The sequence below is a fragment of the Nematostella vectensis genome, chromosome 11 (assembly GCF_932526225.1).
Source record: "Nematostella vectensis chromosome 11, jaNemVect1.1, whole genome shotgun sequence".
Taxonomy (NCBI): Eukaryota; Metazoa; Cnidaria; class Anthozoa; order Actiniaria; family Edwardsiidae; genus Nematostella; species Nematostella vectensis.
Window position 1 is genome coordinate 7,901,774 of NC_064044.1, and position 1,018,259 is coordinate 8,920,032.

Here is a 1,018,259-nt window from a genome sequence, read left to right on the forward strand (position 1 = left end):
AGTATACCAAGTGACGACTTAAGAAGGTCAATCACGCCGCCATTTTTGCTCCCGCACAATAGTGACTCCATTCCCATCGGCTATTTCAAGCAGGTGACTGAGAAACTTCCAATAAAATATTGTTAATAAGGTATTAGAACTCAATCGTGGGGGTTTATTTTGAAGTTTTCTTGCAAATAAACTGATGTATTTTCAATTATAAACAATAATAAAGGAGTGGGTGATCGACATCCTTTAAGAATTAGAAGAGAAAAAAAGTAGTGATTAACAAGAGTCCAAATGCGTATTTTGAGGGTGAGCTATTATACATTTTAGTGTGAGTTTATAGTCGGGCATAATTAATTTATTAATTTAATTATAAACTAATTTTAGAATTATTTTTTTCTTTTATGATTTGTGGGGTGGGTCCAGAATCTCCCGACAGGGGCGCGTGCTTATTATTAGCCTTTTGCACCTTAAAACTGAATAACAGATAGTGCGGACATGACGGAAAATCCTTGAAAACGCGCAATTCCAGATAGAGAGAGAAGACACAATTTCTTACAATGGCTGAAGGTTCCTTGTATTACGGCCTAATTTTCAAAACACAAATAACGTGAGGCCGAAGTGCACATAACCAGATTTTGGCTTTTTAAGATAATTTTTCCTTGATCATCATTGCCCTGTGTATCAGTTCAGGGACGAAAAGCTCAAATTTCAATGACACTTTACAAAAAGTCGCATCAATTTAAAAAAAGTCGTACTTGATATTTTGTTTGCTATAAGTTACTAAGTACTCAGAGAAATTACAAAATTTGTTACATTTTCTGGTTGGTGACACTTTTAACAGATCAGAAACCAGCGAAAATCGAAAATCATCCAGTTGGTGGTAGGACCAATCGCAGCGTTTGCATGAAAAATGAAATAAATAAATAAAGAAACATCTCCTTAGAATCCAATTTCACATCTACAGTGTTGAGCAAGAACCCAATGCCTTCAACCGAGAACAGTTCGCGAAGCGGTGTGACACGGATAGCATAGACGGGCAAGGAACTGAGCACCATGCGGACGGCAGAGCGGAACTTTTTGGCGCGTCTCTCTTGTTGGGCTACAGGGAGTTCGATGGCTGCCTGAGAGTGAACCAGTCTTCGTATGATCGCCAGGTTGACGCAAAAAATGGCGACTACAACAATAAGATACAGCCCATTTGAAAACGGAACAAAGACTGTTCTATTTTCTGCCTGATTGTAGTCACACTCTTATAGGTTTGATTTTTCCTTAACGCTTGCTTCGCGTGATATCATAAGGAGTGTTAGTAGTGAAACCCAACTCATGGCTTTCTTAAAGGGAAAGTAGCTTCTGAAAAGTGCTACACTCACAGGATCACCTCCAAACCATCTAAACCAATGCGATACGATACTGATTACCAAATAAGTGGGTTCCAGTAAAAGAGAAAAGAAATCGGCCAACGCCATGTTGACGACGAAGAAGGTAGTATTCTTTTGGGGACTTTCTTGAACACCACCAAGAGAATAGCGGCCATGTTCAAAGACACCCCGGACATCATGTTGAAGAAAACTCCACATACTTTGGCCTTCTCACCAGTTGAGAGACCTCCTGTAACTACTGGCTCTGAGATGTTGCCGATAGAGACGTTTGAATGCTGAAGTGTGCCGTTGACTGGGGTTGTTGTAGACATTGTAACATGAACGTTAGATTGTCAAGACTAACGCTATAAACATTGTAGGATTGTTTTAATATATTTATCCAATAACACTTTGCGGATGCTACTTTTTTTAGCGTATACAACAGGGGATCCTTTCGTCAAGTTTTTAGAAATTCGGTTTGGAGATATTTTTATAGTGTAAGTTCTGATAAAGTGAGTTCTTTGCGAATTCTTTAGCCTGATCGTGAAATAGCACATAACATACGCAGTAGAATACCCGATAGAATTTTGTAAAAATAAACACGCCATACAAAAATGTGATTTTTTAATCAGAGTTTATTAAATTTTGCACCTCATTTAGCCTCTTTCGACCATTTTAAATATATACTATTAATTAACCGAGCGCGAGGTCCGTACAGAGAAATCTCAGCCCGTGGTCTTTTTGTACAGACCGAGGCCGCGGCCGTTAATAAGTTATTTATTATCTGGCTTTTTTAAATATTTGTTATTTTATATATTTTAATTTAATTTACCTGCATAATGTATCTTCATTCAAGAGAAGTATTTAAAGTGAATATATCTTACTGTCTGTGGAGAATTCCAGTGAACATCTCTACGATCAATTCGATCATTCAGGATTTCACTGAATGGTCATTGCGAACAAAATCTTCACGAACATCATCAAAACCGTCAGAAGAAACTAGTAAACAAATTTGGAAATTAAATTGAGGAAAACAATTAGAGTGGTTTTCAAAATCCCATGAAATACTATTTAGTTTATTTAGTACTAATACACTGTAATGTCTTTGTTATCGTTTGTCCTGGCTTGACTATTACACTTTAACAATTACATTTTGTTTCACCAAGAGATCATAAGATAAGAGAGGGACACTTTGGTATTATTACCCGCGCGCCATGACGCGCCATGTCGATTCCGAATCCGGCTATTTTTACCACCACCCCACCACTGCGCGTGAGGATTTGCTCCTTTTATTTTCTCCTACTCCCCCGCGGGTTGCGTGTTGTTGTTTTGCCAACTCGATAGGAATGAAAAGAGATCATGTAAAATAACTCGGAAAAGAAAACAAGTCTAACTCAAGTTACCAAGATTGGTAAATATACTCACAGAAAGCTAAATCCCTGAATAGTTTGACTGTTTTGTTTGTCTGAGCGGCGAAGTCAAATGAGAAAGAAAAAACCGACGAGCGATAAAATGGCATGCGTGATCCGCACAATTGGCATCACGCTAGCCCGGTCGCAGCTCTAGATCCCACATGGATCTGAGCTGTGGTTTAAAGCACTTCGTTCGAGCCGAAGTCGCCCTGCAGTTTTTTTGCCGATGAAGTTTAACTGAGGCAAACCGGCTATGCCATGCTGACGAGTCCTAATAAGGACGAAACAGCTGTCCATGGTTGCCGAACTGCACGGGTAATAGACTGTGCTAGCGTCCCGTCTTGGCCCGACTGGTGCCAATGTGTGTATGCTAGTGTGCTTCTAAAGTTCAGTAACATCTCCCTCTTTATTTCTTCACTTTTACAAAAGCTCAGATACTTCAGCTTGCTGGCGTTGATCATCACAAAAAAAATGCATTCCCTCGTTACAAGGATAGTTTTATGAATTTATTTTTCTTGGATTCCTTCTCAATTCACCGGAATATTCACAAAAATCAATATTATATCTAATGTCTAACTTACAGATTTCGTTTGACCATTAGGAAGATAATGAATGTTGAGAAACCACGAAGAAGCAGCAAGTTGGAGCAAAAACGGTGATTGAAGCACGAGGTTTTCCGCTCTTGATTTTGAATGAAGTCTCGTTTTGGAAATCTTGCAATCCTCGAATCCTTGATGCTAGAATGACATTTTCGATGGTATTTGTGCAAATAGGGTATTTTTTTCGGTTTCATGTCACAAAATAGCGGCAAACAACAAGATTTAAATGCCAAAGCGCGGGGGTAAGGTGAGTAAAAATGCTCACGCGCAGTGGTGGGGAGGTGGTTACTAAAAATAGCCGGATTCGGAATCGACATGGCGCGCGGGTAATACCAAAGTGTCCCTCTCTTATCTTATGCTCTCTTGGTTTCACGGGATTTTGAAAACCAATCTAACCACTACCGAATATAAGATAGCATTACAAAGAAAGGATAACAGTAAAGTTTATGCATCTTCCATAAATAACTCCACAGACAATACTCGTACTGAATAAGTAACGCCAAATATAATAACGCAAAGAATTAGAGAAAAAAAATTCATACTCAAACTTTGAACCATCGCAAGCTTAAACCTATACATACAATAGTGTTTCCTAGCCGTTTTAATAGTAAACCCCTATGTGGAGCGCCCGCAAAGCCCGCTGGGTATCCGAATATGCTCGGCTTCCATAACACAAAGTTGTTCTTGTTTATTGGATCATTTCTAATGTTACCAATTTTTCCATCTTTCAGAGGATTCGTTTGGACATAGGGCGCACTCGCACCCTTGTTCTAAGAAAGTTTGCCGATGAAGTTTAACTGAGGCAAACCGGCTATGCCATGCTGACGAGTCCTAATAAGGACGAAACAGCTGTCCATGGTTGCCGAACTGCACGGGTAATAGACTGTGCTAGCGTCCCGTCTTGGCCCGACTGGTGCCAATGTGTGTATGCTAGTGTGCTTCTAAAGTTCACATTTATGTAAAATCTTCCTGATTACTTCGCCCAGGCGTAACAAATATGAACCAATTCTCCGTAAAAGAGATTTTATGCAAAGGATCTAGTTATTTTTTTTATACAGTTTGAAGGTTTGACAAAAGGTACACCCTGTACCGAAACCTTAAAGTATTTTCAATCCGTTTCCATCCGCTCGATTTCTGGGTTATCTCTCATGATTTTGATTGTTTTTGAGATTGCCGAAATACTACTAAAATCACATTTCACCGTGCAAGTGCCCTTTTAACTTTTGTTTCGCAGTATGGCTGTTAACGGACGGACCGTTTAGTATTTGACGGGGGAGTGGCAGAAAAAAATTGCCTCATCCTTCGAGAAAAATCGAGCTTTAAAACTATCCGGGAAACAAAATTCGAGCAATAAATAAATAAATAAAAGCTATAAAAATAAAAAATAAAAAAGCCATTTCCCTCGTCAAATTTCACATAGTCCGTCCCTTACTACTGGGGCTGAATGCCGAAGTATGTCAGGGGCGGATCCAGAAATTTAAAAGGGGAGGGGGGGGCGAAGCAAAAGTTTCAAGAAGGGGGGGGGGGGGACGGACTCATTTTTTTCCGTATATTTTCTTATATTTCTTGTTATTTTTAAATGTGAACTTTAGAAGCACACTAGCATACACACATTGGCACCAGTCGGGCCAAGACGGGACGCTAGCACAGTCTATTACCCGTGCAGTTCGGCAACCATGGACAGCTGTTTCGTCCTTATTAGGACTCGTCAGCATGGCATAGCCGGTTTGCCTCAGTTAAACTTCATCGGCAAAAAAAACTGCAGGGCGACTTCGACTCGAACGAAGTGCTTTAAACCACAGCTTAGATCCATGTGGGATCTAGAGCTGCGACCGGGCTAGCGTGATGCCAATTGTGCGGATCACGCATGCGACCTTTGCTAGTCTTAAACTCCGTCGGATAGCCAAACTATCCTTGCGAGTATGTATACATAAATGTGAACCGACTTTTAAAGTCCACAGTTATTTTTAAGCCAAACGTCTGAAAATAGCCCCCCCTCGGCCCCCCTGTATGTGATGGATGTTTCTTTGTTACACTGAACACTGAACACAAGTCCACCTGCTGCTGCTACGGGGTTATCCTTAAAGAGTGACAATCAGCCGCCATTTTGTTGAAAGTGAGAAGACATCCATTCTAATCGGCCTATTTTTGGAACTGAACTAAAGTCTAAAACTCTAAAACTTTTTTACATGGTTATTTTCAGATTTATTCACATTATTTTCCCTTCCTAAACTAATGAAATTAGCAGAAAGGGGTCTGACTATGGTTGTATGAGAAAGTTTTTTTTGAACCCACTCTTGTCTTTTGTTTTTATTAACGAAAAGTCATTAAGCTTGAGATTTAAGTGCCCTTGTCAGCCACACCTTTGTCATTGTGTTTTCATTTAATTTCGGAAGGTACATAATGTGCTAAAATCTCGAAATAGCAGTCTAAAAACAAAGTTAAATAATTTACTGAACAAATATCGCATTGGCTTCCCCAAATCAGTCGATGGAAATGGATTTTTTTTTCACACTTGGTACTTTGCTAGGATGACAAAATGGTAGCCTACTCGAAGCTGTTTTATTCTCAAAGAATTTCTCAGATACTGGACGCGACAGAAATAGTTAAACTTTACTAAGGCTTCAGGAGACACACTTAATAGCTGAGTTATTGCTCTAAATGCATCACTTTAAAGTTGGAATAGGGTAAAAACTAACTCAAGACGCGTGAAAAAGAAAATTTTCCTCTTGGCTAAAGAAGCTGTTAAATATAAAAAAAGTTTTTTCCCTCATATGTGTAAACAAGCAAAATCAGCACTGAGCCAAAGCGCCGACTAATGAATATAAATAAATCATATAAGCATATGTGGCTGTTTTAACTGGTCACATTTGCACTTTTACTTTATTGCTGATTTAAGGCGTTCTTATTATCCAATCACAACCAAGCTCGCGTATTGTTAATTTCGCACCCCTGTTAGCTCATTTACCAGGCTTTTCGGAGGATGCTAACAATTTAGCTGACTTAAATGCGACCATACAGGTTAGACGCTATAGGTAAACGTCGCAAATTTCCTTTTCTCGGAAGTCGGAGTAAATATTTGGGTTGGCATAAATCCACGGTTGTCAATATCGTGACAAAATTATTGATGAGTCGGTCCGCACCTGCTCTGTGTAGGCGCTGCTCAAATCTCCTTCCAATCGTCGCTTGGATGAAATTTAAATTGATTTTGTTTGTTTGTTTATCATTAAAACAAACCTCCGGCGCTTGACCAAGCTCCGGGATTCAAGAAGATTGCGGTCAAAGAAATGGAAAACTTAACTGATCGGACCCCGATTCAAAATGTCTCAAATGATCTTGATTTCGGGCGGTTTAAGATCGGAACAATTGATATCGTCTTTGCGGTTTTATATTTTGCCATTGATATCATTGGGGTTACAGGGAACGCGCTGGTGATCTTCGTGGTGAAACGGAACCGGTCTATGCACACAACAACCAATTTTCTTCTAGTTAATCTCGCCTTTGCTGATATTTTCACTCTCCTGACATGCCCAAGAAATGGTTACTGGCTTGCCGTCATGGTTAACCAACCTGTCGGCGTAGCTGGGGATTATATCTGCAAGTTTTTCACCGGAAACGCTTTAGTTGGAATCACAGCTTCAGTGTCGTCCCTGACACTTACAGTGCTTGCCGTGGAACGATACAGGGCTCTGTTAAAACCAATGGAAAGAAAATACTCCGTGTCTATGGAGAATGTCAAGTTTGTCATGGCCGCAACATGGGGGATCTCGATTCTTGTGAATATTCCAGACTTTTTAAAAAACAAATACAGCGATTATTATGGAAAATGCATTTGCCCATTCTCGCTGGAACTAGTACAACCTGAATTCACTCATGTTTTATGCACTGTTTTATTCCTTGGAGTGGCTCCTTTTCTTATTCTATCGTTCTGTTATATTCAGATAGTTAGTGGTCTCTTCCTAACGAAGAAAATTTGTTCAGAAGTCACGGGAAATTCGAGTGAAATTGAAGCAAAGAAGCGCCTGGCACGATTGTTGATCAGCGTGACTTTGGCTTTCTATGTGTGCTACATTTCATATGGGACCTACTTTTTGTATCTCTTATTTCAAGACCGAGTCATAATCATTCAGAAATACGACATACACTATATTGTACTTAAGACAGTGGAGTTTACATTAGTGTGTAGCTCTTGCATAAATCCGATCCTTTATGGGTTCCAGAGCTCGAACTATCGAGAGGGGTTTAAGAAGTTATGTTGGTGTTACTCACAGAGATTGGGAAACGAAAATAACCAGTTTCAAATGTCTACAGTTATTTTTTGATCTTCCAGGATATAAAAATGCAAAGCGGCCAGCTAATTTCTTCTGATGATTGTATTAATAAGGTTGACAATAAGAAAATACAAAATGGCGCAAGTAGGGTCGATAAACAATGTTGTTTTCGTGTGTAAATTTTTTCATTGTCACTACAGATCTAATTGGACAAATGGCTGCACTGACTGTTACGCATATAATAGTTTTTGCACTCTTAATCACAAGTGACACGCTTTCGAAAAGTTTTTATTTTTATTGTCAAACTTAATTGAAATAGGTGCATGTGTGCTATGCAGAAACAGCATCAGTAAACATTAAATGTAGTTTTTCTATTCCCTGCTAGTGTAGAATGTATTGGCAGAGCCCTTATGGTGTGCTACAAGTTGATATACTAACTTATTGCTCGTTGTACTTGGTGATTATCACGTTTTCACTTTTCGTGAGTTTTATTCAAATGTAAACTGATATTTAAGTGGAATTAGTGACAATAAAGACTGGAGTTTGCATAATGTTTTCGTTATAATATTTTATCTGAGCTTGCGTTTGTTTCTTCCACTCAAAATCCAAGTGTTTGTATAGGCACGGAATTGATTGTCATCCGACATACCATACCAAAGAAAGTTGTCGCAAGTTACAGAATCAAGATGATAGAAGTTGATAGAAACAAGAGATTTGAAAGCGAAACCTCTTGCCAAAACATGTCCTTTTTTCGATTGAATTTGGTAAGACGGTTAGACTGGTACAAAGTAGTTCCACTAAGATAGGTCTATATCCACTAGAGATATTATTCGTTCTTTTGTTATATTAGAGGTGCAGTTGCCAGTGATGGAAATTTTGATGATCTAGTGACTGACATGTAATGTTAAGCTTGTTTTTGTTTTAATGTAGGTTTTGATCTATCTGTTAGGTTGCGATTTCATTTTTTTTTAATTAAAAATATTTTTTTATTAAAAACAATACTGTTAAAGAATACAACAAAGAGTTTCTACTTTAATAGATCTTTTTCCGCTAAATATATTATTTCTTTTAGTTATATCAGAGGCGCGGCTAGCAGGCGATGGAAATTCTGATAATTTTATGATCGACAAGTATATGTTTGGCTTGTTTTTTGTTTTAACGTACGTTTGCTCTATTAACTATTTGCTAGTTTGCGATTTCATTATTTCCTTTTTTTTTATTAAAAGCTGCCTTTTTAATTAAAGTGCTTTTTATTATTTTCCAATCCCGACACGCCGACTTTTAAATGCAAATTTAAACAAACAGTTCTTTCTAACTGTTAAAAAAGGTATTTTAATCATAATTCAACTGGAATGTGTATTTCTCTTTGACCTTCCTATGAAACATCAAGAATTACTTCAAGAAAAAAAAAAGATGAAATTTGTCGGAGGCTCGGATAAGTGGCATGACACAGTGTTGGATACAGAAGCAACAATATGCTATCGAATGCATGCGAATGTTATCTTGGGAACAGACAATCTGGTGCTGTTTGGGGGGGGTGGGGTGGGGGGGGTGTGGGGGGATTCATTTCTTGCGTGTGTGCAATAAGTTTATGTTAAATTTAGTGTTTTTATAATTGTTTATTTTTATGAAATTGTGTTTTGCAGGATGAATTGTTTTCTTCTTCTTTTTCCCTGTTTTGGCACCCTTAAAAATAATAATGGATTTGACTCAACTACAGGGAGATAAATCGAAAGAAAAAGTAAAAACGCATGCGATTTATCTCAAAGACACATTGTCTAACAAAATTCACAATTTCCACTTTGACCGTCTCTGTCGCCATTCCAACATCTTCTTACACTCGTTGACGTCATTCAACTAATTGCTCCTCCGCCACGACAATGTCTAATCATCGATCATGATCAACGCGCTGTCAGCTTGTGCAACCATAGGCCATAGTTTGATAACGATGTATTCATGCACAGTTTTAAAAAGGGTCCCAGACGACCTTGTCTAAGAGGTTCTTTGAATTTCTTTGACATGTTAGTTCCTGCGCTAGTAAATTGATTGGAAACAGTACTGTTTGATTCATCAATCAAAATCAGTGCTTGTTGTTGCAAGGACCGCAAATATTAGCGGAGGTTTTGGTGGAGCGGTTTACGGCTGTAATCTCACAAATCAGTTAAAGTTTTAAACTAAGCCCAAACCACTCCACCACCCCTCCCCAAACATATACTTTTCAGCAAGGACCGCAAATATTAGCGGAGGTTTTGGTGGAGCGGTTTACGGCTGTAATCTCACAAATCAGTTAAAGTTTTAAACTAAGCCCAAACCACTCCACCACCCCTCCCCAAACATATACTTTTCAGCAAGGACCGCAAATATTAGCGGAGGTTTTGGTGGAGCGGTTTACGGCTGTAATCTCACAAATCAGTTAAAGTTTTAAACTAAGCCCAAACCACTCCACCACCCCTCCCCAAACATATACTTTTCAGAATAGTAGCAGCAATAGCTAAAGTGATTAGGTCAATTGACATTATCGAATATTTGTAAGTGGTGTTGAGTTTTTCTCGATTGGTTTTGGTGTTTTTGGTAAAAAGAAACAAAGCCTGCCTGATAAATCCGGCGGAATCCGAACGATTGGGTATCAATCTACTGCGATTGAAGTCCGAGGGAACACACCAATCTATTACTTCCTCTGAACAGTCGCTTTGGAGTTTAAAAAATAAATCACTGTTCTTCCCTCATAATTCCTCACACATAACATCCCAAACTCTAAAAATAAACAGCTTGGTATACTTTAAGATTACTTTATTCCTTTACTGTTTTACATCGATTTGGAAAAGAAAATCAAGAAAATGTTCACTCTTACATTTATGTCTTATTTCACGTTTACTTATTCCCTATTATTATTATTATCATTATTATTTTCCGTCACCGCGATCTTTCACTACAAAAGCCCTCTATCTTGATGACGTCACTTCTGCACGAACCACTTGAGCCCCACGCGGTCTTTCGAATTTCCTCGGCTGACATGCGCGCCAACACTCCAGCGGGACATATCCCGTTCCCCGCGGGACGTCACGATAGTGAACCACCAATAGGGATTCGGCTGGATCTCCATCTCACTTGCGCCCGCAACTTCTTGCATACTCACGCTGTTCAGCGTCTGTGCAGCTACGTCACTTCCGGTTGGATCGACCTGTAGATTTTGCGCGGGAAACGCATAAGCTCCGTCGATTTGTACGATGCGTACCGCCGCGCCGGCCCTGACGGCTTTGACGAGCCCTGCACGTGATCCGGCGAGGGGGGTTCCCTGTTCGTTGTGCGCAAGCGCGAGAGACCATGGACGCGTGTCGACAAACCATTTGACGGTGTATGGCGTCTTTGTTGATCCGCGATCCCGAGTCCCTTCAACATCGTACCTAAAACAAGTCTTAGATCAACCAATTTTCGAATATGGAAATTCTCAAAAGTAGGGCAACCACAAATAGTCGTTGACGAGTACAGTGATTTTGTCATCATTCGATGGCAATCCCAGGAGAACAAACGAACACAATGTGCGCTCAAGTCATAGAGTACCATAGCCTGTGAGTAGCACTTTTTCAATGCGAGAATAAAAACAATATTAGCGATTCTGAACATGGGACTCTGGTCATTCTATTCATTTGCTATCGGTATAAAAAAGCTCACAATTTTGAGACTGGAACTTGAATTTGTACGGATTTAAAGACTGTCCGAATTTGAGACTGCGACTGTTCGAATTTTAAAATTGGTTGGAGTATTTGAAACTCTCCGGATATTGGGACTTTCAGGGACTTAAACATGTCCGTGACATATATTTTAAAATGTCCGGAGTTTACACTGCTGTTTGTGACTGTAATGGTGATTAAAACTGCCCTGGGTTCGAGAGTGTTCGAAGTCTGAGATTGTCTGGAGTTGGGACTGTCCGAAGTTTGAAACTGTCTGGAGTTTGAGACTCTCTGAAGTTTGAGGCTGATGTATGACACTGCCGGGTGTTTAAGACTGTCCAGGTTTAGAGGAACCTACCTTCTCATGCGGACCGTGCCAGTTGTCGAGACCATTAGCCACCACCAGTATGCGTCACCCTGGAACGTCTCCAACGATGCCTTACTGACGTGCTTTAGCGCCTGTGCGGTCACTTGACCACGGATGATTGACAAGTTATCTGCCTCTGTGGTATATGCACCTGAAGATCCCAACTGGATTCGGATTCGCCTTCCTGATTGGATAGCGGTGATAAGCCCATTGAGACTCCCTTGGATTGCGTTACCCTTTGTATCGTGACCGTAGGCGAGTTGCCAGCACGGGTCTGCGAACCATTCGGTGGAGACGGTATCCGATGTGTGACCACGTGACGTGTGCGTACCCACTGACCAGCGTGACATGTCACGCTTTCCACTAGTGCTTATTATGGTGAACCACCAATATGGATTTGGTTGAAACTGGATCGTCGCGCCCGATGTCGCCTTGCTGATGTGGTCTAGAAACTGCGGGAAAAAAATATTAAAATGGAAGTACCAACAGTCGACAAGCTATACTAGCCATACAATTAGTAAGATTTTAAAACGAAAATCAACTACTCGAATTTCCCGCTAATAACACGAACTAATCTCATGTTTCCCAGAGACAAATTTTGATAATTTCTACTGTAACTCCAATTCCCCGCTAACTCAAAATGTCTCAAATTCCCGGTTATGTCCCCGGTAATATTCCCGGTAAAAGCCAGGATTTTTAATTGACGGGGGCCGAAAAGAACTTTTTCCCTCTATTTCAAATGATGTCCTATACATTTGCTGTATTTTTAGCCGCTAGGGGGGGGGGGGGGGGGTGCTCTGGCCCCTCCTCTGGCTACGCCCCTGTTCGGATAGCCTGACCTTCAATTTATTCAAACTGACTTCAAGTTCCCTAGAAACTAATTTGAATAGAATAACTGGAACTCGTATAGCTTGGTTTTCAAGCTTACTCGAACTGTTTTACATGTCTCTCGAGGCTTCGTTTCGCTGTAACATCTCTAAAACCTTTTTTTTCCTGAATTGCCATGAATCTCACCTGTCCCGCTACGACTTTGTTGTCGAAGGCAACGTTCTGCATCGGGAATTGATAGGACCCTTCTGTGATGGCCCGGATGTCTTGTCCGGCGGACACAGCGGCCTTCAGTTGCCCAAGGGTACCGGACACTGCTTGTCCGGCCTTGTTGTTGGCGTAGACAGGTAACAAGCTTGTAAAGGAGGACTTCACGTACCACTTGGTTCCCCTTGTATTGGTAGTCACTCCTCGTGGGGTACTGGAGCCGACGTTGTATCTGGGGAATAAGGTTAGTTTGCCATAAGAAGGGTGCGAGACAATCACGACCTACAACACTACAACACCATCAAACTTCAAAAAAGTGGACCTATTTTTCACGGGATGGGGAGGGGGTTGAATTTTCTGATATTAAATCTGACCATCCCCGAAAGATCGAAAAAAGGGGCGTTTGTTATCGGATTTGGCTACAAAAAATTTGACTTTTAGATTTATGACATACCAGAGTGATCTAGAATGCTTTTTTTTATCGAAAAAGCTTATGCTTTATAGTTTTGTCTAGAAACAACACGTCTATTGGGAACCGGAAGTGGACTTTACACCGTTGTGGGTAATACAAGCTCGTCCCTAGGGTCTTCTGCGTAATTTTAAATATATAGAAGCCATATTGAAAATTACCCAAGACCGTGGGAACGAGGTTGAGTGTAATACCTGATGTTTTGGTGGAATCCAGTGGTCGCTAAAATGGTCCAGTACCAGTAAGCATCTGCCTGGAAAGTCATCCAGGTCGCCTTGCTCACGTGCTGTAGCAGCTCTGCGTGCGCATGACCGTCGTGCACATATATCCCATCAGCCTCTGCGACATAGTCGCCCGTACTGACGCGGACACGGGCGCCCGCGAGTATAGCGGCCAGCAGCGCATACTTGTTTCCGTGCACGGCTCCTCCACTTGGATTATTTTCGTAGACAAGTCGCCATTCCGAATTACACAAGCATTTTTTCTAGAAAAAGTCGATTTTGTTTTAATCAAATGCATGTTTTTGTTTGTTGATTGCACAAATGCGCTAATGAAAGTTTATGTAAACGAGCTAATGTCCAAATTCTTATTGAAATTTCCTTGATCTCTTGAGACTTTATAAGTGTCATTGTCTAAGTGTTCGCTTTGAATATTTCTTCACGGTAATGATCATTAAAAGGTGTAAAATAATCCACTCTTAAATTCTAAAAATCGTGCCATATGGTGTATATGGTTTTGGGTGGCTTGAATTTTAAACACTAAAGATGTGTGCCAGCTGCGAGTATTGGTCCCTCGATTTTGCGAAGTCTGGAGTCTTAAAACAAGGGAATACTATAAACGCCCCTTGCCGAAACATGTCAAAATGGCACATTTCGTGGTTTAAGTATGTTTTGATGCCGAAAATATCCATTTAAAAAGTTGCTGGGGAAAATTATCTGTTCCTTTTTCCCCAGGAGGGACCATTTCTTTTTTCCCCAAACAGTATTGGTCAGGAATTCATTTTCCCAGCCAGCAGTGCTTAGGCATTTTAGCATAAGAATAAACTGCCCGTATAACTGATCAAGTCGATTTCTTTTCCCTTTTCCCAAAATATTCCCAGCACAACTAGTTTGACTCCACAAATTTGCCAGCAGAACCATTCGGGGACGATTTTTTTTCCCAACAACAGTGTTTCTAACATCTGCCCAGCAAAAAAACGGGCTGCGGAACAGATCCGTATTCTGCCCTTGTTAGGAGTTGCAAAATTCCACTTTGTGCTACCTACTTTTGCTGATAAAGGGAAAATTGGTTTAAAATTAAAGAGCCTGAGCGGACACTCGGCTTGTCATACCTTACCTGAACCTCCCTTATGCTTAACACATTTGGCACCACCAGAAGACACAGCGCGAAAAGTTTTAGTTTTAGCTCCATGTCTCCTCTACTCATGAGAAACAAAAACCCAGATTGCTTCTTTTGGAGCTCTAGTTTATGAGTGTTGTTTGCTTTAGTGCGTGTACAAACCAGAAAAAACGCGCTCTCGCGGGGTCACGGTCGAACTGTCCGAACTACTTATCATATAAGCTCACGTAGATGCACTCTCACACACGTTATGTATTGCATTGGTTTCTTTCACTCTTCTTTTACTGGGATATAATTTACAGGGAAAGCGTATTTGAACACGCTATAACGGGAGATAATATCGAATATTTTGAAACATTTCTAAACATAAAACATGCACAGCTGAAAATGGACTTTTAATTACCCCATTATTGCCTGGGGCAGTGACCACCCCCAGTGACAGTGCTTACTTACCGAGGAATCGGTCTCCTAGTATTAGCGAAAGCTACCTATAGGAGTAATATCAAAGTCAAAGTCAAAGTCAAAGTCTGGGGCGCTTTATTATAAAATGATTTATGAATTTTGATGGAGCTCATCTTATCATTAAAGAGACGAAAGAATAAATTAAACGCGTGAATTGAATAGACGTTAACTAACATTTTAGTATTTATGGTTGCTTGCAAACGGCGCAGTTTACATTGTTTGTGCGCCGGCAATGTTATGGGAAAGTTCATCTCTGGGTCATCATCATAAACTTTATTAACGTGTCAAAATCTACTAGCGCGCCACAAGTGGCGTACTAATTCGGGACACCTAATACAATAAAATTAGCTAATATAATGGACTATATGATAAGAATGTTCTATATACAATATTAAATTGTGATTAAAATATAGATTGAATCTGATAAAAATTACATCAAAATTGTACTAACCGAGAGTGATAAATATTGGTGAATATTGGAGTGGTAAATATGGGAAATTAAAATATAATTATGAGCTATACAAGAATCAGCCGCTGGGGCAGGTTCTATCCAACAGAACATTTATGTTTAATTTACGAATTTTCGTTTTAAAGGAGCTGATTGTATGGCATTGTCTGAGATCTGTTGGCAGCTTTGTTTGCCGTAGGTAGTCGTATTTATTCTTGGCGAGGCAAAGTCTGAGTTACGCAGGTAGTACCGCAGAGAATTCCCTGCTTTGAAAAGATCTAAAATATTTTGTGGCACCAGGCCCTGTTTAACTTTGAACATTAAAATCGCTATGTCTTGCATTCTACGATTAGCTAATGTAGTCATTTTAGCTCTTTAGCGAGTAATTCTAGATATGGTGAATTCCAGTCGTTATATACTGCCCTCAACCCTCTCTCGTTCACTCTCTCCAATTTATTGCTGTCAGACTTTCGGCAAAAATGCCAGGTTAGTCCACAGTAACTAAGGTGTGGCAAGATTGCAGCTTTATATATTCTTAGCTTGGCTGTAACTGGGATTAGCTTGCGGAGACGCATGAGAACTCCTACGCGTGAGCTGGCTTTCTTACAAGCCATAGAGATATGCTCTGAGAAGGTCAGTTCTTGGTCAATTGTAACGCCTAGAAGTGTCATGGTGTCCGTAGTCTTGATGTTAACTCCATCAATCTTCACAAAGTCTCCATCCGACGGTCTTGTTGCTTTTCTGGAGATTATCATAGTTTGATATTTCTTGGGATTTCTGGCTAGGAAATTGTCCTTGTACCAATGAGAGGTTCTCTCGCCATCAACTTTTAATGCTTCCAGAGCTTTATCAGGCTTGTGGTGATTGTAGTATAGCTGATGATCATCTGCATAAACAGACAGCTGACTTTCCCTAGTTATAAAAAGTAGGTCATTTTGGTAGATGTTCCAAAGTAAAGGACCGAGCGACGATCTCGGCAGGCAGCCCCTCGTTACCTCCTCCCATCCACTGGTAACGTTGCCTATTTTTGTCCTGTAAGCAAGCCCTTGTAAGCAAGGGACACCGGTCACACGACAGCTATTCTCAGTACGGACATGAGCAAAGCGTTTGATTCGTTACATCCTAAGCTGATGATCGCCAAGCTAGAAGCCTATGGATTGAGCGAGCAAGCCCTCGGACTGATGAGGACTTCAATCGTTTTATAGTTTCTGCTCGGCTTTATTTTCTTCGATGGTAATGAGGAGTGTACATAAGTTAAGATACCCCCTCCCCCTTTTACTCTATCTTGGCGATAAATACGATAATCTGGTATCTTGAATTGAGTGTCCGGATATGAACTGTCGAGTTTTGTTTCGGTGATGACAAAATTTCTCATTCATTAGCAATACTTTATTTTTCCGAATTTATTTTGGGCGACAAAAACTTGACTAGGGTGTGATCTTCTAACCGCCGTCAGTTCTTCCAGGGGGTCCATGAGTCAACTCCACGTCCGGCTCCTTATTGGGCCGAGATGAAATGTCGAGATTGTTTTGCCCGTTTAAGGGAAGCTCCGATAGTATGCACCTCGGGCAGGTCCAAGAGCGGGGATCCCGTGCGCGAATGGATTTAGAAATGATAACGGAGACTGCACAGAGTGCATGCGTCAATCCTTTACACAACTCGCAAATAAAGCGTTTATGATTTTGTCTCACGGTCTTGTCAAATTGATAGCACACTCTGTTAGACGAGGTCTTTGCGTAAGAATGTTTTGGTTTCTTTTTGTCATTTACTTGTGTAGCTGGTCCAGGGTTAAGAGAGATATCTCCACCCAGTATTAGAATCTGACGAGTGGCGATCGAGTTGGGATCAGTTGGGATAGTATTGACATGGTGCCTTCGAGCGCTTGGGCTTCCTGTGTACATAATGCTTGCGTGACACAAGTGACAGACTTGTACCTAAGATTCCGAAATCTGATTGAAAATAACGACGGAAAAGCGCCAAACAGGCCACAATTCGACGTAGTGCAAGATGAGAGTACGGATATTCAATGCAATTTGATGATATAGAAGCTTGAATAAGGCGAGTTTGAATCGCGAGTTAATAATTCGCTTCAGTAGCTTCAAGGAGACTGCCTTTGTTCTGAAGTGTAAATGACGAAGAGAACAATTGTATTCTTGTATTAACTAACGAGATCCAACCTGGATTTGAAGCAAATTTAAAAAGTTGGTTTCTCCACTCCCACCTATCAACTGTTGTCGAAACTCCCACCAGTGTTTGCTTAAGATAACCCAGAAGATATTTCTTGGGAGCCACTTGAATATTGTTTTCTTTTGGGCAAAATAGAGCCAAAAGAGCACAGAGCACCAAAACACGTCCGCACCTCATTATGCCTCATTGTAAGTGGGGTTGTAGCACGCTCGTTTTTGCAGCATTATCCGGTTGAAACGAACGCAATGGTCTTCCTGTTTCTGTTCCTAGGATTGACATTTTGCCTGACTCGATCTATCAGCCCCCTCCCCCTCCCCCCAAAAGAGCACCACTTTAATACATAAATGTGGACTTTAAAAGCACACTAGCATACACACATTGGCACCAGTCGGGCCAAGACGGGACGCTAGCACAGTCTATTACCCGTGCAGTTCGGCAACCATGGACAGCTGTTTCGTCCTTATTAGGACTCGTCAGCATGGCATAGCCGGTTTGCCTCAGTTAAACTTCATCGGCAAAAAAACTGCAGGGCGACTTCGACTCGAACGAAGTGCTTTAAGACACAGCTTAGATCCATGTGGGATCTAGAGCTGCGAGGCTAGCGTGATGCCAATTGTGCGGGTCACGCATGCGACCTTTGCTAGTCTAAAACTCCGTTGGATAGCCAAACTATCCTTGCGAGTATGTATACATAAATGTGGACTTTAAAAGCACACTAGCATACACACATTGGCACCAGTCGGGCCAAGACGGGACGCTAGCACAGTCTATTACCCGTGCAGTTCGGCAACCATGGACAGCTGTTTCGTCCTTATTAGGACTCGTCAGCATGGCATAGGCTAGTGTGCTTCTAAAGTCCACTTTAATACGCCTGCATGCAATGGATACCTGTGGAGAAAAGACAAACATGGCGGATAATGGCAAAATCATAATCGTTTTGCAGAACTTTATCAACGGAGAATTTCTATCCTGCGATCGGTACATCGACAGCTATGATCCATCTAGAGGCGAAGTATACTGCAAAGTTCCTGACAGTGGCAAAGAACACGTAGATTTGGCAGTCGCTGCTGCAAACGCGGCATTCAAAAGGTGCTTAATTTTGTTGTTCATGTTCTTGTTTCGGATATTATGGTCCGATTGATGTTTTGCTTTTCGAACTTTCAGATATAATTCTGTGAAAACAGTATCATATCTAAATGATTGCTTTTAAATTATTCAATTTTGTATAGTTTTATAGTTTTGCCTATCGACAAACAAAAGGGAGGGAAAAATTCCGAAACAAAGCTGTGCGCCTGATCTAGAGCGTAACAAACTGGTTCGTCCTGTTTTTTTTTTTTCAAGCTTCTTTTGTCCTATGAAAGCAAGGATCAGTTTTCGTTGGGGGGGGTAAAAAAGGGACTTTATGCCAGTACAGTATCTTCACGACATGGTTATTATCGGATCTAGCTACAATAAAGTTTTACTTTTATAACATACTAGAGTGACTTAGGTGACTTAGAATGGCTTTTTTTTAATCTAATTCGCTTCTTCTGTATAGTTTTGTCTACTAATAGCACATCTTTTGCGAACCCCCTGGCTGAACCCCCTGGGTATGGCCTGTGTTTATCTCTTGATCACAGACTTCTTCTTCCGCTACACCCTACTTGTGCAAGTATGATAATTTCGTAAATTATGCACTTACTACATGCTGTGAAGTTTGGATTGTAAAATCTTTTAGATTCAACTTGTGAAAATTGCATAATTCATTTGATTGTGAAAAAAAAAACTTTCTTTTTTGCCAAAATATTGACACCCAAAAAAGTTTTATGTATCAGCATATAATCAGCTTATTAATATTCTAGTTCTGAACCAAATAATTATTTGCTCTAATATATTCTTAGTACAGTTGATTTTAGGCATAGTTGAAACACTGGATCCAGTATACACCTATTTCAATAAACGTTGTCAGGGAAAATGGTGAACGACAATTGGCAAATGGCAGTTCTAAGACCATTCACTGCTTATGGATATAATTATTTGTAAGATTAACCCATTGCCTCCTGGCTATTTTTGAGCTGAATTTACAAAAAACAGACTGAAAACAGATACCTCCCCCCCTATTCTGGGTTTTATACAGCCCGTCAAAGTCAAACACAGCTGCACCTAGTCAGCGGTATCCAAGCTTTCCAACAGTGCTTTGCGGTCCCCACTTTTAATCCCTCGTTGTTGTGCTGAAGCCAGCACAAGTTGATGGTTGCTTGTATTTTTCATCAAAAATACAGCTATGAGCATATTAGGAGAGTGTCTCAGGACATATGAAGTCTTTTGGGGCATAATTGAGTGCTTTGCTTATGGATATTTGCAAGAAAGGTGGATTCATGATATGATTTTTTCTTGTTTGGCTTTGCCTGGATGAAAAAAAATAATTTTCTAATGAATCACCACAGCTCTCCTATATGCTGTCTTTTCTGAAACCAAATTGATTCCAAAATTGTTTACACTGCTATTCTGGGTCTGTATGACCTGGAATTGATTTGTTTGGCTTTGGGGTGAAAGACTTATAAAAACCATCTGACTTTGGGGAGAGGAGTGTTGACTGGCCCTCCCCTCGTGAATTTTTCCCTGGATCTCCCAGAATGCTTTGCAATCCGTAAAGGCATCTTCGTGGTTTTACAAGCCTTCAAGGAGTGGACATTGTGTTTTGAGGCTATGGAAATGAACCTGGAGGATCAGAATAAAGGTATCTATTTTTGTCTAGAGCTGTGTTTGCTGGTCTCTTTCCCTTGAGTGGTATTTTGAGTGTTTTATTGAGAGGGGTGATTCTGCTTTTATTTCCTTGTTCGATTTGAAATTTGTCAAAGAACATGTGCTATTATTTGGCTTAAGGAGTTGCCAACACCTTGGTTGGATGCATATCCTCAAGACCATTTATCCCTTAGATTATCTTCATCTTGTTGTGTTTATTTTGCATTTATGATTTTTTTGGGTTGTGGATACTTCCCAAAGCCGGTACAGGCCGGTTGAGGGGTCAATGTGTTAAAGATGAGAAGTAATATAATTGCATAACTTATTCACATTTTCTACATTTAGTATAAATTTGACAAGTTCCATGGTATTTTTTGATAGCAGAACTGCCATTTGACAATTGGCATTTGCCATTTGCTCTTGACAACATACTGTACACCTATTTCAATAAAGGTTGTCAGTGCAAATGGCGATTGGCAAATGGCAGTTTTAGAACCGAAAATAACCATGCGTCTCAAAGAGTATGGATATATCGATCATGATCAAAGCGCTGTCAGCTTGTGCAACCATGGGCCATAGTTTGATAACGATGTATTCATGCACAGTTTTAAAAAGGGTCCCAGACGACCTTGTCTAAGAGGTTCTTTGAATTTCTTTGACATGTTAATTCCTGGGCTAGTAAATTGATTGGAAACAGTACTGTTTGATTCCTCAATCAAAATCAGTGCTTGTTGTTGCAAGGACCGCAAATATTAGCGGAGGTTTTGGTGGAGCGGTTTACGGCTGTAATCTCACAAATCGGTTAATAAACTGAGCCCAAACCACTCCCACCACCCCTCCCCAAACATATACTTTTCAGAATAGTAGCAGCAATAGCTAAAGTGATTAGGTCAATTGACATTATCGAATATTTGTAAGTGGTGTTGAGTTTTTCTCGATCAGTTTCAGTGTTCTTGGTAAAAAGAAATAAAGCCTACCTGATAAATCCGACGGAATCCGAAGGATTGAGTATCAATCGACTGCGATTGAAGTCAGAGGGAACACACCAATCTATTACTTCCTCTGAACAGTCGCTTTGGAGTTAAAAAAAAAAAAAAAACTTTTCTTCCCTCATAATTCCTCACACCTAACATCCCAAACTTTAAAAATAAACAGCTTGATATACTTTATTACTTTATTCCTTTACTGTTTTACATCGATTTGGAAAAGAAAATCAAGAAAATGTTCACTCTTATATTTATGTCTTATTTCACGTTTACTAATTCCCTATTAATTCCCTATTATTATTATTATTATTATTATTATTATTATTATTATTATTATTATTATTATTATTATTATTATTATTATTATTATTATTATTATTATTATTATTATTTAATGTAAAAAAATGTGATTGTAGAGAATTGTACATAGATTATTAGATTTTATAATTATTGTTAATAAAAATTATTATTATTATTATCATTATTATTATTTCCAGTTAACGCGATCTTTCATTACAAAAGCCCTTTATCTTGATTACGTCACTTCTGCACGAACCACTTGAGCCCCACGCGGTCTTTCGAATTTCCTCGGCTGACATGCGCGCCAACACTCCAGCGGGACATATCCCGTTCCCCGCGGGACGTCACGATAGTGAAGAACCAATAGGGATTCGGCTTGATCTCCATCTCACTTGTGCCCGCAACTTCTTGCATACTCACGCTGTTCAGCGTCTGCGCAGCTACGTCACTTCCGGTTGGATCGACCTGTAGATTTTGCGCGGGAAACGCATAAGCTCCGTCGATTTGTAAGATGCGTACCGCCGCGCCGGCCCTGACGGCTTTGACGAGCCCTGCACGTGATCCGGCGAGGGGGGTTCCCTGTGCGTTGTGCGCAAGCGCGAGAGACCATGGACGCGTATCGACAAACCATTTGACGGCGTATGACGTCTTTGTTGATCCGCGATCCCGAGTCCCTTCAACATCGTACCTAAAACAAGTCTTAGATCAACCAATTTTCGAATATGGAAATTCTCAAAAGTAGGGCAACCACGAATAGTCGTTGACGAGTACAGTGATTTTGTCCTCATTCGATAGCAATCCCAGGAGAACAAAAAAACACAATGTGCGCTCAAGTCATAGAGTACCAAAGCCTGTGAGTAGCACTTTTTCAATGCGAGAATAAAAATAATATTAGCGATTCTAAACATGGGACTCTGGTCATTCTATTCATTTGCTATCGGTATATTAAAGCTCACAATTTTGAGACTGGAACTTGAATTTGTACGGATTCAGAGACTGTCCGAATTGTGAGACTGCGACTGTTCGAATTTTAAAATTGGTTGGAGTATTTGAAACTCTCCGGATATTGGGACTTTCAGGGACTTAAACATGTCCGTGACAGATATTTTAAAATGTCCGGAGTTTACACTGCTGTTTGAGACTGTAATGGTGATTAAAACTGCCCTGGGTTCGAGAGTGTTCGAAGTCTGAGATTGTCTGGAGTTGGGACTGTCCGAAGTTTGAAACTGTCTGGAGTTTGAGACTCTGAAGTTTACGACTGACCGATGTACGACACTGCCGGGTGTTTAAGACTGTCCAGGTTTAGAGGAACCTACCTTCTCATGCGGACCGTGCCAGTTGTCGAGACCATCAGCCACCACCAGCATTGTATAGAAAAAGCCACAAATTCTACATGGATAGCTAACAGTACCAGAACTGTAACAGCACTGTTTTATTTTGATGCTGCCAGACTTTAAAAAAGAACCTTTCTTCCAATACAGTTAATACTTCTGTTTCAAGATAGATTATATCAACTGTCTATATTGAACACAAGTGAAAAATTGAAGAACAGCAAAGCCCTTTCCACAAAACCTTAAATAAAGAGTAATTAAATAGTGAAAAGATAAAATAAAAAATATTGCTGTAATAAAACTTCAGTATCTTTACTCTTCATTTGTTAATAAGTTCACGTATCTCACACTATGCAGTGCAGTTGCCTATTTTTTGTTGTTATTGTTTATTGTTTCCGGTGCTTCATGTAGTGAAAATCATTTTCAGTTTCTAATGCTCGATTCTCGAGTGACATTGATAAAACTTGGAAGAGAAGGGAACCTTGCCGAAAATATATTTGATACACACATGCACATTTGATGGAACAATAACAGACAAACATTTTTTCCCAAGAAGAGAGACTGTTTCAAAGTAATGCCTCTAAGTAGCTATTGCTCGATATCCAACCGTTTCTATTTTCAACTTTTATGGGTTAACAAGAAAATTATTGCATAGAATTACAATAGATACAAGGACATTACATAAACTTTAAAATAGAGAAGTGACCATGAAAGCTCAGCTAGAAATCGAGTCTACTCATCACTGACCTGTAGTGACAAATATTACAACGACAGCACTCGTACCGGATCGGTAAGCTAGTCTTAATGTTTCTGTATTGTGCCCACCCAATCTTTCGAGGCCTGTTACGGCTTTGATCACTAAAGATGTGTGCGAGCTGCGAGTATAGGTCCCTCGATTTTGCGAAGTCTGGTCTTAAAACAAGGGAATACTATAAACGCCCCTTGCCGAAACACGTTTAAATGGCACATTTCGTGGTTTAAGTATGTTTTGATGCCGAAAATATCCATTTAAAAAGTTGCTGGGGAAAATTATCTGTTCCTTTTTCCCCAGGAGGGACCATTTCTTTTTTCCCCAAACAGTATTGGTCAGGAATTCATTTTCCCAGCCGGCACTGCTTAGGCATTTTAGCACAAGAATAACTGCTCGTATAACTGATAGAGTTGATTTCTTTTCCCAAGCATTTGCTCCAGCGCCCCCAAAAATATTCCCAGTGCAACTAGTTTAACTCCACAAATTTGCCAGCAGAACCATTCGGGGACGATTTTTTTTCCCAACAACAGTGTTTCTGACATCTGCCCAGCAAAAAAACGGGCTGCGGAACAGATCCGCATTCTGCCCTTGTTATGTTAGGAGTTGCAAAATTCTAGTTTGTGCTACCTATATTTGCTAATAAAGGGAAAATTGGTTTAAAATTAAAGAGCCTGAGCGGACACTCGGCTTGTCATACCTTACCTGAACCTCCCTTATGCTTAACACATTTGGCACCACCAGAAGACACAGCGCGAAAAGTTTTAGTTGTAGCTCCATGTCTCCTCTACTCATGAGAAACAAAAACCCAGATTGCTTCTTTTGGAGCTCTAGTTTATGAGTGTTGTTTGCTTTAGTGCGTGTACAAACCAGAAAAAACGCGCTCTCGCGGGGTCACGATCGAACTGTCCGAACTACTCATCATTATAAGCTCACGTATCGGGTCAGTGCGCAGCTCTTACAAGCTGCAATTTGATTGGGCAAATGAACAATATCCGCACCTCGACACAAAGAACGAGAAGAATCAGATTCGTACCCAGTCGTTATCTGCTGTTGCGTGGACATCCACAGGAATCCTGAAGCGAGGACGGAAAAAAAAGCGAATTCCGACCCCGAAACCACATCCTGACCGTCATGCATCGCGCGGCGTCTGGGAACGAGACTGGAGAATCGAGTTGTTTTTTAAGTAGAAGTTGGATTTTAGCCACAAAGTTTTGCAAATCTCATAGTTTGTAATTCAAGTTATGACGTTTTCAGTTTTTTCGAACTAAATAGTCAACGAGCAGCCTTTTCCAGGCGTTTCTTGCAGAACACAGGACTACCGCAATACCGAAATGCTTTCAGATATCGACCAATCAAGTTATACAATTTTTGCGCGAACTGTTGAGAAATTGGCTCATACTTTGGAGCCGTGTCTTCGCGCGAGTTTGTAAGGGGTCATTATTTAACGGGGGGGATGGCTGCTATGTTCAGGGGGAGGGTTGCGATTTTTTTAGTTCCGATTTGGGGGAGGGTCTCAAATTTTAATACAAGGATTAGGAGAGGCCATTATTTTTTTTTTAACAGGTATTCTGATCAATTTTCAAGCCTCCTTAAAGTCTGGAATCTCAAAAGGAGAACCCCTTCTCTTTTTTGTCTATTGCAGTTTGGTTTTGATAAATTCCATCAATAAATTAACAAATTTCCATTCATGTCAAAGTTCTCCTCTCCCCTTCCTGCCCACATCTTTCATTGGCGGTATGGTAATATCTTTTTAAGATATTTTTTCGTGATCATCCTTGCCCTATATGTATTTGATATTTTGTTTGCTATCACTCACTAAGTAGAAATTTTCCGCCTTTTCCGTCTTATTTCAAACGTTATTTCATGTTTTTTCCGCCATGTGGTTTTAGCAATAATTAGCATTTTAAATGTTTGAAAATGGCAAAATTTTCATGGGAGAGCAGGCCTCCCCTTTACAATTTTATTTATATCCCTGAAATATGGGCTTTAAATCAACACTGCTCCTAAATAAGTCAGTGCCCCCCTCCCCACCTCAAACACAGATTCTCTATCCCCACAATTATGCTGAAAGCAAAGACATTTACGCCATATTCTTGTTAAAAAAATAAAGCCCTTACTATTTTTGTAACACGGCACGGCTCATAAAAGAGTGCTCCATACGGTTATAAAATTTGCTGGTGCTCCTGAAAAACCGTGCCGTGTAGCTTGAGCATTGCACGACTAGAGTATAATTTTGAAAAAAGTTAAGAATACGCTTTTTGAGATTTTTTTTGTTTGGGGGAGGGCATTCAATTTTGCGTCACCATTTTATGGGAGGGTCACCATTTTTGTGCTTTAGATAGATAATTAATGACCTTTGGAGTTGTAAATCATGCCAGCCACAAACTTCAAGGCTCTTCAAAGAGAATTTTTAGGCGCTATGTGGTCAGGATACGATGGAATTAAAACGCTGGCCTCTCAAAAAGTAGTTGAAATTGATGTTCTTAATCGAACGATTAGTCGAGTCAATTTTTAAATTTTAAATTTTAAACATTAAAATGTTTTACCAAAAAGTTATTGCACTTCAAGTGATTGTGCCCTTAAATGACAGAGTAGCATCTCCTTATTAACTTCCCAAAAGTTCTCCAAAGTTCCCGGGGGGGGGGAAATCTCGAAAATTTCGATTTCCTTTTTTTTTTATGTCTTTCACTTCACCACATTGTACCCAACAACAATAAGAGCACCCCTCCCCTTCCCCCTAAAAAATCTCCCGGTTTTTTTAAGTCTGGGGGGGGTTGGCAGGTATGTCTCACACACGTTATGTATTGCATTGGTTTCTTTCACTCTTCTTTTACTGGGATATAATTTACAGGAAAAGCGTATTGAACATGCTATAACGGAAGATTAATTTAGAATACTTTGAAACATTTCTAAACATAAAACATGCACAGCTGAAAATGGACTTTTACGTTGTTTGTGCGTCGGCATGTCGTATGGGGAAGTTAATCTCTGGGTTGCAGCACGTTCGTTGTTGCAACATTATCCGGTTGAAACGAACGCAATGGTCTTCCTGTTTCTGTTCCTAGGATTGACATTTTGCCTGACTCGGTCTATCAGCACCCTCCCCCTCCCCCCAAAAGAGCACCACTTTAATACGCCTGCATGCAATGGATACCTGTGGAGAAAAGACAAACATGGCGGATAATGGCAAAATCATGATCGTTTTGCAGAACTTTATCAACGGAGAATTTCTATCCTGCGATCGGTACATCGACAGCTATGATCCATCTAGAGGCGAAGTATACTGCAAAGTTCCTGACAGTGGCAAAGAACACGTAGATTTGGCAGTCGCTGCTGCAAACGCGGCATTCAAAAGGTGCTTAATTTTGTTGTTCATGTTCTTGTTTCGGATATTAGGGTCCGATTGATGTTTTGCTTTTCGAACTTTCAGATATAATTCTGTGAAGACAGTATCATATCTAAATGATTACTTTTAAATTATTCAATTTTGTATAGTTTTATAGTTTTGCCTATCAACAAACAAAAGGGAGGTAAAATTACGAAACAAAGCTGTGCGCCTGATCTAGAGCGTAACAAACTGGTTCGTCCTGTTTTTTTTTTTTTTTTTTTTAAGCTTCTTTTGTCCTATGAAAGCAAGGATCAGTTTTCGTTGGTGGCCTTTGTTATTGTTATTGTAGCTGTTTCAGGCCTGTAGCCAGGAATTTTTTTTTTTTGGGGGGGGGGGGGGGGGGGAGCGCGAAATCCATATATATATATATTTATATTTTTTTAGGGGGGGGGGGGGGTAAAAAAGGGACTTTATGCCAGTACAGTATCTCCACGACATGGTTATTATCGGATCTAGCTACAATAAAGTTTTACTTTTATAACATACTAGAGTGACTTAGGTGACTTAGAATGCCTTTTTTTTAATCTAATTCGCTTCTTCTGTATAGTTTTGTCTACTAATAGCACATCTTTTGCGAACATCTTTTGCGGGGCGTGTGAATGAACCCCCTGGGTATGGCCTGTGTTTATCTCTTGATCACAGACTTCTTCTTCCGCTACACCCTACTTGTCCAAGTATGATAATTTCATAAATTATGCACTTACTTACTACATGCTGTGAAGTTTGGATTGTAAAATCTTTTAGATTCAACTTGTGAAAATTGCATAATTCATTTGATTGTGAAAAAAAACTTTCTTTTTTGCCAAAATATTGACACCCAAGAAAGTTTTATGTATCGCATATAATCAGCTTATTAATATAGTTCTAATTATTTGCATAGTTGAAACACTGGATCCAGTATACACCTATTCCAATAAACGTTGTCAGGGAAAATGGTGAACGACAATTGGCAAATGGCAGTTCTAAGACCATTCACTGCTTATGGATATAATTATTTGTAAGATTAACCCATTGACTCCTGACTATTTTTGAGCTGAATTTACAAAAAACAGACTGAAAACAGATACCTCCCCCCCTATTCTGAGTTTTATACAGCCCGTCAGCGTCAAACACAGCTGCACCTTGTCAGCGGTATCCAAGCTTTCCAACAGTGCTTTGCGGTCCCCACTTTTAATCCCTCGTTGTTGTGCTGAAGCCAGCACAAGTTGATGGTTGCTTGTATTTTTCATCAAAAATACAGCTGTGAGCATATTAGGGGAGTGTCTCAGGACATCATGAATTCTTTTGGGGCATAATTGAGTGCTTTGCTTATGGATATTTGCAAGCAAAGGTGGATTCATGATATGATTTTTTCTTGTTTGGCTTTGCCTGGATGAGGAAATAATTTTCTAATGAATTACCACAGCTCTCCTAAATGCTGTCTTTTCTTACACTGCTGTTTACACTGCTATTCTGGGTCTGTATGACCTGGAATTGATTTGTTTGGCTTCGGGGTGAAAGACTTATAAAAACCATCTGACTTTGGGGAGAGGAGTGTTGACTGGCCCTCCCCTCGTGAATTTTTCCCTGGATCTCCCAGAATGCTTTGCAATCCGTAAAGGCATCTTCGTGGTTTTACAAGCCTTCAAGGAGTGGACATTGTGTTTTGAGGCCATGGAAATGAACCTGGAGGATCAGAATAAAGGTATCTATTTTTGTCTAGAGCTGTGTTTGCTGGTCTCTTTCCCTTGAGTGGTATTTTGAGTGTTTTATTGAGAGGGGTGATTCTGCTTTTATTTCCTTGTTCGATTTGAAATTTGTCAAAGAACATGTGCTATTATTTGGCTTAAGAGGAGTTGCCAACACCTTGGTTGGATGCATATCTTTAAGACCATTAATCCTTTAGACTGTTGCCTAAGTATCTTCATCTTGTTGTGTTTATTTTGCATTTATGATTTTTTTGGGTTGTGGGTACTTCCCAAAGCCGGTAAAGGCCGGTCAATATGTGTTAAAGATGAGAAGTAATATAATTGCATAAGTTATCCACATTTTCTACATTTAGTATAAATTTGACAAGTTCCATGGTATTTTTTGATAGCAGAACTGCCATTTGACAATTGGCATTTCCCATTTGCTCTGACAACATACTGTACACCTATTTTAATAAAGGTTGTCAGTGCAAATGGCGATTGGCAAATGGCAGTTTTAGGACCGAAAATAACCATGCGTCTCAAAGAGTATGGATATATCAAAACAATTATCCATTAAAGGTTACCAATGCTTGGCTCTGACATTGCTGGACTTTATTTGACAACTTTAATTTTACGAATAATTAGTACCCATAAGCCAATTACCATTTGCCATTTGCACTGACAACCTTTTGTGAAATAGGTGTATAAAAAATATAGAAAAATAGTTGTATGCTGATATTGTCAACTGTCACATATTTAAGGGCTGTCTACAAATTTTCACTTCAATGTGCTGGTAATGCCTTTGGACAGTGGTGATACAAAATAAGAACAAAGCTCGCCATCACAAAATGGTGCCATGGCAAACAGCCAGCAAAAACAGCTTTTTTGATTGACCACAAGCATCAGCAAAAGGGGCCTAGGAGCTACTTTCTTCGAAAAAACTTAACAAATAAAAGAATCTAAAATATCAACTTTGTGCACTTGGCAAGTAAAGGCAAACAGGCCAGTTTCACCCTCGTCGCCAATTTGTAGTGTCTAACTTCCGGATGAAAAAGAATTAAACAACAGATTACACAACACTTTACTCTGCCTTTACTCAGTCTCTGTACAATTCAACTTTGCGATCAACTTCGCTCTTTCTCAGGCCTCGCTGCGCTACATGGGCTACCCCTACACACTACATTAAACAAGTGAACTTGTCAAATAAAAACTTCCCCGTCTACACAAGCAACTTTCATGTAAACTTGACAAGTGAAAATTGCCCATTTAGATGGCCTTTTAGTCTCCTTGAACTTGGTTAATATACATTTCTTGTATACCTTCAGTTGGTCAGTTAGTTCTCCTGCATACCGCGCTGAGAGACTGAGAAAGCTTGCTGATCTAATTGAAGATCGCTTGGAGGAATTTGCTCAAGCAGAGTCACGAGACCAAGGAAAAACTGTAAACTTTGCCAGAAATGTGGATATCCCAAGATGCTGTTTAAACCTCAGAATGTTTGCTTCAGCAATTATGGTTGGCTCAAATAGCAGGTAAATTTGGGAAATCTAATGGGTAGTAATGTTACATCCATGGGGTCAGGGGGATTGAATTTGCAACCCCGTATTAGGAAAGAAAATCTCCCTATACTGGGGGCTTGGGGCAAGTTGTTCAGGAAAATGTTGACATTTTAAGGAAAAAAAGGCTCTGGTTTGTGTACAAATAAGACAATTATTTGTGCACATTTTTGTAGTTTCAAGGTGGATTCGCATGCAGCCAATCTCAGGCTGATCATCTAGGAGCGAGAAGTGTCCAATTTTCAAACAGAGTTGGCAATCTAATGAACACAAAATCATAAGAAATATTTATTACTCACGTACAGAGCCAACTTTTTGGAAAGCCAAGCAGTAGTGAATTATTCCCTCCGAAGCCCTAAAGGAGTGGCTGGACTGATCTCTCCCTGGAATCTGCCATTGTACCTGTTGTCATTCAAGATTGCCCCAGCAGTGGCTTCTGGCTGTACTGTGGTTTGTAAACCAAGTGAGATGACATCCGTGACAGCATGGATGATGGCCGAGCTTATCAATGATGCAGGTTTGAATCTTGTAGTATTATAATACTTCACAGGGATGAGGTGTGTTAATATAGGTTTATTGATAGCCTTACAAAAGGGAAGATAAACAATATATTTATTTTCTTTCAGGGTTGGGGGAGGTGTTGTATATGTGGTGTTATTTGTTGGTAATTTTGGGGTTGCTTTCATAGGCCATGAAATGCTATACAAATAATACTTTCATTAGCAAATTAAATCTGCTTGTATCACAGTGAAATTTATCCCATTCTACATTAAAAAAGGCTAAGTGATGAGGTGGAAGGAGTTGGACAAACAGACTTTGAAGGATAATCATGGAGCGAGTCTTAACATGTCTTTTGTGTACATTGTTTATTTGTGCTATTTATTTCTAGGTTTTCCTCCAGGGGTCATCAACATCGTCTTTGGCACAGGATCCCGTACTGGCTCTGCTATAGTGCAGCACCCTGATGTCCACTTGATCTCTTTTACTGGCTCAACAACAATTGGCGAGCTCATCACCAAAATGAGTGCTCCATTTTGCAAAAAGCTGTCACTTGAGGCATGTGATTCTGTTTATTATATACCACTCAAGGTGCATCTGTTTCATGACAGATATTTTTATCTGTAATTTCACAATCTCTGTCCTCTGCTTAGCTTTATATATTTTAAATGATTGTTTTGCTTATCACTTTACCTGTTTTTGAAAAAGATTTATAAAAGCACTTAAAATGTCTCAAGGGAACTCTTGAAGTTAAGCTTTTCAACTTACATGATGAATTTCTTCCTTAAATTCAGTAGTTTGGTGCTCAATTGCAGATAAAAACAATGGATATTTTGCAAATACTTTTCCCACTAAAACTTGAGAAACACATCTCTCACTTGTAAAGTAGCTTTCGAAATACAAGAAATGTATCTTTCAGGGTTAGACCTGATATGCCCTTAGCGGAATCAAACATGGAAGCACAAAGTTCTCTCAAATTATGCAGTTTCAAAAAAGATTGGTAGGATAGTGAATAAGAAGAAGGAGAGTTGTGCTAATAAGTTTTGAAGATTAGAAAGGGGAAAGAAAAGGGAATGAGGGACATAGGAGGAGGGTTGGAAAGGAGGGCAAAGAAAGGGGGGCTTGAAGGGGGCACACTCTTTGATTCGACAAGACGTGATGAGTAGAAGAAGAGTTTTAAAAGGAGGAGTGGCACATGGAGGGGAGGCATGTTGAAGAAGGGAGGGGGTTCAGGTAGGAGATGAGTAAGAAATGCAAATGGAAGAAGAAGGGAGGTGTTTGAGGAGAAGTGGTGCAAAGGGAATTGAGAAGGGTTTGAAAGAGTAAATGGGAAAAAGAAAGAGTGGTATTTTGATTAGTATTGGTTTGCAGATGGAAGAGTGTATGGAAGGGGAGAGATAATAAGGGAGGGTACAGAAGATGGGGGGGACATGAAGTAGCAGCGGCAAATTGGCTATCAGTTTGTGAGAATTGCCTTCTTTTTGTTACTATTGCAATCTTATAATTGTAATCTAAAATATAACAAACAGTCCTTTGGATTTTTTTAATTTATACAGCTTGGGGGTAAAAATCCATCCTTAGTGTTTGAGGATGCCGATCTTGCTAAATGTGTTACTACATCTGTGAGGTGAGGCAGAGAAACCAACAGCTTGCTGGTTTCTCTTCACATTCTTTGTCATGCACATACATATATGTATCAATGATCTTTTGTGATTTTTTATTATTTTGTATAAAATGTATAGAACTTCGACGAGGAGGGGAAGGGAATAGAGGGGGATGGGAGATAATGGGGGGAAAGGATTAAAAAGCAGGGGGGGGGGGTAGTGGAGGGAGTAGGGAGATAATGGGGGAGTGGATTAAAAAGCAGGGGGGGGGTAGTGGAGGGAGTAGGGAGATAATGGGGGAGTGGATTAAAAAGCAGGGGGGGGGGGTAGTGGAGGGAGTAGGGAGGGACAGGGGTATAGGCAGGTAGAGTGGGGCATGGGTATAGGCAGGTAGAGTGGGGCATGGGTATAGTTGTATGTACACAGCGGGATCTTGGATGCTAAAATTTTTCTAGATTCTAAACAGATACTAATCAGAATTTTGTGCTATTTAGTGGATTTAGGCTAAATTTCTATTTAAGTCATCACTGGCGTGAAATATTCAAAAGGCGATCCTACACATACACATAGTTTAATATAACTTGAATAAAAAAATAGGGGGGAAGGAATTTTGGTTTGTTTGTATAAGTAGCTTTTTTTGTTTTTTTGTTTGTTTGGACAGATTAGAAACTGGTCCATAGCGCAGTTACTGTAGTTGACGTAGCTAGCCCGACGTCCAAGCGTGACTTCCACTTGGGTAGTCTTCACTGTCCAGGCCCGTAGCCAGGATTTTGAAGGGGGGGGGGGAGTTGTTTCCACATTTAGCAGACCATTTTCTCTTAAGTAGCTCGTCCTAGCTTGCGGTGGTTCTCGATTTTTTCTCATCAGGGCGGACCTTCAAGTCGTGAGGGGTGGTTCTTCCGAAAAAAACCCTGGCTACGGGCCTGCTGTTGCCAATATCATTATGTTGGCGCAGAGAAGTAAAAAAGTAGACATTTGCTGTTTGGAAAACTTAGCAACTAAGCGCTAAATCGGTATAGAAACCTTTTAGGAATGCATATTATAGCTATTTCCTTGCATATTACATAGAAATTTGCAAGCATCTAAACCAGATACCAGACAAGATATTCTGATCAGACATTAGTCTAGGATCCACACAAATTACAAAAGTTGCTGTAAATAATTTAAGAAACTATATTTATGATGCCTTTCCATCAATTCTAGGTGATTTTACTAGGTAAATAGCTATTTTTATTATTTTATATTTTTTTATGAAGTGACCCCCTGACTGTTTTTAAGATCTGTTTAGTATCTGTTTAGGATCACTGCGGTTGCAAAAACACATAAGCTCCCTCTTAGCACATAATTGGCATTATAAAAAATTAGAAAGGCTAGGGTCCAGCATTTCTCGTTTGGAGCATCACCACTATTTATTTGCCAAAAGACAACAAAAACACAGAACTCAGTGTCAGAGTTTTGAAAACTAGGGATTCCACTGATGCTGTTTTAAACTAGGCACTTGGACACAAGTGTATATATATTTTATGATGGAAACACTTCCATATTTTCTCTTTTTTTTTTGGTAATTCAAATTCTTATATTTGCATAATTTGCACAAGAAATTGTGAAAAAGTATAACCCTGAAAGGCCTGATTAGGGGTGATATAAAGTAGGGGGGAGGGGGGCTAAGTAATGGGCTGGGCTGTTGTATAGCTGCAATACATGATTCCTGCTGATTTGTTAAATAAAAAATGTTAAACATTGCAGTTTAAAACACACATTTTATACGGAACAGAACTAAAGACAGTTAGATAGACCTGTAACACTATTTTTTATTGTAATAAGACAATAAACAAAAAAAAACAATTTTGTTAAATCAATTGTGATTACTTAAAAAGGGATTATTTGTGGGACGGATAAAAACATTTGATGAATAACTGCAGGAGGCATGGCAGGCAGATGGTTTTGACGCTACAAAACATATCCAATGCTTGGTCTTCTGACTTCTATTTTTATTGTTGCTTTTTAGGTCAAGTTTTGCAAACCAAGGCGAGATCTGCTTGTGTACTAGCCGCATCTTTGTGCAGCGCAGCATCTATGACAATTTCCTGGACATGTTTGTACAGGAAACTAGGTAAGTTGAATAAAAAAATGACTGTTACAGTACACTGAGATTTACTCTGCAACTTTGAATTTCACACAAGCAATGAGAATGGCATGTTTGGGAAATCACTTAAGATCACTTTTTATCATGCACATCCCCATACATACATTAGTAAGAAGGAATGGTACCATGTTGCAACAGGATGACTTAGCCAGCTGTTTGCCACAGAGAAATACCCGTTTTTATTTAGAAAATGCTTGTATGTGAATATGCTAGATAGACAAATTGGATAGACACTTTTGTATAGTCAAAACTAAAGATTAACATCATACTAGGGGCCATTGTGAATTGTGTCACTGTCACATATCATATGTAGCCCCTTCCTGAAGCAAGGTGTTTCTATCACAAGAAGTCCACATTTTTTGGAGTTTTTCTTACTTGGTTATGCCCAAGTACATTCTTTTTACTTTCTTTCATCAATATTATGTTCTTTTTTTGTTCTCAGTTTGTATCTGTCAGTAAATGACAGTACCACACATCCTAACAACACTGAAACAACTGAAAACTAAAAACTGAAAAAAAGATGCATGACAAACAACAACCACATCCGACAGTGAAAATAATAAGATCAGTGCATCAGTAAAGTGCTCATAAGGGCTTGTGAACATGCACTCTTGAATGAGAACTCGAAGTCTCTTCATGAACTTGTAGACTGACTCATCTTGAGAAAATAACCAATAAATAGGACATGTAACAATACTGTTACACCATGATGAAGGACTATTCTTGATGACAATTCCAACAACACAATACTAATGAAGACAATAATAATGGAAAACTGAGCAAAGAAAGAAAGGGAAAGATAGCAGACTCCTTTCATCGCAGCCTCATCGAGAATACGTCAACCGTCGGCACAATTTATTTGTGGCCTAATCAAATGATGTGTGCAATGCAATGGAAGAGCTTTTTTTCTGATAGTAGCTTGGGTATTGTGCTGCAGAAGATACATATGGACCCCATAATTAGTCCAGTGGCGGTGGCAGGGAGTATAGGTATATTTTGTATAAGTATATTTTGATCGGGTTCGTATTTGTAAAGAAACAGATTGAACCCCCTTAAAAACTTCTTGCCGCCACCCCTGTGATCACATGGTTAAATAGAAAATCAGGAAAAGTGGGCATTATATTTTTTTTCAGTCTGGTCTTTTTTTCTTTCTTTTTGTACCTGCTCTAGGAGGCATTATTTACTAATTGTTTCACTTATTTTTTTTCTACCTTTACCCCTATAATCCCATTCCTGGCTCTTAAAACATTTCATATTTTTTTCTCATTTTTGTGTTTAATTTGTTATCTAGCATTTCACCTTTAATCATTGCCCTTAGCTCTACCCTTAACTCTCATCCCTGCCAACTCTCCCGGTTTTCACCTCCTTCATCTCCTGGCAAAAAAATTCGAAACTTCCTGTACATTTACTGTTATCTCCTGGGAAAATTCATAGAAAATTTCTTATACATTTTTATGAAAAACAAGCTTCCATTTTTTTAGCTTTCAATGTTGGCAAGTATGCTTTATCATTTTATCAGGCTTGGCTGTATCATTCCATTACTGGCTCTTAACTTACTGTAACTCGCCATTATATGCCCTTTATTGTAGCATCTTCCCTGCTAGCAGAGGCCTCTTTTCTCTGTATTTCGCTTGGCTGGCGTTCGCATGGAAATTGCAGAGGTCTCTTTTCCTCACGAACGCCAGCCCAGCGAAATACAGAGAAAAGAGGCCTCTGCTAGCAGGGAATGTAGCATCAGGCTTGGCTGTATCATTCCATTACTGGCTCTTAACTTACTGTAACCTGCCATTATATGCCCTTTATTGTAGCATCTTCCCTGCGAGCAGAGGCCTCTTTTCTCTGTATTTCGCTTGGCTGGCGTTCGCATGGAAATGGCAGAGGTCTCTTTTCCTCACGAACGCCAGCCCAGCGAAATACAGAGAAAAGAGGCCTCTGCTAGCAGGGAATGTAGCATCAGGCTTGGCTGTATCATTCCATTACTGGCTCTTAACTTACTGTAACCTGCCATTATATGCCCTTTATTGTAGCATCAGGTTCGGCTGTATCATTCCATTACTGGCTTTTGGCCTTACCCATATAATACCCTCTCCTATATGGTACATTCTATTCCCAATTACAGGGTTAATAAGAAGCAGATGGTGGAATAACCCAAATATTTAGATAACATCCCCAAATGCCTTTTACCTCCATAGCCCTAAAAATCCCTATCTCCTGCTAATATTACAGGGGTTGATATGCTTATTCTGTAATTTCAGGAAACTGATAGTAGGCCCACCCACAGAGAACTTCTCATTCATGGGTGCACTAATCAGTAAAGATCACCTGGAAAAGGTATCACATCTTTTAATGTAGCACATTGGAAATTATAAAAGAGTAATTGAGAACCAATGCATGTTTTCAAAGTTCTCTATCTGATTTCAAATGGCTCTTACATAGAAAAAAACTTTTTTTTTTCATTTTATAACCTCCATTAAGGGTTATGAAGAACAAAGGTGGATCTAAGAGTTTCAAAAAAGGGGGCTGAAGCAAGGGTTTCAAGAAAAGAGGTGGATTCATTGTTTTTCCATGGATTTCCTTACATTTTTTGCTATTTTTAAGACAAATATCTAAAAATAGCGGGCCAGGTGCCTGCTAGACCCACCCCTAGATCCGCCCTGAAGCATAAAGCATGAGTAATGAAACTTAGGTTCTATTAGTAATAAAACACCTATTATTCAAAACACAGCTTGACTTAGGAGCTAATTCAGAATTTTATATATGAATGGTGTATTAGTTCTGGACACTAAAAGGGTGCTGGGGGTGTGGTGGATATCTGTATATGAAGCAACCCCTCCTAATTCACACGTGTATCGTTATTATTATTAAAGGTCAAGGGATACATAAGAATTGCTAAAGAGGACGGAGGCACAGTTCTTTGTGGGGAAAGCAAAGACCCTCCCCCTGACCTCCCCAAAGAGTACAAGAATGGATATTTCATGAGGCCCACTGTAATTACAGATGTGAAGGACAGCTCACGGTGCATGCAGGAGGAGATATTTGGTGAGTACTATTCAGCCAGCCGGTAGCAGATTGAGTTTAGTCTTAAGACTATTACATTATCAGAAATCTTTTTTGTCCGCACTTTTACTGTAGGATATGGAACTGTCTCTCCAGTGATCTAAATGCTGCAGAAGATCCACGTGCCTACAAAACAAGTGTAATTCCTGCCATAGTCGTGCTTGTCCCATAACTTACTGTAAATAGCCTTTTTATCATACAAATCATAATTTTTTAAAGGCCTGCACTAAATTGCTCTGAGGCGAAGTCGATATAAAAAGATGAAAAAAAGTAAAAGACTGGGATGTTCACAGAAGGGTGGGACTTGATGGCAATGTGGGGTTTGACAGTCTGAGTTTTGTAAATTCTGCTAAAAATAGCCAGCGGTCAATAAGTTAAGAAGGGTGATTATTTAATAATCGCCTAACTTTTTTTAAATCCACCACAGTCCATGAAGACCATGTTATACCCCAAATTGGACATATAGAATCAAAAAGCCCAAACTGTCGCGATCTCGTACCAGAACAATGAATACAATACTCCAAAAACTGGAAATCGACTCTGCCAAATTTTCGTCTTTAATAAGATTTTCGTCTTTAATAAGACTTCTTCAGGGCAGATCTGCCCTGAAGAAGTCTTATTTAGGACGAAAATTTGGCAGAGTCGATTTCCAGTTTTTGGAGTATTGTACCAAATTGGACATACATATTATGACAGTCCATGCAGACCATGTTATCCCCCAGTTAGGACATACATACCTATTATGACAGTCCATAAAGACTATGTTATACCCCAGTGAGGACATACCTGTTATGACAATCCATGAAGACCATGTTATCCCCAAGTTAGGACATATCTATTATGACAGTCCATAAAGACTATGTTATACCCCAGTTAGACATACCTATTATGACAGTCCATGAAGACCATGTTATACCCCAGTTAGGACATACCTTTCTACTATGACAGTCCCTGAAGACTACGTTATACCCCAGTTAGGACATACCTATTATGACAGTCCCTGAAGACCATGTTATACCCTAGTTAGGACAAACCTATTATGACAGTCCATGAAGACCATGTTTTACCCCAGTTAGGACATACCTATTATGACAGTCCATGCAGACCATGTTATACCCCAGTTAGGACATACATACCTACTATGACAGTCCATGAAGACCATGTTATACCCCAGTTAGGACAAACCTATTATGACAGTCCATGTAGACCATGTTATACCCCAGTTAGGACATACATACCTATTATGACAGTCCATGCAGACCATGTTATACCCCAGTTAGGACAAACCTATTATGACAGTCCATGCAGACCATGTTATACCCCAGTTAGGACATACAAACCTATTATGACAGTCCATGCAGACCATGTTATACCCCAGTTAGACATACATACCTATTATGACAGTCCATGTTATACCCCAGTTAGGACATACATACCTATTATGAGAGTCCCTGAAGACCATGTTATACCCAAGTTAGGACATACCTATTATGACAGTCCCTGAAGACCATGTTATACCCTAGTTAGGACAAACCTATTATGACAGTCCATGAAGACCATGTTTTACCCCAGTTAGGACATACCTATTATGACAGTCCATGCAGACCATGTTATACCCCAGTTAGGACATACATACCTACTATGACAGTCCATGAAGACCATGTTATACCCCAGTTAGGACAAACCTATTATGACAGTCCATGTAGACCATGTTATACCCCAGTTAGGACATACATACCTATTATGACAGTCCATGCAGACCATGTTATACCCCAGTTAGGACAAACCTATTATGACAGTCCATGCAGACCATGTTATACCCCAGTTAGGACATACAAACCTATTATGACAGTCCATGCAGACCATGTTATACCCCAGTTAGACATACATACCTATTATGACAGTCCATGTTATACCCCAGTTAGGACATACATACCTATTATGAGAGTCCCTGAAGACCATGTTATACCCAAGTTAGGACATACCTATTATGACAGTCCATGAAGACTATGTTATACCCCAGTCAGGACAAACCTATTATGACAGTCCATGTAGACCATGTTATACCCAAGCTAGGACATACCTATTATGACAGTCCATGAAGACCATGTTATACCCCAGTTAGGACAAACCTATTATGACAGTCCATGAAGACCATGTTATACCCCAGTTAGGACAAACCTATTATGACAGTCCATGAAGACTATGTTATACCCCAGTTAGGACATACCTATTATGACAGTCCATGTAGACCATGTTATACCCAAGTTAGACATACATACCTATTATGACAGTCCATGAAGACCATGTTATACCCAAGTTAGGACATACCTATTATGACAGTCCATGAAGACCATGCTATACCCCAGTTAGGACATACATACCTATTATGACAGTCCATGAAGACCATGTTATACCCCAGTTAGGACATACCTATTATGACAGTCCATGCAGACTATGTTATACCCCAGTTAGGACATACCTATTACGACAGTCCATGCAGACCATGTTATACCCCAGTTAGGCCATACATACCTATTATGACAGTCCATGCAGACTATGTTATACCCCAGTCAGGACATACATACCTATTATGACAGTCCATGAAGACCATGTTGTACCCCAGTTAGGACAAACCTATTATGACAGTCCATGCAGACTATGTTATACCCTAGTTAGGACATACATACCTATTATGACAGTCCATGAAGACTATGTTATACCCTAGTTAGGACAAACCTATTATGACAGTCCATGAAGGTCATGTTATACCCCAGTTAGGACATACATACCTATTATGACAGTCTATGTAGACCATGTTATACCCCAGTTAGGACAAACCTATTATGACAGTCCATGAAGACCATGTTATACCCCAGTTAGGACAAACCTATTATGACAGTCCATGAAGACCATGTTATACCCCAGTTAGGACATACATACCTATTATGACAGTCCATGCAGACTATGTTATACCCCAGTCAGGACATACATACCTATTATGACAGTCCATGCAGACCATGTTATACCCCAGTTAGGACATACATACCTATTATGACAGTCCATGAAGACCATGTTATACCCCAGCTAGGACATACATACCTATTAATGACAGTCCATGAAGACCATGTTATACCCCAGTTAGGACATACATATTATGACAGTCCATGAAGACCATGTTATACCCCAGTTAGGACATACATACCTATTATGACAGTCCATGCAGACTATGTTATACCCAAGTTAGGACATACATACCTATTATGACAGTCCATGAAGACCATGTTATAGTCTAGTTAGGACAAACCTTTTATGACAGTCCATGCAGACCATGTTATACCCTAGTTAGGCCATACATACCTATTATGACAGTCCATGTAGACCATGTTATACCCCAGTTAGGACATACATACCTATTATGACAGTCCATGAAGGTCATGTTATACCCCAGTTAGGACATACATACCTACTATGACAGTCCATGCAGACCATGTTATACCCAAGTTAGGAGATACCTATCAGGACAGTCTATTGAAACTGTGATACCTCAATAAGTACATTTTAAGATAATAGCACATGATAGCTAAAGAAAGTCATCTGATAGCCTAAAAAACATTGAGAGTATGTGATGACCAAATTAATTCATGTTCGAACCTATAAAGTATCGGTGATGACCAAATTAATTCATGTTCGAACCTATAAAGTATCGCATGTAAAAACCAAACCCTTAGGGGATGTATCCATGAGCGTTTGTTGTTTTCTTTACAGGTCCTGTCACTTGCGTTGTACCCTTTGACACGGAGGACGAGGTTTGTTATCCCGAACCAGATGTCCCATCATTTTTCTATCTCCATGGCCTTTTTTTATTGCCGTGTAATAACAAAAAAATCTACATTATGTTTTTTTTACTTGTTTTTAATAACAAATGGTTTTCCATTTAATATAATGAAATTTCAGGAGATAATTCTGCTCACGTAATTGTAAATGCCCAAAGCACAGGAGTCCCGAGCTTCTTTTGGTGAATCTTTTTTTTATGGTAGGTCATTGAACGGGCCAATGGCGTGAAGTATGGGCTAAGCGCATGCGTTTGGACAGAGAACCTATCGCGGGCTCACCGTGTATCACATCGCCTCCAGGTAATCTACACACGGTCACCAACTTCTTTGTTATTGTTTATCATTGAAAATAAAGCGGTTTATTCGCTAGAAAACTTCAAAATAACAATTTACGAATAAAGCGTGATAAGTTATTGACGATATTTGATAGAAAATATATTGGTTACTCGCTTGAATAAGTCGATGGAAATGGATGTTTTGTGGGACTCGCCATTGAAAGGGAGCATAAAACGGCGGCATGATTGGCCTCCTTTAAGTAATGATGACCGCACATGGTTCTGTGGCTGATATATTAGCCCTCAGAATTTTTCTACGGCTGGAACTGGCCGTGAAAAAGAACCCTCAAGCAAAAGATTTGGGTAAATGCAAAATAAACACGATTTGTTAGAGAAAAAAAAAACACGGCCATCGCTTCAAATGCATGGTGCATCTTAGCAATGCGAAAAGAACGACTAAATAGTCAAATAAAATCTGCTCTTAAAAGGTTTCAAAAACAACAAAGGGGTGATTTCTTTTACTTTTGATTAAAAAAATATTAATATTGTTGATTTCTATAGCGCCTTTCTAGCATGACATTTTACCTTATGTATCAAGAATGTCCCGTCTTGAAATTAAGGAAGCTTCAGTAAGCTCACATACGTTCAACAAGTCAAATTCAGGGCCGAGAAACAGAAGGGTGCTATCTGTCTCGACCGGGAATCGAACCCGTGTCAGCATAGATACGAGACCCTATACGCTGGACGCGCTAACACACTGGGTTACCTGTGGTGAGAGGCCCCATACGCTGTCGCGCTAACACACTGGGCAGGCCCAGGGGGCGGGGGGGGGGAGGTGCAGGGTGTGCGAAGGAACAACGGCCAAAGGTCCACTTTCGGTTCTCAATAGACGTGCTATTATTTGTAGACAAAACGCACTCTGTTATGAAGCCATATCCGAGAATAAACGTCCCGTGGAGATACTGCAAAGGCATGGTCAGATTTTTATCAGAGAACTCCCTCCACCCCCCCACCCCCCGGAAATATTAGATCCACTTTTTCGGATTTCGCACCGCACCGCACCGCACCGCACCGCACCGCACCCCTCCCCCCCCCAAAAAAAAATAAATAATAAATAAATGCTGTGGGTCACCCGTGATTCCCTTCCTGATTTTTTTGTTTTGTTTCCAGGCGGGGACAGTGTGGTGTAACTGCTGGCTCGTACGCGACCTCAACATGCCTTTTGGAGGAACTAAGATGTCCGGGGTCGGACGAGAAGGAACGCACGAATCCCTAGAGTTCTTCACAGAGTCCAAGACCATCTGCATCAAGATGTAACCAAAGGCTCTTCAAGGTGTCCATCGAGACGCGACCAGATCAAGTCTAAAGAGTTCTCGAGTTAAACAGTTCTACAGAGACAGTCATAGGTACACATGAAAAAAGCATAGTATTTGAAGATATCTTAACAAAAAATTAACCACTTTTTGGCCGCCAGGGGTGCGCACGCACCCTGCGTACCCCTCTGTGTACGCGCCTGATCTGTATCAAGATGTACTCAACTTAGAGGAACACTAGCTAGGCGCTTGCTTAGAAGCCAGTGCATCAAAGAGTGTATTTAGGGCGGGGTGAGAGTGGAGGGCATTAGCGCGAATGAGCTGGGTATATGGATCTCAGTCGTTTTCTCCCTGGCGCGAGGGGAAATTGCTAGAGATAAAATTAGAGAGCTTAAACAAGTCAACACGAACGGCATCAAAGAACGGCGTTGACGTCCGTGACAGGAAATCTCGAACGGAATTTACCTATTTTTACGTTCTTCGCGCACGGTCATGGACGTCAACGCCGTTTTTCAACAATTCGTGAGCGCGCGCGCCGTTTTTGATGCCGTTCGTGTTGACTTGCTTTAGCTCTCTATTGTGTGCAAGACGCAGACTGCTACAGTAGCATTCAGACTGCAGTTTTCAGGCCAAGGATGATGGAACCCCACTCGCTTGAAAAAGGCACCTAGTTATCCAAAATGACAGTTTTTAGACTGCGATGATAAACCAAGCACACTAATTTTAAAGAGAGCTAAAGCTCTCAAATTATTTTTTAATTTAGAGAAATGCATGACAAGCCCTTGTACTATAAAAGTTTGTGACCAAAAGCTAAAAAGCTTGTTGTCAGGTTTTTTTATATATTTGAAAGCCTGTGGAGACGGTCGTTTTCTTAGGTTTAGAGCCTCTTAAAGTGTCTGTGAAAATATCCATGAAAATAACTGTGAGAAATCCTGCGAAATGCCAAAAAAAGGCTTCAGCATATAACAAACAGGGGGTGGTTCCTAAGCATTCTAGAACAACTAAAATGCTGCTTGTCCTAGGAGTAGGCATTTGAGGGCTTGAAAGATTTGGATATAATTTTAATAAATCGAGCCACTCTTAGAGCAATTCTGGATCCATTCAATAGTGTCAGATATTTTGTATGTGATTCAACCTATACCCTCTACCATCATCCAACTACCTCTCTTGTACTTCATTCGATCAACGACTCCTCCACTTTTAGGCGGGGGCTAAATCTTCACACGTTCGATCCCATTAATATTCATTAAAAACGTTTACAAAGATAATAAAACTAAATATTTATAACTCAATTTCCTCGCTTAAACTTTATTTTTGGTATGATTAAAGAATACATGCACAAAAAAAACACGACTTATAGTTCATATGCTTGGCGATGGCATTTGGCATACGAATAAATTATTTTTTTAAACGAGACACCTCATTTATGTGAACTTGTATAAACTAACTTTCTCTTGGAGTACGTTAATTTTGTTATTAGCTGGATCCAGTGTATGATTTTAGCCGTTGTTTACCTTGGTTGTCGATCTTGAAATGCCAAATATGGAATTTGATGCGCGCGCAGCAGCCGCAGCTTGGTGTTGGAGCTTTGTGACATGTGCAGTGACCGCCATATACAGCCACAAGCTCTGCACCAACTGCATTATCTGATTGGATGGATAAAACATGTTATCTTATTGGATGAATAAGACATGTTATCTGATTAGACAGATAAAACATGTTATCTAATTGGATGAATATAACATGTTATTTAATTGGACAAAAAAACATGTTATCTGATTGGATAAATAAAACATATCTGATTGGACAAATAAAGCATTTTATCTGATTGGATAGATAAAAGATGTTATCTGATTGGATAAATAAAGCATGTTATTTAATTGCACTCATGTCCTAAGAAAACTAAAAAAACAGTGTGTAAGAAAATAACATATTACTTTGTAGTTTTAAGCTTTTAGTAAATGAAAAATCAAATTATGTTGATAACAACCTTCCAACACTTTAATGGATATTTCATTTTTATATACGCTGGAAATAAAAGACATTTTCAGCCTTAAAATGCTCCAAAAATATAAACGGTCCAGCAACATAAAAAAGAATGTACTCGCAGTTAAAATCCTACAATGTATTGTTTTTAACGTCTCACATCTAGAGGGTGGAAACAAATTGTAATACTACTATATATAACACAGTAGCGGATCTAGAGGGAGGGTTTAGGGGGTACCCCCCCCCCCCCCCCTTGGGCTGCCAGAAAGCACTATGTAACAAAAAAATACCAAACTGAGCCAAACTGTACAGGACCCGAAATGATCCCAGGACCCGAAACGATCCCCAAAAGTTCCCCAACTGATCCCGGGACCCGAAACGATCCCCAGGAGTCCCCGAAATGAACCCCAAGGAATTGCAAGGGTTGATTTCGGGGACTCCTCGGTATCGTTTCGGGTCCGAGGATCAGTTGGGGTACTTTTGGGGATCATTTCGGGTCCTGGGATCGTTTCGGGTCCTGGGATCATTTCGGGTCCTGTACAAAACCCCCCTTTAGCGGAAAGCTAGATCCGCCTTGTAATATGTGGTCAGAATTCGGTCTTAGGAAGTCTCAGTCCGGACGTTCTCTAAAATGGTTCTAATAAAAGAGTTTTAAGGCGACTTACTACAGTACCAGAAGTTCGATACCTCTCCACTTTGCGCTTTTGCTACACGGGCGCATTGCACTTTTTTCTAGATATAAATGCACTACATTACCAAGGAAGAATGAAAGTTCATATATTCTGCAATTTTTTTAAGGTAGGGCGTGGTCTCTCCAAGATATGTCACCCTACCTAATCTAATACCAATAATGCTACTTCCAGATCGCAAGTTTCAATAAAATAAACCCATGGAGATTGAAGATACTATTGTTTTCCAATTGCGGGGTGATTTTGAACAATTTTCACATGATCGTTTTTGAGAAAATTAACGATGTTGATTTTTGAGGTTTAATGTATACAATGTTAACCCGTATTATTTAGACCACCACAACTTCGACCAGGGAGGTAAATTGGACAACCAAACCTGTCTAGTATTTTGCTTAATACCTATATTCTAAGAATTGATGCCAAAACCGATTGAGAGTTTTTTTTAGATCGCGAGATTTCTTTCTTAGAACGTTGATGATGCCTCGCCATCTTAGAGAGCTACCACTTCATTCGGCGCTGCAACAATAAAAATGCGTCCCTTATCCAATCCCCACGTACAATATTTTTCTAAATCGTTGACCGAATACTTTGATGATTAATTAGCATGCTGTGTAAATTGAGCGGTCATTGAAAACCTCCTTCATATCTTTTTATTGACCCTAAACGACGCATAATTCCAGCTCTTTCCCCTCGGACCTCTATGTTTTGGTCGTTTTCTATAGCTATTGTCTTGAGTGCGAAATGGAATGTGATTACACTTCGCTTGGTTGGTTTCCGAATCTTTTCCGACAAATGCAAATTAACAAGGTATGCTTATCGATCAAATGTCACACGTATTCGTAACTCCGGGATGCGTATACGAGCAAGAACAGACTTGACTGTTTGACTGATTAAATTTGATCTAGTTTTTCTCTGTACCTTAGCCGGTTTATCCGAGTAAAGGATCTGCCATTGTAGCACGACTGAACACCTTGGGGTACAAAAGAGAATAGCATTCTTTTACTATTTAAACATACAAGCAAATTCGATCTAGTTTTTTTCTGAACCTTAGCCGGTTAATCCGGGCAAAGGATCTGTAACATGACTGAACGCCTTGGGGTACAGAAGAAAATACCCTTCTTTTACGATTTAAAAATAAAAAAGCAAATCGATTTAGTTTTTTTTTCTGTAACTTAGCCGGTTTATCCGGGCAAAGGATCTGTCATTGTAACATGACTGAACGCCATGGGGTACAAAAGAGAATAGCATTTTTTTTTTTGCATTTAAACATAAAATAGCATATTTGATCTATTTTTTATTTCTGCACCTTAGCCGGTTTATCCGGGCAAAGGATCTGTCATTGAAACATGACTGAACGCCTTGGGGTACAACAGAGAATAGCATTCTTTTACGATTTAAACATAAAAAAGCAAATTCGATCTCGTTTTTTTTTTCTGTACCTTAGCCGATTTATCTGGGCAAAGGATCTGTCATTGTAACATGACTGAATGCCTTGGGGTACAGAAAAAAATGATATTCTTTTGATCCTGTGCCCTGGACGAAAAGGATTCTTGTGAGACATCCGAACCCTTCCTGCTGAACAGCCTTTGTATATTTTTACTTCGTATCGTGCTTGAAATGATAATGATAACACCCTCACTTAGGATTTAAGTTTAAATCGGAATAACTGTGACATCTACATGCCTTTGGGAGGTCTTCTGGCCGGTTCGTCGGCCGCCCCCCATATTTGAATAAGTTGATCAAATTTGTTATAATATTGTCATGATAGTAAAAGAGACTTGATAGTAAACAGGTTAAGGTCAGGATAGTAAGAGAAACTCCGCAAAATACATTGTGTGCTTAAAAGAAACGAATTATCATAAAGTTCACTTCGCATAAAAAGGGATTTCCATAAGGACGTACAGAAGTCATTTCTATGCTCGTTTAACGGAATGTAGAACGCAGAAAGAACTACGGAGATCTCTATTCCAATAAAAAAGTTCAAACACAGAAGTGCGCCGTTCTCCCGTTTTGATCAGCGAATTCCACAAACCCTAATAATGAAGGGTTTTTAATACAAACTGAGAAAAAGATATCGAAAAAGCGGCGCGAATATAAGCCCAGCACTAATGCGTGGGTTTTGCCTTTCGTTTAGTTTACGCTTGGACCCCCCAAAAATAATTCTTAACCAGAAATCTATCGGAGCAAAACCTGGATTGTACCCTACGTACTAACGGAATATTCACGATAAAATTCCGCATTCCCCTTACTTTGATTGTTTGGTTGGACGACTAAACACACTGACAAAAGTCATATACGTTGACAGATAAAGCACACGTTTCCTCACCCCACACTTAGAGATTACGATAGCCTATGTGTTGGGCAGGAATGTTTTCATTACTAGAAACCAGGGTGCCCCCCGCCGAGATGGTACGCGAGACGGACAGTGCTGAATAACGTATGCGCATGCGCGTGCTCTGGCGAAAACAAGCACAATCGTAGTGTTGAATCGTTCGAGTAAAGGTACAAAAAGGCTGACTTCAGTCGCTGATTTAACTAACTGTACAGCATTAAAACCATACTGTACAAAATATGACAGATTTGTGTGATAATGAGGGAGTAATAAAGAAAATTATAGCCTTTGGTTTGGTGTAGTTTTCTTAGCATTCGCCGAAAATGTGACAGTTCGCCGGTAAAACGCCGCCATTTCAAAACAAAAAGCTGGTTTAACCGCGCGGAACTGGAACTAGTCTTGCGTTTTTCAGCACTGGCCGCGAGACGTACAATCTCTGCAGGATCCAGTGTACGTTGCTAAAGCGCTAAGAAGCTGGGGCTCGTTATGCTCTTGTGACTCTTGAGCCGAACTTTGTAGTTTACCAAACGAACGTAGAGTAACTCTCGAAGCTTATATGGTTGTTTTTATAGCATTCTCACGAAAGCGAAAGAATACAACTCCATTATGTCATTGTATGGTTTCGATGTTTTGTTTATTACAGTTTCATTTGCATTGTTTAAACAACAAGATACACAAAGTACGATTTTCAAGCAGTTTTTATCAGGATTTTGCTACGCATTTTGCTACGCCATTCTGGATTGGAATGTTTAGTTATTAAGTTCACTGTTCACTGCCAACAGAACATAGCAGGAACTTCTTTAATAGAGATCACATGACCTTTCTGGGTAACCAATTCAAACCATCACAATCACGGAAATGACTGCGCCCGTCACACTAGAAAACGACGTAAAAATATTTTTTTAAATGAAATTAAACCCATTCTAAAAAAATCTGGCCTTTTTTCTCAAGCGCTAAATAAGTTGATTTTTCTTGCAGTTATTTTACCGCTAAAAGCCTGGGCGCGAGCTAGTTTGCCACCCAAACAGTCACGTGATCTCTTAGCGCGAGTCCCCTATTGCATACGTTTGCGAGCCAGTCTTTTGAACTTATCACACGTACGTTGGTTGAATTAAAGTAAAAAAGAATTCCGACCTAAGCTCGCTATATAGATTCACGTGTAAATGACGTGCATATGTTCAACGTACAGTGTTATAAGGTATAGATTTTCGCAAAAAGATAATGGTCTCTTTGGTCACGTTTTCAGTCAAGCATTCTCCATTTCAGGACAACAAACCGTTTGCGTTTAGTCGTAACAGGCATAAGGGTTGTAACAGTCGTCTGCAAAAAAATCATCGCGACCCCTTACGACTATATTGAAACGCTAGATGGGACGACCCTTGCGACAGATACGATAGAAGCGACGGGTCGTTTTACGGTCGTCAGAGAAAACCCAAAGGCTCGCGAGAAATTTTTTGCAGATTTACTATATGAAAACTACGTTTAAGGGCCGCCAGAAGTAGTTCATTTTACAATGTTTAATAAAAACGCGTTAAACAATCCTGCGTTCCTTTTTTATCGCTTCGATTGCTATGGCGATTACAGGCGATTTAATTTCAGAGTTTTCAGCTTCTGTCAATTTATTTTTACATAGTGCAGGAAAATTAACAATTTGTTTCACCCAAAATAACCTGTGTGCTGAAATGAATGCAAAGGCTTTGTACATAGGCCAACTAGTAGCGTCAAGCGATGAAATAAGTATCCTAAGTCCTGTGGAGTTTTTTAATTACTCCGATAATTGAATTAAAGGCAATCGTTTCCTTTTCAGGAATTCTCGATGTTTTAACACAACGGGTTAGAATGCCATTAACTTTCACCCTGCTGGTATTTAAGAGGATAGATCACATTATTTTTACACCTGTGAAGGACTTTCTCATTTTTTTAGCTAAGGAAAACGATACCATCAAATCCTTGCTCTTAGGGTTTAGTTGTCTTTCGTCTTTACATTTGTCGCCACACGAAAAAAAATTATATCTTAGCCTTGTTCCACTGTGATGGATATCAGTCGTATAACTATCCCTAATGACTATGCTGAACCGTTTGGTATTCTAAGGGCCATGAGATTGGTGACTAAAGGTATCGTGCGCAGACTAGATGCGCAATGGCCGATGATGGCATAGCTCCTTTAAAGGCCAAATGATTTGGAATTTTCACCATTTACTTTGTCAAATGGTCTCAAAGATCCCATCATGTCCACTCGTCGAGTTTCACCTCCCAAGCTTAGAGATTGTGCGTACTTTGTTGCTGGGTTCTTAATCTCGCGTCAGTAGCCATGCTAAAAGATTCGACTTGTACAATCTGTCGCCTTGCTTTCAAACAATTGCACGTGTAAAGTTTTGCAAAGCCTCGTCGATAGCTGGAGCTTTGAAACGCGTACAACACTGGATTAAGACATGAGTTTGAGAAAATTAGAGAAGTAAGAACGAAGTACGTATAATTAAAGAGGGGAGAGGAATTCTTGTCTTGGCTGTTTAGGAATTTCTTGGCGGACAAGTAAATCATAAAAATGGCAAACGGCGCAAAACAGATAAAGTAGACGCCCGTAACTGATGCTAAGAGTTTTGCCAGCTTTTTCTTTTCCTCTCGCCCTTGAATCGTTTCAACAGTCTCAGAGCAGATGGAGTTAGTTATGAGTAGGCCCTTTAAAATTGACAAATAGCAAGCAGTGATTATCAATCCAGGAATACAGATATTAATGCCAAGATAGAAAGCAAGATAAGTAGCTATTTCTTTTCCAGTATTCAGGTCGAAGGCAGATATGCATACGTTTAGTTGTGGATCAAATCTAACGACGATGAAAATTGGGATATTTAGTAAAATACTAACAAACCATATGACCAGTACGACCTTCCATACTTGTTCTCTCCCAAGTCTGAATCGGTGACTTAAAGGTTTCACCATGGCATGGTAACGCTCAACAGCCACGACGGTAAGTAAGGCAACAGAAACACACACAAAAACTCCTACTATACCGTTCTCAAGCAAACCCTACAGATCCATTCGTTGGTCAAATTGCTCCAGCCATTATAACCAAAGTGGAGTGATCCAAATACGAATTTATACAGGTAGGGGCTGGTAGACAGTGTTATAATGTCAGCCAGTGCGAGGTTTGCTAAGAGGTAGTTTGTTGTTGTGTGCATTGAACGCGTCGACCAAACAACCCTGATGACGGATACGTTACCAATTATTCCGACGATAGATACAAAGAACTGGAGAGCGATAAGTACTACCAAGAATAAGTCCATCTTCAACTTGAGATCCAAACACTTGAAAAAGAGTGAGAAGTTCAAAACTTAGCACAAAGCAACGATTCCACAACAAATTGCCTTCTTCCCCTGAAAAATCAAAATCTTTTTCAAAGTCTACCCTGCAAATGTGTTCACCGGATTTGTTTGTTTCGATTGCCAAAAAGAAACAGTTTTGAGCTTACAAGTTCTCGACTCAAATACACTCAGTTCCTGGGCCCTAAGAATTCGTAGGAAAAAAGCTTAAAAGAGTTATTCAGATACTTCCCTCATCTTCAACTTCTTATTTTCTGCCGGCCAAATGACAAAGCTTAAAGGTACTTAGGTTCATCGCTGACTAATGGAATTTATAGTTTTGTGTCATTGCTATTGTTGACCAAAAGACGATACCAACACCCTCATCTTTTTCAAAGAATGTCTACAAAGAAATATTACTGTTCTATCTTAAAAATCATAACAGTTGAATGGAAGTTATACATGGTAACTAGGTTACGGTGTTTTTAATTGCATGGCAAAGCACACGTAAACAGGTGTCTTTGGTTGATTTCGTACCGCTCGAAAGAGAAAGAAAATGCACATTATACCGGATTGCATTTATGAGCATACTGTGTAAAAATCGCGCCACAGCTTACAGCGATGCTGTTGTTAATTAATATAACACGCTTAAAGGGATAAATAATAGGCGGTGTTTGCCACACAGGCCTTGACTGACACTTTGAAGGTTCAGTACCTGATCCAGGTGGTGGTTTTTAAACATCAAAGTCCTTGGATTGAATTTTGTCTTTGTGTCCCACCTTATAAACTCACGTGTAACGTGTAAAATACCGAGAAATTCTTGTTTCTGAAACCTTTTCAAAATGGCCGCCATTGCTTAGTTTCATATTGAAAAATCGTCAGAATTTTAGATTTGTGTTTTTCGGGCGCGTGTACTTGAGTATACCGAAACAAACATAGCTAGAGATGCTTTTCTGTCGTTTTTACTTTTTCTATAACTCGAGACTATTTTTCTTGTGCACTTGTTAAATCATAGATGCCATGATTGAATATTGTCTCGCTAATTAAACAACAACAATAAAAATAGGTTTAGTATACATTTATTTTATTGTATTATTTGATTTTATTTTAATCAATATCTGATTATATGACTATAATAAATACTAATTGTGCCTGGTTTAGGCCAGCCACCGGTATCATTTCTATGACAAAAGCGAAGGCAAGCTTTCTCGTTGCAGGGACCCCGATTTGTATTGATCTCTACCGCGGATTGATTTAGGCGAAGTATCAGACTCGTACCAGTCGTTATTTGCTGTTGCGCGGACATCCACAGGATTCCTTAAGCCTAGTTATTTAAGGAGGCTCGTTAGTAATTCCTTATAGCATTTTTTTCATTTTACTCATTATAATTGCGTCTAGTAGTCTCAAATCTCGTCCGATTTCATTCATATTTTCAGATGACAATATTTAAATCCGTATTTGATGGGCTACTGCTTAATTTTATTTGTTGGTAACCGATTGGGTTATTTAGCATATGAACAGACCAGTATTTTATGAACTTTCCAATATTTTTCCCCAAATAACCGATGCTTTATCTTTAAATTTGCAGAGAGACATGACTTATACTAAGACACGATGGGGATCATGCTCCACTAAAACGAGGAAGCACGAAATTGCTTATTTGTCGATTTTTAAGCGAAGACATTGGATTTTCAAGAGGATTCGAAATCTAAATAATAATTGTACGAATTCGCTCTTTGGTCATGTCTAATATGTAGTTCCAGATAATATCCATACCCCCATTGACGGGGGCGGAGGTATGACCCGCCACCCCTCTAGAGTTTCCAACCCCCTGGAAAAAAAATAAATACAGTAACTGTTGAGGGAAAAGGGCATTTTATTCCCCCCCCCCCTCCCCTCTGGCTGGAATTTCCTGGGTGTTTGAACCCCCACCCCCCCCCCCCCCCCCGCGAAATTTCCAGTCCGCCTTCAAAACACTTAAAATATCAAAACGTATGAAAGTTTGTTCTACTGACCTTATATAGCTTATTTTAGAGGGCCATTAGTTAGAAAACTAATTATACGGTTTTACCCAAAATAAATAAGGACATCGACTAATGACTGACCGACCGACTGACCGACTGACTGACTGACTGACTGACTGACTGACTGACTGACTGACTGACTGACTGACTGACTGACTGACTGACTGACTGACTGACTGACCAGGGACGGCGTAGTGGTCCCATAAGTGGAGGGAGGGCAAATGTTGGGGGAGGGGTGGGTAATGGTTTCTTGGGGAGGGACGGTTGGTGGTTTCAGGGGGGAGGGGTGAGTGATGGATCCAAATTCTTATTCGCTATTTATAAGTACACGAGGAATAACCTAGGTTTTTATACACGGGTTTTTAAACTGTTTAACAAATTTGTTGTCGGTTGCATATGTACCGCTTGAAACCCGTTTAAAAAACGTTCATATATATAGAAAAATCCGCTCAGAAAAGTGGGCCCCTCCCATCCGCCGCCCTGCTGACTGACTGACTGAATTTTTATAATAATGTTGATGATAATGTTTGCGATGGTGATGGTGATGATGGTGATGGTGATGATGGTGATGATGGTGATGGTGATGATGGTGATGGTGATGGTGATGGTGATGTTGATGATAATGTTTGCGATGGTAATGATGGTGATGGTGATGATGGTGATAATGTTTGCGATGGTGATGATGATGATGGTGATGATGGTGATAATGTTTGCGATGGTGTTGATCAGTGGGTGTCGTGTACCGGCAGTAGCTGATCTAGGGGGAGAGTTTAGGGGTTTTAAACCCCCCTTTTGTTTTGTAACAAAAACTAATTACCCCCTCCCCCTTTGTCACTGAGCCAAACCCCCCTTTAGCGAAAGGCTAGATCCGCTCCTGACCAGGCTCCCTGCTCTTCCCTAAGAACACGACATGACGGAAAAACCTGAACAACGCGCAATTCCAGATAGAGAGAGAAGACACAATTTCTTACAATGGCTATAGGTTCCTTGTATTACGGACTGATTTTCAAAACACAAATAACGTGTGGCCGTAGTGCGCATAACCAGATTTTGGCTTTTTAAGATAATTTTTCCTTAATCATCATAAGTTACTAAGTACTCAGAGAAATTCTCCACCTTATTCGATGTGAAATGGGCTTATTTGGAGCGTCATGTTTTTCCGTCATGTCTAAGAACACACAACTGATGCATCCTCGCTGTGACCACAATTATGGGTGTGGGTAAATTGGCATGAGAACAGGGTAGCCTCATTGCCAGAGCAATGGACATCATCAAGCCATATTGGCCCGCTTCCTTGGCCATAATGAGCTGCCTGATGAACAGAGACTACGGATCCATATCCAAGCGATCTACACACGACACGCCCATCGTTGATGGTCCAATAGTCATCACAAACTGTTCCCCACTGACCATTATGGTACACCTCCACCCGGCCATAGAATCCGTGGGACAGCCAGACCTGATTAACTGTGAAACATGACAAGGGTTAAAGGTCACATTGTTAAAACTTGTTTTTTTTTTAATTGAAATTTAAATCGATCCTTGCGTGGTCGGAATTACTGCACCGGACCGCACAGTTTTATCTACACACGCCTCTGTAACAGAAGAAAACCAAGTTTTCACCATGTGACTTTTTTTAGGCTTCAGGATGTCGTTCGAAGGTAATCATTGGCACTTATAATATATTGATTACAAATGGTGAGTTGGGAAGCCTGTGATGATTGTATGTGTTTTGTTTTCTGTACGTTTGCTTGAAGAAAAAAGTCCTAATTAATCCCACGACCTTGGGAGATGTCCAATAAAACTAAACCACTATTGATTTCAAGTTGGCGTAATCTGGTAATGGGAGACTGAAATTGCTTGCCATTCGATCGCTTTTGAGACTAGTTAAAAACGAATTTGGACTTAATGGAGGCGACTGAAGACAACACAGACTTGTTATGGAGCGTCTTTGGTAAAATAAAACGAAAATTAATGCAAAAATGGGCTCATATTTGCTGATTCACCGAGTTCCTATGTAACATTTATTTGTCAGTTTTCTTGTCGTTTATCCACCGATATATCCGAGGATCCGAGCGATATCTTTTTTATCGGTCGGATAGCTATCCACCGCTAAGCAAATTTATACAGATAACTCCTATCGGCCGATAATTTTATCTGACTTTTCAGGCACCTGAACGAGAAGCTCAAGTGTATGAGCCCACGGTGTTGGTGCAGCTTACCTGCGCATCTACCTCCGATCCAGTAGTATCCTGAATTGCATGTGCAAAAGTATGAGCCCACGGTGTTGGTGCAGTAGGCATTCACACCACACCTGCTGATGTCGAGTCTGCATTCGTCGATATCTATAAATCAAGGCAATGAACCCTCTATATAACAAGGCAATGAACCCTCTATATAACAAACTCGTTATTCATTACAAGAAACCTTTCAAAACTTTAAATCCAGGTTTTCGCTATATTCAGGTAAAATCACAGAGATTGTGAAGGGCCGGAAGTAGTGATGCATAATATTCGCGTCCGCTTACTAGAGGTATAGTATTGTTACGGTTGACTGGCAAGAAAGTATTCTAATTCCCGTGTTTATATATTGAGAATTTCATGCCATGTTTTTGCTCTGTAGTTTTACGGCCTGATGCAGCGAAAGGCTTAGTAACCAAACCTGCTGAACAGGTCAGTCCAGTGTATCCTGACGAGCATGCGCAGTAGAAGTACGGCTCATCGTACACTGTCACGCACTCCCCATTACTGCAAGGCGATTCTTCACAGGGAGACTGCAATTAAAAGAGCACGCGTGAGCGTAAACATCTACGTGTTTGTTAGTTACAGTGTTAACTCGATAACTTCGAGCATCCCCTTAACATTAGTTTCCTAGGGACGACTTTTGCATCAGTTCTCCTAAAATCAGCAAACACTCAGGATCCCCTGCAAATAGCCATATACTCCAAGGGTATAAAGGTTTTTTGCATGTTTAGAAATCTAGGGAAACCCAAGGCTGCACTTTTTTTAGGTAAAGTTCTTTCCTTTCATGAAGTCTTTGTATCTTTTTAAGCATTCCACGAGGACTGTTTCTTTCATTATGCCAATTGAGTTTTTTGTTTCGTACTGTTTAAAGTCCGTATAACCTTTTAAAACTGACAGATTTGGTCAATTCTTTATATTTTCTTCTATAAAATAATAAAACGAATTTCATTTAACTAATTTTGCGCTGTTTTAGATTTTTCCGTCAAAACCAGAAATGAAACCTTCGATCCAATCCCCTTTCGCGCGGCCAAGAAAATGAGCGTCAATTGAGAATTTTTTTTTTTTTGCCTTGATGAATTATCCCCGCCTTTCCTTTATCCCAAGGTGCACGAAGTCTTTATCTTATACCAAGTATTCCATGTGGTTGTATACAATTCATGGCCGTAGCAGGGGGTGGGGCACTTGGGTCACCCCCCCCCCTCCTAATATTTAAAAAAAACATGAGAAAATGACCAGTAGGGGCGTGGCTGTGCCCCCAATGTTTTCTTAATGTTTCTGTATCGTGACCCCCAATAATTCGAGGCCTGCTTCGGCTATGCACTTACCTTTATCCCAAAGTGAAATAAGTCTTTGGCCTGTACTCAGTATTTAGAGTCATTATATCCACCACCTACCTTTATCCCAAAGTGCACGAGGTCCTTGTCCTCTACTAAGTATTCAGAGTGGTTATATCTATCAGTAGATATAAGCTCACACACGTGTCTTCCACTCTTTGTCGCTGTCAATCTGACGTTTACGGAGTGACACCACCCTTCAGTAAGACATTCAAACGAACAATCCATGACGTCATCAACCAGGACGCTCTTTTGGACAACTGGACAACAGCAATGTATAGATTAATAAGCGAGTTCTGGAAGGAGGTAGAGTTCGGGCTTTGGGTTTGATTTCCGAGTAGAAAGGAAATTAAACTCGAGACGGTTAGGGGCCCAATTCACCTCACCCATAGTGTATCATTTTGACACCTACCATCGACAGTCAAAGAATGGTCTATTTATATTTCACAATCTAATACCTACTGTTTAAAATAGTCGTACGACGAAAGTCGTAAAGGTGGTTCACATTGGATTTTTCCTGAAGTTAGCAAAAATTACACAAATATTCTAAGGATTTTTAGGTCGCCATTTTATGGCTGGAGGAGGAGGAAAGGGGTAGGGGGCGGGAGAGAAAAGAAAAAAAGCAAGAAGTCTTCACCTCCTTGCTCTTCTCTCCCGCGCCCTTTCCCTTCCGCCGCCTCGTTCTCGCGCCTTGTCAAGCTGACCTCGACATCCTGGGAATCCGAGAATATATGCATTGGCTTATTTGCGCAAATTTCCCAGTTTGGCTGAAAAAGTAACGCAACGCTAGACTTTGGCTGAGCAAAAAATTAACAAAACGCTGTGAATGTGTTGAGCAGGAAAGTAACACAATACCTTGCATTGGTTGAGCGAGAAAGTAACACAACACTTTGTATTGGTTGAGCGACAAAGTAACACAACACTTTGCATTGGTTGAGCGAGAAAGCATCACAACACTTTGCATTGGTTGAGCGAGAAAGTAACACAACACTTTGCATTGGTTGATCTAGAAAGTAACACAACACGTTGCATTGGTTGATCTAGAAAGTAACACAATACTTTGCATTGGTTGAACGAGAAAGTAACACAACACTTTGCATTGGTTGAGCGAGAAAGTAACACAACACTCTGCATTGATTGAGCGAGAAAGTAACACAACACTTTGCATTGGTTGAGCGTGAAAGTAACACAACACTTTGAATTGGTTAAACTAGAAAGTAACACAACACTTTGCATTGGTTGAGCGAGAAAGTAACACAACCCTTTGCATTGGTTGATCTAGAAAGAAAGACAACACTTTGCATTGGTTAAGCGAGAAAGTAACACAACACTTTGCATTGGTTTAGCGAGAAAGTAACACAACACTTTGCATTGGTTGATCTAGAAAGTAATACTGCCATTTACATTGGTTGATCTAGAAAGAAAGACAACACTTTGCATTGGTTGAGCGAGAAAGTAACACAACACTTTGCATTGGTTGATCTAGAAAGTAACACAACACTTTGCATTGGTTGAGCGGGAATGTATTACAACACTTTGCATTGGTTGACCGAGAAAGAAACACAACACTTTGCATTGGTTGATGAGCAAAAAAGTAACGCAACACTGTGAATGGGTTAATCTAGGAAGTGACACAGCCATTGACATTGGTTGAGGGAGAAAGTAACACAACACTTTGCATTGGTTGATCTAGAAAGTAACACAACACTTTGCATTGGTTGATCTAAAAAGTAACACAACACTTTGCATTGGTTGAGCGAGAAAGTAACACAACACTTTGCATTGGTTGACCGAGAAAGTAACACAACACTTTGCATTGGTTGATCTAGAAAGTAACACAACACTTTGCATTGGTTGAGCGAGAAAGTAACACAACACTTTGCATTGGTTGAGCGAGAAAGTAACACAACACTCTGCATTGATTGAGCGAGAAAGTAACACAACACTTTGCATTGGTTGAGCGAGAAAGTAACACAACACTTTGCATTGGTTGAGCGAGAAAGTAACACAACACTCTGCATTGATTGAGCGAGAAAGTAACACAACACTTTGCATTGGTTGAGCGAGAAAGTAACACAACACTTTGCATTGGTTGAGCGAGAAAGTAACACAACACTTTGAATTGGTTAAACTAGAAAGTAACACAACACTTTGCATTGGTTGAGCGAGAAAGTAACACAATACTTTGCATTGGTTGAGCGAGAAAGTAACACAACACTCTGCATTGATTGAGCGAGAAAGTAACACAACACTTTGCATTGGTTGAGCGAGAAAGTAACACGACACTTTGCATTGGTTGATGAGCAAAAAAGTAACGCAACACAGTGAATGGGTTAATCTAGGAAGTGACACAGCCATTGACATTGGTTGAGCGAGAAAGTAACACAACACTTTGCATTGGTTGATCTAGAAAGTAACACAACACTTTGCATTGGTTGAGCGGGAATGTATTACAACACTTTGCATTGGTTGACCGAGAAAGAAACACAACACTTTGCATTGGTTGATGAGCAAAAAAGTAACGCAACACTTTGCATTGGTTGAGCGGGAATGTATTACAACACTTTGCATTGGTTGAGCGAGAAAGTAACACAACACTTTGCATTGGTTGAGCGAGAAAGTAACACAACACTTTGCATTGGTTGATGAGCAAAAAAGTAACGCAACACTTTGCATTGGTTGAGCGGGAATGTATTACAACACTTTGCATTGGTTGAGCGAGAAAGTAACACAACACTTTGCATTGGTTGAGCGGGAATGTATTACAACACTTTGCATTGGTTGACCGAGAAAGAAACACAACACTTTGCATTGGTTGATGAGCAAAAAAGTAACACAACACTTTGCATTGGTTGAGCGGGAATGTATTACAACACTTTGCATTGGTTGAGCGAGAAAGTAACACAACACTTTGCATTGGTTGAGCGAGAAAGTAACACGACACTTTGCATTGGTTGATGAGCGAAAAAGTAACGCAACACAGTGAATGGGTTAATCTAGGAAGTGACACAGCCATTGACATTGGTTGAGCGAGAAAGTTACACAACACTTTGCATTGGTTTAGCGAGAAAGTAACACAACACTTTGCATTGGTTGATCTAAAAAGTAACACAACACTTTGCATTGGTTGAGCGAGAAAGTTACACAACCCTTTGCATTGGTTGATCTAGAAAGAAAGACAACACTTTGCATTGGTTGATCAAGAAAGTAAGACAACACTTTGCATTGGTTTAGCGAGAAAGTAACACAACACTTTGCATTGGTTTAGCGCGAATGTAACACAACACTTTGGATTGGTTGAGAGAAAGTAACACAACGCTTTGCATTGGTTGAGCGAGAAAGTAACACAACACTTTGCATTGGTTGAGCGAGAAAGTAACACAACACTTTGCATTGGTTGATCTAGGAAGAAAGACAACACTTTGCATTGGTTGATCAAGAAAGAAAGACAACACTTTGCATTGGTTTAGCGAGAAAGTAACACAACACTTTGCATTGGTTTAGCGCGAATGTAACACAACACTTTGGATTGGTTGAGCGAGAAAGTAACACAACACTTTGCATTGGTTGATCTAGAAAGTAACACAACACTTTGCATTGGTTGAGCGGGAAAGTAACACAACACTTTGCATTGGTTGAGCGAGAAAGTAACACAACACTTTGAATTGGTTAAACTAGAAAGTAACACAACACTTTGCATTGGTTGAGCGAGAAAGTAACACAACACTTTGAATTGGTTAAACTAGAAAGTAACACAACACTTTGCATTGGTAGAGCGAGAAAGTAACACAACACTTTGCATTGGTTGACCGAGAAAGAAACACAACACTTTGCATTGGTTGATGAGCAAAAAAGTAACGCAACACAGTGAATGGGTTAATCTAGGAAGTGACACAGCCATTGACATTGGTTGAGCGAGAAAGTAACTTAACAGTTGCATTGGTTGAACGAGAAAGTAACACAACACTTTGCATTGGTTGATCTAGAAAGTAACACAACACTTTGCATTGGTTGAGCGAGAAAGTAACACAACACTTTGCATTGGTTGATCTAGAAAGTAACACAACACTTTGAATTGGTTAAACTAGAAAGTAACACAACATTTTGCATTGGTTGAGCGGGAATGTATTACAACACTTTGCATTGGTTGACCGAGAAAGAAACACAACACTTTGCATTGGTTGAGCGGGAATGTATTACAACACTTTGCATTGGTTGAGCGAGAAAGTAACACAACACTTTGCATTGGTTGAGAGAGAAAGTAACACGACACTTTGCATTGGTTGATGAGCAAAAAAGTAACGCAACACAGTGAATGGGTTAATCTAGGAAGTGACACAGCCATTGACATTGGTTGAGCGAGAAAGTTACACAACACTTTGCATTGGTTGATCTAGAAAGTAACACAACACTTTGCATTGGTTGAGCGAGAAAGTAACACAACACTTTGCATTTGTTGATCTAGAAAGTAACACAACACTTTGCATTGGTTGAGCGGGAAAGTAACACAACACTTTGCATTGGTTGAGCGAGAAAGAAACACAACACTTTGCATTGGTTGACCGAGAAAGAAACACAATTCTTTGCATTGGTTGATGAGCAAAAAAGTAACACAACACTGTGAATGGGTTAATCTAGGAAGTGACACAGCCATTGACATTGGTTGAGCGAGAAAGTTACACAACACTTTGCATTGGTTGATCTAGAAAGTAACACAACACTTTGCATTGGTTGAGCGATAAAGTTACACAACCCTTTGCATTGGTTGATCTAGAAAGAAAGACAACACTTTGCATTAGTTGATCAAGAAAGAAAGACAACACTTTGCATTGGTTTAGCGAGAAAGTAACACAACACTTTGCATTGGTTTAGCGCGAATGTAACACAACACTTTGGATTGGTTGAGCGAGAAAGTAACACAACGCTTTGCATTGGTTGAGCGAGAAAGTAACACAACGCTTTGCATTGGTTGAGCGAGAAAGTAACACAACACTTTGCATTGGTTGAGCGAGAAAGTAACACAACACTTTGCATTGGTTGATCTAGAAAGAAAGACAACACTTTGCATTGGTTGATCAAGAAAGAAAGACAACACTTTGCATTGGTTTAGCGAGAAAGTAACACAACACTTTGCATTGGTTTAGCGCGAATGTAACACAACACTTTGGATTGGTTGAGCGAGAAAGTAACCCAACGCTTTGCATTGGTTGAGCGAGAAAGTAACACAACACTTTGCATTGGTTGAGCGAGAAAGTAACACAACACTTTGCATTGGTTGATCTAGAAAGAAAGACAACACTTTGCATTGGTTGATTAAGAAAGAAAGACAACACTTTGCATTGGTTTAGCGAGAAAGTAACACAACACTTTGCATTGGTTTAGTGCGAATGTAACACAACACTTTGGATTGGTTGAGCGAGAAAGTAACACAACGCTTTGCATTGGTTTAGCGAGAAAGTAACACAACGCTTTGCATTGGTTTAGCGAGAAAGTAACACAACACTTTGCATTGGTTGAGCGAGAAAGTAACTTAACAGTTGCATTGGTTGAGCGATAAAGTAACACAACACTTTGCATTGGTTGAGCGAGAAAGTAACACAACACATTGCATTGGTTGAGCGAGAATGTAATACAACACTTTGCATTGGTTGATCTAGAAAGTAACACAACACTTTGCATTGGTTGACCGAAAAAGTAACACAACACTTGCATTGGTTGATCTAGAAAGTAACATAACACTTTGCATTGGTTGAGCGAGAAAGTAACACGACACTTTGCATTGGTTGATGAGCAAACAAGTAACGCAACACTGTGAATGGGTTAATCTAGAAAGTAACACAGCCATTTAAATTTGTTGAGCGGGAAAGGAACACAACACTTGCAACTAAGTTATTCAACCCTCTAACAACTGACAAAACAAAGGAGTACTGCTTCCGGATCACTAAAAAGACTCACATTTTGCTGATGAAAGGCATCTAAAGAAGGGTTCGAAAATAACGTTTCAACAAGGAAAGGTGAGAAAAGCAATCTCAAAAGCAAATTTATCAGTGTTATGTGTTTTGTTTTCCTTAAAACAAGTTGTCATATAATTAGTCCATCTAGGCAGAATTTGATAAGGGGATACGTAAAGTAAACATAAAAAAAAACAAAAAGAAAAAAGAGAAAGGAACAGAAGAAAATCAATAGTATTTTCTTTTCCAGTATTTTTACTCTTCAAATGGAATGAAAGGGCAAATATATATATATATATATAGTGTTGGTTTGAGAAAAATACAAACTACATAGGTTTCCCTACAGGTCTGTTTCGTGGTTGCCCACTCATCAGGGGATTTAATGAGAATATTCCTACCATCGTATATATACTATTAACATTGAAATTTACATAATAATAGACTGATAGTTTTAGCTAAGGCGGCAAGAGGAACAATAGCGAGTTACATAAATATGCAGGGCGGAACGTGTGAAAAATTGATAGCGCGAAAATTTAACAGTGACGGGATTAACAGTTCTAATTGTTTCGTAGCAGGGCTTTGTTTCTGTGGCGGCACGAGGACACGAGTTCATTGCGTTTATTTAGAGTTGATAGTTTGGGTTGGCAGATGATCGTCAGCTTTTCCTTGAGGCAGAGGTTGCAACGCTTAGTGGTACTGTTGTAGGCGGAGTGGGAAGAAAGAATGCGCCATGAAATAAAGTACTCAATCATGTTGTCCTTGAGAGTCCAGACGTGTTTGCTGAGTTCGGTGGAGTTTCTGTGTTTGGCGTGTCGGAATGATGCGGTGTGGTTTCTGTACCTGGTCTTGAAGCTGTTTTCAGTGAGCCCGACGTATGTTTCCGAGGTGTTGTTGTCTTTTCGAGTTACGGTAGCTTGGTAGATAACAGATGTCTGTAGGCAGTTTCCGTCTAGAGGGCAGGTGTCTTTCTGTCGGCAGTTGCATGTCTTGTTGTTGGTAGTGGTAGGGGCGGAGTTGGCGATCTCGGTGGCCGACGATGCGGTGATGATGCGCTTGTTGTGGTTGTCGATGATCTGTTTGGTGTTGTTCATGCAGCTGTAACTGATTTTGATGGTGTTTCTGTTGAAGATTTTACGGAGGTGGTTGTCTTTCGGGAAGTGCTTGTCTATCAGGGTGAGGAATCTGTGGCCGATGTTGGTGCTGGTGTTCTTGCTGAAGGGCGGGTTGTACCATAGGATGTTGTTGCGTTTGCGGGTTTTTCGGTTGGTTACGGTGTTGGGATCGTAGCGTAGCGTGTAGTTGTATCCGCTATCGTCGAGTGCTTTCTGGTAAGGCGGCGCGGTCTGGTCAAAGGAGGCTTGGTCTGAAGATAGGGCAGATAGGCGTCTGTTGATACCAGCAGGGATGTTCTTGGTGATGGAGGGCGGGTGGTTGCTCTCACGGTGGACATCATCGACAACCACAACAAGCGCATCATCACCGCATCGTCGGCCACCGAGATCGCCAACTCCGCCCCTACCACTACCAACAACAAGACATGCAACTGCCGACAGAAAGACACCTGCCCTCTAGACGGAAACTGCCTACAGACATCTGTTATCTACCAAGCTACCGTAACTCGAAAAGACAACAACACCTCGGAAACATACGTCGGGCTCACTGAAAACAGCTTCAAGACCAGGTACAGAAACCACACCGCATCATTCCGACACGCCAAACACAGAAACTCCACCGAACTCAGCAAACACGTCTGGACTCTCAAGGACAACATGATTGAGTACTTTATTTCATGGCGCATTCTTTCTTCCCACTCCGCCTACAACAGTACCACTAAGCGTTGCAACCTCTGCCTCAAGGAAAAGCTGACGATCATCTGCCAACCCAAACTATCAACTCTAAATAAACGCAATGAACTCGTGTCCTCGTGCCGCCACAGAAACAAAGCCCTGCTACGAAACAATTAGAACTGTTAATCCCGTCACTGTTAAATTTTCGCGCTATCAATTTTTCACACGTTCCGCCCTGCATATTTATGTAACTCGCTATTGTTCCTCTTGCCGCCTTAGCTAAAACTATCAGTCTATTATTATGTAAATTTCAATGTTAATAGTATATATACGATGGTAGGAATATTCTCATTAAATCCCCTGATGAGTGGGCAACCACGAAACAGACCTGTAGGGAAACCTATGTAGTTTGTATTTTTCTCAAACCAACACTATACACCGCTCTACTTTCGAGTATTGAGCACTTTCTATGAAAGCCTTCAACCATCATTTTATATATATATATATATATATATATATATATATATATATACATATACATATACATGTTCTTGGGCGTTGTTGTTACCTCCGTGCGTACTGACAAAATATGATAACTGGTTTATCATTCGATGCTTAAATATCTTTTCTAACAAGGAAATACTCCAATAAAAGCGAGAAAATACTTATCTACCTTAAACAAATAACAGAAAGAGACGTTGGACAAAAAAAACAGTAACATTCCAGACAGAAGTTTTGAGTTTGTTATGAAGTTTTAAAGTTTGATATAATCTTACTTGATTGATTATTGTCCTCTGCTTGTGAGATGGTAGGCACCGCAAGTCGTTTTCCCGGGTGAGCAACGAACTTATTGGATATGAAACCGCTGTCTTTATCGCGAAGTTGCAGGCTCATACAAACAGTCACCCAAATCACCAAACACAGAACACACAGTTGAGAGCCGAGCGGCGCTAACATAGGTAAGGCCTTCATCTTCCTTACTAAACAGAATGCTGAACTGAATCTAAGAGATAAGAAATACGAGTATTTATACAGAATCTTAGATGTCACTGTTTTGAAATAAGATACTTTAAGGAATATAGTGGTTATATTGGTCACGAAGAACCGCCCAAAACTGGTTCTGATAGATTTATTTTGTCCTTAAACGGTATTTCAAGTACCTAGAACGACATTTCCCATTTTTCTACCTGAAACTGTAATGCAGGTATAAAATGCAAGTATTTTTCAGGTTCTTATTATAGTGTCGGCCGCCTAAAAGTAGTGCTCATTAAATATTAAAATTAATTTGTAAATAATTTTGTTGCTCAGTGGTCCCTTTTAAATATACACAAGTGCATAAGGCTAGAATAGCATTTTCTCTATTCTAAAAAAACGATATTAATTTTACCCCAAATAATTACGTTTTTTAATATACAATAATATTATTATAATTATTCTTATCTGATCTATGAATCGCTATGGCCATTTTATAGCTATGCAAAGGGCTCGAGAACAGCTGGGAATCTGGCGCCCGATTTATCTTTGTAACAAGACAGCTCTACAAATAAAGTAAAAAGTTAAGAAAACATTAAAAGCCCATATGGGCTCCTTCAAAAAGACCGATTGTATCATCAATGTGAGATGTTACAGAAAAAGTTAGCATTCGTTTGAGTCATTTCCTGTTCACAAAACTCGTCAAATCTTATAATGAATTTAAATAAGGGATCTATTACCTACACTGGCATTATTGCTGTCATAATTTTAATTAAATTTATTCTCGTCTAATCTGTTTGCGCATAAACGATAAAAAGTGGATATTATTGCAAAAGTGTTTTTGCACTTTAAAGCGATGAGTATTTACTTTTTATTTTGCATTTTCTTTCTCCAAAATGCAATTTTTTTTCTCATTGGGCCCATTTTTCAACTTGTTTATCGAACCTCAATTCTTTCCCAACTATTATAAGTTTTCCAATTAGAAAAACCACCCATTATCCCGTTCCCGCTCTCTCTGTCGGCATATTGTTGAGATAACATGTGAATGAATTTTGGTTCTCGATGGACGAGTCGAAAAAAGGGCCCAGATAACAAAAAAAAAAAGTTTTGGACAAAAAAAAAATTGCATGAACATAATGCACAAATATGCGATTATGTATGTTTAATAAAACAATAAGAATGAAAACAACCGAGTACCTGTTATTTTCAGTTGAGATTGGGCCGTTCTTAATTTTGGGAAATTTTAAGGCTGAATATGTTCTTAACGATGTTCTTAAATTTTAGTGTATATAAAAATATAATAACCAATGAATTAATAGGAAGAGAAGTACGCTAATTAATGATCAATAGCAATAATAAAGTTGTTAGTATGATCACAATTTTATTTTGCATTTTAGAACGCCTCAGGACTAAAAAAGAAAAAGACCTTTCTGCTATCTGAGCCTTGGCATGTTCATGTAGTTGGTGTTCGCCAAATATTTAGCTCACCAGAACCATTCGTTAATCTCGACCAGTGCGTGCTGCAAATAATGACAATGGTAATGACAGAGGGCCGGAATGTGTGCATATCAGTCCTGTAAAATATCGTAAAACTTTAACCCACTTAGTATTTTGCCGATGACAAAATGGCGGATAAAAGAAAGACACGTCCGACAGTGAAACAGACAAAGCGTTTTCAAATGCCTTTTGTTTGAGCAACTAAAAATCAAAATCAGACGTCTATATCTAAACAACCTCATTTTATTTTCTGATATAACAATTGAAAATCATATCAATATGTCCCAACTGCAACTATAAATGATAAAATAAAATATGAGATAGTAAATATTTTAATTTTAAACTATTATATAATATATAATATGGGGGATCCCAAATGTGTCATTAACTATTATGTTTTCATTATTACAAAAATCCTAATCATAAACAATATGTACCAAATGGACGCGAACAGGGCCTTCAGAAGTGCAATGGGAAGCCACGTACACCAAGCGGATTTCTCCTATCGCATTGCATCTACATCCAGGAGAAACTATTATATTAAAGGTATTCTAAGACCAAGAACAAGCGTAAAGAACTTGGCAACTGTGAGTCCACTGGCAAGGATGAAGCCAATCGCACCAGCTGATAATTGCAATTTTGCGAGCCATTTTTAAAACCCTTTTTTATCCTCTTCGTGATAAACTTTGATATATATAAATGTCCAGTTCATGAACAAAAGAGAAAATCAAACTTGTGCATCATATTAATACCAAGTAAGAGTAGTGATGTTTCGCGAAAAAAAACAATGAGCACCTCGGAATATTTCCTTTTCTGGAAACACTTTTTTGTTTTGACATTCGAGGCATCAAAACATTGAAACAACCAATCACAGATCAAATCGTTAGATGACGTCATAACACTCGCTGGACCTAAGTAAAAAAAAACATGGCGACCATATAGAGAGACGAGAATAAGAGCATAAAACAGTATCTTTCTGCTTTTTGGTAGGGTTTAAACGTATCAAAACTTTAAAGACTTGTAGAAAAGCCTTTGGGCGCAAAGATGTGGTAAAATTTATATTTCGAATGGCTATGTTCGGTGTGAAAGTCCGATTCGCTATAGTCAATAGATGACAGCGAGGATGATGGTCATCACGATTGAATTACAGCTTGGAAGCGTAATTATACTGGAATTCGAAGGTGCACTTAACGGTGGACAAGCAGGCATGGATTCTTGACCCTGGAGTTGACTGCTCAGTACTGCAAATGGTTTTCGTTGCGCCCTCCGAAGCTCATAATGCATGCATAAATACATGCCTTACTGTGTGTTGTGTTTAGTCTCAATAAGTTATATATGCAGCCCGTCCGATATTGTCGGTCGATCATGAACATTCAGTATTCAAATTGCCTTGTGCAGGCGCTGTTATAAGCTGAATGGGGGTCTAGAATTTTTCAAAGGTGGTTCAATTTATGAAAACTATTACAATAGCTTTGTGCTTAAAAAGGATTGGACCACAGAACCACACTTGGATCAGCCACTGCAGAAAATGACTTGACACATACAGTATTTCATATTTGTTTTAATGACTTATTAGAGGTATAAGCTTAAATCATCTCATCTCTTACACAAAAAGCATGCGGTACACAGAATATCAAATAAAACAAATAGAAGACACAGTTTGAATTTTTTTTTTTTTTTTGCTTGGCTTGTACCAACCAGCCCATCTTTTGTATAACTCTTAAATTTAAATATTTCACAATGTCCCTAGAGCATGAATGGGCTATGACTTAATAGCCGAAAGGCTGAATGGGCTTAGGATTTATATGCCTTGAAAGTTAGAGGGATAATTGCCCAGGGGGGGGGAGGGGGTTGGAAGGGGGGGGGGGGGGCAGTATTCAGTTATAAACATTATGGAATGGTCCAACAGAGCTCAAAATGTTATACACCCAAAAAGGATGGAAACTTGCCACCCCCCAAAAAACACAAGCCTGTTGGTAAAATGTTCAATCCCAAAGAAATGCAGTGGACACATTATGTTGTAAATGTTTTTACAGCATATGTATAATGCAATATGTCTAGAAAACAAATCATTTTCATGAGCTTATCATTCTTCTCCTAAACAATTTTACTCCAACAGAATTCTAACGATTTGAATTCTTTCTGGTAGAAAATTTTCAGTCAGAGTAAATGGGAGAAAAGTGGAAACAATTTGTCCAATCATACAATTTTAACAATCAAACACCATACATAAAAGTGATGTGAAATAATCATAGATCCCCTCTCATTTCAAAAGCACATTTTGAATGCACAATATGCTGTGTCTTATATTATGTTTTAGTGCGCATTAAAAAACCCAGAAGTATAATACTGTGATAGCTCTGGGTATTTAATACATAGAAACTTTTTAACCAACCTTCATCCATGCTCTTGGTTTATACTCGGGTCATAATAGAAGTAGAAAAAACCTTCCCTCGCTAGAAAACATGTTATTATTAGAAATCCTATTTCCAACAAGGAGTCCATGGACAAGGGGGAGGGCCGTAGCAGAGGCTTGGGTGCAAATCTCCATTAACGTTGAAAGCCATATAATCTCATATAACTTTTCCACCAAGCAGCGTTCTTTAAGCATTTTCTTTGTAAATACGAAGGGGGTCCCCCCTATTTTCTTGGCAGTGCTACAGAACTAGGGGGTCAGTTTGTAACCATACTTTCAAAAAGTGTAATAGTCAATAACACATAGCTTGAACAAATAAAACAAATATTAAAAAAAAGAATAGTATAAGTTTTTTTATCACTAACAGTGGAATACAAAGGAGAAAATTCAATGATCTGTCCATCCTTATATATTTACTTATCTTCATCTTCTTTGCCATGGTCAATTTCTGAATAAAATTGTAACAAATATATTTAGAAAAGAGGAAGGGGTTTCTTTTCAATTTGATTTATAGAGTACAGTAGCTCATTATTTATGATGGCCTTATTGCAGAGGAGCCAACTGAAAGTACAGCCTCACACAATAATTTTATTTTATTTTATTTTTATTCAATTTAGCTATTTAATAATAACTTTGGCAGCGCTGTATAAGATTTCTGGTTTTAAAATCAGCCAGAAAAAGCAAAAAAAAAAAAAAAAAAATGATAGCAATAAATACGGCTAGGCTAGCTATCAAACGAAGCATTCCACTTGATAGTGTAGGGAGGGCCCTTGTTGCCTATACTTATGTCGGTGATGTGCAGAGCTCAACACGATATTGTTTAAAGAAACCAAACGTCTAGCAACTGGCGTCGCGTCCCATATAGAGACTTACCGCATTCGAAAGCTACATAACTCCTCTGTATCGGAAAATTTTTTCTAAGCTCAAAAAAATTATTATAGAGAGATCTTGGCAAATTTCTACATGTGTTTGGGTTTGAAATCGGTCAAAAATGGCGCCGCGCAGCGCCAACTCACTTCGAATAAATACTCACCGTCACCATGTTATCACTCCATTGCTTCGAAAACTTGCACGAGGTGGCTTTGAAATATGATCTATCATATTGGCTGCACTAAACTTTCAAAGAAAGATCGGAAATAGCTTTGAAATTGAATATCTTTTCTTTCCGGCGGTAAAGATCCAAGAGGCTTGAGAGATGAGGAGTGATGACGTCACAACCCCTTTTGGCTGTTTCCAGAAATGGAAATATGATGTGGCGCACGATTCTCGTCAAAATCTTCGAATGCGATTCGAAAATACTCTCTCTACATCAAATTCTGTTTTTTTCTTCCAAAGTCCCCCTTCTTCCCTTAATAAATCGATTCAAATTACAGTCTTTGTCTTTTTACGAGGTGGTTGGAATCCGTTCATTCTCGTTTTGTTTCCTATGTATGTGAGTAGGAAAAACTTACAGTATGTGTGAGCAGGGAACACTATTAGTATGTGTGAGCAGGGAACACTATTAGTATGTGTGAGCAGGGAACACTTACAGTATGTGTGAGCAGGGAACACTTATAGTATGTGTGAGCAGGGAACACTATTAGTATGTGTGAGCAGGGAACACTATTAGTATGTGTGAGCATGGAACACTTACAGTGTGTGTGAGCAGGGAACACTATTAGTATGTGTGAGCAGGGAACACTTACAGTATGTGTGAGCAGGGAACACTTACAGTATGTGTGAGCAGGGAACACTTACAGTATGTGTGAGCAGGGAGCACTTATAGTATGTGTGAGCAGGGAGCACTTACAGTATCTGTGAGTAGGGAACACTTACATTATGTGTGAGCAGGGAACACTTACAGTATGTGTGAGCAGGGAACACTTACAGTATGTGTGAGCAGGGAACACTTATCTTATAGTATATGTGAGCAGGGAACACTTATCTTATAGTATGTGTGAGCAGGGAACACTTACAGTATGTGTGAGCAGGGAACACTTACAGTATGTGTGAGCAGGGAACACTTACAGTATGTGTGAGCAGGGAACACTTACAGTATGTGTGAGCAGGGAACACTTACAGTATGTGTGAGCAGGGAACACTTACAGTATGTGTGAGCAGGGAACACTTACAGTATGTGTGAGCAGGGAACACTTACAGTATGTGTGAGCAGGGAACACTTATAGTATGTGTGAGCAGGGGACACTTACAGTATGTGTGAGCAGGGAACACTTACAGTATGTGTGAGCAGGGAACACTATTAGTATGTTTTTAACTGTAGTATCAGTTGTTTCGCGTGTTCGTTTATTAACACACCCCTCTGTAACATATGCGAAATAACAGATAGAACACAGTGAACAGTTAGAAACAAACTCTTTAGAGAACACAAATCTTTCATTTGTCCTTCTCCTCAGCCGTGCACGGCCTGTTCTCTTTTTTTTTTTCTCCGACCCATGCGTTTGCTTCTTTGTTTTAAGATTCTAAAATTATTTTAAGGTGGTGTGCGCTCAATTGTTTGAAGTTAGTTTAGAAAAGAATACTATAATCGCCGCGCCGATAGTAACTTGTTTTAACACAGGTTTCAAAATTTTTTCGAACCCTGAAAAGCCAGTGGTGTGCGCTCAATTGTTTGAAGTTTGTTTAGAAAAGAATACTATTATCGCCGCGCTGATACGAACTTGTTTTAACACAGGTTTCATAATTCTTTCGAACCCTGAAAAGCCAGTGGTGTGCGCTCAATTGTTTGAAGTTTGTTTAGAAAAGAATACTATTATCGCCGCGCTGATACGAACTTGTTTTAACACAAATTTAATAATCATTTCGAACCCTGGAAAGCCAAATACCATGGACTAAAAAAAAATAGCTGTTTAGAGATTGAAAACAAGCAAATTGCCAAATGTAAAGCCCTTTATTTGAAAGTGGTGATATCGATGTACTCAAAATATTTTGATAGATCAAAATTACGTGCAAGCGCCGTCGAACTTGTATGTTAGACCACTCTTCTATAGATATATACTAAAAAGTATTTGTTTTATCGAAACTGGTGCTTTCAATGAAATGCCAAATTCGGCAATAGCTGGCTTTTCAAACAGCTATAATGTTGTAATCTGTGGTTTCTGGCTTTTAAGGATTCGATGGATTACAAATAGCAGCGCAACAAGTCTTGGTTTGAATTTCATACACAAATTATAAACCATCGAACCCGCGTCACCTTAAAACACAATAAGTGTGTTCTTTTGATAAAATTCTAATAGAATGGTTCATAAACCACTGGAGCGTATTCATCACTACAACCGAAATTCATTGTTCCCTTGTGTTCTGTCTTGACTACATACTACACTTTGAATATTACACTTTGTTGCACCACTTTTATTTTTTTTGATAGATCAGTTTCTTATTGAACTTAGTACTGATACTAAGTACTGCCTCACTAAGTGCTGATTATTGATGTAACGCAAAATCACCTTGTCTCGCTGAACAAGACAGGCGCTTACGCTAGCGAATACTAGCGGAAGACACGGCGAATACTTTAGTAAACGCAAATAATCACCCATAGGAAAACCAGGGGAATATTTAGATATGGAATATGGAATATACCGCGTTTTCTCCTAATATTCCACATGTCTGCGCTATGTGCAAACTCGACTTTGTTTGCCGTGTATGTCCTCGTGTGACCCGTCATTGAACACAATTCTCTTAAGTGACCGTTCTTAAGTGTATCGCGATTACAAACCTTGTAAAACGTGACAACCGTTCTATATTATCTTAGTTACAAAACATTATCCTTTTGCGCAATTCTGTGATTGCATAGCATTACGTATGTAAATTAGTGTTTATCGCTATTTGTTGATCTCGCTTTCTTTTAATTTTGCGGCCATTTTCAACATTATTTCCGTCATTCGTGATAACACCATTTTTAACTCCGTGATCCACGAAATTGCGAAAAATCGGTGATTCGTGACTGCTTTCCCCCTTCACCCCCTGTGGATTTCAGAGATATCCCTAAAAGAAATATGTTTACACGTTTACAAAAATGAGAGGGACAATGGCATCGATTTCCGTCATTATTTTTGATCTGTTGGCCATAATTTCTTCAGATTTTTTCAATTTAAACATTAAACTGATGTCCAACAGATAAATAAAAACAAAACCGTTCGAAGTTCAGTAAACGTTTGATGGTTTTGATCTTGATAGCTGAAACTTCTCGTTTGTTGCAGAATACCCTATCATGCGAAAAAATACTTTTTTCTCGTTGAAACTAAAAATCTTGAACAATTTATGTAACCATTAACCTAAAAAAGGTGACGAGTTAAAACAAGAGAAGTGTTTGTCGTTAAAATGGGAGCCTTTTTCTTATAATTATTGTTTTAAAGAGTCTAAAATGATTGAAGAAAACTAACCTTCAATAGCTTGTAGAAAAAATAACATCAAAGCCAAGTTGGTTAGGTATATTCGCATCCTCGTGATTTAATTGGAAGCTAAAGTTCATCCCACAGTTTTAATCATGATGATCGTGTTATTTGCAGGGGAGAACCGTGAATGAGACAAACAAAAAGTTTGTTTTCTACAAAGTTCACCTGACAAGGTAGCTGTCGTGCTGCGAAAAGTCATGTTCCAACCAACCTCGTCTCCAGGATCTTCTGGGTAATCTTCAATGTGAAATCTAGGCCCCTTTAACGGAGGCTGCCCATTTCCACAGGTAGACAGACACTAAAGTATTTACCGAATCTAATAAGGCCGACACATTGGTGAAATGTGCATGAAATCACACACATGGAATCTGACAAAGATGGGCCGTATTATCACTTCCATTCTAAAATTTGAGCGTATTTACGCCACCCGTATTACTCCCGACTGAATTATTCCGGCAAACTGGCAACTTTGAAAAAGCAAATGAATTATTAGGAGGAAAATTAAACAAAAATGGTCCTAACACAATTTAACAATGCATTTTAGAACACATAAGACTAAAAAAAGCAATTTGTTGCTTCTATCTGAGCCTCGGCATGTTCTTAGCATGTTCTTAAAATTTGGTGAAATCTCAGCCTGGACGTTTTTAAAAAAAAGGTTCTTTTAAAAAAAGAATGTATTGGTATACGGCTCGTGTTTGACTCCTAAGCAACACAACTATACAATGACAGTATTGTGCCAAATTTTTGCTCCATGCTTGGTTTATGTGATGGAGCAAAGAAATATTTCTCACAAATTTTTAAGGGGACCCTAACCTAAGAGATGTGAAAAAAGCACAAAATTTGCGGGGTCAAACCGTTAATATTAGTGGACTAAAACGTCGAAAATTGGATAATAAATGGCACACGTAAGCGCAATTCGCATGTTTTTAGCATGTTCTTAAAGTTTGGTGAAATCTCAGCCTGGACGTTCTAAAAAAAAGGTTCTTTTAAAAAAAGAATGTATTGGTATACGGCTCGTGTTTGACTCCTAAGCAACACAACTATACAATGACAGTATTGTGCCAAATTTTGGCTCCATGCTTGTTTTATGTGATGGAGCAAAGAAATATTTCTCACACATTTTTAAGGGGACCCTTACCTAAGAGATGTGAAAAAAGCACAAAATTTGCGGGGTCTAACCGTTAATATTAGTGGGCTAAAATGGCGCAAGTAAGCGCAATTCTTCCTAAACATAGTGTATGTTATAAATAAATAATACTGTAGGTAACAAGTTTTGTTTGAGTTTGGAATAATAACTCTGATGTTATTGGGAAGACGGATCAATTAATTTGGCTTTGTTTAAAAAATAAACTTGTTGTTAAACTTGTTAAAACATCTTTTAAGTCTTCATAATTCTCCACCTTTTATCAAAATGATCTTTGGCAAGCACTTTTGAGCATGCAAGCACCTGCAAAATACTTAGAACAATTGTGTTTTTGGCTAAGAATTACGAGCAAGCGATGAAAACGAGAGTAAATTCCGGGCGCATGCGAGCATTGCACTTGGGCCACATAAAAAATATCGTAGTTTTGGGGCGCCGCCCGCGTGCAGAATTTGTGCTGCATTTGTTGAACCTCCAGAATCATGCGAGCTTTGAGTTTTGCGCTCTTTGATAACAAGATATGGCAAAAGATAAGCACCGGCCAGTAACGCCATACATCGAAAGATGAGCGCGGGAAAACATTTAACTGAACTGAAAAGAGTCACAATGGAGTAAACACCTAAAAAAACATAGGAACCCAGAAATTTAAAGATCAAGCTGAATAGGTTCTTATAAATCTAGGTAACTTTTGACAAATTAGGCTGTTTAGGTTCTTATTCATTCATCATATACAAAAATAGTCTACAGTCAGAATGCTTGCTGACTTTAACTTTAACAATAGCAATCAATGCTGAATACACCATAAAAGCCCATGTTGTAATTAACTACATCATACAATGTACCAAACATGCATTTATGAAAATAAGCATCTTTTCTTTCTTGTTATCAACTGTAAATCAGAATTCGACAAAAGATTTGAGTATCTTTCAAATAAAAACCTATTTGTCCCCACCAAGTTGATTAGGTTCTTCTAAAAGGGTGCTTTATTTTAAAAATGAAAAATTTCAGGCTGTTTAATACCTAGGTCCTTATACGCGACGGGTGCTTACTGTTGAGCCTGTGATTTCTCAAATCTTTAAATAATGCAAACAAAGAATCAAACTATCTATATTTAACTTTTTTTCTGTAAAAACATTTTTATTTTACCCAGCAGTTAAAAACACTTCAATTTTACTTCGTCAACCCTGACAAAGTCTAAAACTAAATCAAAAGAAAAAACTTTCAATGTTTTTTAAAAGCCTGGCGTGGTTTGTTTAGAAGAAGACATGAAGATGTAGCATATTGAACTAAAATACTATAAGGGCACGTGATTCAGATTTATCAGCCATTGCCTTCTTCAATTGCAAATAATAATGGCAAACAATAATAAAAAAGGGAAAACATCAATTACTATACTTTGAAATGATATTGCATAAACTGTTGAGTTTCTTAATAAATTATTTAGTAATAAGCCCATCAGGGAGGTAAAGGAGTCTTGCGTGATCCGTTAACGGACCCAAATTTGCTCCGTGATTCATGAAAACAGGGAAATCGTTGCCGTGATTCGTGAAAATAGTATGTTCTCGTGACCCGTGATTGAACACCATTCTCATACGTGAATCGAGATTTCAAACCTTGTAAAACGTGACAACCGTTCTATATTATCTTGCAAATAAGTATCCTTTTGCGCCATTCCGTGATGTATTGCATTGCGTATGTAATTAGTGTTTAGCGCTATTTGTTGATGTTTCGCGGCCATTTTCAACATTACTCCCGTCACTCGAGAAAACACCATTTTTAACTCCGTGATCCACGAAATTGCAAAAAATCGGTGATTTGTGATTGCTATCCCATTTCACCCCCTGTGGATTTCAGAAATATCCCTAAACAAAAATATTACTTTGCATGATGGGGTATTCTGCAACGAACGAGAAATTTCAGCTATCAAGATCAAAACCATCAAACGTTTACTGAACTGCAAAAGGTTTATTTTTATCTGTTGGACATCATTGAAATTATGGCCAAAAGATCAAAAATTGACGGAAATCGATGCCACTGTCCCCCTCACGGATTGTCATTTTTGTAAACGTGTAAACATACTTTTTTTCTCGTAGAAATTAAAAATCTTGAACAATTTATGTAACCATTAACCTAAAAAAGGTGACGAGTTAAAACAAGAGAAGTGTTTGTCGTTAAAACGGGAGGTGTTGTCCTTATAATTATTGTTTTAAAGAGTCTAAAATGATTGAAGAAAACTAACCTTCAATAGCTTGTAGAAAATATAACATCAAAGCCAAGTTGGTTAGGTATATTCGCATCCTCGTGATTTCTTTGGAAACTAATGTTCATCCCACAGTTTTAATCATGATGATCGTGTTATTGGCAGGGGCGAACCGTGAATGAGACAAACAAGAAGTTTGTTTTCTACAAAGTTCACCTGACAAGGTAGCTGTCGTGCTGCGAAAAGTCATGTTCCATCCAACCTCGTCTCCAGGATCTTCTGGGTAATCTTCAATGTGAAATCTAGGCCCCTTTAACGGAGGCTGCCCATTTCCACAGGTAGACAGACACTAAAGTATTTACCGAATCTAATAAGGCCGACACATTGGTGAAATGTGCATAAAATCACACACATGGAATCTGACAAAGATGGGCCGTATTATCACTTCCATTCTAAAATTTGAGCGTATTTACGCCACCCGTATTACTCCCGACTGAATTATTCCGGCAAACTGGCAACTTTGAAAAAGCAAATGAATTATTAGGAGGAAAATTAAACAAAAATGGTCCTAACACAATTTAACAATGCATTTTAGAACACATAAGACTAAAAAAAGCAATTTGTTGCTTCTATCTGAGCCTCGGCATGTTCTTAGCATGTTCTTAAAATTTGGTGAAATCTCAGCCTGGACGTTTTTAAAAAAAAGGTTCTTTTAAAAAAAGAATGTATTGGTATACGGCTCGTGTTTGACTCCTAAGCAACACAACTATACAATGACAGTATTGTGCCAAATTTTTGCTCCATGCTTGGTTTATGTGATGGAGCAAAGAAATATTTCTCACAAAATTTTAAGGGGACCCTAACCTAAGAGATGTGAAAAAAGCACAAAATTTGCGGGGTCAAACCGTTAATATTAGTGGACTAAAACGTCGAAAATTGAATAATAAATGGCGCACGTAAGCGCAATTCGCATGTTCTTAGCATGTTCTTAAAGTTTGGTGAAATCTCAGCCTGGACGTTCTCAATAACAGTTCTTATAAAAAAGGAATGTATTGGTATACGGCTCGTGTTTGACTCCTAAGCAACACAACTATACAATGACAGTATTGTGCCAAATTTTTGCTCCATGCTTGTTTTATGTGATGGAGCAAAGAAATATTTCTCACACATTTTTAAGGGGACCCTTACCTAAGAGATGTGAAAAAAGCACAAAATTTGCAGGGTCTAACCGTTAATATTAGTGGGCTAAAATGGCGCAAGTAAGCGCAATTCTTCCTAAACATAGTGTATGTTATAAATAAATAATACTGTAGGTAACAAGTTTTGTTGAGTTTGGAACAATAACTGTGATGTTATTGGGAAGACGGATCAATTAATTTGGCTTTGTTTAGAAAATAAACTTGTTGTTAAACTTGTTAAAACATCTTTTTTCTAAGTCTTCATAATTCTCCACCTTTTATCAAAATGATATTTGGCAAGCACTTTTGAGCATGCAAGCACCTGCAAAATACTTAAAACAATTGTGTTTTTGGCTAAGAATTACAAGCAAGCGATGAAAACGAGAGTAAATTCCGGGCGCATGCGAGCATTGCACTTGGGCCAGATAAAAAAATATCGTAGTTTTGGGGCAACGCCCGCGTGCAGAATTTGTGCTGCATTTGTTGAACCTCCAGAATCATGCGAGCTTTGAGTTTTGCGCTCTTTGATAACAAGATATGGCAAAAGATAAGCACCGGCCAGTAACGCCATACATCGAAAGATGAGCTCGGGAAAACATTTAACTGAACTAAAAAGAGTCACAATGGAGTAAACACCTAAGAAAACATAGGAACCCAGAAATTTAAAGATCAAGCTGAATAGGTTCTTATAAATCTAGGTAATTTTTGACAAATTAGGCTGTTTACGTCAAACTAAAAAAGAGTTCAGTAGTGAAGCGTTTAGGGGGCTTAAACTAACCAAAAAAATACCCCCTCCCCTCTTAGCTGTTTAGCTGACTTAGCTGTTTGGTAGTTCGAGAGTCCCTTCGCCAGATGGCAGCTTCATTTCGCTCAGACAATCTTATAAATCTAGGTAACTTTTGACAAATTAGGATGTTTAGGTTCTTATTAATTCATCATATACAAAAACAGTCTAAAGTCAGAATACTTGCTGACTTTAACTTTAACAATAGCAATCAATGCTGAATACACCATAAAAGCCCATGTTGTAATTAACTACCTCATACAATGTACCAAACATGCATTTATGAAAATAAGCATCTTTTCTTTCTTGTTATCAACTGTAAATCAGAATTTGACAAAAGATTTGAGTTTCTTTCAAATAAAAACTTATTTGTCCCCACCAAGTTGATTAGGTTCTTCTAAAAATGGTGCTTTATTTTAAAAATGAAAAATTTCAGCCTGTTTTAATACCTAGGTCCTTATACGCGACGGGTGATTACTGTTGAGCCTCTGATTTCTCAAATCTTTAAATAATGCAAACAAAGCATCAAACTATCTATAATTAACTTGTTTTCTATAAAAACATTTTTATTTTACCCAGCAGTTAAAAACACTTCAATTTTACTTCGTCAACCCTGACAAAGTCTGAAACTAAATCGAAAGAAAAAACTTTCAATGTTTTTTAAAAGCCTGGTGTGGTTTGTTTAGGAGAAGAAATAAAGATGTAGCATATTGAACTAAATTAGATTTATATTGAACTAAACTAGATTTATCAGCCATTGCCTTTTTTAATTGCAAATAATAATTGCAAACAATAATAAAAAAGAGAAAAAATAAATTACTATACTTTAAAATGATATTGCATAAACTGTTGAGTTTCTTAATAAATTATTTAGTAATAAGCCCATCAGGGAGGTAAAGGAGTCTTGCGTGATCCGTTATCGGACCCAAATTTGCTCCGTGATTCGTGAAAACAGGGAAATCGTTGCAGTGATTCGTGAAAATAGTATGTCCTCGTGACCCGTGATTGAACACAATTCTTATACGTGAATCGAGATTTCAAACCTTGTAAAACGTGACAACCGTTCTATATTATCTTGCAAATAAGTATCCTTTTCCGCCATTCCGTGATGCATTGCATTGCGTATGTGATTAGTGTTTAGCGCTATTCGTTGATGTTTCGCGGCCATTTTCAACATTACTCCCGTCACACGAGAAAACACCATTTTTAACTCCGTGATCCACGAAATTGCAAAAAATCGGTGATTTGTGATTGCTATCCCACTTCACCCCCTGTGGATTTTAGAAATATCCCTAAAGAAAAATATTATTTTGCATGATGGGGTATTCAGCAACGAACGAGAAATTTCAGCCATCAAGATCAAAACCATCAAACGTTTACTGAACTTCGAAAAGTTTTTTTTTTTATTTGTTGGACATAATTGAAATTATGGCCAACAGATCAAAAATTGACGGAAATCGATGCCACTGTCCCCCTCACGGATTGTCATTTTTGTAAACGTGTAAACATACTTTTTTTCTCGTTGAAACTAAAAATCTTGAACAATTTATTCAACCATTAACCTAAAAAAGGTGACGAGTTAAAACAAGAGAAGTGTTTGTCGTTAAAACGGGAGGCGTTGTCCTTATAATTATTGTTTTAAAGAGTCTAAAATGATTGAAGAAAACTAACCTTCAATAGCTTGTAGAAAATATAACATCAAAGCCAAGTTGGTTAGGTTTATTCGCATCCTCATGATTTCATTGGAAGCTAAAGTTCATCCCACAGTTTTAATCATGATGATCGTGTTATTGGCAGGGGCGAACCGTGAATGAGACAAACAAAAAGTTTGTTTTCTACAAAGTTCACCAGACAAGGTAGCTGTCGTGCTGCGAAAAGTCATGTTCCAACCAATCTCGTCTCCAGGATCTTCTTGGTAATCATCAATGTGAAATCTATGCCCCTTTAACGGAGGCTTCCCCTTTTTCACAGGTAGACAGACACTAAAGTATTTACCGAATCTAATAAGGCCGACAGATTGGTAAAATGTGCATGAAATCATACACATTGAATCTGACAAAGATGGGCCGTACTATCACTCCCATTCTAAAATTTGAGCGTATTTACGCCACCCGTATTACTCCCGACTGAATTATTCCGGCAAACTGGCAACTTTGAAAAATCAAATGAATTATTAGGAGGAAAATTAAACAAAAATGGTCCTAACACAATTTAGATAGATTAGATAGATAGATAGATAGATAGATAGATAGATAGATAGATAGATAGATAGATAGATAGATAGATAGATAGATAGATAGATAGATAGATAGATAGATAGATAGGTAGGTAGGTAGGTAGGTAGGTAGGTAGGTAGGTAGGTAGGTAGGTAGGTAGGTAGGTAGGTAGGTAGGTAGGTAGGTAGGTAGGTAGGTAGGTAGGTAGGTAGGTAGGTAGGTAGGTAGGTAGGTAGGTAGGTAGGTAGGTAGGTAGGTAGGTAGGTAGGTAGGTAGGTAGGTAGGTAGGTAGGTAGGTAGGTAGGTAGGTAGGTAGGTAGGTAGGTAGGTAGGTAGGTAGGTAGGTAGGTAGGTAGGTAGGTAGGTAGGTAGGTAGGTAGGTAGGTAGGTAGGTAGGTAGGTAGGTAGGTAGGTAGGTAGGTAGGTAGGTAGGTAGGTAGGTAGGTAGGTAGGTAGGTAGGTAGGTAGGTAGGTAGGTAGGTAGGTAGGTAGGTAGGTAGGTAGGTAGGTAGGTAGGTAGGTAGGTAGGTAGGTAGGTAGGTAGGTAGGTAGGTAGGTAGGTAGGTAGGTAGGTAGGTAGGTAGGTAGGTAGGTAGGTAGGTAGGTAGGTAGGTAGGTAGGTAGGTAGGTAGGTAGGTAGGTAGGTAGGTAGGTAGGTAGGTAGGTAGGTAGGTAGGTAGGTAGGTAGGTAGGTAGGTAGGTAGGTAGGTAGGTAGGTAGGTAGGTAGGTAGGTAGGTAGGTAGGTAGGTAGGTAGGTAGGTAGGTAGGTAGGTAGGTAGGTAGGTAGGTAGGTAGGTAGGTAGGTAGGTAGGTAGGTAGGTAGGTAGGTAGGTAGGTAGGTAGGTAGGTAGGTAGGTAGGTAGGTAGGTAGGTAGGTAGGTAGGTAGGTAGGTAGGTAGGTAGGTAGGTAGGTAGGTAGGTAGGTAGGTAGGTAGGTAGGTAGGTAGGTAGGTAGGTAGGTAGGTAGGTAGGTAGGTAGGTAGGTAGGTAGGTAGGTAGGTAGGTAGGTAGGTAGGTAGGTAGGTAGGTAGGTAGGTAGGTAGGTAGGTAGGTAGGTATGTTACAATAGTCAAATACTTAAAAATTCTAAAAATCTAAAAGATGAATCTAAAATTACAGGCTTGATCAAATCTATACTGCGTTGATTAAATATCTAGTCGTAAAATTTAGTGGAGGCATTGAACATTAAAAAACTTTTTGCAAAACGTTGCGTGTTGGCTTTGATGGCAAAGACCCGCTTCTTCCTAATATTAATTCTAGAGTTCTGCTGAGGGAGCAGCCTATGTAGTTTGTGGTTTGGACTGGCCATGACTTCGCTAAAGAGTTTGTTTGTTGCGACCTCACGTCTTTCATGTAGTGTTGTGATATTAGAGGCAAGTAATGCCTGTGCATAAGAGTCGTCTGGAAATATTATTCTCCTGCTGCTAGGTACTTGGGCAAACTATTATGAAATAGCGCGCATGCGTACTCTGTGCGTACACTGCATTTTAGAACACATGAGACTAAAAAAAGCAATTTGTTGCTGCTATCTGAGCCTTGGCATGTTCTTAGCATGTTCTTAAAATTTGGTGAAATCTCAGCCTGGACGTTCTAAAAAAAGGTTCTTTTAAAAAAAGAATGTATTGGTATACGGCTCGTGTTTGACTCCTGAGCAACACAACTATACAATGACAGTATTGTGCCAAATTTTTGCTCCATGCTTGGTTTATGTGATGGAGCAAAGAAATATTTCTCACAAATTTTTAAGGGGACCCTAACCTAAGAGATACATAAACTTTATTTAAGTGTCAAAAGCGTTTAGCTAAAAAAGCTAGATGTGAAAAAAGCACAGTTTTCTCCCTCGCGCGAGGGGAAATTGCTAGAGATAAATTAGAGAGCTTAAACAAGTCAACACGAACGGCATCAAAGAACGGCGTTGACGTCCGTGACAGGAAATCTCGAACGGAATCAACCTATTTTTACGTTCTTCGCGCACGGTCACGGACGTCAACGCCGTTTTTCAACAATTCGTGAGCGCGCGCGCCGTTTTTGATGCCGTTCGTCTTGACTTGCTTTAGCTCTCTATTGTGTGCAAGACGCAGACTGCTACAGTAACATTCAGACTGCAGTTTTCAGGCCGAGGATGATGGAACCCCACTCGCTTGAAAAAGGCACCTAGTTATCCAAAATGACAGTTTTTAGACTGCGATGATAAACCAAGCACACTAATTTTAAAGAGAGCTAAAGCTCTCAAATTATTTTTTAATTTAGAGAAATGCATGACAAGCCCTTGTACTATTATAAAAGTTTGTGACCAAAAGCTAAAAAGCTTGTTTTCAGGTTTTTTATATATTTGAAAGCCTGTGGAGACGGTCGTTTTCTTAGGTTTAGAGTCTCTTAAAGTGTCTATGAAAATATCCATGAAAATAACTTTGAGAAATCCTGCGAAATGCCAAAAAAAGGCTTCAGCATTTAACAAACAGGGGGTGGTTCCTAAGCATTCTAGAACAACTAAAATGCTGCTTGTCCTAGGAGTAGGCATTTGAGGGCTTGAAAGATTTGGATATAATTTTAATAAATCGAGCCACTCTTAGAGCAATTCTGGATCCATTCAATAGTGTCAGATATTTTGTATGTGATTCAACCTATACCCTCTACCATCATCCAACTACCTCTCTTGTACTTCATTCGATCAACGACTCCTCCACTTTTAGGCGGGGGCTAAATCTTCACACGTTCGATCCCATTAATATTCATTAAAAACGTTTACAAAGATAATAAAACTAAATATTTATAACTCAATTTCCTCGCTTAAACTTTATTTTTGGTATGATTAAAGAATACATGCACAAAAAAAACACGACTTATAGTTCATATGCTTGGCGATGGCATTTGGCATACGAATAAATTATTTTTTTAAACGAGACACCTCATTTATGTGAACTTGTATAAACTAACTTTCTCTTGGAGTACGTTAATTTTGTTATTAGCTGGATCCAGTGTATGATTTTAGCCGTTGTTTACCTTGGTTGTCGATCTTGAAATGCCAAATATGGAATTTGATGCGCGCGCAGCAGCCGCAGCTTGGTGTTGGAGCTTTGTGACATGCGCAGTGACCGCCATATACAGCCACAAGCTCTGCACCAACTGCATTATCTGATTGGATGGATAAAACATGTTATCTTATTGGATGAATAAGACATGTTATCTGATTAGACAGATAAAACATGTTATCTAATTGGATGAATATAACATGTTATTTAATTGGACAAAAAAACATGTTATCTGATTGGATAAATAAAACATATCTGATTGGACAAATAAAGCATTTTATCTGATTGGATAGATAAAAGATGTTATCTGATTGGATAAATAAAGCATGTTATTTAATTGCACTCATGTCCTAAGAAAACTAAAAAAACAGTGGGTAAGAAAATAACATATTACTTTGTAGTTTTAAGCTTTTAGTAAATGAAAAATCAAATTATGTTGATAACAACCTTCCAACACTTTAATGGATATTTCATTTTTATATACGCTGGAAATAAAAGACATTTTCAGCCTTAAAATGCTCCAAAAATATAAACGGTCCAGCAACATAAAAAAGAATGTACTCGCAGTTAAAATCCTACAATGTATTGTTTTTAACGTCTCACATCTAGAGGGTGGAAACAAATTGTAATACTACTATATATAACACAGTAGCGGATCTAGAGGGAGGGTTTAGGGGGTACCCCCCCCCCTTGGGCTGCCAGAAAGCACTATGTAACAAAAAAATACCAAACTGAGCCAAACTGTACAGGACCCGAAATGATCCCAGGACCCGAAACGATCCACAAAAGTTCCCCAACTGATCCCGGGACCCGAAACGATCCCCAGGAGTCCCCGAAATGAACCCCAAGGAATTGCAAGGGTTGATTTCGGGGACTCCTCGGTATCGTTTCGGGTCCGAGGATCAGTTGGGGTACTTTTGGGGATCATTTCGGGTCCTGGGATCGTTTCGGGTCCTGGGATCATTTCGGGTCCTGTACAAAACCCCCCTTTAGCGGAAAGCTAGATCCGCCTTGTAATATGTGGTCAGAATTCGGTCTTAGGAAGTCTCAGTCCGGACGTTCTCTAAAATGGTTCTAATAAAAGAGTTTTAAGGCGACTTACTACAGTACCAGAAGTTCGATACCTCTCCACTTTGCGCTTTTGCTACACGGGCGCATTGCACTTTTTTCTAAATATAAATGCACTACATTACCAAGGAAGAATGAAAGTTCATATATTCTGCAATTTTTTTTAAGGTAGGGCGTGGTCTCTCCAAGATATGTCACCCTACCTAATCTAATACCAATAATGCTACTTCCAGATCGCAAGTTTCAATAAAATAAACCCATGGAGATTGAAGATACTATTGTTTTCCAATTGCGGGGTGATTTTGAACAATTTTCACATGATCGTTTTTGAGAAAATTAACGATGTTGATTTTTGAGGTTTAATGTATACAATGTTAACCCGTATTATTTAGACCACCACAACTTCGACCAGGGAGGTAAATTGGACAACCAAACCTGTCTAGTATTTTGCTTAATACCTATATTCTAAGAATTGATGCCAAAACCGATTGAGAGTTTTTTTTAGATCGCGAGATTTCTTTCTTAGAACGTTGATGATGCCTCGCCATCTTAGAGAGCTACCACTTCATTCGGCGCTGCAAGAATAAAAATGCGTCCCATATCCAATCCCCACGTACAATATTTTTCTAAATCATTGACCGAATACTTTGATGATTAATTAGCATGCTGTGTAAATTGAGCGGTCATTGAAAACCTCCTTCATATCTTTTTATTGACCCTAAACGACGCATAATTCCAGCTCTTTCCCCTCGGACCTCTATGTTTTGGTCGTTTTCTATAGCTATTGTCTTGAGTGCGAAATGGAATGTGATTACACTTCGCTTGGTTGGTTTCCGAATCTTTTCCGACAAATGCAAATTAACAAGGTATGCTTATCGATCAAATGTCACACGTATTCGTAACGCCGGGATGCGTATACGGGCAAGAACAGACTTGAGTGTTTGACTGATCAAATTTGATCTAGTTTTTTTCTGTACCTTAGCCGGTTTATCCGAGTAAAGGATCTGCCATTGTAGCACGACTGAACACCTTGGGGTACAAAAGAGAATAGCATTCTTTTACTATTTAAACATACAAGCAAATTCGATCTAGTTTTTTTTCTGAACCTTAGCCGGTTAATCCGGGCAAAGGATCTGTAACATGACTGAACGCCTTGGGGTACAGAAGAAAATACCCTTCTTTTACGATTTAAAAATAAAAAAGCAAATCGATTTAGTTTTTTTTCTGTACCTTAGCCGGTTTATCCGGGCAAAGGATCTGTCATTGTAACATGACTGAACGCCATGGGGTACAAAAGAGAATAGCATTTTTTTTTTTTTTCATTTAAACATAAAATAGCATATTTGATCTATTTTTTATTTCTGCACCTTAGCCGGTTTATCCGGGCAAAGGATCTGTCATTGAAACATGACTGAACGCCTTGGGGTACAACAGAGAATAGCATTTTTTTACGATTTAAACATAAAAAAGCAAATTCGATCTAGTTTTTTTTTTTTTTTTTGTACCTTAGCCGGTTTATACGGGCAAAAGATCTGTCATTGTAACATGACTGAACGCCTTGGGGTACAGAAGAAAATAGCATTCTTTTACGATTTAAACATAAAAAAGCAAATTCGATCTCGTTTTTTTTTTCTGTACCTTAGCCGATTTATCTGGGCAAAGGATCTGTCATTGTAACATGACTGAATGCCTTGGGGTACAGAAAAAAATGATATTCTTTTGATCCTGTGCCCTGGACGAAAAGGATTCTTGTGAGACATCCGAACCCTTCCAGCTGAACAGCCTTTGTATATTTTTACTTCGTATCGTGCTTGAAATGATAATGATAACACCCTCACTTAGGATTTAAGTTTAAATCGGAATAACTGTGACATCTACATGCCTTTGGGAGGTCTTCTGGCCGGTTCGTCGGCCGCCCCCCATATTTGAATAAGTTGATCAAATTTGTTATAATATTGTCATGATAGTAAAAGAGACTTGATAGTAAACAGGTTAAGGTCAGGATAGTAAGAGAAACTCCGCAAAATACATTGTGTGCTTAAAAGAAACGAATTATCATAAAGTTCACTTCGCATAAAAAGGGATTTCCATAAGGACGTACAGAAGTCATTTCTATACTCGTTTAACGGAATGTAGAACGCAGAAAGAACTACGGAGATCTCTATTCCAATAAAAAAGTTCAAACACAGAAGTGCGCCGTTCTCCCGTTTTGATCAGCGAATTCCACAAACCCTAATAATGAAGGGTTTTTAATACAAACTGAGAAAAAGATATCGAAAAAGCGGCACGAATATAAGCCCAGCACTAATGCGTGGGTTTTGCCTTTCGTTTAGTTTACGCTTGGACCCCCCAAAAATAATTCTTAACCAGAAATCTATCGGAGCAAAACCTGGATTGTACCCTACGTACTAACGGAATATTCACGATAAAATTCCGCATTCCCCTTACTTTGATTGTTTGGTTGGACGACTAAACACACTGACAAAAGTCATATACGTTGACAGATAAACCACACGTTTCCTCACCCCACACTTAGAGATTACGATAGCCTATGTGTTGGGCAGGAATGTTTTCATTACTAGAAACCAGGGTGCCCCCCGCCGAGATGGTACGCGAGACGGACAGTGCTGAATAACGTATGCGCATGCGCGTGCTCTGGCGAAAACAAGCACAATCGTAGTGTTGGATCGTTCGAGTAAAGGTACAAAAAGGCTGACTTCAGTCGCTGATTTAACTAACTGTACAGCATTAAAACCATACTGTACAAAAGATTACAGATTTGTTTGATAATGAGGGAGTAATAAAGAAAATTATAGCCTTAGGTTTGGTGTAGTTTTCTTAGCATTCGCCAAAATGTGACAGTTCGCCGGTAAAACGCCGCCATTTCAAAACAAAAAGCTGGTTTAACCGCGCGGAACTGGAACTAGTCTTGCGTTTTTCAGCACTGGCCGCGAGACGTACAATCTCTGCAGGATCCAGTGTACGTTGCTAAAGCGCTAAGAAGCTGGGGCTCGTTATGCTTTTGTGACTCTTGAGCCGAACTTTGTAGTTTACCAAACGAACGTAGAGTAACTCTCGAAGCTTATATGGTTGTTTTTATAGCATTCTCACGAAAGCGAAAGAATACAACTCCATTATGTCATTGTATGGTTTCGATGTTTTGTTTATTACAGTTTCGTTTGCATTGTTTAAACCACAAGACACACAAAGTACGATTTTCAAGCAGTTTCGATCAGGATTTTGCTACGCCATTCTGGATTGGAATGTTTAGTTATTAAGTTCACTGTTCACTGCCAACAGAATAGCAGGAACTTCTTTAATAGGGATCACATGACCTTTCTGGGTAACCAATTCAAACCAACACAATCACGGAAATTACTGCGCCCGTCACACCAGAGAACGACGTAAAAATAAAATCTTTAAATGAAACTAAACCCATTCTAAAAAAAATCTGGCCTTTTTTCTCAAGCGCTAAAAAAGTTGATTTTTCTTGCAGTTATTTTACCGATAAAAGCTTCAGCGCGAGCAAGTTCCCTATTGCATACGTTTTAAAGTCAATCTTTTGAACTTATCACACGTACGTTGGTTGAATTGAAGTAAAAAAGAATTCAGACCTAAGCTCGCTATATAGATTCACGTGTAAATGACGTGCATATGTTCAACGTACAGTGTTATAAGGTATAGTCGTCAGAGAAAACCCAAAGGCTCGTGAGAAATTTTTTGCAGATTTACTATATGAAAACTACGTTTAAGGGCCTGCGTTCCTTTTTTATCGCTTCGATTGCTATGGCGATCAGGCGATTGGAGTTTTTTAATTACTCCGATAATTGAATTAAAGGCAATCGTTTCCTTTTCAGGAATTCTCGATGTTTTAACACAACGGGTTAGAGTGCCATTAAATTTCACCCTGCTGGTATTTAAGAGGATAGATCACATTATTTTTTTTAACCTGTGAAGGACTTTCTCATTTTTTTTTTAGCTAAGGAAAACGATACCATCAAATCCTTGCTCTAAGGGTTTAGTTGTCTTTCGTCTTTACATTTGTCGCCACACGAAAAAAAATTCTATCTTAGCCTTGTTCCACTGTGATGGATATCAGTCGTATAACTATTCCTAATGACTATGCTGAACCAGACTAGATGCGCAATGGCCGATGATGGAATAGCTCCTTTAAAGGCCAAATGATTTGGAATTTTCACCATTTACTTTTTCAAATGGTCTCAAAGATCCCATCATGTCCACTCGTCGAGTTTCACCTCCCAAGCTTAGAGATTGTGCGTACTTTGTTGCTGGGTTCTTAATCTCGCGTCAGTAGCCATGCTAAAAGATTCGACTTGTACAATCTGTCGCCTTGCTTTCAAACAATTGCACGTGTAAAGTTTTGCAAAGCCTCGTCGATAGCTGGAGCTTTGAAACGCGTACAACACTGGATTAAGACATGAGTTTGAGAAAATTAGAGAAGTAAGAACGAAGTACGTATAATTAAAGAGGGGAGAGGAATTCTTGTCTTGGCTGTTTAGGAATTTCTTGGCGGTCAAGTAAATCATAAAAATGGCAAACGGCGCAAAACAGATAAAGTAGACGCCCGTAACTGATGCTAAGAGTTTTGCCAGCTTTTTCTTTTCCTCTCGCCCTTGAATCGTTTCAACAGTCTCAGAGCAGATGGAGTTAGTTATGAGTAGGCCCTTTAAAATGGACAAATAGCAAGCAGTGATTATCAATCCAGGAATACAGATATTAATGCCAAGATAGAAAGCAAGATAAGTAGCTATTTCTTTTCCAGTATTCAGGTCGAAGGCAGATATGCATACGTTTAGTTGTGGATCAAATTTAACGTCGATGAAAATTGGGATATTTAGTAAAATACTAACAAACCATATGACCAGTACGACCTTCCATACTTGTTCTCTCCCAAGTCTGAATCGGTGACTTAAAGGTTTCACCATGGCATGGTAACGCTCAACAGCCACGACGGTAAGTAAGGCAACAGAAACACACACAAAAACTCCTACTATACCGTTCTCAAGCAAAACCCTACAGATCCATTCGTTGGTCAAATTGCTCCAGCCATTATAACCAAAGTGGAGTGATCCAAATACGAATTTATACAGGTAGGGGTTGGTAGACAGTGTTATAATGTCAGCCAGTGCGAGGTTTGCTAAGAGGTAGTTTGTTGTTGTGTGCATTGAACGCGTCGACCAAACAACCCTGATGACGGATACGTTACCAATTATTCCGACGATGGATACAAAGAACTGGAGAGCGATAAGTACTACCAAGAATAAGTCCATCTTCAACTTGAGATCCAAACACTTGAAAAAGAGTGAGAAGTTCAAAACTTAGCACAAAGCAACGATTCCACAACAAATTGCCTTCTTCCCCTGAAAAATCAAAATCTTTTTCAAAGTCTACCCTGCAAATGTGTTCACCGGATTTGTTTGTTTCGATTGCCAAAAAGAAACAGTTTTGAGCTTACAAGTTCTCGGCTCAAATACACTCAGTTCCTGGGCCCTAAGAATTCGTAGGAAAAAAGCTTAAAAGAGTTATTCAGATACTTCCCTCATCTTCAACTTCTTATTTTCTGCCGGCCAAATGACAAAGCTTAAAGGTACTTAGGTTCTTCGCTGACTAATGGAATTTATAGTTTTGTGTCATTGCTATTGTTGACCAAAAGACGATACCAACACCCTCATCTTTTTCAAAGAATGTCTAGAAAGAAATATTACTGTCCTATCTTAAAAATCATAACAGTTAAATGGAAGTTATACATGGTAACTAGGTTACGGTGTTTTTAATTGCATGGCAAAGCACACGTAAACAGGTGTCTTTGGTTGATTTCGTACTGCTCGAAAGAGAAAGAAAATGCACATTAAACCGGATTGCATTTATGAGCATACTATGTGAAAATCGCGCCACAGCATACAGCGATGCTGTTGTTTTCTTTTAATTAATATAACACGCTTAAAGGGATAAATAATAGGCGGTGTTTGCCACACAGGCCTTGACTGACACTTTGAAGGTTCAGTACCGGATACAGGTGGTGGTTTGAATCAAAGTCCTTGGATTGAATTTTGTCTTTGTGTTCCACCTTCTAAACTCACGTGTAACGTGTAAAATACCGAGAAATTCTTGTTTCTGAAGCCTTTTCAAAATGGCCGCCACTACTTAGTTTCATATTGAAAAATCGTCAGAATTTTAGATTTGTGTTTTTCGGGCGCGTGTACTTGAGTATACCGAAACAAACATAGCTAGAGATTCTGTTCTGTCGCTTTTACATTTTCTATAACTCGAGACTATTTTTCTTGTGCACTTGTTAAATCAGATGCCATGATTGAATATTGTCTCGCTAAAAAAACAACAACAATAAAAATAGGTTTAGTATACATTTATTTTATTGTATTATTTGATTTAATTTTAATGAATATCTGATTATATGACTATAATAAATACTAATTGTGCCTGGTTTAGGCCAGCCACCGGTATCATTTCTATGACAAAAGCGAAGGCAAGCTTTCTCGTTGCAGGGACCCCGATTTGTATTGATCTCTACCGCGGATTGATTTAGGCGAAGTATCAGACTCGTACCAGTCGTTATTTGCTGTTGCGCGGACATCCACAGGATTCCTTAAGCCTAGAAGGAGGCTCGTTAGTAATTTTTTATAGCATTTTTTCATTTTACTCATTATAATTGCGTCTAGTAGTCTCAAATCTCGTCCGATTTCATTCATGTTTTCAGATGACAATATTTAAATCCGTATTTGATGGGCTACTGCTTAATTTTATTTGTTGGAAACCGATTGGGTTATTTAGCATATGAACAGACCAGTATTTTATGAACTTTCCAATATTTTTCCCAAAATAACCGATGCTTTATCTTTAAATTTGCAGAGAGACATGACTTTTACTAAGGCACAATGGGGATCATGCTCCACTAAAACGAGGAAGCACGAAATTGCTTATTTGTCGATTTTTAAGCGAAGACATTGGATTTTCAAGAGGATTCGAAATCTAAATAATTGTACGAATTCGCTCTTTGGTCATGTCTAATATGTAGTTCCAGATAATATCCATACCCCCCCCCCCCCCCCCCCCCCCATTGACGGGGGCGGAGGTATGACCCGCCACCCCTCTGGAGTTTCCAACCCCCTGGAAAAAATAAATACAGTAACTGTTGAGGGAATTTCCCGGAATTTCCAATCCGCTCAATAAGGAGGGGGGGGGGGGGGGGGGGGGGGGGGGGGTATGGATATTTTCTGGAACTACACAATCGATTTCGATTGTCCTTTACGTACATATGAAGACAACCACAAAGCTTTCATGGGCTGAAGACAACAGGTGTATCTGCTTCCTATATAACAAATTGAAGGATAACGCAATGTGTCCGAAGCTAAGGTAGAAAATGGAGTATGCGGACAAAACAAATTACATGGTCATCAGTTTAGACTTGCCACTATCATCCCCATCATGCCTAATTTCTCTCCGCAAATTTAAAGAAAAAGCATCGCTTATGGTTTTGAAATATAATTCTAGGAAAGTTCATAAAATACTGGTCGGTTCATATGTGAAATAACCTTAAATCGTTTACCGATAAATAAAAAGAAACAGTAGCACATACGGATGATTAAATATCAGCCTCCGAAAACATGAATGAAATCGGACGAGATCGCTCGCGTCTGCCCGCTCATTATCCATGGATGAAGTCACAGGGTCTCAATTAACGCAAAGAATCATAAAACGACGCCTTCAAAACCCTTAAAATATCAAAACGTATGAAAGTTTGTTTTACTGACCATTGCCACTGCCACTAGACTTTTTGCCAATATACCTTATAAACCTTATATAGCTTATATACCTTATATAGCATGGTGATGATGGTGATGGTGATGATGGTGATGATGGTGATGATGGTGATGATGGTGATGATGGTGATGGTGATAATGGTGATGATGGTGATGATGGTGATGTTGATGATAATGTTTGCGATGGTGATGGTGATGATGGTGATGATGGTGATAATGTTTGCGATGGTGATGGTGATGATGGTGATGGTGGTGATGATGGTGATGATGATGATGGTGATTATGATGATGATGATGGTGATGATGGTGATAATGTTTGCGATGGTGTTGATCAGTGGGTGTCGTGTACCGGCAGTAGCTGATCTAGGGGGAGAGTTTAGGGGTTTTTAAAAACCCCCCTTTTGTTTTGTAACAAAAACTAATTACTCCCTCCCCCTTTGTCACTGAGCCAAACCCCCCTTTTGCGAAAGGCTAGATCCGCTCCTGACCAGGCTCCCTGCTCTTCCCTAAGAACACGACATAACGGAAAAACCTGGATAACGCGCAATTCCAGATAGAGAGAGAAGACACAATTTCTTACAATGGCTATAGGTTCCTTGTATTACGGACTGATTTTCAAAACACAAATAACGTGTGGCCGTAGTGCGCATAACCAGATTTTGGCTTTTTAAGATAATTTTTCCTTAATCATCATAAGTTACTAAGTACTCAGAGAAATTCTCCACCTTATTCGATGTGAAATGGGCTTATTTGGAGCGTCACGTCATGTTTTTCCGTCATGTCTAAGAACACACAACTGATGCATCCTCGCTGTGACCACAATTATGCGGGCGGTGGATAAATTGGCATGAGAACAGGGTAGCCTCATTGCCAGAGCAATGGACTTCATCAAGCCATATCGGCCCACTTCCTTGGCCATAATGAGCTGCCTGATGAACAGAGACTACGGATCCATATCCAAGCCATCTACACACGACACGCCCTTCGTTGATGGTCCAATGGTCATCGCACACCGTTCCCCACTGACCATTGTGGAGCACCTCGACACGGCCATAAGATCCGTGCGACAGTCTGATCTGATTAGCTGTGAACCATGACATGGTTTAGTATGCTGTTAACGTTCAGCGTTTGAATCCGAAACTTTTGTTTGCACTATTTTAAACACGATCTTTGAGTGTTTCAAAATTCTCATCAATGTTCAATAGGCATGTTGGTTAATCAAGATGGAAAAAACAATAGCTTTTGAAATATCAGGAAAAAGTCTAACTACAGATCAATAGAATTCGAGCAAAAAACGATTAAATAAATCACATTTGGGTTTAGAATTAACAAAACAACTTCATTAGTTCGCAGAACTACATGAAACTGAAATTACTCAAGGTTTAGCAGTCGAGCGTTTAGGTAAACATGCCTGAAAAGAAAGCGTTCCTAGGACTACCAGAATCTTGACGAAATGGACATTCAACGTTTTTCGCAAAGTTTTTTTAAATGGCAATTAGTTCACGTGCCATTAAAGCCCCCCGGTAGGGAGGGTAGGGGGGGGTCTTGGTAAAATCTGACGTGAGTTATCGTCAGCAAAATCAATTCTTAACCATAAGAGACCCTTCAAAGGAACATTTATCATTCGAGTTTGATTTCTAAAAAGTTCAGAGCCTGGATACAAGTAAGTAAAGTATACTACAGGGGGAAAAAGAGTAATATATGGTTTGTGATTTGCTGTATGTTTGTTGTTTATTTGTCAATTTGTTGGATAAGTTACTTTTTTATAACTTTTGATATATAATCTTGTATGCCACGGCATGAATATGTATACGTGATGAGATAACCAGAAGACAAGAGGTTAACAGAAGAAAACCAAGTTCTTACCATGCTTCGTGGCTTAAGGTGAAGCCCGTACGACTTAGCTTCAAGGCTCTCTCTATTATCCTGGTCATGTGACTTTTTACCTGTGCACCCACTTCCGGTCCAGTAATATCCTAAACGACACGTACAAGTGTATGAGCCCACGGTGTTGGTGCAGCTTACCTGCGCACCCACTTCCGGTCCAGTAGTATCCTGAATAACATGTGCAAACGTATGAGCCCACGGTGTTAGTGCAGTAGGCATTTGAACCACAACCGCTGATGCCAAGTCTGCATTCGTCGATATCTATAAATCAATGCAATGAAGCGTCTATAAAGCGGACACTTTCGACGGAGCAAAATCGTTATTCATGACATGACTTTCAAAACTTTAAATCCCAGGTTTTGTGATTTGCTGTCTGTTTGTTGTTTATTTGTCAATTCTGTTGAAATTTGTTGGATAAGTTAGCTTTTTTTATAACTTTTGATATATAATCTTGTATGCCACGGCATGAATATGTATACGTGATGAGATAACCAGAAGACAAGAGGTTAACAGAAGAAAACCAAGTTCTTATCATGCTTCGTGGCTTAAGGTGAAGCCCGTACGACTTAGCTTCAAGGCTCTCTCTATTATCCTGGTCATGTGACTTTTTTACCTGTGCACCCACTTCCGGTCCAGTAATATCCTAAACGACACGTACAAGTGTATGAGCCCACGGTGTTGGTGCAGCTTACCTGCGCACCCACTTCCGGTCCAGTAGTATCCTGAATGACGACATGTGCAAACATATGAGCCCACGGAGTTAGTGCAGTAGGCATTTGAACCACAACCGCTGATGCCGAGTCTACATTCGTCGATATCTATAAATCAATGCAATGAAGCCTCTATAAAGCGGACACTTTCGACGGAGCAAAATCGTTACTCATGACATGACTTTCAAAACATTAAATCCAGGTTTTCGCTATATTAAGGTCAAATCACAGATATTGTAAAGGGCGGGGAGTGATGCATAATATTCGCGTCCGCTTACTAAGAGGTATAGTATTGTTACGGTTTGACTGGTAAAGAACATCGGGGTTTTATAATATGTTCGCTATATTGAAGTTTTCGGCTTAATGCAGGATCGTTCCATGGAGGTTTTACTGAAGTCAATTTGAAATCAACCTCACAGGGAGTGCGACGAACTAGAAAATATTACGAATATCACTTTCAGGGAGAATTTAATATGGTGACGCACTCTCTTTAAATACTTAGCACACCTGTACATCGTTTGCCATCACCATGGTAACCTGCATTACACGTGCACGTGTAAGAACCAATGGTATTTTTGCATCGAGCATTGGGATCACATGACCTCGGATTGGTGCTGCATTCGTCAATGTCTAAAAAAGAACAAGAGAAGAAGTGGATCGCTAAAGATGTGGCTAACAAAAAAAAACAATGCCATCAACTCTCAGCTAAACTGATAAAACAGTTAGAATAGGAATATAATCTCAACGTATACATTGAGCCTACCTGTGCATTGTTTGCCATCACCATGGTAACCTGCATTACACGTGCATGTGTAAGAGCCAATGGTATTTCTGCATCGAGCGTTAGGGTCACATGAAGTTTGATTGGTGCAGCATTCGTCAATGTCTGATGGGGACAAAACAGAAAATTATTTTCCGGCCATTATTTGGCCGTAATTAGGCAGATTTTGAACTATGGAATCGAGCGTTGTTTCTTATTTTATTTTATGCAGAACCTAAATACGAAGTTAGGTTCAGAGAGGGTTCGAGCTTGTCACGAACACTAGAAGCTATGGTTACGCAGTACCGTTCAAATGTTTTGAGATTTGAAAACAACGATCGCTAGGGTTTTTAGACAAGAGAAATAGAAATATAACAAGAGGCAACTAAAAGGATTTCGCTAACTCAGAGGGCAGGAGACATTTTGGTAGAGTTAGAAATATTTTATTCGTTCAATATTCACCATAAATTGGGAATTAATTTTTGTTTATTTTATAAAGATATCGCTGACAAAGTATCCTAATTCCCGTGTTTATATATTGAGAATTTCATGCCATGTTTTTGCTCTGTCGTTTTACGGCTTCATGCAGCGAAAGGCTTAGTAACCAAACCTGCTGAACAGGTCAGTCCAGTGTATCCTAACGAGCATGCGCAGTAGAAGTACGGCTCATCGTACAATGTCAAGCACTCCCCATTACTGCAAGGGTATTCTTCGCAGGGAGACTGCAATTAAAAGAGCACGCGTGAGCGTAAACATCTACGTGTTTGTTAGTTACAGTGTTAACTCGATAACTTCGAGCATCCCCTTAACATTAGTTTCCTAGGGACGGCTTTTGCATCAGTTCTCCTAAAATCAGCAAACACTCAGGATCCCCTGCAAATAGCCATATACTCCAAGGGTATAAAGGTTTTTTGCATGTTTATAAATCTAGGGAAACCCAAGGCTGGACATTTTTAGGTAAAGTTCTTTCCTTTCATGAAGTTTTTGTATCTTTTTAAGCATTCCACGAGGACTGTTTCTATCATTATGCCAATTGAGTTTTTTTGTTTCGTACTGTTTAAAGTCCGTATAACCTTTTAAAACGGACAGATTTGGTCAATTCTTAATATTTTCTTCTATAAAATAATAAAACGAATTTCATTTAACTAATTTTGCGCTTTTTTAGATTTTTCCGTCAAAACAAGAGATGAAACCCTCGATCCAATCCCCTTTCGCGCGGACAAGAAAATGAGCGTCAATTGAGAAAATTTATTTTTTTGGCTAGATTACTAGAAGTGAATTATCCTCGCCTTTTCTTTATCCCAAGGTGCACAAAGTCTTTATCTTATACCAAGTATTCTATGTGGTTGTATCCAATTCATGGCCGTAGCAGGGGGTGGGGCACTGGGGTCACCGCCCCCCCCACAATATTTAAAAAAAACCATACGAAAATGACCAGTAGGGGCGTGGCTGTGCCCCCAATGTTTTCTTAATGTTTCTGTATCGTGACCCCCAAGAATTCGAGGCCTGCTTCTGCTATGCACTTACCTTTATCCCAAAGTGCAAGACGTCTTTGGCCTGTACTCAGTATTCAGAGTCATTACACCCATCACCTACCTTTATCCCAAAGTGCACGAAGTCCTTGTCCTGTACCAAGTATTCAGAGTGGTTATATCTATCAGTAGATATAAGCTCACACACGTGTCTTCCACTCTTTGTCGCTGTCAATCTGACGTTTACGGAGTGACACCAGCCTTCAGTGAGGCATTCAAACGAACAATCCATGACGTCATCAACCAGGACGCTCTTTTGGACAACTGGACAACAGCAATGTATAGATTAATTAGCGAGTTCTGGAAGGAGGTAGAGTTCGGGCTTTGGGTTTGATTTCCGAGTAGAAAAAAATAAAACTCGAGACGGTTTGGGGCCCAATTCACCTCACCCATAGTGTATCATTTTGACACCTACCATCGAAAGTCATAGCATGGTCTATTTATATTTCATAATGTGACCGGGTGGTATTTTGAGTTATTTTAGATTTTGCAAAGATTTTTGGATTGCGATTATAATTGTTTTACGTATTTTACGGATTGTTTCCCAAACGTGATTCTAATTCGATCCGTACACGTTCAGGAATTTACGTTCAACATGTTTCAAATTCCTTTAGATTAGTATCAATAGCTTGATAGTGCTAATTGAATCAAGTAAGCGTCCTTTTACCATTTCCCAGGAAGATTAGTTTCTACATTTGGCAGGACAATGGACGCTGAGTAATTTGAACGGTAGTAAATGTTAGCGTCCCTAGAAAATGCGCGTCCCCAAGCGAGTATAAAAGCGGCCTGTTTTTACAGTATCTGTTAGTTTCCTTTAGTACCGTTGAGCAAAGGAGACGCATTGCTTGCGAGGCGTGATGCGGGAGCGAGAAATGCAGTTGCTCAGGGAACTTAGTCAGCAGAGATAAGCTACAAGCTTAGAGCGCTGTCCGTACGGGCCTGTCATGCCAGTTGTGTTCAGTTTGATTTACCGGTTGTAAGTACTTTGTTTTTAAAACTAGCCTTTGGTTTAGGTTACCTCTTCTCGGGATTTGACTATGTTTGTTATCACTTAAAATTTATTATTTAATTTGTTAATAAATCCTTATAAGTCCATGCCTGCATCATGTATTCGTTCTCATGTTGCCTTTCGCTCGATCGTTTTCGTTTCATTCCATTTATTTTTGCCTACTTTTTGGCTGGTGTCAGAACCTGATAGTTTTGCCTTCAGTATTGCATTTGTTTCTACATTTTTGTAACCGCACGGTAAATGTCAAGTTCCGACGGTTACAATAATCTATTACGTACTGTTTAAAATAGTCGTACGACGAAAGTCTCAAATGTGGTTCACATTAGGGTTTTTCCTGAAGTTATGGCTGGAACATCAAGAAAATTCAGCCAAAAATTGTCGTTTTTGCCAAACGTGGTCACTTCCATTTAAGGAAACAGATATATTCCATACTTGGAAAAACTGCATGATTCTTGTTATTTTTAAGTTTACTGTACCGCAGATGCTTCTTAAACATTATGACTTGTAATCAGAAGAGAAAAACAGTGACTGTGACCATCTTTAGTCAATGGAGAAAGTATCTGAAAAGAAACTAAGAGTCCTCGGTACCAGTCTCTCAAAACGACAACGTTTTCTTCATAAAGAGGGGGAAAGGAGTAGGGGGCGGGAGAGAAAAGAAAAGAAGCAAGAAGTCTTCTCCTCCTTGCTCTTCTCTCCTGCACCCTTTCCCTTCTCGCGCCTTGTGAAGGTGACCTCGACATCCTGGGTATCCGAGAATGCATTGGCTTTTTATCGCGCGAATTACCGAGATTGGTTGAGAGAGTAACGCAACGCTAGACTTTGGCTGAGCGAAAAAATAACACAACGCTGTGAATGTGTTGAGCGAGAAAGTAACACAACACCTTGCATTGGTTGAGTGACAAAGTAACACAACACTTTGCATTGGTTGAGCGAGAAAGTAACACAACAATTTACATTGGTTGAGCAAAAAGGTAACACAACATTTTGCATTGGTTGAGCGAAAAAATAACACAACACTTTGCATTGGTTTAGCGAGAAAGTAACACAACACTTTGCATTGGTTTAGCGAATAAGTAACACAACACTTTGCATTGGTTGATCTAGAAAGTAACACATCACTTTGCATTGGTTGATCTAGAAAGTAACACAAAACTTTGCATTGATTGATCTAGAAAGTAACACAACACTTTGCATTGGTTGATCTAGAAAGTAACACAACACTTTGCATTGGTTGACCGAGAAAGTAACACAACACTTTGCATTGGTTGATCTAGAAAGTAACACAACATTTTGCATTGGTTGACCGAGAAAGTAACACAACACTTTGCATTGGTTGATCGAGAAAGGAACACAACACTTTGCATTTGTTGAGCGAGAAAGTAACACAACACTTTGCATTGGTTGATGAGCAAACAAGTAACGCAACACTGTGAAGGGTTAATCTAGAAAGTAACACCGCCATTTACATTTGTTGAGCGGGAAAGTAACACAACACTTGCAACTAAGTTATTCAATCAATTCAATGATTAAAAGGGTCCATATCTACTTTCAACCCTCTAACAACTGACAAAACAAAGGAGTACTTCTTCCGGATCACTAAAAAGACTCACATTTTGCAGATGATAGGCATCTGAAGAAAGGTTCGAAAATAACGTTTCAACAAGGGTGAGAAAAGCAATCACAAAAGCAAATTTATCAGTAATATGTGTTTTGTTGTCCTTAAAAGAAGTTGTCATATAATTAGTCCATCTAGGCAAAATTTGATAAGGGTATACGCAAGTAAACATAAAAAAAAGAAAAGAAAAAAAGGAAAAGAAGAAAATCAATGGTATTTTCTTTTCCAGTTTTTTTACTCTTCAAATGTTCTTGGGCGTCGTTGTTACCTCCGTGCGTACTGATAAAATATGATAACTAGTTTATCATTCGATGTTTAAATATATTTTCTAACAAGGAAATACTCCAATAAAAGCGAGAAAATACTTATCTACCTTAAACAAATAACAGATAGTATTCAACCCTCTGGACAAAAATATCAGTAACATTCCAGACAGATGTTTTGAGTTTGTTATGAAGTTTAAAAGTATATTTTTATATAATCTTACTTGATTGGTTATTGTCCTCTGCTTGTGAGATGGGCAGCGCAAGTCGTTTTCCCGGGTGAGCAACGAACTTATTTGATATGAAACCGCTGTCTTTATCGCGAAGTTGCAGGCTCATACAAACAGTCACCCAAATCATTAAACACAGAACACGGAGTTGAGAGCCGAGCGGCGCAAACATAGGTAAGGTCGTCATCTTCCTTACTAAACAGAATGATGAACTGAATCTAAGAGATAAGAAATACGAGTATTTATACAGAATCTTAGATGTTCCTGTTTTGAAATAAGATACTTAAAAGCAGTAATAGAAGTTCGGTTTTAATTCTTATCACAAAGAACCGCCCAAAGCAGGTCCTGATAAATAAAATTTGCACTTAAACGGTATTTCAAGTACCTTAGAAGACATTTTCCATTTTGCTACCTGATACAGTAATGCAGGTATAAAATGCAAGTATTTTAAGATTCTTATTAGCGTCGGCCGTAGTGCTCATAAAATATTTAAATTTGGTTTGTAAATAATTTTGTTGCTCAGAGGTCCATTTTAAATATACACAAGTGCATAAGGCTATAATAGCATTTTCTTTATTTAAAATAAACAATATTAACTTTACCCCAAATTATTCGTTTTTGTATACAAGGATATTATTATAATTATTCTTATCAGATCTATGAATCGCTATGGCCATTTTATAGCTATCTATCTTTGTAACAAGACTGCTCTACAAATAAAGTAAGAAGTTAAGAAAACATTCAAAAGCCCATTGGGCTCCTTCAAAAAGACCGATTGTATTATCAATGTGAGATGTTGCAGAAAAAGTTAGCATTCGTTTGGTTTATTTCCTGTTCACAAAACTCGTCAAATCTTATAATGGATAATGGCTTTGGATAAGGGATCTAATTAGGAAACCTAATACCCTCTTAAACGAACCTACACTGTCCTATTGCTGTCCAAGAAACGTTCTAGCTACGTTGTTATGACTATCGCTAATTAAATTTATTATCGTCTAATGTGTTTGCGCATATGACGATGAAAAGTGGATATTATTTCAAAAGTGTTTTTGCACTTGAAAGCGATGAGTATTTACTTTGCATTTTCTTTCTCCAAACAGCATTTTTTCTTATTATGGGCTCTTCTTTTATCTCGTTCATCGAACCTCAATTTTTTTCCAGCTATTATGAGTTTTCTAATTAGGAAAACCACCCATTATCCCGTTCGGGCTCTCTCTGTCGGCATATTGTTGGGATAACATGCATATTGTTGGGATGACATGTGAATGAATTTTGGTTCTCGATGGACGAGTCGAAAAAAGGGCCCATATAAGAAAAAAAAAAAATGTTTTGGACAAAACAAAATTTGCATGAACATAATGCAAGAATATGCGATATGTTTTCTTTAATAAAACAATAAGAATGAAAACAAGCGAGTACCTGTTAATAACACAGGTAGCCCAGGCTCACGGCGAGTGTAGGTTTATTACAGAGTTTGTATGAGCGAACAGAGTTTGTATGAGCGTACAGAGTTTGTATGAGCGTACAGAGTTTGTATGAGCGTACAGAGTTTGTATGAGCGTACAGAGTTTGTATGAGCGTACAGAGTTTGTATGAGCGTACAGAGTTTGTATGAGCGTACAGAGTTTGTATGAGCGTACAGAGTTTGTATGAGCGAACAAATCTCGTTGAAATAAATATGCTGATTTGAAAATAAAACAGTAGCTTGACGTTGCTGCTACTCAAAACCGCAATTATTTGCCATTCTAAGCTGTTTTAGCTGCTGCGAATTTTTCCCGTCGCCTTCAGCCCAGGTTTACCAACGTCTCAGTTAGTCTCTAGTCAATCTCAGTAACTAGCTCGAATATTTTCACGATTGATCACCTGTAATTGTCTTATATCCAAGAATAAAGGTCACAATAAACTCTCATTGCTTTGTGATGTGTATTTATTCAGAATACGCGATATTTCTATGACGTCTGAGCAGTTGAGGGATTTCGCCAATGAATTTTTAGGAAGAGAATTACACTAATGATCAATAGCAATAATAAGGTTGTTAGAATGAGCACAATTTTATTCTGCATTGAATTGTGCCCGCGCTGTGTTACTGTTTGTCGTCGCTTTCTTCAACGTGCAAGCCATACGAAGGGATGATAACAGCCACAATGGAGTATTCGTAAAATTGGAAGGTTAGAAAGCTAGAACCTTTCAAAATGGTTTATTTATAACTTGGGTTACTTTTCCTATTTGTTTTCCCTTCCCCCGGTCTCTTCTTCTCTCTCTTTTTTTTATTCTTATTTTTCCTTCTTTTGAAACTTTTATTTTCATCGTCTACTACAACTTTTTCTTCTTCTTTTTTACTGTCCTTTCTATTTTCCCTTTATTACCTTCTTTTTCCTTCATTTTCATACTTTTTCTCTTTTTCTCACATTTTGTTTTTTACCTTCTCCTCCGTTTTCTCATTTTTTTCTTTTGTTGTTCTTTATTTTATTCCTTTCTTTATTTTTACATATTTTCTAGTCTTTTTCTTTTTCTTATCCTTCTTCATTTCCTTCTTCTACTTCATACTCTTCTTCTTTTTCCTCTTCTTCTTCTGTTTCTTCTTCTTCCTCTTCTTCGTTTTCTTCTTCTCCTCCTTCTTTTTCCTCTTCTTCTATTTTTTCTTCTTCGTCTTTTTCTTTTTCTGTTTCTTCTATTTTCTCTTCTTCATTTTCAGCTTCTAGTGTTTTTTCTCCTACTTCTGCTTCTTCTTCTTTCTTCTTCTTCATTTTCTTCTTCTTCTTGTTCTTGTTCTTCTTGTTCTTCTTGTTCTTCTTGTTCTTCTTCTTCTTCTTCTTCTTCTTTTTCTTCTTCTGTTTCTTCTTTTTCCTCTTTTTCTCCTCGCGGTATTCCCGTCTCATTGGAACATCCGTGACGTCACCCATGCAATGCGGGCAAGGTTGCCCACAATACACGCCATGACACTGTCTGCGAGCTTTTAAATACGACAAAGAAAAGCGCTAAAGAATATTTGATAAAACACTCTGGAAGCAATGACTACCACGACCCCGAGGGTTGAAGAGTGTTATATACGATATTTTAATGTTTTATATTTTTTCGCATTTTTTGTAGAGCTGCGGAAAACTGGATTACCACAGGAAACCCAAAAATAATGCCAGAAACTAAGCAGTTGTTTTGCAAATCCTCTTTTAAGAGTGAAACCATTAAAAAATGAAAACCGCCACCTGCTTATTTGCTCAGCTACCACTGATAAGAAGGATGTACACATATAACTTGCACATTTTGGGGGACGAGAATCAAATTCTGACAATAATTTTTGGTGATAATCAAATTTTCTGATTCATTTTCGCGCTTCCCCCCCTACAAAGTATACATTGATCAGTGTGTTCCCCCTTGTTTCCTACTGACTCGTATTCGTAACGTTCCTATATGTCAGGCGCTCAGTTGCTTAATATTTGCGTCCGTACAGGTAATTTTGACGAACGTCTCTATATGTCACACGTCCCTATATGTCAGGTAGCGCTACGGATATAACTGCTTTTTCTGGCAAAGTATAATTCAAGAAAAAAATAAAGCGAAAAAGGTATTGCCCTCATTTTCTAATTATTGACTAATCTCAGATTTTCACATCGTGATTGGATTTCTTGCACGCTGGATACGACAAAAATGGCATTTTCACGATAACCGGAAGCGACAACAATGACTAAAGTCTTCTGTGATTTCACGTCAGAGCTTGGGTCAGCGTGGACTTTGGTTCTCTCCTTTGCGCGTAAAAATAAAAACCTTGATACGTACTGCAAAAGATCTCTATCACAGAACGACCCAAGAAACGGGGAAAACCCAAACTGGGAAGACTACCGACTCTCACTTTCTCGAATGCAACACCTTAGGTCCCAGTCTACTCACTGGCGCTTCACCACAGAGTTCCCGGTACAGAACTTCGCCCGGTTATGTCTCGGTTATGTGTTGAGCTACGACGCTGTCGGGCACCGCAAACAAGTAGAACTCGTCAACATCCGGGGATGTCATCCGGGGATGTCACGGCCCCGTTTTGACAGGTTGACGGCACATGGCCTCTTCATACTGATAGCACTCTAAAGCTTCTGAGTTCCGTTCGGCTATAGCAGGTTATGTTGCTACCGAGAACAACTTTGGATACTATTGCCAAACGTACAACCCCGTCTTCCGTGGTACGGCCACACAGGAGAGTACCACATAACTGTAGTTTCGGGCGTATTTGTAGGATCTGGGAGAAGGCCTTATTGAAGCCACATTTAAAGTAACCTGCCACATTTGCAATAAGGTCGTGACTTATCAGTTGTTATAATGGACGGACCATTAAGTGAAGGGATGGGAGGGGTAAGGAACGAAAAAAATCATACACGTTGAAAAGCCTGGAAAAATGCAAGCCCAAACCAGACAGAAAATGCATGTACGTCTTTGTAATATGGTCGTGCCAAATTTGTAATAAGGTAGTGCCAAATTTGTAATAAAGTCGTGCCACATTTGTAATAAGGTCGTGCCACATTTGTAATAAGGTCGTGCCACATTTATAATAAGGTCGTGCCACATTTGTAAGGTCGTGCCATATTTGTAATAAGGTCGTGCCACATTTGTAATAAGGTCGTGCCACATTTATAATAAGGTCGTGTAACATTTGTAAGGTCGTGCCATATTTGTAATAAGGTCGTACCACATTTGTAATAAGGTCGTGCCACATTTGTAATAAGGTCGTGCCACATTTGTAAGGTCGTGCCATATTTGTAATAAGGTCGTACCACATTTGTAATAAGGTCGTGCCACATTTGTAATAAGGTCGTACCACATTTGTAATAAGGTCGTGCCACATTTGTAATAAGGTCGTGCCACATTTGTGAGGTCGTACCACATTTGTAATAAGGTCGTGCCACATTTGTAATAAGGTCGTGCCACATTTGTAAGGTCGTGCCATATTTGAAATAAGGTCGTGCCACATTTGTAATAAGGTCGTGCCACATTTGTAATAAGGTCGTGCCACATTTTTAATAAGGTCGTGCCACATTTGTAATAAGGTCGTGCCACATTTGTAATAAGGTCGTGCCATATTTGTAATAAGGTCGTGCCACATTTGTAATAAGGTCGTGCCACATTTGTAATAAGGACGTGCCACATTTGTAATAAGGTCGTGCCACATTTGTAATAAGGTCGTACCACATTTGTAATAAGGACGTGCCACATTTGTAATAAGGTCGTGCCACATTTGTAATAAGGTCGTTCCATACTTGTAATAAGGTCGTGCCACATTTGTAATAAGGTCGTGCCATATTTGTAATAAGGTCGTTCCATACTTGTAATAAGGTCGTGCCACATTTGTAATAAGGTCGTGCCACATTTGTAAGGTCGTGCCATATTTGTAATAAGGTCGTGCCACATTTATAATAAGGTCGTGCCACATTTGTAATAAGGTCATGCCATATTTGTAATAAGGTCGTGCCACATTTGTAAGGTCGTGCCACATTTGTAAGGTCGTGCCATATTTGTAATAAGGTCGTGCCATATTTGTAAGGTCGTGCCACATTTGTAATAAGGTCGTACCACATTTGTAATAAGGTCGTGCCATATTTGTAATAAGGTCGTGCCACATTTGTAATAAGGTCGTGCCACATTTGTAATAAGGTCGTGCCACATTTATAATAAGTTCGTGCCACATTTGTAAGGTCGTGCCATATTTGTAATAAGGTCGTGCCACATTTGTAATAAGGTCGTGCCACATTTATAATAAGGTCGTGTAACATTTGTAAGGTCGTGCCATATTTGTAATAAGGTCGTACCACATTTGTAATAAGGTCGTGCCACATTTGTAATAAGGTCGTGCCACATTTGTAAGGTCGTGCCATATTTGTAATAAGGTCGTTCCACATTTGTAATAAGGTCGTGCCACATTTGTAATAAGGTCGTACCACATTTGTAATAAGGTCGTGCCACATTTGTAATAAGGTCGTACCACATTTGTAATAAGGTCGTGCCATACTTGTAATAAGGTCGTGCCATATTTGTAATACATGGTCATGCCACATTTGTAATAAGGTCGTGCCACATTTATAATAAGGTCGTGTAACATTTGTGAGGTCGTACCACATTTGTAATAAGGTCGTACCACATTTGTAATAAGGTCGTGCCACATTTGTAATAAGGTCGTGCCACATTTGTAAGGTCGTGCCACATTTGTAATAAGGTCGTGCCACATTTATAATAAGGTCGTGCCATATTTGAAATAAGGTCGTGCCATATTTGTAATACATGGTCATGCCACATTTGTAATAAGGTCGTGCCACATTTATAATAAGGTCGTGTAACATTTGTGAGGTCGTACCACATTTGTAATAAGGTCGTGCCACATTTGTAATAAGGTCGTGCCACATTTGTGAGGTCGTACCACATTTGTAATAAGGTCGTGCCACATTTGTAATAAGGTCGTGCCACATTTGTAATAAGGTCGTGCCACATTTGTAAGGTCGTGCCATATTTGAAATAAGGTCGTGCCACATTTGTAATAAGGTCGTGCCACATTTGTAATATGGTCGTGCCACATTTTTAATAAGGTCGTGCCACATTTGTAATAAGGTCGTGCCACATTTGTAAGGTCGTGCCACATTTGTAAGGTCGTGCCATATTTGTAATAAGGTCGTGCCATATTTGTAAGGTCGTGCCACATTTGTAATAAGGTCGTACCACATTTGTAATAAGGTCGTGCCATATTTGTAATAAGGTCGTGCCACATTTGTAATAAGGTCGTGCCATATTTGTAATAAGGTCGTGCCATATTTGTAATAAGGTCGTTCTATACTTGTAATAAGGTCGTGCCACATTTGTAATAAGGTCGTGCCACATTTGTAAGGTCGTGCCATATTTGTAATAAGGTCGTGCCACATTTATAATAAGGTCGTGCCACATTTGTAATAAGGTCATGCCATATTTGTAATAAGGTCGTGCCACATTTGTAAGGTCGTGCCATATTTGTAATAAGGTCGTGCCATATTTGTAAGGTCGTGCCACATTTGTAATAAGGTCGTACCACATTTGTAATAAGGTCGTGCCATATTTGTAATAAGGTCGTGCCACATTTGTAATAAGGTCGTGCCATATTTGTAATAAGGTCGTGCCATATTTGTAATAAAGTCGTGCCATATTTGTAATAAGGTCGTGCCATATTTGTAATAAAGTCGCGCCATATTTGTAAGGTCGTGCCACATTTGTGTAAGGTCGTGCCATATTTGTAATAAGGTCGTGCCATATTTGTAATAAGGTTGTGTCATATTTGTAATAAAGTCGTGCCATATTTGTAATAAGGTCGTTCCATACTTGTAATAAGGTCGTGCCACATTTGTAATAAGGTCGTGCCATATTTGTAATAAGGTCGTGCCACATTTATAATAAGGTCGTGCCACATTTGTAATAAGGTCATGCCATATTTGTAATAAGGTCGTGCCACATTTGTAAGGTCGTGCCACATTTGTAAGGTCGTGCCATATTTGTAATAAGGTCGTGCCATATTTGTAAGGTCGTGCCACATTTGTAATAAGGTCGTACCACATTTGTAATAAGGTCGTGCCATATTTGTAATAAGGTCGTGCCACATTTGTAATAAGGTCGTGCCATATTTGTAATAAGGTCGTGCCATATTTGTAATAAGGTCGTTCTATACTTGTAATAAGGTCGTGCCACATTTGTAATAAGGTCGTGCCACATTTGTAAGGTCGTGCCATATTTGTAATAAGGTCGTGCCACATTTATAATAAGGTCGTGCCACATTTGTAATAAGGTCATGCCATATTTGTAATAAGGTCGTGCCACATTTGTAAGGTCGTGCCATATTTGTAATAAGGTCGTGCCATATTTGTAATAAGGTCGTGCCACATTTGTAATAAGCTAGGCCATATTTGTAATAAGGTCGTGCCACATTTGTAATAAGGTCGTGCCACATTTGTAATAAGGTCGTACCACATTTGTAATAAGGTCGTGCCATATTTGTAATAAGGTCGTGCCACATTTGTAATAAGGTCGTGCCATATTTGTAATAAGGTCGTGCCATATTTGTAATAAAGTCGTGCCATATTTGTAATAAGGTCGTGCCATATTTGTAATAAAGTCGCGCCATATTTGTAAGGTCGTGCCATATTTGTAATAAGGTCGTGCCATATTTGTAAGGTCGTGCCACATTTGTAATAAGGTCGTACCACATTTGTAATAAGGTCGTGCCATATTTGTAATAAGGTCGTGCCACATTTGTAATAAGGTCGTGCCATATTTGTAATAAGGTCGTGCCATATTTGTAATAAGGTCGTTCCATACTTGTAATAAGGTCGTGCCATATTTGTAATAAGGTCGTGCCATATTTGTAATAAGGTTGTGTCATATTTGTAATAAAGTCGTGCCATATTTGTAATAAGGTCGTGCCACATTTGTAATAAGGTCGTGCCACATTTGTAATAAGGTCGTGCCACATTTGTAATAAGGTCGTGCCACATTTGTAATAAGGTCGTGCCACATTTGTAATAAGGTCGTGCCATATTTGTAATAAGGTTGTGTCATATTTGTAATAAAGTCGTGCCATATTTGTAATAAGGTCGTGACACATTTATGGGCTGATTCTCTTCTGGCTTTTTAACAAAGGGTACCCTGGTCCCAGAGCCTCGTGCGTCTCTCTATTTAGTGCCCAGCGAACCTCGCTGGCGCTCGAGACGCTCGAGGCTCTGGGACCAGGGGAAACAAAGGGCCGCTGGTCATGTAAAACAAAGCAGAGAGCAATGTATTCCATGTGGGAGGGAGGGGGGCTTAGTATAAGTAATATTATGATCCAGCCAATAGATTAGTTGATTTTGGTGACTGCTGTGCATGTTTTCCTGTGAAGCCGCACCTATAAGAGAACAGAGCTTGCTGTATAAAAAGCCATCTATGCTGCTTCAATCCATTCCCCTTCCCCTTTTGTAATCCTTGATACAACTATTATTGATTATAAAAAGATGTAAATTCTGTATTACTTCATTTTTAACAATTATACTCATTTTGCAATGAGGACTAGAGTGATTTAAACTGGCCGTTTTATGGTTGCAAACTTTTTCATGATAGAAATGTAAGCTACGGTATATGTTCTTAACGAACCACGTGCGCAGGCCGTACGGATACTCGATTATTTTCTCAATTGTTCTATGGTCCAGGTTCGTGGTACAAAAAAGTGGAAAATTCGAGGTTCCATGAGTTACCATGCCTCAGCGAAAGGTAGGCGAGAACTCAGTTACCGTTCTTATATCCGCTTGTTAAAATTTAACTTAAAGTGGTAGTTATGTAAATGGTGCCTAGTTAAATTCCAGGCTACGCAGGTTCTCATATAGGTTATATTCAAGTGCCCTTGTCGTGCAGACCTTTTTTGTTTTTTGTTTTTTGCTTAATACCGGAAGGTACATAATGTGTTAAAGTTTTCAATTCTTGTATATAGTAAGTGTTATTAAAACTACATATCTTGTAATTGTATTTTGTGTATTCATCATACACTGGATGAAAAGTAATTTTACGCGCAGGACGAACGCCGCTCTTTTTTCGTGCCGTTCCAAATGCATCAGAGCTGTTGCAGGCCTCAAAATATTTAGGGCGGTACAGGAAAACCTGTGGGGAGGGGGGGAGGGCACAGCCACGTCTGTACTGGTCATTTCCTTATCATTTTTTGAAATATAGGGAGGCGGTCAATTCCTTGTGTAATATAAAACATAAATAAGCTTAGTATTGTTTTGGTAGATAATCCGTTCTTGAGATATTGCAAATTGAAAGACTCTTGATTTGTCTGAAATTGCCCAATTTGGGCGAAATTGCTACTTTTTTTATGATCTACGACAACTTTGCTCAATCATATCTCAAGAACGGATCATCTACGAAGGAATACCAAAGCTTATTTTGTTTTATATTTTGCAAGAAACCTCTAGGCAAATTATAAACAAAATGTAAGCAAACACAACCTTTCAATTGTAATTTTGTCATTTTCCTGTCGGGACGGGCGCTTTTTGTGCATATATCAAGATATTTATATATTACCAGTAATCCATCATCAACGATGCGAGTTTTTTTTTTTTTTTTTTTTTTTAAGGTGCGCAAACATTTTTTGCAATTCAAAGTACTCAATGTATTTTTCACGACAAATCAGGATGGATTACAGTTAGCCTTCGTAACAATTTTTTCTAAGGGAAATAGATTTTGAGAAACCGACGGCCCTGCTCGCTTTCACTACGGCCGCCCAAAGCCTGGACCGAAAGCGCTAAGCTTAAAGATATCCACAGGGGGCCCGTAAAGCATCACGTGACGAGTCACAGACCCTCTCTCCGCCATCTTGGAAGTGGAACAAAAGATCGCGCAACGTGTCGCTCTTGCATTTGCGGCGATCGAGTCTTCTCCGCGCAGCAAATAAAGCTACTTAACCGCCGTCTCCCGGTCTCTTAGCCTCTGCAAGTCGCCATGAAGACGGAAGGAGGAGCAGGAATTCCACTACCCGGGTTTTTACCCAAACTTTCCCATGACAAACAAGACACGTTGCTTAAGCTACTCATACTTTCCATTGCCGGGATTCTATGTAAGTCACAGAAGCAATCTCTAATTTCCCACAATTGCCACTAATTCACACGATTAGTACAGCTTTCCTCTATTATTGTTATAAACGCTGCATTCTTATATCTCTTGGAGCTTATTTCTGGTTAAGTTTCCTTGTCTGGACATTTAAAAAGTTTTCAGACAAAAATCTTGATTGTGTATCCTCTTTTTGCCTTTTGCATATTACTTCTTTGTTGTGATATGTTGACTCAGTTGTGAATAGGAATTGTGGAATATACTCGTATATAGGTTCTAAAGGGTTGAAAGCTTTCGGGTTTATATGCTGTAAAACATTGTCAACAAAATTTCGTGAAAACTTTAGAGATTCAATAAAAATCATCAAGTGTTTTTCACTACTTACAGTACTTGAAATGGCTAACTGTGATATTATCAATTAACCATGATTTTAATGTATCGTTCATTTTGTGGCACGCTGTATATTAGCTTATAGTAGAATCAACAATCAAAACATTTCACAATTTGTTTTCAAACAAAACATTTTACTGTAGTTAGATGTAGTAAAATTTTCTTGACTCAAAGTGCATCTTAATTAATGTACTATTCTAGAATTAAACTATATTTATAACAAAAACGGCCCTACTGTCCTACCTGCTATAGTATTTTAATAATTACTTTTATCTGAATGTGGATCTATTGTTTTGTTCCAAGCCATTGGCTTTTTTCCTATTATTGTCTAACTTTTGTTGTTGTACTGTCCACAGCTTTCTCTACACGATTGTTTTCAGTGCTAAGGTTTGAGAGTGTCATCCATGAATTTGATCCGTAAGTACAAGTTTGCTGCAAACACTATGGTAGTTTAGAAAAAAAACATCAGTGGCACCATTAGGGAACTGAATACTATAGGGTAACGGGGGAAATATTAAAACAGAGTTAAAGAATGTAATAGTCAAACCAGTTCAAGTGTGCCCCCCTTAAGGCTATTATTGAGTTATACAAAATTTCAAATGGAATCGCTTCTTTTTCACTTTGTTGGCTGCTGTACGGAAACTTTTGATTAATTTACTATAGCAGGTTGAAATGCATGCTTTTTGTAGTGTTCTTTTTTGAATAGCTGGTATGGTCTATCCTTTGTGAAAGGGTAATTTCTCAGTAGGAAAATCAAATTTTAAAAATAATGTTTTGATCATATCAACTAAAATATCAATGAAATGCTTGTCATTCCTATCCCACTGTATAGTTATATATATTTTGTTATCTAAAGGTACTTCAACTACCGAACAACAAGGTTCTTGGTGGAAGAAGGGTTTTACAGTTTCCATAACTGGTTTGATGACCGGGCGTGGTACCCTCTGGGGCGTATCATTGGTGGCACCATTTATCCTGGTAATTTCTTCAACCTATTTTTTTTATCATGGACAATAAGATTATTATCATGTTGGTTGTCCCCAGAAATAACAGGTCATTTGTAAATGTTTACACTTTACTAAAAAAAAAATAATTGAAAAAAAAATGGGTTAGATTAGATTTATTTTGCACCATACAATAAAATAATGTATTATTTCACTTTATGGTGCAAAATAAATCTAAATAATATATAATTACATAATAGAAAGAACATAAGAATCAGCAAGGTGCAATGGCGGAATCAGTTTAGAGTATCAGTATTTCTGTCCTGTGTTTAATAGCACCTACATCTACTTTTTAGGTCTGATGGTGACGTCAGCGGTGTTGTACCACGTCATGAACTTCTTCCACATCACTATTGACATCCGTAATGTGTGCGTGTTCCTGGCCCCTCTGTTCTCATCGCTAACCGCTCTTGTAACCTTCTACTTCACCAAGGAGCTGAAGGATGTAGGTGCTGGCTTGGTGGCTGCCTCCATGATAGCCATTGTACCAGGTTAGTTCTAAGTGCGTATTGTTTGCATGATTTTTTAAACCATTTTGATATGGTAATACTACATACACTGGCAGTTAAACCTCACTTTAAGGACACTTAAGGAATGTAGATCACCCACTCCTTTGTTATTGTTTATCATTGAAAATACAACGATTTATTCGAAACTTTGAAATAACAATCTACAAATTAAGTCAGACTATTTTTCATTGAAAATATCTTAACTTGCTTAACTAACTTAACTTGTTTAAATTAGCTGATTGAAATGGATGCGTTGTGTGGCTCCCCACTAAGCAGCAGCATAAAATAGCGTCATGATTGACTTTTAAGGATTTTTCTCAAGTTCTATCATCAATGAGGACAGTTCTTTTGGTCCTATTTCCAATGCAATTTTTTTTCCAAATTTCAGTGGCATGTACAGTGTTTTTTTCCTGGACTGGTTGCCAAATAGAGCTATAAACTAAATTCATTCAGCTTCTTACTTACTATACCCATATTGTATTGTGTATTGATCAAATTTTAGAGTAGGAGTTGTTAATGGTTATTTCATAGGCTACATCTCCCGATCTGTGGCTGGTTCCTATGACAACGAGGGCATTGCTATCTTCTGTATGTTGCTGACGTATGCACTGTGGGTGAAATCTGTCAAGACCGGCTCTGTTTTCTGGTCAACAATGTGTGCACTAGCCTACTTTTACATGGTGAGATATTCAATATAGCTACCGCTCAGTAGCAATGCGTAGAGATACTGTAAAGTGTAGTACTGTGCTCTATCCAGGGCTTCTGGAATTATGCGCTTCTGCACAAGCGCGTAATTTGGCTTTTTCGGCGTAATCCATGTAATCCACAAATTTCCGCTTAATTTGGCCAAATTTTGAAAGACAAAACATTTAATTGCACAGCTGATGTGTTCTTTTAGGGTTCTTACCTCTATTTCTCGTAAAAAAAGAGATATTCTTTGTAAGAGTGCCATATTTCGAACTGAATTTCGAAAACAAATAAAATGACTCGGCGTTCTTTGCTTAACCGCAAAGGCCTAGGACTAATAATAAAATGACTTTTTTAATTGGCTGGTGGCTAGGAGCTTTTCAAGTTATTTCATGCTTTTCTTCGGTACAAAATATAGTTTGGGGGTAACAGTTGATATTCCGTGTAATTTAGCACGTAATTCAGTAAGAATCCCGCAAAATTGTTATTTTTAAAGAAAAATGTATTGCAAAATCCAGCGTAATTTAGTGCGTAATGATTGATTTTCCGCGTAATTTAGCGAAGAATCCCGCGGAATTTTGAGTTTTTTTCCTCGTAATTCCAGAAGCCCTGTCTATAGTACTGTGCAGCAGGGCCCATAAGCTGGTAGGAGGTGATCTAGCTTTTAACTAAAGGGGGGGGGGGGGTTTGACCTCGTGACAAAGTGGGGAGGGGGTAATTTTGTTGTGTGGCTTTCTGGATCCGCTACTGGCTGGGCATGGGTTGTTTTTTAAAGAATAAGGATCATTGAAAATACAGCAGTAGGTACGCAAGGAAACTTCGAAATAACAATCTATAAGGGAAGCCTGATACAGATGTTATTGCCGTTATTTGAATTAGCTGATGAAAATTGATGCTTTGTGTGACTCACCATTAAGCGGGAGCATAAAATTGTGGCATGTTTGAACTTTATACCCTGGTCCCAGAGCCTCAAGCGTCTCTCTATTCAGTGGCCAGCGAGGTTGAGACGAGGCTCTGGCCTCTCGAAGCGCTATTTTGACTTCTGCCTCACTTCCATGTTAACGTTTTGTGATTAGCATGTGTCAGTTTCACCTGGTGCTACCTTGGATGTAAACATCTCTTCGCTCGGGAATTGAATTCACGAGTATGAAAAGCGCATGAACACCCGATTTAAAAAAAACAACATTCATCTGAAAACCCATGGGATCATTACTGTAAAGTTAGTGACAAGAATATGCCCATGTAGGAGGTGGGAGATACAACATTTTATCGGGAAAGGAGGAGAAAATCGTGGATAAGCTCGCAGTTATCCTCGGAACGTGTCTATCAAAGAACTCAAGAGGCAAATAACCAGTACAATCGCTTGCTTTGGATAGTTGAATCCAATATCGTTGAGGCGAGAGCAAACGCTGGGAATCAGCTGGAAAATCAGCGATTTCCCGTAGCCGGTCGGCAGCACAGAGAATACATCTCGCCCCTTGATTACCTTGTAAAGAGACTCCTCTTGAACAAACTTTACATTTTTAATTCTGGTAAATCTTGTAACTAATTCGAACTGTCTATTTATCTAATTCTATCGCTCGTCTACTTAGTTTGTTTAGATGTTTGTTATTGCGAACAATAATAATTAAAAACCGGTTTTGACCCTTTGAACTTGAAGTGAAAATACAATAGAAAACTGTCAGAATTTCTTGGTTTCCATGACCACACAACAATTGGCCAATCAGCGACCAAGTTCTGATTCTGAACCTAGCAGAAGTAGAAATAGCGCTTCGAGAGGCCAGAGCCTCGTCTCAACCTCGCTGGCCACTGAATAGAGAGACGCTCGAGGCTCTGGGACCAGGGTAACTTCTTTAAGGCTCTGAATTAAAAGCCCAAGTATATTGTCTAGGCACCTTGAAAGAAGGACGGACTTTGAGCCCAGAACTGTACACTGTTGGTTTTCTTTTGGAAATGGCTCTGATATTCCAGTCTGATCATGCATTTCTATTTATCCTTACTTACCCTTTTCTCCTTCTAAAGACCCATAATGATTTTTTTAAAATTTTGCTTCTAAGGGTAGCAAATTACGCTTTTGGTCTCATGAACTGAACTTCTCACCCTACTGTCTTCATAGGTGTCGTCTTGGGGTGGTTATGTCTTCCTCATCAATCTGATCCCCCTGCACGTGCTTGTCCTCATGATCACTGGAAGATTCTCACACAGAATCTATGTTGCTTACTCTTCGGTAAGTAAACAGACAGGGTAGATGTTACTTTAGGCAAGACGACACAAACAGGAATGCTGCATGAGCATTCATATCCTTCCTTTTTCTTTTATGCTTAAAGCCGCATTGTCACCAGTTTACTTCCGGTCGATAACATAACAATCTCCGATGATTTTTAACGGAAAATGCGAAAAATATTTCAAAATGTTGAAAGCAGTGTGTTGATAATAAGTTTCTTTGCGGATGTGATTGATAATTTAAAGCGGATGGCCTGTTTAATATCTCGGATTTTGATAGATTCTTTTGTCTTTTAACGATTGAGGTTTCCGTCGGGCCTCCGGAAGTAAAGTGGTGACAATGCGGCTTTAAGATCCAATTGACAAAATTCACACTTCAATACCACTGCTATCCATTTTCCTAATATTTGTCCTTTCTCAAATTTGTTAATGTTTTTATTTACTATATTTTATCCTTAGAAGCATGGGTATTGCGAGTTATAAACACTAGGTCTTACCAGATGCGTATTATACTAAATGAATGATTCTCTTGCCTTTTCAGGTTTACTGTTTGGGAACTATTCTGTCCATGCAGATCTCATTTGTAGGATTCCAGCCAGTTCAATCCAGTGAGCACATGGCGGTAAGTTACCTATCAACACTACATCAGCCTAAGAAAAGTACCCTGCAAACAGATTTGACAGATATTCAAAAGTTTTGCAATTTCATGATTTGAGAACTGACTAATGGTCCAGGAGCTTTGTATAATCAAACCATGCTCACTTATTATTTTCATTAATTTGTGCTGTTAAATAGTGTAATATGGTAAGACAATCAGAACATGAAAATCAAATAGCAGTTTAGATACCTCACTGACTACTCCCAGGGTAAAAAGGCTATTAAAATCTTCTGTATGTGGGAAACTAGAATAATGCTGTATATTTCCAACATTTCCAGGCCTTTGGAGTGTTTGGTTTGTGCCAGATCCACGCATTTGTTGACTACGTGCGAGCTCGCATGTCTCGGGAGCACTTCCAATTTCTGTTCAAGGTGGTTGTTACCATCGCTTCTCTTGTTGTCTTCGTTGTTGGTGGTGTACTGACTGCTACTGGAAAGATTTCCCCGTGGACTGGCAGGTTTTACTCTCTCTTGGACCCATCGTATGCCAAGAATAACATCCCCATTATTGCCTCCGTCTCTGAACATCAGCCCACCACCTGGTCGTCATTCTACTTTGACCTGCAAATTCTTGTGTTCATGTTCCCGGTTGGGCTTTATTACTGCTTCAGCAAGCTGACTGATGCTAACATCTTTATTATCATGTATGGCATCACCAGTATCTACTTTGCGGTAAGTTGGCAGTGTAGAGCCTTTCTTGTCTGTAATGACAAGATTTACAACAATTCAGTGTATATATTCTTTTGCTCTTTTGATAAAACCCTCTGATAACACCATGTACAGTACAGACTGAATGTTTTTTAACATTCTACGCGTGGATTCTAGGTGGATTTTGTGTGGATAGGATACAGTAACTGATCCCTTTAATACTGTAACTGCAATTTACAAATCAACTGCTCTGTGAGAACTTTATAATGCAAATAAAACAAAACTTACTATAATCAAATTATCTCCTAATGTTGATCTTGTTTGTATTCCCAGGGTGTGATGGTGCGTCTCATGCTGGTCTTGGCCCCTGTTGCATGTATACTGTCAGGAATCAGTGTGTCCTCCATCTTAACAACCTACATGAAGGTACAGTTTACTAATGACTCCAAACAATTGCATGGCAAGGTTTTCACAAAAGCAAGCATTTGTGAATTAAGTGGCCTACTTTGCGAAGCAATGAATACAGTACAGTACGTACTAAGTTTCTCCTTTACTCTTTCTTGCCACTATAGAATCTGGAAACTTCCAAACGATCAAGTAACAAGACTGCAAAAAAAGGTGACCCTTCGTACCCAATCAAGAATGAGGTTGCCACTGTCATGATTGGCATGATGACATTATTCCTCATCACCTACACCTTCCATTGCACATGGGTCACCTCTGAAGCGTACTCCTCACCATCCATCGTCCTGTCAGCTAAGCAGCATGACGGATCTCGTGTCATCTTCGACGACTTCAGAGAGGCATATTACTGGCTCCGACAAAACACTCCTGAGGTATGGGGAAAGCTTTACATACCTCCTTAATCTGCTGTAGACTTTATTAAATAACCTTTCTGTGGTTTTCAATCTATATTGTTGATTTAGGAAGGCAACAGCATAAAACAGTGGACAGTGGAATAATTTGAGCCGTGTGAGAAACACTCTTTCTGATGTAAAGTAGTAAACATGTTCCATCCAAACAAATTATGATGTCAAAATACCGAGCTTCATGATACAGTGCTTATTTATTTATTTATTTTCTTAAATGATGTGTATGATCAAACGGGTTGTGATACAGCCGCAAATACGTAAGACCACTTTATGCACATATTCAAATTGATCGTGTTACATTTTAGTCACTTCTTGACTTTCTTACAGGGTATATTTTGTTGATAATATTGAGGTTCTCTCAATTGTTTGTTCTCTCAGAATTCTAAAGTGATGTCATGGTGGGATTACGGCTACCAGATCACTGCAATGGCAAACAGGACGATCCTAGTTGATAACAATACTTGGAACAACACCCACATATCCCGCGTAGGCCAGGTAAGGACACATAACCGAACGATGACAAAGGGTATTCTCATCACTAGTGTGGAAATAGAGTTTCCTGTAGAGCATGAACTGTAAATACCTGAATTTACCAACTTTTACAATACAGATTCAGCAGCGTAGCCAATATTTTTAACAGGAGGGGGGGCCCTTTCAAGGCATTTTCTTCTGATTTAAAATAATTTCTGAAACATTACTGTATTTTTGGCTGCTTTAAGAGAGGGGTGGGCCCCTTGGGTCACCCCCTTGGCTACGCCCCTGAGATTTTCTGGAGTTTTTTTAAAGTAGACCTTTAGCTAGGCTTCCATGGGTCATAAACCCCAGAATGTCCTAAACTCAAGGTCTTACATAAAATGAGAGGAATGAAACTGCCTTTGCTACTTTACAAAAAGGCTTGACTCATTACAAACTCAAACATCTTCAGGTTGCTTAAACTGGGCTGCTGATAAGGTTTGATTCTCAGTCGTACTGTTTTACTTGGTGGAAATTTTTGTCACTGAATGGATAGTGGCATGGCTACATTGCCATCAAATAATTGTAGTACATTGTAAAAAAAAACTTGCATAGCTAGAACTAGTTGGGACTTGTTAAAGAAAGCGCTTAGTTATACTAGGTAAGGTAATTTTGAATGAAACTTTGAAATCGGTCCTGTAAATACAGAACTGTAAGTACTGTTCATTCAAATTCTATGTACTAAGATACCTTTATGTACTAAGATACCTTCAATTATCATTGTTGCTGAAGTATAGGACTTCAGGTGTAGAAGGTTATTTTGAGTTAATCAATGTTATCAGTGTTTATTGCCTTGAAGTAATGTCATATTATCGGTCTGTGTTTTTGTGTATCAGGCCATGGCTTCACCTGAAGATAAGGCGTATGAGATCATGCGTGAGCTGGACGTGGATTACGTGCTCGTCATCTTTGGCGGGCTGACGGGCTATGCCTCGGATGGTAAGAAAACATGAAATATCGATAAGAAATAAAGTATCCCCCATAAAGGGAATTGGCAATTCGGGATGGTGGTGGTGGGGGGGGGGGGGGTCTTTATGTTTCCATTTTAGGGAACGTTCTTGAGGTGGGGTTTTTTGTAGCCTTCTGCTTGCGTCATTTATTTTTTGAATTCTTAATAAAATTCCTATCATTTCTTATGTTCTTTGATCGCAAAGCCTTGTTGTGAGATGTCATGTTCGGAAGCCTTCGCAGTAAATATTGTAAATGGAAAAACACAAAGCTTAATTTTGTAAGGTTTAAATGAGAGAAGGCTTAGTGTCATCAGTCATCAGATCATTAGCGAAAAATGCCAAATCACTCAGCGAGGTTTATTCAGGCCCTTATAACACAAAGGGGAGTCCTGGGTCTGCCTTAGCCTCCCCCTGTTGGGTTAAAAAGTTGTCAATCTGAATCACCTCTCACACGAATCCTGTCAGACCAAGGAAAGCAACTTAGGCTTTTGTGAAGGGATGAAAACTGGAGGGAACCAACTAACTTAACTCACGTAGAAACCGGGACTCGAACGCGGAACAAAGTGTCGTTCTGCCAGCTTTACCAGCCAGGCTCCCCATATAAGGGTTTTCTCCACAGTTAACATAAACACTATGTTTCCCAGACATCAACAAGTTCTTGTGGATGGTTCGTATCGGAGGGAGCACAGAGAAAGGCCAGCACATCAAGGAACACGACTATTATACGCCAACTGGCGAATTCCGGGTTGACAGAGAGGGTTCTCAGACGCTGTTGAACTGCCTCATGTACAAGATGTGCTACTACCGATTCGGTTCCGTCTACACAGAGCAGGGCAAGCCTACTGGCTATGACCGCGTCAGGAACGCTGAGATTGGAAACAAGGTAAACCCTTTTGCGCGATATTGGTGCATTCTCCGTAGAGCGCGAAACGCGGAGGTGGGTAGCGTTTTCAATGGTGTTGGGTGCTTCGATCACTCCGAGTGTGTTTTCAGTAAAATGAGGTAGCTCCATGGAAGATTGTAAATATGGTTAGCTCTTTTACCTGTTCAACTGCTTTACACTGGGCTACACAAAGCAGTCATTTCAATCGTCTTATTCAAGTTAATAAATGCGATTCCTTCAATTAAATATTGTTTCTCCAGTATAGGACTTCGACTGAGGGTGGTTCTTTTGGGTTTTTCTAGCATTTTCAAATACAAACAATAACAGAGGATTGGCCAATTAAGTTTCTTTAATGGTGCGTTCACACGTGCGAGTTAAAATTTGCTAAGTCGACGCCTCATTTTTAAATATGAGGTTGTAATCCCTTTCCAGACTCCCTCTTGTTCTTTCAAATGCTTTCTTCAAAACAATAGGCGACATGATCCGAGAAATCACGTGACTTTCTGGGTGGCAACCACGCGCGCGCTTCGGCTTTTGGCGGCAAAATAGCAACAACAAAAAGCAACTTATTCAGCGCTTACGAATCAGCCAGAATATGTCAGAAAGGGTTATTTTTATTGAAATTATATCTTTTCGCCTCCGGCCAGACGGTTACAGCCATGTCTGTGTTTATTTTTGCGAGAGTTTGTTACTCAAAATTCACGTGATTTCTTAGTACAAGTCAGTCGCCTATCAACAGGCATCCCATCTGATCCGGGACCGTGCTTATTTGCAGGAGTTCGAGCTGGACGTGCTGGAAGAGGCGTATACCACGGAGCACTGGCTTGTCCGGATCTACAAGGTCAAGGACCTGGATAACCGCGGCTCCTAATAACACATTTTTTTTAAATGTATTCTACTTTAGCAATTGACGCGACTTGCCAGAGAGTTTTGTAAGCAAAGTCATCTAATAAATAAATATGGTTCACCTTTTAGAATGTGTCTTTCGATCTTAGCACGTTTGCTGGCGCTCTCTTGTACGATTTTATACACTTGTTTTATTACAAAAAAAATGCACCCCGAGAATCCATGTGTCCTAATCGATGTTGTCTCTTAGGTATAAAATAAATGAGCAAATAAAAGTTTCAGAAACTTTACCCATTTCCATCTTATACTCGTTATACACCTGCATAGTTTTCCCTAGCCTGCTTGCAGGCGGTCCTCGGTGTTATTATCGCGAAAACCCTCTCCGTTCGGTGATCGGGCGCCATCTTGTATTTTAAGACGCGTGGTTTCTGGGGGCGAGCGCAAATCCATTACTGTCGAATCCGTTGTATCGCGACCCGCGTTTTCAAAACACGATTTGTTTTGGTTTTTTGTTGCGTCTGTAAAACCATTCTGAGCCAGTCTAGCTTTGTGCACTTCCCTGTTATCCTCTGGACGAAAAGCAGACAGTGTCGCGACAGAAAGCCGGGGAACTGCACTAGGCGAGAGATGGCAAGAACCAATTGGCTTAGAATAATTTGACGGGCGGAACAGAAAATCCCAAAAGACAAAAACAAATCGATGTTTTGTAAATGCGGCGTCGTGGTCAATCGTGAAAATATTCAAGCTAGTTACTGGGATTGACTGGAGACTAGACTGAGAGGTTGGTAAGCCTGTGGTGCGCGCGGTAAACCTGCGTTCTAGTTTGAATAGGATTTCTTGTGACCATATTCTCTCACAGGCTTCCCACCTGCGTCTTTCTCAGTAAAGGATACCTAAGGACATTCGAATTAACGCAAATAAACATCTATGAGTCATATTTTCATGCTCTAATTCATGAAATAAACTTAGTTTGGATGTAAATCGTATCCGTTGTTCTGTTTTTTTTATTCCGAAGAAGCTCAATTTTACGAATTTAGCGATATAAGTTTGTCTCGGATTTTAAGTCGATTCTAAGTATGTCTCATTAACATGGGTGGCCGGGTGCGAACGCTACCCCTGAAAAATTCATAGTTTACATGTTCATCTGTTTTACTCCAAATAAAATAGGTCGATGCAAAATTGGCCGTGTACGGAGCGTCTATAGCTCTTTTGTTTTTGGTAGGGAAGACTATCCTGATAATTGCAAGTGTCTCAAGTACTAATAATTTTTTTTTTTTTTTTTTTTTTTGGGGGGGGGGGGGGGGGGGGAACTCAAGTGACCAAGGGAGGGGGAATGGGCTCCCTTTGTGTGCCTGCGTCTTACCAGCGGAGTCCCCTAAATCCAAGATGGCGGTCGAATGTGTGTGTTTGTTGGCCCAAGAACACGTGAAGTTTAGAATACCGGTCAGTAATTCATACAGAGAGCTGGTGTCCATTTAGTGACTAGCATATGATACAATAATAAGCTGTCGAATGAAGGGAAGTTTGCAACAATTAAGTGAGGTCTGTAGGAAGTTTGTGCGGAGACTTTAAGGATATTTTGTTTGTGCGGAGATTTTGCAAATTAAGAGATCTAAGGAAACCCAAAGAACATTGAATCAACCCCTATTTCTTGTAATCCTTGTACCTATCCCAACGTGCTAGAACCCCTGGATCTGGTCTGTATGACTGTCGATGTGCCCACTGTACCTCTGTCCATCTGTCTGTCTGTCCGTCTGTCTGCCTGTTTGTCGTCTCTGTGTAAGTCTGGTTGTTATGTGTCATATTCTCTCTGTGTATCCACTTGTCATCTGCCTGTGTGTTAATCAGTCGGCCTTTCTGTCATATTTTTCTGTCTGTGTCATCTCTGTGTAAGTCTAGCTGTTGTGCGTTCATCCTTCTGTATGCATGTATTTCTCTGCGTCAGTTTGTTTACTCTTATTTTAGTACTTACCCTTTCGTCTTTGTGTCTGACTGTTAGCCCAAGTGAAAAAAAAACATGTTTATCGTCTTGATAAGATCAAAATAGGGAGCATGCGGCCCTTGTAAGATTCACAAAGGAAATTCCCGCGATGTTACGAACATGTGAAAAAAATCGTAAGAAAAGCCTTGAATCGGGAAAGTCTGCCTTTGTTTCAGTGCCCAGGCACCGCTAACGCATGAAATTTAATTTTCTTAGGAACAAACAATAAAAAAAAAACAGCAGAAATAACTTAAAATTTTGATGCAGCCCCGAAAAAGGATGTAGGCGGGAACTATAAACATGTCTTTTTTTTACTAGGCTTTATTTGTCTGTGCATCTGTCCAGAGTGATCTGTTGTTCTGCTAAGTACTGTATGTGGCATTTCAATTTCCACAGGAGCTTCACTCTATTGCATCTATTCATGGTATCAACTTGAGTCATGATGGAAGTTCAGAGAAGATAGTGAGTTACTGATTCTTTTTGTAATTTCATTTGTAAGCTTTTTCAGGGCACACTTATTTACATCAGTATAGTGGTTCGAGACGCAAAAACATTACAATTGACAAAAAATCGCACATTCTGGAATAGTGCGCGCTAGGGACAAAAATAATTTATATATCTCTACGCGGGTTCCTACTACAAAAAAAAGTCGTCACTGTTAAGACCCCGCGGGTAGATAGGCTTAAAGCCGATAAGCCCACTGAACTTTCCTTCTTCAGTCTGCCCTGAAGAAGTCTTATTAAAGAGGAAACTTTGGCAGAGTCACATTAAAAGAATATATGCACATTTTAAAAGAATTATTGCTGTGTTTTCTTTGCCCTGTCATCCTTTCTGTTTTATTTCAAACTATTGCTGACATGATCATAAACATCATAATCATGTTTGATCTGAAGTTATTTCCAACATATTTCATCATCCACATCTCTGATACAGTAAAAAAAAACAAAGTTTTTCCCTAACAGTGATACGGATGTAATTTTTGAGGGCCAAAAAATTTTTCAAAAAGAAATATTTTGAAAGCAATCATTATTTTCCTACAAAAGCATTTAGTTCTTTGCCCAAATCCGCCATTTTCAATTTTGTTTTATTGAATTTGTCATCATCAGCTAAAATGTACATCACATCATTTAATCGGCAAACTATGCAATGTATTTTTGTGCATAGAACTGATAGAGATATTGTGTGGCCTAAGTGTGCTTAAAACACCCAGAATCCATGCGTGAAAATGTTAATGATAAATTCAGTCTGTACTGTATTGCCAAAAGAATATTGAAACAATGGTAACCTGGGAAGAGTATTTAACACCCACATCTAAGAACATACATAGAATAAAGAACTTGCCTGTCTAAAATTATCACATTAGAACCCTTTTTATACATATTGAGCCCAAAATTAGAAACAGGTTTCTAAATTACTGTATAGTGCATAATTTATTTGCCATGATATATCAGTAATAATTCAGGTATCATAACAGGCCTGTTTTGTCACCATTAAATCCACCCAGTCATTCTTATCATAGCTTCATATAAAAATACAAACCAAATAACCTAAAATACTGTAGCCTAAAATGCATGAAGAACCTGTTTAGTCCTAACGTGGGTTTTTATATGTATACTGTATCATAAATATCATGCAGTTGATCATGATACCCCCAGTATATATTGTTCTTGTTATTTTCCCAGAGTCCCTTTCTCAAACTCAAGATGCCAAATCTATCTTGTTGTCAACAAATTCTAGAGAGATCAATGACTGTTAGGTATGTGCTGTATGTTAAAGAATATCAAATTTTAACCATTCATCTGTTATTATTTACAAGTGAAAATACATTAGTTGATTTGCAAGAAAACTTGATGATTGGATTTAAATACCTTATTATTATAACAATATTTCATTGAGATTGTCCCAATCACTTGTTTGAATAAACTGATGGAAAGGGGTTCTTTGAATGGGTCGGTATTGTGCCGGAGTTCAAAATAGAGGCATGTTTGCTCTTCTTTAAGCCTTTTTTAAAAGTTATTTAATAATTGTTCAAAACACTGAAGTTAGTAGATTGTAGATTGTGCCGTACATTCTTTTATATGAAGCTGTACAAATTTTCAAACTGTTTCCACATTACCAGGAGAATCAGCGTCTAAATTCACACAGAACTGCCTATAAAATTTTTCACCTAGAAAAGCCACATTCACTTGTACCGTAATTGTGCTTATCATAATAATAGTTGACAGAATTCAAAGCGTAATTGGTGTCATTTAACTAAAGCATGCTGACTTATAAAACAAAAATCAGTGGCCCAACCAAGGTTTTTCTCAACTCGAGCAGCCAGGCAGCTATACCACCATGCAAAAATCCATAGCTTGCATACAAAATTAAGACTAATTGTTGTGTTGACACAGCTGCTCACAGTTCAATAATTCATCTTCCCCTTGTCTTTAGGTATATTCTTGAATTATGGGGGAGTGGAAGCAGTGTGGATGAGCTAGTTCGAAGCTTGAACCAGTATCCACCTGATAAAATGGTTAGATTTACAAACAAAATTACAACAATGTAAACACAGACATTTCTGACTGAAAGCAAGAATAATTTTTTTCTAAAAATAATTTATTTGGAAAATGCAATAAGTGGAAAATAAAGACGTGTGTAGCTGTAGGCGCAATCCGGTATGAATGCTAATCTTGCAATGACGATGTTTCTTTTCAAAGGAGCCATACCGCAACACAACATTTCGAATTAACATCGAAACATACAACAAGAAAATTTCCCAAGGTCAGAAACAAGAATACATCAAGGTCAGTACACACTATAAAATATTTCAAATATAATTAGAATTTGGAGTTGTGCTATAATTTAATATGATTTAGTGTGCTTAGAAGTTATTACTGTATACATATAAAATAGGGGCTTTTTAGACATGGAAATTACAATTTACTTAAAAACAACAAAAGGATTGCAGGCAAAAAAAATGTTGGATTAGAAACACATTTATTTATTCATAGGGTACTGTACTCCAAAAATTTTAAAAGTTCAGGTATTTGGGTGATGTAGAATTCAGGGCATGGCCTTAGCAATGGGTGAGGCACGTGCCCCTCCAAATATTTTAAAAAAATTACTAGAATGGGCGTGGCTGTGCCCCATATATTTTCTTAATGTTTCTGTATTGTGACTCCCTGCCCCCCCCCAAAAAATATTTTGAGGCCTGCCTGCTGAGGCCTTGATATTCTTGGGTTATAGCACTCATGATTTTAGCTGACTTGTCTCCTATGTAGATGTTGAACTGTATCGTTTATATTTCTTTAGGTTCTGTCATTTCTTCCATTGGACGGAAAAGTGAATCTGAATAACCCAGAGCATGAGTTTTCTCTACTATTAGACTTTGGTGATGATAACAATGCTGCAACTGATAAACCATGTCAACTATTTTTTGGTCGATTAGTAAGTACATTGCTGTCACCAACATTATTTGCCAATTGTAATCTTAATCTTTTGACGTCATTAAATGCACAGTTGACTAAAATCTCTTTTGTTGTTGTGGAAGAAAAACGTTTGTGTATCTGTCCTCTTCTTTAATAATTAACAGATGACATTGCAGCATATAATGTCATTCCCTCCCCCTCACCCAGTTTTTTTAGGGGCGTGGCGGTTCCCGCCTCTCCTAGTCCTCGTAATGTCCCTATATTGGGCCCCTCCCCTTAGTATTCTAAGACCAGCTTTGGTCCACCATATCATCAAGTGTCAGCATTGCCATTGTCATTTTCCATCACCAACACTGACATTTTCCTAATAATCCCAGTCCTCATCCTCAAAGCGTGTCTCATATTGATGTGGTTGTAGATTGGCCAGGGTCAGCGCCACTTGCTGAAGAAGTTTTCTCTTAAGACGCGGCACTTTATTGGCAACACTTCCATGGATCCATTATTATCTTTTCTCATGGCTAATCAGGGAAAGGTAAGAGAACTCCTTTCTCATATCTTACCAATCTTTTATACATTGCCTGTAATCAAACCTTGTTTTTTTATAATTTATTAATTTTTTTTCCTCTTTTTACTTATTTATTTATTTGCTTGCTTGCTTGCCTGCTTGCTTGCTTGTTTGCTTGCTTGCTGGCTGGCTTGCTTGCTTGCTTGCTTGCTTGCTTGCTTGCTTGCTTGCTTGCTTGCTTGCTTGCTTGCTTGCTTGCTTGCTTGCTTGCTTGCTTGCTTGCTTGCTTGCTTGCTTGCTTGCTTGCTTGCTTGCTTGCTCACTTGCTGGCTTGCCTGCATTTGTATCCCACTGGATACAAATGTTGTGTCTGGTTTAAGTTTTTAGATTTTATTAATTAGTAAGTAATGATATTATGACAAAAATGCAAAATGAGGTTGTTGGGACCCCTCAAGACATCCTTTTAATGTATCAGTCTGCGATATTTAAGGAAATGTATTAACTTTTTCGACTTCTCTATTTATAGGCACGCCCTGGAACACTGATATTTGACCCATTTGTTGGAACAGGCAAGTTAGGATATATAAATCATTTCCTTATAGTCTTATCAAAGTATTTCCTTCGCTTTTTTTTCAAATTGTATTAAATGTAAAATCCTTGACCAACTACAATAGATCATTTCCAAATACTACCTTACTTTATATATCCAAAATAAGAGCATAATGTGAAGCTTCTGACTTGTCCAATGTCCAATACAGGAGCTGTTTATACCTTTCTTAACTGCTGTGCATTTTTCATTGTTTTGTTTGTTTTATAATTCAGGGGCTGTTTATACCTTTCTTAACTGCTGTGCTTTTTTTTCTTTGTTTTGTTTGTTTTATGACTCAGGAGCTGTTTATACCTTTCTTAACTGCTGTGCTTTTTTCTTTGTTTTAAACTTTCTTAACTGTTGTCCTTTTTTCATTGTTTTGTTTGTTTTATGATTCAGGAGCTGTTTATATCTTTCTTATCTGCTGTGCTTTTTTCATTGTTTTAACCTTTCTTATCTGCTGTGCTTTTTTCATTGTTTTAACCTTTCTTAACTGCTGTGCTTTTTTCATTGTTTTAACCTTTCTTAACTGCTGTGCTTTTTTCATTGTTTCAGGAAGCATCCTTTTAGCTTGTGCTCACTTTGGAGGTCACGTGATTGGTAGTGACATTGACAAGAACCTTGTTCAAGGAAGAGGTTGTTGTTTTTTTTGTAACCACAAATTTTTCAACTCTGTCCCTGGTGTTCTTTTTTTGGTTTCCTGTGTTGTTTTTGGTTTCCTATGTTTTAATGATCTATCCTTGCCCTGCATGCCTCACAGCCACACAGGGATTTCCAAAGAATGCCATTGACATGGCTTTAAAACTGTTTTGTCCACTCAATTATCTTGATGTTCCTTCACCAGAATGTTCTTAAAAGTACATTTAAGATATACTCTGACATACTTATTACATGTTTAATATACCAACGGTAGTTTGGTGTTAAATAGTAAAAAAACATAGAAGGCGTAAATTGGTTCAGATGGTTGATTGACTATGTCGTATTTCAAGTTGAAAAAAGGGATTTTAAACAAATACTTCAAATGTTTATTTTTCTTAAAGCTTTTCAACCTCGACAAACAAACTTGTAAACTGCTCATCTGATTACCAAGTTTAAACTAAATTGTTAAATTGCTGTGTTTAAAAAGTTTTATGTTATAAGTATTATTTAGTTGTTTCTCCCTTTTTACCAACTGTAGTTTGGTGTTAAATAGTGAAAAAGATAGAAGGCGTAAATTGGATGAGATGGTTGATTGACTATGTCGTATTCCAAGTTGAGAAAAGGATTTTAAACAAATTCTTCAAATGTTTATTTTTCTTAAAGCTGATCAACCTCCTCAAACAAACTCGTAAACTGCTTATCTGATTATCAAGTCTCAAATATAAGTTAAATTGCCGTGTTTATAAAGTTTTATTTTATAAGTTTTATTCAGTTTCTCCTTTTTTACAACATCCAGGCAAATCATCTCGTGCAAATTGCAAATGGAAAGGTAGGCATAACATTCTTATTATCTTTAAAATATTTGTTTGGTTTCCTGATCGTGTCTGACCTAGCAATCATGTCTACGAATCTTGTGTTTCAGAAGTAGCATTGTATGTAATTCCTTTTTGCCTGAAGTTAACCATCCTAAACTCACTTTTTTTTATGCAACATCATACATAAGTTCCTTGTTTTGCTGAAGAATACCCGGCTTATATTCCGAATGGCGACATCTTCAAGCACCCAAATAAACACCTTGGAACAGGCTATCATTTCCACTCCCAGGGGTTGACCCGGAGTTCCAAACAGGGGAGGCCCAAAGTAAGGGTTTCAGGAAAGAGGGGGTCCATTGTTCTATCGTGGATTTCCTAATTATATTTCTAGTTATTTTAAGCCAAATATCTAAAAATAGAGGGGGCCTGGGCTCGCTCGGCCCACCCTTCGATCCGCCCCTAACTTTTGCATAAGGCAACAAGACATTAAACACCATTTACCTGTTCCTTCAGCACGAGATGAGGTCATGCGGACGAACTTCCGTCAAGCAGGTCTGGAACAGTTGTTTGTTGATGCAATAATCGCTGATGCTTCCCGCAGTGTTCTTAGGGCCACGCCCATATTTGACGCCATCATTACTGACCGTAAGTAACCATGGAAACGTTGTGCTCTTCCTTTATCACTCGTACCTCTTAGGCGCATGAAGCACGACTGATTATTTGTTTTCTTCCTTGCTTGACATGTCTCATGTGTGACATATTACAAGGAAGTTGTGGCATGTCTCAGGTGTGATGTATTGCAAGAAAGGTGTGACATGTCTCAGGTGTGACGTTCTGCATGGAAGTTGTGACATGCCTCAGGTGACATTTGCAAGGAAGGTGTGACATTTCACAGGTGTGACATTTTGCAAGAAAGGTGTGACATGTCTTATGTGTGACATTTTGCAAGGAAGTTGTGACATGTCTCACGTGTGACATTTTGCAAGGAAGTTGTGACATGTCTCAGGTGTGACATTTTGCAAGGAAGGTGTGACATTTTGCAAGGAAGGTGTGACATTTTACAAGGAAGGTGTGACATTTTGCAAGGAAGGTGTGACGTTTGTCAGGTGTGACGTTTTGCAAGGAAGGTGTGACGTTTCTCAGGTGTGACGTTTTGCAATGAAGGTGTGACATTTTTCAGGTGTGACGTTTTGCAAGTAAGGTGTGACATTTCTCAGGTGTGACATTTTGCAAGGAAGGTGTGACATGTCTCAGGTGTGACGTTTCGCAATGAAGGTCTGACAATTTTCAGGTGTGACGTTTTGCAAGGAAGGTGTGACGTGTAAGTTAGATATATTTCAATATACGACTAGTGATTTTTTTTTCAGCTCCCTATGGCGTGAGGGAAGGTGTACGGAAGCTCAAGGCTGATAACAACAGGTAAGAATTAGACTAGCCAGTGTATACGAGTATAGGAGTGTATACGCCTATTTGAGAAAACATTGCTCTTTCAAACATTGAATTACAAATGAAAGTTCATAGATCTATCGCTATTTATGGGTGTCAAAAATTTGTCGATGATTTGCAAAAACAAAGATGATAATAAGTAAGCTATTGGTATGGTTCATATTCTTATGCATTCAGTATAAGACAAATCCCAAGGTATCTTTCAATGTGATAGGATTGTCACATGACTGTTGTATTTGCCATTTCCGCGGACAGAAAATTTGTATTCTATTTGTGTTGCGTACGGCGTGTGTGTTTGTTGTAACCCTTTGTTTTAATTTGGTCTAATTCAAACAACCTTCGTGATTAAGCGATAACTTGACGGTTGCCTGGCGATGCTTATCTGTATATGATAGGCTTTATTTCAATTGCTGCCCACGTGACACTTCATTTTCCAGAATTTTATTCTTAAGTGATAACATTTTATTCTTAAAGTCCATATAACCTTTCAGAGTTGATAGACTTTGTAAATTCTTTATACTTCTTTATGGTTCTTATGGACCCTATAAAACACGGGTTCGCGCGAATAACTCAAATCTGTAATATTGAGGTATTTTGGTCAACCTTCGGAAAAAAGGCCGTGAACTGAAAGGCCCGGGTCCAGTCATTTGTGACGTAGATCAAGATGTCAACCATGAGAAAACATATGCGCGCGCTAAACCGGTTCCCCTCTTCATGTCTTCTTAGTTAACGTTGTGTGGTTACAACTTTTACCGCCATCTTTATATCTCAACCTGGTAGTCAAATGATTATTTAACTTCAGGAAACAAATCTGCAAAATTTAGCAGATATTTTCAGTCTTGTTTTTGCATTGTGCGCGCGTGCTGCATTCGCAATCAAGAATGGCGACATTCTCACGAGCGCGCGCTGTTTTTGAAACCTATAACAAAACGATATTTTCTTTTTTCGCATACAATTCTCGACTTTAAATTATTCTTCGCTTTATTGTGGGTACTTTGCAATAGAAAACAATTCGCCAATATTTTGAGGTATTGCCATCTCTGAATTTTAACGGATTTAAGGAAAATACGTTGTTTCAGATTTTCCCGCCAAAACTTGGAATTATTCACTCGATTCAATCTCCTTTCGCTTGGCCAGGAAAATTTTCAAAGATCTGAAGAAAATTCAAATTTTAATGAAATTTAATTCCCTTTTCGGAATTTGAAAGTTTATCAATGCTTTGTTTTGGCTAGATTGATATAAGTGAAAGGTTTTAAGAACTTTAAGTGATAACATTTCAAAAATGGTTTAGCTCGTATTGTGTAAAATAGAAAGAGACTACTAGATTAAGAAGTCAATACATTTTATCCGTTGCATGCTGATAGAAAATGCCAGAGCTCCCCGTACCAGCAGCTCCAAGCTTGACTGGTTGGTTTACAGTGAAGCTTCGTTGGTTTGCAGCGAAGGACAGAAACTAGTAATGGTGATAAGGATGAACATGAAACTTGCCTTATACAAATAAAACTCCTATCCAGCAATTTTCTGCTTTACGTCTAATATTTTAAGGGCTTATTTGTCCTATTTTCTAACGTCAGTGCAGGGCCGTAGCAGTGATTGGGGCACTGGAGGGCACATGCCCCCCCCCCCCCCCCAATATTAAAAAATAATAATAAGGAAATGAGGGCATGACCGTGTGCCAAAATATTTTCTTAATCTTTCTGTATTGTGCCCCCCCCCCCCCCCCCCCCCGCCTGATCTTACGTTGTCTGCTACGGCACTACAGTGAAACCTCATTGGTCTATTTTTGAGTATTGATTTCTGCTTGAGAAATGGTCTCGGCATAATTGTCCACGTTTTCAATAGAAGCGACTCAAAGTAAACAAGAAACTCCTTTGATATGAGGATTGAAAAATTCAACTAGACAAAGGTGTTCCGAGTACTAAAGACCTGACGCCCTCGGGTATCTACATTTCCTTAGCTATATACTTTTGGACATAAATATTAAAGGTGGATCTCAACTTTGAGATACAAAAGATTGAATTCTGTTGAAAGGTAACCAGACATATGTAGGTAGTTACCTGTGTGACATCTATAGCCATCCTTAGCCATCCTAAATTACAATGGTATTGGTCTTGTCTTTGATTAAGTAAAAAGTACCAAATATTCCACATGCTTTTCAGCATGCGGAATTGACGGCCTTGGCCATCCCGTGCCAAGGCCGTCAATATTCTATCGTTGATTTATCGAAATCGGTGCATAGGGAGATAGACTGTCGTGGATTATTCCATCCAAATACCTCACAAGAGTTGTCCTTATTACTTGACAGTTGAAAATATCTGTCTGGTCTTCGCATGATACTAAGGCATTTCGTGTCCAAGCCAGTATTCGGTCGTTGAACTGTCTGAATCGGTGCATAGGAAGGAAGTTTGCACTGGATCATACCATCCGAATACCTCCCAAGAGTTCTCCTTATATCCTGGTGGTTGGAAGTCGCAGCCGTGTCTCGGCTCACCGTGCACATGCCACGTCGACTGTTCCTGAAAGAGCGCCATAGTGCAATCCGAGCAACTGTAGCCTTCAACATTGACATATGTCAATCTTCTGCAGTATTCTGGTTCCGGATCATCGCTCGCTTCCTCTATGATGTTCCACTCTAACAGACGACCCTCCATATAATCTCGGTCAGTTACGTTTGCCCTCGTCAGGAACTTGCAGGTTGCTCGGTAGGACATCGCTGTGGCTTTGATCATCTGCATGTCCTGTCTCGCTAGTCGGTATTTCTTGTGATTTCCAGGCGTCTCTTGATTGAGCGGGTAGTCGTCCATGAAGGACTTTGTATTGAACTCTGATTTGTGTTCTACGGCGAATGATTCAATCAAAGTCCACGCTTTGTTGGGCGGCGTAAAATCGCAATACACTTTGAGTTCTGTTACATTGTCCTCTTTGAAAATCTTATAAACACCTTTCAGCGGGGCGGAGAGAGCGTTAGGTGCTTTGTAGAAGTCAAGGCAGGACTTTGGACGGAAATGCTCACATCGTTTCCCTGTGGCATAAGATGGACACTTGCAGACGATCTTGGTTTTCGGGTGCTCGCACTGCTCTGCGCACTTCCCCCCATTAAGACAGGGGTTGGACAGACAGCAGCCATTCCTACAGATTGATGGGTGTGCCAAGGAGGATACCTATGAAAAAAGTAAACTTTCTTCAGCCCATCACGTAACACGTTTCTCACATCCTCAAGGTGGTCACGGTAGCGCGCGTCGCACTGTACGGGCCCACTCACGAGAGAATAAAGAAACCGAAAATACTCACCGACGGAATAATGTTCTGAAGCAAGTCGAAGTATATGTAGTCAGAATTTGGCTCAAGAGTTTTCGAATTCTTGTCCTCCTCCAGTAACTCGCATCCCGTACGTGACAACTGATACGACCTGCAGAGGCACTCATTCGCACACGCCGTGAAGCACCCTTGGGCATGACGGACCGTGCTGAGGTTCTTGAATGAGAACCCTATCAAATGTTGTCCCTTGATGCCTTCATGGAGTGAAAACTTGCCTCCGTAGCAGACACCTTGTGGGCACGTGTGTGCGAACACGTGACATGGAATAGAGGCCAGCATACAAATGAAGTAAAGTAAGGACATCTCTGGCTGAAATGCAAAAAAGAAAATGTTAGACACCAGGCCCATACCCAGGATTTTTCTTGGGGGGTGAGGGAGGGAGGGAGGGTGCGAAATCCGAAAAAGGGACCTAATTTTCTGGGGAACGTGAGGGGGGATGGAGGAAGTTTTCTGATACATACCAAAGTCATCTAGCTTGTACTTTATAGTTTTGTCTATACGAATAGCACGTCTATTGAGAACTGAAAGTGGTATTTCGGCTGTTGTGGGGGGTGAAATCTCTCTGCGCCCAACCCCCTCTCCCCTCCCCCTTGGTTACGGGCCTGGACACAGGTAGCTTTGCGACCGCAGAGAAAACAATCTCCACGCATCCGCTCTTTTCATCAACAATTACTTTTTCTTTCAAGCCTTTTTTCACACCAAGGTTTAGCGTTTGTTAACTTTCATACTGCATATTTAATATTATCGCAGGAGTGCTTTCTTGATCCATTTGGAGGGGCCAATATTATTTATAATTACATGACAGTAAAAAATTGACATATTCTCAATCTCATTAAAAAACCTATTCTGGAGACCCCTAGATCCCCCTAAAACTACCTCTAAACGTCAACACAAGAAGGTGTTAAATGCTTGCTTCGCGTTTAGGCAGTGCCTAAAGTCTATATATTTTTCCAAAAAAATGTATAAGAGGTTTCATATTTAACTGGCAAAGATTGTAGACCCAACAAGTCTTTTTATAAACGAAGAAATTAATTCAGACTTAGGCTAATTTAGCGGTTAAGCATGCTTTTTTTGAGATCACTGAATTTGGATTTGTTTTCAATTTTATCTAACATTCGCGATTCACGCGGAAAGAGTGATTTTTGCATTAATTTTGGAAAGCTTTGAAAACAGTTGAGATTGCTGAATATCCAAAATGACAACCCAGGTTTCATAAACGACCCTTGGCTTTCGTCTGTCAGATAATTACAATATTGTGCCATGTTCATCTCACATGATGGAAACGGATTGAAAAACGCACTTTATAGGGTCCAATACGGACTGGTTATTACTATGCTAGATTTTCTTTATATAATCTATACCACGAAATATTATCTCTGTTGAAGTCAAATAAAACATTTTAGCTTTCTTTGCTTATTTCTATCTGATATTTCCTCGCATTTTCTTAGTACACCCGTGGAAATGTCCCTTTAGCGATGTTTTTTTCCTTCCCTTTTTACGTTTGTTGAGGGCAAAACCGTTTTTCACACTTACCAAAAGCACTTGCAGCTTGCCGATTCACTTTGAAGTTTTGAAAACTTTTTAAAGTATAGTCGCATGAGACGAAGATACACTCTTTGTGGATGTCATTAAAATTTAATACTATCACTTGATCGTTGAAAGATGCTTTCTTCCAATTTTATTTAATTAAAGTGCTAGTAGTACGTAATTTTATACTTTCCCGAAATTCCACCAAATTCGGCACGGAGGTTCTAGGCGTCCTCATCTTCAGCACTGCCCCATTCATTTAGACAAATATTGAAAGGAACCTAAACTTTTTCGACGCCAAAGTTCGAGAAAATTAGTGTTTGCATAGTCTGCACAGTAGAAGTATGAATGGAATGCAAAAAGAGGATACAGAAAAAATCTTTAAAAAATATTAGGTTAAACAAGACTTACTTGAAAGAAGCACGACTCTTACTTTTCCAAGTCTTAAAACCTCTAGAAAAAAAGCCTGACTGTATAAGGGTTTCGTAATTAACTGACAGAGATCGTAGTCTCCAAAATATTATTCCTTATATAAAAGGAAATTCATTTAGACTTTGACTAATTTAGCAGTTAGGCAGGCTTTTTAGGGATCGCTAGATTTGGATTTGTTCTCATCTTTTGACTTACTCATGTGCGATTCACGCGGAAAAGTGATTTTTGCGTTATTTTGGAAAGCTTGAAAACAGTTGAGATTGCTCAATATCCAAAATGACCACCCCAGGTTTTTTAAACGACCCTTGGCTTTCGTCTGTCAGATAATTACAATATTGTGCCATGTTCATCTCACACGATAGAAACGGATCGAAAAATGCACTTGTAGGGTCCAGTACGGGCTGGTAGTTTACTATGCTAGATTTTTTGTATATAATCTATACCATAGAATATTAGCTACTCTATCTTGATGTCAAATTAGAGCATTTGGCTTACCTTGCTTCCGTATATCTGATGATATTTCTTATTTTCTTAGTACACCGTGCAAGTTTCGCTTTAACGATGATGTAGAAAAAAATGTAGAAAATTCTGGAAAACAAAATTGTTCATCTTTCTTAATGGCATTTATTACCATACCTATAAATAGTGTCATTTTTCTTCTTTAGTCCTTTATGTATTGTAAGTTGTAAATTTATGTCCTAGCAATGTATATAATTTTGTATTTATCTAGATGGACAAATCTAATACTTCTTCTCCTTCCAGGTGGGCCCATTTTCTTCTAAAAGAAGATTCTTGTGAGCATAGATTTAAAAAGATAAAGTTTTTTCCTTCTTTTCTACGTTTTTTTTTTGTAGGCAAGACCGTTTTTCACACTTACCTAAAGCAGTCGCAGTAGCTTGCTGATGGCCTCTGTATTTTTGAAAACTATCGTCGCATGAGAGGAGGATACACTCTTTGCGGATGTCATTAAAAATTTAACGGCTCTACTCTTTTGTTTTTAAAGTGCTTGTAGCACGTAATTTGATATTTTCCGGAATTCCAACAAATTCGGCACACGGGTAGTAGACATCCTTATCTTCAGCACTGCCCCAGTTATTTCGTCAGTTATTGCGAGAAAATTGTTTTTTTCGACGCCAAAAAGATTCACGATAACAAAGGGAAAGCCGAATTTGCAGCTGTCTGTTTTGAAAGCTTTTGCAAGTATTGTTGCATGAGCCAATACACTCTTTGGATATGTCATTGACATTTTAGACGTTTTATTTACCGTTTAAAGCGGCTTCACTGCGACATGTGTGACGTAATGTGACATGTAAATAGTAAAGTCGTCCATTTGTAGAGGGAAGCCTTTATAAGCTAACCAATAATAAACACATGTATTTTGAATCCATCCTTTGGTATCGTGATTGAACGAACTTGTCGTATGAAAGGATATCAGTGTCGGGGCTGCGTTTTTCGACTCAGCGACTTTGGGTGTCATGTGACACCTGATCGGCGACTCTCACTTAGAAGTCACGTGACTTTTTGGTTGAATTCAAGCAAAAATAGACCCTGAAGTTGCTGTGGCATTCATACCAGAGAGCGATGCAAAAAGTTAAATATCTCAATGAAAATAACCCATTTAATGGCAAATAATCTTGCTGGTTGATTCTTGAGCGCTGAATAAATTGCTTTTTGTTTTTGTTAATTTGACCTTTGTTATTTTTGTATCAGAAAAGGAATTATTATACACAACAAACACTTCCACTTCGACGAACATTTTTCAGATCCAGTCTTTTTCTGGTGCGAAAGCTTCCCATTTCTCGTGATAATGGCATTTTCCCGGACTCTCTCACTATACCTCTCACTGTACTACAACCTCTATAATTTGTAAATGCGTTTGTTATTTCTTTTTCTCTCCTGTTCGGTAATCCCCTGCTGATAGTTTTGTTGAATCAATAACACTAGAAAAATCACTGGTTTTTGCGGGAGGTCTGCGACCTCACAAAAGATATTGAAGAAGACAATTGCTACGAGGAGATACAAAGAATGCCATTTGATCCTCCCCAGGCAATGTTTATTAGCAACAACTATTGAAATGCCTTTGGTGATACCGTCAATTCTCGCCCACCAACCTTCGAGATAAATCTCTGCTTCAAAGTCAAATTTCGCAATAACTTTCAACGATGATTTGCGTTCTACCCGTTGTATATCGGGTATTTGGCTCTGACCAAATGATCAAAACTTCCATGGACTTTGTTTTATTCTCATGCGCGTGGACTGGCTGATAATAGCTAGATTTAGGGGGGGGGGGGGGGGGGGTTAGGACGGGAACCTAGGAGGACGCGATCGAAAAACGTGATTTTCACGCTAAGCGCTTATTTCTGAGCTAGTTTCTATAAATGGTATAACTAAAGAGAAGGTCATGGTTGTAGAAATATAAAAAACGCATAAATATATTAGATAGTTTGTTTTCAGCGCACACGTTCCCATCGTCGTTACACAGTGGAACTTAATAATTTAAACGGCTGGAATATACCAAACAAGAAGCTTTTCCACGTGTTGGCTTAGAATTGCTTTCTTTTTCTAATAGCCTGCGTGCCAGTCTGTCTTTTTGCGTCCGTGGTCCGTAATAACAATATACGCAGTAGAGGCTCTTGTTTGAGTGAGCGCTCGGGGATAGTCCGGTGAAAACGCTCCTTTTGGTGAATTCTCGCGCCTTGGTCACTCACGGCATTGTCGCGCCTAGTTTTGGTACTTTAGGGGCTTTCCGCCAAAAGAGAGACGGCAAGCGCTTTCCGCCAAAAGAGAGACGGCTAGCGCTTTCCGCCAAAAGAGAGACGGCTAGCGCTTTCCGCCAAAAGAGAGACGGCTAGCGCTTTCCGCCAAAAGAGAGACGGCTTGCGCTTTCCGCCAAAAGAGAGACGGCTAGCGCTTTCCGCCAAAAGAGAGACGGCTAGCGCTTTCCGCCAAAAGAGAGACGGCTAGCGCTTTCCGCCAAAGAAGAGACGGCTAGCGCTTTCCGCCAAAAGAGAGACGGCTAGCGCTTTCTGCCAAAAGCGTGTCGGCTAGCGCTTTCCGCCAAAAGAGAGACGGCTAGCGCTTTCCGCCAAAAGAGAGACGGCTAGCGAGAGGGTCAGCTCACTATCACCACTCGTTCCAGTCATCCTCGGCACGTTTGTTACCGCGTGGAGACAGATGCTGATCGAAAATGAAAAAGTGCGAGTCCATGAGAAATATTGAAAAAGTTTAAAAATACGCCAAAAAGTGATGTTTTGATGGATTTTTTTTTACTTTTTTCGACAACGCATTTATTGCTCTCGAGGCCGATTTTAATGCCATTTCAATTGAAAGAGCTACTGGTTTCCATATGATCGCACTCCATCGCCTGCGATGTGTGCGATTGTACGAATAGATCCACACTACTTTGCAGTAACATTGGGTGTTTTGGTTTGTAGCGTGGACACGCCCTATCCGGCGATCAAGCTGGGCCGGTTATCGGACGTCATCATCAGTCTTCTCCACTTCGCGTCGTGTTACTTGACTCTGCATGGACGACTTGTGTTTTGGCTCCCTGTGCATAGACAAAGGTGTGGAGAAAAATAGGTGATTTTTATCATAAAGCTGGCACTATAGTCCAAACATTGTCTTTCGCCTCTCAAATGGCACTATTTGACATAAATGTTTTTATTTTCAGTTACGACGACGGTTTGCTCCCTCTGCACCCATGCCTTGCCCTCGTCGCCAACAGTGAACAGACGCTCTTCAGACACATCTCGCGAAGACTCATCACTATGGAGAAAATTCGGCCACATCAGGTGAGAACTGAAAGGGGAACCTAGGTGGCGCAGTCCGCAGAGCGTCGCTCTGTAGTGCCTGTTCCTCTCTCACGGTCCTGGGTTCGATTCCCGGTTCCGACGTGATTTGAGTTAGTTTGTCTAGCCTTTGCTCCTAGGGTTTTTCTCGGTTTTCCTCCCTCCACAAAACAAACCATTTCGATCTTAGCTGTGATCCGTGGTCAGACATGAGTTGTATGGAGGCGGCCTGAGGCGTCTTCCCATGCCTTCAACTCGACCAAGTCTGAATCTGCGCTCTCGTAATTCAGCATCTTGCTGCGATTAGAGTGATTGGCTCCTCCTTTTTTGTTATTTAAATGGGAACAAGAAGACATGTATAGGAGAGGTACGCTTGGTCAAATGGCGCGCGTCTAGTTACAGCCATGAAGACGGGGCTATCCAAAGTAATAGTGATGTCATTGATAATTAAAAATATTGGAATTAATAAGGCGCGCGCCTTATACCAAAGTTTCCCATTTTATATTGGTGCTTTCTTTGTCTACTACTGCACTTAGGCCTATTATACACCTGTTTCAACTAATGTTTAACTCGCAGTATCCGTGTGAGCTTGGGAATACAAAAAAAAGCAAAGATCAAATAAAAGTTCCAGATTTGCAAAGCTGTTTCATTTTTTAGGCCTGTGTGCCTTCCAGATACCGCCATTTATACGTTACTTATGAATCACTGTGGCTACAACACATGGATTTTCAAATGCAACCTTATTTAAAATAGCTGTTTTCTCGCCATTTAAGTTTTTTTTAACATTTGAAATAGTTTGTATATTTCTGACTTTATTTTCACGACTTGTAAATGCAAAAAATTTCTTTTTCAGACTGACGTTACTTTGGAAAGACTCACCGAACAGAATATTGACTTCCAGTCTATGTGTGACAGTTTTAGGGACAATTACTTCAGCTCTCCCTCATGATGGTGAGGAAATTGTGTAGCTGCACAAAACTCGCAAAAGGGGCAGGAGCTACTCAACTCTATAATACAGAAAGCCCACTAGAGTACGCTTATACCCTGGGTACCAGAATCTCCAGACTTCTCCGTCAGACTCTCTCCCCAAGCAAGCCACACCAATTAAAGCAGCTAGCCTATGCCCAGACTTGTAGCCTAGAAGTTCACACCCAGACAGGGATCCCATGGAGCAAGGCTAAGGCCTGTTTTTATTATGAAAACAATTTGATTTTGCATTTAAGACTAACAAAACAATATTCTACATGCTATCTATGCGATCTGGAAAACATTTTTAGTTACCATGACGACATACAGTCCATTAGCAGCCGTCAATAGGTCCAGGTATTCATTAGCATCACAGGTAGATAATCCCCATCCAGGAAACGTCAACCCTCCAATATCGTCACGTAACATTAAAGAATTTCCATCAATTTCTCCTTTGTTATTGTTTATAGTTGAAAATACAACGGCTTTTTCCCAAGAAAACTTCAAAATAATCATCCATGGTTAAAATCTGATACTTTATTAATAATATTTGATTGAAAATTTATCAGTTCCTTGCTTGAATTAGCGGATGCAAATAGATACTATGTGTGACTCGGCATTGAGCGAGGGAGCATAAAATGGCGGCGTGATTGGCCTTCTGTCTCTGTGAGCCGCCATTTTGTCATCCAAGCAAAATACCAAGTGCGAAAAGGAATCCATGTCCATCGCCTTATTTGTGGAAATGCAAACTTTAGCTGGTTATTCTGATATTTTGTCACATAAATTGTCTTCGGATATTGATAGAAAACAATAACAAAGGTGTGGCTGACTAGGGCTCTTTAAATGTGCAAAAAGTAGCTACAAAAGAGTCTATTAACTTGCCGCCTTTTATTTGCAAATTTTTCATTTGTAGATACTGTGGAAAATCGAGAAAATCGTGATCAAGTCGAGCATGATTTTAGCTAGAGGTTTTTACGTTATTCGTTTGCCCTAATAATAGTATAAAAATAATACTTAATTTTTACATGCAGAGGTTTTTGCGTCACTCGTTTCCTTTGCTCCAAGCATACAAAGCTTTCTGTGTCGCAAAAGCATGCGAGCGTTGCAATCGTTTGGCAAGTAAACCCAAGTTTGTAGTATAATTCTCGGGAACCCGAAAATATAAGTTGTGGACCAATTTGGAATATACACTTTGTGATATAGGTTTTTTTTCTTAGCATAATAAAACGCATTGTGACTAAGCTGAACCGACTATGCTAAATGATATAAGAAACATTAATCTGTTTTCATTATAAAAGGTGTCAAGGGTATAAAAAAAATCGGCCTCCGGCGTTAATCATATTTTAGTCAGGCGCCATTTTCATTTCAATCTCATTAGATAAATAAATATTAAAATTTACAGAGGGATATGTTTGACGCCTGATTTTTTTACTATGTGCGCGTATGCACATATAACAAAAATAACGATTTTAGTTGTGTTTATGTGATTAAAGGTGTTTTATTTCTAAATTTACAAGTATATTTTTTTACAAAAATTTGCGCGCCAGTCTTTGTTTGCAAAACGAAGGCTTCGCAAAGGTAAGCAAACAAACGATTACATACGTCAAAATTCTTTTATGCTCCAATATAAAGGCTAAAACACTAAGCTCTAAACCTACTTCTAATTTGATATCTATTTTTCCGAGTTGTAAGAGTCTCATTAGAGTTTAACCCCGAATTAACCCTACTACCTTTTAATTATATCGTAAACATTCAACTTTACCATCGGACCTCGTGGCCAAGTGGCTTCCAGGCTCATATATAACACCTTTTTGTTTTCACTGAAATGATTCTTCTATCTCATTTTGTGTTTGTTATAGTCGGTGGTTTTATTTGCTGACTCCATTTCTGTCTCTGGTCTTTATTGGCTCTCGTTTTATTTGAAGGAAAAGACAATAAGATGTGTGTAATTAACTACATAAACATCCATGGGCAGCATTGTGCGTGTACTTCTAAACACACCAGAGAAGTGAGTTTTGAGAGCCGTCTCACCACGTAAGCTATATTATGCCATTTATCATTTCAGCTCCTGGAATTGAGTTAACTATTGTTTGAGCTTACAACAGAGGGCTGTTGAGAATCTTTGTAGCCTAGAAAAACCGGTCTTTGGTGCTACCATTCAGCTTTTCGTCTTTGACAACAGACATTGCGTTCCCGCATGATGGCAAAGATGGCTAAGACAGTTATACCTCTGCTGTTTTGCTTTCTCGTTAATTCCGCAACTGAGTCTGAAGAACTCTTGAGAAACGACCCATCAGTAGTGGAGCCAGAAAGGCCACAAATTCAAGACACAAGGCCTGGGGTCTTCTCTATGAAGGCACGCGAAGCACTCGCCATTATCGACAAGATTCGCACCGAACAACCCGACTGCGACCGCGTAAGACACATGGATGTCCTCGACATCCAGTACCAAAACACTATCTATAAACTGCAAGCGGCCATGTCCATCCGGACGGCCAATTTGGTATCAGACATGCTCCCTACAGGGTCGGCTAAAACACTTCCAAACCGACCAAATACCTCTACCTTTTTGACAAACCCGGAACTCCTGTACAGTATCGTTCGCAACAATGTTGAAAGTGATGCCTTGATATTTGGGTCTGGGATTATGTTTGTTAGCTATCCTGGTGCAAATAACTCTTGGTATGCGCCGTATGCGTACAGAAATTTATGGGACCCATATATAAAAGTCAAGGATTTGTCAACAACATGGAGTTATCTCCATGAGAAATTTGTATCTTTTATGATGGCCAAGTCCAAAGATCGACCTTTTCCTGCCAGAAAGACTTACTACTATGAAAGGAGGTAAGAAATCTTTAGCAGTAGTGGCGAATCTAGAGCCTGGGGCAGGAAGGGGTGGGGGGGGGGGGGGGTATAGGGGTGCCGCCAAGGGACAGTAACACTGACCCTGCTAAGGTCAAAATAACAACACACCCAATAAAATCATACCCTCTGTTTAGGACAAAACTGGACAAACGATCGCTTAAATACACCACGAACATAGGAGTCTCACGAGAGAAGGATTTGACGATGATACTCGGCTTGACAAATGTGAAAGCCAAATTTTATTATCAGATTATGTTGTCAGATTATAGGAATTAAAGAGTCCATCTCTTTAAAGCCTTGTGCTTTATTATATTATTTTAGATATAATCATGTCAATAGCAGCTGTGGCAAAAATAATAAACCGAGACTGCCTGTGTGTCGGTGATACTCATGCCAAAGCACCCTCCCCCGGCAAATCCTGGCATCCCCCACCCCTTCCTCGCAAGACAAATCCTGCATGGTATATATTGATCCATAGGAACAGCTCGTCAGATTTCCCGCCGGTTCTCCTGAATCACTCATTTGCGGGACCACTGGATGGATTGTGGACTCGCCCGTATTATGAGTGTACAACCTCCCAGGTTTGGCTCATCACGTACACGGTACCAATCATAGGGAACTGGGACCCAAGAGGACCGGTTGCGTTTTTGTAAGTTAAGTCTTATCCTGTTGTGGCCCCCAGGGTTTTTCAAAGGATGGTTCAGTCAGCTTTATTGTTGTTTTCGTGCAACACAGGAAGACAAGTTAAAATGTTAAATAACCTCTGAAAAGAAAGCTTTATACTTTTTATACCAAATTAAATCGACAAAGTTTGGAATATTTTCCCAGCTGGTGGCTGAAAGTGGATGTTCTCAAATTAAAATTTATCTAAAAATACAAAAGTCTTCAAACTTCTCAGTTTGGAAAGAGCAATCTGATAATTTTGCTTTAAAACAGAGTTTCTTTCTTATATGGTATTTCCAAATGTAGTTATGCCCTTATATGGCATTTTCCTAATGTAGCTATGTCCTTATATGGTATTTCCAAATGTAGTTATGCCCTTATATGGTATTTTCCTAATGTATCTGTCCTTATATGGTATTTCCAAATGTAGTTATGCCCTTATATGGTATTTCCCAATGTAGCTATGCCCTTATATGGTATTTCGCAGGGGTGTGACAACCATCGATATCGAGCTGACTAATGTGGATATTAACCAGTGCGAGGAGACTTTAGGAGGGACTTTTCAATTTGGGGTGTTTGCTGGGACTCATCACTGTAAAAATGAAACAACACAGGTACTGTATGCATTTATACAGGCCCGTACCCAGGGGGGGTGCAGGGGGTGCGAACGCAACCCCCCCCCCCCCCCCCCACACACACACACACATTAGTCGAAAGTCCACCTCGGCTCTTTTTGTAGATAAACTATAAAGCATAAGCTAGATCACTCTGGTATGTCATAAATCTATAAGTCAGACTTCTTTTGTAGCCAAATCCGACAATAAACGTCACGTGGAGATACTGCATAGCCCTTTTTATTCTTTCGCGGGTGGTCAGATTTTTATCAGAGAACTCACTCCCCCCTGGAAAAATTAGGTCCACCCCCTTCGCACCTGGAAAAATTAGGTCCACCCCCTTCGCACCCCCCCCCCCCCCCCCAAGAAAAAACCTGGTTACGGTTCTGTTATATGACACGTTAAAAATAATGATGATGAATAAAAATATATAGATATAAACTAAGTAGAAACAAGCATAGGCAGCCTGACAAAGGGACAGACACATGAATGGATATAGAGATAGACGAACAGAGGGGCGGTAGTACCTTTCGGTCTTGGAACTGCCATTCGCCATTTGCGAATCGCCGTTTGCACTGACAACGTTTTTTTGATGAAGTGTATTTAAAATTGTGTCTCAGTACTATCGTCTTCTTTTTTTAGTGCGTGCCGGTAACAGGGCGTGGTTTTCGCGCCGGTTCCTACAAATGTATCTGTAAGCCTGGCTACTATTTCCCCCTCCTTACCCCCCAGAAGTACTTCAATGGTACAGATATTGAACGCTACGCGAGCGACAACCAGAGCGAGTACTACACTAAGGCCGGCTCCTTTGAATGCTTGCCTTGCAAAAAGGGCTGTACGACATGCGTGGATAACTCACCATGCTTAGTCACGCTGAATTGGTCTCTGCGTCACGCAATGATAGCACTTACGTTACTCACGGTGACTGTAACGCTAGGAATTGCAGCCTTTGTGGTGTATTACAGAGAAATAAAGGTAATGTAATATAAAGTCTTTGTTATACATTATCTAAGAATATTACTCTTGTCACGCTCGGAATAATAGATGTCACGTCACTCATCTCACGCCCGGGATAACTCATGTTTTGTCACGCTCGGGATAGCACTAGTCACGTCACTTATGCCGCGCCCTGGACAACATATGTCATGTCACGGTCAGGATAGTACATGTCACGTCACTCATGTCGCGCCCGGGATAACTCATGTTTTGTCACGCTCGGGATTGCACTAGTCACGTCACTTATATCGCGCCCTGGACAACATATGTCATGTCACGGTCAGGATAGTACATGTCACGTCACTCATTTCACGCCCTGGACAACATATGTCATGTCACGGTCAGGATAGTACATGTCACGTCACTCATGTCACGCCCTGGACAACATATGTCATGTCACGGTCAGGATAGTACATGTCACGTCACTTATGTCACGCCCTGGACAACATATGTCATGTCACGGTCAGGATAGTACATGTCACGTCACTCATGTCGCGCCCGGGATAACTCATGTTTTGTCACGCTCGGGATAGCACTAGTCACGTCACTTATGTCGCGCCCTGGACAACATATGTCATGTCACGGTCAGGATAGTACATGTCACGTCACTCATGTCGCGCCCGGGAAAACATAAATAACAATTAGCCACAAGTGAGGATTTTGCAATTACTTACTTTTAAAATAATGAATGTTGAGTAAGCGTCCTTCAAGTAAACGGGTATTTTGAGATAAGCGCCCCATACGGGGCTATAAGAATAAAATAAGCACCCAGGGCGATAAAACGTCCATTTACAGTTTTCCGAATAATTTCCAGGTCGTGAAAACAGCTAGTCCCCAGTTCCTGTGCATGATAATTTGTGGGACAGTGTTGATGTATTTGGAGGTAAGACTGAATGAAGGCAGGTATGTAGGTATTTTGAAGTTGGTCTGAAGGATCTGAATGAAGACAGGTATCAATGCATTTGTAGGTAGTTCTGAATGAAGACAGGTATCAATGCATTTGGAGGTAGTTCTGAATGAAGACAGGTATCAATGCATTTGGAGGTCAAGTTCTGAATGAAGACAGGTATCAATGCATTTGGAGGTAGTTCTGAATGAAGACAGGTATCAATGCATTTGGAGGTAGTTCTGAATGAAGACAGGTATCAATGCATTTGGAGGTAGTTCTTAATGAAGACAGGTATCAATGCATTTGGAGGTAGTTCTAAATGAAGACAGGTATCAATGCATTTGGAGGTAGTTCTGAATGAAGACAGGTATCAATGCATTTGGAGGTAGTTCTGAATGAAGACAGGTATCAATGCATTTGGAGGTAGTTCTTAATGAAGACAGGTATCAATGCATTTGGAGGTAGTTCTGAATGAAGACAGGTATCAATGCATTTGGAGGTAGTTCTAAATGAAGACAGGTATCAATGCATTTGGAGGTAGTTCTGTATGAAATCTGGCATTAATGCATTTGGAGGTACAATGAAGGAGGGTATCAATGTATTTGGAGGTAGTTCTGAATAAAGATCAATTCATTTGGAGGTAGTTTTGAATGAAGTCAGATATAAATGTATTTGGAGGTATATCTGAATAAAGAAGGTTATCAATGCATTTGGAGGAAGTTCTGAATGAAATCAGGTATCAATGCATTTGGAGGTAGTTCTGAATGAAGTCAGATATCAATGCATTTGGAAGTAAGACTGAATGAAGGCAGGTATAAATGCATAAAGTTTGCTGTGCTGTTCCATGAGTAGGGGGTGATGATGATGTAAAAACTAGCTCCTTATAGCGACATAAATGTAAAATAAAGGTATGGAACCGCATGACCACCGCTCTAATACTACATGGTCATATCATTCGTTTATTACTTTTCACAGATCCTTGCTTCATATCCGGAACCCGTCAATCATCTGTGTATCGTACGATTGTGGTTTCGCCATATTGGTTTTGGACTAGCATACACTTCACTTCTGCTAAAAACGTGGAGGTACGTCTGAGAAAAATGGTCAGAAGGGAAGGTGACAAAAGGGTGTGGTCTACTACATGCCACAGAGAAGACATGACCGAAAAGCCTAAAGCATGCGCAATGTTTATAGCATTCAAGCGTTACGGTTTATAATAACATTCAGGCGTTACGGTTTATCATAGCTTTCAGGCGTTACGGTTTATCATAGCATTCTGGCGTTGCAGTTTATCATAGCCTTCAGGCATTACGGTTTATCATAGCCTTCAGGCGTTACGGTTTATAATAACATTCAGGCGTTACGGTTTATCATAGCATTCAGGCATTACGGTTTATCATAGCATTCAGGCGTTACGGTTCATCATAGCATTCAGGCATTACGGTTTATCATAGCATTCAGGCGGTACGGTTTATCATAGCCTTCAGGCATTACGGTTTATCATAGCTTTCAGGAGTTACGGTTTATCATAGCATTCAGGCGGTACGGTCTATCATAGCCTTCAGGCATTACGGTTTATCATAGCATTCAGGCGTAACGATTTATCATAGGCGTTACGGTTTATCATAGCATTCTGGCGTTACGGTTTATCATAGCTTTCAGGCGTTACGGTTTATCATAGCATTCTGGCGTTGCGGTTCATCATAGCCTTCAGGCATTACGGTTTATCATAGCCTTCAGGCGTTGCGGTTTATCATAGCATTCAGGCGTTACGGTTTATCATTGCATTCAGGCGTTACGGTTTATCATAGCATTCAGGCATTACGGTTTATCATAGCATTTAGGCGTTACGGTTTATCATAGCTTTTAGGCGTTACGGTTTATCATAGCTTTTAGGCGTTACGGTTTATCATAGCATTCAGGCATTGCGGTTTATCATAGCATTCAGGCATTGCGGTTTATCATAGCATTCAGGTATTACGGTTTATTATAGCATTCAGGCGTTACGGTTTATCATAGCCTTCAGGTATTACGGTTTATCATGGCATTCAGGCGGAACGGTTTATCATAGCATTCTGGCATTGCGGTTTATCATAGGCTTCAGGCGTTACGGTTTATCATAGCATTCTGGCGTTGCAGTTTATCATAGGCTTCAGGTATTACGGTTTATCATAGCATTCAGGCGGTACGGTTTATTATAGCATTCAGGCGTTACGGTTTATCTAGCATTCAGGCATTACGGTTTATCATAGCATTCAGGCGTTACGGTTTATCATAGCATTCAGTCGTTACGGTTTATCATAGCATTCAGGCATTACGGTTTATTATAGCATTCAGGCGTTATGGTTTATCATAGCATTCAGGCATTACGGTTTATCATAGCATTCAGGCGTTACGGTTTATCATAGCATTCAGTCGTTACGGTTTATCATAGCATTCAGGCATTACGGTTTATTATAGCATTCAGGCGTTACGGTTTATTATAGCATTCAGGGGGAACGGTTTATCATAGCCTTCAAGCATTACGGTTTATCATAGCATTCAGGCGTTACGGTTTATTATAGCATTCAGGGGGGACGGTTAATCATAGCCTTCAGGCATTACGGTTTATCATAGCATTCAGGGGGAACGGTTTATCATAGCCTTCAAGCATTACGGTTTATCATAGCATTCAGGCGTTACGGTTTATCATGGCATTCAGGCGTTACGGTTTATTATAGCATTCAGGCGTTACGGTTTAACATAGCATTCAGGCGTTACGGTTTAACATAGCATTCAGGCGTTACGGTTTATCATAGCCTTCAGGCATTACGGTTTATCATAGCATTCAGGCGTTACGGTTTATTATAGCATTCAGGCGGTACGGTTTAACATAGCATTCAGGCGTTACGGTTTAACATAGCATTCAGGCGTTACGGTTTATCATAGCATTCAGGCATTACGGTTTATCATAGCATTCAGGCGTTACGGTTTATTATAGCATTCAGGCGGTACGGTTTATCATAGCCTTCAGGCGGTACGGTTTAACATAGCATTCAGGCGTTACGGTTTATCATAGCATTCAGGCGGTACGGTTTATTATAGCATTCAGGCGGTACGGTCTATCATAGCCTTCAGGCATTACGGTTTATCATAGCATTCAGGCGTAACGATTTATCATAGGCGTTACGGTTTATCATAGCATTCTGGCGTTACGGTTTATCATAGCTTTCAGGCGTTACGGTTTATCATAGCATTCTGGCGTTGCGGTTCATCATAGCCTTCAGGCATTACGGTTTATCATAGCCTTCAGGCGTTACGGTTTATCATAGCATTCAGGCGTTACGGTTTATCATTGCATTCAGGCGTTACGGTTTATCATAGCATTCAGGCATTACGGTTTATCATAGCATTTAGGCGTTACGGTTTATCATAGCTTTTAGGCGTTACGGTTTATCATAGCTTTTAGGCGTTACGGTTTATCATAGCATTCAGGCATTGCGGTTTATCATAGCATTCAGGCATTGCGGTTTATCATAGCATTCAGGTATTACGGTTTATTATAGCATTCAGGCGTTACGGTTTATCATAGCCTTCAGGTATTACGGTTTATCATGGCATTCAGGCGGAACGGTTTATCATAGCATTCTGGCATTGCGGTTTATCATAGGCTTCAGGCGTTACGGTTTATCATAGCATTCTGGCGTTGCAGTTTATCATAGGCTTCAGGTATTACGGTTTATCATAGCATTCAGGCGGTACGGTTTATTATAGCATTCAGGCGTTACGGTTTATCTAGCATTCAGGCATTACGGTTTATCATAGCATTCAGTCGTTACGGTTTATCATAGCATTCAGGCATTACGGTTTATTATAGCATTCAGGCGTTATGGTTTATCATAGCATTCAGGCATTACGGTTTATCATAGCATTCAGGCGTTACGGTTTATCATAGCATTCAGTCGTTACGGTTTATCATAGCATTCAGGCATTACGGTTTATTATAGCATTCAGGCGTTACGGTTTATTATAGCATTCAGGGGGAACGGTTTATCATAGCCTTCAAGCATTACGGTTTATCATAGCATTCAGGCGTTACGGTTTATTATAGCATTCAGGGGGGACGGTTAATCATAGCCTTCAGGCATTACGGTTTATCATAGCATTCAGGGGGAACGGTTTATCATAGCCTTCAAGCATTACGGTTTATCATAGCATTCAGGCGTTACGGTTTATCATGGCATTCAGGCGTTACGGTTTATTATAGCATTCAGGCGTTACGGTTTAACATAGCATTCAGGCGTTACGGTTTAACATAGCATTCAGGCGTTACGGTTTATCATAGCCTTCAGGCATTACGGTTTATCATAGCATTCAGGCGTTACGGTTTATTATAGCATTCAGGCGGTACGGTTTATCATAGCCTTCAGGCGGTACGGTTTAACATAGCATTCAGGCGTTACGGTTTATCATAGCATTCAGGCGGTACGGTTTATTATAGCATTCAGGCGTTACGGTTTATCATAGCATTCAGGCGTTACGGTTTATCATAGCATTCAGGGGGAACGGTTTATCATAGCCTTCAGGCATTACGGTTTATCATAGCATTCAGGGGGAACGGTTTATCATAGCCTTCAAGCATTACGGTTTATCATAGCATTCAGGCGTTACGGTTTATTATAGCATTCAGGGGGAACGGTTTATCATAGCCTTCAGGCATTACGGTTTATCATAGCATTCAGGGGGAACGGTTTATCATAGCCTTCAAGCATTACGGTTTATCATAGCATTCAGGCGTTACGGTTTATCATAGCATTCAGGCGTTACGGTTTATTATAGCATTCAGGCGTTACGGTTTATTTAGCATTCAGGCGTTACGGTTTATCTATCATTCAGGCGTTACGGTTTATCTAGCATTCAGGCGTTACGGTTTATCTAGCATTCAGGCGTTACGGTTTATCTGGCATTCAGGCGTTACGGTTTATCATAGCATTCAGGCGTTACGGTTTATCATAGCATTCAGGCGTTACGGTTTATCATAGCATTCAGGCGTTACGGTTTATCATGGCATTCAGACGTTACGGTTTATTATAGCATTCAGGCGTTACGGTTCATCATAGCATTCAGGCGTTACGGTTTATTATAGCATTCAGGCGTAACGGTTTATCATAGCATTCTGGCGTTACGGTTTATCATAGCATTCAGGCGTTACGGTTTATCATAGCATTCAGGCGTTACGGTTTATCATTGCATTCAGGCGTTACGGTTTATTATAGCATTCAGGCGTTACGGTTTACCTAGCATTCAGGCGTTACGGTTTATTATAGCATTCAGGCGTTACGGTTTATCATAGCATTCAGGCGTTACGGTTTATCATAGCATTCAGGCGTTACGGTTTATTATAGCATTCAGGCGTTACGGTTTATCATAGCATTCAGGCGTTACGGTTTATTATAGCATTCAGGCGTTACGGTTTATCATAGCATTCTGGCGGTACGGTTTAACATAGCATTCAGGCGTTACGGTTTAACATAGCATTCAGGCGTTACGGTTTATCATAGCATTCAGGCATTACGGTTTATCATAGCATTCAGGCGTTACGGTTTATCATAGCATTCAGTCGTTACGGTTTATCATAGCATTCAGGCATTACGGTTTATTATAGCATTCAGGCGTTACGGTTTATTATAGCATTCAGGGGGAACGGTTTATCATAGCCTTCAAGCATTACGGTTTATCATAGCATTCAGGCGTTACGGTTTATTATAGCATTCAGGGGGGACGGTTAATCATAGCCTTCAGGCATTACGGTTTATCATAGCATTCAGGGGGAACGGTTTATCATAGCCTTCAAGCATTACGGTTTATCATAGCATTCAGGCGTTACGGTTTATCATGGCATTCAGGCGTTACGGTTTATTATAGCATTCAGGCGTTACGGTTTAACATAGCATTCAGGCGTTACGGTTTAACATAGCATTCAGGCGTTACGGTTTATCATAGCCTTCAGGCATTACGGTTTATCATAGCATTCAGGCGTTACGGTTTATTATAGCATTCAGGCGGTACGGTTTAACATAGCATTCAGGCGTTACGGTTTAACATAGCATTCAGGCGTTACGGTTTATCATAGCATTCAGGCATTACGGTTTATCATAGCATTCAGGCGTTACGGTTTATTATAGCATTCAGGCGGTACGGTTTATCATAGCCTTCAGGCGGTACGGTTTAACATAGCATTCAGGCGTTACGGTTTATCATAGCATTCAGGCGGTACGGTTTATTATAGCATTCAGGCGGTACGGTCTATCATAGCCTTCAGGCATTACGGTTTATCATAGCATTCAGGCGTAACGATTTATCATAGGCGTTACGGTTTATCATAGCATTCTGGCGTTACGGTTTATCATAGCTTTCAGGCGTTACGGTTTATCATAGCATTCTGGCGTTGCGGTTCATCATAGCCTTCAGGCATTACGGTTTATCATAGCCTTCAGGCGTTGCGGTTTATCATAGCATTCAGGCGTTACGGTTTATCATTGCATTCAGGCGTTACGGTTTATCATAGCATTCAGGCATTACGGTTTATCATAGCATTTAGGCGTTACGGTTTATCATAGCTTTTAGGCGTTACGGTTTATCATAGCTTTTAGGCGTTACGGTTTATCATAGCATTCAGGCATTGCGGTTTATCATAGCATTCAGGCATTGCGGTTTATCATAGCATTCAGGTATTACGGTTTATTATAGCATTCAGGCGTTACGGTTTATCATAGCCTTCAGGTATTACGGTTTATCATGGCATTCAGGCGGAACGGTTTATCATAGCATTCTGGCATTGCGGTTTATCATAGGCTTCAGGCGTTACGGTTTATCATAGCATTCTGGCGTTGCAGTTTATCATAGGCTTCAGGTATTACGGTTTATCATAGCATTCAGGCGGTACGGTTTATTATAGCATTCAGGCGTTACGGTTTATCTAGCATTCAGGCATTACGGTTTATCATAGCATTCAGTCGTTACGGTTTATCATAGCATTCAGGCATTACGGTTTATTATAGCATTCAGGCGTTATGGTTTATCATAGCATTCAGGCATTACGGTTTATCATAGCATTCAGGCGTTACGGTTTATCATAGCATTCAGTCGTTACGGTTTATCATAGCATTCAGGCATTACGGTTTATTATAGCATTCAGGCGTTACGGTTTATTATAGCATTCAGGGGGAACGGTTTATCATAGCCTTCAAGCATTACGGTTTATCATAGCATTCAGGCGTTACGGTTTATTATAGCATTCAGGGGGGACGGTTAATCATAGCCTTCAGGCATTACGGTTTATCATAGCATTCAGGGGGAACGGTTTATCATAGCCTTCAAGCATTACGGTTTATCATAGCATTCAGGCGTTACGGTTTATCATGGCATTCAGGCGTTACGGTTTATTATAGCATTCAGGCGTTACGGTTTAACATAGCATTCAGGCGTTACGGTTTAACATAGCATTCAGGCGTTACGGTTTATCATAGCCTTCAGGCATTACGGTTTATCATAGCATTCAGGCGTTACGGTTTATTATAGCATTCAGGCGGTACGGTTTAACATAGCATTCAGGCGTTACGGTTTAACATAGCATTCAGGCGTTACGGTTTATCATAGCATTCAGGCATTACGGTTTATCATAGCATTCAGGCGTTACGGTTTATTATAGCATTCAGGCGGTACGGTTTATCATAGCCTTCAGGCGGTACGGTTTAACATAGCATTCAGGCGTTACGGTTTATCATAGCATTCAGGCGGTACGGTTTATTATAGCATTCAGGCGTTACGGTTTATCATAGCATTCAGGCGTTACGGTTTATCATAGCATTCAGGGGGAACGGTTTATCATAGCCTTCAGGCATTACGGTTTATCATAGCATTCAGGGGGAACGGTTTATCATAGCCTTCAAGCATTACGGTTTATCATAGCATTCAGGCGTTACGGTTTATTATAGCATTCAGGGGGAACGGTTTATCATAGCCTTCAGGCATTACGGTTTATCATAGCATTCAGGGGGAACGGTTTATCATAGCCTTCAAGCATTACGGTTTATCATAGCATTCAGGCGTTACGGTTTATCATAGCATTCAGGCGTTACGGTTTATTATAGCATTCAGGCGTTACGGTTTATTTAGCATTCAGGCGTTACGGTTTATCTATCATTCAGGCGTTACGGTTTATCTAGCATTCAGGCGTTACGGTTTATCTAGCATTCAGGCGTTACGGTTTATCTGGCATTCAGGCGTTACGGTTTATCATAGCATTCAGGCGTTACGGTTTATCATAGCATTCAGGCGTTACGGTTTATCATAGCATTCAGGCGTTACGGTTTATCATGGCATTCAGACGTTACGGTTTATTATAGCATTCAGGCGTTACGGTTCATCATAGCATTCAGGCGTTACGGTTTATTATAGCATTCAGGCGTAACGGTTTATCATAGCATTCTGGCGTTACGGTTTATCATAGCATTCAGGCGTTACGGTTTATCATAGCATTCAGGCGTTACGGTTTATCATTGCATTCAGGCGTTACGGTTTATTATAGCATTCAGGCGTTACGGTTTACCTAGCATTCAGGCGTTACGGTTTATTATAGCATTCAGGCGTTACGGTTTATCATAGCATTCAGGCGTTACGGTTTATCATAGCATTCAGGCGTTACGGTTTATTATAGCATTCAGGCGTTACGGTTTATCATAGCATTCAGGCGTTACGGTTTATTATAGCATTCAGGCGTTACGGTTTATCATAGCATTCTGGCGGTTTGTGTGTTCTAGGGTCGCAGTCATATTTCGTGTCAAATCAGCGCAAAAAGTCCGCCTGACAGACCGCCACCTGATGTAGCGCCTCGTCCCCATACTGGCCGTGTATCTCGTATACCTGCTGGCCTGGTCACTAGCAGCTCCAAGTCATGTGGTCGAAATTAATAACCACGTGGGTCGCAAGTTCGCCATGTGCTCATTTGATTGGTGGGATCATGCTATATTGATATGTAAGAAGCTTGCCCTCTATTATGTTGCATTTTCCCGCACCTTCATTCTTAAGTCTCTTTTTCCCTTCCCTTCCCTTCCCTTCCCTTCCCTTCCCTTCCCTTCCCTTCCCTTCCCTTCCCTTCCCTTCCCTTCACTTCCCTTTCTTTCTCGTCTCTTCTCTTCCCGTCTCTAATCGACTCACATATCCTCTGTAGACCCCTGTTCTAATCTACTTAACAGCATTTATACTGCAAAATGTGCTGAGAAGGCTTCCCTTCTTTCACCTTTTTTAATATTCTTAGTTGAGGTGATGTTCCTGTTTTGGGGGATACGGTTGTGCTACAATGTGCGCAAGGCGCCGTCTGCGTTTAACGAGAGCAAGTTTATAAGCTGGTCCATCTACAATATGACAGTAGTTACACTGTTCCTCAAGATTACAAGGTAAGTCATCATCCATCATCATCATTGTCATCATAGCAGCCATTAACATCACCATAACCATCATCACCACCATCATCGTCACCACCACCATCACCATTACCATCACAAACACCATCACCACCATCATCATCATCATCACCACCATCATCATCATCATCATCATCATTATTATAATCAGCATTCCCGGTCGCAAAAAGGAAAAAGGCGAAAACACATATGATGTAAAAAAAATTCAAATAATTTGTCATAGGATTAACCCTCCGTGTTGTCTCTACTTTGAAATACGTACCGTCTTTACCATTAAATATCATTTCTGTGCGCGAATGTATTCTTGGCGATCCCCTCAGATCACCTAAACTTTCTATTATATCGTAGTTACCTCCTTACCCTGCAGCCTCAATCTATTTTTAACCATCGAACATATGCGATGAATACGTTTAAAGGTCATCCGATACGTTGACGTCAATGTCTCCTTAACCTTCAAACCCCTCACGGCAGGCAACTGCTGGTGGGTCGTCCATGGATTAACGCAACACGATATTATAGTAGAACAAAATAGAGAAAGCGCAGTGATTTTTTATCTACAGATATAAGAGCCAAAAGGTTTTTTTTTTTTTTTACCGTTTCGAGGGTCTCTACCCTATCAGAAGTGCGCGAGAGAGAATCTAACAGAGTTTACATTACACGTCATATAGTTATCCGTGATTACTGATGAACAGCTTTGCCAAAACCTGGGGAATTCTCACTCAGAAATATATATGTTTTTTTCACATGTTCTTAGCTAGCATGGTATATTATTCGCTTGTCCCTTCCCTATATTATTTGGTTGTCCCTTCCCTATATTATTTGGTTGGCCCTTCCCTATATTATTTGGTTGGCTCTTCCCTTGGTCCTTTACTGGTGGCATGCTAGACGGGTATATAGACAACTTGGTCCTCTAGTGCCCGTCAATGCTCGCATGCTAACGCTATTTTTCTACCAGATGCGCATAGAGATATCATACGCCAAGCAGACTATTATTTACTTGTGCGTCATTGTTAAGGCTAATATTTATTCAAACATGTATCATGTACGCCAAGGGAATTAAAATGTGTACTTATAACTCGAATTTAAAAACTGAAATGCTCGACTCTTGAACAAAAATACGGAGCTTTTAGCCGAGTGTTCTCCGAGAACTCATAGGTGATCCTAATGCTTGTAAGTAAATTTTATCAGCTAGACAAACGAGTTCTTGTGCTTAACAGCACAGAACAAACTGCAACGTATCTTCGACATGAACTTTTGTCCAAATTCGATGTATGATATGGATATCAGGTGACGATTTCTGATGCGATCATGACGTCATAATTGCAAAATTAATAGGAGTAACAAAGTAGGGGCGTGACTAGGGGTAAGTGCCGCCGAATACACCTCGATTTCGAAAGTACACGCATTCTGGGGTCAATGGACGAATTGGTGGCCTTAGGGTGGATGCTAGGGGAGAGGGGGGGGGGGGGCACCTCCAACCATTATGCACCTTTTTTACAAATACCGTTATCTGCGCACCCACCCCTCTCCCCCTGTCATAAAATCTGACAACCTTGTCTGACTCTAGCAACAGATAACTTCAATAATAAACACAAATACATTTCGTGATTCCGGATTCATCACCAAGAAGATCATTTATCGTAAAGTAGCTCAAACGTAAACTAGTTCACTGTTGACCTTACCCTGGGGTTCGTGTTATAGTGGTTACCGTGAGGGGGATTATCCCGGATAATCGCCTTGTGTGATGAGTTGCTATTTCGGTAATAAAGAGATGCGTCAGTGTTTATTCTAAGAGTCTTTCGTCAGCCTCCTTCTTCTCATCCTAGGAAAATACAAAGCGTGAATAAACCCCCATTTCAATTTGTTTTTTTCTAGAAGCTTTTGATATTTAGAGCAATAAAGAAGTTGGTTTTAGTGCTTGTTTTCAGGAAAGTTGTCATATTGTATCTTTATAGACGTATATAGTAACGCACACTTATTAGGTTAACTCGCTGGCCACTAAATAGAGAGAGGTTCGAGGCTATGGAACCAGGGTAGGTATGAAACAGGCGGAAACGCTTATTGGACGAGATACGGAATTGTGTAAAGGCGCGCGGAGGTTCATGGGTTATATATATGGGAAGTCTGAAGAGGATTGTCGGAATGATATTACGCGCGTAAAAGGTTTACATATACAAAAAGTCGTGTACAGTTGCAACGCTCTCTTTTGGAGCAATAAAGCAGCAAGAGTATGCCTCAGTGTAATGCTGCATTCACACCAAAACAATGTTTAGTTAATCAAGGCTTTTCTTTGCCTGATAACTTGCCAAGTTTCTCATTGTTTGAATTCTTACTAGCTAAAAGATCACTTAGTAACATGTACAGCACAGTCTGTTCAGTTTTGTTCTTGGTTCTGTCCACTCTTGGGAGATTGAGATTTAAACCAGTTTAAACTGGTTTATGTGCTGGTGTGTATGCGGTATAAGACTTAAGGACAAAACTTCAAACACCATTAAGCCATCAAGTGGAAGCATATTTTGAAGGTTCGTGCTGCATTGTTAGGTATTACTGGATCTGATTCAGATTCTTTGCAGGTTTCGCAGTTTCGAAAGTTTCACAGCGGTCGCCACAGAGATAGTCTTCAATCTTAAAGGGTGGAAGAAGAGCCAACTACATAGAAATAGAAGCAAGTCGGTAATAGACCGCCTCTCGAATAAATTGTTTATCTATACATTCTTTTTTTATGTTTACTTGCCGAATGAATTTAGTACTGTACCCTCTTCCCTCCTTAGAGAAGGGTAGTCATTCCGCCATTTTATGCTCCCGCTCAATGTCGAGTCACACAAAGCATCCATTTCCATCGGCTAATTCAAACGAGTAACCAAGATATTCTCAACCAAATACCGTCAATAACGTACCAGAATTCATTCGTAGATTGTCATTTTAAAATTTCCTTGTGAATAAACCGTTGTATTTTCAATGATAAACAATAGCGATGGAGTGGTTGATCAAAATTCTTTAAAAATGAAGCGAAGCTCGTGAGTCAGTAAACATTACGTTTTTCACTCTTCATTTAAGTGCCCTTTAAACACTGAAAAAAAAAATGAAAGTCCCCTTCAGCGTCACACGAACAATCAACTAACGGAAGCAGTGCCGAGCTCTTGTTTTCATTTGCACCTCCCTATAAGCTACCGAAAGTGACGCTTCCGCCATAGCGCTGTGAACTTCGAGCTATTTGCTCACCTCATCGACAAAATGCGAAAATGCGAGTCATGTCCGAAATCTTTTGTCATCACTGCGCTGCCTCGCATAGTCACGTGTACACTCTCACCTCTAAGCTGACATCAGCTATGACATCATCGGAGCACGCGTTATCGGCGATGTACCGAATGACGTCACACTGTTTCTGTTAAGGCCAGCCTTTTGCATGTGTTTACATATAAAATGACATGTCCAGAGTGAAAGGATTGAAGAAGATTTCGCAAGAGCTTGCACGGCCCTCCTTTAAGACCCTGCACATAACTACTGCGGGATAGATATTCCCTCGATCGGGGAGAACGTTCTGAGGTTTTCTTACACATAGCAAGGGTAATTTGCGGTGATAATTCACGTCAAACGAGGTGTACATTATCATATATCGCTCTCTTCATGTTCCCGCCACGGATTCTCTCGCCCGTTTGTAAAAGGTTCGTACCGGTATTTATACTAAAGCAAAGTTAATGTATTGTGTTTTGAATGGAAGGATTTTTTAGCTTCCCCTGTCAAAACTCAAATTAAATAGAATTAATTTGGGATAGGCGAGCACGCATTGGTTCCGTTTATATTTCTTACAGGGTCTAATTTTAAAAACAACACTGTGGTTTTAGTTCCTTATTGTGGTTTGACTATTGAGTTTATTGTGTCATTAGTGTAAAACACTGGTGACGCGTGCAGATATATCGAATAATATATCGAATAGATGATCGAGAGACCTTGTGTTTCGTGCATGTCTTATAGTTTCGCGCCGTTCTCGTCATTGCATTCTAGATGTTTCTAGATCAAACCACTTGCGTTACGTAGATATTGTTCTTTGTCTCACGATTCAAAACATATGTACAACACAGACTGACCCATTGTTCTTTAGATTATTACAACTAGTTGTGGACTCCATAAGTCAAAGAAACATTGCCTAGCGAACCATTAAACTCCGCTCATACACGCATATTAATGACTACACCGGGCGACTCTAGTAGCCAGCGATACTCTATTTTTAGCACAGCGTAGAAAGTGACCTAGTGACGTCAAAAGTGTTAGTTAATAATTAAGCATCGCTTGGCAGGGCCTGTGTGTATACTAATTCTCGGTACATTGGTCGAGAGCGAACACAAGGAAGAGTTCGATGGTGTTTAGTATGGGTTTAGAACCGTAAATTCATGTGCACAGTTTTAATGGTTTCTTTACCTAGATGACCGAGGCCCTGAAAACAATATGGGTTGTCTCCCTTCGCGACAGTCAAGCAGGGATTCGACGAATGAAGAACCATCGGAGAGCCGGACTGGAGGCTCGTCAGACGAATCACGCAAAACTAACACTAAACTCAATCACATGAACCAAATACAGATACAAATGGTAAACGCCGATACTTTACGATTACTGCAGCAGATAGGTGAACTAAAGGATTACGGCGAAGCAACAACGGATCGAAAAAAGAACCTTGAAATACACCATGATATTATGTTAGCTTTGGAAAACCCTAAAACTGTAACATCTCCCGTTGCCGCAAAACTCGAACAATGTTCTGATGCCTCTAATATAAAATAATGCATTCAACCATCTTGGAGTTTTTTGCTCGGTAGCGTCGATTCCGAGTACATTTCGTTCGCTGGCACGAGTGCAATAGCGGAAGGGCAGTCAACTCATCAGCGAGCGACAGGCCCTGAGCAGTTGTTGGGTGGAATATTTTCCTGAGATTGACTCGGGAAAGAGAATGAGGAAGAATCGACTCGATGGGTATAAAAATCAGTCGCCGAAATTCGCGTCCACGCGGACGGACCTCTCGCTCGCTGGATAGGAAATAATAAAGGAAATTACGATTTGTGGATTTTTTCTAAGCATAAGTGCCGGGTCGACTTGTGATACCTCGACTGTTCATATGGGAAGAAAAATAACAACATAAACACACTCGGGGGAACACTGGGAATGAATTTACGTCTGCGGCAGGGGGATAGCGTCAGGTACCGGCATTGAGAGCGTTTGCCGCTAAAAGTTGGAAGACGCCAGGTTGGTGTTCAGCTTGGCGCCTGCTACGGGGATACTGAAGTGTTCGTGTTGAACGGAGCATTGAGGGCAGCATCTCACTATGAGCGGTGTATATCAGCACAGAAGAGCTAGCCTCACCACAATGTAGCACCGGGAGATTTTTTACAGCAGAAAATATCGGAAATACCCCATAGGTGGCGGCGAATTTTAACAATAAGCGACGCAAAGGGGAGTTGGACATAAATATTATCATCGCTTGGTTGTGCTCTGTGAGTGGATTTGCTCTTGGCTTTGAATTTGGTTTTGTAAACACTGGTCCCTTGGTTCGCCCGCTAGCAAGGGCTATCGCACAGGGCACAGGGAATTGATTTCTAGCGACCTCATATCTGCGTGATTCCTTAACCCTCGTCTGCTTTTACCGATCGCGGATTCAATGTAAAAGCAACGGAACCCATATAGTGTACTTGATTTCTAAACGCGAACAGTCGACTCGCGCTAGAAGGATTAAATTAACATAGAAACATACACAAAATAAGAAAAGAAAAACAAAGACATATACTATTTTATCTACCATAAATAGGCCAACAAATACTAAGACTGGAATTGAACGGAAACATAGAAGTTGTTTTCTAATTTTACTGAGTTTCAAATGAAGCGTGTGATCGATGAATGAAAGAACTAGGTATGACGTCACATAGGCAAGAAGCGACTGTATTCAAATCAGTCGCTCTATTTGATTTTTTAAATAAAAATATGTATGATATTGAAAGAAGGTTCGCTGGATTTATAATAATATTTATACGATAATAAATATTCTCGGTACGCTCATATACTGAATAACAAGGATCCAAATCAATAATGAAATAAACACTAAATTTGTGCGATTTTTTTTATTGAGGTTTTACGGGTTTCAGCAAGTCAGGGAAGGTAAAAAGCACAATGCTTCAGATAGTGCACTGTGTCCAATATTGTTCGCTTCTGATGCTTCTACAATAACAGAGATTTTGCTTTTTGCATAGATTTGTCCGGCAATTTGTGCTCGCCACACCGACCTATTTGCAGTTTCGATCGCGCCTTAAGCTTATGAAAACCAAACGCGAAACAAGGTGTCAAAAATCGTTAATCAAGACAGCATTGCCTATAATTCATTTAATCTTGGTCTCTTCGGCTTATGTCAGGTGGCTGGGTTATTTCATCTATTTATTTCGTTGATCTAAAATTGCAATAGGCCGAGCATTAAAATGTCCTTCCTCCCGTCTTTGCTAGATTTATTTTAGTGATGCCATTTTGCTCCCGTGTACTATCATCATTTTGCAGCCGTTCTACCAATTTTCTCTGTCTCAAGTCATTTATCCAGAGAAAATTACCTTCTTTTTTTCTTAATTACACACGACTGTCTAATTAGACCATGTTTGAAGGATTCGTGTTTTGTTTATTTTCACATGTACCCGGAGTAAACACAAACAAAAGATCCAATTCGACCGACCTTTCTTCTTATGCTTAAAATAATCAATTTGTAATGTTCTAGGTCCTCATGTATCAAAGTCTGAAAAGAAAAGGGTTAATCTATTTGTTTTGAAGCGAGTCTCTTTTCCTAGCAACATCTTTGCCATCAAAAGGGCGTAAAGTGTTTCAATCTACGTGACGCTGTTCGAGGGTTTCGAAAACGAAATACGGGCTATAGTGTGGATCTACTATTTCCTGAAGCGCTTTTCCCTCTTTTTTTAAGTTTCGGTTTGCTTCAAGCGTGCAGCAGCATTTCTTTTTACGCAAGTTGTCAGGTGTTAAAACATAAATTAGGAAGAGTAGGGACGGCTGTATTTTTTGCTCCTTGACAATATCGATATATATGTATATTTTATTTTTCTTACACCCAGATTTGGAAACACAACAAAAATATGTTTTGCAATATTTCATGTTATTTGCACATAATCATTATTATAGCTATTATTATTACAACAAATATCAATCATTATCATAATCATTATCATTTTTCATTATTGATATTATTATTATTATTATTATTATTATCATTATTATTATTATTATTATTATTATTATTATTATTATTATTATTATTATTATTATTATTATTATTTTTATTATTATTATTATTATTATTATTATTATTATTATTATTATTGATATTATTATTATTATTATTATTATTATTATTATTATTATTATTATTATTATTATTATTACTTTTTTATTATCATCATCATCATGATTATCATTATTATTGTTTTTGTTGTTGTTGTTGTTATTTTTATTCAAATGTTGTTAAACGTTGTAGGGTATATGTAAACCTGAATTCTTCCTAGTATTTTTTTTTCTAAAAGTATTCAAATGTTTTTTTTTTTTCATTATTTCAAATGTTTTCAAAGTTCCAAAACTCCTTATCAATAGACTACTTCTCTAAGAAAGGCTGATATTCTATCTGAGGATGCGTTCTAAAATGCAGGAATCAAATTGTGCTCATAGTAACAACCTGATTATTGCTATTAATCATTGTGTAATTTTCTTACTAATAATTCATTGGGTTTATATTTTTATATACTCTTTTTTATAAGAAACTTTTTAATAAGAATATCCAGCCTGAGATTTCACCAAAAACATACTTAGAACTTGCCGAGGCTCAAATAGAAGGAAAAAATTTCTTTATAGTCCTGATGCGTTCTAAAATGCAGAAACAATTTGTGCTCATAGTAACAACATTATTATTGCTATTGGCCATTTGTGTAATTGTCTTCCTATAATTCATTGGATATTATATTCTTATAACACTAAAATTTAAGAAAATCGTTAAAAACATATTCAGACTTAAAATGTCCCAAAAAATAAGAACGGCCCAGCCTCAACTGAAAATTAGACGTTCTTTAAAAACAGTGTATAAGGATTTCCCGCCTTGAGATGAGTTCTAAAGTTCGGCCCAGCCTGACCTGAACTAGACGTTCTTTTTAAAGTGTATTATTCATGAACTCTTATTTTGTTATTTTATTATTTCCATTTTTTCCGCCTTGTGCTGTACTCATGAATAAATAGTAACAGGAATTCGGAGCAAAAACAACAGAGATCATCTGTAAGCTCCACATTCTTGCCACTTTCTATTAATAATAAATATGATTGCCGTGGGTACCTAAAACCATTTTTTAACCTAGATAGAATTTAAGTTATTAACCAAGGTATAATTGTTTTATTTCGCTTTTTCCACAATTCCCGGAGCGAGCTTTCTATTGCCAAATTTTGCCAAAACTTACAAACGGTTGGAAAACGTTCGACAAACACATCGGCCGTATTTGTTTTTGATTTGAGAGTAGGATCCAGTGCAAAGAGCGTACTAGGCACAGGTAAACCGGTGCGAAAACATCGCTAAAAATCTATCGATTATGTTTGTACCTAAATTCGTGAAACTATTTCCTTCTTCAGGCTCAACGTTTTTTTTTTTTCACTTTTATTTGAGTCTAAGATATTTATTAGTCTCAGTCTAACCAACACCTTACTGCTTAGGTCTGTGGAATTGCGTATCCATAATTTCTAGTCCCATCATCCCATCATTTCTTGCGACAAGGCGTTCGTAAAGTAAATAGAAAGACAGCACGAATGTGGTTATTATTGGTTTTGTTCTTTAATTGTTTATTTTGGCTGCTAATACTGAACAGCTGGTTTTCAATTTCACTTTCATTAATTAAACCTATATTTGCAGTAGAAGCCATCTATGTTAAAATTTAATAATGTTGTTAACTAACACATGCTTTATGCATCGTGAAAACCTAATAGCTTATACGTGCCGGTACAGTACTTACTTTTTAGCGTCTGTTTTAGTCAAGTTAGCCTGCTAGCAGGCTTTAATTCGAGGTTATTTAAAAATGTTTTGTTTTCGAATATTGGGAGTTCTTTGGCAAGGCATCTCGGCCCTCGCACGCGCCAAAGAATTCCCAATATTCGTAAACAAAACATTTTCGAATAACCCCGAATGAGAGCCGGCTAGCAGGCTACAGACGTCGACTTCTTGCTTCTCGAATTGTTTCTAATCACACCACTAGTGATGTGTCTATTGTACGCGCTTCTCAACGAGTGTAGTGCACGCGTGGATTCACACTTAAACTACACGCACAAGTTACACGCGCGCGCGTACATACTAATGAGCTGGACTGTATTAGCATACACTATTAGTAGTGGTAGCAAATCAGGGGGGGGGGGGGACTCTCCAGAAAAGTAGTCGGTGGTGATCCTACTTTCTTTTAGGGTATAAAATTCCGACCAACTGTTGTCCCTTAGGGGCTGTTGAAAGTTTTTTTTTTTTTTTTTTGATTCTGCTATCTCTTATAGAATTCGACCAACTGCTCCCTTTCCGACTCTGCTAACTCTTAGGATTAAAAATGCATTCGACCACACCCAATTTGCTATCCCTTAGGGGTAAGAATTTCTTTTGATCACACCCAAAGTGCTATCCCTTTGGGTTAAAATTGATTTTGCCCACGATGACCCCCGTCTGGTTTTATCGGAGACCCCCCCCCCCCCCCACCCTCAAGGTAGCAAATGGTTCGCTAAATATACGTAATTCTCAAAAAAATAAAAACCCGTTGTTCGATAACTCGGTGATTTTTTACTCACAAAAGTAGGACTGACTTGCTCAACGCTCGCTGATTTTTAATTTTCGTTTCTCTTCGCGACAAACGAAAATTCGACAGCTCAGGTAAGTTCGCCTTGTGCACCACTACAACCATCATAACTATCGCCAGAATCACCACCAACACCACTACACCAATCACCATCAACATCACCCTAATCATCACAACCATCACCAACACCATCACAATCACCATCACCACCACAATCATCGCCATCACCACAATCACCATCACCACCACCACTATTACCATCAACATCACCCTAATCATCACAACCATCACCAACACCATCACAATCACCATCACCACCACAATCATCGCCATCACCACCACAGTCATCAGGCTTTACAATCATCACCATCACCACAATCACCATCAACATCACCCTAATCATCACAACCATCACCAACACCACCACAATCATCGCCATCACCACCACAGTCATCAGGCTCTACAATCATCACCATCACCACAATCAAGTGGATTTCATAAACCCTAGAATACATTTGAGCTTTCTCGAATGGTTCAGTTCTCTTTTGTGCTGGCTACTACCCTTTGCATTATACGGGTTCATAAAAACCATGGAATTAAAAGCTAACATTTCATGATTCCATTTTAGTTTGTTTATAATCAATGTTGCCGGACCAGACATGTTGTACTTGATGGAGTTCTTTCGAGTGCAATTGACCGTCACCCCACTACTAGGCATGGTGTTTGTCCCAAAGGTAACTATACTCTTTGAGTGATATAACTATAACCCTAACTATACTCTTTGAGTGATATAACTATAACCCTAACTATACTCTTTGAGTGATATAACTATAACCCTAACTATACTCTTTGAGTGATATAACTATAACCCTAACTATACTCTTTGAGTGATATAACTATAACCCTAACTATACTCTTTGAGTGATATAACTATAACCCTAACTATACTCTTTGAGTGATATAACTATAACCCTAACTATATTCTTTGAGTGATATAACTATAACCCTAACTATACTCTTTGAGTGATATAACTATAACCCTAACTATACTCTTTGAGTGATATAACTATAACCCTAACTATACTCTTTGAGTGATATAACTATAACCCTAACTATACTCTTTGAGTGATATAACTATAACCCTAACTATACTCTTTGAGTGATATAACTATAACCCTAACTATACTCTTTGAGCGATATAACTATAACCCTAACTATACTCTTTGAGTGATATAACTATAACCCTAACTATACTCTTTGAGTGATATAACTATAACCCTAACTAAACTCCTTGAGTGACATTTCATTAGCTGGTCATCATAAGCTTAGCCTGCAATGCACCTCGGTGTTTGTATAGCCGATCGCTCGAGGCCGGTTTTTTCGCTATAAAAACACCGGCATATCAAGAAAATTTAGCCAAATATTGTCGTTTTTTTCCAAGACTCGGTCACTTCCATATAAGGAAACTAATATATTCCTTATTTGGAAAACCTGCACGATTCTTGTCATTTTTAGGGCTGCCGTACCGCAGGTGCTTCGCAAACTTTATTAACTGTATTCAGAAGAGAAAAACAGTGACTGTGACCAGCTTTAGTCACTGGAGAAAGCCTCTGAAAAGAAACTAAAATTCCTCGGTACCAGAACCCTAAAACGACAACGGTTTCTTCATATGTTAAACGCCTTTTTTCAGGATATCACAAGTCTTTTTTTTTCTTTTATGTCCTTATTTCCATGTCGTTATGTCGGCCTTATGTCTTTATGTGGAATCATTCACACTTAAACTTATAAGAGTGCACGCGCCTATATCGTTACGTCGTTATGTCACTAGTGTGCACAGGCATATATAACAAAGACAATGACAACAACGACACGATAAAAGTCAGACCCGAATCTGAGTCTTTTATATCAACTATGTTTAGATATTTCGAGTGTTACGAGGCCGAGGTGACATGTGCGACACCAGCGGTCGTATGACATCCGCCAAAGGAATCAGACTAAGAAACGTCCACGCGGCCGCAAGCTCAGATGCTACTATCAACCTCGGTCAGCAGAATGAGGAGCTAAAGGTATGCGCGCGCATCCTGCTGGGGGGTCCAGTGGTACCATCATGCCCACAGTGCTCGCTGTCGTTTGTTCAGCGGAGACGACTTAAAGGCTGGTACTTCATGTAGCCAGCAATATAGTGTGTCAATCTCAACCGACACTAACCCTAACAATATTGCTGGCTATATGAAGTATTAACCAAGTTTTTGAGACGATGACAACACTTAATTGGATATTGCAATAGCATTTGCATTTCTTTTAAAACCCTAGCCCTAGCCCTTGTTTTTCGCTTTTTTATCGCTTTAAAAATTTGAATTTCCACGTAAAATTTCAGGAAGTCTCGTTTACTACGATTTTGCTGGCAGCCATCTTGGTTTAAGAATATCACAGGTCTCCCGTTCGCTCGGCCGAGGCTTTTTTAGACCATTTAGAAAAGCGACAGCCACTCATTGATATGAATTCAATTCGCAAAGCAGTGATAAACTAAACTCTATTTACTGTGTTCAATGATAACAAAGAGAAACTTGTGGTCGCCAATAAAGCATCACGTTTGGTCATGGTTTGGGGGAAAGGAAGGCAAGTTCTTAAATTAGAATTTGAGGTCATCATAATAATAGGCGACTTGAACTAAGAGATCACGTGACTTTTTGGGCGGCAAAGTCAGAGAGTTTCTTTGTCAGAAAGTGGTTATTTTTATTTAAAGTTTCTATATTTTCGTCTTTCTCTAGCGTGAGGAGCACAGTAGTTTCTGTGTTCATTTTGGCTTAGATGCGCCACCCATAAGGTCACGTTGAAATGTGCAAGTAGCATATTGAGTACTACTCATGACGTCCAATGTTTCTTTTCCATGGTCACAGGCGGAGATCAGAAAACTGTATTCGCAGATGGAACTGATCAAGAACGCAAACATGGAGGCGGGAAACAGACATCTCTGCAAGTCAACAACACAGCTATTGAACTCGTCCAACCTTTCCCTATCCTCTCTGAGTTTTATCGATAACAACGGTGTTAGCAGCTACGACGTTCAAGAGAAATCAAAAAGATCCTCAACTCCAACTCCGCCATCACCATCTCTGCCATCGTCTCCATCAAACGTCAGAGATCAGACTATTGCTGAATTTGTGTGAGGTATAATGTATCATCATCACAATCGCAATCTTAACGACAATAATCACATTAATCACCATCATTACCCTCATCATTATCATAATCAACAACAACAACAACAAAAAGGCTAAAATTGTTTAACGAGCGATATCAGATCGTCACTAAATATATGCAAGGGACATCATAATCACACAATATATATATCACAAATTATCGTCACTGTCACCATCACCACAGTTATCGTCACTATCACCACCATTACACATCACAATTATCATTACTGTCACCATCACCACAATTATCATCACTATCACCACCATTACACATCACAATTATCATTACTGTCACCATCACCACAATTATCATCACCATCACCATCATTACACTTCACAATTATCATTACTGTCACCAACAACACAATTATTATCACTATCACCATCATCAACCATCATCACAATTATTAACACTATTACCATTATCAACAATCATCACAATTATCAACACTATCACCATTATCAACAATCATCACAATTATCATCACTATCACCATTATCAACAATCATCACAATTATCGTCACTATCACCATCACCAGCCATCATCACAATTATTAACACTATTACCATCATCAACCATCATCACAATTATCGTCACTATCACCATCATCAACCATCATCACAATTATCAACACTTCCACCATCATTATCATCAAAAATCATCACAACGACAGGGGCAAAAAATGGCAAAGTTCAAATTGTTTTGGTATGCTTATATTCGCTTGATTTTTTGCATAGATGTTCCTTGTGTAATATAAAACAAAATAAGCTTTAGGGTTTTTTTGGTAGATAATCCGTTCTTCAGATATTGCAAATTGTAAGACTCTTGATTTGTCTGAAATTGCCCAATTTGGGCGAAATTTCCTACTTTTTTCGTGATCTATGGCACATTTGCTCAAGTCATATCTCAGATCATCTACCAAAAAAACTAAAGCTTATTTTGTTTTATATTATGCAAGGGACCTCTAGGCAAAATATAAAACAAAATTTAAGCTAACACAACCTTACAATTTTGATTTTGCCATTTTTTGCTCCTGTCCATCACAACCATTATCATCACAAATTATCAGCGCAATCCTCATCGCCATCATCGGATCCCCATCATCACACAATATCACCGCAACCGTCACCACCATTACCATCATGACTATAGTTCCAGCATTTTCACCATGATTATCAATATTGACCGATACCAAAGAGAATATTATGTAAGAAAACGAATACCCACCACCCATTATGACGATCCTGGAATCCATTTTTAGAACAGACAGCCAGATTGCGCGGGCTTGTCAATTAAAACTTCCATATATGGAACATCGCACCATACTCCCTTGCCGGTACCAGATAATACCATATAAATAATATGTATAACATATAACATCATCATGGTAGCTGTTTTTGTGATTCTCATTGGTATGAACATAAAATAACACTTTGATTGATCCTAATGTCTCGTACCCAGACGCCGCGCGATGCATTTTTGGGAAGGTTGAATAAGCGCACGGTGCATGACGGTCAGGATGCGGTTTCGGGGTCGGAATTCGCTTATTTTTTTTTTCCGCCGCCGCTTCAGGGTTTCTGTGGATGTCCCCGCAACAGCAAATAACGATTGGGTACCAGTCTGAATATGATGGCTAATGTAGTCCACGCCTGAAGGAAAAAAAAACATTACAATGTCCCTTCTTTGTCTTTTTTTATCAGCGATGATATAATTTTCGAGATCACCTTACAATACTGTACATTGCGTTATTTTCAGGATTTTTGTTTTTTATTGCTTGTCAAACTTTTTTTAATTAAAATTATGCACTCCACTACAATTTATTTGTATTTCACTCTGGTGGATTCGCTAGGAAGAATTATTAAAGCGTGGTCTCTGCTTGACCCTCGCACACATAAAACAAAGCAGGCGTTTACCCGGTCCTTTTATGAGGGGGGGGGGGGGGGCAAAAAAAAAACAAGCGGTCACGACTGGGCGCACTATTTGACGAAAAACACTGGCTAGCGAAAAACGGAAAAACGATTTATAGTCGTGTGCATATCAATATTTGGTTGACCTTCAAACCTGCTCGGTCAATCTCTTGGAGGCCTGGGTCTTAGGGCATTTCAAGATTAGTGAGATAAAGATTTGACCAAGCGATCAATTTTTTTCTTGACAAATTCTCGCCGCGAGTCTGAAATTGACAGGAATCAGCATTTTTCACCATCTTTTCTCGAGATCAGGGAGCGAAAAAAGTTTAGCTCTTCTAAATATGGGCACCAATGCCCATATAAGACAATACAAACGAAGGACACTATCCATGGGGAATATGTTTGATATGCGACCCGTCTACAACATGTCATGGCTCTGTATTACACACTACGAAGTCGAGCATCGTAGCGGAGTCGTAGGCTAATTTAAGCTCTGCCAGTTGAGTCGTAGAGGGGTCGTAGTAACCTTACATGACCATTACCCCACTACTAGGCATGGTGTTTGTCCCAAAGGTAACTATACTCTTTGAGTATGAGTACTAGCCAACCCGGGCTAGTGGCCGTACCCGGGCTAACCCTTCTTCTCACAGCCTCCTGTAAACGTTTACATGAGCCCGCCTCTACCCGCGGTTTTAGCCGTTACCGGTTTGCGGTTTGACGTACTGGCGAAAACGTTGTTTAGCACATTTGGCGGGAAATATGGCATTTGGCGGGAAAAGTGCAAAATATGTGCTCGGCTTCAACCGAACCAAAAATATTAGTACTTGTGCAAATTGTCAATGAAAATATATGATTTCAAGAGTCAAATGATTAAGAATGCTAATTCATGGTCTCAAACGTGAGCCCATAGAAAATTTGAGGGGAAGAAAACTGCTGAGGTAAATCAGTTAACCATAGACGATGCTCCTGAGGTCTCAAAACGCGAACAGCAGACTGCAAACTTGACCGCAAGACCTTGCCACGTGACAAGCCAGAGATTTGACTTTTGCCGTTCCAGATAAAAAACACGGTGCTAAATGTCTCACTAATGTGAAGCAAAACAAATCTTGACCCCTGCCTAAATCGCTCTGGCTAAATCAGCCTTTAGAGTCTGCCACTACAGCTCTAGAACGACATCTCATCTCGCAAAAAATGTCGTGACTACCACACACCTCCCTTGGCGGCCAAAAAGTGGGTTATTTGTTATTAAGGAATCTTTAAATTCCTTTCTGATACCTATGTCTACTCACGCCCCCCCCCCCCCCCCACCCCCACCCCTCCCTCCCTCAGCCAATCCTGAGAACGCGCCTGTACCAGCAATGCGCATGCGCAAATTACAAGTCTAGATTGTGTGACAAAGTCCACTTCCGTCTCCTAGAGCAAGCTGCCATCGAATCTCTCGCCATGAGAACACTGGAATATACAATCATCGCCACAGGGCCATTTCTCGGTACAATTCTCATCACTTTTATTATTTCGTGTGTTTTGAAGAGCAAGAAACCTCACTTCATCGAGAAACTGGTGCTTCTTGCATTCTCTGGCATTCTCAAGTTAGAGAAAAAAACTCGCGGACATGTCCTGATATTTGATGACATCGAGCTAACAGAGGAAAATATTCGACGAGCGAATATCGAGTGTACTTTAGAAACTTTGATCTGGAAGAAGATAATCAACCCCATGTTTATGATCCTATTTTTCATCTGGATAACAGCAAACACGATTTTCTGGCAGACTTTATTCATTGATTTTTCCTACGCTTGCAGTGATGACCCAAACAAGGATTGCTTCGTGTTCAAGAACATTAAAGAAGGTTTTAAGGAATATTTCGATCAGTACACCGCTCCGGCAATAGACTGTAGTACAATTGGGTCAAACTTTACGGACCCAATAATCTGCTATCGTTTTGGCTTCAACGTCGGGATTGCAACAGGGGTTAGCTATGGCGCTTTTAAGGTCATGGCGATGGTGGTTAATCTTGTCACACTTGGCATGCTACTAGCAAAGTCTCACGCACAGATTTACAAAGTTCAAATCTTTGTCTTTCTCGGATTTCTAATGATCTTGTCAGTGGCCCTGGGAGTATTGTATGGGGTAAATATCCCTCAAATCAAGCTTCAGTCACAGCAACTAGCCCAAGTTATGCAGATCATATTTTCTATTCTTATTGGTATGAACGTTGTGTATCATTTACCGTGGAAAGAGTTGGTCTCGATCAAGCAACTGGCGGCCCGGGCAGAGCTAGAGGATGCCGTAATTATAATCGACGCTAACGAGAATAGACCTCTGTTGTCCCGAAGAATACGTTTGTGATAAGGGAAGCTAAACGTAAGAAAACCTTTTCGCTGTTCAGGCCCGTACCCAGGATTTTTCTTGCGATAAAAAGGGAATTTTTTTGTGCCATCTCCACGCTCTGTTCATTATCGGAATTGACTACAAACAAATTTGACTTCATACCAGAGTGATCTAGAATGCCTTTTTGTCTAAATCGCTTATGCTTTATAGTTGTGTCTACAAATAGCCCCCCACCCCACCCCTGGTTCACCCGTGTTAAAGAAATTAAAATAGGGACCTTAAGCAACGACGACGGCAACGTGGACGACGACGGCAGAAAACAATGGGATTTGATTCAGAATTCAATAGCAGCACGTGAAAATGCATTCTGTCTGATACATTTCAGCCGTTTTCCATAAAACCACGACGTAAAAAATTCCAATTGAGGACGCGGACGTTTGCAGTGTTAACTCCCCTAACTACGTTCGCTGCTGTAGAAATAATGTCCTTGGTTTATTTTTATCTATCTCTATAGTTGATCGCCAAGCTAGAACACATCTTTTTCGATCTCGTTGTCCTAGCCGTCGCCGTCGTTCTTGCTTAAGGTCCCTAATGGGTGAGTATAGAGAGCAACGGTTAAAGCAAGAAATACGGACTTGACCGAAAAACTGAGAACAGGGGTACATATGCAACCGACAACAAATTTGTTGAACAGTTTAAAATCCCGTGCATAAAAATCTAAGCAGCATATCAAGAAAATTTAGCCAAAAATTGTCGTTTTTCCCAGACGCGGTCACTTCCATATAAGGAAACTAACATATTTCTTATTTGGAAAACCTGCACGATTCTTGTCATTTTTAGGGCTGCCGTACCGCAGGTGCTTCGCAAACTTTGTGAATTGTATTCAGAAGAGAAAAATTGACTGACCATCTTTAGTCAATGGAGAAAGCCTCTGAAAAGAAACTGAAATTCCTCGGTACCAGGCCCCAAAACGACAACGTTTGATTTGGAACCACCACTAGCCCCTCCCCCCTGAAACCACCAACCACCCCTCCCCCTGAAACCACTACCCACCCCTCCCAGCCAACTTGCGTCCCTTCAGTTATGGGGCCACTACGGCGCCCCTGATGTGGGTTTGAGACCCCCCACACTCGATGCCTGTGCAAAGGGAAAAAATGAACTATAGAATCTGAAATGCTCCTAAGAAATTCGAGGAGAGTAGTTTACGAGAGATTTAATTTACAAAACATTTTAGAATGTGCGCATTTTCATTTACAAATTTAGCTTGCTTTTGTTGTTCTGGGCAAAAAAATGTCATATTCACGTGCGTGACTGGACAAAGAAGAACAAAGGCTAAAGGTAGCAATGTAGCTAGGCCGTAGTGTGTTGCACAGGATGATGACATTACTATAGCAACAAACCTTTTCCCAAGAGACGCAAGCGTGAAAAAGACCCCGATTTTTTTATGTAGTGTATTGTACCGTTCCCTGGCTTTTATTGGCTGAGCGGCTTGTCGGTTAGTCACTTTTGATTTGCCGCTCGCCGTGAAGCCTGGCAAAACTCTCGAAATCGGCTTTAGACACGGTCTATGGCTCCGGGGGGGAGGGGGGGGGGGGTAAAAGTGACTCCCGAAGCAACAAACAGTTTTCTTCAACAAAGGCTTTATGACATTGAACAACAGACATGGCTCAGCTCTATTCAAAATGACGACAGAAAAGACCAAGCCCAAAAGAACAAATTTCGTACGCTCAGAAAATTTAAACTGTCCCCCACAATTTAGAAGATTATCTAACGGATGTAAAAAAAATTGACCGTAGGATTGCACAAACCTTCAGGCTAAGCAATCACAAGCTAGCAATTGAAACTGGAAGGTATGAAAAGTCATACAAAAAACCTAACGAAAGAAAATGCTTAGTATGCCAGACAGGTAAAGTGGAGGATGAAGTGCATTTTCTGTTAGAATGTTCGGGATGATTTACTGGAATTCCTTAAAACGCGTGCAGGTGTCAATGTTAGACCTCATGCCAACAAAAAGAATATAATTTCGTCAGATTTATGGGATTGAGCCGGAATAAAAACGTGAATCGGCGCTTAGCGAAACATATTTTTGAATGTATGAATGCAAGAAACTTGTGAAGCTTCATGACAACGTACAGTGACGTCACCTAATCCTGAATAACAAGCGATCTAATGATAGTCTAGAATATGTGCTTTTATATCCGAGTGATAAATTCTCACGCGCGCGATTGGTAAATACAGGTCACGTGCACCTTTTTACGGGACAAATATCAGGCGATAACGTCCAGCGCCCTTTCGTAAAATCTACATACAATCTCTTTCTCTATATGGAACCAAACTGATATCTGTCCTGTAAAAAAATTTTGTGCAGTTAAAACTCGCTTTTCATTCCAGTCTAACTTTTCAAACAAACACCAAGGTTTTCAAAGCGCTAACGCTGTTCTAATGAAAAATTTGTTGCTTGGATTTTTATCTTACGCGAATGGCAAAAATGACAGCGCGCGCTCGTGGCGGCATTCCAGTGCACGTCAGCGCGCGCAGAAGACACTTTTCGCATTTTCAGTGTAGTCGCTGGGATTTAAAATAAATGAACTCCTTCTTTGGCTCACTGTGATATCGGCGGATGAGAAATGGTCCTCATAATTTCACAATTGCCCTCGCGCTCAACGGCCAACTGTTTAATTTTGTACCATCTCTCGTCCGGGGATACCCTGACCAGAGCCTCCAAACTTCTCTCGTCCAGCAACGCTCAGCCAAAATGCCCTGACGAGCGACGTTATTGAAATCGTCTCTAACCTCTGAGTCGAGTGGGTTTCTATGAAGCCTATTTGATATTTGTCTATGTCGTTTTCTAAGGTTCATACGATCAACGTCGAACCAAGCCTGAGATTTTCGTTTTGTTTTTGAGCTCTGAGTTAAACGTCATCAAATGGGTCTTATAAATCTGAACAAAAAGCTAATTTTTTACTCCTCTTTCAAAAAAGACACAAAATCTAGTAAATGCTATGATAAAATACTTAAGATGGAACACAGAAAAGCCTTAGCCAAACTCAGACTAGGGAATCTTAATCTAAACATAGAAACAGGTAGACACACAAAACCTCCGATTCCAAGAGAGAAGCGTATCTGCCAGATTTGTAACACTTTATAGGATGAAAAAAATTCATGCTTTTCTGCGTCTCATCCCACTCTGAACGAAAGCAATTATTTACTGATATCCAATCCCACTACATTTTCTTTGACAATCTAAGTAATGATGATAAAATTCTGTTCCTTTTTAATAATGTTGACCCTTTTGTGAATAAGAAAGTAGCCCACTTTATATGCAAAACATTTAAATCGTGACCGAATACTCTCATTTAAGCCATATTATGTTATGCAATACCAGCAATGTAAATGGTATGCAAATAAATAAATGAAAAAAAAAAGAATAAAAAAAATGAAGCTTTTTGAATTATCAATTGTTTTATGTCGTGTGTGCTGTGTGTGCCTGAACGCTAGCAACGGCCCCATAAATGCCTTTAGTACACGATATAAAAGAAGTGTTCGACGGTCAATGTGTTGCTATGTTTTTTTATGGGTTTGTTGTCAAGAAATTAAATCAAAACATTCTATAAATTAATACATATTTGCTCTTTTTTAGCCTGTATGTATTTTCCATACTTATACTAAAGTTACTAAATGGAAAATAATTCACCGTAACATTTCCGGATTCGTCCAGGTAATTCAAGAACAACGGAAGCATAAAGCTTCAGCCTAATCCCTTCGTTTTTTATTGTATTACCATAAATTTTGGAGGTCCGACGAAAACCTCAACCGTTAAAAGACAAAAGAATCTATTAGAATCATAGATATTTAACAGGCCATCCGCTCTAAATTATCAATCACATCCTCAAAGAAACTTCCAATAGACACACTGCTTTCAATATTTTGAAATGTTTTTCACGTTTTCCGTTAAAAATCATCGGATATTGTTAGGTAATCGACCGGAAGTAAACTGGTGACAATGCGGCTTTAATTGGCCGCCCAGCGTATTCCGATGGAGGGGCTAATAAATGAATAGTAAAAGTTAGAGGATTGGGAGATGGGGCATCGGTTGCTTAGTATTGTGCTTTAGCAATTCTACAATTTCTAGAGCATCATTTTCTGAACATTTTCTGTTCAGATGAACTGAACTTTTTAATATAATATAATTAATGACAATCAGAATCGTTGATGGTCGTTGAAGGACAAGTTATATTCTTCAACCCGCGCAGACTTTTATAGTGTCCTGTGCACTAAAGACGGCTGAGTAGGAGACTAAAACTTTTAAAGCGCGTCATTTTGCAGTTTTACGCAATCTCGTATGTCTGGATCTATTTTCTCAAGAAAAAATGCGTTAACCGGAAATTGGTCACTATTATTTACACATTCTGATTACTCAAAGCTACTTTATACTCATTTAATTTTCAATAGATATCCTGTTTTCCTAGTGTAAACCACAAAAAAACAATACTCTTATGAAATACTACGCTTTGACAAGTAAACAGTTGGAAATTACTTTTTAAGGTGAAAATTGGTTATGTTTTTCATAACCAAAACTGTATGCCACTAAGAAAGCGAAGCGAAAACAAGCGAATAGTAACTGTGCATGGTTGGGACACTTTTGAGAGTATATATCCTAATAGCAACAAGAAAAGGTTTTCAGACCCTAACCAAACAGGCTGATCATCAGATTAGCTGCGTGGAGGGGCGTCCGAACATTTGATCAGTTGATATCTGACAGGAAGATATATTTTTCCTACACGATATAATGTCGTTTTGGCCAGTTGACTTGTACTGTTTTTTCTTTCTCTCTTGAATGTTGCTGTGACCGTTAGCAGAAAATTGCCTATTCGTTTTTTTGTTTTGTTTTAGTTTTTAAGATTGCTCGAAAGAGCTTTAGAGATTTGCTCGCAAAAGTATTTATGGGACCCCTTAGATATCAAATAGTCGGTCCTTTCGTTTAAAAGGGCCGTAGCAACGGGGCACCCCCCCCCCCCACCACCACCACCACCACCACCACAACCACCACCACCACCACCACCATCATTATCAACACTACTATCACCACCACCACTACCACCACCACCAACTCACAATGTTTCTGTATCCCGTTTTTCGTTCGTTTTTCGTTCTACTCACTGCGCGCTTAGTCCGGTCACGCTAGTAAGCGCCTGGGTACGAGGCAGGATCGTCAATGGTCATTTTACAAACTAATCGGTTGCGTTGTTTGTGCTCTTACGGTTATTTGCCAATAACATACCGACAGGGGAGAGGGGGGGGGGGGGGGGGGGATGGGCTGGGGAGTGTCGGGGATTCTAGCTTTTTGTGCGTTAGCTCTTTATTCACGGCCAAGGAAACATCCCGAACACAAATGAATTTGGGAGCTGGGCGGGGTGGGTCACCATTTCTAACTAGAGCCATTTTGAGTATGATATTCTGAATAGTGCTTGAGGAACTCTTTGGGTGTGTTATTATAATGCCGATGAAGTTTAACTGAGGCAAACCGGCTATGCCATGCTGACGAGTCCTAATAAGGACGAAACAGCTGTCCATGGTTGCCGAACTGCACGGGTGATAGACTGTGCTAGCGTCCCGGCTTGGCCCGACTGGTGCCAATGTGTGTATGTAGTGTGCTTTTAAAGTCCACATTATAATGCGGTGCGTTTGTGAAGCTTTTACCAGCAATGTAGTTTCAGAAAATATCCATACCCCCCCCCCCCCCCTCCCCCTTTTGAGGGGGTCGAAGGGTCGGAGGTATGACCCCCTCAAAAGGGGGGTCATACCTCATACTTCCTAACCACCTGGAAAAAAATAAATACAGTAACTGTTCAGGAAAAAGGGCATTTACCCCCCCCCCCCCCCCCCGGAGTTCCCAATAATCCTATTAAGGGGGGGGGGGGGATGGATATTTTCTGGAACTACACAATTTGTACATAATTTGGACATAATGTGGACTTTGGTTGCGATTTTGTCTACGATATACATATGATCATAAGATGCATTTCAAATGTCTATTTTGCACTCCTGTGAGACCGTTTATATTTATAGAATGCGGGCCAATCTGTTTTTTCGAGTCCGTAGTCCGTATACGCAGTAGGCGCTAAAGGGACGCCCCACCATGGCTAGCAGTCTAATTCAAATGTTATGTACTCTGGGAACTCTGTATGGATGGCTTCTAAAATAACAATCTCATTTGCATTGATTTTCCCTGCTAGCAGAGGCCCCTTTTCTTTGTTTTTTCGCTGAAGCCCAGCTAAATACAGAAAAAAAATCAGGGAACATCGATTTATTTATTGCACTTGTATGGCGTAAGCATGAAGATTTCACTTTGTTTTGTCATACAGTCCTCGTTTCTAATCAAAGTTTATTAGTTCAAACGTGCGCTATAGTTCAAGTGTCCTTTTAATCTCTGATCCGTGCAACATCGTGACAGAACGCATGTGATGCCCCGATGTGTGCGGGCGACTTTTAATCGAGAACGACGTGTTTACCTGCGCGTTCACAACCTTTTGGGCGGAAGAAAATATAACTATTCCCTGTCAGCACAGTATGATGCATCGTGTACTGCCTCCATTATCGAAACCGGAGCTATCGCTGCAATAGAGTGCGCTTCTAATTTATCATAAAATATATAAGCCCCCTCCATGTGGCTTAAAGATAGGAGGAAGGTTTTGAGTCGTACTATTGGCCTAACTTATCCGTTATCACAAGCGCGCAGATAAGCGCTGTCCAGTCTTTAGATTTGTTTGTTTACTCGTTTTCTTGTTAGCTGCATACCGGCGCAAGACATATTATTGTTCCAAAGCCTTGCAAAGCCCCGCTAAAGGATTATTCCATCTTGTTATAACACGACATTTCCGACATTTTTAATGACTTTAAACCTCGGTAAATTTGATACTGCTTTAAAGGATTTTTCCCCCGAAAAACAAAGATTGAATGCCAAACTGCTTAGCTGTACATTACGCGAGATTTTTATCGATACTAGACGGTGGGGGCTATTACATTGAGCGCCAAAATTCCGCGCATTGTTCACGAAATCGTATCACTGCGGGTCGCATTTCGTGAGCCCAATGTTTATTTTCTGTCATGTCAGTACATCGAGTCGAAGTGTTCAAAACCCCGACACGACCTACAACTGTAATAAGTCTACATCAAGCAGCGGAGAGAAGATAGTGGAAAGCTGTGATTTGAAATGGATTTAGGACTGGAATTATGATTTCGCTTGGAGCTATTTCAATGGCAGTTCCGCCTGAGAATAGAAGTCGCAGTGAAAGTCTGCTTCTTTCATTGAGTGGTTATGCTGGCTTGAAAGGTAGGAGTAAAAAAACTATTTCATATACTCGATCAGTGTGTAATCTAGGGGGTACCATTCACAAACCATCTCTTATTCCATGCTTATTTTGTTGGTGGTCTAGAGTTAAAAGGTAAATCTCGACCAATTTAATACACGCATCCTTTGAAGACATAGCGGTATACGAAATTAATGACCCCGATTAATGTCCTCCTCGGGTACAGTTGTTTTAATCGAAAGCCAACAAGGGTCCTACAGTCGAGAAATAACATATACTCTCGTGAAAATTCTCGAATAGTGCAGGATATATACATTCAAACCATAGCGACTCTAAGCAAGATATTTTAAATATTTTTTTATGTATTTAAGTATGACTCTACCGGAAGTTAATTAAAATTAGTCTTCTCTCAAAGTGATTTTACATTATCTTCATTTATCGTACCAAAGTTGCTTTTTAAAGCAACTACTTTGATTCTGTCGTACGTTTGACAGCCAATAATATTGAACATAAGGTCAGGTATATCCGTAGTCAATTAGAATTCAGCCATACGTCTAACATCTTGGTCGTACAATGAAAGGTGTTCTCTAGAAAGTGCTGCACGACATGCATTGGCGAAAACTCCCGCCGTTATTTTGTCTGCCCTGATGCGTTCCATCAACTGATCAATCTCAATAACAATAAACGATGAAAAATTTATTGGTTTGAGATTTGAAACTGAAAAAATGATGTATAAGAATGGCTCTCGATCAAATCTTGATACAATGAATATCAACAATAAAGCTCGCGAATCCTGCTCAAACAAAATTCATCTCCTTGCCGGTTATTAGAGATAAGAACTGTGCCATAGTAGTTATGGCATATTAATCCTAGTTCAGTAAAAGTAGTTATATAAGGGCCCCCTAATGGCGAGCACTTGCGAGCTTGCTAGCACCCTGTTTTTTTTTTTTTTTTTTTTTTTTTGCGAGACCGAGCATTTTTAGTTGTTGAATAAATCGAGCAGCGAGCAGAACAAAAAAAATAATACAATGCGATCACGGCGGAAAAAATGCGCGAGCATTAGCCGAAAACTGCGAGCACATCGACATTTCGGGGGACCATTCGGGGGCCCTTGTATAGAAATTTATTTCAGTGGTATATATGCGTAGTTTTTTTTCTTTGGTATACATACATAGCTTATTTCAGTTGCAGGCATTTTTTTCAATTAGTTTGACAACAAAATCCTGCCAGTGCGTAACTCATTGAGGTCTATTTTGTCTGTATATTTGAGCTAAACTTCGTTTGAAATCAAAGCATAGTGTGTTTCCTCACACATCATCGAGATGTAATGTCGACGCGGGCAACACTCGACTTAGGCTAGAAAAAATTTGGACCAACTAGAAAAGAGATTGCGAAACAGCCACGCTCGTCAGTGTGAGAAAGATTTGAACAAGATATCAATCCGTTTTAAACACGAGGATGATTTTGAACAGACGCCCACTTCTCGGCTGTCGTCTTCGTTTTTTTTTTCTTGGAAAAAAATAAAGGACAAATATTTCTTTCTACTATCCACCTCAAACTTTGGATGGATGAGGACCACACACACTGGTTCAAAAAAACCTTTCCTTTTCAACTTTACTTTTCAATTTTAATCACCTCGACTCCAAAACTTGATCTCCTGTATGAGATTAATTTTTGATAGTTTATTTTAGATCATTCTCACTGTATGTGCACTTTACACAAAGGTCAAAAAGAAATAAAAGATAGTTACACTAAACGCACTAAACAAATAAGTAATCAAACGCGATAAATGTTTTGCTGACGCGGAGCCGTTAGAATCACTTTTCTGTTGTTTATTCAACGGTTTTGTTACAAGAGTTCACGACTTTGTGTCGGTTGCTAGATCTGTAGATTATCATCTTGCTGGGGTTCTTTGTTATTTCGTAAAGCGCTGTATTAAATGTCAAGTGCAATCTTAGGTGGTATTTACAGAGCTACGGCAGGACGGGTTGGTAGTGGTGTGTGTCAAGGGCACAAAACGGCCTGTATCGCTGCCCGTTTTTTTTTTTTTTTTTTTTTTTTTTCTGGTGGCTGTGAAGATGTTAGACCCCTCGGTTGCAGGGGAAAAATCGTCCTGAATGGTTCTGCTGGCAAATTTGTGGAGTCGAACTAGTTGTGCTGGGAATATTTTGGGGGGCGCTAAGGCGGATGCTTGGGGAAAAAACCGTACCGATCGGTAGTTATACGGGCAATTATTCATGCACCACCCCTCTCACAGCAGCTTCAGGCTACCTGTGTGTAGTAGCGCCACGGGTAGACCAAGTGACTGTAAACAATCCATGTTGATTTGTCACTATGTTATCTGTAAGATGCATCGAAGCGCTGTACTGAATATGGTTAGTCGGGGATTTATGCGGCCACACAGCGTGTTTATTGTATCTCAATTCAGCCTCGCCGTACCTTTGTATGCACTTGCACCACAGGTAGCCCAAATGATTGTAGTTTACGAAGAATGGTAATAGCAGCGAAAGACTCACACCTTTATAGAACAGCTTGATCAGTTAGAGCTTCAGGCCCGTAGCCAGGATTTTAAGCGTGAGGGTTTGTTTTCCCATTTAGCGGACCATTTTCTCTTAGGTAGCTCGCCCTAGCTCGCAGTGGTACTCAATTTTCCTTTATTAGAGCGGACCTTCCAGTCGAGTGGAAACCCCCCGGGCCCCCCCTCCCCCCCTGGCTACGGGCCTGAGCTTTAGCGCTATATTTACAGGGCCGAAGCAAAGGGTGTGGGGCACTGGGGGCCTGTGCCCCCTCCCCCCCCCCAATGTTTTTTCAATGTTTCTGTATTGTGCCCCCCCCCCCCCCCCCCCCCCCCCAATCTTACGTGGCCTGCTACGGCTATGATTTATCACAGATTACGTAGGTCTCTAAGGCTCAGCTCCGGTTGTTCGTCTCCTGCCTATCTTTACGTAGATTCAACTTCCTTCCAATATCCTTCGCGGCTCAGTGGATAGGCGGCTTCTATTGACTACAGTCCCCCGTAAGATGGGTTAGTTTGACAGTATCTTCTGTTTTATACATTAACGCTATATCTAACGCATCTCTTCTAACTGATAACAGAACCACTCCTCTGAGATAACAAGTAACCATTTTCAAGTACGGTAAAATATAATATCATTTAGCATCAATATATGTTGGTTACGTGCGATGTTTCATACCCGAAAAATTACTCGTATTTACTTTTCATTTTCGTTCCACGCCTCAACCATCAAAAGTACCATTTTATTATTCTCCTTTCTCAATACCAAGTCTTCATTTCCATCAGCTAATTTATTCGAGCAAGAGAGATTCCGGTACTCAATCAAATGCCGTTAATAGAGTATCAAATTTAAATGAGAATGGTTATTAACTTTTTCTTACAAATAGACCTTGTATTTTCCTAACACTAACGAAAAAGAAATTGATCGACATTCTTAAAAATTCGGGAATGGCCTCTCGGGTGAAGCCTCAAGAAAAAAAATGGATTGGCTCAAGAATTTAATAGCAGCAAGTGAAAATGCCTCCTGAAATATTTTCGCTATAAAGTAGTGATTCGGTCTTTGGTTTTATTATATTTGTTTTCCACTAAGAACGTAAAGTGCGAACGCACCTTTTCCCTGTGTCCTTGAGGTCCCTAACAAGCGCGTACCCAGGATCTGTTGAGAAATGACTCAATTTTTTGCGCACCCTGCGCACCCACCCCCCTGTGAACGCAACTGCCTAATATGGTAGTGACCTAAAGAAAATCCATGTAACGCATGCGCTAAAACCAGCAAACTTATCGGGAATAAGAACAGCACTTAGGTTCAATAGCGGTCGGAGATACGCGATAACCGCAAGAGTACATCTCAAGCTCAAGTGCTCAACCGCGTCATCTACAGACAAATTGGGAAGTGTGAATAGACATACAACGGCTGCTTCCCTTATGATAGCACACGATTGCACTGTGAGTTTCATTATGATCGCACTCGATCGCAGACAAATTTGGAAGCGTGAATAGACATACAAAGGCTGGTTTCCATATAATCGCACACGATCACACTGTGAGTTTCATTTTGATCGCACTCGAACACAGGTGATAATTAACGATTATATGCAAACTAACCCTGCGATAGAGTGCGAAAACCATAAAAAAAGTCCGCTTAATGTAAAGGAAAAAAATACAAAAAGCCCCCCCCCCCCTAAGGTACGGATTTTCACAAGTTCCACAAATTTTAAGTACATACGTAAATTTTAAGTACGTAAGGATAGAAGAGCGCACGAATTTCTGCGATAGAAAATACCCGATGATTTGTTATTTCTTTCGGGTGTTGTTTTTTTATGTGGTTGCTGTTGGCGCTAATTGGAGAGGTGGCGATTACTTGAGAGGGGCGTTTATTGAATTCTTCGGGTCTTTTTTTTTTGGGGGGGGGGAGGGGCGGAAAATACCAGCTTCTGAATCTATTAAGAACGTTTGCGATAAACTAAAGCGACAGTAAAATGTTGTCAGAATTTATGGAGGGGATTTCATCGTTTATCGTTGTACTGTGAAAATGTCAATGCTTGCTAAATAACAGATTTTCACCATTCAGCAAATGGTGCTTTTGTTGGGATATTTTTTAGGGTAAGGGGAAAGGCGCTTATTGGTGAGGGGCGCTAATTCCTATATCCCAGGTAGAAGGGGCCATGGGGGCGCTTATTGGTGAGGGGCGCTAGTTTCTATATTCCAGATAAAAGGGGCCATGGGGGCGCTTATTGGTGAGGGGCGCTAATCCCTATATTCCAGGTAGTAGGGGCCATGGGGGCGCTTATTGGTGAGGGGCGCTAGTTTCTATATTCCAGGTAGAAGGGGCCATGGGGGCGCTTATTGGTGAGGGGCGCTAATTCCTATATTCCAGGTAGTAGGGGCCATGGGGGCGCTTATTGGTGAGGGGCGCTAGTTTCTATATTCCAGCTAGAAGGGGCCATGGGGGCGCTTATTGGTGAGGGGCGCTAATTCCTATATTCCAGGTAGAAGGGGCCATGGGGGCGGTTACTGGTGAGGGGCGCTAATTCCTATATTCCAGGTTTAAGGGGCCATGGGGGCGCTTATTGGTGAGGGGCGCTAATTCCTATTCTCCATGCAGAAGGGGCCAGAGGCGCGCTTATTGGTGAGGGTCGCTAGTTCCTATATTCCAGGTAGAAGGGTGCGCTTGTCTAAAGGAGTGCGCATGATCATTACGTTTCTCCACAAGATCGGTCGGTCGAATGCCAAGAACATAATTTAATATCCCTTTTTTTTACAAAGACATGCTTTGTTTTTCGTTAGGAATTTGTATTGGAACTTTGACATCTTTTCAGAATCCCCTCTGAATTCATGACGACCTGAAGCCTTTTTTTCGTTTTGTCGTGTTTAACAGGCATTTCCTGATGTCAAAGCGAAATATGAAAATTTGAATAACTTGTCTTTCTGTCAAAACGTCTACTCTATATAAAGGCCATGTTCCTCAGGTCGTTTATTTTATATGTGCTCATAACATCGTTTAACTTTGTCGTGTGTTGCCTGTATTAAATGCACCAAGGATGGGGAACTTGTGCGTCAAGGGGAAAGGCAAGATGAGTGTGGAAGATTTTAGCGTTAGCTAGCATGTATTAAGACTACGTCATGTTTATATTCAAGCCCACACCTTCACTTCATGACTTTTAAATTTAAGGATCTGCCATTTTTAAATCCTAGAAAAGTACAGTCTGAGCTTCAATTTTCACAGGCGAGTTCAGGGGGTGGATCCAGGATTTTAAAATGGGGGGTGAATAAATGGCCGGATAGAAGGCTTATCACCGATCCAGTGGTTCTTGGTAGGTCACATATATCTAAACATACTTAACGCTGAATTGGATTTGTTTCAACAGCAAAGTCAAGCAGGCAAAGGCATTAATTTTCTTCAAACAAGTTGACCTTTAAAAAAGCTGTGTGACATATTTTTCTTCTTGTTCTTGTTCTTGTTTTTATTCTTGTTCACCCTTTCTCTAATCAATCCGTTTATTCAGAAAAGTCTACCAACTTTACGATTTTTTTTTCTTATACGTTGTTGTTTTTGATCTTCAGTACGAAAATTAACGAAATCATCAGGAGACGACCCTCCCCTCCCCCGATGCAATAGTCTCAATAGTGTCACGTGCTTGCCGCCCAAGGTTACCCCTGTCGCTACTGCCTTAGCCCTCCCCTCTGCGGGACAAGCTGTACTTACTGAACAATCTACAACATCCGGGACCCTCAATACAAATATTTCACCAAAAAGGTCAACTTCCGGTGGCGGAAGCTGCTCAGACGGAGGTGACAATATGACACAGGACAGGATCATGGGTAAGATAAATAGGCCATTCCAGCTATGAGCATGCGCACGCACTCACCATGGAAACCTACCTCAACTACCAGCATGCAGCGCACACTTTGTTTGGAAAGCGCGCGTTGCATTATGGTAGTTGAGGTAGCTTTCTATCGTATTGCGCGCGAAAACTGAAATGCGGGTGAAAGCTGGAATGTCCTATTGAAGTATCCATTTGTAATTTTATAATGCATTGATGTGTGGAACATTGACTATTTCGCAAAAGACTGTCCTTCGAGAATCGATGTGTTTTAGCCCACTTAGTCATAGGTGACGTATAAATAGCGAAAAATCGACCCCCGAAACTAATAATTTTTTAGAGGAACATAGCAGAAAATGCTTAAATACCAAACTTTATTGCTTATTAATAACCATCTAGAGCACGGTAAGCTAGTACACATGGACCACCCAACCGTTAATTGCGTATATTGCTATCTCGTAATACTTTATACACTCGAATGACTATGGCTTACAGTCCTGTCGATCCAATGCATTTCAAATCCCGATTCCTCGTTCTCTCAACGCTTATCAGGTTTGCATGATATGACAAAAGGGGACCAGTCGATGCATGCCACACTGACGCCGGAAGTAATGATCTGATAATGGCCTTGTATTTTTGTACGGATGAGTGGATATCGCATTCGTGTGTACGCAGTCAGCCATTAATGGTCAGACGAGGACGCGTTATTAGGATGCGCCATTAGGACGCACCATCAGGACGAACTATTCAGGAATGGTTAGGACAACTACGTTAGCTCCCGATTGCTACTCAGTCTTGGATTTACAGGATACAGTGTAAATGTAGCAAGGGATGCAACAAGCGCTTATCCAACATTTGCTGAGAAGGGGAAGGGGAACAGTCATAGGTATCACATTGAAAATAATAGTATTTCACGATCCTGCAAAAGAAACTATTTTGGGGCCAGGTAGGCGTGCGCGCGCAACCTACCCCCCCCCTTCCCCCCCCGCGTCTGTGCATTGACATAGTCGCGGCAACCCTCCCCAAACTCTCCCCCAGTATGCTACAATGCAAGTCATTAACCACAAAAACATTTCATATTTCATCTGAACACCCTTCAAATAAGTTTCCTTAGCACAAACTCCATTCCCGGAGAGCAGTTATATTGTACCATTTTAAATTTCGTTGGCGCTATACCACACTAGAAAAACCAGGCATGTAGCCAGGATTTGTAACGGAAGGGGTTCGCAGGCAAAGATATAAGTCTAAGGCTACCATTTTACTTTTTATATATAAGAAAGACCTCTTTTGGTGCTTTTTCCATCCCTATCTACACGCTGATCCCGTAGCTGTTTAGTGCCCCGTGTAAGACATATGTACATTTTCCTTCCCTATTTGTCAAACATCTTTTTTATGCGATATCAAATAAGATTTATGTAAGCGGTAGCAAACTGTCAGGAAATGTCAACCTGTCTTTGGCACACATGTAAGGACCTTCTCGATAGACAGCTTTCTTTTACCTATGTCTTTTACCTACGTGTCTTTTACCTTTTTCTCCTAGTTCATTTAACCTCCTCTGTTTCTCTGTCGTCTTAGATACAACGCTGACATTGCCTTTATGATCGTAAAACCTTGGAAAGCTTTCGGATCTCACAGTAATTTTCACCATGACTGCCCCAGTGATTCCTTTACAATTCTCTTCTTAAAGTTTTATTGTTCGATTGTTTAGTCCCTTTTTCACTTGACTTAGTAGCTTTGTGCACCCAATACAAGAAGACATAGCCTTAATAACCACCTAGAAACCGCTCGCTAATGTATAAACCCTTTCAACTTTGTTGCCCCACGTTGTTTGCCTTGACCGTTCTCAGAGAAAGCACAACCCGTCTTCCTATTTGTTTCCTGGCTTTCTTGGAAGGACTTTGAACGCTTTCTGTATGCCCACAGGCTTAGCGCCTTATGGTAAAGCCATATTGAATTAGACATGCTTAAAAATAGTATACATGGGTGGGAAAAGTGTTTATATTTCTTCATTGTTTTTGCCGACAAAATGTTTTAGCGTTGACGTCACATAGGAACAAGCAAGATGTATTGCCTACTCGCGCGCGCGCGTTCTAAACCAATTGTGGTACAAAACTATTTTTTTTATCTCGAAGCTTGCTTATTGTTCCAGATTTTTCAGTTGATTTTTTTTGTGGTTTCGAGTTGTCAAGTACGTAATCCCTTCAAGTGCCCGCCATTTTCAGAGGTGAAAATAATGATTGGATAGTATCAAATTAGGGTCATAAAGAATAGCTAAGGTGTAACAAGGTTAAAATTTACGGCATGAAAAACATTTGTCGTGATATAAAATTTGATGACATACCTAGATATACTTATGAATTAAACGTAAACAATACTCACGCTTTTGTATGGGGGATATAACTATTTGCCTTTGCTCGTTATAAGTTAAAAAGTTATCAGTCACGAGTCCAATCAACTGGAAAGTATATTCGCTTATTAGCATATTTGTTCAGCTTAGAAAGCAATAGTTTTTGGCTGTGAGACAGCGTGTGACAGGCCGTTGCAACTGCCAGCTTCCTTCGCAACTAAGATGCTCCATTAGTTGTCGGAAATGCGAAGAGACACGAAAGAGATCGTATCAGCCATCGATTTTCAATCGGGATCCGTTTTTGTACGAAGTTGATAGCTAAACGGTTTCTCCGATAAAACCACAAACGAAATGCTCTGGTTCGTGTTTCTACTTCTTAGAAGAGAGTTCAGTACGAAAGAGATATCAGAAAGCTGTGTTTGATATAAGAGGGAAAGGATCTGAACTTCTATGGTAAGTTAGGCATTACATCGCCTTTGAATTCAAGGTTTATAAATCTCTCATCAAAAATTTCTATAAAGCCGGTAAATTATGCTTATTCATACGTCAAATGAATCGATTGCTCATTTATTACATTGCTCTGTTTTAAACCATAAACCAACGTTTTAACCAAAAGCAAATTATTGTAAAATAAAAACAGCCATTAAAACGAAACTCGATCAACACTTTTACATAATATGCTCTGTTTGTCATAACCATTTTATAAACTGTGACCTTTTTCGCGGTTATAGTTTTATACAATCTGTCACACCAAACTTGCCTTTTAATTGTTTACATCTTAAATAGCTTTGTCTTTTCTACCAAATATTAACCCTTATATATCTAAAGTTGCTAGTATATTCTTGGTAAATATTGTCAAACGAATGATTTTGTGCATACAGGAGTGATATTTCGCTTTCCAAGGCTAACCAAGAACAGTCTCGCCTACTCGAGTTATATCTAGCACAGGCATATTCGCTAGATTGTAAACATATTTAGTCTACAATGTGCTAGGCAGATTTTGTATGAATGCGAATGCCAATTTCGATGCGTCATTTTTTCTCAGACACTATTTTTTAATTTTATTTTTAAATGACTCTCCACTTTTTACGTTGTCTGACATTAAATCATATTTTAAGTTTGAATATACTAGGGTCAATTACGGGAAAGATGTCGATTTTTTGTTTGTTTCTTTGTCTTTCGAAATACCATTACTCTATTTTCTCATGGGCAGTGCCTTTTTTATCGTTATATCATATATTCGGGCGGAAACAATTATATTTTGCCGCTCTTGATATTTAGAGGGTTTTTGTGAAGCAAAAAGAGATTTCTCGAATTTTCCTTGTGACCTTTATGACTAAAATAAAATAAAAAAATATATAAAAATATAAAAAAAAAACTAAAGATTTTCTTTTTTCTTTGCACGCTGACTGTAGTGACTAAAGGCTTAATTGGCGTCAAAATTTATTGGCTCAAAATTTGCATTTGATGTTCCAAAACATTTTTAATATCATATTACATATATTAGACATGCTGTCCATTATGTCTATAATAACACCAAGTTTTCAGAGAGTTCGCCAACGAGCATGCGAGAATCGGTTTTGATTGACATGAACATCACACTAGGGGGATTCTGTCATGTTCGGATGTGCACTCAAACATTTCTTTGCCATTCTGGTTGGCATGTGATGCTCTTGTCAATCAGACACATGTTTCGCACACCAGAAACTGTCGTCGTCGCCACGAGCGAGCGCGCGAAACATTGCAAAATTCCTTAAAACCAACCTTAATCGACAAGCCAAAATCGTGACCTGCATTTAATCACGCCTGGATTTCTCAAAATGTTCATTCATTTACTGTAATTTCACACTTTGGATCTGCTTGGCCTTTTTCTATGTTTCCTGTATTTTCTCGGATTTCTCAAGAATTCTCCTATTCCTTGCTTGGCAGGTTGGTATAAGCCAATCCGGCGTGTTTATGTGCGTTTTACCAGCATTCAAACCTATCGCTTACTACAGCACTGGGTGTTTCGCGCTTTTTGCAAACCCATCTTTGAACAATTGTGAGACATTTTCGCGCGCTTTTTAACATGTTACCCTGGTGCTAAGAAATTTTCGCGCGTTTTTCAGCATTTAAGGCTTTTTAGTTGTTGTGTACGTTTATTTCTAGCGCAGCTGTTTCCACGTCTTTCTGACAATTTAAAGCATCTGACGAAGTACTTATCTGCTCGTGGCGTTTGTTTATAGAATTTCTGCAGTTTTTATATTTGAATTTTACAGCTACACAACTCATAAAACTCTAAATGAAGAACGAGCCGTTTGGAAGATAATGACCCACTCAAAATTGATCAATCTATCTCAGCGTTATAATAAACGAGATTAGAGAAGTTTCGGGCAGTAAAAGCTTGAATGCTTAATTCAATTTTTTTTTCCTTTGCCAGAGGAACGATAGATGCTTGTTGCGCCTTAATGACAGCTTTCTCTTTACAGACGCTGGCAAGAAGTCAGCAGAGATAACCAGTGCCAAAATGCCCAAGAAAACTAGCACAACTGAACGAAAAGGTGGCTCAACGCGGCTGTTTCGTTCAGTGTCTGCGCTAAGCCAAGGAAAGAAAAACAAACACGAGAACACTCACAATGTCCCGAAAGATGACAAACACTCGTCCGGATTATCGGGGATCTCGGACTCGGAAAAAGTGGAAGTTTTAGTTGAACATAATACGCAAATCATGGAAGATAAATATGGAGCTATTGAGGAGAATAGGAAAATAAGGCAAGACTTACAGGATGCTACTAGCAAACTACAGGTCGCCGAGCGGGAGATTGAGAACTTGAAAACTATGCTCGGAGAATGTTCGCAGGAATCGGTAAAATTGCTCGAAGAAGTTGAAGAAGTTAGGAGTAGAAAGAGTAGCAAGGGTGTTATTTTCCCTTCAAAAGTTGAACACATCGAGACGACAATCGAAGCGAGCGGGTACCCTGTGCGTCAAAACCGCACCAACCCTTGTAAGGAGTGCGAGAAACTGAAACAGTCGAAAATAAAAGCGTTAGTTGAAGCTATCGCTTTGAAGAAGTATGCCAGGGAGCTTTCGGAAGCTTTAGCAGGGGATGATCACAGTAAGCAAAACATTTTGAATGAGCTTGAAAAAAAGCTGATCTCGGCTCAGACAGAGAAGGAGATAGCGCTCGAGGAGTTGGCCCATGTTATTGAACAGAGGGATCAAGTGGTGGCCGAGAGGGACCGGGCACTGGAGGAATGGGGACGAGCGGCTACCAAGTGGGACAGTACTCTGGATCAGGTGGACTCGGTCATGACGGAGCTGAGTAAGGTACGTCACAGAAGCGTATGGATCATAGTGACGTAAGCGTATTTAGTTAGAGAGTTGTAAGTGTCGTTTGGGTTGACTCACTCATGACGGAGCTGAGTAAGGTACGTCACAGACAAGCGTATGGATCATAGTGACGTAAGCGTATTTAGTTAGAGAGTTGTAAGTGTCGTTTGGGTTGACTCACTCATGACGGAGCTGAGAAAGGTACGTCACAGACAAGCGTATGAGTCATAGAGACGTAAGCGTATTTAGTTAGAGAGTTGTAAGTGTCGTTTGGGTTGACTCGGTCATGGCGGAGCTAAGTAAGGTACGTCACAGACAAGCGTATGGATCATAGTGACGTAAGCGTATTTAGTTAGAGAGTTGTAAGGGTCGTTCGGGTTGACTCACTCATGACGGAGCTGAGTAAGGTACGTCACAGACAAGCGTATGGATCATAGAGACGTCAGTATTGGGGTCATAACGACGTAAGCGTATTAGAGAGTTGTTAGGGTCGTTTGGGTTGGTTCAAGATTAGTTAGGTACGTCACAGATAAGCGTATGAGTCACAGAGACGTCAGTATTTTGGTCATTAAGACGTAAGCTTATTTAGGCAGAGAGTTGTAAGGGTCGTTTGGGTGGGTTCTCTCGTTAAATAACTGCGATGGTCACCCCAGAAAACGGCGAAAAAATATAATCCTTAAATGAAAAAAATAAACCCTTTTGGATAAAAAAACTTTCTGGGTTTACTCGTAAGCGCTGAATAAGTTGCTTTCTGTTGATGTTATTTTTCTGCTAAAAGCCTGAGCGCGCTCTCAAAAGTCACGTGTTCTCTTAGCGTCCCCTCTTGCGGTTCTTAGTTGATGATCATGATGTACTATTAGACAGCAAGAATCAGGACATTCGACAAAGCACATCTAGTATGTAATGTATAATCTATTCACAGGTCAAGGCACAAAGGGATGAGCTTTTACTACAGATCGAAAAGAGCGAAGATTCCATTAAAATGGAAATAGACTCTAGAGAGAAACTTCTCGAGCAACAATTACAAAAAACTCAAACAGAACTCGCAAAGGCGCAACAACGCTGCCTGGAGTTAGACGCTAAACTTACGTCCATTACGGAAAAATCGGACACTTATCACAAGGAACGCGATCACGCAAAGGAACAGTGGAGACATTCCGTGAAAGAGCGGAAGAAACTTCACCGAGAGATGGCGGCTACAGTACAGGCCCGGGACGAGGCGATTCAGAAGTGTTTCTCTACTGCGGAACAGTTGGATAAGCTCAAGGAGGATTATAATCGCTTATTAAACAGACTTGCACGAACTGGAATAGCGTCTGGAAGTGAATCGTCCACGTGCTCATTAAAGGACTGTCAGTTTTGTTCTGATTCATTTGGCAAAGAGGTACTCTACAGTAATAATATTTAATAATTTTATAGCGCTTTAACAGGCCTGTTCTTAGTATACGGCACTTATATGTATGCATGAGAGTGTATGCGTTTTTTTGCATTGAGTTGTACGGGCACGGTTAGTTGCAAACATGTGTTTGATGGTGTGATGTGTTTGGAGATGGGGTATTATATAGTGTGATGTGTGTTTGGTATAGTATGATTTCAAAGAGTGTTGTAAAGCTGTGTGCGATTGTGGCGTGTTGCGGTTCCGCAGGGTGCGCGCACCCCCCCCCCCCCCCCCCACCCTCCCCCCCTTGGCGGCAAAAAAGTGGGTCATTTCTTATTAACGAAACTTCAAATAAAAGGCTTTTTCCATATGATACCAATGACTGAACACCCCCCACCCCCCTCAGGTAATCCTGGGTGCGCGCCTGGTTCGGTGCACTGTGATGCTGCACTGTATGGTTTGGTCTATTATTGGTGCTGTTTGGGGTCGTTTGGTGAGGCATGTTTGTTGTTTGGTTTGAAGGTACATGCGATGCGTTGCAGTAGGTATATGTTTAATTTGGTGTCGAAGCAAGTTAGTGTATGTATAATATTGCATCAAGCCGGTCGCTTGCTATACATCCTCGGGGACCCAGGGCGTACTCAAAGTAAACAAGCGTAACGCCAGACGAGCGCCGCGGCGCGCTCGTCCGCTTCCGGCTCGCGCTCGTTACGCTCAGCGCTCGTTTCCGCTCAGTACGCCCTGGGTCCCCAAGGATGCTAGCTATAAAGTGCTGTGCGATGTGGTTCACTTCCTAGAATTATAATGTGGCTGTGTTTTATGTAGTGTCTTGTTTACTCCGAACAAGCTTAAGTGCCGGACAGAGCCTTTTTTTTTACATGAATACCGTGAAATAGATTTCTGAAAACTCTTTCCTCGTTATAGGATGATCATCTGCGTTTTGAAGGAGAAGAAATTAAAGTTTCCCTGGACAAGGTAAGAGAGTGTACTGTGTTTGTTGAAAGAAAATATTTAAGAAGAAAAGGTAATATTACACTTCTGACGTAATGTCCTTTTTTTAAAGGATGACCCTCTCGCGAGCATTAAAACGGGTAAAATCCTGTGTCGCGGGCGAGAGTTCACAGCTATTATGGACGTCGAGAAAGCCCTCGGCGCAGCCAAGAACTTAAGGTAAGGTCGTCCTAAACTAAGATTCAAGGACATTTTGAAAAAAGACCTCAAAATTGGATGCGTCCTTGAAGTGTGGAACTATCATGTACAAAATAGAAAGGAATGGAGGGCGATCACAAATAACATCTGCACGTCATACGACAAAAGAAGATATGAAACATATTTAAAACAAAGGGAAGCTCGCCGTAAAAGGGCGGAGAACAGTTAAATACAAACTGTGTTATACCCGTTCGCGGGTGCAGGCGCTTATATAATCCCAAGTAAAGTAGAACCCAGTTATGGGCAAAAGCTTTACTTCACTGCCTTATACGACCAGCTTCAAGGGCGCCCACTTAACGACGCTGCATTACACTCTAATCTTTAAATTAAAACAGGCGCGCCCTCTCGATTGAGTGCTCCCTGTAGGACATAAATTAAGCATCCCCTAACAATTAAAGCCGCATTGTCACCAGTTTACTTCCGGTCGATTACGTAAAAATATCCGATGATTTTAAACGGAAAACGCGAAAAATATTTCAAAATATTGAAAGCAGTGTGTCTATTGGAAGTTTCTTTGAGGATGTGATTGATAATTTAGAGCGGATGGCCTGTTTAATATCTCGGATTCTAATAGATTCTTTTGTCTTTTAACGGTTGAAGTTTCCGTCGGACCGGAAGTAAACTGGTGACAATGCGGCTTTAAGAGCCAAGTGTCCCTCGTTTTCAATTTTGAGCTTGTCAAATTGTTGCCACTATCGTAAGACTTACTATGGTTTTATGCATGCGCAATGAAGACATTGCTCACCTGAAACATGAGTCTAAACTTGAAATAAGCATCCAAGAATTTACAATGAGTAACAATGTGCATAGATTCAAACAGAAATTATTCTCCTTTTCTTTTAAGGAAATACGATGAAATCATCTCCATCAACGACATCCCCGTATCAGAGAAAGACCAAAACCTTGTGCACTCATTACTGGATAGCGCTACGTCAACCGTTACCATGGTAATTGTTTTCCCTTAATAAGGGCAAACAAAATTGATTTTCAGAATCCCCTTGATATGATAAGTAAATAACTTTCTCGCCTGCATGTTATCTGTTCACTTTGTTTTACACTATCACAATAATAAGGCATTCCATTTAGGTTAGGGGTTTTAGCTGAACACAAAGTTTATAGAATTTATTTTGTACTTGGAATTTATGGAAAATATGGTAGAAAATGGCTTCTGACTAGTTCCAATACCGGGCTATTAAACCAACCTTATCTGTTATTTAAAAACGACAGCATTTTACTTATAAACTTGCCCCCTTTCCCCACACCCACTTGTGAACTTGCCCCACCCCAAACAAAATCTTCGCTTCGCCCATGACTTATCTGGAATCCATTCCTCCCTTTCGTAGGTTCTCAGGAGGCCTACATCAAATTGCCAGTTTACCTTTGATGTGGACCTAAAGATCCCTAAGAAGTCCAAATATGGTAAGATGTACAAATATCTAAAAAGTTAAAATGGTGCGAGAAGCCAAAATATGGCAATATACGAAGTCCAGATATTATGGTAAAAAGTCTAAGTCAGCTAAAAAAAAAGACCAAATATCTCGAGAATTGCAATGTAGCTTGTCTGACCGCCGTTTTATCTTGGATACCACTTGGCAACTTTGGCAATGATTAACGATATTTTGTAGGTTTAGGGTTTGAATGCGGTTTGTACGTCAAGGACATTTCGTTTGGGGGAGTGGCGTCAGAGCAAAAATCTCTAGAGATCGGGGACTACATCCTGAAGGTTAGTATAAATTTCTGCTATCTTCACCGGGGGGAGCGGTTCTCCAGTAAATAGAATTTGAGCGCATTTGGCAGGCCGGCGTTGGTAAACACCCGTCTTTGCAGCTTTTTTACCACATTAACTCATTTGAAGCCTTTTGACTAGATATTTAACTTCAAGCTTTTCGTAAAACCAGCAAAAAAATAATTTGCAAGCGGCCTGTAAACTGACGCTGATCTGTAATGGCCTCGCTTTCACGATCGAATTACACAGGAACCCCATAATATTGTAAACGCCCACTTATTCGTAAATCTCTGCCTTCCAACAGATGAATGGTAAACATCTGGATAAAATCATCGCTTCATCGATTGAAAAAGTGATCAAGAAATCCGGCGACAAGATGAAGTTTCACATCACACGGATGATCCAGGCTTCGTCACGCCACGGGACATCCAAGGTATGTCACGCATATGGTACCTTTTCACCATATGCTAAAGTTTGCCTGCGTGACGTCACCTTACAGGTAGTGCTAGTAGCGACGTGCGTATCGTGATGATTTCGATTGCGTGACCGAAACTAAAAGCGGCTGCAAGAAGACTAATAGTGACGGCTGCGCATTCACGTCTCATTTTTCATTTCGACCCGTATTTTTAAATCACAAAGATACAGAAATAGTAATGAGATAATGACGATGATGATGATGGTAAAAATGATGATGATAGTTTTTTACCATGCCAGAGTTTACTTGCTTGGCATGGTAAAATGTGCGTAATGTGACGTCAGCGCATTTAATTTTGGAAAGGTCACAGCACGTTTCATTTTTCTTTTCGACCCGCATGTTTAAATCACGAAGATACAGAAATAGTAACATGACGTCATAGAGCATCGGCAATTTAGCATCAGCAGCCAGATCTGAGTATACTTATTTAAAGATGCATAGAGAATTCCTGATTATGATGATAATGATAATAGTAGAAAGAAACAGGGTATCCCTTGGTGTTACGGAGAGCTTTGTTTTTGGTGCTCAAGGCCTTCGTACTCTATTCCATTGTCTCGTTCTAAGGTCTTTGTTTTTTTACTTTTGTTTCATTGTGTTTTCGGTGCTGGTGCTCCGTCAGTAACACCAAGAAACAATAGAAATTGTTAAAAAATAAGCTGATAATAAAATTATATCAAAATAAGTTAAAATCTGGTGTTTTGGTGGTTCATTCAACCAGAGAATATTTTTATGATGTTGATGATGGCGTTATCTTTCAGGATTTCGGCCCAGATGGCGTCATAATGCGAGGGGGCACAGCGAGCGATAGATCACGTGACGTCAACCGCCTGTCACTCATCTCCAATGACAGCAGCATCTCCATGCGGTCACGTGACTCGCGCCTATCTGGCGCCTCAAGCCTCGGTTCCATGGTGTCGAATACAGACTCGTGCTTCGCAGACTCCAGCTCAGATCATTCCGGGCACGTCCTTCATTCCACTCCGATGTTTGCGGAGCGGCCGCGGATGGCGACAGCCGTGTTTCATCCGACTGACTTAACGCGCGAAATGCATGATGGCGCACCTGTGGAGGAAGGGAACGAGTCGTCGGAGCTGCTTACCTCAGATGCTAAAGAAAGTGATAATGAAGGAAGCCAGGCTCGGTTTGGTAAGCATTTTTCACATTCTTCTAGCTGTTCGCTGACAATAAGGTTATATAGACGAATTTGTCGTTTCGCAACCTCCCTTAATTTAATATTTTTTTCTCATCTCTATAATATATAATAGTGAAGGTGAAAAGGTGAAAAGAAAAATGGTTTATTGACCATTGGCATATACATAAGCTATAAGTATACGTAACTAAAGAATGAATTTCTACCATTTCTGGTCCCCGAATGAAGGCTTGGGTTCGAATCCCACTTCTGATTTCGTGTTTGGTATTTATCAGTATATAATAGATAGAATGGGCTATACTTATCGTGCTGGCTGAGCGCTTGTCTTGGCGAGAGAGAGAGAGATTATGGTTCGGATTACATGTTGACCTGGGCGTGATTAATATCTAACAGATTATTATAACTGATATCATTACACACTTTCTCCATTTTCTATCCTTTTCACAACATTTTTCTCCTTTTTTTCAATCACCTTCCAGGAAGTCTAACTCGCAAGTATCTCAGCACCGGAACTATGGTCCGCTCCAACAGCGGCGAGCTGAGTGGTCTCGCGCGTGCGCAGTCTACGATAACGGCCATACGTATCGACGAGGAGCCTTTAGAGGACTCTCTGACAAGGCCTGGGAAGGGCGAGATACTTACTGCCACAGGGGAGAGGTGAGGGGAGCTACTTACTAGGGAGGGGTGGGGGAGACATAGAAAGTGCGAAAAACTTGCTACTGCAGGAGAGAGATGAGGGGAGTTACTTGCTAGGGAGGGGTGGGGATAGGCCTAGTCAGTGAGAAATACTCGCTACAAAGAGGTGAGCTTCTCACTTGGGACACTGACATACTTGCCACCACAGGGGTGCGATGATGGTATTAAATTCAATATGGAGGGTTGTGGAGAAACCCACGAAGGGCGGGATCCCTGCTACTACAGGGGAATTTGACGGCTGCTACTCACTAATAAGTGGTCTGGAAATTGTCTGCTATTCACACCACCTTTTCTTCTATTAAACCTAATACTGTTTCGTTCGCAAATGCAGTAAGTTAACATTTTTAGCAGTCGTTTACTTAGGGCGTTCCATGATAGATATGGTTGCATCAGCTAACTTTGGTTTGATTATAGGATACTCAGGTCGTAGCCTTGGGGATCGAAGTGTTCGAAAGAACCCACCACTTTGCGAGCTAGGATAAGTAAACCTCGTGAAACGTTTTTGACTGTTGGTTCTTTTTTTACAGGGCACGTGTCATTCGTCTAGAGAAGAAACCATTCAAGAGCCTTGGCATCGAGGTGACGGGCGGGAATCTTGTCGGGATCTACGTCAAGGAGATGTCCGAGGACTCGGTTTGTAGGGATGTCGGTGTGAGGACGGGAGACAGGCTTTTCAAGGTCAGTCTAGTAATAGCGACTATTTTTTAGGGATATATAAGCTATATATCATCACACTTTGTACAAAAAGAGATGGTTGTCCAATACCCCGACAAATTTATGCATGGCATTGTCTGAAACAATTGAGGCCACTGGAGCGTATTAGAGAACGAGGTAGAACAATAGAAGGAACAATGCCATGCATAAATTTCTGAAAAATTGAAGCGGGAAAAGAGGTGCACTCACGTTGGACTAAAGGCGCACCCTTCCGCTTGTCGTGTTCAGAACTTCAATTTCATCCTCGCAAGGGTGTATGGAGGGATGGATGGTGGCGTGCGACGATTCATGCTAATACATGACCTCGACAGGAGCAAAAAATGGCAAAATTAAAATTGTATGGTTGTGTTAGGTTACTTTTTGTTTATATTTTGCCTAGAGGTTCCTTGCATAATATAAAACAAAATAAGCAATAATATTTTTGGTAGATGATCCGTTCTTGAGAAATGATTGAGCAAAGTTGCCATAAATCATGAAAAAAGGAGCAATTTCGCCCAAATTGGGCAATTTCAGACAAGCAAGAGTCTTACAATTTGCAATATCCCAAGAACGGGTTATCTACCAAAAAATACTAAAGCTTATTTGTTTTATATTACACAAGAAACACCTATGCAAATAATCAAGCGAATATAAGCTAACACGACCTTACAATTTGAACTTTGCCATTTTTTGCTCCTGTCTATTTCCTCTTTGTTATGTCTCTCTTGACCAGTGCGACAAAAAGCGTCCCAAAATTACCACTGTATCACACAGAGGTTCAGTTTTTTTTCCTTTTTTACTTTCAACAGCTCAACTGTTACGATTTGACCCGCGCCACTTTGGACCACGCGACTCGAATCGTCCGGCTACTCAGCAGCTGTACTTACATTCGAATAGAAGCGCTGCACTGCCCAAGTAAGTAACAAGTCTTTTTATAAAGGGGCAGTGTCATGGTAAGAGCTGTGCGATAGCTCTCCGGCCCGGACACAATGAATTTCAGTCAAATTCTCATATTGACTTATGAGCCGTTGATACATATGGGAGACTTGAATTTAAAGGAAATGACCAAGAACTGTCAATAAACATAAGTTTTAAGGGAAATATTGCATATTATTTTAACAAGGCATCGACAGCTGAAAGTTCAACTGTTTGTAGACAGTCAAAAGCCTACAATAAACACTGACTCCAGACATACGCAGTGGCATAACGCTACCTTTTTAAGCAGCAAAAACGGCAACGCGAACGGCGATGGAGGAAACAAATGAGAATTTAAAGAGTCGGACATGAAATGTACTCTGAAATGGATTCTGTCAGATACACTTCAGCCGTTCAAACTTCCATGTAAAAACTCCCAGTTTCAGGGTCTGTTAGGAATGTGATTCTAGGCTTGTTTATAGTTTTTTGGTACTACTAGAACGAGTGCATTTTATCAAAACTAGTTTAAAAATGAGCGCAGAGCAAAGGGTTTTGGTGATCACGTTCTTCCTGCAGTCGCCGTCGTAGTTGCTTAAATTCCCTACCAACGCGATCTACGCGCACTCGAGGTTCTTAACTGGCGAACATAAGGGAACGTATGCGCCCGCAATGACAACTAGGTCCCGGAGCATATCCATCTTACGTTCATCGTACGTAAGAACCCAAATCTGCACGCGAAACCTTAAGCACGAATGCAGGTCCGAATCTTGCAAGTAACAAAAACGCACCACGCTTTTTGCGTGCACGCACACTTGTCTTCGTTTCTGTGTGTCTCATAACTTTGTAATTGCTGCCCAGATTGTGAGGAGATCCTGAAGGAGCCCCCCTACGACTCTGTTTACGTCCGGTAAGCCCACGGAATGTAATGCACGATTTTGCAACTTATCGTCTAATGAAATTATTAGCCAATAAGTATTAAGGTCGTAGTCACGTGTCGTTTGTTTTAGAAATGAGTGGTCTAGATTTGATTTTTTATCAACCACAGTAATGTAAAAATGATGCACTACAAATAAATGAGGACAACAGGATAGACCACTAAATCGATATTTTGCTCAAGTAATATACTGAACTGAGCGGACTTGGCCTCAACTGGACTATATTTTACCTATCTTTTATAGGACGATCCAACCTTATAAGGCTTTGTCACATGACGAGTTAGATTTCACTGTCGGGGAAACACTTCACGTGATCAACACGCGCGCAAATTACGACCAGGCGAGGCAGTCATGGAAATGGGTGGCCATGCGCGCAAGGAAGGATGGGAGAACCGTCGACGAAGGACTTATACCCTGCATGGGAAGGTATGCGCATGTCATAGGCTGCTGATTTTAATGCTAAATATTAGAGAGAGGGGGGGAGAAAGAGGAAAGAGAGAGAAAGAGGGAGGAAGGGAGGGGGCCCGAAATAATCGGCGCGTGTTTTACTGTGCATTTGCGCCATACCGACACTAACATTTTATTTTACACACAGTCTACCCGAGCAAGTAGAATCCACCGTCATATCACAACTCAACCTCAAACTGGAGTCTGGGTCTGAGGAATGCCTGAGCGACGAGGCAAACGCCGCACTCAAGCGAGGCGGGGCGGAGCGCAAAAGCCTTTTGCAGCGGTATAAGAAGATGAGAAGAAGAGAGAGTAGAGATCACATAGCAGCTGTTGACTTCAATGGTAAGGGAGACATAATTTATGGAGTAGGGTCGTGGTGTTAGTAGGGAAAGTGGTACAAAATGAGAAGATGGGAGATTAGGGAGGGATCACATAGCAGTTGTTGAGGTCAATGGTGAGAGCGAATAAAGAAGGGGGTGAAGGTGAGTCGTAATTGGAAGAAGGGGGTACAAATAAAGAAAGAGAAAGTAGGTAAGGGAAGGGAACAGATAACAGCTGTTGACTTAAATGGTGAGTGGGGCATTAAGTAGGGGCGTGCCGTATTTGAATGTACAAAACAAGAGGGGCTAGGGAAGAAGGGATTTTATTTTAAAAGCTGCTAAGGTTGATAATCAAAGGGGTAATAAAAAGGGAAGGGTTGAAGGGTGTGTGACAATAGGCTTGCTAAGAATCTGCTAAGACCTACTTTTCATGCACCAAATGGTGTGAATCTTAACAGCGGAGATAGGTGTGGTTATGGGTCGTACAGGTACAAATCTATGTTCTGATAATCCTGTATTTTTCTAGGTAACTTCAACAAAGTCGTCTACTATGAAATACTCAGCAAAACAAAATGACACCCGTTACAGATATTATAAAATGCCACAGAGGCATGTGTAGTTTATATCAACAAATAGCTTAGATACAACCATATAAGGTAGTCGAATTCCACTGAATGTTACTTTATCCGATCATGCAGTCACATGCCATGAAAATATCACTGGATAATAATGAGCATATAATGATTCCAAATAAGGAACATTCCCTAAGGGAGAGTACCCCTCCCCCTACCTCTTTTATGAGTCACGCAGTTGTTACAGATGTTCACCTTTCATGGAAATATCACTGGATAACCATATTGTTTTACATTGAAGCGACTGATCATGAGTCTTTAGTCTTATACATATAAACTAAGGCTATCGTTAAAGCGGAATTGTCACCAGTCTACTTCCGGAGGGCCGATGGAAACCTCAACCGACAAGAGACAAAATAATCTTTTAGGATCTGCGCTATTTAACAGGTCAATTATCAGTCACATCCTCGAAGAAACTTCCAATAGACACACTGCTTTTACAATTTCGACATATTTATCGCGTTTTCCGTTAAAAATCATCGAGTCCTTTTACGTAATCGACCGGAAGTAAACTGGCGACAATGCCGCTTTAAATTATAGGCGTGTCTTACTAGGAACAAGAACAAGCGCGAAACAAGTGCTTTTTTATTTTCACTGGAACTAAAGTACTAGAAAGCGCATTAGGCGACTTTCACTTAGCCTGGTTTCCATATAGTCGTAGTGGTCGTAACCAGTCGTCTGCAAAAATTCCTTGCGATCCTTACGACTTTATGGAAACACTCGATTGGACGACCCTTACACGACAGATACGAGCGAGGCGAGTGGTCGTTTCAGGGTCGTCAGAGACAGAACTGGTTGCATTACAACAGAAAACAATTTATTCTGCGCTAAATCAGCCAGAAGGCTTTATTGTCAGAAAGTGCTGATTTTTATTGAAATATTTTAGATTTTCTTCGCAGCATTTCTGGGGTTTATTTTGCCGCGAATTCGACTTACAAAACGTCACGTAATTTTCTAGTATGTCGCCTATTGCTGAATTTGGAACACTGTCGTTCAACCAATTCTCGTCTGTGTTGTGGTTGTGCTTGTATCCTAATGATAATAAACCGTAATGAAGTTAGCCATGTGGATCAATGTGCGGCCCATAAGACATTGATGTATATCCACCATCGTAGAAATTTCACGGCACACACATTTTGTGCTGTAAATTTTAAGCCATGACATAGGGTTATTCAACAGCCTTGTAAGGTAGTTTGATAACCATAAAAGATAATTTGATATCCATATAAAGTTATTTGATATCCATATATGGTAATTTGATATCTATCAAAGTTAACTTAATTTCCGTATAAGGTAACCAAGTGCATATAGCCCGTACGAAAACACTAAAATTGACTGACTAGAGAGAGAGAGCTATTGAAAACGTTTTTAGAAAATAAAATAGATTGTACACAGGTGTAACACATCTTTTTATTTATTTTTTAATTACATAATTCAGCTTTCAAAAAAATTCCATGCTTATTTTGTCTCAGAAAAAAAGGAAAAAAGTATATGCATTTAGATGATAACTTAATCATGTTGTGTTATTTAGAGAATGAGAAAAGAGATATGAGATGAAATGTTCAGGCATATGAAATACCGTGAATACTTTACGAGTAAAATAATAAGTGGTTGAGACATTAAATTTTCCGTAATACCTGGCATTTGTTTTGTCTACTCTTTTTTTCATCTTATTCATGTCTTTTTTGTTTTTACTCGGACAACCTTTCGTTATTTCTTTGAATGCATTTCTCCCGTTAAATTATTAATGTTGTTACAAGCTTATTCTACGATAGATATAATTTTGAAATAGCTGTCTCCAAGATTAATGTTGTGGCGATTCGACTCTGGGTAAACCATTATACATTGGTCGCCTTTCTTGTTTTGTTATAAACTCTGGGGTGCTTAGGGTGACTAATCCTAACGGCGCTGGTCACCTAAATCCAGTATAACTACCTACTCGTGGTGCACCTGTTTTAGACAAAATGTTATACTTGGGACCGAGTAAGGGACGGTATATTCCCTTCTGGGTAGGTGGAGCTCGTTAGCCTTGGTTGGCAGTCCACCTAGGGGAAGGAAAACCCTGATTCCAAACCTCCGCTGCCTTGCGGCTATACCCGTTGTGGGAAAGGCTAAGGGAGCAAACCCCTACAGAAAACCCGGAGTGGAGCCCCGTTAGGCAGCCTGTCTTATCAGTCGCTGGTAACTCCTGCAGTCGACCTGGTACCAAACGTATTGGCTATGTCTTTCCTTTGGACCCTATCAGCAAGACCGAGAGGGGGATTCTGGGAGTTGGGCAAACCAGTCTCTCCATATTTTATGCCCAGGCTAGCGCCTGGAAAGAAATGTCAACTTTCATCGCGCTGATGTCATGGACACTGACTGTCCGAAGACTGCCTACTACTACTACTACTACTATAAACTCTAGAGTTCTGTTTTGGTTTCTTGTGAATATTAAAAACGAAAGTATTATTATCCTTGATTATTTTATGCTCCTAAAATTAGAAGGAAATGTAGGGGCGTCGCTGTGCCCAACCCCCCCCCCCCCCCCGTCAGTTTTTGTATTTCCCCTTGTATCGTACCCAGCCGGTTTTTCGATGTCCGCTACAGTTCTGGCTTCACGGTGGTTCAATATGCCATTCCAGCTATAAGCATGCGCGCGCACTCACCATGGGAACGTACCTCTTTTTTATTATTATTATTATTTTATTAAAACAAACACTCCCTTGTACCTAATACATTTTCCTTACATAATTTTTTTAGAGATTTACATTCTTATATTTTTGCTTGTTTTTTTTACTATTTACAATATTTACAAGAGTTGTTGTTGTTTACATTTTTTTATAAACGGTCTGTTTTAATACATTCATTATAATTTTTCGTACAAATATATACACAACATAAACAGAAACACAACACAAACAAGACCACCATTTTATTAACAACTTGACTTTTTTAAAGCCTCTATAACATTTTCCCATTTTTGGTAGTGTGCTGACATCTTGCGTCTTCTTTTTGCAACTATTTTTGGAAGACCATTAAGGAGGGGATTTTAAAGTCAATTTATGTTTAAAAAGGCACAATTTATAAAGGAAGATTATGAAATTTTGAAACATTTTACAAAGAAATGGTCTATTGTTTCAGGGAATGATAAGCAAAAAGAACATCTAGAGTAAGGAATAATGCCAAACTTAGGTAACTGCTTGTTTAAAAACAAAACATTGTTTAGAATTTTGTATTGAAAGTGTCTAATATAACTATCTATTGTGCTTTAATAAATTCTAGTATAAACAGTTTCCAATTTTATTTCACTACTACTATTTATTCTCTTTTCTAAATTCTTTTGAGCTGTCGGTGGCTTCAGTATTCTCTCAATAAGATACTCATATATCACTTGTTTTTATAGAGTCCCCTTTAATACACGAGCCCTTTAAGTTTACATACTTCTCCCTTATTATACACTGCTAATACTTGCCATATTAGCCGTTTCTGGTTGATCCATCAGTTTTTCTCGCCATATGGCAGGGATAGCTTTTATTAACCTTAGCCACTCTAAAAAACGGTGTTCACCGATCCCCTTTTCTTTGGCTATTTGCCAGTCTAGTTCCCCTTTATCATTGCATAGATCGCATATACAGAGAACATCTTTAGAGATGAAATCGTTTAAATGTACGAGTTTATTATCAACACTTATAAACTTATTGCACCATAAACTCTGCTCAAGAACTGACCTTGTAGATAATGTATCAACCTTACTATGGCAAAACACATCAGCCCATTCTTTTGAAGCATTTTTATATATATTTGGTAATGCGTTGGGGAGGGATTCAGTATCGAAATTTTCCCGTCCGAAAATTGGAATTCCTCCTATCTCATTCAAAATACAACTTGGTATTATTTTCCATGATCGTTCTATATTTAATAGCTGAGAAATTAGTTTAATCCGGCTTGCCTTGACAATCAACGCGAAATCAGGCAGTTTTAAACCACCCTTTTCGTAGGGCCCTATTAGAGTATCATACATTATTTTTGGCTTCCTTCCCCTCCAGATAAAGTCCTTGACCGCGCTTTCTACTTCACGTATATAGCCACTTGGAAGACATAATTTAGAACATATATACAGTAACTTCCGTATACGTCAACTACCGGCATTTAGCGCGCGCTTCGTTTAATGTAAGCTTAAAAAAGCGCGCGCTGCATTCTGGTAGTTGAGGTAGGTTTCTATGGTTATGCGCGCGCAAACTTATAGCTGCAATGGCCTATTAGATTCCTTTTATTGTGTGACTGAAAGATTCGTCACCTATGTAATCGGTTCTGTAGTTTTAGAAAAATGAACATTGTGTGCCCTCCGGATCCATCGTAAGCTATTATCAAAAGACAGGATATGAAAAATCATGTAATAATTAAAAACAATAAAAATGAGACATTTTTATATTTACATAATTAAGATGAAAGCGACAAGATGTGCTTCTGTGCGTGATATATTTTCAGAATTTGGTAGGGTGGGGTGGGGTTTGGGACCGCTTGAATAAATTATGCATGACTCATATCAGAAGGGTGACCATCTGATCCCGGAGCGCAAAGTTGTTGTAGTAAGTAGTTTCTTGTCAAAAAGTTGCGTGTTATTGTAGTAGTTACTTGTGAAAAAGTTGCGTGTTTATGTAGATTCGGGATGAAAGTCCCTTTTTTAAGTCACTTCTCTGTTACGCTGTGCAACTATTTGCTACGCGTCTGGAGCCGATGCCAAATGCAGCCCTGACACCTTCTCGTATCTCTCCGATGCGCATGCAGTATACCATCGGGTTCAAAGCCGAGTTCAGATATACTAGGGATGTTGATACGGCGGAGAGAGCGAGATAGATATAGTCGGGTACATAAGATGCGTAAACAATGGCAGTAATTATATATGGGACATAACAGATGACAAGCAGAAAGAAAATCAAACACAGAGTTATCATGGACTTTTTAAATTTGGAGATTCCAACGGAAGTGAAATTCCCTGGTAAGGCTTGCGATCGTATCTGCATCGTATGGCGACGTAATGTGACGGCGATTTTAACATTTGCGTAGATAACAATCACAATTGTCAGCACTAAGAATGAGAAAACTTTGATAACTGTTCTCAAATCAAGTAGTAGCCGAAACGTAACTAGGGACGTTGCAAACAACCATAGGAATACAGAAGCTGTTATAGTTCGGCGAATAGTGACGATTTGGTTATAGCGGAGGTGCAAGTGAATAGCTAAGCACCTTTCCATTGATATAGCCACGAGGAAGAAATACGAGGACAAAGCGAAAAGAGTCCCAAATACATCATTAGTTAACACACTCTTGCAATAAATAGCAAGGGCAGAGTACCAGGCCTCTGATCCGCGATCAATCTTGAAGAGTTGAATCTCCACGAACTTTTTTATAACAAATGGCGGTAAAGCAAGCGCCCCGACTCCAAAGTCGGACAGAGCGAGGTTGAACAGAAGCACAAACGACGGGGTATAGAGTGGTGGCAACGCCAAATGACTAACATAATTAATGCATTGGCAAAGACCGCTATCAACGCAAGGACGGTATTGAAAATGTTACAGACCATGTAAATGCCTTCCATGGATTCAATGTGATCAAAATTTCTTCTAGTTGTGTAGCAAGTCATATTGCGAGACGTGAGTATCTCGCCGTTGTAAAGGAGAGAACTGTTGGTGTTGTTGAAGAAAGCCATCGCCCCGTCATCGCAGGGATGAAAGAAAAATAGTGAGACGCGTAGGGTGGTAATAAGTGGGTTTCTTATTTGCTAAAATTATTTTTTCATGGACTCAGTCCGGAAGTACGTACCGGTAGCGGTGTTTTGAAAGGGCATTAGAAAACAAATTAAGTGATATTGAAGCAATTCCCTTATCCCCTATGGAGGGATAGTTTGGGTAATGTTGACACATGATTTAAAAAAGCCAGGAAAAACAAACAACAGTATAAGTATGAATTTTATTTCAACGAAAACTCAATAAAATACGCATAAGAAAATCAAAAATCATTTATAGAATTTGTAAGAAGATGTACTTGATAGCAAGCGTGGGTTGCTGGGATATTGTTCCTATTGGGGAATTGATTTTAAAATTTTGCGACAAAAGGTTGAAAAATGTGATTGGCACTCAATTTACTCTTCTTATTACTAGTATTTTACTTGTTTGCAGCGAGTTATTGCACTTCCCATTTAGAATCAACATTGTAAGACCACCGAATCTTTTTTTTAAGAGAACATTTGATAGCATGCTCAATCGCCCTGTTTTCTTGTAATGGCAAAGTAGGAGAAAAACTTCGATATAAAGCTAGTATTGATTATGATATTATGATAGAAACCGTGCTGTGAATGTTTAAAGCACCCTATTCCTTTTAATCCCAAAGGGGCGCTTATACGAGTGTGGGTGCTTGTTTAAAGTTGGATGCTTATTCCAAACTCTAGCCACAATGTCTGCGCTCGGAGGGAGCGCAGCGACCGGAGAGCAAGGAAAAGGTATATGCGAAAAGCTGATTTTCAGTGTCCACACCACAGGCTTCCCAGTCGGCTGATTTTTTATTTTCATTTCATGCTGATCAGCGGACGTTTTAGCGCATGCGCGAGTTTCATATAGGGGATGTGATTTTTCGTGTCCACACCACAGGCTTCCCAGTTAGCTGATTTGCATTATGATTTCATTTCGATCAGTGGTCTTTTTAGCGCATGCGCGAGTTTCACATAGTGGATGCAATTTTTTGTGTCAACACCACAGGCTTCCCAGTCGGCTGATTGTATTTTGATTTCATGCTGATCAGCGGTCTTTTTAGCGCATGCGCGAGTTTCGGATGCAATTTTTCGTGTCCACACCACAGGCTTCTCATTTGGATGATTTGTATTTTGATTTCATACCGATCAGTGGTCTTTTTAGCGCATGCGCGAGTTTCATATAGTGGATGCAGTTTTTCGTGTCCACAGCACAAGTTTCCCATTTGGCTGTCGTTTTTCCAGCTCGCTCGGTAATTTCCTCATACATACATACATGGAAGTCCGCTTCAATCATATATTCGCTTTTATTATCGCTCTAGAGCTTTGTAAGTCTATAATTTTCACATAAACTTGCAGGAATTCGTGTTTACTACAATTTTGCTGGCAGCCATCTTGGAGCCTAGTCCCTAACGTTATAGAATATCACAGGTCTCACGCGCGCTCACCCCAGGCTCTTTTAGACCATTTAGAAAAACGACAGCCATTGATTGAAATGTGTATTTTGATTTCATATCGATTAGCGGTCTTTTTAGCGCATATTTCATATAGTGGATACAATTTTTCTTGTCCACACCACAGGTTTCCCAGTCGGCTGATTTGTATTTTGATTTCATATCGATCAGCGGTCTTTTTAGCGCATGCGGGAGTTTCATATAGTGGATGCAATTTTTTGTGTCCACACCACAGGCTTCTCAGTCGGCTGATTTGTATTTTGATTTCATGCTTATCAGCGGTCTTTTTCGAGAACCCCTGTACTGAAACATGTTCGTCCCGTCCTCCTAGCATTCACTTTCTATTAGAAACTTCTAGTCTATATTCATAAAGCAATGCTAAGTCCATAAGTAACCATCAACAACAAGGTCCTTGGGATTCCTGTGGTTGGCCGTGAGGCGAGAGGTCGAGCGTCCACATCAATAACAGGTAACTTGAAACACCACAGAGGGAACCTGAAAGAACGCCAGGGACTAAGGCTGGTGTATTAGATCATCACTTCATTTCTGGGGGCCAGAGGAGGGGGTGCATATTTTAAGGGAAAGGAGAGCCTGTTAATTTTTCTTTATTATTTTTTGTTTTTCACCTTAGAATGGGAACCAGATCAAAGGGTCTGCATCTGGGCACTAAAACAAGTATTTATGGTAATCGCAGGTGAAGGTCAAGCAGGAAGCCCTTGACTATGGTGGCCCATCGTTATCATAGCATTTCTCAAACATGAAAAAAAAAATCAGAGAAAAAATTTTAGAAATTAAAAAAAAAATCGGAAAAAAAATATTCAAGAAGTAAAAATCTAAGGAAAAAATAAAACTAAATGAGTATGCGAAAAAAAATTAGACAAATTAGAAAAAAAACTTACTTGAAAATTCTTAAAAGAAAAAAATTGCGGGAAAAATCTAGTAAGAAAAAAATTAAAAACTTCTCGTAAGAAAAAGTTTAAAGAAACTATAAAAAAAATAAAGTTGAAAAAAAATAAGTTGAAGGAAATATTTGAGAAAAAAAGTTAAAACCAATTCTTTAAGAAAAAATGTTGAAAGAAAAAACTTTAATAAAAAAAAAATCTATAAGAAAACAAAGTTAACACATTGACCCCTGAACCGGCCTGTACCAGCTTTGGGAAGTACCCACAACCCAAAAAATTCATAAATTCAAAATAAACACAACAAGATGAAGATACTCAGGCATCAGTCTAAGGGATAAATGGTCTTGCAGATATGCATCCAACCAAGGTGTTGGCATCTACTCTTAAGCCAAATAATAGCACAGGTTCTTTGACAAATCTCAAATCGAACAAGGAGAGAAAAGCAGAATCACCCCTCTCAATAAAACGCTCAAAATACCACACAAGGGAGAGAGATCAGCAAACACAGCTCAAGACACAAATAGATACCTTTATTCTGATCCTCCAGGTACATTTCCTTGGCCTCAAAACACAATGCCCATTCCTTGAAGGATTGTACAACCACGAAAATATGTTTACGTATTGCAAAGCATTCTGGGAGATACAGGGGAAAATTCACGAGGGGAGGGCCAGTCAACACTCCTCTCCCCAAAGTCAGATGGTTTTTTATAAGTCTTTTCACCCCGAAGCCAAACGAATCAATTCCAGGCCATACAGACCCAGAATAGCAGTGTAAACAATTTTGGAATCAATTTGGTTTCAGAAAAGACAGCATTTAGGAGAGCTGTGGTGATTCATTAGAAAATTATTTTCTCATCCGGGCAAAGCCAAACAAGAAAAAATCATCATGAATCCACCTTTACTTTTAAATATCCATAAGCATAGCACTCAATTATGCCCCAAAAGACTTCATGATGTCCTGAGACACTCCCCTAATATGCTCATAGCTGTATTTTTTATGAAAAATACAAGCAACCATCAACTTGTGCTGGCTTCAGCACATCGACGAGGGATTAAAAGTGGGGACCGCAAAGCACTGTTGGAAAGCTTGGATACCGCTGACTAGGTGCAGCTGTGTTTGACTTTGACGGGCTGTATAAAACTCAGAATAGGGGGGGAGGTATCTGTTTTCAGTCTGTTTTTTGTAAATTCAGCTCCAAAAAAGCCAGGAGTCAATGGGTTAATCAACCACCCCTAGATTTTAATCAAAATAACTAGACCTTTTTAGACTTGTGCAGTGACATACACCAGTGGATTGGATCACATATATGCCATTTCTAGCAAGTGAATATCTTTAACCTAGAAAATAGAATTTTTTTTACTTGGACATGACTGGACTCATTGATAGGGATGATATGCATAGCTTTTTTAGAAAAAAATGCCCAAGAAAACATCAGATTCAGGCAAGGTTTTGTGATAAGATTACTTTGACGGTGAATATACAGGAAAAGTACCAAAAGTGGGTTGACACTGCTGCTTTGAATTTATAAAGGCAAATATTTTTATAGAATTTGGGCTCCCTGTGGTTTCCCTAATGGTTTTAACATAAGAATTATCTGTTAGAATATCAGCCATAACTTAAAGGAGGCTTGTTTGTATATCAAGCAGAATTTGCCTACACTGTTGTATGCACCTGAGCTTGCGAAAAATGCATTGTTCTCAGGCAGTGAGGCAAGCATGATTTTTAGGGTGTGTTGGTTAATCAACCACCCCTAGATTTTAATCAAAATAACTAGACCTTTTTAGACTTGTGCTGTGACATACACCAGTGGATTGGATCACATATATGCCATTTCTAGCAAGTGAATATCTTTAACCTAGAAAATAGATTTTTTTTTTACTTGGACATGACTGGACTCATTGATAGGGATGATATGCATAGCTTTTTTAGAAAAAAATGCCCAAGAAAACATCAGATTCAGGCAAGGTTTTGTGATAAGATTACTTTGACGGTGAATATACAGGAAAAGTACCAAAAGTGGGTTGACACTGCTGCTTTGAATTTATAAAGGCAAATATTTTTATAGAATTTGGGCTCCCTGTGGTTTCCCTAATGGTTTTAACATAAGAATTATCTGTTAGAATATCAGCCATAACTTAAAGGAGGCTTGTTTGTATATCAAGCAGAATTTGCCTACACTGTTGTATGCACCTGAGCTTGCGAAAAATGCATTGTTCTCAGGCAGTGAGGCAAGCATGATTTTTAGGGTGTGTTGGTAAAATCAACCACCCCTAGATTTTAATCAAAATAACTAGACCTTTTTAGACTTGTGCTGTGACATACACCAGTGGATTGGATCACATATATGCCATTTCTAGCAAGTGAATATCTTTAACCTAGAAAATAGAATTTTTTTTACTTGGACATGACTGGACTCATTGATAGGGATGATATGCATAGCTTTTTTAGAAAAAAATGCCCAAGAAAACATCAGATTCAGGCAAGGTTTTGTGATAAGATTACTTTGACGGTGAATATACAGGAAAAGTACCAAAAGTGGGTTGACACTGCTGCTTTGAATTTATAAAGGCAAATATTTTTATAGAATTTGGGCTCCCTGTGGTTTCCCTAATGGTTTTAACATAAGCATTATCTGTTAGAATATCAGCCATAACTTAAAGGAGGCTTGTTTGTATATCAAGCAGAATTTTCCTACACTGTTGTATGCACCTGAGCTTGCGAAAAATGCATTGTTCTCAGGCAGTGAGGCAAGCGTGATTTTTAGGGTGTGTTGGTTAATCAACCACCCCTAGATTTTAATCAAAATAACTAGACCTTTTTAGACTTGTGCTGTGACATACACCAGTGGATTGGATCACATATATGCCATTTCTAGCAAGTGAATATCTTTAACCTAGAAAATAGAATTTTTTTTACTTGGACATGACTGGACTCATTGATAGGGATGATATGCATAGCTTTTTTAGAAAAAAATGCCCAAGAAAACATCAGATTCAGGCAAGGTTTTGTGATAAGATTACTTTGACGGTGAATATACAGGAAAAGTACCAAAAGTGGGTTGACACTGCTGCTTTGAATTTATAAAGGCAAATATTTTTATAGAATTTGGGCTCCCTGTGGTTTCCCTAATGGTTTTAACATAAGAATTATCTGTTAGAATATCAGCCATAACTTAAAGGAGGCTTGTTTGTATATCAAGCAGAATTTGCCTACACTGTTGTATGCACCTGAGCTTGCGAAAAATGCATTGTTCTCAGGCAGTGAGGCAAGCATGATTTTTAGGGTGTGTTGGTAAAATCAACCACCCCTAGATTTTAATCAAAATAACTAGACCTTTTTAGACTTGTGCTGTGACATACACCAGTGGATTGGATCACATATATGCCATTTCTAGCAAGTGAATATCTTTAACCTAGAAAATAGAATTTTTTTTACTTGGACATGACTGGACTCATTGATAGGGATGATATGCATAGCTTTTTTAGAAAAAAATGCCCAAGAAAACATCAGATTCAGGCAAGGTTTTGTGATAAGATTACTTTGACGGTGAATATACAGGAAAAGTACCAAAAGTGGGTTGACACTGCTGCTTTGAATTTATAAAGGCAAATATTTTTATAGAATTTGGGCTCCCTGTGGTTTCCCTAATGGTTTTAACATAAGCATTATCTGTTAGAATATCAGCCATAACTTAAAGGAGGCTTGTTTGTATATCAAGCAGAATTTTCCTACACTGTTGTATGCACCTGAGCTTGCGAAAAATGCATTGTTCTCAGGCAGTGAGGCAAGCATGATTTTTAGGGTGTGTTGGTTAATCAACCACCCCTAAATTTTAATCAAAATAACTCGACCTTTTTAGACTTGTGCTGTGACATACACCAGTGGATTGGATCACATATATGCCATTTCTAGCAAGTGAATATCTTTAACCTAGAAAATAGAATTTTTTTTACTTGGACATGACTGGACTCATTGATAGGGATGATATGCATAGCTTTTTTAGAAAAAAATGCCCAAGAAAACATCAGATTCAGGCAAGGTTTTGTGATAAGATTACTTTGACGGTGAATATACAGGAAAAGTACCAAAAGTGGGTTGACACTGCTGCTTTGAATTTATAAAGGCAAATATTTTTATAGAATTTGGGCTCCCTGTGGTTTCCCTAATGGTTTTAACATAAGAATTATCTTTTAGAATATCAGCCATAACTTAAAGGAGGCTTGTTTGTATATCAAGCAGAATTTGCCTACACTGTTGTATGCACCTGAGCTTGCGAAAAATGAATTGTTCTCAGGCAGTGAGGCAAGCATGATTTTTAGGGTGTGTTGGTTAATCAACCACCCCTAGATTTTAATCAAAATAACTAGACCTTTTTAGACTTGTGCTGTGACATACACCAGTGGATTGGATCACATATATGCCATTTCTAGCAAGTGAATATCTTTAACCTAGAAAATAGAATTTTTTTTACTTGGACATGACTGGACTCATTGATAGGGATGATATGCATAGCTTTTTTAGAAAAAAATGCCCAAGAAAACATCAGATTCAGGCAAGGTTTTGTGATAAGATTACTTTGACGGTGAATATACAGGAAAAGTACCAAAAGTGGGTTGACACTGCTGCTTTGAATTTATAAAGGCAAATATTTTTATAGAATTTGGGCTCCCTGTGGTTTCCCTAATGGTTTTAACATGAGAATTATCTGTTAGAATATCAGCCATAACTTAAAGGAGGCTTGTTTGTATATCAAGCAGAATTTGCCTACACTGTTGTATGCACCTGAGCTTGCGAAAAATGCATTGTTCTCAGGCAGTGAGGCAAGCATGATTTTTAGGGTGTGTTGGTAAACACATTGACCCCTGAACCGGCCTGTACCGGCTTTGGGAAGTACCCACAACCCAAAAAATTCATAAATTCAAAATAAACACAACAAGATGAAGATACTCAGGCATCAGTCTAAGGGATAAATGGTCTTGCAGATATGCATCCAACCAAGGTGTTGGCATCTACTCTTAAGCCAAATAATAGCACAGGTTCTTTGACAAATCTCAAATCGAACAAGGAGAGAAAAGCAGAATCACCCCTCTCAATAAAACGCTCAAAATACCACACAAGGGAGAGAGATCAGCAAACACAGCTCAAGACACAAATAGATACCTTTATTCTGATCCTCCAGGTACATTTCCTTGGCCTCAAAACACAATGCCCATTCCTTGAAGGATTGTACAACCACGAAAATATGTTTACGTATTGCAAAGCATTCTGGGAGATACAGGGGAAAATTCACGAGGGGAGGGCCAGTCAACACTCCTCTCCCCAAAGTCAGATGGTTTTTTATAAGTCTTTTCACCCCGAAGCCAAACGAATCAATTCCAGGCCATACAGACCCAGAATAGCAGTGTAAACAATTTTGGAATCAATTTGGTTTCAGAAAAGACAGCATTTAGGAGAGCTGTGGTGATTCATTAGAAAATTATTTTCTCATCCGGGCAAAGCCAAACAAGAAAAAATCATCATGAATCCACCTTTGCTTTCAAATATCCATAAGCATAGCACTCAATTATGCCCCAAAAGACTTCATGATGTCCTGAGACACTCCCCTAATATGCTCATAGCTGTATTTTTTATGAAAAATACAAGCAACCATCAACTTGTGCTGGCTTCAGCACATCGACGAGGGATTAAAAGTGGGGACCGCAAAGCACTGTTGGAAAGCTTGGATACCGCTGACTAGGTGCAGCTGTGTTTGACTTTGACGGGCTGTATAAAACTCAGAATAGGGGGGGAGGTATCTGTTTTCAGTCTGTTTTTTGTAAATTCAGCTCCAAAAAAGCCAGGAGTCAATGGGTTAATCAACCACCCCTAGATTTTAATCAAAATAACTAGACCTTTTTAGACTTGTGCAGTGACATACACCAGTGGATTGGATCACATATATGCCATTTCTAGCAAGTGAATATCTTTAACCTAGAAAATAGAATTTTTTTTACTTGGACATGACTGGACTCATTGATAGGGATGATATGCATAGCTTTTTTAGAAAAAAATGCCCAAGAAAACATCAGATTCAGGCAAGGTTTTGTGATAAGATTACTTTGACGGTGAATATACAGGAAAAGTACCAAAAGTGGGTTGACACTGCTGCTTTGAATTTATAAAAGCAAATATTTTTATAGAATTTGGGCTCCCTGTGGTTTCCCTAATGGTTTTAACATAAGCATTATCTGTTAGAATATCAGCCATAACTTAAAGGAGGCTTGTTTGTATATCAAGCAGAATTTTCCTACACTGTTGTATGCACCTGAGCTTGCGAAAAATGCATTGTTCTCAGGCAGTGAGGCAAGCATGATTTTTAGGGTGTGTTGGTTAATCAACCACCCCTAGATTTTAATCAAAATAACTAGACCTTTTTAGACTTGTGCTGTGACATACACCAGTGGATTGGATCACATATATGCCATTTCTAGCAAGTGAATATCTTTAACCTAGAAAATAGAATTTTTTTTTACTTGGACATGACTGGACTCATTGATAGGGATGATATGCATAGCTTTTTTAGAAAAAAATGCCCAAGAAAACATCAGATTCAGGCAAGGTTTTGTGATAAGATTACTTTGACGGTGAATATACAGGAAAAGTACCAAAAGTGGGTTGACACTGCTGCTTTGAATTTATAAAGGCAAATATTTTTATAGAATTTGGGCTCCCTGTGGTTTCCCTAATGGTTTTAACATAAGAATTATCTGTTAGAATATCAGCCATAACTTAAAGGAGGCTTGTTTGTATATCAAGCAGAATTTGCCTACACTGTTGTATGCACCTGAGCTTGCGAAAAATGCATTGTTCTCAGGCAGTGAGGCAAGCATGATTTTTAGGGTGTGTTGGTAAAATCAACCACCCCTAGATTTTAATCAAAATAACTAGACCTTTTTAGACTTGTGCTGTGACATACACCAGTGGATTGGATCACATATATGCCATTTCTAGCAAGTGAATATCTTTAACCTAGAAAATAGAATTTTTTTTACTTGGACATGACTGGACTCATTGATAGGGATGATATGCATAGCTTTTTTAGAAAAAAATGCCCAAGAAAACATCAGATTCAGGCAAGGTTTTGTGATAAGATTACTTTGACGGTGAATATACAGGAAAAGTACCAAAAGTGGGTTGACACTGCTGCTTTGAATTTATAAAGGCAAATATTTTTATAGAATTTGGGCTCCCTGTGGTTTCCCTAATGGTTTTAACATAAGCATTATCTGTTAGAATATCAGCCATAACTTAAAGGAGGCTTGTTTGTATATCAAGCAGAATTTTCCTACACTGTTGTATGCACCTGAGCTTGCGAAAAATGCATTGTTCTCAGGCAGTGAGGCAAGCATGATTTTTAGGGTGTGTTGGTTAATCAACCACCCCTAGATTTTAATCAAAATAACTAGACCTTTTTAGACTTGTGCTGTGACATACACCAGTGGATTGGATCACATATATGCCATTTCTAGCAAGTGAATATCTTTAACCTAGAAAATAGAATTTTTTTTACTTGGACATGACTGGACTCATTGATAGGGATGATATGCATAGCTTTTTTAGAAAAAAATGCCCAAGAAAACATCAGATTCAGGCAAGGTTTTGTGATAAGATTACTTTGACGGTGAATATACAGGAAAAGTACCAAAAGTGGGTTGACACTGCTGCTTTGAATTTATAAAGGCAAATATTTTTATAGAATTTGGGCTCCCTGTGGTTTCCCTAATGGTTTTAACATAAGAATTATCTTTTAGAATATCAGCCATAACTTAAAGGAGGCTTGTTTGTATATCAAGCAGAATTTGCCTACACTGTTGTATGCACCTGAGCTTGCGAAAAATGAATTGTTCTCAGGCAGTGAGGCAAGCATGATTTTTAGGGTGTGTTGGTTAATCAACCACCCCTAGATTTTAATCAAAATAACTAGACCTTTTTAGACTTGTGCTGTGACATACACCAGTGGATTGGATCACATATATGCCATTTCTAGCAAGTGAATATCTTTAACCTAGAAAATAGAATTTTTTTTACTTGGACATGACTGGACTCATTGATAGGGATGATATGCATAGCTTTTTTAGAAAAAAATGCCCAAGAAAACATCAGATTCAGGCAAGGTTTTGTGATAAGATTACTTTGACGGTGAATATACAGGAAAAGTACCAAAAGTGGGTTGACACTGCTGCTTTGAATTTATAAAGGCAAATATTTTTATAGAATTTGGGCTCCCTGTGGTTTCCCTAATGGTTTTAACATGAGAATTATCTGTTAGAATATCAGCCATAACTTAAAGGAGGCTTGTTTGTATATCAAGCAGAATTTGCCTACACTGTTGTATGCACCTGAGCTTGCGAAAAATGCATTGTTCTCAGGCAGTGAGGCAAGCATGATTTTTAGGGTGTGTTGGTAAACACATTGACCCCTGAACCGGCCTGTACCGGCTTTGGGAAGTACCCACAACCCAAAAAATTCATAAATTCAAAATAAACACAACAAGATGAAGATACTCAGGCATCAGTCTAAGGGATAAATGGTCTTGCAGATATGCATCCAACCAAGGTGTTGGCATCTACTCTTAAGCCAAATAATAGCACAGGTTCTTTGACAAATCTCAAATCGAACAAGGAGAGAAAAGCAGAATCACCCCTCTCAATAAAACGCTCAAAATACCACACAAGGGAGAGAGATCAGCAAACACAGCTCAAGACACAAATAGATACCTTTATTCTGATCCTCCAGGTACATTTCCTTGGCCTCAAAACACAATGCCCATTCCTTGAAGGATTGTACAACCACGAAAATATGTTTACGTATTGCAAAGCATTCTGGGAGATACAGGGGAAAATTCACGAGGGGAGGGCCAGTCAACACTCCTCTCCCCAAAGTCAGATGGTTTTTTATAAGTCTTTTCACCCCGAAGCCAAACGAATCAATTCCAGGCCATACAGACCCAGAATAGCAGTGTAAACAATTTTGGAATCAATTTGGTTTCAGAAAAGACAGCATTTAGGAGAGCTGTGGTGATTCATTAGAAAATTATTTTCTCATCCGGGCAAAGCCAAACAAGAAAAAATCATCATGAATCCACCTTTACTTTTAAATATCCATAAGCATAGCACTCAATTATGCCCCAAAAGACTTCATGATGTCCTGAGACACTCCCCTAATATGCTCATAGCTGTATTTTTTATGAAAAATACAAGCAACCATCAACTTGTGCTGGCTTCAGCACATCGACGAGGGATTAAAAGTGGGGACCGCAAAGCACTGTTGGAAAGCTTGGATACCGCTGACTAGGTGCAGCTGTGTTTGACTTTGACGGGCTGTATAAAACTCAGAATAGGGGGGGAGGTATCTGTTTTCAGTCTGTTTTTTGTAAATTCAGCTCCAAAAAAGCCAGGAGTCAATGGGTTAAAGTTGGCCTATGGTTATCATAACCCGCGATACATGTTCAGCGGAGGTTCTTCGGTAAGTACTTCATGTAACCATACATTGTCGGAAACTGGGTCGAACAAAATGGCGGAATGACTAAGATCGTTTTTACCTGCTAGCTTTTCCCTTATATCTCTCTTTACATTGGCCTGTTTATTCGCGATCCGGTGTGTGCGCGGTGTTTTGTACCTGCTAGCTTTTCCCTTGTATCTTTCTTTACATTGGCCTGTTTATTCACGATTCGGTGTGTGCGCGGTGTTTTGTTCTTGATACAAAAACAACTCGGCTACGTGACACACACAGACGTGAATAGCCTGTATACAAACCTCTAAGACGCGAATTAACTACGATCAAAAAGTCACAGAAGAGAAAGCCCTGCTCGCAGGGAAGATCGTTTTGCTCTCAAGGCAACTTCTTAACTTTAAGTATACTTTGAATTATTCGGTGCTCTGAAGTTTGTTTGGGAGTAACGGCCAAAAGTATGGATACAAAAGTCCGGAAGTTACAAACAGATTTAAACATGGTCGAATTTGTCAATCGCTTTTTGCCAGCAAAACCAAGTAAGAAAAATATTTAACTTACCTTTACTTAATTTGATATGCACCACTCGCCAAGATTATGGGCCAAAAAATGTGAGTAAAACAGTGATTTCAGAAGATTATTTAGGGTTAACTCTAGGATAAACACTAGGGTCCTAGGGACTAAACACTCGCTGTGACCCGATGATGTTCCTCTCAGTCATTTTTACTCTCCCAAGCCAGGGGAGGGGTATTCAACCTATGTTTGGGTATAGGGGTGCCGCTAAGGGTTATTGAGCTTAACCTCAAGTCCCTGTGAAATTGGTGGAAGCAATGCATCAGATAAGCAGTTAGGGGTTTCACATCCCTAACCCTAGCACCCTAGCACAGACTTGACTAACCACTACCCCCTCCCCCCTTCTAGAAAACATGCCATCCCCCCTCCTTCTCAGTCTTTAACATCTTTTGTGTAATCAAACTTTAATTTCAGCTATGTTTTTAAGTTCATTTTTGTAATTGTCTTACTAATGTGATAAAATGTCTAATTCAAGAATACTTCACATTTGGAAAATCATGCAGCCTCACCTCACTATACTATCTAATAAATCTGTTGCATTCTTTAGGTTTCTTAATAGCACTAACAAGAATCATGGTTTCCTTTATAATTAAAGAAGAATAATCAGGGCAGATCTCTCTTAGTGGAAAAGGCCACAAAAAGGCAAAGGTCATAGAAGGCCAAGTTTTAGGCTGTGGCCTTGCTTGTGGTAATCATACTGCCAGCTTTACAGAATCTGCTCTTAATTATAAATAAAGAACACTTCACATTTGAAATATCATGCAATGAAGACTAACTACAATGCATGTATCAGTGTAAAGCCCGAGGGCAAGCAGTCAGGCAGAGCTGAGGCATTTGGGCATCTCTGTTTTGTATCCCCAGGAATTTTCATGCCATTTGAACTCCTTTTCAGTCCCAAGAGAAGGCAATTTGGTAAAAAATTGATAATAAAAAAATGTAAAAAAAATTAAATGCCCCACATCAGCCCGACCCCCTCACTCCAGCTTTACATTGATACATGCATATTGCCTAACAAGAACTATCAAAGAACGGTTTTGCATTTGAAATATAATGGAACTATTATCTAAAAATATCTGTTTCAGCCTTTAAGTAAATTTAGATTATGTTAACAAGACTCTGAAGCAGATTACCAAACAATGGTAACTAATGCAAAATACCACTTGGGTTTTTAGTTGTTCAGCACAATTGTTTGACAAAGTTTTGACAAACCAGTTTGGTGCCACTCTCAGCACATGTTCTAGATTTCAGTATTACATACTCTGCTACATTTTTATACACATCTGTTGGACAAACATTTTTTTGATGATTTGCAAACCTCAAAGGGGTACTTCATGTCATAAGTAATGTTTACTTGTCAGAAAAAGAAAAGAATTTGACCCCTAAATTATGTCAAAAAGGGCTGTTAATATGCCATCTGTGATCTACAAAATTAAAAATCCCATAGAATACCTGCTATTCTAAAAGAAAAACTGATCACGATTCCAACCTATTAAAGATACAACAATAGACTTAACAAAAGATGTCATAATACTAAAAGAATTGAAAACTGACACATCTTTTAAACTACTGTACAAAACTGTATTAAAAATAATGGCCAAAGTTACTTAAAGATCCATCAAATGACAAAAGGCATTACACTTATGGTTGGCAAGGAAGGCTATTCCAATAGTGGAGCAGTCTCCAGAACAAAAGTAGAACTCACTGCTGTCTCCATCCTTCAAATTATTTGTTGCAATTTCGGGATCATATAGCTGGTACTGAGAGCCCTGAATGTTAGCAACATTAGTTGCTCGTTGGACATAATGTATGTGAAATGAGATAATGTATGACACAATGTATGTGAAATGAGATACATGGGAAAAGAGGTAGCCCACAGGTAGCCCAGGCAATGGTTTTGAAGCTTGTTCGTAGCTTGGAATCGGCTGTTATTCTTAGAGGTAAAACGAGTGGATTGAAGTCGCGATTTTTTGTGAAACATTGCCAATAAAATTGCCTTAAAACTTAGAACATGCCTTGTTGTTGTCATATTTATGTGTAATGTACGATTTTGGGGGGTTTTCGTAACGGAATATATGACTTCTCTCCCCCTACTAAGGAAAGAGACAAGGTTGGAGGCGCCATTTTCGGTAGCACTCAAATACCGTCGAAATTCGCGAGAAAAATACAACAAACGAAATATTTTTATCTCGCAGACCTATGCCAGGGTACACTTACATTTGATATGTGGCAAAACATCCGTGCTAAATCATTTTTCCTGGCCGCTAGCCATTTTTTAAAACGAGTAAGCAGCCATTTGAATCCTTGACCGCCGCCGTTGGACAATTAGGTACGCTCGGCTGAACACGGAGAGAAGCAAACTATTACACAGGCAGCCCAAGGCTACTGTCAGTGGTTTATAAAGGAATGTATGGGGGAATTTATATGTTAGCGAAAAATACTTTATCGTGAAAAATAAAACTTTAGACCATGTAATATTGTGTTTGAGTCTTCCTTTATTTCAATTTTGCCGATAGAATGTCATTAGAGCGAGTTTGAAGCCCGCCAAGAATTGTGTTCTCTAGAGAGAAACAATTGCAGGGCTTCCAGTAAAGGAGGAAAAAAAACTAGCTGCACGGCTGTCTCCAATTTTCTTTTTGCCATTAATCCAAAATAAAAAATGCTTTGACTTTAAAAATCTCCCACCGTTATTTAGAACCGTCAAACGATGGCTTCGAGCTTGAAAATATCCGCAAAACGCGACATGTGAATGCTCGGCACATATTGAACGATGCATGAAATGTCGAACTCCACCCTTCATACAGGTTCATACTGTACCGAGCAATTTGCGGGCCGCTTGTTGCACAGCTTTTCAGGCTAAAAATCGTCGCTTGGCTGTTCTAAATAATCGTGGAAGTGTTTTAAAGCCAGAAGCTTGTTATTTAGGCTAGAAATCGAGAAAACTGGAGACAGCCGTGCAGCTAGTTTTTTTTCCTCCTTTACCTAGACACAGCGTTAAAAATAGTTCATTAGCGCGCACATGAAATTATTTCCTCCATGAAAAGCACATGGCCGTTGGCAAATGGCCGTTACACTGAGGGTGTCTACAAAACGAAGACCTAAAACCTAATAACCAAAACCTGTGACCCTAAAAGCTACGACCCCAAAAGCTATGACCCCCAAAAATTTTAGTTATTATTTAATCTACCGTGTTTCCCAAATGGCTACACAGTGCGAAAGTTTCATATGGAATCATACCTAATGAGGTAATTCAGCGAATTACAACACTTGGTTTATGTATATGTTGAATATACTAAATTGGTGTGTTATTTCTGTAGTTCATGACACATCTTACCTATACAACTATTTTGTGTAACTATTCAATACCAAAGGCAATTTGCCTAACCATGCAGTTTATTTTTCCATCATTGTGAAAGCATTTACAAAATATGAAATAATAAGGGAACAGGGCCCCATACCCCTAACTTTCCTGCTTGGAATTGGGAGTTCCATCTAATATTAGGAAAAATGCAAATAATAAAATCAAAATGATTTGATGCATCCTTGAAAATACAAACTAACATCCCCATTGCTCTTATGATCTGGATTAGCCTCCACATCTTACTTTCTCCTTGAGACTGCCTCCACTACAATACCAATTGACCAGGACATATTTTGTCTTGTAATGCACTGTCATCAGTGTTGGTTCATATATGATAACAATGTTAGGATGACTATAGGCATGCTGCCTAATCAACTCAAACAACAAGTAGTTTTTATTAATGGTTTCATTCTTTTATTTACACTGGATTACAGTATATTTGGTGAAACATTTTCAGGTACAGTGGTTACATCATTACTCACATTCTTTTCTATTGTGTTTCTATTGTAAACTGCATAGATTAGTCTGTGCATGTAAAGCATACTTGATCATGCCTAATCCAGGTATTTACAATAAACAAATATTAACAGGTGTACTGGTAGTGGAGAGCTGGTAGTAGTAGGAGAAGTGGTTTGAGGAGATGCAAGCTCGGAAGTTGGGCCCCAAACTTTGTGCACTTGGATAGGTCTATAATTGAAATAGGTCAAAGGTAAAGTGACAAAAAAGGAAGAAAAGCAATTATTATATTCGCTTTATTTACAACACATCATCTTAGTGCAACAATCAATGTTTTTACAGGCATTAGCTTTTTCTATTTTTAGAAGATTTTATGCATTGCCTAACAAAACTTGAATGCCATTTTTTTCACGGGGAAGCGGAATGGTTTTTATGAATACCATACGAGAAAATCGATGCAACTTTGGTAAAGATTGAGTAAAAGCACGTCATAAGCGGATAAGTCTTTGACAAGTGTACAACTCTTGGCCAAAAAGCAAAAAACTTCTCCTTGGACTTAGAAGCGAAATACGAGCGACACAAATGAAGTTGTGCGCTCGTTTGTCTACATTCACGTCGTCGGTTATCTAAAACCCGTAAGAGATTGAAATAAGAAAGTGAGAAGGACCTTCTCGTTTCTCTTATTTTTCGACAATTTTGAGGATTTATTGACAAAAGAAAGCCACAAACATGCCTAAGTCCGAATGGGGAAACTTTAGCACTCGCGTAAAAGGGGGAGAAAATTCATTCTATATACGATTGAGATATGTATTTTCTGCTGTAAAACATTGTACTTTTTATGCTACAGATACCGTACTGTAGCTCGACTCATTTTCTGGGTTGTCGGGAGCTCTGTGAGACACGTCTGCACGCTTTGAAGTCTAGACTCAACTGATTTGATTGAAGGATTTTTCGGAGCTTTCCTAGTGAGCTAGCTCCCTTTTATAGTGCGCGTGCGTGTTTAACTTTTTTTCCAACTTTTTCTTCATATAGATTTTTATTATTAAAGTTTTTTTTTCAACCTTTTTTCTCTTATTTAACTTTTTTTTCTCAAATATTTTTTTCAACTTATTTTTTTTTTCAACTTTATTTTTTCTTATAGATTTTTTAAACTTTTTTTCTTACTAGAAGTTTTTAATTTTTATTTTTTTTCTTACATGAATTTTCAAGTAAGTCAGTTTTTTTCTAATTTGTCTAATCTTTTTCGCATTTTCATTTAGTTTCATTTATTTTTTTCCTTAGATTTTTACTTCTTGAATATTTTTTCTCCGATTTTTTAGAATCTCTTAATTGTTTTTTCTCTGATTTTTTTTTTCATGTTTGAGAAATGCTATGATAACGATGGGCCACCATACTATGACATCTAAAATGGCGGACTCGCTCGGTTGGTGAGCGGTACATACTGAATGCTTCCATCTCAGGGTTGACAATGTTTTCATTCACAACTGTCGTGTATAGTGTAAATAGTTAACTAACCACAGAAAGGACTGTTTGTTTTTGTTCTGTCTCGTAATTGATTATTCATTTATAGCCCTCGACTGTAATTGGTTCTCTTGTGTTTTTGTTTTTTCTTAGTTACTTTGGAATGTTTTAGATTAGAGTCAGGAGTGTGGAGTCGATCAAAGTTTATACACGGAGTAAATATTCGGAGTTTTTTTTAAGAGGTTTTCTAAGGAGTTTTTTGGAGTTTATCTAAGAGTTTTCAGGAGGACTTGGAGAGACATCAGGCGTAAATTATGAATTTATTTTGGATGTTACTAAAACGGGGAGCGGGGAAAAGGGATCTGGGAACGAGTGATCAGCGGTAGGGCACAGCGTTTTAGCAACCTCACGTGCGTCTCTTTGGCTCTTCTCTCGTTAAAATGGGTTGTAAGTAAAATCTCTGACTCTGTTTCTAAGAATTATGAATAATTCATGCGCCCATTGAATCGAATCTAATATGTTTCTCTTATTTTAGATGTGATAGAGATCAAGTCAAGTGAAAGGTATGTTGAAAGGGATAATATGATAACAGTTTGCTTGGGTAGTTTAATGCGAGCTAAAATCGCAATAGTAAACTTGAAAAGAGATTTATGGAAACATATTTTGAATCCGTGGATATTTTTGCAATCCTACATTTGCCATGACTTCAAATTCTCATCCCATAGTGATGAAAAGCACTGTTACAAATTTGAGGTGCTATGAAAGCTGCTGTTTTCCTTTTACAAGTTCAACAATGTCTGAGCTTGAGTCCAAGTCTGAGCTTGAGCTGTAATAAAGTGTACAGAGGAACAAATAAGAAGGGCCAGAAAAGTAATAACATTTTGCAATTGTCTAATTTAGTAAACATTCAACTTGATGTTAGAGGAAAGAAGGGTTATGGTCACGGAAAACAGCAGCTTTCAACATCAATAATCATAAAAATACTGAAAATAGCTCCTCAAATTTGTAAAGAGTGCTTTTCATCACTATGGGATGAGAATTTGAAGTCATGGCAATGTAGGATTGCAAAAATATCCACGGATTCAAAATCTGTTTCCATAAATCTCTTTTCAAGTTTACCATTGCGATTTTAGCTCGCACTAAACTACCCAAGCAAACTGTTATCATATTATCCCTTTCAACATACCTTTCACTTGACTTGATCTCTATCACATCTAAAATAAGAGAAACGTATTAGATTCTATTCTTGGATATATGCTCTCTGACAAAGACCAAGAAAAGAGTAAAGGCGCTTGTTGCTTTAGAGGCTGACCTGTACGCTGCTGATATAGATGTATGCGTTATATCGGAAACCCATCTCAAGACCGGAATCCCGGACGCTATTGTATCAATACCGAACTATTGTGTGTACAGAAGAGATAGAGTTTGGCTGGGAGCGGATGTAAGATCTAAAGGCGACGTGGCAATTTATGTCAGAGACACTATGAGTGTGATTGAGATAAAGAGATCGGAGGCCTATGAATGTTTATGTGTGACTCTCGATCTTTCATCAAAGCACAAAATGTTGGTTTGCGGACTGTACCATCCACATAAACCCCGCTACAAGGACAAAGATCTGATTGGGTTTCTGGCGTAACTGTTCGATGGCTTCCTTGACTCAACACCTGAGGGAACCGTTGTCTTGGGAGGAGACCTAAACAAACTCGACCTTAGCGAAGTTAATCGACAAACGGGTCTGATCCCACTTGTCGACTTTCCAACAAGAGGCGATCCTAAGTTGGACAATTGTTTAACCAACGCTCCGCATTTATTCGCTAAGAGCTACCCAACCACGGCACAGATTAAAACTGACCATTTGGGTTTTATTGTTCCTGCCGCGAAAAAGTTAAAACCCATTCGAACCAGACTGGCCTTTAGGGACTGTCGGCAACAACACAAAGACGCCCTTTACAAAAGGCTTGTTGATTTTGACTGGTCCCCTCTCAGGGAGCTTTCCAGCATTGATGATATCACTAACACCTTCCAGTCGACCCTACACCTGTTAATGGATGAATGCCTCCCTTTGAAATCCATCACAATGTCTTCACGCGACCCACCTTGGCTAACACCTTTGGTCAAAGTACTTCTACGGAAGAAGCGGCGATTACAATGCAGAGGCAAGGCAGAGCGCGTCCGAGAAATCAGTAACAAAATTGGCAGTTTGGTGTCCGGATATAGACGCAATCTCAGCGCTGGAGAAGTAATCGGATCGGCCAAGTGGTGGAGAAGGGTGGACTGCCTTAGTCAACGGAAAAGTCAATCTCCATGTCAGTTAAGCGTACAAGCGCAAGAGCTGAACAAGTATTTCAAGGATCTGTGTTGGGACTAGGAGTATAGCAAGCCTCCCCCTGTACCAATTGACAATGAGTGTGATGTTCCCCAACTGACGGAAGTCCAAACATGGAAAGCCCTAACATCGTGCAGGAAAACAGCCTCTGGCCCGGACGGCATCCCATTTTGGATGTGGAAAGAAAACGCGGAAGCTCTTACTCCCATAGTATCTGCAATTTGGAATCTCTACGGACGCAGACATGGCCCAGGGAATGGAAAAGATCCAACATAAGTCCTCTCCCTAAAGTTGACGTACCACTCGAGAACTCTGACTTTCGAGGTATCAATATCACCCTGGTTGTGTCCCGGATCTTTGAAAGAACGGTGTATAATGTTTTCAACAAATCTGCGGTTGAGGGACACATATAGTCAGCCCAATTTGCTTATCGTTCGGAGGGCAGCTGCACGGAGGCCCTTCTGCGCATACAGCACTTCCAACTTCAGGCTTTGGACAACCCGAGCAACATTGCTGTTCGTCTTTTCTCGATGGATTTCTCAAAAGCCTTCGACAGCGTAAAGCACAAGATCCTGGCTGACAAGCTTAAAGGCGTGGCCACTAAACAAATACATAATCAACTGGTACTTGAGCTTCCTCGAGGGACGACAACAGAGGGTGTGCACCAAAGGAGTCACCACAGACTGGGAGATCGTTAATCAAGGGACCACGCAAGGGGGTGTCTCCGGACCTTACCTTTTTGTCATGTTTCTGAGTGATCTTGACATACAAGACGAGGGGGTCCAGATCACAAAGTATGCGGACGATTGCTCGATCCAGGTGGCTGTGAGCAATAATGTAGATAGCTCAGTTAATGTAATAAACCATTTTCTTAAATGGACAGATAAAAACAAGATGAGCTGTAACCCCAAGAAATGCCGTGAAATTGTATTTTATAAGAAGGGGGCGAAATTCGACCCAGCCCCTGTAAGTAATATTCCTAGAGTGAATGAACTCAAACTACTAGGAATAACGCTGCAAACTAATTCCAAATTTTCCCTTCACATTAACATGAAATTGAAGGAGGCAAATGCTTGTCTATATGTTATCAGATCCCTGAGAAAGGAAGGATACCAACAGGCAGAAGTAGATCACCTTTTTATGAGTATTGTTGTACCTAAACTAACCTATGGCTTGGCAGTTTATGCGGCTAGCCATTCAGAGTTAAAAACCATTCAGAGATTTTTAGATAGGTGCAAAAAAAGGAGGTATATCTCTTAAGTCAATATCATGGATCTACTTCAGAAAACGGACACTTAGATCTTCAACAAAATCAAAGGTAACAGCAACCACCCTCTAAGGGATATTGCTCCTGTTGTTATATCAACTAACTACAATCTTCGTAATAAGAAGCTCACCAAGCCCCGTGTTAACACTGATAGATTTCTCAACGCCTTCGCAAATCGGCTTGCACTCAGATATAATCTAGCCTTAGCAAGTGAGCCTTAAAGTTGTAACTGCAGGTTGTCTGTTTTTGTATTTCTGTATTTGTAAAGTAGTGTGTAAAGTAGAGCGCTCCTAGAAATGTATTTTTTTCTAGTAAGAATAAAGATTATTATTATTATTATTATTATTATTATTATTATTATTATTATTATTATTATTATTGTTATTATTGTTATTGTTATTGTTATTGTTATCGTTATCGTTATTGTTATTGTTATTATTATTATTGTTATTGTTATTGTTATTGTTATCGTTATTGTTATTGTTATTGTTATTATTATTATTATTATTATTATTATTATTATTATTATTATCCATTTTAACGAGAGAAGAGCCAAAGAGACGCACGTGAGGTTGCTACATCGCTGTGCCCTACCGCTGATCACTCGTTCCCAGATCCCTGTTCCCCGCTCCCCGTTCCTCGTTTTAGTAACATCCATATATTTTAGTCATGATTTTACAATCTTTGTATATCTGTTAGATAGGTTGATTTATCAAATCCCTTGTATTATCGTTTTAGGCGTGGATCATACACAAGAATAAAATCGAATCAAACTCCGGTGCATGTAGTGTATATCACTGGTTAAACTGGCGAACTAAAGGACCTCTACACCCGGTGTCGTCAGCGCTCCTGAGGAACGCGACAACAACATTATCAACCGAAGTCATGAAATAACCATATAAAACCAAATTCTCATATTTTATTTACCAGATTCGATAAAAAAAATAGAAAAAACAGTGAAGGATTTTGGCAAATGAGCCGATGGGAAAGATGCTTTCTCACATTATGTATTTCGTTAAGATTTAAAAATGCTGGGAGGTGAAAAGGTGAAAATATTGGCCCAGGTTACAAGAATGTATTGATGTACTGCATGTCAATACCTTAAATTATTAATATTCATCGTAATAGTCCTTGTGACCCCCTTGTTTATTCTTTCGCCATTTTCCTTTCTTGGGTTTTTTAGGTTTCCTTGGTTTCTTGGGTTTCTTAGGTTTCCTTGGTTTCTTGGGTTTCTTAGGTTTCCTTGGTTTCTTGGGTTTCTTAGGTTTCCTTGGTTTCTTGGGTTTCTTTTTAGACTCATATGGCCGGGAAAGATGCTTTCTCACACTGTGTATTTCGTTAAGATTTAAAAATGCTGGGAGGTGAAAAGGTGAAAATATTGGCCCAGGTTACAAGAATGTATTGATGTACTGCATATCAATACCTTAAAATTATTAATATTCATTGTAATAGTCCTTGTGACCCCCTTGTTTATTCTTTCGCCATTTTCCTTTCTTGGGTTTTTTAGGTTTCCTTGGTTTCTTGGGTTTCTTAGGTTTCCTTGGTTTCTTGGGTTTCTTAGGTTTCCTTGGTTTCTTGGGTTTCTTTTTAGACTCATATGGCCGCCATTTGCCGTATTGCGTGGCAGGGAGGACTTCGCCAATTGGCTCCACACCACTACCTGTTTCATACTGATCTAGTTCCCAAAGCTCATCTGAAAACGTCAAAGAAGTCAACTATCAATAGTATTAGCGGGAGGGGAGGGTCATATTTCACTAGAGCCCATAAATCCAACAAAGTAGAGTATTATCAGAGGGAGGGGCGAGGCGAGATTTCTCTCGCCTTCATATTCTCTCCTACTCTATCCTTGTATCATCCCCCTCGTTTTCGCAGAGTTCTCGTCTCACGCTCTTCTCCTTGATGAGTTTCAAAAAATGCGTTTTGCATGTTTGAAATACGTACGGTATGTTTCACTATGTTTACAAACATTTTCAATAACCTTTGCTCATGTGATATGTTTAGATTAGTCATTGCATCTTTCCCGCTTGAGAAATTCTGTTGTGCAAGTTGGGCACAATCTAATAGTCTAATCGCCTAATCATCTCATACGAACACTTTCGAAAGAAGAACTGCAGTGGATATTTCCATTTTAATCCCTGCCATGATCTGGGACAAAATAGTCTTTGGGTGCTTGCCGGGTCCCTGTTAAATGAAGACCGGACCTTCGCGGACCTAAGCGGACCGGTTTTTTTTAAATTATTTTTAAATACACACAGGTATACAAAGCTATCAAAATAAATTAAAATTTGTCGAAAAGAAAAAAGGCTTAAATCATGCTTACATTTTGCGTGTTCTCTGAACATATTTTGGGGAGTCCCTATTTCAACTCAACTCCCCGCTTTCCTTATATTAGTTTCTGTGTGTGCCGATGTTGTGTGTGTGCGGGGGGGGGGGGGGGGGGGGGGGGATATGCGACGGAGATTACGGACTTTGCGCAAAAGTACAGACTTGCTCGCAGGCTAAAACATCGCTCGCATTAAAACAATGTCAATTAGCTATCTTTTGTTTAGCGAAAGTAATTTTACCCCTCAAACACGGGGAGTAGATCGTCGTCTGAATCGGAATCATAGACATGTTCATTCAATCTGTTGCAAGCTCCAACTAATTTTGTAACCCTTTTCCAGGCAGTCTTGTTGGCATTGCACAGTTGTTGGTCTTGTTATATCAAGCAAAGTAGCCAATAAAAAGTTACTGTTCTCACGGCAATCTAATTGTGCTTGTGCAGAGCGGTTTTTTTTTTCTTAATACAATGCAGGGCAGTAGCCAATAGAGGGTTAATGTTCTAACGACAATCAACAGATTCCATTGAGTTAACTGACAGGTCAGTGTTTGGACAGAGTGATATTGCTTTCTCTTGCTACAAAGTAGGAAAGCAGCCCATTTAAAGTCACTTTTCTCACGGTGGTTGCCGATTTTCCAGCTACCGATTTTTCAAACTACTTCAGTCACCTGGAGCAAGTCGGTAATTTTGCGCAAAGTCCGTGATGAAAAAGAAACTCTGTCCCCCCGGCGCCCCGCAACAACGGCACACTTGTACTAGGGACTTCCACGCAAAACTTTTAAGTTTTAAGCAAGCTTTTTTTCTTTGACGACTTTTTTATTTTATGTATATGTTTGTGTATTTAAAAAAATAAATAAAAAAAAAACCGGTCCGCCGAGGTCCGGTCCGCGGAGGTCCGGTCCTCATTTTACAGAGACCTGGTGCTTGCGTGCATCTCTGTGCAAAATGTGGTCAGGCGAATCAAGTGATGACAATTATTGTCAATCAACTTTGCTGACACTTTGCCTCACTTGAGAAATTTTGTTTGTTTGATGTTGTGCAAAATGATCACACCCCAATGGAATTCACGCTCCAAAGGGGGAAGCGATGCGCAAAGAAGCTTTTTCAAATCCCCTCTTATTATTATTCAAAAATACCAATAGAGATATTCTGCGTTTTTTTTCCCAAAGTGTGTCAACAGAAATGTGGAGTGGTTGACTAGTATTTGTAACTGGTTGTATAAAGGCCAGATAAAGGTATTAAAACAAAGACGTATGACTAGAGTATGATTAACATCCAGTATTTAAGTTTGATGGAATATACGTTATCGATTAAATAATCATAAATAAATGAATATAACAGGACATTGGACATAATCCCCAGAATTAGTGAAACAAGAACCGGGATTCGTGCCCTAAGTTTCAGTCCAGGAAACTGGATTTGGGCTCCCGGGAACGGAGAGCAAACAGCGGCCGTGAAGACGGGATTGGGGAACTCTAAGGGGCCGGGAAGGAGTTACTTACCTTCAATAAAATCAAAATCATGTCTCGTAGCTACGAAGCCAATGAAAAAGACAAGAAGTGTAAGTGTCAGAAGGATAGTCTTCATGGTGAACTCGCTGCCAGTTCAGGGTTCAGCGTCTCCTTATGATAATACCGACTATGTGCGCTGCTTATCCTTTAGCGCATTCTACATCCCCGCAGTGCACAAGCTTTTGTTTCTTCTGTGAGTGGGCTCATTCTTTTGCCGGTCGAGTACATAGTATTCTTCTTTATGAATGCTAAGAATGAGAAGGCTCACAAGTAAGAAATCTTAGATTTGTGAAGAAAATAAATACAATCTAGAGTATCATGATAAGTGAGTGATATACATATTTTCAACGGTATATAATACCTTTTTGCATTTGATATCTAAAAATTATGTGTAATGATCTGATATTTGTGTTCTTGTTTTAAGATAAGATAGCGGGAATTCAAATTCTAGAACGCTCTATGCATTTGTTTGCGTGTGCGATGAAGCATCCATTCAAAACTCGCGTGCGCATGTGCAGTGGGTAAGAACCCAATACAGACTTCAGAGCAAAAGAAAAAAAAGAAAAAAAAGAAAAAAAAAACAATATAAAAATAGTATAAAAATGTTAAAAAATTACAAACTACTGATGTGTACTATGTTTTTGATAAACACGCAAATATACCTAGCTGATTGCCGAAGCATTTAAGCACAGGTAGTCCAGGCGATGGTTGCTTGTTCTTAGCTCGGAATTCGGCTGTTCTTAGAGGTAACGAGTAAAGCGATTCTTTTGTCAAATGCTGTCAATAATAACCTAATTGCACGATTTGGGGTGGTTTTCTTAACAAAATTTATAGGCCCTCCCCCTTGGTAAAAAAAGAACGCCTTACTAGTTTCAGAACAGCTGAATTCCGAGCTACGAACAAGCAACCATTTTGCCTGGGCTACCTGTGTTTAAAGTGATAAACTCATGCAAATAGTATGCTTGATCCTCGCACGAAAAAACGAGTTGATCGCGGATCTAACGCTTTCTTTGCGGCCGCAAAAAAAATCCCGCCATTAGCGACATTTGGGCAGCGCCAATACCAAGCATAATGACCCTATTTTGCATTTTGTCAAAAGGGCTTCCTGTGTAACATATTCACGTGACTTACTGCGCCCGCAAGAGCTTTGCACAAATAAGATATCTACTTTATGTATTCGAAAACGATGTCTTCTTTACACCAATCCGTAATCATTTTCAATAGATGATTTTAACATGAAGTAATACACTCTGTTGCTAGCTTTTATTTGAACAAAATGCCGGACGAAAAGCTGCGACTCACGTCGGCGGTTGTTGTATCTAAATCGTTCCTCAAGGAACAAGAAAGAAGGTAATGTAACCGAAATTGCCGCTGGTGTAAGCATGACTGAACAAACGTGATGATCAATGTCAAAAATGTTCAATCTGAGTCAAGTACTCCAATTCTCTGTATTACCCATTTTGGGGACGCGCAAGCTTGAAATAATCTTTTTCCTGTAAACCACTTAGGCTGGTTCCAAAATGGCTTATAGCAATTATTTGTCCAGTCACTCTTACAATCCGAATTATATCGTAGAGCAGAGTTTTGGTTTACTCGTCCATATAATTTAGTATTACTGTCAGAAGTTAGACGGTTTTCGACGAAGAAAAAGCACAGGCAAAAAAGGCTTATCCAGTGGATACCGTATAAAGTAATGCCTACTTACAACTTACCCAGGCTTTGTACAACCAGCCCTACACTGTAGTTTCTCATACTGCTATCTTTAGAAACTGTTTCTTCTACATGTAGAGCTCATATTTTTTTACAACCAGCCCAGTTGTTCAACGTCTTTTTATCATTAGAGCCCATTAGTTTTGTTGTTCATTAGAGATCATGCTAGAGAAAGGCGAATCAACAGATTTCGTCAATCAGAGAGTGACGATGAAGACAAAAGCTTGCAGCGTGACCGTGAACATCGATCAAGAAGGTTGGGTGACAGTGTGCGGCGACCAAGAAGAGTGTCTGAAAGAGATGAGAATGAAGACCGAGGAAACTGGAAGGGACACAATTTAGACAACCCCAAAGGTAGGAGCAAACTTGTTCCTAGCTGGAGTCAGGTTTAATAATGATAATACTAGAAGGAAATTTCAGTCAACCATATTTTTTGGGGGATTGATAGTAAGTTGATGTTATTGCTCTACATTGTTGTACTAAGTAAGGAAGCTTAGCAGAATAAAATTTTTGTGCAACCCTACAGTTTACATTATTTTTTTTTTCTTGCCTCAGCAAATAGACCTTCTGGCCCAAACAGGAATTCTGTGTTTGATCGGCTTGACAAGGGATCAATCAAAAGCCGCCTTGGACAGCGCATGCTGCAAGAGGATGTTGAGGAAAACGTAGTCACAGATCCCACAGATGTTCCCCGTGGACAACGATACTTCATGGTAAATATTGTAATCAATAAAAAACTATTTCACAGCATTCCACAACATTTTTGAAAAAACTCCAGTGGACAACTCATAAAGACTTGCAAATGTAAGCTATTAAATTTGTTGTTCAGACTGTTAAAGGAGCCAGTCATGCCGCCATGCTGCAAAAGTAACTCACTCAAAGAATCCATTTCAATCTTGGATGGTTATTTTGATGTTTTCTTGCAAATAAACCAATGTATTTCGAATGGTAAACAACAATTAAGGAGTGGTTGGTTGATGTTCTTTAAAGCATCAATTGCACCAGTTTGCTTCTGGAAAGCTGACAGAAACCTCAACCGACAAAAGACAAAATAATCTTTTAGAATCCGCGCTATTTAACAGGCCATCCGCTCTAAACTATCAGTCACATCCTCAAAGAAACTTCCAGTAGACACGCTGATTTTATAATTTTGAAACATATTTTCAGTTTTCCATTAAAAAATCATTAGAGATTGCTATGTAACCGACGGAAGTAAGCTGGTGACATAACTGTTTAATGTCAATCTTTTCCTTTTTTTTATAAGCATGATGACCGTGATGGTCCACGTGGGCGTGACATGCGCAGGTTCTCAGGCAGCAGAGGGCGGTCAAGGAGTCCTGTTTGGAGACATGACATGTTTGAGAAAGTTCAACAAGAGGTGAGCTGCATAGTCTGTACATAATTACACACCTTAAAACACTGTTTAGAAAAGCTTAGTAATTTGCTTTGTAATTTCTCTGTTGCGTAGGGAGATCTCTGTTTTATAATTTTTGAACTCTGTAATCACCAAAGAATGATCAGCAATCTGATGCTCCCTTTACATAATGGCACACCTTCAAACACTGTGTAGAAAAGCTTAGTAACTTGCTATTTCTCCTTTACATTCCTGTACTTGACAAGGAATTGCAAAAGGAGGTCAAAATAGAAGAGGATAGATTTCCAAATTAATTTTTCACAATTCTTTCCAATCAACTAACCTAAATATTAAACAAAACTCAGACAAACACATGGCCCTCGCTTATTCATCAAATAACTATTTTGCGCCTTTCTTGAATGTTACATGCATTGAACACATTGTATGACAGTAGCATGATCAATTATCATTAACTCAGATGATTATTAAGTCGACTCAGTGATGCCATGTTAGTCCAGTGGTGCAGACCTTGTCTACGACCGCAGGGACCCGCAGCGAGTTCAATTCCCAATTTTTATACTTTTCATAATAATAATTAATTATACTGTGCTTGTTGTGTCATTGCATCGAAAAGAAAAAAAGGTATAAGGACATTTTTATGTACTCTAAGCATCTTCTATGTGTTCCTGCTTTGTTCAGTATCCTGTATATCTTTTATGCATACAAGAAAATAACTAGGAAAATACATTCACGAGTTGGCTAAACGAGCCTTTGATTACATTTTTGGGTGATTTTATTCTTTTTTAAAGGAGAATGTGGATGATGATGCCACCACACATGACGAGCATGATCATAGAGACCATGAGAAGCCAGAAGAAGAGGCTCCAAGGAGACGGAGAGTGGTAGCTGGCGACAGGCAGCATGGAAGGCATGACACCACAGAGGAACTCCCAAGGCGGCGGGATGGGGGTGGTGCAGGCAAATGGAGGCATGATAAGTTTGCTGAGATGGAGCAGGAACCCAAAAGAGACAGGGTATGTAGGTTGGAAATGAGGGGACAGTACTTTTTATTTTTTGTTTTACAGTAATTGAATAACCACATGAGAAATACTGTAAATGGTTGTACCCTGTGAGCAGAGCTTTCTCCTCTGTGACTCTTTGATCAAAGTCATTCGCGTCTGTGTGTGTTGCGTAGCTAGTAACCACGCACACACCCAATCGCTAATAAACAGGCCAATGTAAAGAGAGATGTAAAGAGAGATACAAGGGAAAAGCCTCTGCTAGCAGGGTATAATTGTTGATTGTTTCTGGCCTACTTTGCACTACAAATATATAGTATATGCCTTATTTCTCAGGGGTTTCATTAGGCCCTAGCGGCCGACTGAAGAGCCAGCTATTTTCCACCGAGCGCAGGCTATTTTTTTTAAAAAGTCAACTTAAGTTTTTTTTAACTAAAAAGATAAAATAACTTTCACCCCCTACTTATCAATCCCCACCGCATACTCTTAAAGTAAATGAAAGCCCTGTTTCTAATTATAGTTTTGAATTTAACTAGAAAGTATATTACTGTCTATACATTTCCTTGATATTTTTTCTTGTTATTTTTCCAGGTAACTGATAGAGAGGACAATAGGCGTGGTCGCAGGAACCGTGACTATTAAGCTAGCTTTGGTTCCTATGCATACCATATATTTTACAGTGGCTATTTGAGTCTTGTGTTGACATGACTGATATTCCAGGTAGGTATGTCTGCACTTGCCTATCACATCATGACAGATGTCACTCACTGTCAGTAGGCATGACATATGTCACTCACTGTCAGTAGGCATGACAGATTTCACTTACTGTCAGTAGGCATAACAGACATCACTCACTGTCAGTAGGCATGACAGACATCACTCACTGTCAGTAGGCATGACAGACGTCACTCACTGTCAGTAGACATGACAGACATCACTCACTGTCAGTAGGCATGACAGATGTCACTTACTGTCAGTAGGCATGACATATGTCACTAACTGTCAGTAGACATGACAGACATCACTCACTGTCAGTAGGCATGACAGACGTCACTCACTATCAGTAGACATGACAGACATCACTCACTGTCAGTAGGCATGACAGACGTCACTCACTATCAGTAGACATGACAGACGTCACTCACTGTCAGTAGACATGACAGACATCACTCACTGTCAGTAGGCATGACAGATGTCACTTACTGTCAGTAGGCATGACATATGTCACTAACTGTCAGTAGACATGACAGACATCACTCACTGTCAGTAGGCATGACAGACGTCACTCACTATCAGTAGACATGACAGACATCACTCACTGTCAGTAGGCATGACAGATGTCACTTACTGTCAGTAGGCATGACATATGTCACTCACTGTCAGTAGGCATGACAGGTGTCACTCACTGTCAGTAGGCATGACAGACGTCACTCACTGTCAGTAGGCATGACAGATGTCACTTACTGTCAGTAGGCATGACAGATGTCACTCACTGTCAGTAGACATGACAGACGTCACTCACTGTCAGTAGGCATGACAGGTGTCACTCACTGTCAGTAGGCATGACAGATGTCACTTACTGTCAGTAGGCATGACAGATGTCACTCACTGTCAGTAGGCATGACAGACATCACTCACTGTCAGTAGGCATGACAGGTGTCACTCACTGTCAGTAGGCATGACAGATGTCACTCACTGTCAGTAGGCATGACAGGTGTCACTCACTGTCAGTAGACATGACAGACGTCACTCACTGTCAGTAGGCATGACAGATGTCACTTACTGTCAGTAGGCATGACAGATGTCACTTACTGTCAGTAGGCATGACAGATGTCACTTACTGTCAGTAGACATGACAGACATCACTCACTGTCAGTAGGCATGACAGATATCACTTACTGTCAGTAGGCATGACAGACGTCACTCACTGTCAGTAGACATGACAGACGTCACTCACTGTCAGTAGGCATGACAGATGTCACTTACTGTCAGTAGGCATGACAGATGTCACTCACTGTCAGTAGACATGACAGACGCCACTCACTTTCAGTAGGCATGACAGACATCACTCACTGTCAGTAGGTATAACAGATATCACTCACTGTCAGTAGGCATGACAGATGTCACTCACTGTCAGTAGGCATGACAGGTGTCACTCACTGTCAGTAGACATGACAGGCATCACTCACTGTCAGTAGACATGACATATGTCACTCACTGTCAGTAGGCATGACAGATGTCACTCACTGTCAGTAGGCATGACAGACGTCACTCACTAACAGTAGACATGACAAACGTCACTCACTGTCAGTAAGCATGACAGACATCAAATACTGTCAGTAGGCATGACAGATAGCACTCACTGTCACGCATAATTGCCACATACAGTAATTATTTTTTAATGCCATGTGAAACAATGTGTACCATAACCCATCGGTTCAACTTTACACACCTAGTGTATGGTTGAGATGTGTCAGTTTTTATGATTGACACCTGTCATTCATCTGTCATAAGTATATGGTGGCCTGTCAGTCATTTTGATTGACATTGCCATTCAAATTTTAACACCTTCATAACAATACAATAAATTCTGATTCTAGAAAAGCATTTCATTTTAGAAGGCCTTGTTTCAGATCTGATGTAAATGATCTTTTTTTATTAAATCATTTTTCAAACATTGTCATTGCCTCAGAAGGAAGCTGTCCATAAATAGCAATGCATGTTATTATATTTTACATGAAGGAAATAAATAATCTGTACGCTGTCATTTGATCGCCTTGTATCAAGTTAGTATAGAGGTGATGAACTTGGAAACAGGTCAACTCACAAAATACCCTGCCATAAACTCCAAACCCCAAAATACCCACAGTCGCTACAGTCTACTTCCGGCCAAGTACGTAGCAATCTCCGATGACTTTTAACGGAAAACGCTAAAGATATTTCAAAATCGTAGAGTGGTTTTCAAAATCCAGTGCAACAAAATGTATTAGTCAAGACAGAACAAAAGAGAACAAATACATTACTTGTATTAGTACTAAATAAACTAAATAGTATTTCACGGGTTTTTGAAAACCACTCTAAAAGCATTTTGTCTATTGGATGTTTCTCCGAGGATGTGACTATTAATTTAAAGCGGATGGCCTGTTAAATAGCGTGAATTTTAATAGATTTTTTTTACTTTGGTCGGTTGAGGTTTCCGTCGGCCCGCCGGAAGTAAACTGAGGCGACTGTAGCATGTTCACAATAACGGCTGTACACCTGTACTCTACATATAGCACATAGAACATGCCAAACAACCCAAAAGCTCGTACCAAAAAATACCAAGGATAGAACATTTTCACTTGGCCGTTAGTTCTATACCCCCAATAATCTTCAATCCCTAAGGTCTATAATTCAATCCGCTAATATCCGCCATGCTAATGCTAGACTAACAGCGAGGGTTTCCCGCCTTCCATCCTTATCACCTTTTTTATAAGCCTACGTGTAGCCGCTAATAATATCGATTTTTTTTGCGAGTCAGCGGCTACACGTAATTTACTTTATGTGAAGGTTGATTTCCGTCACGTTATATTTGACTTTCCCGTAATATGAGTGTCACGTAATGTGAGTGTTAAGTAATATGAGTGTCACGTAATATGTGCATCACGTAATATGAGTGTCACGTAATATGAGTGTCAAGTAATATGAGTGTCACGTAATATGAGTGTCACGTAATATGAGTGTCACGTAATATGAGTGTCAAGTGATATGAGTGTCACGTAATATGAGTGTCACGTAATATGAGTGTCACGTGATATGTGACAAAGGTCGCAGGGCCTAGAAAGATGCGATTCGATTCATCGTGTATCAATTTCCATTGTGCGGCTCGATACTGTTTACAACGCGTATGTGTGGAGTATTTAGGTTGTATGCATCATGGGCAGGAAGAAAACAGCGCTGATCATTCTCGCGAATATAATTATAGTCGCTGTGATATTTGTGGGCGGGTATCTTGTAGGGTATTTCGTGCATAGTGGTAAAAAGAGCGATGATTCAAGTGGCTCGAGAACCGCGGCGGCAAGGAGCTCGTACCAAGACAAGCTTGTCGGCATGATCAGTGCGTCTAGCATCGACGGCACTGTACGGTATGGACTATGATTTATTTGTTTAACGATATGAACGAATACGTATTAAAACGAGATAAATACCCGATTTAACAGTACAATCTGCGCACTCAATGATAATGAGTCCCGCTTGATCCTAGTGAGGGCTCTCGGTGCCATTCCCTATAACGTATTTAATGCCAATACTTTTGTGTTTCTGCAATGAAAGTTATTATATTTTTTTTTATAGCGCTAACATTTTCCATGGTTGCTTCACATTAAACACCCTAATACGTTTCCAGAACCCCCATGGAACTGAGCTTCTAGAAGGCCCACAGATGTCCCGAGCGGGAATCGAACCCGTTACAGTAGAGGTGTAAGGCCTCATACGGCGACGCGCTGGGCAACTGTGATTGTCGCGGTGTTATAGAAGCCCGTTTGGAGAGGCGGTACGTCAGTTTATTCAACAAGTGGAGACCCATATATTTCAATCATCCTCTAAAAAGCGCCTATTTGACCTGCACTCGAACCTCTCATAAGTTGCGCACAGTCAGCATATATATAGTAGGCGAGAAGTCCAGTTTAGATGTCACGAGGGTAAGGGGAGTGTTGCTGAGATGGGTGGTGGAGGTCCAGTTCCCTCGGCCTGCAGTTTAAAGAGCCATGCTCAGGCAGACTTGCATTTTTTCACGTGGAAGGCAAATATGTGGTACAATCATTATTTAGGCGATGGAAGAAGACGCTATTCAGGGGCGGATCCAGGATTTCAAAATAGGGGGTGGATAATGGCCGTGGTTCTTGGTAGGTCACATAGATCTAAAAATTTGTCACGTCAGCAAAGTCAAGAAGGCGATGGCACACGAGCAGTACATTCTCCGTAGTTTCTTCGAAGTGGCTTTTCATTTTATTTTGGTTAAAAAGGGGCAGCGGCGTAGCCAGGATTTTTAACAGGAGGGGCCCAAAAGGCCCTTTCAAATCATTTTCTCTTGTATTTTAGATAAAGTCTCATACATTTACTGTATTTTTGGCTGAAAGAAGGGGGGGGGGGGGCGGGCCCCCTGGGCCACTCCTCTGGCTACGCCGCTGAGGTGGGGGGGGGGGGGGGGTATGCACCCAATCCAATCTTTATCCGCCCCTGTACTATTGTTCCCACGTGGTACTCTGCAAACGCAGTGCTTGTCACCAAAACGTAATGCATTAGCAAAATCCAAAATCCTCTCGTTTCTGGTAAGGCATGTAGATTTTTTATACACTGGGACCTAATTTCAAGAGGTCCCTAATTTCAGAGCCGTAACAGGCCTCGAAATACTAGGGGAGGGGGCACGGTACAGATATATCAATAAACTTGTGGTGCACTTATAATTGTGTAAAATATTGGGATGGGGGACGTGCCCTCAATGCTCCCCCCCCCTCCCCTTGCTACCGCCCTGAATTTAGCGGCCACTACACTATACAAAATAAAAAAATATAATAATAATAATAATAATAATAATAATAATAATAATAATAATAATAATAATAATGATGATGATGATGATGATAATAACAACAACAACAACAACAACAACAACAACAACAACAACAACAACAACAACAACAATAATAATAATAATAATAATAATAATAATAATAATAATAATAATAATAATAATAATAATATATTTAATTTTAATTGAATCTTAATTTTGAGGCCTGCATAGAGCTGATGTGTGGCTCTGTCCCAAGGGTGGCCGCTTAAAAGAGGTTCAACTGTGAATATGCACTACTGATTTGTTTCAGATTCTTCTCCGAGCGTCCGCATATTGCAGGTTCCAAACGTCAGGAAGAGCTTGCAGACGAGCTGGTAAAGAGATGGAATGATTATGGGTTTGATAAAGTTGAAAAAGTCAAGTATGACGTTTTACTGTCCTACCCTGATCCTGATAAACCCAACACTGTCAAACTGATGAACGCAGACGGGAGAGTGAACTATACGTGCAGTGGGCAAGAGAAGGTACGAAATCATCCGTTCTGCCATGCATCATTATCGTCATCATCTAAATCGGTCTCCGCAAAACCATCAAACATCATTACTGTCATTGACATCATCACCATCTTCATCATAACCATCACATCATCGCCAACCTTATCATAAAAAAAACATATCATCATCATTAACACTTTTAGACTAATTTGCAAAAAAATACATTGACCGACTCTTGGCAGCAGTAAGCTTAACGCTTAACGTTTTCTAAATTTATTAAACTTTACGTATCCAGGTCCGCGATGCCGCTGAGAATGACACTCTGGTTGTCCGTGCCGTGTTGGGCTACGCACCAAACGGCACCGTCGAGGAACAGCTCATCTACGTGAACTTTGGCCGGGTCGAGGACTTCGAGCGCCTGCGAGATGAGCTTGGCGTTGTTATACAGGGGAGAATAGCAATCATGAGATATGGGAAGATATTCCGTGGCGACAAGGTAGGTGACAATTTTATAAGGAGAAATGGAGAGAAGATAGCAATCTGGAGAAAAAGGAAGACCTACCGTAAGCATTTCAAGGTAGCGCAACTCGTTCAAGTCCCTTTTTTTAGCTTCCTCATCAGAACACTTTGTGTTTATGTCAATTCTTTATACCTTTTCGGTACCAAAGGTTCCAAGGTTCACTCGTTCATTCTAAGCTTCGCGGCTCATTCAAAGTGAAGCTCGAAGTCTTTGTTCTTTTGGTACCTTAGTAGGGCTACATGAGGTTTTGCGCATAGCTATTCTACTTGATTTAGAACCTGTATGTGCCGCAGGTTGCCAACGCCGCTCGTTTTGGCGCAAAAGGAGCAATCATCTTCTCAGACCCCCAGCAGTATGCCCCTGAAGGAACGACCCCAGATAAAGTGTACCCCAACGGAGAGTGGCTACCGCCTACCGGCGTACAGAGAGGCTCTATTTACACGGCACTAGGTCTGTCTTTCTTTCTGTAATAGCCTGTTCTATTTACACGGCACTAGGTCTGCCTGTGTGTTTTTGTTTGGTTGTCAGTCTTGATAGCCTATTCTATTTACACGGTCTGCCTGTGTGTTTTTGTTTTATTGCCAGTCATGATAGCCTATTCTATTTACACGGTCTGCCTGTGTGTTTTTGTTTTATTGCCAGTCATGATAGCCTATTCTATTTACACGGTCTGCCTGTGTGTTTTTGTTTTATTGCCAGTCATGATAGCCTATTCTATTTACACGGTCTGCCTGTGTGTTTTTGTTTTATTGCCAGTCATGATAGCCTATTCTATTTACACGGTCTGCCTGCCTGTATGATTTTTCCAGTGCCTAACAAATTAACGTGGTATAATTATGAACAGCGTTGTTTTATTTTACGGACCATTAGATATTTGAACGGGGGAGGCACCCCCCAATACAACAATTCAAACTGCTATCCGTGATCGCAATTTCAGGTGCCGGTGTTGGCGACCCCCAGACTCCCGCTCTTCCGTCAATTGAAGGGATTTATCGGCGACCTCTAAACGAGAGTGAACTACCCACAATCCCAGCACAGCCGATATCGTACGGAGACGCCATACACTTCCTGCGAAACATGGGAGGTATGGAATGCCTTACAGATGCCAGCCACTATTCTGTTCTGTCATACTAGCAAAATACTAAGCAGTACGGTGAAGCGCTATTTTTATTGGCTGCTTTGTTGGAGCTATTGCGATGATTTTCATTCGCTCAAATCGTTGTCGCCGCAAAGCTCGGAGCCTCTGGTACCCAGGGTAATTGAAATATAAAATTGTGAACTTTTAAATAATTTAGATATACTTTTAGATAAAATCAGTTCTTTCTTACAAAGAAACTTTCTGGCTGATACGTAAGCGCTGAATTAATTGCATTTTGTTGTTGTTGGCCGCAAAAAGCCTGAGCGCGTGCGAGAAACGTCTATTGGCGCCAAAAAAAAAACCGCTGGGTCTCCGTGCATGCAATCAGCGCAAACAGCGTCAGAATCATTGGCATTTTGGCTATCAGAGATTTTTATGTTTACGCTGCTCATACTTTATCTCTTCAAAGGCAACAAAGCCCCCGACGACTGGCAAGGCGACCTCCCCATCACGTACAACCTGGGTCCGGGCTTTACCCCTCAGTCCAACCTGCAGAACAACATCAAAATGGAGCTTCATAACCACATTGAGGTGAAGAGCATCTATAACGTGATAGGGACCATATACGGCAGGGAGGAGCCCGACAGGTACGTCCTGATGGGTAACCACCGGGACTCCTGGGTATTTGGGGCCGTGGATGCCGGGACGGGGACTGGGACGACGAACGAGGTTGCGCGCGTCCTCGGGAAGCTAAAAAGGACAGGTTAGTTGGTAGTGGGAAAATTAACCTCCTCTTACTACCTGCTGAAGATTGTAGTTGAATAGCATTAGTGTGATGGGCTGTTGCGCCCAGTTACCACGGGTTACCTGTGTAATACCCATGCGCCCCCGCGCGCGAAAAAGAGAGAGAGAGAGAGAGAGAGAGAGAGAGAGAGAGAGAGAGAGAGAGAGAGAGAAAGAGAGAGAGAGAGAGTGAGAGAGAGAGAGAGAGAGAGAGAGAGAGAGAGAGAGAGAGAGAGAGAGAGAGAGAGAGAGAGAGAGAGAGAGAGAGAGAGAGAGAGAGAGTAAATACACATGATTGAGTTTTGAGTCTTCTATTCCTCCTAGTTTGACTGCTACAGAACCCTTGAACGAAGGGAGGAGGAAATTTATTAGAGCTAGTAAGCATTTACATTTTTGATGGCAAGATACTTCAATTTAATTTCATTCTTTATCCCACGTGCAATCGCTATGTCTGTAATTGAAATTAGGGGGGAGGGGAGGGAGCGGTGCTCAGACATAACCATTTTCATGGCAGTCGAAGGGATGTGCGCGCCTTTGCGATCACCCCTTGCCACGCACGGGCTACGCATCTGTCCCCTTCACTCACCTCCGATCTCTTACAAAGCTCCATTACACGGCATATAGCCGAAGTATGGCTTGCGTGAACTTGCCCCCTTTATCGAGGTCCTTTTACTTACGTTATATTTCATCTTAGGGTGGACCCCTCGGCGCACGGTCAAGATGTGCAGTTGGGCTGCCGAGGAGTATAGTAACATTGGGTCACGTGAGTGGGTGGAGGAGCACCGTAAGATTCTGGACAAGCGTGCGGTGGCTTACCTTAATTGTGACATGGCGGTCGGAGGGTCGTTTGCGATGAGAGCCCGAGCTACTCCGCTGCTTAAAGGTATGGCATTGTTTTTTTTTATATTTTGTCATTTGGTCTTTTCTGCTCGGCCCTTCGATTTTATTAGAACTGAGCAAGGGCGCTGAATGGTTCCCCGAGATTTTGATCTGCTCGGCCGATGCTCGCCATAAAGAAATGCTCGGTTCTCGATCAAAACTTTAAGGTTCTAAGGTTCCTTGCATGCTAGTGATTTTAAATAATTCTCTGCACTCGAGTAGAGCATACCCAAAATATATTCAGTGAACATCCTTGGAGGTTGGCTTTTATAATGCTTAAACTAATGGGGACAACTACCGTACGCCTCTTATCATCAAAATTGTTGAAAATATTGGGGGGAGGGGAGGGGCAGCACGTGCATCAAAGCATCGATATGTGCACGAAAGTGGACTCAAATTATACGGATAGCCTTTCCTATTTAAGCTAAGGGAATTTCTGCCCCCCTCCCCCCATAGACTGAAAGACTGAAGACGCAGAAATACCATGCGAGCCACGGTGTTTGGGACAAATTTCATGCGTATACTAGCGAAAATCCCCTGATACTTAGAATAAAGCAATGCAATAACTTATGCTGAATTCTTCATTCTCTCGCTGGTATTTGCGATCGGTTCGTCTGAAACCGAGGCTCGCACTGTCCTTAGTACCTATATTTAGTGGGCAAAGTGGTGGAACTCAAAACTGGACTTTTCACCCGCTTGATCAACAGGCCTAATCTGGAAATGGATGAGCAAAGTAACAGACCCAACAGACCCAAACAACAACATCTTTGACGTGATGATCAAGAGACTACCGCCAAACAAGATGGACCCTGGTAAACCAAATGTCCAGGTCCTAACTAGTGTCAGTGACTTCGCGCATTTCTACCACCACATGGGTATCCCATCCACGGATATGACCTACCAGTACGGCTACAAGGGGAAGATGTCCTCCTACCCAGTATACCACTCCCAGCACGACACATACAAATGGGCTAGCACGTTCATGGACCCGGGCTTTGTGATACATAAGGCGATGGGTCAGTTACTCGGAGGGATGCTGCTAGAGCTTGCTGATACTCCATTGTTACCGATGGACGTGAGACTATACGCGGACGTCATCAATAAGACGCTTACGGTTTTAAAGACAATAGAAGGCGTCACCCTTGCGCAGAGAGGGATAACGCTGGAGTTCTTGGAAAAGGCGGTCGCGAAGTTCTCGGAATCCGCGCGGGCGTTTGATAACGTGAGATCAAGCGTGGAAAAGAACCAGGATAAAGAGTCATTCCCAGTCTTGCGTAGGCTCAACAATCAGATGGTTGAGGTTGATAAGGCTTTCGTGTACCCTTATGGTTTGCCAGGGAGACCGCTAACCAGGCACGTCGCTTTCGCACCCGAGAGATATAACGCATATGGAAGCTCGAGTTTCCCTGGAGTGAGCGATGCGATATTTGACGCGAAGAGAGGGCACGGAAGCTGGGATGAGGTGGAAAAGCAGATTTCTATTGTGATGCAGTCGGCGTTGTCGGCAGCAGAAGTGCTAAAGATCGACGGCGAGGCGCGTACTATCAAGCTTGAATGACATTACCGTCAGTACAGGTGATAAATACATTAGGACGCGCGCTACGATGGCCACCTTGACAGTCTTAGCCATAAGGATGCGAGAAGCGTGCTACATGATTAACATAGACTTCTTGCTATTTCACCAACGTGGCAAGGGAATACTTCAGTGTGCATTAAAAACGGTGACTTTGGCATGCTAATCAGCTTTCTCAATACTTTGTATTGGTGGCCACGGTAGCGCGCGTCGCATGGTAAACTTTGTCTTGGTGGTCACGGTAGCGCGCGTTGCATGGTGAATTTTGTATTGGTGGCCACGGTAGCGCGCGTCGCATGGTAAACATTGTCTTGGTGAACGAGAGTGCGCGTCGCGTGGTAAATTTTGTATTGGTGGCCACGGTAGCGCGCGTCGCATGGTAAACTTTGTCTTGATGGCCACGGTAGCGCGCGTCGCATGGTAAACTTTGTCTTGGTGGCCACGGTAGCGCGCGTCGCACTGCAACAGCATTGAATTATTGTGCAGCAATAAACCGAGGGCTTTGGCAAGTAGTAAAGTTTGTTTTAAATAACCTGTTGTTTTTGTTGTCTAGTGTTTCTTTCCTAAAAGTCTTAAACCATATTTACTTTATATTTACGAGCCTACAGAGGACGAAGCGAACTAGAGCCATGCGTGGCCCTATATACTACAAGCAGTCGCCGCTGACTCGAGCGTTCCACAAGTGGGCTCTTAGAGCCTTACCAAAGCCACAATTTTAAAGTTAAATTACTTTATTTCACGGTATACACCAAAATCCATCCCTAAACCATTTTTATGTGAAGCGCGAAGAAATTAGTGGGTCTAGGTTCGTACATCACTGTACTTGTGAGCACATGGCACGCGCCATATTGATTCCTCAAGCCGGGTCTACACTTGCGTTCAAGCACAACCGACGTTGTAATAGAGAAAAATTAAAAGAGACAAAAAACACACTGACCTCAGCGATAACTAGAGCTTGTACTGAAAGTCTACACTGCAATGTTGGGCTTATGCTAGCTCTATATATGCTTACGCTCTTGTGTGAACCAGGCTTAATGTCAAAACTTAAATAAATGATAATGAGAAGAGTTCAATAACGTTAAAACACTAACACATGTATATGTTTATATATAAAACAAAACCAAACCACACACAACAAACGCAGTTTTTTGACAGTTTTTTTTCTGCTAGACAGCGAGCTTTTAGCTTATTATGAAATTCACCCTTTGGTGGCGGTTGATTTACTGCGATTTTCAAAATTCTGCAAACATTTCTGGCTTCTGTCATTCACACTAACGGAGCTTTACTTGAGGTGGCGTGATTTGAGACCATTGGAAGTGCCGCCCAATAAACCTGCTTTAAGGATTTTGAATAACTGGAGCAAGAAGGCCATTAAGGCTGTTAGAAATCGCCGACAAGAGTTAAAAAGATATTAAGTCCATTTCTAGCGATTATATAGTAAACTGGCGTTTCAAAAATATGATTTAAACACAGAAACAGGATCACTCCACTGCGTCCAATGTAACAGTTTGTTATTGTTTTTGAAATAAATTTCAATTACGATATTTTCGAAATAACCATCCACACCAATTAAGATTAAATCAGGTCAGTCAGATAACCGGATTTCGGGGGAAAGATAACGAGTAAAAAAATAACTTGTCCTCCCAAATTCGTGTTGATTCATGGGGTATTATCCTTCAATTGTGTACAAGTGATAATCGAAATTTAGTTAATATCCAAAAGCTGTTTTGGGTTGCCAGTGATATTCGAAACCTAAAAATATATCCAAAAGATGTTTTAAGTTGCATTGATATTCGAAATTTAGTGATATATCTAAAAGCTGTTTTAGGTTGCCAGTGATATTCGAAATCTAATAATATATCCAAAAGATGTTTTAGGGTGCCAGTGATTTCGAAATTTAGTGATATATCCAAAAGCTGTTCAGGAAATGATAACACTGTCTAGTCTAGTTTTCATCGACGCTTTTGTAGTTGTAGAATCCCTCGCCACTCTTTCGTCCCAGCTTGTTTCGAGCAACAAGATCCTTGATAAACTCGGGGCATTTGAAAAGCTCAACATCCGGGTACTTCTCTTCCCAGCCTGGACAAGGTAACGCAGAAGGTAAGTACTTCATACAATTATGAATAAAGAACTTAAATAGCGCTTGTACAGATCGGTAGCAGGCCTCGGAAAATTGGTGGCTCGGTCAAGGATCACCAAGAAAGTTGAGGGGGCACAGCCACGCCCCTACGGGTCATTTCCTTATAACTTTATTAACTGAACTTTTTTTCAAAATGTTTACGCTGTTCAAGCCGAATCTGATTGGTCAAAGTTGTTCAGCATGGCCCGCTTTTCTGTGTCCTCACTGTAACCTGGTCCTTCGACAAGTCTATTTACATTTGAGTACCGCAATCCTCCCCCCGAACCCTCTCTGTTTTAGGCTGGCTCCATTGCCTCTCACACGACGCCAAACCAACTAATACTTTTTTGTAGGCTATGTTATGGGTGTGGCTCACCTTTAAGGATAAACTGTGTTGTGTCAAGTCCAACATAATCTGCAAGCTCGAAAGGTCCCATGGGATATCCTGAAAAATAAAATAAAAAATGGTATATCATTATCATGAGATACCCAGAATCTGCAAGTCTGCCTTTTTCATTCCTTAGTAAACGGTGATAATTGGGTTGGGGTTTATCTTCGGCAGGGCCTTAAAGCATATAGAGACCGGGCGTGCTCCCCCCCCCCCCCTCCCTTCCCCAGTTCTCTTCTAAACTTTTCGAGGCCGTTACGGCTCTGCTCGGTAAGGCAGAAAAAAGCCTCCGAGAATGGTTAGGGTTTTGGAGGGTGGGGAATAGAAAGTGACGGCGGAAAACCACCAAAGCATACGAGGATGAGGGGAAAGCGGGGTGTAACTGCAACACCCCCCTGGGACTCAAATAAGATAAAAAGGGACCTCATTTGGAATAAATACAGCCTAACTACAAGACATTTTGCATAAAAGATTAACTCAGCCATAATCTCGCCTTATCTCGCTTCACCTTTAATATGACAAAATATTTAAATATAGTCATAACAGGGGAATCAGGCTAGACCTTTGTCGTTTTTTCTTTGGATAAAAATAAGGAAATCCGTTCCGAGTTCCAGAGAAATAACAGAGTTACACAGTGTACCGAATACACCATGTATCAGAATACACCATACGGGGAGGACGGAGGGGGTTGCAGAATCTTGATCAAATACACAATAACAATACAAGTGTCTGTAGCCATCTAACAGCAGCTATCAGCTTAATCTATGGTGATACAGGCACTGTGTAATGGCCTTGAATGATGGCGACATAGTATTTATAATAATGCTCCTGGTTAGGGGTGGGTGGCCATTTAGATAATTCAAACGTGTTTAAAAGCATTTTGTTCCCAAATTTCAAAAAAGGATTAAAGTATAATGCCAACATAAACGAAGAATAAAGTGATTAGGTCATGTTTGTATGTACTATTGAACTATGCCAGGCGCCATTTTGTCATTCTAGCAAAATGTCAAGTGTGAGAAAGCATCCAGTTCCATTAGCTGATTCGGTAAAGCTATTGCAATATCTAAATAGCTTGTCTTCCAATATTAAATAAAACAAAAAAAATTATGTGCGGCTCACAAGGGCTCTTTTATGTCTCATGCCAAAATGTAACATTTTTTATCAAGCATTTTTCAGCTATTGTTACTTTTGCTCGAAAATCGAATGTAAAAAGCTTAAATGTTGAATGGCTGAATCTCTAATGTCTGGCGGTCATCTTGCTTGCACTATTATTTTTTCTATTTCATCCTATCATCTAATAAGGACAAAAGAATTTTTTTTTCTTAGTCAACTTTATGTGACCTTTTGGGAATGCATCATTAGTTTATCAATAAAAGAGTGTTTAAAACAAGAAAGCGAAGATATACAGCTTTAATTGTTGTAAAGGATTCCTTTAATCAGTAATACAAAATCAGTGGAGTGACACAATCTTTAGCTGAGGTATGTCTGGTATTGGTCAAGTCTGAAAATATTGCACATAATCAAGAAAAGAGTATAATTTTTATAAGGAATAAATCCAGAAAATATACTAAATATGGGGCAATATTCTAGTCAAATTTCACTCTACACTCAGATCAAAAATTATAATTTCAGAGAAAAATAGGCGAGTAGACCAAAACGTTTAAATTTAATATGTTTAGATAAATATAAAACGTAAAACATTTTGTTCCTTGATAGTAACATCATCATCTCTTACAATAGATTAAGCCAAAATAGCCTAAATATGCAGAAACTTCAACAAAATTTCGACCTGTAGCAAGCTCCCTGGTATAGTTCAGCAAATACCATTATTACACATAATTATACTAGGGCATAAGCGTAAAACGTCTAGAACAGTTTTGATATCAATTATAGGTTTGGAATTGTGGTATACCGAGGATTGTAGATTAGACATCTTGTGATGTGAATTCATTCATGCATAAAACTACTGATCCTAATAATCACTTAGTCCTAATTGACACTAAAATTAGTAGCAAAATAAACTACAAACCTTGCAAAACTCTGTATGACTCTAGAAAATAAACTCTCTCAAGTTTGTCCATCAATAAATCTCTCAATCCGAATTGCTATATAATCCTTTGTCTAAGGTTGTCACGGAAATTTGTATAAACCAATATTGATCTAAACTCAATTACAATTTATCTGTTAACTCTATTGCTCCGTGTGATAGTTTATATTTATTTATCGGGTCCTGGCTTGCACCGAGACATTCAACATCTTGTAACTTCCCAGACTGCTAAATGTTTTGATATTTATCGTCAAAACTCCAACCCAGTAAAGTCACGAGACGAAGATAAGCTTTGCGAACCACAACAACCACAGTTTCCGGGCATGCACCATTCAACAACACCATAAAAATACATCTGTTCTTAAACTAGTTCCCCTACGGGTTCCCCATCGGCGATAGCCTCGGTTTGCTCGGATTGCGCTTTCTCGTCAGAAGCATCACCGTTGCTTTGCGGGGTCGCTTTCTCCTCCTCCTCCATGTCGGGCCCTCCGGGTCGAATTCCACTCATGTACTCTTTGTACGAAAACCCCGATTTAAAATCGCTGTGTGGAAGACCTTCCCCTGCTCTTCTAGGCTTGGGCTTGGGTTGGACATTTTCTGGGACTTTAGTTGGCGGTTGGGGATGTCGTTTAGCCGGTTTAGGCGCTGTCGGAGGTGCTTTATCGCGCGGACTATCCACAGTCTCGCCCCCTGGTTTGAGTGCCATTCCGTCAACTCCTTCTAATTGTAAATCCTTGTTGGACTCCGTATCGCTCGCACTACCGCTTGAATCCGCCTTCGAGCTGACGCTTTCAGTGCGTGAGCTAACACTTTCTCGATCGCTCGTGGATTGAGCCCCCCCTTTGTATCCAAATGGTCTTGGTTTGAGCGCATCTAAGTGCGACGAGCTAAGCTTTTTCTGTAGGAATCTCGGACCGGTGCTTGGTTGGTCATTCGGGGAAGCATTTATCTCACCGCTCGCATCTGATCCAACAGAAGGCCTTCCTTCCCCCGAATAATCAAACGACCGAGATCTTGGATGGGGTTGAGGATGAGAGCTTGTGAAAGAGGGACGTTTGAAAGGCTGAGGCACGGCGCTTGCGAGGGAAGGTTTGCGCGGGGAAGCAACAGGTTCCGAAGGTGCGCTTCCTTCGCTCCCGTCATCTTTACGCGGCGCTTCGCCTCCTTCTGCCTTCGTCTCAACCACTTGCTCTGCCTGCTTCGGCTCGACAACAGGTTCTTCTTGTGTCTCTTTGACTTCTTCTTTTTGTATTTCCTCCCTGACAGCCTCCACTTTCTCGTTTTGCCCGCCATCCTCAACAACATCATTAGCATCCTTCGCTTCGAGCTGACCTCTAAGAGTTCTGTTTTCGGTTTCGAGAGTCGCTACTCGTTCCGTAAGCTCTTGGATATTTCTCTGTAACTCGTCATTCAGAGTTTGAATTTCGGCGCTTTTTTTCTCGGATTCTCGATAGCTGGAGCTCACCTGACCGAGCTGCGACCGCAACTTTTGTATCTCCATCTCCTGGTTACAACACTGCTCCTTCAACTCAAGACACTGCTGACTTTTATTCTCTAACTTCACATTCATCTCCTCCATCCCTTTGACCATTTGCTTGACCAGCTCCGTGGCACCATCCTGCCCGCCGTTCCCTTCCATAATTTTGCCGTCTGCTTCGTCGTTTTTGTTCTCGGTTACGTCCTCCGCGACAGTTGGCTGTGGTTTCGAATTCCCGTCGCCAGCGTCTTGTTGAGCGGATAAACTTTCGTTACCCGGCTCATCCATTGTTTCGCTCTCTGTAGCGTCGTTGGTCGCTTCTTCGAATTCCTCGACGTCGTCACGCTTTCCATTATCATTCTCAGGTTCACCGGAGCCCTGAGCGTCCAAATTGGCGTTCTCCAAGGCCTCTAGTAAAGCGCTTTCAACCTCTTCGTCCGCCATGGCAAACTCGCTTTCCGTGTCTCTCTTACTTCCTAGTGGGGAATGCGTGACTAGAGCTTTGTCGTACCCGTTATTGTTTTTACATCTGAAAGGCGCTGGACCATTGAGATGTTTAAAATGGTCAGGTATAGCTTTACAACTCAAGGACCTCGTGTCCCGTGCTTCACATTCCAGCGCGAATTGACCTTCTGTTCCCAGACGTATTTGCTTACTCTCAGAGCCACTAAAATCACGAGGGAGGCAACTTTGTGACAGCAGCTGATCAGAGCCTAAAGCACACGTGTTTACATCATTAGCGCCGACACGTTTCTTGCCGGTAGGATCTTTATTTTTCCCGAATACTGCATTTGTTTCTAAAATAAATTCTAATTCCTCGACAAGATATTGCAGGTCAGAGATTGGTGGGCTGTCACTCAGCATTTTTTGGTGCCCCTAGTGCGGTTGTGGTTATCATGAATGTGTTTAGACTTGCTAATGAGGCGATGTAGAACACATTCAAGATCAGCTGCTCTTTCCTGTAACGCAACGATTTGGGTGTCACGCAAGCGTACTTTGCGATCACCAGCGTCTAATCCCACAATGCCTCGCGAAGTGCAGCGCTTTCGGACTTTTCCGCCGCTATTTCGCGCGTGCGAACTTCGTTTAATCCATGAAGACACTCGTTGTATTTCGATTGACATTCTTGTATCTTGTTCTGCAGTTTGGCGATTTCTTCTTGGAAAATTTCAAAGGAGATCACATTTCTTTCATCTGCATAATCTTCCATCTTCTATCTGGTTATTTCGGCACACAGCGTCGGACGAAACACAAAGTTACCCGCTATGCTTTGACAACTATTCAATCGCAGAAAAATATCACGTTTGTTATTTTAAAGTTGTGAGCGTTTTCTCCCTTCCTCAATGTCGATTGCTATGCGATCTCAAGATTTTAAGAGTATTAATCTTCTTCCAAACAGAACATCTTCCACGCACCTGTCCTCCTAAAGTCCCAAAACAAGATACAAGTCTCGGATCCCAAGTCTCAACGACTTAACATTCAATATCATAAAAAGTTGTAAGATTCTCGGATAAACTAAATCGAGATTAATTCGTCGACCTTCTATTAAGGTATACATGCAGCGGGATAGGGAGCGTAGTTTACTCTAGCCGCTAAAATTCTCTCTCTTTCAGGACCCCCTGATGTGTCTCGCTATCTGAATTCTCATTTGTCGAGACAAAATGCGGTTTTCTTGTTATCATTTCCGACGATAATGAACATATTGGCCAATAATCGAGTTAATTTGTGTCTTTGTTAACAATTGTTCTAACCAAATTATAAAAAGCAAATAAAACCAACCGGCTTTTCCGTGCGACACGCTGGGTGTCGATTAGTTTCGCTACCACTGGCAAAATATATTTATGGTTGTTTTGTGTTTCTATTAAAATAGTCATAGCTCTAACTTGTTGAGAAAACTTAGGTTGCGGATTTCATTAGCCGAAACAGGAATTTCAACCCTGATGTTTTGCAACTTATTTTGACCTTGAACTTATGTAGTACATAGCGTAGGTGATGATCAAGTTAAAAAAAACAACATAGTAATGAAAGCTGTAATTTCCACAATAGAGTGAATATGTGTAAAAAAATACTTTTTTAAACACAATCAATGGGGTCTTTGGCAGTGGGACACGCGTTAACGAAGTCACCGATACAAGCTTCAATGGGAGACACCTCCCCCCCCCCCCCTAAATTTGCAGTAATAATATCCTTTCACATTTTCTAAGGGAAATGTTGTGGGAAGGGTTGGTAAAAAAGCAAACACAATTCATAAAAACTTCAGAAGAACGCACGCATCTAAAACCAATAAAGAGAAAAAACATGATTCCACAAAAAGTCCACAAGATACAATGACTACTACAATGGACATTACATGTGGGCATTACAACCTCCACACGCCTCCACCAGCACTTAATGGTATAATAAGAATAATAACATACATGCACAAATTTCTCGATTCTGATTGCTGATTGGCTGAGAGCAGTGCAATTTTCATTGTAACACCAGTGCAGAAAGTTGTAATACCAGTGCACTTACATTAAAAGTCAAAATCCACGAAAATTTGAATGTTCTTACACGATAGATACTGTATAATACTCTACACCAGTTTCAAAACATTTTTTTGATAAAAACAATTCAAACATTAGAAAGAAAAAGCGAGAAATGACATGAACATTGTTATGATTTCGATGCGAAAGTTTAATTTTCACAACTTGCACTTGTGAGTTTTTCAAAAAGCTCAAATTATGATACTTCTTGAAAAACTCACTCGTTCAACTTAATCCCGAATTGAACTCGAAACTTTATGCTTACCTATACTAACGGTCTGTGTCTAACAAGAAATTGGTGCTTACCGGCTCCAAGCTTCATTGCAGTATCAATATCCTTAGGGCTTGCATCACCTGAAACACGATGCACAACACATACTCAGCCACGGGACAAATATAGTCAGATGATCCAGCACCTTCTTTCTTTGTCCACAACAAAAGGACCTTGGGGAAGTGACACAGACCACTGAGTATCCAGGGGCAGATACAGGGGGTGGATGGGGTGGATATCCACCCCCCTTTTTGATTAAAAAAAGTCACTTTGTTTGAAGAAAATAAATGTCTCTGAGGGAGGGGAGGTACTGTGCATGTGCCTTGGCCTTCTTGACTTTGCTGACACGGCAAATCCAATTCAGCGCGACGTATGTAAGATCTATGTAGTGACCTACCAAGAACCACTGGATCAGTTATAAGCCGTCTATCCGGCCATTATCCATCCCCCATTTTAAAATCCTGGATCCGCCCCTGCTGCACTAAGCCGTCTATCTGGCCATTATCCATCCCCCCATTTTAAAATCCTGGATCCGCCCCTGCTGCACTAAGCCGTCTATCTGGCCATTATCCACCCCTCATTTTAAAATCTTGGATCCGCTCCTGCTGCACTAAGCCGTATATCCGGCCATTATCCATCCCCCCATTTTAAAATCCTGGATCCGCCCCTGCTGTACTAAGCCGTCTATCCGGCCATTATCCACCCCTCATTTTAAAATCCTGGATCCGCCCCTGCTTTACTAAGCCGTCTATGTGGCCATTATCCACCCCCCCTTTTAAAATCCTGGATCCGCTCCTGCTGCACTAAGCCGTATATCCGGCCATTATCCATCCCCCCATTTTAAAATCCTGGATCCGCCCCTGCTGTACTAAGCCGTCTATCTGGCCATTATCCACCCCCCATTTTAAAATCCTGGATCCGCCCCTGCTGTACTAAGCCGTCTATCCGGCCATTATCAACCCCCCATTTTAAAATCCTGGATCCGCCCCTGCTGTACTAAGCCGTCTATCCGGCCATTATCCACCCTCCATTTTGAAATTCTGGATCCGCCTCTGCTAGGTATCTAACCCTACTCCATTTCAGAGTGGAATATTAGAAAAATACAATTGTTAAAACATTCAAAATTCACCTCCAAATCCACCTTTGCTTTTATTATGAGTGCCCTTGGTTTTTCCTCCCTCCTCTCTTTGAAAGTCTAGGATCCACCAACACCCTTCCCTCCAGTAATTTGGTTATATGGGGGCAAACATTTTGCTGACATCTTTTCCCCCAAACTCAATTATGTCTATGTCAATTATCTATCGTAGTATACACCTATTTCCTACATAGGTTGCACCGTAAGGGGTTCATGAGTAACATATAAATGGCTGAATCCTGGTCTCTGAAAGCCGTTTGAAAGTTTAGGGCTACATAAACAAGAATTCTAAAACATTTTAATCTTGTGTTTGTTTTTATTTACGCTTGTTTTCTTAATCATTTGATACCCATAAAGCACTGCGGGTTAGGACACATGGATTCCATCAGTGCAACCATAATTGAAATACACTGTAGGTGTATAAGTCACATGTAATGCCTCAATGTTTTGGTTATTTACCTCTTTCCAACATCCTGACAGCCTCAGCCAAGTATGGCACCAAAAGGCGATTAACAATAAATCCTGGAGTATCCTGGAATAGACAGAAAAAGCTTCGTCCAGTACAAACTATCTTGGGCTTGTTTCTGTGGGACATATACCTACATAGGGACAGGGGATATAGCTTTGCCTCCAATGGAGCCTGATTTTTTCCTAAAGGCATATGAAAAACTCACACTGCCCATCCCCAAGCCTGCAAACAAACAGTGAATGTCTGAAGCTTGCCTCCCCCCTCTCCTACCAAGGCAGACTATACACAGTTTGAGTTAGCTGGATTTCATATTCCATTGTATCACATAGGTAATATATCTATTAGTAAAACAATTTGATAATGACCATTTGGCGATTAGGCTAAGAATGGAGGGTTCAGTGAAATATTGTTGAAGATTTGCCTAGGTTTCCCTAACTTATTACAGGCCACGGTTATACAACACACTTATAGTTACAATGGCTTATTGTACATATGGCTGGTTCATTACTGTCAAAAGTAACTGGAAAAGCACCAGTCAAATCTAGGAGCAGATCTACATAGTTGTGGGCCAAGCTAGCCCCATCCCCCCATATTTTCTTATATTTGGCTTAAAAATAACAATAAATATAAGATAATCCACACAGAGAACAATGAATCGGGCCCACCCTTTCTTGAAACCATTGCTTCACGGCACACTCTTTTTGGAACTCATGTTATTCCTGAGTGTTATACACATTATATGCAGTAATCATGGTGTGCACTGACCTTGCATGAAACCGGAACCTTGCCCAGTTTCTTCCCAAATGTTAAAAGTGTGTTAAAAGTGTCATCTGATGTCTGCTGGGTGCGCACAACCTACGTTTGGTTTACAAAATATGCAAAATTACTGTATATCTATAAACAAGTTTTGCTAATACTATAATATAGTCTTTTATGTGCGTCAAAACAATACTTTTTAAGTTTTTCAATAAAAAGTGTGCAGCATCAAATCAAGACTTGTCAGATGGATAAGAGAGTCCAAACATTAGTTTGAAATTGTATTTCAATATTTAAAAACTCAACTTGAAATTTTATATATTCCAGACATTACATAAAACCTAAATAATACAGAGTTAGCTACCTCCCAAAGATTGTAATCATGAATTGCACCAGAAAATGAGTTAACCAATAAGAGTACAATACCTCAACAAGCTTCATGACTGGCACAGGGTTAAAAAAGTGTAATCCGCCAAATCTGTCATGTCTGTTTGTTACACTACTGATATCAGCTACAGGTATGGAAGAAGTGTTTGTGGCAAAGATACATTGACTGCAGAAAAAAATAAACAGAAAATATCACTTGGCATTGTTTTCATTGGGTAATTTGGAGATTTGAAAGGCTCTACAACCAAAGTTGTCCAAACTATACTGCAAAATTAATAAATTCTATTTGCAGGGATGAACATGCAAATAAAAAAATCAAACATGCAAATAAAAAAAAATTGGTCACTTACGGGGGTGCTGCCTCGTCGAGTGCAGTGAACAGCTTGTGTTTGGTCCTAAGGTTTTCTACAATTGCTTCAATAACCAAGTCAGCATCAGCCACAGACCCAGGAACATCAAGACTTATCTTCAGTCGAGACATGGTTCCTGCAACAAATGTCTTGCCCGCCTAAAAGAAAAGAGAAGAAAAGAAATTAAGATTTCAACAGAAAACTGGGCACGTCCCAGGCACGTACGCAGGGGGGTGTGCAGGGTGAACGCGCCTGTGTCCAATGACAAATAGCTAACTGAGTCTTCTGCAAGTCTAGAATCAGCTAATCGTCCTTAAATGCTTTTAAGAGATCTTGGACGAAATAATTTGCAATTATGCAGAAAGACTTGGTCATTATAAATTTGTGAATTGCAAGTCCCACCTCAACATCATCTTTAAACTGCTTCTTGGCAATTCTCTGCATGCTTCTCTCAATTGACTGTAAGGTTTTGATCAATATGGCATTCGTCTGGTCTACTATTGTTACGTTGTGATCTGTAGCGGCTGCAACCTGAAATATTAGTCTTTTATTAAGGGGGAAAATCCAAGATTTATCAATGGGGGGAGGTAAACAAAACATAAATAATATGACAGGAAATTTTCAGCTTACAGAGATTTTTCCCTAGTGTTTCTTAGTGTTGTATTTGTATTGTTCTTATTCTACAACTATTTTGGCAGGAACTAGTTCTCTATGCACATAGCCTTGTTCCATAAATACCCATTCTTTAAGGACTGACAAGTAGACAAGTGGACAGTGGTAAGAAGTTGACAAAAGTAGACTTGCACTAAAAGATTGAGTGACCTTTTGAGTGGCAAATTCAAGCCACAATAAACACATAAATGACTGCACTTACCATGCCAAAGAACAACAAAAAAATAAATTCTTTATATGAAAATGGATGCTTTCTTAAAAAAATTCCAGTGATTCGTAAGAGCTAAATAAATTGCTCTTTTATGATTATATTTTGCTGCTAAAAGCCCGAGTGTGCGCTAGTTTGCTACCCAAATAGTAATGTGATATCCTAGCACAAGTCCCAGTGGATGACTAAAAGGATTTGGGGCGTGGACCTGCTGATAGCTATGAGGTGGTGGGGAGAGGGGGGATTCTGTAGTTTTTCCCAATTATTGCAACCATTGACTTTATAACATAATTCCACAGAAAAAATATAGATAGCATAAAAATCAATTTTGGTGGTTTTATTATTGAATTATTCATGCTTGCTATGAAAATGTTTTGGCTTCAAACAGAAGGAAACAGTCAAAATAAATGCAAAAAATAATATAAATGTTACATAACTTGGGGAAAGAAAAAAAATGGAACAAGCTGCAAATGTAACATTCCCATGGAGACAAAATTTGATTTAAAAATATCATAAGTATAAATATAATAAGTATGATCGGCGTTCGTTCATGTAAATAAATAATGGCCTTTGACGATAATTTTGCTTAATTCTTTTTGTCAAATCACTTTAAAGGCAGTTCGCTAGTAACATGTTGATGTTGAGACTTTTTTCGTAACACTATACGTATTTATGTTGATAAAACACTTAAGCTTGATGTACTCTAGAGTAAAGTACATGCACAACACAACACAATTTTTGTTAGTTCCGTGACTGGAGCGAATTGTTTTAAGAGAGTGTCTTTGATTTTATTGCATGACCAAAACTCCATTCACAATCATCAAAAGCTTTCTTCACACATTTCCAATTGCTATGATGCAAATAGGTTTATTATCTAAACAACATATTACGCAACACAAAACAAGAATCGTACAAACCTGTGCTATGCCTGCCCCCATAAGGCCTCCTCCAAACACCGTGACATTTTTAATAGCATCTCTTGAAGAACTCGTAGAAAATCCAGCATAGCTGAGTGGTAGAGTCTTGTGTAGGCTTTGAGCCCCAAGGAGAGCTCTTGAGGATGTTAGGAACACAGCTTTAAACCCAATAGAAGCCATGATCATGATTTGGTGTTTCCCTGCTTGATCGTACCGGCGAAGGTTCGAAAATGTGGCAATCAAGCGAGAAAAGTGAGCAGGCGTTTTATACTGCGAACCGAACAGACTGGGAAAACCACAGGGCAACCACATAACAATTCTAGATAATAATTACAAGAGCCTGATTTATCAAAATTCGACTCTCTTATCCAACCTAATATACCAAAAATAGTTGATCTTATTCGGAATTTAATTAATCTGATTTTGAAATAGGATTGTTTAAAGTAGGATCGCTATACTTTTTTACGGTAGGCCTGTGTTATTCCCAGTCCCTCTCGAAGTCTGGCCAGGCTAGAACTTTGGACTTCAAAACATAACTTTTCAGTCACTCCAAACACGTTTTTCTCCAACAAGAACATCAGAATTTACTACGTAAGTATTCCCAAAACAAAATTGATTATGTCTATGAAGTAGCACAGGTCAATCGGTCTCCCATTTAATTTTGGCGCCCTTCGTGTTATTTGTATGTGTGATCGTCCATGTGATCTATGAATTGGAAATGGTTTCTATTTACCAAAACTAATTTCGGACACGTGATCTTACGGTAGACCATTTTGCTGTTTTGCGAAGCCTACGCGATGAGACTTCAGGACTGTCCCAGGTACAGGCTTTCCCACAATAATCGCTTCTCAGAAAATCTGGCAAAATAGAAAGTTAAATGTCATGACGTTTTTACCGACCCTAACTAGAGTTTGTACCTAACGCGATTTCTCACGAAACCCCTTATTAGTAGTGCAGAGCAAAGGACAAAGTCCGCATGATCTCTCCTTGCAGTACGTTGACAATCATTATTTGTTCACCCAGGTCCTGGAAGGTCTCAATTTAGATGGCGGACAAGACAGCCGAAAAAGCTTTAAAATATCTTAGCGACCCCACAGTTCTAGCTGGTTTGGGGGCAGTGGCCGTAGGTTCTCTATTATACATGGCGACCCGACCATCAGAAAGCGCTTGTCCAGTGAACCCGCACAAACAAAGCATAGAAATACCGGTGAGTAATTACTATACCGTACAATAATGCGTTAGTGTAATATATAATTGGATTCCTCGCAAACTAAAGCAGTTTTGATGTTTGTTTTATTAGCTTAACTCCCTTGGAATATTGCATAATGAATTTCTTAGATATAATGATGCGGAGTTTTGTGAGGCCATAATCCCCGAAAAAAGAAGATGCTTAAGTAATTAATAGTGTTTATATTCTGTTCCTTAATATCTTTCATATACACAATTGTGATAAAAACAAAAATACTTGTTAAATGTATATAAAAATTTTCATCTGATTTCTTATGTAACCATCTTATGACAATTGTCAATCAAATCATGTGGCAATGTGTCAAATGCAGACATGGTGTTGATAGGACATGGAACTTTTTTTTCTTTACCTAGTTCTTTGCTAGAAATTGTGCCCAATTAAAGCACTTCACTTGTCTTTGAAATTGTGGTTAGTTGCTCTTGTTTTTTTTACAGACTTTTGAATTAAAAATAGCTGTATGAATTAATTATTATATAAGTTTAATTTGATAACATCAGCAAAGGAATATTGCTCCTTCCTCTCCCCTTTTGTTTAAACCCCTGTATCTGCCCATAGAAGCTGTATTTATTATAATGGAGCTGACTTCAAACAGTTGTAAAAATTCTTTTGAGCCCCACACCTGCAAAGAACACTTAATAATAGGGAATGGTTGATAATAATACGCTAAAGCCATATATATTCAAGATCAGATATACCGTAATTGGCCATTCAAACAAATAATTCTAGCTTCAAAGGACTGCTTTAGTGAAGATACAACCTTTTGCATGTGAACTGGCATCATCTTGGATTAACAAATCTTGAAGAGTGTATTATGCAGGGATCCTGTGTTACCCAAACAACTAGCCGGCCTCCTTAATGTCCATTTGAATATTTCTTAGGGAGATAACTATGCCAGGAGAAGTGCAATGTCAGAAGAGTTGACAGCATACATGTTTGAAGACTGTCGTACAACACATGAAGTATTTTTAAGAGGTGCAAGAATATCAGGTGGGGTCTTCATACTCTCTTGTTTTAATAGGGGAAAAGATATGATAAATTATTGGCTGATATTTTTATTAATCATATTAGAGGATATAATAAAAGAATGATATTATGATTAATTGGTATAGGAGATATGAGTGGTTGTTGCATTTGGATTATTGACTAATGTACTTCGCATGCTGGTACTGTGAATATGAATGATGAGCATAAAAAGAGCTATGCTTCAAGCTCCCCCGTTAATCCTAGTACTGTAACTAGATGAAAATTGTTATTACCGATAAAATATAAGATATAATGATAACTATTTTCCAGGGGATAAGCCATGTCTTGGTCATCGTGTCACTGAAGGTGGTCCTTACGAGTGGTTGACATATAATGAGGTCCTCAACAGAGCTAGCAATGTGGGCTCTGGGTTGCAAGAGCTAGGAAGCAATGATGTAGAAGGAGATACTTTTATTGGTGTATATGCATCCAATAAGATCGAGTGGGTCTTAATTGAGCAAGCATGTGCAATGCATGCCAAGGTGATCACACCACTGTACGACACGCTCGGTCCTGATGCTTGTGCTTTTATTATCAACCAAGGTAGGATAAATCAAATCCATTTTGCAAAAAAAAAAAAAAAAAAAAATCATAGGGTTTAAAACTGGCTGATAAGTTTTCTATCATATTTCAGGGTCAGGTATTTTTTTATAAATATATCTTTGATATTTCTGAGGTATGAAATTTGGATCTCATCATGTTAAATAGCTAATGTAAGCATCCCCTAGGGCTATAAGCTGATGTTGACCCACTTTTTTAAAAATGACAATATAATATGTTACCAATTTACATCAGATATACTCTTGGGAACTAATTATCGGGAATGTGATTAAGAAAGGAAATTATCAGCATGTGAAACCCACAATTAAATTTATATTTAATTTTTAATTGATATTTTATTTTAATTTTGTTTATGTTATTGATTGTTTTAAGCCAAAATGTCTATGGTAGTGTGTGATGCAGCAAAAATTCCATTACTGCTACAACGAGCAGACCAGTGTCCAACCCTCAAATTCATTATCAAGATAAACCCAGATGTTACAAGTGAGGAAAAGCAGGAGGGTGAAAGAAATGGAATCAAGATCATATCATTTTCTGACGTGGAGGTAAATAACATAAACATGAATGGATATGCCAGTGATTTTCCTGTAAAAAAGCCTGTGAATTTCACATCTTCTTCACAGGTTTTGAAAAATCAAATTTTTTTACATCTTGCTTCAGAATTTGGCCAAATTATAATTCTGAGATTTTCTCACAGGTTCCCCTCCAAGTGTAAATATAGCACTATTGCCACATTAACAACATGATCTACTAAAGACACTTTGTAAAAAGACTCATATTGTATTTTTTTTAAATTTAATCCATTAACCCTATTAGAAAAGGACAATTTTGTGGAGCCCTTTCCCCCTATTCCCACTTTATTATTGCTATTAATATTGTTTGTGATATTTTGCCCTTTTGTTATTTTTAGGCTATGGGTAAAGCACACCCTTATGAAAAAAAGGTAACTATTTTGAAGTGCATTTGAAAAATATTTAGTACTCCAGTATTGATTATCTATATCGTTTCAGCTTCCCAAGCCAGATGACTTAGCTGTTGTGTGTTACACCAGTGGTACCACAGGTACAGCACAGTATTTATACATACCTGTCAACTCTCCCGCATTAGGCAGGAGGCTCAAGATTTTGGACATATTCTCCCGCTCTCACACGTGGAGCACTCAAATCTCCTGCTTTTTAGTGATTTTTATCACTTGAAAAATTTTTCTATAGAAAATCAACTTTTTGCCCACTTCTTATTAAAATAATTCAAACAATAATTTCCTTACGTATCAGAATTTATTTAACACCCTCGTGAGATCTATGTATAAGTGGATTTGTGTGCGAGAGTTTTCTATATGGCAAATGCCTGCGAAGGTATACCTACCCCTCCCCACAAAAATTAATATACCCCACCCCTCCCCTAAAAGAGATCTAAAGCCATAAGATTTTCGGAGGTTGACAGGTATGTTTATAACAGATCTGGATTTCATGTCTGGATGACCCAGTATAATGAAAAGTGATCTTAAAATGCTTTGCTGTTTGATGTTTAGGGAATCCCAAAGGTGCTATGATCACCCATAGTAATGCTGTTGCTATGCTCACAGGCCTCTGTGTGATGATTAAAAAGGTAGGGAAAATGAAGCACTGTCAACACTTCTCAAAAACACTCAACAAGTTTAGCATTGCAATTATTACCATTTATCAGAATACTCAAATACTGTCAGAGTTTTAAGATTTAATGAAACTGAATTGTCGATTGTTCAATTTTGTTTGGAAGTTTTTGGCTCTGTTGGACCCCTCTCCTTCATCGTGTTTTTTTCACAGTTCCAAGTACCCACCCCTCACTACTGGTTCTAAAACCCTTCCCTCTCCACCCTATGGCCATAGCCACCAGCATGAGTTGACCAGTGTACTTGAGTCAGTCGTGATTAAGAAAAAGTTATTAATTGTAGTACATTTTTTTTTTGTGTTTGATTATGATCATGATCATTATTGTCTTAGTCAAAGCTGTTTTACCTAATGTCCCTTTTTTTGCTATAGTCCTGGATATTGACAAGTTCTTTTGTTTCAGTGTGGGATCCGTGTGGACAATGATGATGTACATATTTCATACTTGCCACTAGCACACATGTATGAAAGATTGGCTCAGGTAATGATACAGAATCAGTGGAACACAGTGTAGCCATGACTACAACAACAGTAGAACAAAGTATAGCCATGACTGCATCAACAGTAAAACAAAGTATGGTATAGCCATGACTACAACAACAGTAAAACAAAGTATGGTATAGCCATGACTTCAACAACAGTAAAACAAAGTATGGTATAGCCATGACTTCAACAACAGTAGAACAAAGTATAGCCATGACTACAACAACAGTAGAACAAAGTATAGCCATGACTATAACAACAGTAGAACAAAGTATAGCCATGACTACAACAACAGTAGAACAAAGTATAGCCATGACTACAACAACAGTAGAACAAAGTATAGCCATGACTACAACAACAGTAGAACAAAGTATAGCCATGACTACAACAACAGTAGAACAAAGTATAGCCATGACTATAACAACAGTAGAACAAAGTATAGCCATGACTATAACAACAGTAGAACAAAGTATAGCCATGACTATAACAACAGTTGAACAAAGTATAGCCATGACTATAACAACAGTAGAACAAAGTATAGCCATGACTACAACAACAGTAGAACAAAGTATAGCCATGACTATAACAACAGTAGAACAAAGTATAGCCATGACTACAACAACAGTAGAACAAAGTATAGCCATGACTACAACAACAGTAGAACAAAGTATAGCCATGACTATAACAACAGTAGAACAAAGTATAGCCATGACTATAACAACAGTAGAACAAAGTATAGCCATGACTATAACAACAGTAGAACAAAGTATAGCCATGACTATAACAACAGTAGAACAAAGTATAGCCATGACTATAACAACAGTTGAACAAAGTATAGCCATGACTATAACAACAGTAGAACAAAGTATAGCCATGACTACAACAACAGTAGAACAAAGTATAGCCATGACTACAACAACAGTAGAACAAAGTATAGCCATGACTGCATCGACAGTAAAACAAAGTATGGTATAGCCATGACTACAACAACAGTAAAACAAAGTATGGTATAGCCATGACTTCAACAACAGTAAAACAAAGTATGGTATAGCCATGACTTCAACAACAGTAGAACAAAGTATAGCCATGACTACAACAACAGTAGAACAAAGTATAGCCATGACTATAACAACAGTAGAACAAAGTATAGCCATGACTACAACAACAGTAGAACAAAGTATAGCCATGACTACAACAACAGTAGAACAAAGTATAGCCATGACTACAACAACAGTAGAACAAAGTATAGCCATGACTACAACAACAGTAGAACAAAGTATAGCCATGACTATAACAACAGTAGAACAAAGTATAGCCATGACTATAACAACAGTAGAACAAAGTATAGCCATGACTATAACAACAGTTGAACAAAGTATAGCCATGACTATAACAACAGTAGAACAAAGTATAGCCATGACTACAACAACAGTAGAACAAAGTATAGCCATGACTATAACAACAGTAGAACAAAGTATAGCCATGACTACAACAACAGTAGAACAAAGTATAGCCATGACTACAACAACAGTAGAACAAAGTATAGCCATGACTACAACAACAGTAGAACAAAGTATAGCCATGACTACAACAACAGTAGAACAAAGTATAGCCATGACTATAACAACAGTAGAACAAAGTATAGCCATGACTACAACAACAGTAAAACAAAGTATGGTATAGCCATGACTACAACAACAGTAAAACAAAGTATGGTATAGCCATGACTACAACAACAGTAAAACAAAGTATGGTATAGCCATGACTACAACAACAGTAGGACAAAGTATAGCCATGACTACAACAACAGTAGAACAAAGTATAGCCATGACTACAACAACAGTAGAACAAAGTATAGCCATGACTACAACAACAGTAGAACAAAGTATAGCCATGACTGCATCAACAGTTGAACAATTACAGGGGTTTCATTAAGTTTCAGAGTAGGTGGTGGAAATCGTTAAGTAGGGGATGGAGGATATTAGTTCAATTAGAACATTAGTCGACTTTTGTAAAAAAGAAGCTGGCACTCTGAAAAAAGTAGCTGGCATTTCTGCTGGCCACTGGGTCTTAATGAAACCCCTGAATAACTTCACAATTTTACAGTATCTTGTTGGATGAAGTGGCTTACAAAAATACACTCCTTTTGCATTGAAAATAGATTTTATGCCCTTTAGCATCTGTCGGTGCTGGGAAATAATTTTTTTGTCTTTTGAAAAAATAAAAGTTGTTTACAGTGATTGTGATGTGTGTTTTTTTTTTTAGCTGATGATATTTATGTATGGAGGCAAAGTTGGGTTCTTTGGTGGAAATATTAGGAAGATAATGGAAGATCTGCAAGAACTAAAGTAAGTACTGTAATCCTAAAGCTTTTATGGAGAGCCTGAGTGGCCCATGAGGTAGAGCGTCACTCTGCAGTGCCTGTGTCTTTTGGGTTTCAAGTTTTAACACAAAGTTGACTTAATGGGTTTCATCCCTTGTTCCAATGGTTGACTTTCTCCTGTGTTTTCCAATTTTCTTCTTTCCACAAAAAAACAACTTTTTGAAACTTATTAAAATAGGTTTATCCCTTTGTTAGGTTATCCAGTTTTCGTCCCTCTACAATAAGACACCGTTTTAAATTGTTTTCCTTGGGGAAAACCATGGACAGATCTAGGGGAATTTCTTAAGGGGGGCAAGTCACCCCTTTTCTCATTTTTTTTTAGCCTTTTTTTAAGGTTCTGCATCTGTCACATTGTGTTCCTTCATGTGCCTTTAAGTGGACTATGTTTACTGTGCCCCTCACTCAATATCATTGATTCAGTGAGGGTGAAGATCAGCTATTCCTTTTAATAGTTATATATTATTATATTTTAAATATGTATATTATATGTTATATATTATATATTATTTTTTCTGGGTGTTTGACAGACCCACAGTATTCATATCTGTACCAAGAGTGCTGAACAGAGTCTATGACAAGGTCATGAAGGAAATCTCCTCCAGCTCCATAAAGAAGTTCGTTTTCAATACTGCTCTGAGCTTCAAAAAAGCAGAGGTTGAGAGGTATGTACAAGTATTGAAGATAGAGTGTCGTTAGGTTGAGAGGTATGTACAAGTATTGAAGATAGAGTGTCGTTAGGTTGAGAGGTATGTACAAGTATTGAAGATAGAGTGTTGTTAGGTTGAGAGGTATGTACAAGTATTGAAGATAGAGTGTCGTTAGGTTGAGAGGTATGTACAAGTATTGAAGATAGAGTGTCGTTAGGTTGAGAGGTATGTACAAGTATTGAAGATAGAGTGTCGTTAGGTTGAGAGGTATGTACAAGTATTGAAGATAGAGTGTCGTTAGGTTGAGAGGTATGTACAAGTATTGAAGATAGAGTGTCGTTAGGTTGAGAGGTATGTACAAGTATTGAAGATAGAGTGTCGTTAGGTTGAGAGGTATGTACAAGTATTGAAGATAGAGTGTCGTTAGGTTGAGAGGTATGTACAAGTATTGAAGATAGAGTGTCGTTAGGTTGAGAGGTATGTACAAGTATTGAAGATAGAGTGTCGTTAGGTTGAGAGGTATGTACAAGTATTGAAGATAGAGTGTCGTTAGGTTGAGAGGTATGTACAAGTATTGAAGATAGAGTGTCGTTAGGTTGAGAGGTATGTACAAGTATTGAAGATAGAGTGTCGTTAGGTTGAGAGGTATGTACAAGTATTGAAGATAGAGTGTCGTTAGGTTGAGAGGTATGTACAAGTATTGAAGATAGAGTGTCGTTAGGTTGAGAGGTATGTACAAGTATTGAAGATAGAGTGTCGTTAGGTTGAGAGGTATGTACAAGTATTGAAGATAGAGTGTCGTTAGGTTGAGAGGTATGTACAAGTATTGAAGATAGAGTGTCGTTAGGTTGAGAGGTATGTACAAGTATTGAAGATAGAGTGTCGTTAGGTTGAGAGGTATGTACAAGTATTGAAGATAGAGTGTCGTTAGGTTGAGAGGTATGTACAAGTATTGAAGATAGAGTGTCGTTAGGTTGAGAGGTATGTACAATTATTGAAGATAGAGTGTCGTTAGGTTGAGAGGTATGTACAAGTATTGAAGATAGAGTGTCGTTAGGTTGAGAGGTATGTACAAGTATTGAAGATAGAGTGTCGTTAGGTTGAGAGGTATGTACAAGCATTGAAGATAGAGTGTCGTTAGGTGTTCCATCATGTGTAGACACAGGCATGTCTATTTATTAGTGTTTAGTGTGACCAGGCCCCTGTGGTAGGTCATGGGCGTGTACATGGAAGATTATTGACGTGGCCATGGTAGGGCATGAGTGTGACGATGATAAGGCATGGGTGTTGTTATAGCTTCAAGGTAGGGCTTGGGTGTGTTCATGGTACAGCTTGGTGAGGCCATGGCTGGGGTTGGGCAAGGTAATGGTAGTAGATGAGTGTGGTCATGACCTCACGGAAGGGCTTGGGTGTGATCATGGTAGGGAATTGACATGGGTGTGGTCATTGTACAGCTTGGTGTAGGACATGGGTGTGGTCCATACGGGTCCATAAGGGTCACATACAAACCCTCTTACCCTCAAGTAAGCACAAGTGATGAAACTGCTTTCTAACCTCACTTTGTGATAGTTTGTCCATGCCTTTATGTCAAGCCAATTTCTTAGTGTAGAAGTAGGAGTGTGTGTGTGTGTGGAAGGCGGGGTGGGGGTAGATACAAATGGAGTAGCCTTTGGGATTACTTTACCACATAGCTGGAAAATATTGCAAATTTTTTATATCCTGAGGGCTACTATACTTTTCTAGTTGCTTCAGGATTCTAATGTATAATGTTTTTTTTTGTCTTAATAGGAATATTGTAAGAAAGAACAGTATATGGGATTACCTTGTCTTTAATAAAATACAGGTACATACAAAAAACCATTGCAGGGGCGGATCTAAGGGGGCTGAGGGGGTCCTTGCCCCCCCTATTTTCAGACATTTGGCTTAAAAATAACAAGAAATATAAGGAAATATACAGAAGAACAAAAAGTCTGCCCCCCTTTCTTGCAACTTTTGCTTCCGCCCCCCCCCCCTTTTTTAAACTTCTGGATCCCCCCCTGCATTTTTAGTGCAGGGGTCTAGTGCTTAGACCATGGCCCATGCCCCATTTTAAAGCATGCAGTCTAGTGTATTAGGATCACTAAAGCATCATGTTTGTGCTCCACAGAACACTCTGGGGGGTAGGGTGCGCTTCCTGATTTCTGGCTCTGCTCCCCTACGTGATGATGTCATGAGCTTCCTTAGGGCAGCATTAGGATGCCACGTAAGTGATTATTGAGGATCAAGGTGTTATAACCTGTTTATAATGACATGATATTGGTCTCGCTGAGTCCAGGTTATTGAGGGTCATGGTGCTATAACTTGTTTATAATGACATTATATTGGTCTCGCTGAGTCCAGGTTATTGAGGGTCAAGGTGCTATAACTTGTTTATAATGACATTATATTGGTCTCGCTGTGTCCAGGTTATTGAGGGTCATGGTGATATAACTTATTTATAATGACATTATATTGGTCTCACTGTGTCCAGGTTATTGAGGGTCATGGTGCTATAACTTGTTTATAATGACATTATATTGGTCTCGCTGTGTCCAGGTTATTGAGGGTCATGGTGCTATAACTTGTTTATAATGACATTATATTGGTCTCACTGTGTCCAGGTTATTGAGGGTCATGGTGCTATAACTTGTTTATAATGACATTATATTGGTCTCGCTGAGTCCAGGTTATTGAGGGTCATGGTGCTATAACTTATTTATAATGACATTATATTGGTCTCGCTGAGTCCAGGTTATTGAGGGTCAAGGTGCTATAACTTGTTTATAATGACATTATATTAGTCTCGCTGTGTCCAGGTTATTGAGGGCCACGGTGTTATAACCTCTCTATAGTAACATGAGTTTTGCCTTTCTGTGTCCAGGTTATTGAGGGTCATGGTGTTATAATCTCTCTATAGTAACATGATATTGGCCTTGCTTTGTCCAGTTTACTGAGGGTCATGTTGTTATCAACTCTCTATAGTAACATGAGTTTTTTCCTGCTGTGTCAGGTTATTGAGGGTCATAGTGCTATAACCTCTTTATTAAAACATGATATTGGTCTCGCTGTGTCCAGGTTCTCGAGGGTTATGGTTTTATAACCTCTTTATAATAACATGATATTGGTCTCCCTGTGTCCAGGTTCTCGAGGGTTATGGTTTTATAACCTCTTTATTAAAACATGATATTGGTCTCGCTGTGTCCAGGTTCTCTAGGGTTATGGTTTTATAACCTCTTTATTAAAACATGATATTGGTCTCCCTGTGTCCAGGTTCTCTAGGGTTATGGATTTATAACCTCTTTATTAAAACATGATATTGGTCTCGCTGTGTTCAGGTTCTTGAAGGTTATGGCCAGACTGAGACGACAGCTGCTGCCACCATACAGCTTGTGGGTGATCACACGTTTGGTCACGTGGGCCCCCCGATGCCTTGCACCAAGATCAAGCTTGTTGATGTCCCGGATATGAACTACTTTGCTAAGGATGGCAAGGGCGAGGTAAGGAAACACTACAAAGAGCAATATATACATGGCCGTAGCAGGAGGTGGACCACTGCTGTGCTCCACCCCTCCCCCCCATCTTTCATGGCCTGCTATATCTCAGATATAAGAGTCAGTAGCTTTAGGAAGTGCACAGAGACTGATAGTGAGTTTTCACTGTCCTGAGTTTCTGATTCTGTCCTCCACTCAAAATTACAATTATATGTTCACATTAAATTAACCTTAAATTTACCTGCGTGATAGATCTGCTTCTATGGGCCGAATGTGTTCAAAGGCTACCTACACGACCCTGAGAAGACCCGTGAGGCAATAGACGAGGATGGGTGGTTGCACTCTGGGGATGTGGGGGAATGGACCGAGGTAAACCATTTATGACGTCATTACGGCAGTAGCGCCCTGATACAGCACCCAACTTACAAGAAGCACATTTCAATAACAGCTTGAAATAGTAGTGTTGATTATAGCATATTTGAAGAATTATCCGAAAAATACTTCTTAAGGGAATTAAAGTTTGTTTTATACACCAAGACCCTGATAAATTGCAATCAATCTCCAAGCCAAAAGAAATATAAGCAAATCCTCAAACATAAGTTTGCTTTAAAATGGTTGTTAGGTTATTTTATCTGCCCTTTTGCATGTCTAGGATTGCTTTTGGTTGGCTTGCCAGGTTGGCCTACTTTCAGAGCGTCGCTCTCTAGTACCTCTCACCACTAGGTTCAGGGTTCGATTCCCAGTTCAGACTTTTTTTTGTTCTCTCCTCGAAATCTAACGTTGAATCTAACGTTCTTTTTTCAGAATGGAACACTGAAATTGATTGACAGAAAGAAGCACATCTTTAAACTAGCTCAGGTACTTTTTTTTAAATAATTTTTATTTCCTGCTAAAGAATGACTAAGTACCGCAAACTGCAGTACTTAGAATAACGTCAGCCAAAATTTTGAGGTCGACCCTTCCTACTGCGGCAAAACAGCTGTATTGTGGTGAATTCTTTTACGAGGTCTACTCAGTTTTAGCGCGGCGAATGTCCCTGATGATAACCGACTTCCAGTAACATTCAGGATGTTCTTCCCTCCGACATAATGCAGGCATGCATCTGCGTTTTGCAATTCTATCACCTTTCCGGCTATATGTTGATATGTTTTAGGACTTTTCGTGTCCATGGAAGCACAGGTGGCCTAGTGTGTTAGCGCGCCGGCCTCTCACCGCTGTGGCCCAGGTTCGAATCCTGGCTCAAACTGGGGATTTTTCCGAGTTCCTGCGTTGATTCGAATTTGTGTCACAAGTGAGTTGATTTTATTCTCCCGTGTTCCAGTCTTCTCGGATAAGGACACTAAACCGGAGGTCCCGTCTCTTTAAGCTGTACAACACTAACCTGAACCGAAGGAACGTAAAAGAACCACTGGTGACGCAATAAACCCTCTGCCAGTGACCCCCCCAGTGACAGTGCTTACTAACCGAGGGCCATATGTGAGAAAACTGTATATTGGGTTAAATAAGTTACCCTCGATAAACAAAGATTAAAACTGAAACTGAAACTTTTGACTTCACGAGAAGCATGACCTGCACACTATCGCCTCAGGACTCGCTTCTCTCCTATTAAGCATGGTCTTGATGCATTGTTAAGCGGGTTACCCCGGTGGAAGTATGATACTGTTTGGTGATCGTTTCCGTTTTGTCCTCTCGCTTCTCTCCTATTAAGCATGGTCTTGAGGCATTTTTAAGCGGGTTACCCCGGTGGAAGTGTAATACTGTTTGGTGATCGTTTCCGTTTTGTCCTCTCGCTTCTCTCCTATTAAGCATAGTCTTGAGGCATTGTTAAGCGGGTGACCCCGGTGGAAGTGTAATACTGTTTGGTGATCGTTTCCATTTTATCCTACAGGGCGAGTACATTGCTCCAGAGAAGATCGAAGCAGTTTACATGCAGTGTCCTCTTGTGCATCAAGTCTTCGTATACGGCGATAGCAGAAAGGTACTAATATCATCAAAAAATAAAAGTACTAGGTTCCGTCCCTTCTCATTCGCTAGATGTGAGATGTTAGAACCATGATTTTGCATTCATCTGAAAGAACAAAGGTCATTAAGTAGCCCTGACTGTTTTTTTTTACCGTGTAACAGCCCTTTCAAGGAAAAAGTTGCAGGAGGTTTTATCTTTCTTTGGAGCCATTATTTTACCTATTTTTTAATGAGACTATGCACTTAATACCACTTGACTCCGAAAAATACCCATGTAATTTTAGTATAGTTCTGTGCGTCCTCGTTTCATTTTGCCATTGGTCAGTGATGGTTCTGTGGTTTTAGTCGTGCATCGTCGGTGTAGTTGTACCGGAGGAAACTGCACTAAAGAAGTGGACCGAAAAGAACGAAGTGCAAGGGGACATGGAAGCCTTATGCAACAACGAGGTAGGTATCAAATTAAACTTGTAGAAGGGTTGAATTCATATACACAGCGGCAGAGTAGACACGAGCCTGTTACCCCCCCCCCCCCCCAAAAAAAAAAATGAAATTGCCTTCCTTCCAAAAGAACAACCCCCCCCCCCCCCCCCCATCACCTACGAAAAAAACTCAACCATTATACTACCAGTTAGCTTAGTTATGCGATTCAAGTTCTTCAAGTTCTGCGATTTATGCAATATTGGCGGCAAGGGCGGCAACGATCGTTCAAAGGGACGGGTGAGGAAGGTATAGAGGGATTTAGGGGCTGGATCTTAAAGTTCAAACTATATTGCAGGGGCCTCAAATTCATTGCCCCAAAGGGGGAAGAACTGTTTATTAGTATGAAAGTTAACTTGTCTATGTGTTTTGCCAATAGAAAGTTCGTAAGGCCATCTTGGAAGAGATGTCGGCGATGGGCAAGAAAGAGAAACTCTTCTCCTTCCAGCAGGTTCGTGCCAGGTCCCGAGGGTGTCCGTTATATGGAGGTTCTGTTGTACAACAGACACTTGCATGGTCCCGAAGGTGTCCGTTATATAGAGGTTCTGTTGTACAACATATACTTGCATGGTCCCGAGGGTGTCCGTTTTGTAGAGGTTCTGTTGTACACAAGACACTTGCTTGGTCCCGAGGTTGTCCATTTTATAGAGGTTCTGTTGTACAACATATACTTGCATGGTCCCGAAGGTGTCCGTTATAAAGAGGCTCTCATCTACAAGAGATATTTGCCTTGTCCCGAGGGGGCCCGTTATCTAGATGACTTTATTCATGTTGTTATGCTACTACGTACTTATGTAGATCTATCTTGCCCACAAATAGCAAAGGCTATTAGACAGGGTAGGCCGTGTAAGAAACATGGGCAAATCCTTTTCCCTAAGCTCTTGCTATCATTATTTGCTTGCAGGTGAAAGACATCTACTTGCATCCCGATCCCTTCACTGTGGACAACGGCCTCCTGACCCCTACGCTAAAATTCAAACGCCCTGTCATCCAGGCGCACTTCAAGGATACCTTCGAAAAGTTATACGACAGTATAAAGGAATAAAACAAGACTACAGGAAGAAGGTAGATAGGGAAACACAGGCGAATTAAACATGCAGCATAATAATACTATACGTTCGTATACAGGAATAGAACATGACAACAGAAAGAGGGTAGAATAATTTTGATGCGAGACACGCCACAAAGCGTGTAGAGATTGGATGATGCGATCGCGCGTCTGGCACCATTCGTTTGTGTGCTAGCTTTGCTCAGATTGCATACTGCTTTGTTACTAGTTTCAACGTTTTTGAAATAATAGGGTACACACGTAGTTGGGTAAGAGACAAAATTAAGCGAAAGAGAGACCTGATTGTCCATCAAATAAATGTCGCCTGATTGACTTGAATTTGGTGGAGTGATCTAAGCAAAGTCCGATATGAAAATTTGCCAAAAAATGTATTTCGAAAGAAATTATACCACCCAAAAAATAATAATAAAATAAATATCTCAAGTGAATTACATGCACGATCCCTTCATAGCTTTTCGATGACATATTTCTTGTGTTTTTCCCATTCAATGTGACGTGAGTATCTTTGTTTTCCCTCAACTCTCCATGTTGTTGAGTTTTGAATTTTAACCCCCCCCCCCCCCCTCATCCCCCACTCTCCCGCCGCATGGTGCAAATCTCGAATTGCTCGCATTATCACGTGACAACCCTTGACTCCTAAGGGGAATAATTGTGCTTGTATTTAGCCGTGTCTCCCGACGTACCCATATGAGCGGAAATTTCAATGAACTTATTTTTACTAATGAATCTAAGAGCCATTGCTCTATGGGTATTTTCTTTCAGAGTATGACGTATATAGTGTCTTATTGTTTTGAAAAGAGATACATGCATCCATTCAATGCAGTCATTCCCACAGCTACGCCCCCGAAGAAAGCTATGCCAGTACAAACTTTTTTCCACGACATCCCGACATCCTTTGTTGCTGAAGAAAACGCGCCACGCTGCGTAACTGCTAGTCTCGATTTCCACCTCGTTTCTGTGAGCCCGCGGTACGTGCGGCTGAAAATAGAGCTTCGTGTAACTAACCAAGAAACAACCAAACCCGCTTTTCCTTGCGGATACATGTTTTTTTTTTCGAGGTGAATTTTACTATTTCTTATGCGCGAGTGTACAACGAGTCTGAAAATCTTTTCTTGTCACACAATTTATTTACATTGATATTGATTGGATAGGGACTATCCATCTTTTCTTGTCACACTATTTACATTATGCTGCGTTTGTGGAACTACATTAAAACGCTTCCTGCTTTTGTCCATGCACCACTGCACAGCTCCCAGCTTCCATTGGGAGTGAAGGGGGGTGTGGCTCGCCTTAGCCCCTCCTCCCTGTCTACGGTCCGCTCAACATCATTTGCACACGGGAATAGCCCCTTTAATGAGGTTTCCAATCATAAATAAAGGAACATAAGAGATGTGTTTTGTTAGGGTATACAACACATATGGGACACATATGAGAGCAATGTGCGAAGCATTGATAAAAAGCGACTATAAAAACACAGAATATTCAGGTCCGTACCCAGGATTTTTCTTGGGGGGGGGGGGGGGGGGGGGTTGCGGAATCCAAAAAAGTGGTCCTAATTTTCCCGGGGGGGGGAGTTCTCTGATAAAAATCGGACCACCCCCGATAGAGTGGTGGATTTTTTGTATGACTTTGGGATTTTTTCTATGACTTTCCAGTATCTCCACGGGACGTATATTGTCGGATTTGGCTACAATCCAGAGTGATCTAGCGTGTGCTTTATTCCGGCCTGCACCACCCCCCCCCCCCCCCCCCCTTTGGTACGGGCCTGATATTCTCATCTTTACGCAAGCAACTGTGGTGTTAGTACAACACGTGGAGCAAGTATTACTTGTATCGCAAATTGTGTCCATTAACCTATGGTGTAGGCCCGTAAAGCTCCACCGTCATTATCGGCCGAACAAAGTACCCGGCCACTATAAACCGGACAAATTTGGTGCTGGTCGGATCAGCGAGGTAGTTTTTCACCACAGTTGATGTGTCAAAGTTTCCATTAAATACCTGCAAGAGATTGAATAGGAAAAGGATCAATCTTGTCCAGCGGCTTAGCCAGGATTTTTATAAGGACGGGACCCAAAAGGCCCTTTCAAGGCATTTTCTCATGTATTTTAGATAACGTCTCATACAGAAGGGTGGGGGGACCCTGGGCCCAACCCTGGCTACGCTCCTGCTGTCGACAAAAGCGGTTACTTATTACTGAGTCATTTATTTGAAGGTAGTATGTGAGTGGATTTATACTAAAACAATTAGACTACTCGTTCTCGCTACGCGCCTCGTTGACTATCTATTGACTCATAGAAAACTCGTAGTCTAATTGTCAAATATGGAGCAAATAATGGTATAGTGAACATAACAACTTCACCGTGGTACAAATGTATGTTATACCACAGCCTTCCTTGTACCTTTTCGGCGTTGTTTTCCCGATATACTCTCCAGTTACTATGATCATTGGAGAAGGACAGCTTGTATATAGTTGTCCACGCTTGAAAACTATCCAAGCATGTTGCCTGCATCGCCACGGCACAAATGACTCGAACTCGTAACAGGTCAACCTGAAGAAACTCATTCACACTTTTTTACCCGGCGCCCAATAGGGATTTTTTCCATAGAGTCTACCATTGTAAGCGAAGGTTTTGCGACTAAATCTCGACGTGGCTGAAAAGCTGCTGTCCGGTATAATACTCTTATCCTGGAGGCCGACTGCCCTGCAAGCTAAAATAAAACAAAAACATCCATCACCAAGAAGCTCTATTTCTACCATTTTCTTTTAATATTCTTACAACCCAGCGTAGTCCCAGGCGTTCCTTCCGGGTTTCCAGTGCTTGGAAATGAACCATGAGATAGCCTGGGGGCTGGGACGAGATAGTTTCCTGTGACGTCACAATTCTTACCATCCACAGGAAACCCAACCACAGGAACCCGATTAGAACGACTGGGACTAGGCTGCTTACAACCCTTACCAATAGTAAAACCTGAGCTTTTCATTTGTGATCTCTGATTGGTCAGCGTATTGGATTGAGATGGCGTGATTGGAAACGAAGTAAATGTTTTCCACTTTGAATTGAAAATTAAACAACTTTAGCGGGATTTACTATCATACCACTTTGCTTACCTTTCATCTCACAGCGGACTCCCTTAAGACAAACAGGGCAGGTGCATGTGTTATTCACGTTGTCAGCGCTGTTGTTGCAAGTACCACCATTTGCACATGGACTCGAGTCACAAGGAGAAACCACGAAAGTTATTATATGTGTTGTAAGTAAAAAAATAATAAGTGGGGAAATTCCCATAAGAAATGAAAGGAAAGCGACAGTTCAAAGGAAATGGACTTGGCACACAAGTTTACAACATGGCTAAAGAGGATATGGCTATTTTGTCCTTAGAAAACTACCGTTGCATACATTTCCGCTTCCCTCACATAACTTCTGTTCCATGGCCTCAACTTTGGAATCCCCAATTTTCCTTCTGGAAATCCTCTCTCTTACCGCATGTAGAAGAGTTTTTGGGACATGTAAACGAGAAGCTGACCGTCTCGAAGTTCGCCAGGCAAATGTTATCAGGTGGACAGGACCCAACAACACATGCATTCTGCCAAAAAATAATTTCAACTTGAGTCAATGAAGTCTGATGTCATTTTAATACAACTCTGGCTGGTCGCAATTCGCCAAAGAAGAGCACGATGGCTAGTCCATATGGAGGGGGAATCAGGACAAAAATGTCATTGGATCAGATGTCATTTGACCTGAACAGTTTCATTGCTTCAATAGGATAGAAAGTCGCATCGGATGTCATTTGATCGGGCAAGCAAATTCATTGGATCAGAAGTCATTTGACCTGAACAGTTGTCATTTGATCAGGCCACCTTATAATTGAATCCGATGTCATTTGACCTCCCTCCCTCCCTCCCTCCCTCCCTCCCTCCCTCCCTCCCTCCCTCCCTCCCTCCCTCCCTCCCTCCCTCCCTCCCTCCCTCCCTCCCTCCCTCCCTCCCTCCCTCCCTCCCTCCCTTCCTCCCTCCCTCTCGTTTCTGCCGAATATTTATTGGATTCCTGTGTTTGCCTGTGAGTCAAGTGGGGCTGGGGCGAGTGATTAGTATGTTGCCTACAATTACTTCCTTTAGTATTTAATCAGTTAAAAACGCTTATCTCGCTTGCAATTAGTTGAAAGCTACCGTTACTGCTGTAATATCCTAGCGCCCTTGCACACTCATACCGCTGACCAATAAAACTGAGTTGACATCCAAGATGGCGTCCCCCATGAGAGTCCGGTTATTTCAACTGCGTTACTGGGATAAGCTATTTTGCACATATCAAACAAATTCAATATTCATGCTCGCTCGGCCAATTTCTTATTAGGATGTAACATAACATATTAGAAAGTGTCCACTTTATTCGATTATTCCTCTTAAAACAGAGTAAGTCGAGAAATTTCCAAGTTAACGTGCAGGAATGGCGGATCGCCATTAAAAAAAGATTTCTGGACACTGAAGATTTAGATTATCACACAGGTTTCCTCTGTGCTCGCTCCAGGCTCTTTTAGCCAATTAAGAAAATAAACGGCCGTTGACTGGTATGGTAAAAAAAAGGACTTGCGCTCGCTAACCAAACCAATTAGAGAGTAACAAAAGTGAGAGTATTGACGTCTAAATCAACACCACCACAAAAATCAGAAACCATCTAAACTATGTTTTAGCCCGTATAGGTAAGTTTTCTTTGATCTGACGAGATAAAGAGATGCGTGACACAATCAATCTGTAGATTGAGGTGGGAGTCTCGCAAAGCACATAATTAGCAACGCCGTGCTCGTTAGCACGATGCAGCGCCGATGTTTCGAAATTCGCATACTGCTAACAAATCTTCTAAATCTGAGTAGAAGCAGAAATCATGCGACATTCTACACCATCATTGTGTATAAAAAGCATATTATGCGTGCTCAAACAAAAATTCTGTGTAGTATAGTGCGTTGTTTCGAAAAATATTTACATCTCAATTATCATTATTCCATGCTTTATTCCCCAACGAAATTGAAAGTTCAAAATTTGGGATAGTTTAATTCTTCTTAAAGATTTAACAGTCGATAATCAGTTTGTTTTTTAGTTAAGGATAAGATTATTTCAATTTATTATAAAAGATTTTAAAAAGCAAAGATATTGCCCTCGTTTTTCAAATACTGTTTTGAATGTTATAAGTGTTTTGACTCGTTGCACTGATGCATAAAGCTCCTCTATGACATCCGTCCAACAGTTCAAAAAGACAAAAATTATCTGAGGGAGTTGTAGGGGGAGGGGAGTTTATAAATGCACTTCTTTGGCGATCTTAGAAGCTTTTCCGAGTTTGGGAGAGTTAGAGTTCCCCCCCCCCCCCCCCCCCCCACCACCACCACCACCCCCGTCTCCCCCATTTTCCCACATGCACACATTCTTTGTAGTGTTTCATGGTCTGATAAGGATATGGGTCACGAATTTTTGCATCCTGTTTCGTTGTAGAGCATGAACTTCTCAGGACACAATCTTTTCGATGGATGGAAAAGAAAGCTATTGATAGAATCTGCCCAAAGCGAGTTGGACTTTCTTAAGTTGGTTGATGACAACCCTGATCTGGTCAGCGGCGAGATCCTGAAGAATGCCATTCGCCGATATGAGCAGTTCTGGTTACCGCTGGCCAGTGATTTAACCGACGAGCACATTCCTCTGTCAGTCTTAAGCGCTCCGCTCGACGTGGCCTGGGTCTGGCATGTACACATGCTCGCCCCAGTCCGTTATCATGCGGACTGCGAAAGAATAGTTGGGAAAATTATTAACCACAAGTTCGACCCTTACAGCCCGCGTGATTCATTATTGCATCGAGGGAGAAAGCTTTGGAACAAAAGGCACCCAGATGAGCCTTTTGACTACCATGCCACGAAAACTGTCAGCGGTTACACATCGAAGCTACAGTATGACATTTGCGCGGCCTCACTTCGACAGAGTAAGTTTTATTACAACGTTTCTTTGACGCATTACAGAGATCCAGTTTTCCTGACGGCAGCCTTAGAGAGGTATGAGCAGCATATCCAGATCAAAAAAGCTAACCCCGAGCTCTTTGCAGTCCCGTGCTATGATTTCGACTTGATTTGGCATGCGCACCAGCTTAATCCGCTGACCTATAGGGACGACATGATAAGCATTCTGGGGAAAGTTCTGAGCCACGATGACTCGGAGACCGGTCGGGTGCCTGGAGCTTTCCTCTACGAGTCCGAGATGCGGACAAGGTTGGCGTGGGAAAAAGCTGGACTGGTGTTCGCTAAGCCTGGAACAATGTACAGGGGGGAACCACTCCCCCCAATACCACCCCCACAGGCTGGGCGTTTTAATGCGCTTATGACTATGGACTATGAACTGGCGCTTATGAAAATCATTGTTCATGGTACGAAGCAGAAGAAGTACAAAGTCAAAGTTCGCGGGGTCAATAATGTTTATGGCGATGTGTTGAAAGGGGGCGAGGAACGAGCCAGTACGTCGATTCCATACATGGTACTACCTTGCAATACTGGTGAAAACAACCATATCAAGTTCAAACTAAAGCCAGCTGGTCTGCTTAAAGGCCTGTTCTCTAAGACCGAGGTAGTAGAAGTGGACTCAAACCCCTACGCAGACAGTCTGCAGGGGGTCATGCTTGAGCAGGCTGCTCCACTTGAAGTAAAGTTAAACAGTGGCGCAGCGGAGATCGCGTTTCGCGTCCAGAATCCACCAGTGGTGCGCGACTTTAAGCTGAAGGTCTTACTAAAATCAGAGTTTACTTATTCGCCACATGTCGCCTACGTCTTGACCCAAAAAACTCTGATGCTATACCAGCAACTAATTGCAAGGGCAACCCTGCCGGGAGAAGTTGCAACTAGCACGATCATTGATCACCGCGGGAATGAAGTGTTTAATGCCAAAGTAGTCCACTCAACCGAAAGCCTCCTGTCTGCTGTTGAGATCATTGATATGTATGGTGATCTAGTTGCGTCCGCGCACACTGTAGACCCGGCCACAATTCCTGACTCTAGCTCTCTGTCCGACTATGGAGCCAATCACGTGACCTTTCGGCCGAACGATGGTACAAGAGCCATGCTAATACGCAGTCGAGATAAAGATTTTGGCATCTGCTTAGGAAGGTGGTTCAGAAAGCATGTGATACATATCATCCGGGGAACCAAGATAGAACAAGATCAATCATATTTGGGATTGAAGTTCTTTAGTCTTCGAGACGGCAATGAAGGCTGGTGCCAGGTCAAAAAGTACCGTCAAGGACTTATTGAACTCGCTCTTGCCCCTAGTGGACAATCCACCGAGCTTGTTTTACAAATCAACGTCAAAACTGGTGAAGTGAAGGTAACGTCCGGTGCAACTGATCTCCTCCCACAATGCACTGCCCTCGCATTTGCTGTCTCGATACTTCACATTCTGTGTCGACCATATAATCCAAGAATTATAAGAGGAAACACTTCTGCCCCAGTTATGTGTTCCGCTGCTCCTAGTGTCCGAGCAAACTCTGCTGTTGGTCGGTCAGATTTGCCATTCATGCTGGCCGCTGGCTATCTCTGTAAAGATGTTCCATCCAATACGTATTTGTATCACAATGGCTGTAGCTTTGTCACGTGGTACGACATCGGGTACTTGAACAGACTCGGCCAAACCTGGGGAGAAGGTAAATGGTTTGATGTTAAAGAGCATCAACTAGCCAATCAACTAGCCGCAATCCTTTGTTAATGTTTACATTTGAAAATATAAACGTATATCTAAAACATAAAAAAAAACATCCACAATGAAATACTGATACTTATTTTAAATATTTGATGGGAAGCTACTTGGTTGAACTATAGGAGTATATGCCTTTTGTAAGTCGGGACTGAGCAGGAGTATAATGAACTGGCATTAGTTGTTTTTCATTCACATATATTCGACTTGAAATTTTACAAAAAAAATCTAGGTAAACATGGCCACCAAATGGGTGTTGTCCTTTCCATGGAAAGAATAACAAATAGCAAAGGGATGGGGTAGGGTTTTCGCAAATGATTCTTCCCTTGCTAACGCCTTCATACGTTCCTTTCCAGACGTTGGCCTCATTTCAACTGATTGGCAAACCTCTTGGTGGCTTCAGAATAAATCGACAAACAATGACGCAAAAGATGATGAACGGAGACGCATGGCCGAAGACTGGGGCGATGGGGGGTTCGCCTACGCTGGGGGAGGCATTGAAATGCCTGTTACAGTCGCCGGGGCGAACTGGGTTAATGGCTTTGGCGAAGGGTCTTATATTAGTCGTGGAGGCTTTGGCGGTGGTGGTGGCTTTGGCGGTGGTGGTGGTTTTGGTGGTGGTGGTTTTGGTGGTGGTGGTGATGGTGGTGGTGGTGATGGCGGTGGCGGTGGTTGCGGGGGTGGCGGAGGATGTGGCGGGGGTGGCGGAGGATGCGGTGGGGGAGGGGGAGGGTGAGGGTGTGGCGGGGGTGGCTGACTGGGTGTATGGCCTACGCCCACACCTACTTCTGTTACTACAACAGGAGATCATCAATGACACCTGCCACGTGATCAACATGTGGACCCTGATTGGTTTACTTCTTTCATCCCCACGTACCGTAAATGATCTAATGAACGCCCGGGGCGTTAATTAAATTTCGATGGTATGAGGGGGGGAGGGGGGTCAATAGATAGAAGGCGTTAATTAGAAAGATGCGTTCTTTACAAACTATGAAAATATAACAAAGTGCAGTGGGGTTCTAGTCTCAGTCAGAATCATGTTAAATTAAAGCCTGCGTAGCAAGCTTTTTTAACGTTAAGCAAGTCTCACCCAGTAGAAGCCAAACTCAGATTAACTAAATCAATACCATAATGATCTCAGATAAGAAAGTTGACATCGCATCACTAGCTTTGTAGAAGTTAATATAATTATGAGGTAGACATTGTAGCACGGTCTCTTTTGTGTCCGTTTTATAGAGTTAACATTCTAGCATAGTCCCAGTGTGTCCGTTTTATAGAGTTAACATTCTAGCACGGTCCCAGTGTGTCCGTTTTATAGAGCTGACACTGAACCACGGTCACTAGTGTGTCCGTTTTATAGAGTTAACATTGTAGCATGTTTCCTAATGTGTCCGTTTCATAGAGACGACACTGTAGCATGTTCCCTAATGTGTCCGTTTTAAAGAGGTTTACTGTAGCTCGGTATCTAGGGTGTCTGTTAAATAGAGGTACCATGATTCCTTGTGAGGTTACACTGTAGCATGGTCCTTTAGGAAATGTAATACTCGCTTTCGACCCAAATAAAATGAATTTCCTTTTGGTAAAGTATGGAGTTATCTCTGTCAGTACAGGCTCTCTCGGTCCTCCTAGCAAACAAATTGACGTGAAAAAGTGATGTGATTCAAACATATCATGATTTCAATGGGTCAAGCGGTATTTTTGGCATAAAACTTTTACGATTTTGCTTTTCAAATTATCCGATTTATAAAAAGAAATGTATGTAGCTAGAAAAAGAAATATATATGTAGCTAAAATTCCCAAATGTACCTCACGCCATTTCTTTTATATATAGGTTCCCTCTCCTTTGGGCCTGGTGTGCCTTTGACACAAACCCTACCCCTTGAATATCTTGGTTCCCTCATGTGTCAAAATATCAGGGTTTTTTTTCATCAATTACTTTGAAAAAGCGTTTTTCCCTGACCACTTCAGCTTCAGTTGCCAGCGTTCACCTTAATTAACAAAGACATTTCTCAAAGTTTTGATACATAAAACAGCATTGAAATCAGACAATGCCAGGCGCGTTTCCAAAATTGACCGAAGGGGTGTGCGCATTCCTAGGTAGCATATCGAAAAAAGATGGTATTTTAACATTTCCTTAATATGAAATGACCATCTTGTTGGGAATATATATTCTCACTTTTTGGGAATATATATTCTCACTTTTTGGGAATATATATTCTCATAACAGCAAGAGGGGTAAACAGATATAGGTTCATGATAATATCACCTAAATTGACAAACCCCAATTTTAATATAAACTCATCTATTCTAAAGCTTGAAAGCAATACTTAGACTAAATAAAATGGCTTGAATGGGAAAATGTTCTGTTTTTGCGTTTGGTATGGTTTAGCCTTTTTTTTTTTTTTTTTGATTTTCGATTCACTTTTTTTCTGTTTCTGGTCTAGTTACGTAAGAAATTAAAGGTATCTGCCGGGTTAAACGGGAATAAATCTCCGACACATTACATGAGTGCCAAATCTAGAATTGGGCCTCAAATAGAAACCTAAAAAGAACAGTAAAAAGTTATCAAGAGTGCGAAAAGGCATAATGCGCGACTCTTTGAAGTGTATGTTACACGGATTATGACATTTGTTAGTATATAAGACAAAAATCAAGTAGTAAAGCAAAACAAACGACTGCAGTAATTTGGTCTCTCTTCCCTGAAGAGGCAAGATACTTTCGAGTATATAGAAAGTACAGGAATATATAGAAAATTACTTGAGGGAAACAAAAGTCACGTCGGTTAAATGGGCTCGAGATTGAATGCTTCAGCTAACGAAAGTAAAAATATGAATAACTTATAAAGTAAATTTGAGATAAAATAATTCGGACTCGTCATCGGAGGTCCACTTTAAATTGAAGAATCCTATAAACTTAGTATCCTTTAAAAAGTTCTCTGAGAATTCTATAAACTTTATATCGTTTAAAAAGTTCTCTGAGAATTCTATAACTTTTGTATCCTTTAAAAAGTTCTCTGAGAATTCTTAAACTTTATATCCTTTGAAAAGTTCTCTGAGAATCCTATAAACTTTATATCCTTTGAAAAATTCTCTGAGAATCCTATAAACTTTATATCCTTTAAAAAGTTCTCTGAGAATTCTTAAACTTTATATCCTTTGAAAAGTTCTCTGAGAAACCTATAAACTTTATATCCTTCAAAAAGTTCTCTGCGTGGAGGACTTGCTATATTATATCCCTCAGAGCTCTAGCAGGCCTCCAAATATTGGAATGGGAGAGGCGATACAGATGCATCAAGAAAAGATTGGGGGCATGGCCACGCCCTTGGTGGTCATTTCCTCCCCCCACTGCTTCCAGGTATGTGGTTATCAAAGAATAGCATATCAGTCAATCTTGTTTTAAAATCTGTCGTTTTTCTAGCTCGCTCGGTCATTCCCTTTTTAGGCACTACTCATACCATATTTGCTTCAATCATTTTTTCGCTTTTTTATCGCTCTAGAACTTTGTAAGTCGATATTTTCCACGTAAACTTGCAGGAATTCGTGTTAACTACGATTTTGCTGGCAGCCATCTTGGAAATGGAGCCTAGTCCCTAACGTTTTAGAATATCACAGCTCTCCCGCTCGCTCGCTCGCCCCAGGCTCCTTTAGACCATTTAGAAAAACGATAGCCATTGATTGATATGAGTTGTGCCCCTCCCTCCCCCAGTAGATATCGCGGGCCAGCACCGGTCATTTACGAGGTTCTTGTAAATTCGTAGTGGCATCCATTAGCATCAATCAAAACGTGGGTTAGTGGTATATATCAGGCCCGTACCCAGGATTTTTCTTGGGGAGAGAGGGAGGGGTGCGAAATCCGAAAAAGTGGACCTTATTTTTCCGGGGAGTGGGGGGTGAGTTTGATACAAATCTAACCACACTGAAAAAACAAAAGGGATTTTTTATGCCATTTCAGTATCTCCACTGGACGTTTATTACCGGATTTTGTGTGTTTTTGCCTTGCGTAGGTGTGGTACAAACAGGGGACACAGGGGTTGAAATGATATGTACACCTCTTCGAGATTTCAGAATAATCACGTATCCCCTTTAAAATCATATTAATCTGAAAATAAAAACAATCACGTTAATTAAACGTGTTTTCTCTACGGGTGTTTCCTATTTTCCTGTGTGTTTACCAATAAAAAAGAAATTTAAATCTACAGGAGAGCATCTTAACGAGCCTTGTCACGTATAGCTAGTTGATTATAGCTAGTTGATTATGTAAGCTTTTAGACGTCTTTTACGTCTTTGTTCTGCTTAATTTGAACTGAGGGCCATTCCCTGGTGGTTTAAATTAGAAACAAAAGTAAAGACGAAATGTATTCGACGATTCAGTCCATAAGGGTTACACCCTTTCCGCCACAAACTATTTTTTTTTTGCTGTTAGGTTGACGTTTTCTGCTGCTAACTTTCTTCCTCATGTTTTGCTGAAGTAAAAGATCTATATCTTCTAAGAATTAAAAGGCCTGATAATGCTGTCCATATCTTTATTGATCAGTTTTATACGAGCTAACGTTATTTTCCTCTCTAAAATAATAGCGGCGCACTGATGGTGTAGCGAATTGATAAACAATAATCTATTTTATCGCCTGCTAGCATATGTTACATTATTCTTCGTATTTAAGGGCAGTACGCACATATTAAACAAAGTGGTCAGAGATGGGATAAATTCGACGAATTGTGGCTGAAAATCCTTGAAATCAATCAATGTCTTTGGAATTTTGATTCTGCATCTGAGCAACAGAAAGTATCTCAGTGCAACAAATAGTAAGATAAGTAGAAATGCAAGAGCAATACAATAGTTAAAGCGTGCCGTGATGGTGCAAACATAGGAATCCATCCATGGATGGCGCATAGATCGGTTCGATCCTTGGTCGGAGACAAAGCAGGTAATGGTAGAAGTAGTAGTTTTATTTCAAGAGGCTATCACTTATTAAAAGTGTGCTGTAGCATGGTAAGAAATCGGCCCCCTCGGCCCCTGATTTTGAGTTGAACTAATTAGGCCTGCCAGAAACTTGTGCTCCTTAGCCCCAACATTTATTTATTGATTTATTTTCTTAATGCTTTTTGAATAGTTAAACGCTTAGAACATGGCTGTATAAGTGCAATATAAGTTCTAAATTTTTTATTGTTTATGGAAAACACGTATGAGAGGAGGTTGCTCTTTGCGCTCATTCAATCCAAACACACAAATCACGCTCTGTGATAACCCTTTACCCACCCCCCCCCCCCCCACCTCCCCCCTCCTCCTGGAGCTCGGGAAATACCTATTGGGTGCGATTTTTAATTATGAACAGACATTGACCTGATAGACACACTGAAATTTGTAGTAGTTTAAAAACGTTTTTTTTTACAAAGCAAAACGACAATTAAGACAACAATAAATACACGCTTATAGTAACCCCAATTGCGAATACCTTAAATTTCATTATCCGCTTTATTTAGACGATTTCGCAGCCTTTAAATCATCTAGGGCAATCAATTATCTCGCCGTGGTATTTGCTTTGTACAGTCGAATGGGTTTCTAGCGCAACATGGAGTCTTGAAGACTGCACAGAGGCGGGTAATGATTGGCTTAGAAGGGCATGAGTGACTATTAGATTTTCTCCAATAAAGTCGTTTCAATTTTTAAGTGTGAATATTTTTGGTCAATCTTGGGGACTGAATTCGGCTAAAGCAGGAGTATGATTGGTTAAAGGAGTTATACGAGAGACTGCTAAATTCCCCGAGTAAGCACGAAAATTGGGGTTTGAGTCAACGCGAGGTCATTAAAAACTCTACTCACGTAATTCTACTACCGGGTCATTCAGAGCATTAAATGAATCATTATCTAGCACGCCAAGGATATGAAAAAAAGACATAAGTAATGTTATTTCAATAAATCGTCAATTTTAATGTTGCCCCCCTTTGAGATTACAATACCCGACGGGTCATTTAACTAATATTTCGCTGGTTAAAAAGCGGTTTTCTTTTCTATCTTATTTGATTTTCCCCATGTCCGCTTGACGTAGATGAGAAATATGACTTCAAGTCTTATATAAATTTTTGTAATAATCATTCTAGGGGCATATTCTTTTATGTTTTACGTGAAAATGAAGTTGCCGATATGTAGCTTTCATACGTTTTTGGTGTCTGTGTGCGTTCTCATAAAGTTGAGATCGCGGCGGGGTGCCTGTGGTTCAGCCCCCACAGAAGTTATGAACCTGTTTTGTCGTCAGCTGTTGGCTAATGATCAGCGCATGCGCGAGAGTCATTAATCGCGCCTAAGCCTCTGGGAATTGTATAAAAGGGACAGGCAGAGAAAGTTTGGAATGCAGTGCAGCATTCCAAAGACAAGACTTGAACCTGTTGAAACCATTGCAAGAAAATATCATGGATCGAGGTAAATATAATACGCAGTGCAGGATGAAACATGACATTGTTACTAAAAAAACAGTTAGTGTTCGTTATAAGAAAAAAATATATCATACATCACCTCCAGGATGAACGGATTTAGTGCGTTATGTTGTGGATATATTCTTGCGCCGTCTAATTCTTCCAGAGAGCACCACACAAATTGGTTAGGCTACTAGAACAGCAAGCTATGGCACGGTCTAAAATGCATTAGAAAACGTCTACCAGTGTAAGAGAGTGCAAACAAAAGTAGTGAATTCTTAAATGTAATAGTATACTATCCTTATTTTAAGCACTAGAAGCTTTTATTTTGATATTTTGAATAACGTTCTCGATACATTGTAATTGTAAGAAAAACGGTGTGCTCTAAAGATGTACGAGATATTGATATCTGGGTCTAATTTAGCACCTGCGAATAGTAAGGCCCTCTTAGGAAACAGGTCAGAATCTCTAGTAAATACGCTCCTAATTATTCAAAGTAAAAAAAAGGTATCTGTAACTGTGAAAAATAGTAAATAATTATTCTGTTTGTTTTGTAGGTATAGAGAAAGATATTAAACCTGACATATCTACGCTGCAAAAAAACCTTCTCCAAAATACCCAGAGCTTAGGCTGTCGTCGACATTCATTGGGTCTAACACATAATGATCTAAATTCCTGTTTATTTGGCTATTTCACTACAACCGAAAACATCCCAAAAACCTCACAGGGAAATTTTAAAGTCACAGGTAAATAACATGGTTAACATTCTTGTATTTTACTTTTATGGATTGTTGTATGTGTGCTGTTATTTGTATGAAAACTTTGATCAAAGTCATTTGATCTATTGGTTTTTCATTGTACTCGTATTGTATAGTAATTCTAGTTAGGCAAGTACAAAGCTGGCGTGAGCTTTTGTGTATTCTATGTTATAATTATGGCAAGCTAAGGTTCAAAAAGCCGAACAATTAGGACCCAAATTATTCCAGTGCTTTTTGGAAATTACTAACGAGCATTGGTTGTTCTAGAAGCCAATTACTATCATTTTTTCACACTGATGTTGAATCTCTTGGGGTACTATTCAATGGCGGCTCATAGAAAGCATTTTTCTGTAATGTTTGACTATAAAACTTTAGTGATGAGATAGCGACTTTGGCGTTCTTTTATGTTTTTACGCAGCGCTTAGAGAAGGAATGGACAGACGTTTTTTTATACTCCATAAATGGCAACTTCCTAATCTTTGTGTTTTACCGACCGTTCAATTGTAAGGGACAGTGTTTAGAGCAGGGTTTAAGAGCCCCACTGCGTTAAGTGTGGTTTAAGTGAAATCACAAAAATGATAGAAGTACGGAATAATTACTTTAAGGTAGAAAAACTAGCTTGAAAAAGTAAGAATAACTTGAAATTAATAGCGCGAAACTTTTACTGCGTAATTATCTCTTTTTGCGCGTGTGTTTATTTTCCCTGAACATTTTTTACTGTAATAAGTACGTTGTAATTAATATACTGTAGGTAGACTTTATCTTAGCGTTCCTTTAAATATTTAAGTTCCTGTGAGGTAACAGAAGGCACATACTTGTTCTGGCGTTTTTAACAAGTAATTCTCATTCTACTCGGAAATCATTCTTCACATCTAGACATGTCCTTATCAATTCGATCTCGAAGCGAAGAAAAATTTGAAAAGTAAGAAAAACCTTTCTTTTTCATTTTAATTCCAACACCATCATTCAAGGTTAGAAATTAACACGGTCAGATGATCTAAAAAGGACTTAATGTTTCTACAATAACATGTGCTCACTAGCTCGAAGTATACAGCCAACCACATTTGAAAAAGAATTAATCAAACTATAAACAAATTGAGCTGAGGTTTTTCCTACTTAAAAACTGGCATCAAATGGAGAGATTATCTATTTTTAATCACGCAAAATTCAGTTGTTTTCTTTCTTTCTTTAGATTCTAACATGGTACTGTTAAGGTTAAGGGAATGGGTGATTTGGTCAGGGGTGGCGCACTTTTAGGAGTGTGATTGTTTTATTAGGATGACGGATATGCGCCAGATTCCGATTGAGTGGACTTGAAAGGCTAAGAAAATACACAATTCTCGCGGTTCTTTCTGATCCTTGTCAAGGTCTATAACAACCTCCAATATATCTGTCTTGAACATTGCAGCTAAAAACATAAAGACATACGCAACACAAAATAGAGGCATATCTTGGGAAAAATCTCCCATTGAAAAAGCCCCAAATTATGCATCAACTAAATATATTTTCATTCAAACAGGGAATGATTTTAAACATTTAATTTAAATCATTTCAACCGTGCATTGGTATGCCAATGAAAGGCGTAGTAAATCCTTAACTAGGGAGTGTCACTCACTAGAACACTCGAATGGCTTCCGCACGGAGTTCGCTCGTTAACAGCACTTGAGTGGCTTCCAATGCGATTCACTCGAAAGAAAGACTTGAACCGAAATTTCAATATATTTTATTACTCCGAAAAAAATAAAAGGTAACGTATTATCCAAAAGTATTTTCGAATGCATAGATTAAACACTTAGAGCTACTTTTGTCATGCCGAATATTTATTCTTTTTAAAAGAAAGCTCACGAAGCTTTATTACATTTAAGTGGAGGAATCCAAATTTATTTACTTTCTTATTAAAGTTCTGAGCTGCCCATAAAGCAAATGCAATGAAACAAACCCGACATTTGTTTGCCTTTATCAATCACTTCAGCAAATAATTTCTCTTAATATACAAAAAATTCCGCTATTTGTTTTATCGATCTAGCAATTACAAAAACAACTCAGATTATATTACGTAGAAGTTATTAACATTTGTAACAAAACAGAACAATGCAAATTTTTACCCGAAAAGTATTAACAATGGCGCATTTTGGGGTGGTTCCGTATATATCCAAAAGAACCACACTTTTTAAAGCGAAAATTATTCAAACTTAGGAGCAACAATGAGCTTGGAGCGCATTGGTAAAGTATTTATAAAACTTCTATATCCGTCATTATATGGTGGTATAGGATAAATCGCTCCATTATTAAATAAGCTGTATTTTTCAAAATAGGATGGTTGGGAATGACTCCAAGACTAAAATTAATTACAAAGCACAGCACGAACTTCTGAATACTTTGCGATGAGAAAGAGGGCTTTTACGAAGGGGTACTTCAATGAGAATGTTTCTTCCCGACAAATTCGAGTAAAACTTTTCTTTTCAGCTTTAATGACATACAACGGGATTTTAAAAACGACATGAAAAAGTTGTCTTTCTGTTTACTGGCTTTTAGTACTCTTGCCAAACACTACAGGCAGTTAATTCGTAACGCATACACCATTCATTAATTCGCTAGATTCTCAAGTTCAATGTAAGTTTAATTATTTTAATAAGGAGAAGAATTCATATGATTCAAATAATTAAATTAAGTTTAAAAGGGTTTCATCTACTACAAAGCAAGAATAAAAACTTGTAAAGCTCTCTTACTTCAATATTTGCAGTATTTGGAACAATCTTCATTCGGGTAGACTATCAAACTAACAAGAGTTTTTTTTTATGATTAGCCTGCTTAAATAAGTTTTGGTCGTTAAAAGAAAGACGGACGGCTTAGGCAAGTAAATTAAAAGCATAAATAGCATAAACGCTGTTTTAATGTCTTTAAACTTAATTTCTATTTCCATACACGAGATTCTAGCAATTCTCGCTTCTAGTCTTGTAGAAGACTGTGCAATACAAATTAGCTTGTTAGAAACTGTGCGTTAAATTTATTCTTTCATCTTGGTTTTTCAAATTAAATATTCATCCATCTCACCACAACATAAACATATAAAATTTAACAAATACTTTCGGAAAACTTCACATGGAGATAAAAACTTCAATCTTATTTTCCCACGTGCCAAGAACAAACTCACAATTGTTTTCTTTGTCTTGAAACAATGGAAGAAACAATTTTGTAGATAAGATTTGGTAAACAGCTAACGTGCCAGTTTATATGTTTTTCTAAAGTACAAAATAGTTTTATTCAATATTGTCTGGCAGGTCCAAGGGTACAGACAGTTCTAATTGAATCTTGTTAAAACATTTACTGCGTCAATTCATTTAAAAGTGATCCTTTGTTGTGTTCCTTTAAGTTTTGGTTTTCCCATTGAAAGAGGCTATTAGACTATGTAAGCAAAAACTTCAAGAGTTTAATAAGTCTAATTAGCTTAATGAACTATGCAACTAGTCTTTGTACTGGGATATCTATATATCGTGATACAAAACGTCTACGTTTTCTATTCGCATGTCAACACGGCTATAATCGTCGAGTTGTGTGCAAATCTAACATCAAGTATCGAGAATTTATTAAGAAAAAAAGATCTGATACTTCCAAATCATGTGAATGGAAACACTCGGTTGATAGTTGTACTTTCGTTTTTTCTTAGAGTCAATTAGTGAGTCAATTCGATCGTCGATTCACCGTACTGAGTAGCAGACACAAAATTGCACTTTAAAAAAGGGGTAAGAAAAGAATTAAAACAAACCATCTTTAGGAGGTTAGAGAACGCACAACGATTGGCATTTATAAATCAAAGGTATTTTTTTATAATTCCTTTAAGATGCGAACTTTAATTCTTAGAAACCGATACAGGCGATATGGTCTTTAGGCAAGCAAGCGAACCTGATATTTTTGTACGAGAGCTAGTTAATTTTGTTTTACACATAGGATACCTGGATGTCTAAGAGGCTAAGAGGGCATCATCCCCAGTTTTTAACCGAGAATCAACGGCGTAGTATCGGCTATTTCTATGAGGGCGAGCGTGCGTGATCGTATAGTAAACTAAGGGTAGTTATCAATGTATACTAATCAATGTTTGCTTAATTTTGTTTCTACAGATCAAATGTCATCTCCAAATATCAAATCAGTCCCTTTGGTCTCAAGGATTAGCTGTGGACTCCTGGCCAATCACACAATAGAAGCTTCCTGTCAATTACCTCAAGGGTTGCGTCTGATTAGTGCTGCCATGGGAACGGCAAGCCAATACGCAGTCATGTGTTCTCAGAAGGTTATATCACGTGGTATGAGATTTGGACCCTACAGGGGGAGGGTAGTGCAGCTGTCTCAAGTTAATGAGAGAGAGGATAATGCGTTTATGTGGGAGGTAAGATGCATACTTTTATGTGAACACGTTTGCTGAAAATGATTTATAATCGAGGGAAATTTTTCATTACCAACATCACAAGTTGGCGAGTAGTAGAGGGGCGCTCGCATCCTTCAAGCCCTCCCCCACTTCGGCCCCGTAAAAAGAGGCATGCCGTGTCCTCAAAACCTTCGAAAAACCCCAAATCATACTAGATTCGCTTTTGTTGCTTAATTTTAACTAAAAGCATTATATTTTGTTTTTAAGGTTTTTCAAAACGGCCAATTTAGCCACTTCATTGATGGCAGTACTGAGAGCGAGAACTGGATGAAATTCGTGAACTGCGCTCGACACCGCGACGAACAGAACCTAAGACTCGTCCAAGATGGCGGCGATCTGTATTATGATGCATGCCGGGATATTGTCCGCGGAGAAGAGCTGCTTGTTTGGTATGGGCCTTGGTACGAGTTGTACATGGGTATATTGGTGGGGATGAAGACGGTGCAGCCAAGCAGGAAGACAGGGCACAAGAAATTGATAAGCGAAGGTGAGTTGTTTGAAAGGAGGTTTGTGCTGGTGGGTGTAGTTTCTTTTGTCATAATGACAGCCATCAGCTTCTACACAAACACTAAAACCAGCACCACCATAATCATAATTGTCATCACCAGCAACACCACCTTCACCGCCGTTCTCATCAATAAATACCAACAGCAACATCAAGATTATCATCTTTATTATAGAACCACCTGCTTCCCTATCAACAATACCGTCACTGCTCACTGCTGATCGCTCAAAAAAACTCCACTAATAGTCTGTAAAATCTCAAAAGCCTTTCCATGATATTTCCCCAGGTGCACCTGGTAACTACTCGTGCGAGAGATGCGGCAAAGTGTTCGCGTACAAATATTACCGCAAAAGCCATCTCAAGTACACTCGGTGTGTGGACCAGGGTGACAGACGCTTCCCGTGTGAGCAATGCGATCGATCCTTCGACAAGCGTGACCGACTGCGTATCCACGTGCTCCACGTGCATGAGAAGCACCGCCCACATGAGTGTCACGTGTGCAAGAAACGCTTTTCCCAGTCCTCCAGTCTCAACAAACACATGCGCGTCCACAGGTAGACCCAAATCGTTCTAGAGCTCATTACATTAAAAAATCCAAATTATTCTGAATGTATTTAGCCTGCGGTAACTAATTGAGGGCACAACGCCTCCAGTTTATCGTTCCTTATCTGATAAGTCTTGAGATTCACAGTCCTCCAATGTAAAGAGACACTTGTTTATACAAAATCCCTTTAACTTGAAGCGAATCCCGTATCACTGGAATATTCCGACATTTTAAATGCATCACGGCATGTCGAGCACAATACTTCTAAGACTGGCTGACTAATTATACTGATTGACTGGCGGGGTCGCAGTTCGTACACAGCGCTGTGCACGAACTGCGACAAGGCGTCCAGGGCCTCCACAATCCTCCTCAATCCTGACTGACTGACTGATGATTTCAGCAATCATTTCATGTTTAATAACATTTTTTTTCTTTCATAGCGGTGAGCGCCCATATAAGTGCACGTACTGCGACAAGGCATTCACGGCCTCCTCAATCCTGCGCACGCATATTAGACAGCACAGCGGCGAGAAACCATTCAAGTGCAAGCACTGCGGGCGCGCCTTCGCGTCGCACGCGGCGCATGACAGCCACGTGCGGCGCACACACACAAAAGAAAAGCCCTGCATATGCGAGTACTGTGGCAAAGCGTTCGCGCAGTCCTACGAGCTCAAGTTCCATATAAATATGCACACTGGGGCTAAGCCTTACACGTGTGAGAAATGCGGTCGGGGATTCTCAAGCCCTTCGTCGAGGGATCGGCACCGAACGAACTTCGATTGCACGACGAGGAAAAATCGAGCACCTAAAGTGATGAAGAGGAGTCAACAGTTGGTTTGTGTGCAAGGGGCTGTTGGTGGGGGGATCTCAGAAAAGGGGTTTCCTTTGAACAGGTAAAATAGGTTTTTCCAGGGGATAAATCATTAATACTTAAAAACCCCTGGTTTTGTATGTAGTAAGATTTTCTTGGAAATTTCGTATATGCAAAACTAATATATATGACAAAAACATAATTGAAAATATTTTAAATAAAAATATATTGGTGTATCAGAATTATTTACTATAGTCGCTATTGACGCCTTTCCGATTCCACCTCCCAACCCTTTTCCTACCTCACAACCTCCTATTCGTAGTTCCCTTTAGACTCTTCACCACCCACACCTACTAGTTAGTTTATCCATCTATTTGTATTCCCCACCCAACCCCCTTGCTCGACATTTTCTTTCATCTCTCCACCCCACCCCTTCCCTTATTGTATCGCTAAGCACGGGTCTCACATCAACGCTTCAAACGTCTGTACCAAACTTGTAGTTTATTACAATTGATGATTACTCAAGTAGGTTGATAGCTCGAAATCTGTAATGATATAGTACAATTAGTTACAGTTTCTATTTGGAAATCATAGAAAATAGTATAGTTTCCATTGGCCTCTTAGTTGTTTGCCGCGCTTAGGATGGTGTTCTTGTGGTTGTGATTAATTACAGGTTGTTGCGTCACTAATCAAAATTAATGTTACAACGAAACACCTTTTCGCGATTTTATTCCATCTGTCCACCTCTCTGTTGAGGCCACATTTGTAATAAGGTAGGCCACATTTGTAATAAGGTGGGCCACATTTGTAAAAAGGTTGTGCCACATTTGTAATAAGGTAGGCCACATTTGTAATAAGGTAGGCCACATTTGTAATAAGGTGGGCCACATTTGTAATAAGGTGGGCCACATTTGTAATAAGGTCGTGCCACATTTGTTATAAGGTCGCGCCACATTTGTAATAAGGCCGCGCCACATTTGTAATAAGGTCGTGCCACATTTGTAATAAGGTCGTGCCACATTTGTAATAAGGTCATGCCACATTTGTAATAAGGTCATGCCACATTTGTAATAAGGTCGTGCCACATTTGTAATAAGGTCATGCCACATTTGTAATAAGGTCGTGCCACATTTGTAATAAGGTCGTGCCACATTTGTAATAAGGTCGTGCCACATTTGTAATAAGGTCGTGCCACATTTGTAATAAGGTCGTGCCACATTTGTAATAAGGTCGTGCCACATTTGTAATAAGGTCGTACCACATTTGTAATAAGGTCGTGCCACATTTGTAATAAGGTCGTGCCACATTTGTAATAAGGTCGTGCCATATTTGTAATAAGGTCGTGCCACATTTGTAATAAGGTTGTGCCGCATTTGTAATAAGGTCGTGCCACATTTGTAATAAGGTGGGCCACATTTGTAATAAGGTGGGCAACATTTGTAATAAGGTCGTGCCACATTTGTAATAAGATCGTGCCACATTTGTAATAAGGTTGTGCCACATTTGTAATAAGGTCGTGCCACATTTGTAATAAGGTCGCGCCACATTTGTAATAAGGTCGTGCCACATTTGTAATAAGGTCGTGCCACATTTGTAGTAAGGTCGTGCCACATTTGTAATAAGGTCGTGCCACATTTGTAATACGCTAGGCCACATTTGTTATAAGCTAGGCCACATTTGTCATAAACTAGGCCACATTTGTAATAAGGTAGGCCACATTTTTAATAAACTAGGCCACATTTGTAATAAGCTAGGCCACATTTGTAATAAGGTAGGCCACATTTTTAATAAACTAGGCCACATTTGTAATAAGGTCGTGCCACATTTGTAATAAGGTCGTACCACATTTGTAATAAGGTAGGCCACATTTTTAATAAACTAGGCCACATTTGTAATAAGGTAGGCCACGTTTTTAATAAACTAGGCCACATTTGTAATAAGGTCGTGCCACATTTGTAATAAGGTCGTACCACATTTGTAATAAGGTAGGCCACATTTGTAATAAGCTAGGCCACATTTGTAATAAGGTCGTGCCACATTTGTAATAAGGTCGTGCCACATTTGTAATAAGGTCGTGCCACATTTGTAGTAAGGTCGTGCCACATTTGTAATAAGGTCGTGCCACATTTGTAATAAGGTCGTGCCACATTTGTAATAAGCTAGGCCACATTTGTAATAAGGTCGTGCCACATTTGTAATAAGGTCGTGCCACATTTGTAATAAGGTCGTGCCACATTTGTAATAAGGTCGTACCACATTTGTAATAAGGTCGTGCCACATTTGTAATAAGGTCGTGCCACATTTGTAATAAGGTCGTACCACATTTGTAATACGCTAGGCCACATTTGTAATAAGCTAGGCCACATTTGTTATAAGCTAGGCCACATTTGTCATAAACTAGGCCACATTTGTTATAAGCTAGGCCACATTTGTCATAAACTAGGCCACATTTGTAATAAGGTAGGCCACATTTTTAATAAACTAGGCCACATTTGTAATAAGCTAGGCCACATTTGTAATAAGCTAGGCCACATTTGTAATAAGCTAGGCCACATTTGTAATAAACTAGGCCACATTTGTAATAAACTATGCCACATTTGTAATAAGCTAGGCCACATTTGTAATAAACTAGGCAACATTTGTAATAAGGTAGGCCACATTTGTAATAAGCTAGGCCACATTTCTAATAAGCTAGGCCACATTCGTAATAAGGTAGGCCACATTTGTAATAAGCTAGGCCACATTTGTAATAAGCTAGGCCGCATTTGTTAAAACGGCCACATTTGTAATAAGCTAGGCCACATTTGTAATAAACTATCTGATACCTCATGAAAGAAACATCGTATGACATCCAAACTTGGTAAGTGTCATTCAGGTGTCATGGGGGGTGCAGCCAGATGGTCACGTGATATGTGACGTCATCTATTACGTCATTAGAAATAAGAAGTATAAACATTAAAGATATGTCATGATAAACACATCGTCAGGCTGCCAAACATGCAAGATGTCATGCAAGTGTCAATAAGGTGAGACAGAATGGTCACGTGATGTATGACGTCATTGACGACGACATCGAAATATTCATATCTCAAGTTGAAACATCGTCAGACATCTAAACTCGGAAGATATCATGTAGCTTAGGTAGGTGTTAAGGCAGATCGAAGAGATAGATCATGTAATGTGCGACTTTATCGATAGCGTCACAAGCAGTCATAAAGCTTTATATTAACATTATCGGACAAAAATAATCAAATCTGTGGTTTGGAGCTCTGCTTTTAGGCAGTGCCTCAAGTTATCTGATAAACAAGAAGAATTTGATTTCTCTAAGAGGTAGCGACAGAATTAATCAAAATGACGTCATCGATTATGCAAACTCAAGTCGATAAGGCAAACACCAAGGATCATATCTTATCCCGTAAAACAAAGAGTAATATGCTCTTGACAAAAAAATGCACATTTAGTCATATATATGATAAAAACAAGGCCCCAATTCTGATAATTAATGATAATCATCTATTATTCTCGCAATCAACGTGTTCCCGAAAGTATATCAATAAAATAAGTTACTATCTGTTTGGTTGCCTTGATAAACTCAGTTCTTGAGATATTATTTCCTTTTCCTTTAATGACGTCATCGATGACTTCACATATCACGTGATCATTTTGTTTCCCCCCCCCCCCTAGATACCTACATGTCACCTATCAAGTTTGGTTGTCATACGTGCTTCGTTCATATGGATATTTTTGTTTTTGGTGCCGTCATTGATTACGTCACATATCACGTGACCATCTGGTTGCACCTACCCATGATACCTACGTTTCTTTTATTAGATATCAGATAGTTTATTACCTATGTGGCCTACCTTATTACAAATGTGGCCGTTATAACAAATGTGGCAGGTTATTACATATGTTGCCTCAACACTCTCCACTCCTTCCCCTATTCGCCATTTTCTCTAAATTGTCCACCTTCCCACCTCTCCCCTATTCGCCATTTTATTTCATCTTTCCACCTTCCCACACCTCCCCTATTTCCCATTTTATTTTATCTGTCCACCTTCCCACCCCTCCCCTATTCGCCATTTTATTTCATCTGTCCACCTTCCCACCCCTTCCCTATTCGCCATTTTATTCCATTTGTCCCACCTCCCCATCCATCCCCCTATTCGTCATTCCCTTTCAACTACAGACAGCCAAAATATGGAATGTAAATATTTTATTCTTGTTTGGGAAAACCCTTGGAATATGTTAGGTTTTTCATAATTTGTTACATGATGTTCATTTAAGAGTGGGGCTAGAATGCGGTTTATCCTGTAGTAATTGTAATTAGCCCCTAACATCAATTCAACAAAGTAACTGCCACGGAAGACGAAAGGAAACACGAATTCTTTCAAGCATGTGTAAAATCTAGCTGCTTTTGACGACTAAAAAACAAAGACAAAGATTGAAGCGGACTTCGCCAAATATGGTAGCAATGTCTGGTTGAATAAATGATGAACAACTTTTAATACAAATATTTTCTACTCTATCAAATGTCATCATCTAAACAATAGATACTTATCACGCTTATCACAACAAAAATATTAAAAATACATCTCATTCAGTCTACACGCTAGGCTTATCACGTGCTTTCAAAATCCGATCCTACCGCTGATTGGCTAGAAACTATGACGTCACTTTCGATCAGTATTTAGCGGGCGGTTTCACCAAAGGGTGGTCACTGCAGCTTGGAGGAAGTTACAGCGTAGCTCGTGGTACTTCAAGACTCGCCGAGATCCATCCTTTAAACTGCTCAATTCAGACCATGGTAAGAATGCTCTAAGATCTTCTAAGGCTATGGGTTTCAACACTGTTTCTTTGCTTACCATTTTGATTGGGTGAAGTGATTGATGTGGATATTTAAAGGTCACTTTAATTGATGCTTAATGCAGGGTGATTTTCTCGTGATGTGAGAGCGCTGTTGTAACTTGTATGATCCAACTTAAGCAGGGGAGATTTTCTTCTAACTTGCCCTAAAATGCTGCCAATATTTCAGTTATTTTTAGACCAAATCCTTTTAACCTTATTCATTGTAGGGCTATATACGGCATATTCAACTTAATAATTTGTTGTTTGCTTTTAGCATTTGCTTCAGATTTCTACTTGATAAATTTGATCTATATGATAGACATCAGCTTGATATTAATTCAATGAAGACATTATTCCCCATATTTACTAGTACTAGCGCTAGATTCAATAGAATACATTTTTCATTTTAATATCCTTTTTTTCGAATTGTATTTTCATCAGCTAAAAGTGAATGTGAAATATGTAAAGTTGCGTGACATGCTTGGTTGTAAAATGAAAAAAAACCTGTTTTTTATTTATCATAATGCAATGCGCGCTCAAACTTGTGATATCATGTGGAAAGCCACACCACAATGTGTCTCCCCGGTTTTGCAAAACGCTCTAAATAATGCAATTAAAATATTCTCGAAACTGGTTCCTTCCCCAATTAAGCTCTCTCCAGAGAAAGCTATAAATACTTTATTTCACTAGAAAAAATATTCAAAGCAAAATGGAAATATCAACAGTATTAAATGGATTTGTTATGCAATCCCGAATGACAACGTTTAGAGTAATTGGCAAGCGTTTGATTTGAACCCCGGACGAAGACATCCCGTCGCTTTCGGTTTGGCAGCGGCCTTAAAATCACGCTAAAGCGAGGTTTTGAATTTCAAAATATAGTGAATAATGCATCAAGAATCAAAATAATGCGGGTGAAAATCAGCGCACATGCACACGTTATCATGGGATACTGAAAATGGCGATATTAAAAATATACAAGCCACGGCAAGATGTCTTTGTTATTCTGAATTTAAAATTAATAAAGAAAAGTAAAATGAATTTTAAAATCATTGAGTACAATTGTATTTCTGAATATCCGTACTTTATTTTCTAAAAAAAAATCATATTTGACAGGTGTGATAAAATTCCCCCAAAGCAAACCCGATGTATCAAATTAATTCTCCTATGAGACACTTTGCACCTAAAACATTACCTATTTACCTAGAGATAATAAAAGCTAGAATCTACAGAAGATACAAGCAAAAGCTAAAGTTTGATTATCCTTCAATAATAAATGAACCACTTTTTGTTGGTTGAAATAAAATTCTTAATACATCTCTGTATGTAAAAAAGTAAAAGCTCGCGAAATAGCTCCAATCTCAACATTTATTTCTTTTAAAACTGGATGTGTCAATTGATATCAACGGTTCTCCATGTTTTGCTCTTTGCGTGATATCTTTTGTTTGGAGTAGACTAACATCTAAGATTAATTTGCTGCGCAACCTGTTGATAATCCGAGATAGAGAATGACTAATCAATGCATATTTTTGCCTCACGCTGGTTTCATACTTGCGGCTCCGATACACGTTGCTTGGTTTCACTCCAAATTTTATTTTTATGAGGTTCGATCAATGCATTCCCACTGAGGGTCGGCCGTGCTTTAATATGCTCCTTTTATTTTCTAAATCCGTCCCTGGCAGACCTGTACGTTATGACCCATAGACTTTATCAGGCCTTTGTCTATGCCACGCCCAAAGGATTATATGAGCTTCCTGTAAAATAAAAATAAAAAATAAAAAATAATAACAACAATAATAAAAAATGCAAATTCATATGTTGAATTTAAAACGTCTGATCAAGACTCACCTTTATAAACTTAAATGTTATATCATTCAGTATTGCAAATAAGTAGTATCTTTGTAAAGAAAGCTCAAATTTAAAACCATTTTAGAATATGCGCTCGATGATATTTACCATAAAAGATTGCGCCATATTAAGTAAGATATTTATCAATTTATAAAAAAACTAATTTAATAAAATAATAATAACAACTTGTTATTGTTATTGAATAACAATAGCAATAGCAATAGTAATAGCAATAACTTCCTGTCCAATCTAATATACCACTAAATCTTAGTTATTTTGTAACAAAATTCTGATGTGAATGCATGGATGCTGTGTATTTTGTGGGAGCATAAAACGGCTGTGTGATGGTCTTCTGTTTCAGCGCGAGTGCCTCTCTATTCACGTGGGCCAGGCGGGAGTGCAGATTGGCAATGCATGCTGGGAGCTGTATTGTCTTGAGCACGGAATACAGCCAGACGGACACATGCCAAGTGACCAATCAGCGGACAGATGTGATGACTCGTTCAGCACCTTCTTCAGCGAGACGGCCTCAGGGAAACACGTCCCGAGAGCTGTTTTTGTTGATCTTGAGCCCACGGTCATAGGTAAAGGATGCAACCTTACCCCCCAGGCCTTCTGGGTAATTTTCAATATAAGACGCCACATCATTGACAAAGTTGCATCCTTTGGTTGGTATTGGTTCAGCGCTGATTTTATCGATCCTTAATAGTCCCTTTTTCACGTGGGAACAATCCCCAAATTTGCAGTGACTCTACGGACCACTGCTAGCAAATTTATCCATGCAATTTGAGAGCTCTATGAATTTTGCTACAATTTTTAGGTTTCCAGTTTAACCAGAGTTACAATAAAGCCCGTATCGCGCGACACAAATGCATTTTTTTTCGTGCAACGTTTTTATTCGTCTCTTTCAGACGAGATTAGGACTGGGACCTACCGTCAGCTCTTCCATCCAGAACAGATGGTCACCGGCAAGGAGGATGCCGCTAACAACTATGCTCGCGGGCACTACACTGTCGGCAAAGAACTCATAGACGTTGTCCTAGACAAGATAAGGAAATTGGTGAGCTGGTTCTCTGCCAAACACTTCATTAGAACTGGGTCATCGATGCAATGGTGATATGGGGTACACCTTTTTTGCTATCATCATGACCACGATCATTCTTTAACATCACTTCTGATATTAGCATCAGGGGCGGATCCACCAGAAGTTAAAAAAGGGGGGTCGAAGCAAAAGTTTCAAGAAAGGGGGGAGGGGGGCGGACGTATTGTTTTCCCGTATATTCTTGTTATTTTAAGCCAAATGTCTGAAAAAAGGGGAGAGGCGCTCGGCTTACCCTTAGCATTACAGCCATACCATTATTATCACCATCACAATTCAAGCGCATAACCCAGGATTCGCTGAATAGTGGTGGGCAGCTATAGGCATAATATGGAAAAAGGATATAGTATTTGACGAACCTTCAATAAAAAGGGCCCAATTGCTGATGGCCTGGGAGGGGTACACTTACACCCTGCGAAACCCCCTTACGCACCTGCAGTTATACTTATGGCCGCCATTTCTATTATCACCATCACGATCACAGTCCACTTCCAATGTGGTCTCCTTATGTGGGCTTAAGTGACACATACATTCATTACACAACACGAAAAGCCAAATTTACGCCTGCGTAAAGATTGCGTTACGACGACAGAACGTAAAGAAGCGTAAATGTTTATCACTCTTTACGCGATCTTTACGCAGGACGTAAAGCTGCGTAATTTTTTATCACGCCTTACGCGATCTATACGCAGAACGTAAAGATGCGTAAACGTTAATCAGCCTTTACGCGGCACATGCGTAAAGGTGCGTAAATATGGATTTTCGTACTTTGCTATCACCACCGAGATCATTATAATCGTCACAATCAGAAATACTTACCAAATCATAATGTATTACTATCTATTAACTACAACTTTTGTTCTTTTTTCAGGCTGATCAGTGCACAGGTCTCCAAGGATTCCTGGTTTTCCACTCATTCGGTGGTGGCACGGGATCTGGATTCTCCTCGCTATTGATGGAGCGTCTCTCAGTAGACTACGGCAAGCGATCAAAACTGGAGTTTGCCGTGTACCCAGCTCCCCAGATCTCAACTGCAGTGGTTGAGCCCTACAACTCCATCCTGACCACCCACACCACTCTGGAGCACTCTGACTGCGCCTTCATGGTGGACAACGAGGCCATCTACGACATCTGCCGCCGCAACCTGGATATCGAGAGACCCACCTACACCAACCTGAACCGTCTGATTGGTCAGATCGTGTCGTCCGTCACAGCCTCTCTACGATTTGACGGCGCCTTAAATGTCGACTTGACAGAGTTCCAGACCAATTTGGTCCCTTACCCCCGGATCCATTTTCCGCTGGCGACATACGCGCCCGTGATCGGGGCCGACAAGGCGTACCACGAGAATATGAGTGTAGCAGAGATCACAAGCGCGTGCTTTGAGCCGTCCAATCAGATGGTGAAGTGTGACCCTAGGTACGGCAAGTACATGGCTTGCTGTCTGTTGTACAGGGGTGATGTGGTCCCCAAGGATGTGAACTCGGCAATCGCTGCTATCAAGATGAAGAGGACCATTCAGTTCGTTGACTGGTGTCCAACTGGATTTAAGGTACCTAAATAGGACAAGTAACTGTGCGACGCGCGCTACCGTGGCCACCAATACAAAGTTTTACCATGCGACGCACGCTACCGTGGCCACCTTTACAAAGTTTTACCATGCGACGCGCGCTATCGTGGCCACCAATACAATGTTTCACCATGCGACGCGCATTACCGTGACCACCAAGACAAGGTTTTACCATGCGACGCGCACTACCTTGGCCACCAATACAATGTTTCACCATGCGCCGCGCACTACCGTGACCACCAAGACAATGTTTTACCATGCGACGTGCGCTACCGTGGCCACCAATACAATGTTTTAACATGCGACGCCAATACAATGTTTTTAAAATTAATGAACCTGCTGAACGGCATTTCAGTGCCATCCAAACATCTCTGATAAACAAAAAAAAATCAGCTAAGACCTTTTACTCCGGCATACAGGTCGGCATCAACTACCAGCCACCTACTGTTGTCCCTGGCGGTGACCTGGCCAAGGTGCAGCGTGCCGTGTGCATGTTGAGCAACACCACAGCCATCGCCGAGGCCTGGGCTCGTCTGGATCACAAGTTTGATCTGATGTACGCCAAGCGGGCCTTTGTGCACTGGTATGTGGGTGAGGGTATGGAGGAAGGAGAGTTCTCCGAGGCTCGTGAGGATCTGGCAGCCCTTGAGAAGGATTACGAGGAGGTCGGGGCCGACTCGCCTGACGACAGCGTTGTTGACGAAGACGAGTTTTAGGGACTGGGTACTAATGAGTTGAAGGCGTGGATACTAATGCATTGGGAACCTGGCTTTGGCTGCTTTAACAAATTTCTGGGTAGCCTATAGAGCATGCTCGAGGATGCATTGTTTTTTTTGGCCTCGAAAACCTTAAGTAGTGTCCGCAAGTATCTCCGAGCATATCTATCAGGTCATTACCTAAAGTCATTCTTGTAGTTTAGGTACTGTAATGCCGTCACACGAATTTATACGAAAATGACTTCTTGGTCCGGTTTCCGATGGGTTTAACTTTTCCACGTTCACCAAAGAAGGCCCAATCTCCAATACTCTGACAATTTAGTATTAAATATATTTTAGCTTCTTGCCAGTGGATCTTGCTTCTTTCCGCGGATCAAGTTTATATTTATTTGTATTTAGTATAATGATTTTGTAACTATTTAGTAAAGACATCCAGTATTTAGTAAAATGTTATAGTTTTTAACTAGTAAGCCATAAATAATAATACTATTAATAATAATAATAAAGCTTGAGTGTCTTTAATCGATCATCTGTCCGAGCAGAGGTTATGGGGAGCCGAGTGAGGTATTAAAGGCTGTAAAGAAAGCCCAAGGTTATGTCATTTCCTATTCTTTGGCCAGTAGTTACATGCTCGTACACAAAGGGAGTGTTCAGTGTGCATGCACCCCCCTCCCCCCCCCCCCCCCTTGGCGGCCAAAACGTGGGTCATTTCTTTATTAAGGAATCTTCAAATACTATGCTTTTTCCATATCATACCTATGACTGCGCATCCCCCTTGGCCAACCTGGGTGCGGGGCTGCTTGCTAACGATCTATTTGAGAACCTTATTCAGCCACACTTATAACTGTTTTCATTCAGTATTGGAGACATTTTACTGTGATGAAATTCGAAATAAATCTTAAAACAATCTAAAAACAAAGCTTCATACTGCATTTACAAAATTCAATTCAAATACTGTATTGCCACCCTAAAATCAGCCGATGAAAATAGATTTTTCACACTTGCTATTTTCCTAAGATAACAAAATTGCGACCCGAGGCCATTTTGAAATTGACCGCCAAGATGACCCCAACCACGTTCCCAGGGTTTTTTGGGTAATTTTTAAAATTGCGTCTATTTAAGCGCGAGGTGTAACAAATCAGGCTTCAGAGGTTACATGTTTGTTGTTTCATTACGTTTATTTGCCTGCACAAAACGTTACTATCAAATTTAACGACAGTGACACGATTGGAATAAAAAAGGCAATAGTTTAACTAAAAAACCTATACAACTGATAACGAGGATTCTGCTACAAGGAAGAACGCTCCAAAGGAAACACTATTTCCTATACGATTGTACACTTTGTGGCAAAACGAAAATATATTTATACAACTATGGACAGAAGGAAGCTTACTTTATACACCCCTAGACATAAACTTTATAACTAAAGGCAAAGATGGGTTAGATGCAATCTGCAAAAGAGCCTTCCACACACAGACTAGAGTGTATTTTCTAATATAGTAACTGGGGTACTAAAAGTAGGGGCATCGCCTTCTCACGGATTTCCCTTCTCAAATATCTGCTTCTCTCCGGGATTCCCCCTTTCTTATCTCTTATTCTCTTACGGGAATCCTCTCTCAATTCTCCCTTTACAGGGGAATCCTTTTCTCGGTTCCCCCCTAACAGGGAAATCCCCTTCTCAATTCTCCCCTAACAGAGGAATCCCATTTCTCGTGCCTTTGCTTCTCTCTGAAAAATTTCCTTCTCTTTCTTCTCCTAACGAGAAATCCCACTTTCCTGGCTCATTCTACGCCTCCTCTGAAGTTAATTGCTAACAAAATCTAGGTGGAGCGTGTCTAGAAAAGGTCGGGGCCGTCATCTGGGGCATCCAGGTCGCGATATGTAACGATCTGCCGCGGATCTCGATTGAATCCCCTGAAATGAGATTGGGAGTGGTTACACGCATGCGTAGGAAAGGCCGTCTCAATAACTCTCAAAAACCTTTTGATTGCAACCCCGTGACATCTCGAAAGAGTTGAACTCTTATGGACTCTGATCAACGCTCATTTACGTTAAATCGAGGTTTAGGTGCATACTGCTATAAGAAGGCGGTCAGAGCACAAGAGGGCGTGTAAGTGCAGGGGGAGGGGTGGGGAAGTGTGTATAACTGACCTCTCCTGTTGCCTATTGCGTCCGGCTGCATAGCCAAATCTGTAACACAAAGCTTTGCTCAAACGTGTAATTACGCGCGCGCCACAACGCTGGAATCACAGACACAGACAATTTAACAAGGTTAGATACATACAGTCAAGGGGTTTCACTTAAAGCTGTAGCCTTCAGGCCACAAGGCCATGCCACACAAGGCGAGGTTTAGTTGCTTTGCAAGTTGCAAGAAAGGTTGAATTGGTGTTCGCAACATTTTGGGAAAAAATGCCCTGTGTTAAAGCCGCATTGTCCAGTTTACTTCCGGTCGATTACCTAACAATATTGAAAGCAGTGTGTCTATTGGAAGTTTCTTTGAGGATGTGATTGATAATTTAGAGCGGATGGCCTGTTAAATAACTCGGATTCTAATAGATTCTTTTGTCTTTTAACGGTTGAGGTTTCCGTCGGACCTCCGGAAGTAAACTGGTGACAATGCGGCTTTAAATCTCTTTGCAACCTGTCATTGCTGCATTACAAGCTACAGGAAAAAATGCCACACGTTACACGACCTTTAGTTCTCACGTAGTTGTTTGTATTGAGACTCAAAGAGCACTTGATCTAAGGGTCCCTTATCAAAATTTGACCCGTTGAAAGCTTTGGCCTGCGGTTGCGTTCTCGTTACCTATTTTAAAAAAACCGTTGCGCAAACGCGGATGACAATTATCAAATGCAAATTCTATTGCGAAAATAATCAAAACAGAACAATGAATACAATACACCAAAAACCAGAGTCGAATTCCAATTTTTGGTGTATTCTATTGCGAAAAGATATACATTTGGTCTCATCATATTCCAATAGAATGTATGAGGATGTGGTTGAAACTATAACACTATCCATCGAGAGCAATTAGTGCATGATCCTCGAATAGCTAAAAAACTATCCCTTTTTTTCACCAGATTACTCTATACCCATTAGCCCCGTACAGTTGCTGAACTGCCATTTGTTGACTGACATTCGCCGTGTGCACGGACGATCCTTTAGTAGATGTACCATTACTGCTGTCAATTGTACATATAAAGCCTACTGTAAAAATGGTACAGTACTGTTGCTAGCAAACTTACCGTCTGGGTTTTGGGGGGAAGGTGTGGCCTCCGCGTCCCCCGTAGCCGTCATGTCCAAACCCTCCTCCGTAGGACTGTGGTGTGAACGGTGCACGAGGACCTGGAAAGAGAAACTCTGTCAGGCAGATAACTTCAAACGAAAGTACAACGATCTGCCCGACAGATAACTTCAAACAAAAGTACAACGATCTGCCTGACAGATAACTTCAAACAAAAGTACAACGATCTGCCCGACAGATAACTTCAAACAAAAGTACAACGATCTGCCTGACAGATAACTTCAAACAAAAGTACAACGATCTGCCCGACAGATAACTTCAAACAAAAGTACAACGATCTGCCCGACAGATAACTTCAAACAAAAGTACAACGATCTGCCTGACAGATAACTTCAAACAAAAGTACAACGATCTGCCCGACAGATAACTTCAAACAAAAGTACAACGGTCTGCCCGACAGATAACTTCAAACAAAAGTACAACGATCTGTCCGACAGATAACTTCAAACAAAAGTACAACGATCTGCCCGACAGATAACTTCAAACGAAAGTACAACGATCTGCCCGACAGATAACTTCAAACAAAAGTACAACGATCTGCCCGACAGATAACTTCAAACAAAAGTACAACGATCTGCCTGACAGATAACTTCAAACGAAAGTACAACGATCTGCCTGACAGATAACTTCAAACAAAAGTACAAAGATCTGCCTGACAGATAACTTCAAACAAAAGTACAACGATCTGCCTGACAGATAACTTCAAACAAAAGTACAACGATCTGCCTGACAGATAACTTCAAACAAAAGTACAACGATCTGCCTGACAGATAACTTCAAACCAAAGTACAACGATCTGCCTGACAGATAACTTCAAACGAAAGTACAACGATCTCTTCGAAAGGAAACTTTATTATAACCATTCACGATTAAAGTTTGATACTTTATTGACAATATCATTTGAAAGAGAGTAGATCAGTTACACGCTTGACATGGTGGCGCTTTTCGTATAAAGGGGCGGCTTGATTGCCTTTCTTTAAGGTGGCCAAGCTGACTTGCTTGACGTTATTGCTGTTCTTTTATTGAAATATCTTTAATCATTTTGTTGCCATGGCTTTATATTGTGGTTAAATGCGAGCTGTTTACGTGCAAGACCATTAGTACACACAATTGTTTGTGTTGTTGTATTGTAAGATCCAGGGGATTCTTGCATGCAGGATATCTGTCTCAAACCGGGCTACCACTTCAGTTTTTATACAGGCTTTGCTTGCATATCAAGCCAGCGCAGTGAAATTTTATATTCTTGTGGAAGCCTCATGGTTTTCATTATGAGGGTCAGTACGCAGCTCTTACAAGCTGCAATTTGATTGGGCAAATGAAAAATATACGCACGCAAAGAACGAGAAGAATAGAAACAAAAGAACTCCTTTGTAGAACAAAGATAATAGGAGAAAAAGCAGCTGCGTACTTACTCCATTATGATCCTATGGCCATAATGCTACTAAACCTAATGGTCTCCCTGTGTACTTACCGTAGTTCATCATCATAGGAGGTCTGGGCCCCCATCCCATCATGCCTTGCCCACCATGCTGCTGGCCGAACATCTGACCCATGGGAGGTTGGGAGTTCTGTTTGTTCTGGGCAGAAGGTTCCGGGTTTGCAGGCCTCTTTGGATCAGCAATAAATCTGTTAAAGAATTCCACCTGAAGAGAAAAAATCAAACCAAGTCAGTAAAACAAAACAGATTTCAACATATAATAGAGAACAAAAGTGCTTGTACAAGTAAATACAATAAACAGAAGAGAAAGTTTTTTTTGTTTTTCAAAGAGATCAAAATTTTAGTAGGTAAGTATTTCATAAGCAATAAATGTCCCTTGTAATTAAGTAACACGGCCAAGATTATGTCAAGGCAGTGGGTTGCAAAACAAGGGTTGATTTTGCACAGGTTAGTTAATAATCAAGTCATTGGCAGAGCAATCCAGAACTTGAGCCGACTGTGCAAGATTTAAGCTGTCCAAAAATATTACAGTACAATGCTCCACCATAGTCACCTAGACAGATATGTGAAGTAAACCAATAAGGATTGGAGGAGAACCCTATCTGATACGAGGTGCGTTCAGTCTTGTAAAGAAAACCAGTAAGAATGCTAGGACTATGTGATTGACATAAACATTACTAGCCAAGCAGTGTGGCAGTACATACCTCCATTCTAACTTCTTCAACTTGGTCAGCATGCTTGTTGAAGATGTGTTTTCTCACAAATTCGGGGCCTCTAAATTTCTTGCCACTCAGCGGACAAAGCCATTTATCCTTGGCAAGCTCCTGGGTGTTAGCCTCAACAAATTTTTCGATCTCAGTGGAAATGGTTAAGGGCGATAATGTGTACTCTTAATATCCTGACCTGTATACCAAATGAAATGTAACCACAAGTCCAAAGCCAAAAAATTCATTTAAGAAACTTAGGCATCAAAGTAAAGGGTGGATCATCTTCAGGGGCTTCATTAGGCCCCGGCGGCCGGCAGAAGCGCCAGCTATTTTCCACCAAGCGCCTGCTACTTTTTTTTTATTGTGAATTAAGTTTTGATTGAACTAAAAACATAAAATCACTTCCACCCCCTACTTATCAATCTCCACTGCCTACTATAAAGTTTATATTCACATTACTAGAAAAAGGTTGCTCTTTCCTTGCTGCTACTAAGAAGAACTAGGTATAAAAAGCACAGCCCTAAAGAAAGGTAAAAGTAAGGATATGATTCCGGATCTTTCTTTCCAAGTTTGAGAATCTCTTCATCAGGAACAGTCTCTTTCTCCTGAAGGAACAGCTCTAGCTTCTGCTTTGTGTTCTTTTGCCATTCATGAGCTGTGAAAGGAGCAGCCTGATAAGAACCTTCATAACTGAATAATACCAAGGTCAACACAAACATAGAGACTCTCTCACGTCCCTAGTCTCCTTTGCAACCATTTTGAACTTGTGACACTGGGCGACATTAGAGCATGGAGGGCATGGAGGGCACAGGGACTCCAGCACCACAGAGTGTAACGATACAAGAATGGCTGTGGGGGGAGAATGTAATGTCGCTTGTAATTTAGTAACACGGCAAAGATGTCAAGGCAGTGGGTTGCAAAACAAGGGTTGATTTTGCACAGGTTAGTTAATAATCAAGTCATTGGCAGAGAAAGCCAAAACTTGAGCTGACTGTGCGGAAAAGTCTAAGGAATGGGAGGGGGGATTTGCACCTAGTGACAGGATCTTCAACTAAGGGGATTCTATTGGTTTAAAGAACCACCTTATTCAACTGGAAGGTCTGTTCAAATAAAACAAAATTGAGTATGCATATGCATACCCAGTCAGATATTCGCTAGCTTTACTAGCTTGATTCCTTACCATCAGCTAGTGAAGCCTTCTCAAGGGCAAACTCATGTGCTGTATATGCATGATGCCATACCAATTAGGCATCTCTTTCTCATGTCCTTACCTTCGGCTTCTCAGGCAAAGGCTCAAATACATGCATGATGTCATAACACCTATTAGGCATCTCGCCCTCATGTCCTTACATCATGCCTTGCCTATTAGGCACATCAACCTCATTTCCTTACCTTCAGCTAGTGTAGCCTTCTCAGGGACAGGCCCACGTACATGCATGATCCCACACCTATTAGGCATCTCATCTTCATGTGGGTAATCGCCGCAGTTATAGTAATCCATTGAGTGCACCACACGGAGGTACAGCAGCATCCTATCCAGCACCCGCAGTAAGGTGGGGTCCTGGGTGAAGTCCACCTCAGACTTGTCGCCATCACCGTCAGCAGGAGGTGATCCTTTACCAAGCAGCTCCATCTCTTCGCCACCCTCCTCCTCAGCGACATCTTCAGATAGGGATGCCAGGATGGGGTTCTCATTGGGGATGTTCAAAGGTGGTTCTTTTTCTTCAGCAGGTTTTTCTTCCCCTTCCTCCCCTTCTTCTTTCTTCTGTTGGAAAGAAAGACAACAGTCACATTAGGCAGTCCCTACTACTGAGATTAAAACTAAAAAAAAAACAGTCTCAATTTTAGGTATATTAATGGAGGTGCAGTAAATGTCCCTTGTAATTCAGTAACATGGAAAAGATTATGTCAAGGCCATGGGTTGCAAAACAAGGGTTGATTTTGCACAGGTTAGTTAATCATCAAGTGTTTGGCAGAGCAAGCCAGAACTTGAGCCGACTGTGCAGAAACAGAAGCAGAGACAGAAAAACTTTGCTCTTGCGGAACTGCAAAGGAGATTATGAAAAGCGATTAAGCAATTTTGTGTGAAAAGTAGGGAAAAAACAGCAATTTTTGATATAAAAAATAGGCAAGGCTCTCAGCGAAGAAAATAGAATGGAGGAAAAAAATTGCCCAGGCCTTCTCTCAAATTTCTAATTTCTAATAAAAAATCATCTGAAACCCCAGCTGGGATATAAGCTGCTAACCTCTGCTTCTCATGTTAATAAAAAAAAGTGGCTTACCTCGGCAGTTTCCTTCTCTTTTCCATTTTGTTCCTCCTGCTTCTCCTGATCTTTCTCATACACAGCTGACTTCTTGTCTAAGACTCGAATAAGATCAGCAGCTAGCTTAATACTCTCACGAACAACCTGCTTGGCTTGGGTGATGCCGTTCACTGGTCGAATGCGGCGTGATAGATCACGGTTGATGACAGGGTTTAACTCGGCCTCCTTTATCTAGTTTAAGAATAAGGTAACATTAAAATTTAAGCTTATACTACACTGTATAACAGAGATGCTTGGTTTGATCCTTAAATGTGTTTACTCTAGTTTCCACACTTACTCTGATGTTGTTGAAATCCCAGTTGATCTGTTTGATATCAACACTTCTGTCAAATGTGATCCACCCTCGCCTGTAAAATCTTCATGCAATGTTTTATACAATTAGTTAAATTTATTAAAATAAAGCAACTACTGTACTACCAGAAATTCACTTTTTAAACTGTTTCCAATGTAAGTAAGGCCCGGTTCACATGCTGCTCCACTGCCATGCCAAATCTTGTTTTGATTCGGTACACGAAGAGTTCAATGTCTGAATCAATTAAGTTTGGTGCGGCAGAATTGAGTTTGGCACAGCACTACAGTAATCACAGCTGCACCAGTCTTGCTTGCTTGCTGTCACTGATTCAAACGTTGAGCTTCTGATGTGCCGAATCAAATGCCATGCTTTATTTCGTGCAATAGAAACTCTGCATCAAATCAACTTTTACTCCTCACAATCTATTGAGCACACAACTTATTTAGTGTGACGTCTAAATCAACGTTGGGCCCAATGTATTTGTGTTGATAAAAATAGACAATTAGATTCGGCCTGGCAGGGGCACATATGAATAAGGCCTAATTTGGGACATCTGTATAAAGTGTTGTCATAAAAGATGGTCTACTGTATGAAGTTCTGGCTTTTTGGATGTACAGTACCTTCTATCAGGACTTGGGTCTGAAAGTGCAACACGCAGAAACCCAGGGAATCGTTTGCATGCCTATAAAACCAAAGCATTACATTCAGAAATGGAGTTGGTGGTGCTGACTTTTCCACCTCTTGTGGATGCAGTGACTTGACGGAAAAACATGGAAACCACGCAATTCCAGATAGAGAGAGAAGACACAAATTCTTACAATGGCTATAGGTTCCTTGTGTTACGGACTGATTTTCAAAACACAAATAACGTGAGGCCGAAGTGCACATAACCAGATTTTGGCTTTTTAAGAAAATTTTTCATTGATCATCATACCCTATGTATGAGCTCAGGGACGAAAAGCATAAATTTCAATGACACTTTACAAAAAGTCGCATCAATTTAAAAAAAGTCGCACTTGATATTTTGTTTGCTATAAGTTACTAAGTACTCAGAGAAATTCTCTGCCTTATTTGATGTGAAATGGGCTTATTTGACTCGTCACGTCATGTTTTCCGTCATGTTGGATGCAGTAGTGTTGTGACAGGAAATAAATAAAAACTTTGGCTCCATGTGTCAATCAATGTTTTTGTGATTATAAAGATAATAAGTATACAGATGCGTTTAGCATCTAAATGGTAGAAAAGGGAAAGGAATTTGAAAAAGCACCACATTAGCCCCTATTTTTTAGACAAAAAGGGTCCTTTCAGAGCATTTTTTTTAAATTGCTTGCAGTCTTGCTAGTTACTGCATATTCCACATCTAAATATTGATATGAAAAACTGCAGCCAAGGCCTCGAAGATACTCTAGACCAAGGTCATGGTTTTTCATTATAAGGCCCAATTCTAAATGAATCAAATTACTTTTGTTAGGATGCATGAAACTTGAATTTTTCCCTCTTTGTTTGACTAGCACCCAGAAATGGTTACTGCGCTCATGATGAAGTACAGAGATAAGTAGGAATATATGGCCTGCACATACACGCTCTTAGCAGGGCTTCTGGAATTACGTGCTTGTGCGGAAGCACGTAATTTGGCTTTCTCCGCGTAATCCACAAATTTCCGCGTAATCCCGCGTAATTTGGCTAAATTTTGAAAGACAAAACATTTAAGTGCACAGCTGATGTGTTCTTTTAGGGTTCTTACCTCTATTTCTCGTAAAAAAGAGATATATTCTTTGTAAGAGAGCGATACTTCGAACTGAATTTCGAAAAAAAATAAAATGACTAGGCGTTCTTTGCTAAACTGCGGAGGCCTAGGACTAATAATAAAATACCTTTTTTAATTGGCTGGTGGCTAGGATCCAATGAAAACTTGCCTAAGATACCTTCGCACAAAAAATAACCTTTTCAAGTTATTTCATGCTTTTACGCCGAGTTTGGGCGTAACAGTTGATATTACATGTAATTTAGCACGTAATTCAGTAAAGAATCCCGCAAAATTTTGATTTTTAAAGAAAAATGTATTGCAAACTCCCACGTAATGATTGATTTTCCGCGTAATTTAGCAAAGAATCCCGCGTAATTTTAAGTTTTTTTCCGCGTAATTCCAGAAGCCCTGTCTTAGAACCAATGGAAATTTTTTTACCACGCCCTGTAGAAAGAAAATAAGGTGCCCAATGTACTTACTGCGGCTATGTCAGCCTTTGAGATGCTTGGCGGGATGTTCCTCATGAAAAGTGAATATGTCTTATGAAGCGGGCGTGGCCCAGCGGGTACAAGCTCTTTCCCCTCGCTTGCCATGCCCTCCTCTTCGGCAGAATCCCTTTCCTTCTCCTCCAATGCATTTTCTTTGCTTTCTTTTGTGGATAGTGGCTTTACAGGGCTGACTTCCTCTGTTACCTCTTTCTTCTCTGCCAGCTTGTTGGAGTCAACAACCTCTTGCATCTGCTGGATGTATCACAGCACACACAAAATAAAAAAAAAATGTTGTTGTTAAGATGTTCAGGGTTGTAAACAAGGGTTTAGCTAGTGAAGACAAATTCCAAAAAAAATAATGCAAAAATTTCTTAATTTCAATACATGTACAACTCAAGTTCCAATTATTTGGGGAGACTGCCCCCTTCTGACATTGCCAATGATAACAATGCATAACACTACCAACCTGATCTTCAGTAGCAGTAGATGGTAGAGGAGATACTTGCTCAGACACTATGGGTTTCATCACAACGTCACTTGACACAGCATCACTAGATGTCGCAGGTGCCATCTCCACATCCTGGTCATTGCCTGCGCTCACTGCCCCTTCTTTACCACTGCTTACTTCATCATCCCCAACATTGCCATCCGTACTTTCCACCTGTTGGGCAGGGCTGATAGGGGATCTATCCTTCTTTATGCTCTCCTCGGACTGGTCTGGCTTGTTAGGCTTGGAGTCTGGGCTTTGCGTTGAGTCCACTGCCCCATCTTCTGATCCGTCTGTTTTCTGTTCGGGTTTCCCGCTGGAGACTTCACTGCTCTCTGTCTCACTTGAGCCCACAGCTGCATCACCTGAGTCTGGTCTTGGTTGCTGTGGGGGTGTTGTCGTTGTTGGGGTGACAGTAGATGAGCTTGAGGGTAACTGCATGGGGGTGCTGGTGGAGGCTGAATCAGTTCCTAAATTATAGACATTAACAACTCAATTAGAGTTCTGTCATGTGCTGTTTTCTGAATCAGAGGGGAAAATTGGAATTTCTTAAAGAAGGGGGGGGGGGGGGGGCAAAACATTCACTTTATTTTGGGCATTACATGACTTGGGTCCTTCCCATTGTAAATGTTGTTTTCTTTTCTTTTTTTTTGACATTTAAAAGTTATACCATTTTTAAATATGACGTCCTTATAACAGCATAATTTTACATCCTCCTATTAAGCAGAAAAATTTTACAAACCTACTGTACGGGGGGCTGTTGTAATCAAGGTACTGTACCCTTGTATGGAACTCTTGTACTACAGATTTGAGTTGATATTGGAAGACAGATTGAATTCCGCAGTGATTTAGATGAGTTTAGTGTCAACATGCTTTGCAGGAAACCTTCTTACATTTCAAGGGACAGGATGAAACATTATGGAAATCACATTCAAGGGACAACAAACATCAATTCAGGCTAGAAGCTAACAAAATATGAAGTACATAATTTTTTTTTTTACAAAATAAGTATGAGAAAGATATGTAGTAGAAAGATCGTTATGGAAGGAGGAGCTCTTACAGCAAAAAGACTTCCATCAATTAAAATCAGTGATGTCATACAAAACATGGAGGAAAGCATAAAAGTGCTGCATAAAACTAGCTATTACATGATTAGAGACAACCATGCACATCAGCTTTTTACTGTCAAGATCCTATACCTTGTGGGTGGTCCTCAACCCCAGGGGGTCGCAAATCCTCATCTATTCTCACTTCTGCAGGGGACATCTCCTCCCCAGGCGGGGCAGGCTCGGACTCTGAGTCAGACTCAGAATCGCTGTCACTCTCGTCTTCAGGGTTGTCAAAGTAATAAGGCTCCCGATGGTGGCGCTTTCTCTTCTTTTTGGATTCCTCTCCCTTTTTGTCAGAGGCTGAGTTTGGTTCTTCTGACTGGTCTGGTCCCTGTTCAGGTTGGACTGAGTTCTGGGAAACAGAAGGAAAAAAGAGATTGTCATACTTGATAACTGTGTTCACTCACCTTGGTACAGTCCCTAAATTGACACTGCCACAAAACAAACTCTGCACATTTGATGAGATAGATAAACAGATAGAACATCATATGGATAAACAAATGCTGGCGTTGTCATACCACACAAGTCTGGAAATAAGTGAAATAAGGTATGTTGACACCCAGACATGCACTCAATCTGCTCACAAAGATTCACAAATTGTGTATTGAAATAGTTGGATTTTGCAAAGAGGGCAGACATGGAGAATAAGAGAAAAACCTTTAGCACCAAAGTGACAGACATTTCAACCCATGGAAGGTATATTTGTCAAATGCTTGGTGCATCAAAAAATTAACCAGGACTACTAGAATGACTTGTGGTGTTCAGAAAAGACCAGGACTACTAAAATGGCTGGTGGAGTTCTGAAATCAGTTCAAACCTTTTGATTTTCGATTTGCTGCTGTTTGTAGTGCTGGGCTTGTTGCTGTAGCTCCTTCTGTTCAACTGTAGGCTCAAGGGCAGCGAACCCCTTACCATCACCTGCACCCTCATCAGGGGGCAGGTCATCTGGGAGGGGCACCGAAGAGGGCGAGATGGGCTCAAGCAGGGATTCAGCAGCGTCATTGCTAATCTTCTTGGGGGAAGGGGACCTCGACCTTGAACGTGATCCACTGTGATGACGGTTGCTTCTCTTTCTGTCGCTGTGGGGGGAGGACTGAGAGTGTTGCCTCCTTCTGTCAGGGGAGGGGGAGGGAGACCTGTCTAGGATTGCCAAGTCCTCATCACTCCCTCCTTCAAGCTTGATAACAACTTTTAAATAAAGAAATCTTGTTTTCAATTTGGTAAACATACAGCAGTCTATTGAGCACAACGAGGACAAATACTGCACTCTAAACTCATTTCCCCTGAAAAGTTGCTTGTACAGGCCAACTTGCAAATTGTGTGATATAATTCACAAATGTGGCAATTATGCAATACGTTAAAAATGACCCAAATCACTGGTTTTTTTTTTTTGCAGACTTATCCATCCAACTCACAAGCTATTAAAACTTTTTTACCACTTTAACTAGAAATCCATCTATTTTTGTGTGTAACTGATTATGTAAGTATTTAACAGCACACAGAAAACATGTTTGCAGATGTGGATTACAAGGAATTTTTTGTCTTTGGTCAGATCATGGAATCAACTCCTCTCATTTTGGTCTGCTTTAAGCAGACCAAAATGAGCAGACTTTAAAGCAGCACGTTAATAACAAGGGACCACAGTCAGTAAAAACATACATAAAAGAACCAAGATTTTTTCAAGTTGGAAATAAAACAATTTCTTATTGCTTACTGAGTATTTAGTCTTCCCCTCCCAATTCCTACCTGCATCAAGGAACTTGACAATAGCATCACTGTGATCCACTTCCAGCCTGAGGTCCTTGCTCAACTCCATCTCCATCAGCTCAAGAAAACAGTTCAACCTGCGACGCACAGACCTCTGCAGTTCCTTCTGCCGCTGGGCTGCTTCCCGAGGGTGGTACCTCATGCGGAACCTAAAGCATGTCCAGGAAGACCTGTTAGTATAAAGCTTTTATACAGATTATAACACAAACACTATTCACCTGCGAGTTGTGCTTTTACTTACTTGCTAGAGGCTCCAGACAGGCGATTATAAATGGCATGCCCTTTTATTCTAACTTATTTTCTCACAGCCTTTTGGCCTGTTGTGTGCTCAGATCAGAGCAAAAAGCAAGAGCCTATAACCTACTGCATTGTGCGCAGAGGTTGTGAATGAAAAAAAAGTTGCTTGGGGATGAGAGAATGACTCTTGGAACACATGGCTTTTAGCCTTAGCCTTGGGTTGGACTTGATAAACACAACCAACAAGTAATAAAAAAATTGCAGCATGGCAATCGACCAATGTTCCTTGCAAGCACACTTCGCATAGTTTACAGACAGACAGCTGTGAATGGAAGGGGTGACGTTAGCGGCAGACTTAACCAGTCTAACATTGTGGAGATCTAAAATGCCATGCACAACACATTAAAAAGTCATCAACTAATAACAAATGATATGAGAAAACTCCAAATACAACACACCTTGTAAACAATGTGAATTAGAGACAAAAATACCCCAGCAAACATTTTACATAACAAAACACTACAAGAGGTTATCTTTTGTATTTTCCTTAGTTCACTGAAGGTTCTTCCATAACCCTGGACCTACCATATATGCTGTTTAGCATATGAGAGAATTTAGACAGCAACCTTACCATTCCTCATCTTTGTGCTGTTGGAAGAAATCATTCAGCTGTGTCTTTTTAAAGTCCAGTTTGTAAGCCTGGTATTTGCGGATGGCCTCCATGTCGTCAATGTTGTCGTCTTGTGTTGCTAGGAACTGTTTCAAGGTTTGCATGACGGGACCAGGGGGCGTCTCCAAGGAGGGGCCATCAGATCTAGGAACAAAACAACAAATTTCAGGGCTCAAAGTTAACAACAGTTGCATTTGTTAAGTTTTATCCACTGCAAACTAAATAATAATTATCTTGTACTTGAAACCTTTATGATTTCCCAAGGACTGGGTTAGCGCTTACCCAGGAACAAATACGGCTATCTTGACATTTGATTGGGTAAAAAGGGCATTCATCACTGGGTTAGCGTTAACCTGCTTTCTAGGAACCTGGCCCTGGGCCCTAAATCACACTATTGTACCTTTGTCTTGCATCTTGTCCCATCTGCATTTGCCCCATGTCACCACCAGGGTGATTCCAAACAGGGTGATGCGGCATTCCGCCAGCATTAGCTCCGCCTCCCCCGTAAGGACCAAAGTCACCACCACCGCCATGGTACGGATCATCCCTGTTGATAAAGACATTGATACTAAATCGTCAGAATGTCACAGAATGCTAAATATACTATAAGGGTGGTAAAAGAAGACAGAAAATTGGGAGCCTGGTGTTACACACTAGCGAAGGAAATAGAGAAATAAGTAGAGATGCTATATCTGAAGTGTGTGTGAAAATATCATGATTAGCAAAGTAGACAGAGATTCCTTCCTATTCTTTTGTCTGAATACTTTGCTAGTGAAAAAAGGTTTTCAAAGGAAAACACTGACTAGCAAAACTACACCAAACAGAAAATGTAGACCACTGCTGTCACTTTCACAAATTTTACAAGTGTCTTGTTTTTTTATACAGCAACAGTGTGCTATCGTTGGATTATTAGGACATAAACTCCTGCATGCCCCTCAGTTACTGTGAAACACTTTGAAATTAAATATTTTCTCAAAACGCTGCATAATACATATCTTGCCAAAGTAAAGTGTTTATATTACACAAAGATAGGTTTGTCTTCCACATGTTGTGCGCGTTTTTTTCACGCACACGTGATGGAGGGGTGAAACAGATATTAATTTCTTTTTTTACCAATCTCTTCTCAGGCGCTTTGGTATAGGAGGACTCAATTCATGGTGCCTTCCGCCACTATCTCGCCTTCCACGATCGAAATCTCGGTAATCGCCGCCTCCTCTTCTACCTCTATCCCACGACCCTTGCTGATCACGGCGTCGGTCTGGCCAGTCGTCACGGCGAGAGTTTCTCTCTTCTCTTTCTCTTCTCCGTTCGTTATAATCACTTCTTTCTCTTCGAAACTTATCTCTGGCTCTTCTTCTGTCGTATTCTTCGTCGCTATCGCCCATCTTTGGGGTAAAGCCTTAGAAATGAAGAAGAGTTCTTGAGGAAAGGATATTTTTTTGTTCAACAAAATGGCGGCTCGCATGTGCAGGAGGCCCAGGACCCTTTGAGCGCGCCAGCCCAGCCCCTCACGGCCAAGCTTTTAACTGCCCCCCCCCCCCCCCCCCCCCACATACACACACCCCCCTCCCGTAAAAATAAAAAAATCTAACCAGATATATTTCTTTTTAAAAAAATTCCAAATGAAAATAAAATTTTTAAAAATTACCTTGAATATGGCCTATACTTGTTTTCTGTCTGCTATTTTCCCCTTACAAAATATATTGGGGTGCCTGTGCTGCTCAGCAAACATTCGTTGAAGCAAATGCGCGACTTCTGTGCGCAGTACAGAAATCCAATATGGCGTCCAAAAGAAGAATCGAAGGAGAAGAAAGTCCCGGTGCTCTTGTACCTGTTTTGAAGAAACCTAAACAAAATCAGCTATCAGTAATCGATCCAAAAAATGCTATCCAAGCGGTGGGTGAAATTTTGGAAATATTTTTCTTGCGATCTGCAAGAAACCGATGTTGTATACATCTTGCACATGGTAAAACAAAGTGCCGGGTCTTTTGTGTTTAACTGACATGCATGTATTTTAGCTGCCAAACCGGACGTCAGCGTTAGAATCTCCAATAATGTTGCTGACAGGACATGAGGTAAGAATTTAGAGTTCGTCGCTTCTTAGACGCTTCCACCTCACGGTACGTAATTATTCCCATTCACAGGGGGAGATCTATTCGTCTCGTTTTCATCCTTCTGGGGAAACGTTAGCTTCAGTTGGATTCGACAGATTGATTTGTAAGTAAAATTAGTGTATATTGCACCGCTAAACTTCAGAATACCCCATTGTATAAAGATTAAGAGCTTTTTTATGTTGATTTTATTATTTTTATTTGTGAAGACCTATGGAATGTGTATGGTGAATGTGAGAACTTTGCTGTGCTGAAGGGTCACACAGGGGCGATAATGGACATACACTTTTCTACAGATGGAAAGTAAGTTTGGAAACTAGAGGTATGATATGCCTAAATCAGTTCATAAGTTAATTATGTACTAACTTCAAATATTTTACTTTTCTTTTAGCACCATGTTTACAGCATCCACTGACAAAACTGTGGCACTATGGGACTACGAGACAGGTGCTAGAATGAAACGACTCAAAGGTCACACATCCTTTGTCAATAGCTGCTGTCCATCACGACGTGGGATGCAGTATGTTGTCAGTGGCTCAGATGATAGTACAATTAAGGTGAGGAGCAATAAGAAAAGGAGCAATTTCACTGCTTGCTATAGAATGATGTGTTAGGCATACAGTTTTATGTTGAATAAATCCCCTTTCAATGAATGAACAGTAGTCCTCTTCTCTAATAAAATTGAAGTGTAAAATATCAAATAAGTGCCTTTTGAATAGATGAATAGAAGCCCTCTTCTGCCTATTAGAAGAACCTGTAACCTGTTTTATTTCTCATCTTTGCAGTTATGGGACACAAGAAAGAGAGGCTGCGCTCAAACATTCCAAAATGTGTTCCAGGTACTGTAGATGACGAGAAGCATTCAAGACTGTTTCTGTTTAGATAATTTATGTGTGTTCTTGGTATAACATTAATAAACACATTGACCCCTCAACCGGCCTGTACCGGCTTTGGGAAGTACCCACAACCCCAAAAATTCATAAATGCAAAATAAACACAACAAGATGAAGATACTCAGGCATCAGTCTAAGGGATAAATAGTCTTGCAGATATGCATCCAACCAAGGTGTTGGCATCTACTCTTAAGCCAAATAATAGCACAGGTTCTTTGACAAATCTCAAATCGAACAAGGAGAGAAAAGCAGAATCACCCCTCTCAATAAAACGCTCAAAATACCACACAAGGGAGAGAGATCAGCAAACACAGCTCAAGACACAAATAGATACCTTTATTCTGATCCTCCAGGTACATTTCCATGGCCTCAAAACACAATGTCCACTCCTTGAAGGATTGTACAACCACGAAGATGTCTTTACGTATTGCAAAGCATTCTGGGAGATCCAGGGGAAAATTCACGAGGGGAGGGCCAGTCAACACTCCTCTCCCCAAAGTCAGTGGGTTTTTTATAAGTCTTTTCACCCCGAAGCCAAACATATCAATTCCAGGTCATACAGACCCAGAATAGCAGTGTAAACAATTTTGGAATCAATTTGGCAACCATCAACTTGTGCTGGCTTCAGTACAACGACGAGAGATTAAAAGTGGGGACCGCAAAGCACTGTTGGAAAGCTTGGATACCGCTGACTAGGTGCAGCTGTGTTTGACTTTGACGGGCTGTATAAAACTCAGAATAGGGGGGGAGGTATCTGTTGATAGCACAAGTTGATAGTTGCTTGTATTTTTCATAAAAAATACAGCTATGAGCATATTAGGAGAGTGTCTCAGGACATCATGAAGTCTTTTGGGGCATAATTGAGTGCTTTGCTTATGGATATTTGCAAGCAAAGGTGGATTCATAATGATTTTTTCTTGTTTGTCTTTGCCTGGATGAGAAAATAATTTTCTAATGAATCACCACAGCTCTCCTAAATGCTGTCTTTTCTGAAACCAAATTGATTCCAAAATTGTTTACACTGCTATTCTGGGTCTGTATGACCTTGAAATGATTTGTTTGGCTTTGGGGTGAAAAGACTTCCCTGGATCTCCCAGAATGCTTTTCAATCCGTGAAGGCATCTTCGTGGTTTTACAAGCCTTCAAGGAGTGGACATTGTGTTTTGAGGCCATGGAAATGAACCTGGAAGATCAGAATAAAGGTATCTATTTGTGTCTTGAGCTGTGTTTGCTGATCTCTCTCCCTTGTCTTGTATTTTGAGCGTTTTATTGAGAGGGGTGATTCTGCTTGTCTTTCCTTGTTCGATTTGAAATTTGTCAAAGAACCTGTGCTATTATTTGGCTTAAGAGTAGTTGCCAACACCTTGGTTGGATGCATATCTTCAAGACCATTTATCCCTTAGACTGATGCCTGAGTATCTTCATCTTGTTGTGTTTAGTTTGCATTTATGAATTTTTTGGGTTGTGGATACTTTCCAAAGCCGGTACAGGCTGGTTGAGGGGTCAATGTGTTAAAACTACCTTTACCAAATGGTGAATAATTTTTACTCTTTTTCAGCTTCAGTAAAACAAGTGCTAATTCAAAGCAGGGTGTTTCCATATTTCAAAATTATTATTTAACAGCATTCGTAATAAATCATTGATCCTTAAGAAATTAAACAACTTAGTTTTGTATGATCTTTGCTCAATCTTCAATTTAATTCAAATTCAATTCAGTTTTATTTTGACAGTTACATACGAAACAAGTACAAGGAAAGGAAGAAAGAGAAAAAATTATTCGATAAAATTATCTTGTGCCGCAGCTAAATAGCCAGAAGCTTTTGAGTTGGCCACTTATTGTTAAATGATAATGCTAAAAGCCTTGTATTTCAAGTACCTTTACATTTTTGGGGGATAGTGAGGGGCTTATTTATTGGAAGGTTGATTCTAAAACAAGCATTTATGGTATCTGTGATAAAACTTTGCTTTTTTCTAGGTCACTGCTGTTGCTTTCAGTGATGCAAGTGATCAGATATTCTCTGGAGGGATTGATAATGAAATCAAAGTAAGTGTTTATTCTCCGGATGATTTGATAGTAATCAAAGGGATTGGTAACAAAATCAAAGTTGATTAAAAGCATATGTGTTTTTTAGGTATGGGATTTACGTAAGAATGATGTCCTGTATAAGATGTCTGGACACACAGACACAGTCACAGGCGTTCAACTCAGTCCAGATGGCTCATTCTTACTATCCAACTCAATGGATAACACAGGTATTGATAACTAAATGACGATTGATTATCATGTCAATGACTGGTTTTGCCTGTTGGACTTGGCTTCGTTGTATCAGAAACCTTTTAGTTAGTTGAAACCCCGTAACATGCAAAACCTTTTTGCCATCCTGCAAACTGTTGAATTGCACACAGAATTCAGATGGACATGGACAAATATGGGCCAATCACCTAACCACCAAATAATGGCCAATCTTAGCACTTGCAAACATTGTCTCTTGATAAGAGGAAAATGCAGTGTTTTTTAGAGAGACAGGACCTCAAGCTTGAAATTGTTACCCAAAAAGTGAGGTGTTCACAGCCCTCAGCATAGCAAGCCCAGTCTACTGTTACTAGTTGTTTCAGCTCTATCATATTTTTTAAGAAATGTGACAGCTGGTACAATTTTTGGTCTAATTCACATTGTACCACCGAGATTACTTCATAGAAGAAACATTGCCATAGCAGAGAGCAGGCCTCCAAACATTGGATAGGGGACACAATACAGAAACATTTAGAAAATATTTGGGGCACAGCCATGCCCCTACTGGACATTAATCACATTGGGGGAGGGGGAGGGGGGGCACGTGCCCCCTGTCCCCCACCCCCTGCTACAGCCCTGAATGGTCTTTTTTGAGCTGTACAAAGGAACTCAAGTTTTTTGGAAACACTGTTGGTTGTCAGGAGGAATAAACATTTTGTAATTTTTACCTCTATTTCAGTCCGTATGTGGGATGTTAGGGCATTTGCCCCAATGGAAAGGTGCTTGAAAGTGTTTCTTGGAGCTCAACATAACTTCGAAAAGGTTTGTAGATCAAGTTATCCAACACCAAGTAGGGGAGTATTAAAAATTATCAGCAACACTTGTCTACCATCATATTTTTTTTTTTATGATCAGGAAAATCTTTAATGTCAATGTTAATTAACAAAATAATAAGTAAAAGTTGTGTAAGTAACTGAAAAATAGATCTCTTTCTTGAAGGGTTCAAGGCTGGTTGCCCTTGCAGTGACCTCCCACAGCCAGCCAGATGCCATTATCTGCATGGTCATTACTTGCAAGGGCAGATGGAACAGAGTGACTGTTCATGATTTGGCTAGCATGTTGGCTTGCTCAAAATTTTCAATGTAACTTGACTAGTTTTTTTAGTCAACATGGAGAGCACATCACATGTACAAACAGGGTGGTAAAAGGGTATTTTTGTGAAACGAGATTTGGCCATTTTTCACCCTACAAGAAATGTGAAATCGTCCTTTTGGACGTCCGTAAAACATGATTTAACGATTTAAAAGGCCATTTTTTGATCCATGAAACGTGAAAAATCATTTAGCCCAGTCTGAAACGTGATCCATACCCCCCTTTACCAGCCTGTACAAACAAATCAGTGGATGTATAGAGAAGTTTGTGATTTGATAATTTAGCCTAACACATTCTGGTCTTCTTGCCCTTGCATTTGTTTTCAATTATCATTATCTAAACCAGCTAAACCAACATTGAATTCCTAATGTCCTTGCAGAATCTGATCAAGTGTTCCTGGTCACCTGATGGACTTATGATTGCGGCCGGGTCAGCCGACAGATTCGTCTACGTCTGGGACACCAACTCACGTCGCATCCTGTACAAGTTGCCAGGCCATGCTGGCTCTGTGAATGATGCACACTTCCATCCTACTGAACCTATTTGTGAGTGTTGTTAAGTGTCCGTTGTTTAGTGCTGTTTACAAGTGCTTCCATCAGATGCTGCATTCCATTCCCTTAGCGGCTAAGATATATTCGACCAGTTCCTTCCACCAGTGCTTCAGAAAATGTGCTTTTTTTTCTTAAATAAGGATTAAAAATAAGGTGCTCCAGAACCGAACATAAACATTTACCAGGACAATAACAATACATAGAAAAGTTTATACCTTACATAGGACCTTCTTGGAAAAACTATCCACAAATCATTAATGATTTTTCTGAGGGGGGAGGGTATGAGTGATTTCTCTGAGGGGGTGGTATGAGTGATTTCTCTGAGGGGGAGGGTATGAGAGGTTTTTAAGGGGGAGGTTATAAGTGGTTTCTCTGAGGAGGGGATGTATGAGAGGTTCTAAAGGGGGAGGTCATAAGTGGTTTCTCTGAGAGGTATGAGAGGTTTCACTGAAGGGGGAGATGAGTTATTTCTGTGAGGTGACAGGATGAGAGGTTTCTCAAAGGGGAGAGAGGTTGAGAGGTTTCTCCAGGGGGGAGGGGATAAGAGGTTTCTCTGAGGGGGAGGGGTTGAGAGGTTTCTCTATGGAGAGAGAGGATGAGAGGTTTCTCCAGGGGGGAGGGGATGACAGGTTTCTCCAGGGGGGAGGGGATGAGGTTTCTCTAAGGGGAGAGAGGATGAGAGGTTTCTTTAGGGGGTAGGGGACGAGAGGTTTCTCTGAGGGGGGAGGGGATGAGAGGTTTCTTTGAGAGGGTGTGAGGTTTGATATCCTGCAATCATGTTAATAATTCCGTATTATTTTCTTTCTTTTTGTAGTATTATCATGTGGAAGTGACAAGAAACTCTTCTTAGGTGAACTTCAAGCCTAGCTGTTTTCCGACAGCCTACGCCTTGACTTCCTTATCGGACTTCCTGTGCTCCAGGTGAACCGTAGGGAGCGTGGGATCGCCACAGGAAACCCGTTACGTCTCTTTTCCGCTACAGGCGACCTGATCAGAACGCCATGGATTAGGGAGGTTTTCACTATGTAAATAAATCACGGGCTCGTTTAAAAAAATGACTCCTTTTCCTACTTTTTCTCGCAAATCTGGTGAATAGCTGATGTTTTCTTTTTGTCTAACATTTCTAGTAAATATAGTTTTGTAAAATACTTACTATTCTAGAAATGCAAATAAAATTTGTTTAAAAATACACTACTGCTATGCTACTGCTATCATATTTTATATAAGAACATTTTACACACTTGTAATACTACATTTGAATGTTTTCTGATTCGCCAACCACCTCCTTATCTCAACCTTTCACCATCTACATCTTCAATCACCGCCTTGCAGGAAACCGCCGGTCGGTATCAGTTAACAAACCGGTTTGACGGGTTATCGAAGCGCCCGCGTTACACCAGGGGCTTAGGTCGTCAAGGTCAGATCACTCAAGCGCGAAGTTCAATGTTGCGAACATGAATGTTGGATTGCGAACACAAATGCTGGATTCAATCAGTAATGTTGAATTGCGACAATGAATGCTGGATTGCAAAATTAATATTGAATTTTTAAGGTGCGGTGTCGAATGGTTTAAGAAGCAAGTTGAACTGCGATAAAAACCACATTGCATTATGGACATGGATGTCAAATTGTAAGCACGCATGTTGAATTGTGAACATAGAAAATCGCATTATAGATGAACGCATGTTAAATTGTGACCGTCAAATATTGCATGACAAAAGTTGCACATTGAAACCATTGAATGTCAAATCACAAGATCGAATTTCGGCGGGAATATAACGCCACAGAAAAGCGATTATTGTAAATTGTCGCTCGCAGAACATTAAAAGCCGCAGTAAATTACTTAATCGCAAATGGCAATAGTCAAATGACAGCTCTACGGTCGAAAGATGCTAAGGAACGCATTACATGACTTTCAAATGAAGGAGAACACCTAGAATACACTAACACCCAATATCTGCTGGTGCTTTGCATTGCACAGCACTGTAGTTTACTTCTTAATCATGTTAAAAAACGTCATTTCTTGGAAATTCCTATAGCAATTTGCCGTTTTCATCTACAGGATTTATTTAATCATTTAATAGTTTTATTTAATATAATATGTAATTAAATGAACAAATTACAATTCAAAATATTTTTCGGTTATATGTTATCGATGAAATCTTAACGTTGTTGCTTTGAACTTTCTCAAAGTCCGCTGGCCAGCTTTTTAGAAATTGGCTTCTGCGCCTGATTTTTTTTTTACTTATTATTGAGGAAATTACCCATTAGATCGCGCGCTTCTATTAGGGAAAACCAAAGAGGGCAACTTGGGGCAAGTCTACTTTAATAGCTGTTGGTTAAATATGAATTTAGAAAATACTATTTTGAAATTCAGCGCATGTATCGTCGCACGCTGTAAAAAAGGCGTTAAAAATATCGGCCCGCCTTTTGATAAACGATCAGTGAAAAGGAGTAGGGGTTATATCAACCTAATGTTCCTCTCTAAGGAACTATAGAACCAATTAGTAAAAAAGAAAAAAGACTATTGTGTCTGAGTGAGTTTGACTTATTTGCCTTGCCTCGTTGTTTTCCTCGTGAATTAAAATTTGCAATGCAAAATAAAAACCAGGGATCTATTGTGTTAAAGAAATTACACTTCTCGGATATCATATAATATGAGATAGTTCGTGAAAGGTAGCACTTGGGAATTCTACATCTGGTGACCAAGAAGGTCAAATAAAAGCGGGAACAGAGAAGAAAAGAGATTGTCTACCTAAAAAAATGGACTCATCGAAAGCAAATGCTGAGGACAAAAGCAAAGAGAAAATTATCGGTGTTTTTGCGTTCTTTATGTTCGGCTTGGTTGAGTACGTATCCTTTGGAACTATAATAACCGGCTCACAGGATATTCTCGCCAATACAGAAGTACCAACGACAATAACAATTCTAACCGCGAATCTTCCATACATGTTGCTCTCCATCGTTCTCCCGTATTTTATGTCCAAGGTTCCCGTTCCTGTTCGAGTTTGGAGTGCATTTGGGCTACTCACATTGGGAATGCTAGTCGTAGCACTCGGACAAAACTTGTGGCTCAGGCTTTTCGGAATTGCGCTAAATTCAGTGGGATATTCCTTCATAGAAGTTGGCTTGCTTCCGCTGTCGGCGTTTTACAGTGAAAGGACTGTGTTTGCATTTTCTGGTGGCACCGGTTTGGGTTTCATCGGTACAACCTATTACACAGGTAAAAAGTATAATAGTTTTATCATTACAAAACAAATAGGGCAAATCTTAAATAATTTCCGTGTCGCTAAATACATTCTTTATTATAAGGTCAAGTTTAAACGTCGTATTATCCATGAGCCGTACTCAATGCAAATGCATGCAAATGAAGATGGAACAATCGACTTGATTCTTTTGCATTTCCATTGAATACGGCTCATGGATAATACGACGTTTGAACTTAGCCTAAAGAGCGTCTAATTTTCAGTTGAGGCTGCGCCGTTCTTGCTTTAGTAGCATTATATCAGTGCATAAAAAATAATGTTCCACGTAGTTTCCTTCGCAGCCGTTTTGGACTCGACACACTAACGCCGCCTTGCTTCCGTGGGAAACCACGGAACCCTATGGATTACGAATAACAAATTTTGAATTTTTACGACATAAAAGTCTCTGGTTTCCACTCTCGTGGCAATATTGTTTTGGCTTAATTTTGAATTTTGGATTATCAAATTTTGAAAAATTAATGATCATTATCTAAATGCTTTAGTGATGATGGAATAGATGTCATTGTGGTCTGGTGTTCAAAGGTGGCGCGCGCACTTAGAAATGGAATTGGAATTTTGACATTCATATGGAAAATTGGAGATAATAAGACCCTAAAAGAACTCACAAGAGACGCTTATTCTAAGATAAATGTGTAAGGAGCTTTTAACACTTATCTTTTAACAGTTGTGACAACGTATGGGTGCCTGTCACCGTCAAGAACCATGCTCACGGCTTCGTGGCTAACAGTCTTCATCCCTTTATGTTACTACCTAATGGACAAACAAAACATGCAGCGAAGCGCAGGGGAGGGCCCCGTCGCGTACACCCCCCTAGCTACAGCAAGCACTAAAGAATTAGACGAATTGGAGTCAGAGGCCCCCCTTACCAAGCAAGAGAAACTCACCATCGCAAGCTCACATTTAGTTTATTTTGCGACATTTTTTCTTGGAATATGCGGGGAGTATTTGTCGCTTGGTGGAATGGCGACCACCCTGGCCTTCCCAAAAGGCACGTCTAGCCTTAAACTAGAGCCACGTGATCAGTTCGTGTTCTACGCAATGAGCTTTGCAATTGGCGAGATGTTTGGTCGCGCGTACGGTTGTCTTGTGTTGTTTTCAAAGCATGGCTCCCGGTTTGTTACAAGCCATATTTGGATCTTTACGCTTATAATCTGGATAAACGTCTTTTTCTTGTTCTTCGCAAGTTGGTTTAGATTCCTAGATAGTGTCTGGATTGTAGTATTTGTTACGTTTCTTATAGGGTTAACCGCGGGTGCACTGTATTTCAACGCATTCTCTTTGGCGGGAAAAGATGATATGTCGCCATTTTGGCGGGAATTTTCCCGCGCTTTTCTGGTAGGCGCGTTTGCTGGTGGTATTGTGATTGGTTCTGTGCTCGGTGCTGTTACTGAGCCAATCATGAGAGAACATTGCATGCAGATCATCGATAGGCATTATTGCTACACAAGAACAATGAGTTCCTGGAACAGTACCGCCTGTTGGCATTGAAGACCGTTTAGAGGAATTTGACGGCGTAGTTGTGCCTTACCGCCTATATAGGGGCCGGGGACGAAGGAGAATTAAAGGAAAATGAAAGTAAGCAAGAAAAATTATAAGTGAGGAATCTATAATGCACTAGTCATTTGAAATCCCCACCCCCATGGTCCCGTGAAGTGTGGGGTTACCTGGGGGTTTTGAGCACTTTTGAACAAGAATCTGTCCCGAAGGGGTGGGGAGAATTATTGACAGTTTTTGACGCAGGTGTCCCAACCATGGGGGCTGGGGACAAATGAATTACATAATAAATGTACTTTACGAACGAAAGTCATGTCAGTTTCTTGTTTGAGACTCTTTGTCTTCTGTAGCAAGCAGTAACATGTATCAGCGTATGGAAACCTCTGTATGGCGAAATGTGCGAACGCGAATATGAATGACAACTAGAAGATAATTTATTTTTTCATATTTTTTTTTGGGTAACTGTTACGTTCATAGTTATTATTACATATATACTCCCTGAAGTGTACTGCTGGCTTTGAAAGATAAAGGCTTATTTGATGATGATCAGATGACTTGTTGTCGGGAAGTTGCCAATAGTTAGCATCACGAGGGGTAGGGGCGTTCGACTGTAGTTTAGTCCGGAGGGGGTGGGGGCTTTACTCTTTTTTGTACAGGGTCAAAGTCTAATCCCTCACCCTTCCCCGGGATCATTGTAGGGGAGTGATCATGTCCCCCAGTTTTCTTATGTCTCTTTATTGTGTGCCCCATTCGCAGTATTCTCTGAGGCGGAGGGGTTGAGAGGTTTCTACAGGGGGGAGGGGGGTATAAGTGGTTTCTCTGAGGGGGCGGGATAAGAGGTTTCTCTAGGGGGGAGGGGATGAGAGGTTTCTCTAGGGGGGAGGGGATGAGAGGTTTCTCTAGGGGGGAGGGGATGAGAGGTTTCTCTAGGGGGGAGGGGATGAGAGGTTTCTCTAGGGGGGAGGGGATGAGAGGTTCCTCTAGGGAGGAGGGGATGAGAGGTTTCTCTAGGGGGGAGGGGATGAGAGGTTTCTCTAAGGGGAGAGAGGATGAGAGGTTTCTCTAGGGGGGAGGGGATGAGAGGTTTCTCTAGGGGGGAGGGGATGAGAGGTTTCTCTAGGGGGGAGGGGATGAGAGGTTTCTCTAGGGGGGAGGGGATGAGAGGTTTCTCTAGGGGGGGAGGGGATGAGAGGTTCCTCTAGGGAGGAGGGGATGAGAGGTTTCTCTAGGGGGGAGGGGATGAGAGGTTTCTCTAGGGGGGAGGGGATGAGAGGTTTCTCTAAGGGGAGAGAGGATGAGAGGTTTCTCTAGGGGGGAGGGGACGAGAGGTCTCTCTGAGGGGGGGGGAGTGGATGAGAGGTTTCTTTGAGAGAGTGTGAGGTTTGATATCCTGCAATCATGTTTATCATTCCGTATTATTTTCTTTTTTTTGTAATATTATCACGTGGAAGTGACAAGAAACTCTTCTTAGGTGAACTTCAAGCCTAGCTGTTTTCCGACAGCCTTCTCCCTGACTTCCTTATCGGACTTCCTGTGCTCCAGGTGAACCGTAGGGAGCGTGGGGATCGCCACAGGAAACCCGTTACGTCTCTTTTCCGCTACAGGCGACCTGATCAGAACGCCATGGATTAGGGAGGTTTTCACTATGTAAATAAATCACGGGCTCGCTTAACAAAATGACTCCTTTTTCTACAAGTGTTCTATGTTTTCTCGCGAATCTGGTGAATAGCTGATGTTTTCCTTTTTGTCTGTAACATACTTCCTATTCTAGAAATGCAAATAAAATTTGTTTAAAAATACACCACTGCTATGCTACTGCTATCATATTTTATACAGGAACATTTTACACACTTGTAATACTACATTGGATGTCTTCTGATTCGTCAACGCCTTGCGGATGGGTGATTGGAAAGAATTTAGTATGACGAAAAGCGATTATTGTAAATTGTCGGCGAAAGCTCGCTCGCAGAACATTAAAAGCCGCAGTAAGTAACGTAATCGCAAATGGCAATAGTCAAATGACAGCTCTACGGTCGAAAGATGCTAAGGAACGTATCACATGAATTTCAAATGAAGGAGAAAACCTAGAATACACTAGTCCCCAATATCTGCTGGTGCCTTGATCGGATATCATATAAGATAGGTCGTGAAAGGTAGCACTTGGAAATTCTACATTTGGTGACCAAGAAGGTCAAATAAAAGCGGGAACAGAGAAGCAAAGAGATTGTCTACCTAACAAAATGGACTCTTTGAAAGCAAATGCTGAGGACAAAAGCAAAGAGAAAATTATCAATATTTTTGCGTTCTTTATGTTCGGCTTGATTGAGTACGTATCCTTTGGAACTATAATAACCGGCTCACAGGATATTCTCGCCAATACAGAAGTTCCAACGACAATAACAATTCTAACCGCGAATCTTCCATACCTGTTGCTCTCCATCGTTTTCCCGTATTTTATGTCAAAGGTTCCCGTTCCTATTCGAGTTTGGAGTGCATTTGGGCTACTCACATTGGGAATGCTAGTTGTAGCACTCGGACAAAACTTGTGGCTCAGGCTTTTCGGAATTGCGCTAAATTCGGTGGGATATTCCTTCATAGAAGTTGGCTTGCTTCCGCTAACGGCGTTTTACAGTGAAAGGACTGTGTTTGCGTTTTCTGGTGGCACCGGTTTGAGTTTCATCGGTACAACCTATTACACAGGTAAAAAGTATAATAGTTTTATCATTACAAAACAAATAGGGCAAATCTTAAATAATTTTCGTGTCGCTAAATACATTATTTATTATAAGATTAAGTTTAAACGTCGTATTATCCATTAGCCGTACTCAATGCAAATGCATGCAAATGAAGGTGGAACAATCGCATTAAATGTTTGTGCATGCGTTTCCATTGGATACGGCTCATGGATAATACGACGTTTGAACTTAGCCTAAAGAGCGTCTAATTTTCAGTTGAGGCTGCGCCGTTCTTGCTTTAGTAGCATTATATCAGTGCATAAAAAATAATGTTCCACGTAGTTTCCTTCGCAGCCGTTTTGGACCCGACACACTAACGCCGCCTTGCTTCCGTGGGAAACCACGGAACCCTATGGATTACGAATAACAAATTTTGAATTTTTACGACATAAAAGTCTCTGGTTTCCACTCTCGTGGCAATATTGTTTTGGCTTAATTTTGAATTTTGGATTATCAAATTTTGAAAAATTAATGATCATTATCTAAATGCTTTAGTGATGATGGAGTAGATGTCATTGTGGTATGGTGTTCAAAGGTGGCGCGGCCACTTAGAAATGGAACATATCAATATTTGGGTGACCTTCAAACCCGCTCGGTCAATCTCTGGGAGGCCTGGGTCTAAGGGCTTTTCAAGATTAGTGAGATGAAAATTTAACCAAGCTGTCAGGTTTTTTTGGACAAATTCTTGCCACGAGTCTCAAATTGACAGGAATCAGCATTTTTCAGCATATTTTCTGGAGATCAGGGAGCGGGAAAACTTTAGCTCTTCTAAATATGGGCATCAATGACCATATAAGGCAATGCAAACGAAGGACACTATCCTTGGGGAATATGTTTGATATGTTGGAATTTTGACATTCATATGGAAAATTAAAGATAATAAGACCCTAAAAGAACTCACAAGAGACGCTTATTCTAAGATAACTGTGTTAGGAGCTTTTAACACTTTTACCTTTTAACAGTTGTGACAACGTATGGGTGCCTGTCACCGTCAAGAACCATGCTCACGGTATCATGGCTACCAGTCTTCATCCCTTTATGTTACTACCTAATGGACAAACAAAACATACAGCGAAGCGCAGGGGAGGGCTCCGTCGCGTACACCCCCCTGGCTACATCAAGCACTAAAGAATTAGACGAATTGGAGTCAGAGGCCCCCCTTACCAAGCAAGAGAAACTCACCATCGCAAGCTCACATTTAGTTTATTTTGCGACATTTTTTCTTGGAATATGCGGAAAGTATTTGTCGCTTAGTGGAATGACGACCACCCTGGCCTTCCCAAAAGGCACTTCTGGCCTTAAACTAGAGCCACGTGATCAGTTCGTGTTCTACGCGATGAGCTTTGCAATTGGCGAGATGTTTGGTCGCGCGTACGGTTGTCTTGTGTTGTTTTCAAAGCATGGCTCCCGGTTTGTTACAAGCCATATTTGGATCTTTACGCTTATAATCTGGATAAAAGTCTTTTTCTTGTTCTTCGCAAGCTGGTTTAGATTCCTCGATAGTGTCTGGATTGTAGTATTTGTAACGTTTCTTATAGGGTTAACCGCGGGTGCACTGTATTTCAACGCATTCTCTTTGGCGGGAAAAGATGATATGTCGCCATTTTGGCGGGAATTTTCCCGCGCTTTTCTGGTAGGCGCGTTCGCTGGTGGTATTGTGATTGGTTCTGTGCTCGGTGCTGTTACTGAGCCAATCATGAGAGAACATTGCATGCAGATCACCGATAGGCATTATTGCTACACAAGAACAATGAGTTCCTGGAACAGTACCGCCTGTTGGTATTAACAGGCATTAAGACCGTTTAGAGGAATTTGACGGCGTAGTTGCGCCTTTAGTCCTATATAGGGGCTGGGGACGAAGGAGAATTAAAGGAAAATAAAAAAAGTAAGCAAGAAAAATTATAAGTGAGGAAACTATAATGCACCCCGTGGTCGTCGTTGCGTATAAAACCCTTCTGCTTCCCACTATTGTACGTCCCACTTTCGTCGCTAAACAGATTGAGGTGGCTCGGGTACTCGTCCGCCGCAGTGTCGTAGCCACGGATCACGTGCACGTTGCGATCCCCCCCCCCCCCCCCCCCCCCGGGAAGAACACAAACACATCGCCTAGCCCGTGGTTCCGCCCGCCTTTCCATCGGAAGTCCGGCTTACGCGGCAAACCGAACTATACATAGACGCTCGAAAGCGGCTTTCTTGTAGGGGTTATCTTTTTGCGTGAACGGGCTGTCGCCAGGCAGGGGGGCGCCGAGCTTGTAGAGTATCCTCCGCTTGGTAAAGTATACGTGAAACCTTAGGAGTCCCCTGATGACAGAGGGGAGCGTGGCGAAAGCGGGGTCGGTTAGGGACACCCCGCATCCGGCGGTTGCGCACCAGACCGCAAAGTTGAGTTGCTGTGGCCAGCACCCATAGGAAGGCTCCGATAGCCACCGGCGAGACTCCTTGGCGGACTTGTGCGTGATCACTGTCTCTTTGAATATGTCTCGGACCCTAGTCGTGAATGATTTGTCCTCAGCCACGTGTATCTCTATCTGCGTGAGTAGTGGGAAGATGTCTGAGGCCGTGCTCTCCACGGGGGTCGCGGGCACGGCGTAGAGTAGCTTTTGCCCGAGGGTCAGAGACCCTCCGGACATGCATGTCCGTGGAGAAGTTATGTGAGCTTGGAGATTTCGTGACGAGCCGCGGACATGCATGTCCGTGGAGGAGTTATGTGAGCTTGGAGATTTCGTGACGAGCCGCGGACACGCATGTCCGTGGAGGAGTTATGTGAGCTTGGAGATTTTGTGACGGGTCGCGGACGTGCATGTCCGTGGAGTTTTCGTGGTTTAAAAACTCGCACATATAGGTTCCCACATGTTACCACACAAGGGGGAACAGCCAGCCTGTTATCGTTTTAGGCTCCCCCTTTGCTTCCCCCAGCGCCTAGCGCTACCGAAAACGGGCACGCGCCGCTTTAAGCGACCCCTAGGACTCCACTAGGCCCCCAGACGGTATACTCTAGGCCTTGGGGGCCTGCGAAAAACTACGGAAAACGGGCAGGGGGGCGCGGCGGGGCGCGGCGCGGGTTATTCTCGTTCGTATGAACCCCCAGTCCCCCCTACATGTATCAGCGTATGGGAACCTCTGTATGGCGAAATGTGCGAACGCGAATATGAATGACAACTAGAAGATAATTTATTTTTCATATTTTTTTGGTAACTGTTATGTTCATAGTTATTAGTAAAAATATACTCGCTGAAGTGTACTGGCTTTGAAAGATAAAGGCTTATTTGATGATGATCAGATGACTTGTTGTCGGGAAGTTGCCAATAGTTAGCATCACGAGGGGTAGGGGCGTTCGACTGCAGTTTAGTCCGGAGGGGATGGGGGCGTTTCTCTTTTTTGTACAGGGTAAAAGCCTAATTCCTCACCCTTCCCCGGGATCATGGTAGGGGCGTGATCATATCCCCCAGTTTTCTTATGTCTCTTTATTGTGTGCCCCATTCGCAGTATTTCGAGACCCCGCCGTAAAGCTTGTTTTTCAGGTGGTCTTCAAATAGTCGGTTGCTAACACACTTTTCTGCAACAGACCTGATAAGACGTTACTAAAGTTCCGGTCCCTGCGGTGTTGGATGTGAGACGTTGAGCAGAGCTCTCTGTACACAAGCAGCCCTCTTGTTCTTATAAGCTTCACTACCCACAAACGAGAAATGACGAATAAGCATTTTATACAGGTCCGTACCCAGGGGGGGTGCAACCCCTCCCCTAACAACGGCAGAAAGCCCACTATAATTTCGCTATTTGTAGACAAAACTATGAAGCATAAGCGAATAAGATAAAACAAGGTATTCTAGATCACTCGGTATGTCATAAATCTATAATTCAAACTTTTTTATAGCCAATCCGAAAAACTCGGAAAACTCACCCCCTCAACCCCACCCTCCCCCCCTCCCGGTAAAAATTTGGTCCAACATTACACCCCCCACCCCCGCCCCAGAAAGTATTCCTGGGTACGGGCATGTGATATAATTATTCTATTTTTTCGGAGATTTGAAAGTATTCGTTACATAATGAACTAACCCGTTATTTATAGCGTATCTAGCTTTATAACAATACATATTATGTAAGTCAATTCGTTGTCATAGGCAGATAGTCGAATAAAGTTATTTCGATGTTACTGCATTTATTCTTAAAGCCGCATTATCACCAGTTCACTTCCGGAGGTCCGACGGAAACCTCAACCGTTAAAAGACAAAAGAATCTATAAAAATCCAAGATATTAAACAGGCCATCCGCTCTAAATTATCATTCAGATCTTCAAAGAAACTTCCAATAAACACACTGCTTTCAATATTTTGAAATATTTTTCGCGTTTCCCGTTAAAAATCATCGGATATTGTTACGTGGTCGACCGGAAGTAAACTGGTGACAATGCGGCTTTAAATAGCAGGCTTGAACCATTCTGAATTCCCTTGTATGCTGGCGCGCGCCTAAGAAAATGCTATGCCCTATCGTAATTCTTCCGAGGCCCTAAAAAACACCACGGATAGTAACATTATTATTGTTAGCGCTGAGTGTGAGCATAATCTTACAAAGTTCAATGTTGCTTTTGCGCTCACTAATCAGAGTATATTTGGGTACCAATGGGAGATGGCTGGGTTTTTTTCTGTTTTTTTTTTTTGTCTATATTTTCTTTAGTTTTGTCGTGTTTTGCAAAAGCAAAGTCATTATTCCCCCACGACGAAGCAAAAAATGGCAATGTTTAAACTATGAGGCTGTGTAAGCTTACATTTGCTTGACTTTTCGCCTAGAGGTTCCTTGCGTAATATTCAACAAAATAAGCGTTGGTATTTTTTGGTAGATGATCCGTTCTTGCGATATTTGCTTTGCCGTTTTTTTTTTCTTTTGTCTGACTTTTTGACCTGACCTTTTCTACCTTTTTTGACTTTTACCATGGAGAAGTAAGCATTTGTTATCTTCTATCGGGGATCAACTAGAATTCTGTTTTACTTTGCCACGCCCCATCCGAAAGCTTCTATGAAAAGCCCTCTCCCTCCTGCCCCTGCCGTTGTATATATTCAGGGTTTCCTGTAGTTACCACAGGAATCCCAAATAGAATATCATTGACTAAGCTGTATGTCACGTGATGACAAAGCTAAACCATCGATAAATATTCGGAATCAAGATGTCAGCTGTGCCTTTGCGCTTTCCTCGTATCTTCTTGTTTGGGGACTCTATCACACAGGTAAAACACATTACTACAAATGAAATGTTGATAATTCCACGTGGAAGTACCGAAGAAGTTTATAAGTATGGGTCAAGGGGATTTCAAATAAAGGTCAGCCGGCAAAGCATAGGATTGAAAATCTCTTCTATTTGGTTTCAAACAGCATATAACAAGAGTAAAGTGTAATTTTACATTCAAATGTCGGATGCTTTGGATTGATATTTATTGGCTTCTGCTAGCAGCTGTATCAGAAAAGGACGATTGCTTATGTCAAAAGATTTGTATGCTCCCATCCCCTATTGAGAATTCCTCCCCCCCCCCCTCCCCTCGGAAAAAAAAATTGAGATCCAAGTGCTATAGTGAAATGTTAAATCCCTAAAGCCTGGTGCACACAGTAAGGGAAATTTCACACATGCACTTTACTCTTGACTGCCTCGCGAGGCCAAAAACCCACAGTTCGCGGACGTCAATCAAACAAAATTATGTCTCGCGAGCAACTGAGGCAAAATTATCTCCTGCTTGAACTGTGAGTTTTGGGCCTTGCATGACAGTAAGCAAAGAGTTCACGTGAAATTTCCCTTACCGTGTGCGCCAGGCTTGAATGACACATAGTTAATCCTCCCATAAATTTGAATCAAAGTGATTGCGTATTGGCTGTTTTTTTATTTCTCTGCATGCTATTTTGTTTGAACTTCAACTACCAGGTCTTATTTGTGGAACACAATATTGTTTTTCAGTGGTCATTTAGCACTGGAGGATGGGGAGCGATGGTTGCCGATGCTTTTCAAAGGTGTGACACATTTGCAGTGCTGAGGGAAGATGGATCTAGGGATGTTTCAAGTCTGCTCTAGCCACCCATATTTTCAGGAAATTTTCTTAGACATGAAAGATCAATGAATTCTCCCCCACCCCACTTGCTTATAATCCTTGGTTCTGACACTCATAATCGAAACTCCTGGATCAGCCCCTGGGAGGGCAAGAAGGCAGCTGAATGATTATTTTTTTTAATTTGTCCTGCGAGAGTTCGGCTACCAACTTTAAATTATGCTCTCAGTATACGACTCTGCTGCTATGGTGACCCTGCCACTTGTTGTATTTTTTATGAAATAAAATTAATAAATAACATCAATTGAAAATCAGAAATTTTATTGCTCTTGTAAGTACAGAAAATTTATTTCATGACAATTTGGACACTCATGAATTTCTTATTTGTCATTGATCTATCATTGATCCCATAAGTTTATTTTTAGATATAATGACATAAAGGATATCATTTACTTAGTCAAATTATTTTATGAAAATATTAAAAACAATATTAGTTGGTGGTGATAGATTGTTGAATATTTTGAATCCCTTTAAAATTATTTTATATTCACATGCTTTCTTTCTAGGAAATGTGACGTACTGAATAGAGGCTTTACTGGCTACACCTCTGCTTACAACAGACTTATCCTACCAAGTCTTCTAGCCACAGACAATACCCCAGAAGGGAGCATTGTTGCTGTGGTCATTCTTCTAGGTTCCAACGATTCAGTACTCTATGATATTGACCAGCGAGGATTAGAACTGGAAGATTACACAGATAATTTGAGAAACATTATCCACCAGTTTAAGCAAGCTGGGGTTCCAGACAAAAACATCATTTTAATGACCCCACCCCCTATTTGTGAGGAGATGTATGAAAAAAGCTGCCTGGAAAAAGGTAAAGTACTGTAGAAATAATGCATTAAAACAAGCCCATAATATTTAAAAAAAAGCAGAACCATATGCATCAACTTTGACAATTTTCAAGGTAAAAAGAAGGTTTTGCAGAGCAACAAAGTGGCAGGTCCTATTTTAAGAACTTACACAATTGTTTTTAATAGATTTTTTTATAGATTAATGGCTATAAAACTTACATTTTATTCTACTGTTTCTGATAAACACACCTACATAGCTGTCAACCCAACTTGGACAGAAATCTTTTGACATCTTGTGACATCTTGTGTGTAAGGGAAAGTTCATTCGTCATCCCGAGGGGGGTGGCAGTGCGTGAGGATACTGTGGGGGGCTCGAGAAATTTCTGAGGTCTAAAAGGGGGGGGGGGGGTCGAAAGTGTTTGGATTTTAAATTCCTTTAGGTGTTGTCTCTTTTTATGGTTTCAGCTATAAAATATTATAAAGTGTTTATGTTCTATACCTAAAATATTAACAAAACGTTTTAATGTTATAAGCGCTCATTCTCCATCCTCCAAATCCTCGCTCATATCTGATTCGCTGTATTCCTTGCTCTCTTTCTTTTCTCTTTTCTCACAAAAATAGGCTTGTGATGAGGTCCCAAATCTTGTGACACCCGCCTAATGTGGGTGAGTTGACAGCTATGCACTGAAAGAAGTTTGTTTGACTCATGAAGCCTATACAATGACACATTTCATTACAGTTTCTGTTGTGCTAGTTCCATAAAACTAGTTTTCTTGAAGGTATTTCTTGTTTATTAAAATGTAACAAGGCTAGTTTAATATGTCCTCTTCCACCCCCCCCCCCCCCCCCTGAATCTACCAGATTTCCAGCCAGGTTGTTTTGATATGGTACCATGTGTTTGAAGAACGAAACTACTGAACAAAAAAATTCAACCCTAACACCCCTAAGAGGTTGTTATTAATTATGGTTCTGTTCCAGGCAGAAAGATGAACCTGTGTAGTACCAGAACGAAAGAGTTTGCACATGCGTGCCTAGAGGTTGGGCTTTCTCAAGGAGTGGATATCGAAGATTTGCATACTTCCATGCATTCATCAGAGGTGAGGACAGAAGAGTCCAGTAAACCATGGGGGGGGGATCTCCAGAAAAGTAGACGGGGGTGCTCCACCTATCTTTTAGGGTATAAAATTCTTATCAACTGCTATCTCTTAGGGGGTGTTTTAGGATTTTTCTGATTCTGTTATCTTTTAGGGGTTTTCCCACCTGGGTAGAAGGATTTTTCCTATTCTGCTATCTTTTAGGGTCTCTCACGCTAAATGGTGGCCTAATCGCAAAAAGTATTTTACAATAAATCACGAGTCAACTGATCGGTTGATACCTCCAACTTTTTTGTCGGTGACATAACAATACAGGATCGGTCAGCCAATTAAAACAAGCATTGTTTTTTAATGCTATCTTTCAGGGTTAAAAATTTCTTCGACTACACCCAATGTGCTATCTCTTAGGGGTAAAAATTGTTGTCGACCACGCCCTTAGTGCTATCACTTAGTGTTAAAATTGATTTTGCTGTCGAGCACCCCCGTCTGTTTTTCTCTAAGTCCTCCCCCCCCTCCCCCCAGATCATGTAAATGTACAATCTTGGTGTTTGCAGTCAAATAAATGTTCGGTGATCCTACCTTAAGTCTGTTGTTTTAATGAATGCTGTTAGGAGTGGGAAAGGCGATTTTTTCCTTGGCTTAAAATATGTCTATTTGAATCTGTGAAGCATGCATTTATGTGTTTTCTTAATGTGGAAATTCCATAAAACTATAAAGAGGAGATGATAATTGACCACCCCCTTGTCATATTTAAAAATTTGCTGTCTTTTCAATACGAGCCATTCCATCTCCTGGCAGGACTGGCAAAGTCTTCTGTCCGACGGTCTACATTTATCTGCTGCTGGTAACGAGTTTGTTGGGAACCAGCTTGTGCGACTTTTACACACCAAACTGGACAAGCTGCCAGATATTCTTCCAGAGTGGTCCGCCATCGACCCAAACAACCCAGAGAATCTCTTGGGAAAGTACAATAAACAATGAGGTTTTTGTTTTCTACTTTTGCACTGAGGATATGTAGACCTGTAGGATTTTTCTATTTATTCTATATAATGGTCTGATTTTTCTGTTGAGTTGGCATCCTAATAGGATGAATTCTTACTTATGAGGCCAAGGTGTTTCAAATTCGTATTTGTTAAAAAAGAAGGTATTTTCCATACGAAAAAGACGACATATTTTTGACCAAGGGATTTCCTCATAAGGAATTCAAACGTTGCATTTGTCTGGAGAAACAAAAAACTAGCTTATTCATATAAAAACTTTTTTGGAAAAAAGTGTTCCAAAGAAAAAAAAAATCTGTTCCACAGCCCAGCCTTAGACGTTCTCATCAGGTTACCCGTGCTCTGATATTAGGGACCTTAAGCAACGACGACGACGACGACGACCGCTGGGACAACGCGATCGAAAAAGATGTTTTCGCGCGTGGCGATCAATAATAGTTTAATTGCAATGGAATAATCAAAACATTGTAGTCAGAGACAGATAAAAATAAACTAAGGGCATTACTACAGCTCAGCGAACGTAGTTTGTGGAGTTTACAGTGCAAACGTCCGCGTCCTCAATTGACCTTGAAATTAGGACTTTTCACGTCGGGGTTTGGTGGAAAACAGCTGAAATTTATCAAACAGAACGGACTTCCGCGTGCTGCTATTTATTCTGATTCAAATTCCGTTGTTTTCTGCTGTTGGCGTCCGCGATGCCGTCGTGGTTCCTTAAGGGGTGGGAACTGTGTCGGGCTCACCCACAGAACGGGAGAGTTTTCCTTGTGACGTCACACTTTCTATTACCAACCACAGAAACGCCTATAGGTAGGCTGAATGTTCCTTTGTTGAAGAAATATCACTGTGTTTTTCCACCAAACATCACTCCTGTATTGTATTTACATGTTAAACGGGTACCAGGCAAAACGCATTTGCGCACGCGCAACATCAACAGCGGATTGTGACCTCTAACTTGTGGGACTGCCACCAAAACGCCAATTCGACATGTAAAGGGTATTTCAAAAGATCGATACAGAGCCAAGAGCGATGGATTCCCATGGCTTTTGTTTTAGCAAGCGACACGAAAAGGCTGGTTTGTCTTGCGATTTTACTTGGAGTTTATCTTCTAAGCGGTGCTGCTGTGTTTCAAGTTTTGGAAAACGAAAATGAAAATAAAGATGTGGTGAATTTGAACTCTCTGAGAATGACGTTTTGCAAGAAGTATAATATTTCTACCGAGGACTTTGAGCTGCTCGTTGGGAAGGTTGAAAGAGCGACCAAGTATCGCTGTGGTGGGCCTCCAGAGAGTTGGTGTATGTCCCGTTGGTCCTACTATGCGTCGTTATATTTCACTTGGAGTGTGGTGACTACCATAGGTAAGTCCGCGAATCTCTACGTGTTTCTTTTTGTCTTAGCAATAGCAATAATATTATATGTTAAGTTGTGTGTAGCTTGCGAGCCGGCTTTCCTGTGTGTTTAGGAATCCCGACACCCCCAAAACAGGAATTTCCTAATTAATCCACTGGCAAGCTAAGTTGTGTGTAAGAATCCACTTCCATCTTTTGGATTGAGGAAAATATTGCGATATTTTGGATCGAATTTCGTAAATAAAATATGAAACTTAAAATATAAAATTTTATATTTGAAATTCAAACTCGTACCTTGTCTTGAAATCTTGAAAGTAAACAGTCGAAATATTGTGGCTTTCTTAGGGCTCTTTAACTTAAACCCCCTGAGGAGAATTGTCTATTACCACGTTCTTAAGATCAAAAGATGGATCAAACACACAAACTTGTAGAAGGTATGCAATCATTTTTATTTAAAAAAAAACTTCAATTTAAGGAATGTCGATCGGCCTCTTCTTTGTTATGCTAGCCGTCAAACTCGTAAAAAACCGGACAAAGAAACTTTACAAAACAAAACCTTTGCACGGTGGGAACGGTTGAACGCTTATGGCTATAAAGTTACGACTGTAAGTTTTTTTTAATCTTATTCATCTTTGTATTATTAGCTGCAAGAAAACATGCCTAGTGTTACTTGCACGGGATCCCCCCCCCCAATATTTTCTTAATGTTTCTGTATTGTTCCCCCCAATCTTACGTGTCCTGCTACGGCTATGATAATGGCACTGCTTTTGCCCGCCAGAAGGGGTTTGTTTGCTAAATAATGTCCTATTTAATAATGTCATTTAACGCCATTTTCTTTTGCCTTCCCGCGTTGTTGTTGACACAGGTCTGTTTATTCAGGTTATACTTACCTTGCTCTAGAAATCATAAGGAAAATTGCCCTAGTTAACGAGGTTGTGTAACACTCTACCTTTGCTTCCCCATACTGTTGATGACAAAGTTCTGTTTATTCATCAGGTTATGGTCACCTCGCTCCCAGCACGCTTGGAGGTCGTATTTTCTGCATGATCTTTGCCTTATTTGGTATCCCACTCAATCTCATGATCCTCAAGAACTTGGGCGATAGAATTAAGGACGTGATTCACTATGTGCACTTCCTCCTGGCCACTAGAGTGATGAAGAGAGAGGGAGAGTATCTTACCACATATACCCTGCCCTGGACCCTTGGTACGTACGTTTGTGATTCTATAAAAAGGTCGACTTAATATCCCTTCCCATCAACCCTCCGGGCGCGTACCCAGGGAGGGGGGGGGGGGGGGGGGGGGGGTACATGGGGAGGTGCGCAGGCATAGTTATCATATGGAAGAAGCATAGTATTTGAAGGTTCCTAAATAAGAAATGACCCACTTTTGTCCGCCAGGGGGGGGGGGGGGGGGGTGCGCAACTTGTGCACCCCCCCCCCCCCCCCTCCCCCTGTGTACGCGCCTGGTCCACAACGTGGGTCCAAAATACGAATTTGAGAAAGCATCTACTTTTATCGGCTAATTTAAGAAAGCTTTCGCGATGATTTTGATTAAATTTGTTAAATGACGTATAATTTTTAGTTATTGTAGGTTATTCGAGATTTCATCAAGATAAGTTGTCTTCCGATATCAAATGCATTCAACAGGGACCGCCAAGGATGGTGAAAAGTAGGGGGAGTGTGATTGAAAAAAATGTCATATTAAAAAACCAAAAAAGGAATAAATCATAGTATTTGACTAGTATTTGACATAGTATTGGCCGCGGTCCCCCCCCCCCCCCCCCCAGCCCTACCCCCTCCGTGGTGCCTGTTAAATCTGTGCCTCACCAAGGTTTTTCAACATCTCTACCCTCTTTTATTAGCATTCTAGTCCTCATGAGGTTGCCTTGTGTTTTTCTGCCTTAGGCTTCATGTTCGCTATGTTGGTTATCGGCGCGATATTGTACGCTCAGACGGAACATTGGAACTACTTTGACGGCATTTATTTCTGCTTTATTACCTTCTCGACGATCGGCTTCGGGGACCTGGTTCCGAATCAAGGTCAGTAGAGCCCAGACTTTCGTCAAACAATACACAGCTAGCCCAATGTTACGAAATAAATATTAAGTGCATGTTTGGGAGCCAAGAAGTCACTCTGCCGCATGGGACTATTGGAAAGTGGGCGGTAGATGGGAGGGGGTATAGGATAAGTCTCAGCCACCTATCCTCTGGGACACCTATATAGTCGTCGCTCTACCCCCCTCCCCCCTTTTTCATATGTTACTTATGACTGCGCATGACTGTTTCTACTTTCTCTTGCAGGCGGTCCCCCGTGTACAGTCATTGAGGTTGTCAAGGAGACGTTTCGTGCGCTCGTCATCATCCTAGGTCTGTCCATGTTCTTCTCTGTTATATCATCCATAATGAGTGCTTCCGAGGAACTTCGCATAACATTTCCGCTGTCCAAGAGGAGTGCTGGCAAAGACAGTGGTGTGACCGCTGACAAGAAGGATGATTCCATCGCGGGCGCAAGCGAGGCTTGTCGCAATGGAAGTTGCGAAACGCAAAGTGACTTCAATATTTCGACGGAGGAGGGAGAAACTACAGACGTTGAGAAGAATAAAAATGTGGACTTGACCATGCGTTACGAGGGTCAAGATGGTTTGTGTAAGCACTGTGATTTAGATGAAGTGAACATGAGAGGAAACGAAGGAACAGAAATCACCCACTGTTGTATTGAATCAGACAAAGAAGCTATTCAAGGGGATGAGACCAACACCAAAACGTCAGTAGATATAGGTGCAACGACAGGCAAGTAGCAGTAACAGTAGTATAAGTAATACGAAAAAAAACGAAACACTTACCGATGCAAAGTCCTTAAAGTTACTATGTCTAATAAAAAAATCGATAATGAATGATTATGTTTTGAACAGCTAATATAATTAGAAAAGCGTTTTAGGATTGTTTTTTTTTTTTAAAATACGACGGTTTGATGACAATACTGATGACGTTTATATTTACCCTTCTATTTGTAAAATTGTATATATATGTACCCTCCTATTCGTAATATATGGGTATAAAATTACTAATGTGGTTAAAGGATTACTTTATAAAAGTTGACTAAATAATTTAAAAGGATTATGAATTATATATATTTCAGTTACACTCTTTTTTATGGGAACGTCTTATTTTCGTATATTTGGAACATTTTAAGGTTGGAAATATTCTTAAAGTCCATATAACCTTTCAGAATTTATAGATTTGGTCAATTATTTATATTTTCATCTTCCAAATGGTATGGTTCCGTTCGCGCGTTCGCGCGAATAACTCAAATCTGTAATATTGAGGTATTTTGGTCAACCTTCTAAAAAAAGGCCGTGAACTGAAATGCCCAGGTCCAGTCATTCGTGACGTAGATAGAGATGTGAAAATGTATGCGCGCTAAACCGGTTCCCGTCTTCATGTTATTCCTGAAGATCGTTGTGTGGTTACAAGTTTTACCGTCATCTTTATATCTCAACCTGGTAGTCAACTGAGTTTCTAACTTCAGGAAACAAATCTGCAAAATTCAGAAGATATTTTGTAGTTTTGCATTGTGCGCGCGCTGCATTCGCAATCAAGAATGGTGACATTCTCACGAGCGCGCGCTGTTTTTGAAACCTACAAAAAACGATATTTTGTTCTTTTTTTTCATACAATTCTCTGTTTTTAATTATTCTTCGCTTCATTGTAGATAGCATTGCAATAGAAAACACTTCGCCAATATTTTGTGGTATTGCAGTCTCTTAATTTTAACGGATTTAAGGAAAATACGCTGTTTTAGATTTTTCCGCCAAAACTTAGAATTATTTACTCGATTTAATCTCCTTTCGCGCGGCCAGGAAAATTTTTAATGATCTGTAGAAAATTCAAATTTTAATCAAATTTAATTCCCTTTTAGAATTTGAATGTTTATCTATGTTTTCTTTTGACTAGATTGATATAAGTGAAAGGTTTTAAGAACTTTTAGGATGTTCTTAAATTTTAGTGTATACAAAAATAAAATTACCAAATGAATTATTATTTAGAGAATAACCAATAGCAATAATATTTAAGGTTGTTATTATGAACACAATTCGATTCTGCATTTTAGAATGAATCAGACTATCAATTATTAGCAAGTTCTGAATTTTTTTTCTTTATTAAAAAGGCTATAAAAAAAGAGTGTTTTATTGTAGTTTTATTTTTTATCTTTAACAAGCTTCGTGATATGATAAGCATCAAGAGAGATACTGGTCTGGATGAAATAAAATAACCTGAAATGATAATGCCTGAGAAAAAAATGATGCGATTATGTACTAGCAAAGAAAAACCCGGTGATTGACTTTAGTTCCATATGGGATACAAAGTTTTTTCTTGGAAATGACCGGATCGTCTGTCAATTTTTATCCATGTGGGTTGGGAGCATTCTGCAATGTTACAAAGGCTCAATAATCTCGCATTTTTAGTGAATTCATTGACAAGGGCCATGATCAACTGATACAAAAATGTCAAATGGTGTAAATAGAGTGCATATGGTATAACTTGTCTTGATTCCGGGTTTATTTCTTTTTGAGTCGCCTATTGATACGATCAATGCGGGACCCACTGCAACGTTGCCAAAACAATCTTTTACTTCTGGATAATCGGCTGATTCTTGTCCATGTGAGTAGAAACGATATCGATAATCTTGCTAGTTGCTTATGACAAAGATAGTTTCCATTCAATGAACAAGGTCAACGACAAAATGATTCTAGTCACACCTATTCCCTCCCGTCTCTCACGTCACTTACTCGAATAGAACCGTATTTTGACAACAATTCGAGCGAGCGCATCCACGGATCTTACTCGCTGAGAAATAACACAACAATACAAATGTAATTCACTAAAATACCGCCAGACCGAGCTTTTGGCGACGGCGGGCGAAAATGACCAGAAATGAACTGGCTGAATTTCTCTCAAGTTCTCGTAACGTTTATTGTTTGTCTTCACGGATCACTGGCTCAATATTACACGAGCTCTTGGTTCAGGGGTGGTACTCCTGGAGCTTCTTACAGGCCAAATTCTAGTCGTTACTACTCTGGCTTGAGCTATGTGCCGAATGGATGGTACCAATGGATGCATTATTGGAAGTCTCGCCAGGTATGGTGACACGATAGGATAAAGAAGTTTGTCAAATTAGTACAAAGATAACGGATGGTTGTTTGGTGACAGGTGACTTGTACTTTGAAAGGTGGTCGCTGTTTACTCTAATTATTATAATTTTTTCACATTCATTCGCATGTCAATTTAGATTATCAAAGTCTCGAAATTTCTACAACTGACTTTTTATCGGGCTTTCTTTTATACGCTGAATTTATTCGTTAGTTTTTAATTTGGCATCGAAATCATCCTTAACAAGTGTAAATCAACAATTTGATCATCAATTTTGACAAGAAAAGCCGTGTTTTATGTGTATATGTGGAAGACATTATTTGCTAAGATATACTTCTTGCACAATCATTTCCAAATCGTTGCATTTTAGCTCGCTCATTGACCCAAAATAACAAGTAACGACGGGTGGCCAGTTTATTCAATTGTCTTTTATAATAGAGTTCCGAAAACTGTACCTCTTCTCCCCAAATAGACATAATTTTTATTGAAGACAAAAAGTATAAGGGAGTTCTCAAAGGGCGTTGTTTGTTTGATGAAAATTCTATTCGAAACTGTTATACCAAATCGTAAACATAAGAGCATAAGCAAAACAACATGTGGATTTAAGAACTTAAATTTAGAATTTGAGTAAACAATACGCCCACCAAGATTTAGGGCAGCAAAGATAGGAGAGAGATGCAGGAGAACATCAAATGGGGCAAAGCAAGACAAGTGAAAGGCGCGTACACAGGGGGGTGCCCTTGGGCGCCAAAAAGTGGGTCATTTCTTATTAACCCTATTCAGACTGGGGGGGGGGGGGGCTTTTCCCTCTGGAAAAATTGCTATAACTTCTGAACCATAGCATAAAATTTGGTGACTTTTCCTAAAAACTATCTTCGGACGTTTTGGTCTTATTGACATGCCTAGGAGACGCTGCATGTTACCATGGCAACCGTTTTTCACACATAGGTTTCCCAAAACCTAAAAAAAAGGTGAATTTTCGTATTTTGGTCCTATTCCTCAGATTTAAATGCCCCTTTTGACTTTATAAGTTTGTTTACGTTGCAAGTTTCACAACAGCGCTAGAATTTTTTTACCTCGGATATTTGGGGGGGAGGAGTGGTTACATTTTGCTCTCTCATAAAGCTGTTGCTAAAATGTCACTGGATTTATGACACTTTAAAAGCTAATATTTTGCATTTATCATTACTACGAGCAGTAATACATGCATGCAAATACTTTTTTCTGTCATAATTCCATTTTTTTTATTTCGCAAAAAAAATAAGAATCCAAGATGGCGGAAATTCTTACAAAAAAATGATTACAAACGTTTTTATGGCCTTTTTGCATTGTAAAGCCGTTAAAAGGTTGATTTCAACATACATGAATGATGCAAAATGATTTCAACCCGATATCTGATAATTTAGGAAATATTTGAAAGAATATCTAGACACCGTATTCATGACGTCATTGTGACGTCAATATTGATTCGAACACACCCAAAATAGGGCCAGACAATTCTTTGCATGCTGGTGGTCATTGTTTGTTAGTTTGATGGTCATAGTCTAAGCGGTCCATGAAATACAGAGGTGGGGCCCTTTTAGCCCCCCCCCCCCCCCCCCTCCCAGTCGCAGACAGCTAAAAATAGCCCAGTCTCGTTTTTTTTCATAAGATACCTATGACTGCGCAACCCCCCCCCCCCCCCCCCCCCTCGGTCAATCCTGGGTACTCGCCTGCATGTTGATATCTATTAAGCAATGTACGAAAATGAAAGTTCTTTGGTTTTAAGCAAAATGTAATTAACAATGCATGCGTATTTTCCCCGAGCTTAGGTTAATATACTCTGTTTTTTTTTTCCAAAGGGAACCCAAAACGGCAATCCCTTTACACAAAGGGTGCCCTACAGTGGCTTCCGGTTGTGGAACTATCCTCGACAACTCATAACACAGACTAAGCAACAGGTTAATGGAGCTCATAATCCACAGGTAGCCTATCAATATCCTGTGCTGTTGTCGCCACCACAGCTAACCCGTACTGTAAACAATCCTGGCCCACCACAGGTATTCCGTACTGTAAACAATCCTGGCCCACCACAGGTTTTCCGGACTGTTAACAATCCTGGCTCACCACCACAGGTACCCTGGACTGTGAACAATCCTGGCCTACAACATGTACCCCGGACTGTAAATAATCCTGGCCATCCTGGATCACAACAAGTACCCTGGACAGTAAACAATCCTGGCTCATCTTCATTGGAAACGCGACTATTTACTCGTTTGTAAGTAGGTCGCCACGATAACCCACTACCAAGCGTCTACCACCAGGGAGTGGGGAGGGAGGGTGCGCGCACCCCTTATCAGGCAAAAAGAAGTGCATTTCTTATAGAAGGATCATCATCCATATAATACCTATGATTGCGCCCCCCCCCCCCCCCCCCCCAACCCCCCATCAAATCCTGAGTACTCGCTAGGATTATCGTAGATCTTTTTGAGGCCCCAATTTTATTATTAATTATTATTATTATTATTTTTGCTTAAGCAATCCTCCTTCAAGTCTTCTCACCCGTTTTTAGTGTCTTGTTAAACGAGATGTTGTTGATGGTGTTAGCAGTTTTAGGGGTGTTGTTGGTAGTGAGAGTGGGTTCCATGTTCTTTTAACATCAATTTAATTTATTAAAACGCCTGTTTTGTCAACAGCAAGAATTTTCTGTTGTCGTCTAGCCTTTGGTATTAGTAGCCTCCTACGCGCCGCTCTTAGAGACCGCGCTTCCCTAGGCCCCACGAGCGCCTGCTCCACAGAGCGGCAAAACGAGCCAATCCAAATCAGTGGAAAGTTTACCTTGGCTGTTTCTTGCTCGCTGTTTTGTTTTGGCGGGAACACAGGGTGCGGCATTCTAACATGGGTTTTGATTGGTTGTTCGCAAACAATCGGCGCTTGATCGTGATTGGCCATGTAAAGACAATGGCTAATTCGTTTTGCCGATCTGTGGAGCAGGTGGTGGTAATGGTGATGATGATAGTAGGTATCACTTTAGTTTATTGTATCGTCTGTTTTGTCAACAGCAAGAAATCTTCCTTGAAGTCGTCTCGTCTCTGTAACCCTGGACCACCCCTACCGGAGAGCAGGCGTTTCAAAAACTGCCTCGTGATAGGAGACTCAATTGCTATCGGGTAAGAACTGAAGTAAAGGCCCGCCGAATGGTATTTAGCGATTATTGACAAGCACGTGTGTATGCGGGGGGGGGGGGGGGGGGGTGGGTAGGGGGAGATTGCAAAGGTAATTTACCACCTCCACTAGTTACCATCTATACTACTACAGGGTTTGGACAACGAATTGCTATGGTATGGGATGTTTTTTGGTTGTGTCGCCCTAATAAACAATTTAAAAAATCACCAATCAAAATTTGTTGAACTTAATGTAAACGCAGCTTTACTGATAGTCATTTTTCACCCCTAGATACATGCCGGCCGTGAGGTCAGAGCTCGGTGGGCTATGCCAGGTGCAACACGCGCCATTCACACGTGGGTCGGGCGCAGTCGACTCGAGGCTTGGAGTCAAGTGTCTTCGATACCTTCTCACTACCACAGATATGCAACCAATCAAATACGACGCTATAATCTTTAACTTTGGCATGCATGATATCGACTATAACCAGCAGTTTCCAGAGGTGAGTGCTGGTGACATAAGGGCCGCGATGGTTCAGTGGTACATACTGCGGTTCTCAAACCAGAGGACCAGAGTTGAAATCAATGTCAGGTCGGCTAAGATTTTTTTAGGTTTCAAAAAAACTATTTTAGATGGTATTTTAGATATTTTCGATACATTGTCTTCCAATATCAAATAAAACAATAACAAAGGTGTATGCGACAAGGTCTCTTCAAGGTAGAGGTCCGGCCTTTAATTTCCTTTGATTATCCTGTATTGGGAAACGTAATAGAACCTGTGAGGACATCATCCTAGGGGAGACGCGCGCGCTTCCTGTGTCCCCGAACTCCGCGACGCCCTGGGTCCCTGAAGTTGTGAGGACATTGGTCCATAGTATTATCTTCAGTAATAAAGCTTACACTCCAACTCACTTAAAGTCTAAGTGCTATACAAAAACTAGCATTTCAAATTGCATCCCATTTACACGTGGTTTAATCATGTTTCACGTGGGGTTATCATTACACTCCTCTCTTATACTAGTCTTATCTTACAAAATATTCTAGGAGTTCGTGTCTCTGGAAGATTACAGAAACAACCTCAAGAAACTCAAAGCTGCCTTCCTCAAGACCGGTGCTAAGGTGGCGTTTGCACTCACCACGCCTTTCCCGTCAGATCCCCAGAAAAACAGACGCGTCATCGAGGTCAATCAAGTCGCTCAAGGGTGCGTACGCCTGCACATTTTACTGGTCAGCGGCTTAGTTCAATTATCACCTTTCATGTTTATCGTGTCTGTGTCGATGAAGACTTCGACAACCAATGGATTTTATTTTCCTAATGAGAATGGTTGATTTCGGATTTCGTGCAGATTTATTTTTACCGAAGTGCTCTTTCGAAGCTCTTCCGAAGTGTTTAGCTTCAGGCACTATTATAAAACGAATTGAAAAGCCAGATACGAAAGTTTTTAATAATCTCATGCTTTCTTCATTTCATTTCAGTGTGATGAAATCAGGGCACAGGGTACCCGTCATAGACTTGTATAATGTGATTGTCCAGAAGTGCGGCCAGCCCCCCTACTCAAAGTGTCCCATCATGAAGAGACCTAAGGACGTGGTACGTTACGCCAGGAATTTGTATCATGAGATAACTACAAAATCAAATGGCATAACAAGAAACGCTACGGCAAGCCTTTAAAAACTAGGAGAACTATGCGTAGGGATGGTAAAAGGGGAATACGACAGCACAGACTTGAAGTGTTTGTATTGAACGTCTCTAGTTTCGAAGACGTTTCGATTTACAATCCTCATCGTCGGAGCGAAATGATCAAAACATTAGCAAAACCAGAGAATAGAAGTGAAATTCCTTTACTCTTGGTGATTATTTCTATCCATTAACCAATTCGAGTTCTAACTTTCGCCCGGCCAGAAAAAGAAAATCATTTTCTTCTTAGGTGGTAATGACAGTCTTTAAGCAGATGTTTAAAGATGGGGCCACATAATTTTACACAATATGTTTTAACCTTTTTGTTTTTTGTAGCATTTTAACAAGGAGGGTTACGAGATATTGGGCAAAAGAGTAGCAGCTGTGTTCAAGCTTCTTTTGGCGAAAACTCCACCTAAACGTAAGGAATTAAATTATCTTTTATTAGCAGCAATAATTATCATCAACTGCGCATCTTCTTTGCGCAATTCTTGGTCACGCTTAAGAATCTTCTAATGCAAAGGAAGTGCTAACGTGACTTTAGGTAGAAGTAACAAAACGGCAAATACGTGACACTAGTTTATCGGATAGCAGCGTAGGTCACGCTCGAGAATATATGTATCAAGCTGGTATCCAAAAGGATCACAAAGTCTAATTGGGATTCCTTATTGTCTTTAAAGGCTTATGGAGTTAACCGTAGCCCAAAACTCGTGACTCGGCCAATTTAAATGTCGAAAAAATTTAAGAGGGTGAACCACTGACATTTGCAAATTCCTGCAATGATAAACTGATAAAAGCATCTATTTCGAGGTAATCCCAGCATGTTTTTGAGAAATTGAACCTGACTGATTTTGCTTCTTATTTGCTATGTATCCTTTCAATTTTTCCAGAAGTACTGACGAAATTCAAGCGAGGCTTCACAGGATTATTCTACCCTCCCCCTTTCGGCTCCACCGTGTGTCCCGACACCTTGACCCGCTGTCCCGCGGGATCCACCTGCTGCCCGAGCGTGTTCTCTCTGACTGGCTTTGGCTGTTGCGTCATGCCTAATGCTGTGCATTGTCAGGATAAATGGCACTGCTGTCCCATGGGCTCCCTGTGTTCCAGCAGCTGTAACTTCGCTCGTTGTAAATGCGTGCAGTTTGTGCTTACTGCGCATGGGCAGATGACGCGGTATGAGAACGAGGCTGCACGGAAGATTCTCCCTGGGTCAACAATAATGAGGCCTGGTCACCCGGTCCCAAATTCCAACAGGGACCCCACGAAGCAGAATTCCGTATTTGATGGTGCTCGTTCTCAAAGTTCCAACACCGTACCTTCTTACATGCTGGGCTCTGATACGCATGTGCAATCTGAAGCAGCCGGAAATGGTAGGGAGGGAAGTATGTCCCAGTCCCCAGAGACGTCATTAAATGAGGAATTAGAAAGTTTGATACTCCACAGGCATCCCATAATGAGAAAAGAAAAGCCTGAGCATGGTAGTCACGTGAGTGATGAGAACGCGACGCGACCTGGGTTTCAAGGTAAGGGGGAAACGGGGCGACCTGGGCTCCATGGTGATGGGAAAACGAGGCGACCTGGGCTCCATGGTGATGGAAAAACGAGTCGACCTGGGCTCAAGGGTGATGGAAAAACGATTCGACCTGGGCTCCATGGTGATGGAAAAACGAGGCGACCTGGGCTCCATGGTGATGGAAAAACTAGTCGACCTGGGCTCAAGGGTGATGGGAAAACGAGGCGACCTGGGCCCCAGGGTGATGGGAAAACGAGGCGACCTGGGCTCCAGCGTGATAGAAAAAGGATGCGACCTGGGCCCCAGAGTAATGAAGAAACGAGGCGACCTGGGTTCCAGGGTTATGGGAAAACGAAGCGACCCGTGCTCGAGAGTGATGGGAAAGCAATGCGACCTGGTCTCAAGGGCATGCAAAAAATGAGGCGACCTGGGTACCAGGGTGATGGGAAAACGAAGCGACCTGTGCTCGAGAGTGATGGGAAAGCAAGACGACCTGGCCTCAAGGGCGTGCGAAAAATGAGGCGACCTGGGTTCCAGGGTGATGGGAAAACGAGGAGACCTGGGCTCGGGAGTTATAGGAAAACAAGGCGACCAGGGCTCGGGGGAGTTGAAAATATCAGGCGAGCTGGAACAATACGGGAAGACACAAGGGGGGCTGGGTACGATAGCCATGATGTTACGAGAGGGTCTGCGCTCTATGGTGTCTCCCGTAATAAGAAACAAAATCGACACGAGCTGTCAAGAAGGAAACATTACAAGGTTACCCCAGAGACGCCATTAAAAAGTTTAAAAGTTCACTCGAAAATTAATGATACACCAAAGACTAAAACTCCTAGCTCGGAATTGATCAGAGGAGAAAAAAACGTGCCTGAAATGAAGCAATCCGGCGGAAAAAAGGTCACAAATGTTAATGTCTATGGTTACTCTTCTGGTGAAACTAGTGGGGATGGACCGGAAAACTTGCGTGAAGTATTACCGACCGGATCTGGTCACGCAATACACGTAGAAAATTTCAATTATGTTATTGTGACAGACAGAAGAAAAATACTTGACGACAGTGAAGAAGGAAGTGCTAGCGTGACTTTAGGAAATAGTGACACAACGGCAGGTATGCATGACACTAGTTTAGCTGGTCGCAGCGTGACAGGGAAAATACGTGACGGTAACGGCGCAAAGGATGCTGGTCGCGTCAATCAATGGGAAGATGCTTTGCTTGTTGGTAACATGAACGATCGACCCAAAACAATCAGTTTTTCTGCTGAGGTGCCCGAGATATCTGGAGATCAACCCTATAAAGAAACGGGAAGCGCAGATTTTGCAAGCGGAAGCGGAAGCCTTGATAAAGGAGTATCCTGGATTTCAGCAAATTTAAGAAACGAAAGTACCTTATTGTCGAGTAAAATTCCGGTTCCGGAGATCACCGAAAGTATAGATTTTGCAAGCGGAAGCATTCGTGAGGTGCCTTCAAGTACAGAAAATAAAGGGAACAAAAACAAAATACTAGAGAAAAATGATCAGGGTAAAATGATAAACGGAAGTAAAGTCTTTGAAAGTGGAAGCGGAAGTACAGATGTAGGGATAACCGGAAATCAAAATGAGGTAATCAGTGCAAGTGATGTGCGTGCAACCGGAAATTCAGGTTTTGAGTCTGGCTCTGGTTCTGGTAATGTCCATGAAATTAACGATTCCTGGAAAATCCACGAAAGCCAGACAAACGGTACCCGTGCTAGAGCTTCCCCGTTTCTCAAAACTGGAAAGGGATCTGGAAACGATGCTAGAAAAATACCAATTCCATTGAGCCATGTAAAGAAAGCTTATTCCCATCAAAGCGGCGAGGACGATAACGAAACTAATTATGCAGATGTCAATTTTGATAACCTTATGGGGGAAGCTGATGGGAGTGCTGTGGAGCAGGAAGACGATATCATGACCGGGGTCTGGGCAGCATCCGGGGTTCTCCAGTCACCATTAGACAATATAGCTGACGACCAAACAGTTATTCACGGCACTGAAAGTCGTAAGGAATCAGGAACTTCAAAAACAGGGTCTACGGAACATATGGCTTTTGTGCCTGGTTCCGGTAAATCAAAACCAAAAAAGAACCTGTTATCGCCAGGTTTTGAGTCTCTAGCTCGGTATCTTAGTTTACCAGAAAACCCAATTTCAACCAGAAAAACAGGTTTTGAAGTGACCAATGAATTATGGCAGCAACAACCAGTTCAAAGTGGTTTAGCGGAGTCCCTTAAGACATATAATGCTACTCTACAAAGTTCAATGAATATTTCAAGCAAAGGGCCTAACGAAGCTAACAATGTTGATAACCCTGCAATAGATAATGGAACTCGTACGGAGAGTGAATCACCAAAAGATGTCACAACGGCAAAACCTGCTGCAAAAGCTTTGACAGGAACAGGCTCTATGCCATTCGACTATAGTGAGAACTCAATGGAATCAGAAGACACTAGTAGTGACGATCTTATGTTTGATAATACGGGGGGAGGGGGACTTCTCTGAGAAGGACTCCACCCCTAATATGACGATCATACGGGAAGGGACAATGGGTTGTTACTTGCGTGACACATAAAGTAACGCAACGTTCTCCAAACAGTTTGTCTATATTTTGATTGTATATTTTTTATGAAGTTTACATTAAATTGGTTTTATAGTGACACAGGTTTGTATTTGTGTGTGTTATTGGATAAATTTATTTCAGCATGCAAATTGAACAATTATTCATTGTTCTCATGCAATTTTGCCTGACTTGTAACCACGCAAAGAATAAACTTGTCCCAGGACACATTTCTGCCTTCCAGATATCTTTAGGGAAAGGGGAGGAGGTGAGAACTTGATAACGATTCCTTTGGCTCTGCGTCAAAGAGACGGGACGGTCCAGGTAGTTAAATACTTTTTTTCTCAGTTGTACAAGTTCTTAGGGGAATGAAATCGGACGTGGCGTCTAAATGAAGCAACCCTATGAAATATTCTCGCTTACAGGCCTGGAGAGGTACTCCTCTAACCAAATGGTGGAATAACCCGTACAAGATCTATTTTAGGGTGAAAATTATGAGACATTCCGAGCAATGACCATTGTATACAGCTTTTTTTGTTTTGTTGTCGACGGTCACACCTACCCTTTAAACCCAACTTTCCCCCGTCATTTCCTGATCGATGACGCCAATCCCTTGACAAGCTATTGTAGTCTTGAAATCCTCTACGGCAGATATGTTTGCAACACGTTGTCTCGTTGTCATGACGACAACCAGTGACGTCAAACCATGACGAGGTCGCCCTCCATCCAGCCCCAGACCTTTTTCGCGACCTCTTCCGACGCGTCGAGAACGAACGCGTGTTGAATATTATCGTCACAAACAATGACGTTTGCATCCGGGAACTTACGAGATAGCTCCTCGTGACACGTGCGCGGCACCCAAGGATCACGTGACCCGTAGTAGAAAACAAGTTTGTCCAGATTCTCCTGTACGCTGCTCGCGTCAATTTCTTTAATCGTTCCCAGGTCACGACCGATTCTCAGCATGTTCTCCATAGCGCGGTAGTTAAGGAAACCCTGAGTGGCACTCACGGTGCTGTCATGGCAACTGAACTTGTTGAAGTACATCCACCAGGAGATGGACCATTTCTGGAACACGCTGGGCATCAGCGAGAAGCAAAGAGTGAGAAAGAGGAACGGCCACTGCAGGTAGAAACACAGCACCCACCACAGGCGGCCCGAGGGAGAGTCCATCACGTGTTCAATGGTGGGGAAGAGAAGGATGCCTTTGATGAATTTGTCTTTGTCGTGATACCTGTAGAAAATTAAATAATTGGTCACGTGATATATGCAGAGATGAAGCCGCATTGTCACCTGTTTACTTCCGGTCAATTACTTAACGTAATTACGTAATTATTTCAAAATATTTCAAAATATTTCAAAATTGTAAAAGTAGTGTGTCTATTGGTTTCTTCGAGGATGTGACTGATAATTTAGGGGTTAAAGGGGTTAATTAACTAGGACAAATGTTGTGATTGGGGGTCAAGTGGTATATTAGGGGAGCGAAGGGGAGGGGAGAAGGAACGCTTAGAGGCGGGAAAAAAGGGCGAATTCGGTCCCTATTATAATACTTAACTAGGACAAATGTTGTGATTGGAGGTCAAGTGGTATATTAGGGGAGCGATGAGGAGGGGAGAAGGAACGACTAGAGGCGGAGTAAAAGGGAGGAGAAACATATCAAGCGCTAAAAAGCATCACCTCTTCATCATTTGCAGCACGATGTACGCTCCTATAGAATGCCCGACCAGTATAACCTTGCAGTCTTTAGGGATATGGTACGCGATGAAGCTAAGTTTGTGTGTTATCTGATCATCGAGGTGCATGTCGGTCGGGAATTCCTGCTCGTACTGCTTTGGGCGACCGCATTTGAAGACGCTCGATTCTTCGAGCTTTGTGTGACCTAAAAAGAAAAAGAAATAAAAGTTAGGCGTCGAAGGAGACATTATAGGCGAATCAGAAGCATAGGCACATAACATATGAAAAATGAAAAAAAAAACACACATGACGCACGATGCCTCCAATAAAAAATTGACCCGTTCGGTTTATCGTGTCCAGATATGAGCGTAATGGTCATGGAGGTATAAATCAGCATTATAAATACGCTTTTGGAAAATAGTAAGCTGTTTCAGCATTTTGTTCGTCTCTATAGCCTAGACCTTTAGTGGACCTTTTTGATGATCTGGTCTTACCCTGGGACTAGAGGTCCCTAAGCTATTATTTCAGTCGTTGTTTATTTATTTAGCTACATGCACTTTGAGCCTCTGAGAGGATGGGTTGAGGGGGGGAGGGGGACTTAAGCCCCTGGGGGAAGGGGTACTTGATATAACAAGATTTATTCTCTGCTTAGCAACCTAGTTTGAATCTTTAGGATATAATTATGGATTTCATATACGTGGATGTAACGCATTCTTTGCGGACTACAAACAACACATAGAAACTTGCTCTAAAATAACTGGTTATTGAATGAATTGACCGTTTTAAATTTTTGTTTATACGCAGAATGTCACCGCAGACTGATGGAACTTGTTTTGGTTCTACAAAAAAAAAAGAAAATCTCTATATAACCATCATATAATAACGTGCATCTAAATGTAAAACTTCTTTATGCGTTACCGCAACATCGTTTGCAAGATTAGGTGCAGAATAAGTTTCAAAATATACCAAATCCATAATATAAACCCAACGATCATTCAGCAATATTGAACATTCCAAACAATGTTTTTTCATACCTTGTAGGTAAAAAAGAATCGATAAAATTAAAAAAATAAAGGACAAAAGACGATGCATGTCAGATAAATATAAGCGTTGCTCTCTGTATGAGCTTTTAGAGTTTTGTTGCGACAAGGTATAATTTCCGGAATCTGTCGGATTTGACACAGGTGTTTTTGCTTTGAATCCGTAATTACGTCTCGCCCGCAAAATAAAAACAAACGCAAAAAAAATCTTCAATCATCATATACTTTCTAGCATCACAATTTCTATCCATTTTTAAAGTGAAATATATAAATTGATTTAACACAGAATCATATTTCCATATTTCAAGTTTTGGTACATCGTCAAATATTGAGTGTGTTTATAGCAAAATACCTCTTTCTTCTACTTCAATAAAAAAAACATTCACATTTGTCAGTATCATAGAAAATCTTCACATTTGTCAGTATCATAGAAAATCATTTTACATAGCAATTCATTTGTCAAACTTTTATATTAGTTATGTCAACGATAACTCATTTTCGCCTCGCTACAGTCGTCGCCATCTTTCAAACGGGTTTAAAGAACTGTCAAAACAAGAATGATATCCATTCGAAATGCGCTAAATGAATAATTCCTGAGACAAAAATATTCAAGCACACAAAATAGTTCAAATGATTTTGACGGCGGTTCATAGCCCGCTGCAGAAGAAAATTCTTCTGTAGCTAAAATTCTTTTTTTACAAACGGAAAAATGAACCAAATCGAAATCGCCGCAAGAATCATACCTAAAATAAAAATAAACATGTCGTATAAAAATACATTCTAAGAAAAAACAATTTTTTTACCTGCGTGGCCAACTCCATAAATTGGAATCTTTCCCCCGCTCTCGCTGAAAAGTGTAGCGATGAAAATATCGTAGAATTCGATAGAGCCAGGATTACCCGGGATTACCACAACACACACTTTTTCCGCATCTTGCCGAGGAGTCGCACACGAAATTTTCGTCGGGAGACCGTTTATAAGCGCTACTTCGTGCCTTACTATGGGGTTTCCATCTTCTGAGATGTTAGTCATTGCGACAGAGCGCAGAACGAAATTACTTTCTCTCTATTCCGCACTCGCCTGATTATTTATTTATTAGATCTTTAAATACCCCAAACATTATCTTGTCGGATCGCGCACGCGCAAAGAGGGGAAAAGTTTTCGTTCGCATTTTTTGGCTAAGCTCAAGGGATGATTAATTAATTTCTATCATAATATTCCATTTTATTTTCATTCATTTATTATTTTTTCGCGTATGCCAGACAGAAATAAACTTTTACCACATGCAAGAACAAAAATAACTAATCAATGTTTCCTTTATTATCTTTTGTTCACCCCCCCCCCCCCCCCAAAAAAAAAATCATGGCTCTCTTGCTCACCTTTCGTTCGATCTTTTGTTTATTCGGTGCAAAAACCTTTGGCGCTCGCGAGATCATGTTTTAATCAAAAAATATTTCCAAAAGAGTATTGATATTTATGTTTCTTGGTTTTCCTATAATTTAAATTATTTCTGGTCGCGTTTTTCATTAATGCAGATTTTCTTATAACTAGAAACTATACATTCAACAATATAACAATATTTTATTACACATTGAAATTATTTTTTCCACCTAAAGCTTTCATTTTAACTGTGCATCCCCCCCTCCTGTAGACTGGGCCATATAGCACCCGGCATTCAAACTAAATCAAACTATATTGATGAATACCGAATATATATATATATATATTTTACATTTAGCCGAACAGGGGAACCCACCACATCTTGGATGGTTTACCAGACAATAACGGATTGCACTTGTCAAGTCACGTGACTTTTTGAGTAGCAAATTCAAGCCAAAATAAACACAGAAATGACTGCGTTGGTCACGCCAAAAAACGACAAAAAAAAACTCAAATGTAAGCGCTAAATAAGTTGCTTTTTGTTGCTGTTATTTTGCCGCTAAAAGCCTGAGCGCGCACTTGTTTGCAACCCAAACAGTCACGTGATCTGCTAGTGCAAGCCGACCTTTGGGGTCATGCGTTACTTGAGCGCGAAAGCGAGGTCCTTGCATGTAGGAGCTTATTGGAGTAGAATAGAGGACATGCGCTAAGAGATCACGTGACTTTTCTGGGTGGCAAATTCAAAAAAAAAATCAAAAATGACTGCGCCCGTCACACAAGAGAACGACGAAAAAAAAATCTTTAAATGAAACTAAACATTTTCTGAAAAAAAGGAATTCTGGCTTTTTTCGTAAGCGTTGAATAAGTTGCTTTTTGTTGCTGTTGTTTTACCGCTAAAAGCCTGGGCGAGCGCGAGTTTGCCACCCAAACAGTCACTTGATCTCTTAGCGCAAGTCCCCTATTGCAGGTAAACTCTAGCCTGCGTAGCGGCTCAAGGGAAGGGAGACTACGCAGGATAGGTAAACTTCTGATTAAATGGGCTTCAAATATCGTAAATTGGTTTTAGTAATAAACTATTTACAGCGCTTTTCAATATTGTGCGAACTTTCAATTACAATTTCCCAGAGCTGAATAACCTTGTCGCTTCCGTCATTCAAAATCGTTGAAGTGTTTTAATTGGCCAGCTCTGAAATGGTTTCTAATCACGCCGACCAATCAAAAAGCTCCAAACATAATTCTATTAATTTGGATGACGGAAAGTAGCAAGGCAAAGCGGTTTAGCAGATGGAAATTATTTACGAGACTTCGCAGGATATAGAAAATCGCAGTAAAACGGCTGTAAACAAACGCCGACTTGTCAAATTATGGCTTTACGTACTCAATCTTTCTATAGGAAACACATCTAAAAAACGGCCCTGCTACCAGCCGACCGGCCGACCATTTTCTCACGGGAGACAGTCCTGACCATAACAGATTTACAAAAAACATTCCGTCTCCAACAGGGTATTTTGTCTCTTAGTTCACCGGGTATATTGCGACACCTAACTTCTAAAACTAGCCTGGAACATTCAAGGGCAAAATTATTTCATAAATATTTACAGTTGCAAATACAGACTATAGCGTTATTGAACGAAACCTTAATTGACAATTGAAATGCTACGGAGACATGAAAAGAGAAACACCTATAACTCGAAATCCCTTCTAACTCGAAAAGACTCCAAGTTCCCAAAGTACTGATGTTCAATCAATTCTACTCGGATAACTCCCAGAACTACTCGCTAACTCGAAAGGACTAAAAAACAAATGTGTAATCGGGTAACTTGAGCTCCCCGCTGACTTAAACTGACTCCAAGTCCGCTAAATACTAATGCTCAATCAATTCTACTAACGGATAACTCGAACTTCCCGCTGAACTGCATCCTCCGGGACCCAGGGCGTCGCGGAGATCGGGCACACAGGGAGCGAGTGCCCGATCTTCGCTACGCCCTGGGTCCCCGAAGATGGCTGCTTTTCGTCTTCTTTGAGATTTCGAGTTGAAGGGATGATAACAAAATTAACCAATTAACACGCTAGAAACAGTCTTGATTGACACGAATCTCACGCGAGCTCAAGCATTTCTTAACCTTGCTGCTAAGGTTCATGTCAATCAAAAAGTGCGTTTCTCGTATCCTTTTTGTGAAACTTCCTGCACTGTCAAAGTGATAACGGTAGCGCGCGTGGCATTGTACCAAACCAATCAGCCTAGACACTGATTGGCCTAGGCGTTATAAAAAGCCAAATGCCTGAACTAGACAAGGTATCTAGTTTGGCTTATCGCGACTGTAGCTACGGCTGCACCGGGTCCATGTGGGATAAATCAGTCCATCTTGAGATTGACATAAATGTACCGTATGAACATGAGGGAGGCGAAAAAGGAGACAGTGCCAAGCATCAGAAAGAACACGTGACACGCCAGCAACGTGTAACCGAAGTACTGGACTGTCTGAAGGACTCCGGACATGTTGGAACGCTTGAAGTAATAGAACAGCGAGTAGCAGAAGACGTAAAGACCGGTGGACCTGTGGGGGGAGGGGCGGGGTTCAGTAACGGAACAATGAGAGGTAGAACACGTTGAGATAGGTGGATCTGTGGGGGGAGGGGGTCAGTAATGGAACATTGAGAGGTAGAACACGTTGAGATAGGTGGATCTGTGGGGGGAGGGGGTCAGTAATGGAACATTGAGAGGTAGAACACGTTGAGATAGGTGGATCTGTGGGGGGAGGGGAGGGGGTCAGTAATGGAACATTGAGAGGTAGAACACGTTGAGATAGGTGGATCTGTGGGGGGAGGGGGTCAGTAATGGAACATTGAGAGGTAGAACACGTTGAGATAGGTGGATCTGTGGGGGAAGGGGCGGGGTGTCAGTAATGCGATAATGAGAGGTAGAACACGTTTAGTTAGTTGGATCTGTGTGTGCGTGTTGGGGATGGGATGGAAATCTATAATTATAACGATAAGTGCCTGCGGTAGGCACGGACCCCAGGGGTACTCCCCTGGGTTATTTTGTGAGGACTGTGTGGTTGTCACATGACATGTAATGGCAAGTTTGGAGACTCTCTCGTTGCGTGACAAGCGCGCCGGAAGCAGCGTGACAAACTCTGAGCTTAGCACAGACCGCCAACACTAAAGGCCACTTTTTGCGACGCACATAACGAGACACATATTTCACGACATTGTTGCATGACACGTGTTGCGTGACAAAGGTTAAGTGAAGCGTGACAACAATTGCGTGTAACGTGGCACAAGTTTACACATTTGCACATTACGTGACACATATTTCACGACATTGTTGCATGACACGTGTTGCGTGACAAAGGTTACGTGAAGCGTGACAACAATTGCGTGTAACGTGGCACAAGTTTACACATTTGCACATTACGTGACACATATTTCACGACATTGTTGCATGACACGTGTAGCGTGATATAAGTTGCGTGACTTACCCTGAGCTTAGCACAGAACGCCACCACCAGTGGTAATCTTCAGACGAGAGCTGGAAGTAGGTCAGGGCTATTGAGATACACGCGGTCACGCTCAGCAGAATGATGAAGACGATGAGGAGTATGCCGTACAGCGTGTACTGTTCCCGTCCCCAAAGGGTAGCGAAGATATAGTACAGCTCCACAGAAATAGCGCTATATGGAGGGAACAATAGGTTAGGGATATTAGCGATTATGGCTCAGGTCCCCAGAGGATAGCGAAGATATAGTACAGCTCCACAGAAATAGCACTATATGGAGGGAACAATAGGTTAGGGATATTATCGAGTATAGTCCCCAGAGGGTAGCGAAGATATAGTACAGCTACACAGAAATAGCACTATATGGAGGGAACAATAGGTTAGGGATATTATCGAGTATAGTCCCCAGAGGGTAGCGAAGATAAAGTACAGCTACACAGAAATAGCGCTATATGGAGGGAACAATAGGTTAGGTATATTAGCGATTATGGCTCAGGTCCCCAGAGGGTAGCGAAGGTATAGTACAGCTACACAGAAATAGCGCTATATCGAGGGAACGTTCCGTATAGGTAGACGTAAAAAGCGCTTAATGGAGGGAACAACAGGTTAGGGATATTGATAGAGTACTGTTCCCTTCCCTAGAGTGTAGTGAAGATATAGTACAGCTCGACGGAAATAGTGCTACATGGAGGGAACAACGGGTAGGTAAGGGGTGTTGGCGGAGTACTGGTCCTGTCCCCAGGGATTACTGAAGATTTGTATGCCATATAAAAGACAGGCTTTAACGGAACATGAATTATGACACTTCAGCCATATGTTTAAGTTTTAAGTTTTCATAATCACGAAATTCCCAAAACAAGAAATTCCGAATTAACTTACTGGAGAGCCGGTTAGCAGGCCAAGTCATATAAGACAAAAACTTCAAACCTAAAAACCTCGATCAATGACCCTACAACAACTTTTTGTAGGCCATTGTAAATGCACTGAAAAAAGGTAGGCTGAATGGAATTCCAAAGGCCTCCCAACCATCTAACTAGGGTGGGAAGCCTGTGGTAAATCGTGCGGGATCATTTGCCGAGACTGACCTGAACGGCAGAAAGCCGCCAACGAGCATGTGCACGGAGACACTTCGGTACCACGGGACGGGCGGGATCTCCCGCGGGATGTTCTTAGTTCTGCAGGGAGCATCAAAACTGGTGGCGGAATTCTTGCCGAAGATACCTCCTATAACGGTGAGTGGGAAGCCGACTGCAAACAGGGCAGAAAGGGGCCATTAACCCAAGAGAGATGTAATAGGCATGGCTAGAAAGACTTCGAAAATGCTGCATGGCTAAAAAGACTTCAGACAAGCTGTAGAAAAACTTGATGATCTGTGTAGGCGTGGTGGAATCAGAGAAATATATCAATACAAGGGTGAAGTTGAATGTTTTACGCCTCTGAGAAAATAGAGTGGTTTCGCTTCCGTTTTGAGGATAAATCCTTCGCCAGAGCTCTTTTGTTTATGCGAAGGGCTTATGCTTGAGATGTTAGCGGAACGACTCTGCTTCCAAATATGCATTGTAATGATTTATTTCCCTGAAAGGTAATAGCCCTGGATGAAAGGTAAAATAATTGATGATTTGATGAGGATAAGTAAACGCCCTTACACACGTACACTTAGAACGTGCATGCGACATTTCTTTTTAAATAGCGCACATTTTACTATAAGGATTATTTTCGTGCTTAGTAAACGGAATTTATCACATTTTCACCGTGATGCGTGATCCTTACCTTTCTGTGAATCGTGGCAGGGAGTATTTGATCCCGATAAAACGTTTCTCTATTGTTTTTTGCTAAGTAAACTTCAATCTTTTTTTCAGAATTGCGGTGCATTACGGGTAGATCGCTTAACGTACCTATGAGCCATATAAACATAAGCAGAATGATGGTGGTGTACGGGAGGGCCTGGGTCGACTGGTAGATCCACGCCACTGAGTTGGAGATGCTCCAAATAAGGAAGAAAGGGACTGGGGAAGAAGAAGTGTCATTATTCGTTACTGACTTACTGTAAAATGCTCTTCTAACGCCCTGGGGCCGGTTCCTAGAAAGCAGGTTTGCGCGTACCAAGGGATAAATAAGGCTATCTTGACATTTGATTGGATAAAAAGGGTATTCATCCCTTGGGTAAGCGTTAACCTGATTTCTAGGAACCCGGCCCGGCGCTTATTTAGTTTTGCGAGTTGCAAGGAGAGCACTTATTCGAAGCAGAGTAACATTATGTTAAAATGTTTCAAATAAGCTCATTTCACATCAAATAAGGCAGAGAACTTCTTGAAGTACCCAAATGTAATACCAGACAAATCATAAAATGCGACTTGTGATAGGACGTTGAGATTTGTAGCATCCTTCCGAGCATTCATAAAAAGCACGAGGATGGAAACACGGTAATTCCTGGACATTTGGTATTGTACCTGAGAAGAGGCAAGTTGTGAGAACGTTGTTCCACACCCACTTGGTTCCACCAATCTTCCTGTAAAATGAGCTGGACACAAAGCCAGAGATACCTAGACAAAATGATGAATAATTATATAAATACACAACTACTATAAAAACTGCTCTCTTCTGTTTAGCCTTCTCTAGAGTCACCCATAACCCAGCCCCCACTCAAGATGATCTCAGTAACCAGTGCTAATAGTAACAAAGATCTCATTCGGGCTCTCACAGGCGGTGGAAATTCAATGCCTCCAGCCCCTCCTGTTTGAGACAAAATTAAGAAATATGAAATGATAATGGGATTTTTTTATAGTAAACCTCATTACTTCATATTCAGCAAGCAATCACAAGAATGAATGTCTCTTTAGAACATAGATTAAAGAATGTCTATCAACCACTCCTTTGTTACAATTAAAAATACAACAGCTCATTTGCAAGAAAACTTTAAAATAACCATCCCCCATTAAAGTCTTTATTGATGATATTTGATTAAAAGTTTCTCAGTTACTTGCTTGAATTAGCCAATGGAAATGGATTCTTTGAGTCGCTCGGCATTGTGCAGGAGCATAAAATGGCGGTGCAATTGGCATTCTCTAGTATACTTACAGCAGGTCAGGGCATATAGCAGGACTGCAGCAGTATTCATGGACCCATGCCTGGCAACAGACCAATAAAATAGGCTTAGCAAGACAAAGCGAACAAAATTCCATATCAACTAAAGTTCATGTATCATTCTTTTTTTTTGCCTCTCTGGTTTGTTAGAAAAGTCTTGTCAATCAGATAGTATGTGTTTTACATCCTCATTGTTGTTTTTATTTGAATTAAAATTGGTTGTGCTGTCACATTGCACAATATGATAGGTTAACTAACCTGTGAACATTGAACATTCCAAACAAAGCCATGAAAATGATCCCAAAACACAGAGCAAGGAACTGTGATCCCACACCTAAAGGAAAATAAAATCATCAGGAAACATGAGGGAAGGCCTTGACAGGGAGGGGGGGGGGGGGGGCATGTAAATAAATGAGCTGTTGGGAGAGGAAAAATACTAAAAGGGGTCACTTCTTTACCCAGTATAGCACACAGCAAGCTCTTCTGTTGTGGGAATCTGAATACATCAGTGTGTATTATCTTCCAGCCATAGTCATCTGTATCTGTAGATTGAAAATATTTCATTTTTACCCAATAATTAATTCTGAACACCTGGGTATTCAAAGCCTGTGTATTCTTACAAGTTTTCGGACCTCGGTTCGTGTGATGTTACAGGAAACATTCTTAAACTTCTCTTACTTATAGTTAAGAATCTCTGTGCACAGAAAACTTGATGCCAGTATGCCAGCGACTAAGCGGAGTTCTTAAAAAAGCTGAAGCAAATTTGACCACCAGTTCTTAAAGGGGGAATATATTGGTGAGGGTATAACCAGGGATATAAAGCTTGCATCAAAACATTGTATTTTTCTACATGATCTCCAAATGCTTCTTTTATTTATGTGATCAACTTAGGGTCACAACACCCTTGCTTGGAATTTTGTGCTTAATGCCAAACATGGTAGCTTTATACACACAAGGACATGGAAAATGGCTCTACAATTTGTTTTTGGGACATACGAACCCAAATCTTCGACCTCATCATCTGTCATATTGTATCTTGCAAAATCATTCTTGAGAACTCGCATCTAAAAAAAACACACAACAATCCTTATAAAGAACTAAGACATTACTACTATATTGGTTATAATGAGAAACATAAGGCATAATAAAAGCCTTTAGAGAGCCTCTGACAGCCATCATATTTTATTGAGTTTGGTCAGTAAAGCATAAGTCTTTCTTTTCAGGTAGTTATTTTGAGATTTCGTTACATAATTGTCTTCTAATATTGGTTGTAAACAAAAACAAAGACTTGTGTTTGAAAATGCTTTTAAAAAAAGATAAGGTATCAGAGGCTACTAAAAATAAGTCAGTCTTCTCACAGAACTTTCTGTGTTGAGGAAAGAATCATTACGGGTACATATGAAAAATAATAAAATAACTGCTTACCAAAATAATAATAACAAATCCAAGCAGAAGGAACACCAGAACGGCGGAGTTGATGATTGACAGCCAGTGGATCTACAAAAAAAAGCCCTTGCTGTATAAATTGTATTTTTTACTAGAGACCTTCTATTAGGGCAAATTAAAATTGAAGCTAAAAAATCTTTGTTACGTGACATAGGCTCATACCTCCAGTGTTTTGGGGAAAAATCTTCCTCCTTCCTTCTTGGATCTCTGGGTGTACTGCTTGCTGGAAAGGTGAACATCAACAATGATAACAAACTTAGTAAAAAATGATATAACAACTACAATTTTAAAATAAATTACACAAAACATGTTGTCCGCCAATAAAAAAACTTTTTTTTATGCCTATTGCTATTCTTGTCAAGTTTTCTTTTCATTGAACCCCCTTCCCACTTTTTAATGTTGTATGTCACAATATTCAAATTTGGAGATAGACAGCCTATGCTGTACAACATTGTGTGTGTGTGGGGGGGTGTACAGGACCGGAAATGATCCCAGAACCCGAAACAATCCCAGGACCCGAAACGATCCCCAGAAGTACCCCAACTGATCCTCGGACCCGAAATGATACCGAAGAGTCCCCGAAATCAATCCCAAGGAATTGCGGAAATGGACAAAGGGAAAGCAGAAGAAATACTAGCAATTCTTGAAGCATAATTAAGGGTTAACAGCGACTCGATTTCTAAACAAAGTGACTTAAAAATATTGAATTCCAACACAATACTTCTATTTATTACATTGCCCGGCGTTTAACCCGTAAACAGAGTCCAAAACAAATATACAACTTTAAATTGCTACTGAAAGGAATACAGCATAAACATAGCACAGCTTTGCTCAGATCAACCAAAATTTTGACCTTCCATCACACTTAACATTTTGCGGTTCCGACACATGACTCTGACACTATAAATCTCATTTCCGGTAAACATCACCCCTAAAAATTAGTATTCATTTGACAACCAAACATGTATTTATACACAAAATCCTAGTTCACACGAGCAAATATTTACCGACACATTTTAGGCAGCCGGTTTGGCCGAGAAGAAGGAATGACAAAAGCACACTGAGTAATACACTCGAACAACCCTTCTACTACCGATGCAAAATATTAAGAGGATGTGCCTTTTGTTGAAAGCAATATTATTTGAGTTTTGAATTTCCTCATAACACTTTCCCATTTAAAAATGTACTTTCCCATTTAAATGTGTACTTTTGCGAGAGCGTTGTTTTCACGTCCTCAAACCGCGGGTCAACCAATCAGAGACCGTCACTTCAATAGCCTTAATTCAACGCGTCTGGAAAACGCCAGTCAGCCAATGAAATGATCTTGAAATTTGAGCCTTCGTGATTCCGCGTTCTTCCACGCGACCTGACCAATCACACTGAATCATTCTTATCCCGCAAAAAGGGCAATACAAATAGCCTTCTGACAACAGATGCAGATTGCCGGTGATAACGATAATTAACGCGGACTAGGGGTCAGAAGAGATCAAATGGAGAAGATGACTTTAGAAAATAAAAGGAGTAGCCTTCAAAACTACGTATAGTACCCGAACTTTAACAAGTCATTAAACAAGCTATTTCTAAAACCAACACCAAGGACACTCGAATTGGCTTACCCTAGTAATGACCTTTTTCTTCTTTGCACAGCTCTCCCAGAATCTCTTTTCGCTATACCAAATATGTCATGTCTTTCTGTGAACAATTCACCAAGTGGGTATTTTTAGTGTTCCCAGGTCGGACTAATCATACTTGATCTCAATGAACCAAAGACTTGTGATGGCGCGAAACGAAATTGGCGCCCTTTTAGTCCCGTTGGCTCGAACACGGCTGTATCCAGCCCAAATTTGTCTGCCATCCAAATCAAATATTGTTCTTTTTGCCATCGGTTTCATCCAAGAATGACCCATTCGTATTGTTCTCATTATAAAAAGATGCAGGAGAGAAATCTTCTAGCTCACGCTGCACATGATGCCGTGTAACACGAGATCTCAGGGTATGGAATGAATTGATAAACAATTTACTGTTTCAACAGATTCGGATTATACAGCAAATCAAAGTGCGTTTTCGAACGCAGAACGTGCAATCTGTAATATAGGTGAACTCGAAAAATACCACCGTGTTTCGAAGCAATCACATACGAAAAACCCCTTTAATAAAGCAAACCTCTAACTACTGAAACATCTCACCGAAACGTGAAAGAGGAAGATAGTATACAACATCATCATTTATTACAAGGAGAACGAATAAAAGCCAATCACATTCCCAATCAGTGCGTTTGCAGACGCAACGAGTGTCTAGGATCGATTTACAAAGATACATAGGCATGGAAAGCCGGTAAAAATTTTAGTGTACTATGTATCTAAAGTGACTAGCCTTTAAACAATATATCGGCGTTTTCTTACTTTGTAAGTCAAGCAAGCAAAATGTTTTCTTCATTTCACAGAGATTGGACATAGCCATGCGTTATATTTTCTTCTCAATAGACACTCAAGAGTAGGCTTTGAAAACAAACCGGAAACTGTGCGTTTTAAAGACGCAGGTTAGTCAATAGTGTGAAAGAATCTAATTTTCGGTACGAGAAACACATTATGGCGTTTGTAATTGGTTGTTAGAAGACGAGGTTGATAAAACTTTCTTATTCAAACATCAAAAGCAAGCTGTTATAAGTTGATTTACGTCTAGTTATGTGCTTTGGGAAAGCACCCGACTCCGGGACAGATGGAGCACCAAAGGTTGAGCTCTCTGTTGGTGGTCATATGATATGATTAACAAACTGCTATCTTGTAAGCTAGGAGATAAGGCCCGAGCTAGGGAGCTTTGCTCTTTGCACACAAGCATTCCAAGCACCAGTCGAGCAAAAGAGCGCATCAATATAATTCTAGAGAAAAATCAAAAGATTTGAACAGATAATCTGTTTAAAAGAATTTAGCCTATTATCATCCTACAGTATCGTAGATTCATGCATAGAGACAGTCGGATATTACAGCTTGGTGTTACATTTTTTCAACTTGACAAAGTTAGCACGTGGGAGCCCCAGCACATATACCCGCGGCTATTTACTCAAGTTGTGGTTGCTTCGAAACATGATGGTATTTTTCGAGTTCACCTATATTACAGATTGTACGTTTCTGCGTTCGAAAACGCACTTGCTACGTTTTGATTTGCTGTATAATCAGAATCTGTCAATATTTAATTGCAACAACAGCAAATTGTTTATCAATTCATTCCATACCCTGAGATCTTGTGTTACACGGCATCATGTGCAGCGTGAGCTAGAAGATCTTTTTATAATGAGAACAATACGAATGGGTCATTCTTGGAGGGAACCAATTGCAAAAAGAACGTGCAATCTGTAATATACGTAAGGGGTAACGATGGGTACCTTAAAATTTCGAAAATCTCGCAAAAATTTCGCAAAGTCTCGGAATCTCGGCGTTTTTACGGAAGTCTCGAAGTCTCGTTTTTCCCCACGACATTTTAGGATCGTGGAGCCTCTTTTTGTACCACGTTCTCGGAGTCTCTGTTAAACGCGATCTGTTTTATGTTGTTACTGCTAAGGGTTTCCCTCTTTTTCGAGTCTCGAGTCTTAAGCCTTTCCGCTCTAGCTATTCTTTTTCAACTAATGTTTATGACATACCTCGAGCAAGTTATCTGATGTCCGAACACAAGCTAGTAAAAGCTCGGACACGGATTCCGAAATTTGACTTAAAGTCTCGGGCTCGGATTCTAAAACGCGGTCTCGGCGCCTCGGCAAATCTCGAACTTACTCATCGCTACCCCTAAAAGGGGTCTCTAGAACGCGCCAACATCCCAGAACATCGGCTTTATTCTCAGAGCGTATTGTTCACTGTTTATTGGCAACAAAATGTCTAGTTCTCGAATAAACAACTACTTTTGGAAAATAGTAATCTGGCGGTGTTTAAAGTTTGCGAGGATATAATATTTTCACTGGCTTTCCATGCCTATATCTGTCTCTTGATCTCGTGCTTGCATGAATATCTAGACCGTTGCATTTTCGAACGCACTAATAGACATGCGATTGGTTTTATCCTAAGGGATAAATTACTTGACATTGTTATTTATACCCTGCTTAAACTCAAGCTCACCAAACTATATACAAAAATGCTCAATGAAATAAATTGTAGTCCACTACTTTGAATGTAAACCCAGGAAGGTGACATGAATGTAGGAAATATTATGAACTTATACCCAAAATTAAGCAAACCAAAAGCACATAACTAGCTTTAAAGACGTAAATCAACTATAAATCAACTAATAACAGCTTGCTTTGATGTTTGAACAAGAAAAATTATATCATGTTCTTACAAGCAATTACAAGCGCCATGTGTTTCTTGTACCGAAAATTAGATTCTTCTACACTATTGACTAGCCTGCGTCTTTAAAACGCACACTTTCCGGTTTGTTCGGGCCTTATCTCCTAGCTTACAAGATGGCAGTTTTTCATATCATATGACCACCAACAGAGAGCTCAACCTTTGGTGCTCCATCTGTCCCGGAGTCGGGTGCTTTCCTAAAGCACATAACTAGACGTAAATCAACTCATAACAGCTTGCTTTTGATGTTTGAATAAGAAAGTTGTATCAACCTCGTCTTCTAACAACCAATTACAAACGTCATAATGTGTTTCTCGTACCGAAAATTAGATTCTTTCACACTATTGACTAGCCTGCGTCTTTAAAACGCACAGTTTCCGGTTTGTTTTCAAAGCCTACTCTTGAGTGTCTATCGAGAAGTATAACGCATGGCTATGTCCGATCTCTGTGAAATGAACAAAACATTTTGCGTGCTTGATGTTTCAGTAGTTAGAGGTTTGCTTTATTAAAGGGGTTTTCCGTATGTGATTGCTTCGAAACACGATGGTATTTTTCGAGTTCACCTATATTACAGATTGCACGTTCTGCGTTCGAAAACGCACTTTGATTTGCTGTATAATCCGAATCTGTTGAAACAGTAAATTGTTTATCAATTCATTCCATACCCTGAGATCTCGTGTTACACGGCATCATGTGCAGCGTGAGCTAGAAGATTTCTCTCCTGCATCTTTTTATAATGAGAACAATACGAATGGGTCATTCTTGGATGAAACCGACGGCAAAAAGAACAATATTTGATTTGGATGCAGACAAATTTGGGCTGGATACAGCCGTGATCGAGCCAAGCAACGGGACTAAAAGGGCGCCAATTTCGTTTCGCGCCATCACAAGTCTTTGGTTCATTGAGATCAAGTATGATTAGTCCGACCTGGGAACACTAAAATTATCCACTTGGTGAATTGTTCACAGAAAGACATGACATATTTGGTATAGCGAAAAGAGATTCTGGGAGAGCTGTGCAAAGAAGAAAAAGGTCATTACTAGGGTAAGCCAATTCGAGTGTCCTTGGTGTTGGTTTTAGAAATAGCTTGTTTAATGACTTGTTAAAGTTCGAGTACTATACGTAGTTTTGAAGATGTAAGGCTACTCCTTTTATTTTCTAAAGTCATCTTCTCCATTTGATCTCTTCTGACCCCTAGTCCGCGTTAATTATCGTTATCACCTGCAATCTGCATCTGTTGACAGAAGGCTATTTGTATTGACCTTTTTGCGGGATAAGAATGATTCCGTGTGATTGGTCAAGTCGCGTCGAAGAACGCGGAATCACGAAGGCTCAAATTTCAAGATCATTTCATTGGCTGACTGGCGTTCTCCAGACGCGTTGAATTAAGGCTATTGAAGTGACGGTCTCTGATTGGTTGACCCGCGTTTTGAGGACGTGAAAACAACGCTCTCGCAAAAGTACACATTTAAATGGGAAAGTACATTTTTAAATGGGAAAGTGTTTCATGTAGTCATGCGTACACCCCGGCATGATCTCATGATATGATAGGTCTTTCATTCACCGAAAACAAACATGCCAAAAAATAACTTTTCGCTAACATTTCGCTTCCTATGAAAAGCAGCATGTCCTATCTTAAAGACTTTCTTTTATGGGTTGTTATGTAAAAATGATTTATCCACACCGGGTTCTTCAAATTACTATCACAGGAATTGTTAGTTGACCCCAAGTTCTGACACAACCACTGTATTTACCCCGCAGTCGTATATTAAAATCTTAATACTATAGTTTTAGTTGATATAAATATCCTTTTAATAACACAAACAAAGCTAAATGTTTCATATGTTTTTAGAACTGAAAGCCAATCCTTACACATTCCTTTAGTTGTCCATTACTGTAATTCCTTGGGGGTTCATTTCGGGGACTCTTGGGGATTGTTTCGGGTCCCGGGATCAGTTGGAGAACTTTCGGGGATCGTTTTGGGTCCTGGGATTGTTTTGGGTCCTGGGGTCATTTCGGGTCCTGTACAGAAGTTGGGGGGAGGGGTGGGTAGTGGTTTCAGGGGGGAAGGGTTGGGTGGTGGTTTCAGGGGGAGGGGTGGGTAGTGATTTCAGGGGGAGGAGTGGGTGGTGGTTTCAGGGGGAGGGGTGGGTAGTGGTTTCAGGGGGAGGGGTGGTCGGTGGTTAAAGGGGGGAGGGGTGGGTGGTGGTTTCAAATTCTTTTTAGCTTTCAAAAGTGGGGGGGCTGGCACCATCCCCTCCCCTTCCGCCGCCCCGCTCCCTGTTGTGTTGAGGGTGAACGGGAGTTGTTGAGTTCTTTTTTTTAGTACAATTGAAGAGAAGAAATAAGGCACAGAAACGGCTGCAGCAATCATGGCAGAGAGCGATTTCTGGGGCTGGGAACATTGTCTTGGATTTTGGGGGATCAGAAAAGGGGGGACTTTGGTGGGAGGGGGACTCTTTACTGATAAGACAATTAGAATAAAGATATTTCTGTATAGCGAAAGTTATTTATTCACAATAACTTGCTGTGGATTATGACTCTGCATGATTACTCACTTTGTTTGTTTCCAGGTCACACTGTAGGTGTGTTTCAGTTTGAATGGTACCTCAACATCATCTAAGTTGACAGGGTCATGGTCTTTAGTGGTGACGTTTGCTGATATGACCTAAAAGATAGGGTTCTCTCAGTGTATATACTGTAGTTAACAATCATTGATTTGTGTTAAGGATCATCATTATCATGATGATGCCATCCTGATCATAATCATCATAAAGATAAGGCCATTCTCTGCAAAATACTCACTGTCATCATCATCATCATCATCATCATCACCAACATCATCATCATCACCACCATCACTATCATCACTATCACCACCACTATCATCATCATCATCATCATCATCATCATCATCATCATCATCACCAACATCATCATCATCACCATCACTATCATCATCATCAATATCATCATCACCATCACTGTCATCATCATCATCATCATCACCATCACCACCACTATCATCATCATCTTCACCGTCATCACCACCACTATCATCATCATCATCACCATCACTATCATCATCATCACCATCACCACCACTATCATCATCATCTTCACCATCATCACCACCACTATCATCATCATCATCATCATCACCATCACCATCACCACCACTATCAGCGTCACCGTCACCGCCACCGCCACCGCCACCGCCACCGTCGTCACCACCACCACCACCACCACCACCATCATCATCATTATCATCATCATCTTCATCACCATCACCATCACCACCAACATCATTATCATCATAATCACCACCACTATCATCATCATCATCTTCATCATCACCATCATCACCAACATCATCATCATCATACTATCATCATCATAAATACCATCACAATAATTGTCATCACAAACATCATCATCACCATAATAACGCCATCACTATCAACACATCCTTCAACAATTCTCTAGTCATCACCAACATTATCAACTATAAAGGCTCTATTTAGTACTGCACCTCTTTTGAGCTCCCCTTTCTAATTATGCCGCTTCTAGGCCAAACATTTCAAAAAGCAAATAATCAAATATCATACCTGGTCACCATTGTATTCAATAGTAAAGTGCAGATGATTCCAGATAGAAATCTTGTGTCGGTGTGGAAGAATCTGGCCTTCTTCCAGATGGCCTATGAACCCTCGGACAGGGAGATCATCTAGAATAAATGTGGGATATAACCATCTAGAAAACATTGATCCCCTAGGGGATGCTTGGGTGTTGACAGGAAAGAAAGAGGGTGTTATTTTGGGCTTGTATGTACTTTGCCTGGGATTTTGGGGAGGTAAAAAATATTTATATTTTTGGGGTGTTTAGCATTTGACCCTGCATTAAAAAATACTTCTGTAAGGTAAAAGAGTGATGTACCAAAAATGTTTTTATATTCATGTCACCAATAATATCCAATCATTGTGAAACTTGTACTTGGGAAAGCATTAAAAACTTGTTTTTTGGGTTAAGATATTACAGTAAGGTATGTTTAGGGTTTGTTTAGGTGTACTGTAAGTTTCTATCTTTGTTATTTTGGTGTATCACATTAGGGCTCTATTAGATAATTCTCTCTACAATACACACAGAAAAAAGATGTCTATTAAACACACACAAGGAACTTTTTGTCACTTACCAACAACAAACTCAAAATAGTAGAGATCCTCAATAGCAGATTTAAGTTCACCAAGCTCCTCTTTGTTTAGCATCACTTCACACAATAATTGACTTTCAATATTTTCTGTGGAGTATCAGTCAGAGGAAATAAAAGTCAAACTTCAGGACAGTGGAAAAACTTATGCTTGATCGCCCACCTTAAACTCTACAATTTACATCACAAATATTTGCATGGATTTGATTGCAAAAAAAAGTCCTCAAACATTCTCTACACATGTCTTGAAATTGTGCAATTGTTACACAATAACGTTGAACCTACATGTGTTCTGTGCTAGAAATAGATGGAAATTTTCTGCTTGGCATTTAAAGGGGATATCAAGCAGGCCTTGACAACATTTGATTTTAGCTTGCCAACAAACTGTACATGTTTCAAGTTTCCCACACACTCAACTGAGAAGCTGAGAAGAATAGTACTTTCATTACATAGTTGAAAATACCTCAGGAACATCTTAAGCTTGGCTAACCTTTAAATTTGATGTTGTACATTGCAACTGCCATACGGTCTCCCTTTAAGACCTCTCCAAGTGTCAGACTTCGATGTTCCACCTAAATAATGGGAACAACAAACAAGAAAGAGTATTTAAATGCATTTAACAAGCTAAAACCTTTAGGTAGGAGGGATATAGGGTAGTAAAGGTTTGGCTGGAGTGTGTGTGGGAGGGGAATAAGGTAATGAGGGTTGGGGTGAGGTATGGGGGAGGGGATGGAGTGATAATGGATTAGGGTATATGGGGAAGGGGAATAGAGTAGAAAGGGTTGGGGTCTAGTGAGGTAGGGGGATTGAGTAGTGATGGTTTGGAAAGGGTGTGTAGGGGAGGAGAATATAGTAGTGATGGGCTGGTAATGGTGTATGGGAGAAGAGGATATAGCAGATTGTTTGGTTGGGGTATGGGGTGTTTAGGGTTCGGGTAGAGTGGTTAGGGTTCGGGTGTATGGGAGAAGGGGATATAGCAGATTGTTTGGTTGGGGTATGGGGTGTTTAGGGTTCGGGTAGAGTGGTTAGGGTTCGGGTGTATGGGAGAAGGGGATATAGCAGATTGTTTGGTTGGGGTATGGGGTGTTTAGGGTTCGGGTAGAGTGGTTAGGGTTCGGGTGTATGGGAGAAGGGGATATAGCAGATTGTTTGGTTGGGGTATGGGGTGTTTAGGGTTCGGGTAGAGTGGTTAGGGTTTGGGTGTATGGGAGAAGGGGATAGAGTAGTGGGGATCGGGGTGTATAGGAAAAGTGGATAAAGTAGTGGGGTTCGGGTGTATGGGAGAAGGGGAGAAGGGGATAGAGTAGTGGGGGTCGGGGTGTATAGGAAAAGGGGATAAAGTAGTGGGGGTCGGGGTGTATAGGAAAGGGGATAAAGTAGTGGGGGTCAGGGTGTATAGGAAAAGGGGATAAAGTAGTGGGGGTCAGGGTGTATAGGAAAAGGGGATAGAGTAGTGGGGGTCGGGGTGTATAGGAAAAGGGGATAAAGTAGTGGGGGTCGGGGTGTATAGGAAAATGGGATAGAGTAGTGGGGGTCGGGGTGTATAGGAAAAGGGGATAAAGTAGTGGGGGTCAGGGTGTATAGGAAAAGGGGATAGAGTAGTGGGGGTCGGGGTGTATAGGAAAAGGGGATAAAGTAGTGGGGGTCGGGGTGTATAGGAAAAGGGGATAGAGTAGTGGGGGTCGGGGTGTATAGGAAAAGGGGATAAAGTAGTGGGGGTTGAGTGGAGTAGACTGAGGAACAACATGAATCAATAGCTATGAAAATAATATCTTGTTGTAGTATTTTATTCATAAACACAGTCAAGAGCAAGGATTATTATTGCAATATAATTTTGCACAGTTAGATACTCTGATTAAAATATATGCTATGTACAATATACAGTGGTTATCCTTGTATTTTACGATAAAAGATAAGTTCACTATTATTATTCATTCAATTATTATACCTTATTGGGGCGACACACTGGAAGAGAGTAGTAATGGTACGTCTCTTGTGGGTTAAAATAAGGCCCGACTTTGTTAACAAACATTGCGATCTGTGAGAAAAACAATGAAAATTCGCGTGAATATCAAGCTTACTAATGAAATCAAAGAAACTTCAGAACTGAAACAAATAAGAAAGAAACGAGCTTAAATCATAATAGCCAGGAAGTAAAATGTTCGAAGTTTTTCTCACCTTCTCTCCATCTTTGTAGGTGCTTGCGGCGCTAAAATATACGCAAAAACATAGCCAAAACGCACCCAAATACAAGAACTTCCAAGCCGCCATATTGGAATTCCCGCGGAGGGCATCATGGGAGTTATAGACGTGGAAGTAGGCCCGGGATCTCGGCCATTGCCATGGAAACGATAGGTCGTAAATGGAACGAAATTTATTTAAGTTTACTGTAAAAATGGTAAAAAAGGAGATGGGTTAGTTTATGTTTAATCACTTATTTCTTTAAAAACTGAAACGATTAAAATCTCTTTTTTCCCATCGATAATTATATGGATCTTTCGATTTGAGCGAATGCGCATGTGTGCACGTGGCATCGTTTGGTGACGTTCTAAGATGGCGGATGCCGGCTTCTGAGGACACTTCTGAACAAATCCACGTCCAAAACCCTATACAATCATGCTGGCTGCCATCAAGAAGAACTGGTTTCTCATTGGGATCGTCGTTGTGATATCTTTGGCAAAGATAGCGCCATTTATTGGCGAAAAGGGTGGAATTCTCAAACCGGAATACACGGTGAAATACATCGCCGTGTCTGTGATATTTTTCAATAGTGGAATCTCGCTACGAACTGAGGACTTGAAAAGCGCCCTAACTCATGTGAAGCTACACGTATTTGTGCAGAGCTTCACTATGGCCTTTGTCCCTATGCTGATGACGGCCATAGTACAGTTTCTCTCTCATACATCTCTAAATGCCTGGCTGCTCAAAGGACTTCTTGTAGTTAGTTGCATGCCGCCTCCTGTATCCTCAGCTGTGATTCTCACAAAGGCTGTTGGAGGCAACGAAGCAGCCGCCATCTTCAATTCTGCCTTTGGGAGTTTTCTGGGTATATTTGTCACGCCATTACTGCTTCTAAATCTAATTGGAACATCATCATCCGTTCCCGTAACTAAGATTTTCGCAACACTTAGTGTCACCGTAGTATTCCCTATCCTGCTCGGACAAGCATTGCGTTACAGCGAGAAGGTCAAATTATGGATGGAGAGAACAAAGCCGCCTTTTGGAACTATAGGAAGCTGCGTGTTGCTGCTTATAATCTATACTACATTCTGTGATACATTTTCTCATGATATTGGTGACATTGACACTTTTAGCTTGATGGGTATTATAGCTATTGTAGTTCTTCTTCAGTGCTGTCTACTTCTTCTAACATTCACTGTGTCACAGTTTAAAGGTCTATCCTTCACGCCTGCCGACACTGTTGCTATTATGTTTTGTTCTACTCACAAATCGTTGACCCTTGGCATTCCAATGCTGAAGATAGTTTTTGCTGGCTATAAGTACCTATCGTTGATCTCTATCCCGTTGCTGATTTATCACCCAACCCAGATCTTGCTAGGAGGAGTTCTTGTCCCATTTGTGAAAAGCTGGATGAAGTCAGCGCAAGCCAAGAAGAAAGAGAGGAGGGTTGTTAATGGTGTACTTATTAATGCATAGGTGGATATAGGTGGACGAAATATGGTCTTTTCATTGCTCTTTAAGTTTCTTCACCAAAAAACAGAAGGGGTCCCCCTCCCCCCTGGGTTTTGTGGCATTGAGGTATTGGCCTTTTTTGTACAGTATTGTGGTAAAAGAGCAAAAAAGATGCGGTGATGCGGTATTTCATACATGTGTATGGTATGCAATATTTTTTTTTTCTGCTGTATTGTGGTATTTTTTTAAAAAAATTGAGGTAATTAGACCTCCCCCTAAAACTTCTTGTCCCCAGAAATGTTTAAAAATGAGGACATTTCAAGTTGGCTGGTTCTGTCAGTTGTATCTTAATTATTCTACCCCAAGTTTTTCAAACCAGCCATTGCCCTTGGCAATATAAAAGAAATTGCTTTAAGTTCTATTTATGGACCCTATTATATGCTATTATATATCAGAAACACCTTCTGCCTTGAGGTTTCTCAAATTTGGCTTTCAGGGTTATGGAAATCTGTTTAACACATACCAAGCAAAAAAAGAAAGAAAAAGTAGTTACTGAGAATATAGTAGGTTTAAAACTGGAAAATACACAAAATATGCCTTCTGTTAGTATAAAGTATTCTCAAAATATTTGGTTACACTTGTGAATTGGAAGCTATGTAATCGTCACAAATTAAAACTAAAAAATATAACATTTTACAAACAGTATTTTTATTTAATAATTCTTATTATTTAAATTCATTAATGCCACCTTAGCAGGTAAACAGCTGTAGTTAAATATCCACACCTTTTAAAAGATACCAAACCATACATCTTCTGTTCTTCATACTGTTTTACTTTAATGAACACAATGCAACTTGCTTGATTTTAATGACTCGTGACCCCCTACCGAGTGGTGGCCTCACAGATCACTGGCTCTCTATATTGTATTTTGGCAAATGTAATTATCCATTCATTATTATTTTATACTCTGGTAATACAATTAAGTTGTTGTTTTTCATTTAAGGATGGTTGAATTTAAAAGCATTTAAAAAAAATGAATTTTTATCACGCAATTCTTTACAATTAAAACCACCCCTACCTCTTATATTTTTTAATTTACGTTAGATTAATTCTTTGCTAGCCATCAAGCCCACAATCTCCTTCATAGCTGCTACTAGCAATTTGGTTTATAGCCGCCAATTAATAATTTTTTAGTCACGAGAGAGGCGCTAATCTGGTACAAAAGCGAATACTAGCTACAGAATACCGACTACAAACAAAGACCGATAATTCTTACCGACTACCGATAAATTATGGGATTTTGTACTGACTACCGACATGCAGACCCCCCCCCCCCCCCCCCATCCAGACCCTGATAGAGACTCCCTCTAAGGCACATATACTCCCATGGGATAGCAAAATTTGCGTGGCCAAAATAGAATCTGAGACGTTTTTTGGGGGGTGTCCCCCCCTTTTCCCCTGGCCTACAGACCCTCAAGAATTCTCTTTATGCCTGGAAGCACGGTGTTTTAGCCGCATATTGTTGTTAAAGCCATTATTATCGTGTTTTTCAAACTTATGATTGAGTTTCCCATCAGTCCATTCATCTCTTTTTGTCTTCTTCCCAGTTATGCTCACAAGTAAAAGTGTCGATAGGCACATGATCTCGCCGAAAAACAGCACAGATCTGAAAAATAACAACACAAAGATATCACAAATTGGTTCAAGCCCCTTTCGATTTGTCAGGATAGTTGATCACGAGATAATAGAGAAATGCTTGCGTACTGACGAAGTTCTCAGCTTGACTGTGACGTAGATGATCGCGTGATACGCGTGATGGAGAGAGTATGATGAATGCGATATGACGATTTGATACAGTGGCTGATGATCGCGCGTGATTTTTGTGACGTATAGGCTGATAATCGCATGTGACTTATGTGACGTAAAGGCTGATGATCGCGCGTGACTTATGTGACGTAAAGGCTGATGATCGCGCGTGGCTTATGTGACGTTAAGGGTGATAATCGCGCGTGACCTTTGTTACGTAGAGGCTGATGATCGCGTGTGACTTTTGTGGCGTAGAGGCTGATAATCGCGCGTGACGAGACTGTTACTCGCGTGTGGCTTATGTAACCTAAAGACAGCTGCTCGCGCGTGACTTGTGACGTGAAGGCAGATGATCGCGTGTAATTGTTATGTAAAAGCTGATACACACGCGTGACTTTTGTGACGGACATGCGCGTGACATGCGAGCCGTAAATAATCACGCATGACTTTTTGGCGTTGATAGCCTGCCTGACGAAAATGAACACATTGAGACGTCTCTGTTGCAGATGATCGCCCACAACAGTGGAAAAGGCAACTATTTGATTTTGTCAAACTGCAAATTTGCAGTCAAACACGAACAGCACGCGAAAGTCCCGTGATGACACCACAAGTACCTGTAATAACGACAGCAGAAGTCAAATCGCAGAAGCACGAATGGGGCACAGTAGTGTGTATTCATCAGACAGCAAACAGCGATGTTTAACGCAAGAAGTGTGACATACGCCGGGACATTAAGACCTTCGTACACGTGACCAAAGTGCCGGCGAACCTGCAATGGATTGCGTTACCAGATTAATGAATAAATTAATCTGCTTTGCAGCTGGTCGTGTCGGAGTCACTTGCCGGCCTCAGCTCTGCGTGACTCCGAGAAGAGTGGCTGCAAAAGAGACTATGACTCAAATGGCTAGGACAAGTTCAATCCCGATGACTCGAAGTCTCGGTAACTCGACGGTAACTCGACTAACTCGAACCAAAATTAATTTCCCTTGTTTCTTCACACTCTTTATGAATATAATTGTATCCACCAAAAACCAGGGGGCCCTTTATGACTACCTCCCCCCCTCCGCTAATTCAAGGTGGTTTTAGTTATTCTTTAAGTAATATCTGTTTTCCTAATAAACTCGAAATTTTTCTTGCGTAAAATGAATCTTATAAGAACCCACACCTTATGTTTGTTATTACAACCTGTTTCGTTAAATTTTACATGAGTAGGGCGTAAAGGTTTGCGGTGATGCCGTTTTGTCCTTAATTTTCTGCCAGTTGTTCGTTTTTGGTAGTTGTTTTGGCTGTTTATTGCGATTTTTTAGTCTCTAGCGGTTTCGGGTTTGGCAAAACTCCGATGCAGTTTAGCGCTTTTTCAGCGCTTTTCTGTGTTGTTTTGCGGTTTTCGTGCCCACCTTACGCCCCTTCAATCTTGCAGCCATATGTTCAATGCCACATGCAAATATCGACCAGCATTGCCGGCAGCGTCTCGTGTTGACCACACGGCAGAGGGAGTGTTGGCCAAGTTACATGCACCACCTCTTACCTGCTGGAGCTATTTGCGCGGGGTCCTATATGGCCTTTATAAAGCGTCTCGCAACATTTTTTATTAGCCACTTTTCAACTTACCGCTTTGCCGGTGACCAGATATAGATACGCAAAGGCAGCGGCCGCGAAGTACCCTGGGTAGAATCCGTGCCATATGAGTGACGTCATGAATGTCAGGGCTTGCTTATGGAGAGGAACTCTGTCGTACACAACACTTGGGGAGAATGGACATCAACGTTTGTTACATTTTATAAAATACCAGGGGCTTAGCCAGGGGGATGGCCTAGGGCCCCCCTTTTTATTAGCCAAAAATATAGCAAATGTATGAGACATTATCATATCAAGAAAATTGAGCCAAAAATTGTCGTTTTTGTCAAACGCGGCCACTTCCATATAAGGAAACTAATATATTCCTTATTTGGAAAATCTGCATGATTCTTGTAATTTTTAAGGTGAGTGTACCCAAGGGTCATCGTTAACTTTATGACTTGTAAGCAGAAGAGAAAAACAGTTACTGTGACCATCTTTAGTTCCTCGGTACCAGACCCCCAAAACGGCAACGTTTTCTTCATATGCTAAAATACAGAAGAAGAAAATGTCTTGAAAGTCCCCTTTGGGGGGGGGGGGGGGGGGGCAAAGTGGGCTCCTGTTAAAAATTCTAGCTACGCCGCTTAATACCACTAGTTACCGCATTCTCGCGCGCCAGGGCCAATCCCCTTCATAGAGATATGAGAGAGGTGGACCCTGGGCGTGGAAGAATGTAGCTACCGCAGTGAGCTAGTCGGGTCAGTTAGTCAGATATATGAGAGATATGAGAGAGGTGGACCCTGGGCGTGGAAGAATGTAGCTACCGCAGTGAGCTTGTCGGGTCAGTTAGTTGGACGGTCGATCGGTAGGTTGTTGGGTCAGTCAGTCAGTTGTCCAGAGAGTCATTTGATCAGTCAGTCAGTCAGCTACTAAGTCAGTCAGTCAGTTAGCTACTCAGTCAGTCAGTCAGTCAGCTACTCAGTCGGTCGGTCGGTCGGTCGGTCGGTCGGTCAGTCAGTCAATCATTCAGTCAGCTACTCAGTCAGTCGAGTTGGTCGGCCGGCTGGTCAGATGAGTCGATCGGTATGCTCTATTAGCTTACCATGCCAAGTCTATCCATCCTCTCGCCTGTCCGTCCGTCTGTTAATTAACCAGTTAGATTATCTGTTACTAAACACATACCTTCTAAGCCATCTGCCTGTTGTAATGTTCCAGTTTTCTGTCGCGTCCTTCAATGATGTACCGCACTGCGCATGTTCAAATAAAAAGCAAATAAAAAGGAAAATAAACTTAATCGAAAGAGATTTTGTTTACCATCTTTGAGAGGTTAGGCTAGATCAACATACTAACCTCTACTTTTAATATATTCACATAGCGTATGGCATCATGTCGAGGCCGTCCTCTGACGTCATATCCGTTAAATCCCTGTCCAGAAATGATGACACCTACCTCTCCTATCAGGAGAAGAGAGGGTAGAAAAATCAAATCGTGCATGGGTGGGTCATGCTAAAAAGAATTCAAAATTTTGTTCCCAATTTCAAATGGCGGATGTCCAAATTTTAAAAACGACCGCCATTTTATTGAAATTAAACGACCAAAGGCAAGCAGGGATGCAGAGGAAAGATAAGTCGTAATATGCATACGCGCGGGAGGAAAATTAGCGTAAAGAAGACGCGAGCAAATAAGAAAAATACTGATAAAGGAGTGAATAAAATTATTGAATAGATAGATACAGATATAATATTTAAAATAACCCTGCGGACTTACCAATGGTAAATACAAAGTAATATTTAAGCCTCAATATAAAGCAGCTGAGCCAGGCGTAGAATATACGGTAAAGCAGGGATGAACTGGCGATGAATTCTGCATCTGGTTGAAGAAATCATCGAAATCATCAAAATGTGTCTAACGATGGTCTGGTCTCTAATCATCCCTGTTGCTCAAACTCAAACGCGCATCTGAGGAAAGTGTTCAAGGCCATCTTTGGCCTGTGACTTGGCTTGTAACAGCGCATAATGCTTTAAAGTGCTTATTAGGTAAAAAGGGGAAAAAGCTCCATGGGCGTATCCAGGGTTGGGTGCTTGGGGCGCCACTCGGCCACACAAACAGGTATGATATAGCTACGCCCCAACCCCCCTCTCTTTCAACCCCCGCCCCTTCGACAGTACTAGGAACGTTTCTGAGCGACTGAAGGAAACCGGAAGTTTAAAGTTATCCTCTTCTGTAAAATGTTTGGTCCAATTCAATGAAAGAATACTATTCTGTGTCTATTCTCTGAGTCCTCTACTTCCGGTTGCCGTTCGTCGTCCAGAAACGTGTTCCCTTTACACACTCGTACCCTGGCCTCCTCCTTTCTCATAAAGGCCACCAGGCATGATATTGAGTGAAAAGATCCTTTTCATTCCTGACTCACCTACATTACGTTTGACAGGAAACGAGGGAGAACCTACGATAAACCCTAGCACTATTGCCATGGCAACGAGAAATCTTTTGCCTGCAGCTGTCTGGAAAAGCATAAGAGATTTTTTTACGAAAAAAATGTATCAATAGGCCATTCCAGCTATAAGCATGCGCGCGCACTCACCATGGGAACCTACCTCAACTACCAGCATGCAGCGCCACTTTGTTTGATGTAAGCTTAAAAAAAAACGCACGCTGCATTCAGGTAGTTGATATAAGTTTCTATGGTTATGCGTGCGCAAACTTATAGCTGGAATGGCCTATTAATTGCTATTTTTAAATGGTATTTTAATGGCGACATAAGGTTCGAGAGGGAGACGACAGGGGGAGGAGCTTTAAAGGGGCCATTAATTTGTCCTGTTTGTCCCGGGCATACGCTTTTTCAGGATTTTTTTATTAGAACTAGAATTGAAATGCAGTATTCCTAAGTCATACACCGGGAATCTAAACACTATACCGTAAATGATCTAATGAACGCCTCCTATCTAATAAACGCCTACTATCTAATAAACGCCCCCTATCTAAAGAACGCCTCCTATCTGATGAACGCCTCCTATCTAATGAACGCCCCACTACCCTCCCTCCTAGCTAAAACAAACGACATAGGAATTTCGGTAATATAAGTCAAATGTAATGAATCTGAGTTTGGCTTTTTCTGGGCGAATGGTGCTTAATGTCAAGAAACGCTCGCTACGCATTTAACGTGATCCTGACTGAGACTAGAACCCCACCCTAAGTTTGCATCAATTACAGAGAAATTTCGGAACTTCCTCCAAACCCCCTCCCCCTCCCTCCTTTTCCTTCTCTTGTGCTTTACCTCACACCCAGTAATAGGCTGTCTCAGGCTCTGCCCGGTGATAAAGTCTCTGTATTCCCTGAGTGTACACGTCGGCCCTACTAGGACCATGTTGTAGTGGAACATGTAGGCGAGGTACTCCAGGAAAGAGGGGATGTCTCTGAACAAGTAGAGTGAACACTTAGTTCTACAAGGGGTTCGCCCTGAACCAGGGGGGGAGGGGATAAACAGATAGCATTACAAGTAGACCGACATTAATTAGGGGGAGTGGATGGGGGAAAGATGCATACCTGTCAACTCTCCCGCATTAGGCGGTAGTCTCAAGATTTTGGACCCCTTCTCCCGCTCTCCCGCGTTGAGCACCAAATCTCCCGCTTTTTAGCGATTTTTATCGCTTCCGAAAAATTATTCCATAAAAAATCGTCATTTTGCCTATTTTCTATTAAAATATTTAAAACAACAATTCACTTGCGTAGCGCAATTTATCTAACACCCTTGTGAGGTCTATAAGTGGATTTGTTCGCGAGAGCTTTCTATACGGCAAACGCCTGCAAGGTTAAACCCCCCCCTCCCCCTAAAAAAAATGAATATACCCCACCCCTCCCCTCAAGCCTTGAGATTTTCGGAGGTTGACAGGTATGAAGGATGGATCTGAAGGGGTCTGAAGGATAAATAGATGATATATCAGGGGGACCGGTCTAAGCCACGGGGAGGTGAGAGTAGATGGGAGGAAATGAACCTGAAGTATGACCCATCATCCATGAGGGGGGGGGGGGGAGGAAAGGGATATGCATTTGATGGTGGTATAAATAGATAGTTTTGCAGGGGGACCCACCTTTAAGGGCCGGGGAGGGGAAGGGATGCATCTAAAGGGAGTATAAACAATAAGTATTAAAGAGGGACCCACCTATCAGGGGAAGGGGTAGTTCCATATCAGTCAATCTTGTTTTAAAAACTGTCGTTTTTCTAGCTCGCTCGGTCATTTCCTTATAAGGCACTACATACCATATTTGGGAGTCCGCTTCAATCATTTTTCGCTTTTTTATAACTCTAGAGATGGGTAAGTCAAGAATTTCCACGTAAACTTGCAGGAATTCATGTTTACTATGATTTTGCTGGCAGCTATCTTGGAAATGGAGCCTGGTCCCTAACGTTTTAGATCTTCACAGGTCTCCCGCGCGCTCGCCCAAGGCTCTTTTTAGACCATTTAGAAAAACGACAGCTGTTGATTGATATGTGTAAATGGATATGGGGCATAAGTACACATACGTTATCTTTTCCTTTTTCTGACTCTGTGTGAGGTTCTTGTCTTCCCTACCACATCCTGTAGGGCATACAAGATAGGGAAATCAAGTCTGATATAAATGACGTCAAGTATGGAAAAGTTAAGGTCAAGTCCAAAAAAATGACGTCAAGTTGACGTAAATTCTGAAATAAGTGACGTCAAGCTTGAAAGAAGTTATGTGAAGTCTTAAATAAGTGACGTCAAGTCTTAAATAACTGACGTCAAGTTTGAAAGTGACGTTAGTCTGATCTGATCAAAGGGGAAGTCACGTCTATAACAAATGACGTTATTTTTTAAGGTTAGAGAAGTGTCTGAATTCTTTTTAAAGTATTCCACATCAAGCCGAAAGTTCGTCATACCAGAAGAAGGTTCTTTGTCTTACCGTCGTGTAGACTAAATGCGACGTAAGTGAGCTTCTGAAACATGATCATCAACCTCCTGAAAGGAACAAAGGTAGATCTATCTTTATCAAAATTATATACACAGTTCATCTTTTACAAAAAGTTAAAACCTCCATGAACGGACACAACAGAGACTTTTAAAAATTTCAACGCAGTATTAACGGACGGTTTACGTAAGTGACCATCCCAGTTACCGCGACTTTTTTTAGTTCCCTAACTCCCCCTAACTCTCCCCCTTTCTTCAAAGCAAAAATTAATAAGGGCCACCTGTCTATAAGAAGGTGCGAGGGCCAGCTTTTTTGGTACAGTGGAACCTCGTCAAAACGGACATCCTGAGTGTCCGTATTACTAGGGTGTCCGTATTAAGCGGGCTGCCCTACAAGACGTCAAAAATGCATTTTTAATACTCAGAACGCATGCTACAGCAACACAACATGTTTCATATTAAGATATTTATCTTTAAAACTCATTGTATCAAAGTTACATTTGGATAAAGTACTTCTGCGAACTAGTGACATGTTCCGGTTATATTTTTTTTAAACAACAACAACAACAAAAAAGGATAACTTATTCTTTCCTGGATCGTCCTTGCGAAGATTCGACTTATTCTAACTAAACTTATTCTAACTAAATTCGTTATACTATAATTCAACAAAGGTTGTGAAAACTCTGCTAAGAAGGCATTTTCGAGCATCAATCTCCTAAAAGTGCGAGACTCGAATTCCTTTTGTCCGTAAAGCGGGGTTAATTTTGTATGAAAAATGTCTTTCTGGACACATAAAAGTGTCCGTTGTCCGTATAAAGGGGTGTCCGTATAAAGCGGGTTAAATTATAAGAGAATATGTGAGACTTTTGTCGGGACTTTGAATACTCTCCAGAAAAACGGGGTGTCCGTAGAGCGGGGTTCCACAGTTTTGAGCGACTAAGCTTCCATTGGTTAAAGAATGTTCATTACCCACTCCTTTGTTATTGTTTATCATTGAAATACAGCGGTTTATTCGAAAGAAAACTTCTTAATAACAAGCTACGAATAAAGTCTGATGTGTTATTGAGGATATTTGATTAAAAGTATTTTGGTTACTCGCTTAAATAAGCCGATGGAAATGGATGCTTTATGTGACTCGTCAATGAGCGGGAGCATGAAATGGCGGCGTGATTGGTGTTCTTTAAGGGGGGGATGGGGATCGTTTCCAAAAAAGCCCATCTGGTAAGTTAATACCAGCCTACAATCATGGTAAAAATCATTGGGTAAATTTTCAAAACAATAATCCATGCAAGAACACAAAACCCGTAAAATAATATTTACAACCCCCCCCCCCCCCCCCTTAGAACCCCCCTTCAATGTTACGTCAAGTGTTTTGGCATCATCCAACATTGAAGAGGGGGAGGGGGGGGAGACGGAGGGGGGATTGGGGTAAATGGCGCGTTCCATAAAGTATGTGAAAGCAGCACTCAAGGCCTTATAACTTGGACGTTAAAACTCTTTTCGTGAAGTCCATAAACGCTAAGCTAAAGGTCAATAGAATTAACTTTATTATAAAACAGTCCTGATTTGCGTGATTTGGACATTATAGGTTTTATAGGAGCATTCAACTCAAAACAAAAATAGATTATGCGCGCACGCTTTTTTAATCGCACCGGAACCCTGTGTCCCAATTCAATGTGACCACGATTGTAGTTCCAGGCGTTCCAGGGATTTCCGAGCGGGTGTCCTGTTGTTGGAAAGCAGAAAGAAATCACGCGTATCTTGTTTTGCCTACCCTGTGTAGTCGAAGGGGTTGTCGCCATATTGATGATACATCCTGTAGATTTGGGACGCAGACAAGATCCCCAGGGCAACGGCAAACACCACCCTTGAGCAAACAAACAGCAACATACAACCTTCATGATGCGAGAGTTATACTAACGTTTCGGGGACATTCAAAGGTCAAAAGTTGACACAATTTAAGGCTGCTTTTATATGACTATATTTCGACAAGCCAGTATCTGCCTTCTCCAGGTAAAAATGAATACTACAGTAACGTAAGTAAGAATACGCAGCTAACTTGTATATCGTGTATAAAAAAGCAATTCTGCGGTGTGTCGGGGTTTTTTTTGTCAAGTACAAACGGCGGATAGTGTGTTCTGAGGGGTAGTCCTTTTTCTTACTTGTGCACGATTTTTGAGTCCACTACCCACATCAGCGCATAGCACAGCGCACAGACACCCAACAAGATAAGCAGGTCGCTGAAACAGGAAAATCAGGTTTTTTTTAGTAGAAAAGATCAACTGATAAGCAACGTAGTAATCGAAAACATCTTTCTTTGTCAGATAAACCCAGACAAAACATGTGTGCGATATAAATAATTTAGCTTGAGCTTAAGTTTCCATGACAACATACCTTCCGATACACATCCACGTCACAGCTAAACCCCACGTGAGGCCGACGCATTGACGCGTAACCGCTGACACGCGTAATGGGCTCAGCGCTGTCCGATAGAGGATACCCATCGGTAAATTGAGAAGTAAGCAGATGAACACATTTACCTGGGCACAGATTTAATAAAAAGGTTCGCTATTAAATTAAGATTTATTAATGCGCATTTGATTATATTTAAAAATTCGCAATATAGGTTTCAGATGTTAGATTATCGTAATCGTTATCATCATCATTTTTGCGAATCTTCAATAAGCAAAGACCGCCTTTGGAAGTCAAGGGGGGTGCGGAAGTCAGGGGGGTGCGTCCATCACTAGCTATACGCCTGAGTTTTTGTTATGATCTTTAGTTTAGTATTATCCCGCCCACACTCATGGTATCCGTGTATCTCTACTTTCCTTTAGAGCATTCAGTAAGAAGGATACACTTTCTCTAAATAACTCACTGTGCTGATTTGCAAGAAGCTGCTGCCGACTGACATTAGAGAGCTTAAAGTGCATCTGAAGGAATAAAAGCAATATCCTCCAAAACGGTTCATCCATCGATATCTAATATCTCCTATGATAAAAAAATCTTTATTACCAAAAATCTCCGATTTCCCATAATCCCCCGATTGTTTACAGCCTTTTGAATATATCAGTCTGTAAAACACCTACTTGCCCATTCCCCTCACGGATAAAGCTTCAGTTGTCGCGAAATGATCACCATATAAGGAGAATTGCGAGAGCTCGCGTGAATTTGCGTGAGAAAAAACAATTTTGGCTACATGCGGCGTCTTTACCTTGCAACTTTATTAGACGTGGAAATACAATGAGTTTCCTTTGGTAGCTGGCTTAAAATGTAAATATAACATTATACAAATATAGAACGTATATCCTGCTTGCATTTTAAAGTAGCCACCTATTGATAATTCAAATGATTTTGCAATTTTGAAGCCATTTACTTTGCATTACATGCCCCAACATGATGCCATTGCCGCTATCATAGTTTACTAAACTAGTTGTACGAAATGCTGATTATCTCGCTAAAAGATGGGTCCTTTAGATATCGATATAGCTTACATATAATTTAGATAATATATAACCCCCAAAACCTAGATGAAATGCTAAAGGACCCACAATTTTTTGCACAAACAGCGATATAATTTGCCTTGACATTTTTGCTGTGTTACCTAAACATCATATTTTGTTTCGTCTCGCTAGAGATGTAAAGATGTAATAATCGCTAAATCCTTCTTGTCGTGTATTTGTCCTCCCAGTGCTCTGACTGGTCCTTTAGGTATTCGTATAGATCACATATAATTTAAATGATATACGATGCTCAAAACCTAGATGAAAACCTAAAGGACCCACATTTTTTCGTGATATAAGATTTGCTTATAAATTTTCATTTTTTTGTAAGTGCTCATGTAAACATCTTACATTAACAAAATACTCATGTCAAGTCAGAAAAAGACGAGTGACGAAAACGGCAAACAGGTAAATCGTTTAATTTTATTTCAGGGTCGTATATCCACCGTTTTAGTGACGGTATCTGAATGTAAAACTTGCTGTGTTCAAACAAAAAAGTAGCGTAGAATCGAAGAACGAAGCGAATGAGTTCGTAAAAAAATTTTTAAAAACAACAAAATATATCCAATATATAGCGAGCAGTTCTACTCGCGTGATGTAACCATGAAATAAGACAACAATAAACTTTATGATGTTAGTTAACAGATATAATTCCTTTTGTTCGTATCTACAGATATCACACTCACGATTCTACTGTTTTCAAACCATTTAGACGGCTGACAAGCTTCTCCAGTTCCCTTTTCGCTTCCTTATTTTTCGATAATTCGACAGCCACAAAACATTTGTCCGCATATGCCTCGTCTTGGTATGGCAAAAATACGTTGCTGTATTGTTGTTGAGTCGCTTTCTCTGTCTCGATGTCACTGGCATCGTTTTCTCACTCGGCAGAGCTTGTTGTTTCACAGGGAGAAGCGCTAATTTTTGTGAATGAAGAATGATGTAAGACTGCGCGCGAGCTGACAAGTTTGATTTTCGCGCCACGCGCCCGCAATACGTTTGTCGGTCAGAAATTCTGTGCTCTGATGAACATGCCAGCGCCTCCAAGGGCAAAGAACTAATCTAACAATGCTCGAGTAATTACTCAGCATTTAAAAAATATTGCAAGAAAAAGTATGGCTAATGCTGCAGAGGAAGTGAAGGAGCTGAAGTGTGCTAACACTAGCGCTGAGCCTGTAATGATAATGCAATGATAGACAAACTTCAAAATTATTATGGAATCGCCATTAGAAGCAATGTTGGAGATCTCCAAGGCATAAAGTCTGCCATTTTGGCCAGTCTCTTTCACTGCGCATCAAACAAGGCCCTTTTTCTACTTGACCATTGCCCACACAGTGAGTCAAGCTGTTGCAAGTACCAAGTCAAGAAGGCCACTCAGGAGCTTGGCAGCTATAAACATGGCCCTGGACTGCCAGTTGCTTTCATACATGCTATAAAACCGACATACCAGAAGTTGTCTGACCCAGAGCTTCTGGAAAAGTGTTTACATGGCAAAACTCAAAATCAGAATGAATCGTTTAATGGCATGATATGGCAGCCAGTGCCGAAAGAGTTTTATATAGGAGGAGATCCACTCCTATTTGGACTATTTGATGCTGTCTGCCATTTTAACAATGGTGCAAAGACTGTGCTAGACCTGTACACCTCTCTTGGTATTTGCCCAGGCAAGTATACAGAGGCTGGGTGTGACTTGATGGACACGAAAAGAATAAAGGGAGCTGAGTGGAAGGAGAGGGAGAGCACGAAGACAAGAAGGAAAGTACTGGGGGCAAGAGAAAGAAGAAAGAGGACAAGAAACAGCAAGGAGAGCGAGTGACTTATGCAGCAGGAGCATTTTGACTCTGTATTCTGGCCACAGAGTCAGATTTTGATTTGAGCAATACTTAGTAAAACTTTGCCTCTAATTTTCTCAAATTATCAATTTTGCGTCATTCCATGGTGCCTTAACATAAATTACTCAAATAGTATTTATCCCAATATAATGAAACTTGGTAGAAAGTAGCTCAAAGGATATATCTATGTCATAAACCTTTAAAATTTACAAACTTTGTAATACATCTGTCAATAACATGGCAAGATAATTATTAACCATCGTGTGATATTCACATATTTGGATATTGGATGCTACAAGAAGGCCATTATTCATAGTTGTTGATGTATTTTAGGTTCATGACACAGCCCTATGTTCCCTTAACAGATCCTGAAAGTTTGAACTTATTATAATAAAATCCTAAGGAGATAGAGCTGCTGGCGTAAATGGTGTATACGCGGATCAACATGGGTGTGGCCGGTAACCATGGTGACCAGTATTGTTGAAAATGGTATCAAACAGTTTCTCTCACTTAGCAGAGAATGATGGGAGCATAAGCTTTTCTTTAAGCAATATTGCAGAGATTTTCAACTTTTGAGGGACTTACCCCCTAAGCAAGTCAACACGAACGGCATCACAAACGGCGCACGCGCTCACGAATTGCTGAAAAACGGCATTGACGTCCGTGACTGCGCGCGCAGAACGTAAAAATAGGGAAAACGGACGTCAACGCCCTTTTCAGCAATTCGTGAGCGCGCGCGCCGTTTTTGATGCCGTTTGTGTTGACTTGCTTTAGTTCTCTATTATTTATTCAGAGGTACAGTATGGCGTAATTTCTTTCACAGCTTTGTTGTTGTTTTTAGATTTGTCTGTAGAGATATATTCGATTAAATTAAACAAAGTTCAATCGGAAAACATCTCAATAGCTTTCCGAAACCACCCGAATGGCCGTTGTCAGGGGCCCCTGCCGATGTAAATTTCTGTTGTTTTTTTTTTTCACACTTGGTATTTTGCATATTTAACTAGGATAAGCAAGATGGCGGCTAACAGTAGACACTTCAAAATCGCTATACCCTATCGTATATCGTATGTAACACCCGTGTGATCACATGTTTTCGGCTGCGAGGGGTGGTCTTAGCCTCCCCCTTTCAGGTGTCTCAAGTGGAAAAAAACATTTCTTCCGAATTTGGGCTTCCTGTGGCGTGTTCAAGAAAGAGTCGGTTCCGGTTCAACTTGCCACAGGAACCCCAATTCATAAGAATACTCATGAAAAAGTAAAAAAAAAAACACTCGAGATGTCTGCGAAGGAGGCTGTTACCATGGAAACAGGGGTTGTCGAGACAGATCGATAAAATAATCTTGCCTAAAGGAGATGTCAGTATTATTTTTTCGATTTTCAAATGTACTAGTTAAAATGGAAAAGTCAGAATATTTCTTAGAAGTGGAATATCTGACAGAAATATTGCTGACGGGGAGAGGGAGGCCGGCAATAATACATCTTATGTGGTACTCTATGGCTTTAGCAGGTTAGCACGCGAATCTATTAACATTGTCACACAACAGTCAAGTAGACAATCGGTATTGAATATAAGTCCACACGCTGCCATATTTAACTATCCCTCGTGTCTTGTGGCTTTACATAGAAATCTAGTATTTTCGCCAATGTCGCTCTACACAATTTTGACATTTCTACCACAAGAAGTCTGGGTTTATAAGCTTGTAATACAAATTACAATATTAAGGCAGTAGGTAAAGAACTAGACTATATGTGTAAAGAGCAAATTGTTCTAATCTTGTGTCGCAAATTGTTCTAATCTTGTGTCGTGTGAATAGAACAATCTTCATATCCTTCATAGGTGCAAGCGAACTTGCTAATGCTTAGTGCTGTGTATTTAATAGTTAACATGAATACTCACCTGAGTCAAAGGAACATTCAGAAGCTTCGAAAAATAGACATTCAATTGAAGCATGATTGCGGCTATTTGACGAACAAACCGGGGTTAAGTAGATTGGGTGAGACTTCAATTTTGGCACGGAAAAGCCATTCTTAGCAAGCGAAACCCTCGGAAGCCGAAATCACAGATCTAGCGTGACGGTGACAAGTGACGTTTTTTTCACTCATGCGAAACTGATAATCAAAATACCAAAATCCTGAATTGATTATCTGAGTGTCAAAAATCTTATCACCTAGGTAAAAGATTTGGAGAAAATTTCAGGCTTTAATCCGATGGAATGATTTTAGTCATTCAAGGGCTTCTTTTCCGCTTTTCTTGCACTCAACTCACCCACCTAAGTTAATGAGAAAACACATAGTTTGTCAATGAAAAAAGACGTAGGCTTGACGTCACAGGCATATACTTCTTAACATTATAGAAAATAAATCAGAATCTCTTTATCCCAACGAAATTAAATCGCATTTATGTTATATAACATTCTCTTGGAAGTTCAATTTAAATTCCAAATGCTTCTGTTTCCGGGAGCAAGTGTTTTATCTTCCATTGTAAACAGTTAAATGGTTCCTACTTGATCGATTTTAGAATTCGAGAATAACTTAGCGCCCCCTAACAGAAGCAAGCAAATACAAGGGCGGGAGGCATAGGGCTTTTAGGCTTGATTCTAATAAAACCACGAAAACTATAAAAAAATATCATATTTATAGAATAGAATATAGAATATATCGAGAATATTCTGTAATAATACACCAAAAAACTGGAATTCGACTCTGCCAAATTTTCGTCTTTAATAAGACTTCTTCAGGGCAGACTGAAGAAGGTGAATCGTAAGCTACAAGCTTATTTACATCAGAATAGTGTCGCGAGACGCAAAAACATTACAACCGACAAAAACGCGCAATTTCTAGAATAGCGCGCGCTATGGATAAAAAGAATTTACACATCTCTACGTGGGTTCCTACTAAAAAAAAAAAGTCATCACTATTAAGACCCCGCGGGTAGATAGACTTAAGCCGATAAGCCCACTGGCCTTGCCTTTAAGCTGAGCCTCAGAGTTACACTTTTCTATAAGTTGTACCATAACATTATTAAGACCCAAATGATTGTCGCAATGAAAATGTTGATAGATAAGGTCATCCTTTACTCTTTCACTAACCGGTAAACTAGGGTGCTTATTTAACCTACTTTTATGATTATTAAAACGCTTCCTAAAACTATTGATAGTAGACCCTACGTACTGCTTGCTACACATAGAGCAAGTAATGAGATAAACAACAAAATCTGAGTTACAGTCCAAGTCAAAATTAATGACATATTTCTTCTTAGAATCCGTACTGCGAAACTCCCGCCCTGTCTTAAGAAAGTTACACACCCTACACCTTTTACCGCCACACTTACCACAACCTATAACCTGAGTACTATCCTCTTTAAGAGAGTAGTGCACCAACATATCCTTTAAACTCCTAGGTTTCCTATAAGCCACCATAGGTACCTTACCAATAGCACCACTACATCTACTAGAAGATTCTAGAACTGGCTGTAAATTACGAAGAATACCAGGTAAATTAGGTAAAGCTGGATGAAAAGTGACTACAAAAGGTACACGATCATTCTTACCTCTACGCCTGTCTTTCAATGTGTCGTCCCTAGAAATACGTCTAGCACGGTCAACTTCCCTCCCCACAAATCTGCTGTCATAACCCCTATCAACTAATAACCTTGTAACACTAATACCCTCTTTTCGAATGAAGAGTCTTCCGAACATATCCTACGAATACGTAGTTGCCTGCCCAAAAGGAATGCCTTTCTTACAAGCAGACGGATGACAAGACGTATGAAAAAGATATTGATGCTTATCAGTAGGCTTACTATACTGATCTGTAGAGATAACCCCATCCCTAAAAGTAAGTGAAACATCCAAAAAGATGACTAGTAGACCATTCAAACGTAAATTTTATAGTTATATGTATAGCGTTCATTTGAGCCATAAACTCTCTCACAGCGTCCTCACCTTCAGTCCAGATCATGAAAATGTCATCGATATACCTACGCCATAAATAAGGCTTAACTGGAGAAGATGATTTCCTTTTCCACTTTAGCCATGAAAAGATGAGCATATGATGGTGCCTTCCTAGTGCCTAAAGCCGTACCTAATACCTGTACATAATGCCTCTTATTAAATACTAAGTTATTATTCTCCAGGACAATGCGAGCTGAGTCCACAAGGTCCTCAGTAGGAATATAATTACCTGTAAACATACATGGGGTATGTGGGGGTAAAGCCCAACTACATCTGCTGTGACTAAGATAACCCCCTGAGGTAAAGTTCCCATATACCTCACTATATTAAAAAAATGTTTAGTAGGGATGGAATAGATGGCACCAAATCCTTAATATAATAATCTACAAACTCAGATAGCTTTTCAGTGCAAGTATTTGTTGTGCGACTATTCTACAACATTCTCATAAATAAATATTCTAGAAATCCTAGTTTGCTCACCGGATCTCAATATTGACCTTTTATCACCTTTTCACCTTTCATTCTTACTAAGTATACCCCTGCTAGTCACACAGGTCATGCGCAGTGTGACCTATGCCAAAACCAGTTTAGCGTTTACCTTAGATAAACATTTACTTTACAGACATTTCGAACAAGCCAAACAAATCCCTCAGCCTCATTATTCTGTAGTATTTTATATAATAATTATTTCTAGTCAATTGATTGTTATTCTATCATCGACGGATTCTTACTATAGTTATCCTCAATTTTGAAATTGTTCTGTTACCTTAGATCAACATTTATTTGTTTTATGGTTCTGGTAACTCAACCTTTTAATAGGGCTTCTAGCTTTGTGTGTACCATTCAAGATGGCGGGTTCTAGCACATGTGTTTATGTAATTAATGGCTACCACAGGGATACCATGACAATTTGCAATTCTTGCATCACCTCTCTTAGAGCAGTCAAACCAGTTAGTACCGAATTATTAATTAGTCAGTGTAAATAGGAGTTCACTGTAAAACATATTGGACTTGTAATAACGACAGCTTGCTGCGGAGGCTATCCAGTAAGTTCTGTTGGCTTCGTGAAGACAATCCCTAGTCAAGAAAGAGGTCTAGTAAGGATTCCCTTCTATCAGCCTCCCTTCTGAGAATCGTCTGATCGTTACCTCCTAGAACGAGCTTGAGTACCTCCCTGCTAGCTAAAATGAGCTTGTGCTTACAATAAACGCTACTGTGAACCTGCAACCAGCCGTTCGAATTGTGACCTCCCGCATGTACTTTGAGCTAGTTCACCCCTGACAACATATTACACCCCGATATGACTGGCCTACCTGGGTTACCCTTCTTATGTATTTTAGGAAGGAGATAAAATCGACCTGCCCTAGGCTTACCATTGATGATAAGATAATCTAGAGTCTTATCATCTATAAATCCATCAGCAGACAACTTACGTACCCTTCTATTTACTAGCACAATAATATACTGCGTGAGATCCTTGGTTTCCCTATATACCTCCTTGTCACTGAGCTGTCTTAGTGCCTCTTGAATATACTTATCCTTATCCATGACCACTACCCCAGACCCCCTATCCGTCTACTATATTCTTAGCATACCTTAAATCCTTACGAGCTCGTGGGTGGCTAAACTAAGAGACATGTCGCATGCTACATGTAGCCTAGTTTAGCCAGGCTTATGCATTATGCAACTATATTAGATACGATAAGTAAGTTTACTGCATGCTATATCCATAGTTCTATGGTACACAGGTAACCCAAGCTCACTGTGTGTTTGAATAAATTATAGTGGATCACGTTTACAGTAAACATATGGGATTGAAATAAGCCGTTCACTTTACTACGAAATAAAATCGTAAAACTCTAAAAAATATTCTGACCTGACAGTGGAATATAAATGTGGTCTGGATGAAGTTTAAAGCCAATTGGGTTTGCATTTCGAGAGTTACGTTGTACAAGGGGAAACAGAACAACGTAACTCTCGAAATGCAAGCCCAAATGGCTCTAAACTTCACCCAGATCACATTTCAGACTCCTCTGTCAGGTCAGAATATTTTTTTAGAGTTTTACGATTTTATTTCGTAGTAAAGTGAACGGCTTATTTCAATCCCATATGTTTACTGTAAACGTGACCACTATAATTTATTTATACACACAATGAGCTTGGGGCACCTGTGATGGCAATTGCAATTCGCACTGATAACGTTTCTGAAATAGGTGCATATCATCGAACAATCTCTTAGAAAAGAAATACACAATAAATTAGCAGCTCCCTGAAAATATTTATACTTCAATTTTGGGTTTATCTCTGGGCTTATCTGTAGCTAATATGGATATTTTGTCTAGGGGGAGGGGTCTCAAGAGCAAAGACTCTTGCGTTTTTTGGAGGATTGTACCGCAAAATAAAACAAAGACAAAACAAAAGTGCTTTCTTGATTGTCGTCTTGATAAGATCAGGAACAGGGAGGGAGGGGAGGGAACGGCAAGGTGTTGTGCTGGGAGGGGAGAGGATAGGTCGTTATATCGACCCGTCAGATATCAAATATGTCGGTCCCTAATACAATCGATCATGGTTCAATCTATGGGCTTGAATATCCAAACGCTATAGCGTTCTATTTGCGGGATTATTATGGTTGATCGTCAAAGGAAGGGAATATGATAGTAATTATATTTGGAGAGACGAAAGGTTTAGCTTAACGATGCCGAAGACAACTTTATTATAAGTTGTCGCTAATAAGAATAATTATACAGTTTTATTTTCCATTTTGGCCAGACCGAAGTTCCTTTCGTTTAGAAATACAAAAAGTACAACTTTAAACATATGAAACCACTTCCCCATCTCTCTATTCTTCATTTTCATCGCTGTTTTTTGCTCTGTCGACTTTCTCTATTTGTTCAATTGCATTCATCCCCTCATTCACTACAAATAAAGACGGTCTTCTTGTCTGAGACACATCCGCCGTGGAAACCCTTCTGAACAGTACTTTGAACCCCTGTCGAAATGACCGACTTGTCAGCCCAAACACAAATGGATTCACAGCGCTTGAAAGACAACCACAGAAAGTCCATAGTAAATGGCAAGATCTGGGTAACAACCACCAATTCATGATGAATGTCTGTAAGGCCTCTATAGCGAATACTGGAATCCAGCAAATAAAATAAGCAAGAAGAACGAAAAATAAAGTGCGCGTTGATTTGATCTCGCTAATGTTCGTACTCTGTTGTGTCCTGTGATGTGATCGTAATGTAGGCTTAACTCGCGTGAAGTGATTTCCAACTGCTCGGAAAACGCGAAAGTAGCAAAAGGAAATAACTGCGCTTGGAATGATTGCAGCTATGGAGACTAGCGCTACATTCACGGCGATTACAGCCTGCTTACTTGCACCGGGTTTGGTGAAAATGACGCAGGCAGCCTTGCTTGGGCTAAAGTCAGGAACAATAGCACCGGCAAGAAATGGGATTGTCAGTAGAGCGGCGGTTACAAACCAAACAAGGAAGAGAATCAGTGAAGTTGATTTAAAAGTGAACACCTTTTTGTACCTTACTGGTTTCAGTACTCGATAGTACCTGTTAACAGCTACAATAGTAATTGTTTGAAGCGACCCAAATGCCAGGAAGTAAATGAGAAAACATTGCATTCTGCAAATGTGAGTCCCAAATATCCATTCACCACGTATCAAAACTGCCACTGAAAACGGGATACCAAGTATAGCCATCACAATATCCGAAATTGCAAGGACGAGGATCAGAAGATTTGTAACTGTCTGTAAAGTTTTCGTTCGATATATCACCAGGCATAAGAGAGAATTCCCAAAAAGCGACACCAAATCGATCAGCAAAAGTGCTAGCGATTCGCCCGCGATTTCACTTTTGTTTCTGTTCCGCAACAGTTTATGGAAGTGAAGAACATGTATGGAAACCTCCGTTGAGTTGAATCTCCCCATGATTGTCGACTTGTTTGCGTTTGAAGTACCAATGTTTTTGCCACAATAGGAACTCAGATTAATGGTTACTTCATATCTCGGAGATGTATCATGCCCTTAAAAGTTGTTTGCCTTTTCCTCGGGCAGTCTGGAGGAGTAGCCAAGTAGAAAGAAATAACTTAGAGTAACGATGAGTGGACTGATATGAAAAGCAGTAAATAGCAGGGCGGCTGTGTTTGGCGTTCTTGTGTGAAATCGTTTAAATTTTTGTGCGAGACGAATAACTTAGAGCTGTTTCTAGCAGCAGATGGTTATAAATGGAAATAAAAGGGGGAAAAACGCTTTTCCTTCTTAATTGGAGATGCGACTTAGAATGTGTTAAAAAGTAATATTATTCGAGGTGAGAATAATTGCATCTGCTAATGTACACTGGCAGTGTCAGCCAATCAATGATCATTAGAAGGCCTATGCAAATCGTGATTGGTCTCTTTAAATTGATTGACGTCTCACGATAACATGCTTTTCCTCAAATGTGATTGATTATCGTTTGTTCTGCTTTATTGAATTTCTGTTTTTGATTATTGTTCAAACAGCAAAAGAGCCTATCTTCAACGTGGTTAGAATAGTCAACGTCTTTATACAGTTTTAATTCGAGACAGATCGGAAATAACATTGCTAAAAACGAGCTCTCAAAACATACCTGAGTAATCGCGCAAAAAAGAAAGGTAATGGAAATAAGACCATTAAATAGACACTTATTACACAAAGAACGATTTTAGGCCAACTCGGGTCAATAAAAGTCAAAATGTGTTGTTGTTGTTGTGTACTTATCTGAGATGTTTATACTTTATTGCGCATCTAGACAATAGTAAAAAAGCCTTTATCCTCATTGTTTTTGCTGCTCCAAACTTTAATTAAGGAAGGATATAATACGTACCATGAAAACGAATAATGTAAAAAACTGTAAAAAAAAAATCTAATTTCAGCGAGGGTAATGTAAACATATGAAAAAAATCCAATATTATATAAAACAAACACACAGCCTTTTGTTATCATAAAATTCATATAAACAGTATTCTGTTTAATTCATATAAACAGTATTCTGTAGGCGCGCTGGTTTTCAATCGGAGATTAAAAGCAAGGGAAAGCTGAATTGCATATTTATACAGATGTGATAAGGGTTCTGACAATATAAATATTCTAAGAGTTCTTTCCTGCCTCTTAGGTTGCCACGACAACCGCTAATAACTCCTAATTAACCCAGGCAGGAATCAAGAAGACCTACTCGTAGTGCTAAAATAATAAAGTGAAGCTTTTTCTCCTTTTCTCTTTTCTCTTTTTCTCTGTTTATTGAGACTAATTTTAAAGATTATAACAAACGAGTTTTTGTAGATGATTTTTTTATTAAGAAATTTCAATACAATAAAAAATTGATTTATATACTACATGATACTAACATCATATTTTCCGGATTTAAGGGGTATTTTGTATATATATCATTTTCTCCTATAAACTTCCCATTCTATCTCTTGTTCTAGCCCAATCATTGTTCATCTCTTTAAGCGATTTACTTTCAGGGCGACGACAATAAAACAAGATCAAGAAAACAGCCCTAGGGAATGGAGATGGATCGTAGACCTTTTAAGCGAGATGCTATTGTATTTTTGGGCGTGTGTGTGGGGGGGGGAGGGGGTGGGGGATGGGGGGTGGGCTTTCCAATCCGTCGAAACCAAATCCAAGAAGGAAACCTCCCAGTGAAAACAACACGATAGCGATTACAACCACATACTAACCATTCACCTGAACAATAACCATTATAACCACACGATAGCAGTTGCAACCACATGATAACCATTCACCTGAACAATAACCATTATAACCACACGATAGCAATTGCAACAACATAACAACCATTCACCTGAACAATAACCATTATAACCACACGATAAACAATAACCATTATAACCACACGATAGCAATTGCAACCACATAATAACCATTCACCTGAACAATAACCATTATAACCACACGATAGCAATTGCAACAACAAAATAACAATTGCGACAACATAATAACCATTACCCCCTCTTGTTAAAAGTCCTGGCTACGCAGCTGACACAATAACCATTTCAACTGCAAAATAACCATTAACTATTTCAACTGCAAAATAACCATTTTACAACACATTAGTATTTTCAAATACATAATAACCCATTATAGCCACACAATAACCATTTAAACCACACAATTACCACTTCAATCACACAGCAACCATTATAACAATAACCATTATGACCACACAATAACCATCTCAACCATACAATAACCATTTAAACCACACAATAACCATGTAAACCACACAATTACCACTTCAATCACACAGCAACCATTATAACAATAACCATTATGACCACACAATGACCATTTCCACCATACAATTACCACTTCAATCACACAGCAACCATTATAACAATAACCATTATGACCACACAATAACCATCTCGACCATACAATAACCATCATACCCATACAATGACCATGTCAACCATACAATAATTAAGTCAACCACTCAACAACCATTTTTATTATATAAATACTGAGAAATACTCACTGAAAATCTCAGTCTCAGCAAATCAGAGGCGCGAACGATGTTTTTTCACCGTGAAGAAAAATCGTTCGCGGTTCTGATTGGACGAACGTGGCATCAATGGTAGCTTTGCATGTCATTTATGTTATTGAGCGAGAAAATGAAATTTTACTGTGAAAATTGAATACAAATCGTTCAAAATGAAAGACACTAGATTTGCTACTCTCAATGACACTGTAGAGGATTATGTAGAAAAACTTGAAAACAAGAATACAGAGGCAAAAACCGAGCGAGATGTAAGGCTGTTAAAACGCTATCTTACATCACAGTCTCGTGCGTGACATTAGCGAGACAGATTCATTTTAATGTAAGTTTCTGTCTGTCTTCAACTGAACCGTCGAACAGCACAAACCTCGGAGCCTCTGCAGCCTAATAAAATGTTATGTAATAAGCTTATTATAGATTTCTCAGTATGTATATAATAAACAAAATACAGCATGGAAAGTGCTTTGTACAGTTTTTATTCACTCGTTGTTTTGTATCAAAATTTTGTATCAAGTTCGCTGTGCTCACTCATTTGTTTTTTGATACTTCACAACTCGTAAATAAAAACCTTACGCGTGCACTTTTCATGTAGTATTCTCTATCAATCACACAGTAACCATTATAACCACCATAACCATCTCAACCATACAATAACCATTTCAACGGAGTTATCAAAAGTAGTTTTATTTATTTTCAAACGGATATACAATGATATGAATTAACCATGTCCGGTGGAGTATAAAATACAAGAAGTGCGCCTGCGCACGTTTGTTATCTAAATCTTCATATCCTATAATATAACAATACATGCGACGAACCATGAGAGGCGTAGATTATGAAACATGACAGCGCCTCAATTCCAGGTACTTTGCCCTTAAACAACACAAGATAATAATGCCTAGTGCGCACTAGCGACATATCGACATAACGACATGGGCGCGCGCACTCTTATCTTCGACATAACGACATGGACATAACGACATAAGAGAAAAAACATGTTTTTTCATTTAGTGTTGGTTTGAGAAAAATACAAACTACATAGGTTTCCCTACAGGTCTGTTTCGTGGTCGCCCACTCATCAAACTCCCCTGATGAGTGGGCAACCACGAAACAGACCTGTAGGGAAACCTATGTAGTTTGTATTTTTCTCAAACCAACACTATACACCGCTCTACTTTCGAGTATTGAGCACTTTCTATGAAAGCCTTCAACCATCATTTTGTTTTTTCATTTATGTCATTATGTCCATGTCCAACGGTTATGTCGGGCTAAACATAGTGCGCGCGCCCATGTCGTTATGTTGTTATGTCGCTAGTGTGCACTTGGCATAACATTTTCTGATACTGTGGCTTAGAATGTGGCACGCTAATTGCGTCACTCGTCGCGTTGTTAGTTGATGAAATTTGTAATGCTTTGTTGTATTTTGCCAAAATGACAAAATGGCGGAGTTAGTTTTCTTAGTCCAGAGCATTGAATTTAATGCGAATTCTCGCAAATTATATAGAACTTGCAAAGTCTTTAATCATCCCATCTCAAAAGCGCGCACATCCTCGTTTTCCGGTTAAAAAGGTTGGAGAATATTGGTAGAAAATATACCGAGAATATACCTTTGCGAAGAATAGGGCGTTTCAAAAAATAACACTTAACATTGCATATTAAAAAGAAAGTGATAAAATTCGTTCTTTTCGCTCAAATGTTTGGTTTTACTAACGACACATGCGCAAGTGCAACGCCACATAAAGCCCGGCGCACACGGTGAGGAAAACTTCACGCGTGCACTTTGGCCACTGCCTACCCTGGTTCCAAAGTCTCCTTCGTTCCTTCTCTCTTTTTAATGGCTCGGTCGCCGCTTCGCGTCTCTTTGTCGCGGCTCGTGAGTAATGAAACTTGGAGCCTCTGGAACCAGGGTACTCACTGTCTTGCAAGGCCAAAAACTGACAGTTCGCAGGTGAGAATTTCGCCTCAATTGATCGCAAGACGTAATTCCGTTCGATTGACGTCCCCACACTGTGGGTTTTTGGCCTCGCGAGGTAGTGACATTTTCCTCACCGTGTGCACCGGGCTTAAAGTTCCGATTTTCACTGGGACGCAAGCGCAAGAGCTAGCGTAAGAGAATGGACTATGCTTTAATTCTTGGGCTTGCGCTTGCTAATCTCACATACTCGCTTGCGTCCTAGTGACAACAAGCCTTTAGCTAAAAACCTTCTTTAAGGGGCCCTAAATGTTTTATAGATATATCGCTTTCTTCCGGCCAAACGTTTTGCCAAACCCTTCCCTAAAGCGACCAAACGAGGATGTCGGAGCAAGACGCTCAGTTGATGGTGCGTGTCGCAGTTTATCTGTCGATGGACTTTTTAGCCTATCCAACAGGAAAGGCCCTTTTGGCTTATCATAGTTATCCATCGAGCCACTCTGATCTTGCCTTGAGCCTGGGGATTTTGTCTTTTGCAGGCCAAAAGGCGCAGACTTATTAGAGTCCGTTACCACGCTAACGCCAAGTTCGTTAACCGATGAAGTCCCTTTGGTTTTCTCAATGCCAAACGGGCTCTTTTTTCTCGGAGCTGGGTTAACGCTTTTATTTACTGATCTTGGTTTTGCGGGTGATTCCTCCGCTCCATCAACAGAACTTAGGCCTTTGTAGCCATTATGTTGCACATTATTGTTTATCACATCCTCTTGGTTTCTATCTAATTTTTTGGTTCCAGTTCCGGCCTTAAAACTGTGTGACGAAAGTAAGTCTTTTCGATCTACCTGTGGTGTCTTATCCGAGTACTTATCAAGCGAAGATGTTCGTTTTTTCCTTTCAAGCGATGGACTACGTTTTAGATTAAGAACGGGTACTCTAAGAGAGTCTTTTTTGTCAATGATTTTAAACGAGTCCTTTTTCTCTTTAAACGAATCCTTCTTCTCTTTGAAGGAGTCTTTTTTCTCAGTTCCTTTTTCTCCCCGATTCCGTGTTATTCGTTTCAGCAATTCATGGAGTAATTCCTGTACTTCGTTATACCCCTCAGATATAGATACCTCGTAAAACGTACAATCAAGTTCGTTTGAGAAACCGAGTCCTTCCTCAATATCAACGCGACGTAAATGGTCCAAGTCTTTCTTTGTTGCCACGATCACCATTGACATGGAGTCGGTATTCCGATGATCTTTCACGTACCGAGCGATCCACCGAGCCTCGTCGAAGCTTGACCGATCAACTATCGAATAAAGCACAAGATAAAGGTCTCCCCGTCGGGTCCACCGTCGTAGCTTGTCTCCTGTGCACTGTAAGACAAACCAGAGTATACTTAGTGTTATTTTGCCTGGTATTCTAGAGGCGAGGGGGGTTGGGGAGAGGGGGTAAGGGAGGGTAAGGGGCGTAGCCAGGACTAGCTGATATAAAGAAGGGTAAGCAGTGATATTAAATTGTCGATTTTTTGATAAAAACAAACACGTCAAATAATTTGCTGAGACATGTGGAGTGTACACGCTTAGCTCACCTGAGCGAAGGGATGTGTTTTTCGGTGGAGAACGCTTAGTATCCTATAAAACTCTTACAATCGAGCGCACTAGCGGACCAAAAGTTGTATGCTGAAAAAGCGTTAATGAAAGGTGCCGCTTATTTTCCCTGGCTCAAGCCTCGTTTTGGTGGTTGCTCCGAGTAACCTGCAGCCAGTAAAAAACAGGATTGGGAGCAAGAGATACATGCCTACATGAAAATCGTCCGTCGGAGTTGTCGGAGTACTGTCCACTGATCCGTCCGAGGTTTGGATACCTAACACGTACCTCTCCTGCTGTGTCCGAGATGTCCAGAGAGACGTCTTCATTATCAATTTGCAATATGTGACGATGGGTGGACTCTGCAGGAAAGGGAAAGACTTTTATTTAAAATGTTACCACTCGGCTAAAGATGTAAGTAGAGCTAAATGGCTTCATTATTACTTGTACCTCGAAATGTTAAAATGTGTAAGGATTGATATGTATAATAAAATCTATGGAGCCCATCCTTCTTTCCGTAGCCTCCCTCGCTGGCTGGCGCAAAGAGAGAGAGGCGGAGCGAGCGACCTGCCTAAAAAACGTCTGCGAGGGAGGCTATTCTTTCCGGGATGCTGAATTACAAGGAACGGGGCTTAATTGAAGGCATATGAAGGTGCATTACGCGGACACCGGAATATAGCATAGAATGCGACCCCTATCAATCATATCAATCAATGGCTTTCATTTTCCTAAATGGTATAAAAGAGCCAGGGGCGAGCGTGAGGGAGACCTGTGGTATTCTAAAATGTTAGGGACTAGGCTCCATTCCAAGATGGCTGCCAGCAAAATCGTACTAAACATGAATTCCTACAAGTTTACGTGGAAATTCCCGACTTACAAAGTTCTAGAGCGATAAAAAAGCGAAAAAATGATTGAAGCGGGAAATGACCGAGGAAATGACAGAGCTAGCTAGAAAAACGACAGTTTTTAAAACAAGATTGAATGATATTGGACGTTAGTAACTGTCACTGTTACACCTTGTACAAGAATGTTCAATTCTATTTCAGAAGCGTTGCAGGCCTGGATATACTGAGGAAGGGGCACATTGCAGAGACGTTGCGAAAACAGGAGGGGCACAGACGCGTCCCTATGGATCTAATAAATTAATAGAGGTTATATTACAGTTGTATGTATTAGTGGTGCAATTGCTGTGAAATTTGCAATCATCGCAGGCGCGTGAGCATATTACCAAATTGGCTTAATACTTTATGTAGCCATCAATATGGTTAGGGTTAGGGTCAGTATCTAGGACAAACTATATTGATGGCTACATGAAGTAAACAACCCCTAATTGTTATTGCAGGCTCACCCAATGTCTGGTCGTATTCACCGATAAATCGTCGGGTAAGAAACCTGACGGTCAAAGCTGAAAAGATAAGGAATTTATCAGATTAGCCCAGCTACCCAAGAGAAGGAAATTCTTCCACGCGGGTAATTAATATGGGAACCTCATAAAAACCCGCGCTCTGATTGGTTCGCTATCTCGGGATAATTAAAAACAATACCATTTCCATTGAGGTGGATAGTCGCGAAATATATTTTTAAAGCCACTATCCGCCGAAATGGTATAATTGTTTTAGAGCTCTAGAGCAATTTTCTTTTCGGAAACACTTGCCAATCGGCTGTTACACCCGACATTTTGCTTGATTTCGGGGCGCAGGAAAATATCCACCTCCTAGGAGCGTGGATTAAATCGCTTGTTCTTGCGAGCTACCCGAGTTTTACATACTAATGGACAGTAACCACTCTCGAAGTATCATGGGATAGTGAGCGGGTCATGGGCGGATTCCCTGAAAAATTTGTCTCATCCTTAGGGAAAAAAATCGAGCAGCAAAACACTCCGTGAAAAAAAAAACGAGTAAATGAAACTTAGCCACTCCCCCCCGTCAGATATCAAATGTTCCGTCCCTCGGTCCAGGGAACTCACTTTTAGAATCATTTGTATTTCAGTTCGTACGTGACTCTAGCGATAAAGATATGCCAATCTAGGGGACAGTGTCTCAGCACAAATAATGGTACGTCTACGGTAGAACCCCGATAATCCGAACTCTGACGGGTCTCATGGATATGGGTAATACAGTAGAACCTTGCTAACTCGAACTCTGGCGGGTCTCATGGATAGTGGTAATACAGTAAAACCCCGCTAACACAAACTCTGATGGGTCTCATGGATAAAGCTAATACAGTATAACCCCGCTAACTCGAACTCTGACGGGTCTCATGGATAGTGGTAATACAGTCTCATGGATAGCGGTTATACTTAGAACCCAGCCAACTCGAACTCTGACTGCTCTTGTGGATATCAGTAATACAGAAGAATTCCACTAATTTGAACTCTTGCGGGTCTTATGGATAGTATAACCCCGCTAACTTGAACTCTGACGGGTCTTATGGATATTTGTGGTTCAGTATAACCCCACTTATTTGATTGATCTTATGGATAGTGCTAATAAAGTAGAACCCCTATAACTCGAACTCCGAAGCAAGACAAAAATCAGTACTCGGGTATACACATGGCATATGTACTTCTGGTTGTCATCTCTCGTCTAGAAAGGCCCCAGCTTAGGATTTCTCTTCTAATGCCTGGCTTGTTCACGTGCGTGTGGGTCAGAAGTGCCGCGAGTGGACTCACACTTAACGCTTTTTACCCAGCGGCATTTGACCCAATTAAAACGTGTTTTTTAACACTCAAGGTGTATTACGTACGTTCTTAGGACATATGACAAAAAAATTCCAATGCCCAGTGCACACTAGTGACATAACGACATAACAACATAAGGAGCGCGCACTCTGTTAAGCCCGACATAACGACATGGACATAATGACATAAAAGAAAAAAGATGTTTTTCTCTTATGTCGTAATGTTCATGACGTTATGTTGGGCTAATGTCAAATTGGTGAACCATTCACACTTGAACATTTGCCATCATCAATCGTCCTCCGAGGAGCTTCGTCCTAAGGCGCCCCCTTGACAAATTGGTATGAAAGAAATATTTTATAATGCGGGGTGAAGTTAAAGGGCGCGACTCCGACCCATTCAAACGTCATCTATTCGTCCACATAGGATTAGCATTGTAAATACGCAGTGCGCGGTTGTTAAATATTGTGAATAGTTTGGTATGCCAGTCCTACATCAGTCAAGCCACACGTCTGTTGTTACACAAGAACGCTAAGAAACGCGCGCTTTTGATTGGACAAAGGCTTACGCGGAGGAAAGATTCACACTGCTGACGTTAGCAAGGGACTCGCGTGAGAAAGTACACTAGAGTCAATCTGTTTTTATCGCGATTTTTGCCTTTTTATTACTAAACCCATTTTTAAGCTCACAATACTAAGCTTTTTCTTGAGTGCTTATCTTCTAATTGATGCACATGAATTGTAAATCCCTTTCAGTTGTTTTGTCAACAACCACTAGCACAACCAATGTCATGTAACTCTTTAAAACGACCAGCAACTGTACAGACAAGCCAGTGAAAGCTACTGCCAAGGTCAAGCACCTCTTTATAACGACCAGCAACATTGTGAATGCCACTAGCCAGTAACCGTGAACTTTTGTATGTGGCGTCATATGAGCACAATCCAGCAGTTAACAACAGTCGTGTGAACATACTTTTGTTGCACAATGGCGTATGTTTTGAAGGGTATTTGTGATTTCGACAAAACAGGCCTTAGGAAAAGTTTCTCAGACAAGAGCACGCCACGTTAAGTTTCAACAACCACTAATGTCATGTAACTCTTTTAGCGATCAGCAACTGTATAGTAAGCCAAGCCAGTGAAAGGTACTGCCAAATTCATGCACCCCTTTATAACGACCAGCATATTTAAAGGTAAAGCTACTGAAAGGTCATGCACCTCTTTATAACCACCAGCAACTTTATAGTAAGACTAGCCAGTGAAAGCTAATCCAATGTCATGAACCTCTAAAGGTACTGCCAAATTCATGCACCCCTTTATAACGACCAGCATATTTAAAGGTAAAGCTACTGAAAGGTCATGCACCTCTTTATAACCACCAGCAACTTTATAGTAAGACTAGCCAGTGAAAGCTAATCCAATGTCATGAACCTCTTTATAACGACCAGCCATATATAATGCGACTAGCCAGAGAAAGCTACGAGAGGCTATGGCTATTAAACGAAAAAGGAACGAGGGACGATCTTATATTTGTTTGTCAATTCATTGATATTCTCGATATAACCTTGAACGTTCCTGGGCCGTTTTTTGCTTTAAGCAGCAACCATTTAAAAGTATGGTTATTTGGTATTGGTATATTTTTTACGCGTCTTTCAAAGGGGTTATGCATTTTTTTTTTGTCATTTGCCATATCGTCTATCGAAGTTCCGATGCAAGTGATACGGTATCATATTTAGCGTGAATGTTTTTTTCTAGATAAGATCTTAAGTTGAATATAATTTACTTCGATCAACGAACGTACCAATCTCGCTTTTTTTAATAAATAAAGAGACCGAGAAAATACATCTGCGTATTTTTACTAAAAAAAATGATCAAAAAAGTAAATATAATTTGTACCAGGTCTGTTCAGACTTATATAAATAGCTGAAAAAATATATTAGCGAGAATTATCCATCCTAATCACATTAAAGAATCCCAGACGATGGGTTACAGGGGTTTGTCAATGTCATATACAACCCGCTCTGGGATCCTTAAAACTATGTTAACACGTGCACTAAATAATGAAAAAAGTTTTCCTAGCCTTTTTGCAAGGTTTCGTGCCTTAGAAATGTCAACAATCTCTAAAATGTCCTTTTTGTGATGACAAAATTACGATTATGTCAACAGCGAGAAGAACTTTTCAACAGGCATCCCTCATCGCTTTGCTGTGTGCAAACTGGGATTATGAAATCCGCAAAAAAAATGTTCCTCTTTTTGGACTGGCCCACGCCGAATCCATAAGAAAAATATTTGGAAACAATCTTCTACTCGATAAAATCTTTTGTCGGTAAGAAGTGGTATTTTATAATCGTTAAATCCGCATTACGATCACATTATCCTCGATAAGTGAGTTAACATATTCTATAACAATACAACCGAGACTATATTTGCATCACCAGACACCGTAAAACATTTCAAATTCATTTAATGTCAAATTTCTGTTTACAAGATTCTACCTTTACGTGCTTAGCCCCTCTATTCGTGTAGGTGGTGTGCGCTTAAGGGTATTTGAAGGGTCATATAAGAGTGGATTCAAGAGAAAAAGTAAGTGGAATGGATAACTATAACTCACCAGATTTGCCAACTCCGTCTTTTCCTAGCACAACAACTCGCACTGGCTTGGTGGTGTTACTATGCATAGGACTTGTGCGTCGACGTCGCATCTTAGTTTCCCTCATTCAGCATCAACGTCTAAAACACCAAAAGTGCTGTTAATAAATCAGACGAACCCAGCTCTGTCTGTCTGAAGGGTCTTGACACTACACAGAGTCGTCTAACGAGATGAAAGCCTGGCACATCTAATTGGTCCCCTGAGACGGGAGGTATCGAATAGCTAAATATCACTGCGGAGCATGAAAGATAGATGGCTTGAAATAGCAGGCGCTAACCTTGCTTAGAATAATTTCAGCTCTAAGGTCAGGATAGGTAGATTTTACATATCTAATCCTGTTAGTACCAGTCTGACATATGTGGTATCCCCTATAGTAGCACAATGGGGGATGTAATGTAGATGTTTTAATGCTGAGTTATAGAAACCGTTTTACCAGAACTCTATCCAAAATAAAGTATTACTACATCGAAAAATATAGATAACTTAGTCATATTTTGCCGAGAAGTGACATTGTTTAACCTGAGCAAGCCTTATGCAGTACTTACACGGTATGTTTAAAACGAAGACGTCAAGTTCAAGTTACAAATACCCTTTACGTTCAAAGGCAAATGCGAAAATATCTTGTGTACCGAAACGTCTAACAAAGCACACAGGAAGCCTGTTTGGAGACGTAGACGTACACAAAGAGTGTAGAAATTTCACCGGTGACCGCTATTTAAACGAAAAACTATATCCTGCAAGTTATAGTTTTCTATTGGCTAACATTACAGACTTTAATTGTTCTCTGAGGTAGGGAGCTGCCTCCCACAAACAAGAACGGGCGCTATATTCTTTGGCATTAAATTAAGAAAAATAAAAATAAAAATAGATATATAATGTAGTAGTATTAGAAAGAAAGAGAAATGGTGAAATATTATTTAGGGTTGTCATTACACTAACGAAACAATATTTTGCTGCTACCTGAGTCTACCTGAGCCTTCACAATGTTTAGCATGTTCTTAGAATTTGGTGAAATCCTAGACTGGGCGTTCTTATAAAAAGTTTTCTTATATATAAAAAAAAGAGTTATTCTGCTTGTATGGGTACTAAGGCGTGACGGGTGTGTCCAATTCCTTCCCGTGGCTACACCACCCATTCCCACTTCCTCCCTTTTACCCCATTATGAAGACACTACTCTGTTACAGTCCAGATTGTTCACTTGTGGGACATAAGAATTTTTGTCTTTAAGCGGTATAGTTTCATTCTGATAATTCTTTCCCCTCCTAGGAATACGGCCTTTAAGTTGTTCCTTAAAAGTAGATTTGCTCGTAAGTACAAACCTCGCGCATCTTTTCATTAATAATGATAATGGTCAAATTGCAGTTTTTCTATATCAACAATTTTAAAAACTTACATTAGCAGATTAGTTAATGTCTAGGTAATTCAGTCTTCATACTTCGTGGCCTCGCGCTCATGTTTTTACAGGGTGGTAAAGGGTATTTTTATGAAACGAGATTTGGCCATTTTTCACCCTAAACGTAAAATTGTCCATTTCAACATCCTTGAAACGTGATTTAACGCCATTTTAAGACCATTTTCTTTACCAGCCTGTTTTTACTTCGTACCCAATTAGTTTCAAAAACAATTAAATTCCAGAATACACGAGACTCAAGTAAATAAAAGTACGATTTGTCTGATGGGACAAGACCTTTAGGCCATGGAATGTATCATCATAATCATTTAATTAGCTTTCCAAGAGGGGAAGATATAACAAGAGCCACAATTATAGGGTTGGTCTATTAACGACATCACCTGGTGCCAAAAATGCGGAGTCGAAGGAGAGGGCCACCGGAGGGTTGTTGACCACATGAGAACAACGTTTTCTTGTGCAAGAGCCGAGCAGTTTTGGTTTTTGAAAATTTGAGCAGCAAGCACATTGTGGAAAATATCAAAACATTTTGCTTTAGTTATTTGTTTCAGAAATGATGTGCACAGGTAAGGTAGTTTGCTAGTTGTCTTTTATTTTTTCAGTGCGCAAGTGTAAAGATAGCCTGCTTGGCAAGCGTTCCTGCGTGTTTTTAGGGAAAAGAATCACCATTTTTAGCGTAGTCAAATTCACGCTAGTCGAACATATCGTCGGGTTTTTCCATTCCTTTAGGTTTCTTTTCCATAAAACACACCTGTCTTAATTGTTCTTCTTGGATCGCTTATCCAAAAAAAGAGACGGAGGAAACAAGCATATCGATTTTACGTGAAAATTCGCATGTGTACATAGGTTTAATATTTGAAATCTTACGAATTTGATGGACCATTTGTGCCAGGGGCCCTTAAAAGATGTAAAAAGAAGCTACTTTGTATTGATACGGCCGCAAAATTCCCCCCACCCCACCCTTATTCGCATTCATGCAAAATAAAATGATTGACTACCGCTATATTTAACTGTTTTAACAGTTTAACGACGTGTTGTCATAAAATTGCGGCAAGGAATGCAATTTTTTTATTACTCTAGGTTGAAATAACATCATCAAGAGCGGATAAAGCAATCAGTAAGGCATTAGTTTGTTGTGGTTTCGACTTGAGAGATGATAATTCGATCGATATCAAATTGGACGAGATAAGGAGCTTGATTAGGACCTGACCACATCGTGTGCTCGTATGTTCATAAATGTGTTCCCAAAAGTATATATCTAAATCCCATTCTTATACAAAGAATTAAACTGTGAGTAATTTGCGGTTCTATGTTTTCATCCCGCCAAAAGCACAGGAATCCCAAGTTTTAATACAGGTGCTGTGTGTTCGTTGAGAGAGCGTCTTACTACCAAGGTTGCAATAGTGACAAAACATGTGTTAGTGTTAGGTGCAAGCTACAGACGGGTGACTTGAGATGTTGTGCCACTGTTGTCAGGGTGGTAAAAGGTTTTTCGTGAAACGAGATTTGGCCATTTTTCACTGTCTAGAAACGTGAAATCGTCCATTTCGACGGCCGTGAAACGTGATTTAACTCTGCCCGTGAAACGTGAAACGTCTGCCATTTCGGACTTTGGACGCGCTACTACTGTTGATTTTTGGACGTGATATTACGGTATTTGCGAGTTTAGGACGCGATATTACGGTATTCAAAAACGTGAGATCTGAAAAGGTCATTTTTTGGGCCGTGAAGCGTGAAAAGCCAATTTTCGGGTTCGTGAAACGTGATCCATACTCCCGTTTAGCACCCTGTGTTGTGTTTGATGTAGGTTTATAGTTGTTCTTGTAGCCGAGGAATTGGTGTGACCTTAGATGATAGCAAGCAAAACCTTTTTTTCTTTTTGTAACTAATATCGTGGTAAAGATTTTATCATGGCGAGTAGTTTTTCAACTTATGCGATAAAAGGTTTTGGCCTATTTAACGTAGTCCTGATTGCCCAAGAAAGTTTTTTTTCAATAGCAATACGGAAAACAATACAAAAGGTAGATGAATAGAATCTTTTTTATCCGTTGTTCATTTAATATGAGGTCTCTCGTCAATCTCATAAAAACTTCGAAGTATCAAACATGGTACCTACATTTCTTGCTTCCGATATGCGTTAGCCTGCGAAGTATTGTATCTGAAGGACTATTCCACGATATCTAATAAATAAGTTGCCTTCTTGCAGCCAAAAGCCTTCTAAAGCAAAGATTCGGTGATACTTTCGCTTACGCCAGACTTATGACATTGGCCTTGACAAGGCGACTTGAGTTTATAAAAAGCCTCTATGACGCTCGCCATATCACAGATGGACACCGCCATAAACAACACTTTCCTACACTTCTAGATGTTAGCCGATTAAACGATCATCTCATGGACAGAATAAAAGATTAGACTCTGAACACTACTTTTGTTTAAGGAGTATTCCAGATTTATCTAAAAAGCAGTTTGCTAGTTGTTTTGTTATCTACGCTTCACAAGAACCTGTGGTGTTTTCCACGGCCAAAAACAATTCTATCAAATGAGTTCCCGTGTCATAGAGCTTTTGTGTAATTTTCAGTCTTGTGATAACTGCTTTTTCATTCCAAGCAAACGAATTGTCTTTCGAAGCGAGTCTACGTATCGCTCTACTTTTGAACATACTGAACTTACAGAAAAGAAATCTATACTGCTCTAATTAAAATACATGTTGTCATATAAAAAGCACTTGTTTAAAGAGTGTTTGCAAACTGAACTTACCGAGAATACAAGAAATGTTAATGTATCATTCAGTAAAACCTTGAAAGTATACCTGTTCTAAACGCAGAAAGCAAATAAAAGACCCTCGGATATTTAAAAAAACTGATGCCTGATAGCTCGCAATCCTTACCGTGTAAACGCCACGTTCATTGAAAAAATATTCTTGACCTTAGAGAAAATTAGAACATGTGAAAACCATGTGCGATAGTAACGCACATGATAAGAAAATTGGAACAGCTAAGTGACATTAAAGAGATGAGAAAAGCCGGTTATTAATACAAGCAGATGAACTTGTTTGCGGTTGGGGTGAGAAATATGTAAGACATTTCAAGGAAACAAATCTTTCTGCAATTTTAAAATCGTTCTGCAATTTTAAAATCTTTCTGCAATTTTAAAATCGTCACCTCGTTGCAAGAGGTATAGTAACTTGAGCTATCATCTGAAAAATATATTTTTGCCTTGTTGACTTTTTCTTATCGTATATTTGGATGTTGTAGACAACAGTATCGAAAACTTGAACAGGTTAAAGCCATCTTATGATAAGAGTGAAGCTGCAAGAGGGTATTGCTCGCAAAAGTTTCTAAAAACGTACTTAGCCTACGTGGTGCAAAAGTTCAAATGTCGCAGCTAGCGGGAAGTTACAAACAGTCTGAAAACACGTAGGGCACGGGCGGGAAGCTATACTTTGCCCGAAGGGTGCGCAGATATTAGGCAAAAGTAAGAAATAGCGTTTCGTAGGGAAAGCCCGCGATGAGCGGTCGAGGGGAGTGTACGCGAAACCCGGCCCCCTCTAGGTGCGCGCGCCTGGAATATTACAGGAGTTTATATTACATAAAGTAGATCTCACAGGAAAAACGGGTTATTTCTACCCCGCGATGAGCTCGTTATTGGTATCTATGGGGTCACTGCCACGCGGCAATTACTATGAGTATAACGTGTACACAGCAAAACTGAGTAATACAAATACTTTATACCTTTGCTATCAGGCATCGTACCGTCCCCTGGTCCGAGAGCCTGCAGACTTCTCTCGTTCAGTAAAGCTCGGCCAAAATGCCACCACTAGACGAGAAAAGTCTCGAGGCTCTGGTACACAGGGTATATTTTCTACTGAGCACACTTCATAAGAGGCGTATCTTATGCAATGCAACATTGGAATGAAAATGTAATGCTGTCAGGTACTTTACATCATTTATCGTTGCGCGTGGCCATTTAATAATCGAAGTATAGCTTATATATCAATCATTGCAATAATCATCAATAGCGGCGCCATCAGCACATCTAATAAGTGCCAAAAAGTGAACCAATATTGGAGGACTTCATACGTTACCTATGTCTCCTCACCCTACCACCTCCCATATCAAGAAAATTTTGCCAAAATTTGTCGTTTTTGCCAAACGCGGTCACTCAGAAAACTAGTATATTCCTTATTTGGAAAAACTACATGATTCTTGTTAATTTTAAGGTTGCCGAACTGCAGGGGCTTCGTACATTTTATGACTTGTAATCAGGCTCTGCACTCCCCTCCCCCCCCCCCCCCCCCTCTGCAAATCCTAGTATGCGATTGCCACTTAATGCATTTGAGAATTATTGAGATCGCGTAAATAAAAGGCTAAGTCAGGTAGATTAACACAGGGGAAGTTTGTCCACCTCGTGCAGCAGGTAGCTTCCCCTGGAGAATCAAAATTGAAAAATATGGCCCTTGGGCAAGGCATCCCATGACGTCCATTGATTCTATTGAGTAGGCACTGATCAACATAACAGTGGGCATACGGCATCTTAGCTATGCAAAACTCGCTTTTCTTAACTGAATGAGAAAACTTTCCTCTGAACATGGAACAATCCTGAGTTCAACTCGGGTGCGGTTTTGAGACTTAGATTTGCAGAAAGTACAGTGGTATCTCGCCTAGTGTGAGCAGAAGGCTTTATCAGTTATTTGTCAACGTGTCTGTCGTCATGTATTTGACTAATAGAGGCTCAATACAAGCTCGATGTCTGCGAAATTTGACTTTTTGGCTGGAGCTCATCACTTGTAGAAACACTAGCGACACTGATATAACCTGCGCAGCGCATTTTAGAATGAACGGAGAGCAAACTCCATTTCCTTTCTCGTAGTTTCGCAACCGTTCAAAAATCTTATACCCTTTTTTATGGCCCGACTGGGAGGGCATAAAGTCATGGATTGATTTAGGATGGTCAGGGTAAGAGTTTGGCTATGCACTTTCCCAGACAGGAAAAGTATATAGAATTCTTGGCGGTCGCGCAACTACAAATTTGGCTTGGCGGTCGCGCAACTATTAATTCGGCTTTAATCTATTCCATGACTTTTTCCTTAAGTACTTAGGGGGATTTCAATCATTGTGGCACGAACTCTTATTCATTAGACTATATCCCATTACTTGTGATACGCATCATAACGTTCTAGATGATCATTATGTACCAATTAGTGTATAGATGTGTTTATAAAAACACTGAACCTTGGACGGACGTGTGATTGCTTCAGGGCTCGTACTACTACTTTCTACAAGATATCATAAGAGGTTTGGCGAAGTGATCTTATCTTGAGATTTACTTATCCTTCCTGTGATAGTAACGCAGTAATACGGGAGAGTTGTATACAGATTTTTGACCCTCAAAAGTATCGACCCAAAATACCACACACAATATTCCAAAATTACAGCACGAGAATTGTGTAATAGCCTTCTTTTTCAATACAGGTTTGAAAGTGCGTAAAGTTAGATTTATGTACTAGTCAGTTCTTAGGGAAGCAGAGAATAATTCTCATAGCAAAGTACTTGCACAAACTACTTTTTGTTTATCGTATTACGACTATCAATACCAAGTTTTCAATGCGCGCATTCGTTAACACCGAAAGTAGCAAACGAAACAAACGATTTTAAAAATGCAATAATAGACGATGCGCCGGTCCTTTCTAACGCAGGTCATTTTTAGTTCAAATTGCAAGAGTATCGAGACGCATTCCATCTAAACGTATTGTATCTCATTCTCTTTTTGATGCATGCCTTTACAATGAAATTGCCATACAGTAAAATTACTAACAAGCGGGTTGTAACTATGGCCAATTACAGCGTACTATTTTTTTGCACTTACTTTATTGCGAGCAAAGTTCAAGAGCTGGTCTTGTTAGTGCAATTTCTTCCCTCCACGACTTGACGTCTTAGCGTTTGCCCCAGCAAAACCCAAATACTTTGTAACATAAACCACTCAGTGCAAGAACATACGGTTAATGTTGCCGTACGACAAATTCCTTTCGAGGTTGGGAGCGTAAAATCCTTGAGCGATGATTGGCGGGCACAGTACATGCAGCCGCTAAATAAAGTAGGCTGAGTGAGAGATGAGAGCTCCGTAAATTCATAACACGCTAAGGTATTTTTAGATACTGACGGGCGATTTCTGCTTCCGTTTATAGCAAGGCGGTGAAATTTCCTTATTTTAGCGTTTACTTGTACTAAAATCTCCAACCGCTTCATACAGCAAAACGCAAGCAGTGGAGAAATTGTAAATGTGCACACGTGTCTTGGCTGTTGTGGGAAAGCCTTGCTAAGGATACATATTTTAAGTTTCAATTTATCATCAGCGAATTTGATAAACCCATCATCAATTAAGTCCACGTAATTAATCCCAAGTGCTGAGTAGAATGATTTCTAAGCTTTGCAACCATAGAACCGAGTCACGTTACCTATAATGAGTTACAAGATCACAGCGTCATTTTTCAAGAAAAAATAGATAAAAAGCTGGTTGCATGCATAAAAGGGAAAAGAAAACTAATGAATCTGGCAAAACAAATACATAAATAAAAAATAAATTTAAAAATATATAAAGAATGATGTATTCTTTGACGAGCCTTCTGTGCTGTTTAATTTCCACAGGACCCCCGTTATCTGAAAACCGGTCTATGTCCGGGAAGGCTGATGTCTTGCGCGCAAGGGTAGTAGGAGGAAAGTTGCACATAAATAGAAAAATATATAACAAATATATAACAAATGAGCTTACTATACAATGGGCCTTAGATAAAATAAAAAATAGGAAATAGACCATATGGTCAAAGAATAAAAAATACATCGCCATTATTATTCTGCCTAATATGGCTTTTAGTTTCCAAATCCTGATGCGCTACACGTCCCAGGATACTTTGCAAACCTGCCCTCCCCTCTTCAAGTTACAAGAACCTGCAATCTTAAATACTAGCGAAGTGCAATAATCACTTTCTACCTTTCTTTCTAGCTTTTTATCTAGCTTATCCTGCGCAATTACGACACGAAGAGCGCGCGTACACTTATACATATTCGGCGATGCAGCGAAGCTCGCGCTAAGAAACAAAAAGGCTCATGGGAATTAATTGATCGAAAAATCCAAACAGCTTCCTGTGGTATTTTACAATATGTGACTTCACATAAACTCGGTTTCGATTTTTTTGGTTGTGTTAATAATATTATGTTATTTCAAAATGTAATTTGTAAAATTTTGGCGAGAGCTCGAGGATGATTACGTATTGTCTGACGTCATAATCAGCATTTCCCCAAACTGATCAAAACGTCCATGAAGTGATACAGAATAGAATTACTCATGGAGCGAACCAAGTTTTCAAAATATTAGAGTTTTTTTAAGGACCACCCCGTCCTCACCGGACTAGCAGTCTGCGCAGCAGGTGCCGCAGCGTTCTGCTATTGCAGAAGTAAATCGAGTGTCGAGGTACGTAGCGTCGTTTTGTGAGAAAAAGTGTGTGCGGTGGCGCGTTGCGCTCAGTGTACAAGTTGTGTTTCTTCAACACTTCTATTTCCTTCAGCTTATTATCATTTTTTTGTAATTTTCTAGAGTGATGGTCAAGGAGAAGAGACCAAAGAGGAAGTGCCCGTCGCGGTACAAGACGCTGTCGAAGATGTCTCCGGTGAGTCCTGCCTTTTCGGTTTTTACACAGGTAACCCAAGCTCTTTATTTGTCCCTATTGATTTTACGGTAAACTTTAGAAGCACACTAGCATACACACATTGGCACCAGTCGGGCCAAGACGGGACGCTAGCACAGTCTATTACCCGTGCAGTTCGGCAACCATGGACAGCTGTTTCGTCCTTATTAGGACTCGTCAGCATGGCATAGCCGGTTTGCCTCAGTTAAACTTCATCGGCAAAAAAAAAACTGCAGGGCGACTTCGACTCGAACGAAGTGCTTTAAACCACAGCTTAGATCCATGTGGGATCTAGAGCTGCGACCGGGCTAGCGTGATGCCAATTGTGCGGATCACGCATGCGACCTTTGCTAGTCTAAAACTCCGTCGGATAGCCAAACTATCCTTGCGAGTATGTATACATAAATGTGAACTTTAGAAGCACACTAGCATACACACATTGGCACCAGTCGGGCCAAGACGGGACGCTAGCACAGTCTATTACCCGTGCAGTTCGGCAACCATGGACAGCTGTTTCGTCCTTATTAGGACTCGTCAGCATGGCATAGCCGGTTTGCCTCAGTTAAACTTCATCGGCAAAAAAAACTGCAGGGCGACTTCGACTCGAACGAAGTGCTTTAAACCACAGCTTAGATCTATGTGGGATCTAGAGCTGCGACCGGGCTAGCGTGATGCCAATTGTGCGGATCACGCATGCGACCTTTGCTAGTCTAAAACTCCGTCGGATAGCCAAACTATCCTTGCGAGTATTTTTATAGTAGTTTTTTTGCCGATGAAGTTTAACTGAGGCAAACCGGCTATGCCATGCTGACGAGTCCTAATAAGGACGAAACAGCTGTCCATGGTTGCCGAACTGCACGGGTAATAGATTGTGCTAGCGTCCCGTCTTGGCCCGACTGGTGCCAATGTGTGTATGCTAGTGTGCTTCTAAAGTTCACATTTACGGTAAACATAGGACGTTCGTTTAAAATTTCACATCGTGAATTTTAAACTTTAAAAAAGGCACTTTAATACGGCAAAAGAACACGCAAAAAGTAAACATAAACACAACACTAGAATACACACGTCTTTTCAACAAGCTGTTTTTTATTTTTCACTTATTTTGTTTTTCGCCCTATGTTGTTTGTAAAATACCGTGGTTTTTATAGATGTTTTTCGGTATTCCACAAGATATTAAGTAATATTAAAAAAAACTTCGTTCGCACTTTCTACTACAAATAAACAAACATTGAAAAAACTTCGCTTGCACTTTCTACTACAAATAAACAAAAAAAATTGTCTAAAATAGCTTGTTTCTGAATTTTTATTTACTCAAAATGTCTTTTGAATTACGTGTTTTACCCTCGTTTTGCAGCCGATCTTTTGCAAGCGGAGAAGTCTTTACCATTTCGAGATTTGCTTATTTATCAAGGTGTGTGGTTGACTTAATTTTACTAAAATTAATAGGTAATATGTTAAGTTAGTCTTGACATGCCGTAGCAGAACATATTTTTCTTGGGGGGGGGGGGGGGGGGGGGCGGTTTCGGGGAGGAGCTCAAGTTTATTAATAAATCTTTCGGGTGGAAAAGACGCCATTCTTTTCCATACGCCTTTTGCAAAATTCCAAAATTACTGGGAGAAATGCTATTTAAAGAATAGATCGAAGAATAGAAGTACGAGACGAGGCGCAGTCGAGTTGTGTGACTGTTGTTTATGATACGCTGTCAAGTCTTCTGCGCATCTAGTTTTGGTGAACATGCTGACGCTAAGCGTGCGTGGGTCTTGTAATAACACATGGACCCTTGACCAATCAAAGAGCGCGATTTCAGTGTCGTTGCTTTGTATAAATTATTGTAATGTTTCCTAACGGATATGCTTTGCTTGCAATTCTTGTCCTTTCTTTATTCCATCACATAGTAATGATGCTTAACTGTCTTTCTCAAATCTATAGCCCGATCTTGGGAGCTGCTCCCCAACTACAAGCAAGTGTACCCAGAGCTCCACCCCCGGAACCTGCTTAAGATCTTCATCGAGCCACGACTGATGATGCCAAGAAATCAATCACCTTCAGTCTTCGGATTAGGTGCGCTAAACAAAACGATTTCTTATTCATACAACAAACAAACGATGCCACGAAAAAAAAAACGTTTTGACACGTATTCACATTTGCGCTTATTACTCTTCTCTCTTTCAGGGAAGCCGCCTTGCCAGATTTACAAAGTGCACCAGATGTAAGAGGAGACTGGTGCTTGTACCTCTATTGGGTCGACTACGGTGGCCCACAAGGGCACGGCAAAAAATTTTTCTCCACGGCAAAACTTTATTACCTCACGGCAGAATTTTATTATCTCACGGCAAAAGTTTATTATCTCACGGCAAAACTTATTTCTTCACGGTCAAATTTTTTCTTCACGGCAATTTTTTTTCTTCACGGCAAAAATTTTTCTTTACGGCAAAGTTTTTTCTTCACGGCAAAATTTTTTCTCCACGGAAAAATCTTTTCTTCACGGCAAAATATTCTCTTCACGGTGGAGGTTGGATAAGTGGAAAATGAGGATGGACTAGGACTCGAGGATTCCGAACCACGGGGATCTTTTTTTCGTATTTTAAAACTCCACAGCCTTATTACCGGAGCGTTGATTCATGGATTTTATCAAAAATTTGTCCTATCAGTGAGCAGTAGCTGTTGCGCGATGTATATAGTATTTCTAGAAATGAACATCCAAAACAAATATTACCAGATACCAGAAATATTACCAAATATTATGTCCAGTTTATAACATAGTGATTGATGTTAAAAACTTGATAACAGTTGAATAACAATGTAATTGGGTGTTTTTCTTTGCAAAGGCGCAGCACATTTTATTGATGGCATTATTGTTTATACCTTGTTCAATAATTTTCTAAAGCTAAGTTCAAACGCCGTATTATCCATGAGCCGTATTCAATGCAAATGCATGCAAATAAATAGAGTAACAAAAAAGATCCCCGCGAGTCGGAATCCTCGAGTCCTAATCCAGATTCCCGGGCCGATCCTCATTTTCCACTAATCCAACCCCCGCCGTGAAGAAAATATTTTGCCGTGAAGAAAAAATTTTTCCGTGGAGAAAAAAAATTGCCGTGAAGAGAAATTTTTGCAGGCAAGAAATAAGTTTTGCTGTGAAGAAAAAAAAAACTGCCATGAAGAAAAAATTTTTCCGTAAGATAATAAAGTTTTGCCGTGAGGTAATAAAGTTTTGCCCTGAGATAATAAAGTTTTGCCGCGAAGAAATAAAGTTTTTTTGCAGTGAAGAAATAAAGTTTTGCCGTGAAATAATAAAGTTTTGCCGTGAGATAATAAAGTTTTGCCGTGAAGAAAAAAATTTGCCGTGCCCTTGTGGGCCACCGTAGTCGACAGACTCTATGAGAGTGATGCTCTCGTAACCACCGAGGTGAACCTCCAGCCGTCCTCGACTGTAAAATCGATGGTGATTTTATCCTCTACAGGACTCAAGGAGCTCCGCCCTTTTGATCTGCGTTCATCATGGGACACACAAAGCCTCGAGAGCCTAGCAGCTTGTGCATCGCATCAGGGACGTCAAGTCACACTCCGTCCCTCACTCGCCGAGTCTTTGACTACGCTGATGAGACTCCTCAGTTTAGAGCTTGAGCAAATGGAACCTCTGTCATCATATCAGCTAAGCAACCTGTGTTGGTTACCATAAAGGGTAGACACGCAACTATTCGACGTCACGTCAAGGTTCATCTGATGGATTACTGCGCAATAGAACCAGACCGCGTGTCAGCGTTTCAATTTTCCGTCAGTCATGGCTGACAGAAGATAGAAGCGCTGACATGTGGTCTGATGTCACATGATGAGCATGAGTGGATGGTGGCAGAGATATCTGAGCACCTTACAGCTAAAAAAACTGGAGTGTTTCCACTCTAACTAGACCTTGAGGGATTTGGCATGGGTTTCATGGATACATCAGTCTGTTCTGTATCAGAGACTGGATATAGTAGCGGGAAGGAAGAAGCTCAGGACGAGGAGACGAAACAAGACCAAGCTTGCATCATATCAACCGAAAAAATGTTCTTGGCGGTGTGACAGGTGGTAATCGAATTACCTTCGGGTCTTACAAAGGCCCATTTTCCTGGCATTCGTGGAACACGGAAAACTCATCTAATCGACTACTGGGCAGCCGTGCCAGAGCACATGGCAGAGCTTCCATCGTCTGTCATCCAGCCGTCACAGGATGAGCCATCAGTGAGTGGTGGAAAAGAGATCGCATTGCCTCGATGCAACTGAAGCAACAAATCTTGCAGGAGTTGACACATGTTTACCGAGTACTCCAGTCCCTGATTCAGTCATCTTTGCTGGAAGAGGAACATCTCAAGGTGAAGATATAGATCTCAAGCAACACGAACGTTGTTTAGAAGAGCCTCAAGGCCCAATGACAGAGATGTTACCCAAAGGTAACACAGACATTGTTACTACTCTGGTTACAGACTTTGCAGGAAGTTTAACGATTACACCAGTCCCTGATCCAGTGTCTGAGTCTAAGTCAGCTTCGCTGGGAGAGGAAAGTCAAGGCGAAGACACTGAGCTAAAGCAGCATGAATGTTGTGTAGAAGAGCCTCACTGCTAAATGTCAGAGACGTCAACCGAAGGTAGAACTGACGGTGTTACTACTCTTGAAACGGACGGGCCCTGAACTAGTTGCCTGAGTCGATATCAGAGTTACATAAAGGCTGTGGAATCCTGTCTAACAAGTATCTCAAAAAGGGACGAAGAGTCGTCTGGAGATTGGAGGCGAAGATGATCGGGTATCAAAGAATGACAACCATGCCAACCTAGCAACTGATGCAGGTGTTGTGCATACACCAAATAAAGGCGTTGATCGGAAGCTTCCCTCGGATCGCACACCTCCGATGTCTACTAAAGATGGGGACACTAGCAAAGAAAACCAGCAGCACCTTCATAAATGCGCTCATAGCACAGACGAAGAAGGCGTAGCGCAAAAAACAAATATTGCCGTGGAGAAAAAAAATTGCCGTGAAGAAAACATTTTGCCGGGAAGAAATAAGAAGGTAATAAGGGTAGACACGCAACCACTCGACGTCACGTCAAGGTTCATCTGATGGATTACTGCGTAATAGAACCAGACCGCATGTCAGCGTTTCAATTTTCCGTCAGTCATGGCTGACAGAAGATAGAAGCGCTGACATGTGGTCTGATGTCACATGATGAGCATGAGTGGATGGTGGCAGAGATATCTGAGCACCTTACAGCTAACAAACTGGAGTGTTTCCACTCTTACTAGACCTTGAGGGATTTGGCATGGGTTTCATGGATACATCAGTCTGTTCTGTATCAGAGACTGGATTTAGTAGCGGGAAGGAAGAAGCTCAGGACGAGGAGACGAAACAAGACCAAGCTTGCATCATATCAACCGAAGTAATGTTCTAGGAGGTGTGACAGGTGGTAATCGAATTACCTTCGGGTCTTACAAAGGCCCATTTTCCTGGCATTCGTGGAACACGGAAAACTCATCAAATCGACTACTGTGCAGCCGTGCCAGAGCACATGGCAGAGCTTCCATCGTCTGTCATCCAGCCGTCACAGGATGAGCCATCAGTGGGTGGTGGAAAAGAGATCGCATTGCCTCGATGCAACTCTGGCAACAAATCTTGCAGGAGTTGACACATGTTTACCGAGTACTCCAGTCCCTGATTCAGTTATCTTCGCTGGAAGAGGAACATCTCAAGGTGAAGATATTGATCTCAAGCAACAGGAACGTTGCTTAGAAGAGCCCCAAGGCCCAATGACAGAGATGTTACCCAAAGGTAACACAGACGTTGTTCCTACTCTGGTTACAAACTTTGCAGGAGGTTTAACGGTTACACCAGTCCCTGATCCAGTGTCTCAGTCTAAGTCAGCTTCGCTGGGAGAGGAAAGTCAAGGCGAAAACACTGAGCTAAAGCAGCATGAATGTTGTGTAGAGGAGCCTCACTGCTAAATGTCAGAGACGTCAACCGAAAATAGAACTGACGGTGTTACTACTCTTGAAACGGACGGGCCCTGAACTAGTTGCCTGAGTCGATATCAGAGTTACATAAAGGCTGTGGAATCCTGTCTAACAAGTATCTCAAAAAGGGACGAAGAGTCGTCTTGAGCTTGGAGGCGAAGATAATCGGGTATCAAAGAATGACAACCATGCCAACCTAGCAACTGATGCAGGTGTTGTGCATACACCAAATAAAGGCGTTGATCGGAAGCTTCCCTCGGATCGCACACCTCCGATGTCTACTAAAGATGGGGACACTAGCAAAGAAAACCAGCGGCACCTTCATAAATGCGCTCAAGCACAGACGAAGAAGGCGTAGCGCAAAAAACAAATATTGCCGTGGAGGAAAAGAATTGCCGTGAAGAAAAACTTTTGCCGGGAAGAAATAAGTTTTGCTGTGAAGAAAAAAAAATTGCCGTGAAAAAAAAAATTTCCGTAAGATAATAAAGTTTTGCCGTGAGGTAATAAAGTTTTGCCCTGAGATAATAAAGTTTTGCCGCGAAGAAATAAAGTTTTTTTGCAGTGAAGAAATAAATTTTTGCCGTGAAATAATAAAGTTTTCCGTGAGATAATAAAGTTTTGCCGTGAAGAAAAAAATTTGCCGTGCCCTTGTGGGCCACCGTAGTCGACAGACTCTATGAGAGTGATGCTCTCGTAACCACCGAGGTAAACCTCCAGCCGTCCTCGACTGTAAAATCGATGGTGATTTTATCCTCTACAGGACTCAAGGAGCTCCGCCCTTTCGATCTGCGTGCATCATGGGACACACAAAGCCTCGAGAGCCTAGCAGCTTGTGCATCGCGTCAGGGGCGTCAGGTCACACTCCATCCCTCACTCGCCGAGTCTCTGACTACGCTGATGAGACTCCTCAGTTTAAAGCTTGAGCAAATGGAACCTCTGTCATCATATCAGCTAAATAACATGTGTTGGTTACCATAAAGGGTAGACACGCAACCATTCGACGTCACGTCAAGGTTCATCTGATGGATTACTGCGCAATAGAACCAGACCGCGTGTCAGCGTTTCCATTTTCCGTCAGTCATGGCTGACAGAAGATAGAAGGGCTGACATGTGGTCTGTTGTCACATGATGAGCATGACTGGATGGTGGCAGAGATATCTGAACATCTTACAGCTAACAAACTGGAGAGTTTACACTCTAACTAGACCTTGAGGGATTTGGCATGGGTTTCATGGATACATCAGTCTGTTCTGTATCAGAGACTGGATTTAGTAGCGGGAAGGAAGAAGCTCAGGACGAGGAGACTAAACAAGACCAAGCTTGCATCATATCAACCGAAGAAATGTTCTTGGCGGTGTGACAGGTGGTAATCGAATTACCTTCGGGTCTTACAAAGGCCCATTTTCCTGGCATTCGTGGAACACGGAAAACTCATCTAATCCACTACTGTGCAGCCGTGCCAGAGCACATGGCAGAGCTTCCATCGTCTGTCATCCAGCCGTCACAGGATGAGCCATCAGTGAGTGGTGGAAAAGAGATCGCATTGCCTCGATGCAACTCTGGCAACAAATCTTGCAGGAGTTGACACATGTTTACCGAGTACTCCAGTCCCTGATTCAGTCATCTTTGCTGGAAGAGGAACATCTCAAGGTGAAGATATAGATCTCAAGCAACACGAACGTTGTTTAGAAGAGCCTCAAGGCCCAATGACAGAGATGTTACCCAAAGGTAACACAGACATTGTTACTACTCTGGTTACAGACTTTGCAGGAAGTTTAACGATTACACCAGTCCCTGATCCAGTGTCTGAGTCTAAGTCAGCTTCGCTGGGAGAGGAAAGTCAAGGCGAAGACACTGAGCTAAAGCAGCATGAATGTTGTGTAGAAGAGCCTCACTGCTAAATGTCAGAGACGTCAACCGAAGGTAGAACTGACGGTGTTACTACTCTTGAAACGGACGGGCCCTGAACTAGTTGCCTGAGTCGATATCAGAGTTACATAAAGGCTGTGGAATCCTGTCTAACAAGTATCTCAAAAAAGGACGAAGAGTCGTCTGGAGATTGGAGGCGAAGATGATCGGGTATCAAAGAATGACAACCATGCCAACCTAGCAACTGATGCAGGTGTTGTGCAAACACCAAATGAAGGCGTTGATCGGAAGCTTCCCTCGGATCGCACACCTCCGATGTCTACTAAAGATGGGGACACTAGCAAAGAAAACCAGCAGCACCTTCATAAATGCGCTCAAGCACAGACGAAGAAGGAGAAGCGCAAAAAACAAATACCGAAAACATATCAACGCAAATCATGAAAAGACACAAAAGAGTGTCAGAAAAAAAAACGAACCAGAATTATCGGTTATAGGAAAGGAATCCATCCTAACTTCAAGACGGAAGCGAAAGTCGAACAAGACGTCGTACCTCCTAAGCACTACCCGTGGCAGAGTCATCAGACGCAAAACCTGATGAAATCGGCCATCAGGCGGAAGAGAGCCACTCATCATAAGACAGCTTCTGAACTTGCCGCAAGTATTACCGATGAACAAGAAGGGGAGTAATAAGCTCAACGTGCAGACAAAGCAGAACAAGTCGGAACAACAAAACAAGACTGCAAACAAGATGGATTAGTTAAGTTATTTTAAGAGAAGGTAGTTTAATCATATCGTTCAACTCTAGGATCGACCAAAAAAGGTAAGCATCGAAACAATCATACAGATGAGTACTCCAGTAAGGGCCGCGCCTGTGGAGTAAATGGCACGCCTTCCACCACCAAGAGGAGTTCATACGCCACAGCATTTCCAAAAGGGAAACAGCACAGGGAAAGAAAACCACAGAGAATCATACCAGACGAATGGTATGGTTCAAGATGACGCAATATAAATTAATAGGTTAAGCAAGTGGAAATTTTTTCGCTTTCTCTTGTAGGATTCAAAATTGAATCACCCTACTGAACAATATATTAGTATAGACCTTGTTTTTTTTATAATGAAATGGCAACTTGAGTAGCGTGGATAGCAAAAGCTAAGGGAATGCTAAAAAGAAAAGGAAGAAATTTGGAGTGGAGGTTGTCTCTTTCGAGTGCTGTTCTATTATCCTGTATTCTAGGCTCGGTTTCCAGCCGTGGTGGTTCCCGTGGAGCAGCGCGACGTAACCACGGCTGGAAACCAAGCCTACCTTTATCCCTGTTTTTGTGGTTTTTACGCTACGCAGGTTAAATGGGTTGGGTGGAGAGGGGGCTAGGAAGACTCTTAATTGTTTAAAGACCATAAACTAATGTGTTTATGTTGGGCATTCGGAATTCGCGCCTTGCGCGTTCCCTAGAGGTTCTCTCATGCCTATATATTTAGCTAATTACATTCGTCTTTCACTTGACCTTACTAGTTTGCATAACGTGTCGTTTTTTCCGGGGTTGTTTTTTCCCCAGTCTTCTACTAGTTGATACATGAACATGTTTGTATATTTTACATTACATCTATACTTGTAATTTCGTCTCCAATAAACTGGTACGCGTCACTCCTCACACCTTGTGTGCTGTTTATGTAGAATATACAATAGAAACATTTTCTGTGCGAAGGATCGCAGAGACTAAGCACAGAATAGATGTTTTGTTTTTCTGTTTATAGCTTGAAGTCCCGTGCTGGGAAGAGCAGCTCGCGTTTTTCCCGTCAAGGCAAACATGCACCAAGGGGACGAAAGACTTATCATCCCAGTATTTCAGTGTTGTTATTCCATTGCTCTCTGCGCCATCCTCAGTGCGCATATCAAACATATTCCCCACGGATAGTGTCCTTCGTATGCATTGCCTTTAGAAGAGCTAAAGTTTTCCCGCTCCCTGATCTCCAGAAAAAATGGTGAAAAATGCTGATTCCTTTCAATTTGAGATTCGAGGCAAAAATGTTTCAAAAAAACTTTATCGCTTGGTCAAACCTTTATCACACAAGTCTTGAAAAGCCCTTGGACCCAGGCCTCCAAGAGATTGGCCGGGCGAGATTTAAGGTCACCCAAATATTGATATGTCCGGCAAAAGCCCGTTGCTCTAGACGCCTGAGGATATGGATGATATGATCCTCACTGGGGACAAAAACCTCATCGCCCTAAAACCGCTTTTCTCCACATTGATGAGATAGAGCTAGATATTTAACAAAGGGGTCGGCACTTTCACTTGAAGAGAAGTGATGTAATGTGTGGCGATATCATGAACGATAGCACAGACAAGAACAGCCAGCTACCAGTCATTGAGAGTAGTGTTGAAACCCTAAGCGACTATGATATGTTTATTGTAGGTACTTGTTATACACAATCGCCTTATTTAAGACATCAACCTGGTTGTTGTTTGACTCGCGACCAGAATGGATTTAGACATCCTAACGGGAAGGCCGTTCTTCTTGAGTTCAAGACTCTAAAAAGTGTTGCGTGTTACATCAGGCTCCAACGGATTCAGTGACGAGACGATTCCACGCCCGCTAGATGACCTGCAACCCTAAGAAATGTCATGAAATTGTCTTTTGTAAAAAGGGGTCGAAATTCGACCTAGCTCATGTAAGACTAGTGTGAACGAACTAAAATTACTAGGAATAACGCTCCAAACAAACTTCAAATTTTCCTCTCATATCAACAACAAATTGATGAAGCAAACACTTGTCTATACGTTATAGAGGGTTACGTTCTCTCTGCCGTCGCCCGTCGTAGTTGCTTAATTTGGACCTCCCCCCCCCCCCCCCCCCTTCATAACCCCGTTTGACGGACTTCCTGTGCTGTTGCTCAATGCATGTCCGCTGGCTCGAAGAGTAAGGGCTCAGACGAATATTCAAAATGGCGGACGAGCATGGAAGTCCGGAGAGCGGGAAACTTACCCAACTTCCTTTGTCAAAGATCAAAACCATCATGAAAAGCTCACCAGATCTAGCAAATATTAGCCAAGAGTCACTTTTCCTGATCGCCAGGTCTACGGTTAGTTGAAAGGTTTCGAGAAATAACCATCCATTCATCAAATATCCATTTGTGTTCCATACCGCCACATTTGGCGGCAAAATGCTAGACTTCTATTGTGCCCATTAAGCGCTAGATATAATTTGTCCAGGTGCCTTATTAAGCACTTATTACCAGGGTAGAGCCGTAGCCACGTTTCCCATAGTAATTAGGTTACCATTAAGAGCCAGTAACTAAAAATACTCTGACTACCAATTGCATCTAAAGGCAGATGAAAGTTGACTCCTGACCCTACTAATCGATAATTCCGATAATTAATTGTAATACATAGTAATCGATAAAATTCAATATCAATCAATCGGTAAATATTGGAAATCAATAGAAGTCCATAACATGAAACTGTGCGAGAATCGATTATGTCGAAAAATATTGAAATTATCGATTATTATCGATTATATTGATAAATAACGATTTCTTTCCATTCCGTCGAAATGTATCACCCCTCATGCCTAGTGCACACTAGTGACATAACAACATAACGACATGGGCGCACGCACTATGTTTAGCCCGACATCACGACATGGACATAATGACATAAAAGAAAAAACATGTTTTTTCTTTTAATAAAATAATAAAATCAGACAAGGTAAGGTAAACAAAGCCTTTCTTCAAAGGGCTAAATTTAACGATTTGCAAACCACATTCACCGTATACAAGATAACAACAACATTTATGTACTTCTTTATCAACCCATATAATTCTCGATAAGAGATTTCTGAACACTACTCAACCATTATATTAGCTGATTGGAAAGCATAAGTACAACCCTACAATTTATAAGTACGAAGTGCGTATAATACTATGTATTCAGCCCTGTTCATACGTAGTGCTTCTGCAGTGCTGAACCTAATGGTTTAAGTATTCAATTATATTGGCACATGAGAAGCTAGACCTATCATTCCCAGTTCACTCGGTAACGGTGATTGCAGACTCAATTTTCGAGAGGTCAGTTTTAAATATAAGAAATCAATAAAAACCAATAATGATCAATATGATTGAGTACTCTTGGGCTGTGTGTATCGATTATTATCGATTTCTAATATCAATCAATAATAATCAACTGATTAACATCGATTAATATTAATTCTATTAGTTTCCAATGATCGATTTTTATTGATTGGTAGGGCCGGGATGGGCTCTATGGTTCACAGTAGCAGGATTTGAGATTTTGATGCATGTTTTAGGTCATCAGTCATCTTTTATCATTAAGGTATAAATCAACACAAGGTTGAAAAGGTATGTTAAACGCCTCTTTGAACAGAGTAGTTGCGCTGACGTTTTGAGTGTTAGCCCTTCGTCGGAGCAAAAGAAACTTTCTTTTGCTCTGATGAAGGGCTAACGTTCGAAACCTCAATGCAACTACTCTGTTTCACACATCTCGGTTCACAGAGGCGTTCAACATATCTTTTCAACCTTGTGTTGATTTATACTTTGTCTACACCACGCCTACGCAGACCATCTAGTTTTTCAACAGCTTGCATGTAGTCTTTTTAGTTATACCATCTTTTATCATCAGCCTATAGTGAGATGGATTTTTACCAAATTTCATCACAGTTTTTAGTTTTTGATGGGTAATTGGTGTATACTCTTGTTTGAAGAACTTTCCCCTTTAGTTCTCTCAATAAAGTACCCAGCTATTGACAACGTTGAAGATTTGAAGCTTCATCTCATTTTTACTGCCTCTGCAAATCCCTAACCCTTGTCTCATTTGGGCCCATAAACCACTTGATGGCTTTTATGTTTCCACTGTCGCATCATAAAATATTTGACTGCACATAGCAAGGGAATTGATTGGTTACAGTGATACAGTGCACTAAATGAAAAATGGTGGCTGTTGAACAACAACGAATTGGGCTGTAAGGAAAAGATAAAACGTTAGCGTTTTGGAATTAGATGCGTACGTGCTGGATGTGAACCACAAAATTAACTTTAGTCAGCCTAATGATAATATAATCATGCCTCCCATATTTGGGGGGGGGGGGGGGAGTGGGGCTCACTTAAGCCAGGCCTGTATAAGGGGGGTACAGCACCCCCCTCCCCCCCCACACACACACACAATGGCAGAAAGTCTATTTCCACTTCGCAGTAAAAGTGCTATTTGTATACAAAACTATAAAGCATAAGGGAATTAAATAAAAAAAGGCATTCTAGATCACTCTGGTATGTCATGAATCTATCATTCAAACTTCTTTGTAATCTGATAATAAATGTCCTATGGTAATAATGCAATGGTATAAAAAAAATCCCTTTTTGTTCTTTCAGGGTTGGTCAGATTTTTTCATCAGAAACCCCTCCTTCCCAATCCCCCCCAATGGAAAAATTAGTTTCCCTTTTTTGCATATCACACCCCATCCCCCTCAAAGAAAAATCTTGGGCATGGGCCTGTAAGCCCTTATTCCCCTCCCTTAGGTGCAATCATCATATTGATCATGAACCAATCACACTCATAGTTTATTTTTTTTCTATAGGAGGTGTTTGTAAACTATTTAGCTGTGGCTGCTTTAAAGAAAGAAGAATCAAAGAAGCATTTGAGTTATAAAGCGTTAGGTAAGATTATTGCTTTCCATTTTTACATTTTGCAGTGTAAAATTTGTGCAATTTTGAAATTGGTGCCTGATTTTCATGTTTTTGCAAAACAAAACTCTCAGACTCACTCAGAAAATACAACTTGAATCTGCAAATAAAGCGGTTTGACTGATCCACTGCAAGGTTTTAAAGTTAAAGAGTTTATATGGGACTTTGTGATCTTAACAGGGCCAGTGCTTAGAAATTACATAGAATTTTGCAAATTTGCACAACTAAAACCTCAATTCAATAGGATATCTCATTTTGTGCAGGTTGTTTTCAATCAAAAGACTTTTTTCCTGTCAAAGCACCAAAAGTAAATTTGCATATTGCAATATTGAATTACCCCTTATCAGTAACATGTTAGATAAAATGAGATAACCTCTTAGGAGATTGACATGTGCTGATAAAAATAAGATGTTTATGTAACAATGAGGACACAGAAAGCAGGCCATGCTGAACAACTTTGACCAATAAGATTCTGCTTGAACACTGCAAACATTTTGAAAAAAAAGTTAGGGCTTCAGCTCAGTTCATTAATATCTCAGGGTATAGCATTTCTTGCCATTATCAAACTTTTTAGAACTTGCAAAAATAGTGCAAAATAAAATGATCCTTATTCTGATTCTACACTAATTCTGATTCTACACTGATTCTGATTCTACGCTGGTAATGATTCTACACTGAAAATATACTGTACTGTTTATGTTTATATTGTATCTAATAATAGTATAATCTATAACAATATCTCATTTATTTTCTTCATGTTTCATGTTTGTAGCTCAGCTAGTTGAAGACGAGGATGCCTTGCAGTTCCTGTCAGGTAAGGGCTTTTTTCTGCTGGTCTGCCCTGACCCAGTTTTAGTGTTTTGCAAAACATATTCTAATTCTGGTAAACCTCATTTTTTCTGATTTCTTAATCTATTTAAATATTTTTATACTGGTAAGCCTTCAGGTTACTGAAGTGCAAACAAACATATTGTGGCTGTTTAGCCCAATAATTTTATTGCAAGCTAAAAAAGTTTTTGGTTTTATTCATTTTATGTTCACTTTTGTTATATTCTTTGATTTGAAATGAAAAGGGTCATATGGTGCACCCTGTTTTTTTAGTAAAAACTGAATGAAAAGTCACTTTGTTTTGAGAAAATAAATGTCTGAGTCACGCAAGGTACTGTCCATGCGCCTTCGCCTGTTTGACTTTGCTGACGTGACATCCAATCAGTGTGAAGTATTATTAGATCTTGTGACCTACCAAGAACCACTGGGTCAGTTATAAGCTGCCTATCCTGCCATTATCCACCCCTTATTTTGAAACCATTGATCCGCCCCTGGCCCTCCTACCCTCTCCTAACAGCCTCTCCCATGACTACTTATGATATATTTTCCAGATATCATCCCACCAAAAATGCTTGTCAAAGATTACTTTGAAATGATGAAGAAGAAAGAAAGCCGTACGGAACAAGTAGAGATATCAGATTCTGACTCAGACTGACGTGGAAACCTTTTAAATTGGAGGTTACGAAGTACAACCCAGGTTACCATTTACCAGGACGCAGGACCATTAGCTGGTAAACAAGGATTTTGTCGGCAGTCTGAGAATAAGGCTGAGCTCGGTAGATACAGGGGTAAGAACAGCCAGGGGATTTGGACACTTACATTTTAGAAAACATACAGAGGGAGGTGCAAAGGGTGGGGTCACCCTCGCCATTGTAAAAAAGCTGGTAGTTTCTTATTGGAGAATCATACATAAATTATTATGCTTTTCCCATATTCCTCATTTTTCCATATTACAACTGCACCCCACCTACACCCAGCAAATCGTGAGAAGCCAGGATCGCCCATTCACATAGCCACATCAACAGAAGCCCTGAAGAAAAACTCATTTAGAATTTAGAGCAGGGATTGTATAGATTATACTATATAGGTAGCAGTCTTGAATATTCTACAAACATTGCAATGAAAACGACATGGGTTGGTTAGGCTTGTTAGCTTTCAATAACGAAACCAAAATGGTAGCATTTGGCTAATAAATTATCAAACTTTTATCATGGAAGTCTATTTAAAAATTTCCTTGCAAACAGATCATTATATTTTTATATATAAATAATTACAAAGAAGCAGCTGATCAACATTCTTCTTGACAATGTAATCTAAAGGTCTTTCTCGAAGAGATAGTACAAAAGGGCGATCCTTATGGGGCAAATTTCTGACAAAATATTTGTCAAAAACTCCTATTCATCATTCCCCCTCATTCCCCTCCCTAAATTCCATTACGCTGGCTTACATGCTTGTCTACTTCCTTCCCTGCTAGCCTCAGTTGACCTCTTTTTCAAAATGGCCTAGTTACACTTTGCAATTCTCTGTTTGGACTATGTACGGGTCCTGTATGGGTTCTTGTTTTTAATAATTCCGCTTAAAAGAAAAATGTTAGTAATGACCTAAAGATTTGTGCCTATGAGAAGAACCCCCCCCCCCCCCCCCCCCCCCCCCGCCTCCACACACACCTTTCGGAACGATTGTTTGAAAAAATTTTTTTTTGAGATGTGATCACGCTGTTTTCTATCCTATCGTTTCTTTCGTTCTTTTTTTTTTTTTCTATGAAGGCTTCTATTAAAAAGGCGTTTTTTTGTCAATTTTTTTTTCACAGGACCTAACCTAACAGACTATTTCAGTGAATGCTCTTTTCTTTAAAAAAATCTCTTCGATGCTTCAGGTTTGATGATGCGCTCCCATTTCGATTTCTTTGGGGGCTAAACATTTGATAAAGACACTTGAGAAGACAAACAGTTGGGACTTTGGACGCGTTTCGCTCAGTTTGTTTTGCTCCTTATGGCGATTTACCCATAGTGCAATGCATCACGCGGTTCATATAAAAGACCCCTGACGTCAATCGAGGTTCCTTCTTATTCTTATGTAGTTCGAGTTCGCTTCGTTTAATCAAGAGTAAAAACGGCTGATACTCAAGAATTTCGCTTTTAACGCCCGATTCACTTCAAGAAATGAAACTTTCACCCAAGTGGAAGTCTGTTTCTTCAGAGTGGTTAGAATTTGCAGTGATTTCCAACCTGTTGTCCGTATTTTGAAGAGCTCAAGCCGTCCTACAGAAGAACTATAAATTTGCAAATAGTAAACTACATATTATTTTATAGAAATTGAACTAAAAATACTAAAAAAAGATATAATATAAGGACAAAAATATCAAAGCAAGATTAAACAACCTCATAATTCAACCAAAGATATTATTTTGAAGGTAAGATGGGATCTGATCGGAGTCTCTGGTGAAAATGTGTACAAGTTTTTTTCGCGTGAGGTGTAATGTTTGTCTACTGGTTCGATTTGCAGTCAAGAGGTTTCTAAGCTACGAAATGGGGTCTGTACCAATTGGGAGTCAACAGTTTGCCCGGATTATCTCGAATCAGATGCGAAAGGAGAACTATAATGCGACGGGATCGTCTGTATTACAAAACGAGCGCTTGGAGAAGGAAGAATTCAAAGCGGGGCAACCAAGCGGGATATTCAACATGGCGTCCGCAGCTTTCTTGTTGTTTACTCCAAAAAGCCAGTTCGGTGTTCTGCAAGCAAAAACAGCTTCTGACTATAAGCAACCACTCTATGTCGAAATTGAGTTTCCAGGTACATATTTCTTATTAGTTTTCTCGCGTTTTTGGGGGGGTGAAAGGTTAACATGACTTCGCTTCGGTTGTCGCGTAAACGTGACTTGAATCATGTCTGTCTTTCGGTGTCAAAAGTTAGTGTTTATTTTTGTAGAGTAAAATCACTTCATTGACATGTTTTTCTTGTTGGGTTTTCAGTTGATGACTTAAAGGACAAGAACTGGTAAACGGCTTGCATAACAATTAAAAGCGTTCGTTTGAGTATAGACGAGATATGTATTTTTTTAGAGACTAGTAATTTTTTGTTTTTCTTTTACAATGAGAAATATATGCAAGTAAAATAGGAGACTGATCTAGCCAAATGCTACCATTTTTATGGCCCTCTAAGTTTTTACCATTGCGTTTTGATTGTCATTGTTCCGTATAGCCCCCGGGTGCTTAGTCGACTTTGGGCTCGGTGAATTCATACACAATTACCATATACCGCCCATTATTTTATGCTATTTCACCATCGATATCCTTTGCAACGAAAAAAAACGTTTCAATGCCGTGGACATTACACATGCTTCATCTTTTATCAAAATCTGATAAGTTCGGCTTAATTCGTTATTTTTTTATGGGGTGTTGAGGTATTTTGTCCTAATGATTTGCCACTTCATTAGTCATGGATTCATCATCATGCCATGCTTCAACTGTTTCGGTACAATGCATCTCTTGCTTAAGAAATGTGTCATAACGTTGCTTGCCCGTGACATCATAGGGATATAGGTTACAGAACAAACAATTGCAACAACAGAAGCAACAATTTTTGTTACGAGACTCCACTAAATTCTTCCCAAACTAAGATGTTAAGGAAAACATGTTTTATGCTGGAAAGTTAATCCTTATTGTTTCCCACAAATCTATTGTTAGGTAATGAGTGCTAAACGTGAAATATGATTGAACTAAGAGGGCCGTAGAATTGGTGCAATGCTTACAGTAAATAGCAGTGTAGTATTTAAGGAAAGTATTGGACTGAGAAATTATGATTACATGGTTGCAAATGCTGCTCTTCAGGACATGTGTCCGTCTCTGCAAAACATGTGGCTGCCCTATTTAACCCCTTCACAATGAGGACTACAGCTCAATACTTATGGTTGGATTAAGAAGAGTGTTTCAAAACAAATGCATTAAAGGGCACCTTTAGACTCTCATCCTTTTATGTAGTTTTGCAGCAACATGTCCTGAGCAGATATTTGATTTCTGATTGGTTATATTGATGAGGTCAGGCATAGCTAGGACCAATCAGATTGAGCTAAACCTCTCTGAATTTGAATGGTCGTGATCCACAATCCAGGCCTACTTTGGAGACTGTCCTTTTCATGTGCAATTCCAAATGTACATGCATGCAAATGGACAAAGTCAATTGGTTAAATTTCATCTGCGTGTAGAATCATACATGAAAAGAACAGAATCTAAAACTTGGCCTCCTAGTCCCTGTTCATTGGCTTGCTTTTACTTTGCCTGTTAGCTATAAAAGGGACAAGTTCAGATTAACCATAATTTATTTTATCATTATTTATGTAGATAGATTACTATACATACGTATCCTATCTGTGTGCTGGGTGGCAGAACTTTAGATTATGTTATTCTTAGTAGCAAATACCTTTTACTGTGTAGAGTTTTCTTTAAAGAAGAACCCATCTATCTCTGCATTAAGCTAAGGCTGAACAGTAAAATAGTCCTTGTTGTGTTTGTCTATAGCATCAGTCTAGTGATAACTCATCTAGGGTTATGCTTTATAAGAACATTTTATTTATACATAATAGCAAACAAACCTCTTGACTTATAGATAATATCTTGGGCAACCTTTCAACCCACTCAAGGGTCACTGCCAAAGCAGTAACAGAAAAGAATAATTGGGGGAGGTTCACCCTGTGGATCCAACCAAACTTTTTTATTGGTATGTTTTTGTACTGATGATCTGTGAGTGATTGAATTGTTGAGGCAAGACAAACTTTGGTGATCTTATAGAAAATTTTGACGCATCCTCTTGTGTTTTTTTCATATATATATGCAGATTCACTGATCAACCAAACACTGACTAAATATTAATTTTGCCATCTGTACATAAATTAATACATAGAATAGTATATTAGTGGTGTTTTATTTAGACATTGTTTAACAATATTTCAGTGTGAGATTAATATACTATAACCAAGCTGATTGAGGTGTGAAGTTATGAATAAATATTTAAAATATATACAGTCTCCATTGTCATTCTAAGGTTTTATTTTGGTATACTATATTTACTAAGTGACCAAGTGCCCTGAACCAATACCTTACGTATCTGATTTTCAAAAACCTGTAAAGCAATGCTTGAATGAGGCAAAATTGACAAACACTACTCCCACACCTCTCCTGCCCTTTTTTTTTAATATGGAATATAGAAAAAAAAACATTTGGAAATGACTCTGGAAGATCTGTGATTAGGACACAAATTAGACACGAATTTAAGGTATTTTTTAGGACACGAATTAGACACGAATTCAAGGTATTTTTTCATAATTATTTGGGTCATTCACAAATGGTGAGACAGCATCCACTAAAACTGTATACTGATCTGATCTGCTACACATATACATTATCCCCAGTGGAATAAACCCAATTCCTGCAAGCACAGCTGTACCTCTGAACAGCACCCTTGCCCCATAGGGGTGATAAAACATCCCTCCAATCACCCCACCCATAGCCATCCCAAGACCCAACTGCACCCCTGATACGATACCCTGCATGGTGGCCGTAGCCTCTGGGGGTGAATAGGTCTTGGCGAATATCACTGGTGAAGTTTTCATAACTGCAAAGACAAATCCATAGAGTGCCATAGCAATTAGGATCAACCATGGGTTATTGAGAAAGGATAATATTATCAGTACTCCAGCCAGGCCAAGTAGGGAACTGGCCATTAGACCCCCAACTCCAATCTTTTTGTGGAGTTTGGTTACCAGTGGGTAGAAGAATGTAGCGGTGAATGACATGACTGTTTCTGTGAGGCCTAGCAATAGCTGGGTGCCATGCAAGTCTTGTGCAAACCATAAGATGAATGCAAAGATGACACTACTGACTATGCCGACAATCAAACAGACCAGTAGTCCACAGATGACTGCAGGCTTGCGCAACACAGCCTTCACTGGCTGCCAAACCATGCTTGACTTCTTCTCCATTTTGAATTGAAACCCACACATCAAAACAGTCATGATGACACTGATGCCAAAGAACATCACAATGGCTGTCATGAAGTTAGGAGGTTCAGGATGAGGGGTGTGGGAGGGGTGGTAGAAATAGTGCACCCCTCTTGTTTGATCCATTGCTAGGCCAGCAATAAACGCCCCTGTGCCAAACCCTAGTGGAGAAAACATCCTTTGTTTTCCAAACCCAGCAACACCGACACTATTAATACAAGCATTGTCCATTAATGGGAAGAAGGAACCAAGAAAGAACTCCCCTGTAACAACAGCAATAAGACATAAAGCAAATATCTGATGGCTGGTCAGTCTTGGGTTAATGCCGTTGTTCTTAGATTCATTAGTCTCCGAGGGCTCCATATGTGTTGAGGTTGTGTGACTTTTATAGCTGGCACCTTGTAAGGTATCATTTGCGTTCTCCCCGGTATTTTGTTCTGGTGTCACGCTAGTTTTAGCGTGACTATTCATTAACATCGTATTTCCTCCAAAAATCCCGCTTTTGGAATGCCAATGTTTATACACTGAAAACGCGCTCGTTGCGTTGTAAAATTCTTCCATCGATCCAGACGTTCCCAAATCCATGTTCCATCTAATATTTGCCGTAATATTACTATAGTTCCCAGCGCTATCAACATCCATTTCATGTACAACCAAGACTCCAGCCAACGATGAAAAACTCAGTGTAGAGCCAATCAGAATTACTATCAACACAACCTTGTACCTTCCTGTTCGATCAGCCAGGACTCCCCACACAGGAGCGCTGAGCAATCGCACGAGTAGTCGTATAGCAACGAGCAGACCGGTCTGAAACGAGCTCATTCCTAGTTGACGGTAGAACACGGGGAGGAATTTAAGGAAACAGGCTCGGCCACATAGATTGAAGAAGTAGAGAACTTTGTATTTGAATGTAAGTGGGTTAATAGCAAAGCAAGGTCTTGAGGGTGAGGCATCGCTAGATTCCATCGTGCTTGATGGAGACGCTCGACTTACTTTATCATACGCGGCGGTAATCCAAGTTGCAGTTTTAAGTGATTACGTGACATGGTGATTCAAATTGACCAGGTCTCACAGTCTCTCGTATAACCTCTAATCATGAGGCGCGTACACAGGAGGACAGGTGGGGGGATGTACACTGTTACACGGGAGGATCATTCATTATCACGAGGGGGAGGGAGGCGTAAGGATTTTGATAAAAGTTAGGACCGAAATTAATGCCCTCCCACCCCCCCCCCCCCACCCCTCCGGAAAACCGAAGAAAGAAGGAGTAAAGGAAGAAACGGCAACGTCAAAGGAAAGTAAGAAGGGTAAGAAATTGGCTGGAAACATTGCACTCTTTTTTTTTTTTATAAGAACGTCTAATTTTCAATTGAGGCTGGGCCGTTCTTATTTTTTGGAATTTTTAAGGCTGAATATGTTCTTAATGATGTTCTTAAATTTTAGTGTATATAAGAATATTATAATACTCAATGAATTATTAGGAAGAGAATTACACTAATGACCAAAAGCAACAATAAGGTTGTTACTATGAACACAATTCGATTCTGCATTTTAAAAACGCACCAGGACTAAAAAAGAAAAAAAAAATTCTGTATCTCAACCTCGGCATGTTCTTAGCATTAAAATTTGGTGAACTCTCAGCCTGGACGTTCTTACAAAAAAAGGTTCCTATAAAAAAAAGAGTGTAATTCAGAAAAAGTTAAGGCGACTAAATCCAGGTTGTCAATCCAGGTTGATGCTACAGATGATGCAGAAGAAGCAAAAACGCTTGTCGATTTTCTCATTGCAAGAAAATAAAGCTGCACGAGAAAAGAGAAGAATAACGCGCTTATAGCATTTAAACGTTTTGTTTATATTTCAAATACACTCTTTTTATTTATTTCTTATTTATAAGAAAGTCCAGCCTGAGATTTCACCAAATTTTAAGAACATACTAAGGACATGCCGAGGCTCAGATAGCAGAAACCAAACCAAAACTCGTTTAATAAACCAAGAAGCGTCTGATTTGACACTTGGTCAAATTATATAGAAGAGACAACACACAAAGAAATAAGCCCCCCCCCCCCCACTTTTAAAATAAAATAAGCTTTCGATGCTCCCACCTTAGACCTCGAACATTTCTCGAGGCCCCCCTTTCGATAAAGAAGGGGTTTGGCTCAGTGACAGATGGGGGGGGGGGGGAGGTAGTTTTTTTTTATACGTTTGAATTTTCAGGGTGTTTCCCAAGGAAGTATGTCTGTGTTAAAAAAAAAAAAAACACAGCAAAAGAGATAGGTAGGGGAATGCTCTTTTTCACATAACAATTTTCTTCAGCAGCCCAAGAGGGTGCGAGGTTAAACTCTGTTGGTGGGTATTTTTTTTTATTTTTCCATATGATACTATGAATGTAAAAAGCTTAGAACTTTACAAAAGTTGAACAATAAATAATAATTCAATATGCAAAACTTGCAAAGCGTACTTTATTATAATAATCTTTAGGGAGTGTTTATTAAATATCTCTCCCTTAGAGCTAGATTGTCAGTACAATAAATATTAATATAGTACGATAAATATAGAGCACATGTTAGCAGTTGCATTCTAAAAGGACGCTATTTTATGATTTCCGCTGATAACAGTGTAGTATTGTACGACCAGTGCCCTGGTTGTCCTGACAACCTAGAGATCAAGAATGCGCGAACAGTTTTGGATTCCACTATGCACACTGAAAGCATCAATTCGGTGCGTTGAGAAAAATTTTACGTTTAGAATATAACAAGGCAAATGTTGTGATCTCGCTGGTACCCAAGATCGGTTCGCCTGAAACCCGCTCACATATCTCTATGCTTCATTAGTATCTGTACAGCGGGAACAGTGGAATTCCAAACCAAACTATTAAAAGCTATTTAACAACTTAATTTACGTTTCTAATAGAAACAATGGAAACAGAAATACTTTAGAAACATTTCACGCTATGAAAAAAAAAATAATATACGTTTGAATTCCTGTAAAAAAAAATATTTTGCTTACAAAACACTGGATTCAGTGCGTTGTATAATTCTTGGTAACCAAGAACGATTAAATATAGAAAGGAGGAGTAGCCTGGAAAATCTACCCATATATTTTAATCGTTTTTGGCCCCCATCTTTTCCTCGTTCCTCATTTTCGCGATGCTTTCGTTTTTACGCTGTACGCCTTGTGCCCCCAAAGAAGTATCATACCAAAGACTATAAAGTTTCTTTGGTCTGCTTCACACTACGGGCAATCCACTCAATTCTACAAAGAAGTCTTAAGCGTGCTAGCGTGATGCCATAGTGAACTCTCGTCTGAAATTTGTTTTTTTTCTTCAGAGATTGAGCAAATGGCAGATGTAACACACTATTGTTTTCCCATTCTATATACACCTATTTCAATTAAGTTTGTCTATAAGAAAATGGAAAATGAAACAAATTTTCGCCAATAACAATGTTTTAGTGTATTGAAAATGCGTTTCATTCATTACAAGGGCCTCGTACAAGACTTCTTTTCCCTAACCAGTGGCGTTTGGCATTCATCATTTTCCGTTTTCTTATAGTCAACCTTAATTGAACGTGTCCGTCGATAGTCATATCGTCCCAGCCTATTTTTGCACGTTTGACCACATCCCACATACTGTAAGGTGAATGTGGCGCACCAATTTTCGCGTTCCATTCCGAAGTTTTGTCCAAAACATTTATAAGGGGTTGCTTTTCCATTTCCCCGATGTCTTTTTTTATTTTCGCGCAATTCACAACATATCCACGTTTACAGTTAACTCACAAATGTACCTGATACACACTTGTGCCTTTTAACCGTTAATATAGTTTTAGTAGTCTTGGCATTTAAGCTTCATTATTTACCCGGCGACGGAGAATTTTGCGACGATGCACCTTACTCATGTGCTGCTTAACCTTATCGGCACGATTAAACACTTTGCTGCAGAACTCGCACTCGTGATTTCCCGCCTCGTGTGTGAACGAGTGCACGTACAAGCTATTTCTCCTTTTAAAACTCTTCCCGCACTTTTCGCACACGTACGGTCGCGCATCAGAATGCGTTTTCTCGTGTACCCTAAGAGATTGCTTGGCCTTGAAGCGCTTGCCACACCAGCACTTAAACGGACGTACAGTGGAATGCGTCTTACTGTGAATCCACATATTCGTCCTCCGACCAAAGGCCCTGGAGCATCCTGGGAATTCACACTTAAAGGGTTTCTCACCAGTATGGACGCGCACGTGATTGGCAAGGGAATCGCTAGTGTAGAAACCACGTTCACACACAGTGCACTTGTGAGGTCTTAGTCCACTGTGCTTCATCTTGTGTAGAGTCAGGCTCCTTACCCTGTCATACTTCTTATCACACTGATCACACCGGTATGGTTGTTCACCGGTGTGGGTCCGCAGGTGGTGAGAATACTGTCTTTGCTTCAAGAACACCTTATTGCAGCAGGGGCATTCGAAAGGATCCTGGTGCATTCTTCGCATATGCCCTTGCAGAGCATCCAGACTCTTGTAACTCCCTGGACACTTAGTGCATTTGTGCGTCCTCTCAGTGGTGTGAACTGATAGGTGCCTTTGCAGTTTGTAGATGTCTCTGAATGCATAGTCACAATGTGGACATTGGAATGGCTTAGTTTCTGTGTCGTCTTCTCGTTTATGTTTTCGGAGAGAATTCTTGATGTTGCACTGCTTTAGTGCTCTTGTTCTAGTAAAGTATGGCCCTTCGTTAGCTGTATCATCTTGACGCCCAAAAGTCGTTTGGGACGTGGGTCCAGAGGGTGCACAATAATAGCTATGATCGTGGTTGACTGACGCTTCTAACAGGCCCTGACTAGTAGTACAGTCTTCATTACCCATAGCCTCGCTTCCACTTTGTAACCTGCTCGATGAGTCAATCTTATCGCGAGGTTCACTTCTCTCACCTTCCTCGTCATCTGAAGATCCTAGAAGTTGAGCAAACGATTCAAACTTGAGAGTTTGGCGTCTAGGATGCCTTTCTCGTCCAGGGTTCCCATCCATCTCACGTTTGACGCGAGAGAAGGAATTTTGAAGCGGTTTTGTCCCAAAACACCAATATTTGGTCTGCATTTTTCTTTTCTGATACAATAGACTAGAATAAGGCCTTCCACTCGATTTTTGTTTTGTCACTTCTTTATTTATAATCCCCCTCGCATTGCTTGTTTCCGAGTTATCATCCTTGTTTTTTTCTAGTTTGTCTTTACCCATTTGATTATCACTGTGTATGTCCCTCGTGGATTCAGTTGTTTGGGCGGTATCATCATTATTTAGGGCTTGGGCTTCAAGGAGCTGACTTTGAGCAGCACCAGCAGCACTCCGCTGACCAGGAGCCGGCTCACCATAACACACTTCCTCAGGTGTCCTCAGGTTGTAATTGATCAGAGAACCAGAATTGTCATCCTTGCCATCAGCATTTGAACCACTTCTTTCCTTAAGCTTGCTGAGACAAAGGCTTTCAAGCTTACTTTGACCCTCAGCGGAGCCTATTAGAATTGACATGGTGTCATCCTTCACCTGGTCGTCATCCTCGTACATCTGCTCCAGCCTCTTTCTCTTGCCGGTAGATTTCCTATGATCCCCTGCACTAACTTTACGAGATACGCTAACTTCATTGCTAACTTTACGAGATACGCCAACAGAAGCAGAAGTGTTAGGCAAATTCAATGACCTCAAGATATTTTCCAAGTTCTTTAATCCTCCCTTGACAATAAGGACTGCATCACCTGGGTCAGCCGTTCCTGCATTTACTTCAGTAGATACAAGTAAAGCACAGTTGAGCAACGTGCTCAAAGGGTTAATGGAATCAACTCCGTTTATATCGGTTTCACAAGCAGTAGATCTATATGTTTTCACGTCAGATTGCACATCAGTGGGCACTTTATCCACATCAATAGCGCAGATTTTTTCTGAGGAATCATTTCCCTGCTTCAGTTCAGTGTCGTTATTGGTAGAAACCTCACGTTTTTCATGGCTGTCATCATTGCTTGTTTGGCTTTCATTGATAATTATTTCTGAGTGCATGCTTTCATTATGTTCTTGGTCATTTCCGTTAATTATGCTGCTAGAAGTTTCTTCATTGATTGTTTGGTTTTCAGTGATGATTGTTTCTGAGTGCATGTTTTCATTATGCTCCACATCATTTCCGTTAATTATGCTGCTAAAAGTTTTTTCATTGCTTGTTTGGTTTTCAGTGATGATTGTTTCTGAGTGCATGTTTTCATCATCAAATTCTTCATCATTTCCGTTAATTATGCTGCTAGAAGTTTCTTGACAGCCAGAAGGGACTTTTCTGGCACGTCTTTTGACTTTTTGTCTTCTCCCAATCCACTTGGATCTTTTCTTTCTCTTTTTAGCCGTTGTTGCGTTAGTGGTCATGGCATTTTTAGCTGCTTTATCATCATCAGCATCATCAATACATGTATAACAATCATTATGACCATTATCAGCCTGTATACCAGGAAGGAAAACTTGGGAGTTTATTGCAAGGCCCTGTTAATTCAAACATAATGATTAACAAAATACAGTATATGCTTGCCTACACACAAATATAAAATGTGATATTCATGACTGATTGCAACTGATAAATGATAATGATTCATTTATTAATCAATGATCATCTTGCTAATCGGGTGAACACATGGTACTCACATATGGTACTCATAATAACAATCCTTGTTATTATGACATCTGAGACTGACAAGATGTCCATAACATTCGAAGAACATTACTTAGATTAATGACTATCAATACACAAGACAATTCTCTATTTTAGTGTGTGTTCTCTAATTTATGTTTTAAAAAGGGTCCAGCAACAGAAAAAAACCAGAAATACACCATAAAAATATGATTTTTAGCAATGAAGCTCACATTTGTAAATGAAAAGCTTTAGTTACAACCTCCCTCCTAAATTTCCAAGATTGTTGCTTACAAGATCTGAATTTCTGTTAAATTAATTCTTAGCTTTTTTGTGATGATGATGACAATGATGATGATTTGTTTACTACTTGCCTTTTGCACTTTATTATTGCTCTTACCTCGCTGGTTACATTTTCTTGTTTATCAATGGGCCAGAGATGTTCCCCTGTCTTAGGATTGTGGTAGAACAGTATCTCTCCAGACTTGCATTTGCATGCAACCCATTCAGTAGAATCTGGTTCACTCATTTTCTGCTACAAAACCATAGAACAAATAAAGGTTAAAAATGTTCTAAACACATATCCATGTTGACTCCAGAAGCCAAAATGTATCTCTTCAAATCAAAATAAACTTTTCTCCCTGCCCTTGCATCACATCCCCCAGATAAAAAAAAATGAAGCAAGTCTTAAATTTATGGATTAGGATCTTTGAATGTAAAAAAGACCATGAGAGTTGTTAGGGGTAAAGCCAGAATTTGCTAGGGAGGGAGAAGGGGGAGGTATGCGATAGATTGATTTTACATGCCTTCTACCAATCTATGCAACTGTCTAAGGGCACAAATGAGCAAGAGCTGAGTTGACAGCTATGGGAGGGGGGTTGGCATGAGCTTCCAGTACCCTCTCCTAACGCCCTGTTTTAGCAAATAGAAAAAAAAAAACATTGGCCATCATTTAATTGGGATAGCCTATGCCTTTAATGGTCAGAAAGGAAAATAACAAAATTGAAGATTGGATATTTTAAATGTAAAAAGTCTGAATTAAATCCAAAAAAAATATTTCTTCACTTAAATTTTACCTGTCTAATATTTGTATACTCTGGGTACCAGAGCCTCCAGACTTGTTCAGTGATACTCAGCCAAAATGCCGTGACGAGCAAAGCAACGAGGCTCTGGGCGGGCAAATAGCTTTTTTCAGTTTCAGTCTGAAATTACATGCCTAAACAGGTTTTGTGAGTATGATGCCAGTCACACAACAAGAGAGCTGTAAGCTTTGAAAGTTTTGTTGTTATTTTCATTCTCAAGTGATTAGAAGTATCACTGAATGGCCCATGGAGAAGGAGCAACTCGTAGAATGTCTGTGTATTATTCTTTAACAGCATACCTTACAATAAGAAACTGCCGGCGAAAGGCAGCTTCAAAACTAGAGAATGTAAAGGAATCAGTGATAGATAAAGATCCAAATCAACAAACGTAAGGACATGTGAGCAATCGAGAGGGATAGGTTAGAAAAGCCTCAGAAAGTCACCATTCGTGCCCCGATGCTGGCGGGCTTAGCTCGATCTTCAACTTCACCTTCGGTACAAACTGCAAGATCCCTGCAGCTCCTGCCCAGCCAGCCAGAGAACAGCCAGAAAACAATAAGGAGAATCAAGGACTGTTGAAAATAGCGTTGAACTCCAACTACCGTAAATGACCTAATAAATGTATGGGGGCGTTTATTATATTTCGATGGTCAGAGGGGGGCGTTCATTAGATAGGAGGTGTTTATTAGAAAGGGGCGTTCTTTACAAACTATCATTTGTTTTTAAGCTGGCAGGTAAGGGAGTGGGGGAGGAGAGGGGCAATTATTAGAGAGGGGCGTTCTACAATTTTGTAAGCTTAGGGGGGGGGGGCGTTTATTAGATCAGAGGCTTTCTTTAGATAGGGGGCATTTATTAGGTCATTTACGGTATATGCGATTGAACAGCCGAACTTTCAACATTTGCAAAACAAACTAGTTTTTTAAGCTGACCCCAAAGATGGGTATATTGACCAAATGTGGCTTTGTGTTACATCGTTGACCAATCAGCTGCAGAATACAAAATCTGTATTTCTGGAACTGAAAAAAGCTATTCGCCCATCCAGAGCCTCCGCGTGTTTTCCTATTGTTTGAGATATTTACAATTTTTTTCGAGTGTCCGATAATAGGGCACTGTCCGATAATAGGTACCACTACCTTAATGGGTAATGACCATGCTCAGGCTAAGTTCAAACGTCGTATTATCCATGAGCCGTATTCAATGCAAATGCATGCAAATCAAGATGAAACAATCGACTCGATTCATTTGGATGCATTTGCATTGAATACGGCTTATGGATAATCCGACATTTGAACTTAGCCTTAGTAAGAACACGTATCGTTGCAACTTACCTACGAATTAGGCGATCAATTTCGTGTTGAACCCAAAATTAAAGGAAAGAGAATAGCATTAGACGCCTTTTCTAACCATAGAAAGTTTTCTAGGCGAGTTTTTCTTTGAAAATGAACCAAAACTTTACAAAAATTACAGAAGAAAACTCAACCTCACACACAACCTAACCGACATGAAACAGATGAACAAATATGGCGAGTCGACCGCGCGGGGTCTGTGTACTATTTAGAGGCACTTATTTTATTATTTATTCATATTTTTAATTAAGATCATGAACAGCACCAAATCGTATAACAAAAAGGCTTGGCCATTAAAAGGGGGGAAAAGAGGTCAATTCGGGGTTCGGGAAAGTTTTTAATTAAAATTCTGTATCTCGCCATGCTTGGTTTACCTGTGCCCAGACATGCAACGCCTGATGAAAATGTTTTTGTCTTGCCCAGAAACTCCGGTGTGTACTGAGAATTATAGTGGAAGAGAATGCTCTCACGGATATTTCGTCTACCGGAAAATTACTCATCTCATCCTAGAAACAATGTCACAAGTAGCCTGATCAAGCAGTTTCTTGACCATAACATTGAACTAAAAAACTTCAAAGCTCTTATAGGCGGGCCGCATAGCAGCGGGAAAACTTCACTGCTATTTTCTTTGGCAATTTCCTTAGCAGAAGAGGAGAAAAATGTACTGTTTATCAGCCCCAAAAAGCTATCTAGGCTTCCTCTCATGCCTGAAGGTAGAGAACAACCTACTGGATCTGTTTTAAAGCGGATACACATGGTTTATTTGGGCTCAAAGGAGGAATACTTGAAGTATATGAGCTCCTTACATGTTGAGTTAAGCGACCTGGTATTTCACTGTATGATTGTTGATGGGCTTGACTGCTATATTGGAGGTGTTGCCAAAAACGAGGATGTAGCAGTAATTGCAAGGTTGTTAGCATACACGGTTGATGCGTTTACATTTTTGATTGATAAGCAACGGTGAGGAAATAAGAATAGCTGTGAATCAGTGTTAGCTTGATGTCAACCGTTTTTATCCATTTTGTCTTTAAGAGGGGGGAATCTTTATTGAGAGGGGACTTATTTCAAAAAGTTTTAATCCCTACAAAAGTCCCAGACGATATCTATCTATTTTAAGCTATCTATATAAAATGTATATTGTTTGACCTTAAATTAAACTAAGTAAGAATATCTTAAACCTTTGGTAATGTGTTATGTATGTTTATTAGAGATGGGTCTCTATTTAAAAATTTTGACGCTAGATATAAGTGGGGGCAGGGGTTGTAAGAGGACTGTAAAGAGTGTTTGTACAACACCTGAATTTCTACATTTCTGTTCCTAATTATATTCTTCTATTCCTAATTAAAAATGAATTGACTCTTTTTTTAGTAAAGATAATACTTCTGAAAAAGCAAGCATATTGCTGCTGTGTACAAGCATACCACCAGGAAGTATTACAGTGCCAAGGAGGATGCTTTATGAAAGATGGATGGATCATATATTCACAATAAAGCACAGAGACAATGATAGACACTTTCAATTATCATTGATGGCTCCTCTATGTCAAGTAGAGGGGACCACACTCATTGATGTCCAGTATATTCTCTCTGATGCACATTTTAGTTTGCAGGAAATTTCTGCTTGAAGCATTGTTTTTCAGTCTCCTGTGCAGCTGTCCTCAGCGTCAGTCTCAAATCCCTGACACCAAGGATGGTTCCCCAGTAGACTATTTTTTTCAGGGATTTAAAAAATGAAATTTCACAATGTAATATTAAGAGATTTAGGTATTTATTTACCTGTACATCAGTCTGAACATCCACTTGCAAAGATAAGCATATTTTGAAATACAGGGGATTGTACATAAGCAGTTTTAAAACAAGTATTTTAAAAAAAACTTGTAAATGCAAGGGAATACTTTGTAAAGATTTAAACTTGTGTGTAATGGAAAAAATAACGTATCAGTTAAACAGGTGTTTTGAAAGACAAACATTAAAATAAACATGATTATGTTGAACATTGCTTTATTGTGATTGTGTAAATTGTTGTATTGTGCAAACTAAAATATATACAGTTAACTAAATGATCACCAAAGGAAGTGCAAGATTCTCAAAAGCTGTTACATACACAGTTTGATCTATACAATGATGCTGAAGGTTTTAACCCAAAGATCTAGCCTTGATCTGATCTTTACTTCTTTGTTGGGGCAATAATGCCTTCTAGTTGTGTCTGCAAAGCAAGAATATATACCTTTGATTAAATAAAGCAATAGCATTTGTAGAGGTAGTTGTGGTTCACGACCCATGAGCTTTCAGTAATTGCAGTAATAGAAATCAGCTCAAATAGTATGCACATTAGACTGTTTACCTTCAGTTGCTGGTTTGTTCGTTTGAGGAACTGAATCTCTTCTGCATGTTTCTTCTCTTCTACAGCTCTCCTTTCTGCCTCACGTTTCTCAATGGCGTCACACTTGGCCTTGAGTTCGTTTACTTGGCGTTCAAGCTCACGCTTATCATTCTCAAGCTCAGTGATCTTAAAGAGAAAAACGAGTAATAAGGCTTTAAAGCATGGCTAAACATACAAACGTGTTTGTCAAATATTGAACTCAAACTCCAGCTTTACAGGATATTTAAAATGTTTTGATCTTGGTCAAACATGTGGATGTGTTGTAGAAGCCAATAGGATGCCATAGCAACTAAACACACAAACATGTTTCAAACAACATTTGACAAATATTTTGGTATGTTATGTTTTTCATGCAAATAAATTAGAACAGCAACTCATAAATAGCTTTTACTATTATTAGCCTGTGCATGCCATGTTTGTACATAGTGACACTTGAATTCAGAAACATATCTGGGGAATCAAACAATCTAAACTTGTTGTGAGATGAATTGGAATTGTGTTGTAAGACATTAGCCACCTTTCTCTCCATATCAGATTTGCCTTGCTCAGCCTGTAGTGCCTTCCTCATTCCAAAAGCCACACTAACAAGCAAACAATAAGGTGAGAATTTACACATTACAGTCTCTATTTTATATATTCAAAAAAAATAATGTTTGTGTAACCTCGTCTGATTTTCCAGAGAGAACACCAAAAATACACCAGAGCTGTCTAAGAATTTGATGTTTTGGCTTTAATTGTGTAGGAAATTACTGCTAAAGCAATGCATCTTAGTGGAAAATAAACAATCGTGTTGGCCCATCCTTATTGCTCTGTTCTCTCTTTGTATTACTTTTAAGCTTATTAGTTTTTTTTCTAGGATTTATTGTAATGCATAAATAAAGCAGTTTGGATTTCATTATTTGTTTCAATCAAATGGCAAAAAGAATCATAAATAAAAAAATACATCTTACCTGCTTTCATACAGAGTCTGGTAGGCAGCAATTGTCATGCGGATCTCATCTCGAACCCTGAAATACATAATCATCATATCATTACTTATTTTTCATTAGACCTCATCACTATTTTCGACATTTTTTTCATCATGACATCTTACCTAAGAAGCAGGAGACCTCGCTCTGCACAGTTGATAGTAACCTGACGAATAAGCTCATCTGTAAAAATGGGACCAATTAACAAATCAATTCAGCTATAGAGATAACATAAATTGGCTGAGATAATTTGCTTTTATAATCATCTTATGTATGTGTGTGGAGTTGTGAACATAACAGTGTGATTCCCGGACTTTACATTTCCACAATCAAGGTACAAACACTCACTCAAATCCTTTGCTCCCATAGCCACTAAGACAAATTTTGTAAAAAGAAAAGTTTCTGTCATGTTTCTGGTGCCTACTTTAAGCCTCTTTTTTTGCCACACTTTTTGATTACTAAGGCCCATGTCAATCAGGTGGAGCAGTCAACCATTTGCATTCTTATTGCCTTACTTTCTAAAACTGTCAAGGAGGCATTGGTAGTGCGTGTTGCACTGTATCTTATCTACTCACCAAAGCACTGCGAATACAGCTCTCTTCTCACTGGGCAGATTCCTGTCTCTCTGGCTTGCCTCTGCTGCAGACGCATGTCAAGTTGCTCCTGCATCAACAACCAAAGTCAGAAAATAGACACTCCCCTGGAGTCCTCCTTTCAAAGTTTTCAATTAAAAAATATAATGCCTTCTTTTAGCAGTTCACTTCTGAGGGGGTCCATACATTACAGCTTTTATTAAGCATAGCACAATGCGTGTCTGATGTGTACATATATGTGAATCACATGTCTACTGCATTAAAATTCAGTGGTGAATTTGAAAGTAAACGTTTTTTCAAAAAATTCTTAACATACTAAGATTCTTGTTTCTCTTTTATTTTCCAACAAATAATTGTTACTCCATCCAAAGAAAAATATGTCATTATTCCATTTGAAAAGAAATTCAGCATCTGATTCAAAAGACATAATGCCTTCAATATTAAAATTCCCAATTGTTGAGTAATAGATAATGTTTCTACATAAAAAGACAGCAAATGACATATAGTCACAGCATTCAATTTTGGGCCTTCTTAAGGAGCTAAATAATAGCAACCCAATACTTCAGCCTGGTGTTGATTCATGTCCCTTCAAGGATGGCTATGGTGTCTCACCTGTAAGTTGACCACATCCAGACGAGTGGCTGGGGTACTAGATACTTGTTGCACCCACAGTTGACCATTCTCAGTCCACTCCCTGCAACCAAAAACATACATTTGAGGATTATTAAACAAACAACAGATAAAGCTCTCTAAAGGACCACTCTCATCAAAGACCAGCTCCTTTAACAACCACAACTTTAAGTTCCTAAGGTTGGTCACTTAAAAGAGCTTCGTCATTGTTTTTACAAGGTTTGTGCACTTTATTGTCCCCATGAAAGGAAAAACCTCCCCCTGTTTTTAGCAAGGACTCCACTTCCTTGGGAATGGAAACCCTTTACTCACGTCAAGTATGGCATGCTTACCTTGGAGGAAGAATTGCATTCAATATCTCATCTGTCTGCTGGTTTTTCTGAGAATCCATGGGCGGCAGTTTGCTGGTTCGTGGGGGTTGAGGGACCGGCCCTGCTCCATTACCAGACCCAGGCTGTTGACTGACTTTCAAAGATCTTGCCTGCAAAATGACACAATTTAAATGTAAATTATGATTGAGCACAAAACCTGTCTTTCTTAGGCCACACCTATCCAGAAGTTTTTTTCCCCAAAATATTTCTTTTGCTGATGCGAAAATTTCCACGTCAACACGCAGCGTATTCAAATCATTTTCAGTCATCCACACGTATCCAGAAATTTATGAAAACACAATTGTTTACAAATCCGGCTCTCGTCCGCACGTATCCAGAGTAATTTCCAGCAGCATCCAAGAGTATGACGTAAGGCTATTTAAATTTAGTCCACATGTATTTGTATTCGTATCGGATAAAAAAAAATTCCGGATACAGCTGTAAAATATGCTGGTTATGTGTATGAGATTCAGGTTTTTAAAATTTTTTTGTGTTTTCCAAAATTTTCCAAAACGTGTAGACGGGCGGTCTGTACAGGACCCGAAATGATCCCAGGACCCGAAACGATCCTAGGACTCGAAATGATCCCCCAAAGTACCCCAACTGATCCCGGGACCCGAAACGATCCCCAAGAGTCCCCGAAATGAACCCCAAGGAATTGCAGTAATGGACAAACAAAAGGAATGTGGAAGGATTGGCTTTCAGTTTTAAAAACATATGAAACATTTTAGCGTCATTTTTGTCAGAAATTTGAATTAACTAAAACCATAGTATTAAGATTTTTATATACGACTGCGCGGGAAATACAGCTTTCAACAGCTTGGTTGAGTCAGCAATTGGGGTCAAATAAAAATTCCCGTGATGGTAATTTGAAGAACCAGGTGTGAATAAATAATTTATACATAACAAGCCATAAACGAATGTCTCCACAGATTAGACATGCCTCTGCTTTCCCGTAGGAAAATGTTTGTTTGAAAGACCTATCATAAAGAGAGATAGAGAGAAATCATGCAGTTGTGTACGCAATACTACATAAGGAAATTCAAAACTCACATATTGCTTTCAACAAAAGCCACATCTCTTAATATTTTGCAACGGTAGTAAAAAGGGTTGTTCGAGTGCATTACTCAGTGTGCTTTTGTCATCCCATCTTCTCGGCCAAACCGGCTGTCGGTAAATATTCGCTCGTGTGAACATGGATTTCGTGGTGAAAGCCACATTTGTTTGTCAAATGAATATAGATTTTTAGGGGTGATGTTTACCGGAAACGAGATTTCTAGTGTCAGAGTCATGTGTTGGAACTGCAAATGTTTCGAAGGTCAAAAGTTTGGTTGTTCTGAGCAAGGCTATGCTTTGGCTGTGCTATGTTTATATGGTACTCCTTTCAGTAGCAATTAGAAGTTGTGTATTTGTTTTGGACTCTGTTTATGGGTTTACCGCCGGGGCAATGTAATAAATAGAAGTATTGTATTGGAATTTAAGTTTTTTAAGTCATGTTATTTAGAAATAGATTCGCTGTCAACCCTTAATTATGCTTTAAGAATTGGAAGTGCTTTCTTCTGCTTTCCCTTTGTCCATTACCGCAATTCCGTGGGGTTGATTTCAGGGACTCCTCGGTATCGTTTCGGGTCCCGGGATCAGTTGGGGTACTTTTGGGGATCATTTCGGGTCCCGGGATCAGTTGATATACTTTTGGGGATCATTTCGGGTCCTGGGATCGTTTCGGGTCCTGTACAGGTCTTAGCCCCAAGTTTCCCTTATTTAACATTTCGAGGCAGCTGAAATGACTGGAATCTTTAAAGAAGTTTTTGAGTAGTTCTCGTGCAGAAAAGGAGGAAGATGCTTGCCATACGTACCAGATTGAACTAGAATCATTTGTTTAATCTATATAAATGTACAGGTAGAAATTACAGAGTGGTTTCTTCTTGTTCTTAAACTCTGGTTGCACCGAAATCCCCTCAAAACACACTTTAAGTGGACATTTTATAGCTTTCTCAGCGCTCAACTCACCCTCGGTGACTTCTTGTCGGTATTTCTGCTCACCAGGACAGGGTTATCGTACTTAACGAGTGAAGCATTTGGAGGAATCATGGTAAAATTCGGGTTTATTCGCAGTAGAGTTTTGGTTTCTTGCTTTGGCGCTGAACGACTTTTACTTGTGTTGCTATGGTTACCAGGCTTCACGGCTAATTTGCGAGAGGACTGTGACGAGACCACAGGGTGACCAAATTCGATTAAATAAAGTAGCATCACATACTGATTAGATGATGGATAACGATGTACTGAAACCCCAGAGGGGGGGGGGGGGGGGGGGTCTTACCATGTTGACCTTACAAGGATGCTCGTCTAATTTTCTAGGGGTCAAAATTGGGCCTTGGATATTTGTAGGGGGTTTCTGATAAAAAAAATAGGCGTTTCTCTTCGAAATGGTATTTTAAAAGCTTCTGAGGTATTTTTTATGGCAGCAATTTTTGGTGTGCAGGTATTCTTCGAATTTCCCGACGAGCATCTCCACTTTTACCCTGAAGAACCCTCCCTCCCCACGGGATTGTAACACATCTATTATTATAAGTGAGACCTCAAATATCAATACAGATGCACTTGTGGCTCTCGATCGGAAAAGAATAATAAATGATAACATATAAGCAATGCTTTACAATTGTTTAAAATGAAACAATTTCAAATAGGCCCAGTATTTGCACTGAGAGTTATTTTCTTTCCTTTTTAAAGTCCAGGCAGTGAGGGAGAGTTGCTTTCCCTTGCATACCCTCGAAGAGCGTAGAAATGTACCCCCCTCCTACTCACGTGAATGTCTTGTGATGCCGGATAGGATAGCAATCTCGGCTCAAAAATGCTGAATCACTTTGCCTGAAAACTGTTGTGAGAAATTCGACCGCTCCTTTCCGCTTTTGAGATAAAACTCCGATTATGTTTCACTCTTTATAGCTACCATGTCCCGCGGCGGTCTGGCTGCAAACCTGATCATCTTGTTTGAGATAGCATTGCTAGTGTATTTCCATATTTCAAAAGGGTTGTTGGTGGTTTTTTGTTAGGAAATTTTTTTTCAGAGAAAAGTAAAGCCAAAAACCCCACTAGCCCCCTCTGTGCCGGCCAAGGAACGCAACCCATTTCCTCCTAAATCAAAACGCAGTCAAGTCAGTCAAGCGAAGAGACTAGAGGTCTTGTAGCCGGGTATGGTCCTTAAAAAAAAAAAAAAAAAACTAAAGGTCCGGCAGGGTCCGAAATAATCCGGTGTTTCAAGTTGCTTTCAACTAACATCTATCCTAAAACAAGATTTATTTCATGGGGATACCCAAGCGCTTTCTACTTCACATCACACGTGTATCGCTCCTGGTATAGCTATGTCCTGGCATATTCACAGTGGGGATCTCTCGACACGAAAATCATACGATGATAATCCACACCATTGCACACCTTTATGCTTGATGGTTTATTGAAAACAGCTTGTATGAAACTAATAGCATGTATAATGCACACAGCAAATAACGCGATGATGCCATTTATCAAATGACAACACCTTTCGTAAACTAGACGCTCATTCCAACTGCTCAAATCATCTAGTATCGTGGCTGCCCTTGTCAGAGGGTGCCTACCCGCCTAACCTAGTCTGACTTTAGCGTCATTGTGTCATTAACCCACGTTGCCAGGGTCAAGAAAGCCTGACTTCTAGCCAATCAGAAAGCAGATATAGGAGCCGGTATCCGGATACTTGTTTCTGATTGGTTATGCTTGATAATGTTCGCGGGGGGTAATGCATACATAATCATCAGCCGGTGTGGATTGCCCAAGATTTGCCTGCGATCGCTCATCTAGGTTGTGTTTTCTTTCCATATCAGCAGTTCTTGTCGTTTAAAGCGCTGTTTGCTGCTGTAGAACGGTAAGTGTATCAACTCTCTAATCCTTAGGAGTGTTTTATATGGTGGAAAGTGTTAAGAAAGATCGCATACGATGAAATTTTATCGCTGCTATTTGTCTGTTCCGTGCCGTCGATCAACGTCGCTGGACATTTCTTCGTTCCTCATCAGTATTCTTCTCAACAATGAATAGCTTAAACGATTTATGTATTAGCTATTTACTTGTGCTTATAGACTTAAACTCTGTTTCTTTGGGTGATGTCTTGTTCTATAAGGCACGGAATTAATAAATGGATCACTGAGTTATGTAGATGTCTAGAAACGCTATAGCGTGACTAAAAAAAGATCAAGTATCTATAGCTTGTAACTCGTAATATTGCGATCCTGCGCCATTCCGTCGGTAAAATGATTCTTGAAATTCCTGGCAGTCGCCCAGAAAATGCCGACTATCCTAACAGCGATGTTATTGTTATTGTATTTCTTGTATGACCTTCCATGATCTCTGAGTCTGATTGATTTCATACTCACGTCCATTTCGAGCTAGTTATGTATATATACAATTACAAAAAGGATCCCTCTTCACCAACCCCAAAATCTAGGCTTGTAGCTAGTAGCGCTAGGGGGCTAGAGTGTGGGTTTGTAGGGGGTGGAAGGGGGCAGCTCCCCCAGTGGAGTAAAAAAAAATTACTAAGGGCATTTATCTGATTAGCCTAGTGTCTCCTTCCCTGCTAGCAGAGGCCTCTTTTCTCTGTATTTCGCTCGGCTGGTGTTCGCGAGGAAAAGAGACCTCTGCCATGTGTTTCAAGTTCGTTTGATCAAACCGCCATCCACCATTGTGGGATATTTACATTAACACATTGACCCCTCAACCGGCCTGTACTGGCTTTGGGAAGTACCCACAACCCAAAAAATTCATAAATGCAAACTAAACACAAGATAAGATACTCAGGCATCAGTCTAAGGGATAAATGGTCTTGCAGATATGCATCCAACCAAGGTGTTGGCATCTACTCTTAAGCCAAATGATAGCACAGGTTCTTTGACAAATCTCAAAATCGAACAAGGAGAGAAAAGCAGAATCACCCCTCTCAATTAAACGCTCAAAATACCACACAAGGGAGAGCGATCAGCAAACACAGCTCAAGACACAAATAGATACCTTTATTCTGATCCTCCAGGTACATTTCCTTGGCCTCAAAACACAATGTCCACTCCTTGAAGGGTTGTACAACCACGAAGATGTCTTTACGTATTGCAAAGCATTCTGGGAGATCCAGGGGAAAATTCATGAGGGGAAGGCCAGTCAACACTCCTCTCCCCAAAGTCAGATGGTTTTTTATAAGTCTTTTCACCCCGAAGCCAAACAAATCAATTCCAGGTCATACAGACCCAATATAGCAGTGTAAACAATTTTGGAATCAATTTGGTTTCAGAAAAGACAGCACTAAGGAGAGCTGTGGTGATTCATTAGAAAATTATTTTCTCATCCAGGCAAAGCCATACAAGAAAAAATCATCATGAATCCACCTTTGCTTGCAAATATCCATAAGCAAAGCACTCAATTATGCCCCAAAAGACTTCATGATGTCCTGAGACACTCCTAATATGCTCATAGCTGTATTTTTGATGAAAAATACAAGCAACCATCAACTTGTGCTCGCTTCAGCACAACGACGAGGGATCAAAAGTGGGGACCGCAAAGCACTGTTGGAAAGCTTGGATACCGCTGACTATGTGCAGCTGTGTTTGACTTTGACGGGCTGTATAAAACTCAGAATAGGGGGGAGGTATCTGTTTTCAGTCTGTTTTTTGTAAATTCAGCTCAAAAAAGCCAGGAGTCAATGGGTTAAAGAAACTCTCCTGCCCAGATGTCTTGAAATTTATCCCACAAACAAGACAAAACTCGTCTTTGCTGCTTTCGCTGTTCAATCTTTTAACAGATGTTTTAGTGATTGAAACTGAACAGTTGTTTTCTTTTTTCGAAGAGGAGAACTAACTGGAGTTTGATTCATAATTTGCGACAAAAATTAGCATATTGACAGCTTTCGCGTGATGGTACAGGTTTTGGCACGTCATGTGGTCACTTAGAAACGCTTACACATGCGCAACAAAAACAGTTTTGACCCATGGCAGAGGTCTCTTTTCCTCGCGAATGCCAGCCCAGCGAAATACAGAAAAAAAGAGGCATCTGCTAGCTGGGAAAGTGTCTCCTCCCTCGCTCGAACAAGGCTACATAACATGCCCATTTGTATTATTTTAAATGTTATTGTTCAGTCTTTCTTACCCCAAACCTCAGTGCCTATTGCAAGTCCCCCCTCCAAATGCCAAAAGTGAGGGGTTAGGCAAGGAAGGAGAAGGGAGCACTCCATTTGAACCTGAAATTTATAATGTGCCTTAGAAAAAGGAAATTCCCTTATGAAATCAAACTTTCAATAGACATTCATTTTTCATACATTAGGCTTATTTTTTACTAGAAAATAGAAGAGAAATGGTTGATGATGAAGGATATGATTAGATAAGTATCATGTAATCCCAAAGGATTAACTGCTTGCTGTTACTCCTTATAATAACAATTGTAATCTATTTTAGTCATGTCATCACTAAAATGTCACCATTGATCTGTCTAGAGCCAAAGCTATGGATACTGGGGAGAAATGTCTGTATGTCCTTGAGGACGTAAGAGCCAAGATCTCGCTCTTGGAGAAGGCAATTGATGAAGTCGGCTCTGTTAAAAAGAGCTTGAAGATTTCAGCTGCTGACGTCAAGGCGCAGATCCGTGACAATATCAGCCGCCACCTTGAGGCCCTGCGGAACCGTGAGACCTGGCTCCTGAGTCAAGTGGAGGTGCTCCAGCATGGAAAGGAAGATGTCCTGCGTCTGCAGCATGCGGAGCTGAACCAGGCTGTTGGTACTTTGAAGCATGCCCTGGCTCTACTCCAGAAGAGTGATGGAAAGGTACTTAGATAATGGCAGATCTAAGGAATAGTGTCCCTTCCCCTGTCCCCCTTTCCCTCTTTTGATTCTAAATTTTAGAAAAACTATTAGAGCTATTTCCCCAGCAGAACCAAATATATCAAAGATTCTTTTTGAATTTCCAGTCAGAGCACATTGAGGAGCAACTGATGCACACCATCCAGGCCATGGAGAAGTTCAGCCTCCAACCAGAGGAGTCGGGCTTCATCAGCTTCCGTGCACTCAACATGGAGCTGCTAGACCATATCCGTAGGTTTGGCATGGTCACTGCTGATGACTCCCTCCAAGGGTCTCTGATGGAGATGAGCCTAGATGGTGATGTAGACGGGGGCAAGCGCAAGTACTCCACCCAGTCCGACTGTCATCAGGACTACGTCGATATTAGCAAGTGGCTGAACAAGATCCAGCTTGCAGAAGCTACCCACCACCTCATGCCCAACAGTCCATCAGTGAAGTTTGCCTACATTGAAGAATTGAAGAAGTCTGCGATGAGCCAGTGGATCAAGAACCTGCAAAATCCCCCAGCTGAACTGCCAAAGTCCAATCCCATTACTGAGACCTACTCAAGGATTGCAGCCCTTGGACCGGAGCACTGGCTGGCCTACAAGCAGCGCCAACATGATGAGCGCAGCCTGGCTGAGACCCTAAAAGAGCTTCAGAAAATGAGAGACCTTCAGCCCGAGTTGTGGCTGAAGAGGACCAACAGGCAAGCACCACCAGAAGTTGTGTCCATCCTGGGTGAGACCTATGCCAAAATTGCTGCTACTGGTCCTGAGATGTGGCTGAATAGAAACGAGGGTGAAGTCCCAGCTGAGGTGAATTCAGTCCTTGGTGAGGCCTATGCAAGAATTGCTGCTACTCCTCCAGAGATTTGGCTGAAGACAGTGAAGGGAAATGCTGCAAAGGAGGATTATGCAACAATTGCTGGTACTCCCTCTGAAATGTGGGTGATGAAGATTCATGGGGAGACGCCTGCTGTTCCTGAATCCAACAATGTCAAGGTCTTTGCCAAGATTGCTGCCACATCCCCGGATATCTGGCTAAAGAAGAATCAGGTTTTGTCATCTGATACCAAGGCATCTCCTGCAGAAGACTATGCAAGAATTGCTGCTACTCCCATTGACCAGTGGCTCCAGCCCAAGCCAAGCTGCGGCAAGACAGAAGCCTGTGCCGATTGCAAGTGTGTCTCTATCAGCACTGATAGTGACATGGGAGATGCATCAGATGCAGATGATTGGCTGAATATCAAGAAGGAAGATGTTGTCTCAATCGAGGATCTTGACACCCTTCTTAACCCTCAGACCCCTAAGCCATCGCCTTCACTGGTAACACCAGCTCACCAGCCATGGATTCTCCAGCCTGATCCGGTCAAAGCTAGCCGTGTTCTTGAGGACAGGTACGTACAGTATATCTTAAGTTATATTTTCATATTTAATGGGTGCTCCCTTGGTAGATGGCCTTAGCGATAGAGGCAATACTGTGGCATATTCACCTCATGCTGTGTGTCTAAACAATAACATTGCATTTGGCTATTTATTTCACTGGTGAATCAACTCTAAAGGGGGTGTGGAGTTGGGTGGACAAACTAAAAAGTAAACATAAAAAGGGGGATTAACAACAAATTCACTGTTTTGTATAAGTTTCTGTGTAAATGACCTTTTCTCTATTTGCTCTTTTCATCTTTAGTTCTGGCATCAAAGGCTACAGTGACATGCTCAACTCCCAACCCATAAAAAACTGGCTCCACGACTGGACGAACATCACTGAACCACTCCCCAGCAGTGGCTTCAAAGAGTACATGGATTCCCTTCCAGCCTCCTCCAACTATTGGCTTGCCGGTGCCAAACCACGTGATGACATCTGCCTATGGCTTGCACGCAGCTCCACCAAGCGCTGTAAGGAATGTCCCAAGAGTTGCTCAAACGATCTCTTCGGCATGTTCCTAAATGCACACTCCACTGGCAGTGATGGGTGGCTGCTGAAACCCTCGACCTAAATGCGTATTTTCTTGGTGGTTTTACTTAACTTGTGGCTTTCCCTTTTATCCTATTTTTTCCAACACTACAGTCCTAATTTTCTACAGACAGTGCTAAGCTTTTTTAAGACTGTAAATTTTTCAGTTCATGCTTTTCCACATATTTTGTACTAGACTGACCAAAGCCTTCTAATTTTTTTGTCCAATACACTGACAAATTTGTGCATGCCATTGTCTGTAACAATCAAGGCCACTGGAGCATATTAGAAAACAAAGCAAAACAATGGAACAGGGCAATCCCATGCCTACACTTGTCAGTATGCAGAATTTGTGAGTTTCCTTGATTTTCGATTTTATTTGTATTTTGTACACCCTCAGCTATGTTTTTAATTTTGACCACAAGTTACGAAACCCAACAAAGGAACCGGATTTGATGAAGCCCCCAAAAAAGTTAGAAGCTTTGAAAAAGCTTAGAAAACGAACATTAAAAAAAAAACAAAAAAAAGTTATTGTAGTTTACAGTATAGTCATCGAAGTATTTTCAGGTTTTTATGATTGCTTATGAAGATTGGTAATGGTACAATAAAACAATAAGCATTGAAATCAATCTGTGTAGTTTTGTGTCAAACTCGAAAGTACCAAGAAAATCATGATATGATGATGCTGGATCTAGAAATGAAAGGAGACAAGTGGCATTAGCAGAGATACTGGGGAATTTTAAGACGTGGAGCTGGAATCCATAGATTCACCTTTTGTCACATGCTGTATAGATTGGATTCCCACCCTCTTGGGTATATTGGCCCCTTTTGATAATCCTAGTGAATTGTTGATTCAGTCCAGAGAAGGATTTTTTGCCCTTAGATGTTGGATGGCAAACCTTCAAGTATAATAGATGTAGAACTCGTTTCTAATTGATACCTTTGCTTCCTTTCAGTGCAAAAGCATTAAAATAAACTTTTTCAATGTATTAGTTTTTGTGTCCCTATTTACCCCTGTGGGTTCCCTGTGGAAATCGAAATCCAATAGTTATACCGCTGTTCAAAAGTAACAGGGTTTCTATCATGGCGGCCGCCACATTAGGTCGAATAAGCTTGGACAGAGTATTTTCTGCTGTTAAAAGACCGATTCTTGGCAGGCTATACAATGCAAAAGCTAATGATGTAGAAAACTTTGACGAGTTGTTGCGAAATTCTCAGTTTGTAAAGCTGGGACGGCCGGCGGGGAAGCGATTAAAAGGCAGAGTTATGCACGTTGTTGCAAGAGATAAAGCACAGGATGTTTACGTCGATTTTGGTTGGAAGTTTCATGCCGTAGAAACACATCCATTGCACAAGTAAGTTTATAAATGGAGAAGTGGCAGAGTTGTGTTTATTCTTGGAACTCAGTTGCATAGCTGTCAACCTCGCTTAAGAAAAAATCTTGAGAAAATACAGTGAATGTATCAGAAGTACCAAGATTGCTAATGCGGGAGAAAACAGAAAGTGTGTGGGTATTTTCAACAAAATTGGTAGTTTCTCGGTGTTACAGAGCACCAAGATGGCGTCCATCACCTCTAGCTAAAGCACCAAATCGGTGTTCTCAGACAAATTCTCAAAGCACCACACAAATCACTACTCTCGCCGTTTGTCGCCATATTGCACAAACATGGAGTCTTGTTTTGTCAGCTTTGTCAGTACTGACAAATCGACAAACGCGTTTGAAGGCAGATAACCATCGCACAAAGACTGACAAATCTCCACTGACAAATTTTGTCGACCTTTTGACTGACAAATCGACAAACGCATTTAAAGGCACATAACCATCGCACAGAGCACTGACAAATTTTGTCGACCTGTCGACTGACAAATCGACAAACGCATTTAAAGGCATATAACCACCGCACAGAAGACTGACAAATGAACACTGACAAATTTTGTCGACCTGTCGGCTGACAAATCCGACAAACGTGTTTCATGGCAAATAACGACAGCACAGAGCACTGACAAATCAACACTGACAAATTTTGTCGACCTGTCGACTGACAAATCGACAAATGCATTTCACGGAACATAACCACCGCCTAGAGCACTGACAAATCGCCACTGACAAATTTTGTCGACTGACAAATTGACAAATGCGTTTAAAGGCATATAACCACTGCACAGAGCACTGACAAATCGCCACTGACAAATTTTGTCGACCTGTCGACTGACAAATCCGACAAACGCGTTTAAAGGCATATAAGCACCCACAAAGGACTGACAAATCGCCACTGACAAAATTTTGTCGACCTGTCGACTGGCAAATCGACAAACGCGTTTAAAGGCATATAATCACCGCACAGAGAACTGACAAATGAACACTGACAAATTTTGTCGACCTGTCGACTGACAAATCCGACAAACGCGTTTCACGGCAAATAACCACCGCACAGAGCACTGACAAATCGCCACTGACAAATTTTGTCGACTGACAAATCGACAAACGCGTTTAAAGGCATATAATCACCGCAAAGAGAACTGACAAATGAACACTGACAAATTTTGTCGACCTGTCGACTGACAAATCCGACAAACGCGTTTCACGGCAAATAACCACTGCACAGAGCACTGAGAAATCGCCACTGACAAATTTTGTCGACCTGTCGACTGACAAATCCGACAAACGCGTTTTACGGCAAATAACCACCGCACAGAGAACTGACAAATGAACACTGACAAATTTTGTCGACCTGTCGACTGACAAATCCGACAAACGCGTTTCACGGCAAATAACCACTGCACAGAGCACTGAGAAATCGACGATATGGCCAAGTGCTCGCCAGCCTGTTTACAAGTATAGCAAACAATAGTGGAGCAAGCTTAGTGCCTTGTGGTACGCCCTCATTAGGGAACACAGGCGATGAGGTGTGGCCACTGATTTTGACGCGCTGTGGTCGGGCTGTGAGAAAGGCAGCAATCCAATTTTGGAGATACTCGTTGACTCCCAGGAGGTCGAGCTCAGACATTAAGACGTTATGGTCGACTAAGTCAAAGCCCTTTGAAAAGTCGGCAAAAAATATGCGCACATAATTTTCGCCTCTTTCAAGCGATTCAAGGATGCAATGGAGAAAATACACCAGGGCCAGCACAGTAGACTTCCCTGATACAGAGAACTGTTTAGGGTCAAGCTTATCCTTGACGCATGCGAATAGCGAATCAAGTGCAAATCCCTTCATAACTTTAGCTAACTGAGAAGCGGTGCTTATATGCCTTTAAACGCGTTGTCGGATTTGTCAGTCGACAGGTTGACAAAATTTGTCAGTGGCGATTTGTCAGTGCTTTGTGCGGTGGTTATATGTCTTTAAACGCGTTTGTCGGATTTGTCAGTCGACAGGTCGACAAAATTTGTCAGTGGCGATTTGTCAGTCCTCTGTGCGGTGGTTATCTGCCGTGAAACAGATTTGACGGATTGTCAGCCGAAAGGTCGACAAAATTTGTCAGTGGCGATTTGTCAGTGTTTTGTGCGGTGGTTATCTGCCGTGAAACGGATTTGTTGATTTGTCAGTCCACAGGTCGACAAAATTTGTCAGTGGCGATTTGTCAGTGCTCTGTGCGATGGTTATGTGCCGTGAAACGCGTTTGTCGATTTGTCAGTCAAAAGGTCGACAAAATTTGTCAGTGGCGATTTTTCAGTGCTCTGTGCGGTGGTTATATGCCTTTAAACGCGTTGTCGGATTTGTCAGTCGACAGGTCGACAAAATTTGTCAGTGGCGATTTCTCAGTGCTCTGTGCAGTGGTTATTTGCCGTGAAACGCGTTTGTCGGATTTGTCAGTCCACATGTCGACAAAATTTGTCAGTGTTCATTTGTCAGTTCTCTGTGCAGTGGTTATATGCCTTTAAACGCGTTTGTCGATTTGTCAGTCGACAAAATTTGTCAGTGGCGATTTGTCAGTGCTCTGTGCAGTGGTTATATGCCTTTAAACGCATTTGTCAATTTGTCAGTCGACAAAATTTGTCAGTGGCGATTTGTCAGTGCTCTAGGCGGTGGTTATGTTCCGTGAAATGCATTTGTCGATTTGTCAGTCGACAGGTCGACAAAATTTGTCAGTGTTGATTTGTCAGTGCTCTGTGCGGTGGTTATGTGCCGTGAAATGCATTTGTCGATTTGTCAGTCGACAGGTCGACAAAATTTGTCAGTGTTGATTTGTCAGTGCTCTGTGCGGTGGTTATTTGCCGTAAAACGCGTTTGTCGGATTTGTCAGTCGACAGGTCGACAAAATTTGTCAGTGCTGATTTGTCAGTCCTCTGTGCGATGGTTATGTGCCGTGAAACGCGTTTGTCGATTTGTCAGTCGACAGGTCGACAAAATTTGTCAGTGGCGATTTGTCAGTCCTCTGTGCGATGGTTATGTGCCGTGAAACGCGTTTGTCGATTTGTCAGTCGAAAGATCGACAAAATTTGTTAGTGTTGATTTGTCAGTGCTCTGTGCGGTGGTTATATGCCTTTAAACGCGTTTGTCGATTTGTCAGTCGACAAAATTTGTCAGTGGCGATTTGTCAGTGCTTTGTGCGGTGATTATGTGCCGTGAAATGCATTTGTCGATTTGTCAGTCGACAGGTCGACAAAATTTGTCAGTGTTGATTTGTCAGTGCTCTGTGCGGTGGTTATTTGCCGTAAAACGCGTTTGCCGATTTGTCAGTCGAAAGATCGACAAAATTTGTCAGTGGCGATTTCTCAGTGCTCTGTGCAGTGGTTATTTGCCGTGAAACGCGTTTGTCGGATTTGTCAGTCGACAGGTCGACAAAATTTGTCAGTGTTCATTTGTCAGTTCTCTGTGCGGTGGTTATTTGCCGTAAAACGCGTTTGTCGGATTTGTCAGTCGACAGGTCGACAAAATTTGTCAGTGGCGATTTCTCAGTGCTCTGTGCAGTGGTTATTTGCCGTGAAACGCGTTTGTCGGATTTGTCAGTCGACAGGTCGACAAAATTTGTCAGTGTTCATTTGTCAGTTCTCTTTGCGGTGATTATATGCCTTTAAACGCGTTTGTCGATTTGTCAGTCGACAAAATTTGTCAGTGGCGATTTGTCAGTGCTCTGTGCGGTGGTTATTTGCCGTGAAACGCGTTTGTCGGATTTGTCAGTCGACAGGTCGACAAAATTTGTCAGTGTTCATTTGTCAGTTCTCTGTGCGGTGATTATATGCCTTTAAACGCGTTTGTCGATTTGCCAGTCGACAGGTCGACAAAATTTGTCAGTGGCGATTTGTCAGTCCTCTGTGCGGTGGTTATATGCCTTTAAACGCGTTTGTCGATTTGTCAGTCGACAGGTCGACAAAATTTGTCAGTGACGATTTGTCAGTGCTCTGTGCGATGGTTATGTGCCTTTAAACGCGTTTGTTGATTTGTCAGTCGACAGGTCGACAAAATTTGTCAGTGGCGATTTGTCAGTCCTCTGTGCAGTGGTTATATGCCTTTAAACGCGTTTGTCGATTTGTCAGTGCTCTGTGCGGTGGTTATCTGCCGTGAAACAGATTTGTCGATTTGTCAGTCCACAGGTCGACAAAATTTGTCATTGGCGATTTGTCAGTCCTCTGTGCGATGGTTATGGGCCTTCAAACGCGTTTGTTGGTTTGTCAGTACCGACAAAGCTTATAAAACAAGACTTCATGTTTGTGCAATCTGGCGACAAACGGCGAGAGTAGTGATTTGTGTGGTGCTTTGTCGCCGATTTGGTGCTTTAGCTAGAGGTGATGGACGCCATCTTGGTGCTCTGTAACACCGAGAAACTACCAGAAAATTAGGCTTGAGAAAAGGTTCCAGGAGCTCCAAAAAGGGGGTCCGAGGCAAGGGTTTTAAGAAAGGGGGGGCTGGATTCAATTTTCGTCCGTGTATTTCCTTATATTTTTTGTTATTTCAAAGCCAAATATCAAATATCTTAAATTAGGTGGGGCGGGGCCCACCCCTAAGTCCGCCGCTGAAAGAGTGGCATATAAAAACACGGTCTAACGATAAGCACCTGTAAATAAAAGTTGCTTCTCTACATGTGCAAGTAATATAAAATTACAGTTGATCAGGATATATGGTTCCAGGTCATACAATGGCTTGAATGGGCCTTTTAAAATGTTTTCAACTGCATTTAAACCTTGTTTTTACTCTCTTTCCACTTATTTTTCCAAACTTTTTGTATTTATTTTAGAAACTTTAATGTTGGCGATGAGGTTGAAGTTACACTTAAAACTCTTGAGGCTACTGGACATTTTCTTGGACAAAGTAAACGAATAACCTTGTGTGAAGCTGAAGCTAAATTGACTCCATTGAAAAAGGACAGCAAAGAGCAAGAGAAAACTCCAAAAGAGTATCCCAAGTGACTTCTGTTAATTAAATGGCAGAAATAACACGAAGCATGATAAACTAGGGGCTTTTCATAAGAGATGATAAAAGTTGATCATCATCTCATTAGGGTATAAAATCTTACCCACTGCCATCCCTTTGTGGATGTTAAAAGGTTCTTTCAATTGAGCTATCCTTAGGATCTCATTGTAATGGTGGCCCTGGAATACCTGAAACGTATCAACAGTACCTAAACAACAAGCCAACATGGTTACTTTTAACCTCACCCAATGCTCTATTTCTTAGGGATAAGAATTGCTGTTGTGCTAATCCTAAAGATAAAGCCCTGCTAGCAGACCTTTCTTCCTAATTGTTTCTATCAGTTACTTATCTGTGTCGTGTCTGTTCGTTTGCATTCTCATTTGTAAGTGTCTGCAGAAGAAACATCTGCCGACAGCGGCTACCGGATGCCATTGAGCATTAGTCACCTCCAAGTTTTTGGAGGTAATCACATGGTTTAACCAATTGTTTTTATCACAGGTGTGACAGCTTTTAGGGATTAATTCACACTGTATTGTATAGAAACACTCAAGCAATCAGATTTCCAGAACTTTTGATGAGAATGCTCACAACTAGCACCATACATAATAAACAAAATAATAAGAATGAATTGTTAAACTAGTCTAAGGGCACATTTTTTTTACTTGTGATACCGGAATAAGAATGATTAGAATAGAAAAAAACTCTCATTTGTTTATCCCGCGTTCCTATTCCGGAATGGAATGAAGGCCATTCCACCCATTCTGCTACCTGTAGCAGAATGACTCATTCCAGAATGATAGGAAAAAAAACACACCCTAAAGTTGTCTTATGCTGTTATTACAGTTAACCAAGAGTGCAGAAGTTCAAAGCTCCTATTGACACATGTTATTAATTGAACCTGTCAGTGCTTGTCTTGGCTTTGTTCGCCTAGTATTCATGTATTATTTAGAAACTCTGGAGTATCGGACTTCTGGTCTTGTTTGATAGCAATATTTATAGCAAAAATAAACTTTAACGGCTATCAGCTACGAATCTGCTACTGAGCCCAAGAGCGAGCAATTTTGCATGATTAAGAACCTCAGAGTGGCTGCGGCAGGGAATTTCAAAATACAGCTTCGCGTGTTGAGAATTCCCATGCTAACTGTAAAAAGAATTTTGTGCACGCTTAACAGACAGAGGTTTCTCATGCGGACACAAACAAACGGGAACGCGAAAGAACAGACGAGCCACACATAAGTGAACCGATAGAAACAAACAGGAAGAAAGCTCCGCTAGCAAGGTACACAAATGATCACCCACCCCTCCCCTGGTAACAAAACCTACTATACATTATTAGTTTTGTAAACCATGAGAAGAAAATTAAACGGAAATGGGAAACAACATTTTTACACAGATGCCGCCTCCCCCCCTCCCCGTTTAGGTATACACGCGTGGAGCACAACGACAAGTGTGGCTATAGTATTTAAAAAATGGTCAAGAGGCGGCTTTACCTTCCATGTCGGCATACGCCCATTCCCTTGAACTCAGAGCATAATAAATCAAACAAAAGCAACGCCAAAGGAGATCAGTACTTTTCTGTCATTGTTTAATAGTAATAACTTATGGGCAGTAAAATAAGCCTCGCGTTCGGTCATTCTTACATTTTTTTTTTTACTTTATCTAGCGCTCACTAGACGTGTGGCGCTTATAATATATTTAACGGGGTGATTACTTGAATCTGGGCGCTAAAACAAGTATCAAGGCATATCGTTGCATATTTGATATTAGACAATAAATCGAGACTAGAAGCCTATCTAGAGACCCGCAAACGTTGGTGAGTGCCACCTTTTTGTTTGTTATAACTAATATTCAACAGTAACAGAACTCTACTCAATTTAGACGTGTAATTTAGTGCCTTTGATGATCGTAATTTAGCGCATTGTAACAATAGCTTAGTTACTGTACCTATTATATTATCATTGATTTCAGTTTGACCATACGCACGAGATTGAGAAAGTAAAGAAACTAAAAATCGTATGCGTGCTTACACGTTTGTGCAAAAGGCTTCCGATCGCGACCATTACACGTGCTATTTGTAGACAAAACTATAAAGCATAAGCTAGATCACTCTGGTATGTAGCCAAATCCGACAATAAACGTTCCCGTGGATTGCAAAGGCATAAAAAAAAATCCCTTTTTGTTTTTTTCGGGGTTTTTCAGATTTTTATCAGAGAACTCACTCCTTACCCCCCTGAAAAAAAATTGGGTCCACTTTATCGGATTTCGCCCCCCCCCCCCCCCCAAAAAAAAAAAAAAAAAAAAAACCTGTTTACCGGCCTGTGTAGACAATAACTATTTGACAAGAGGTAACCTTTGTGGCCCGACTAATAAGATTTAATAAAACCCAGGGTAACTGGTTTACTCTCGTTTCGCCAGCTATCAATTATCGACCCTGCTGTAAAAAAATCACCTTGATAAGCCCTCATCCATCATCTAAATGACTTTACCGTATTTTATATAAATTTGAAAACGACACTGTTGCCATAGGAAACACCATTAATGCCACCTATGTAATAACGAGATGTAACATAATAACTAACTAGCACTTTCTGCTTCAATGGTCTGACCACCTGATTTTCACATAAAGACCGTTAATTAATACTCATAGTGATTTAGTTATATTATCGTCATCTAGAGATATTGTACTTTCCTCCGATGAATCACACCAAAACTTCAAGTTCGAGGATTTAGGATGAGTCGATCGTGATTTTAGAAGTGGACTAAGCGTCGCATGTAAATAACCAGAGTAACACAATAACGCGAAGCATAACAGAATATGGTGGACAAGAATCCACGAATTGGAACCCCAGAGCTGCGAAGGAAGGATTTTTTGGGGTTGCAGACGGCGAGGAATTGGGGAAGTGCTCCAGATATTAATAAACTTCCACCGCTGAACATAAAAGATGTTCGCAAGTCGAAGACCCGGCAGATAAACCGGCCTCCGACACCGAGTCCACAAATGCGGGGGAAACACTTCAACTTATTCGGATCTAGTCAAAGAACGCGCAATTTATCACCTTCTTCTAAGCAGAGATTAGATTTAAGTCTCGATTTGCAGCCGCTTGTCAAAGGGGGTGGTTTTGTCAATGGCTTAAGACAAAGTTTAGCTGAGGCCGAAAGCCCGCGTCTTTCCGTTCGAAGTTTGCCTTCGAGTCCAGTTTTACCCCGGAATGCAAAAGTTCGGAACAGGAATCCAGCAAAAAGACTAAACAGTGATTCGGAAGCGTACTTAAAAGGGAAATTATTAGGCTCTAAGGATGAGCATATTATGAAGTGGATCCGGGATGTCGAAAGTAGTCAAGAGGATTTATTTGCAATGCCTAGCACCGACACAGCGGAATGCGGTGGCGATGCGAGAACTTCTATAAGTTCATCAGACTCTAGAGATCAGGACACTACAAGTGCTACTCCCACACTGCCAGTTATTAACGAAGGAGACGGTTTTGATTCTCTTGGATAAGCAACAGGAAGATGTTTGTTTATTCAACTTTGTATATTACTTTGGGGTATAAATTCAATTAGGTTCTATAACAAACATGACGCTAGCACACTTCACTAGTCGACCTTGACAAATTTAATCCTTAAAACGTTTAAAAAACATTAGTGTGTTATCGGTAAATTGCTGGTTTTTCGTCATTTACAAAAGTATTCAAGAATGCTTGCTTGGGTTCTAGTATATCGGGTTTATAATTAAATTGAAAAAAAAAATCAGGCAGAGCACTTCATGCCCACTTGGATATCAGAGCAGAATTGATATGATCAACGTGACGCATCACCGAAATCTTTCTAAACGATGGGTGTATTTAACCTTAAGTCTATTATAACAGCTTTTATTTGATGTTATATTATATAATTTATTAGACATGAGGTTAGACATGACGCACCTTTATTAAATCATATCCAATATGTTTTTGCGATCAAGTCATTTTAGTCAAGTTCTTGTGAAAAATTTTTGCCATAAGACCAACGGATTGCGCGCTATATTGGCTTCACAGCTAGTTATTAGGAAGAAGGTATTATATATTGCGTATCAAAAACCGTTGGTGCTTTTAGGAGAAATTGGTGATTTTTTCGAGTTCTTTTCTGGACTAGATAATAATTTATTATTTGAAAACAGCTGCATGCTCATGGTAATGCGGATACCACTAATGACCAGTTAAAACTTTTGTTGGCGGAACAATGGCGTACATGGGTACATGGGTTCAGCACCTCTGGAGATTTCTTTGTCATTGAAAATGGGTCTATATTTATCTTCATCTAAGGTCTTTGCAAGAGAGCATAAAAAATCATGATCTCTTGGTTTAGGTAACTGGACTAATAAGATAGACGGGGAGTTATCATTTCTCTACAGGCCTGTAGCAAGGGGTAGAGCGCACTTCCCTCGGCGTCCACAAAGCGATCTTTCCTTTTATGGAAAAAATCGCCATGCGCTAACCCTCAGAAAATCCTTGCTACTCACCTTGTATGATTTGTAGTTTTAACAGAGAAGTAATGTGCATTCTTCGTTTTAGTATGCTTATCTATATGACCTTCTGGTCTTTTGAGGAGATTAAAACTGTGAACCTGCTCTATCTTGTCACCACTTATTGATGGCATAGATCAATACCTCGTGTTGCACGCTGGGGTTGTTAGCCTGTTGCGTGACAATCGAATGTTGCATGCTGGGTTGTTATTGTGTTGCGTAACAATCTCATGTTGCGCGGTGGGGTTGTTAGCGTGCTGTGTGACAATCTCATGTTGCGACCTTGGATTGTTAGCGTGTTGCGTGATAATCTCATGTTGCGCGCTGGGGTTGTAAAGCCCCGTGCAAACTACGCCAGCACCTTCCAGCATTGCTGGCGAATTCTTGCTCGACTGACCACAAAACAAAGGAAATGTCAGAAAGTCCATTTCCCATTTTGACATTTCCTTTGTCCTATAGTCAGTCAAGCGAAAATTCGCCAGCAATGCTGGCAGGTGCTGGCGCAGTTTGCACGGGGCTTTAGCGTTTTGGGTAAGCAAAACTAAGCTCTGTAGCGAGCGTCACGGAGAGGGTAAAAGAACATTCTTCTTCATCTTTTATTCTCCTTGCTTTCTTATCAACTAAGCGCCTGAGGTACTGATAGTATCCAACCTTAGGAACCAGGCATAGTGTGCATTGTGTATTGATTCTCCTATTCCAAGGGAGTCAATTGATGTTACCTTTGAAATACGGTATAGTGTGACAGAGGTCAAAATAACTCTGTTTTGAAAACCTCGGGGTTTTTTTGCATCGTTTTTTTTTTTCCTTATCGGGACATATACAATAGTGGGTACATATTTGATTCACCGCGGATTTGAGTCCACTTCTATCAATTCTGTTTTTCCTTTTTTATCGTTTTAAAACTGTTTTCAGCTGTTTCCCGCTCGCTCACCCCAGGTTCTATTTGACCATTGGTGGTCACAGTTTAGGTAACCAGCCACGGTCGTGTCCTACGCTCCGGTCACCACCAGTCAATTTGCCCGATTGTGGCGAGGACAAACCGCATGAACGATTTTCCAACGTTTAAATTTCAATTGTATTGAATAATATTCGTGTCCTTCTAACGGGTCCTGGAATCCAGCCCTTAGGCTTCAAAAGGGTTTAATAAACCATTGATTGATTGATATGATATTTTGCGTGACTTCCTTTAATTCGTAAACCCGAGAGAAGCGCGTGATAGTCTTGCAAGATGGCGGTGCTTATCGCTCTAGCCATCGCTCTTTTGTCCACTGTCTCCATCGCTTCAAAGTCGCCGCACATTCTGCTAGTAGTCGTGGATGATTTAGGCTGGAGTGACGTGGGATATCATAATATAACCGACCTCAAGACGCCTAATATTGACCGACTGGCGGCGCAGGGGACGATTCTTGAGAATTACTACGTGCAACCGATATGTTCCCCAACTCGGAGCGCGCTGCTGTCGGGAAGATACCCCATCCATACAGGTTAGTGATCGCGAAGCTTTTTTACTGTAGTTTTCAGTGTTCTGCGAGCTCTCGCCGACTATTTCTCACAGCTGAATCTGACGTTCTTCATTCAAATTCTTGACGCGGATACCATGGCCATCACTGAATTCGTTTCCAAACACGCTACCTGTAAGCCAGAAAACGATTAAGCAGAAAGAAATTTATTGACGAGAGTTTCGGAAGTCGCAGTTTCGGAAGTCGCGCGAGAACATAGTGGATCGGTAACGACCCCCCCTACCTCCCGACTCCGAAGAAAAAAATATCTTGAAATAAAAAAAAAATTGAGCAACGACTAGTAAGTGATCGAGCAATCGAACGTCCGACTTGCAGCGGAAGAAAAAAGACTCCATGTTTCATGAAGGTTTTAATAACTTTCTCCTCGGGGACTCAGGGCATCGTGGTGGTCGGGCACACAGGGAGCGCGCGAGAAAGAAAAAGCACTAAAAGACGTCTTTCAGTGCTCTTTCTTCTCGCGCGCTCCCTGTGTGCCCGATCTCCGCGGCGCCCTGAGTCCCCGAGGATGTCAATACTTGTGCTTGCTTAGATCTCAATATGTACTTTGTTGTGTATCTGGTTGTCAGTTCCTATTTTTAGTATTTACTTCGTTTCTGCCTGGCCCCTATCTTAGTAATGAGGCCCAGTCCCTGGCTTTTCATATTATCACAGGTTTCCCCTGCACCCGCCCAAGGAACATGGAGATCAGCCATTTGATTGGCCCGCAACGTTGACCTTTGCCATTAATTTTGTTCAGGTTTGCAGCACGGCGTCATCAAACCAACCGAGCCCTACGGCCTCCCCCTGGATTTTACTCTGCTGCCTAAGAAACTTAAACAAGCTGGTAATGTAAATCAGAAATTGGGGGAAGATATAGGGGGAGGACGTCACTCACTATATTGACCAAATGCATGTTTGATAAATTTGATGAAGAATTTTTTTTCAGAATGAGGAAGGATGTGGATCTCCATCAAATGTTCTGAAACGGCTCAGGAATAGAGGAGGACAAGGGAAAGAGGGATAATAAGAAATAGTGGCATTAGTGGGGGGGGGGGGGGGGGGAGTTTTCTAGAGTAAGCTTGAGGTGGAAGGGGGGGTCAAAATGAGACAATGAGATTTTCTCGGAATTTAACCACGAGGGAAGGTGGGGTCTTGGACGAGCATAGTTTGCATACGACGAGATTTTAAGCTTTTATAAGCGTTTTCCTCTATTAAAGAGCTAGAATATCTTAATATTTCGTTAGTATCTGTTTGATACAAGATTATTTTCAGGATACGCTACACATATGGTCGGCAAGTGGCATTTGGGCTTCTTCGAATGGGAATACACTCCCCTGTACCGGGGATTTGACACATTCTACGGGTTTTACAACGGTGCTGAAGACCATTTCACGCACGAGCGGTCCGGTATTCTTGACCTTCACGACCAGAAAGAACCAGTCAGAAACAAGAAAAATGAGTACTCGGCTCATATTTTCTCAGAGGTTAGACACTTTCTGGAAATACGTCATCCGAGAAAAAAAGTTCCATGCCTCCTACGGAGAGGGGTTCGAGTTAAGAATACGCTAACAGGATGTTGGGACGTATTTAAGGGGCCCCCAATTCAATGGTGTCGATTAATGCCAATGTTGTAGAATTGCCAAAACCTTACATTCAGTATCACAGTATCAAACCTTACATTCAGTACCATTAGCTTACATTCAGTATCACATCAGCATGTTAACGACGTCATGTTGATAAGCGTCCCCTATCGTTCGCATATCAACCCGACAATATCTCCCGCGCAACGTTAGAATCCGGGCGCTTACAAATGCAAAGATCTGATCATCATAAGTGACTGTTTTTGATAGGAACAGGCAGGTTTTTTTTATTGTGGATCTACAGGGGGGGGGGGGGGGGGGGAGATTGTGTATACAATTTCAGGAGTTCAGTAATATGATGTAACATTCTTTAATTTGTACCGTTGTTTTTTTTTTTTTTTTACACCTATGCAGACTAAAGTTGTGCAAGATAGAAGTGATGTCATAGATCGTATGATTCCACATTTCTAGTGGAGGGTTTTTCTTGCAGAGAGCAAAAGAAATTATCTCCGCTCATGACCCATCCAAGCCTCTGTTCCTGTACCTCCCCTTTCAATGTGTGCACGACCCCGCCCAGGCCCCGATAAGATTTGTAGACATGTACAAACACATCAAGAACAAGTTGAGGCGCCACTACGCAGGCATGGTAAGCGCTGTGGACGAAGCTATTGGAAACGTGACGCAGGCTCTTCAACAAAAAGGGTAGGTCCAGGCTTACTCGTATCTGTTGATCGCGGCGCGCGAATGCCCTATTATTTCACGGCACAGAACGTCGAATTCTCTTGTACGAGGTCAGTAGCGGCAAAGAATGTCTTTACCCCGGTGTAAGGTCCATTTCCAGAGGACACCTTTCTATTCAGCTCCTTTTTCTTCATGATTCGTTCTACCAAACATAAGAAGCTTTTCTGACGCAACTCACAGGTTCTTACACCGGGATTAAAAGACTGACATTGTGCAAAGACTAAAATTGTTCATAGCACTTAAATGCCCAATGTATCAATACATCAGGGCCGTAGCAAGGGGTGGGGCACTGGGGGCACGTGCCTCCCTCAATATCTTCAAGAAGTATAAGGAAATGACCAGTAGGGGCGAGGCCCTTCCCCCCAAATAATTTTTTAATGTTTCTGTATTGTGCCCCTCCAATATTTCTGCTACGGCACTGTACATTCAAAAGCTCAATTGCTCAGGAGGGAACACGGGACATAATCAAAATCAGCGCAACTGTTAAGCTAGCTTTGATCTAATCTACCCTGTCTTTCCGCCAGCCTATGGGACGACACGGTGATGATCTTTACGACAGATAATGGCGGCATCCCCGGCGGGGGTGGCTACGATTGGCCGCTCAGGGGGCACAAGGCCACACTCTGGGAGGGAGGGGTGAGGGGGGCGGCTTTTGTTCACAGCAAGATGTTGAAGAACAAAGGATCGCGGTCTAAGGAGTTACTGCACGTTACTGACTGGTACCCAACTTTGGCAGCTTTGGCCGGTAAGAAAGAAAAATAGCGTGTTGTAGTTTCTACACTAGAAAAAGGTGTAGGAGCTTAAAACACTGATCCAAATAAGACTGAGCTTCAACTGTTTTTACCAGGAATTTTGCACAAAAACTTATTTTGCACAAAAGAAATTGTGGGTGACTAGATTAAAAGGTTTTCAGGGTACGAGCTCCTTAAATCCATACTGCACAAGCGAGGCGCGAAGGAACTGGAACTGGTCGTCGGATCCGAAGTATGAACCATGAATGACATTGTACGGTAATGTTCGCTGTTTATTTATTATTTTTTTTTTTTTTATAATCGTTTTCAAGGTTTAGATGTCCATGAGAATGGAGACAGCGTGCCTCCCCTGGACGGGATGGACGTTTGGGAAACAATAGCCACCGGTGCACCCTCCCCCCGAAAGGAGATTCTGGTAAACATTGACACACCTTCCCAGAACCCCCTGCACGACGAAAACCTCCTGGGGTATGAGGGAAGTGCTCTTCGTGTGGGTGATATGAAGATCCTGGTTGGTGTTCCGAATATCACGTGGTTCAAGCCACCTGAGCTTGGTGGGAGTCTGGGTCGGCACTGGTGGAGAAACTGGAGGAAGGTAATTTGTGAAATTTGTGATGTGTAATTAAATGCATTTTTCGTCACTGTATATGAGTGAGTTAAAGAGGCAGTGTCACGGTAAGAGCTTTGCAATAACTCTCCGGTCTGAAACAATTAATTTCAGTCAAATTCTAATATTGACTTATGAGCTTTTGGTACAGGTGGGCGACTTAAATTCAAAGGAAATGACTACAAACTGTCAATAAACATAGTTTTCAATACAATAGCGCACAAGGTACTGACAGCTTTTAAAAAATTCAACTGTTTGTAGAGAATTAAAAGCCTGCAACAAACACTGACTCCAGACATACGAAGTACCATGACGCTGCCCCTTTAACGTGGAAGCAATAACTACAATAAGTGCATACTTGCTTTTCTTACGGTGCTCGCATGCACGATCGTTATAGTTAAAAAGCCTCCAATAGTGTGAGAGAAAGCGTTTATGTCCATCTTAAAAAAAAACTTTAGATTTAGTTTATTGTAAATTTTATCACAACTTGCGTCCTATGTTGGAATAATAAGGGTGCGACTGACAGATTCGTACAGTAAGTGAGAAAGAAGAGGGCGTTATTGTCCAACGCCCGATCACTCAGACCCAGACTTTCCCACTTCACCATTTTCAGAAGGATAGAATCGAGGTTGCCCTCTACAACATTACCGCTGACCCCGAAGAACGCCACGACATGAGCCAAAAACTCCCGGATGTTGTTGCTAAACTACGGCAGCGACTAGATTATTACATGAGTGGTGCTGTGCCCTCGGGGAAGAAGCCAGCAGACAAACAGGCGAGGAAGACGGCGGAGAAGAAAGGTTCCTGGGGCCCTTGGAAAGAGCATACATTATACTAGGGGGTAGAAGGAGTTTGATAAAACAACATAATGGAAGCCCGTCCATCTGACTTTCGTGACGCATGGTTTGATATAGATTATAAAATACTTTGCAAATAAGACACTTTAGTGAAATCCTAGGCGTTTTCTCACGGCTTTCTGATTGGACCCCCTGTGGTTGATAAGAGACGTGACGTCACTCAGGCCCGTAGCCAGGGTTTTGGGCGGGGGGGGGGGGCGGGGGGTTCGTGTACCCATTTAGCGGACTAGTTTTTCTTAGGTTAATCGCCCTAGCTCACAGTGGTACTCAATTTTTCTTTATTTGAGCGGACCACCCAGTCGAGTTGGGTGGTTCTTCCGAAACCCCTCCCCCCCCCCCCCTTGGATACGATACTGGGACCCCGGTAAGAAATCTTGGGTCTAGGGAGGTGCTCATCTTAGCGGCGAATCTAATCCCCTTCAAAAACTGTGGAATTCAACTCATGACATTATTTGTAATAAAAATGACTCAATTGTGTTTCTAAAGTATCGACCATGTAGCATTACCGGCACTGCTTGCAAGTCACGGTGGGGTGTGGAGGCGAAAACGTCTCTTTTGTGGTCAACCTAGCGCGACTATGCCAGCACCGCTGGCTGAATGCTGGGCGCTGTTTGCTCAGGACATTCTTCCCATTTTGCGCTACAGTGGTTATGTTGATGGTTAAAGACCAAATGTCAAAGCAGTGTCAAAACCGCCGAAGTCTTATCATATGCAAATTCATCCCTAGGCTCAATTTTTAGTCAGCGGAGGAGCTAGTGCCCCTTGAAGTAACTGATTATCATCCCTTCCTCTTGAATGATAACAACTGACACCATATGTGCTTTTAAGCTTTTATGAAATTTTCTAGGCTAAATACTCTAAAATAATACCGAGTAAAATCATCTAGGATAATATTACCCGGGTAAGAGGCCCCAAGCTTCATTACCAAGGAGCCGTGAGGCGGAGACAACGGCCTAGCCTCTGGTATCCAGGGTATGGTAATAATGACTATATACAGGACGCATGCGTGAAACCATTAAGTAGAAAATTAGAAATCTTGTAAACATGCAACTACCGTAAGGAATGTGTTATACTATGTAAGTTATACTATACTAGACTATACATTACTTAAAAACGTATATCTGGTCTTTCACCTTGAAGATGGGAACACGACCGGACGACGTTAAAAAAATCTCTATCGGGGCGTGTAAAAAGAAGGAGACAAAAAGTTTCAGATGTTCTTTCGGTCCAGTTTTCTTATGACGAATCTCTAAGTGCCAAACAGATGAAAAGGCTAGTATAATATTGTGAATCGAACTTAAAGCCAGTCGATCCGATTTGCGTGACGCGTGGTTTTGTAGGCTATGAAAACCCCATGCATGTGAATTAAATCCGTTTGAATCATGCTGAAATTCAATCCATCCTACATTAAAATCGACTCGATTATATTTCTACGATATCAAACAATGCTGGGTAAGTTATATTTTTCAAAATGATGGGAGTTCTAAACATTCAAAACAAAAACAAAACAACAGTGTCACGCAAGTCGGATTCACGGACTTTAAGGTTAAAACTGGCGTGTTGTGCATTTTCGGTACTCCTCGGTGCCCAGATGCCCTGAACATGGCTCTATTTGATTTTAACCTTTATAGAGAAAGAATTGTAATGGGAGATATAAAGCGAAGCGCCAACGGAATCAAACTTGTTGGTAGTTTCTTGGTGTTACGGAGCACCAGCACCAAAAACACAATGGAACAAAAGCCAGAAACAAAGACCTTAGAACGAGACAATAGAATAGAGTACAAAGGCCTTGAGCACCAAAAACAAAGTTCTCCGTAACACCAAGGAATACCCAACTTGGTTCTCCTCCAGCACATAAATGTAACCTTTTGAATATGTATGCATAGCCTAGTCCCAGGCGTTCCTACCCAGGTTTCTGATCCGGACGTCCTGTGGTTTGTAAGAGTTGTGACCTCACTCTAAAGTACTCTTCCCAGACCCCAAGCTGCCTAATGGTTCATCTCCAAGTAAGAACTGCAAGGCACGATCAGAACGCCTTGGACCTTCCCTGCTAGCAGAGGCCTCTTTTCGAAATACAAAGAAAAGAGGCCTCTGCTAGCAGGGAACCTTTGACCCTGTTGACGCTGGGCCGAAAGACACAAATATTTACAAAGTATTCGAAAGTATATTACATTGAAAGTGTCTTCCTGCTACGTCCTATTACGTCACATCCTAATTTAGTTTTTAAAGCCGGCTATCCTTGTAGACTATGAAATATGTATGAGCCCAGGGGATGGGACGGGTCGAATCACATAAAACGTATCAGTAGAAGATTTAACATCTTGTTATATAAGTGTCTGCCTTTCACGTCAAATGCTAACCGACACATAAACTTCATGTACTACTTATATAAAAAGAGCCTTTTTAATGAAGGAACATAGCCATACTGATCTCCAGACTGAAAAATAAATTAAGATGTCGAAGACAAACGTTTTGGCGCGTTATTTTAAGAAAGAACATCAGATGCGATGGCCTTTGCGTGATCAACCCAATCCAGGGAATGGTTGCTACTCTTGGAGTTTCGTCGTTCGCGCTTGTCTTTGTCTTCACGTGATCGTGTATGGGCATCTTTGTCTTCAGGTCGATCCTGAGCAATAGTCAAATAACAAGTCACAATGAGTATCTTTTTCAAAACAAAATGGGAATTCTAGATCTGCATATATCTTCAAGGGCCACCCGCACGCTCGTACTAGGAAATTGAAATAAATACGGCAGAGTATGCAACAAATGGTGTAAAACTTCCCTGTTTTACACTTGGCTGTTTTACAATGAAAATTATTACATTTGTCGGATTCACTTATGGACTGTTCTACAAATTCAAGTCTTGAGCAACGGTACAAACTGTACCGAAATCTACAAATAATATTTTTAATCCAAACTTGGGGGTTATTTTGGTTGCTCTGCATAATGACCCTTAGAACTGAATCTGATACTGGATTTGCAAACTGAATCTTATACCGGATTGGCAACCTAAATATTATCCTGGATTGGCAAACTGAATCAAATACCTGATTGGCAACCTAAGTCTAACACTGGATTGGCAACCTAAATCTGGATTGACAACCAGAATCTCACACTGGTTCCAGACTCTCGAACGTCTCTCTATTTAGTGGCCAGCGAGCTTGCGACAAGGCTCTGGCCTCTTGAAGCGCTATTTCGACTTCTGCTAGGTTCAGAATCTGAACTTGGTCCCTGATTGGCAAATTGACGCGTGGTCATGGAAACCAATAAATTCTGATACTTTTCTATTATATTTTCACTTCAAGCTCAAAAGATTAAAACCGGTTTGTTTTTAAATAGTTGTGTTTATCCGCGATTTTTTCCTCCATGGAGCGCTTTTCCGAGAAAATGTTGTATTCTCCACCTCCTTCTATGCGCAGACTATTGTCACTAAATCTACAGTAATGATCCCATAGGTTTTCAGATAAATGTTGTTGTTTTTAACTCGGGTTTTCATGCGCTTTTCATACTCGTGAACTCGATTCCCTTGCCAAGAGATGTTTACATCCAGGGTAGCACCTTGTGAAACTGACACATGATAATCACAAAACGTTAACATGGAAGTCAAGCATAAATAGAAATAGCGCTTCGAGAGTCCAGAGTCTCGTCGCAAGCTCGCTGACCACTAAATAAATCTGAGGCTCTGGAACCAGGGTACCTTAGTCTAATACTAGATTGGCAAACTGATCTAATGCTGAATTGGCAAACTAACCAAATACTGGATTGGCAAACTGGATCTAATACTGGATTGCGAACTGGATCAAAGACTGAATTGGCGAACTGAATCAGACACTGGATTGGCAAGTTGAATAGCATCTGGATTACAAAACTGAATCTAATACTGGATTGACAAACTAAATTTAATACAGAATTGAAGCAATACGATAAGGTCGTATTGTCTTCGGCTAACATTATATTAGTTCCCTTACGGGGTAATACCCCACTCTACTTACTAGTCATAGCCTGATGCCTATTACTGATCGTCGATCTTGGTGTACGTTCCCTTGCGGGGTAATACCCCACTCTACTTACTAGTCATAGCCTGGTGCCTATTACTGATCGTCGATCTTGGTGTACGTTCCCTTGCGGGGTAATACCCCATTCTACTTACTAGTCATAGCCTGGTGCCTATTACTGATCGTCGATCTTGGTGTACGTTCCCTTGCGGGGTAATACCCCATTCTACTTACTAGTCATAGCCTGGTGCCTATTACTGATCGTCGATCTTGGTGTACGTAACATTTCGGGGCAATACCCCACTCTACTTACTAGTCATAGCCTGGTGCCTATTACTGATCGTCGATTTTGGTGTACGTTCCCTTGCGGGGTAATACCCCACTCTACTTACTAGTCATAGCCTGGTGCCTATTACTGATCGTCGATTTTGGTGTACGTTCCCTTGCGGGGTAATACCCCCATTCTACTTACTAGTCATAGCCTGGTGCCTATTACTGATCGTCGATTTTGGTGTACGTTCCATTGCGGGGTAACACCCCACTCTACTTACTAGTCATAGCCTGATGCCTATTACTGATCGTCGATCTTGGTGTACGTTCCCTTTCGGGGTAATACCCCACTCTACTTACTAGTCATAGCCTGGTGCCTATTACTGATCGTCGATTTTGGTGTACGTTCCCTTGCGAGGTAATACCCCACTCTACCTACTAGTCATAGCCTGATGCCTATTACTGATCGTCGATCTTGGTGTACGTTCCCTTGCGAGGTAATACCCCACTCTACCTACTAGTCATAGCCTGGTGCCTATTACTAATCGTCGATCTTGGTGTACGTTCCTTTTCGGGGTAATACCCCACTCTACCTACTAGTCATAGCCTGGTGCCTATTACTGATCGTCGATCTTGGTGAACGTTCCCTTGCGGGGTAATACCCCACTCTACCTACTAGTCATAGTCTGGTGCCTATTACTGATCGTCGATCTTGGTGTACGTTCCTTTTCGGGGTAATACCCCACTCTACTTACTAGTCATAGCCTGGTGCCTATTACTGATCGTCGATTTTGGTGTACGTTCCCTTGCGGGGTAATACCCCACTCTACTTACTAGTCATAGCCTGGTGCCTATTACTGATCGTCGATCTTGGTGTACGTTCCCTTTCGGGGTAATACCCCACTCTACCTACTAGTCATAGTCTGGTGCCTATTACTAATCGTCGATCTTGGTGTACGTTCCTTTTCGGGGTAATACCCCCACTCTACTTACTAGTCATAGCCTGGTGCCTATTACTGATCGTCGATTTTGGTGTACGTTCCCTTGCGGGGTAATACCCCACTCTACTTACTAGTCATAGCCTGGTGCCTATTACTAATCGTCGATTTTGGTGTACGTTCCATTTCGGGGTAATACCCCACTCTACTTACTAGTCATAGCCTGGTGCCTATTACTGATCGTCGATTTTGGTGTACGTTCCATTTCGGGGTAATACCCCACTCTACTTACTAGTCATAGCCTGATGCCTATTACTGATCGTCGATCTTGGTGTACGTTCCTTTACGGGGTAATACCCCACTCTACTTACTAGTCATAGCCTGGTGCCTATTACTAATCGTCGATCTTGGTGTACGTTCCTTTTCGGGGTAATACCCCACTCTACTTACTAGTCATAGCCTGGTGCCTATTACTGATCGCCGATTTTGGTGTACGTTCCCTTGCGGGGTAATACCCCACTCTACTTACTAGTCATAGCCTGGTGCCTGTTACTGATCGTCGATTTTGGTGTACGTTCCCTTGCGGGGTAATACCCCACTCTACTTACTAGTCATAGCCTGGTGCCTATTACTGATCGTCGATCTTGGTGTACGTTCCCTTGCGGGGTAATACCCCACTCTACTTACTAGTCATAGCCTGGTGCCTATTACTGATAGTCGATCTTGGTGTACGTTCCATTTCGAGGTAATACCCCACTCTACTTACTAGTCATAGTCTGGTGCCTATTACTGATCGTCGATCTTGGTGAACGTTCCCTTGCGAGGTAATACCCCACTCTACTTACTAGTCATAGCCTGGTGCCTATTACTGATCGTCGATCTTGGTGTACGTTCCTTTTCGGGGTAATACCCCATTCTACTTACTAGTCATAGCCTGGTGCCTATTACTGATCGTCGATCTTGGTGTACGTTCCTTTTCGGGGCAATACCCCACTCTACTTACTAGTCATAGTCTGGTGCCTATTACTGATCGTCGATCTTGGTGTACGTTCCCTTGCGGGGTAATACCCCACTCTACTTACTAGTCATAGCCTGGTGCCTATTACTGATCGTCGATCTTGGTGTACGTTCCCTTGCGGGGTAATACCCCACTCTACTTACTAGTCATAGCCTGATGCCTGTTACTGATCGTCGGTCTTGGTGTACGTTCCTTTTCGGGGTTATACCCCACTCTACTTACTAGTCATACCCTGGTGCCTATTAATGATCGTCGATCTTGGTGTACGTTCCCTTGCGGGGTAATACCCCACTCTACTTACTAGTCATAGCCTGATGCCTGTTACTGATCGTCGATCTTGGTGTACGTTCCCTTGCGGGGTAATACCCCACTCTACTTACTAGTCATAGCCTGGTGCCTATTACTGATCGTCGATCTTGGTGTACGTTCCCTTTCGGGGTAATACCCCACTCTACTTACTAGTCATAGCCTGGTGCCTATTACTGATCCTCGATCTTGGTGTACGTTCCCTTTCGGGGTAATACCCCACTCTACTTACTAGTCATAGCCTGGTGCCTATTACTGATCCTCGATCTTGGTGTACGTTCCCTTGCGGGGTAATACCCCACTCTACTTACTAGTCATAGCCTGGTGCCTGTTACTGATCGTCGATCTTGGTGTACGTTCCCTTGCGGGGTAATACCCCACTCTACTTACTAGTCATAGCCTGGCGCCTATTACTGATCGTCGATCTTGGTGTACGTTCCCTTGCGGGGTAATACCCCACTCTACTTACTAGTCATAGCCTGGTGCCTGTTAATGATCGTCGATCTTGGTGTACGTTCCCTTGCGGGGTAATACCCCACTCTACTTACTAGTCATAGCCTGGTGCCTATTACTGATCGTCGATCTTGGTGTACGTTCCCTTGCGGGGTAATACCCCACTCTACCTACTAGTCTTAACCTGGTGCCTATTACTAATCGTCGATCTTGGTGTACGTTCCTTTTCGGGGTAATACCCCACTCTACTTACTAGTCATAGCCTGATGCCTATTACTGATCGTCGATCTTGGTGTACGTTCCTTTGCGGGGTAATACCCCATTCCACCTACTAGTCTTAACCTGGTGCCTATTACTGATCGTCGATCTTGGTGTACGTTCCCTTGCGGGGTAATACCCCACTCTACTTACTAGTCATAGCCTGATGCCTATTACTGATCGTCGATCTTGGTGTACGTTCCATTTCGGGGTAATACCCCATTCTACCTACTAGTCTTAACCTGGTGCCTATTACTGATCGTCGATCTTGGTGTACGTTCCCTTGCGGGGTAATACCCCATTCCACCTACTAGTCTTAACCTGGTGCCTATTACTGATCGTCGATCTTGGTGTACGTTCCCTTACGGGGTAATACCCCACTCTACTTACTAGTCATAGCCTGGTGCCTGTTACTGATCGTCGATCTTGGTGTACGTTCCTTTTCGGGGCAATACCCCACTCTACTTACTAGTCATAGCCTGGTGCCTATTACTGATCGTCGATCTCGGTGTACGTTCCTTTTCGGGGCAATACCCCACTCTACCTACTAGTCTTAACCTGGTGCCTATTACTAATCGTCGATCTTGCTGTACGTTCCTTTTCGGGGTAATACCCCACTCTACTTACTAGTCATAGCCTGATGCCTATTACTGATCGTCGATCTTGGTGTACGTTCCTTTTCGGGGCAATACCCCACTCTACTTACTAGTCATAGCCTGATGCCTGTTACTGATCGTCGATCTTGGTGTACGTTCCCTGGCGGGGTAATACCCCACTCTACTTACTAGTCATAGCCTGGTGCCTATTACTGATCGTCGATCTTGGTGTACGTTCCCTTGCGGGGTAATACCCCACTCTACTTACTAGTCATAGCCTGATGCCTATTACTGATCGTCGATCTTGGTGTACGTTCCCTTGCGGGGTAATACCCCACTCTACTTACTAGTCATAGCCTGGTGCCTATTACTGATCGTCGATCTTGGTGTACGTTCCCTTGCGGGGTAATACCCCACTCTACTTACTAGTCATAGCCTGATGCCTGTTACTGATCGTCGGTCTTGGTGTACGTTCCCTTGCGGGGTAATACCCCACTCTACTTACTAGTCATAGCCTGGTGCCTATTACTGATCGTCGATCTTGGTGTACGTTCCATTTCGGGGTAATACCCCACTCTACTTACTAGTCATAGCCTGGTGCCTATTACTGATCGTCGATCTTGGTGTACGTTCCCTTGCGGGGTAATACCCTACTCTACTTACTAGTCATAGCCTGGTGCCTATTACTGATCGTCGATCTTGGTGAACGTTCCATTTCGGGGTAATACCCCACTCTACTTACTAGTCATAGCCTGGTGCCTATTACTGATCGTCGATCTTGGTGTACGTTCCATTTCGGGGTAATACCCCACTCTACTTACTAGTCATAGCCTGATGCCTATTACTGATCGTCGATTTTGGTGTACGTTCCCTTGCGGGGTAATACCCCACTCTACTTACTAGTCATAGCCTTGTGCCTGTTACTGATCGTCGATCTTGGTGTACGTTCCTTTTCGGGGTAATACCCCACTCTACTTACTAGTCTTAGCCTGGTGCCTATTACTGATCGTCGATCTTGGTGTACGTTCCCTTGCGGGGTAATACCCCACTCTACTTACTAGTCATAGCCTGGTGCCTATTACTGATCGTCGATCTTGGTGTACGTTCCCTTGCGGGGTAATACCCCACTCTACTTACTAGTCATAGCCTGGTGCCTATTACTGATCGTCGATCTTGGTGTACGTTCCCTTGCGGGGTAATACCCTACTCTACTTACTAGTCATAGCCTGGTGCCTATTACTGATCGCCGATCTTGGTGAACGTTCCATTTCGGGGTAATACCCCACTCTACTTACTAGTCATAGCCTGGTGCCTATTACTGATCGTCGATCTTGGTGTACGTTCCATTTCGGGGTAATACCCCACTCTACTTACTAGTCATAGCCTGATGCCTGTTACTGATCGTCGATTTTGGTGAACGTTCCCTTGCGGGGTAATACCCCACTCTACTTACTAGTCATAGCCTGGTGCCTGTTACTGATCGTCGATCTTGGTGTACGTTCCTTTTCGGGGTAATACCCCACTCTACTTACTAGTCTTAGCCTGGTGCCTATTACTGATCGTCGATCTTGGTGTACGTTCCCTTGCGGGGTAATACCCCACTCTACCTACTAGTCTTAGTCTGCTGCCTGTTACTGATCGTCGATCTTGGTGTACGTTCCTTTTCGGGGTAATACCCCACTCTACTTACTAGTCTTAGCCTGGTGCCTATTACTGATCGTCGATCTTGGTGTACGTTCCCTTGCGGGGTAATACCCCACTCTACTTACTAGTCATAGCCTGGTGCCTATTACTGATCGTCGATCTTGGTGTACGTTCCCTTGCGGGGTAATACCCCACTCTACTTACTAGTCATAGCCTGGTGCCTATTACTGATCGTCGATCTTGGTGTACGTTCCCTTGCGGGGTAATACCCCACTCTACTTACTAGTCTTAGCCTGGTGCCTATTACTGATCGTCGATCTTGGTGTACGTAACATTTCGGGGTAATACCCCACTCTACTTACTAGTCATAGCCTGGTGCCTGTTACTGATCGTCGATCTTGGTGTACGTTCCCTTGCGAGGTAATACCCCATTCTACCTACTAGTCTTAGTCTGCTGCCTGTTACTGATCGTCGATCTTGGTGTACGTTCCATTTCGGGGTTATACCCCACTCTACTTACTAGTCATAGCCTGGTGCCTATTACTGATCGTCGATTTTGGTGTACGTTCCATTTCGGGGGAATACCCCACTCTACTTACTAGTCATAGCCAGGTGCCTATTACTGATCGTCGATCTTGGTGAACGTTCCCTTGCGAGGTAATACCCCACTCTACCTACTAGTCATAGCCTGGTGCCTATTACTGATCGTCGATCTTGGTGTACGTTCCTTTTCGGGGCAATACCCCACTCTACTTACTAGTCATAGCCTGATGCCTGTTACTGATCGTCGATCTTGGTGTACGTTCCCTTGCGGGGTAATACCCCACTCTACTTACTAGTCATAGCCTGGTGCCTATTACTGATCGTCGATCTTGGTGTACGTTCCCTTGCGGGGTAACACCCCATTCTACCTACTGGTCTTAGTCTGCTGCCTGTTACTGATCGTCGATCTTGGTGTACGTTCCCTTGCGAGGTAATACCCCACTCTACCTACTAGTCATAGCCTGGTGCCTGTTACTGATCGTCGATCTTAGTGTACGTTCCCTTGCGGGGTAACACCCCATTCTACCTACTGGTCTTAGTCTGCTGCCTGTTACTGATCGTCGATCTTGGTGTACGTTCCCTTGCGGGGTAATACCCCACTCTACTTACTAGTCATAGCCTGGTGCCTATTACTGATCGTCGATCTTGGTGTACGTTCCCTTACGGGGTAATACCCCACTCTACTTACTGGTCATAGCCTGATGCCTGTTACTGATCGTCGATCTTGGTGTACGTTCCCTTACGGGGTAATACCCCACTCTACCTACTAGTCATAGCCTGATGCCTGTTACTGATCGTCGATCTTGGTGTACGTTCCCTTGCGGGGTACGTTGCTTCCCTCATCTACCTGATCTTCCTTTACCTACAAATAACCGTAACGTTGTTGCTGTTATTTTGCCGCTAAAAGCCTGAGCGCGCGCTAGTTTGCCACCCAAACAGTCACGTGATCTCTTAGCGTAAGACCCCGTCCCCACGTATCCGTTTTCGTTTGAAAACGCAACCTTTTTGTAACGTTTTTAAAAAGATCCGCTTCCATACGAAGCGTCTTCATTTTGATACGACCCGTCCCCACGAAAACGCAGAAACGATACGAAAACGATAACAAGTTCTACAGCGCATGCGTACCCGCGCGCCAAGTGGACTGGACCTGAGTTATCACGCCATCGTTTTAGAAAGGTTCCGTTTTCGTCCGTCCCCCGACGGCACCGAAATGGTATCGTTTTCAAATTGTTCCACTCTGGAGATCGTTTTCAAATCGTTCTGTTTTCGGTCATCGTTTTCGCGTTTCCGTGTGGACGACACCCGTATCCGTAACAAAAAGGTTGCGTTTTCAAAGGAAAACGGATAAGTGGGGACGGGGTCTAAGTCTCCTATTTATTAATTCGCAAGCTTGAGCTCATGAGGAATCATGGGAAGAGACGTGTACATTCGAACTGGTTGTCCTGTTAGTCTAATTGGAGACTAGTAAAAAGAAGTACCTGTTATGGCTAGAATGAAAAATAGAAAAAGAAAATAGAAAAACTAGGTGATCTGGATAGGCGTCGTTGAAATAGGGAAATAAACACAGGGTTTTAATTGAAATATTTGACGCATCTGCCAAACAGATACCCTGGTCTGGCCACTACATAGAGAGACGTTCGAGGCTCTGAAACCAGGGTACCAACTTGAGTGGGTTGGCAGACAATTAACCCTTTGTCGGGGCAAAAGAGGATGATTTTTGATGGCGAACTACCAACCTGTCTGTCATCTGTTTCTTCAATAACCTCCTCAGAAACTTCTTCAGCCGGTATAAGATCGATTGGTTTATCTTCCTTGGTTTCTGAAACCAAACATCAATTTCCCTAAGTGACAACACAACTTATATAAGCGTTCAGTGGCAGCCTGCTATATGCAGGGTGTCCCAAAAGTCCTTTCGTTTAATTACAATATAATCCGTTAATTTGAACACTCAAGAGAAGGTAAACAGCTGAGTTCGCGGGTATTTCGAGTTCAGGAGAGCCTGGGGGGGGGGGGGGGGGGGGGGGGGGGGGGAGGGGGGCAAACTTCAAACTTGACAGAACGTCACCCCGTAGTACCAGTGTCTCTCCACTACTTGGTTTTGGGTTCAATTGTTTTTGGCTCTCCCTCCCTCACACACACAAACAATTCCGACCTAAGCTGTATTCTGTGGGCAGACATAAATCGTTTGACGGCTGCCCTTGAAGCGCCTTTTATGCCTTCGACTCGTCCACGTTGTATTTACGCTCTCGTAATCCAGTATTTCAGCTGTAACAAGGAGTAAAGATTTTGTGCCGGGTTTAACTATCTGTTTTTGTTAAGGCCTGGCTAAACATTCAAACATGTTTGTCAAACATTAAAATCGAACTCTCATGCGAGCATGTTTGGCGAGGTGGCTAAAAACAAAAACATTCTCATAAAACATAAGCGCGCACTTTTTCGGTTATGATTACGCGAGAAATCAAAGTGGCGCCATGAAAATTTCGAGCTGTTATTGGATAAAAGCACGAAGCGCGCGCAATGTTTTGTGTGATGAGTGGCTAAACGATAAAACATGTACGTTCAACACAATTGTTTGATGAAACTTTTTTGATCTGGTTCAAACATCTGGACGTGTCGAGGAAGCCAATTTAGTGCCATGTTTTGTGGGTGGCTAAACGTACAAACATTTGCGTCAAACGCATTGTTTGACAAGCATGTTTGAATGTTTAGCCAGGCCTTTACTTTCTTACTCACGTACAGTCCTACTCATCACCGAAGGATTTTAAGTGCAATATGTTTAGGCGAGGTGCTTATTCGTTGGAGGCGCTTTTTCATGCAATACGGTCATTCACCTTTGTTCTCTTGGATCTCACGTGCCCGTTCCTGAAGCTCTCCGCTCGCCTCGAACACGTTGTTAGCATGAGCGGCATTCCCTCTGTGCCCCAGCACCTGACTTTCAATGGCATCAATCAACTCCTCCTCAATTGGCTGTTCTTCAGCTCTGTCCAAAGGTGGGACAGATCGTGGCGAGTGCACAGGGCCATCCTGTAACAAGCAGAGAAAGTAACTGTAGGACTTTGTGGCGGATTGGGTGTGACAGTGTGGGTTTGGGTGGTACAAGGAGGATTTGGGTGTAACAGGGCGGACTGAGTGTGATAGTGCTGATTTGGGTGGTAAGGGGGGATTTGGGTGGTACAGTGTTTTAGGTGGTTCATTGTGGAGCTGGATGGGACAGTGTGGATATGGATGTTAAAGGGTAGACTTTGTGTGGAAGTGTAGATTTGGGTGTTACAGGGCGGACTGGATGAGTTAGTGTCGATCTTGGTGATACAGCATGGATTCTTGAGGTACAGTATGGATTTAGGTGGTTCAGGTTTGACATGGTATATGGTGTATATGAATCGACAATGTGTACAACAAGAAGCAAGGGCAACTTTAGGTTATTTTACAACTTAAAAAATCAATTTAAATTCATTGCTATTTATATAGACCTGTTAAATAGTTTGAAAGCTATTCATACTTGAGGGAATTCACCAGAAACCTATAAATTCATGAATGATCAGATTTCTCTTGCAACTTGATCATTGCATTTTCAGTGTGAATAACAACAAAGGTGTTGCTGATCAACTTTCTTTAAGTAGAGGCACCGATCAAGCATTTCTTACCTTAATACTTCCTGTTGTTGATGACATCTTCCGGTCACTTCGATCACTGTTTTTTCTGCCATGTGATGGCTTTGTTCTGTTTGGAGTTGTCTTGCTCAAATTCTTTGCTTTAAAGTGTGTTTTTGTGGGCACTCGACTGTAGATTACAATGACAAAATCAATCTCTCTAATACAACATAACTCAACTCATACCAAATGGTGATGTCAAGGGTCACTGCCAAAATAAAGTCACAATTCTTGTCCTATCCCTAAGGTGTAAAATTCACCCAACTGCTATGTCTCAGCACCTTTTTTGAGGTCTTCTATCCCTAGTGTCTCAAACTGGTTGTAGACAAGAGATACACTCAATTTACTAGAAAAATATAATTTGTGCATAGAAAGAGGTTCAACAAAATACAGCTAATTTTGGAAAACCCAAAAAACCCGAATATAGGGGTGACATTTCTGTGACTACGCCCCTTTTTATCCCTAAGGGGTAAAATTTCTGTTGACCACACCCATTCCGCTATCCCCTGGGGTTTAAATTTACTTCTTGACAAATATTTGTGACTTTACTCTCAGAGAGGCGTTTACCTTCTTGGGCTCAAGATGCTTGAATCATTATAAGCAACCCTTTTGAACCTGAAATGATAATAATGATCAATTACTTTGCAAAGAAGGAACATAAAGCAAAAAGGCAGTGGTTCTCTCAGTCAAAATGCGAATTTTTCATCTGTATGGTTACGCGGAAAAATGTAATAATAAACGCAAAATGTAATAACGTTCAATGCAAAATGTAATCTTAACGCGATTCGAGATGGACTACTACAGCTGTTGGTCACTACATGCTGGCGTTTTGTCTATTTTCTTAGTGTCATAGCTTTTAATTATAGTTCATAGGTTTATAGTAATTATTTGATGTTATTACATTTTTCGTTATTACATTTTGCGTTAAATAATTTATTACATTTTGCGTTGAAAAGTTATTACATTTCGCGTTAAACATTTATTACATTTTGCGTTGAAAGTTATTACATTTCGTGTTAAGATTACATTTAGCGTTGAAAGTTATTACATTTGCGTTAACATTACATTTTGCGTTAGTTATTACATTTTGAACCGTAACAGGCTTGCCTTATTTGAAACATTTGAAAAAAGAGGTAATGATACAGCAAAATATTTAATTTCAATTCCAACCCAAAAATATTTTATAGGGGAATGACGTAGTAAGTTTTTTGGGTATATATACAATACTGTCAATTACCTTTTTTCATGGCCAGCTGCAACATATTTGGCAGAGTTGCTAAGCTCTGAGGGGTCCTTGACACGCTCACCATCCATGGTATATAAACTAAAAATGAAAAAAATTAATAAGGATAAATAAATACAAGAGTTTGTATTTAAACGGAGAGATACAAGGCTCTAGTCAGCTCACATATGTTTAACAAGTCAAATTCAGGGAAGAGGAACAGAAAAAGGTGAGACGGCCCATGTATGCTGACGTGCTACAACACTGAGCCACAATTATTCCAGATTGAAGACAAAAAATATTTACAGGTGAACTAAAATTTTATGTGTTATGCAAAACCTTTCTAGTTTTATGATTATTATTTTTATTTTCACAAACTGTACTGTTATTTAGATCCAGTTAGAAAGGTCAGTAGCAGATGTAGGGGGAGGGTTTAGCCCCCTTTGGGCTGCCAGAAAGGAATATGTAACAAAAAAAATTACCCCCTCCCCCCTTTGACACTGAGCCAAACCCCCCATTTTAGCGAAAAGCTGAAGGTGAAGAAAAAAAGACAGGATAAACATGACAGCAACTTACATGCGAACAGCTCCTGTTTGTAAGTGAACCTTGTTGGTAATAAAATCACACACCTACAAGAAAAAGAGGTAAAGAGAATTATTACTCACCGCCAGTACAAAAGCAGGGTCAGAAAATGTTTTTTAAACTTACGCTTATAAATCCTTAGTGCGTGTTAGGAGAAAGGCGTAGGTGCACCCCTTATACCACAATCTCACCCCGCCCATAGGTACATGCCTGTCAACCTCTGAAAATCCCAAGGCTTGAGAATTTTTGGGGGGAGGGGTGGGGTATATTCATTTTGTGGGGGAGGGGTGGGTTTAACTTGCAAACAAATCCACATATAGATCTCACAAAGGTGTTAGATAAATTGCGCTACACAAGGGGATTTTTGTTTCACATATTTTAATAGAGAATAGGCAAAATGATGATTTTCTATCAAATAATTTTTTGGAAGCGATAAAAATTGCTAAAAAGCGGGAGATTGGGTGCTCAATGTGGGAGAGCGGGAGAAGGGGTTGGAAATCTTGAGACTCCCGCCTAATGCGGGAGAGTTGACAGGTATGTTGGTAACCCCAGAAAGTGTGCAAGGGAGGAACTATGAGTCCAAACTTATATATCAGAGATCAGAGATACCCATTATAGGATATACATACTATTGCTACAACCCCCTCACACACACACACACACAACACACGCCCTGACTGTCACAATTCCCACCCTCTCTACAGTACCTGCAAATTGAACTAAAAAAAAATATTTAAGGGCACAAACCTTGTCCATGCTCTTAAGCTCTCTATCGCTAAGATGAACCTTGACCGAAGAAGTTAGAGCATCACCATTTTTGTACACACTGGAAATCAACAAACAAATAAACTCAACCATAAGATAGATGGGTAGAGATGCTATATGCATTTACTTATGTTTTTAGTGGGATCCCTCCCTCCACTCCCTATAATTGAGGGCAATGAACCTATAAGGCAGAAAAGGAAATAATACTTACAAAATGCCCATGTTGTTTCCTTTTTCTGCATCAGCCCTTTTACGAGCTCGCCCAGACATCTGAAGTCTGCTGTGTTTTACAGGTGTTATCTAGGGAAAAACATCATTAAGGCCTTTATGAAATCATATCAAGTTAATAAGCTGTCCACATTGCACATTGGATATAGGTTTGCCATATTCTCTACACCCTAAACCCACAATGCATTACAGTATATATCAAAATAATTGAAAAGGACACACCATAAAGAATTTCTCTCAGTAATTTCCCATCTTGAATACTATATAAACTTTCTGGGGCGATTCAAAGCATTATGGGGAATTTGGAAAATAGCTCTTTATTCTAAACTACCACTATATGCCCTTATGGCTAGAGGTAATTGGTCAAGGATTAATTATTCCACTATTTCGAGAATATTATTTTCATCTTAGTCATATAACAAGAGTTGTCAGTTGCTATCTGGTTAATTTTAATGGCTGGGAATAGGGGTGGATTTCTGGCTAAATTATGGCTGATAAACAATCAATATTTACTTTGTAAGTTGAATGTAATAGCAAGCCAGCAGTAAAAATTCCTTGCATTAAGATCATGTTTTCCCCAGCTGCGTTGGAATATTACATAGCAATAGGCCATAGCAACTATATTATAAACCTGTTGTCAAATTTAAGGGGGCCCAACCCCATTAGCATCAATATCAAATTTCTTTAAAACTGTACCCGATACAATTAATGTATTTGAGTAAAGAAAAGGGTATTTCGCCAAAAAAAAATACAATGTCAATTTACAATATTTATACATTTTAACCAGAAATGAAACAGCTCATAAATGATATTGATACCACATATCATGCAAGGTTTCCAAGAGGAAAGGAAATGAGAGAAAATAGATTTAGCTCTCGTTCTAAAAACAAAAGTAAAAGGGAAAAGAATTGGAAATCATCAACATTTTGCGTAATGACATATGTAAATTATTTTCACCGACATTGTTATAGAAAAATGTAGAAAACACACAAGTACTTTAAAATAGAGCCAGCGCAAAATATTAAAAATAGTCCTCGAGGGATTTTAGCATTTTACATCTCTTTTAAGAATTCGGAACTATTATTATTAAAGAATCATTTTACACTGCTTGAGCAGTGGACTGAATTATTTATTGCTTTGGAAGCAGCAAATAATTTAGAAAAAGCCTACGATTGCATTCGTCGGCATTAAGGAATCAAAACGTAAGCTCACGCAACGTAATCACCAACCCGCTGTTACCCCGGCAAACAAGAGAGAAATGTCCATTAAACTGTTTTCAAGCGGCAAATAAAGGACTTAGCGTTTATTAGATGGATTCACCTGGCTTATGCAAAGTTTATTAAAGAAATCTTAGAGAGGAAACAAAGCTAATACTACTTTGATTGTTGAGAAATTATTACGCATTGATCTTTGAATTTATCTCTTACAATCTTATGTTTTTCTCACCTCGATTTCTTTCCTCGGTGTCGGCCTCATTCCCTCAGGTTTTATCTCCATATAACTGTAAGATAAAGAGAATGTCCAACACTTTGTAAACGACCGACAATTGCTTGAGCAAATACTTCAAGTTGTATTCAAACAATTAGGCAAATGAGCACGTCTCTTAGAAGCTGTCTTCAAATATCTCTTGAAACTCACTTTAATCTCTTGAAAGCCTCCAATCCACAGACCACATACTGTCCGCCTGGCTCAATTTTCTCCAATTTATCAATCTTATGCCCTCCAGTGGGCGTTTTCAAGGATCTTGCAGCAGTTTTCAACTTCATTTCGCGGGTGATTTTGTCCAAGCAAGCGTCCATGTTTCTAACCTGACGTGGGTTGACAACGACCTTTTTTCCAGGGAATTTCGGCTCGCCATTCTTGTAGATGGTAACAGTTGGAGCAGCCATACTGCTTGTCGAGCCCTGGAATGTTTTCTTAGCTGTTCTAATTGCTAATAAAGACAGAAATTGTTGAGTTTACGTCCTTGCTGAACATCACTTCGCCTCCATTGACCATAGATATGTGACGTCATAATTGAATAATGCGCGTAAATATTTCTTTATTTCCCCTAGCAACGTACATAGCAACTACAAAGCTTTTCGCCTAGCGCGAGCATGTCAGCTCTTCTGATCGATAAAAAACCGCATGATTCTAAAACATAATTAAAACACAAGTTCCTATTGTTTCAAATCACGTTTGCTTACCACACAAAAAGATAGAATGCTTCATTCGATGTTTAGAGTTTTCAAATAGTAGGGCAATATTACACAAAATGGACGTCTTTTTAATACGGCCCTTGGGATTTCAAATTGATCTCTTTATTGAAAAAGCACGATTTCAATTACATGCCATTAATTACTTCACGTTGTCGCCATAGAATTTAACGTGTTTAGCAAAACATAGAGAATAAAAATAGCTCCGACCAGTAAAGCTATGCAAGGAGCGCCGTTCGTCTTAACCTGTTCTTTTGTTGACTGTCAAAGTAAATCAAAGAACAGAAGTCCCGTATAAAAAAAGAAACAGAAATTAACATCGATCATAAAAAAAACACAGTTACATCTTATCCTAGAGAGATCAATCGTATAGCAATCATTTTTTTTGGGACAACAGGTTGTCGACTTTTTATGCTCTTTTATGCCAGTGAAGAGACTTGTTCTTTTTTTGACTGTCAAAGTAAATCGAAGAACAGAAGTCCCGTATAAAAAAGAAAAAAAGAAACAGAAATTAACATCGATCATAAAAAAAAAACACAGTTACATCTTATCCTAGAGAGATCAACTGTATAGCAACCATTTTTTTGGGACAACAGGTTGTCGAATTTTTATGCTCTTTAATGCCAGTGAAGAGGTTTGTACAATTTAGTTTTTTTGGAAATATGTTATAAGTTAAAAAATATGAAAAAAGTAAACAAAAAATACAAAATAAGCAGCTAATGACATCTTTAGTAGTGGATGTGGGGTGGTGTGGTGTAGTTCTCTGATAAAAATCTGACCACCCCTGAAAGAATAAAAAGGGATTTGTTATGCCTTTGCAGTATCTCCATGGGACCTTTATCATCGGATTTGGCTACAAAGTCTGACTTATATAGATTAATGACAAACCAGAGTGATCTAGACTATGCTTTATAGTTTTGTCTACAAATAGCATGTCTATTGGGAACCAAAAAGGACTTTCTGGCCGTTATAGGGGGGTGTTCGCACCCCCTGCACCCCCCTCCTGGAAACAGGCCTGGGAACAAAAATGGTAGACCCACAACAGAATACTAATACATATGTAAATTCTACTTTAATGGCAAGAGTGTATTCTGTACATAGAAATGCCTAAAGCAGGTGTGTTGGGGTCAGCTTGGTTTGGTTGCTGTAAACTGTGTCTTGATGTTTTTCACAAGTGCCTGTTGCATGATGGGAAGGATTCTTGCACAGCCCTCAATACATGAACTAAGGGCCTGGAATAAGAAACAAAAACAATTACAATAACAATTTACGTCCAAATCAGACCCAGCCTGGTAAGTCAACAGATATATTAGTTGAGCTTATAACACAGGCCTGTGACAAGGAACTTAAGTTAGGGGAGGAGTTCATTGGGGTTGGGTGGGGGGGGCAGTTATTCTAGATATCTTCTTTTACACACTCAAATTAATTTCACTCAAAGAGCAGATATTCCAGTGAGTGGGGTGGTTCTTGGAAACATACCCGGCTGGACCTGATTTGGGGGTGACAACTTTTATAGTACCCTAAACATTACCATCTTGCCAGGAAACAAAGACCAGTAAATATACAATCATTTTCCTACTCTTTTAATGTTCACTGCATAACTTGCTCTCATGATCTGGTTTGCCATTAGAAATGCACTCTCATACACCTCCAGTGTATATATATATTTTTTTGTGCCTTGGAGAGGTTGGTGAGGGGGTAAATGTAGAGAGAGCATTCTTTTAAATCACCATTTTTATGTATTGTTGTCATCCCATTCTTTGAGATCAATAGTTCACTGTTTGGATATTTTTTTATAATTGAAAAAGAGGAAAGGTTGGCAAACATATGGTGGAGCCATCTTACTTTTGTAAATACAATATATGAATGACTATGCCTTCCTTTCTTTTAAAAGCTAGTATTCTGAAGAAAAAGGGTCCCCTTTGACCATGGCTACGTAACAGATGAGGGTACCTTAGTTGCTGCATCTTGAGTGAGCTCCCCCTCTTGTACAAGTCCAGAGACCACATTAAGAGATGGGAGTATGGCAACCATTGTGTGGCCACTGGCTAAAGAAGAGTGGATCTAGAACAGATGAATGAGAAGATAAGAAACTACTGCCACACAACACGCGACAAACCTGCATATCAGTGCAGCCATAGTACCACATAATAACTCACCTCTTTTTCACAAGGATCCATCAGGATGTGGTTGTCACTCTGAACCTTGAATCAGTATCTTTTACATTAAAATGCAGTCTCAAACATATATTCCTTGTGTCTAGTTAATGTGTAATTTTCAATTAATAATTTTCAAGCAATGTGCAATTATACCTACCAATAATTTTTGTTCAAGACAGCTGGCAAAATAGCATGCAAGAATCACTCAAGTGTATTAAGGCTTGGAACATAAGCTAAAACAGTTGAAATTTTAAAAGTTGCCTTAAATGCACCATTTTTGGTCAAAACATCAAACTTGGCAATGTTAGCTGTTTGGTAATATTTTATTTTGAGTGATGACGTCACCCAGCCGATCACGTGACTTTTGCAAATCAATATTTCAAAAAATTATCCGCTGGTTGATAAGCTATGAAAAAGAAAACATCGCATGTTTTTATGTTCTTTTGAAACACGTCTGCACACCGATGTCTTAACCAGCAAGAAAAGTTAAGCCCTTCGGTCACAAATCAACATTTTAATTCCCAGCAGGTCATGTGACTTAACAAAATATTCAATATCTTGTTAACGGGAGAAAGAATTCCGGATGGTAAAACGCTATCATATGACACACATAAAGTCAATACTTATTTAGTATAACACCTTTGTCCAAGCTGTTTTCCCCACCGGTGGAAAGGCAAAAAATTATTTTGTCACGTGATCTATGATGTGACGTCATCACCAGCAAGAAAACATTAGGAAAATGTTGAGGCCGTCGACTTTAATCATCTTGCCAAAAAGAATGAATTTAAGGCGAAGTTAACAAAGTTAAAGGCAAAAAGTTATATTTGATGCTAAGAGCAAACTACCCAGGCTTTTATATACTTGAGCAGATTTCATTGGCACGAAAAAAAAATTGGGAGGTTTAGTTGTGCTCTAGTATGCATTCAAGCTTTTCTTTGCCTGGCAGGTTGGCTAGTAAAGTTCATGTGAATCAAATAGTACCTTGCAACCTTATTGATTTACTTTACTCTCCAAGTGACCACCCTAGAGGGCAAGCCACTCTAAAACTTCCCTGGGTTCCAAAGGATCTTGCATGATTTTTCTTTTATTTGAAACCTGTAGCACCCATGGTAGGGTGATACACAATTAAATGTAAGGCTTTAGGTTGGGGTCAGGATTCATAAAAGGTTTTTATCAGATATCAATGAAAATTTTGATATAATTTCTACACAAAAATTCATGACAAAAAGGGATAGAGGAAACTTTTCAAAACCCTCGAAGTACATGTACAGACCACTATGCCTCACAGGCCTGGCGTTTCTAGGATACTTACCATAGTGCATGCTGAGACAAGGTCGAGCATTTCTATACCAGCCATTGCTAAGGCAACAGAAGCACATATAATACCAGCCGATAATGCTGAGGAAGATAAAACAGACATTTTCCTGTTATGCAAATGTTGAGTCACTGGTTATTCAAAGAGAAACTTGTAGGAAATAAAAACTTACAGCTGTCACACAATGGCAACACTCACAAAAAAATAACATGCAGCATGGATGTAACCTATAAACAGCCAAAATTTCCCTTCCTTGATTTCCCCAGCCTTATTTACCCTGCTAGTGGAGTTTCCTTATCTTGTGCACATGCTTTCAAGAAAAAGTAACCAAGCTTTCCCATCTCAAATTCAAATATCCTTTATGCATTCACTTTAACTGCACATGCTCAAACAAAATCCAAATGGAGGCTCAAAAAGGCATCTTAACTCTCTTATTTTTCAGGGTAAGAAGTCTGCTAGCAGGCACGCTGAAAAATATAAGGCCCTTATATGGAATGCAAACCCCATAAGCCATTTGGGTGATAAAAGTACTTCAATTAAAAATAACATAACAAGGTTACTGACCACTCCCATCATTTTCCAAGACAGTTATGTAAATATCGACTTGCGCTTTGGGGAATTTCTCCTGTAACAAAAAAAGGTTATAAGATCAATTATAATCATAAACCATGCAAAAATAAAGGCAGAAGGGAAATAAAAAATCACAAATCAGCAAATGCAAGGACACAACAGTTAACAACTAAACTACTTTTAGTGATGTTTATGTTTTTTTGTAAAATTAGATTTAGTTGATAACATTATTTCATCTAAAACTGGAAAATGCCATGACATTGAAAGACCTATTCAGCCACACTTTTGATATTGTTTCCCCTACTAGCAGAGGCCTCTTTTCTCTGTATTTTGCTGGGCTGGAGTTCGCGAGGAAAAGATACCTCTGCCATGGGTCGAAACTGTTTCTGTTGCGCATGCGTGAGCGTTAATAAGCGACCGACATGCCAAAACCCGTACCAACGCGCGAAAGCTGTCAATATGCTAATATGTTTGCATGGGTTTAGTCGGAAATCATGAATCAAACTCCGGTTAGTTCTCCTCTTCGAAAAAAGAAAACAACTGTTCAATTTCAATCACCTAAAACGTCACTAAAAAGATTGAACAACAAACGCAGCAAAGACGAGTTTTGTCTTGTTTGTGGGATTAATTTCAAGACATCTGGGCAGGCGAGTTTCTTCAATGAAAATATCGCACAGTTGGATTCGAAGAAAATGTTACAAAACTTTTTGGTAGATCAGCTATTCCCAGAAGAATATGCAAAACCTGTAAACGGAAGATTGACTCGTTAGTCAAAAGAGAGAAAATTCTGAATGAAGATAAGGCATTGAATGGCTTCTTTTATAATTCGTCGCAGGATATTTCTACGGCCGTTTCGAATGCGGGCTTATTATCCCGCAGCGGATATACGTTTCATGCATGCGCTGGTCATTGTGGGCTCAAATAGTGGCCAAAATGTAAGGAACGGAGCATGCGCTCTGGATCTTGTCCACGATCGTGGACGGCGGTTTGATCAAACGTACTTGCGACCCATGGCAGAGGTATCTTTTCCTCGCGAACTCCAGCCCAGCAAAATACAGAGAAATGAGGCCTCTGCTAGCAGGGAAGATATTGTTTGACTCTACATTATAAATGAATTTTAACAGTTCTAGGGTACTATATACCAAATATTCCTGAAAAATGGATTAACGAAAGGATACAGTATAAATGATAAAGATATAATAATGATAATAATGATAATGCTCGTTTATTTCAACCGTTTGCAGTTCTTTTACAACTGAATTACCGGTAGGGTCAAAGAGTACTAACCAAGCAGACGGCAGGTTCCAAAGCTTGTACAACAAGATATGAATTTTCTTTTTCTTCAGCATCCTTTAATATGAGAATCAATAAACTTGACATAATTACTATGGCTAATTAAAGCTTTGAATCTGCTTCATATTTCAAGCATCAGGAATAAAATCAGAATCAATGTCAACAGCTCTGATCAAGAAAGTATGTGTTTTTAGCTTACCTGAATGTGTTTCCTTCTATAAATACAAGAGAAGGGCGCAAATTTGAATTCACATGTCAGTCTCCCCTATAAGACATAAAAAGAAAAATAAAGAAAATAACATATGCACAAAATTTGCTTTGGGTTAAAATCATAGCACCATCCAATTTACCTTCATACTGAATTCTTGTCTCCTTGGTGCCTCTCGTGGGCCATAACTGCCATGAGTTAAGGAGTAATCATAGCATCTTGAAAGAAGTGCTGACTTAAAATAAATTCTCTTTACTAGCAAGCCCATACCCATTTTTTTCATGAATATGGCTTCAAAAAGTTTGACTTTTAGATTTGTCTTACCAAAGTGATCTAGAATGACTTTTCTATTTGTTTATGGTTTATAGTTTTGTCTACAAACAACATGTCTATTACGAACCGGAAGTTGACTTTCTGCCGTTGTGGGGGATACAGACACACCCCCTACACCCCCCCCCCCCCCTGGGTATGGGTCTGACTAGATGTTTCACCTATGGATATAGGTGTTGAATATCTAAGTAGCATTGAAGGATACATGGCACATATTACTTTTGTATTCTTCATCTCTATGTAAGCTGAACCCTTGGCTTGGCTTACAACACCTGCACGCAAAACTAAAACACACAAAATTAGTAAAAAATACAGGTGGTACCTCTATCCCCCTTGGGACTGAAAGGGTGGGAACTGGAGGTTAGCCATTTCAGTGGATTAAAAAGTTGATTCTATGGTTTGCATCAGTGCTATTGAGATTTTGATGTGGGTTTCATTTCATATCATCAGAGCCAAGAACCATGAAATTAACTTTCATTAGCCTTATATAAAAGCCCCCACCACATACCCAAACCCAAATTCAACACTAGTTCCAATTTATGTGTAAAGAAAGCATTTAACAACATATAACCGTACTTATGATTAATTGTCAACTTACACATCGGCCGTAATTCGTCCGGACGACGGCCATCTTGTCGACAACCATCTTTCCGAATCTGAGTCAAACACAAACGCCAAAAATGTCATTAAACCCCAACTATTTTATCCAATGATAAATAAATACATACCAATGGCTCATTATTGTTGCTTTTACTCTTGTACACAACAGGTTGTGTTACTTCTGGCCCGTTAATTCTCTTGCTATCAAAAGGCATGCTGTCTGGCGAAAATTAGGCCAAAATATCACTTTTCTGAAAGGCGTTCCTCGTTCAAGCCGAAATCTTCTTTTCCGGATCCCTGTGTTTCCATACCCATGATGCATTTTGAAAGGAACCAGAAAGAACGCCTGGTATATTTTACAAAAAACGGCAAAATGTCGGAGGTACTCTCGAGATTCTCTTAAATTTCCATCATAATTACCCTTGATGTCCATAATTATTATTTCCAATTTTTACAGAGAATACACCAGTACTTTGAGGATATTATGAGAAGGTGAGTAAGGATGTATAAATCCTAGAGACGTTTGGAAAAGTTGATTTGGTTTGTGTCATACGGTCATCACATGACGTTCACGTCGAAAAGTTTCGCCATGGAGCTCTTTCTAACAATCGTGCTAATGATCAATGGTCAAATAATACAAAAAATAGGAGTACTGAGTGTTGACGTATTGACTGCTATCTGCAGATTTGATGGAGTCCTGGGAATAATAGTGACTGACAGAGATGGGGTCCCTGTGGTGAAAGGTACATTTATCTTTGTGTCATTTCATGCAAATAATGATAGCTTTAGCGTAAATGACAACTATTCCTATATAGTGCCCTGTGCTCTTTACAATATGTAACATTTTAGGTAATAATGTACTGTCTGTTTTGTAGATTTAGACCCCCCTGAAATTGTGAAATGTGCTGAATGCAATGTGAAAAACAATAATGTATTAAACCTGCCTCTGAATCTAATTTGGACTTTTACAGCCATTTCAGATCACACACGGCCTTTGCCGTCCAAAAAAAAATATGTCACTATTTGACTTTAGCTGTAGTGAGCTGTCCCTTAATATGTTCTTGACTAAGAACAGCACAAAGCAAGGCCTTTCTGATAATGGGGCGAGTAAAAGTTTCAGCCTGTGCATTCTCCGCTCACTTCTGCTCACAAAGCATTTGCTAATTTCTTGAGATAGAGTGTTATTTTCTTGAGACACTAAGGCAGATCAGTATATCAAAGAGCCAGAACGTTCATATGAAAGAAAGGTGTTGTTTTTGTATGAAAACACACTTGACGTTCAAGATTCACCAAAAAGAAGAGTCAAAGAAATGAAAAAGCAAAATAGGTTAAATTCGATGCCGTTGGACAACACACAACATTCTTACTATTTCAAAACTGTATTTTGACTTCTAGCACATGTTCTAGCTTTAAATTTTTATCTAAAAATTGTAGCAGTAGATAGAATCTCAAACAGGGAAATAAACTTCAATATCAATTCTTAGCAAAGTTGCACCCCATGTGTCTGTCAGTGAAAAAAAGTGAGATATTTTTAAGTTTATAAGGTACAGAGCAGTAGGTCTTTTTGCTGGAGCTACATTTAGCAACAGATATCGCAGAGTTTGCTAAGTCTCAAAATAATTTTTCAATGTTCCATTCGATATCCATCTTACAAAGATTTCTCCAGTGGGAAGCCTGTTCACATTGTGGCATTGATAAAAGTATCTTACAAGGAACAAAAATATACAAATCTTACTATCGGAACATTCAAGGGGAGTTGAGCAGTTTTTACATGACAGTCATAAACTCAGCTGTATTTGTTGCTGAGCGGAAAATGCACAAGCTGAAACTTGTACTTGCCACACTATCAAAAAGGCTATGCTTTGGACTCTGATTGATCAAGAGCATATTGATTGACAGTGCACTACAGCAAAAGTCAAATAGTGCCATATATTTTTTTACGGCAAAGGGTGCGTGTGATCTGAAACTGCTATAAAATGCATGGGAATGATATGCAATGAAACTGCTGATTGATAATTGATATAACAATATCTTGCAGTTAGTGCATTCTTGGGTCATAGCATTTTATAAAACAACTAATATTTTCAGTCCCTTAACAATATTATTTAAATGTTTTGGTGCATGGTACCTCATTTTTCAGTTGCTGATGCTAGAATACCTGGAACAGCTCTTAGAAGCAGTTACTTAGCAACATTTGCCACTGCAACAGAACAGGTAAAAAGTGTAGTATTTCTTTGTTGGCATATTATGTTTTAAAGTTTAAATAAGGTATTCCATCTACAATGTTATCCCTAGATCTGGAATAACATTTTTTTCAATAGCTGATCAGTATTTTAGTTTTTATGGCATAAAAATTTGTTTACAGACCTACTAACTATTTCCCAAATGTTCTAATTGCAGGCAAGCAAACTTGGCTTGTCTAAGAACAAAAATATTATCTGTACATTTCCATCATACCAGGTGAGGATATTCTTAGATGTTGTTCAAAGCCAGCCCAATCTATGCCCTTATATTCAGTTACCTGCGATGAGATGGGCTTTTACTGCCAGCTTTCATTTGTTCGCACCCTAGCCACTGCAACTTGGCTTTCGCCTGCGCACAGGATTCACAATATTCAGAATCAGAACATTTTTTAAATAACTTCAAATGAGAGCCAGCTAACAGGCTAAGCAAGGGTGAAACCTTTTTTTTATTTCGGATTTGCATGCAAAGTGTAAAAAGGTTTTTACAGCTACAGAGGACCGGAGGGATAGAGAAAAGCTCCTTACCCAAAATAAGTGTGTTATGTTTGCTGCCTAGGGACAGAACCTAATAGGAATTATACAACAACACTCGTAAATCATGTGCTTTGATTGGTCAAGGGTCCATGTTTTATTCGAAGACACTTGGCGTCAGCATGCATGCGCTCTACCCAAAACTTGATTCTAACATAAGAAAACATTTTCTATGTTGTATAAAACAAATAGATCTTATTTTTTTGTTCAGCTGTCATGCACAGATGACGCCAGAGCTTGTCATGAACAACAGTCACGCAACTTGATTGCGTCTTGTTGCGTACATTTTCGTTTATGACATGCTGTGACGTCATCTGTGCATCATTAGAGGTGAGACTGATGCAAAAACGAGATCTATTTGTTAATTAACTGGCACTATTCTATTGATATTTCCCATGTAATTCAATTTTTTTGTATTGCTATTCAATTTCTCAGGTCGTACACTTCAATTACTTGCCACTAGTAGTGAGTGTTATTGCGACAAGTCAGGCTAATACAGGTACATTTGCTTTTTAAGATACTTGTTTGTACATTTTAATGAGAAAGGGCAATAAATTTCTCAGGAAAAAAAACTCCAATTCCCAAAGAATAAAAAGCAATATCAATTAGAATGTATGTTATGGAAACAGCTGCATTTGATATCAAAGTGTTTAAGATTAATTTCAAGGTCTTTTAAGTTTAGATGTAGGTTACACAGTCAAAAGTAAAAAAATCCTCATATTTTCTTCTTTTTTTTTTCTTCAGGTGTTATTCTTAGTCTGGAGACGGATTTTCGTAATTTTGTCAAAGATCTTAAATCAACTGTTGATGGAGTCTAGATGGAATAATAAATATATAGTACAAGCTAGAATGATTGTATATTGTGGTAAAAGTATTGTAGCAGCATAAATAGCAAGTCATACAGCCATTCTCGGCTGGAACCAGATTATTACTCTCGTACAAAATATTTCTAATAAAATTTTCTAGCTAGTTGCGTGTGTTTTTTTTATTGGCACACCCAATTCATTTCCTTGTTGTATTCTTAGTCAAAACCAAAATTGAAGTTCAGATTACAAGCATACAATCTCTTTCCGTTTGTTTACGTTGGGTTTCATTCAGGAATATCAAAGAACCAAAGAATAATCGATAACCCGTGGTTTGCCACAATAAAACCGCGAGGTATTCATGCCAATAACCGAATAATTGATAATTTAGGGTTTAAAAGCCATGATCGCGATTATGTCCCTTCTGTAAGAACCATGGGCACTTCGATAAACTCTGCAACTGCTGGAATCGTTAAGGTAAGAAGCGTTTTTTTACAGCATCGAGAACTATTAGTGGTAAAATCGATCAAAAAGCGATAGCCTGCATATTTGTCTAGTGATATAGGCAGTATTTTTTCGAGGCGTTTGTAAGGACCAAAATAAATCAATCTAAAGAGAAAAAATACATCAGTCTAAACATCGACTTCGATAAACAGCATCTGTCAGTCGCTATTTTGTCATTCAAGCAAAGTACCAAGTTTGATGCATCATTTTTCATCGGCTCATTTGGGAATGTCAGTGCGAGATTTTACGATTTAATTTGGTAAATAAAGACTTTGTTTTAGACGTTTATTTCGAAATGTTAGCATTACCTGTGCCTTCCAATATTAATTGAAAGCAATAACAAAGGTGTGGCTGACAAGGGCTCTTTAATAGAAAAAAAGAAACAGTCATCATGGTAGGACTAACCCTACCCTTGGTACCAGAGCCTCGAGCTTCACTCCGACAACACGAGCCGCGAAGCGGCGACGAGCTTCGCTCCTCATGCCAGTCAAACAACTTTAGCTTTAGGTGTGTCAGTGCGATTTCAAACGTTTTTCGAATTCCTTCAAAGCTACACAAACCTAATTTTTCTACAGCTTGTCTATAGACATATCAATTTGTAAGATTTGGCGGTAAGTACAAATCTCGTTTCGTGCGGTCGAAGTGGGATACGCGCACCTGCTCTCACCCCTTGCTTCGTCCCCGCATGTGACAAAAGGCCTAATAGTCATGACAACGCTATAGCTAGAAAGATTTTTTTTGTATTCTTGAGCATTAGAGCTTTCTGTGTCGTTCGTTCACTCTTCCCTTTTTCTCCTTAAAAATAATACATAAATAAAAAAGGACGGTTTTGAATTAATTTTAGTGCAGTACTCTATGCCAAAAACTCTATGCTACAGAAGCAGCGCATACCTGTTGGCTGGGCTAATCAAGAAAGCAAAAAGCAATAACGATTGTCTAGAACAATGAATTTATTTATTCAGAAACTCCTGCCACATCATGAAATTAAAACCCACAGAACAAGGAATGACACGGAAATAATTTGCGCACCCTTTTATGATAATCATTCTCAAATAATCCAACCGTGTGCCCATAAGCCCAATAATTGTCAAGATGAAAGGTAATGATTGCCTGTTATTAGGCCCATACCTTTATCAATAGATATGACCCGGTGACAGCTCATTGTCATAATGTGACATAATGTGTGCGTTAGTCAATCATCACAGGAAAAAATGAATGAAAAGGATGGATAAAATAATAAAATCGGTAGGCAAGAGAGAATAAAAGTAAAAAATAAAGGTTCAGACAAAAGCAATTCACCACTGTTATCATCAACCGCTAATTTTCCCTCCGCAAATATTTATTCTAGTTGTTTTAGACAGTTTTATGAAAAATCCGCCAACACAAATTTCTAAATTTTCTGCTTTGCGCGAGTGTTTTCCCAGAATGCCTCGCGAGGCTGTTAATCCTTCACGCAACATGGCGGCGAAGTAGCGGTTTCTCTTTTTACAGAATGCAAATGACTTTATGATAACATCCAAGCTTTCACATTAGTACTACAGCAGACACATGAAAACACGGTTAAACAATATACTCCTCATCCATTCCTTTATCACCGATTTTAAGGGAAAGTATTTTTTATAACAACTGTGAAAAGACTGCCTCGTCTTTGCTGCTGGCGGGAAAGGTATGATAACAAGTTGGTGAAATTCCATAGTACGCTGCAACTGATAATGAAAATAAAATATGGATACAGTTTTATGCGACACTTTTCAACAGACCCAGAGTTTTGAATATTTATCTTTTTAATTCGGAATTCCTGTCGTTTTAGTTTCCCAAAACTGCTTGAAATTCTAATTGCACGGATTAATTTTGAAAGCGCCGGGATCTAACTATTTTAATTGTTCGTCTGTGGATGAAATTGCCTGTCTGTGACAATAATGCTGCTTTTTTGTGTCTCGTAGCTTTTGCCTCATTTTATTCTTTATTATAATTTTTAGCTGCATCAGTTTCCTTTAATAGGTAAGTTCTAGAAAGAGTTCCTCGCCTACAACGGTTAGGTCTGTAAAAATTCAGAATAATACCACTCATTTCCTCTCCGTTATAACCCTTTGTTTACTTTTCAACAAGGGTTATCTATGTTATATAAACAGCAATTTTCCCCTGCTTCCTTCTTAACCATAAAACTCAAACTAAATTTTATTATTACCTACTTTTACAGAAATAATAAAATATAAATCATGTTAACCCATTGACTCCTGGCTGTTTATGAGCTCAATTTACAAAAAAACAGACTGAAAATAGATACCTCCCCCTATTTTGAGTTTTATACAGCTCATCAAAGTCAAACACCTCTGCACCTGGTCAGCGTATCCTTGTGCTAATGTAAGCACAAGTTGATGGTCGCTTGTATTTTTCATCAAAAATACAGTTATAAGCATATTGGGGGAGTGTCCTAGGACATCATGAAGTTTATAAGGGCATAATTGAGTGCTGTGCTTATGGATATTTGCAAGCAAAGGTGGATTCTTGGGAATTTTTTTTGTTTGGCTTTGCCTGGATAAGAAAATAATTTTCTAATGAATCACCACAGCTCTCCTAAATGCTCTCTTTTCTGGAACCAAATTGATTCAAAATTGTTTAATCTGCCATTTTTGGCCTGTATGACCTGGAATTGATTTGTTTGGCTTCGGGGTGAAAAGACAAAAACCATCTGACTTTAGGGAGAGGAGTGTTGACTGGTCCTCCCCTCAAGAATTCTCCCCTGGATCTCCCAGAATGCTTTGCAATCCATAATGGCATCCAAGTGATTTCACAAGCCTTCAAGGAGTGGACGTTGTGTTTTGAGGCCATGGAAATGAACCTGATATTCTTCTTTTTTTGCTTGTTCGATTTGAAGTACCTGAGCTATTATTTGGCTAAAGAGTAGTTTCTATCACCTTGGTTGGATGCATATCCTCAAGACAATGTATCCCTTAGACTGATGCCTGAGTATCTATATCTTGTTGTGTTTATTTTGCATTTATGAATTTTTTGGGTTGTGGGTATTTCTCAAGGCTGGTACATGCAGGTTGAGGGGTCAATGTGTTAAATAAATGTTAATACAATATCAACTGATATCTTGTTTTTATTTCCATATAGGTGGAAGGAGACAGATTTGAATAATTCCAACTCCTGAAATTGTCTTGTCGCTTTATTATGCCGAGGGGTATATGCCATTGGGGCCCACTCCTCGCCCTGTCTATCATCATAACCTTGTTCTTGGGAGGCCTATATTGTATCATACTGATCTACACTCCTTGGCATTCACTTGGCGCAATGGTACATCTTGGCGTGTACCTTAACTGGGCGTTCCTGATCCTTTATAATTTCCTCAGAGGGATATGGCTTGGTCCTGGTTATGTGCCATTTAAATGGAGACCAGTAAGTACATTATTGTACTGATTTGCTGTCAGATGGTTATGGTAACCCTGGGCCGTAGCAGTTGATGGGGCACTGGGGGCATGTGCCCTCCCGATGCTTCCAAAAATTATGAGGAAATGATCAGTAGGGGCGTGCCTGTGCCCCCCAATATTTTATTAATGTTTCTGTATTGTGCCCTCTCCATTCCCCCCACACCCCCACTCCCTGCACCCCAATCTAACATGGCCTGCTACTCTGTAACGCTCTGGTTTTTCCTAAGAATTAGCCGCTGGATAAACTTGACTATGAGATTGATTGATTACCAGAAGTCTGGGAATATGAATTCTGATTAACACTAGAGGTTTTATATTTTTTTAAAGCTCAATTTCTCAGTTCGTTAAGGACAACCATGAACTACAAAAAATTAATATGAAAAGTCACAATTGATCAAGCTTCTCTCCATTGATTGGCTCCTCATCACTGCAGCCCGGTTTGAAATTCTAGCTTCCCTTGGGCACTACTTGCTTACCTAATGATTGGAAATAATGGCATAACACTATGTTGTAGACATTTCCCTTTTTTGAAGAGGTACTTGCAGTGGAAAAGTTTACTTCTTATCCAACAGATGATTAAGCAGGGGCGTAGCCAGGGGGGTGGCCCAGAGGGCACGCACCCTCTGGTCTAGCAGCCTGAAATACAGAAAAGTATAAGACATTAACTAAAATACAGGAGGAAATGCCTTAAAAGGGCCCCCTCCTTTTAAAAATTCTGGCTACGCCACTGTTAGGTAGTTTGCTTTGAAGCCGCTTGTGTGGAAGGTGTGCATGACACTAATAGTGGCTGCTAAGCAGACTAATGAATAGGTGACTTGCACTAAAATTCAGCCAGAAAGTCAGAAAGGGCTTATTTTACTTTAAAATTTGAGTTTTTCATCCCTCTTTTGCATGATAGCTAGAGCCATTTCTGTGTTTATTTTGGTATTAGTTTGCCACAAAAATGTCACATAGTTTCTCAGTGCAAGTCATCTATTTCACCTGCAGACCATGTTTTGAGACAACCCTGAATGGTTTTTATTTTAGGCAAAGGAATCAGACACAGAGTGTCTTCAGTTCTGTCATGTTTGCCAAGGATACAAAGCACCTAGAGCCCACCACTGCAGCAAATGCAACAGGTTAGACTTACAAATGCTGTGTGAATTACTTTTAAGTAATTTAAGTAATTCTTTTCGTCCCAACCCATAGCATTAAAATTATACTTTGTTGACAACCATCTCAAGACACTCTAAGGGGTAGCACACCTTTAAAAAGGTTAGGTATAGCACCTGGGTAGATTTTACATGCTATGGGTTGGGAGGAAAAGATGTAATTATTAAGGGGAGCCCCCCCCCCCCCCCCCACCTCCTCTTCCTCTTCCTGTGGCACAACCCTAGCTCAGTCACTTCTGGTGAAATGTATGTTCTTGTCTAGATGTGTCATGAAGATGGACCACCACTGTCCTTGGATCAACAACTGTGTTGGTCATTACAACATGAAGAGTTTCACCCTTTTCCTGTTTTTCGTCCCCCTTGGATGCACACACTGTGCCATCATACTTTTTCTGTGCCTTTATAATGAGGTATACCTAGTAAGTTCAAAGACTACAAACCTGCGGTTCTTTTTTAAGTGGCCACTCTTGAGACATTGAAAGATAGCTGCTTATTAGAGGTTAGTGGCTTTATCGAGGTGGCCAAATTCAGTTCTTCAGTATTAATTTATTTTTTGGACTAGAGGAATTGGCTGCTTAATTGAGGCTGGCCATTAAATGGGGGTTTGTACCACTGTATATTGTCAGTGCAAATGTTTAATCGAAAATGGCTTTCTGCTTTAATTTTTTTGTAAAAGAAATTTTTTTATAAAAAAAAAACTAATTGCATGTTTTTACCATGATTTCTTATTTCTGGATTTTTTAGGCTTTACTGGTATTACTGTAAATGGGTATGTACATCTTTAGGTTTCATTATAGATTGTACTAAAAAAATGTTAACAAAGTTGTATCTTATATCTCAGATAGCGGGCAACACCCACTTTGAAATCCATTCATCTCAGCGACTGCTTCCCTTCGATGTCTACCATTTAATATTTGTGACGTTCTGTATTGGTCTGTCCATTGGTGTTACCGTAGCTGTTGGGCTTTTATTATATTACCAGGTAAATAATTCATAGTATTTGACAGTACTGGTCTATCCAAAAATACATTTATAAAGTAAAACTTAATTTCTTGTAAAACTTGCATAGCAAGCACAAGGGACTACCGAAAATTAAGGGGAAGAGGCAAGGCCCACTTGCGGAGAACGACAAAAGATAGCAATTTTAACCAGCCCTGTGTTTTTTTTTTGTATAATTGGCCTCCCTGAGTGCCTCTTTTAAATGCAAGCGAGATAAATTGTAATCTGATGGGCCATGAGCAGGGCTTCTGAAATTACACGGAAAAAACAAAAAATTACGCGGGATTCTTTGCTAAATTATGCGCTAAATTACGAGGAAAATCAATCATTACGTGCTAAATTAAGCAGGATTTTGCAATACATTTTTCTTTAAAAATAAAAATTTTGCGGGATTCTTTACTGAATTACGCGCTAAATTACACGGAATATCAACTGTTACGCCCAAACTACATTTTGTACCGAAGGAAAGCACGAAATAACTTGAAAAGGTTAATTTTTTTGCGCTAAAATATCTTAGGCGAGATTTTATTGGCTCCTAGATACCAGCCAATTAAGGTAATTCCCTTGAAATAGTTCTACAACCCAGAATTTTTTTAAACTTGGCATAAACAATATTGAAGTTAAGGGCTTTCAAAAAATGTAATAAAAAATGGGGGTACCGACCTCGTTTTCGTAGAGTTGACGCGTTTTTACTGATCGCGCAAGGAAAAATCCCAACTCTTAGTTTTCAAAAAGAGTGCCTATAGTCTTTAGAAAATTAACACATTGACCCCTCAACCGGCCTGTACCAGCTTTGAGAAGTACCCACAACCCAAAAAATTTATAAATGCAAAATAAACACAACAAGATGAAGATACTCAGGCATCAGTCTAAGGGATAAATGGTCTTGAAGATATGCATCCAACCAAGGTGTTGGCAACTACTCTTAAGCCAAATAATAGCACAGGTTCTTTGACAAATTTCAAATCTCAATAAAACGTTCAAAATACCACACAAGGGAAAGAGATCAGCAAACACAGTCAGTGTTTTTTTATAAGTCTTTTCACCCCAAAGCCAAACAAATCAATTCCAGGTCATACAGACCCAGAATAGCAGTGTAAACAATTTTGGAATCAATTTGGTTTCAGAAAAGACAGCATTTAGGAGAGTTGTGGTGATTCATTAGAAAATTATTTTCTCATCCAGGCAAAGCCAAACAAGAAAAAATCATCATGAATCCACCTTTGCTTGCCAATATCCATAAGCAAAGCACTCAATTATGCCCCAAAAGACTTCATGATGTCCTGAGACACTCTCCTAATATGCTCATAGCTGTATTTTTTATGAAAAATACAAGCAACCATCAACTTGTGCTCGCTTCAGCACAACGACGAGGGATTAAAAGTGGGGACCGCAAAGCACTGTTGGAAAGCTTGGATACCGCTGACTAGGTGCAGCTGTGTTTGACTGACGGGCTGTATAAAACTCAGAATAGGGGGAGGTATCTGTTTTCAGTCTGTTTTTTGTAAATTCAGCTCAAAAATGGCCAGGAGTCAATGGGTTAAGTTCTGTTTGTTGAGCTGCCGAAATCCGATCTCCTAAACAATAACCCATAGTAGCTAATGTTCAAAAGAAATCACATTTTAAGAGATCGCACTAAAAGACATTGTTTTCGCTACTATTCATACGGTAAAAAGCACCATTTTGAAGTATATTATGGCTTTTAAGAGAAATAACAAAACTTCTACAACCCAACTTTTTTTCTTCTTTCAGTATATCATTTTTCCGTTTATATTTAACTATTTGAGCAAGTAAAAAATGGGGGTAACCGACTTCGTTTTTCTGTCAAAGCGATTTTAAGTAAAAAACGCGCGTCTTTTGCTGTGTTTTCTTGTACAACTGTGGCGCGCGCACTTAATACCGGAAAATTCGAACAAACAGCGCGCGCCACTATGCACAGAAGGGGTGCGCAGTGCAATTCAAGGGAATTACCTTAAATAAGGTATTTTATTATTAGTCCTAGGCCTTCGCGGTTTAGCAAAGAACGCCTAGTCATTTTATTTGTTTTAGAAATTCAGTTCAAAATATCGCACTCGTAAGAAGAATATCTCTCTTTTTTTTACGAGAAATAGAGGTAAGAACCCTAAAAGAACACATCAGCTGTGCACTTAAATGTTTTGTCTTTCAAAATTTAGCCAAATTACGCGGGATTACGCGGAAATTTGTGGATTACGCGGAGAAAGCCAAATTACTCGCTTCCGCACAAGCGCGTAATTCCAGAAGCCCTGCATGAGGCTTTCCACATGCATTGCTTTTGAGTCTGCTACTATTTCTGGCCCTCATTTGAAATGCTAAGTAAAATAATTAACATAAACAAGCCTCTTTATGCTAGCTAGGGGAATGCCTTGGTTGACTACAAGCACTTTTTTCACTTCTTTGCTCATTTTGTGCAGTCGACCTATCCCCCTACCATTTGAGCATTTCCAGGTATGCAAAATTCTTTTGCATCCTTTTGCAGGTGAAAGGGATTAGAATCAACGAGACAGCAATTGAAAGTTGGATTGTTGAAAAGGTAAAATAATACTTCCACTGCCACATGCAGCCTCTCACATTATTTTGTTGTGTTTTTTGTTCCTCGTTTGTGTATTACGATTCTATTTATTTACAGGCCAACAGACCAAGACCTAAAGGAGAGGTTTTTGTATATCCCTACAATTTTGGATGGAAGGAAAATTTCAGACAGGTTTGCTAAAAATTTAAAGGTTTTGTAAAGAACTTTTTTCCCCCCCATAATTAATTCTTTGATAACAGCCCACTAGTTATCAAGGCTCAAGAAAGTAGTTATTTACATATATGGTCAGGGGAAAAAATGTTGTGATGGTTATCACAGGGCTTCTGGAATTACGCGGAAAAAAACTCAAAATTACGCGGGATTCTTTGCTAGATTACGAGCTAAATTACACGGAAAATCAATCATTACACGCTAAATTACGCGGGATTTTGCAATAAATTTTTCTTTAAAAATCATTTGCGGGATTCTTTACTGAATTATGTGCTAAATTACACGGAATATCAACTGTTACGCCCAAACTACATTTTGTACCGAAAAAAAAAGCACGAAATAACTTGAAACAGTTTATTTTTGCGCGAAAATATCTTAGGCGAGTTTTCATTGGCTCCTAGCCACCAGCCAATTAAAAAAGGTATTTTATTATTAGTCCTAGGCCTTCGCGGTTTAGTCATTTTATTAGTTTTCGAAATTCAGTTAGAAATATCGCACTCTTATGAAGAATAGCTGTTTTTTTTTACAAAAAATAGAGGTAAGAACCTTCAAAGAACACGTCAGCTGTGCACTTACGCGGGATTAAGCAGAAATTTGTGGATTATGCGGAGAAAGCCAAATTACGCGCTTCCACACAAGCGCGTAATTCCAGAAGCCCTAAAATCACCATAGCAATATTGGGTGTGCTTTTAAAGGAGCATTAGAGATATTGAAAGTTCTATATTTTTTAAATTTTATACTATTTCGAAATATTTGTCCTTGAGAGAGAAAAAAATGTTACCAAAATGTATGCTTCAGATGAATAACTTTTCTTTAGCAATTTTTTACTGTATATTTTTTTACAAATACAAATTTGGCGTCCTCTATGTATCTGAAGGCATTTGCAGTGCAAATGTGCTGTATAAATCACCATCATCTTGATCACTGATTTTTGTAAAGCAACTTGTGCTTTATGTGTACTCACATTCATTTCTTTCTTTTCTAAAAAAAAATGTCTTGATATTTTTTTTCAGGTATTATGTTGGTCACATGACTACCTGGGAGATGGTATCACATGGCCTGTTCTCCCAGGATGCGATCAGTACACACTCACAGTGAGTCCTCCAAATTCAGCTGTGGTCTGGTAAAACCTCCAGTTTTGTTAGACTATATGGTGACTTTTATATGATGGCTATATGGTGACTTGTATTTTATCCTTGCCTATAGGTGGAACAACTATGGCAAAAAGAGCTCAAGCGTAATCGCACAGTAAGTTTCATCAAGCACCCCCTCTTCCTCTATCTCTTTATCCCCACATCATCTTATATCAACCCTGTCCTGTCTCCTGTCCTCTCCCCTCCTATTTGCTCTATTGTTTCTCACCCCACCCCCACTATCCCTTTACCCATGCATGATCTTCCATTCACCTTGTACTTGTAGTGTCTTCTGTCCTCTCCCCTCATATTTGCTCTATTGTTCCTCACTCCACCCCCACTATCCCTTTACCCCTGTGCATGATCTTCCATTCACCTTGTACTTGTAGTGTCTTCTGTCCTCTCCCCTCATATTTGCTCTATTGTTCCTCACTCCACCCCCACTATCCCTTTACCCCTGCATGATCTTCCATTCACCTTGTACTTGTAGTGTCTTCTGTCCTCTCCCCTCCTATTTGCTCTGTTGTTCCTCACTCCACCCCCACTATCCCTTCACCCCTGCATGATCTTCCATTCACCTTGTACTTGTAGTGTCTCCTGTCCTCTCCCCTCCTATTTGCTCTATTGTTCCTCACTCCACCCCCACTATCCCTTTACCCATGCATGATCTTCCATTCACCTTGTACTTGTAGTGTCTCCTGTCCTCTCCCCTCTTATTTGCTCTATTGTTTTTCACTCCACCCCCACTATCCCTTTACCCATGCATGATCTTCCATTCACCTTGTACTTGTAGTGTCTCCTGTCCTCTCCCCTCTTATTTGCTCTATTGTTTTTCACTCCACCCCCACTATCCCTTTACCCATGCATGATCTTCCATTCACCTTGTACTTGTAGTGTTTCCTGTACTCTCGTGATCTATTTGCTCCTTCTCACCCTTCTGCTTCCCACTACCCCTTAACCTTTGCATGATCTTCAATTAACCTTGTACTGCCTCCTATCTTCTTCTATTAGCTATTTTGTCCCTTTCTCCATCCACCTCTATCCCTTTCCCCCAACATGATCTTACATTAACCCCTCTATCTTCCTCATTCCTATATGATCTTCTTCTGTCCCTACATGATCTTCCATTTACCCTGTACTGTCTTCCATCTCTCGTCTCCTATTTGCTCTGCCATTTCCTATTCCTCCACCCTTTTTATCCCTACATGATCTTCCCATGTCCTCTCCCCTCCCATCTGTATTTTTTTTGTTACCTTCTCAACCCCATCGCTTACTGCATCTCCATCTTTCTCCATCTCTTACTGCATGTTGCCATCCACTCTTTTTTTCTCCTAATTTCATCCCCTCTCTATCCCACAGGAAACCCAAGCACTCAGTTTGTATTTTTTGTACGGAAGAAAATTTGTATTTACAAATATACTTCACTTTACTTTATTCTTGTGTCTTGTTTCCCTTTCACCACCCATATACAAGACGAGTGAAGAAGAAAGAGAGAGCCTAGAGCATCGATAAAGAAAGAGAAAGAGATGCCTAGGGCACCATCTTCTATATTATATGGGTGGTGAAAGGGGAATGAGTGATTAAAATGGCCCCATGGTACTCAGGAGAGATCCCAAGACACAAGAATAAAGTGAGACCACTACTATGAAATCTATTTTCTTTAATTTTCCATTTTTTCATCACTATACAAATTCTCTTGCGTACTAGAATACAAACCAAGTGCTTGGGTTAACTGTGTCTATCCTTGCCAAAATTATTCTTGTTAGTCCCTGTTTCCATTTTTTCTAATATATCTACATATCTTCACCTTATCACAATCTCTCTGTATACCTCAAAAAGTTTTGTCTAAGAGTAATCTTCTTGATCATTCAGGGGCATATTTAGGAGTTCCAAAAGGGGGGCAGTGAAGGAATCAAAGAGAGGGAGCCAATTTTTTTATTTTTTAAACCAAATCTATGAGAATAGGGGGTGTGGCTCCGCACACTTGGCCCATACCCTAGCCCACTCATGTGTGACTTTCGCGATGTCCATCTATTGATTTTGTGAGTTAACTAGCTTGGAGGCATATCAACCTTAGCAGCCACTTTTACTACTTAACACAGGTAGCCCATGATGTGGTCAAGTCGTATAATGGTGCCATCCTGGCATGGAGGGAAGGTCTATGGACATGTTGCTCAACACCCTGGACAGATGAGTCGCGCATGAAGATAATTCCTGGGGATGTTGTCATGGTTACAAGATGGAGGAAGTAAGTGATGATGATGACAGTTGTGATGTTTAGTCAGGCGCGAATTTATATGGGAGTTCCTTCCCCCCCCCCCCCCCCACTTCCTTACTCAGGAAACCCTGAGACAAAGGATGTAAATGACATTGAAGATAATCATTTGATAGAAATGTTGACATGAGTTATGATAACTTTTATTTCAGGCACTGGCTATATGGAGAAAAAGTGACAAATCATTTGAATGGTAAGATGTGTTCCACTTTGCAATTTAGTTGCAAGGCAACAAAGTATGTTATGTCAGATTATTACAAATCATGCTCAGCATGATGGTAAACGGGATAAGGTGTTGGGCATTATGAGATATGTCACTCAAACTGCTGTTTTGTCCCCACTTGTCGCTAGTGGCTTGTCTCAAAAGTGTCATGTCAGACAAAAAGGCCCGGTTGACGTGGTAGGATATTTGTAACTTTAAAGCATTTTATTTATGACATACGGAGCCATGTCCAATAAGCCTCCAAATGGTTGAAAATTTACAAGAACGATATTCATGTCACATCACCGCATGTCACGTTATCAAATGTAACGTTGTCGAATGTCTGTTTTCGCGAATCCCACGCTGCATGACACCAGATCAAATGTCAAGTCACGTCATGGCATGTCACACGGCATGTCACGTAATCAAATCTAACGTTGTCGAATGTCTATTTGCGCGAATCTCACGCTGTATGTCACGTGATCAGATGGCAAGTCACGTCATCGCATGTCAAAAGGCATGTCACGTAATCAAATATCACGTCATCGCACGTCAAGCGAAATTTCACGTAATCAAACGCATCGTCATCGCATGTCACGCAATCAAAATTCACGACTTGGTCGAGTTTCACAGTATTTGATGCCAGAAACTGTTGTTTATTTTCAGGGAATCACAGCGAGACGGGGGTGATTTCTGAGAAGGGATGGTTCCCAAGTAGCTGTACAGAGAGACACTCGCAGTATCACTCCAACGGAACGGCTGCCAAGAAAGCGGACTAAAACATGACTCGAGATCACTGCAGTGCCAGTCGGCTAGCAGCCCTAAACGCGGATTCGATTTCACAGCGCCAGCGCCAGCGCTAACAGGACGGTAGTTGAAATCCGTTTAATATATCAACGGGACTTTCAGGTCACGAATGCACAAAAATAGCCTGCTAGCCGGCTATCATTGTGGGTTATTCGGAAATGTTTTATTTTGGAATATTGGGAACCCTGTGCGCTGGGCCGAGGGTGCCCACACATAAGAGCCGGCTAGCACAAAAAGCGCACACGAGCTTTGTGCATTGAGTGCACAAAGGAAGTAGAAAACGGGACGCAATCCAGAAGTATGACTTGAGTAAAGGAAATATGGTCTGGGAAGTCGAAGTTGAGAAATATCATTGATAGATTGCAACACAAATTATCTTCCAACACACGCAGTGAAAAGACGTGGGCACGGGTAGCAAAGAAAGGTCTTAAAATTCCTGCAAAGGAAAAGCAGATTACGCTAAAAAAGGCACCTAAAGCTCCAACTACGAATTGAAATAATAACCTAAATACGGAAGGAAATGGCACAAGCTGATATGTTTGGTTTTAACTTGATGGCGAAATAAAATCCGGTGATCTTTGTACCTAACAGAAATCGATACATTTGAATTTGTAAATTGTAAATATGTTACAATAATGTGTTGGTAAAGAACTTTGTAATAAATCATATGGTTAATTATTTGCATCCCTTTTAGTGCACCTCTCTGTCCGCCCCTTCGCTCGCGCAACTGCTATCAACCTTTCTGAGATCAAAACATTGGATTGAGTAGGCGTAATCAAGAACCTGCTAAGTGAACCTATTGATACACTATTTTAATACACTATTTTAATCAATAAATGGCGAAAAGAGTAATAATTAGATAAATTCCATGCATTGTGGGCAGGACAATAAGTACTCTGCAAGAGACGTACCCTGCTAGCAGTCTTCTTCCTGTTTGTCTCTTTGAGGTCAATCAACGATGACCCGTCTCTGTTCTTTTTGTTCTCGTTAGACGCGACACGCGGATTAGTGAACTGCAAGAAATAAATAGGAAGAAAGCTCTGCGCTGGCGAGTATACTCGCCTTCAAGACCATTGACTTAAAAAGCGTGCCCCCCCCCCCCCCCCCACCCCAGGCTTTGTGCCCTACCCTCTTTTCGTCGTTTCCGCATTTCCGGCCGCGCGTGTTATGCGGTTTTTATACGGTAACCAGGAAGTAGAATTAATCGGAAACGTGTATGCGGATATCGTAGCATCCGACCAACCTTCTTTGTGTGATATTGCTTTATGTCCGGACGAATGAAGTATAAAACGAGTGGATTTTGCTTTAGTCACTTCCCGTTTCTAAAATCTGATCCAAAGAATTTTATTTTTGTGGTTTGATATTTGATAACAACCCTCTTCGAATCGAATCTTTTTATACGACACTGCGGCGCCAGTCAAGTACTACTGTATTTGTAAATGTTATTGTTTAAAGATAAAGAAAAAAACGCGGGAAAAGCCATGTGACGACTATCTCGGCCATGGGAGCTTGGGCACTGATCCGTGACGTAACGGCTGGCACAAAACACAGCCGAGTAAGTGAGTGGGAGAGAATTTTTTTGATCGCGGTAAGCAATCTGCACTTTACCCGGCTCGTATTCCTACTACAACGCCAAAACAAACTGCGTATAATAGCACTGAAGGGTAGATATATAAAATGGCCTCCTCAAACTTCCAGAGAAGGCACTGTCTATGTTTCTAAGGTAGGCAACCAAACGAATGATAGTTCCGTAGATGACAGCGGTTCCCCCCGTAGGCAATTACTTCTTATCCCTAAATTGTAATTCCTTGATTGAAACCTTCAGAATTTCGGGGTGAAATTTCATCAGGAATAAGGTTATGTTTCAATCACTCCGTCTTCGCCGGTTCGAGTAGCTAATTACGCGTTCGCCTATTGCAGAAGAATATTAATGACTCACTTTCTCCCATCGATAATTCATTTTGCTATCAACGAACCATCAACACAGACCCAAGCCCAGATAAATATTGATTTCCTGCCACTTTCATATGTCGCAGATTACGATTCGAAGTTTTGATGAAAACGTCAATTCGAAGACTTGATCATTAATAACAGTATCACTTTCGGTTTATTTTGTGATTTCGTTTCTTGTACGTAGTGGTGTGGTGTTATTTTTGCAATCTGTTCTCATATGTGAGTAGTGCTGAAAAGAAAGCTCGTTTATGCTAATCGAAAACGATTATTTGATAATGTCGATTGAAAATCATGCAATCTTGTACACCAAGCAAAATCCGTTTCAGGATTTGTCAGATTTGAATGATAACTTGAATTTCGGCTGGTAATTTCCGTAATGACAAGTCCAGGAATTTTGTTGCGCTAGAGTGGTGAGGGCTATGTTTACAATTCCATTGTTTGCCGCACAGAATCATGAAAATTCCTGTGTAAATTTGAATAGTGCATTGTACATTCTTCTCTGTTTATTGTTTATGTTCCGACTGGACTCTCCCATCAGATTTGCAACTAATTTTCACCAACACGTGATTTTTCGAGTAGTGTTTTTAAGATCTCGTTGAGACTGTTTGTTTTCCAAGAGAATCTATCAGCAAATCTTTGTGGAAGCGATCGTTTATTGACAAAGACAAATGTACTTAATTTACAGCGATAATTCAACCCGCTTCTCTATTCATTCCCCGTCGCTTTTCTCTTTAAGCAAAGTATTATTTATATTCATTCATGTTTTTCCTTTATATCTGAAGGAATTTACATATGGGGTGTGCGAATACTTATTTGTGTAAACATAAAAAGCATAGTTATCTTTCCTGCGTTTCGAGCGGTTATCCTTTTTATATCTTATTCATATATGCTACAAGATTAATATTTCTCGCTGAAACAGAAAAGATTAATGGCACTTTTCTACCTAGCAATTCCATTTAGATTTTTGAATAAAGTCAATACTACAGCCTCAAAATTTCAGGTGTTATTAATGTATTTTTTGTTTTTTTACATTGAGGAAATGAAAAGTATAATAAAACAATAAACTCTTTTTTTTATAAGAACATCTTATTTTTAGCTAAGGCTGGGCCATTTTATTTTCTATAATTTCCAATGTTCTATAATACCCAATGAATTATTAGGAATAGGATTTAATAAATGATCAACAAAACAATTTGAGAATGCTTTGGATTAACAAAACAATATTTTGCTACTATCTGAGCCTCAACATGGTCTTAGAATAGAATATTTTGTTCTTAAAATTCGTTTAAATCTGTTCTTATAAAAAAGGTTCTAATAAAAATTAGTTTATACAATCATAACACCAGGTATAAAATGCGTGTTACTCCTCATATTTTGTATTTCTCAGGTGATATCTATGCCAACAAACGCCCATTTGTCACAGTTTTAGTTACTATATTAAGACTGATAAAGATTTCAATGATTTTAGTCAAACATCAATTTTATTTTGTTTGGGTAAGGCTAACAATAATTAAAATCTGTCACAATTATGATAAACCAAGCTCCATATTCAGTGTGAACTAATTTCCTAACATGAGAATAAGGCCATGTGCTTGATTGATTGGTTTAGACAGTAAATTTGCCAGGCCTTTAACTAGGAGGTTTTGTTGGTTGTAAACAAGAATTGGACAAAGCATAGATATTTTTTTTTGTTACTAAAAAATGCAACCACAAAAAAATGGACTAGACTACACACTTAAATTTAAGATTTTTGAAAGAAAAAAATAGGATTGGCCTTTTGGGGCCCCAATAATTAAAAAAATTATATGAAAATGACCAGTAGGGGTGTGGCTGTGCCCCTATCTTTTTTTTAATTTTTACTGTATCGTGCCCCCCCCCCCCCCCCCAAAAAAAAAAAAAAAAAAAAAAACTTGCTATGGTCATGCCTTTTCCATCCAACCTTTGGAAACTTTGGAAGCTATACTATTCCTAGTGTAGTCTTGTACCCCAAGTCTCTAATAAATCTTACTCATTTGTTTGCCAAATATGCGCCTGTTATAGATTGATAGAAAATTACAGGAAAAACATAATTCCTACTGTTTAAAATGGACTTTTTGGTTTGGCGAGGGTTGCTAACACACCATGTGCTTTTCCCCTACCATAGTTATTTGCCTGCTAGTTATATGTGGAATCACAAAAAAAAATGGACATGGAGCTTTGATGAGCTTTGTCTGTTGAGAAACTGGTATGATGGTAGAACAATAATTGAAATAGGATCCAAAGCCTGCCTTTACTATAACTATAATCACCAAGTTGTGTTATTTTATTGTTCAAGGAATGGTTCATGGCATTATTCAGGATAGCTGTATTTCAGATGTCAACAGTTTCCCGAGCAAGCACTTTCCACTTCCTGTGAGTTCACAGAGCGACTCACAGAGTGGTTCTGGTGTCATAATGGCTGCAAGCTCTCCTAAAGATACTGGCTTGTCTGGGCAGTTTTCTGAGTGCAATGATAGCCCACGGGAGGTTGACTTTTTGTCTGAGGAGCACATTGAGGAACTGTTGGATATCATTGATAGTCTTCGTGGCAAGACAGAGCACCTGCAAATACACTGTGAAAAATTAGCACTGGAGAAAGCTGGGCTGGAAGATAAATTGATTGCAAAGGAGAGAGAAGAGCAGAAAAGAATAAGTGATTATGAAAGAACAATAAGTGAACTAAGGGAATTGAATACAAAGCTGGCTGCCAAGCAAGATGAAGGTTTGTATTGATTAATCTGTTTTCAGAATATAACTCCTCTCTAAGCATCCAATTAACCTTGTCTCAAAATACTTCACTTTCCGAACTACTCAGAATCTCATCAACAAGGGAATCAGTGGAAAACGGTAAAAATAAATAATGATTACGTTTTTGAAAGACTGAAGGGCTGTGGATTACATTTGTTTTGTTTTTCTTTGCATCACAAATGAAATTGGTAGGAAAAAGAGTTTTTTCTTAAGAAAATCATCTTTCTTGAAGATGCAGGTGTTGTGGACAGTTCCACTGACCATGGAATTGATATTTGTAGATTCTCCTCAAAATTCTCACAACTCTAGCAAAGCAGGGTAACATATGACTGTAAAGAGATTATTGCACAGAAAAGGGTCATTATAATTTGTTTGTATTATGAATTTTAGAAAAGAGCAATAAGGTTCCCGTTTGGGTAAAGACAGCAGTCGATGCAGAGCATGCTTTGAGGGAGAAAGCTGAAGCCGAAGACAAAGTAAGTTTAAAAGAGTCAGTATTTGGAAGCATTTATGCATCAGTCCCTGGAGAGATTTCACTCAGATTTTAAACAACGAGATTTTATTCAAAACTGGGAGGGAATTCCTGGCTAAATTGGGAGAGTTGGCAGGTATGCTTAATGTGATATGAAATTTACCACTCTACACAGATGAATCTTTAGAAAAAAAAAATTAATATACAGGCATGCATCATCAGCCAACAATTTTATTACAGGTAGAATGACAATTGATAAATTAAAATTTTACATTAATATTATATCTGCTGCCACAACTGTGCCATATCTTGGGATTTGCTTATGATCTTTTCCAACGTGTGAATTAGTAGTATCTAACCACTCTTGCTTGCTGATGTCCGTTTTTATGCTTAACTCTTTCTATGTTCATCAGGCGAGGTCCCTTGAGATAAAATTAATGGAAAAAGACAAGCTTATATCTAACTTGGAATGGCAGCTAATGGATGTTGAGTCAACAGTGGTTTCCTTACAAGGGGAGCGGGACAGACTTGCTGTTGAACTAGATTGTATGCTAGCTCGTGAGCAAGATCACTTTGAGACATACGGGATGGCAAGCGTTGATAGAGGTGTATTCTCGGATGTAGATGATGAAGATATTGAAGAGCCTTGCCAAAAGTCTGAAAAGCATCCTCGCCGGCACCTTAGTGATTTGTCACGTCATGGTGACTCTAAAGTAGATGATCTATCATCTTTAGTTCAACATAAATCCAAATCAAATGCTTCGTCTGATATGGACATGTTTGCCACTGCAGAATTCGGGCTTGGCGGTCTTAAAAGAACTACTAATTTCAATAACATTAACGACGTTGATGAAACTGTTGATTTTCATGAAGAGCGACACACAAGCTTTGCAAACTCTAATATAACAGACTTATCGGCATCATTCCCTGTACCAAAGAAGCCTTTAGTTTCATCCAGTTGGCAGAGCTTTGGGAGTGACTCTGAGTGTGATTGGAGGGAAGGCAGTCTTAGGTCCGATAGAGCATGTGGTGTCACTGAACAAGCTGTTTCCATGCTTCAGCTGTCTACCGCAGAGGAGGCATTTGAGGATGCTTTGGATACTGATTGGACGTTGGACGGAAGGAAGGCGGGAAATCAGGGTGCATCATGTCGCAGCTCCTCCTCTGCATATTTTAGTGATTCTGCCCCTGAGATTTCCCAGGACTTGTTCAGTTTTACCCCAGATAGCATAATCAATGTCTCAACTGGTAAGTAGCATGTTTGTCTTTGTGTCTTACTCTGGGCGTCTGTCTGTACGTCCATTTATCATTCTTGTGAAGGTTAACATGTGAAAATGAAAAAAAGAACCAGAGTAGTGCAACTTAACTCAGCCTACCTGTAGGCTTTGATAGTTTTCCGGCACGAAAACCCCCAAAACACGGAGTTCGCATACCACGGCAACCATGGTATGCGAACTTGATGTTTTCGGGGTTTTCGTGCCGGAAAACTATCAAAGCCTACAGGTAGGCTAAACTTAACTGGGCTGAACTTTAGGATACCTGTCCACTAGCTTGCATTTTCCTCATATTTACTGGCTCATTCTACAGAAATCGAGGTGCAAAGTCCCATTGTGATCTCTTGTTGATGGTTCTTCTGCTCCCATTGTGTCCATTTAGGTGAGGTGCTCCACTCTCCTTCCCCAGCTTCTCCAGAAAGCATTCGCAAAGCATTTGAAGCAGAAAATGCCAAAGATGGGAATGCTGATGATTGGGGCGAAGTCAAAACACCAACAAACCAATTACCAGAATCTGAACTTAAAAGCGAGCTTGGTAGACTTCAAGATACAGATCCAATAGACACAGCACGGCCTGTAAAACTTCCTTCATCGCAGGTGGACATGAAGTCTTCCGACAATTTGATGTCACACGATGTACAATTTTTTACTCCCTCTACATTCCCTGATGATAAAAATTCATCAAAGCAAGAACTATTAAAAGAAACTGCAGTTTCTGTGAGTTTGCAAACGCATTTAGCGCCTGTTGTTCCTGTTACACCACAGTCTGATACAAGGGCCGTAGAACTATTGACTCCACAGCAGGAAATGACGTCACCAGATATGACATCAAATTGGCTACCGCCTTCCACAACTCTGGAGCGAACCATCTCCATGCGTAGTGACAGTGTCGTTGATACGTTTAACAGAGATGCTGTCAATCATCAGCGCATGGGCAGTATGCCCATCGTAAAGTCTGCTGACCAGAAGAATGGTACTACGGGTGCAAATCCAAAGCTTGATGCGTACCAGCGATGGAAATTGAGCGGAAGAGTGGGTCAGCCCCCAGCCAAGCTGAAGATCTCCCAGTGAGTATTTGCCAATCACGCCGCCATTTTATGCTCCCGCTCAATGCCGAGTCGCACAAAGAATCCATTTCCATCGGCTAATTCAAGCGAAATAACAACCAATGCATTTTCAATCAAATATCGTCAATTGGGTATCATACTCCATTCATAGATTGTTATTCTGAAATTTTCTTGTGAATAAACGTTGTATTTTTAATTATAAACAATAACAAAGAAATGGTTGATTGCCATTCTTTAAAAAAAAACTTGCTGTTGGTAGGGAGCAGGTACTTGTACAATAGCATCTAGGGTGAAGAAGGGGGCAGGGGTAGGAAGGGCAGCGGGCACAAAACAAGAAAGAACGAGAAGGGGATACGCGCTACTAATAGGGTGGTTATCTGGGGTACTCACATATGCTCATCGAAAGTATAATTTTTATTCCTTCCGTGTTTTAATCTGATTTATTTTCTGTTTGTTACTTTCAGGTGCTGACATTTTGGCGTTATCCCAAACAATTTACCATGATAGTATTTGTGCGTTTTTCACTATTCTGTGAACCCTCTCAGGCGATTTCCAATAGCTCGTTTCTGGCTTCCGGCATTTATAATCCTTCAAGCGTTTTCATTGGTCAACACTGAAATGGTTTCTGTAATTATCTCTCCTCTTGCCACCCCTCCGCAAGGTGCTGACCAATCAAAATCGTCAAATGCAGCCCCATTGTTTGAATTACAGAAGCCAGAAAGCGGTTTAGTAGTTGGAAATGATTGACAAGAGTTCGGAGAATCTTGAAAGTCGTAAGTAATATACGAGTCGTCTGTTATAAATAGAGAGACACCCGCAAGAAAATCTTCGCTCAAGGTATCTTAGTCGCGAGGCCGCAAAGAAGACTGGTAGCAGGAAACACAGAACGTACTGCAGTATGAAGCAAGGGCATGTGGATATCACATGCTAGGGAAGCCAGAGGTCTTCGCAGGCGCTCCCCAAAATGGGGGCCAAATTCAGAAATCGCTGGAGCCTCGACATGTACCAGGAACTTATTAAAATGGGTTTAGGGGGAAACTGAATGAAGAAATATGCATCATTTGATATAATGAGAGCTAAAGGCCATCCATCAATACCCGTCCACAGGAGTCTGGGCTCGACTCGTGCTCGGGTCTGACCATTCTCGTTCCGTGAGTCTTCTGGGTAAATTTCCAAACCCAGTCTAGTTTCCATTGTCGGGTAATGCGTGATGTCGTCGGGAATATACAGAATAATATAAACATTTCTGAGTAGTAACTTTAAGTGATGGAGGTTGATATTTTTGTGGATTGGCCATGAAAAGATGGTATTTGCGATTGCACATTTATCCATAATTTATTATTCCCTAAAGCTCTCATATGTGGTATTGGCTTATAAAAGATGAATAGATTCGCACTACTAAAGATAGGAAATTCTCGATATTAAAGCATCAAAATGCTTACTGTGAGTTTACCATGATTTTCTCGGGGCATAACTTGTAGTTGTCCCCTTATGTTTCTACACGAGCGCATTAGGCAGTTCTTTTATATCCCCTTTGCTTTTTTCTTTCATCAAGTGGAAACTTATCTTTCATTTGACGAAAGTTCTATTAGCGTAGCCATGAAAGATTATTTCATGGTTCGAGTCAGAAAAACAAATTCAGTCATTAAAAAAAAATAGATAAACATAACAAATATAATATAGAATTGTGGTTAAATATTCATTTAACACCCCGCTTCGGATTTTCTCTTTCAGTTCGAACAAAAATAGGCATTATTTGGTCAGCGGACTTTTAGAGTTCGCGCGTTGCCCATGCGCGTGACCAATTTGTTGACCTAGAAGTCTTGGACTTGTCTTTTGTAGAGATGGATGCAACTCCAGAAGTTTCCCCCCAAAAAACGGACACTTCCCCAACTTCTCAATCCGAAAATCCTACAAAACCAATAGAACAATCTCCCGAACCTGCTGTTCAAGTCAAAAAGGGAACCAAGCGAAAAGCCCCCTCCGATAACAAGCTATACATTTGCGAAATTTGTCATGTCGAGTTAAACTCTGCGAGTCAGGCGTTTCAACATTTCCAAGGGAAAGCACATCTTGGGAAAGTACGAGTTCTTGAACAAGTTTCGGAGGTGGTAAGGACATTGTGCTTTAAGATTAAAGGGCTTTTAAGGTATTCTGTGGGAATTTAAAGTATGTGTTATTCATAACATAACATGCTTAGTCAGTGATACCAAACTGTTCCCTTGTCTTGTGTCCGAAAGATAGTCAAAACAGAGGGAAAAATACGGAAGTTTGAATAACACAAGATCGGTTCATTTTGATATTTGTAGAACTAATTTTTTTTATAACGCTTGGCTTTGAATATTTAATATAAGATTTTTTTTCCGAATAAGATCGTTGATAAAAATGACAAAAGTAAACAATACACGAGCTTAGTAACTTATCATATTTTACCTTTTATTAACTACAATTGAAAAAAACAACTAAATAATATTTTAGCCAAGACAAACGAAAAAATGTTTTGATTCCCAAATCGCCGTTTTAAAGACTTTATTTTATGAATTCAAGTGAAACTATTTAATTAAAGTTTATTATACTCTATTTAAACCCTAAACCACTAAAGTCTTTTAGACATAGCCCTAATGTATTTCACTGTCGTCGAGATACATCCTCAGTCAGCAAAGCTGCAGAATTTTAATTCCTTATTGTCTCTATTTGGTTTATCAGGTTAAAGCTTATTCAATAATTTACCACAAATTAATTATTAACTTAATTACTATGATGTTTTCATTTCGTTTTAGAAAACCATGAAAGCAAACATACTGTACAAATCATCTACACTGTAAACTTTTTTTAATGTTTAATAAACAGTGACAATCAGTGCAGCAAAACATGTTTTTAAAGCAAACATGCCAGCATTTGGTTATTCACTGATAAGATCTCTAAAATATTCCAGTTAGTGGAGAACTTTGATCATCACATTTTTGTGATGACGGCTTCTAACAATGTATGTGTTTAGCAAGTGTTATGTGGGAAGACTGACACAGCTTTGAAAACTGATAAAGAATTGTGTTGAAGTTTTGTTCTGATGTGATTGGTGTTCTCAAAGAAGCTTATAAGCAACTGCTAACAAAAAGGAAGCTCAAGTTAATCACTTTTTTTTACCCTAAAGACACCTTAACAATGTGTTTTATTGAAGGTGTTCTGTTTGAAAATGAAACATCTTTGAAAATTATAAAAGAATCATGCACTATTATCCTCATTTTCCTAGGGTTGGCTTCCAGCATTTGCTTACATAATGTAATGGCTCAAAATAATCACTTAGTCCTTGAATGACTGACGCCACGCTGATTACCTATGCTGGGTTCTCAGCATGGCCCCTAAGGGGGTACCTGAGGGTCATTATGTGCTGTTGTCTTATTGGGTCACCCAAAGAAAGCACCTACTGTTTATTATACTGACAAACCAACCAGCAACAACAATATTTATCTTTCTCATGCAAACTTAGATGTGCTTAAAGGTGCTGTGTGACAAATGGTAAAAGTGCATTATTTTTATTTCATGTTTTATTTTGTAGACCATTGGTGGACACATACCAATATGATGTTAACACCCTCATATTTGGTTACTGTACATAAGAATGCCTTTTTTAGTTTCTTAAAAAGTTTCTAAAACACTAGTGGGACCTATTGAAAAATTATTGTTGCCATTGGAAATATTCATGATATTCTGCCGAGCATATAAGTGCTTACTTGCTGGACATTTGTCTACAGTTAATTATGAGGATTATTTGTTTAGCAGAGTCGCTCCCATAGGCTGATATTAAAAACATAGGGTAAATATCTGCTATCTTAAGATTTGTGGCAGGTGTTTGCATTTGATTATTGGTCATTGAAGGCAACAGCTTTAGTGAGAACTCTATATATACAGTTATGAATGTAACATTGCACTGTTAATACCCACTGTTTTTTTATTTTATTTTACCTAAAAAAAATTAACCTCAATTGTATACACTGTACATAAAAGCCAATAAAAATGTTTTTTTCCTTTTAATTTTAAATTTTGTTAAATTTACCTAACATATTGTATAATAGATGGCCAGCCTGACTACAAGAAAGTGGCAAACAAAAGAAAAATCCAAAGAAGCTATGTGCATTATCTTACAGTTAAGTTAAATTTTAATGGTGTTTTATTTTTCTTCAGACCCAACCCCCTAAACCAGCCAAGCCTTTCACCCCTCATCTCAAACCTCCAAAACCCAAACCTGGCTCCCATTTAGACCCAGACACGCACTGTCCCCTGTGCAAGAAATGGTTCAACTCCAGAGTACAGGCAGACTCTCACTACAGCGGGAAGGCCCACCTCACACAGGTGGACCTATACAACATGCAGCCAAAATTTAAGAAAACAAAGGAAGAGGAAGAGTTTGATAAATTGCTTGAAGAAGCCGATGCCATGACTCACCAAGAAGTCAAAAATGTGAAAAACATCAAACTGGGCAAGAATGTTAAAACACAGCTGTACACATGTGAACCATGTAATATCACATTGAACTCTCAAAAGCAGATGTCGCAGCACTTACTTGGACTGAGACATAAAATTGTTGTGGGGAAAGCCCAGCCTCCCCCACCCCCTACCCCAGGGGAGTCAGGTATATGGTGACTTTGTCTGTGAAATTAGGCCCTTTTCCCTGCTATTGTAAATTTTCAGCCTGTCAAAATTCAGCCTGTAGGCTCTTAATCTCTAGGTTTTATTATGCAAGTTTTTACTGTAGCTTTAGAGAAGGGGGGGGGGGTAAAGTCATGGGTACGTTAATCAGCAATTGATCTAGCAAACATTTTTTTTAATCTCTGGTAAGGCAGCTTTGTATCTTTCTGGACAAGGACAAAAATCATAAAGTTTTACATTTTGTTTAAAGGTCTGCCTTGTCTGGAGAATCATATAATAGTTTTGAAAGGGATTTGATAAGACATCGGTACTTGAGGCTCCACTTTTTAAACTAGGGGTTATTTTTTTTCTCTAGATAAGGACAGTTAAACTGGAAGACCTGTCATTTTTATAATACCCCACCCCTATTCCCAGAGCCTCAAAACTTGAACACCCCTATCCCTTTCACTGGATTGAACCCCCAAGTAGTACCTTCTCCATACTCCCCTTAAACCATTACAACTAAGTCTTATCTTTTGAACAGCTACCTGGGAAGGGCATCGCTACAAGAAGCTTGCCACAACACTACTGACCAAAGCATCACAGCAGTCCCCCCTTACTCCAAGCTGCCAAGCTCTTAGTCCAGGGGGGACTAAAATGGGCCAGTACTACTGCCAAGACTGTGACATCAGCATGAATTCCATCAAACAGATGGAGCAACACATGACCAGTGCCAGGCACAGAGATGGTTTAAAAGGTGGTGCAAAAAGGAAAAATAACAAGAACAAAGGGGCATCAGGTAAGTTTACCTTTATTGCAAAATAAATGCTGGCTAAAAAAGTGAGCAGTGATATTGGACTTGGTTTAATAGACAGGAGATGTAACCCCCCCTCCCCCCTCTTGCTTCCACTGTTTCCAATAAACAAACTACATTATTGTAGAGTTAGCTGCTGATCGGAAGGTACAGAATCCCCCCCCCCCCTCCCTCCAATATTTCTTGCTTCCATATTTCTTGTAGAGTTAGCTGCTGATTGGAAGAAACAAACAATTAAAATAAAAAATAAATGTACTGCTAAAATAAATGTAATGCTATTGATAAATTAGATTTAAAGCCATGTTACAGCATGTGTAATAATAGAATCTTATTTGAAATAATAGAATCTTTGAGGTGGCAGTAACTGCGGTAACTTTAAATGCGTAGGTTATTTTTATATTCCCAAATACCTCCTTGGTGACTTGTTTTTATTGTTTCTAGTTAACAAAAGCTTGATAACCCAAGGAAAAATACCACCTCTGTTCTCAAGCTTTGTAAAGCCTGACAAACCAGAACCCAACACATTCCTGGCATGTGCAAATGAGCTACCTTTAAATCTACAAAACACCAACACACCAGGAAACAATGACAGTCCAGTAATAACGAAAAACAGCACTCCAACAATGAGATTTCAAGGAATTATGTCTTCAGAAACAACCTCTACTAATGATGTCCAGAGTAATGCGCCTAGTTTTCCAGGAAATCAACTCAATCATCAGACTTGTACTTTATCATATAGTTCAGCTGGTACCATATCTCCTGGACAGACTCCATGTGTATCTCATGGACAGTGGACACCAAACAATTATATGCAAATCTTCTGAAGTATAAGGATGTTTTTATTGTAATATCCAGCTTTTACTTCCGTAGAATTTTACAGGCTTCTTGTAGGCATAAAACATTGTTTCAGGGGGGGGGGAGTCTTCAGATTTTTAATGTATGAATTTTATATTGGTCCCCAGATGTACCCCTGTATAATATGGAGAAAAGAGAATACAGTTGTTTGACAAAAGGTTGTCATCAACCGGCTTTGCGACTACGCGACAAACCCGCATGTAAGCATGGGTAAAAACCACTGAAGTGCCTAGCTGCATATATTAGCAACCGCTACACCGTCTAAGTCTGAAGTTATGCAGTGGCTTATATATGCAGCTAAGCGCGTAGTTGCAAAGCCGGTTGATGACAACCTTTTGTCAATCGACTGTACACAGTATATTGGAAAAATGTTTACAAACATTAGTAAATGTGATGATGACCTTTGAGGAATTGGCATGATAAACATTGATACAATAAAGTTATCTCTGGTTCAAAGGTGATAGTGTTTCCCATTTCCTTTATCACCATAAATATTTCTTTTCTCTCTTTTGACCATCTCTATTTGCTTCATAAGCTACTGAAAACCACCTTTGGGCTTCCCCAAGCATTGGCCTGCATGAAGGTCTTAGATGGTGTTATTGGGGAAACAGCTATGTAGTAGGCAAAAGATGGTCTTTTATCTTAGAAAACTTGATCCATAACCTTATTGGCTACCTTGTTGGAAGTTAGGCCACCACTCGTGGGACACATTTAGCCTCAAATCCAACACAACAGCTGATGAGCTGTTGATCAAATGGTGGCGATAGCAAGCAGATATTGGGGCCTTCACCCCAATCTCACATTTTTGGCCGAGCACTACGTCCGGAAAAACTGCTTTTCCGGGAGCTTTTAGAGGGCTTGCTTTGCAGGCTACTTCATGGTCTGGTTTACTTTTCACTTATGTGGTTACATGTCAACATAGAGTTCAGTAAATTCTAGTAGTAAAAAATACATAGATGCAACAGCAAATATTTTCATTAATTTATTGTTTCACACAATCAGAGTCAAGGCTCTACATGTTTTGGCTAAACAATAATATTATATAGACAATTACAATTTGCAGATAGGGACAGATTTTACTTGCACTGGAAAATTACAGTACAATGTGTACCTCAGCAACCAAAGCTGTTTGAAAGCACGTTATATAAACTGCCATAAGTTTGCATACAACAGTTTAGCAGCTGTAAATCTTTGTATGGCTAATGTTTGATCCATATTCAGTAAAACATTTTATGACGACAAATACTGTTCTAAACCACAATTGTCTGCAATAGGTAAATGGTAGAGAGTTATGTTACTTCAAGCATTTGTGGATCTAGTCTTACAATCGACCAAGGTCAAAATCTCAGTCAACATGCTGTCCAGATTTTGCATAATCTACCTTCCTATCCATTGGATGCTAACATTATATTCCTTAAGCTCTGGCTTTGTACATTCCAAAGCATGGATAATCTGTAGCTGCATATAACACTGTACAGCTGTGTTATTTAAGAAAGTATATAAACACTGTACTAGGGTTTAGCTTTTACCTTATTTTTTTTTTGCAGTTGTTATGCTTATCATATCAAAAAGACATTAGATATGGCCAGATAAAAAAGTACTTTTTTACTGTCTCAACCCTATGGGCCTTGACTTGTTTGTGTTGTAAATAAGTAGCTCACTCTAAATCCATCATATCAAATTAGATGTTCTCACAATCAATTTATTCCTTGCAGGAAAAAAATATTGAAATAAAGCAAAAGTTGGGTGTTTTATTCTAGAACACCCACACCCATCTGATGTATTTGGTGTTCTGTCAGCATTCACTGTTTACTCCCTTTAGGAATGGTTATAGAAAGTGTCAAGTCAAAAAAGGGACTGACCTGGAAATGTTATGATGGATGGGTGCTAACAATTTATTTTATTTTCTGGCTTAGTATGTATACCTAACATTCTGGAAAGCACTTGAGGATCTTAATTAAAGTGGTGGCCCAGTAGTGGGGCAACGCATACAAGGCTGCACAGACATCAGTGAGGTGGCAGACTGTGCGATTGCACCATGCCACCATGGAAACCATGTGATCCACTTCCTCTTATCCACTCTTAGTCTTCTCAGTCTTCAAGAACTTGAGCAACTCTTTAGGATAGACTCCCTGGTCGATGGCTTTGCACCAGCGGACATACTGAAATCACATTAATATTACAACTGAGTATATACAAGCTCTAGAACCTTATGTAAGATACATAACAATGGCTCATTTACTCCTATTTGCAACTTTGGAATCTATCAACTTGGATTTTTTCAGGGTACACAATCACTCTTAAAAAAGTGAATACCATTCCCTACCCCTTGCCTACAACTTTTTTTTTGGATTTTTGTAATACCTGCAAGAATTTGGGAAAGCAAAATATATAGTCCAAAAATTATGTGTCTCTTTTTTTTTTTTGTGACACAACACAGAAAGTCCCCTTCTTTAACCACACACAAAAATATTTTCCAGAACTGTGGTTTGTTGAACTTTAAGTGGAAACATTATATTTCATAACAATAATATGTGCACAACAACAAACACTACCGATATAAATGGAACGGAGGTAATTTAAACGTACGACGGATAACAAGCAAGTTTCCAAGCTTCAGTTAAACGTCTATCTTTTTCTGACTCGGAGATTGGTTGTTTTAAAACAAGATATTTCCTGTTTTCCCCCAAATGGCAGGTCTGTAAAATACTACTCACCATGTCCAGCTCTTGGCGCAGTTTTGATACTTCGCTCTCTTTTCTCGTTACAGTGTCCTCCAAGCATTTGTAGCGAAGCTTCTTGCGCGCCCGACACTCTCTAGCAGATTGGCGACTGCGCTCAAGTTTTGCTTCTAAGTCTATTTGCGAGGGCTTTCTGCCTCTCTTTTTTCCCTCCAATTTACGGGGTGAGGTGATTTTAGGCGAATGTGGCGATTCGATGGAGGAATTGCTATCCACAGACGAAAAACTGTCGTGCTTTACTCGTCTTCGGCCACGTTTCCAAAATGGCCGTTCTTCGTCTTGTCCAATATGGTTAAATTTTCTTAAAATTTCCTCCTCGTACGAAGAAACTTCCTCCATAACTTGGGAAGACGTTGAGGCCATCCAATTGTCTTATTTTGTCTCTCTTTGTTCGATTTTGCACTTGGTTTAACAGAGAGTGTAAATTCGTGCGAAAACGCCAGCTATCCGGTAGTTCTAGAGAACCAAAACATTATGATGTAATGAAATCGACGACAACATAACAATACAGTGGTTTCTACGGTGCTTGATAAGAAATTCTGGATAGACAATGGAAATCGAAGAACTTGTCAATCATATATTCCTATTTTTAGGTCCGATTGGCTCATTCGATATCTAATAACAAACCTACGTGCAAATATTTGTAACCCCCGTGCGTCATATTCCCGCGAAATGGGTCTAGCAGCCAATCAGAGTCAGTGTTGTGTATTTAGCCTTATAACTTGTGACAGTCATGTGACTATTCAGTACGTAAGTCCCATAAATAACTTTTCGTCCCTTCTTAGCCGGGGGCAAAATTCAGTCCCAGAATACAGCACCTTTGAATTTAGTCCCGTTTAGGGACTATATTTTGTAGCGCTTGACTGCGCATGTCTGGTGGCTCTAAATTTGAATGTTTCGAATGTGGCTCCGGAGTTTTCAACATAAACAAAATACTGGTTGATGTTTTGACGTACTTTTTATACTGTAAGTGGACTTTGCTAGAAAGTGCAATCATTGTTGGGTTCTTTTGCTAAGGAATGAAATGGGAGCTGACGAATAAGAGGTGTTTCTTTAGTGGCTCGCCGCAAAGTTTCACTCGACAATTCTTGATGGCAGATGTGAAGACACCGGTATTATGGCAGACTTCGCGAATAGTTTGGGCCGAAATGGCAGACTTCTGATATAAATTAGATTCTGCGGTTATTCAACAATTATTATGACCTCTAAAGAACCCCTCGACGATCTCGAAGTTGACAAGATTCCCATTCGAGTCACGGCACTCATAAACTATGACCCTTTTGAGGTGAGTTGCTTTTGTGTAGTTGTGGAATTTTGTGTAGCTCATAGTAAATGCCCTGTACTTTCACACCTCGCATCGATAATGACTGACCTTGTTTGTTATTAGCATTAACAAATAACGTCATGGATCCTGAGCGTTGATAGATAGACTATATATTTGATCCTATATTATAGCGAAACGTCAAGGAATTATCGCTTTGTTATAGTGATTTCTGCTTGTCTAAGTATTTTTCTTTTGTGTTTTTGGCGATTATCACACGGCATCAGTTCGTTTTGCTAGATCAACGCTATGATTTAATATGTTATATTAAAGATAGCGAAACTCATCAAATACAAGGCTTCACTCCCATTGCCTTTCAAAATATTCGGAGACAGTATATATACATTCATCTTTAAACGTGGTCTTCCAATTTGGTAAAGTTATATTCATCTTTGGTGTGGCCTAATCTTGTGAAAATGTTTTCACTGCCATGGCTTTTAGACGAACTATATCAATTCAAATTCAAAACAGTGTTAACAACGTTAACTTCCTTTGACAGTTTTCTTTGTATTTTTAATTCTTGTACAAAAATACCATTCATATATGTCCATGTATTATTCTGCTAATGAGTTCTATAAATATCTTTGATTGACCTCTATCAATCAAACAATCTCTTCAAGAGATAATGACACTTACAGAATATTTCTCCCTTTTTTGAGATGTATTATTCTTTTTTTCACTTAAGCATAGTGTATTGTAAAGATTAAAGGCTTCAATCTATTTTTTGGCTGCCATTAAAAAAAACGCCTGTGCAGTATATTCTTTAACCTTTGAAAATGATAACTTGCATGTGCAAGCTAATCCAGAAATGGTGTGTGCTTAGCACACCAACAACCAACACATACAGCCACAGATGAACAAAAAAAGCAAATATCATGTTTTAACATGTGAATTATAAGAATTGACGGAGTGCTGTGCACACATGTCAAGACATCTTTTATTAATCTCTGATAAATGTATCACTGAAGGGAAATTGATTTTTTCTGATAGCTCTTCACGAGTTATCATGATGATAACTTGAAATACACCAAAAACTGGTAATCGACTATGCCAAATTTTCGTCTTTAATATGACTTCTTCAGAGCAGAAATAATTAGATATTTACCTAGCTCTGGTAATGTGAATGAACCCATAGTGTAGACAATTTACTGATAAGAGAACGAGTGGAGGTCTTGCGTAGGGTGCACTGTACAGGGTGTGTTGTCTGAGAGGGTTCTCTTTTTGAAGAATCACAGAACCCAGGCCTATAGGCTGTTTTGGGGTTTGCGGGGTAAAAGCCACATTGTCACTAGTTTACTTCCGGAGGTCCAATGGAAACCCCAACTGACAAAAGTTGCTGGTTGTGAGAGGCTTGAAGCGAAATCTCAAAAAATATTATTCATTTTAAACATTAGACAAAAAGTAAACAGCAATAAAACATGAAGTAGCTGGGGGACCTCTGGCTGGTTGCTGGCTTGTTTGGCAGCCTTGTGCACTTGCCCTTTGGAACTTTTTTTGATTTTTTTTAATAATTCTAAATGTACATGTACATACACCCCTCCAGCTGGGCCTTTAAACTTTTTTACATTATACAGACATCATGCTCAAGGAAACAAAGGCTTTCCACATTTTGTCTATGACAGCGTTTCTTCCCAAAAAAGTTCAAACTTTAATAAAAAATAAGACAACGATTTAGTGTGTACTGACTGAAAAGGAACATATTTCTGACGTTCCATTTTGGTATCTCAAAGAAAGAAACTATTTAATTCCATCAAAATAATTTTGATTTCATCAGTCAGTTTTAAACTGGCTTAGGCTTCTGACGTGTCACGCCCCCAGACCTTTGGGAGTACCCTCAAAGTATGCTGGATCCTCGAGCATGATACATACATATGCTTGTACATAATCTCTCTGCCAGTCCTAGCCAAGTCCTCTGAAATCAAAATCCAAATCTTCTATTTTTGAAAAATCACCAAGTCTTAGACTTCTTTACAAATCTATGCCACTGTTCCCTTCCTCTACACAAGAACAGGCCAAGCACCTGTGTTATTATTTTACATTTTGATATCTTGTCTAATTAGTGTTTTGGCTTTTAAGGCTAAGTTCTGTGCCTCCTTGTACTGGTTAGTATTCCGTGCTACAGAGGATGGTGGCCTTGAAGATATCCCATCTCAAGTGACAAGCCCCATACAGAGAGACTCTGAGGTAGTAATGATATGCATCGACGACTTCTTTGGTCCTTATATTGCTAACAGCCAATAAAAAACAACTAGAGGGCACCTCAGTTATCCTAGAATGACTGATTTTTATTGGTTGACCAAGCAACTGAGCTTGTGACCATAAAGAAATTGAATGATTTCACTGCTCACTTAATGAAAGTAAACACCCATCAGACACAAAAGTTTGATTCAATTTCCAAATGAAACTTTTGGGAATGTACATATATAAGTCTCAGTACAAACTGGAGATTTCACAGTATGTAAAAAATAATTTTTACTTTTTATTCCTCCAGCGACGGATATCTATTAGGCCAGAAGTAATCAACTTTTTGGTCAATGGTGAGGTTTACGGCAAGGTGTGCGATGCCATATTCAAAAGTAGGGACCTTGTGATGGGCCATTGGGCTGTCATTCAAACCCTATCACGGCACGGATTCTACGTAGTGGAGAATGGAGATATCGCTGTCACAGACTCTGCACTTCAACAGAGAAAGCCATTTAGAAAAGTAAGCACAAAGCCCTTCAAATACTTTTAATAATGCTATTTTTATGCCCTCAACAGGCTTGAGTCACTTTTTCCTGTCAATTTGAAAAAGTCTAGGGGGAATGACGACTAAGACCAGACATTCGCCTTAATACCTCAGGTCCTTGTTTAACTTGTTAATCCAGCCAAAGATCGTCAAATTGATTTTATGTATACAAAATCCTTGAACCCATGGCTCTCCTGCTATAAGGACTAACTAAATCACTCTTAATGTGATGCCAGCTAATGGAGCACCTTCACAGTCTTATGAAGTAAACCAATTAAAACCAAAGAGGATGCAAGACATGTATCGTGTGATTGATGTGAACTTCAATCAGCGCAACAAATTAATGCTGGAGTGCACTTCAGAGCGTAACAGAATTCTCCTAGTTTTGAAGTTCAAGTTAATACAACTGTGATTCACACCTGCTTTTGGTTAACTTTATTCAAACTTTGTGTTGGTGGGTGTCATCCCACTATAACACAATCTAGCAGATAAAGTTATACTTCTACTCTCTTTCTCATTTGATAATAATTACATTAATTGCAGACATGGTCATAGCTGATCATAATCATTTCATGCCACTAATAGTCCCATCAATGCTTAAATGTGCCATATTTGCTATTCTATCCAGTCGACCCACCTTGCGCTGATGGATGCCCTCATGACAGCTTACTCCTCACAGGTCATCACTGTTCAGCAAGTGGTACAGGCCGTCAGGTAAGCTAGGTTTCAAACAGTCTTTGTCTTTCCTTCCACTTTAGTGTCATTATGGAATCCTAGCAAAATACCAACTATGAGAAAGCATCCGCCTCCATTGTCTGATTTGGGAAAGTTAGTGTAAATATATTTTTATTGCATTTGAATTGAATTTAAAATGATATAAAAATGAATGAATGAAAGCAATGAAAAGGTGTGGCTGTCTAATGCCTTTTGGAGAGTTTTTATCAGCACTGCCAAAAAATTGAAGATCCTTGGACACTTAATAATATAGATTGCAACAATGTAGCATACACAGGATGAGAAACATGAACTACGGATAAGAATATGACATAGCTGTGCTGAAAGGGATAAAGATAAATGCAAAATTGTATTTTAAACACCTCACATCAGCAGATAGAAAAGGATTGAAAATAGTACATCTAGGTTTTGGGACAGGCTGTATGTTTCTACATTGCATAGCGTAAACCAACTAGATCCACTGCAAATCATTTATTTCGCTGCAAAGTGGGGTCCTTTCTATGATTGCACTTGGGTGAAGGAAACAAGACAAATTTTCAATGGTTTGTAACACATTTTTACATTTTTTTATTATATTTTCTTTGCTACAAGTACTGTAAAGAAGCACCTTTAACCTACTCAAAGGCATAGCCTAACTAAAGCAAAATTTCGAGAGCGGCTAGAGGCGTCTGTTTCCGCCGGCTATCAAAGGCATGGATAACTCCTCTTTCAAAGGTGCTTTGCCTTGACATTCAGCGCTTTGTCCATCCCTAGGAGGTTTGCATCATTCAATGCATCACGAGAACTCCCGTTTGATCTGGAGGATGCGCTGCTGCTTTGGGTCAACAAAATCTGCACCACACTGAATGAGTCGCACCTTAAGCAGCAGAAGCAGCATGCCGAACAGCTGCTGCAGAACCAAGACAAGGCCAAAAGGTGAGGGGGTGAAGAAAGCAGGTTCAGAAACAGTTTGAGGATCAGAGTTTCACAGGTTAAAGAGGACTGAGTTAACTTTGTCAGTGTGGATACAGGCTGCTCATCATGAGTGAAATGTACTGTGTAAATACTGTCAATCAAGGTGTTGCCCTTCAGGCATCATTACAGAGGGGGGTGTACACAGGGGGGGTGCAAGGGTGTATGTGCATCCCCCTGGGGCCAAAAAATGGGTCATTTCTTATTAAGGAGTCTTCAAATACTATGCCTTTTCTATATGATACTTAAGACTGCGCACCTCCCTACAGTTAGTCTATCCTTGGTATGCACCTGAGTTTATTTTATTTCTCACCACACTTTATTAACGGGAGGTGTGAGAAATGGGAACTCTAGCTTATTTTATTGTATTTTAGTTTAGTTTAGTTTATTTTATTTAAGATTATTTTAATAGCTTTGCTAGTTATGCACAGATACACAAAAAATACATCAATAAAGATAAGATAGAAATGTTAATCTTGTCGAAGAAGACAAATATTTCAGTTCCCAAATGTAGAGGGCCATGAATTTTACACCCCTGAAAAAAAATCCCAAGTTGACTGACCCTTGAACACGGGTCCTCTAGCATGAGAAGCGAAGCATGTGCCACTGAGCCATTGCAGCTCTTTCAAGCTTTTGTTCGGTTTTACAGGTTCAGGTTCCGTCGCGACCAGCTCCAGCCCAAGATTCAGTCGTTATTCCCTGTGATTGACGATCTGTTGAAAGACCTGAGTGATGGCCAGTGCCTCTTAGCGATCATCATGTTCTACCATCCAGATGCCATTAAGTTTGAGGGTGGGTCCTGTTTTATTTGCTTTTTGCTATTTGTAGGGGCCAGCTATCCAACTACTGTATACCCTTGTGCCAGAGGCTACAGGGCGTAGCAGGGGGGTGGGCACGGGGGGCATATCAAGGGAATTTAGCCAAAAATTGTCGTTTTTCCCAGACGCGGCCACTTCCATATAAGGAAACTAATATATTCCTTATTTGGAAAACCTGCACGATTCGTGTCATTATTAGGGCTGCCGTACCGCAGGTGCTTCGGAAACCTCGTGAATTGTATTTAGAAGATAAAAACAGGGACTCTGACCATCTTTAGTCAATGGAGAAAGCTTCTGAAAAGAAACTAAAATTCCTCGGTACCAGAGCCCTAAAACGATAACGGTTTTTTTCATATGCATGCCCCCCCCCCCCCCCACAATATTGAAAAAAATATATAAGGAGATGACCAGTTGGGGCGTGGCTGTATCCCCCCACCCCCAATGCTTTCTTAATGTGTCTGTATTGTGCACTCGCAATCTTATTTGTGGCCTCCTACGGCTCCAGGCCAGGCACCAAGGCGAGCAGGAAGATTCTCGCGCATACCGATGTTTTGTCTAGTGTTTCTCTGTCTCCTCAAGATTTAGGCGTGAGATAACCTCAGGAACATGGGATACTATTCAACCAAACCTACCCCGTGGTTACAAAAAGACCTCAGGGATTAGGTTGTTGGGCTAGAAATATTGATTGGTCGTTTGTAGTATGAGATGGACAAAGGCGTTTGCCTAAGTGAGTCGGTAAAAAAACATACAACGAGAACAAAATCAAGTCCGTTTAAAGATGTCGACATCTCTCGATGTTCAGTATTATTGTTAAGAATTCTACGTTTTCCCTCCTTAAGAAATGTCTACCCTAACATCGGCTACACCCTTTTTCTATACACATTTCGGCAGCGGCAAACATTTGCTTATAACATCCTTCACACTGTCTTTTTATTACTCCAGATATCCACTTTGGCCGCGAGTTAAGCACGGATCAAATGGTGCACAACGTGGAGCTGTTCCGGTCCCGGTGCAGTCAGCACATCTGCACCTCCGCACTTGTCCTCACTCTGGAAGATATCTTGTATTCCTCGCAAGCCATGAAGCCCAACCTTATAGCGCTCCTCGCAGAGATCTTCCACAGGTAAACCACTCACCTAGGATAGTGCTTTTCTGTGAATATTCTGAGACCCAGGTAACCCTCTGGGATAGTTACCTATCACCTGTCCGCCTCGTGCCTGGTGGCGCATAGGGCCTCTGGGATAATGCTTTACCCTTAAGCACCCTCGGGGACCCAGGTAAGGCCATCCAGTGTTTTCCTTTTTTTTTTTTGGATGATCGAGAACCAAGAGCGCTGGGGCCTTCTGAAGTTAGGAGGACGTAAAAAAGGATAAAATTATACTTTTCTTTTCTCTTGCCCGCTCATTTTCGGCCCCACTTGTCTGTGACGCCCCGGGTACCAGTAAACATCATATAAAAAATGTATCTGCAGTCAATGGCAAATTTGACTAGGCCTCTTTGTGTTCGTATGAGGGCTTACCACATTCCTTTTTTTTTTTTCAGATGTGAAATCGATACAAATACTGTCCGCGAAGAGAAAAAGAAGCGCTGTCGCAGCGCCTCGGGAGTACTGGAGGAAACCGACCACACCCCTTCCTACGAACCACGCCCAAGCGCCCGTAGCTCCAGCGCACCCATGCTGGCATCCGACATTATTTCCGCAGCCTCGCCCGCTCTGGGCAAACGGCTCATGGACCTATCAAAAGCAAAGGCACAGCGCTCGTCATCAATACCTGAAAGACTTTCGACCCATCAGGACCCCGGCGTGGATGAGGGGAAATCCCGCAGCGAAACGGAGCTCAACTCCGCACGAAAGAACTCGTCTGGTTCACCCTTTCAGCTTGATTTCACGGCCCGGTACGAGACACGGGAGTCGGATAACAAGGATGAAGGGGGGTTCAGCGACGCGCAGAACCCCTTCAGCGGGATCTTCCAGAAGCCGGTGCTGGCGCGGGAGGGGAGGAAGCACAGTGCGCCGAGTGTGCTGGCGGCGGGCGGGAGCCCTAGGGTGAAGCCCCGGGGGGTGGAGCCCCGCCTTACCCGCAGACCCAAGCAGAAGCAGCGGACGCTGGCTCTGGAAGATTGGGAGATGGGGGAAGACGATGGAGGTGAGGAGCGAGGAGGGAGAAGGGAGGATCGGCTGTGGCGTTGGCGGTCGAAATAACAACACAGGGGCGGTTTTCTTGTAATGGGGGAAGGGGTGGTAATGGGGGGGGGCTAAGTTATAAATGGAGCGGGGTACATTTACAGATTTTGGCTGTCACATATCTCCTGACAGTGGAAGGAGGGCAACAGCCTAGCCCCAAAACAAACAAACAAATACACCTTAAAAGAACATTAATGTACTGGTTGGAATTGGAACTATGCGACTTTGTCTGTTAAGAAATAAATGAGAACCATATAAAAGGTGACAATAAGATGACTGCATTGTGGTTTGACCCCAAAATCGTTTTTCTTTTCTTATCCTTTTGAGAGTTTAAGCATAAAAGCACAAACAGTGAATCATGTGTTATATCAACGTGTTATAGTTTATTCATATAACTAGTCTTGCGATAATGTCATTTACTCAATTCCTTGCATATCACGACTGTTAAACTAAAAGTCCCACAGCTAATAGAATATAAAACATAACATTGGCTCTATTAAACATTTATATATTGCCTTTTAACCTCCATAATCGGGATAAACTTTTATGCATCTCCACTCTCTCTATAAACGCGAGACTTCTCCCAGCTCATGTATTATTAATAGAGTACCGAATTCTGCAATATTTACATTCGTGAATTGGGAGCATGGCGCAGAGCCGGGGATACATGGCGACTAGGCTTGACTGGGCGCCGGCTTCTCAACATTATGATATTGGTGAGATTCTACCCAAAATTGCTAAAATATTTCGCTGTTTTTTAGAGGTTTAGCTTTTCAACATGAATCCTCTGTCTCAGTTTGTCCCGTAAACCGTTCAACAAACGTACATGTTCTTAGAATTCTTCCACATTTGGAATATATATTATTCTATCCGTGAGAGCTTCGCTGCTATAATTTTATTCAAATCTGTCCCTGTGCCACATTTTTTTACTTAGGTGTTTGTATTTTTTTTTTCGCTTTCCTTGTTTTTTTTTCCATTTTGCATATTTTGAAATGACATCAGGAATATAATTTGACACTCATGAAATTACACCGCGCTCATAATAATTCAGTTTCAACTGTAATTTCTGAATAATTACCAGTATTGGATTGAATTTATTTTTTATGCTTCTTCTATGCGTTACCCGTCTTGTTTATAACTAGTATTTCTCATCTAAATTTGTCAGTTGCACACATCAGACTTTCTCATGCAAGCAGCTCATTAAACTGCCACAAGTGCTAGGCCCTGGTGTGCATGGGATGTAAATGGCATACGGGTCTTTTCGATTGCTCTCTCCCTAATCGAACCATCGTTAAAAGAATCTTTTATAGATATAGATATTAACTTTTATAGTGACCCTTAAACTGTTGTGATTGCATTCTCTCGAGTGTGTCCGACATTTATTCCTCGATTAATTTTTTGAGTATTCTTTACTTTGGTTGGTCCCCGAAGCCCTCTCCAAATTTTGTAACCTACCTTAAGATGTGTAAAGTGAAATTATATAAAACCTTTAAAATCTTTTAAATTAATAAACTCCATTGCAGATGACAGCGTGCTTCAGAGATTCCTAAAAGGTATGCGAACTTCCTGTGAAATAAACCTACTATAAATTGATTATAAAACAGTTAATCCGATTACAATATTTTAACAAGATTGTATCTTCACTGCATACAGTTGAATTCAACTAAAATCAGTTATAAACTAAGTCTATTCAATGCAAATGTATACAAATGATTCAAGTCTATTGTTTCATCATCATTTGCATTGAATACGGCTCATGGATAATACGACACTTTTATCAGGAGCGGTTGTTCCTTTAATTAAAGCTTCGCAAAGGTGACTATTGCTAATTAACGCTTATTATCAATATGCTAGGAAAAATGCCGTTCTTTTCATGTGCCGTTGCAAATGCATGCAGATCAACATAGAAAATCGAACTGCAAGGCACATTTTAAGTCGACTTGCCTACGTCTTAGCCATGAATTACACACTACGACTTTCGCAGCCGAACGTCGTAGCGGAGTCGTAAGTTGTTTTACACTCTGCGACCCGAGTTGTAGACGTGTTGCGGGCAAGTCACATACGACTAAATCGCGCCGTCTAATCCAACCTTTAAGAAACCTCTAAAGGATCCCGCATACCTTCCCGTATTTCGTTTCAGAGGTGCACTTGACGGATCTGCACCGTTCCCAATCCCTCACGGGCCTGGATAAGAACGAGGCTGAACCGCGACGGTCGTTCCACGCATGGCAAGAGAACAGCTCATCGGACACTAACCTCGCCGCCACTGCGGGCAAGGGCACCAACATCTCGCTGGACTTCAAGTAAGTCTCTGCCAGCCGCCATTTTGTCTTTCTAGCAAAAACACCAAGTGTGCGAAAGCACCCATTTCCATCGGCATCGAAATTGGGAAATTGAGATCAAACAATTTGTCGTTCATTTTGCATAAGAACGAAAACGCTGACAAGGGCTCTTTCACGAGGTCTTGGACACCCAAGACATACATAACGTGCCTCGCGCTAATCAAACTTTTAAAGAAGGACAGATATGTGCTGATATTTTATTTTGTACTCTTCATATAAGACTTTACAGTCAACTTAAAAAAGGACTGCTTCACACAGTTTATATAGATGGACCATAGACCACAGCAGTTATTTTAGCTCCCCAAAGACAATTGTGTGATGACGGTACCTCCGACACGACGTTCTTATCCGAGGGGGATTCACATTCCTTTCTGTACAGATGGCATTATTTTGCACCTTAAACAAAATCCCGAACTACTGGAGGGAACCCGGGCCCTCTTGCAGTCGAAGCGAGGCCTGTGCCATTTAGCTATCACGGCTCTCTTGTGTGAGATCTGGAAGCTTTTTTCAGAAACTGTGTCTTGGTATTTGTTTAAAACCCCACCTTCTTATCGTGACTTCCCCTCACCTTTTTTTTTTTATTCAGGGCACCTCGGAGGCAAGCAGATGGTCACGGCATGCGTGGTGGCGTGACAGCAGTGGGAAAGCCACGGGACGACTTCATGTCTCAGGACAGCCTGTACTCGTGCAGTCCAAAGTCCACGGACAGCCTCAATATGAAGCCTACCGTAGCACCACGTGCCAAGGACAGCTCCAGCAGCTCGGGTGAGTTTCACTTGGAGGTTACCAAGCCTGCGCATGTTTACTAAGTAGGAGACCACTGACCAATGGTAACCCATTGAATGCACCTCTGCTGCACTTCCCATTTTGTCTGGTCATGTGAATACTGGTTTTATGTTTTTAAATGGCCTTAATGCCACTGAAGCTTTGAATATATATAATATCTCATTATTTTGGAAAATATTATCGAATGATCATTTTATTCCTAAGTAATAATATTTCTACACAATACTGCATAGTCTTTAATGGCTTGTTCTCCAAATAGTAGCTGATCTCTCTATCAAAATTATCCCCTACGATAACTGTGTTGTTCTGACGTTGCCAGAGCCTTGGAATATTTAGAATATCCCTTGTTTTATTCGATATGTTCCATTTTCAAGCCATAAAAATCATTTATCATGAGGACGGTGAAGAATTCCCCTTTGTTATTATAGCCTCAATTTGCTCCGCTCTCAATCTACCTAATATATCTAACTTCCTAGGAGTCGCCGATAGCGTAAGAAGTGAGGCATCAGCACGAGAGCTTCACGAATTCGAAGAAGAAGAAGCAAGGATCCTCGCCCGAGGCAGCGCTAGCTCTGAGGAAATCCGCGAAAGCAGGGTAAACCCCGCATTTGACGTCACGGACGAGGATGTGCTAAATGCAAGCGTAAGCAGCGAGGACATGAATCGGTTCCGCATGGAAGTCATGCAAAGATTAACCCAGGATAAGATACGGGACATCGAGCATGAGCGTCAGCAGCAAGCCTTGAGGAACTCCATAGAGGAAGACTGCGCAAGGGCTAACCTACGCGAGGAGAATCCCCCCGTTGGGGAGGGAGTTGGGGTCAGTGATAGCCACGGTGGCGTTGTTGAGGACGAGGAGCTATTATCACCCATTACTGAAACAACGGAACCTGAGCATTCAATGAATTACGTACTTGGTACCGATTCGTCCCCACCCTCCCATCCCTCTACTGCTCCCAGTAGTCCGTTGTCCCCCCTGGACGTGGCCCCGTTCACGCCAATGTTTTTCATGACGTCACCTGCGAACACAATAGAAAAGAAAAAGTACAAAACGCGCGCAGAAAAGGGGCAGAGCCTATTGGGCGAAGACCTGCCCCCCGGGGGGAGGGGAGAGGAGCCCATGCCCTCAGTCACCCCACGTAAGGTTATCATTAAACGCGAGAAGAGCGGTTCTACGCGCAGCGCGTCCTTCGAGCAATTGATCCGAGGCAGCTACACGGTGGATCAAATGTCCGCCGCGGCCGCAACGGCTGCTGGGATACCTGTCATTGATAGTGAAATGACTCCTGGATCACGTGGCAATAGCACCCTTGTGGAAAGCCCACAGACCAGAGGTGCCACGTCGGACTCAGGCAAGGAACCTAATGCGACCAGCCAAACTGGCACCGGGGATGTAAGGATCCCTCCGAGGCCCGCTAGGGACATCCCGGATTCACTGGAAAATAGTCCCCCGTCGCCCGGTATTCACTCACGCATCAGCCAATCACGAAAGCCCACTGCTTCTCAGGCGGGCGACGATATTGTTATCTTTGACCGGAAGTCGACATCTGATCACGATATTGATCGACATGTGTCACGTGATGTCCAAGTCGAGGTACGTGATGCATATGCTCATGACTTGAGTGACCACAGCAAGCGTGACGCCCCTTTGCGTGACAATGACGAACAATTCCGGACGTACTCTCGAAAAAAGCAGCACGCATCGCTAGAATCCTCCATTGAGGCGCCTTGTTCGCCACGCAGCGCCAGCAAACCAGTGATCAGCGGAGAAATGAACGGCGGACCACGTGCCTCGCACGTGATTGAGGAGACGGAAGAGGGGCAATTCGATGATGACGGAGTAGAGGACCAACTGTCAGGGAGGGTCGAGGGCGTGGAGTCGTCATCTCATCGCCATGGTGATCAGGTCGACGCACGATTCGTCCGCAGTCAATTCGGCGACGAGGACCGCACAAACAATTCTGCGCGCTTTGCCACGTTTAATAAACAGACTCGACCCCAAAGCATAGCTAGCCCGAGACATCATGGCTCTTCTAGTCCTCTTAATGGGTTTGATTCTGGGCATATCGCAGCCATGTCTGAACAATTTGGGGAATATAATAGGCAAGACCGGCCTCATAGTTATGCTAGCCCTAGACATGATGCTCCAGCTAGCCCAAGTGGGAGGAACGCGGAGCTGGGTAGATTTGCAACATTTAGGAAGCAAGGCGAAACTCCCGGAGAGTCCAGAGGATTCAGTCAACACAAGGGGGGACATCCTGGTGGCTTTAAGAGTGGATCTGTCGAACCAGATCAACAGGTTTTAGCCCCTGGCCCATCGAGTCCGCGGTCAGCACAGCCGAGTGGCCGATCTCCAGAAGAGCCGAACTCTAGTCTCGGAAGGTTTGCGACTTTTCGTAAGCCCCCCGAAGTCCAGCGTTTCTCGATTCCTCAGTATTACGAGAATTGCGCAACAAATGGAGCCTTAGAACATCCGGGTTACTCCACCGAGGGCGCAGCTCACCGGCACAGCACACTAGGGTTTGAAAGACAACATGTCAATCAAACTGGAAATCCTCAGGTTAGTCCACCTAGGCAGAGTTACTATGGTAACACAGGGCCTCACTCAAACACACACGAGCTGCGAATCAGCGCAAACGAAGCAAATCAAAACGACGATCTGCCTGAGGAACCGAGGCCTAAGTCACAGGCTTTCACGGTCGATATAGCCACAGGGGAACTGGTGGAAATAAACTCTAGTAGCGAGATGGCGTCACCACGATCCCCGGGTACTTCTGTAGCTAGGTCGAGGACATTCCGAAAGCGGCCCGAGGGTAAAGTATTTGAGACTGAATTTGCCATTGTATCTGACCAGGAGGGAGTGATGAGCCCGCGGGATGGTGACGGTGGCTCAGCAGTTACTATGCGCGCGGCTCATGCAGGCAGGATTAGCTGGTCCGATTCTGCTTCGGATGGATCAACCGCTGGTCTCCATGATGCTTTCGATAAAAAGGTATAGTGGAACTTTCACATAACGACGGACTATTAAAGAATGTCGACCAACTCCTTTGTTACTGTTTATAATTGAAAATACAAATATTTGCAAGTTAAATTCAAAATGACCATCCATGATTGAAATCTGATACCTTATTAATGATATTTGATTGAAAATTTCTCAGTCACTTGTTTGAATTAGCAGATGGAAATAGATACTATGTGTGACTCGGCATTGAACGGGAGAACAAAATGGCGGCGTGATTGGCCTTCTTTGCATTTTATTTTAACAAAAAAAATTTCCATCAAACGGACACATACATCCATACAACAGATTTTTATTGTTTGTGTTTATTTAAAAAAAAATTGTATTTTAATTCTACAGTCTCAATCACGTGATCAGCTAGTGCCCAGCCCCTCCAATCGCAAAAGTCCCGGTTCAAGTCCTGGAGCCCGCATTAGCTGGGTGACAGCGGCAAAGAGCGGATTTAGCGGTCAGGTGGTGTTGAATGACAGAGGTTAGCTCCCCACTTCCCCCCCCCCTATGGAAACGCTTCCCTGTTCATTGTCTCTCTACCTACCCCTCCCTTGTCATTATCCCCTCACATGGTGTAACTGCATCCAAGGACTTAGCATTTTCTAATACCCGTACACATCCTACCATTCATATTTCAGAACCTCACCCCATAACCGACACCCAGCTTTCTTAACGTTGATTTGTTGTTTGATCAGTTTGCTTGGAGTGGATGAGAGAAGCTTTGGGGCCTCTTATTTGTTTAAGTAATGCTCCTTGTAAGGACTAGGCAACCCAACGGCAAATGCACGCTGGCATGTCAAAAATGCCTTTGTTTATTCTAGAAATTTGATTGGCCAAGACAAAACATTATAGCATAAGATACATATAACACAACATGATTCATAATATTTTGGTTATAGGGTTAATTGCTATGTCTGATCCATCTTTCAGGTAAATTTTATGTGGGGAACCTTGTAAATATAAGAGAACAGCTATTGTTCTGGCTTCTTCTGATTGGTTCACCACATAAAATCATTTGAAAGGTATATAGCAAAGGACATGTTTCACGCAATTTCTTCCAAATCTTACTATCTTCTATATGTCCCGCATGCATGTTTGGTATAAAAAAGATCCTATGTGGGAAAGCTATAATAAAGCTTTTTGCCGCAGGACAATGGGACTTTGCCTAGTTCTTACACGGAGCATTACTTAACTGTGATAACTCACACATTCATTGAAGCTCCTAATGTAGCTTATCATGTCTGCCAGTCAACCCTTCCCAAGGACCCCTCCCCTCCACACACACAATAACCACTACCCCCACCGCCCTCTTCTCCATAACCCGGTATTCTTTGTTGGACTCATCCCAATACCGATCCTCACATCTGTCGGTCAACCCTACCCAACAGCCCTCCCCCTCTCCCCACACAATCACATCCCACCCACCCTCTTCCTCCAACACCATCACCCATTCTGTTCATTCATCTCTATGTTCTCACATCCTATCCTTATTAGCCTTTCCGCCGGCTTTTAGCACTGCGACCATCACATGTTTTAATTTCACAGATTGATATTGTTTTTGCACCTGTTCCGAGCAAAGTGCGCCTCCATTTTTTAACGATAGCACAGTCATTTCTTCCACTTTTCCAAACAATGCTATCGCTGCTAAGACAGCCCGTTACTGACTATCACCGTTTAGTGTGCGTTTTGGCTGATTTTGCGGTAGTTCTACTTTTCGTATCTCGGCATATCCGCTGCCCGCGGGTTCACTTAGTGCATTAGACGCACACGACAGCGTCTCCTGTTTTCTCTGGGATACATAAGACGACAATAAGTTAACTCCGCGCCCGCTTTTAATAATATTTTTATCCTCCTTGTGTCAGAAGTGATTATAGTGCTTAAAATTTTATATTCTTTCACACGAGCTGCTGTCTCTGTGAAAATAGCACACTGGCCTCAAAGATTTGTGGAGGATTTTTTTTTTTTACTAGAGTTCAGAGCTGCTTCGTTGTCTTCGGTGCCTCGGTTTGCGTTCTTTTTTCAACACACTCCGTACTTACAGGAAATAGTCCTTGGTTCTACTTATGGCTTCAGCTTTGATTCAAAGCCGCAAAAACCCCATGCTTCTGTTACAAAGACAGCGGGTTTATTGAGGATGAAGCTCGTATATTTATATTAATCTCCTTTGATCCCGTTGTCCCGCGGGTCTCCCGCAAGTGACTCGATCGAACGGTTGGTCGCGAATGTAGTGTAATGAGTCACGAGCGGATGTCAATAAAATGTGGCCAAGAGAGAGGCGAACACGCACTTTATGCCAACATCCTCCTGCACTTGGACCGTATAGGTGAGTTATTTATCCTTCTAGCTTTCCTATCTGTTTTTTAATCAATAATTTAATCGCATTTTGGGTGGCTATTCTTGTTTATAGTACAATATATTAGAAATGCACGTCTCCGCTCTGACCATGGAAAATTAGCATTTTTACGAGGCTGCTCTTGTCTCATCCAACAAGAATAATATTTCACGATATTAGAAATGCATGGTCGAGTTATTTAGTGAAAACCTCGTTTGGAGACTGCAAGGCTTGGAAACCAAATCAAATTCAAGAGCAAAAGCAATGGGCATCGAAGAGCAGGATCAGCTGAATTTATAAAATACTGTTGTTAGGTTGTAGTATCTTAGCGCGAAGATGTGATGTAAGTACTGTATGGCGTCCCCCATTTATAATACTAGCTGCCATAAACAGCTATGATCTTAGCGAATACTGATGAGAAATTAACAGTAAATCGATGAAATATGTAGCGACGTTTCAAGCCCGAATTGAAATTCCGAGTGAGTATTTTTTTATTCGCACAGACGATATGTTCGACTTCTTGCATTTTTACTTCAGTAAATTTGCCACCTCACGCCTTTAAACCAAATAAAGCCAACTACTTTTGTAGTGCGAATATCTACCATGTTGTTAATCGAGTGCAAAGATTTTGACACAGAAGAATATGGAAAGACAGAAGCATAATTTATCTAGAAGCTAAGACTATTTTGTTGTTTACATCGATTAGTGCACGGGGATCTGTCGCAATCTGTCGGGCCTGCTCTCACTGTTTACACTCAATATATATCCAAATGTTTCGATCCCTAGGTAAACGATGTATGCCCAGCGATTTCTTTTAATTGTGGCATTGCATGCCTTGTGTTTTATCGGTATTCTACGAATTGGTGATATTTTATCTGAAAAATTGATCAGCATAGACCACCACCTTATTCGATTCCACTTCCGGTAAAAAATATCTTGTGAGTTTATTGAATTTTTATAGCGATTAGTCTCGGGGCAATAGGGGTTAAAGTTTTGTTATCTCACATACATTTTTCTGGTTTCGTGCAGCAATTCCAGTGGTATTGCTCGATGGACGAATAATATAATTTTAGTGACCGTGTAACGAACATGACCTGACCTTATGCAAATCAAAGTCTTATATTTAATCTTCTTTTGCCATTGATTTAATTCTTGTGCTTTCACTGTCTTTATATGCATTCTTCATTAAAAAAACAAACATAAATGGAATTGTAAATACCACATTACACTTTATGATTAATGTTGTTTTATTTTTCAGAATTTAACTTGAAGATACTGTTGCTCTCATGTGTAAGACTGCTGACCACTACCTCCAGCTCTGCCAATGAAAATCTTCGATATCCATTGAAGATGATAGTTCTGTTGAAATATTCAAGAATTTTCAAAGATTATAGTGTATTTAAAGAATGTTATAGACTTAATATCCAAATAAGTTGGCAATGGCTGATGATGGCGAAGGGCCAAGTAATTGGCGATCACGCTTACGCCATGTGAAAACATCATGGAACAATGACAATGAATTGCAGAATGGAGAACAGTCAGAGGAAAAAGAAAATCTGGAACAAAACTCTTACACAGGAAATGTAGCACATGGTAACGCAATCAACTTGGTCAGTGATGGTCCAACTTCCTTTGTGGCAGATGTAAGACCCTTATCAAGTGATGTTAATGTCAGTGATGAAAGTAGAGCACGTGGTCACATAATCTACTCAGTCAGTGACGGTATTGCAACTTCCTCTCTAACATATGCAAGACTATTACCAGGTGACAGTCACGTCAGTGATAAAAATGAAGCACATGGTCACACAATCTACTCAGTCAGTGATGGTCACAAGACACCAATCATAGGCGACAATCATGCAATACTTGATGTGGATGAAGGTCACGCTGTGGTTACTATAGGTGACAGGCACCCAGTACAGACAGGGGCTGGTAGTTATACCACCAGTCCTGAGAGTTCCACACATGAAACTAAAACTACATCACCGTTGAAAGAGAAAATTGCTGGGGATAATGTGGACAGTGCAGATGGGTATTGTGATGTGCATGGATATAGTCTTTCGTGCTCAGATGTACCAACTATAGATAAAGATAACATCTCTAAAGATCCATTACAAAGTCATATGGTGACTGATACTGCTGAAAAGAGTAGATTGATGCCGTCTGGGCTTAATCTTGTAACGGAAAGAGAGACTTCTTTTCATCATGATTTTGAAGTCAATGACGATTTCCTTCCTGGTAGCCAGAAACCATTTAATGTGCAAGACAAAATCAATAATGAAAACAACATCCCTGACACAATCTCTAGACAAAACCTTGGTGGTTTAAACACTCCTACTTATGTCTTAGATGGTGGTAAAAACATTTCTGAGAATGACTTTAGTAGAAATCATATCCCTTTTACTGGAAATGTGTTGGATTGTTGTGAAGTCTCCAATTCCAGGCAAGGCCTTGGTGGTTTAGACAATGTTACTCAGCACATCTTAAATGGTGACCAGAACACCATTCCTGGAAACGAATTGGATGGTGGTCATATCCCTCTTCCTGGTAATGTCTCGGATAGTTGTGAAAACTCTGTTTCCAAAAAAGGCCCGGAAAGTGGCACCTCCACTCTAACTGGACATGACTTGCCTGGAATTTCTGTCTCTGATCAGAACTCATTTGCAGAATTTGACCTTACACCTGTCAAGGAACAGACCCAGGACACACAGCTAAACGCATTGACTCACTTAGTAGTCGTGGATGTAGAGACCATACCACAACTTACAAATAGCAAGTCAGGAGATCATAATAGGGAGCAGGGTATTGGTCAAAGAAAACCAATTGCATTTACTGTCTCTATGGACCAGAGAGAGGAAAACTTGGTAGATGTTGGGGAGCTTAATTTGGAACAAGAAAGAGACGGTAGGGCTGTCACACATGGGTTAAAAAACGTCACCAAATTTCCATCAGGAATGCATAACAGAGTTCATGCTGGTAACAAGCCTACTGCATTTACTGTTGGATTAGAGGCAAATGATGAGGCTAGTTTTACTGAAAAATTGGACGAGACCCCACTTGAGAATGAAAGACCTGATGTAAAGGCGTTGAGATCCATGTTTGATTCCAAGACGGCATACGGCAATAATAAAAGAAATGTCAATCGTGAACACTATAGAGGAGAAAAAAAGAGATCTATGTTTGAAATCATGGCAGATTGTGGATTCGATGTAGGAAATACGACTGATACGACCAGTATCAAGAAACTCGGTTCTCAGTCGTCTTTGCCTAGTGACCTAGCGCCTATTAGTGCAAAGCCGGTTTCATTCGATGTTATTCTTGAAAGTCCAACAACTAAGAAATTCCCGAAAGCACGCCCTAAAGCATTCCAATCGCAATCTAAAAACAGCAATCAAGACAAAACTGTTGACATTCCAACCAAAGGATCATTGAAAGATCAGCTTAAAAAAGAAAAAGATGTTAGATGTAATGAATCATATGACCAACAAGCTGGTATCAGCTTATCAGAGAGCGGGGGAACGAGCGCTATGAAAAGTGAACAGTCTTACGCGTTTGAAGTAAGTTTTGACGAGCCTGATGTAATAACTAATATGAAAACAAAGGTAAAATCTAAGGACACTGTAAGAAAAGATCTGTTGGATTTGAGCTCTGATCTTAGTGCAGACCTTCCGCAAAAATCTTACGCATTTCAAGCTGATGTTTGTCAGCCAGCAAAGGCTGTTGGACAAGTATCACACGGAAATGTCGCGACGGAAGAAACTGAGCCATCTTATGTAAGTAGATCTCCGCTAGAGGAAAAAGGTTGCGTGACATCTGATGTACCGCGCGACAATGTCACGAGGAATCCTCAGGGCCGCGTGAAAGAGATCTTGCGTGACAAGAAAAATATCGCGTCAGGTATCGAACCCTTGTCTCCAGACCAATCAGAGTCAAGTATAGACAAATCTTTGCAATCAGCACACGGTATTTCGTTTGATGTTTCCTTTGATGATGTGTCGCCTGGGAAAACTACTCGTAAGCCAAAACTCGCTCCTAAGAATATTAGACTCAGGAAAAGCAAACGAACCATCGATTCACCTGGGGTTCCATCTATGAACGCTGCCGGTCAAGAAACGAGCCATAAAGCTAAAAATGGTAAGACCTCGGTGGAACTTGTTGATTCAGTTCAAGCAGAAACTACGTTGAAAGATCCAACATTTTCTGCCCGCCCAGAAGCTGCAGGAAATGTTGTTCTCTTTGAAACAAATCGACGTGAAGCTGGAAATGATGTATCCTTGGAAGCAAATCGACGTGGAGCTGGAAATGATGTACCCTTGGAAGCAAATCGACGTGGAACTTACAGTCTCGATGATGTGTCTAAGTCTCTGTGTGACGCAAGCGAGTTTGGTCTAACTTTAGAACAAGCTCTTGAAAACCTTGCGAACAAACAAGAGGCTAGTGATTCCGCCAGTCCGCCCACAGCCAAACGAGGAACTTATTCCTTGGACGATGTTTCTAACTGTTTGGTGTCTGCTGCCAATGAGGGGCTCAGTGTTGCTGAAGCATTGGACAAGCTAGCGACATCCGAGCAGTTACAAAGGAATTGTACCGAAAGTGTTACGAGCAAGCAAGCCACACCCAGCCCTGATCGACGTGGGACGTATGATTTATCTGATGTTTCCAAGTCACTGGATTCCTGTGTGGGTATCGAAACCAAAGCTGCTGTTAACCAGACAACGCCTGAGAGTGACATATCTGGTCGACGTGGGACGTATGATTTATCTGACGTTTCAAAGTCGCTTGATGCTAGTGAGGCGAGCGGAATTCTTCCGGAAAACGCTCTCCAGCAGCTGTTGGATGAATGTGAATCCGAGCTACAGCCAGCGAGGGAAGTTAGTGTAGCGCATCGAGATAAGAGGGGAAATAGGAACCAGGTTTCTTGTTGGAAAAATGATCATGAGGCCTCGACAATTATGACGAAACGGGGTACCTATAACCTGGAAGATCTTGATATAAACCTTATCCAGGAAGGAGAAGTTAGTTTAGACTCGGATTCCGGTCATGAAAGCTCTAGCGATTCAAACTTGGTTAGACCAAAGAGAGGGACTTTTGACTTAGAGGAGGTATCGGATACTTTAACAAGTGCGTCGAAGGGAGGAACCTCTGTCGAGGAAGCGTTAGAGAAATTATCGAAGAGTGAAAAGTCTATGAGCCCTCGTCAATTGAGACGAATAAGGCGACAGGCAAAATGGGGGGCCAACTCACAACAAGGCCCGTTAGATGACTCCTTGGACTCTTCGTCGTATTCTTTGGGAGTCGCAGGATCGAGAGGGACTTACACTTTGGACCAAGTAGCGCAATCTCTGGAGCTCGCCAAAAGCAAAGGGATCCCAGTCATCGAAGCTCTGAATGACATCGCGACCAGGACGCCAGCTAACGCGGAATCCATTAGTTTGCAGGGTGCTGGTAGTCGCAATACATACACCTTGGACCAAGTCGCTGCCACGCTAGAGTCTGCTAAGGAGAAAGGTCTTCCCGTTATAACAGCACTAGAGAATTTAGTACAAGAAGGGCAGTCCGACAAGGCCGTGTTTCGGGACCCTGCGGAAGTCGCGGTGCACAGGCGTCAGGGTAAATTGGTGAACAGAAAGACCTACGCCCTTGCCAAACCTCTAGAAACCATCGGTGAGGACCATCAACTTCGCCTATTCGATGGCACTTTGAGAAAGCTTATTCCTTTGAATAAAGATACCACAGGTATTCCAAACCCAACTAGACTATCCAGTGATGAGATATCGGAGAAGAAGCAGCCATCTGTTGTTCAGACGCTCGACTTGTTAACATCGGCATGTGAGCTCTTGTTAAAAAGCAATAACAAGCCACCCGATCGCAGTCGAGAAGAGATTGATGTTGATGTGGCAGAGACAACGCCTGCAGTCCTTCCACATGAACCCCCTAAAAGAGGCACATATTCTTTAGATGAAGTCTCCACGTCACTGGAAGGAGCCGTGGCCATGGGAATACCAGTCGTCGATGCTCTAGACAACATCGCGTCTGTTCCGCTTAAGAAAAGAAATCGTGCCGAAAGAAAGTTGAAATCCAAAAACTCTAAATCCGAACCTGATCTAACTGGCATCCCGATGATTGACTCGAGCAAAGAGACGCACTCATTGTATGACGTCACAGCAGGGCGTGGTCAGGAAACAGAGCGGATCCCTGTGGTTATCGCTCTTGATGAGTTGACAGACTCCTTATCAAAGTTCTCAGGATCCGTTCGAACGACTGATCAGCAAAGAACACTTGATCAAAGTCAGACCGCCCATCACACACCCTCTGTTCGCAGAGGATCTGGTGATCAGACTGATACGAAACCCAGGTCCTCACCAGGGGCCTACCCACCGACCATGCGCAATAGCTATTCCTTGGATGACGTTGTGTCCGCTTTAGAGAAATCCTATGAAACGGGTGTCCAATTTAAGGATTATCTTCCGTCTATGGAATCTGATGATAGTCTTCTACAAGGGTCTTCCGTGACCAGCGTGGATTCTGCCCACACTATGGAGGAATTCCGAGAATCCACGTCACCTTTTCCAAGAACTAGCTCACCCATGGCGGGTCGAGCTTTTTCCCCCTTATCTGTTTCACGGATTTCGTCCAGTTACGCATCTGCTGATAACTCTAACGATGATCTCTCCTCGACAGAGCAAAGTTTGCAGATCTCAAAGGGCTCGTTTTACGCAAGTCCCGGTGTGGATCTTTCAGCGAAGGAGAGCGACTCGCCAAATCAATTGTGTAAATCAAGTGGGCCATTTAGACTGAATAGAGCGCGTAGAAAAAGGCTTCCCAAGAAGCATAACGCTTCTGAGGGATTTGACATGGGGTCTGCCTCGTCAAGTGAAAGTATCAGCGAACCTGGATGTGACGAAAGCTGTTCAAAGCGCGGGACTTACGACTTGAAGGAAGTCAGCGCAAAGCTGGATCCCTCAACAAGTCAAGGCAAAGTGCCAGTAGAAGCTCTTGAAGAGCTTACATGTCAAGATAAGAAGAGAGGGACGTACAGTTTAGAGGACGTCAGCGAGAAACTGGATGAAGTGCTAGCAATCTCACCGCGACCTGAAAAAAGAGGGACTTATGGATTAGAGGACGTGAGTAAAAAGCTTGATGAATCGGGACAGAGCACTAAGGTACTGGACGATATATCAAGAGCTTTCTCCAATCCGGATATCTCGACATATAGGGACTCCAGCAAGGTCTCCCCGTCTTCTAAGAAACGTGGAACTTACAGTCTTGAAGATGTCAGTGAAAAACTCAACGAGAGTTTACGGGACCATGAGGTAGCCCAAGTGTTGGATGAGCTGTCGAGAGCTGTTTCAACCCCTAATATCTCCACATTCTGCAAAACGACAGGGGAGGAATTAAACCCGGGAAGGCGTGGGAAATATAGTGTTGAGGATGTCAATGGAAGAGGTGATCATCTGCTCTCTGATCAAGGCATCGTCGAAGGGAGTAAACCCGGGAATAGAGGGACATATAGTTTAGATGATATCGGTAAAGTACTTGATGAATCTCTTTCTAAAGAGGTACCGATTGTAGACCCACTTCGCACTGCAAGTCATAAAGATGCTCTAGATTCGAGTAAGCTATCGTTAGAAGATGTCCACTTAGATAGTGGCGATGATGGTAGAATGGATGTGGCACTGAAAGGTACGAGAAACTCTGCAATCGTAGATGGAGATGGGATAGTAGGAGTAGATAAAGAAACCAAATCCTCCAATAAGTTACCGATATTCCAGCCTAGCAGTAGGGCTACCGAGCTGTTCCAGTCAGAATCCAATCTTCGGAAAACTAGTGACTCTGAAAGCGTGACTAGCGAATTGGCGGCAAAACACAAATTTGCGAATTTAACGTTATGTGGAACCAATGATAGCGTGACGTCAGTTGTTCCCCGTGACAGTGGCACGCCCGAAATTGCGTGTGAAACCACGACTCGATATCCTTTGAGTGATACTGGTGCGCTTGGCGTGACATCTGAGGCTGGAAGTGTTACTTTATCAGAGGGTACAGGCAATAGGGTGACAGGTGAAAATGTGACCCTTGATAGTGTGATTCCTGAGAGCGTGACGCGTGACAGCGTGGTCTCGCGGGGCGTGAAGTGTGGAAAGACGCGCTCTGCATGGCGGCCAAGTGATCAGATTCTTAATCTAGTAGACTCCGCCGAAGACAGTGGAATGTCGGTAGCGGAAGTTCTAGAGCAGGCTGCCCAGCTTGCAGAGATGCAAGGTTGGTATTTTTTCTCGATTAGATGTAAAAACTCATAGCTTGTTGTAGTTTTTATTTTGCTTTATCTCTAGGGCTTGGGACTGCAGAAGGAGGGGGCAGGTTTGGAGGTGAGGTGGGGTAGGATGGGGTGGGGTGGGGTAGGGTGGGGTTAGGTGGGGTTGTGTAAAGGAATGGTAGTCCTTTTAGGTACGGTCACCAATCCTTTCTTTTTCTGCCCGCACTGGCTTTACAGTTTATCTACCACATTGCCTGTTTTATCCACAGACTGACTGAAAAAGTAAAATTTTCCATATAGCATCTTATCATCTATTCGCTTCTCGGTATAAGATAAGTGGATCTCGGCAAACGAATGATCATTTGACGAGCACTTGCAAGCTTCAGCATTTCTAAGAGCAAATCGAGATAAATATCCTTGAAATAGCAAGCAAATCGGAAATCTGAAATTTGAGCAAGCGACTATTCAAGAAACATGGTGCTTGAAAATTTGCTAGCCTATCCGCATTTCAGGGGATTATTCGAAAACCCCTTCTTCCCATGCTTTTCCGAAAATCCTTTATGATTACCTCTTACAATGCTCATATTCTTCAATCTACCATGAAGTACTGTCTTGCCTCACATTTGTCATCGTTCTTTTATTCATTTTTACTTTTTGACCCTGTTCTCATCCTTTCATTAACATATCCACCAGTCTATGTCTTGCCATGACCTCCATAACCATACTTCTCGATAGCTGTTTCTTAACACAATCCCTCACTTCATACTCAGCCATATACCCTACTTATCATTAGCTGTATTTTAGCACAAGCCAAATACCCTACCTATCATTAGCTGTATTTTAGCACAATCTCCCCACCTCACATTCAACTATATACCCTACTTCTCAATAGCTGTTTTTAACACAATTCCCTCACCTCTCATTCAACCATATACCTTACTACTCAATAGCTGTATTTTAGCACAATTCCCTCTTATTATATTCAACCATATACCCTTCTCCTTAATAGCTGTTTTATAACACAATTTCAACAAATCACTTTCAATCACCTTGCTGCTCAATAGCTGTTTTTTGCTCAGTCCCGTCACATCACATGCATACTTCTCAACAGATGTACTGAGTCTTATTTAGCCAACATTTCCTACGTCTTGTGGTCAGCGAGCAAGGCGATTTTAGTTGGGAGCTGTTCGTACGGGGCTTGGTAAGGAGAATGAAGTTTGACTTCGTGTTACGCTTTTCTAAGGTGAGATTGAGGAGACGGCCTCTGACGAAGAGCAGGATGAAGAGAAAGTGAACTCCAAACAATTGTCTTTGCTCAAAATGCAATTCGAAGAAAAGCGAAGACACATCGAGACTGAGAAAAGACGGAATCAGGAACAGTGGGAAGAGGAGCGCCGGAAACTGGGCCAGACTGCCTTTTGGTATATGATTGGTCGAACTAAAGGAGAAGAAGTGGCTACTGGGAGTGGTGAGGTAAGGATAGTCTGTTTGTTTGTACTAACTTCCATCAGTTATACTGGTGCGGAAGGCACAACAGAGCTAGGGCTCCACATCAAGTGCCCCCGTGTGTGTGTTGTTAGTAGGCACTGTCACTGAGGGTGGTCACTGCCAGAGGATTAATTGCGTCCTCAGTGGTTCTTTTGCGTCCCTTCGGTTCAGGTTAGTGTAATGCAGCTTGAAGAGACGGGACCTCCGGTTTAGTGTCCTTATCCGAGAAGACTGAAAACACGGGAGAATAACTTCAACCCACTTGTGACATGGTTTTTTTTATGGATTTTTTGTTGTGAAAGTAACCACTCTACTCCTTATCCACCGTCAATTCCATTCTCGTTTCTTATCCTCTTTGATAATTGTAGAACCAAGTTACTCAAGCAACCCAGCCTTTCAACATCGTGCCGTCAAGCAGCAAACAACCCCCTCCTGAGCCTGCAAGCTCTGGCCAGCCGTCGCCTCCTGTCGGAATGTCCACTCCTATTGAATGCATGTCACCGCGTGTTACTTACCAGCCCCCCTTGGTCGAAAACGGACCACAGGGTCCACCGTCATTCGGCCACGGCTACCATCCTAAGAGTACTCCCCAAAAACCGGGTTACCAGTCTCCAGGCGTACATCCTGAATTCCAATCCCCTGGCGTGCACCCACCCACAGTAAATTCAAGGACTGGATTCCAGTTTCCACCAAGCCATCAAGAGGTCCGGTCACAAGCGCCACAGGCAACCCATCATATTCCACAGGCAATTCATCGTACTCAACAGGACCCCCAACGTATTCAACAAGAAGCTCGAGATGCACCGCAGGAAGAAATGGAGACGGTTGAATTCAGGCTGTCGAATTTTCCACCAAATGTGCGCCCGGGTAGTGAACCAACAAGCGCTGTGACGGCCACGAGTCCATCTTCATCACCTCCTCATCGTAAATGCTGGTCCGTTAATCCCACTGTCCCTCCCTCCCCTCCGGTATTCGTGCCCCCTGTGCCTGTAGAGGCCGAGAAGCCTGGAACCGAGGGGATAGATGTTACCACTCCGGCGGACCTCGAGGTAGAAGGGGACAATAAGAAGGGATTTTCTATGTTCATAAGCGAAGACAAGGCACAAGTAGCAGAGGTAAGACAAGTCTGTGATACACCTATTTCAATATAAAGGTTTTCGGCTCGAATTGCAATTGCCAAATGGCAGGTCTATGACCGAAAGGTATTTTTGGGTAGTAATTATTTGTAAAGGTAAAGGTAATAAATAAACTCAAGTGTTGTCAGAACTATATTTTTTTTATATTAAATGGATAGTCGTATGTTTCGTTTATGTCTTTCTGAATTCGGAACAAATATTTTGGGATCCACGGGTCCTTTCGGTTGTAGAACTGCCGTTTGTCAATCTCAATTTCCCGTTTGCACTGACAACGGTTTTTTTTTAAATGGGTGTGTATTTCTTTTTTTTTTCTTTTCAAACGCATATATGCGGCTAGTTTCAAGCGTTTATGTACACAGGTAACGTTAAGGTCACCTTTATTTGAAACCCCTATAGAAATGTACTAGACTAAATCTTTGGGATGATTTTGATTGTCCATTGTGATGGAATAAGATGCGCAAATTCTACGAGATTCTGATTCTGGCGAGTTTGGTCACCCTGTGTGTATAGCGGCGCGATAGGGCCTGGGTTGTTGACGATGGAGTGAAGGGGGTTGTCTCATGCCTAGTGCACACTAGTGACATAACGACATATGCGCACGCACTCTTATGCCTAGTGCACACTAGTGACATAACGACATATGCGCACGCACTCTCATGCCTGGTGCACACTAGTGACATAACGACATATGCGCACGCACTCTTATGCCTAGTGCACACTAGTGACATAACGACATAACAACGTAAGCGCGCACCCTTTTAAGCCCGACATAACGAAATGCACATAATGACATAAAAGAAAAAAAAAAACATGTTTTTCTTTTATGTCATTATGCCCATGTCGTTATGTCGGGCTTGACATACGAACATGAAAGGGTCACTAGTGTGCACCCAGGTATCATACAATCACAGTGAACATGACACGTGTTACCGTGATGACGATGGAGTGATATAGGTCCTCCTGACCAATCACAGTGAACATGACGCGTGTTACCGTGATGACGATGGAGTGATTTAAGTCCTCCTGGCCAATCACAGTGAACATGACGCGTGTTACCGTGATGACGATGGAGTGATATAGGTCCTCCTGACCAATCACAGTGAACGTGACACGTGTTACCGTGATGCCTTCTCTTTGTAGGGTCTGACTCCTGAGCAGCAAAAGCGAAGAGACAAGTTCCTGAAAATGCGCCAGAAGAGACAGGAGGAGGATAAGGCGAAAAAAGAAGCCGAGATGGAGAAAAAGAGAAGGTGAGGAATTACCTCGGTTCACCCGGGGTGGATCCTCCATGAAGAACACCCTTGGAAAATTTAAGACCCTATGTCAACCGCCTAAATACCAAGTGTGAAATACTATCCACTTTCATCGGCTGATTTGGCAAAGCTATTCTGATATTTTCGATTGAACCTAGTAAATGATGTATACAACTTTTATGATGATCATTTCCTGATCCTTTCATACTGCGTCTTTCAATTTTGAATTAAAACACAACAAAGGTGTGGCTGAGGAGAGAAATTAAACTTTCAAAAGTTATCGTTTGAAAATGGTGTCCGCTTCGTAAAGGGCCAAATAGTACGTATTTCGGCTTTGCAGGAAGATTCTTTTCTGTTTCTGGTCGCTAGTTGAGCTTGGATTCTCATCCTACATTTATGTATTCTAAATCCTTTTTAGAAACGAAAATATTAGTAGCTTAGTATCTGCCAGGCTACTCTGAGTCAGCTGTGTAGAGCCATATTGGAAAGCGTGAGTGTTCAAAGCATGGTGAGACTAGACATTAAGCTAGGGACGAGTCCAAGGAAGACCTAAGAACACAGATAACATCGTATAAGCCTAACACCATGTTTGTATTACAGACGCGAGGAGAGGCAGCGCGAAGCTGAAGCGCAGAAGAAACTTGAGGAGGAACGCCGGCAACAGGAGGAGGAAATAAGGCGAGCACGGTTGCAGCAGGAGAGACTGAGCCGAGCTTCCGACGGCGCAGGGAATGATGGTTACGCAACGTACCGACCGGGGTCTGGGTCCAACTTGGCCCCAGCTCAAGACGACCACTCGGCATTTGCTGAGTTCAGCGGTATGTTTACTGCCGTCATGCGCAGCTTTCCTTGTAGCACCATTGTGAAAATGTAGCGTTAGGGAAAGAAACTGAAATAACGTAAAACCTCTAATAGCCCATCTCCCTCTTAGTACACTATTTTATTTCATCTTTGATTTTGTAGAGGCCAAAAATACCTAATGCCAAATTCGGTCCAAAAGAGATAATCATTTTGTTTATTTTTATCCCAAAGGTCCCCAGTGTTACGTCAAACCGAGCGGAAAGTCCAACCGGAAGTTGATAGTCAACGCTATATCGTACGTTTGTCTGTCTGGGACGGTGAACAAGGACGCCAAGGAACGCTGTCTGCAGGTAAGTTAATAGTCCTGCAGATAGTCCTGTTTGAAATCCTACTATGCCCGCTGGACAGGCCGACTTGGGACGCAAGTGCTTATGTTCAAGTGCTTATGGTGATGACACGTTAATAAAATGGTTTAATAGTGTTCTCATTATCTTTAGGCGATTTCCGAGTCCAACGGCTACCACTTCATGGTGTTGTTCAAAGACGGTCTGAAGTTCCGTGGACTTTATTCGTTTAACCCAGAAAATGAACAGGTATCAATTTTATATCCTTTCTCTACTACCTAGGGGAATCACTAGTACCTAGAAGAATTACTAGTACCTAGGGGAATCACTAGTACCTAGGGGAGTCACCAGTACCTAGGGGAGTCACCAGTACCTAGGGGAGTCACTGGTACCTAGGGGAGTCACTAGTACCTAGGGGAGTCACTAGTACCTAGGGGAGTCACTAGTACCTAGGGGAGTCACTAGTACCTAGGGGAGTCACTAGTACCTAGGGGAGTCACTAGTACCTAGGGGAGTCACTAGTACCTAGGGGAGTCACTAGTACCTAGGGGAGTCACTAGTACCTAGGGGAGTCACTAGTACCTAGGGGAGTCACTAGTACCTAGGGGAATCACTAGCACCTAGGGGAGTCACTAGTACCTAGGGGAGTCACTAGTACCTAAGGGAGTCACTAGTACCTAGGGGAGTCACTAGTACCGTGTGGAATCAATCGGGTTTGTTCTTCGATTGATTCTTACGGTTTGTGGGGGGTTTCGGTCGTGTTTATAAGCGAACTATGTGCTGGGGTAATTTTGAATTGCCAAAACCGACCATTTTTTAGCTTTCATCGAGTATGAAATCAACATGTTTACGACGACGTTAAAATCCTAAAATCCACCGAATCCTAAAATCGTAGTTCATTGTTCTATAGCTTGTCGGTGTGTTTCTGGTTTCGGTTCGCTGTCTATCTTCTGCTGTTCCTTTTTTGCTTGCCCATTGCCCAATGGGAATGATAAGGACACTGATACATCGAAAGCGTAAATTAATCGCTAGTATAGCCTGGTCCACTACATTTTTTTTATCTATTGAGTACCACAGTGGTTACTTTATCACTTATAAGGATAGTTGAAAAGGGAAGAATTTTCGACAGTGGAATTATATCTTTGCTTTCTTTTGCAGTTGTACAAGGTTTTTGGAATCGGCCCTCGAGTTATCACCGCCAAAATGATCGATAACCTTTACAAGTAAGTCATACATTCTTAATCTTTTATGTCTTCCCTGCTTATGCTTTGAGGGGTGGGAATTGGAAGTATGACCGATATTGGAAGACAATTTGTTTGAAGGAGTTTCAAAGTAATCATCTTGAGACAGAGATTTGTAAGTTATTTACGAGTTCGATAGGAAATGTTGCAGAAGCTTTCCTAAATCAGCCGATGAAAATGAATGATTTCTCGCAATTGGTATTTTTCCTAGATGACAAAATGGCGGTTGACTCTTTGAGATGTATGTTGATCTAACTATACTCTGGCCTTTTCTAGGTACAGCAGTGGCGGGAAAGAGTTCGTCAAGATCCACTCCAAGACGCTTTCCATTTCAGTGGACGGTCTCTCCATTATGAAGCAGTATTGGCAGTCTAGCAAACCAGCCGTTCAGTCCAAAACTATGTCAAATATCAAACGACCTCCCAAACCTCCACGATGATAACTGCGCATTTAAATAGTCGGACAAAAACGTGAAGTTGTCGGGTGATTTTCGGTTAGAATTTGGCCTGATCTCTCTAGTATGAAGCAGTGTTGCCTTCCATCAGCCGTTCGGTGATAAAGTTTGTGAAATATCAAACCTCCCAAGCCTCGGCGATGATCGCTTCGCGGTCGGCAAAGGTCGAGGAGTTGTCGATGTTGCTCGGGTAAAACTCGGACGTGTTCGGTTAGAATTGGTCTAATCTCTTTCATGGAAAGTCTAGCAAGCCAACGACCTCTAAACCCTCCGCGATGATACAAGAAAATTCGGTGAATATCGGAAAGTTTTCGCCTTGATCGGAAACTATTCGGGTTAGCATTCAACTCGAGTAGACTTCAATTATTGTTATGTTTCGCATTGTAGGGGGACTTTTAGGGTTTAGATGATCTCTGCAAGCCTTCGAGATTATGGCATCAACTTATTATTGGAAGTTTTGGGATTAGGAAATCCCGGAAAGATTTGTCGCCGTTATTCGGATGGGGTTTGGTAATTCGGAAGAAAACCCCGGAAAGTCTTGTCACCGTTAGTTGGATAGGGTTTGGTATCCCGGAAAGATTTGTCGCCGTTATGCGGATAGGGTTTGTTAATTCGGAGGAATCCCGGAAAGATTTGTCGCCGTTATTTGGATAGGGTTTGGTAATTCGAAGGAATCTCGGGAGGTTTTCGCCGTTATCCGGATAGGGTTTGGTAATTCGAAGGAATCTCGGGAGGTTTTCGCCGTTATCCGGATAGGGTTTGGTAATTCGAAGAAAACCCCGAAAGGTTTGTCGCCGTTAGTCGGATAGGCTTTGGTAATTCCCCCGAATTTTTTGGAAAGTTCTTGTCGCCGTTATTCGGATAAGATTTGGTTGTACGGGTCTGGCCCACATTTGCATTTTGTTATTGCCTCCAAAAGGAGTATTCGGGGGAAAAAATAGGATTTTCGGCAATACGCAAATTACACTTCAGTTAAAAAGAAGGTTTGTCAGAGTCAAATGATGGTTTGTTTCGTATTTAGCCGAGTGAGCTAAGTTATATTGATGTCTACAATGCGCCTTTGAAAGCCATTGGTGAGAAGTAGCAAAATTATATGTACAGAAATGCTAGAAACCTGTGATTTACAGTAATTATTCTTCTCTCGAGTGAGAAGTTATTTGCAAAGATTATTTATTTTTGTTTAGAAGACAATATAAAGAGATATTTAACTTTAAACGTTGTAAGGCGTCACCGAAACAAGCTATGGAATAAATAGTTTATTGATCCCATACTACCCTTCGTCCGTGAAATTACCGCGCGCGACTTTAATTCTTGTCTTGCCAGGCCTTACTGCAATATTCTGCGAACTGCTAATTGGCCTGTCCTAAGGCGTCCTATTCCAACCCCCTCTTAGGCGTCCTTATCCCACCCCCTCTAAGGCGTCCTTATCCCACCCCCTCTTAGGCGTCCTTATCCCACCCCCTCTAAGGCGTCCTTATCCCACCCCCTCTTAGGCGTCCTTATCCCACCCCCTCTAAGGCGTCCTTATCCCACCCCCTCTAAGGCGTCATTATCCCACCCCCTCTAAGGCGTCCTATTCCAACCCCCTCTTAGGCGTCCTTATCCCACCCCCTCTAAGGCGTCCTTATCCCACCCCCTCTTAGGCGTCCTTATCCCACCCCCTCTAAGGCGTCCTTATCCCACCCCCTCTTAGGCGTCCTTATCCCACCCCCTCTAAGGCGTCCTTATCCCACCCCCTCTTAGGCGTCCTTATCCCACCCCCTCTAAGGAGTCCTTGTCCCACCCCCTCTAAGGCGTCATTATCCCACCCCCTCTTAGGCGTCCTTATCCCACCCCCTCTCAGGCGTCCTTATCCCACCCCCTCTTAGGCGTCCTTATCCCACCCCCTCTTAGGCGTCCTTATCCCACCCCCTCTAAGGCGTCCTTATCCCACCCCCTCTAAGGCGTCCTTATCCCACCCCCACTTAGGCGTCCTTATCCCACCCCCTCTTAGGCGTCGTTATCCCACCCCCTCTAAGGCGTCCTTATTCCCCCCCCCCCTCTTAGGCGTCCTTATCCCACCCCCTCTTAGGCATCCTTATTCCACCCCCTCTAAGGCGTCCTTGTCCCACCCCCTCTTAGGCGTCCTTATCCCACCCCCTCTTAGGCGTCCTTATCCCACCCCCTCTAAGGCGTCCTTATCCCACCCCCTCTTAGGCGTCCTTATCCCACCCCCACTTAGGCGTCCCTGTCCAACCCCCTCTTAGGCGTCCTTATTCCACCCCCTCTTAGGCGTCCTTACCCCACCCCCTCTTAGGCGTCCTTATCCCACCCCCTCTTAGGCGTCCTTATTCCACCCCCTCTTAGGCGTCCTTATCCCACCCCCTCTTAGGCGTCCTTATCCAACCCTCTAGCAGGAAGCTTTGTCTTTTTCCTGTTTTGATTTTCTGACAAACCGAGCCCAAGTTTTTCAATATTCAGGAAACAACTATCAAAGTATATAAAAAAAAAACAATGGATATTGAAACAACCAGCTTTATTTACATAGGCAGGTATAAACAAGGTAGTTGTTAATTTACTTAAAGGCTTATAGGAAATAGCCTAGAAATATCAATTTAGACACATAACGTAAGAACCTAAAATTTAATGCATAAGAGTCTAAACATAAGAGCCTAAAATTTGAAACAGTTTCCTTTTAGAAAAAATGTCTTCATGCAAAAAAAACATGAATCAAAAGTAGTCATCTTGAACATGTACACACTTTAAAATCCCTTTAAATTTACTTTGCACGAGGGATAAGCCCTGTTTCAGTGATGATTTTAAACTACAATCGATGTCTCTTTTTTCTGTGTTCAAACTTCTGGGTACCACATACCTAGTCTTCAGTTATGATATGTAGCAATCCGTCTCCAGTTTTATCTGTTTTGGAAGCAAATTAGTATACATGCCATCTACCATTCACTGGTGTATGATATATTTCTCATAAAATGATAACCTATCTAAGCCCGATTGTATGCTTAAGAAACATATCCAATGCCTCTAATTACGATGAAAAGGAAACAATATACAGTATATAAGAAACTAAAGCGTATAGAACATATAGGAACTTCAGCATTTTGTCTAGTAGAAATAAAATACAGTATTTACACCTTTTTACAATCAATTGGTAGATCGAGGATTACAAGAGGGAAAGGGTGTGGATTGAAACAGCATAGGTGACTTTTTATACAGCATGTTCAGTTCTCTAATAGGATAGTGGTTGCTGCCCCCATCAACCCAACCCTAGACCTGCCTCTAAAATATGCATAGACATAACCGTGGCAGGCCTCGAATTATTGGGGGGCACGATACAGAAACATTAAGAAAACAATGGGGGCACAGCCACGCCCCTATTGGTCATTTCCTTACAACATTTGAAAATATTGGGGGGGGGGGCGTGCCCCCTGTGCCCCACCCCTTGCTATGGCCCTGTGCCCCACCCCTTGCTACGGCCCTGTGCCCCACCCCTTGCTACGGCCCTGTGCCCCACCCCTTGCTACGGCCCTAGTGCCCCACCCCCTGCTACGGCCCTGATAGAGAAGTAATGAAATTCCGTAGTATTTTAATTCAATTAATCTATTGACTGCGGATGTTGCAAATGTTGCACGAACTTATTACAAATGTGGCACGACCTTATTACAAATGTGGTACGACCTTATTACAAATGTGGCACGACCTTATTACAAATGTGGCACGACCTCATTACAAGTATGGAATTACTTTATTACAAATGTGGCACGACCTTATTACAAATGTGGCACGACCTTATTACAAATGTGGCACGACCTTATTACAAATGTGGCATGACCTTATTACAAATGTGGCAAGGCCTTATTACAAATGTGGCACGACCTTATTACAAATGTGGCACGACCTTATTACAAATGTGGCATGACCTTATTACAAATGTGGCACGGGCTTATTAAAATGTTGCACGGCCTTATTACAAATGTGGCACGACCTTATTACAAATGTGGCACGACCTTATTACAAATGTGGCATGACCTTATTACAAATGTGGCACGACCTTATTACAAATGTGGCACGACCTTATTACAAATGTGGCATGACCTTATTACAAATGTAGCATGACCTTATTACAAATGTGGCACGACCTTATTACAAATGTGGCCTCAACAAGGCTTCTACCTTCTCCCAGATCTTACAAATACGCCCCAAACCACAGTTGTGTGGTACTCTCTTGCGTTGCCGTACCACGGAAGACGGGGTTGTACGTTTGGCAATAGTAACCAAAGTTGTTCTCTTTATCAACAGAACCTGCTTTAGCCGAACGGAACCCACAATGTGTATAAGTGCTGTCGATATGAAGAGACCATCGGTCCTTAGTCTGCCAGAAAGGGACCGTGACGTCAGTACCTTGATATCCCCGGATGTTGACGAGTTCTACTTGTTTGCAGTGCCTGCCAGCGTCGTAGGTCAACACATCCATTGAGGAGAACTTCGCGCGGACATAATCCCGGTAGTCGACCCCTAGTACCGGGAACTCTGTGGTGAAGCGCCAGTGAGTAGACTGGGACCTAAGGTGTTGCATTCGAGAGAGTGAGAGTCGGTAGCCTTCCCAGTTTGGGTTTTCCCCGTTTCTTGGATCGTTCTGTGATAGAGATCTTTTGCAGTACGTATCAAGGTTTTTATTTTTACGCGCAAAGGAGAGAACCAAAGTCCACGCTGACCCAAGCTCTGACGTGAAATCACAGAAGACTTTGAAGTCATTGTTGTCGCTTCCGGTTATCGTGAAAATGCCATTTTTGTCGTATCCAGCGTGCAAGAAATCCAAACACGATGTGAAAATCTGAAATAAGATTAAATTATTGTTAGGTTAACTATCGATGTCGATAATAGTTTAGAGAATGAGGACAATACCTTTTGCGCATGACTTTATTTTTTTCTCGAATTTTCGAAAGTGAATGAGAAAATTTGATTCTTGCCCCAAAAAAGTTTGCAAGTATGTGTACGTTCTTATAATCGATGAAACAGAAAAGGTGGATTTCATTTTTTAATTATTTCATTCTAAAACACAAGGTTACGCTCATAGAAGGAAAGCTCCTCCCACCCCCGGGCTCAAGAACAATCAGTTATCAATCAGTCGTCAATGAGTCAACATGTCAGGACAATTGCTTTGAGCGCTAAATTCAAATTTCATATTCTAAATCAAATTAAATAACATTCCTGGACTTTCCCACCTAAAATGTTTCTATTTACAGTAAAATAATGTTATACCAAGTTGTGTGCGCTCTAAAATACGAGCATTTTCATCAAGACGCGAAAATAATTTATAATTTATGCAGATGCGTTAGATTATGGATAGCGCAAAATTTAAAATTTTCAACCGAAAATGTGAGTGGACGGCAAATTAATAATTTATCAATCTCTTAATACAAACTGTCTTGTTACCTGTGCACAAATAGTTTTATTCCAGCCGACTGAGACAGGAGGCTTATAATTTGTGACTGTCAGTGTGGCAGTGTTCTGATCAAAATTGCAAAATCGAGCCCGGGAATGGAAAGGAGCTTCCCTTTTATAGTGGAAGAGGATTTGCAAAACAACTGCTTAATTCCTGGCATTATTTTTGAGTTTTCCCCAGCTCTACAAAAAAAGGCGAAAGAATATATAACACATTTGAACATTTGTTATATAACACTACTCATACCTCGGGGTCGTGGTAGTGGTTGCTTCCAGAGTGTTTTATCAAATATTCTTTAGCGCTCTTCTTTGTCGTATTTAAAAGCTCGCAGACAGTGTCATGGCGTATATTGTACGAACGGCAGCTGGGGTTTCCAAGGCAACCTTGCCCGCATTGCATGGGTGACGTCACGGAGAAACTTTCTATCACGTGGTTAACAAGTGCATGACCTAAAAGTTTACATTCGCAGATAGAAGAAGAAGAAGAAGAAGAAGAAGAAGAAGAAGAAGAAGAAGAAGAAGAAGAAGAAGAAGAAGAAGAAGAAGAAGAAGAAAGAAGAAGAAGAAGGAGAAAAAGAAGAAGACGAAGAAGAAGAAGAAGAAGAAGAAGGAGAAGAAGAAGAAGAAGAAGAAGAGGAAGAAGAAGAAGAAGAAGAGGAAGAAGAAGAAGAAGAAGTAGAAGAAGAAGAAGAAGAAGAAGAAGAAGAAGAAGAAGAAGAAGAAGAAGAAGAAGAAGAAGAAGAAGAAAGAAGAAGAAGAAGAAGAAGAAGAAGAAGAAGAAGAAGACGACGAAGGAGAAGAAGAAGAAGAAGAAGAAGAGGAAGAAGAAGAAGAAGAAGAGGAAGAAGAAGAAGAAGAAGTAGAAGAAGAAGAAGAAGAAGAAGAAGAAGAAGAAGAAGAAGAAGAAGAAGAAGAAGAAGAAGAAGAAGAAGAAGAAGAAGAAGAAGAAGAAGAAAAAGAAGAAGAAGAAGAAGAAGAAGAAGAAGAAGAAGAAGAAGAAGAAGAAGAAGAAGAAGAAGAAGAAGAAGAAGAAGAAGAAGAGGAAGAAGAAGAAGAAGAAGAAAAAAGGAGGAGGAAAAAAAAAGGAAAAGCAGAAGAAAAAAAGAAAAAGAAACGAAAAAGAAGAAAATATGTAACAATAAAAAAGGAATAAAATATAATATTATAGAAGAATACAATAGAAAAAAAGAAGTGAGGGAAAAAAATTGAAAGAAAATGAAGGAAAAAGAAGATAAAAAAGAGGGGAAACAGAAAGTACAATGTAAAAATAATACAAACGAAGAAGAAGTAGTAGTAGACGATGAAAATAAAAATTTAGAAAGAAATAAAAAAAAAAAAAGAAACAAAACAAATAGAGAGAAGAAGAGACCGTGGCAAGGGAGAACAAAATAGAAAGAGTAACCCACAGGTAGCTTTCTAACCTTCCATTTTCACGAATACTCCATTGTGGCTGTTATCATCCCTTCGTATGGCGTGCACGTTGAAGAAAGCGACGACAAACAGTAACACAGCGCGGGCACAAATTCGCGAGTGGTGCTGCATTTTGACTTAATCTTAAACAAACTATGTTAGTAATAAAACAGATAGAGCGACTACCTCAATAGCTTAAACAAAAAGCATTTGAAAATGCATTGTCTGTTTCACTAAACGTGTTTGTCTTTCAACCGCCATTTTTTTATTGACAGAATACGAAGTGGGAAAAACATCTACCTGCAATCGGCTGATTCGGGAAAGCTATAACGATGTTTTCAGGACTATGATATGCACACATTCCGGCCCTCTGCCATTTTTATTATTTGCAGCACGCGCTAGTCCAACAACGAGGTTAACAAATGATTTTGTCGAGCAAACGACATTCTTCTCGAACACCATCTTTAACTCATTTTTTTCATTAACTTATCATGATTTATCTGGGAATATTTAGTGAACAGGTGGAAGTACTCGCTTGTTTTATTTTTATTACGATTGTTTTATTATAAAAACATCTAGCTTATTCATGCATTATTTACATCTAATTTATTTTTCGCCATAAAGCTATTTTTGTCTTATTGGGCCCTTTTTCGAGAGCGCATACGGGATAAGGAGTGTTTTTTCTTATTTGTTTGTTCACCTGAAAGCTCATAACAGCTGGGAAAGAATTAAGGATTTATAGACAAGTGAAAAAAATTGGTCCAATAAGAAAAAAGGCTTTTTGAGAAATAAAATGCAAAGTAAATATTCATCGTTTTCGATTCCAAACACACTTTAAAATAACATCCACTTTTCATCTAAAATCAAGTCAAACAAACAGAAATTCCTTTTTACTGATAAAGAAAGTGTCAAAAATAAAAGGAAGTTGTATTTACCAACAGTTCTGTTATGAGTTTTATTAATAAAAAAAACAATGACTGCTTGAAAAAAAAAAAAATATATATATATACGCATGTAATAGCACAGAACAACTAAACGAATAACGGGAACGAACATTAAATTACTACAAGTTTGTTTATAGGGTCCAAAAAATTTCCTTGCAAAAATCCAACTCCTTAAATTCATTTAGAGCTCCTTAACGGTATAGGCTGTGAAAGAAACCAGGTGACAAAAAAAGTAATGAAAATAATATCTAATCGATAAACAACCCCTTCTAGAATGTTGTGGCTTTAAAAAGGAGATATACTTGGTTAAATATCGCAAAACCTTTTTTTACCTTTTTGCTGCCTAGAGCGTGGTTCACAGAGGAGTTGTAGCTATGGAGCCAGTGAGAGTACAAAAAGTTATAGCAAACTTAATCATTTATTTATGAAGATCATTCCAATTTAATTTCGACACTGTTATCTTTTGTTTGTTTAATTGATGTTAGAAGTTATCATGGAGTTAATTAGAGAAAAATTTAACTTCCGACAGATGTTGAATAATAATATTATAAATGTTGAATAGTTTATCATTATGGGTAAAAAAAGGTGAATAAGAATAGAAAAGTAATCGTTTTTTTTTTTTTGGCTGGAATTCAAGACATTATAGCTGGCTGTATCTTAAACCTATATGTCTGGTCCCGTCTGTCTAGTCTATATAAGCCATGTGCGTGTCCAGGATTTGCTAAGGGAGATCGGGAATAGGCATTCTTAGGGCGCGTTTTTTTCCTATCTCTGGAATGGGAATGGTTAGTGGGGAAAGTTCAGAATGGCTTTTGAGTTATTCTGCTACAGGTAGCAGAATGGGTGAAATGGCCTTCATTCCATTCCGCAATGGGAACGCGGGATAAACGAACGCGCACTTTTTCTATTCTTATCATTCTCATTCCGGAATCACGAGAAAAAAAAAAAACAACGCGCCCTTAGATAGAAGGATAATATTATTTGAGGATCATACACAAAAAAGGCTTTTTTTTGCGGCCAAAAACCGTGATCTGGTGTAATTCTAGCTTGTTTCATGATTGTTAGTTAGACCGAAAACAACATTCGAAAACACTGTTTCGTGAGATTAGAGTAATTATCTTTCAATTTACGGCATGTATGGGCGTGTTGCTATGTAAATAAAGAAAGTAGGAATTGCTTAAATTTTTTGCGATAAAAACATTCACAGCGGTGGATTAAGGTGGGATATTTGAGAATAAAAATAATATGCCCCGTGCAAAGAGTATTTAAATCCGCCATCATTGTTGATAACACCGCACTGTTTGGTCAACTGTCACGCGAAATATCCCGTAGAACCAAACATAAGCGGTTAGTTTAGATGAGAACAAATTGGTGGTCAGGTTTCTTTCGTTTCATGATTTTGTGGTTGTCAAGGAAACGATAAGTAGTTTCGTGATTTAGCGGTTATCAGAGGATGTTCAGTAATCAATAGTGGAAAAGATAAGAGACCTCGAAAGGATTTATTAGTTAATAAAAAAACAAGTTATCGTAAGGCAGTGGCAGTCCCAGAGGCCGCGCGATGCATTTTGGGGAGGATGAAGAAGCGCACGGTGCATGATGGTCGGATGCAGTTTGAAGGGTCGGAATTCGCTAGACGTTTGATATTTTTTTCAAATATCTTGCAAGCAGCGTTTTTATTATTATTTTTTTCGTATAAATATGTAAATCATTTAGTTTCTTTTCGGTTGTTTCCTGTTCAATACGACGACATTTTCGTTTCGTAAAATCCAAAACGATTTAGATGGTCTGAATGTTTTGGCACTTATTTGAAATCAGATCCCTCAGGCTGGATTCACCCTCGGAAACCCAGGGGTATTTTCCTCTAACGTTTTACTCGCGAGAAAAATAAGCCCGGGGGAACAGTAAGGAACGAACTTGGCAAAAAAAAATCTAGGCCTATGGTGAGCTGTGATTGGTCGACCTCCCGAGGTCGACCAATCACAGGCGCGCTTCCCCAACAATGCACCAAAAATTTACATTATTGCTCCTTTGTTGGCTGAGAGATCAAATATGGCTTCTAGCGTGAACAACTTCTTATATATTCGAAGGGCTAATTCCCGACATCATTTCAGCGGATGACAGGATGTTTTTGCTCAACTACCTACAGGGTTTGGAATGAGTTTGACTTTTCAAGCCATGCCGAAAATGTGCGAGGGAACCCGATAGTTCTTGTGACTTGTCCTATCCAGTCGATAATCCGTGACCAGTTGGCCTATCTGAACTCAATCGGGATACGTACCGCGCGCCGATATTTCCAACCCAAAGGACACTGACATTCTAGTCAAGGGAAAAGCGAGGATCGTGCTCGGTAGTCCCTAGCCTGCTTGCAGGCGTTTACCCTGTGTTTTTTTCGCATTCGTTATGCGCTAAGTCGTGGTCGCCATCTTGCTTTTGGCCGCGCTAGCTTGGCGCGACGCGCTTTGCGCTCGTACCAGCTTTCGCGCGGCCAGAACAAAACAAGATGGCGGCCACGACTCGGCGCATAGCGAAAACGTCATTCGGCAGTGAAGCGGTGAATCTATTACTTGGTGTTGGCACCAAAGGTTAAGCTTACAGAGAGGATGTAGTAGATCCTTGGCTTGAACAATGTGCAAATAAAGTCCGTAAAACCATCTTTTGTGGAACATTCCTTCCAGTAATCGAGGAGAGTTGTTCTCCAAGCAAATGCGATCCGAATAGCTTGTGCCTTTTTTTTTATTATCTGAGACTGTTTCCCGCAAATGCGGCAATAAGTCCCGATTACCATGTTCTATAAATACTGCAATTACTATTAAAATGTGTCCTCCCAATCCTCCTAGGGAATACCTAGAACAAATATGTAAAAAAGTATTTATTGACATTACTAAGGATATTATTAACTATACTTTACTTAGACAACTGATACAGCAAAATTAGCAAAATAAATTTATGCTTTGATTAACAGGGAAGGCTTTCAGGTGTGAAGGGAGGTCATAATTATTTTAAAATGAGGATCAATTAAAGTTCCTCACAAAAAACTGGGTGCTCCTTTTAATTCTTTTCAAAATTAAAAACAATAAACAAATACACATCAAATTCCTATACATTAATAAGTATATCAACAAATCACACTATCATAGTGGATATGAGGTAAAAGTACTCATTCCCTGCCTGTACTGTCCCAATTCCTTTTACTTCTTTAAATTACTTTACTTAACTTGCAAAGATAGGGCTTTATCATTTTCTTTCTCTTGTGTAAGTTTTAAAGTAAGCAATTCAAGTATTGGAAAAATATCTTTATTAACCTTCTCTCTTGTATTCCAACATATTTGAAAAAATTCTGAATACATTATTTTATTATACAGTTAAGAACCACATATAAGAACCTAGAATGAACCTGTTAACCTAAAATTATCAAATTAGAATCCTTTTTGTAAGCATCTTTTAGCCTATAATTTGAAATAGGTTGAAATAGGAAAATTGATTTCTAAATAGTTTTAAATATGATCTTAAGGATCATATAGGAGACCTGTTTTTGTTTTTTGTGATTAACTTACTACCTCAGTGAGTCATTGTAATAGCAAGAGACTATTTATGAACCTATATAGCCTAAATGTTACTAACAACACATTATACAAGAACCTGTCAGGCTAGCTTGGAAAAAAACTAGGTTTTCTACTTTTATAACTCTGGTTCATTTTTTTAGAACAATTTTTCCATTAAAACATTATCTTACTTTTTGTTACTTTATATGTGTTTATTTTTGGTGACCTACATTAACACATTGACCCCTCAACCGGCCTGTACCGGCTTTGGGAAGTACCCACAACCCAAAAAATTCATAAATGCAAACTAAACACAACAAGATGAAGATACTCAGGCATCAGTCTAAGGGATAAATGGTCTTGAAGATATGCATCCTACCAAGGTGTTGGCAACTCTTAAGCCAAATAATAGCACAGGTTCTTTGACAAATTTCAAATCGAACAAGGAAAGAACGAAGCCAAACAAATCAATTCCAGGTCATACAGACCCAGAATAGCAGTGTAAACAATTTTGGAATCAATTTGGTTTAAGAAAAGACAGCATTTAGGAGAGCTGTGGTGATTCATTAGAAAATTATTTTCTCATCCAGGCAAAGCCAAACAAGAAAAAATCATCATGAATCCACCTTTGCTTGCAAATATCCATAAGCAAACCACTCAATTATGCCCCAAAAGACTTCACGATGTCCTGAGACACTCCCCTAATATGCTCATAGCTGTATTTTTGATGAAAAATACAAGCAACCATCAACTTGTGCTGGCACAACGACGAGGGATTAAAAGTGGGGACCGCAAAGCACTGTTGGAAAGCTTGGATACCACTGACTAGGTGCAGCTGTGTTTGACTTTGACGGGCTGTATAAAACTCAGAATAGGGGGGAGGTATCTGTTTTCAGTCTGTTTTTTTGTAAATTCAGCTCAAAAATAGCCAGGAATCAATGGCTTAATCCACCACCCCTAGATTTTAATCAAAATAACTAGGCCTTTTTAGACTTGTGCTGTGAGATACACCAGTGGACTGAATCACATATATGCCATTTCTAGCAAGTGAATTTCTTTAACCTAGAAAATAGAATTATACTTGTACATGACTGGACTCATTGATAGGGATGATATGCATAGCTTTTTTAGAAAAAAATGCCCAAGAAAACATCAGATTCAGGCAAGGTTTTGTGATAAGATTACTTTGACGGTGAATATACAGGAAAAATATCTAAAGTGGGTTGACACTGCTGCTTTGAACTTATAAAGGAAAATACTTTATAGAATTTGGGCTCCCTGTGGTTTCCACAATGGTTTTAAAATAAAAAAATTCTGTTAGAATATCAGCCATAACTAAATGGAGGCTTGTTTGTCTATCAAGCAGAATTTGCTTACACTGTTGTATGCACCTAAGCTTGCGAAAAAGGCATTGTTCTCAGGCAGTGAGGCAAGCATAATTTTTTTGGGTGTGTTGGTAAACACATTGACCCCTCAACCGGCCTGTATCGGCTTTGGGAAGTACCCACAACCCAAAAAATTCATAAATGCAAACTAAACACAACAAGATGAAGATACTCAGGCATCAGTCTAAGTGATAAATGGTCTTGAAGATATGCATCCAACCAAGGTGTTGGCAACTACTCTTAAGCCAAATAATAGCACAGGTTCTTTGACAAACTTCAAATCGAACAAGGAAAGAAAAGCAGAATCACCCCTCTCAATAAAACGCTCAAAATACAACACAAGGGAGAGAGATCAGCAAACACAGCTCAAGACACAAATAGATACCTTTATTCTGATCCTCCAGGTTGATTTCCATGGCCTCAAAACACAATGTCCACTCCTTGAAGGCTTGTAAAACCACGTAGATGCCTTTACGAATTGAAAAGCATTCTGGGAGATCCAGGGAAAAATTCAAGAGGGGAGGGCCAGTCAACACTCCTCTCCCCAAAGTCAGATGGTTTTTTCTTTTCACCCCGAAGCCAAACAAATCAATTCCAGGTCATACAGACCCAGAATAGCAGTATAAACAATTTTGGAAACAATTTGGTTTCAGAAAAGACAGCATTTAGGAGAGCTGTGGTGATTCATTAGAAAATTATTTTCTCATCCAGGGAAAGCCAAATGTTGTGACCTTATCGTGGTTCTACTATCAGAAAGCCATGAGTGAAGACGGTACGTGTTTATTGTAGATCTGTGTGATTCAACTCTTTCCTAATCATACATATGCTATATGCTAATTACAATATTTGTGATCATGTGATTAATATGACGTAATCATTAAGATATTAGATTACTAGATTCCTCCCTTTTCAGATACTTATATGTATATATAATTATAGAGAATCATTTCTATGTACAATCATAATCTGGAAATATTTTAAATCAATACATAACTGTAACAATAATGTGTCTCTTTTTGAGTGTTCACTGTTCTTTCCATTTAGTTCATAATGGTATTACTTCGAATAATCTCGCAGTCTCCGGTCAAATATAGAAACGTGTTTCAGTCCTGATCGTCTTGGCTGTGTAGTCACTTCTGGCTGGTGTATTGGCTGGTGTATTTGCTCCTTGAAGCATGGTGGTACCTTCTTCCTCTCTTTCTTCCTGTATGTTCTGTGTCGCAGACTTCAGTTGTTTAACTCTTGATGCATCTCGACACATAATCTTTCTATCTCCGATTCTTCTTGCCTTGACTGTTGATCCTTTGATTTCAGTGATGATATAGATGTGCGGTTCATATGGTGTTTGGGCTTTTGTTTTCTTGTCCCGCTTGATCAGAATGGCTTGTCCTACTGCGAGCTTGTGTTTTGTTGCTCTGTGTCTTTTCTCGTGGTACACTTTTGTTTGTTCTTTGTACTTGCTGTCGTTGCGTCGTATTTCACTATCCTGTGTTGGTTTCTCTGTTAAAAAGTGTTCCAATTTCGTTCTTACTTCTCTGTTCATCATCAATTCATAGGGTGTCTTCTTTGTAGCTGGGTGTGGTGTGTCTCTGTAGGCTGATAGCATGTCGTATGTCGCTTTGTGTACATCTATGTGTTATTGGTTAGCAATAGTCGCTATCTTGTTTATAAGCTTGTTAAAGCCTTCAACTTGGCCTTGAGCTTTCGGGTGTCTTGGTGTCATTTTCTTATGTCTGAATCCTTCTTCAGCTTCAAACTCTGTGAATTCTGTGGAATTGAACGGTGGTCCGTTGTCGGTTTGTACGACTTTTGGTACACCGTGTGTAGCAAACATCTTCTCAAGTTTCTTCCGGGTTGGTTTAAGTGCTGTTGATGTGATAAACTCTACTTCCGGGTATCTTGAATACTGGTCTGTGACCACTAGTACATATTCGTTGTTTGGAAATGGTCCACAAAAGTCTGCCTCCACCGTTTCCCATGGTCTTTCTGGTAAGCTTGTCATTTTAGCTGGCTCGGTGTGATGTGTGTTTGTTGATACCTGGCAGCTGAAGCATATGCTAACGATGTCCTCAATCCGCTTGTTCATTCTTGGGAACCAGTATTTCCGCCTTAGTAGCTCCTTTGTCTTTGTGATGCCTAAGTGATCTTGCTTGTGGGAGATTGTGATTATCTTGTCCCTCAGGGATTCAGGTGGAATTATCTTGTCCAGTCTGAACACTACGTCGTCGCTTGTGTAGATCTCTGCTCGTAGATCATAGTACGGTGCTAGGTCAGGGTCGTTTTTGTCCCATTGTCCCGTGTGAAGTGCTGTCTGTAACTTTTGCAATACTCGATCTTTTCTTGTTGCTGTCTGTATGGTTTCCATGACAACTGTGTGGTTGGTCTCTATTATTGCTTTGATGTAGTGCTCGCTGTCCGATTGCTTTTCGTCTGGAATCGCATGTCTTGATATATAATCCGTCATATTGGATTTCCCTGCGATGTGAATTGCTGTGAAATCGAGGTTTTGCATTTTCATCACAATCCTCTCTATATGTGGCGGTAACTCCGCTCTTGGATTGTTCAACAGCGGTAGTAATGGCTTGTGATCTGTCGCCAGTTGGAAGTGTGGTGTTCCTAGGAGGTACATGTTAAGTCTTGTGGTAGTAAATTCTGCTGCAAGTGCCTCTCTCTTGATTTGTGAGTAGCGTTTATCTGTGTCTGTCAGCGTTCTGCTCACGAAGTGCACAGGTTGGTATCCTTCGTCAGTCTTCTGAAATAAACCACCTCCTAGTCCAGTTGGGCTGCCGTCGCAGATAATCAGCGTTTGCCGTTCAGGTTTGTAGGGAATCAGGACTGGTGCAGTAGTTATCGCTCTCTTTAGGTCTTCAAACGCCTTTTGCTGCTCGTCGTTCCATTCGAACCTTGCGTCTTTGTGTGTCAGTCTCCTCAGAGGTTCGCATCGACTTGAGAAGCTGGTGATGTACCGAGACAGGTATGCCATCATTTGAAGAAATTATACAAGTTTTTTAGAAGTCTCTTTAGACTGCGGTGCTGCGCATTCTCGTACTGCTTTTACCTTGTTTGGACTGGGTTTAAGCCCCTCTGATGTGAAGAGATGTCCGTGGAACTCGATGCTTGTCTTGCCGAACTCGCATTTCTCTCTTCTCAGTGTTAAGTTGTGCGCTTCCAGTCGCTTTAATACTGCTTCGACGTTCTTGTTGTGGTCGTCTTCGTTTAGTCCACCGATAAGAATATCGTCCCGATTGTTCAGTACTCGCTGGAGTCCCGAAAGAATACGGTTCATTTCCGCGTCGAATAAGTCTTGGCTGTTAACGCCGCCGAACGCTAGCCGTCTGTACCGATAGTTTCCTTCTGGGGTGGAGAATGTCATCAGTATTCGCGATTCCTCGTCTAGTGCAAACTGTTGGTATCCGTGATTCATGTCTAGTTTGCTAAACATTCGACAGTCCTTGAATGTTGCGAAAAAGTCCTCGGTAATTGGTGCTTGGACTTGTCGTTTGCGCTGCATTGATTTGTTGAGCACTCGGAGTTCCAGGCTCACTCTGATTTCTCCTGGCTTCTTCGGTTTTGGTTGGACCACTAATGGTGAACACCATGTTATTGATTTGTATTCTGGGACAGGCTCCATGATGTTGTTATTGACGAACTCTTTCATCCTTTTCTTTAGTGGCTCTATCAGGTGGTATGGAACTCGTCTCGAAAATCTGGATGACAGGCTGTGCGTCGTCTTGCATGGGTAGGTGGATTTCGATATCTTTCCCGTCTCGTCGTGCTTTTCCGATCCCCGAAAAGAGCTGTGTGTGATTGTTGACTATTTGATCCAGCTGCTCGTTTCCGGTCTGTACCTTGTGTATGTGTTTGTTGGGTTGCTTCAGGCGTCCGGTTGCATCGAATTTCACCATCCCAAGTTCTTCGAGTGTCTCTCTGCCTAGTAGTGGTAGCGAGTCGATGGTTCCGCCAATAATCGCGATCCTTGCTACGGTACTTCGGGTCTCATTGGCTATGGTTGCGTTGATTTCACCGATTACGGGAAGGTCCTCTGTAAGCGTTTTGAGTTTCAGCGTTGTTTTCATTAGCTGCACTTCCGGTTGGGCGTTTTGAAGTGTTTTTAGATGTTGTTCGTCCATGACGTTCGCATCGGCTCCGGTGTCCGGTTCGACGGTTGTTTTGACTCCGTCTATCCAGATCCTGCATTTGTTTGCTTTCGTTGAGGATGGAACTGTGCTTGTCTTGCGGATATTCACATGTTTGAGTATACGGTTGATATCTTCGTCGCTCGGCTGTTTCGCTTGATTCGGTGTCGCTTTCTCGCTCCACGTGTCGAATCTCTTGGCGTCCTTTTCCTTTGTTTCGGCTTCCGAAGTTCCTTGATTGATGTTTCCCGCGTTGGTCTTGCCGTTCTGAGGTTGTTTCGTCTTTTGTTTTTGCGCCGCTCCTACACATTCGAGCGTAGTGATTTTTTTTCGCGCGTTTGTGGCATTCTGCTCCATAGGCTCTGCAATTGCCTGTGCTGTGTTTCGCTCCGCATCGGTCGCATTCTTTGTGGTGTTGGTCGCGCGTGTGTCGCTTTGTGATTTGTTTCACCCTCTGAGATTCCGACTCCTCATTAAGCTTCCTTTCGATGGCTGCCGCTCGGCGCTTGATTCTTCATCTATCGCTGCTTCGTCTAGTATTTATGTCAGAGTTAAGTTCTTTCTTATAGTCTTGAGTCGTAGTTGAGCGCTTCTCATAGTCTTGATTAAATGATCTCAAATCGCCTCGTTCTCATCTGTGAATCCGCATTTCTGCGCTACTTCGCGGATCCTTGTGTAATATTGTGCCATGCTCACTTTGTCAGCTTGGATAAGGTTTCCGAACTGGACTCTGGCGTAGTCTTTGTTCTTCCTTGGGAGAAAGTTCTTATCCAGCTTCCTTATGAGTCTTGTGTAGGCATTGTCTCTGGTCTGTTCAGTTAGCTCAGGGAGTGAGTCCTCAAGGTCGGCGATCTGCGGGCCGCCGTAGATAATCAGACCGTCTTTCTTTGTTTCTGGTTCTGTTATATCAAAGAAGCGAAACTGTCTTTCGATGTCCTTTTTCCACTTATCCCATCGGATTGCCGTGTCGTTGGTGTCGGTGTTGATGTGGAAGGGTTTGATACTGAGTTGTGGGTTTACTACGGTGATGTTGTTCGGGTTGGTCGCCGCGCTACTTGCGCCCGAACTCGTATCTGCCGTGTCATTTGTCATTCTTCTACTCTTCTGCTTTGCTGATAATTCCTATTCCTCGTCGCCAAATGTTGTGACCTTATCGTGGTTCTACTATCAGAAAGCCATGAGTGAAGACGGTACGTGTTTATTGTAGATCTGTGTGATTCAACTCTTCCTAATCATACATGTGCTATATGCTAATTACAATATTTGTGATCATATGATTAATATGACGTAATCATTAAGATATTAGATTACTTCATCAAACAAGAAAAAATCATCATGAATCCACCTTTGCTTGCAAATATCCATAAGCAAAGCACTCTGCCCCAAAAAACTTCATGATGTCCTGAGATACTCTCCTAATATGCTCATAGCTGTATTTTTGATGAAAAATACAAGCAACCACCAACTTGTGCTGGCTTCAGCACAACGACGAGGGATTAAAAGTGGGGATGCCTCTTTGCCAGCAGCTTGTGTCTCAGCTTGATTTCAGAATCTCTGGCTGAGATTAACCTAAAGAAGTTTGGAGAAAAGCATTTAAGAAAAAAAAAACTGGTAATTTCCTTACAATACAAAATGTTATACAACAAAAACCTTATTCATAAAACCTAAAACTAAAAATAGGATACAAATATTATACCACAAAAACCTAATTCATAAAACTAAAAATAGTCCCAAATAAAACTCTCTAAAATGATACCCATTACAGAAAACTAACATATGAACTTTGCTCTCTCATAAAGCTCTATGATCTGATGAGCCAGAGGTTGAAAGAGGTAATAACAGATCCTCAAGGTCCTCATATGTATGTGCATCATTTTTTTTAATCAAAACAGAATTCTATTTCACAAATTACTAATACTTAGGGTTTTAGGAGTTGGCGTTTCTGTAGCTAGGATTTTTTTTGACAGGGTGGGGTAGCTAGCCCCATGCCCAACCCTCCTCCTTTTTCAGCCGTGCTTGGGACAGTCCTTGGCGGAGTTTGAACCCTGTCAAAAAAATCCTAGCTACAGAAACGCCAACAGCAAAATCATCAGACATCACGGTCCTGGGAGAAGATGGACCTCCAGCTGGAAGGTGTATGACGTCGGGCGGTGAAAGCCAGAACCTGGAAGCCGTCAGACCGAAGACCATCGTCTCCACCAGGACCACCACCACCATCGCTACATGGAACGTCCGGACCATGTACGAGACCGGGAAGACAGCGCAAGTCCCGCAGAGATGAGGGAGTTCAACCTCACCGTGCTAGGAATCAGCGAGTCAAGATGGACTGGTTCCGGGCAGAAGCGACTGACTTCCGGCGAGTTACTGCTGTACTCGGGGCACAAGCAGGAAGATGCTGCACACACCCAGGGAGTGGCCCTGATGCTTTCAAAGTCAGCACAGAGAGCGCTTATCGGGTGGGAGGCGCACGGACCACATATTATGACAGCCTCTTTCTACAGCAAGAAGAAGAGGATCAACATGGACATCATCCAGTGCTACGCCCCGACGAACGACAGTGAAGAGGAGGAGAAGGACAACTTTTACAACAGACTGACGACCATCATCTAAGACAGACCCAACGAGAAACATCATCATAGTAATGGGCGACTTCAACGCCAAGATCGGCGGTGACAATCGAGGATACGAGGAGATCATGGGGCAGCAGGGGCTAGGCGAGATGAACGACAACGGGGAGAGGTTTGCCGACCTGTGCGCCGCAAGCAACCTGGTCATCGGAGGGAGTGTTTTCCACCACAAAAGGATACACAAGGCAACTTGGGTGTCACCAGACCTGTCCACGGAAAACCAGATCGACCACGTGTGCATCGGGAAGAAGTTTCGCCGTTCTCTTCAAGATGTACGCGTCAAGCGAGGAGCAGACGTTGCTTCAGATCATCATCTTCTCGTCGCCCGCCTGAAGCTGAAGCTGAAGAAGAATTGGACAGGGTGTCCAGCCAACGCCAGCGCTAAAACACCATCAGGCTGAAAGACAGCAAGAAGAAAGAAGAGTTCAAGATCACTCTTTGCAACAAGTTCCAGGTCCTCGAAGAGCTGCTTGAAGAGGAGACGATAGAAGAGAAGTGGCAAAAAGTGAAAGAAGCAGTGACCTCAACATGCCAAGAAGTACTGGGCCCCAAGTCGTACACACACAAGGAATGGATATCAGCAGAGACACTACAGAAGATAGAAGAAAGAATACAGAAGAAGGAAGTGGTGAACAACAGCAGAACAAGAGCAACGAAAGCGAAAGCACAAGAGGAATACACAGAAGCAAATAGAGTCGTCAAGCGAAGCATCAGAGCAGACAAGCGAAGCTACATAGAGACACTGGCAACAGAAGCAGAAGAAGCAGCTCACCAGAACAGCACCAAGGACCTGTATTCCATCATCAAGAAAATATCGGGCAAGTTTGCCAAGCCATAGATGCCAGTAAAGGACAAGAATGGAGGAGTGATAGCAGACGAAGAAGGACAGAAGAAAAGGTGGATCGAGCACCACTGTCAGCTGGAGATACCGCCAGCTGACAGTGACCTGCCGATCGAGTGCTGCGCACCCACGAAGGAAGAAATCTGCAGCGCCATCAAGCAATTGAAGAACGGCAAGTCTGCAGGACCCGACAGCATCCCGGCAGAAGCGCTGAAGGCTGACGTCGAGACCAGTGTGGAGCTCCTCTACCCGCTCTTCTGCAAGATATGGGAAGAAGAAGAAGTACCAGCAGAGTGGAAGGAAGGCTACCTCATCAAACTCCCCAAGAAAGGCGACCTCAGTTCCTGCTCCAACTACCGAGGAATAACGCTGTTGTCCATCCCAGGGAAGATGTTTAACCGAATCCTGCTGAACAGAATGAAAGACGCCGTGGACCCGCATCTCCGTGACCAACACGCCGGCTTCCGAAAGGAGAGATCGTGCACGGACCAGATCGCAACCCTGCGCATCATTCTGGAGCAGTCCCTGGAGTGGAACTCGCCCCTCTACGTCAACTTCATCGACTATGAGAAGGCGTTTGACAGCGTTGACAGGCAGACCCTCTGGAGACTACTGAGACACTACGGAGTGCCAGAGAAAATAACCAACATCATCAGGAAGTCATATGAAGAAATGACCTGCAGAGTAGTGCATGGCAGACAGCTCACCGACGCCTTCGAAATAAGAACCGGAGTGAGGCAAGGCTGCTTACTCTCGCCCTTCCTGTTCTTGCTGGCCATAGACTGGATCATGAAGACGTCAACAGACCAGAAACGAAATGGTATTCAGTGGACACTTTGGAAGCAGCTGGACGACCTCGACTTTGCCGACCTGGCTCTTCTCTTTCACACCCAGCAACAGATGCAGGAAAAGACCAACATCGTTGCGGACAACTCAGCCAAGCTGGGCCTCAACATCAACAGAGGGAAAAGCAAGATGTTCAAGACAAACGCATCCAACGAGACACCCATCACAGTCCAAGGCGAGACGCTGGAAGAGGTGGACACCTTCACCTACCTCGGCAGCATCCTGGACAAGCAGGGAGGAACGGATGCCGACATCAGAACCCGCATTGGTAAAGCCCGAGCAGCCTTCCATCAACTAAAGAACATCTGGGGATCCAGCGAGATCAGCATCACCACCAAGATCAGGCTCTTCAACACCATCGTAAAGCCAATACTACTCTACGGAGCCGAGACCTGGAGAAACACCGTCATCACCATGAAGAAAATCCCGGTCTTCATCAACACCTGCCTGAGGAAGATCCTGAAGATCCGCTGGCCCGACAAGATCAGCAACGAGGAATTATGGCAGCGTACAAAGCAGCAGCCTGTTGATCAAAACGTCCTTCAGAGACGCTGGCGATGGATTGGCCACACCCTTCGAAAGCCTGCAACCAACATCACAAGACAATCCCTCACTTGAAATCCCCAAGGAAAGAGGAAGAGAGGGAGGCCTCGTAACACCTGGCGCCGAGATTTCGATGCAGACGCCAAGCAGATGGGCAAGACGTGGGGACAGCTTGAGAGACTCGCCCAGAACCGAGACGCGTGGAGAGAGCTGGCCGGCGGCCTATGTCCCAGACGGAACCACAGGCAGAGACGAGATGAGATGAGGGTTTTAGGAGACCAGCTCTCAATTTCTTTAAGGTTTTAGGAAACCAGTTCTCTATTTCTTTCGCCAAAGAAAGCTGGAGTTTACCCAAGTAATTCATTTAAGCCTTGCTCATCTTTGAGAATTTGACCAATCATTCATTGAAACGAATTAAAAATAACTTTTGGTTTTATTTCTAGTATATCATAGCTGTCAACCCAACTTGGACAGAAATCTTGTGAAATCGGATGAAATACAGCAAATATGAGGGGAAAAAACAACAGAGCCAATGCGGATGAATACAGAGAACGTATGAACATTCTCACATAAATTAGGTTTATGATGAGGCCCAAAATCTTGTGACAGAGTTGACAGCTCTGGTAACTTATATTCAATTTATTCATGAAAAGTAGTTATAATTTTCCTATGATAGATGGTGAATGGCAGATTTAGAGATCGAATTTCATAAATACAGTCTAGAATATTTATTCCCTGAGGTAAGTACTTAAAGTATAAATTAAATTCAAGAATAAAAAAGATGTTCGAAGTTTGAAAAGAAAACAACTCCGAAAGATCGTTCCGCTAAGTACTTTAATGCAATACGCTAACTTACCTACGTCTGCCAGTGCAAGAACAAATACATATGAGCACTTGTCGGAGAAGATGTCTATAAAATTAGCTTGTTTTTTCTTTCTTTATCTTGTGTACTCTGAAATTTCAGCTTACCTTGACTCGAGCACAAGACTTGACTCCTCAAAACTTTCAACCATGCTTTTACACAGTCTTTTGCACATAATTAGACAAATTCATATCCGTGGTTAGCATTCCCACGAATGATTGTTTTCAAGCACTTCTTTTTCGACAATTCTTGGCTTTTCTGCAGTCAGTTTTCGTGTGTTTTTGAGAGGGGCAGAAATACGCATCCGCCATATTGTTTTGCGCGCTCTGGAGGCCTGTACCGAAGTGCCGAGGCAGATCGCGGCTGGCTGGCCTGGCTGGGACAAGGCTGGGACAGTGCTGAAAAACGCAAGACTAGTTCCAGTGCCGCGCGGTTAAACCAGCCTATTTGTTTTGAAATGGCGGCATTTTACTGGCGAACTGTCACATTTTGGCGAATGCTAAGAAAACTAGATCAAACCTAAGGCTATAATTTTCTTTATGACTCCCTCATTATCAAACAAATCTGTCATTCGAAATTTCGCAAAGTTTCGGAATCTCGGCGTTTTTTAGGCAAGTCTCGAAGTCTCGTTAAATTTTGAGGCCTATAATTTATCCAGTGGTTCTTGATAGGTCGCTACATAGATCTTACAATTCTTCACGCTGAATTGGATTTGTCTGTTTATTCTCAAATATCCCACCTTGTGATCCACCGCTGTAAATGTTTTTATTGCAAAAAACTTAAAGCCGCATTGTCACCAGTTTACTTCCGGAGATCCAACGGAAATCTCAACCGTTAAAAGACAAAAGAATCTATTTAAATCCGAGATATTAAACAGGCCATCCGCTCTAAATTACCAATCACATCCTCAAAGAAACTTCCAATAAACACACTGCTTTCAATATTTTGAAATATTTTTTTGCGTTTTCCGTTAAATATCACCGGAGATTGTTACGTAATCGACCGGAAGTAAACTGGTGACAATGCGGATTTAAACAATTCCTACTTTCTTTATTTACATAGCAACATACGCCCATACATGCCGTAAATTGAAAGATAATTACTCTAATCTCACGAAACAGTGTTTTTCGAGTGTAGCAGAATAACTTAAATGACATTCTGAACATTCTCCACTAATCATTTCCATTCCAGAATGCTAGGAAAAAAAGCGGCATAAGAATGCCTATTCCCAATCTCCCTTAGGAAATCCTGGACACGCACATGGCTGATATAGAATAGACAGACGGGACCAGACATATAGGTTTTAGATACAGCCAGCTATAATGTCTTGATTCCAGGCAAAAAAACGATTACTTTTCCCTGTTTTCCCATAATGATAAACTATTCAACCTTTATAATATTATTATTCAACATCTGTCGGAAGTTAAACTTTTCTCTAATTAACTCCATGGTAGCTCTAACTGTTTCCTTGATAACTTCAAACATCAATTAAACAAACAAAAGATAACAGTTTCGAAATTAAATTCGAATGATCTTCATAAATAAATGATTAAGTTTGCTATAACTTTTTCTGTTACTCTCACTGGCTCCATAGTTACAACTCCTCTGTGAACCACGCTCAAGGCAGCAAAAAGGTAAGAAAGGTTTTGCGATATTTAACCAAGTTAATCTTCTTTTTAGAAGTCAGAACATTCTAGAAGGGGTTGTTTATCGATTAGATATTATTTTCATTACTTTTTTGTCACCTTGTTTCTGTCACAGCCCATAACGTTTAGGAACTCTGAATAAATTTAAGTGGGATTTTTACAAGGCAAATTGTTTGGACCCTTAAAACAAGCTGGTAGTAGTTTAAAGTTCGTTCCCGATATTCGTTTAGTTATTCTCTACTATGTATATTTTTTATTTTTTTTCAAGCAGTAATTGTTTTTTTCTATCAATAACCCATAACAGAACTGTTGGTAAATACAGTACTGACGGAAAGTAATGCAAAAGAAATGTGCCGAAGTTCGCTGAATTACCTCAAGCACATCCGAAAACACACGAATTTCATCAAATTTCGGCATGGCCGAAATTCTTTTGTTTCACACGCCCCCGATCTTCGGCGATTTTCGCCTTAGCAACGATTTTAAGGCAAACGTATTCTAGCCGAATTTCTCCGTGTTTCACCTTCCCAAATTTCGGATGGGCTAATGTGTACAGCAGAAAATCCAAAGAATGTACAGATACTAAATGTTGGTTGGCAGAGCGACACAGAGTTTTAAACACGTAATCACTTGCGAATACCGTTGTTGTTGTATATTTGCGGGTATATTTCTCACAGGACTGAACACTCCATGACACGTCTTTTTCTAATTCTCAGGGGCCGTCACTAACACGGATACTTTTGAATCCGTGATAGTGTGGACACGACCCCTCAGTTGTCGACCCCGAAAGCCGCGCGACTCCGTCACGTTCGCAGAATAAACATGGAGTCGTTTGATTCGTAAAAAAAGCTCCAAAGCACCAGCGCGAAATACGGTTCAAGCAAAACAAACATTAATTCGAATCAAATAGAGATCCCTGTAAAAAACTGTATTCGTTCACGGGGAAATGTCATAAGTTTCTCAAAGAGCGTGATTCGAAGGTCGCGACATAGGGTGACGCGACATAACCATAAAAATTGCCCGCCGGGGTCTTTCCCGCGAGTTCATAAAATATCAAGTCGCGTTTTGCAAATATGATCGAGCTGTATGATAGCTTTTAGACTAGGGGAAACCAAAATACTTTAGACTAACATTACATAATTGTTATCATAAAGTTTTAAAACAGCGAGATGAATGTTAAGATCTTGAGATGTGTGATATTTCCAGGACTACGCAACAGCGACATGCTTTCCGCGGTCACATTACACATGGTAAACATCAAACTCCGAACAATTTTCATACGAGGGAAATCTATTTTCCATGCTTAAGGTTTTATAAATTTCCTAATTTAACAACTTACGTCGCATGTGTTGTTCGATGATCGTGTGGGAGCTTCGATAATGAAGCTAACATTACTGTAACGATACGAAAAAGTAAATTTTCCAATGCTTAAAAGTTTTTAGACTTTTCTAAACCTAGCATCGTCTGGCCTGTGTTAAGTTAAATTTACTTGCGCAAATCGTGTGTTTGATGATCGCATGTGTCTGTTCTCCTAAATAACATAGAGCCTCCGTAATGCTGGACGTGGTGTACAGATTAAGAGCTCACTTCAAACGAAAATCGAAAACAATAGCCCTAAAACTTCGCAGAAATTCGGATGCCGAAATTTCGGCTGGTTTAAACAGCAGAAAATACCGGAACCGAACTTTGGCGAAAACACCTGAACTTTCGGGTTGAAAACAAAAGGCCGTAATTCGGTGATATTCGGCCAATTTCTTTATCAGCAAAAAGGAATTTCTGTTTTGTTTGACATTTTTGATGAAAAGTATTTTTTATATCAAAGTGTTTTTGGACTCGAAAGCGATGAGTATTTACTTTTCATTTCATTTCTATAAAAGCCTTTTTCTTATTGGACCAATTTTTTACTCGTCTATCAATCCTTAATTCTTTCCCAGCTATTATGGTCTATTATGAGTTTTCTGGTGAACAAACAAATAAAAAAAACCACTCATTTTCCTGTATGCGCTGAGGCTGTCACCATATTGTATAATGCATATATGGACAAGTCGAAAAGATGGCTCAATAAGACAAAAACAGCTTTTTGGCGGAAAAACAAATCGCATTTACATAATGCACGAACACGCTAAATGTTTTTACATAATAAAACAATCGTAATAAAAATAAAACAAGCGAGTACTTCCACCTGTTCACTAATTATTCCCAGATAAATCACGATAAGTAAATAAAAAAAATTAGTTTTAAAGAGTTATAGTTGGTGTTCGACAAGAATTTTTTAACGTTTGCTCGACAAAATCATTCGTGATCTCGTTGTTTAACTAGCGCGTGATGCAAATAATAACAATGGCAGAGGGCATGTACGCATATCATAGTCCTGAAAACATCGTTATAGCTTTCCCGAATCAGCCGATTGAGTAGATGTGTAACAACGACAGTAGGCTGTAGTGGGGTCGGTACAGGTACCGGGCTTTACTTCGCTGTTACAAACTGAAGGTTTACAAGATCTAACTGCGGCTTCTACCGCACCCCTTATATATGGTCCTACAACGGCGTCCATTAGGTAATCCGACACTGACAGCTATGGAAAGCTTTTAGCTCTGTTTAGATAAGGCTTCAGCCAATGGGAATGAACTACCCCCCCCCCCCCCCCTATGGGTATGTCGGTTTGTTACCCTTGGGCTACCGTGACTTACGTAATATTTACATGTTGCTACTAACTACGGTTGTCACACACTAACTGCTAGCTGTGCTAGTGCGCATGGCAAGGTACACACATGAATATAATGATTGACAAGATTCCAATCATTTTTGCACTCAAAATCTTAAACCGTACTAAATCCTAATTTCGTCGACGGCCAGGTCTGAATCCTACACAGGGCAAACCCTGTGTGAACTCAGACCTAACTTTTCTTCTTCGTTAAGAAGCGCGAACCGAGAATTTGCGGCCAAATTCCGATTGTCAAATACCCCTGCAAAAGGGTCGCGCAACTCCTACTTTTCCACTGGGTTAAGGGTCAACTTCTTATTTTTCGCTATCCTATTTCATAGCAACGGCTAAAGTTACTTTGTTGATATAACTTGCTTAAACAAACAGACGCCTTTTAGTTGAATAAACAAAACATACTTATAATGGTCCTTAACTTCAGAAAGGTCGGTTTAATTAAAGTAAGATATTTAGTTGTCAAAGATAACGTTAATCTATATTTCGTTATTTTCCTCCGTGACAGATGGTTTTTCCCAGTTCGTATTTTGCCAATGACAAAATGGCGGTTGAAAGACAAACACGTTTAGTGAAACAGACATGCATCTTCAAATGCTTTTTGTTGAAGCTATTGAGGTTGTCGCTCTATCTGTCTTATTACTAACTCATAGTTAACTCATAGTTTGTTTAAGATTAAGTAAAAATGCAGGACCACTCGCGAAATTGTGCCCGCGCTGTGTTACTGTTTGTCGTCGCTTTCTTCAACGTGCAAGCCATACAAAGGGATGATAACAGCCACAATGGAGTATTCGTGGAAATTGACGGTTAGAAAGCTAGAACCTTTCAAAATAGTTTATTTATAACTTGGTTTCTCTTTCTATTTTGTTATCCCTTCTCTAGGTCTCTTCGTCTCTCTCTTTCTTTCTTTTCTTTAATTTTTCCTTCTTTTTAAACATTTATTTTCATCGTCTACTACTACTTCTTCTTCGTTTTCATTATTTTTACATTGTCCCTCCTATTTAACCTCTTTTTATCTTCTTTTTCCTTTATTTTCATTCTTTTTTCTCTTTTTCTCACAGTTTATTTTTTACCTCTTCCTTCGTTTTCTATTTTTTCCGTCTACATTACTTTCTTTATTTTTACATATTTTCTTCTTTTTTTTTCATTTCTTCTTCTTTTGCTTCTTCTTCTTCGGTCTCCATATTTCTTCTCATTCTTGTTCTTCTTGTTCTTCTTCTTTCTTCTTCTTTTTCTTTTTCTTCTTCTTCTTCTTCTTCTTCTTCTTCTTCTTCTTCTTCTTCTTCTTCTTCTTCTTCTTCTCACTCTTCTTCTTCTTCTTCTTCTTCTTCTTCTTCTTCTTCTTCTTCTTCTTCTTCTTCTTCTTCTTCTTCTTCTTCTTCTTCTTCTTCTTTCTTCTTCTTCTTCTTCTTCTTCTTCTTCTTCTTCTTCTTCTTCTTCTTCTTCTTCTTCTTCTTCTTCTTCTTCTTCTTCTTCTTCTTCTTCTTCTTCTTCTTCTTCTTCTCTTTCGGTCTCCATATTTCTTCTCATTCTTCTTCTTCTTGTTCTTCTTCTTTCTTCTTCTTCTTCTTCTTCTTCTTCTTCTTCTTCTTCTTCTTCTTCTTCTTCTTCTTCTTCTTCTTCTTCTTCTTCTTCTTCTTCTTCTTCTTCTTCTTCTTCTTCTTCTTCTTCTTCTTCTTCTTCTTTTTCGGTCTCCTTCTTTCTTCTCCTTCTTCTTGTCCTGGTCCTGGTCCTGGTCAAAACAACTTTTTCTGTTTCGTCTAATTTCTCTTTTTTATTTTCCGCTTTTGTTTCTTCTTCTTCTGCTGCTTCTTCTTCTTTCTTCTTTTTCCTCTTCTCCTTACGGTTTTCCCATCTCATTGGAACAAAACAACTTTTTTTCTGATCTGAGGATATAACCTTCTAGGTAACACACTTGTTAACCACGTGATAGAAAGTTTTATCCGTGACGGCATCCATGCAATGCGGGCAAGGTTGCCTTGGAAACCCCAGCTGCCGTTGGTACAATATACGCCATGACACTGTCTGTGAGCTTTTAAATACGACAAAGAAGAGCGCTAAAGAATATTTGATGAAACACTCTGGAAGCAATCACTACCACGACCCAGAGGTATGAGTCAAAATTAAATGTTTTGGGCTCAGTTTGTCACAAAATCCCAACATATATCAAAGGGCACAATTTCATAAAATGTTAAATAATAGGATGAAATAATAGATAAACAACTAGTGAACAAGAAGAAGTTGACCAACAAAGCAGCAAATCCGTCGCGTCGACTCGACACACCACACGTCTCGCGCTGGTCCTGGTCAAAACAACTTTTTCTGTTTCGTCTATTTTCTCTTTTTTATTTTCCGCTTTTGTTTTTTCTTCTTCTTTCTACTTCTTCATTTCCTTCTTTTTTCCTCTTCTTCTCCTCACGGTTTTCCCATCTCATTGGAACAAAACAACTTTTTCCTGACCTGCGGATGTAACCTTCTAGGTCACGCACTTGTTAACCACGTGATAGAAAGTTGCTCCGTGACGTCACCCATGCAATGCGGGCAAGGTTGCCTTGGAAACCCCAGCTGCCGTTGGTACAATATACGCCATGACACTGTCTGTGAGCTTTTAAATACGACAAAGAAGAGCGCTAAAGAATATTTGATGAAACACTCTGGAAGCAATCACTACCACGACCCTGAGGTATGAGTTAAAATTAAATGTTTTGGGCTCAGTTTGTCACAAAATCCCAACATATATCAAAGGGCACAATTTCATAAAATGTTAAATAATAGGATGAAATAATAGATGAACAACAACTAGTGAACAAGAAGAAGTTGACCACCAAAGCAGCAAATCCGTCGTGTCGACTCGACACACCACACGTCTCGCCGTTGTATATTTAAAGCCGCATTGTCACCAGTTTACTTCCGGAGGTCCGACGGAAACCTCAATCGTTAAAAGACAAAAGAATCTATTAGAATCCGAGATATTAAACAGGCCATCCGCTCTAAATTATCAATCACATCCTCAAAGAAACTTCCACTAAACACACTGCTTTCAATATTTTGAAATATTTTTCGCGTTTTCGGTTAAAAACCATTTGAGATTGTTACGTAATCGACCGGAAGTAAACTGGTGACAATGCGGCTTCAATTGCACAGACGAAGCATGCACCTGTGTCGGTTGTTTTATTTTAGCTGTTAAATGGCTTTATTCATTATGAATATCCCGGCATACAAATTATCTGCAGCAATAATCAGGCCCGTACCCAGGATTTTACTTTTGGGGGGGGGGGGGGGGGGGAAGTGGACCTAATTTTTCCGGAGGGGAGGGGGGTAGGGAGTTCTCTAATAAAAATCTGACCACCTTCGAAAAAAAAGGTTTTTTCATGCCTTTGCAGTATCTTCACGGGACGTTTATTGCCGGATTTTGCTACATACTACAAATATCACGTTTATTGAGAACCGAAAGTGGACCTTCGGTCCGTACCCCCTTGGGTACGGGCCTTATGATACATAACGAGTTCATGCGAAACCTGGGACTTAATTGGACCAAATTCGACGATTAACGGTTACAGTGACTTGTATAAAAGAATTGTGTTTTGCGATCCAAACATCCCCATAATCGGGATCATTTTGAAACAAAAAATAAATAAACAAACAAATTAGGAATTGTCCGTTTATAACAACGTTTCTAACAGGGCAAAAAGCTGTATTTGGGGCCTGGGGCCTGTCCTCCTCGTGCCGTGTGGCACATAGGGCCTTCACAGTGCTTTTCCACTTTTCCCTGTCTGCTGCTTTTGACCGCACCTCGTCCCAGTTCCTCCACCCCGCCTCGCCTCTCTCCCTTTCCACAGTCCTTCGCCATGTTGTTTTGGGTCTTCCCTGTTTCCTTCTGCCTTCTGGTGTCCAAGTTAATGCTATGCTGCAGTCATTTTCTCTTCCTTGTCTCATGACTCTCCGCTAATCCATGGTTTGTTCTTCTTTCGTGGCTTACCTAAAACTGTCTCTGCAACTTCCAAGAGTGCCTTTTTCATTATAGTATTTTTGGACATGAGGATCCCTACTCCCTCTCTATGGATGTTATCTTCTCTTCCAGAATAAACCATCGTCTCGCCATCTCTCAGCTGCATTTTCCCTTGGCCTGTCCAGTGAGTTTCACTGATTCCCATGATGTCGATGTCTCTCTTGCCCATTTCCCTCGCTGCTTGGGCAACATTGCCGCTACTGTATAATGTCCTGACATTCCAATTACCTATTCTCATTGCATGTTTTGGGTGGACCAATGGTTAAGTCAGCCCAGGGGCGTCCGGATGGCTTTGGCCTCTGTGCGTCATTCAATCTCTTTCATGAGATGCAGCCACGGAGTAAAATACTCCCGCCGACATAGCTCTAGAGGTCATTGGGACACACAAACACCCTCACCACGATAAGGTGGCGATCCCATTGAGGATGAAAAAACTGTATTTAAGCGCCATAAAAATAATATACATTTTATATGACGCCGATACCCTGTGGTTTTTGGTCGAAATTTTAATTGCCAGTTTTTGGCATGTCCCGACAAAGGGATTTTTGAGGACTTTTTTTCTGTTAACTAGCTAACTTTACTGGTTCGTATGCCGTTGAAAAAATTATATTGCAATTAGTTCCAACTGGAACCAAAGAATGACTGGACTTTTGCTAAGGGAGATCGGGAATAAGCATTCTTTGGGCGCTTTCTCCTAGCATTCTGGAATGGGAATGGTTAGTGGAGAATGTTCAGAATGGCATTAGGTAGCAGAATGGGTGGAATGGCCTTCATTCCATTCTGTAATGGGAACGCGGGATAAACGAACGCGCACTTTTTCTATTCTAATCATTCTTATTCCGGAATCACGAGGAAAAAAACGCGCCCATAGATAGAAGAATAACATTATTTGAGGATCATTCAATAAGAAATGGCTTTTTTGCGGCCCAAAACCTTATCTGGTGTAATTCTAGGTTGTTTCATGATTGTTAATTAGACCGACCAACAGTTGTTTAAAAAATAATCTCGAAAAACACTGTTTCGAGAGATTAAAGTAATTGTCTTTCAATTTACGGCATGTGTTGCTATGTAAATAAAGAAAGTAGGAATTTTATAAGTTTTTTGCGAGAAAAGCATTCACAGCGGTGGTTCAAGGTGGGAGATTTGAGAATAAAAATAATGCCCCGTGCAAACAGCATTGAAATCTGTCATCATTGTTGATAAAACCGCACTGTTTGGTCAATTCGAGATGTTCCGTAGAACCAAACATAAATGGTTATTATTAGATGAGAACAAATTGGTGGTCAGGTTTCTTTCGTTTCGTGATTTAGCGGTTATCAGAGGATGTTGAGAGGTCGGGGGGTGTTGAGTTGAAGAAACACACGGTGCATGACGGTCAGGATGCAGTTTGAGGGGTCGGAATTCGCTTGACGTTTGGCAGAATTTACGCAATATCTTGCAATTTTTTCAAACATCTTGCACGTAGCGTTTTTATGACTGTTTTATTTGTTCATATACTCGTTGTAAATTATTTAGTTTCCTTTTTGGTTGTTTCCTGTTCAATACGACGACATTTTTGTTTCGTAAAATCCAAAACGGCGGACGACACTGATGAACTCGATAGATCATTTCATGAAATGAATGAAGGATGGTCTGAATGTTCTGACACTTATTTGAACTCAAATCGCTCTGTCTGGATTGTATTCATCACAAATATCTACTTTAGATATATAGTTCGAGCACCGGGCTCGGTTTTTAAGAGACCGGAAAAACTCGGGCTCGGATTCTGAAATTTGACAAAAGTCTCGGGCTCGGATTCTGAAACGCGGGTCTCGGCGCCTCGGCAGGTCTCGAATTAACCCATCGATACTCCTTGTTTGGATTGCGCACATGAACAGTTCGACGTCTAATTAAGTTTCGGCACGACAGAATTGCGTTCGGCACGGCACTAAGCGCGGCTGCACCAATCGTGTTGCACGGCAAAAGCACGACACCGATTCAAACGTCAATTTCAATGTATGGCTTTCAGTTAATGAATACGACTACCTTCGCAACCATCCCGTGAGAGCATTTGAGAAAAGTGAAAGTTTTGTTTCCGAGGCTGAGGTATTCATTTACCATTTTCTTGAATTTTAAGAAAATTCTGGTAAACATTTGTCAAACATTAAGGTATTTTTATTAAAAAGGAGCACTCATAGCAACAGGATTTATCACAGGGCAGGCGCATACACAGAAAGGTACGCAGGGTGCGCGCGCACCTAACCTTTGCGGCCAAAAAGTGGGTCAATTCTTATATGCTTTTTCTATATAATTCCAGGGGCTCATAAGTAGGGGCAATCAACTTCCCCATATTCTGGTACTATATAGTTGTCACGGCGTTTCCTAGGATCAGGCTATTTTTAGACGCTCGGATGAGCCAATCAGATGACAGGGCGGAAAAATTGACTTTGTCTTAAACACGAAGGCGCGGTATAAAAGGGCCTAAGCCCCGCCCCCATTTTCCAAATGGAGAGAAATTCCAATATAGCGGCCATTCCCGTTACGAGCCCAGTCAAGAAAGAATGCCCCCAAATCTAATGGTTTGATATCAAACGAATAAATTATTTCCCAAATGAAAGAAAAGATATGTTTGATTTGTACTTCAAGCCTTTCTTGGCAGTGAGAAATGCATATTTGTCTTCGAATTCGTACATTTACGGCGCGATTTCAAATCTCCCGCCTTTTCCTTTGACGCCATTTTTGTTTTGCTTGCCTTCCCGACCCTCCTAGGGAAGCTTTTGGTGAGCTTGGGCCCGCAATGACCAAAGTTATTGTTTAGCAGTCTATCCTAAGGGATTATGCGTGCAACGGGGTGCAAGCAGAGCTAAATTTTGCCATCTTAGCGTGTTTAGAAAACATGTTTTGTTGAGCGATTTTGCCTCATCTCTTCGGACTTTTCTTGGCCCGTAGCATTCGTATTTCAATTAGACATTCGGTGAAATAATGAAGAGCATTGTACTCTGGAAAGAAGCACCTAAAATGGGGAGAAGAGGAAAGGAAGACAGGAAGAAAAGACAGTGTAGAAAATAGTCTGTGTTTGTGTAAGTTCTGTACTGAAATAACACACAACAAAGTAGGACATTAGAACTAAACATAAGCAGCAAACATCAGGTATAAAGTCAAGATACATCACATATATTTTATTATGTATAAGTCACTTTACAGCTGTAGTGTAAGAGGACACTTCAGTAAAACTTATTCTAGTGAAACCATTAATTTTTCTACTTGTTGCTGCAACAAGTGTAAAACAAAAATGCAAAGTTTGCCTATCTGCTGTTGTACATCTGTTTAAGAATTAACCAAAAATCTAGTGTTTTGACATTTACCTGAGCAGGAAGAAAATTTGGTGTAGTGGGTAGGACAGGGAATGTTGAACCCCCAGTTGACTTCTACTTTAATGAGAAAGTCAATTTGTCTTTATTATCTTTTTACCAAATTTAATAGTTGATCAATACATGTTACCATGATCAGGCTTCGGCAACTAACCCAAGTTTCAGTTTTTTTTAAAAGGGTATTATATTTACCTGATGCATTAGTTATCGGGTATTTACCCGATATTTATTATCGGGTACTCACCCGACGATTTATCGGGTAATTTACCCGATATTAATTATCGGGTTTTTACCCGATGTTTTGTATCTACCCGATTACCGGGTACGCGTTGGTTTTCTTATCGGGTATTTTCATTTACCCGTTGTTTTACCGCTGTGGCCCTAAAGCTCAATTGGTCCGTCCTTTCTCTGGTGCCATTCTGATGTTAGTACCAGACTTTTTAATCCAGAAAATAAAGAAAGGCTAAGGAAATTTGTCAACTTACACTCACCCTGTCTGTCATTTATAAGTATACTCAACAGAGTTTGAATGGGGAGTATAGTGCAGTCAACTTGATTTCTTGTAGAGCACTTGATCATTAGACCATTGTGCCCTCGTGCTAATTTATCAGATGCAGGGTTAAAAGTAGGGCTTAGTTACGTCCCAATAAAATGGAACACTTACTATTTGTCTGTACAAAACAAGGGAGAAGTATACAATAAAAGAAAACATTTGTTTCGATATTTGTTTCTATTGTGCATAACTGGCTCACAGAAACAGCAGAAAACTCTTTGTACAATGTCTCAGCTTGTATACTTACACATATATGTACACCAAACAACTAAAGGGCTACTAAAGAAATGCCTGATATCCATCTAAGTGAGTTGGAGCCATAATTGAGTCTATCTTTCTACTTTTTGGATCAGAATGCATCTGTATAGTATTTTGTTTTTATCTTGCAATCTATGATGACTACAAATAATAACAATTGAATTAGCTTTGTGTTTCTATTTGTCGAAAAAGGGTCTGGATCCTTAGTTTTATAAAGGGGTTGCCCAAACATATGTTTTATACTTTATAAGTTGAATTATACAAAATAGAGACATGACTTTTACCGTTTTGATTCAATGAATATCCCTCCGCCCTGTCTCTATACTTGCTTTTACTGTAAGAATGAATGGCTAAAAGACAAGGCATTTTGGTCTATTATATTTATAGTATAATTTATAACTTATAAAACATGACTGGTGGCTAAACACTTCAGTAACATAAATCAATTTCATATCAACGGAACATGTTTCCTTATAAAGAAATGTTTATGATTTAAAATCACAGGGAAAATGTAATACTGTATATGTCTATGTATCTGCTTTTTCTTGAAGAATATATCTTGTTGATTATTCAGATGTCACCATGATATGCGTCTTGGGTATAGCTAGGATGAAACCATATAATTAATTAGAAATTATACATAATAGATTCAACATTCAAGTTTGTCCCCCAATTAATTCCGAAAGATTTACTAAACTGTTTAGTTAACATTACTAGAATACAAATAATGGACTGTTTTCGCTGATGATTTATGTATATTGATAGAAAGATCCCAACAATAAAAAAACTACCATTTTTTACATTTATACTTAAATTCCATATTATAGTATCTTGTATATAGAATTAAAACTTCACACACCACAAAACAATCGTGACCGAGCTCGAGGCGATGTAAAAATATAAAGAAACAACAGTAAAGCAAGATTTGATCTACAAACAACATCTTTTCTATAGAAGGCCTGCATTACTTCTATCGGCAGTTATGTGGACACAGTCAAGATGCATTTTCTAGCAAAACATAGTTTCCCCGCCACTTTCATTACCTATAAGCTTTTGATGACTAATTTATATCATGTTTTCTGAGTTTTGAAGATATGAAAAGTACATTTAGGCATAAAAAACTAACCTTTTTTCGAGGTTTGAAATCGTTGTTTTCTGGTCATGCGTTTGCCCGTTTTTTTGCGTAAACCACGATGGTTTCGTAGCTTTATTTCTACTGAGTTTCCTTTTTTTACACATTCTATCGGACTAGTGGTAGAGTTGGCATTCTTATACATCAGGAAGCGCTTTGAAACCTCTCCCCTCTGCATTTTGTACTTGACTTTTGCCGCCATCTTGAATTTGATCCTCACTCCACGGCGGTTGATTGACAAATGAGCCGATGCTTCCAATGGAAGCACCCTTTTATACCGCGCCTTCGTGTTTAAGGAATCCAAAATGGCGGCCGATAAGGGGGAAAACGACGCTTGCTTTTCAAAGTCTTCCTACATCGTCATATGCCTCCTAATTTCTGAACCCTTTTAGCCACAGAGAAAGAAACATTTTCTTACTAGCCTTGGACTATTTTTTTTATAAGTGGACTCAAATGTTGCTACAAAAGTGTAAGAAGTAACATACAAAAGTTTATGTTTTGTTTTTGTTAAATATTTATATTAAACGAGCTCTTCAAAGCTGGACTGTGTTTGTATCAACACCAGTGACCTGTCCTGGACTGACTGTCCTGATCTGGTAAGAAATTGTAAGAAATATCCATTTAAAAGTATACTAACATAAAAGGCAACCTCAATATGGATGTTTGTGTCTTTTTGTAAATTCTATTTCCATTGAATTCGAAAATATATACTTGTTATTTATGATCTGTTATGAATAACTTACTTTATTCAAATTTGACTTTCCAAAGAAAGAGAGGATAGAGAGAATGTGTATTATATTATATTGTCCAAGCTATTGACTTATTTGCCTTGATTCTCGACATCTTATCAAACCAGCAAATAATAAGGGTATTTTTAAGCTATAGCAAAGGAGTTGGTAGCTATAAAGGGTGAATATGTTAACCTAATGTTGTTATGGGAGGGCTTTGCAGAATTCTTGGTCAAATGTTATTTGATACATTCAAACCAAAATGGAATGTTTGAACAGCTATTACTTTCTAGGCATGTGCACTAAAAAATTGAATTTTTTTATTGTAACTTATATATTAGCCTCATCTACATTGATCATGACATTTCTATATCCTTCCTCTGAATATTTGTTTCGTTGTAAATTCTTTCAGTCCATTTCCCCAAGTGATCCACAAACATTTCAAGAGCCTGAAACTGTTTGAGTGACAGCATCGTCTTTCCATCAAGAACTTTTTCGAAAGATTTTAGAAGAGCCATTACTATAGTCTTATTACAAGCCAGGATGACAGATACACTCCTGGCCTTTTTTGCAATGATTTAAATCTTATTATGATTTCTAGACAGCCAAGAAGTCATTCAAAAGAAAGTCAAATTTGAACAAATTAAGATACCACAAGTATGTAATACTGTAAGTATTCCTAACAGATTATAAGTTAAATAAGTAAGTATCAATTTTCGAATTAAGCTTAAATGGAAAAAGAATTTACAAAAAAAAACACGCACACAAATGTAATTCATATTGAAGTTGCCTTTTATACTTAAACATGATTATTTTTTACAATTTCTTACCAGATCAGGGCAAGTTGAGTCGAGGGCAGGTCATTAGTGTTGATATTCATGCGTATCATGACTAAATTCTTTCTTATACAAACACAATTACTTACAGTTTTGAAGAGCTGGTTTAATATAAATGTAAAACAAAAAACATAAACTTCCGTATGTTACTTCTTACACTATTGTTAGTTAACTAGCAGTATCAAACACCTTATGAATGAGAATATGGCCTCTCAGCGAGAGAATTTCGAGATCGAAACAAATGATCACTTATTTTCGAATTTATTGCTTTGCAAGAGCAAGAAAAAACGTCCTCTTAACAACGTTTGAGTCCACTTATGGAGAAATAAATAGTCCAAGGCTAGTAATTAAATGTTTCTTTCTCTGCGACAAAAAGGATCCAGAAATAAAAAGGCATTTGACGACGTAGGAAGACTTTGAAAAGCAAGCGTCGTTTTCCCCCTTCCCGGCCGCCATTTTGGATTCCTTGAGACAAAGTCAATTTTTTTCCGTCCTGTCATCTGATTGGCTAATCCGTGCGTCTAAAAATAGCCTGACCCTAGGAAACGCCGTGACAATTATATAATACAGATGATTGCCGCTACTTATGAGCCCCTGTAAAAACTAAATATTTTTTTTTATTTTACCACTTATACCAAAACTGTATAGAGATATGAGATATAGGAGATATGAATATAAATATGACATCGGGATAGTTTTTCTTAAAGTGTCGTCATCGATGACGTCGCGCATCACGTGACCAAATCTTGGCACCGCTCTTGACACATACATGACACCTACCAAGTTGTGATACAATGTTTCTTTCACGAGATATGAATGTTTTTTATCTTGATGACGTCAGCATATTTTGCTTCTAGTGACGTCATTGGTGACGTCACAATCACGTGGCCATATTGGAGCACCCCCTTGACATCAACATGACACCTACCGAGTTTGGTTGTGAAACAATGTTTCCTTTCAAGATGTATGAATGTTTTTGCTTTTTATCACGTTTTTTGCTTTAAGTGACGTCATCGATGACGATATACCACACTTGACCATATTGTTGCATCCCCTTTGACACCTACATGACACCTACCGAGTTTGGTTGCCATACGATGTTTCCTTCGTGAAATATAAACATTTTTTTGTTTTGATGACGTCAATCTATTTTTGCTTCTAGTGATGTCATCAATGATGTCACAAAACACATGACCACATATTTGCACCTCCCTTGACACATACATGCAAGAGACCATGATATAAGAGATCCCCGTGGCCCATGATGCCGTCCATGAAAGCTATTTTTAGATTGCGCGAGCTTGTCAATCATAGCATCCATATATGGTTCATCGCGCCATATTTGGTTATGGGCACCTCGCGAGCTGTAGTAGATTTTCACAATTTTTTTCCATCTGCACTTCTTGACTTCGTTCGCTACCTGTTTTTATCCTTTTAGCTGCTTCTCATTGCTAATGATTACATTGCTACTTGTAGGACAGTGTCCTGGTTCTGTTAAGTTATCTAATGTTAAGTTATCTAAATGTTATATAAAAACTTGAACAGGAAGACTTTGGGTAGACGGCGAATTTGGAGTTCATTCAAGATGCATCAGGCTTACTCCTAAAAAGTTATTTTTCTTTTCAATACGGTGAGATGGAAAACCTAGGCATTCTCAGTCTTTGTTATGTATTTAAATACAAGAAGGCCTTTATTTTACTTTGATTTAATATATTTTGAGATGAATGAACTTCAATTCTTCACGCAAATGTTCAGAAATCATGTCACCGAAGAAACCCTTGTCACCGGAATAAGATTTACTTCATTATGGAGACTTGTAATCTTTTATTTGTGAAATACATGTCTTAATAACCACAATATCGGTGTGAATATAATGGTATTAAGTTCTGGATGTATCTTTTTCATTAAAAGGGAATTGGAAGAGAATTGTGTGTTGTAAACACAGATTTATGATTGATTGTTGTTTTACTTACTTATTATTTGCGAATCAGCCGTAAAAACTTTTACTGGGGAAGTTGATCCCCGAGCCTAAAATCACGCACTCTATGCATTTCAATGTCCGAGAAACGTTTGATTGGATCCAGCGTACTCTATGGAAGATCATTTTCACAGCGTTTGTAAAAAAAAGATGGTTTTCGGTCAAAAAGATTTCCATAACAGCCTCTGCCGGTTCACACCGCTCAAGATGTGATCGCGCGTTTGACTCATGTTGCTAGGAAACGTGAGCGCTAACCAATCAGAGGTGTATCTAAAAATAACTGCTTGTTCTAAAAATAGCTTTCACGGACGTCATCATTGGAACATACCCTAATACGGGGGATTCGTTCTCTCACATCATGGTCTCTTGATACATGACACCTGCCAAGTTTGGTTGTCATACGATGCTTTTAAGAGACGGACGGACATCGCGTCACGAAAACTCGAGTCGATGGGTTACCAATATTTGTTTTATACAGTATACCACTTTTTCTTAGGTATGGGGCTCCGCTCACGCGGCGCTTCGTGCCACGTGGGAGCTCCGCTAAATAGAAGGGAATGGGTATTAAAACAATCATAGCTTTATTTACATAAACAGGTAAACAAAGTAGGGGTGTTAGAGTACCTATAGGAATCTATTTACACAAGAACCTTTTTCAGCCTAAAATGTGAAACAATTTCTTATAAAAAAAAATTTTCATGCAAAAACCATGACTCAAAAGTAGTGAACTTGAACATGTATACACATTGAAACCTTAACACATTATGTACCTTCCGGTATTAAACAGAAACAACAAAAAAGGGCGGCCCGACAAGGGCACTTGAATAAAACCTATATGAGAACCTGCGTGGCCTGAAATTTAACTAAACACCTTTTACATAAGTATTTATTTATTTATTATTTTATTTATTGATTACATTCACGGTGATGACCGTAGGAGCCAAAGAACAGGACTCGAAGTCCCTTACAGGCTCAGCCTCCGTTGGTCAGCAGTATAGTCAACATTACATACATAAAAACAACACTAGTAAACTTAACAGCGACAATCAGTGTTGCACTGCCTACAAATAGGACATAAGATGCGCCATGTCCGGATGTCGTCAGGGTGGAAGACTTCGGATAGGCGCGTTGCCTCTAAGTTAAATTTTTACAAGCCCCCCCCCCCAACTTTCACTCTTTTAATGGTCCGTCCATTATAACAACTATGTCATGACCTTATTGCAAATTTAGCAGGATATTACAAATGTGGCCTCAACAAGGCTTCTACCTTCTCCCAGATCTTACAAATACGCCCCAAACCACAGTTGTGTGGTACTCTCCTGTGTGGCCGTACCACGGAAGACGGGGTTGTACGTTTGGCAATAGTAACCAAAGTTGTTCTCGGTAGCAACAGAACCTGCTTTGGCCGAACGGAACTCACAAGCTTCAGAAGTGCTATCAGTATGAAGAGGCCATGTGCCGTCAACCTGCCAAAACGGGGCCGTGATGTCAGCACCTTGATATCCCCGGATGTTGACAAGTTCTACTTGTTTGCAGTGCCCGCCAGCGTGGAAGGTCAACACATCCATTGAGGAGAACTTCGCGCGGACATAATCCCGGTAGTCGACCCCTAGTACCGGGAACTCTGTGGTGAAGCGCCAGTAAGTAGACTGGGACCTAAGGTGTTGCATTCGAGAGAGCGAGAGTCGGTAGTCTTCCCAGTTTGGGTTTTCCCCGTTTCTTGGGTCGTTCTGTGATAGAGATCTTTTGCAGTACGTATCAAGGTTTTTATTTTTACGCGCAAAGGAGAGAACCAAAGTCCACGCTGACCCAAGCTCTGACGTGAAATCACAGAAGACTTTGAAGTCATTGTTGTCGCTTCCGGTTATCGTGAAAATGCCATTTTTGTCGTATCCAGCGTGCAAGAAATCCAAACACGATGTGAAAATCTGAGATTAGACAATAATTAGAAAATGAGGGCAATACCTTTTTCGCTTTATTTTTTTCTTGAATTATACTTTGCCAGAAAAAGTGCAAAAGTGAATCAAAAAATTTGATTCTCACCAAAAATTATTGCCAAAATTTGATTCTCGCCCCCAAAAAATTTGCAAGTTATATGTGTACGTCCTTCTTATCTGTGGTAGCTGAGCGAATAAGCAGGTGGTTTTCATTTTTTAATGATTTCACTCTCAAAAGAGGATTTGCAAAACAACTGCATTATTTTTTGGGTTTCCTGTGGTGATCCAGTTTTCCGCAGCTCTACAAAAAATGCGAAAAAATATAAAACATTAAAATATCGTATATAACCAAGAGAGCATAAGATAAGAGAAGGACACTTTGGTATTACCCGCGCGCCATGTCGCGTCCGAATCCGGCTATTTTTAGTAACCACCACCCCACCACTGCGCGTGAGCATTTTTACTCACCCTACCCCCGCGCTTTGGCATTTACATTTTGTTGTTTGCCGCTGTTTTGTGACTTGAAACCGAAAAAACACCCTATTTGCACAAATACAATCGAAAATTTCATTCTAGCATCAAGGATACAGGCACTTGCGGTTTATTAAGGGGATGTAGTACTTCGAGGATTGCAGGATTTCCAAAACCTCGTGCTTCAATCACCGATTTTGCTCTAACTTGCTGCTTCTACCTGGTTTCTCAACATTCATTATCTTCCTAATGGTCAAACGAAATCTGTAAGTTAGACATTAGACATAATATTGATTTTTGTGAGTATTCCTGTGAATTGAGAAGGAATCCAAGAAAAATACATTTCATAAAAACTATCCTTGTAGCGAGGGAATGCATTTTTGTGACGATCAAAGCCAGCAAGCTGAAGTGTCTGAGCTTTTGTAAAAGTGAGAAAATAAAGATGGAGATATTACTGTATTTGTATGATGTTGTTATTATTATATGTTATATTTTTATGTTGTTATTATACAAGCTGGTGTCGGGATTTGAATCAAACGCAATATCACAGCCATTTTATCTCTCGTCGGTTTTTTCTTTCTAATTTGACTTCGCCGCTAAGACAAACAAAATAGTCAAACTATTCAGGGCTTTCTGTGAGTATATTTGCCAATCTTGGTAACTTAAGTTAGACCTGTTTTCTTCTTCCGAGTTATTTTACATGATCTCTTTTCATTCCTATCGAGTTGGCAAAACAACAACAGCAACCCGCGGGGGAGTAGGAGAAAATAAAAGGAGCAAATCCTCACGCGCAGTGGTGGAACGGTGGTTACTAAAAATAGCCGGATTCGGAATCGACATGGCGCGCGGGTAATACCAAAGTGTCCCTCTCTTATCCTATGCTCTCTTGATATAACACTACTCATACCTCAGGGTCGTGGTAGTGATTGCTCCCAGAGTGTTTTATCAAACATTCTTTAGCGCTCTTCTTTGTCGTATTTAAAAGCTCGCAGACAGTGTCATGGCGTATATTGTACGAACGGCAGCTGGGGTTTCCAAGGCAACCTTGCCCGCAGTGCACGGGTGACGTCACGGAGAAACTTTCCATCACGTGGTTAACAAGTGCGTGACCTAGAAGGTTACATCCGCAGATCAGGAAAAATATGTTTTGTTCCAATGAGACGGGAATACCGCGAGAAGAAAACGGGGAAAAAGAAGATACAGAAGAAGAAAATGAAGAAGAGGAAGAAGAAGGAGAAGAAGAAAATGAAGAAGAAGAAAGAAGAAGAAGAAGAAGAAGAAGAAGAAAATGAAGAAGAAGAAAGAAGAAGAAAAAGAAGAAGAAGAAGAAGAAGAAGAAGAAGAAGAAGAAGAAAGAAGGAGAAGAAGAAGAAAGAAGAAGAAGAAGAAGAAGAAGAAGAAGAAACAGAGGCTGTAAATGAAGAAGAAGAGAAAATAGAAGAAACAGAAAAAGAAAAAGACGAAGAAGAAGAAAATGAAGAAGAGGAAGAAGAAGAAGAGGACAAAGTAGAAGAAAGAAATGAAGAAAGATTAAAAAAAGAAAAAGACTAGAAAATATGAAACAATAAACAAAGGAATAAAAAAACAAAAGAAAAAATGAGAAGACGGAGGAGAAGGTAAAAAACAAAATACGAGAAAAAGAGAAAAAAGTATGAAAATGAAGGAAAAAGAAGATAAAAAAGGGAAAATAGAAAGGACAGTAAAATAATACAAAAGAAGAAGGAGTTGTAGTAAACGATAAAAACAAAAGTTTAAAAAGAAGAAGAAAAAAAAAAGAGAGAGAGAGAAGAAGAGACCGGGGAAAGGGAAAACAAAATAGGAAAAGTAACCCAAGTTATAAATAAACTATTTTGAAAGGTTCTAGCTTTCTAACCTTCCAATTTTACGAATACTCCATTGTGGCTGTTATCATCCCTTCGTATGGCTTGCAAGTTGAAGAAAGCGACGACAAACAGTAACACAGCGCGGGCACAATTTCGCGAGTGGTGCTGCATTTAAACTTTTTACTATAAACAAACTGAGTTAGTACAAGATATATAAAACGACGACCTCAAGCTTAAACAAAAGGCATTTAAAAATGCTTTGTCTGTTTCACTGATGAACGTGTTTTTCTTTTATCCGCCATTTTGTCATCGGCAAAATACGTGGGTTAGAGCTTTTACGATATTTTACAGGACTATGATATGCAAACATCCCGGCCCTCTGCCATTATTTGCAGCACGCGCTGGTCAAACAACGAGGTTACAGAATGTTTCTGGTGAGCTAAATATTTGGCGAACACCAACTACACTCTTTTTTTTTTATAAGAACCTTTTCGATAAGAACGTCAAGCCTTAGATTTCACCAAATTTTAAGAACATGCCAAGGCTCAGATAGCAGAAAGGTCTTTTTCTTTTTTAGTCCTGATGCGTTCTAAAATGCAGAATAAAATTGTGCTCATAGTAACAACCTTATTATTGCTATTGATCATTAGTGTACTTCTCTTCCTATTAATTCATTGGTTATTATATTTTTATATGCACTAAAATTTAAGAACATCGTTAAAAACATAATAAGAACGGCTCAATCTCGACTGAAAATAACAGGTACTCGCTTGTTTTCATTCTTATTGTTTTATTAAAAAAACATATCGCATTGCATACATATTGTATTATGTTCATGCAAATTTTATTTTGTCCAAAACGTTTTTTTTTTTCTTATCTGGGCCCATTTTTCGACTCGTCCATCGAGAACCAAAATTCATTCACATGTTGTCCCAACAATATGCTTGTTATCCCAACAATATGCCGACAGAGAGAGCAGGAACGGGATAATGGGTAGTTTCTCTAATTAGAAAACTCATAATAGCTGGGAAAGAATTGAGGTTCGAAGAGCAAGTTAAAAAATGGACCCAATGAGAAAAAAAATTGCTTTTTGGAGAAAGAAAATACAAAATTCAAATTTAATACTCATCACTTTCAAGTGCAAAAACACTTTTGAAATAATATCCACTTTTCATCGTTATATGCCTAAACACATTAGACGATAATAAATTTAACTTAAATTATAACAGCAATAATGACAGTGTATGTTTGTTTAAGAGGGTAGGAGGTTTTCTAATAGATCCCTTATTTTAATTCATTATAAGATTTGACGAGTTTTGTAAACAGGAAATGACCCAAACGAATGCTAACTTTTTCTGTAACATCTCACATTGATAATACAATCGGTCTTTTTGAAGGAGCCCATATTGGCTTTTGAATGTTTTCTTAACTTCTTACTTTATTTGTAGAGCTGTCTTCTTACAAAGATAGATAGCTATAAAATGGCCATAGCGATTCCTAGATCAGATAAAATAATTAAAATAATATTATTGTATATAATAAACGAATAATTTGGGGGTAAAGTTAATATCGTTTTTTTTAGAATAGAGAAAATGCTATTCTAGCCTTATGCACTTGTGTATATTTAAAAGGGACCACTGAGCAACAAAATTATTTACAAACTAATTTTAATATTTGATGAGCACTACTTTTAGGCGGCCGACGCTATAATAAGAACCTAAAAAATACTTGCAATTTATACCTGCATTACAGTATCAGGTAGCAAAATGTTAAATGTCGTTCTAGGTACTTGAAATACCGTTTAAGCACAAAATATATTTATCAGAACCAGTTTTGGGCGGTTCTTCGTGACCACTATAACCACTATATGCCTTAAAGTATCTTATTTTAAAACAGGGACATCTAAAATTCTGTATAAATACTCGTATTTCTTATCTCTTAGATTCAGTTCAGCATTCTTTTTAGTAAGGAAGATGACGACCTTACCTATGTTTGCGCCGCTCGGCTCTCAACTCTGTGTTCTGTGTTTGATGATTTGGGTGACTGTTTGTATGAGCCTGCAACTTCGCGATAAAGACAGCGGTTTCATATCCAATAAGTTCGTTGCTCAATCGGGAAAACGACTTGCGCTGCCCATCTCACAAGCAGAGGACAATAACCAATCAAGTAAGATTATATCAAACTTTAAAACTTCATAACAAACTCAAAACTTCTGTCTGGAATGTTACTGATATTTTTGTCCAGAGGGTTGAACGTCTCTATCTATTATTTGTTTAAGGTAGATAAGTATTTTCTCGCTTTTATTGGAGTAATTCCTTGTTAGAAAAGATATTTAAGCATCGGATGATAAACTAGTTATCATATTTTATCAGTACGCACGGAGGTAACAACGACGCCCAAGAACATATATATTTGCCCTTTCCATAGTTAATATTAACTACTACATTAACTATGCCCTTTCATTCCAAGTAAAGATTAAAATCTGGAAAAGAAAATACTATTGATTTTCTTCTGTTCCTTATTTTCTTCTCTTTTTGTTTTTACTGGGATACCTGTGGTAGCCCAGTTACAAATTGCAACTGTTTTTTTTTCGTGGTCCCGGGAAATCTGCAATATTTCGCAATACCCCAAGAGCCTTTGCGCCATAGTCAATACTTCGCTTGTTCACTTCAAGACAGGAGACGCGCCATGTTGAATTTGAGATTTCATCCGAGCATTAGCTTATATTTGTGCAGGTAAAAAAGGGAACTTTGGCAATTATATTATTGCAAATGCAATCAAAGCTTTTCTATCTATAATGCTATTGTGGAAATTCATGTCAATTTGAATTTTTACCGCGTATTTCCTTTGTCGATTCATGATACGATTAGTCGAAGACCCGACCCGTAGGGCCGTAGAGAAAGAAACAAGTGTTCAAAATTTGAGGTGCTTTAGCTTTATACACTCAGGAATGAAGTAAAGTTAACTACATTTATTTCTTATGTGAATTTTGTATTTTGGTGGGAAAACGGCTGATTTTTCACAACAAGAGAATGCTAGGGAATGCTGTTGAGACCCAAAATAAATTGTGGCTAATAATCGCGGATTTATTGGAACAATTTGGAACAATGAATTAAACAATGATATGTAAGTACTTATTTATTACAATACTTACTGCAACTAAGTAGATATGGACTCTTCTAATCATTGAATTGATTGAATAACTTAGTTGCAAGTGTTGTTGTTACTTTCCCTCTCAACAAATGTAAATGGATGTGTTACTTTCTAGATTAACCCATTCACAGTGTTGCGATACTTGTTTGCTCATCAACCAATGCAAAGTGTTGTGTTACTTTCTCGCTCAACCAATGCAAAGTGTTGTGTTACTTTCTCGCTCAACCAATGCAAAGTGTTGTGTTACTTTATAGATCAACCAATGCAAAGTGTTGTGTTACTTTCTCGCTCAACCAATGCAAAGTGTTGTGTTACTTTCTCGCTCAATCAATGCAAAGTGTTGTGTTACTTCTCGCTCAACCAATGCAAAGTGTTGTGTTACTTTCTCGCTCAACCAATGCAAGGTGTTGTGTTACTTTCTCGCTCAACACATTCACAGCGTTGTGTTATTTTCTCGCTCAACCAATGCAAAGTGTTGTGTTACTTTCTCGCTCAACCAATGCAAGGTGTTGTGTTACTTTCTCGCTCAACACATTCACAGCGTTGTCTCGCTCAGCCAAAGTCTAGCGTTGCGTTACTCTCTCAGCCAATCTCGGTAATTCACGCGAATAAGCCAATGCATTCTCCCAGGATGTCGGGGTCAGCTTGACAAGGCGCCAGAACGAGGCGGCGGAAGGGAAAGGGCGCGGGAGATAAGAGCAAGGAGGAGAAGACTTGTTGCTTCTTTTCTTTTCTCTCCCGCCCCCTACCCCTTCCCCCCTCCTCCAGCCATAAAATGGCGACCCAAAAAGCCTTAGAATATTTGTGTAGTTTCTGGAAAAACCCAATGTGAACCATTTGAGACTTTCGTCGTACGACTATTTTAAACAGTAGGTAATAGATTATGAAATATAAATAGACCATGCTTTGACTTTCGATGGTAGGTGTCAAAATGATACACTATGGGTGAGGTGAATTGGGCCCTAAACCCCTTCCAGAACTCGCTAATTAATCTATACATTGCTGTTGTCCAGTTGTCCAAAAGAGCGTCCTGGTTGATGACGTCATGGATTGTTCGTTTGAATGTCTTACTGAAGGCTGGTGTCACTCCGTAAACGTCAGATTGACAGCGACAAAGAGTGGAAGACACGTGTGTGAGCTTATATCTACGGATAGATATAACCACTCTGAATACTTAGTACAGGACAAGGACTTCGTGCACTTTGGGATAAAGGTAGGTGATGGGTGTAATGACTCTGAATACTTAGTACAGGCCAAAGACGTCTTGCACTTTGGGATAAAGGTAAGTGCATAGCAGAAGCAGGCCTCGAATTATTGGGGGTCACGATACAGAAACATTAAGAAAATATTGGGGGCACAGCCACGCCCCTACTGGTCATTTTCTTATGATATTTTTAAAATATTTGGGGGGGGGCGGTGACCCCAGTGCCCCACCCCTGCTACGGCGATGAATTGGATACAACCACATGGAATACTTGGTATAAGACAAAGACTTCGTGCACCTTGGGATAAAGGAAAGGCAGGGATAATTCATCAAGGCAAAAAAAATAAATTTTCTCAATTGACGCTCATTTTCTTGGCCGCGCGAAAGGGGATTGGATCGAGGGTTTCATCTCTTGTTTTGACGGAAAAATCTAAAACAGCGCAAAATTAGTTAAATGAAATTCGTTTTATTATTTTATAGAAGAAAATATAAAGAATTGGCCAAATCTGTCCGTTTTAAAAGGTTATACGGACTTTAAACAGTGCGAAACAAAAAACTCTATTGGCATAATGATAGAAACAGTCCTCGTGGAATGCTTAAATAATACAAAGACTTCATGAAAGAAACCTTTATACCCTTGGAGAATATAACTATTTGCAGGGGATCCTGAGTGTTTGCTGATTTTAGGAGAACTGATGCAAAAGTCGTCCCTAGGAAACTAATTAATCTGTTAAGGGGATGCTAGAAGTTATCGAGTTAACACTGTAACATCTGGTTAACACTGTAACACGTAGATGTTTACGCTCACGCGTGCTCTTTTAATTGCAGTCTCCCTGTGAAGAATCGCCTTGCAGTAATGGGGAGTGCGTGACATTGTACGATGAGCCGTATCTCTACTGCACGTGCTCGTCAGGATACACTGGACTGACCTGTTCAGCAGGTTTGGTTACTAAGCCTTTCGCTGCACCCGGCCATAAAAGACAGAGCAAAAACATGGCATGAAATTTTCCAATTCTCAATATATAAGCACGGGAATTAGGATACTTTGTCAGCGATATTTCTTTATAAAATAAACAAAAATGAATTCCCAATTTATGGTGAATATTGAACTCAGCGAATAAAATATTTCTAACTTTATAATCCAGAATGTCTCCTGCCCTCTGAGTTAGCAAAATCCTTCTAGTTGCCTCTTGTTATATTTCTATTTCTCTTGTCTAAAAACCCTAGCGATCGTTGTTTTCAAGTCTCGAAACATTTGAACGGTACTGCGTAACCATAGCCTCTTTAGTGTTAGTGACAAGCCCGAGCCCTCTCCGAACCTAACTTCGTATTTAGATTCTATATAAAATAAGAAGGGAGTGAAACAATGCTCGATTCCATTGCTCAAAACCTGCCTAGTTACGGCCAATGTTGTGATTTTGGTATAAGACATGATTGATTGACAGCTCACTTTCTCTTTGAACTTATCTCGCCGCCGACACACGCCCCGGCATGCGACAAGTGCTGGGATCCGGGCTAATTTTGTCTAGGCGGGAAAAAGCAATGTTTTCCCGCGCTCAAATATCGAAAGATGTTATATAACTACCACATGAATTTGAATTTTTACCCGGAACAACAGAAAATTTTGCAAGTCACCGACAGAGGTCAAAGTGTTTTTTTTAGTAGAGAAAGGGGATAGAGCAAATCAAATTATTAGCTGATCATCGCCTGCCATTTAACTTTTTAGATGAAAAAACGCAACGGTCCGTAGAAACATTTTTTAAATAAGCCCCGATCCCTCGCATGCCCGGGCGTGTGTCGGCGGCGAGATAAGTTTAAAGAGAAGGTGAGCTGTCAATCAATCATGTCTCATACCAACATCACAACATTGGCCGTAACTATATCATTTTTCCCATCAGACATTGACGAATGCAGCACCAATCAAACTTCATGTGACCCTGACGCTCGATGCAGAAATACCATTGGCTCTTACACGTGCACGTGTAATGCAGGTTACCATGGTGATGGCAAACAATGCACAGGTAGGCTCAATGTAAACGTTGGAATTAAATTCCTATTCTAACTGTTTTATCAGTTTAGCTGAGAGTGGATGACGTTGTTTTTTTGTTAGCCACATCTTTAGCGATCCACTTCTTCACTTGTTCTTTTTTAGACATTGACGAATGCAGCACCAATCCGAGGTCATGTGATCGCAATGCCCGATGCAGAAATACCATTGGTTCTTACACATGCACGTGCAATGCAGGTTACCATGGTGATGGCAAACAATGTACAGGTGTGCTAACAGAGGGCACGATTCAGTAGCTAATGAAGTCCCCTATAGATAGATTGAGCCTCAGTATTTAAAGAGAGTCACCATATTAAATTCTACTTGAAAGTGATATTCGTAATATTCGCTAGTTCGTCGCACTCCCTGTGAGGTTGATTTCAAATTCACTTCAGTAAAACCTCCATGGAACGATCCTACATTAAGCCGAAAACTTCAATATAGCGAACACATTATAAAATCCCGATGTTCTTTGCCAGTCAAACCGTAACAATACCTCTAGTTAGCGGACGCGGATATTATGTATCACCCCTTCCCGCCCTTCAAAATCTCTGTGATTTGACCTTAATATAGCAAAAAACCTGGATTTAATGCTTTGAAAGTCATGTCATGAGTAACGATTTTGTTCCGTCGAAAGTGTCCGCTTTTTAAAGGCTTCATTGCATTGATTTTTAGATATCGACGAATGCAGACTCGGCATCAGCGGATGTGTTGTGAATGCCTACTGCACTAATACCGTGGGCTCATACGTTTGCACATGTCATTCAGGATACTACTGGACCGGAAGTGGGTGCGCAGGTAAGCTGCACCAAAACCGTGGGCTCATACACTTGTACATGTCGTTTAGGATATTACTGGACCGGAAGTGGGTGCACAGGTAAAAAGTCACATGACCAGGATAATAGAGAGAGCCTCGAAGCTAAGTCCTACGGGCTTTACCTTAAGCCACAAAGCATGGTAAGAACTTGGTTTTCTTCTGCTAACCTCTTGTCTTCTTTTTATGCCATGGCATACAGGATTATATATCAAAAATTATAAAAAAAGCTAACTTATCCAACAAATTTCAACAGAATTGACAAATAAACAACAAACATACAGCAAATCACAAACCATATATTACTTTTTTTCCCCCTGTAGTATACTTTACTTACTTGTATCCAGGCTCTGAACTTTTGAAAAATCAAACTCGAATGATAAATGTCCCTTTGAAGGGTCTCTTATGGTTAAGATATGATTTTGCTGACGATAACCCACGTCTTATTTTACCAAGACCCCCCCTACCCTCCCTACCGGGGGGCTTTATTGGCACGTGAACTAATTGCAATTAAAACAAAACTTTGCGAAAAACGTTGAATGTCCATTTCGTCAAGATTCTGGTAGTCCTAGGAACGCTTTCTTTTCAGGCATGTTTACCTAAACGCTCGACTGCTAAACCTTGAGTAATTTCAGTTTCATGTAGTTCTGCGAACTAATGAAGTTGTTTTGTTAATTCTAAACCCAAATGTGATTTATTTAATCGATTTTTTGCTCGAATTCTATTGATCCGTAGTTAGACTTTTTCCTGATATTTCAAAAGCTATTGTTTTTTCCCATCTTGATTAACCAACATGCCTATTGAACATTGATGAGAATTTTGAAACACTCAAAGATCGTGTTTAAAATAGTACAAACAAAAGTTTCGGATTCAAACGCTGAACGTTAACAGCATACTAAGCCATGTCATGGTTCACAGCTAATCAGATCAGACTGTCGCGCGGATCTTATGGCCGTGTCGAGGTGCTCCACAATGGTGCGTGGGGAACGGTGTGCGATGACCATTGGACCACCAACGAAGGGCGTGTCGTGTGTAGATGGCTTGGATTTGGATCCGTAGAATCTGTTCATAAAGGAGCTCATGATGGCCAAGGAAGCGGGCCGATATGGCTTGATGATGTCCATTGCTCTGGCAATGAGGCTACCCTGTTCTCATGCCAATTTACCCACACCCATGATTGTGAACACGACGAGGATGTGTCAGTTGTGTGTTCTTAGGGAAGAGCAGGGAGCCTGGTTAGGGGCGGTTCTAGCCTTTCGCTAAAGGGGGATTTGGCTCCGTGACAAAGGGGGAGGGAGTAATTAGTTTTTGTTACATATGGCTTTCTGGCAGCCCAAAGGGGGGTTTAAACCCCCTAAACTCTCCCCCTAGATACGCTACTGCCGGTACACGACACCCACTGATCATCACCATCACCACCATCTTCACAACTGAATTACCCACATAACCGCCTTTTTTTTTAACAACACCACAACTACCATATGTTTATCATTATTATCACCCCCGGGGATATTTTCAATATGCCTGAACCATGAACTATTCGAAACTATTGTTTCGCATTGGTTATTTGTTTGCTTAAGAAAAACTATAATGAGGATGCAGGAACTAAACCTCCGAAAGGGGAAAATTCTCAATTTTATTGGTAATTCTTGCTTTCTTTGATTCCCCTTGTCATGTGAATATTTTGGTCAATTTTATCAAGTAATTATCTATGTAAGAACTAGGCTAAATCCCATTCTCTTCATTCTCAACCATAATCATCACCATCATCAACTTCACCAAATTCATCACCACGATAATCATTACCACCATCATCAACATAACCATAATCGTCACCATCATCACCATCGCAAACATTATCACCGTCATCACCATCACCATCGCAAACATTATCATCAACATTATTATAAAAATTCAGTCAGTCAGTCAGCAGGGGCGGCGGAAGGGGAGGGGCCCACTTTTCTGAGCGGATGTTTCTATATGTATGAACGTTTTTTAAACGGGTTTAAAGCGGTACATATGCAACTGTATAAAAACCTATGTTATTCCTCGTGTTCTTATAAATAGCGAATAAGAATTTGGAACCACCACTCACCCCTCCCCCCTGAAACCGCCAACCGCCCCTCCCAAAAAAAACACTACCCACCCCTTACCCAAAATTCGCCCCCCCCCCCCTCCACTTTTGGGACCGCTACGCCGCCCCTGGTCAGTCAGTCGGTCGGTCGGTAAGTCAGTCAGTCAGTCAGTAGATGTCCTTATTTATTGTAGGTAAAACCGTATAATCAGTCTTCTAACTAAATAATCTAACTAAAATAAGCTATATAAGGTTTATAAGGTATATTGGCAAAAAGTCTAGTGGCAGTGGCAATGGTCAGTAAAACAAACTTTCATACGTTTTGATATTTAAGGGTTTTGAAGGCGTTTTATGTTATGATTCTTTGCGTTAATTGAGACCCTGTGACTTCATCCGTGGATAATAAGCGGGCATACGCGAGCAATCTCGTCCGATTTCATTCATGTTTTCGGAGGATGATATTTAATCATCCGTATGTGCTACTGTTTCATTTTATTTATCGGTAAACGATTTAAGGTTATTTCACATATCAACCGACCAGTATTTTATGAACTTTCCTATAATTATATTTCAAATCCATAAGCGATGCTTTTTCTTTAAATATGCGGAGTGACATAACTTATACTTAGTCATGATGGGGATCATAGTGGTATGTCTAAACTGATGACCATGTAATTTTTTTTGTCCGCATACTCCATTTTCTACCTTAGCTTCGGACACATTGCGTTATCCTTCAATTTGTTTTATAGGAAGCAGATACACCTGTTGTCTTCAGCCCATGAAAGCTTTGTGGTTGTCTTCAAATGTACGTAAAGGACAGGGATATAGATTATTTCGATTGTGTAGTTCCAGAAAATATCCATAGTTCCCCCCCCCTATTGAGGGGATTGGAAATTCCGGGGGGGTTCAAACGCCCAGGAATTTCCAGCCAGAGGGGAGGGGGGAGGGGGGTTAAAATGCCCTTTTTGCTTAACAGTTACTGTATTTATTTTTTTTTCCAGGGGGTTGGAAATTCCAGAGGGGTGGAGGGTCATACCTCCGCCCCCGTCAATGGGGGTATGGATATTAATCTGGAACTACACATTAGACATGACCAAAGAGCGAATTCGTACAATTATTATTTAGATTTTGAATCCTCTTGAAAATCCAATGTCTTCGCTTAAAAATCGACAAATAAGCAATTTCGTGCTTCCTCGTTTTAGTGGAGCATGATCCCCATTGTGCCTTAGTATAAGTCATGTCTCTCTGCAAATTTAAAGATAAAGCATCGGTTATTTTGGGGAAAATATTGGAAAGTTAATAAAATACTGGTCTGTTCATATGCTAAATAACCCAATCGGTTACCGATAAATAAATAGCAAATACGGATTCAAATATTGTCATCTGAAAACATGAATGAAATCGGACGAGATTCGAGACTATTAGACGCAATTTTTTAACTAGTAAAATGAAAGAAATGCTATAAGGAATTACTAACGAGCCTCCTTCAGGAATCCTGTGGATGTCCGCGCAACAGCAAATAACGACTGGGTACGATTCTGATACTTTGCCTAAATCAATCCGCGGTAGAGATCACTCCAAATCTGGGTCCCTGTAACGAGAAAGCTTGCCTTCGCTTTTGTCATAGAAATGATACCGGTGGCTGGCCTAAGCCAGGCACAATTAGTATTTATCAGTCATATAATCAGATAATTGAATAAAATTAAATCGGATAATACAATAAAATAAATGTATACTAAACCTATTTTTATTGTTGTTGTTTTTTTTAGCGAGACAATATTCAATAATGGCATCTGATTTAACAAGTGCACAAGAAAAATAGTCTCGAGTTATAGAAAAAGTAAAAGCGACAGAACAGAATCTCTAGCTATGTTTGTTTCGGTATACTCAAGTACACGCGCCTGAAAAACACAAATCTAAAATTCTGACGATTTTTCAATATGAAACTAAGCAGTGGCGGCCATTTTGAAAAGGCTTCAGAAACAAGAATTTTTCGGTATTTTACACGTTACACGTGAGTTTAGAAGGTGGAACACAAAGACAAAATTCAATCCAAGGACTTTGATTTAAACCACCACCTGTATCCGGTACTGAACCTTCAAAGTGTCAGTCAAGGCCTGTGTGGCAAACACCGCCTATTATTTATCCCTTTAAGCGTGTTATATTAATTAACAACAGCATCGCTGTACGCTGTGGCGCGATTTTCACACAGTATGCTCATAAATGCAATCCGGTTTAATGTGCATTTTCTTTCTCTTTCGAGCGGTACGAAATGAACCAAAGACACCTGCCATGCAATTAAAAACACCGTAACCTAGTTACCATGTATAACTTCCATTCAACTGTTATGATACTTTAGATGGGACATTTCTTTGTAGACATTCTTTGAAAAAGATGAGGGTGTTGGTATCGTCTTTTGGTCAACAATAGCAATGACAAAAAAAAACTAGAAATTCCATTAGTCAGCGAAGAACCAAAGTACCCTTAAGCTTTGTCATTTGGCCGGCAGTTTCACAATCATTTTCTTGAAAATAAGAAGTTGAAGATGAGGGAAGTATCTGAATAACTCTTTTAGCTTTTTTCCTACGAATTCTCAAGGCCCAGGAACTGAGTGTATTTGAGTCGAGAACTTAAGCTCAAAACTGACTCTTTTTGGCAATCGGAACAAACAAATCCGGTGAACACATTTGCAGGGTAGACTTTGAATAAGATTTTGATTTTTCAGAGGAAGAAGGCAATTTGTTGTGGGATCGTTGCTTCGTGCTAAGTTTTGAAACTCTCACTCTTTTCAAGTGTTTGGATCTCAAGTTGAAGATGGACTTATTCTTGGTAGTACTTATCGCTCTTCAGTTTTTGGTATCCATCGTCGGAATAATTGGTAACGTATCCGTCATCAGGGTTGTTTGGTCGACGCGTTCAATGCACACGACAACAAACTACCTCTTAGCAAACCTCGCACTGGCTGACATTATAACACTGTCTACCAACCCCTACCTGTATAAATTCGTATTTGGATCACTCCACTTTGGTTATAATGGCTGGAGCAATTTGACCAACGAGTGGATCTGTAGGGTTTTGCTTGAGAACGGTATAGTAGGAGTTTTTGTGTGTGTTTCTGTTGCCTTCCTTACCGTCGTGGCTGTTGAGCGTTACCATGCCATGGTGAAACCTTTAAGCCACCGATTCAGACTTGGGAGAGAACAAGTATGGAAGGTCGTAATGGTCATATGGTTTGTTAGTATTTTACTAAATATTCCAATTTTCATCGACGTTAAATTTGATCCACAGCTAAACGTATGCAGATCTGCCTTCGACTTTACTACTGGAAAAGAAACAGCTACTTATCTTGCTTTCTATCTTGGCATTAATATCTGTATTCCTGGATTGATAATCACTGCTTGCTATTTGTCCATTTTAAAGGGCCTACTCATAACTAACTCCATCTGCTCTGAGACTGTTGAAACGATTCAAGGGCGAGAGGAAAAGAAAAAGCTGGCAAAACTCTTAGCATCAGTTACGGGCGTCTACTTTATCTGTTTTGCGCCTTTTGTCATTTTTATGATTTACTTGACCGCCGAGAAATTCCTAAACAACCAAGACAAGAATTCCTCTCCCCTCCTTAATTATACGTACTTCGTTCTTACTTCTCTAATTTTCTCAAACTCATGTCTTAATCCAGTGTTGTACGCGTTTCAAAGCTCCAGCTATCGACGAGGCTTTGCAAAACTTTACACGTGCAATTGCTTGAGAGCAAAGCGACAGATTGTACAAGTCGAATCTTTTAGCATGGCTACTGACGCGAGATTAAGAACCCAGCAACAAAGTACGCACAATCTCTAAGCTTGGGAGGTGAAACTCGACGAGTGGACATGATGGAATCTTTGAGACAATTTGAGTAAAGGGTGAAAAATCCAAATCATTTGGCCTTTAAAGGAGCTATGTCATCATCGGCCATTGCGCATCTACTGTGATATCCATCACAGTGGAACAAGGCTAAGATAGAATTTTTTTTCGTGGAGTGACAAATGTAATGACGAAAGACAACTAATCCCTTAGAGCATGGATTTGTTGGCATCGTTTTTCTGAGGTAAAAAAAAAATGAGAAAGTCCTTTACAGGTGTAAAAATAATGTGATCTATCTTCTGAAATACCAGCAGGGTGAAATTTCAATGGCACTCTAACCCGTTGTGTAAAAACATCGAGAATTCCTGAAAAGGAAACGATTGCCTTTAATTCAATTATCTGAGTAATTAAAAAACTCCACAGGACTTAGGATACGCTACTGATTACCGCTATTTGGTCAATGTACAAAGCCTTTCCTGTCATTTCAGCATACAGGATATTTTGGGTGAAACAAATTGTTTATTTCTCCGTATTTTTAAAAAATAATAACAGCAGCTGAAAACTCTGAAATTTTAATCGCCCTTAATCAAAGCGATAAAAAAGGAACGCAGGATTGTTTAACGTGTTTTTAATTAAATGTTGTAAAATGAGCTTCTTTGGGCGGCCCTTAAACTTGGTTTTTATATAGTAAATCTGCCAAAATGTTCTCGCGAGCCTTTGGTTTTTCTCTGACGACCGTAAAACGACCCGTCGCTTCTATCGTATCTGTTGCAAGGGTCGTCCCATCGAGCGGTTCAATATAGTCGTAAGGCTCGCGAGGATTTTTTTTGCAGACGATTGTTACAACCCTTATGCCGGTTACGACTAAATAAAAACCAGGCTTTACAGAGCGAGCACGCAAACGGTTTGTTGTCCTGAAATGTAGAATGCTAGATTGAAAACGTGACCAAAGAGACACCAATATCTTTTTCCGAAAATCTATACCATATATATACCAGGGGCGGATCCAGGATTTCAAAATGGGGGTTGGATAATGGCCGGATAGACGGCCTATAACTGATCCAGTGGTTCTCGATAGGTAAGATCATAAGATCTTACTTCACAAGGAATTGGATTTGTCGCGTCAGCGAAGTCAAGCAGGCGAAGGAAAATGGACAGTACCTCAGACCCGGCACTTAGACATTTATTTTCTTCAAATAGAGATTTTTTCTACTCAAAAAGGGGGGTGGATATCCACCCAATCCACCCCCCCCCCCCTGTATCCGCCCCTGATAACACTGTGTACAATTTTAACATATGCAGGTCATTTACGCGTGAATCTATATAGCGAGCTTAGGTCGGAATTCTTTTTTACTTTAATTCAACCAAGGTGTGATAAGTTCAAAAGACTGGCTCGCAAACGTATGCAATAGGGGACTCGCGCTGATAGATCACGTGACTGTTTGGGTGGCAAACTAGCTCGCGCCCAGGCTTTTAGCGGTAAAATAACAGCAACAAAAATCCACTTATTTATCGCTTACGAAAAAAAACCAGATTTTTTTTTTAATGGGTTTAGTTTTATTTAAAGATTTTATTTTTACGTCGTTCTCTGGTTTGACGGGTGCAGTCATTTCTGTGATTATTTTCGTTTGAATTTGTTACTCAGAAAGGTCACGTGATCTCTCCAAGTCCCCTATTAAAGAAGTTCCTGCTATGTTCTGTTGGCAGTGAACAGATGAAGCATTTCTTTGCCTTGCTGGTTTGCTAGTGAAGTTTATGCAAATCAGGCAAAATTTCTCGTACAACTGTCAAAGCTTTTCGAGTTTCAGATGGGCGTGGATTCGAAAATTTTCGGAAAATAACAGAAGCAACACTAGAAAATAATTGCAGTAGTCTATATTTATTTTGTAAATAACGGTTTATTGTCCAAATAAGTGAAGAAAAAATACTATTCTTATTTGTCGGTATTGCTGTGTCGCTTAACGAATGATGGTGACGAGGAGATATATAATTATTGTGATATATTGCTGATTATCAGTTGATTTGTATTCTGCTGATGATATCAATGATGATAATGATGATATGCTGATTGTATGACGTATGAGTTTTTCTAGAGGACCCTCGCGATTTGTCTTTCTTGATATTTTACTCGGAAAAATCTAACCTTCGACAAATAATGTTTCCGTATTCAGGTCTTATGACTACTCTGTGAGGTGAATGTAAGAATGTAGTGTGTATAAATATATCTATATGACGTACCAACTAACACGTGATGGTGCGCCGACAGCAAAAGCGAGTACACGTGACATTCACTAAGAAAAGTCCAACTTTATGTTAGTGTGACAAGTGTGACTTGGGCCACCAAGACAACGTTCTACGAATAAAAATTGCAATTTACCAAGCAAGTTTCACTGTTTTGATTGAACGAACTTAATAACTATAAAACATTCCAATCCAGAATGGCGTAGCAAAATCTCCTGATCGAAACTGCTTGAAAATCGTACTTTGTGTATCTTGTTGTTTAAACAATGCAAACGAAACTGAAATAAACAAAGCATCGGAACCATACAATGACATAATGGAGTTGTATTCTTTCGCTTTCGTGAGAATGCTATAAAAACAGCCAAATAAGCGAGAGTTACTTTACGTTCGTTTGGTAAACTACAAAGTTCGGCTCAAGAGTCACAAGAGTGGAGAAATGGCCATGACATCGATTTATCTGATATTTGTGATGATATGGTCTGCTGCTGGATTGGTCAGCGCGGGACTGTGTGTCTCAGGTAAACTGATGTTACTTAAAACTCTTTTATTAGAACCATTTTAGAGAACGTCCATGTTACAAGGCGGATCTAGCTTTTCGCTAAAGGGGGGTTTGGCTCAGTGACAAAGGGATTAGGGGGTATTTTTTTGTTACATATTGCTTTCTGGCAGCCCAAAGGGGGGGGGGATTTAAACCCTTTACCCTCCCCCTAGATCCGCTACTGTGTTAAAAAATCTAATAATGTTGATAACAACCTTCCAACACTTCAATGGATATTTCATTTTTATATACGATGGAAATTAAAGACATTTTCAGCCTTAAAATGCTCCAAAATATAAACGGCCCAAAAACATAAAAAAGAATGTACTCGCAGTTAAAATCCTACAATGCATTGTGTTTTTAACGTCTCACATCTAGAGGGTGGAAACAAATTGTAATACTACTAATATACATTTACTAAAAGCTTAAAACTGCATAGTATTATGTTATTTTCTTACACACTGTTTTTTTAGTTTTCCTAGGACATGAGTGCAATCAGATAACATGCTTTATTTATCCAATCAGATAACATCTTTTATCTATCCAATCAGATAAAATACTTAATTTGTCCAATCAGATATCATGTTTTATTCATTCAATCAGATAACATGTTTTATCTGTCCAATCAGATAACATGTTTTATTCATCCAATAAGATAGCATGTTTTATCCATCCAATCAGATAATGCAGTTGGTGCAGAGCTTGTGGCTGTAGAAGGCGGTCACTGCGCATGTCACAAAGCTCCAACACCAAGCTGCGGCTGCTGCGCGCGCATCAAATTCCATATTTGGCATTTCAAGATCGACAACCAAGGTAAACAACGGCTAGAATCATACACTCGATCCAGCTAATAACAAAATTAACGTACTCCAAGGGAAAGTTAGTTTATACAAGTTCACAGAAATGAGGTGTCTCGTTTAAAAAAATAATAATTTATTCGTATGCCAAATGCCATCGCCAAGCATATGAACTATACGTCGTGTTTTTTTTGTGCATGTATTCTTTAATCATACCCAAAATAAAGTTTAAGCGAGGAAATTGAGTTATAAATATTCAGTTTTATTATCTTCGTAAACGTTTTTAATGAACATTAATGGGATCGACCGTGTGAAGATTTCGCCCCCGCCTAAAAGTGGAGGAGTCGTTGATCGAATGAAGTACAAGAGATGTAGTTGGATGATGGTAGAGGGTGTAGCGGGAATCACATACAAAGTATCTGAAACTATTGAATGGATCCAGAAATTCTCTTAGTGGCTCGATTTATTAAAATTATATCCAAATCTTTCAAGCCCTCAAATGCCTACTCCTAGGACAAGCAGCATTTTAGTGGTTCTAGAATGCTTAGGAACCACCCCTTGTTTGTTATATGCTGAAGCCTTTTTTTTGGCATTTTACAGGATTTCTCACAGTTATTTTTTATTGATATTTTCACAGACACTTTAAGAGGCTCTAAACCTAAGAAAACGACCGTCTTCACAGGCTTTCAAATTTATGAAAACCTGAAAACAAGTTTTTTTAGTTTTTGGTCACAAACTTTTACAGTATAAGATAGGGCTTGTCATGCATTTCTCTAAATTTAAAAATAATTTGAGACCAGTGTTTTTCTTTTTCAGCTTGTGTCTCTACGTCTCTTCTCTCATCAACCCCTGTGAGTATTGACGCCGTAAGAATTAACGCGGGCGGCAATCCAGAATTTTACCAATACGTGATTACTGTCGAATCCGTTTTGGGATTTTCTGTTCCACCAGTCAAATTATTCTAAGCCAATCAAATTCTTGCCATCTCTCGCCTAGTGCAGTTGCCTGGCTTTCTGCCGCGATACTGTCTGGTTTTCGTTTAGAGGATAGCCAGGGAAGTGCATAAAGCGAGACTCTGATTGGCTCAAAATGGTTTTACTGACGGAACAGAAAACGAAAACAAATCGTGTTTTGAAAACGCGGGTCGCGATACAACGGATTCGAAATCCATACTGTATCATACAAATATTGTATCGTTTGTGTTATCCATACCATGACGTTTATATTTCCCTTCAGGGATTAGAAATTCAAGTCACTTGGGATGGTAAGGCGATTTTCAAAAAGGACATCACCGGTAAGTTCATCCGTCTGATCGTCCGTTCTTCTGTCTGTCTCTGTCTAACTGTCTGTCCGGCTATGTGTCTATCCTTCTGTTGTTTTTTCTCCGCCTCTGTCTGTTTCTTTGTATATCTCAGGCGCGGGGGTGCACACTCATAGGTAGCATATGGAGAAAGCACAATATTTTAAGTTTCCTTAATATGAAATTACCCACTTTTTGGCCACCAAAGGGGGGGGGGTTGGCCGCCAAAGGGGGGGGGGGGGGGAAGGGGGGTGGCTGCGCGCTTGGGGTGCCCCCTATAAACCCGCCTGTATCTGATTGTCCCTCCGTCTTCTGCCTGCCCGCCCGCCCGCCCGTCCGTCTGTATGTCTGTCTATCTGTATTTGTCTCTGCTTGTCCCTCTGTCTAACTGTCTGTTTTGATTCGCTTTATTCTGACACAATTACTACTTTTCAAGAAATCTGCAAAAGAGAACTGATCAATACCATTAAACTTTCAGTCAAGAACCCGCCTCCACTTTGCTTTGACCTGCCACTCATCCATGCAGCCAGAGCTTGTCTCGTAATTGACAAAATCTCCCTCGAGCCTCACCACCACGGCGCATGCGCGGAGCTTGAAATCAAGCTATTCCACACGAAGAAGAAATTCAAGATTGGCTGTTTCTATGGAAACGCCGCTGACATGGGTGGAATTCAGGATAAACTGAAGAGGCTGGAGAAAAAAGTCGCCCTCCATAGCGTCGCACTGAGCCAAATAATGGCAAGAAGCGGGACTCAACTAGAGTTAGATCAAATCGAGGCTACTGAGCTGAATTCTGGATACCCAATTTTCGAATTTGAGGAGAAAAATGCCTGATACAAGCTAAACAATGAGTTCTTTCAAACGAGATGAAAAGATTATTGAATCGGAAAATAGAATGGAATAAAATATGATCAAATGTTGCTCTTCATGGAATTCGTGAAAGCTGTAAACTAAAGATGAAAAATAAAATAAAAATGACTAGAATAAGACTTTTTTATTAGCATCTGTGGCTTGGTGTTGCATGCATATTGGGACCATTTTCCATTTGGCAAAAAGAGCAGAGTAGCAAGAGTAGCATTTAGGCACTTCCTTTTTATTTACAGGGGAGGGGAGGGACTTATTCATCTTGAGGCTTTAGCCTTAGCGGCACACAGTATTGAGTCATTAGTGAGGCAACGCACGTATTGATAAAAGGCCCCTTAGCCGCCCCCCCCCCCCCCCCCCCCTCCCGAACGCGCACTATAAAAGGGACTTGCCTTAGGCAAGATGTCATTAAAGAATCCCACTGGGAATACCAATTGTACTGCCCATCACCTGCAAGTTCAAAGATCCTTTATAAATCAAATCACACTGCCAATCAACATGCAGCTATATGCATATATGTTCTTGCCTACTTTCTTTTTTCATGGTGCTCTACATAGGCCTGTAGCCAGGATTTTGAGCGGCGGGGGGGGGGGAGGGGGGGCTCGTCTACCAATAAAGCAGACAATTTTCTCTTACGTAACTCGCCTTGACTCACAGTGGTAGTCAATTTTTTGTAATAAAAGCGGACTTTTCAGTCTAGCGGGGTTTTGGAACACCTCCACCCCCTGGCTACAAACCTGCTACATGTCATCACCTTTTTTGTTATTGTCTTGCTTGCTATATGCATTCATATATATTGCCTTCTTGCTATTATCTTTAGTATTTACATGTCATGATGTTAATATCTACATGTTATTGCCTACTTGCTTTTGTCTTAGTATCTACGTGTTATCACCTACTTGTTATTGTCTTAGTATCTATAATAACAACAATAATATATAAATATGTATAAATAGTCCATTTGTTTTAGTGTTGTCTTTTCCTTTCAGACTAACGTGTAGCCAGACGGGTTTGCCGTTGAATCCACGCTGCTGAAAAAGTTAAGCTTGAGGACATTGAGCCTTCATAGAGTAATAAAAAAATATATAGTAAATTAATTAACACTCAGAGAAGTATTTACATTTCTGATTTTATTTACAATTCAATTTTAAACTTTTCATGCCGAAGGATAAAATTCGAAACGGCCCAAGCGAGAATGCATACCCAAAGGCTATGGCGTTCATTGTATCGTAACAACGAATTTAAGTTTCAGTCAATAATTTTGATAATTTATTTCAAAAATTATAAAATAGACTATTTTATATACAAAAGGCGACGGGAAAAATTCGCAGCAGCAACGTCAAGCTACTGTTTTATTTTCAAATCAGCATATTTATTTCAACGAGATTTGTCCGCTCATACAAACTCTGTACGCTCATACAAACTCTGTAATAAACCTACACTCGCAGTGAGCCTGGACTACCTGTGGTTCGAAAAGCATTCACATTCTAGTCCTAGGCCTTCGCGGTTTGGCAAAGATCGCCTAGTCATTTTATATGTTGTTTTCAAAATTAGTTCGAAATATCGCACTCTTACGAAGAATATCTGTCTTTTTTGGAGGAAATAGAGGTAAGAGCCCTTAAAGAACACATCAGCGGTGCACTTAAATGATTTGTCTTTCAAAATTTAGCCAAATTACGCGGGATTACGCGGAAATTTGTGGATTACGCGGAGAAAGCCACTATTTCGCGCTTACGCACCAGCGCGTAATCCCAGGAGCCCTGTATTACCTAGATTTAGTATGTCTTGGTACTCAACATGTTATTACCTACTTGTTATTGTCTTGATACTCTACAACATGTTATTACCTACTTGTTATTGTCTTGATACTCTACATAATATAACCTACTTGTTAGTCTATTGTCTTGGTACTCTACATGTTATTACCTACTTGTCTTGGTACTCTACATGTTATTACCAACTTGTTATTGTCTTGATACTCCATATGTTATTACCTACTTGTTATTGTCTTGGTACTCAACATGTTATTACCTACTTGTTATTGTCTTGGTACTCTACATGTTATTACCTACTTGTTATTGTCTTGATACTCAACATGTTATTACCTACTTGTTATTGTCTTGGTACTCCATATGTTATTACCTACTTGTTATTGTCTTGGTACTCTACATGTTATTACCTACTTGTTATTGTCTTGATACTCCATATGTTATTACCTACTTGTTATTGTCTTGGTACTTTACATGTTATTACCTACTTGTTATTGTCTTGGTACTCAACATGTTATTACCTACTTGTTATTGTCTTGGTACTCAACATGTTATTACCTACTTGTTATTGTCTTGGTACTCAACATGTTATTACCTACTTGTTATTGTCTTGGTACTCGACATGTTATTACCTACTTGTTATTGTCTTGGTACTCAACATGTTATTACCTACTTGTTATTGTCTTGGTACTCAACATGTTATTACCTACTTGTTATTGTCTTGGTACTCAACATGTTATTACCTACTTGTTATTGTCTTGTTACTCAACATGTTATTACCTACTTGTTATTGTCTTGGTACTCAACATGTTATTACCTACTTGTTATTGTCTTGGTACTCAACATGTTATTACCTACTTGTTATTGTCTTGGTACTCAACATGTTATTACCTACTTGTTATTGTCTTGGTACTCAACATGTTATTACCTACTTGTTATTGTCTTGGTACTCAACATGTTATTACCTACTTGCTATTGTCTTGGTACTCGACATGTTATTACCTACTTGTTATTGTCTTGGTACTCAACATGTTATTACCTACTTGTTATTGTCTTGGTACTCAACATGTTATTACCTACTTGTTATTGTCTTGGTACTCTACAACATGTTATTACCTACTTGTTATTGTCTTGGTACTCAACATGTTATTACCTACTTGTTATTGTCTTGGTACTCAACATGTTATTACCTACTTGTTATTGTCTTGGTACTCAACATGTTATTACCTACTTGCTATTGTCTTGATACTCAACATGTTATTACCTACTTGTTATTGTCTTGGTACTCAACATGTTATTACCTACTTGTTATTGTCTTGGTACTCAACATGTTATGACCTACTTGTTATTGTCTTGGTACTCAACATGTTATTACCTACTTGTTATTGTCTTGTTACTCAACATGTTATTACCTACTTGTTATTGTCTTGGTACTCAACATGTTATTACCTACTTGTTATTGTCTTGGTACTCAACATGTTATTACCTACTTGTTATTGTCTTGGTACTCAACATGTTATTACCTACTTGTTATTGTCTTGTTACTCAACATGTTATTACCTACTTGTTATTGTCTTGGTACTCAACATGTTATTACCTACTTGCTATTGTCTTGGTACTCAACATGTTATTACCTACTTGTTATTGTCTTGGTACTCAACATGTTATTACCTACTTGTTATTGTCTTGGTACTCAACATGTTATTACCTACTTGTTATTGTCTTGATACTCAACATGTTATAACCTACTTGCTATTGTCTTGGTACTCTACATAATCTGGCATAATAAAACTTTCAATACAAAAATACTTATACCCTTTTTATACCCTATTTCTAGCAAAAAAAATCACAACTCAAAATTAACATCTACGCTATGATGAGCTTATTACAACGAGGAAAAAGCAATGTCTGGTACATATTTCAAGGGATATTGACTTTACTTTAAAAATATTTCAAGGGATATTGACTTTACTTTAAAAATATTTCAAGGGATATTTGACTTTACTTTAAAAATATTTCAAGGGATATTGACTTACTTTAAAAATATTTCAAGGGATATTGACTTTACTTTAAAAATATTTCAAGGGATATTGACTTTACTTTAAAGGAATATATGCTTACCCCTCTGCAATTGTAGCAAAAATTTGAATCTTGAAATCAACACACTGCCAACTAAATAACAATGAATCATCTTGTAGATGATGATGGGAGAAAGATTCTTAGGGAAGCAATTCCTTTTCACTTGGAGATCTGTTTTTGACTGTCATAGCTTCCAGGGATACTCAAGAAAATATATATAAACGCAGTGGCTATATGCCCGACAGTCGGGAACCTTGTCGACCTAGTGATGAGTTCAAAGTATTCTATATTTGTTGAGAAAGGGCAAGAAAATCTGAATTGAGATTTGTTGTCGGTATTAAATGTTTTCTGTTGACTATGTACACTTTAGAGTGTTAATTTCAGTGGCACATTTTCTACAATATGCTGCTTAATGTCGACGGTAAATTGACAACCTAGTGAGCTCAAAATATTGTATATTTGTTTACAAAGGGCATGCGAATCTGATGAGCTTTGTTGTCGAAAAAGAAAGTTGTTTCTTTGCTTGTATACACTATAAACACCTTTCCCGAATGTGTCATTGTAGCAGAATAAAATTGTCACTAAAATAACGATTTCATATATACAAGTAAGGGAAAAACATTCAATTCCGACAACAATGCTCAATTCAGAATCGCTTGCCCTTTCTCAAGAAATAAAGAATACTTCTAACTCACTAGTTCGACAATTTACTGGGATGTTTAGTAAATAAACCCCTTCTGGCGGCTGGGATATCGGCGGATATTTGTCCAAGGATGAGAAATGGTACGCAAAATAAACAGTTGGCCGAGAAGCGAAGCTTGCAATAATCCAAAGAACAAAAACTGCAAGCACAAAACTTGCATTTCAATTGATGGACTTTCACCTAGACTGTTTTCTTATTGTTCTGCTGAGAGCTGGAATAGAAATTTAAGCAAAAGTTTTCAATTTTGAAATGTCTTCTGCGCGCTCGCTGACGTGCACGGGAATGACGCCACGAGCGCGCGCTGTTGTGAAGTTTTTTTATCATTGCTTTTTCTTTCGCGTTTCAGGATAAATTCTAAAAATATATATTGATGATCATTCTATAAAAGAAATAAAGCATTCTTTCTCTGCCTTCATAGCGTTTTAAAAACCTTGGTGTCTGTTTTAGGAGTTATTGGGCAGAAGAAAAGTGAGTTTTGACTACACAAATGTTCACAGGACAGATATCACTTTGGCTGGACGTTATTGACTGATATTTGTCCTGTAAAAATGTGCACGTGACCCGTATTGACCAATGAGCGCGCGTGAAAATTCATCACTGGTATATAAATAAATAGCCAGCAGGCAAGAGAAACGCGAAAACCAATTCCTAATTAAATGCCCAGCATAGCATATACAACCAAGAAAAAAATAATTTTATATATTTTCAAAGTAGACATAGGCATTGATCCTGAGGCCGGGCTCTGCATTCCGAAATAATCATGCGGAACAGATCAGAAATCATAAACTTATAAATATTTCATAAGTCGGGCACATTGTTTCGGCTAGTGCGTAGGAGACTGTTCGCGCGTAACGGGTTAGTGGTTCAGTTCACGAACGTAAGACCAATTTAGTAAACACGGAGTGCGCATCGCAAAGAAAGGCAAACTTCAGTCAAATTAGAGGACATTTCGTGGGTAATAATTTAGCCTAATAAGTTCTGTCCCTCCTGCCTTTGCAGCCACCCCCGAAAAAAGCGAAGCCTATTTACGACTGTTCGATGAAGAGGAACGCACATTTACCTTGCAGAAAAACATAATAAGGGCGAAAAACTCTTAAGGTTAGTAATTTTTAATTTATTGGATTCATCTCTAATACTGTCTAAAGCTATGTCCTTCTTTATCCGAAGCGTTTTTGAAAACGGTTTTTCTTCTTCATAGTCAAAAAGATACACGTCCACACAATGACAAAAGCGTATTCAAATCGTATTTGCCGTCCACACGAAAACACTGGGTCTAACAAATACAATAGAATCGACTACTACGCATGTGCTGTCAAATACTATGAGCACAGAATAGATAAAGTTTGCTAAAATACTCAAAAAGCTTAGAATCCCAGCCTCTCCCCGGGACCTAGGCAAAAAGCGACGACTTCGCGAGTGAGTCTGCAGTCATTCAGAACGTTTCCCGGCACAGTTCTCGCTGTAGACAGCTTAAAATCCATAAAACGTCCAGCTGTATCCACGTATAGTTTACCTAAAAATATAAAGCTTATAACCTTGTGAAAGCCATGAAACTCAAATGAAGCGCAAACTAATATTGAGTTTATGCTCATTTTGTTATACTTTATGCAAATCACACGCTGAAGTAACCACTTGACCCTATTTATGACGTCATCCGTTTTCAGTGTCCAAACGCATTTTCAAAAACTTCCACTCTGGACTTGGAGGCCGTACTCGAAAACCTCTAGCTGATCAGTGGAGACCCTCAGATTGCGTGATTCTCTTAGCCAATCAGAATCGACATAAAGTACAATACACCAAAAACTGGAATTCGACTCTTTAAAATTTTCGTCTTTAATAAGACTTCTTCAGGGCAGACTCATTGTTCTGGTACGAGATCACTACTGTTTGGGTTTTTTGATTCTATTTGACAGTACAATGTATAGTAACCTATACTACACTGCATCCATTGTCGCATCGTATTAAGATTGGGGATAAATTTGTCTCCAGACACCCGTGCATCATTTGCACTTTCACTCACCACATGTCGATGGGTTCCCTACTTCCCAAAACTTTATGTCTTTAACAGGGAATCCATCGACGCCAGTTTAGTGCATCGCGCGCATTCATGAAAACGCTTGATCATACTCATCCAACCTCTAATATTCTAATATTTTCTTCTCCCCAAACCTAAATAACCCGATCGGGTCGTTGTTACTCGGGAAGACGTTTTCCAGAACTGCCTGCAGGGAACGCATACAAAAAAAAAAACGTTTGAGTTAATATCCTACCACTCTTGGGTACGTCCTTATTGACATTTTCAATAGCAACATCCATATAACGCTCAACTCCGCGTCTGCGCGCATCTTCTTATCCCAACCCTATCTGAAAGTGTCTCTCCTCACGCCAGGCTAGAGGAGAATCAAATTCCTTCAAAACAACGAGTGAGCTATCTCGTTATTAAGATCTCCTGTCAAAGTTGCCCGACAACAAACCTACCAGGGTTACGAAAATTCAATTTATCGACATCACCCATCACTTCCCCCTTTTCTGCCCGTGCCGACAGGCCAGTCAACTGGTTGTTTCCTGTCACTCCCCTGCGGGCCGGTACAGGGTTTCCCTTGACATTCATCCATGTAGTCTTATTCGCTTAAATTCCCCGGAAGATACTGCCATGTCAAAAGCAGTTTCCTTCTCCCAAAACTACAATCTCTTCTAAAGCGGAATAAACAAAGGAAGAACAATACCTCACTACCTGTGAAACCCAGTACGGACCCACAGAGGGGGGCAGTTCTGACCCGGTACAACCGAGGGGCTGTTAAGGTAACCTGTTTCAAATTCCCCCCCCCCCTCCCCCCCCTAGGGACATGGAGGAAGTACAGAAGCACATAGACATACTAAAACGAGACAATTAGGCTTGAGCTTATGCTTAATTATGTTGATAACATGCCAAAATGTATTATCAATTCTACTCAATTCGTGTTATCCTTATTGCTTTGGGTGTAATCTGCTCTTTTAAACTTTTTATAACACCTTGCCGGCCTATGGCCTAACTGGTCCAGACCAGCGTCCAGTCTTACATAATAACATTACTTTCGCACAAACATGGGATCCCTATGGCTAGCATTATAGCTGAGAAGATGAAGCTCAGAACAGATTCTCATTTTTCCGGCCATGAAAAAGCTTGCATTAAGTTCTGCTCCTGTCTCATCTCCATGTTGGTCGGTTACGTGCTTCACACAAAACTTTGCGCGATACACGCTTGTCCCCGCCCTGGTATACCAGGCTTCACGTGACAAATTCTTGCCCCACCTTCCATGCATATACAATAATTTACGCGACGATCCCGCGTTTCGCGGTAATACTGCGCGCCTGTTTTCCACAATGCCCTCCCGGCATATCTCAGTGACGAGATCGAGAGAATGCAGAAAAGAGCAATGTCCATTGTGTCACCACAAGCTAACTACAGGACTGCCTTGCCAGCTATGGCTTACAGACTTTGAAGGACAGACGGGGCGAACTCTGTCTTAATCTGTTGTCGTCTATTTCCTCCTGCCCTAACCATAAGCTAGTGAACATCTTGCCACCTAAAAACCAGTGTAGTTATAGTCTTAGACAATCCAGAACATTCTCAATACCGTGCTGCCGAACCGAACGTTTTAGGCGATTTTTCATCCCGGCCATGGCATGCAGTTGCCCCCCCCCCCCCCCCCCCCAAATTTAAGGTATAATCCTAAATGAACATATCATATTTATATCATATTTTATCGTATATAGCTTTCCTTTTATCATAGTCGCGTTTAATCTAATACCTGTAATATACATATATATATAGTTTTATTTTTTCTTTCTTTTTTTTTCTGTTTTTTCTCGATGTTAATTACGCAATTCAGCGTTTTTAGCTGCCACACAATCTTTTCAAAATAAGCTATCTATCTATCTTTTCGCTTTTTTCGTTATGAATCTTCAACTCGATACACCTATTTCGCGTGACAAACTCTTGCTCCGCCGTACTATACACAGACTCGCGTGACAAACTTCTGACCCTATCATACTATACGTGGATTGGACATAAACTCTTGCCCACGCCTCATTATATATAAACTCGCGTGACGAACTCTCGCCCCCATCATACTATACATAAACTCGCGTGACGAACTTTCGTCTCCGCTTGTACATAGTCTTGAGAGACAAACCCTCGCCCCCGCCTGTACATAGCCTCGCGTGACGAACTCTCGTCCCCGCCTGTACATAGACTCACGTGACGAACTCTCGTCCCCGCCTGTACATAGACTCGCGCGACGAACTCTCCTCCCCGACTGTACATAGTCTCGCGTGACGAACTCTCCTCCCCGCCTGTACATAGACTCGCGTGACGAACTCTCGTCCCCGCCTGTACATAAACTCGCGTGACGAACTCTCGTCCCGCCTGTACATAAACTCGCGTGACGAACTCTCGTCCCCGCCTGTACATAGACTCGCGTGATGAACTCTCGTCCCCGCCTGTACATAGACTCGCGTGACGAACTCTCGTCCCCGCCTGTACATAGACTCGCGTGACGAACTCTCGTCTCCGCCTGTACATAGACTCGCGTGACGAACTCTCGTCCCCGCCTGTACATAGACTCGCGTGACGAACTCTCGTCCCCGCCTGTACATAGACTCGCGTGACGAACTCTCGTCTCCGCCTGTACATAGACTCGCGTGACGAACTCTCGTCCCCTCCTGTACATAGACTCGCGTTACGAACTCTCGTCCCCGCCTGTACATAGACTCGCGTGACGAACTCTCGTCCCCGCCTGTACATAGACTCGCGTGACGAACTCTCGTCCCCGCCTGTACATAGACTCGCGTGACGAACTCTCGTCCCCGCCTGTACATAGAGTCGCGTGACGAACTCTCGTCTCCGCCTGTACATAGACTCGCGTGACGAACTCTCGTCTCCGCCTGTACATAGACTCGCGTGACGAACTCTCGTCCCCTCCTGTACATAGACTTGCGTTACGAAATCTCGTCCCCGCCTGTACATAGACTCGCGTGACGAACTCTCGTCCCCGCCTGTACATAGACTCGCGTGAAGAACTCTCGTCCTCGCCTGTACATAGACTCGCGTGACGAACTCTCGTCCCCGCCTGTACATAGACTCGCGTGACGAACTCTCGTCCCCGCCTGTACATAGACTCGCGTGACGAACTCTCGTCCCCGCCTGTACATAGACGCGCGTGACGAACTCTCGTCCCCGCCTGTACATAGACTCGCGTGACGAACTCTCGTCCCCGCCTGTACATAGACTCGCGTGACGAACTCTCGTCCCCGCCTGTACATAGACTCGCGTCACGAACTCTCGTCCCCGCCTGTATATAGACTCGCGTGACGAACTCTCGTCCCCGCCTGTACATAGACGCGCGTGACGAACTCTCGTCCCCGCCTGTACATAGACTCGCGTGACGAACTCTCGTCCCCGCCTGTACATAGACTCGCGTGACGAACTCTCGTCCCCGCCTGTACATAGACTCGCGTCATGAACTCTCGTCCCCGCCTGTACATAGACTCGCGTGACGAACTCTCGTCCCCGCCTGTACATAGACTCGCGTGACGAACCCTTGTCCCGCCTGTACATAGACTCGCGTGACGAACTCTCGTCCCCGACTGTATAAGACTAGCCAGAGTATCAGGCGATTTTATTTTTCAAAAGTCGGAGAGGAAAAATAAAAGTACGCCTGATACAAATACTAGAAGCAACGCCTGCCGCCCCTTCTCAGGGGATTGTCAAAATACGCCGGCTTTCAATTTTCCAATGACTCGCGTGGTGGCACAATCAAATGCCCGAATCAAATTATAAACAGCATTTACGTAAAACAAAGCTACATTGGTGTTATATGCAAAGGTAATAATTTAGTAACGACGATAAACTCCCGTGAGGGTAACTTTATGCTAAATGATTTGAAATGCAAAGATAGTTCACGGCTCAGGAGATTTACGATTTAAGTATATGACTGCAGATCCACACATCACTAAATTACTACCGGATATTCACATCACCAATTTACTACAGGCTTTTTCGTCTAAATAGACAAGCCGCTGCTTGAACACAAATGCCATTATTTGATAAGCTCACTCCATCAACAATTCGCGGGAAGCGCCGCAAACAATCCCAGGCACCTGAAGCATTCTGCGTATATTCGGCGCCTGGTCTGTCTAAAAATTTGATAGCTACGACTAATGATGTCTGTAGTATTAAGCAGCTTCTATGACATCCAGCGCCTTTGATATAACTAGTAGATCTTCGCTTCGAAAAACGATACCAATGAGAAATAAACACACGCAATGACCGGCCTGGGCAAAACATTTGAACATCTAACCTGAGTATCAGGCGTAATTTTTCCGAAGAAAATAAAGAGAGGAAAATAATTTTTTTTAATGTTATAGAAAACGATTTCTCTGATTCTGCTAACGCCAGGTCAAAAGCACTTTTGGAGACCCCATTACTCTGTGAACGAGTAGTCGACGGTCTAGGGTACTATATATAGCTGAACCAATCAGCGCGTCCAATTCGAGTACCCTTTGTTTTTTTGTCCAATCAGGAGCCATGCCGGAATCCGGCATGAGAACATGCAATTCGAACAGTACTTGTATCAGGCCCTTGTCTTGTTTCTCGCCGGCGCGATAGAAACATAGGAGGGCCTGATACTAAGGTTAGTACAAGACTGTGCAATAATTATCAGGGGGGGGGGGTCCGTAAAATGAGCTTCGAATAATGAGAAAATTGAGTAGGACCCCCTTCTCCAACAGCGTCACGTCTCTGACCCCTTTCTGTTCTTTAAAAAATACGAAGGCGCCCCCCCCCCCTCCTACATCATACCTGTAGTCACTTGTTTCCTAATGCATTGGAATTTTCTTCTTTCTGTCTAATAAATAACATGGATTGACTAATTAAATATGGTTAAACGCAGGCCCATAGACTTGAGATTGTTGTACGCGACGTTATTTATTTTTTTTTTTCATCTAAGAGATATCTTACCTTTGTCGTCTTGGTGTGGCCGCTAGAATATGGGTGCTTACGGGAGTCCGCTTTTTGAGTTTGAGCTCAGGCGAAATCAAGACAAACAACGAGCTCATTTTGTCGCTAAGGGTTAAGAGATTAATAGAACAGATTGGTCCTTAGTGAGACTACTGCAAAGAGGTTTTTAAAGTTTGCATCGATTTTGTGTTTAAAGGAAAAGATGACATTTTTAACCACTTGCGAGCGAATTAAGCGCGCCGAAATTTTGATACATCTGGATATAAAACGAACATTTTGATGTCATTTAAAGTAAGCCCCTCCCCTTTTATGTAAAAAACTTAAGGCTGACCCCCCTTTCTTGGCAACATTTTAACTTAGTCGTATTTTTCCGGGGTTGTTTTTCCTCAGTTTTCTGCTTGTTGATACATGAACATATTTTACATTACATCTACACTTGTAATATGGTCTCCAATAAACTGGTACGCGTCACTCCTCACACCTTGTGTGCTGTTTATGTAAAATATACAATATAAAAATTTTAGGTGCGAAGGATCGCAGAGATTAAGCACAGAATAGTAAATATAATCAGACCGTAGCCATGGTTTTGAGTGTTGAGGTTCGTTTTTCCAATTCGGTATATCCCTCCTCTCGCCTTATTACATAAAGCAACTAAAACTTCAAATGATATAACGCTAACAACTGTACGATCATGTATCATAATCCAGGACAGATAATGCTTCTTTATTACTACAACCCCCACTGACAAATTCAGTCCGTAAACAGTGTTTTTTTTTTCTTATTTTATTTGCTACCATGTCCCCCACTCTCGCTTATAGAGCAAAGAAAAAAAAAAGGGGGGGGACCTTTTATTCGGACAGAATTAAATGTGGAGTATTTTGTTCACAGACGAGTTGAAGTGAGGGAATGGATGGCAACGACCCAGTGGCAGTCAACAACAAAGATGGCGGATCTATAGTAAAGGATCCGCTGACCACTTACAGACAGGATGGTGCTATGGCGTGGGTCATTTGTCTGCTCGCGACGTTAGCGAATTTGCTGATTTGGGGTTGCATACTTACGTTTGGTATTCTCTTTCCTGTACTTCTGGATGAATTCGGATATGGGAAGGGTACCACAGGTCAGTTAACAAAACCTTATTTTTGGGAGGTGCGGGGATGGCAATATTTTTTCGGAGAAAGCCTTTTTCCTTTATGGAAATTAATTCCCACACTGGAACTTAGAGTAAGTTGAAAAACAGAAACGGAAAGAGGGAGGAAACGAAAATGTTTTCTCGACTTTGAAACAATTCTACTACTCGAACTTGAATGCCTAGAAACGTGTTATTAATCACCGATTTTAAAACAATTCTCTTTGATGTCTTGTAATGGCTAGACTTGCCCCAAGACGTCCTCTTTGTTTTTCCTAAAAAGAGCGCGCGATCTAATGGGTATTTTCCTCAGCCAAGCAAACAGAAACGGGCGCGCGGAGAGAACTACTTGCACAGCAAAAGCCAATTTCTTCCAAGCCGAACAACGGACTTTGAGAAAGTCTATATTTATGGCATTTGGAGTAATTCAACTAACAAGTTTTTCAAATCTTCTTTCTTTTTCAGCTTGGGTCGGATCCTTAGCACTTGCCCTCTCAATCGGCCTCGGCCCAGTCTTCGCGAAGCTCATCAACAGCTTCGGCGCCCGCACAGTCACCATCTGCGCCAGCGTTGTATCAGCGGTCGGTCTCTTCGTGACGTCACAAGTTAACAGCCTCCCTTTGATGTATCTTACCTACAGCATTCCATGCGGCCTTGGTACCTGTGGCGTGTTTCTCTCCAGCTTCGATATTATTGCCAAGTACTTCAGCAAGAGACTTTCACTTGCAACCGCGATAGCTCATTCTGGGTCAGTGGTTTCACTCTTAGTAATGAGCCCTTTAATTGAAGCCTCGCTTTCAAGTTTGGGATGGCGGTACACTTTCATGGTCTTGGGTGGAATGTCATTGGCCATTCCTATATTTGGTGCGTTTTACTTTTCTAACGACAACAAAGAGGGCAACAGTACTAGTTCCCAGGCTCCCAGTAAGGAGGAGGATGCTGGAGCCGAGAACAAACTTCCAAATAATGACGTCACAACCAAGTGCAATAACAAGAGCCATGAAGACGAGGATTCTTGGACTGACCTTCTTCGTAACAGAAAACTACTAGCCTGCTGTGCAACTGGTTTTGTTATGGATTTTGGCGGGACAATCCCACTACTACATTTGGTAAGTAGCGTGACTTTCAAGAGAGTCACAGTATACCTCTATATATAGAAGCGTGACATTCAAAAGAGTCACAGTATAATACCCATATAGAGAAGCGTGACATTCAAAAGAGTCACAGTATAATACCCATATAGAGAAGCGTGACATTCAAAAGAGTCACAGTATAATACCCATTTAGAGAAGCGTGACATTCAAAAGAGTCACAGTATAATACCCATATAGAGAAGCGTGACATTCAAAAGAGTCACAGTATAATACCCATATAAGAAGTGTGACATTTAAAAGGGTAACACTATAATAGCCATAGAGGGAAGCGTTACATTCAAAAGAGTGACAGTATAATACCCATATAGAGAAGCGTGACATTCAAGATAGTAACAGTATACCTATATAAAGTAGCGTGACATTGAACATTATAAACATGATGTATTCGAATAGTGCGGCTCGTTTAAGAGTGACCGTCTCAGACCAAGAAATTTTTTGTTCAGAACAAAAATACAATCTTTTGCCAGGAGATAGCCCTTGGTGACCTTAGTATTCTGTGAAAGTTTGAAACGAATCGGAAAAATATTTTTTGCTTGAGAGGGGAAAATGTATTTTTCGAATATAATTAGCGATTTTTCGGTATTTTTCGACTTGAACAGAAAATGTCTAAAAAACAAAACAAAATTAAGCCGGGCAGCAAAAATCAAACTTGATTGATAGAAATTATATAATTGTACATATTTGGATTAGGTCGTTGGTAGTTTTAGTATTTTTCTAAATTTTTAACAGATTTTTCAATCATTTTCTGTTTTTCGTACTCCGTAAATAAACCCGGAAAACGAGGCCTATATCTTCCATGCGACGTGGAATTGCACAATTTTTTTCACTCTAGGTATACAGCACTTATTGTACTTCCAATATATCAAATAAAATTTTGTGGCACTTGAAAACACGAGTTTTGATGAGGCGATAAACAGCCCCCACTGAGCGCTCATATTTCCACAGGTAGCCCAGGCAATGGTTTCGAACTTGTTCGTAGCTTGGAATCGGCTGTTATTCTTAGAGGTAAAACGAGTGGATTGAAGTCGCGATTTTTTGTGAAACATTGCCAATAAAATTGCCTTACAACTTAGAACATGCCTTGTTGTTGTCATATTTGTGTGTAATATACGATTTTGGATTTTGTAACGGAATATATGACTTCTCTCCCCCTACTAAGGAAAGAAACAAGGTTGGAGGCGCCATTTTCTGTAGCACTCAAATACACAAATACCGTCGAAATTCGCGAGGAAAATACAACAAACGAAATATTTTTATCTCGCAGACCTATGCCAGGGTACACTTACATTCGATATGTGGCAAAACATCCGAGCTTAATCATTTTCCCTGGCCGCTAGCCATTTTTTTAAAACGAGAAGCAGCGATTTGAATCCTTGACCGGCGCCGTTGGACAATTAGGTACGCTCGGCTGAACACGGAGCGAAGCAAACTATTATTAGCCTGCGAGGTGGAAAGTCTGCAAGGCTGTCATCGGCGCATAGTAATCTGTTATATAAATTAAACAAAAATAAGAGATAACCGATTACTTACCTTGCTTCGAAAACTGATAGTTCTGAATTTTAGACCACGAAAAATTATGAAATCCGTATCGAATGCGCCGGTGACAGCCTCGCGCTATAAGTTGTTTGCTTCGCTCCCGTGTTCAGCCGAGCGTACCTAATTGTCCAATGGCGCCTGTCAAGGATTCAAATCGCTGCTTACTCGTTTAAAAAAATGGCTAGCGGCCAGGGAAAATGATTCAGCTCGGATGTTTTGTCACATATCGAATGTAAGTGTACCCTGGCATAGGTCTGCGAGATAAAAATATTTCGTTTGTTGTATTTTCCTCGCGAATTTCGACGGTATTTGAGTGCTACCGAAAATGGCGCCTCCGACCTTGTCTCTTACCTTAGTAGGGGGAGAGAAGTCATATATTCCGTTACGAAAACCCCCCAAAATCGTATATTACACATAAAATGACAACAACAAGGCATGTTCTAAGTTGTTAGGCAATTTTATTGGAAATGTTTCACAAAAAATCGCGACTTCAATCCACTCGTTTTACCTCTAAGAATAACAGCCGATTCCAAGCTACGAACAAGCTTCGAAACCATTGCCTGGGCTACCTGTGCTTGTACAACTTACTAGAGCGCATAAAAGCTCGAACAGCCAATTGGAGACTGTTAAAAATATCCACTACACTGTCATGGAACCTAGGGATAGAAGAGAGGGTTGTCATTGTTGCCTCTGAATACAAGCATTGACAGGGTTGTCATGCACCCTGGGGATATAAACGATAAACTGGTGTTTTTATGCACCCTATGCAATGTATGGTTTTCATGAAACCTTGGAATAAAAGAGAGGGTAGTTATGGACCCTGAGAATATTTATATCCGATATCAAGACTCTAGACGTACATAGTGGTAGAGATTCTAGAAGAAGCACACAATCCTACTTCTCGCGCAGATCGGTTCAACTTAAAAGAGGTGCTGGAGTGACCGATGACATCACTGAAGATGACATCATCGCAGCTAATCACGAAGCTGCGTATTCCGAAATGCGCTCTGCCATCATCCGAGAGTGCCAGCTGACACACCCCATTGAGTTCGACTCGGTCAACCTGTGCCTTATGCAAATTAAAACTGGATTCCATGAATCTTAAAATGCTAAAAAATGTGTGCGTGTTTCTTGAGCTGGATTCCGAAGATCTGATAAAGTCCAGAAGAACAGCTCCTTTCATAGAACATATCGGTGAGGTCTTGGCCAGTGCGGAACATTACCATTTTTGGTTATATTTGATAAACAATCTGATTAACCAATCAGAGATGAGTATTACTATGCCCAGTCTCACGCGGACACGCCTCAACTCAGAGTGGGAAAACAAAATGGCGGTTCCGTTGAATCGGGAAAGTCATGTTGAACGCCGCTTTTTAACTCTCTGCTAGCAGTGATTTCTTCTTATCTGTTTAAGCAGGGATTTCACCGACTCAGTGCGTCATATATACCCTATTTGTGTTGTTTCTCATCGGCAACAGACCTCATTTGCAGGGTTATTTTTACGACTTCACCGAATCGTACTGTAATGAACGCGGAAGGGTAAGCCACTGCTAGCAGGCTATAACATGGATCACCAATTATCTAGTTGTACGTTTCATCAAGTCATACAAATGCACAAAATTTCCCTGGATTTATCTTGCTTTCGCACTCGGAATGAAGACACTCCAAGAAAAATTTTAGCTGGGATATTGAAACTAAAATGAATCTTATACAGAATGGCAGCGAGTCTCATTAAAAAAAATGAAGCTAAATCGTAAACAGATTGGCCGCGAGTCACTGTTTATTGTATGCAATTTAAAGACACTACATGAAAGTACTGTTTAAATGTTTATATTTGATCCTGGAATAAATAGATTTGCTATGATTAGTAAATCTCAGGGATAGCAGTCATTATTCATTGCTGCATTAGTTTGCTATTACTCGTTGTAAAAAAGTCCTTACCACAAATGCTCACATTATGGCTTTTTTATAAATGGATTCTAGAGGGGGCACTTGTTTGAGGGGCTATGTAATGTGCTTATTCAATGAGGGGTGTATGTATACCTCGGTGTCAGAACCATCCCCAAAGGACTTCATTGTATCCAGCTCTGTTTTCACCATGATTCATTTTATCAAAAAAAGGAAGTTTTGTGACACAAATCGTGCTTAATACACAGGTTCTAACACCAAGTTAGAGCCATTGATCTATTCATATTTGGTTATACTTCAGGCTTAATGTTTTTTCTCGCCAGTCTTTATTATATGCGCAGAGTCTTTTTTTTTTTAAAAGGGAATTAAATTAATTTGATTTGATAGGCAAGTCTGAGTGTTGAAGCTCACTTTTAAAACTATAGTGATATTGAGAATTTATATGTTTGGGGTATATAGGTTTGAGTAATTGTTTGGGAGGTAAGTTTCTATACTTGGTATATTTTATGTACAGAACTCAGGTTTGGGTATTTTCTTTTTTGGGGGGGTTGGGGGTAATTTGACAAAAAGTCCTTATCGCAAATGCTTATTTTAGCATATTATGCCCTTCTTTTTACCCCTCTTGTACCAGGTTTGATTACTAGGCCTTGGAGATTCTAGGAGTATGATTGTGCAGTCATTGATATCACACTGGATGGAGAATAAATATTTATATTTGGTGATATTCAGGCCCATTTTTTTTATCTCAGTGCCTATTGCACAGAGTTTGTTTGTTGTCTTTTTTATAAAAATGGAATAAAATTGATTTTATTTAATAAGCAAATCTGAGACTTGAAGCTTTCTTATAGCAATATTTTGTATGCTTGGGCTATAGAATTTAGGTTTGGATATTTATTTGGGAGGTAAGTTTCTATGCTTGGTATATTTTATGTATAGAACTCAGGTTTGGGTTTTTTCGAGGATGAGTAGGGGGGGGGGGGGCTAATTCATCAAAAAGTTCTTATCGCAAATGCTTATTTTAACATATTATGCCCCTCTAGCATTAGATTTTAGAGGGGGGCACAGGTTTGAGTGGCTATGTAATTACTCAATGAGGGCTATTTTATGGTGTGTTCAGACAAATAGGAAAAGGCATAGAGTGTAAAATTAAAGGTTGAGAAATGCATGGTAAGGGGAGTGAGGTTGTGATGACTGAGGGCATGTCACATGTGGTGTGCTCACACAAGGTGCGAAGACAAGGAAGTAAAATTGTACCGGGTTTGATGACTAGGGCCTTGGAGGTGAGGAGGATAGAGTTTTTTTTTATAAAAGGGAATAAAAATAAATTAAATTTGATAAGCAAATTTTCTTTCTAAAACTTTTTACGGGACTGGCAAGTTTCAAGCTTTTGTATGATTTACGAATAGAACTCAGATTTGGGTTACTTTTTTGGGGGGAAGGGGGGGGGGGCTATCTATTCTTGGTGGAGTTTTGGGTATAGAGTTCAGATGCAGGTATATTCTTAGGGGTGGCGCGGTTTCATTCTTTTGGGGGCATAAAATGTTCGTATCTGTCGGAACCAACAGTCATGTTTACAGCTGGAGTGCCTCCCCCCATGTTGTTGTGGTGGTCGCAGGGCAAGATATTTAGCTAAAGAATGATAAGAAACGAACCCCCGAGAGACAAGGGTAGGGTAAAATGCTTTTCGGCTAAATGTTGACACGAATTTTCATACCTATTCTTCGGCGATTTTTCCCTGTTGTATAGACGTTGGGCCTTGACTCGCACTTTCGTCCTCACAATTCAACCTCCGCTCTCCTCAACTTTGACCATACCCTGTGGGCACTCGTTTCGGCTTGTGGTGAAAATTGTTTTAGTATGCCATGATCCTCATTTATCCTAGTTTAGTCCTGCCAAGGTTCTAAGCCGTAGAATTTGGTCCATCACACTCATATTTCTCTTTTTCTAAACGTAAACATTACGAAAAGAGTTCGATTTTACGGCAGTCTCCAATAAAAGCGCTCAATTTGAAAAGGTTTCCCAAACGATATTTTACTTTCGAGCACAGGAACTCATCAATCAAATATCAAACTTGGTATAGAGCAGGATATTTTGCTGTTTTGGTCGCTTTTTGCGATGCGACGTCTCGCTAACAAAACAAATTCAAGTTTCAAACTCCGCGCGGCCATTTTGAATATTTGCATAATAAGTAGGTAAATCGATATAACCAAAAATAGTAATGTACCGCACTGTTGGCAACATGCCCTTGTGCCAAAAGTAAAGTGTAAACTTGTGTGCTTCTTCTAGAATCTCTACCACTATTTACGTCTAGAGTCTTGATATCTGATATAAATATCCTTAGGGTCCATAACTACCCTATCTTTTATCCCAAGGTTCCATGAAAACCATAGATTGCATCCCTAGGATGCATAAAAACGCCCGATTATCGTTTATATCCCCAGGGTGCGTATTCAGAGGCAACAATGACACCCCCCTCTTCTATCCCTATGTTCCATGACAGTGTAGTGGGTATTGTTTAACAGTCTCCAATTGGCTGTTCGAGCTTTTATGCGCTCTAGTGGGTAGCACAAGTAATAGCTAGTAGTGTACAGCCGGAATCAACATAACATTCTATTATGGCTCTGTTTCACAATAAACAGATACCTTGACACGAATATTTTGTATTTTATAGTTTATTATATCATATATATAGATCTGAAAAAGGTATATGAACGTTATTTACACGACAAAAACGTGTTTTTTAACTAACTGTGCTTACACAAGATTAGTTCCTACGCGGAGAAACTGTAATGTTTCTAGTACAGCTTTCTATGAAGGACTAAATTCGACGGGAAGCGTGGCGTACGATTGCGTATAATTCGAGGTCGATCGAATGGTTGACCTAGCGTTATCGAGTGCTCTTTTGAACTTCTACGGTTAGATACGCCTTGTAAGATGCTATTTAGAGTCTACCAGGACCACGTTTATATGAACTCGTTTTGGCGATAAAAGGTGCCCCGATGCAAAGGTATGTGCTCTTACGAGAGCCATTGTCTTGCAATTGTTGAAATATGAGCGCTCAGTGGGGGCTGTTTATCGCCTCATCAAAACTCGTGTTTTTAATTGCCACAAAATTTTATTTGATATATTGGAAGTACAATAAATGCTGTATACCTAGAGTGAAAAGAATTGTGCAATTCCACGTCCCATGGAAGATATAAGCCTCGTTTTCCGGGTTTATTTACGGAGTACGAAAAACAGAAAATGATTGAAAAATCTGTTAAAAATTTAGAAAAATACTAAAACTACCAACGACCTAATCCAAATATGTACAATTATATAATTTCTATTAATGAAGTTTGATTTTTGCTGCCCGGCTTAATTTTGTTTTTGTTTTTAGACATTTTCTGTTCAAGTTGAAAAATACCGAAAAATCGAAAATTATATTCGAAAAATACATTTTCCCCTCTCAAGCCGAAAATATTTATCCGATTCGATTCAAACTTTCACAGAATACTAAGGTCATCAAGGGCTATCCCCTGGCAAAAGATTGTATTTTTGTTCTGAACAAAAAATTTCTTGGTCTGAGACGGTCACTCTTAAAAGCCGGCTTTTCTCTATCGTAGAAAACGAAGGAGGAATTTTCACTGAATATTTTATTTCTGTTTCTATTCGCAGTCATAGACTGAATTACAAGAGGGAAGTGTAGGCATAAAAGCTTTTGCGCGTGGTCAGCACGAAAAACGCAAGAGCGGAGAAGAAGAAAAAAATGGAACCGTTTCGTTCCTTCCTTTTTTCGCTTCTTCGCTTAGGTTTCCTTTGCGCTGATTTTCAGCTTACTTTTTCCTACTTCTCTTTTTTCGCTTGTGAAAAAAGACCAAGCGTTCATTAGAAATCAAATATAAATATACTAAAATAGACTTCCTTGTAGAAAAATAGACTTCCTTCTTTCCTTGTAGGGTCGTTACTCACAGGATGTTGGTATTCCTTCGCAACGGTCTGCTCTTCTTTATGTCGGCTTCGGAGTCGGCTCAACAGTTGGACGTGTTCTGATTGGTCGGCTTTGTGACCTCCCCTGGGTGAGCCCGCTGTACATGTACTGCCTGTCGACGATGGTCGCTGGTGTTTCGACACTTCTCGTCCCGCAGCTCGATTCATTTGCGGGACTCATAGGGTACTTTACCGTAAATGGTTTTGCAAATGGCGGCTACGCAACAGCAGTCTTCATGATCGTCTATCAGATGACTATTCCGCGCATGCGTACTAAAGCTTTGGGACTATACTTCTTTGTGGTGTCTCTTGCGTTTGCGTCTGGCTCGCCGTTTGGGGGTGAGTTATCTAATAGTGATGGTAATGATGATATTATTATAATGATGATGATAATGAAAAGAAATGAAAGTGGGTAATCATCGAGGATCGCCTTTTCCTCTCCTCTCTCGTTTCAATATATTGCGGTACTGACCCCCGGCCATGGTATTTGCGAGAATCTAGAGCGTAATAGGAAGGTCTTCACTAAACTAGTGCTGTTTGCTTATTTTACCCAGGGTTCCTTGCAGACAGTTTGGGGTCGTACATCGTAGTGTTTTACGTGTCGGGGGGCTTGGTGGTTTTTAGCTCCTTTGCCATGCTGTCAATCAAATGCCTGGGAACTCAGGAAGTTGTAACCACGCATGGCGAAACGTGTGATACCATTGTGCAGATTGAAAATATAGACGTCAAAGAAGAACACTCCTCTGGAATACCAGCGATTGCTGACCAAGCTAACGCTGTAACAACCGTGTTCTAGGATTCGATGGGTAGCTGATTAGAATTGGAATTTGGGATTACGTACGTCACGTCTTTGTTCAATATAGAAAAGGGGAGTCTGTGTGGTGAGTTTTAATGTGTTTCATGCAGAACTTACCTGCTTATAAGAACAGGCCCGTACCCAGTTTGCGAGACATCACCCTATGAGAATTAACTGGGATTCCTGCTTGAAAGTTAATATTTGTCAGATGATAATTCAAAAGCATATAGAGTAACAGTCAAGGATGTGTATAAATGTGTTAGAAATTATTATTTTTCCTCCCCTCCCTGGCCGGGAAAAAATGGGGGGCTTGGTAGGTCCACTTTTAGGATCTCGAACCCTCCCTCATCCCCCCTCCCAAGAAAAATCCTGGGTACGGGCCTGAAGAACCTAGATTTTTCCAGGTTAGCCTAAACAGGTTCTTACTTTCCGGTACTATTTAAGCTACTTAGGTTCTTAAATAGGATTTTAATTCTAAATAAAAGTTAATAAACTAATGGCTGGTAGAAGTGTGGTATCCAGTAGCCTGCGTAGCGGCTCAAGGGAGGGACGGGGGGAGAGGGGGCGAGAGAAGAAAACTTTAAGTTGCCGTTTATCTCACTGCTGTGCCGTTGCAATGTCCATTGTAAATGTTTAAAGCAACATTTTCCTATTTAAAGTCAAGCAATAAACTAAAATATTACGGCGTTATGATCAAGATTTCTTTGTTGAAGAAGTCAACAAGCTACAAGTAAACGAGAAAAACAAAGAAACATAATGAAATGGTAGCCTCCGTGCAGACGACCTCTGAGGTCATGACCGTCTGCACTCAGGCTATAAGCTGATAAAATGGCGGGTGTTGATATGATTATAAGCTAGCAAGGGGAGGCCTGGCTGCACATTCATTGAACACATGATATACCACCATAAATACCATGGTATTTATACATAGGTTGGACTGATTTCTTAATTGAGAAAAACAAAAGAAGGCAAAAACCTCTAAAGGTTAGTAATTTTTAATTTATTGGAAACACCTCTTACGCTCTCTAAAGCTACCACGTATCCGGAGCGTTTTCGAAAACGGTTTTTTCTCCATATCAAAAAGATACACGTCCACACAAAAGCGTATTTAAATCGTATTTGCCGTCCACACGAAAACACTGGGTCTAACAAATACAATAGAATCGACTACTACGCATGTGCTGTCAAATACTATGAGCACAGAATAGATAAAGTTTGCTAAAATACTCAAAAGCTTAGAATCCCCCCTCTCCCCGGGACCTAGGCAAAAGCGACGACTTCGCGAGTGAGTCTGCAGTCATTCAGAGCGTTTCCTGGCGCAGTTCTCGCTGTAGACAGCTTAAAATCCATAAAACGTGCAGCTGTATCCACGTATAGTTTACCTAAAAATATAAAGCTTATAACCTTGTGAAAGCCATGAAACTCAAATGAAGCGCAAACTAATATTGGATTTATGCTCATTTTGTTATACTTTGTGCAAATCACACGCTGAAGTAACCACTTGACCCTATTTATGACGTCATCCGTTTTTAGTGTCCAAAAAATTTTCAAAAACGCAGTGGCTTATGCCCGACAGTCGGAAAGGTCCTCAATGGGCTAAATAACCGACAGTTTTCAATTTATTTAATTAATAAACCTAGTAAATTGTCGACCTAGTAAGCTCGGCAAATCTGAATTGAGCTTTGTTGTCGGTATTGAATGTTTTCCGTCGTCTTTGTTCACCATAACGTCGTAACTTTAGTGACACAAGCCCTTTGCAAACTGCACCAACACACGCCAGCATTGCTGAATGCTGGCGAAGAGCTGGGCCGTAGTAGACCGGTGTGCACAACATTTGTCATAACCACAGGTAACCCAGGCAATTTTATTGGCAATATTTCACAAAAAATCGCTACTTCGAGGCGTTGACGCATGCAGGACCAAAGGCAACCCAAGACTTTTTTTTACCATTTTACTTGCGTTTTGTAAAGACAATCCACGATTCCGCTGGATTCCGGTAAAATTTTGGTCTATCTCGTCCTCTGATGTTGCAGCGGTTGCCATTTGTACGACTACGAGTGACTAGAGGAATAAATTTCACTGATAACTAGAAGTTTCTAATAGAAAGTGAATGCTCGGAGGACGGGACGAACATGTTTCATCAGTACAGGGGTTGTCGAAAAAGACCGCTGATCAGCATGAAATCAAAATACAAATCAGCCGACTGGGAAGCCTGTGGTGTTGACACGAAAAAATGCATTATATGAAACTCGCACATGCGCTAAAACACCGCTGATTGATATGAAATCAATATACAAATCAGCCGACTGGGGAAGCCTGCGATGTGGACACGAAAAATGGACTATATGAAACTCGTGCATGCGCTAAAAAACATAGATCAGCATGAAATCAAAATACAAATCAGCCGACTGGGAAACCTGTGGTGTGGACACGAAAAATCAGCTTTTTGCATATGCGATACCGAGATTAGACTTACTCTCCGGTCGCTGGCTCCCTCCGAGCAATTAGAAAGTAGCACGTAGATTCGTGTTCTGCATTTTACATTTCAGTCCTATACTGTATCGGTTTTAAAATTTTAAGATTTGCGATGTTTTCTTTATTTATAGATGCGGTAGCTTTTATTCTCTTTGAAATGACAGCATATTATTTGGACGATAGCTATTTTCGCTATGGAAACGATTCAAATGAGCCCAGCATTGATGGGTTGGTGTGCAAACTGCGCCAGCAAACCTGTGATATGCTCGATAGACCAAAGCGAGAAGATGTTGGCGAAGTGCTGGCCAAAAGTTTGAACTCAATCAAAATTTCGCCAGCTCCCGCCAGCACTGCCCAACACGGTGTTCAAACTGCGCCAGAATTACTGGGCCAACCTCTCGCCAGACGTGCTGGCGCAGTTTGAACGGGGCTTTAGGGATTTTATACAACATGCTGGCGCAGTTTGAACGGGGCTTTAGGGATTTTATACAACATGCTGGCGCAGTTTGCACGGGGCTTTAGGGATTTTCTACAACATGCTGGCGCAGTTTGCACGGGACTTTAGGTATTTTCTACAACATGCTGGCGCAGTTTGCACGGGGCTTTAGGGATTTTCTACAACATGCTGGCGCAGTTTGCACTGGGCTTTAGGGATTTTCTACAACATGCTGGCGCAGTTTGCACGGGGCTTTAGGGATTTTCTACAACATGCTGGCGCAGTTTGCACGGGGCTTTAGGGATTTTCTACAACATGCTGGCGCAGGTTGCACGGGGCTTTAGGGATTTTCTACAACATGCTGGCGCAGTTTGCACGGGGCTTTAGGGATTTTCTACAACATGCGGCATGTCAGCAGTTATTAATTTACGAAAATATCACGGTAAATTGCCGACCAATGAGTTCAAAGTATTCTATATTTGTTGGGAAAGGGCATGCGAATCTGAATTCAGCTTTTCTGTCGGTATTGAACGACGAAGCCCAACTCAGATTGTTGCCCTTTTTTAACAAATATAGAACAATTTGAACTCAGTGGTTCGACTATTTACTGGGGTTATTTGAATAAATTGAAAACTGTCAGGCATTTATTTAGTCCATTGAGGACTTTCCCGACAGTCGGGCATGTTGCCACTGAGTTTCAAAAACTTCCACTCTGGAGGCCGTACTCGAAAACCTCTGTTTATGGTACCCGAATACGCTAGATACGTGTGGGTGGGAGGTGTAAAACGAAGAAAAACGTGTGGACAGGATCTTAGTTTGTGGTTTACGAGTCTTTGTGCTTTTTTCATATCCATGACAGCGCACTTATAAGAATAGCAAATAAAAATGGGCCATGGAATTTGGTTTAATAGTACAAACAATTATTGGATGAGGTTTAAGTGATATCCGGAATAATCAATGTCGTGACAATTGTAATCAGGCACAAGCAGGCAATTATACATTGATTCAGTAAAAAACACTTTCTCGAAAACAAAATTTCATTCCCGATATGCACAAAGGCCGCCATTTCTCACAATCGAATCTTCGCGCCCTAGCCCAACATGCATCGCGCGCGTAGACCACTCAAGACACTCAGATTGCGTGATCATCTAAATAAAACGCCAATCAGAATCAGCATAGTAAGTACAATGTATAATAGACTTTCTCAAAGTCCGCTGACCATCTTTTTTAGAAAATTGGCTTCTGCTGTACAACGGACTAGTCGTCCTCTCCTCGCGCCTTATTTTTTTTACTGACTTTCGAGGAAAAAACCCACCCGCGCGCTCCTGTCAGGGAAAATCAAAGAGGGCGACTTGGGGCAAGTCTAAATGTATAATAATAGTACATATAATCAGCCCGTAGCCAGAGTTTTGAGCGGGCTGATTCGTTTTTTTCGGTTTACCCTCCTCTAGCCCTATAACATAAAGCAGCTAATACTTCAAATAATATAACGCTAACAACTATACGATCATGTATCATAAAACAATTCAGATAATGTTTCTTTTTTAGTGCAACCCCCCACTCCGCAAACAGTGTTTTTCTTATTTTATTTGCTACCAATGTCCCCCACTCTTGCTTATAGCGCCAAGAAAAAAAGGGGGGAACATTGTATTCGGGCAGAATTAAATGTGGAGTATTTTGTTCACAGACGAGTTGAAGTGAGGGAATGGATGGCATCGACCCAGTGGCAGTTAACAACAAAGATGTCGGATCTATACTAAAGACTATGGTGCTATGGCGTGGGTCATTTGTCTGCTCGCGACGTTAGCGAATTTGCTGATTTGGGGTTGCATACTTACGTTTGGTATTCTCTTCCCTGTACTTCTGGATGAATTCGGATATGGGAAGGGTACCACAGGTCAGTTAACAAAACCTTATTTTTGGGAGGTGCGGGGATGGCAATATTTTTTCGGAGAAAGCCTTTTTCCTTTATGGAAGCTCTATCGTCGAAATTAATTCCCACTCTGGAACTTAGAGTAAGTTGAAAAACAGAAACGAAAAGAGGGAGGAAACGAAAATGTTTTCTCGACTTTGAAACAATTCTACTACTCGAACTTGAATGCCTAGAAACGTGTTATTAATCACCGATTTCAAAACAATTGTCGTTGATGTCTTGTAATAATATGGCTAGACTTGCCCCAAGACGTCCTCTTTGATTTTCTCTAAAAAGAGCGCGCAATCTAATGGGTATTTTCCTCAGCCAAGCAAACAGAAACGGGCGCGCGGAGAGGACGACTTGCACAGCAAAAGCAAATTTCTTCCAAGCCGAACAACGGACATTGAGAAAGTCTATATTTATGGCATTTGGAGTAATTCAACTAACAAGTTTTTCAAATCTGCTTTCTTTTTTAGCTTGGGTCGGATCCTTAGCACTTGCCCTCTCAATCGGCCTCGTAACAGAAAACTACTAGCCTGCTGTGCAACTGGTTTTGTTATGGATTTTGGCGGGACAATCCCACTACTACATTTGGTAAGTAGCGTGACTTTCAAGAGAGTCACATTATACCTATATATAGAAGCGTGACATTCAAAAGAGTCATAGTATAATACCCATATAGAAAAGTGACTTTCAAGAGAGTCACAGTATACCTATATATAGAAGCGTGACTTTCAAGAGAGTCACAGTATACCTATATATAGAAGCGTGACATTCAAAAGAGTCATAGTATAATACCCATATAGAAAAGTTACTTTCAAGAGAGTCACAGTATACCTATATACAGAAGCGTGACATTTAAGAGAGTCACAGTAGATAAGCGTGACATTCAAGAGAGTCACAGTATACCCATATAGAGAAGGGTGACATTCAAGAGAGTCACAGTGAAAATAGACCAAGCGTTCATTAGAAATCAAATATAAAAATACTATAACAGACTTTTTCCTTTCCTTGTAGGGTCGTTACTCACAGGACGTTGGTATTCCTTCGCACCGGTCTGCTCTCCTTTATGTCGACTTCGGGGTCGGCTCAACAGTTGGACGTGTTCTGATTGGTCGGCTTTGTGACCTCCCCTGCGTAAGCCCGCTGTACATGTACTTTCTCTCGACGATGGTCGCTGGTGTTTCGACACTTCTCGTCCCGCAGCTCGATTCATTTGCGGGACTCATAGGGTACTTTACCGTAAATGGTTTTGCAAATGGCGGCTACGCAACAGCAGTCTTCATGATCGTCTATCAGATGACTATTCCGCGCATGCGTACTAAAGCTTTGGGGCTGTACTTCTTTGTGGTGTCTCTTGCGTTTGCGTCTGGCTCGCCGTTTGGGGGTGAGTTATCTAATAATGATAGTAATAATAATTAGATTATAAACGATGATAATAATGAGATTATAATATTTTCAATCTCCCCGCATAGTAAATTAACTACTATATTAACTATGATATTTGCGAGGATCTAGAACGTAATCATAGATGCGTCTGTACTAAACTTGTGCTGTTTGCTTATTTTATCTAGGGTTCCTTGCAGACAGTTTGGGGTCGTACATCGTAGTGTTCTACGTGTCTGGGGGCCTGGTGGTTTTTAGCTCCTTTGCCATGCTGTCAATCAAATTATTTATTTATTATTATTTATTATTTTATTTTTTACATTCACGGTGATGACGGCCGTGGGAACTCAGCAAATTGTAACCACGCATGGCAAAACGTGTGATACTGCTGTACAGATGGAAAAAATAGACGTAAAAGAAGAAGATTCCCTGGAAAACCAGCGACAGCTGATCAAGCTAACGCTGTAACAAATGTGTTCTAGGATTCGATGGATAGCCTGATTCGATTTACACATCTTCGTCTTTGTTTAATATAAATCATAATTATACTGGTCGTGTGCAATGCCTGTTGCATGTTTATTAATTTGCAAAATTAGAAATAACCTACTGCCACGCACCGAAAACTGGCGTTTGAAATCCTCTCTTTGGCTCTTTAATTCTTATTAACTATTTACGTCGGGATTTATCGATCGTGATGAAAATCGCTCGGCGAATTCGCCATTTTGTTGTAGATGTCCCAGGATGCTATTTGGCCGCTGTTTTCCGTAGACAATTCGGGATAGATTGAATTTTTTGTACAGTCTTGATGCCCTATTTAAAATCATCGGATATTGTTACGTAATCGACCGGAATTAAACTGGTGACAATGCGGTTTAAGAGAGAATTTATCGCGCGTTCTCGTCCTCGAATGTTTCTTTTTTTATTGTTTTACTTTTCTTTAAACGAAAAGCATTTCCTAATGAAATGTCCAGCACCGCATATACAACCGAGAGAAAAGAGCTCTATTTTTTTTAAAGGCAGACATAAACATTAATTCAATCTCTCGACTTTGAACTATTTCAAAGTTAAATATTTTATGCAATAGACAAAAACTGAAATGATTTGCCCCATGTTATAAAGCACAAGGTTAAATATTTTATGCAATAGACAAAAACTGAAATAATGTGCGCATTCGGCAAATCGCGAGATTTTTTAAGACACAAAGTACCATGTTATGAAAGACAAAAACTGAAATAAATTGGGCATTCGGTAAATCGTGATATTTTTTAAGACACAAAGTCCCATGTTATGAAGCACAAAGTTAAATATTTTATGCAATAGCAAATAGTGCTATGTTATAAGCACAAAGTTGAATGTCGTAAACAATATACTGAAATGTTTTAAGCAAAGGGCAAAATAATGAGTGTTTTAAGACATAAAGTGCAATGTTTTGTGACACAAAGTGCGAAATCGTGAACTAAAACTGCAAGCGATAATCAAATAGTGCTTTGTCGTGACACTCAAAGTGAGTTGTCGTAACGCAAATATTCAAAGCCGTGACCGTGATATTTTGTTAACGAAAACCTTGAGTGACCCTCGTGGGCTTCCGGTCTGTCTGAGGTGTGGGGTCAACATGACCTGTTTAGCCCTGCTCAGTTCGGTAAATCAATCTTTTACAACGTTGTTTTTTTTTTCCTTTGTGTGATATCCGGGCTCGCCACAGCTGGTCTTAGAGCTCGCGTCATGCTTTATAACTTAACCTTTTGCCAACAGAATCCTTTTGCTGTCTAGCTGTAAGTCGAACAGAAAAGGCCGTCTTGTCATTCGAGGAATAAGGTAAGCAATAACGGAAAGCTTCGCGCGATATGATTCAAACTTGAACTATTGCTCACATAGCATACCTTTCGCAGGCTGTGTCAACACGTATTCGGAGGTTTTTGAAAACGAAGTTTTTTTCCTCCTTATCCAAAAGGATACGCGTTCACACTAAAGCGTATTCAAATAGTATTTGCCGTGCACACGAAAACGCTGGGTCTAAAGAAAGAAATAAGAATCGACTGCTACGCATGTCAAAATCAAAGGTAAAATCATATACTATGAGCACAGAAGAGACAAAGTTTGCTGAAAAACCTTAGAATCCTTAGGCTTCGAGGCTGATTGGACGAACGATATTTTTTCACTGCACTTGAATGGCTTCAATAAAGGGAGACGGCAGAATGTGTTTCATAAACCACTTTGTTATGCAACGCGTCATGTGTTTGTTTTGTAAGTGAAGATATCAGTTGCGCTGTTGGGGGTGTGGGGCTCGGATTATGAAATGGATTATGTTTGTCAACAGGATGAGTGAGTTTCTTTTTTACAGAGAAGTTGAAGTGAGGCAATGGATGGCAACGACCCAGTGGCAGTCAACAACAAAGATGGCGGATCTATAGTAAAGACTCCGCTGGCCACTTTCAGGCAGGATGGTGCTATGGCGTGGGTCATTTGTCTGCTCGCGACGTTAGCGAATTTGCTGACTTGTGGTTGCATAATTACGTTTGGTATTCTCTTTCCTGTACTTCTGGACGAATTTGGATATGGGAAGGCTATCACAGGTCAGACAGCAAATCTGCATTACGCGGGGTGGGAGTGGGGGTGGAGAGGGGGGGGTAGAGACGAGTCGATTATGCTAGCATAATTCCTGGCATAGTCGCTCAAAACTAGCATAATTGTGAGGATTTTGCAGTATTTCATTACTGTTTTTGTTGTTGTTATTATTCGAATAACAATTATAATTATTTATTTTTTATGCGGGGTGTGGAAGGGGGAGGGGGAGGCTGAGGACGAGGGAAGGGGTGGGAAAGAGCCAGGAAAAACTTGTTCCCAGTCCCACTCTCCCACTCTGATTACGTACAAGCGCCAGCGCTGAATAAAGTATGCGCATGCGCGTGTTCTGGCGAAAACAAACAAAATCTCAGTGTCGACTCGTTCGAGTGAAGGTACGAAAGGATGACTTCAGTCGTTATTTTGACTAACTGTCAGCATTAAAACCATACTGTATAAATGATGATAGATTTGTTTGATAATGAGGGAGTCATAAAGAAAATTATAGCCTTAGGTTTGGTCTAGTTGTCTTAGCATTCGTCGAAATGTGACAGTTCGCCGGTAAAAATGCCGCCATTTCAAACAAAAAGGCTGGTTTAACCGCGCGGTACTGGAACTAGTCTTGCGTTTTTCAGCACTGTCCGTACAAGCAAGTGTGATGCTTCGATATATTGAAACTTTGTTTATGCGTTACAGTAAAGCTTTGTATTTGATAAAGTTTCACATTAAATTCATGTATTTTACTGGGTAGCTGTTTCGCCTATATTAAGCCATTAAGTCCATATTTTAAAGAAGAGGTTTAAAGATAAACGTAGGAACAAAACCACCGGACAGCCTCTATCTGCTGGTGTGCGTCGGACCTTGTGGTCTGGGTCGACAGTTGATCATGAAATAAAACCTTTAAAAGAAAACGTCGATAACAACGCAGAATTGGTTTTGTAAAACGATATTTCGGCCAAATGTCTTTTTTAAACAAATTCTGCGTTATTGTCGACTTTTTCTTTTAAAGTTTTTTTAATTGTTTTTCCCATTTTTTTGTCGAGCATAATGTTGGAAAAAGTGAGCATGATTTTTAGAAACGAGCATAATTTGAGAATAATTTTGATTAAAAGCGAGCAATGCTACTAGCCTTTTATGCCAGTTTTACTAGCAAAATCGACTCGTCCGGAGGGGGGGGGGGGGGGGATAGGTGTATGGCAATAATTGTCGAAGAACACCTGTGCCGTTATGGAAGCTCTGTCGACTCGACTTTGAAATAGTTTTAGCTTTAACTACTCAAACTTAAATAATTGGAACGTGTTATAAATCACCGACTTAGAAATAAAATCTCGTTGTCTTGTAATATTATGGCATATGCAGTAATTAAACTTACTTCAAATTTTATCCATTTTATTTTTTTCAGCTTGGGTCGGGTCCTTAGCACTTGCCCTCTCAATCGGCCTCGGCCCAGTCTCTGCAAAGCTCATCAACAGATTCGGCGCCCGCGCAGTCACCATCTGCGCCAGCGTTGTATCAGCGGTCGGTCTCTTCGTGACGTCACAAGTTAACAGCCTCCCTTTGATGTATCTTACCTACAGCATTCCATGCGGCCTTGGTACCTGTGGCGTGTTTCTCTCCAGCTTCGATATTATTGCCAAGTACTTCAGCAAGAGACTTTCACTTGCGACCGCGATTGCTCATTCTGGGTCAGTGGTTTCACTCTTGGTAATGAGCCCTTTAATTGAAGCCTCGCTTTCAAGTTTGGGATGGCGGTACACTTTCATGGTCTTGGGTGGAATGTCATTGGCCATTCCTATATTTGGTGCGTTTTACTTTTCTAACCACAGCAAAGATGGCAACAGTACTAGTTCCCAGGCTCCTAGAAAGGAGGGCGATGCTGGAGCCAAGGACAAACTTCCAAATAATGACGTCATACCCAGGTGCAATAACAAGAGCTATGGGGACGGGGATTCTTGGACTGACCTTCTTCGTAACAGAAAACTACTAGCCTGCTGTGCAACTGGTTTTGTTATGGATTTTGGCGGGACAATCCCACTACTACATTTGGTAAGTAGCGTGACTTTCAAGAGAGTCACAGTATACCTATATATAGAAGCGTGACATTCAAAAGAGTCATAGTAGATAAGCGTGACATTCAAGAGAGTCACAGTATAACCATATAGAGAAGTGTGAAATTCCTGAGAGTCACAGTGAAAATAGACCAAGCGTTTATTAGAAATCAAATATAAATATACTAAAACAGACTTTTTTCTTTCCTTGTAGGGTCGTTACTCACAGGATGTTGGTATTCCTTCGCACCGGTCTGCTCTCCTTTATGTCGGCTTCGGAGTCGGCTCAACAGTAGGACGTGTTCTGATTGGTCGGCTTTGTGACCTCCCCTGCGTGAGCCCGCTGTACATGTACTGTCTCTCGACGATGGTCGCTGGTGTCTCGACACTTCTCGTCCCACAGCTTGATTCATTTGCGGGACTCATAGGGTACTTTACCGTAAATGGTTTTGCAAATGGCGGCTACGCAACAGCAGTCTTCATGATCGTCTATCAGATTACTATTCCGAGCATGCGCATTCAAGCTTTGGGGCTATACTTCTTTGTGGTGTCTCTTGCGTTTGCGTCTGGCTCGCCGTTTGGGGGTAAGTTATCTAATAATGATAATACTAATAAAATAACTTAACACATTGACCCTTCTAACCAAGGTGATAGCAACTACTCTTTAGTCAAATAATAGCTCAGGTTCTTTGACAAATTTCAAATCATACAAGAAAAAAAAAACAGAATCTTCCCTATCAACAAAACGCTCAAAATACCACACAAGGGAGAGAGGTCAGCAAACACAACTCAAGACACAGATAGATACTTTTATTCTGATCCCCCAGGTCAATTTCCATGGCCTCAAAACACAATATCCACTCCTTGAAAGCTTGTGAAACCAATTGGATGCCATTACGGATTGCAAAGCATTCTGGGAAATCCGGGGGGGGGAATTCACGAGGGGAGGGCTAGTCAACACTGGCCTCTGTCCTCACCCCAAAGTCAGCTGGTCTTTTCACCCCGAAGCCAAACAAATCAATTCCAGGTTATACAGACCCAGAATAGCAGTGTAAACAATTTTGGAATCAGTTTGGTTTCAGAAAAGACAGCATTTAGGAGAGCTGTGGTGGTTCACTGGAAAGTTAGTTTCTCATCCAGGCAAAGCCAAACAAAAAAAATCACCATTATTCACCTTTGCTTGCAAATATCCTTAAAAACAGCACTCAATTATTCTCCAATAGATGTCCTAGGACACTCTCCTAATATGCTCATAGCTGTATTTTTTATTAACAATACACTCACCCATCAAATTGTGCTCGCATTAGCGCAACGACGAGGGATTAAAAATGGGACCTAAAAGCACTGTTGGAAAGTTAGGATACCGCTGACTTGGAAAAGTGGTGTTTTCAGTCTGTTTTTTTTTTGTTTTTTTTTTTTTTTTTGTAAATTCAGCTCAAAAATAGCCATGGGTCAATGGGTCAGGGACATTTCTTGTTATTTGGCGATTCGGTTGTTGGGCGCGCGCGCGATCATCCGGGAACTTCACACTCTTAGGCGGGAAAATCGAATGGCGGGAAAACATTTTTACCCGCGTGCGACATTCCTAGCTTCGCCTTCGAAAACGGCGAGAAAAACTTAATAAACAAAAATAGGCGAGCAGGATTTTTCATCTAAGGCACCTACCTAGCGACCTAAAGTGCTGATTTGAGGAAGAAAAGAGTTGTTTAAATGCATATTTCACTGTTAAAAAGTGAGAAAATTGTCGATATTTTGATAACAAAATTATTTCACAGCATTCGCATTTGTAACCAGGCTTTATCGCGATACTAAATTGCGCATGCGTAGATAATTCTATTTGCGTTTCCAACTCTATAATCTTGAGAAGAGTGGACTGATCGCGATTTTTAGGCAAAGAATATTAACGTAGTTACCGTCTACAAAACTACGTATCGATTATCCGATATTTCAAAAATTTAAAAAAATATTTAGATAAGAGTGTAAAATATAAATAAATATTATGCGGAGATTTTATTATTTGGAAGAATCGAAAACGCATATGTAACTTTGTAGGCATCCTCCTGAATAACGTAATAAACCTACATTTATCATTGCAGATACTTCAACAGCTAAGATTTTAGATTTTTTTTGTCGTGACGTCATGTGATGACGTCTTTGCCTGATGACGTCATAAAAATTTAAGGATTCATTAACAATGATGCCATGCCTAAATTTATACCATTTCACAAATATTTGGCGGATTCATAACGTCATAAAGTTTTCCTAGCAGCGGTCCTCAGAGAAATGTCCCAAATGATAATAATGAGATTAGATGATAATATTTTCCCTCTCCCCTCTCGTTTTCAATCTATTGCGGTAATGACCCCGTCATAGTTATTTAACTATTAGCCTGTATACAGTAACGGAGGTCTGAGGCTAATTAACTATGCCCCCGCCTGCGATATTTGCGAGGATCTAGAACGCAATATAAAGTCTTTACTAAACTAGTGCTGTTTGCTTATTTACCCAGGGTTCCTTGCAGACAGTTTGGGGTCGTACATCGTAGTGTTCTACGTGTCTGGGGGCCTGGTGGTTTTTAGCTCCTTTGCCATGCTGTCAATCAAATGCCTGGAAACTCAGGAAATTGTAACCACGCATGGCGAAACGTGTAATACCGCTGTGCAAATGGAAAATATAGACGTCAAAGAAGAACGCTCCTCTGGAATACCAGCGACTGCTGACCAAACTAACGATGTAACAACCGTGTTCTAGGATTCGATGGGTAGCCTGTTTCGAATTACAGTGAAAATACCTATTTTGACATACACTAATTTCAAAAAAACGTTTTCAGTGCAAATGGCGATTAACAAATGACAGTTCAACAACCGAAAGGACCCATGGGGATCCTAAAATATATACTTTAAATTCAGACTATATCTAGACTATGGTTCTGACATATCGCTTTAGTTTATTCACCACCTTCATTCTTACAAATATTTAATACCCATAAGCACCTTTCGGTCGTAGAACTGCCATTTGGCAATTGCCATTCGACGTTTGCGCTGACAACCTTTATTGATATAGATACAAGGTAAATCGCGCGCTCTAATTGGTCAAGAGTCCATTTGTTATTAGAGTAAAGACGCACGCAAAAATGACATTTGTTTGTTAAATAGCATATCGACATGACCATAAAACATTTTCGACTATTCTCCTACGATATTAACTTATTTCTTGTTCTTTTTTATTTTTTTTAATATCATGTTTGTGGTTCCCAATATCCTGGAACGTACCCCCCTTGCCAAAAAACTGATAATTTACGTTCCATGTGTCACCCCCCTCCCCTCCCCACACTGGGTACATATCAAGCAATGGCTGTCGTTTCTCTAAATGGTCTAAATGTGTTGGGACGAGCGCGCGGGAGACCTGTGATATTCTAAAACGTTAGGGACTAGGCTCCATATCCAAGTTGGCTGCCAGCAAAATAGCAAAATCGTAGTAAACACGAATTACATGAAACTTCTCGACTTACAAAGCTCTAGAGCGATAAAAAAGCGAAAAAATGATTGAAGCGTACTCTCAAATATGGTATGTAATGCCTTATAAGGAAATGACCGAGCGAGCTAGAAAAACGACAGTTTTTATGATTGACTGAAATGCGTTCTTGACATCTCTCTCAATAAGGATAAAACAGCTTGCCAAATCACCCTTTTAGCCTTTGTTTGTTGTTAACCGTATCCAAAAACATTTATAAACAAATAATTAAAAGTTTAAAACTCAAGCGCTTATTGGTCCAATATAGTCAGCTTTCAAAGGAAGTCAAATAGTGAGCGAGGTATTTATAAATATGAATACTAAAAAAAGTACATCCGACGACAATATCTTTTCTAATGCAGGAAGAGCACTAAATTTGATAGTAAACAGTTTCAGAACAGTAAATCAATGGAAATTTAATTTTCGAGGGTTAATTATTGGCTTGGAACGGATTTCAACGCAGAGTAGGAATGTTTTGTTTGCTTGACAAATTATAAATGAATAGAAATTTTTAATCAACCGTTAAAGAGGTATTAACTACTCTAGTTTTTAATGTTGTTCTGGTCGCGGGTGAACGCCGAGAGAAGAAGATTTAGCCTGTATTACAACTACGATACCGGTAGGTATTTCAAACATCCTGCTCTTAATTCATAGCTATAGCCTGACAAATATATCAGAAAACTTGGTGTGGCGACAGTGTGCCATGAACCACGAGCAACGAGTCCAACTAATATTCAAACTTTAAAAGATTGACTCATAACCCTTAAGATGGTTGGATCACAGGTCATCTAGGCGCTGTGCTAGCGGGTTACACGAAAGGGTTCTAGACCTCAAAATTTATAAGGAATTCTGAATATAATTGACTCAAATTGACTAAGGATTTCAGTGTGCCATTTTTATGCTGTCATTGATTACTTCATTCGAAGTTTTAATAATCATATAAAGGACATGTGGTACGTGTGGTACATGTGACAACGTGGTACTTTTTTTTCATTATTTCTTGTATCAAATGTCGTCATTCTAATATCGTTTTTTTCCTTTTAATTATAGAAGTATTGCGGAAGGAGTATATTCCAATGGGATATAGATATGATCACTTCTATCAGCTATGATTTTTTAAGCAATTCTATTATGATTTTCTTACAAATCTCAGAAATATTTCATAGGGGCTCCTTTTAGTTTCAGAATTTCGAAACCAAAGCAAATAACTCTCATTTTTAAAAGATTTATTATCATTTTGAAAGCTTAGAAACTTTTACCGATTTGAACACGAAAGCTTGGACTTTACAAAAAGCTCTCAGCAATATTTTGACACACTATCATTATTATTATCATCATCAGCATCTTTATACTTCTTTTTCTACTTCTTTTCTTCCACCACACGAATGCAAATACGAAAGCCGTGCATTTTCTCTGGAAACTTGGCACCATTAGGCCATTCCAGCTATAAGTTTGCGCGCGCATAACCATAGAAACCTACCTCAACTACTAGAATGCAGCGCGCGCTTTTTTAAGCTTGCACCAAACGAAGCGCGCGCTGCATGCCGGTAGGTCAGGTAGGTTACCATGTTGAGTGCGCGCTCATGCTTATAGCTGGAATGGCCTTTTGACCGCCTGGTCAAATAGTTCCGTGTTTGGTTTTATCAGACGCAATTATATTTGAGGGGCACATATTTATAACAACTAAGATATTTTGCTGTACGTCCTAATCAATCAAATCAATAAGAAATTAAAGCTCGATTTAAAAGGTACGCGGTTCTGGAAACGAGATTAGGACTGCGCGCGCAGAAATGGAAATTATATAGCATCGCGCATTGACGTAATAATACGCCAATAATACGCATTTTAATCTCCTTCACCTCTTCTCCATCGCCAATAGGAATGAGCGAGACGGGTTCTTGCTGCTCATGTCTATCTTCCAGTGGTGCGGACACACCTACTGCACGGGTACAGCTCTATGTACCAAGCAGAGTGAAATTCCACAGCTTTCCCGGCGAGCTGAAGACATGTGCTGATGATCCGGAAATCAGTCAAAGGCTTAGCCAAGGTGAGTGAATAAATAATGATTAATGGTTATATTTGTTCCGGGGACCGACTATTTGATTATAGTATTTATAGTATAGTTTTACTCGTTAATGCCGACCAATTGGTGATAAATTATTTTAAAAGTTTCATTTTATGCTTTTTAATTGGAGATGCGTTACGAGAGCAAAGGGAGATTTTGAGATACGAGGGAAACCAATTATAGATCTTCTAAGCAGATTCCTTTCGGCGAAAAAACAACTCTACATCTTTTACATTGGTACTCTGAAATCGCTAGGAAACAAATTTAAGGGACGTTTTTAAGAGACATTTTAAGATGGCAAATGACCATCCAAAGTTGTCTTATGATAGCAGAATATGTTCAGAGTTATTAGGCTTACCATGACGATTGTCATTCTTGAAAATAATTTGCGCCGCGAACAATTTGTGGTATTTTTATTTTAGGATTATCGCCAACTGAACAACTCTCTGCGATTTGTCGGTTTGCCAGTAGACACAATTACACCGTACAGGCCAAAGGTACCGGGTCGAGCATGTCACGCATCTGCAGCGAGTGTGATATCCTTATAGATATGACGTCACTCGACAAAATAGTCACACCACGGCCGGCTGTACGAGAAGAAAACTTATCGAAAGATTATGTTGACATCGAAGTCGAGGCTGGCATGCGATTGAAGGATTTTGTTGAAACACTGGATAAACACTACGGACTTGCACTTCCGGTATTGGGTAGTAACGCTGGTCAAACCGTTGCGGGCGCAGCTATGGTGTCATCACATGGATCTGGACTCGGTGCGGCGTCACTGGTAAGAAGAGAGGGACTAGTAAGAGGGTGGGGAAAGAGCAGCGCATTTATGGCGAAGATTGAAAACAAAGGTTTTGACCATAACTCAAGTCAAACTGTAACTGTTTTTTTTTCTTTGCAACATTGAAAGAAAAAATATTTAAATAAATATTATCTAAAACAAAGTTGTTATTATTTGCCAATTTCGATCGAAAACATCGCAATATTATTTTTTTCTCAAATCAACCAATGGAAATCTGCGCACATGGTATTTTGCTGGACGGGGGATGACAAAACGGTGACTGATAGGGATTCTTTATTTACAGGCTGCGTCTGTCGTCGGCGTTCACTTGATTACGTCCAGCGGTATCCAAGTCAAACTCAGCCTCGGTTCCGAGTCTTTGCTAGATTGCAAGCAAAAATTAATTCACGGACAACAAGACGGGAATCCTGTGGACATGACCAGTACACACATGCTTCGCGCCGCGATCGTAGGACTTGGCGCTATGGGTATCATATACACGCTGACGTATCGATGTATACCGGTCTATAATCTGAGGGAGGAGCGGTCGGTTTTGAGGGTTCCTTGTCGGGATAAGAGCACGTTTAGCGTCACTAATCAGCTTGCACGTGATTTCACTTCGCACGAGTTCTTTTCTATTCTACTCAATCCTTATCCGCAGCCTCAGGGGTGAGTACGTTCTGTCAATTATATCCTAATTAGCTAATTAGCCAATTATATCTTGAGGTTTGTGAGCACATTCTGTCAAGCGTGACCTAATAAGCCAATCATTTCTCGAGGTTTGTGAGCACATTTTTTTCAGTCATGTCCTAATAAGCCAATTATATTTTGAGGTTTGTGAGCACATTCTGTCAGGCATGTCCTAATATTCTAATTTGTCAATAATATCCTAACTGGCTAATCATATATCTGAGGTTTGTGAGTACATCATACCAACCATATCCTCAATCTCTTAAAGTCAACTCAATCATTCCATCCGGGATATGCTCATCAACTGTCAATCACCATCGATTATCCAATCATTTTTCCAGGTTCCTTTATGCGTCAGTCCTGAAGTCCCGCCCCACGCCCTTCAACCCCACTTGCTGTCAGTGCTGCACGTGTTGGTGCGGATCAGGTGGGCGGGGCTGCGCGGACTGTGATATGTGTCAATCATCCTGCTGCTTGACGTGTTTCCAGTGCATCACTCAATGCTGTCCCGCGCGGTCGCGGGATATTATCAACTATGGGCTGACGTATTTCAGTCTCAAGAAACCGTTTATTCACAAGTGGTACAACGTGCTGCAATTAACCAAGGGAACCAACAGGTAAACTATAGATAGGGTCAGCCTGGTCCAAAGCATTCTTAACCGGGTTTCTAAACGGGGGCTTCCTGTGGCTTTGCGTCACAGAAGAGCTCGTTCCAGGCCCCGCACTGCCTCGCGGCTCGTCTCCCAGTACAGGAAGCCCGGTCAGAACACTTGGGGTCAGGCTGTGTTCAACATATTCTCAGAAAGATATTCAGCACCCTTATTAATACTGGAGATAGGATTTGCCCCTAAAGGGGCAAAAGGGATTTGCCTTGAGTTTAGGCCGAACCAGATTTCGGTTTCCAGCTCAGGGGTGTGTGTGGGTTGTACAGAGACAAGAAAGACTGTAGATTTGAAATAGCGATATTTGACTTATAATGCAGGGCCGTAGTAGGTCATGTAAGATTTGGGGGGGAGGGGGCACAATACAAAAAAAAATTAGAAAAAAGGGGCCACAGCCACCCCTTAGTGTCACTTCCTTATATTTTTTAAACATATCAACAAAAGTTAGCCAAATATTGTCGTTTTTGCCAAACGCGGTCACTTCCACATAAGGAAACTAATATATTCCTTATTTGGAAAAACTGCAGTGACTGTGACCATCTTTGGTAAATGGAGAACGTATCTGAAAAACTAAGAGTCCTCGGTACCTGTCCCTCAAAACGACAACGTTTTCTTCATATGTATTTGAGAGGCACATGTCCCCAGTACCCCCACCCCCTGCTACGGCCCAGTGTCTTAGATACTTACCAGAGCTAGCCAATGTTTTTTTTTTCTTGCTGCGACATTGTATTTTGCGTGAACGTTAAATCTTGACTTGATTCTTTAATTAGAACTCTTTTCTCTCCCCAGTGTCCGCTCTGCCGAGTGGTCACTTCCCCTTAGCAGGCTCGACGAAGCCCTTTATGACGTCATCGATACCATAAAGCAGCTCGGTCTCCGAAATAATGAGTACACGGCGTTGCCTTTACACATTCGCATCGCTAAGACAGACGACTTGATGCTAAGCCCGGCGAACAGAAAGTTCCAGAGCGGAGAGTCACAACATTGCGCGTACATCGAGGTATTGGGCATCTGAGGCCTTTAGAAGTGTGGCAATGGTGGAAATATGGAATGGATTTTGTTGTGCGTTTATTTTGTCAGGGAACTCTCTGTTTCCTAGTGACATTTTGTATTGTTAGGAGGCATACATTATGTTTTTTTAGTGTAGTGTTTTGTTTTTTGTTTTTTTACATTGTAGTGCTACACTACAAGTCAGTATATAGGCTGGGTTTGCCTTCTGTGTAAAATGTTGGAACTTGTTATTTTTCTTCAATTGGGACTGCTGTGGTTTTGCGCCATATTTGGACATCATACCCAAATTTGTAAAGTTTCTGCACGTGCATCAAGTTGACATTAAATTTAGTTCTGTCCCGACGTCCTTCTTAGAGGTCTGATATTTGTCCTTCTCTCTAAACCTTTCTCGAGCCATTCTATTCGAACCGGTGAAACCCGGCCGTTACAGAAGGAAAATCGCTAACTCGGTTGTCAAACATGACATTTTTATTTGTTTCTCATTTGTGTTTTGTATTTTGCTAGGTACCGGTTTTAGCTGGCTGTAAGCACACCGATGACCTGTATGGAGCCATCGAATCAACCCTGACAACACGCTACCATGCTCGACCGCATTGGGGAAAGTACCATTCCCTCACGGCCGACAGCATCCGGGATTTATATCCACAGCTTGACGACTGGAAGCAAGTAAGTGTCCGAATGGCGTTTTACAGATAATTCCAATGACTCCCCCCTCCCCTATGAAATTCTGACTACACTCTTGAAATTATAATAATTTTTTTCCACAGGTATACCGCCTGCTCAACTCAGACGGGATCTTTAGTAGTGACTTCACCGATAAAATGGGTTTTCATTTGGTGCTCGAGTCGGAGCCTGGGCCTAGCGGCGAAAATTTGAACAATGATAACCACGTGATAACTGTGCAGCCCGCGCAATAACCTGATAATGACCAGCGGTGGACATGAATTCAGCTCTAGAAAATAAATGAGTGGACTTAAAAAGCACACTAGCATATAATTCCCATTAGCTTTTGTGGATGCAAAACTGAGTATTGGTATTATTTTGATAGAATAAATAAAGAAATATTTAGGATATTGGTACTCTGATATGTGTGCGTTTTGTGTGCGTTTATTCAAGCACAAACACAAATACTGCCTAGCCCAGCCGTTCTTACCGGGTTTCCTGTCGTTGAAGATGAACCGTAAGTGACAGCATGGGGTCTGAGACGAGATCAGTGTCCTGTGACGTCACAATTTTGATTTATAGCCTTAGCTTTGCGCTAGTTTGGGAAACCTGTGGCATGTGCGAAGGCCAAGTCCGGGGGGTTACTCCGATATCAAACAGACGGGACCATCGGGGGCCAGTATTCGATAACAAAAGAATTTCCGACTAGCCCAGAATGCGGGATTTGAGATGCACGGGCTGCCCCATAGAAGAAATCCCGCAGGGTGTTAAATATAAACTTTGCATACTGTGAAAAAATGCCGCCCTCGTGAGGTACCTGACGCGGATAGCCAAACTATCCTTGCTAGGGTGTATACAATAAGTGGAACAGGATAGTTTGGCTATCGTGAGGTCGCATACGTGATCCGCACAATTGGCATCACGCTGGCCGGTTCGCGGCTTTAGATCCCACATGGATCGTCGAAGTCGCCCTGCAGTTTATTACCGATGCAGTCCAACTGAGGCAAAACCGGCTAAAAGCTGTCCATGGTTGCCTAACTGTACAGGTAAGAGACTGTGCTAGCGTCCCGTCTTGGACCGACTGATGCCAATCTGATTCTAGGGTGCTGTAAAAGTCCACTTATTGTTATGTCGTCATGTGATGTATCACATATCCTATTCGTCAGGTAGACATACTTTTTTATGTGCGGTTTGTGGTCTTGGGTGTTGTATACTTTGCATGCCGTGTTCATTGGTATATGTACGTAACTTTTTTTCTTTTTAAGAAATAAAATATTCTTTACTTGCCTTATAAGCGTTTTAAAATCCGAGGCGTGTTTGGATGAATTCGAGAGCAGATTTGTGGGATACTTGACCACAGTACGAGTACTTTGGCTACAGATATTAAACAGCATTTCTTTCATTATTAGGTGGTTCTTGCATTTTAGGAAATTTTATTGTATAAACATATGATACTACTTTCAATGTCAATAATTATTTATGGATGTTATTATGAATGAAATGTTTCACTTCACACTGCCACGAGAGAAAAAAAACGTGTCACGTTTCCACGTGCGTTTTAACGTGCTCTTAAAAAGCCACGGGACTTCGGGAGAGCCACTAGTAACCTAGCCTGCGTCGCCGGAAATGAATCAGCATTATTATGATGAATGAGATAAAAAAAACAGCTTGAACTATCCGAGTAGAAATTTAAAAATTATTCTCTAGAGAGCTTGAATTCCGTTCCGTTCGAGTTCGAGGAATACACTAACTTTGTTCAAAGCTTTGGCTTCATTTTTTCGGTCACGGGCTACCTGTGTTTGGTTGCGGGCTACCTGTGTCAGTACCATAGGACGATCGCTTCCTGCGAGTTTACCATCTTTTCTAGGGTAAGAAAAAACGCTTGCTGTATTAGAATAACGAAATCATTTTATAACATCCAACAGAGTCTATGTATGATTATTCACTGTACGTTTAACCGATCGTTGTAGTATTTTAAAAGGTTTATGATTAACTTTAGCTACGGGGTTAAGTATCAACACCGGTTAACCAGATGTTGCACACACATCTTACAGAGGTTTCAAATTAAAGAACTGTTTTACTTATTGTTTAACTTACTAGCAGAAATACATACAGTATGAAATACAAAATTCTAGTGTGAATGAAAATAGCAGATTAAATCAGAAAAGATTGAAGAATTTTAACATTCATCTTTTAATATTTTCCATTGGGTTAGCTATAGCTGGAGACAGCTTCGACCACCCTTCCCCTTCTTGCCTTCTTCCCCTTCTCTTGCCCTCCTCCCCTCCTATATATTTAAAGAGCAATTTCATTCATTTTTTTTTAACCTGGTGAGATGACACCTCCCAGTCTCAATTTAGCTCTATCAAAAATGTTTAACCAAGGCAGGGTCAGTCTTTGTCCTACTTGTCATCCGCCACTGGTACAGAGAAGGTTTGTACCAAATGTGTGCTTAGACTGTTTGTCTTATATCTATTTAGAGAATGTTTGCGTCAGGTTCCTCCACATGCTGTATCATCACAGGTGCAAGCCGTGGGCTCGGTTGCTGCATAGCTGTTAGTATAGCCGAGGTGGCTCAGGCTCAGAATTGTGAGGTGACGTTCATTTTAGTTGCCCGTAATAAAGAGGGCCTGGAGAAGACATTGAACCAAGTTAGGCAGGTTAAATCTTCAATTAAAGGTAATGAGAATAATGATTCGTGGTAATAATTTTACAAAACCAACAATTTTTATCTTAGTTGTGATCTGTGGTCAGACATGAGTTGTTTGGCACTGTCTGAAGGCGCCTTCCCATGCCTTCAACTCGACCACATCTGAATCTGCGCTCTCGTAATTTAGCATCTAGCTGCAATGAGAGTGATTAGCTACTCCAATTTTTTTTGTAATTGTACAGTGTATAGCTGCATTACAAAATGTTTGTGGAAATTATGTAAGATAAAAATATGTCTTTCTGTGATAAATGATTGAAATTGTCAATGAATCATATCATGTATCATAGAAACCAATAGAGAAGTCAGAGTTATAAAAAGTGTTATTTGATTTGATTTGTTATGTTTACCAGGATTTTTGATAGTTGGTGACCTTGGCAAACTAGACACACTTCAAGGGCTTTTAGATGATATTTTCCAATGTGTAAGTATTATTGTCATTATCATCATCATTTATTATCATTACAGTAAACACCTTTATATAAGAACCTAGAGATTAAGAACCTACAGGTTGAAATTTGTCATTTTAAGCATCCTTTTCATAAGAAACTAATCAGCCTCATGTATGATGAAGAATGCTCTTCTTTATAGATGTTTTTTTCTTCAAAATACTGTTTATTGTTGTATTTATCAGCATTGCTTATTATTGTTAAAATCAAAAAGCATTCTGACTATGGAGACTGTTTTTAATTGGTGCATATGGGAAAAAATAAACCAATTAAGAATCTAAACAGCCAAGTACCTATTTAGCCTGAGCTTGAAAATTATGTCATGCCCACTTCATCACCCCCCCCACCCCCACCCCCACCCCCTATCCCCTTGGTATTTCATAATCTCCACATTATTAATTTTTTGTTACATTGTACATGCTTGCTAATTTGGATGTGTATATAGTCATCTTTGGTATGGTTTAAAGGTCACGCCATCTGCATTCAGTCATTCTCTACTTGTCAACAATGCTGGTTCCTTGGGGGATTTGTCACGACCTATGAAAGACTTCACAGATCCTGATGAAGTGCAGCAATACATGGGCTTAAACCTCACCTCGCCATTTATCATAGCGTAAGTTCTTTCTAGAAATAGATGAGCGAACATATATCTCACCCCAGCCATATAAGATACAAAAATTGATATAGTTTCTTTCAATACATTTTTGGTTAACAAGATTAGTTTGGGTGGGAGGGGTACTATACTAGAAACATTATTAAAATAATGGGGGCACAGCCACACCCCATATGTGGGGAAGGGGCAGGTTCCCCCCAGTGCCCCACCCCCTGCTATGCCCCTGACTGATGAAATTGAATAAATGCTTATATAGGTTAAATTTCTTGGTCCTTGGACTCAATTCAAATGCATTTTAACTTGAAATTTGAATGCTGGGTGGCATAATTGGAGATTGACGATGTAATGGCTGACAGCTATTGATGAACTTTTGTAAACTTTCTCCTTTTCCTATTAGGTCACGCTTTGTGAATGAATTTAAATCAACAAAGCGTTATATTGCCAATATATCATCCTTGATGGCCATACAAGCCTGGAAAGGATTCTCTTTGTATTGTGTTGGCAAGGCCAGTCGGGACATGGCGCACAGCGTTTTAGCTACTGAAGAGGTAGGAACTTGGGTGTGTGTAAGAGGGGACACTAGAACTGGACAGATAAAGAATTTGGAAATTGAAGATTAGAAAGGTTTTGATGCAAAAACGTTTTATGTTTCGTTATTTTTACACACGTACCATAGAATAGCGTCATTTCAAACAAGCTTAATGTTTAGATATTATTTTCAATCACATTTTTTGTCATTGTTGTAGAAAACTAATTGTACGCAGGAGTTATTTCCATGGCTTACAAAATACTATATTAGCTTAGAAATGATTGCTTGAGCCAGGTATATCATCGTATTTCATCAAAAGTTACCCCCAACCTAAAAGATGCTAAATGACAATTAAGGGCTTTCCTTGATGTGATGGTATGTATAAATTAGCGGCCTAGCCAGGATTTTTAATAGGAGGGGGTCCAAAAGGGGCTTTCAAGGTATTTTCTCCTGTATTTTAGATAATATCTCATACATTAACTGTATTTTTGGCTGCTAGAAGGGGGGGGGGGCAAGGCCATCCCCCTGGTCACGCCCCTGTTAATATCCCTATATAAATATTTTTTTACTAATTTATCAGGACGACGTGCGGATTCTCAACTATGCACCTGGTCCGCTAGACACTGACATGAACAACATAATCCAGGAGTGGTCATATAACCAAGAGGTCAAGCAAATGCTGAATAAGGTGTGTTTGTCTAGCTGTCCATAAGTCATCAGCCTACTTGTGTTTCCTTCTATTTGTTTTTTTCCTCTGCCCGTTTGTCTTTTTTTGCAAATTTGTCTGTTAACCTGTTGTCTGTCTGTCCATCTGTCTGACTGTCTTTCATCACATCGTCTGTCAGTCAATCTGTTAGTCTGTCCAAATTGTGTCTGTCCATCAGTCTGTCTTTTCTACTGACCATAAGTTTGTCCGTCTGTCTTCTTGTCCATCATTTCGTCTGTCTGTCCGTTTCTATGTCCATCCTTTGTCTTTCGGTCCATCCGTTGTCCGTCTTTTCGTCCACCCATCGACGGTCTAACTGATTGTTTATCTTTCTAAAAAAAAGGCTTTGATTTTTGCGACCGAGAACGAGGCATTCCATCCCATTGATTTTGGTAAAAAACGATGTTGCAGCGTTCGATCTTTCGATTACAACTGAATAATGGCGGCCAAAAATTGCTGTATTTCAGGCTTAAACAAAACATACTTCAACTCGATATTTAACATGGAGCGTTTAGGAGTCTTATAAAATTAAAATTTCTTTCCCTTATGTACCCTATCCCCTATCCTCTATCCTTGTCCCAAATGGGGCAGTCTTCCTTAATCACTGAGGATTTCGGGGGGAGGGGTCGCACTGTACTACAATATGCATTATTCTCATGACTTTTTTTTTCTTTTAGGGGAACGTTCTTCGTCCAAAGCAGTCGTCAGATAAACTTGTACAAATTCTGTTGGATGACACTTATAAGTCTGGCGCGCATTTGGATTATTTCGATTATTGATTCTGGCAAACAATAAATCATCATTATTATGGGGCTTTTACGGGATTCCCGCGCGAAAGTATTTACTTACCCATGCAGCGCATTTAATTATTTTGATAATTGATATGATTTTAGTATTGGATTCCCGCGGAAAAGTATTTACTCTACCATGGAGGGCATTTTATTTCCGGGGGGGGGGGACTTTTCAGAAAAGTAGACGAGGGTGATCGTCACATCTTTTAGGGTGTAAACTTCTATCTTTTAGGAGGTGTTTAAGGTTTTTTTTTTTTATTATTCTTCCATCTCTTAGGGTATAAATTCTGACCAACTGATATCCCTTAGGGGGTGTTTTAAAGGTGTTTTTTTTTTCGATTGTGCTTGTGTATTTATCACGCTAACGGTCGCACGAAATGTATTACAATAAACCACAAGTCAACTGATCGGTGTCCATCTGCCGATTAGAACGGAAGAGAGATGTGCTTGATGGCGATGTCTCAAGGACCGCAAGAAAATTCTGGAAATGTGTTTGTTTTATACTGCTATTATGGTTAAAAATTCCCTCGTCCACACCCAATTTGCCATCTCTTAGGGGAAAGAGTTGCTGTTGACCACACCCAAAGTGCCTTCCCTTAGGGTAGAAATTATTTTGCCGACGATCACCCCCCGTCCGTTTTTGTCAGAGTCCCCCCTTATATTATTTATCATTATGACTTACAACGCGACTAAGAAAACCGTGAACACCGGAAATATGTGTGGAATGTTTGTTCGGACCAATCACTCGCGAGATATTCAGACGGTCAACTAGAAATTTACAGGACCCGAAATGATCCCTGGACCCGAAACGATCCCAGGACCCGAAATGATCCCCAAAAGCCCCCCAACTGATCCCGGGACCTGAAACGATCCACAGGAGTCCCCGAAATGAACCCCAAGGAATTGCATTAATGGAGAAACAAAAGGAATGTGGAAGGATTGGCTTTCAGTTTTAAAAACATATGAGACATTTTAGCGTCATTTTTCTTACTATCCAGAAATTTGAATTAACTAAAACCATAGTATTAAGATTTTTATATACGAGTGCGCGGGAAATACTGCTTTCGACAGCTTGGTTGAGTCAGCAATTGGGGTCAAATAACAATTCCCGTGATGGTAATTTGAAGAACCCGGCGTGAATAAATCATTTATACATAACAAGCCATAAAAGAAATGCCTCTGCTTTCCCGTAGGAAAATGTTTGTTTGTGTTCGGTGAATGAAAGACCTATCATAAAGAGAGATAGAGAGAAATCATGCAGTGGTGTACGCACGACTACATGAGGAAATTCAAAACTCACATATTGCTTTCAACAAAAGCCACATCTCTTAATATTTTGCAACGGTAGTAAAAGGGTTGTTCGAGTGCATTACTCAGTGTGCTTTTGTCATTCCATCTTCTCGGCCAAACCGGCAGTCGGTAAATATTCGCTCGTGTGAACATGGATTTCGTGGTGAAATACACGTTTGGTTGTCAAATAAATATAGATTTTTATGGGTGATGTTTCCCGGAAACGAGATTTATAGTGTCAGAGTACAGGCGGACCAGGATTAGAATCAGTCCCTCATCGCCCCATGTAAGGTAATCCAAGAGGCTTCCGGATTCTGGATTCCAGGCTCTAGATTCCGGATTCCGATCCTTGGATTCCGGATTCCAGGCACAACTTATATTCCGGATTCCAACATTCTATTAAAATCATGCAAAACTCTCGACATAGCAATGAACAGAAAACATTAGCGTATCGAAGCGTAATGCTAAAAAGGGACAACTATAGTGAAAAGAAACCATTTGTTTACCACTAAGATATGCATTATACCACTAAGATATGCATTATACTACTAAAATATGTATTATACCACCAAAATGCATTACACCACTAAGATATGCATTACAACACTAAAATATGCATTATATCACTAAAATATGCATTATATTACTAAAATATGCATTATATCACTATGCATTATATCACTAAGATATGTATCCCACTAAAATGCATTATACATGCATTTATAACACTAAAATATGATTTATACCACTAAAATATGCGTCACTGTTTTCTTTACGTCTTGCAACGTTTTTCAAAGAGCAAAGGCATTTGGTTGACGTCCAAATTCGAAACCAAGATTCCACGAGGTTACACCCTGCTCAGCCACACGCGGTCGCCAGGAAAAAAAAAACTTTGCAAAACGGATTCATGGCTTCCGTGACGCGACGCACAATATTTGGGCCGCTTGCATGGTATATTTGGTAGGAATTCAAGTTGACACATTGAAATTCCTTTCATTTGTAATGCATGCGTTCGCGTTAATGTATCGATAATCAGACAGATATCATAAAAGGGTTGCTCAAACTCGGGTCTCGGAAATAAAACAATTGATATGGATTAACGTCTGAGTGCAAACTCACTCGCTCTTTTGACGAAAAGTTTCACAGGCACTGAAGGATTATTTCCACTTTAGTAATAGGCGATTCCAGCTATAACTGCATATTTTCAATCAGAAACGCCGAGGACGCTACCACAGCTACCAGAACCAGAATGCAACGCGCAAGTTTTTACAGTTTGCTCGACGAATCTACCACAACTACCGTCATGCCACGCGCGTGCGTTTTAGCTGGAATGGTCTATTCAAAGACGAACGAAACCGAGTTTTTGGTGACGTGTGCACGTGAGAATGGCTATACTCTGTGCAATACACCCCTTCTATCTCATAGAACGGATTTCGGATGAGTGTAAAAAGTAAAAGTAAGTCAGGCTTGCGTTCTGTTAGCGTTTCTATTGGTTTAGGGTATAGTGTTTTTGAATTTTAGCCAATGAAATTGCAAACTAAATCAAAACGCGCCAGTACTTACGTCAAGGCTAAACGCAATTTTGTCTTTCTTCGCCTCCTGATTTGTTTGTTGTTGAATGGCTTCCATTCCCGATTGGCTAAATTTTCGACATTAATATGAAATTCGCTCATTCTAACAAAATCACAAACAGAGAATTACTTAGCTGAAGACGAATCGTGTCGTCCTTCTGCCCGATTGGCTTACGCCAGGTAACTTCTGTGGTAGTGACTGTTCTGCTACGGAGGGTAGATTTGGCTCTCCTGGCAGTTCTTCTTCGCACTCATCCTCCCTGTCGCTTTCGCTGTCTCCGTTGGCAAGCCGACTCAATCTGACATCCTCCTCAGGGGGGACTTGCACATCTTCTCCTCCGTGTATCACACCACGGACTTCTGACAGGATGCAATTAGGAGAGTTGTCAAAGGATGTATCTCCATAAACATATGTCAAGGGATCGTCAGTTTGATTCAGCCACCGCAGCTTCATCCTCTTTTGAGCGAATCTTCCACTTGTCATCTCAGCACAGACATCTTCCATTAAAACCGCAAGCCAATAGGGGGATGGCTCTCTTCTTGAGTTGTGTCTGACTGCAATTACATCCTCACGTCGATGTAGGACTCTCACCCTCGCGTACGTTCCTTGGTTGACAACATGAAGAGACTGGCAATCAGTGATCACATCTAGCCCCTCCTCTGCAGCTGTTATTATGGTTGGCCTCATGCTTAAAGCATAGGGAAGTGTGCCGGTGTTTTCTTTCGATTTTGAACGAACGTTTTCTTGCCTGACACCTCTGCCATACTCGCTTGCGAACTCTCTCATCGCCATCTCCTGTCTCTTATCCTCTTCTCTCTCTTCGTTACTTCTTCTCAGAACTTTCTTGGTGGCACGAGACGCCATGGTTGGAGGATCACTCGTGATGATTTTCTCGGGGTAAAACGAATTTGGTCCAGTGAAATATGAAAAGCCCTTCTGGTATATGCGCATGATGTCATCTTCTACACAGCGAGCTCTTCTATTTGCATATCCAGCTACTGTTGGCATGTCGTGATCCGCCCTCATTGCTTTAAAAAAGCATTCAACGCTTAAGGTTGTCAGGCTTGCAAAATTAATGCGGTCCAGAAGACCATCCTTGCCAATTTCTGTCAGGGTATTTGACAGACTTGTGAGGGAGTCCAGCACAATACGAAATGACTGGCGCGTGCATCGCGGCACAGTCATATCGGGTCCGTTGGTGTTCCGCTTTCCTGTCCTTTCAAACGCCTCTTGTTCTTGCCTAGCAAAAAACGAGTTTACCTCTTCTACAAGTTTCAAGTGTTCATTAAACGTACCAGGCATATCGTTTTGGGTAGCTTCCTTGTCAATCCTAAACATATGTGCGTACTTAGCCATTACGTTCTGGATGGGAACAAGTTTTTTTGCCGACGTTACCATTCGAACCGCCTTGTTGCCAGTATCACATACAAAGACAGTGTTGCGATACGTGCACAAATCAGTTGGCCTGTTCCACTGACTTTTTATCCCATCTCGATGGCCTTGACTGTCACCACAAACTTTACTAGGGATGGCAGTGTTCTGTAGCATATCACTTTCTCCCGCGCTATAAAGGCCATGCCCTTTGCTCGATGATATGAATAAGGTGCCTTGTTCTGTGATGCCGATCCCCATAGGCCCTGGAACATTGGAGATCATCCTTTTCTCTTCTCGGCTTTCAAGGTGACATAAATGTATACAAGGAGCATTTTCATTGCAGTCTCCCACGAGCAAATATTCCTTGTCCCGCGTCAATGCCAAAGAGGTTAGCACACTTTATCTCCCAAATGTCCATACGTCGTGAACATGTCCTGAAACCTGACTTTCTTCCTCGTGCAAATTTGAAATTTCAAATATTTTGCATAGCCGAATGTCAGAAATGAAAAGTTACAATCTGTCATCAGAAGCAGAAGAGCATACAGCGTACGGGGACTGTAACTTCGTCACATCGTCAGTTTCAGAAATTGGCGTTAAATCTGTTACAGCAACCTTGCAAACACGACAAACTGCGCATTCCTCGTCTTCATTCGAACTCACTTCATCATCCGCCGCAATCCTAGACGCGTGACAGAACAGTGAAGATACGTCAACTACTCTTAATCTTGAGTTCCCTTGGTCGCAAATGAAGAGTTTACTCTCATACTCTACAAAACCAGATGGGTTGTTGAATTTCGCTTTTCTCCCGCCTCCATTAGCATGACCTTGCTCCTCACTACCAGCTATCAGGGTAACATTACAGAATTCGGCTGATCTGACCGACTTGATGTTGTGGGGGCAATCAGGAATTGGCATCATTTAGCATAGTATTCATAAAGCTCTTCTGTTTTGGGTCACAGTCAGTACACCACACCAATGGCACCAGTCTTATACAAAGGCTATTATCTGCAATACAGACTTCACACGGGCGGAGAAGAGGGTGCCAATCTGTATAGCCTTTTTCGCTACATTGATCACAAACATCCTTGTCGTTGTAACATGCTTCACAAAGAAAAGTACATCGTTTATCATTCTGCAAACACATCAAGCATTGTTCTGTCGAACCAAGTACTTTACTGAACATATCCTTGATATGGCTAGCTCCAACTTTTACTTCCACAATAAAAGACGCCCACTGGAAAATTCACTTGGTCATCCATTGAGGAGATTCTTACCTCTCTTGCCTGAACAACGAATGGCTGTTTATCCAAAAATGCCATAATCTCTTCGCTGGATTCAAACTTGCTAATGTCCTCGAATGTCAGTTGCTCTGGTTCACTAAGTCCAATCACAGTACGTTGGGCTGGTGAATACTCGAAGGACGGCTTGATAGCCATTTCATCAGTTGAGAGGCAGCACAAATATCCACATAATTTATCGCTTGAAATCGCAAGTGCATTTTTCTCCTTGCACATTTGAATACACACTTCAACATCCTCCCGTATTACGCCACTCGTAAAATGGCCCGGAGGTGAGTTTTTGATAATAGTTCTAGGATGAAAGAAGCTGAGATTATGCGTGTCGACATACTCTTGGGGAGTTTGGCGATGACTCCTTCCTTTACCATGCTTGCCTCGTCCGAAAAGAAGATACGATGCAACAGGCTTAAAATTGAACTGCACAGCATGCTGAAATTTGTACAACGCAGGATACATTTGGGGAAGCACTTGCTCATCCACAAGTCCCATAGCACTGGTACAGAATGAATGAACCTGCTCATAAAAAACATGGTTTTTCGAAAGAATCCCTGAAGAAGTAAGAAATTTAAACATTACGGCTGCCTCATCAAGTTTTTCTAGATCCAGGTACATTTGAGTAGTCAGTTTTTTATTGCCATCTCTACCATATAGTCAGAAATCTGACAAGTCAATCGCATCGTTTTCAGACTCGTTCCCAGGAGACTCTTCTTCATTTTCACTGTCAGATGATATAGGATCAACACTTCCTGCTTCACATAACTCTGCAAATTTAGTGCATAAGGGACTTCTTTTGCTGTTTTCTATCTCTAAGCAGAGGTTTTTCATGTCTTTTGCAAGTTCCTTATTTAAACAGGCGGGTTTTTTTCACAATTTCCTGAAGTGAATCTAGTAACTCTGTTACAGCAGGGTCTTCGTCATCTTTTTCCTGGCATCTGGATCATTTCTTGGGCTTTTGATTTCGTTTTCTCAGCAATGGCCGTTATAGTAAGAAACAGAGTAGATATTGACTGTTTTCCTGCATTTTGAATGAGGTTTTTACAAGGCTTGCGGTGTTTTCCATATTGTGGATGTTGTGCGCTTTTCCAAGTTTAATATCTGTGTTGCACAACATGCATCTTAACACGTTCTTGCTGATCACTCAAAAGCAATATATATTTCAATTTAGTTTTTAAACAGTAATATCTAGTACAGGCTCCAAATTTTCATGTCCTTTATTTATAAAATGAGCCACACCTCAAAATCGGGTTAATCAGGGTATCAAGATTTTGCATATACATGTAGTTCATGCTGGTAGCTATTAAATATAAAACATCCTAAAAAATTTCAAGACCCATGGAACAATGTAAACATTCTGGAATTGTATGATTTGAAAGACCAATTAAATTAAGCCTGTACCTTGGCTTAATGGATGGCCGAAAACGATTCCATCTTTCCACTGGAGAGGATCTTGAACGTTTCCTATCTCTTGAATATCTGAATAAAAAACAAGAAATATTAATCACACCATGGCCTATTCTAGCCTATTCTATTTAAAAATTCCTCCCTTGGTTTCTAAGAGGCATTGCCAGAATTTTTTCACATTTTTTTGTGTGGCATGATATATAGCAATATTGTTTTTTTTTTCTTGTGTTCAATTGACCCTGGGTATACAGCATGTATATATCATATGTTTTAAGGTTAAAAAAGGGGGTGATAAAATTTTGAACATATTATTATTGGAAATAAAATGAACAATAGATACAATTAAATAACAAATAATAACAAAAACACAATAATATGTAACATTTACTATACCTTGAATTGGCAGATGAATGAGAATGCTTTCTTTCTTCTGGAGAGCTAGAAGAGTATCTTGAATGTCTTCTAGAAAATAACATTTTGGAAACAAATCAACTTAGAGCTTCCTGGGATTGCCTGCAAACTAGTGGTGCTTGCATTTTAGACATTATGAAAGGGGAAATGAACTGTAATGTGGGAAATTAAACCTTCAAACGCTTCAGGGTTCATACAGAATTATTAGTGAAAATTTCTTTAATTTTGCCAAAACTTTCCCAAAGCCCAGCAGACCAACAGAGTTAGTTAATCTTTTAGGGGCAAAAAATTGAGCTTTACGTAAATTGAGGTATCCTTTTTAAACATTGCTATGGATCCTACGGAACAAAATTGAAGTTGCTCATCCTGCTTTCCTTTGGGGTTGAACTTGATTTTCCTGTCAAGAACCCACAACAATTTTATATGGAATGCCCCCCCCCCCCCCCCCCCCCACATATGTGAAATATGCAAAGTCTGTGGTACCTTCGTTTAACAGATGATCGAGAACGATATGTTCTTGGATGCCTACAAAATCATAAACAACAAATCAGGGCAACCTTGGACCATCTTTTGCAGCGTATTTCATGCTTTTATAACTACCTCCTTTGTTGAAAAGGCGCCCATGAAGAGACTCAATACTGGCAAAATAAAACTGTTAACTGTGAGTCTTAACTGGAGGACTTGTTTTGTACTCTTACTAGTGTTCTTAAGAATGTAAGAATTCTGCCAATTGAAGCTAATTAGACCGGAAAAAGTTGTACAATGACCGACAATGAGTTTTCCGTTTCAGACAGAAACTCATCTCTTTTGTGATAAGGCTCGCTAACGCTTCAGTTGATCCAGTTCCTTAAGAACAACACACGAGGCTAATAATAGTAATGTTTTATTGAGATTTATTGAGAAAACAGTCAAGACACAACTTCAAATTATATTTAATTTTCCTGAAGGATCACGAGGGACTGATTCTAATCCTGGTCCGCCTGTGGTCAGAGTCATGTGTTGGAACTGCAAATGTTTCGAAGGTCAAAAGTTTGGTTGTTCTTAGCAAGGCTGTGCTTTGGCTGTGCTATGTTTATGTTGTACCTCTTTTCAGTAGCAATTAAAAGTTGTGTATTTGTTTTGGACTCATATGGGTTTACCGCCGTGGCAATGTAATAAACAATAAATACAAGTATTTATTGGGATTTAAGTTCTTTTAAGGCATGTTATTTAGAAATAGATTCGCTGTCAACCCTTAATTATGCTTTAAGAATTGGAAGTGCTTTCTTCTGCTTTCCCTTTGTCCATTACCGCAATTCCGTGGGGATCATTTCGGGTCCTGGGATCATTCCGGGTCCTGTACAGAAACATGTCTCAACAAGTCTCAGTGTCTGAATTCTCGCGTCTGATAGAAGACAATAAACATTCCACACATATTTTAGGTGTTCACGGTTTTACTGGTTACGCTGTAATTATGAGATAACTCGGGAAGGCGTTTACTACATTTTGGGTTAAATTTCCAGGTCGCTTTTGTTATCCAATCCCGGTCGCTGTTTACTACAAACCCCTGTCTCGTTCATGTTCAGGCGGCAAAAAATCCGCCGGTAATGTTCCTTGGTCCTGTTTTTACCACTTCGCAGGATCCAGGAACGCCTAATCAATTTTGGATGTTCTAAAGTTCATAACCGTGAGAGCCTGGAGACAAACAACATCAAGATGGCGGACCCTGTTCGTCGCCCAAAACAGGAAGACTCCGCGAAAAGGTCGTCACCTGGCGAAACCCCCGGCTCCCAAGACAAAAATACGATGGATTCAGATAAAACAGGACTTTCCTCTTCAACTGAAGAAAATTCAACTCCTGAATCGTCTCCTAGTCAGAATAATGAGCTCTGGAACTCTATGTCGTATTGGTATTATATGCAGTCATATTACCAATATTATTACAGTATATCTTATTTTTACACGTATTACTACTGGCAAATGGTGTCTTCACAACAAAGTCAGACCGGAAATCAAGGACCGCCGGGTTTCGCTGGAGGGAATGGCCCGTTTCCGCCGCAAAATACTGCAAATAGAGGATCTACTGCACCATTTTTACGACCACAGATACAACAACCAACCAGTAAGAATTCGCTATCTGCTTGTATCTGATTGGTTCGCCTCTATTCAAGTGGATATGTATGGGATAGAACAGTGATATTTCAGCGTCTAAAAACATGAAAAAAACTTGAGCTAGACTACAGAATTCAGGGCCATATCCAAACTTATTTGCATTTCCTTGTCTTGGTGGTTTCAGAAATTATTCACACAGCCTATTAGTAAAAAGCGAATTTTTATTTTAACAGAAAAGAACAGCTGCACTCTCAAATTCAGCACCTAGAGGGGGGGGAGAGGGAGGTGGACTAAATAAAGTCACATATGCTTGCTTAGAAGATAAATCTTCATCCTAAAGGAATAGCAGAATGGGTGTGGAAATCACCAATTTTAAGAGATAGCAAAGAAGACATAGTGACAGAAAATTAAAACCCTTATCTGAGATCTTTATGGTTTTCCTTACTGCAGCTGTTTCAAAATGTAATTAATGCAAAATTGATTTCTAATCGACCAGCTCAAGACCCCTAAGAAATAGCAGCTGACCTAAAAGAAGGCTCCCAGGGATAGAACTTGGCAGATTAAATTTACAGCACCCTAAGGAATAGGACAGGCATTTGTGACTTTTTAGGGGAGGGGGAAGGGAAGTCTGCAACAGATTAGAAGACAGTTAGAAGAAGGGATTATGTTCAAATTGCTAAACAAAAGCCTTAATAAATAATAAGTTGTCATCTGGATAACTGAGAAAACATCTCATTGTGAGCTTGGTGTGATGGAGCACCTACTTACAGTAGTTGACATCAATTAAAATAAATCCTGTCTTAGCCAGTAAGTAATGAAGCTGCTAGCATTTGCTTAAAGAGTGTTGATCAACCACTCCTTTGTTTTTTCTTATCATCGTAAATACAGCAGTTTATTTGCAAGAAAACTACAAAAAAACAATCTACAAATTAAGTCTTACACATTAGTGAGGATAATATATGATTGAAAGTATATTTGGTTACTCGCTTGAAGTAACCGTGGAAATGGATGCTTTGGTTGACTCAACATTTAACAGGAGTATAAAATGGCAGAGTGATTAACCTTTTTTAAGGGATATAAACTCTTATTTCTACTTTGTTTTCAGGTTGTGATGCTCGTGTTGCTTCGATACAGAAAAGAGTTGTGGCTGAGCTGCTGGACTTTTTATTCCTATATTTCACCAAATTTTTAGTGTTTTCAATATTCTAGTAAGTAGAAAAACATTGCCATTTTATATTAGTTATCCAAATACTAGTGTTTGAAACAGTTAACACTGATTGCTTTTTATGAGTATATGCAAAAAGTCATAGATCAAGCGGTGGTTCTGTTTCCCTGCTAGCAGAGGCCTCTTTTCTCTGTATTTCGCTGTGCTGGCGTTCGTGAGGAAAAGAGACCTCTGCCATGGGTCGAAACTGTTTTTGTTGCGCATGCTCGAGCGTTAATAAGCGACCGACGTGCCAAAACCCGTACCATCGCGCGAAAGCTGTCAATATGCTAGTATGCTTTGCATGGGTTTAGTCGGAAATCATGAATCAAACTCTGGTTAGTTCTCCTCTTCGAAAAAAGAAAACAACTGTTCAATTTCAATCACCTAAAAGGTCACTAAAAAGATTGAACAACAAACGCAGCAAAGACGAGTTTTGTCTTGTTTGTGGGATTAATTTCAAGACATCTGGGCAGGCGAGTTTATATGAATGTAAATATCGCACAGTTGGACTCGAAGAAAATGTTACAAAACCTTTTGGTAAACTTAGATCAGCTATTTCCAGAAGAATATGCAAAACCTGTAAACGGAAGATTGACTCGTTAGTCAAAAGAGAGAAAATTCTGAATGAAGATAAGGCATTGAATGGCTTCTTTTATAATTCGACACCGTTTAGAATGCGGGCTTATTATCCTGCAGCGGATACAGTATACGTTTCACGCATGCGCTAGTAATTGTGGGCTCAAATAGTGGCCAGTAAAAAATGAACGGAGCATGCGCTCTGGATCTCGTCCACGATCGTGGACGGTGGTTTGATCAAACGAACTTGCGACCCATGGCAGAGCTATCTTTTCCTCGCGAACTCCAGCCCAGCGAAATACAGAGAAAAGAGGCCTCTGCTAGCAGGGAATGGTTCTGTGGGGCAAAACAACAACAGATTTTATGGCTGATTTGCTAGACAGCATGACTTAATCGTATGCAACTTGCCCGCAACACCTCTACAACTCAAGTCGAGAGTGTAAATCAGCCTATGATTATGCTACTTACTTTGATATAAGTTATGTGTTCGTTTTTTTAGTGATGGATTTAATGAAATCATTAAAACCATTCTTTTGTAGCTTGTCCTTCAGGCAGACACTAAAAGTGCTTAGAAAGCTTGTATAGCTTATATAAATCAAACCACTGTTTGGTAAATCCTGGATCTACTGGTTTTTATGCCTATTGGATACACCCTCTAGATTGTTGACCAATTTATTTGCTTTTCAGTAATAACATGGAACGATTCACCCAGCTTCAATACTCTCTGATCATTGATGAAAACACAAGTTTGAAAGAACTGGAGGAAATTCTCATCCAAGCGCTCACCTACAGGCTTATGGTATTCATGTATGAGGTAAGTGGTTCTCACCTATAGTCTTATGGTATTCATGTATGAGGTAAGGGGTTCTCACCTATAGTCTTAATGGTATTCATGTATGAGGTAGTGGTTCTCACCTATAGTCTTAATGGTATTCTTGTACGAGGTAGTGGTTCTCACCTATAGTCTTAATGGTATTCACGAACAAGGTAAATGGTTCTCTTTACTCAGTGGTAGATCTAGGAATAGGGAGCTACTGTACAGACACCATCATTGCGACCACTTTACTACCACCACAATCATCATAACTGTATGTTTTGTTTTTCTGTCCCAAGACATTAATTATCATAAACATCATCACCTCTATCATCATCCTGCCATCATTTTCATCACACAACTATTATCATGATTATTTGCCATCACCACCATACTACCATTATCACCACATGAAACTGTCATCTTGAAAGTGCAACTAACGAGCACAGGTCTTACGGGTGATTAAAGAGTTGAGAGAATACTGAAGCAGCTTTGACTTGACTCGTTTTTTGTCTCTGTTTGAAAAACTCTTGGCACTAGGAAACCTCTAGAAACCCTCAAGAAACCCATCAAACTACAATACAAACGTTTAAGTATAGAAAGAAAGGCAACTACTGTAAGCGATTACATAACATTACCATAACCACACTCACACAATCATCACAACTACCGCCATCATCACACTACCACCATCACCGCACTACCATCACTACCATTATCACACTACCACCATCATTACTACACTGCCATCATCCCCGCACTACCACCACTATTTCTACCATAATTATCCATGTCACTAATCATAGAAATTATATTTGTTCTCCAGACCTTGTTCATCATAGGCGGCCTATTCGGCGGCCTTGGTGGTGCTACGCCTGGTAAATACTTTATGGGTCTCTCTGTGGTGTCTGCAGATAGCGTTGACTTTCTGTCTGTCGACGCCCAGGGGCATGATATCGTCAGGGCCATGCCTGGAGGGAACCCTGGACTGTGGAGGTACCAGTTTTTTCCTTTTTACATTTTCCAAAGAGTACAGTATACACCCATTTAAAAACGGCTAATGTCAAATGGCAGTTCTATACCCAAAGGTGCTGATGGGTGCTAATTATCCATAAGGGGTAATACTTTAAACTTAGTTGTCCCAAAATTATGCGTTCAACACACAATAATCTTTTAATTAGCTTTTGGTGGCAGTTCTATGCCCAAAGGTGCTGATGGGTGCTAATTATCCATAAGGGGTGAAACTTTCAACTTAGTTATTCCAAAATTATGTGTTATGTATACACACAATTATCTTCAGCATTTGGTGGAGATGTTATGAGACCCATGGTACCTTTTGTTTGTATAACATTACTGCCATTTGCAAATTGCTATTTGCACTGGCAACATTTTTTGAAGCACAGACTAAAAATTGAAATGATGCAACAGATTTATAATTACACCTTTTTCTAGTGAGCTCATGTGTAAAACTTTCTGACATTATCCACTGGTCAAGCCAGTGGTGTGTTCCCAGCTAGTGGGCCTAGCGATCTACCATTAAACCAATGCCAAGATGACCGTTTATTGAGTCAATCAGTACAATAGTACATAGGGGTGGGTCCGGAGGAGATGGAATGGATGGCTACCCATTAACCATTTCAATGAATTTCTGGTGCAATCTTTGTGTTAACCTCCTTTTTTATGTTTATTTTCTTGTTCGCCCAACCCCCTTTTATAGAGCCTGAATCTATTTAAGTGTAATCTCGCATACCACAGAACAGAAAAAGCTTGTTGTTTGTATCAGGAGAGTGCTCATTCCTGCCAGTTAAAGATATTAACTGAGTGCTTCTAACTATAATTGAGACAACCTAGGCGTAGCTGGAAGTTACAAGCTCCCTTATTTATATATCGACCCCACACTCCTTAAGACATCCTAAACACACCCCTGACAATTTTTCATTTTCTGCAGATCAGGCATAAGGGCCCTCGTCAAGAACTTCTCCATGACTTTCCTGTTTCCCATCTTTATCACTGTGTTCTTCTTCCAATACAACCGGACAATTTATGACATCCTTGCGGGCACTGCCGTGGTCGAAAATGCATCTCGGCGTCAGCTGCGTCAGCACCAACAATAATCACTCTCGGCAGAAAAACTATATGTACAGCTTTCAAGAAACTCATTATTTTGTGTTTTAACTTTAGCAGCATCAACAATAATCACTCCCGGCAAAATAACTATATGTACAGCCTTCAGGAAACTCTTTTTTTTCTGTTTTAACTGTAGCAGCACCAACAATAATCACTCCCGGCAGAATAACTACACGCACAGCCTTCAGGAAACTTGGCATTTAGTATTTTAACTCCAGTAACATCAATTATCACTCGGCAGAATAACTACAGCCTCCAGGACATCAGTGTTCTGTGAACCTCTTTTTAATTTATTTTGCGCATTATTCTGTTTGTCTCTGTACCTTTATGAAATTAAATGTAAAGAAAAAAATAATTAGTGTACAGCTCTTTTACATCTAGTGAAAGATTTATATACATGTTTGGTCTTAGTTTTGATAAAAGTTTACCATTGCACACAACTGTGAACTTTTAAAGCTGCATTAAAATAAATGTAATGTAAAGCAATTAAAATAAATGTAATGTAAGTTTATTGTATGGTTCGAAATCTTTTTTAACGAATCCCAAACTTTAACCCTCATACTGTAGACTATGTTGGTGCCCCAATCCAGACACACTTTCGTTGTTGCAAATCAGCTGATGGAAACAGATGCTTTTGAACACTTGGTATTTTGCTAGTATGAAAAATTACCCATACATCGCGACCCTTCGCCCTGACCTTCTAACGGTGATTTAGTTAGTTCGTGGACGTCAATCATCCGCGTTTCCATAACGATTAGGGCAGACTTCATTTGTTTCGTGTATCGAAAGGTGTAGTCGACTTTACCCAGGACCCGAGATCCACATTTGACAACACAGTAAAGAAACGCAAACATTCAGTTCTCATAAAAGGGTAAAAAATATATTACAAAACATTCGAGGTTCAAGTTTTGCCAGTCATCTCACATAGAAAGCTTCGAAACTCTTCCTTCAAGATTCGATCGCTGTCATGCAAGTCAAGAAACGGCCACGGTTAATCGGCGATGATTTCATCTTGTTCAGATAATATTTGATTTAGCGACCTGCTAATTGATCATCACTTGCTCTAATTCCTGTGAGTCTTTTGCCTGCACTGTTCGTGCCTTGTTCCAAACGTTTTGAAGCAATTTCAGGGGCGCATCCAGGGGGGTGAATTTTCACCCCCCCCCCCTTTTCTAAGACCAAACATCAACCAGTGCTGATGTCCTGACCACAAACGCCCCAACAAGGCTTTGGTTTTAGCTATTGCATTTAAAATTTAAACCCCCATGTTCAAATCATGGATCCGCCCCTGAATTTCAGCTGATCATTTAAGTCAAACCACTCACGCACTTCAATTCTCAATCTCATAAACAAATGAAGTTGACTGCGAAACTACAATCGTTATGGAAACGCGGATGAATGACGTCCATTAACTAAACAAAAGCACTGTTAGAATGTCAAGGCGACGGGTCGCAATGTAATGAGAATCGCTATAATGTGTTCAAAAACAAACACCTCTCATGTAAGCAGGACCATTTTCTCTCAAAAACTTGCTTTAGCTTGAAGTGAGTCTGGTAAATCCAGCTCAGTTCATCATAGCTATGTAGGCTTTCAGAGCAAAAACAAAGCTGTGGCGGGCTTCAACCCCCTCGCCCTGCTACCGCCCTGTAAAATGAAGAAATGTTGTGTAACTTGAGTTATTTACAATAGGCCTTCATTGCTGGTTTCTTTTTCTTTTTTATCATCTTGTAAGAGACATATGCTGGTGCTATAACAACGCCTGCACCAAGTACCACGCAACCTGCCCCTGCAGCCACACCCGCCATGAGTGGTAATGCCAAGACCTTAGCACTGAGCACGGCACATCTAGCAGCCATTCTCTGTGTGGGGTTATCAGGCTTATAGTTGTACTTGCACCCAAACACACTCAATGGGTCATGGTGGTCACCAAGGAAACGGATACCACGGAAACGCCTCCCACATTGATAGCAGAATTCAGTCATGCACCTGAACAGAAAAATGACGAAATAAATGATGGGTATATAGAGGGATTATTTTTATCCCTAACAATTCCTTACCCCCACATCACAGGATCCCCCTTATTAGTAATGATCCCCCCTAGGGAAGTTTAACAAAATGGTAATTTTCCTTGGTGTACCCAAATGCCTCCTGATAAGCTTGGAATATGTAGCTACTGTAGTTCCATAAAGAATCAGTTAGTTTTGATGAAAGAAAGATCATGAAAAAATAGAGAAATTTCTAACTGATCATATTTTGCGATTGTTTCTGGCACAGAATTCATAATTATATGTTATTTATTGTTAGCTTCATGGAACGAGAAAAAAAAATACGTGACATGTTTCAACACAGCGGGCGCAACTTAACTCCAAATCAAGAAAAATGCTTTTTTAATTAATCTATGTTAAACATTCACGCGATGAGAATTAAAAGCAATTTATGATTGGCCAGGTGAGAGAAGACGTCAGATTTCCGTTATTCCTAATACGTGATTGGAAAGTAACATTGTTTCGTGATCATGCAAAATGGATTAATCAGTTGGTACGTACACCAAAAATTTATGCTATACAAAAAATAGTAAAAAGATAAACATATAAAAGACCTCCAGGAAGAACCCACTAAAATGCTTGCGGACGCATATTGGAAACCATTCGAGTGCTTTAATAATATGCTAGCATTGGAAACCATTTGATTGCTTAGGGATAAATCCTATTGGAAACCATTCGAGTGCCTTGGGGAACTATTTGAACGTCATGCTTCCTTGTTGAAAGACGTCTCTAGTGTCGTTTTCGTTATCGCATCACAAGTGTTATTAACATCTTTTTTTATTTTTCAGTCTTACCTACTGCAAGTGATGTGATCACAGCCGGCTTTCTTCTGAATAAACACCTGACATTTTGGACATCTAGTAGCATTTCTTGTGGGCGCTCCACGATTTTTTGCCCAGATTTTTAGTGATTTGTCTCCCTGGCAGAACTCTTTGCAGCTTATACCATAATGCCACGGTGCTTGACAGTCATAGCACCACACGAATTTACACTCCCTACAAACTACTTTACAATCTTCGTTATTTTTCTCTTTTGTTTTTGTCTTTGTTTCGGTTTGTTTTTCATTTACACGCTCATCTTGTTTGACCGGTTCTCGCCTGTAAATCCTAGAGCAATTCGGACAGGTCTTGATATTAGGGTTTTGCTCAATATCCGTTTTAAATTTCTCATATTTTCTCCAGATTTCCTCACTCGCGATTGTCTGGATCTCGTCTTCTAGTAAAATTCTATCGCAGTCTTCAAGTGGGCATATGATTTTGACGATTCCTTGGCTAACTTTCTCGCCAATATGACACTCTAGACAGTTCTTACATATTGTTCCTTTACAACAATCGCGAAGCATCACGGCGTTAGACGAGCTTCCGTGCAAGAAACAGACAAAACAAGGAAAGTCATAAATCCCAAATACACAATCATATCTTGGCTCTACACCGAGTCTTTCAAACACACCACAAAATCCATCACCCATGATCTAGTCAGACCTTGTTAAAACCACAGTGATCTCTCTATCTGAACAGACAAGGAAGTTACAAAAATATCAATGCGATCTCGTCCTCAATTGTCGAGTCGCGAAGTTTCTCCTCGAATAGTTCTCGATTCACTACTAGCGCTGAAAACTTCACGTGTAGCTTTACCTCCGCACCACATCTACACGGACACAAAGTGCTGAGCAAGGACGTTGAATCCTACTGAGTTTTCCTTTATAAAATTTTTGCTGATCATGAGTATTTTTAGTGATCGCGTAATGTTATGTATTTTCCGCTTCAAGGGTTTGTACCTCTCCGACGCCGTTTTTAAGATGCTTTTCGCGTTATTTTCTTGGAGTTCTGAATGTGTCAAGACTCAGTAGATGTAAGATGCTACCGACGATTTCCAGGCGGTATACAAACGTCGCGTGAGTGTGGATGTGGGAAAAACAGCTTTGTTATGATCGAGCGTCAATTTTTTCAGCCTTATAAGCAACACCGCTGACCACATGTTGTAAATTCGATGAGTTGACAAGAACGCCCAGAATGTTGTGATAGTTTTTCCTTAAATATGTTTGGAGATAAGTTAAATATTATTCTTTCCTATTCTCAAGTATTTATCTATATATTTTGTTATAATAGAATTAGGGGATTACTCCCCTCCCATGACAAAACTTGGAATATGGGTCTACCATTTTTTTTAAAAAAAATCATAAACTCTCGAGCTTGTTTGATTTCCCAGTGTTGTTCAACAAACATTACAAAACGTTCTGAAAAAATGATGAGCAGCACTTGGGTTTGAACACATTTCTAAAAAATACATCCATATTTATCCATAAAAACAAAACTAAAACCAATATTGTTACACATCCAGCTAATTACCTGGTCAAAATTGTTCATATTAGGCATACTATTTTATTTGATAATATTGTAAATCAATTTACTGCGATTTCAAATATTCGTGAAGTCTTGCCAACAATTTACAACTGCTGAACCATTTTCTGGTGTCCATAATTCAAACTAACAGGCTTCATTTGTAGCTTTTTTATTGGTCAGTGCCTCCTGGAGAGGTGGCATGATTTGACGCCATTTTTAGTGCTGGTCAATGAATCTGCTTCAAGGAATTTGAATGACAGAAGCCAGAACAAGATTCAGGTTGTGGAAATTGTTAGTGAGAATTCCTAGAATGTTAAAAACTGCAGTCAAACAGTGATGTGTGTAATTTCAACCTAATATTCAACTCTCTCCAGCACTTTCACTTTATTATGTTTGACGTTTCTTCCTGGCAATGTGGTGTTCCAGTTCAACATTAACCTCCAGGTCATTCAAGGTCAGTGTGTGTGGACACCCACTTATAGGGCACCGCACGGACTTCACACGCGACTTCTTGATCATGTGTTCGATGGCTTCTTTCTCGTAAGAGTGCTTGCAGTTTTTGCTTGACATTGGTTTAGTCATTTCCTTCAGTGTGATTGGACATTTTGTTTGCACTGTGGCCTAAAAATAAAATAGATACAATGTTGAGGCATATTTACTACAGAATTTCTATTTATATCTCCTCTAAGTTCCACAGCAATTGGCTTCAGCCCTGTCCAAACCTATACATAATTTAGTGTATCATTACATTCAGTAGTGTTACGGTCCAGTTTTGTGCATCCACCAGATATAGCTGATAAAATAAAAATAGTGTGTTGCAAGGAGTTGAGCTGTACCGCATATACCAGGGCATTTTTCTAGGTACTAAAGTACTTGGCTGTGGTTGGTTTGCTTTTTATCAAAGATGGGGAAAAAAGATAAACACAGGGCTGAAATGGTATGCTATATTCCTCTATAAAAACAAAGCTGGGATTTCAGAATTTGCCCTTTTTTGGAGCCAAAAATGTTGTTGAGATTACTTAATTTTTGTAAAAAAAAAAAGTTAATGTCAAATGATATCAAGATGAATTAATTGGTCCATTATAACAAAAGTAGTTCTTTTACCATCATGCAATACAGGTTAATGATGTCATACTTTTATAGTACAATACTCTGGTAAATGTATGCATGCCATTGTTCCACTTCATTTTCTAATACGCTCCAGTCTCGATCATCTCGATGGTCTCAATGCATAAATTTTTCAGTGTAATGGAAATCTCAATGTGTAGTAAGAGATGGGACCTCCGGCTTAAGGTTATCCAAATTGACAAGGAATTCACACCTCAGTTGTGAAGAGTTTTAACCTCTGAAACAATCCCAAGTTGAACTGACCTAATTTCAAACCCTGGCCATCTTGCTTCAAAAATAAAGCTCATACCATTGAACTTTCACACCACTCGGAATATCGCACATATAGCACAACCACAATATTTATATTTTTTCACATTCACAATTCTATCACAGAACATGTAGTGTAACACTACGTAGCTTTCACCCAAACCCATACCATTCTCCCTAAAGCTACAGCTTCAAAATAAGAAACAGAAAGCCAGTCAAATATTGTTCACTTGACCATTTTTGTTGCATTTGCGCACCATGCAGTTTTACTTTGGGGCTTTCCTTAAAAAACCTTTGTCCACCACGCTTTTGTAATTGTGTTCAACAAACATAGAAGACAAATTATGTGCTCATTCTAAAATTTCAATTAAAACATGGAAATACAGTAGGGTTTTGCAAACTTTGTATTTTGCTAGGATGACAAAATGGCGACTGACAGGGCCACTTAAATACCTGTGACATGATGAGATCCGCATCCATATCCTCTGCTCCACCAGCACCGATCATTTGTTCTTTCTCGTGATGCACCTTCCAGATCTTCTTATCAAAGCCCACTATTTTTTTGTGATTTAGCAAGTCCTTGTCATTGTTGGCTGATTCAAGGTCTTCTATTTTCTTTTGGAATATTGTTTCAATGTCTGGGATTTCACTGGGAAACACAATTCAATTTAAAAAATCTAACACAAAGAGGACCTTGGGGAGGGGTGGGGGAGGAGGGAGAACTCCCCCGGTGGGGGGAGGCACAGTTATTGTTATTGTGTGGGCCTTCTATTGAATTGAGGGCTTCGTCCAAACAAGAAAATATGATATAATACTTGCACCCTCTAAACTTACCAGGGACGGATCTAAGCCCCCCCCCCCCCCCCCCCCCTATTTTCAGACATTTGGCTTAAAAATAACAATAATTATAAGGAAATATAATGAAGAACAATAAGTCTGCGCCCCCTTTCTTGAAACTTTTGCTTCGCCCTCCCTTTTTTTAACTTCTGGATCCGCCCCTCCTGGATCCGTCTCCGAGAGGAGACGGAGGGGGTTAGCACTGAATTGACAAACTGATTGCTTGGGTCAATTTCATGCTTTAGCAAAACAAACCTTTTCGCAGGGTCGTACTCGCGCGTGAACTGAGCCTTAGCTTGCTGCACGGCATCCATCCATTGGTCCATTTCTCGCTCCATGTGAACGTATTGGACCATCAAGTCTTTTAACTCTTTGACTCCGTCGCTACCCTCTTTTCGCTCTTCCAAGTCCAGCGCAATATCAAGCGTGGCCGCCATTCCATTATCAACAAATTCCTTCATTTTCTGGAGCTTTGCCGAAGCATTATCGATACCTGTAAAATGACTAGGCATTCTGTAAGCCAGACGCCAATATTTGGCTTCAAAAAAGGCTTCTAGTCGCGTTAAACTATAGACTTTTAGATGCCAGTTGTTGTTTGGAAGTCAAACTTTGAACAGACGCGCGGCGCGGGAAACCAAATGAACGTTAGAGACTGATGAGACTGATGAATACGCAGTTTTATTCGTGGGGGGAGGGGAGGTGACGATCATCATCAAAATCGTACAAAATAAATAGATTGGATTGGCTTTTACTGATTTTTTTATCTTCGATAAAAAAAGTCAGTAAGTCTATTGGAAATAACATCTTTTACTGTAACTTCTTGCTATGATAGGATAATTGGTAAGGGGGACGGGGTGGGGGCGAGCTTGTACCACAGGTATACTGCCAAATATGCCGCCGCTGACATATACGTTAATCGCGGGTTCAAACATGGATTCCTGGCCAAGTTTACAATCTTCAGTAATGTCAGCCCTAAAAGAAGAGGAAAAACACCTCCCTCAGCCGAAACCCCCTGCCAAACCAGTCGAGAATCCAATCACCTTGACTATTCAGGGGCAGAGAACGGTGCAAGAAATTGTCGACAAAGCTATAGAACTGTTTAGAAAGCTTCAAAATGCCCGACTTAGTACGGATACGACCTCGAGGCAAAGTCAAGCTCAGACAAAAGACATTCGCGACCAGTTAAACACGCTTAAAGGATTACTAGCGAAGTTAAGAAACGTGTATAACGACACCAAACGAGCCGTTACTATACCAGCTGGCGAAAATGTAGAGGTAGGGTCATTTTTCAAATTGTTGCCATGTACTGTACCAGTCAAAGTAACACTTAACTTAAAGAGCCCATGTCAGCCACTCCTTTGTTATTGTTTTGATTTCATATTGGAAGGGACATAATATGCGAAAATCTCAATATAATCATCTAAAACAAAGCTAAATACTTTATCTTACAAATTCAATTGGAAATATTGCATTTGACTTCCACAAATCAGCTGATGGAAATGTTATTTTCTACTTCATTTTTTTAATACTATTTTCAATGCTCGAATACTTTAAGTAAATCTGTTTATATCTCATCCAAAACGTGCTCAAGATACTCTAAGGGAAAGCAGACCTTTAAAAAAAACATGGGAAACCCTTGGGGAATTTAACACCATAAGGATGACAAGCATATGTGACTTTTGAAGGGAAATACCCCTTGTTTTCCACTTGTGTTGAGGCAAAGGGAAGGGAGTAAATTGAATCCCCCATTAACATACCTGTCAACCTCCACTTATAGTTCCCACACACCAGAGTTGATAAATTTGGTGGTAGTGGTCGTGTTTGCGCTACATAAGAAAGTTATAGTTTTATTCGTTTTAATAGGAAATAGGCAAAATATAGATTTTCTATAGAATAATTTTTTCAGAAGCAATTAAAATCGCTAAAAAGCGGGAGATTTGGTGCTCCATGCGGGAGCGCAGGAGAAGATGTCCAAAATCTTGAGACTCCTGCCTAATGCAGGAGAGTTGACAGGTATATGCATTAAAGAACATAGCTCTCATCCAAAGCTCTTGGTTGGGTGTGATTGGTGATAGTTGTAGTGGTGGGGATAATTACATTAATAAATAAAGGGATTTGGAATACTCCCTTTCTGTATACTGGATATCCTTCTTATTAACATTATGCAATGTTTTAAGCTGTTCTATATCTTTGTCAATCAGAATTTGATTCCTTTGGAATGCAGCCCTCGCAATGAGATGGACACATCAGATGGTGGGGGTCCTGTGGAACAGGAGCGTGCCGAGCTTCAAAAGGTGGGTTACCTGTGGTGAGAGTTGTCTAATTGTAATAGGTCTCCCATATCAGAATCTTATTAGATCATATATTATTATTGTGAATAAAAACCTTATTTGAAAACACGTTTGTTGCAGATGCACACAATGTTAAAGTAGTTTAGCTTGGGTTCAGCTGTTTGTTCTGTTTTTGCAAGGCCTTGCTGTACTGTCTGCCCAAAGAACAATTATTTAAAGCATTTTTTTTTATTCTGTTTCAGAAATTGAAAGAAAAAAATGACCAATTAAAAGAGGTTATTGACAAATTACGAATTGCTGTTTGGGACATTAACACCATGATAATGCTGAAGCCGTCCTGAAGCCACTTGTCACTTTAACTTAATACTAACCTACAGTAGACCTCTTAATCCCTGATGGGACATAAGGTGGCATCTAAGTGGCATCTTAACTTGTCAATGTTAAGCCACCCTGAAGCCACTTGTCGCTATTATGTATGGCAGCTCCTCAAAGAACAGTAGGGTTACGACGGTGGTGGCAGTCTCAGTAACACCAGAGAAAGGTACTTATACTTCTAGTATAACTAGCAAGACTACTGCAAGCAATAGAAAAACCAGGTGGTCCGCATAACATTTTGGAGATAAATCAACAAAAGAATTTGATTTTTATTGATACGTCTATGAAAATAGAGTGGTTTTGTTAGCACCCCTTGCATCCCACTGGATCTGCCCATGTCCATGGTTTTGTGTGTCTATATTATTTGAGATCATAGGCAACTTAGAAAGTGGTGATTAGCAATAATATGTTTTGCAACACAACCAATTGTTCATCCTTGCAGTTACATTTTGTTTTAGATCTTTCATACAGTGCCTCCTAGCCTAGTAGTTCCCAATGGAGTTTATCAGAAAATACATGTGAAATAATTAAGTGATGGATAATGAACGCTTGCGTACAACATTGCATGACTTGTCATGTCATTATCTATAAAAGCTTAATTTTTTCAAGCATAAAGCGTGATCAAATATTTTTTGGCACTGTGTCACAACCATTTTGACATAACCTGTTTACATTTTCCCACCAAAATGTAATAAGATTTAATAATTAGATTTTCAAGCCACGTAATAGAGGTAAAAATGAATTGTGGTCGCTTTGTATAGGGGGCCCCTTTAATAGAGGTATTTTTGTAACTGTTCAAATGTGAGAGTAGCGTGATGGATAATGCATTATTATGTCAGGCCTTCAATTGGCGGTTCTCAATAGGCGTGCTATTTGTAGACAAAACTTTTTTTTCGCCGGTGGTCAGATTTTTATCAGTGAACTCCCTCCACCCCCCCCCCCCCCCCCCCTTCCCGGAAAACTTAGGTCTACTTTATTTCCCTCCCCACCCCAAGAAAAATCCTGGGTACGGGCCTGATGTCACATGTTCTATTGCTCGAATTTGAGATTAGCGTGACGGATATTGCGTTATTAGCCGTGTTCTCTTGCACGGATTTGAGAGTAGCGTGACGGATATTGCGTTATTAGCCGTGTTCTCTGGCTCGAATTTGAGAGTAGCGTGACGGATATTGCGTTATTAGCCGTGTTCTCTTGCACGGATTTGAGAGTAGCGTGATAGATATTGCGTTGGTGACGGATTTTGCGTTATTATGTCACGTGTTCTCTTGCACGGATTTGAGAGTAGCGTGACGGATTTTGCGTTACTATATCACGTGTTCTCTTGCACGAATGTGAGAGTAGCGTGACGGATTTTGCGTTACTATGTCACGTGTTCTCTTGCACGAATGTGAGAGTAGCGTGACGGATTTTGCGTTACTATGTCACGTGTTCTCTTGCACGAATGTGAGGGATCTACTGGATACTTCAGTAACAGTGAATTTCTTCCCTTGTCGCCTCATTTCGTGTGATTCGAGAATGATGTCTTTTCTTTTGTCATCATAGTCCAAAATCGCCAAGATTGCCTTCATCTGTTCCTCCGGGTGGAAATCAATCATGTAATAAAAGAACGCGTCACGCAAGAACTTCAAACGTAACTGCGTGGCTAATTCGACCTGAGCCTGCGGCGGTTCATATGAGACCAGCGGTTTGTTTACCACAGCCACCCCACCATTCAGATGTCGATTATTTTCTCTAAATTCTCGAAATTGTGTCTCTACTTCTTTTAATCTTTGCTTTACCTGAACGAGTTCATTCATCGATGCGCAACAGGGGATAATTTCCTCGGGGTCGTCCTCAATCCCTTTCTCGCGGACCAGACTTTTCACTTTTTCTTTTAACTTTTCCATTTCTACGTTTAGTTGTTCATTCTCAGTTTTAAACTGTTCGCATCTCCTTTGAACCTCGTTATAAGTCTTTAACTTCTCTTCACACCCTTCCACTACTCTTTTTCTTTGCGCCTGTTCTTTGTTGATATCTTTTCTTGTCTTCTCCAATTCTTGTCTCAGCGTCGCATTGTCTTTATCGCGTTGAAATAATAGTCTTCTCGTGTCCTTGAGCGCGCGTTCCAACTCGCATATGGTGGCTCTTAAAAGTGAATTCGTTGTTACTGATATTGTATCCTCAAGAAAATCCTCCCCGTGAATCTCCGCGTGCTTATTCTGTTCGTCATCATCCCCTTTCAGCTCAAATTTTTCCAATTCCAGTTCTAGTTCTTCTTCGACGGACATTTCTGTCGCGCTTGCCATATTATTTGTTGTAATCGAAATTCCTTCACATGTTCCAATGTTTATGTTTCGATTTAGAACAAAGACTTAAAAAGATATTCGCGCTTGCGTACTGCATCAAACATCAACTACTTTATAAGATCAAGCTCTCTGATTGGCTACGAGCAAAGCCGTAATCTTCCGCTTAAAGATAGGCATTAGGTAGTTAAACAAAACGATTTTTCTTACATAATTTGTCGGTCTCTTAATGTTGAAGCTTGTAAACATAAAAAAATCGCTAGCTTGAAACTAATATTTTATTGGTATAATTACAATAAGTTATGATATTTACATTCCATGTCACGTCCACCACCCGCTCTACCTGCAAGTGTCCCGTATGTGACCAACAGAACCCGGATGTACAGATTCATTTCTATTATTCCATTTTAAAAATCACTCACGATATCTCTTTGTTGTGAAAAGAGACCTTTTAATTTCGCCTCCAAATTCTTCGAGCAACTACTAAATTTTAAGGAACAAGTAATGCACTTGTTTTGCGTCGCTGGTGGTATTTGAAGGAGACAAGAAAAATCAAAAGGCTTTTTCTGGTACCAACTAGTACCAGACTTGCATCTATATCCATGGTAACAAAGCGTCTAAACCAGCCAGCTGAACAGCCGAATGGGGATATAGTATTCTGTGACTTACTGCCCACGCTGGGTTCCCACTTTCTTACGATGGCGTCAAGTAGACGTTTAATGCAGTTTACTAAGTTATTGCCCCCCCCCCCCCATCCCCCCAGGCGGGATTCTGCCACTAACTAGGTCTGTAACTCTGAGCCTGTTTAGGACGAAATATTTAAAATAGCGGACTCTCCTATGATTACGATCCCAATTTTTGTTTCCTGTAACAAAGGACAATCGATGGCGAAAAACCTGGATACCCTCCGATCCTCAGAAGTCTTGTGAAAAAAGGCTGGACGACATTTCACTTAACAATTCTTATGAAAACAAAACAATAAGATAGGGACCCAGTTCAGGACAAAGAGGCTTGAAATATATATCTCGCTTAGAATGAATAACTTTAAATATATACCCATTTCAGTGCGAATGACAAATGGCTTATGGGTACTAATTATTCGTTAAATTAATGGTGTTAAATAAAGTCCAGCAATGTCAGAGCCAAGAATTGGTAACCATTAACGGATAATTGTTTTGATTTCTCCATATGCATCGAGACGCATGGTTACGTTCGGTCGTAGAACTGCTATTTGCCAATCGCTATTTGCACTGACAACCTTTATTGAAATACGTGTATACCCTGTTCAGGACGGAGAAAGCAAGGAAAATCCTAACCCGACCCAACGGCACAACCCGTATAGTGGAGTTCAACTCTTTTTTTGAAAATCAAGTTTTTCACAGCGCGTGTTATTTTTGCAGGTAAAACAGATATATATACACGCGCATGCCGCCATTTTGAAACCTTTCTATGGCCCCTTCCTTTTACAAAACCAGGGTTTTTTAGTGGTTTCCATCATCCTAAGGCCTATTTCACAGAGAAATGTTGTTTTTTTCAAATTGACCTTCCACCTAGCTAGAGTATTTCGTTTTAAACGAACAAAGCATTACACAAAAAGCACAGCACAATGCAAGCGCGTACATAGGCCCCCCCCGGCCTCCCATTCATTTCTTATTAAGGAAAATTTTATAGGGGATCCTAGGTGGCAGAGCGTCGCTCTGTAGTGCCTGTGCCTCTCACCACTGGGTTCCGAGTTCGATTCCCGGTTCCGACGTGAGTTGAGTTAGTTGGTCTCGCCTTTGCTCCGAGGGTTTTTCTCCGGATTCTCCGGTTTTCCTCCCTCCGCAAAACCAACAACTTCGATCTTAGCTGTGATCCGTGGTCAGACATGAGTTGTATGGCGGCTGCCTAAGGCGCCTTTCCATGCCTTCAACTCGACCACGTCTGAATCTGCGCTCTCGTAATTCAGCTTCCCAGCTGCAATGGAGTGATTAGCTACTCTAATTTATTTTTAATTTTGTTTATTTATATTCAAATACTAAGCTTTTCCCATATGATACCTATGACTGGGCACCCCCCTCAGCCAATCCTGGGTACGCGCCTGCAAAGATACACCATAGAACAACTGAGAAAAAAATTATTTTGTCAAGTATCCGCGCGTGATGTAATTGCGACTGTTTCCTGGAAAAAACATCTTAATATGATTCCAACGTCAGGATATTGTTATAGGAATATTTGAATAAAATGTCATATTTGTCTAACTGTGAGTTCAAGCATCCATGTACGATATTATAAACACAATTTGTTTGGCCATTCACTATCGTCTAAATAATCCCTCTTCTCTCATAGTAAATTGTTAATTAAATATCTCATAGCAAGAACCTGGCCAACAAGGCATTTGTATTTTTTTCTTTGTGCCTATTTCTTCATTATTCTAAAAAAAAAACCGGATTGTTGTGTTAACATGGCGCTATGATGTAAATGTGGGCTCATTTCACGCGCAGCGGTTTACACAAACATACTAGCATTGTTCAGTCTTACCTCACCGGGCACCCTGTGGCGTGTTTTGAACTGCGCACTGGCTCCCTGGGGTGAGCACTGAACCCTTCACAAACGCTATGCATGTTTTGGGGGGGAGACGGTGGGGAGCTTTGGGACGTGTCGGGGGGTAAAGTGATAATCCTGCTGTGCATTTCGTAATTTTTTATTACATGAAAAAAGTGTCGTCAATCGCCATTTTTTGTCATCCAAACGGAATAACAAGTGTGAAAAAGCATTTATTTTCAACGGCTTAAGATGTATTCAATACTTTCGATAATTATAGGTATATAAAGAATAAAACGATGTTTTCAGGTTATTATTTCGAGATTTTTACTATTATTTGTATTCCAACATTAAAAAATCAATAACAAATAAGCCCACAAAGGCTCTTTAAGCTGAATTTTTTTTTACACGTAGTGTTTTGCGTGTCCTTTCCATCGGGGGAGGGGAAAGGAGTGTTTGTCACTGGTTGAGTGCGGAGCGTCGGTGTGCATTCAGACAGATCTGTTCACCACAGGGGTCCAAGCGTGACACCATGTTGTTGGGCCATGAGTAATGCCCTGGGGGTATCTGGAGGCGGCGGCTTTGTGATTAAGTGTCAAGGATGCGCTGAGCCTGAAGTCATCTGTTATTCGCCTCTGTGAGCTTTTGAAATTGAAACCGCTATGCTAAACCGAGTTACGACACCTGTCAAACTATTTTCTCTGATTATCTTTTTTCCTGAACTCCCTTGGCGTTCTAAACTTGCCATTAGTACGTCTTTAAGTCAGGCCTTATTTAATTCCAAAATTCCCTAACCTCAAAATACCTGCAAACGCTTCTCGCGTCTGAGAAAGTTCTTATGCTTTTGGTTTTAACTGCTTAGGAATATTTCTGGCAAAGTTTTTGGATGTCAGTGAACGCCATAAAAATACCATCAACACTTTCATTCCAAGGTGGATATAAGTAAGCGATAGACAAAGAACCATTTCTAATCATCATAGAAAAAAAAAAACACAGAAAAGGCGAGGCCAAAAACTAATTTAATTAACAAATACGCAAACAATGGACTTTCAAAGGTTTATCTGCCCTTCTTAGCTAACAGAGCCTTTGAAACACAGACTACAAATAGTTTGGGCCTGCATGTGGCAAGACGGTAGATCGTCACGCGAAACAAAAACTCACAGAGGTCAACACTTCAACCGTAAGATAGCTCGGATACACCAAAGACTAGTATCGCTCCTTGTTTGTAAATCTTAGCTCATTATCTACCCGACTCCGCCCACTAAGAAGAACCGCCTTATGAAAATATACGTTTTCATGGTTCAAGAAAAGAGTGCTATATATGCCTGGTGTTGTTGTCCATTCTAAAGGAAATTTTCTGGTTTATTCTGCAGGCTGAGCTGGGGTTTGTTTAGCTGTGAAACCAGGAACCGAGTGTTTACATGTGGCCCCTGGGGGGTGATCAGGGTGGCAATTGATTCATTATTTATGGTTCGAAAGCGTGGAATCCCATTGAAGAATATCCAAATCACTGAGACCACAATTGTCACGGAGATTTGACACATTGAACCGTCTAAACTTTTACACCGTTGAGTTAAAAGCTCTTCCGTCAGATTGCTTTGTGATGATGACCCAGCACTTGCACGCGAGTTTGTCCCTCGGGAATTTACCCCTTGGCAAGCGGGAGGACGGCGAAGGTTTGGAATCGTGCGAGAAAACGTGTGAAGAGCTTTCCACCTTGGAAAACACTGCAGTCGATTCGCTGCTTAGAGACACAATCACAGAACTCCAAAAAGCTCTTTACGAATCAAAGCGACTACTTGCCGAACGAGACACGGAGATTTTAACCTTGCGTAATGAACTCGAAGAATCGCGAAAGAAATCGGAAGGCGGCCGAAGCTTCGTGATCGAAGACGAGTTTAAGAAATCGCAAATGAAGGTGATTGATTTGGAGAAGACTGTTCATCAATTACAGCAGGACATAACCTCGCATAAGACACAAGAAAAGGAGGAATTTATCAACAAGCTGAATGCCGGAGAACCAGGCGAATTATGCTATTGCGGCTCGATCTGTTTGGCAATGAAAGAAGTGGTTGATTTAAAGCGAAAATTGCATCACACTGAATACAAGTACTTACAACTCAAGAAAAATATTCGGTCAAAAGAGAGGGAAGCGAGGGAGAGGAATCGAGTCAAAGTGGGCGTTGCTCACAGAGATAGCCCATGCACGGTCAGCTAGAGAAAAACGACGAGGAGTTATATTTATTTAGCGTCTAAGTGTCAAGAAGAGGTACGCTACGGTGCGTCGCTACTATATTTCATTTATTTGTATATAAATTGAACCAAATTGACAAATCATATTATCTATTGTCCCTTGTACAAATTAAACCAAAGTCTGCAACAAGGTGTGATACTAGATTAAGAGGACCTGTAAGGTTTAGAGGGACTGGCCCTAAAAATAGAAAAACTCTGACTTAAAAAGAAAAACAAGCATTAGACGACGAAAAAGCTTGGACATTATCTTAAAGCTTTTTCCGAAAAAAGGAAAATAATATGTAAATTAACCTTAAAAACTATCTATAAACTATCTTTGCTTTCATAAGGAAGGCTGGAGACAAGAAAGTAAAAACAAAAGCGACATAAATCAAAGTTTGCCATCGTTATCTGGATTATTAATGTGTTCGGGTAATTCCAACAAAACGTTCATTTGTTGAAGGAATGTTGATACAAATGTCGCGGAACTTTGGATGGTTACACGCTTGAGTGTCTCGCGCGTAAACACGACACGCACGCTTCACTTGCAGTCAACTGACCCGTTTGGTAAAACTGGGATCCACCAGAAAGCCGGCTTTTCACTAGCGAAGGGAACGGAGACGTTCGTGTGAAAATCGGAGGCGGAAGAAAAAGGATCAAAGGGGCCGTTTCGTTCCTTCCTCCCCCTCTTCCCTCTCCGCCTCCTTCGCTGGTAAAAACTGAACTTTTCATATCATGAAAATTTAGCCAAAAATTGTCGTTTTTGCCAAACGCGGTCACTTCCATATAAGGAAACTAATACATTCCTTATTTGGAAAAACTGCATGAGTCTTGTCATTTTTAAAGTTGCCGTACCGCAGGTGATTCGTAAACATGATTTATAATCAGAAGAACAAAACAGTGACTGTGACCATTTTTGGTAAATGGAGAAAGTATCTGAAAAGAAACTAAGAGTCCTCGGTACCATTCCCTCAAAACGACAACGTTTTCTTCATATGTTAGAAAAAGAAGTGAACCGTTTTGTCCCTTCCTTCTCCGCTTCTTATCTTCACGCTGATTTCCACACGCACAATAAGCATCTAATTTCTTCGCATCTAATATATTTTTTTGCTTTTCCGTCTTCGCTTGCTCCACGTGAAAATTAACACAAGAAAATGCAGCTCACTGAACTTTCTCGTGAGTTCCACTCTGGATTATTGTTTCTTAATAACTATAACAATATTTTTCATAGAACCTTCTGGCTCTTTTAAAGCTCTACCCATAATGTTATTTCCTTGTTAGCTTGCTAAAAGGATTTTCAAGTCTTTAATAAAGCCGTATGATCGTATAACTTACACACCAGTCATGCAATTGACGCAAATCCTCTTCAATAAATTCTATAACGCCAAAGTCTCTATTACACGAATAAATGAAAACCGGTAAAAACGTCGGGATGTATGTATCCCTGTGTACACATCTACACTTTTTTTTGTAAAGAAGCTGAAGTACTCGTCATCCTTTGTGCTAAAATAATGGTGACAGCGACATTTATCTGTGTAAGCAAACCTACCTTTGCTCGACAGTTGGAGCAGATTTTGTTAATTAGGACATTTTTGGACAAACTTTGCTGGGTTGACACACCTTGCATGAATCGCTACACATTTAGATATCATTTGATTGCTCCCGTTTTAACCTATTTAATGTTGGCCTAATAAGGCTTTCTTAGCCAACTTGGAAATATGCACAAAAGTGCATATATTTCTGTCGACACTAAGCACAGAAGTGCATAATGTCTAAAGAAGTGATAAAAAAATGCATGTCCTCAGAAGTGTTTCTGACATTTTAATTTTAAAAAGACGATAAGAAATTATAATTTAATTGTTTGATAGTTATAATATTCAAGCTCAAGAACGTAGTTAGAACGTTTCTTTGAGAAGAAGTTGAGTCCGCATAGGTTGTTTTCTTTTGTATTTGAGTTTTCGCATGAAATTAAAATTCAGTTGAGACAGTTTTAGTGGAAACCCTGAACCTTTAAATTGAAATCACGAAGATTTTGTTTACCTGTCTAGTTGATGTTGTCATCTGTAATGTCGAACCGGCTTTGACATTGACGTCCTCCTATCAGAGAGTCTTATACTTGTCGGTATCCTCTTAATCCAGCCAACCAGGGCGCACCAACATCTTGAAACAGTCAAACAGAGCACACCACCATTTTGACACAGCCAATCAGAGCGCACCACCGTCTTGACACAGCCAATAAGGATTCACCCTCCCCTTGACACTGCCAATAAGTGAACACCGCCTTCTTCCCCTTATATACTCTTCAGCTTTTAGATGGGAAACTCCTTCGATCTATATAACAGTTAGCGTGTGTTAAGTCTTTCGGAGGACTTCTAGATTTCAAGTGCCAAATCTTTCCAGGGAGAGTGGAAGGATATTTCATTAAGGTTAAAAATCTTTTTTTTTGGAGACCTCGAACGTCCGTCGAGTCTGAAACACCCGAGCATTTAACCATTGAAACTCAATCGGAGCAGCTATTTTTCGTTGACACCTTTCGTTCAACTTTCGTGTTCATGGGTTACCCGACTTTTCCTGAATTTAAAAAGAAAGAAGAATATTTTGGCAAGACAAAAAGTTAATTTTAACTCAAGGCTCTGTAAGAAGAAAGGGCACATTTTGAGAAAGAGATAAGAGAATCATCTGGCAAGGACAAGTCGACCAAAGGCTCTAGGAAGACTCTAAAAGAACGTTTGTTTGCCAGTTAACGGAACAAGTGACTAAAGTCGAGTTGGCGCATTGACAAGACATTGTAGACAGTACTAGCTATCAGAAATTTGGCATGAACAAACTTTTGGATTCGAAGATAAGTTGATGATTTGCCTGACTAAGCATATGACATTTCATTGCAAAATAACAATACTCAAGATTTAAAAAATATATTCTTCTGGCATCTAGTGCTAAAAGTTTCCTCAGCTCAAAATATAAAACGTTTTGTCAGGTGGAACACCTCGTCAAGACAACGTTAATACCAACAGAAGAGGGTTTTTTAATTGTCTTTACCATTTGGCAGATACTATTGGTGTCTAAATGTAAAAACATGAGCTTGGTCTCTAGTTTTAATAGTTTCTTCAGATAATCGCAAAGACGCGCAGTCTACCAAAACACCTGTGTACTAAGAAAACGTTAACAGAAGAGGCTTTTTTGTTGAATTTGGCATTGTCAATTTGGAATATTGATAATATATGGACAGACGGATGAAATCTGTTAGCCTCTGAGGAAAGATGTTCAAGAGCCTTCATAGCTCCTAGTGCAAGTTTGTTTTTCATTGTTGGGAGAACGTTCTGCCTGGTCTGTCAGGACGTAAGGAAAATCATCGTTTGGATTCTCCTCACTTGGGTACTGAATTGGGCATTGATTCATTAAAGAGAAACTACGAACGGATCACATTGGAGTGGAGAATATGAACAGTACAGTGTATTCAAACCGGCTGTTAGCTACTGTACAAACTGTACAGCTCGTATCCGCAATCTATTTGGCAATTCTCGGAATCGTTCAAGTCATATCAAATGCACTTCTTCTGTTCACGATCTACAGAGATCCATTCAAAACTCTACGGCTCCCTGCGACTCTGTTCATAGCGAGCCTAAGCCTTGCAGACTTGCTCACTGGGTTCCTGGCGAACTCTTTAATTTCCTGGTACCTTCTCAGCAAGATATACGCCCTCAAGTTTAATGAAGTAATGGTACAAGTTGGCGACGTCGTATCTGGGATTACAGTGACAGTTTCTAACGCTACTGTTTTAGCCATTTCTTGGGTGCAGCTAATTTCTATCACATATCCGTACAAATACAGGAAAATTGTAACTTCGAAATCCATCGGAATCTCAGTGATTTGTATTTGGTTGTATGCTCTCATTTTTTCTCTCCTTCAGTTGACAAGTGTTCAACACGTCGCTGTAAGACTCGCTGACCTTTTCATCAACTACACCGCCCTTCTAGTAGCCTTTATGGTAACATATGTCTTACTTTACCTTAGATTCAGGCGGCAAATATATCTCACACGTTCAAATGGGGTCTTAGGGATGAATTCTGCGAAGTTTCAAAGGACATTTTATATCGCGAATCTCATTCTTCTATCTCTTCATCTTGGCTGCACCATTCCACATTCTGTTGATTTGTACTTCACATTTTACGGTGATTTAATAAGTCTCGAGGAAAGACTTTGGCATAGTACAGCAAAGCTTGTCATTTATGATGTACTGTTCTTAAAGTTTTCACTGAATGTCCTGGTTTATGCCTGGCGCTTGCCCAAGTACCGAAATGCTTTTCGCGAAGCTCTCTGCAATGGCTGCAGAATAGTGGAGCCGACATGTCACGTGACTACGAACGGACCAATCATCAGGTACATCGGAGAAAGTGTTGTGTTGACGTCTTATACTGTGTGGCATCCATTCGCAAGTGTTGTCATGGATACGGGAAATCACATACAACAAATCACGTGATAAAGTATTTGATGATATCGATAATGGGCGATATTAGTCGTGGTACAATATGGGGTGGGTTGGGCGCATTTAGTTCTCATTATGTGCGATTTCAGAAAAGATCCACCTTTCGTATCCAGGGGTGGTTCAGGGGGACGGGGTAGGCTGAACTGGAGGGTCTCCGCTCTTATGAAGGAAAATTGAGTAGAACTGCGAGCTAGGGCGAGCTACCTAGGAGAAAATAGGTAAACGCTAAATAGGTAAACGACCACCCCCCCCCCCCCCCCGCTCAAAATCCTTGCTATGGAACTGGACGGCCAGCGCAGTCCAGTGAGAGATTGGACCCCAAAGCACTGTTGGGTAGAGCCTACGAGGAATAGCTGTACGTAACCTTGACGAGAAGCATAATATTCAAACCAGCGGAGATAGGGTTCGCTGTGTAGCCTCCTCCGCAGGCATCTCAAAGGCCAGAAAAAAAAGGATTGGGTTTCCTGTGGCAAAAAACGGAAGTGACACAGGTAACCCATTCTTTCCGTTTTTTTTCATTATCAGTTGCCTGCGGAGGAGGCTAGGTTCTGTGTTATAGAGTTATCTCTTAGTTTTGCTAAAAACAATTCGGAGCAACCAGTTAAACAATGTCAATAAATGTTTAAATGGTTATATTTATTTTAGTAGATTTTGATAAATAGTTTGTTCAGATGTAGTTTGGAGCCGCATTCATGTATAACAAAAGAATTTTGCACGTGTGTTATAGAGTTATCTCTTAGTTTTGCTAAAAACAATTCGGAGCAACCAGTTAAACAATGTCAATAAATGTTTAAATGGTTATATTTATTTAGTAGATTTTGATAAATAGTTTGTTCAGATGTAGTTTGGAGCCGCATTCATGTATAACAAAAGAATTTTGCACGTCTGAAGGCTAAGAATATGGTTATAACCATAATCCATATATAATTGTGGTTATGAATAAAGCTGATTAGCTGAAAAGGAACATTAGAAGAACATGATAAAATGTATTGCAATTAAAGATAAATTGTCCTAATTCTGTTTCATGGTCAGGGACCTCTTCCAAGGAACGTTGCCAATGCAAATAATGACAAACGACAGTTTGCCACATTGCCTTATTATATTTTAATAAAATTGCAAGCAGGAGGGATAAAAAAATTCATAGTGCATCCACATTTTCATGCATGGTATTTTTTGTTGTTAGTATAACCTCTATTTTTCCTCCGACAACGTTCTTGGAATAGGCTGGATTTAAACGGATATAAAATTAGTGTATACCAAATTACCTACTTTACCATTTATTAAGACGACAAGCACTATCAGGGGCGGATTTTAGGGTTTCCCAAAGGGTGGTGGGTGAATATCAAATATACCTATATAGCTAAATTGGTTGGACCACCGTTTTAGCTATATAGTCGAAGAAAGTTGGCCCAACCTAGTGTGAGAGAGGACACGGACAACCAGTGAGTTACAACGTGATTTATTCTAAAAACTGACCTCCAGGGAAAAAATAGTTACAAAGGGTTCCTATATACAAGTGTCTATTTGTTCAGGTGACATTAATATACATGGTTTTTATAACAAAGGACTTTTGGTATTGACATTTGGTATCATATCAATTTATAAGCAATTGGAGTATTTATACAAAATTCCGTCGATTGGACAATAGCGAAAGAGATAAGGGTAATAGTTTGAAGGTAAAATATGTAAGAATGATTCGACGTATAGACGGTGAAATTATTTTACAACGTTCAGGAAAAGTGGCTATTTCTACCAAGAATAAACAGTATGAGATGCAATGACGATAATCCATGCGCATGCTCTGGTTTTGGCAGACGGTGTTAGCTTTTAATCAAAAATAGTGAGGAATCTCCGTCAATGTTAAGCTAAGGACAAATGCAAGAGGAATGGATGTTTGATCAGCAACCACGTCGGGGTTTTGCTTAACGTTTTGATATATCTTATTTCTAAATATCCCTAAAATGTCTGGCACAACATATCCTCCAGAACATTATATATCACTGTCTATCGCGAGTGAGAAAGAGACAACAGAGACAAAGTAAAAAGTATTGGCACAGAATGGAGGACTTTGAGAAAGTCAACCTCACATTTGCGAATATCTCCAGTGAAGGAAACCAAGGCAACGAGCACAAAATAAGCTGGGTCAAAATCATTTTTATTTTTATCATACTTATTTGTGGATTCATCTTGAATTCTACTGTGGTACTTCTTGTACTCGCAAAGAGAGTAAAAAAGAAGACAATCAACGTGTTCGTGGTGAATATGTCCGTAGCTGATCTGTGGTCGCTTTTGTTATACCTGCCCTGGAGGCTCAAGAATTACCTGACAGAGAACCCAGACTGGCAGAACAGAACTGACTGGGCTGGGGGCATTTTCGGCGATGTGACTTGTAGGCTGATATCTTGGTTTTATAACTCCACTGATTGGGTATCCCTTGTAACTCTCTTAATCATATCAGTTGAGCGTTTCAGGGCGGTTAAATCCATAGTTCAACTGCCAGGCCTAAGCCGTTGCAAGACTGCTTCACTTATTTCATTCACCTGGATTTTGTCTGGCTTTGTTAACTTGCCTTTGCTTATCATTTGTGGTGTCAGGAGTGGGAAGACTTTTTGTGGCTGTCCTCTTACAAAAACTATCGTAGCATATTATATGGGTACGAATAGTCTATACGTGTGCCTCGTCATCTCAATTCTAAGCATCAACCTTGTGATTATACGAAGACTTGTCCGTGTGCAAGCAAGCTATAATCTCCCGGAAGCGCAACAATTGAGAAGACTCCAGCGTCTCCATTCCGCCGTTCGCATGGTTCTCTGTTCTTTGGTTCTTTTTGTGGTTTGCACTGCGCCATTTTACGCTATTCTGACCTTAACAAGACTTGAATTTTTCGCTGAAATTTCTGCTATTGAAATCAGTGATGATAAGTTTGATGCATGGGATTTTATTTTCTATGTGAATGCTGCATTTGGTCCTGTCATATATTTTATTTTTCTTGATGATTTTCGTGATGGGTTGAAGCAGGGTATTAGAGGCTGTGTACGATCGTTTCGTGCAAACACTCAACCCGACCAGCCACCAGAACAACCTTCCTCGCGACTACGCCACAAGCCCGCATGTGAGAATGGTTAAAAACCACTGAAGCTCTTAGCTGCATATATTAGCCACCGCATAACTTCGTATCTTCGTAACTACGCGGTGGCATAATTTGCAGCTTAGGCGCTTCAGTGGTTTTTACCCAATCTTACATGCGGGCTTGTAGCGTAGTCGCGAAGCCGGTTGACGACATCCTTTTGTCGATGGACTGTATACTTCTCAAAAGGCCAGCGCAGTCCTGTGAGACATGGGGCCGCAAAGCACTGTCGCGTAGAGCCTGGTGACAAGAGACAGCTGTATGTAGCCTTGACGGACTCTATTCAAACCAGGAGAGAGGTTTTTGTGTTGTAAAGCTATTTCTTAATTTTGCTCAAAACAATTCGTGTCAATAAGTTTTAAAAATGCCAATAAATGTTTAAATGGCTATATCTATTTTAGTAGATTTTGATATAGTTTGTTCAGATGTAGTTTGGAGACGCATTCATGAATAACAATAGAATTGTGCATGTCTGAAAGGCTAAGAATACTGGATTGTTACCATAATCTATAGATTGTGGTTATGAATAAAGCGGATTAGCTGAAAAGAAACATCATAACAACATGATAAAGTGTACTGCAATTACATATAAATTGTCGTAATTCTGTTTTATGGTTATAGACCTCTTCCAAGAAACGTTGCCAATGCAAATAATGGCAAACGACAGTTCGCCGTATTGCCTTATTATATTTTAATAAATTTGCAAGCAGGAGGGATAAAAAAAATTCATTGTGCATCCACATTTTCATGCATCTAGTAAAATGTAACGGGACCAATAGTATTTTTGTTGCTAATAGAACCTCTATTTTTCATTTCCTCCGGCAACGTTCTTTAAAATATCCTGGGTCCAAACGGATATAAAATCGGTATAAACCCAATTACGTACTTTACTCAGACATTTACTCAAACAAGCACTATCAGGGGCGGATTTTAGGGTTTCCCAAAGGGTGTTGGGTGAATATCAAAAATACCTATAGCTAAGTCGGTGAAGTTAAGCTCTAGTACATTTTTTCTAAAATTTCCGTCGAAACGAGCTTGTCCCACCCTGGGACAGCCACTGATGTTATGTAATTTTAAGCATTCTTCATGCGTATTGCGTTTTCCTTATCGTTTATTTTTACGCTGTCACCTGCAACCAAATGTCATTCTCAGATATGTGACATGCAAATTACCGGCATTATCGGAGCTGCGTAGGGAACAGACACTTAAAAATTACACTAAGATTAGATTTCTCCCAGAGCGATATATATATAACTGTCTAACGCGAATGAAAAAGAGACAACAGAGACAAAGTAAAAGGTATTGGCACAAAATGGAGGACTTTGAGAAAGTCAACCTCACATTTGCGAATATCTCCAGTGAAGGAAACCAAGGCAACGAGCACAAAATAAGCTGGGTAAAAATTATTTTTATTTTTATCATACTTATTTGTGGATTCATCTTGAATTCTACTGTGATACTTCTTGTACTCGCAAAGAGAGTAAAAAAGAAGACAATCAACGTGTTCGTGGTGAAATGTCCGTAGCTGATCTGTGGTCGCTTTTGTTATACCTGCCCTGGAGGCTCAAGAATTACCTGACAGAGAACCCAGACTGGCAGAACAGAACTGACTGGGCTGGGGGCATTTTCGGCGATGTGACTTGTAAGCTGATATCTTGGTTTTATAACTCCACTGATTGGGTATCCCTTATAACTCTCTTGATCATATCAGTTGAACGTTTCAGGGCGGTTAAATTCACAGTTCAACTGCCAGGCCTAAACCGTTGCGAGGCTGCATCAATTATTTCATTCACCTGGATTTTATCTGGCTTTGTTAACATGCCTTTGCTTATCATTTGTGGTGTCAGGAGTGGGAAGACTTTTTGTGGCTGTCCTCTTACAAAAACTATCGCAGCATATTATATGGGTACGAATGGTCTATACGTGTGCCTCGTCATCTCAATTCTTAGCATCAACCTTGTGATTATAAGACGACTTGTCCGTGTGCAAGCAAGCTATAATCTCCCGGAAGCGCAACAATTGAGAAGACTCCAACGACTCCATTCCGCCGTTCGCATGGTTCTCTGTTCTTTGGTTCTTTTCGTGGTTTGCACTGCGCCATTTTACGCTATTCTGACCTTAGCAAGACTTGAATTTTTCGCTGAAATTTCTGCAATTGAAATCAGTGATGATACGTTTGATGCATGGGATTTTGTTTTCTATGTGAATGCTGCATTTGGTCCTGTCATATATTTTATTTTTCTTGATGATTTTCGGGATGGGTTGAAGCAGGTTGTAAGAGGCTGTGTACGATCGTTTCGTGCAAACACTCAACCCGACCAGCCACTAGAACAAATAACACCCTTATAACTACGGTGGAACCTGGATTTTACGATAACCTCGATTTTACGATGGAGTTCATTTTTCCCGGCTAAAATACACCTCGATCTAACGATATTGGATACAACGGTATTCTCGATGATTTTACGATAGAAATCTGTTCTCCCAAGCATAATTTTACGATATTACTGATTCTTTCTATCAACAAAGAGAGAAAAAATTTAAAACACCACACACGTGTACAGTTTATCGATTTTTTTGACATGACAGATCTTGTTAAATGCAGATTACAGTTTACAGAGAGTAACTGTACAGTCTTACACAGTTACACACAATAATATTATTTTGTAAACGTTGATAATTAACCCGACCTCGCTACAACGATATTTTCTATCGATTTTCTTTTATGTCGTAAATCGAGGACCTCTTTCTAACAATACCCCGATTTTACATCTTTTTTTTTCTCCCGAGGCATATCGTAAAATCCAGGTTCCACTGTAAAAGACTACAGACAACCTGTAGTATAACAAGTGGTCTGCATAGGCGTGGTGGAATCATGGCACAAGGTTGAAATGGTATATTCCAACCTCTTATTTAGGAAATTTATCTCTGACACAGAAGAGCTAACGCCCGAAATGTTAGGTGAAACTACTCGGGCCATTTCTACCGAGGCGTAAAGCATACCATTGCAACCCCGATTTATTTCCCAAATAACTTATCAGTCGCTCATCATGAACCTGTTGACAAACATTATCCACTTCATAATCCGAGTCCCACACCCCCAACAACACAACTGATAACTCCCCTTACAAAAAAACACACTGCATAACAAAGTAGTTTATTTTCGCAATAATCTAAATCACGCGTTACTGTCGAATCCGTTGTATCGGGACCCGCGTTTTCAAAACACGATTTGTTTTTCTTTTCTGTTCCGTCAGTAAAACCATTCTGAGCCAATCCAGAGTGTCGCTTTGTGCACTTCCCTGGCTTCCCTCTGGACGAAAACCAGACAGTGTCGCGACAGAAAGCCAGGCAACTGCACTAGGCGAGAGATGGCAAGATTCTGATTGGCGGAACAGATATCGATGTTTTGAAAATGCGGCGTCGCGATACAACGGATTCGACAGTAAATGAAACACATTCTGCTGTGCTCCCTTGATCCTGGGTGACTTAGAATAAAAGATTGCCTCAATCCCAATTGGCTGAGAGATATATGGGAGAGACAAAATCGAATTTCTGATCGTTTTTTAATGAAATTGAAAAATCAAAGAATACAAGACGTTGAGTTACCGACAGGGTTCGGCGACCAGACATCAACCTGTGATGACATAAGAAAAGAGTAAAATAAACAAAACAAGCTTAGAACCTACAGAATAAGCAGAACGAATTTGAAGCATATATCAGCCGGGTCACCAATATAAACAACAGAATTGCGCTTGAAAAAATCGCGAATTAGCTTGCAATCGTAATCTTGAAATCGAAGCCAAGTGTTATCGTAAATCTTACAAAAATGCAAATGAGATGATATGCCCTATCTGCACAACCGGGAAAGTGGAGGATGACGTCCATTTCCATCCTCGGGGTCCCAAGGCGACGTGGAGAACGGAAGAAACAGGGGGGAAAGGACGTCATTCCCCCCTCTTTCTTTCTTCTACCCGCTTCCGGTCTCCGCGTCGCCCTGGGTCCCCGAGAATAGTTCCCCCGTGGGGGGGAAGGGGGGGTTCTTCCCATGCGACCTGATAGGGTTGCTCGTCGTATTTTTCAAGGGTCAAAATCGGGCCCCAGGTATTTTTGGCAAAACTCAAAATATTGCCGAGATTACTTGATTACAAAAAAACAATGATAGTCTTTCATCGCATTTGAAAAAAAAAAAATATATATATATATATAAATTTAATCCATGTATGAAAACAAAATAAAATGTATGTATGTATGTATGCATACTATATGTATTAATGCCTAGTGAAATTTATCTCTTGTATCCTAAAGTTACTTGCCACATATTTACTGGCCACATAGTCGTTAGGATAGCGTTTGCATGCTCCAGGCATTAGCAAGGAGTGTTCAGTCGCAGGGGCCGCGCTAAAGGTTTTTTTTTTTTTTTTTTTTGCGAATCCTATTTCTTTTTTTATGGAATCGCAGGCAATGCCAATTTAGTCTTAGCAGTCATAGCAACCGCTATTATTAGTATCACACGTGCCTTGAGCAGACTACCGTAAATGAACCCCCTCTAAAGAACGCCTTCTATCTAATGAACGACCCCCCTCCTTCCCCCCCTTTAATAGATTAAATTGTATTAACCCATAAATCAATTTTAAGTTTGGCTTTTACTGGGTGAGACTTGCTAAATGTCAATAAACGCTCGCTACGCAGGCTATCATTATTTACGTGATCCTGACTGAGACTAGAACCCCACTGCACTTGGGTTTGTCTGTTTGTTCAGATATTTATAGTTTCTAAAGAACGCCCCTCTCTAATAAACGGCTCCTTTCTAGTAGTGAACGTCCCCACTCGGACCATCGAAATTCAATAGACGCCCATTTATAGTACTGACCCTTAGGTACGGGGGAAATTTTTTGCCTTATAGCCCCGTGTGGTAGCCTTTGCTTTAATTAGCCTCTCACAGACAACCACAGGAAACCCAAATACTAAATAGATTTAAGTTTGGCTTTTACTGGGTGAAACTTGCTAAATGTCAAGAAACGCTCGCTACGCAGGCTATAATTATTTAACGTGACCCTGACTGCATATGAAGAAAACGTTGTCGTTTTGGGGGTCTGGTACCGAGGAAACTTAGTTTCTTTTCAGGGACCTTCTCAACTAACTAAAGATGGTCACAGTAACTGTTTTTCCTTCTGGTTACAAGTCATAAAGTTTACAAAGCCCCAGGGGTACGCTCACCTCAAAAATTACAAGAATCATGCAAATTTTCCAAATAAGGAATATATTAGTTTCCTTATATGGAAGTGACCGCGTTTGGCAAAAACGACAATTTTGGCCTCAATTTTCTTGATATGAGGCTAGAACACCACTGCACTATCCTCACTACTTACGTAATTGGAATGTCACGGGGTAATCTAGAGTTATACAATAAGATGGTCCCTAGGGATGTGAATACCCACGTGTACCTGGGATATATAATGATAATGTCCTGACTCATTCTGGGTCACGTTTGCCGAGACTGCAGACAGGGAGAGAAAGGAGCGTTATAATTTTTGTGTGCACCGCCACCAGCGTGAGTCATGACAGAACTTCCAAATCCGGATGACATGGTTGCAAACGCTCAAGAAATTAGACCCGCAGAGGTTGTCCAGGAAGTTGTGCCTCCGCCAGCAGCAATTGGACCCAAAATTGTACCGGCCGTACCAGAAGTTGTACCGGCCGTACCAGAAGTTGTGCCGGCCGTACCAGAAGTTGTACCGGCCGTACCAGAAGTTGTACCGGCCGTACCAGAAGTTGTACCCGGCCCTACCAGAAGTTGTACCGGCCGTACCAGAAGTTGTGCCGGCCGTACCAGAAGTTGTGCCGGCCGTACCAGAAGTTGTACCGGCCGTACCAGAAGTTGTGCCGGCCGTACCAGAAGTTGTACCGGCCGTACCAGAAGTTGTACCGGCCGTACCAGAAGTTGTACCGGCCGTACCAGAAGTTGTACCGGCCCTACCAGAAGTTGTGCCGGCCGTACCAGAAGTTGTGCCGGCCGTACCAGAAGTTGTGCCGGCCGTACCAGAAGTTGTGCCGGCCGTACCAGAAGTTGTACCGGCCCTACCAGAAGTTGTGCCGGCCGTACCAGAAGTTGTTCCGGCCGTACAAGAATTTGTACCGGCCGTACCAGAAGTTGTGCCGGCCGTACCAGAAGTTGTGCCGGCCGTACCAGAAGTTGTGCCGGCCGTACCAGAAGTTGTGCCGGCCGTACCAGAAGTTGTGCCGGCCGTACCAGAAGTTGTGCCGGCCGTACCAGAAATTGTGCCGGCCGTACCAGAAGTTGTGCCGGCCGTACCAGAAGTTGTGCCGGCCGTACCAGAAGTTGTGCCGGCCGTACCAGAAGTTGGACCGGCCGTACCAGAAGTTGTGCTGGCCGCACAAGAGGTTATTAAGTTTTTTGGTTTCATGTTATCTTCGCGGGGTTTGGTATTTGCGTGTTTGTAGGTAGTTTTTAGGGTTTTTAATCCTCGTTGTTGGTCGTTGTACTGTGCATTTGCGCTGCGTCGGTTTTCTTGTTTGTAATTAGGTTAGGTTTGCTAGTTTTTATTCGTTATTATTTGTGTACGGCATTTCATAGCTGGAGTGTCGGCCGTGTCGGTTTGTCTGTTGTCATTACTCGGTTATTTACATTAGTTAGGTCCTTCTTAGTTTCTATATAGATTATCGGGCTCATAAGCGGTATTTCTGGTTATCATATCAGGCGCCTCACGCGCGACGGGACTGCAGGTCTCGTAGAGAAACATCTTTGGTTGTCAGGCGCCTCACGCGCGACGGGACTGCGGGTCTCGTAGAGAAACATCTTTGGTTGTCAGGCGCCTCACGCGCGACGGGACTGCGGGTCTCGTAGAGAAACATCTTTGGTTGTCAGGCGCCTCACGCGCGACGGGACTGCGGGTCTCGTAGAGAAACATCTTTGGTTGTCAGGCGCCTCACGCGCGACGGGACTGCGGGTCTCGTAGAGAAACATCTTTGGTTGTCAGGCGCCTCACGCGCGACGGGACTGCGAGTCTCGTAGAGAAACATCTTTGGTTGTCAGGCGCCTCACGCGCGACGGGACTGTGGGTCTCGTAGAGAAAAATATTTATTTGTCAGGCGCCTTACGAGCGACGGGACTGCGAGTCTCGTAGAGAAACATCTTTGGTTGTCAGGCGCCTCACGCGCGACGGGACTGCGGGTCTCGTAGAGAAAAATATTTATTTGTCAGGCGCTTCACGCGCGACGGGACTGCGAGTCTCGTAGAGAAACATCTTTGGTTGTCAGGCGCCTCACGCGCGACGGGACTGCGAGTCTCGTAGTAAATATTGGATTATTGGGCGCCTCACGCGCGATGGGACTGCGAGTCTCGTAGTAAATATTGGATTATTGGGCGCCTTACGAGCGACGGGACTGCGAGTCTCGTAGTAAATATTGGATTATTGGGCGCCTTACGAGCGACGGGACTGCGAGTCTCGTAGTAAATATTGGATTATTGGGCGCCTTACGCGCGACGGGACTGCGAGTCTCGTAGAGAAATATTTAATTATTGGGAGTCGGATTTATGACTATAGTTTGGTCATGGTTAAAGGCCGGAGAGTTGAGCTAGAATTTACCGTTTTTTCTTTGTGTATACACAGCCTCCTGTGGATAGGTTAGAGGCCCTGGAGAGAAAGCTGAAGGCTCTCGAGGATGAAAAGTTGGGGGATAACACGGGCGCACGCGTTGGCGCTTCTGAGACGATACCTAGACCAACTGCTATCCATCTTTGAAGCGACTGAGTTACTTCAAGCGCTAGTCCGGTCAGCAAGGAGAGACGGCCACGCAAAAGTAGAGGAATACGTTGCGGCCCTAGATGAAGTCAAGTTGAGGCAGGATAGAATCTCAGCGGAACAGATGAAAAGGTTGATGACGGGCTTGCTTGGGGACCCGTTTAGGGCAAAATTCGCCAAGGATGCGGCCGCAATTTTGAAGCAAACCACTTTAACATAGGCACGTTTGGAGCCATATCCTAGGAGGGGTAATAGTCCGCGTTGCTTTAGATGTGACCAGGTCGGCCACATTTCTAGGTTTTGTAATCAGCCAGCGCAGAGGGGCAGATTCCGTGGAAGTAGTGGGTCCTACAGGAGGTACTGATTGTTATGTAGATATTTGACGCCGGAGGTATTTAATAAAATGCGTTTTCTCTTGAAAACGAAATACAAAGTTTGGAGTGTTTATTTCATATATATAGGGCATCCCTGTTCATTAAGCGTATATTATAGTCGTTCGGTTATAGGCGGAGCATACAGCACACAGTTTATTGTGCAATGTTTTTAGGTCGGATTCTAGTTCGTCTTATCCAGTTATAAATTATTTCAGCCTTTCTTTGATCCCGGGAGAGGTCACTCAGTCCCTCGATCTGGACCTGGTCAACGGAAGGTTGTGTCCAAAATATTAGTAATGTTTTCGTTTCGGTTTTTCCATAGGATAGCTTACGTTTATTTAAACAAGAATTGGAAGAAATTGGCAAATGTCAAGTGGAACCTACGGCTTGGTGTGATATTCACCAAGGAACCCAACCTTTCGTTGGCCCCATCATCCATCCTAGTATGGTGGATAAACACCCGTCTTTGGCAAGACTAGACAATTTAAGGTTTCGCCGCCCAAATCAGTTCAAAGCGGGCTCCATTCACGAGCACCAAGGAGTATGGGATGAATTTTTCCAAAAGTGCAATAGCAAACCAAGAGGTGTAGACTTGGCAGAGATTGTCAGAGAAGGGGTAAAAGTTGAGGAGTTCTTCAAACCATTTAAAGGAAACTTTAAAGGCAAACAGTACGATTCGGATAAACCCCCTCCTATGATAATGGAGAACGCTGCAGTTTGCTCTGGGTTTGAGGAGTTTATTACGACAGCGAAAAGTTTATTACGGCAGCGAAAAGATGCGGATCATATCTGTACCCGAATGATTCAGACTCAAATTTCTGCCAGGCATGCGGGGACAGAAGTACGCCTTTGCCTGACTCCTTTCTACGGAAACAGTTTGATGTCAAGGAAATCGACAGGAGATTTTCCGATTTTACTGCGGTTTCCCCAGCGAAACCATACAAAAAAACAAAAGTCAGCATTGGAAAGACAGCTAAGTGTGTTTTTGGCAGCCCTTAGCCCACCGAAAGATGTGTCGTCGGTGTCATCGGTGGACATCGTCAAGTTTCTGATAAGCAAGGACGCGGGAGGGAGAACGACAGTACACGTGCAGGGGTGTGAGCGACGTGGCCGTTGTGAATGCCCTCGGCGGCTGGCTTCAGGGGCAGTAGACTCATTGTTAGGGAAATTGAGAGCTATTTATAATGCAATAGGTCGAACAAACGATGGTAATCCAGTAGCGCACCAAGTAGTTAAAGATTACTTAAAGTTTATTAGAGAAGAGCAAGCAGGTGTATAGCGGTTGTTCCGAAGCAAGCAGTTCCGCTGTTTTTCGGAAAATTCAAAACGTTAATAACGTTTTTACGGAGTAGGTGTAGTAATAGTCAGCAATTGTCTTTAATTAGTAAGTATGCGCTGGCATGGGATGTAGTATTTTTTGTAGTCGATTTCTTTACTTTACTTTAGGGCGTCTCCATTCTAGTCAGGTTGTAAGGTTTAAAGACCGTAGAGGTTTTTTGTTTAGGCTGTGTTTAACTAAAACAGTGCGCAAGGGTTCACCTAAGGAATTTGCGGTGGTTCCAATTAAAGATCCTGAAGTATGCCCAGTATTTTGGTTCGAATACTATATTAAAGCCTGTTCCGCATTAGGTGTAAAATTAACGGGGGAATTTTTTCCGTTCATGCGATCATTGGAAGCGGATTGGAGAGGATCCATTTTGGGGATCAGCAGTAAATAATCGTTTGCGTCTCCACCTCAAGGAGGCCGGTATGTTGGAAGGTGAAACACCACATAGTTTTCGAGTAGGTCTTTCTAACACTCTAAATATGTTGGGGTGCTCTCAACAGCAAATAGCACAGTATGTGGGCTGGAGTAGTGGAGAGATGGCTAGACATTACACGCGCGCTTCGCAGACAGCATCCACGCTCGAGCTTTTTGAAACAGTTATACCTCGTGCAGCTGATCTTCACGCTATTCTTACTACTTACGTAATTGGAATGTCACGGGGTAATCTAGAGTTATCCAATAAGATAGTCCCTAGGAATGTGGATACCCACGTGTACCTGGGATATATAATGATAATGTCCTGACTCATTCTGGGTCACGTTTGCCGAGACTGCAGACAGTGGGAGAAAGGAGCCCCACCCACCTCCCCTGGTGACGGTGCACACACTCTAGCATACCCTCATCGCTACCCTGTTGCCACAGCCAGGAGCGGGTGCTTCCCATAACTTAGTATACCCGTGGCATGACAATAGGGAGTGGTGAGGATATGTAACTACCCTCATCGCTACCCTTTTGACATAGCCAGGAGCGGGTGCTTCCCATAACTTGGTTTACCCGTGGCATGACAATGAGGAGTGGGGAGGATATGTAACTGTTGGGTTTGTTCAGATTGTTATAGTTTCTAAAGAACGCCCCTCTCTAATAAACGCCTCCTTCTAGTAGTGAAGTGAACGTCCCCACTCGGACCATCGAAATTTAATAAACGCCCATTTATAGTACTGACCCTTAGGTACGGGGGGAATTTTTTGCCTTATATCCCCGTGTAGTGGTTAGCCTTTGCTTTTTAAAACTTCCTTCGTCCTCAGCCTCTCACGGACAAACACAGGAAACCCAAATACCAAATAGATGCTCAGGAATTACCATGGCCGCTTCGCGGCTCTAGCGAAGCTCGGAACCTCTGGTACCAGGGATCTTAGAGATAAGTTTCCAAGCTAGAAAACCATGGCTGCTCCTCTTGCTTTGGAGGCTGTTTTAACACTCGTTTCAGAAAATTTACTGTCGATAATTTTAGCCATAAGCGTATGCTTTATACTGTATGTCTCTTGTATTGCTCCGTACAAGAAAACGCGCATCAAAGAGCTTGTCGGTGGTATCCCCGGACCAAACCACCTCCCATTTATTGGAACTCTAATTGACACGATCAAACATGGTGGTGATATACGACTACAGTTCGCAGAATACTCAAGAACGTACGGCAGAGTGTATGGATTGTACCTCTTTGGCTCACCAACAATCGTTATCAACGATCCAGACATACTGAAGGAAGTGTTGGTGAAGGAGTTTCACTCTTTCCACGATCGACCTGTAAACAAAAAATTCCATTCAAACCGACTTAAGTATCCCTCGAGCTCCTCTCCCCCTTAACTTTAATCTCCCGTGGGACCCCCTCTCCTCAACTTCAATCTCCCTCAGGACCCCCTCCTAAACTTCAGTCTCCCTCAGGCCCCCCTCTCCCTCGACCTTAATCTCCCTTGGGACCCCCTCTCCCTCAACTTTAGTCTCCCTCAGTACCCCCTCTCCCTCAACTTTAATCTCCCTTGGGACCCCCTCTCCCTCAACTTTAGTCTCCCTCAGTACCCCCTCTCCCTCAACTTTAATCTCCCTTGGGACCTCATCTCCCTCTATTGGGAACCCTTCTCTCTTGACTACAGTCCCCATTGAGTGGAGACACCCTCTCCCTTAAATTCATTCTCCCTCGGGACCCCCATCTCCCTCAACTTTAGTCTCCCTTGGGATCCCCCCTCTCTTAACTTTAGTCTCCTTTGGAACCCCCTCTCCTCAACTTCAGTCTCCCTCAGGACCCCTCTCCCTCAATTTTATTCTCTCTTGGGGGGCCCCTCTCATTCAACTTCTCTCTTTGGGCTAGGCTGAACTGATGCATTCCTGAGATCTTGAATCCATAGAATCATGGAACATATATCTTGCTCTATAGGAGAAAGTGGAGGCAATCTATCTAAAAATAAACAAAATATGTTTTTTTCGGTGGGAGATGAGGAATGGTTAAAATCATCATCCCGTTACTTCTGCTACCTTAAAATATTGAGGGTGGCAAGATGCAGAGACCTGAAAACTGGGTTTGATTCATCTACTGGTCATTTCCTTATATTTATTTTAAAAAGAGATGGCAGGAGAAAGTTACGCTCTCCAGTACCTAGGATTTACAAAAAGGGGTGCGGGCCCCAATAAAAGAAATTAATAATATTAATGTTCCTTACATCTAAGCGGAAGCACCATATAGGCTATATTATATATTTGGAATTTTGAGAGAAACACACCCTACCAACCTTTCCACTCCCCGACCACCCAAATCCAACCTGCGGGCAGGTTGGATTTGGGTGGTTTATATAATATAAAAAAAGATGTGATTGATTTTATTTTTTAGGCTTTTTTTCCAATGCCAGAGCCATTTGACAGTATGATGTTCTTCGCAGAGGGGGAAACTTGGCACCGAGTGAGGACGACTGTGTCACCAATTTTCAGTGCCCACAAGATGAAGATGGTGTTACCGTTGATGAATAACTCATGTGATATCATGATGAGCAAGTTGCAACAGGCAGCAGAGAAGGGAGAGCCTTTTAACATGTACCGGTATGTAATGACACTCTTTTCCAAAGATGTTGTTTGTCTTTGTTTCTTTATGACTTTAAAATTTAACATTTAGGACCATAACCAGAACGTAAAGGCAAGCTAGCTGAGAGGCTCAAGAGTCCTACTGCCACAATTTGTTATTGTTTTCTTTGTCTTTGTTGTCTCTATTGGAAGATATTATTTGATAGAAACTGAGAACCACTATCTACCCTATTTTATTTTTGTAAAAAAAATTCTGGCTTAATATCAGTCACTGTAAAGAGCAGGTAGGTACTTGTATTAATTTGTTAATATTTTGTCCACGTAGGACTTCTACAGGGGACTTGCGCTAAAAGATCACATGACTGTTTGGGTGGCAAACTAGCATGCACTCAGGCTTTAAGCAGCAAAATAACAGTAACAAAAAGCAATTTATTCAGTGCTTACGAAAAAAGCAAGAATTCTTTTCTCTCAGAAAGGGTTTAGTTTCAATTAAAGATTTTATTTTTTATTTTTTCTATTTCATTCTCTGGTACGATGGGCACAGTCTGATTTTTTTGTTTGATTATTTTGTTTTGAATTTGCCACCCATAAAGGTCACGTGATCTCTTGACGCGAGTCTCCTATTCCGGTATATAGTTTCTTCAATTCGGCACTTCGTATTTAAAGTGATAAGAATAAAAGTTTTATACTTCATTTACCAAATTCAATGGAAAATATCACCAACAGCCTACCCAAATTTAGCAAAGGAAAAGGTAGCTTTTTCACAATTAAACTCTTTTATAGGATGGCAAATGGTCAAACTTTAGTGTGGGGGAGGGAATGCTGCTTCCTTGACTAGACACATCTTTCACCATTTGACTATCTATTCACAGATACAATAATCCATAGGTGGGGAGACTGCTGGATTATCTGATTAATTTTTCTTGCTTCCATCTATTTACTGATGGGATAATTTGGAGAAGGGAAAAAACACTGCAATCACTGACACCAGTTTCTTGTTTATGTTACCCATGGAATTAAGCACTTGCCCACCCCCCCATAGAAAAATATTGTATTACCCATAATGCAGTGTGTGTAGAAGAAGAAGAAAACGTGTTGACCGCCATGTTTGTTTCTGTGTGGTTTATTTTCGGTTTATTTGTAATGTTACTCGAGTTTTCACAAATTATAAGGTAACATATTGGGGGCTCAGACAAAGAAAACGGATTCAGAAGATGACTGAAGAACTTCAGCTTAGTATCGAAGAGAGTTTGTGTCGCTTGACGGCCGAACAGTTACACGAAGTGGAAAACTTTTTGAAGCTACACGAGGACGACAAACTATCTAGGTTGAAACGGGTCAGAAGGATCTCACAAGCTGTGGATAACGAGCTTGAGAGCAAAGGAGACCAAGCAGTCAGCTATCTGAAGGGATTAGAGGAGGTTATTTCGGCGATTTCTGGAGCAACGAAGCCCAAACAAGAAAAACAAGCCCAGCCAAACACGAGTGCAAGTGCAAGTCCGAGCGAGGAGCTCCAAGCTCTGAAGGATCAAATGAACAAGCTTATGGGTATGGAATCAAAGAAAGGTCTCTACATTTCGGATATAAAGAGAGAAATGAAGATTTCTAGAGCATTGTTTGGAGTCCCTGTGGAAGGACTGGGACTAGCCCGGTCAGAACTCATTGTAGTTCTTTATCATTCCGTTCGTTCATGTAATAAAACATCATTGCAAACAGGAAAAAGAAGCACTCTTATCTATGATAAAGAACTACCTACCTCCCAAAGACATTGAGGAACTCAGATACAGGATAACCAAGCAGAAAAGAAGCAGAAACAGCCCACAACAACAGCAAAACGTCAACACGAAAATACGGCCGCCATCTTGGATTTCACTGAAGCTCCAACTACAAACCAAACAAGCCTTTTAAAAGCCAAGAAACCATGCCAAAATTCAAATGCCCCTTCCCAGGCTGTGAATATGAAACTGAAGATGTCAAAGATGAACTAGCAGCAGTTTTAATCTCAGTTCATTCCAATGGAACCCACATAACCAACCAAACCCCAAGCACCCCCGATCAAACAGCAAAAGTGGAGAAGGTCCGACGGCCCACAGTTTCCAGCGCCGGAACGAGTGAGGAATGGTCTTATTTCATGACTAGATGGCAAGACTACGTCGAAGCCACAAAGATAACAGGAAAAGACAAGACTATCCAGCTTCTGGAGTGCTGTGATGAACATCTTCGCAAAGACCTCACACGAAACGCAGGGGGGTCCCTAACAAACAAAAGTACAGCAGAAGTCCTAGAGGCCATAAAGAAACTGGCTGTGCGTGAGGAGAATGCCATGGTGGCCAGAGTACAACTTCACAACATGCGACAGGACAGAGATGAGCCCATCCGAAGTTTCTGCGCACGACTACGTGGCCAGGCAAGCGTTTGCAAATTTCTCATCACCTGCCCCAACTGCAACACAGAGGTCAACTACACAGAGAACATACTCCGTGACGTTGTCACCCGCGGTCTGGCCGATGAGGAAATCCAGCTCGACCTCCTTGGTGAAAAAGATCAAGAAATGTCACTCGAGGATGTCCTAAAATTCCTTGAGGCAAAGGAGTCGGGGAAACGGTCAGCGGGGCGACTACTACAAACACAAGGCGCCGAGGCCATTCGAAGCCAATATCGCAACATGAAGCAAAGCGAACACAAAAATCGTAAATCCTCAGACCAACATGGTACGGGAACCTGCAATTACTGTGGCAAACAGGGCCACGGTGTCAAGGCCCCACCCAAGATCAGGAAACAGGAATGTCCCGCATATGGAACCACCTGCCAGTTATGTGGTCGTGCGAACCATGTCGCAATCATGTGCCAAAACAAAGACAAACCACTTGGTCAAAGCCCCCACCACGTGACCGATGCAGGAAAACACACAGAAAACGCAGTCTTCGATGCCCTCTGCAGTGTGAACAGCTCCAGCGATGATCATGCCATCCACGGCATCTCCCTGGACCATCACCTCTACGACAACCTTAGCAATCGCTGGATTCGTAGTGCATCACAGCCACAACCCTACATCTCGCTTACCGCCACCATACAGCCAGACGACTACACCGCCCTCGGTTTTCACCCAGTGACTAACAAGCCAAAATCAGCCCAACTACCCGCCATGGCAGACACCGGGTGCCAAAGTTGCCTCGCCAGCTTGAGTGTCATCCGCCGCTTCGGGCTAAATGAAGCAGATCTCATACCAGTAACTACACGCATGCATGCAGCCAACGGCACTGGCATCCCAATACTTGGAGCCGTAATCCTACGCCTGACAGGCAATAACCAGCCTGGATTGGAAGCCAAAACAAGGCAGATCGTCTACGTCACCAATGAATCTGACCGCCTGTTCCTAAGTCGGGAAGCATGCAAAGACCTCGGGATTATCTCAGAGAGCTTTCCTACGGTTGGGGAAAGCCTATATCACCCAACCAGCGACAGCGCCGCCATCTCGTCCAACAAGGGGAACACAATGGACACACCCGACAACTCATGCACCTGCCCACGACGCCAGATGCCCCCACCTAAGCCAACGGAGCCACCATTCCCTGCAACAGAAGACAACAGAGCAAACCTACAGGAATGGCTCCTCGATTATTATAAGTCCAGCACATTCAACACCTGCGAACACCAACAACTTCCCCTAATGGATGGCATACCAATGAGACTCATGGTCGACCCCGAAGCCGAACCCGTCGCCCATCACACCCCCATACCGGTACCCCTCCACTGGCAGGAGGAGGTGAAGGCCGGCCTAGACCAAGACGTGGCACTCGGCGTTCTTGAGCCTGTCCCAGTCGGCGAACCAGTCACATGGTGTCACCGCATGGTAGTCTGTGCTAAGAAAAATGGAAAGCCCCGCCGGACCGTTGACTTCCAATCACTCAACCTCCATGCCACACGCGAGACCCATCACACCCAGAGCCCATTCCACCAGGCACGCTCAATACCCTACAACACGAAGAAAACAGTCTTTGACTGCTGGAATGGATACCACAGTGTGCCACTACACCAGGATGACCGCCACCTCACCACATTCATAACCCCCTGGGGAAGATACCGCTATAAGACAGCTCCCCAGGGATACATCGCCTCCGGTGATGGGTACTCCCGACGGTTCGATGAGATTGTCTCCCACGTGCCAAACAAGACAAAGTGTATCGACGACACTCTCCTATGGGCGGACGACATCAACAGCAGCTTCCACCAGGCAGTCAATTGGCTTGACCTCTGTGGTCGACATGGCATCACACTCAATCCAGACAAGTTTGTCTTCGCAGCTGACACTGTCGAGTTTGCCGGGTTTGAAATTACACGTAACAGCGTACGCCCTTGCCAGAAATACCTGGATGCTATCCGAAAATTCCCCACACCAGTTAACGTCACCGACATGCGGTCGTGGTTCGGACTGATCAATCAGGTATCATATGCCTTCGCTGCAACCGAACGCATGCTGCCATTCCGAGCATCACTCAAGCCTGGCACCCAGTTCACCTGGACCAAAGAGCTTGACCAGCTATTCGAAGAATCCAAGTCTATAATCATCAGAGAAATCGAGGACGGCGTCCGCATCTTTGACAAATCAAAGCCTACATGTCTAGCAACTGACTGGTCCAAAACTGGCATCGGCTTTTGGCTACTTCAAAAACACTGCAAATGCCCCTCCACGGCCCCATTCTGTTGTCGCAGTGGATGGAAAGTGACATTAGTAGGCAGTCGCTTCACTCACGCAGCAGAATCACGCTACGCCCCAATCGAAGGTGAGGCTTTGGCTGTGGCCGATGCTCTGGACAAGGCTCGCTTCTTTGTCCTAGGCTGTAGCAACCTAATTGTCGCCGTTGATCACAAACCCCTATTGAAGGTATTTGGTGATCGGTCCCTTGATGAAATTCCCAACAGCCGGCTCAGGAACCTCAAAGAGAAGACCCTCCGTTACAAGTTCCGCATGGTCCACATCCCTGGAGCAAGACACAAAGCTGCGGATGCCATCTCACGCCACCCAACGGGCTCAACAACCCCTGAAATGATGACGCTGCCTGACGACATAGCTACCATCGATGCCTCCAACAGCCCTCACCCAGCCAACGCTGCCCTCGCAAGCCTTCGCACTAGGGAGCCACCAGAAGAATCCTGCTCCTACGGGATCGACAAAGAGCTGGTATCCTCAGCCACATCCACCCTCAACACCATGGCCGTTACCTGGGAGACGGTGAAACTAGAAACCACCAGCGACCCAAATCTCCACTCCCTGACCGCCATCATTGAGTCCGGCTTCCCAGAAGAGCAGCACGACCTCGCCCCAGCACTCCAAGAATACCACAGATTCCGGCACGACCTCCACACCATCGATGGAGTCATCCTTTACAAGGATCGCATCGTCATTCCCCCAACCCTACGAGAGGTGATACTTAAAGCACTCCACTCTGCACACCAAGGCGTGACATCCATGACTGCCCGCGCCGAGTCATCAGTCTTTTTGCCAGGAATCACACCTGCCATTGTCGCCTTACGGGAACGATGCTCCTACTGTAACCGCATAACACCTTCACAGCCAAGCGCCCCACCCTACCCACCAATACTGCCAGCCTACCCATTCCAATGCATCTGTGCTGACTTCTTCCACTACAAAGGCAGCACTTACCTGGTAGCAGTGGACAGATACTCTAACTGGCCAATCGTCGAAAAGGCTCGTGATGGCTCCGCCGGCCTAGTAGAATGTCTGAGGCGCACCTTCTGCACCTTTGGCATCCCTGATGAGTGCGCAAGTGACGGTGGACCAGAATTTGTCGCCAATCCTACACAGCAGTTCCTCAAGGAGTGGGGAGTCCACCACCGCCTATCCTCAGTAGCGTTTCCCCACTCCAACAGTAGAGCTGAAATAGGAGTGAAAACCGTCAAGCGGCTCATCACCAACAACACTGGCCCACATGGTGAACTCAACACCAATGCCTTCCAACAAGCGATACTTCAATACCGCAACACCCCAGACCCAAGCACCAAGCTGTCACCAGCACAATGCATATTCGGCAGACCAATCAAGGATTCAATCCCGATCCTCCCAGGGCACTATATCCCACACCCCACTTGGCGGGACACCCTTGCCCTCAGAGAAGAAGCTTTAAGGAACAGACACATGAGGGCAGCAGAGAGATGGTCACAACATACAAAGAGACTTCCCCCTCTTGCCATAGGACACCACGTGAGGATCCAGAACCAGACAGGCCCCAATCCAACACGATGGGACAAGACAGGCATTGTCATTGAGGTACGGCAATTTGACCAATACGTTGTGCGTGTCGACGGCTCCGGAAGGATAACTCTCCGTAACCGGAAATTCCTACGGAAATACATCCCTGTCCAAGCACCACAGCCACCACGGATACTCAACGATTACCTCAAATTCATCAGCCGAGCAACCCAAGCAAGACCGAAAGAAAGCCTAACCAAACTCCCAAAAGGCACAGCAACAACAAGCCCCACTGGAATTTCCGTCGAAACACCCACACGACCTAGCCCCCCGCTCACGAGAGACACTGGGCCAGGAACTGGGACAACAGGCAGTGATACACCAACCAGACCACCAGAAACTGAGCCAGGATCAGCGGAAGCATCCGAACCAGTAAGCCCAGCCAAACCACCATCCAACCCCCCACTCGAGAAGAAGATACCCTTAGCCCTGAGGAGGCTACAGGACTACAACAAGAAAGGACTACTTGAACAATGAACACAAACATTAGTCAAAAGGACACATTGTTATATTGTTATGTTATATATCAGTATTTATCATCCCCACCATGCAGGAACACTAAATACTTGGGGGGAGATAGAGCATTGTTTGGAGTCCCTGTGGAAGGACTGGGACTAGCCCGGTCAGAACTCATTGTAGTTCTTTATCATTCCGTTCGTTCATGTAATAAAACATCATTGCAAACAGGAAAAAGAAGCACTCTTATCTAATTTCTGGGCAAATTGGAGAGCCAGGACAGAAAGATAAGTTAAGTTTTGTCAGTCTCGTGAGACAAATTGACTCTGGACTAAAGAAAGGACACACAGAAGTTGAGGTGGTCGATGCAGTAATAAAGTCCATTTGCCCAGGAATGAGACTTCGCAGCTACTTGGAAGGTATTCCAAGCTTGACTCTGGCCCAATTAAGACACATTTTGCGCTCGCATTATCAGGAAAAAAATGCAACAGAACTGTATCAAGAATTAGCAATTTTGGCTCAAGCTCCCGGGGAAACCCCTCAGAGTTTTGTGATCAGGGCTTTGGATCAAAGGCAGAAAGTTTGTTTTGCGTCACAAGAGTCTGATAGCAAAATGAAATACGATCCCGAATTGGTGCAAGGACTATTTTTAAGAACTGTGGAGACTGGATTAATGGATGATGGTGTAAGGATGAAACTAAGACCATATCTACAGAACACAGATACCACTGATGAAGATTTAATCCAGCATGTAAATATTGTGGCATCTGAGGAGTTAGAGAGGAAATCAAAGTTAACCAAAATAACTAAGAAAGTTAATCAGCTAACAAGTGATAATGTCGAATCACAAGGGAATGGTGGACGTAAGGACAAAGGGAAGACTGCTCCAGCCGCAGTCTCAACAGAAGACCTGATCCTAGCAGAACTCAAGTCAGTGAAGTCGGAGATGGCCACATTGCGGGAGACAGTGGCCCAAGTGCAACAGGAAAGGGATGGCAATATTGATAATCGGGATATACATGTACAGAAGACCAAGAGAGTTTGCAAGCAGTGTGAGGATAGCAATACGATTGATGCATGTGATCATTGTTTTTATTGCGGTTCATCTGAGCATTGGGCACGGGGATGTCGTAAGCGGAGACCAACACAAAACAAGGATTCGGGAAACCAGCACCGGCTGCCACCGCGGGACAGGCGGTAGCCGGGTCGCAAGTTGCTTCCACAGGAAAGTCCCAAGTATGTGTGTTATGTGGGCATCAACCATCTGGTAGTGATTGTTTAGTTCAATGTGCGGGTTGTAAGTCAGCATTGTACTGCGGTGTGCAATGCCAACGGGCTCATTGGTTGGAACACAAGAAACTTTGCACTGCGATACAAGAGTTACAAGCCAAGAAAAACAGTGAGTACGCAGAGCGAATTCAGTCTAGTGTATTTATGTCTCATCTCACTCCAAAACAACATGCTGTTATTTGTAAACTGGTAGGACCAAAATGCAAAGTTTCCTGCATGCTTAATGATCTTAGCACAGAGGCCCTCTAGGATACGGGCGCGCAAATTTCAGTTTTATCTAAATCATGGGTCAATGAGAATGGTTTGAACACTGATTTACAAGATATTGAGACACTCCTGGGTCGGGATAGAAACTTAAATGTATCTGCTGCAAATGGCAGTGAGATCCCATATGAGGGATGGATCCCCATAACATTGAAGCTAGAATCCCATGGGTATACAGGGCCAGATGTAGAAGTACCTTTTTTAGTGACCCCAGGAGAGTTAGAGTGTCCCATCATTGGATATAATGTCATAGAAACAGTGATTAAAGATTTCCCAGGGGATAATAGCAACACCACAGGGAGCCCATTACAGGATATTATGAAAGGTGCATTTCCAGAAGTCAGAGGGGAGGCAGTTGGGGCCTTGATTAACTTTATCCAAACATGTGACAACTCAGAACCCTTGTGCATCTTAAAGTCACCTAAGAAGAGTGTCAGCATACCGGGGGGGCAGACCCTGAGAATTAATTGTCGTGCAAATACCGGCCCAGTCGAGGAGAAATGCCCAGTTATCTTTGAACCAGATGAAGACCAGACATTGCCTACAGGGCTAGAACTCTCCCAGTCTCTATTGTCCATCCCGAAAGGGAAAGCTACGCGAGTTGACATTTACGTCAGTAATGCCACCAAGCATGATATCACCCTCAGGGGGGGCACCATCTTGGGTAGTCTTAACCTTATCAGATCAGTTACCCCAGCAGAAGTGAAACTTAGTGAGATGAACTTGTCTGATTCAAGGGGGGTACACCCAGGTGAAACACAAGAATCCAGGGGGGCGACCATAGATTCATCACAGAGGGTCCCAGGGGTGGTGATTGGAGATCTGAATGAAGAACAAAAAAAGGAAGTCACTCGTCTGTTACAGGAAGAGGAGGAGACCTTTGCCCGTGATAGTCAGGATGTCGGTTGCATCGAAGACCTTGAGTTAAATTTAACCCTAATGGATAAGACTCCTGTTCAGAAAACATATGTCTCAATTAGCCGCCCATTGTATGCAGAAGTCAAAGGCTATATTGAGGACTTGATAAATAAGGGATGGATTGTGAAGTCAAAGTCTTCCTACTCGTCGCCGGCTGTCTGCGTCCGTAAACGGGACGGGTCTCTAAGACTGTGCATTGACTATCGTGAACTGAATCGTAAGAGTGTTCCTGACCGTTTTCCCATCCCAAGGATTCAAGATGCATTAGACACCCTAGGGGGAAATAGTTGGTTTTCAGTACTGGATCAGGGACGCGCATATCATCAGGGTTTCATGGGGAAAGACAGTAGACCATTGACTGCCTTTGTGACCCCTTGGGGACTGTATGAATGGGTTCGCATTCCCATGGGTCTTTCCCAGGCCCCCGCGGCCTTTCAAAGATATATGCAAGATTGTTTAGAAGATTTAAGAGACACCACATGTATCCCATATTTGGACGATATCATTGTCTTTAGTCAAAGTTTTGAAGAACATGTTAGTGATCTGAGGAAAGTTTTGCAAAGACTGCGGGAACACGGGATAAAATTGAAACCCAGCAAGTGTAAAATCTTTCAAAGGGAAGTTACATTCCTTGGACATGTTGTGTCAGAAGAAGGTTATCGGATGGATCAGGAGAGTATTAAGGCAGTTACGGATTTAAAGGATACGCCACCTAAGACAGTCGGAGAAGTTCGCAGACTTATGGGACTTCTAAGTTATTTCAGGAGATATGTACATAACTTTGCGACGTTAGCAGCACCCATTTATGATCTTTTGACGGAACCCAAGGGAGGTACAAGTACCAAATCGAAAAGTAGGTCGAGTAAGTCCTTATCACGCCAACCAGTCTCTTGGTCTGAGGAACATCAGCGAATACTGGAGACACTTATAGATACTATCACATCACCACCCGTTATGGCTTATCCGGACTACCAACAACCCTTTATTCTTCACACTGACGCATCGGAGCGGGGACTTGGGGCTGTATTATACCAACGCCAGAAAGGAACCTTGAGAGTCATTGGTTACGGGTCACGATCGTTAACTCAAGCCGAGCGCAATTACCATCTGCATTCGGGGAAACTCGAATTCTTAGCGCTAAAATGGGCAATTACGGAGAAATTTAGAGACTATTTGTACTATGCCCCTAAATTTACTGTCTACACGGATAATAACCCGTTAACATACATTCTGACCACTGCCAAATTGAATGCGACCGGACAGCGTTGGGTATCAGAATTGGCTGACTATAACTTTGTCATCAAATACAGACCTGGAAAGGCAAATGGGGATGCAGACGGTCTCTCGCGGATTTCACAAGGCATGGAGAAGTATATGGAAGAATGTCAGAAGACCATATGCCAAGAAGACATAGGAGCCACTGTGAATTCTGTAAAGTTCCAGGCAGGTGAAGATGGCATTCCGACTATCTCTTTGTCAGCATGCCTTGAAGATTCTCCCGACGATAATGTCACCTTAGGCACGCAAGCATGGTCGACAGAGGACATTGTGAGACTTCAGCGTGAGGATACAACAATTGGAAAGGTGATTGGTTTCATACTTAATGAGTCATTACCCAGCTTAAAGGAGCGAAAGAAGGAAACTCCTGAAACAAAGGCCATGTTACGTCACTGGAAGAAGTTGGAACTAGGTAAGGATGATATCCTTCGCCGGAGAATTGGACCACGTCTCCAATTGGTCCTTCCACGGAAACTTCATCATCTCGTTTATAAGGGATTACATGAGGAAATGGGGCATCTCGGTGCAGAGAGGGTATTGCAACTTGCGAGGGATAGGTTCTTTTGGCCCCGTATGCAACAGGACATTGAACACTATGTTACCTCTGTTTGTCGATGTATCAAGCAAAAACGACCGAAACATGCTCAACGGGCACCAATGCAGAGTATTCAAACAACAGCTCCCTTTGAACTCATTTCTTTGGACTTTTTACATCTAGAAAAAAGCAGTGGTGGGTATGAATATATCCTCGTAGTGATTGATCATTTTACTCGATTTGCCCAAGCATACGCAACACGGAATAAATCGGCCCCTACAGTGGCAGAGAAGCTGTATAATGATTACATCATGAGGTTTGGGTTTCCCCTTCGAATACATCACGATCAGGGGAAGGAGTTCGAGAACGATCTACATAAACATCTGGAAAAGCTTAGTGGGGTAGCTCACTCAAGAACCACACCATATCATCCACAATCCAATGGACAAGTCGAGCGTTTTAATCAGACCCTTCTTGCAATGTTACGCACACTACCAGAGAACCAGAAATCCAAGTGGAAAGATAGTCTTAACAAAGTTGTACACGCATACAACTGCACTCGAAATGACTCAACAGGATTTTCTCCTTTCTATCTACTTTATGGTCGCTCACCTCGACTTCCCATTGACTTAATGCTTGGTACCAGTTTGCAAGGCACTCCGCAACAGTATCCGAAATATGTGACAAAGTGGCGAGAAACCATGGAAGAAGCTTACAGGATCGCACGTTCTAAGTCGACAGCTCAAGCCGCGCGGGGTAAGAGGTACTACGAGAAGAAAGTGAGATGCTCATCACTTAAGCCGGGTGATCGGGTATTGGTACGAAACCTGTCAGAACGAGGCGGTCCAGGGAAACTACGCTCATACTTTGAGGATCAGGTGTTTGTGGTTGTGAATCAGAAGGGAGAATCGAGCCCAGTGTATGAGGTCAGACCTGAGAATGGCAAGGGCAGGAACCGGACTCTGCATTATAACCTCTTACTGCCATGTGATTATCTCATGAGTGACGTGATTACTCAGCCAAAAAGGAAAACCAAAACACGGAAACCTGCAACAAGGAACGCAGCAGAGTTGAAAGAGGAGTCGAGTAGTGAAGAGGAACCAGACTTTGTTTACGGTAGACAGGTTGGATATGCGCCCGACGAGAAAGAAGAAGCATCAAGCGAATCGGATGTAGTCCTGGGTCAGCAGGAGGAAGTATCAGGCGAGTCAGATGTATCTCTGGATCAGCAAGAGGAAGCTTCAGACGAGCTGGATGGAGCACCTGATCAGCAGGAAGGAGCATCAGGCGAGCTGGATGGAGCACCCGATCAGCAGGAAGGAACGGCAGGTGAGCTGGATGAAGCAATAGAGGAGCAGGCAGAGAGGGCCTCACAGCAGCAGCAAGGGGAACAAGGTGATAGGGACAGCCAGGAGAACTATGCTAATGGCAGCATCATTGGACGACCCGAGCGGAATAGGCATCCACCTTTGCGGGTTACTTATGATGTTATTGGTCAGCCATCCTATTATCGGGGACCGGTCGCTAACCATGGTATAACTATAAATGAGTCAGCATGGAGTGCTTACGGTGCACCTCCTACACAAGAGTTACCATGTGCCACATGCGGGTTCAAGGCACCCTTCGGTTTACAGGTACCCTACGGTTATTCGGTACCCTGCAGTCTACAGACTCCCTACGGTTATCCGGTACCCTACGGTTTACAGGTACCCTACAGATGTCCTTCCTTCTCACCATGGACACCAGCAATGTAATTACAAGTACACTAGTACACTTACTTGACTTATATTTGTTTGTTTGTTACAAGAAAAAGAAAAGGAAAAAACGGTCTAGTTAGAGACACTAGTTGAATAATACTAGTATAGCCTAGCAAATAGTGTAGGTAACAAGGTGTAAGACCTTGAGCAGCATTGGGTATTTACGTGGCAATGACATTGTGCAAGAGAACTGTAGAGTAAAGAATAAGCAAGATACAGCTGTATGAAGAAACAAGTGGAAGCCATGGTTGGACTTGATCACCCTACACCATGCCTTCATGGAACTGAACATTGAAATAGTAGAGTAGTCAGATTTTTTTTTTTCCTCAGTTGCATTGTAGTATTGAAACATACTAGTAACTTAAATGTCGAGGACGACATCTTTTCAGGGGGGAAGTGTGTTACCCATGGAATTAAGCACTTGCCCACCCCCCCATAGAAAAATATTGTATTACCCATAATGCAGTGTGTGTAGAAGAAGAAGAAAACGTGTTGACCGCCATGTTTGTTTCTGTGTGGTTTATTTTCGGTTTATTTGTAATGTTACTCGAGTTTTCACAAATTATAAGGTAACATTTACAGGATGGGTCAGAGTCTAACCATGGATTTCATCTTGAGAATTGTGTTTGGCATTGAATCATCCGTGCAGCACAACTATGATGACCCAGCATTTGTAGCAGCCCGATCAGCACTAGAGGCAAGCACATTTCAGAAAATTGCTGGAGCAGTTGTTGGAATGATGCCCAAGCCAATAAAGAAGATGTTTTCTCGGGTGTTTTTCAGTCATACAAAAGAACTTGTAGAAATGACAGAGAAAGTTATTGCAGCGAAGAAAACACAGGAAAACTCCACAAGAAAGGTATTGTTTTTCTTGGCAAAGGCAGTTGGAACTACAATTCATTTTTCACCGTCTGTCACCACCTTCCATAGTTCAGGGAAGAGCATAAGTGTGTTCTGTGTATTTACAGGCCATCAAGGTATCAATAGACCTTTTCATGGTTAGAATTACAATACTTGGAGGCCTGTGGTTTTACACCAAAGAGAGGCTCAAACGAAAAGGTTTGGTTGGAATGCCATGAAGTATTAAAGTTCTTAAAACCTTTCACTTATATCAATCTAGCCAAAGCAAAGCATAGATAAACTTTCAAATTCTGAAAAGAGAATTGAATTTGATTGTATTTTGAATTTTCTACAAATCTTTGAAAATTTTCCTGGCCGCGCGAAAGGAGATTGAATCGAGTGAATAATTCCAAGTTTTGGCGGGAAAATATGAAACAACGTATTTTCCTTAAATCCGTTAAAATTCAGAGACGACAATACCACAAAATATTGGCGAAGTGTTTTCTATTGGAATGCTACCCACAATGAAGCGAAGAATAATTTATAGTCAAGAATTGTATGCGAAAAAAAAATATCGTTTTGTTGTATGTTTCAAAAACAGCGCGGGCTCGTGAGAATGTCGTCATTCTTGATTGCGAATGCAGCGCGCGTGCACAATGCAAAAACAATTCAAAGACTAAAAAATATCTGCTTAATTTTGCAGATTTGTTTCCTGAAATTAAATAATTATTTGACCACCAGGTTGAGATATAAAGATGACGGTAAAAGTTGTAACCACACAACGTTCATGAAGACGGGAACCGGTTTAGCGCGCGCATATGTTTTCTCATGTAATTTGGTTGACATCTCGATCTACATCACAAATGACTGGACCCGGGCCTTTCAGTTCATGGCCTTTTTTCCGAAGGTTGACTAAAATACCTTAATATTACAGATTACAGTTATTCTCGCGAACGCGTGTATTATAGGGTCCATACGAACCACATGCCTTTTGGAAAATGAAAATATAAAGAATTGACAAAGTCTACCAACTCTGAAAGGTTATATGGACTTTAAATAAACAATTACAAAATGTTGCTGTCTTGTGTGCTCTGTTGTTTACTTGCTTTTGAGGAAAAACATGCACACCTGTTTGAGCCTCTTTTGGTCTAAAACCACAGGACTTCCAAGTATTGTAAATTTAACTGCAAAAACGTCAATTATGTTTTCATTATTCTTGACTTTCCATAATGTTGATAATTGCACCATAGACAGGGTAATTTCGTTCCTCTACCACATACATTTACCATATCTACAAAGGACATCCTAGACCTGATGCTTGAAGCAATGATAGACGATGAAACCAAAAAGAAGCGTATGACTGAGGCAGAAATTATTGCCCAGTGCCTTATCTTCATGATTGCTGGATACGAAGGAACCAACAGTGCTCTCACCTTCATCTGCTACAGCTTGGCCACAAACCCTGATATCCAGGAAAAGTTACAGCAGGAGATAGACAGTGTCTGGACAGATGCAGATCAGGTGCTGTCATATGACATGGTGCACCAGCTGTCATACCTGGACATGGTGGTGTCGGAGACACTCCGGATGTACCCACCAGGTATGTTAGTAAATTATAACCCTTTCCTTTTTCCCATGGATAAAGAAGCACCATCAACCAGGTGGGGAAGTGAACATGCACACCCCCCCCCCCACCCCGCTTCTTCCACCACTTGATAAAGACACATAATCCAGGTGTAGTATGGTGGGGAGGTGAAAATGTACCCTCCCCACTCCGCCTTCCCCCACTGGGTAAAGACACATCATCCACCAGGTGTAGTATGTGCCACCCTTTGGTGGTAGGGTGAAGAGGTGAATATGTACCGTCCCCACCCGCCTTCCTGACTGGGTAAAGACAAATCCATCAGGTGTAGCATTTGACACCCTTCAGAGGTAGGGTGGGGAGGTGAATATGTACCCTACCCACCTCCCCTCCCCTGCCAACTGCTCTACGTAGTTTACATGGGTGTGAGCTGGTGTTTAAGCACTGTCAGGGAAGATATACAAAGGGGAGATGCACCAAGGGCCTGCGGTTAGTTTACATCTAACAATAAAGGTTAATGAAGAGCAATAAGGGACGTGACCTCCCCATCTCTTATCCGATAGTACAAGGTATTGACACTCCGTAGTGTAGAGAGCCTGGGTTGAACATCTATGGAAAAATCCCTAAGTTGGCCTGACCGGGTTTGTAACCCCAGCAAAGCCACTCTAATCGATATCTAGATAACTTCTGGCTACAAGTTCTTATCAAAAATAAAAACTAGGAACTCAACAGACCCCGATGTAGAGAGCCATGGTTGAACACCTATGGAAGAATTCCTAAGTCGGCCTGACTGGGTTTGGAACCCCAGCAAAGCCATTCTAATTGGTATCTATATTACTTCTGGCTACACGTTCTTATCAAAAATAAAAACTAGGAACTCCAATGTAGACCCAATGTAGAGAACCAGGATTGTATATCAAAGTTTTGATCCTACCCTACTTCGACCTTGTTTCCCTGGCCTGAAAAACCGATGGGAGAAACGGACGAAATGGACAGAATGGCATTTGTCCGTGTTTTAAAATTTGTTATTAAGGGTCTTTTTTTTCCTGCAGGGTTCATCCAGACTCGAGCTGTAACTCAAGATTGTGTCATTCAAGGTAGAAGATTTCGCAAGGGGAACGCTATTCTCATGGACGTCTATAGCCTTCATCACGACCCGGAACTGTGGCCAGAACCCGAAAGGTAGGTTAAAGAACCGCTGTCGGCCGCAATTTTGTCACCAATAGATAAGTCCGTTTGCATCGGCGTTCCCGCAATAACTTTCACATTTTTATGATTGAATTTGGTTTGCCCAAACTAAAGCTAAGTTATGTTGTATGGAAAAGTAAACTAAGATTAAGGGGAGGTTGGCGGAGGTTTTTTTATGGGGGGACACGTAGAACCGTCTACGAAACAACTGAAGCGATGAAATTGGAGAAGTTTGATAAAAATCAACAGAGTTTTTTTTACAATGGTTGTAGGCTTTACCTATGATTCACGTCTATTTTGTTTCATTTCATTGTGTATGTTTTTAGGATAACCCTCAAGTCCCTGATTCCTATTGTGTCCGCCCCTTATCATATAAAAAAACGGTTTCTATTGTGTCCGCTCCTTATTACGCCCCTGATTTTTGTTGAATCCGCCCCTAATCATATACGTTTGATAAAAATCAACAAAGTTTTGTTTTTACAATTATTGTAGGTTTTACCTATGACTCACGTCTATTTTGTTTCATTTCGTTGTGTATGTTTTTAGGATAACCCTCACGTCCCTGATTCCTATTGTGTCCGCCCCGTATCATAAAAAAAAACCTTATTTCTCTTGTGTCCGCCCCTTATTATGCCCCTGATTTCTGTTGAATCCGCCCCAATCATATCGTCTTTCATAGGTTCAACCCCGAACGATTCACGGCCGAAGCGAAGCAATCCCGCAACCCTTACTCGTACCTCCCGTTCAGCGCGGGACCAAGGAACTGCGTCGGGATGCGTTTTTCTCTGATGGAGCTCAAGCTAGCATTGACGCGAATCTTGAAGAAGTACAGCTTTGTGGTTACACAGGACACCAAGATCCCGCCCACCCTGAAGGCGGGCTCAGCACTAACTTGTGGCGGGGAAATGATGCTCGGAGTGAAAGCACGAGAGTAGAGACAAACAGGCGCGTCATTGTGACACTCGCCTTTTATTCCAAACTACATGCCCTTTGATTATTGATTTGTTCTCATAACACATGTGCCCAAAATGCTCCACAAACACTAGGCAACCGCTGGCATGTAAAATATGCTTTTGTTAATTATTTGATTGGCCAAGGCAAGAGTTATGATACACATGACACAACATGATTCATAATACTTGTGACGATTTTGGTTTGAAACCTTGTAAAGACAACTAACAACTATTGTTCTTGCTTCTTTTGATTGGTTCACCACAGAAGATTACCTGTAAGGTGTACAGGGAATGACATGATTTACGCAACTTCTTCAAAATCTTACAATCTTTTATGTCCTGCATGCATGTTTGGTATAAAAAAGATCCTCTGTGGGAAAGCTTAAAAAGCTTTTTGCCGCAGGATAATAGGACTTTGCACAATTCTTGTATGGATGATTACTTAAAGACGTTGTAAAGTTTGAAATATTTCTTAAATGATTCACTGGTAGCCCTGTAATGTGTTATCCTTTGGAGTAATTCCTTGGCATCCTCCAGAACTCTTTCGTAAAATAATTTGTCAGCCATTGGTCAACTCTTTTTCAAACACACAAAATCACTTCGCCAACCTCGAAACTCACTGGATGTTACATGATAATACAATATAATTTCGTCACCTTAAGAAATCCCCATTTGGATAAGTAACCCTACTTCATTTAGAATCATCAATTATTCCATGGCGCTCGGAAATGCTTCTTTGTCTGACTTCTTCATTTCTCGTGGCTTTTCCGGTCACCTTCGAAAATATTTTTCTACCTTTCCTGTTCTTATGGGACTCTCATGAGGATTTCTGTACCACACGGCAGGTCTTCGGTCACTATTGGAACTACTTCTTTTTCCTTTTGAAACTCTTTTCCAGCACTCAGAATCTCTTCTCTTTCCTTTGGAACTTCTTCGATGACACTTTCCATAACTTTTCTATCCATCGCAACCTCCTCGTTTACACTCGGCGTCGCTTCGTTACCTTTTAAAACTCTTTCGTTTACACTAAGAATTACTTTGACATGTTTCGACACCTCTACTTTAGAGACCCTTATTGTGTTCTCAGTACAAATGCTATAACTGCAGGTACCTCGAGGTTCAGGTGGACCATGGATTGTCCTAAGAGTTTGAGCTCCAGACACCGCTTCTGTGGAGCATTCGACCGCTGTTACCTGTCTTCTGCACGTGAGGACGCTTTTAAGGGCACGTCTGTATGAGGACAGCCTCCAGCAGTAAATAAACGGATCCAACGCGAACTTTAACAGCAAAACATTACCTGGTGAGATAAAAAGATGAGGAGAGGTAGCAAGGTGTAGTGTGGTAATAAGATGTGGTGTGGTAACAAGGTGTGGTGTGGTAACAAGGTGTGGTGTGGTAACAAGGTCTGATGTGGAAACAAGGTGTGGTGTGGTAACAAGGTGTGGTTTGGTAACAATATGTGGTATGGTAACAAGGTGTGGTGGGGTAACAAGGTGTGGTGTGGTTACAAGGTGTGGTATGTTAACAAGGTGTGGTATGGTAACAAGGTGTGGTGTGGTATGGTAACAAGGTGGGGTGTGGTGGGGTAAAACGGTATGGTAACAAGGTGTTGTGTGGTAACAAGGTGTGGTTCGGTAACAAGGTGTAGGGTGGTAACAAGGTGTAGGGTGGTAGCAAGGTGTGGTGTGGTAATAAGCTGTGGTAACAAGGTGTGGTGTGGTAACAAGGTGTGGTGTGGTAACAATATGTGGTATGGTAACAAGGTGTGGTGTGGTATGGTAACAAGGTGTGGTGTGGTAACAATATGTGGTATGGTAACAAGGTGTGGTGTGGTATGGTAACAAGGTGTGGTGTGGTAACAAGGTGTGGTGTGGTGTAGTGTGGTAACAAGGTGTGGTGTGGTAACAAGATGTGGTGTGGTAACAAGGTCTTATGTGGTAACAAGGTGTGGTTTGGTGTAGTATGGTAATAAGGTGTGGTGTGGTAACAAGGTGTGGTGTGGTAATAAGGTGTGGTGTGGTGTGGTAACAAGGTGTGGTGTGGTGTGGTAACAATATGTGGTATGGTAACAAGGTGTGGTGTGGTGTGGTAACACGGTGTGGTGTGGTGTGGTAACACGGTGTGGTGTGGTATGGTAACAAGGTGTGGTGTGGTAACAAGGTATGGTGTGGTAACAATATGTGGTATGGTAACAAGGTGTGGTGTGGGTTGGTATGGTAACAAGGTGTGGTGTGGTAACAAGGTATGGTGTGGTAACAATATGTGGTATGGTAACACGGTGTGGTGTGGTGTGGTAACAATGTGTGGTGTGGTAACAAGGTGTGCTCTGATAACGAGGTAACAAGACGTGGTAAGGTAAGATGATGGGAGATGAGGGGTGAGATGAAAAATGATTAGAGAGGGTAATGTGGACGAGGAGGTAAAAAGAGGTGTAATTGGTCAGGGGAAAGTAGATAAAGTAGCTTGCAATACTTACAGTGATGTGAGGAAATAGGTGAGGTGAGGAGCACTGAGATGTGTGGAGTAACTAGTTAATGTATTTTTTCTAACGACGCTGCTTACCAGAAAGCTGCAACGCCATGCTATATCGTATCTTTTCTTCAGCTGTTGATGGAGTCCAGTAAGCGTCGATATAATGAGTTACAGTCGAAGGAAGCGTAAAGAGCACGATAAACACTACTAAAGCAAGCGTCACTACAGTCAATTGGCGCTCGCTGCGTCGTCGGCGTCTTCGGCTCGCCCTCGGATGATGTTCCGAAGTGCTTTGCTCGGAATAAACCTTCGTGGCGTGTCGATGAAATGCCGTGTACAGACAAATGTACGCTACAAGAAGCATTACCAAGCATCCAGTAGTGTTCACCCAAAGATCCATCTTACTGACCACGTGATTTGGTACGCCCATAACCGGAAGTAAGGCGAAAAGGAGCGCGTAAAACCACGCGCATATCACCCCTGTGACAGCTCGTTTGGTACTAACCAAAGAGCGGTGCTTGTGGGGCATTTTGACAGCTATGTATTGACTCCACGTGAGCAGTAATAGGACACCGTACGACGCATTCATTGTCACATACGACACCAGTAGACATCCTTGGTAGAGCGAGCCATAAAGCGTTGTGCCTTTAATGGGAAGCCTGAGATAGCTAGCGAACTTAACGAAGGCGTAGATGGGGCCAACTATGAGACCAGTCAGAAAGTCCGCCACACACAATCCAAGGATGAAAACGGTTGAGGGAATGCGGAATGTACGGAATGGGTCTCGCCATATTGCCAAGATTAGAAGTCCATTCCCCAGGAGTGTGACGAGTGAAATGATGGATACAAAAATCCCTGAGCCGAATGTGATGAGTTCGAGTTGGCCCCACAGATCGTTAAGAGCCTGGGGAGGAGTACTTGATGGGACTGCTGTGGTAGCGTTGCCAGGCAACCCAAACTCATGCTGGAAGTCCATAGTGTTAGCAGCTTTGGACTTGGAAATGCGAAAGTAGACACCTTATACAAAGTTTACTTTTTAGCTACCAAGATTTCGATAATATAAGGTTCTTGATGCTGTACCACTTATCGACGAGCCCGAAGTTCTTGAAGATTTAGATTCAAGCTTAACAGCAAATATCTTATTAGATCGTAGCGGGAGTTTTGTATGAAATGACTTGTCGACAACAGACTGAGTAGCTCAGTTCAGTGAGTAGTAGATATCCCTCTTTCCTGCAGACCCCAGATGCAGTATGTTTATGCTTTCCGCAATATAAAAATAGCTAAAAGCAACCTGATATCACCCTTGTAAACACCCTTGTTCCGGTCTTCCGTGTCAATGCTTCATTGTTAAGTCCAAAGTTATATTTAAATACAGTTGTCAAACGTTCCCACTTTTTTATATTCTTTTACAGACAGACAGAACCCATAAGCAATTTTTCTTTTCCATTTTGTTCTTCTACTGGTTATGGTGTTGTTTCTTGATTTCTCATTACAGAACAATACGAATCTTTCACACCAGGAGCATTGTTATTTTGTTTCTTCTTTGAACGATTTTGTTTAAACTTGTTGTGGTATTAATAATGATCCAATGTAAAGTGAAATTTACAAACACCCACAAACATTTTTTTTTTTCCCTTTTTCTTCTGATTGGTTTCATATTTCGGAACTTTGATCACATAAGCATGGTGATAATCGCTTTGGACTTTCCCTCTCATAAGTACGTCAAACTGGGCCGGGCCGTTTGCGAGGACGATGTTTTTCTGCCATGAGTTCTTTTGCTGCAGATGGAAATTGACACACAGCTTCCGACAAAATCTGATTTTTTTTCACACTAATTGCTCTTTACCACACATAGATGTTATTTGAAACTCCCCTGGTTTAAATGATTTTCAATAAAATCTATCACAAGCTGAGGAAACAAGCGAATCACTTGAAAGTTTAGAGTACTAATTAGCCAAAGTTGGTGCTAGCCATTGTCCTATCCGGAAGGAAATTTGTGTAGTGTTGACTTTTTACAAGAAGTTTAAGTCATCTTCTATAAACAATATATCCATTCGATTTCTATTCATTTTTATGCTCCATTCACCAATATTACCTTTTTTGTCTCATACATTTTGCTTGTTTGAGTGTTACAATGAAAATGAAGCTGTAGTAGTGATTAACAATAAAACGCATAATATATTTTTCACCAGTGAGATGGTATAGGAAAATTGTAGACCAAGTAAATATCGTGGTCGTTCAATTGCGAACTGAAATTTATCTATTATTAGAGTCATGACAAAAAGAAGACAGCCTTTAAGAGGAACTTGAAACTATAAACCCAGCATTTATCTCAAAACAAGGTTTGTTTTACCTTAAGTGGTATCTATTTTAACTTTAAAAAAAAACAGGAAAACATTGTTTTTTTAAGATGTATACTCAAGTTTCAGATTTCATAAAAATGTCACCTCTGTAATATCTAGAAGAATCGCAATCTTAAGAAAATCCGGAAAGGTTTGAAAGAACACGTCAAAAAAATAATGACGCTTCCCCCGATTAGCTCAACCAATATTTATAACCTCACCCTTGTTCCCTTTGTCTTTTTAGTACTTTTATAACACGATAGTTAACACCATTTTGTTGAAATTACCCAGAACACAATAGAAACGAAGTGGTTTGAGCTTGCATTTTTATCATTACAAATGTCCCAGGCTCTGGGTTTGTTTCCTCAATCTATTTGACTTTATAATTAGAATTTACTTATAGTAAGATTTAGTGTGGAATTATAAGGAAAATTGCGTATTGCATTCACTTTTTCTTTGTCTACTTGGGATCTCTCATAAGCTTTTTTTTTTCACTTATCTGCAACGAAATTGGTGAACAAGTTTTCACATCTTTCAAATCTGACTATTACTTAATAAATTACAAAGTCAATTAGCCATAGCCTTTTATTGTATATTTTTGTATGAATTGTGTCTGGTATTACACATTTTGGAATAATTAAGTTGTACTGGATAAGTAAGATTCCTGCTAGACTTGACGTTTGAGCCTTGTTGTCTTTCGAGATGGATTCGACCTAGCTGGCCTCTTTTTCCCTTAGGCCGACCACTATCTCCTAACTGCACTCTATGTTTCATGCTACCACCCAAGGGTTTTACCTTAACCTCTAAAACTTTTAACATCTACAACTTTTAATGGTCCTTCGAGCCGGAATCAATCCAATGGCTCTTTTCTCGCCTAGAAACAGAAGCGGATCTAGGGGGAGGGTTTAGGGGGTTAAAACCCTCCTTTGGGCTGCCAGAAAGCCATATGTAACAAAACAATTACCCCCCCCCCCCCCCCTTTGTCACTAAGCACAAACCCCCTTTATGCGAAAAGCTAGATCCGCCCCTGAAAAGTATCTCCTCTCGTCGTACAACCGCTTGAACACCTTCTCATCACTGCACTCAAGTGTCCATAGCTGCTGAACCGTGTCACGCATTCTCTCATCACGTGTTTACAGGTTAGACCTGACAACTGTTTCTGGACTGTGATACACAGAATGTCACGCATTGTGGACCGTTGAAAACAACATACTCGACTTTTTCCCGTCACGTCTTTTTTCCCGACAATGCGACAGGACCGTGATACTAAATGTCACGCATTCTCTAGTCAAATGTTCATCGAATGGTGTTAAGTCATGATCGCTGTGGCTGGACCGTGACATTAAATGTCACGCATTCTCTCGTCACGCGTTCTTCGCATGGTAATAAAGAGCTTAAGCAAGTCAACACGAACGGCATCAAAAACGGCGCGCGCGCTCACGAATTGCTGAAAAACGGCGTTGACGTCCGTGACAGGAAATCTAGAACGGCATTTTTCCCTATTTTTACGTTCTACGCGCGCGGTCACGGACGTCAACGCCGTTTTTCCAACAATTCGTCAGAGCGCGCGCCGTTTTTGATGCCGTTCGTGTTGACTTGCTTAAGCTCTCTATTAAGTAATGACCGCTGTGGCTGGACCGTGGCGCTTAAAGTTACGCATTCTCCCGTCACGCGTTCTTCGCAGGTGTTAAGTCGTGACCGCTGTGGCTGGACCGTGACACTTAAAGTCACGCATTCTTTTGTCACGCGTTCATCGCAGGTGTTTAGTCGTGACCGCGGTAGCTGGACCGTGACACTAGATTTCACGCATTTTCCCGCCACGCGTTCATCGCATAGTGTTAAGTCGTGACCGCGGTGGCTGGACCGTGGTAGACAGCATACTCGATGTTCGTCCTCTAATCGCGTCCACAACCGCGACCCGAAACTTACGCAGCCGCATTGCGTAAATGAACGGGTCGATGAAGAACTTAAGATATAAAATTGTATCAATAAGAACACTAGCTATTGTTGTTCTGATTCTCTCTTCCTCATTACTGGATTTCCGATATAAATTAATGTACCACATGATTGTGACAGGAAGTACAAATATCAGAAGACATGTTGTTAAGAGTAGATTAATTACAACTAGATGTTTTTGTGATCGTTTGGTTCTCTCGGCGCGCGAGTTGTTTTGTGAGCTTTCATTTAATGGCGCAAGGTGAACTAGCTGACGCTTGTACGCGATATTCAAGCAAACGTGGGTCACCAATACTAAGATATGGACGCCAGTAAGGTTTACATAGACGTCTAGTTTCTGATACACATCAGTTGGTACCCCCATGAGATTAGAAAACGCGAAAACACAGGAATATACCCAGATTGAAACCACGCAAATTACAGCACGTTCCTTGGTCACATAGTTGTTATTGCGATGAGGGTAAACGATCGCAAGCAGCTGAGACCAGGAGAGAAACAGAATAACGAGAATCGAGACGTTCATAGTAACCCCGGATATAATCCCGCCTGCACGGAGCACTGTGTTATAGTCATAAGCAGTGATCTCGTCTTTAGAGACGCGAAAATAGAAATACGCAAACAGAGGCATAACCGTAGCACCCGTTACAAAATCAGCAATGGCGAGCCCTATAATAAACACCGTCGCCGGGTGACGAGGTCTTAACGCGCGCTGCTTGAAAAGCCCGAATAACAGAAGTCCGTTTGCTAAGATTGTGAGGAAGGATAGTACGCAAAGGTAGATCGCAGAAACGTGACATACGGTTAGGAATGACTCCCAAAGGGCGGAGGAGTCCGTGTTATTTCCGCGCATTGAGGTGTTCCCCTTGCTCGAGTTCCCGTCTCTAAAATACGCCAAGGTGTAGCTCATCGGAGTAGTCTGTGCTTCTTCCATGTTGCGCTCTGTATTCTCAATTAAATGCCGATTTTCAACGATTGTCCCGACAGCTTGCCACAGTTTTCAGTAACTACTTCATGTCGCAAAATAAAGTCATCAATATCTTTTTCGTTAAATCATATTGTTCCGCACCTCCTGACAAGTAACAGGAGTAGAAAATGAAGTTGATGTTTTGTGCGCAAAGAAATGGGATATAAAACGATACGCGAAAAGCTGAATACACAACTGTTTTGTTCATCCCCAAACTAATTTCCTGAAAGCACTTGTAAGTGTTCATCAAAGAGATAGGCTGTACTTCCTGACTTTTTGTTCCCTGTTTTAATTTTTATTGTGTGGTTTAACACGTTTAGTCCACAAACCAATCTTTTAAAAATTAATAAAAAAAAAATCGCCATCATGTATGAGATGGAAAAAGACATAAAGCAATGTTCATCTGTTCGGTATTTTTTGTATTTTTTTTTCTCATCAATTGGGTGGTTTAAGATGTTTTATTAATTTAGACCAGAACCCTCATTTGGGCGCTTGTAAATAAACATAAATGAAATTAATTTCTTAAGTTAAGTAAGGGGAAATATAATAAAACAGAATTGTAAAACAGGATTTCATGACACTGCACGATTTTCGCTTTTTATTTACTATAGTAACATATCTTACTCGCGCGCGTTTGACATATCTTATATGATTTTTTTTATTATATATCCACGAGAGTCACAGGGGGCGTTATTTGCTTCCGAATAAAATAGAAGATAAAGCAAGATTCTCTTTACTATGTCCAAAGTAACTGGTAATGCTTTCAAGCTGTCAAAATTTCTTTCCTTTTTTAGTCATATTATTTTTTTAATGACATGATGAAATCATATAAAAATAATGCAAGCATCGACGAAAATTCATAGATAAAGCAAAAAGTTTTATTTGTTTTACTAGGGAAGTCAGTGTCATCACAGGGAAGTCAATGTACACAGCACAGTGTTTGAAACAGGCTTGAATAGGTAACCGGGCGTCCATACCACAGGTAACCAACAAAGTGAGTAAGTAGCAGGATTCAGGTTAGGCTAAATCCATGAGCCGTATTCAATGCAAATGCACCCAAATAAATATGAAACAATCGACTTGATTCATTTGCATGCATTTGCATTGAATACGGCTGGATCAAACGGCATTATAATTTAGCCTTAGGCTCATACAGAACTCTGAAGTCAATGTCGTGTTACGTATCACCCATCATCCGCCATTTCCCTAGCCTGCTAGCCGGCTCTCCAGTGGGTTTATTCGGAAATGACTGTTTTCGGGGTTTCGGGATTCCGAATAAACCCACTGGAGAGAAACTGGAGTATCGGCTAGCAGGCTAACCATTGACCTTGTATTGCGGTTCATCAACCATAGGGGCGCCAGAAAAACTAGTTAAAAGATGCTGACTGTTTGCAAGGAGCTTTATGATTTCGAGAAGAGTGATTGGGAAGAAAAGCGTGTTTATATTTTTGTCTCTTAATGTTGATATTTGTACAATGTATATTTAAAAATGTCCCTAGAGTTATACACTCTTACACGTGGATATCTAAAGCAAATGTCCATGCAGATGTTTCGTTAACGTCGCTATACTCTTTCTACAATTCCTGGTGTCTTGTCCATCTCTTTGGTTGGGGCCACAGGTAGCCCACTCTGTCCCGCATTTGATGAGAGTCTGGGGGTATATCCCTTCTTTCCTGTAATGTTTTAGGTACAGTGATTGCCGGAAGTGACGCACAAAGGGCGGAGGCCGCTCGTGGTAATTGGTTTGCTGGCTGTTGATGTATCACAATCTGAGGAAGTGAGGGCGAGGTATAAACCAAAGCTTTCTTGAATGAAGTCCTCTTTCCAAGTTTCTCTAGCCTTTTTAATTCTTTGCGATTTTCGATGAAAAAAATTCTAGTGCTTTCGTTAAATCGAACATGTTTGGAAACTTTTGAATTTCTCGTCATACAATTTCCAACTCCGAGAGATTCAGGATCGGTAGTTGGCATTTCTTGTATATCGTTCGAGACCCAACGACTGTGGTCCGAGTACGTAGCGAACCATTGTTTATTGATCGTGGCAAGTTCGGCTTTTAGCTTAGCCGAGCGTTCGCGTCTCTTCTGTACCCTGTAAGAGTTTTCCAGAGACTCGATCACCAATCGATCGATTAATGGATCTAGAGAGGAGTCCGATTGACGCTCAATATCACGATCGATAATTTGTCGGGATCTGGGAGCTTTCCGGCAAAAAATTACGGCAATTAATAGCATTGCACACAGCATAATTACAGCGAGTAAAACACAGTTAAGTACGATGAGATCCCGACTTTTTTTCCAACCTTCTCGGTGGACATTCCGAATGACTCTTATAAGTCGACTTTGAATCGGAGATTTCGACTGTGTAGACGTCAACCATGCTTGCTGGATGGTCGGACCGATATTGACATATTCGAATGACGTCATTAGTGGATTGTCCTTCCACGAGCACTGTCATATCTGAAAAATAGGAGCAAAACAGCCTCAGCTCTGTTTAGAAAAAAAGCAAGAAAAAAAACACCGTCCATTCTCCAAAAGCGGAATGAAAATTACCTGTTTTATGTTTCAGGGGGGGAGGGGAGGGGTTCCTTCAGCCGATTCCCAAGTTGTGTAAAAGCAATCTGCACATAGCGAACACCCCGAGAACGAACAAAAGATGTGTCTCCCGTCCTATTGGGGTGCCGCATAATAAAGGGATTATACATAGAGTTTGCCATGATATGTTGAGATAAGGATAGCTTCCTTAGAGGTTTATCCGCTTCTCAGGGCGTAAAGTGTCCCTTTTATAAAGGCTATCCGCTTACCAAGGCGTAAAGTGTCCCTCATAGAGAGGCTATTCGCTTACCAGAGCGAAAAGTGTCCCTTATATAGAGGCTATCCGCTTACCAAGGCGTAAAGTGTCCCTCATAGAGAGGCTATCCGCTTACCAGAGCGAAAAGTGTCCCTCATATAGAGGCTACCCGCTTACCAGAGCGTAAAGTGCCCCTCATATAGAGGCTGTCCGCTTACCAGGGCGTAAAGTGTCCCTCATATAGAGGCTATCCGCTTACCAGAGCGTCAAGTGCCCCTCATATAGAGGCTGTCCGCTTACCAGAGCGTAAAGTGTCCCTCATATAGAGGCTATCCGCTTACCAGAGCGTCAAGTGCCCCTCATATAGAGGCTGTCCGCTTACCAGAGCGTAAAGTGTCTATTATATAGAGGCTGTCCGCTTACCAGAGCGTAAAGTGTCCCTTATACAGAGGCTATCCGCTTAGCAGGGCGTAAAGTGTCCCTCATATAGAGGCTATCCGCTTACCAGAGCGTAAAGTGTCTATTATATAGAGGCTGTCCGCTTACCAGGGCGTAAAGTGTCCCTTATATAGAGGCTGTCCGCTTACCAGAGCGTGGAGTGTCCCTCATATAGAGGCTATCCGCTTACCAGGGCGTAAAGTGTCCCTTATATAGAGGCTGTCCGCTTACCAGAGCGTGGAGTGTCCCTTATATAGAGGCTATCCGCTTACCAGGGCGTAAAGTGCCCCTCATATAGAGGCTATCCGCTTACCAGGGCGTAAAGTGTCCCTCATATAGAGGCTGTCCGCTTACCAGAGCGTGGAGTGTCCCTTATATAGAGGCTATCCGCTTACCAGGGCGTAAAATGTCCCTCATATAGAGGCTGTCCGCTTACCAGAGCGAAAAGTGTCCCTCATATAGAGGCTATCCGCTTACCAGAGCGTCAAGTGCCCCTCATATAGAGGCTGTCCGCTTACCAGGGCGTAAAGTGTATATTATATAGAGGCTATCCGCTTACCAGGGCGTAAAGTGTATATTATATAGAGGCTATCCGCTTACCAGGGCGTAAAGTGTCTATTATATCTGTATATAGAGGCTATCCGCTTACCAGGGCGTAAAGTGTCCCTCATATAGAGGCTATCCGCTTACCAGGGCGTAAAGTGTCTATTATATCTGTATATAGAGGCTGTCCGCTTACCAGCGCGTAAAGTGTATATTATATAGAGGCTGTCCGCTTACCAGAGCGTAAGGTGTCCCTCATATAGAGGCTATCCGCTTACCAGGGCGTAAAGTGCCCCTCATATAGAGGCTATCCGCTTACCAGGGCGTAAAGTGTATATTATATAGAGGCTGTCCGCTTACCAGGGCGTAAAGTGTCTATTATATAGAGGCTGTCCGCTTACCAGAGCGTGGAGTGTCCCTTATATAGAGGCTATCCGCTTACCAGGGCGTAAAGTGCCCCTCATATAGAGGCTATCCGCTTACCAGGGCGTAAAGTGTCTATTATATAGAGGCTGTCCGCTTACCAGAGCGTAAAGTGTCCCTTATATAGAGGCTGTCCGCTTACCAGCGCGTAAAGTGTATATTATATAGAGGCTGTCCGCTTACCAGGGCGTAAAGTGTATATTATATAGAGGCTGTCCGCTTACCAGGGCGTAAAGTGTCTATTATATAGAGGCTGTCCGCTTACCAGGGCGTAAAGTGTCCCTTATATAGAGGCTATCTGCTTACCAGAGCATAAAGTGTCCCTTATATAGAGGCTGTCCGCTTACCAGAGCGTAAAGTGTCCCTCATATAGAGGCTATCCGCTTACCAGCGCGTAAAGTGTATATTATATAGAGGCTATCCGCTTACCAGCTCGTAAAGTGTCCCTTATATAGAGGCTGTCCGCTTACCAGAGCGTAAAGTGTCCCTTATATAGAGGCTGTCCGCTTACCAGCGCGTAAAGTGTATATTATATAGAGGCTGTCCGCTTACCAGGGCGTAAAGTGTATATTATATAGAGGCTATCCGCTTACCAGAGCGTAAAGTGTCCCTTATATAGAGGCTATCCGCTTACCAGCGCGTAAAGTGTATATTATATAGAGGCTGTCCGCTTACCAGGGCGTAAAGTGTATATTATATAGAGGCTGTCCGCTTACCAGGGCGTAAAGTGTCTATTATATAGAGGCTGTCCGCTTACCAGAGCGTAAAGTGTCCCTCATATAGAGGCTAACCGCTTACCAGCGCGTAAAGTGTATATTATATAGAGGCTGTCCGCTTACCAGCGCGTAAAGTGTATATTATATAGAGGCTGTCCGCTTACCAGGGCGTAAAGTGTCTATTATATAGAGGCTGTCCGCTTACCAGAGCGTAAAGTGTCCCTCATATAGAGGCTATCCGCTTACCAGCGCGGAAAGTGTATATTATATAGAGGCTGTCCGCTTACCAGCGCGTAAAGTGTATATTATATAGAGGCTGTCCGCTTACCAGCGCGTAAAGTGTATATTTTATAGAGGCTGTCCGCTTACCAGGGCGTAAAGTGTCCCTTATATAGAGGCTGTCCGCTTACCAGGGCGTAAAGTGCCCCTCATATAGAGGCTACCCGCTTATCAGAGCGTAAAGTGCCCCTCATATAGAGGCTGTCCGCTTACCAGAGCGTAAAGTGTCTATTATATAGAGGCTGTTCGCTTACCAGAGCGTGGAGTGTCCCTTTTATAGAGGCTATCCGCTTACCAGAGCGTAAAGTGTCCCTTATATAGAGGCTATCCGCTTACCAGGGCGTAAAGTTTCTATTATATAGAGGCTGTCCGCTTACCAGAGCGTAAAGTGTCCCTTATACAGAGGCTATCCGCTTACCAGGGCGTAAAGTGTCTAATATATAGAGGCTGTCCGCTTACCAGGCATTTAAATTTAAATAGAGATGGGTCTTTCCAAAAAATATCTCGTGTGGATTTTTCTGGAACTGCACAAGAATTAAAATGGCAATCTGGCAATTTTGCAAGATGACAAAATGATATCTGTAATCCTTGTTTTGTTTAGGTCTTAAGATCTATTTTCACTAGGAAGGAAACTGGAGACGTAAGGTACCTACTTCATCAGTTCATGTTTAAAAATCAGCGCTGGGGGCGCAAGCGGAGAAATAAGGGCTGCTGCACTGATTTTCAAAGGAGGATTAAAATGGAGAACCAAAACAGTCACGATCCTCGTAAACACATCACGGACCATAGGTATCCCACAACAGACCAATAAATACAAAAAGCCCAAATAGTCATGTTCGTGAACCAGAAGAATGAATACAATACACCAAAAACTGGAATTCGACTCTGCCACAACAGACAAAGGTATCTCAAATCAACTTTTATCGAACATCATTGATTGTATGAGGAATGCAAGCGTTTGCATAACCGCTCCCTTCTCCGTTTCCTGAAAATCCTACCTAAAGGTAGGATGCACACTGCTCCAAATACAACAAAGGGCGTCTTCACGACAGAAACTCGACACAAAAATTTGCATAGAAAACGAAACTCACCGCGTCTTCCAATGAAAGCAAATCATCCTTTTTTCCTCTCGTGCACTAACCGAAAGCGGCACGAAGAAGAGCTTTTGATTGTGACGTAGGCACATTGTTAACAACTTCATCACCCGCGCGCGAATGCTAGCCTATGGGGGGGTGGTTGGGTGGAGCGCGTCTCACAAATAGACTTGATTTGGTATCACTGGTTAGCTAATTAATGCCACTCCAGATACTCGCAAGGCAAATTCCTGTCATTGTCAAACACTTTAAAATGAGGACGTCTGCAGAAACCTATGCCACTTGAGCGCGCCCTTTTCATCGCCGTTCGTTGCATGCCACCAATAGAAAGTCTATTTTTTTAATTTTCCATTTTTTCATCAATATACAAATTCTCTTGCGTACTAGAATACAAACCGAGTGCTTGGGTTACCTGTGGTCTGACGTGACAAACCGATGGCCTTTTGTGACCTAGGACTGCGAGCGTAACACGGACATATTTTTCCCTTATTTTTACTGACATTCGCCAAATAAGGGGCTGCAAACAGTCTCTCCTGAACAGGAAGCGGCGCCGGCGGCAACAAATCGTGCGTACGTGCGCGAGTAGAAGTCCTCTTGTCAGTGTCTGGGATCGGAACCCGATAGCAAAGCACAAAACGTAAAGTTAACTTCCTCTTTATTTCTACACGCTTCTTTCGTCCTGATTACAGCAAGCCTAACCTGAATGCCGCTATCTGCTAATTTTGCTTGCTTACCTGTGGTATGAAGGCCCGGTTACGTGTACGGCCAGGCTACATAGGCCATAGGAGCAAATCATTTGCATGTGTTTTATTTTTTCGCTATATGTTTACTCTCTTTTGCTCAGATTCTAAGTTTAACGAGTCCTTATGGATGCCGTCTAATTATAGAGGACTCGAATAGTTTTAACCATGGCGCTGCCTGTCGGTCCGAATGGAGAGATGTTGGTTTGCCCCTACGATCCCGTACATATTATCTCGGCGAAGCGCTTCCAGTATCACATCCTCAAATGCAGAAAAGTACGCACGGCTCAAAAAAGGCCCGGCTAAACTAGGAGAAATTTAGCGTGCGACATGTCTCCTAGTCTAGCCAGGCCTCAAGAAATATTGTTACTCCGCCAAAATCCGGGCGTAGAATCAAGGATTCTCGAAGAGGGACGGGAATACCATAATCTAAAAGGGGGTTAGGGGCACCAATATGTATAACATATTTGGAGGAACCGTACCCCCTGATCCCCGCCACTGTGATTTTCAATAGGTGATTTACATTTTGAATTATAATACTAGAAACCATAAATGTTTGCTTCAGTACCTAGGGTATTTATTTAATTTTTTAAGTTGCAAGGGGAGTGGGAAGGTTGTTAAAAAAAAGGACCTTTCACAGCTTTTTTTTTTTACTTTTTGCTCTACTATTTGTATCGTCCAACCACAGTAAATTTACAGTGTTTGTGCCTATTTTTAGCCCATGTGTTGAATAGACCATTCCAGCTATAAGCTTGCACACGAATTGCAATAAAAACCTACCTCAACTTCTGGAATATGGCGTGGGTCTGTTTAAAAGCGAAGCATGTGCTTCGTTTGGCCCAAGGACTTCTTATAGTACCTCAACTACTTTCAGTGATCTACTTACTACAGTAGTTGAGGTAGTTTTCCATGTTGAGTGCTCTTGCATGCTCTTAGCTGGAATGGCCTACAGCATTAAATTGAATACCAACAAACTATATCATTCTAAAGCTGAACAATGTTAGTTTTCTTTTAGAGTGATCATTTTTTATGCACATAATATCGGGTCCTTTTTTTAAATCAACATTTTAAACATTTTTAATACTGTTGAACACATGTTTCTTTACTATGGCTATGTACTATGTTAATAACTCATGATTTAGGCCTCCATCTATGATTACCTATGTATGATTCCTATAATTAATCGCTGAGGCAATCAACTTTACTGTGTAATGTTAATTACTCATAATTTAGGCTTCAGTCTATGTTAACATTAATTATTACTTATTTTCTGTTTCCCAGAACCACCCAGATAAGGATTTTGTGACATGTCCATTCAATGCCAAACACATTATGCTAAGACCAGATTTACGCCATCACATCGCTCGCTGCCAAGATAGGGTAAGTGTAGTTATTTTTATTACAAATACACAAATTGTTTAACATGATTTTGTCTGTATTATACTGATTTGTCCTAAAAATTGAATTTTCAACACTCCCTGCTTCAGGTTGTATGTATGCTTTTTGACTTTTCGCAGCCACCTCCTTTTTTGCTCTAATTCTTGTATCTTCCACTTACAGTAAAATTTCCCCTCCCCCCATTGCCATGCTGGTGCATTTGTGTACCTTGGGGATGGGGGATTTGTTTTATAATTTGTCTACACTATTTATCTGTCAGTATTAAGACAATTGTGGTAAATAATTGGATGAGTTATTCATACCAATGTTTGTTTATAATTGTTTTCCCAGGCAGAAATTGATAAGTACTCTCATAGAGGTATGTACTGTAACAATTTTACTGTTATTATAGGTTCCATTTTTTTGTAAATTATTGATATACTCCTTATCTGTCTGAGTTTGCAATATGATTCCTAGAAATACTGTTAAACCATGTTTTACCATGGCTCCATTAGACAAAAATCATCTGTAACACGAGAAAGTCACTTGCTCAATATAATATACACAGGAAATCACAATATCAATATTTAATACCTCCTATATTTGGCCATACTGAGTCTTAAACTTTGTGAATGAGGCTATAAAAGGGATAGGGACGCCCCCTTTACACACCTCGAGAAGTTTGAAATCAGAACCAACACTGCAGACTAACCGTTAGGCAGAGCGATAGACACAAAATTTCATAATAAAACTCTAAAACTCCTTTAAAACCCAAATGAACTTCCTCATCTTTCTCAACTTAATGTTTCTTTCTACCTTTGCTAGTTTATATGGAACCAAATATTTGATTTCGATAAGAAAATCCAATATGTCTTGACAGCTCGATGGCTTAGCGACAACTGAAGGTGTTGCTGCCCTGGGCAGTCTCCTTTTATAGCAGGGTTCGCATTTAAGGGGTAGCGATGGGTTAAATTTTGAAAGTCCTGCAATAATTTTGTAGAGCCTCAGAATCTCTGCATTTTTAGACAAGTCTCAAAGTCTTGTTTTTCAAAATTTTATGGTTATCAGAGTCTTGTATTTTTTACCTTGGTCTCTGATTTTTAAATGCGATATCAGATGTGACCGGGTGATATTTTGGGTTATTTTAGATTTTGCAAAGATTTTAAGTAAGCGATTTTTGGATTGCGATTATAATTGTTTTACGTATTTTACGGATTGTTTCTCAAACGTGATTCTAATTCGATCCGTACACGTTTAGGAATTTACTTTCAGCATGTTTCAGATTCCTTTAGATTAGTATCAATAGCTTGATAGTGCTAATTGAATCAAGTAAGCGTCCTTTTACCATTTCCAATGAAGATTAGTTTCTAAATTTGACAGGACAATGGACGCTGAATAATTTGAACGTGAGCGTCCCTAGAAAAATGCGGCTGTTTTTACAGTATCCGTTAGTTCTTTTAGTACCTTTGAGCAAAGGAGACTCATTGCTTGCCAGGGGGGGGTGCGGGAGCGAGAAATGCAGTTGCTCAGGGAAGCCAGTCAGCAGAGATAAGCTACAAGCTTAGAGTGCTGTCGGTACTGGCCTGTCATGCCAGTTGTGTTCAGTTTGATTTACCGGTTGTAAGTACTTTGTTTTTAAAACTAGCCTTCGGTTTAGGTTACCTTTTCTCGGGATTTGACTATGTTTGTTATCACTTAAACTTTATTATTTAATTTGTTAATACATCCTTATAAGTCCATGCCTTGCATCATGTATTCGTTCTCACCTTGCCTTTCACTCAATCATTTTCGTTTCATTCCATTTATTTTTGCCTACTTTTTGGCTGGTGTCAGAACCTGATAGTTTTGCTTTCAGTATTGCATTTGTTTCTACATTTTTCGTAACCGCACGGTAAATTTCAAGTTCCGATGGTTACATGGTTTAATGCGATCCATGTTATTTGCGGGTGATCGGGACTATCCTGATATGTACAGTAAGCCAATCAGACTCATAAACAAAACGTTTATAGTTTATGACTATCCTGATATGTGCACTAAGCCAATCAGACTCATAGAACAAAACATTTCGTTCGTATTGTGAATCTCTTGGGTGGCCGTGCAGATATTTATCTTTATTTCCAAAAAAAAAAACGATTCTCTAACAAATACAATGTCATTATCAAGTCTTGCCCTTGCAGTTTTACCGAAGTAAAAGCTTGGGCTGAAAGTGTCAGGCTTGGATTCTGAAATGCGAGTCTTGGCGCCTCGGCAAGTCATTGATTTACCCATCGCCACCCCTTACTTACTGTATGTAGAGAATAATCTTTTTGCCAATACACTGTGTACAATGTCTAATTTGCACTGTTCATTACATGTCCTATTTGCATTTATCATTGCTGTCTCCTCAGCAAGCGAAAAAGACAGTGAAGGGTTTTATTTCAAGGGAGACACATCTGTGCCAAGCTACAAAAAGCAGGATCATTTCCACTCACGAGAGGAAGACTGGGACAATGGTATGTGATGTATGCTTCTGTAGCACTATACGCTATCAGAACAATTAGACTGATAGACCAAGATGTATGTTTCTGTAGCACTATACGCTATCAGAATCATTAGACTGATAGACCAAGATGTATGTTTCTGTAGCACTATACGCTATCAGAACAATTAGACTGATAGACCAAGATGTATGTTTCTGTAGCACTATACGCTATCAGAACAATTAGACTGATAGACCAAGATGCATGCTTCTGTAGCACTATATGCTATCAGAACCATTAGACTGATAGACCAAGATGTATGCTTCTGTATCACTATACGCTATCAGAACCATTAGACTGATAGACCAAGATGTATGCTTCTGTAGCACTATACGCTATCAGAACAATTAGACTGATAGACCAAGATGTATGTTTCTGTACCACTATATGCTATCAGAACCATTAGACTGATGGACCAAGATGTATGCTTCTGTAGCACTATATGCTATCAGAACAATTAGACTGATAGACCAAGATGTATGTTTCTGTAGCACTATATGCTATCAGAACCATTAGACTGATAGATCAAGATGCATGCTTCTGTAGCACTATATGCTATCAGAACCATTAGACCGATAGACCAAGATGTATGCTTCTGTATCACTATACGCTATCAGAACAATTAGACTGATGGACCAAGATGTATGTTTCTGTAGCACCATACGCTATCAGAACCATTAGACTGATGGACCAAGATGTATGCTTCTGTATCACTATACGCTATCAGAACAATTAGACTGATAGACCAAGATGTATGCTTCTGTATCACTATATGCTATCAGAACAATTAGACTGATAGACCAAGATGCATGCTTCTGTAGCACTATATGCTATCAGAACAATTAGACTGATAGACCAAGATGCATGCTTCTGTAGCACTATACGCTATCAGAACAATTAGACTGATAGACCAAGATGTATGTTTCTGTATCACTATACGCTATCAGAACAATTAGACTGATAGACCAAGATGTATGTTTCTGTAGCACTATACGCTATCAGAACAATTAGACTGATAGACCAAGATGCATGCTTCTGTAGCACTATATGCTATCAGAACAATTAGACTGATAGACCAAGATGTATGTTTCTGTAGCACTATATGCTATCAGAACCATTAGACTGATAGATCAAGATGCATGCTTCTGTATCACTATACGCTATCAGAACAATTAGGCTGATAGACCAAGATGTATGTTTCTGTATCACTATATGCTATCAGAACAATTAGACTGATAGACCAAGATGCATGCTTCTGTATCACTATACACTATCAGAACAATTAGACTGATAGACCAAGATGTATGTTTCTGTAGCACTATATGCTATCAGAACCATTAGACTGATAGACCAAGATGTATGCTTCTGTATCACTATACGCTATCAGAACAATTAAAAACTGATAGACCAAGATGTATGTTTCTGTAGCACTATACGCTATCAGAACCATTAGACTGATAGACCAAGATATATGCTTCTGTAGCACTATATGCTATCAGAACAATTAGACTGATAGACCAAGATGCATGCTTCTGTATCACTATACGCTATCAGAACAATTAGACTGATAGACCAAGATGTATGTTTCTGTAGCACTATACGCTATCAGAACCATTAGACTGATAGACCAAGATGTATGCTTCTGTAGCACTATACGCTATCAGAACCATTAGACTGATAGACCAAGATATATGCTTCTGTAGCACTATACGCTATCAGAACAATTAGACTGATAGACCAAGATGCATGCTTCTGTATCACTATATGCTATCAGAACAATTAGACTGATAGACCAAGATATATGCTTCTGTAGCACTATACGCTATCAGAACAATTAGACTGATAGACCAAGATATATGCTTCTGTAGCACTATACGCTATCAGAACAATTAGACTGATAGACCAAGATGCATGCTTCTGTATCACTATACGCTATCAGAACAATTAGACCGATAGACCAAGATATATGCTTCTGTATCACTATACGCTATCAGAACAATTAGACTGATAGACCAAGATGTATGCTTCTGTAGCACTATATGCTATCAGAACAATTAGACTGATAGACCAAGATGTATGCTTCTGTATCACTATACGCTATCAGAACAATTAGACTGATAGACCAAGATGTATGCTTCTGTAGCACTATACTCTATCAGAACAATTAGACTGATAGACCAAGATGCATGCTTCTGTATCACTATATGCTATCAGAACAATTAGACTGATAGACCAAGATGTATGTTTCTGTAGCACTATACGCTATCAGAACCATTAGACTGATAGACCAAGATGTATGCTTCTGTAGCACTATATGCTATCAGAACAGTTAGACTGATAGACCAAGATGTATGTTTCTGTAGCACTATACGCTATCAGAACCATTAGACTGATAGACCAAGATGCATGCTTCTGTATCACTATACGCTATCAGAACAATTAGACTGATAGACCAAGATGTATGCTTCTGTAGCACTATATGCTATCAGAACAATTAAACTGATGGACCAAGATGCATGCTTCTGTATCACTATACGCTATCAGAACAATTAGACTGATAGACCAAGATGCATGCTTCTGTATCACTATACGCTATCAGAACAATTAGACTGATAGACCAAGATGTATGTTTCTGTAGCACTATACGCTATCAGAACAATTAGACTGATAGACCAAGATGTATGTTTCTGTACCACTATATGCTATCAGAACAATTAGACTGATAGACCAAGATGTATGTTTCTGTAGCACTATACGCTATCAGAACAATTAGACTGATAGACCAAGATGTATGTTTCTGTAGCACTATACGCTATCAGAACCATTAGACTGATGGACCAAGATGCATGCTTCTGTATCACTATACGCTATCAGAACAATTAGACTGATAGACCAAGATGCATGCTTCTGTATCACTATATGCTATCAGAACAATTAGACTGATAGACCAAGATGTATGCTTCTGTAGCACTATACGCTATCAGAACAATTAGACTGATAGACCAAGATGTATGTTTCTGTAGCACTATATGCTATCAGAACCATTAGACTGATAGACCAAGATGTATGCTTCTGTATCACTATACGCTATCAGAACAATTAGACTGATAGACCAAGATGTATGCTTCTGTATCACTATACGCTATCAGAACAATTAGACTGATAGACCAAGATGTATGTTTCTGTAGCACTATACGCTATCAGAACCATTAGACTGATAGACCAAGATGTATGCTTCTGTATCACTATACGCTATCAGAACAATTAGACTGATAGACCAAGATATATGCTTCTGTATCACTATACGCTATCAGAACAATTAGACTGATAGACCAAGATGTATGCTTCTGTATCACTATACGCTATCAGAACAATTAGACTGATAGACCAAGATGTATGCTTCTGTAGCATTATATGCTATCAGAACAATTAGACTGATAGACCAAGATGTGTGTTTCTGTAGCACTATATGCTATCAGAACCATTAGACTGATAGACCAAGATGTATGTTTCTGTAGCACTATATGCTATCAGAACCATTAGACTGATAGACCAAGATGTATGCTTCTGTAGCACTATATGCTATCAGAACAATTAGACTGATAGACCAAGATGTATGTTTCTGTAGCACTATATGCTATCAGAACCATTAGACTGATAGACCAAGATGTATGTTTCTGTAGCACTATATGCTATCAGAACCATTAGACTGATAGACCAAGATGTATGCTTCTGTAGCACTATACGCTATCAGAACAATTAGACTGATAGACCAAGATGTATGTTTCTGTATCACTATACGCTATCAGAACAATTAGACTGATAGACCAAGATGTATGCTTCTGTATCACTATACGCTATCAGAACAATTAGACTGATAGACCAAGATGTATGTTTCTGTATCACTATACACTATCAGAACAATTAGACTGATAGACCAAGATGTATGTTTCTGTATCACTATACACTATCAGAACAATTAGACTGATAGACCAAGATGTATGTTTCTGTAGCACTATACGCTATCAGAACAATTAGACTGATAGACCAAGATGTATGTTTCTGTATCACTATACGCTATCAGAACAATTAGACTGATAGACCAAGATGTATGCTTCTGTATCACTATACGCTATCAGAACAATTAGACTGATAGACCAAGATGTATGTTTCTGTAGCACTATATGCTATCAGAACAATTAGACTGATAGACCAAGATGTATGTTTCTGTATCACTATACGCTATCAGAACAATTAGGCTGATAGACCAAGATGTATGCTTCTGTAGCACTATATGCTATCAGAACCATTAGACTGATAGACCAAGATGTATGTTTCTGTAGCACTATATGCTATCAGAACAATTAGACTGATAGACCAAGATGTATGTTTCTGTAGCACTATATGCTATCAGAACAATTAGGCTGATAGACCAAGATGTATGCTTCTGTAGCACTATATGCTATCAGAACAATTAGACTGATAGACCAAGATGTATGTTTCTGTATCACTATACGCTATCAGAACAATTAGGCTGATAGACCAAGATGTATGTTTCTGTAGCACTATATGCTATCAGAACAATTAGACTGATAGACCAAGATGTATGTTTCTGTATCACTATACGCTATCAGAACAATTAGACTGATAGACCAAGATGTATGCTTCTGTATCACTATACACTATCAGAACAATTAGACTGATAGACCAAGATGTATGTTTCTGTAGCACTATACGCTATCAGAACAATTAGACTGATAGACCAAGATGTATGTTTCTGTACCACTATATGCTATCAGAACAATTAGACTGATAGACCAAGATGTATGCTTCTGTAGCACTATATGCTATCAGAACAATTAGACTGATAGACCAAGATGTATGTTTCTGTATCACTATATGCTATCAGAACAATTAGACTGATAGACCAAGATGTATGTTTCTGTACCACTATATGCTATCAGAACAATTAGACTGATAGACCAAGATGTATGCTTCTGTAGCACTATATGCTATCAGAACAATTAGACTGATAGACCAAGATGTATGCCTCTGTAGCACTATATGCTATCAGAACAATTAGACTGATAGACCAAGATGTATGCCTCTGTAGCACTATACGCTATCAGAACAATTAGACTGATAGACCAAGATGTATGCTTCTGTAGCACTATACGCTATCAGAACAATTAGACTGATAGACCAAGATATATGTTTTTGTAGCACTATACGCTATCAGAACAATTAGACTGATAGACCAAGATGTATGTTTCTGTATCACTATACGCTATCAGAACCATTAGACTGATAGACCAAGATGTATGTTTCTGTAGCACTATACGCTATCAGAACCATTAGACTGATAGACCAAGATGTATGCTTCTGTAGCACTATACGCTATCAGAACAATTAGACTGAGAGACCAAGATGTATGTTTCTGTAGCACTATACGCTATCAGAACAATTAGACTGATAGACCAAGATGTATGCTTCTGTATCACTATATGCTATCAGAACAATTAGACTGATAGACCAAGATGCATGCTTCTGTAGCACTATACGCTATCAGAACCATTAGACTGATAGACCAAGATGTATGTTTCTGTATCACTATATGCTATCAGAACAATTAGACTGATAGACCAAGATGTATGCTTCTGTATCACTATATGCTATCAGAACAATTAGACTGATAGACCAAGATGCATGCTTCTGTAGCACTATACGCTATCAGAACCATTAGACTGATAGACCAAGATGTATGTTTCTGTAGCACTATATGCTATCAGAACAATTAGACTGATAGACCAAGATGCATGCTTCTGTAGCACTATACGCTATCAGAACCATTAGACTGATAGACCAAGATGTATGTTTCTGTAGCACTATATGCTATCAGAACAATTAGACTGATAGACCAAGATGCATGCTTCTGTAGCACTATACGCTATCAGAACAATTAGACTGAGAGACCAAGATATATGCTTCTGTAGCACTATATGCTATCAGAACCATTAGACTGATAGACCAAGATATATGCTTCTGTAGCACTATACGCTATCAGAACAATTAGACTGATAGACCAAGATATATGTTTTTGTAGCACTATACGCTATCAGAACAATTAGACTGATAGACCAAGATGTATGTTTCTGTAGCACTATATGCTGTCAGAACAATTAGACTGATAGACCAAGATGCATGCTTCTGTAGCACTATACGCTATCAGAACAATTAGACTGATAGACCAAGATGTATGCTTCTGTATCACTATACGCTATCAGAACCATTAGACTGATAGACCAAGATGTATGTTTCTGTAGCACTATATGCTATCAGAACAATTAGACTGATAGACCAAGATGCATGCTTCTGTAGCACTATATGCTGTCAGAACCATTAGACTGAGAGACCAAGATGTATGTTTCTGTAGCACTATACGCTATCAGAACAATTAGACTGATAGACCAAGATGTATGCTTCTGTATCACTATACGCTATAAGAACAATTAGACTGATAGACCAAGATGTATGTTTCTGTATCACTATATGCTATCAGAACAATTAGACTGAGAGACCAAGATGTATGTTTCTGTATCACTATACGCTATCAGAACCATTAGACTGATAGACCAAGATGTATGTTTCTGTAGCACTATATGCTATCAGAACAATTAGACTGATAGACCAAGATGTATGCTTCTGTATCACTATACGCTATCAGAACCATTAGACTGATAGACCAAGATGTATGCTCAGGGTTCAAAATAGTGGCCGGCTGCCAGCGATAGCCGGGTGTTTTCTGGTCTTTGCTGACTCTTTTTTTCTGTATCCCCTTCTCATATTTTTAGTATGCAGGCTTTTTCCCCCACCAAAATCCACAAAGCCAGCAAAATCTAGCAGATTAAAAAAATAATTTTGAACCCTGTATGCTTCTGTATCACTATATGTACGCCATCAGAACCATTAGACTGATAGACCAAGAAACACCAAGAACACTTAGAAATTGAGTCAAACAATTGTTCCCCCTTCAAACATGTTACATTTACAATAATTAAGTGTTGATTCCAGTGTCAAATTATTGAATCAGATGAGCATGAGGGTGGAGATGCACGCCGTCACAGTTTGCATTACTCTTATGCTGACAGCAGCACCTGGCAACCTCTAACAAGCCAGCAAGGTGTAAGGGATATTTTAAGGTGATGATGGTGATGATGATGATGATGATGATGATGATGGTGATGGTGATGGTGATGGTGATGGTGGTGATGATGATGATGATGATGATGATGATGATGATGATGATGATGGTGATGGTGATGGTGATGATGATGATGATGATGATGGTGATGGTGATGGTGATGATGATGATGATGGTGATGATGATGATGATGGTGATAAAATGTTTATGGTTATGATACCTGCATGCCCACCACTGCCCCCCTTCTCACCCCTTCAGATTCTCTGGTTATGGACATGGTGGTGATGATGATAATGATGTACTGACGATTAAAGGTAACGCTAACAAAAATGATTGTGGTGGTGGTAGTAATGTCCAGTAATAATTAATTAAAAAACACATGTGTCTAACATGGGTCTCCAGTAAATTCCAGTGGGGCAAGAGCATTCAAATGTAACAAATGATGTTGATTTAGTCAAATAAGCGCATGTACAGTATTTGACATGTTTTTTTTTTGTAGTCTAAACCCTGATGAAAGAGAAGCTTTTAAACGCAACAAGAGAAGCCAAGCACTAAGACAACAAAACCAAGTTCAGCGACGACCAGAGCCCACACCCAGGAATTCCATCTTCCTACATGGACTACGTGCCCAAACAGCCACGAAATTTAACCAACCGCAGATGCCGACTTGTACTGGCTCATCTCCACAAGGGACTAGCCATAATACGAGCTCTAGGAGTGTTTGTAAAATTGATGAGAATGTGCGCGAAGCTCAAAGAGCAGCATTCGCCGCACAAAGTAGCAAAGCACCATGGGAAGATCCTCTTGTCTCTCAAGATGGAATATTTAGAACAAACACAGGAAGTGACTATGGACCACAGAACATGGTTTACAATGGAAACCAACAGGAGGTACACAAAGAGATGGATTACTCTACCAAGAGTTGGAATGAGTCGGTAAACCAAACACTTAGAACTGCTTCAAAGAATGACTCCTTAAGGGCACTGGCTCGTGCCCAAATGGAACAGTTTGAAAACTCTTCACAGGATACTACGCATGAACCCCAAGGAGTTAACGCTAGTACGGGATCTTTTCCTAGCACAAATAGTAAATTGTCTCGTCCTATGAGGGCGACAGGCAGAGCGAAGCTTGTTGCTGAGGCAAGAAGAACTAACTTCGGAATGCCAGGTAATGAAAAACTTATGTAACCTTTTTTTATTTTGTTTTGAATTTGAAATCTTACCTTGCTTTTTTCTACGTTTTGCTTTAAAACGTTGAACCATGAAAAATTCAAACATAAAAAATTCATACTGTGTGAAAGTTTTCTTAAACTTTTGGTGCTTTAGGTGCTTGTGTGTGTGTGTTTTTTTTACTCCATGCAAATCTAGTATAAAAGCGCGTTTTACGTTTATATATTGAGTCCGCCCTTGTAAGCTGCATAGCGCAACAAGGAAATGTGTTGTAGAATAAGAGGCCCATAAACGATCTACTAACAAACTTGCTGAATTTCATTTCTTCCCAAACATTTTATGTAGGGGAGCTTAGAGCCCCCACACCTCCCCCGTTAGTGCAGCCCATGGACTCTTTACTGAATTGATGCTTTTTGCCTTTTTAGGAAGTGAGAATAAGACGGTTACACCTGTAGGTCGGGGGCGTGGAATGCTCAAGCTCTTTGACATGGAGGAGTTGTGATAGGCGTCACTAACTTGTGGTTTGCTGTTTTTGAGAACTGCCTACGGTTTGGTGCTAGGATTAATAAATCTCGAACTCAATAGGCATACTGTGGAGATTCGTCCAAAGACTTTCCCTTCGTCCCCTTTCCGATACTTTTGATATGGTACATTTGCCACATTCACGTTGTGCGCACATTTTATTGGTTTATTGTTGCGGAGTACAGAGGTTTTAAACGACTTTTGAAAATGTTCGGTCAATGAAGCGCTGAAGATAATGTGATTACCGCGCCAATTGTATTGCCTTAGCATTAAAGGCCATCCCCCACCGGAAACCCTGATCTCAAAGAAAGCTTTCAGAAAAGGCCTTGTCCGCTAGAGATGCCTCCGTGGTTGGTTCCCATTGACAACAATTAAAAAAAACACGCATGCATATTCGTGCGTATGATCATGTGGTAAAGACAACTGACAACTGACATGTTATGTTCGATGTGGTTTACCGATATCTGCCTTTATTTTATGTTGAATTAAAGATAAGAGGTCACAAGAGTCACGCGATCCACATGGATCAAGTGAGGGCAAACTCCGACTCTTTTATTTATGGCGTCGCAATTTAGATTATCTAATTATTGTTAATATAATAAAAGATACACACTATTTATGGTAGATTGTAGATGTTTTTTTTGGAAATAGTGATTGGTATCAAGTCGTTCAGCTGTAATTTTATGTTATGTTTATAAGTGTAGTAATTTTTCGATGACCCCTTACTCGAGAACGTCACATGCAACAATTTTAGACCCTTTCTAAATATTTAAAAATTCTTTTTATGGGCTCTGCGCCAGAATTGTTGAAGTAAGGATGTGCGGTGCCTCATTGACTCTTTGTCACGGAGGCTCTTATAGACGTTCTATTATAATCTATAGACAGATTAATTTGGAGAACGGCTCTATGCAAGTACGTGTGTATGGGTTAAGATTCAGCCTGGGGTTTCAAGTATTTAAATAAGAAATTTAAAAATTATATATTCTAAGCATAAAGCCTTTGCCATATATGTTCTTTGCTCTTTCTCTAACGTAAATTGCATCGTATTAGTATTTCGTTGTGATTCTTAAAGTATTTTGACCAGCTGCCATTTGGTGTCTTAGCCATCGTCCAATATTAAATTCAAATCAACGATTTTGGAAATATCTCGATTATTTGCTGGAAAAAGATAATAAAAATGGGTGCGATTAAGAGGAAATTTGCGGCTTGACTGGTCATGATTATTATTTTTTATTATTTTAGGCTGTTCATATCAGTCCCCCCCCCCCCCAAGTCGTGACGTTCTAGCGCGTGCAGTAACGGGCGTGCACGTGGTTTAACGTCAACAAAGTCCGTGATGTCCAAAGTCCTCGCGCTATCGTGACTCCATGACTTCTCGACATTGATCGCAAAAAAAAAAAACAACGGTCCCGTTGGACTCTCTCTACAACTGCAACTCAACGCGAAAAATGTACCAAGCTTATATACTAGACGTTTGTCTAGTCTGCGAATGGTGAATCCAGACGTTGCGTGCTGTGGTATCACGCAAATCCTTACTTGGTACAATTAATTTGGAAAATGGCATTGATAAGCAAACCATGTCACGAACCTCTCAAATCACGCACGTACAAATTTGACTCTACGGATTACTTCTCACAATATTAGACCAGGATAAACAGATAAAGAGTCCTGTTGGCAGATTAAAGCGTCACGACTAAATTTACACTGGTATCTGATTGGCTTACTAACAGGTGAAAGCGGGTGTCAACACTGCGAACTTGACTCGACTCGCAAAGAAACAAGCCATGGCTGACAGGGAACTTTACTCCAGCGTGTGGAATGCCTGGATTTTGCAGACTATAATCATCGCGTTTTCTCTTTCGACAGTCGAGAATGTCTACACGAGTCTTTTTCTCGCGTGGTGGCTTTGTTGTTGTGATCTTGTATTTGTGATTGATGCTCTCGTGCGAGGAATGAACCATGTTTCCGATATTTTCCTGAACTCTGGGAAAGTTAGGATGCGGAGACGCAAGTACGGAAACTATTTACTGGAGTCCTTTGCTTCCTGGTTTTACGTGTTTAGTTTCGTTGCCCTCATCCCCTACCACCTACTGGTAGCATGGGGGATCGATTACCACCCGTACTATCTTATCGTTTGTCTCATGAGACTTGTGTGGATTTTACAAGAGAGAAGGTTGCCGACAGAACTTTTTAGAAGTCTATCCGAACTGAACCTCAGAAGAAGAATTCCTGCCAGAGGATGATAATTCAAACTGTTCTCTATTTTTTACTCAAAAACTGTGTTCCACAATAAGGAACTATTTCTGGATGACCCAGAAAGGGGGTTCTGGTTTGACATTAGCAACCGAAAAACGTCAAAAGAAGATTAGACGAAATATAGAAAAAAATTAATTGTCATCGAACTAGTTTTAGCTAATTTATTGTAAATAGTATCAGTTAGCTGGGGAGAAGTATCATTATAGTCAGTTCGTGATTTTCTTCATTGTTTTATCAGGATTATCGTTAGCTACTGCGTCAGGGTTTGAGTGATGTGTTTGTTTGAACTAGATTTTTTTAGGAGTTGAAGTGTTTGGATTTGGCAACTCGTCAAGAAATTGTTTGAAAGGTTAGAAAGTCACGAGGGAAACAATAGGAACGATAAAAACTCATTGACAATGTGCTTTCTACTGCATGACAATGCTGGAACTATATCAAAATCAATAAGGATCGGAAGGTTTGATATTTGACGGGAGGAGTGGCTAATTCCCCCCACCCCCACTTCGAAATAAAAAACTTGGTGTCGAAGGCGGCATGACACTAAGATCGGCTACTAAGCAGACTGTGGGCCTTAAAATTCGAGCTAATATCCGATTTTTGCTCGTCACATTCCCCCGTACCGAATCTAATTGTTTTGATCGGGCACTTGAACATTTGGCTTCTGAACAAATTATGCTCGTCACGACAGAATTAAGAGGGGGCGAGAGAAGAAAAAGCGAGCGCGTCCCCCTCCCCTTTGCTAAAGCCGCTACGTAGGCTAAAATACCAAATATTTATTTATTTTTAACTCTACATCAAGTCATCTTTGAGTACTCGCAATTTTGCGCGTCACATTTAGTACGACGTCTGGATCAAAATTAGATTTGGCACGTCAGAAGCGCGACGAATGAATCGGGCCTTAGTGGAAACGCGGCTTATATTTGGGTTTTTAATGGGAGGTAACAAACAAGAGGGAACAATCCCGATGGGGGATTTATGGATTGACAGGTGGATTTATGGATTGATGGGTTACCTGTGCTTTATTTAAGGAACCGCTGATCACAAAGTCAACACTGAAAATCGGACCGGGAAAAATGAACAGAATCGTAAGTCGTGTTTGTCTGCGCTCAAAAAACAACTTCAAATCATTAACGATTGCACCTACATGGACTTCTCATAAACCTAGACCATTCACAACTGCTGAGCAAGAGAGAGAAAGGCTAGTTATTCTAGGAACCGGATGGGCAAGCTACAGTGTACTGAAACATGTTGACAAGAAACTCTTCGATGTTTTTGTAATCAGCCCGCGCAATCACTTTCTATTTACGCCTCTCCTTTGCAGCACTACTGTTGGGACTTTGGAGTTTCGTAGCATTATAGAACCCGTAAGAAATACGGGTTTTCGCGATGAACATCATTTCCAGGTCGCTGAAGCTGTGAAATTAAACGTTGATTCCCATAGTATCCAGTGTAAAAGCACTTTGAACGGTCAGCTGTTCGATATCATCTATGATAAGCTAGTGATTGGCGTAGGCGCTGTTAGCAACACGTTTGGAGTTCCAGGCGTATATGAGCATGCATACTTCCTCAAAGAACTTGCAGATGCTAGAAAAATCAGAAATCAGATTTTGAAAAACTTTGAGTTAGCTATGCAGCCCGGAGTCTCTGAGGCAGAGAAAAAACGTCTGCTGCATTTTGTGATTGTGGGAGGGGGTCCCACAGGGGTCGAATTTGGGGCAGAGCTCTATGACTTTATGAAGCAAGATGTCACACGCCTATACCCCCATGAGCGGGGTGAAGTTAGAGTTACCTTGATTGAGGCCAGACAGATTTTGCCCTCATTTGATGAGAAACTCAGGAGGTTTGCAGAGAAAAAGATGCGCCAGCGGGATCAGTTTAAATTACTCCAGCACAGTGTCACAAAAGTGAATAAAGACAGCATTATCCTGGAAGATGGCAGTGAAATACCATGTGGGCTGGTTGTATGGTCAACTGGTCTTGCCCCAAGATCGTTTACTGGTAAATCACTTGCTTAAATAATTTACTTGTTAGGATGGGAGAAGGTGTTTTGCCAACTTTTCAAGAAAATTGCACCAAGGGTTATGTAAACCTAACTATAGGATTGGTTTAAGTGATGCTTTTGACAGTCTGTGTTATTTGTTGTTTAGTGTTGATTTTTGCCTTGAGGATTTCTCTTCAATGTTTGAGTTCATCTTCTGGTAATGTATGGCTGGGACATGTGGGAATACAGTGGAACCTGGATTTTAGGATATGCCTGGGGAGAAAGAAAATGTATCGTACAATTTAGGTATCATTTCAAAGAGGTCCTCGATTTTACAATATCAAGGAAAATCCATTGAAAATATTGTTGTAGCGAGGTCGGGTTAATTATCAACTTTTACAAAATAATAATATGGTAACTCTACTCTGTGTGAGACTGTACAATTACTCTCTGTAAGACTGTAAATCTGCATTTAATAAGATCTGTCAAGTCAAAAATTGGTAACTGTACTGTATGTGTGTGGTGTCTTGAGTTTTTCTCTCTTTGTTGATTGACAGACTCAGTAATATCGTTGTATCGAGGCTAAACTTACTCTTGGGAGAACAGATTTGTATCGCAAAATCCAGAATATCGTTGTATCCAATATCGTAAGATTGAGGTAATTTCTTATACATTTCACTGTATTTCCTCCGGGAGAAAGGGACGCTATCGTGAAATCGAGGTTATTGTAAAATCCAGGTTCCACTGTAACAGGTGACCCAGTGTGTTAGCGATTTAGTATATGGGGCCTCTGAATTTGAATTGTTGGATGTAAGTGATCTTACAAGAAGCATGTGTTTCTCAGCCCCAGGATTGGTAATACTGAATCTACAATTGGATCTTAAATTTGACATTTTTGATTCTGTATAAGCACTTTAAAAGGTGTCTGTAATTGTAAGCATAAGAGCAGTGTGTTAAAAGAACAAGAGTTCTATTAAGGTATATCTTTAGTGATTTAGAACTACTTTAAGACCCCTCTATTGATTTGTTCTCCTTCTTAGCCTCTCTTGATCTTCCCAAGAACAAGGCACAACAGCTGCTTGTAGATGATCACCTCAGAGTAAAAAACATCCCTGATAACACTATCTTTGCGATTGGTGATTGCTCAAGCATAGAGACTGCACCTCACCCATGCACTGCACAGGTAGCAGAACGCCAAGGGCTCTATTTAGCCAATTCTCTTGGCCTGTACTCCCAAGGGAAAGGTTCCGATGTCAAGCCCTTCTCATGGAAAAATATGGGTATGTTGGCATACTTAGGAGACTATCAGGGACTCGCGGAACTGCCTGCGGGAAAGCTTCAGGGATTCAAGTCATGGATCCTGTGGAGGTCAGTTTATCTCACTAAGCTAGGTAACTGGAGAGCACGTTTCCAGGTTCCATTTGATTGGGCAAGAACTTTTGTGTTTGGTCGAGATGTGTCTCAATTCTAATCATTCTTCCTTAGAATCAAAACAGGATTCAGTAGAATCAGTAATTAGTAACTACATAGGTAATACACAATACTTTACAGGAAATTTTACGATAACAAAGGATCTCCCTGCAAAATGATTTGAGCTAAAATTTATAAAATACCTTGAAATACAATGTATGAAAGCATGTAAAGTTCGAAGATTGCTAAATAATTATGAATTCCTACATATTTTTTGTATGTGAAATCAAAATACACATTGATCTTTTCCCTTTATTTACATACACAGAATGTAAGTGTATAAGATAATTAAATTACTATCTTTTCTTGCTTGGCCCACAACCATATCAGACCTTCTATGTAATTTTCTTATCTGCATTTTGCGGTATGTTTTTTTTTTTCACCTTTAGTGGGCGCGTGAGATAAACTATTTTTCCATCTATCCAGGAAATCACATGCCTTTTTGGGTGGATCTTATTTTCAAGCTCTTTTGTGTGACGGCCGAGACAGTTTCTGTGTTATTTTGGCCCGAGTTTTTCACGGTTGAAACGGACAGCATCATAAGATCATAAATTCGTCAAAGTGTAGGCTCGTTGGCAATAAAAAAAAAACAGAAAAGGTCCACCCTCTAAGGGGGACTGGGTACTAGTGGCCAAAGGCCTTTTAAGGAATTCCCTTAAATACTTGGATCTTTTCTGTACATTGATTTTAGTATTCATAGTCGTAGTATTCTCTATCGTACATGGGAATTTCTTGCTCATTCTCATCGATTTGTTCATATGAAATCATTTCTCCACTTCCATCACCAGAAGCACCTAGCTTTTGCATGTTTTCACGCTTCTTGTGATTTGTGACATGTTTGTTATTCATATGACCGCGCAGTTGAGTGTTTTTTGTAAGTCCATAGTTTCTTCTTTCTGATACGCCGGAGATTCTCTTTCTGGTTTTGATTTTTTTCGCATACATGCGCTGCAATAACTTTCCTTTCAACTTTCTTGCTTTCTTACTCGTCAAACGAACTTGTGTCCTTTTCTCCGACTTTTTCTTTGCCTTCTTTAAAACCGAAGCTTGCTCAGCAACTGTATTTGTAAGTCGAGTCTTGCCTTTCGGGTTTTTCCCGCGTTTTTTCTTACGATAACTTGATGGTTTTGTTTGAGTGTCTAGAATTCTCTTTAAGTTCTTTTCTGCTTCTTTTACCACGTCTATAACATCACCTGTATCCTCATTTGTGCTGCTTCTACTCTCGTTAGATGCGAATTCGGAAACTCCCGTATCTCTATGGACGTCGTACTTGTCAAATGCGTGTAAGCGATGGTGACTTCTGCTCTTAGAACCCCCTCTTCGTTCGTCCTGATTTTTGTATTTCTCAGGGTCTTTGAGTCTCTTTCTGTGAAGGTCTTTTCTCCGGATTGCATTTGGTCTTTCTTTAAAGTCGTCTTCATTGTCTACGCGTGTGTTCTTGTGTCTTTTCCGATTGGATGTATTTATGTCTAGGTCACTCCATTCATCGTCCTCGTGTGTTTTCTTATGTCTTACTCTAGGGGATATATGCCTATCTGAATCATTCCATTCATCGTCTTTGTGAGTTTTCTTATGTCTTACCCTAGGGGATATATGCCTATCTGAATCATTCCATTCATGATCTTTGTGAGTTTTCTTATGTCTTACCCTAGGGGATATATACCTATCTGAATCATTCCATTTATCGTCTTTGTGTGTTTTGTTATGTCTTACCCTAGGGGATATATCCCTATCTGAATCATTCCATTTATCGTCTTTGTGTGTTTTGTTATGTCGTACCCGAGGTGATGGATGATCTTTTAATTCATTCCACTCTTCTTCTTCGTTTTCTTTCTGATGTTCTTTCTTTCCTTTGTCCACTCGTCTATCCTTATTACCAGCATGCGAGCTCTCACCATCATAATCATCCTCATTACCTTCATCTACTGCCCCATGTTGATGTTCTTTTAGTTCCATCATCGAGACCGATCCTCCATGGACCTGATCCCTACCCCTTTCATCGGTATTACTTTTCAAAGCATCATCCTCGTCATTGTATTCTGTTACTCTAGATCCAGAATGCTTTAACATATACCCATCATGATAGTCGTGTACTTTATGCTTGACCTGATGTGTGTCTGAGTTACTCGATCTTTCTTTATCATCTTCAAAGTCGTCCCTATAAGCGTGCCATTTTTGTCGTTTGCGCATTTCTTTGCGCTTTTGTGCCTCTCTCTGTTTCGCCATCGCAAAGGCAATGTCTTCTGCATAATCCTCCTCGTCATCGTTATTGGTCCCGCCTTCGGTCTGTTTACTTTTCTCACGAGAATCACCAACATTTTTACCGGCATTATTGGCATCATCTGGGCCGTAATCATCATCCTCATCCCCTGTTCTGCCATCTTTGTTGTTTTCCCGAGTCTCATCATCCTCATCCTCTGTCTCTCTGTCCTTGTCCTCACTTGTTTCTCCAGGGTAGCTATTTTTATCGTATCGACTCCTCTCTTTACTCCGATGTCTATGTCTAGTGCGATCTTTCTCTTTATCCCGACTTCTGTCTTTCCGTTTTTGCTGTTCCTCTCTTAGAGCTTCCTCAAACGCACTCTGGAACTCATTGGTCAGTTTATTAACAGTCCCGGGATTCTCCAATCCAGTATTAGGCTGCTGCCCTGTCTCTTGCTCTCTAGTTTGACTTCCGCCAACTGGCGCAACAGCCGGTCCCTTGTTCGATGCCTGAGACAAAGCTGTGTCCTTAGCTGGGTAGTTAGACACAGGTAGCAAAGGGAGTGGTGGGACTGTGGCTGTGGGTCCCCCCTCATCCCCTGGAGGCAGTAGATTTGGGGGGTTGGCTTCTGGTACTGGTGCCATTGTAGGAGCTGGTGTTGTTGTTGATGCCCCCACCCCTGGCGGAAGGAGGCCTGGGGAATTTTGTCCACCTCCACCTAAGGGAGCACCTGGACCAGGACCACCACCAGGTCCACCAAGGGAGGGGAGGGGTGGAGATACGGCACCTGGAGCTGGTTGGGATGAGGGTGGAGGTGCTGGCGTAGGGGGAGGTGGTGAAGGTGTGATGACCGGCTTTGGAGGCGGGGCCGGAGCTGGTGTAGGGGTGGTTCCTGTGCTTTTGCAGGGCTCCGTCTTGCAACATGTGAAGCTCTCAAGGAAATCCATAGGATACATCCCAGGAAACATGCAGCATGGGTGACACGGCCTACCCATTCCACAGCCACCACACCCAAAGTTACCCCCATTACAACAACTACCTCCATTGCAGCAGTAGCCTCCATTACAGCAGTTGTTACCACCATTATTATTATTTCCATTATTACAGCAACCATCTCCTCCATTATTGCCTTGATTACCACTGGGACCCGCTGCATTATTGCCATTGCTAGGATATCCCATATTGCCATTACCGTTGCTAGGGTACCCCTGATTGCTGTTGCTAGGGTACCCCTGATTGCCGTTGCTAGGGTACCCCTGATTACCATTGCCATTACTAGGATATCCCTGATTAGCATTGTTGCTGGGGTAACCCATGTTGCCATTAGGTGAATTTGCGTTGCTAGGGTAACCCATGTTACCATTGCTTGGGTACCCCATGTTACCACTTTGGCTAGGGTACCCCATATTATTATTATTTGCTGGATAGGCCATAGGGGGGGCTTGCGCTGGGGCTAGGGTTGCCATAGGTGGGGCTAGTGCTGGACCTAGCACTGCCATGGGGGGTGCTTGGGCTGGGGAAAGGAGACCACCCAGCCCTCCGAGTCCGCCCCCTAGTCCTCCCAATAGAGCCGCTGCCTTAAGAGACTCCTCCAGGTCTGACAGAGGGTCTGCGGCAGGTGGTGCTGCTGCTGGAGCTTGCGGCGGTGCAATGGCTGGAATAGATTGAGGAGGGAAAGGAGCGGGCTGCATGATGATTTGAGGTGGTACGGGTGCTGGTATCACCACTGGTTGGGGGGCGGGCGCTGGTATCATCACTGGTTGGGGGGCGGGCGCTGGGAGCACTTGAGGGGCAGGGGCTCCACCTTGGGGTCCTTTGCTCAGGTTTATATTCAAGTTGATCTTCTGGCGATTCCCTGGTGTCCCCTCCCCCTGTGATACGCTGACCCCACCCTCTTCCTTCTCTGGGTAGATGTTCTGGCCATTAACTCGGACCACCACCCCTTTGGGTGACCCTGTTAGATGGATGGTCTTGTGTATTGGGGAGCCATGGTAGCCTGGTAGCTTGAATGACCTCTGGATCAGTGTTCGCTTTCCTCTAGTTACTATCCCTGTAAAGAAATGTTTTAATACTTGGTGAAATTGCCTCTCAATCAAAGTATATTACAATTACCTAATGCTAGGCCTTTTAAATGAAATTGCTTCTCAATCAAAGCATATTACAACTATCAAATGCTATGCCTTATAATACTACAAGAAGATACCATGCTTGGTTAGTCGCAACGTTTAAATAAAAAATACTTTAATTTGTTTAGGCTCTGTTTTTAATTTAGTGTTCGCTTTCCTCCAGTTACTATCCCTGTAGGGAAATGTTTTAATACTCGGTGAAATTGCTTCTCAATCAAAGCATGTTACAACTACCTAATGCTTTGCCTTATAATGATACAAGATGATAACATGCTTGGTTAGTCGCAACGTTTAAATAAAAAATACTTCAATTTCGTTAGGCTGTGTTTTTAATTAAGTAAGCCCTTAATTGGACTGTGCTTGGAAAAAGGGTATAACTTGTGAAAAGAGGAACAGAACAAAAGTTTTTTTTATGCATCAATATGAAGTTTAACATATCATTTATCATAGCCATTGTAGAATGATACACGATTTATACGAAAAGTATTTTAAAAAACTTTAAATTTAAGTTTCTAGAAAATTCTGTTCCCTCCGTTGGAAGGGTAAATCTCTTCAATCAAAATCAAACTATTTTTTTTCAAGATTAAGTTTTTTTTATATGAATTTTCCTCTGAGGAAACTATCGAAAAGTAGTTAGCAATCAGTTATCTCCTCGTGTGGGCTTATCAGCGTGAGGTCACGTCTTAAATGTAACGTCTGGGATTTAAGGAAACCTAAACCTTTTAATTAAATTTAAATTAAACATTTGCCCACCTTTTTGCTCTTGTTTGTAAATAAACGTGTTTCGTCTATTCAATTGGTGTTCACCATGTCCCGTAGGGCTTGCTTTCTCGCCGAGTTGCTCCCTTGCACATACAGTTAAACATGCCCCAACAAGGATAGTAAAAACATAAGTAAAGTATCTCATGATAATATAACTACTAGCTTCATTTCCAATAAATCTTATGACAATTCCTGGGACATTTCCCCCATGGGTTGTTTAGTCTACCTGATGGTATCTTATTTGCGAGCCAAATCACTGAAGCGTAAAAAGACCACCTGCTCTGCCCGATACAAGTTCTCGATCAAGTCGTTCATTATTTATCGTACGGATATCATTTTTATGTGTGTACCAACTCGATATAACCGATATAGCGATATAGAGCTATACTCGATTTCCATAATCTTTATATTACAGGGTGTGGGAGGGGTGGGGTGGCGGTAGTTGTAGGCAAGGTTAAGGAGATGGTTCTTGATTTGGACACGTTTCGGAGAAGCAGCTACTGGGTAAGGGTAGTGTACAATATAGAGAAGGGGTACTCGAACTGGGTAAGGCTCAGAGGATGAAACATGCACAGTACTCGTACATGAAACTGGGAATGGGTAAATAATCTCGATTTGAACATTTTTAGTATAATTTTTCTGTCCTATTCGATATCGAAACCCCACTGTACTTGTTTTAAGCTCTCTCTAATATTTTTATCATTTGGTGGTAACAGTTCCAATAATAATGCACAACCTGCTTATTGAACTATTCAGTTTTAATTAAAAAATATCTATTATCGTGAAATATTACAACGGGTGGAAGCACAGGTAGCTCAAGCTCTTTATTTGTTCCTATTGATTGTACGGTAAACATAGGACGAAAAACAAAACTAGTGAAAAATGAAAAAAATTAAAAATTTGTTGAAAAGACGTGTGTAGTCTAGTGTTGTGTTTATGTTTACTTTTTGTGTGTTCTTTGGCCGTATTAAAGCGCCCTTTTCAATATTTCAAATCGTGAAATAAGGCCAAAAAACACACGCCCTTTGTTAAACGTAACCGTAAAATCAATAGGGACAAATAAAGAGCTTGGTCTACCTGTGGTGGAAGTAAAGGTTTTTTTTTTTAATTTTTGAAATCGAAGTTTCACTTGCAATGAATTTCCCAGCTACTTCCTCATTTTCAAAATAAAAATAGAAAGAACCGTTCGTTTTTTTTAAACAAATTGTAGACCTTGCTCCAGGTTCACCCTTATTTTTTATGAAGTATGACTTTATCAGCCATAAACACATTTTTTGACGTGATCGATCAGCTTTAAAAACAACCTAAACAAAGTTACAAAAAAGACATTCCGTTTTGATGTTATATCTGAAGGCCAGAAAGGCCATAAACAGCGAGATAATGATAAAGCAGCGTGTGCCAGTGAACCAGCCAAGCGTTGTGAGTTGAAAAGGTCCAACTTCAACCGCGATCTTGGGTGGCGGGAGGTGCGCGTCCAAATGTGGGGGGACATATCAGTCAATCTTGTTTATAAAACTGTCGTTTTTCTAGCCCGTTCGGTCATTTTCTTATTAGGCATTACATACCATATTTTGGAGTCCGCTTCAATCATTGTTCGCATTTTCATCTCTCTAGAACATTGTAAACTTGCAGGAATTCACTACGATTTTGCTGGCAGCGACAGTGCTGAAAAACGCAAGACTAGTTCCAGTACCGCGCGATTAAACCAGCCTTTTTGTTTTGAAATGGCGGCATTTTACCGGCGAACTGTCACATTTTGGCGAATGCTAAGAAAACTAGACCAAATATAAGGCTATAATTTTTTATGACTCCCTCATTATCACACAAATCTGTCATCTTTTGTACAGTATGGTTTTAATGCTGTACAGTTAGTCAAAACAGCAACTGAAGTCAGCCTTTCGTACCTTTACTCGGACGGTTGAACACTACGATTGTGCTTGTTTTTCACCAGAGCACGCGCATGCGTATACGTTATTCAGCACTTTCGCTGGCAGCCATCTTTGAAATGGAGCCTAGTCCCTAACGTTTTAGAATATCACAGGTCTTTCGCGCTCTTGTTCCAGGCTCTTTTAGACCATTTAGCAAAACGACAGCCATTGATTGATTGATTTGAAGAGTTCCGAAGGGTGCGGACGAAACCCTGCTTATGTGAAAATGAGAAATGGGAATCCCGTACACACTTTTATCGGTAATCAAAAATGTGATAGGGATTTGGATGGAACAATTGTTCTTGTCACCTCTTAGCTCGAGAATGGCTTATAACGCGAAAAAATGAATGCCATTTCCAGCACAACCGTTCCGAGTTCATTGTATTACTGACGGGCCCCACCCTTTGCGTTTTTCTCTGGGGACGCCCCTGGTTGGGAGTGTTCTGGATTCTGATACATACAGCGAAATAGTGCACAATTCGCAACACAAGACAGTATTTATAACAAAAAAATCATCTATGTACTACTCAAATATCAAACTATTTTCATTTAAGTTTCAGCTTTTTACAGGAGTTATTTAAAAATAGAATATCTTGTCCTCTACAGAATAACATTACATATATACAAAGCTTATTGGCTCAAATATTAACTTAGGTAAATATGATGTTAATTAATGAGAAACCCCTTAAAGCCAGTAACCAGGATTTTTGCAAAAAGAGGTTTTACTTTGCTATTCCGCAATATTTCCCATTTCTATGATGGATAGAAAAAGGTTTAAGCTTTGCTATTCCCCTTATACGTTGGCTTAGATATGGAAGTCCCAGATACTATGGTACCACGTTAAAGGTACAACTTTGTTAATACCAATCGGTATATTAAGCATTGTCTCGGCCTTTTCCCTAACAATTTCCACCTATCTAGGGCAGCCCATTTTTGACATGAGAATACTTAGTATCCTAGCTAATTCACCTATCCCAACCATCATTCACTAGTAATTCAGGTAGAGGTACAGTTGGCCCAGTTGGGGTTGTTCGTCTTGAGCTTGCAGTCGGGCACACCCCTCCTGCGCAACCCTGATATCCTTGCCGTAAGGTAGTAGCTGTTGTGGGCGTGGCTGGACAAGATGAGGGACAGGGACTGGGACATGGGCTTGGACAAGGTGCTGGTATGGGAGGTGGAGGTGGCGGTGGCGGTGGTGGTGGTGGTGGGCATGGGCTTGGACAAGGTGCTGGTATGGGTGGTGGCGGTGGTGTTGGACATGGGCTAGGGCATGGTTGAGGAGACTGTTCTGGACACTGGGCCGGGCATGGATCGGGGTAGGCAGCTACTGGGAAAGGGTAGGGTTCTGGTGAGGGTACAGCATAGGGAAGGGGTACTGGAACTGGGTAAGGCTCAGGGGATGGTACATAGTACGGCTCTGGAATTGGCACGGGGACTGGGTAAGGCTCTGGGCATGGTATTGGGCAGGGTGGCGGTGGCGGTGGAGGGGGGGAGGGTGGAGGAGGTGGGGGAGGGGGTGGACATGGTACTGGGCAGGGTGGCGGTGGAGGAGGTGGGGGTGGAGGTGGACATGGTACTGGGCAAGGAGGTGGTGGTGGCGATGGAGGTGTGTATGGTGCTGGGTAGGGTGCAGAAGGAGGTGGGTAGGGTGCAGGTGGCGGTGGATAGGGAACTGGGCTGGGGTATGGGTAGGGAACAGGGTAGGGTGAGAGGCACTCATAAGGACCAGGGCAGGGTGGGGGCGGAGGATAGCCTGGTGCAGGGGAGGGTACAGGGTATGGAATCATCACACACTTACAACACCCACAACTACAGCACCCCATGTCGAACATGTCAGGGTCTGACTGCATCGCCGCACAGTTACATTGTTGACACCGGAATTTGCAATTACCTTGAGCCCCCTGATTGGCTCCGGCTCCCAACGCAGCATTGTTCTGAGCAGCCTCGTCACCCATTCCATTCCCGTTGCTAGGGTACCCCATATTACCATTTCCGTTGCTAGGATACCCCATATTGCCGTTTCCATTGCCGTTGCTTGGGTAACCCATGTTGTTCCCCATTCCATTTCTGTTGCCAGGATACCCCATATTGCCGTTGCTAGGATACCCCATATTATTGTTGTTGCTAGGGTACCCCATATTCCCATTGCTAGGGTAGCCCATATTCCCATTGCTAGGGTAGCCCATATTCTGGTTATTATTAAATGTGGGCGGGGCCGGTGGTGGGGGTATCAAGGCCCCCGGTGGAGCTGGAGGAGGGGGGAGGACGCCTGGCGGTGCAGGTGGTGGAGCCAAGACGCCGGGTGGGGCTGGTGGGGGAGCAAGAATCCCAGGCGAAACACTATTCTTCTGCCCTAGTAGCGCCATTAGTTTTAGTGTCATCTGAAGCTGTAATATCTTGTCTAACACACTCTTGCCTTTGCTTGCGGGTTGCGGGACGGGCTGCGGAACGGGCTGCGGGACGGGTACGGGGATGTACATGGGTAGTGGTGGAGAGATTAAAGGCATGCGCGGGAATGGTGCTAGTACCAGGAATTTACGTTTAGCGTCTTCTCTCATCGGTTTGGATGGCACGTGGCTAGGATCATTGCTCATTGGCCTTGATGGTCTTGGCACGTGATAAGTGTTCTTGGGCATTGGTCCCGATGCTCCTTGCACGTGATTAGAGCCTTTTCCTATTGGTTTGCCTCGACTTTGCCCGAGATCATGATTCATTCCTAAAATTTGTACTGGTCCTTGCATGTGATAAGAATTCATTCTTATTGGTCCTTGGTATTTTTGCACGTGATGTTCGGTCTTTCTTATTGGTCCAGGTGGTCTTTTCACGTGTTCCGTGATATCTTTTGGATGCATTTTCCCTTTAATTTCCCATTGAATTTTTTGATGTGAATGTTGATGTGTTTTCTTATTATTCTTGGTATCTATGAAGCAGGAGTTGCAAGGAAAAATGTTAATGTTTTTTTTATTAATTCTTTGAATAACCTTTTCCTTCAATAAGCACCCAAGAAGTTGCGATATCATTATTTGATTCACGACGACGTGAGTTACAATCCAAAGAGGGTAAAGGTACCTAAGAACAACCAAGCACTTGAAACTGTTAAAACGTTCTTGACACCTGTCAAGCATTCTATACACTTTTTTTTCATAAGAACCGTTTTTAAGACTGTCCAGGCTGAGATTTCACCAAATTTTATGAACATGCTAAGAACATGCCGAGGCTCAGATAGCAGCAAAATGTTGCTTTTTAGTCTTATGTGTTCTAAAATGCAGTGTTACATTGTGTTTATTAACATTAATAACAACCTTATATTGCTATTGATAATTTGTGCAATTCTCCTCCTAATAATTCATTGGGTACTATATTTTATAAGCACTAAAATTTAAAAACATCGTTAAGAACATCTTCAGCCTTAAAATGCTCCAAAAATAAGAACGGCCCAGAATCAACTGAAAATTAGACGTTCTAATAAAAAAGAGTCATATCACGTGCAAGCGCACATGTCCTTTACTTTACTAATATCTAAAACTAGTAGTATTTTGTGGATTTATTTATTGCTACAGTTACAGTAAAGGTAAAAATTTGATATGTAATACCATCCACAAAAGAAAAAATGTCATTTATTTAGCCTATAGGAGTAATTGTGGAATAGAATATGTTAGCCGATGTTGCTTAATTATTTTAATTTGTTTAAATATGAATAAGATATTTAAAATATTATCTTGTTTATAAAGTAATGACAGCTTCCACATCAACAGGGTATACCCATCAATTAAAATTGTTGTATAGCACACAGTGGAAGCTGGATAGAATGATATAGCAAGGGACCGAAATATTGTTTTGCTACATAGTAAATATCGTTATATCGAAGTCATGTTTTCCATATAATTGGCGGGAACTCAAATCGATATCGTTATACTTAGTATATCGGGTATCGCTATATCGGGTTTTCTCTGTGTATACGTTTGCAATCTTTGATACCACAAGAATAAACTTACGTTTTTCTGCTGTCTTTTTCATTCTTCGACGATTCCGGAAAGTCCACATTTCTCTGTCTAACGATTTCCGTTTCTCCAAAAAACTTTCACAAAAACATATAAATATAACAAAAATAAGGAAAATGCTTACATAATGTGAAGGTTTCATGCTTTGGAAAAATTGAATATTATAGTTATAAACGATCAGGGGATTTCCATTCCTGGAGTGTTGAAGTCAAAGTATCGCTTGACTGGTTATGAAGGGACACGCTTTTCTAGCACTTAAGCACCTGCTTGCACTATTTAGTTGATTTGTTTACTGTCAAATGCTTCAAAAGGTTTGTCACCCTAATATCGACTTCTTTCCTTTTTTTCACATAAATTCAATATATAATTTTAAAAAATCTGCGTAACTTGATAAGTTTTTATCTACCTTTCAAAATAATTCCACTTCCACTATCGGTTACTGCGCTTGGAAATCTTTATTTAAACCATGAAACAGTTTATTTTATTGTTACTCTTTAATAAAGATACAGAAGTAGAATCCTTCCTTTTGGAAACCGAACAAGAATGTTTGAGTGGGTGCTCCAAGTTTTGGGATAGTAAAATGAAAAAAAAATCACGGGTGTTGAAGACATGTCTTAGTGTCACCCCCAGGACCCGCCCCCTTTGACAGACATTTCTCAGTAGCACAAAGTGTATAGCAAACATGACAATTATGGCCTGACTTTTCTGATGTGTGCGAAGGCAGATGATTTTCTAAAGATTTTTGTTAACCTTTTCTTTCTCGGTCTCGATATTAGGTGTATACCTATGGTTACCTGTTATGGCTATATCACTGACACTAGCATCAAATTATTAATGACTTTAACCTACTTGCTTGGTCTTTTTCAAATGGTTAAGTGTCACCGCGAAAGAGATTTTGTATTTTGTTTAGACAACATGGGCTGAAAATATGCTCATGCCATCCCGGAAAAACTAGAAGAGTGATTTTCTGAAGATGATGAACATTTGTGGGATTGTAATTCTTGGTTTGGTTCTTCGTAGTATCTCAGGATTTGAACAATCCAATTCAAATGTTCAAGGAGTTTATCGACGCTCTAGTTACGAGAACGGTGTTGTGTTTAATCCATTTAATGGAATTACAGGGAACCGAGGACCAGCCTTGAGGAAAAGGGATACTAAAGGATCAGGAATTGCAGAAAATCGACGAATTTTCGACCAGGAAATAAACAACAGAGGTAAATATCCCAATAACTAAACTATGAAATACATTCTAACTTGTGATATTCAAAGCTATCCAAATAAAATCTTATGGTGAGGGTTGGGTTCGAACAAAACATGGTATTTGTGTCGTTTTCCTCAGTGAAACGCCTTCGCACTTAAGATAATTTTTTTCAGGCTAAAGAGGTGGATCAACCATCCCATGAAGCAAAACCTAGATTTTTTTACCATACGACACAAAACAGCAAGATACATATATGGTGCTTATAGACTGACTATGTCTATTGTTTGAGCATTTATTTTTCCTAAAAAGCCTACACCTAATTTTCTTAACCATAGACAAGCGTAATACCCCTGAGGCAAAACCTCTTAAAACATTCTTAACGTCACAAAACAACACGATGCATATATGCTGCTTATATACTGCATATAGACTGGGTTTATATATATTAAGGACAGGCCCGTACCCAGGGGGGGGGGGGTGCAGGGGTTGCGAACGCTCCCCCCCCCCCCCCCCCCAACGGCCGAAGGTCCACTTTCGGTTCCCACTAGACATGATATTTGTAGACAAAACTTTTAAAGCGTAAGCTTCTTTCTGGTATGTAGCCGAATCCGACAGTAAACGTCCCGTAGAGATACTGCAGAGGCATTAAAAAATCCTTTTTTTTTCGGGAGTTCAAATTTTTATTAGAGAGCTCCCCCCCTCCCCCCCCCCCCCTTCCAGGTCCATTTTTTTCGGATTTCGAACACACCAAAGAAAAATCCTGGGTACGGGCCTGTAAGAGTAGGTTTAAGTAGGGAAAATAGATGCACAAATAATAGAGATAGTGAACGCATTTATTACCCCTTACTTTAGCCTGCTCATAAATTTAACAATAGACAAGTGTAATATTTATAACCATGTCCCTTTTGTAACTGAAATCTGTTTTTATAACAGAAAGCTCGTTAAAGAATCAAAAGTCAACGCCATTGAGGCGAAGATCGAACCTGAATGATCCAATTGCTGCAAAACTCCGCGAGAAGCTCAAGTCTACATTATCTAACAGCGATCCTAACTCAGATTCGTATATCGAGCTACCGCCGAACAATATCCTTCCGGATGATGATTTGGACACGGACAAGGGCGGTGGCAGTAAGGGGGTTACTGACGCTAACAAAAAGGTGGACACCCCCGCTCCGCAAGTGGTACCCTCTGGAAATAACCCTGTGCTTCCACAGGCAGTGACCATTGCACCGGGCGTGACCTTACCGTATGGTGTCACCCTACCTTCGCCTGGAGAGACCATGCCGCCATATGGTAGTACCCTCCCGTCGGGGGTACAGTCGGCACCAGGTTCAGTAGCTCAGGCAATGTCTTCACTGGCTGCCGCATTGGGGCTATCGCAGTCGGCACCGCAGACTTCGCCTTATATATTCCTCCCTACGACCCTCCCGACACTACCCACTACCCCTACTCCTCCCCCCACAGCCCCTACCTCGACCACACCCACCCCATCATACGAAGCCAAGGAGGCGGCTCTCAAGACCGGAAATGAGACCAACCAGGATATTGAGCTTAGTCTGAATATCGACCCTGGTGAACAACAACCGGAAGTGCAAACTGCACAGCCACAGGTAGTCCAGGCACCGGCCCCTCAACCACAGGTAATTCAAGTGCAAGCGCAACAGACTCAGCCCCAGATTTTGATCGCCTCACCTCCTCATTCTCCAAAGATCCTTATCGCGCAGGACGAGCCTCACTATCAAACCTTTCATATTGATGAGCCTCACTATCATGTCATCGAGCCACATTACCATGATGATTACCACTACTATGACCATCACTACGACGACTATCACCATGACGACTATCACCATGACTACCACCACCATGACTACCATCATGATCATTACGAAGAACCGGAATACCGTTCTTTGCATTACCATTTACCTGAACCCTACGTGATGCCCCCTTATTATGGCATGGAGACGGCTATGTACCCCTACGGAGGGGTCATGCCGACAATGGGGTACCCCCTGGGGATGACCACGCCCAACCCGTATGCGGCCATGTACGGGGTCGGGATCCTAGGGAGCCCTCTGCAGGGTCAGATACAGCAGGGCCTGATGTCTAACCCATTAGGTGGTAACGAAATGGGAGCGCTCGCTGAGCTCCTCTCATCTGCCATTCAATCCTCCGTCACCCAGTCACAGCCCCAGGTCTTATCACAAGCGCTTCTTCAGGCGGCCAATCAGGCGCAAGCATCTAACCAGCCTCCACAGGTTCTTACCACTGCTCTTACCCAGGCCCTAGCACAAAATATGGCACAGGGACCCCAAACAAACATGCAACAGTTGTTGAACTCGTTGGCGATTGCTTTGAGCTTGGCACGAACGCAGTCAAGCCAAGGAGGCGCGTTTAATCAGGCATATCCGGTCATAACTGCTTTGTTAGCCAATCAAAGGCCGTTACCGTCCCAGAATGCGGCTCGACCTGGCCTGGTTACCCGGCCCGTCACGCAAGTTGGTGTTGTCACGCCAGGAGTAGGGTCTGTCGCGCAAGCAGCTGGGACTGGCACGGCTCCGGGTGCTTCCGTACAGACACAGTCCGCAATACCCACAGAATCTGCGGCCGCAGGGCAGTCAGCGGTAGCGCCACAGGCATCCCCTACCGTACCATCCATTTCATTGGGACAGACCGCTGAAGGGGGTCCTGCGGTCTCACTGGGCCCGTCTGTCGCGAACTCCGAAAACTCGGAAAACGTCCCATTTAGTATGGACCAACCGAGCAAGAGGCCTCGAATTAACTCCCGAGCTTTAGCCAAAACTATGGCCCAGGCTCTTCTCAAAGCTGCCAGAACAATGGCAAGACGAAGGCAATCTGATAGTTTGCAGAGAGACACGATATTTAGTGACGTTGCGGGGCCGTATCTTAACAGAAAGCTGAGCAGGCGGCTGATATCTTATTTATACCCAAAGAATAATGACCCTTGGTGGTACCAGCGGAGTCTCTCTTACATGCGTATAGCAAATGAGTTAGAGATGATGCGGTATTATATCCAGCGGCAACACACACAGAGCATGCTCCGGAGGTATTGCTGTACATGCTAGGATCAGTCGACAGTAGCCTCGTTCCCAGGGTCTTCTCAGAAGGCCCTTGGAGCTAGGACTTTTTATCAAGCTCTTTTTTTTAAAGCCCTTTGTAAACAGCGCCAGCATTTCTGGCGGACATTGGCCAGCAAAACTGACACTGTGTTCAGACTGTACCAAGAGGGGCTATGAAGTAGCTCAGCAGTATTTCCTTTGTCTTGTCAGTCGAGCCAAACACCCTTCTCGTGTGTTTGAAGACTAAAAGCGCGCAAATGTCAGAGGGTTGTTGTGGGATAATTTGTTCGCGCTAAAAAATCAACTTTTACCAGTCTGGAAACATTAAATTGATGAAGGACTTGACAGCGATCATCGCAAAATACTCGGGGGGTTGGATTATTGGACTTATATATACAAAGTGCATCGTATTTCATCTTTGTCATTCGTTCATTGTCATGGGACTACTTGAGGTGTCTGTCAGTCGCCATTATGTCACCTTATCGAAGTAACGAGTGTCAGAAAGCAGCTATTTCCATTGGCTGATTTGTGGACGCAGTTCAGAAATGCTCGATTGAATTTGGGAAATAAAGCACGAGACTTTATTTTCAGGTGGTTATTTCGAGATTTCTTCTCATAATTAGTCATCAAATATTGGTTGAAAACGATAACAAAGTTGCGGCTGACAGGGGCTCCTTAAGTTATGAAGCAATCAGCGAATGAGGACGACAAGGGGCGGGAGGAGAGTGGACAAAAATATTGTCTGATTTGCCGGCTTTTAGCTTGGGCATGCGAAACTGCAAAGAAACAGAGTACTCAGGCTTTTAAAAGTACTTTGCTGAGTCGTTGACGTGGCTTAAAAATAGTTCGTGGAAATGAAGCTAGGTAGCTGCGTAACTAACACTTTGAGCGCAATGTTTATTTGTTTAGTATTCCTTAATGTAGACATAGTTACCTTTCACATTATTCGTAGGAATATGGTAAAGGAAGGGGTGGGGAATTAATCAATCATAATGTAAATATGATAAGAAAAATGAGCCATTATCTACTGTATGGACATACAACCCGGTCTTCCTTGCACCACCATTCAAGTGCCCGTAGCGGAGAGGGACGGAAGGGGATTGGGGGGGAGGTCCTGGTACCCTTAATGTTATTGCTCGTGCTAGGAAGATGGAGGCTATTTTGCCTATTTCGAACGTTTTCTTTAACAAAATCTTTACCCTTACTACTACCATTCTACAACCCAGCAAGATGCCATTGAGGTCGTGGTGAAAAATTTATCTCCGGGAATTACAAGGAAAATGAACAGGAAGCGTACTATGCAGAGGAAAACAGCAGTCGGCTGCGAGGGAGACTGATATGTAACACCATACCGGACCTTTTAAAGCTATTTGGAAGTACAAATATCCGGAAGTGATTTTTCTCACTCTGGCTAATTTTGCAGTAAATAAATAAGGTAGCTAAAATTCCGTTCCTGTGCAATTACCGTTCTTAGGCGAATCTCTAAGTTACCGATAAATCTCTTTTTGAAAGTTCATTTATGCCCTGAGCCAGTCGGTATTCATTTTGTCTGAGCATAATTAAATCTAGATTGACACTTACATAAAAACATAAAAAAACGAGTTCCAAGAGCCAGGTTTTCTGGACGCAATGAAGGGCCACAAGAACGAATTTGTTAGACTAAATTAGGATATAATTACAAAGCCACAAGTAACTCCATTTTGCACTTATCACCAGATATAACCTTCTTTGGAGCCAATGCACACAATTGCGTTACCCACTCTGGATTCATTTGTTCATTCTTAGAAAAGAAGCCCCTAGTTCTTGCAAACCACACCCCAGCCCTCCCCCGCTATAAAAAAGCATTCTCTCGTGCTGCCTGGTGCCAACCTCTGCCACCCAATCACGTGACCACCGTATCAATAACAAGCAACATGGCGGCTGCCGGACATACAAACACCTCGACAGCGCTCTCCTAGATACTCAAAGACGCCTTCTAAATATGCATTTCTCCATACCAGACACAGTAGAAGTAAAGGACAGAAGTGGATCTACTTTTCTGGTAGGATAACCTCCTTCAAAGGTTTATTTCTGTTGATTGTATAAAAGATTTCTTGAATGGATGGTATCTTGAAAGCTCGTGAGGGATTGAATTAGCCTTCAATTTGGTATTTGATTTCTTCACCTTAAACCTAACACCGTGCAATCGAAATCTTATTCAATTAGCTGGTATTATGGAGATGCGTTTCGTGTTTTGATCTGCGGGAAAGCTTTAGTCGATAACATCAATCACATGTTTTCCGCTGTTTGGAGTTTTCTGCATTATCGAAAACTCTGCCTTAATCCTCTTAAATACTTTAGTTCCTCTGTTTGAAAGAAGTATTCGATATCAATAGGATATGATATACTCTTCTAGAATGCCAATTGCGTTAGAATTTCACTGCGATTCGTTACTTTTGTTATTCGGGCGTAAATGCTTTTAGACGTCTCGAATGTAAAGTCGTTCAGTTGACACTAGCTTTTTATAATAAAAATTTACAGCTTTCTGTGATCACCAGAACAAAAGGAAATCACTTATTTAGTGTACCTAGTCATTATTTTATGAATTTTGATATCTATTTCCTTGATAAACCTTTAAGTAAGATTCTCTTCATTCTGATGCTTTCAAGCAAAAAATTCAATAAACACTACTAGACTATACTTAATGATTTCAATCAAACTTAGAACTGAATAAACACCATCAATCATTCAACATTCCATTTTTATTTAGAAATCTGTTATACATTTTTTGCTACATTTGTATTTCCACTTTCCTTCCTGTAAAAAAATATCACCCATATCATATACCCAGAAATTGTGTTCTTAATAACTTACCTGAAGGCCTACCTTAACTTATCAGGCGTGATATTTATCATGCATAATGTCTCCTGAATGTTTCCTAGTAACTAGAAAACATGTCGCACGCTATGTGTCTTCTAGTTTAGACAGGCCTTAAAAATATTGCCCCAATTTAACCAATGTTCCTATGTCAAGGAATATGTAGATTTTATGGAATAATTTTTATCTTTTTATTTTGGCAATAATTGCTTAAACTTGCATTAGTAAAGTTTTCCGTAAGAAATTTTGTCTGCATTTGAGCCAGGAGATTAAGTCTGCTAGACACGTAATTTCTACATATAACCAAGTTTTAATCTGACAAAATCTAGCTTGCTGTATTAGCTCTTTCCCAAATATTAAAGTTGGCTGTCAGATGTCACTTAGTCTAAGGGGCAACCCTACAATAACACACTTAGTTATAATTATCATTACACCTATTATATCTTTATCTTGTATGATCACAGGTAGCCCAAGCTCTTTGTTTGTCCCTAATGATATTAACGGTAAACATAGGGCAAAAACAAAATTAGTGTTAATCCGACAGAATCTAGCTTGCTGTATTAGCTCTTTCCCAAACATTAAAGTTGGCTGGCAGGTGTCACTTAGTCTAAGGGGCAACCCTACAATAACACACTTAGTTATAATTATTATTATACCCATTATATCTTTATCTTGTATGATCACAGGTAGCCCAAGCTCTTTGTTTGTCCCTAATGATATTAACGGTAAACATAGGGCAAAAACAAAATTAGTGTTAATCTGACAAAATCTAGCTTGCTGTATTAGCTCTTTCCCAAATATTAAAGTTGGCTGGCAGATGTCACTTAGTCTAAGGGGCAACCCTACAATAACACACTTAGTTATAATTATCATTATACCCATTATATCTTTATCTTGTATGATCACAGGTAGCCCAAGCTCTTTGTTTGTCCCTTATGATATTAACGGTAAACATAGGGCAAAAACAAAATTAGTGAAAAATAAAAACAAGTTGTTGAAAAGACGTGTGTAGTCTAGTGTTGTGTTTATGTTTACTTTTTGCGTGTTCTCTGGCCGTATTAAAGCGCTTTTTAAAGATTCACGATTTGAACCCTTACCAGAACAAAGTGAAAGGTAGGAAAGTAATTTTGGACATGCCTCATCTTCCGTCCTCAAAAACACACTTCCTCCCTCTTAATCATGCTCAAATCACGGTGACATCCTCACAGATAGTTGGAGTCCAACCAGCCCAAACCTCAGCGCCACACGATTTTCCATTGCAGAGGAATCCGGCAGAATATTCGACTTTTTTTTTTTTGTCGTCGTAATATTGTTGGCATGCATGTTTTGAATATTTAAGTGTAAAACTTTGATGGATATTTCAAGATTTCTTTATATGACTTGTCTTTAAATATTGAATAAAAACAATGACAAAGGTGTGCGTGGCAAAGGCTCTTTAACTGTGTTATTCGTGCAAGATAATGAAGTTAATTATTGTCTCATTTCAGGCCTATAACATCCATATAAATGGAGCATTGCATTCTGCAGTGAGATTCTCAGATCTTTATCAGTTTAACGAACAGGTAAAGTGACCATTTCTTTATTACTAGTCTAGGTAACCAGAGATGAGGGTAGAGAGCCAGAAGCCGAGACTCCAGACTGAGGGCTGATACTCAAGACTAATAGGCCAAGAGTCAAATGAGATATCTGAAATATTGAAAATATGATTTCAGGGTTTTCACATTAGTTTGAATTTTTCCCCTCTACTGGATGTTATTATCTATAAAACATTGCATAGCCAAAACATTATTATGATGATTGGTCCCTTGATTGATTTCTTGCATGAAGTCTTCCGGTATTCCACTTTTCCCTCAGTCTCGAGTCTCAACCTTTGATTTCCTACTTTTAACATGTTAAACTTTAAGGGACAAATAACTTCCCTTTTTCCCAGCCAAAACAAGATGTTTTCCCATTAGGTGCATTTTGTCCCATCCCTTGTTCCATCTCTTGGGGTTCCTAAGGTGCCAAGGCATGTCCCTAGCGGCTGTGCAAGGTAAGAGTACAGCCCTCCATGGCTACCAAAAAGCTGGTCACTTCTTATTTTTAGGATCATTAAATACTATTCTTTTATTATATATAATACCCATGACTGTACAAGTCTTGACTGTGATCCCTCTAACAGTTCCCAAAATACAGAAGACAAAAAACATTTCTTTTAACATGTGCAATAATACCAATAGTAATTTTGTGCCATCTCCTTTTAGCTGAAAAAAGAGTATGGAAATAGGATCACTGCCCGGTTCCCACCTCGCAAGATTTTATCCTTGACGGCTGTGCAGGTCGAGGAGCGGCGAGACCAGCTTGAGAAATACCTCCAAGGCATCTGCCAAGACCCTGATGTCGCCAACAGCTCTACCTTTACGGACTTCCTCCGCAACTGCCAGAAGGTGAGGTAGTTTGGAAAGCCTGTTGCCTGCCCTTAACAGATGCAGTTTTGTTTGGAGACTGACCTTATGCACTGTTGTGTGAATGGCAAAAGAACCCCACCCTACCCCTTATTATATTAGATCGCAATCCTATATGAAGTTATGAAAATAGAGATATTTTTTTTATTATTGGAGGTGTAGCTGCCATTCTTGATACTCCAGTTTAGAGTTATGGCTCATGGTCATGGCTACTCCTTCACATTCTGTCCCGTCTGTCATCCCATTTAGAAGTGTCAGTTGGTAACTGGTACCCCCTCCCCATTTGGAAATAGCTGTTAGTCATTGATACCCCCCCCTCATTTGGAAATAGCTGTGGGTCATTGATACCCCCTCCCCATTTGGAAATAGCTGTTAGTCATTGATATCCCCTCCCCATTTGGAAATAGCTGTTGGTCATTTATACCCCAACCCCATTTGGAAATAGCTGTGGGTCATTGATACCCCCTCCCCATTTGGAAATAGCTGTTAGTCATTGATATCCCCTCCCCATTTGGAAATAGCTGTTGGTCATTTATACCCCAACCCCATTTGGAAATAGCTGTTGGTCATTGATACCCCCTCCCCATTTGGAAATAGCTGTTGGTCATTTATACCCCAACCCCATTTGAAAATAGCTGTTGGTCATTGATACCCCCACCCCATTTGTAAATAGCTGTTAGTCATTAGTACTCCCTCCTGATTTAGAGATAGCTGTTAGTCATAAGTACCCCCTTCCCATTTGGAAATAGCTGTTAGTCATTAGTACCCCCTTCCCATTTGGAAATAGCTGTTAGTCATTGATACCCCTCCCCATTTGGAAATAGCTGTTGGTCATTAGTACCCCCTCCCCATTTGGAAATAGCTGTTAGTCATTAGTACCCCCTTCCCATTTGGAAATAGCTGTTAGTCATTAGTACTCCCTCCCCATTTGGAAATAGCTGTTGGTCATTAGTACCCCCTCCCCATTTGGAAATAGCTGTTAGTCATTAGTACCCCCTCCCCATTTGGAAATAGCTGTTGGTCATTAGTACTCCCTCCCCATTTGGAAATTGCAGTTAGTCATTAGTACCCCCTCCTCATTTGGAAATAGCTGTTGGTCATTAGTACTCCCTCCCCATTTGGAAATAGCTGTTGGTCATTAGTACTCCCTCCCCATTTGGAAATAACTGTTAGTCATTGATACCCCACCCCATTTGGAAAAAGCTGTTAGTCATTAGTACCCCATCCCCATTTGGAAATTGCTGTTAGTCATTAGTACCCCAACCCCATTTGGAAATTGCTGTTAGTCATTAGTACCCCCTCCCCATTTGGAAATAGCTGTTGGTCATTAGTACACCCTCCCCATTTGGAAATTGCTGTTAGTCATTAGTACCCCAACCCCATTTGGAAATTGCTGTTAGTCATTAGTACCCCCTCCCCATTTGGAAATAGCTGTTGGTCATTAGTACCCCATCCCCATTTGGAAATTGCTGTTAGTCATTAGTACCCCAACCCCATTTGGAAATTGCTGTTAGTCATTATTACCCCCTCCCCATTTGGAAATAGCTGTTGGTCATTAGTACCCCATCCCCATTTGGAAATAGCTGTTAGTTATTAGTACCCCATCCCCATTTGGAAATAGCTGTTGGTCATTAGTACACCCTCCCCATTTGGAATGTCTGTGGTTCATTGTTACCCCCTCCCCATTTGGAAATAGCTGTTAGTTATTAGTACCCCTCCCCATTTGGAAATAGCTGTTGGTTATTAGTACCCCTCCCCATTTGGAAATTGCTGTTAGTCATTAGTACCCCATCCCCATTTGGAAATAGCTGTTAGTTATTAGTACCCCATCCCCATTTGGAAATAGCTGTTGGTCATTAGTACACCCTCCCCATTTGGAATGTCTGTGGTTCATTGTTACCCCCCTCCCCATTTGGAAATAGCTGTTAGTTATTAGTACCCCTCCCCATTTGGAAATAGCTGTTGGTCATTAGTACCCCCTCCCCATTTGGAAATTGCTGTTAGTCATTAGTACCCCCTCCCCATTTGGAAATAGCTGTTGGTCATTAGTACCCCCTCCCCATTTGGAAATAGCTGTTGGTCATTAGTACCCCCTCCCCATTTGGAAATAGCTGTTGGTCATTAGTACCCCCTCCCCATTTGGAAATTGCTGTTAGTCATTAGTACCCCCTCCCCATTTGGAAATAGCTGTTGGTCATTAGTACCCCATCCCCATTTGGAAATAGCTGTTAGTTATTAGTACCCCTCCCCATTTGGAAATAGCTGTTGGTCATTAGTACCCCCTCCCCATTTGGAAATAGCTGTTGGTCATTAGTATCTCATCCCCATTTGGAAATAGCTGTTGGTCATTAGTACACCCTCCCCATTTGGAAATAGTTGTTGGTCATTTATACCCCCACCCCATTTGAAAATAGTTGTGGGTCATTGATACCCCCTCCCCATTTGGAAATAGCTGTTAGTCATTATTACCCCCTCCTCATTTGGAAATAGCTGTGGGTCATTGATACCCCCTCCCCATTTGGAAATAACTGTTAGTCATTGATACCCCACCCCATTTGGAAAAAGCTGTTGGTCATTAGTACCCCCTTCCCATTTGGAAATAGCTGTTAGTCATTATTACCCCCTCCTCATTTGGAAATAGCTGTGGGTCATTGATACCCCCTCCCCATTTGGAAATAACTGTTAGTCATTGATACCCCACCCCATTTGGAAAAAGCTGTTGGTCATTAGTACCCCCTTCCCATTTGGAAATAGCTGTTAGTCATTAGTACCCCAATCCCATTTGGAAATAGCTGTTAGTCATTAGTACCCCAATCCCATTTGGAAATAGCTGTTAGTCATTAGTACTCCCTCCCCATTTGGAAATTGCTGTTAGTCATTAGTACCCCCTCCCCATTTGGAAATAGCTATTGGTCATTAGTACTCCCTCCCCATTTGGAAATTGCAGTTAGTCATTAGTACCCCCTCCCCATTTGGAAATAGCTGTTGGTCATTAGTACCCCTCCCCATTTGGAAATAGCTGTTGGTCATTAGTACCCCCTTCCCATTTGGAAATAGCTGTTGGTCATTAGTACTCCCTCTCCATTTGGAAATTGCTGTTAGTCATTATTACCCCCTCCTCATTTGGAAATAGCTGTTGGTCATTAGTACCCCTTGTGTGGTACCATTGTCTGCAGGCACCCAGCACAAGTCGCATGTTGTTTTGTTGCATTGTTTCTTAACGTCAACTGGCGAATGGTAGTAATGAATTTACTGTTGGTCATTGGTACCCCCTGCTCACCCCACCCTCCCAAGGTAGCTGACACCTGTTTACCCCCCACCCCCTATTTAGTCCCGGTATGGGGCAAGTGTGTTGACTGGCTCTCTCTCTCTCACTGGCATTACTTTTCAGGGTCATGTGGTTGGCTTTATTTTCATCAGCTAGGCATTTTTCTACAATCTTCCAAAAAAAGTTGTAGCAGACACAACAGACAGATTATTGTGTTTATCCAAGAAACAAACAGCCTTTGTGTGTCGTTTGACAATTCATTAAGATTTTTGTAAAATGATTTTGTTAGGAAACCTTGCAAGCTCTTTCAGAGACAGTTACTCTGGATGTTTACTTGATGAATGGGTCAAAGGTCTCACTGAAGGTCTTATCGACTGACAGCACAGATGATGTCTTAGAGGTACAACATATTACAAACATATGTAGAGTATAAACAGTCAACTCTTTGCTTAAAGACGAGGTCTTATACATACCTGAAGTCCTTGCCAACTGACACCATACATGACAGCTTAGAGGTACACAAATAGAAAATTTTACACTCTATTATTTGCTAAAAGATACTCAAATGTGTATCCAATTTTTGGATCCTCCTTAGTGGATTTTTTCTAGTGTAGTCCTCAGTTATTGTACCACCTTGTGCATTTTCTTCTGTGGCTGACCGTTTTATGTCTCTTGTAGGCTGCAATGCGTGAGATTAAGCTCAGTGAAGAGCTCTTCCATTATTTTGCACTTTTTTTAATCAAAAGAGAAGAGGATGGGGAAGCGACAAGTAAGCTTGACTTAGATACCATAAAGCACAAAACAATTTTCACCTTTTTGAGGTTTATGTGAGGTTTTCCACTTTTTATTGAAGTTCTTCTTACCAAGGAGTTTGGACAGTGGAACTGGAGAAAACAACCTTCTAGCTAATCGTAATATTTTGCCTTTTTGCACAGGGGATATGTGATCTCACACTCTCCACTTTCCTTAGAAATTTCTTTTTTAAATCTTTGTGGGGGTTTAAACACGAACGTGCACTATAAAAGGGATATTTTCCCAAGCTCTTGCTCAAGTCATAAGTCAGTCACAACTAGAATTCGTTGGGTGCGGACCCCCATAACTGCCAGAAGAAAATATAGCAAAAAACACAGCCTAATATCTTGAAAAGTTACCACAGGATAAACATTTTTTGATTTTTAATACAAAGTATTCTGGGAAGAGCAATAAACCTAGGCTGAATATTTTGTTTTCAGTTCAAAGAAAGTTGCAGGAGTTTGAGTGTCCCTACCTCAGCGTTAAGAATTTGAAGGGAACTCACCGGATCGCTGTCAGGAAAAAGTGAGTTTTACTGAATGTTGCTAAAAGCAGAGCCAAGAGAAGAGGGCAGGTTAAAGGTGTGGCGCTTTTATACTGTATGTTGCAGGCTTAAAACCTGTTTGTTTTTGTTGTTGTTGTTGTTGTTCAGAGCCGTAGCAGGCAAACATTAAGAAAATAAAATATTGGGGGGGGGCACAGCCACGCCCCTACTGGTCATTTACTTATAATTTGAAAAAAAATTAGATTGGCCCAGTGCCCCTACCCCTGCTATGGTCTTGTTATTTTTGTTTATATTTTGTGTTGATTTTTTATTTAGCAATTATCACTTTATAAATGAATGATATTTATGAATTGTTTTCAGTTTCTGGGATTCCAAGTTAGAAGATAGGATAATCGAGGACAAGATCGGTATGAACTTATTGTATGTCCAAGCCATCAGTGATATAGAGAGAGGCTGGGTGGTGGGGCCCAAAGAAGCCTACTCCCGACTTGAAGAACTCAAAGAAACTGGCTCAAAGAAAGAGGTAAAGTGTGTCCCATCACCGCGCCCACTCTTAGATAGACTACCAGACAATACTGATATGCAATTCTAATCAAATATTTACAGATTAGCTTGGTGTTATGTGTTCTTTCCTTAACTTTGATCTCCCTGTATTTTAGTACCTGCGATTAGCCAGGATGATGAAGTACTATGGGTTCATCCAGTTCAAGCCATGTTTTACTAATTATCCAACTGACAACACCCGTGTACTTATCAGCTGCGGTGACAGAGAATTAAACTTTAGGTTACAAACAGAAGATGTGAGTATAAGCTTTGCTGGATTAATGATCAGGTGCATAGCTTGTTGCAAAGGATATGCCCGCATCCTCTCTTGGTCCTCTCTCTCAACCACCAAGAATTAAGTGATTTCTTATTGAAGGATCACAATTATTTTTAACTCATAAATGCTTGCAAAGAATTGTGTTAAAAATTCCGATTAAAGCTTAGAGGTATGAAAGGTGCTCTTGTTATGTTATCAACTTGTGAAATAACTAGAAAATACATTTGCATTCACAAGTTGGCTCACAGAGCCTTTAATTCCATAAAATAACAACTGTTAAATGTGTCCCCTTCCCCCATATCCTCTCCCACTCAGAAAATCCTGACTATGAGCCTGATAATAATTTAATCCCAAATTACCATAATTTAATGAGGCAGTGTAACAGTATGTGTCTGCTCCCTTGACATTTAGAGAAAATGATTTAGAAAACCCCTTATTGTTGAATTCACCATTGAAATGCTTAGTGTGCACCTCAACTTACCAAGTCTTCAAATCCTCACAGAATAAGATCCAAGAAGGAAGTTTCAAAGTGACTCGCATGAGATGCTGGAGAATTACCTCCTCTGTGAGTTGACCATTCTCCCTCTGCAATTTGACCATTCTCCCTCTGCAATTTGACCATTCTCCCTCTGCAATTTGACCATTCTCCCTCTGCAATTTGACCATTCTCCCTCTGCAATTTGACCATTCTCCCTCTGCAATTTGACCATTCTCCCTCTGCAATTTGACCATTCTCCCTCTGCAATTTGACCATTCTCCCTCTGCAATTTGACCATTCTCCCTCTGCAAATTGACCATTCTCCCTCTGCAATTTGACCATTCTCCCTCTGCAATTTGACCATTCTCCCTCTGCAATTTGACCATTCTCCCTCTGCAATTTGACCATTCTCCCTCTGCAATTTGACCATTCTCCCTCTGCAATTTGACCATTCTCCCTCTGCAATTTGACCATTCTCCCTCTGCAATTTGACCATTCTCCCTCTATAAGTTGACCTTCATTCTCTACAAGTTGCCCATTCTGCTTTTCGACACATTATAACCAATACAAGTAACTTAGTGTTTGAGTACCTAACTTGTCTGGGCTTTGCCAAAGCTTAGTGATACACCATCTTTCATGAAGTCCATACAACATTGATTTAAATAATTACTCATTTCAGCAAACTACGACTGATGAGGGGAAAAAAGAAGAGTCATTAGAGCTGGCATTTGAGTACCTACTTACCAGAGATTGTCTACAATGGATAACTGTATACAGCGGTCAGGTATTAATCAAATTCAAGATTCGCTTGCAATTGAATAGCAGAACATTTAAAGGAGAATATCACTTAATTTTGTCTTAACTTGATGTCCAATAAAATAGTATTTTTGAAGGTTTGGTATCTGGTTATTAGGCAACTGAGTCATAAGGCAGCCGTTTGCCTTATGACATTCATGAATAAAAGTCACATTCCTGATGTGGATAGAGAATATAGTTCTAGTTTTTTTTTGGTTATGGTGTTGATGGTGATCAAATAATGATCTAATGTAATGATGACTATGATTATGGTAATGATGGTGATGTTAATCTAAATTCTAATTTCATTTTGTTTTCAGGCAATTCTGATGAGCCTTTGTCTTCAGAGCATAGTTGATGAAATAATCCGACTGAAGCAAAACAAAAGTTTAAAAGCTCCAAGGGTAGGGTTTCTTTGTCTAAATACATATGTTTTAATACTATATCTTATTGACCATCACTCATATTTTCTAGCACAAAGAAAGAACCAATGGGAATTTCCAAAGGTGCAACTCAGTATCTTCAACTGCTTCCAATGAGGTAAGATTGCCTGTATCTCTCATCTCTGTATCTCATATCATGTAAACAGCCTGCCATGCATTAACAGGGCTGGAGCTAGGGATGTATCTCATATCATATCAACAGCCTGCCATGCATTAACAGGGATGTAGGAATGTATCTCATATCATATCAACAGCCTGCCATGCATTAACAGGGATGTAGGGATGTATCTCATATCATATCAACAGCCTGTCATGCATTAAGAGGGCTGGAGCTAGGGATGTATCTCATATCATATCAACAGCCTGCCATGCATTAACAGGGATGTAGCTGGGGATGGGATACATGGGTCAATGTGCCCCTTACAAATTTCTTAATGTTTCTGTATCCACCACCCCCCCCCCCCCCCTCCCCATCCCAATCGAAGCCATCCACAGCTAAAATTCTTTATTACGCCGGCCATTAGCCATTCTATTGTTAAATAGCCAATTGTGGGAAGATGGCGCTACTTACATTGTGTTTTAATTTTCTTCTTTTTCAGGCGGATGAGGAAGCCCCTCCTTCAAGCTCAAAACCAGCAGCTCCTACCCTCTCTGCCCCCACATTCGAGTCTGGGGCAAAAAAGAAAATCCTTAAGCCACAGGTAAATTCAATTTTTTTTCTATTTATCAATCAAAATATAATTCCACATCACTTTTACACATTAAACTTTAAAGGGTAACTGCAAGCTAAATACAACCAGGACTCGTATTTAGATGTAAAAACAAAAAATACGCTTACTGTAGGTGTTTTCGCGCGGTTATAGTTCTTTTTCGAGAATTTTGATGTTTCGCCGCCATCTTGGATGTTTTGCTCTTTGTTACCATGAGCAGTGGATGTTTGTTTAGTCACACGATTACAAAAATGGAATAATAACTTTGAAGAACCAATCACTGCCGTAAGATATGTTTATAAAAAAGGAAATATGATTTTTGGCCGACATTTGAAAAAAAAATTACTTGGACAGTGCATGGCTTCTTGGTCAGTTTAAACATGCAATGTTAATGTTAGTATAATCTTATGAAAATTCTGTGGACTCATCGACGGGAGTGTACTATTGCTGTAAGGAAAAAAGAGGCTTTGAGCTTTTTTTTTTGTAATTTTCAGAACAAAGTCCAAGGCGGTTACGCTCAGGTCCCCCAGAGACAAGCTCCACCAAGCGATGATAATACCAAAACCAACGAAGTCTTCGAAGGCATCGGAAATGATGATCTCTAGGTATTAGCATGATTGACAAGCACCGCCTAAGGGAATGACCATTTGATGTAGAGAATGGATGGAGGGGGGGGGGGGGGGTTATTCCTATACATGATATATATTTTGGACTAAGTCTCCTTTTTCTCTGCAGAATTGCTCTTCAGGATTTGCTTTCGCAGGAAAGTTGTGTTCTATCTTTTTTTGGTAATTGCCCAACCACCCTTTCTCTTAAGTATTTCATTGTCCTTTCCGTACTAACAATACAAGGGGCGTTGCTTAAGTGACCAACTCATTCTTCCGGGTATGCATTGCAATTCCAAACAAATTTGGTTTCCGACTAGGCTAATTTTCAAGAAGAATTAAAAGGTGGTCATACTTTCTATGCTATGATTGGAAATATTCAGGCCCTTAATCTCAGTCGATTGACCCATGTGACAATATGTATATTTTTTCAATTTAATAACTTTTTAAAAGATGGGTAGTACTTTTTAAACTTGTTTAATTTCTGTACGGGGCCAAGGGGAAGTTTTGTCCATTGCTGGCTCTTATACTTCGTAGACAGTATGCAACCTTTTGTTTAAAGAATAGCTTTGTCTACATTTAAACTGACCGGCCGCAGTGCATCATGCAAAAAGTGAGTTAGTCAATCAAAAATTTCACTGGTCTCTTGACATATCATCATTACACAAAATTAACTAAACTTTTATTTGATATGTCTATAAGATCACTCAAGACAGTGGATAAACGACAGAGCAAAAAAAATGGCAAGTTTTTCCAAAATAAGGTCTGGTTAACTTCGGTAAGCTTAAATTTTTGCATAGAGGTTTCTTATGTTATGTAAACCAACATACTAAAAGGGTCTTTTTCTTATGGATTCGTCTTCGAGATATGAGACTTGAAGTGCAATTTTCAAATGTTCAAAGTATGAATTCTCCTCGTTTTGGGGAGAAGTCGGGCTCTGATCAGAAATTAAGCCAACTTTGCTCGCTAATATCTAAATTGCATATCTTCTAAATTTCTTTAAAATTTGGAATAAAGCTTTAGGTCAGAGGAACTCCTTGTGTTTGGAATCTTGAGCTTATATATTGGGAATTGCAAAATTTCATGCCATTTTTGGCTCTCATGATCTTGGGCTAGCAGAGGCGAGTGAAAAGTTCAAAAGAGAAACGAGAGAAGAGAGAAAGAAGTTTTTCCCTCTTTTTCATTCCACGAAATACGTCGGCTTTTATGCATGCTGAAAAATCCGCTTATTTGAGACCAGTGCCATGTCTGTGAATGATGATTTCTAAACTCTAACTTGTCAGATTATTTCTCTGACTAATTGTACAAAATTATATACCAAATTACAATAAAACGAATCATTGATAATGTGTTTCTTTCTGGGTCTACACATGGAAGGTTGTGTATAGTTTACCTTGTGTCGAACTCGTTTTTCAAGCAAGCTGCATGTGACATAACAGTATAACTGGGTTCAATTATGCAAGGATGCCTTAGAAGCCTGAGTGTTATACCTATTTCAATTGGCTGATTGCATCTTTTATCTGCACCGGAAATTTGTGTACCCCCTCCTGGAAATTTGTAAAATCAAAGAGAAAATAGAAGAAATTTCAAATATATCGTATGGAACTTAATAAATAGAGTTACCCCTCCTCCTGAAGTTTATGGCCTATATACTTCTCCCACTGAAAATCTAAGAGTTTTGGCTACCCCTCCCCCCTCAGAATTTCTTTCTTCTTAATTGCCACCCCCCTTTCTGGAAACTTAGGCCTCTGGAGACCCCCTCCCCCCCCCCCCCCCCCCCCCCCCCCCATAGGATTCTTTAGGTCCTCAACCCCCCGGTGCAGATAAAAGATCAGCCATTAACACATTGACCCCTAAACCGGCCTGTACCGGCTTTGAGAAGTACCCACAACCCAAAAAATTCATAAATGCAAAATAAACACAACAAGATGAAGATACTCAGGCATCAGTCTAAGGGATAAATGGTCTTGCAGATATGCATCCAACCAAGGTGTTGGCATCTACTCTTAAGCCAAATAATAGCACAGGTTCTTTGACAAATCTCAAATCGAACAAGGAAAGAAAGCAGAATCACCCCTCTTAACAAAACGCTTAAAATACCACAGAGGGGAGCGATGAGATCAGCAAACACAGCTCAAGACAAATAGATACCTTTATTCTGATCCTCCAGGTTCATTTCCATGGCCTCAAAACACAATGTCCACTCCTTGAAGGCTTGTAAAACCACTTGGATGCTATTAAGGATTGCAAAGCATTCTGGGAGATACAGGGAAAAATTCATGATGGAAGGGCCAGTCAACATTCCTCTCCCCAAAGTCAGATGGTCTTTTCACCCCGAAGCCAAACAAATCAATTCCAGGTCATACAGACCCAGAATAGCAGTGTGAACAATTTTGGAATCAATTTGATTTCAGAAAAGACAGCATTTAGGAGGGCTGTGGTGATTCATTAGAAAATTATTTTCTCATCCAGGTAAAGCTAAACAAGAAAAAATCACCATGAATCCACCTTTGCTTGCAAATATCCATAAGCACAGCACTCAATTATGGCCCAATACACTTCATGATGTCCTGAGACACTCTCCTAATATGCTTATAGCTGTATTTTTTATGAAAAAAAAAACAACCATCAACTTGTGCTCGCATCAGCACAATGACAAGGGATTAAAAGTGGGGACCGCAAAGCACTGTTGGAAAGCTTGGATGCCGCTGACTAAGTGCAGCTGTGTTTGACTTTGACGGGCTGTATAGAACTCAGAATATGGGGGGAGGTATCTGTTTTCAGTCAGTTTTTTGTAAATTCAGCTCAAAAATAGAGTCAATTTTTCGTCTATTTTTCGTAACAACCTGTTTAAAAGTATTTTTATTCCCATCCTTTTTTGTGTTTGTTGAAAAAAAGGCTACATTTCTGATCCTGTTTGTATACATCGTGTTCCGAAAGTAGTTCGCCAACAATCTCTTAGTGTCTTGTTGGTCAAACAATGCGATGCCATCGACATGACGAAAAAACATGACTTCACGTTTCCAATAAGCTCATTTCAAATCAAATAAGGCGGAAAATTCCCCTAGGTACTTAGTTATTAATATCAAACAATATCAAGTGCAACTTTTTTTTAATTGATGCGACTTTTTGTAAAGTGACATTGAAATCTGAGCTTTTCGTTCCTGAGCTCATACATAGCGCAAGATGATCAAGGAAAAAATTATCTTAATAAGCCAAAATCTGGGTATGTGCATTTCAGCCTCACGTTATTTGTGTTTTGAAAAGGGAAAATCAGTCCGGAAAACTCAAAACTGATGACGATTGTAAGAAATTGTATCTTCTTTCTCCATTTCTTCGAAGTGCGCATGTTCAGGGTTTTTCCTTCATGTCGATGCCATCAACAGTGATGGCATATTTATGTGCCAGAATCAAAATTTTACCAAGGCAAAGCTAGCCACTGTATAGTAAATCCAACAGAACCAGGTGTTTTATCTCATACTTTTCAATTATGAAACACTAAACATCAAAATTTTACCGAGGCGAGGCCTCATGCTGGCTACGGCCCATATTTTATCGCAAAACAACCTCGCCATTTCCTATTTTCTTTATTTACATAGCAGAACACCCCATACAGCCCGTAAATAGAAAGCCAATTACTCCAATCTCACGAAACAGTGTTTCTTGATTGTTGTTTTCAATAGGACACTGCTCTTGGTTATCAAGAAATAACAGCTATTTTTAACTATGTTTTATCCAGCACAGCAGCACAGCAGGGACCACCAATGTGTTTTCTGTGAAACTTTTAAAGCCAAACTTTCGGTCGATTGCGTAAAAAACTCCGATTATTACGGAAAACACGAAAAATATTTCAAAAATTGTAAAAGCAGTGTGTTTATTGGAAGTTTCTTTGAGGATTTGACTGATAATTTAGAGCAGATGGCTTGTTAAATAGGATTTTAATAGATTCTTTTGTCTCTTGTCGGCTGAAGTTTCCGTCGGAGGATTTTACGCTCGTTTTCAGTCACGCGGGCACCCTGTGCGTTTCTTTTACGAGTCACATCTGTGTTTTGGTGGTCGTCAATCATGACTTTTGAATTTTTCCAATTCTGCAACTATCACAGCCTTAGCGATGACAACCAAAACAACATCAAACTTGGACCGCCTTCTTAGCTATACTGTCACCGAGAAAACACAAAGCCAGCAATGAAAAATGACCACCAAAGGGTAGTGCGCGCGCACCCTGCGCACTGTGTACGCGCTGTTTCTTATTAAATGATCCTTAAATATTATCCTTCTATCTACAAATTCTAAGAATGTAGCCTGTTAGCAGATAACTTGTATACGCGCCTGACCGATATAGACTAGGTAGATGGGACCAGACATACAAGTTTAACATAGAGCCTACTTATAATATCTTGAATTCTAGGCCCAAAAAAACGAGTTCTTTTCCATCATTATTCACCTGTTCTCCCACTATTTTTCATTCAACAGCTGCCGGAAGTTAAACTTTTCTCATAACTCCTGGTAGCTCTAATTGTCTCCTTGATAACTTTTCGAAAACAATTAAACACACATAAGATTAACTGTATGGAAATTAAATTCGAATGATCTTCATAAATAAATGATTAAGTTTGCTATAACTTTTTCTGTTACTCTCACTGGCTCCATAGTTACAACTCCTCTGTGAACCACGCTCAAGGCAGCAAAAAGGTAAGAAACGTTTTGCGATATTTAACCAAGTATATCTCCTTTTTAGAAGCCAGAACATTCTAGAAGGGGTTGTTAATCGATTAGATATTATTTTCATTACTTTTTCTGTCGCCTGGTTTCTGTCACAGACCAAACAGTTAAGAAACTGTAAAGGAATTTAAGGAGTGGACTTTTTTGTAGGCGAATTGTGTGGACGCTACCACAAACATTTTTATTATATAGTAATTTCCCAAATGAATCAACTTGAAGTTATGGGGGAATTAATAGCAAATAGGGTTTTCCATGCTGTAAGAAGGAGTATTTGAGCTAAAATCGAAACGAATGGAAAATGCATATTTTGATATTTAAAAGGATTTAAAAATTCTATTTGTGTTTTAAGTTTGTTACCAATTCGTTTAGTTGTTCTCTAGTATATATATTTTTGGATTGATTTTCTTCAAGCAGTAATTATTTTCTATAAATATTTTTTAACTTTACTGTTGGGAAATACAACTCCGTTTTATTTACCCAACAATTTTTTATTAATTAAAAGGAATTGCTGATTGTTTAAACTAATTTTCGGTTTTCGGATGGATGGAGTTGAAGAGCAATTAGAATAATTAATATATCATATATGATGACGAACCGACCCGACGAACGACGCACCCCTCTTACTAGAAGAGGAGAAAAATAAATATTATTTTCTAAAAAAAAGTAAGGCAAAATATATCTTTTATAAACCCCATCAGTACGCCTTTTAGCCAGATACTTGTCTCGTTTGGTAATAGCGCGTATTCAATCGCAGATTCACCCTGAAAACACGATTGATTATACGCGCTTTTTCCAGGAGATTTAGGATTATGGGAAGCCGCGAAATAAGGTTTTTTGCCGGAATTTTATTGCGTAATCTGCTTTTAGATACCATTTTTATCAGTGTAATTTTTGATAGTTACATAAAGCTAAGGAAACTAAAAATAGTGAGAATTTATTCTTTGTTAAATCTCATTTGTCTTCAGGTTGCATTCTGTTTCTCTATTCTGTAAATGATTGTAACCTATATTAATCCTACATGCGGCACATACAACTATATTTTTGTTTATTTTTGCAACTTTGTTTACGGAAGTAACCAAGACAGACGTGGTAAACCTTGATGTCCTGTGCCCATAACAATTGATTGACACGTTTTCCTTTCAGATTCAGCACAGAAATGGCTTTTCAATGACCCGAGAAATATGGTGAACGACAGAGGTTTCCGTACGAGAGCGATGCGCTCGTGGGAATGCCTCCTCATTCTGCTATCGTTTGCCTGCCAGGCCCAACTTCAAGTTATCGAGATAGAGCCAAGCTTTGGTAGAGATCCTAATGGGCGATCAAAAAAGGCCGGATTTGAGAGAAAAGAAAATCTTCTACTTTTAGGAAAAACGATTAAAAACCTTACAGTCCCGAGTGGCACTCACTGCGCGTTTGAATGCGTCAGTAGTGAGAATTGCAACTCGTATAATTTGGCAAAGAAACCGTCGAATGGTCGTTTTGAATGTCAGCTCATGGCGGATGACATATATTCAAAGGATGGGAACTTGACTGAAAGCGAGGACTTCAATCATTTTTTTATCAAGGTCAGTAGCGATGCTTTTTAATCCTTAAAGAAGGCCAGTAACGCCGTCATTTACACTCCCGCACAATGCTGATCGAGTCAAAGAATCCATTTTAATCGGCTAATTCAAGCGAGTCAATGAGAAATTTTCAATCAAATTTCATTAATAAAGTATCAGGCTCCAGTCATTTATGGTTATTTTAAAGTTTTCTTTCAAATGGATAACTGTATTTTCAGTTTAAACAATTAATAAAGGAGTGGTTGATCGACATTCTTTTGAGTTCTCTAGGGATATGCTATAAGAAGAGTGTTTCGGCTTTTGAGTAGTCGGAAACCTAGACTTGAAATTTTTGTTTCTCTGTTTCTCTACCCGTCCTTTCCGTTCTATCTGTCTCTGTGTTCTTTCCGTTGTGTAATATTGCCAACAGCCACACCCGCCACAATTGTAAATAAATCTGCTTTGATACCTAGTCCTTTATGGGAGATTGTGGCTCTGACTTAAAAGTCTATAAGCGGTTTCTCCTTTCTATAAGAGACTATAGGTTCATTAAAGATTCTAGCCGTATGAGGCTGAGATCCGTGATAAGTTGCCAGTTTTTTTATAAGAATCTTTAGAAGATTCTGTTTAGCCGGGTGGAACCTCATGACAAAATGTTTAGATTCGTTTATTAGATGCCATGTTTGTTTCAAAACGCATTTTGCCTGTCCATGATTTCAACACTCGCCGTTATGTATGTTGTGAAATCGCGTAACCGTATCTAGAATATGTTGCGGATTTCGTCTTAGAAGGTGGCAAGTGAGGAATTTTTTCTCAACGGACGATTGTCCGTCTGTCCGTCTGTCTGTCCAACTGTCTCTCATATCATTCTTTACACGTTCAGAACAAATGTCAGACTCCTGGCCTCTGTAAGAATGGCACGTGTTACCCGGTGTATGAGACGGACGACTTTCGCTGTGAGTGTAAGCTGAATTTCTCCGGCAGACACTGCGAGATAGGTAAAATGATACATACAATATGACATGTTAATGACAAATTAATTCCGTTTTCATAATCTACGATCTCTTGTTATTGCCGTTATTAGCACTACCGCATCATGATCATCATGATCATCATCATTATCATCATCATCATTATAATGGTTATAGCCACAAGTACAATCGCTTGCATTATCATCATCATCATTATAACCACCATCGTTATTCTAATCATCATTTCTAATAATGTCCTTACTATTTGTATTTTTTTAAAGAACTCGATGCGTGCGGAAAAGCATCGCAACCTTGCAACCAGGGTACTTGTGTCTCTCTTGATGATACGAGATTTCATTGTATCTGCGATTATGGAAGCTTCGGGAGATTCTGTAACATCAGTAAGTATGTTATAGCTCTATAGGTGAGAAAGGTAAGGAGAGGAGAGCTCAATTCTTGTGCTATGCGCACCTATGTATATTGGGAAGGGGTGGGGCTTGGGTAAGGTTAGCAGTTAGCAGTTAGTGGCGCTGAATATGTGGTAAAGAGTGAGTTTGGGGCGGCCGGCTGCCCATATTTTGAGGGGGGATGTGGCGTTGCTGCTCATTATTCTCACAATTACTGCTATTTTGTTTCTAGCCATCAAAGACTGCGCACTCTTTCCCTGTAAGAATGGAGGCCAGTGCGTTAACAAGGATGACGGCTACCTGTGCCTGTGTCCGCCGGGAAATACTGGGGATGAATGCCAGGAAAGTAAGTGAAGAAAATGGATTAAAACAAGAAATGGGAATAAGATTAGTATTTAAAACAAAGTTTGGAAACTCAGCAGAAGTAACAGATGTAAATATTCTGATTCCAGTTTAGTCTAGCAGACTACAGTACTAGCAAAGAAATGTGAAGAAATAACCACTTAAACGCAAAGTTTTATACTTCATTTACCTAATACAATCGGAAATTCACTAAAGCCCTTTCCAAATCAGCGATGGAAATGGATGCTTTTTCGCACTGGTATTTTGCTAAGAAGACAAAATGGCGGCTGACAGAAATACTTCAAATCCTAGGTACGAGAGGATTCGAGTACATCTCCCACAAAGAGACCACTCACCGTGGAGTACCATTATGGGTTGTCCAGGCCAAAGTAGGTGTGTCTGGACATTCCAGATCCTCTAGCTGGTGCCAAGACTACTATGATCTGTGTCGCCAAATAGATAAGCTACCAGTAGGTAAGATCATCCGTCCCCCTTTTCACGCCGGTTGATTTTAAATCGTGATAATATCCTGGCAATATTAAACATATCAAACAAATTTCCTTTTGAAGCTGTACTGTTTTTTCCAGCTCACTTCCGGCCATTCCCTAATGGCATTTTATACCATATGGAATGGTTCGCTCTAATCTAACTTGGTAAATTTTAAATTCCCACGACGTTTAGGTGACGCTTTTTACATTTTGAGCCGAGCAAAGATCCAAATTACGTGACTATGTTGTTCGCTTTTTTCAATGTTCAAAGTATCCATAATGTTAAGAAAATAATATCTCCCCCTCATTATTTGATACCTTGAAAACAGAAATGTTTTACTGAAGGATGAGCTTAAATTCACTTAGAATAAAGTGGATTTAATTCTCTACTGAGGTGAACATGTCATTTTTAGGGTTTCATAGCCTAAGCAACTCGGATCAACAGACTCTAGTTGACAGACTATATAACATATTAATTGCCCTTCCCTTTTTTGCATCACTATGGATAAATCTCATTTTTCTCTCGTAAGGCTAATATCTCGTGCTTCATTTCTTGTGTGTCCTTATTTTGTCCTTGTTGTATTATTTTTCTTAAGGATGTGGGCGCTCATTCCGTGCCGACCCACGGTTCCATTCTTGTCGCGAAAAGTACACTGCTGTCATGCTTAGTGGAGACCCCATTGACTGTCAATCAACCGACGATGTTGCCATGGTAGCACAGAAAGCAGGGTTCCCCTCCTCGACGATCGAAAATTCATTTGTGCTCGGCTCCTGTCACGACCAGTGCCCGACCATGCTCAGTACATATTGCGACAATAATTTGATGTGCTTGCGCTCAGGGCAGTCAGAGGTTTATACCATTTGCGCACGCCCGGATAGCAACTTCGATGTCACCAATCTAACAAGCTTCAAGTCCCGGAACGTTACGTTTAGACTTGTAGAGCTGAAGCTTGTCGATAAAAACTCGTTCCACGAAAACTGGTGCCGAGAATACCAAAGAATGTGTGAGGCGATTGGTCTAAGGCCTATAGGAAAACCCGTCACTGGCGAAACGTTTTTCTCGTGTCTGGATTATAACGCAGTCTTGGAATCTTCACTTACTATAACATCTCTTTCTTCGAAACTTGGGTTCAGCAATGCGCCTGCGTTTATGTTTGAAAAGTGTAGAAGTGTTGATTGCAACAACACCCTTAACATCCCCGCCCTAGTCACACTCGACTACTCATACGGCAAGCGTGTACTAACAGCGTGTAGTACTGGCGAGTCAGAAAGCTCCTTTAGAGTATTAGACATTCGCCAGGTCTCACATCACGGCAAGAACTTCAAGGTTCTACAAGTGAAGGTCCCCTCATCCACCGTACAAGGGTGGTGCACAGAGTACACGTCCCTTTGTCAATCATACAGCCTGATGCCCGTCGCCTGCAGTATGGATTACCAGCGGTTTTCCGAGTATTCTTCTTGTCGCGATAAGTTCGGCGCGGTCATGTTTCGAGACGCGGAGCTTTACGGATGTCCTCCGAATAAACTAATCTCTGTGCTCGCCCAGATGGCGAACTTCTCATCTGCGAATGAGCAGAACAGTTTTGGATTTCACAAGTGCAACTTATGCGCAGATACAGCATTGCTGAATGACAGTGGCTTATCGTTTCTTAACAATTCCATCCCACATGAATTAGCCTACACGGCGTGTGTAGAGCCAGAAACAGCCTTCGATGTCGTGTCTGTTGTGGAAACTACTTACGAGCGGACGCCAGTTTTGGCCTTGCATACAAAAATCGCAAGAGCTAAAAGCAAGTCTGAAAACTGGTGTCGCGACTATGAAAAACTCTGCTTGTCATACGGACGAAAACCTGCCAGGTGTGAGATGCATACAAAAGATGTGCAGTTGAAATGCGGTACCGATTACGGCGCTGTGTCTTATCATGAAGCCCGTGATTGCGAAATTTTGACGGATATTTCTAGGATCGCTGGACGAGTCGGGTATTCGGCAAATCCAGCAACAAACTGTTTCATTCATGACGAGTGTTCTGAATGCTCTGATACATTGCCAACAGCATGTACTTCTACAATGAGATGTCTTAGGTACTCTGGAACTGGTGTGGCAGATTTTTACACTATCTGCGCGGGCCAGTCAAGCGATAGTGGAGGATTAAAAGTCATCAGTCAAACCCCCGTTGCGGTCAACAACACCAAGTACATTGCAGTCAAAGCTCAAGTTCCAAGCGATGGAAAATCAAAGAGTCCAACTTGGTGCGACGATTATAAGGAAATGTGCATGTCGTTTGGCTTGCGACCGCTGGCTGCTGGTAATGAAGGCTATTCTGACCATAGAAAATGTAGGAGCAACTACAATGCAATCGTGTCCCTTGAAGACAATTCCGAGAGCTTACAGGCCCGTGTCATTGAGATCTTACACAACGCATCCTTTCCCGACGCCGAAACTCAAAATACATTTGTGTTTTCAAACTGCTCCGAGAAATGCCCGCGCTTTCTTCATGATACGAAGTGCCACAGTGCTTTGCACTGTCTCCGTCAGACAGACACATATGTTTACACCGTTTGCCGGGATTCCGACAGTGCATTTTTCGTGCACCAAGCCGAAGAAGTGATCTACAAAGACTACAAATTTCTTGCTATAAAAGCCGAACTTCCCACGGACAAGACTTCTAAGCATGAGAACTGGTGCAGAGATTACCAGATGCTTTGCCGTTCTTATGGGAAATTCCCAATGGGTGTTAACTACAAGGATACTTCCAAATACTACGAGTATTCGTCTTGCAGGAAGTACGGTTCTGTTCATCTCACAGAGAGATTTATTACCGATTCCACCTCAAGTATAGCTAGTTTCATTCAAAATGTATTTTCCTCTGCCGGAATAGCGTTCGACCAAGCGAAAGATTCAACCTCCATCTTTCATTCGTGTCATAACCCAGACTCCTGTCCAAATGTTATCTCTTCAACAGCCCCCGGGTTGTATTTAAGCATTCGGCACAATATGATGGCATATACAGTGTGCGTTGAACCAGATAGCAATATCGAAGTTATTGACTTCAAAACAATGGTGTATCAGGGTGTATCTTATATGGGGGTAGCTGCCAAAATGCCTGAGAGACCCGTATGGAGAAATGGCTCGTTGTGTCGTGACTACCAGAAGCTGTGCTACTCCTTAGGCCGGCATCCCATCGTGTGTAAGAGCGATGGTGGAACACTGGTTCAAGAAATCTCTGACGGCTCACCGACCCCTGTTGTGATACACAACCAGGACTTTTGCGCCGATAATTCACAATTTGTGTACTCTGTTGCTACTTCTGGGAATTTCCTTATTGACCCAACACTCGATAACAGCGTACTATTTGAACACTGCGGGGAAAGTCAAGAGGTGTCGTCCGCCAGTGACTTTGAGATCTACAGTAAGCTCAAAGGGAAGGTGTTCTTCACTCTATGCGGCAGCCCCGAGGGTACATTCGATGTGGTCACCCTGAGAAGAGGAGAAATAAATGGACATCAGTTAAATTTTCTGCGAGTTCAGATCCCAGAGAATAGAACCTCCAAGATCTTGAACTGGTGCAGTGATTACCAACGCCTTTGCGAGTCATTTGCCTTAAGCCCAATCCAGTGCGTGCAGCCATCAACACCATATAACTGCTCCAGCTACGGACCCGCCAATTTGCCATCTACTGCCCTCATGTGCCCGGCCTATCCCCTTCTGTCCTCTCAAGCAATACGTTACGAACTTCCTGGAAAAAACACGACCTTCTTTACACTAAAAAATTGCTCTCAGTCTCAATGTGCTGCGCCAGTTCTCCATAATGCCAGCTGCAACGATGCCCTGGACTGCGCCCAGACAGATCATCCAAATAACGAGCTCTACAGCGCGTGCGTGGCCCGGGATTCCGGATTCGAGGTCCTCGAACAGCGGCAGTACGGACTGGACGATCTCTATTATGACGTCATCAAGGTTCGTGTCCCGGATGTGTCGAAGTACTCATCATGGTGTAAGGATTACCAGAGGCTGTGTGCGCGTTATGGAAAGCGACCTGTCGGCTGTGGCTCGGAGTGGAAGCGCACGCATGCGCACTTGTCGTGCCAAGAGGAGTACAACGCAGTTATGGAGGCCCACAATGAGCTGGGCTGCCCCCCCAACAATTCCAAGATCGCTGAGATCGCTCAACGTGCTGGGTTCTCTAGTGCGACGGCTAATAACGTCTTCGCGTTGGCTAACTGCAGCGCGTGTAATGGCTTCAGCAAGCTTAATGAGGACGAGCAAACAAATGCTTTTTCATGGTTCCCGCGTCTGGCATCTTCGGAAAGAGAGGCGTATACAATTTGCGCTGATTCTGATAGTAATCTTAAGGTGATTGTCTCCAAACGAGTGGTGTTTAAGCAGATAGACTACCTTGCTGTTAAGGTCCAGTTTCATGGCATGCTGCGCTCAAAGTATGACAGCTGGTGTCGAGACTACCAGCGGATGTGCGAGTCTTTTGGCAGAAGACCAGTCGCTAAACCTGGATCGTTTGTGGCTAACATAGATGCTACTTTTAGGAAATGCAGAGACGTGTACAACGCCGTTATGGGTTACTCACTTGGTGCGGTTTCAAGTAACGTGGATGTTTCTGACATAATGAAGAAAGCAGGGATCCACACCGACAATGATGATGATGCATTTCATCTCTTAAAGTGTTCCTCGTGCGAAAAATTGTTGAATGCAACAGGTTCGTGTCAACAGAGCTTGCACTGTCTTGCACTGGGAAACCATATTGGATACACAGTTTGCGCTAACTCTGACTCGAACTTCAAGGTTCTGCACACCAAACCATTCGTTGAGAACAGTACAGAGTTTCTTGTTGTCATGGCAACTCTGCCACGTGATGGTCTATCACAGTTCGGGACTTGGTGCGAAGACTATCAGCGCATGTGCGAGTCGTATGGGCATAGACCGCTTGCTTGCGGAAGTCAATACCGTCGGTATACACAGCACTTCCGGTGCCAAGACGTTTTCAATGCCCTAATGCTTCACGATGACGAATCCGAGTGTGCGCAGAACGTCCGCGTCGCGCGCATTGCCAGGCAAGTAGGCTTCACCGGTGCCAACGAGTACAACTCCTTTGCGTTTAACTCCTGCGATGTGAACGACTGCCGACAACACATTGGTGGCGCAAACTCACGTGCGTTTTACACGGCAGGAATGAATCCCACAGACAGGGTAGTCTACACAGTGTGCGGAAACTCTGACAGTAAATTCCACGTTATTCTTTCTAAATTTACAGCAAAATATGCCGTCAACCATGCGATGCATTTGAAATTGAGATTACCTGAAGACGGAATTTCAAAGTATGATACCTGGTGTCGTGATTATCAATATTTATGCGAGTCATATGGAATGCGAGCAATGGCTTGCGCAGAGAGGTATTACCACAATCTAGAACACGGTATGTGTCGAGAAAAGTATAACGCGGTTCCAGTTAACAGTTGCCCTGGAAACATATGGGCTGACCAAATCATAAATAGGGATGCTCGCATTGGCAGTAGTCAAGCCAATACATTTGCCTTGCAGAGCTGCCTCGATGAGGCTTGTACTAAAAAGCTTGCAAACAACAGCTGTGATAGAGGTCTGCACTGTGCGCATCTTGGATTAAAATACCGAATTGCACACACGATGTGTGTCAGACAAGTAACCTCTTTCACAGTATTAACACACAAGATAGTAAAACACCTCCACCGTTCATTTCTCGTCATCAAGGCGATGTTCAAGAGCGTGAAATCCTCTGACCAGTCTTGGTGTCATGACTATAAAAATCTCTGTGCAACATACGGAAAGCGACCGCTCGCGTGTCCACGGGATCGCTCACAGAAATTCCACCGCTGCCACGAACTTCACAACGCAGTATCTGCGAGCTCAAGTGAATGTCCTCTGAACGCCTTTATTGCAGAACTTGCCGTAGAGGCCGGGTTTAAAGGCGCAACTCCAAGCAATTCCTTTGGATTTCACAAATGTGATGCGAGCGACTGTACGAATTACCTGCGTAAAGATGGCTGCGAATCGGGTTTGCATTGCCTCAGTAGAAATACCCATAACCGAGTAGTGTACACAGCATGCGCTACTTCGATTACCAGTTTTGACGTTATCCATAGCAAAGTTTACTCAGCCTATCACGTGATTAAGGCTCGTGTGCCCACTCATGGTAGGCCTGTGGTAAATTGGTGCAAAGATTATCAGGTCCTTTGCGAGTCCTTCGGTGCGAGACCAGTCGGATGCGCAACCCTACACGTGAACGAACCCAAGTTCGGAAAATGCGCGAGCATTTATCGATCGTCAGTGGAAGCAGACTATTTCAGTTGCGGGTCTGTTTCGAAGGCTGTGCAAATCACTCGCTCTGCCGGCTTCAGTGATGCCAATGCGGAGAACACGTTTGTGTTCCACATGTGCGATGATTCTGATTGTAAGCAGAATTTAGCTCAATCAGGCTGCCATTCTTCCCTGGGATGCATTAATGCTAACACAACAGATAACATTGTGTACACCTTATGCCGAAAAACCATAACTGAATATAATTTCGAGGAGACTCAAGTCAAGAAAGCTGACTACCAAGGTGTCCCGTATTTGGTGGTTCGAGCGCGACTACCTTCGAATAGACATTCTCGCAAAAGTACATGGTGTGAAGATTATCAGGCCCTGTGCGAATCATACGGTCTGCGGCCCACAGGCTGTTACTATGCGCAAGAAGCGACCACCAACTGCGCAAGTTACAAATCCGTACCATTTCCGGTCAATCCGCTGAGTTGTGATCCACGAATCATGGTCACAAATATAGCCAACGCTGCAGGGTTTACTGATGCGAACTTAAACAACTCTTTCGCGTTCTACAGCTGTGCACCTGAATTTTGTAAGCGCGATCTACCTGCTAGCGGTTGCAGCCAGTCTTTGTCATGCCTGAGCAAAGATGTCCCTGAAAATGTGTTTTACACAGTCTGTAGACCATCACCATCTGGCTTCGACGTCATTGAGAGCCGAGACGTGACTCACAATGGGTTATCGTTTGTGTCTGTGAGGCTGAGGTTTCCCTCACATATGGACGCATCCAGTGCTGACTGCAGCAGTAACTATACGTCCATGTGCTCTGCATTCGATGCTTACCCAGTGGCCTGTTCCGAAAGCCTCGAGCTGAACACGTCCTCGACCTCTGATACTCTATACAAAATCTTATTGACCTCTGTCTATAACTGCTCAGTCCCTTCAGGTTTATTACCCATGTTCTATAGCGCTGGTTTCTCAAATGTGTCAAGAGAAAACGTGTTTATTCTTCGTCGATTTCAGAACGGTTCCTGTGACGATGGAAAGTGCAACGAGTCGCTTCAGTGCGTCGGTCACAGTGGTCAATATCTAGAGGCATATACCGTGTGCGTCAAACGTCAGCAACAGCATGGATTTACGATTCACAAAATTTCTAGCGCTGAACATGGAGGCGAGGAATTTACAATCCTTAAAGGAATATTCAGCAAAGGCTATCCATTTTTGGAGAACTGGTGTCGCGAGTATCAAAGAACCTGCGAGGTGTTGAGAAAAAGACCCGTCAACTGTGTATCCGGACGAGATGCGGTGCAATGCACGCGTAAGTACAACTTCAATATGAGAACTGGTAATACAGGTTACCTTTCTCGTGAAGAACTAGTTGAACTGGTCAAGGATTCAGGCTTTACAGACGCCGTTACTGTAAACGTATTAGCTTTCGAAAAGTGTAATAACAGTTCTTGTAACGTCGAACTCAAATCCCAGCCAGTGTATCTGGTATGCGTAACCGGACAAACAGGTTTTGAAGTCAAGGAAACAAGGACCGTTGTAGATGGAGGGCTGAGCTACAAGGTGGTGCATGCGCGGATACCGTCTGATGGACAAAGCAAGTCAGGAAGCTGGTGCGAGGACTACAGTAAGCTTTGCGACTCTTATGGTCAGCGGCCCATCGTAAAGGTCAGCCGCAGTATGTCAGTTAGGGCCCAGGAATGCAGTGATCGATTCGGTGCCTTAGTTATGAAGACGGCGACCGCGTTGTCGAGCTTAGTTCATGATGCAGGGTTCTTAAACGTCTCGGTTTTGAGTGCAATAACGTTTTCGCATTGCAATTCCAGCAAATGCTCTAGATCGTTTATTAACAGCGAATGCAGCGCGCCATTCGGCTGCGTTACGCAAAACACTTCTCTCGAAGATATTTTCACCTTCTGTACTCACGACCTACCCATAAGCAACTTTGAAGTCATGACAACCAAACACACGATCCACAAGGGAAGTCCTTATTTGGTAGTGAAGGCGCGGCTGCCATTTGACGGGCTATCACGGCAGGAGAATTGGTGTGCAGATTACCAGAAACTATGCGAAAGCCTTAAATTGCGTCCCTTAGCCTGCAACCGCGACTTCTTTGACAGTGAAATCGAGAAAGCAGTCTGCTTATCGAAATACCACGCAGTCATGCCACGTGATCAATCCCTCGAGTGTCCCGCAAACGTGCGGGTTAACGAAGTTGCGCAATCGGCTGGTTTCACCCTGGCGTCGTTAAACACCTCATGGGCCCTATTCTCGTGCACGTCTTCATGCACAAGGTATATAAATGACATTTCAAATACTGCCCCTTATATGATGTCCCTGGACGTCCCTTCAAGAGTTGTGTACACAGTTTGTGCCAGTGAGGAGACGCACAACTTTGATGTTCGAGAAACTCGCGTGATAACATTCATGAGTGATGGTTACATCGAGAGGGAATACCTCGTGATCAGAGTCAGGGTACCGAGCCATGGCACCTCAAGACAGGAAGACTGGTGCCGAGACTATCAGCGCATGTGCGAGTCGTACGGTCGCCGCCCTACCGGTTCTGGAGTGAGTCGTTCCGAGGATGTGAAGCAAAGCTCTTGTATGAAGTACTACAACTCGTACATGCTACCAAAGGATGAAAATGACGATTGGCCTAATTATAAACCAATATCTAATATAGCTACAGCGGCTGGGTTTGATTTATCTGGTGCACCAACCAACGTTTTCGGGCTCTATAATTGCCAAAATTGCCCTAAGCAACTAGGACTGCTTTCCCCTTCATGGAACGTAGCCATATACCGCCTTTATAACACTGATGGGGACTTCTATACAATCTGTGTGTAAGATACGGACGCTTGATGAACTTGTTTAATCTCATCGCGTTTATTAAAAAAAAAAAACTAAATAGTCTCAACAGGAGCAACGGGCCCATTCTAATTGAGCCTTATCCTGCAGCCGCCATGCACCTCATTTTTGCATGGATTGTCGTCAACATCGAGGGGAAAAAACGACGTGTTTTTACACGGTTCGTGCGCAACATAGAAGGCGAAGAGAGGCGTATTTTTTACACTGATCGTCTTCAACAAGAAGGGCGAGGAACGGCCCAATCATTTTATTGTCTTTGCTGTCTGTATCCGAATCATTTGGAAATGTCGAGAAGATCTTTGAATTCTGTGAAAGTGCTTTACACATGTACGAATTGAAGATGTTTAAGATCCTGACTATGGTAACACTGGTTGCCGAGGCTCTAAAAGTTGCTTGCGTTTATGAGGGTCTTTATCACCGTGTCTCTGGTCTTTGCTTATCAGTTAACGTCAAAAAGTGCGCTATGTATATTACGGACACTCTGGAGACCTTGATTGATCCGTTGATAGGAGAAGACCTGTATATTACGGACGCATATGTGTACATTGGTTGACCCATGATTAGCGTGACACCTGTATATTACGGACACTATGTATACCTTGGTTGACCGATGAATAGTGACACCTGTATATTACGGACATTTGGAAGACCTTGATTGACCCATGAATAACGTGACACCTGTATATTACGGACACTTGAAAGACTTTGGTGGAACCTGTACACCTGTATATTACAGACCTTCGAGGACCTTGGTGGAACCTGTACACTTGTATATTACAGACCTTCGAGGACCTTGATGGAACCTGTACACATGTATATTACGATCACTCTTAAGTCCTTGGTTGAACCGTGAATAGCGTAACACCTGTATATTACGGACACTTGGAAGACCTTGGTTGGCCCGTGAATAGCAGAACAAATACATATTACGGACACAGGCATTTGATTGACCTGTAGTGTGTAGCACCTATGTATAAACCGTTAGCCGAGAACTGTTAGCATGAAATCATTACAATACGGACACCTGAAAACTAGAAATCACCTGTAAATAGCGGATGGGCCAACAAATATGGCAACAAAGAAGCGTTAAGACATGAAATTTTAGAAGCTGTCAATTAGGACAAGTTTGAAGGAGGCGTCCTCGCCACAATAGTGCATTGTTACCAAATGTATCTGTGCCTTCTTCTTCTTCTTTTCTGTGGGCCCACCTCAAGAAGATTCTTGTGAGCATAGAGTGCAGTGAATGTGAGGGAGTGCCAATAAAATGTTCGTGCATGTGAGTTAAAAAAAATGAAGGAGGGTGGTCAGTTTTCCTCGAGGTGGGCCTTCAGCCGGAATCAGATGGTTTCGCCGACAAGCTGTTCGTCGACAACAGTGGTTGTTTCGCCGACAACCACGTTCGTTTCGGCCTTTGAAGGAGGCCAGGCTTGGTGCTTCCACCGCAGAGTTCGGCAACAAGTTCCAGTCCCGAATTGTTCTCGGGGGAAAAGGACATTTGATGGTACTGTGTCCGGGAACTTTGATGCTCATGAGGGAGCTTCGATGCTCATGAGGGAACTTCGATGCTCATGATGCATGAGACGACCAAAGTTGGATCGAGTTAAAAAGATGTAGTTGATAAAAAGGGTTTCGGATTTGTGAATCTTCAGGCCCGTAGCCAGGATTTTGAGCGGGGGGGGAAAGGGGGGGGGGGGTTCGTTTACCCATTTAACGGACCATTTTCTCTTATATAGCTCACCCTAGCTCGCAGTGGTACTCAATTTTTCTTCATTAGAGCGGACCTTCCAGTCCAGTGGGGTGGTTCTGCCGAAACCCCCCTGGCTACGGGCCTGATCTTAGCACTGACTGCGAGTTTGAATATTTGGCCAAAATATAGGCACACTAATAACAAAGCGTCGAATTATTTTTAGTGGTTGCTATCGTGAAAGAAAGCTGCCAACCATCCCCAGGGATCCATGGCCGTTAGGCGGGACCGAGCGGAATGAAATTAAACGTTTCTTTCGTTTCCGGTCCGAATAGCCGTTACGCCCTGGATCCCAATCTCGTCCCCAGGCTCTTCAGGGTGCTAAGCGTTCGTCGACACCAAAGGAAGTCCCCAGAAGGCTCCGGGAACAGTGAGAATGTCAGGTTCTTTTCCCGTATGGATACGAAATCCTTTTCCTTGATATGCTTAGAATGAAATGTCTCTTAATGACTGACGTACAGTTTTTTTTTTAAATTCCCGGACTCGCCACTGCATTGGTACCTTTATCAAGCACCATCTTCACCGATAGAATTTGCGCGAAATTCGAACGTTCGTTATCAGATGAACTTGCCCCTCCCTGGGGACATTAGCATGCAGCTTGTGAGTCGCCACGTCAGCTCGCTAGAGTATTTAAGCAGCTCCATAAATAAATTCAAGGCCTTTTCAGAAATCTACGCAAGCCGGTAACTCACGCAGGATTTTCGACCCTCCTACCTCCCCTTCGGCGACGTAGCACAGAACACAAAGTCTTGCCACTTTTTGCTGCTTATTGCCTCGTTAAAACCGGTTTCCCATAACTTAATAACGTAGAGGCAATAAGCGGCAAATATATCGGTGACAATGGTTTATTATCCATGGGACACGGAGACAAGGCCCTTGTTTCAGTCAGTTTTGCCCCAGGCGTTCTTACCCGGCTATCTAATCGGGTTTCCTATGTTAGTGCTGGCGACTTCACCCCAGACTCCCAAACTAGCCTGCTTGCCAGACATCATAAAAGAAAAGTCAACTTTCCCACATCTTCCCACAAGTCTTTGCGACGCGCGCATGAAACCGAGGTCAGGCGTCAAAATTGTTATAACTACAGGCAAGACTACAGGCAAGCTGTAGAAGAACTAGATGGTCTGCTAGGCGTGGTGTTGAAAAGGTATGTTAAACGCCTCTGCGAAATAGAGTAGTTGGAGCGTTAAAATTGTTAACAAGATGGCAAAGCTTGCTTTTATCCTCGTGCTCGTCTCAAAGAGTTGTGGGGAGATGCGGAAAAGGTGAATAACTTCTTACAATTTGAAAAGGCTGATCTAGGCGGATCTAGGATTTAGAAAGGGGGGGTTACTTTTTTGAAAGGTTGTCTCGATTTTTTTTAGATTTTAAGGAATATATATTTCATGTTACAAAATCTTCTACAAAATTTACATTTATTTTCCCTGTTTGTGAAAATCACGTTACTTATTGAAGTTTTGAATTAGTAGAGAACCAAAAGCATAACAGCCCCTCTTACTACGGACTGGAACAACACTTAGAAAAATAGTAACGCCATCCGCATTGGTAGCGCTGCAATAAAACGCCTACAGGCCTCCATTCTGTCGATCGACACTATTACGTATCCTATCGTGCAACCCAGCAAATTTTGCAAAAATCTTCCAGTTTGCGCTCTTTATTTTCGGGTGCAAGTGCATCAATCACAACACAATTCTAAATGAATTCTGCTGGCGAGTTGTAAAAAACACTTGAAAAGCTCACGGTAAGAACCCAACATATTGCGTGCTATTGCAGGCGTGGCAAACGACTATATTCAGTGAGTAAAGGAAGTATCCTTGATAATCGGCGTCTGGTGCTGACTTAGCTATTCCCATAACCTCCTTCGAGCTCATTTATGAGCCCATATGCCTATTCCCGCGGCAGTTGGTTAAAATCTCATTGTTTGCCAGGGATTCTTGTATCGCTGTTGCTAAAGCTTTGCCAGTGGGGCATGTTGATAAGTAGTCCTCGTAGCTCCAAGTTTGCTTATCCACTCTACTATGTGCTAGCATAAATTTTCCGGTTGCGCTCCGTGTAGCAAGTGGTAGGGGGACTCTCCATAAAAGTAGACGATAGGGTGATCGCCCTATCTTTTTAGGACATTCAATTCAACAAACTGCTATAAAATTCTTATGCTTTTGCTACCCATTAGAGGGTCTCACCGTAATTTTAGAGCTTAGGATTAGAAATTGCTTCGACCACACCCAATGTGCTATCTTTTAGGGTTAAAAAAGGTTCTTGAAAAGTGCTTTTCTGTTCCGCCAGTCAGAACATTCTGATTCAAAATGCATGCCTTGTTTCGCCTAGTGCAGTGGCCTGGCTTTCTGTCATGAACATTGTCTGGTTCCCGTCCAGTGAATAGCATCCAAACACATCCAATTCGGCTATAACAATTTGCAACGATTTATCTTTTTATGTTTAAACACCGCCACTGGATCCGCCACTGCTTAATATATAAACACATTTCTCTAGCACAAATAGAATATCGAGAAAAGGTAACTTTATTACGACCTATCATTCTATTACAAACAATTTAAACCTCTAGTTTGTTTCGAGTCGGTAAAACTTTGCCTTTCCATGCCTTGACAAGAACACCTACAAGGATAGGAAGCCATCATCGTCTTGGCGTTCAATAATCCTCACAGCAAATTTGTTTCAGTAAATAATTTAATGGTCGAGGCGCAAGGCGATACTCAAAACAAGCTATCTTCTCACAAAGCAGCGACATTCGTGGTCTTAATAATCACATCGATGACTTAATAAAAAGATGATCTAGAGTAGCGTTCATACCCCCTAACGAGCAAAGTTACATAAAAACGATCGACTTCACAAAGAGATAAGCGAGTGGAAAGACGCCTTCGAAGAGATAGTGACTTAACAACGAGATGACTATAAGCAGGCGAGGATGATACATGTGGAAATATCAAAATTGTGCCTAAAATTAGTGTCTTTATAATTCCTCTTTCTTGGGCTCGTCCTCGTCATCCAAGTCAACGTCTGATAAATCAATGTCCTCCTCCTGTGGGAGCTGTCCATCCTTGCCGTCCCATGCCTCAATAGAGGATAGCTCAGGAAGTGAGTCGCCCCTCATGGTTGCAGTTGATCCCCTACCCACAGACACTGTTCTGAGGAACTCATCAATGCCTGTGCGATCGAAGGACCCTTTCAGAACTGCAAATTTCTTCTTGCGGATGTTGACCGCGACCATGGCAGGGTACCCGAAGCCTCCTACCTCGACAGCTTCCTCCAGCTTGGGTTGAGCCGCAGCCTCAGACCAGAGCCATCCCCACCTGTTCTTCTTGTACTTCTCTCCCAGCTCCTTCAGGTTGGCTAGGTAGGTGTTGCGCCCAGAAGCTCCAGAGTCCAAGATGTGTGGAAGGAAAGCGATTACACAGATGGGGTGCTCGTTACAACCCTCCTTTAACACCTCATTACTGATCGCCTGGATGACCTCTGGTGGTTCGATGGAGTCTGCAGCCTTGTCCAAGGCATACTGGATGATGTCAGATGCGGTGCGACCTCCTTGGTAGTCCTCAACACTGTGGGAGTTCTTAATGCCAGCGGCAAATACCTTGATAGTGGGGTAACCCTGTACTTGGTATCGGCTAGCTGTTACGGTGTGCACAGTGGCGTCTAAGGCACCAACTTTCACTTTGCCTTTTAGTTCAGTGGCAGCCTTAGCCCATTCAGGAGCCAGCCGCTGGCAATGACCACACCTAGGAAAAAATCCTGAGCATTAATTCCATCATTTTAAGTTGAGACTTTAACTTCTATTGCAACTACACTGCATCAAGAATTCTTTTACACCCATACCAAGGAGCAAAGAATTCCACAAGCCACAAATCCTTGCTGTTGAGAACCTCCTTCTCAAAGTTGGTATCAGTAAGCTCAACAACATCCTCCTTGTTGCCACCACTGCCGCCACGTCGACCGCCACCGCCTGAGCTGCTGCGCCCACCCCCAGACATTCTCTGCGACACTGCCTCCTGAGCGGCCCTCATGGCGGCATCCACGATACCCTGGGCTGTTCTCTGGCCTGTTGTGGGTAAAGAACAGTGAGCATAAAAAGAATGTAACAATTTTGTCATCAGACTTGTGAAGTGCAAAGCTTAGGATCTTTTCCAATGCAATTCAAAATTCCTTGAAGCACTGAAATGGCTGTCCAATCATGCCAGTTCTCTGTAAGGTAGGTCCAATTTTAAAAGCACCAAATGTAATTCTGTTAGTTTGAATGGCGGAAGCCAGAAACCAGTTTGGTAGTTGGAAATTATTGACAAGTTAGCAGAACATTGACAATTGCAGTGACAATAATGTAGAATATAAACAAAGTAAATTTTCAAACCATCCTCTCAGACAAAGCTCGTTGTTTGGTCTCACCAGAAGTATAGTAAGAGTTGGATTTTGATCATCATTGAGGATGGTATCATATTTGGATGGCAAATAATTATTTAGATTTAATTTTGAATTAACAATATTATTATCCATGTATTATTAACAGAAGGCCAATCACACCCTCTTTTTTTATTAAACTGCTGTATTTTCAAATGTAAACAATAGCAAAGGAGTGGCTGGCATTCTTGAATGCTTTTCCATCAGCAATGGAAAGTGTGGCAGTAAAGAGTATTTGTCTTGCACATGCTATGGCCCTGAATGGTATACAAGTATTCTATGTTTATTTTCAATTTGATAGGGTATATTTTTTTAAAGATAACTTTGCCTAATATTACAGTTACAGTATCTAAGTGTCATACCATTGTAGTCTTGAGGGGAGTTTTTGTTGGCTCCAAAGATCTGTAAAAACACACGAACATACAGTGAGTACTGTTTTCCTAATGATCAAGGTAGCCTTGAGAATATAATGGGTTGAATGATAACAGTTCTCAAGGTTACAAAAAGGAATAAAGGTGTGTGAAAACATATCACCAGCATTCTTGTACAATATTTTTGTGCAATAATGTAACTTAATTTATTCCTATTAAGGATAGGAGAGGACAGGGCCCTTTTTACCTTGATAGTTGGAAACCCTCTGATGTTATAGGGCCCACCAACAGACTGGTGTACATCCATGTCAACAGCACCAACTTTGACAACACCCTGAAATTGACAATATCTTTTATTATGTGATTCAGTGTGTGTTTGGTCAGGGGAAAGGGGGGGGGGGGGTGTTTGGTGTGTCTAGGGGGGGATCATCTAATTAAGGAAATCACAAAAAAAAACTATCCAAATTGAATAGAAAAAATTGCAAAAAGTGCCCGTAACATGATAGATATAACCCATCCCATCCTATAAAATGGGCTGTGAAACAAAGGCCTGACGGTTCTGACCTGCTAGGGAGTGTAGATGCATTCTTCTATTACACTACTTTATACAACAAACATTTTCTAACTTTGACTGAGCTAAGCCGTAACAGTTGTTGCAGGTTACGTCCTACTGACATTCCACTAAAGTACCTTGAGTGCTGTTGCCGCCTTCATCCATTCTGGTGCTAGCGCTTTGCAGTGGCCACACCTATAGTAATTACCAATATGGCATGAGATCACTGTGCATCTTTAACGATACTACATGTGTCCCCCACCCTCCCCACTTGGGCCTGAGTCTTTGACACCATTTTACAGCATTTAATATTATTTTTTGGCCAGCATTATATGTGGACTGTAAACTGTGAGCACAAGCTGAGAAGAGCTATCAAAACATATTATTTCATATTGTCTAAACACAGGTGCTACTAATAGGGTTTGGTTGATACTTATTGTAATTAGAACATTGTGTTGTTAACAGCCTATTGGATAACAAATGAAGGCATTAGTTTCAATCCAAACATATAGAAAATAAGCAAATACCCGAAAAAGGGAAATATTAAGTATATTAAGAGAACAGAAGAACTATTTTATTTTGGGGGTTAAACTTTATTCATTGAAAAGTTTTCTATTGAATACTGTCTCATGAAAGTTTAAAATACTTTTTTCAAATAGTAAAAAAGGATATACGATATTTTTAACGAACACTTACCAAGGGGCATAGAATTCCACCATCCACACTGCATCGTCATTAATAACTCGATTATTAAAATTATTTGCAGTTAACTCGACAACATCGGTGCTCGGGCCGTAGAGAGCTTGTGAACACACAACAAAACCGGCCAGAAAAAGACCTAAAAATTCCACAACAAAAGTAAAAACACATAAACATGAATAAATATACTGAGAGAACGTACATTAGGGGAGTTTATCGCAAATTTTCTCACCAATTGATATGATCATTGTATCGCACGCCAAGTTAGAATAGTGGAATTACGTGTAATTTGAAGGACGAGTTTTTCGAGTGAAAGAGTTCCACAGTCGAATAGAGCGGCCCTCCGTGTCTCGCTCTGATTGGTCAAGAAAGGGGTCTTCTCTTTTGAGAAACCGCTGACTGGAGCTTTCAACCGGGCTTCCTGTGTTTAGTGTCGATTGTCGCTCTTTACGCTCCTATCGATTTACGTCCCGTTTGTTCCCTAAAGGTCCCCGCATTTTCCATGTCCCTCGTGCATTTTGTTTGCTCTCAGCATGCTTTACGTTCCTAGCGAACGTCATTCCCGGTTCCCTGCAATTCTCTCGAAATTGTCCTAAACATGGACGAATGTATACAGCTAGGGTTTCATGCTGTATCGAATGGAGTACCAGGGAGCTAAGATTTTGCACGGAAAGTGATCGCTTGTAGTGTTTGTTTGTAAAGAAAGCGCGAAAGGGTCTACGCTCCCCGGGATCAACATGTCGACGAGTGGTTCACCTCCGAAGAAAATTCACTTCGAGGTGGGAGCGAAGCTGGAAGCAATGGATTATACCCAGAACTGGTGAGAATTGAGTATATTTATAATCCGGTCTATACCTTGACTTGAGAACGTTGTTCGGCCTTGCGTTTGGATGTGTCTTGTCGAATCTTTCTCCAAAGGCGGTAACTTCAAAATACCCGCTCTCTTCGCCAAGAAACTTCGCGCGTTGTGTTGTTCGATGGAATTATCAAAGATTCGAGAGATGGCGGTGAACTTTAGCTCTTCCATCCCCGACAGTCGATTAACGATTGCATGTGCTCTATAGTTGTTACATGATCAGTCTTCTTTGTAATTTTGAATCGTGCTTTTCTCTTTGTTTTGTTTGATTATGTTCGTATTGCCTCAAATATCGTGTTTCAGGTAAAATTTTGCCGAGTTTGATAGACGATCAAAGGTTTTTTTTATAAAAATAAAACTTGGTTCAGTTCTATGATAAAAAGATTTCGGGAAAGAAACTATATTTTCGTGTTGATTATTGTTCCCCAAAAACATGCGGCCATGGTGGTAAAATTTATCCGATTATTTGCACACGAAATATAATTTTTATAAGTCTGAAAATTAAAGGAACAAGAAAGACGATAAATTTTGTGGATTGTTTTTTTCGCGTTTCTTGCAAAACACAAATTGTTCGCTGTTTCAATGCTAAATTTAGCTTGTACGTCATAAGGCATTATGCATGCGCCTGAAAATGATCAAATATCGTTTGTTACTACATGTTTGCTACAATAAACTCTTTCTCATTTGCTTCCATTCAATAGCCACCCAGTAAATTTTTGCTCAGTGTTAAAAGTTCTTGTGAGCTGAAGAATGTTTCACAGTATTATCTTGTGTACTTAAAATTTCTGTGGAAATTTCCATTTTTTCGTTAATTGAGCTCACATTATTGAGCTGAAGTCAAACAGTTAGGTTGTAATAAGAATTATTGGAACACCCCCCCCCCCCCCTCTCCCTCTGTATCTCGGAGGTTTATTTACCAATATAGTGGACTAGGTTCCCATCCTAGTTTGTAATGAAAGTTAAACGCTTGTTGACTTAGGACTTTATCAACACCTTTCTGTCACATCCTGGAAAAATATAATTCTCCTAATTCTTTAAAGCTTTGAACAATTTTTTTGTAAAGTTACTGTCCTGTATTTTGTAGGTACCCCGCTAAAATCTGCCGTGTTGATAGCCACGGGAAGAAGGCGTTAATCCATTTTGAAGGGTGGAACCATCGTTTTGATGAGTGGATTGCTTTTAATAGTGAACGGCTGAGACCTCACCGTGGTGGCCACTTGGAGCACAAAGAGGAGAAAACACAACAAGTGAGTCATCCCATTGCATTTCTGGTAGATACAGTAGCTGCTAATGATTTTGAGGCTTGCATACAGTACTCTGGTTCCTACTCGTGATAAACTTTTTTAAATTTTTATTTTGAATATTGAAATATCTTATCTTTTTGAAAAATATCACTATTCATAGATTATTTCATGCTTTAGCAATAAAAGGAACCCTATTTTACTATAGGCTGGGTTGAATTTCACAAAAATTAAGTGGATTTTGTTTGCTAGAGTGGAACCTGGATTTTACAATACTGGATTTTAAAATAACCTCGATTTTACAATGACATTCCTTTCTCCCCGCGGAAATACAGTGAAATGTATGAGAAATTACCTTGATCTAATGATATTGGATACAACAATATTCTCGATTTTACGATACAAAACTAGTCTCCCAAGCAATTTTAACCTCAATACAATGATATTACTAATTTTGTCTATCAACAAAGAGAGAAAAACTCAAGACACCACACACATACAGTACAGTACATTGATTTTCTTGACTTGAAAGATCTTGTTAAATGCAGATTACAGTTTACAGAGAGTAACTGTACAGTCTTACACAGGGTAAAGTTACAATATCACTATTTTGTAAAAAATCTTTCTAACAATACCTTGATTATACGATACATTTTCTTTCTCCGGAGGCACATCGTAAAATCCAGGTTCCACTGTACTGAAAATTGAATTTTTTGCTGTTGTAAAAGTTTTGTTACACTAGTGGGATCCAGATTAATTACACATCAAGTCGGTGCATGGGGGCTTAAAGTTTTTCTTGGGTTATGTTTTTATTCCTTTAATACAATTTATCAGGTGTTTATACAAGAGAACTTTGGCTCAAGTCAAACTCATGTACTATATGTAATACTCTTTAAGCTAGCCTCTGACTCTCTCCTAATGGCAGATTATTAAGTAGTCTGTGGCCTACATGAAATGTTCAATGTAACTGTAATGGTGATGAGAGTTTATATGAGCTTGTAACAGCTAGTACAGTTAGTACTCTATCAACTCAAATCTTTGGCATCAGATATGTGTAGTCATCTTTGGCCTCATTGCACTCCACTTAAACATAGACCCGATTGTTTTGTACAGTATGCTTTATGATATGATTGCGATATTAAGGATATATCAATTGTAGCATGAAAAGTGGAAATTGCTTTAGGGCAATGGGTATGTTGTTTGGATCCTTATTTTTATTGCCTTTTTTAAAAAAACAAAGTATTCTAACCTTCTGTAAGTTCTAAATTAATGCATGATACATGTTTCAATATTTGAATCAATCAAAATACCCAAATTGTTTTGCTTGCTAACAAGAATATTGAATACAGTACACCAAAAACTTCTGTATTTCCTGGCGTATGCACCATTTTACTGCCAAAAAAAGGGGTGTGCATTATACGCGGAACTCGTTGTTCTTAGTATGATAAAAAGCGGAAATCAATAAGAAAATGTGGCGATCCCATTGCTTAGAAATAACAAAGTAAAAGGTATTCCAACTGAAAAATATCTTTAATTACCTCGTGTTTTTTGTAAGAAAATAAGCCCAAAAACTCGCCAGAAAAACAGCAATTATTTATGCTTCCTTTGCGATTTTCTTGTTTTCTGCCTTGTTAGAATTTACTCGACCCAGTCTCTTTGCGCCTTGTCCAAAATGGTGGTAATCGCAGTGAACAAACACAAGCTCCCATTTCGATGTTCCATGTGAAAATACAAATGTCAGCGATGAGTATAACAGCTTTACAGTTGTGCTAAGATGCGCTGCTTATGCCTAAGAGGTTCAAAGTGATTATCACCTTCAAGTTCAGATGTAGAAAAGCATTTACCGTACTTATGTATAAATATAATGAATTGTGATTCTGAACATTTATCTCATCTTTATACTTCTATTTCTTTTTTGGTTGTTTCTCATTTTCTTGTTTTTTCTATTGGGGTGCATATGATATGCGGGTTTTTAAAATTTTGTTTTAAAAGGCCCTGAAAATTGGGGTGCGGATTATACGCAAGTGCACATTATACGCCGGGAAATACGTTACTCGTATCTGGCAAATTTTTGTCTTGAATAAGACTACTGAATTTAGTCTTCCCTGAGGAAGTCTTATCAAAGATGAAAAATTGTAAGAGTTGAGTACCAGTTTTTAGTGAACCATGTTGAAATATTAGACAAACACTGCTCATTAAAGCCACATTGTCACCAGTTTACTACTTCTGAGGTCCGACGGAAACCTCAAACGTTTAAAGACAAAAGAATCTATTAAAATCCGGGATATTAAACAGGCCATCCGCTCTAAATTATCAATCACATCCTCAAAGAAACTTCCAATAAACACACTGCTTTCAATATTTTAGAATATTTTTCGCGTTTTCCGTTAAAAATTATCAGAGATTGTTACGTAATCGACCGGAAGAAAACTGGTGACAATGCAGCTTTAAGCTAACAATAAACAATGTTCATAACCAGATGTAATTTTTAGTCAGTGGTAATAATGATAAAACGGTGATGATTTTTTAATTTTTTTAGCCTGACAAGGCAGAATTATAAAAGGTTTCAGCAACACAAGAATTACTACACACATTTAGTAAACAATTGAGGCGAATTGTCTAAGCAGAGGCGCTGACTCAATGTGTACATTCAATTCACACCTACAATGGAACCTGCGTTTTACGACATGCCTTGGGAGAAAAAAAATGTGTCATAAAATCGAGGTATCGCTGCAAAGAGGTCCTCAATTTTATGATATAAAGAAAAATCTGTTAAAAATTTATAAAAAATAATAGTTGTAGCGAGGTCGGATTAATTATCCACTTTTACAAAATAATAATGTTGTAACTATACTATACAGTTTCTCTCTGTAATACTGTAGTCTGTATGTATACTCTCTTTTTTATAAGAACATTTAATTTTCAGTTGAGGTTGTGCCGTTCTTATAAGGATGTCCTAAAATTTTTTAGTGTATATCAGAATATGATATCCAATAAATCATTGGGACAAGAATTACACAAATGATCCAAAGGTTGTTATTGTCAACACAATTTGATTCTGCATGTTAGAACCCATCACACTAACAAAACAATACTTTGCTGCTATTGAGCCTCAGCATTTTCTTAAAACTTAAAATATCAGGATAGACATTCTTATAAAAATGGTGCATATAAAAAAGAGATTAGTTTTATTAATGGGATTTTGTTGCTCTCTATTTATTTCACATAATCTTTTCAGAACAAAAAACAATTTACACAACAGTATTTTTAATGTCTTTATCCTACTAGTATCATTAACCCATGTATATTCTATTGTTTGCATAAGTTATTTTATCTAGCCCTTACTGATGCATCCCCTGGCTTGTTGTGATTATTTTGCTCCTTTATAAAACTTTCCCCACATGATACTAGTACTTGATATCCCCACGTATTATCATGTATTATCATGCAAATTCCCTTGCCACATGCATAGTATGTAACAGGCATCAACAATTGATGAGCTCTTTATCCACCCTGAAACCTATTGCTGTTTACCCACTAAATTTTGTAAGACCGTAATCTATGTTTTTTTATTTCTTTTCCGCTGTCTTCTTGCGCTTGCCGTGTCTACGATAGCAAGATGTTTGCGACTACAAGGTTGATATTATTCTATCCTCTCATAAATTTAAACATTTTATTCATGTATATATATTGTGGTGATGTTTAAAGGGTATTACTATATGTGATTTATGTATCAGTTTTATGTTGTGAAGTGTTCCCCTTGAGTGATTATTTCAAAATGTTATTTAGATTCTATACATATAATTTTAGCATTTGATGGTCTATTGCTTTTACTTGAATGTATTAGATTAGTCGAGACTAGTGATTTTCAGCTATTAAACAATTTGCATTTCTATAATAATTTCTTGAGTGGTCTGGTCAGTTTAGAAGTCCATGCATTAATATATATTTCCAGATTGTTCTTCTTGTTCTGACTGCCCAAGGTGTGACTGGACTTATTGAATACTCTTTGGACTAGAGGCTATTGGAATCTATGCTAGCCAAAAACACTGTTTGTTTCAAATAATCCCTTGTGTTTTTCATATTAGATTTTCTAAGATTAATAATGTGTACATGTCAAGCAAAGCTCATGATTACTTTATTTGTGACTGTGAAACCTATTTTGTCCTTTAAGAGTTTAGTTTTATCAAATAACAAGCAATTTTCTTTTTTATTGTTTCGATGTTTAAAAGGAAAGGTTTACTGTATATTTGTATAGAAGCAGTTATTTAGAAAATCAGGTACTAGCATGCCAATAACACTGAACAAAAATGATGATGCCAAACTGTAAAGTATACTATTTAAGCTGTATGTTTAGTGTTTTTGTTACCAATGTTACAAAACGTTTCATTAAATAGAGTGACAACGTTTTATAATCATTGTCAAAACATCTTTTTACATGTGTCCTCTCTGCTGTTTTTTTTTTTATGGGAAATGCTTTTCAGAAAAACTAGACAAGGCAATAGAATACAAATCCTGCAAAAAGGACCTAAACAATAACAACGAACTGTGTTATTATTTAGTTAGTATTATACATAGATGAACATTATTCTAGAAATGTTTTAATGATAGCAATTTTTAAAGTTGTGATTTTTTGGTTTACAGTATATCTAGGGCATTTCTTTTTGTGTGATATTCATATGGACTGTTTCTAGTTTATGGGGGTCCTGTGGAATTTTAGCATGCAAGTGAGGCTTTGGAAGTTTGGCATTTGTTTACAGCCATCTTGTAACACTTTTATAAAACAAAATTACTGCATTTCAAGCCCATTTAACAAGGATGTAAGAAGGATTTAACAAGTTTTAGCATAAAACAAGCAAAAAGTTCAACAGTTGATAAAAATTGCTGCAAACAAACTTTGACCTGGCAAACCCTTGGTTTCATGCTCAAACTACACATCTGGAACACAGTATTTAGTTTGTGTTTTGCATTGACATTTCATGGTATATCTACAGTACCAAGCATTCATAGAAATGTTTCAGTCATGTTCTGGTTCTTTTTAGGAATGGAGAAATGGTGATCGTATTTTAGCCAAGTGGCAGGACTGCAAATTTTATCCTGCAAAAATACTAAAGATCAATACAGATGGTATGTTTTGTGCATGTTCAGTTACTTACTGTATGTTTTAGCTATGTTGTAGCTTGGGAATTTTCAGTTCCACATTGCTATCATCATAAACAGGTATATGAGATTTTGAAAGGTTTCTGTTAGAGTTTAAGGGGGTTTAAGGATCAAAACTGTATTGAAGACATGACATGCTTAATATTTTACAAAAATGGCAGTTAATGTCAGGATGAATCTAGGGTGGCTGCCGTCATATTTGCAATTCTTTATCACCAATGGCTGTCTTAACCTTCTTTCTTGAAAGGTACTTACACAACTTGTGTGGGAACTGTGATAGCAATGACTTCTTAGCCCTTCTTGCTGTATGCTTTGTTGTAGGGTCATTTGAAGTGCTTTTCTATGATGGTTTCAAGAAAACAGTCCAAAGAAGTAACATAAAACCAGACAACAGCAAGGTAATTACATAGTGAATTCTACTGAAACATGGTTTAAAAAGAACCCAGAATCTTAGACGAAAATCGTACACTGTGTATGTTTTATCAGAGTTGACTACATAAGTTAGTATTTTGCATAACTTGTGTTTGGTTTCAATATACTTGCTAGGTACTTAGCTTCATATATCCCAAATCACCCTTAACATTCATAGCAGTTTATGTTTATACCCTTTATCTACTATGATGTTTATTTTCATAAAAATCCAAGTGTAAAAATCGTGGCTTATGAAATTGTTTTACTTTACCAGAAAACATTTCCAGTAGACAAGGAGCTGGCAATGGAAAAATCTGAGAGGATTGAACGCAGGGCCAAGCTAGCCGCTGGTCGAGCTGAGCGAGCACGAAAGCGTAGTAAGGAGCTGGCAGGGATTTCTCCATCTCCCCCCACCAGCAAGAGAAGAGAAAGGGGGAGAAGGACAAAAGCAGAGTAAGTTAAGTTTCTTATTCTCATGTGCATCGTTTGTCTGTGAATGTTGTTGTTTATAGTAACTCCTCAATATAGTTAAAACTATTCTTCTACGATTTTTCACGACCACAGAATTGAGGAAATTAATATAAATATATGAAGCCCAGCAAAAACTCATGAATTCTGTATTTACTTTTGTGATTGCCAGGGAGGAGATGGGTATGACAAGTGAGTCCAGTATGTCTAGTCCAGCAGAGCCCCCGCAGGAAGTACCTGAAGCAGATGAAGTACCCGTGGATACAGCTAACATGGCAACAGATCAAACAGAGAGGTAACAAACGTTGCAGAACCCGGACTATTAATGGAGTAAAAGGGAGGGTCTAATATTCATGGGGTGTAAATTATGTGTATGTTCTGAAATGATTAACCAAGATTCAACCTGAATAATATTATTATTAAAGAAATGTATTTGAAAGGCTAAGTTTGCCGTTTCAAGTTTTTAGCTGATCTTTTATAAAGAAATGCATTTTTATTGTTAACCCTTTCACTACTGAAGCCCAATGTGTGTCACATCCTGCTGTTCCTGGAGCCTAATTAGCATTCCCCACTAATTTACACACCAAAACAAAACATGCATGCTCAGTAGGTTTTGGAGGCAGATTGTAAAGAATAAAGCACAGAAACAAGTAGTGCAGATAATGAAGTTTTTAATGAACCAAAATATTGGCGTTTTTGACACTATTGCTTAGAGCTATAATGATTTGAATTTACAATTTCATACAAAAATTCAAATTTCGCGCCATCTTCTCTACCAATGATCTCAAATTTTGCATCATTTACAAGATTATTGTTTATCTTAGACACAAAATATAAATAGAACATATAATAACCACATCATAGCCGAGTCCATGGACACGCTGTCTGTTTTCTTGCCCAAGGTAAACTTTGTAGTTGCACACATAGCCGTTGTTCGCGTCGGCCGCCATCCACACTTTTATGCCGTATTTCATCGGCTTTGCAGGCATATATTGGCGAAAGCAAAGTCTTCCCTTGAAGGCAATCATTCTCTCATCGACTGATTTGTCCTTTGAGGGCTCGTAAGCTTGCTGGATATTTTTTAAGACATCGCTCAGTACCGTGCGAACTTTAAAGAGACGGTCGTAATCGGCGTCCCCATGTTGTAGCTCGTTGTTCGGATCGCTGAAGTGCAGGAATTGGGCGATCTCTTCAAACCTTGTCTTGGGAATCACGTCCTGAATCCCAAGGTTTCCAAATAGGGCGTTTTGAGACCAATAAAGGGCTTGCTGTGGCAAGGAATTAATTCCCATCACTAGCGCTACCCCAAGGAACATGTGGAGTTCGTCGGGAGTGACGTCCTTCCACTTCGCCAGCCGTGCCTCTCTATCGGCCTTCTGCCCGATAATAGATTGTTCATATCGGTTAGTTTCGTCAGAAATTAAACCAATAAGTTCATCCGAAAACATCAGCTTTTGCATCTTCTGATACCGTTTTCTTCAACCGTTGTTGCCCGGTGAAGTCCTCAAGGTCGAAATGCGTGAGTTGCTCCGACCAATTTTCAACACTATCTTCGTCGCTCTCGTCTTCGCTTTCTTCCTCAGAAGAACTGCTTTCTTCCTCAGAAGAAAGTTCAAAACCCTGAAACTCATTTTTAGAATTGTTTACATCATCATTCTCGTCAGGATTAACACCAAAAATCGCTCTAAATTCGCTCGCATCGATCGCTAAAGATTCCGCCATGTTTGCAGTACAGGGGTGACTGATATGTTTTTGGTCGGCGCTCACGCACTCCATACAATGATAAATTATGCGCAGTTGGTGGGATTTGATTGGCTAATGTCGTAAGAACAATAGTCCACGTGTTTCCTGCAGCATGAATTCCCTAGGGAGGAGAGGAACGATTGTTTTGAGTTGTATGCAAATTGGCCGCTTTTGGCCGCTCCAGGAAAAACGTCACACTTCCGTTTGGCCGCTTTTGGCCGTTTTGATAGTGAAAGGGTTAATGTAAACGATTAATTGAAACGTTTTCAAAGTTTGATTGTCCTGCTTTATTATTGTTCTGTTTCGTTCATTTCTTTTATCGGGAAATTATGGTGATTAAAATTTACAGTCAATAGCTTGTGTTTGTATAAGTTTCTCGGCCGCGAAAACTAAAGACCTTACGCCTGGCCCAACGCGTTCCCTTCACGGTTCTGGAATTCTTTAGTTAGAAGGCGCAACATGGAAGCCATTTCGTAGTAAAAAATATATAGGTGCCATGCCAAATACATACAAAAAGAGCCAGACAAATTAAGAACAAAAAACCCTGCAAAGATTCAATTTTGATTTAAACTCTTTAGTTGAGCTCCTCGTGACTGCTTCGCGCATCCTATCGTGCAAAACTCTGATTGGTATCCCTTTGTTAAATTTGAGCTCGTTGAAGACTGAAAACAACAAAAACTTCTAAACAAAAAACATGTTGGTTTCGGACGCTTGTAGATGCAGCTTTTTTAAAGTTTCTAATAATTATACAATAATAGGAAACGATATGAAACGATATTAGGATTGGAAATTCCAGCAAGCCTTTTCGCTGTCGTTTTTTAAAGTGACAAGCTAATAAGTTTTGTGTCAAAGGATAGGGCTTGTTTGTAACCGTAACATAAATTAAAATAACAGCTTTGAGCAAAATCAACCCCCTGGAAATGGTAAAATGCACTATACCCCCGTCCCCCGGAATTTCCAGGGACTTTGACCCCACCCACCCCCCGGAATTTCCAATCCCCTCCATTGGGGGGGGGGGGGGGTATGGATGTTTTCTGGAATTGCACAATGAGGATGCACTCCGAACATCGATGCGAATTTGAAAAAATGAATTGTCAAAGTAGTGTATGTGTCATGTTTCACAGCTTCCTATGTATCAATGGTTACTGAAAGTACAGTTGCTTAAAACATTGACCCCTCAACCGGCCTGTACCGGCTTTGGGAAGTACCCACAACCCAAAAAATTCATAAATGCAAACTAAACACAAGAAGATGAAGATACTCAGGCATCAGTCTAAGAGATAAATGGTCTTGAAGATATGCATCCAACCAAGGTGTTGGCAACTACTCTTAAGCCAAATAATAGCACAGGTTCTTTGACAAATCTCAAATCGAACAAGGAGAGAAAAGCAGAATCACCCCTCTCAATAAAACGCTCAAAATACCACACAAGGGAGAGAGATCAGCAAACACAGCTCAAGACACAAATAGATATCTTTATTCTGATCCTCCAGGTACATTTCCTTGGCCTCAAAACACAATTTCTATTCCTTGAAGGATTGTACAACCACGAAAATATCTTTACGAATTGCAAAGCATTCTGGGAGATCCAGGGGAAAATTCACGAGGGGAGGGCCAGTCAACACTCCTCTCAACACTCCCAAAGTCAGATGGTTTTTTATAAGTCTTTTCACCCCGAAGCCAAACAAATCAATTCCAGGTCATACAGACCCAGAATAGCAGTGTAAACAATTTTGGAATCAATTTGGTTTCAGAAAAGACAGCATTTAGGAGAGCTGTGGTGATTCATTAGAAAATTATTTTCTCATCCAGGCAAAGCCAAACAAGAAAAAATCATCGTGAATTAACCTTTGCTTGCAAATATCCATAAGCAAAGCACTCAATTATGCCCCAAAAGACTTCATGATGTCCTGAGACACTCTCCTAATATGCTCATAGCTGTATTTTTGATGAAAAATACAAGCAACCATCAACTTGTGCTGGCTTCAGCACATCGACGAGGGATTAAAATGGATACCGCTGACTAGGTGCAGCTGTGTTTGACTTTGACGGGCTGTATAAAACTCAGAATAGGGGGGAGGTATCTGTTTTCAGTCTGTTTTTTTTTTTGTAAATTCAGCTCAAAAATAGCCAGGAGTCAATGGGTTAAGCGTGTAGTAATGGAAATATGGTTATGTTTGATGTGTATTCTAATACATAACAGGATTGATAAAGGCTTGGTGCGCAAAGAAATCAATTGTTCTGAGTTTGAAGGCTAATTAACTATTCTGATCTATGTTCAATGTGCTGCTATGAGTTGAATCATTATTTGTACATGGTCTTTGGTTATTTGAAAAAGCTGTCTTTAATTACTTCTAAAGTTCACAATAAAAAGTTGTGGTTTGCAATATTGATTTTATCCCCTGTTATTTTTGTCAGGGGTTACATAGATTTAAGGGATTTTCCCCCAGGGGAAACGGTATGGATGCTTTAAGCTTTTTGCTTGGTGTTCTGGTATAGACACCATGTCATCATGTCATTGCATTGATTCTATTTTTTATTTCAGAGAAAAAGCTCCAGAAACAATGGAAACTTCTCAACCAATCACCCAGAATGCTAAAACCCCAGAAATTGAAACATCAACGCATAAAGAAACATGGTCTGAAAAACAAGAGAAGGAAGTTCTTACTGGTAAGAATAGCAGTAGAGACAAGACTTCTGGAGAAATACATAGTGTGAAGAATACCACCAAAGCAAATGAAACAAGTGCCAATGAAGAGTCTTTACCTGAATTAGATATTAGTAATGAAGACCCAAAAAGTTTATCTAAAGATATGTTAAATGTAAACAAACAAAATACAGATACAATAGATACAAATTCTCTTTCTGGTGGATGTAGAGGTCCCCAAAATGATGTAGATTTAGAAGAAGACAGAAAGGTTTCCTCTAGAGAAGCCAGTGCATCTGAAAATATACACGAAGTTGAAAAGCCTCTCAGCTCAGCCTCAGCACAGGATAAAGATCACTACAGCTCTGTTGAACCCAACACTGATAAGGCAAAAGAAGTGTCAAGGATTAGAAATATTATCCAAAGCGTTAAGGAGACTATAGCAAACGAGAACAATAACATTCAAGCCATGGTGTCTTCAATCTGCAAACAGGCAGATCTGAGGACAGATCTAGCAGCGACAGCATCAAGACAAGGCATGATAAAACCACAAAGAAAACCTAAGAGTACTGGGCGTGGTGGATCAAGGGGTGCAATGAACCCCAGAAAACGAGCCTTGCGCGGGTCAGGGCGTAACTCCATGAGTCCAAGGGGTTACGGGTATTCAATGGCATTCATGGACCCTGTCTCTAAGCCTGAGAGCTCTGAATCACTTGCAACTACTTCATCTTCACCAACGACTTCTGCTTCTATAACAGCCTCTTCTTCCCCAGTTCTGCACCAAGCTGAAAAGGAGGCCAGTTGTGTCAATGTTGAAACAAAAGAGACTAAGACAGCTAGTGGACTGTTACCAGATTCTGAGGAATTGAATGAAGTTCTTGAGGCGGATGAGGAGACAGTTGTTGTTATACCTGCAGATCCTGTGAACACTGCAACAGCTAGCTCCACTTCACCTGCCACCACCTTGTCTAAACCAAAAACTCAGAATTTTCATAAGAAGAAAATGCGACTTGACCAGATTACTGACAAACTATCAGCACAGTGCAAGAGTCAAATAGAAGCTGCTGCTAGCTCACCCTCTGCCTTCCAGGTGGCCAAACCTCACACCCCAACACCACCCCCACCAACACAGCAACCAGCTCCACAACCAACGATGCAAACGACACCCACACATTCTTCAACATCCCACACTCCACCCACACCCATATCTGCTCCCTACCCTGTTGAAGGCTACCCTCCGCCCTTGATCTATGCACCTATGTCTGGGGCCTGTTGCACCAACCCCCATTGTCATGGTCAGCACCAAGCGATGTATGCCAACCCGCCTCCAAGTCACAGAGGGCCATTGCCGCCGCCCCATGGCATGCACGGGATGGGGCCATCGCCTCACCTGCATGTGCCATCGTCACCTTATGTCATGTACCAGCCAGGAGTGCCATGTGAGTATTGTATACAACTTTAGTATTAATCCACTCACATACTATCACGAATCTCGCAACTTGATTGGCTCCCATACCCAACATCTATTGAGCCATACAGTGAGTAGCTAAAGCTATAAAGTGGTTATTTATTACTGAGAATTATTAAAATCGTCATTTAATTGAAGGTAGTATGTGAGTGAATTTATACTAAAACGATTAGATTACTTGTTCTCGTTTTCTATGAGTCAAGTAGTCAACTTGGCGCTACGTGCCTCGTTTACTATCTATTGACTCATAGAAAACTCAAACTCGTAGTCTAATTGTTAAATAGTACTACTACTATACAACTATGGTATTGGAGTGGAATTCTTCTCTAAAACACCCACTTAACAAGTCCTTATAAAATACAGCTCCATTTGTTTGCAGTAAATTTTTACTCGCTTGATAAGGATATTAGTTAAGTTAATAAGGACACTTTTATGGGTCCCAATGGCATCTTAATGAAACAGGCTTTCACTGTATAATAAAATTACTGTTTTTGGGGTCTCAACAATGTCCTAATTAACCAGTCTTTCACTGTATGAGGAGAGCTCTTTCAGTCTCAACAATGTCCTAATTAACCAGTCTTTCATTGTATGAGGAGAGCTCTTTCAGTCTCAACAATGTCCTAATTAACCAGTCTTTCACTGTATGAGGAGAGCTCTTTCAGTCTCAACAATGTCCTAATTAACCAGTCTTTCACTGTATGAGGAGAGCTCTTTCAGTCTCAACAATGCCCTTATTAACAAGGGTTTCACTGTGTGGTGACAGTTCTTGGGGTCTCAACAATGTTCTTATTAACAGGGTTCAACTGGTACAAGTGTTAGCATTTTATATGTTTCAGTTATCAGTCAATGCCATTATGAGGCAAAGAATATTTATCTATATCTTGGCCGTCCCCTAGATGTATTGAAAGAATGATAAAGAGTTCCAGCCTTTTTCCTGGCCCATAGGAAAATTCAAAGTCAACTGTTGTTAAATAACAAGTACAATTGAATAACCTTCTTATACTCTTATCCCCAAACCCCAGGCTCCTGTTCAGGCTGTACAGGGGGAGTATACCGACCCACAGGTCCCATCACCCACCCAGAAAGTGCCCTTGCAAGGCTCATACAGTGTGAACAGAGGATTCTCCATAGTGGGCCTAGGCCCTCCATTCCTCACTACAGGGAAGCCCCCACTCCTCACAGTCCCTGGTTAGCGCATGGCCACCCCCACCAACAGTACATGTCTTTGCCGTCCAAACGTGAAGAGATGTGGAGACAGCAGGAAGGTTGGTACCATAAGGACATTCATTGGATTTGCTCTAAGGAATTAGGTGACTATTTTAGCGGCAAAGTCACATCCATACAAGTAAATCAATGGTGCAGCTGTCACAGCTGCAAAATAAGCTCTTTCTGAGATACTTCTGGCTAAAAGTTTTAGTGTTTGGATTCACATGTTTTTATTGCAAGTTCCAAATGACACTCTTACTTAGGTTTGTATTAATTTGGTTTTGCTTTGAAGCCTAAGACAAAACTAAGAAACAAGGGCACTCAGAGATTGGTTTTGAATAATCATAATTAGAATTGAACAATATTACATGATAATTACTTTATAATGGAAGCTATTAGTATGTTCTAAGCGTGTTTTTGGAAGGCTAGTTCAGGGTTCAAAATAACTTTTTTAAATCCGCTAGATTTTGCCGGCTTTCTGGATTTTGATGGCGAAAAAAAGCCTGCATTCCCAAATTATGAAAGGGGAATACAGAAAAAAGAGCTGGCAAAGACCAGTTGCCCGCTATTTTGAACCCTGCCAGTTACAATACCTTTCTCTTTGTTTTGCCTTATTAGCTGAAAGATCTGCCCTTATGAGAAACACACCCTCATTGAGTCCCACCTCTGAAAGTGCCATGCTGCAGAACTGGAGACAAAAACTAGAGCGACCTCTCACCACCCTCAAACTCAACCAACCTGACAGCAGTCCTGCCAGTACTCCAGCCAGTATCCCAGAGAGCGCTAATAATACTCCACTCCACCCTTCTCTAAGCAGCAAACAAGAAACCAGTGTTCCCAAAAGTGACAATAATACAGTAGTAACAACCCAGGCTGCTTCTGTCACCCCTGCAACGCCATCAGCTAGCTCTGCTGATGCTACCACACCCAGCTCGATGTCACCCCAACAGCGCACCTCTGCCATGACCCCGAATGGTACCCCTGTCAGTATGGTAGGGGGTAAGGTATGTACATATGTTAAAGACGTAAAATGTAAAAAACGTTAACACATGACATTGCTATAGTTTTATTGATAAGTTTATGTTAAAACATGATTGCTTTTAGGTATGATCAAATTTTATCACAGCTCGATTTGCAATCGTTTGGGCCAATTCCAACTGAGCTACCAAAACATTTAATCCACAAAGTGTTTGCTCATGTTTGTTTCAAGCATAACATATCTATTAAACTATAGCCATTCTACGGTTTAGTAGACAGGGTACTTGTATTAACTATATAACTTCCTGGGCATGCCCCTGGGTTTGGTCCCTTACAAGACGGTCCATCAGCAGAAAGTTGACTGCGTTTGTGTAAAGGGTGTACCCGTTTTCTCTCTTTAGATGTCCCTTGGGTCTACACCAAGGACTGCTGAGTTAGGCTTGGGGCAAGACGTAGTAGACGGCGAGGTACAGGCAGGCATTTGGTTGGCGTGTAATTATGTGCAAGCCATTACTAAAATCTCAACCCTCACATGCGGACAAAAATATATACAAACAGTGGTTAATACCAACCTTTATCTTTATCTGTGGACTATGATATATACAAGTAGTCAATATACTAACCCCTCTCCATATATTATGATTTAAAAAGATACTAGTAAAGCTGTTAGTAAAACCACCCCCTAATAAATGCTAATAACTGAAAGTTATAGGTGGAGTAACAGAGATTATTTTCGCTATTAGCATGCTGATCAATTTGACTTTGTTTTTAGGGTCGAAAGGGGAAAGATTCAGGTAAGACAATAAATTGTATTGTGATGAGATACGCTATTGCACACATGACAGATTACTCAGAGAACTCCTTGGTAATGCCCTCTTTGATATAATACATTCCTAGAATTCCAAGAATCAGAACACTAGGTATGTCAAGGGGCGGAGGTATAATTCGCTAAGTGTTGGACGGTGTATAAACGCGTTTTTGCAGCCCAAGTGGGGATAAATTGCCTTTGCAGCCTTCCAAAGATGTCGATTTGTTCATCTGATACCTAACTTTTAGTCATTTTGACCAACATGGCCAAATGGTCATAAATTGCCAGTTTTGACTCTCTAGCAACCCACTTGATGTTATATCCAGATTGCCCCCCCCCCTCAAGGTCGCTGTGTCACATTCCTCAGAACATTTAAAAAAAAAAAAAAGAGAAATAAAAATATAGTATTTGACATGCAAGGTTTTCGCTTTAGAAACATTGGCAGTGCAACAATTGATGTGGTAATTTAAACAGTGTATAAGTCAGTTAAATGTTTTGAAACTGTTGACAAACTGCAGATTCCAATGGGAAACTCTTACCTTTTTCGAATATCATTGCATTGCAACCATTGCCATTCAATGTATGAACTTACTCTTATATTTGTTCGTTTTCTCGCCTAGCTCTTTTTTCCATTCATTAATGCATTGTTGATCTAACTGTCTGAGGACTATAAGCTAAAGATGACCCCCTAAAGTGTGTTAAACATCACATTAATTTATCAAGGGTTCCCGCGGATCAAATAAAAAGAGACAGCTATTTAAATTCTAAAGTACGGGCCATCAATCAACTATTATCCGCTTTTTGCCCGTAATATAAATCTCCCTATGGATGCGTATCTGTTATTTTGTCCCCATCCAAGGATCTCGCAGGAACCCTGCTTGTAAACCGTAGTGCGCATGCGTTTTGTCCGAGTCGGAGCAAGTCACGTGTTACAGATTTTGAACCCGCTGACGTTCGCCCACAGAACGCGGTATCACGGGCGCTTCGCTGCAGGCAGGGACGTGCCCTGATGCAGACGAGGACTGGGTCCAAGGATTTTGCACCACTCCTTGTCCGAAACACTACAAAAGAAGGCAAGGTAGGTGATGACGAGATTTGCTTCAACTGTAGTTTAATAGGTATTTGTAAGTGTTTTTCTGTATAGCGCTTTTTACAAAGTCTCTAAGAACTTCACATGCAACTACAATGCACTCGTTAGTATATAAATACGGAATCTTTCATGCAGTGTACAATTATTCGTGAGCGTGTCAGCATTATCTCTGGCGATAGTACCATGGAGTAGTGCCGACCCTAGCCGTTCTCTCACTTCCTCAATGCAGGTTCATGAAGAGCAATGAGGTGTGGGAAATTCGGCGTGTTGCTCTATCTGAGAAGACGAGGGATTCACAGTCTCAAAATCTTCCTTTCAAATTATCCCTTTCAAAGACATTTCAGAAGCACTGACACTAGTGACTGAAATCGTTTATAACTGGTTATATAATCATAGTTTGGTGTTGCTCACCCTAAGTAAAGGGCTAAGTCATGAAGCATTGCCAAACTAGAATCTGCTGTGAGTTCTTATTTATTGAAGGTTCAATTGCGTGTTTGTCTCGTTCGCGATACATTTTTTGAAATTTCCTTTTTAGATTACAATGAGGAATACTCTGAAGACGAGACGTATCAGCTAAGGCATCAACTCCACAGCTCCTTCGACCATAACCTTGTTTGCCAGGACCAACCCCACACCAAGAGTGACCAACCTCTCTGCTCCTGCGACCTACATACTGACACCTGCGACCTGCACTATGGCACGCCCGACCTACATAATGATACGCCCTACCCAATCTATGGCATGTGTGATGCACAACCTGACACGTACAATCGCCATCGTGGCATATGCGTTGTTTCCATTGACGTAGGCGTGTCCTGGACTGATCAGGAATCATTTGCAGAGAGACGCAGACTAATAGATAGAGAACGCAAGCTGCGTCCCAGAGCAATGGAGACTTTAACTCAAAGAACACTTCGTCGCGAGAAGGAACGCCAGAGAATTAAAGAGCAAAGGCAGAAGTTCCTCAGTTCAAGCTTATCTGATGGGAATTGTAAATTGCAGCAACAGCTAGAGGCCTGTCGTATACAGCTGCGAGAAGCTCAGCGACGGCGACGCGCAAGAGTCAGGGCATTAGAAACAGAAGAACAGCGGAAGATGCGCTTAAGGGACTTGGCAAGGAAGGCAAAGGCACGGCGATGGCGTAGAGTGTCTGGCTCTTCACCACATGCAAGTCTGCATGGCCAATCCTCGGGGGAGATAACTCACAGCAACACTGAAAGTTGGTCAGAGGGAAGTTCAAGGAAAAAAGAATTAGTGAAAAGTTTGCTAGGAAAATACCATGCTTGGAATTATGCAAAGAAAAGAATTAAGTCCCATCCTTTGAATATGCCTTCTGATTGTGCGCCTTCGGGGAGTACAGTTAACTCAGAGAAAAGGGTTTCCTCTTCAGGAGAGACTAAATTATCCGATTTGGGGTCAATAAGGTCTGATACTAACCTACATAGCATGGACTTAGCTATACAGTCAAATACAGTAGATGGTCTTAGTGCTCAGGCGAGTGGTGAAAACCAAAACTCGTACGCATTTAGCTGTTTCTCTTGTGAAATTCCCCAGAACAGTTTGCGAAGTGAATTGCCTGTCAACACAACTTTAACAACTCATCACCCTTCGTCTTTACATCGTTTGGAATCGCCACCTCATACTTATATGGTCAAGGGCCATCAAGCTAGTTCAACATTCGCTTATCGGATGCCTGTTCCCACACCAGAAAAGCAGTACCCTTGGTTTTATAACCTAGGCAACAACAAACGTCACTACCCGAACGTCTTGACTCCACAAGATCTGTACACCTCAAAACGTCTTGACAACACAGATCCTGTTGATGCAGTGCTCGAAAGGCCATTCATTGATAATGAAGACAATTATAAGGTCTCGTGCCAGAGACAGCAAAGGAACTCCCAGATGGTACATCGTCAGGGTCAAGTACCAAGTAAAAAGCTTAAATTCCATGAAGTGGTATTTTCAAGTGGTCATCATCAATATAGAGAGGATTTCAAGAAGAAATGTTCTTATGCAACTAATTGTGTCACATCACCTCAAGGGTCGCCAACATCTCCAAGCTTGCTGTCTGTGTCAACTGAATCTCTAACGTCATTTCCTGCACCTACGGCATTGCCGGCGTCAGTCTCACAGACTGCACAGGTTATAGAATCGTTGTCCCACGTGGCTTCACAAGTTTCTAGGGATTGGCCTAGTCCTACCAGCAATGCCTGCTTACTGCCATCACCTTCTGAAAAAGAGGAAGGAATTCAGGAAGTATCTTTGACGAAAGCTTCTGTGCATAAGAAATTTATTATTGTCAGCGAGCCACTGTCAAAGACCCCTGGTAACGAGAAAGAAACTATGGAAAGGTTCAAGACACCCGGAAACCAGGAAGGAATTCTTGAGTCTTTGATAAAGTCTCCTGAACACGGGAACGTATTTAGAAACGAGGAAGTATTTCTGGAGGTGCGAAAGACCCCTGGTACCCAAGGGGTGAATGTGTCTAAAATCACAGAAAACAATACAAAAGTTCTGGAGGTGCCAAAGGTTCCTGATAACAAAGAAGGAGTCCTGGGGGAGTATTTGACAAAGATCACTCGGTGTAAGAAAGGCATTTGTGTCGGAAAATCTTTGCTGAAGTCTTCTGAACACGGCCAAGTGGTCCTTGTTGGGCAGCCCATATTGAAATTGCCTATAAATAGGGAACTGAAAACTTTGAAACTGCCTCTATCAAAGTGTGCTGGAAATGAAAAAGGAATAGTCTGGCAATCCTTATCAAGTTCTGGACATGGTGACGGTTTGCAGGGGTCTAAGCAACCACTAGTTGACTTTAATAGAGGTATCCTAGTGGGGGACTATAAAAAGTGCTATCTGGGACTTGTCGACGAGCTGCGAGGTATGGCTTATGCAGGTGAAAACCAAAAAATGTCAATGGTAAAACACTCGCAAAATAATGTAGTCAGTAGCTTGAACTGCACCTCGACCAATTTACAGCCATTGGACTCAACTAAGGCATCTGTTAACCTTGGTTCATTGCCGTGTCTACCAAGCTCTACCGAGCAGGGCAATCCAGCATCAACTGGGGCAGAGGATCCAGTTGCTGTATCTACTTTCAAAAGTCTTAACTCCAGTCAGTATTTGCAGGACACTAGATTATCTCAAACGTGTAATCCTGAGGACAGAACTTCCCTCCAAAGTGCAGAAAGGGCAGGAGCTTCTTTTACTCAAGAATATCTTCATCGTGGCCTCCAAAACTATGGCAACAATTATGAGAGGCATTCAACCCTGTCCTCTGGTTGCCTTCGTGGCCCCTTGACTGGAGAGCCTGTTTACCCGTTTGTTTTCCCAAGGTCCGCAGTGCCTGAGGATGAAGAGCTTCGAGTGGAGAGAAGAAGAACACAGATGAGAGAGGCTCAGAGAAGGAGACGTGCCCGACTGCGTGCCGGTGAAACAGAGCAGGCAAGATTGGGCAGGTTGCAGAGGGAAGCCAGGCTTGCGAGGGACCGCAGATACAGACGTTGTTCTGAGATGCCTGATACGGGCACTGTCTTGGAGCTAAGAGAAAATGATGATAAAACCTAAAGGGGTTTTCGAGAGGATAAATAAATAACCAAAAAAAGCATGCTATTACAGAATAACATAACATAAAGCTTATAATGTTTAAGAGAAAACTCTAAGACACTGGATTGAATTGTAAATGATGTTTAGGGTTTAAGTTGTTTTTGGTAAGTTACAGCATTCCATAAATATGTTAGAATGTTGTTGTAAATAATGTTAAATTAAGTTATATTCTGCTAAAGTCATTATTTTTTGGTGACAACGTTTAAAAAAGTGTATAACACGAAAATAGATTAAAAGCAGAAGCAATAGAAACACCACTGACAAGTTATAAGGTGTTATGCTATCTTGATTCGCCAAGATTTCCTCCTTAAGGTCATCAACAGTAGGTGAGGCAAATAAGAAAATGCATACTATTTGCAAGCAGCCATCGTTATATGCCAGTCTTATTTCCTTTCCCTTTTTAACTTTTGGAAGCCCGATTGAGTAGGTCCATCTTCTATACAACGAAGGACAAGATTCCATTTCCCATCGTTCAGAAAATCTTTTTGCTTAAATTTCCAAATACCCCTTTGACATTCCAGCATCGAATCAGCATCTAATTTTCTGTAGATATTTTGAGGATATAGTGACACAGTACCTTCAGACCAGCGTGTAAAAAAAAAGCCCCATATGAACACTCATGACATTGATGGCGATGCCTTAATCCACTGACCACAAGACAGAGAAGTGGTGAACTGTTTTGCAGCACATCACAATATGGTTAACAAACAACTACGGTTTTGCTGGGCCAGCAATGCTAGCTGTGTTCGCCAGAAATGTTTTGCTGCTTGAAAGGGGCTTAAAGATGCATTAAATCATACATCACCTGATCCAAATATCTGTTCCATCTTCTTGTTAGTAACATGAGATCATACATATTGTATCATACACATATCACCCACACCCCTTCTGCACCTGTTGCCATCTTCTTGTGGTATAATGCAGCATCTTTGCTTATTTGCTAACTCCGTTAGTAACATTCTCATTTCAGCCCCACTTGCCCCTAAGGAGCTCATCATAGAGATGGACCACAACAAATACAAGTGTCAAGTACCTGGCTGCGACAAGTCGTTCCGTAAGGAAAGTGGTCTGGAGTATCACAAGAAATATTACCATACCGAAGGAGACAAGCCACTCAAGCGCAAGCGATCTTCTGGTTAGTCATTTAGAACTACAGTCAAAGCCTGATTTATCAATACTTAGATTGCAATAGTCTCTGTATGACACCTCGATTTGGGGTAAAACTAAAAGGACAATATATGGTGAATAGTCTTGATGTAGTTTTTCCGATATAATAAGTCCCTCATCATATCATTGTATACCAGTATCATTCCATTCTATGTTCCGGGAGTGGCTGAGTTTAAATATGTTTGCTAAGGATTAATTCCCAACAGCTTCCATGCGGTCAGATGGCACCCCAGAAACCTCCCCTGATGGGCCGCCCTATCTCGGCAAGCGGCGCTGCCATCGATCATCAGCCCCAGGCCAACTCACCTCTGAGTCCAACCCCTACCCCCCTGACTCAGAGGACTCTATGGATGGACCCCCTGGCCCCATGGAGCCAATCTCCATCAAGGTTGAACCGTCCGCCAAGGAGCCGCATGGCCGTGAGGTGGAGCTCGAGATAGAGCCTGGTACGGAGGCCGAGGCAATGTTCTTTGGGCCTGGAGAGAGTATGGATATTGATGAGGATGAGGATGAAGGTGACGTCATCAGGTGCCGATGTAATCTCTCCGAGGAGGGAGGCTTTATGATCCAGGTGAGTTTTTGGTCAGCGCACATTTCCCTTATACGTATGCGCATATCTCAACTAGGCGGTGTTTTCTGATGGGCCCGTCAACCTTCTTGCGAGTAGATACAAAAATGTCTCAACAAGAAGTGGACCAGTAAAAGTTTGTACAGAGGAGGGTGTCAGAAGGCGCCTTTTGTTGTGTGCATTTTGGCCTTTAGAGAAGCAATTTTCCGTTTTGTTTTTTTTTGTTTTTTTTTTGTGTTTTTTTTTTTTGCACTTTCCTTTGGTCATGCAGTTTTCATTTATTTTTACCTAGTAAAATTGTGAACAGTCTCATATCCAGTTTTTGTTTAAGGAACTGCAGCTTAAAGCTGCATTGTCACCAGTTTACTTCCGGTCGATTACGTAACAATCTCCGATGATTTTTAACGGAAAATGCGAAAAATATTTCAAAATATTAAAAGCAAAGAAAGTGTGTTTATTGGAAGTTTCTTTGAGGATGTGATTGATAATTTGAAGCGGATGGCCTGTTTAATATCTAGGATTTTAATAGATTCTTTTGTCTTTTAACGGTTGAGGTTTCCGTCGGACCTCCGGAAGTAAACTGGTGACAATGCGGCTTTAACAGGAGTTTTAGTGCCCCTATGTTTAGTTGTCCGCTTAGCCAATTTACAAAATACCCTGCTCTGGGGCCTCTGTGTTTCACTGCATTGTTTAGTGGGAATAACATTTGACTCGTGTTCTTTTGTTGTGTTTCAGTGTGAAAAGTGCCTTGCGTGTGGTTAGTTGTAATGCGTGAACATCAATTGACGCGTGTTTTTTTGTTGTGTTTCAGTGTGAAAAGTGCCTTGCGTGTGGTTAGTTGTAATGCGTGAACATCAATTGACGCGTGTTCTTTTGTTGTGTTTCAGTGTGAACAGTGCCTTGCGTGTGGTTAGTTGTAATGTGTGAACATCAATTGACGCGTGTTCTTTTGTTGTGTTTCAGTGTGAACAGTGCCTTGCGTGTGGTTAGTTGTAATGTGTGAACATCAATTGACGCGTGTTTTTTTGTTGTGTATCAGTGTGAACAGTGCCTTGCGTGTGGTTAGTTGTAATGTGTAAACATCAATTGACGCGTGTTTTTTTGTTGTGTTTCAGTGTGAAAAGTGCCTTGCGTGTGGTTAGTTGTAATGCGTGAACATCAATTGACGCGTGTTCTTTTGTTGTGTTTCAGTGTGAACAGTGCCTTGCGTGTGGTTAGTTGTAATGTGTGAACATCAATTGACGCGTGTTTTTTGTTGTGTATCAGTGTGAACAGTGCCTTGTGTGTGGTTAGTTGTAATGTGTGAACATCAATTGACGCGTGTTCTTTTGTTGTGTATCAGTGTGAACAGTGCCTTGCGTGTGGTTAGTCATAATGTGTGAACATCAATTGACGCGTGTTCTTTTGTTGTGTATCAGTGTGAACAGTGCCTTGCGTGTGGTTAGTCGTAATGTGTGAACATCAATTGACGCGTGTTCTTTTGTTGTGTTTAAGTGTGAACAGTGCCTAACGTGGCAGCACAGCGAATGCGTCGGTTTAACAGAGCTGACTGTACCCTCCAAGTACCTCTGTTACGTCTGCAGTAACCCTAAAGGTATTTCTACAGCTCTCCTTGGTAATCTGGATTCTGGCATCTAGGGTGAAGGGGAGGCTTTTAAAGGGACAGAGGGGGGGTAGGGCAATTGAGGAATTTCTTCTCTAAGGGGGGTAAAGTCTGATGCTTTGAATATACAAATCTTATGCATACTTTATTTTCAACAGGTTTAAGAAGACACGCAAAATACAGGGTAAGATCTCATTGTTACTATTAAAATATATCTTAACAAATTACAGTACTACGCCAGGCACCTTTCAGCTGGAAAAATGATTTACGCAAGTCGAAGGCATTTGAAGGGGCATTGTTGCCACATGAATAATGTCTTACAACAGAACGCAGCTAAGGATCCAAATTGATGCGTTTTGTAGAAGGAAAACAAGGAGAAAAGTCCTAAGAGTAGAGACACAAATCTAAACCAGGTTTCGAGGAGCCCAAAACCTAGAGGTCAGAGACACCTGTACTACAGATCAACTCGACTGTTAACCCAGCTAACATTGCTTATTATCCCCTGTCTCAGAATGACTTCGACTGGTTTAAGAAAGGTATTCTCGCCCACTTTTCGTACCTTCACGACACCCTCGCCCCTGAGTACAACAGTGAGCGTATCCTAGCAACACATGACGTCATGGTGGATCTGCACTGTGTGGCCAGCGCTTTAGACAGTCTTCGCATACGTATTCATGTGTTACGGTAAGATATCTGAGGGATTTGAGATTGCGATTTAGCAATTCCATATTTACGTATAACTCTTGATTGCCCCCTCCTAGGAACAAAAAGCACCCTGATCTAATGCTTTGGCGGAAACCAGTCCCCAAAACAGACCAGCAGTCAGAGTGTGAGAGCTCCCCAGGTGCTAATACGGATCGTTTAGAATCTCCAGCCAGAACTACCCCACAGGCTTCAACACCTTATGGCACGTCCTTGCTGATGGTCAAGCCCGACACTCTTCCCAATGGTCTCGACGATCCACCCCGTCCTGCCTTATCAGCCTTGTGTCAAAATGGGGGGGTCTCGAATGAGAACAACTCATCTTCAGCTATGAACGGCAAGGGACATGAAACTGACAGCGATGGCCTACCACACGGATCTGCGCCAAGGACGGAGGGAGTACCCACTGATGAGCAAGGGCCCGTTTCTGAAGAGGGTCTGGGACGAGGTGAGGAGGAAGCTATTTCGCCCCTTCCGCCTTTGGTCCCTGTTGGGGGGTCCATTCTGCAAGTGTTTTCATCCCCAAAGGAGAGTCCCGCTGATAAAGGTGGAGCGGATGATAAAGCAGTATTGGAAACGAGTCAAGACACTAGACTATCTCGGTTCTCGCCTAACCCTCTTGAGAACTCGGAGAGCTCAAAGGACTCTGAAAGCTTTAAAACCTCGGACGAAGGAACAGCCCACCCATCTAAAGAATCTAAAGAAACAGCGTCGGAGGATTCCTTAAATGTTAGAGTTTCCATAGATACCAGCGTTTCCATGGATACCAGCGTTGCTATGGAGACCGAGGAGGCATGTAGTCAGACGGCGATGATGAATTTACTGGATGATATTGATGAGATGCACGCAGACCTTGAGACGCTAATGGACCAGATTGAGCGGCAAATTGAAGGTGATTTTCATCCTCAACCCTATCGTAATCATAAGAACCACTCACACATCAAGTCCATCCCCATCACCATTGTCTTTGCATGCACCACTATTTTCACCGTTTATTCTATTCTCCATCACATCGATAATTCTGACTATCTGCCTTTCTGTCCGTTGCTTTCTGTCTATCGCCAACACCTGGCTTTCCAAGCGCGTATCTAGGGGCGCTCACACACCCTTTGGCGGCCTTTTTGCATGTGAATTGTAGGCTTGTATTGATGGGCTATTGAATTTGATATCAATACCCCCCCTCCATAAAAATGATTTCTCTGTGTCTGGTCTCTCTAGCTCCCCGCATATATATCTGCTTGGCATCTGACTTGCCTCTTTATCTTAGTTCTGGAAGGAATGAAAGAAGAATCGCGTTCTCCACCAAAACCCGACATGCGCAAACTTGTCAAGGATTTGGCGCGCATCAAGCGCCTTGCTATCCATGTGGGATGAGATGAAAATTCCGTACGTCGCCTGTGACTTGTCGAGTCAAGTGAAAAAAACGATCCGAGTGTCAATTTATAAATATTGGTGGTTATTGTAAAGCGTATTTGTAAATAAGCATTTTTTTCTCACTCGCATCTAATCTAAAAACATGTACTTCAAGACGTAGAGATGTTAAATAAGTGGGCTTACGCGTATTCAAGACTGTTGACATGAATACCGCCACTTGATGACCATATTCACGCGGTGTAATGTATCGAATGGATATAACGTATTAAGCACTACCCCTTGTGGGATAAATGGTGATGGAGTTGGTCGTTGCGTATGCGTAACTTATCTGAATACTTGAGATGGACCATTTGCAATGTTAAGCCGGGTATGGGGTTAAAGCCGCATTGTCACCAGTTTACTTCCGGAGGTCCGACGGAAACCTCAACCGACAAGAGACAAAATAATATATTAGAATCCGCTCTAAATTATTACCAATCACATCCTCAAAGAATCTTCCAATCGACACACTGCTTCTACAATGAAATAGTTTTCGCGTTTTCCGTTAAAAGTCATCGGAGCTTTTTCCGAAATCGACTGGATGTAAACTGGTGACAGTGTAGTTTTAAGGCATGTCTACATACAATATATGTAATTCCTTTTTTGGTTATTTTACTCTAGACATGTTTGTGCTTGGTGTTAAGTTGGGTCTCTAGTTTTTTCTTCAGTTAAAAAAAGGAAGAAAAATGTAAACCTTTTGTTTTTATTCAAAGCACTGCCTTTTCTTATTATGGCCTCGTCCCTTATGAAGTGGTTCGTATCTTAGCCTGTCGTTCCCTTATTCGCTTTCTTTGGCCAGAGTACAAGGCCCATGCACTTGCACTAAAAAAAATATTGTGACTTTTTGTTGGCAATCTGGCACACGAACAAAACGTTCCTTTGGACAACCAGAAACTTTCAATGACAGAAATGGCTCATTTTCATCATTGAAAGGTTTTTTTGATGTCATCCTCTGGCATGACGGCCGCAGCTATTTCTGTGTTTATTTTGGAGTGAGTTTGCCAATCCAAAAGTCACGTTATTACTTAGCGCAAATCGCCTATTCAGAATGTAAAACCATGACTTAAGTCATGTGGCTTGGAAGTGAAGCTCTTTGCCTTTCCGAGCGGCAGAATATCACGATTGTGTATTATAGTCTTGAATTGTAAAGGAATCAAAATCTATACAGAAATCCAACTGGTATATGGTCTCCGTTGTATCACCCAAAATAATGAAACAACGATGGTTAACCCTTTTGCCCATAACCACGCGGAAACCTGAGATGAAAGAGGTGGGTGGGTTGCCTGGTTTATCGCGCTCGGTGGGGGGGGGGATCTGGACCACGCTTTTATATAATGCGTGGAAACGAAAACGCGCGCTCCTGGGAAGAGCGGAGAATAAAAGACCTCATCTTCGACCAAAAGAGTCAAGTTTTCCTGCAATTTGTAACGTTATTTTCAATTTTTGTTGGATTGTGAGCGAAAGAAAATTATGCGTGTTTCATCCATCATTGCACTGTAAGAAAAGTAACACTGGCTTATGCTTTTCGCAAATTTGCAAGAATAACTGGTCTGTGTACCATGCTTCTGGAACCAGGTTTTTTTTATATTCGTTATCGGGGCATTTGCCTTGTGAAACATGACCTTTAGAGGACAGACGCATGTAGCAATGAGACCTATTTTTTTTTATCTTTATTCATTTATTTATTTTATTTATTTTCGGTCCTGAATGAACGCCCACTCTCAGGACTCACCTACCCATCCCATTGTCCGCCGATTTGTTTTCGAAATTATACGTAGTAGGTTTTGCTAGCCAGTTGCTCACTAACACGGTTGTAGAACGTTTAGTGTTCAGTAAAGATGTCGGTCAGCAAAAAGCGTAGTGGACACAAAATCCTGTAAAAAAAAACGCAAAACAAAATTGTTTATGCAAATTTCCACATTGATCCATTTTCCACCAGAATAATTGGGATACCTGTGCTCCACAGAAATACCAGCCTTTAAAAATATAAGCTAATAGCAGACTTTGTCAGTAATGAACCAATAGCGAGCGTTGTTGTATGCACCTCTACTACTTCCGTTTTCCCTAGAACCCAGGACTTGTTGTCACATGATTCAAACATGGGAAGTTGGTAGTAAATATTTTCGAAACCCCTTTTATTGGAGTCCTCTAAATGATGGTAAGAAATAAGCAATTTATCTGCATAAACATATATCTCTGTTGCTAGAGCTTGCAGCTTTAAAAGGTTTTTAAATGCCTGATCTTGACAATTTTGCAGAGTACCGCCGGAGAAAGACGCGAATATTTGTTCAAAGTTTTAGTCATTGGTGATATCGGAGTTGGAAAGACAAGCTTGATCAAACGATACGTACACCAGTTTTTCTCTGTCCACTATAGGGCTACAGTATCCTTTAATGTCGTGTGTTCCTACTGAGATATTTTAATTTAGGAAGTGCATCAAGTTGACTATATCAAGATTAATAAACTACACGTTGTGTCTTTGATTGACAGCAGAATTTGACGAGAAGTCACGTGAATATTGTGTGACTTTTGAGCTCAGTAACCTATTTCAATGTTAAACATTTTGTGATCTTAAAAGAGTAGTTCAGTTAGATGCAATCTCAGCAGGGTGTCTTAATTTCACAGATAATTCTAAATGTTTATGCATACCTGTTGTTATGACATAATCATAACAACTTGGGGTTACATAAACTTGCTAGGCTGTATTTATTGCACTACATCTACAAATGCATCCATATTATTAGTCTGTCACTAGATAATGGGGCCTGTTATAGGCCTGTTCTGTTCTTCCACTTTCTACCATTACTACCTTTATACCTACCAGCTTTTTTGGCTTATTCAGGTTTTCTTGTCCTTTGTTGTCCCTTGCCTAGAATCTTAGGTAGCCCAAGCTCTTTATTTGTCCCTAATGATATTTACGGTAAACATAGGGCGAAAAACAAAATTAGTGAAAAATAAAAAAATAACTTGTTGAAAAGACGTGTGTAGTCTAGTGTTGTGTTTATGTTCACTTTTTGCATGTTCTCTGGCCGTATTTAACTGCCTTTTTTCAAGATTCACGATGTGATAAAAGATTACCCTTTAATTCAACAAAAGTAAATTCAGCATCAGAACATAATAAGCAATTAAAAAAAAGTTGGCAGCTATACAGATTCACTTATTACACACACACACACACCATGACTTTGTTATCACCATTTTTGTTAGCACTTCCTTCCACCACATGGCCAGACTTGAACTAGAATCGATTTCTGTTTTCTTGCTCAGAACTGTCCCTTCTAAATACACTTTAAACATTACTAAACCAGAACATTACTGAACCTGGGTCATTACTAACTATAATTATTTGTTATACTCGCTTAACTTCAAAAAAAGATTGGTGTAGACTTTGCTTTGAAAGTCATCAATTGGGATGCAGAAACGTTGATACGTCTACAATTATGGGATATAGCAGGTTTGTCAAAAAAGCTCTTCTCAAAGAAATGGCCATGGTTTCCTTCCCTAAAAAGTCTGATATGCTTGTCCTATCCCTTATGGTGTAGGATTTGGCCAAGTGTTATCTAATCAGCCTTTTAATAGGTCCAGGGCTTTCATTAACTTTCAGAGTAGGTGGTGGTGATTGAAAAGTACAGGGTGGAAGTTATTTTATCTTTTTAGTTCAAATAAAACTCAAGTCGACTTTTTAAAAAAAGTAGATGGCACTTGGTTGAAAATAGCTGGCGCTTTTGTGGGCCGCCGGGGCCTTGATGGTATTTTTATCGCAAAAACAAGCCACAAGTTAACATAGCCAGCATCTTGGAATGGGAGTAAACAAAGAAATGAGGGGAGGGCTCACATGCCCCCTCCCCTTGTATCTTTTTTTGCTTCAAATCAGCCCACTCAAGATGGTAATATGATTCTTTTTTGTGTGTGTGCTAAAACACCTTCAAATGACTGCATGCAAGCTAATAGGTCTGCTATTCCTTAGGATGTCCTGGGCTGGTTATGAACAAAAATTAAGATTTACTAACAGGGCATCATCTTTGCATTGAAAATATCTCATAATAGGTACAATGAAGTCTATTTTAAGGGGGCGGATCTAGGGGTGGGGCAAGCAGTTCCTCCTCACCAGATATTTGGCTATAAATAACCAGAAACATAAGAAAAACCAAGGAAGAACAATGAATCTGGTCCCCTCTCGGAATTACTGGGTCTGCCCCTGTATTTTTTATTACTAAGCCTTTTTGCTACCTCTTAGATGTTCAAGTTGTTCTTGACCATACCCATTCTGACTTTTTTGAAGGGATCCACACATAGACAGTTTTATTACCTTACATTGGAACCCAACTACACATTAGAATGTTTTTTTTTTCTCTTCCTCAGGGCAGGAAAGATTTGGAAACATGACAAGGGTAAGACGAGATCTTACTGAGGAATGGGGTTGAGCTAAAAACAAATACCCAATGACCATCCTTGTTCAGGGCAGAGGTGGTCTGGGGGCTCGGAAGAACAATCCCATGAAAGAAGACTGAGTACTTCTCTAAGCTAGGTCGAATTACCTCATTGGATTAATAACAACCTTCTCCTGCTGAAAATCCTGGCTACATGGAAAATTTAAATAAGTTGAACAGATTTCAAACCAAGTCATATTTGAAACCACAGCATAAATGCTGTCCATAAGCATAGCAGCATTTTTTATATAGTCCATTAACCTTGATAATACTTTTTTACACAATATTCTTGTTATTTTTTAAGCCTTTAATACTTATTCTAGGTCTATTACAAGGAAGCTGTTGGAGCCTTCATAGTTTTCGATGTCACAAGAGCATCGACTTTTGAAGCGGTGCAGAAGTGGAAGAATGACTTAGATAACAAGTTGCAACTTCCTTCAGGGGAACCAATTCCTGCAGTCCTACTAGCAAATAAGGTACTAGGTAACCCACCCCTACCGTCCTTCTTGCAATAACCTAAACTATTACTTGATGAGACCCCATTCCAACTGTCCTACTAGGAAATAAGCTGAACAATTACTCCAAAATAGGGGCTACAGTACGCAGTAGACTAATAAAAATAGAATTTTCATTCCGAAAGTTTGCTCCTGTCGATGAATGATACCACAGTAAACATCTGACTTACTTGGTTAGTAGAACTGCTTTTTAGAATTTAAATAATTTGAAATAAGCTGAACAATTACTCCAAAATAGGGGCTACAGTATGCAGCAGACTCTAATAAAAATAGAATTTTCATTCCGAAAGTGACTACTTGCTCCTGTCAATGAATGATACCACAGTAAACATCTGACTTACTTGGTTAGTAGAACTGCTTTTTAGAATTTAACAATTTATTTTTTTTTCTCTTATCGTAGTAGGAAATAGTTTTCCCTGTAAATACTAAAATGGTCTCCAACACCCTAGTCTCCCTCTCAGCCTTTTTTTGTGTCAAGGACTACTGCACAAAAGACTACCAACACCCCCACTTATGCAGCATGTATTTTTCTGTTGGTTTAGTGTGATCAAGCTAAAGAGGGTCTGGTGAATAACTCTGCCCAGATGGATGAGTACTGTGCTGATAAAGGTTTTATAGGATGGTTCGAGACATCAGCAAAAGAAGATGTCAATGTTAATGAAGCGGCAAAGTTCCTTGTCTCCAAGGTAATAAATTATTATCATAGTAATTTCTTCATATAATCTTTTTTACATCGTTGAATGAAGATAATTAAAATGTCTATGCCTTTCTGCACTAGCAGCACGTCAGATTTGTTAAGTACCAATCAAAACCAATGAGGATGAGAGAAACTTACTATCTGTTTGGCATGAGCTTCACTAGCCAACCAGGGAGGCAAAGAAATGCTTTAGTGCATGACAGAAAACTCCTCATTATGACAATTATGCCAATCAAGACTCATTTGTGCATGCTAATTAGCTGGCTATTTGAAATTTCGATTTAGCATGCTCATTTTCAAGTAATGGATCACATAATGCTATCATATTGCAGTGGTGTTGATAACATACCTGAGAATCATTTGAGAATGTTCTTCTAGATAACTCATAATTCTGTAGTCACATTAGCCTAGCAATGAGCTACACACGCATGTTGGGCTGCAAAATGTTTTGCTGTGTTTTTTGATGACTTATTTTTTACAGATACTTCAGAATGAAAAAGAAAACAATTTTGATGCGCTCCCTAAGGACCCAGAGACTATAACTCTCTCCAGCACATCAACAGCATCTCAGTCATCGGCAAGGCAACTGTACCAGGCTGGGCAGTCCCAACCACAGAAGAATGGTTGCTGTTGAAAGTGGAAAAAAAGTGTCTGATTTGTATATATATTTCTAAAATTATTCTCGTCTGAAAGGAACTAATCCATCAGGGTTGGGCCTAGATGCTGTAGGTGCTTGATCTTCTTGCACAGCTTAACACCTGGGGGGCGAGAGGAGCAGATGCAGTTTGTACCTTAAAGCGTAGCCCATTATCAGGAGCATGGGCAAAACCGACACCCATGGTCAGGAGGGGGGGGGGGGGGGCATAAATATTGAGGCTTACAGGACTATACATATAATTCTGGTAATCCTTTTTGAATTAGAGAATTCAGATACAGCTTCATTTCAGTAGAAACATATCAAGATTTTAGTTTTTACATTTTTAGCAAAAAAAAAAAAAAGAATATTTTTAATTTCACTTGTTTATATTTTTTAGTTTGATGCAAAGCTTTACTGTAACTTACGCTTGTGAGTCTATGTATTGTATTTTTGTACAAAAATCGTTTTATCAATGAAGCAAAAATAATAGCATAAGAAAATGGAAATCAGTTTCCAGTTCTCTTATTAAAAGACAATTCAACTCCATTAATTTTTTATTTTATTTCACAAAGAAAAATTATTCCACTCTTAAGATTGTTGTGAAAACCTTACATTTACAAAGGTACATGTCCAAACTAAAGTTAAAGAAATAAGAAAATTAAACTCTGTACTACTGTTTGTCCCACAATTCTCTCTCCTTGCGCTCCGCTTTGACTTTCTGGATAACTGGGTCAAGATATGGCACATCCTGAAAAAAAATAAAAAAAATTTCAGATTAACTGTCTTAAATTCATGAAAAATATAATATGACATTTAAAAAAGAGCATTGTTATTTTTTTCACAGGGTTTCACCCACCATTCTTCATAAAACTATTTCTGTTACAATGAATCTAGATGTATACAACAGCAAGAAAACTTTTGTGCAGCCTTTTTTTAGGATGCCATAACTAACATTTTTTTCAAATACTATATTATATAATTTCAATGGCGAACTTGCCACTGTGCACATTTTTGTGTCATCAGGGAAAAGACTATATCATCTTACTTTACAACATAATGCTTTTCCCCCAATTTTTGATAGATTACAGGCTATCCCCTAACAGGCCAAGGACTTCTCCTTCCAAGGAATTCACAATGAAAAAAAAATACTCAGCTGCAGCACCCAATGCAATGTTACTTAATGATTTTTGTATGTCGTATTTAGAGATGCTGGTGGATTCATGCAAATGTTTTGAAAATCTTGATTGGGGTCAAACTTTTGCACAAAACTTCACTACATTAAAGCTGCATTGTCCCAATTTACTTCCGGTTGATTACGTAACAATCTCCAATGATATTTAACGGAAAACGCGAAAAATACTTCAAAATATTGAAAGCAGTGTGTTTATTGGAAGTTTCTTTGAGGATGTGATTGATAATTATTAGCGGATGGCCTGTTTAATATCTCGGATTTCAATAGATTCTTTTGTCTTTAGCCATTGAGGTTTTTGGGGGACCTCAGGAAGTAAACTGGTGACAATGCGGCTTTAACCAACAAACGCTGCAACCAGATGCTCATCAGCATAATCTTTCTGTTGGTGATGTTGGGCTTAAACTGTCTTCAAAGCACTGTTTAGTTTACATGATAATAGATCAGATCGTACCTCGCTGGGTTTTGTCCACAATTCCTCAGGAAGCCATTTCATTTTCATGGTAGTGTCAATTGCTCTGACAATACGGAAGTTTCGGAGGTTACGCTCTTCCTCTGGAATACGTCGGACAGCCTCAGTAACATCACTATCTTCAATGATGAGATCCTCTCTCTTGAGACCTACAGAGAAAAATGATGTGATGAAAAGCCAACTGGACTCTAGAAAATTCACTTTTGTTTTTTGAAAGAACATAGATAGTTAACCTGGTTTGGAAATTTGTGTAAATTCTGGAGATTTTGTTTCTATGCACCACAACCAATGTTATATTTGATTGGCTGAATATACAACTCTTGGAGAAAGGAGAAGCCCAAATCCTAGAATTCCAAGAAAAATGGAGACAAAGCCGAAACCCTAGAGTTTCTTGGAAATTAAATGAGAAATGATATCTGTATACAACCCCCCCTCCCAAAACACACAAAACCACATTTACCCCCCCCCCCCCTGTTTTGATAACTAGACACTTTAATGACACATTTATTATCAACTATTGCCTATTGAACAGTCATAGCGTTAACAACTCTATAACCCTGTACTTCCTAGATGGTATTAATGTTATCACAATCCTTAGAAGCTATTTTTTAATCTTACTATAACCAGATTTGGATTGGGGGAAGTTGGGGTATCAAATAGTAGAATCAATGGTTCCAGTCAGAGGAATGCAAGACATTCCATCATCAAAAATTAAAAATAAACACTTATAGGTGAGCAATGAGTCGCTCCAAATAGGCAAATTCACACAGAGACTTATATGTCAAAAAAGGGAATAGAAAGTCTTCACGGATTGCATAATAACATCGTCGTGGACATGGACGAACTTAGATCATTTTTCAAACAAAATTTCTCGATTTAGATGTAGCAGGGACATTATGAGGTTGAAAATTTAATTACCTATTTGTCTGTAGCCACAAGCGTAGATGTACCACTCTCTGAACGCCGCAGAAACTTTTTGTCCCAAGGACAGTTTGCTGGCGGCCCGACTGCCTACCGACGCCATCTTGGTTTGTAGGAACGTGAACGAGATAGACCATCATGCAATTCGCCGGATGACTTTTGTCAGCTATCGGGCAATGTCCGGCTTTGGTCGATTATAGGTCGTTAATAGATGGTTGATTCGGTAAAATAAGTTTGCAGGTAGAGCTAAAAAAAGTTTCTCGCCTTCATAAATAATATGGTGTAGTACCACAACTGATTATTCTATGTCCTCGCTGATTTTAAGACAGCAATAATTTTGGCTTTTAATTTTTAGTATTTTCCACAGACAACCCGACAGAGTGTGATTCATTACGTCATAGATTATTATTTACGAGCATACCATAATAGGCATATCGCGGGAAGAGTTCATCAAGAGAAGCTCGGGACAAGCTACGATATATACAGTGCTGTGTTTCGGACGTCTTGGTCCAAGGATTTCCATTTTATTTACAGAAGCGTTGGACTACAGATGCAGATAACTTAGCGTGGATATTTAGCGCTTGACGATCCAACAGATTTCCGTATCCAAAACTGCAGAGTCAGTGTGAGAAGAAGTCGTCACGCTGGAACCATTTGTTGAACACACCGGCACTTTTATGCTGGACTGGACTTTACGGCATTTATTGATCAGGACTATCTGGACATTTAAACAATCTTTAAGACAATCTTAGTACAAATTTATTAAAAATGTATTCCATAAGGACGTGTGGGAAACATTTTCTGAGACAATTGAATGTCTCAGGCCGTTGTGTTCGGCTTGCTTCGTCTTCAAAAGTGAGGCCCCAACAGGCCGCCGCGGTTGTAGCCAAAGAGCCGTTTCTAAGTGGAAGCAGTAGCAATTATGTGGAGGAGATGTATGCATCGTGGCTTGAAGACCCCAAAAGTGTGCATAGGGTACGTATCCCTTGAGGATTTCCCTGCAAATTCCATTCACCGAAATGCTCTAACTTCAACGTGTGTTGTGGTGGTTGTCTACGTCTGACGATTTTTTGTAACGTAAAAGATCCTAAATAACTGTAACCGTATTAATGCTTATGCGGTCGACTTTAGCATCCTGATGATGAGCTTATTCGGTACATAAAACTATCGGAATTAACGACAGATCGTAAACAAATCGTCATTATTTCATATAGAGCTAAAAAAATTCCTATCTCTTCGCTGCAACAAAGTGCGTCACACTACTTCAACGTCTAAATAGGGTCATTTGAAAACGTCAAGTATTTGTCATTATTTCCCATTTTGCTTTTCCTAGATTCGATGTTTTGGTATAATTTTTATTAGATTTTGTTTTCTACGAATGCCATGTACCACGTCTTTCCGGGCCAAAGTCCACCATATTGTTTACAGGAAACCATTTCAGTGCCAGATAGAAATATCTTTCTTTTTCTCCGTGTGTATAATGTTGCCTTTTTAGTATTCAAAGTAGTAATATTTTTTCTTCTTTTTGTGGAATAATAAACTATAAGAGAAATGTGCATATAAGAGACACTGCCCCCATCACACCCCCAAAATTTTGTTCTACACCAGTAACCCTTGTAATTTCATTTACATATTCTCATATGCCATTATTGATTCTAGAGATTTGCCAAGACTTGAGATATTTATTTTGGCAATATAAGACACATATTATCTGCGTGTCTATGTTTTGTTTAATTATTAAACCATACAGATTGTTTAGAATTTGGCTGCTCTTCAACCTGTTAATGCCCTAATTATGAATTTTGTATGCTTTCCAAGCATTCTAGCTATGTTGGCTCAGTTTCCAAGGGCTAGTTACAAATTAATTTTTCTCTGATGAGACCTTAGTACAAATATCCTACTCGAAAGTTTTCCTGTTAGTAGCTAGTTTATCACTTATAAAATGGCTGTTACTTTATTACAGCTTTTTTCTGAGTTGATGTTGATTAAAAACTTGCATGTAAGAACATAAATATTTCAAGTGAGGTAAAATAGGTTCTTATATTTTATGGCACTTACAGACAATTAACACATAAAAGCTTCTCCTTTTTTGGTTTTACTGTATTTTTGGTGGCATATTTTCGAAGAACAAATTTATATCTCAGAGCCCCACATGTTTGACTCTTATAATAACCTTGAAATATTTCTATGCTAAGCAGGTTGTTATATTTTGAAAATATTATAAAAATCCAAAATTTCTGCCTATAGATTCTTGAATCATAAGCTAAGGGTGTGATAATTACTTGGCAAACACCCTCTGCAAACTGGAGTCTAAGCACCTTCGAATAAAATGAATTTCCTTTTCTTGTCAGCGCAACCTAGAATTCAAATGCCTGATGATACCTAACTGTTCAAGTAATTTTGCAATCCAGGATTTAAATTATATCCTATATCAAAAGTTATGTATTTTCCACAATATCTCGAAATGACATTTTAAAAGGTGCTGTAAATATTATCTATGATTTAAAAAAAAAATATAAAACAAGCAGAAAAACATGGTAGACAAGCATAATGCTGAAAACAAATTTCACTAAGTTACATGTTTATGAACTTTCAGAGGAAATGTTTACCTACATTATGGTCCAAAGACAAGTCTAAGTACTTTATCTTGAAAGCAATTGAAGCTATAATGTAGTTTAGAGTTGATGAATTCTTAGTTCCTGTTTTTTTTGTAGCTTTAACGTCAGTAAAAAAACTGTTTCATGGATCAGAACCTAATTAGAAGTATATCTAATGCTAGGTCTTAACTGGCGTAATTAAGGTTGTAAAAAAATTAACTGTGGCACTTTTTTATTTGCATTTGTATCCACCTTAATTTTATATGTTTTTACAAAGAAAACCTTTTGCAGCTTAGCAAAATGCATGCATATATGCTAGGAAATAAAATCTTTTGCAGTTAAGCCAATGTTTGCATATATGGAAGCAAATAAAACCGTTTGCAATTAAGCCAATGCATACACACACTTTATGGCATTGCATCAAGACAGAACAAAATCTGGTTAAAATTATCTTGAAATGCCATGTGTGTCCTGCATCATGTATAAAATTCTAAAACCATATTGATTGTCTAAATTCTTCTCTTTACAGTCATGGGATGCATATTTTCGCAATGTGAGTCTTGGGAAACCCCCAGGCCAGGCTTATTATCCTCCTCCTGTGCTTGGCAAGCCAGTTGCCGTGGCAACAGCCATGCCATCCGCTGTGGACCAATCAAATATAACTGCTATTGTAGATGATCACTTGGCTGTCTATTCAATGATCCGCTCTTATCAGGTCAGTAATGAATTCTCCTTACTGCCAATAATGGGTTTCTATTTGTTTAAGTTGTGAGAATTCAGGGTTAAGTTTCAGGCTCTGAAAACCCTGAAAAAAGTGTATGTATTTTTGTTAACGACAAGACTTTAATATATCAAAACAAAAATGATATTTTCAGTTCATGTTCTATTTGTACCAATGTTTTGTGACCTTTGTCCTTGTGTGTCATTAGATCCGCGGTCACAGAAAAGCCATGCTAGATCCATTAGGTATTCTGGAGGCTGATCTCAATGAAGACACGCCGCCAGACCTCAAGATGGAATACTGGGGCCTAGGTGAGAGGTTTCCCCTTGGATGTCATGCCAATAGCCAGGAATGGGGGAGGATCAAACTTGACTGAAAGATCTGCTTAAACACAAATGTGCACTATAAAAGGGATACATTTAGCTCTGCCCCCTTTTTCGCAAACTCTCATGCAAGTCATTGTCATTCACAACTAAACTTCATTGAGTGCGGACCTCTGTAACCTCCGGGAGAAAACATCCTAAAAATATGACAAACAATGACAACTTTCAAGTACAAAAGAGTGTTAAAGAGCTATAAGGAATATTTGGGAAAGTGTTTGGAAGCCATTCTCTACAAAAACAAGAGCAAAAATTGTCCTTGAGAAATCAAACACAGCGTGCGCTTGTTTGAATTGAAAAAGAAATTTCAAAAGCAGCACACGTACTCTTTTGAAATGGTGTCATTATAGTGCACATGCGTACAAACAACAAATTTGGAATATAGCTTCAAGACCTATCTAATCCTCTTTATTTTTCATTCTGTTTCAAGAAACAGCTGTTGATAAGGCTATGTTTGCTTCAATAGTGTGTTATCGGCCACTCTAGAACTCTATTGTAGCATTTTGGTCTCTCTCTACGAATCTCTGCACTAAGTGATGTCAAATAACGAATGACAGCTTGCTATAGGCAAGTCCCTTTTATAGTGCTCGTTCATGTTTAAATAATAGAGAATTAAGGACACCAGCGAACTAGATCAGAAATGTAAAAATGGTTCACAAAGTGGAGGAAGAATTCCACCCACACCTGAACTTATAATCCCAGCAGCACATACAGTATCATTAAGTGAACTACAACCAATCGTACTGTTGTAAGTAATTGAGATAAAATTGAATGGATTAATCTCAAAGCTTAACCTTGGTTTTTTAAAACCGCATTGTCACCAGTTTACTTCTAGTCACTAACGTAAGAATCTCTGAATATTTTTTACGGAGAACACGAAAAATATTACATAATTGTGAAAGCAGTATGTCTATTGGAAGTTTTTTTTAGGGTGTGATTGATAATTTAGAGCGGAGTGCCTGTTAAATAGCACAGGTTCTAATAAATTCTATTGTCTTTAAACAGTTGAGGTTTCCTTTGCACCTCTGGAAGTAAACTGGTGACAATGTGGCTTTAAGTAAATGAATTTCAAACTCTTCTATTGTCTCTCCATAATCACAAAGTAATTTCTTACCACTAATCACTTCCATGAGTCTAGTGTAGTCTAGGTGCTACTACTGCACATGTGCAAGACTGAGAATAATATTCGGTGTTGCAGAATACATGGGGTGGGGGGGGGGGAGTGAACGTTACAGTGTGGTTGCATGGCCACATGGCGTACTCACCCCCGCCTATGGGTGCTACAGGCCTTATTTTAAAGGCTTGGATTACACTATTGTTACCTCTCAGCTGAAAAAAGTATTTTTTTTATCTTCATTTCAGGCGAGCAGGATCTGGACAAAGTGTTCCGACTGCCTAATAGCACCTTCATCGGAGGGGAATCAGCGACTGCCCTTACTCTAAGAGATATAGTCGACAGACTTGAAAAGACGTACTGCCACCATGTTGGTCTGGATTTTATGTTCATTCCAGAGAAATATAAATGTGACTGGATCCGAAAAAAGTTTGAAATGCCAGGGCATGATGTCCTCACAAGAGATGAAAAGCGCACCTTGCTTGCAAGACTGGTTCGATCTACAGGGTGAGCTATAATTATCAGTAAATTTATCATCAACCAAGCTTTTATAATCCATAAAGAAGCATGTGCATGAGGTTTGATTCTGGTTTAGAGTCACTTACTGCTTTCAAATAAAGTAATCAGTTCATAGTATCATAGTCGTAAATAGGAATAAATTACAAGGGTGGTCAGCAAAAAATATAGGAATCTATACATATTTGTACATGGTGAAATTTGCAAGACATTCTGTCATAGGATTGGAATGTTCATACCTAGTTTTTTTTTAGTTGTACCCTAGCATAGCCATGGTCGACCCTTGAGAACTGGGGTAGCAGGTGCTTAAGAAAACCCCATGACTAAATGATTGAGATGATATTGCGGCACACTTTACCGCCGCGCTCAACCAGGTGTTGTAAGCTACAGGTGTTGTAGGCTACAGGTGTTGTGGGCTACAGGTGTTGTAGGCTACAGGTGTTGTATGCTACAGGTGTTGTAGGCTACAGGTGTTGTGGGCTACAGGTGTTGTATGCTACAGGTGTTGTAGGCTACAGGTGTTGTGGGCTACAGGTGTTGTAGGCTACAGGTGTTGTGGGCTACAGGTGTTGTAGGCTACAGGTGTTGTAGGCTACAGGTGTTGTGGGCTACAGGTGTTGTAGGCTACAGGTGTTGTAGGCTACAGGTGTTGTAGGCTACAGGTGTTGTAGGCTACAGGTGTTGTAGGCTACAGGTGTTGTAGGCTACAGGTGTTGTGGGCTACAGGTGTTGTGGGCTACAGGTGTTGTATGCTACAGGTGTTGTGGGCTACAGGTGTTGTAGGCTACAGGTGTTGTAAGCTACAGGTGTTGTAGGCTACAGGTGTTGTAGGCTACAGGTGTTGTAGGCTACAGGTGTTGTAGGCTACAGGATTTGTAGGCTACAGGTGTTGTAGGCTACAGGTGTTGTAGGCTAAAGGGCAATATCATTTGATAGCTCGGGACAGATAAAGTGTGAGGCAGATTTTTGTACACTTTCTACAAGAAGCCAGAAATAATCTGGCAGGTTATCCATACTGGAGACACATATTCGAGGATAGACTACGATAAACTAAAACGATAACAAACAATAAACTAAAACGACTCAGAGTTTTGCATTGCTGTGCAGTTCTGATATATAGAGTTTGACTCTAAAATAAAAAAAATAAAACACTGTATTTTCACAATATTTAAACTTTTTTACCATGTTCTTGGTACTATGTAGAGTTAGTTTCACCAGAAAAATGAGGAAAACCATTGCTTATATGCTTAAAACAGTTCATTTTGTTCCCAGGTTTGAGGGTTTTTTGGCCAGGAAGTGGTCATCTGAGAAGCGCTTTGGACTTGAGGGCTGTGACGTCCTTGTTCCAGCCATGAAAGCCATCATTGACAAGTCCAGTGAGCTTGGTGTAGAGAGTGTTGTTATGGGGATGCCACATAGAGGTAGACTGGATGTGCTTGCCAATGTCTGTCGTAAGCCCTTGGAGCAGATCTTTACACAATTTGATCCCACTTTGGAACCATCAGATGAGGTTGGTACTGTTCAATTTATGAATGACTTTTCCGTTAAGTCCTCTTCAAACCTGATATGCATTTATGGTGAAATTGGCCGCCATTTTCCTGGCACAGCTAACCTGGCAATGTTTGTACTGTACACCATGTTGTGCAGTGTTGGGTAGTACTTCTATGTAACTAGCTTTTCTTGGTGAACAAGGAAACACTGTTTTAAATTTGATTTATAATTTCCATGTAGAAATATTGTTAGCAACAAAGAGCTCAATCACATTTTTAGTATCTACAACTCATCAGCATTAATGTACTTGCCTGTATATATTAATTACCTTTTTGTTATTCAGGGTTCGGGAGATGTGAAGTACCATCTGGGAATGTCTCATCAGCGACTGAACAGAGGAACTAATAAAATTATACAGCTTGCTGTTGTCGCTAACCCATCGCATCTTGAAGGTGACAAAACCACACTAGCATTACCAAACTTGTTAAAGCCTCTTTTTAATTTTCGGGAAGTCTCTTGAGGGGTAACCTTTAGGTCTAAAGGCTTACATACATGTTTGTTTAACATTGTGTTCTGCATTGAACACCATAACTGGGCATGAACTTTCAAGTGAACAAAAATTTTCAGTCATTAAACATTTTCTTCTGCTTCTCTCATGCTTTAGAAATTATCAAACCAAAGAAAATACCCACAAAGATTGTATCCTCCAAAAACTCCTAGCGGTTTTAACCCCAACATTTTTTTAACACAAGGTTTCAATATTTTCAGCTGTGAACCCTGTTGTACAGGGAAAGACAAAAGCTGAACAATTCTACCGTGGCGATGCCAGAGGCAAAGAAGTGAGTGTATATGTATGACTGTGTTTATCAGTAATGGTGCCTTTATCATCATCATCATCATCATCATCATTATCATCATCATTATCATTATAATCATCATCATTACCATTGTTGCCATTATGAAAACCTTTGTTTCAATTTTATTGTTCCATAATAGTTTCCGTTATTATGATAATTATTTTTGTAATCAGCATCATCAACATAAGTATCATAGTCATCATCATGAGCATATTAATTATATTAATTAAATCATCATTAATATAAACATCCCAAAGTTACATTGTTGCTTTTGTCATGGTAATGCATATCATCATCATTGTTGGCATCATGATCAATACAAGACTTTTGTCATGGTAATAGATATCATCATCATTGTTGGCATCATAATAAATACAAGACTGTTTGCTTGTTATCTGGGTGCCCTTATTTCGGTGTTTCTGGGTTTACTTCACTAACCACGCACACAGTCCTAATCATTTCATATCATCGACTAAGTAACGGATTAGAGAACAACAAAATAAATCACTTGCAAACACGCTCAAGCTTATGAATATTCGGTGAGTCTCTTAACTCTTACTCTTGAGCCACTCTTGAGTAGAATATGCACAAGTCTCGAGTACTCTTAAGTGGATGTTATATTACTCTAGACCTGCACTGTAAGTGTCTGTTCTTCTTGTTAAGGTGATGAGCATTCTCCTTCATGGTGACGCTGCATTCTCAGGACAGGGCGTGGTCTACGAGACTTTCCATCTCAGTGCTCTACCCCACTACACCACACATGGGACAATACACATTGTGGTCAATAACCAGGTATGTAACTTCAATGATTGGTTTTCATGTTCTAATTTTACTTTTTATCCTTCAAGATGATATGTATTAAGCAAGATATATAAGCATGATAATCATGACTAAGCATCCGTAGCCAGGACTTTGAGTGGGGGGGGGGTGGTTACCCATTTAGCTGACCATATTCTCTTAGGTAGCTCACACTAGCTCGCAGTGGTACTTCATTTTCTTTTATTAGGGCAGACCTCTCTGTTGAGTGTAGGGGGAGGGGTATTTCAAACCCCTCATCCCCCTGGCTACTGGCTTAAACCCAGGCATCCCGCTCCCCCCTTCCTCCCCATAATGTTGGGAGTGCCCTGCAATCCCTACCAGTACTTATTCTCTTTCCACTCTAAGGGCAATTTCATGAATCTTGAATGTTCAAAGAAGTCACTATATAGATTTAGTCTCACTTCCTTTCAAGTCTGGATGTTGTATACTTACTTCTATACATTTGTGTTGTGAAAATTTGGATTGAGAACTGTATCATCTACAAAATAGGTTTTGAAAATTCAGCTTGTAATAGATACACATACATGGTTTGTTTGATGTGTTTGTCTTGATCTTTTTATTCCAGATTGGCTTCACCACCGATCCACGCTACTCACGCTCTTCTGCATATTGTACTGATGTTGCCAAGGTTTTTAGACAGTCTCAGTTTATAACCTATCCACATAGTTAGAATAGACATAGTATTTTCTACCAAAATGTAGGTAGAAGACTCAAAGTGAAGCACTAGGCATATATGCTGGGTAATCCAGCATAACTAAGAATTCCAAAACATGCAGCCATAGTCAGTAAGAATAAATCATGTCACTGCTTAAATAGCTTCTAAATCCAGACTATTTTGCAGTACAGTGATTTTCTTTCTATATCTGTTGTCTAGATAGTTTCAGTAAGCTAGTACTGCCAACTACTGATATTTTTTTAATGTTTTCTAGTTTTCTGACTGACCTTTGTATTGTTTTTTGTACGCTTTCTGTGCATGTTATCTCAGGTTGTGGATGCTCCAATCTTCCACGTCAATGCAGATGACCCAGAGGCAGTAATGTATGTGTGCAAGGTGGCTGCTGAGTGGAGAGCAGAATTCAACAAAGATGTGGTTATTGACCTGGTAGGTTTTTGTCTGCATAAAGTACAGCCTGGAAGAAACTTAACAGCGTCGCACATGTTTTTGCTCATATTTTGAGTGTAGTGCATGTGCGGATTTTGCGTGTAAAACACTGAGTGTACTACACGATCGGTGTGAGTAGTTTTCCTTTGTTATGCAGGAATGTTGGCTATTGTTCGCTTGAATTTTTAATGCAGGCTGTACTGTAAGATGACTTAAAGTATCAGAAATCAGTAATAGATTTTGTTGTCTGCAAATGAGTTGGAAGTGTTCAAGTGAATTCATATTTTCCCTCCTTTCTTTAACATGAAGGTTTGCTATCGCCGTAATGGCCACAACGAGGGAGATAACCCAATGTTCACTCAACCTCTCATGTACAAGCGCATCGCTAAGCAGACCCAGGTTCTCAACTCATACTCTGAAAAGCTGATAGCGGAGGGAATAGTGACAAGCGCAGAGGTGCAGGAGGAGATTGCCAAGTACGAGAAGATCTGCGAAGAGGCCTTCATTGAGGCCAAGTCTGAAAAACGGGTGTTAAAAAATAGGGACTGGTTGGATTCACCTTGGAAAGGTAAAGAGGGAGATATCATGGGCATACTCATAGGAGGAGATTTGTATAACTTTCCCTTATTAGGTGGATAAATGGATAATTAACAGAGGCAAGCTCAAGAAGAAGAGGGAGAAGATGTATTCATCTATAAAAGTGACTTAAAACAGTGCCAAAAATTTCATTACCCAAAAAACACCCAGAACATTAGAAATTGTGTTACAATCTTGATTTATAAACAATATAACAAACGATTTAGGAACTATATGTGTTGGAATCATAAACTAGTACTTAGACTGACAGACAGGCTGAATTTCTCTTATAATAGCAGTCCACACTATACTAGTTACTAGCATGTTATACTAGTATGTTATACTAGTTATAGTATGTGCTTGACAGAGACATTGCACAAGCGGCCTCGACATAAACAAATTGGTTGGTAGACTTTGGAGAGCATTGCACTTTACTGAATAGTGAAGCCTGGAAAGGCATTGCACTTTACTAGACAGTAAAAGCTCAAAAGAGTCATTGCACATCAGCTTAGACAGACATACATTATCTTATACACACCATATGGGATTATAATAACAACTAAAAAACACCAAGGATATTAGTATCTTACCACCACCCCCCCCCCCCCCCCCCCCTTCTACATAAAATTCTTTCATAGTTTTCTGTTACACTCCAGTCAAATTAGGCTCTTTCAAGCTACTTCACTTTGCTGAATAAAAATAAATACAGAAGTTATGATCAATTCATTGTTTCCAAAGAGCAACGGAAATCTTATTATAGTGGCTGTGCGCACATTTAACATTGTAAGGAGACTTTGCAACTGTGCAAGCTGCTTTACTTATAAGCCAAACCTTGTTCATGTGCTAGATACTGTTGTTAATAGATCTAAATACATTCAACACTGTTTTGTTACAGGGTTCTTCCCCAAGAACTATGAAGTGACGGCCATCAAGCCAACTGGTATCACACTAGACAGGATCAAGCACATAGGCAAGACTTTCAGCACGCCCCCAGATGGAGACTTCAAAATCCATGGAGGTAATTCAATAAAAGAGAGTTTGTTTGTCCAGTAAATTTAAAACAGAACAAAGAAATTTGAATTTGTTAAAAGCACTTTTTAAGAGCTATTTACAAAAAGAATTCTATTTACAGTACATAGACGATCTCTAAATGCTGTCTTGTCTCTTATTTTCCTTAGTATTTATGTTGTACAAATTCTGTTCTTTCTCCTCCAGGTCTAAGGCGTATCCTGAAGGCCCGTGCTGATCTCTTGTCCAATGGCTATGTGGACTGGGCAATGGGTGAAGCTCTAGCCTTCGGTTCACTGTTGATGGAGGGCATCCATGTCAGACTTAGTGGACAGGACGTCGAGCGCGGCACGTTTAGGTGAAAAACAAGCCACACCCATGATTTAGATTTATTCTTGACTCATAGGGAGTCATGCTCAAAGGGATACCAAAAACATACTTGTCACTTACTCCAAGACACAGAATCTTGGAGTCCTTCTTACAAGATCACCATACACATTCCTTGAGTACTAAGTCATGTCTGAGGAATACTGAATCAATCCAGATATTACTGAGCCTCCTCTAGATGATAAATAATCCTCATCAAATAGTATCGCACCAATCCAGACCTTGACGTTTCATTTATTGTGATTTGATTTGAATCTCCTAATTGTGCAAAGAACTCTTTAAAAAAAATCGTAATGTAATTCAATGTTGTGGAGTACAATCAACTGTTTATTGTCAGCCTGGTAAGTTTCACCCTAGATTATAATTCTGCTACATCAAGAACGAAAATATAATTTTTTTCTTTTTTCAGCCATCGCCACCACATTCTCCACTGCCAAGAGAAGGATAAGCTGTTGTACTGCCCCCTCAATGATTTAAGTGCAGACCAGGCCGTCTATACTGTTTGTAACAGCTCCCTCTCTGAGTATGCTGTACTAGGTAAGCCCCCTTAACCTTTTGGTAAGTGTCTTTGAGGAACTTCACTTCTATATTCAATTCCTATCAAGATACTTTTAAAGTTACTGGATGTTTTCGGCCAGCAGAACATATCATAGAGCAAAGAGAGTCAATGAAAAAAATTGAAACATCTGTCTCCTTGTCAAAATATTTTTTGCCCTCAGCCATTGACATTCTTTCCCACAGGTTTTGAGCTTGGATTCAGTATGACCAACCCCTATGCCCTGATTGTCTGGGAGGCCCAGTTTGGAGACTTCAACAACACTGCACAGGTAATAATATCACACTGGTAACACAACACTGTCCAGGTAACACAATGTTGCATAGATAACACTTTGCCACAGAGGTTACACAACATCACACATGAAGCACAACACCACACAATTTACACAACACTGCTCAGGTAACACAACACTGCTCAGGTAACAAAAAACTACTCAGGTAACACAACATCACACAGGTAGCACAACACCACACAGGTAGCACAACACCACACAGGTAACACAACACCACACAGGTAACACAACACTACTCAGGTAACACAACACTACTCTGGTAACACAACACTACTCTGGTAACACAACACTGCTCAGGTAACATAACACCACTCTAGGTAACACAGCACTGCTCAGGTAACACAACACTACTCAGGTAACACAACACTACTCAGGTAACACAACACTACTCAGGTAACACAACACTACTCAAGTAACATAACACTACTCAGGTAACACAACACTACTCAAGTAACATAACACCACTCAGGTAACACAACACTGTTCAGGTAAAACAACACGGCGTAGTAATATTTACTTAGGTTGCTGTTGTTAGTTTTAAGGGATGACAGTGACAGATGTGATTTTACTGATGCTTTTTGTCCTCATAGTGCATCATCGACCAATTCATCAGCAGCGGTCAGGACAAGTGGGTGCGTCAAACTGGTCTTGTCATGCTGCTGCCACATGGATATGAGGGCATGGTAAGTAATAACATCACCTTTTTGTCATGTGATAGCAAGATACCAAGCAAGCCATGTAACGTCTTTTTTTTGGAACACAACAAGCATAGCTTAGCTAAGACATCTTGCATACGGCATGGCCATCATTAGCATATTTTTTTCCTAGGTAGTGAAGAACCAAGTTGAATTGAGCTAAACAAAGTTGAACTGGGCTTGACAGATTTGACCCCGAGCTGAACACACGTTTTCAGTAGCAAATCTAGGGGGAGGGTTTAGGGGATTTTAAGCCCCCCTTTGGGCTGCCAGGAAGCCATATGTAACAAAACGATTACCCCCTCCCCCCTTTCTCACTGATTTAACCCCCCCCCCCCCCCCCCATTAGCGAAAAGCTAGATCCGCCCCTGGTTTCACCCATTGAATTTGACCTGAGTTAAGAATGAGTTTCACCTGAGCCAAACTCAGGTTCGATCTTTCTATATTGCTTTGTTACTTCTAGGGCCCCGAGCACTCAAGTGCGAGACCTGAACGATTCTTGCAGATGAGCAATGATGATCCTGATTTCTTCCCGGTGAGAACTTGGGTCTCTAAATAATGAGATTCTATTCACATGATTTCCTTCTAAGTCGCCTGTTGAACATTGATGTACTGTAGTGCAACCAGCAACAAGGAATACTTATCTATGCATGTAATATTGATTTGGACATGGTTTGATTCCAGCCGGAAGGAGAACTCTTTGAGGTCAACCAGTTGATGAGTGCTAATTGGCTGGTAAGAACTTCACTAAGCAATAAATCGAACAGGATTTGTAGAGGTAGATTATTATAAGTTTTAATAACAAGCGGTGGAGACTAGTGGTCTTTTCAGACAGCCCTTAGAGGAAGTAAATATATCGAATTCTTGATCATGGTTACATCTCAAAGAACAAGCATTTTAACCTGTAAAAGTATAAGTAAAAACCGGCTGGTGTTCTGTCTGAACATATTCTGAACAAATTCTACCACTGACTTTAATACGCATGCTTCTCAGGTTCTTAACTGCAGCACTCCTGCAAGTATGTTCCACGCCCTTCGCCGACAGATGGCCATGGACTTCAGAAAGCCGGTGAGTTCTCAGACCTGTAACTTGTAAAGCCAGTCAGACCATAACCTGTGTTTTCCTGTGCTGAATAATTTCGATTGTCACAAATTCCTAGTCATTAGTTCCTAGCCCCCTGCGGTGCTCGCATGTCGCCTCGCTTCAGGGCCCCCGAAGGTCGCATTCTTATCTTACCCTAGTGGACGTGTTGTCATTTTGTGTTCAGCTTGTGATCTTCACGCCAAAGAGTCTGCTTCGTTTGGAGGCGGCGAGGTCGCACGTGGACGAGATGGCAGACGGTGAGTTGCAAACATTGATTCACGTGTGGTTCCATGCGATCAAGTGTTCTGCTGGTGTTTTGACGTAGTATGGCTGTTTAATATATATTGAAGTACTGTACATAGCCTAACCATTTGATGCGGATGTCTATAAAAAGTGGCGGGTCATTAGGTGCCGTGGGTAACTCACAGTTTGGGTTTTTAAAGGAACAAGCTTCCGGCGTATCATCCCCGATGAAGGCCCCGCCTCTGAAAATCCCGAGAAGGTGCGAAAACTACTCCTCTGCACTGGCAAGATCTACTATGAGCTGTTCAAGGAGCGGAGCAAGCGCGGGCTGACCGAAGATATCGCCATCACCCGCCTGGAACAGGTACGGCACTGATAATGTTAGGAGAGTGGGATAGCGAAATGCTGAGAGAGATATGGCAGGGATAGGGAAATGATATAGCGAAAGGCTGAGAGAGATATGGCAGGGCTAGGGAAATGATATAGCGAAAGGCTGAGAGAGATATGACAGGGCTAGGGAAATGATATAGCGAAAGGCTGAGAGAGATATGACAGGGCTAGGAATATGATATAGCGAAATGCTGAGAGAGATATGGCATCGGTTGGGTTAGGGGAGTGGGATAGCGAAAGGCTGAGAGAAATGGCAGGGCTAGGAATATGATATAGCGAAAGGCTGAGAGAGATATGGCATCGGTTGGGCTAGGAGAGTGGGATAGCGAAAGGCTGAGAGAGATATGGCAGGGCTAGGAAAATAATATAGCGAAAGGCTGAGAGAGATATGGCAGGGCTAGAAAAATTATATAGTGAAAGGCTGAGAGAGATATGGCAGGGCTAGGAATATATTATCGCGAAAGGCTGAGAGATATATGGCATCGGTTGGGCTAGGACAGTGGGATAGCGAAAGGTTGAGAGAGATACGGCATCGGTTGGGCTAGGAGAGTAGGATAGGGAAAGCCTAAGAGAAATATGGCGTTTAGGAGAGTTATCTAGCGAAAATCGGAGAAGGATATGGCATTGGTAGGGCTAGGGGAGTGTGATAGTGAAAGAGATGAGATGTACAGCCTGGGTAGGGCTAAGAGAGATATGGCGTCGTTAGAGCTAGGAGAGTAGCTTGGCGAAAGGAAGAAAGATATGGCGTTGGTAGGGGTAGGAAAATAGGTTGGAGAGGCTGAAAGAGATATGGCGTTGGTAGGGCTAGGAGTCGGCTAGCAAAAGGCCAACAAGAGGTCTGCAGCGTTGTTAGGGCTAGGAGAGTGAAGTAATGACAGGCCATGAGCCTAAGTATTAGGTATTATGGGGATAGGGTAGATCGGGTAGCGGTAGGTTTTGGAGAAAGTCTCGTTGCTGGCGGAATTGTGAGGGAGAAGTAGTATGGATAGTTGTCCTTATCCTGTCCCGTTCCGTGCGATTCCAGATCAGTCCATTCCCGTTCGACCTCCTGAAGGCCGAGGCTCACAAGTACAGGAACGCGGAGATCGTGTGGGCCCAGGAAGAGCCCAAGAACATGGGCTACTGGGGCTATGTCAGGCCCCGACTCGAGACCACGGTCGGCAAGACGGGCAAGATCAGGTGAATGACGTTACTTCCGGTCTGACGAGTCACGTGACTTGGGTTTTTTTTTTCATTATGACGCATGCGTAAACGCAAGTAGGGGCTTGGACAAAATAGCAAGTGTAAGAAAGCAGCCATTTTTATCGTCTGACTTGGCAAAGTTCTTATAATATTTTCGATTGATTGATTTTATTTATTTGATTTTTTTTTTAAAGTTTGTTTTTCGATGGTAAATTAGATAATACTTTACATAATTTTCAGTGAAAACATAACAAGTTAGTTGCTCTTCAGTATATTTATTCATCTTTATTCCCTTATTTAAAACTAGTATGCAACTCTACTACGTTTACCCGCCGGCGACTACTCGCAATGCACTAAAAAATCACGACTAATACACACGTGGTCGTTTTTAAAGTGTACTCGGCTCTTCTTCGTCCACCCGTCCGCAAGTACTCGACGGAAACCCTGGACATGTCTAATACACTTCTCTTCCTGATCGTTTTTAGCTGTATAAAGTGTACTCGGAACTACTTCGTCCATCTGTCGGAAAACACTCGCACGACGCTCTGCACTTGTATATTACCCTTCTCTTCATGGTTTCCTGATCGTTTTGTTGTATAAAATGTGGTCGGGTCTACTTCGTCCACCCATCGGCGAGTACTCGCACGACATTCGCAACACTTGTCTAATATCCTTCCCTCTATCTTACAGCTATGCCGGGCGAGCTACTTCTGCGTCGACAGCTACTGGCAACAAGCACCAACACACGTCAGAACAGGAGGAACTGATCAAGAACGCCCTCGACTAGCGGCTCTTGCGTGGATATCCCCGGAATTTTAGGATCGTTTTATCTTGACTTTTATCAACTAAATCTAAGTATCACTCCAAGTCTGGCTCATTTCTCCTCCCCTGGATGAATTACGAATTGTTTTACTTGGTATCTCGTGTTAAGTAAAGTAGTAAACTCTTAGTGGGTTTGAGGTGTATACTTCTGCGTATTATTAAGTATAAAGACTATCTCGAATTACTAAAGCAAGAAATTGATTTTCGCGCTTACTATAGAAGCTAATTTAATTATTTGGCTCGGTTTGCTTCGTATCTAGTTTTGATTTACGAGGGATGTAAATAGAACGATGGGATAGAGGTAGTTACAAAACAGTCTCGGTGTGATCCAAATAACTAAATAACTGAATAACCTTAAAACTATTTTCTGAGAGAATGCAATACGATAGCTTTGTCTGTCTGTATTTTACCGACCGAGAAAGAAATAATTGAATAGATGATTTTAGTGTTGTGAGTTTGTTTTCTAGAACCTTAAGGCCTGGCTAAACACGCAAACATGTTTGTCAAACATTGAAATCGAATACTCGCGCCAGCATGTTTGGCGAAGTGGCTAAACACAAAAAACATTTTCATAAAACATGCGCGTGCGCATGGCGAAGTGGCTAAACACAAAAAACATTTTCATAAAACATGCGCGTGCGCATGGCGAAGTGGCTAAACACAAAAAACATTTTCATAAAACACGCGCGTGCGCGCGCACTTTTTCCGTTATGATTACGCGAGAAATCAAAGTGAAGCCATGGGAATTTCGAGGGGTGATTGGATAAAATCACGAAGCGCGCGCAATGTTTTGTTTGATGAGTGGCTAAACGATAAAACATTTTTGTTCAACGCAAATGTTTGATGAAAATGTTTCGATCTAGTTCAAACATCTGTACTTGTTGTGGGAGCCAATTGAGTGCCATGTTCTTAGGTTCTTAGCCGTGTCTTGTGGTAACGCCACGCATAGCTCGTGAGACGTGAGGGAACAATGTCGAGGTCGGTCCGGACTATCCGGGTCGACCTTCAAGAGTGATGTGATCGTCCCGCGTGCGCGCAAATATGTGACTTCTTCATTGCGCGAGTGATTGCGCACAAGACTCGATCTCGTTCGCACGTGACTTCGTCCCTCGTAAAACCCATAGTGAAAATTTCAAAATTACAAGACCCTGAGGACGAGGTCGAATCTCATCCCCATATTTCCCCCAAACCGAAACGCAATGCTATAAGCGGGCTTTTGCGCGTTTAACTTGCATTGTTGTGATGCATGCAAAACTACCCAAATTTGTTTGCTTCATTAATACTCTCATAGCTTAAAATAGCCCTTTGTAACCAGGTAGTTCACTGCCATTTGCACAAATTCAAGCTTGTCTTAGTTTTTTTGTCCCTGTGTCGAGCCCGGACGAGGTGGACTGGGAATGCTTGCTCATTCCATCATGGCGGACCTAGTGAACAGTCGAACGTGTGAAACTCCAGCCTGCAACAAGCCCGCTAAATTACAGTGTCCCTCGTGTATCAAGCTATGTATACCGGGCAGCTACTTTTGCTCTCAGGTAAGCTCGAAATCTACGATTGTACGCAACCATGCAAAATACAAACCCCCAAATGATGAACACGCGAGAGTATGATATGATGGATTGTGCTTCCACGCTGTTTTCTGCGGTTCGAATGTCATCATGTCTAGGTTAATTGTGTTAGTACGTACAATTTACTACCATGCACAGTATGGGCAGAGTATATGTGTATCCGAACTACTAGGGTAAAATGTCTTATATCCTAGAATAAAGGTCACAATAAAATGTCATCACTTTGTGATGTGTATTTTATATTCAGGATAAGCGGTATTTCAAATGTTAAAACAGTTTAGGGTTACTCGTTACTTGATGCCTTCCAAAAAAAGTAAAGGCCAGCAAGCTTTCGAGACATGTGGTCAGATCAAGCGGCCCGAATTGAAATATGAGTAAAATCTCGAAAAACACCCACCACAGTTCGGCACAACATGAATGTCTCCAAGTCCCTAACCAGTCTCTGCCTCCAAACCCTTTCTACCAGAAAAGGCTGAGTTTTTCCACATTTCTGCAACCCCGAATTGATAGAGGAATCCATTTTTCAATAAGATGAAACTGTTTTAGTTGGTCAAGGTGGTTATGTACACAGCCAGTGCTTGCAATTCATAACTGCTTTCCTAGAAATTCTCTATGGCTCTTGATCCTTTTTGCAGGAGTGCTTCAAGGGATATTGGAATGAACATAAGAAACAACACAAGGCTGCGAAAACATCTGGTGAGCTAGCTACATTAGAATCTGACATTTGGAAATAGCCAAAGAAATACTCAGAATAGATGTGTTCCTTATCACCAGACAACAAATGATGAAATGTATGTAAAATGAATAACATTAAGATAAACAACAATGAACAATGAAATGAACAATCAACAAGAAAGGACATGAAATTAACTAATCAATGAATTGAAAAAAAAAAACAAGGCTGCTAAATCATCTGTTGAATTAGCTTGTATCTAGAATCTGATATTGGTGTGTAGCCAGTACTCAGAAAAGATGTCTTGCTTTTCCGAGAGAATGATAAGTGATGGGCAGAATAGTGTTTTCAGTGGAATTTCTCTATAAGCAACTCTCCATCTGAGACAGGTGTGTCCCTGGGTAGGGATGGTATTAAAGAAAATCGACTCAAAGGAGCACTGAAATGTTATTGAAGCTGGTGATTTCACTCTTTTATTTGATAACACAGATCAATTTTCCTCTCTATAGGGCAAAACAATTCTATAAATACAAACAGCTACACACCTTGGCCAGATTACATGTTCAGTGGAAAACTCAGGCCCTGGCCCCAGGTAGAGTGAAATAGTACAATGTCGAGTAAGCAATGAATGGTACTAGAATTATCTGAATCGAAGGCAAAGGCTGAATCTTTGAGGCAAGAGACAAGGTGAATGACCAAGGCTAAAAAGCTCCGATGAATAGTCTCTGATTTTTGAGATTTAATCATAATTATTAATATTACTACACGGGTCTACCAGCTTATGTGGAGTGATCATTTGTTCAGCAATGGCTGACTTGCACCACCTGGCTTTTTGACAGTTTTGACAGCAAAATAAAAACAACAATATGTAACTTGTTCATCTCTTACAAATTAGTCAGAAAGTTTCTATGTCTGAAAGACTTTTTTTATAAACACACTCTGGCATGACAGCCTCAGCTATTTCAGTGTTTTTGCCAATCAGAAAGTCATGTGATTTCTTAGTGCAAGTGGCATTTCCTTATTGCATTCTAGACAAAGCTAGTAGAAGGGACTGTGCTATTTAAGATAAAAGATTCCCTTTAGAGAATCTGCTAAATAGGCAACTTGAAAGATCAGTTTGCTAAACATTTAAATACTGAAAGGCATGAATTTATTTCAGTCTTCAAAGAGAAAAATTCCTGATGGGATCGATAAACCAGAATACTGGGAAACAGGTACGTCGTTGTCATCATAATCAGTTATCAGTGTCATCATGAATTATACCATCATCATCATCTACACTGGTACGTCATCGTCATCATCATCGTTGTCATCATCATCATCACCACCATTACCATTACCATCATCACCACCATCATCATCATCATCATCATCATCATCATCATCATCATCATCATCGTCATCGTCGTCGTCGTCGTCGTCGTCGTCATCGTGGTCATCGTCGTCATCTTCGTCATCGCCGTCATCGTCGTCATTGTCGTCATCGTTGTCATCGTCGTCATCACCAAGCCAGTAGTCATCACCAAGCCAGTAGTCATCACCAAGCCAGTAGTCATCACCAAGCCAGTAGTCATCACCAAGCCAGTAGTCATCACCAAGCCAGTAGTCATCACCAAGCCAGTAGTCATCACCAAGCCAGTAGTCATCACCATCATCCTTACTTTTACAATCACTATCAGCAGCAAATCAGTTAGTGTCATCATCATCAGTTTTTGTTGTTTCATCATCATGATAATCATCATCATCTACACCAGGACAAAAGCAATCATCATCATCATCACCATCATCATCATCATCACCATCATCATCATCATCATCATCATCATCATCATCATCATCATCATCATCATCATCACCATCATCATCATCATCATCATCATCATCATCATCACCACTACTGTCATCATGATTATAATTATTGTCACCTAAACAATGTTCACCATAAACATCATCCCCATCACCAACATCACCATGGCGTCTATCTTCTGTAAGTTTTAGATGTTGCTATCACTATTTTTACTCTCCTTACAGTATATCTTCTTGCCCTTTTTTTTACTTATTATTTTCATCATTATTATTCAATCATTAATAATATCGATCATTCTTTTAATGTTAAAACAATTCTACTCAACTAGGTATTCCAGAGTTTGAAATGAAGTCCAAACAGAGCACACAGATTCAATGTCTTAGTGCCAAGGAAATTGAGAAGATGAGAGAAACTTGCAAGGTACAGGGGGTACTTCGTTTAACACAGTCTAGGAGGTGAAGATGGTGATATTAAGGTGTGGGGGTAATGGGATACAGGATGTACTCTGTTTAACACAGTCTAGGTGGTGAAGATGGTGATATTGAGGTGTGGGGGTAATTGGATACAGGGGGTACTCTGTTTAACACAGTCTAGGCAGTGAAGATGGTGATATTGAGGTGTTGGGGTAATGGGATACAGGGGGTACTTTGTTTTACACAGTCTAGGCAGTAAAGATGGTGATATTGAGGTGTGGGGTAATGGGATACAGGGGGTACTTTGTTTTACACAGTCTAGGTGGTGAAGATGGTGATATTGAGGTGTAGGGGTAATTGGATACAGGGGGTACTTTGTTTTACACAGTCTAGGCGGTGAAGATGGTGATATTGAGGTGTGGGGATAATGGGATACAGGGGGTACTTTGTTTTACACAGTCTAGGCGGTGAAGATGGTGATATTGAGGTGTGGGGGTAATGAGATACAGAGGGTACTTTGTTTTACACAGTCTAGGCTGTGAAGATGGTGATATTGAGGTGTGGGGGTAATAGGATACAGGGGGTACTCTGTTTAACACAGTCTAGGCGGTGAGAATGGTGATATTGAGGTGTGGGGGTAATGGGATACAGGGGGTACTCTGTTTAACACAGTCTAGGTGGTGAAGATGGTGATATTGAGGTGTGGGGGTAATGGGATACAGGGGGTATTCTGTTTTACACAGTCTAGGCAGTAAAGATGGTGATATTGAGGTGTGGGGTAATGGGATACAGGGGGTACTTTGTTTTACACAGTCTAGGCAGTGAAGATGTTGATATTGAGGTGTGGGGGTAATGGGATACAGGGGGTACTTTGTGTTACACATGGTGGAGGATGCAATGTCTGAGAGCCAAGGAAAAGATGACAAAAGCTTCATACTTCAAAAATACCCGGAATTAAAACTAACCCCCTCCCAAAAAAAAAAAAACGGATACCACCGGAAAAACCTGACCAAATTGATAGAGCATTGTCATTACAAAGAGTAAAATTGTTAAATTTTAAAAAAAAAACCTTTTTTTTGCCCCATCCTTGGCAAAGTTTTTAATACAAAAAAAAAATACTGGGAGTGAAAACTTCAAATCCCCACTCAAAACCCTCAGACAAACAGGTCATGCTTGTTTCTGTCTTAGAAAATACTTTAACTGCCAGTAATGATCTCACGATCAATAAGATATGAATAGTCACAGCTTACAGATGCTGCAATATCCTATGCTGTTTTCATATTTCTGTATCCTTCATTTATTGCCATGTGCTATCAGCTTGCAAGAGAGGTCTTGGACATTGGTGCAAAGGCCGTTAAAGTTGGTGCGACTACTGATGAGATTGATAGAGTTGTTCATGAGGTTTGTTTGACAAATTCTGCAAACTGCAGAATCATGTAAAACGGTGCAGGGTTGGTTTTTTTTTTTAAATTGTTCCTCAAGACACGTTGAAATTTCAGAGCCCCCCTTCATTGTAAATATTTTTTCGATGCCCCCCTTTTAGAACCCCAAAATTTTCAGAGCCACCCCCTCCTTATGACCTCCATCCACTAAAATCTGCTGAATAAAACTTGTGAGACAGATGTTTTCATAATGGCTTTGTGATACTATGCCAACTGGATTTAAGCAGAAAACTAAATCTGCTTTCAAAACAGCTATACAATACAAAAAAACACACAATTCTATTTCTAAATTATAAAGTAATGAGGGGTAGCTACATTTAACCAAACAACATGCAAGTTGGATAACAACAGAGTTTGACAAGCAAAATAGTGATCAGAAAAGGTATTCATAGGTAAAGCTCACCATAAGTTGAGCATTAATATGGGACTTGCGCTAAAAGATAACTTGACTGTTTGGGTGGCAAACTAGTGTGCGCTCAGGCTTTTAGTGGTAAAAAAAAAACAGCAACAAAAACCAACTTCTTCGGCGCTTACAAAAAAAGCCATTTTTTAAGAAAGGGTTAAGTTTTATTTAAAGATTTCATTTTTTTTGTCGTTCTCTGATGTGACGGGCAGTCTTTTCTGATTTTTTTGTTTGATTAGGGAGTGTTTATAATACACTGAGGGGGGGGGGGGGGGGGAGGGAAGAAATTGAGTTTGAGGGTGGCTCCAAAAAAAATTATCCTTCAAAGGGGGATCTGAATTTTTTAGGAGCCACACTTTTCAGTTTTAATATTTGACTGATATGATCTAGTTTGTAGCACAAATACAGATTAAATATTAAGCCAAATTACCAATGTATTTAATACTAGATATTATAGATACTTTCAGCTTTCAGTATATAACAGTTGGATTTACCGATGCAGTTTATCAGTTAACAGAAACAAATGGAAATAAACTTCCAAACAGTGGTGGAGCCTGCCAATCCACAAAACAATATACATACAATCTTTTTTACATTGGACATTATCTTTTTTTATACAGAAAACTATTCTTAACAAAAACAAATAGATACAAATGTATACTCCCACACAGGCATCCTTAGGGGCGGACCATGTGACTTTTGAGGGGGGGATTTTGGAGAAAAAAACCTAAGAAAGGGTTAAGTTTTATTTAAAGATTTCCTTTTTTTTGTCGTTCTCTGATGTGACGGGCACAGTCTTTTCTGATTTTTTTGTTTGATTAGGGAGTGTTCATAATACACCGAGGGGGGGGGGGGGAGGGAAGATATTGAGGGGGGCCTCAAAAAAAAGGTCCTGGCCTGCTGGGCTTAAATTAAACTCCTGATAAACCTTCTAAAAGTTCACCTCATTGATACACTTGGTCACAGATGTACCTATGCTTCTACTAGCAACAGCTGATGGACACCTTTTACATTCTTGAGTTTGAGTCCACTTCTGTAATATTTTAATATTTTATTCTTTTTAGGCTTGTATTGAAAGAAAATGCTACCCATCACCACTGAACTACCATGGCTTTCCTAAATCATGTTGCACGTAGGTTCTTGAATTTGTTGGAATATCTCCAATAAAGGTGAAACCATATTTAGTTGTAATTACACCACCATACATTGAAAGTCCCACCATGACTGCATTTTCATTGACAAATTGAGCAATACAATGAAAATTTCAGTTAGCCAAGAATCACAAAACTGTTTGGATCTTTTTTGTTTTTAACATTGTGTTTGTGCCCATTCCAATCACCAGCTCAGTGAGACTTTTGAAAACAATGTGCATATTTACAAAAGTTATGTAATAACCCAGCTTAGCATTTTTATCGTATCAAAGTTATTCAAGTGTATGTTTACATGTTGAAGGCTTCTCAATCTTATGAAAAATTTCCTTTTTTGATGATGTTATATCCATCAGGTCTATAAACGAGGTTATTTGTCATGGAATCCCTGACAAGCGACCACTGGAAGATGGAGATATTGTCAACTGTAAGGCTTAAAATCAACAATAAATTATACCATATTTTTGTATACAAGTCTAATTGTTCAATTTTGATAATTGAGTTATGCATTTTATATACTGCAACAAATGATATTAGCTCTATTATGATTTTAATCCTTTTTATATTGCAGTGGATATTACTGGTTTTTATAACGGTTACCATGGTGACCTGAATGAGACGTTCTTTGTTGGCAATGTAGCCGATGAATACAAGCAGCTTGTAAAAGTGACGTACGAGTGTCTAATGCAGGCCATTGATATAGGTAAGGGAGATTGTATGAAAGACCGTGGCCCCTTATATATATGACACAACCCTAAGACTTTTTACTTTATTGTGCCCATCCATATCCCCATATGGGTCAACCCTAGCACCCCTCTTCATGGGGTAACACTAGCACCCTCTTCACGGGGTAACCCTAGCACCCCTCTTCATGGGGTAACACTAGCACACCTCTTCATGAGGTTACCCTAGCACCCACCTCATGGGGTAACACTAGCACCCCTCTTAATGGGGTAACACTAGCACCCCTTTTCATGGGGTAACCCAGCACCCCTCTTCATGGCGTAACACTAGTACCCCTCTTCATGGGGTAACACTAGCACCCCTCTTCATGGGGTAACCCTAGCACCCCTCTTCATGGGGTAACACTAGCACCCCTCTTCATGGCGTAACCCCAGCACCCCTCTTCATGGGGTAACACTAGCACACCTAATCATGGGGCAACACTAGCACCCCTTTTCATGGGGTAACACTAGCACCCCTCTTCATGGGGTAACACTAGCACCCCTCTTCATGGCCTAACACTAGCACCCCTCTTCATGGGGTAACACTAGCACTCCTTTTCATGGCGTAACCCCAGCACCCCTCTTCATGGGGTAACCCTAGCAACCCTCTTCATGGGGTAACCCTAGCACCCCTTTTCATGGGGTAATCCTAGCACCCCTCTTCATGGCCTTACACTAGCACCCCTCTTCATGGGGTAACCCTAGCACCCCTTTTCATGGGGTAATCCTAGCACCCCTCTTCATGGCCTAACACTAGCACCCCTTTTCATGGCCTAACACTAGCACCCCTCTTAATGGGGTAACCCTAGCACCCCTCTTCATGGGGTAACACTAGCACCCCTCTTCATGAGGTTACCCTAGCACCCCTTTTCATGGGGTAACTCTAGCACCCCTCTTCATGGGGTAACCCTAGCACCCCTCTTCATGGGGTAACACTAGCACCCCTCTTCATGGCCTAACACTAGCACCCCTCTTCATGGGGTAACCCTAGCACCCCTCTTCATGGGGTAACACTAGCACCCCTCTTCATGAGGTAACACTAGCATCCCTTTTCATGGGGTAACCCTAGCACCCCTTTTCATGGGGTAACACTAGCACTCCTCTTCATGGGGTAACACTAGCACCCCTCTTAATGGGGTAACACTAGCACCCCTCTTCATGGGGTAACTCTAGCACCCCTTTTCATGGGGTAACCCTAGCACCCCTCTTCATGGGGTAACTCTAGCACCCCTTTTCATGGGGTAACCCTAGCACCCCTCTTCATGGGGTAACACTAGCACACCTCGTCATGGGGTAACCCTAGCACCCCACTTCATGGCGTAACACAAGCACCCCTTTTCATGGGGTAACCCTAGCACCCCTCTTCATGGGGTAACCCAGCACCCCTCTTCATGTGGTAACACTAGCACCCCTTTTCATGGGGTAACACTAGCACACCTCTTCATGGGGTAACCCTAGCACCCCTCTTCATGGGGTAACCCAGCACCCCTCTTCATGTGGTAACACTAGCACCCCTCTTCATGGGATAAGCCTAGCACCCCTCTTCATGGGGTAACCCTAGCACCCCTCTTCATGGGGTAACTCTGGCACCCCTCTTCATGGGGTAACCCTAGCACCCCTTTTCATGGGGTAACCCTAGCACCCCTCTTCATGGGATAACACTAGCACCCCTCTTCATGGGGTAACCCTAGCACCCCTCTTCATGGGGTAACACTAGCACCCCTCTTCATGGCCTAACACTAGCACCCCTTTTCATGTGGTAACACTAGCACCCCTTTTCATGGCGTAACACTAGCACCCCTTTTCATGGGGTAACCCTAGCACCCCTCTTCATGGGGTAAATCAGCACCCCTCTTCATGGGGTAACCCAGCACCCCTCTTCATGGGGTAACACTAGCACCCCTCTTCATGGGGTAACACTAGCACCCCTCTTCATGGGTCAACCCTAGCACCCCTCTTCATGGGTCAACCCTAGCACCCCTCTTCAAGGGGTAACACTAGCACCCCTCTTCATGGGGTAACACTAGCACACCTCTTCATGGGGTAACACTAGCACCCCTCTTCATGGCGTAACCCTAGCACCCCTCTTCATGGGGTAACCCTAGCACCCCTTTTCATAGGGCAACACTAGCACCCTTTTTCATGGGGTAACCCAGCACCCCTTTTCATGGGGTAACCCAGCACCCCTCTTCATGGGGTAACACTAGCACCCCTTTTCATGGGGTAACACCAGCACCCCTGTTTCATGGGGTAACCCAGCACCCCTTTTCATGGGGTAACACTAGCACCCCTCTTCATGGGGTAACCCAGCACTCCTTCATGGGATAAGCCTAGCACTCCTTCATGGGGTAACCCTAGCACCCCTCTTCATGGCGTAACACTAGCACCCCTCTTCATGGCGTAACTCTAGCACCCCTCTTCATGGGGTAACCCTAGCACCCCTTTTCATTGGGTAACCCCAGCACCCCTCTTCATGGGGTAACTCTAGCCACCCCTCTTCATGGGGTAACCCTAGCACCCCTCTTCATGAGGTTACCCTAGCACCCCTCTTCATGGGGTAACACTAGCACCCCTCTTCATGGTGTAACCCTAGCACCCCTTTTCATAGGGTAACACTAGCACCCTTTTTCATGGGGTAACCCAGCACCCCTTTTCATGGGGTAACCCAGCACCCCTTTTCATGGGGTAACACTAGCACTCCTCTTCATGGGGTAACACTAGCACCCCTCTTCATGGCCTAACACTAGCACCCCTCTTCATGGGGTAACCCTAGCACCCCTCTTCATGGGGTAACACTAGCACCCCTCTTCATGGGGTAACACTAGCACCCCTTTTCATGGGGTAACCCTAGCACCCCTTTTCATGGGGTAACTCTAGCACACCTTCTCATAGGGTAACCCTCATGGGTAACCCTAGCACCCACCTCATGGGGTAACCCTAGCACCCCTCTTCATGTGGTAACCCTAGCACACCTTTTCATAGGGTAACACTAGCACCCCTCTTCATGGGTCAACCCTAGCACCCCTCTTCAAGGGGTAACACTAGCACCCCTCTTCATGGGGTAACCCTAGCACCCCTCTTCAAGGGGTAACACTAGCACCCCTCTTCATGGGTCAACCCTAGCACCCCTCTTCAAGGGGTAACACTAGCACCCCTCTTCATGGGGTAACACTAGCACCCCTCTTCATGGGGTAACCCTAGCACCCCTCTTCAAGGGGTAACACTAGCACCCCTCTTCATGGGTCAACCCTAGCACCCCTCTTCAAGGGGTAACACTAGCACACCTCTTCATGGGGTAACACTAGCACCCCTCTTCATGGGTCAACCCTAGCACCCCTCTTCAAGGGGTAACACTAGCACCCCTCTTCATGGGGTAACACTAGCACCCCTCTTCATGGGGTAACACTAGCACACCTCTTCATGGGGTAACACTAGCACACCTCTTCATGGGGTAACCCTAGCACCCCTCTTCATGGCGTAACCCTAGCACCCCTCTTCATGGGGTAACCCTAGCACCCCTTTTCATAGGGCAACACTAGCACCCTTTTTCATGGGGTAACCCAGCACCCCTTTTCATGGGGTAACCCAGCACCCCTCTTCATGGGGTAACACTAGCACCCCTTTTCATGGTGTAACCCCAGCACCCCTCTTCATGGGGTAACACTAGCACCCCTCTTAATGGGGTAACACTAGCATCCCTTTTCATGGGGTAACACTAGCACCCCTTTTCATGGGGTAACACCAGCACCCCTTTTCATGGGGTAACACCAGCACCCCTGTTTCATGGGGTAACCCAGCACCCCTCTTCATGGGGTAACACTAGCACCCCTTTTCATGGGGTAACACCAGCACCCCTGTTTCATGGGGTAACCCAGCACCCCTCTTCATGGGGTAACACTAGCACCCCTTTTCATGGGGTAACACCAGCACCCCTGTTTCATGGGGTAACCCAGCACCCCTTTTCATGGGGTAACACTAGCACCCCTCTTCATGGGGTAACCCAGCACTCCTTCATGGGATAAGCCTAGCACCCCTCTTCATGGGGTAACCCAGCACTCCTTCATGGGATAAGCCTAGCACTCCTTCATGGGGTTACCCTAGCACCCCTCTTCATGGCGTAACTCTAGCACCCCTCTTCATGGGGTAACTCTAGCACCCCTTTTCATGGGGTAACACCAGCACCCCTGTTTCATGGGGTAACCCAGCACCCCTTTTCATGGGGTAACACTAGCACCCCTCTTCATGGGGTAACCCAGCACTCCTTCATGGGATAAGCCTAGCACCCCTCTTCATGGGGTAACCCAGCACTCCTTCATGGGATAAGCCTAGCACTCCTTCATGGGGTTACCCTAGCACCCCTCTTCATGGCGTAACTCTAGCACCCCTCTTCATGGGGTAACCCAGCACCCCTCTTCATGGCGTAACTCTAGCACCCCTCTTCATGGGGTAACACTAGCACTCCTTCATGGGATAAGCCGAGAACCCCCCTTATGGGGAAACACTAGAACCCCCCCCCCCCTTATGGGGAAACACTAGAACCCCCCCTTATGGGGAAACACTAGAACCCCCCCTTATGGGGAAACACTAGAACCCCCCCTTATTGGGAAACACTAGAACCCCCCCCCCCTTATGGGGAAACACTAGAACCCCCCCTTATGGGGAAACACTAGAACCCCCCCCTTATGGGGAAACACTAGAACCCCCCCTTATGGGGAAACACTAGAACCCCCCCTTATTGGGAAACACTAGGTAACCCAAACACCCTGAGAAAAGCATATATCATTTGAGAGAAGGATGTCAAATCAATTTTTTTTCACACCATAAAACTTTTGTACAATTCTTGGTTACCTGTTCCACAGCAAATTTGTATTGTGTTGTCTATCTCAGTCAAACCTGGTGTCCGTTACCGAGAAGTGGGCAATGTTATACAGAAGCACGCCCAGGCGCATGGGTACTCTGTGGTGAGAAGCTACTGCGGGCATGGAATCAACCAGTATGTTTTAATGACTCTAATTATTGTTTTTGATTTTGTTTATCTTGTTGTTGTCAACTAAGTATTTTGCTCTTCAGGTTATTCCACACAGCCCCCAGTGTACCACACTATGCAAGTGAGTCAGATTTATTTTGTCTTTTAGGGTGCCTTTTAGGAATCTTGTATGGATTCTTATAAAAAAATCAAAATTTATCCCTCATAATGAAATATTTGTTTAGCTTTGAAAACAAGGCTTGTTGTGTATGTTCATGTTGTTTTATTTATAACCACAAAGTGATAAAAACAGAATCACGGACATGGTTCAGACTTTTGAGTTTTTCAACTCAGTTTCTGTCAATCCACAGAGAGACCAATACCACAAACAGTTCCCAGTTACAAATGGCTGGAAACCCATGGGGGGGCTTAATGATGTTGTTGCTTTTAATGCTGAAACCACATAGTTACTTGAGTGTTTGGCTTCCTTCACATTCCCATCCTTGGGAAATCACACCAGAGAACAACAAAAAGTAAAATCTTTCACTGAAAATAAGCCCTCTCTTCTTTCTCTTGACTTATTCATAATTGCTGAATAAGTTGCTGGTTGTTGTTATTTTGCCGCTGAAATCCTGAGCATGCACAAGTTTGTCCCCCAAAAAGATTTGTGTTCTGTTAGTGCAAGTTGCCTATTGGGGACTTGAAAGACCTTGTTAAATTAGTTTTCATAAATTTACAGAAAACAAAGCTATTGGAGTAATGAAACCTGGGCATACCTTTACAATTGAGCCCATGATATCACAAGGTAAGAGATATTGGTAGTATTATAATGCCGGTGACTAATAGGGGAGGAACGCTGCTGGACCCTGCCTAACACACACACATAAAAAAGGTCCACTTTTGAGTGTCAAAACTCATATGCAGAAGGGAGGTCAAGCACAAATACCAACACCAATGAGATAATGACCAAGAATTTGGTGTCTAAATTTCCCTGTACCCCACCACATGGTGTTTAAAATAAAAATTAAAGAGTGATGAGGAAAGTATGCATAACAACGCAGTCTAGTTAATCTTTCTAGTCATTGCCTTTTTAGCAAGAAAATAAAAAACGTCTGCCTGGTCCATTTTTCCCCATATTTTGCATCCTCCCTCAAAATCTTCTAGTAATTGACCTGGATATACATGATAATATATAGCAGAGGCACACAGATTGCATGAATGATTCATGATAAACTGCTATTTGTTACCCAGGAACATGGAGGGACGAGACTTGGCCTGACCAATGGACTGCTGTTACCCAGGTACTGTTCTCTTTCTTTGAAGACTATTTTAAAGTGGTTGGGCCATGGGCCAAAATTGGGCATTGAATTTTTCATGTTAAACATGGTTGGGAGTAAATGGGTCTTTGTGTTAACATGAGCAAGACTAAAATTCTGATGTCTGGTCCAAACTTGAACTCTTTGAGAGACTCCGGAATGTTCCCATGTGCATTATGCAGGAAGGGTGTGGGGAGTTATTGCTGTGTTGCAGCCATACCCTATAGGTCACACCCTGTTTAAAAGGAAACCAACTGGAACTGGCCTGGTTTCAAAACCTTGCTTGAGAGATAAACGCCATACAACTCCTATTGTGCCGCTATCCCTATTTTATTGCTCACATTCCAGACTGTTTTGTGTTTTAGGACGGCAAGAGGTCAGCACAGTTTGAACAGACACTCCTTGTCACGGAGACTGGCTGTGAGATCCTAACCATTCGGCCAGAAGAAAACGGAGCTCCTCACTTCCTAGCCCAGATGTGATTCTTTTTGTGTCTGTGCATAGTCTGTAGCTGATCTAAAATAGCATACAAAGTGGACTTTACAGATGAAGCTATAGAAAATGCTGTCAAGTCCTTCTTTCAAGGAATTTTGGAGTCAAGATTATTTTCGTCCATGTTTTGGATCAGCTGTTGCCCACCAATCTGTGGCATTTTGGATGTGTGCGGAACGTTGCCAAAACGGTCTATTAGAGGGCTGCCCATTTTTTAGTTCAGATATACCCCGCAAGGAGGCCTTAATGGTACCCCAAAACAGTGTTAAGCCAAGGTCAAGGAAAGCAAATGTCAGTGAGATCAATAAATTTTCAAGTTAGTGTATCTTTACACGGGAACGACAAGGGTGAATCCAATAAGGGGAGGCGAAGGCAAGAATCTTAAGGGGGGATTCATTTCTTTCTTGATTTTCTTTTATTTCTTCACATTTTAAAGAAAAATCTCTGAATCTCTGGGAAGCAATAGGGTTGGCCCTACAGGGCCACATGGTGTAACATTAAGAAGCCTGTCTTTTCCCTAGAGCATAAAAATTCACAAATTGCAACTGACTTACTTGTTTGATCAGGCTAAGCAAGGTTTACCAAAGTTTTGCTGGTAGGGTGGGTAGTTCAACTAAGGGTGACTTTGTATTTATATAGTGCCAGAGGTTACAATTGAATTAGGAAATTAGATAACAACTTGAAGTACACAAACACCACCATGGTGAAAGATATACGTATATAACAATATGGAACTTTTTGACATTATGTTGTCTGCTACACACCTTGCTTGGGGCTAAGATAATGGATGACATAAGTTTTGTTATGGAAGACAAAACTGACACCTGTATTTTGTTAGTGTTTGTATCTTATAGGAGGTACATCATCAGTCACATAGGAAGCTTTACACTTTTAACATCATATAGAAAGATTAATGGACTACTTAAGATATATAGCAAATGGTTTTCATTAACCGGTGAACCATGTGTATATCAAAGAGTATTAGTTCAAAAAGTTACAACAAAGAAATTAGTATGTGTTAATGAGGTCAATGCAAACCACTCTATAGCTGAAGTAAAACAAATGAGATGCTTTCACAAAATATTTTATTTTCTCTTTTATTTCATTAATCAAACAATCTGTTCCTTATCTTTCATTGATGTTCTATTATTGAGCCAAGCTTGTCTTCTGTAAGACAAAAAAAGAGTTTTAAATTTTGCATTAAACCCTAAAGGAAGCATATAACTGTTTGTCCGATCAATTGTCCATCTTTTTGTCTTGTGTCTATTTGATGGATTGACCTCTTGTCCATTTGTCTGTCTGTCTGACCGTCTCAAAAGTTACATATCTTTTGTAACAAAAAGCCAGAATAAACCAAGAAAAATCCAACCTACAGGGTGTATCTGCACTTATCTATCACTCATTCTTGCTCCATTTGTTTACATGCATGCTAGAGAGTCTCCCTCTCCCTGGGTTCCCAAATATGGGACTGCAAAGTATGCTGGTCTCCAAGCATATTTTTAGAGTTATAGTTTTGACATTTCACTCACCATTCTAGATAACTTTTCACTTGAAATGCACAATAGCCCGGATGCTGCAAAAAAGGGAAAAAATGTTTTAAAAGTAATCAGTGTCACACATGGAGGCATTGATAGATGGATTCACTCTAATGTTCAAGCACGGCTAAATACTAAGCGAAAGGAAAGCAATATTTGCACATCAAGTCAAAAGCCAAAGTACCATTCATTCATTTTCTCACATCTCTCCTCTGTGCATCAAGTCAAAAGCCAAAGTTCCATTCATTTCTTTTCTCACATCTCTACTCTGTGCATCAAGTCAAAAGCCAAAGTTCCATGCATTCCTTTTCTCACATCTCTACTCTGTGCATCAAATCAGAAGCCAAATTACTATTCATTCATTTCTCACCTCTCTCCTCTGTGCATTAATTCAAATGTAAAAGTACCATTCATTCATTTTCTCACCTCTCTCCTCTGTGCATCAAATCAGAAGCCAAAGTACTATTCATTCATTTCTCACATCTCTCCTCTGTGCATTAATTCAAATGTAAAAGTACCATTCATCCATTTTCTCACATCTCTCCTCTGTGCATCAAGTCAAAAGCCAAAGTACTATTCATCCATTTTCTCACCTTTCTCCTCTGTGCATTAATTCAAAAGCCAAAGTACCATTCATTCATTTTCTCACCTCTCTCCTCTGTGCATCAAGTCAAAAGCCTCGTTGATCTTGTCCAGGCCCATGTTGTGAGTGACAAACTCATCGACCATGACCTTGCCTGCGAGGTAGTCCTCCACAAGCTGGGGTACACCATCACCGCTCTTGTATCCTACAGCGGGATAACACATGAGCAACTAATACAGTAGAATTAGCCAGAACAGAACTTTCAACAAAAGGTCCCTTCTTTCAAACAAAAGCTTGTGCATGTTAAGTGTGTTAGTTGCCAAGCACATGGGTACTGAGTTCAAATCTCCCCACCACCAGTCCCCAAATGCAAGATCAAAACGTAGCACATATGTTAAATAATTACACACAGAAGAAAAGCCCGGGCCAAACTGAAGAAGATGAGTAACTTTATGTTGGTGGCATAACATGTAATAATGGTACCTCCGAAGGCAGTGCCCTTCCACACGCGCCCAGTGACCAGCTGGAATGGACGTGTAGAGATCTCCTGACCTCCAGCAGCTACACCAATGATGACTGACTCTCCCCACCCCTTGTGACATGCCTCCAGGGCTTGACGCTGAAAAGCGCAAAACAAATAATATCAGCAAAATGATCACAGTCACAACTAGTGAGCTCCCTGCCCCACACCCTTACTAGCACGCTTTCTGCTCCTCCCATATTACAGCGGCATAGCCAGGGTTTTTAATAGGGGGGGGGGGGGCACCCAAAAGGCCCTTTCAAGGCATTTCCCCCTGTATTTTAGATAACGTTTCATACAATTACTGTAGCTTTGGCTGCTAGAAGGGGGGGCCCGGGCCCCCTGGGCCACCCCCTGCCCACGCCCCTGTATTAGCGAGCCTACAACACCTCCCTGTCTACCCAACTAGTGAGCACCCCTCAATTTATGAGCCCCTTGTCCCCTCCCAAATATCAAGCCCCCTGTACCTAGAAAGCCCACCGAGTGAGTTAAAACAGTGCTTTTATGTTTGAAAAAAATAAATAAATAGGAAGGCATGAAATGAATTTACATAACACAATCCTATCATTATTCTATTTATGCTTACCATTGTGTGAACATTACCGATGCACTCAAATGTGTAGTCAAGGCCACCATCAGTCATATCAACCAGAACCTATCACCAAAAAGATGGGAGATGATACAATGAAGAGCACATAAAGAAGAAGTGAATGCTGTAATCAGCTACACCATTTGTTGCTCTTACACGGAACATCACAATCAACCACTCCATTCAAAATAGTCATAAGCAGTTTAAGTCTGACAGTAAATCGAGTCTGACTGTATATCGAGCATATAATGGCAGCGTGATTGGCTTTCATTAAAAATGATGTATCTGACCTGTTGAAATGGCTTGTCTGTGAAGTCTTTCGGATTCAAACATTCTGTTGCTCCAAACTTCTTTGCTGTAATGATAACCACCACAGTAATTCAAAATTAATTTCAAGGAATTGTATAGACGAAGAGAGTATAATATAGAAAAGAGGGGGAGAGTTTAGGGAGACGGGTAGAGTATGGAGGGAGGGTTAGAATATAGGGGGTACAGTATAGGGGGAGATGGGGAGAGTGAAGGGTGGTAGGGTATAGGGAAGGGGGTCGAGTATAGGGGGGAGGGGGTGAAGTAAAGGGGGATGGCACTAGGGAAGGGGGAGGGGGTAGATTAAAGGGGAGGCATAGATTATTGGATGAGGAGGTAGAGTATAGGGTGAGGGGTTAGAGTAAAGGGGGATGGCACTAGGGAAGGGGGAGGGGGTAGATTAAAGGGGAGGCATAGATTATTGGATGAGGAGGTAGAGTATAGGGTGAGGAGTTAGAGTAAAGGGGGGTGGCACTAGGGAAGGGGGAGGGGGTAGATTAAAGGGGAGGCATAGATTATTGGATGAGGAGGTAGAGTATAGGGTGAGAGGTTAGAGTAAAGGGGGATGGCACTAGGGAAGGGGGAGGGGGTAGATTAAAGGGGAGGCATAGATTATTGGATGAGGAGGTAGAGTATAGGGTGAGGAGTTAGAGTAAACGGGGATGGCACTAGGGAAGGGGGAGGGGGTAGATTAAAGGGGAGGCATAGATTATTGGATGAGGAGGTAGAGTATAGGGTGAGGGGTTAGAGTAAAGGGGGATGGCACTAGGGAAGGGGTAGGGGGTAGATTAAAGGGGAGGCATAGATTATTGGATGAGGAGGTAGAGTATAGGGTGAGGAGTTAGAGTAAAGGGGGATGGCACTAGGGAAGGGGGAGGGGGTAGATTAAAGGGGAGGCATAGATTATTGGATGAGGAGGTAGAGTATAGGGTGAGGAGTTAGAGTAAAGGGGGATGGCACTAGGGAAGGGGGAGGGGGTAGATTAAAGGGGAGGCATAGATTATTGGATGAGGAGGTAGAGTATAGGGTGAGGGGTTAGAGTAAAGGGGGATGGCACTAGGGAAGGGGGTAGATTAAAGAGGAGGCATAGATTATTGGATGAGGAGGTAGAGTATAGGGTGAGGGGTTAGAGTAAAGGGGGATGGCAATGGGGAGGGGGTAGAATAAAGGGGGAAAGGGGTTAGGACATTGACTTAGGAAAAGGAAGGGATTTCCCAATTTGGATGCAAGTTAGTTATACAGAAGGTAACCAAATAACATACCTGTATAAACGTCTAATAAATATATAGATAGAACTTACTATGAGCGCTATATTACTCATCCCTACCAAGGTCAAACTTTGCTGGGTTGATGTCAATACCAATGACCCTGGAGGCCCCTGCCGCCCTACAGCCCATGAGCACAGCAAGACCAACCGCACCCAGGCCCCACACTGCCGCAGTTGAGCCAGGCTCCATCTAAAGCATAAAAAATACCTTAACAGTTAAAAGATATCTCAGTAGTTGTGAGCCCTATATATATACTCTGACCAGTTTTTGGTAAGCCATATTATTACTCTGGTTAGCAAACATGACTATTTGGTTATTTTGATTTACTATATTGATATATTTATTAATTTATTTATATAAATTGTTAAAATGCTACCCTAAATAAAGGGCATGGTATTTTATTGTATTGCAGACACTGCCTATTTTGCTCTTTTCTGAATGAGTGTTATATTTAACAAATAGAATCTCATTTTTGCGTGCGTCTGTCCTCTAATAGATGCACAGATGACTTCACAGCACGTCATAATGAGGGATCATTATCACGAAAAAATTATTTCCCTCATTATCTTAAAAAGCATTCCTAAAACTGGAGATTTGCCAAAAAAACTTTTTTGCTAGTATAGGTTTTCTTGTCTGGATCACATATACTGTAAAGATGTCATTTTTGAAAAGGAAAGCCTTGCCTAGTCACACAAACATTGTTTATAGTCTGATTCATGGAAGCGCATAGCCTCGCTATGGTTATATGGTGTTATTTTCACAAACCTTTGCTGTGTTCATAACTGCACCGTAACCCGTTGAAATGCCACACCCCAAGAGGCAGACCTTGTCTAGTGGCGCTTTCTCGTTCACCTAAAGCAGCATAGCCATTACAAGAGTTATCATCATGGATTTGCACATACAGGGCCGTAGTAGGTGCACTGATGGCATGTGCCTCCCCAATATTTTCAAAAATTATAAGAAAATGGCAAGAAGGGGCATGTCTATGCCCCAATATTTTCTTAAAATTTCTCCCGCAATATTTTAAAGCCTGCTAAGGCACTGATGTAGGAGGAGAATAGTCAAGTGTATTGCTTTGTCGTCACACTAGATTTTTTATGTGAATAATCAAACACAGCAAAGGTGTTATTTCAGTTGAATTTGTAGTTTGGCAAGCATTTTCAAATTGTTGTGTAGTGTAGTATATTGTTAATCAACTGTTTCATGCAAAAAATTCTATGTTCTGACTGTTGCACTTTTTTGGCTTGAAACAGCATTAAAAATGATTGGCAATAATGTCATGATATATACACTATTCCCAGGTGAGAAATAAAAGGGTATACAGGAGAATACAAATTTGTCAAAAAAGAAAATTCTAATTATATGTAAGAAATGTGCAAAAAGGCAAGGTGGTGCATGGAAATGGGTGGATCCTAACGTTACCTTTGCAACAGAGATATCAGCTACCACAGTGTACTGGCTGAATGTGCTAGTGCCCATAAAATGATACAGGCTCTTTCCCTGACATGTGAAGCGTGACGTGCCATCCGGCATGACTCCCTTGCCTTGGGTGGACCTGAGACATAGCACCCACTTAGTGTGTAAGTGTAGAGGTTATATGGGAGGGGTGGGATGAAACCTTTGCCTTGGGTAGACCTAAGACAAAGTGACTACTAAGTGTGTAAGTGTAGAGGTTATATGGGAGGGGTGGGATGGGATGACTCCCTTGCCTTGAGTGGACCTGAGACATAGCACCCACTTAGTGTGCAAGTGTAGAGGTTATATGGGAGGGGTGGGATGGGATGGCTCCCTTGCCTTGGGTGGACCTGAGACATAGCACCCATTTAGTGTGTAAGAGTAGAGGTTATATGGGAGGGGTGGGATGGGATGGCTCCCTTGCCTTGGGTAGACCTAAGTCAAAGCAACCACTAAGTGTGTTAGTGTAGAGGTTATATGGGAGGGGTGGGATGGAATGGCTCCCTTGTCTTGGGTAACCTAAGAAAAAAGTAATCACTTAGTGTGTAAGAGTAGAGGTTATATTTGAGGGGTGAGATGGGATAAAACCTGTGCCTTTGGTAGACCTAAGACATAGCTTAGTATATACAAGTGAGGTTAGATGAGAGAGGATGGACGGAATGGCATGACAGGGTGACCTTATACACAGTCGTTAAAAAAAAGGTTGTTGTCAACCGGCTTTGCGACTAGGTGACAAGCCCACATGTACAGTACGCATGGGTAAAAAGTGAGAATCGATTGGCGCGGAGGTTCGGGCTAGCTGGACTCCAACTATTTGTGAGGATGTCGCCGTGATTTGAGCGCAATTAAGTGGGAGGAAGTGTGTTTTTAAGGACAGAACGTGAGGTGTGTCCAAAATTACTTTCATACCTTTCACTTCGTTCGTTTAAAATTTCAAATTGTGAATCATGAATCTTGAAAAAGGCGCTTTAATACAGCCAAATAACACACAAAAAGTAAACATAAATACAACACTAGACTATACACGTCTTTTCAACTAGTTGTTTTTTTTTATTTTTCACTAATTTGTTTTTGCCCTATGTTTATCATAAAATCAATAGGGACAGATAAATAGCTTGGGCTACCTGTGCTTACATGCGGACTTGTCATGTAGCCGCTAAGACGGTTGACAACAAACTTTTTTTCAAACGTTTGTATATAATGTCATGACAACAACCTTTTATCAAACGATTGTATCTGCTGTACCTTATCTTGCTACAGAGGTTTGTCTTAGGGCTTTTGCAGAACTTGCATTCTCCACATTGTGGGATGTAGGTCGGGATGACATGGTCACCTAGATCACAAGACATGGTCCCCTAGGTTACAAGACATGGTCACCTAGGCTATAAGATATGGGCACCTAGGTAACAAGACATGGTCACCTACGTTACAAGACATGGTGACCTAAGCTATAAGATATTGGCACCTAGGTAACAAGACATGGTCACCGAGGTTACAAGACATGGTCACCTAGGTTACAAGACATGGTCACCTAGGTTACAAGACATAGTGACCTCGAATAGGTGATAGGCTCTGCTATACAGGAATGTACCTGGTTTCACCTTGGTGACGCCCTCTCCAACACTCTCAACAATCCCTCCTCCCTCATGGCCGAGGATGCATGGGAACAAGCCCTCTGGATCCACGCCGCTCAACGTGTACGCATCAGTATGACAGACACCAGTAGCCAAGATCTTGATGCGAACCTCATGGGCCTTGGGCGGAGCCACCTCAATTGTCTCAATGGACAGAGGCTTCTTTGGCTCCCAGGCCACAGCAGCCTGGCATGTGATTGTCTGACCAAAAGATAAAGTTCAAGTTGATGACAGAGGTTAAAATACTAGGGAGGGGCTGGGGGAGGGCTCTGATAAGGCAACTTATACTTGGAATGGAGAAGAAAAAAAGTTATGATGATTTAGTTATGAGGTGGGGAATTTAGGGGTTTTTCGCCACCGCTATCATCTCCACAGACAGAGGCACCAACAATCTGACTTGCAACCCGACTTAATTTGGGAAAAAGGACAGGTAGCAGGACGATTTGTGCAATTTAAACAAATAGGAGTGAAGAAGCTTCTAAAGTATTATAATATCGTTTTGAAATGTTTAGAGGATTACTCAAGAGTGATTAAAAGCGATTTGCGGGTTGTGGAACACTCCACGTGTTCTAAAAAATACATACAAAAGAAACAGCAAATGGTGACATAGTATAACAAAGAATAAACATAATACTACTCAAATCGCTACATTAGATAAGGCGGTGTAGTCTAAATTAATATCGAGACAAAGTGTATCAGTCTTCGTTTCGCGAGTGACACGATTCGGTGTTTTTTTCATAACTATTACAATACCTAAACAAAGTTAATCAAAATATGCCCCAAAAAGTTCCTGCAAACTAGATTTGAGGTGTAACCCACCTTTCCGGCAGTATCAGACATGTTTGCCCCAGGTGAAAGTGTAAACCTTCTAAACTTCTGCAAACTGATATTTGTACTTTTATGGAGGGCCGAATTAACTAACTCCGAGGGCGAGATCTACTAGGCGTTACTTGATAAGGCCAGAATCTCGTACCCAGTCGCTTAGAGAGCTTGAGAGGCAAAATGAGGGCGCGCAATGCGTTGAGGAGGGGGAAGGAAGAAAAAGATTTTCCTTCCCCCTCCCCATAACGCATTGCGCGCCCTTATATTAATTAGCGACTGGGTACAAGTCTGTGATAAGGCGGAACGCTCATATCATAAGCCATCACATACTATCATTTATTATACCCTCATCCACCATCATTTCCCCTCATCAACCCTAATCTAACCTCACCAATCATCACCAACCCTCTACTACCGTAATAAGCTCTCAGTTACTATCATCAACCATCATGATTCCACATCATTTAACCTCATCATAGCTGTCAACTCTCAAGATTTTGAACCTTTTTCAAACCTTTTCTTGAAAATATCCATACATTTACTGTATTTTTCTGCATTATGGCTATCTTGGCACTTCTGATGGATTCACTGTATTTTCTCAAGATTTTTCCTAGTGAGGTTGACAGACATGCCTCATCAACCATCATCATACCCTATCAACCCTCATCATACCCTATCAACCCTCATCATACCCTATCAACCCTCATCATACCCTATCAACCCTCATCATACCCTATCAACCCTCATCATACCCTATCAACCCTCATCATACCCTATCAACCCTCATCAGCTCGCATTTACTCTCGTCAACCCTCATCATACCCTATCAACCCTCATCATACCCTATCAACCCTCATCATACCCTATCAACCCTCATCATACCCTATCAACCCTCATCATACCCTATCAACCCTCATCATACCCTATCAACCCTCATCATACCCTATCAACCCTCATCATACCCTATCAACCCTCATCATACCCTATCAACCCTTATCATACCCTATCAACCCTCATCATACCCTATCAACCCTCATCAGCTCGCATTTACTCTCGTCAACCCTCATCATACCCTATCAACCCTCATCAGCTCGCATTTACCCTCATCAACCCTCATCATACCCTATCAACCCTCATCATACCCTATCAACCCTCATCATACCCTATCAACCATCATCATACCCTATCAACCCTCATCATACCCTATCAACCCTCATCATACCCTATCAACCCTCATCATACCCTATCAACCATCATCATACCCTATCAACCCTCATCATACCCTATCAACCCTCATCATACCCTATCAACCCTCATCATACCCTATCAACCCTCATCATACCCTATCAACCCTTATCATACCCTATCAACCCTCATCATACCCTATCAACCCTCATCAGCTCGCATTTACTCTCGTCAACCCTCATCTACCCTGATGATGACGAAGATTTAGTGTCGTAGCAGGACCTGAAACATTGGAGGGCACAATACAAAAACATTAAGAAAATATGTTTGAAAATATTTGGGGGGGGGGTGGCATGTGTTAAATGTTAAATGACAAAGAAAATCCTTCTCTACCCTGATGATGACGAAGATTTAGTGTCGTAGCAGGACCTGAAATATTGGAGGGCACAATACAGAAACATTAAGAAAACATGTTTGAAAATATTTGGGGGGCGGGGGGGCATGTGTTAAATGTTAAACAACAAAGAAAATCCTTCAGAGGTTTATTTGATTTTTTTATAAATATTTTCTTTTTAATAAAGAAATTTCTGACATTTGTATAACTATATTACAATATTTTATGTCTGGCTATTTTACAATATGTATAATATTTACAATATCTTTTATGACTTAAGGGGGCAGCTAAGTTCCAGTTTATCAGGCAAGGGATCATATTACAAAATACTCATTATTAATTGGAAATTAAATTGCTGAGAAACCGGATTAGGAGACAAAAATCTGACATCAGTAATAAAACAGAGCTTGAACTGAATGCTACAACTGAATGTATAATAAAACAATTTATCAAAACTTCTAGTAATGTATCTCCCAGAACCCTGATTATGTGTGAAAAAATATGCAATGATTAACATTGGTGTCCATGTAATGATCCCTCCAAGTATATAAATTCATATAATAGTGCATTTTTCCTTTCAATTTTGTTCATTTTCATTCATTGGAATCAACATCCTAACTTTCTTTGATACAAGGAAAAAGTAAAGTTTATATCCAGGCTTTGAAATGTAGTTTGATTTGATCAATAATTTTTTGAAAGAGCATCTAGTAATACCCCCTTTTAGTAGCTAACAATTTATAGCTAATTGTGAAAGTATGGTTTTATGCAAGACTACTGTTGTGACATGTAGCTGTGTGCCAAAACCATTTTCAGCATCAATATAAACATTTTGGGTGTGTCTGCACCAAAATACTTCCAATTGTCTGTATGACAGATAATTTTGTTGACTTGCTTATTTGCAATTGTCATGAGAAAATCCCGCAAAAAAGTCATGTGCTTCTAGATTTATCTTCAAAGCTACAACGACACACTGCTAGAAGATTTTGCATGCTCATATGAGCAAACTCAATAACCCGAGATCAACAGCCAATTTGAATTCCATATCCATTATTGAATCAGATGTCTGGATATTCATAGGTGTATGAAAAGGAATAGCACTTGGGTGCATTTTACACCCTAAAGGAAAGGACAAGCATTTATGACTTTTTCAAGGAATCCCCCAGGTCATGTGCCTACTTCTGTGATCAGCGGTAACTATGACTGCAAGAAGCTTATGTATCCCATGACACGCTGTGTACCTCAACAAATAGAGCACCCAACACTGACTAGGAATCATGTATAGCAACAATGTTTCTTCAGGCAATGAATATTTCTGTGAAGTCTTGGCTAATGTTCATGATTCAAAAACAAATGTTGAATGTGTCAATCAGTTATTTCTGGTTGTAAGCCAAAGCTTGTTTGTGTGCCTTGAACGTTCCAAGTGGCAATCTTCAACAACTTTTTAGCTTGCAACCAAACTCAGCCATGTACTAAACCTTGCTGGTTTCTCTGCGTAGGAATGTTAGCTTGGCCATAGCCTGCTGTAATCCCTTTCGAGACCCGTCATGATCAACATGGTCAAAGAATCACCTTACTCCTCAGCCTTAGTAAGAAGCTGCTTGACAACTTCATAGACCGCAAACATGACAGCCACTTGAGGGCACACCCTCAAGTAGTTGATTGACAGCCCACGGTACAAGCCACGCCTTATCCCATCTTCTGTATAGACGCTGATGAAGGTGTTGATGCAGGTGCTGTACTTGTGGCCATCGGCAACGGCACCAGCTAGTTGCATCCTGCGGCGCACCACATCTAGAGGGTAACTGTTGATAAAGAAGGAAATACATATTTTTATAAGGTGTTAAACTAAAAAAAAGAAAAAATTAAAGAAAAAATGAGATTTTGTCACAGAATGTAACAAATAGATAAAAAAAATAGCTTGGGGCTACTAGGTAACACCTGTGCTAAGGTTTAACCACTGGCCTTTTTAAAAATAGAGACAATTTCCCCAGGTTCTCAGCAAAAAAACATAGGGGAAAGGGAGGGAGGATGGACTGAGTAAGGCTCCAGACCAGCCCCATTTTCCATAATCCCCAAAATACATGGGGTAATATGCTGAGCCCCTGAAAATACCCCTGAAGTTGCCTTCACCCCTAAAATATCCCTAACATTTCAAACAAACAACAAAAAATCCACCCTACAAATATGTGGAAATCTTAATCATCCCTGGGGAGCATCTCATCCCTAAAACTAGCACAGCAATGCAAAGAGTACTCACGCAAGAGTCTGTGATGTCGCCCCTGCCAATGCTCCACAAAGCAGTCCCCCTGAAGCCGTCAAGACTGTCTCACCAGTTTCGGGGTGGATTCTTGTCAGTACTCCTTTCATTGCAACAAAAAAATCCTTGAAGGACTCGAATGCATAAAAACCAATTCCTGAAAATTACAAGAGAAAAGTATGGTCAGTATGAAGGAAAGTGTTTTTCCTTATCTGGAGAAGTCACAAGGTCTCACCCACTTATGTTACCCCTAACATGACACCCAGAAAACCAATAAAAATGGAGAATAGCTATACGCCTAAGCCTAATATATCTTATTGTAATGGATCTTTGTAGGCAGTTTAATTTCCATATAAGACCTTTCACATTGACGCTAACATCAAGCACAAGGGTGCCCAAGAGTCCCTGCCTCCCCAACCCTTCCCGTCATTATAACATTACTGTGACCGCTCCCTGGTGGGGGTACCCAGTTATGTACAAGACTCTAGTGTCTTCTAACATAAGTCAGGCCCGTACCCAAGGGAGGTGCGAACGCAGCCCCCCCCCCCAAAAAAAAAAAAAACGACCGAAGGTCCACTTTTGGTTCTCAATAGACGGGCTATTTGTAGACAAAGCTATAAAGCATCAGCTAGACCACTCTAATATGTAGCCCAATCCGACAATAAACGTCCTGTGGAGATAATGCAAAGGCATTAAAAAATCCATTTTTGTTCTTCCGGAGGTGGTTGGATTTTATCAGAGAACTCCCCTCCCCCCTCCCCCGGAGAAATTAGGTCCACTTTTTCGGATTTCGCACCCCCCCAAGAAAAATCCTGGGTACGGGCCTGTTAGAGTATAACCCTAGGAGACTCCGTTTTTTTTTTTAAAGCTACCCATACCCCAGCTGCTGCTTTTTTATGCCAAACGTAGTACACGATTAGGAGCTCTACTAGACAATATTTCTAGCTTACCCACTGCAGGAATCATGGATAGACTAGTTGGGGTGAATCCCCGGTACAGCGCAACCATGCCTCCTTCTGTCATAAATATCTGCTTGACAGTTTGACATATGCCACAGTATGTATGCTCATCAGCAACTTGGAAAGCAAGACGTGATCGCACAATATCCAAAGGATAAGTGCAGGAGCAGGCAGTTAGGCCGGCAAGGCCACCAGCAACAATTTTGCTGAGATGTGAGTTCTGAAGAGCATTTTCAAACAATAGCTTGTACTGCTCATAGGAAACAAATTGGATAGAGCCATAAGGGAATACACGAACCATCATAGCTCCATTTCCTGAAATAGCAACAAGACAGACTGTAAGGTCAATGGGTTAAGGAACTATTGCACAACCATGTTAAATGCTGTTTTCTTAGCTGAGTACAGCACAAAGAAAAGGTCAATATATTTTATTGTTAAAAATGCAAGGTATAAAACTTGAAAGCGCGCATTTTTTAAGCAAAGACGCACCTTTGTAATAGCCTTGCAATCCCTCTTTCTTATAGATCGCCTTCAAAGCTCCAAAAACACCTAACAAGAAAAAAAAATCAGACAAAACAAATGAGAACGGGAGCAATCCGGCCATAGCAGGCCTTTGAGAATTTTTGCGGTTGAAACAACTGATCAAACGAATGTTTTTAAGTAAACTTACTCATGTTTTTGTAGTGCTTGTTCTGAGCTTGGAAGAGTATTTTTAGCCTTTCCAAGGGAGCTGTTGTTGTTTTCGCGCAACACGTCGACAGACCTACAAGCAAAAAGAGAGCGACTGGCGCATTAAAAATTCAGTAATAACAAAAAGTAAAGAAGCGAACATTGTTAGCTCTAAAGACAAGGGGAGCTAATCGTGTGATCTGGGTATTAACAATGTTATCTTCGGATAAAACAGTTTTGTTTGGGCGTAAATAATAGGCCTCTGGGGAAATGGGTTTCGACTTCGTTGTTGTTGTACAGCTTATTTGCATTTGATATAAACATGCAAACACGTATAAAACACGCAAAAAACAGGCTTGATTGCTTTTTTTCCTCTTCCGAATCTCTATTAATAAGGATTCCTGTATAGATCTTTCACGCTCACAAGAAATTTTCGCATACAGCGCCAAGCGATCGGCTCCGAGATTTCACGTGAGCTAAAAACAACCGTAAAAACAAACATCGGGTTCCTGCAAATCTTGCCAAATTTGCTTTAAATTCACAATTAAAATCAATTAATTCCAATTTCGTAGGCAATCTAGACATTGTCAAAGTGATGAATGCAGGATTTGGCGAGAAAATCCATTTATTTTCAGGCGAAGTCAATAGTTCAAAAGCACGCACGATGTCGGGTTCTGCAACGATGGCTCAGTGATTTCCCAAAAAAATAACCTCGTAAAAACAATAAAACTGGATAAGAATAAAGCAATGCTACTCACCCCCAGCTACAAAGGTGTTTATTGTTTTGTAGTCGACCATTGTTTAGAGACTGTTGGATTCAAACTCTGATTAAAAATAAATCCGGCTGATACTGATATCTGTCCGGGGTTGAGAGAAAACGAAGTTCTCAATCTCAAGATTCCAAAACTTGCTAAACAGAACGTTCCCCAGCCTCTCGAACTCCGAACTGAGATCCGTTGCGATCCACAAGCGCTTTTATGGAGGAAAGGAGGCGCGAAGTTTGAAGACGTCCGGACTGTTTGACTTTGAAAATGATCTGAGTTTGGCTGCACACGTCCGCTCTGTTTTGCTTGTGACAGACTGCACGATGCGCGGAGACGGGGGGATCACGCACGACTACAACTTTTTGTTTACACTAGGAATTTCCTCTTAAACGCGTGTTTTAAACAAAGAAATCCACTGAAATTTCCCCAAATGTATCGGAACATATTTTACTTTCTTTCGTTGCTTATGTCTACTTTAAATTGACCGCAAAATTGCTGCAATTTTCCACTACGTGAGTATTATTTTCAAAGAGAAGTTTGATTGACGTGTGTGGCACTAGAATGGAATTTAAAAGACAACAATTGGAAGCATAGCGTTATTTTTGTACTAAAAAGCTTGCTTTTTACCTATTCCACTCACGATAGTACTTAATTTTGAATTTCTGTGTTATTTTCTGCAATGCATGATAGTCTATATAGTATTTTTTTGAAAAACTCGGCCATGGTATCGGCTTCCCCCTGTACATGCACGGTTCACGTGCACACCGAGTGTTTTCAGAGACGACAAGTCACGTTCGACCAAAGCCTCGATTCCACAAAAACTCTCGTGTAGCCGGGACCAATTATATTCCGTGATTCACGTGCATGTAGTCGGATAGTTACGCGAATAGTCACGCTAAAATATTGAAAGGTGTCACGAAAACCAGATGAGAGTTCGGAGAGTTACCCAAGCCAAGCTTCTTGTTGCACTTCTGTTTGTTTTGAATTTGAAAGAAATGAATTGATCTATGAAAACGCTACAGCAAAGAAAGGAAAGCAAAGGATATCAAAAAGGATAACAGACCAGATTTCACATCACAGTGCACGATTTTGCAAGCATGAGATTCTCCAAAATTTTATCGAGAAGACGCACGGTTGACTGATTCTCAAGCTGCTGATACTTTAATTCCTACTATTTATACGGACACTATAAATAAATTTGTCTTGTTAATCAGCTTAGGGTTCGATATTATTTCGTGGGATTTTACAGCAAAGTCTCTTGTTGCAGAGTTTGTACTTCAAAAAAAAAGAATTATTTTATTGCGTGGGTGGGGGGTTTTCCCTGAGATGACCCTAAACTCTCTGGAACCCTCTCTAATGTGCATTTTCTGTATGAAATAGCAACAGATACAGATAACAAAATAAACCAGAACTCTCTTAAAAATCGCCATCCCTACCATGCCAATTTATAACATTTGCACTTCATGTTTAACCAACATTATATTTTCGTTATGATTTTGCGATGCCGTCTAGAGGGCTTCCGAAGTCTAATAGGTTATTATCATCATCACAGATCGCCCTTGCCATTATAGCGGATTAAAGTCAGGGGCACATCATTTTGTCGGCTTTTGCAAGGTCGCCGTGCTAAGAATCATGCGTTTCTCAATGATATGTAATGAAATAAAACAGCGTTTTAACCTTAGTTGGAGCCTCTATCATTTTTATATTCCATAAACTTGTTGCGCGTTTTCCTTTCGACAAAAATAACAACACGATTAATAATTCAGACGCGTTTGCGTTGTTTTCAGTTTATCACAAATCAGCGTTTGTCGTCTTGTTGCGCTCGAGTGACGCCAATAAAATAATTAAAATAAGTTTTCCTTCGTCTAGTAAACATTGCCATGACTGAAAACAGGTAATCTTTGAGTTCTTTGTAATTATTTGCCTCTACGAAAGAAAAACAATTCAATGTCAAACGTTTCTTTTCCTAAATTTAGATAAGCAAATCGCACACACTCAAAATAAGGCAAGCGGTAGGGCTAATGCACAGGCAGGGCGTAGGGAGGGTATATTCGGGAGGGATGACCGTAAATGTTCGCACCAGAGCCTTCTTTTAAAAAAAAGTAGTTTCCTGTTACCATATCTGTAAATTTTTCTTCTTTTTCTCATAGTCTGAGAGTTCTGCATACATATGCCAACTGCAATGGGAAGGTTAGAAGTCAATTGGCAGATCAGTGCATGCGATTCTCTCTTTCTTTAGCAACTCAAGGTTAAAACTTGTATTACGCAAAAATTGTAACGAAAGGGATATAACAAGTATGAAGTCATAGAATGATGAAGTGTGTATTCCACGATGGGGATTTCCTTGGTCTATATAAAATAGAGCAGGCAAAATCAATCAATTCCGACACGCAAAGCGCGCGTGCAGCTTTGCACGCTCTACGGGACGTGACTGATAAATCCATAAATCGCCGCTACTCCGTTGATTTGTTTTGTCAAATCGAAGAGAAATCTGGCAAACGTATTCTCTGAGGTCGAATCAGTGCCCTTAATAAATACAAACTTGCCATTAAGGAATAGTTGCCGGGAATGTTCTAGTCGCAATTGAAAGGGGAGCACGCCTGGTGTGCTTTTGTGTCGTTAGCAAGAGTCTCTTGGTCGTACCAACACGAACTTTCTTTAATTAAAGCTCACTTATACAGTTGTACCTCTATAAAAGGGACACCAATTAAACGACCACTTGATCACACGCTATAGAAAGAGGCAACTTTCCAAGTTCGGAAAATTGGTCACTTAATCACTGTACAGGCCCGTACCCAGGGGGGGGGGGGGTGCAGGGGGTGCGAACGCACCCCCTCACACAACGGCCGAAGGTCCACTTTCGGTTCTAAATAAACGTGCTATTTGTAGTATGTATCCAAATCCGACAATAAACGTCCCGTGGAGATACTGCAAAGGAATAAAAAACGTTTTTTTTTTTCGGAGGTATCAGAGAACTCCCTCCCCCCACCCCCTCGGAAAAATTAGGTGCATTTTTTTTGGATTTCGCACCCCCCCCCCCCCCCCCAAGAAAAATCCTGCGTATGGGCCTGCTGTATCTTATGCCTCTATCAAACGGCCATCTACGTAAAGCGGCAGCGGCTAACATATTCTAGGGTCCCATATGAAAGCAATAAAAAAATATGCGATAAAATAAAAAATAAGCCATAAACCGAAGACCTCTTTTGTGGCTGAAGGTACTGGGGTTTGATTTTTTGGGAGGAATTGAGATTTCGAGGGGGTGCCCTGGGTTTACAAATAGTACCTTATAATAAATACAAATAGATTTAAAAAATCATAACATCGACTTTTATCAAGCAATCGATTTATACATGCACCGCTTGATACATATTTAGGTACATGCAGAATATGCGCTCATGTAAAGATCAACAACAACACACAATCCGCTTAGAAAAGTAGGGGTTCGCGCCCCACCTCTTTCCTGTCTGCCATTTCACAGTAGTTAGAAGTCAATTGGCAGATCAGTGCATGCGATTCTCTCTTTCTTTAGCAACTCAAGGTTAAAACTTGTAACACCCAAAAATTGTAACGAAAGGGATATAATAAGTATGAAGTCGTAGAATGATGAAGTGTGTATTCCACGATGGGGATTTCCTTGGTCTATATAAAATAGAGCAGGCAAAATCAACCAATTCCGACACGCAAAGCGCGCGTGCGGCTTTGCACGCTCTACGGGACGTGACTGATAAAACCATAAATCGCCGCTACTCCGTTGATTTGTTTTGTCAAATCGAAGAGAAATCTGGCAAACATATTCTCTGAGGTCGAATCAGTGCCCTTTATAAATACAAACTTGCCATTAAGGGATAGTTGCCGGGAATGTTCTAGTCGCAATTGAAAGGGGAGCACGCCTCATCACAGGTAGCCCAGGCAATGGTTTTGAAGCTTGTTCGTAGCTTGGAATCGGCTGTTATTCTTAGAGGTAAAACGAGTGGATTGAAGTACCGATTTTTTGTGAAACATTGCCAATAAAATTGCCTTAAAACTTAGAACATGCCTTGTTGTTGTCATATTTATGTGTAATATACGATTTTGGGGGGATTTCGTAACGTAACCTTACGAACCGATGATGGCGGGGGAAGGGAGGGGAGGGGATATGACAACCTAACGAGACCGACCGATGGTGATGACGGGGGGGAGGGTGTGTGTTATGACCCGCCGCCACCCACTATTTTGGGGATGGGGGATATGGAAGCCCGCCGGTAACCTTACGACCCGAAGATGTCGGGGGAAGGGGGGGGGGGGGGGTATGACAACCTTACGAGACCGACCGATGATGATGACGGGGGGGGGGGGGGGGGGGGGGGGGGGGAAGGGAGGCAGCCCGCCGATTACGACAGATACACTTCAACATACAATTCAAGGAAGGGTATGGAGCGCTTCCACTGGCAAATAGATTCCCATTTGAGGCAACTTCCCATGCATAGGGCCTATTTGCACTATGCAAATGTTTGTTTGTTTTGACAAAAAAAAAACTGTCAACGCTAGCGGGAACAAGCGAATGCGTTTGTTCGACCAGGACAATTTTCAACGATCTTCAAAGTTTACGCTGGCCTGTTCTGGAGGCGGCCAGGACTAGGTCAAACGTCAAGTTTTTCAATTCACACCAAGCTTTACTTGAGCAGAAGTTGTTGTTCTTGATATTCATAGAATGAATGTACTACCAGTAAAGACGATGAGTTGTGCAAAAATATTCCAAGGAAGCATACTCCCAAAATGAATGCAATGAAGAAAAAACAGATTGATTTTGGAAGCAAATCCTAAAAAAAACATCCAAGGCATCACTGACAGTGCTAAAATGCTAACTTCTAATTTCAAACCAAACCCTTTTATTGATCTATGTTTGGGGTAGAGAGGAAGCAAAGAATATCAATTGACTAAAAAATAGTCGACGGGAGAGGAGATAAAAAGAATTGACTCAACAAAGGTTTGGTGAAAAAAATATAACAGTAATGGAAATAATTTGATTGAGCATTTCTTGACATTTCCCCTTTCCCATTATCTTAACCCTTTCACCACCACAGGCCTCTAAAGAGGCCATGTCTATGCTATTCAAGCTATGTGAACAGAATTCTATTATTGAAAAAGAAGAAGGTTGTTGCTAGTGTTATAAAGTTTGAGTATCTTGCCCTAAAAAACCCTTCCCCTTAATAAAAGTTCCATTAATGTACATTTGTAAAGCTACATTCTGACAAGCTTTGTCCTTGCGAAGAACAATGGATGAAACAGGATTTCAAAGATGGAATATAGTGTCATACACAATTTTAGATAAGATGCAATACTGAAGTTTTAATGTACCATTTTAAGTGGTGATTTTCCATCCCCATGGGAATTAATATTTGCAAATATAAATCCAGTAATGCATTATATTTTGGTGTTTTGAGAAACCCTGGATCCAACTATTCCAATGAAATAAATCTAAACCTCTAAAATAAATGTAATGGGAAAGAGACTTAGAAAGAAAATCCTAAAAAGAAGATATAAGTGAGAGTACTAAATGAAAATTACTAATTTAAAAATCAAATCTGTTCATTAATTTATTTTTGGTGTAGAGGGGAAATAGCAAAGAGCATCAATTGCATAAAAATAGTCAACAGGGAGAAGAAAAAGGAAGAAATATGACTCTTCTTTAAACGTTTGAAAAGAAAATATAATAACAATAATGTGATAATTATATTCAGTACTTTTCTAAAATATCCCCTTTCCCATTATCTTTAGGTTGATAGAAAACTGTTTTCTTTACAGATATTATGGGGGGGAGGGGGGGTATTACCCGCCACTAGCAAACTATTTTAAAAGTCGGGTCCCTAGCTTGGATGGTTCCTCGTCACCATGGGGGGGGATCACCCGCCACCCATCAACCTTTTTTTAAAAGTCGGGTCCCTAGCTTGGATGGTTCCTCGTCCCCATGTGGGGGGGGGAAGGGGGGGGGGGGTATCACCCGCCACCCATCAACCTTTTTTTAAAAGTCGGATCCCTAGCTTGGATGGTTCCTCGTCACCATGTTGGGGGGGGGGGGGGGGGTATCACCCGCCACCCATCAACCATTTTTTAAAAGTCGGGTCCCTAGTTTGGAGAATTGTTTTGACCTCGTCCCCTTTATTTTACAACGGTGAAAACTCTTTCAATGTCACATACATATGACATTTTTATCAAAAGAGGTGATAAAAATGTCATATGTATGTGACATTGAAAGAGTTTTTACCGTTGTAAAATAAAGGCATCGCTCCCTCTCTCTCTCATCGTTGTCGTCGGCGTCGTCGATATTCACTGTATTTTTTTTTATCCCTTTTATCATTAATGCTTTCGTTTGCTTATCATCACCCTCATGTTCATTGATCAATTGGGGGGAGGGGTGCGCTGCTCGGGTGGGTAGAGGATAATTTATAATTAGCAAATAGAGTAACGAGAGAATGAAGAGAGAAACCAAGAAGGGTGCGCAATGGCTGTAGGGGTGTGCGGATACAAAAAAAGCCGGTACATCATGGTACAACCAAGTTGAAAGTTCAAAAGCATATAATGTCGAACGTGACGAATTGACTGTGTCGCCGATAGCTGAATTTACAAAACCTTGCACAATGTCTTCGACAATGGTTTGAGAACTCATAGCATTCGGGTTTTAGCAGAAATGTTTGATAAATTATGCTGTTTTTCGATCGCATTTCCGTGGATTGAAGTGACAAAAATAACCATCTTGTGATAAATATAGTTATGACAAACGTATCTGATATACCATTATGTTATTCTCAAACAAATGAAAATGTTTGATTGGCGTATTCAATACGAATATGAAAGTTAATCCAATCAAACACGAGGTTTTATCGAAGCCGGGTTGACAAAGTTTAAAATCAATGTGTGACCTTGCGTTACATGTTTAAAATATACAAAACTTTTGTAAAACACAATTTGATTTGAAGCTTGATCTCATGATCAAAATATAATCCAATCAGATTTAACTTTCTAAAAATGTTGTGCATTGATTGGCCAGCAATACGCATGCGCCTTTATTTAGATTACGTCACAACGGAGCAAAATTGTGCAACTGCCCAAAATATTTCAAGTCACGGCGTGCGACGCGATTCTCGCTCTATGACTAGTCTTCCTGTTGGAAGGGAAAAAAATACGGTGTGATCTGCCTTCAATGAGGACAACAAACGTAGTAAGCCCAGAACTCTTCGTCTTTAACACCATAGTCCCAGATTAGTATTAGGCGGGTTTGAACGGCGATGAGAACCAAAGGATTGTGAAAGTCACATTTTGTGCTCATCTGAAAGCTGTGGTTTTATTTGGTTATCAGGAGCCGGTGAATTTAGCAGTGATCTATAGGCCTAGACCTATCGTCTTCCTTGTTTAGATCCCTCCTTTCTGTAGGGAGTAATGTAACGTATTTGTGACTGGTGTTCTTTATTCTACCCTTTTCAGTCGTTCGGCCATCGAGGACCCAGTTTTATGGAGTTTGTTATCGACAGTGGCGACTGGTGTCAAGCACAACACGAATAAGTCAGCGAAAAAGAGCTCTAAAGACTTTGAAATCCTATTGAATGGGGTAATTCGCCTGGAATTTTGATATTTTTTGGTTAAGTGATGGTTTCACGCCCTCTTGCTACTAAAGAATCATAGAGAATCGAAGAAACATAAATATGAAAATGCCGACCGGAGCTAATCGCGAGACTTCGTTCCACGGACCTGGGGCAGTAATGCTGGAATACAAGTCGATGAAATTCCTCATAACTGACCGCCCAACTAACTCAACACTCCCACAGTATATTCAGGTAACTATCAACCTCTCGCATTAAACGTTAGTATCTTGAACGTTTTAAGAGATTGTTTGTCAATTCTTCGATACAGGACTTGAAGAAATACGACGCACACACGGTTGTACGTGTTTGCGAACCGACATACAACACGGAAACATTGTCAAAAGAAGGAATAATCGTGTTGGTAAGAATCCATACTTGTAACTTCTGTCGCTTGATTCTCACATATACTACTCGTGCGAATATCGGATTTGTTTGGGAACGCTATTATAGCAACGTATTTGATACCTAACCACACTCGATGTGTTGTTTGAGTTTTGGGTTGGTCGAGCCGACTGCGCCTTTGGCTTTACTTTGTCATTTCGGGGTGTTGTCGACTACAATTCGATATCGCTTTAACTTGATTTTTCCCTGGAGTAAATACTAATCTATATGATCGAGCAATAACAGTGGCAGGGTATTTAGAGAAATCCAGTCGTATATACTATAAGTTATTAAATTATTCGTAACTCGATTTATACTCCGCCATTGCATATCCCTATCGAGGTTCTCTTCCACTTTTGATAGGTAGATACGAAACGAATATTGTAAACAATCGCAGTGTCCCATTGCATTAGAACCCTAAGGAAATATGTGGCTCAGATTTAGAAACTTGCTTTTATTTCTCTGGTGGTGGTATAAGTTTGAATGAGTGCCGCATTGTGTATAGAAAACAAGAGGCCATTGCCACCGAAAACTTGTTTAACCGGCTTCTAGGTTTGGCTATCTAGTAGTCAACAAATTCAAGAAAAGAGCGCTTAAAGATTTGATATTACAAACAGCACAGATGTCCTGCACATATGTGTAATAAATAGGCACATATAAAATTCTATTTAGGTGAAACTTACAAACTTGATCTTTATTCAAATCGAAGCTATGTTTTGCATTGTAAAAAATTGTATCACACTATTACATGCCAAATCTAAAATTGAAATATTACTTATAAGGCCCTAGATATTAAGAAATTTTGCAAATATATAGAAAACGCGTGATATATAGAAATCACGTGTGGTAGCATAATTATTTATTTCTGTGCCAATTTTCTAAGCAATAACCTTCAATAAATTGTATGCAAATATTTATTGATCTTGGCCTTTCGGGTTTCTTAGGTGATGAGGCAATGAAATTGAAATGCTTTTGAAAATTTTAATGCAAGTAGAAAAGTGTGTTATTCTATCCCTAACTTGTAGTTTCTGTTTTAATGAAACAGGAACTGTTTCTGTTTGGGCTACAAAGCAGCTTTAACAGCAGGCGCTGCTGCCTGAACTTTTGTTTTTATTGTCACTCAAAATGAAGATGGCTCACGTTTTTTAGCATAAACAGATTTTCAAAGGAATGCTCGAGGGACTCCTAGTTTTTCCTACTCATTCCAGCCATACCTACCCTGTCAATTCGGATTTTTTTCTCTACTAATTTCAGAACAACCCTATCTTGCTGTTTGAATGTGTTGATATGTAGTCTTTCATCAAACATTCTGATTATGAGGATAATATGTCCAGGCAAATCCCCATTTGATGAGTAAATTGTAAATATTATAAATGTTTTTTTTCTGTAGGAATTTAAAACCTACGCCATGGGCTTTGTCAACACTTTTCTTTTTCGTGTTCTCATTCTTTTGTGAAGCTACAGTATCACCCCTTGAAAGGTCAAACAATTCATTGACGCAAATAAATTAACATGGTCGAGCAGGTTTATTCTGTATTTTAGGAACTTATATGCTATATTAACCTTTTTTTGGCAATCTGCCTCTGAGTGTTTATTCTAGGGATGTTTGATAGGTTTTTATGGCCCTACTATGCTCATAGAGCTATTTATCTGCTTGTCAGAACTTTGACATAATACTTGAACCTGTATTGTATACTTGTAAAATAGATGTTGGAACTGTATTCAAATTATTTCAATCACTGTATTGTGTCCATCTGTGCTCACAGCTTTTCCATTTAAATAGGAGATTTTAAGTATAAGTGCCATAAATTGTTTTTAACTTTTGGGCATATCAATTCATTCAGCTGCCATACTTCCTTTTTAAAAAAACTATTTTTCCGCCATAAAACAACAGGAGCAAGGTGGCAAATTCACATTAACCAGCTTAGGTGAAGTTTTTGAAAAACATTTGCCTAAATTCAGTACCTTAGCCTTACAACAAGTGCTTTTCTCCTAGGATTGGCCATTTGACGATGGCGCAGCACCTCCGAAACAACTCGTTGAAGACTGGTTAAAGTTGCTAAAGGGCAAATTTAAGGAGAGGCCTGGTTCATGTGTAGCAGTCCACTGTGTGGCAGGCCTTGGTCGAGCACCAGTCTTAGTTGCACTGGCTTTAATTGAGAGTGGAATGAAGTATGAAGATGCTGTAGAGTTTATTAGAAGGTAGGGATGATTTTAACAAGCTAAAACAATTGAGAAGCTCATCACCCTGCAGCTGGAATGCTGAATTATGAGGGCACGGATACAACATGGTTGGGTGGAAGGCATAGCAAGCACTTCAGACAGCCAACATAAAGGCCTTGCTAAACATTTAAACATGTTTGTCAAACATTGCGTTTGACACAAACGTTTGTATGTTTAGACACCCACAAAACATGGCTTCCACAACACGTACAGATGTTTGAATGAGATGAAACATTTTCATCAAACATTTGCGCAAATTTTTTATTGTTTAGCTATTCATCAAACAAAACATTGCACACGCTTTGTGCTTTTATCCAATTACAGCTTGAATTCCCATGGGCGTCACTTTGATCTCTTGTGTAATCATTATGGAAACTGCACGTTCTCAAGCTTTATGAAAATGTTTTTGGGTTTAGCCACCTCCCAAAACATGCTCGCACGAGAGTTCGATTTCAATGTTTGAACACATGTTTGAATGTTTAGCCAGGCCTTAAGACTCATGTCTGACCATGGAACACAGCTTAGATAAAAAAAGGCTTTTGGGGACGGAGGAAAGCCAGGGAAAAACCCTCAGAGCAATGGAGAAAACCAACAAACTCAACCAACTGTGGAATTGGGAGTCAAACCTGGGACTCAGTGTTACATGGCACATGCATTGCTCTGCCAACCGTGCCACTGATGTTCTCAGGTTTGGGTATTTGGAAAACACATAGACAGATTGTAAGTTAGTGTGGTAATAAGTGTAGTACCTAAGGTAACTTAAAATGTTGTAAGGTGAATTTAAATGAAAATCCCTCATATCCCTGTTTTTTACATACCAAGGAACCTACAATATTAGGTCCACAGAGCTGTAGCAGCCTAGAAATATTGGGAGGGGGGGCATGATATTGAAACATTAAGAAAATATTGATGACACAGCCACACCCCTACTGGGCATTTCCTTAAATTTTTTTAGAAATTGGGGGTCTTCTGCCCCACCCCCTGCTACGGCCCTGACACAACACTATAATTGATGAATTTTTACTTGTTTAGTCTACTTTAAAGTGGCATACAGTACATGTAGCAACTAGTTTTCTTAATGTTTTGTCCCATTTACCTTCACAGGAAGCGCAGGGGTGCAATCAATGCCAAACAACTGTCCTACCTGGAAAGATACAAGCCAACTAAACTACTGAAAGAAAAAGACGGAGGACCAAATTGTGTAATTCAATGAACATCAAGATTGCAAGTTTGACAGGAAAGGTTACAGGAGGCTCTGACAATGCCTGAACTGCTGCTTGCTTCATGGATTGTAGTGTACTATGTACACTGTTTACCATCACTGTGGAAGCTGTTGAAATCAGAGAATAATAAGAAATGGTAGGCTTGATCCAGTGTCCAATTTTAACTCATGTTTACTGTAAAAAAATTCAGGGAGGTATCTTAGATAAGCTTGGGTTAAGAATGAAACCAACCAGTAGAAGATTAGTTGTACTATGTCTCTCGAAGAAACTTTCTCACATCATTCTGTATATTTTCAATATTTCCCACTTTCTTATAAATTGATATGCTGCAAGTTATTTAGTTATCAAATGAAGATGTAGACTGCATCCATGTCAGGATGAGTCTTATGAATGGGTGGATGTTACTTCTTTCCGACCAGCTTTTCCTTTATTATGTAACCAAATGCAATTTAATGCATGCTGGTGATCTTGACAATTTTTGGGAGTAAGGAAGCAAGAAATGTACTATCTGATTGACATGAACTTCACTAGCCAACAAGCAAGGCAAATAAATGTACTATCTGAATGACATTAACTTCACTGGCCAACCAGTTGCGCAAAGAAATGCTTGAGTGTACATCAAAGCCAACGGAATCCTCCTACAGGGCCGTAGCAAGGGGTGGGGCACTGGGGGCAGGTGCCCCCCAATTTTATTAAAAATTCTAACAAAATGACCAGTAGGGACTTGGCTGTGTCCCCAATTTTGTTTAATGTTTCTGTATTGTGCCCCATCCCCCCCAATCTAACGTGACCTGCTACAGCTCTGTCCTAGCTTTGAAGTTTCTCTCAGTCAAAGTAGTGATTTACACAAGCTGATTGACAAACTTTTCAAACTTTGTCTTGGTGGCCAGAGTAGTGTGTCACACTTATAACTGTTTGGATGTCGCAATTCAAGCTTTGCCAGATTTTCCATATACTCTTGGCTGAAGGATTTTTTTCATTCCTGATTCAAATACAATCACATATGCATTACCTTTTCAGGAGAGATGATTTTTTTAGCTCATAAAATATGCTGAAATATTCTTTTGCTCTTTTAAGTATGCTGTATATTATTTGAGATATTTCATTTATCCAAAAGATTGGTATGTAATCTTTTTTTACAAATAAAGAAAAGCAGTATCAGAGCTTATTACCCATGCAGATTAGTTCTCAACAATGGCACTGAAGATTCCATCAAATAATTAATATTACAGTAAATTAAATTTTACGTCAACTTTTCTCCCTCAAAGGTTGAATAAAGTAATCTTGATTTTGTTAGAATTTACAGTCTAGGATATGATTTCATAGAGATAGAACATTAGACTTCATAGAGATAGAACATTAGACAAAAAGTGGAATATGCAATGGGAAAAAGTAAGCTGCAACAGTGGTAAAATTGAATAGAATTCAGTATTAAAATGGAGGGTTTTGAGGTAGCAGTATTTTCAAACCCTATAGGTTACAAACATGGTAGACAGCAGTAAAATCAGCAGTGTAGTATGAGTAAATAGTCTTGGAACACTTAGCATAATATACAATCAAAGTTGTCGATTACTAAATGTGTTAAATGTGATAAAAATTAATGTAATATTATGCAATTTAGTCTCCACAACTTTTGGTTCCATGACTTTTATGTCTCTGTATAAATAAAGTCCATTTGCCCAACTTGCATTGCAAGTGTCATTTTGAATCTCATTTGCATAGGGTTACATAGCCTACAAAACCATGTAAGCTGGATCAATGGACTTAAAGCTTGCAGGCTAGATAGAATGTCAGTCTTAATAGTCACTGCACCATAACTCAAAGCAGAAACAAGATCAGGATTTTTAATGTTTTGCAACTCTAAGACATAGAAAAACATAGACACCAATCTGAGATATACACAAATCAAATCCTTTCTCTCTGCCAAACCCCCCTCAAAGGATTGGCCTCTTTATTTCCTTAGTTTGCAAAATACTCAAAATCAAAGTTACAGGATAACTGGTGTAAACAAAAATCGAAACCATTTTTGTAGACCAAACTATCTTTATGTAATATGTATTAATTTATTGGAATCACCAAATGGGAAATCAATAAAGAGCTCTGACACATGGCATAACTTTGTTTCCTTTTTTAACTTAAATGAATAAAAAATGCAGCTATTTTTATACCATCTCGGGTGTTTTTAAAGACTGCCCAAGGTCTGAACACCCAATTTTAAAGGAAAATTACAACCATAATATCTTATGCCCACCATTACATGAACATAAGTACATAGCCAGGATTTTGTAACAGAGAGGAATAGATATCATGAGTGAAACATCTACAATTTCATTTGGAAAATATAGCTTTTTGGTGGGTAAGGTATAATGAACAATTGTCAACACATCTAGGGATGTGAATCATTTCATTAACATGTCGTAACCAAAAACGAGGCGGGACATGTCAATCATCACATGACCATGGCACCATATTCAGTAGTGTCACTCATCACATAAATATGATGTCGTATCCAGGTGGGAGATGACAGTCGTATTACATGAACATGTCGTCATAACCAGGGGGTGGGAGGTGACAGTCGTATTACATGAACATGTCGTCATAACCAGGAGGTGGGAGGTGATCAGGATCTGGCCTGCAAAAGATGGCACATAACACAGTAGCTTCCTTCAAAACTTATCCTTGCCTAATATATAGTCAGGGTTGTCCCTATTATTGGCAACAAGAACCCCCCCCCCCCCCCCCCCACACACACACACACATAGCTTAAGCAGTATGTTTCTACCTAAGTCTGGGTCATGTCTAGCATTTGAAAAGTGCTCCCATCCCCTCTCACAAAAAAGAAGAAGTATGTTTCTACTATAAACAACAAAGACATTCCAGAAAAATATGAGACCAATTCAACTGGCCGCAAGAAAATACAGAGTATGTATAAAATCTGTTACTGAGAAGAGCTTACTGCACTCACCCAGCAAAGCGTCCTGGAGGGTTGCCTGGTCGTGCCCCCACCTCACCATCAGGGGGTATGGGACCAAAAGGATCAAACCTTGCACCAGGTGGGACGGAACCTCTAGGCAATAGAAAAAAAAATGTTTTTGAAAATTCCTGCAAGTTCTTATGTTTTAAAACTGCATAAATGAAATGTGGGCTCTTGCAAGTAATGGTTTACATTTCCTGTATCAGGAATATCTAGAATTTGGGTATTGGGTTGATCCACCCTTTCTTTTATATTATCTTCTATCATATTCACTCAGAAAGGGCATAGTTCTGTACCCCAATGCACAGTATATCTAAATTTAATAGGCAACTGATTGCCTAAAGTCCTTCATCACAAATACAATTTTTTTTTGTTAGGTGAATGAAGTGCTACTCTACAAACTTTCATAGAAATTGTGCTGACTCCTTGCTCTCCCTGTGAGGACCCCCTTGGCTAGGGTATCCATCAAAAAGTGGCACATTTAAGCAAATCCTTGATATGGCCTGCCTACTCCCTAGTTTTTGGGTTGTTGTGCCCCTCATAATCAATTTTCCATGAAGTCACCTTCACATCACCTTGGAATCTGTCCTGGAGGATTTGGGCCAGTCGGGCCACCAGGAACTCTGGGAAACCTGCCAGTTCTGAATGGATCCATTAGCATACCACCTCCCCTATCATAAAAATAAAGTACAACACAGTCCTTAGATTGTCCTGATTCAAGACAGACAATGATGATACTTTTTTAAGAGGGTACCATAAATGACCTAATAAACGCCTGGGCGTTTATTAAATTTCGATGGTCCGAGGGGGGCTTTCATTAGATAGGAGGTGTTTATTAGAAAGGGGCTTTCTTTACAAAATATAAAAATATAACAAATCCATTCAAGTGCAATGGGGTTCTAGTCTCAGCCAGGATCACTTTAAATTATAGCTTGCATAGCAAGCGTTTACCGTGCGAGGAATGCAATCATTTTGCGGTGCAAATATGCGGTAAACAGAAACGAGAAGTCTTGTTATTCCTGGATGCTATACTGAGGGACAAAATGAAAGAAAATTGCAGACATCCTAAGCAATGGGATCAGGAACGTTAGAGAGCAGTACCCTCATTTTGAACTTGACATTGAACAAGACTCTACTCGCTTACCAGTGTTGATTAAGCAAGATGGCAATTAAATTATCATTTATATTTCCGGAATTTCTATGTTGATAGTTTTTAAGCTGGCAGGGAAGGGAGCGGGGGATGGGGGGGAAGGGGGGGGTATTAGAGAGGGGCGTTTATTACAAAATTGTAAGCTTAGGGGGGGGGCTTCATTAGATCAGAGGCATTCTTTAGATAGGGGGCGTTTATTAGGTCATTTACGGTAGGGAAATCTGAAGAAATCCAGCCAGAAATTCTGAAGGCTGGATACTAACTAGTTAGTAATGGGTGGGAAGGGAGGGTGAGGGTTTTAATTCTTTTTTCCCCCACAGGGGGAGGGGAAAGGCAAAAACCTACCCAGGGAAGCCTGGAGATCTGTCTCCTTCTCCGTATGGGAATGGTCCAACTGGAGGCGCCCTGTTAATTAGTAAAGGATTCAGATTCAGTCAGTTAAAGTTAAGGAAGTATAAAGTCATTTCTTACCATTCATCTCTGAAATCCGGAGGCCTCCTTGGTGGTAGTCTTAATGGGTCAGTCTCTAGCAGTCTGCTGGGGTTTCCTTGGCTAGGACAAAAGTTATCATTATTATTATTACTAAGCTTGCTGTCCACAGATGGGCATAGGAAAACAAAATACAGACAGAAGACAGACAGACAGCAGACAGACAGACAGATGTATAAAAAGGGCATGAAAGACAGACAGATGGATAAAGGGCATAAAAGATAGACTGACAAATAGATATATTAAAACAGACAGATTGACAGAGACATGCAGTGACACCAATTACACCATGAGCGAACCTAGGGGGGCCAAGCTAGTTGTGCCCCCCTCCCCACTTTTCCCAGATATTTTGTTAAAAAATATGTAAAGATTTCCAGGAAAGAACAATTAGTCAAGCCCCCCTTTCATGAAATATTGACTTCAGCCTCCCCTTATTGGAGTTCCTTTGCTAATCATCCAGATTAGGAGAGGAAGAAGGAATGGTGGAGGTACACTCTAGTATACCTTGGTTGTCGCCGTGATGTGTCTTGGTTGTTGGTATGACCATGGGCTTGGGTTCTAGGCTTAGTAAACTTATCTATGACATCCCTGCTAAGTTTTGCTCTCAGGTGATCAAACTGTTGAAAACACCTGGAAATAAATAAAAAAATATCATTTAATGATGATAAAATAAATATATTTAAAGATGTTGGGAGACAGGACAAGGAAGAAATCATGACTCACTGATTGATGGAGGTGCTTGGCTGTGTCTGTAAGGTCGTATAATCCAGATCACCATCTGTAAAGTCATCAACATTTACAGTAATGTCATACATCTTCGACTCATCCTCTTCCTACAGAATAAAAACAACAATACAGATTTATCATATTCTTAAAGAGAAAAAACAAAAACAGATAAAACCAGAGCAGATCAGGGGAGCATGGGAAGCCCCTTTAGGCTGACAAAAAAGTCATAAAAAGTAATTTCTTTAAGACCCTGTTCCCACGTATCCGTTTTCGTTTTCAAATGCAACCTTTTTGTTAGGGATACGGGTATCATCCACACATAAACGCGAAAAGGATGACTGAAAATGGAACAATTTGAAAACAATCTCCAAAGTGGAAGAATTTGAAAACGATACCCTATCCGTGCCGTGGGGATGGACGAAAACAGAACCTGTTGAAAACGGTGCCGTGATTCACTTTGCACGCGCAATGTGAACAAGCAAAATAGTGGGTCTACGCATGGGCTGTAGAGCTTGTTATCATTTTCGTATTGTTTCTGCGTTTTCTTGGGGGCGGGTCGTATCAAAATAAAAACGCTTCAGGAAGCCGCGGATCTCTTTTAAAAAGGAACTAAAAGGTTGCATTTTCAAATGAAAACAGATACGTGGGGACAGGGTCTAAGGTGCATGCCCCTACCCATCCCTTTTGAAGCGTTTTTTAATAACAAAGTGCCCAGAAAATAGAGAAGTTAGATTTAACAACATAAATCGAAAAAGTATTACTTCGGAAGCACCATGATTGGTGCACAATTTATCAATAAAACTGCCTTCTTAGGTTTGTATCTATGTGTAACAAAAAATAATGACTTCCCCTGTCACTGAGCCTAATGCCAATTCAGCGAAAAGCTAAATCTGCCCCCATAGTATGGTAGACCTTTATATACTCTCACTTACCAAGAGATAGATAGCTAGTGCATTGCCAAGTTTGAGGATACTCAGTATGTATAATGGGCCTGTGTTGTGGTGCTTGTACTGTAAGGAGTATGAGTCATCTGATTGGTTCCAGTCTGGAGGTAGCATCTCCCCAAAGTCAAATTCATCCGAAGGATTTCTCTGTATATTAAAGCAAGCTACTAAGGGATAGACCATAGATAATCCAGAGGAAAGGCTTCAAGTGGCCATTTTAACTGCATGGTATAACTAGTTACATTGTGGCTAATATATTAGCCACATCTTTTTAAATGGGCAATAACCACATTATTCTGTATTCAATTACCATATCTGTGCTTGGGGGTACTGGTCCATCCCTTCCCTCTCAGATTATTATCTAATGGTCTGTCACCAAACAGTAGTAATCAAGATGGACTGGTGAATCCAGACTTTTAAAAGGGTGGGCCAAATAAGAACATTAACACGATAAAGGGGTGGTTAATGGAAAGAATAACAAAACAAAACAAATATCAAAATGGATTCGCTCTTGATCAGGGGGACCTGAAATATCAAAATATATAAACCTTCTCAACTAAGTTATATGCAGCAAGGAATAATAGTCACTAATCATTGCCCGTCTTGACTTGTGCGAAAGCAAAACATGTCAAGATATTTCAATCTTTGCAAAACACTTTCACTTTCATATCAGCTAAATATGTTGGTTTTTAAAAATAATCTTCCACCAATAAACTTACCTGATTACCCGAAGCAACGCATTTGAATTCCCTATCGAGCAGGCAAGCGTGTATTGCTACCACAACGGCGTCATATTTATTTCTTAGATGAATTATTTTCAAAAGATTTCTTAGCTTTGCTTCCGCCATTTTTTGTGGTGTATTTTGCCTGCGATACCAGCGGTAATTTTGTGGTACCCCTGTGTTATTTTTCCTTACGTCTGCTTTGCATCTTTGCATGTAGTAAAAAAAAATTCAATATCATAAAGGGAAAGCAGGACACTCTTAAAACTCGTAGATATATTTTTCCGCTTTATTTAGAAAAGAGTAATTGTTTTGTAATCTATTAAAAGTGGGTTCCCTGTGGATTAGGCGCGCGCGTGGCTCGTCAAAAGCGCGGGAAAATTCAAATTTTCATTTTTCTCTCGGATTTTAGCAGTAGAAATGTCTCTTTATATAAAAAATCTATTTTCTCGAGCAATTCTTATTGTGAGAATGAACCTAACGTGTTTTTAGCACAATGGTTGAAATAGAGGAAGTAGAAGAAACGCCTGCAGCTAAAGATGAATTTGATGACAAAGAGCCCGAGGATAAAGACAAGGAAAAAGAGGAAACAGATAAAAAGGTAAGTAGTACTTATGCGACTGAAATAGCTCTTATAAAGTACTTTATAGTTCTGTTTATTTTTTAATAGTTTTTTTTATTCCTTTGTCTAAGAAAACGACAGATGACACCGAAATTGAGTTGAATGACCAGAAAAATGACAGCTCTAGTTTGATGAGAAAAGGGAGTGATTCGGTAGAAGGAGAAAGCAAGCAATCCCCGATAAAAGTAGCACAAAATGTACAAGTCGTCTTACAGAAGATAGAAGAAAGCGAGACAGCCACACAAATATTCAATGACGGGACATTTGTTAACAATTTTCTTGAGGTGTGTGAATTAATATGCATCTTGTCTCGCAAAAAAAATAATTGCAAGTCACGTGCTGTTTTCTAACATGTGACACCCCCTTTGCAACTCGTTTCTTTTTTTTTCTTTTTTTCAAAGTCGTACGACAAGTAGAACTTCTACATTCCACAACAAATTTCTTCAAGTCGCCGAAATTTTTTTTTTTGTCGCATGGCGCGTGCGACTTGCAAATGTTGTTTTGCGAGGCAAATTGCAACTGTAGTTTGTATTTATACTAAAAAAAAACAGGATTGGGTAACCTGACAGTTGGCTGATGTGATGTTTGGTTGATGAGTGGTGGTAGTTGGGGGAGAGGGGATGGTTATTGTTCACAACCCTAAGAAATACAAATATTTCTACTTTCAGGCGGTAGAAGAACTAAGGCTGCGCAGGGTAAGTTAGTAAAATATGAATAAGCTCCATAATAACCTTTCTCATCTTCTACATTCTCATGCTATATCTATATCAATGATGTAGTTTTTTCAAGAGTAATTAGCAACTTAAAATGTATTAACATCAAAGAACAAGGCCTTTGAAGTGTATCAAAATGGGAAGGGCTGCTTGATCTAAACACAGATTTTATTGATCCGAAAAAATTGAGCAGTTAAATCCTCAAGGCTCCTTGCTGGAACATAGAAAGACCACAGTAGGGCGAGTAAACCCTCTGCCAGTATAATATGCCAGTATATAATTGTCCAACAGACAGTTGACTCTGAGAATGAAGATAAAATAAATGCTTTATTGGCCGAAAAGCATGAACTCCAAAGGAAATGGGTAAGTACAATAGTAAACTGTTGAACATTGAAAAAATATTATTAAAAAAACAACAACAGCAGATCATGGTCCATAGATGTTTTAGGAATTACCAAGACCCTGTTGAAGATTGCGATGCAGGGTTCAGAATAATTTATTCAAATCCGCTAGATTTTGCCGGCTTTGTGAATTTTGGTGGGGAAAAAAAGCCTGCACAAAAAATGTGAGAAGGAATACAGTAAAAAAGAGCCGGCAAAGACCTGAAAAAAGCTGGCCATCGATGGCAGCCGGCCGCTATTTTGAACCCTGCGATGTTGGTGGCCATAGATTATTTGAAAGAATTAAAATTGGAAGTTTCTTCGATAACAGGTAGAGCTGGTTTTTAAAGGCTCAAGGTAGAGGTTGGCTTTTTGAAGGCCAAAGGGGGGAGGGGGAGGGAGGGTCAAGGAGCACTATGCCCACCCCTAGGTATCTCTATCATTTGGCACATTTTATTCCCAAAATCTAATGTTATGGCTATTCCTTCTCAGGATGATGAAGTTGCAAAGAATAAATCTGAAAAAGAGCAGCACGAAAAACTGGAAGTTGAGATACGTAAACAGGTGGTCTCTCTTTGCTTCTAAATCTAACTTTGTCAACTCATCTTAAGGGTGTACTGACATCTGTTGCTAAGGAAAATTGAATATAGCATAAAAGCCTTGTAGAAAGTCATAAGGGTCTTTGGCCGATTGCACAAAGCCTGGATAAGTCTTATCCACCGGTTAAATCCTTATCCAGCGGATAAAAGTTATCCGAGTGGCGTGATTCGGTTGCACAAAGCCCGAATAAAAGTTATCCAGCGGTTAAAGTTATCCGGATGATATGGGTCGGATAAAATATTATCCACCGAATAAATGTGAAGAAAAAACAAAATGGCGTCTTGCTTTCAATTTTTTTTGTCAGAATTTCGAATAATTTTAGACACAGTTAAAGTTGAAACACATGTAAACGACGAATTTTACAGTTGGTAAATTTACAATGAACTTACATGCAGCTCTGGCAGGAATGGAATCAAACTATATTGTCCGTTTTGTCGGGAAATGTGAATCCCAAAGAAAAGAAGAAGCGGAACACTATCCCCTGTGGTCATTCCATGATTTACATGCACTTTGCCTAGATAAACTGTTTGTTCTCTGACACTTTTAGTAGCTTTTTCAACGGTCGCCATTTTGTTTGAAGGAAAAACATCGCGCGCTTTGCATATTTACCATGGAAACGGGAAGCCATTTAGTGGTAAATGATGGCTATTCATCGGATAGTTATCCAGCCTTCTATCCAGGCTTTGTGCAACGCTATTTTATCCGCCGGATAACTATTCGCTGGATAGGGATTTTATCCGGCGGTTAACGCCTATCCGGCAGATAACTTATCCAGGCTTTGTGCAACCGGCCCCTGATATTTGCCAAGTTGACCAACAAAAGTGTGCTGACTATTATGATGACGTTACATAGATACAGATAAAAGCAAATATTTCAAGTAAAATTGCTCGAAAACAAATATTGAATAAGTTTTATAAATCTTGAGGGATGAGTGCATTAAGCCAAGCATGCGTTTTAGAAATTATTGAGTAATTGTTTTTTTATGATTTTTCAAAGTTCCTAAAATCCAGATTATTTGATATAATTTTGGTTTCTGTTAGATTAACGCTAAATCCATGCTTGACTATATAAAGGAGATTTTAATAAAAAAAATACAGAAAAAATATTGCGTTTTGAAATAATTTGGCGACAAAAAAAAAGCTTCTTTTAGAAAATGCAGAACCGGAAGTGAAACAAAGCCCGTGTGTGCACATTTGGCCTGCTCACACACACTGATATCTCACATGATGAAATTGAAATGAAGTATATAAACAAATCCCAATAGTGTTTCGTGGTATTTCCACTTCAAAGGAGCGATATCCGCCATGTCATTATGAAAATTGAAAAAGTATTTCAAAATCTGATACAGCGCGCGCTACTTTGAAATAAGATTTTCAGTGCGTGCGCGAGCGTTTGCAACCAAAGTGCTTAAACAGGTAGTGAAAATTGAAAACTTTGGCTTTAAAAAGGTTGGCTTGACTTCGCTGAATCTTCGTTTTTACAAAATATGGGAAATATCATAACCCGAAAAGGCTGAGATTAACATAAAGTCAATCTTGGGGAACTTGAAACGCATATTTTTTGTTTCTTTTACTTCAGGAAAGCTTGTGAATGACGAATTCCGTGTTTTGTATATGCGCGCGCTCAACGCCACCAGCGTAGCAACGTCGTTACTGAGCAACACTAATGTCAGCACACCTTTAACCATCTAAACGAATCAAGAACTTTGATGTTTTTATAATAACACTTGAAACAACTTGGCCTAACACAAACATACAAATAAATTTGAGGGACATCACAAATCGTCAAACAAAACACAGTTTCAGATTGTAATTGCATAAAACAAATGTTTTGATGACAACAATTACGGTTAGGGTAGGGTGTCAAAAGAAATGTCTGGTCACAAGATACATCTAGAAACTTTTTCTATCCAAATACACACGTAAAATTAACCGTCTTTTTAACTAATAACGAAGGGGTCAACACATCTCGTCACATGAGCAGGGTAGGTTCGGACCCGTTGGACCGCGCCAGTAAAGATATTTTCCTTTATTATTTCTTCTAGTATGAAGAACGTTTGCAACAGTACGAGAATATAAAGGTAAGTTCTAAATACTTTTTGAAGTTGGTTCTTAGTAGGAAGCAAGCGCAACGCACGTCATTTTTCGGTTCTCACTGGAACACAAGCGCAAGTAAAACAAAACTTCTTGGTTTTCTTGCGCTTGTTTGGCCGACTCTCACTAGCAGTATCGCGCTTGTGATTACTCTTGCGTCCTTGTGTGAAGCAGCCTTAAAGCCGTATTGTCACCAGTTTACTTCCGGTCGATTACCTATCCGATAATTTTTAAAGGAAAACGCGAAAATATTTCAAAATATTGGAAGCAGTGTGTCTATTGGAAGTTTCTTTGAGGGTGTGATTGGTAATTTAGAGCGGATGGCCTGATAAAATATCTCGGATTCTAATAGATACTTTTGTCTTTTAACGGTTGAGGTTTCCGTCGGACCTCCGGAAGTAAACTGGTGACAATGCGGCTTTAAGTTACCACGATAGCACCTAATACTTCCCTGGGCAGTATAAGCACTATGTTTGCTTGCGTTGTTTTTACTGGGCTTTTAGGCTTTTATTCATAACGTGTTAGGGACTTTTTAACTCGTTATGCTATTGTCTTTATCAAATATTATAATATAAAAACATTAGAAAAATTAAGGACTGACTATAACTAGGGATGGCTTATCGTATGGAATAGATAAATGCAGTGCGTCATCTCATTACCTACTCAAATCGTTGTCGCCTCGAAGCTCGGAGCCTCTGGTACCCAGGGTATCATCTCATTTGCATAAAGACAAAAATCGCAATCAGTTCTGGCAAAATGCGCAAACTATCGATGAAATACGATTTTCTGTTTTCTATGTCGTTAGCTCGTCGGAATCTCTCTAATGAAAGGAGTATTTTTTTTTTTAATGTGCTTTTCAGGAAAAGTACAATTTGGCTGCACAGTGCCGCGAGTCTGAGATGACCCAACTGAAAGACGAAGTGCGAGCTCTCCATGTAAGTAATAATTCTCGCAGCTCCTTGGAACCGATATCAAGATACACGCAGTTTCTTGGAACAGATACACTCTTCTTTTTATAAGAACATCTAATTTTCAGTTGACGCTGGGCCGTTCTTATCTTTGGGATATGTTCTTAACGATGTTCTTACATTTTTGTGAATATAAGAATACAATACCCAATGAATTATTAGGAAGAGAATTACACTAATGATCAATAGCAATAATAAGGTTTTTACTATATGAGCACAATTTGATTCTGCATTTTAGAACGCATCATGACTAAAAAAGAAAAGACCCTTTCTGCTATCTGAGCCTCGGCCTGTTCTTAAAATTTGATGAAATCTAAGACTGGACGTCCTTTTAAAAAGGCTCTTATAGAAAGAAGAGTGTAGTCAATGTATGTACTACACGAAATTCTCGCAGCTTGGAACAGACAATCAAAATACACGCAGTTTCTCGGAACAGATAAAGTATTTTACTGCACGAAATTCTCGGAGCTTCTTGGAAGAGATAACCAAAATCCACGCAGTTTCTTGAAACAAACGATCAAAGAATTTAATTAACAAAATTCAACTCCTAAACCCTTGGATGCCTTCCGCCTATAGGTCATTCCAGCTATAAGCATGCGCGCGCACTCACCATGGGAACGTACCTCAACTACCGGCATGCAGCGCGCGCTTCGATTGATGTAAGCTTAAAAAAGCGCGCGCTGCATTCTGGTAGTTGAGGTAGGTTTCTATGGTTATGCGCGCGCAAATTTATAGCTGGAATGGCCTACTGCCTTGCCGCAAAGTTCTTTAATCATTAGTCGTCAAGTAACCCTTGTGATTATTTTGATACTCCCATAGATCACAAGATACGACATTGAGAAAAGAGCCAAAGGACTGGTGAGTTTCAAAGTGTGATTCTCTCTTTCGTATGTTGACACGAATACAGGCGCAGAGTACCAACAATTTTATACACGCTCGCTCCCCCACTTTTTAGATCGGTATTGTATCAAAATATGTAATATATATGAAAGAATTTGAGAGAAAAGGAAATAATGACTCTATTTTCCATAAAGGTGCCGCACCTCCCACCGGCTTAAAATTGATATGTGCACAATGCGCTATTAAATGTGTTACAATGTGATTTGCTCAGGAGCGCGAGATACATCTTCAAGTGTCTGCCCGTAAGAATCATGAGTCACAGATCAGTGAGCTGGACAGACGGTGTACAGAAACAACCAAGGAGTGTGCAAAAGTACTAGAACAGGTCGACAATGTTGAGGCCAGTGGTATGTTAATTAGAGTGACGTTACGATGCCCTCTATCTTTACGGATACGAGAAAAGTGAGGGGCGCGTCAACGTAAAATTAGATTGTTTACAGGCGGTGGATGCACACACAGGCTGCTGTATCGCGGAAAATATGAATGCTCTAGTCGCCAATAGTCAATTAGGTCAAAATCTGCACTGATCGAGAAGGTTGGGGAGGGGAACCCAACACCAAGTAATTCTAAAATTGTCAACTGCGAGAAAAAAAAGGATAAAGAAAAGAATGAGAAGATATGTAGCCATAGGCTAAAATTGTTCTGAATTAACAATCGTTAATTCAGTATTGTCATTAAAATATTTTATGTTTTCGTCGTTCTCTGGCGTGGCAGACGCAGCCATCTCTCTCTGTGTAGAATTTTTCACTAAAAAAAACCACGTGATTTCGTAGTACAAGAGGTCTATAGACCTCTTTCACAAAGACGGTCTATTGAAGTTCTCCGCGTAAATGACTCAGAAACTTGCTTTCACGTGTGGTAGTTCTGTCAGCCTCGCGACTGCACAAGAAGCTTATGTATACAAACGAGCACCACAAGTGTTTACTGAAGGCGTGCAAGGAGGAGATGGAAGCCCGGACTCAAGAAGTTATCAGTCTAAAGACCGCTGCAGCCAAACGGGCCGCTAAGGATAGTGCAGTGAATCAAGGGGAGACTGGAAATGCAGTGGAGGCGTTAGATAAAGAGCTGAGGATGGTAGGTTAAGCAAGGCAGCAGTGGCGGATTTCTCTTGGGGTAGTGGGGGTCAGGCCTAGGGCGTGAAATGTGGGGACGAGAGCGTCTTCCGGGACAATTTTGCCACGCTCTTTTATTGTGTTAGAATCGCGTTACAAATACACACAAATTGTGTTTTAACAAAGAGACATATTTTTGTTACAGCAGAAGGAGCTTTGTCGACAGTACCAGATGCAACTGGAAGATTCGAGGGCGGAAGCTAAGGTACAAATAGCAGGGCTTATGATGGAAGTGACTACTGGAAAAGTCAGCGAAAGGGATCTTTAACAAAGACGACAATGGCTGTAACGAGATTGAAGAAATTACCAACGCGCTTGTAGCGATTGAAGTATCGAAACATGATGGTTTAGGTTCTTGGTGATGGTATAATTTAATTCGATGTAATGAAGGGGCTGGTGGTACAATGGGTAGTAAGGATTAATACGATGTGACGGATGATGCTGGTAATGGTGATGATGTAATAGAAATAACGATGATGTGAAGGGTGATGATGGTCATGATGAAGAAGATGGTGATAATGATGAATGAGATGTGACGGATGATGGTGGTAATGGTGATGATGTAATGGTAATAATGATAATATGAAGAGCGATGATGGTAATGATGAAGAACATGATGAAGAAGATATGATAATGGTTATAATAATGAATGAGATGTGACGGATGACGATGGTAATGGTGATGATGTAATGGTAATAATGAGGATGTGTAGGGTGATGATGGTCATGATGAAGAAGATGATGGTGATAATGATGAATGAGATGTGACGGATGATGGTGGTAATGGTGATATAAATGATGTGAAGGGTGATGATTATTATGATAAAGAAGATGGTGATAATGATGAATGAGATGTGACGGATGATGGTGGTAATAGTGATGATGAATGGTAATAATAATGATGTAAAGGGTGATGATTGTCATGATGAAGATGATGGTGATAATGGTGAATGAGATGTGACGGATGACGGTGGTAATGGTGATGATGTAATGGTAATAATGATGTGAAGGGTGATGATGGTCATGATGAAGAAGATGATGATGGTGATAATGATGAATGAGATGTGACAAATGATGGTGGTAATGGTAATGATAATAATGAGGATGTAAAGGGTGATGATGGTCATGATGAGAAGATGATGATGGTGATAATGATGAATGATATGTGAGGGATGGTGGTGGTAATGTTGATGATGTAATGGTAATAATGATGAATATGTGACAGGTGATGTGGTGGTAATGATGAAGATGATGGTGAATATGTTGTGATGGGTGATCGTGATGATGGTGACGGTGGTAATCATGATGATGATGACATTCGTTTAATGTCCCTCTAGGCTCTGGTGGACTCATTGAAAGACGCGCATCATCTGATTGACAGACACGTGGATATAGCTAATAAGCACACAGAGACAGAGACGATGAATGCACTAGAAATAGACGACTTAAAGAACGAGCGGCTTGAGCTGGAAAGCACACTTGCGGAGGAGAGACAGTCCAAGAAAGAACTAGAGGAGAGAATAGAGACCGAGACCAAGACATGGCTTGCTGAGGTATGCTAACACTGTAAATAATTGGAAGGTGCGACGCGCGCTTCCGTGGCCAACAAGACCATATATACCAGTTATAAGCGTTACATTAGCATGTTAGAATAAAAATTTGATTTGGCCTCCTACTTGAAGTAGAGGATTTCGGTTGTGTTCATGCGCACATAATTGTTTCTATCGGTTTCTATTTGTTTACTTATCGCACTTTATAAGGCCATGAAGTGAGTATTTTGTGGGAAAGTTATGTATTATGTATAAAGATATAATGTAATGTATAATGTAGTTTATAACAAGACATGATTACGAGAAGTATCGATACCATTGTTTGTACATGATTACAAAAAGTATCGATAACATTGTTTATACTCCTCCACTCTAATCGACGACCACTTGCCTGCACCAGGTTTACTCCACCCCTATCAGCCTTCTCAAAAAGATTTTTATGAGCAGGTTATTGAGAGTTTTCAGGCGGTTTGGTTGTCAAAGACGTGTGTTTCTCAGCTCCAGGATGGACAATCAGGGTTCAGAATAGCTGCCAAAATATCTCTTTTCTGGTCTCTACCGGCCCTTTTTTCCTGTATTCCTCTTCTTATATTTTGAGTATGCTGGGTTTTTTTTCCAACAAAATCCACAAAGCCGGCAAAATCTAACAGATTTTTTTAAAAAATGAACCCTGGCAATTTTCTTAATGGCTATTAGGATTTTAAATGGGAGAGTATCGACTATATAGGATAGTCTAACCACGTTAACTTTTTTTGTATAGAAAGAGGATCTAAATAGCCGCTTAAGCAAAGTACAGATCGATTACGATGCTTTGTGTCAAGCACACAACAGCTTGGAGGATGAAAACAGCAAACTGTCTGGACAAAACAGTGAGCTGACAGAGCGTGTACAAAACTTAACCAATGATGCAGCGAGTCTGCAAACCAGTTTGACAAATACGGAGGATGATCTACGACAAATTAGCAGTCAGTTAGAGGAGCTCAAGGAGAACCATGCAAACGAGGTAATGGCAAATAGAGAACAAAAATACTCTGGCTACACTTTCATGGACTTGGTTGAGTTCTTGGAAAGGTCACCCTTGAATATACTACCGACGGGGATGGTCATCGGCCAAAACATTTTTAACCCTAAGGGGTATCAATTTGGGCGTGGTCAAGAGCAATAATTACCCCTAAGAAATAGGGGTGTAGCTGAAGGATTGAACGTTAAAAAAGCCTTTTGCTTGCTCTTATTTTCCTACGTTTTCGAAAAATATGCCAGTAGTTTGCCTTTAAAAAGCCACCATTTTGAAACAAAAAGGCTGGTTAAAACGCGCGGTTATAGGACCAGAATAGGAATCAGGCTGCATTAAATCTATTACCTAAACCTACTCTCGGAACAATGTAATGACCCTATTACGCTTAACCTTCCTTCAGATATAACCCTAGTACTTAAATCTTCCTCAGACTACTTCTCTAAAAGCACAACTTGCCAGTGAGCAGGAGCGTAATCAGGAGAATGCCACGGTGATCCCCCAACTGAAGGACAAGTTAGCAGAGGCAGAAGTACAGGTGGAGAGCATGTTTAATGCTCTGCTAGACATGAGAAAGGGCGCAAGGAAAGTGGAAACAGCGTGTGCCGAGACACAGACAGTCATCTATCAAGAGGATGGTAAGACTCGATAAGGGGTCGGTATGAAGTAAGTTCCAATTTGATTAGGTAAAAAACAATACCCAATAACTCGAGACAAGCAACGAGATTTAGAGACAAAAGAACTCCTTTGTAGAACGAAGATAATAGGGACAAAAGCAATTACGTACTTACTGGCGAAAAGGCATACACGGAAAATGAAATAAAAGGTTGGTAAATGATTACCCCTGTTAAAGCATCTCCCAGCCAATTGCCTCATTCGGTTACCACAAAGCAAAATAAATAGCACAGTGTACCTGAAAACATTTTCACAGGGCTTTGGACAGATAAAACAACACTAATATACCAGAAATATAACATCTGAGACAGCACACATCAGCACTTACAAGGGGCCTTAACCTAGCCTTACATCTCCCATTCCTATCCTTTAAACATGCTGTCAATAACTGCATGAAAGGCGTTTGTAAATTTAAAAGAAACTAAAAATGATCAGCCATGGTTGGTTATTTCCAGGAAGCACTCAGTGGGAAGAGCGAGATATAGGCCCAATGAGAGCACATGGAACCTCCAAGAGCGCGTCTTCCAACAAGGCAAGGGATGTAGCTATGGTAGACGATGTGGTTGGATTAACATCAGAAAAAAACGGGGAGTCAGTAACAGAGGTAAACACCGATAAGAAAGTCCTCACCGATGTGCTTATCAAAGGGACTGCTGATAGCACTTTTAGCGGGGATGTCAAGATAAGCAGCCCAGAGTTCCCAAGTTGCGAAAAGCAGGAGGCCCAACCAGTAGGTGTCGAGAAAGAAACCATTTGTCGTAACAAAAATGAGTTAAATGCTGTTACGGAAGTTGAAAAAGACCCCAAAAGCATCGACAAATGCTGCATTTCTTTACCAGTGACAGTAGATAAAAAAGAAAACCAGGAAAGCCAGACAGAACAGTCTCCTGAAATATCGGACAACAGCCAGCTTTTACTATCACCCATCTTCCAGTCCCACGAAAGTGTGCAGATCGACGAAAGGCGCGTCGAGTATCAGCGGAGTCTTTCTCAAATAGCACCACACAGCAACATTGGCAAAGTGGACGATGGGTCAAGATCATTAATCGACAACAATGGAACAGAGAAAAAAGAAAAGCTTATGGAAATGGAAGCAAAGGATTTCCACCCAGCAGGAGATCATATGGAAAAGGGAATGAGTGATGGTATAGAGGGTAAAAGGACCGGGTGCTTAAAGAGGCAGCCATCATCATCTAATCAGGATGTTAAGTTGGCGCCAGTCAAGCGGGTGCGATTCAGGATTGAAGATGATAAACAGCAGAGCAACACGCTCGATGAACCTGTTGCAATTAAACAGGTGTCGAGTAATGATGAAGAAACAAAAGAAGCAATGGTGACTCCGATGGATCCGCAGATTGATAGGCTCAGATGCCAGGAGACTTCGGCTGATCTGGAGGTAGGTTTTGATTTTATCAGCTGATGATATGGACGTAGACATCAACACATGCACATATTTGTCAAAAGAACTAAACTATAGCTGATGTGGACGTAGACTGATTAGTGCTTATATTATCAACACAATTAAACTATGGCTGTTGCGGACGGTCATGTATGTGCATGTATGTCAACCGAACGAAACTATAGCTGATGCGGGCATAGACATTGATAAGTGCATATATTATCAACACAACTAAACTATAGCTGTCGCGGACGGTCATTGATTATTGCATGTCGGACGTTTTTTTTTTTTTTTTTGTGTATCAAGGCTGCGTTTAGATAACACGATGTGAGAAACGAAAGCTACGTGAAAAGTATTTTCGCAACCGTCAGGGGAGGAAGGTTGCACACAATGAAGTACTGATTTTCCATAAAATATATTGACATTTCATGTTCTCGCCTAATTTGTATCCAACTAATTTCGTTAGGATTACCAGAAAGAATCAAGCAACAGCAGCTCAACAGCCTCATATCTCGGTGAGAGTGGTACCACGCCAAACGAGGATAATGTATTGTTTTCGGACGAAGAGACCGAGGGTGACAAGTCAGAACGAGAAAACGAGACAGTGAAGGAACAGATTAATAGAATACAACACATGTTGAAGACAGATCGCCTTAGAACCAACCGCAAACGCAAGTACCAAGACCCTAAGCAGATGACACAGGAGCACACAGATGATGGGCCTCTACTGGAACAGGGGCCCTCTGGCATTCAGTTATAAGTTCACAGAGCTCTCACACGTGAATACGGATCGCCTAAGAACCAACCGCAAACGCAAGTACCAAGACCCTAAGCAGATGACACAGGAGCACACAGATGATGGGCCTCTACTGGAACATGGGCCCTCTGGCATTCAGTTATAAGTTCACAGAGCTCTCACACGTGAATACGGATCGCCTAAGAACCAACAGCAAACAAAAGTACCAAGACCCTAAGCAGGCGTCGCAGAAGCACAAAGATGATAGGCAAACACTAGAACATGGACCCTCTAGAAGCCCACATTCAAGCCTCTCGCTCTAACTAACAATTTTTTGCAATAAACTTATAAAATAAAATAAATTATTTTTGCAATAGACTTAAAAACAATATACACTGCTTGAGTTCTGACGACAGCAAATGTTGCTTACCATCGTTATCTACGATATCTAGGGATATTCAGCTAAAACAAAAAACCCTCTATACTGTAAATAAGTTATATTTCGTGAATGGTACAAATACAGTATCTTTTCTGTATAAATATGTCAATCACCATACATGGTTGATCGTCAGAGTAAAATTATGTTTACAGAAATAAATATCTGATGTGTTTTTATTGCCATGTTTGATAATTAAGTTTTCAGTCACATGAGCTACTGCAAACGCGATTGTTGTTTTTGGTTACGAAAGCTACTGTATTTTGCAGTCATTAAGGCCATTTAGTAGGGGCGTAGCCAGGGGGTGGTCCGGGGGCCCCCCCTTCTAGCAGCCAAAAATACAGTAAATGTATGAGTCATTATTTCAAATACAGGAGAAAATGCCTTCACCGGGCCTTTTGGGACCCCTCCTGTTAAAAATCCTGGCTACGCCACTGATTAGACTGCACATCAGTGCTGTGACAGCCTGAGAAGCACCAGGCGTCCAAAAAGTAGACAAGAGATAAAAACTCAAATACGCACAAAGTAAACAAAAATGCAAAGCTCAGAAACAATTCAATCGTCATTTCATTGATGGCCTTGTGTTTTTGGTCTACAACCTCTTAAAGTGAGATGACTAGAAAGGCAATCAACTGATCTAAAGCTGGTGATTGTCCACTAAAAACAGTTGCAACTTGTACTGTAATCAAAATAAAGGTGCAGGGTGCACATGTGACTGAAAGATGCAGACCTGTCATTTGCTGTTAGATTACTTAAATCTGAGCCTCTCTCATTTTGTCACCATTGCTGACAGTTAAATCAGGACTATAAGAGTACATGACACCACTTGCCAGTCCCAAAATAATACTGAAACACAAAAGACAGCAGTATAAGTAATAGAAAGGTTAATATGTAGGATTGAAAAACAAAACAAATAAAACATCAAAGAGCATTTACATGGAACTTACAAAAGTCCTAAGTTCAAAGTATAACTTGCTTTGTAGAATGCTAGTGATGTGACTGCAACAGCAACCTTAACAAAAATGAACAAACAAACATTAATCTACAGAGAAAGCATAACAAAATATAGTTATTTCTTGGAGAAATACATTTATATACCTTTATAATACTGCTAATTAAGGGTTGAGAGGGGCCAACCTCTGTGTTTGAAAGATTGGTGCCTAGAAGACCGACGACAGCCCCAAATATTCCACTAGAATAAAAAAGATATTACTAGTTTAATCCTGTGTTTTATTAAAGCTTATTTAAGACTCTTCTTTAGTGGAATGAATATGTTCCAACAAAAAAATATTGGTGGACCATTGCCATGCCACTTAACTGGAAAGTCTGCATTTATGAGAATATAAATAATTAATACAATGTGAACTATGAGGATTCACATATATTATGTAGTGGTCTGCAAAATAGGTAAACAAACTGCTGACCCTATTTTTGGGCCTGTACATGGGAAGGAAATATTGTTTTATCATCATCATCATCCTCGTCATCATCATCCTCATTATCATCATATTATTACTACTATTACTATCATCATCACCACCATAATAATTATCATCATGATTATTATCATTATCTATCATAGCTTAAAAACCTGCAAAAAGGGCCCTGTATAAAGGCAAAAGAAATTTTATTATTCTTAACTATAACTTTCACAGATCTGCAAGTCCATAACATACCTTATAATGCAGCCTATGTGAAACTCCCGTGTATATAAGAATGGGAATTCTATGACTTTGTACAGTTCCCCTAAAAAAAATTAACAGTCATATGAAGACAAGTTTACTTCATTTTGTTTGCACAGCTGTCAACCAAACTTGGACCGAAATCTTGTAAAATTGGGTGAAATACAGTAAATATATGAAAAAAACATAAGAGAATACAGAGAATGTGTAAACATTCTCAGAAAAATTGGGCTTGTGATGAGGTCCCAAATCTTGACACCCGCCTTATGCGGGTGGGTTGACAGCTATGTGTTTACAAGACCCTAGAGATATCATTGCAGGCTAGGCCTGAATTCATACACTGCCAGCAGCATTGAAGTACCATAAATATTGTATAAAATAAAAACAAAATACAGTAAATTATCAAGTACAGAGCATTACAGTACATACCTCCACCAATACTTATCCCCATAAGTAAAACCACGCTAAAATAAAACATTAAGAAAAATAATGTTGACATGTAATTCAAATTCCAAATTAAATAAAAAAGAACACTTTTCCTTACCTTGAGAATGTATTATAAAATATTTTATTCAGATCACTGAAAATGAGAATAACATTAATATAATAATATAAGATTGCTTTAAATATAAAATGAATATGTAAAAGGGTGCTAATTACAACTTAGTAAAATATCAATGGAATAGAATTTGTCATTGGGGGAGTGGGGCAAGCAGGAAAGGGGTTTGTTTTAGCCTTCCCTGCTCACCTATTCATGCCACATCCGTATTTTTCAAAATGGTGTCCAAATAGTGAAATTCAGGTTTTCTCGCAGAATACCAGAATACAACCCCAACCCCCCCCCCCCCCCCCTACAAGCAGGCTATGATCAACTTGCACTTTATGGACAGCCTGCTACATCAAAAGGAAACCAATAAAAATTCAAAATACTTATCTCCAGGTGTTGTTTTTATCACCAGATGTTGATGTGCTAAAGTTGATGTGTTAAACACAGCATAACCTCTATCTATAGTTACCTGAGTTGCAGTGACTTTTTTGACTTTTCAAATGCCAAGTAGGCCCCTAGAATACATGGAAATAGGTTAAGTGTTTCATCCCATTCATATAATTTCATTTACATAGTTTACACTAATGTTACCTGTAAATGTACAATGTACTAACATCCAGCGGTAGCCCATCTGATCATACTATAACACACAAACAAAAACAAACAAACAAAAAGTTTGTGTGGGTGATAGAACGATGGTAAAAGATGGTGAATGGTCTTCCTGACTTAGAATTTCCAGAAGAATGGCTAAGAAATCTGAGATTGAAAAAGTTGTCTGGTAAACGAATGTGAGACAGAAAAAAAAATCTGAGTTAAATCTAAGTCTAATGCTGCACATTTGGGTCATAACAACATAGGCATGCACACTCTTATGTTCACAAGCCCATAACATAACGACATCGACATTGTCATAAAAGAAGAAAAACATGTTTTTTCACTTCTATCTTTATGTTCATGTCATTGTATTGGGCTTATGTCATTATATCAAACTATTCACACTTGAACATATGAACAAGAGTGTGCAGGCGAATGTTGTTACATATGTCACTAGTGTGCACTAGGCATAAAGGAAGTCTTAGTTAAGTCTGAGACAAGATTTTGCAATTTTACAGGGAACACTTTTTATAAATCCCAATGATAATAATTGGTGGTAATAATGATGATAGCAATAAGCTATCGTGACAACAGAAGTAATGGAATGATTATGATACAGTATTGTTACAGCAATATAAGATAAAGAAGAAAAAATATAATTCTTTCTGGTGATTCGTTGATATATCAAATAATGGTAAACATTATCTCTACCTTAGGGTCTGTTTGAACTACTCCAACAACTGCAACTGCTGATAGTAATAGCCTGAAATAACATCCCAATAATATATTACATGCGATGCTTTATTCTGAATGTTAAAAAGCACTTCATATGCCACTCACCATGCAAGTTTAGAAAATTGCTCAATCTGTAACACAAAACAAAAGAACCACATGAGACAGAAAACTTGTTTATATGTTCCAGCCAATGTTGGGCATTGTGGTCACACAATCCTCTGTGCTAATGGACCAGGCACACAAACACGACTTGAAATCAAGCCTTGGGTTTAATATGCTGAGGGAGATGTGTTTGGGATACTTTTACGTAAATTCCCCAAAAAATCCTAGGAAAAGTGCCTCAGTAGTAAAACTTTTGGCCACAAGAGGGGCTCATTTCTGAAATAAGAGGAAAGTTTATCTTCAGAGCTATTATGAGATCTTAAAATTGCTAGAATTTATTGGAGAGTCTGCTGTACACCTCCATTACTTGTTCTAGTTCCAACGAACCTGAGATTTTTTATTGTTCTAGATAAAGAATAACTGTCAAACAAATAAAAAAGAAAATGTTTTACTGTAATATACTTACTCTGTTGAAGACTAACCAGTCAACTAATGTCATTACCACAAATGACCCATACTGCAGTGCACAGAAAACTGGAACAGACTTAAACACAGGACACTATAAGTAACTCGCCCTGGAGATTATCATTATGCTAAACATTCCAAATATCAGGTGTTAGAGATGAGAAAAGAACATCTAAAGCCTGTGAGTAGGAGCCTAAGATCCATTATTTATTAAAAATCAGACCGAAACAAATTTAGTATATTTGAAACAACAACACAAATGTTAAAAAATAAATTCTCTACCTAAAATTTGAATAGATTTTTAAAGTTAAAATCAGTAATTATATCTCCCATCATGTTTTAATATGCCTCCCTCCCCCTTTGGGATGTTGGCCCCCTTTAAAAAATCCTGGATCCAGCACTAAATCAATGAATTATAATCAATTTACTGCCATACCAGTCTAGACAGTGCAATTGAGCCAGCATAGATTGCACCAGAAAAAAACACAGTGCCTGGAAACCAGGAAATTAGGATATCCCTGAAAAAAAAAGACAAAAAAGTCTATGCTACCATATGTGCATTACCTTGCGTTAAAGATAAAAAATATGTAATTTCCATACCTGTTAACTGATAAATCCAGGTTTATATAACCAAGCACATGGAGACTCAATAAAACCACAGCCATAGTCCCTGACTGCCAACTAACAAATGCAAACAGAAGAACCAACAATCAATTCACCTAATAAAAACTCTGATAACTACATATGCATCTCAGTGACAATCTTAAATCATGGGACTGATTTCCAATCCCAGTATCTATATTATTTGTTTGCGTATATGCGAATTAAAAAGGGGAGAGGTAGTTAATTAACACATTGACTTTTTTTAGCTAAATTTAAAAAAAAAAACTGAAAACAGATACCTTCCCTCTATTCTGAGTTTTATACAGCCAGTCAAAGTCAAACACTGCTGCACCTAGTCAGCTGTATCCAAGCTTTCCAACAGTTTTGCAATCGCCACTTTGCTGATGTGAGAACAAGTTGATGGTTGCTTGTATTTTTCATCAAAAATACAGCCATGACCATATTGGGAGAGTGTCCTAGGATATCATGTAGTCTATTGGGGCATGATTGAGTGCTGTTCTTATGGATATTTGCGAGCAAAGGTGGATTCATGGTGATTTTTTCTTGTTTGGCTTTGCCTGGATGAGAAAATAATTTTCCAATGAATCACCACAGCTCTCCTAAATGCTGTCTTTTCTGAAACCAAATTGATTCCAAAATTGTTCACACTGCTATTCTGGGCGAGTAAGCACACGCAGCTGCTTTGTCTCATATTATCTTTGCTCTACAAAGGAGTTCTTTAGTCTCTATTCTTCTCGTTCTTTGTGTCGAGGTGCGGATATTGTTCATTTGCCCAATCAAATTGCAGCTTGTAAGAGCTGCGTACTGACCCTTTGGGTCTGTATGACCTGGAATTGATTTGTTTGGCTTTAAGGTGAAAAGACTTATAAAAAAACCATCTGACTTTGGGGAGAGGAGTGTTGACTGGCCCTCCCCTCTCTGCTCTGCAATTTGTAAAGAGCCTTCGGCTCTCGGTAGATATTTCTCCACCTCAATAGAAATGGTATAATTGTTAATTGTAATTGTATTAATGTCTAGGTTGACTTACCTCTGAAATATTGTGGGGTAGGTGAACTTCAGGATAGACAGAACATACTAGGAACAAAATATCAGCCGAAAAAATATTTTTTTATTAACAGATGTATCAATATATATCACAAGTAAGACTCAGATTATACTATGCTGTAATATTCTGTCAATTCGGTTTCCCTGGCCGTTGTTTACCCCACATTTAACCCAGGTTCCTGAGCAAAAAGTAGGTATCAGCCAATTGACCGTGTTGTACTGGTTGTAGAATAGCCGGACGAATGGACGTATCTCAACTATAGAGGCCCCAAATTTTCTGTGAACATCACAGGTACTCTGTTGATCTATATCGTGCTTTAGTAAAGTACCTACCTTGTTTGTTAGCGTAGTTATTACCATAAGAACACAGAAACCCGCAACTACACTGCGCGTCCGCCATGTTGGCATCCTGTAACACCGCTGACTTGAGCCGCGGTTAAGGTAGCGTGACACAAAGGATTGGCTGCGTGACTTACGAAAATTTACGGAACTAAACTCCAAAAATTATTATTCTGAATCAAATCCAAAGTGTTCAAGGTCAATTCTTCAAAGTTTTTTTTAATGACTATGAAGCGTAGTTCTTGGCTCTCCTTGGCGCACGCACGCCACTGCTCGCTCTATTGGCAATTATAATAGTTAAAGATTAAAGGTTCTGAATTTTTTTGGATAAAATAATAGCGCAAAAAGCGCCTCGCCTACTCTAACTAACCTAATTCTTAACACCTCTCATACTAACATACCAGTTTGTTAAAGTATTTGTTTGACATTGATCACTTCTAAATTACTCGCAGACGTTGCGTTACACAAGTGAATGCGTTAACATCGGAATGCTCAACTCTACCTGATCTGATGAATATTCAACTGAGGGAGTTATTAACTTCCACACCATGATCGACCGCGTCAGATCGAAGATTCTTTTCCCTCAGATAAACAATTCAAGTCTAGCCCTACAACAAACTACAGTATATGGCGTGAGAGATAAGGTAAATCGAACCAGAATCAACAAATAAATAAGCAGGCCTCACGATCTGTTGAAAGCTCTGACTTTCTGCGAGGTCCCCCAAGTACTGTTTACGGTTACGAATACGTTATCGATATTTTCTGCAAATACAATTAGCCTACTTCTGGAAATGCCTATGCTGGAAATGTAATCTATTTGACGTAAAAGCTTTATAGTATTAGTTGTTGGATGGTAATGGTGTTGTGCCAGCTTGCGAATTGGTAATGGTGAAATTCATGTTCATTTGCTTGAAACTGGTGCTGAAGCAAAAGTTCTAGTTAGACAAAGGCGAGCTCGCCTAATTGACCAGCGTGAAGTTGGTTCCTTATTCGCAGTTCCTTTTTCGTCTGTTTTCTTATTCGCTCAGTTCCTTATTCAAATCTGGGGGGGTACTTACATGATACATTTTAATTCGAGTTGAAACAGTATTTAGGCATTACAGTTTATTCAGAACAAGTCCAACAGCATTTCGTCGGGTAATTCTGGTTGCTTTCACGTGCTTTGCTGCTAAACGGAGCTGTGAACATGAGACTATATATGCTACAAAAGGTCAAATTACGCAATGCGTGCAATCGCTTTCACAAATGAATCTAGCCAAAGAGAGGAAATCTACCTCTCATCTAATAAGTGTATTTGTATCTTGGGCTTTCTTTTCAAACGCGTTAATATATTTAGAGGAGAAATATTCACGCTTAACTTGACTACGTACGCGTGTAGAAGGAATTTGACCTTGCAAACAAAACCACAATTTGACAGATAGTGCTTGTTGTCATTTTTAAATGACAACAAGCACTATCTTAGGGCAGAGACACGAATAGGGAACTGTTCCTTATTCAAGTTAGTTTTCGCGAATAAGGAAATCAAATCTCCCAACGTCCGATTTCGTTTAACGTCTTATCCGAATAAGGAATAGACTATGAAGAGGATTGTCAGTGTTTCCTCATCATTTCTCAATAAACGAAAGGAAATTTCATAACGCCCGATTTCGCTTTAACGACTCCCTTGGAAAGAGTTCTCGAAAAAGGAAATGGTATTTCATAACTCCCGATCTCGTTTTAACTACTTACCCGAATAAGGAATAGACTAAAAAGAGGGTTTTTTTTTATATTTTCAAAACATTTCTCGAAAAAGGAAATGGTATTTCATAACTCCCGATCTCGTTTTAACTACTTATCCGAATAAGGAATAGACTAAAAAGAGGATCGTTAGTGTTTTCTAAACATTTCTCGAAAAAGGAAATTGTATTTCATAACGCCTGATTTCGTTATAACTACTTATCCGAATAAGGAATAGACTAAAAAGAGGGTCGTTAGTGTTTTCTAAACATTTCTCGAATAAGAAAATGGTATTTCATAACGCCCGATCTTGTTTTATAACTACTTATCCGAATAAGGAATAGACTAAAGAGAGGGTCGTTAGTGTTTCTTAAACATTTCTCGAATAAGGAAATGGTATTTTATAACGCCTGATTTCGTGTTAATTACTTATCCGAATAGGGAATACACTAAAAAGAGGGTCGTTAGTGTTTTTTAAACATTTCTCGAATAAGGAAATGGTATTTTATAAAGCCCGATTTCGTTTTAACTACTTATCCGAATAAGGAATAGACTAAAAAGAGGGTCGTTAGTGTTTTCTAAACATTTCTCGAATAAGAAAATGGTATTTCATAACGCCCGATCTTGTTTTATAACTACTTATCCGAATAAGGAATAGACTAAAAAGAGGGTCGTTAGTGTTTTCTAAACATTTCTCGAATAAGGAAATGTCATAACGCCTGATTTCGTGTTAATTACTTATCCGAATAAGGAATAGACTAAAAAGAGGGTCGTTAGTGTTTTTTAAACATTTCTCGAATAAGGAAATGGTATTTTATAACGCCTGATTTCGTTTTAACTACTTATCCGAATAAGGAATAGACTAAAAAGAGGGTCGTTAGTGTTTTCTAAACATTTCTCGAATAAGGAAATGGTATTTCATAACGCCTGATTTCGTGTTGATTACTTATCCGAATAGGGAATACACTAACAAGAGGGTCGTTAGTGTTTTTTAAACATATCTCGAATAAGGAAATGGTATTTTATAACGCCTGATTTCGAGAGCATTTTCCCGATGTTTATTTTATTTTTTTAACAGAGTGCATAACGTCAGTCAGGTGCGTACCTAGGACAAGATGCGCTCTCAGACCCTTTATTGAGGGATCGTCTAATACAATCCTTTTTTATTATATTTATGACTGAGAACTTAGGGTTACGCTCCTGACAGTTCTTGTATGTCAACAGAATATACCAGTTCAAACAAATTCGGACGACTGCGGTGTTTTTGTTTGCCAAGTAAGCTTTTACTATAAGGTGTTTACTATATAAGGGATATTATTTAGTCTCTATATGTTGTAATATTTTTATGCTGCTGATCATCACATCGGTATAATAAATTAATGTTCTCCTTATTCGAGAAATGTTAAGAAAACACTAACGACCCTCTTTTTAGTCTAATCCTTATTCGGATAAGTAGTTAAAACGAAATCAGGCGTTATGAAATACCTTTTCCTTATTCGAGAAATGTTTAGAAAACACTAACGACCCTCTTTTTAGTCTAATCCTTATTCGGATAAGTAGTTAAAACGAAATCAGGCGTTATAAAATACCATTTCCTTATTCGAGAGATGTTTAAAAAAACACTAACGACCCTCTTTTTAGTCTATTCCTTATTCGGATAAGTCGTAAACGAAATCGGACGTTGGGAGATTCCATTTACTTGTTCGAGAAATATTAAGAAAATATAAAAACCCTCTTTTTAGTCTATTCCTTATTCGGACAAGTAGTTAAAACGAAATCAGGCGTTATGAAATACCATTTCCTTATTCGAGAAATGTTTAAAAAACACTAACGACCCTCTTTTTAGTCTATTCCTTATTCGGATAAGTCGTAAAACGAAATCGGACGTTGGGAGATTCCATTTCCTTATTCGCGAAAACTAACTTGAATAAGAAACAGTTCCCTATTCGTGTCTCTGCACTAATATATTTGTTTTGTCAGAGCCTTATCTAGTAGCCAAGGTGTCAATTGACAACAAGCACTATCTGTCAAATGTGGTTTTGTTAGCTGGCGAAAGAATATGAAATCACTCGGGCCGAGCTTAACGCTATAATCAACATTGAAGACCCCGATAAACCCGACCTTTCTGCGCTTGAGAACTGTTCCGAAACTCTTCTACAGCAGTATCTATACACTCAAGCGCGCTCCGTGACTCTTTCTTTAGAATCCATTCACGATAAAAATATTGAATCAGCAAACCATTTTGTCCCAACCACACTTCCGGCCCCTCAGCTCGGCGAATATCCATTTCCGCAATCAACACCGGCACCCTTTAAAACGTCAATCATCGACTCGCCTTTGGAATTTCCTCAATCCGTACCACAACCACTTATACCCGTCACGCCAGTTCCAATCACGCAATCTAGCACAGGAAACCCAATGTTTAATAATAATCCGTTCTCTGGATTTGACTCAGAACTCCTTCCATCGAAAGCATCGACAAACACTTCTTCGCAAAACCCCTCGGTACCAGTCCCGCGCGCCGAGACCACAGGCCTACCGAACAACGCGAAAGGTGTCGTGACGTTCGTCAGCGCGCCCCATACATTTACCGATTATAGTCCGAGAAAACCCTACGCGCCTTCGCATGACGTCCACCACGCTACGTGGACCACAGGAATCCCGCCTAGACAAATCGATGTCCCGGTGAAATCGATCGTCCCGTTACAGACCGTATTCGGTGTACAGGCTCCTACATTCAAGCCTAAATTTTCCCCAGTTCCGCTACCGACATCGGATCCTATTCCATTTCAACCGCCACAAGAAACACCTCGAGCACATCCGCTCCTACCGAACGATGATCCCTTGACCAGACTTGCTGATCTGTTGAGCGAGAGAAGAAAACGAGAAGCTCTTCCGCTCCCGGAGCCAGATGTCTTCCGTGGCGACCTGCTACACTACCCGAGATGGCTTAAATCGTTTGAGACTATCGTTGAAGGTCAGACGGACAGTCCTTCTGAACGCCTCTACTACCTCGGACGGTACACCGCTGGAGATCCCAAAGAAGCTATCAGCGGGTATATCAACCGAGAAGACATCGCCTCGTATCACCAAGCCAAGGCAGTCCTGAGACAACGCTATCAACGACTGGCCCAAGATCGCCAACAATGACGGACACGCCCTTCAAAAGTTTTCGGATTTCCTAAACCAAACCCTAGCTGTGATGACAAGCATAAGCTACCTCCATGTTCTGAACGACCCTGAGGAAAACCAAAAGATGCTATTCAAACTGCCGAATTATTTAATTAACAGATGGGGAAGAGAAGTCGACGCATGCATTTCCGATGAAACAGCACAAGCCAGCGAAAGCGACACCCCAGGATTCCCGCCCTTTTCAAGATTTTGTGCCTTTTTGCAAAAGGAAGCGCGCATCGCTTGTAACCCTGTGATATCGCACCCATCTTCGAGGAATGGAGGCAGGAAATTCGAGCCACAACAGGAATCCCGTCAAGGCACACAGAACCGAAATCCCCCACCGAGACAAATAGGGGTTCGCGCTACCGGCGTCGAAGAAAAGGAATCTGGCGGCGACCATCAAAAACAAAAAGAACAAGGCTCAACCCCAGAGTGTCCAAAATGCAAAGGAGTACATTCCCTCGAGACATGTGAAGAGTACTTAGCACTCACAACAGAACAACGAAAGGACTTCGTTATAAAGCAGGACGCTGCCTCGGATGCCTACGATTTGGCCACTAAAACCGGGATTGCCGACGGAAGAAGACGTGCAAGACCTGCAAAGGCACACATTCTTCGACCTTGCACGACCCTAACTATGTTCCTAAACAAAGGAATCGCAATGGCGAAGAAAGAGAAAATCCAGAATCCTCTGTTATCAATCGCATCGTAACTAAAAGGACACAGAACGAAGCAAGCTCCTTAATCGTCCCGGTTTGGGTTCATCACGCGTCAGACCCTTCACAAAAACACCTTGTGTACGCGCTGCTCGATGATCAGTCAGACGCCTGTTTTGTTAAGGACAGTGTCCTCGAGAAGCTGTCAATCAACGGTTTCGACACACAGCTAGAGCTAAACACCGTATTAGGAAAGGACGTTATTAAATGCAAAAAGGTAAACGGACTCGTCTTCAAAGGCTTGAATCAAACAACGGAAATCTCTCTTCCTCGTTCCTATTCGCGAGATTCCATCCTCGCAAGGCGCTCACAGATACCAACTCCAGAACTCGCGCGCACGTGGCCTCACCTTGAACAAATCGCCAACGAACTGTCGCCGCACAAAGAAGATATCGAAGTGGGCCTACTAATTGGCAATAACTGCGCGCGCGCCATCAGGCCACGAGAGATAATTCCCAGAGGAGAGGACGACCCCTATGGACAAAGGACGCTTCTAGGATGGGGTATCATCGGAAAAACTGTCCCAAATGCAGTTGGCGAGTCAGACGCACACATCAATACAATCGTGACTACCGACCCAGCAATCGATGGCTCAACATGTCATTTTGTTTTTCGCACGCAAACTAAAGAGATTATCTCGCCATCGCAAATAAATAAGATGTTCGGACAGGACTTTGTCGAAAATACCGCCGCCGAGGAGAAGACCCTCTCTCGAGACGAAAGAAGTTTTCTAGATCAAATGGACTCCTCTATCCGTCAGCTCCAGGACGGGCGCAGATACTTTTCCTAACAACCGACAAATCGCATTAGGTCGCTTACTAGGCCTAAAGAAACGACTCACGAACGACTTTATGGCGAATACTACAGATCCTTCATGCGCGACGTCATCGAGAAAGGGCACGCTGAAGAGGTCCCTGTCAAAGAGTTACGAAGAAACGACGGTAAAGTTTGGTTCCTACCCCATCACGGTGTATATCACCCACAGATAAACAAGATGAGAGTGGTATTCAACGCGAGCGCAGAGTACAACGGTACATCGCTGAACCGGAGCCTAATGCAAGGACCGGATATGACAAACAACTTAACAGGAGTCCTTCTTCGCTTCAGGAAAGAAGAAGTAGCCTTTATGGCAGATATAGAAGGGATGTTCCACCAAGTGAAGGTCGCCCCAGAAAATCGAGATCTCCTTCGTTTCTTGTGGTGGGAAGACGGAGACACATCGAAACCCGTAAAGGAATATCGCATGACCGTCCACTTGTTCGGAGCAACATCTTCTCCCGCGTGTGCAAACTTCGCTCTGAAGAGAACCGCGGAAGACAACAAGGAGGAATTCGGTGAAGACGCCGCAAACTTCGTGCGGGAAGATTTTTATGTTGACGACGGTTTGAAGTCGGTGCCGACGGTAGAAGAAGCAAACGAGCTCATCACCAAAACAAAGGCAATGTGCCGCAAAGGTTGGTTTAACATACAAAAGTTCACAAGCAACAAAAGGGAAGTCATCGAGCAAATCCCAGTCGATCAAAGAGCAAAGGGTGTACAAGACCTCGACCTAACAATGGATAGGCTTTCCAATGAACGAGCCCTCGGAGCGCAATAGTGCGTTGAATCGGACGAATTCCAATTCGGAACAGAATTAAAGGATCGACCACCCACTAGAAGATCTATCCTATCCGTCGTAAGCTCGGTATTCGACCCGCTCGGCTTAATCGCGCCCTTCGTCCTGAAGGGTAAACAAATATTGCAACAGTTGTGCAAGGAAGACAAGGGGTGGGATGAGAAAGTTCCAGAAAACGATTGTACAGCGTGGGAACCATGGAAGACAGATCTTCACTCATTGTCGAAATTAAAGATCCCTCGCTGCTACAAACCGCCCAATTTCGGCGACATCGCCTCTGCAGAACTTCACCACTTCTCGGACGCCAGAACAACTAGATATGGTCAATGTTCATACCTGCGACTGAAGAACCGCCCAATTTCGGCGACATCGCCCTCTGCAGAACTTCACCACTTCTCGGACGCCAGAACAACTGGATATGGTCAATGTTCATACCTGCGACTGAAGAACCGCCCAATTTCGGCGACATCGCCCTCTGCAGAACTTCACCACTTCTCGGACGCCAGAACAACTGGATATGGTCAATGTTCATACCTGCGACTGAAGAACCGCCCAATTTCGGCGACATCGCCTCTGCAGAACTTCACCACTTCTCGGACGCCAGTTCAACTGGATATGGTCAATGTTCATACCTGCGACTGAAGAACCGCCCAATTTCGGCGACATCGCCCTCTGCAGAACTTCACCACTTCTCGGACGCCAGTTCAACTGGATATGGTCAATGTTCATACCTGCGACTGAAGAACCGCCCAATTTCGGCGACATCGCCCTCTGCAGAACTTCACCACTTCTCGGACGCCAGAACAACTGGATATGGTCAATGTTCATACCTGCGACTGAAGAACCGCCCAATTTCGGCGACATCGCCTCTGCAGAATTTCACCACTTCTCGGACGCCAGTTCAACTGGATATGGTCAATGTTCATACCTGCGACTGAAGAACCGCCAAGGTTTCATCCATTGTTGCCTGGTAATGGCTAAGTCACGTGTCACGCCTCTTAAACAGGTAACTGTACCTCGACTAGAGCTCACAGCAGCTTTAACGGCAGATAAGATGAGCGCCTTCCTTCGAAAGGAACTCCAGTACGAAAATTTGAAGGAATACTTCTGGACCGACAGCAAGGTGGTACTCGGTTACGTGACCAACGATGCAAAGCGCCTTCACAGCTACGTCGCAAATAGGGTGCAGCAGATAAGAAACCAGACGGAGCCCCACCAATGGAGGTACGTTTCCACGGACGATAACCCTGCAGATGACGCATCGCGCGGTCTTAGCGTACAAGCCCTCCTCAACAACGATCGGTGGTGGCAAGGGCCTCGATTTCTATGGGAAGACCGTGTGACGTCCCACGTGCCAGACACCACCATACAAGACGAAGACCCCGAGGTGAGGCCAACGACCACGTTAGCTACCAAGACCGTAGAGCACTTTGATCTCATCCGACGTCTCGAGAAGTTCTCAAACTCAGCAGAAGTACAAACACCAAGAAGGCGTGCAAAATCGATCATCGTATCACACATCGAACCGAACGGCGTGCGACATCGACGTGGATCTAATTACTCGCGCTGAAATAGAAATCCTGAAAGCGGTCCAGAAGCAACACTTTCCAGAGGAAATTGCCGCTTTAAGACAGAAGCCAGGTATTCTGAAACAACCAGCGCCTTGCGCAAGCTCGACCCCTTCATTGATCCAAACGGAATCCTGAGAGTAGGGGGACGCTTACGAAATGCAGACCTAGAGTTCGCAGTCAAGCACCCAGTGGTCCTACCGCGGAAATGTCATGTGGCAGAGCTGTTAATAGGGCATGTCCATGCTCTCTCAAGTCACCAGGGACGCAGCAGAACTCACTCAGAAATCAGAGCTTCTGGTTATTGGATACTCGGAGGGAGCTCTGCTGTTGGTCATTTCATATCCAAATGTGTTACCTGTATCAAGACAAGAGGCACCGCACAAACACAAAAAATGGCCAAGGTTAAATTTGCCCTAACCCACGATTAAATTTTTACCCACGGATTAGTTCTGTTCCCGAAACGCTGATTAGCATTAACTCTGGGTTACTCTGGAGGTAAAATCTAACCCTGCTCGCGAGGTCGGTTAACTCGCTAACCTACGGTTTCGTTGGCGTAACACAGGCTTCCCAAACTTTGTAGTAGAACTAAAGTTTCATAAAATGTCGCTATGTTATGCGACCTTCGTTGCGATGCTGACACGAAAACTGTGCTGGGAAAGACAAAAAGTTACAGGAAAGTTATAATTGAAATGAATCTGTCTCGCTAGTGTCACACACCAAACTCGAATCTTGCAAATGACATTTTTGGCAATGAAATGGAGGTAATTACAGGAGATGTAGAGGTGTTTTGGGGCTTATTTGCAAAAATAAAATCACCAAATGTAAATATTTGAATTGATCTACAGTGAGTATCCTGTGTGAATTCTACTCGTCAAACCAGTTTTTCACTCGCTTTATCCAGGGTTAGTAAATCGGGGGATTACTTGGCTTTCGGGAACGGTGAGTTTTCCGTAGTTTAGCTAACCTCCGATTTGCGAATTTTAACCCGGGATAAGGCGCTAATCTAGGGTTAAGTTCATCCGCCTTTCAGGAACCGGCCCCAGGTGTACAGCTGGAGTATCAGGGATCCTCCACAGGAGTGAAGGGGATTCCCTCTCTTCACCTTCCCCCATACCTTATTACACTAAATTTTCGCGCCACTTTAATTTCGCGATTTTTAAAAGATCCGCGAAAATAAAGTGACCCGAAAATTAGGATGCACGAAAATTAAGTGAGTACACAAGAAGCCTTTGGGTGTTATTGGCTGTTTTATGTAAACACCTTGTCTATTAAGTCATCTAATGTACATATAGTACAGTGAGGGGTTGAGTTGGACATGTAATTATAGATTTTTATGAATCTAAATTTAGCCCACGCATCATTTTGTTACAAATTGTTTCAGTTTTGATGATTACAGCATATTTAATTCCACTTGTTTTACTTGATTTTATTATCCCAAAATCGCTAAAATAAAGTGATCAGATTTTTACGAAATTAGGAAAATCACAAAAATAAAGTGTCGCAAAATACCAGTGCGAAATTTTGACGTCACGAAATTACTCAGTATCTATGCAAGGGGTGGTGAAAGGTCCCTAGAAATATTGATTTGCTTGCCAAATTTTAAGGCATCTTGAATTCTTTGATTTTAGAGATTCAACTTCTTGTTCTCGGAACTATAGAAAAGCAAGATCTCGTTTTCTCATATTTTCAAAGTAGCCTTCTCGCCGTCTCAGGTTTTTTTTCGGATTGACCATTTGCCACTCCCTTAAGCAGGGCCCTTGACTGTACCCGGAATTTTGGTGTTAACCCCCGCCCCAGGTGGTCCTTGTTGAATGACTAATCTGTACAAACCTTAATGTTCTTAGATCTCCACATTATGACCTGGCTAGCAGCTGTCGTCCTTTCCTGTTTGGTACTTCATGTATTTTGTGGTAGTATGTATTGATTTCCTTGTCTTGTTTAAGATGCTGGGGAAAAGGGGAGGAGGGGTACAAAAAAAAGGATTTTGGGAGGGTTAAAGAGTGTTGATCAGCCAATCTTTTGTTAATGTTTACTGCTGAAAATACTATGGTCTATATAAGAACACTATTCATGGATGAATTCTGATCAATATTCCATCACTACCCACACAAAAAAATCCATCTTATTTACCATATTAGTTCTGTAAAATTAGTAAGGTCCTGTCATGTGTAGTGTGTCGGGGTTTGCCTTGCCGAGACCTCACATCCCCTTGGCACGTCGTGACAGAAGCCTCTAGATAAAAAAATAAATTGCATCACAATTATATTATTCACCATCGTAATCATCTTCATCAACATACTCTGTCTTCATACTACAACCTTCATCATCATTATTATCACCATCATCATCATCACCATCATCATTTTATCATTATCAAACCACTGCAACCATAATCATCACAACCATCATTGTCATTATAAATATTACCATCATCATCATTATCAATATTACCATCATCATCATTATCAATATGACCATCATCATCATTATCAAAATTATCATCATCAACATTATCAACATAACCATCATCATCATTATCAATAGTACCATCATCATCATTATCAATATTACCATCATCATCATTATCAATATTACCATCATCATCATTATTAATATTATCATCATCATCATTATCAATATTACCATTATCATCATTATCATTATTACCATCATCATCATTATCAATATTATCATCATCATCATTATCAATAGTACCATCATCATCAGTATCAATATTACTATCATCATCATAACCTGCGTAGCTGGCGGTTTTGGTAAGTTTCAGAGCAGTTTTATCCGTGTGTACGTAAAACCGTTCGTAGTTTGTTTTGATGTTTTTTTTTTGTATGGCCGCGCGACAGGAGCATAAAATGGCAAAGCTCAAGTTGTATGGTTGGTTATATTAACCTCGCAAAGCCTCGGTCGATACGCCAAAGCCTCAGTTTGATATTTCCCGGCATGACCTCACTCTCGGTTAGTAAGTTGTTTATTATATGGCTTTTTAAAATAAAAATGACAAGAAAAACAAATCAACTTTCGCTTTCGCGCGAATATCGATTAGTTTATCGATCGATTTCAAAAAGGCGGGAAAACTAAAAACACTCGCGCGCTGCCAAATTAAAAATGTAAATGAGTGAAAAGATTCAACAACAAGTAATTGGTAGTAATTGGACGACTCTTGGAAGCTACAGGTTTTATCATAGGTGAAGTTGATCCAAACAATAACAAAGAAAGCTGAGTTGTCAGTCCTCACGGCATGAATGGACTGTTTAGTTCGAAAAATCCACGGTATGTAGAGAACAAACTTCTGAAGTAAGTTAAAATGAAAAGGCCAATCGCTTTGTGCGGCGTTTTGATTAGTACTCTAAAAGAGACTTTTCTGGGTCTTTACACCCCTTGTTATTTATCCATTTGTTTGTTTATCCGATATAAATAACTTAAGCTTTGTATTTTTTGGCTATCGGTGGCGGCTCGTGATCTTATTGTTTTTCTTTGTGTCAAAAATTCCCTCTTCAGGATAATAGAACTCCGACTCAAAGTGCTCGTCATCTCACATTATCAACTTTAAGACCTGTTTGTTTCTTGTTTTTTTTTTTTTTTTTTTTGGTGGCTTTGTTTTTTTGGTCGATTTTGTTTTAGCGAAATTCGTGCAACCGAACAAAGCAACACAAAAAAGCTCACAAAATGTCCCGCTCCGAATACGGAAAAAGACGGCCCGCTGATTAAACATTTCTGTTTCTTCTGGGTGTTAGAATTCGCTACTCGAATGTTCGCTTTCACTCGTTTTGCAGTTTGAAGGTGGGAAAAATATCAAAAACCAAAAAATTGGGAAAAATTTTTCGTAGGTCAATACGGAATTCCGTAATGCCCTCAGAGACGGGCAATACGGGAATGTCACGACTACGAATTAGCCAATCACAGCGCGCGTACTATCGTAGCCATAAAATAATATCTTATATTAAACCTAGAGGTTCCTTGTACAATATACAATAAAATAAGCTTTGGTACTTTGGTAGATTATACGTTCTTGAGATATGATGAAGCAAAGTTGCCATAAATTATGAACAAGTATCAGTGCTTAAATTTTTGCCCAAATTGGACAATTCCTGACAAATCAAGATTCTTAAGTGCACCAGTCCCTTAGATTCAACTGAGGAGTTCCAAATAAGAAATTTCAAAATCGCTCAAAAGTGGTTTAAAGTTAGCCCCTGGTTCTCTTATCATGGTTAAAAAGTTTGAGTTACATACAATAAATATTTTTCGAGAAATTCCGAATTTACGATTTTGCCTATCAAATCGCCGATTTGCGTTCGGCTTCATTATAATTCGGGAATTTGATTCCCCCAATTTTTTATCTGCTGAATCGAAAGAAATAACACCAATCTTTGCTCAAAGTGCAAAATTTCTGCGAAAATCCATGTACCATCGGTTTTATAAGCCCCTAATTTAGACTATTATTCAAGTCGACATTTTTTATTGACATGTTTAGACAGCAATAAAATATCCTTTTTTTGTCGGAAAAAGTGAAGAAACCACTCTATTTATACCTTATCAACTCCTTTCTAAGGATCTGTATCGCTATTTTTAATTCCGCATATATTTAAAGAATATTTTGCGATTTTTTACGCAAGGTGAAAAATGCCCCCAAATCGGCGATTTGATAGGCAAAATCGTAAATTCAGTTTTTCTCGAAAAATATTTATTGTATGTAACTCAAACTTTTTTTTACCATGATAAGAGAGCCAGGGGCTAACTTTAAACCAATTTTGGGCGATTTTGAAATTTCGTATTTGGAACTCCTCAGTTGAATTTAAGGGACTGGTGCACTTAATATCTCAAGAACGATTTTTAATAAATAAATCTTTAATAAATTTTTAATAAATCTTTCTTTCTCAAGAAAGATTTTTAATATCTCAAGAACGGATTATTTACCAAAAAGTACCAAAGCTTATTTTGTTTCACAAGGAACCTCTAGGCAAAAAATCAAACAAATATATGCTAATAAAACCTTGCAATTTGAATTTTGCAATTTTTTTGCTCCTGTCTGGCCGCGCGAGAGAGCTGGGGCAAGTGTATGTGTTTTTTCCCACAAGTCCTGTCCTTTTTTCCGGGCGTCCCTTACATTTGCCTTGCTCTCTCGCCAACCATCAAAACAAATTAAGAACGATTTCGCGTATTCCCCGTAAAAAACTGCCCTGAAAATGAGCAAAACCGCCAGCTGTGCAGGCTACATCACCATCATCATTTTTTTTTCAAGTATCATATATCACTTCGACATCCATTACCATTACCGTCATCGTGACCAATGCTAACAGCGCTAATGCTAAAGCCTAACCTTGTCAGCCTAACCTCGACACCCTTGTTGTCTTGTGTTTTCGTCTCTCATTGCTGTTCGATGATAGCAAGTAGTTAGTTGTGTTCTCCAGGCGTGTACACAGGGTTAGTGAGAAATCACTAAAATGATCGACGTTTAAGGAATTTGACTCATATTCCGGACGCAAATAAGCCACTAAAGCTGAATATGTTTACAACAATTGCAAAAAGAAATATAACTAACTTTATTGTGCGCGATTTAGATACAAGTGTATGGTTTCGCGTTGGGTATTGGTTTTATGCATTTTAATGGAAACCTTTTTTACCATGCTTTTTTACCATGATTCCTGTGACTGCGCACCCTCCTCAGCCATTCCTGGGTACGCGCCTGTTCTCTCACAACTGCCTGATGATAGTAATGAGCTGTTTATAATGAATCCTGATATAATGAAGGCCCTGTGTACGGCGAGCGTGAAGCAAGGCTTTGGGCAGGTCGGAGTTTGTTTAATACCACTTTTTTATCACGCTGCCATTTTATACTGACCCCTCAATGCCGAGTCACACAAAGCATCCATTTCCATCGGCTAACGCAAGCGAGTTACCGATATATTTTCAATTAAAGATCATCAATACATTATTATAGACTCTATTCTTAGATTGATATTTTGAAGTTTCCTGGCAAATAAACTGTTGTATTTTCAATAATAAACAATAGCAAAGGAGTGGTTGATCAACATTCTATAAATGTTGCAAGTGCAAACTCAAACCTCCAACTCAAACACTTAAAGCCTCTCTTTCGCGCCAAATTACACAGGACCCCATACTATGTAAAAAGGTCGATAACAACCTGATTCTTTTCAGCCCCGCCACCACCCAGAGGGCTGACCGTACGATTCACAAGTGAATCATCCCTGCGTGCTGATTGGCTCCTCATAACACGTGACAAGGTTAATGGGGTTATCATTGGTTACCAGTATCTTCTCTATAACCAGTCAGGCCTAATGTCCAATGACACCGAGCTAAACACAACGTCATCGCACACCTTCAACGATCTTGAGCGGTGCGAGGGTTACGAAGTTCGCGTACGTGCATGGACTGCAGGGGGTTATGGGAACTACAGTACCGTGGAGTTGCCCAACGAATGTGGTATGAAAATTTAAGAAATAAATTTTTCGAAAATACATTATTAAGATTTTTGTTCAAAATATATACCATTATTATATTGAGTACCCTATTCCTTATTTCAATATTGATAAATTTGTTAGTTTTGAACATGGAATAACTACTATCAATTTTGCTATTGGATGCTATTAGGTGAAACAAAAATCGAGAAAATTTAAAGTTATGGTTATGTAAAGATGGTGGTTTGGGTTATAGATCGGAATATGTAAAGGAAAACAACCACAGCTATCCAAGTCATGCAGGATATTGTCCTCATTTGTTTTCTTATACTATTTGTCTATACTATTTGACTATCCCATAATATTTGTTATTTTTATATCAACCACAGCTATCCCAAGCATCAAGGATATTGTCCTTATTTGTGTTTTTCATATTAACCATAGCTATCCTATGCATCCAGGATTTTGTTCTTTTGTAATTTTTGTTCCAACCAAAGCTATTCCAAGCATCCAGGATTTTGTTCTCATTCTTAATTTTTAATTCAACCACAGCTATCCCAGTTATCCAGTCCCCTTATCTCAGACTAATCGCGACCGAGACCAAGCCCCACGTCCTTCCACTAAACTACACGTCTATTCCTCCTGCAAGCATTATATGGACTCTGCCAGACAAATCCACTTTAGCTCTCAATGATAAACTTCACCGGATAGTAATAGATGAAGAGACCAAAAGGGAAAATGATTCAGTGATAACTAACAATGAGACGCTGAGCTTTACATATGTGGTGTCCGGTGACAAGGGGACGTATACGTGTAACGTGACCAACAGATTGGGCTCGGCTATCGCTACTAGGGACCTCCTTATTGGTAATGGTACGTATATTCCTTGTAGTGATATTTTTATCATAATCATCATTATCATCATTATTATTTTTAATGAATGGGATGACGATGGTGATGATGATGATGAAAATATGATGCTGTTAATGATGTCGATTATGCAAAATTTAGTATATTGACGTTAAATTATAATGACTGTCATGATATTACTGTTGTTGTTGATGATGATGATGATGGTGATGATAATAATGGTGATGATGATGATGATGATGATGAGTAATGACCTGATTTTATTTTATCTGATGCAGTTCGTATTACATTTCTACTTAAAATAACAAGTGAAACATATAGCAGCAAGCTCAAGGAGCCCAAAAGCCCCGAGTTCAATGCTCTTGCGAGCAACATAAAGAAACAGGTAGGTTAATGATGTGTTGGTCTAGATCTTGTACCCTAATACGTTAGTACCCCTTTATAGGGACTCTGTTGAGACTTTCGGGTTGTCCTCTTTGAGCGGAATGTATGGAACAAATATATAGACCTTTTTTTAATAGCCACTAGAAGCCACTAGCTTTATGGAAGATATAAATCCTTCAAACTCTTATCTTTCTAAAGAATCCTCTCGTTAACGAGTCTAAAATGCGCTTCTCTTGCTCCAGATCAGTTTGTTGTATGCAGATAAACAGTCTTACTCGATACTCCAAGTCAACATAAATTCATTCAGGTAATTGATATATTTATTCCAGCTACATTTGTAAATCTACGCACTTTGCGGTTTTATAAATCACCAATGACCTGGTGAAATTTTATAGTCCGACGCGCGCTGCCGTTGCCACCTTAACAGTTGGTATTTTCGGATGGCAGCACTGCCATTTGCACGGACAACGACTTTGAAATAGGTGTATATATTTTTTTACGAGCAGCTTTCGTATCTTTAGTTTCGAACGTGCGCCTGTTTTTCTTACCAGTAATGGAAGTGTGATATCAAGCTTTGATGTCCTTGCAAACCGCACCGCCAGTATCAGTCACTCGTACCTGGAGAAAGATGTGGTGGCTACCATGGTAACCCAAGCTCGTACGGGTAGCGTAGGAGAACTCAAAGTCGATGGCGTCATCATTGAAGGTATGCTTATTTTGAGCATCGACCATTTGATATCTCACAGGAATGTTACGCGTTTTTTTTTTTCTTGCATGATTTTTTCTCGACCAATAGGCGACTTGCAATAAGAAATCACGTTACTAATTGCGACTGCGCCCGCGTCCCGCCGGAGAGGAACGAGCAACCTCGTCCCCAGGGTCTTCTGGGTAATTTTTAATAAGGTGCCATATTGAAAATTACCCAGAAACCCCTGGGAATGAGGTATACCTTCAAATGGGAATAAACCTTACCTATCAGGAACCTTGCCTGTTCAGTTGAATTTCGCTCTGCCGTCAGCCATAAATTGCTTGCTCGAATGGCTTGTGCAGTATTCGGATTTCTTCAGCAGTTTGAAAAAAAAATATTTTTTTTACCGAAAATGGTAAGAGAAATGTCCGATAAATAGATGCATGATATTGACATGAATGAAGTAACAGCAGAACGTAAGCAAACAGACGATAATGATTAAGTTCAATAGTATTTAAAAAAAACTTAAAATAGAACTTAACAGAGAGTTGATAGCCTCCTACGCACCGCTCTTAGGGACCGCGCTTCCCTAGGCCCCACGAGTTGAAACCATGTCCTTAATTTTGATTATTGCGCTAATAAAAAAAGGTTTCACAGCTTCAAATTAAATTGAATTCGTTTATTTTTATTTACAAAAATTTTCTGGTGAAAGAGCTCGCAGATATTTATACTCTATTTTCTCATTTATCTCAAGCCATGAATATGGTTAGAATAATATGTTAAGTTTGAATAATATTGTAGAACATAATGATATGATAAAATCAAGTGTTGATTCTAAGGACAACGCTTTCATAACTTTTCTAATGTTTCTCTAATTTTTACTGTTTCTATAATTAAGAAAATTCAATGTCTCTTCTTTTTCCTTATCTTCTATTTCTTTCTTTTGTTCGTTCTGGCTTCCGTCATTCAAGCTTACGCAATTACATTTGGTGCCTTTTGATTGGTCAGTTCCATTCGGAGAGGTTGATTGGAAACCTTTTCAGTGCTGACCAATGAAAACGCTTCAAGGATTTTGAATGACAGAAGCCAGAATTCGATTAAATTGTTGAAAAGCGTCCGCTCGGCCGAGCACAATGAAGGGCTCAAACCCCTCCGCCACCTTTTCCCATAGTCCGTAGCCCAGGACAATAACATATATATACCACAGCTATCCCCATCAAACATAATGATGATAACCATATTTGGATATCCACAGGTAACCCACCAGCCGTTAAAAATCTGCAAGTGCATGATGTACAATCGACTTACGTGAAGCTAACGTGGGATCTCCCAGACTTTCCCAAGGAATATGAGATCGACAGCTTCATTCCTCAATTCATGAAGCATGGAGACTCTACTTTCACGAACTCTACGACCATAGCGAGTGGCGAGGCGAAGGCAGGCATGGTGGAAGGACTCGAGCCAGGGACAGACTACTTTGTACGCGTTGTGACACATCGCAAGTTGGTCAGTCAGATTGGCGAGAGCGAGGAACTGGAGATTACTACCCCAGGTGAGATTACGTGCCATGGTAACGTCATCTGACTCGGGATCATGACACCAGGCGTGATGACGCCAAATGTAAAGGATGTGACGTCATACAATTAAACTGGAGAGAGCTAAAGACGGGGGATAGCGACATCAGAAGAGTTGACGTAATACGCTAACATCAAGCCTCAATGACACATTAATAGACTCGGTTGATAATTTGATTGATGTGACATAACAAATAAATGGACTAAGGGTGAGATAACGTCATACAATATTATGAAATCTAAATTATACGACGTCACATAAGATTATAAGAGAGAGACACCAGGTGAGATGACGTCATGCAATAGTGTCTCATTTGACTGATATGACGTCACACATGAATATTCTGGAAGAGAGAGAGACTGGAGACCATCTGAGAAAGGGTCATACCGTAGGTCAAGTCTGAATAATATGGCGCCACAAAACTGGGAAAGAGCGAATCCTTAACTACCGTACTTCCGGTTTTCGTTTTGTTCTCAGACCGGATGTTGAAGGTCATATTGTTAACCATCATACTTCCGGTTGGACTGGCTATCCTCATCGTAGCCTTGTTCTTGGCTGTATTCCGCCCTCGGTGCTCAACTGCTGACAAGCCTCTCCAACCCTCCCCTATGCGTCAGGTATTCACAATTTTCGTTAAAATCCCTTGTTGCCTAAGAAACAAGAAAATAAAAACTTGCACGTAACCATTCCGACCTCTGTCACGCAATGAGTTTGGTAACTCGCGGATACAGAGAAAAGAACCACTTCTTAGGAGCCTATGGTATATGTTCCTGCTACGACATTCTCACTTTTTTTTGCAATCGTTTCTGTTCGGCAGATCTTCGGCCCACGTGACGGTCCAGCCAATAATGAAACCCTTTACGCGGCATGCTTGCGGGAGTTCCCGTGCGAATGGAACGAGATCCCGCGGGACGATGTAGAGTTCGGAAAAGAGCTCGGGTCGGGCGCGTTTGGGGAGGTTTACGCTGGAACTGTCTCTAAAGACGGGAAATGCTTGCCGTGTGCTGTAAAGACACTTAAACGTACGTATTAGGGAAAGGGAAGTAGTCACTGAAAGGGTGGGAAATGCTTGCCGTGTGCTGTAAACACTCTTAAACGCACGTATTTAGGAAAATGGGAATAGTCACTTAAAGGTTAGGAAATGCAAACCGTGTACAGTAAAGGCACTCAAACGTAGGTAGAAGAAAAATGGGTGTGGTCACTAAAAGGGTGGGAAATGCATTCAAAAGACATTCAAAGACATTCAAACGTACGTATGTAGACAAGGGGCGGGCAGCAAGGATATTAGACGTGTATAAGGGTTTTGCTTTAAAATGGCAGGGGATTTGGAGTTTACATTGCGTTTTAGAATAGAGTTACTACAGTAGTATAGCAGACATATTTTCACAAGTAAGCTTGTGAAGTGTCAACATGAATTTCCTGTGGGTATCTATTGCTTTTAAGGATTGATTTTATTCCGGAACAATACACAATACTAGAACCACGGCGTAACATGCCAACGCCAACTAAACTACACCTTGATTAACAGGTCACGCAACAGAGAGGGAGTACCGTGACTTATTCAATGAGCTTAGCATCATGGGACAAGTCGGCTTCCACCCTAATGTGGTGAATCTGATTGGTGCTTGTACAGTAGATGGTAAGCCTTAAGCCGGATTTAGACACCACGATTTAGTCGTATGCATGTACAGTAGATGGTAAGCCTTAAGCCGGATTAAGAACGATCTAGTCGTATGCATGTACAGTAGATGGTAAGCCTTAAGCCGGATTTAGACACCACGATTTAGTCGTATGCATGTACAAAAGATGGTAAGCTATAAACCGGATTAAGAACGATTTAGTCGTATGCATGTAGAGTAGATGGTAAGCCTTAAGCCGGATCTAGACAGCACGATTAAGTCGTATGCATGTACAGTAGATGGTAAGCCTTAAGCCGGATCTAGACTGCACGATTTAGTCGTATGCATGTACAGTAGATGGTAAGCCTTAACCCGGATCTAGACTGTACGATTTAGTCGTATATGTGCAGTAGATGGTAAGCCTTAAGCCGGATCTAGACAGCACGGTTAAGTCGTATGCATGTACAGTAGATGGTAAGCCTTAAGCCGGATATAGACTCCACGATTTAGTTGTATGCGACCTGTCTACGACATGTCTTAGCCCTGAATTAAACACTACGACTTTCGTAAGCGAGCATCGTAGCGAAGTCGTAGCCTGATTTAAACTCTACGACTTAAGTTGTAGAGGGACTGCATACAACTAAAGGTTTTGACTTTCTTCACCCCTGTGTGTAATCATTTTACATTGAATCTATCAGGATCCCTGTGTGTAATCGTTTGACATTCTCCCACTCAGGACCCCTGTGTGTAATTATTTGTCATTCTCCCCCTCAGGACCCCTGTGGGTTATCGTCAGCTTGGCAGAGAATGGAAATTTGTTGGACTACCTGCATCTCCACAGGAAGCCCAACTTTCAGGACCACTCGTACGAGAACATCCCCACTGTCTCCACTGAACAGCCCGAAGAGATCAGCTACGTGCAGAAGCTAAAGTTTGCTCACGGAATCGCACAAGGCATGAGGCACTTGGAAAAACACAAGGTGCTACTCTGATTCATTTATACTGCGGAAACGTCCCTGCAAGAAATGCTTTACATGCATGCTCTACCTTTACATGCCCCCTGAAAATCAACAATCTGATAGATTCCCCCACTCTCCGTACTGATCTGATTTATTTAGGCTGCGGAAAGATCACAGAAAGAAGTTCCATGCTTTAAATTTACTTGCTCCCTGAAAATCAACAATCTGATAGATTCCCCCACTCCCCGTACTGATCTCATTTATTTAGGCTGCGGAAAGATCACAGAAAGAAATTCCATGCTTTAAATTTACTTGCTCCCTGAAATCAACAATCTGACAGATCTCCTCCCCCCCCCCCGTAATGCTCTGATTCATTTATGCTGCGGAAACGTCCATGCTTTAAATTTACTTGCCCCCTGGAAATTAACAATTATAGACCCCCCGTACTACTCTGATTCAGTTGCAGTATACTGTGGAAACGTCCATGCTTTAAATTTACTTGCCCCCTGGAAATTAACAATTATAGACCCCTCGTACTACTCTGATTCAGTTGCAGTATACTGTGGAAACGTCCATGCTTTAAATTTACTTCCCCCCTGGAAATTAACAATTATAGACCCCCCGTACTACTCTAATTCAGTTGCAGTATACTGTTGAAACGTCCATGCTTTAATTTTCTTTGCCCCCTGGAAATTAACAATTATAGACCCCCCGTACTACTCTGATTCAGTTGCAGTATACTGTGGAAACGTCCATGCTTTAAATTTACTTGCCCCCTGGAAATTAACAATTATAGACCCCCCGTACTGCTCTGATTAATTTATGCTGCGGAAACGTCCATGCTTTAAATTTACTTGCCCCCTGGAAATTAACAATTATAGACCCCCCATACTACTCTGATTCAGTTGCAGTATACTGTGTAAACGTCCATGCTTTAAATTTACTTGCCTCCTGGAAATTAACAATTATAGACCCCCGTACTACTCTGATTCAGTTGCAGTATACTGTGTAAACGTCCATGCTTTAAATTTACTTGCCTCCTGGAAATTAACAATTATAGACCCCCCGTACTACTCTGATTCAGTTGCAGTATACTGTGGAAACGTCCATGCTTTAAATTTACTTGCCTCCTGGAAATTAACAATTATAGACCCCCCGTACTACTCTGATTCAGTTGCAGTATACTGTGAAAACGTCCCAGAAAGGATTCCCATGATGCCCTAAATCTATTGCCCCAGCGTTGCCTCCTGGAAATCAGCAATAAAAGTCCCCCCCTCCCCCATTAAATGCTTCCCACTTCCCACCTGATGATGCCCTTTCTGGCAGGCCATTCTTGGTGTCCATTGGGGGTAGGGGAGCGACACCAAAACGGCTGCACGGGAGACTATAACATCGGGGGTCCGATAACATTTCAGGCTCATATATTACAGTTGAGCATCACCTTACTAAATAGGAGGGAAAACAATTTAAGATAAATTCGAGTCATTTCAAATCTAAATGAATGACTTGGGTAGTCAAATACATCATAATAACTGTTGGTAATCGATTGTTTACGCGGATGCTTTTTATTTAAAATCACTAAATGGCCGAAGGTTTACTTATCCTAAAAAAGTTGTTAATGGGGCAGCGTCATGGTACTGGGCATGTCTGGAGTCAGTGTTTATTTAATGCTTTTGACTGTCTACAAACAGTTAAACTTAAGCTTACAATGCCTTGTTAAAATAATATTCAATATTTCATTGAAAATTATGTTTATTGACAGTTTATGGTCATTTCCTTTGACTTTTAGTCCCCCAAAATGTACTGAAGGCTCATAAGCCAATATTTGACTGAAATTTATTGTGTCCGGGCCGGAGAGCTATTGCAAAGCTCTTACCATGACACTGCCCCTTTAAACGTTGACCCCAATCCCTTTCCCTAGTGCGTACATCGTGACCTGGCCGCCAGAAATGTCTTGCTCGGGAGAAGTCTGGAACCGATAGTGTCGGACTTTGGACTCTCACGTGACATCTACGAGAGTGGCATGTACGAGGACCTGCGAGGAATAAGCTGATCATGTGGTATTTCTTAACTACGTAGTTAAGCACACTGGCTCTTTCTAAGAAAGTCAAACACAAACGCAGAACAAGTGAGAATCGGTCAAACCCAGGCGCAACACAAGTGAGAATCAGTCAAACACTAGCGCTGCACAAGCGAGAATCGGTCAAACACAAACGCAACACATACGTGAGAATCGGTCAATCCAAGGCGCACCACAAGTGAGATTCGGTCAAACACAAGCGCACACAAGTGGGAAAAAGTGAAACGCTCGTTCAAACACAGGGAAATTAAGAAGTTATGTTTTCTTCTGTCTGGTCACCCTTTGAAATCTCGCGTCACGCTTCCGTACTAGTAAGAACCAAGCTTTACACTAAGCCTTTATTTGTTCATGCGAAGGGCAAGCGACACTATTACTTGATTTATTTATACGAAGGGCAAGCGACAGTTATCCTTGATTTGTTTATAAGAAGGGCAAGCGACACTAAGCCTTGAATTATTTATACGAAGGGCAAGCGACACTAAGCCTTGAATTATTTATACGAAGGGCAAGCGACCTGTCCGTTGGATGGCGCCGGAATCTATTGAGGACTACACGTGTACTTCAAAAAGTGACGTGTGAGTAAATACATGTGTACTTAGTTTGTAACATCCTTAGATAAGAGAGTAGGGTTAAGCGTTGGGATTGAGAGGGGGGGGGGGGGGGTAAAGTGTGTGCAGAGGAGGAGGGCTACAAGACAATGTGTGAATAGGCCATGTGTCCGTCATTGATCCGTCATTGATTGGTATCCGATTAATTGAAGCTTTAGTGATTTAGTTTGTGCTATAGAGGGCGTCCGTAAATCTTACTAATAAACTGTTTGTTGATCCCAGCTGGTCTTATGGTGTGTTACTATGGGAGATTGAAACCCAAGGTATGTCCAAATTGTGTGTCCATTGCTTTCCGAAATCTGTTCTCCTTCAATACTACCTTTTTCATCCCTGATTCATTTTCATATAATCTTCGCCCATGGGAAGCGACGCGTTTCTTTTATTCATTCCTGAAAGTCTCTTCGGGTCCTCATCGGGCCAACAAATTTGTGCATCAAATAGACCCCTTAAACATTTTGGAAACTGTTCGTACTACTGTCGTGTCCATCTGTCGCAGAATGCTTTTAGTCTTGTAATCTTGGGAAGTGTTCGATCCTACTACCGGAACATGTTCGTGAGACTCTCTTAACTGTCGTACGAATCTCCAGATCTGTTCGTACTTCTGTCGTATTTAGCGTCACAGACTTCTTTTAGTCTTGTAACCTCGGGAAGTGTTCGTTACTACCGGAACATGTTCGTGAGACACCCCTTAACCTTCGTACTCTTGCAGGTACTGTACCGTATGCAGCAATGGAGACAGGGCAAGACATACTACGCGAGGTCAAGCGGGGCTACCGACTCGAGCAGCCACCCGAATGTGATGACAAAATGTAAGTGAGTAGCAGACGCCTTGCAAGAAGGGGAAGGGGGGTATAAGCCCATGGCCGAGAAACAGAATACTCTGTATCTCTCAACTGGAAATCATACCCGCACCAGCAGAGGCAGGGCCGTAGCAGGCCTCGAAATATTGGGGGGAGGGGGGGGACAATAAAGAAACATTTCCACACAGTTTGAAAATAGTTTTGAAAACATGCCCCCAGTGTCCCACCCCCTGCTACGGCCCTAAGAGCTAAGAGGCAATATACGCTGAGCCACTTGTGATTCCACAACATTTGGTCTTTTTGTCGTAGCTACGCCCTGATGCTGGACACGTGGGATCCAAACCCCCTGAACAGGCCATCATTTGAGGTGATCGTCAACAGAGTCGAGGTCCTGCTGACGGCCGTGTCGGTAAGTAGGTAGCGGAACGTTTCCTGTGGTTGGTAAGAATTGTGACGTCCCAGAAAACCATCCCTCCTGATCCCCGTTCTGATGTGAGCTCATCTCAGGCCTCACAGTTCATTTTTGAGCACAGGAAGCCCGGTACGCACGCCTGGGGTTTGAGATCAATGTTGGAGAACAATGTAACTTTTATTGTCTGTGCGTAATCAGGGTTACCTCGAGCTCGAAGGAGGAGGCTCCCTTAACCTCACGCCCTACGACGAGGTGAACATCACCGGCTCATCCCTGAACCTGTACACTCCCAACGGAGACGTGCCAGGCGGTAACAACAATGATAACCATAGCAACGTGGGATATCATGACCATGACAACGGAGAAGCGCGGGAAAATACCGCTGACGACCTATATGAGCCTTTTGTTGCTTGTCGAGCAATGCCAAAAGGTGAAGAGGACGGTGTATCGGGAAGCGCGCATGACAAAGAACCAGCCCTCGCTGGCAAAGATGTTTGCATCACGCTGTCCCCTCCTGCACAAGAGGAGTCACTTGACGAAGAAACTAGATCGATGGACATACGCGAGCAGTAGATAGGATTTCTTAACAAACATAGAGTTTAGTTCAGCGCATGCTATTTGGGCATCCTGTGGTTTTTGGGTTCCCTGTTAAAGTGACCGACTTGAAATCTTTTTATAGGAACTAAGCTCATACGTTACTTATTTAACAACCTCTCACAAATAGACAACGCATGGTAGGAAAAAACCCGCGTCATGTGCATTTAAAGTTTAGCATAACTACTGGGCAGTATTTTTTTAAGGATATATATATATATATATATATATATATATATATATATATATATATATATATATATATATATATATATATATATATATATATATATATATAAAATGATGGTTGAAGGCTTTCATAGAAAGTGCTCAATACTCGAAAGTAGAGCGGTGTATAGTGTTGGTTTGAGAAAAATACAAACTACATAGGTTTCCCTACAGGCCTGTTTCGTGGTTGCCCACTCATCAGGGGATTTCCTGATGAGTGGGCAACCACGAAACAGGCCTGTAGGGAAACCTATGTAGTTTGTATTTTTCTCAAACCAACACTATATATATATATATATATATATATATATATATATATATATATATATATATATATATATATATATATATATATATATATATTAACTTTTCAAAATGTGATAGTGTCAAAGTTTTAAGAAAGCATACTATTTTGATATATATAAATTCATCTGCGCTTGATTATCGTGCAAGCTTGTACTTTTTAAGAGGAACAGGTAAGACATAGTGGTAGGAATCAGGGGGATTGTGTGTAAGTGTGTTTGTGGGGGGGGGGGGGGCAGGGCTGGGCTAGGGCAGCTAGACACTGACTCACATTTTTAGCGTTGGCCACGTAAAGAGCATTTATCACAGTCTAGTCCTTAGCATTCTGGTTTCCCTTCCTGTGGAAGGTAAGAGATGTGACGTCACAAGTAAGAGCTCGTCTCAGCATCCACGCCACCTCCACTTTATCTAAGCTTTTAAGGCAAGCTTCCGCCTGTCTCCTTATGGTGGGTGGTGAGTAGACCGTTGAGGACATTTATTACGTTCCCAGCCGCGTATCAGTTACAGATTGTAAGCCATAATGAGAAGGGCCAGTTGTTCGTCACCCCTTCCCATGGTGCTTTGCGCGTACCATTTCCTTCCCGTGTTGCATAGCGTAAAGCTCAGCTATGCGAGGAACGAACCGTTTAGTATATGAGACCCTTAGGTTGAGTAGAACCTGGAGGTTACTCACCTGTGCAGTTTTCCTGCTCCACTCTGTAAGAGACTAGGGGCTAGCAAACAGTGGACACATTGTCTTAAAGACACATTTACTTAATAAATCTATATTTCCTACGTTATCACATTATTATGCACAATAAAGTACATCATTATTTGTCTGTAGGCTTGATTAGTTCCCATTCCACCGCCTTATCTAGAGCACGCATTGCGCATGCTCGGATCTTCTCCATTTCCGACGAGGTGTCACGTGACAGAACCATTAGAATCTCCAGCACCTCGCTCTCGACCAGCTGAAACGGAAAAACATGTTGATGAGGAGAAAACAGATGTTGATGGTGAGCGATGATCCTGGATCCTAAAACTTCTTGGTTCCTAGTCGGTTCCTAATCAGTTCCTAATGGTAAGAGGGGGGGGGGTATTTTTCAATAACAAAAAAACATCGAAATTATCTATTTTCTGCACAGAATTGGAGAGTACGGCTGGAATATAGACTCTACTAGACATTAGTCTAGAATCCACAAAAATTGCTGTAAAAGTTTTTATAAATCATATTAATAACGCCTTTCTATCGATACTAGCTAATTTTACTTGCGTAAATGAGTTATTTTTACCATTTCAGCATTTTTTTATGAAGTAACCCCCCCCATGACTCCGATTAGCAACTGACAAGGAACTAAGGAATTAGGAACTAGGACCACCGCGGTAAAATAGATGTTGATGACGAGAAAACGGCGGGTGGCCCTCCTGGGCTTCCCTGTCTACATCAACCTACACTTGCATCTGCCATGGCGATTTTTGCTCGCTTGCGCAGTGTAACACACCGGTTTTAAACATGTTCGAAACACAATATATCAAAATTCAATCTAGGAAAAAAAATTGGTATTTTTTAATACTATTATCACTTTTCAAAGACAGGCTTCCCGGAATTATGAGCCGATGAAAAAACGCAAAATCTTGCTGGCTTTGGCATTTATTTGTATCCAAAAGATTCTCGTCCTTGGAGTTTGAAATAAACATGTATCAATAATTGTAGTTATAACATCCACGACAAATAAAGACATGTTTATTGGTTTTGATCGGTAGAATTCGACAAAACCCACTGCAGTCACCGCTGTGCGAGCGTTTTCTATCTTATCAACTTTCATTGTCTGCCTTTTCTCTGAGTTTATTTTTATTAGTCAACAATAACCATGAAAAATTCGAATAAATATTTGATTTCTTTTCGTTTTGCATATTTTTTTAAGTATTCGCATTGAAATATTTTGGTTTGAAGGTTGTGTGTTTATTTCATGCTTGATTTGTCAAGCCTTGTTTAACCTTCAACTATGTATATGAAACAAATATAGTCACAATTGTATACTAAGTGCATTTGGTGAATACACGTCTGTTTCGTAGACCAACGCGGATTTAGGCCTGATTCAACGGCAACGAATGAACTTGGTTTGATAAAGTGTGATTTTACTACAGATTTGTAAATATGAGCACTGGTTTGGCTTTAAACAAAAAAACACCACTTGAATATATGAAAAACTTAATATAAATCCAATATCGCTTTTTTGTTGAGTATTTGGTTATAATTTAATAAAAAAACGTTGCATAAGCACGGCGAAGAATAACAGTATCTAGAATTATTCGGTACTCCAAAAACTGGAATTCGACTCTGCCAAATTTTCGTCTTTAATATGACTTCTTCAGGGCAGACTGAAGTAGTATTAAAGACGAAAATTCATTCTTCTGGTTCACGAACACGACTATTTGGGCTTTTTGTATTTATTAGAATTATTCGAACTTTGCTTACGACATAGTTTAAGCGCATGCGCATTCACGTATGAGTTATATCCCACATGATAAACTCGCCTGTGCTTAGCAAGTGTATATATATGCTAGCATTTTGTACAATGTAAGGTCCGGAAGGTTGAGGGTTATCACAATTTGATGTTCTGTACTCGTATAGAATTTACCCCCCTCATCCGATCACTTGACCTTTTTAGTTATTTTTTTTTGGGTATAATCCAGTAAGTTAAGTTTTTGTCTGCCATCATTTTGCAATATTTTCGAGTTCGTAACTGAAGTATCAAAATGTTTTTAATGTTTATTTCAGCACAAATTGATAAGATGTTTTGCTAACTTCAGCTACTTAATTTTAGTTATACGCTTTTTCCATGTTATCATTATCTATTTGTTCATCTTTTTCATATATGTACACAATTTTTATTACTTTATTTCCTTTTTTTTCTAAACACGCTCTTTGTGCAATTCAGTATTGTTGACGGGGCTAGCTTGTTATAAGAATGCAAGTTTTATTACATCCCTGGTTGAGGGTTATCCATTTGAAACTTTACCCCTCTTCCAATCACTTGACCTCTTTGATGAAATGATAAAGTGCTATAAAATTTACTCTGCAAGTAAATTGTTATAGCTCAATTGGAAAAATGTACTGTTATTTATTTTCTGCAAAAACTTTTTACCGGTTATATTCAAATCAACCCAGAGAACTGAATAAAGACTTCTTGTCATAAGATTGCAACAATATTTCATTACATGAACTGACATTTTAAAGGCATACTAGCTCTAGTATAGTCTTTTTAATATTTTTTTAAAACCACGAAATATACATTTTGCACAACCCTTTAAATTATAATATCATAATTGTTCAAAATTGAGACTATAGTTTTACAACTATTTCAATGAACGTTGTCAGTGCAAATAGCGAATCGCAAACGGTAGCGGTTTGTGGGTACAGTTACCCCTAAAAGTAAATAAGTAAGTAAACTAATCGCACGAGTTATTCCCATTTTCCTGCTTTTAGTAAAATATAAGGAGTCCCTTGGTAATTTTTGGATGGTAGCACTGCCATTTGCCAATTGCCATTTGCGCTGACAACGTATTTTGAAATAGGTGTATGTATATTACTCCAGCAACAAATGCAACAAATGGTGACGGTAATTATCCTCATCTATTAAGCGTAGCAATAAAAAACACAGGATAATTAATACATCAACGCAATATTACATCGTGTGGTGCAACAAAACAATATCAAAACTTTGCTTTCAATTATTATCGGGAATAATAAGCCAGACTTCCAGATTTTGTATTTCCACGTATCATTGCCACCTGAATTATACTATACTTGAAATTATTGTCTTAATGTAGTTTTCGTAAAATGTTAAGATTGAGAGTATTATCATGCGATGATGAATTATTAATCACAGTAATGCTATTTTTATGATTTCAAGGTGACATGCGCAGAATAAAAATTGGCTAAAAAATTTTGGGCTCCGCCATAATGATTGCCGAATTTGATAACTTATTGATGTTGCAACTTTGGAAAGTGATATATCATATAAAAAAAAAAAAAGAACACGGACATTTTTTTCCAGTGTATTTTCGACATTTCTTTTACGTCACTTCTGACTGCGCATGGCATTTACGCACCTCGTTATACCAACATGGGAAGCGTTAGGCCCTTCGCCCAGTGTATATATATTTTCACGTTCTACGTATGTAAGGTCCGGACGGTTGAGGGTTATCCAATTGAAACATTACCCCTCTTCCAATCACTTGACCTTTTTGATGAAATAATATATCATTATTCACAATTTGCAAGTAAATTTTTTATAGCTCAATTGTAAAAATATACTGTTATTTAATTTCTGCAAATAGTTTTTACCGGTTGTATTCAAACCAACCCAGAGAGCTGAATAAAGACTTCTTGTCATAAGATTGCAACTAACAATATTTCATAACATGAATTGACATTTCAAAGGCATACTAAATTTAGTATAGTTTTCTTTATTATATTTTTGAAAACTACGAAAAATACATTTTGCTAACCCTTTAAATTATAATATTATAATTGCTCAAAATTGAGACTATAAGCAAGGGATGACAGAGATAATTACACAACTGTCTTACGAAATTCATTTCAAAGTCTATTTTATGTTGCAAATTTTTTTTGAAGGGAAGGGAAGGGTTAGAAAAAAGATGCTTTGTATATGAATAGAAATGACAAATTACAAAAGAAGAAGGGAAATTATTATCTGTCAAATGTGAATTCAATTTTTTAGTTTGAATTTCAATAAAAAAGATTGTAATTAATTAAAAAAATATGACTCAGGCTATTCAGCCTTTTATGTCACTTCTTATCGCGCATGGCATTTCCATACCTTTGCAAACCCACATGGAAACCGGGAGACCGTTCAGCTAGTGTATAAATATGTCCATGTTTCCTTGTACATAAGGTCCGGACGGTTGAGGGTTATCAATATGTCTTTGAATCCCCCCTCATCCAATCACTTGACCTTTTTTGCAGGGGTAAAAGCATTGTAAAGCGGCACAAGATATTTTTTATGAGTTTATTCAAATTTGTTCTGCATTTTATTTAGCTAATTTATTGCTTGCATTAATGTTAGCAGTCTAGTCCGAGTGATTTAAATTTCAAGTAAAAAAAAAATAGGAGAAAAGCTTAGTGAGAATAATTTATATATTAAACATTTATTTTTAAAAAATTGGAGTAATATTTTTTGGAAGTGATTAAAGCGTTAGTTAAAACCTGAAATTATGTATGCCTACAGTTTTTATCGAATCAGTTTTTATCAGCAATATGGACCGAAAGTAAATTTGAATCGAGGCAACATCGATTTCAATGGAAAAGAATTATTTCTTGTGAGTTAAATTATGCGAGTTTATTGCCATATCTGTTTTTATCCCTTCTTTAACCCCCCCGTTCGTTGCGATTTGTGGTAAACAAACTCAAATGATTGGCGTGACCTGTGGTGCAATAGCAAGACACTTCCGGTTTCGAGTTTGTTACAATTCTGAGTAAACTGCCAATAGACTTGATAAATATAACAGGAAGTAAAAGCAGCAATTATAGAGGATAGGGAGAAAAAGTCACTTCCAAACACGATTTCATGTTAAATAGACAGAACAAGTTGATTCTCTTGTCAGTTTTTAAGATACACCGAATGATACCAGTAGAAACTGTAGTGTGGAAACCCTATAGCACGACACAAATAATATTCATCTATGAAATTCTACCTTTATTTATCAATGATAGCCGCGAAGAAGTTTTCACAAAGTACAAGAGAACCAAAGCTACTGTTACATTTTTATTACAACACAAAATAAAATTTAACGGACAATTGTGGAACGCTAGTTCTAGGCCTAATAATGTTATAATTAGATGTATGATCATTTATCACAAGAAAGACTCAGATTATACTATGCTGTAATATTCTGTCAATTCGGTTTCCCTGGCCATTGTTTATACCACATCATCAGCCAATTGACCGTGTTGTACTGGTTGTAGAATAGCCGGACGAATGGACGTATCTCAACTATAGAGGCCCCAAATTTTCTGTGAACATCACAGGTACTCTGTTGATCTATATCGTGCTTTAGTAAAGTACCTACCTTGTTTGTTAGCGTAGTTATCACCATAAGAACACAGAAACCCGCAACTACACTGCGCGTCCGCCATGTTGGCATCCTGTAACACCGCTGACTTGAGCCGCGGTTAAGGTAGCGTGACACAAAGGATTGGTTGCGTGACTTTTACGAAAATTTACGGAACTAAACTCCAAAAATTATTATTCTGAATCAAATCCAAAGTGTTAAAGGTCAATTCTTCAAAGTTTCTTTTAATGACTATGAAGCGTAGTTCTTGGCTTTCCTTGGCGCACTCACGCCACTGCTCGCTCTATTGGCAATTATAATAGTTAAAGATTAAAGGTTCTGAATTTTTTTGGATAAAATAATAGCGCAAAAAGCGCCTCGCCTACTCTAACTAACCTAATTCTTAACACCTCTCATACTAACATACCAGTTTGTTAAAGTATTTGTTTGACATTGATCACTTCTAAATTACTCGCATACGTTGCGTTACACAAGCGAATGCGTTACCATCGGAATGCTCAACTCTACCTGATCTGATGAATATTCAACTGAGGGAGTTATTAACTTCCGCACCAACCTGATCGACCGAGTCAGATCGAAGATTCTTTTCCCTCAGATAAACAATTCGAGTCTAGCCCTACAACAAACTACAGTATATGGCGTGAGAGATAAGGTAAACCGAACCAGAATCAACAAATAAATAAGCAGGCTTCACGATCTGTTGGAAGCTCTGACTTTCTGCGAGGTCCGCGAAGTACTGTTTACGGTTACGAATACGTTATCGATATTTTCTGCAAATACAATTAGCCTACTTCTGGAAATGCCTATGCTGGAAATGTAATCTATTTGACGTAAAAGCTTTATAGTATTAGTTGTTGGATGGTAATGGTGTTGTGCCAGCTTGCGAATTGGTAATGGGTGAAATTCATGTTCATTTGCTTGAAACTGGTGCTGAAGCAAAAGTTCTAGTTAGACAAAGGCGAGCTCGTCTAATTGTATCGAGTTTCCTGATCGCCCTTATTTAGAACGCTGACCATCTTTGTTAAGTCAAGTGTTTTTCAAGTCATGCTCCAAGACCACTGATATTAAATTGGTAGCAAACCAACATGCCATTTTCCACCCTGATATGTGCATACCAACTCTTAATTGTAGAAAACTTATGCAAAGACGTTTCTAGATACCGTGAGGCAACCGGAAGTTCAGAGCTCTTCTCTATAAAGTTTTGTTTATCTGCTTATACCGGATAAAAAATAAAGTATTTGCCCCATCACAGGAGCTTACATAAGAAACCTGCTCGAGGTGCGAAAGAGTTTTAAAAAACATTTTCTACTTCCGGTTACCGGTCGTCGTCTTAGAACGTCCTTACTTTAAAAGGTCCCCATTGATAGAAAAATTAGCAAATTTATTACACCATCTCACTTTCAAGGGAAGGGGAATCTCCTTTACTTCTTCTCTTACATGGTCCCTAAAGGTATAAGCCCAGGTGTACAGCTGGAGTATCAGGGATCCTCCTCAGGAGTGAAGGGGATTCCCTCTCTTCACCTTCCCCCATACCTTATTACACTAAATTATCGCGCCACTTTAATTTCGCGATTTTTAAAAGATTCGCGGAAATAAAGTGACCCGAAAATTAGGATGCGCGAAAATTAAGTGAGAACACAAGAAGCCTTTGGGTGTTATTGGCTGTTTTATGTAAACACCTTGTCTATTTAGTCATCTAATGTACATATAGTACAGTAAGGGGTTGAGTTGGACATGTAATTATAGATTTTTATGAATCTAAATTTAGCCCACGCATCATTTTGTTAAAAATTGTTTCAATTTTGATGATTACAGCATATTTAATTCCACTTGTTTTACTTGATTTTATTCTCCCAAAATCGCTAAAATAAAGTGATCAGATTTTTACGAAATTAGGAAAATCACAAAAATAAAGTGTCGCAAAATACCAGCATCTCAAAATTGCGAAATTTTGACGTCATGAAATTACTCAGTATCTATGCAAGGGGTGGTGAAAGGTCCCTAGAAATATTGATTTGCTTGCCAAATTTTAAGGCATCTTGAATTCTTTGATTTTAGAGATTCAACTTCTTGTTCTCGGAACTATAGAAAAGCAAGATCTCGTTTTCTCATATTTTCAAAGTAGCCTTCACACCGTCTCAGATTTTTTTGGATTAACCATTTGCCACTCCCTTAAGCAGGACCCTTGACTGTACCTGGAATTTTGGTTTTAACCCCCGCCCCAGGTAGTCCTTGTTGAATGACTAATCTTTACAAACCTTAATGTTCTTAGATCTCCACATTATGACCTGGCTAGCAGCTGTCGTCCTTTCCTGTTTGGTACTTCATGTATTTTGTGGTAGTATGTATTGATTTCCTTGTCTTGTTTAAGATGCTGGGAAAAAGGGGAGGAGGGGTACAAAAAAAAGGATTTTGGGAGGGTTAAAGAGTGTTGATCAGCCAATCTTTTGATGTTTACTGCTGAAAATGCTATGGTCTATTATCAGAACACTATTCATGGATGAATTCTGATCAATATTCCAGTCAAAATATCTAAGTTAGCAGATGGATGCTTTGTATGTCTTGGTTTTGTACAAAAGCTTAAAAGTGGTTAGCCTTCTTTAACATTGTTAGGAAACCAGATGAATTCTGGGTTGTAGCAGGGGAGAAAGGAGGCAACAACACCCCTTACCCCCCCCCCCCCCCTGTAATCTGCAATACCAAGATTGCTGGTTTGTTTATTATAATTGGAAAATTACATTTTCCTTTTCTGTTTATTTCCCAGTTTCTCCAGCACCTACTAATGTTACAGTCACTTCTACTGGGTCAAAGAGTATACTAGTCAAATGGACTAAAGTTACTGGAGCATCAAACTTACTTGGCTATGTTGTATACCACAAGGAGAATGGTTCCAATAGTGGAGAGAGTGCAACACCCACTCGTCCTGACGTCACTCAGCTGTCAATCACAGGACTCAAGCCCTACAGAATCTACCATGTCCAGGTGGCTGCCAATACCTCCCTTGGTGTTGGGTACAGAAGTGAGGCGGTTTTTGAGAGGACAGATGTGGATTGTGAGTACAGGGCATCACACAGGGAGGGTGTGTCTAGAGGTGTTTTTGAACACTCCATTTTCCACATAATAGGTATTACTGTACACCCTCCCCTAGCAAATTGTTACATGCCTAGTATAGATATCTAGGGACGGTCTAAGATGCCGTCCACACTAGTATGGATTTGTTTGAATCCATATACTTTTTGATATGTTTAGGCCTTTCCTCCACACTAACACCAGGGTTGGATCCATAGCAAATCCGAAAACTTTTGAAAATGCTGTCGAAAGTTAATCAAAATGAATCTGTATACTTTGGTCCGTAGTGTGGATTGTCTAATCTGCATCAAAGTGAAAACGATGGCATAATATCTCAGGCTCGTCTGCTGCTATGAGCATGCACACATAAAAAAACAATTACATCATGCTGTATCTTCCAGTGTTTCCTGACGTTTGAATCCATGTTAGTGTGGACGGCTGGATCCAGGCCAAACGCTACAAAAACAATAGTGTGGATGCGAATCAAGTGATGCGTTTTCGGCGAAAGAAATCCAGATACTTTCGATTTCCGTGTTAGTGTGGACGACCCCTAATACTGATTTTCAAGTGCTGACCCGGCTGTGTTTTATAAAAAATTCCAAAGCTCCCCAAAATTTACAGTAATTATGATCCCATAAAATTTGAAGGAAAACAAGAGAAATTTGCTGCTCATCCCCCCCCCCCCCCAAAAAAGAGAACTTGACACCAGTGTTTTGTCACAGATGCAACAGGAGCTCCGAAAGTAACCATAGTAGAATCTCGTACCCCTACTTCTATATATATACAGTGGGAGCATATTCCCCCAGACACTGTCAATGGAATACTTTTGGGATATGCCATATATTACCTGAGAGCAGTGGATATTGGCGATTATATGAACAAATATGGGGAGCTGCTAGTTGGTGCTAATGAAACAAGTGGAACTGTTAGGGAACTGATTCCCTATACTGAGTACCTACTAGGTGTGGCTGCGATTAACAACAAGGGCGTTGATCTGACACAAGGCTCTGTGAAGCATATAAACAGGTTATGGACCCTCCAAGCAGGTTAGCATCATCCATCACAATATCATCATCACAATCATGAAAAGCATTATCATCACCATAAACACTGCCACCATAATCTACACATCATAATCTTCAACATCATTATCTCTGTCACCTTCAAGCTAGTTAGCATGTTCGCAATCACATTGTTATCATAATAATATCATCTGCAATTTCATTGTCACCTTACTAACACCATACTTTTCACAGCTGTTATCATCACAAGCATTTCATCATCACCGATTGTCATCATAACAACTACAATCTTGAAAATCACAATCATCACCACCCACACAAAGAAAATCCATCTTATTCACCATTTTAGTTCTGTAAAATTAGTAAGGTCCTGTCATGTGTAGTGTGTCGGGGTTTGCCTTGCCGAGACCTCACATCCCCTTGGCACGTCGTGACAGAAGCCTCTAGATAAATAAATAAATTGCATCACAATTATATTATTCATCATCGTCATCATCTTCATCAACATACTCTGTCTTCATACTACAACCTTCATCATCATCATTATCACCATCATCATCATCACCATCATCATTTTATCATTATCAAACCACTGCAACCATAATCATCACAACCATCATTGTCATTATCAATATTACCATCATCATCATTATCAATACTACCATCATCATCATTATCATTATTACCATCATCATCATTATCAATAGTACCATCATCATCATTATCAATATTATCATCATCATCATTATCAATAGTACCATCATCATCATTATCAATAGTACCATCATTATCAATATTATCATCATCATCATTATCAATATTACCATCATCATCATTATCAATTTTATCATCATCATCATTATCAATATTATCATCATCATCATTATCAATATTACCATCATCATCATAACCCTGCGTAGCTGGCGGTTTTGGTAAGTTTCAGAGCAACTTTATCCGTGTGTACGTAAAACCGTTCGTAGTTTGTTTTGATGGTTTTTTTTGTATGGCCGCGCGACAGGAGCAAAAAATGGCAAAGCTCAAGTTGTATGGTTGGTTATATTAACTACTTACTAACCGAGAGTGAGGTCATGCCGGGAAATATCAAACTGAGGCTTTGGCGTATCGACCGAGGCATTGCGAGGTCGATGCGCCAAAGCCGAGGTTTGATATTTTCCGGTATGACCGAACGGTCGAGGTTAGTAAGTTGTTTATTATATGGCTTTTTAAAATAAAAATCAAAAGAAAAACAAATCAACTTTCGCTTTCGCGCGAATATCGATTAGTTTATCGATCGATTTCAAAAAGGCGGGAAAACTAAAAACACTCGCGCGCTACCAAATTAAAAATGTAAATGAGTGAAAAGATTCAACAATAAGTAATTGGTAGTAATTGGACGACTCTTAAAAGTTACAGGTTTTATCATAGGTGAAGTTGATCCAAACAATAACAAAGAAAGCTGAGTTGTCAGTCCTCACGGCATGAATGGACTGTTTAGTTCGAAAAATCCACGGTATGTAGAGAACAAACTTCTGAAGTAAGTTAAAATGAGAAGGCCAATCGCTTTGTGCGGCGTTTTGATTTGATGGAAATATTGCATTCACAAATAACAGGTAGTACTTATCTTAAAGAGACTTTTCTGGGTCTTTACACCCCTTGTTATTTATCCATTTGTTTGTTTATCCGATATAAATAACTTAACTTTTTATTTTTTGGCTATCGGTGGCGGCTCGTGATCTTATTGTTTTACTTTGTGTCAAAAATTCTCTCTTCAATCTCTTCAGGATAATAGAATACCGACTCAAAGTGCTTGTCCTCTTACATTATCAACTTTAAGACCTGTTTGTTTCTTGTTTTTTTTTGGTGGCTTTGGTTTTTTGGTCGATTTTGTTTTAGCGAAATTCGTTCAACCGAACAAAGCAACACAAAAAAGCTCACAAAATGTCCCGCTCCGAATACGGAAAAAGACGGCCCGCTGATTAAACATTTCTGTTTCTTCTGGGTGTTAGAGTTCGCTACTCGAATGTTCGCTTTCGCTCGTTTTGCAGTTTGAAGGTGGAAAAAATATCAAAAACTAAAAGATTGTGAAAAATTTTTCGTAGGGCAATACGGAATTCCGTAATGCCCTCAGAGACGGACAATACGGGAATTTCACGACTACGAATTAGCCAATCACAGCGCGCGTACTATCGTAGCCATATAATAATAGCTTATATTGAACCTAGAGGTTCCTTGTACAATATACAATAAAATAAGCTTTGGTACTTTGGTAGATTATACGTTCTTGAGATATGATGAAGCAAAGTTGCCATTAATTATGAACAAGTAGTGCTTAAATTTTTTCCCAAATTGGGCAATTCCTGACAAATCAAGATTCTTAATATCTCAAGAACGATTTTTAATAAATAAATCTTTAATAAATTTTTAATAAATCTTTCTTTCTCAAGAAAGATTTTTAATATCTCAAGAACGGATTATTTACCAAAAAGTACCAAAGCTTATTTTGTTTCACAAGGAACCTCTAGGCAAAAAATCAAACAAATATATGCTAATAAAACCTTACAATTTGAATTTTGCGATTTTTTTGCTCCTGTCTGGCCGCGCGAGAGAGCTGGGGCAAGTGTATGTGTTTTTTCCCACAAGTCCTGGCCTTTTTTTTCGGGCGCCCCTTACATTTGCCTAGCTCTCTCGCCAACCATCAAAACAAATTAAGAACGATTTCGCGTATTCCGCGTAAAAAACTGCTCTGAAAATCAGCAAAACCGCCAGCTGTGCAGGCTACATCACCATCATCATTTTTTTTTCAAGTATCATATATCACTTCGACATCCATTACCATTACCGTCATCGTGACCAATGCTAACAGTGCTAATGCTAAAGCCTAACCTTGTTAGCCTAACCTTGTCAGCCTAACCTCGACACCCTTGTTGTCTTGTGTTTTCGTCTCTCATTGCTGTTCGATGATAGCAAGTAGTTAGTTGTGTTCTCCAGGCGTGTACACAGGGTTAGTGAGAAATCACTAAAATGATCGACGTTTAAGGAATTTGACTCATATTCCGGACGCAAATAAGCCACTAAAGCTGAATATGTTTACAACAATTGCAAAAAAAATATAACTAACTTTATTGTGCACGATTTAGATACAAGTGTATGGTTTCGCATTGGGTATTGGTTTTATGCATTTTAACGGAAACCTCAACACAAAAACTGCAAAAAACGGCAATGCAATCAAAAGTTTCGCGACAATGTTGCCAAATTAGCATCATTTTATTCATTTGAAACCTCGCGTTAGCAATATAAGTAGAATACTAAAGTTTACTCTTCCAATACTATTTAACAGGGGGTGCTCAGGGTGCGTCCGCACCCCTCCCCCTTCCTCCTTGACGGCCAAAAAAGTGGGTCATTTCTTATTAATTATTCTTCAAATCCTATGCTTTTTTACTATGATTCCTGTGACTGCGCATCCCCCTCAGCCATTCCTGGGTACGCGCCTGTTCTCTCACAACTGCCTGATGATAGTAATGAGCTGTTTATAATGAATCCTGATATAATGAAGGCCCTGTGTACGGCGAGCGTGAAGCAAGGCTTTGGGCAGGTCGGAAATTGTTTAATACCACTTTTTTATCACGCTGCCATGTTATGCTGACCCCTCAAAGCCGAGTCACACAAAGCATCCATTTCCATCGGTATATCGATCGATATATTTTCAATTAAAGATCATCAATACATTATTATAGACTAAGTTTCCTGGCAAATAAACTGTTGTATTTTCAATAATAAACAATAGCAAAGGAGTGGTTGATCAACATTCTATAAATGTTGCAAATGCAAACTCAAACCTCCAACTCAAACACTTAAAGCCTCTCTTTCGCGCCAAATTACACAGGACCCCATACTATGTAAAAAGGTCGATAACAACCTGATTCTTTTCAGCCCCGCCACCACCCAGAGGGCTGACCGTACGATTCACAAGTGAATCATCCCTGCGTGCTGATTGGCTCCTCATAACACGTGACAAGGCTAATGGGGTTATCATTGGTTACCAGTATCTCCTCTATAACCAGTCAGGCCTAATGTCCAATGACACCGAGCTAAACACAACGTCATCGCACACCTTCAACGATCTTGAGCGGTGCGAGGGTTACGAAGTTCGCGTACGTGCATGGACCGCAGGGGGTTATGGGAACTACAGTATCGTGGAGTTGCCCAACGAATGTGGTATGAAAATTTAAGAAATAATTTTTTCGAAAATACGAAGCAAATTATTAAGATTTTTGTTCAAAATATATACTATTATTATATTGAGTACCCTATTCCTCGTTTCAATATTGATAAATTTGTTAGTTTTGAACATGGAATAACTACTATCAATTTTGCTATTGGATGCTATTAGGTGAAACAAAAATCAAGAAAATTTAAAGTTATGGTTATGTAAAGATGGTGGTTTGGGTTATAGATCGGAATATGTAAAGGAAGACAACCACAGCTATCCAAGTCATGCAGGATATTGTCCTCATCTGTTTTCTTATACTATTTGTCTATACTATTTGACTAACTCATAATATTTGTTATTTTTATATCAACCACAGCTATCCCAAGCATCAAGGATATTGTCCTTATTTGTGTTTTTCATATTAACCATAGCTATCCTATGCATCCAGGATTTGTTCTTTTGTAATTTTTGTTCCAACCACAGCTATTCCAAGCATCCAGGATTTTGTTCTCATTCGTAATTTTTAATTCAACCACAGCTATCCCAGTTATCCAGTCCCCTTATCTCATACTAATCGCGACCGAGACCAAGCCCCTCGTCCTTCCACTAAACTACACGTCTATTCCTCCTGCAAGCATTATATGGACTCTGCCAGACAAATCCACTTTAGCTCTCAATTACCAACTTTTCCGAAGTGTAATAGATGAAGAGACCAAAAGGGTTAGGGATTCAGTGATACATAACAATGAGACGCTGAGCTTTAACTATGTGGTGTCCGGTGACAAGGGGACGTATACGTGTAACGTGACCAACAGATTGGGCTCGGCTATCGCTACTAGGGACCTCCTTATTGATAATGGTACGTATCTCCCTTGTAGTGATATTTTTATCATAATCATTATCATCATTATTATTTTTAATGAATGGGATGACGATGGTGATGATGATGATTAAAATATGATGCTGTTAATGATGTCGATTATGCAAAATTTAGTATTATGACGTTGAATTATAATGACTGTCATGATGTTACTGTTGTTGATGATGATGATGATGGTGATGATAATTATGGTGATGATGATGATGATGATGAGTAATGACCGGCTTTTGTTTAATCAGATGCAGTTCGTATTACATTTCTACTTAAAATAACAAGTGAAACATATAGCAGCAAGCTCAAGGAGCCAAAAAGCCCCGAGTTCAATGCTCTTGCGAGCAACATAAAGAAACAGGTAGGTTAATGATGTGTTGGTCTAGATCTTGTACTCTAATACGTTAATACCCCTTTATAGGGACTCTGTTGAGACTTTCGGATTATCCTCTTTGAGTGGAATGTATGGAACAAATATATAGACCTTTTTTTAATAGCCACTAGAAGCCACTAGCTTTATGGAAGATATAAATCCTTCAAACTCTGATCTTTCTAAAGAATCCTCTCGTTAACGAGTCTAAAATGCGCTTCTCTTTGCTCCAGATCAGTTTGTTGTATGCAGATAAACAGTCTTACTCGATACTCCAAGTCAACATAAATTCATTCAGGTAATTGATATATTTATTCCAGCTACATTTGTAAATCTACGCACTTTGCGGTTTTATAAATCACCAATGACCTGGTGAAATTTTATAGTCCGACGCGCGCTACCGTTGCCACCTAACAGTTGGTATTTTCGGATGGCAGCACTGCCATTTGCACGGACAACGACTTTGAAATAGGTGTATATATTTTTTTACGAGCAGCTTTCGTATCTTTAGTTTCGAACGTGCGCCTGTTCTTCTTACCAGTAATGGAAGTGTGATGGCAAGCTTTGATGTCCTTGCAAACCGCACCGCCAGTATCAGTCACGCGTACCTGGAGAAAGATCTAGTGGCTACCATGGTAACCCAAGCTCGTAAGGGTAGCGTAGGAGAACTCAAAGTCGATGGCGTCATCATTGAAGGTATGTTTATTTTGAGCATCGACCATTTGATATCTCACAGGAATGTTAGGCGTTTTATTTTTTCTTGCTCGATTTTTTCTCGACCAATAGGCGACTTGCAATAAGAAATCACGTTACTAATTGCGACTGCGCCCGCGTCCCGCCGGAGAGGGACGAGCAACCTCGTCCCCAGGGTCTTCTGGGTAATTTTTAATAAGGCGCCATATTGAAAATTACCCAGAAAACCCTGGGAATGAGGTATACCTTTAAATGGAAATAAACCTTTCCTATCAGGAACCTTGCCTGTTCAGTTGAATTTCGCTCTGCCGTCAGCCATAAATTGTTTGCTCGAATGGCTTGTGGAGAATTCGGATTTCTTCAGCAGTTTGAAAAAAAAATATTTTTTTACCGAAAATGGTAAGAGAAATGTCCGAGGAATAGATGCATGATATTGACATGAATGAAGTAACAGCAGAATGTAAGCAAACAGACGATAATGATTAAGTTCAATAGTATTTAAAAAAAACTTAAAATAGAACTTAACAGAGAGTTGATAGCCTCCTACGCGCCGCTCTTAGGGACCGCGCTTCCCTAGGCCCCACGAGTTGAAACCATGTCCTTAATTTTGATTATTGCGCTAATAAAAAAAAAGATTTCACAGCTTCAAATTAAATTGAATTCGTTTATTTTTATTTACAAAAATTTTCTGGAGAAAGAGCTCGCAGATGTTTTATGGTAAGTTTGAATAATATTGTAGAACATAATAATAATATGATAAAATCAAGTGTTGATTCTAAGGACATCAACGCTTTCATAACTTTTCTAATGTTTCTCTAATATTTACTGTTTCTATAATTAAGAAAATTCAATGTCTCTTCCTTTTCCTCATCTTCTATTTCTTTTTTTCGTTCTGGCTTCCGTCATTCAAGCTTACACAATTACATTTGGTGCCTTTTGATTGGTCAGTTCCATTCGGGGAGGTTGATTGGAAACCTTTTCAGTGCTGACCAATGAAAACGCTTCAAGGACTTTGAATGACAGAAGCCAGAATTCGATTAATTTGTTGAAAAGCGTCTGCTCGGCCGAGCACGATGAAGGGCCCAAACCCCTTCGCCACCTTTTCCCATAGTCCGTAGCCCAGGACAATAACATATATATACCACAGCTATCCCCATCAAACATAATGATGATAACCATATTTGGATATCCACAGGTAACCCACCAGCCGTTAAAAATCTGCAAGTGCATGATGTACAATCGACTTACGTGAAGCTAACGTGGGATCTCCCAGACTTTCCCAAGGAATATGAGATCGACAGCTTCAGTCTTGAATTCATGAAGCATGGAGACTCTGATTTCAAGAACTCTAAGACCATAGCGAGTGGCGAGGCGAAGGCAGGCATGGTGGAAGGACTCGAGCCAGGGACAGACTACTATGTACGCGTTGTGACACATCGCAAGTTGGTCAGTCAGATTGGCGAGAGCGAGGAACTGGAGATTACTACCCCAGGTGAGATTACGTGCCATGGTAACGTCATCTGACTCGGGATCATGACACCAGGCGTGGTGACGCCAAATGTAAAGGATGTGACGTCATACAATTAAACTGGAAAGAGCTAAAGACTGGCGATAACGACATCAGAAGAGTTGACGTAATACGCTAACATCAAGCCTTAATGACACATTAATAGACTCGGTTGATAATTTAATTGATGTGACATAACAAATAAATGGACTAAGGGTGAGATAACGTCATACAATATTATGAAATCTAAATTATACGACGTCACATAAGATTAGAAGAGAGAGACACCAAATGAGATGACGTCATGCAATAGTGTCTCATTTGACTGATATGACGTCACACATGAATATTCTGGAAGAAAGAGAGACTGGAGACCATCTGAGAAGAGGTCATACCGTAGGTCAAGTCTGAATAATATGGCGCCACAGAAATTAACTGGGAAAGAACGAATCCTTAACTATCGTACTTCCGGTTTTCGTTTTGTTCTCAGACCGGATGTTGAAGGTCATATTGTTAACCATCATACTTCCGGTTGGACTGGCTATCCTCATCGTATCCTTGTTCTTGGCTGTATTCCGCCCTCGGTGCTCAACTGCTGACAAGCCTCTCCAACCCTCCCCTATGCGTCAGGTATTCACAATTTTCGTTAAAATCGTAATCATTCCGACCTCTGTCACGCAATGAGTTTGGTAACTCGCGGATACAGAGAAAAGAACGATTCCTTAGAAGTCTATGGTATATGTTCCTGCTACGACATTCTCACTTTTTTTTGCAATCGTTTCTGTTCGGCAGATCTTCGGCCCACGTGACGGTCCAGCCAATAATGAAAACCTTTACGCGGCATGCTTGCGGGAGTTCCCGTGCGAATGGAACGAGATCCCGCGGGACGATGTAGATTTCGGAAAAGAGCTCGGGTCGGGCGCGTTTGGGGAGGTTTACGCTGGAACTGTCTCTAAAGACGGGAAATGCTTGCCGTGTGCTGTAAAGACACTTAAACGTACGTATTAGGGAAAGGGAAGTAGTCACTGAAAGGGTGGGAAATGCTTGCCGTGTGCTGTAAACACTCTTAAACGCACGTATTTAGGAAAATGGGAATAGTCACTTAAAGGTTAGGAAATGCAAACCGTGTACAGTAAAGTCACTCAAACGTACGTAGAAGAAAAATGGGTGTGGTCACTAAAAGGGTGGGAAATGCATTCAAAAGACATTCAAAGACACTCAAACGTACGTATGTAGACAAGGGGCGGGCGGCAAGGATATTAGACGTGTATAAGGGTTTTGCTTTAAAATGGCAGGGGATTTGGAGTTTACATTGCGTTTTAGAATAGAGTTACTACAATAGTATAGCAGACATATTTTTACAAGTAAGCTTGTGAAGTGTCAACATGAATTTCCTGTGGGTATCTATTGCTTTTAAGGATTGATTTTATTCCGGAACAATACACAATACTAGAACCACGGCGTAACATGCCAACGCCAACTAAACTACACCTTGATTAACAGGTCACGCAACAGAGAGGGAGTACCGTGACTTATTCAATGAGCTTAGCATCATGGGACAAGTCGGCTTCCACCCTAATGTGGTGAATCTGATTGGTGCTTGTACAGTAGATGGTAAGCCTTAAGCCGGATTTAGACACCACGATTTAGTCGTATGCATGTACAGTAGATGGTAAGCCTTAAGCCGGATTAAGAACGATCTAGTCGTATGCATGTACAGTAGATGGTAAGCCTTAAGCCGGATATAGACTCCACGATTTAGTCGTATGCGACCTGTCTACGACATGTCTTAGCCCTGAATTACACACTGCGACTTTCGTAAGCGAGCATCGTAGCGAAGTCGTAGGCTGATTTACACTCTACGACTTAAGTTGTAGAGGGACTGCATACAACTAAAGGTTTTGACTTTCTTCACCCCTGTGTGTAATTATTTTACATTGAACCTATCAGGATCCCTGTGTGTAATCGTTTGACATTCTTCCCCTCAGGACCCCTGTGTGTAATCATTTGTCATTCTCCCCCTCAGGACCCCTGTGGGTTATCGTCAGCTTGGCAGAGAATGGAAATTTGTTGGACTACCTGCATCTCCACAGGAAGCCCAACTATCAGTACCACTCGTACGAGAATATCCCAACTGTCTCCACTGAACAGCCCGAAGAGATCAGCTACGTGCAGAAGCTAAAGTTTGCTCACGGAATCGCACAAGGCATGAGGCACTTGGAAAAACACAAGGTGCTACTCTGATTCATTTATACTGCGGAAACGTCCCTGCAAGAAATGCTTTACATGCATGCTTTACCTTTTAATGCCCCCTGAAAATCAACAATCTGACAGATTCCCCCACTCCCCGTACTGATCTGATTTATTAATGCTGCGGAAAGATCACAGAAAGAAATTCCATGCTTTAAATTTACTTGCTCCCTGAAAATCAACAATCTGACAGATCTCTTCCACCCCCCCTCCCCCCCCCCCCCCCCGTACTGCTCTGATTCATTTATGCTGCGGAAACGTCCATGCTTTAAATTTACTTGCTCCCTGAAAATCAACAATCTGACAGATCACTAAATGGCCGAAGGTTTACTTATCCTAAAAAATTGTTAATGGGGCAGTGTCATGGTACTGGGAATGTCTGGAGTCAGTGTTTATTTTAGGCTTTTGACTGTCTACAAACAGTTGAACTTAAGCTTACAATGCCTTGTTAAAATAATATTCAATATTTCATTGAAAATTATGTTTATTGACAGTTTGTGGTCATTTCCTTTGACTTTTAGTCCCCCCACATGTACTGAAGGCTCATAAGCCAATATTTGACTGAAATTCATTGTGTCCGGGCCGGAGAGCTATAGCAAAGCTCTTACCATGACACTGCCCTTTTAAACGTTGACCCCAATCCCTTTCCCTAGTGCGTACATCGTGACCTGGCCGCCAGAAATGTCTTGCTCGGGAGAGGTCTGGAACCGATAGTGTCGGACTTTGGACTCTCACGTGACATCTACGAGAGTGGCATGTACGAGGACCTGCGAGGGGTAAGCTGATCACGTGGTATTTCTTAACTACTTAGTTAAGCACACTGGCTCTTTCTAAGAAAGTCAAACACAAACGCAGAACAAGTGAGAATCGGTCAAACACTAGAGCTGTGCAAGCGAGAATCGGCCAGACACAAACGCAACACAATTGAGAATCGGTCAAACCCAGGCGCAACACAAGTGAGAATCAGTGAAACACTAGCGCTGCACAAGCGAGAATCGGTCAAACACAAACGCAACACATACGTGAGAATCGGTCAATCCAAGACGCACCACAAGTGAGAGTCGGTCCAAGACAAGCGCACACAAGTGGGAAAAAGTGAAACGCTCGTTCAAACACAGGGAAATTAAGAAGTTATGTTTTCTTTTGTCTGGTCACCCTTTGAAATCTCGCGTCACGCTTCCGTACTAGTAAGAACCAAGCTTTACACTAAGCCTTTATTTGTTCATGCGAAGGGCAAGCGACACTATTACTTGATTTATTTATACGAAGGGCAAGCGACAGTTATCCTTGATTTGTTTATAAGAAGGGCAAGCGACACTAAGCCTTGAATTATTTATACGAAGGGCAAGCGACACTAAGCCTTGAATTATTTATACGAAGGGCAAGCGACCTGTCCGTTGGATGGCGCCGGAATCTATTGAGGACTACACGTGTACTTCAAAAAGTGACGTGTGAGTAAATACATGTGTACTTAGTTTGTAACATCCTTAGATAAGAGAGTAGGGTTAAGGGTTGGGATTGAGAGGGGGGGGGGGGCTAAAGTGTGTGCAGAGGAGGGTGGGGAGGGAGGGGGAAGGAGCCATCCAAGGACTACACATGTACTTGTGTAAAGAGTGGAGGTAGGGGGCGGGGGAGGTATAGGTGCAGAGGAGGGTGGGGAGGGAGGGGGGAGGAGCCATCCAAGGACTACACATGTACTTGTGTAAAGAGTGGAGGTAGGGGGCGGGGGGACAGGGGGAGGTATATGTGCAGAGGAGGGTGGGGAGGGAGGGGGGAGGAGCCATCCAAGGACTACACATGTACTTGTGTAAAGAGTGGAGGTAGGGGGCATGGGACGGGGGGAGGAATAAGTGCAGAGGAGGGTGGGGAGGGAGGGGGGAGGAGCCATCCAAGGACTACACATGTACTTGTGTAAAGAGTGGAGGTAGGGGGCGGGGGACGGGGGGAGGAATAGGTGCAGAGGAGGAGGGCTACAAGACGATGTGTGAATAGGCCATGTGTCCGCCATTGATCCGTCATTGATTGGTATCCGATTAATTGAAGCTTTAGTGATTTAGTTTGTGCTATAGAGGGTGTCCGTAAATCTTACTAATAAACTGTTTGTTGATCCCAGCTGGTCTTATGGTGTGTTGCTATGGGAGATTGAAACCCAAGGTATGTCCAAATTGTGTGTCCATTGCTTTCCGAAATCTGTTCTCCTTAAATACTACCTTTTTTTTTTATCCCTGATTCATTTTCATATAATCTTCGCCCATGGGAAGCGACGCGTTTCTTTTATTCATTCCTGGAAGTCTCTTCGGGTCCTCATCGGGCCAACAAATTTGTGCATCACATAGACCCCTTAAAAACTCGGGAACTGTTCGTACTACTGTCGTATTTAGCGTCACAGACTTCTTTTAGTCTTGTAACCTCGGGAAGTGTTCGTTACTACCGGAACATGTTCGTGAGACACCCCTTAACCTTCGTACTCTTGCAGGTACTGTACCGTATGCAGCAATGGAGACAGGGCAAGACATACTAAGCGAGGTCAAGCGGGGCTACCGACTCGAGCAGCCACCCGAATGTGATGACAAAATGTAAGTGAGTAGTAGACGCCTCGCAAGAAGGGGGAGGGGGGTATAAGCCCATGGCCGAGAAACAGAATACTCTGTATCTCTCAACTGGAAATCATACCCGCACCAGCAGAGGCAGGGCCGTAGCAGGCCTCGAAATATTTGGGGGAGGGGGGGGGGGCAATAAAGAAACATTTCCACACAGTTTGAAAATAGTTTTGAAAACATGATCCCAGTGTCCCACCCCCTGCTACGGCCCTAAGAGCTAAGAGGCAATATACGCTGAGCCACTTGTGATTCCACAACATTTGGTCTTTTTGTCGTAGCTACGCCCTGATGCTGGACACGTGGGATCCAAACCCCCTGAACAGGCCATCATTTGAGGTGATCGTCAACAGAGTCGAGGTCCTGCTGACGGCCGTGTCGGTAAGTAGATGGCGGAACGTTTCCTGTGGTTGGTAAGAATTGTGACGTCCCAGAAAACCATCCCTCCTGATCCCCGTTCTGATGTGAGCTCATCTCAGGCCTCACAGTTCATTTTTGAGCACAGGAAGCCCGGTACGCACGCCTGGGGTTTGAGATCAATGTTGGAGAACAATGTAACTTTTATTGTCTGTGCGTAACCAGGGTTACCTCGAGCTCGAAGGAGGAGGCTCCCTCAACCTCACGCCCTACGACGAGGTGAACATCACCGGCTCATCCCTGAACCTGTACACACCCAACGGAGACGTGCCAGGCGGTAACAAAAATGATAGCCATACCAACGTGGGATATCATGACCGTGACAACGAAGAAGCGCGGGAAAATACCGCTGACGACCGATATGAGCCTTTTGTTGCTTGTCACGCAATGCCAAAAGGTGAAGAGGACGGTGTATCGGGAAGCGCGCATGACAAAGAACCAGCCCCCGCTGGCAAAGATGTTTGCATCACGCTGTCCCCTCCTGCACAAGAGGAGTCACTTGACGAAGAAACGACATTCTAGATCGATGGACATACGCGAGCAGTAGATAGGATTTCTTAACAAACATAGAGTTTAGTTCAGCGCATGCTATTTGGGCATCCTGTGGTTTTTGGGTTCCCTGTTAAAGTGACCGAACTTTAAGTTCCTACTAACTCGTTTGAGTTAGTAGGAACTAAGCTCATACGTTACTTTTTTAACAACCTCTCACAAATATGCAACGCATGGTAGGAAAAAACCCGCGTCATGTGCATTTAAAGTTTAGCATAACTACTGGGCAGTATTTTTTTTAAGGATATATATATATATATATATATATATATATATATATATATATATATATATATATATATATATATATATATATATATATATATATATATATATATTATATATATATATATATATATATATACTTTTCAAAATGTGATAGTGTCAAAGTTTTAAGAAAGCATACTATTTTGATATATATAAATTCATCTGCGCTTGATTATCGTGCAAGCTTGTACTTTTTAAGAGGAACAGGTAAGACATAGTGGTAGGAATCAGGGGGGTGTGTGTAAGTGTGTTTGTGGGGGGGGCAGGGCTGGGCTAGGGCAGCTAGACACTGACTCACATTTTTAGCGTTGGCCACGTAAAGAGCATTTATCACAGTCTAGTCCTTAGCATTCTGGTTTCCCTTCCTGTGGAAGGTAAGAGATGTGACGTCACAAGTAAGAGCTCGTCTCAGCATCCACGCCACCTCCACTTTATCTAAGCTTTCAAGGCAAGCTTCCGCCTGTCTCCTTATGGCGGGTGGTGAGTAGACCGTTGAGGACATTTATTACGTTCCCAGCCGCGTATCA

General features: G+C 40.5%; 94 protein-coding genes, 14 long non-coding RNA genes and 1 pseudogene across 165 annotated transcripts; 65 read left to right on the forward strand and 44 right to left on the reverse strand.

The window, feature by feature from the left end:
- The first annotated feature begins 5,311 nt into the window (after nucleotides 1-5,311).
- On the forward strand, nucleotides 5,312-8,179 carry LOC5518385 (neuropeptide Y receptor type 2). The gene has a single exon (XM_032363097.2). The coding sequence runs from the start codon at nucleotides 6,645-6,647 to the stop codon at nucleotides 7,677-7,679; it is 1,035 nt and encodes a 344-aa protein (XP_032218988.1). The 5' UTR covers nucleotides 5,312-6,644; the 3' UTR covers nucleotides 7,680-8,179.
- Nucleotides 8,180-10,401: 2,222 nt separating this feature from the next.
- LOC5518450 lies at nucleotides 10,402-24,654 on the reverse strand. 2 transcript variants are annotated; one of them, XM_001638284.2, is made up of 5 exons: nucleotides 24,400-24,654; nucleotides 13,365-13,654; nucleotides 12,681-12,933; nucleotides 11,658-12,118; nucleotides 10,402-11,032 (listed from the first exon to the last, which is right to left on the reverse strand). In XM_001638284.2, the coding sequence occupies exons 1-5, from the start codon at nucleotides 24,487-24,489 to the stop codon at nucleotides 10,585-10,587; spliced, it is 1,542 nt and encodes a 513-aa protein (XP_001638334.1). In that variant the 5' UTR covers nucleotides 24,490-24,654; the 3' UTR covers nucleotides 10,402-10,584. The 2 variants fall into 2 exon arrangements, with proteins under 2 accessions (XP_001638334.1, XP_048590020.1); XM_048734063.1 differs by lacking the exon at nucleotides 24,400-24,654 and adding an exon at nucleotides 14,506-14,708.
- On the reverse strand, nucleotides 21,681-23,145 carry LOC125573551. Its single transcript, XM_048734069.1, has 2 exons — nucleotides 22,932-23,145; nucleotides 21,681-22,303 (listed from the first exon to the last, which is right to left on the reverse strand). Exons 1-2 carry the CDS (start codon nucleotides 22,964-22,966, stop codon nucleotides 21,856-21,858), a joined length of 483 nt encoding a protein of 160 aa, XP_048590026.1. The 5' UTR covers nucleotides 22,967-23,145; the 3' UTR covers nucleotides 21,681-21,855.
- A 2,174-nt stretch (nucleotides 24,655-26,828) lies between the features above and the next one.
- LOC5518449 (2-aminomuconic semialdehyde dehydrogenase) lies at nucleotides 26,829-44,329 on the forward strand. Its single transcript, XM_048734064.1, has 11 exons — nucleotides 26,829-27,052; nucleotides 30,081-30,284; nucleotides 30,614-30,825; nucleotides 31,198-31,364; nucleotides 32,363-32,433; nucleotides 34,419-34,523; nucleotides 36,812-36,887; nucleotides 37,424-37,595; nucleotides 41,382-41,422; nucleotides 41,654-41,749; nucleotides 42,895-44,329. The coding sequence occupies exons 1-11, from the start codon at nucleotides 26,844-26,846 to the stop codon at nucleotides 43,039-43,041; spliced, it is 1,500 nt and encodes a 499-aa protein (XP_048590021.1). The 5' UTR covers nucleotides 26,829-26,843; the 3' UTR covers nucleotides 43,042-44,329.
- Nucleotides 44,330-49,648: 5,319 nt separating this feature from the next.
- Nucleotides 49,649-51,943, reverse strand: LOC125573788 (somatostatin receptor type 2-like). Its single transcript, XM_048734561.1, has 2 exons — nucleotides 51,071-51,943; nucleotides 49,649-51,038 (listed from the first exon to the last, which is right to left on the reverse strand). Exons 1-2 carry the CDS (start codon nucleotides 51,326-51,328, stop codon nucleotides 50,304-50,306), a joined length of 993 nt encoding a protein of 330 aa, XP_048590518.1. The 5' UTR covers nucleotides 51,329-51,943; the 3' UTR covers nucleotides 49,649-50,303.
- A 2,488-nt stretch (nucleotides 51,944-54,431) lies between these two features.
- Nucleotides 54,432-77,528, reverse strand: LOC5518620 (lysyl oxidase homolog 3A). 2 transcript variants are annotated; one of them, XM_048734067.1, is made up of 6 exons: nucleotides 77,339-77,528; nucleotides 65,459-65,685; nucleotides 57,005-57,141; nucleotides 56,029-56,140; nucleotides 55,590-55,712; nucleotides 54,432-54,834 (listed from the first exon to the last, which is right to left on the reverse strand). In XM_048734067.1, exons 2-6 carry the CDS (start codon nucleotides 65,652-65,654, stop codon nucleotides 54,536-54,538), a joined length of 867 nt encoding a protein of 288 aa, XP_048590024.1. In that variant the 5' UTR covers nucleotides 65,655-65,685; nucleotides 77,339-77,528; the 3' UTR covers nucleotides 54,432-54,535. The 2 variants fall into 2 exon arrangements, with proteins under 2 accessions (XP_048590024.1, XP_048590023.1); XM_048734066.1 differs by having other exon boundaries at nucleotides 57,005-57,204.
- Nucleotides 65,525-78,714, forward strand: LOC116602045. The gene is made up of 3 exons (XR_004290261.2): nucleotides 65,525-65,641; nucleotides 74,073-74,245; nucleotides 77,465-78,714. It is a non-coding gene; the product is annotated as an uncharacterized LOC116602045 (long non-coding RNA).
- Nucleotides 78,715-89,605: 10,891 nt separating this feature from the next.
- Nucleotides 89,606-90,869, reverse strand: LOC116605523 (somatostatin receptor type 2-like). Its single transcript, XM_032368248.2, has one exon. It carries the CDS (start codon nucleotides 90,867-90,869, stop codon nucleotides 89,844-89,846), a length of 1,026 nt encoding a protein of 341 aa, XP_032224139.2. The 3' UTR covers nucleotides 89,606-89,843.
- Nucleotides 90,870-94,058: 3,189 nt separating this feature from the next.
- On the reverse strand, nucleotides 94,059-101,578 carry LOC5518448 (signal peptide, CUB and EGF-like domain-containing protein 1). 2 transcript variants are annotated; one of them, XM_048734065.1, is made up of 8 exons: nucleotides 101,378-101,578; nucleotides 98,331-98,530; nucleotides 97,345-97,456; nucleotides 96,738-96,860; nucleotides 96,482-96,604; nucleotides 95,957-96,082; nucleotides 95,403-95,525; nucleotides 94,059-94,461 (listed from the first exon to the last, which is right to left on the reverse strand). In XM_048734065.1, exons 1-8 carry the CDS (start codon nucleotides 101,568-101,570, stop codon nucleotides 94,160-94,162), a joined length of 1,302 nt encoding a protein of 433 aa, XP_048590022.1. In that variant the 5' UTR covers nucleotides 101,571-101,578; the 3' UTR covers nucleotides 94,059-94,159. The 2 variants fall into 2 exon arrangements, with proteins under 2 accessions (XP_048590022.1, XP_001638333.2); XM_001638283.3 differs by lacking the exon at nucleotides 95,403-95,525.
- A 3,483-nt stretch (nucleotides 101,579-105,061) lies between these two features.
- Nucleotides 105,062-105,460, forward strand: LOC116602027. The gene has a single exon (XM_032363050.1). The coding sequence runs from the start codon at nucleotides 105,062-105,064 to the stop codon at nucleotides 105,458-105,460; it is 399 nt and encodes a 132-aa protein (XP_032218941.1).
- Nucleotides 105,461-111,698: 6,238 nt separating this feature from the next.
- On the forward strand, nucleotides 111,699-122,262 carry LOC5518447 (dolichyl-diphosphooligosaccharide--protein glycosyltransferase subunit STT3A). Its single transcript, XM_001638356.3, has 14 exons — nucleotides 111,699-111,959; nucleotides 112,699-112,759; nucleotides 113,199-113,320; nucleotides 113,643-113,837; nucleotides 114,387-114,535; nucleotides 116,659-116,769; nucleotides 117,307-117,387; nucleotides 117,702-118,094; nucleotides 118,404-118,496; nucleotides 118,643-118,906; nucleotides 119,321-119,437; nucleotides 120,292-120,394; nucleotides 121,050-121,288; nucleotides 122,064-122,262. Exons 1-14 carry the CDS (start codon nucleotides 111,845-111,847, stop codon nucleotides 122,157-122,159), a joined length of 2,139 nt encoding a protein of 712 aa, XP_001638406.1. The 5' UTR covers nucleotides 111,699-111,844; the 3' UTR covers nucleotides 122,160-122,262.
- A 1,213-nt stretch (nucleotides 122,263-123,475) lies between these two features.
- Nucleotides 123,476-141,996, forward strand: LOC5518446 (tRNA (guanine(10)-N2)-methyltransferase homolog). 2 transcript variants are annotated; one of them, XM_032363028.2, is made up of 15 exons: nucleotides 123,476-123,577; nucleotides 124,512-124,577; nucleotides 125,798-125,871; nucleotides 126,549-126,630; nucleotides 126,815-126,901; nucleotides 127,410-127,544; nucleotides 127,944-128,057; nucleotides 128,557-128,599; nucleotides 129,175-129,255; nucleotides 130,055-130,087; nucleotides 130,584-130,715; nucleotides 131,438-131,489; nucleotides 140,228-140,359; nucleotides 140,467-140,587; nucleotides 141,438-141,996. In XM_032363028.2, exons 1-15 carry the CDS (start codon nucleotides 123,521-123,523, stop codon nucleotides 141,531-141,533), a joined length of 1,305 nt encoding a protein of 434 aa, XP_032218919.2. In that variant the 5' UTR covers nucleotides 123,476-123,520; the 3' UTR covers nucleotides 141,534-141,996. The 2 variants fall into 2 exon arrangements, with proteins under 2 accessions (XP_032218919.2, XP_048590033.1); XM_048734076.1 differs by lacking the exons at nucleotides 140,228-140,359; nucleotides 140,467-140,587; nucleotides 141,438-141,996 and adding an exon at nucleotides 132,881-133,143.
- Nucleotides 133,251-138,004, reverse strand: LOC116602014. The gene is made up of 4 exons (XM_032363029.2): nucleotides 137,671-138,004; nucleotides 137,289-137,381; nucleotides 134,808-135,143; nucleotides 133,251-134,677 (listed from the first exon to the last, which is right to left on the reverse strand). Exons 3-4 carry the CDS (start codon nucleotides 135,135-135,137, stop codon nucleotides 133,853-133,855), a joined length of 1,155 nt encoding a protein of 384 aa, XP_032218920.2. The 5' UTR covers nucleotides 135,138-135,143; nucleotides 137,289-137,381; nucleotides 137,671-138,004; the 3' UTR covers nucleotides 133,251-133,852.
- Nucleotides 141,997-142,112: 116 nt separating the features above from the next.
- LOC5518444 (probable G-protein coupled receptor CG31760) lies at nucleotides 142,113-170,540 on the forward strand. The gene is given in 11 exon segments (XM_048734075.1): nucleotides 142,113-144,394; nucleotides 144,894-145,064; nucleotides 145,566-145,692; nucleotides 146,335-146,667; nucleotides 147,503-147,571; nucleotides 148,553-148,662; nucleotides 156,379-156,593; nucleotides 156,876-157,014; nucleotides 167,512-167,617; nucleotides 168,803-168,949; nucleotides 169,784-170,540. Coding segments are annotated over 11 exon segments (2,334 nt in total). The 5' UTR covers nucleotides 142,113-143,747; the 3' UTR covers nucleotides 170,054-170,540.
- A 10,750-nt stretch (nucleotides 170,541-181,290) lies between these two features.
- LOC5518384 lies at nucleotides 181,291-205,854 on the forward strand. Its single transcript, XM_032363143.2, has 18 exons — nucleotides 181,291-181,659; nucleotides 187,716-187,973; nucleotides 192,791-193,629; nucleotides 194,555-195,016; nucleotides 195,935-195,985; nucleotides 196,074-196,180; nucleotides 197,064-197,166; nucleotides 197,563-197,638; nucleotides 197,845-197,942; nucleotides 198,250-198,378; nucleotides 199,179-199,566; nucleotides 200,050-200,227; nucleotides 200,794-200,944; nucleotides 201,769-201,874; nucleotides 202,733-202,781; nucleotides 203,053-203,235; nucleotides 203,405-203,601; nucleotides 204,106-205,854. The coding sequence occupies exons 1-18, from the start codon at nucleotides 181,560-181,562 to the stop codon at nucleotides 204,153-204,155; spliced, it is 3,525 nt and encodes a 1,174-aa protein (XP_032219034.2). The 5' UTR covers nucleotides 181,291-181,559; the 3' UTR covers nucleotides 204,156-205,854.
- A 16,935-nt stretch (nucleotides 205,855-222,789) lies between these two features.
- Nucleotides 222,790-224,728, reverse strand: LOC116602069. The gene is made up of 2 exons (XR_007314140.1): nucleotides 224,573-224,728; nucleotides 222,790-223,844 (listed from the first exon to the last, which is right to left on the reverse strand). It is a non-coding gene; the product is annotated as an uncharacterized LOC116602069 (long non-coding RNA).
- Nucleotides 224,729-232,125: 7,397 nt separating this feature from the next.
- LOC5518381 (104 kDa microneme/rhoptry antigen) lies at nucleotides 232,126-235,554 on the reverse strand. 3 transcript variants are annotated; one of them, XM_048734508.1, is made up of 4 exons: nucleotides 235,419-235,554; nucleotides 235,049-235,305; nucleotides 232,793-232,919; nucleotides 232,126-232,495 (listed from the first exon to the last, which is right to left on the reverse strand). In XM_048734508.1, the coding sequence occupies exons 2-4, from the start codon at nucleotides 235,131-235,133 to the stop codon at nucleotides 232,336-232,338; spliced, it is 372 nt and encodes a 123-aa protein (XP_048590465.1). In that variant the 5' UTR covers nucleotides 235,134-235,305; nucleotides 235,419-235,554; the 3' UTR covers nucleotides 232,126-232,335. The 3 variants fall into 3 exon arrangements, with proteins under 3 accessions (XP_048590465.1, XP_048590466.1, XP_032219071.1); XM_048734509.1 differs by having other exon boundaries at nucleotides 232,126-232,919; nucleotides 235,419-235,548; XM_032363180.2 differs by lacking the exon at nucleotides 235,419-235,554 and having other exon boundaries at nucleotides 235,049-235,380.
- A 701-nt stretch (nucleotides 235,555-236,255) lies between these two features.
- Nucleotides 236,256-241,907, forward strand: LOC5518442 (bcl-2-associated transcription factor 1). The gene is made up of 6 exons (XM_032363183.2): nucleotides 236,256-236,407; nucleotides 236,925-237,121; nucleotides 237,323-237,480; nucleotides 238,032-238,145; nucleotides 238,931-239,155; nucleotides 239,732-241,907. The coding sequence occupies exons 1-6, from the start codon at nucleotides 236,334-236,336 to the stop codon at nucleotides 239,780-239,782; spliced, it is 819 nt and encodes a 272-aa protein (XP_032219074.2). The 5' UTR covers nucleotides 236,256-236,333; the 3' UTR covers nucleotides 239,783-241,907.
- Nucleotides 241,908-242,136: 229 nt separating this feature from the next.
- LOC5518380 (putative N-acetylated-alpha-linked acidic dipeptidase) lies at nucleotides 242,137-250,550 on the forward strand. The gene is made up of 8 exons (XM_001638349.3): nucleotides 242,137-243,264; nucleotides 245,002-245,215; nucleotides 245,481-245,681; nucleotides 245,999-246,155; nucleotides 246,643-246,789; nucleotides 247,253-247,546; nucleotides 248,261-248,449; nucleotides 249,153-250,550. Exons 1-8 carry the CDS (start codon nucleotides 243,056-243,058, stop codon nucleotides 250,001-250,003), a joined length of 2,262 nt encoding a protein of 753 aa, XP_001638399.2. The 5' UTR covers nucleotides 242,137-243,055; the 3' UTR covers nucleotides 250,004-250,550.
- A 181-nt stretch (nucleotides 250,551-250,731) lies between these two features.
- Nucleotides 250,732-264,001, reverse strand: LOC5518441 (hydroxyacyl-coenzyme A dehydrogenase, mitochondrial). Its single transcript, XM_001638279.3, has 9 exons — nucleotides 263,740-264,001; nucleotides 262,345-262,473; nucleotides 261,943-262,100; nucleotides 261,632-261,758; nucleotides 261,215-261,304; nucleotides 260,440-260,512; nucleotides 258,881-258,928; nucleotides 252,514-252,582; nucleotides 250,732-252,097 (listed from the first exon to the last, which is right to left on the reverse strand). The coding sequence occupies exons 1-9, from the start codon at nucleotides 263,923-263,925 to the stop codon at nucleotides 251,964-251,966; spliced, it is 1,014 nt and encodes a 337-aa protein (XP_001638329.2). The 5' UTR covers nucleotides 263,926-264,001; the 3' UTR covers nucleotides 250,732-251,963.
- A 211-nt stretch (nucleotides 264,002-264,212) lies between these two features.
- LOC5518440 (long-chain-fatty-acid--CoA ligase 1) lies at nucleotides 264,213-279,184 on the forward strand. 2 transcript variants are annotated; one of them, XM_048733929.1, is made up of 20 exons: nucleotides 264,213-264,330; nucleotides 264,763-264,946; nucleotides 265,867-265,975; nucleotides 266,282-266,554; nucleotides 266,945-267,117; nucleotides 267,483-267,515; nucleotides 267,583-267,634; nucleotides 268,104-268,180; nucleotides 268,625-268,702; nucleotides 270,970-271,052; nucleotides 271,615-271,749; nucleotides 273,523-273,577; nucleotides 273,881-273,976; nucleotides 275,088-275,249; nucleotides 275,496-275,612; nucleotides 276,048-276,101; nucleotides 277,132-277,221; nucleotides 277,551-277,652; nucleotides 278,062-278,133; nucleotides 278,587-279,184. In XM_048733929.1, exons 2-20 carry the CDS (start codon nucleotides 264,785-264,787, stop codon nucleotides 278,725-278,727), a joined length of 2,064 nt encoding a protein of 687 aa, XP_048589886.1. In that variant the 5' UTR covers nucleotides 264,213-264,330; nucleotides 264,763-264,784; the 3' UTR covers nucleotides 278,728-279,184. The 2 variants fall into 2 exon arrangements, with proteins under 2 accessions (XP_048589886.1, XP_048589887.1); XM_048733930.1 differs by lacking the exon at nucleotides 264,213-264,330 and adding an exon at nucleotides 264,425-264,559.
- A 3,666-nt stretch (nucleotides 279,185-282,850) lies between these two features.
- LOC5518379 lies at nucleotides 282,851-288,052 on the forward strand (annotated as a pseudogene).
- Nucleotides 288,053-292,782: 4,730 nt separating this feature from the next.
- On the forward strand, nucleotides 292,783-300,161 carry LOC5518378 (PR domain zinc finger protein 14). Of its 2 annotated transcripts, XM_032363027.2 has the most exons (6): nucleotides 292,783-292,885; nucleotides 293,436-293,624; nucleotides 297,755-298,020; nucleotides 298,267-298,546; nucleotides 298,851-299,118; nucleotides 299,549-300,161. In XM_032363027.2, the coding sequence occupies exons 1-6, from the start codon at nucleotides 292,876-292,878 to the stop codon at nucleotides 300,003-300,005; spliced, it is 1,470 nt and encodes a 489-aa protein (XP_032218918.2). In that variant the 5' UTR covers nucleotides 292,783-292,875; the 3' UTR covers nucleotides 300,006-300,161. The 2 variants fall into 2 exon arrangements, with proteins under 2 accessions (XP_032218918.2, XP_001638396.3); XM_001638346.3 differs by lacking the exon at nucleotides 293,436-293,624 and having other exon boundaries at nucleotides 292,791-292,885.
- Nucleotides 300,162-304,625: 4,464 nt separating this feature from the next.
- LOC5518438 (tubulin alpha-1 chain) lies at nucleotides 304,626-310,502 on the forward strand. Its single transcript, XM_001638345.3, has 5 exons — nucleotides 304,626-304,726; nucleotides 306,974-307,196; nucleotides 307,524-307,672; nucleotides 308,583-309,263; nucleotides 309,701-310,502. The coding sequence occupies exons 1-5, from the start codon at nucleotides 304,724-304,726 to the stop codon at nucleotides 309,995-309,997; spliced, it is 1,353 nt and encodes a 450-aa protein (XP_001638395.1). The 5' UTR covers nucleotides 304,626-304,723; the 3' UTR covers nucleotides 309,998-310,502.
- Nucleotides 310,503-311,156: 654 nt separating this feature from the next.
- Nucleotides 311,157-326,064, reverse strand: LOC5518437 (serrate RNA effector molecule homolog). 5 transcript variants are annotated; one of them, XM_032363080.2, is made up of 18 exons: nucleotides 325,682-326,063; nucleotides 324,969-325,115; nucleotides 324,530-324,712; nucleotides 323,641-323,810; nucleotides 322,712-323,082; nucleotides 321,985-322,246; nucleotides 320,765-321,255; nucleotides 320,290-320,547; nucleotides 318,684-318,745; nucleotides 318,049-318,127; nucleotides 317,730-317,942; nucleotides 316,840-317,212; nucleotides 315,994-316,102; nucleotides 315,445-315,598; nucleotides 314,774-314,945; nucleotides 313,244-313,343; nucleotides 312,149-312,187; nucleotides 311,157-311,911 (listed from the first exon to the last, which is right to left on the reverse strand). In XM_032363080.2, exons 1-18 carry the CDS (start codon nucleotides 325,951-325,953, stop codon nucleotides 311,833-311,835), a joined length of 3,534 nt encoding a protein of 1,177 aa, XP_032218971.2. In that variant the 5' UTR covers nucleotides 325,954-326,063; the 3' UTR covers nucleotides 311,157-311,832. The 5 variants fall into 5 exon arrangements, with proteins under 5 accessions (XP_032218971.2, XP_032218970.2, XP_032218972.2 ...); XM_032363079.2 differs by having other exon boundaries at nucleotides 320,290-320,550; XM_032363081.2 differs by lacking the exon at nucleotides 312,149-312,187 and having other exon boundaries at nucleotides 320,290-320,550.
- Nucleotides 326,065-326,308: 244 nt separating this feature from the next.
- LOC5518436 (U5 small nuclear ribonucleoprotein 40 kDa protein) lies at nucleotides 326,309-332,699 on the forward strand. The gene is made up of 11 exons (XM_001638344.3): nucleotides 326,309-326,464; nucleotides 326,587-326,643; nucleotides 326,713-326,785; nucleotides 326,889-326,982; nucleotides 327,071-327,236; nucleotides 327,465-327,518; nucleotides 329,548-329,616; nucleotides 329,705-329,825; nucleotides 330,545-330,627; nucleotides 331,337-331,502; nucleotides 332,323-332,699. Exons 1-11 carry the CDS (start codon nucleotides 326,348-326,350, stop codon nucleotides 332,373-332,375), a joined length of 1,053 nt encoding a protein of 350 aa, XP_001638394.3. The 5' UTR covers nucleotides 326,309-326,347; the 3' UTR covers nucleotides 332,376-332,699.
- Nucleotides 332,700-333,661: 962 nt separating this feature from the next.
- On the forward strand, nucleotides 333,662-337,940 carry LOC116602041 (protein BTN1). 2 transcript variants are annotated; one of them, XR_007314104.1, is made up of 3 exons: nucleotides 333,662-334,731; nucleotides 335,439-336,349; nucleotides 337,704-337,940. XR_007314104.1 is itself a non-coding variant. In XM_032363084.2 (2 exons), exons 1-2 carry the CDS (start codon nucleotides 334,272-334,274, stop codon nucleotides 336,260-336,262), a joined length of 1,284 nt encoding a protein of 427 aa, XP_032218975.2. In that variant the 5' UTR covers nucleotides 333,662-334,271; the 3' UTR covers nucleotides 336,263-336,811. The 2 variants fall into 2 exon arrangements, 1 of the variants encoding a protein (XP_032218975.2); XM_032363084.2 differs by lacking the exon at nucleotides 337,704-337,940 and having other exon boundaries at nucleotides 335,439-336,811.
- Nucleotides 337,941-338,230: 290 nt separating this feature from the next.
- LOC5518435 (protein BTN1-like) lies at nucleotides 338,231-340,874 on the forward strand. Its single transcript, XM_048734044.1, has 2 exons — nucleotides 338,231-338,968; nucleotides 339,966-340,874. Exons 1-2 carry the CDS (start codon nucleotides 338,509-338,511, stop codon nucleotides 340,787-340,789), a joined length of 1,284 nt encoding a protein of 427 aa, XP_048590001.1. The 5' UTR covers nucleotides 338,231-338,508; the 3' UTR covers nucleotides 340,790-340,874.
- Nucleotides 340,875-344,127: 3,253 nt separating this feature from the next.
- On the forward strand, nucleotides 344,128-348,496 carry LOC5518377 (isoamyl acetate-hydrolyzing esterase 1 homolog). Its single transcript, XM_048734510.1, has 6 exons — nucleotides 344,128-344,224; nucleotides 344,944-344,996; nucleotides 345,598-345,908; nucleotides 346,864-346,982; nucleotides 347,778-347,986; nucleotides 348,029-348,496. The coding sequence occupies exons 1-5, from the start codon at nucleotides 344,165-344,167 to the stop codon at nucleotides 347,958-347,960; spliced, it is 726 nt and encodes a 241-aa protein (XP_048590467.1). The 5' UTR covers nucleotides 344,128-344,164; the 3' UTR covers nucleotides 347,961-347,986; nucleotides 348,029-348,496.
- Nucleotides 348,497-348,622: 126 nt separating this feature from the next.
- Nucleotides 348,623-352,468, forward strand: LOC5518434 (potassium channel subfamily K member 15). The gene is made up of 4 exons (XM_032363077.2): nucleotides 348,623-349,332; nucleotides 350,320-350,529; nucleotides 351,230-351,364; nucleotides 351,626-352,468. Exons 1-4 carry the CDS (start codon nucleotides 349,014-349,016, stop codon nucleotides 352,120-352,122), a joined length of 1,161 nt encoding a protein of 386 aa, XP_032218968.2. The 5' UTR covers nucleotides 348,623-349,013; the 3' UTR covers nucleotides 352,123-352,468.
- Nucleotides 352,469-353,962: 1,494 nt separating this feature from the next.
- LOC116602025 lies at nucleotides 353,963-363,478 on the forward strand. The gene is made up of 8 exons (XM_048734095.1): nucleotides 353,963-354,463; nucleotides 356,317-356,732; nucleotides 357,517-357,624; nucleotides 357,911-358,121; nucleotides 358,663-358,820; nucleotides 359,095-359,209; nucleotides 359,633-359,717; nucleotides 360,187-363,478. The coding sequence occupies exons 1-8, from the start codon at nucleotides 354,260-354,262 to the stop codon at nucleotides 363,321-363,323; spliced, it is 4,434 nt and encodes a 1,477-aa protein (XP_048590052.1). The 5' UTR covers nucleotides 353,963-354,259; the 3' UTR covers nucleotides 363,324-363,478.
- LOC5518431 (lipid droplet-associated hydrolase) lies at nucleotides 363,406-367,201 on the reverse strand. Its single transcript, XM_001638276.3, has 3 exons — nucleotides 366,896-367,201; nucleotides 365,056-365,257; nucleotides 363,406-364,612 (listed from the first exon to the last, which is right to left on the reverse strand). Exons 1-3 carry the CDS (start codon nucleotides 367,122-367,124, stop codon nucleotides 364,078-364,080), a joined length of 966 nt encoding a protein of 321 aa, XP_001638326.2. The 5' UTR covers nucleotides 367,125-367,201; the 3' UTR covers nucleotides 363,406-364,077.
- A 452-nt stretch (nucleotides 367,202-367,653) lies between these two features.
- On the reverse strand, nucleotides 367,654-386,460 carry LOC5518430 (transmembrane 9 superfamily member 1). 2 transcript variants are annotated; one of them, XM_048734096.1, is made up of 17 exons: nucleotides 386,222-386,460; nucleotides 385,992-386,081; nucleotides 384,534-384,615; nucleotides 384,029-384,133; nucleotides 383,445-383,563; nucleotides 382,395-382,504; nucleotides 375,664-375,724; nucleotides 375,481-375,552; nucleotides 375,056-375,119; nucleotides 374,514-374,597; nucleotides 374,314-374,389; nucleotides 374,050-374,099; nucleotides 373,422-373,514; nucleotides 372,867-372,977; nucleotides 372,057-372,219; nucleotides 370,955-371,146; nucleotides 367,654-370,030 (listed from the first exon to the last, which is right to left on the reverse strand). In XM_048734096.1, the coding sequence occupies exons 1-17, from the start codon at nucleotides 386,312-386,314 to the stop codon at nucleotides 369,829-369,831; spliced, it is 1,767 nt and encodes a 588-aa protein (XP_048590053.1). In that variant the 5' UTR covers nucleotides 386,315-386,460; the 3' UTR covers nucleotides 367,654-369,828. The 2 variants fall into 2 exon arrangements, with proteins under 2 accessions (XP_048590053.1, XP_048590054.1); XM_048734097.1 differs by lacking the exons at nucleotides 367,654-370,030; nucleotides 370,955-371,146 and adding an exon at nucleotides 371,470-371,514.
- Nucleotides 377,140-380,685, reverse strand: LOC125573569. 2 transcript variants are annotated; one of them, XR_007314111.1, is made up of 2 exons: nucleotides 380,501-380,685; nucleotides 377,140-377,193 (listed from the first exon to the last, which is right to left on the reverse strand). It is a non-coding gene; the product is annotated as an uncharacterized LOC125573569 (long non-coding RNA). The 2 variants fall into 2 exon arrangements; XR_007314112.1 differs by lacking the exon at nucleotides 380,501-380,685 and adding an exon at nucleotides 378,884-380,491.
- LOC125573568 lies at nucleotides 377,187-380,858 on the forward strand. Its single transcript, XR_007314110.1, has 2 exons — nucleotides 377,187-377,494; nucleotides 380,805-380,858. It is a non-coding gene; the product is annotated as an uncharacterized LOC125573568 (long non-coding RNA).
- A 57-nt stretch (nucleotides 386,461-386,517) lies between the features above and the next one.
- Nucleotides 386,518-388,381, forward strand: LOC5518429 (sodium/bile acid cotransporter 7-B). The gene has a single exon (XM_001638338.3). The coding sequence runs from the start codon at nucleotides 386,660-386,662 to the stop codon at nucleotides 387,698-387,700; it is 1,041 nt and encodes a 346-aa protein (XP_001638388.1). The 5' UTR covers nucleotides 386,518-386,659; the 3' UTR covers nucleotides 387,701-388,381.
- LOC5518376 (lysophospholipid acyltransferase 6) lies at nucleotides 388,368-403,394 on the reverse strand. Of its 3 annotated transcripts, XM_048734098.1 has the most exons (15): nucleotides 403,191-403,394; nucleotides 398,843-398,955; nucleotides 398,362-398,507; nucleotides 398,130-398,207; nucleotides 397,742-397,834; nucleotides 395,963-396,018; nucleotides 395,565-395,619; nucleotides 394,317-394,455; nucleotides 393,453-393,543; nucleotides 392,807-392,908; nucleotides 392,390-392,493; nucleotides 392,222-392,286; nucleotides 391,094-391,226; nucleotides 390,097-390,251; nucleotides 388,368-389,342 (listed from the first exon to the last, which is right to left on the reverse strand). In XM_048734098.1, exons 2-15 carry the CDS (start codon nucleotides 398,933-398,935, stop codon nucleotides 389,150-389,152), a joined length of 1,503 nt encoding a protein of 500 aa, XP_048590055.1. In that variant the 5' UTR covers nucleotides 398,936-398,955; nucleotides 403,191-403,394; the 3' UTR covers nucleotides 388,368-389,149. The 3 variants fall into 3 exon arrangements, with proteins under 3 accessions (XP_048590055.1, XP_032218964.1, XP_032218966.1); XM_032363073.2 differs by lacking the exon at nucleotides 398,843-398,955 and having other exon boundaries at nucleotides 403,191-403,393; XM_032363075.2 differs by lacking the exons at nucleotides 398,843-398,955; nucleotides 403,191-403,394 and adding an exon at nucleotides 400,154-400,429.
- A 4,535-nt stretch (nucleotides 403,395-407,929) lies between these two features.
- LOC5518428 (melatonin receptor type 1B-B) lies at nucleotides 407,930-409,567 on the reverse strand. The gene has a single exon (XM_001638273.3). It carries the CDS (start codon nucleotides 409,184-409,186, stop codon nucleotides 408,086-408,088), a length of 1,101 nt encoding a protein of 366 aa, XP_001638323.2. The 5' UTR covers nucleotides 409,187-409,567; the 3' UTR covers nucleotides 407,930-408,085.
- A 3,733-nt stretch (nucleotides 409,568-413,300) lies between these two features.
- On the reverse strand, nucleotides 413,301-420,680 carry LOC5518427 (ras-like protein 1). Its single transcript, XM_032363060.2, has 4 exons — nucleotides 420,562-420,680; nucleotides 416,626-416,682; nucleotides 415,566-415,639; nucleotides 413,301-415,064 (listed from the first exon to the last, which is right to left on the reverse strand). The coding sequence occupies exons 1-4, from the start codon at nucleotides 420,665-420,667 to the stop codon at nucleotides 414,024-414,026; spliced, it is 1,278 nt and encodes a 425-aa protein (XP_032218951.1). The 5' UTR covers nucleotides 420,668-420,680; the 3' UTR covers nucleotides 413,301-414,023.
- LOC116602034 lies at nucleotides 420,148-421,548 on the forward strand. The gene is made up of 2 exons (XR_004290256.2): nucleotides 420,148-420,276; nucleotides 420,590-421,548. It is a non-coding gene; the product is annotated as an uncharacterized LOC116602034 (long non-coding RNA).
- A 7,010-nt stretch (nucleotides 421,549-428,558) lies between these two features.
- LOC116602033 lies at nucleotides 428,559-431,100 on the forward strand. Its single transcript, XR_007314196.1, has 3 exons — nucleotides 428,559-429,475; nucleotides 429,599-429,671; nucleotides 431,044-431,100. It is a non-coding gene; the product is annotated as an uncharacterized LOC116602033 (long non-coding RNA).
- Nucleotides 431,101-431,566: 466 nt separating this feature from the next.
- Nucleotides 431,567-433,272, forward strand: LOC125573901. Its single transcript, XR_007314255.1, has 3 exons — nucleotides 431,567-431,751; nucleotides 431,863-431,899; nucleotides 433,155-433,272. It is a non-coding gene; the product is annotated as an uncharacterized LOC125573901 (long non-coding RNA).
- Nucleotides 433,273-440,464: 7,192 nt separating this feature from the next.
- On the forward strand, nucleotides 440,465-445,273 carry LOC5518369 (chromatin accessibility complex protein 1). The gene is made up of 4 exons (XM_032363059.2): nucleotides 440,465-440,624; nucleotides 443,132-443,210; nucleotides 444,010-444,051; nucleotides 444,617-445,273. Exons 1-4 carry the CDS (start codon nucleotides 440,487-440,489, stop codon nucleotides 444,718-444,720), a joined length of 363 nt encoding a protein of 120 aa, XP_032218950.2. The 5' UTR covers nucleotides 440,465-440,486; the 3' UTR covers nucleotides 444,721-445,273.
- Nucleotides 445,274-446,889: 1,616 nt separating this feature from the next.
- On the reverse strand, nucleotides 446,890-451,162 carry LOC5518357 (major facilitator superfamily domain-containing protein 6). The gene has a single exon (XM_001638271.3). It carries the CDS (start codon nucleotides 451,027-451,029, stop codon nucleotides 449,371-449,373), a length of 1,659 nt encoding a protein of 552 aa, XP_001638321.2. The 5' UTR covers nucleotides 451,030-451,162; the 3' UTR covers nucleotides 446,890-449,370.
- Nucleotides 451,163-452,500: 1,338 nt separating this feature from the next.
- On the reverse strand, nucleotides 452,501-459,303 carry LOC116602023 (zinc finger protein 37). Of its 2 annotated transcripts, none has more exons than XM_048734482.1 (4): nucleotides 459,119-459,303; nucleotides 457,109-457,243; nucleotides 456,288-456,563; nucleotides 452,501-456,191 (listed from the first exon to the last, which is right to left on the reverse strand). In XM_048734482.1, the coding sequence occupies exons 2-4, from the start codon at nucleotides 457,235-457,237 to the stop codon at nucleotides 453,900-453,902; spliced, it is 2,697 nt and encodes an 898-aa protein (XP_048590439.1). In that variant the 5' UTR covers nucleotides 457,238-457,243; nucleotides 459,119-459,303; the 3' UTR covers nucleotides 452,501-453,899. The 2 variants fall into 2 exon arrangements, with proteins under 2 accessions (XP_048590439.1, XP_048590440.1); XM_048734483.1 differs by lacking the exon at nucleotides 459,119-459,303 and adding an exon at nucleotides 457,785-458,040.
- Nucleotides 459,304-459,517: 214 nt separating this feature from the next.
- LOC5518359 lies at nucleotides 459,518-461,129 on the forward strand. The gene is made up of 2 exons (XM_001638336.3): nucleotides 459,518-460,096; nucleotides 460,505-461,129. The coding sequence occupies exons 1-2, from the start codon at nucleotides 459,597-459,599 to the stop codon at nucleotides 460,758-460,760; spliced, it is 756 nt and encodes a 251-aa protein (XP_001638386.2). The 5' UTR covers nucleotides 459,518-459,596; the 3' UTR covers nucleotides 460,761-461,129.
- Nucleotides 461,120-466,257, reverse strand: LOC5518355 (33 kDa inner dynein arm light chain, axonemal). Its single transcript, XM_048734756.1, has 10 exons — nucleotides 466,091-466,257; nucleotides 464,042-464,190; nucleotides 463,692-463,773; nucleotides 463,062-463,149; nucleotides 462,612-462,669; nucleotides 462,469-462,525; nucleotides 462,036-462,099; nucleotides 461,480-461,644; nucleotides 461,269-461,341; nucleotides 461,120-461,211 (listed from the first exon to the last, which is right to left on the reverse strand). The coding sequence occupies exons 1-9, from the start codon at nucleotides 466,169-466,171 to the stop codon at nucleotides 461,303-461,305; spliced, it is 783 nt and encodes a 260-aa protein (XP_048590713.1). The 5' UTR covers nucleotides 466,172-466,257; the 3' UTR covers nucleotides 461,120-461,211; nucleotides 461,269-461,302.
- A 1,572-nt stretch (nucleotides 466,258-467,829) lies between these two features.
- Nucleotides 467,830-473,510, forward strand: LOC5518364. Its single transcript, XM_001638335.3, has 4 exons — nucleotides 467,830-467,978; nucleotides 470,583-470,910; nucleotides 471,054-472,324; nucleotides 472,615-473,510. The coding sequence occupies exons 2-4, from the start codon at nucleotides 470,593-470,595 to the stop codon at nucleotides 472,922-472,924; spliced, it is 1,899 nt and encodes a 632-aa protein (XP_001638385.2). The 5' UTR covers nucleotides 467,830-467,978; nucleotides 470,583-470,592; the 3' UTR covers nucleotides 472,925-473,510.
- Nucleotides 473,440-473,852, reverse strand: LOC116602022. Its single transcript, XR_004290254.2, has 2 exons — nucleotides 473,653-473,852; nucleotides 473,440-473,572 (listed from the first exon to the last, which is right to left on the reverse strand). It is a non-coding gene; the product is annotated as an uncharacterized LOC116602022 (long non-coding RNA).
- Nucleotides 473,853-473,934: 82 nt separating this feature from the next.
- Nucleotides 473,935-480,258, forward strand: LOC5518371 (28S ribosomal protein S28, mitochondrial). Its single transcript, XM_001638334.3, has 2 exons — nucleotides 473,935-474,236; nucleotides 479,059-480,258. The coding sequence occupies exons 1-2, from the start codon at nucleotides 473,965-473,967 to the stop codon at nucleotides 479,228-479,230; spliced, it is 444 nt and encodes a 147-aa protein (XP_001638384.2). The 5' UTR covers nucleotides 473,935-473,964; the 3' UTR covers nucleotides 479,231-480,258.
- A 1,291-nt stretch (nucleotides 480,259-481,549) lies between these two features.
- LOC116602070 lies at nucleotides 481,550-483,844 on the forward strand. Its single transcript, XM_032363181.2, has one exon. The coding sequence runs from the start codon at nucleotides 482,050-482,052 to the stop codon at nucleotides 482,731-482,733; it is 684 nt and encodes a 227-aa protein (XP_032219072.2). The 5' UTR covers nucleotides 481,550-482,049; the 3' UTR covers nucleotides 482,734-483,844.
- An 813-nt stretch (nucleotides 483,845-484,657) lies between these two features.
- LOC116602018 (arylsulfatase B) lies at nucleotides 484,658-490,248 on the forward strand. The gene is made up of 7 exons (XM_048734763.1): nucleotides 484,658-485,219; nucleotides 485,992-486,078; nucleotides 486,507-486,718; nucleotides 487,305-487,516; nucleotides 488,080-488,300; nucleotides 488,619-488,902; nucleotides 489,528-490,248. The coding sequence occupies exons 1-7, from the start codon at nucleotides 484,964-484,966 to the stop codon at nucleotides 489,750-489,752; spliced, it is 1,497 nt and encodes a 498-aa protein (XP_048590720.1). The 5' UTR covers nucleotides 484,658-484,963; the 3' UTR covers nucleotides 489,753-490,248.
- Nucleotides 490,249-490,587: 339 nt separating this feature from the next.
- On the reverse strand, nucleotides 490,588-508,273 carry LOC5518365 (doublecortin domain-containing protein 2). Of its 3 annotated transcripts, none has more exons than XM_048734764.1 (13): nucleotides 507,878-508,273; nucleotides 507,686-507,740; nucleotides 506,223-506,311; nucleotides 505,994-506,072; nucleotides 505,241-505,293; nucleotides 504,680-504,766; nucleotides 504,010-504,057; nucleotides 503,437-503,572; nucleotides 502,624-502,816; nucleotides 501,529-501,611; nucleotides 500,577-500,654; nucleotides 499,691-499,707; nucleotides 492,156-492,397 (listed from the first exon to the last, which is right to left on the reverse strand). In XM_048734764.1, exons 1-11 carry the CDS (start codon nucleotides 508,126-508,128, stop codon nucleotides 500,580-500,582), a joined length of 1,149 nt encoding a protein of 382 aa, XP_048590721.1. In that variant the 5' UTR covers nucleotides 508,129-508,273; the 3' UTR covers nucleotides 492,156-492,397; nucleotides 499,691-499,707; nucleotides 500,577-500,579. The 3 variants fall into 3 exon arrangements, with proteins under 3 accessions (XP_001638318.2, XP_048590721.1, XP_048590722.1); XM_048734765.1 differs by having other exon boundaries at nucleotides 492,337-492,397; nucleotides 499,687-499,707; XM_001638268.3 differs by lacking the exons at nucleotides 499,691-499,707; nucleotides 500,577-500,654 and having other exon boundaries at nucleotides 490,588-492,397; nucleotides 507,878-508,268.
- A 1,216-nt stretch (nucleotides 508,274-509,489) lies between these two features.
- On the reverse strand, nucleotides 509,490-515,188 carry LOC5518366 (exosome complex component MTR3). Its single transcript, XM_001638267.3, has 11 exons — nucleotides 515,038-515,188; nucleotides 514,908-514,965; nucleotides 514,515-514,593; nucleotides 514,122-514,167; nucleotides 513,971-514,036; nucleotides 513,766-513,828; nucleotides 512,473-512,533; nucleotides 511,906-511,991; nucleotides 510,594-510,638; nucleotides 510,388-510,498; nucleotides 509,490-509,666 (listed from the first exon to the last, which is right to left on the reverse strand). Exons 1-11 carry the CDS (start codon nucleotides 515,122-515,124, stop codon nucleotides 509,562-509,564), a joined length of 807 nt encoding a protein of 268 aa, XP_001638317.2. The 5' UTR covers nucleotides 515,125-515,188; the 3' UTR covers nucleotides 509,490-509,561.
- Nucleotides 515,189-515,230: 42 nt separating this feature from the next.
- On the forward strand, nucleotides 515,231-518,652 carry LOC5518367 (ragulator complex protein LAMTOR3-A). Its single transcript, XM_001638333.3, has 7 exons — nucleotides 515,231-515,291; nucleotides 515,367-515,401; nucleotides 515,594-515,652; nucleotides 517,050-517,123; nucleotides 517,310-517,369; nucleotides 518,119-518,182; nucleotides 518,428-518,652. Exons 1-7 carry the CDS (start codon nucleotides 515,283-515,285, stop codon nucleotides 518,499-518,501), a joined length of 375 nt encoding a protein of 124 aa, XP_001638383.1. The 5' UTR covers nucleotides 515,231-515,282; the 3' UTR covers nucleotides 518,502-518,652.
- Nucleotides 518,653-518,766: 114 nt separating this feature from the next.
- On the forward strand, nucleotides 518,767-532,430 carry LOC5518368 (palmitoyltransferase ZDHHC6). 4 transcript variants are annotated; one of them, XM_032363038.2, is made up of 13 exons: nucleotides 520,439-520,656; nucleotides 520,970-520,991; nucleotides 522,111-522,392; nucleotides 523,451-523,542; nucleotides 523,838-523,994; nucleotides 524,417-524,557; nucleotides 527,072-527,125; nucleotides 527,222-527,296; nucleotides 528,349-528,429; nucleotides 528,542-528,583; nucleotides 530,571-530,716; nucleotides 530,896-530,936; nucleotides 531,612-532,430. In XM_032363038.2, the coding sequence occupies exons 3-13, from the start codon at nucleotides 522,168-522,170 to the stop codon at nucleotides 531,722-531,724; spliced, it is 1,167 nt and encodes a 388-aa protein (XP_032218929.2). In that variant the 5' UTR covers nucleotides 520,439-520,656; nucleotides 520,970-520,991; nucleotides 522,111-522,167; the 3' UTR covers nucleotides 531,725-532,430. The 4 variants fall into 4 exon arrangements, with proteins under 4 accessions (XP_032218930.2, XP_032218929.2, XP_032218928.2 ...); XM_032363039.2 differs by lacking the exons at nucleotides 520,439-520,656; nucleotides 520,970-520,991 and adding an exon at nucleotides 518,767-518,963; XM_032363037.2 differs by lacking the exon at nucleotides 520,970-520,991 and having other exon boundaries at nucleotides 520,440-520,656.
- Nucleotides 532,431-534,469, reverse strand: LOC125573929. Its single transcript, XR_007314277.1, has 2 exons — nucleotides 533,692-534,469; nucleotides 532,431-532,765 (listed from the first exon to the last, which is right to left on the reverse strand). It is a non-coding gene; the product is annotated as an uncharacterized LOC125573929 (long non-coding RNA).
- On the forward strand, nucleotides 533,067-540,725 carry LOC5518362. 4 transcript variants are annotated; one of them, XM_032363166.2, is made up of 6 exons: nucleotides 533,068-533,340; nucleotides 536,020-536,445; nucleotides 536,862-536,947; nucleotides 537,357-538,191; nucleotides 538,600-539,284; nucleotides 539,749-540,725. In XM_032363166.2, exons 2-6 carry the CDS (start codon nucleotides 536,022-536,024, stop codon nucleotides 539,753-539,755), a joined length of 2,037 nt encoding a protein of 678 aa, XP_032219057.2. In that variant the 5' UTR covers nucleotides 533,068-533,340; nucleotides 536,020-536,021; the 3' UTR covers nucleotides 539,756-540,725. The 4 variants fall into 4 exon arrangements, with proteins under 4 accessions (XP_001638381.2, XP_032219057.2, XP_032219056.2 ...); XM_032363165.2 differs by having other exon boundaries at nucleotides 533,069-533,475; XM_032363167.2 differs by having other exon boundaries at nucleotides 533,069-533,307.
- Nucleotides 540,726-540,942: 217 nt separating this feature from the next.
- LOC5518374 (zinc finger protein 346) lies at nucleotides 540,943-546,040 on the forward strand. Its single transcript, XM_032363168.2, has 4 exons — nucleotides 540,943-541,395; nucleotides 543,467-543,914; nucleotides 544,455-544,709; nucleotides 545,166-546,040. The coding sequence occupies exons 1-4, from the start codon at nucleotides 541,129-541,131 to the stop codon at nucleotides 545,546-545,548; spliced, it is 1,353 nt and encodes a 450-aa protein (XP_032219059.2). The 5' UTR covers nucleotides 540,943-541,128; the 3' UTR covers nucleotides 545,549-546,040.
- Nucleotides 546,041-546,548: 508 nt separating this feature from the next.
- LOC5518352 (cAMP-responsive element-binding protein-like 2) lies at nucleotides 546,549-548,915 on the reverse strand. Its single transcript, XM_001638266.3, has 2 exons — nucleotides 548,297-548,915; nucleotides 546,549-547,741 (listed from the first exon to the last, which is right to left on the reverse strand). The coding sequence occupies exons 1-2, from the start codon at nucleotides 548,681-548,683 to the stop codon at nucleotides 547,652-547,654; spliced, it is 477 nt and encodes a 158-aa protein (XP_001638316.3). The 5' UTR covers nucleotides 548,684-548,915; the 3' UTR covers nucleotides 546,549-547,651.
- Nucleotides 548,916-549,188: 273 nt separating this feature from the next.
- On the forward strand, nucleotides 549,189-581,769 carry LOC5518363. Of its 6 annotated transcripts, XM_048734762.1 has the most exons (22): nucleotides 549,190-549,605; nucleotides 551,718-551,825; nucleotides 552,133-552,345; nucleotides 552,998-553,083; nucleotides 553,858-554,019; nucleotides 554,705-554,847; nucleotides 555,816-555,996; nucleotides 556,416-557,020; nucleotides 558,582-558,611; nucleotides 559,199-559,361; nucleotides 559,987-560,165; nucleotides 560,663-562,746; nucleotides 563,041-563,178; nucleotides 563,545-563,677; nucleotides 575,026-575,255; nucleotides 575,639-576,385; nucleotides 577,547-577,656; nucleotides 578,260-578,477; nucleotides 578,692-578,810; nucleotides 578,958-579,053; nucleotides 579,963-580,027; nucleotides 580,322-581,769. In XM_048734762.1, the coding sequence occupies exons 1-22, from the start codon at nucleotides 549,519-549,521 to the stop codon at nucleotides 580,482-580,484; spliced, it is 6,060 nt and encodes a 2,019-aa protein (XP_048590719.1). In that variant the 5' UTR covers nucleotides 549,190-549,518; the 3' UTR covers nucleotides 580,485-581,769. The 6 variants fall into 6 exon arrangements, with proteins under 6 accessions (XP_048590717.1, XP_048590718.1, XP_048590719.1 ...); XM_048734760.1 differs by having other exon boundaries at nucleotides 549,189-549,605; nucleotides 560,663-563,178; XM_048734761.1 differs by lacking the exon at nucleotides 558,582-558,611 and having other exon boundaries at nucleotides 549,189-549,605; nucleotides 560,663-563,178.
- Nucleotides 581,770-584,065: 2,296 nt separating this feature from the next.
- On the reverse strand, nucleotides 584,066-588,727 carry LOC125573864. The gene is made up of 3 exons (XM_048734677.1): nucleotides 587,360-588,727; nucleotides 586,186-586,388; nucleotides 584,066-585,327 (listed from the first exon to the last, which is right to left on the reverse strand). Exons 1-3 carry the CDS (start codon nucleotides 587,478-587,480, stop codon nucleotides 584,680-584,682), a joined length of 972 nt encoding a protein of 323 aa, XP_048590634.1. The 5' UTR covers nucleotides 587,481-588,727; the 3' UTR covers nucleotides 584,066-584,679.
- A 15,929-nt stretch (nucleotides 588,728-604,656) lies between these two features.
- On the forward strand, nucleotides 604,657-635,544 carry LOC5518370 (pro-epidermal growth factor). 5 transcript variants are annotated; one of them, XM_001638324.3, is made up of 8 exons: nucleotides 604,657-604,708; nucleotides 626,451-626,674; nucleotides 628,675-628,874; nucleotides 629,694-629,805; nucleotides 630,764-630,886; nucleotides 631,018-631,140; nucleotides 631,588-631,710; nucleotides 632,645-635,544. In XM_001638324.3, the coding sequence occupies exons 2-8, from the start codon at nucleotides 626,482-626,484 to the stop codon at nucleotides 632,941-632,943; spliced, it is 1,173 nt and encodes a 390-aa protein (XP_001638374.3). In that variant the 5' UTR covers nucleotides 604,657-604,708; nucleotides 626,451-626,481; the 3' UTR covers nucleotides 632,944-635,544. The 5 variants fall into 5 exon arrangements, with proteins under 5 accessions (XP_001638374.3, XP_048590383.1, XP_048590380.1 ...); XM_048734426.1 differs by lacking the exons at nucleotides 604,657-604,708; nucleotides 626,451-626,674 and adding exons at nucleotides 608,111-608,239; nucleotides 609,914-610,116; XM_048734423.1 differs by lacking the exon at nucleotides 604,657-604,708 and having other exon boundaries at nucleotides 624,689-626,674.
- Nucleotides 615,508-618,848, reverse strand: LOC125573717. Its single transcript, XR_007314191.1, has 2 exons — nucleotides 616,730-618,848; nucleotides 615,508-616,207 (listed from the first exon to the last, which is right to left on the reverse strand). It is a non-coding gene; the product is annotated as an uncharacterized LOC125573717 (long non-coding RNA).
- LOC116602066 lies at nucleotides 621,150-624,690 on the reverse strand. Its single transcript, XM_032363175.2, has 3 exons — nucleotides 624,559-624,690; nucleotides 623,593-623,795; nucleotides 621,150-622,205 (listed from the first exon to the last, which is right to left on the reverse strand). Exons 1-3 carry the CDS (start codon nucleotides 624,677-624,679, stop codon nucleotides 621,558-621,560), a joined length of 972 nt encoding a protein of 323 aa, XP_032219066.1. The 5' UTR covers nucleotides 624,680-624,690; the 3' UTR covers nucleotides 621,150-621,557.
- Nucleotides 635,545-635,651: 107 nt separating the features above from the next.
- Nucleotides 635,652-640,023, forward strand: LOC116602092 (somatostatin receptor type 2-like). The gene has a single exon (XM_048734427.1). The coding sequence runs from the start codon at nucleotides 636,615-636,617 to the stop codon at nucleotides 637,638-637,640; it is 1,026 nt and encodes a 341-aa protein (XP_048590384.1). The 5' UTR covers nucleotides 635,652-636,614; the 3' UTR covers nucleotides 637,641-640,023.
- A 245-nt stretch (nucleotides 640,024-640,268) lies between these two features.
- On the forward strand, nucleotides 640,269-643,503 carry LOC116605524. The gene is made up of 5 exons (XM_048734513.1): nucleotides 640,269-640,402; nucleotides 641,104-641,235; nucleotides 642,036-642,070; nucleotides 642,456-642,513; nucleotides 642,998-643,503. Exons 1-5 carry the CDS (start codon nucleotides 640,321-640,323, stop codon nucleotides 643,351-643,353), a joined length of 663 nt encoding a protein of 220 aa, XP_048590470.1. The 5' UTR covers nucleotides 640,269-640,320; the 3' UTR covers nucleotides 643,354-643,503.
- Nucleotides 643,504-644,929: 1,426 nt separating this feature from the next.
- LOC5518565 (monocarboxylate transporter 9) lies at nucleotides 644,930-673,656 on the forward strand. Of its 7 annotated transcripts, none has more exons than XM_001638452.3 (6): nucleotides 644,930-644,991; nucleotides 648,934-649,032; nucleotides 655,823-656,054; nucleotides 656,529-657,172; nucleotides 664,600-664,969; nucleotides 665,185-665,507. In XM_001638452.3, the coding sequence occupies exons 3-6, from the start codon at nucleotides 655,841-655,843 to the stop codon at nucleotides 665,424-665,426; spliced, it is 1,470 nt and encodes a 489-aa protein (XP_001638502.1). In that variant the 5' UTR covers nucleotides 644,930-644,991; nucleotides 648,934-649,032; nucleotides 655,823-655,840; the 3' UTR covers nucleotides 665,427-665,507. The 7 variants fall into 7 exon arrangements, with proteins under 7 accessions (XP_001638502.1, XP_048590029.1, XP_048590028.1 ...); XM_048734071.1 differs by lacking the exon at nucleotides 644,930-644,991 and adding an exon at nucleotides 647,001-647,063; XM_032363195.2 differs by lacking the exons at nucleotides 644,930-644,991; nucleotides 664,600-664,969; nucleotides 665,185-665,507 and adding exons at nucleotides 670,803-670,846; nucleotides 671,270-671,639; nucleotides 671,827-673,656 and having other exon boundaries at nucleotides 648,686-649,032; nucleotides 656,529-657,128.
- Nucleotides 668,030-673,905, reverse strand: LOC116602079. Its single transcript, XR_007314106.1, has 2 exons — nucleotides 673,748-673,905; nucleotides 668,030-671,648 (listed from the first exon to the last, which is right to left on the reverse strand). It is a non-coding gene; the product is annotated as an uncharacterized LOC116602079 (long non-coding RNA).
- On the forward strand, nucleotides 673,227-679,447 carry LOC5518566 (monocarboxylate transporter 9). Of its 2 annotated transcripts, XM_032363197.2 has the most exons (6): nucleotides 673,227-673,277; nucleotides 673,391-673,453; nucleotides 673,980-674,211; nucleotides 675,603-676,246; nucleotides 676,463-676,832; nucleotides 678,758-679,447. In XM_032363197.2, the coding sequence occupies exons 3-6, from the start codon at nucleotides 673,998-674,000 to the stop codon at nucleotides 678,997-678,999; spliced, it is 1,470 nt and encodes a 489-aa protein (XP_032219088.1). In that variant the 5' UTR covers nucleotides 673,227-673,277; nucleotides 673,391-673,453; nucleotides 673,980-673,997; the 3' UTR covers nucleotides 679,000-679,447. The 2 variants fall into 2 exon arrangements, with proteins under 2 accessions (XP_032219088.1, XP_032219087.1); XM_032363196.2 differs by lacking the exon at nucleotides 673,227-673,277 and having other exon boundaries at nucleotides 673,313-673,453.
- A 296-nt stretch (nucleotides 679,448-679,743) lies between these two features.
- On the forward strand, nucleotides 679,744-686,058 carry LOC5518567 (L-gulono-1,4-lactone dehydrogenase). The gene is made up of 8 exons (XM_032363192.2): nucleotides 679,744-680,380; nucleotides 681,641-681,808; nucleotides 682,249-682,610; nucleotides 682,915-683,279; nucleotides 683,642-683,917; nucleotides 684,752-684,962; nucleotides 685,478-685,639; nucleotides 685,741-686,058. Exons 1-8 carry the CDS (start codon nucleotides 680,314-680,316, stop codon nucleotides 685,888-685,890), a joined length of 1,761 nt encoding a protein of 586 aa, XP_032219083.1. The 5' UTR covers nucleotides 679,744-680,313; the 3' UTR covers nucleotides 685,891-686,058.
- A 496-nt stretch (nucleotides 686,059-686,554) lies between these two features.
- Nucleotides 686,555-692,145, forward strand: LOC5518568 (sepiapterin reductase). Of its 2 annotated transcripts, none has more exons than XM_032363198.2 (7): nucleotides 686,555-686,682; nucleotides 688,117-688,315; nucleotides 688,697-688,767; nucleotides 689,260-689,405; nucleotides 689,803-689,953; nucleotides 690,515-690,622; nucleotides 691,318-692,145. In XM_032363198.2, exons 2-7 carry the CDS (start codon nucleotides 688,120-688,122, stop codon nucleotides 691,417-691,419), a joined length of 774 nt encoding a protein of 257 aa, XP_032219089.1. In that variant the 5' UTR covers nucleotides 686,555-686,682; nucleotides 688,117-688,119; the 3' UTR covers nucleotides 691,420-692,145. The 2 variants fall into 2 exon arrangements, with proteins under 2 accessions (XP_032219089.1, XP_001638505.1); XM_001638455.3 differs by lacking the exon at nucleotides 686,555-686,682 and adding an exon at nucleotides 687,300-687,504.
- A 7,885-nt stretch (nucleotides 692,146-700,030) lies between these two features.
- Nucleotides 700,031-706,103, forward strand: LOC5497468 (protein FAM8A1). Its single transcript, XM_048734323.1, has 5 exons — nucleotides 700,031-700,878; nucleotides 701,974-702,076; nucleotides 703,339-703,465; nucleotides 704,292-704,461; nucleotides 705,414-706,103. The coding sequence occupies exons 1-5, from the start codon at nucleotides 700,473-700,475 to the stop codon at nucleotides 705,577-705,579; spliced, it is 972 nt and encodes a 323-aa protein (XP_048590280.1). The 5' UTR covers nucleotides 700,031-700,472; the 3' UTR covers nucleotides 705,580-706,103.
- LOC125573656 (E3 ubiquitin-protein ligase RNF217-like) lies at nucleotides 705,862-709,300 on the reverse strand. Its single transcript, XM_048734322.1, has 2 exons — nucleotides 708,432-709,300; nucleotides 705,862-707,578 (listed from the first exon to the last, which is right to left on the reverse strand). Exons 1-2 carry the CDS (start codon nucleotides 709,103-709,105, stop codon nucleotides 707,269-707,271), a joined length of 984 nt encoding a protein of 327 aa, XP_048590279.1. The 5' UTR covers nucleotides 709,106-709,300; the 3' UTR covers nucleotides 705,862-707,268.
- Nucleotides 709,301-709,455: 155 nt separating this feature from the next.
- Nucleotides 709,456-712,840, reverse strand: LOC5518625 (E3 SUMO-protein ligase NSE2). The gene is made up of 3 exons (XM_001638523.3): nucleotides 712,449-712,840; nucleotides 711,810-712,005; nucleotides 709,456-710,600 (listed from the first exon to the last, which is right to left on the reverse strand). Exons 1-3 carry the CDS (start codon nucleotides 712,703-712,705, stop codon nucleotides 710,367-710,369), a joined length of 687 nt encoding a protein of 228 aa, XP_001638573.2. The 5' UTR covers nucleotides 712,706-712,840; the 3' UTR covers nucleotides 709,456-710,366.
- A 258-nt stretch (nucleotides 712,841-713,098) lies between these two features.
- On the forward strand, nucleotides 713,099-715,601 carry LOC5518626 (mediator of RNA polymerase II transcription subunit 30). Its single transcript, XM_001638457.3, has 3 exons — nucleotides 713,099-713,468; nucleotides 714,395-714,487; nucleotides 714,727-715,601. Exons 1-3 carry the CDS (start codon nucleotides 713,124-713,126, stop codon nucleotides 714,823-714,825), a joined length of 537 nt encoding a protein of 178 aa, XP_001638507.2. The 5' UTR covers nucleotides 713,099-713,123; the 3' UTR covers nucleotides 714,826-715,601.
- A 649-nt stretch (nucleotides 715,602-716,250) lies between these two features.
- Nucleotides 716,251-717,359, reverse strand: LOC5518627. Its single transcript, XM_048734436.1, has one exon. It carries the CDS (start codon nucleotides 717,142-717,144, stop codon nucleotides 716,281-716,283), a length of 864 nt encoding a protein of 287 aa, XP_048590393.1. The 5' UTR covers nucleotides 717,145-717,359; the 3' UTR covers nucleotides 716,251-716,280.
- A 3,309-nt stretch (nucleotides 717,360-720,668) lies between these two features.
- LOC5518628 lies at nucleotides 720,669-722,304 on the forward strand. The gene has a single exon (XM_001638458.3). The coding sequence runs from the start codon at nucleotides 721,268-721,270 to the stop codon at nucleotides 721,880-721,882; it is 615 nt and encodes a 204-aa protein (XP_001638508.3). The 5' UTR covers nucleotides 720,669-721,267; the 3' UTR covers nucleotides 721,883-722,304.
- Nucleotides 722,305-724,070: 1,766 nt separating this feature from the next.
- Nucleotides 724,071-727,394, forward strand: LOC5518629 (melanocortin receptor 5). The gene has a single exon (XM_001638459.3). It carries the CDS (start codon nucleotides 725,336-725,338, stop codon nucleotides 726,374-726,376), a length of 1,041 nt encoding a protein of 346 aa, XP_001638509.2. The 5' UTR covers nucleotides 724,071-725,335; the 3' UTR covers nucleotides 726,377-727,394.
- An 807-nt stretch (nucleotides 727,395-728,201) lies between these two features.
- On the forward strand, nucleotides 728,202-729,508 carry LOC5518630 (cysteinyl leukotriene receptor 2). Its single transcript, XM_001638460.3, has one exon. The coding sequence runs from the start codon at nucleotides 728,441-728,443 to the stop codon at nucleotides 729,506-729,508; it is 1,068 nt and encodes a 355-aa protein (XP_001638510.2). The 5' UTR covers nucleotides 728,202-728,440.
- Nucleotides 729,509-740,244: 10,736 nt separating this feature from the next.
- On the forward strand, nucleotides 740,245-759,807 carry LOC5518570 (cytochrome P450 3A19). Of its 2 annotated transcripts, none has more exons than XM_032363276.2 (6): nucleotides 740,245-740,719; nucleotides 741,798-742,003; nucleotides 755,337-755,613; nucleotides 756,894-757,194; nucleotides 758,229-758,358; nucleotides 759,044-759,807. In XM_032363276.2, exons 1-6 carry the CDS (start codon nucleotides 740,357-740,359, stop codon nucleotides 759,297-759,299), a joined length of 1,533 nt encoding a protein of 510 aa, XP_032219167.2. In that variant the 5' UTR covers nucleotides 740,245-740,356; the 3' UTR covers nucleotides 759,300-759,807. The 2 variants fall into 2 exon arrangements, with proteins under 2 accessions (XP_032219167.2, XP_032219168.2); XM_032363277.2 differs by having other exon boundaries at nucleotides 740,579-740,719; nucleotides 741,847-742,003.
- LOC116602123 (melanocyte-stimulating hormone receptor) lies at nucleotides 759,318-762,765 on the reverse strand. Its single transcript, XM_032363278.2, has 2 exons — nucleotides 761,880-762,765; nucleotides 759,318-760,614 (listed from the first exon to the last, which is right to left on the reverse strand). The coding sequence occupies exons 1-2, from the start codon at nucleotides 762,763-762,765 to the stop codon at nucleotides 760,124-760,126; spliced, it is 1,377 nt and encodes a 458-aa protein (XP_032219169.2). The 3' UTR covers nucleotides 759,318-760,123.
- Nucleotides 760,481-763,178, forward strand: LOC125573573. Its single transcript, XR_007314113.1, has 2 exons — nucleotides 760,481-760,617; nucleotides 761,922-763,178. It is a non-coding gene; the product is annotated as an uncharacterized LOC125573573 (long non-coding RNA).
- Nucleotides 763,179-765,844: 2,666 nt separating this feature from the next.
- LOC5508666 (cysteinyl leukotriene receptor 1) lies at nucleotides 765,845-767,257 on the reverse strand. The gene has a single exon (XM_001629171.3). The coding sequence runs from the start codon at nucleotides 767,016-767,018 to the stop codon at nucleotides 765,957-765,959; it is 1,062 nt and encodes a 353-aa protein (XP_001629221.2). The 5' UTR covers nucleotides 767,019-767,257; the 3' UTR covers nucleotides 765,845-765,956.
- A 1,216-nt stretch (nucleotides 767,258-768,473) lies between these two features.
- LOC116615621 lies at nucleotides 768,474-773,431 on the reverse strand. Its single transcript, XM_032377401.2, has 2 exons — nucleotides 773,329-773,431; nucleotides 768,474-769,507 (listed from the first exon to the last, which is right to left on the reverse strand). Exon 2 carries the CDS (start codon nucleotides 769,472-769,474, stop codon nucleotides 768,626-768,628), a length of 849 nt encoding a protein of 282 aa, XP_032233292.2. The 5' UTR covers nucleotides 769,475-769,507; nucleotides 773,329-773,431; the 3' UTR covers nucleotides 768,474-768,625.
- A 421-nt stretch (nucleotides 773,432-773,852) lies between these two features.
- LOC5508665 lies at nucleotides 773,853-789,507 on the forward strand. Of its 3 annotated transcripts, XM_048733999.1 has the most exons (8): nucleotides 773,853-773,968; nucleotides 774,219-774,347; nucleotides 775,353-775,451; nucleotides 775,800-775,827; nucleotides 777,836-777,940; nucleotides 785,058-785,166; nucleotides 785,668-786,335; nucleotides 786,763-789,507. In XM_048733999.1, the coding sequence occupies exons 2-8, from the start codon at nucleotides 774,240-774,242 to the stop codon at nucleotides 786,837-786,839; spliced, it is 1,194 nt and encodes a 397-aa protein (XP_048589956.1). In that variant the 5' UTR covers nucleotides 773,853-773,968; nucleotides 774,219-774,239; the 3' UTR covers nucleotides 786,840-789,507. The 3 variants fall into 3 exon arrangements, with proteins under 3 accessions (XP_048589956.1, XP_048589955.1, XP_048589957.1); XM_048733998.1 differs by lacking the exon at nucleotides 773,853-773,968 and having other exon boundaries at nucleotides 774,106-774,347; XM_048734000.1 differs by lacking the exons at nucleotides 773,853-773,968; nucleotides 774,219-774,347 and adding an exon at nucleotides 774,451-774,585.
- Nucleotides 789,508-789,660: 153 nt separating this feature from the next.
- LOC5508664 (probable NADH dehydrogenase) lies at nucleotides 789,661-792,874 on the forward strand. Its single transcript, XM_032377396.2, has 2 exons — nucleotides 789,661-791,113; nucleotides 792,137-792,874. The coding sequence occupies exons 1-2, from the start codon at nucleotides 790,189-790,191 to the stop codon at nucleotides 792,565-792,567; spliced, it is 1,356 nt and encodes a 451-aa protein (XP_032233287.1). The 5' UTR covers nucleotides 789,661-790,188; the 3' UTR covers nucleotides 792,568-792,874.
- On the reverse strand, nucleotides 792,805-797,931 carry LOC5508663 (transcription activator BRG1). Its single transcript, XM_048733997.1, has 2 exons — nucleotides 797,649-797,931; nucleotides 792,805-796,819 (listed from the first exon to the last, which is right to left on the reverse strand). The coding sequence occupies exons 1-2, from the start codon at nucleotides 797,800-797,802 to the stop codon at nucleotides 793,254-793,256; spliced, it is 3,720 nt and encodes a 1,239-aa protein (XP_048589954.1). The 5' UTR covers nucleotides 797,803-797,931; the 3' UTR covers nucleotides 792,805-793,253.
- A 2,175-nt stretch (nucleotides 797,932-800,106) lies between these two features.
- On the reverse strand, nucleotides 800,107-803,838 carry LOC5508654 (extensin). The gene is made up of 2 exons (XM_048734001.1): nucleotides 803,581-803,838; nucleotides 800,107-802,505 (listed from the first exon to the last, which is right to left on the reverse strand). The coding sequence occupies exons 1-2, from the start codon at nucleotides 803,726-803,728 to the stop codon at nucleotides 800,551-800,553; spliced, it is 2,103 nt and encodes a 700-aa protein (XP_048589958.1). The 5' UTR covers nucleotides 803,729-803,838; the 3' UTR covers nucleotides 800,107-800,550.
- Nucleotides 803,839-804,243: 405 nt separating this feature from the next.
- Nucleotides 804,244-808,910, forward strand: LOC5508653. Its single transcript, XM_032377394.2, has 2 exons — nucleotides 804,244-804,800; nucleotides 805,721-808,910. The coding sequence occupies exons 1-2, from the start codon at nucleotides 804,560-804,562 to the stop codon at nucleotides 807,871-807,873; spliced, it is 2,394 nt and encodes a 797-aa protein (XP_032233285.1). The 5' UTR covers nucleotides 804,244-804,559; the 3' UTR covers nucleotides 807,874-808,910.
- Nucleotides 808,911-809,749: 839 nt separating this feature from the next.
- Nucleotides 809,750-822,404, forward strand: LOC5508652 (sorting nexin-17). Its single transcript, XM_032377395.2, has 15 exons — nucleotides 809,750-809,908; nucleotides 812,211-812,285; nucleotides 812,967-813,149; nucleotides 816,725-816,835; nucleotides 817,114-817,204; nucleotides 817,668-817,752; nucleotides 818,093-818,255; nucleotides 818,392-818,532; nucleotides 819,055-819,117; nucleotides 819,710-819,814; nucleotides 820,146-820,229; nucleotides 820,300-820,365; nucleotides 820,868-820,969; nucleotides 821,473-821,583; nucleotides 821,714-822,404. The coding sequence occupies exons 1-14, from the start codon at nucleotides 809,849-809,851 to the stop codon at nucleotides 821,581-821,583; spliced, it is 1,440 nt and encodes a 479-aa protein (XP_032233286.1). The 5' UTR covers nucleotides 809,750-809,848; the 3' UTR covers nucleotides 821,714-822,404.
- A 3,818-nt stretch (nucleotides 822,405-826,222) lies between these two features.
- Nucleotides 826,223-841,415, forward strand: LOC116615639. Its single transcript, XM_032377436.2, has 7 exons — nucleotides 826,223-826,275; nucleotides 827,449-827,870; nucleotides 828,730-828,844; nucleotides 829,099-829,218; nucleotides 829,457-829,570; nucleotides 829,879-830,040; nucleotides 830,651-841,415. The coding sequence occupies exons 2-7, from the start codon at nucleotides 827,487-827,489 to the stop codon at nucleotides 839,197-839,199; spliced, it is 9,444 nt and encodes a 3,147-aa protein (XP_032233327.1). The 5' UTR covers nucleotides 826,223-826,275; nucleotides 827,449-827,486; the 3' UTR covers nucleotides 839,200-841,415.
- A 2,047-nt stretch (nucleotides 841,416-843,462) lies between these two features.
- LOC5508651 (protein disulfide-isomerase A6 homolog) lies at nucleotides 843,463-847,365 on the reverse strand. The gene is made up of 7 exons (XM_001629168.3): nucleotides 847,224-847,365; nucleotides 846,989-847,130; nucleotides 846,430-846,487; nucleotides 845,987-846,073; nucleotides 845,731-845,770; nucleotides 844,793-845,015; nucleotides 843,463-844,695 (listed from the first exon to the last, which is right to left on the reverse strand). The coding sequence occupies exons 1-7, from the start codon at nucleotides 847,237-847,239 to the stop codon at nucleotides 843,930-843,932; spliced, it is 1,332 nt and encodes a 443-aa protein (XP_001629218.2). The 5' UTR covers nucleotides 847,240-847,365; the 3' UTR covers nucleotides 843,463-843,929.
- Nucleotides 847,366-847,483: 118 nt separating this feature from the next.
- Nucleotides 847,484-875,305, forward strand: LOC5508662. 7 transcript variants are annotated; one of them, XM_048734164.1, is made up of 19 exons: nucleotides 847,492-847,811; nucleotides 848,932-849,094; nucleotides 852,704-852,724; nucleotides 854,131-854,215; nucleotides 854,570-854,646; nucleotides 854,934-855,112; nucleotides 855,300-855,422; nucleotides 859,416-860,956; nucleotides 862,008-862,250; nucleotides 862,810-863,195; nucleotides 863,571-863,636; nucleotides 863,942-863,963; nucleotides 869,641-869,805; nucleotides 870,044-870,408; nucleotides 871,900-871,999; nucleotides 872,167-872,192; nucleotides 872,520-872,692; nucleotides 872,770-873,602; nucleotides 873,978-875,305. In XM_048734164.1, exons 1-19 carry the CDS (start codon nucleotides 847,729-847,731, stop codon nucleotides 874,082-874,084), a joined length of 4,758 nt encoding a protein of 1,585 aa, XP_048590121.1. In that variant the 5' UTR covers nucleotides 847,492-847,728; the 3' UTR covers nucleotides 874,085-875,305. The 7 variants fall into 7 exon arrangements, with proteins under 7 accessions (XP_048590119.1, XP_048590117.1, XP_048590120.1 ...); XM_048734165.1 differs by lacking the exon at nucleotides 863,571-863,636; XM_048734162.1 differs by lacking the exons at nucleotides 869,641-869,805; nucleotides 870,044-870,408; nucleotides 871,900-871,999; ... (2 more) ...; nucleotides 872,770-873,602; nucleotides 873,978-875,305 and adding exons at nucleotides 864,942-865,055; nucleotides 865,603-869,030 and having other exon boundaries at nucleotides 847,484-847,811; nucleotides 849,034-849,094.
- An 871-nt stretch (nucleotides 875,306-876,176) lies between these two features.
- LOC5508650 (ras-related protein Rab-38-like) lies at nucleotides 876,177-881,077 on the forward strand. The gene is made up of 7 exons (XM_032377445.2): nucleotides 876,177-876,281; nucleotides 876,381-876,506; nucleotides 877,499-877,577; nucleotides 878,486-878,514; nucleotides 878,877-879,029; nucleotides 879,611-879,754; nucleotides 880,247-881,077. The coding sequence occupies exons 1-7, from the start codon at nucleotides 876,276-876,278 to the stop codon at nucleotides 880,397-880,399; spliced, it is 690 nt and encodes a 229-aa protein (XP_032233336.2). The 5' UTR covers nucleotides 876,177-876,275; the 3' UTR covers nucleotides 880,400-881,077.
- Nucleotides 880,945-883,133, reverse strand: LOC5508660 (cytochrome b-c1 complex subunit 7). The gene is made up of 3 exons (XM_001629167.3): nucleotides 882,982-883,133; nucleotides 882,046-882,212; nucleotides 880,945-881,150 (listed from the first exon to the last, which is right to left on the reverse strand). The coding sequence occupies exons 1-3, from the start codon at nucleotides 883,085-883,087 to the stop codon at nucleotides 881,073-881,075; spliced, it is 351 nt and encodes a 116-aa protein (XP_001629217.2). The 5' UTR covers nucleotides 883,088-883,133; the 3' UTR covers nucleotides 880,945-881,072.
- A 273-nt stretch (nucleotides 883,134-883,406) lies between these two features.
- Nucleotides 883,407-900,258, forward strand: LOC5508649 (2-oxoglutarate dehydrogenase complex component E1). The gene is made up of 23 exons (XM_001629182.3): nucleotides 883,407-883,959; nucleotides 886,111-886,296; nucleotides 886,511-886,613; nucleotides 888,045-888,303; nucleotides 889,585-889,822; nucleotides 890,147-890,255; nucleotides 890,572-890,642; nucleotides 891,324-891,452; nucleotides 892,045-892,107; nucleotides 892,465-892,581; nucleotides 892,891-893,149; nucleotides 894,053-894,175; nucleotides 894,373-894,523; nucleotides 894,962-895,089; nucleotides 895,294-895,379; nucleotides 895,994-896,086; nucleotides 896,562-896,633; nucleotides 896,783-896,833; nucleotides 897,092-897,166; nucleotides 897,366-897,438; nucleotides 897,625-897,788; nucleotides 898,839-898,993; nucleotides 899,687-900,258. The coding sequence occupies exons 1-23, from the start codon at nucleotides 883,753-883,755 to the stop codon at nucleotides 899,781-899,783; spliced, it is 3,009 nt and encodes a 1,002-aa protein (XP_001629232.3). The 5' UTR covers nucleotides 883,407-883,752; the 3' UTR covers nucleotides 899,784-900,258.
- Nucleotides 888,310-889,447, forward strand: LOC125573595. Its single transcript, XR_007314121.1, has 2 exons — nucleotides 888,310-889,118; nucleotides 889,199-889,447. It is a non-coding gene; the product is annotated as an uncharacterized LOC125573595 (long non-coding RNA).
- A 795-nt stretch (nucleotides 900,259-901,053) lies between the features above and the next one.
- LOC5508659 (methionine aminopeptidase 1) lies at nucleotides 901,054-916,136 on the forward strand. The gene is made up of 14 exons (XM_032377444.2): nucleotides 901,054-901,350; nucleotides 902,019-902,079; nucleotides 902,566-902,648; nucleotides 903,216-903,270; nucleotides 904,192-904,283; nucleotides 905,594-905,677; nucleotides 907,186-907,253; nucleotides 907,626-907,696; nucleotides 907,841-907,972; nucleotides 912,882-912,987; nucleotides 913,065-913,102; nucleotides 913,700-913,765; nucleotides 914,212-914,261; nucleotides 914,642-916,136. The coding sequence occupies exons 1-14, from the start codon at nucleotides 901,216-901,218 to the stop codon at nucleotides 914,756-914,758; spliced, it is 1,158 nt and encodes a 385-aa protein (XP_032233335.2). The 5' UTR covers nucleotides 901,054-901,215; the 3' UTR covers nucleotides 914,759-916,136.
- Nucleotides 915,837-923,635, reverse strand: LOC116615633 (alcohol dehydrogenase class-3). Its single transcript, XM_048734166.1, has 12 exons — nucleotides 923,478-923,635; nucleotides 922,616-922,859; nucleotides 922,270-922,357; nucleotides 920,992-921,124; nucleotides 920,335-920,421; nucleotides 919,629-919,758; nucleotides 918,286-918,350; nucleotides 917,993-918,061; nucleotides 917,370-917,505; nucleotides 916,953-917,091; nucleotides 916,298-916,341; nucleotides 915,837-915,935 (listed from the first exon to the last, which is right to left on the reverse strand). The coding sequence occupies exons 1-11, from the start codon at nucleotides 923,496-923,498 to the stop codon at nucleotides 916,314-916,316; spliced, it is 1,140 nt and encodes a 379-aa protein (XP_048590123.1). The 5' UTR covers nucleotides 923,499-923,635; the 3' UTR covers nucleotides 915,837-915,935; nucleotides 916,298-916,313.
- A 1,571-nt stretch (nucleotides 923,636-925,206) lies between these two features.
- On the reverse strand, nucleotides 925,207-930,034 carry LOC5508648 (graves disease carrier protein homolog). Its single transcript, XM_001629166.3, has 6 exons — nucleotides 929,703-930,034; nucleotides 928,946-929,038; nucleotides 928,765-928,824; nucleotides 928,267-928,590; nucleotides 927,317-927,473; nucleotides 925,207-926,861 (listed from the first exon to the last, which is right to left on the reverse strand). The coding sequence occupies exons 1-6, from the start codon at nucleotides 929,740-929,742 to the stop codon at nucleotides 926,630-926,632; spliced, it is 906 nt and encodes a 301-aa protein (XP_001629216.2). The 5' UTR covers nucleotides 929,743-930,034; the 3' UTR covers nucleotides 925,207-926,629.
- Nucleotides 930,035-936,745: 6,711 nt separating this feature from the next.
- LOC5508658 (protein tyrosine phosphatase type IVA 3) lies at nucleotides 936,746-943,267 on the forward strand. Of its 2 annotated transcripts, XM_001629180.3 has the most exons (5): nucleotides 936,746-936,906; nucleotides 937,170-937,519; nucleotides 937,596-937,688; nucleotides 939,705-939,910; nucleotides 941,036-943,267. In XM_001629180.3, the coding sequence occupies exons 2-5, from the start codon at nucleotides 937,388-937,390 to the stop codon at nucleotides 941,142-941,144; spliced, it is 540 nt and encodes a 179-aa protein (XP_001629230.2). In that variant the 5' UTR covers nucleotides 936,746-936,906; nucleotides 937,170-937,387; the 3' UTR covers nucleotides 941,145-943,267. The 2 variants fall into 2 exon arrangements, with proteins under 2 accessions (XP_001629230.2, XP_032233311.1); XM_032377420.2 differs by lacking the exon at nucleotides 937,596-937,688.
- LOC5508639 (proteasome inhibitor PI31 subunit) lies at nucleotides 942,985-948,332 on the reverse strand. 2 transcript variants are annotated; one of them, XM_048734681.1, is made up of 9 exons: nucleotides 948,157-948,332; nucleotides 947,426-947,604; nucleotides 946,491-946,600; nucleotides 946,272-946,397; nucleotides 945,750-945,830; nucleotides 945,624-945,683; nucleotides 944,704-944,799; nucleotides 944,120-944,221; nucleotides 942,985-943,786 (listed from the first exon to the last, which is right to left on the reverse strand). In XM_048734681.1, exons 2-9 carry the CDS (start codon nucleotides 947,549-947,551, stop codon nucleotides 943,735-943,737), a joined length of 753 nt encoding a protein of 250 aa, XP_048590638.1. In that variant the 5' UTR covers nucleotides 947,552-947,604; nucleotides 948,157-948,332; the 3' UTR covers nucleotides 942,985-943,734. The 2 variants fall into 2 exon arrangements, with proteins under 2 accessions (XP_048590638.1, XP_001629215.2); XM_001629165.3 differs by having other exon boundaries at nucleotides 947,426-947,584; nucleotides 948,157-948,331.
- Nucleotides 948,333-948,512: 180 nt separating this feature from the next.
- Nucleotides 948,513-961,531, forward strand: LOC116615626 (coiled-coil domain-containing protein 73). Of its 2 annotated transcripts, XM_032377412.2 has the most exons (16): nucleotides 948,513-948,760; nucleotides 948,853-949,065; nucleotides 949,450-949,476; nucleotides 949,786-949,857; nucleotides 950,367-950,438; nucleotides 952,519-952,554; nucleotides 953,428-953,502; nucleotides 954,355-954,393; nucleotides 954,647-954,782; nucleotides 955,298-955,509; nucleotides 955,693-955,752; nucleotides 956,884-957,099; nucleotides 957,857-958,099; nucleotides 958,542-958,746; nucleotides 959,239-960,179; nucleotides 960,649-961,531. In XM_032377412.2, the coding sequence occupies exons 1-16, from the start codon at nucleotides 948,656-948,658 to the stop codon at nucleotides 960,940-960,942; spliced, it is 2,946 nt and encodes a 981-aa protein (XP_032233303.2). In that variant the 5' UTR covers nucleotides 948,513-948,655; the 3' UTR covers nucleotides 960,943-961,531. The 2 variants fall into 2 exon arrangements, with proteins under 2 accessions (XP_032233303.2, XP_032233306.2); XM_032377415.2 differs by lacking the exon at nucleotides 949,786-949,857.
- Nucleotides 961,532-961,940: 409 nt separating this feature from the next.
- Nucleotides 961,941-967,887, reverse strand: LOC5508641 (transmembrane protein 241). The gene is made up of 15 exons (XM_032377418.2): nucleotides 967,481-967,887; nucleotides 967,131-967,177; nucleotides 966,080-966,160; nucleotides 965,916-965,997; nucleotides 965,481-965,558; nucleotides 965,018-965,043; nucleotides 964,889-964,940; nucleotides 964,175-964,223; nucleotides 964,053-964,098; nucleotides 963,581-963,616; nucleotides 963,466-963,500; nucleotides 963,031-963,100; nucleotides 962,453-962,546; nucleotides 962,302-962,366; nucleotides 961,941-962,200 (listed from the first exon to the last, which is right to left on the reverse strand). Exons 1-15 carry the CDS (start codon nucleotides 967,553-967,555, stop codon nucleotides 962,107-962,109), a joined length of 930 nt encoding a protein of 309 aa, XP_032233309.2. The 5' UTR covers nucleotides 967,556-967,887; the 3' UTR covers nucleotides 961,941-962,106.
- Nucleotides 967,888-968,020: 133 nt separating this feature from the next.
- On the forward strand, nucleotides 968,021-993,324 carry LOC5498519 (angiopoietin-1 receptor). The gene is made up of 19 exons (XM_048734564.1): nucleotides 968,021-968,130; nucleotides 978,123-978,191; nucleotides 982,453-982,737; nucleotides 983,265-983,585; nucleotides 983,855-983,967; nucleotides 984,209-984,273; nucleotides 984,518-984,672; nucleotides 985,910-986,206; nucleotides 986,707-986,846; nucleotides 987,047-987,251; nucleotides 987,758-987,868; nucleotides 988,623-988,828; nucleotides 990,729-990,845; nucleotides 990,887-990,967; nucleotides 991,392-991,462; nucleotides 991,718-991,758; nucleotides 992,205-992,304; nucleotides 992,605-992,704; nucleotides 992,906-993,324. The coding sequence occupies exons 2-19, from the start codon at nucleotides 978,134-978,136 to the stop codon at nucleotides 993,278-993,280; spliced, it is 2,841 nt and encodes a 946-aa protein (XP_048590521.1). The 5' UTR covers nucleotides 968,021-968,130; nucleotides 978,123-978,133; the 3' UTR covers nucleotides 993,281-993,324.
- LOC116615632 lies at nucleotides 972,405-974,574 on the forward strand. Its single transcript, XM_048734563.1, has 2 exons — nucleotides 972,405-972,853; nucleotides 972,946-974,574. Exons 1-2 carry the CDS (start codon nucleotides 972,405-972,407, stop codon nucleotides 973,880-973,882), a joined length of 1,386 nt encoding a protein of 461 aa, XP_048590520.1. The 3' UTR covers nucleotides 973,883-974,574.
- A 1,240-nt stretch (nucleotides 993,325-994,564) lies between the features above and the next one.
- Nucleotides 994,565-999,999, reverse strand: LOC125573869. The gene is made up of 2 exons (XR_007314239.1): nucleotides 999,908-999,999; nucleotides 994,565-994,782 (listed from the first exon to the last, which is right to left on the reverse strand). It is a non-coding gene; the product is annotated as an uncharacterized LOC125573869 (long non-coding RNA).
- A 426-nt stretch (nucleotides 1,000,000-1,000,425) lies between these two features.
- LOC5499183 (angiopoietin-1 receptor) lies at nucleotides 1,000,426-1,017,507 on the forward strand. 3 transcript variants are annotated; one of them, XM_048733951.1, is made up of 20 exons: nucleotides 1,000,426-1,000,562; nucleotides 1,002,183-1,002,251; nucleotides 1,002,675-1,002,962; nucleotides 1,003,702-1,004,025; nucleotides 1,007,932-1,008,216; nucleotides 1,008,750-1,009,070; nucleotides 1,009,331-1,009,443; nucleotides 1,009,686-1,009,750; nucleotides 1,009,994-1,010,148; nucleotides 1,011,341-1,011,637; nucleotides 1,012,143-1,012,282; nucleotides 1,012,445-1,012,649; nucleotides 1,013,156-1,013,266; nucleotides 1,013,679-1,013,884; nucleotides 1,014,556-1,014,678; nucleotides 1,015,283-1,015,353; nucleotides 1,016,016-1,016,056; nucleotides 1,016,379-1,016,478; nucleotides 1,016,781-1,016,880; nucleotides 1,017,082-1,017,507. In XM_048733951.1, exons 2-20 carry the CDS (start codon nucleotides 1,002,194-1,002,196, stop codon nucleotides 1,017,436-1,017,438), a joined length of 3,360 nt encoding a protein of 1,119 aa, XP_048589908.1. In that variant the 5' UTR covers nucleotides 1,000,426-1,000,562; nucleotides 1,002,183-1,002,193; the 3' UTR covers nucleotides 1,017,439-1,017,507. The 3 variants fall into 3 exon arrangements, with proteins under 3 accessions (XP_048589908.1, XP_048589909.1, XP_048589910.1); XM_048733952.1 differs by lacking the exon at nucleotides 1,003,702-1,004,025; XM_048733953.1 differs by lacking the exons at nucleotides 1,002,675-1,002,962; nucleotides 1,003,702-1,004,025.
- The last annotated feature ends 752 nt before the right edge of the window (nucleotides 1,017,508-1,018,259 follow it).

What these genes read in the sequence shown, in the direction of transcription:
- LOC5518385 (XM_032363097.2), top strand. Translation starts at nt 6,645, where the DNA reads ATGGAAAACTTAACTGATCGGACCCCGATTCAAAATGTCTCAAATGAT.
- LOC5518362 (XM_032363166.2), top strand. Translation starts at nt 536,022, where the DNA reads ATGGTTCATGGCATTATTCAGGATAGCTGTATTTCAGATGTCAACAGT. An exon ending in AAGCTGAAGCCGAAGACAAA is followed by an intron (nt 536,948 to 537,356) that starts GTAAGTTTAAAA and finishes TATGTTCATCAG; the next exon opens with GCGAGGTCCCTTGAGATAAA. An exon ending in CATAATCAATGTCTCAACTG is followed by an intron (nt 538,192 to 538,599) that starts GTAAGTAGCATG and finishes GTGTCCATTTAG; the next exon opens with GTGAGGTGCTCCACTCTCCT.
- LOC5508641 (XM_032377418.2), bottom strand. Translation starts at nt 967,555, where the DNA reads ATGCCAACATGGCGGACGCGCAGTGTAGTTGCGGGTTTCTGTGTTCTT. An exon ending in AGTACATTGTACATTTACAG is followed by an intron (nt 964,099 to 964,174) that starts GTAACATTAGTG and finishes CATGTATTCTAG; the next exon opens with GGGCCTACTTGGCATTTGAA. An exon ending in ACTTTGAACTTAGGACTTTT is followed by an intron (nt 962,201 to 962,301) that starts GTAAGTTCCATG and finishes TTTGTGTTTCAG; the next exon opens with TATTATTTTGGGACTGGCAA.
- LOC5518448 (XM_048734065.1), bottom strand. Translation starts at nt 101,570, where the DNA reads ATGACGACCTTACCTATGTTTGCGCCGCTCGGCTCTCAACTCCGTGTT. An exon ending in TGATGGCAAACGATGTACAG is followed by an intron (nt 96,083 to 96,481) that starts GTGTGCTAAGTA and finishes ATTGATTTATAG; the next exon opens with ATATCGACGAATGTAGACTC. An exon ending in GACCGGAAGTGGGTGCGCAG is followed by an intron (nt 95,526 to 95,956) that starts GTAAGCTGCACC and finishes ATTGATTTATAG; the next exon opens with ATATCGACGAATGCAGACTT.
- LOC5518436 (XM_001638344.3), top strand. Translation starts at nt 326,348, where the DNA reads ATGGCGTCCAAAAGAAGAATCGAAGGAGAAGAAAGTCCCGGTGCTCTT. An exon ending in CACTTTTCTACAGATGGAAA is followed by an intron (nt 326,983 to 327,070) that starts GTAAGTTTGGAA and finishes CTTTTCTTTTAG; the next exon opens with CACCATGTTTACAGCATCCA. An exon ending in CTCAACATAACTTCGAAAAG is followed by an intron (nt 330,628 to 331,336) that starts GTTTGTAGATCA and finishes ATGTCCTTGCAG; the next exon opens with AATCTGATCAAGTGTTCCTG.
- LOC116605523 (XM_032368248.2), bottom strand. Translation starts at nt 90,869, where the DNA reads ATGGACTTATTCTTGGTAGTACTTATCGCTCTCCAGTTCTTTGTATCC.
- LOC5499183 (XM_048733951.1), top strand. Translation starts at nt 1,002,194, where the DNA reads ATGACCTGGCTAGCAGCTGTCGTCCTTTCCTGTTTGGTACTTCATGTA. An exon ending in TGGTGCTTGTACAGTAGATG is followed by an intron (nt 1,013,267 to 1,013,678) that starts GTAAGCCTTAAG and finishes TCTCCCCCTCAG; the next exon opens with GACCCCTGTGGGTTATCGTC. An exon ending in CCCGAATGTGATGACAAAAT is followed by an intron (nt 1,016,479 to 1,016,780) that starts GTAAGTGAGTAG and finishes TTTTTGTCGTAG; the next exon opens with CTACGCCCTGATGCTGGACA.
- LOC5508660 (XM_001629167.3), bottom strand. Translation starts at nt 883,087, where the DNA reads ATGGCGTCGGTAGGCAGTCGGGCCGCCAGCAAACTGTCCTTGGGACAA. An exon ending in TTGTGGCTACAGACAAATAG is followed by an intron (nt 882,213 to 882,981) that starts GTAATTAAATTT and finishes TTTTCTCTGTAG; the next exon opens with GTCTCAAGAGAGAGGATCTC. An exon ending in TGTGGACAAAACCCAGCGAG is followed by an intron (nt 881,151 to 882,045) that starts GTACGATCTGAT and finishes ATTTTTTTTCAG; the next exon opens with GATGTGCCATATCTTGACCC.
- LOC5518368 (XM_032363039.2), top strand. Translation starts at nt 522,168, where the DNA reads ATGCCGAGGGGTATATGCCATTGGGGCCCACTCCTCGCCCTGTCTATC. An exon ending in GGCTTTTATTATATTACCAG is followed by an intron (nt 524,558 to 527,071) that starts GTAAATAATTCA and finishes ATCCTTTTGCAG; the next exon opens with GTGAAAGGGATTAGAATCAA. An exon ending in ATGGTTACAAGATGGAGGAA is followed by an intron (nt 530,717 to 530,895) that starts GTAAGTGATGAT and finishes CTTTTATTTCAG; the next exon opens with GCACTGGCTATATGGAGAAA.
- LOC5508658 (XM_001629180.3), top strand. Translation starts at nt 937,388, where the DNA reads ATGAAAATGCCGACCGGAGCTAATCGCGAGACTTCGTTCCACGGACCT. An exon ending in CACTCCCACAGTATATTCAG is followed by an intron (nt 937,520 to 937,595) that starts GTAACTATCAAC and finishes TCTTCGATACAG; the next exon opens with GACTTGAAGAAATACGACGC. An exon ending in AAGAAGGAATAATCGTGTTG is followed by an intron (nt 937,689 to 939,704) that starts GTAAGAATCCAT and finishes CTTTTCTCCTAG; the next exon opens with GATTGGCCATTTGACGATGG.
- LOC5518625 (XM_001638523.3), bottom strand. Translation starts at nt 712,705, where the DNA reads ATGCCTAGTCATTTTACAGGTATCGATAATGCTTCGGCAAAGCTCCAG. An exon ending in GAGTACGACCCTGCGAAAAG is followed by an intron (nt 712,006 to 712,448) that starts GTTTGTTTTGCT and finishes TGTGTTTCCCAG; the next exon opens with TGAAATCCCAGACATTGAAA. An exon ending in CGGATCTCATCATGTCACAG is followed by an intron (nt 710,601 to 711,809) that starts GTATTTAAGTGG and finishes TTTTATTTTTAG; the next exon opens with GCCACAGTGCAAACAAAATG.
- LOC5518630 (XM_001638460.3), top strand. Translation starts at nt 728,441, where the DNA reads ATGGAGGACTTTGAGAAAGTCAACCTCACATTTGCGAATATCTCCAGT.
- LOC5518370 (XM_001638324.3), top strand. Translation starts at nt 626,482, where the DNA reads ATGACGACCTTACCTATGTTTGCGCCGCTCGGCTCTCAACTCTGTGTT. An exon ending in TGGACTGACCTGTTCAGCAG is followed by an intron (nt 629,806 to 630,763) that starts GTTTGGTTACTA and finishes TTTTCCCATCAG; the next exon opens with ACATTGACGAATGCAGCACC. An exon ending in TGATGGCAAACAATGTACAG is followed by an intron (nt 631,141 to 631,587) that starts GTGTGCTAACAG and finishes ATTGATTTTTAG; the next exon opens with ATATCGACGAATGCAGACTC.
- LOC5518568 (XM_032363198.2), top strand. Translation starts at nt 688,120, where the DNA reads ATGTTTGCGTCAGGTTCCTCCACATGCTGTATCATCACAGGTGCAAGC. An exon ending in ACCTCGCCATTTATCATAGC is followed by an intron (nt 689,406 to 689,802) that starts GTAAGTTCTTTC and finishes TTTTCCTATTAG; the next exon opens with GTCACGCTTTGTGAATGAAT. An exon ending in TCAAGCAAATGCTGAATAAG is followed by an intron (nt 690,623 to 691,317) that starts GTGTGTTTGTCT and finishes TTTTTCTTTTAG; the next exon opens with GGGAACGTTCTTCGTCCAAA.
- LOC5508649 (XM_001629182.3), top strand. Translation starts at nt 883,753, where the DNA reads ATGTATTCCATAAGGACGTGTGGGAAACATTTTCTGAGACAATTGAAT. An exon ending in AAGATGTGGTTATTGACCTG is followed by an intron (nt 892,582 to 892,890) that starts GTAGGTTTTTGT and finishes TTTAACATGAAG; the next exon opens with GTTTGCTATCGCCGTAATGG. An exon ending in CGTGGACGAGATGGCAGACG is followed by an intron (nt 897,439 to 897,624) that starts GTGAGTTGCAAA and finishes GGGTTTTTAAAG; the next exon opens with GAACAAGCTTCCGGCGTATC.
- LOC116602070 (XM_032363181.2), top strand. Translation starts at nt 482,050, where the DNA reads ATGGTGGACAAGAATCCACGAATTGGAACCCCAGAGCTGCGAAGGAAG.
- LOC5518377 (XM_048734510.1), top strand. Translation starts at nt 344,165, where the DNA reads ATGTCAGCTGTGCCTTTGCGCTTTCCTCGTATCTTCTTGTTTGGGGAC. An exon ending in TTGGGGACTCTATCACACAG is followed by an intron (nt 344,225 to 344,943) that starts GTAAAACACATT and finishes ATTGTTTTTCAG; the next exon opens with TGGTCATTTAGCACTGGAGG. An exon ending in CTTCCATGCATTCATCAGAG is followed by an intron (nt 346,983 to 347,777) that starts GTGAGGACAGAA and finishes ATCTCCTGGCAG; the next exon opens with GACTGGCAAAGTCTTCTGTC.
- LOC5518384 (XM_032363143.2), top strand. Translation starts at nt 181,560, where the DNA reads ATGATTTCGCTTGGAGCTATTTCAATGGCAGTTCCGCCTGAGAATAGA. An exon ending in TCATGACGGAGCTGAGTAAG is followed by an intron (nt 193,630 to 194,554) that starts GTACGTCACAGA and finishes ATCTATTCACAG; the next exon opens with GTCAAGGCACAAAGGGATGA. An exon ending in CTTACTGCCACAGGGGAGAG is followed by an intron (nt 200,228 to 200,793) that starts GTGAGGGGAGCT and finishes CTTTTTTTACAG; the next exon opens with GGCACGTGTCATTCGTCTAG.
- LOC5508639 (XM_001629165.3), bottom strand. Translation starts at nt 948,285, where the DNA reads ATGGCGGAAGCAAAGCTAAGAAATCTTTTGAAAATAATTCATCTAAGA. An exon ending in GCGTTGCTTCGGGTAATCAG is followed by an intron (nt 947,585 to 948,156) that starts GTAAGTTTATTG and finishes TTTAATATACAG; the next exon opens with AGAAATCCTTCGGATGAATT. An exon ending in CCTCCAGGACAGATTCCAAG is followed by an intron (nt 944,222 to 944,703) that starts GTGATGTGAAGG and finishes TCTATTGCCTAG; the next exon opens with AGGTTCCGTCCCACCTGGTG.
- LOC125573788 (XM_048734561.1), bottom strand. Translation starts at nt 51,328, where the DNA reads ATGGACTTATTCTTGGTAGTACTTATCGCTCTCCAGTTCTTTGTATCT. An exon ending in CCAACGAATGGATCTGTAGG is followed by an intron (nt 51,039 to 51,070) that starts GTTTGCTTGAGA and finishes GTAGGAGTTTTT; the next exon opens with GTGTGTGTTTCTGTTGCCTT.
- LOC5518376 (XM_048734098.1), bottom strand. Translation starts at nt 398,935, where the DNA reads ATGAACCGTTTTGGAGGATATTGCTTTTATTCCTTCAGATGCACTTTA. An exon ending in GACTCAAAAATCGTGCACAA is followed by an intron (nt 397,835 to 398,129) that starts GTAAGAAAAAGG and finishes TGTTTGCTCAAG; the next exon opens with GGTGGTGTTTGCCGTTGCCC. An exon ending in AGCCTATTACTGGGTGTGAG is followed by an intron (nt 393,544 to 394,316) that starts GTAAAGCACAAG and finishes ATGCTTTTCCAG; the next exon opens with ACAGCTGCAGGCAAAAGATT.
- LOC5518447 (XM_001638356.3), top strand. Translation starts at nt 111,845, where the DNA reads ATGAAGACGGAAGGAGGAGCAGGAATTCCACTACCCGGGTTTTTACCC. An exon ending in GACGGGCTATGCCTCGGATG is followed by an intron (nt 120,395 to 121,049) that starts GTAAGAAAACAT and finishes TATGTTTCCCAG; the next exon opens with ACATCAACAAGTTCTTGTGG. An exon ending in ACGCTGAGATTGGAAACAAG is followed by an intron (nt 121,289 to 122,063) that starts GTAAACCCTTTT and finishes GCTTATTTGCAG; the next exon opens with GAGTTCGAGCTGGACGTGCT.
- LOC116605524 (XM_048734513.1), top strand. Translation starts at nt 640,321, where the DNA reads ATGGCCATGACATCGATTTATCTGATATTTGTGATGATATGGTCTGCT. An exon ending in CGCGGGACTGTGTGTCTCAG is followed by an intron (nt 640,403 to 641,103) that starts GTAAACTGATGT and finishes CCATCCAATCAG; the next exon opens with ATAATGCAGTTGGTGCAGAG. An exon ending in TTTCAAGATCGACAACCAAG is followed by an intron (nt 641,236 to 642,035) that starts GTAAACAACGGC and finishes TTTCTTTTTCAG; the next exon opens with CTTGTGTCTCTACGTCTCTT.
- LOC5518365 (XM_001638268.3), bottom strand. Translation starts at nt 508,128, where the DNA reads ATGGCTGCTCCAACTGTTACCATCTACAAGAATGGCGAGCCGAAATTC. An exon ending in AGCTTAAGAGCATGGACAAG is followed by an intron (nt 505,294 to 505,993) that starts GTTTGTGCCCTT and finishes TTTTTCTTGTAG; the next exon opens with GTGTGTGATTTTATTACCAA. An exon ending in TGAGATCCAAGAGAACAAAG is followed by an intron (nt 501,612 to 502,623) that starts GTGAATGACCGT and finishes GTTTGGTTTCAG; the next exon opens with AAACCAAGGAAGATAAACCA.
- LOC5518374 (XM_032363168.2), top strand. Translation starts at nt 541,129, where the DNA reads ATGGATGCAACTCCAGAAGTTTCCCCCCAAAAAACGGACACTTCCCCA. An exon ending in TTGAACAAGTTTCGGAGGTG is followed by an intron (nt 541,396 to 543,466) that starts GTAAGGACATTG and finishes ATTTTTCTTCAG; the next exon opens with ACCCAACCCCCTAAACCAGC. An exon ending in CCCTACCCCAGGGGAGTCAG is followed by an intron (nt 543,915 to 544,454) that starts GTATATGGTGAC and finishes TCTTTTGAACAG; the next exon opens with CTACCTGGGAAGGGCATCGC.
- LOC5508666 (XM_001629171.3), bottom strand. Translation starts at nt 767,018, where the DNA reads ATGGAAGAAGCACAGACTACTCCGATGAGCTACACCTTGGCGTATTTT.
- LOC116615633 (XM_048734166.1), bottom strand. Translation starts at nt 923,498, where the DNA reads ATGTCTGATACTGCCGGAAAG. An exon ending in CAGTTATGAACACAGCAAAG is followed by an intron (nt 919,759 to 920,334) that starts GTTTGTGAAAAT and finishes TTTATGCTTTAG; the next exon opens with ATGGAGCCTGGCTCAACTGC. An exon ending in GAAGGGCACTGCCTTCGGAG is followed by an intron (nt 917,092 to 917,369) that starts GTACCATTATTA and finishes ATCCCGCTGTAG; the next exon opens with GATACAAGAGCGGTGATGGT.
- LOC5518440 (XM_048733929.1), top strand. Translation starts at nt 264,785, where the DNA reads ATGGCGGACAAGACAGCCGAAAAAGCTTTAAAATATCTTAGCGACCCC. An exon ending in TATCATTTTCTGACGTGGAG is followed by an intron (nt 267,118 to 267,482) that starts GTAAATAACATA and finishes TGTTATTTTTAG; the next exon opens with GCTATGGGTAAAGCACACCC. An exon ending in AAAAAAGCAGAGGTTGAGAG is followed by an intron (nt 271,750 to 273,522) that starts GTATGTACAAGT and finishes TTGTCTTAATAG; the next exon opens with GAATATTGTAAGAAAGAACA.
- LOC5518449 (XM_048734064.1), top strand. Translation starts at nt 26,844, where the DNA reads ATGGATACCTGTGGAGAAAAGACAAACATGGCGGATAATGGCAAAATC. An exon ending in ATGGTTGGCTCAAATAGCAG is followed by an intron (nt 30,285 to 30,613) that starts GTAAATTTGGGA and finishes ACTCACGTACAG; the next exon opens with AGCCAACTTTTTGGAAAGCC. An exon ending in CCTTTGACACGGAGGACGAG is followed by an intron (nt 41,423 to 41,653) that starts GTTTGTTATCCC and finishes TTTTTATGGTAG; the next exon opens with GTCATTGAACGGGCCAATGG.
- LOC5508653 (XM_032377394.2), top strand. Translation starts at nt 804,560, where the DNA reads ATGATGAACATTTGTGGGATTGTAATTCTTGGTTTGGTTCTTCGTAGT. An exon ending in CCAGGAAATAAACAACAGAG is followed by an intron (nt 804,801 to 805,720) that starts GTAAATATCCCA and finishes TTTTTATAACAG; the next exon opens with AAAGCTCGTTAAAGAATCAA.
- LOC5518567 (XM_032363192.2), top strand. Translation starts at nt 680,314, where the DNA reads ATGTTGTTCTGGTCGCGGGTGAACGCCGAGAGAAGAAGATTTAGCCTG. An exon ending in CAGTCAAAGGCTTAGCCAAG is followed by an intron (nt 681,809 to 682,248) that starts GTGAGTGAATAA and finishes TTTTTATTTTAG; the next exon opens with GATTATCGCCAACTGAACAA. An exon ending in AACATTGCGCGTACATCGAG is followed by an intron (nt 684,963 to 685,477) that starts GTATTGGGCATC and finishes GTATTTTGCTAG; the next exon opens with GTACCGGTTTTAGCTGGCTG.
- LOC5518366 (XM_001638267.3), bottom strand. Translation starts at nt 515,124, where the DNA reads ATGCCTTTTGATAGCAAGAGAATTAACGGGCCAGAAGTAACACAACCT. An exon ending in ATAGAAGGAAACACATTCAG is followed by an intron (nt 513,829 to 513,970) that starts GTAAGCTAAAAA and finishes CTCATATTAAAG; the next exon opens with GATGCTGAAGAAAAAGAAAA. An exon ending in TTGTCTCAGCATGCACTATG is followed by an intron (nt 510,639 to 511,905) that starts GTAAGTATCCTA and finishes TACTGATTCAAG; the next exon opens with GTTCAGAGTGACAACCACAT.
- LOC5518428 (XM_001638273.3), bottom strand. Translation starts at nt 409,186, where the DNA reads ATGGGGAGATTCAACTCAACGGAGGTTTCCATACATGTTCTTCACTTC.
- LOC5508651 (XM_001629168.3), bottom strand. An exon ending in CTCCCCTCAAGACTACAATG is followed by an intron (nt 845,016 to 845,730) that starts GTATGACACTTA and finishes TACCCACAACAG; the next exon opens with GCCAGAGAACAGCCCAGGGT. An exon ending in GTGGAATTCTTTGCTCCTTG is followed by an intron (nt 844,696 to 844,792) that starts GTATGGGTGTAA and finishes ATTTTTTCCTAG; the next exon opens with GTGTGGTCATTGCCAGCGGC.
- LOC5518430 (XM_048734096.1), bottom strand. Translation starts at nt 386,314, where the DNA reads ATGGCGGCTTGGAAGTTCTTGTATTTGGGTGCGTTTTGGCTATGTTTT. An exon ending in TTGAATACAATGGTGACCAG is followed by an intron (nt 382,505 to 383,444) that starts GTATGATATTTG and finishes CCTATCTTTTAG; the next exon opens with GTCATATCAGCAAACGTCAC. An exon ending in CGTTCTGTGCTAAGCTCAGG is followed by an intron (nt 370,031 to 370,954) that starts GTAAGTCACGCA and finishes CTCCCCCCACAG; the next exon opens with GTCCACCGGTCTTTACGTCT.
- LOC5518442 (XM_032363183.2), top strand. Translation starts at nt 236,334, where the DNA reads ATGCCGGACGAAAAGCTGCGACTCACGTCGGCGGTTGTTGTATCTAAA. An exon ending in TTGAGAAAGTTCAACAAGAG is followed by an intron (nt 238,146 to 238,930) that starts GTGAGCTGCATA and finishes TCTTTTTTAAAG; the next exon opens with GAGAATGTGGATGATGATGC. An exon ending in AGGAACCCAAAAGAGACAGG is followed by an intron (nt 239,156 to 239,731) that starts GTATGTAGGTTG and finishes TTATTTTTCCAG; the next exon opens with GTAACTGATAGAGAGGACAA.
- LOC116602025 (XM_048734095.1), top strand. Translation starts at nt 354,260, where the DNA reads ATGAACTGGCTGAATTTCTCTCAAGTTCTCGTAACGTTTATTGTTTGT. An exon ending in GGAGACTCAATTGCTATCGG is followed by an intron (nt 357,625 to 357,910) that starts GTAAGAACTGAA and finishes TTTCACCCCTAG; the next exon opens with ATACATGCCGGCCGTGAGGT. An exon ending in GTCAATCAAGTCGCTCAAGG is followed by an intron (nt 358,821 to 359,094) that starts GTGCGTACGCCT and finishes ATTTCATTTCAG; the next exon opens with TGTGATGAAATCAGGGCACA.
- LOC5508652 (XM_032377395.2), top strand. Translation starts at nt 809,849, where the DNA reads ATGCATTTCTCCATACCAGACACAGTAGAAGTAAAGGACAGAAGTGGA. An exon ending in GCTGGAGAATTACCTCCTCT is followed by an intron (nt 819,118 to 819,709) that starts GTGAGTTGACCA and finishes TACTCATTTCAG; the next exon opens with CAAACTACGACTGATGAGGG. An exon ending in TAACTGTATACAGCGGTCAG is followed by an intron (nt 819,815 to 820,145) that starts GTATTAATCAAA and finishes TTTTGTTTTCAG; the next exon opens with GCAATTCTGATGAGCCTTTG.
- LOC5498519 (XM_048734564.1), top strand. Translation starts at nt 978,134, where the DNA reads ATGACCTGGCTAGCAGCTGTCGTCCTTTCCTGTTTGGTACTTCATGTA. An exon ending in GGAGTTGCCCAACGAATGTG is followed by an intron (nt 982,738 to 983,264) that starts GTATGAAAATTT and finishes ATTCAACCACAG; the next exon opens with CTATCCCAGTTATCCAGTCC. An exon ending in TGCTGTAAAGACACTTAAAC is followed by an intron (nt 987,252 to 987,757) that starts GTACGTATTAGG and finishes CTTGATTAACAG; the next exon opens with GTCACGCAACAGAGAGGGAG.
- LOC5508650 (XM_032377445.2), top strand. An exon ending in CTGTCCACTATAGGGCTACA is followed by an intron (nt 876,507 to 877,498) that starts GTATCCTTTAAT and finishes CTTCAAAAAAAG; the next exon opens with ATTGGTGTAGACTTTGCTTT. An exon ending in ACAATTATGGGATATAGCAG is followed by an intron (nt 877,578 to 878,485) that starts GTTTGTCAAAAA and finishes TCTCTTCCTCAG; the next exon opens with GGCAGGAAAGATTTGGAAAC.
- LOC5518355 (XM_048734756.1), bottom strand. Translation starts at nt 466,171, where the DNA reads ATGATTCCTCCAAATGCTTCACTCGTTAAGTACGATAACCCTGTCCTG. An exon ending in GCTGTATTCGCAGTGCTTTG is followed by an intron (nt 462,670 to 463,061) that starts GTGAGTAGATAA and finishes CCATTTTTACAG; the next exon opens with ATGAGCTTATTCGTCAGGTT. An exon ending in AATCTGATATGGAGAGAAAG is followed by an intron (nt 461,645 to 462,035) that starts GTGGCTAATGTC and finishes TTTCTCTTTAAG; the next exon opens with ATCACTGAGCTTGAGAATGA.
- LOC5508663 (XM_048733997.1), bottom strand. Translation starts at nt 797,802, where the DNA reads ATGAGATACTTTACTTATGTTTTTACTATCCTTGTTGGGGCATGTTTA. An exon ending in TTACAAACAAGAGCAAAAAG is followed by an intron (nt 796,820 to 797,648) that starts GTGGGCAAATGT and finishes ATTTCTTTACAG; the next exon opens with GGATAGTAACTAGAGGAAAG.
- LOC5518570 (XM_032363276.2), top strand. Translation starts at nt 740,357, where the DNA reads ATGGCTGCTCCTCTTGCTTTGGAGGCTGTTTTAACACTCGTTTCAGAA. An exon ending in ACTCTTTCCACGATCGACCT is followed by an intron (nt 740,720 to 741,797) that starts GTAAACAAAAAA and finishes TTTATTTTTTAG; the next exon opens with GCTTTTTTTCCAATGCCAGA. An exon ending in ACTCCGGATGTACCCACCAG is followed by an intron (nt 757,195 to 758,228) that starts GTATGTTAGTAA and finishes TTTTTCCTGCAG; the next exon opens with GGTTCATCCAGACTCGAGCT.
- LOC116602123 (XM_032363278.2), bottom strand. Translation starts at nt 762,765, where the DNA reads ATGGACTTCCAGCATGAGTTTGGGTTGCCTGGCAACGCTACCACAGCA. An exon ending in CATGGCGTTGCAGCTTTCTG is followed by an intron (nt 760,615 to 761,879) that starts GTAAGCAGCGTC and finishes TTATCTCACCAG; the next exon opens with GTAATGTTTTGCTGTTAAAG.
- LOC125573656 (XM_048734322.1), bottom strand. Translation starts at nt 709,105, where the DNA reads ATGGGTGATGGATTTTGTGGTGTGTTTGAAAGACTCGGTGTAGAGCCA. An exon ending in GATCACATCACTTGCAGTAG is followed by an intron (nt 707,579 to 708,431) that starts GTAAGACTGAAA and finishes TTTTCTGTTCAG; the next exon opens with GTGCATGACTGAATTCTGCT.
- LOC5518363 (XM_048734757.1), top strand. Translation starts at nt 566,968, where the DNA reads ATGGCTGATGATGGCGAAGGGCCAAGTAATTGGCGATCACGCTTACGC. An exon ending in CCAAGGAACGCTGTCTGCAG is followed by an intron (nt 578,811 to 578,957) that starts GTAAGTTAATAG and finishes CATTATCTTTAG; the next exon opens with GCGATTTCCGAGTCCAACGG. An exon ending in ATGATCGATAACCTTTACAA is followed by an intron (nt 580,028 to 580,321) that starts GTAAGTCATACA and finishes GGCCTTTTCTAG; the next exon opens with GTACAGCAGTGGCGGGAAAG.
- LOC125573551 (XM_048734069.1), bottom strand. Translation starts at nt 22,966, where the DNA reads ATGGTCTCGACAACTGGCACGGTCCGCATGAGAAG. An exon ending in GGCACGGTCCGCATGAGAAG is followed by an intron (nt 22,304 to 22,931) that starts GTAGGTTCCTCT and finishes GACTTGTTTTAG; the next exon opens with GTACGATGTTGAAGGGACTC.
- LOC5518438 (XM_001638345.3), top strand. An exon ending in TAGACAAGATAAGGAAATTG is followed by an intron (nt 307,673 to 308,582) that starts GTGAGCTGGTTC and finishes TTCTTTTTTCAG; the next exon opens with GCTGATCAGTGCACAGGTCT. An exon ending in GGTGTCCAACTGGATTTAAG is followed by an intron (nt 309,264 to 309,700) that starts GTACCTAAATAG and finishes TCCGGCATACAG; the next exon opens with GTCGGCATCAACTACCAGCC.
- LOC5518378 (XM_032363027.2), top strand. An exon ending in ATAATGCGTTTATGTGGGAG is followed by an intron (nt 298,021 to 298,266) that starts GTAAGATGCATA and finishes TTTGTTTTTAAG; the next exon opens with GTTTTTCAAAACGGCCAATT. An exon ending in CAAGAAATTGATAAGCGAAG is followed by an intron (nt 298,547 to 298,850) that starts GTGAGTTGTTTG and finishes ATATTTCCCCAG; the next exon opens with GTGCACCTGGTAACTACTCG.
- LOC125573864 (XM_048734677.1), bottom strand. Translation starts at nt 587,480, where the DNA reads ATGCAGCACCACTCGCGAATTTGTGCCCGCGCTGTGTTACTGTTTGTC. An exon ending in AGTATTCGTGAAAATGGAAG is followed by an intron (nt 586,389 to 587,359) that starts GTTAGAAAGCTA and finishes GTAAACTTTTAG; the next exon opens with GTCATGCACTTGTTAACCAC. An exon ending in ACCACTACCACGACCCCGAG is followed by an intron (nt 585,328 to 586,185) that starts GTATGAGTAGTG and finishes ATCTTATTTCAG; the next exon opens with ATTTTCACATCGTGTTTGGA.
- LOC5518628 (XM_001638458.3), top strand. Translation starts at nt 721,268, where the DNA reads ATGATGACCCAGCACTTGCACGCGAGTTTGTCCCTCGGGAATTTACCC.
- LOC5518620 (XM_048734066.1), bottom strand. Translation starts at nt 65,654, where the DNA reads ATGAAGGCCTTACCTATGTTAGCGCCGCTCGGCTCTCAACTGTGTGTT. An exon ending in TGGACTGACCTGTTCAGCAG is followed by an intron (nt 55,713 to 56,028) that starts GTTTGGTTACTA and finishes CTTGATTTATAG; the next exon opens with ATATCGACGAATGCAGACTC. An exon ending in GATCGGAGGTAGATGCGCAG is followed by an intron (nt 54,835 to 55,589) that starts GTAAGCTGCACC and finishes CATGTTTCACAG; the next exon opens with TTAATCAGGTCTGGCTGTCC.
- LOC116602092 (XM_048734427.1), top strand. Translation starts at nt 636,615, where the DNA reads ATGGACTTATTCTTGGTAGTACTTATCGCTCTTCAGTTTTTGGTATCC.
- LOC5518434 (XM_032363077.2), top strand. Translation starts at nt 349,014, where the DNA reads ATGGCTTTTGTTTTAGCAAGCGACACGAAAAGGCTGGTTTGTCTTGCG. An exon ending in TACCCTGCCCTGGACCCTTG is followed by an intron (nt 350,530 to 351,229) that starts GTACGTACGTTT and finishes TTTCTGCCTTAG; the next exon opens with GCTTCATGTTCGCTATGTTG. An exon ending in GGACCTGGTTCCGAATCAAG is followed by an intron (nt 351,365 to 351,625) that starts GTCAGTAGAGCC and finishes TTTCTCTTGCAG; the next exon opens with GCGGTCCCCCGTGTACAGTC.
- LOC5508648 (XM_001629166.3), bottom strand. Translation starts at nt 929,742, where the DNA reads ATGGTCGACTACAAAACAATAAACACCTTTGTAGCTGGGG. An exon ending in CAAGCACTACAAAAACATGA is followed by an intron (nt 928,825 to 928,945) that starts GTAAGTTTACTT and finishes TTTTCTTGTTAG; the next exon opens with GTGTTTTTGGAGCTTTGAAG. An exon ending in ATTGCAAGGCTATTACAAAG is followed by an intron (nt 928,591 to 928,764) that starts GTGCGTCTTTGC and finishes TTGCTATTTCAG; the next exon opens with GAAATGGAGCTATGATGGTT.
- LOC5518381 (XM_048734508.1), bottom strand. Translation starts at nt 235,133, where the DNA reads ATGAAGACTATCCTTCTGACACTTACACTTCTTGTCTTTTTCATTGGC. An exon ending in TGATTTTGATTTTATTGAAG is followed by an intron (nt 232,920 to 235,048) that starts GTAAGTAACTCC and finishes TGACGTTTTCAG; the next exon opens with ATGAGCTTTGGGAACTAGAT. An exon ending in AAGAAACCCAAGAAACCAAG is followed by an intron (nt 232,496 to 232,792) that starts GAAACCTAAGAA and finishes CAAGAAACCAAG; the next exon opens with GAAACCTAAGAAACCCAAGA.
- LOC116615626 (XM_032377412.2), top strand. Translation starts at nt 948,656, where the DNA reads ATGGTTGAAATAGAGGAAGTAGAAGAAACGCCTGCAGCTAAAGATGAA. An exon ending in TTGTTAACAATTTTCTTGAG is followed by an intron (nt 949,066 to 949,449) that starts GTGTGTGAATTA and finishes TTCTACTTTCAG; the next exon opens with GCGGTAGAAGAACTAAGGCT. An exon ending in AGACTTCGGCTGATCTGGAG is followed by an intron (nt 960,180 to 960,648) that starts GTAGGTTTTGAT and finishes TAATTTCGTTAG; the next exon opens with GATTACCAGAAAGAATCAAG.
- LOC5518371 (XM_001638334.3), top strand. Translation starts at nt 473,965, where the DNA reads ATGGCGGCCGCCACATTAGGTCGAATAAGCTTGGACAGAGTATTTTCT. An exon ending in GAAACACATCCATTGCACAA is followed by an intron (nt 474,237 to 479,058) that starts GTAAGTTTATAA and finishes TATTTATTTTAG; the next exon opens with AAACTTTAATGTTGGCGATG.
- LOC116615639 (XM_032377436.2), top strand. Translation starts at nt 827,487, where the DNA reads ATGGTGAACGACAGAGGTTTCCGTACGAGAGCGATGCGCTCGTGGGAA. An exon ending in CGGCAGACACTGCGAGATAG is followed by an intron (nt 828,845 to 829,098) that starts GTAAAATGATAC and finishes ATTTTTTTAAAG; the next exon opens with AACTCGATGCGTGCGGAAAA. An exon ending in CGGGAGATTCTGTAACATCA is followed by an intron (nt 829,219 to 829,456) that starts GTAAGTATGTTA and finishes TTTTGTTTCTAG; the next exon opens with CCATCAAAGACTGCGCACTC.
- LOC5518352 (XM_001638266.3), bottom strand. Translation starts at nt 548,683, where the DNA reads ATGGCCTCAACGTCTTCCCAAGTTATGGAGGAAGTTTCTTCGTACGAG. An exon ending in TGCGCCAAGAGCTGGACATG is followed by an intron (nt 547,742 to 548,296) that starts GTGAGTAGTATT and finishes ATGTGATTTCAG; the next exon opens with TATGTCCGCTGGTGCAAAGC.
- LOC5518565 (XM_001638452.3), top strand. Translation starts at nt 655,841, where the DNA reads ATGGATGGCAACGACCCAGTGGCAGTCAACAACAAAGATGGCGGATCT. An exon ending in CAATCCCACTACTACATTTG is followed by an intron (nt 657,173 to 664,599) that starts GTAAGTAGCGTG and finishes CTTTCCTTGTAG; the next exon opens with GGTCGTTACTCACAGGATGT. An exon ending in GTCTGGCTCGCCGTTTGGGG is followed by an intron (nt 664,970 to 665,184) that starts GTGAGTTATCTA and finishes TATTTTACCCAG; the next exon opens with GGTTCCTTGCAGACAGTTTG.
- LOC5497468 (XM_048734323.1), top strand. Translation starts at nt 700,473, where the DNA reads ATGGCGGACCCTGTTCGTCGCCCAAAACAGGAAGACTCCGCGAAAAGG. An exon ending in TTAGTGTTTTCAATATTCTA is followed by an intron (nt 702,077 to 703,338) that starts GTAAGTAGAAAA and finishes TTTGCTTTTCAG; the next exon opens with TAATAACATGGAACGATTCA. An exon ending in TTATGGTATTCATGTATGAG is followed by an intron (nt 703,466 to 704,291) that starts GTAAGTGGTTCT and finishes TTTGTTCTCCAG; the next exon opens with ACCTTGTTCATCATAGGCGG.
- LOC5518441 (XM_001638279.3), bottom strand. Translation starts at nt 263,925, where the DNA reads ATGATCATGGCTTCTATTGGGTTTAAAGCTGTGTTCCTAACATCCTCA. An exon ending in AGGTTCCGGTTTCATGCAAG is followed by an intron (nt 260,513 to 261,214) that starts GTCAGTGCACAC and finishes TGTCTATTCCAG; the next exon opens with GATACTCCAGGATTTATTGT. An exon ending in TGTCAGGATGTTGGAAAGAG is followed by an intron (nt 258,929 to 260,439) that starts GTAAATAACCAA and finishes ATCGTGTTTCAG; the next exon opens with GTGATGCAAGCCCTAAGGAT.
- LOC5508654 (XM_048734001.1), bottom strand. Translation starts at nt 803,728, where the DNA reads ATGAAACCTTCACATTATGTAAGCATTTTCCTTATTTTTGTTATATTT. An exon ending in GAAAAAGACAGCAGAAAAAC is followed by an intron (nt 802,506 to 803,580) that starts GTAAGTTTATTC and finishes CCTGCTTCATAG; the next exon opens with ATACCAAGAATAATAAGAAA.
- LOC116602041 (XM_032363084.2), top strand. Translation starts at nt 334,272, where the DNA reads ATGGACTCATCGAAAGCAAATGCTGAGGACAAAAGCAAAGAGAAAATT. An exon ending in CGGTACAACCTATTACACAG is followed by an intron (nt 334,732 to 335,438) that starts GTAAAAAGTATA and finishes ATCTTTTAACAG; the next exon opens with TTGTGACAACGTATGGGTGC.
- LOC5518437 (XM_032363079.2), bottom strand. Translation starts at nt 325,953, where the DNA reads ATGGGCGATAGCGACGAAGAATACGACAGAAGAAGAGCCAGAGATAAG. An exon ending in CAGCACAAAGATGAGGAATG is followed by an intron (nt 323,811 to 324,529) that starts GTAAGGTTGCTG and finishes GACATGCTTTAG; the next exon opens with GTTCCGCATGAGGTACCACC. An exon ending in GACCCAAGTCCTGATAGAAG is followed by an intron (nt 318,128 to 318,683) that starts GTACTGTACATC and finishes CATTGCATGAAG; the next exon opens with ATTTTACAGGCGAGGGTGGA.
- LOC5518359 (XM_001638336.3), top strand. Translation starts at nt 459,597, where the DNA reads ATGCTCTCACGGATATTTCGTCTACCGGAAAATTACTCATCTCATCCT. An exon ending in TTTTTGATTGATAAGCAACG is followed by an intron (nt 460,097 to 460,504) that starts GTGAGGAAATAA and finishes CTCTTTTTTTAG; the next exon opens with TAAAGATAATACTTCTGAAA.
- LOC116615632 (XM_048734563.1), top strand. Translation starts at nt 972,405, where the DNA reads ATGACAAGCATAAGCTACCTCCATGTTCTGAACGACCCTGAGGAAAAC. An exon ending in TCCCTCGAGACATGTGAAGA is followed by an intron (nt 972,854 to 972,945) that starts GTACTTAGCACT and finishes CTAAAACCGGGA; the next exon opens with TTGCCGACGGAAGAAGACGT.
- LOC5518380 (XM_001638349.3), top strand. Translation starts at nt 243,056, where the DNA reads ATGGGCAGGAAGAAAACAGCGCTGATCATTCTCGCGAATATAATTATA. An exon ending in CTTCCTGCGAAACATGGGAG is followed by an intron (nt 246,790 to 247,252) that starts GTATGGAATGCC and finishes ATCTCTTCAAAG; the next exon opens with GCAACAAAGCCCCCGACGAC. An exon ending in CGGGAAGCTAAAAAGGACAG is followed by an intron (nt 247,547 to 248,260) that starts GTTAGTTGGTAG and finishes ATTTCATCTTAG; the next exon opens with GGTGGACCCCTCGGCGCACG.
- LOC5518450 (XM_001638284.2), bottom strand. Translation starts at nt 24,489, where the DNA reads ATGAGTAGAGGAGACATGGAGCTACAACTAAAACTTTTCGCGCTGTGT. An exon ending in ACAAAGTCGTAGCGGGACAG is followed by an intron (nt 12,119 to 12,680) that starts GTGAGATTCATG and finishes TTTTTCCCGCAG; the next exon opens with TTTCTAGACCACATCAGCAA. An exon ending in GGCACGGTCCGCATGAGAAG is followed by an intron (nt 11,033 to 11,657) that starts GTAGGTTCCTCT and finishes GACTTGTTTTAG; the next exon opens with GTACGATGTTGAAGGGACTC.
- LOC5518627 (XM_048734436.1), bottom strand. Translation starts at nt 717,144, where the DNA reads ATGGCAAGCGCGACAGAAATGTCCGTCGAAGAAGAACTAGAACTGGAA.
- LOC116602023 (XM_048734482.1), bottom strand. Translation starts at nt 457,237, where the DNA reads ATGAGTGAACCAGATTCTACTGAATGGGTTGCATGCAAATGCAAGTCT. An exon ending in AAGAAAATGTAACCAGCGAG is followed by an intron (nt 456,564 to 457,108) that starts GTAAGAGCAATA and finishes TTGAATTAACAG; the next exon opens with GGCCTTGCAATAAACTCCCA. An exon ending in AAGAATTTGATGATGAAAAC is followed by an intron (nt 456,192 to 456,287) that starts ATGCACTCAGAA and finishes CATAATGAAAAC; the next exon opens with ATGCACTCAGAAACAATCAT.
- LOC5518429 (XM_001638338.3), top strand. Translation starts at nt 386,660, where the DNA reads ATGCTGGCTGCCATCAAGAAGAACTGGTTTCTCATTGGGATCGTCGTT.
- LOC116615621 (XM_032377401.2), bottom strand. Translation starts at nt 769,474, where the DNA reads ATGACGTCATTCGAATATGTCAATATCGGTCCGACCATCCAGCAAGCA.
- LOC5518435 (XM_048734044.1), top strand. Translation starts at nt 338,509, where the DNA reads ATGGACTCTTTGAAAGCAAATGCTGAGGACAAAAGCAAAGAGAAAATT. An exon ending in CGGTACAACCTATTACACAG is followed by an intron (nt 338,969 to 339,965) that starts GTAAAAAGTATA and finishes ACCTTTTAACAG; the next exon opens with TTGTGACAACGTATGGGTGC.
- LOC5518357 (XM_001638271.3), bottom strand. Translation starts at nt 451,029, where the DNA reads ATGGAATCTAGCGATGCCTCACCCTCAAGACCTTGCTTTGCTATTAAC.
- LOC5508659 (XM_032377444.2), top strand. Translation starts at nt 901,216, where the DNA reads ATGCTTGCTCATTCCATCATGGCGGACCTAGTGAACAGTCGAACGTGT. An exon ending in TTTCCTAAATCATGTTGCAC is followed by an intron (nt 907,254 to 907,625) that starts GTAGGTTCTTGA and finishes TATATCCATCAG; the next exon opens with GTCTATAAACGAGGTTATTT. An exon ending in AATGCAGGCCATTGATATAG is followed by an intron (nt 907,973 to 912,881) that starts GTAAGGGAGATT and finishes TGTCTATCTCAG; the next exon opens with TCAAACCTGGTGTCCGTTAC.
- LOC5518626 (XM_001638457.3), top strand. Translation starts at nt 713,124, where the DNA reads ATGGATTCCTGGCCAAGTTTACAATCTTCAGTAATGTCAGCCCTAAAA. An exon ending in CAGCTGGCGAAAATGTAGAG is followed by an intron (nt 713,469 to 714,394) that starts GTAGGGTCATTT and finishes TTTGTCAATCAG; the next exon opens with AATTTGATTCCTTTGGAATG. An exon ending in AGCGTGCCGAGCTTCAAAAG is followed by an intron (nt 714,488 to 714,726) that starts GTGGGTTACCTG and finishes ATTCTGTTTCAG; the next exon opens with AAATTGAAAGAAAAAAATGA.
- LOC5518364 (XM_001638335.3), top strand. Translation starts at nt 470,593, where the DNA reads ATGGATACTGGGGAGAAATGTCTGTATGTCCTTGAGGACGTAAGAGCC. An exon ending in TCCAGAAGAGTGATGGAAAG is followed by an intron (nt 470,911 to 471,053) that starts GTACTTAGATAA and finishes TTGAATTTCCAG; the next exon opens with TCAGAGCACATTGAGGAGCA. An exon ending in AGCCGTGTTCTTGAGGACAG is followed by an intron (nt 472,325 to 472,614) that starts GTACGTACAGTA and finishes TTTCATCTTTAG; the next exon opens with TTCTGGCATCAAAGGCTACA.
- LOC5518431 (XM_001638276.3), bottom strand. Translation starts at nt 367,124, where the DNA reads ATGACTAACATCTCAGAAGATGGAAACCCCATAGTAAGGCACGAAGTA. An exon ending in TTATGGAGTTGGCCACGCAG is followed by an intron (nt 365,258 to 366,895) that starts GTAAAAAAATTG and finishes TTTTCTTTTTAG; the next exon opens with GTCACACAAAGCTCGAAGAA. An exon ending in GTGCTGCAAATGATGAAGAG is followed by an intron (nt 364,613 to 365,055) that starts GTGATGCTTTTT and finishes AATTTTCTACAG; the next exon opens with GTATCACGACAAAGACAAAT.
- LOC5508662 (XM_032377439.2), top strand. Translation starts at nt 847,729, where the DNA reads ATGTCGACGAGTGGTTCACCTCCGAAGAAAATTCACTTCGAGGTGGGA. An exon ending in GTACCAGCCAGGAGTGCCAT is followed by an intron (nt 860,957 to 862,007) that starts GTGAGTATTGTA and finishes CCCAAACCCCAG; the next exon opens with GCTCCTGTTCAGGCTGTACA. An exon ending in GATGTGGAGACAGCAGGAAG is followed by an intron (nt 862,251 to 862,809) that starts GTTGGTACCATA and finishes TTGCCTTATTAG; the next exon opens with CTGAAAGATCTGCCCTTATG.
- LOC116602014 (XM_032363029.2), bottom strand. Translation starts at nt 135,137, where the DNA reads ATGTCCTTACTTTACTTCATTTGTATGCTGGCCTCTATTCCATGTCAC. An exon ending in TTCAGAACATTATTCCGTCG is followed by an intron (nt 134,678 to 134,807) that starts GTGAGTATTTTC and finishes CTTTTTTCATAG; the next exon opens with GTATCCTCCTTGGCACACCC.
- LOC116602066 (XM_032363175.2), bottom strand. Translation starts at nt 624,679, where the DNA reads ATGCAGCACCACTCGCGAAATTGTGCCCGCGCTGTGTTACTGTTTGTC. An exon ending in AGTATTCGTAAAATTGGAAG is followed by an intron (nt 623,796 to 624,558) that starts GTTAGAAAGCTA and finishes GTAACCTTCTAG; the next exon opens with GTCACGCACTTGTTAACCAC. An exon ending in ATCACTACCACGACCCTGAG is followed by an intron (nt 622,206 to 623,592) that starts GTATGAGTAGTG and finishes GTCTAATCTCAG; the next exon opens with ATTTTCACATCGTGTTTGGA.
- LOC5508664 (XM_032377396.2), top strand. Translation starts at nt 790,189, where the DNA reads ATGAACAGAATCGTAAGTCGTGTTTGTCTGCGCTCAAAAAACAACTTC. An exon ending in TGCCCCAAGATCGTTTACTG is followed by an intron (nt 791,114 to 792,136) that starts GTAAATCACTTG and finishes TCTCCTTCTTAG; the next exon opens with CCTCTCTTGATCTTCCCAAG.
- LOC5518369 (XM_032363059.2), top strand. Translation starts at nt 440,487, where the DNA reads ATGGCGGACGAGCATGGAAGTCCGGAGAGCGGGAAACTTACCCAACTT. An exon ending in TCCTGATCGCCAGGTCTACG is followed by an intron (nt 440,625 to 443,131) that starts GTTAGTTGAAAG and finishes TTTTTTCTATAG; the next exon opens with GAGGTGTTTGTAAACTATTT. An exon ending in TTTGAGTTATAAAGCGTTAG is followed by an intron (nt 443,211 to 444,009) that starts GTAAGATTATTG and finishes TCATGTTTGTAG; the next exon opens with CTCAGCTAGTTGAAGACGAG.
- LOC116602027 (XM_032363050.1), top strand. Translation starts at nt 105,062, where the DNA reads ATGACTAAAGTCTTCTGTGATTTCACGTCAGAGCTTGGGTCAGCGTGG.
- LOC5518629 (XM_001638459.3), top strand. Translation starts at nt 725,336, where the DNA reads ATGAACAGTACAGTGTATTCAAACCGGCTGTTAGCTACTGTACAAACT.
- LOC5518427 (XM_032363060.2), bottom strand. Translation starts at nt 420,667, where the DNA reads ATGAGGGAAACTAAGATGCGACGTCGACGCACAAGTCCTATGCATAGT. An exon ending in AGACGGAGTTGGCAAATCTG is followed by an intron (nt 416,683 to 420,561) that starts GTGAGTTATAGT and finishes TTATCTTTTCAG; the next exon opens with CTTTGACCGTCAGGTTTCTT. An exon ending in TGAATACGACCAGACATTGG is followed by an intron (nt 415,640 to 416,625) that starts GTGAGCCTGCAA and finishes CCTTTCCTGCAG; the next exon opens with AGTCCACCCATCGTCACATA.
- LOC116602018 (XM_048734763.1), top strand. Translation starts at nt 484,964, where the DNA reads ATGGCGGTGCTTATCGCTCTAGCCATCGCTCTTTTGTCCACTGTCTCC. An exon ending in TAAGAAACTTAAACAAGCTG is followed by an intron (nt 486,079 to 486,506) that starts GTAATGTAAATC and finishes GATTATTTTCAG; the next exon opens with GATACGCTACACATATGGTC. An exon ending in CAGGCTCTTCAACAAAAAGG is followed by an intron (nt 487,517 to 488,079) that starts GTAGGTCCAGGC and finishes TCTTTCCGCCAG; the next exon opens with CCTATGGGACGACACGGTGA.
- LOC5508665 (XM_048733999.1), top strand. Translation starts at nt 774,240, where the DNA reads ATGGCGCTGCCTGTCGGTCCGAATGGAGAGATGTTGGTTTGCCCCTAC. An exon ending in AGAGGAAGACTGGGACAATG is followed by an intron (nt 777,941 to 785,057) that starts GTATGTGATGTA and finishes TTATTGAATCAG; the next exon opens with ATGAGCATGAGGGTGGAGAT. An exon ending in GGTGTAAGGGATATTTTAAG is followed by an intron (nt 785,167 to 785,667) that starts GTGATGATGGTG and finishes TTTTTTTTGTAG; the next exon opens with TCTAAACCCTGATGAAAGAG.
- LOC5518566 (XM_032363197.2), top strand. Translation starts at nt 673,998, where the DNA reads ATGGATGGCAACGACCCAGTGGCAGTCAACAACAAAGATGGCGGATCT. An exon ending in ATATGGGAAGGCTATCACAG is followed by an intron (nt 674,212 to 675,602) that starts GTCAGACAGCAA and finishes TATTTTTTTCAG; the next exon opens with CTTGGGTCGGGTCCTTAGCA. An exon ending in GTCTGGCTCGCCGTTTGGGG is followed by an intron (nt 676,833 to 678,757) that starts GTAAGTTATCTA and finishes TTATTTACCCAG; the next exon opens with GGTTCCTTGCAGACAGTTTG.
- LOC5518367 (XM_001638333.3), top strand. An exon ending in TTGCCACTGCAACAGAACAG is followed by an intron (nt 517,124 to 517,309) that starts GTAAAAAGTGTA and finishes TTCTAATTGCAG; the next exon opens with GCAAGCAAACTTGGCTTGTC. An exon ending in GTACATTTCCATCATACCAG is followed by an intron (nt 517,370 to 518,118) that starts GTGAGGATATTC and finishes TCAATTTCTCAG; the next exon opens with GTCGTACACTTCAATTACTT.
- LOC5518446 (XM_032363028.2), top strand. Translation starts at nt 123,521, where the DNA reads ATGGCGGTCGAATGTGTGTGTTTGTTGGCCCAAGAACACGTGAAGTTT. An exon ending in ACGTGAAGTTTAGAATACCG is followed by an intron (nt 123,578 to 124,511) that starts GTCAGTAATTCA and finishes CAATTTCCACAG; the next exon opens with GAGCTTCACTCTATTGCATC. An exon ending in AACTATTTTTTGGTCGATTA is followed by an intron (nt 127,545 to 127,943) that starts GTAAGTACATTG and finishes ATGTGGTTGTAG; the next exon opens with ATTGGCCAGGGTCAGCGCCA.